Below are 1,153,433 nucleotides of genomic sequence, written 5' to 3'. Positions count from 1 at the left end.
GCAGATGGGCAAAAGCAGTTTGCAGGGGAAATATATCAACAGACACTATTTTTTTAAAAAAAGAAATAACAACTAGATAGGAAACATATGATAATGTCCAAGGTAACTAGCTAAGAAATGCAAATTTAATGAGACAACATTTTCAGGTATCAAATTGTAAAACTTAAAAAATTAGTCACTGTTGGTGAACTTGTAGTTAAAACAGGGACTCTCAACTATTGCTGATCAAGGTTCAACTTTTTAGAATTCTTTTGAAATTATTTTGGCAATTTACTTTAGTGTTCCTAAAGTTATTCACAGCTTTTGAACAAGTGATTACTATCTTAAAACCCATATATGTACAATTCCCCATTAGAGTGGAAAGTTCCATTTTCAAACCCTCAGTAAATATCTCTGTAGTAACCCTCATGCCTTATCACTCTCTTATGGCCTTAACAACACCCCACCTTCATACCACGACATAATCTCCAAGAAAAAAATTTGCATTATGTTGGCAAGGTTAACTATTGTATGCCAGAAAAACTCACTTTTCTTCAAATATGGCCCCCTCTTTTCTATCTGCTTTTGTCAAGTAGCTACATCTACCACAGAGCTGAGATCATAGAAGGTGTGCAGTACTGATTTGTAAATCGAGTTGCAGAAAACACATTCTGTTCTGTTCTGACCATGAAATGGTTTTTTTCTAATGTTATAAATGGAGCGTAATATCCAGAAAGAAGGGAAAGACTCATATGAAATTAGCATCTATCAAACCAGAACTCACAAATTTACCTTGATCTTACTATCTTTTATGCTGATGTCCAAAGGTACACTCAGGCCACCCAAGAGGGCTGTTCTCTTGCTCTCTGTACATCCCTTGCTCCACCAGTCCCTGCTTCACCTACACCCTATTCACATGATTGAGGTTCCCTCTCAATTACAGAGCCTAAGCAGTAAATGCCTACATACTTGCCCCAGGCCCCAACTAGTGGATGTTTTAACCTTTAGGCCAGAACATTTCTATTATGATAGCTTATCAAAAGGCAGTGAGGTGCATGTTGCTTTGCTGGTTTCCCTGGTAACCAGTGACCAACCTATAACCTACTATAACTGGTAACCGCCCCCCCCACAACCATCACCCACCCTGTCTACCCTGTACACGGTGGCATTGGCGTTGTTCCAGGACCTTGCTTCAGATGTGTAAGATCTCCCTATCCATTAAACCAATGATGTCTCTGTCAGGGCTGACTTTGGGCTCTTCGTTCTTGAGGCTGGACAAGTTCAGAGCTTGCAGGCCTGCAGGGTGCAACCCAGCACCAAATTACACAAATATCAATTTGATCATTTAGGCCAAATAAGCAAGCTTTCCCATACCTGTGTGTCTGTGTGTGTGTATGTGCTTGTTTTTTTGTGTTTGTGTGTTTGGGGAGAGGGAAAATTATCACATTTGTCCAATTAAAATAATTAAAATAATTGAGCCACTTATAAGAGTAGATATAGTCTTCAATATTTTCTGAATTTTTTATACAACGTCTGCATTTACTAACTCAAAACTGCAAGAACATAGAAATGAAAATTTAAAGGATTTACCAAATTTGAAGTGTATTTGGAGCAGAATAAAAGTGTTAAGGAAAGACCATTATTGAAAGAAATATTTGTGTTTTTCCAATTACAGAAGGAAACATAATATTCTATATAATTCCCCCAGAAAAGCAAATAGTACATATACTTGGGAATGAAGATGATGTAGATGTCAGCCTCAATAGGTATCTGTAGTCACTTGTAAAATGAATTGTTTAACCAACAGAGCCACTATTGATAAATTACAAAAAACAAGCTGTCATTAATCTAATTTCAGGAATGACAAGAACTGAGACAAATGGTTAGATTTGCTGCAAATTAGGCAAACTACTTTGGCAATTTTTTCATCTATCTAAATAAAAGTTAAGTAGTTATTTCAAACGGAATCTGGTGTTTCTTTTCTTTTATATATGTCTATTTTTAAACTATATAGTATTGACAACCTTTTTTTTTCTTTAATTTTGAAAAACATATCTCCAAGTTTCCCTTTATATTTAAAAAGAAAGAAAGGAAAAAAAAGAGCTTTAGCTGTAATGGTTGTTTTTCTTACCACCAACCTTGATAGCATATGTAATCTTGCCCTCTAGGCCATTCATTCTCTCTTATCTGCCAGTATGTTTGACAACAAACACAGCATATAATTAAACTCAGATTTTGTGTTAAATTTTAACCTGAGGTGTTTAGTTGCAGTGCTTTTAACTCCTTGAACTGTTCTAAACTGTTACACTTTCCCTCATCTATGAAGAAAAGATTTGGGTCATTTAGGGGGTGGGGAGATAATCACCATCCTTTAGCAACTGAGGAACAGTATCCACAAAAATGTAAGGATGATCAATAATATATGTATATTTCTTCCCCAAGATTAAGCCTCCAGCTGTGAACATGAGTTGGTACATGTTAAATAATCTTCAGTTTCCCAACATTAAGTATAGGTTAGAAAGCTCCACTTCTTTAAAATTGTTCGGATAGAGAGAAGACAAGCAACTGTGTAAATAATTTGCATATATATTCAAATCACTTTTTAAATATATATACCCTTCTAAAAATAGTATCATCCTCCCTGAAATTAAATCCTTATACAGTAACATTTTCTTTTCCCACACCTATTAGTGTTGGATTGGTGCTGAGACCAGAAAACCATTTGTGACTACCACCATTTCATCCTGAAGGAATTTCCAAACCCCCTTCTTAATGGCTACATACTTCCAGCTTCCCCATAACATTGAATCATGCTGTATGGCTAAGGAAGCCCAGGGCAGCCTGAGGTTACTATGTAGCTATATTCCTGTTTGCCTCCAAAGATATCTACATAGACCACTAAGTATATGCTATGGAAATGTACAAATATGAAGAAGCCCAATTTTTTAAAAAGGTTCAGCTATCCAAAATTAAGCAAATTTGGCATACACAGTATAACTGAGAAAAGGCTAATTCAAATCAGTAAAAATAAAGTTAATAGTAAAAACACTTCTGAATTAGTAAAGAATCCATAAATAATGAAATGTCACATACTTGATTTCAAATATAGACTGTTTCATTAACTTATTTATTTTGGAACTCACTGCATTCCAAGTCAAAATTAATGTTTTTAAAGATGTCTTCATTGTTATTTTAAATCTGGAGTCAACTTTCTCAGTAGCAGCAGAAGTCAAGAATATTGCTATAACAATTTATATTTAACAGTATGCCATATGTTTTAGGCAATACAGTAAGACATAAATAAATAGATAAATAATTACATATATAAATAAATAAAAGGAAAATAACTAAAAATAAATATGGCTATTATTATTTACAGAAGACAGAGCTTTGTAGTTGGAAATCCAAATAAATCTGTAAATAAACTATTAACATGAAAACTAGATTTCTGATGTGTACTGGATATAAGATCAATGAAATATTATGTGTCTTTCTATATACAAGCAAAAAATTCTTTGTCTTTCTATATACAGGTAAAAATTAGACATTTGAAAGGATACCATTTTATGTCAAATATATCAAAAATATCAAATAAGTAGAAAATAGCCAGCAGAGAATTAGAAAAATTAGAAAACTTCATTGTGAAGCATTAAAGGAGACCTAAATAACTGAGATACACAATGCTCAAAAATTAGAACACCTAGTATCTTAAAAAGGTTAACTATACAAAATTGATTTATAAATTAAATTAAATCACAGTCAAATTTTCAACAGTTTTTCTTGTGTAGAACTTGATAAGCTGATTCTAAAATTTGTATAGAAACTCAAAGGGCCAAGAAGAGTCAGGATAATGTTAAAAAAGAATATGGTGGGGAAAGTAGCTCTGTCATATTTCAATACTATATAAACTAGTAATAAGGACTATTGTAAAGTTTTAATAATTAAGATGGTGAGTTAATTATTGAGCCTCATAGATTAACAGAATAGAAAGCCAAGAAAGTTGCTTTCACACACTTAGGGAAAGACACTTGATTTATAACCAGAAGTTGCACTGATGATATGATAAGACATCTTTATCTATTTATCATTTATTTTTGTTAAACAAACGGTGCTGGAACAATATATATGTGAGAAAATAATTAGACACCATTCATCATACCCAAATATCAATTCCGGATAGATTAAATGCCTACATTTTTAAGGCTAAACAGCAAAGCTTTTTAAAAGACAATGTTAGAGAATATCTTTATAACAGCAAAGGAAAATTTGATAAATTAAAATATATTAAATTTTAAAACATATTCATCAAAGGACATCAAAAAGAACATTAAAATATAAGCCACAGACTGATGGCAGATAGTCACAGTGCATGTAACCAACAATAAAGTCCTCAGAATATATAGTAAACCTCAACAGATGAGAAAAAAGCATAGAGTAGCAATTTTGATTTAAAAAAATGTTCAATAGATTTGAATGGAACTTCACAAGTAGAAAATCAAAATGGACAATAACCATATGAAAAGTTGCTCAACCATATTAATCAAGAAAATACAAATTAACATCACACAGAAATCACTGCACATCCATTAGTGATAAAATTTAAAATATCTAAATTTACTAATGGTTACTTTGGATGCTTAAACCCATTTTAGATTAAAACATTTAGGATGTTATTAACAGAAGGGAATTTCTTTAATCCAATAAGGAATATATTTTTTAAAAGCTAGAAAAATATCATTCTTAATGGTGAAATATTGAAAGTTATCACTTTAAGATGTGGAACTTTGTATTATGCTGGTGAGGGTGTAAACTCCTAAAAACACTTTCAAGAATAGTTTGCATACTACCTTATAATATTGAAGACACTCATACCTTATGACCCAGCGATTCCAATCTTCATTATATATGAGGAAATGCACAGACATGTCCACCAGAATACAGCACTGTTCATAATAGCCCCAACAGGAAACAACCCAAATATCCACCAAAAAGTGTAGAGTCATAGAATTATGATATATTCATACAAGTATCACACCATGAAACAATGAAAATGAAGGAACTACAATCACACACCACAAGAACTAATCTTATAAACATATTATAAAAAACAGGCCAGACCCAAGAGAACACATATATTCAAAAGTTTATAAACTACAAAAACTGGTGATAATGACTATAGTATTGAGGAATATGTGAGTAGGTAGCAAAACTATAAAGAAAACAAGGGATTTTCACAAAAAATACTGTAATATTTATCTCTAAGGGAGAGAGAGAACTTTGTGATCAAGTAGGTGCTCTGTTTCTTGACCTTGACCTGAGTGGTAGTTACAGGATGTTTGCTTTGTAATAAAATGTTAACCTATACAAATATTTTATGCAGTTTCTTTATATATGTTATATATATTCTTTATATATGTTATAATTCATCATAAATGTGTCAAAAACAAAAAGTGTATTCTAGTATAATGTACCACCCAGATTCATTATATCCAGTAATCTTTCAACATAATTGTTGGACTTTCAGTTCTAAAAACATTTACAAAAGAATTCTAAAATCTTGAAAAATATTATATTAGTTGAAAATACAGTATCAGGTCTTAGGTGCAAATAATTAGCTCCTCTCCTATAATATATTAAAACATATATAGAAATTACTTTGTAATTTTATCAAATCACTGATTGTAGACAGTTATTCCAACAGTGCAGTATGATATTCTCATCATTTATTAAATAGAAACCTTTTATTAAAAAAACAAGTATTTTCAAAATCTAATAAGTAATTACGTTACTGAGAAGGAATGCAGTAAACATGTACACACAATGAACACAATGACTCCATGATCCAAGTACAGGTTCTAGACGTTCTCATCATCTAGGAGTTTTATGAAGTGGACCATTAGAGCACAAATTAATAAATAACTTTGTTTCTTAATGTAAGAACTGATGGTTAAAACAGAAAGCCACAAATAGGATAAAGAAATCGGATGCCTAGTATTGGTAACAGAGGGCTTTGATTGTCAGAAAATTTTTATTTCCTAATGAAGTCATCAGAGTTTGCCATAGTAATATGGAAGCCATTACTTTATATCCATGTTCAAATTCAAAGCAATTAGAACAGGGTAGCATTAAAGAGTTTGAATAGATTTGGCCCATTTTAACTTCCATGTTTCAGCATATATATATATATATATATATATATATGGTGATATATATATATATATATATATCACGAAGACTTACATAGGCCTTTAATACCTGGCAGTGTATATTTTTCTAGTCATTGATTTTCTAAAAAAACAGATGCTTAATGATTAGAACGGACTAGTGAAGGGCAATGTAGCACCACTGCCAGAAGAAATCTATTCAGATTAGGGTTAGAGGATACCTTTGTAAAATTTAAATGGCAGAATTTGTGATATCTGGAACAGTACAGAGAACTTCAATTTCTACTGATGTCAACTGAGTGCCTAATGCACTTAAAATAGATAAAAGAATCAAATCTAGAATCCTGATTGAAGTATATTGTACTGTCAAAGAGATTGAGAATTTAGCTATAGTTTCTTATGCTCGTGAAAGTAATGTTAATGTTACTATCAGCTTAGATTTCTTCTTTAGGTCTCATGTCAGACCTGAGTAGGATCAAATTAAGACAGGATATGTTTCTAGTGTCATTTTAAACTCTAAAGCTACCTATGATGTACAGTGAGTATTGCTGGTAATGTGGTAAAAGAGGGCCAATATTTGCAAGGTCAGCACAGTCTAACCTGATCACACAAGAATGGAGTAAAATGCTCTTTTTTACTTTTACCCCTAGGCATATAGCTGCCATCTTCTCTTCCACAAAGGAATCAGCAGACAAGTTTACTGAGCTTGTGAGGTAAATAGTATTATTTGAAAGATTCTACAACATTCAATTTCATAAATAATTTTTGATGTAGGTATTATACCTTCTCAGTTATTTTCAGAATTAACAATAAAAATAAATAATAGCTACATTTATGTAATATCTATTATGTGATAGATGATCTTAGGTCCTTTATATACAACATTAAATATTGTAGCCTCATTCTGTACCCACTCTGCTCATCTTTAAGCTCACCTGCAGTGACGGTAGCAACTTCCTTCTTCAAACACATGCAGCCCTCTGCTTCCCTGCCTGAGAGCTTTCTCCTGCAGGTCAGGAGGTTGCTCAGCATGAAGGCAGGGGATTTAATTCTCACAAAATAATCTTTAATGATGAAAGATGGGAATAAGTGAATGAAGGCTCCAGCTTTTTTAGTCCTTCAGCAGGACATTTCAGAGGCATGTTCTGCACAGTATCTCAGAGGATGACCAGCAGGACTGGGCATCAGTTGTCCACATGAGCAACCTGCACATCAACACGCCCCTAATTGATTTCCTTCCCTCTCTCACTTTCTCTACTCTCTCGTACTGCCCAAAGAAAGACAGAAATAAACCTAATATCTTGATTTTAAAAGCTGAGAAACAGAAAGTCCATATAATTTGCTGCAGGTGCAAAGCTAGAAAATGTCAGAATCTAGGATTTGAAGCTAGGTTATTCTGATTACATAATCTCTATTATTCCATGCTTAGGATTTGATTAAAAATAGTTTCCCCATATTGTTCTCAAACCTATTCATATGCAACCACTTCTTTATGTTTGCCTATTTGGACATATCAAATTGCAAAGTAGAATAGGAAATATTTGTATTGTGTGCCAGAAAACATGATGCCATGCTTTTATAGTACAGGATTTGTGTACTATTATAAAAGGAAAGTCTAGAAAGTTTTATTGTTAATGATTCTCTATCTTTATGCTATTTTTTGCTAATAAATCTATATATTACTACTATTATACTAAAATTAATGGAACATGTTAACAAAAAAGACCTGTTCAATTAACCTAATGTGTAATTCTAAGCATAGAACTTCAATCGTGGAAAAGAGAAAAATTTAAATTGAACAAGTTATGTTGAATTCTTCATTTAAAAAAGTTCCTCCAATTTCTTAAATATCATACTTGATGGTTACTTTGAGAATACTAATAAGACTACTATCATCTAAAATAGTATTTTAAAAAAGTAAGACTTCTGGACAGCTTGTAAAGATCTTAAAAGTATTCACTCTGTCCTAACAAATAAAAAGTTGAATAAATTGAAAAATCAACAACTCTTCTCAGGTCTGTCAGAGAAGTGAGGTTACAAGGCAAACTTCTGCCCCCAAATTGTAGATACAGACAGGCAGATACAGGGAATTGCAACTCACCTGAACAGAAATCCACAAGCAGAAATCTCTGCAAGAACCTGTACCAGGGTAGGAAAACACAAAGTGTAATTAATAAATTGCTAGAGGCTCAGTGTGGATAAAAACCTTTGCACTGTATTCCTAAAGGTCTATTTACTGCAGTCAGTTTCTTTTCCCAGACATCATGTTTGCCTTTCAAAAATAAAAATAAAAAATTACAAGACATACTAAAAAGCAAAAAAAAAAAAAAAAACTTCAAGCTACAGAATAACCATCAAGATCAGAGTTGTATATGACAGAAATATTGGAATTATCACACCAGGAATGTTTTTTTTAAAAAAATCTATGATCAATATACTAAGGGCTGGAGAAGTAAAGAATGACTCAGACAAACAAAAGTTGAGAGAATTTGTTACCAATAGACATATATTGCAAGAAATAGTAAAAGAAGATCTTCAAAGAAGTAAAATGATGTAGATCAGAAACTTGGATCTAGATTATAAAGAAAGGAAAAATCACTGGACAATGTATAATTGAAATAAGTACAGTATTTTAATTTTTCTTTTTGAAATTAATCTAACAAATAATTTGTAATAGCTACAATGTATTTGATTATATACATGTATAAATGAAATAAGTGACAGCAATGATAAAAGGGACAGGTGGGAAGAATTAAGAGTATTTTGTTATTATAAGGTACTTGTACTACCTGTGAGGTGATATAGTGTTATTTGAAACTGGACTTATATTAGTTGTAAATGTATACTGAAAACTCTACAGAAACCATTAATAAAAATTAACAAATATGTATACTTGATATGCCGAGAAAGGAGAAAAAAATGGAATCATATAAAATACCCAAGTAAAACCACAAGAGGCAGAAAACTTCTGGAAGACAAAAGCAGGAGCAAAGAACAAATGCAACAAATACAAAGCAGTAACACATATAGTAGATATTAATCCAACTATATCAATAATCAATGGTCTAAATATACTAATTAGAAGACAGAGACTGTCAGAGTGGATCAAAAAGCAAGACCCAACTATATGTTGTCTGCAAGAAACCCACTTTGAATATAAAGACATATACACTAAGAGTAAAGGAATGGAGAGAGATATACTGTGCTAAAACTAACCAAAAGAAATCAGGAGTAGCTATATTAATGTTAGACAGAGTAGACTTTGGAGCAAGAAAAACTATTAGGGATAAAGAGAGACAATATATAATGGTAAAGGAGTCGATATTCCAAAATGACATAGCAATCCTTAATGTATATGTGCCTAACAAGAGGACATCAAAATATGAGAGGCAAAAAATAATAGAACTACAAGGAGAAATTGATATATCCACTGTTATAGGTAGAGACTTGATCTCTCTTTCATCAGCAGGAAGAACTTCAGTAAGACATAGCTGAACTTAATAACACCATCAAACAACTACATGTAATCGACAACTATAGATCACTTCACCCAACAACAGCAAAATATGCATTATTCTCAAGCTCACATGAACTATTCATCAAGATAGAAAACATCCTGGGTCATAAAACACACCTTAAGAAATTTAAAAAAATAGAACACATATAACGTCTGCTCTAAGACCATAAGAGGGACTGAACTAGAAATCAACAACAGAAAATTGGAAAACCACAAACAACACACTTATACAAGTGTCAGAAAAGAAATTTCAAGAGGAATTAAAAAAATATATTTTGAACTAAATGAAAGTGGAAACACAACTTGCCAAAATTTGTGGAATGCAGAAGAAGAAATGCTTAGAGGGAATCTTATAGCATTCAATGCATATATTAGAAATGAATAAATATTAAAAAGCAATAATCTAAGCTTCAACCTTAGCAAACAAGGAAAATAAGAGCAAATTAAATCCAAAGTAAGCAGAAGAAAACAACAATTCATAATTAGAGTAGAAATAAATGAAATTGAAAGCAATAAATCAATAGAGAAAATCAACAAACCCAAAGTTGGTTCTTTGAAATATCAATAAAGTTGATAATGCCTCTATACAAGCTAAGACAAAGAGAGAAGACACAAATTACTAATATCAGAAATGAAAGAGGAGACATCACTGCAGATACCGTGGACTTTAAAAAGTTAATAGAGGAAAATTATTTAAAAACTCTATGCCCATAAATTTGATAACCTAGAAGAAATGGATCAACTCCATGGAATTGCCAAAATTCACACAAGAAGAAATTAACAATCTGAATAAGCCTATATCTTTTTGAATTATTTATTCATTTATTTATTGACTGCATTGGGTCTTCATTGCTGCGCACAGGCTTTCTCTAGTCGTGGTGACCGGGGGCTACTCTTTGTTGTGGTACACAGGCTTCTCATTGCAGTGGCTGCTCTTGTGTGGAGCACAGGCTCTAGGCACACAGGCTTCAGTAGTTGTGGCACATGGACTCAGTGGTTGTGGCTTGCAGGCTGTAGATTGAAGTCTCAGTGGTTGTGGCTCACAGGCTTAGTTGCTCTGCGGCATGTGGGACCTTTCTGGCCCAGGGAATGAACCCGTGTCCCCTGCACTGGCAGGCAGATTCTTAAGCACTGTGCCACCAGGGAAGTCCCATGGCCTATATCTATTGAAGAAATCAAATCAATAATCAATACCTTTCAAAAGAGAGCACCAGGCACAGATGGGTTCACTAGTAAATTCTACCAAACTAGTAAATTCTACCAAATTCTACCTTCTTTAAAGAAGAAATTGTATCAATTCTCTACAGTCTCTTCCAGAAGATCAAATCAGAGGGCATATACTCTAAAGCTATAAGTCCAACAATAACCTAATACTCGAAACAGACAATAAATAAATAAATAAATAAATAAATAAATAAATAAACAAATAAATAAAATTACAGACCAATGTCTGGGATGAACACTAATGAAAAAATCCTCAAAAAATTTAGTAAATCAATTCCAACAATAATGTATAAAAAAGTAAGCACTATGATGGAGTGGGATTTATCCCAATTATGCAAGTTTGGTTACGTATTCCAAAACCTACTGAATTATTCCATCACATCAACAGGTTAAAGAAGAAAAATCACATGATCATACCAATGCAGAAAAAGCATTTAAAAAAAAATCCAGCACTCATTCATGTTTAGAAAAAAAAATCTCTGCAACTAAGAATAAGAGGGAAATTCCTCAATTTGGTAAAAAAACATCAACAACAACAACAAACCCTACAGCTAACATCACACTTATTGGTGAGAAACTCAGTGCTTTTCTACTAAATTCAAGAAACAGGTATAGATGTCCTCTCTCATCATTGCTCTTTGACATGGTACTGGAAATACTAACTAATGCAAGACAAGAAAATGAAAAAAAAAAAAAAAGTATATACATTGGGAAGCAAGAACTAAAACTAGCTTGGTTTGCAGATGACATGATTGTCTATGTAGAAAATCTGAAAGAATTGACAGGAAAAACTCTTAGAATTAATAAGCAATTACAATCACTCCTCAGTATCGATGGTAGATTGGTTTCAGGAATCCTCATGAATACCAATATTTGTGGATGTGCAAGTCCCTTTTAGAAAATGGTGTAGCACTTGCATGTACCCTATGGACATCCTCTTGTGTACTTTAAATCATCTCTAGATTATTTAGAATACCTAATACAATGTAAATGCTATGTAGATAGTTGCTGGTGCATGGCAAATTCAAATTTTTCTTTATGGAACTTCTGGAATTAAAAAATATATATATTTGATCCATGGTTGGTTGAATCTGCAAATGTGGAATCCACAGATATGGAGGGCAAACAGTATACCAAGGTAGCAGGTTAGAAGATTAATATACAAAAATCAATCACTTTCCCACATAACAAGTGGAATTTAAATTAAAAACATTAATTTACATTAGAACACCAAATATGAAAACTCTAACAAAATATGTACAAGATTTATATGAGGAAAGCTATAAAACTCTGATGAAAGAAATCAAAGAACTAAGTAAATGGTGAGATATTCCATGTTCGTGGATAGGAAAACTCAATATTGTCAAGATGTCACTTCTTCCCAATTTGATTTATAGATTCAGTACAGTCCCAATCAAAACTCGAGTAAGTTATTTTGTGGATATTGACAAACTGATTCTAACATTTATAAGGAGAAGCGAAAGACCACAATAACCAAGTATTGAAGGATAAGAACAATGTTAGAGGACTGACACTATCCAACTTCAAGACTTACTATAAAGCTATAGTAATTAAGACAGTGTGATATTGGTGAAAGAATAAATAAATAGATCAATGAAACAGAATAGAGAGCCCAGAAATAGATCCACATAAATGCAGTCAACTGACCTTTGACAAAGAAGCAAAGGTAATACAATGGAGCAAAGATACTTTTTTCAATAAATAGTGCTGGGATAACTAAACATTCACACACACACACAAAAAAATGAATCTAGAAACAAACTTTACACCCTTCACAGAAATTAACTCAAAGTGGATCATAGACCTAAATTTAAAATACAAAACTATAAAACTCCAGGAAGAAAACATAGGAAAAAAATCTAGATGACTTTGTGTATGGTGATGACTTTTTAGATACAATACCAAACACCCCATCCATGAAAGAAAAAATTGATAACCTGGACTTCATTAAAATTAAAAACTTTTGTTTTGAGAAAAACAAAGTCAAGTGAATAAGAAGAAAAGTCACAGACTGAGAGAAAATATTTGCAAAGGATACATCTGATAGGGGACTCATAAATATACAAAGAAATCTTAAAACTCAATAATAAGAAAATAAACATGATTAAAAAAATTGGCCAAAGATCTGAACAGTCACCTCAGCAAAGAAGATATATGGATAGCAAGTGAGCATATGTAAAAAATGTTCAACATCATGTTTCAATAGGCAACTGAAAATTAAAATAACATTGAGATACTACTACATAGCTATTATAGTTGCAAAAATTCAAAACGTTTACACCATTGCTGGTGAAGATGTGGATCAATAGCAACTCTTCTTCGTTCCTGGTGGAAATGCAAAGTGGTAAAGCCACTTTGGGACATTTTGGCAGTTTTTTACAAAACTAATGATAATTTTAACAAATGATCCAGCAACCACACTCCTTGGTATTTATTCAAATAAAGTAAAAACTTATAGCCACACAAAAATCTGAACATGGATATTTATAGCAGCTTTATTCATAATTGCCAAAACCTGGAAGTAACCAATGTGTCCTTCAGAAGGTGAGTAGACAAATAAAATAAACTGCAGTACATCCAGATAATGGAATATTATTCAATGGTAAAAATAAATGAGCTATCAAACCTTGAAAAGACATGGAGGAACTTTAAATTCATTTTAGTAAATGAAAGAAGACAATGAAAAGGCTACATACTGTATGATTCTAACTGTATGATATTCTGGAAAAGGCAAAAATATGGAGACAGTAAAAATATGTGTGATTGCTTGGGTAGAGGGTAGAGGGAGGGATGAACAGGCAAAGCACTGAGGATTTTTAAAGGCAGTAAAACTATTCTGTATAATACTCTCATAGTGGATATACGTCATTATACATTTGTCAAAATCCATAGGCTGTAAACACCAATAAACTATAGACTTTGGCTACTGCCCTGTCAATGTAGTTTCACCAGTTTTAACAACTGTACCACTAGTGTGGGATGCTGATAGTGGGGGAGGTTGTGTGTGGGTAAATGAGAACTTTCTGTATTTTGTGCTCAGTTTTGCTATGAATCTAGAACAACTCTAAAAAGTGAAGTTTACTAATTGAAAATACATATTTTTAAAAAGTATTTCTACCAAATATTTTTAAAGTGTTTTGCTATACAGAAAGAATTTGATGTAGCTGTAAGAAATGATTTAGTTATTATAGGAGATGGTTAAACAAAGTGGTTAAGAGCACAGATTCTGGAGCCAGACTTTCTGGCATAAACCCCAGTTCTATTACTTACTAGCTATATAACTTTGAGCAAATTATTTATCCCTTTGATGGTATCGTTTTTTCATACATAAAACAGGGATGATAAAAGTATATTACCACACAGATTCATTGGGAGCATTAAATGAGTTAATGTATGTAATGTTCTTAGAATAGAACCTGGCACAGAGTGTAAGCATTCAAACAAATATTAACTTATTATCTTATATACATATTCAAACACTTTATTGAATTTGTATAAAATAATGTTAGCAAAATTATAAAATTCTTACCAAAATTATTGGAAATATTTCTTTTTCTAAAAAGCATGTTCATTTGTATAATCTTTCTGAACTGGATATAAATTCACAACATACCTCTTATCTCACCTTTTACCACATCATTTGTTTTACAGATTCCCTGCCTGTCACACTCTCCTTATCAAAATTCCTTGCCTATAATAAATCTAAATTGATTCTGTTATGTAGATATGATATAAATTTGCAACTATTGTATTTCTTTTTATGTTATGTATTATAAAATTTAATTTTCATAAGTATTCTTAGAATTGTATAAAGAAAAAGTTCATCTGTTAAATATGCTTTGAGGAAGTTGAAGAACACAATATACTTGCCAGGTCACATAAAAAGTTTGAGGTTTTTAATGTCAGGGCTTGGATATTGCAATTAACTTTTAGAATGGCATTTTGTGTGTGTGTGTGTGTGTGCGTGTGTGTGTGTGAATAGAAGAGGAGAAAATGACAAAATCTAGGGAAAATGTCTGGTATAGAAAGGTCATAAAATAATTCATGTATTCAACATACAATTTGAGTGTGTTTTATGCAAAATGTCTATTGAATAAAGTATAAATACATGAATGAATAAATGAATGAACCTACTTATCTACCACCTGTTCTGGAAAAGTAATGAAACATGCAAGGCAAACCTAAGAATTTTGATCAATAAATCAAGTAATATTTACTCAAAAGACTGAATTTTGGAAATAAAATTGCCACTTTTCTACATGACAAAGAGGAAAAGAAATGTCAGCTTGAATTTGTTCTGTGTTATTGCTAGAGCAAACTTGATTAAGCAGAGATACAGAAAATATACAGCTTTTCAAGTTTGAGTAAACAAGCTCCTTCCTCTACTTGAGTGACTAATTTCAAGAGATACATCAGCTCCCAATGTTTTTCCTTCTTCCTGCCCAGCTCTTCACTTCAATTTGAAAGCTGTTTGCCTGAGCATGCACAAAGTGCTTGGCATGGCAGTTAGTAACAAGTGGTTATATTTACAGATCACAGAGATGGCACGCTCACTGCCCAGGAGGCTGACTGTACCAAGAAAGAGCTTGTTGTCCAGATGTCAGCTTATGTGAAGATGGTTGATATAATGTGTGGTCATTTGTGACTATTGAGTCTTGCTCTTTTGAATCATAAATAAGTTGCATTCCAACTGGTTGCCAAAAGATTCTCTATATGGGAAACTTTCTTTAATTTACTTGAAAAACAAATAAATAAAATTAATTAAAACTCTATGTAGGAAATTACACACAAACTTAGAAATAAAAAAGAATGGGTTTTTAACATTTACTCATATTCGGAGAAGAAGAAACCAAAGTGACATAGGGAAAAAGGATGGACAATATTATAAATAATTCAATGTATGTTTGTTGAGCATGTAATTTGTGCAGAATTTTGAAATAAGCAATGTGAGGATAGGAAAGAAATATATAGTATTTTTTCCTATTCACAAGGCACTTGCAGTCCTGTTGGAGAGCTAAGTGAAAGAGGCAGTAAAGGTGTTAAATCATATATATCCATATGCCAGGCTCTTCAGTGTAGATTATATGTGTCCTAAAGGATCAAGGCAGGGAAATTCAATATTGACTTCAAGCTTCATTTTGAAATCAAGGAAAGCTTTATGCAAGGCTCACTTTAAATCGGTTTCTATTTTATTCTCACTTGTTGATCCATAATTCCAAAGAACACCAAGGAAATTTGTCATTTTGCCCCTTTCATTAAGTAAAAACACAAATGAAAAGAAAAAGCCTTATTTAAAAGTATAGTGAGTTACCAGCTAAACTATATTAAAAATAGAACAAAGTACGCATCACTATTGCTAAACTGCAAATAATTGTTGGTGTAATAAAAAGAGTTACATAAGTCCCAACTTCTCCAAGTCCCTCTAAGCCTGTCCTTCATCACACATTTAAAATAAATATGAAGTTCTTATTTGCTGTTTGTTTCAACAGCACCTGTGCAGTAACACCATAAATCATTACCTCTCTTGTAATGGTGCTTTACCTTAAAGAAAAATAGTGACAATGACATCCACCTGGAAGAAAAGTGGACTCAAATACTACAGTGAACAATTAAAAAGAGTTTGTCAACTCTTCCCTAGCATTGGTCCATGAGGACAGCATCATACAAGGACATTCAGATCCTGGGGAAGAAATGACCAGAAGTTTCTCTGTTATAAAAGTTAAAAAAAATAGTTTTTGCTATTTCTGTTTAGCTTTATTTCTGAACACTTCCAATGAATAACAATTTATGCTATAACAGTAATACTACTCATTTTTCTTTCTGTATTAAGAGAAAGTTGTGTACATGAGCATGTGCATATATGTGTGTATAATGTTATTTGTTTATGTCCAAGGGCATTTAGTTGCAATCATAGCAAAACATGTTTATCTCAACAAAAAGAAAAGGTTTATCTTTGAGGAATTAATTGAATAATGAGCTTACAAGTATGATAATTTTGCTTCATATAAAGAACAACAAATAAAAATGTAATAGGGGCTGTTCTTTCATTTGGATTCTGGTATCTTATTTAAAAATAGAACACGTCCATTCTGCACGCCGCTGGGTCCCACTGAATGCCCGCGCACCGCTGGGTGCCGATGCACCATTCTGCCTCAATCATGGCCACACTGCCAGCCCATGGCTCGCTCATCCACAGCCACCAAGGGTCCTGTATGTAAGGCAAGTTATTGGCCACACCCTCCCGACAGCAGGGGAAGCCCACCAACACCAAGGGTCCTGCGATCATGACCAACTTCCCTGGGAGAACACACAGCACACCTCAGTCTCACACTAATCTCTGCGGCTACAAGCAGTCCTGTAGACTTCAGTTAGACTGCCATATCCCTCCCTACCCCCGACCTGAAGTTGCAAGTGAGCCCCAGTCACCTCTTTCACCCCCTCTTGCCTGGATGAATAACCAAATACTAAGAGCAACCCCCATGTAAAGTAGGGACCAAAACCAAAACTGATCCCCAAGGACTGAAGGACCAAAGAAGAGAAAGAGAAACAGCTGCAGGAGGAGCAGATTTCATGCCCACAATAGGCTTGAAAGAACCTATATCTGTGGATCTCCTGAATAGCCGAGTGTTTCTACAATAGAGACTGTAGACATAGGGGACAACTGGGGACTGTGGGGATAAATACACACAGGCCTAATGCCAGATCACAGTCTGAGCTCTCCACAGTCCTCTCCACAGCAGGGGCAAAGCCATACCTAGAAGTATTGGAGGACTTCTTGGTATGCTTATCTTGTTACTGATTTTAGGTATTTGATAGTTAAATTTTTACTGTATATATGTGTATGTGGATTTGCTTGTAATTGGTATGAGTACTCTCTTCTTTCTTTTATTTGCTCTCTCATTTGCTCTTCTTATTAGTTTCTTTTCCTCTTCTTTTTCTGCAAGTGTAAGTGTAAACATCTCCTGGTGTGATTTTGACTGATTAGAGTTGCTTTTACCACCAGTCTTGGGGCTCTGTCTGTCCTTTCCCTTCTTCAGTTTTTTCTTCCTTTTTTTCCTTGCTTTCCTTCTACCTCCTTTTTCTCTGTTCTGTGCAGTTTCCATGGTCTTGGTGCCTGGCCGGGGGTCGAACCTGGAACTCTGAGAGAGCAGAGCAGAGTCCAGGATATTGGGCCACCAGAGAATTCCTGAACCCATTGAATATTAATCAACAAGTGCCCCCCCCCCCCAGAGTTCTCATTCTTAACACAAGGCTTCAAATCCAATCAAAGGCCAGCAAGTTCTAGTGCTTGACACCTCAAGTCAAACAGAAGAGCAATAAGAGGAATTTCTACTAGGCAGCATGGGGAAAGGAGACGGCAAATACAATAAATTAGACAAAATGAGAAAACAAAGAAACACCTTGTAGGCAAAGGAGCAAGAAAAAAATCCACAAGAACAAAAAAATGTAGAAGACATTGGCAAATTGCCTGAAAAATAATTCAGAGTAATGATAGTGAAGATGATCCAAAGTCTCGACAACAAAATAGAGAAAATATAAGAAACATTTAATAAGGACCTAAAAGAACTAAAGAGCAAACAAACAGTAATGAACAACACAAAAATTGAAATTAAAAATACTCCAGATGGTATAAAAAGCAGCTTAACAGAGGCAGAAGAATGAGTAAGTGAATTGGAAGATAAATGGGGGAAATAACTGCCATAGATCAGGAAAAAGAATAAAGAAAGAAAAGAATGGAAGACAGTCTCAGAAACCTCAGGGATAATATTGAGCATACCAACATTCAAATCATAGGCATCCCAGAAGAAGAAGGAAAAAAGAAAGGGTCTGAGAATATTTAAGGAGATTATGGTGGAACACTTCCCCCAAATGGGAAAGGAAATAGTAAACCAAGTCCAAGAAGGGCAGAGAGTCCCATACAGAATAAACCCAAGGAGAAACACACCAAGGTATATGTTAATCAAAATAATGAAAATTAAACACAAAGAAAAAATATTAAAAGCAGCAAGAGAAAAACAACAAATAACATATAAGGGAAAACCCATAAGGATAACAGCTGATCTCTCTGTAGAAACACTGCAGGCCAGAAAAGAGTGGCAGGAGATAATTAAAGTCTTGAAAGAAAAACAGCTATAGCCAAGAATACTTTACCCAGCAAAAATCACATTCAGATTTGATGGAGAAATCAAAAGCTTTACAGATAAGCAAAAGTTAAGAGAATTCAGCACCATCAAACCAGACTTACAACAATTGCTAAAGGAACTCCTTTAGGCAGTAAACATAAGAGAAGGAAAAGAACTACAAAAACACAGCCAGAACAATTAACAAAATGGTAATAGGAACATACATGCAAATAATTACCTTAAATGTAAATGGAAGAAATGCTCCAACCAAAAGACATAGACTGGCTGAATGGATACAAAAACAAGACTCTTATATATGCTGTCTACAAGAGACTGACTTCAGACCTAGGAACACATGCAGACTGAAAGTAAGGGGATGGAAAAAGATATTCCATGTAAATGGAAGTCAAAAGAAAGCTGGAGTATCAATACTCGTATCAGACAAATTAGACCTTAAAGTAAAAACTATTACAAGAGGTGAGGAAGGACATTACATAATGATCAAGGGCTCAACCCAAGAAGAAGATATAAAAATTGTAAATATCTATGCAACCAACATAGGAGCCCCTCAATACATAAGGCAAATGCTAACAGCCATAAAAGGGGAACTTGATAGCAACACAATAATAGTAGGAGACTTTAACACCCCACTTACACCAATGGGCAGATCATCCAAACAGAAAATAAATAAGGAAACACAAGCTTTAAATGAGACATTGGACCATCTCGACTTAATTGATATTTTTAGGACATTCCATCCAAAAACCACAGAGTACACATTCTTCTCAAGTGCACACAGAACATTCTACAGAATAGATCACATCTTGGGGCATAAATCAAGACTGAGTAAATTCAAGAAAATTGAAATCATATCAAGCATCTTCTCTGACCACAACGCCATGAGACTAGATATCAATTACAAGAAAAAAACTTAAAAAATACAAACACATGGGGGCTAAACAATATGTTATTAAACAACCAAGAAGTCACTGCAGAAATCAAAAAGGAAATCAAAAAATACCTAGAAACAAATGACAATGAAAACATGATAACCCCAAACTTATGTGGTGCAGCAAAAAGAGTTTTAAGAGGAAAGTTTATAGCAATACAACCCTACCTCAGGAAAGAAGAAAAATTTTGAATAAGTAACCTAACCTTACACCTAAAACAATTAGAGAAAGAAGAACAAAGAAACCCCAAAGTGAGCAGGAGGAAAGAAATCATAAATATCAGATCAGAAATAAATGAAAGAGAAATGAAAGAAACAATAGCAAAGATAAATAAAATTAAAAGCTGGTTCTTTAAGAAGACAAATAAAATTGATAAACCATTAGCCAGACTCATCAGGGAAAAAAAAGGGAGATGACCAAAACAACAGAATTAGAAATGAGAAAGGAGAAGTAACAACCGACACTGCAGAAATACAAAAGACCATGAGAGACTACTACAAGCAACTATATGTCAAAAATTACATAACCTGGAAGAAATGGATTAATTCTTAGAAAAGTACAATCTTCCAAGACTGAACCAGGAAGAAATAGAAAATATGAACAGACCATTCACAAGTAATGAAATTGAAACTGTGATTAAAAATCTCCCAACAAACAAAAGCCCAGGGCCAGATGGATTCACAGGTGAATTCTCTCAAACATTGAGAGAAGAGCTAACACCTATCCTTCTCAAACCCTTCCAAAATATAACAGAAGGAGGAACACTCCCAAACTCATTCTACGAGGCCACCATCACCCTGATACCAAAACCAACCAAAGATATTACAAAAGAAGAAAATTACAGGCCAATATCAGTGAGGAATATAGATGCAAAAATCCTCAACAAAATACTAGCAAATAGAATCCAACAGCACATTAAAAAGATCATACACCATGATCAAGTGGGGTTTATCCCTGGAATGTGAGGATTCTTCAATATATGCAAATCAATGAATGTGATATATCATATTAACAAATTGAAGGATAAAAACCATATGATCATCTCAATAGATGCAGAAAAAGCTTTTGACAAAGTTCAACCTCCATTTATGATAAAAAAAACAAAACTCTCCAGGAAGTGGGCATAGAAGGAAGTTCCCTCAACATGATAAAAGCCATATATGACAAACCAACAGCCAACATCATTCTAAATGGTGAAAAACTGAATGCATACCATCTAAGGATAGGAACAAGACAAGGGTGCCCACTCTCACCATTATTATTCAACATAGTTTTAGAAGTTTTAGGCACAGCAATCAGAGGAGAAAATGAAATAAAGGGAATCCAAATTAGAAAAGAAGAAGTAAAATTGTTGCTTTTTGCAGATGACACGATACTATACTTAGAAAACCCTAAAGATTCTCTCAGAAACCTGCTAGCACTAATCGATGAATTTAGTAAAGTAGCAGGATACAAAATTAATGCACAGAAATCTCTTGCATTCCTATACACTGACAACAAAAGAGCAGAAAGAGAAATTAAGGAAAAACTCCCATTTACCACTGCAACAAAAAGAATAAAATACTTAGGAATAAACCTGCCTAAGCAGGCAAAAGACCTGTATGCAGAAAACTATAAGACACTGATGAAAGAAATCAAAGGCAATGAAAACAGATGAAGAGATATACTATGTTCTTGGACTGGAAGAATCAACATTGTGAAAATGACTATATGACCCAAAGCAATTTACAGAATCAGCGTAATCCCTATCAAATTACCAATGGCATTCTTTACAGAACTAGAACAAGAAATTTTACGATTTGTATGGAAATGGAAAAGACCTCCAACATCCAAAACAGTCTTGAGAAGGAAAGACGGAGTTGGTGGATTCAGGCTTCCTGACTTCAAACTATACTACAAGGCCACAGTGATCAAGACACCATGATACTGGAACAAAAACAGAAATGTAGACCAATGGAACAGGATAGAAAGCCCAGGGATAAACTATGGTCAACTAATCTATGACAAAGGAGGCAAGAATATACAATCGAGAAAAGGCAGCCCCTTCAATAAGTGGTGCTTGGAAAACTGGACAGCTACAAGTAAAAGAATGAAATTAGAACACTCCCTAACACCATACACAAAAATAAACTCAAAATAGATTCAAGACCTAAAGGTAAGGCCAGGCACTATGAAACTCCTAGAGGAAAACATAGGAAGAACACTCTTCGACATAAATCACAAGATCTTTTTTGATCCACCCCCTAGAGAAATGGAAATAAAAACAAAAATAAATGAGACCTAATGAAACTTCAAAGCTTCTGCACAGCAAAGGAAACTATAAGCAAGATGAAAAGACAACCCTCAGAATGGGAGAAAATATTTGCAAACGAATCAACAGACAAAGGATTAATCTCCAAATTATATAAACAGTTCATCTAGCTCAATATCAAAAAAACAAACAACCCAATCAAAAAATGGGCAGAAGACCTAAATAGGCATTTCTCCAAAGAAGACATATGGATGGCCAAGAGGCACATGAAAAGCTGCTTAACATCACTAATTATTAGAGAAATGCAAATCAAAACTACAATGAGGTATCACCTCACACCAGTTAGAATGGGCATCCTCAGAAAAGCTACAAACAGTAAATGCTGGAGAGGATATGGAGAAAAGAGAGTGCTCTTGCACTGTTGGTGGTAATGTAAATTGATACAGCCACTATGGAGAACAGTATGGAGGTTCCTTGAAAAACTAAAGATGGAGTTACCATATGACCCAGCAATCCCACTCCTGGGCATATACCCAGAGAGCACCATAATTCAAAAAGACACATTCACTCTAATGTTCATTGCAGCACTATGGAAGGACATGGAAGCAACCTAAATGTCCATCAACAGAGGAATGGAAAAAAATGATGTGGTACATATAAACAATGGAATAATACTCAGCTGTAAAAAGCAATGAAACTGAGACTTTTGTAGAGACACGGATGGACCTAGAGACTGTCGTACAGAGTGAAGTGAGTCAGAAAGAGAAAAACAAATATCATACATTAACGCATATATGCAGAATATAGAAAAATGGTACAAAACAACCAGTTTGCAAGGCAGAAATAGAGACACAGATGTAGAGAACAAATATATGGACACCAAGTGGGGAAAGCAGGGGGTGGGGGGGGATGAATTGGGAGACTGGTATTACTATATATACATTACTAATAAGAAAACAAATCATATTGTACACTTTAAATATAAAAATATAAAATAAAATAAAATAGCCCTAATGGCAGTACTAATGCAAGTATTCCAAGAACATAAAATTTTACAGCTGAGAGTTACTATTATTTCCTCCTGGTAAATACTTCTGAACAATATACTTTAAAGTACTTGAAATTATTCTGTTAGGAAGATATAGATTGCAAATATTCATCTTTCTTTGGTCTTCAGACAGTAATAAGATTTTCTGTCTGGTTATGGGTTAAATACGAATAGAATTAGATATTAATGAAATATTTGCTAAAGAGAGATGAATGTATTTTAAAAAGGGAACAGAATCTTAAAGCTAAACATTACTGATTCATTTGCTCTAATAAGACAACTATTCATGAATCAGTTCCTACAACTAATTAATATTCTCTGACATGATTCTTTGGAAAATATTGCCAGTCTTCTGTTAAATTTTTAAGGATATGTTGTCATCATTGCACTTTAATTTGGGATAGTATTTCAATAAGTAATTACTTGTGATAGTTTAACCAATTTTGTAGTCAGCCTATTTATTTAAAAGTTATAAACATATTCAAATCTCCTGTAAAGTAAAAACAAACAAAAACCTCACTAAATCTTGTTTTCTGTTTATACTATGATTGATGTTACATCTTCCCTTCACTTCACAGGAAAACTTTAAAAAAGTGTAATCTATAATTACTGTCTTCATTTGTAATCTAGTTTATGTTCTAAATGAAAGTGGGGTTTTGTGTAAGCAATTGGCCATCTCCTAACTTTCAAATTCAAATGCTTCTTCTTTATCCTCACTGGGCATTTGACTTTGTTCACCAGCACTATTGCAAAAACCAACTCATTTTCAAAACTCTCTTTCCTTGTCTATGATAACATTGCACTCTCCTGATTTGTCTGCTTGTGAAACTTGCCCCTCTGCATCTTTTAACTGTAGGTATTCCTTAATGCTTTGTCTCTTTCCATGCTACACTTTCCCCAGATGATCTGAATTATCACATACAGGCTGATGACTACCACATCTATAATTCTGGCCCTGCTGCCTTCTTCAATCTCCAGACTTATTTTAAACATATGGCTTGGCATGTGTCTCCATGCAAATATCCCACTAGGATCTTAAACCTGACATTTCTAATACCAAACTTATCTGAGTCACCAAAGCTGTTACTTCTCCGATGTTCCAAATCCTTATTAATTGGGTTCTCACCATTAAAATCACTTATATTAGAAACCTTATTATAGACATTTTTAACTCATTCTTCTCTTTCCCTTCACATTCAGTTTTGAGACCTTATAATCATGTTTTCACAATGTCTTATATATCTATCTTTTCCTTCCTCTCTATGGCCATACTTCATGTCTTTATTAACTCCTGTCCAAAGTGTTACCAAAGCTCCTGTTTTTCTTTTCTCCATTATTTTTGTTAGAGTTATTTCCATAGGTAAGTTTAAACTACTACTCAGCTCAGAGATATTTTGAGTTTCTCCACTATGCAGGAAATTAGATCCACACTCTTTAGCAAATCATTCAATGTGTCCTGGTCCAACAAACTCTCCAGTCTCATTTTCTGCTATATCCCTGTATGTAACCTATGTTATGGCCATTATGATTTTTTTATCCATTCACATGCCCAGTATTCAATGATACAAAAACTGCTCAATGTTCAAGATTCAGCTAAAATATCATCACTTCCATGAAGCTTTCTGTCACTTAAAATCAATATCTTCTTTTTCTATATTCCTGTAACATTTTATTTTTATCATCATGCATGATGAATTATCTTCTAACCAAATTCATGGTGACAAAATAATCATTATTGTTCAAGTGTTTCTGAGACATTAACATGCTATATATTAATATGGTCTCTAAATCAGTTTCATCAAGATAATTTTTCAAATCCTCCTTCACTACAGCAACAAAGTATGTAGTACAAAGAGATAATAGATATGGAGGTAGTGAGATTGCCACTGAATAGTAAGAAAATAAATGTGAACCAACTACAACCAACATCATCTTAAAGTGGTAAAACTATACCTTTGTTAAAGCATTGGGTATCAACAGGAACGAAGCAATATGTCATTCATAGATGGATATTGGCTTTTAACACAAACCAAATGACACATGCTAAATTTGATTCATGTCTAGAAGAAAAAAGATATTTATCATTCACTTATATTTTCAATCACAATGACCTAGGGATAACAGTATCTTTGGGACATGACTTTGTGACATGGGTTTAACATTCATAATGTACTTCAACATACTCCAAAATGCCATAATTTGAAAATCATTCTTAGGAACTATATTGTTTATACATCTGGGCTTTCAACATTCAAAGCCATCAATAGACCTTGTTAATTATTTTGTAGACCTTTTGACAGTGTATACAGAATAATGAATAATGAATATAGAGCTGAAGAGCAATTCTCTTTGATTAGACATGCTCCCTTTCTGACAGAGTAGGTCTTCTTTGACATCTCTTTTCACCTATTTTCTTTTGAGTTCGTCTTTGGATCATGGGCTAGTAAAAAACTTCCTAGCTACAGAAGTGAATCTTTTTGATAATCCTTCTCAAATACTTACATGAAAAGAAAATAATCTCAAATTGAAAAATGTCAAAATATCCTTTTGAATCAAGTTTCTAGAGATTAATTTCATCCAACATTCTCCTATTCTCATTTGTGTTAGCTGAAAGACACATACCAGTAAGACACAGTTCTCTATGGATCTCGCACTTTTCTGCATGTCTTGCAAGGAGAAGCATTGTTTGCCTTTCTTCCAGACTATTTGTTCAAAAATGTTTGTATAGTCAATTGCTTTAGAAGATAGAGACAATATCTCCCCCCAGAGCACAGAGAAATTTTGTTTACTGTCCAATATGAAAAGATAGTGTCTTCACCCAGGGCAAAGATCAGACAGACTTACCATTATAAAGGTTCACGTTCCCTAAGCTCAGGGTTCCTTTCCTGTAATGTAAACCATTTCATGCACAGTTGTCACCTGGCCCTCTTAACATCACTCTATGGAAACTGAGGCTTAGAGAACTGGCACAATCACTGGCATTCTGGTTAATGCTATTCTCATGAGTAATAAAGCTCCCCCTTTTTTTTTTTTTTTGTGATCCAGAATTCTTGTGTCTCTTGCCAGACTCTATGAAGCTGCAGTATGATAACCCATTAGCTAGTAAGTAGAATAAAATCTCAGACCCTTCAAAGTTCTGGACACACTCATAGGTTCATTCTTTCATGTAATAAAAAAAAAAGAAAAGAAAAGAAAGAAAGAAGAAATAACCCCTAGGCAACATTGTCTTAGAAAGGTCTTTTAAATGAAACAAAAATGAATGTATTAATTCATTTTTTCCTAGTGCAAATTCATTATCACCAATTGTTGGCTGCTTAGGTAGCTAATGCTATTCAAACATTATTTTTTCCATTACTTTAATGATTAAATTGTTCTGTAATTTCTTTTCATTTGCCCTCTATTTTCAGTCTGTTTTAAAATTAGTTAAGAGGAAAACCTAGCCAGATACATTTATATTCCTACACTAATGGGTACATAGAGAGTTGCCTGACACTTTGATGCTTTAGGAAATGATGACTTACTCCATATTGAACAGTGCTGTTCTATGAGAATGTGGAAAAAATACTTAGTTCATGGTAGGTGAGTTTATAGTTGTGTGCCTGACATACATTTTAAAAAATACAAACTTACTATTATTTCTTTTGTGTATGGCAATGTTGTTTTATATGTGGCTTAAAAAGAAAATATATTATGTTAGAGTAAACTGCAGCTATTTTCTGTAATCTTGGGTTTAACGGGAAGAAGCACTTTTTCTTTTCCTGTCATGCTTACTTTGTTGAAGTCTACAGATGCACGCAACCTGATTTTTAGCTTCTTTCTAAGAACACTACATTGTGTGGGGAAAGAATTTAGAGGAAATTTCCATAGAGATCAAAAAAATACTAACCATGCATTTTGTTCCTTTGGAAATTGTGTGAGTAGCCATATCTTACACTGGTGATATAATATTTAAGTTACTGCTATAACCATCAAGGTTTCAAAAATATTCCATTATGGGGAGGAATGTCATCTAAGTTGTAAGATGCTGTATTTCATTATAATGAATAACATAACATAGCAATATCGATAATTTCCTACTGTTCAGAAATCAAATCACAAATATGTGAGTTTGGGGTTTAAAACAGAAAAAACAGAAGTGAGTTCATAATTCATAAATTAATTAATTCACTGTTTTCACAGATTACTAAGTAGAGAAAAATTAGAAGATTTTTTTACTTTATTTTCCATATGTATTGCTGAAAAATAAGATAAATGAGAGTATTATTAAATATATTAATTCAGTAATGTTTATATTTTTCAAAGTTCTGTGTCTTAATTGTCCTTAGATTGTATAGAAAAGAACCTCTAACCTTTCATCAAAATAAAACATTAATAGTGACATAAATCATAGTTGAAAGAAATCGTAGTGATGAATCACATATATTCCCGAAAACGCAGAAACAACTTTCTTTTATCAACTAAAGGAGGTCTCTGTGGCCAAAGTTTACATTAAGATAGACATGGAATCTCCAAAAGTGTGCAATACTCCAAGTATTGTATGACTTCTCATTTAATATTTAATATTCTAGTTGTAAATCAAATTTTACATGTATGACATGACTGAAAATATGCTTTGAATTGCATTTGTATTCAGGCTGTATATAAATGAAGACAATATTTTAGGCTATTTGTTGGTAATCTTTCACATCTATGCTTTGCCCAGCTGCCTTTCTCCTTTCTAACAGAATTATAGAACTGAAAGTTACAAGGGACCAAAGAGGTCAGCTAACCAACTTGTGGTGAGAAGTAGTAATCACTCCAAGTACCCCGACAGGTGGTTTTCCAAACTTTTCTTTAGTAAGTTCAGGAATGAGGTGGAAAGGGCTAATGGCCATAGAAACAAATTTTTTCATATAAATTACTTCATAAAACTAAGTTATGTGGTGAAAACAATATTAAAATCATGTTCCTTGTAACTATGACTTTGCACATTTAGAGAGGCAAGAAAGCACTTAATCTTCTATGTAAGTTTTATAAACATTCAAGTATCTCATCAAAGATGGGCTAACTATACACCTCTAAGCTAAAATCAAGGTAAATGACATGAAATTCAAAGAGTGTCATATTATGTTTAAGCAGCATATTACTTTATACTTTTATCTTTGTGGCTACTATTCTATCTAACTGCTATACTCATGTCACAAGTAACCTAAATGTGCACTGATTTGAATATGTATAAAGAAGCACTGTTTATAATTGTTTAAAGACAGAATAGTAGTTTCATATTTCAGTGAAAATTATCAAAATACATTATTTGTCATGACATAAAGATGGCCTAGGACAAGAGAATAATAGGTAAACTAGGAGGCATGTAGGATTAAGGAACAAGAGAGGATGGAAGGAAGAAAGATAAAGTTTATAACGAGTATATGAAACCATGTCACTGACACCTAGTCACATTATCAAAATTACCTGTATTTATAGTGACCATATGTACCATATTGCCCGGAACAGTCTTGGTTTATGCTTGTTATTCTGGAGGCATCCTCCTTTCACTCCCAGAAGTGTCTTTGTTTAGATAATAAATTATATGGTCACCCCACCTAGGTTAATTTAAGGAATTAATTCAGTTGTGTTAAAGGCAATTTATTTAAAACATTCATTCTCCTAAATGGGCATATTTAATAATGTGTTTTTTTATTTTAAAATCAGATTTATTGAGGAATAATGTATATACAACAAAAAACATCCATTTTAAGTGCACAGTTCAGTGGGTTTTTCAAAAATATATATACTCTTGTAAATACAATTCCAAACCAGTTATGTAATATTTCTATCATCCAAAAAGTTCCCTTGTGCCACTCTGTACTTAATTTCTACCATCAGTCCCAGGAAAACAGTGCTTTCTGTCATTATAGGTTAGATTTGCCACATCTAGAGTTCCACATGAATGGAATCATAGTTTATACTCTTTTGTATCTGGTTTTTTGTTCATCATTGTGTTTTCAAGATCTACGCATGTTGTGGTGAGTATCAGTAGTTCTTCTCTTTTCTTGCTAAGTAGCATTACATTACATGGATGTGTTACAGTTTCATTAACCATCCACACATTGAAGGATACCTGAGCCATTTCCAGTTTTGGGCTATTATGAATAAAACTATTATGAATATTCATGTACAAGTCTTTTGTGGACATATGTTCCCCTTTCTTTTGGATAAAAACCCAGGAGGAAAATAGCCAGATTATACAGTAAGTGTATCTTTAATTTTATAAGAAACTATCAAATTGTTTTCCAAAGTGGTTGTACCATTTCACAACGGTGCTGGCAATATATGAGAGTTTTAGTTGGTCCACATTCTTGCCAAAACTTGGCACGGTCACTTTAATTTCAGCCATTCCAGTGAGTGTGTAGTCATGCTTTTCTTTTGCATTTCCCTAATAACTAATGGAGTTGAATATATTGTCACACATATTGTTTTTTGAAGTGTCTGTCCAAACCTTTTAAAAATTTGCTTAACAGTATTTCAACTATGATTGGAGAAGTGATTAGAAAATGTGGCATGTATTGAAGTCCCTGATAGTCATACTGTGACTTCAACACAGCAAAAACAGATTAAAATAAAGTATAAAATATGAGTTTATAAAAATATAAAAACAAGCTAGATTTTCTTTTTTCATTCAACAGATATTTATTGGGGCACTTCTGGGCCTTGATGGAGATATATTCTAGTGACAGTTCGTTTTAGAACATAATTTTTACTCCCTCCTTTCCTTTTCTGACAAGTTTATTTGGGTACAAGTGAGCAGACAAGCTCTCCAGAGCCAAGTGGGCAATTCTAGGAGATGACCAGGAACCCGGAGTAAAATAAATAGAAGCCTAGGTTGGGGAAAACTTGCTTGAATAGGATGATAAGAGAACAAGGAAAAAATCTCAAAAGATGACATGGATAGCAGTAAGCTGAGGAGAAGCCTGGAATTGCCTTCGACATACAAGGTAGATTTTCAAAAGCTATAAACTCATCTTTAACAATGGGATGAATGACTATACACAAAGTGACTGAAGTCATCTCAGTATTGCTCCTGCATTTTCAGAACAGTTCCATAGACTGTGCTTATCACAGTGCCTTGTACCCAGTAAGTGCTCAATAAATGTGTATTTATGAAGGGTCTTGTATCATTTTTAGAATACTGTATTTAATTTGGGGGAATGCATTAATTAAGAAAAATATGCTTTCTGTTTGTTACACAATTTTTTTCCTCTTGAAAGCACACATTTCCACTACTGAAAATCTGCTTATCAAGTTAATTAAGTATCCAGACACTTTTTCACTTTCATTTCATTTAAGTTGACTCACTTCTCGTTTACAACAGAACAGGCATATCAGAAAGAGAAAGTGAAACTTTAAATATCAAATTTCTTGCTTCTTAGAAGCTTGGGTAAAAAGATGTGGTTGAGTAAAGGTAAATGTTATTGGCAGAATGACTTTGTATTTGATATCAGTTTCATTATCCCTGTTCCTCTGGCTTACAGTCAGCAACTATGCTTAGATTATGCTTATAAGAACACATTCTGAAAAGTAATCTAAGCATTATCTGAATCTGTTTTAGCTGAAACACTCTACAGGTACAATGACAATAAAAGATGGTGAGATCTAAAAATAGACTGATGCTTTGAAAAGTCTTAAACATTTTAGAAAAATAGCTTGCAAAAGAAAAGATATAAAACACTCTAGGACCTCACTATACTTGATTTCAAAGGGAAGAGATTATTTTTCCACTTGGTATTGACAAATCAAACTGAATCCCTTTTTATTTTATAGTCTTGCTATTTTTAATACTAGGAAAACTGTAAAAGAAAAGAGATTTAGTTTGACTGTGAAGTACTGATTTTATTGTGAAGTACTGATTTAAGTTGGTTCAGCTTGTATTTAAAATTTATAACTCTGCTCTGTCAGATAATCTATAAAAAAATTTAGTTGTGTGCAGAATATTCTTAGGATTAAAAAATGAGCTTGTATATGCTGAATATCATATTCTTTTTTATATTTCTACTCACTTTAGTTTATATATGTTTCAAATTTATTTCTATAAAATAATAGATATTAGATTGTGGGGAATTACATTAATTTTAATCATATACCTAAATTATAAGGAATTAAATATAACATTTCTTACTATATTCACAGAGTCATAAGTAATATATCAGCACTGCCATAACTCAGGAAAACACTTTGTCCAATTCTATTCAATTAATAAAAGATGAATACATAAAAATGGAAAACATAATTAAACCTTGTGAATTTAGACCATTTTCCATGCAGTCTATAGCTGTATCTATCTCTACTGTATATATCTACAGTGAGAGCACAGTTGTGGGTTCTGCATATATACATATATGAAGTGAAACATACACTTATATATGAATTGGAAAAATACTTGAATTCTGAATGTAAATTTTGTTTTTTGTCACTTTATAAACACTATTCCCAGACCACTGCTTTCTTCCTATACTCTTCCAAGGGCCCTAAATACACAAAGGCATCCATCAGTACAAAATTCTATCTGATATAATAACTAAAGTGTCCTACTCTTCTTATTTGTTTAGTTAAAAACATCTAATTAAGATGAAATTATAAATACATTCTAATTACTACTGGAGCAGAGTTATCCAATACACACAGTATTTTGCAAAGGAGAAAGCTGTAATTAATATGCAGTAAATTGATGTCCTAAAAATGAGAACCAAGAATTGCTGAGGTTTTCATATTACACCTTCAGCTTTTCAAGGTTCCCTCTCTAGAACACCGTTAAGGAAGTATATTCTTGTTTTCCTTAATGCTACTTACTCTGATCTTTTCCTCTCCTGACTAGGCATAGGAATGATGTGGGTCTTGTGTGAATTAGCTAATCCATGATGGATAGCAATAGGAAAAAAGCTCCAAAAGTCCAGATACAATGGTATATGGAAGAGCAGGTTGCATTTGGATTTGTTACCAATGACAACTGATGTTCCATGCATAATTTCCACTATGGATCAGACCTGTCCAATTACAGAGGATAGAAAGTTTTCCCATAGCTTCTATTTTACAGAGACTAATATAGTTTATGAACTAAAGCAAATCTGTGCTTATACATTACCCATGTAATAGAATTCATTTTAATATTTTTAAAGTATTTATTATGTATAAGGCTTTTGGTTGGGTCTAAGGATAAGAAAATATGAAGATATAATGTTTGCCTTCAAAGTATTTTTAATCCAATAAAATCAATAAAATTGATATGTCTTATAATACATATATATGTTTTTATATATACATTCACATGGCATAGAAACACAAATGAGGTAAGATTATCACTTGGGCCTGGAGAGCTCCAGAAAAGCAGTTATGCTGTGAAGAATGGGTCAAATTTTGAGTAATAGTCATTTCAAACAGAGAGAACAGTGTGAACAAAGGCATAGAAGTGCAAAGTATAGAGTCTAGTTTGTCTGAACCAGGAAGTAGGTGATAAAGCAGCAGGAGTAGAATCAGGAATGGTAATTTTTAATTTTGATTTCTTATTATTTATTTATTTTATACATCATGCTTTCTGAGTCATCTAAATAAAAATTTACCTAACCCAAGGCCAAGGTAACAAATGGATTCTCTTATATTTTATATTTTATGTTTTATGGTTAAAGTTTTCCATTTTGGCCTATGATCCACTTTCTGTAAGGTTTGAGAAATTTATGAGCTACAATTCTTTTTTCTCTTTATTCTTTCCCTCCTCCTCCTCCTTTACCTCCTGCTCCTCTTTTCCTCCTTCTCTTCTTCTTCTTCCTCTTCCTCTTCTTCTTGGCATATGTCTGTCCAATTGTTCCAGCACTATTTATTTATGTATTTATTTAGCTGCACTGGGTCTTAGTTGCGGCACTGGGGATCTTCACTGAGACATGCAGGATATTTTTTGTTGTTGTTGTTGTTAGTTGCCGCATGAGAACTGTTAGTGATGGTATGTGGGATCTAGTTCTCTGACCAGGGATCAAACCTGGGCCCCCTGCATTGGGAGCACAGTCTTAACCACCGGACCACCAGGGAAGTTCCAGCACCATTTATTGAAAAGACTATTCTTTCTCTATTGTTTCCTTTGAACTGTACTTTCAGTTTTGTTAATAATCAATTGATTATATATGTGTGAGGCTATGTCTGAAATCCCTTATGCATTCCATTGATCTACTTACCTTTTTTCCAATACCACATTGGCTGCCATATTGAAGCTTTATACTAAATCTTGAAATCAGGTCATCTCAGTACTCTAAGTTTTTTTCAAAATTGTTTTGTTTACCCTTATACTTTTATTTTATTTTATTTTTTGTTTGTTTTGACTGCATTGGATCTTCACTGCTGTGTGTAGGCTTTCTTTACTTGTGGCAAATGGGGGCTACTCTTTGCTGTGGTGCACAGGCTTCTCATTGCAATGGCTGTTCTTGTTGTGGAGCACGGGCTCTAGACACTCAAGCTACAGTAGTTGTGGCATGTCAGCTCAGTAGTTGTGATGCACGGGCTTAGTTGCTCTGTGGCATGTGGGATCTTCCCAGACCAGGGATTGAACCCTTGTCCCCCTGCATTGGCAAGCAGATTCTTAACCACTGCACCACCAGGGAAGTCCCTATCTGTATTCTTAAACCTCAGTGAACATTTTCTCCTTCTCAGCAAATATCTCATGATACACTGTGAGGAGATCATACTTTCTCAAGATGTACAACTCCTGACACAGCTTTTTATTCACTTGATGAGTCAAAAAAATAAAAAAAAGGTTTTCCAAGGGTCCTTTGGAACATGTTGTAGACTCAAAAGAAAGTAAAAATAGGATTCAAGTCAATTAGAAAATATGTTCAATGATAAGAGAAAAGTCCTCAGTGATGCTTATTACAGAAGGGAAAAACTAATTCAATTATAAGAAAATATTATCTTAGACAATTTTTCTGATTTTGTAAAAAGTAATACAAAAGGTCATTTATGTGAACTGTATGATTAAGGCTTAATTACCATGAAGCATGATAATGATATGTGCATCATTAATTAATTGTCAGACATACTTTGCTATGATTTATTTCATTATAACAGGATATTGCAAAGATGTTTAGTAGATCTTCATGGATTTCTGGATGACACAGCACAATTGCTGCTAATGTGACAAAATTGTATATGCAACTCTTTTTTGTTAATTAGAAATTTTTCTATGGCAGAAAAATTAAATATAAAGCTTGGAAAAAGACTGGGGAAAATACTGTAACTCAAATCACAAGTGGCAAAGGCTAACTTCCTTAATCTATAAAATGCTCTTTCAATTCAAATAGGAAAAAAACTCATGATAAAAATGGACAAATCATATTAACAAATAGTACACAGAAAAGAACTACCAATGACACAAAGACAAAACAGAAAAAAATGCTCAATATCACTCATATGTGACATAAAATTTAAACTACAGTGAGATATGAGATTTCAACTATAAAACTGTCAAATACCAAAAACTTTGGTAACATATCGTGCTACCAAGGAGAACTCAGATACTTTATTTCACAGTCATACACATGTGCAAAATAATTCATGTACAGGAAAGAATATTCATTGTAAATAAATTTCTGTAAACTGAATATGTTAAATGCATTCTGATATGCATGCACATACACACACATGCATTTGTTTGTAAATTCATATATTATGTCTGGAAGTGTGTACACACATAGAAAAACTGGTTAGAATGATTCCTTCCTGAGCATGGAACTGAGACAAAGAAGGAGGACTTATTTTTCATTGTATATTCTTGCGTATGTTTTTATGTAGATAAAGACCACTTTGTAGATAAAGACACAAACTTAAAACATTCATTTTTTTCCCAAGTCAACTTATAAGTTAAATTCTAGCTCTTTTTCTTCCCTATTTTTCCCCTTTCCATCTCCTCTCCTTCCAGAAAAATCAGTCTTAAAGCTATTCGATGAGCCAAAGTGAGGTAGGTAATCATGCTGAAAGATATGGAAACTGCAGTGGCCCAAATTAAGGTGTCAGAGTTGTGTAAGAAATAAATCTCCATAGGAGCCCTGCATATAAAGTATGTTTAAAGTCATAGCCAACTGAAATAAGAAAGGCATCTTAGTCAGTTTGGGCTGCTATAACAAAGTACCATATACTGGATGGCTTATAAATGGCAGATTTCTCTCTCACAGTTCAGGAGGCTGGAAGTCCAAGATTAGGGTGTCAGCATGGTAAAATTCTGGTGAGGATCCTCTTCCTGGGTGCAGATTGCTGACTTCTTTTTGTAGCCTCACATGAGAGAGCAGAAAGGGGAAGAAACCTCCTTCATGACTTTTGTAAGAGCATTAATCCCATTCATGAGGGCTCCATCTTCACAGCTGAGGAGGGCATATGCAGGGAAGTGGTCTGGCACTAGGTATCATCGCCCAGGCAGGGTGAGGGAGACTTCCATGCAGGGAGCAGCCTGGTTTGAGTTTAGGGTCCAAGCAAGATGAGAAAGACACCTACGTAAGAGAGCTGCACAGGGAAGGCAAATGGGTGCAAAGTCAAAAGATTAGTTATGCACAGAAGGAATTGATCAAATAAGTAAATATATTAAACATAACAGGAGCCATGTTTTCCCTGTCAGAAAAAATGGAAATAAAATATGGAAAGGAATAAAACTAGAATAAACTCAATAGTGTAGATTGAAATTGAAGATATTAATATAAGCTCATGGTTTTAAAAATATAGAGACAGACATGCAAATAAATATACAACTAAAGCTTTGTTTGTTTGTTTTTGCATACACACTAACACACACACATACATACTCTAGCTCATTCAGTAAGAGGGTGAGCTTTGGCACAGCAACATCCCAATATCAGTGAACACATGTAGTGCTCAGATCCTGATTTTTGCACTAAAAGGGGCCAGAGCTGCTCAAAGAAATTACTGATTCTGGGGCTGGTCAAGGAGAATATAAGATTTTGATAGTTGTACTGTGGTGATGTAGAATAAAGTCCTCATTTGTAGGAAATACAAATTAAACTAGTCTTAGGGGTTGATGGATATCACATTGGTAATCTATTCTCAAATAATTCAGAAAAAAAAAGATTCCCTGAAGTATACTTGTGAATTTTTCTATAAATTTGTGATTGTTTCAAAAGTTACACTTAAAAAAATATTTAAAAAATAAATTGTATAAAATCAAGTTTTATTTTATCACTGAGATATTGAATGTCAGGCACATTTCTTTCTACTTTTTCATTTGCTTCCTTTCCTTAGTTTTGTATACTACATGTGCAGTTGAAGAAACACTCTGAAGGGTCTACTTTTTTAAACTTATTCTTTTTTATTTTTAAAAACATCACCAAAGAGATTTTTTTATATATGGAATTCATTAATAAGTTGGAACTGATCAGTTGTGCTGTCATTTAATGGTGTTACAATATATTAATGTTCTCAATGATTTCTCTCTACTTTGGAATTACAGAACAAAATTCCTGAAAGCACACATGTGCATGTGCACACACACACACACACAGAGGAATAAAAACAGTAAAAATAACATATGCATAGTTGTGGTAAGCCCAAGCTTGAAACTACCATTAGCTCTGACCATGAATTTATTCTATCACACTAATCCAATAGGTTTGTAATAAGTATCTCCATGAATTTCAAATGCTTTCATTTTTTTTCAGGTGACTTAGAACATAATGGAAATGTTTCTTATGTGGTAATGTGGTGAGAATTAAAACATTAACTGGTTTCTGAACATTATGAGATTTGTGAAAGAAACAAATTAAGTCTGGTTAATTTCTGGAGCTGGCATACACTACAAACCTAATCAATATTTTCTTTCTGCTATTAAAAAAACAAAAACACCTGTAAGCCTCCTGCATCTGGAAACACAGCACTGTCATTCTCATTCATGCTCATAACATGCAGGCTAGAGACATTTTAAAAGATTAACTTACCATTATATTGTGGAGCATTTATACAGAATTTTGAGAACCTTTAATAGAAACATTTGAAGAGAAAATATTAAATATGTTTAAAGACAGACAATAAATGCAGGAATCAGTGTATAGAGGATAGGGTCTGTGAATGTGTATGATAAAGGTAAGAAAAAAAAGAATCAACATGCTTTACTTTTTAAAAATTGGAAAAATAAATTCCCATTACAACCAAAAGTGTTATCAATAACTGCTATGGAAGATTGAAATTTGTTTTCTTTTTTTCAGATCTTTATTGGAGTATAATTGCTTTACACTGTTGTGCTAGTTTCCACTGTACAGCAAAGTGAATCAGCTGTATTTATACCTATATCCCCATATCCCCTCCCTCTTAGGCCTCCCTCGTACCCTCCCTATCTATCCCACCACTCTAGGTCATCACCAGTCATTGAGTTGATCCCCCTGTGTTATGCAGTTGCTTCCCACTGGCCACCTATTTTACGTTTGGTAGTGTATATATGTCAATGCTACTCTCTCACTTTGTTTTTACAAGCATCTTCCTGTCCCACATGAGCTAAATAGAAAACCTCTTCACATTCAAAAAAGTACTTAGATTCAGAGTTCTGTTAAAAGTAGTTTTCTTGGCTATTTTCAAATGACTTTGCTACTTTTATTAGGATAATGGAAACAACACTACAATGATTGGACAGTTAAGATTGAAAGAATATATCAACTGTTGTCTGAAGATTCATTTGTTTATTAACTATTCAATGCCCAGAATCTACTTTTCTTAGGGAAATAAATTTAGTGATTTCCTTTACTGTGTCAAGCCCTGTGTTTGGAACTTTACATACAATATATGCTTCAATCCTCACAATAACCCTATGAGAGAGGAACTGTTATTTTCATGTTGCACGTGTGCAGGTTAGAGGCTAAGTAACTCACAATCTAACAGGAAAGCCGAATACTAGGACTGGCTGGCACCAAAAATTATACTCTTTTCATTAAATTTCATGTACAAATATAATGCAGTTAAAATGAAAGGTATTTGAAAGCTTGTAATCAAAAACTCCTATGGAAGAGAGTTTAGTATAACTCATCATTTGTAGCAGTTACAAAATGATAAAATTTTGTCAAAGAACTACATAGTGAGGGTCTAAGTTAGAGTATTAAACAAAAACAAAATATCTGTTCTTCAAATTTTATTCTTGCATGACAACTCCCAAGCTCCTAGCACTGAATCTTCTGCATAGAAAGCACTCAATACCTACTCTCTCCTTCTCTATCTCTTGTGTGTGTGTGTGTGTGTGTGTGTGTGTGTGTGTTTTAACACAAATTAGACTATCAATTTAAATAATATCCTGTGTTCAATAAGCCATAAAATTTCTTTGTGGGCAGCAACAAATTCATTCTAATCCACTACTTTCTACAGATCTTAATTTTATACTCTTACCCTATTCTCTGTGTTCTCAAGATCCTCAGATCTGACATGGGAAATGGATTGTGAAGTAATCCAAGGCTAGGTAAATAATAAAGTGTAAGAGTGTAAGAAGATGAAAGGAAAAGAAAACTGAAATCATGCTTTCATGCTTCAGAGGATTATTATGTATTTTTCAAGAGAGAAAATTCTATAAAACATCATTATTAAAAAGATATATGTTTCATAATCTTTAAATAATCATATAATCTGTGAGTTAATAAATAAATGTAGGTAACCTTTAATCAAGACTGCCCTTGAAGGGGAAGCTGGGATGAAGTGAGAGAGTAGCATTGACATCTATACACTACCAAATGTAAAATAGATAGCTAGTGGGAAGCTGCTGCATAACACAGGGAAAACAACTTGATGATGGGTGATGACTTAGAGGGCTGGGATAGGGAAGGCAGGAAGGAGTTGCAGGAGGGAGGGGATATGGAGATATATGTGTAGATGCAGCTGATTCACTTTGCTGTACAGCAAAAAGTGGCACAACAATGTAAAGCAATTATATTCCAATAAAGGGATTAAAAAAAAAAAAAAGACTACCCTGAGCTTAAATTCCTCCAAGCCTCCTCACTGCTCAACTTTGTGTACTTAATATTGGCAAAGACAGATTTTCCATTTTACACTTATCATATCAAATCAATCTTATTGTCATGTCAAATTCAAAACATTTCCAGTTTTTAAAGTGACCGTCAAATGAGAAAAATATCTTAGACACACTGTACCGGACATCTGTTGTTTTGTTTGCCCAGTATTACTCTCTCTTTCCTTTGGTAGTTGCAATTTCATTATTGCATGCAGGCTAGATGGGACCACCAGTGTGCTTCATCCTACCTGGCTCAGGGATAGGCAAGCAACCTAACCAAACCCATCATATTCTCTTTGTCTTTTTGAATTTGAATCCAAAGTGGAGGAACATAAAATGGGGGAATAGGAGCTATTCATCTACAAACTGAAACCCTGGAAATGTTCTGATTCCAGTGTTTCTGAAACCAGTTTGTCAGTTTTTTCTTTATGTATGTGATCCAGCTCATTTCCTCCCAGTAAAGTCTCTGTTTGTTCAAGAAAATCAGAGTTCATGTCTATTTATTAAACTGAAAGATCCCTTTAACTGATACACATAATTAATTAAGGCATCTATAAGGCATCTGACAATGATAATCATGAACTTTGTATAGGCAAGACTGATAAACATGGGCTTCATTATAAATAACAATAGCTAACATGTATTGGGGGCTCAATTGTTTGCCAATATATTTGCTGTACATGTGTTTCATTATTTCATTTAATTCTCATATCTCTATGAAATAGGTATTACTCATTGCAATTTTACAGATGAAGAAACTGAGGTACAAAATTAACAAACTACTTGCACATGTTCGTATTGGTGGTAAGTGATACAGCCAAGACTTGAACCCTGAAAGTCTGACTTTAGCACCTATGTACTTTACCATTACACAATAACTGCTTGACATTAGCCACTGCTGTTAAAATAACTATATGCAAAGATAAATAGATCCATACCAGACTAGAGGGATATTTCTAGAACTAGGTTATCAGTCTTATAGAATATGTGTATCATTAACTTGAATGAAGACATGCAGCACATTATTATTAAATCTGGGTAGGACACAAAGTCTGGAGAAATAGCTAATGATATTGGGTGACATATTTTGAAATGAATACTGCACCCACATAGGACTCAATAAATGTTCACTTCTTACTTCCCTTTCAGAGTTGCTGTGAGGCATTCATTCAGTGAAGAATTGTACCTCATGCCTTATGATCTTCTCCAACTTTATAATTCTATTTTCTTTTCATAAAGTAGATTCCTATATTTTGTATAATTTAAGTCTTCTTTGGCATAGTGTATTTTCATTTGTCTTGGGATATTTTCAAAATTCTCTTTTGATTTTCTCTTTGATCCAATAGTTTTTGTAAATTTCCCCATTTTCTTACTGTTACTGATTTCCAGTTTCATTACATTGTGGTCCAAAAAGATATTTGTTTTGATTTCAATATCCTTTAATTTAAGACTTGTTTTTCAACATAACATATGCTCTACTCTGGGGAATGTTTCTTGTGGACTTGAAAAGAATTTATATACTTCTGCTGTTGGGTGGAAAGTATTGTATGTATCTGTTAGGTCCATTTAGTCTATAGTAGTGTTCAGTTCTGTTGTTTCCTTATTGATTTTCTGTCTGGAGATTCTATCCATTATAGAGAGTGTGGGATATTGAAGTCTCCTGTTATTATTATACTGTTGTTTCTTCCTTTAGATCTGTCAATATTTACATTATATATTTAGGTAGCTTTGATGTTAAGTTTATATATATATTTATAATTGTTAGATATTCCTGTTGAATTGACCCTTTTGTCCTTATTTAAAGACCCTCTTTGTATCTTGCAAGTATAGTAGCCCCTACTCTCTTTTGATTACCATTTGCATGGGATATCTTTTTCCATCCTTTCACTTTCACCTGATATTTGTCTTTAAATACAGAGAATCTTTTGTATGCAGAATATTGTTGGATCTCTTTTTTTTCAATCCATTCAGCCATTCTATGTGTTTTAATTGGGGGATTTAATCCATATATGCTTAAGGTAATTATTGGTAGGTAATGACTTACTCCTGCATTTTGTTAACTGTTTTCTGACTGTTCTGTTACTCTTTTGTTTATAACTTTCTTTCTTGCTGTCTTCCTTTGTGATTTAATGATTTTTTTGTAATGGTATAATGTGATTCCTTCCTCTTTGTCTTTCGTATATCTGCTTGAATTTTTTTTTCTTTCCTCTTGTGGTTACCATGAGGCTTATGTAAAACACCTTATAACAGTGTATTTTAAGATGATAACAATTTTACTTCTTCTTCTACATTTTATGTTATTATAAGTATCATAATTTAGATCTTTTTATGTTGTGTATACATTAACAAAGTATTGTATGTCAAATTATTATTAATACTTTGGTCTTTTATAGTTGAGTTAAAGGTGATTTATGCACCACCACTACAGTATTAAAATAGTCTGAATTTGACTGTATACTTATCTTTATCAATGAGTTTTATACTTTCATATGTTTTCATGTTACTAATTAGCATTCTTATATTTAACTTGAAAAAATTCTTTAGCAGGGCAGCTCTAATGGTGATGAACAATTCCGGTTTTGTTTGTTTGAGAAAGTCTTTATTTCTCCTTCATTTCTGAAGAACAGCTTTGCTGGGTAGAGTATTCTTGCCTGGCAGGATCTTTTCTTTCAACACTTTGTACGTCATCCCACTCTCTTCTGGCCTTCAAGATTTCTGCTGAGAAATTCAGATAGCCTTATGGAGGTTTCCTTATATGTGATGAGTCACTTTTGTTTTTCTGCTTTCAAATTTCTCCCTTTGTCTTTAACTTTTGATAATTTGATTATAATATGCCTCATAGTCTTCTTTGTGTTGATCCTTTTTGGGTACTTTTGACCTTCATGAATCTGGATATCTATATCCTTCCCAAGATTTGAGAAGTTTTTAGCCATTATTTCTTTAAATGAGTTTTCTGACCCTTTCTCTGTTTCTTCTTCTGAGAGTCCCATAATGTTTATATTGATTCTCTTGCCAGTGCCGCATAAATCCTGTAGGCTTTCTTCACTCTTTGTCATTTTTTCTTTTTTCTCCTCTAAGTAAGTTCAAATGATCTCTCTTCAAGTTTGCAAATTATTTCCTCTGCTTGACTGAGTCTGATACTGAAGTTTTCTATTGCATTTTTCATTTCATTTATTGTTTTCTTCAGCTCCAGAATCTCTGTTTTGTTCTTTATTATTATGATTTCTATATATTTTTTGAACTTCATATTTTGTTCATGCACTGTTTTCCTTATTTCATTGAGCTTTCTACCTGTGTTTTCTTGTAGCTGATTGAACTACCTTAAAACAATTATTTTGAATTCTTTATCAAGAAACTCATAGATCTCCATTTCTCTGCCATCTAGTATTGGATTTTTATTAGTTTCTTTTGGTGGTGTTATGTTTGCTTGATTCTTTGTGATCTGTGCGGCCTCGGGTTGGTGTCTGTGCAAATGAAATAGCGAATACCTTTTCATATCTTTGGCAGGTAAAGACTTTCTGCTGCCAAGTTCCTGGACACATGGAATTGTGGCTGAAGCCAGGTGACATGTCTGCTGTCAGCTCTGCAGTTGGATACATGATTTGCAGGTCTATTACCTAGGCAGCGTGTGGGTGTAGTGCCAGGTCCCAGTGGACAAAACTGCTTCTGGGATCACAGTCTAACATTGCTGGAGCTATATCATGGGGCCATTTCTGGATTCACAATTGAGTCCACATGTGATGGACCCACTACTAGGGCCTCAGATGTGTGTGGTTTCCACTAGTTCCCTGAGTGGGCTCCCAGCAAGTCTCTGGGTGGGTCCCTGAATGGGTAGGACTGGTTCTGGAGTGCAGTAGAGTGGGGTTGGGACTGGGTCACAGGGCCTCTTACTGAAGGGCATGGAAAGGTGTGCCTTCTGCCGGGTCTTTGGGCATGCAGGACTGACTCCTGACCATAGCACATCAGAACCAGGGCTGGTTCACAGAGCTGCTTCAAAATCTGCAGTCAGGTCTGCGGTAGGCAGGCCTATTACAGAGGGCACAGATGTGTGTGGCTCTTCCTATGTCCCTTGGTGGACAGGATTGGCTGCAGGACTGTAGCCAAGGTGGGCTATAGCCCAGTTCTTAGTGATGGAGGTGCTTTCAATCTGCACCTTGAGAGACCATGCAGCTGAGACCATGTTTGACAAAGCTTTCCACTATAAAGTGCAGGACTGCCTTCTCAGAGTGGCTCTCCTCAGTCTTGGATTTTACCAAAATTTGTAATATCTTTCCTAGATTTGAAAACTCCCACAAAGGCACTTTTGTCCATGGATGGTTACCAGATCATTGTTTCCATGTGGGAATGCAAGCTAGGGACCTCCTATTCTACCATCTTGTTGGCATTACTCTCTAGGTACAATTTTTAAAAATAGATAGGTTCTTTTGACTAGTTTCAAGACTCAAACTAATTTTAAAATAAAACTTACCTAATTTTCAATATATCTCTTGGGTCACTGTCTTTTCCACTTTGACTTTAGACTTTCTGGTATCTAAACCAAGAATAGGCAAACTATGACCCAGGGACCAAAACTGGTCTGCCAGTTGTTTTTGTAAATAAAAGGTTATTGTGATGCAGCATGCTTTTCTGCCACCATAACAGAGTTAAGTAGTTATGACAGAGATTACATGGTTCACAAAGCCTAAAATATTTACTAGCTGACTATTTACAGAAATACTTTTCTTACTCTTGGTATAACAATCAAAAAATGATTTTTAAATGATCAGTCTTGGACAAATGGCTGAGGAAAATAAAATATAAGATTATAATCTTATAGTACCAGAAATTAAAGAATTTCTTAAAAAAAGAATGGGGCCTGTCAAAGGGACAAATGGAACCAACTTGAAGGAATTCCCAATGGCCAAAGCTGAAGAGTTTTGAGCAGCAAAACAAAGTTAGTGTTGGATTGTAAATCAAAGAATAAAATAAATATACGAGTCAATATTAATATAAATAAATAACTGAATAAATAAATAATTATGGGAGAAAGGACAAAACTTCCTCATCAAAGAATACCAGTTAATAAATGTGGAAACAATGAAAAAAATAGAAAATAATAAAACACCAAAGTAATACTTGCTGCAGAGGGATGCTAAAACTAATGGGTGAAAATTTAAGGGGAAACAAGACATTTGCATAGCCTTGAAAAATTTTCCCCTCAACTTTTAATAATTATTGTGGTGGATATTAACCTAAGTCCACAAATTCTTTGATACTCTTTTTTTCAAGAATGAAGCTTAATTCCCCTCTTCTTGTGTATGGGCTGTACTCGGTGACTCATTCTAAAGAGTAAAGTATGGGATGAAAGAAAACAGTTACTTTACTAATAAAGTACTAACTTGGTGGTTACCACCTTGAAGAAGTGATGAAAGTCAATATCAACAATAATGTCTTGTTGATACCATGTAACACTTCATATAATGTGATAAGAAAGGTACTTTATCTCTGTGGTATCCTTCCTGAAGATATATAACCTTGGTCTCATATGAAAAAAAATCAGACAAACACAAATTGAGGAATGCTTTACAAATAACTAACCAGTAATCTTCAAATGTGTCAAGATCATGAAAAACAAGATAAGTGTGAGGAACTGTCAAAGATTAAAAGAGAACAAGGAGAATGATGACTATATGCAATGTAGTACCTCGGATTGGATCCTGGAAAGGAAAATAAAAAACTAGTAGCAACACTGGTGAATATAAATAAAGTCTGGAGATCAGTAAATAATAATAATTTAACAAGGTCAGTTTCTTAGTTTTGAAAAATATACAATGGTAATTTAAGACATAACATTATATGAAGCTGGATCAAGGGTGTGTGGGAACCCTGTATTTTCTTTGTAATTCATCTATATAACTAAAATAATTTCAACATAAAAAGTTTAGAATCAAAAACAAAATGAACCCTCTTACAATGCTGGTGGGAATGTAAATTGGTACAGCCAGCCACTATGGAAAACAGTATGGAGTTTCCTCAGAAAACTAAAAATAGAGTTTCCATATGACCCAGCAATCCCACTCCTGGGCATATGCCCAGATAAAATTATAATTCAAAAAGATACATTCACCTCTATGTTCACAGCAGCACTATTTACAGTAGCCAAGATGGAAACAACTCAAATGTCCATTGGCAGATGAATGGATAATGAAGATGTGATACATATATACAGTGGAATATTACTCAGCCATTAAAAAAATGAAATAATGCCATTTGCAGCATCATGGATGGACCTACAGATTATCATAGTAAGTGAAGTAAGTTAGAAAGAGAAAGACAAATGCCATATGACATCACTTCTATGTGGAATCTAAAATATGCCACAAATGAACTTATTAACAAAACAGAAACAGACTCATAGACATAGAGAACAGACTTATGGTTACCAAGGGGGTGGGCAAGTGGGGAAGGGAAGGACTGGGAGCTTGGGATTAGTAGATACAAACTATTATATATAGAATGGATAAACAATAAGGTCCTAGTGTATAGCACAGGGAACAATATCCAATATCCTGTGATAAACCATAATGGAAAAGAATATGAAAAAAATATATATATATATATATCAGTCACTTTGCTGTACAGCAGAAATTAACACAACATTGTAAATTAACTATACTTCAATAAAATTAAAAAAAATTATCTGCCACGAACTTTTAATACATGTCCATAAAAGCTGTAATCCCTCTTTCCCCTTACTTGATTTTCACACTAATGTACTGCAAGTGAGACAAAAGAGGATGACTTAGAAAAATAAAATTAGCATCATATGTCTCTTTACATACTTGACACTAGGCTATATTGGAAACTAATGTAATGATCATGACATTAACATGAAAGCTTGAATACACAAAAATCATTTTCTTAGTACCCTCTCTTTTATGTGATAGTAAAAAATACTTTATTAGGTCATATGGTAAGCTCTCTTACATGTTTTATTTTATAGTAAATTCATCACAATCTTACACTGTGCCCAGTATTATCCAGTGTATTTTTCCAATGTCTTGTTCATATACGTTTAAGAAATGCTCTATTAAAATATTAAACTGGATTCTTTACCATAGGAGTTTGTAGAAGTTTTAATATACTAAAATATACTTTATGAATCTTATACAGATATACAGTTCAAAATTTCCCAAATGTCTTTGACCATAGGTCAGTTATGCATTGAACATCTCATGAGATTTGTATAGGAAAAAAACAATATAGCCTTTCTTTTAAATGTCACAGTTATACCCTTATTGCCTTATAGTAATATTAGCTCCCATTCTATTTTAATATGGTTTTTAAGTTTTAATATGTGTCAGTTTCTATACTAAGTGGTTTATATACATTATGCCATTTAATCTTCAAAACAACCCTGTGAAATAATTGTTCAAAAAAGAAAATTTATTTGCCCAAAGGTAGTCAAAATATTATTAAGGGGCTATGATGGAAATAACCCTTGCCCATCTGACTATAAATTCAATGTCTTTAACCACTAAGCAACACTGCCTCCAAAGAACTAATGTGGTGCTTTCCTGAATAAGACAGACTAATTATATATATATAGTTCCTAAATGGTTAGAGACTATAATACTGTAATACCCATTTAGGAATTTCCATGGAGCCATGGAAATTTCTATCACCTCCTAAATTACTTCTTGATAAAGCACCTCTAGAAATCTTCCTCTTAGATTTGTAGACTATTATCTAGAACACAAACAGTATCAAAATAAAATAAAGCTGAGTATAGAAATAATTCTTACACATTTGTTTATGTGGAGTCAGTAGAGCAGCTGATGAACTAGAGAGGCTGTTATAAATTCTCAAGTGAGTGTCATTGATGATTAATTTAGTATAAGTTAAAACCCTCATATTTCTGTGAAGCAAATACAAGTATGCTTATAATTTTTCCAAGCATGAGAAAACTGGAACACTAGAAAACTGAAGACTATAATATATGAAATATACCTGAATTTATTGAAAGATACACAAAGTTGAAAAATATCAAAGTAGGAAAATTATCTAGTTTTTGTCAATTTGTTCAATTTTGTCAGTTTGTAACACCAGCAGTTGGAATAGCACCCGGTAATATTAAGTACTTAAGACTGTTGCGTGAATGAATGAATGCATGACAGAAGTAATCTGAAGAAGGCCTAATTAATTAAAATATTTCATCTCAAATCCCTTAAGCCCAAATGCATTCTAAGTAAGTAATTTTTGTTGGTTGCTTTCTATTTTGTTTTTCTTATTGTTGTTGGGAGTGAAGGATGTGGATACGAATATTCCTTCCCCTCACTCAGAATTATTGAACTGAAAGAGATCTTTTTTTGTTTGTTTGTTTGGCTTATTACTTTTATTAGTCTTGCAATTCTTTTTTTTTCTTCACATTTTAAAGCTCTTTATTGGAATATAATTGCTTTACACTGTTTTGCCAGTTTTTGCTGTACAACAAAGTGAATCATCTGTTTTTATACATACATCCCCATATCCCCTCCCTCCCACGATTCCCTCCCACCCTCCCTATCCCATTGCTCTAAATCATCGCCCATCATCAAGTTGATCTCCCCTTTTTATGCAGCAGTTTCCCACTAGCTATCTGTTTTACATTTGGTAGTGTATATATGTAAATACTACTCTCTCGCTTGGTCCCAGCTTCCTCCTCGCCCCCCACCCCGTGTCCTCAAGTCCATTCTCTACAACTGTATCTCTGTTCTTGCCCTGTCACTGGGTTCATCAGTACCATTTATGAAATTGAGTTATTTGTAATGAGGTGGATGGACCTAGAGTCTGTCATACAGAGCAAAGTGAGCCAGAAAAAGACAAATACTGTATGCTAACTCATATATCTAGAATCTGAAAGAGATCTTGATGATCGTTTTTCTAAGCATCTCATCTTTAAAAAAGTAAAGCCCAAATTTGTTAAGAGGTAAAGTGGCATCCTAGAGATTATACAGGGAATCATCATTTCTGCTAATAATGTTTGATTTAACATTCTTCCCACCTTCAAATGTTAAACTAAATGCATCTTATTTGTCCTTTCAAAACAGTGCATGCATATTTCTATCTTTTACTTTTTTTTAATATTGAGTCCATTTACTTGATTATAAACACTTTGAAAAGAGATTTTTTTGATTCACATTTGCATTCACACACACACACACACACACACACACACACACACACACACACACACCTTGTACTTGGTACATTTCAACAAATGTTTATTACCTGAACAAAATTATTAAGTAAAAGAATAGGGGCTAGACCTAGGTTTTATGGATATGTGTTGGGAAAAAGCAGCCTCATATGCACAGTATTTTGACCCCCACTTGGTCTCATAAGAATGGGCCTTGGTCTGGGAACACTTCCTTACTAAGAGATAAGTTGTCACAGCCTGTGCTGGACCTATCACCTTGTGTGGGAATATCTTTCCCTGTTTCATACTCAAGGTGTACTCCTTTGTTAGGCTTAAGTGTGTGCACCATATGGCACCTGGCCAATCCCCCTGTTATATTTGTCCCATTTTGAGAGGTGACAGGGTCCTTCTGCTGCAGCACAAGATGGATGCATGCAAGCCAGCTGCCCTATGCCTGCTACAGAGAGGGACTTGCTGGTCACGGGAGAGTATGTCCACTGCTGAAGTTAATCTTCTTTTGCCTCTTCTCTATGTGAGTAAAACATTTTTCCACCCAGTGCTTGGCTGTGTTGTTTTCCTTGGAGACTCTGATATCAAGATTCAGTTGGCAGAAGTGCTCAGACTTCTACTCCTGATAACAGGCAACAGATGCTACTTGTTTGACAATATGGCTTTTTCCACAACATTATCTTGTCACTTCTCTTACATCTATTTGAAAATAAAACTACATAACCTATGTGGAAATTGGTTTTCTCCTAAAGTAGTTCTGTCTGCCTCAGCTTCTTCAAGGTGCTGTAAGATATCCCAAATAGAATATAGAAACTAAGAGAAATCCTTTGAAGAAGAATGGGTTTTTAAAAATCCCAAGGTCAAGGGAAGGACATGAAATGTCCAAAATACTGAAATACACACAGACAGAAAAGATTAGAGTTTGCTTAGGATTTGGGAGGGAGGAGAGGTGGAGTGACTACTAATGGGTTTGAGGTTTCTTTGGGGGATGAGGAAAATATCCTAAAATCAGTTTACGATGATGGTCACAAAACTCAAAAAACCACTGAATTGTACACTTTAAACAGGTGAACTTCAATATAACTTTAAAAATACCTCCCTCCAATGGAAGGAAATGATCCATAGGAAAACAGGTTGTTAGCAAAGCTGAAATCACTTGAAGTCCCATGGTTTAAAACACGTAGTATGCTTTATATCAGAAAGGTGTGATATTAACCACTCTGTACTTTTAAGAATGTATACAGAAGTGATGAAAAATAATCTCTTAGAGCATAATCAGATCTAGGTCCAATTCCAGCTCTAACACTTACTTGCCATGTGACCAATTTACTTAACCACCTTGAGCCTCCATTCCCTCATGTGGGGCTATTAACAGTACCTAATCCACAAGGCTGTTATAAACATTAAATATGATATCTCTTTAGTCACTTTTATTTTACAGTGTTTCCAATTCCAGACTCTAATCTGTAATTCTACCCTCATGATCATTTTTGTTCTTCGTTTCTGCTTATGGAAAATTCACATATTCCAACTCTAGACTTTAATCTCTAGTCCCACAAGCATTCTTATTTTTGCTCATCTTTCCTTTATGTGGGATAGTTACACATAAATACCTTCATTCTGCTACATCCTACATGCATTAGGAGTGAAAGCTCTCAAGGCAAACTTAACTGTATTTGAATCCCATCTCTAACATTATTAACTGTGTGATCTTTGGTAAGTCTGTTGCCTCAGTTTCTTCATCTGTAAAGCAGAGATAAAATAATATTAACATCATCGGGTTATATATTTTTGTATATATAATGCTGAGGATAGGACCTGGTAAATAGCAAGTTCATAATAAATGTTGACATTAGCAATATTTGAGTCTATTTTTTTTTATAAAAATCTTCAACTTGTTTATCCATAAACATTCTGGTGTAGCTTGTATTTTCCACTAAAGACTTGTTCACCCTTTTCATCAGCCTATTTCGTTCTACACTTTATCCCTATGTACACTCTATAGCCCTTTGTGTACTATATAACTCTTTCCTTCTCATACTTACTTCTTTATCATGACTTAATCAGTTGGCCTTGGAAAAGTCCCATCCTCATACTCTGCGTTCATTCAGTATCTGATTCATGGAGAATCAGAGGATTATCTCTGAGGTCAATGACTTTATTCTAGAGTAATTCATAAATTATGCTTATTAAGTTTCTTGGACACAAAGGTACAGAGTAGGTGATAGGAATTCCCTAAATACATCCAGAGTAGGTAATATGATTTCCATAACACCTAAGTATTCTTGATTTTTAACACAAAACAATTCAGAAATATCTGTGTCATCTTTGCAGTTAACGTCCCAAGGAACTAATAATTGAGAAACTTTAAAAAGTCTATTCTTTTCTTTGGAAAATAAAATGGGTATTTCCAAGTTTTCACAGATTGTTATAGAAAGTTCTGTGTTGCAGTAAAATTAAGGCAATATTTTGGTTAAGTATTATAGTAAATGATAGCTGTTCAGAGAAATTCAGTTGCTAATTTTTTGTTCCTGGCAGTCATAGTAGTGCCCTGGGCAAAGTTATGCATAGCTCACTACCATTACTGACTATAATAAACCAGCACTTCCATCTTATTAATGTGGCCTTTTTTCTCCCAACATAAAATTTTTGAAACAGAATTGGTGTATTACGTAGATTCTTTACTATTCATGGCCTGCTATATAGATTAAGGAGTAAATTAGTGTTTGCATTTGGAAAGTGTGAATATTGCATTAAGGTCCTATAGGTTTCTCTTTTCCTTATTCAGCCTCTCTTGTTCCTGACTTTTAGTAGTCTGGTATGCATCACTGCCACTTTTACATTAGTGCTGCTACCATGAGCATTTATGCTAATTTAGTATATGTGCCAAAGTTATTACTGTTAGCTTCTGAACTGAGAATTAAACCTCATAAAGTCAGCTAACTGTGTAGAATATTTCAGTATATCACTGCCAATGAATCATAAAGTCTATAGCCCCCTTAATGCATTGATTAACTCAAGAAATAGAGAGAGATTTTCATTTACATAACAGATGAACATGTGCCCCTACAATCCTCTTGAGCACCTCAGTTGAAATGTACAATACATTTCATAAGCAGTTGTTGCCATGTCCTTGAGTCATTGCTATCTGATAAAGTCTTATTGCATATACAGTAAAACCTTGGCTTGCGAGCATAATTCATTCCAGAAACATGCTTGTAAGCCAAAGCACTTGTATATCAAAGTGAATTTCCCCATAAGAAATAATGGAAACTTAGATGATTCATTCCACAACCCAAATATATTCATTTAAAAATGATTACAATACTGTAATATAATACAAAATAATAAAGAAAATACAAAATATAAAGATAAGTAAACAAATTAACCTGCACTTACCTTTTAAAACCTTCATGGCTGGTGTAAAGGAGACAAGAGAGAGGAGGGTTATTGTGTAGGATGACTTTCACTAACACTAATGGAATCACTGCTATCTATTGGCTCAATGGACTCTTTTTCTCTTTGTGCAACTTTAACAAGGAACTTATCCGATGATACTTGCTTTTGCTTCCTTTTGAGGATTTCGCGGAAATGTGACATTGCGTTGTTGTAAATAGATTCATTTCTCACACTGCTACAGCCTTATTCGGGTGGTGCTTTTCTACAAAATTTTGCACTGTTTCCCACATTTTACACATCTCTCTAATCTCATTTGAAGTGAGGGATTCCTCCGCCTTTTTTTCCTCCTCTGCAGATGAGTTCGCCTCCATAACCTCTTGCTATCGCTCGCAATGCAGATCCATCAGTTCATGGATGGTCAGCTCCTGGCCATGATCCTCCATGCAGGGAGAGAGAGAAGAACCATTGGCTCAGTTTTGATCATGTGACATTCGGTGTCACATACTACTCATATTACAAGCCATTGCTCGTTTATCAAGTTAAAATTTATTGAAAATGTTTGCTCGTCTTGCAGAACACTCCCAGAACAAGTTACTTGCAATCCAAGGTTTTATTGTATTTGATATTTAGATATGTGTCAATAGCTGCAAACCATGGAGATATCAAATGCTACTTTCTTTTATAAAAATCAGAGATAATAAAAGATTTGGAATGTAACAGATATATATATCTGTAGCTATAGATACTTTTTTGCTATGTTTTTCATTTCTTTGATGTGTTATGTGATTTTTGCAGGGGATTACATATATGCAATAAATAAAGAATTATTCCCTTTGCTCTTAAAATGAAATGTAATACTAAATTTGGTATCATATGTTGATAATACATTTGATAACATATGTTGATATTACCTCCATTTAAGCTATTTAATATGTCTTAAGCATTTACATGTATTTTATTTGTACATATCTCCACTTTAAAAGAAACAACAGCAAACAAACAAACATGCTCCTAACTAGCATAAACTTAAATTGTTGGGCAGTAAAGAATGACTAAGGAGTAATCATGAATTCTGAGGGTAAATTGTTTCTACTGGTTGAGAAAATTACATTGGACCTGTAATTTCAACATGCATTGTTTTTCTTTAAACTTTTGCTGATAGCAATAATTTTGGGCTGTTATTTTTTTTCAGTTGGACAACTTCAACTTTTAATACAATTCAAATAAAGATTATGTGAATGAAGAAATGTTTTCAAAGAAAAATCTCCAGAACACTTCACCAAGCAAGATGGGCCATTCTTCAGGGATGTCAATATGCTTTAATGAAACATAATATTTTACATAGGTTAAAATTTTAAGTTTAACAATAGGTATACATATCTTTAAAACATCAAGTATTCCTTTATATTCTTGCCTAAATGTCCTCAGTGGATACCTTCTCTGGTTTCTTTGATGGACACCATTGATTTCGAGATAGAAAAGTTTCCTCTGGCAGTATTCTGCTACCATGGTTGATTCACTAAATTTGTTTTTAAAAGAGCAAGATTTCTTTAAAAAAAACGGATTCCCCCCTTTCTTCCCAGTGAATACATTTTAAAATGACCTTCAGATTTTGCTTCAGACTTTCAATATGACAGCTATAACCCTTAAGGGATCACTTCCTATTCATAACCCTCGGAGTAACTTATTATTTGAGGAAAGCTGGGAAAGCAATCCTTTTTTCCTGTGAAGGAAGATCCAAGGTTTATTATAAGCATGCTACTACCCTGAATTACACTGGGTCCTAAACTGGGGGTTACAAAAGGAACAAGACAATGAAAAACTAAGCTAACAACAACTGCTGATAATGTTTTTTAGAAGTGCTGAATGTTTTAAAATAGCAATAGTCTGTTGACAACATCCTTATCTGTAGAGGTTTCCATCAGTATGGCTGGAATATAGTTGCTATCATCATATGGAAAGCTGCACGGGCTGGAATTTGTTAGAATAAAGATCTGTGCACTGTTCTCAAGTGCTCTTTGTCATCTGAATTGATTTCCACAACTGGGAATAGTGAAACTACCAAAGAATGTCATACCTCTCCCAAATTTAGATGGCCCTAACATTTATATCATATTTCAAAAGTCAAATACAAAAGAATTTGATCTCCAGATTATTTTTAGGTAGTAAATTTAACAATTTTCTTTCTTTTTTTGAGTTCTAATTCAGGTGAATGTAATTTTTCCAGTTTTATTGAGATATAATTGCCATACAACACTGTATAATTTTAAGATGTACAATACAATGATTTGATTTATATATATTATAAAGTGATTGCCACAAAAAGTTTAGTTAACATCCATCATCTCATATAGATACAAAAAAGGAAAAGAAAAAATGTGTTTTACCTTGTGATGAGAACTCTTAGGTTCTACTCTTTTAATAACTTTCAAATATACCATACAGCAGAGTTAACCACACTCATCACATTGTACATTACATCCTTAGTACTTGTGTACCAAAAAATTAATCAATAGTCAATGTAAGAGAGAAATGGAAAAGTTTATTCAAACCAACCTAAGGATTATAACCTGGGAGACAGTCTTTCAGAAATCTCTAAGGACTGTTCCAAGGAGGTAATGGGGGAAGCTAATATATATGTGATTTTAGCAAAGGGACACATGCAATCAAGCACATATCTTAGTAGAAGGTCACTACTATTAGCAAGGAACAGATATCTTAATGATTTTAGTGTTTTTCCAAGTAAAGGAAGATGCAAGAAACTGAGTTCATAAAATTTTCTCCTGAAAATATCTATCTGAAGGCCTGTTCGGCCAGTTTTCCCAGAGCACAAAATGCCTCATCCTGATCTTCATCCTGAATTCCTTTCAGGGCATATTGTAGGTCAGCAACTGGAGTGACTGATGATTTGATTCTTGTAGAACTGGATGGTGGGCAAAATTATTTATTTTACAATCCCCTCCCTTTTGGTCTTAATTTTGACCAAGGTTTGAGAGGCATTTCTTGATTAGTATGCCCCATGGCTCTAAGAATCCTCATTCCCAGGTCAAACAAGGATTTTGTTGATAGGCACTCGGTGTGCTGTTACTGGACTAGACCCTGTTAACAGTAGCCAAAAGCCTCTGGATCACCTGTCTTATTAGTCCGTCATGGTCTATGAAATTTTTCCCTCTTGTTCCTTTTTCCCATATCTAGAGTTACACTATCAGAGTCATTGGTTTTATAGAACTATATATTAAGTCAATCGTTTCAAGTCAGCTAATCATCATTAATTTTATTTGAGTCTCTATCACCACTTGGTAATGCAAGAAACAATAATCTTGTAAAATAAGCAGAATAAGTAACATAGCCAGTAACATTAATAAGGTCATAAGTAAGTATTTAAGCTAAAAACTTCCATTAGGTGTGGCCCAGTATCTCCCCAGGTCATCTGACCAAGTCTGCTCTGTACCAATAGCTATCTATAAGGGAAATGATATATTAGCATTGTACATAAAGTTCACCAAACATGTCTACACATACTAGGCGAGTGGTGGGTCACCGTGACCCCTTACAGGATTGAGAAAGGAATGTTACTGTAAGGAATTACATGGTTGGTGCCTGAAGAAGAAAAATTGATCTTTATGGTTGAGCAAGTATTTCTGCCACTGGGAGGTCACATTAACACATAATGCAGGTGCACAATGCACACTAGAGGGGAGGAAGGAAGACCAAATGGGCAGAGAAAAAATTATGTTTAAATTTTTCTTGTCTTCCCTCAAAATATGAATTTCTTTACTTCATCATACTTATTTATAACTGTAAGTTTGTATCTTTTGACTACGTTCATTGAATTCCCCCTCCCCCCACCTCTGGTAACCACAAATCTAATCTCTTTTTCTATGAGGTTTTTTTTTTAATTATTCCACATAAGTGAGATCATACAGTATTTCTCTTTCTCAGTCTAAATTGTTTCACTTAACAAAATGCCCTCAAGCTCCATCCATCCATGTTGTCACAAATGGCAGAATTTCCTTCTTTTATGGTTGAATAATATTCCAGTGTATAAATGTACCATATCTTTTTTATTCATATATCTGTCAATGGCCACTTAGCTTTTCCCATATATTGGCTATTGTAAATAATGCTTCTGTGAATATGGGGATGCAGATATCTCTTCAACATAGTGTTTTCATTTTCTTTGGACGTATTTCCAAATGTAGAACTGCTGCATCATGTGGCAGTACTGTTTTTAAATTTTGAGGATTTTCCATATTGTTTTCCATACTGGCTGCACTAATTTACATTCACACAAACACTATACAAGGGTTCCTTTTTCTCCACATCCTTGTCAGCATTTGTTATCTCTTTTTTTTGATGATAACCATTCTAACAGGTGTGAGGTGCAATCTCATTGTGGTTTTGATTTGCATTTCCCTGGCGATTAGTGACATTAAGCACATTTTCATGTACTGTTGACCATTTGTATGTCTTCTTTGGTAAAATGTCTATTCCGGTCCTTTGCTCAGTTTGAACTGGATTATTTGGGGAGGGGGTGGCATCAAGTTGTATGGTTTTATCCATTTTTGGATATTAACCCTTATCAGAGATATGGTTTGCAAATGTTTTCCCATTTTATAGGTTGTCTTTCCATGTAGTTGATTATTTCTTTTGTGCTGTCATGTTTTTAAACTCATCTCTACAGAAACTGTTTCAGTATTGGCAAAAAAATGAGGAACACATTAAATTTGGATGAAAATATTAAGAGAATTCTGAGAATGAGGTAGGTTTTAAGTTGAAGACAAAAGGAAAATGCTTATATCTATTCAAATAGAGAAAATGGCACACTGTGGACGATACCTTGGGCCAGATATAGTGCCATGGGTTTTAAGGATGTAATACCATTTAATATATATAAAGACATATAGTATCCTTATTTCAGAAGTGAGGAATCTCAGCCTCTGGTACTTAAAGTGATTTTCCAAGTTTATGCTGTTAGCAAATGGTAAAGTGGTGTTTAAATGTAGTTTGATTCCCAATGCTTCCTCTTATCCACAATACTACACTGCCTCACAAATGTAGGAAGACTTTCATTTGTTTAATACTAAGAAAGGAAGTCAGGCAAATGAAGGAACAAATTGTGTCTAACAAGTGTGCTGCCTCTAGATGTGATGACCAGCATGTCAGCTTGCATTTCCATGAACAATTGCCCCAAAGTAATGACTGTTTGACAAGAACGCTTTTTCCACTAGGAGGTCAGTTACGTGAGAAGTTGAATTTTTAAAAAAAAGAATTCAGGGCTTCCTAGGTGGCACAGTGGTTAAGAATCCACCTGCCAATGCAGGGGACATGTGTTCAATCACTGCCCCAGGAAGATCCCACATGCCGCAGAGCAACTAAGCCCATGCACCACAGCTACTGAGCCTGCACTTTAGAACCCATGAGCCACAACTATTGAGCCTGTGTGCTGCAAATACTGAAGCCCACATGCCTAGATCCTGTGCTCTGCAACAAGAGAAGCCATGGCAATGAGGAGCCCACACACCACTATGAAGAGTAGCCCCCACTCACTGCAACTAAAAAGAAAGCCCACGCCCAGCAAAGAAAAAAGACACAACACAGCCAATAAAATAAATAAATAAATAAATTTATAAAAAAAAGAATTCAATTAATATAACCAATATTTACTTAACCAACTTAAAATACTTCCTCCTTTCTTCAAAATATACCTTACATTTTTATTAGAATTGATTTAAAACACTGAAAAACTAGACAAAAGCACTCCATGAACAAAATTTGGCGAATTACCTCATGAACAAAAATCCAAGGAAACGTTATTTTTTTCTGACTACTAATTGATGTGTTTATCCTTTGGGGCACTGCGCAAACCTCAACTTTCATATAAAGGGCTCCTTGACCCTCCTAGAGAGTGCTTGTCAATCTTTCCTTTTTATCTGAAAGCAATTTCTTCATGCTTTCCATGCCAATTCATACATTGCACTGAAATTATATTTTCATGTTTACCTTACTCTTATGTATTTTATGATGCCGGAATCAGGTGTGTATTTATCTCCCTATCTCTACTACTAAATACAGGTCCTAATGCATAGGAAGTGCTTAACTATGGCTTAATGAAGAGATGGAAAGTACTCTTGCTGAATTCAGAGTCAGCTCTTTACTATGGTATTTATTTAAATCTGAAAAAAATTAAGCTCTGCTAAAATACTATATCTGGACTCCAGGAAAATGGAGTTGCTTTCAAATAAATGGTTATAAATAAATTCATAATAATGGACGTTTTTATAAAAATTAGGACAATATACATGGCCAAGATATTGCCAAATAAAATATACAATTATTTTCTTCAATTGCCCCACCCTCTGATGAATACATGCACAGTAAGACTAGCAAATAAATTTTTGTATACCCCATTTCCATTCAAATACATACCAGAATTTAGCTAGATTTTGGTAAAAAGAAAATGTTGAAAGGGAGAACGTTCTGATATGGTTTACTTTTTAAAGTTCTGGATATGATAACAATATAAGCTCTGCTTAGGTATTTGAGAAGTACCTTAAGAAAATACTGACAATCTGTTTCATTATTGAATGGTTCTTCGAGACAAATCCCAGGTATCCCAAGAATTATGCACACAGTTGCCTTTGCTGTTATTATTTTACAGCAATTTGTCTTCAAGTATTTTGGTTTATAGCTATTTTGCGGTACACCACTAAAGTGCAACAATCTCCACATACAATGCCTAATCGCAATTCTTGAGAAAAATGCTAGGTAATGACAGTACTAGTTTGACAATGAATGAGAGAAACACTGCTCTACATTTTATTTTATCTGCATGTTTTCCTTATAGACTATAAAACAAGCCAACTGTTAGCAACAACAAAGTTCCTAACCTATAGTTAGAATAAATTCCAATTTTATTATTCATAAACATCTTAGCAACTCTTCCATATGTATTTTTTCCATAAAGTGTGGATGAATGAATTATTTATAATTATCTTTGGAAATAAAATCTGTAACTAAGCATTCTTTCAAAATGTCTCCTAGAAGTAAATTGCACTTTAGGTATTTTTTCCTACCTATCTCCTTCCCATAAAAAGCTCATAAGTCAATCTCACAGTAATTAATTTGTAACACACAACACCAGTGTTCCAACAGGGGGCACTATTCTAAATAGGAGATTATTGTATAAGCACAGAACTAATGAGAGTTAAATTGCTGGAAACTAGTTATTTCTTATGGAACACTATATTGATCAGTATTGAGATCTAATTATGTGAAAAAATTCTAATTTTTTCCAAAAAGCAATTTATTAAAATAAAATTAGTGATCAGATACCAACTTGGTGACTTTGCCAGATGAGATGACTTCCCTCTGTTGACATGGGATTAAAATTCCAGGAAAGGATCCAGTGTTTTTGAAAACATTAAATTCTGCTTATTTCACAGTAAGAATTTTAAATAATTTACATTTTGAGCTTTCTTATGATATTAATAATGCTAATAATTAAATGCCCTTCAAAACAATTTCACTAATAGCTAATGAAACTCATAGGACTATCTTGTAAATACATATTAGAACAGCTTCAAAAACTGCCACCATATGGTTTTAGCATAGAGTGTTCAGTAGGAGTACTGAGACATAGCACAAATTTTACAGACTAATACATTTCCTTCCTCAGCCTCTGAGCTAGTGTCTGGAATTATTCATGGGCATAACTACTTTAGAGCTTATTTTGGTTTCTTAAATATGACCTTTTATGCTGAAATGAGTTTAGTTCTATTAAAAAAATGGATCAGTGTAAAATGGAATATGTGTATATTCTTTAATAACCATAAGGAGGGAAAATTTTTTTATTGCTTAAGGAGACCTTTAAACGAAGCAGAAGATGGGGTTGAAAACAAAGCGAATAGGAAATAAGGTTCTCAGATCTAAGATTTACAAGGTAATTCTTTTCCAAAAATGTATCCATTTATGTTTTCAAAAAGATGTCATTACCTTAATATTCAGTAACTTTGCAATTAATATTGACTCTGTCATAATGATTATCACATATATCTGCTTTTTCATAAGTATTTCATCTTTGACAGCCTGCTGTGTTTTTCTGGTTTTCTAATTAATGAGCTTTTCTCACCTTGTGATTATCTAATTTTCACTTAATTGCTTTATAGTAATAAAGTTCATCTTGTATTCTTCTCCCATAAGGATTAGATTTTTTTAATGAAGCAAATCATATTGTAGAGTTGAAAATGATGCAATATATTAGGATGGTTTCTCTTCCTCTGAGATTTAGAAGACTACAATTTCAACTGAAGGTTGAAATTCAGTTGTTCATCATTTATTGAATGTCATACATAAACTTTCATTGGAAAAGAACATTTTCCAGGAAAAAGAAAGCAATAGAAAACAATATTAAACCAAATCCATTTCCTCTTTATAAAACTATTGATGTGAGATGTCTTTCATACTCAGTTTTTCACTCAATATATTCTACAATTTATTTTACTACTTCCACATCTCATCAACAAGTGCTCAAATACATTCTGGGATATTTATTACAAAGTACAATAACTAAAGACATTTTTTAATGATTTTTTTATTATGTCCATCTTTTGCTTTAATAAGAATTTTTACATTAACTGCATATTTTCAATCAGGACAAAACTTATGTGTGATACCAAATACATTACTAGAAGACAAATTTGGACATTAAGAATAAAGCTGTGGCAACTATGTAAATTAATACATACATTTTAATATTGTCACCATTTAGAATGAGAACAATTATTTAGACCTAATTTTTATATCATGACTTTACTGTATCTAAAAACAAAAAAGCAGTGTGCCTTTTTAGGTAAGGGCTCTACGTATAAGGCTTTTACCCTTAAGAGGTCTAGCTCAATTCTGTTATCAGAATAAAGAAAGTTTGTAAGGCTACTCTTTTGTGAAATTTTTCAGTCACATCAATGCTTCAGGAGAAACCACTAATCTTCATTTTCTTACAGATCACTTAAGAATATTGAAAATTCTCAATTTGTGATCTCTGTGAATTTTAATATTAGTTCACCTGGTTTAAGATACAAATATGAGGATGGATCAATACTCACTCAGCTATGTAACTAACTGATATTTCCTCTCAACATTTAAAGTAAAATAAAAACTTAAGTACTGTATAATCTGAGCCTTCAAATTCATGGGTTCTCTAATGTATACATCCACCTAAACTTTGAGTAAAAGTTCCCTTCAAATATGATTCACTAATTCTTATTAGTGCTTAATGCCTTTAAACAATCTTTAGCACAGCTGTTTTTGATAGTATTTAGTAGTTGTTAATGGGATAATCAGTTATGAAAGACCAATGAGACTTCAAGATGGGTAGACTTTAGATTTTGTGTGATAAACATTGCCATTGAGGTTTGAGAGGCTTTTTTTTTTTAAATAAAAATAGCAACTCTAAATTACTTCTGTTTTTTGTGTAGTTAGAAACAACCATAATCAGTAGCTATGAGATTTTAATATAAAATGACAGAATGTTTCACGTTTAGGTTGTAAAATCTCTACTTCTGATATAATCTCCATTAGCCCTGAACACTGTTGTTATTGCAACTTCATTTGGCTAGAAAACTGCCAAGAGCCCCTCTAATGAGTAATGCAGTTGCAAAAGCACTATAAGCATCCCAGTCTGATTAGTTTCATAAAAGGGATGATGAGTTATTTCATGAATAGCATATTATTATGAAAAACAGGGAGACATTGTTGCTGTGGTGTTTTCTTGGTACTAAAACTAGGTATAATGAACTAGAGGACTAGGCGAGTAACATTTGTTCTGACATGATCCAAATTATGGCCATGCAGTGACAATAAGAAACCACCACCACCTCAGATGATATAAGAAGGTTCAAGATGTGAAAGAAATTTGGCTAAATCATAAATTTCAGAAAACGTTTCAAGTGTCAAACTATTTGAAAGAGAGTAAATTTCTAATAGGCATTACATTTCTACTAGTTCAATATCAACACATCTGTATAAGGAAAAATGACATTTTGTCAGTGTTCAATAATGTTCCATGTCAGAGGTGTTTGACTTTTTTCACCAAGCGCATACCTTGTCTTTTTCCTAAAAAATTGAAAATTGCCATTGGAGGTGGTTGTAACATTGTGAACTCTTCCCTGAAGACTAAAGTTCATGACTCAGTAGTGAAGTCTCTGAGTAGAGAATTGATGCAGAAAACCAGATAGAGAAGGACATTTATTGGAGAGTAAATGACATATGCAAAGACATGAGGATGAGAAAAGTTAAGACATATTCATGGTAAAGTAAGTAGGTATGGCAAGGGAAGTGTTCAGTGAGGAAATAGATTTTATGTGGGAGTGGGATAGCAGCCAATGCCAGATCACACCAGGTCTCACATGCTAAGCTAAGGATCTCATTGAATAATCTTTAGTAGTACTGACATTGTCTGATTTTATTTTTTTTAAATTACTGAGATAGCAGAGTGAAAAACTGATTCAAGGGGATCAATACTGGAAATAAAGACATTGGTTAGGCATGTTTCGCCATGATCTAGGTAAGAGTAGTTATACTAAGGCAATGTCTGTGAAGATGGAAATGAGAGGACGGATTGTGAAAATATTTAAATGAAGAATTTAACAATTATGTTGAATAAATGATGTGAGAGATGAAAAAGAAAAGAGGCTAGGAAACTACCAGGTATCTACCCTGAGTAGGTGGTGAAATAACTGTAACATTTGGAGGGATGATGATAAATTTGATTTAGTATCCATTACATGGAAATGCAAGTGGGACATGCCAGTGGATATACAGTGAATAAAAGTGTGATCTCAGGACACTTAAGAGTCATTTGCCTTTAGATTCTAGTTGAATTCATGGCTGCAGGTGAGATCACATGGTGCTATGCTGGTGTCACAGCTACTGTGGATGGAGATAAAAAATAACCCTTATTTAAAAAAGACAGCGACAGGAGTATCTGCTGCCGTTTAGGAGGAAATTTGCTTATGTTTTGATTACTTCTTATACTTTTCTATATTATGCTATAATTTTTATTCTTCTGTAATACTATATAATATAGTACATGCCTTCTTTCACTAAACAAACATTCAATATGAAATACTGATTTGATTTTGACTCTTGCCTAGTTTGATGATAGAATATTGCTAGTCAATTTTCATAAGGCATTTATATAACCTCTGACTAGTCCCTTTCCTCAAAACATAGAAAAATAAAAGATTTTCACTTAGGAATAATTTTTTAAATTGTGAACACTGTGTAGTATGAAATTGGCTTTAAAATAATCCAGTGAGAAGGAAACTGGGGTGTGGTGTTATAGATGAAACTAGATGTGGTGGGAGTTGACAAGCTTTGAAGCTGGACCATGAATACATTAGGGTTTATTAGTCTCTTCTATTTTTACATATGTTTGAAATTTTCCATAATAAAAAGTTTAAAATATTATAAGTAATCCTACACATGTAAAATGTACCATAAACATTAACTACAGTGAAAATTGTGAACATTTGATATAAACCGTTGACCCGTAGTTACTAAATAAAAGAGCCTCCTAAGGGATGATGGTTAAAAGTAGTCTCCCATGAGGAAGAAAATGAATACAGCATCTAAGTGCTCATGAGTTTTATGTAGGCTAATTTTACACACATTGTCATAATTCAAAGTCAGATATTTGATACATTCAAGGTCACTTTGCCAGAACAATGCATAAAATGATTAAAAATGTAAGTTGAATCTGGATGGACTTGGTTTTCATATTGTGATTATTTTACCTATTTAGTTTCTGCTGTGATAACCATATCAAACCTAATAGTACTGAAACCCACGGTATGCTTTTAAAACATAAGTTAAAAAGCAATGCTCATTTTACTATAAACTAAGAAATATATTTCAACAACTTTATTCATTTTAACCTTAATTATACTTGTGTCTTTCAAACTTTTGAGTCCATAACTATTGCATTTTTTCTTTCTTTTTCAGTTGTAGAAAAGAAATATTCAAGAATAAAATTTGCAAATGAAGGAGCTATCTATTTGTTAATTATTATGGATAGCAAGTTCATAAAGTGTGTTCTTCCAGTGGATGAAGGCACCCTCTCCCATCCCATATGCCTAATATCTATTTAGATAAAGTAAGCTATAAAATAGCATAAGGTGGAGGAAACTCTGCAATCATAAATTTACTCAACTTGGAATATTATAAGTAATTAGAATTTTTTAAAATAATTAGCTATTGACATTTGTTTTATAGACAGTATTATATTATGATAAAAGAAGGTACCTAAAGAATTTTATAGTTGTTTTCTCAAAGGGTCATCCAAGAACACTTTGCAATAGTATCTAGTGAGCTTGTTAAAAATGCTGATTTCTGTTTCACTGAAGTAGACCTGCTGAAACAATTTCTGTAGTCGGTATTCAAGAATATGCATTTTAGCACAGTACTCATAGTGATTTTTATGCTCACTAAATCTTTAAAGACACTGTGCTGGAGGGTAAGATGATGTAAAAGAAATCCTGGTTAAAACAGCTATTCAGTAAAGGTTCTTTAAATTTCTACAGCAATCTCCACTATAATGGATAAAGCAAGCTTAGAGAATTTTATTCACTTTCTCAGGCCATACTAAACATTTGACATAGGCAATTTGGAGCATGCCTAGAAAAATAATAATTAACTTGGATCATAATTGGTGATCAATATGTATTTATTGAAATAATGATTATAATGTAAACAGACATTTTTTTATTCAGTTTTGTCCTATGTTATCAGCACAAGATGTTATCTTCAGTAATGGAGAAATAGTCATTTACTAAGCATCTACCATGTAGAGCACTCTGTGGAGGGTTCTAGAAATATGACCAACTGAGCCACTCCCAAACAGAAATGCTAGAAAAAAATATTTTCTTGTATAGTAGGTTGTTTTGGATTTATCTGAATGCATTTCACTTTAATGCATCTAGTCTATGTTTTTTCCCTTAAAAACAGGTTGATAAAAGTGCATAAGCATTATCATTAATATATAATGTTAAATGAAAAATATTTTGTTCTAGTATTTAGCTGGAAAAATGAAGCAAATGGGAGAAAGGGAGGTAACAAAATGGATTTTTTTGAGTCATATGAAAAACCATCTCTCCCAATGTGACAAATTCTAATGTAAGTTCACCAAACTCACTACTTTCTTCTTGGCACATATCTCATCTACATTTCTCAGTCTTCCTGGCTTGTTAAGTGTGATCTTGTGTCTGATTTCTGGGCAAGAGAGTGGGGGTGGCAGTGTTGGACACTACTTCCAAAGCTATCCCATAAAAACCTCCCACTGTGATCAGCGGTGTTGTTTTCTGCAGTGACTTTAGAGGTTATGTGTTGAAGATACAGGAGGCACAAGATAGAAGGAGTCCAAACTCCTGAATCACCACTTAGATGAAAGCTGTCAGCTAATCTGAAACCTTTGTTTTTCACTTTACATAGATGTTAAGCCACTTATAGTTGGGGATTTTTCTGTTACCATAGCTATCAAATCTTATTTTACAGAAATTAGTTCTTTGAAATGGCAGGCTGCCACAACAGAAACCTAAAATTTCATTAGTTTAACAGTCAGGCAGTGAGCAGTAAGGTAACTGATTTGGAGGCTGAAAAGATGAAGACCCATGATACACAGTGGCAAAACATTTTTAGAAAATTGTTGCTTCCTATAACTTGGAAGACAAACCATATGCTCACTGAGCCTATAGCTCTAAAGAATAAGAGTTGGAGTCAGAGTCATACTGTGCCCTGTTTTTATTTTAGAACGTAAAAAAGTATTAAAACAAATAAGCTTAGAAAGTATTTAAAAAAGATAAGCTTAGAAAAATATTGTCCAGCTTGCAAGCAAAGATAACTTGTCTAATTCAACATCTGTAAAAAAGCAGAACTCTGCAGTCCTTTCTACAGCATGAAGGTTTACTAGAAAGACTGCCTCTCTATCAATTCAAGAAAATCAAAAGGAAATAAGTTTTAAACTAAATCATTGAAATTTAGAACCATGTATTACGAGTAGTGAATTCCAAAGAAATAGAAGTCTTAGTCCTTTAACTTAGGAAAGTTAAACTCCAGTTGAATAGAAAAAATAAAACAAAAGCAAGTTTTGAAAGTAATTACAAACAAGTACAACTCAATCTAGATAATTATACATTCCATCACGTGGGAGTCCTCTCAGTGATGCTTAGTGATGGGCAAATTATTAGATTCTATGATCTTAATGGCAGTAAGAAACAAAACCCCACAAATCAATAAGCACAAAACTAGTATAAGTTTGATACTACATACTGAGAGATGAAGGGTAAAGAGGATCTAAAAGCAGAAATAAATTTATCCTAGATGTGGATTTTAAGCCAAGAGTTTAAGAAGGTGATGTGCATGATTGGTAAAAAAAAAAAAGAAAGGTATTGGGACATCCCTCATGGTCCAGTGGCTAAGACTCCACTCTCCCAATGCAGGGGGCCCAGGTTTGATCACTGGTCAGGGAAATAGATTTCACATGCCACAACTAAGTAAGAGTTTGCATGCCACAACTAAGGATCCCACATGCCACAACTAAGAAGTCTGCATGCTGCAATGAAGATCCCACGTGCTACAACTAAGACCTGGTGCAGCCAAATAAATAAATATTATATATATAAAAGAAAGATATCAGAGGAATATTTCATCTTTATAATTGTAAAAAAGTTTAAAATATGTGATATGTTAAAGGAGTCAAGTAGGGACATGCAAACCCATTTGCCTAATATAAGTGCCTTGTCCTAGTGACAGGTAATGGAAAAATAGTTAATATTTGCAACCACACTAACATTCTAATATTGATTTGCAGTGGGAGGGAGTTGTGAATTGGGAATGTAGATAGGTACTTATAGCCTGAAACTCTACAATTCCCATTCAAAGATACTTTAAAATCATGTTGGACCACACACTATTATGGAAAAAAAATGAAGATAAGTTAATTATACTGAAATAATGTTCAGTTCTGTCCTTTCCTTTTCCATCTTGCTGCCTCTGCATTAGTGACACAGATCTAGTACACTGTGTCAAGAGCCTCCTAAACCAGTTTTACTGCCTGCCCACACAACCCTCCAACCCTTACCTCCCACACCCCCACCCCATGCATCTACCCTGCTCATTGCCAGCAAGGAAATCTTTCTCAAATGCAGATGCCTGAGTTACTTGCTTAAAATTATTCACTGGTAGCACCCTATCACCTATAGGATAAATTATAAAATACTAAGAGTGGTATGCAAAGTCACTTAGAGAGAAAGACAAGGCCCTGACTAATTTTTAGTCTCCTCTTACACAACTTTTCTCATGAATCCTACACCGAACCATTAGCTGTTGCCTGATGCCATAATCTTTTTTTTTATATGTCTTTGTGTGCACTATTCTCCCTCTCCAGAATGAACCACCCACCAATAGTCCTTTGGGGGCTTAAGCATTGCCTTCTATATGGAGGTTAGCCAGGTACTGCCTTCACTCAAACATATAAACATATTCAAATTTGGGAGATACAAAAAATATAAAAGGCTCTGACCCTTTTGTAAATTGATTGTATCACACTGTATTTCAATTTTCTACATGTTTATCTCCTATTAGACTTTGAGAGTTTTGAAGGCAATGACCATATATGATTCATCTTGATTGTATAGTGTCCAACACAGAGTAGGTGCACACTAAATTATGGCAAAATAAAATTCCGATTATTAATGTAACACAGGTAAACAGGAAACAACATAAATGAACAAGGGTTCAAGGCAGAGTCTGTTTTCTCTCTTTCCTACTAGTAATCGAGGAAAGGAGTGGGATTCAAATCTTGGAAACATGGCTGCAAGTAGTTAACAAAAGGATGCAGGGAAAGTGTAGCCCATTATGATACAGAAATGTATGCCCTACAATTAAGCCATCTAAAAGTTTGTTTCTTTCCATTAGAGAATGTATTATTTTGAAGTTTGACCTATAGTAGCTTTAAAATGTAAACCGCTAGTGGCTTTATCAAAAACTTAAAGGTGAAGAAAAATAATTTGTAAAAGGGATAAGAGTTAAGTTAGACTAGGAAGGACCCAGTTTCTTCCACTCTTTAAAAACATTCACTGTCTTTGCATATTTTTTTATAGTTTTCCTCCATATCAATCAAATAGTAGGATATAGGGGATTTCCAGGGAACAGACTGCCTAAGCAGTAAATGCCATTCACATGCTACTCACCTTTTGATTCCAGAGAATCAAAAGCGTCCTGTTGAGCAGTCTTATATGAATGAGAATAAGGTCTTGAATAAATTGCTTACAAAATCCATGCTAAACTAATCCCCCAATGGCTCCCAGTGGTCACATATGTCTTTTACCCAAATCTCTGCAATGTTTCACTGACCTCATGGGCCTCCCACACCTCGCAAAATGGGTCAATGGAGTTATTTGCCAATTTTTTTTAAGAAAAAAAAACACTTTCTGAATTTAGGCTAAATACTATGTAATCTCTGTCATTCACATAAATGTAATAATTATTGCAGCTGGGCCTATGGGCCATTTCTTATTAGCAAAGCATCATTCACTTACAAGATTTCTAAAAACGCAATACATTTAGTTTGTTCATGCTGCCACATTCTTATTATTAATCATTCACTATTGAACCTGCCAAAAAGAAACACATCCAATATTTTTTTCAGTTATTTAAAATAATCATAATATTTGTACATTATAAGACATTGAGGTACAACAATTTTATACATTCTGTCTTTAGTAGCACATTTCATAAGTACAAGTGAGAATCAAATATATTGGTAATCAGTGGAACAGTTGTTAATCATATCTTAATCATTTTACTACTTTTCATTTTAAATAAATATATACCTAGTAAACTCAGAACAAGCTACTAATTCAGAAAATAAGAAGAAATAAAAATTTCTTCAAGTGCTATTTCAATTTTATCATTAAGTTTTTCTTGATTTTAATGTTTTAAATTATGATGCATTTATGCATTTTCTGATCTATTCATTTTCTATATTTTTGCTACTTGAGCCAGAAATGACATTTATTACTTTTATTGTACTTAGTCTTTTTATTATCAGTTTTCCTGATCTCCATTCAAGGAAGAACAAAATGGTAGAATAAGCATTTTAAAGTTGAGTCATACTTCCTGATATTAAATAAAACAAGGAAGATAGCATCAAAGAAATGGCTAGAAGTGGAAGGATTAAGAGTTTTTGGTTCCGCTTTGCTACTAACCAGTTCTGCGACCATAGGCATACAATCAAATATCTGTTCCTCAATAGTCTCATCAGTAAAAATGGCATTTTTGGCTTCTTATTTCCGTGAGTTGATGGCCAGTCTATGGGGTTAATACTTTGTACTAGGCCAAAGGAAAAAAGCTAAGGGTGGATAAGGTAAGAATGTGTACCTCATTATTTTCAGTTATTATTTATATGTTATGTATTACTATTATTTTAAATCAAAATACAAACAAAATGATCAGAGAAAAGAACAAGAGAGAACGGCGGATGAAAGAGCAAAATGTATCCATGAATTAACCATCTAATTTTTCACAAAGGTCGATGTTATTGTTTTAATGTGCATATCTACTTTTTTGGGAAGCTCTCCTCCATGGTCTCTACTGGTGCCTCAGGATATTATAAGATAGTTGAGAATGTTTGTAAAGATATAGTTGGTATTATAAGCTAGGACTATGTATGGCTTAATACATAACCAGGAAAGAAACCTATAGGATTGTAAAGATGTGCACTGATCCTAAACATCTTGGAATATATATATATATATATATATATATATATATATATATATAATATATATGTGTGTGTGTATATATATATAATTATATATGTGTGTGTGTATATGTATATAATTATATATATATATATATATATATATATATATATATATATATATATTCCTCCAGTAACTAAATGTTTTAGTTAACCATGGCGGGGTGGGGGTGGGTTCTTGACAGCAACACAAATGTGAGTAGAGTTAAAATATTTTGGAAAAAATCACAAGAGCATCAACATATAATAAGGTGACATGTAGTCTTCTTTTACTGTCTTTAAAAGAAATTATATTCTGGTTATAATAAAATAATTTCTGGAAACAGGTAATTTTCAGTTTTAGGATTCTGTATTATTACCCTGGAATTAAAAAATGTCTTTTCTAAAAAGGATTTAGGTTACTTGTCTCTACATTTCTAAAAGTCTTGAAGAAGTATTTTTTAAAAGACCCTCACAAACTTCAATGACCACAGGGAGAAAAGATACACAGATTTGGGCCACTTCCTTATTCCTTGTTCTTCATAAATGTGTGTTGTAGCTGAACAAGAAAGCCTATTATACCTGAGTCAGTTAGCAGTCACACAATTATTTGCCCAATCACTTTTCAATTTTATATTTTTGAGCATTTGCTTCCTCAGTGGTCTCTACTTTGCTTCATCTAGGATTTAGAAAAAGAAGAAAAAAAAGTGCTTTTATACTTTTTTTAATAATTAAAAAACCTTTCCTAAATGCATATTATGGATGAGAAAGAAATCCAAGTTATTGCTTTATCCAGTACTCTAACAAGATCCAAACATTTATAGGCAATTTGTTCTGTGAAAAGTAGAATAAGAAAGAATACTACAGGGACTTCCCTGGTGATACAGTCGTTAAGAATCTGCCTGCCAATGCAGGGGACACAGCATCGATCCTTGGTCCAGGAAGATACCACATGCCGCGGAGCAACAAAGCCCGTGCACCACAACTACTGAGCCTGTGTGTCGCAACTACTGAAGCCCACACACTTAGAGCCAAAGTTCTGCAACAAGAGAGCCATTGCACTAAGTCCATGCATCACAATGAAGAATATCCCCCACTCGCCACACTAGAGAAAGCCTGCATGCAGCAATGAAGACCCAACACAGCAAAAATAAATAAATAAAATTAAAAAAAAAAAGAATACTACAGGTTGCCATTGTAATCTAGATCATTCAAGATTACTTAATATGACTAAATCAGATATCAGGCCTCACTTTAGTAAATTGAATGTTTCCATCATTAGACAACATCCTAGATGCAGGCTTTTAAAAAAAGAGTGAAATTTCTGTAGTAATTAGTAGTTTATAAAGTTAGAAACACAATACTACAGTTAGTACAATGTTATTCAACATCCTTGTTGTGTTAAAATCTTTCTCTAGTAGATTTCTAGGAAGTACACATGATAAAAGAAGAAAATGTGGCAAAATAATATCTAGATTGAATTGAAGTGAATTATAGTGGGCTTAATTTCATTGCAGTACTCTAACAAGTTGTATTTTACATGACTCAACATAAATTTTGTGGTTTTTAAAAGCTGTTGGTTTACAAAGGTTCAAAGCAAAGACATGGCAATTTTTGTTCCTCAGAGGATACATTCACAAACTAGATTAGTTGCAGCAAATTTTAGTGTTTAAAATAAAGCAATTCCATTTTTAACTCTGACAGTCACAGTGTATCTGTGATCATGCCACTTTGTTTTTGTGGTGAAATAACTACACTTCATTCAACAGATATGATAAGATATTATTATGAAATAATTGGCAATTTTATAATACCTGAAGGCACCTATGAACAAGAACAGCATAAATGAGATAAGGTATCCAAATTTTTTTAAACAGTTGATAATATTCCTATAGCAAAGAGTTTTCTGCTTAATATCCCATTTTTCCAAATGTTAATAGTTACTCATAAAGCAAAGAAAGAGTAATTGTTTGGAGTTTATGTATTCCAGAATTTTGTCCCAAAATATTTTTATGAGAAAATGGGATAAATAAAAGTATTCAACGTACACCAAAATACTGTCTGATAAATAATTTAAGATTCTCTATTACAAAATACATTGTTTATGTTAAAGTTCCCACATCAACAGAAAATATCATTTCAACAAATACAATCATGTTTGTAGGGCAGGATAGAAAGATACATAAGCTTATGGAATTTAAATTACTGGTCTATTCAGTACATTTAAGGTATACAAAAGGAATTATTTGTTCTCACTCCATTAAGCTTTTGGTGGGGAAGCATTTAACAAGAAAGTAAATGAAGGGGATCACCAGGTCTATACAGTCTGATAAGTCATTTATAAAGAGAAAATATGTTATCACATGGGTGACAGCAATCAACACAGGAGCTGTGCAGAATTTAAACCAAAACATGTGTGCCAGCACATCTGAAAAAGGAAAAACTTGCAATATCATAAAATGCTATGTGTTCACAATGCAACTCAGACTTATGCCTGTTTCTCGTAAACAAAGCAAGCTTCCAACACAAGGGTTTACTGCCAATGAAAGGTTAACACAACACAAATTTTACTACATATATATTGTTCATGAGCTACACTAAGGACATAATAAATTCTGAATTATTGGGCTGGCCAGAAAGTTTATTCAGGTTTTTCTGTACAATGCTTTGGAAAAATCTGAACGAACTTTTTGACAAACCCAATACTAGGGCAAGCAGTAAATTAAAATTGTGATAGAAATCGTGTGCTTGTTTTTCAACCTAATATTATGCTTAAATTATAAGGTGTTCATGCAGAGAGAAAACAACTACTATACAATAGATATTTTCATTCGATGAAGTACTCTGAAGTTCCATACCCTAATAGACCTTCACTTTCCCCAAGTCTCCTATCATGAGTAATGAACCCCAAGATTTCTTATAGTTGCTATTTTTAAGCTCATGGTATTCCGTACTCTTCCATAGAGATTTGCTCCTCATAGCAAAATAACATTTTTATTCCTATAGTAAAAATTTCCTCAAGAGATTTTTATATGGTAACAATGAAAGATTTTGTCTACTCCATAGAAAGAACTTCTAGAATATTCTATTGCTGATTTTAAAGATAGAACACTCCAGGGAAACAATAGAAAATATATTTATTTATTTAACATTCAATGAGACTAATCAAGAACATTACAGGGATAAATTATTCCAAGTATCCCTTAACAAGAAATCTGTCACCAAGTCTGGGTACTTTTTACTGTATACTAGAGAAAACTTGAAAATAGTGACAATGTTAAAGTTTATCAGAGCCCTATGCTCCTGGAAAACAGAAAAAAGTTCCCCCAACCTTTTGTGTTCTGGAAAATGGCTTATTACACAGACCTACCCTTCCCTATATGACTTTGGTAAGACTGGCAGATGAATTCCTTGGTTATCTACAACAAGGCCAGATACAGATACTTCAAATTCCCATTCTTTCTCTCATAAATAACTGACTGAATTGTTTGTCCCCATTGACCAATTTGTACAAAACCTCCACTAACTTGACTTGACTGAACTTTAGTCAGGCTTCTCTCCTCCCTTAAGGTGCCTGAACTTTGACCCACCCTCATGCAGAGCCAGTATCAAAGTGTGGAACAACCCTCTCCTTCTTGACAGTTCCTCTCCAAAACAGGTTAAACTTGGGAAAAATATCACCTGAAAAGCTATCTCAACAAGCCACCTGCTTATTCCATTTCCTCATACCAAGTTTCTTCTAGCCTTGATTACTCCTCCCAATGAAAGAACAAACTTGACAGAGCTGCTGTGTGTTGCCCTCAAGGCTGGAGCTGAACTGTACTCCACCCCTTCTTGGACTAGAGGTGGCTCCCATTCCCAAAACCATGCCCATGCCCTAGGCCCCAGCTTGATAGTCACTCATTATGCACTCCCAACTCACAAACCAGTGCCACCACTGCAGTAAATGCACATGTTCCCCAGATTCCACCACTTTGGCTGCATAGGTGCCTGTATGTCTTTCAGCCATAAATTCTTTTCACAGGGAAAAGGAGAGCAGAAAGATCACAGTAGCCTTCACCACTGCCCATACCACCTACAGACTTGGCTGATGCGGACCCCTGCAATCTTCGCCAACACAGACCTCAGTTGACAGAGCTTGATAGAGACAATGTCCCTGTACTAGACCAGCACTTGTGTTCCTCACAGAACTGGAGCTGCCCGGACTTACCCAGATGGCACCCTCACACCCATATCTAGGTGTAGGACTTTCCTCACTGAAGCCATTCCATAAGGTCTGGAACAGGTGACTGCTCCCTCAAATGTGGAGACATCCAGGAAAAGGCTACAAACATACACACACACATGCACACACATACACACACACACACACACACACACACACACTCAAGAAAAACATGACACCATCAAAGAAACAAATTATTTTTGAGTAACTGATCCCAAGAAATGAAGATCTACAAACTGTCTGAAAAAGAATTCAAAATAGTTGTTTTAAAGAAGCTCAGCAAGATACAGGAGAACATAGATAGACAACTCAACAAAATTAGGAAAACAATACATGAACAAAATGAGAAGTTCAATAAAGATATAGAAATCATTTAAAAAAAGAACCAAAAAGAAATTCTGAAGCTTTAGAATACAACAAATGAAATGAAAAATACAATAGAGAGCTTCAACATCTAAGTCAATCAAGTAGAGGAAAGAATTTGTGAACTCAAAAACAACATATTTGAACTCACCCAGTCAGAGGAGATAAAATAATGAATGAGTGAAGAAAGCCTATGAAATTTATGGGATATTATCAAAATAATCAATATACACATTATGGGAGTCTTAGAAGGAGAAGTAGAGAAAGGACAGAAAGCTTATTTAAAGAAAACATGGCTGAAAACTTCCCAAGTCTTGAGAGGAATATGTACATTCAGATTCATGAAGGTCAAAAGTCTCCAAACATGATCAACCCAAAGAAGACTACACCAGACACATTATAACCAAATGTCAAAAGTCAAGGACAAAGAGAGAATTTTGAAAGCAGCAAGAGAAAATGAACTTGTCACAAACAAGGGAATAGCCCCCCGCCATCACCACCATAAGTTTATTAGAGGTATTTCAGCAGAAATCTTGCAGGCCAGGAAAGAGTGTGATGATATATTTAAAGTACTGAAAGAAAAAAAAAAAAAAAGCCCTGCCAACCAAGAATACTATATTTGTCAAAATTATTCTCTAAAAAAAGGATTAAAGATTTAAACATAAGACCTAAAACTGAAAAAACAAAAATGCTAGAAAACATAGGGTAAAAGCTTCTTCAAGTTGGTCTATGAAATTACTTCTTGGATATGACCCCAAAAGCACAGGCAACATAAGTGAAAATAGACAAATGGGATTCCTTCAAACAAAAAAGCTTTTGTACAGCAAAGGAAGCAATATATAGAGTGAAAAAACAGCATAGGATAAAATATTTGCAAATCATATATCTAAGAGGTTAATATCCAAAATACATCAGGAAGTCAAACAACTCAATTCAAAAACACAAATAAGATGCTTGAAAAATGGGCAAAGGACCCGAATAGTCATTTTTCAGAAGAAGATCCAAATGACCAACAGGTATATGAAAAAGTACTCAACTTCACTTATCATCAGAGAAATGCAAATCAAAACCACAGTGAGATATCATATCACACTTCTTAGAATGGCTATTATCAGAAAGATGAAAGATAAACGTCGGTGAGGCTGTGAAGAAAAGAAAACCCTTGTACACTGTTGCTGGGAACGTAAACTGATTCAGCCATTATGGAAAACAGCATGAAGATTCCTCAAAAAATTAAAAATAGTACTACTTTTTGATCCAGCAATCCCACTTCAGGGTATATACCTAAAGGAAATGAAATCAGTAACTTGTAGAGATATCTGTACTCCTATGTTCATTTTAGCATATACAAAAAATAGCCAAGATATGGAAATAGCCTAAATGTCTGTCAGTCTTTGAATGGATAAATAAAATGTGTTATAGATACAGAATGAAATATTATTCAGCTTAAAAAAATGAGGGGAGAAAAGATGGCGGTGAAGTAGAGGGACGTGGAGTGCATCCCTCTCCACAGATGCATTGGGAATGCATGGAAGGACGCAGTAATTCCCACAGAGAACCAGCTGAACACCAGCAGACGGCCTCGGACACCAGAAAGGACCACGGGGAGCCTGACATAGCCGGTAGGGAGGCATCTACGAAGGCTCAAAGAGGGTGAAGCGGCAGAGCTGTGGCAGATGGGAGGGAGTGAGAAATATACGGAGGGTCTGCAGCGCAGCTCAGTGTTCCCAGACCGAGACGTCAATCCGCGGCTGAACGGAGGGTCCGGGAGCGGGAGCGTGGGAACCGGAGAGCTGGTTCAGGGTTAGAAACATTGTTGCCGGTAGGGTGACGGACCAAGAGGACAGGAGGGAGGAGGTCCGCGGAGAGGAGTGCCCGTCCCTGAGAACTGCCCGGCCATGATGGCGGCTGGAGGCTGCAGGCTCACGGGCGGAGGGGAGGAGCTGCGCACATAGACTCTCTCTCTTTTGGTGACTCTGCAACAGGCAGTGGAGAGAGGCCCTGCAGGCCACCTAAGGCGCTGAGGGATAACAAGCACCCTCAGGCACTCGGGCGGGGCTAGATTAAAACTTCTTGCAACGCCAGCAGCAGGGAGGCTGCTGAGAGAAAAAAAAAAAACAACAGCAACAAAAAAAAAAACCTCGAGAGAGGCCCAACTCTAAGACTTTCTGTTTACGCCTGAGCCACAAGCTTCCCTCTGCAACAGGCACCTCCAAGCCCGACTGAAACAACAGTGCACCACTGCTCACTCACTCCCAGAAGGAGCTACTATTGTACCCTCTCCCTCCCCACAAACCGACGCTTACAGATGAACAATAAAGGAACCTCTGCTGGTCACAGAATAATGCAAAAAAACCCAAGGCAAGGAGAAGGACGCTTACAGCTGAGATGCTAAGGAAACAGAAATAGTAGTATCAATATCTATTGAACTGATCCATTCTGGGATCAGCTGTGGATTTTTTTTTTTTCATTTCCTTTTTCTCTCTCTCTTTTTTTTCTTTATTAAATATGATCTTAGCCCTAAGGGATCTACAAGTTTTATAACATAATTTTTTAATGATATTTTTTATTCTTTTTTTTTTTTTTGCCTTTTTATATACTTCTATATCTAGCTAAGTTTTTGGTAGTACGGATAATATATTTCTCATACTTTCCTTTCATCCCTATCTTTTATACATTTCTATTCCTTTCTTTTTATTTGCATATTTCCAACCACACTACACTCTTCTGTTCCCCTTTCTTCCAGCCTTTTTAAGTTTATTTTATCTTAACATACTTATAAGCAACACTATAGGTCTGCTCAGACTCCTTGCTCTATTCTCCAGATGACGCACTGCCTTGGTATTTAATATTAGGCTTTTGTCTTTATCTTAGTTCTTAGTACAGTTGTCTAATTACATTCTGAGAATCTCCATTCTCTCTGGTGGAACTCTGGCTCCTTTCTATATTTGATCCTAGCTTACAAAATCTCCCTGGATTAATGTTTGTATGTGTAAGGTGTTATTTGTTTGTTTGTTTGCTTTTACTTTTGTCTCTGATTTGTTCTGTTTCAGTTGTCAATTTCTGTTGGGTTTCTCTTTGAATATCTGATAGCACACTGGGGTTCTGTCAGGTCTTTCTAGAGCCTTATGTCCTAATGGATTCAGTAATTGTGTGTCTTATACATGTATGTGTTTCCTAGACTTAATATTTGTTTAATCCAATACTTGGAAATTAGTCTGAGGCTTGGACAGTCTTCTATAAACACCTCTATAGCCAGGACAAGCAACCCCAAAAGTTTGGACAACCACGAGGAAACAAAGAAACACCATGCAGGCAAAGGAGCAGGAAAAAAACCCACAAGACCAAATAAATGAGGAGGAAATAGGAAAAATGCCTGAAAAAGAATTCAGAGTAATGATAGCAAAAATGATACAAAATCTCGATAACAAAATAAAGTACAAGAAACAGTTCATAAGAACTCAGAAAAACAAAAAGCAATGGATAACAAAATAACTGAAATTAAAAATACTCTAGATGCTATAACCAGCAGAATGATGGAGGCAGAAGAACGAATAAGTGAGTTGGAAGATAGAATGGGGGAAATAAACACCACAGAGCAGGAAAAAGAAAAAATAATAAAAGAATAGAAGACAGTCTCAGAGACCTCAGTGATAACATTAAGTGTACCAACATTCGAATTATAGGCATCCCAGAAGAAGAAGCAAACAAGAAAGGGTCTGAGAAAATATTTGAAGAGGTTATAGTGGAAAACTTCCCCAACATGGGAAAGGAAATAATTCACCAAGTCCAAGAAGCACAGAGAATCCCATACAGAATAAACCCAAGAGGAAATACACCAAGACACATAATAATCAAACTAACGACAATTCAACACAAAGAAAAAATATTAAAAGCAGCAAGAGAAAAGCAACAAACAACATATAAGGGAAAACCCATAAGGATAAGAGCTGACCTTTCTACAGAAACTCTGCAGTCCAGAAGGGAATGGCAGGATATACTGAAAGTCCTGAAAGAGAGAAAACTACAGTCAAGAATACTCTACCCAGCAAGAATCTCATTCAGATTTGAGGGAGAAATCAAAAGCTTTCCAGACAAGCAAAAGTGAAGAGAATTCAGCACCATCAAACCAGCCTTACAACAAGTGCTAAAGGAACTTCTCTAAGTAGGACACACAAGAAAAGGAAAAGACCTACAAATACAAACCCAAAACAATTAAGAAAATGGTAATTGGAATACACATGTCAATAATCACCTTCAATGTAAATGGATTAAATGCTCCAACCAAAAGACACAGACTGGTTGAATGGATACAAAAACAAGACCCTTCTATATGCTGCCTACAAGAAACCCACTTCAGACCAAGGGATACATATAGAATGAAAGTAAAGGGATGGAAAAAAGATATTCCATGCAAATGGAAGTCAAAAGAAAGCTGGAGTAGCAATACTCATATCAGACAAATTAGACTTGAAAGTAAAGACTATTGCAAGAGACAACGAAGGACACTACATAATGATCAAGGGATCCTTTCAAGAAAAACATGTAACAATGGTAAATATCTATGCCCCCAATATAGGAGCCCCTCAATACATAAGGCAAATGCTAACAGCTATAAAAGGGGACATTGACAGTAACACAATAATAGTGGGAGACTTGAACACCCCACTTACATCAATGGACAGATCATCCAAACAGAAAATCAATAAAGACACACAAGCTTTAAATGACATTTTAGACGATCTTGACTTAATTGACATTTCTAGGACATTCCATCCAAAAATGACAGACTACATTTTCTTCTTAAGTGCACACGGAACATTTTCTAGGATAGATCACATCTTGGGTCACAAATCAAACCTCGGCAAATTCAAGGAAATTGAAATCATATCAAGCATCTTCTCTGATCACAACGCCATGAGACTAGATATCAATTACAGGAAAAAAAACTGTAAAAAATACAAACACATGGAGGCTAAACAATTCACTCTTAAACAACCAAGGAATCATTAAAGAAATCAAAGAGGAAATCAAAAAATATCTAGAAACAAATGACAACGAAAACACAACAACCCAAAACCTATGGGATGCAGCAAAAGCAGTTCTAAGAGGGAAGTTTATAGCAATACAGTCCTACCTTAAGAAACAAGAAAATGATCGAATAAACAACCTAACCTTACACCTAAAACAACTAGAGAAAGAAGAACAAAGAAACCCCAAAGTGAGCAGAAGGAAAGAAATCATAAAGATCAGAGCAGAAATAAATGAAAAAGAAAGGAAGGAAACCATAGCAAAAATAAATAAAACTAAAGGTTGGTTCTTTGAGAAGATTAACAAAATTGATAAACCATTAGCCAGACTCATCAAGAAAGAAAGGGAGAAGATGCAAATCAACAGAATTAGAAATGAAAAAGGAGAAGTCACAACGGACACCTCAGAAATACAAAACATCATGAGAGACTACTACAAGCAACTATATGCCAATCAATTGGATAACCTGGAAGAAATGGATAAATTCTTAGAAAAATACAATCTTCTAAGACTGAACCAGGAAGAAATATAAACCATGAACAGACCAATCACAAGTACAGAAATTGAGGCAGTGATTTAAAATCTCCCAACTCACAAAAGCCCAGGACCAGATGGGTTCACAGGCGAATTCTATCAAACATTTCGAGAAGAGCTAACACCTATCCTTCTCAAACTCTTCCAAAATATTGCAGAAGGCGGAACACTCCCAAACTCATTGTACGAGGCCACCAACCCCCTGATACCAAAACCAGGCAAAGATGTCACAAAAAAAGAAAACTACAGACCAATATCACTGATGAATATAGATGCAAAAATCCTCAACAAAATACTAGCTAACAGACTCCAACAGCACATTAAAAAAATCATACACCATGATCAAGTGGGGTTTATCCCTGGGATGCAAGGATTCTTCAATATACGCAAATCAATCAACGTGATACATCATATCAACAAATTGAAGGATAAAAACCATATGATCATCTCAATAGATGCAGAAAAAGCTTTTGACAAAGTTCAACATCCATTTATGATAAAAGCTCTCCAGAAAATGCGCATAGAAGGAAATTACCTCAACATAATCAAAGCCATATATGACAAACCAAAAGCCAACATCGTTCTCAATGGGGAAAAACTGGAAGAATTCCCTCTAAGAACAGGAACAAGACGGGTGTCCACTCTCACCATTATTGTTCAACATAGTTTTGGAAGTTTTAGCCACAGCAATCAGAGAAGAAAAAGAAATAAAAGGAATCCAAATTGGAAAAGAAGTCAAATTGTCACTCTTTGCACATGACATGATATTATATATAGAAAATCCTAAAGACTCTACTAGAAAACTGCTAGCACTAATTGATGAGTATAGTAAAGTAGCAGGATACAAAATTAATGCACAGAAATCTCTTGCATTCCTATACACTAACAATAGAAGAGCAGAAAGAGAAATTAAGGAAACTCTCCCATTCACCATTGCAACATAAAGAATCAAATACCTAGGAATAAACCTGCCTAAGGAGGCAAAAGATCTGTATGCAGAAAACTTTAAGATATTGATGAAAGAAATCAAAGATGACACAGACAGATGGAGGGACATACCATGTTCCTGGATTGGAAGAATCAACACCGTGAAAATGACTGTACTATCCAAAGCAATTTACAGATTCAATGCAATCCTGATCAAATTACCAATGGCATTTTTCACAGAACTAGAGCAAGAAATCTTATGATTTGTATGGAAATGCAAAAGACCCCAAATAGCCAAAGCAGCCTTGAGAAGGAAAAATGGAGTTGGTGGAATCAGGCTTCCTGACTTCAAACTATGCTGCAAGGCCATAGTGATCAAGACAGTATGGTACTGGCACAAAAACAGAAAGGAAGATCAATGGAATAGAATAGAGACCTCAGAAGTAAGCCCAAACACATATGGGCACCTTATCTTTGACAAAGGAGGCATGAGTATACAATGGAAAAAAGACAGCCACTTCAATAAGTGGTGCTGGGAAAATTGGACAGCAACATGTAAAAGAATGACATTAGAACACTTCCTAACACCATACACAAAAATAAACTCCAAATGGATTAAAGACCTCCATGTAAGGCCAGACACTATAAAACTCCTAGAGGAAAACATAGGCAGAACACTCTATGACATCCATCAAAGCAAGATCCTTTTGGACCCACCTCCTAGAATCATGGAAATAAAATCAAGAATAAACAAATGGGACCTCATGAAACTTAAAAGCTTTTGCACAGCAAAAGAAACCATAAACAAGACTAAAAGGCAACCCTCAGAGTGGGAAAAAATAATTGCCTATGAAACAATGCACAAAGGATTAACCTCCAAAATATACAAGCAGCTCATGCAGCTTCATACCAAATAAGCAAATAAACCAATCCACAAATGGGCAGAAGACCTAAACAGACATTTCTCCAAAGAAGACATACAGATCGTCAACAAACACATGAAAAGATGCTCAGCATCACTCATCATCAGAGAAATGCAAGTCAAAGTCACAGTGAGGTATCACCTCACACCGATCAGAATGGCCATCATCACAAAATCTGGAAACAACAAATGTTGGAGAGGGTGTGGAGAAAAGGGAACTCTCCTGCACTGTTGGTGGGACTGTAAGTTGGTACAGCCACTATGGAAAACAATTTGGATGTTCCTTAAAAAACTACAAATAGAACTACCATATGATCCAGTAATCCCACTCCTGGGCATATACCCAAAGAAAACCATAATCCCAAAAGAAACTTGTACCATAATGTTTATTGCAGCACTATTTACAATAGCCAGGACATGGAAGCAACCTAAATGCCCATCAACAAATGAATGGTTAAAGAAGATGTGGCATATATATACAATGGAATATTACTCAGCTATAAAAAGGGATGAGATGGAGCTATATGTCATGAGGTGGATAGAACTGCAATCTGTCATACAGAGTGAAGTAAGTCAGAAAGAGAAGGACAAATATTGTATGCTAACCCACATATACGGAATCTAAAACTGGTACTGATGAACTCAGTGACAAGAACAAGGATGCAGATACAGAGAATGGACTGGAGAACTCGAGGTATGGGAGGGGGCGGGGGGTGAAGGGGAAACTGAGATGGAGCGAGAGAGTAGCACAGACATATGTATATGACCAACTGTATAATAGATAGTCAGTGGGAAGTTGTTGTATAACAAAAGGAGTCCAACTCGAGGATGGAAGATGCCTTAGAGGACTGGGGCGGGGAGGGTGGGGGGGACTTGAGCGGGGGGGAGTCAAGGAAGGGAGGGAATACGGGGATATGTGTATAAAAACAGATGATTGAACTTGGTGTACCCCCAAAAAAAATAAGAAGAAGAAGAAAAATTTTTTAAAAAATAAGGAAATCCTGCTCTTTGTGACAAGATGGATAAACCTGGGGGACATTATACTAATTGAAAGCAGATGCAGAAATAGAAGTACTGAATGATCTCACTTATATATGCAACCGAAAATAGTCAAGTGCAAAAAGACAGGTACTAGATGGTCTCACTTATAAGTGCAATCTAAAATAAGCTAACAGAAGCAGAGTGTAGAATAGTGCTTACTAGGGACTGGAGGGAGAGTTACATGGTGATATGTTGGTCAACAGGTACTAAGTTTCAGTCATGCAAGATGAATAAGTACTGGAGATCTAATGTACAATGTGACCATAGTTAATAATAATTTCTTGTATACTTGAAATTTGCTGAGAAGATACATCTTAAGTGTTCTTACCACAAAAAATGTGGTGACTATCTGAAGAGATGGATATGGTAATTAGCTTGAATATGGTGATAATATCACAATGTGTATGTTTATCAAATCATCAAATTGTACACCTTAAATACATATAATTCTTAATTGTCAAATACACCTCAATAAAATAATAATTATTATAAAATATTATAAAATTATATAATTTTATTATTTGATTTAAATACAATTTTAAAATTATAAAATTATTAAATATGTAATTTTATATATTATTATAAAATATTATTATAAAGTAATGTTATCAAATTTATTTTAAAACCTAAATTTTAGAAAGAAAACACATATGTGTCTGACCTTTGAGGAACTTGAGTCTTGCAGATCATTTTCCCTTTGTTGCAATAATCTCTCTCCCCTTTGTGAAATAGTCTTTTCAAATAAAATAACTCTTTACCTAAGACTGGATTTGTTTTTCTTATTTGGCGATAGTTAGGCATTCCTCTAAGCAACCCCCTTTCATTGATTATCATTATAGCCATCTGTTGAAGAGCAAAAAAATTCAGACAGCCTTGCAATAGCCCATGTGTCTAATCATTTTGGCAAGCTATAATATTTCTTCTTAAATAGTCTATCTGGAAAAAAATTGGTTCTTCTGTCAGGTTCCTGTGAAGAGAAACAGCCTAACATTAATGACCTGGCTCAGCTCACATGTGTATGGCAAAAAGGTTTCCAATAATAATAAAATTTTTGCTGGTAGAAGGACTAGACGATACCACACAAAAAGAAATATTCTGGTTTCCATGCAAGAAATAAATGTATACTTGATTATATTCTTTTTATTTGTGGTTTGTTTTTTTCTATATGATAAAAAATTCCTATTTTTCTGCTTTAATACTGACTAACTTATGAAGGAATATTCCTATGAATAAATGGAATTCTTGAACAAAAATACTATGATCACTGAAATGATCTAATTATTGCTACTCTAGTAATTCATTCATGGAAAAATTATCAGTTGTTCAGAAGTATTTATTATTGTTATAGTGCTCATCAAGCTTATAAAATTGTTTCACTATTCCCAAAATACCTCTCAATGCTTTCTTCACCATCAGTGATTAAAATTATTAGTCTAGAATTGTTGAAATGAACCCTATAGAGGAAAACAATACCTTGCAATTTTCATTTTCAGAGTATATTACTGTAATCCACATAGGAAAATAGGCTGTGGCCTAAAACCAGTAATGAAAGACAAACCATTGCAAAGCTAAGATAAATCTATCAATTACTTCAGAGAAAAAAACCCTACAAGTTCACCTCTTTTTTCATTTTGACAAGGCTAACAAGATAAGCGTCTAGCAAAAAGACAACCCTCAGAATGGGAGAAAATATTTGCAAACGAATCAACAGACAAAGGATTAATCTCCAAAATATATAAACAGTTCATGTAGCCCAATATCAAAAAAACTAAGAACCCAATCAAAAACTGGGCAGAAGATGTAAATAGGCATTTCTCCAAAGAAGACATATGGATGGCCAAAAGGCACATGAAAAGCTGCTCAACATCACTAATTATTACAGAAATGCAAATCAAAACTACAATGAGATATCACCTCACACCAGTTAGATTGGGCATCCTCAGAAAATCTACAAACAGTAAATGCTAGACAGGATGTGGAGAAAAGGGAATGCTCTTGCACTGTTGGTGGGAATGTAAACTGATACAGCCACTATGGAGAACAGTATGGAGGTTCTTTGAAAAACTAAAAATAGAGTTACCATATGACCCAGCAATCCCACTACTGGGCATATACCCAGAGAACACCATAATGCAAAAAGACACATGCACTGCAGTGTTCATTGCAGCACTATTTACAATAGCCAGGACATGGAAGCCACCTAAATGTCCATCAACAGATGAATGAATAAAGAAGATGTGGTACATATATACAATGGAATACTACTCAGCTGTCATGGATGGACCTAGAGACTGTCATACAGAGTGAAGTGAGTCAGAAAGAGAAAAACAAATATCATATATTAACACATATACGCAGAATATGGAAAAATGGTACAAATCAACTGGTTTGTAAGGCAGAAATAGAGACCCAGATGTGGAGAACAAACATATGGACACCAAGTGGGAAAAGTGGGGGTGTTGGGGTGGGATGAATTGGGAGATTGGGATTGCCATACTTACATTACTAATAAGAAAAAAATTATCAAATTGTATGCTTTAAAAAAAAGATAAGCATCTAGGAGAGAAACAATAAATTAGTAATCACTAAATGTTTAAGATTTCTTAGTATAGTTAAGACAAACAGGAGGAGGACATGACAATGTTGTCATATAACAGAAAGGTCAATGAACAAATCAGATTTAAATTGAACCTAGACTTCTGATTTCTGCTCTGACATGTAAAGACCTAGGAAGTCATCCTTTTTGTCTGTAAAACAAGAAAAAGATGAACAAACAGAAAATTGACAATTTTCTTGGACCAATTAGCAAACTGAGGTTGCAGAAATATGGAGGAAAGAAAGGTCAACGAGAAAGATAAAACATCCAAGCATTTGTTTACCTAGAGCAGAAACTTAGACAGGTCATGTTTGGGGACCACTTACTTGCCTAGTATTGTGATGGCTTGCTGGAGGCTGATTGTTGTACTAGCAGAGAGTTAGAAACTCCTTAGGGGTCACAAACACAGCAGGTTCCCCATCCCCAACCCCAGCACTTTGCTAGTCATTTCCCTTCAGAAACTTTACTAGCTTATCACATTAAGGATCAGAGAAAGATTTCCCTCAGGGCTCTGGCAGGGTGTGAGTGAGAGTACCCATTATAGAACCTCACCAGATCATTCTCCACAGCAGAAGCCTACTCTCCAGGGAAAGACATTCATAGATGACAGTATTAAAACTTTTTCCTAACAGGAGGAAGGAAATTCCTCACCATTCCAGTATTAACTTCCCAACTGTGATGCAGAGAGAAAAAAGAATGAAAAAAAAATGAGAAAAATAAAAAGCACAAAACAGAACATCTAAGAACTGTGGGCCTATATCAAAGGTATAACATATGCCTAACATGCACCCCAATATTCATTGCAGCACTATTTACAACAGCTAGGACATGGAAGCAACCTAAATGTCCATCAACAGAAGAAAGGATAAAGAAGATGTGGAACATATACACAATGGAATATTACTCAGCTATGAAAAGGAACGAAATCAGATCATTTGTAGAGACGGAGATGGACCTAGAGACTGTCATACAGAGTGAAGTAAGTCCAAAAGAGAAAAAAAATATCGTATATTAACACATATATGTGGAATCTAGAAAAATGGAATAGATGATCTTATTTGCAAAGCAGAAGTAGAGACACAGATGTAGAGAATAAACATGGATACCAAGGGGGAAAGCGGGGGTGGGATGAATTGGGAGACTGGGATAGACATATATACACCACTATGTATAAAATAGATAACTAATGAGAACCTACTGTATAGCACAGAGAAATGTACTAAGTGATCTCTGGTGACCTAAATGGGAAAGAAGTCCAAAAAAGAGGGGATATTTGTATGTGTATAGCTGATCCACTTTGCTGTACAGCAAAAACTAACACAACATTGTAAAGCAACTATACTCCAATAAAAATTAATAAAAACAAAGAAGCCAACAAAAAAAAGTGTCTAAACTGGATTACCAGAATAAGAAAGAGAGAACTGGGCAGAAGAAATATCTGAAGTCAAATGAATCTAATCAGTTTTTGTAAAGGCCTAGCCATTTCTTTTATTCATTCATTGTTTTATCAATTAATTTTTAAAAAAACCTGTATGGTAACTACTATGTGTAGACACTAGTGATACAAGAGTGAAGAAGACAGACATTGACTTTACAAACAATGCTAAAACAAAACATTTTAAAAAGTAGAGAAAAGAGCTCAAGATGTGGATTATGTACCATGAAGAAAACAAACAAGGCAATGAAACAGAGAATAAGATTTGAGGAAAATATTTTACTTTGAGTAATTAAAAAAGGCACCTCTGAAGATGTGACATTGAAGCTGAGACTTGAAGGATGAGATGGAGTGAGCTGGACAGAGCATGGGAGAGTAGAATACAATAATTCTAAGTGTTCATTAGTCTGAATATGCTAGGCATTATTTTTTCACAGGGTACAATCCAAATTCCTATATTAGAGTGTTTTCTATATTTTTGAGTCCCTTGTCTTCTTGAAAATATGATGGAATTTCTAGACACGCAAAAGAAAGATGCATACATAAACATGCCTATAAATTTTACTGATGATTTCTGGTACTAATCCAGATGCAATATCCCAGGTGACCAGTTGTTATGGATTGAATAACTTCATACCTGTCAAATCCTTATGTTGAGACTAATCCCCCAAAGTGACGGTATTTGGCAATGGGGCCTTTGGGAAGTAATCAGTGTTAAATGATGGTGGGGCCAGGACTACGGCCCCTTGTGTATGTGTGTGGGGGGGGGGCGCGCTCGCGCGTGCATACACGCATTCGCACATGCACCATGTGAATTAACGGCAAGAAGGCAACCATCGACAAACCAGGAAGAAGGACCTCACCAGAAACTGAGTTGGCCAGCGCCTTGATCTGGGTCTCCCTAGCCTCTAGAATTGTGAGAAAAATAAACTTTGGTTATTTAAGCCACTCAAGCTATGGTATTTTTGTTATGGCAGCCCAAACAGACTACTAACACACAAGTCAAGCTTTCTAGTATAAGAAATCTTAGGGAGAAAGATAGAATGCATTCTATGTGCAATCTGTTATCTCAAAACTGAGGACTAGTATAGAGACTTTCAAAAATCTCTATTTTTCTGTATTTCTATTACTGTTATTCGATGTAGCTATTTAGGAACCATCTGAAATAACCCTTCCAGCTAAGAAATCTGGAGTGTATGTTTATAAAAGCCTCTTTTCAGAATCTAAACTATTTTCTAAATGCATGTTTATTTGCTTGTTTTTCCCATTCCACAAGTAGGCAATATTTCATCTCTTACTCTCATTCTCATTGACTATATTTTATTCTCATTAAATAAAGGATATTTAAACCATAATAATGGATGACTATTTATATTGCCTTCATTTCTACCTTGAATTTTGAGGATTTCCTGCCATTTCCAATACTATTTATCCTGCCTAGATTGTACTTCCATCCATTCTCTACTAGAAGAATCCTACTTATCTTTTAAGGTTCATCAAGTGCCAACTTCTGTGTGAGATCTCCCCTAGATCTGCCTACTCAGAATCAGCTAACCTTTCTTTATGTTCTCACAATATTTTACCTATTCCTCTGCTGTAGTACCTACATTAGGCTTCAATTAATAGTAAGTTGAGTTTCCTTCACTAAACTGTGAACATCTTTTCTTCATTTTTTTTCAATCCCCAATGGGTACAATAATGCACTGTAATGTAGTGATTAATAAGTGTTTGATAAATGAATGTACATATGGATTCATATGGATGAATGAAGGATTAAACTACATATAAACTAGTGAAAACAGTAAATGACCATGTTTTTCTATGTTTCATTAATTCTTGTTAGAATTCCCTCAATCATCAGGTTATTAGTTTTACAATCAGAGACATTACTCTCAATTAACTACTAAGTCAAAAGTAACTTCTTAGTTTTCATATGTTAAGTACAGATGGATGTTTTAATGAGCCTATTTCATATGATTTCATTTTGGACAAAAAGTAGAGTGCTGATTATTTTCAGGGTCATGTTCAAACATAATTACTAGTAGTCTCCCTCTTGCTTAAAGACATTTTTTCTAAAAAAATTCTCAATCATTTGTCTATTCTCACTGTCTTGCCCATAAATATTATAAATGGAACAAAATTGGATAATTAAAACTAATTAAAATCTATAAAATAGGAATGAAAGGTTATATCTTTAAGTGAATTTAGTGACTGAAAATTTCACAATTAGCTAATGACATTTTTTAATTGCTGTGTTTGGTATGTATAGTAAGTCAGAAAAAAGTCTATTCTTTTTTTACAGCCTTGATACTATTCTCAGAACACTGTATATAGAATGGGTTAAATCTCTCTCATTCAGTCTGTTTTAATCTCATAGCTTTAACATCAATCAGTCAAGGATGGTCTATCAGGTAACTGTGATGTAAAGAAAGTCCTACTGGGCATTAGAGTGAGACTACCAGATCATTTTACTTCGTCTCTGAATAATTAACAGCATGTAATGATTTGCTAGGGATGTGACTCTGGGCATCATTGAACACACTTATACTTAACAGATGATGTGCCATATGGTTTTGCCTTCTCCCATCGTGACTAGTTTCTACATGATTCATCAAAAATCATAGAAGGAGTTCATATTTACTCAATGCTCACTAAGTGAGTAATATGCAACCTTATAACTATAGCCAACTTTCCAGCAGTCATCTTCAAAAAAACAACAGAAATGCACATGTCCATCATTTTGCATGTATTTTATTAGTTATACTGTGTTCAGGAGATAACTATTTTTAAGGAATATATTAGCTTCTAATAAATTATCTATAAATTGTGATAGTTACAGTTTAATTAGGCAGAGCCCTATCATTGTTCTGCCTAATAAAGTCTTAAGTACCATTTACCCATATTCAGTAAAAGTTTAAATAAATCTCCTTTTGAATGAAAAGCTGTTGAGTGGGCTGGAGCAATAACAAAAACAGACCAAAAACACCACTTGACATTCTGCATTGACAGAAAATCAAATATGAAACCATCTAATTAAAAACATATCAGTTAAACACATCAATTAAAATACATTTGAAAATTATTTCAACATAAAAACATCAAAATTATTTTCAAAAGATAACCTAGAAAGTGGAAAGTAACCTTTTAAAATGGAAAGTTTTACCCACAAAAGTAGAAAAAAAAATAACTTCTTGCTCTGCTTATGTAGGCTCCTTTTAATTTTCTAAAGGAATTTCTATGAGAAACACTGGTACTGTAGCATAGGTCTTCCCATTTTTGTACAGGGTCAGATTAATTCTCATTCCTCAAACAACTAAAAATCAGAAAAAAAATACAGCACATGAAACAATGGCTCTCAAGATGTTGGACATGAGGCAACAAAGGATTTATTCCTTAGAGACAGTAAACGAATGAGTTAAGTACAACTAATGCTGAGCAGACTGCCTGGAGAGAGTTTCCAGGCCATGGTACAGGGGAAAGGAACCCAGGTGAAGCCTGGTAATCTCCCTGAGTTAGGGAAATAGAGCTGAGAATTTGAAGATATCGAGGCTACTAGAATTCACAGGACAGAGTATTCAAGAGGAGAGTGCTATACAGAAAGGGAACTCTGGAGATCTGCATTCCCCTCAGGTGTTCATTTGGGCATCATATTTTTTTTTCTTTTTCATTTATTTATATTGTTTTTTGTGTGTATCTCTGTACACTTTTCATAGTGGTTCCTTTGGGTATTACAATATAAACATATAACAATCTACTGGTATCAAAATTTCACTATTTTGATTAAAGTATGGAAATCTCACTTCCATTTAGGTTCGTTTACCTTCCCCACTTTTAAATAACATTGACTTGATTTAGAAAACCTATGAGAAAAACAATAATCCATTTACGTATCCATATTTCCACTCTTTCCTTTGTTCTTCCTTCCTGATGCTCCAAGATTTTTTTATATATAATTTCCTTTCTGTTTGACAAAATTCATATAGCCTTTAAGGATAGCTATCCTAAAGACAGATTCTTTTAGTTTTCCTTAATCTGATAAAGTTTTTATTTCCCCTTCATTAGCAAAGTATAGTTTTTCTGGATATAGCATTCAGGGTTAATAGTTCTTTTCTTTCAACACCTTGAGGCTGCTGTGAGAAATCCACTGTCACTAGGATTGGTGTTCTCCTATCAGTAATGTATCATTTTTTTCTGCCTGCTTTCAAGGGTATTAAATTTTTTTGTCTTTAGTTTTCATTTTCAGAAGTCTGATTATTGTATGTGGATTTCTTTGAGTTTATCCTATTAGAGTTCACTCATCTCTTGAATCTGTAAGTTATTGTTTTTCAGCAATAATGTTTTTTTTAATTTTTTTATTATTACTTTCAAGGACTTTTATTGAGATATAACTGACATACAATACACTGCATATATTTAAAGTGTACAATTTGATACTTTTTTCTTATATGTAATGTATATATGGCAATCCCATTCTCCCAATTCATCCCACCCCAACCACCCTCCTCCCCATTTTCCCCCCTCGGTGTCCATATATTTGTTTTAATCCATTATTTCTCTATATATTCTTTCAGCCCTTGCTTCTCCCCTCTTTTGGGGACTCCAATGATGTAAATGTTGGATCTTTTGTTATTGTCCCATAGGACACTGATGCTTTGTTCTGCTTTGTCCTTTTTCTTTTCTTTTTTTTTTTTCAGTCTGCTTTCTCTCTGCTGTTGAGAATAGTGAATTCTTTTGATCTGTTCTCAAGTTCACTGAGTCCTTCCTCTTAAAGTCCATCCAGGGAGTTTCTTTCTTTGTCATTATATTTTTCTGCTTATTCAATTCATTTCAAGAGAATTTGTAATGGATTATTGAAGCATTTTTATGATGACTGTTTCAAACTCATCAGATAATGAAACAATTATCAATATATGATTCATTAGAATGTTGGCATTAGTTGATTGTCTTTTCTCATTCAGGTTGTAATTTTCTTGCTTCTCAATATGCTCAGTTGTATATTTCTTTTATATGTTAGCAGAGACTCTGTGTTCTATTTATATCTTTTGTTTCATCATGTCTTTACTGTTTGTTAAGTATACAGCCCTGGCCTACTTTTCTGGGCTGCGGTTCCAGTGCTGGTTTAATTTTCAGAGACTTTGTGGTATTATTTTGTTTTGCTTAGTTTACATGATTCTACAGGGGCCCCTACTGTCTATGTTAGTAATGTCTAAAGGTGCAGAAAGATTTTCATCAGGCCAGGCCACTGGGTGTCTCTCAGTGGGAAAAGGAAATCATAGCTCCCCTAGGATGAAGAGGCTTCCCTGGTAACACTATTACTGTGAAGGATATGACTAACAGTGCCTTTCAGCTGCCTCTATGTCTTTGGGTGGAGAAGAGAGGTCTCAGGACCACAGGAACAAAGACAGTTTCTGGGAATCACCACCCACTATAGCTGGGTCCTTCCTGTCCATTGTGCTTGCCAGCTACCTTGTCTCCCAGCAGGCAAAGGGAGTTTCAGACCTGCAGGGTACTTCTCTGGCTGGAAGCTTATTTTGGCAGGATCCTCTTTGCCAGGGAGGATGGAGAAAGCTTCCTGGGCCAGGCCACTTGTTGGAGTAGGGTCCTCCTACCTGTGTCCCACAGTTTCCCTAATGTGTCTGAGAAAGAGAAGAGAATCTCAGACACACAGGGAAAAAGAGATTTTCCCCAGCAGATTCACTTGTTTTTCAAGGTCCCTGTTTCCTGTACTTCTTCAGTATCTCTCAGTGGGAGGGGAATTCCTGGCCCTGCAAAAAAGATAGCACTTCCCTTGACTGCTTAATGTTGGCAGGTCTCCCAATCAATCCCCCTTGCTGGTGGTGTCAGGCCCACCTTGTTTTGTGTTGTTGGATAGAGGAATGAGCCTATCTAGGCTGTCTTCTATTACTAGGTCTGAGGCTGAGAAATCCTGGGGTTAAAAGCCAATACATCTTCTTCTTACCAACTTTTCAGTTTTTTGATTGCCCCTTGTACATGCCCAGGGTTTATATTAGGACTTAGTAGAAGAGAAACAAGAAAGAACGGGTCTACCTGTATGATCAGGCCACCCAAGATTGCTGTTTGCTTCTCTGTATATCCCTTGCCCCACCAGTCCCTCCAGTCCCTGCTCCACCTACACCCCACTCACTTGATTCACCTTTCCTATTAACTGTAGAGCCTAATCAGTAAATACCTGCATACTTGCCATCCCCCCACCCCAGCTAGTGATTATTTTAATCTTTAGATCAGAATGGCTCACCTTTGATAGTTTAACAAAGGGAAGACCTCTGCCCCATAAAGGCACTTAGCCTGAGGGGCTACAAGTGTTGTGCCTCTCTGCTGGCTTCCCTGGTAATCTATGGGCCTATCTAACATGAATTCCCCCTATATCTGATAGTCTCTTAGTCCTCCAGGAGTGAAGACTGTTGTTGCTTCTTGCCCACTGTCTGCCCTCCAAGGTAGGGTGTCACTCCAGGACCCTTGTGCTCCAGGCCTGTAAGATCTCCCATGTATTAAATTATCGATGTCTCTGTTGCTGACTCTGGGCTCTTTCTTCAGTGTTGAGGCTGGGCAAGTACAGGGCTTGCAGGCCTGTGGGGTGCAGCCCAACACTACCCCATCTTTTCAGACTGGAAGTTGGTATCATATTCTTTTGATTTGCATTTACTTTATTACAATTAAGATTATACATTTGCTCATTTTTTTTTATTATTTGTATCTCTTTCTCTGTGAAGTGTTTGCTCACTATATGTTAGGTATCATTCATGTGAGCTTGTTTCCCTATCATAGCCATTTATCATACTGTTTGTAATTGGCAAATTATTTCTTTAAATTTAATATTAATGCTATTGCTGGCAGAAATCATGTCTATTTTCATTTTGAGGTTAAACCTAGATCCTAGACTAGTTTTTGGCTATAATATGCACTCACTAAATATTTTATCAATGAATGCATGAAAGAATGGTAATTTGTTCTTGATTTAAACACTACAGTGTGAAAACATTATTTAACACACTGCTTGGCACACTGTAGTAGGGTAGTAGGAATTATTTTACTACAAATTATACCAACAAAATGGAAAACCCTTTTCCTACCAGAAATAAAAGAAAAAAAAAAAAAACAAAGCTTGTATTTTGCTTCATTCTATGACCATTACAATAAAACATATGATAAAATGTTGCCTATTTATGTAAAATCCAAGCTGTTTAGGAGCAAGAAGAGCAAGAAATCCCACTCTATAAAAGGTTAAGGTTATTAGCACCTAGATTGAGTCCCAGCATGAGAGCAAAAGAAACTTGGCTGATCCACTCTCCATTGAATCTGGTGGAAAATACTTTTTTTTTTATTTAGCTCTTTATTGAAATATAATTGCTTTACACTCTTGTACCAGTTTTTGAGGTAAACCAAAGTCAATCAGCTGTATTTATACACGTATCCCCATATGAAAATACTTTTAAAACACACAACCATTTAAAGCTTCTGGAAATGATCCTAAGGGCAAGCAGAAAATGAAGATATATCCATTCAAGAAAATCTAAGAAAAGTTGGGGAAAAGACAAGAGTCTGTTGAATTTGTACCACAACTATTCCCTTCCTCGCCACTCCCAGCTAAGTGAGGCAGAGACTCCACTTCAGACTGCTGCAGCCAAAAGCAAAAGACTATCTCTCTTAGAGCTCTCAGCCCAGATCTTTCTTCCCAGGAGAAAAAGAATGTCAGCTTTTCTCCACCTGTCCCCAGCTTCTGGTGGCTGAGACCCAAGTGAGTTCAGTCAAAAGTGTCAACTATATATTGGAACCTGCCATCTGCCTATACAAGGATTAAGTCACATTGTGCTGCTACTGCTGCTGACCTTCCACATCCCCGGAAGGGAATTTGGGGTAGAGACCAGGAATGAGGCACTCTGTGCTTTAGAGGATGGGTGGAACAGGTTTTTAGATAGTTAGATGTTTTCAGGAGCTGATTTTATGAGCCCAACCCTTGCACCCCCTCATATCTAGAAAAGCACTAAATCCCTACATGGTGATGTCTGCTCCTCGTGATTAGCAGAAACCCCTTACAAAACTGTTTGATTGCATGTACTCCTCCTTTACCAAGAATACATATATACTAATCTTCCCCCCCTGCCTCTTGGGAACAGTTTCTCAGAGTTATCTGGGATGCTGTCTCCCAGGCTGCAGTCCTAATTTTGCCCCAAATAAACTCAACTCACAACTCTCACGTTGTGCATTTTTTTTAAGTCAACAAAAGGTAGGGGATCCCTTCCTCTACTGGTGGAATGCAACCTTGGTCATGGCATGTTGAAAGACCCCAGATAGCTCTTCCCTAACTGGTGAGGCAGTAGTTTCACACAAGTAGGGGCAAACCAAGAGCATCTCAGGCTACTACTCCTTTCTCCACTGAGCATTTATCTCCAAGGGTGGTGGGGGTTGGGGGTGGGGGGGTGGTCACTCAGAGAAAAGGTTGACACTGTCCTCACTACCGACTCCAAAATCCTGGTTCAGAGATTTTGGCTAGGGGGAGAAGTAGATAGTTCCTAATCTCTTCTCTAAGGAACAAACCTCATTTGATAAAGAGTTTGGAGAAGTTTAAAGCTAAAGCTGCTCCTGAGCACAGTAGAGGTTGTAGTGAAAAGCAACTGGGAGGAGATTTATGGATCTAATGAATGTAAAGCCTAGACTGTTGGCCTGCAGGACACAACAGAGGAATAAGATGGCTGAGAGGAACACTCCTGATACGAGAACAAGTAGCAGACTTTGACCTCAGAAAATAATCCATGCAAGGAGCCACTACCTGATTAAATTAGTTTGTAGAGGACTTTATGCCTCAGGGCCTTATTGCAAAGAATAGAGCAATCAGCCAGCAATTAATGGAGTGTAACAGCTGTGTGTGGCTAGAGAAAGCTTTGAAGAGAGCCCTATCAGTACCGTTGTCATCACAGGCTGACTGTGACTATGCCCAAAGCTGAGAATTAACTTCAGAGACAACACTGTGGGTGTGTAGGTGGCATGGAGGGGGTGAGGGAGAGACTTCACTAAAATAATCCAAAAACAGTCCAGCTAATCACTAAATAAATAAACAAGCAAATAATGATAATAAGCTCAGGGGCAGAGAACACCAGAACCCAGAGAAAGATTTCAAAGTATCACTATAAATATGAAAGCATGGTTAAAGAAATAAAAGAAGGCATATTGACAATGTTTCATCAAATAGAGAATATCAATTAAAAAGTAGAAATTACAGAAAAGAACAAAATGGAAATTCTGGAGTAGAAAAGTACAATAAATATTCACTCATTGAAAAGAAAATCAGCAAAGGAGAAATAGGGTAGCAAAAAAAAAAAAAAAAAAAAAAACCATGGGACACACAGAAAACCAAAAGTAAAATGGCAAATGTAAATCCAATTTTATTGATAACATTAAATGTGAATAGATTAAACAATACAAAATATTACAAGATATTATGCAAATAGCAAATGCAAGAAAGCTGGAGTGGATATACTAATATCAGACAAAAAAGACTTTAAAACACCGAATTTTATTAGAGATATAGAGGGACATTTTATAATGATAAGAGTTAATGCATTAAAAGACGTAATAGTTATAAATCATTACATTTTCTTAGCAGCTTCCCAACCAATCCTAACTTCTTTTCACCCCACTTCCTATAATTTCCCCTAGAGAACACCAGCATAAAATAAAATGTTATTATGCCACATGCACTAAAATCCATCCATTGCTTCTTTTTCCCTTAGGAAACATGTAAACTCTCTTCCTTCACATTCTAGGTGCTCCATAATTTTTTCCAACTTATCCTCTGCTTGAACCTTCCCCCCCACCCTTCATTGCTCAAAATGTCTTCATCATTCCCTTTCTCCATATCAAATCATACCACACTTCAAGAGTATATATACTGTATGTTTCTTAGATAAAACTATGAGAATGGGACACACCCATTTGTCCGTGCAGGGGTACAGAGATGTTGGAGTTTACCAGAACTGAACTGAAAAGAAAAAAGGGTGACATGAAAGACATGGGTTTTGGAGACAAGGAGACTTGGACACTTTCACTTACTTAGCTGTTTGACTTTAGGGTACATTATCTAATCTCTCAAAGTCTGAGTTTCAAAAACTGTAAAACTGGGATCAAAATAATACTTATTTTGCCTGAAAGTTGTGCGGATTGAATGAAATAATATGATTAAATGTGTCGTGCCATATAATAGCCATCTAGTAAATGTAGGTGGCTGCTGATATTATTTATTAGCCTTAGTACTAATAAAAGAGGTTTAACAGGACTTCAGCTAAGAAAAAAATGCTAGAATTTTTAGAACCTAGTTACTAGGACCAGAGCTCTTGACAACAGAGGAACCAGAGAAAGACTAGAAAGACTAGGATATTAATAGGAAGCACAGAAACTAAACAGAATGGATGTGTGCATATGTTCAGAGTGAATTTCATACTTCTGAGGTGTCAGCTTCAAGTCAGTCTGGTATGTGTTGAGGTGTAGGCTCAGTATCTAAAAACTAGGCTGTACATTATGCTTCTTCTTGTCTCACTTCAGGGAAGTCTTCCTTTTAAGATGATTGTGATGAAAACCAAAAAGTATGATTGACCTGGTATTGACAGTCTTGTGAATTAATGATTTGCACTGTTATTTGACTTGCCATGCCCTACCAAGGCAACTGAATTCAAATTCCTTGAGCACATGAGCAATGACCTCTTGGTACCTGCATGACTTACCATCTCATTTGATTGTGGCATTTGCTCTATAACCACCATATCTAAAGTTATCCCTTGCCTTGTTTTCTTTTCTTGAAAGTATTTGTAACTAATATTTTTGTGATTAAGTTTTTGTTTACTTTATAAAAATTTATGCCCCCCATGGTTCAAATTTCTTTCTCTTTATGCTTTATGATACATTTGAGAATGCTAAATGCATTTTATTTTAACATACTAATTTTGTTGTTATATAAACACATGATAAAATATAGAGAAAACACTATTTTATATGAATCTTTCAATCCATCTAGTTTTCTCTCACAGTAATTGTTTAAGCTCTGTAAAATACCATGCTTGAGACTTCCCTGGTGGTGCAGTGGTTAAGAATCCACCTGCCAATGCAGAGGACACGGGTTCAATCCCTGGGCCCGGAAGATCCCACATTCCATGGAGCAACTAAGCCCTTGTGCCACAACTACTGAGCCCGTGTGCTGCAACTACTGAAGCCCATGCTCCTAGAGCCCATGCTCTGCAACAAGAGAGCCACTGCACTGAGAAGTCTATGCACCACAATGAAGAGTAGTCCCCACTTGACGCAAGTAGAGAAAGGCCATGGGCAGCAATAAAGACCCAATGCAGCCAATAAATAAATAAGTAAATAATTTTTAAGAAAACACTACACTTAATTTTAAATAAAAATTATTGATTTAGTAATTAATTGATTGAACAAATGATTTATAGATACAATTTCTCATTCTCCTCAAATTCCCCCATCTACAAGCCTGTATTAGAGAATATGAGGAAGCTGGTTCTTTACGCTGTGTTTGAATCACATTTCTTTTCATATATACATATTTCCCTTAATTTATTTTTCAGTAATAACATATTTCCCTTAATTTATTTTTCCGTAATGAAGATAAAAAGCTTTAAAATTGAGCAATTGCTAACTGAATGAATTTGGACTTTCTTTTACTCTTAAAAGCCTCTATTAAAGCACTATTATTCTTGATCCTTCTATTTCACAAAGACATTTGCAAAGTAACATTTTTGACAATGCATGGCACATTATACTAGCTTTCACTGAGATGCTCAGGATGTTGTCTTCAGGTAGCCTGGAGCAATCATTCTAGGCAGCAGTTTTAAAATCATGCATTAAAAAGTGTTTGTAATGCTAATTTTTCCCCCTTTGGAAAAAATATGTTCTCCTCCCTGACTGTGTTGGCCATGGTTTCAGAGACCACATACTATTATTTAAGTTCCATAATGAAGAGGATTGGCAATGGCTGACAAACATAAAGAAATATGACCCACAGACTTCTCATGATACTAATTTTTTGTTACCACCAGTCAATTTTTAAACTATCACTCTGTGTGGTAAACTCAGTGGTGTTACCCTTCCCTCCCTTCAGTTAACTATCATCATAGATTAAAGATAGGGAATGGCAACTAGGAGGTCATATGGATGACAAACTGGATTATAATCACCAACTTTGCCTTTTTAATAAAAAATTTTTAAAACCTACTTTATGTGTAAGTCCCAGTCAATTGTAAAAGCCATGCGTATGTCTGTCTTGTACACTATTGTATCCTCGGCCCCTGAAATAGTTCCCAGCATACAGTAGATTTTATGTACCCATCTGTTGAATGAAGGAATTCATATTAACCAACCCTAAATATTTTTCATTCTTTGGCAAACCCTGAAAAGATAAGCAAGGACTTGCTAAGATTCTTTAAGTAAAGTGTTAGTGGATTTGAAAACAGTTCAAAGAAGAGTTCCACATCTGAAGAAAGAACTAGAAAAATAAGGAAAACAAAGCATGTTTAAAAAATTGCAATTATTCAGCCTGGAGATATAATAAGAAAGGTAGCATAATATTGATCATGACGACCCAATGAAAAATTATAACCAGAAGAAAATGCTAAGCTGTTCTTACTTTCAATGAAGATAGAAAAAGAGTTGAAGATTCCAATTATAGCATGAAATCTAAACTGGTTAGCATTTTCTCTGAAATGTATACATCTTTAGTGTTTTTGAAAGCAGATTATTTTTTCAGTCAGATTTCAAGTGTGGTCCTGAGGTGGGGGAAGACTAGATGTTTTCTTAAATAAAGTCATTCCTGTGTGTGTGAGAGTGTGTGTGTGTTTGTTTGGATAAATTAGTGATTGCAAAGACCCTTTGAAATCATTATATTCCATATTGTTTGGTTAAACCTGAAACTATATTATTTTGCAGACTGGCTTTCACCCAATGCTTCTTACATTCTCACAAGAATAAATTCCTGTGCCTGATTTAAGGAGATATAGTTTGCCATTTGTGGATAATTGGATAATTTTGAGACTGTCCAGCATATACTATTGAAGTTGGTTAAAGTAGTAAAAAATAGGTTCTCTGATTATACTTAAAATCTGTTCAAGCCAGAGGAGTGAACTGTGTCATGAAAACTATTTTACTTAACAATTTGCTGAATTATATGCTTAATAATTGCCTAAATAATTTTATTTAAATAAATGAAATAGTTTCTTTTTTTAGCTCAGAAATATAACATTTGAAGCGGTTCCAATGGTAGTGAAACTTGCTTCACTTAATAAGACAGTGTCAATAATCCTATTAATGGTTCCAGTGGTTTTCTAAACAGACTGAAGTGTATGGTGAGTTAGTTACTTTAAATATGTAAATGAAGGTCTTTTCAAATCAAATGCATCTCTTGTGAGGGTCTGTGTGAGAGATAGGTTACCAGAGCAAGAAACTGTCCTGAGAAGAGAAACACATACTTTCCAGATTTGTTATTTGAGTAATCACTGGTATTCTTGTTTGTTTTAATTTATCTTCTCTTTCATGGGAATGCATGGAAAGACAAAAGACATTGTCAACTTTAGAAAAATGGTTTGTTAGATATATCACATGCATATATATTTTTGTTTATTTTTTTAGGTATGGTCAAGTTTAAAAAAAACAAACCAAAAATGCCTAAGAATTTCAGAAAATCAAAGAATATACCTGAGACTAAGAATCTAAATGACCTGACCATTCCCTTCCCACTGACACTTTTAAAATAATGAGTTGATCTAGCATTGACATACAAAAATGTTTCCAGCAAATTCTTGCAACATTTTAACAATAGGGAATTTCTATAACTAATAGGTTATTTTTAGAACTAGTCAATATCTTAGCTAGAAAAGCTATAGATGCTCAAAGGCTTTCTTCTATAATACGAAAAAGTTATATAATGTCATTAATTATGTTTAACTTCATAATTGTTATGAACTTTTATTGATGACTTTTTTAAAATGCATTTGTTAATTCATCTTTTCATCCTGAATACCATACTGATCACTGTTCATAAATCTCAGCTTACAGAATTGCAGTTATAATCAGAATTATAGTAAAAAGAATGTTACACTCAGTAGTATAACCTAACTTCCTGAGCAGGCAGGACAAGAAGATGAATTAGGAAATAGAGAAGTGATAAGTAGCACTTTCAAAAGTGAAAGTGTAGTAAAAGCCATTTGATTGAGTGGCTAATGATAGAATTAAAGTTAAATATTCTGGCTTTGGACATAGTTCTCATAATATGAACATTAACAACCTACAAATGTTCTTTTACAAGTTTCCAAGTCCAGCCCACTTGTAACAATCATGATTGGGGGCCATTTACTGTTATGTAGCCTATTCTTGGCACTGGTGGCAGTGGAGCTTTCATTCTTAACATTCTCTGATGGTTATATTTGAGAAAGTAGCTTGTATTAGTACTGGGTATATTCTTGTAATTTATTACATGTTAATCACACAAGTAATTTGGATCAAAATGGTAATTTGCCCAGAGATAGGGAGTTCATTGAGGAGCTATTCTGTATCTTTGATAGCACCAACATTCTATTCAGAAGCCCAGGTATATTTTGTGATCTTAATTTCTAAAAATTTTAATGACAATAATGCAACTCTAAAATTCACAACTAGTACAAAAGAAGGCACGGGAATTCCAATTTTTTCATATCTCTTTCCATTTCTAGGCTTTCTAATGTTATTAAAATAATGAACTATTTTCATTCTTTAGCTGAGAATATAAACATTTAAGTACTTCTATTGGTAGTGAAACTGGCCTCAGCTCAAGTTTCTTAGCGCCTAATAGAACTTTGGTCCAGCCTAAAACAAGCTAGATGTTCATATGATTTCTTTTCACATAATTATTATTTGAGCTATGAGACATGTCAATGCTAGGACATAATGAGTGCCACACTGGGAAATTTGCTTGTAGGCTGAATAATTTTCCTAATCTTAATTTTCCTCTTCCAATATCAAAAAAGTGAACACTTTTTGATTTCTTTATATGCTGAGAAAAAGAAATGCCAAATCAATAAGTAAATCCACCACCAGATCTGAAATTCTTCTTTGCGCCAATTCCAGAAAAAAATGCATTTAAATACAGAATTTATTTCAGCATCCTTCGCTCTGAAAAATGTTATTACTCAGGAAGAAGAAATAGTGTTAGCTCTATGAAGAGAACTGCTGTGGTATATTTGCATACTTCATAACAATGATAAGAAAGAACTGCCTATGATATATATTTTTGACAGTTTGACAGTTTCACTGTTCAGACTTGACATTCGACATTTAAAAGGCACGTAATTGAAACTGCTATTACACTGCCAAACAGAGTTCATGAGCTACTGTTATGGATTTTCATAGATGTTAGGGAGATGACATTTTCATAAACTTCAATATCAGTCTGTTTAAAATGGTAAAATGAATAACGTACTTGCTATTCCTAATGGTAAATGTGTTAAACCCTCCCTTAAAGTGATTAGCGTATACATATTAGTTCCCTACTTGTGCCATATATGTCTTGATCAACTGTACAAAGACCTCACTAACATTTAACATGAGAATATACAAGTGCTTTATTTATACTGTGATGTAACCTTACCAACCTTTCTGTGAAATGTATAGAAAATATTTATGTATAATTTTTTAAAACATGAATTTACATGTATGAATTTAATATATGTGGATGCACTAAATGCATAGGCAATGTTTACCTTTCATTTTGCTTAGTCAGTATGTCAGTATGTTAAAATTTCATACCATTCAAAACATGATTTGGTTATATTTTACCATATTATTTTAATAACAGATAGCATATTTTGGGGAAGATGAGTCCTACAATTTTGAAGCTGAAGCCCAAGGAACTTGGAGGTCATGGCCTCAGTACTACCCAAAATATTTGATCTTTTGTTCAGTAACAAATATAAAATTCATTCTTGGAAAATGATTCTTAAATATCTTGAATCAATCTAAATTTGTATTGTATTGTCAATAGTTTTTCCTCTAGACTTGACCTACAATAACATAATGAATAAGTGGAAATGCTGTAAGAAAAAAATGGGATATTATTATTTAGCCTATATTTTCTTTAATGGCATAGGGTTTCTATGCCATCTATTATATCCTCCTTTACCAAGTTCTCAAACAGAACTTCCAATGAAATTTAGAAGACAATTTTCACTGTAATTTTACTGTTATAATTATTGCTGAAAGTCTAGTTTGCTTCTATTACTGCTAATGCCATTTATAACCAATCAGTATAGTAATGAAACAGGAGGGGAGGGGGCAGAATCACAATCTCTGAAAGAATGACATAGCCCAAGGACATGACATAAACTGATTAGAACCAAATGCGTCCAAGATGGCAAACAAGTCTACTTCCCCTAGACCTTGAGCCTCAGTATATGCTTACTGCAACACATCTGCAAGCTAAATGACACACCTACAGGTGACATGAGAGTTCTAAAGTTGACCATAATGATCAAAAAGTAGGTGGTGGCCCAATTCCTGGAAATCCCCACCACTTCCCAAAATAGTTGGAATATTCCTCCCACTCATTAGCCTCTGAAATTACCCACCCCTATAAAAACTGACAACCCCATACCCTGGTACCTTTCTCACCTTCTGAGATGGCCCACACTCTGTCTGTGGAGTATGCTTCTCTCCAAATAAATCCACTTCTTACTTATCACTTTGTCTCTCACTGAATTCTTTCTGTGATGAGACATCAAGAACCTGAGCCCCATTAAGTCCTGAAACCAGGTGTGTGATCTCAGCTGGAAGACCATAGGGTTTGGCCAGGTTCAGGTCCCAATCAAGATTTTGGCAGGGTTTGAGTCTCAGCCACGTGAGTTCAATTCTCAGCCAGGGTTTTGGCCGGGATCGAGTCCCAGCCGCTAGTGTTCAAGTCCCAATCTGAGGTGCACAGTTTCAGTAAAATAACTTTACTTTGGTGATGTTTGTGCCTATCTGTACTGATTTAGTATAAACTTAGTGTTTGAGCTACTTTTAGGAAACAATTTGTTACTTTTGCAGATAATGTTGAGAATATATGCATTTTTAACTGCACATTTATTTTTAAATAGTTTTCACAGCTATAATATTTGTTATGAGATTAAAAACAATATTCTATAACTCATACTATCTGTGGCTAGTTGACTAGTGGATTGTTTCATGAAAAAGAAACATTTATTGATTCTATTTTTTGGAAAATGATTTTATGTGGCCGATAGAAGCAATTTGGTATGGCAAAATACAAGAAAACAACAAAGGACCGAAAGGAGAAAGGCAGAGAGGTAGAGAAGAAAGGAGGGTAAAGGAGAGAGAAAAGGAGAAACTGAAACGTGTTGGCTTAAGAACACTATTAAAAAAATTACTTTCTTACTCAGATTTAAAGATGTCAGCCTAAAGCATCTTGAAACATTCGTAACTACTATAACTATATATCGGCAATACATAGTATATTTAATACTGTTCTGCCGACAACAACCAAGATGCTATTTTCTTATTTTATAAACCACTATATGGTACAACCACAGAAAATTTAAGACTATAATAATTTATTACAAGTAACAAAAGCAAAAATCAACAAGTGGGGGTACATCAAACTAAAAAGTATTTACACAGAAAAAGAAACAATCAAAAAGGAGTGGTCACCATCATGGCTGTGTAAGACATTCCTCCTTGTTACCCCTCTTTCTAAATACTGAATTAGACATCCATCCACTGACAAAAAACGTTTTTGTGGATATTCTGCAATCTAGCACCATAAGCCAAGGAACCCAGCAGGAGGGTCTCCCACCTGTGCATCCAATAACAGACAGACAGACATCACTACAGGTTGCAGAGCCAGAGGAGCCAGCAAATCTACCCAGACCTCTCTTGACATGGTCAGGGAAAAACCTGGAGAGTACTGACATGGGCAGATACCCATGAAGGAGAGAAAATTTACAGAAGCCCAGTCTTCCTTAAGGAAGAGTCTAGAATGCTATTGAAGTAAAAATGATGAATAAATGAGTTTGGTAGCAGCAGAGGTGATGGTAAAAGAAACTTTCCCAGTGCCACTTCCTTTCTTAAGGAAACGATGCATGGGATTGATCCATCTGGTAGCAGTGACTTCTCCCAAGGGGGAAAGGATAGCAGTGAGTGAGTGCCTGGCTACACCAGTGGTGTGGGATATGGCTGAAGAAACCCATTTCTCTTCAGTAGCACTCAGATTATGTTGGCAGGACCTGCACAAGTTGGGGGAGGAAGGAGATTGGAAAAGAGGAAAATAAGAATTTTTTTTCAAAGGGCATTAAAGGGAATCTGTGCAGCAGGAAGTTCACCCACAAGCTTCAGGAAGTATCACACCTAAGGAATCTCCCTACAAGGTCCAGAGGCACTCCCAATGCCCACATGTCCTCCTACTCTGCTGCCAGCTCCTTGTGCATATTTCCCTGTGTGGTAGTGAGAGAGCTCCAGTAGACAGGGAGCATGCTCAGAAAACAGGCCAAGGTCTAGGGGCAAAGGAGAAACCACAAACTTGAGCTATACTGCCACTTTCTGGAAAACAAAAGAGGTTTCCGGTAGCCAGCCTGGTGAGTGTAAGAATGAGAGAATGAGCTTAAGAATTCTGCCACAAGAGGGAGCAAGAAGACTGGAGCAGATATACCCATACAAAGAGAAAAACCCAAATAATAACACCTCTGAACAAAATACCCAATCTGTAGGCAAGTAGCAAAGATTTAAAGTGTCTGCTCTTTCAATGTGAAAGCAACACAAAACTACAAGGAATACGAAAAATCAAGGAAACATGCCAACACCAAAAGAATATAGTAATTCTCTAACAACTGAGCACAAAGGTGATAAATGTTTTTTTCCTGCCCACTTTTACTTTTTTTAAAAGCTCTTTATTGGAAAATAATTGCTTTACACTTCTGTGCTAGCTTTTGAGGTACATCAAAGTGAATCAGCTTTATTTATACATATATCCCCATATACCCTCCCTCCTGTGACTCCCTCCCACCCTCCCTGTCCTGGCCCCCTAAGGCATCACCCATCATTGAGTTAACCTCCCTTTGTTATACAGCAACTTCCCACTAGCTATCTATTTTACAATTGGTAGTGTATATATGTCTATGCTACTCTCTCACTTTGTCCCAGCTTCCCCTTTGCCCCCCACCCCCCTAACCCCATGTCCTCCAGCCCATTCTCTGCATCTGCATCCTTATTCTTGCCCTGTCACTGGGTTCATCAGGACCATTTTTTTTTTTTTTTTTTTAGATTCCGTATATATGAGTTAGCATACAGTATCTGTTTTTCTCTTTCTGGCTTACTTCACTCTGTATGACAGACTCTAGGTCTATCCACCTCATTACATATAGCTCCATTCCATTCCTTTTTTATGGCTGAGTAATATTCCATTGTATATATGTGGCACATCTTCTGTATCCATTCATCTGTTGATGGGCATTTAGGTTGCTTCCATATCCTGGCCATTGTAAATAGTGCTGCAATGAACATTATGGTATATGTTTCTTTTTGGATTATGGTTTTCTCTGGGTATATGCCCAGTAGTAGGATTACTGGATCATATTGTAGTTCTACTTTTAGTTTTTTAAGGAACCTCCAAACTGTTTTCCATAGTGGCTGTACCAGCTTACGTTCCCACCAACAGTGCAGGAGAGTTCCCTTTTCTTCACACCCTCTCCAACATTTATTGTTTCTAGATTTTTTGATGACTGGTGTGAGGTGATATCTCATTGTGGCTTTGACTTGTGTTTCTCTAATGATTAATGATGTGGAGCATATTTTCATGCGTTTGTTGGCCATCTGTATGTCTTCTTTGCAAAAATGTCTATTTAGGTCTTCTGCCCATTTGTGGATTGGGTTACTTACTTTTTTGGTATTAAGCTGCATGAGCTGCTTTTATATTTTGGAGATGAATCCTTTCTCCATTGCTTCATTGGCAAGTATTTTCTCCCATTCTGAGGGCTGTCTTCTTGTATTTTTTATGGTTTTTTTCGCTGTGCAAAAGCTTTCAAGTTTCATGAGGTCCCATTTGTTTATTCTTGATTTTATTTCCATTATTCTAGGAGATGGGTCAAAAAGGATCTTGCTTTGATGTATGTCATAGAGTGTTCTGCCTATGTTTTCCTCTAGGAGTTTTATGGTGTCTGGAAAGGCCCTAAATTTTGTGATCTAGCTGACAAAGAAATTCAAAGTAGCTGTTTTGAAGAAACTCAACAAGCTACAAGAAAAGTCAGAAATAATTTAATAAAGTCTCCAAAAATACACAATAAAAATGAGATTTTTTTAGAAAGAGATAGAAATTTAAAAAAGAATCAAACAGTCATACTAGAGTTGAAGAACTCAATAAATGAAGTGAAAAATGCAATAGAGAGCATCTGCAGTAAAGGCAAGCAAATGGAAGATAGCATAAGTGAATTAAAGGATAGGAATTTTGAAATGACACTGTTAGAAGAGAACAAAGAAAAAAAAATGAAAAGAGCAAAGAGAGTCAACATGACCTATGGGATTCCTTTCAAAGAACAAATATTAAAATAATCTAGATTCCAGATGTAGAACAGAGGGAGAAGGAAGTAGAAAATTTAGTTAAAGAAATAATAGCAAAGAACTTTCCAAACCTGGGGAGAGAAATGGATATCCAATTTCACAAAGCTAACAGATAACTCTATTATCTCAATCCAAAAAGACCTTCTCCAAGATATAGATAATGAAGCTGTCAAAAAATCAAGGTTAAAGAAAGAATTCTAAAAACAGGGGGAAAACTGTAGTCTGCAAAGGAATTCCCATTAGGTTAAGAGAGGATTTCTCACTAGAGACATTACAGGCCATGAGAGAGTATAATGACATATTCAAAATGTTGAAATAAAAAAAATTGCCAGCTGAGAATACTCTATGCAACAAAGTTATCCTTCAGATGTGAAGGAGAAATACTTTCCTAGAAAAACAATAGCTGAAGAAATTCATCATAAGTAGACTTGCCTTGCAAGAAATGTTGAAAGAAGTTCTTCAAGCTGAAATAACAAGAAATAATTAGTGACATAAAAAACACAAAAGTATACAACAAATTAGTTAAGATAAATATATACTCAGACTTAGAAAACTCTACATATGATATAGGAAGATGTGTTAACCACTTACCATAATATGAAGGTCAGAGGAAACAAGTATTAAAAATAATTATAACTACTGTTATGTGGTAACAAATACACAATATGAAAAGAGGTACTTGATGACATCAAAATATGAAATGGGGAGAGTAAAAGGGTGAAACATATGTTGATCATCAAAGTTACTTGCTATCATTAAGCCCATGTGCCACAACTACTGAACATGTGCTCTAGAGCCTTTGAGCCACAGCTATTGAGCTCATGTGTCACAACTACTGAAGTCTGCACACCTAGAGCCCATGCTCCACAGAAAGAGAAGCCACCTCAACGAGAAGCCCGCACACTACAACAAAGAGTAGCTCCCTGCTCTCCACACACAACTAGAGAAAGCCAGCATGGAGCAATGAAGACCCAATGCAGCCAATAAATAAATAAATAAATTTATAAACAAAAACAAAAACAAAAGAAACTTGGGGTAGCTATACTTCTTTAAGCCAAAAATGGTAACAAGAGACAAAGAAGGTCACTATATAATGATAAAAGAATCAATTCATCAAGAAGATATAACAATCATAAATATATACACACCCAATATTGGAGCATCTAAGTATTTTAAGTGAATATGAACAGATCTGAAAGTAAAAATAGACAATACACAATAAGCGTAGAGAACTTCAGTATCCCACTTTCAGCAATGGATAGATCATCCAGATAGAAAATCAAAAAGGAAGCAATAGACATGAACCACACATTAGACCAAATGGACCAGACAGACACTTATAGAATGTTGCATCCAACAGAAGCAGAATACATTTTCTGCTCAAGTGCACACAGAATATTCTCCATATGATAGGACACAAAATATGTCTTAGCAAATATAAGAAGATTGTAATCATATCAATTACCTTTTCAGACCACAATAGTATGTAACTAGAAATCAACAACAAGAGGAAGGCTGGAAAATCTAAAATTATGTGGAAATCAAACAACACATTCCTGAACAACCAATGGATCAATGAAGAAATCAAATGTAAAATCAAAAAATATCTTGAAACAAATGAAAATGGAAGCACAACATATCAAATCCTATTAGATACTGCAAAAGCAGTTTTGAGGGCAAAAAAATATAGCAATTAATGCCTATATTGAGAAAATAGAAAGATTTCAAGTAAGGAACCTAACTTTACACCTCAAGGAACTAGGAAAAGAACAAACTAAACCCAAAGTTAGCAGAAGAAAAGAGCAAAGATTAGAGCATAAATAAAAGAAATAGAGACCAGGAAAACAATGGAAAAGATCAACAAAACTAAAACCTAGTTCTTAGATAAAATTAAAAAAAAATCACAAAACTTTAGTGATACTAACTAAAACAAGAGAGAAGACACAAAAAAATAAAATTAGAAATGAAAGAGAAGACATTACAATTGATACCACAGAAATGCACAGAATCATAAGAGATTCCTGTAAAAACATATGCCAAGAAGTTAGAAAACCTAGAAGAGTTGGATAAATTACTAGAAGGTTACAAGCCACCAAGACTGAATCAGGAAAAAAGAGACAATGTGAATGAACCAACAACAAGGAGATTGAATCAGTAGTCAAAATCCTCCTAACATAAAAAAGCCCAGGACCAGGTGGCTTCACTGGTGAATTCTACCAAACATTTAAAGAAAAATTAATACAAATATTTCTCAAATTCTTCCAAAAAACTGAAGAGAAGGGCACTCCTAAACTCATTTTACAAGGCCAGCATTATCCTGATCACAAAGCCAGATAAGGACACTACAAAAAAAAAAAAAAAAAAAGGGAATATTATAGACCAATGTCTTTGATGAATATAGATGCAAAAATTCTCAACAAAATCTTAGGAAACAAATTCAGCAATATATTGAAATAATTACACATTGTGACCAATTTGGATTTATCTCTGGGATGCAAATACAGTTCAACATACACAAACCAATGTGTGATACACCATATTAATATAAATGGAAGGTAACTGAATTATAGATGTGGAAAAAATATTTGACAAAATGCAATCTCCTTTCATGATTAAGACCCTCAACAAATTGGATATAGAAGGAACATAACTCAACATAACAAAGGCCACATTTGTTCATAACAAATGTGATGAACCTACAGCTTATAGTACACTCAACAGTGGAAAACTGAAAGCTGTTCATCCAAGGTCAGGAACAAAGCAAAGTTCCCCACTCTCACCACTCTTATTCAACATAGTACTGGGCATCCAAGCTAGAGCAATTAGACAAGATAAAGAAATAAAAGTCATTCAAATTAGAAAAGAAAAAGTAAAATTATCATTATTTGCAAATAATACAATTTTAGATAGAGAAAAATCCTAAATTCTCCACCAAAAAGCTGTTGCAACTAATCAACAAAATCAGCAAAGTTGCAGGAAATAAAATCAATATAAAGAAATCAATTTCATTTCTATGCACTAACAATGAAACATTTGAAAAAGAAATTTTAAAAAACTATCCCATTCAAAATAACAACAAAAAATATAATATTTACGAAATAATTTATCAAGGAAGTGAAAGATCTGTACAATGAAAACTATAAAACCTTGAAGAAATAAATTGAATAAGACACAAACAAATGAAAAGATATCCATGTTCATGGATCAAAAGATTTCATATTGTTAAAACGTCCATACTATCCAAAGCCATCTATAGATTCAATGCAATCCCTATCAAAATTCCAAAGACATTTTTCACAGAAATAGGAAAAAAAATTCTAAAATTTGCCTGGAACCACAGAAGACCCCAAATAGCCAAAACCATCATGAGAAAGAACGAAGTTAGAAGCATCACACTTCTTGATTACAAACTATACTATAAAAGTATAGTAATTAAGACAGTGTGGTACTGGCATAAAAATAGACACATAGACCAATGGAACAGAATCTAGAGGCCAGAAATAAACTCATGTGTATGTGGTCAACTAATACTTGACAAGGAAATCAGAAACACTCAGTGGGGTAAGAATAGTCTCTTCATAAAATGGTGTTGGGTAAACTGGACAATCACATGAAGAAAAATGAAATTGGGCCCCTATCTGATACAACTCACAAAAATTAACTTGAAATGAATAAAAATATAAACATAAATCCTGATAACATAAAACTCCTAGAAGGAAACATAGGGAAGAAACTCATTGACAATGGACTGGGCAATAATTTTTTGGATATGACAAAAGCACAATCAACAGAAGCAAAAATCAAAAAGTGGAATATAAAGTAGCTGAACTTATAGAAACAGTTAGTAGAATTGTGGTCACCAAGGGCTTGAGGGGTTGTGGAGTTGGGAAGGTGTCAGTCGAAGGGTACAAACTTGCAGTTAGAAGGTGAATAAATTCTAGAGATCTAATGAACAGCATTGTGATTATAGTTAACAATGCCTTATTATACACTTGAAAGTTTCTTAAAGACTAAAACTTAAATGTTCTCACCATAAAAAGGAATGACAGTTATGTGATGTAATGGAGGTGTTAGCTAATGTTTCATCATATTGCAGTATATAACTACATAAAATCAACTCTTGTTCACTTAAATTTACACAACATTATACACAATTACATCTCAATTTTTAAAAGAATTTAATAATTAAAACTGAAGAACTAGTTCTGACAAGTATGGATTCAGAATACATTACTTTTTTCATTCTTTCAGTATTTTGCTGAATTTATTATGTAAGCAGTTTCTGATATTTTGAAAGAGTAAATAAGCCCATGAAGGCTATAGTCTGTGGCTGGGATTATATTTAACTATAAAATTGAAAGCAAAATTCCCATTAGAATAGGGCAGTCTTACCTTTTGACTATCAAATAGGGACCCCATCCCCTCGTCCGTTCCAATTTTACCAATAAAATTTTGTCTTAAATAAAATACTTTGGAAAAATTATCTAACAACTTCAGTGAGGCATTTTGTTTCTATATTTCTTCCTCTTTAATAGAAAGCAAGTAGAATTTACTCATCATGTACCTAGATCTAAGTGTTTGTTAATTTCTATTTCAAATTTTGCATAGATTTAGAACACTCATTCCAGCAAGTGGGAAAAACATTTTCTAGCTTTAATTTAAAGGATTTTTTTTTCATTTATTGTATTTTGTGTGTCACAAAGTATCAAGTTAAAAGACAATATCATGAATTCTTTTTCATTCTTGATTATACTTCCCTTTGCTGATCTGTGCACTTTTTCAAATTAGTTTTTCTAACTCACTTTCTGAAATGTGTTCTTGTCACTTAACTTTAGCTCTTCTATATTTGAGTTATCAGTGGGAAAATTCTTTCTGGAAGTTGACCAACCTATACAATGAAACTAGCTTTCTTAGACACATTACAAGCAACTAGCGTCAGCTATGGTCTCCTATCAATCTTCCAAGTTGATATAACTATAGTTTTGTGGGAAGACATTCTGGAACCTTTTTGAAGCATTGAAAGTGTTGAAGTATGTGGGCCAAGCGATGGGATTCAGAATGTCCTGCTTGAGCAGTGGAGGAACTGAGGGTGTGGGGCGTGGAGACTAATATCACCCTGTTTGGTCCTGAAGGATGGCTGGTTAGCCAAAGACGGGTAAAATTCCTCAGAGGAGGAACAACCTAAGACAGGCACAGCCGCAGAGGGGCCAACAGGGGTGGTACATAGAACCTTCCTTATATCACCATGTTTGGCCCTGGAGGATGACTGGTTAGCCAGAGATGGGTAAGATTCCTCAAGGGAGGAACAACCTAAGACAGGCACAGTCGCAGAGGGGCCAACACGGGTGGGGTACAGACCCCTAATATCTGAGAGAGGTCTCCTGCCCCCAGGGCTGTTTTGCTCTCCACCCCCAGCTCAAATCCACACCTGCTCAACTCGGACCCAGGAAGTAAACAAAGATAATTGCCTCAGTCATGTGAGGCCTTTGATTGTTTATGAGTGTAACCTGAGAATGTTAGCCCACGAACTCAATAAAAGCAGCCTGGGATGAGTCAGCAGGGCTCTTGATCCGAGAGGTCTTGAGCCCCCCGGTCCCACTTTTCTCTTCAGTCTGTGTCTGTGTCTTCTTCAAGCTTGCGGCACCCGTCACTCACCTCGAGTCGCCGAGCTGGTCTCGGCATAGTTTAAAATGAGGTAAATTACAATATTATTAGTTTAAGTAAATTTTCTTTTATCAAATTGAAATCTGATTCTTTCACAAAAGTGACCATCATATATTCTCCTTCATTCAGTGCAGTGCTATATTTAGCAAACTAGTTTTCTTTCTGCAGATTAGTAGTTTTGTTATGACAAGGTTTATGGGACCATTCATTTTTTCTCTTTCTGCCTGTGTATGTGTGTGTGCATGTGCGTGCACTATGACTGTTATTTTCCATAAAATTTCAATTTCAGCACTAATATAGAAATATTTAAATGTTTGATTTAAGTTTGTGTTAGTCTAAGTGCCCATACCAAATTATGAAAAGCACCAAGTTATATCATTATCATGGGGAGAGGAGAGGAGAGTCAGAGAGAGAGACAGAGAGAGGAAGAGACAGAGACACAGACAGAGGGAAACAGACAGAGAGACAGAGAGAAGAGAGATAATGAGAGAGAAATAGAGAGAGAGATCATGCAAGAGAGCACACAAGCCTTTTCCTTCTAAAGATATCTCCAGTGTATTTTGAAACAGGGGCAGAAGTTGAATGCGGGACACAGTTTTTGCTTTTGCCACAATCATCAGTATGGTAAGAAATGTTTATAGAATGGAATGTCAGTTTTAAAAATAACTATGCAATTGCCATTGACGATAGAGTAAACATTGTGAAGACTTCAGTGATTAAGAAATTACAAGCATATAATGTTTTATTCACACCCTTTAGTTCTATATTCAGAAAATAAATATAATATTGTAACAAAATTCCGGACCATTAGTAGTAAAAATGTAATACTTCATACTTTACAATAAAAATTATTTTATTCTTCTATTTCAGAACTTTATTCAATGATGCTGATATGCAACACTGACCAAATACTGACTTTAGTACTTGGGCACTTGGAGTTCAGCCAAAATGTGTATTCAGTACACTCCTGTTATGTACTGTGAAAGCAGTTTCAAGAGTGGTACACTTTATTTGTGATTATTAATTTCCCCAAATTTTTAGTCTATGTCATAGGACTGTTTCCTACTACAAACTTTCCACTTAAAATTTTCCAGTGAAAAAATTTATGCAGGAGAACCTTGTTTCATAAGGCTAAACTTGATTCCATCTGAGTCCCACCTTGCTTTCAGATGGCAACTACCACTATCTCTAAGTCCTGAAGAGGAAGGTCAAAGGTTATTCTGACTTTGAACATTAAAGGATATGAATTAACACTGGTCTCTATGAATCTCAGAAAAGGCAAATGCCAATTCAGCTCATTTTAATTCAACCCCAGTTTTCTGCTTCTAGGTAGCTATGAGCATGGACTGTGCAGGTAAAAGGACCTGGGCTGGAATTTCAGCTCTGAGAGCAACTGTGGTGTGACCTTGGGCAAGTGATGATTAAATGAGATGGGACATATGTAAAGAGAGGGAAGATCTCAGAAAATGGCAGCTATTATCATTTCCCCATAACCAGCTCATCTTCAGGTCAGGATGTGGAGCAGGATGAGATCTCACCATTTTCAGAAGAGCCTAAAAGCATCTTGATTCCTTTCATTATCATTTTGAGAGGTAACATAAACTACTCAATCACTGATTTTTCCAGTTTAAATATTACACAAATCTTTTGACTTCCTCATTCTCTATCAGTAAACCTCCTTTTGTTCTCTTTTTTTCTAAACATGATGAATAGATTCTAAAAAATATTTGAGAGAGAGGTGTGCCATGTTTCTAATCAGAAGCATAGGGAAATTAAAGATGCCCTTGTGCATCCTAGATTATAGGTAGTTACTGGTGAATAAATATATGGTGAATGAATGGAGGTTCCAATTTGCCATAGCTATTATGCTATGTGTCCCTTTATCTTTTAATTGATAGCTTTACATTTAAAAAATCACATATATTATTTTCATTGATTCTCACAATGTCCTGTAAAAAGATAGAATATTATTACTATTTCCAGTTTACCAAAAGAGAAAGTGAGTCTCAGTAGTATTAAGTGGCTTACCCAAGGTGAGATAAAAAATGGGGCTTGACCTCAGGTCTTTTAACACTTGAGTGAGCATCCTCTCCACTGTACCACCAGGCATCTCACGTGGCCCTGTGGTGAAGTGAGACTGAGAAACATCTTCCCAGGGAGTTTCTGTAGCCCCATTTCCCCAAATATGTGCTTCTTCACTGTTAAAAAACAACCTTGGAGCACATCAGCCTCTATGCCAAAAAAGATCTGAGCTGGAATTTCAAGTTGTAGACTGTGGATTGGGGATGACTTTGTAAATTACTACTTCTCCAAGTATCACAGGTAATTCACAGAAAGTTATCTATAACATCTCACACCTGAACCATAATGGGAACTAAAGCTCAACCTGCTCTAATGAAGGCATTATCCGGGATAAATTTTCACCTGGTAGAGATTTTCAAAAGTGATCTCAACCCTGATTAGATGAGGATATCCTTACAACTAGAGCTCTTACTGGAGTCTAGCCCTGTCCTAAGAATCCACAGACAAGTATTAGGAGTGCCCCCACAGACACCTGAAAGGATATGCAAAATATGTCTCTGTATCTCTAATTTTTCCAGAGATGCAGACCATAGCTTTCATCATATTCTCCGAATGTGCCCCAAAATTTACAATCCCAAAAGAGGACTTCAGAACAGTGGAAATTAGACATTGTCATTACTACTAATTTTAAAAACTTAAGTTTCTATTTGTACTCCAAATTTCTATTAAACTGTGTCACTTTAAAAAAAAGCTAGACAATTTCACCAAATCTTACCAAATATATTTGGGATTCCTTTGGGACACTCTACGGCAGCTTTTAAAACAAGAGGAAGTTACTTTCTAGATCAGTCTGAAATGTTTGCAATGCCTGTTGCCTCCTCCATGTAGTTCACTGCAGAGTGGATAGTAGCAAGAATTTATATATATGTTTCTTAACGATTCTCCAGAGTTGGTCAGTCAGTCATTTAGTACTTATTAATGGTCTACTGCTTAAAGAAAAAGTTATGTATGCTTTATATATGGGTATGTATATATTTATTTCATATACACACATATAGAATTTCCCATTTTAACTCAATATCATAAATATCAGTTTTATTTTATAAAACCATAATTTTATTTTCATGTATTTATTCCATTAGTGCTAAAAAATTAGAAAATTTGCCACATTTTTATTATAATTCCCTTACTGCCCATACTTATATTTGTATGGTTACAACTGAAAAGTGAAAATGAATGATTATTTCTTTCATTTATCTGAAAAATACATTTCCACTTAAACTGCACTTCCCCAGTTGGCTTGTGCAAACTGAAATCATCATTAAAAATAAGTCAGTATGTTCATGCACCTCCTTCCTCAATGCAACACAAAATAATCAGCATTCAAGACTTCAAAGTCGCTTCTCTTACTATGTACCCCTGTCCTCATAATTCATTGTCATTCAAAAATGTGTTACTGTGTCTAATGGAAGTAAAAGAAACCAATCTTTGTCTGGCAGGAATCCGCAACACAAGAGAAGTCTTAATTATTTCAATATTTTCCAATACTATGTTCCAGCACTTGGAATCATTTCCTAGCTTGCTGACCTGGTAGCCTGGTTTCCTCTTGTTTTAAGACAATACTCATATTGAGGCCAAATGGTTTTGAGATTTGCTCCAAGACTCATTCTGACCAGGCCTTTTGGCTAGACATCTCACTCCACTGTGCAATTTAGTGTGGCCAAAGCTAATGACTGACTCTGCTGCTGCCAAGCACACAGACCACCTGAATTTGATTTAGTAATATCCAAGAGGACATGAGCTTTACATTTATCACAGAAGCAATAAGTTCCCCAACATGTATTTCTCTGATCATTTGGAAATGTCTTTTACCTTTGAACATAAGTAGGAAATATTTCCAATACTGAAAACAGGAAGAAAAAAAACACCTAATACAATTTTTTTATTTATAGATTTTTTTTTCCTTCAGCATGAAGACTTATGAATAAGAGGAGTAATTATCTTTCCAAACACTTCATTCCACCTTTAATTTATGCAACACCTAATTGCCATGACCTCTAAGTTTTGTAGAAAAAGAAATAAAGATCGTCATCAAAAAGGGCCTTGGCCTGTCACAGAGCAGCCAAATGTATTGCACTCCAAGATAGGAAAAGATGACTGTGCCAAGCATGTAGATAGCCTACAGACTGAACAAAAATATCAACTAGACAGATAATTTGACATATATATGATCTATTAATGTATCTGTCAATATTTAACTTCAATAGATGCATTCAAGGAATTAAGGCATAGGTACATTCCAGGAATTAGGGCATAGTAAGTACTTTGAAGGAATCAAAGAGAAGCTTTTGGTAAATAGAATACCAAGAGGTGACAAAAATACCAAGGAGGTGCTACAATGGTTTGTTAATTACATTTTTTCACGTTCAGAATATTTTTAACTTATGTGACAGTTTCATAGGTGCAATGATTGGACATGGGATCAGAGATCATGTCAGATTAAAATGACTGAAAGGAACACACTTTGAGGAGAAAAAAAGAAGAGAAAAGATTGCCAAGACTGTTCAAGAGAGAACTGTTTAAACATACCAAGAGATGACTTTAGCACTGATGCAGATTGTGATGACACTCCATCATCTCCCCTAAGTAGAATTCTCAATAGTTTAAAGGGTCCTTGCAGAATCTTTACATTTATATCTGTTGTCCAAAGCTTCTAACTACCTTGCTAAATTGAAAACTAAAAGCCCTCTTGGATCTTGGCTTTTTTAACCCTGAGGGGTCATCTCAGGGTCTTTTCTACTTTTACAGATGAGAAAAATGAAGCTTAGTATGTTTAAATTACTTTCCCATTTTCACAAAGATGAGAAATGGAATTTGAACACAAGGCTCCTTACTTCTAGCCCTGGGCTTAGGTAATGAATCAAGAAAACTCAGTTCTGACAATAACCAGCCCTGTTGCTCCTGGATAAGTTACTTCCCTTCTTTGAGTCTAAAGTATAAAATGGGGTGAGGCAGTTTAAAAGTCATTAATTCAGCCAACATATATTAATTGCATGCCTATTATTTATAAGGCAGTTTGGGAGGATTGGTGTTATAGCACTGAACAAGACATTTTGTCTATAACTTCATAGAGCTTAGATTCTAGTGGGGAATAAAGACCAACAGACAGAAAAATGAATAAATAAAGACAGGTGTACAAAATATATTGGTGAATAATAAGTACTATGCCAATCCTTAAAATGTATATGAAGGGCTTGAATGGGTGGCTCCTCTAGATTGGGTGGTCTGGGAAGGCCTCTCTGAGGAAGTGACATTTAAAAATGGCAACCATTTATATACTGCTTCTGTCCTAATATTAACAATGTAATCTCCCAAACAATTGCATGTGGTACGTATTATTGCAGAAATTTTATAGGAGAAGGAACTGAAATGCATAGAATTGAATTCACCCCCCCCACCTGAAGGTCACATAGCTAAGGGAGAATTACAGCAGAGTTTTGAACCCAGATTGCACAGCACCCAAAGTCAATGCTCTGTTGCTTTTTTTAAGTTGAAATATAATTGACATATACCATTGTGTAAGTTTAAGGTGTACAATGTGTTGGTTTGATACATTTATATACTGAAATATGATTACAACCATAGCATTAACTAATACCTCTACCACATAATTTATCTTTTTTGTGTGTGTGTGGGAACAATTAAGACCTAGTCTCTTAGCAACTTTGATGTTTATAATACAGCATTGGTGATAATTTTGATCAAGTTGACATCTAATAGCAAGAAGCATCCAGCTGTATAAAGATCAGAGGGAAGAACATACCAGGAAGAGGAAACAGCTTGTGCAAAAACCCTGGGACAAAAATGAACTTAGTGGGTTTAAGGAGCAGAAGGAAAGCCAGTAGCAATGGAGAAAAATTAGTAAGGAAGAAAGTAATTGGAATATGTTTGGAGAGTTAAACAGGGTCCAAAGCATGTTGAATTAAATACTTTAACTTTGAATGGCTTTTTACAGTTTAGAAAACATTCTCATATAGATTATCTCATGTAATAACCACATCATTCTTAAGAGTGGATACTTTCTCTTCATGCATGCTTAAAGATAAGGAAATGTATGCTTTGAGAGGTACAATGATTCATACTAGCTTACAAAACCAACAGTGGAGGGTCTGGGACTCAAACCCAATTCTACCTGACTTTGGGTATAGCAATCAATTTATAAACATAATACTGCTTCTACAGTATTACACTTGATAGTGACAAAAGTCCTTTTCTAATTTAAAACTTTTTGGAACTCATTAAGGAAACAACCAAACTGGAGATAAAAGGAAAGGGAAGTTCGTTATTTTTTTTTACATGCTTAATAAATGTTTTTACTGGCTTTTTTCCATTACCCTGCCTTTTTTTTTTTTAATAATTTTTATTTCATCTTTTTGGCTGTGTTGGGTCTTCATTGCTGCACACAGGCTTTCTCCAGTTGTGGCAAGTGAGGGCTACTCTTCATTGCAGTTTGTGGGCTTCTCATTGTGGTGGCTTCTCTTGTTGCAGAGCATGGGCTCTAGGCATGAGGGCTTCAGTAATCATGGCCCATGGACTCAGTAGTTGTGGCTCGTGGGCTCTACAGTGCAGGCTCAGTAGTTGTGGTGCATGGGCTTAGTTGTTCCACGGCATGTGGGATATTCCTGGATCAGCGGATGGAACCCGCATCTCCTGCATTAGCAGGTGGATTCTTAACCACTTTGCCACCATGGAAGTCCCTATTTAGTTATTCTTAAGTTTAGTTATTGTGGCAAATTTGTCTGTTTCACCAACTGTAACTATGCACAGATTGCTCTGAAACATCTCTTTTGACCTCTCTCTTCTGTCTTAAATTGCTTTCCATTTTTACTATCCCCTCTCCCCCACAACTCAGATAAATATGAGGGAAATTTGAACACTTTCATGATTAAAGTTTATGACTGGACAAAGGGAATATTTCCAAGATGCTGAATTTCTATGATTCTAGGCATAAGCCCATGCAGGACAAAAAAAAAAAAAAAAAGGCAATTTTACCAGTACATTAAGAACGCATTAGAGGAAGATAATGTTGAAATGTGAATTTGAGAGAGGAAAATCCCTTTCCACTCTAAATTCTTATTATTCTAACTCATATCACTCTAATTGACATAATTGAGAGATGGCTAGGACCAAACAATGTAGAATAGAGGCAAGGGTGATTATATGCTTTGTAATATATAAATCTACAAATCACAGCTAATTTTAGTTTATTCACAGCCATGTCTTTTCATCTTCTTCATGATTGAATATGGAGGGAGAGAAAGTAACCTGCCTCAAACTGCCTAGGTCCAGCTCTTAGAGAGCAATTTAGAGAGCTAACAAATGGCAAAGAAACCCTTTCTGACATATCATTTATAAACAGAGAATTGAGGAAAACAGCATGGGTCAGTGAAAAGAGTACTGTGAAGAATCAGGAGATATAAATGATTTTCTGCAAAAGTATCAGGAGACCTTGGGCAAGTTAAACACAAATGAGCAAAACAAACATGATCATGGACAACTGAGAAGGCAGGAAGCAGCAAGAAATTTAGTGTAAAAACAAACCACCCATGTTTATTAGCAGTGTCATTTATCCCTTGAGAAAACAGTGAAGCTTGGGCCATTGCTACTATTTCCCCATATTTTTGTTTTAAGGCATTTTCTAAAATTTGATGTGATACATCTAAAGGCGCTTTACACAAATAACAATTTGGAGATGCCCCTAGGCTATTGAAAAGCAAGAGCTAGGGTAGGCATCAATTCCAGCAGCAATTTTTATGAGAAAATTCATGTAACTTTTCTATTGAATACAAATGTGTTGACAAGAAAAAAAAATCCTTCAATGTTGTAAACTAAACAATAGTTTACTTCTTTCAAATATTCCCAAAGCTTCCTTTATTACTAGTACTTAGGAAACTTGTAATGTGTTAACTCCTGTTTGCCAAAGACTGTATGAAAACACATGAGGATACTTGCAACTAGCTTTCTCAAGATAGTGTAGCTTTTAATAGAGCAATTGGTAACTGTGACTTGTTAATGTCAAAGGACTTTTTTCTTTTTTTTTGAACTGCAAAATCAAATCCATAGTTTGGAAAAGACAGCAACACAGTTCTTTTATACAAATGAAGAGAATCAATTAATATATGAGACCAACATTCACTTTCCTTCTTCACCAAACTTTGAGCTAATAAAATCTAATTTTCACTAAGGTGTTAATGTCTCAATATGTTATCTCTTCCTTCAGTAATTGCATTTGAAAATTGCTCCTTTAGTATAATGAGCTTCTGTCATTCCCAAGAAGGAAATGGGCATGGATTTGTCCAAAACTCCCCAAACGAGTGTATCAATCATACATGGATGAAAATCCTATATATTAGAAAATCATCATTAAAAAAAAATGTAAAACTACAACTCACAAGTGGGCCTATGAGAGTTTTTATATTTTCTGTGTATTTCGTATATTTTAACTGCAACAAGTCTAGCCTTAGAGGCAGACAGAAAAAAAAAAAAATTACATGGTTTGCCTTTAGAGTTACCAAATACTTCAACTTCCAAGCTTCACTCCTGGCTAAAAAATTATGACACCTTAAGGATCTTGTCTTAAGCTGCAAGTTGCCTGAGCTAATATATGGAAGAATTTAGAGAACTATAAAACACTATTAGTGGGGCTTCCTAGGTGGCGCAGTGGTTAAGAATCTGCCTGCCAATGCAGAGGTCACGGGTTTGATCCCAGCTCCAGGAAGATCCCACATGCCACGGAGCAACTAAGCCCGTGTGCCAAAAAAATAAAATAAAATAAATTAAAAAAAAAAAAAAAAAAAACACTATTAGTGACACAGTTAAAAGGGTTAATTTAGCAGATTAACCCAAAAGTTTACATTGACAATTTAGGAGAAATGTAGCTGTAGGTAGGTAAATTTTGGAGAAATGTAAAGAGTGTAGGGTAGGAAAGTACAGAAAAGCCAAAGCAAGTAAGACACTGCCTAGGCTGAACTTGGTGGAGAGTGAAATTTTGTGATTAGTAAACTCTTTTGTTAGTTTGCTTTTTTTGTTGTTGTTGTTAGTTTGCTTTTTATAAAGAGAATCATTACAAGTGGTGTGTTCATTATAACAATTTCTAGGAATGCAGCAAGGGGTAAAAGAATGAAATCCCCTAGGCCATATTCCCCCTCCTAATTCTAACCCTAAGAGGTAACTGCCATCTTATACAGTTTGGAGTGTGTATTTCAGCTGGTAGACTTTTTAATTTATCTGAAAACATAGAATCTTGTTAAGAAAAGGCTCCTGCACTTACACAACTACGTATTGACCATTCTACCTGTAAAATTAGCACTATGTGTTATTTTTATCCTTTAATCACAGGAAGGAAACCCTAAAACATGAAAGTCAGTAAAATGCTAAAATCTAGTATTCATCATATTCTTTTACTTAGGCAGAGGATACATAGCAACCAGCAACTTCATTGAAGAACAAAGCATTCTGTGTCTAAAAGGTGTGGGTGCTCAATTAAACAGGGGCATAAACATGACTTGTGTGTAACTCTGTCATCTTCTTCAATGTTGGTAATTAAACTACTTTAGAAATATCCTGATGATTAAACATATACCTCTGATTTAATAAAACCACCAAGGCAAGTATTGCAGTAAAGTCACTAAGAGGATGACTATAGCAATAGCTTTTTAGGGCAGCTAGGAAGAGATCACATGAAAATGTAGCAAAAGCTCTGTAAGGCAATGGGAAATACAGATATAGAAGATAAAACAATACTTCATTAGCAACGCATAATTATAATTTTGGTTGCCTGTAGAAACAGCTCTCAACATATTAAGCAATCATATGTAATTTAATTGAGTTTTGTATTGCACGCCTCCTTTAATCTTTATCAGATAATTAACTGATTGCTTGTATTGCAGCACCCAAAGAAATGCCTGAGTTTTAAATTAAAGTGTTGCAAAAGTTAACACAAGTTTCTAACAGGCTAAGAGTGTATAAAAAGAAAAATAGCCAGTTTAGAGAAAGTAGAATTAATTGTGCTATTTTGATTTATAAGGCACAAAATAATTTCATTTTATTAAACTTTACTGGAGTCAGTGTTTCTTTTATTTTTGATACCTAATGAATTATGCACAGTCTTAATTTTATATGTTGTACAAAATATTGAAACACTTATAAAACACATTTTTAGTTTTCCAACAATATACATGTCATAAGACAGACTTCTCCATAGTCTTAATTATTTATAGTCTCTAAATAACCATAAAAAAGTTTTGTTGGGGGGGGGCAGTGTTTACAGTGTCTCATGTGGCTATTAAATTCCTCTCTCTTGTTTTCCTGAGAGGCACCTAATGTAAAATGGCACACATTTCCCTTCATTTCAAATGTAATGGAGACTCTTGGTCATGTTCAAATAAAATAATCATCTCTAAACAATTTACAAATGAAAACTTGATACAACTATCCAGTGACTTAAAAATAGATGAAAATCTAATTACTACTAAAATATAACAATTCCCTCTGTATAAATCTGGAGTCAGAAAATTCACTCAGTGATTCAGAGCAGTTCAAGACCACATGTTACCTCTGGGGAGAAGAAAAGCATAGATCAACATGAAGGTAACTTGAGCAAAGAGAATCCCAAACTTAACACCCCAAAGGAGGAGTAACAATTTTCAGCAACACCTGTATATCCCCTTAAAATCACTGGGGAGTCTGAATCTTATCTCCTTCCTTAATTGTTCTGTTACAGGGAAGAGCTAAATCAGACTCCATGTTAGGTCTGTTTGTTTTACATTAACCTTTGTATTCTATTGCTTTTGCTACAAGTTTAGAATGTTGCTTTATAGCCTGAAATATACAGGATAGCCCATTCTCCAACCTCACCTTTAAAGGTATAACACTTTTTCATTCATTAAAGTTGCAGAACAAAGAATAACATTTGCCTTGTTGTTGGTTTACAGGAACATCGTGACCTGACATACATGGACAGTTGCAAAAACAAAAGAATTCTGGCACCAAGAAGTCTGCAACAACCAACAACGCCCCCTTCCCTTTTTAGTATACAAGAAGCCTGAATTCTAACTCAGGTAAGATGGGTTTTTTTTTGACAGACACTAGTCTGCCATCTTCTCGGTCTGCCGGATTGCCAAATAAAGTTGTATTCCTTGCCTCAACACCTTGTCTCTGATTCATTGGCCTGCCACGTGGTGAGCAGAGTGAGCTTGGACTCAATAACAGTTCTAATGGTATGACCATGGGTTCTTTTTCTCAAATTATGTGTACTTTTTTTTTTCTTTTTACTCCATCTAACAGTAGTTGAGATACTGTGACTGGTCTTATAAGTCACTGAAAATATTAACTGAAGATGTGAACAGCTGAGCTGCAATTTAGCAGTGGTAATAGTTCCTTCAAATGAAAAGTGGGTGAGAAAGAAGAAACATGCTTAATGATTAAACTGTGTGCAAGCTATTACAAATAAATTGTTTTCCAGTGCATACTAAATAAAGCAACTGGCACATGAGCTTGTCCTAAAGGAAGGTAAAATTTCAGCTGTGCCACAGGTATTTTTTCCCTACTAGTGCTTAAACTTGTATTCATTTTTAATTTAGAAGTCCTAGATTTTTCAGTGTTTTTTTGTGTTCTTTAGTTTTTTTTCTTTTAAACCAAGATTGAGTTCTCTCTTCTTTTCCAATGATTTTCCTACTCAATTTAATGATTGGTGCCTACAATTACATTAATTTGTTCCTAGGTTTAGCATATCTTCATTAAAATTCAAAGAATTATTATCAGTATATATATGGCATGTCAATTTCACTTAAATTCAATGACTTCATTGTTTTGTCCCATTATATACAAATAAGGCTTCTGACCCTAAGGATGATAAAAGTAATTAAAATACAGAACACACTGATACTGAAATACATTTATGAGGTTCTAGCTGTCTTTTTATTCTCATCTACTGCTCTAAGTTTCTTTTTGATATTTATTTTTAGCTCTGTATCAGAGTAACTCCACATGTTATTTCACCATATCAAAGGCCAAGACATCATGAAATGCTATAATAGCTGAAGGAAAAAGGAAAAATGGAACATTTGTAACTCAAAATTTGAAGTCAAACAAGATTACTATTTTAGAAAAATAGAATTGTAATATAACATTTTATTGAAAACTCTGAGGCAAACAACTTATTGAAAATTAAAATTTCATCTATTGAGCCATACTTTATCAAGGATATAAAGTGTTGTTCTAAAGAATATATATATATTATCTAGGATTTAGAAATGCCTCATATTTGTGCCTCCAAATTAATTATCTTTATGATTCAGAAAAATAATGCCACAATTCAGTGCTCCAGTAATTGCTTTAACCCATTATCTTGACATGGCCAAATAAGCTGGTGTTAAGTAAATACTATGATGTATTTTCATGTATAGCTTAACCTTAATTGTCTCTGCTAGCCCAAGGGAGGCAGGTGAAGTTAGACATGATCTAAAGCCTCTAGCCAATCCACTACACAAGCTCCTCTATTATCTTCATAGGAAAAAAAAAACATGAAATTGAAATGTATTTGACAACACTGAATTTTATCTCCTATGTCACAGAAGTGCTAATAAAATGACCAGAAATGGAATAAATTAAAATTAATATAATTAATTATATTAATCTGTAGGCTAGATAAATCACCACTAGATTAATCTTAATTTATCACATGATTCATTTCATGCTTCTCATGTATATTCCCATTTGTGTTCACTCTTGAGAAACAGTTCTCAGAAGATGTACTGCTAGAGGAGAATGAAAATCAAACTTGGAAAGATTAAGTGTTTGAAAAAAAATACTAAGATCATATTTTGTATAACTCTATTTTGGTTAGGAAGAGTGGAAGGCAAAGGAATATATGTAAACTTTTTGGAATGAACATTCTGGCAGACAGACTACCAGTTAGTCAATTCATTCATATTATACAGAATGGCTTTTAGTGACATTAGTGAGAAAGTCAGTGTCCTTCTCCACAAGGATGGTGTCTTTTATTCTTTAGTACAGAAAGCAACTGCCATTTGAAATACTCAATAATTTGCTTTCTATTCTAAAACATTTAAAGAACAGTCAAACTGTGTTTAGAGGTTAAGTGCATTCCTCAAGTTATTTTTTCATGAGTGTATTCAAGTGGAAAATTTTATTTTAAAAATTTTAAATATGCTTTGGCTCATGTTGCAATGAAACTGTTTTTCTAGTAAAAATAAATATATACACACACACATTGCAAATTCTTTATAAAACTTGTTTTAGCAATAAATGATTTTGCTCTCACTTTGACTTAAAAAATAAGTATACTTTCTCTTAGCATGTTAGAATCATGTTGGACAAATGGATCGTTAGAGGTTTTATAATAGAAAAATTCAAAATAAATAATTTTAGTTATCTGTTTTAAAGGGGCACATCACATAAATCTATATTTAGAATTGTACTTCTCACAATTTTTCTTTTAGCTTATGTCCAGTGCTCAATTTTAAACCTTTCTTTTTTCAAAAGCATTTACCTCCATTTGATTTTAGCTGAAATTAGAATTCCCATAAACAGCACTATAGTATATTTAATAACCAGAAATACAAAAAATTACAAATGAAAAATTATGGTTTATCAGAGCAAATTCACTAACATCTTTAAGAGAGGTACTTACTGAACAACCAGAATCCAATGAGAAAGTTGGTTCCCAAGTCTCCAAATGATATGACAGCATTACTATTTTTTTAAAGAATTTCAAAGTACGTTAAATAGAGCAAACGTGGTTTACTTAAATCCATGCCTGCTCTGGTGCACATTTTTAACAATTGAAGATATAATCAACTTTCTCAAATTTCTTTGTCTTATTCTAGAAACCAATCTTTTCACTATACAAAAATAAATTCCTTCAGTTGGCGGAAAAGTAAAGAATATTATAATCCTTCCTAAAGCAGCTTGCAAACTTTGGGTTTTAATTATTATATCATCATAGTCCAGTCATAGCTCTGAGGACAAGTTCAATGGCTATACCCACTTAAAAAAAAAAAGCACAATATGAGAGTTGTGAGTGAAGTTTTATTTGGGGCAAAATGAGGACTATAGTCCAGGAGACAACCTCTCAGATAGCTCTGAGAAACTGCTCCAAAGAGGTGGGGGGGGTCAGTATATATGTGATTTCAGCAGAGGGGGAGTAGGTGTAATCAAGCATATATTTTTTGCAGAAGGGTAACATAGACATAGATACACTACCAAATGTAAAATAGATAGCTAGTGGGAAGTTGTTGTATAACACAGGGAGATCAACTCGATGATGGGTGATGCTTTAGAGGGCCAGGACAGGGAGGGTGGGAGGGAGGAAATATGGGGATATATGTATAAATACAGCTGATTCACTTTGGTGTACCTCAAAAACTAGTACAAGAGTGTAAAGCAAATATATTCCAATAAAGAGCTAAAAAAAATTCAAATCTACAAATGCTGCCAACTATAAGGCAACGCAAAGGAAAGCAAAATGAGTATCCCACAGAATTCAAGTATTTTTTTTTACATAGCTTAATGTTTTATTTCACATTATACAAATATATAAATATCAACTATAATGTAAATATACATGTAGTTACAAACTGCAGTGTAGACCAAGGCTGCTTCTTTGAAGTTCTAGAATTCATATATTTTTAATATTAATAATAGGCCTGCTTGTGTTTCCCATAGTAATCTTTGATATATAAAGCTGGAGAGTTCCATTTAATTTGTTTTAAAGGATTTGTGTCCATTGAAATTATGTGCAAATATGTCTTATCAACTGAGTTTTTATTATTTGGTTTTTCAGGGTCTATCTTCAAAATCATTTTCTATTTATCAAATAAGTTGCACAGAGTTATTAAAATATCACAGATTTTAGTTAATTGTAATGAGCCAATGTTAATTTCTTACTTTTGATAAATGTACCATGATGATGTAAGAAGTTAACAATGAGGGAAACTAATTAAGGAAGGTACAGGAAACTCTACTATTTTTGTATTTTTCTATGACTCTAAAATTATTCCAAAATAAACTGGTTATATAAAACTTTCTCTTACAGATGTAGATATAAAATGCAAAACTATAAAACACCTAAAAGATAACATAGGAGAAAATCTGAACCACCTTGGGTCAGGCAAATACTTTTTAGATACAACACTAAAGAACAACCCATGAAAGAAATCATTGATAAGATACACTTTATTAAAATTAAAAATGTCTTCTCTGCAAAAGTAAATTTAATGCGAAGACAAGTACAGACTGGGAGAAAATATTTACAAAAGACACATCTGATAAAGAGCTGTTATGTAAAACATACAAAGAACTTTTAAAACACAATAATAAGCAAACAAGCAATTCAATTAAAAAATAAGCCATAGACATTAACAGACGCCTCACCAAAGAAGATATAAAGATGGCAAATAAGTATATGAAAAGATGCTCCACATCACATGTCATCAGAGAAATGTAAATTAAAACAATGTGATACAATTATACACTTCTTAGAATGGCCAAAATTGGAGCACTGACAATACCAAATGCTGGCAAGGATATAGAGCAAAAGGAACTCTTATTTATTGCTGGTGGGAATGCAAAATGGTACAGCCAACTTTGGAAGATAGTTTGGCAGTTTCCTACAAAACTATACGTACTCTTACCATAAGATCCAGCAATTATGCTCCTTGGTATTTACTCAAAGGAGTGAAAAACTTATGTCCACACAAAAACCTGCACATGGGTGTTTATGGCAGCTTTGTTCCTAATTTCCAAACTTGCAAACAACCAAGATCTCCTACAGTGGGTGAATGGAAAAATAAAATGTAGTATGTCCAGACAATGGAATATTACTCAGCACTAAAAAGAAATGAGCTATCAAGCTATGAGAAGACATGGAAAAACCTCAAATGTCTATTATTAACTGAAAGAAGCCCATCTGAAAAGGTTACATACTGTATAATTCCAACTATATAACATTCTGGAAAAGGCAAAGCTATGGAGACAGTAAAAAGATCAGTGTTTACCAAGGATGGTAGGGGGAGATGGATGAACAGGTAGAGACAGAAGATTTTGAGAATAGTGAAAATATTCTATATGATACTACAATGATAGACACATCTGTCCAAACCCTCAGGATGCGCAATACCAAGAGTGAACCCTAAGGTAAACTCTGGATTTTGGGTGACTGTGTTGCATCAGTGTGGGTGGGCTCATCAATTGTAACAAACATACTGGTGAGGGATGTTAATAATGGTGGAGTCTGTGCATGTGTTGGGGCAGGAATATAGGGGAAATCTCTGTACTGTTCCCTCAGTTTTTCTGTGAACCTAAAACTGTTCTAAGATAATAAAGTTTGGTAATAACTGAATGTTTGTATGCCCTCCAAATGCATATGTTGAAATCCCAACCCCCAAAGGTGATGGTCTTAGTAGGTGGGTCATTTTGTTGGTGATTAGGTCACGAAGTGGAGCCTCCATGAATGGGACTAATACTCTTATAAAAGAGATCACTCAGAGCTCCCTAGCCCCTTCTGCCATCTGAGGACAAAGTCAGAAGGCATCAGCTATGTACCAGGAAGAGGGCCCTCACCAGAGAAGTTTACCATGCTGGTGCCTTGATCCTGGACTCCCCAGCCTCCAGAACTGTGAGAAATACATTTCTGTTGTTTATAAACTATTCAATCTGTATTTTGTTATAGCAGTTCAAACAGCCTAAAACAGGCTTATAACAAAACAATCACTCATAAATGAAAAACCTCATTTCCCCAAATGATAGGAACCCCTCTGTGAAAAGAAAGTCCCTAATAATGTATAAATTTGACATTCTTTGGAAACTCAACATTATTAAAAAATCATCTAAGCTGTCCATTTTGGGAAAAGAGAGGCAAAATAGGTAGGAATAGTGAAATGTACTAAAGAAACTCAAAATACAAGAAGCCCACACAGATCATAGACATTTGTTCTCAGAGATGCAGTTCAAAAACAAGTGAACAAACTAAAGAGTGTTTAGCATGAATACAAAAAGTAAAATCCTGCAAATAATATTGGCCTCGATAAAAACCATGCTTCTTACTCTCACTAATCCATCTTGAGATCTTCTTTTTAAGTTTTTATTTTATATTGGGGTGTAGCTGATTAACAATGTTGTGATAGTTTCAGGTGAAAAACAAAGAGACTCAGCCATACATACACATGTATCCATTCTCCCCAAAACTTCCCCTCCCATCCAGGCTGCCACATAACATTGAGCAGAGTTCCCTGTGATATATAGTAGGTCCTTGTTGGTTATCCATTTTAAACATAGCAGTTTCTACACGTCAATCCCAAACTCCATAACTATCCCTTCCTCCCATCCTTCCTCCCGGTAACCATAAGTTCATTCTCTAAGCCTGTGAGTCTGTTTCTGTTTTGTAAATAAGTTCATTTGTATCATTTCTTTTTAGATTCCACATATAAGTGATATCATATGATATTTCTTTTTGTCTGACTTACTTCACTCAGTATAACAGTTTCTAGGTCCATCCATGTTGCTGCAAGTGACATTATTTCATTATTTTTAATGGCTGAGTAACATTCCAGTGTATGTATGTACCACATCCTTATCCATTCCTCTGTTGATGGACATTTAGGTTACTTCCAGGTCTTTGCTATTGTAAACAATGCTGCAATGAACACTGGGGTGCATGTATCCTTTCAGACCATGTTTTTCTCTGGATATATGCCCAGGAGCAGAATTTCAGAATCATATGGTGGCTCTATTTTTAGTTTTTTAAGGAACCTCCACATTGTTCTCCATAGTGGCTGTACCCATTTACATTCCCACCAACAGTGTAGGAAGGTTCCCTTTTCTCCACACCCTCATTTATTATTTGTAGACTTTTTGATGATGGCCATTCTGACTCTTGTGAGGTGCTACCTCATTGTATCAATAGTTTCAATTTACATTTGTCTAATAATTAGTGATGTTGAACATCTTTTCAAGTGCCTCTTGGCCACCTGTATGTCTTCTTTGGAGAAATGTCTATTTAGGTCTTCTGCCCATTTTTTGTTTGGGTGATTTTTGCATTCTGGAGTAGAAATGTATTTTTGTGTTTAGATGTTGCCTCGATCATTGCCTAATTCATTTATAAAAGTAAATATCTTAGACATAATTCTAGCTAATTTTACCTTTTTCACATTTTAGAAAAATGTACAGCATTTTCATTCGGCCAGGAATTTCAATTTTCAATTAGTGACTCTGCAAATATTTCAGAGTAAAAATCATTCTTAATAATTTTGATTAATTAGCCATAAAATCATTTATTCAAAAGATATTTATTGAGTACCTACTATATGTCAGACACTGTTATAGGTGCTATGGATCTAGTGGTCAGTAAAAGAGAATAAAACAAAAACACTCTTCTCAGTGGAGCTTACAATCTATTTACATGGTTCCTAAAAAGTAATGAGACAATATACCAAGGAAATGGTTTCACTAAAATTGAATCAAGTTCATACCTTCAAGCTCTTTTACAGAGAAACTGAATAAGAAATAGCCTGTTATTTTTTGATGTTAATGAACAACTTATTGTAGCACTGCAGTAAAAGACACTTGGGAATAGCTTGCCTAAGCCATGCAATGAGACTATCTGACAAGATAGTATCACTGTAAAAGTCTGCCTTTCGTTGACTGAACTCTGATAAAGGAAAGCTCTAAATAGGTGAGTCTTTGAGATCACCCTATGTAATTATCAATAATGCATGGAGTTCTATTTGTTATTCATGCTTAGATTGAAATTGTTCTCATTAACCCTTGAGAGTAGATTATCAGATCCAGGAGTGTTTTGAATGTTGGGATAACTTAGTTACCCTTTCTTCAATATCTGATCCAATTGTGTATTTTGACATCCTTCTCTTTAATGTTATACTTAACATTAATTTATCCACTTTATTTTTCTTGCACATACATTTTTCAGTTCAACCATACATGAGTGTATATGGTAAATTACAGTGATCACAGTGCATAGCATATTAATACTTTCAATTCAGTTTAAAACAACTAGTAAGGAAAGAGAAAAAAAAAAAAAAACCTCGAGTCCATTCAAAGCTCACATTCTCTACATCCTTCAAATGAGAAGACTTCAACCCCAAGCTTACTTTCATTTCCCAGATAATTATTTCAGGTACCATAAAACCTATTCTTTCTGTCTTTGGCATTCCAGTATTGAAAGCATGAAAGATTTTGCTATTCTTCTGGTTATCGCTCCCAATCACCACTCCAAACCACCCTCCTAAAAAAGTTATAAAATATATATTTTTTAAGCATACAGGTCCAGGGGCTTCCCTAGTAGCACAGTGGTTAAGAATCCACCTGCCAATGCAGAGGACATGAATTTGATCCCTGGTCTGGGAAGATCCCATATGCCACAGAGCCATTAAGCCCATGTGCCACAACTACTAAGCCTGAGCTCTAGATCCCACAAGCCACAACTAATGAGCCCATGCTCCACAACTACCGAAGCCCATCCGCCTAGAGCCCATGTTCCACAACAAGAGAAGCCACTGCAATGAGAAGCCCATGCACTGCAATGAAGAGTAGCTCCCACCCTCCGCAACTACAGAAAGCCCATCTGCAGCAATGAAGACTCAAAGCAGCCAATAAATAAAAAATAAATCAATAAATTTATATATATTTTTTTAAAAAAACATACAGGTCCATATCTCAATATAGAGGAAAAAGTTCAAGTCCTTCATCTAGCTTATTAGTTTTGAGATCTTGGGTTAGTCACTTAACTACCAGTTCTTTAACAGCATGGTGAATCCAATTAATAAAATCACAGAGAGAAGAAATAGAGGTTATTGTAGAGATTAATGCTTTCATTTGGAAAATTTTAAGAGAAATAACATTAAACAAAATGACTAATAGAGAAAATATGTGGTCTGTTGTCATTCAGAAACAATAAACTGCACCTTCATAAAACTACCGAAGAGTACTACTAACATCCACAGGCCACTCAGTTACAAATTTCTTTTACAATGCCTTTTTTTCTTTGATTTTGTACAAGTAAATAACAGAAAACACATTTTTCATTCATGAATGTTGCAAAGTAATGCTGGCTTTTCAAACACACAGCTTTAAATATAGAGTGTAATCAGTAACTGAGTTAATGCAGATTTTTAATACTACATGTATAATTATTTAAGACAGCATGCACATTTACATTAAACATGCAAAACAAAACCAAAAAAAAAAGAGCGTAATTAGGAAAATAAACAGATCTTCACTAGAGAGGTTTCTTCTTTCTTGCACCATTTTGAATCCTCAAAACCCCAGGGCTGTTTGGTCAATATCTATACTAGTTGGTAAAATAATCATTAATCATTTAGTTCATTGAGCTACCCTTGGGCATTTTCACTTATGAAAAGGGAGAACTGTAGTTTTTTTTTTTTTTAATCTTGTTGTTATGAATTTTGGAGGCTACTTCTAGTGTTACTTCTAAAGTACAAAATTCTTTTAAAAACTCAGTTGGGCTTTCACAACTCATCAGTTCTTCAAAAAGTTAAGCACAGAATTACAGTATAACCAAGTAATTTGACTCCTAAGCATATATACAAAGGAACTGAAGATATAAGTTCACAAAAAAACATATACATGGATTTCCATAGCAGCATTATTCACAATAAAAAATTGGATAAAACTGAATATCCATCAATTGATGAATGAATAAATGAAATATGGAATATCCATGCAATGGAATATCATTTGATGTTAAAAAGTAATGAACTGGACTGGAAAAAGATAGCAGAGGAGTAGGACATGGTGATCACCTTCCTCCACACAAATACATCAAAAACACATCTACTTGGGAGGTGGTTCCTGGAGAATACCTTCTGAATGCTGGCAGGGAACCTCAGACTGCCAAAAAGGCAAGAGAATTTCCACATAATTGGGTAGTGCAAAGGAGAAAAAGGAAAAAGAGAGACAAAGAATTCTGAGAAGACTGGACCCTCTGAGAGGAAGCTGTGAGAGGGGAAGTCTCCCACACATGGGGAAGCCCCCTCATGGGCAGGGAAGGACGGGGGAGCCTCGGAGCCCCCAGAAGAGAGAGCAATGACAGGTCTGCAGAGGGCAGAGTGGACAGATCCCTGCATGGAGGAGACAGGCAGCACTCCCCAGCCAGAGAAGCTAATCTGCTCACCTGCAGCCATGGTGGGGGCTGGGCACCGAGGCTTGGGCTTCAGAAAAGAGACCCCAGGGAGAGAGTGGGGGTTGGCTGCTCGAGAAAAACCTGAGGGGCAGGTGTACCAACAAGATAGGGAGTTTGGGGAAAATCTTGGGCCAGACAGAGAGGCAGGGGACTTTTGTTTAAGGGTGCTTGGGAGGAAATTCCCTCTCTGGGAACTCACAGGCTGTGAAGTGGCGTGACTCATGGCTGCTGGATTGAAAAGCCCACCTCCCACCCCACATGACAGACCAGCAGCTGCTGGACTGAAAAGCCCACCATCCTGTGCCCCTGCCCACCCTGTATGCTGCTAGGTCCCCCTGAATGTCCACCCACCTGCCCGCCTGCCCGCTCCCCTGCCCAGGCTGTCGTGCCACTTGCCTTGGTGCTGCTAGATTGAAAAGCCAGCCACCGTGCTCCCCTGCTCACCCCATGTGCCACTGGGTCACGCCAAATGCCTGCTCCCCTGCCACCACCTTGCTCTCCCACCCTGGCCTCCACGCTGCCAGCCCGCAGCCCGTTCACCCCCAGCCAACAAGGGTCCTGTGTGCAGGGCAAGTTATTGCCCACACCCTCCTGACAGCAGAGGAAGCCCACCAACACCAAGCGTCCTGCAATCAGGACCAATTTCACTGGTAAATGCACAACACACCTCAGTCTCACACTGACCTCTGTGGCTGCAAGCAATCCAGCAGATTTCAGTTAGACTGTCATATCCCTCGCTACCCCCAACTTGAAGTTGCAAGTGAGCCCCAATCACCCTCTTTCACCTGCTATTGCCTGGGCAGGGAATTGACTCCTGAGAGCAACCCACATGCAAAGTAGGGACCAAGACCAAAACTGATCCCCAAAGTCTGCAGGACCAAAGAAGAGAAAAAGAAACAGCTGCAGGAGGAGCAGATTTCATGCCCACAATAGGCTTGAAAGAACCTGCATCTGTGGATCACCTGAATAGACAAGTGTTTCTACAAGAGAGACTGTAGACATAGGGGACAACTGGGGACTGTGGGGACAACTACACACAGGACTGATGCCAGATCACAGTCTGAGCTCTCCACAGTCCTCTTCGTAACGGGGCAGAGCCATACCCAGAAGTATTGGAGGACTTTTTGGTATGCTAATCTTGTTTCCGGTTTTAGGTATTTGTTAGTTAAATTTTTAAAGTATATATGTGTATGTGGATTTGCTTGTAATTGGTATGAGTACTCTCTTCTTTCTTTTCTTTGCTCTCTTGTTTGCTCTTATCATTGGTTTCTTTTCTTCTTCTCTTTTTGCAAGTGGAAGTGTGCACATCTCTTTGTGTGATTTTGACTGATTAGAGTTGCTTTTACCACCAGTCTTGGGGATATGTCTGTCCTTTCCCTTTCTTCCCTTTTTTCTACTGTTTTTTCTTTGCTGTCCTTCTACTTCCTTTTTCTCTGTGCCATGCAGCTTCCAGGGTCTTGGTGCCCCATCCAGGGGTGAAACCTGGACCTCTGAGACAGCGGAGCAGAGTCCAGGACATTGGATGACCAGAGAACTCCTGACCCCATGGAATATTAATCATCAAGTGCTCCCTAAGAGCTATCATGCACAACAACAGGCTCCAAATCCAATCAAAGGTCAGCAAGCTCCAGTGCTTGACACCTAAAGACAAATGGAATGGACATAAAAGGAATTTCTACTAGCAGCATAGGGAAATGAGACAGAAAATATGCTAAATTAGACAAAATGAGAAAACAAAGAAACACCTTGCAGGCAAAGGAGCAAGAAAAATCCCAGAAGACCAAATAAATGAAGAAGAAAATGTCAAATTGCCTGAAAAAGAATTCAGAGCAATGATAGTGAAGATGATCCAAAATCTCAACAACAAAATAGAGAAAATACAAGAAATGGTTAAGAAGGATCAAGAAGAACTAAAGAGCAAACAAACAGTAATGAACAACACAATAACTGAAATTAAAAATACTCTAGATGGTATAAACAGCAGAATAACTGAGGCAGAAGAACAAGTAAGTGACTTGGAAGATAGAATAGGGGAAATAACTGCCACAGAGCAGGAAAAAGAATAAAGAATGAAAAGAATGGAAGACAGTCTCAGTGACCTCAGGGATAATATTAAGCATACCAACATTCAAATCATAGGCATTCCAGAAGAAGAAGAAAAAGAGAAAGGGTCTGAGAAAATATTTGAGGAGATTATGGTGGAACACTTCCCCCACATGGGAAAGGAAATAGTAAACCAAGTCCAAGAAGTGCAGAGAGTCCCACACAGAATAAACCCAAGGAGAAACACACCGAGGCACATATTAATCAAACTGATGAAAATTAAACACAAAGAAAAAATATTAAAAGCAGCAAGAGAAAAGCAACAAATAACATATAAGGGAAAACCCATAAGGATAAGAGCTGATCTCTCTGCAGAAACTCTGCAGGACAGAAGGGAGTGGCAGGAGATAAAGTCTTGAAAGAGAAAAAGCTATAGACAAGAATAATCTACCCAGCAAGAATCTCCTTCAGATATGATGGAGAAATCAAAAGCTTTACAGACAAACAAAATTTAAGAGAATTCAGCACCACCAAACCAGCCTTACAACAATTGTTAAAGGAACTCTTCCAGGCAGTAAACACAACAGAAGGAAAAGACCTGCAAAAACACAGCCAAAACAATTAAGAAAACGGTAATAGGAACATACATGTCAATAATTACATTAAATGTAAATGTAAATATGCTCCAACCAAAAGACACAGACAGGCTGAATGGATACAAAAACAAGATGCTTATATATACTGTCTACAAGAAACCCAATTCAGACCTAGGGACACATACAGACTGAATGTAGGGGGATGGAAAAAGTTATTCCATTCATATGGAAGTCAAAAGAAAGCTGGAGGAGCAATACTCATATCAGACAAATTAGAGCTTAAAGTAAAAACTATTACAAGAGACAATGAAGGACACTACATAATGATCAAGGGATCAATCCAAGAAGAAGATATAACAATTGTAAGTATCTGTGCACCCAACATAGGAGCCCCTCAATACATAAGGCAAATGCTAACAGCCATAAAAGGGGAAATCTATAGTAACACAATAATAGTAGGAGACTTGAACACCCCACTTACATCAATGGACAGATCATCCAAACAGAAAATAAATAAGGAAACAAAAGCTCTAAAAGAGACATTAGACCATCTTGACTTAATTGATATGTATAGGACATTCCATCCAAAAACTACAGAGTAAACTTTCTTCTCAAGTGCACATGGAACACTCTCCAGGATAGATCACATCTTGGGGCATAAATCAAGCCTCAGTAAATTCAAGAAAATTGAAATTCTCTCAAGCATCTTCTCTGACCACAACACTATCAGACTACATATCAATTACAGGAAGAAAATTGTAAAAAATGCAAACACATGGAGGCTAAACAATATGCTATTAAACAACCAAGAAGTCACTGAAGAAATCAAAGAGAAATTCAAAAAATACCTAGAGACAAATGACAATGAAAACATGATGACCCAAAACCTATGGGACACAGCATAAGCACTTCTAAGAGGGAAGTTTATAGCAATACAATCCTACCTCAAGAAACAAGAAAAATTTTGAATGAACAACCTAACCTTACACCCAAAACCATTAGGGAAAGAACAACAAAACCCCAAAGTGAGCAGAAGGAAAGAAATCATAAATATCAGATCAGAAATAAAGGATAAAGAAATGAAAGAAACAATAGCAAAGATCAATAAAACTAAAAGCTGGTTCCTTGAGAAGATAAATAAAATTGAAAAATCATTAGCCAGACTCATCAGGAAAAAAAAAGGGAGAAGACCAAATAACAGAATTAGAAATGAGAAAGGAGAAATAACAACTAACACTGAAGAAATACAAAAGATCATGAGAGACTCCTACAAGCAACTATATGCCAATAAATTAGATAACCTGGAAGAAATGGATGAATTCTTAGAAAAGTACAATCTTTCAAGACTGAACCAGGAAGAAATCGAAACTATGAACAGACCAATCACACCACTGAAATTGAGGCAGTGATTAAAAATCTCTCAACAAACAAAAGCCCAGGGCCAGATGTATTCACAGGCGAATTCTATCAAACATTTAGAGAAGAGCTAACACCTATCCTTCTAAATTCTTGCAAAATATAGCAGAAGGAGGAACACTCCCAAATTCATTCTATGAGGCCACCATCACCCTGATACCAAAGCTAAACAAAGATGTCACAAAAAAAGAAAATTACAGGTGAATATCATGATGAATATGCATGCAAAACTCCTCAACAAAATACTAGCTAACAGATTTCAACAGCACATTAGAAAGATCATACACCATGATCAGGTGGGGTTTATTCCTGGAATGCAAGGATTCTTCAATATATGCAAATCAAACAATGTGCTACACCATATTAACAAATTGAAGGAAAAAAACATATGATCATCTCAATAAATGCAGAAAAAGCTTTTGACAAAATTCTACATCTATTTATGATAAAAGCTCTCCAGAACGTGGGCATAGAAGGAAGTTCCCTCAACATGATAAAAGCCATATATGACAAACCAACAGCCAATATCATTCTAAATGGTGAAAAACTGAAAGCATTCCCTCTAAGGACAGGAACAAGACAAGGGTGCCCACTCTCACCACTATTATTCAACATAGTTTTGGAAGTGTTAGCCACAGAAATCACAGAAGAAAATGAAATAAAAGGAATCCAAATTGGAAAAGAAGAAGTAAAATTGTCACTCTTTGCAGATGACATGATATTATACATAGAAAACTCTAAGGATGCTACCAGAAAACTGCTAGCACTAATTGATAAATTTAGTAAAGTAGCAGGATACAAAATTAATGCAGAAAAATGTCTTGCATTCCTATGCACTAACAACAAAAGAGCAGAAAGATAAATTAAGGAAATACTCCCATTCACAACTGCAACAAAAAGAATAAAATACCTAGGAATAAACCTGCCAAAGGAGTCAAAGACCTGTGTGCAGAAAACTATAAGACACTAATGAAAGAAATCAAAGACGGTACAAACAGATGGAGGCACATACCATGTTCTTGGATTGAAAGAATCAACATTGTGAAAATGACTATCATACCCAAAGCAATTTGCAGATTCAATGCAATCCCTATCAAATTACCAGTGGCATTTTTTACAGTATGAGAACAAGAGATTTTATGATTTGTATGGAAATGCAAAAGACCCCATATAGCCAAAGCCATCTTGAGAAGGGAAGATGGAGCTGGAGGAATCAGGCTCCCTGACTTCAAGCTATACTACAAGGCTACTGTGATCAAAACAGTATGGTACTGGCACAAAAACAGAAATATAGCTCAATGGAACACAATAGAGAGCCCAGATATAAATCCATGCACATATGGGTACCTTATCTTTGATAAAGGTGGCAAGAATATTCAATGAAAAAAAGACAGCCTCTTAATAAGTCGTGCTGGGAAAATTGGACAGCTACATGGAAAAGAACGAAATTAGAACACTTCCTAACACCATACACAAAAATATACTCAAAGTGGATTAAAGACCTAAATGGAAGGCCAGACACTATAAAACTCTTAGAGGAAAACATAGGCAGAACACTCTATGACATCCATCAAAGCAAGATCCTTTTTGACCCACCTCCTAGAATCATGGAAATAAAATCAGTAATAAACAAATGGGTCTTAATGAAACTTAAAAGCTTTTGCACAGTGAAAGAAACCATAAACAAGACAAAAGACAACACTCAGAATGGGAGAAAATATTTGTCAATGAAGCAACGGACAAAGGATTAATCTCCAAAATATACAAGCAGCTCATGCAGCTTCATACCAAAAAAGCAAGTAACCCAATCCACAAATGGGAGGAAGACCTAAATAGACATTTCTCCAAAGAAGACATGTAGATAGCTAACAAGCACATGAAAAGATGCTCCACATCACTAATCATTAGAGAAATGCAAGTCAAAGCCAAAATGAGGTATCACCTCACACCTTTCAAAAGATCTGGAAACAAATGCTGGAGAGGGTCTGGAGAAAAGGGAACCCTCCTGTACTGTTGGTGGGAATGTAAGTTGGTGCAACCACTATGGAAAACAGTTTGGAGGTTCCTTAAAAAACTAAAAATGGAACTACCATATGACCCAGCAGTTCCACTAGTGGGCATATACCCAGAGAAAACCATAATCCAAAAAGAAACATGTACCATAATGTTCATTGCAGCACTCTTTACAATAGGCAGGACGTGGAAGCAACCTAAATGCCCATCAACAGATGAATGGATAAAGAAGATGTGGCACATATATACAATGGAATATTACTCTGCCATAAAAAAAGCATGAAGTCATTATTTGTAATGAGGTTGATAGATCTAGAGTCTGTCATACAGAGCGAGGTAAGCCAGAAACAGATAAACAAATACTGTATGCTAACTCATACACATGGAATCTAAAAAAAAAAAAAAAAAAGGTTCTGATGATCCCAGTGACAGGGCAAGAATAACATGCAGATATAGAGAATGGGCTTGAGGACACAGGGTTGGGGGAAGTGCAAAGGGGAAGCTGGGACAAAGTGAGAGAGTATCATTGACATATATGCACTATCAACTGTAAAATAGATAGATTGTGGGAAGTTCCTGCATAACATAGGGAGATAAACTCAATGGTGGGTGATGACTTAGATGGCAAGGATAGGAAGGGTGGGAGAGAGTCATGCGAGGGAAGGGTTATGAGGATATATGTATAAATACAGCTGATTCACTTTGGTGTACCTCAAAAATTGGCACAACAGTGTAAAGCAATTATATTCCAATAAAGAGCTTTAAAAAAAAAAGTAATGAACTCTGATACACGCTATAATATGAATGAACTTAGGAAATATTACAATAAGTGAGAGAATCCAGGCACAAAAAGGTCTCATATTGTTTGTTGTTATATTTATATGAAATGAACAAAATAAGCAAAGCTACAGAGAAAGAAAGTATATTTGTGGTTGCCAGGGGCTGAGGGAATGGAAAGTGATTGCTATGAAAATGTTCTGGAATTTGATAGTGGTGATGGATGTACAACTTTGTGAATATACTAAAAAACTACTTAGAATTTTATACTTTGAAAGGGTGAATTTTGTGACATAAATTATATCTCAATATAAAAATATTATGTCATTAAAAAGCACAATGTAAAAAAAAACTCATTTGGTTCCCTCTTTACTGATTGTGTGGATTTAGGGAAATTACTAAGCCTCTCTGAGGTTCAATTTTTGTCATCTGCATAAGAGGGATAAATAATATCAAATATGCAAGGTTATTGTGAAGTGATAAAATATGAAAATCCTAAGATGCAGTAAATACTTATAAGTGGAGCTATTATTATTGTCATTGTCATTATTACTATCATTTTCAAATCAAGGACCAGAAAGGGGCTAAGAAATCTTCAACTCCCTCAATTGACTAATGAAATGTTTCTTCTTCCTGCCTTGCGTTCTTTCTTCTTATGTGGCACATGTATACTTATAAGTTCTGCAAATCAATAAAAAACACAGGTATATGTATACACACATGCATTATACACATACATATACTAATATATGTACTAATATACTAATATATACTAGTATATTATGTATGTAATATATGTAATAAACTAATGTACATAAGTAAAATATTAATATATATATAATATATAAATAATGATTTGTATCTAATATTTGTAGTTATATTTTGTCAATAAACTGGCTATCATTGGTACAGAATATTTTCCAGTGACACTCTAGTCATGTCTGCAGACTATACTCCTTAAAATAGAAACAAACAAATCCATGTGTGCAGATTATGGAATTTCTTTGGGTGTCAATCAAGATGTAGTCCACTTTGGGCTACACTGATTTACCCTTAACTTACTGAAATAAGAAACAGTAGGTATCTTTTTGTCTACATTTAAACATAGTCAGAAACAAACCATCTAACCATTTAAGTCAGAGAAGTGGCTTTATTTTTCTAGTCATTAAATTTCTAAGGATGTTACTATCTTAGTGTTTATATTGACAACTTAGTAAAATTATATAGCCATTTATACTTAGGGCAAGATAGTTCAAAATATGTTCTACCTATATTTAGGTCTCCTTAACCACTTGAAAAATTCTATCATTTCTAGAACACCTGCTTGAAACTAAGCATATTCATATATAATAATACAAATATTTTGTATATAAGAATTATCATTATTATTTAGAGTCATTACATTCATTGAGGGCAGTATGCATGCACTTATTGCATACAACTTTGCTAGGAACTTTAAATGAGATAATGTAAAGTACTTAGCAAAGATGCAAATACCATATTGTTCTTTTATAATGATACCTTATATTTCTGTTTGTATACAATGCTTCACAATTTTAAAAAGATATTTCATATATATTATCTTAGTGGTATAAAATCAGCATGAGAATGGTGAATAGTGCTGTATATATATTCATTTCAAGCATTTGAATATAGAATGCTGGAAATGAATATATATTCAGTATATATATATTCAGTATATATTCAATATATATATTCAGTACATATTCAGTACTTTTCTCTCCTTTTCACAGATGGAGAGATTGAAATATACCAAACTTAGATAACTCAAATATGGATGCTCAGAGTAGAGTGAACTGGATATGAAAGTTATCTCCTTTAGAATCTTCTTGCTAAAAGGTATAGTTAACTGAAAGCAGCATGAAATGACTTGGCACTTCAAAAGGAAAAGACAAAAAAATCAGACATTGAAAAAAGGGCATGATGCTGATATGTATACATCATTCACAGATAAAATACACTATCTGTGACATTGTTCTTTATACTCAGCATTTCTCAAATTCACACATAAGGATTATACCAGTTTTAATGATGGATAAAAGGCAGTAGTTTCACTACTACCCAGAGATTCATCCCATTAGATAACCAGGCCATATCCCTTTGAGAATCACTATGGTGTAGAGACAAGAAAATTGTGTTCTGGGAGAGGGGTGGATCTTGAGTAGTTGAGAACTCTAACTGAAGCATATGGTTTGTGGAGGGGAGTGGGAAATAAATCAATAATATAAATAGCTTGAACTAGACTAATAGGCTTAGTATGCTAAACTAATTAATTAGGGTTTTATACTGAAGAGAGAGGTGTGATATTTGATGAGATATTAATTGGTGTTTTGATCAAAGAAAGTGGATTCTGTGGTCTAATATATTTGGAAAATGATAGATTAAATGATGCAGCATTTTCCAGAGCCTTGATTATGCCTACATGTATTGTCAGTTGTCATTCAAAGTGTTCCAATACACAACTGGTGTTCTCAAACACAACACTAGTACACTCATTTGCACATGAGAGCAAAGACCAGCATTTTGCTCTGAGTGTCTGGAACATATTAATTGCTCAATAAATATTTGTTGCATGAATGAGTAAATGATTGAATAGCTGAATGATCAGTAAATATTCCATAAATATTTGTTGAACTTAATTTTGAGAAAGAGGAACAGGCTTAAGGAACTGATTATATATAAAGAGTAAGAGGGAGAGAGAAATCAATAACAACAAGAAAAAGACTAATTCCCAGAATTTGAGGTATGAGAAGAGGGCAGTCCATCTATCAGTGTGCCTCATTGCATCTTGATCTACTGCTCCCAAAAATTTCTGCTACTTTACTCCCTCTATTCTCTCCTCAATCTTCTGTCTTCCATATATCTTCTTCCAATTTTCCCTGTGACTTTACCCAGCCTTTGAAGAAAATTAACATGAGACTTTTCCTCTCAGTTGTCCCATACTATGGGCAAGCTCTGTCAGTAGTGGTTTACTGGAGTTTCCTGATCTCTTCTGAATTGCAGAACATAGTTCTGATCCAGTGTTCCTCAATGACACAGGAAAGCTAGTGGAAAACCCCTGAGATTTGTTCTTCTAGACAGTCCTACAGTTTCATAAGTATCTAGTTCCCTGTGTACATCTCTTTCTACTTGAAATACCTACAACAATTTCTTTTTTTCCCCTTTTTTGGATGAAGAAACTGAGGCTCAGAGAATTCAATTACCTTGTCCAAAGCTATACAGACATAATAACAGCTACAATAACAATAGTTTTAACCTGAATTTTTAAAGGTATTTACCCAAAATCCAAATAGAAAAGTAATTTACCTTCCATCTTAGATTCCATGGACCATTATTATAATTACCCTCCTGAACTACCCTGACCTTCTATGCCTCCAACATACTCATATAACTAAATCCAACCATCTTCCATCTCTGTACCAAGCTCGAGGAGCTAAATACAAAAGAGGAAAATATCCAATCGTGCTGATCACTTTAAATTTTGAACACAAACCTCAAGCAATTTCTTAGTGCAGTCTGGCAATCATACTAAATTCCCTTGTCAATTAACTTTCTCAACTCTCTGAAGTGACTGTATATCACCTTTTTATCTCTCCTCAAACATCTAACACCTCTTCCCTCTTCTTATTCTTGGCTAATGTCCTAGCTTCTTGCTCACTACATAGTACCAACAGAAGAGATTTTCCTCATATTCCCTGTATTGACCATCCTATCTTTCCCTAGACCCATATATTGTCTTGTCCCTGTCATAAGTGAAGGACTCTACTTGTTCAATGAATCTTACCCTCTCCTGCCCAAAATCCTCATGCCAACAATCATCCCCTTTTTCTCTTTGATCAGCAATTCTTGCTTTATCATCTAAATCAACAAACAAACATAATTAAATATTTCCCTTTTAAAAAAAAAAGCCCTCTGTTGAGAAAGACAGTCTTTTTGGCTTGTCGGTCTTTGCGTGGTCACATAAAAACTGCCTGGGGCCTGAAACAGTTCCTTGCACAGAAATAAAGAGACTTCATAACCTGTGCTGGGCACATCTTATTGTTTGGGAATTTCTTTCTCTCTTCAGGGCTTGATGTACATTTCTTTGTACTGTTTAAGTATGCACCAAGTGGCACTTAGCCAACCCCACTGCTATATATGTTCCCAGGAGGGAGGGAATAGGGTCTTTGTATTGCAGCACAATGCAGGATGTGTGTAGGCACACAACCCATGTTGGCTGTTGAGTGGTTCTGCTGGCCATGAGGGATCAACACATTGCAAGGGACTGGACTTTGTGCACTCTCTCCTTTTGCTCTAAGTAAACACTGTACCACTTGAGACTGATGTGCATGCTGTCTGTTCTTATTCACATCAATTCATGGGTCTCTTTCTTGGGTGAACTTAGGTTATATTCTATCTAATATAACCTTTTAACCTTTGCTGCACCCATGTTAGACTCTATCTTGTGGCACAGCCTGACCATCAAATGAACAGTGAAACACCCTCCCATGGTTCCAGGATGCAGAGTCAAAATCTTTATTGAGAGTAATGCCTCCATAAAATTAACTGCTCTACACACTTGACTCTATTTTACTTAAATTGCTAATTTCAAAGATACCTTAAGATCAGTTACTAGAAGAAATGACAAAATCAGCAAGAAAGCAGTGACATACTCAATATAATTACAAAGTTTGAACATATTCAATAGCCTAAAGAATATTAAAACCTAAAAGTTCAAATATTGAAAGCTTATTATGATACATTATATAAAAACATTTGGCATAAAACATTTTCATTAATCCACATATTAATCTTAAAAGTAAGGCATTGTGATTGATCCCATTTTATAGATGATGAAAACAGGGCATGTCGAATACTACTTACGTGCCCAAGATCACACAGCTATTAAGTGGTGGAACTGGGATTTGAACCAAAGCAATGTGACTCCAGAGTCTTTGCTCTTTAACCATTACCCTCTATTGTGAATGCATAACAATTTTTCCTTACCACCGCTCATTGTTCTTACTGAGCTTGGAATTCAAGCAGATTGAGCTGAGCCAAATATAGCTCACCTCTGCTACCCAGTAAGTTCTTGATATCACAAGCTATATTAGGAGCTTCTTCCACAATTAAGATATAAGACTAACTTTATTAACTGACCAACTAAGATGCCAATTAAGGATCATGCAATTGAAAGCCTAGAGAATACTCAGAAATGTTGACAGTAGACATGAGAGCAAGGAAGTATTTAAAAGTTAATAGCATTCTTTTTTGCTCTGTGTTCAAAACAAGAATTTAGTGACACAGGTTCAAGTGATAAGATTCCATGACTTTCTCACAAAATAGTTTCCAAAGTATTGTTTAAATAATTCAGATGCAAAGATATTAGAGCTGAGTGCATAGATTCAAAATGGCTAATTTTTGTCAATTCTCAGGATGACCTGTCATCACTGGGACCTCACTAAGTTTTCTATGAATCAGTTTCCTATTTTCTTAAATAGCTTTATGGAAACAAACCCATCACAGCTCATCAAGGAAATAAATTTAATTTGAGGTAAATATTCTACATAAAAGCAAATGTAAATTGCTTGAAAATTATGCTTATGGTAGAGTTAGAGATTGTTGTTTTGGTAAATCAGTTGTATTTTAGAACATTTGGGTATGTAGGAGCTTTAGATATCAATTTGGTATGTATATTTAAAAATTGATTGTTGATTAGAAAATGAAACACATTTTAATTCAGATGAAAATTTATGAAGTAGCTTATAGCTCAAAATGGCTGTCAAAAGAAGGCTAACAGAAGCTAATAACTTTTGAAGTACATGAAGTTTTTTTGTAAAAGCCCTCTTTAGGTGGTATGAAGCCAAAACACATCTTATCTTTCCTCTCTATGTAATTTGAAATACACAGAGCAGTTTTTATTTTATCACAAAGTATTCCTTTATTTCTCTGCAATCAAAAAGGTCTTTTCAAGAAAGCACTTTTTTTGTGATTACCCTTTTATAGAAAGGTTATTTTGCAGTGCAGTACAAATCTAGTTGTGTACAGTACATTGCTCTCATCCTGTTTGAACAATAGTTTGGAGACTTTTAACGACTCAGGTGTTATATGCAAGTGCTCCAGTGTTTAGCAGCAGCACTCCATAATGTCAGCATGACTCTGGCACTTCTATTTTAATGAATAAGACTCTAGGTCTTCAACATACCTTACTTTATACAGAGTTTTCAGTAATACTGTTTGAGGGAATCAATTCTGTTTTAGCTGTTCCTCTCAAGAGATTTCACACATAATGATGTCACAGTTTTATGCCTAAAACTAGATTTTTCTTCATTATAAGAATATTATCTAGATAATAGACTGTAATTACTAAATGAGTTGTAGAGAAAATGGGTGTTTTCTAAGAGCTAGGAGAAATGGCTTCACATTTTACTTATTTCTTTCATACAGGAGAGAAAAATGGAGTGGTAGAAGTGTTTGCATTTGCACATTGTGTTTGGTTCTATCCACAAAGAGAAACCTGAATATCCAACACAGGTCTTGAAATATATAATAAACACATCTTTCAAAGGTTTGCCATGACCAAATATTCTGAACTAGGACATAAAATTTAAGTTCCATAGGATGAACATCACACCATGGTGCACAGTAAGAACAACAAAAGTGTTCTTCTGAGATCCCTAGGGATATTTTATTTTAAACTCCAAACTCTTAGTCACAGAGTATATAATTCACACATTTTTGGCTATATTAATGGAAATATTAACAAATTTGGAAAAAAGAACAGAAGAAAATCACCTTGTTGAATTACAAAATATATTCACAATTATAAGCTGCAAATTTTATCTTCCACTGGCTATAGGATTATCAATCCACTGCTTCAAAAGCAGCTCTAGGTATCAGAGTTATCAAAAAATTTTGATCAAAAATCCTGTGCAACTTTCCTTTGACAATCATCAGCAAAGTTTCAGTTATGCAAGGTAAATATGTTCTAATGTAAAGCCTGGAGATTATAGTTAACAATATCATATTGTATACTTGAAATTTGCTAAGAAGGTAGATATAATATTAAGTATTTTATCCATCCCCCACACATACATATATACAAACACAAAAGAAAATTGTAAACATGGAGTTGGTAGATATATTAATTAACTTGATTGTGGTGATCATTTCAAAATGTATACATATCAAAACATTGTTGTACATATTAAATGTATACACAGTTCATGTGTCAATTATATTTCAATAAAGCTGTTAAAAATCTCATGAGAGAAAAGGAATGTGCTGTCTGAACCCTCTGTGATGCTTAAGAAATGAATGTACCACATGATAACAATACCTCTTTGACAATTCGTTACTTTTTCAATAGGGGTATATTGCATCAACTAAGACAACCTATGTCAAAAATTGTTAAGACAACCCTCAAAATGGGAGAAAATATTTGCAAACAAAGCAACTGACAAGGTATTAATCTCCAAAACATACCAACAGCTCATGCAGCTTAACATCAAAAACACAAATAACCCAATCAAAAAATGGGCAGAAGATCTAAATAGACATTTCTCCAAAGAAGACATACAGATGGCCAAAAAGTACATGAAAAGATGCTCAACATTACTAATTATTAGAGAAATGCAAATCAAAACTACAATGAGGTCTTACCTCAATGGTCAGAATGGCCATCATCAAAAAAATCTAGAAACAATAAGTGCTGGAGAGGGTGTGGAGAAAAGGGGACCCTCCTACACTGTTGGTGGGAATGTAAGTTGGTACATCCACTGTGGAGAACAGTATGGAGGTTCCTTAAAAACTAAAAATAGAAGTACCATATGATCCAGAAATCCCACTCATGGGCGTATATCCAGAGAAAACCATAATTCAAAAAGATACATGTACCCCAATGTTCATTGCAGCACTATTTACAACAGCCAGGACATGGAAGCAACCTAAATGTCCATCAACAGAGGAATGGATAAAGATGTGGCATATATATACAATGGAATATTACTCAGCCATAAAAAGGAACAAAATTGAGTTATTTGAAGAGATGTGCATGGACCTAGAGGCTGTCATAAGTGTGAAGTAAGTCAGAAAGAGAAAAACAAATATCATATATTAATGCATATATGTGGAATCTAGAAAAAATGGTATAGATGATCTTATTTGCAAAGCAGAAATAGAGACACAAACATAGAGAATAAACATATGGATACCAAGGGGAGAGGGGGTGGGTAGGATGAATTGGGACACTGGGATAGACATATATACACTACTATGTGTAAAAGAGATAACTAATGAGAACCTACTGTGTAGCACAGGGAACTCTACTCAGTGCTCTGTGGTAACCTAAATGGGAAGGAAATCCAAAAGATAGGGAATATATGTATACATATGGCTGATTCACTTTGCTATGCAGCAGAAATGCACAGCAGTGTAAAGCAACTATACTTTCAATTAAAAAAAACAACAACTAAAAATAGGGCTACCATGTAATACCACAATCCCAGTCCTGGGCATATATCCAGAGAAAATGATGGTTCAAAATTATACATGCACCCCAGTGTTCATTGCAATAGCCAAGACATGGAAGCAACCAAAATGTCCATCAACAGATGACTGGTTTAAGAACAGATGACTGGTATATACATATATATATATATATAATGGAATATTACTCAGCCATAAAAAACAATAAAATGTTGCCACTTGCAGCAACATGGAATGACCTGGAGAATATCACACTGAGTGAAGTCATTCAGACAGAGAAAGACAAATATTATATGACATCGCATATGTGGAATCTAAAAAAATAATACAAATCTATCTACAAAACAGAAACAGACTCATATACATAGAAAACAAACTTATGATTACCAAAGGGTAAAGGTGTGGGGGGGTATAAATTAGGAGTATGGGATTAATAGATACAAACTACTACGTATAAAATACATAAGCAATAAAGATTTACTATATAACACAAGGAACTATGGATTGGCCCAAAAGTTCGTTCTGGTTTTCTGTAAAATGTTACAGAAAAACTCAAATGAACTTTTGAGCCAATCCAATATATTCAGTATCTTGTGATAACCTATAATGGAAAATAATCTGAAAAAAAGTATGTATAACTGAATTTCTCTGCTGTAAACCTGAAACTAACACAAATGGTAAATCAACTATACTTCAATAAAAAATATTCTAGAGTTTTGTTTTATTCTTTAATTTTCTTGCTTAAAGGCATTTTTTTGCAAGTATTAAACATATCTTACTATTGACAAGGATATTGAATACAATTCTAGTCATTATGATTACAGCTGCTAAATTTAACTTTGCCTGTTAATTAGAAAATTAGTTGTTAATATAGTTAACTTAAAACATATGGAATATGTTCAATTTATATTCTTTTGATGTTTAATTGTATTACTAGTTTTTCTTGAATTAAATATTATCAAACAGGACCAGGATCTAATCTGTGTTGGAAGCATCATTGCATGAGCTTCCTCAATGTCTCTCTTCTTGATTTCAAAATTTATCTATACTTATACTTATCATATCTTTTTCTTCCTGTCTCAGAGAAAACATGTGGTCTCTTCCTTTCTAAGGCCCTAGATTTCTTCTTTGTCTTCTTTTTAAATTTTTTACATTTCTTCTTCACTTCTCTCACCTCAATCTTTTCCTTCATTTGTTTTCAATCTCCCACTTGACACCAAATCTTTTCCCTTCATTATAAAAACAAATTTGAGATATTCCCACTCACAGAAAAAAAAAAGGAAAACAAAAGCAAAACGTCCTAAATCCTGATACCCCTCAAGCTGCAATGCCTTTTTCAATTCCCCTCATTTCAAAATTCTTAAAAGAATAATCTATACTTCCATAACCTCATTACCCAAATCATTCTGTAAATCCTTCCCTTGCCTGTCTAAAGTGTACTGTGTCACTCAGTGGTCAGTAGCTAAAACACCCAATAGCTTTTCTCATTCTTCATCTTAGGGCTCTTTGTTGTTTGACTTATTTAACATTTTTTTTTCAAAATTTTTATTTTATATTGGAGTACAGTTGATTTACAATGTTGTGTTAGTTTCAAGTGTACAGCAAAGTGATTTAGTTATACATATACATATATCTATTCTTTTTCAGATTCTTTTCCCATATAGGTTATTACAGAGTATTGGGTAGAGTTCCCTGTGCTATACAGTAGGTACTTCTTGGTTTTCTCTTTTATGTATAGTAGTGTCTATGTATTTTTTTAAATTTTTATTGGAGTATAGTTGATTTACAATGTTGACTCCTTCCTGGCTGTTGCAATTCTATATACTCTCCTAGCTCTTCTCTTCCTCCTCCTCTGACCATTCTTTCTCAGTCTCATGTATGATGCAGTTTGCTTTTCTGGTCTCATTTCCTCCTCTATGAAAGCATGCTGTTTCCTTGGATTCTTTTTTTTCCTTAGCTCTCTTCTCTATATGTAACAAAGATATAAACTGGCAGTCTTTACACCAAGCATGATTCACAGATATAATTTGTTTGTTAAGCATTCAAATTGATCATGTCTTCTCTAGTTTACCACTGTATTGTAACTGACCTATTTTGCATACTTATTTTTACCAGTCTCAAATACTTTGTCTTTCACATCTTTAGTCTCATATACTCTCTTGAGTTCTAAATCCACATTTTTAACTCTGTGTTACTCATTTCCATTTCTATATTTTTTTTAGTATCTAAAGCCATACTTCTAAACATCAACTTAGCTTCTCCCTTCTCACACTCTTCTTTATAATTTTCTTAACTTATGCTGTAAGTGTCAATGTCTTTCCATTTCATATCTTCCCATTGGCTTTGGCTTGAAACTTCAGTGTCATCTTTGATTTCTTCCTTACCACACAAAACCAGTTGTTCTTCGGGTCCTATTGTTTCAAGTTCCATAACATATTTTTTGCATTGATCCTTCCTCTTCATTCCCAGATCAAGTACCCTAGGTTAGGTTCTCACTGCCTCTCCTCTTGATCAGTGCAATAGCTTCCCTATGAACTAAACTGGACATATGGAAAGCATTTGAAGAAATAGCAAACATTTAACCTGGGGTAAGGAAAAGTAGATAGCCTTTAAAATTATCTTTAAATATCTGAAAAGTTGTCATGGAGAAAAGTGATTAGAATTATCCTGTGTGGTCTTCAAGAAAGCCAGGACCCCAGGGGATAGAAGATGCATAGATTTTGGGGGTCTATATAAAGAAGCTTTTTTCTAATATTTATTTAAGGAAGTAAACTCTCTTTTACTCTAGTTGTTTGAGCCCAGGCTGGAAAACAAAAAGTCAAGGATGTTGCAGAGGGATTACATATCTTTGAAAGTCCCTTCTTGTTAGGGTCTATGATTTTAAGATCTATAAATCTGTAAGACTGTCAAATATGTAAATCCAAATTATGTGTAAAAATATTAGGATGATATTTCTTCATTGTTTAAACTGTCAGTGACTGTGGAGGCCATGAGTTAACTTCTTTGAAGTTTCAGCTGTTTTGAGTAGTTTAAAAAAATTTTCAGGCCCCGAGAGTAGAAATTGCCCAAATAAGGTAGTGGTAAAACTGTCTCCTTATACCTATGCTTTTATTTACATTTTCCAAAATGTTTTCATTAACACTACTTCATTTGAAAAATCAGAAAACTTTGAGGAGAATAGGACTGATATTATTTTTTAACTGATTAGAAAACCAAAATTCAGTAATGTTATTTCTTACTAAGGTGGTATGATTAGTCAGCAAGAGACATTATGAAAATTATTTTTTCTGACTCCTAATCCATTGTTCTTTCCATTAAAACATGTTGCTTTCCATTAATGGGTAGTTTTTGGCATGAAAATTAACATACACTCAATGATACAGGCTGAGCTATACTAGTGAAGAAAGAAGAACTTTTAACAATTTAGAAATGAACATCCATAATACCTATGGGATTTATTGGATTTACTAATGTTTAATACAATCAGACAAGGTTTCATTATGACTCAAGTAAAATTGGTCACATAAATAAGCCTCTCATTGGCAATAAGTATCTCATCAAAAGAAGAATTTCCTGAACCTATATATATCTTGAAAAATCTCTTTTTACAGGAATTTTCTCGCTAAAGAATGGCTGGGTTTTTTTTTTTTTTTTCAAATATAGGTGTTCATTAAAGAAGTTTATTTTATTAATTAATGGGGAAGTAGTTTTTATTACTTTGGTAAATGACTTACTTTCTCCATAAAATTCGTGCCTTGTGTATCCTTTGGAGGGAAAAATGTCAAATTTGACAATATACTAGAACTATTATTATATAGCATGTCATTAACTAAGGCAAGATTTGGAGATGACTTCATTATCAGAATTTTTTTAAGTGATTTAAAAATAGCTAATAATGGTTGCTTTGCCTCAGTACTGACTTATTGGTATATACTGCTCCTTATGATTCTTATAACTTAAAACTATAAGCATAGATAGGATAAAATTCATATCCTCAGCATGTTGAGTATTTCAAGACTAATTGTCATGGCAGAGCCATCTGCTACCATAATTAGACACAATAGTCCAGCAGTTGTCCAACTGTTGCCATCATACATTACATTCAATAGTCCAATCAGCTGACACTGAAATGGCAAGAACAATGAGACAGCTGTAGGTGCAATCCAATAGGGAGTAGGAAAGGCAGTTGTACTTGTTATTGACTCCCTAGGTATCAATAGAAAAAGTGTCCTTTAGTCTGTGTAGCAAATTAGCCTATGCTGCAAGTTTACACTGGAATGTATGTTGCCTTCTTTTTTAAACTTTTTCACACATGTATCATCATACCCAGTTGTCTTTTTATACTTTCCTCTACTGTCTAACATGCCCTTATATGCCAGCATAGCTGGAATATCTCCAATCTGAAGACATTTACTTTAATATATCTAAAACAAGCTCTGCCTATATGAACTTATCCAACTAAAACTTCTAACAAAATCTTAGTAATCAACAAATATTTATTGATCACTGATTATCATGCACAGTAAGACACCGAGCATAACAGGTGATTATTTATTTTTTATCTAAAAATTTGCTCACTTTCTTTTTTATTGGAAGCTTATACTGGGCACATCAAAGGTATGAAGCAGCATGATGCCTCCTAGCAAGACCTAGGAAAACAGCAGCCATAGTCAGGGCTACCACCACAGCCAGGCCTAAACCCAACACCATGGAGGTGTAAGCAGGCAGAGTTCACCCCTCCACACCATAGCCCTTAGCATTTCCCTGGAAGATCAGTGAACCCACAATAATGTCTTCTTATGTCACACACCTGTGGTTGTGGGAAGCAGACTTCTACCACTGGCTCATCAACAGCTGGTTTAGGGTAACAGCCTTCTGGAATTGTCTAGAATGCCACAGTCACCCTTGTCAAGCTAAGGATTAAACACAACCCTGCTCACTATGAATGTGAAGTTAATTTAAGGTGATGTATGAAAATTCTTGAAGAATTGAAGCTATTTCCTCCAAGGGTCTAGTACAGTGTCTTTCATATAGGAGACATTCAAGAAATGCTCACTTAATAAACATGCACACAAGAAAATTGGCTGCAAGTGCAAGGGAATGAACATACATTAAATTAATATAAATTAAATACATCTGAGTTACAGATAAGATTGAAATCACAAGGGGAAGAATTACTGACAGAAAGCATCACTGAGGTGCTGAGTTGAGCCTTGAAGAATCTGTAAAGTTTAATACAAGAAGGGAGAAAAGGATTTTAAGGTGAGGAAACTTGTGGGTGTAAAAACATGGGTATTTCAAAGCATTTAAGTATATCCAAGGGACAGTGGGTAATCAGACAGCTTAGTTGGAGTGGCAGTCCAAGTACTGAATTTGCAAGAAAAAGGCTGGAAAATAAGAATAAATTCTGGAGATCTCTAACTATCAGCCAAGTAGTATTTTTATTTCACACAAGGTGACATTGAATTTTTTGAGCAGATAAAAATCATGATTCAAACAATATAGAGTATGTGTTTTTAAGAGTGAAAGATTTGCAGCAGAGAGATTCATTAGGAGCCTCGAGCAATGACTTGGGATGGAATGAGTGGAAAAAACTCTAATTATATGGAGGAATATACTTCATAAAGGAAATATTGGTAATAATTTGGTAACTGGTGCTCACAAAAGAGGCCACAGCCAAAGATAAAATTTGGAGCCATCTCTAGTCATCCAATACAATGGAAGAAAGTATAGAAAGAGAAGAACAGAAAGCTTAGGTACCAAATTTAAGGATAATGTTCATATTTGGGGAAGAATAGTAGAAAAAATGGCAATAAAGAAGTCAAAGTAAGAGTGGCTTACTAAGGCTATGAAAATGATGGTAATATTAATAAGGATAGATAAACTTATTGGAACCTAACAATGCACTAGACACTGATAAGAACTTTACTTATATAAGTGTTTTAAGTGTCTCAATTTTATGAGGTAGATATTATTGCTGTCATGATTTTAAAAAGAGGTAACTGAGGCTTAGAGAGAAGAAGTGAGAACATGTATGTAGCAGAACTGAGTTTTTACTCTACCTTTCTTTAATTCTGTTTGCCCATAAAAATATTTTTTGAGATAAGAAAACATATGCATTTAGGAAAGCCTAAAAAGAGAAGCTACATTAGCAAAAATTTGAAAGAAGTTATAAAAATGGTGTCAAAAGTAAATGAAATAATATTAGCTTTAGAAATAAGAGGTATGCTTCTTCCCTTAAATCAAGAAGAAAGGGTATGATGAAAAGACAAAGGTATGATGAAGTAAAGAGTACCAGGGACAAGACAGATGTCCCTGATCTCAATACCACCTATCACAAATAATATGTGCCAAATGTAGAGGGAAATTTTCAGGGAATCAGGAAAGGGGAGTAAATTCAGATTACAACCTGTAGGGCTTATTCTAGGTTCTCAACAGTAAAACCATCTAGTAACAACAAAGACAGTTTTAGTTCTACATAACATGTAATGGATAAGGTCAGTTTCATTACATAACTTTACTTAGTAACATTCAGTGGTCTGGGAGCATTCAGACAGGTAGATAGTAAGCATATTTCAGGCTAAGGAACTGGCAAGAAAGACAATAAAATATTCAAGGATCAAAAATTCTAGGGCTTTTGGACTGGTGGTGCAGTGGTTGAGAATCTGTCTGCCAATGCAGAGGACATGGGTTCCATCCCTGGCCTGGGAAGATACCACAGAAGAACTAAGCCTGTGTGCCACAACTACTCAGCCTGTGCTCTAGAGCCCACAAGCCACAACTACTGAAGCCTGAGTATCTAGAGCCCATGCTCTGCAACAAGAGAAACCACTGCAATGAAAATCCCAAGCACTGCAACAAAGAGTAGCCCTCACTCGCCACAACTAGAGAAAACCCTTGCACAGCAATGAAGACTCTGCAGCCGAAAAATAAAAAAATAATAATAAAATAAAATAACAAAAAATTAAAGGAAAAAATTTTAAATTCTAGAGCTTTTAAATAATCAGAAATGTAGTTCAAAATTAATAAAAGATAAGATTTTTTCTGATCAGGACAAGGTGGCATAATCTCATTTTTCATGTTCTTCCCCCCCAAGTACAACTATAAGCCCTAGAAATAATGCAAAAACAAAAACCAAGAAACAAAAACAAAAACAAAAACAAAAAAAAAGAAAACAACAGAAAAACAGAGAGCAAGAATTATGAAAGATGGAAAGAGAAAGGAAAACTCCTTAGGGACTCCAGGACTGTGGCAGGGAATCTTATGACAATTCTACCCAAGAGGAGAAGGCAACAGTGATTGGTAAAATAATGCTTTCCCCGAATGTGTTCACAGACTAATCCCAGAAATCTATGACTATGTTACCTTATGTGGTAAAAGGGTATTTTTAAATGTGATTAAATTATGGTTCTTGAGATAGGGAAATTATCCTAGGTCACTGAATGAGCCAATGATATCACAAGGGTCCTTAATTGAGGGACACAGCAAGATTGTTGTACAAGATGATGTGACAATGAAAGCAGCATCACAGTGATTTAAGGTCATGAGTTGAGGAATATGGGCAACCTCTAGAAGCTGGAAAAGGCAAGGAAATAGATTCTCCCCCAGAGTCTCCAGAATAGACACAATACTGCTGACATCTTGACTTTAGTCCAGTGAACCCATTTGGTTATTATGATCTCCAGAACTGTAAGACTTGTGTTGTTCTAAGCCACTAAGGTTTTGGTGATTTGTTACAGTAGCATAGGGAACAGATCCAGCCTCAATATATCCTGCCTCCCAGTGTAACTATATGGGCATCCCAAGTATGCTGCTTCTTCCACCTAATTGAATGTGAATCCCTCTGACAAAACCAGTTGAACCCACACCATCAGCAAGTGTGACTGATAAAATTCCTTTCTGACAATAACAGTCAAGGGAAGTGCTCTTCTTTCCTGTCTGAGACTCTCATACCCCTACTGAGAGGAACTAGCATGGTTGAGTAGCACCATTAAGAGGGATTCTACCACAAAGGTAGCCAAATCTGGGTATCTTCTTTGTCCCCACAGGCCTGAGACTTCCATTTCCCACTGAGAGACACTGGGAGGCCAGAGGCAACTACAAGAGAGATTCTGCCCAAATAAATGGCATGGTCTGGAAGTCTCTTTATCCCTATGAACCTAAGATGCCATACCCCAGCCCATACACATCAGACTAGCCAGGAAGAACCAGCAAGAAGGATCCCATCATATAATTCACTAGGCTTTGCTAAGCATAGTGAATTCTTTGCCCATATAGGCCTGAGGCCCTCTTCTCCAAACAAGAGACACTAGAGTGACCAAATGACACTTGCAAGAGAGAACCCAACATAACATGAAGCCTGGCCTGGGAAGACTCTTCTAAGATAATAGACACAATGCCCAGAATACAACTGAAAATTATTCACCATGTCAATAACCAGGAAAATCACAATTGAATGTGAAAGACAACCAATTGTTGTCAACACTGAAGTGAATCAGATGTTGAAATTATCTGACAAAGATACTAGAGCAGTCACCATAAAAGTGCTTTGACTAACAATTACAAATGGTTTACAAGAATCAGATGGAAATTATACAACTTATGTGTAATAATTTATAACAGAAATGTAATTGTCACAGGATGGGTTCAATAAAAACATGGAGATGATAGGTGATAAAACAGTGAACTTGAAGACATGTCAATAGAATTTACCTAATCTGAAGAAAATAGACTGAAAAAGAATAGACTTGGGGACCTGTGGGACAATAATAAAAGATCCAACACTTGTATCATCAAAGTCTGAGAAGGATAGGAAAAAGATAGTGAAGCGGAAGCAGTACTCAAAAAAAAATTTCTACAACTTCCTTATGTTTAGTTAAAGACAAAACCTAACAGATTTAAGAAGCAAAGTGAACTCCAAACAAGATAAATCCAAAGATGATCATGGCACAACACATCATTATTAAACTTCTGAAAACTAAAAACAAAGAAAAAAATGTTAAGAGCATACCAAGAGAAACAACACATTACTTATAGGCTAACACTAATTGTCTTTGGGTTTCTAATCTGAAATAATATAGGCCAGAAGGAAGTGTCACACCACTTGCACATGCTAAAAAAGTCAATATCCACAGTTCTATATCCAGCAAAACTCTCTTTCACAACTAAAAAGGAAAGAAAGACATTTTCAGATTAAGGAAAATCAAAACAATTTTAAAGTAGCAGACTAACCTTTAAAGTTTGGCTAAAGCAAATTTTTTAAACATAAAATGAATGATAAGTAATCTTGAAGTATCAGAAAGGTTGGAAGCACAAAGTAAAGAGTAGAAATACAGGTGCATACAACAGACTATTCTTCACCTCAGGAGCTTTAAAAAAGCATATTTGAGTACTAAAACAAAAATTATAACCTGATTCAATACTCAAAACAATGATATTCAGAAGTGGGGAAGGTACAGGAACCTAAATGGAAGTAAGGTTTGCACACTTCCCTGAAAGTGGTAAAATGCTGATACAAAGATTATATATATATATAATAGCTAGAGAAACAACTACAGAAAATATACAAAGGTATACACTCAAAAGCACTTAAATCAATATGAAATCCTAAAAAATATTAAGTAACCCTCAAGAAGGCAAGAAGAGAGAAACAGAGGCATAAGAAACAAAAGAAACAGAGAAAAAATAATAAAATAGCAGACTTAAGTACTAATACAACAATAATTATATTAAATATGAATGGTCTAAATATACCAATCAAAAGCATTAGATTGGTGGAGTGGATAAAAATAACACAACCTGACTATACACTAATTAGAAGGAACTCACTTTAAGTTCAGCAACATATATAGTTTCAGAGTAAAAGCATGGAAAATGATATATCATGTCAACAGTAATCAAATAAAGTGGCTATGTTAGTAATTAATTTGATACTAATCACCAATTCAGAGCAAAAATAATTATTAGAGACAGTGAGAAACATTACATAATGATAAAAAGATCAATATACTAGGAAGTTAAAATGATTTGAAATGTGTATGCATCAAAGAAGAAAGCCTCAAAATAGATGGAGCAAACACATACACAGATAAATCCACAATTGCTGGGGACTTCAATATCCCCCTCTTAGTAACTGAAAGAACTACTAAACAGAAAATCAGCAAGGATAAAGAATATCTAAACAACAATATTAGCCAACAGTGTCTAATTGATATTTATAGATCAAGGCACCTGAACAATAGAATTCACTATTTTTAATAAGCACTCATGCAACATTTGCCAAGATAGACAATGTCTTGGGTCATAAAATAAACTCAACTAACTTAAAATACTTGAATTTATACAGAGTATGTTCACTGACCATAATCGACTCAAACTAGAAACAAATAATGGAAAGAAAAGAGGAAAATCAGTAAATATGTGGAAATTAAACAGCAGATTTCTAAATACTCCATGGGTCACAGAAGTCTCAAAGGATATTTTAAAAATACATAGAACTGAATGAAAATGAAAATATAAAATATGAAAACAAGTAGAATGCAAATAAAGCAGTATTGAGAAGAAAGGTTATACCACTAGATGCTTATATAAGAATAAAGTAAAGGGTTCAAATTAATAATCTAAGTTTCTACCTCAAGAAACTAGGAACAAAAGAGCAAAATAACTAGAAACAAAAGAGCAAAATACACCCAAAATAAGAAGGAAGAAAATCATAAAGATAAGGATATAAATCAATGAAATTTAAAATAGGAAAAGAGAAAATTAATGAAACAAGGAGATTGCTCTTACAATATATCAGTAAAATTGGGAAGCCTCTAGGAAAATAGAGAAGACATCAATCACTGCTATCAAGAGTAATACAGGGGATCTTGCTAAAGATCTTGCAACCATTAAAAGAAAGGTAAGGTAATACTACAGATATCTTTATGAACATAAATTTCTCAAGTTGATAGAAATTGACCAAATCCTTAAAAATCAAAAGCCAATGAAATTAAACCATAATCAGATAAATAATCTTAAAAGCCCTATAATCATTAAAGGACTTTAATTCATTGTTAAAAATCTCCTGAAAAAGGAGTTTCCAGATCCAGATGGATTCACTGGAGAATTCTACTGATTATTTATAGAACAGTTAGTACTATTTCTGCACAATCTTCTAGAAAAATAGAAAGAGATGGAACACTTCCCTATCAATTTTATGAAGTTACCATTATCCTTATTCTAAAACCAGGCAAATAGATTACACAAATAGAAAACTACAGACTAATATTTCTCATGAACTTAAACTCATAAATTCTCAAAAAACTTTAGGGGGTCATAAGGTACAAACTTCCAGTATAAGTCATGGTGACTATAGTTAATAATACTGTATTGTATATTTGAAAGTTTCTAGGAGAGTAGATCATCACAGGGTAAATATGTATGATGATAGATGTTAACTAGACATGGTGAGCATTTCATAATATACACAGATATCAAATCATTAGGTTATACATCTGAAAGTAGTGTAATGTTGTGTGTCAACTATATCTCAATAATTTTTTAGTTAAAAATAGCAGGAAGGGGCTACCTGCACTGTCAAATATGGATGCCACTAGGTACATGTGATTGTTTAAATTATTAAAGTTAATTTAAATCAAAACATTAGTTCCCCAGTCACACTAGCCACATTAAAAAAAAAATAGCAAATCAAATATAGCAATATATATGTAAAACTGGTTCAATATTTGAAAATCAATCAATGTAACTCACCATTTCAATACAATAAAGATAAATCATATGATCATATAAGTTGAGACAAAAAAAGCATTTGACAAAACCCATTCATAATAAAAATTCTCAGCAAATTAAGAATGGAGAGAAAGTTCTTCACCTTGATGTAGAGCAAAAATCCCTACATTTAACATCACACTTAATGGTGAAAGATGGTCTGCTTTCCCTCTAGGTTCAGAAACAAGTCAAGGATATCTGTTATCACCACTCTTATTCAACATAGCACTGGATTTTCTAGCCATCTCATAAAGAAGGCAAAATAAATAAAAGATATTCCAACTGGAAAGGAACAAATTATTTCATAAATCAGAGTATAAAATAAGCAATCTATTATTCTCCATTAATTTCTTGTTGAAAGGGGTACATTATTTAAAATACTTCAAGAGGGCTTCCTAGGTGGTGCAGTCATTAAGAATCTGCCTGCCAATGCAGGGGAGATGGGTTCGATTCCTGCCTCAGGAAGATACCACATGTCATGGAGCAACTAAGCCCATGCACCACAACTATTGAGCCTGTGCTCTAGAGCCCATGAGCCACAACTATTGAGCCCATGTGGCACAAATACTGAAGCCCACACACCTAGAGCCTGTGCTCTGCAACAAGAGAGGCCACCACAATGAGGAGCCCACACACCACAATGAAGAGTAGCCCCCACTCGCCACAACTAGAGAAAGCCCATGTGCAACAATGAAGACCCAACACAGCCAATAAAATAAATAAGTAAATAAATAAATTTATAAAAATAAAATAAAATATTTCAAGATGTTGAGACAAGAGAAATAGACATATAAAATTTCAATTATAGAGATTTAAACCTAGCATCTTCCATTCTTATTTCTTGTGGTAAACAGAAAAATACTTTACTTTTAAATGGGAAAAAAAATAAAATATTAAGAATGAATGTTTCTTTGACTGGGGGCAGTATAAAAGAGAAGAATATTTACACATGGGAATTAAAGGACATGTGTTTTCTATTACACTTCTGTAGGATGATAAGCCAATATGTAATAGGTTTAATCATATATTTTGACATATTTGAGTGAGATATTTATATATGGGCTATCAAAAGAAAATAATTAATAGAAACTCAGTTTCTATAATTTACCCATAGTTTATGTTGTATTGAACACTCTAAAGGCAATTTTGCCTATTATCTAGGTCTTACTGAAGCTTAATATTCTTTCTCATTCAATAAACATTTTTGAAGAATAACTATGTCCTAGGAACTCTGCTAGCAATTCAGGATATACATAAAAATAAGACACACTTTCCCAATTTAGAACTTTCACAATATAGTAGAAGAGATGTACATAAACAAATTATCATAATCCAATTAGATAGTTATTATATCAGAAATACTTGTCAAGTGCTGTAGGAATTGACTGGAAATTCACCCATGTATTACAAAATGTCAAGGGCACTGAAGAGAAGCACTTCACATGAATGCATGTGAAATATATATCATAGCTCTGGTAATGACAATTACTCAATTTACTGTTACTCTCACACTTTCACCTTCCCTTCAAGGGACACATGTGTTAAACAAAACAAAATATAACACTCATTTAAAAAATCAAATTGAAATTGAAATACATTTTGGTCATTTTCCATCAGTAGACTTATTTGATGCTCATGTTAGCCTAGTTATTTCAAGAAGCAGAAGCCAAAATGTGGTCAAACATAAGAGAGATTTATTAGGTAAATCGCTGGAGGAAGGGAAGGAATCTGGAGAGCTGGGAGAGTTCTCAGGCCGTGATGTATATCTGACTCTCCTGAAGGAAAGAGGGAAGGACAGAAGATCGTATGAAAATTTTGTAGGCTGAGGTGCACGCCTAAGAATGTTCATCATTGCCAATTCAGAATACTCAAGCCAAAGTCAATTTGCAGAGCAGTTGCCCATATGAGGAGTCTCAGTTCTTGAGGTATGGGTCTACTTTAGTAAACCCGCTTATCAACTGACAGCAGTCCATGGGGAATGTGCTTTCAGAGCACAGTACTTGGGGCTTTGAGTCAATTATATCCTGTAGTTGGAAATCTGAGAGGTGTACTTTCTTGTCTGCCACAAACGCTTTCATGCAATTAATTAAAATGTTTATGGAAGCAAAGTAATATTTACTTAAGGAAGAGGCACCCTTACTTTCCCATTTTATACTATTAATAGCCTTCTTTGATATCTGAGGTCATTTATTGATATGTTGCATTTTTTGTCTGTTGTTTGTGTTATCAGAAACATCAATGTCTTACACTTTTGTTTGTTTTGTCCTGAATGCAAATAAGGATTACTAAAACATCTCTAACATTTTATAGTTCTACTAATTCTTTTTCACTTTTAGGTGGCAAATTTTGAATAAACACACAAATTATAAAGTAGATAAAATCAGAAATTAATTATTAAAAACAGAAAACTAAAACATAAAATTATAAAACATTTATTTTTAAAAATGAGAAAAGTTTTGTAGTAAAGACTAAGCAATTGGTTTTTGTTGTTTGTTTATCTTTTTGGTTGGTTTTTTTTTTTACTTTTTATTTTATATTGGAGCATAGTTGATTGACAATGTTGTGTTAGTTTCAGGTATACAGCAAAGTGATTCAAATTCTTTTCCCATTTAGGTTATTACATAATTAAGCAATTGTTTATAGAATTGACATCAAAACCATGATCCATAACAGGAAAAAAATTACAAATAAGAGTTCATGGGGCTTTCCTGGTAGCACAGTGGTTAAGAATCTGCCTGCCAATGCAGGGGACATGGGTTCGAGCCCTGGTTTGGGAAGATCCCACATGCCTTGGAGCAACTAAGCCTGTGTGCCACAACTACTGAGCCTGCACTCTAGAGCCTGTGAGTCACAACTACTGAGCCCACATGCCACAACAACTGAAGCCAGCATGCCTAGCGCCCATGCTCCACAACAAGAGAAGCCACTGCACTGAGAAGTCCACACTGCACTGAGAAGCCTGCACACCACAACAAAAAGTAGCCCCCGCTCTCCACAAGACAAAGCCCATGCACAGCAATGAAGACCCAATGCAGCCAATAAAAATAAATAAATAAATAAATAATAAACAAAAAGTTCATGAAAATGAAAAACTTTTGTGCTGATAAAGATAACTGACAAAACTATGAGAAAATAATAGCAAACCATATATTTGACAAAGAACTACTTTCTATAATATGTAAAGAACTCTTTCAATTCAACTAAAAAAAAAATCCAATTACAAAATGGGCAAAAGACAAGAGGAAACATTTAACCAAAGAAGATATAGAGATGGCAAATAAACATATATAAAGATATTTAATGTTATTAGCCATCAATGAAAGGTAAATTAAACTTACCATGGTATATCAATATGCATCTATCAGAATGGTAAATGTATAGTGTTGGTAACAAATGCTGGAAATGATGTAGATAAATAGTATCACTTTGCATGACCAGTGGGAATATCAAATGCCTCAGACAGCCGCCAGAAACTGGCATACTCTAAACACCTGGGGACCATGGGGAACAAAAGACTTGAGGGTTATATTGCTGTTTCAGAGAACCTATGGCACAGCAGACAAAACCAGAAGGAGCAAGAGATTATGAGTTGATGAAAAAAAGAAAGCAAATTCCTCGAACTAGGAGCTTACCTGCACAAGTCTCAGAGAAGATAAATCCACAGTAAAGGTTAGAGAGGCCCCCAGAATCAATAGCCAAGCTGATTGATGAAGGTCTTTCCCTAAAGAAAGCCAGTCCATAAATATAGGGAGACTTTTTTTTTTCTGTTTGTTTTATTTTTTTTTTTTTTTTATGTGTGGATACCAACACAGTGACAAGGAAAATAAAGAGACAGGGGGAAATGGTCCAATCAAAGGAACAAAATAAATGTCCAGAAACCACCTCCCCCCAAAAAAACCAAGAAGGATATGAATTACCTGACAAAGAATTCAAAATAGCCATCAAAAAGATGCTCAATAAGCTCTGGAAAATGATGCATATACAAAATGAAAATTTCAACAAAGAGAAAATATTAAAAAAAAGCAAATAACTGAAAAGAAATGAGCTATGAAGCCATGAAAAGACATGGAAGAACCTTAAAGGCATATTACTAAGTGAAAGAAGGCAATCTGAAATGGCTACACACTATATTATTCCAACTATATAACATTCTAGAAAAGGTAAATCTATGGAGACAGTAAAAATATCAGTGTTCACTAAGGAGTGTGGGGAGAAAGTGATAAATAAGCAGAGCTCAGAGAATTTTTAGGGCTGTGGAAATAATCTAAATGATACTATAATGATACATATATGTCAGTATACATTCATCCAAATTACAGAATGTAAAAAAAAACAAGTGTGAATCATAATGTAAACTATGGACTTTGGATGATTATGATATGTCAATGTAGGTTAATCAATTTTAACAAATGTACCATTCTGCTGCTGGGGGGGGCGGAGCATTGTTATGGGGGGTTATGCATGTGTGAGGGCAGAGGGCACATGGGAAATATTTGTACCTTCCTCTTAATTTTTCTGTGAACCTTAAATTGCTCTAAAAAAAATCCAAAGCCTTAGTTTTAAAAAATGAAGAAAGAAAAGAACCAAATAGAAATTTTGGAGTGGAAGAATACAATATCTGAACTGAAAAATTCACTAGAGGTGTTCAACAGCAGATTTCATCAAGGAAAAGAAAGAATCAGCAAACTCAAAGACCAATCATTTGAAATAATCCACTTAGAAGAGCAAAAAGAAAAAAGATGGAAAAAGAGTTTAAAAAGTCTAAGGGACTTATGGAACCTCATTAAGTGAATCAATATACACATTATGGGATTCCCACAAGGAAAGAGAGACAGAAAATGGACAGAAATATTATCTAAAGAAATACTGCCTAAAAACTTCCCTAATGTGTGGAAGGAACTGAGCAACCCGATTCAATAAAATTAACGAGTCTCCCAAAGCATGAAATCCACACTGTGAAACATTACAATAAAATTGTGAAGATTCAAAGATAAAAAGAATTTTGAAAGCAGCAAGAGAAAAGTGATTGGTCACATACAAAGAATCCCCCCAGACCATTAGTGGATTTTTCCACTGGAAACCTTGATATCTAGAATAGAGTGCTACATTCAAACTGCTGAAAAAAATAATGCCAACAAAGAATAATATACCCAGTAACTATTTTTTGGAAATGAAGGAAAGATAAAGACTTTCCCAAACAAAAGCTAAGGTCATCATCATTAGATCTGCCTTACGAGTAATGTTAAGGGAGTTCTGCAAGTTGAAACAAAATGACACTAAAGCCCAACATGGAAGCATATAAAAGTGTAGAGCTCACTGGTAAAGGCAAATATACAGACAACTACAGATTACTCTAATAATGTAACAATGATGTGTAAATCACTTTTAATTCAGGTATAGGAGTTAAAAGACAAAATTATAAAAAAAAACAATAACTATGACAATGTTAATGGATACACAATATTTTTTCTTTAAGAACATTTATTGAGATACAATTGACATATAATAAACTGCATATATTTAAAGTGTACAATTTGATATTTTTTTCTTATTACTAATGTATATATGGCAATTCCAATCTCCCAATTCATTCCCCTCCAACGTTCCCCCCTTCTTTCCGCACACGGTGTCCATATGTTTGTTCTCTATGTCTGTATCTCTATTTCTGCCTTGCAAACGGGTTGATTTGTACTATTTCTCAATATTTCACATATATGTGTTGGTATACGATATTTATTTTTCACTTTCTGACTCACGTCACTCTGTATGACAGTCTCTAAGTCCATCCATGTCTCTACAAATGTCCCAATTTCATTCCTTTATACAGCTGAGTAATATTCCATTGTATATATGTACCACATCTTCTTTATCCATTCCTCTGTTGATGGACATTTAGGTGGCTTCCATGTCCTGGCTATTGCAAATAGTGCTGCAATGAACATTAGAGTGCATGTGTCTTTTTGCATTATGGTGTTCTCTGGGTATATGCCCAGTAGTGGGATCCTGGGTCATATGGCAACTCCATCTTTAGTTTTTCAAGGAACCACCATACTGTTCTGCATAGTGGCTGTATCAATTTACATTCCCATCAACAGTGCAAGAGCGTTCCCTTTTCTCCACACCCTCTCCAGCATTTACTGTTTGTAGATTTTCTGAGGATGCCCATTTTAACCAGTGTGGCATGGATACCTCATTGTAGTTTTGATTTGCAATTCTCTAATAATTAGTGATGTTGAGTGTCTTTTCATGTGCCTCTTGGTCATCCATATGTCTTCTTTGGAGAAATGCCTATTTAGGTCTTCTGCCCTGTTTTTGATTGGGTTGCTTGTTTTTTTGGTATTGAGCTGCATAAAATGCATATTTTGGAGATTAATCCTTTTTCTGTTGATTCCTTTGTAAAAATTTTCTCCTATTTTGAGGGTTGTCTTTTCATCTTGCTTATAGTTTCCTTTGCTGTGCAGAGCTTTGAAGTTTCATTAGGTCCCACTTACTTACTTTTGCTTTTATTTCCATTACTCTAAGCGGTGGGTCAAAAAAGATCTTGCTGTGATTTACGTCAAAGAGTGTTCTTCCTATGTGTTCCTCTAGGAGTTTTATAGTGTCTGGCCTTACATTTAGGTCTTTAATCCATTTTGAGTTTATTTTTGTGTATGGTGTTAGGGAGTGTTCTAATTTCATTCTTTTGCATGTAGCTGTCCAGTTTTCCCAGTACCACTTATTGAAGAGTCTGCCTTTTCTCCATTGTATATCCTTGCCTCCTTTGTCATAGATTGGTTGACCATAGTTTATCTCTGGGCTTTCTATCCTGTTCCATTGATCTATATTTCTGTTTTTGTGCCAGTACAATATTGTCTTGATTACTGTAGCTTTGTAGTTTTGGATAGTTGCATTTTCGCTGTCATTTGTCTGTAGGTATTTTTTTTATTTCCTCTTTGATTTCTTCAGTGATCTCTTGGTTATTTAGTAGTGTATTGTTTAGCCTCCATGTGTTTGTGTTTTTACAGTTTTTTTTCCTGTAACTGATTTCTAATCTCATAGCATTGTGGTTAGAAAAGATGCTTAATATGATTTGAATTTTCTTAAATTTACCAAGGTTTGATTTGTAACCCAAAATGTAATCTATCCTGGAGAATGTTCCACGTGCAGTTGAGAAGAAAGAGTAATCTGCTGTTTTTGAATGTAATTTCCTATAGATATCTATTAAATCTAGCTGGCTTATTGTATCATTTAAGGCTTGTGTTTCCTTATTAACTTTCTTTTTGGATGATCTATCCATTGGTGTTAGTGCGGTGTTAAAATCCCCCACTATGATTGTGTTCCTGTAAATTTCCTCTTTCATAGTTGTTAGCTTTTGCCTTATGCACTGAGGTGCTCCTATATTGGGTGCATATATATTTATAATTGTTGTCTCCTTTTCTTGAATTGATCTCTTGATCATTATGTAGTGTCCTTTCTTGTCCCTTATAACATTTTTTATTTTAAAATCTATTTTATCTGATATGAGTATCACTACTCCACCTTTCTTTTGACTTCCATTTGCATGGAATACCTTTTTCCATCCCCTCACTTTCAGTCTGTATGTGTCCCTAGGTCTGAAGTAGGCCTCTTGGAGACAGCATATATATGGATCTTGTTTTTGTATCCATTCAGTCAGTCTGTGTCTTTTGGTTGGAGCATTTAGTCCATTTACATTCAAGGTAATTATCAATATGTATGTTCTTATTACCATTTTCTTAATTGTTTTGCTTTTGTTTTTGTAGGTCCTTTTATTCTCTTATGTTTCCCACTTAGAGAAGTTCCTTTAGTATTTGTTGCAGGGCTGGCTTGATGGTGCTGAATTCTCTTAGCTGTTGCTTGTCTATAAAGCTTTTGATTTCTCTGTTGAATCTGAATGAGATCCTTGCTGGGTAGAGTATTCTTGGTTGTAGGTTCTTCCCTTTCATCACTTGAAATATATTGTGCCACTCCTTTCTGGCTTGCAGTTTCTGCTGAGAAACCAACTGTTAACCTGATGGGCATTCCCTTGTATGTTATTTGTCATTTTTCTGTTCCTGCTTTTAATAATTTTTCTTCATCTTTAATTTTTTGTCAATTTGACTACTATGTGTTTTGGCATGTTTCTCCTTGGGTTTATCCTGCCTGGGACTCTCTGCACTTCCTGGACTTAGGTGGCTATTTCCTTTCCCATGTTAGGGAAGTTTTCAACTGTAATCTTTTCCAATATTTTCTCGGGTCCTTTCTCTCTCTGTTCTCCTTCTGGGACCCCTATAATGTGAATGTTGGTGTGTTTAACATTGTCCCAGAGGTCTCTTAGGCTGTCTTCATTTCTTCTCATTCCCTTTTCTTTATTCTTTTCCACATCAGTGATTTTCACCATTATGTCTTCCAGGTCGCTTATCCATTCTTTGGCCTCAGTTATTCTGCTATTGTTTCCTTCTAGTGTATTTTTCATTTCCGATATTGTATTGCTTATCTCTGTTTGTTCTTTAATTTTTCTAGGTCTTTGGTAAACTTTTCTTGCACCTTTTCGATCTCTGCATCCAGTCTTTTTTCAAAGTCCTGGATCATCTTCACCATCAATATTCTGAATTCTTTTCTGGAAGGGTGCCTATCTACAGTTCATTTAGTTGTTTTTCTGTTGTTTTATCTTGTCCCTTCATCTGGTACAAAGTCCTCTGCCTTTTCATTTTCTGTATTTTTCTGTGGCTGTGGCTTTCATTTCCACTGAATGAAATACTGCTGATAGTGCTTGATACTGCTGTCTGCACTCTTGTGGAGGAAGCTATCTAAGAGACTTGTGCAAGCTTCCTGATGGGAGGGACTGATGGTGGGTAGGGCTGGGTGGGTAGAGATCAGTAAAGTTTTAATCCACTTGTCTGCCAATGGGTGGGGCTGCGTTCCCACTCTGTTGTTTGTTTGGCCTGTGGCTATCCAGCACTGGCGTTTTCAGGCTCTTTGTCAGCTAATGGAGGAATCTGGGAGGGCTCAAGCCAATGAGCACTTCCCCAAACCCCTGCTGCCAGTGTCCCTCTCCCCACAGTGAGCCATAGCTGCCCTCCACCTCTGCAGACAACCCTCCAACACCAGCAGGTAGGTCTGGTTCAGTCTCCTATGGGGTCGCTGGTGCACACACTACTTTTTGTGTGCCCTCTAAGAGTGGAATCTCTGTTTCCTCCAGTATGTGGAAGTCCTACAATCAAATCCAGCTGGCTTACATAGTCTGATTCTCTTGGGATTCCTCCTCCCATTGCTGCACCCCCACCTGATGTGGGGCTCAGAACCCTCACTCTAGTAGGTGGACTTCTGTGGCATAACACTTCTCCAGTTTGTGAGTCACCCACCCAGCAGTTATGGGATATGATTTTATCATGATTGTGCCCCTCCTACCATCTCATTGTGGCTTCTCCTTTGTCTCTGGATGTGCAGTGTCTTTTTTGGTGAGTTCCCATGTCTTTCTGTTGATGATTGTCAGCAGTTAGTTGTAATTCCGGTGCTCTTGCAAGAGGAAGTGAGCACACGTCCTTCTACTCTGCCATCTTGTTCTGTCTCTCCACAATATTAAAAGCCATAATTCATGACATTAATGACAAAGTGTGGGAAGGGAGAAGGAAAAGTATACAATATTTGTATTATCAGCTTGAAAAAGATTGTTGTAGCTAAAAGATATTTTATGTAAGCCCATGGTAACCACAAAAAACTACCCATAGAAGATAAACAAATGAATCATAAAGGAATTGAAGGAGATCACTACAAAAAAAAAATCAACAAAATGCAAATGAAGAGAGAAAGAGAGGAAAGGATCAAAAGACAGAAAGCTACAAGACAGAAAGAAAACAGTAAAAAAATTACAATAGTAAGTCTTTCCTTACAAATAATTTACTTTAGGTGTAAATGAATTACATTTCCCAATCAAAAGAAATAAAGTGGTTTAATGGATTATAAACAATAACAACAACAACACAAACAAGGTCCTGCTATATTTTGTCTACAGGACACTCACTTTAGATTTTAGGACTCACACAGGCTGAAAGTGAAAGGATAGAAAATCATATTCCCTGGAAATGGTAAACAAAAGAAACCATGGTTGGCCCTACTTACACTGGAGACAATAGTTTTTTAAATCAATAACTATCACGAGACCAAGAATGACATTATACAATGATAAAAGGGTCAAAACATCAGGAAGATATAACTGTTATAAATATATATGCAAGCAACTTCAAAGTACCTAATTATATGAAATGAACAGTGACAGAACTAAAGGGAGAATTGGGCAGAAAGAATGATACTTGGGTATTTCAATACCTCACTTTTAATAATGGATAAGACATTGAGACAGAAGATCAACAAGGAAACAGAGAACTTGAACAACACTACAGACCAAATGAATCCAACAGAGATAGGCATAATATTTCACACAACTACAACAAATTGCACATTCTTTTCAAACACATATAGAAATTCTCCAGGATGGATCACATGTTGAATAATGAGTGGATCAAGTAAGAAATCAAAGGGGAAATTAGAATATATCTTGAGGCAAACTAAAATGAAAACATAACACATCAAAAGCTATAGAAAGCACAACAGAAGTACTAAGAGGGAAATTTGTCACGATAAATGCCTATATTAAAAAGAAAATGATTTCAGATAAATAATCTAACATTGTAACTCTAGGGAATAGAAAAAATTAAAAACAAACTGAGCTCAAATATATCAGAAGGAAGGAAATTTTTAAGACTTGAGTAGAGATAAACAAAATAGAGAATAGAAATCAATAGAAAAAAATCAATGTAACTCAGATTTTCGAAAATATCAGTAAAATTGACAAAACATTCCATAGGCTAAGAAAAAAAAGAGAAAAGGCCCAAATTTTAAAAATCAGAAATGAAAGAGGAGCCATCACAAATGATATCAGAAATAAATATAATCATAAGAGACTTATGAACAGCTAGGCATCGAAAATTGGATAATCTAAAAGAAATGAGTAAATTCCTCAAAACATGCAGGCTATCAAGACTGAATAATGAAGAAAGAGAAAATCTGAACAGACCTACAACTAGTAAGGAGATTGAACCAGGAATCAAAAACCTTCTGACAATGAAAAGCCCAGGACCAGATGATTTCACTGGTGCATTCTATCAAATATTTAAAGAAGAATAAATGGCAATAATTTCAAAACTCTTCCAAAAATTGAAGAGAAGGTAATACTTCCAAACTCATTTTGTGGGGCCAGCATTACCTTCTCTTCAATTAAAATCAGACCAAGACACTACAAGAAAAGAAACCTATAGGTCAATATTCCTTATGAACATATATGCAAACATTCTCAACAAAATACAAGCAAACTAAATTCAACAGCATATTAAAAGGATCAATCACCAAGACTAACTGGGATAAATTCTTGGAATTCATGGAAATGCAGATCAAAACTACAATGAGATATCACCTCACAACTACTAGGTTGACTATTACTTTTTTTTTAAGATTTTTCTGATGTGGACCATTTTTAAAGTCTTTATTGAATGTTACAATATTGCTTCATTTTATGTTTGTTTTTTGGCCATGAGGCATGTGGGATCTTAGTTCCCTGACCAGGGATCGAACCTGCAGCCCCTGCATTGGAAGGTGAAGTCTTAACCACTGGACCACCAGCGAAATCCCAGGTTGGTTATTATATATATATATATATATATATATATATATATATATATATATAGGCTGTTGGAGGATGTTGAGAAAAGACAACCCTCATATAATGTTTGTGGGAATGTAAATTAGTGCAGCCACAATGGAAAGCAATATGGAGAGAACTGAAAAAATTAAAAATAGAACTGCCATGTGATCCAATAAACACACTTCTGGGTATATATCCAAAAGAACTGCAATCAGGATCTTGAAGAGGCATCTGCACTGTCATGTTGACTGCAGCATTATCCACACTATCTAAAACATGGATGCAATCTTAATGTCCATCATGAATGAGTGGATATAGAAGGTGATGTATGTATGTGTATACACACACACACACACACACACACACACCAAGGGAATATTATTCAGCCTTACAATAGAAGGAAATCCTGCCATTTGAAATAACATGTATGAACCTGGAGGATACTATCCTAAGTGAAATAAACCAGACACAGAACATGATATCACTTATATGAGGAATCTAAAATAGTCAAACTCAAAGAAGCAGAGTGTAGAATAGGGGTTGCCAAGGGCTGGAGGAAAGGGGAAATGGGAAGTTGCTGTTCAATGTATATAAAGTTTCAGTCATGCAAGATGAAAAAGTTTAAGAGATAATGTTGTATAACACTGTGCTTATAGTTTAAAAGACTAATGGGTATGCAGCATCTATCTATATTATTTCTTATAGTTGCTTGTGAATCTTCAATTATCGCAAAATAGAAATATTAATTTAAAAAGTCATGAGCTATTAAATTAGCAGTTTAGTAAAGATCAGGTAGTAAATGGAACTAAAGAGAGAAAGAAAAGATATAATGAGTGGAGTTGAACAGGATATACTAAGTGATAAGGAGGTTATGGTCTGAAAGGGCAAAGTCTAAGTACAGGAAATAAAAGCTGGAAGAATATGATGCCATGTGATCTTTTTGCTTGGTGATTGTTGTATTTTGGGGACAGGTGCCTTCCAAGATAGTTTGTGTAAGAGTTGACCAGCTGAAGTAAAGTAATTGTGAGATTGATGTGATGAATGAGCTATCAACATGGATGCTAAATTATCTGAATATGGTGGCAAGTGAGAGAATAGAGATGAAGGACATGATAAAAGTCTAGTGAGATTTTTCACCCCACAGAAATGAATTTATGCATATATTCTATTTAATGCAATACTATTTTTATTTTTTATTAAGAGTATACATTATTTTAGTTTGTTTTTTAATAATCAAAATACAAAACATGGCAAGACACAGTTGATTTTCAAAATCTACATTTATGACATTTGGTTTATAGTGCATTCCTTGGAGGTATATTCTTAGCAGTTTGCAAACTAATCAAAGAACTGCAACAATCTATGGCCTTTTTCAATATTTGAATTCTAGTTAACTATGAATATTTGAGAACATGGGTCAAACATAATTGTAGAAAAAAATTCTTTTTTACTTAGTGAAGCATTTATACATGCATATATGGGTATATACACACATGTATTTAAAATCACCCTTTACTCAGTATTCCTTAAACTAGAAAATGCCCATCCAATTAGAAAAGGAGCAAATGACAATGCGGATTCTAACAGCTATCTATTTGTTTGTAGATTTCTTGACACATTTTAGTGGGTCATAATTTGAAAGACACCTCACTGCTCTTTACTTTAGTCTCACTTTAGGGAAGTCATAAGCATCTGCTTGCATCCTACTGCTTTGAAGCAAAAAAGAAAAACAGAATTAGCCAATTGTAAGAAGTATCTTAGTTAATTAAAATAGAGCAAGCAGAATGAATTATTTGTCAAGCTACTTAATGAGTAACAAAACATCTCCTTTAATTAACTTATTCATTCTTTCAACAAATGTTGTTGAATATTTACTATGCTGTAGGTACAACAGTATACCAAAGAGAGAAAAAAATATTCTACTCTCATACAGCTTACATTCTAATATAGGAAATTTCATTCATAAAGATTGTAAATAATGACACAGAATACCACCGAATTTATGTAGATGTTTTAGGCAGTACAAAATATGGCAGTTAAAAAATAGGAGTGCGTACTCTAAAACAAACAGAGAAAACTCTGTGAAAGAAGTGAGATTTACCTGGGCCTATAAAGGAAAATTGAATCTTTTTCTCTGGTTAGTTAATATGATGGAAATAATTTCATAAATGGTTTCACCGTACTTTCCAAGATTATTACCAGATAGTCCACAATGAAATAATCTAAAAGTTCACTAAGATGTGTGAAAAAGAATGCAAGTTTTTGCTAATTGTCATTTTGGCTGTACTGTGACCTCTTCAAAAGTAAAGATCTCCTCTAATTCATATTTGCATTCCCCCAACCCCCACTGGCACATATTAGGCACTCAGATGTTTGTTAAATTAAGTTTATTTTCTTTCTGTCCAGAGAAATTTCCCCAGTCTAAGGCTAAGCCTTTATGACAGAAAAAAACTGAATAATTTCTCATGTTCTTTCTTCTCTAAAGAATTGCCTAACTCAGAGTCCAGATCATTTATTTTCCTTATTTTTGTTAAATGTCAAATGTATAGATGAAATAGTTGAATCATTTCATGACTTTAAACTTCTTGTTCAATAATCTTTACATTTCACTCTTTGATACTAACCAAGCATTAGGAAAATAAAAAGACCTGGCACTGCAGATATTCATGGAGCAAAAACAGAACCATAACCTTAGGCCCTCTTTGAGGAAGACAGTAAACTCTCACTTGAGATTTATTCTTTTTCTAACTGTGCTGTATGCCCTCTAGTCACTACTTTACAGCTCTCAATTTAATCAAACTTTAACTTCCATCATCTGAGAAATTTCAGAATGTGTTCTGCAGTGTGTTTTGGGAGCTAAGAAGCACAAAAATTATCCTCATCACCATTACCACAGAATTGTGAAATCATAGAATCAGAATGCACTGCAAGAAGTTATCTAGGTCTCTAGACAACTCTATGCCTCCTAGTTTTTCACTCCTTACAGAATCAATCAACACCTACCCATGATTTTCATAACAGATGTCTAGGGAATCTAGGACTTGAGGTACTCAAAAGTCACTAACCATTTGTAAGGAGTTACTTACTAAAGCAAAACTTGCTAATAGGGAGAGTTATCAAAATCCACAGTCAAGATAGGTCACAACCGCAAGCTCTCAGTGTGTTGCCTGCAGATGCTTCCCTGTAACATTGTTTTAAGAGAGATTGTGAGTGTTGTGCTAAGTAGATTATATTTCCTTCCTTGGCTTCTAACCCTGAGCATCACAAAATTTCTTCTATAACACACGCACACACCCCTCCCATTGGTTTTTACTACTCTACTAGGAATAAAGATATATTCTCTGCTATGGTGGGAAAAAATACCTTCCATGTAAGAATCCTTTACCTGCTAATTAAGAATCAAGTCATTTCTTGAACGTTTCCACCAAGTATAGAAATATATAGCTTTATCTGGCAGTGTTAGTAGATTGATAAAGCAGAATCCTTTGCTACACAGTAACAGATTCACCTGATTTGTGCTAAAGGAGTAAACTGAATTTCACCAGTATATGAAGAATGGGTTATACCCTACTCTGCCAATGCAGTGCAAAAACAATGAGAACAAACCTTGATGTCTAACTGAATGAAATTTAATCTTAGCCAATTTTATTTGAGGGACTTGAAGTCTAACGACCTAGATCCTTGATCTGTATGTAAAATATAAATAATATCTATTTATAATGGATACTGAGTGAACAGTTCATGGCACATAGGTATTGAATAAAGAAAAATTGCTATTGGGACTTCCTAGGTGGCACAGTGGTTCGATCCCTGCTCCAGGAAGATCCCACATATCACAGAGCAACTAAGCCCATGTGCCACAACTATTGAGCCCATGTGCCACAGCTACTGAAGCCCACGTGCCTACAGCCTGTGCTCCACAACAGGAGAAGCCACCACAATAAGGAGCCTGCACACCACAATGAAGAGTAGCCCCCGCTCACTGCAACTAGAGAAAGCCCGTGTGCAACAATGAAGATACAATGCAACCAATAAAATAAATAAATACATAAATAAATTTATAAAAAAAGAAAAATTGCTATTCATTTTATGTTCATTACCATCACAGTAGGCAAAAAAAAGTTGACAATTTTTTTTTATTTTCATTTTTTTTGTGTAGATGATAATTTTAAAAAATGGCTGTTACTCCCTTTTCTAGTTCTTACCTCTTTCTCAACATTCTTTAGTTCTAACCCCAAAGCTGAGTCATTTTGATTAATCATGAAAAGGTTGCTATTAAAATCTCCTTACTATCAGTTGAAATAAAAATATCACAGCATACAACTTTCCAATCTAAGAATATGAGTTATAAAACAAAGTGATTTAATTTGATACAGACAAAACAAAACTTCCTAAGCTGCTAAAACTGTGGAGGAGCTGAACCTTGCCATAATTTTGGAAATCAAACAATTGGAAACCTTTCACTAGGTCTGACATTTATATGAGCAACTAGATGCTTTTAGAAGAAGAAAAAAAAAGTTTTTTCTATTTGCTTCATTTTATGATCCAAATGCATGCTCATGAAGTAGATGTGTTCTACACAGCAATAGGTCATAGAGACATTGATCACAGTACAAGAAAGAGGAAAAAAAAGAGCATCTAACGGCATATTTATGTACCCAAGGTAAATGAGAACTTGATTATGTGAATGTGGGGAAAGTGATACCATTTTAAACTCTACAATTCTCTTTGATTTAATTTTGTATGAGTCACTGTATTTTATCTTTGACAGACAATAACCCAATCACATCTCTTTTATTATCCTGGGAGGCCTCAGGATTTGGGATATTAAAAATAGAGAAAGTACAAAAAACCTGGTAAGTAGATACAAACCCCCTAATGATTTAGCTTGTCATTTTTTTCTCTTTCCTGTCTGAGCCACAGAGATGCAACTATGTGCATTATCAAAAAATTAAATCAAAAATTAAAACATCAGGGAGTCTGAATGTCTGCTTCCAGTGACACAACACTTAGTCAATATTGTTTGGTTTTGCTTAGGGAGCCTATGTTTCCCTGCATTTTGTAACCATTTCTGTGTTAAATTACATCTAAAATAGAAAGAGACCATATAAAGGGAATGTTTGGTAAAATGAGCTATGCATCTTGGAACCTCTTTCTCAAGTTCTATTTAATCTGATCATCAATAAAATATACACTATACATCTTTATTCTTAATCATCACTCACTCTCCTCTTCCATCTCTACATCCAATTGGCATTTTACTATACTTTTTAAAGGAAACACAAATATTATGACTGAAGAAGTTAAAAACATTTTCAGTTACATTGAAAATAACATAAATGCAAAATGTTTAAATGATTCTTAAAACAGGATTTATGATTTCAATTGGGAAAGAAATAACAAAGTAACAATGTCAAGGTGAGAACTGAGTAAAAATTTTCTAACCTAACAGGTGCTTGAACAACATTAAAAAATATTCAAACAAAAAGTCCAGTCTCCATCTGACTTGTGATTTTTAGTGGAGCAAACCACTAATCCCCAAATAAAGAAGAAGCACTGCTGAGCATTTGGGAATGGATTGGTTCTCTCATTTATCTATGTGTTTACAGTTAGCACCATTCTACTACATTTTCATAAAAAAAGAGTAAGAGAAATATTGTCATGACCTTTGCACCCAAAATAAATATTTCTCAGCATCAGTCTGACCAGAATAATGAAATAGTGAATGATTTTCACTACCCTTTATTAATATAAATATGTATATATGTACATATGTGTGTGTGTGTATAAACCACACTTGAATTCCTGTTCAATCATTAAAATCAGAGCTCAAGAGATAATATTTTCCTTTTCCCCCCTTAGTTCAGGAGTTTTTTTTTGGGGGGGGTATAACTGAGCTGCCATGTTTCCAGTTATTAACCAATGAAAGAGGAAAAAAGACGTCATAACTATTTGTCCCTATCTTCAAAGAAGAAAGGCAAAGTCTCCTCAATTATACTTCAGCTGAATAAGCTTTATTTTGGCATTTTCCTCCCTCCCTCCACTCATATTTTCCTTGCTTCCTTCCTTCCTTCCTACCTAACTTATTGAGTACCTCCTTGATATCAAGCATTGTGACAGGAGAAGGAGGAACAAGCAATGGGAAGCCAAAACAGGCACAATGTTTCATGTGGCTGACCATCTTGTTAGGGGAAATGACATTAATAAAACTATCACACCAATAAATATAAAATTAAAACGGTGAAAATTGATATGAAAGAAAGCAAGGTAGTGCTACGGGAGCATATAATAGGAATTTAACCTTGTTAGGAAGCCCAGGGAAGATTCCCTCAAGGAAATTTTACTGGAGTCCAGAAATAAAGAAATACAAGTTAAACGGGTAAAGAAGAGAAGGGATATTCAGAAGAGTGCAAATCCAGTGAAGGAGAAAACCTGACTTAGAGGGGCCAGGGTGAATGAAGTAAGCCATGAAGTACAGTACTTAAATATAGAGAACAGTTGGTGGAATATATAAAGAGTTAGGGGAAATGTACTGAAGTGATAATTGAGTCTAAAATAGATGTGAAACACAACACAATGATTTAAAAATCAGTTTCATAAAATCAATCTTAGTAATTATTTGTGCAAATATTTTAACACTTGTATTTCATTGTTATTGAACCATTTCTGTGATTATGCATGATTATTCAATAAATACTGTCTAGACAGCATGAGACATCTGTTTAATATTAAAAGTTGGGTAGATATTCATAACTTATCAACTAAATGATTCATTTTCATACATGCACATTCACACACACACATGCATACACATTCATATGTCAATTCAGGAGATGAGTAACAGGTTTTATAATTATTTCCATGATATTACTTGTTAATTAATTATCTATCCAACATTCCTTGCTCTTGTGCTATTTCTATTCCAACTTTCCAATTAAAACAATGTTAAAGAATGTGTAAGTAAACAAATATATTTATTGGCAGCTTAAACTTGTCCTAATTGAAGAATTGAAGAAATACAGTTGTTACAGCTTTTGAATAAAATGGTAAATTAGAGTACAAAAACATATGATAGATCCTTGGAGTGATAGGAATGTAAAACATAAAATATTAAATGCAAATTTAAAATTTAATTCCAGTTGCACTTTGCAACTCTCCTACTGAGTGCTTGGAAGAACAGCTTCTAGAAGCCTCTGAGGACTCTGTTCCATGAGAGAGGACTGCAGAGTGTGATAGTTTTCCTTACTGTGCTCTAGCTGGTTCTTTTCTTTGCATCCCTCTCAGCTTGAGGGTCAGAGCTTAAATCTTTCATGCTATTAGACAGTGACTTGAACATGAAACAATCATCTGTCTAAGGGTTTACAATCATATTTAACAATGACTGAATTCAATCACAACTAACCACAAAATTTTTTTTATATTGGGATGTCTTAATACTCAGCTTCATTTTTAGATTTGCAAGTGTATCTTACCCCATTTCATTGACGTTATTCTCTGACAGCCACATGTTCATGTTGTAGATAGTTTTGTGTAAAAGCTCCAGTGGATGGGTAATAATTCTCATTAGATTTTGGATTTACCACATTTCAAAGGAAATGACATGTTGATCAAAGTAGAAACAAAGTCACCTTTTAATCCCTAGCCTAGTATCTAAAAGTATCCTTCTCCTTGAAACACTATGTTCTGAATCACATCCAAAGGAAAATAATTTATAGACCAAAAACTTCTACAAATAAGATCCAAAATATTTTTCCAGATAAATTATTAAGTTGATAGCTAGCTGGAATAGATGGCTGCCAGAGATGTAAGGAGAAAGGGAAATCTAACCATAGAAAGGGAATGTTTAACCAAGGTCTAATTTGCAAGACTAGAAAAGAAAGCCCTAATGCTACAGAAACAGCAGGCCAAAATATTCTCAGTCAAAATCTATTCCATCTCAGCTTCCCCTTAACTGAGATGAAGCGAGAGAGTAGCACAGACATATATATACTACCAACTGTAAAATAGTCAGTGGGAAGTTGTTGTATAACAAAGGGAGTCCAACTCGAGGATGGAAGATGCCTTAGAGGACTGGGGCAGGGAGGGTGGGGGGGACTCGAGGGGGGGGCGTCAAGGAAGGGAGGGAATATGGGGATATGTGTATAAAAACAGTTGATTGAACCTGGTGTACCCCCCAAAAAATAAAATAAAATAATAAAAAAAAAATAAAATAATAAAAATAATAAAAATCTATTCCAATTCACAAAATATATTTTAATCAAGGTATTTGGTTTGAATTTTAAAGATTACTCTAAATCTAGGTTTTCATAGCCATAGATAGGCTATATTCTCCATTACATTAACCTATTTTTTAATTTAATATCAATCTTTTAGTTTATGGTTCCCAAGATAGAGAAAAATGTGGACTCTTTAAATGAGAGAATGAGAAAATTATAGTTTGGAGAATACTCTTTAAATCCAGCTGATTATGAATTAGTGGCACTGAGCGATTAGCTTGCCAGACACATTACTTTGCTAATGTAAACACTACATAGATCATCTGTCCCAAAACAATTTAGTTTTAAAATTGTTATTATTTTTATTATTTTAATGTAAGTTAAAGATATTATTTTGTTGACCTAAATACCACTATAATGCATTGCCTGTTTTACTTTTTTTTGCTTAAAAGTTCATAATGTATATATTTTGCTGCTATCAAATGTTTTAGTGTGCTAAGCTCCAATGCCAGAGGAGAGAGTATATGTATAAAGCAACACAATTATTAAATATGGAATTATTTTCATTCTCTCGCTCTCTTTTATTTTAGTAGGGAGAAATTCAGACAGGCTATTTGCTGTCCGCACATATACAGATGCTCTTTTGAAGTGTTTGTATTGCATAACAGATTAGGAAACCCATGTTTCCATATCAAGAAATTAATATCCATGGTGTAAATTCTAAAAGTCATTTAAACATGCATATGAATATGATATGCTTTCTATTTTTGGAGTTTTTAACTCTTCAAAGAACATGGAAATGTTGTCACCTAAACACTCAAATCAGGGAGAACTAGAGAACTAAAGAGTAAATTCTCAAAGGAAGTAATACTTTGAGTTATCTCTCATTGTGTTGTACCAGAGTTAAAAATATGTTTTCTACGTTAAACGATAAGCTCCTTGAGGATAAGAGTCATATCATATTCACCTTTGAACCTAGAAGCTCATGGTAGTAAATTAGTTAACATCAAAATTTAATTTCACAACCCATCCCAATTTGCTCCTTAGTTTGACAGGAAACACCGACATAAGTCCAGCCAATCCTTCTTGTTTTCTTTTTACTTATTCTCTCTCCATTAAAATTTCCCATAGGGACTTCCTAGGTGGCGCAGTGGTAAAGAATCTGCCTGCCAATGCAGGGGACACAGGTTCGAGCCCTGCCCTGGGAAGATCCCACATGTCATGGAGCAACTAAGCCCGTGTGCTACAACTATTGAGCCTGTGCTCTAGAGCCCGTGAGCCACAACTACTGAGCCCATGTGCCGCAACTATTGAAGCCCACACGCCTAGGGACCATGCTCCACAGCAAGAGAAGCTACTACAATGAGGAGCCTGCACACCACAATGAAGAGTAGCCCCCACTCTCAGCAACTAGAGAAAGCCCGTGTGCAGCAACAAAGACCCAACACAGCCAATAAATAAATAAAATAAATAAATAAATTAAAAAAAAATTTCCTATAAACAGAGAAAGGGCAAGAATTAGTTAAATATTTTGGTTCAAATATCACTTTTTGAAAGCTAAGCCAATATGAAGAAAATAACTGCAAATATTCCTTTTCAACTCCTGTTGAGGAGCAGTCTCAGGCTGAATAAGATATTTGACACAATTAACTACTCTTTTCTTCGTTTTAAGCTGTCTCTTGTGTTAGGCTTCCTTGATAACACATTGCCCTGGCTTTTTTCCTGCGTTTTACCATTTGAGGAGTGGCTTCTCTCCTTGACTGTTTGCCATTTTTTTTTTCTACTTAATGCAAGCTTTCTTTAGGGTTTTATCTTCAAACCTTTTATCTTACTATCCCTGGATAAATTCATTCACTATTAGTGCTTCAATTACCATCAGTGTGCTAACAACTCAAAAATCTTAATCCTTCCTCCTCCCAGACCTTGCTTCTGAGATTAAGATGAATGAAACCAACCTCAATGGGACATTTTCACTTGGATGTCCCATAGGTTTCTCAAGATTAAAATGACTAAAATTAATTTCATCATCATAACCTCTGTCCCTAGACCTGTGTTTTCCTATATCTCATATCCTGACTATGTCAAATCAGAAATTTAGAAATAATTTCAAATATCTACCTCAACCTCCATGTACCCAACTGATTCAACATCCTTCACATTTTCTGTGTCTTCTCTTCTCCATCCTCAGCACCTTAGGTCAGGCCTTTGTATTCTTTTGTCTAGATAATTGCAATAATTTCCTAACTGGTTTTCCCAGATCCAATTTTGCACCTATCCAGTGATTTTTATTTGTCCATCAAGTAATCTATATATAATATCCATCTGACAATGTCATTTCCAGCATAAAATGTTTCAAAAACTGCCTCCATGATGCTTCTCCTGACCTAATCTTGTGGTAGAAATAACCATTCCTGTCCTTGGAATATCCACAACCTTTTTACTATTTAAAAAGATTTTATTGTTGTTGGTATACCTCTCTCCTTCACTGGACTGTAATAACTTTATATTTAGAGACCCCACCTTTTTTTTAAAATTTTGTATCTCTCAGAGAACAGTACTTGGCAGAGCAGTTATTCAATAAATGTTTGACAATAATGTAAGTGAAAGAAACAAAAAGATAGTGATATCAAAAAATGCATTCAAAACAATGCATGCAGGCTTAAGCACACCATTTGTCATATCTTAAAGATATGCTAGTATAAGCAAAAAAATAAGTTGTATGCTATTTTGGAAAACAACTTAAAATGTACTATATGGTATAAAATAGCACAAGCTACTGTGCACATTGGCCAGCTAGAAGGTGAACACCAGTAATGGCTATAGCTGAATGTTGTAGTGCAGTGAGAGGCTGTCTTCTGTTGAGACTTAAAGGAGAAGGTAGAATGTTAGATTTGATGGGAAAAAAAGTAAGTCTGGAATAGACAGTGGAAAGCATTGGAAAGGAATCTGAGGGTTTATCTATCTTTTTGGTGGCAGAACTACTGAAAAGTGTTGCGTACCTATCTAAACTTGAAGACTATAAATTCATTGTACCTTCCCAAGTAGTTATATGACACTCCTTCAAGATCCAAATCAAATGATTTCTTCACTATAAAAATTCCTCTGACCTAAATAAGCAGAGTTTAAGGTCCTCTTACAGTACTACTAAACCTAAAAATATATCTCTATAATTACACTTAGAACAATATATCATGAGTATAGGTTATTTGTGTTGTATGCTACTTCCTAACCAGATAGTGAGCTCCTTGAAAGTATGGCTGTATTTTGGATTTCAGTGTATAATATATCAATAAATATTTGTTGAATGAGTAAATGAGTAATCATTAATCTTTCTGGGGCAGTGCATATGCAAATGTGTATTTACAGTATAATCATTAGCAGTGCCCTCAAAATCCCCTCCCTGTGGTTGCTCCAGTCCAGGTACTCTAATTACATAGCTTGGCTCTGTCAAAATGTATCTAGTGTAATATGGAGAAGAATATAATTTTGTTAGACAGCATAGTAGATTAATCTGAGATGTTTAAATTCCTGATTTAGAAACTGAGAAAATCTCCCCTTTTCTCATTTTATCTTAAGGGAATTAATTTGCTATTGTACATCCTACTGGTCAATCTATTAAAGTTCATAACCAAAAACAATGAATGATTAATTTAAGTGGCCTATACTGGAAAGATTTTCTCCAGAAAATATCCCATTGTTATGGCTTGTCAAACAATCCAATATACAAACAGACTTATTCCAGTCTCAGGAATATGCAGCAAGTGTGATGCACAGGAATGCAGCCCAGTCCATGTGATTTCACTTATGAACTAGAGTGCTAGCTAGCTGTCTGTTGGAAAATTGGGTATGTTTTAATGATGTGTGGTATAATAAAGTCTTATCATGAAAAACATTTTAACCCATATTAGGTCATTTATTTCTTTTAATAGCAGTTTAAATCCATTCATCCATATTGTGCAGACAATAGTTACTCCTTTTTCACAATCATTTTGCAATCTTTTTTAGCATATGTGACTGATATAGGGTGAACTGATTTTCAAGGATGGATTAGCATGCTTTTCCTGTAAAAATCTGGGTAATAATAGAAGAGTTATTTTAAAAATCACAGTGACATTTCCCATATTAGCAGTGATACCTATTATTTTTATGCTAAGGGATTCTTTAGCAGCCTAGAAATTAAAAAGCTAGCTTTCTGTTCAAAGGGGTTGTAAATTAATAATTTACTGTACTTACCAATCCTTTTCAGCTGATGATATACTGCTGAATAAATATTTCATATAAATTCTACACTGAAAGTTATAAGAATAAAAGGCATTGATCCTGTATCAGATCTCATGGGCTTCTATTAATTTTAAGGACATTGCCCATCTTGCCTACTCACCCCCCAATATACACACACTTTCCTGGAAGTTCCATTTAGAATATGAATAATCCTCAATTTTCAAACTTATAAGAGAACATATTCTTAGAGCTGTATTATATGACAGGAAAGGAAGAGCTTCTATACTTTGACATTTAGCTCCCTGTAATATTGTACCTTATCAAAGAGCATTGAATGCTATTTATGTTCTGGGTTTCAAATATAAATATACTTTCACTTATTAGGTTATTTTTCCCTTTGAAAAATTCCAGTTTTCTCTCCAATGGAAAATGCAAATCATCTGTTTGAAAATATGCATCATGTTGGTTTGGGGAGGGTAAAAAAGAAGTTTCAGTTAGAAACAAAAGAGGAGGAGGTGGCTTATGCAGAATTTTTTGTAAGAATATTGCATATATTTCACTGTGATAAAGCTTCAAGGTCCATACACTATGTGTAACACAGAGATGTTTTCCTTTATGTTACTATCCACCATTTATTCATTCATTTACAAATATGTATGAGCACCCACTATGTGCATGACATTGTTATAAGCACTGGGGAAAGAGCAGTGAACAAATAGAAAAGAGCTCCCTCACAGGGCTCACATACTTGTGGAGGAAGATACAATACAAACAAAAAAAAAAAAGTAAATTGTATATCATGTCAGAAGGGATAAGTGTTAAGAGAAAAATTAATCAGAAAAGAGGAATAGGTGGGATTTGTAATTTTATATAGGATGGTCAGTGAAAAGCTTACTGAGATGGTGACATCTGAGCAATGATCTGGAGGCAATGGAGTGAACCATATGGATATCTGGGAAAAGATAATTCCTACCAGAAGGAAAAGCAAATGCAACAGCTCTGAGCTTCACAGTGGAGAAATACAGAGGCAGATGATATTGATAGAGTGGAATGAGCAAAAGAGATGGTGAAGTCAGTGAAGTAATGGGTTTGGATTGCATAGAGCCTTGTAGGACTTTAGCTTTAACTCTTACTGAGATTGGAAGCCACTGGAGGATTTTAAGCAGAGGATGCTGTGGTTTGGATGTTTGTATCTCCCTGAAATTCACGTTTGCAATCCTTATGCCCAATGTGAGGGTGCTAGAAGGTTGAGCTTTTGTGTGAGGTGATTAGGTCATGAGAGTGGAGCCCTCGTGAATGGAATTAGTGCCCTTGAAAAATGGATCTCAGAGTTCCGTAGCTCCTTCCACCATGTGAGGATACAATTTGGAAGAGCACCCTTATTCGACCATGCTGGCATCCTGATATCAAATTTCTAGTCTCCAGAACTGTAAAAAATGTCTGCTGTTTATAAGCTACTCAGTCTGTGGAATTTTGTTACAGCAACTCAAACAGACTAAGACATAGGGGTAACATGACACGCCCTAAATGATAATAACAAAAGCTAGCAGAACTTTCTAGTTGAAGCATATTTCCTTTGTTTTCCAGCCTCAGTGGTATCTCTCTGTCTTTTCAGTAAAATTGAAATCTCTTTTCATATTCCTTTTGGGATCATCACTATTTTTTTTCTTCCCACTGCTTTTCTGTAATTGTATTTTATTTTGTATGTGAGCAGTGTAGACAAATTAAATACAAATACATAATAACAATATTAAAATTATGAATTCAAATTTTAGAATGATGAGCAAAATGTTCATATTACTATGATGTTCATTATTGAGTGGGCAAAGGCTTTTATAGAATTCAGCTATGTATAGAATGGAATTCAATTTCTCTTCAAACTTTATCATCAGCAGTGTGGAAAAGTGATGCCATAAGGCACAAAGAACCCTTTTCTTATTGCTAAAAAGGTTTAAAACTTCCCCATTTTAGAAGGTAAAGAAAAAGGAAAGATTTATGCCAGTTCTGAGTTATTTTGAAATGTAAGTGTATTAATGTAAGCTCCACGATTTACATCAAATTAAGGTAAATAGTGTGAGAAGTTTATCTTTGCTGATGTCAAAAAGATTTTCTTCAAGATTTGGTTAATGGGACAGTACTATGTTTGGGCTGCACTATGACTGTTATTTTTAAAGATTTTTAAAAAATAAGCTGTTATATTTTTCAAGAAACATCAGAAGGGTAAAAAAAAAAATTACTGAAAGACTTGAAGATGTAACATGGGGTTATCTTTCACTTTTGTTTTTCTTTATTAATATCAAAATTCAGAATATTCACATTGTATAGCGCCTTATAGGACTTTGGCTTTTACCCTTACTGAGATAGGAAGGCATTGAAGGATTTCAAGCAGAGGAGTAATGTGTATACACATTTAATGTGTACATCAGGGTTGAACTGAAAAAAAATTTAAAATAGAGAAAGATCCAGATACTACTGTGTGTTTATGTGTGGGATAAATAGCTAAAACTACAACAGTAGATGGAAAGAAATTTCAGGAAGGCATGTTTTGACAAGAATGGATGCTCTGATCTGAGTGGAAAGACCTAAAAGAAAGAAGAAAAAGAAAGGAATCCACTTAAGGACAAATAAAGTCCTGAGTACAAATATTTTAAGACTTATTTTCCTGAGGCAATACTTTTATTAATAGTCCCTGGTTAAAAAAAAATTCAGTTTGCCAAAACTGATACTGTGTGTTAAAGTAGATAACACTACCACAAACCTATTACTTTAACTTAAATCCACAAAAAAGAAGAAATGCATGCTGCAAATTAAATGATGCTAGAAATAAGATGTTTCAATAAACAAGCTAGGCCTATTCTTGCATTTGGCAATCAGTGCTGGGTAGGCAGAGGTGGGCAGGTAAACTGTTAAGTCAATTACATTAATAGCTCTTATCAACTTTCTTGTTCTATCTAGCCAGGTCATTTTCTTCAGTGACTTTGTCAACTACTCTTCCCAGATGTCACTGTGCATGGCTGATAACTCACTATCAAAACTCCTTCAATGTATTACTAGGATTCTTGTTTTTTTAATTTTTAAAATGAATTTTAAGAAAGAGATTCCATACAACTCAGCATAAATGAAACAAACTATCTGATTTAAAAATGGGGGCAGATGACTAAGATGGCAGAGTAGAAAGACCCTGAATTCACCTCTTCTCACAACACACCCAAATTACAACTATTTACAGAACAATCATTAATGAAAAAGACTGAAACCTACCAGGAAAGATCTACAACTAAAGATATACAGAAGGAACCGCAATGAGACAGGTAGGAGGGGCAGAGATGTGATATAGTCAAGTCCCATACCCACAGGTAGGTGGTCCACAAATGAGAGGATAATTACAATTGTAAAGGTTCTCCCCAAGGAGTGGGAGTCTGAGCCCCACATCATGCTCCCCAGCTCAGTGATCCTGAGCCAGGAAGAGGAGCCCCGAAAATGTTTGTCTTTGAAGGTCAGCAGGGCTTACATTTGGAAGAATCAGAGGACTGTGGGTAATAGATATTTCACTCTTAAAGAATACAAGCAAAATTTCACAGGCTCTGGGACCCTGGGCAGAAACTAATTGGAAAGGAGCCTGGGTCACACCTACCTGTTGAACTTGGAGAGTCTCCCAGAGAGGTAGGAGACAACTGGAGCTCACCCTAGAAACATAGATACTAGCAGCAGCCATTTTGAGATTTGTCTACCATGTGGACACTAATGCTGGTGAGCACAATTATGGTATCCTCCCTCTACCTTATTAACCCCAAGACCCAGCCCTGCATCAGCACAACAGCTTGTAAGCATAAGTACTGGGCCTCCTCAGGCCAAGCAAGTAACTGGGCTGAGACACAGACCCATCAACCAGCAGAGAGCCTGCCTTAAGACCTCCCTGAAAGCCCAGGACCTGGTCCCACACACCAGTGCTCAGGCACTAGAGCCTAGACTCCCAGGGCCCTGCAACCAGAGATCTGGGTCCCAGCTCTATCCGCATCAGGAAGAAACTAGCCCCAGGACAACAGCAGCCCTGCAACCTGTGGACCCAGCCCACCCACCAGCAGGCCTGCAGCCCCAGGACCATCAGGGCCCTGAACCCACCCACCAACAGACCAACACATGCTTTGGAAAAAAACATACCCTGCACTCAGCTGTACCAGGAACCAACCCAAGCATCAGTGGTCCAACACTAGCTCTGGCACCCCTAGGGCCTGCAGCCAGACTCCAGGACCTGGCTCTGGCTACCAGTGGGCCAGCATTAGCTCCAGGACTTGGCTTCACCCACCAGTGAGCCAGAACTGACTTGAGGCCCTCCAGGGTTCTGCAGCCAGATGTCTCATGACCTGGCCCCTCCAACCAGCAGCCAGCAGCCTCTACACAAGGAAGTGCCTGGCAATCAACTGGACTGGGGGCCAAACAAGCCTAACAAACAAACCACAGTAGTCAGCATACTACAGCACATGGACCCATACAGCCCACAGAGGTGTTAAGCTTAGAGCATATAGCTCTGGTGACAAGATGGGAGTGCACCACTGGGATGCATAGGATGTCTCCCACTTCTCCAAAGTTGCAAAACATAACTAACTTACCAGATACATAGAAATAAAAACAGCAAGTTAGGCACAATAAAGTGACAGAGGAGCATGTTCCAAACAAAAGAATAAGATGAAAACCCCAGAAGAAGAACTAAGTGAAGTAGAGATAGGCAATCTAGCTGAGAAAGAGTTCAGGGTAATGATCATAAAGATGATCAAAGAACTCAGGAGAACGGGGCACAGAGCAAAGAGTTATAAGTTTTTAACAAAGAGTTGGAAAATATAAAGAACAACCAAGCAAAGGTTAAGAATACAATAACTGGGACTTCCCTGGTGGTGCAGTGGTTAAGAATCTGCCTGTCAATGCAGGGAACATGGGTTTGAGCCCTGGTCTGGGAAGATCCCACATGCCATGGAGCAACTAATCCCAGGCACCACAATTACTCTAGAGCCCATGAACCACAACTACTGAGCCCATGTGCCACAACTACTGAAGCCTGCACACCTAGAGCCTGTGATCCACAACAAGAGAAGCCACCACAATGAGAAGCCTGTGCACCACAATGAAGAGTAGCCCCCACTCATTGCAACTAGAGAAAGCTGCACAGCAACAAAGACCCAATGCAGCCAATAAATAAATAAATAAGTAAATAAATTTATTAAAAAAGAATACAATAACTGAAATGAAAAATACAGTAGAAGGAATTAACGGTAGACTAAATGATAAGGAGTAACAAACCAGTGAGCTGGAAGCCAGTGTAGTGAAAATCACTGAAGCTGAAAAGAAAAAAGAAAAAGAATGAAAGAAATAAGGACAGTTTAAGAGCTCTCTGAGACATCAACCATGTTAAGATTCATATTATAGGGGTCCCAGAAGCAGAAGAGAGAGAAAGAGGCAGAGAACATATTTGAAATTGTAATAGCTGAAAAATTCCTTAACCTGGGAAAGGAAAAGGATATCCAAGTCCAGGAAGCACAGAGAGTCCCAAACAGGATCAAACTAAAGAGGAACACACCAAAAACACACTGTAATTAAAATGGCAAAAATTAAAAATAAAGAGAGAGTATTAAAGGCATCAAGGGAAAAACAACAAGTTACATACAAGGGAACTCCCATAAGGCTATCAGCTTACTTTTCATCAGAAACTCTACAGGCCAGAAGAAAGTACCATAATATAGTTAAAGTGATGGAAAGGAATAATCTACAACTAAGAATAAACTACTCAGCAAGGCTCTTATTCAGAATTGATGGAGAGATCAAAAATATTACAGACAAGCAAAAGCAAAAAGAGCTCAACACCAACAAACCAGCTTGACAAGAAATGTAAAAGGGACTTAACTAATCTAAAAAGAAAAGGTCACAACTAGAAATATAAAAATTAGGAAAGGAAAAAGCTCATCCAGTAGAGGCAAATATACAGTAAAGGTAGGAAATCAACCATATACAAAGCTGGTAGGAAGGTTAAAGGCAAAAGTAGTAAAAGCATATCCAGAATAAGCAGTTAAGGGAGTTACAAAACAATTAGATGCAAAATAGATGTCAAAATGAGTAATTGTGAGGGGAGGAGAGTACAAATGCAAGGTTGTTAAAATAACACTTGAAATTAAGAGATCAACAGCTTAAAACAATCATATATATGATTGTTTTATATATATATATATGTATATATATATATATATATATAGAGAGAGAGAGAGAGAGAGAGAGAGATTGCTATATATAAACCTCATAGTAACCACAAACTGAAAATCTATAATAGATAATGAGAAAGGAATCCAAATAAAATACAAAAGATACTCATCAAATAACAAGAGAACAAAAGAAGAAAAAAGGAAGCACTACAAAAACAACCTCCCCAAATTTAATAAAATGGCAATAAGAACACATATATCAATAATTACTTTAAACGTAAATGAACTAAATTCTCCAATCAAAAGACATAAACCAGCTGATGGGATACAAAAACAAGGTTGATATATATGCTGCCAGCAAGAGACTCAATTCAGATTGATAGATACACACAGACTGAAAGTGAGGGAATGGAAAAAGTTATTCCATGAAAATGGAAATCAAAGGAAAGCCAGGATAGCAATATTTATATCAGACAAAATAGACTTTAAGAGAAGATTGTTACAAGAGACAAAGAAGGACATTACATAATGATCAAGGGATCAATCCAAGAAGAAGCTATAACAATTGTAAATATATATGTATCCAGCATAGAAGCACCTAAATACATAAAGCAGATATTAACAGACATAGAGGGGAAAATCAACAGTAATACAATAATAGTAGGGAACTTTAACACCCTGCTTACATCAATGGACAAATCATCCAGACAGAAAGTCAATAAGGAAACATTGTCCTGAAATGACACATTAGACCAGACGGACTTAATAGATATATATAAAAGGGTCAAATCATCAGGAAGATTTAAGAATTCAAGTCCATATGAAATTTTCCAGAGTAGACCACATTGTAGGCCATAAAACAAGCCTTGGTAAATTTAAGAAAATTGAAATCATCTCAAGAATTTTTTCTGACCACAATGCTATGAGATCAGAAATCAACTACAAGAGAAAAAAAAAAAAAAAACAGCAAAAAAACCCCCACAAACATGTGGAGGGTAAAAACCATGCTACCAAAGAACCAACAGATCACTGAAGAAATCAAAGAGGAAATAAAAAGTACCTGGAGAATAATGAAAACGAAAACACAACAATCCAAAATCTGTGTGATGCAGCAAAAGCAATTCTAAGGGGGAAGTTTATAGGGATATCTCAGGAAACAAGAAAAATCTCAAATAAACAACAAACTCTATGCTTGAAGTAACTACAGAAAGAAGAACAAAAAAAACCCATTAGTAGAATGAAAGAAATCCTAGTGATCAGAGCAGAAATAAATGAAGCACAAAGTTTTTAAAAAAATCAATGAAACCAAGAACTCATTCTTTGGAAATTTAAAAATCAATAAGACTTTAGCCAGAGTGAAGAAAAAAAGACAGAGGGCCCAAATCAATAATATCAGAAATTAAAAAGGTGAAGTTACAAACAGACCTGACAGAAATACAAAGAAGAATAATAGATTACTACAAACAACTATATGCCAATAAAATAAACAACCTAGAAAAAATAGACAAATTCCTAGAAATGTCAAATCTCCCAAAACTGAACCAGGAAGAAATAGAAAATGTGAACAGGTAAACTATCAGTAATAAAATTGAGTCAGTAATTAAAAAAAATAAAAACAAAAAACCTCACAGATCAAACAATTAGAGAAGAGTTAGCACCTATCCTTCTGAAACTTCCAAAAAATTGTAGAGGAAAGACCACATTGAAACTTATTCTATGAGGTCAGGATCACCTTGACACCAAAACCAGACAAAGATATCATAGAAAAAGAAATCTACTGGCCACTGTCACTGGTAACCATGGATACAGAAATCTCCAAGAAAATATTAGCAAACTGAATCCAACAATACATTAAAAAGGTCATACACCATGATCAAGTGGGATTTATCCCATTGATGCAAGGTTGGTTCAATATCTGCAAATCAAACAATGTGATGTATCACAGTAAAAAATTGAAGAATAAAAAGCACATGATCATCTCAATAGTTGCAGAAAAAGTTTTTTTTTTAACAGAATTCAACATCAATTTATGATAGAATAAAAAAGACTCTCCAGAATGTGGGTATAGAGGGAACATACCTCAATGGAATAAAGGCCATATGTGATAAGCCCACAGGTAACATCATACTCTATGGTGAAAAGCTGAAAGCACTACTTCTAAGATAAGGAATAAGATAAGGATGTCCACTCTTACCACTTTCACTCAACATAGTATTGGAATCTATAGATTTAATGCAATCCCTATCAAAATGCCAATGACATTTTTCACGGAAATAGAAAAAATAACTTTAAAATTTGTATGGAAACACAAAAGACTTTGATTAGCCAAAACAATCTTAAGAAAGAAAGACAGAGCTGGAGGAATCATGCTCCCTGACTTCACACTATACTACAAACCTACATTAATCAAATCAACATGGTACTGGCACAAAACAGATACATAGATCAATGGAATGGAATAGTGAGCCCAGAAATAAATCCACACACCTATGATCAATTAATCTACTACAAAGGAGGCAAGAATATACAATGGAGAAAAGACAGTTTCTTCAAAAAGTGGTGCTGGGAAAACGAGACTGTTACATGTAAAATGATGAAATTAGAACATTTTCTTACACCACATTCAAACATAAACTCAAAATGGATTAAAGACCTAAATGTGAGATTAGAAACCATAAAACTTCTAGTAGAGAACAAAGGCAGAACACTCCTTGACATAAATCCTAGCAATAGTTTTTTGGATACGTCTCCTAAGGGGACCTAATTAAATGTAAAAGCTTTTTCACAGCAAAGGAAAGAATTAACAAAATAAAAAGACAACCTACTGGATGGGAGAAAATATTTGCAAATGATATGACTGATCGGGGATGATATCCAAAATACACAAACAATTCACACATGTCAATATCAAAAAAAATCCAAACAATCACTTTGAAAGATGCACTGAAGACCTGAATAGACATTTTGCCAAATAAGACATACAGATGGTGAACAGACACATGAAAAGATGCTCAACATTGGTAATTATCAGAGAAATGCAAATCAAAACCACAATGAGATATCACCTCACACCTATCAGAATGGAGATCATCAAAAACACAACAAATATCCCCACCACAGCAATCAGAGAAGAAAAAGATATAAAAGGAATCCAAATTGGAAGAGAAGAAGTAAAACTGTCACTGTTCACAGATGACATGAGACTATACATAGAAAATCCTAAAGATGCCCACCGGAAAACTACTTGAGCTAATCAATGAATTTGGTAAAGTTGCAGGATAAAAAATTAACACACAGAAATCTCTTGCATTTCTATACACTAACAATGAAAGTTCAGAAAGAGAAATTAAGGAAACAATCCCATGCACCATTACAACAAAAAGAATAAAATACCTAGGAATAAACCGAACTAAGGTGGTAAAAGACCTGTACTCAAAAAACTGTAAGACACTAATGAAAGAAATCAAAGATGACACAGATGGAGGGATGTACCATGTTCTTGGATTCGAAGAATCAACATTGTGAAAATGACTATACTACCAAAAACAATTTACAGGTTCAATGCAATCCTGATCAAATTACCAATGGCATTTTTCACAGAGCTAGAACAAGAAATTTTACAATTTGTATGGAAATGTAAAAAACCCTGAATAGCCAAAGCAATCTTGAGAAGGAAAGATGGAGTTGGGGGAAATAGGCTTCCTGTCTTCAAACTATACTACAGGGCTACAGTGATCGAGACAGTATGGTACTGGTGCAAAAACAGAAATATAGATCAATGGAACAGGATAGAAAGCCCAGAGATAACCTATGGTCAACTAATCTATGACAAAGGCGGCAAGGATATACAATGGAGAAAAGGCAGCCTCTTCAATAAGTGGTGCTGGGAAAACTGGACAACTCTATGTAAAAGAATGAAATTAGAACACTCCCTAACACCATACCCAAAAATAAACTCAAAATGGATTCAAGACCTAAGTGTAACGCCAGACACTATAAAAATCCTAGAGGAAAACATAGGAAGAACACACTTCGACATAAATCACAGCAAGATCTTTTTTGATCTACCCCCTAGAGTAATGGAAATAAAAACAAAAATGAATAAGTGGGGCCTAATGAAACTTCAAACTTCTGCACAGCAAAAGAAACTACAAGCAAGACGAAAAGACAACCCTCAGAATGGGAGAAAATATTTGCAAACAAATCAACAGACAAAAGATTAATCTCCAAAATATACAAGCAGCGCATCCAGCTCAATATCAATAAAACAAGCAACTCAATCAAAAAAAAGGGCAGAACACAGTGATCAAGACAGTATGGTACTGGCACAAAAATAGAAAGATCAATGGAACAAAATAGAGAATCCAGAGGTAAACCCAAGCACATATGGCCACCTTATCTTTGACAAAGGAGGCAAGAATATACAATGGAAAAAAGACACTCTTTAATAAGTGGTGCTGGGAAAATTGGACAGCTACATGGAAAAGAATGAAATTAGAACACTCCCTAACACCATACACAAAAATAAACTCAAAATGGATTAAAGACCTAAATGTAAGGCCAGACACTATAAAACTCCTCGCGGAAAACATAGGCAGAACACTCTATGGCATACATCAAAGCAAGATCCTTTTTGACCCACCTCCTAGAATCATGGACATGAAATCAAGAATAAACAAATGGGACCTAATGAAACTTAAAAGCTTTTGCACAGCAAAAGAAACCATAAACAAAACAAGAAGACAACCCTCAGAATGGGAGAAAATACTTGCCAATGAAGCAACAGGCAAAGGATTCATCCCCAAAATATACAAGCAGCTCATGCAGCTTAATAACAAAAAAGCAAATAACCCAATCCACACATGGGCAGAAGACCTAAATAGACATTTCTACAAAGAAGACATACAGATGGCCAACAGACACATGAAAAGATGCTCCACATCACTAATCATTAGAGAAATGCAAGTCAAAGCCACAATGAGGTATCACTTCACACCGGTCAGAATGGCCATCATCACAAAATCTAGAAACAATAAATGTTGTAGAGGGTGTGGAGAAAAGGGAACTCTCCTGCACTGTTGGTGGGAATGTAAGTTGGTACAGCCACTATAGAAAACAGTTTGGAGGTTCCTTAAAAAACTAAAAATAGAACTACCATATGATCCAGTAATCCCACTGCTGGGCATATACCCAGAGAACACCATAATTCAAAAAGACAATACACTCCAATGTTCATTGCAGCACTATTTACAATAGCCAGGACATGGAAGCAGCCTAAATGTCCATCAACAGACGAATGGATAAAGAAGATGTGGTACATATATACAATGGAATGATACTCAGCTGTAAAAAGCAATGAAACTGGGACATTTTTAGAGACATGGATGAACCTAGAGACTGTTGTACAGAGTGAAGTGATTCAGAAAGAGAAAAACAAGTATTGTATATTAACACATGTATGTGGACTATAGAAAAATGGTACAAATCAACTGGTTTGCAAGGCAGAAATAGAGACACAGATGTAGAGAACAAATATATGGACACCAAGTGGGGAAAGCGGGGAGGGTTTGGGGGGAATGAACTGGGAGATTGGGATTGCTGTATATATGTTACGAATAAGAAAAAAAAATACCAAGTTGTACACTCTAAATATTTGCAATTTATTGTGTGTTAACTCCATCTCAATAAAAGTTCTTAAAAAAAAAGACGACAAATAACTGTATGTATCTGGAGAAAATGAAAACATCAAAGCATTTATATATAAATGCTACTCTGCCATGAAGATAGAATGTAATTTTGCCTTTTGCCTCAATATGAATGGACATGAATGGTATTTTTCCTTAGTGAAATAATCAGGCAGAGAAAATGCAAATACTGTCTGTCATCACTTATACGCAGTATCTAAAAAATAAAACATACTAATGAAGATATCAAAAGAGAAAAAGACTCCCAGATATAGAAAACAAACTAGTGGCTACCAGTGGGGAGAGGGAAGAGATAGGGGCAAGATAAGGGTAAGGGATTATAGAAGTACAAACTATTATATATAAAATAAATGTTACAAGGGTTTATTGTACAGCACAGATAATGTAGTTAATATTTTATAATAACTATAAATGTAGTACAATCTTTAAAAATTGTGAATAACTAAGTTGTACATCTGAAACTTTTATAATATTGTAAGTCAACTATACCTCAATTTAAAAAAAAATTGTGCAGAAGTCCTGAATAGGCATTTTTCCAAATAAGACATACAGATAGCTAACAGGCACATGAAATGATGTTCAACATCACTAATCATGAGGGAAATGAAAACAAAAACTGTAATGAAGTATCACCTAACAACTGACAGAATGGATATCATCAAAAAACAAGAAATAGCAAGTGTTGCTGAGGATGTGGAGAAAATGGAGCCCTCATACACTATTGATGGGGATGTAAATTGGTACAGCTACTATGGAAAACACCATGGAGTTCTTCAAAAAATTAAAACTAGAACTACCATACAATCCAGCAATTCTACTGCTGTGTATTTATCTGAAGAAAAAAGAAAACAATATTTTGAAAATATATATGCACCCAAATATTCATTGCAGCATTATCTACAACAGCTTAGATATGGAGGCAACCTAAGTGTCCATCAATGGATTAATGGATAAAGAATATGTGGTATATTTATACAATGCCATATTAGCCATAAAAAAGAATGAAATCTTTCCAACATGGATGGACCTGAAAGGTATAATGTTAAGTGAAATATGTCAAATAGAAAAAGACAAATGCTGTATGTTTTTGTTTATATGTGAAATCTAACAACAAAACAAACAAATATAAGAGAAACAAGACAGATACAGAGAATAAACTAGTGGTTTCTGGTGGGCTGTGTGTATGTGTATGGGTAAAATAGGTCAAGGGGATTAAGAGGTACAAACTACCTCCTATAAATAAGCTACAGGGCTGTAATGTAAAGCACAGGAAGTATAGTAATAATAGTATAATGTCTGTATGGTAAGTAATCTATAAAAATACCTAATCATTATGTTGTACACCTGAAAATAATATAATACTGTAAGTCAACTATACTTGGATTAAAAAATTAAACTTCATATAAAATGAGTGATTCTTTAACTTAATCTTACACCTGTAAATTTAATGATCTTAGTTGTGAAAGTCATAAATTCTTTTTAATTACTGTATGTATTCCACCATATGAATATAACACAATTTATTTAGGTGTTTTATTGGTTTTTTTGTGTCTGTTCTGGTTTTGAAGAATAAAAATAAAGCTACAATAAAATAGAGCTCAATTAAAAAAAAAAAGAGAACCCTAAAAATGAATCAATAATGATACATTTTCAGAAAATTTGACAATCTATGAGGTAGAATTTGTAGGGCTAGAAAGTCCTTAACTGTTCATCCGGCTTCACACACAACCAGTTCAGTGTGATGGGTATGAACTTATGCTTTGGGGTCAAACAGGTGTGGATCTGAATCCAGGCTCCATCAAGTACTTTGTGACCTTGAATTTATTTAACCTTTATTTTACTCAACAGTATAACTGGGATGCCAATTGGATTTGTCTATAGGTTTTCAATTGGAATTAAAAGAAAATGTGTGTACAGTCCCAGGCACACATCGTGTTAGTCATTATTATTAACCTTATGATTATTTTTTCACCAGAAAGTTAAATTCTACCAGCTATTATACTGTATATTTTCTTCTATCCAGGGCCCACTTAATAAAGTGCTTTATGATCTTGAAGTGTTTCAAACAGTACCTGGAATACAGTAAGTGCTAAGTACTGTTTAAGTGTCTGTAAAATAAATAAATAAAATAAGCTGTCTTGCATAGGAAAGAGTTGAAGGTTAGGGGCTATCCCTGGACCAATCTTTCTCTTCTATTATTATGGTACAATATTGATCTCATATTGCCAAAAGGCTATGAAGAAGGTAAGGGATATGGAAGGTAAGGGATCAGATCTTTCCTCTACTCTGATTTCTTTCCCTGCTTCAAACCTTTTTCCTGAACTGCTTGATCTCATACTACTATTGTGAAAACTTTCAGGTGTTCAGCCATTTTAGGAAAAATGAGTATAGAGGGCAAGAACAAGTTAAGAGACTGAGCTATTTGAGAACAGCCTAAGGCTGAGGTATTGCTTGATAAATGAATTATCACCCCAATGAATGAACAAATGAATGAATGAAATAGAAAAAAGACTCAGTTTTGAACAGATAAGAGTATTGTAGCAAGTTTATGGATAATGGAACTTATCTCAAATGAATTGTTACATGCTCTACTGCTCAAAGCAGCTTTGTTCTACTGGACCTTTTTTTTAAGTAAACAGGGACAGTATTAGTATAACTGATTTCTAAACTACCAGGTATAAAATTAATAAGTTGCCAGGATGTAATGTACAGCACAGAAATATAGTCAATATTTTGTAACTTTATATGGAGTATAATCTATAAAAAGATTGAATTGCTATGTTGTACATTTGAAACTAATATATCATGTCAACTATACCTCAATAAAAACTGAATTCTTATTTATAATGTATTCAATTAATTAATATGCCAATGATGATTCTAAGAAAGCTGCTGCATCATCTCTTTACATTGACACTACTCAAGTCAAAAAGATAATTTGTATTTGATCGATAATACTAGGTTGTGTCATAGAGTCTGAAGAACTTTCTGTTATTCTGTGATATCCCTAATGTATGAAATTATATCTTATTTTTATTTTCCCCCAATGCCTAACAGAGTCCCTAGCACATAGTTATTTTTTTAAAATGTTTATTGAATTAAAATATTAAATTATAAGACCTAAATATCAAAATAAAATAGTCTTAAGAATATCAAACACAGCATGGGCTATAGGTCAGTTACCTGTCATTTGAAATACATTATGTAAATTTTCATTCAAAGATGTTAAAAGGTTTAATTAAACATTAGCATATTGGCTTATTATGCTACAGAATTGTAACAGAAAACATTCTTTTAGTTACATTGTTTAAATATTATTCTTTTTAACACTGCCCCCATTCAAGGGAACATTCATCCTTAATAATGTTTTTTGTCAATTTTATTTTTCCTCTGTTTTAACATAAAAACAGGAAGTATTTTGCTATTTTCTACCAGGAATAAGAATGGAGGAGTCTAGGTTTAAGTGATATTTTCCATCTACCATGTATCTTTATAGTTCATATTTCACAAGTGTACCTCTCTTGTATCAATACTTTGAAACATTTCAAAGAAGGTTCCCCTTCCAACTAGAAATTAGCAGAGAACACTGTCCTATACTCTGATTCATGATATTATGAATTTCCTAGAAAAAAAAGTCACCATTAATATGTATACATATAGCTGATTAATTTTTCTGTACTATAGAAATTAACACAACATTGTAAAGCAGCTATACTTCAATAAAATTTCTTTTTTAAAAAGTCACCATTTTGGGGGGGGGGCTAGCATTTCAAATGGTGTGCTTTTCTTTTTTCCCCCATTTTTAATAGTAAGCATTTGTCTTAATACTACAAGTTGTTCAAAATAGTGTTTTCTCTCAGATTATAGTGCTTTCCTGCTAGGTAGAACCAGAAGTTACAATCCCACACCCTAAGGGTGGCTGACATTTCAAAAGCTCCACTAAACAGAAAGCTTTCAAATTTAAGCTTCATGCTGTCTGCTGGAAATGACAAGAAAGAGAATATTTTGAGCCTAATGTTCAAATCAGTCACTCAGCTTTTCACATATCTCTTGCTGATGATGCTGTTCATTTTATTTGATAAATTATACAATGCCAAAAAGCAAGAGACCCTCTCAAAGTATTTTTCTCTATGGCAGACTAGCTGATAAAGTATGACATAACTATAATACCATGCCTTCCTCCAAGGTAAAGATTTCCACAGTAGTTTTCATACAAAGAATCCTAGAGCTAAGTTGCACTTAGTCAATTATGGGGCAACTTCTCATGGTGATAGAAACAAACTTCATAGTAGTAATATAGTGGCAGCAGTAACAAATAAATAGCATAGAAGGAAATGAAAATGGAAAGTATGATATAAGCTTCTTGAAGGAGTTTAAACTTATTGCCTATACTTGAACTCAGATAGTTATTGCTTGATTAACTGGGTAAACGTCTTGCTCTCATGGACTTTGTAAAAACATGGTAAATGTTGACCTAAGTGTTTGAAGTTGCATCATAAGCTATACTGAATTTTAAAATACTAAAGGATGGCAGTAGTATCAGAAATCAGTGACTTTTGCCTTCTTAAAATTTGTATTTTACCTTATTTTAAAATTTTATTTATTTGTTGCTAAAGGTTGATCTTGTAGCTAATTAGCTAATTTTGGCAAGGAGGATAGAGTGCTGGGTCCTCAAACTCAGCTCTGATTTACCAGCTTAAGGCATGTGGTACTTCATGTAAATACCAATATAGAACATCTGCACTCCAGCTACTTATTAGGAAAGATGATCTTAAACTCTATTGTTCAATATTATAAAAAACTTTAGGTGAGAAAAATATACATTATTTAGGTGATATTGTCTGAAGTATATGCTCTCCATCCATTCCTCAAGATATGGTCAGTTCTGCCATAATATTTTTTTGAAGATATTAATTTAAGAAACAATTTGAGTATTAAGAGAATTTCACATTTGATCATAGTCCAAAAATCATTCAGTGAACACAGAAAACTGTGCTCATTGTAAAAATACATAGGCACAAACCTCAAAAATCGATCAGCTACTTTAGTTCACCACGTGTATCATCCTAGAATATTTTGTTTTGCCATTCTTTTGCAATTGTGAACATTTTTATATTTTAAAAAATCAACTTCCACAGTATTGTAAGTATATTAATTCAAAAACACCAAGAGTTCATGGAAAGGTAAATTTTAAGTATTGAGAAGTTTGAAATTATAAAGTGTTTAGAAATAAAATAACTGAAATAACATGTGATGTCTTCCAAGCAACAGAGAGAAAGAAGTCCACTTTGTCACCCATCAGTGACTAAGTGAAAAAACAAAAGAAATGTCTATGCTGTATGGTATAATAGAAAATATATTTGGTCTTTGTCCAAGATTCCTGGCACAGGGCTCCTAAAACTCTTGGAATTTACTGAGTAATAGGAATGTCTTTCATTAGTCATAATGAGCCCTTCTTGATCACAGCTGAGTTTATGTTAGTGAAGTGACTTAGAGTGGGGTCCCTAGATAGTCTCAAGATGGTTCAGGTCACCAGAAAGACCAAGTGATTAGAGGGTTGGAACTTTCAGCCCTAGTCTTTGACTTTGGGCGGGGCAGGGAGGACTGGAGATTGTGCTCTATAAGAACTCTTGAACAATGAGATTCAAGAAGCTTCTAGATTGGTGAACAAATCAAAGTGTTAAAAGAGTAGTGCACTCAAAGAGGGCATGGAAGCTGCACACCACATAGCCCCAAACTTCCCTAAGCATTCTTCCATTTAGCAGTTCCTGAGTTTTATCCTTTATAATAAACCAGTAAAGTGTGTTTCTGAATTCTGGGAGTTATTCTAACAAATTGTCGAACCTGAGAATGGAGTCATGGGAACCCTCTATTTATAGCAGGTCAGTCAGAAGTATGGCTGATCCCTAGGACTTACCACTGGCATCAGAAGTGGGGAAAGTCTTGTGGGATCTGATTCTAACTCTAGGTAGTGTCAGAATTGAATTGAATTGTTGGACATCTAGTTAGTGTTGGAGAATCAGAGAATTGGTTGTCGGTATGGAAAAAAATTAATACAGGCTGGAAAAACTTCAAGCACTGCTATAAAGTCAGGAACAACAAGGCCTAAAGAAACTGAGAAAGTGAAAAAAATTATCCAGTGTATAATGGACCAAACAGTGCAAAAACTGGAAATAAATTTTCTCATAAAGAGAACGGACTATCTATACACAACAGCCTTAAATAGAAATCAAATATGCAGAAGTGACTTCTTTTAATCTTAGTGGTGGCTACCTTAGTGGTTTCAAACATAGTTATAATTTTTAAAGCCTTTAGCTGTCAGACAGAGCCAGGAGTACAGATGAGAAAACCACAAAATAATTTCGAGCAGTGACACATAAGTTAATCTATACATTAGATCAAATTTTCAATTTTGGTTAAATGAGTATTATAAACTCATGCCTTAAAGAGCTACAAGAAGGGTTGGAAGAGCTCTTAAATGCTGAGCAACATGGCCAGGATGTAAGACTGGGAAAGATTCTTAACTGTGGTGTTTGGCAACAGTGCCAAACCCAGTAAAATGAGTCATACCCATCAAAAATCCGATGCTACAACTTTCCATGTGATTTCAGATAATCCCTCCATGCAACCTCACACTGATTCACAAGCTGCACCTCTTCTGAAACCCATTTCCACAAGAAAACTTCAGATGTTTCTCCATGGTAAAGTGCTATATTTATTGTAGCATTTATGTATTTTATATTTTAACCATTCAACATATGTAAAATTGTGCTACCATATTTATTAAGTTATTATTTTCTTTTTTTAATAAATTTATTTATTTATTTATTTATTTATTTATTTATTTATTTTATTGGCTGTATTGGGTCTTCATTGCTGCACACGGGCTTTCTCTAGTTGTGGCGAGTGGAGGCTGCTCTTCGTTGTGGTGCATGGGCTTCTCATTGCAGTGGCCTCTCCTGCTGTAGAGCATGGGCTCTAGGTGCGTGGGCTTCAGTAGTTGCAGCACATGGGCTCAATAGTTGTGCCTCATGGGCTCTAGAGCACAGGCTCAATAGTTGTGGCACATGGGCCCAGTCGCTCCACGGCATGTGGCATCCTCCTGGGACAGGGATCAAACCCATGTCCCCTGCATTGGCAGGCAGATTCCTACCCACTGCACCACCTAGGAAGTCCTTATTTGCTTTTTTTTAATGTATCATTAAGAAAATGTTTGAATGTTGTGCCCCCAACTCTATTTTTTGCCATGAGCCCCATGGTTTACACTGTGCAATTTTTTAAAATGTGGTGATTTTTAGGGCACAATAAGTCCTGTGATACTAGAACTGACTATACTTTAAAATAAATGCCTCGAGGAAGTCAGATAACCAGAGAGCTGTGTGATGGAGCCAAATCATTTTGATTTCTCAAATAATTGCTTTCTCTGAATAGTTCTTTGGCATTAGGTAATCAACCTACAGTGAAGGACATGATAAGAAACTATCCTCTGAAACTCATCATTTTATTTACTGTGAGAATGTTGGTGGGTATGATGTTCACTACATTACACAGTATTCTCTTTATGGTGACCCACGAAAGGAATTTCACTCTGGCCTCAGGCCCAGGAAGACTTATGCTCCTGTTGAGAAACTACTTTGTTTTTATTTTTATGTAGACCTAGACTTTCAAGGGAGTATCTTAATAGAACTCAATGAATACTCTTAAATAAATGAATAAATGTGTCTTTTAACTAACTGTGCTTCCTTCTCCAATTTGTCTGTTAAAATACAGAGTCAAATTTGTGAATGTCTTCTAGCAAGTGTACAGGGCTTCATAGCACCTATTTTGTCACTGCATCTTATCTTTTCTATGCTTATTTTCCTTTTGTACAGATGTTATTACTCCCTTATTTTTTAACTTTATTTTTTCTTGTATCTACATTTAAGCTAAACAATTCTTATGCTGGAGTATAGTAAAATGAAATAATGATAATAAGTACTAGGACTAAGGCATGAATCTGTTCTTTGAAAAAGGACAACTTACATAAAGTTTCAAAACATAAAACAATACTAAAATTGATTAGATGTATGAAAAAGCAAACAGAGTAAAATATCAGGGGTAAAATCTAAATAGTGTGTATACAAGTATTGATTACATAACCCATTCAAATTTGCTGGATGTTTGAAATTTTTCATAAAAATTTTGGAAAAAAAACAATATTATATAATTATTTAGAGATGCATATATGTGTATTAAAAGGATAAATATTGTTTATTGATGCTAAATGTTAATTCAGCGTAGGAATTACTTCATCTTGGTAGCTGCGGAGGAAATATATTCAGTAAGAGGTTTTACAGGGAGGGTGTTTGTAGTTTTGTAAATTTTTATTTTTTAAGGTGGCTGGTGGACTAGACTAGAAGAAAATCTTGATGGAAAAGGGGAATTGAACAGAAACAAAGTTATATTTTGGAATACATGGAATGGAGTGCAAAGGGCATCCCCAATAGGGATATTTACCCTTGGAAACAATAATGATTTTTTCTAAGATGACATGTCTTAGATATAGTAAGGTACTACCATATGCATGTGTGGACATCATATTAATGCATTAAAGACAATTCCTCTGGTCTCAGTCTTAGATGTAAGGACCTAGTAAGCCACAGAGGGAGTTAATAAAATAATCTACCTCTTTCCTATTATTTTTCTCAAATGTTCAACTTATATTACAATGAGGCGATTTGCAGGAAGAAAATCATTGCTTTTGGCCCATCCTCAAACCCAGAAACATCATGAAAATATTCTGAGCTGAGCTCATAATAATGGCTTCTCACTTGTATATTTCAACTATAACTAATCACTGGCTTAAACTTTACTTGAAAACTTGTGTAATTGTTGACAGTCTAAATAAGTAGCACTCTGACTAATGAACAAGTTACAAAGTCTATTAAGAAATCCTATTTTCATAGATTCTGCAGATGCAGCAGCAGAAATCTGCTAGAGGAGACTAGCTAATGCTAACAATCCTTCTGAGGTATTTCTGAATTAACACTTTACTGGATTACAATTGCACAAATTGTACAAAATTCACTAAGACTAAGCCACAAGAGAGAACAGTTTATTTATTTTGTTCCTAAGTGATTCCTGAGAAGGGGAATAAAATCCAAAACCAGAGTAAATATAGGCTTTTCAAATCATATATGTAACAACTGGAAATCATGAGTATTTTCTCTCCTTAATCTTTCACATTCAATAACTATGCCCAATAACTTGAAAAGGGGATAAATTAAAATATTTTTCATATAAATAATGTCTAAATGTGACTAAGAGTGAAAACATAAAAAGGAAAATCTAGGAGTGATTGGTCTGAAACCTTTAATAATAACCCCTATTTCAAAGTCCCTATCCAGCAATTTAAATACATAAGCATTCTAATCCCTATGCTACCAATTTCTTTTAAAGTTAAAAGTTCCTCACTGTACTTTATAGCATATTTTATTATGTGTATTTAGGAACTAGACAAGACTGACTAAACTGATTTTCTCTCTGACCTTTACCACTGTAGAATCAAAACAATTTAGTTCATTTTTAAGTCATTTGAGAACACTGTAAACGTTATCCAAGAGGCTTAGTCCTGGCCTCAACCATGACCTTCGAAGCTGATAGACAACAACCACAAAAAAAAAAAAAAAAAAAAAGAGCCAGTTTTAGCCATTTAAGAGAAAGAGAAAAACATGTCTCTCATCCTCTGGAAACAGAAAAGAATATTTCCATACATTTAAATTTGTTACTATTTTGAGGCAAAATTATTTTGTTCTGCTGAAATAACACAATCTCAGACCATGTAACTGAATAAAACAAAAGCCTAAGCTTCTGAAATACACTTTGGGTAGGGTAATTGCAATAAATTACTAAAAAGTACATATGTCAACAAAGGACTAAAGGTTAATTAATAAATCATTAGAAATATTTGACCATATCTAGTCTACAGATGAACAACACTAAATTATGGAATAGTGCTTCATTTTTAACTGGTATTATAATTGTTAAAGTCAATGGAAATTTTAAAGCATCAGTGTCTTAAAATGAATTTCCTATCATTTATAACTGGAGACCACAAAATCACCCTGCACCATTATCAAAATACTAGTATTTAAACAGAATACATTCACATATCAAGCCATTAAACTTTTATCCTCTGAAAAACACACAAGCTGTGGTAGGCAGATTAATGACCACCAAATTTTGTCCACATCCAAACCCTGGAAACTGGGACTGTTTCCTTACATGGCAAAAGGGAATTTGCAGATGTGATCTTGAGAGAAGAACATTATTCTGAATTAACAGAGTGAGCTCAATGTAATCACACGGGTCCCTAAAGAGGTAGGACGGTCAGAGATGGAGACAGGGATGCTGTTATGGAAGCAGAGGTCAGATTGATGTGGGACCATATGCCAGAAATATAGGTGGCCTCCAGAAACTGGAAAAGTCAAAGCAATTGATTCTCCCTTAGGTTTTCCAGAAGGAATACAGCCCTGTTATCATCTTGCCTTCATCCTAGTGAAACTTTTTTACTGTCTTATCTCTAGAACTGTAAGATAACAAATACATTTGTGTTGTTTAAGCCAGTAAATTTGTGAGAATTTGTTACAGCAGAATAGAAAATGAATACATAAGCACAGATATTTACCTCAAAATGTTTTTTACTTTGTATCTCTGATGTCACAGACAGTATTTACCTGGAGAAAATAAAAGCTCAGTAGCAATAATCAATGGGCCTCAAAACTGTGTAGCCAATGGCAGTGATGATGAAAATAATAATTAATAAAAATATTGGATAGCCATTTAATGGTTTTCTATATGTATACTTAAACTCAAATCATTCATACCTAGATATACATGACAAACAAAATCAACATTCCAATTTCTGGATGATACAAGCAACAGATCCCATGAGTGTATCCTTGTCCCACCACACAACTCCCACTGCCCACCCTGCCTGTTAAAAGTTTTCAATTTGAATCCAATTATTGCCTTTAGAAACCTTAAACAAACAAACAGCAACAACAAACATATGTGTATATATGGGGGGCACTCTGTTCTATATGAACTGAAATAAAAAGAATATTAACATCAAGATTAAGAGAGAGAAGTCCAACACATTTCTAGATTTATCCCATGGTGACTATTTCAGTATTTTAGATAAAATACCAAATAACCATTTCTCAAAAATAAAGCAAACAAAGTAACAACACCACCATGTGCCCAGCACCTTTATGGACAACACTGTTCTCTTAAGTATTGAATATAACATTCAGTATCCTGATGTCTCTAAAAATCAAGTTGATTACATTTGTAAAATAACATAGTTATCAATATGAGTTAGCTAATAGAATTGAACTGGGTATCTGCCCAAAATTCCCACTGAAAGTGTAAGACATCTTTTCTGCATTTGAATGAAATTATATTCAGTACAAGATCTACATTTTATTTATTTATTTATTTTTAACATGTAAACACTGTATTTGCACCAAAGCCACATGAAGGTTGAAGGCCAAATGATACTAGAAAGTGCTGCATTAACAAATGTTTCCCACTTCTTCAAACAGGAAAAAATGGTAGGAAATGTGAGGACATAGAGGGCAACCAGCAGTAGAGATGTGCCAAAACCAAAGGAACAGCAGCATAGCAATCAAAATCATAGTCACAATGGGAACTGCAACTTAGATTCAGCAAAACGATCTTATCTGTCATCTTAAATTAATGTTATTTGAATTTTATTGGTTTTGCAGATATGTTTATATTTCATGTGTAAATTTCATTTTAAAGTTGAATAACAGAGAAAAGCATGAAGAGTTTATCCCCTTTTTTAGGTTAGATATATAAACAAAATATAATAAAACTATGCAATAAGACTGGTAAGCCCCAAGAATATTTTTTCCTTTACAAAGAAACACTGTATTAAAACATAGTGCAGTGTTGACATGTCATCTTGTTCATTCAAAAGAACAAATGCCAACCTTCAATGTTACGTGTGATTTTGGTATGAGTTTGATGAGGACTTGCTGACTACTAAGTGCCCTCTTTTACTCTCCCATATTGGTTTGGATTTTTTCTGTTTAGCTGTATTTACCAAACTGCATTATAAATATTTCTTCATAAGGAACACTTAGTGATTAAGAGGGTGTGGCCTGTAAGTCTAAGTTGAAATCTTGACTGTGCTACTCAGCAACCATGGTAGAGACTTGTTAGATAATCACCAATCCATTTCCTTCTGTGAGCACATAAGACATCTATGTTATTCAAGTTTCTTTATATTAAGCTGGACCCACATGACTGGTATAGCCAATGGATATGAGGGAAGCAATGTTCACCATTTTGAGGGTTGGTCATTTCTCCCCCTTGAGCAATCCTTACTCCCCTTAACTCCCCTATGATGACCTTGAGACCTAGGTATTTCTGATGTTGTAACTATAGTGTTTTAGCTGCAACATGGAAGCAACTTGGATTCCTGGGCCACCACTTTGAGGAGGGCTTCCTGAACCATATAAGACTAGGACATGAGCAAGAAATAGACTTGGCAGACCTTCATTCTGTTAACCTCTAACAAAGATCTACATTCTAAAATAAGAAAACAGTAAAATCTTCAAGTCACCAAAGCTGAGATTTTTGCAAGAGTGAATAATTTAAATCAGGATTTTACCACAATGTTTTAGAGTTAATATCTATACAAATGTGACACAGTTACATCACAAGCATATCATGAAATCTAATTTTTTTTCAAATAATGATAATAACTAACATTTATTGAATTTTTACTCAGTGTCAGGCACTGGTGTAAGCAATGTAATGCATTATTTTATTTAATGAAGATACAATTACTTTCCACACTTCAACAATGAGGAAACTAAGAAACAATAAGGACAAGAGGCAGTATTCTAGCCTAGGTCTACCTTATTCCCAAGCTTTTGTTCTTAACCACCTTGACATAATACATCCTGCACTATTTCTGGTAGGTTGGGGTGACCAATTGAAAATTTTATCTATTTTCATAGTTATCAGTAACATGTAGTATTAAGTTTCTTGACCATAGAGATATAGTTCAGAAATATAATACATCTAAAAATAACTCTTAAGTAGTTTGAACTTACATTGTAAATAATACTGAAAAATTTTGATTCTTGGTAGCTGTAGTAATAAATATATACATAATGTTGAGAATGAGTCAAAAAATTAAATCTCTTCAGTGATAATTTTTACTCTGTAAGGACTGTACAGAATAGAGACCAAATAATCAACCTTAACCATATTATGATTAAACATCGGAACTCAGTTTTACTAATCAAGATCAAATACAATTAATTTAATTAAGATTCTGAACACTAGCTTTTTATTTTTTATATTCATTAGCATCCTGTTTGAATCTTGGTGATACAAAGTGGAAGCTTTCTGGTGAGATATAGTAGATGTAAACATATTTACTAAGTTTTCATATACAGTGTAAATTGATTAGGGCTTTCTTTCACTGATAAAATACTTTAGTGTTATATTTAATACTATCATCATTATTAAAACTAACATTCATTGAGTACTTACTAAGTGATTGGGATAGGCATCTTATATGCATTATGTCATTTAATGCTCACAATAACCCTGACACAAATACAACCATTACCTCCATTCGCAGAGAGGGAAAATAAGGACAAGTTATTTGTCTGATAAGTGTTGGAGCCAGAGTGTGAAACCTGGCCTTTCTCTTATGTTCTTAAGTATACTGTTCTATTGTCTCAATTCAGTTTAGCTAGTACTTACTGTGGACTAGCATTTGCGATCTCAGTTCTGGTGGCTCCAGGATATGCCAAAAAAGAATTACACATGGCCCCTATTCTTGGGAAGGTTATAAGCTGGTATATTCCTCATAATTTCCCTGAGAAAGGCCTATGAGTCTGTATGTTTTTTGTTTGTTTCTCTTGTTTTTACACCGTGGTGACTTCAGTCTTTGCTATTCTTTTACTTGCTGATATTTTACTTTTTTTAAATTATGCTTCTAGGATGCTACTTGGCAGAAGTGAACATAACAAAATTTAAGTTACTTTTTAGTGCACACATTGCATTGAAAACCACATGTTGCCATAATTTCTCTCCTTCTTTTAATCCCTCTCTCCAGGAAGAGAAATTTTCCTACTTAACATTTACTTCTGAGATCACTGCAGTCTTGTTTATGCTTTTGCCATTCCAAAAAAGTGCTCTAAGATTGTCAGTAGTAGCCTAATTGTTAAATATGGTGGACAATTTCATTTTCATTTCTCATCTCGCTTAACCTCATCGCAGCATGTAGTGCCCTGACCATATTCTAATTTTTTAATTATCTCCTATTTTAATTTTGGAGCCAGCATTCTCTCTGTATTCTCTTCCTAAATCTCTAAATTCATCTTTTAAAGCCGCCATATCATGGTTTCCCAAAATGAGGTCCACGGACACCTAGGATTCATGGATCTAGCTTCTGGGGCCCCTGAGTTCTTTTCACCACTAAATCACAAGATATCTGTTATGTATTCTTACTCTTTTAATTCCAGTATCTAATACAAGGTCTGCAATAGAGTTTGGTGCTCAACAAATATTTATCAAACTTATGAATGTCAGATAAAGAAATATTATACATTGATAAAAATGAAAACTCCATTATATGTATGTAAATCCTCCCAAACCTTGTAGGTAAGTTTGGAGAATAGAATAAAATCTCAAAGATCCAAATTAAAAAATCAGTGAGCAGTTTTCATGGCAGAATATATAGATTGGGCTATTTCATTTAGTAAATATCAATAACTCTTTATTTAATACTTTGTTTTTAGAACTGTGGTAGACAACAAAAATACATATATTCAGACATATCCCCAAGCAGTTTATGATGTAGCTATTGAGGCTAGATTAACTGGTGAAACAACAAGAAAAAAGCTATGATAATGTAAACTGTATGCTAAACTACATGATGTAGACTGAAAATGTTGTAATATCAATACTTCAAATAAAAGGTAGATATTTAAAAGTTGAAATAGGTAAGGAAGACCCTGAACTTGCAATGGAAGGCATTGCATAAAAAGTCAGGATTAGAAAGAGGATTACTAAGGATAGGAATAACATGAGCAAAGTTACAGAGACAAGAATGAGCAGAGATATTCATGAAAACAGTAGGAACTTGTATAGCTAGAAAGAAGATTGCATACTGTGAATGGGAGAAGGGTTCATCATACCAGCTGATCTCCTCACTCACCCAGTTTGACCCTTGTCTTCACAGTACTTTATGGCCCATCATGTCAATCACCTCTTTATACAGACATGAATGGAATTACCTGAGTGTAATTATTTATATCAGATGTCACAGTATTTCAAACTTTCCAATTTTTTTTTTTACTTAGTTGCTATCATAAGAAATGAAATAAGTAACCAAAGCAACTCTTTTGTTGTCCAATGTTAAAAAAGACATGATATTCTGTTTAAGTACTGGAATGATCCCTGGTATATTTAATACATTTTCTGTTATTCACATAAATTCTAAATTTTGTTTTCTGGCTTCCCATGAACACACTGTCAATTTTCTTAATGATATGTATTAAATGATTAAAGGCATAGTTATTTTTTTCTATAAAGCAGAGTTCATAACCTGTTACCCTGGGAAGAAAATCTGTACTTGACTTTGGTGTTAACAAAGAGAAGCAGCAAATATATTTTGCTCTTTACTGATATTTTATGCTTAGATTGTAAAGCAATTTGCTTCATATTAATTTGGAACATTGTAAAACTTTCACTTAGTAAAAGATGGGAAAAATTTTATACTTAATTTCAAATGCAGAGACCAAAGCACAAAGATGTTAGAATCACATGTCTGAGACCAGATTTATTAAATGAAGCCAAAGAGTATCATTGGGAAAACATTTTTAATAATTGTTTATCTGACTGAGAAATTTGGAATCAAAGGCACAATGTTGCATTCACTTATCATTTTGCATGTGGAATAACTTTGGAAGTAGAGAGGTCTAGGTGGCACAGAGTAAAATTTTCCAAAGTTACAAAAGATGAACACTTATCATCCTGTCCACTTCTTTATAATTCACAATTATTCACAATTTAGGAAAATATAAAGAAGATGAAGTGAGAGGAGGAGGAGGGAGAATGCACTATCAAAGTAGGACAAAGAAATTAAGCCTAAGGCAATCTAATTTCAGTGTACCATATCTGAAATAAATTTGGCACATTAAAAGAGGAAACCAGTATTTAAACTTTAATGTATCTATATGGCTAAGAAAGCTTTAATAATGTTGTGTTGGACAATCCAATTTTTAAAAGAAAAAAATCAAACGGGAGTCAGAAATTTTGCACTATTTATAATTTCAATGGCTGTTACTTCTGGAAAGACATAGGGAGTTTAGTTATTTGGGTATTTGTTTGATGCCATTTAAAGGGTAGCCATTATTCAACAATAACTTTGATTCAATTAAAGCTAATACTTTTGATTTCCCAAAGCTCTGAATAGTATTTTTACTTGAAATTGATTCCATCATTATTTACTAAAAAGGGAAACTGTGGAGCAGACATAATTAAGGTCCCTCAAAATGGAATTTACATCAGCTATTGGCTGATACACTTAAAACTTTAGAGTAATATTATAATTGTTTATTATTCAAGCTTATAAATGAGACAGAGAAAATTTTCTATTCTTTCAGATAACAGGAATTCACAGGGGCTACTTTACTGATCAAATTAGTGAATTATTTATTCAAATGATAATTAGGATTGAGCATTTTGTAACTCTAAGGAGATAAGCTTATTTCAAGCAGAAGTGATTAATTTGCTGATGGCACAGATAATTTAAAATTTTAAACTTTCTCAATTTTAATATGTCAATTTATACTATTTTGTTTAATTTTAATAAAATAAAATATTAAACACATGATCAGTTTGAGGTGACCCTGGAGCAATGAATTACTATAATTTCATTTTTCCTTTCATTTTATTCCCTGTTGGAACTTCCAATAAAACCTTTACAAATAAATCAGTCTTATGCTTCATTAGCATTCTTGTAAAGTCTTGGTAGTAAATCTAGATGGTTGAAACTAAGAGCTACACATGAGGTTTCTGTTACATATGGATATGATTTATTCACAAAAAAGTGGCACCAAGAGAATGACAAATAGAGGGATATTGAGGAAAAGAAGACTATAATTGGAACCTCTTGCTGACTTCATGGGAATTCTCTATATCTTGTACTCTGTTTTTTTAAGGCTGTCAGATGAATAGTCAAATCAATGGAAATTAAATAGGGGCATGGTGTAGGGTTTCCCAAATACGGTAAGGTCAAAGAACGTAGAAAAAGTTGTGGTAGAGTATATGAGAATTAAGGTAAGGAAACAAAGTAAATATAAACAAAGTTTATATTGAAATAAGCAAGGTAAATTAATTTTTAGCCTTCATTTGACCCTCTTTCAACAATGTGTGTAAACACCTATGTGCACACACCCACATACCTGTTCCCTTTATCTATACTCATTCTTAAATTCAATGTTATGACTATATTAGAGTCAACTTCAAAGTTATATGTTATCAACTGTTTATTTTATTATAAATCATTTCAAGATAAATTCACTTATCATAATCTAATATCTTGGAAGTGTATAGCAATATTATTTCCAATAATTATGGAAAGTAATTTAAAAACTGAGTATTGCAATAGATGAAGTTGCAGAAAATAATGCAACAGCTTATAAAATTCCTTGGACATATGAAACACTGTACATACATCAGCCAATGATCTAGCTAACTTCAGTAAACTCTGGTCATTCAGATGAAATAATATTTAAGAATTCATAAAAACTTTAATTTCAATCCTATTTCTTATCATAGAGTGCTTACCAATCTCAATTTTCTCAACTTTAAAGTAAACTAAAATTTCTATATTCCATAGGATAGTTATGAATATCTAATAAAACAGAATAAAATGCATTGGAGTATTCTTCAAAAAATAATACCTTATATGAATGCTAGTACTTCTGTTAACCCAGTAGCTCTAATTACCCAGGGATTCTGATTAATGAAGTGGCATATAAATTAGATAACTCTCAAAATGTTCAAGGAATGAGTTTAAATTATCACATTTATGCTTTACTAGAACACATTCATCTCAAGAAAGAGCATTATAACAATCCAAAGCTATCACTTAGTATGCAAAAAAGAAAAATCTATAACAATCTAAATGTATCTGCTGTATAGAAAAACATGAGACATGTATGATTGAGGTTGAGTGTTAAGGGCATAATAGAGAAGTAAGGAGATGTGAAGAAGTAAAAAAAAAATTCTTTTTTGATTTTTAGTTTTGACTCTATAACTACATTTGTGAGATTGAGTCTAAGTCAACCCAGTCATAGGCCCTTTCTTTCCATCTCTTCTTTAACTCTCCTAGGTCTTTCTCCTTCTGTATCTTCAAGCCTGGAGAAAAGTTAGGGCTGGAATTTATGGAAAGAACAAGAATAAAGTAAAACCATTTCAGCTTCACTTTCCCATATCAATTGATTTCAGCATGTACTACATTCCCATCAAATGCAGAAACATGAACTTCCTTTTGCAATTTAGTTCCCTGGTTTAGAGGTGACTATGATTACTCAACTTTTTGAAAATTATTTACTTAGTCTACAGAAATGCATTATTTTTTCAAATTAATTGTGCTATATATAAAACAAAAGTTACTAATGAAAACTGATCTTGATCGACAGACCCAACAGTTAGATGTTTTAAAACAAAATGGAAATTGAGACATGAGAGAAAACCTGAAGTTAAAATCTAAGCAATGTCAGGAAATACATTGTTAATTAAGGAAAGTTCCCTAATGGTGTTTTTTTTTTTCATTAAGAATAATTTTCCTGTTTTACATGAAAAATAGGTTGTGTTTGCTAAAATCATGTCATGATAAATAATTGAGGGTGATAACAACTTTGAATATCTGCAAAAAGGAAAATAAAACTTCAATAACTAAGGACTATTCTAAATATAAAATCAATGGCCCCAGTATGAATTTTAAAATAAATACACCAAGTAATGTATTACATTTTTATTTTATGTAATTATCACATATACATAAGTTAAGGTGTTTATTTTGTACACATTTAATGAAAATCATGGTTGAACACATTTATAACTGTAAATAATACATTGAGTTGTTTCATGTATTTTACACAATAAAAATTTTTAAACTAAGTATAACAAATTACTGAATGCTTTAAAAACCAAGTGGATGACAGAGGACTTAAAACTTTGTTATTGCCTATCAATGTTTATATTTGACTTAAAATTATTAAAGCAAATCTATTTCTATCAGTTGCAAAAAAAAGTGTTTTCTTCTCTGATGATAAATACATTGCAAAATGGATTTTTTAAGAAAACATTTTAGGTTATGAATACATTCTTTGTGACCAAAATAAATTCTAAACACATGGAAGAGAAGAATTGGCTATAATAGAACCAGGAAAACTGAAGAGAAATCATACTAGATAATACTTATTCACAAAAAAGATGACGTTTTAAGAGCCAAAATCAGTCTCAGTATAACAAATGACAAATGCCACCAATCCAAGCATCAGGCATAACTCTTGTAAAGGATAGTGGCAAAACTGATTATACATAGGAAATTGAAGCTTACAATGTAGTACAATCTTTTGACACAATTATCATTGTTATGAGGTTTGAAATATCTGTTCCTCAGTATAAAAGTTGGATAGTGCCTCATTTAGCCTACAGTCTAAGCTGTAAATGGTCTTTTTATACACAAGTAAAGGATATAAGATTATTTAAAATAAGAAACTTGCCAAATAAAGAGAATGACGGCCTCCTTGAAAAAGTAACCTCTTGTCTCAATACCCATAGACATCTATAAATAATATCTTTATGTTGTTTTATATTATTTAAGAATTTTCTAAAGTAAGGAAAGTATAGGAGGAATCTAGTGTCTCTAGTTGTTAGAATGAATAAAGAAAACTGTCAAGTCTATAAGAGATATGGAAATTCAGTCTTCAACACTGGAAAATTTATTTCATGTATGTTTTAAAAAGCCTTCCAAAATCAAGCTGCAAGTCAAAAAATGGCATCCTGAAATAACCACTTATACTGCTGGCAGACACACAGACACACATGCACACACATAATGTAAAGTGAGAGACTTTTTTAAAAGACACTCATGCATGATAATTTTCTAAAATCAAACAGTAATGATAATAGAATATACTTATAGAGCATTTAATATATGTCAGGTATATTTTAATCATTTACCATGTGATACGTTTGTCATGTATTCATTCACTTAATCCTCACAACAAAACTATGAAATTGGTACTATTACCATGCCCTTTCTTAATTGAGGAAAAGCATGCAAAAAAAAAGTGGGACAGGATTCAAATTGGCAATCTGTTTTTTTATGCCTTTTTCTTAAAAACTTAATATTTTAAGTAAAAAAAAATGGGGCAAAAATGCAATAACTGAAACATTATTTCAGTGTTTACAATAAATATCTATAGGAATTTCCCTGGTAACTATACTCTAAGCATAGCTTAAATAATGATGATATATTCAGGTAAAACATTAATCAAGATAATTATTCTCTAAACTTCCAAATCATGTTAATCTCTAAACTGGCCTCATTTTCTGAAAACAGCAAAAGCATAAAGATTCTCTTTTTCTTAATTAAGAAAGGCCTTTAAATTAAAGGCAACAATGTGGTTCTTATGTCACTCAAGACATTTGCAGCTATTTTTTTTCTTTTTTTGAGAATTCAGAAGCATATTTCAATGTTGGCAGAAATACAAAAGCCCCACGGTTTCATGCTAAATTTACTTAAAATATCAAATATGCCCTACTTACACAAGCAAATAATTTATAAGATGATGCTATTTTAAGACACTAATTGTTTATTTTCCCCTTAAGTTGGGTTAGCCAAAATGTAATAGATTGAGGATACCAAATAATCATCTTACTATAGATCCAATCCAAGGCCAAAAAGGGTAAAAGAGTGTGAAGTGTATTCTACTCTATACATAAGTCCCTAAATCTGTAATACTGGTTGAGCTTTAGTAACAATTGACCAAATAAATGTTCAACCAGAAGTTAATACTGAATTAACATCACTAATTACACTAGAATATATTCATCAAGATTTCTTTATGTGGCAAGTTCTCTACTAAGTTCATTACATTTATTAACTTACTTAATCCTTATAAAAATCCTATGAAGTAATTACCATTATCATCCTCACATTAGAGATGAGAACAATCCTGAAAACAGTCTGCTTATTGGCATAATGCATAACACATTGAAAGAATGCTCACTGTTTGTGAAATCTGAAATATGTTGCTTAGTCTGCTAAAAATTATGACACTTCTCTGTCATTCACATTCCCTAATGAAACAATTTAAATCAAAATTATCCAAACTCTCAGACCCACTGTATTTGCTCTGTGCCCTTACTCAGACCACCAAATATCCACTCCCCCCTGTACATAAGCACATAATAATTCTATATCCAAAGTAAATTCTGCAGTCACTTGCTTCAGTGCTGACCTCATGAGTACTTAAGATGCTCTTGAACAACCACAGTTTCTATTGTGCTCATCATATTTAACCCAATTTTCATGTTAATTCCCACTGCTACCACTCTGGGCCAGGTCTTTCATAGAATGGCCTCAAAAATTATCTTCCTGCATCTAATCTCTTCCATCTTATAATCTCTTCACTTAACAAATATTCATTGAACACACTATATGCTAGGCATTGTAGATACAGTGGTGAACAAAAGAGACATTGATTTTTGCTCTCATAGTGCTTATAGCCTGAGCATAATTAAAACCTAAGATGGCTTCCCCTGTTCTTGAGACAATTTCAAACTCCACAATTTTGTATTTAAGGTACTTTAAGATATGGTTCCAAACTATTTTTACATATATCTCTTTCAGTACTATCCAACATAAACTCTCTAATATAGTCAGACATCTCCACATTCTCCTTCAAATATGAAATATTCATTCTCAAATATACACCATTTCTTAAGGTGTTCCCTCCATGTGAGTCTTCCTCATTGTCTTCTCCTTGATTACAAAGCACTACTCATCACTCTTTCAATAATAGATCAAATATCTGTCCTGCCATAAAAACTTCCCTAATTCCTCTAGCTAATTTCTTTCTTCCCTTCTCCAAGTCCTGCTTGGAACTTAAAATTTATACCAGTGTTTCCAGTTTTCAGCTGTAAGGGACATCAAGGAACACTGAGGGTATATCATAGCATACTTAAGAACAAATTATGACTATAGCCCTTCTAAGTTAAAAGAGAAATTCTCAGAAGATTGCATCCCATAGAAATATATGCAAGGTATTGGTGATGTTCTAGTTCTTAGGTTGTAAGATGTGTTAATCATTGTTCATTTAATTATGATTGTGTATATATATATATATATATATATATATATATATAAAACATAATAATGTATAAGTATATATTACTTTTATGTAGCAAATATTTATTTTAAAATGAAATATGTTACAAAAGAGAAAGAAGATAATAATGAATCTATTCCCTCTGTTCACTCCTTTTATTAAAACAAATAACCTGAAATATCAGGTGCTATATTGGAGAGGCAGAATTCAAAGGTGGACCCTGGGACTTACTGCCCTCCATGTGCACACACTGCATAAAACCTGAGACTGTAAATGTAAGGATGTTTCCTCTCAATTATTAGATTATATGGCACAGTTAACTTTAAGATAGGGAGATTATCAAGGTAAGCCTGACTTAATCACATGAGTCCTTTATTTTAAATTTAATTTAATATTTTAAAATTTTATTTATTTATCTTTTGGCTGTGCTGTGTGGCTTGCAGGATCTTACCAGAGCTTCCATGTGAAGACTGAGCCTGACCAACACCTTGATTTTAGCCTGAGCAGAGAAGCCAGACCTGCGATGCTAGATTTCTAATGTACAGAATTTTGAGACAAAAAATGAAAGTTGTTTTAAATCCCTAAGTTTGTGGTAATTTATTATGCAGCAATAGTTAAAACTAATATACAATCTTTTGGAGGAGAAAAACAAATATGGGAATATGGGTTAAATTTTTCTAATGTTTGAAAATCTAAGATCTGAAGAAAAACACTTCAACTTAAATCATGTCTTGCTTTTAATATACTGTCTTCTGAAATGACACATTGGTTTATATGGTGTCTGAAATACTCTACTGTAACTTCCACTCCTAAAAACTCTTTTAGAATCTTTAATCTTTTCAAATCTATCAGACTTTTGAATACATGCTGAAAATTCTGATTATTCACTTATAAATGCAGCAGGATAGGAAAAGTAAAGTAATGAATATTAGCAACACCATACATATGATGTAAGGATAACTCAAAAAGCACTGAAATATTGTTCATTTTTGGGATTCATTTCACAGTTCATCCATTGTTATCAGTTAAATTGTATCTCTCCAAAAGATATGTTGAAGCCCTAAACCCCAGTACCTCAGAATGTGAGCGAATTTGGAAACAGAGTTATTGCAATGTAACTAGCTCAGTTAAGATGAAGTCATATTGGAGTAGGAGAAGATGGCCACAGGAAGCTGGAGGCAGATATTAGACTTATACGGTCACAAGCCAAGGAACATTGGGGCTACCAGAAGCTGGAACGAGGAAGGAAGGATCCTCCTCTAGAGGCTTTGGAGGAGCATGGCCCTACCAAGACATTAGTTTTAGACTTCTAGCCTCCATAACTGTGTTATTTTGTTATGTGCTATGGCTTTAATCACCCCATGTGTAGTACTTTGTTACAGCAACACTAGGAAATTAATACAGATTCTGGTACTGGTAAGTGGGATGCTGCTGTAACAAACACCTAGAAATGTGGAGATGGCTTTGGAATTGGGTAATGTTTAGAGGCTAGAAGAATTCTGAGGCATTTGATAGAAAAAACTTTAATTGCCTTTGAGAGATTGTTGGCAGAAACATGGACATTACAGACAATTCTGGTGAGATCTCAGAGAGGAGAGCTGTAAAGAAAGCTTTTATTGTTTTAGGGAATTATATAATGTATATAAACATTATATATATATATATATATACACATATATATATAACTAAATATAGATAGTATATAATAATATATATATAATTTAATATAGACATAATTTTATGAGATCACCATGTTGCTGGAAATATGAATGTTAAAGGTGCTTTTGTTGAGGTCTTAGATAGAAATAAGGAAACTATGGTTAGACACTAGAGGAAAGGTGATCCTTGTCATAAAAGAGCAGATAACTTGTCTGAATTATGTTCTACTATTGGGTCCAAAGCAGAACTTGTAAGCAATGAACTTTCGATATTTAGCCAAAAGGACTTCCAAGCAAAATATGGAAAGGGAAACCTGGTTTCTCCTTGCTCTTTATAGTAAAATATAAGGGGAAAGAGATAAGTTGAAGAAGGAATTGCTTAGCAAAAAGGAACCAGCACTTGATAATTTGGAAAATTCTCAGGCCATCCAGATAGTGTGCTCTGGAAACAAGACCAAGATTGTGGCTGGACAAGCATTTACAAAACAGGTTAGGCAATGAACTTATGTTACTTATGGAACCAAACACCCATATCAGCAACAGTCAGGAAAAGAGGTAGGGTTTTCCAAAGTATTTGTGGAGAACTTTGTGTCTAATGGGGTGGATCCCCATGATATCCATTGAAGAACAAGTTTTTGAGGATAATATACTAGCAGAAAAAGTGCCAGTCTGAACTGAAACGGACAGAGAGGATGGATTGAAGGAAGAATGGCTCCAAGGTCAGAGCCATGGATTCAGAGGCTTGGGTTAATGGGACTTAATTAGCCCAAGAGTGTGGGACCCCCCCCCCCCCAAGCAGGCCCAGAGGACTGAGCATCAAGTCACTGATAATATTTCTCAGGAATTGAAATCTAATAGAATTTGTCTTGCTGGGTTTTGGACTTTCTTGGGAACCACAACCTCTTTTTTCTTTCAAGTTCTTCCTTTGGGAATGGGAATATATACCCTATGCCTGTCCTACCACTATATTTTGGAAGCAGATGACTTGCTTTCTGGTTTTACAGGCCCTCAGATAGGAATTTTGTGCCAGAATGAATCATATTCAGTCTCATTTGTACCTTATTTAAATGATTTATAAGGTAAAATTTGGAACTTTTTGAGTTGATTATATTTAGATGAGATTTTTGGACTTAGAGTTGATGCTAGGATGGGATACAATTTTGAGGGATTTGGGGATGGGGTGAATATATCTTGCATGTGGGAAGCATATGAATTTCAGGGTTACACAGGGTGAGCTGTTGTGGGTAAAATTGTGTCCCTCCCAAAAGATATATTGGAGTCTTCATCCCTAGTACCTCAGAATGTGAATTTATTTGAAAATTAGAGTCATTGAGAATTTTATCAGTTAAGGTAAAATGAGGTCATTCTTGAGTAGAATAGGTTCCTAATCCAGTAAGACTGGTGTCCTTATAAGAAGAGAAGAGACAGACACAAAAAGTCAGCCATGTGATAAGAGACAGATTATATTTATGCTTCCACAAGCCACAAAGTACCTGGCTTTACCAGAAGCTGGAATAGGCAAGGAAAGTTCTCCCCTGAGAGGCTTTGTTGAGAGCATGGCCCTGCCAACACCTTGATTTTAGACTTATACCCTACAGAGCTATGAGAAAATAAGTTGATGTTATTTTAAGCCATTAGTTTGTGGTACTCTGTTATGGCAGCACTGGGAAACTAATACATCATTACGTAAATAATCTGTAAAGATAATAAGCAAATTTTGATAGTGATTTGAAAATTGTTTTCTTGTATGGAATCCAAACCTTGTGAAATCATTCATATTTATCATCTTTTACTTATATCACCCTTTGAAATCTACAGCAGTTCGATGTTTAGATTATCTTGAAGGAACAGAAAGCAACATCATAATGTAAACTATTGCCATTTTACATGTAATAAAACAAGACATGATGTTTTTGGATCATTTCTTTCCATAGCTGAGTTCAATAAGGATTTTCAGAGTCTTTGTTGTTTGAAGTAAGTAAAGTGAAAACATCTGCTGAGATGATAGAAATTAGTTTATGATGCCTTTATAACATTTCATTTCTTATTAGTGTTGACCTATAGGATGAAATTGCTGGCTGTCACAGTATATTACAATCTTGCATCACATTTTTAAAATTCAGCATCCAATTTCAACCAAATACATACTGACTTCAAACAAAAATAAAGATGTAATATATTAACTGCTCATAGTCCTTCCAAAAAAGCATATAATAAAACATCTCAAAATCAAACTCCAAAATAATTGTTAGATGTTGATTGAAATATTGAAGTTAGGTTTTAATTCATTCATTTATTGGTTAAGTTATATTTAGGAATAGAAACTTTTTAAATTTGAGACCTTATCAAAGTTGTCCATTATGTTTGATTGCCATATAACTTTGCTCAATATAGATTATAAGTAGATGATAGATAGACTTCAGTTAGAATGTTTTGCTAAAGAATTTTATTTTCCTCTGGAAGTAAAAGGAATATATCAAAGGTAACTACTTTATCATTAATACACCTGGGGACATAATAATCTGCATTATTGAAAAGCTACTCACTTTCCTCTTTCATTGGTCAGCCATTATACACCATAATACTGGGAAGATAACCAGAAACCTTAGTTCTTTAAGAGATTTGGCATGTTGGGGGAGGGAGGTAAAAAACTGGGAGGAAAATACTATTTGAGAGAATTCTTACTAAAGGCCAAACTATATAAATGAGTTAGCCATTATTATATATTTCCTTAAGTGATCTTCATAATAATAAAATATATGAGGTATGCTTTAATCATCATCTTTGGCTCAAAAAATAATTAACCTGCTCATGATTATTCCATTATTATGTATCAGAGTTAGCATTTAAACACTGATCTGCATGCCACAAAAACCTATAATTTTCCAGCTATATTTGATATTCCCTGCTAAGAGACAACTTAGTATGTATATACTTTGACATAAGAAATAACTTCTAGGCAAACTTCAGTCCCCAAATATGGTACTATATACTGTGACATGTTGATACCTCCTAGGTGAACTTGAGTTCCAAATAAAGCTCTGAAACTGCTTAAAGGAGTCAATCAAACCAAATTTAAGAAAACAATGACTTAATTCTTTGCAGTTTCAAAGGTCATAGACATATCATGATCCAGGATCATGGGGTCAAAAGTGACATAAAATAAAGTAGTGATTTATATGGGGCATCTCCAAGTGCTGAGCATGGTTTGTCCTGATACAAACTATTATAATCAGTAAACTAGTCTCAGCTTCCACATGATGACTTTATAAGCTTACTGATGCAAGCTATATGGTCCTGTCAAGTCTGGTGTTGTTTGATGTTCAAGCATCTTTCAAATTAAGGAATCATCAAATTATTTTCCATATATTGTGTTCCTTCAGAAAACCTGATTTATCTAATGTTTATTATTTATAATATTCAAATTAGAAAATTCTTAGTCTCTAGAACCTTGAGAAACATTTTATAACATTATATAACATCAGTTCCTGCTTTATGGCAATACCTCCAATAGCAATAAATCTCCAGGTTATTTCATAGTTTAAAGAACTATGAATTAACTCTTACCTATAGAAGAAATAGTTGGCTTTCAAATATTTATTCTATTTTTGCATTCGTGGAATTGTGTACAATTATATCTTTAATGTCTCTCTGCTTTCCAGAAAGTAGACATTACAGCTAAAGAAGCACCAAAAATAAATACCTTCTGATTGCTGAAAACAAACTTCAAGTCATGCTGTCAATAAAAATAGCCATTTTTAGATAATGAAATTATAAAAACATCAAGAACATATTTCCTAATTCATTTACCAGGGGATGAAAAAAGCCTGAATCATATTTCACAGATAATATTTAAGTCTACTATTTAACAAATTTTAAAGTTTCCGTTTATAGTAACATTGTTAAATAAAAATATAAAGCTCTAAAATTCCTTAAAAACCTTACGCTTTGCTTGCTTTATATATGTCTTTTTTTATGTCTATAGAATATATGTCTACTTACTTCTCATATTTTACTTTATTTTTTGTTTTAGATATTCAATTTATGTAGGCTTTTGTTTCATATCTTCCATTTATGACTAGCTGCAACAAAAGTGACCATGTAAATGAGATGAAATATCACAGGTGTGTGCATCCTGGTAAGATATATTTAATAAATATGTAAATCAATCAATTTATCTCTCTCCTCAGGCAGAAAAGGTGTATGAATTCATAAGCATCACTTTAAATTCTACTGAGTGCACCAAAAGTATTTCCAGGAAGTATTGGAGAGAAAGTTTAAATTTTATGTTTGTCCTATGGACATACAATATTGACTCCATCATATACAGTTACTTATTCCAAATTCAGAAACTGCAAGACAGATCTGAAACCTAGCATTATTTACTGTTTCCAGCCAAGTTTCATAAAGCAGAGGCTAAGGGAATGCAGTGAGATTCAGAATTATAATATGCCATTCTATTCTAGTCTGACTGATGAGGTAAACACGCTGCATGAACTCTTCATCTGATTTCTACAGGCAGAATGATATTTGTCTAACTTGATACAACTGGCAGCCTTTAACATTTTGCATCATGTAAAGTATGAAAACATACACAATTGTTTGTGAAATTTCAAAGTGAACCAAACTAAATAAGTACAAAACATAGATTAAAAAATTTTTTGACTATGTCTATAAGGTCACTGTGAAGTGAAAATCTGAGATAAATGTATACAAATAATAAATATTTTTAATCCTATTCCATTAGTATTTGAAACAATGATATTGATATGGCACAGATTATCCAGGTATCCAGATATTTTTCTCAAGCCTTTTTTTTTTTTCTACTTTTCTTGGGTAAATACTGTATACATTTTACATAATTGTTTACATATTCTAAAAAGCCTCTCGACTTTCTAACTTTGATTTTTGCATAAAATTTCCAGTAATTTAACTAATATATCATAAGGACTTATAAAATTAAGCCAAGCAAAAAAGGAAACAAAACTCTCATATGAAGTGACATTCTTATGATGTGACATATGGGTGGCCAAACTGGGTCAGAGTAATGCTCTATCCAATCAAATATTCTCTCTCAGAAAAAAGAATGTCTTAAATGTCATGATGGCTTCCTGGATATTACCTTCAAAATGTTAAAGAAAAACAATAATAATACCTTATATCTGGATAGTGCTCTATAGTTTGCAAGGTCTATTGACTATATACTCACCACAACTCTATGAGTTATTTTCCACAGCTCTAGATTTTAAAAAAGCAGATGATAGTTGCAATGGAAATAACTGCCATATTCTTTTATAGAAGAGAAAACTGAAAGATCTTGCCTTAGACTTCCAAGAATAATAAAGGAAATTTAGGCCCACTATCAAAATCTGGTGACATATATTTTGACTGCTGTACATCCATAGGCTTGCTATTTCCCTTAAAAATATCTTTTAGATCCATCATCTGTATAACTACTTAAATGATTATTTAAACTATATTATGTGTTATTTTGTACCATTTATTGAAAATAATAAAGTCCAGTTATTATTATTCTTTACTTAACCAAAGCTTCCCTTTCCCAATCAAATGCATCCAAATTTTAGTACTCTCAAATGTTGTGGAAAAGTTTTCATTCAATTTGGTATGATTCTATTGATTTTAATTACAACTCTTCTCAGATTTTTCCTTCTAAAATGAAGTTACAATCTTTCTAGTCAATCACCAAAAACACTATATTAATTGATTGCCTAATAAATATTGTTTTAAAATTTACTTGAAAAAATGTAATAATATCTTCTACTAAATTTAATGCCCACATACTTTAAGAAGCTAATTATTTTAACTGAACATTTTGCTGCCTATTTTGGGATACAAAACTGGCCTCCAAGAGGCCAAATAGTAGTAATTTAATCCATAATAAATAATAATACTGAAAACCACTGTGGATTAAGTAATTGTTCAATGAGTCATATCAATTATTCAAATGACTCTGTGAGGAATTTATAGCAAATAATTCAAGCCTGTGTGTAAACAAAAATCTCTTACTATTTTCTCTGAATAATCATTGTATTATTTTCACAAGTAAACCAGAAGGGTGAAAGACTACCTGTTAATAGAAGTATTACTTTTGTAAGTTTAAACAAATAAGAAACACAGACATTTACCTTATACCCACATCACAGCTCTCAGTTAGAAAAATAATACCATTAAAACACTTAAAGTAGTAGAAGACAATAGTTTTAATGGAATATATTGGAAACATATAACTGGTAAAGTTGCTGATAGTTGCTCTTGTCAGAGAACTTCATTTACTATAAGTAGTTTACAAGTTCATATAATGCTGTTATTCTTGGACTTTATTAAGGCAAATCCTTAAAACACTGTCAAGAAATTGATCATTCACTAGTTCATTATATAAACGGTTATTGACATTTACCTATAATAAAAAAAATGAGGCTAGGAGCTTGAAAAACCTGCAGGGCAAAAAGATGCATATAATGTAATACTATAATTCTGTGATAAATACTAGAATAGCATAATGTTTAAGAAAACTCTATGGTAGCAGATACATGTACACAAAAGACATGTAAAAGAATGGTCAGACATATATACACTACCAATTGTAAAATAGATAGCCAGTGGGAAGTTGCTGTATAACAAAGGGCGTTCAACTCGAGGATGGATGATGTCTTAGAGGACTGGGACGGGGAGGGTGGGGGGGAGTCGAGGGAGGGAGGGAATACGGGAATATGTGTATAAATACAGATGATTGAACTTGATGTACCTCAAAAAAATTAATTAATTAATTAAAAAAAGAATGGTCAGAGCACCAATATTTATAACAGAAAATGATTTTTTTAAAAAACAAATATCTATAAACAATAGAGCAGAAAAAGGAAATGAGAATATATTTATACAATGTATTACTATGCAGTTATGAAAAATAATGAACTATACTGCTACACACAATGGTAGATTGAGGACAAATCTCACAAACATAAGACTGAACAAAAAAAATCTAGACACAAAAGAACATACACCATATAATGCCACTTATATTTTTTTTAAATATGCAAAAATAATCTTTGGTAATAGAACCCAGAATTGTGGTTATCTTGAAGTAAGACAGGGTGATAGCTGGACTATGAGCAGGTAAAGGGGGCTTAACACCATTTTTTGAAGAGACTATCATTTTCCCACTGTTTATTCTTGGTGCCCTTGTCAAAAATTAGTTGACTGTATATGCCTGGCTTTACTTCTGGGTTTTTGATTCTGTTCCATTTTTTAATGTGTCTGTTTTTTCTATGGCCATACCACACTGAATGTACCCAATCTCACCTATGTGTCTGTTTTAATGCTAGTAACATACCATTTTGATTACTATCAACTTTGTAACATAATTTGAAATCAGGAAGTGTGATGCCTTCTTGTTCCTCTTTCTCAAGATTGCTTTGGCTTTTTAGGGTCTTTTGGGGTTCCATATGAATTTCAGAATTGTTTATTCTATTTCTATGAAAAAATTCCATTGAAATTTTGATAGGGATTGCACTGAATCTGTATATTGCTTTCAAGAGCATGGTCATTTTAACATTAATTCTTCCAGTCCACGAATATGGAATATCTTTCCATTTACTTGTGTCACGTTCAATTTCTCTCATTAATGGTTTATAGTTTTCACCTTTGCATAAATTTATACTTAATTTTTTATTAGTTAATCATATTGTATTGTATACTGGAAATTTACTAAGAGAGGACATTTCAGGTACTCTCAGCACATAAAAAGTGGTAAATGTGTGAAAAGATAAATATGTTAATTAGCTTTACTGTAGTAATCAATTCATTATGTATATCAAAAAATCATGTCATCCTCCTTAAATATATGTAGTTGTTTTTTTTTTAAATAAAATAATACACATGTATTAAGAAAGAAAGAGATCAAAGAATTAAAAAAAAAAAGAAAGCCTGGTGAAGAATATTCCAGGCAGAATAAACAACATCAATAAAGGCATGAGGCTATGAAAGCATGTCATATGCATTTACCTCTCTTGTCTACAAAATGGAAATTACATTAGTAACTAACTTTGTATTTGAACCCAGATAGACTGTTTCAAAAGCCTGAGCTCTAACCTCCACACAAAGTGGTCTCTTCCTAGGTTACAGAGACTCAATTCAATTGTTTAATTAAAGATCTCAGTTTATCTAATATTATCAATTACTACTGTGCTTTGTCAGCAGTTGCCTACAATTTAAAATATGTGATGAGATAAAATTTTAAAAACTCTTTTGTTACAAATGTATAAATATTTGTTTAAGTGGAAAAATATGGTATAAAGTAATACTTCCATTCACTAGAAAACAAAATATCCAGCAAATATTATATAATGTGATCAAAGAAGAGGGGGCAATAGAAATAATCATGTCTTATAAAGACTGAAGAAATGTTCACTTGTTAAAGAATATTGTGAAAACAGTAAGGGATAGTGTCTTACTGGTTGATTTCATCTAGAAGAACCTGGAGGTAAAGTAGAAATGATTGAAATCTTTCATAAAATCTGACAATGTTTAACCTAGTGTTTGGAAAAGCTATGGAAGGGCATGATGATGGATTGAACATGGGGTGTTAGAGAAATAGAGAAGTGAAGGATGACTACAATTTTGGGCATGAACAGCTGGAAACATGGAGTTGCCACACATGAGATAAAGAAAACTTGGGGAGGAGCTGGTTTGGGAAGGAAATTCGAGTTGAAATTGATGGCAAAATAAAAAAATATATATCAAAGGTATAGTTTAAGATGTGTCAAAGAAACTGGTGATTGCTAGGAGGCAAGAAATGGTTCTGAGGGAGGAAAACAAATTAACTTTATTTTTAATTGAGTTACAAGATTAGTAGATCAGAACAATTTTGAAGACAATTTATTATCTTAAGTAAAGCAAAAAATGAGACAAGTGAAAAAAAAATGTGACCTAGATAACAGGGTTAGGGGGATTTCTAATTTGGTAGACAACTGGTCTTAAAAGCAAATTATTTAATGGGTCATTGACAAAATTGGAGGAAGCTTTCCGAAGTCTGCCATAAGCTTTTGCACTTGGTTCAGTCTTGTTCAATATAAATAATATCATTTAGAGATGACAAAGCAGAGAGATATAGTAAATGTATAGATGGCAGAATTAAGATTTTTGTTAGATACTCAATAAAAAAAAACTCAAGCAAAATAGCAGACTATGACGCTCCCATTGATACATGAAAAAAACTGGCTAAAATAATCCTGTAGGAGTTTTTTGGAAACAAGATTTGTCAGCAACCAAGCAAATGCCCAATCAAGAAAAGCAACATTCAAAGCAATAGGAAAATTCATGGCACTTTTTCTCTTCCCTACTCTATCTCCTCCCTTATGCAACCTGATCTTGGTCTGGCAAAGGCTCCAGCCCAGTTCTCAATTCCCTACCTTAAGCTGGAGGGAGTAGACCAGATCTTACCTACAATGGTCTAACCTGTTTGGGGGCTGCTTGAAGGCCTAGTGTCTGTTTTGCCTAATTCAGAGCTCAGGTGGAAAAAAGTAACATAACTCAGATCTCAGGCTAGGAAGTAGCAGCAAACAGTGGACACTGCTCATAAAAGCAGTAGGGAAAGGACTTCCTTGGTGGTCCAGTGGTTAAGACTCCATGCTTCCACTGCAGGCGGCATGAGTTCAGGCACAGGTTTGATCCTTGGTCAGGGAACTAAGATCCTACATGTCATGTGGTATGGCAAAAAAAAAAAAAAAAAAAAAAAGAAGAAGAAAAAAAAAGCAGTTAGGGAAACTACAGACCTGCAAATGCCTGGGCCAAGAGATTATAGAAAGAGTACAATAGACCATCAAAGGCTTTGAGGAGAAACTGAGGTGAACCTCTTTAGGAAATTACGACATTTAAAAATATCTATATATTCAGGGGAAATGAAAACACTACGCACAGGCCCAAACAAGAGGCATGGTCAAAAAAGACCTGAATACACTTTAAGCTTTCACCTTGGGCTAATACCAAAGCTTGTAACCAATGTCCAACTAATTAGTAAAAGAATTCCCCAGCAAATAGCCAATCTGCAAAGATAAGGAGAAATGGCTGCTTTTTGCAAAAGCCCAATTTTCAATAACAACAAAAAAAATCATAAGGCATAAAAAGAAACCAGAACACATGGCCCATTCAAAAACAAAAAACAAAAAACAAACAAACAAAAAAAAAAAAACAAAGTAGCAGAAACCATCTCTGAAGAAACACAGGTATCAGAATTACTAAACAAAGACTTTAAAACAACTGTTTTGAATATTCTCAGAGAGCTAAAGGAAAGCATGGGAAAAGAAGTAAAGAAAATCAGGAAAGAGATATATGAACAAAATGAGATATCAACAAAGAAACTGAAATTATAAGAAGGAACAAAACAAATTCTGGAGATGAGAAATATAAAAACACAAATGAAAAATTCACTAAAGGATTTCAACAACAGACTTGAGGAGGCAGAAGAAATAATCAGCAAACTTGAATACAGAATACTTCAAATTTTAGTCTGAATAGAAGAAAGAAAAAAAAAATGAAGTGAACAGAGCCCAAGGGACTTATTAGGTACAATTAGGAGACAAATGTATGCTTTATGGGAGTCCTAGAAAGAAAAAAAAAGAGAGAAAGGGACAGAGAGACTATCTGAAGAAATAATGGTACAAAATCCCCCAAATCTGAGGAAAGCATAAACAGAAATCACAAGGCAAAGTAGAAAATAACTTGAGATAAGTGAAAACAAAAACACAGTCCACCAAAACTTATGAGATACAGTAAAAGCAGTGCTACAAGGGGAATTTATATTTGTAAATGCTCAAATTTAAGAGGAAGAAAAATCAGAAGTCAACAACCTAAGCTTATATCTTAAGGAATAAGATTTTAAAAACAAACCATAGCCAAAGCTCACATAAGGAAGGAAATAGCAAACATAAGAGAAAAGATAAATAAGAGAATACAAAACTATACAGAAAATCTATGAAACAAAAAGTTGTATTATTGAAAAGTTCACCAAAATTGGTAAGCTTTTAGCTAGGTTGCCTAAGAAAAAAAGAGAGATCAGAAATTACTAAAATCAGAAAGTTGAGACTATTCATAATTTTACAGAAATAAAAATATATTATAAAATATTACTTTGAACACCACCAAATTAGATAACTTAGATGATATGGACAAATTCTTAGAAATATACCACCTACCAAGACTGAATCACAAAGGAACAGAAATTTTAAATAGACCTAAGTTAGTAAGGATTTTGAATCAGTAATCAAAAACCATCCAAAAAGGAAAAGCCTTGGATCAGATTGCTTCAAAAGTAAAATCTACCAAACATTTAAAGCAGATCTAACAATGATCTCTCTCAAACTCTTCCAACAAACTGAAGAGGAAAAAAACACTTCCTAAGTCATCCTATTGGGGCCATCATTACCTTCATATGAAAGCCAGACAAAGACAATGTTGAAAAGCCTAAAGATTCTACACACACAAAAACACTGTTAGAACTAATAAACAAATTTGGCAAACTGTATGATACAAAATCAACACACAAAAAATCAACTGTTTATATGCACTAATAATGAATAATCCAAAGAGGAAATTTAAAAAGCAATTCCATGTACAATAGCATCAAAAGTTAGATACTTAGGAATGAACTTAACTAAGGAGGTAAAAGACTTGTACACTGGAAACTACAAAACATGGTTGAAAGAAATTAAAGAAGACACAAATAAATGGAAAGAAATCTCATGTTCATAGATTCGAAGATTTATCAACAAAATGTCATTAGTACCCAAAGTGATGTATAGATTCAATGCAATCTCTATTAAAATATCAATGATATTTTTTCAGATACACAAAAATCCACCCTAAAGTTCATATGGAATCTCAAGGGAGCCCCAATAGTCAAAACAAGCTTGAAAAAGAAAATAAAGATGAAAGTTTTTCACTTCCTGATTTCAAAACATGCTACAAAGCCATGGTAATCAAAACAGTGTGGTAGTGGCATAAAGACAGATATATAGACCAATGGAATAGAATAAAAACCTAGAAATAAACCCTCACATAAATGATCAAATGATTTTTGATGAAGGATGTTGAGACCATGCATTTGGGAAAGGATAGTTTCTTCAACAAATGGTGTTGGAATATGTGATAAGATTGATCACTAGAATTTATAAAGAACTCCTATAATTTGACAACAACAACAACAAAATACCAAAACAACCTGTTTAAAAAATAGGCAAAGGACTTGAATAGACATTTCTCCAAAGAAGATATCTAAATGGCCAATAAGCACATAAAAACAAGACACTCAACATCAGTAGTCATCAGGGAAATGCAAATCCGAACCACAATGAGATACCATTTCATACATATTAAAATGCCTACTGAGGAGTCCAACTCCTGGTTTAAAACCAATGTGTGATTTTTCAAGCCTAACCACAGACAATTATGAAGGCTTTACCTGACTGGCCTCCTGGGTGTGGGGGGTAGGGAAGCTGTCCACCCCACACAGACTTGGGGCACAACCAGTGCATCACAATCTCTGAAGAGAGTTACAATCAAGGTTTCAGGCTCCCCTAGCTAATTATGCTATTCACATATTTACAGTCCTAGCCCTGGTGCCATGATTCCTAGGTCTCTTCATCTGAGGACTTCCTTCAAGGTCCTCTTCAGGCACCTCTGCCAGGACCTCCTTATGGAGGAAGAGGGAGGAGAACTTGAAGTCACTTTTATCTACTCTGACTCAGTACTCAGTGCTAGTCCACTCTTATCCCTCTCCCTGACCTACCCCCAATCTCAGAGTCCATAAAACTGTTGGAACCTTTTGTTTGGGGCTTTCTCAACTGTGAGAAGAACACCATGTCTGTACTGATACACCTGTGCACTGTTCCATTGGGGAAAAAAGGAAGGTGGCATTTTCCCTCATTTTAATGCCTTGCTTATACTATAACGGTAAGTAATTAAAGGCTTTACACTTTCATGTTTGGCTTGTTGCTTTAATGGGCTACTGTGACATCTAACAGCTCAGTGCTTGCTTTCTCTATTTTTTTTCTCTCTCTCTGTCCCAGTTCAGCCTAGCTGCTGACACCTATCATGAAAAAAGAAAGGAAGGCAGGGAGGCAGAAAGAGAAAGAAAGAAAGAAAGAAAGAAAGAAAGAAAGAAAGAAAGAAAGAGAAATAAAGAGAGAGAGAGAGAGAAAGAAAGAAAGAAAGAAAGAAAGAAAGAAAGAAAGAAAGAAAGAAAGAAAAAGAAAAAGAAAGAAAGAAAGAAAGAAAGAAAGAAAGAAAGAAAGAAAGAAAGAAAGAAAAAGAAAGAAAGAAAGAAAGAAAGATTGTAAGCATTGGCAAGGATATGGAGAAACTGGAACCCTTTTGCATTGCTGGTGGAAATATAAAATGGTGCAGATATTATGGAAAGTAGTGTGACAATTCCTAAAAAAATTAAACATAGAATTATATGACCCAACAATTACACTTCTGGGTATATACTCAAAAGAAGTAAAAGCATGATACAGTACTCATGTTTATATAGTATAGTATCATTATTCACAATAACCAAAAGGTAGAAAAGTCCCTGATGTCCACCAACATTTGAATTGATATCCAAATATGGTATATACATACAATGAAATATTATTAAACTTTAAAATCAAATGAAATTTTGACACATTATAACATGAATGAATCTTGAATATATTATGCTAAGTGAAATAAGCCAGTCAGAAGAGAAAAATATGGTACGATTCCTGTTATATGAATTTCCCAGAGTAGTCAAATTAATATAGACAAAAAGTAGAATAGTAGTAACAAGAGGGTGAGGGTGAGAGAAATAGAGAGTTATTATTTAATTGGCACAGAATTTCAGTTTATGGTGATAAAAAAATTCTGGAGATAGATAGTGGTGATGGTTGCACAACAATGTGAATATAATTAATACCACTGAATTGTACACTTAAACATGTTTAAAATGGTAAACTTTATGCCATGTATATTTATTTTACCACAATAAAAATAACATATGGGAAAAAAGAATTGAATAGTTAGGGATAAACTTAACCATGTAGATGAAAGAATTGTACACTGAAAACAACAAAACATTGCTGAAAGAAATTAAACACACAAAATAAATGAAAAAGCATCCTATGTTCATGTGTATTTTATCACAATAAAAAATGCTCAAGATAATGAAGGACTTAATAAGATTAAACCAATCAGGATACAGTAATATATGGTACGGTAAAAAGACAACACCAAAATCTCACTGGCTTAAAAATGGTAGTTTGTTTTTCCCTCGTATTACATGTCCTTCATGTCCACTGTGTAGATCGGGGAGGGCTGCTCTGCTCCACAGGGTCTGCACTTAGGGACACAGTTTGACCAAGTCTCCACTATCTGGATGGTTGCTATTTACTTTAACTGACATGGGGAGTTATGAGGGAGAAGAAGACACACATTTTTAAGATCTCTGCTTGGAAGTAATACTTGTAACGTCTGCTCACATTTTATTGCCTGCTCAAGGCAACCCTAATGGCTACACCTACTTCCAAAGGGGGAGGGAAGTCCAATCTTCAATTACACCTTGAAAGGGAGAAGAATGAGAAATACTAGTGAGTAATTATAATGTCTTCCGCAAAAATGAAATGGAATTACCCTCACATTTGTTGTAGTTGTAATTGCTATTGTTATTACCACATTTACTTCATACAGTGCTTTAAGGTTTTATAAGCATTTCACACAAAATAATCTCCCTTGAACCTAAGAATAACTCATTACCCTTGCTGTACTTAGAAAAACATGGAAGCTACTGAAGCTAATAAAACTTAAAATGGTTGTTCAAAATTACAATAGGAATGAAAATAAAGGACCCTATCAAGGATACTGGCAAGGACCACAAGGGAGATATTAAGAAAATAAGTTGCATGTCAGAAGTTTTCACATCATGCCACATATGCAGCCATCCATTCATAAGGATGGGCCATATGGTCCAAATCAAGAGAGACCAAAATGAGCTGTTCATTCCTGGTGGGATAAGGTAGACTGATGCTAGAAGCATGGAAAATGTTCTGAAAGTGCAGTTAGGGAGAAAAGCACACACTCTCTACTAATTATGCACTACCTTCCATGTGTTAATTTTGAGAACATGCCACTAGTGACTGAAAATTGTTTCAAAAAGGCTTATGGAGCCAGAAATTTAGTTAAGATGAGGACACTTAAGGTTGGTATTCCTCAGGGCAACATAGCCAAAATGTTCAAAACATCTGTGAGGTAATTAGTACCAGGAATTGGCATTTTCTATGAAATATTAAAATTTATGTTAATTATGCTTCAGTGTTTCCCACTCACAATCCTAAAAGTGTTTTCCTTTATTTCCATATGTAGTATTCAACATTACATCTATTTGTGTCTATATCAGTTTTGTTTTATTACAAAGTTCTAGCTCTTTAGCTGAATGCCATTCCTTAAGATAGTCCCTAAATGGAAAAATGTTCTATTTATTTTATTTCTAATAAAGGAAAACACATAAAATTCAATGAAAATCTCATAGAAAAGATTGCTTTATAAACAAAACAGTAGTGGGCACATAATAATAAAGTTATGGGCATTTATCATTCAGAAAAACATTAACCTACCTAAACACCTCTATTCTTCTGACAAACTGCTAAGAAAAAAACAATAAAAGAAAAAAGAACACTCCATTAAATTCCCCAGTATGGGTGGATAAGTAACATTTGTACTCAAAATTTTTTAGTATGTCATGTTATGCTTTATGAAAAATTAAAACATAGCTTGTTTACCAAAGAAATGAATCCTTCTAAATGGATATTTACAAATCAGAATATTGCAGCCTTAAATTTTGTCACTTTTTTGTTTCTTAATATGTTTATTTCTATGTTTCTATACCTTCTTCGCATTGATAGCAATTCCTAGTTTACATTTGATCCTGTATAAGATAAGCAATTTTTCATGGTTAGATATGCAGAGGTGTAGTTTAGTTAAGCCAGGCTCTAAGTAAAACTGTAAGATTATCTACTTGTCCTTTCTATACTTCTCTCCAACAGAAAACTTCCCTCTCATTTGGATGAGAAACAACTCTCCACTCCCTTCACTCCTCACAACTGCCCATTCTTAACACACCAACTCACATACAGACCTTAAGAATTCCCTGCTGAGAAATTTTAGGCTTAAAATAAAAACTTTACCTTAAGCATTTGGCTCATTCAGTTTGAAAAATTTGTTCACATATACGTATTAAGCATTTTTCTTCTAGGCACTGTGTTAACTATCGTGAGGACAAACACATTAATCTGATGCTACAACTAACGTGTGGGCAGGGAGCAGAGGGAGAATGAGGTGCAGTGTAATTGCCTCGAGGAATCAAGAAGGTGTTCCCAGAGAAAATAAAATTTAATCTGGGTCTTCAGTGATTAGTAAGGTTCTCCTGAACCTGTGAAAGCCATTAGAACATAAAGCATTCTAAACTTTGCTTAACACAGTCACTGTACAGAAAGTTGAGGATGGAGCCAATTTTAAGTGTGATCAAGAGTACATGAGGGTAGGGAAGGAGTTATAACATCCTTCAAAGGATAGCACAAGTGTGGCTCTATATTCTATTTGAAGATACTCCTTTGTTAAGTTATTTTAGGACAAATCTTCAGGAAGCCTGCATAACAGAGTACATTGTTATATGGCTTGGCCTTGTTTCCTATCCCTTGGGTAATTTAAATGGCACAGAGTCAAATGGAAAAAGAAAAAGAAATGCCAATTTATATGGGTGTGTTAAACCATAAGAAGATATAGCTTGACTGAGTTGACAACAAGCATCAGATATCCTTCAAGAAAAGTTTAAAGATGAGTAAATGGGACGCAATTCACTTCAGGAGGAGAAAAAAAGATAACCTAAACTATTTTATCTATGCTATCACTTAAGGCCAAGGAACAGGACTAGGTCATCATTAACTGTGAATTACTCAAGAAAATAACAAAAACAAAGAACCTTACTTTCTCTAGTATCCCTATACTATACACTGGTGTTCAGCAGCATCTAAACTACATGGAATTTGGCAACTTCTATTGAAGAACTAGAAACAGAGAAGAAAAAGGTTTAAAGAAGGGTATGTCAAGGAATTCAGAGGATGGTAGATTCATATATATGCATATATATATAGTCAGACTTAAGAAAAGCACAAGAATAAAATAGGATGAAAATATATTATTTGACATTTGAAAAAGATGATGATGATGACTATGACCATAACTACAATTTAGGAAGCACAGGCATTGGTTATGCAATTTACACATATTACATTACTTCAGCTTTACCACATGAAGAAGGTATCTTAAGATCTAATTCACAGATGAGAAAAATAGAAATACATTGTATAATGAGTACAGCTACAGAAATATGAGCCTTCTCTATTGTTGTGGGCAATATAAACTGTCAAAAAGATACCATGTTCTTAACTCAATATTTAAAAAGACTTTAGGACTTCCTAGGTGGCACAGTGTTTAAGAATCTGCCTGCCAATGCAGGGGACACAGGTTCAAGCCCTGCTCTGGGAAGATTCCACATGCCATGGAACAGCTAAGCCCATGGACCACAACAATTGAGCCTGTGCTGTAGAGCCCATGAGCCACAACTATTGAGCCCATGTGCCCCAACTATTGAAGCCCACCGCACCTAGAGCCTGTGCTCCCCAACAAGAAAAGCCACTACAATGAGGAGCCTGCACACCACAATGAAGAGTAGCCACTGCTCAGATCAACTAGAGAAAGTGCATGTGCAGCAATGTAGACCCAAAACAGGCAAATAAATAAATAAATAATTAAAATAAAAAGCCTTTTTTTTCTTTTTTTTATTATTTTTTTGGGGGTACACCAAGTTCAATCATATGTTTTTATACACATATCCCCGTATTCCCTCCCTTCCTTGACTCCCCCCCGCTCAAGTCCCCCCCACCCTCCCCGCCCCAGTCCTCTAAGGCATCTTCCATCCTCGAGTTGGATTCCCTTTGCTATACAACAACTTCCCACTGACTATCTATTTTACAGTTGGTAGTATATATATGTCTGTGCTACTCTTCCGCTTCGTCTCAGTTTCTCCTTCACCCCCCGCCCCCTCCCATACCTAGAGTTCTCCAGTCCATTCTCTGTATCTGCGTCCTTGTTCTTGTCACTGAGTTCATCAGGCAAATAAATAAATAAATAAATAAATAAATAAAATAAAAAGCCTTTAGACATTTCTCTAAAGAAGACATACAGATGGCCAACAGGCACCTGAAAAGACACTCAACATTATGAATTATTAGGGAAATGCATATCAAAACTACAAAGAAGTATCACTTCACACTGGTCAGAATGGCCATCATCAAAACGTCTACAAATAATAAATGTTGGAGAGGGTGTGAAGAAAAGGAAACCCTCCTATACTGTCGGTGGAAATGTAAATTGGTGCAGCTGTTACCATGTAGAGCTAAATTGGACTCCATGTTGGATGTTTCTTTGACTTTAACCTTTGCTTTTCATTGCTTTAATCATACACAATGGCCTGCCTCAGGGGACCCTACTCACCTGTGAAATTGACACAGGACTTCCCCAAGGCAAGTCATTCTAGAAGATGTTTTGCAAGACTGATAACCCTTTTTACTTTACTTCCTAGACCCTCCCTCTCTGCTTCTATAAAACAAACTGGCATCCAGAGCCCAATAAGATGGTTTTTTGAAGACACTAGTCTGCCATCTTCACAGTTTGCTGGCTCTCCAAATAAAGCTGTATTCCTTGCCTCAACACCTCATCTTTGATTCATTGGCCTGTCGTGTGGCGAGCAGAACGAGGTTGGACTCAGTAACATAGTCACTATGGACAACAATTTGGAGGTTCTTTAAAAAACTAAGAATAGAACTACCATATGATCCAGCAATCCCACTCCTGGACATATCTCCAGAAAAACGAAAACTGTAATTAGAAAAGATTCATGCACCCCAATGTTCATAGCAGCACTATACAATAGCCAAGACATGGAATCAACCGGTGTCCACCAACAGAGGAATGGGTAAAGGAGATGTGGTATATACACACAATGGAATATTACCCAGCCATAAAAAGAATGAAATAATGTCATTTGAAGCAACATGGATGGACCTAGAGATTATCATACTAAATGAAGTAAGTAAGAAAGAGAAAGATGGCAGCGAAGAAGAAGGACGTGGAGTGCATCTCTCTCCACAGATGCATCAGGAATATATCAAAAGATACAATAATTCCCACAGAAAACCAGCCGAACACTAGCAGAAGACCTTGGACACCAGAAAGGACTACAAAGATCCCAGCATAACAGGGTAAGACAGAAAGAAAAAAAGGAGAAAGAGGAGGAGAAAGAAAAAGGGACGAGTCCTACATCCTGGCACGGGAGGAGCTCAATCAGAGGAGAAAGAGAAAGAGTACCAAATTCAGAGAAACTTAGGGAATTTGATTGGGTCAGAAGGGAGGCATTTGGGACTGTCCAGAGAGGGTGAAATGGCCTATGTGTGGCAGACAGGAAAGAGTGAGAGACACACAGAGGGTCCGTACCATGGACATGAATGTCCCAGACTGAGATGTGGGTTCACAGCAGTAAAGGTGTTCTGGGAGTTGGAACAAGGGGACTGGAAAACTGGCCCAGGGGGAGGACCACTGTTGACTGTGGGAAGATGGACTGAGGGGACAGGAGGGAAGAAATCCACAGCAGGGAATGGCTGCCACCGAAAACTGGGCTGCCATGGTAGCAGGGTGCTATTCCTGAGTCACAGGCAGGGGGGAGGAGCCACTGTTGTAGCCTCTCTCTCAGTGCCTGCAATGAACAAAGGAAGGCCCCCTCTGGGCTTGACTGTTGAGTGACAGTCAACAAGGGATAGAAAAACCCTCCTCAAGGGCTGGCCCTGGTGTGTTTGCTGCTGAAAGTCAGAAGAATTTGGCAGAGTGGGCCATCTCTGGAGACATTCCTTTTACACCTGAGCCCACCAGCCTTCCTGTGCAACAGGCACCACTGCTGCTGCCAGGGCTCCCAAGACCCAGGCAGGGCACTACTACTGACTCACATGCAGGGCAAGGAGCCAGTATTGTATCCTCTCTCTGCCCACACACCGGCACCTACAGATGAACAATAAAGGAAGATATGCTGGTTGCAGAGCAATACTAAAAGCCCCTGAGGGCTGGCCCTCAGGCGTCTTATGCTGGGACACCAGTAAAGAATCACACTAAGGCCAGATTTCTTACAACTGTGGCTGCAGGCATCCCTGTGCATTTGGCATCACCCCCAGGTGCTCCCATGATCCAAGCAGCATGTTACAGCTGAGTCACATGCAGGGAGATGAGCCACTATCAAAGCCTCTCTCCCCACACACTGGCACCTGCAGATGAACAATAAAGGAAACCCTCACTGAGGTAGACCCAAATAGCTTCAAGACAGCCTCAGGACCAGAATCTGGCAGTTAGACCACACACAGAAGGAGGGACAAAACAAAAGCTGAACACCAGGGACAGAGGGACTAAGGAAGAGGCTCTAAAATCTTTCCATCAGATATACAAGCTGCAGACTAAATCCCCGTGATCAGCTAGGTAGACTCTATGTCTTTGGAACATCTCAGTAGACAGTGAATGTTCCCACAAATGAAAAAGGTGTAACTCTGGGAGCTGTAGACTTTGGGAGGAAGCACACACAGGAATTGGGCCAGATCAGAGCCTGAGTGGACCCCATAGGGCCCACAGCAGGTCCAGAGTCCAACCCAGAGGCAGAGGAGGGACTTTTGAGGAGGCAAAGGTGGCCTGAGGCTCAAGGTGTGTAAAAGGACACTTACAGCTGAGACCCCAAGGAGAGACAATTATTATTAATTCTATTGATTTGATCCATTCTGTTGTCAGTTCTGGCTTTTGTTTTTTTTTAAATTAAGATCATAGTCCTAAGGGATACTCAGTTTTATAACATATTTTTTATTCTATTTTTTGCTTTTATTTTTATTTTTATCCTTTTTATATATTTCTATTTCTAGCTAGCTTTTCTATAGTGCTGAGTATATCTCCCCTATCTTCTTTTCTTCTTTACCTTTAATACAGTTCTATTTTATTCTTTTTCTTTTTCTTTTCATATTTCCAGTTTTATACTACACTCTTCTGTTACTCTATGTTTTATCACTTTTTCTTTTCTTTTATTATACTTTTAATCAACATTATAGGTCTGCTCTATTATCTTGCTTTATTCTTCAGATGACACACTGCTTTGGTTTTTATTAGGTTTTGTCTCTATCTTAGTTCTAATTATAATACTTTCATTTCGTTTTGAGGATCTTCAGTCTATCTGGTTGTTCTCTTGCTCTTTGTTATATTTGGTCCTTGTTTCTGTTTAGTTCTTGTTATATTTGGTTCTCATTTTCACAATTCCTCCAGGGTTTTTTGATTTGCTGTTGTTGTTGATTTCCCATGCTTGTCAGTTTGTTTTGTTTCATTGCATCAATCCTAGTTGGCACTCTGCTTAGGCTATGTTTTTGCTTTGTTGGTTTGTTTTGTTTGTTTGTTTTGAATTTTTGTTGGTTTTCTCTAATTGTGTGATTGCATTTTGGGCTTCTTCTGTCTGGTTTTTCTAGTGCTTTATGTTCTATTGGGTTCTGTTTTTGTTTCTCATGTGTGTACGTGTTTCCTTGATTCAGGATTTGTTTGTATGACTGAAGCTTTACCATTAGTCTGACGCTTGGATAGTCTTTTTTAATCCCCTTTATTGCTGGGATGAGCTAACACTGGAGTCTAGATTCCTTGACCAGAAGTCAAGTCTGAGGCTCTGGAGAGGGAGCACCAAGTCAAGGATACTAGACCACTAGAGATTCCTCAGCCACAGGGAATATTAATCACAGAGAATTCTCACAGAGGCCTCTATCAGAGTCTAAGACCTTGCTTCACCTGACTACCTGCAATTGCCAGTGCTGGATACTTCATACCAGACTACAAACAAGACAGGAGCACAAACCCACCCATCAGCACACAGACTACTTAAAGCCATATTACACTCACAGATGCTCTAAAACACACAACCTGACCTGGCCCTGCTCATCAGAGGGAAAAGACTCAGATCCACACACCAGAAAGCAGGCACCAGACCCTCCCATCAGGAAGCCTACTCATGACATTGGACAAACCCCACCACAGGAGGCAGAGGACAGAAACAAGAGGAATATTACTAGGCAGCATAGGGAAAGGGGACATCAAATACTATAAATTAGACAAAATGAGAAAACAAAGAAACACCTTGCAGGCAAATGAGCAAGATAAAAACCCAAAAGACCAAATAAATGAAGAAGAAATAGTCAAACTGCCTGAAAAAGAAATCAGAGTAATGATAGTAAAGATGATCCAAAATCTCAACAACAAAATAGAGAAAACACAAGAACATTTAATAAGGATGTAGAATAACTAAAGAGCAAACTGTTAGTAATGAACAACACAATAACTGAAATGAAAAATACTCTAGATGGAATCAACAGCAGAATAACTGAGGCAGAAGAATGAGTAAGTGGGCTGGATGATAGAATGGTGGAAATAACAGCAAACAGAGCAGGAAAAAGAAAAAAGAATAGAAAGAATGGAAGACAGTCTCAGAGACCTCGGGGACAACAATAAGCACACCAACATCTGAATCATAGGTGTCCCAGAAGAAGAAAAAAAGAAAGGGTCTGAGAAAATACTTGAAGAGATTATAATTGAAAACTTCCCCACATGGGCAAGGAAATAGTCAATCAAGTCCAAGAAGTGCAGAGAGTCCCACACAGAATAAACCCAAGGAGAAACACCCAGGCACATGTTAATCAAACTAATGAAAATTAAACACAAAGAAAAAATATTAAAAGCAGCAAGAGAAAAGCAACAAATAACATATAAGGGAAAAGCCATATGGATAACAGCTGATCTTTCTGCAGAAACTCTGCAGGCCAGAAGGGAGTGGCAGGATATCCTTAAAGTCTTGATAGCGAAAAATCTACAGGCAAGAATACCCAGCAAGAATCTCATTCAGATTCAACAGAGAAATCAAAAGCTTTACAGACAAACAAAAGTTAAGAGAATTCAGCAGCACCAAACCAGCCTTACAACAATTGCTAAAGGAACTTCTCTAGGCAGTAAACACAAGACAAGGAAAAAACCTATAAAAACAAACCCAAAACAGTGAAGAAAATGGTAATAGGAACATACAAGTTAATAATTACCTTAAATGTAAATAGATTAAATGCTCCAACCAAAAGACACAGATGGGCTGAATGGATACAAAATTAAGACCCTTATATACGCTATCTACAAGAAGCCCACTCCAGACCTAGGGACACATACAGACTGAAAGTAAGGGGATGGAAAAAGATATTCCATGCAAATGGAAGTCAAAATAAAGCTGGAGTAGCAATACTCATATTGGACAAATTAGACTTTAAAGTAAAGACTATTACAAGAGACAATGAAGGACACTACATAATTATCAAGGGATAAATCCAAGAAGAAGACATAACAATTATAAATATCTATGCACCCAACATAGGAGCCCCTCAATATATAAGGCAAATGCTAACAGCCATAAAAGGGGAAATCAACAGAAACACAATAATAGTAGGAGAGTTTAACACCCCACTTACACCAATGGGCAGATCATCCAAACAGAAAATAAATAAGGAAACACAAGCTTTAAATGAGATATTAGACCATCTCGACTTAATTGATATTTTTAGGACATTCCATCCAAAAATGACAGAATATGCTTTCTTCTCAAGTGTACAGAGAACATTCTCCAGAATAGATCACATCTTGGGTCACAAATCAAGCCTTGGTAAATTCAAGAAAATTGAATTCATATCCAGCATCTTCTCCTACCACAATGCCATGAGACTATATATCACTTAGAAGAAAAAAAAAAAAAAAAAAAAAAAACTTAAAAATACAAACACATGGAGGCCAAACAATATGCTTTTAAACAACCAAGGAATTAACTGAAGAAATCAAAGGTGATATCAAAAAATATCTAGAAACAAATGAAAATGAAAACACAATGACCCATGGGCTTCCTAGGTGGCACAGTGGTTAAGAATCCACCTGCTAATGCAGGGGACATGGGTTTGATCCCTGCTCCAGGAAGATCCCACATGACGCAGAGCAACTAAGCCTGTCTGCATAAAAAAAAAACAAAAACAAAAACAAAAAAAAAAACAAAAAAAAAAAAACACAATGACCCAAAACCTATGGGACGCAGCAAAAGCAGTTTATAGCAATACAAACCTACCTCAAGAAACAAGACAAATCTTGAATAAACAACCTAACCTTACACCTAAAACAATTAGAGAAAGAAGAACAAAGAAACCCCAAAGTGAGCAGAAGGAAAGAAATCATAAAGATCAGATCAGAAATAAATGAAAAAGAAAGGAAGGAAACAATAGCAAAGATAAATAAAAGTAAAAGCTGTTTATTTGAGAAGATAAACAAAATTGATAAACTATTAGCCAGACTCATCAGGAAAAATATGGGAGAGAACACAAATCAACAGAATTAGATTTGAAAACGGAGAAGTAACCACTGACAGCAGAAACACAAAAGATCATGAGAGACTGCTACAAGCAACTATATGCCGATAAATTGGATAACTTGGAAGAAATGGATAAATTCTTAGAAAAGTAAAATCTTCTAAGATGAGCCAGGAAGAAATAGAAAATATGAACAGATCAATCACAAGCACTGAAATTAATGATTAAAAATCTCCCAACAAACAAAAGCCCAGGGCCAGATGTCTTCACAAGGGAATTCTTTTAAACATTTATAGAAGAGTGAACACCTATCCTTCTCAATCTCTTCCAAAATATAGCAAAAGGAGGAACACTCCCAAACTCATTCTATGAGGCCACCATCACCCTGATACCAAAACCAGGCACAAATGTCACAAAAAAAGAATTACAGGCCAATATCAGTGATGAATAAAGATATAAAAATCCTCAACAAAATACTAGCAAACAGAATCCAACAGCACATTAAAAAGATCGTACACCATGATCAAGTGGGGTTTATCCCTGGAATGCAAGGATGCTTCAATATACACAAATCAATCAATGTGATACATCATATTAACAAATTGAAGGATAAGAACCATATGATCATCTCAACAGATGGAGAAAAAGCTTTTGAGAAAATTCTACATCAATTTATAATAAAAACTCTCCAGAAAGTGGGCATAGGAGGAAGTTCCCTCCACATGATAAAAGCCATATATGACAAACCAACAGCCAACATCATTCTAAATGGTGAAAAACTGAAAGTATTCCCTCCGAATAGAAGAAGACAAGGGTGCCCACTCTCATCACTATTATTCAACATAGTTTTGGAAGTTTTAGCTACAGCAATCAAAGAAGAAAAAGAAATGAAAGGAATTCAAATGGAAAAGAAGTAAAATTGTCACTCTTTGCAGATGACATGATATTATACATAGAAAACCCTAAAGAAGCCATCAGAAAACTGTTAACACTAATTGATGAATTTAGTAAAGTAGCAGGATACAAAATTAATGCAGAGAAATGTCTTACATTCCTATACATTAACAATGAAAAAGCAGAAAGAGAAATTAAGGAAACACTCCTATTTACCATTGCAACAACAACAACAAAAAATACCCAGGAATAAACCTGCCTAAGGAGGCAAAAGACATGTATACAGAAAACTATAAGACACTGATGAAAGACATAAAAGAAGATACAAACATTTGGAGGGACACACCATGTTCTTGGATTGGTGGAATCAACATTGTGAAACTGACTATCCTACCCAAAGCAATTTACAGATTCAACACAATCCCTATCAAATTACCAATGGCATTTTTCACAGAACTAGAACAAGAAATTTTATGATTTGTGTGGAAGCACAAAGGACCTCAAATAGGCAAAGCAATTTTGAGATGGGAAGGTGGAGCTGGAGGAATCAGGCTCCCTGGCTTCAAACTATACTACAAGGCTACAGTGGTCAAGATAATATGGTACTGGCACAAAAACAGAAATATAGATCAATGGAACAGAATAGAGAGCCTAGAGATAAACCCACATACATGTGGGCACCTTATCTTTGACCAAGGAGGCAAGAATATACAATGGAGAAAAGACAGCCTCTTCAATAAGTGGTGCTGGGAAAACTGGACAGCTGCATTTCAAAGAATGAAATTAGAACCTTCCTAACATCATACACAAAAATAAACTCAAAATGGATTAAAGACCTAAATGGAAGGCCAGACACTATAAAACTCTTAGAGGAAAACATAGGCAGAACACCCTGTGACATAAATCAAAGCATGATCCTTTTTGTCCCACCTACTAGAAAAGTGGAAATAAAATAAAAAATAAACAAATGGGACCTAATGAAGCTTAAAGATTTTGCACAGCAAAAAAACCCATAAAAACACAAGAAGACAACCCTCAGAATGGGAGAAAATATTTGCCAATGAAGCAACTGACAGAGGATTAATCTCAAAATATACAAGCAACTCATGCAGCTCAATAACAAACAAACAAAAAAAAAACCCAATCCCAAAATGGGCAGAAGACCTAAATAGACATTTCTCCAAAGTATACATGCAGATGGTTAGCCAACACATGAAAAAATGCTCAACATCACTAATCATTAGAGAAATGCAACTCAAAGCCACAATAAGGTATCACCTCACACCAGTCAGAATGGCCATCATCAAAAAATCTAGAAACAATAAATGCTGGAGAGGGTGCAGAGAAAAGGGAGCCCTCCTGCACTGTTGGTGGGAATGTAAATTGGTACAGCCACTATGGAAAACATTATGAAGGTTCCTTAAAAAACTAAAAAGAGAATTACCATATGATTGAGTAATCCCACTCCTGGGCATATACCCAGAGAAAACCATAATCCAAAAAGAAACGTGTACCACCATGTTCATTGCAGCACCTTTTACCATAACCAGGACATGGAAGCAACCTAAATGCCCATCAACAGATGAGTGGATAAAGACGATGTGGCACATATATACAATGGAATATTACTCAGCCATGAGAAAGGAATGAAACTGAGTTATTTGTAGTGAGGTGGATGGACCTAGAGTCTGTCATACAGAGGGAAGTAAGCCAGAAAGAGAAAAACAAATACTGTATGCTAACTCATATATATGGAATCTTAAAAAAATGGTACTGAGGAACCTAGTGTCAGGACAAGAATAAAGATGCAGATGTAGAGAATGGACTTGAGGATACATGGTGGGGGGCAAAGGGGAAGCTGTGATGATGTGAGACAGTAGCATTGACATATGTACACTATCAAATATAAAATAGGTAGCTAATGGGAAGCTGCTGCATAATGCAGGGAGATCAACTCAATGATTGGTGATGACTTAGAGGAGTGAGATAGGGAGTGTGGGAAGGAGTTGTGGGAGGGAGGGGATATAGGTATATATGCATAAATACAGCTGATTCACTTTGTTGTACAGCAGAAACTGGCACAGCAGTGTAAAACAATTTTACTCCAATAAATATTTTAAGAAACAAAGAAAAAGACAAATACCATATATCACTTACATGTTGAATCTAAAATATATGATACAAATGAACTTATTTACAAAACAGAAATAGACTAACAGACATAGAAAACAAACTTATGGTTACCAAAGCGGAAAGGTGAGGAGGATAAATTAGGATTTGGGGATTAAAATATACACACTACTATATGTAAAATAGATAACCAATAAGAATGTACTGTATAACACAGGGAACTATACTTAATATCTTTTGAAAACCTATAATGGGATAGAATCATAAAAGAGATATATATATATTGGGTTGGCCAAAAAGTTCATTCAGTTAGTGACTATGTTGTTCAATTAAGTTCTTCCTGAAAGTGAAAAATGCGTCTTGTTTTTATTTAATACAGATTGAAATTTTTGGCCAACCCAGTATATACATATACATGCATACACACATATATGTATATATACATATATATAAAGTGAATCACTTTGCTGTACACCTAAAACTAACACAACATTATAAATCAAATATATTTCAATGAAAATTGTAAACAAACAAGCAAAAAAATGAAAGCGGGTACAACAAAAGTATTATACTTAATGTTCATGATTCTAAAAATTTTTTTAAAAATTAAAAGCCTTTATAAGACCTGATGTTAGTAATGGTATATAAACTTATTACTTGTGTTTTATATTAAAAATAAATTTATAGACAAGGGTTAGTTAGATAATGGTAATGAAATCAAATTGTTTTAAATATCCTAGATAAAATAATCTTTAATTTTTACCTTAGTATAGCTAACATATCCAGACATGTTTATTGTCAGTAGATTTTTTTCCCGTATGATTTTTCTACACCTCCACTTCCTGCACAGCTTTTACATGGCTCCCACAGCAGTGCTTTCCATACTGATATGAAGTGTTGAAATTATGTCTCCTTTTTACAAAACTCAAATACATCATTCTATTGCACAGCTTACCACAGACACTTCACTCCCTAAAAGTCTATATTCCTGACTGTGTACTACAATCACATAATTCAGGTAAAGATGAAATATTTTTGTATTTGGACACCTATATTTTTATAAACCTACATTAACATGAATGTCTGTGTTTTGATGAGGGACATGGGAAGTAAAGCATTTATTAGAGAGATTTTACATTTGTTCAATGAATATATTAAATTTACAGTGTGCAACTTACTATGAAAGTCCCTCTTCCACCTCTTCCCCCAATAAAATAGTTTAGTTGTCTCAAGCAGGAAATGAGATTGAGTAGGATAATGAAAACATACTCACTGATCTTTGTGATTACAGTACTTATCTATGTTGTTGCTTCCAAGGTAGAGGGAGTCAATCTTTGTGAAAGCTTTTCATCAGCATCACAGCTTAAGTCAAGGTTGAAATAAAAAATGAGTATATAGGATCTGGTCTTTTATCTCAACCCATGTAAATAATTATTTCAACTTTTTCTTAATTACTGAAAAGCATTTATTTCTGTATTCAAACTATATATATATGTTTCACTAATACAGAGATTAATAGAATCATAAGGCTAGATAACACATTCCAGAGGCTCTAATTTTGGCAGAGTCATAATAAGAATTAAATTAATTTAGGATAAGAGAGAGGAAAATTGAAACCTTAATTCTACAAATAAAATGAAAATCAATTTTTAAAATCTATGGATAGCTTAAAATCATGTAATATATATTATAATACATGTTCAGATATTTAATTGAGTACATGTCCAAAATGTTTGGTACTTGGCAATAAACACACACACACACTCATACACAGATATTATTACAAAAACTGGGTTCTTTCAAACAACGATTAAACCCAGAATAGCACAATTGATGCTAAAGAAAAACAAATTGTTAAACTTATAAAACAGTTCAGATGCTAAAAAACTTACACATATGTTTTATGTTATAATTATTTTATCCTTTATTCCCTGAAATAATTCAACAGATAAACTCGAATCATGGTTAATTAAGATAATGTTATATACTTGAAAGATATATTCATTTAAAAATTGTTCAGTGCTATTTTTCTTGTTCATACTTTGAGACCTCTTGTGCATTACCCCAGGGGATGAATATGATCAGAGTGATTGTAAATTTCTTTGAAATTTTTGCCTAGGAAAGAATGATCCAGAAAAGCAAATAGAAGGACTAAAGTAAAGCCAGACAGAGAACAATTTTTCCCCTTGATCCCTTATGTTTGTTCAGAAATACATAAAAACATAAATAGAATCATAGTTATAGGTAAAAATGAAGCCATCTTTTGAAAAATGTCTGAGATGGCTGGGACTAGCTCCAATTTTATTCCCTTCCCCTTTCACAAAATAGATATTCTATTGACTATATCTATATATTTTTTGTTTTCTCTATCAGTGACCAAATGGCATAGACACCTGATTTCACCAGAAAATCCATGCAATTGGTGGGGAATAAAAGGTATTCTTCTCTCACACTGGCATAAAGAACACTTACTAGAATTTAAAAGAATAATAATGCTTATTGTAGTTGGCATTGGGATTAGGATTAATATCTCCAGAACATTTTACAATCACAAAGCACATTAACATATATTACTTTATTTGGTTTTTCAGCAAAACTGTGATGAAATAAATGTTATTCCCAATTTACAAATAAGGTTCAGAATTCCTGCCTTTTATGCCTGAACCTTTTTTTCTAACAACAATTTGATTTACTATATGATGGGTACCAAAAGAGAATAGTTGCAATGCTGTACATTAGATATTAAAATGTATATTTCTACAGAATCTATTAAATATCTGAATGTTGCTGTTATTTTTGATAGCATCTTCCATCTAAAACACTAATTGGTAACTTCTAATAGGAACTGAGTTACTCTCTAGAGCAAGAACTACAAATAAACAGCTCTTCATGGTCACTGTTTCCTCAAACCTTTCTTTAAAGTCAAAGTACCTTGCAAAGAATTTTCCATAAAGGCTCTAATATTTTAACAATGAAATGTCTTTTATGTGTCTGGCATAGAAAAACATTGGATACACCTGCTTTGGAGGAATAAGACCTCCTTTCTCCATGATGAAGGTGGTAACTGATGAAGGGACCTTTGAGAACTCCAAAGCTTTTTCACCTCTTGTTTTATGTTCACCTCATACAATTGTGGCAAGCTTTCCTAGTATTACGATCTAGTTTAGTAGCCAAGGACTATGTTTGACAATAAATAATTTTCAAGCCCTTTTTGATAACCCTTCCTTTGCCTGGGCTACTGAATCCTGAAAAAGCAAAAGCAGAATAAATCTCTCTGCGAAGGTTTCACATTGTACAGCTGCAGTATATCTGACATACAGACATGCAGGTTACAAGAATCCTCCTCAGTATAACAATTTTAAATATACCCTAGTTTGGTGCACTCATCATTTCCTTTACCAAAAAGCAATTAGAGACAGAGATACAGAATATGATACTTAAACATATGCTATACTTTTAATTTTAAGCCTTTGTATAAAATCAAAAGCAATTTTAATAGAAAATACTTTCTGTTTCATCATCCTCTAATTTTCACTATCAAAAATAAATGTGTCATGAGCACCTTGTCCCATCCTAGATGTGATAGGGTTTGCAAGAGCCTCTGTACAGACACTAATGGCCCTCACAAAACTTCCAGTGACTGTACAAATGCATTCACATACTTTTACTAAGGGGAAAGAATAAAGGTGACTCATTAATAATATTTCCTACAAAGATTACAAACAAAATGATCACTAATTGTTAGTCACTTACTTTATTCTTATTCTCTTATGGTCAAGTTAATTTTCTTTCAAATAAGGAGTTAAATTTTTACAGATTTTTGTGAAAGTTACTTGAATTTATTTTTATATTATTAGTATTTGTCTGGTATTATACCTTCACATGTAAATAATTTTTTTTACTGAAAGGCAGCTTCTCTCATCTGTGAAGTGGTATGTATTATGAGAAAATCAGAGATAAAGATGACACGAAGAATCTGCATTAATTTTAAGTGATCATTTCTCATTGGAGTAATCCTCCATGTAAAAATGGAGGGAAGCTCTCTACTGAACAGCGTAATAAAAGGTGCAAAATTCTCAATTTATAAGCACCCTGGCCTTAATGTGACAAAAGGATGCTATATTAAAATGAAAGTGTTGATTATCCAGTATTTTGCAACAGGCGGATCCTTGACATATAGAGTAACAGTGAAACAATGGAATGTGCATCAAAAGCATTTTGAAACCATTGATTATTAAACAAAGTTCTGGACTACTCTGGTGCTACTCAAAGTTCCCGGGGACTCTTAGATTTATATAGTGACCTAGTATGTGCACCTCAAACCTGAGATGGAGCATTTGCTAGACCAAATCCCCTTCTATAGCCTTATTCTGGTTATATCTATTGATACTTCCCCAGTACTGGTACAACAATGCCTGCAAAATGAGCATTTCTGCTATAAGCAATATGTGCACTATTAAGTGAACTTCACAGTCTGCAAAATCACTCACTGAAAAGAAAAGGTTCTGTGGGGAAAATATGTTTGAGCAGCCCACTCAAACTCTATATAAGTTGTGGGAAGCAAACAGTTTTTTAAAATCCTAATAAAATAATAGCACTGATTACAAAAAAAAAAAAAACATTAAACTAATAAATGAAAACTAAAACAGTAAATGTAAGATTTTATCTTAAAAGAAAAATGTAATGATAGCTTGATGGGAAAGTTGTGAGGTGAGTTGGAGTTCTTGAAACAAGACTAAAATGCACAAAAATGTGGAAAATAGATGCAATAAGCACTTCTAAGACAGGGCATGTGGTCATATTGAGCTTAGAGGAAGATGATATCAAGAATGGACACTGTGTGAAGTACAGTATGTTTCTGTGATTTGGCATGTTAGTCTGTGTTAGTGTACTTTAGTTAAGCTGCTGTTACATGGTGGCACAGAGCATTAACAATCTAGGAAAAATTATGAAATAATGGAATGGATGTTCATACGAAAATACCCATAAATGTGGCTATGTGACACGCTTTGGCAAATAAAATGTGTTGATGCTTTACTTTCTACCCTGCTCCTTCCCTGTTACAATAATTGTAGAAACATATCTCGACATAGAGTTGCCATAAGCAATCTGGAATGCTAAGTCAACACACAAATATTTCATGGAATTGCCTGAACCCACAGGAGAACAGGTCTGAGTAAAGAATAAAATTTGTTTGTCTTAAGCTACTGAGGTCAAGATTTTTTTTTTTTTTTTACCACAGCATAACCCAGCATTTCCTAATAATGCGAGGAAATTGCAGGAAAATTTGAAAATGTTTCCTAAACGAGGCAGTGATTAACATTTTCAATAAAAGCCTTTTTCCTCACAATGAGAGTGTTCTACCTTAGATTTTCCACCTGTTTGCAACTTACTGCACCTTGATATGTTGGTTAACCATAGAACTCAGAGTCCACAGTAATGCAGACTTTGTGACATCACACAAAAAGAGACAATTTCTTCTCCTCTAGAATATTACCTCTGCTAGGACTTCAAGGAAATGTCACATACACAAATAAAGTGACTGGAATGACACTCTAACTCTTGTATCTTCCATCATTTTCCCTTCCATAAGAGTGTCAGTGTCTTTCACAAGTTACTACTCTATACTTGCTCTCAGGAGCTGGAAAGACATCTCAACTAGTCCCCACTGCTTTCATTGCTCTCCTCAAATCTGGGTGAATCTCCTACATCAGCAGCTTTTTAAACTATGTTCCATCTGAGGACCTGCCTGTAATTTGTGAAGTGGTGTCAGACCTCAAAATTGTATGTTAACTAATAGGAGCATCAAACTATGGACAATTTCAAAGATATTTATTTTGAATGTTCTAGTAAATACCTAAGTTTTCTCTTTGCTATATAGTCACATTTGGTAGACTAGTACAGTTTGTTTAATATTACTCAAAGGATGAAGGAGCTGACAGCAATCAATGCCACATATTCAACAAAGGAAGGAAATTGGATTAGACAAATTTAGCAACATATTGCTTAATTTTACAAAAAGGCTTAATTTCCAGGTGTAGTGGTTAACAACTGCTATGCCAACCCCCAACAAATTCAGTATGAAAATGGTCTCCTGAAACATTGCCCTGAAAGCAAAAGACCTCTCCAACTAATTCAAAAAGTTTAATTTTTGCTCTGAATTCAGTGTAACAAAAATTTATTAAAAGGTTGCTACGTGCCAAGCACTATGTTAGACCTGGTGAATACAAAGTTAAATAAGACATTGTTCCTGGCTTTCAAGAAGTACAGTCTAATTGTCTTTTCTGAGTCTCTTAGAACCATTTTCCTTCAAAATAATCCCTCTATTCTTTATCTTACCTGAGTTTTCTCTCCTCCTCTTCTATCAGTGCATGTTTTTATACTGAAGATAAATCTTTCATGGTCAACAGGAGCCTTGAACTGATGTACCCAAGATTTCAAGGCACCTGCATTTCGTTCACTGCAAATTTGATGACTTGGAGCCCTTTATTCCCTCCAGCAAGATTCAGTGAGTGTTAAAAGGAGGAAGTATTCTGTGCTTTTATATCAAATCCTTCTGAGAAAGATTAGGCTTATTATTATCCCAACTATAAAAAGAAGACAGGAAATGTGTGGTCATGGTCACAAAGGAAGCCAGTGGCAAAGATCAGGATTAATCTCCGTCTTTTCTGCTCCCTAATTAACAAAGATCAAAATGATCTTATTATTCTGCCATGTGCATGCACACCTCTGAGTATTATTTGAAATTCATAACAGCAAGAAATTGATTTTTGCTTAATGCTAACGGAAAATTTGTTCTATTAAAAATCTTCCATTCCTGTAATGTTTACCCTGTCAAATAGTTATCTATTAAAATATTATACAAAGTTTATTAGTGGTGTAAATGTAATGAATTAGTGCCTAAGAATAGGGGCAAATTAATAATTTACAAGTATATGCATTTTAAGATAAGTAAATAACATAAGGAATTAATTATGTATATTTAGAAAGAAATAAGTATTTGCATGTCAGAATTGGTGCAGCAATATCTATTTCAGAAACATTCTCTTTTTTTTCTGCTACCAGATGGATCCTACTGTTCATGTTTGAATTTGGGACATCTTAAAAGCCTATCTCCCCTTTCCATCTGGCTGAGATCTTTCCAGGAGGAAAGACAAATCAATATCAAGAACAGTAAGGAATCTTATTTTCTGTCTTTCAAAACACTATGGGGTAGGTGAACAAAGCAGCAGTTAGGTAGAAACAAGTTGGTTCAGGATACTGAATATTTTCATTACAAATTCTTAAATACAAAAAGGAGAGTTCACACTTCTTTTTATAATATGTGGAACACATATCTTTTCATTTACCCTGTGCATGTCACTATACTTGTAGGTAAATATTTACTAATGAAGTGTCTCACTATATAAGGCTTTGCCCTCCTGAAGAAAAAAATAGCAAAGATAGATACCAATGAGAAAAATAGAAGTTTCTAAAATTGGGGGTAGGAAGGAAAATACCAGGTTAAATATATGATTTAAATATATGGTTGATACTCAAGCAACTTTTAAGCTTACTAGAGTTTTAGAACTGCTGTTTCCCTAGTGACAATGAGTTGAAGAGGAAAATATCCTTGTAAGACTCCACACTCCCAATGCAGGGGGCCTGGGTTTGATCCCTGGTCAGGGAACTAGATCCCTCATGCTGCAACCAAAGATCCTGCATACCACAACGAGGATCGAGTGTGCTGCAATTAAAGACCTGGCACAGCCAAATAAATTTTTTTAAAAAAGCATTAAAAAACACAAAACAAAACAAAGACTCAAGGACATAACCTTTAATCATGGCTGAGTGATGTCCTAGTCATCTATGTTTTGAAGGAACATCTTTTTCTTTTTCTTTTTTTTTAAATTGGGGTATAGATATTTTACAATGTTGTGTTAGTTTTTACTGTACAGCAAAGTGAAGTAGAGTTACCTGTGCTATACAGCAAGTTCTCGTTAGTTATTTATTTTATACATATTAGTGTATATATGTCAATCCTAATCTCCCAGTTCATACCCCCTCACCCACCTTGGTCTCCATACATTTGTTCTCTAAGTCTGTCTCTCTGTTTCTGCCTTGCAAACAGGTTCATCTGTATCATTTTTCTAGATTCCACATATATGTGTTAATATACAATATTTGCTTTTCTCTTTCTGACTTACTTCACTCTGTATGACAGACTCTAGGTCCATCCATGTCTCTACAAATGTCCCAATTTTGAGGAACGTCTTTTTCTAAGTGTAAAATATAATGTCCACCATTTCTCAAGTGAGTGTGTTATTGTTGCTCAGAATACTTGACTTTTTTCTACAGGGTACTATAAGTCACTACTTTAAGTTCAACTCTCAAGATTGGTTCCCATTGCATATCAATCACTGAAATTAAAGGGAAAACAAAGAAAGGGTCATTTACTTTTAGTCCTTTCCTTAATTCTGTCAGCATTACATTCTTGGTGAGAGGAAAAACTGATACATTGGTTTCATTTACTTGTATGATATCTTAGTGAGACAGAGATAGAGAGAGAGACAGACAGACAGATGGGGGGTGGCAGGGGACGGGGAGAGAGATAGAGAAGAGGGTAAAGATGAATGCACAGTAAAATGCAGAATAATGAGAAGACAATTGTCCCTGTGCGTCTGCTGTCCTAATACTATTTGGCAATCTGCTTCATTTTATATCCTAATTATATGAATGAAATGTGTTGTAAATTGTATGCATTTGTTGCCAAATGATTAGAAATTTTCTTATTAAGTGTCAGGTAGAAGAAAACACTTTCTCAGGTGCAGGAAGAAGCAATGCTGTGCAGTCAGAGGAAAGAAACATTCAAACAATTACACACCCTACTGCTCCAAGTCATATTAAAATAATATGTAAACTAATGCAATACTAACACAATGCTTCATAAATGGCAAATGGGCTCAATGAACAGCTAACCTTCCACGTTAAAAAAATACAGTATCATTGATTTGTTCTGTGAGAGTTTAAATGCCACATTTGTTTTTATTCATAGTATGTATAATCAGAATTTTGTATATGAATAATATGCTCTGTATAAACAAACACATGATAAATGTCTCATTTTTATGGGGCATCTTTCACAAATAACTGAAAAAACTACAAGGGAAAGTTTGGAGCACTTGTAAAAATATTTATACTTGAATTTTTGACATCCAAATATCTGTAATTGTCTTTTGCTTTGCAAGCATGTGGCCATTAACCAGCATATAAAGTTTAAAGCTATAGACTTTATAATTTTACAGTTTTGGTTTCTGGTTTTTACTATAAATCTATCAACTAAATCCTCCTTGCTACTCAAAGTGTGTTCCACAAAACAGTAGCATAGGCATCAGCAGGGAATTTAACAGAAATGCAGAATTTCAGGTCCTCTCCCAGATGTATAGAATCACAATTTGTATTTTAACAAGGTTCCCTGATGATTATTTGCCCACAAAAGCTGGAAGAGCACAGGGCTAAAGAAGCAAGTTTGGTGTGATAGAAGAAACAATGAACCTGGTTTAAAGCCTAGCTCTGCTTCTTTCCCCTTTCTAAGCCTCAGTTTCCTCATCTACAAAAAGTGGTGATAATTCTGACATGACTACCTCAGAGTTAATATAAATCAGCATTTATGTGAAAATATTATGAAATACAAAACATTAAAATAAATTGAAACAATATGGTGGTTGATGCCCTTAGGAAAGGATTCAAGGATGGAGGAGTAACACAGAGAGAAAACAGATAGAATGGTTAGTAATTAAATCAATATATACCAAAAAGCTAAGTGAGGAAGAAAAAAAAGAAGAAAAGCAATTATGTCAAGGAATAAAGTGTGAACTAGCATGATGTGCACTTTCTAAACAAATGGTAGCTCTTTGTTAACTAAAAAATGATAATGCTGCTGCTGATAATAATGAGTGAGATCTAAACTTTTTCCCTTGTGTGTTGAAAAATTAACACTGGAGCTGCTTCACTCTACCAGTCCAGAAATGCTGTAGTCAGTCAATTAAGAAGGTTGGAAAAATCAAACAGAATGCTTAGTAACAGGTTAAAAAGAAAAGCTAGTCAAAGAAAAACAAGTAAACTGAACAACTGTTCAAGTGTGTTAATTTCCTAGGGCAGTCATGAGTTACCACAAACTTGGTGATTTAAAACAGAAAATACTTATTTTTACTTGGTTATGGAGGCCAGAAGTCTGACATCAAGGTGTTATCAGGGCCGCGCTTCCTCAGAAGGCTCTAAGGGAGAATCCATTCCTTGCCATTTTCAGCCTCTGGGGGCTCCAGGCTTTTCTTTTCTTGTGACTGCATTACTCTTGGCTCTGCTTCCATAGTCATATTGCTTCTTCTTCTTATGTCTGTTTAATGTCCCTCTGCCTCACTCTAAAAAGGACACTTGTCATTGGATTTAGGACCCACTGGGATAATCCAGGATAATCTCCTCTCAAAATCCTTAACATAATCACATCTTTTGCCATATAAGGTAAAATTCACTCTTACCACATAAAATAATATTCACAGGATCCTGGCATCAAGGAATGGATCTATCTTTTTGAGGGTCACCATTCCACCCAAAAAACCAAGTTAGCACTGGTTTACATACAGCAGATTCATGTTCAATAAAATGATGAAGCATATTTTGACCTATTTAGCAAAACATTTATTGCCCTATAACAAACATTTATTAAGTGTTTTACTATGTGCCAGGCATCATCTTAAATTTACATCTACTCTGACTCATTTTATCTTTCCAGCAAGTTTATGAAACAGGTACCACTATTACTCCCATTTATAGTTGTGAGAACTGAGTCATGAAGAGGTTAAATAACTTGTCCAAAGGTCACACAGCTACTTAGTAGTGGAGGCAGGATTCAAAGGTAGACATTCTGGCTCCAGAGCCCACATTTTTGATCAGGGACAATGTGAATTACCTTCATATAATATAAATTTGTATCCATGGGAGTTACGTTTGCTCACAAATGCTTTGTTAAATGTATATATCAAAGGTAAAAATATAGAAGATGATTTATAAGGTAAGAGGAGAAAGGGTACAACATCCCTAAACATTATTTAAAAACTGAAGTGTGTTTTCAACATACCGTTAAATGTACTTCATAGATTATGTGTGTCAGGCTGGGTGTGGAAAAATATGATTTGTTTTAAAAAATGGCTAAACAATATATTCTTAGTAATATTGATACTTGCAGAACAATTAAGGAAGCAAAATTTTATATATACTCCTTGCGTTAACATGGACTTTCATCTAATGCAGAAAAACTTCAATAATAAGGAGAAAAAAACCTGTAAGTTGAAGAAAACTACAGATGAGGAAGTTATAAAAAGGTGAATCCCAGCATAGGGCATTTGCATATTCAGACTGTCCTGATGTAATCAGAGACTAAAACTTACAGAGGTTCATGTCAAAATATACGAGAAAAAAATATTCCTGGAGGTTTAAGTTCACTCTCAAGGAATGTATCTTGAACAAGAAAGAGTAAGGCAGAGGAGGCAGTAGAGCAGAAAAGTACAGGCAAATGGCTAGATGAGGCACACCACTGACCTAGGAAGGGCTATACTATCACAGGCTTCTCAGTCTTTAAACAGATATTATCATTGTTGGGGATAGCATTTTACCTTGGAAACTTCAAAGTATTTTTGAGTAATTCTCCTAGTCCATCTCCAAATCTGCCCCTTCTCCAAATACCACTCATTGTATTTATGCTCCTTTTAATAGTATAGGGACTTCCCTGGTAGCGCAGTGGTTAAGAGTCTGCCTGACGATGCAGGGGATACGGGTTCGATCCCTGGTCCAGGAAGATCCCACATGCCTCAGAGCAACTAAGCCCATGCACCACAGCTACTGAGCCTGTGCTCTATAGCCCGTGAGCCACAATCATTGAGCCCGCATGCCACAGCTACTGAAGCCCATGTACCTAAAGCCTGTGCTCTACATCGAGAAAAGCCACCACAATGAGAAGCCCACACACCACAATGAAGAGTAGCCTCCTCGCTGTAACTAGAGAAAACCCACACCCAGCAACAAAGACCCAATGCAGTCAATAAATAAATAAATTTATTTAAAAAAATTATAGACATTTTTTGTAAACATTTATATGTGATCAACTGTCTGCTATTTTAATTTTTTTTTATTTTTTATATTTTTATTAATTTTTATTGGAGTATAGTTGCTTTACAATGTTGTGTTAGTTTCTGCTGTACAGCAAAGTGAATCAGCTATACATATACACATATCTCCTCTCCCTCCTTTTTGGATTTCCTTCCATTTAGGTCACCACAGAGCATTAAGTAGAGTTCCCTGTGCTATACAGTATGTTCTCATTAGTTATCTATTTTATACATAGTAGTGTATATATGTCAATCCCAATCTCCCGAATCATCCCACCCCAGCTCCCTTTCTCCTTGGGTATCCATACATTTGCTCTCTACATCTGTGTTTCTATTTCTGCTTTGAAAATAACATCATCTATATGATTTTTCTAGATTCCACATATATGTGTTAATATTCAATATTCGTTTTTTTCTTTATGACACTCTCTAGGTCCATCTGTATCTATGCAAATGACCCAATTTCATTCCTTTTTTTGACTATCTTTCCATTGGTATATATATACATACATATGACATCCTTTATAAAATATAAATAATGATAATATCTTAAAGTTTTTGTGAAGATTAAATAAGATATTGAATGTAAAGGACTAAGAACAGTATCAGGCACATACAAGAACTCATTAATAATTAATTATTAGTATTACTTCTTTTCTCTAGTTGATGTGAATTTTTTTTTGGAGTATAGTTGCTTTACAATGTTGTATTAGTTTTTACTGTACAGCAAAGTGAATCAGCTACACGTATACATATATCCCCTCTTTTTTGGATTTCCTTCCCATTTAGGTCACCACAGACCACTGAGTAGAGTTCCCTGTGCTATACAGTAGGTTCTCATTAGTTATCTATTTTATACATAGTACCAATAGTGTATATATGTCAATCCCAATCTCCCAATTCAACCCCCTCCCCCACTTCCTGCTTGGTATCCATATGTTTGTTCTCTACATCTGTCTGCTATCAAAAATAAAAGACAAAAATCGTTCTTTGGAGCCCATGTTTCCATCTATGCATTGTCCTTTATATAGTCACATTTCCAGAAAGACATTTTTGTTTGCCATCTGGCTTTCACCACCTACCAATCACTCTTTAACTTATTGAAGTTTAGCTAACCACCATCACTACCACCAACAGCACACTTACTACCATCACTGAAACCTCTTGTCCAGTCTAACATTGACCTCCTTCCTGCTAAATCTGGAGGACACTTCTCAGTTCTTACTTTACTTGAATTCTCTGTGACATTCAACACCAGGAATCACTACCTCTTCTGGAAATAACCTCTTTCCTTGCTTTCTATTATAAGATTACATTCTGGTTTTTCTCTAACTTCTGTCACACCACGACTTTGGCCTCCTTTTTGAGCTCGTCCTATTCTGCAAATCCCGCTAAGTATCATTGTTTATCAGGGCTCTAATTGCCTGTTAATCTGGAGTCCACAGACCTCAAAGAGCCCAAGGATAATATTCATATGATTTGGATGGGGGAGAATTACATCTTTATTTTCACTAACCTCTCAGAGTTTAAGTGAAAGTTAGTATTATCTTTAAAAAATTAAAACACTATGAATAATACCTATAACTTTGTCATCAATAGAAATCAGATAATTTTATGTCACATTTAAGTTGTTAAAAATATCCCAAAATATCATTTGGTGTCCTCATCACTTTGAAATTAAGGTGATTATTAGGCCCACTAGATCTTGTTATTTAATGTGTTATATTTGTTTACAATACATATATTTGTTTATAACAAAATTTTCAAATATTTTGATAACTTTATTTCAATATAATTTTTCTGTAATTATATTATTGTATACTAAATTATATATACTAAATATATGATTATGTATTAAAATGTGTAGGTATATACATCATATACACTGGCATACACACGTAAATATATAATTAGAAAACATAATTCTGAAAAGGGGTCCTTTAGGCTTCAGCAGACTGCTTAAGGGGCTAACGGGAAAAAAAGGCTTAGAACTCTTTGTTCTATTATAAACCATGTTTCCTTGTAGGCTTACACAGTCTCTCAGGGTTATCTCATTTTTTTCCCATGCTTCACTTGCCATCTCTGCACAAATGACTCCCAAATCTCCAGCTCTAATCTCTCCTTTGAACTCCAAATCCACATATCCAACTGCTCACCTCACATCTCCACTTAGATATTTCACAGTGAGTCTAAACGTAAAACGATGACCTCCATTCCCCCAAAATATGTTCCTTTTTGTGCCTTCCTTATGTCAGTGGACAATACTACCACCTGTCTAGTTGCCCAAACCAATAATTTGAGTCATCTCTAACTCTTCCTAATCCCTATTGAATCTATTATTTAATTCTGTTGATTTGATCTATTAAATATGTCTGAAATCTGCTTCCACTCAATCTTATTTCTTCTTCCCTTACATAGGCTATCATCATCTCTCACCTTCACTAATACAACTGATTCTAAGTAGTCTCCCCATCTCCAGCCTTACCCAAGTTAATTCTGTTTTCCACGTTGCAGTCAAGGTAATATTTTCAAACTACAAATTCTATATTTCACTCTCCTTCTTAAAATAGTTAACTGACTTGATTCTCTCCTCTCAACATATTATCATGGCTTTTGGGTTATTGCTGTCATCTAATCCCATCCCCATCAAGCTCTCCAGCTTCATTCATCTTCGAGTTCCACCTTACATTCTGTCCCAGCCATTCTGAAATTATTTCATTCCTTTTCATTTTACTGTGCTTTCTCTAGACTCTCTTTTCTCATGAATTTTCTCCTTCTTCCATCCCTCTCACCCAATCCTAACTCTTATTCATGCTTTTTCTTTCAGCCTAAATGAAATTTCACCCAGGAAGTCTTCTTTGAGCCATTACATCTCATCCACTATGCTTACCAACCCCACCTTTCAGTTCCCTTTCCACCCATATACATACACACACAGGGAAGGTGACTTTTAAACGTGCTTCCTGAACACACTGCATTCCCCACAGCGTATCATTAATGACACTGCAGAATGCTTATTTATTTGCTTACATCCCACAATAGACTGTATCCTCATTATGAGTCAAACATAGCAGGGGTGCAAATGATACTTTGGATGAAAGAACATATTAATATATGAATAACATTAAAATACTAAGCATAATACAATGGTAATATCTAACACTTATAAAGTGCTTTCTATGTGCCAGCTACTGTTCTAAGTGTTTTACATATATTAAGTCTTATCCTTACAAATAACCTATGGTATGTACTATTGATGTTCCCATTTTATAGATCAGAACACTTAGGTAAAGAGTAAATTGAGGGCAAAGTAACACAAAAAGTAAATGGTGGAACCAGAATTTGCATCCATGCAATCTCATTCTAGAGTCCAAGTTCCCAGCCATTATTTGAAAAACAAATAGCTAACATTAATGTGGACTTTATGACACACCAACACTGTTCTAACTCATGTACATATATCCATCCATTTAATCTCAAAACAATCATCCAACAACTGAGTAATAATTCAGTAGGCATAATTAGCACTAGTATACTGTCTGCATTGCTAAAATTTGGGGGAAAGGCAAGAAAGGAGATCTCTTTCCCCCAGGGAACTATTCGTTGTTTGACTAATAGAAGGCAATGCTATCAATTCACATTTGTGAAGCAATTGTATTCAAAGCACTTGAGTGAGTAAGGTGACCTCTTTTTGCTCTGGGACCCAATAATTTAAAATAATAACATTAGCAATATTATTTGCTAGTTTTATTTTACATTATAAATTTGACGATGTATGAAATTGCGCCTAATTTAAGCCCACCACAGGATACAAGGTAACAACTTTCAAAGCAGCCTTTTAATCACCAGAATGAGTGTTTCAGTGTGTTTTTATATTGCATGTGCACCATGCATGATGACCCAGTATAGCTCTGTAAGATGTGATGATGAAAACTTAGTTTCACATCAAAAGATTCTTGATTGAAAGTCAAAAGTGCTGGCTTTCATTCGCAACCCGACACTAACTAGACAATATAACTTACCTGGACCTCAGTTTTTACATCTGCGAAATTAGCATGGTGGACAAGGGTACACATGAGCTCTTTGTAATTCTGAACACCTGATTCTGTAAAGCCACTAACCACTCACAAAAGGTGGCATAATTATTTTATAATGCCTCTTCTAGCCAGTTTGACAAAATTAACAAATGGTGGCTTTTTTTCCTCCTGTTGGTTAGACATATAAGATTAAAACGAGGACTTCCCTGGTGGCGCAGTGCTTAGGAATCTGCCTGCCAATGCAGGGGACAAGGGTTCAATCCCTGCCCAGAAAGATCCCACATGCTTTGGAGCAACTAAGCCCATAAGCCACAACTATTGAGCCTGTGTGCCGGAACTACTGAAGCCCACGTGCCTAGAGCCTGTGCTCCACAATAAGAGAAGCCACTGCAATTAGAAGCCTGTGCACCACAATGAAGAGTAGCCCCCTCTTGCTGCAACTAGAGAAAGCCCATGTGCAGCAACGAAGACCCAACACAGCCAATAAATAAATAAATAAATTTATTAAAAAAGATTAAAATATGAGCATTATTTACCCTCTATCACAATTTTGAGTAGTAAGGTGATACTTGCTTCTAAAAATCAAAACATTGGATAGAAACTCATTTGAAAATATCTATACTATGTTATATGTGAGCAGGAAATTACCATAATGATACCAGCAGATAGAGTGGTCACAGAGTATTAATTATGAAGCAGTGCTAATTGAATAATATATGGAAGTTATTAAGAGGAGATTTCCGGGGACTTCCTAGGTGGTGCAGTGGTAAAGAATCCACCTGACAATGCAGGGGACTCGGGTTCGAGCCCTGCCCTGAGAAGATTCCACATGCCATGGAGCAACTAAGCCCATGTGCCACAACTATTGAGCCTGTGCTCTAGAGCCCGTGAGCCACAACTACTGAGCCCATGTGGCACAACTATTGAAGCCCATGCACCTAGGTCCCATGCTCCACAACAAGAGAAGCCACTACAATGAGGAGCCTGTGCACCACAATGAAGAGTAGCCCCCGCTCTCAGCAACTAGGGAAAGCCCATGTGCAGCAACGAAGACCCAACGCAGCCAATAAATAAAATAAATAAATTTATAAAAAAAAAGAGGAGATTTTTGAAAACCGATATGCTATGACTCAACTGCCAGTCACTAATGAGCTGTTACACTACAGAGTCCAGGTACAAAGAATCACTGGCACCAGTGACAGGGATGCATGAAGCCTATCTGGCACCAAAATTCATGGTCTATATAGGGTGTGCACTAAGACTCATAAAGCATCTACTGGCAGAAAGAGCTATCCAAACAGTTATAAGCCACACATCTGGTAAGCTATTTTCATAGACCTTGGATGCAGAGCTGATGAGGTCAGAATAAAGCTCTCCAGGAGGTCACCCTATAAGTTTTGTTCTTTCCTCTTCGAGCATTGTGTACAATAATAGTAAATATCACATTTGAACAAAATCACTAAACAAGAACAGCTTACCTATCTCCTGAGTAAAGGAGACAATAGAAAAAAATTAAGGAACAAAAAAAAATCAGGGAAATACGGTTATAATGAATGTTGGTAAGTACAAAGAAGTCAGTCAGTCATGCCATAAACTCAGGAAGCATAAAAATTTACTAAGCATTTATTTAGCTCTAGCAAGACCTAAGTGAATGCACTAAAATATTACCATGGTAAAATATAAAACTAAAAAAGATATCACAGTTACATGTTTTATTTTTTACAAGAAAAAAAAATTCCAACATTGACTTATAGTATTTCCCTTAAATATAAAACATCTCTCTCTTCTTAGTTAAAGGTCTTTTAACCAACAAGGACATAGCCTTGTCAAAAAAATTTCCTGATTAATGCTATTAGGAAATTTACCTCTTAGCATGGGTTCGGGGTGGGAACCACAAAGAGAAGTTCTGGGTTAACAGACCTAAGCAGTTCCAAAAACACATTCTGAAAAATCTTTTAATTAATAAAATTTCTTTACTACGCTATTTTTATTTTCCATGGTCTAAGTAGTCACCAAAGGCATTCACAGAAAAAAAACATCAATTTAATAAGCTGCTTCCAGAAGCCACTCTTCTTGATGAAAGAAAATAATTTCAAATAAAAGTCAGACAGTACTAGATGTGAAATTGTAGTCTTTTTGCACTGAAAGGGGCCTTAAGATCTTCCAGTCATTCCTGGACAATTTTTGAAAAGAACAATTTTGTTTCTCTGAGCAGTCTGCTCTCTAACATATTCCAGCTGTCCAGTTAGGTAAGCCGGTGCAATCAGGGAGAACACAGATGAACAAGATCAACAACAAGAAAATCACTGGGAAAAAATGCGTTCCTGTCAGGTAACTCAGACTTTGTAATATGAAAATGTGAATGTGGTAAAGCTGCTGATGAAATAGCCTGCAGCCATTTGGCCACAGCATGAAGATGGCACTGATGTTTTTACATAAGCAGAGAAACCATGCTTGTTACTCCAAAACTTCTATAGCTGTTATTTGGAAAGACGTGGTCACAGTAGTTCTGAACTACTGAATAGTAATACAGTGCACAATTTTTACAATGGATAAACCAGCTAACAGAAGGGAGGAGATTTATTTCATGAAATCTCTCTCCTGTCAATGTATGATTTCCACGGGGAGAAAAGCAGAGCAAGAAATCCCACAAACTAGGCATGACTGACAATGTACTCTTGGCCCTTTGGGCAAGGCTTTTAATTCCTGTCCTTGCCCTTCACTGTTCTCTGTGATGCTTTCTTCCCTGTGTTATTGCCACCTTCTTTCTTTAGCATTATTTCTTGCCCCAACTGCTAAGGATAAAATGATAACAGGAAAAATAAAATGATGTAAAATACATAATTTCTCTAATTCTTTACTGTCATAATATACCCAAATACTTGTGATTGTATCTCCTTCCTCATTTCTCTCTCTCATATACACACAGAAAATTATTTCTAGGACTGAATGTCCTGGAAGGCAGATATATCTCTATGTGTGCTTTTTTAGCCATATATGATACTTACTACAGAGTTACAACTGCCATATGTGTTTGAAAAAAACAAATGATAAATTAATAAGCAGAACTGTTCTAAAACAAACAAAAAATTAGCCTTTTGGGTGAGATAACAGAGAGATTATGAATTATAATCATTATAAAGATATTTTGGAAATTTCACATAGAGAGTGTACCTCTTTTGATCCAGAGCCACACACCAGAGTTTAGATGTGGGGAAGAGAGAGAAAATTTAACCAGAACTTTCCTTTATCAACACACATATGACACCTGCTGATGTTGACGGGAGCTGTGAATACACATCTAAAAAAAGGATTTGGTTTATACTAACTAAAGCTACAGTGAATGAAAAGGGCTTTTGTTTAGGATTACTAAATTACACAGATCACACTTGTACATAGATTACCTGCTTCCTCACTAAAAATCGTAATGATTAGCAAAACACATTTAAGAGTGTCTAGCTTCTTAAGCAAGTTAAGGCAAAAACTGCACGTCTTCAGTATTCTTAAGAATCAAAAGGGAATTTTTTTCTTTAGGACCTGAGAATCAGCTCCAACTGAGACATGACAACATGCTCCAAAATAGCAAATGAGAACTGACAGGTAAAAGGCTTTGTGTAAAACAAATTAAGTGTACATTGAGTGTGCACAGTTAATTTTCTGTTATCCATACCAGTGAGTAGGGGCAATCACATAGAAAATTCACAATGGTGGGTATTGAAAAACACATCAATATTTGGTGTGACATGTCTGGAGCTAGATTTGAATAGAAGCATATAATCTGACAGACTTGTGAATCTACTGTGAACAATCTGACGTACCCTCTTCTGATAATCATGTCTGAAAAGCTACCAGCTTCCAAATTCTACTTTCATCCTGTCCAAACAACGTGGGAAATTATTACTCAGATTGATACCAAGTAGCCTTGGAAAGCCACTCTGCAAACTTGCTTTTTTGCCAACTTTCTTAGAGAAAAGAGGTAAACATTTCATACAAAATGCTTCCTGGTTTTTCTGTCTGGCTAGAGAAGGAAAAAAAATCTTTATTTATGTCATTGTAATACTTAATTAAACAAGGAACAAAAAAAAATCAGTAAGGTTTTGAAAAGAGTACTTTCTTACCCCAAACCAACTTACCCCAAAACAAAAATAACGTAAAAGATATTAACTCAAGATCAAGCAGAATAACAAAAAGTTATGGTTAAAAGAGACTATAAATTTATCCAATGCATACTTTTCATTTTATGGATGAAGAAATTGAAGACCAGTGAATTTAAGTCCTTATTAATCCAAATGTGGTCTATGGACCAACAGCAGATGCATCACCTGGTGCACTGTTAGAACTGCAGACTTTCAGGATTCACCCCAGACCCTCATAATCACAATCTGCATTTTTAGCAAGATCTCCACCCCAAATGATTTGAATGCACATTGAAGCTTGAGTAGCACTTGTTAAAAATACTTCTCCAAGATATAGTTAATCACTTGCCATATACATGTTACCTAATGGAAGTAGTCTCAAACAAACATGTCAGGAAGTCCCTTCCTTTCTTCCTTCCTTCCTCCCTCCCTCCCGTCCTTCCATTTTTTTTTTTTTTTGGAAGAACAGTAGTTCACACACACTTTCTTCTTCCACAGTGAATAAACTATCCCTATAAACCAAATTATCTTTGAACTCTGCATCACTCCTTCAGGCCTTTTATGTTCAAATTAATGAATTACTATTTTAGTGCAAACTGGTTAGCCAGGGGAAATTTTTGGCATTGGAAGAATCCGGTTTATTCCATGATAAATTCCAGAAAGCTTTATTCCCATTCACACTCAGAAGCCATTTCTAGCTTCCTAGCTTCTACTATTTATTCATCTACTCTAAAGCCAGGGATAAATAAGCACAGCATATGTTTATTCAATTACTAGAAGGCAAGGAAAATATCTAGTTCTTCTAAATGTAAATCATGGCTTCAGTTTGTAAGGTAGCTATTTTACCATAAAATAAACATCTTGGGGTCACGGTTTGGCTCCTGTTTATTTTAGATAATAGATGTGAAAGGGCTCTGAAGGATAAAAATTGTTAAGCAAATGCAAGCATCATCGTTGATTGCTGGAAAATATGTCAAATTTGGAATCTTAAAATGCTATACTTCTTGAGTATTTAAAAATATCTTAACTGCCCCAGTCCTGTCTTTCTTTTCTACCTAATTGTGCTAGTCAAAATGATATTAATATTTCAATGTATTGGCTAAGGAATCTATAATTTATATCTGTATCTATATCTAACCTTTTTTTTTTACCCTCTCTCTGGCTTACTCACAAACTATGATACCTAATAAAATGACAGTTAATCATCACTACTGACTCATTTCTATTACTATTAATACTAATTAAATAGTTGGCCAATCTAAGAGAGGAAAGAGTTTGAACTAGAGATAATGTTAAAACATGACCACCTTGTGTTATCCAACAGATTTTTGAGAAAAATCCAATCCTTCCTGGCCTTGCTGAGGTATTTCACATTACTTTCCAACTCTTTCTTGGCATCCTCTCAGCTTACATGATGCTACACTATCTTAGTATATCTCATACCTTTTGGATCAGTCTTTTATTAACTACTGTCCAAGCTCACCTTCTTCCTTCAACCTCTAAAGTTATATTAATAGGTGTCTTACTTCATTTGGGCTGCTATAACAAATACCATAAACTGAGTAGCTCTCTGGGGTCTCTTTTAAAAAGGCACTAATCCCTTTCATGAGGGCTCTGCCCTAGGGACATAGTCACCTCCTAGAGGCTCAACCTCTTAATACCATCACATTGCAGGGTAGGATTTCAACATATGAATTTGGTGGGGATACAAACATCCAGTCTATAGCAATACATTTTCTTCAGTTCTGCTCTTCCTTCTTTTCAGGTTTCCACTCACAGATCTCATTTTGCTATGTGAACCTGAACAAATAACCTAACATCTCTGGGCCTCAGTTTCCTCATATGCAAAATAAAGACAATAACTTACTACCCAATAGGGTTATTAAGAGGTTTTAATGATAATTAGTTGAAACATATATAGCACTTTGAACAGTACCTGGCACATAGAAAGCATATGAATGATTTCCAAATCTACATCTCCAGCTCTTCTGGAGATTTTTCCAAGCTCCAAACTAACAGATACATTTTTTTTACTGGACACAATCTTATAAATGCCCTGCTTTTTCTCATAGCTAATTGAATACAGATGTCAGCCTCTCCCTGAAATCCAGCTCTCTATCCCAAGTTTTCCATGTCTATTAATGTCATCATTATTAACTAGATATCTGAACTAAAGTCTAAGTCAACTTCTACACTTTATATTTTCCCTGATTCAAGTCCTATCAAATTTTTCATCAGTTACCTCCTTTTAATGCCCATTGCAAATATATTAGCTCAGATTCTTTTCTTCTAACCTTCTAACAAGACTTTTCTTCTACACCCTCTCCCACCCTACTCCTAATTCGTTATGCTAATCATTATCAAAGTAATATCCTGAAGAGTAGTTTCATAAAATCTTTCTTATACTCAACATTCTTCAATAAATCTTTGCCATTTGGCTACAAAATCTGCCCTCTACTTTTACAATCCTAACTCTTCAGAATTTATAACTTGTATTACCATTAATATTGTAATTAATCAATTGTTTTACCTTGTAAGTCTCATATTAGTATTTAAAATTTATGAGATCATATCAACTGTCCTTATAAAATTATAAGCTTCTTGTGTACAATTATAAAATAGTATACATTTTTTCTCCTATAGTAACTTGCCTTGCAATATGCACAATAAATATTATCCTACTTTATTTTATATTATCACTTGTGCATTTGTCTAGACACTTTGACCCTAAAAGTTAATCCCTTCCTTATAGGTCCTTCTTCCTCCTCATATTCAGCTATTTGTCCTCTATGTGCTGGCTTAGCCATGCCCTAGTTATTAAATCAATCCCATCTTTAGCTAGGAGGGATCCAATGCTGAGTTTATGCCCTGACAAGTAAGTTTTGCTTTATTCTGAAAACTGAGGATCTTCTAATATAGTTTTGATAAATGACTCTATATTTTGTCCTGTGATCTTGAATACACCAGTAACTAAAGAGTTAGGGCTTATGTTACTCTTGCTAGTTGTCTTGCTAAGAAAAAGTCTTGCTCCCTAATATTCCATGGCTGGTCTCTGTGTTAGCTATCAAACTTCCCTTACTATTGTCTGCTTTTAGATTTTCCAATTTTATCCTCCACCTGTCTGTGGAGTTACTTGCTTATCTCTGGGGTTGCCATTATCATTATACTGAAAAACCCATTCAAAGTAAGCATTCATCATAAAAATCCTGTCAGTGCTACACTTGGGAATAATTCTCTAACGTAAATACTGTGGTAACACAGAAGGCTACAAATTCCCTTTAGCCCAAATTTGTAATAAATTTTATGAGAATAATTGTAATATCTTTATTAACATTTCAGTTTATTTCTCAAATGATGCAGAAGAAAGTAAATGCAGCACTTAGAAAATGTAGATTGGTTTCCATTCACTATCTGACATTTTCTGGATCAGCGTTTCAGTTTTAAAAAATAATGACAAATAATTACTTTGGTATTTCAATTTGGTTGTAACTGAAGGGTAATTTTAGAAAGAAGAAATGGTAAGAATAAGCAAAAAGTAAAGTGTAATAAACTAACCCCCTAAACATCCATTAGCAAAAAAGAGCTACAAAATTTTCAAGATCTCAGAAAAATGATTATATGTAGATTTTCTTTGAATTCAAGCACACGCAGTTTTGTTTGAAAGTCACAAATAGCTTGTTTAAAGTAGTTTACTATTTTAGCTGTCATGACTGCCCCACAGTGGTATATCTAAACATTAAAGAATAACACTTTGGAATTTTTCATTTTCTGTTCATAGAGACAAAGAGGAATTATTATCATTTTCTTCACCATGCCATATTAATAATCAATATTTACAGGCCAAACCAAACATAATCTAATATCACATTTCTCTAGAGAGCACTTATTACAGAGATAAAGTATCTTCTCTTAAATGTTGCTATATTTTCCAGTTCTAAACAGTAGTTTAGATGAAATGAAATGGAGACACACACTAAGTAGGTAAATGAGACTGATTCAAAGAACAAGCCAGTCACTGAATCCCAGAAATAAGGAATTATATTTAAATAGGAATTCATGAGTGGTAAAAGTTTCAGGGCAAGCATTTAACATGTCTGAGTACATGAATGTGTTATTTTAGACTCTGCCTGAGTCTGTCTAGCTTGAGTGCAATAATTTATGTAACTTCACTCCTATTTTAGGATGTATTATAATTTAGATATAATGACTAGAAATCACTACATAACAGGACTACTATTGCCTTTGCTGTCATAACACTTTGTTTATAATAAAATTTATCTTCATCTAGTCATAGCGCATATGAAACTTCCATTTTCATCCATTTCATTAGAGATTATAGCCTTAGGTGACAAAATTATTATTTTTTCTTTAGAGTGCATTAAATTATGGAAGTCAGTGGGCTACTGCTAGATCAGTACTCTATTCTACTTTAGAACAACAAACTGTTCATAAGTTAAACATGCTTCTAACCACAGGAGCTCCTATTTCAGGAGTTCATACTGTAGCAGCATTTTTTTCTGGAAATTTGAAATCTCTAAATTTGACAAAATATAAATACAATAAGGTACACTAAAAAAAGCAAGCAAATTCTGTTTATAAGATTTCATGTAACACTAGTGTTTTTTTAATTTGGTTTGGTTTGATTTTTGTTGTTTTTATCCAAAATGATGCTAAGAGTTAACTAGAACTTTTTGAGTTAAATGGAATTCTTCTCCAATTTTTTATTATATGTTAAACTATTGTGTCACTTTGGGAAAACAGGAAAGCCTAGCCTATGAATGCACAATAAGAATATAAAATACAAAGTAAAAGTTATTTTGTAGTTGTTTAAGTCCATATTAGGGTGACAAAGTTGCATTGTTATTATAACTGAAAATATTTCAATAGTATCCTTACAGCCATGTTTCTACTTTCTGTTTCTTTTTCTTGAAGCATCTGTGTGATGAGTCACAGGAGTTCTGCCCTCCCTTATTTCAGAGGGGTTATTTAGTTACAAGGCTCGGAATTTTATTTTACAAGGTTAGGTATCAAATCTTATACTCTCTGGTGCCTCTAGGCACACTTGCTGCCCAACCAGAGCCCTAATGAATTATCACCTCTTTCCAATAAACAGGATGCTAATTCTAAGAAGCACTTAATGACATTCACAATTAAAAGTCTTACCTAAAAATCTGTTTATGGAAAAATTAGCCTCATTAATGGGTTTTCCACAAAATCACTCTTAATGATGTCCTGTGGAAGAGATTAAAGGTGAAAAGGAAAATGAAATTGAAAGGGAAAACAAGCATGAGAACAAACAACCCTCTATATTTGATTGAGTTTTCAGGTCAGGTCTAGTTGCACCAGCAGCTGTAACAATCGCCCCTGAAAGCAATGTTACTTGGAATGAGAATCTAAAAGAAAAACATGTGATAGGTCACCCCTAAGGCTTTCTTCTGCTTTTCTGAAAAACTTGGGCATAAAGCTATAGAGGGAGCTTCCATTAGCTCATAGAGCATCTTCATATGATTTTTTGAAGGTATTTGTATTGGTTTACTATTGCTAACATAACAAATTGCCACAAAGTTAGAGATTTAAAACAACACCCATTTTTATCTCATAGTTCTATAAGTCAGAAATCCAGGTGGACTTGACTGGGTTCTCTGCTCAGGGCGTCACAAGGCTGAAATCAAAGTGTTCGTAGATCTGTGTTTTTTTGGTGTAGGCTTTGGAGAAGAATCTGCTTCCAAGCTCATTCAGGTGGTTGACAGAATCCAGTTCCTTGTGATTGTAGGACTGAGGTTCCTCCTCCCTTGTTGGCTGTTGGCTGGGGGCTGCTCTCAGCTCCTAATGGCTATTCACATTCCTTCTAGTGGATTGAAGCCTCATTTAGGAAACATGGAGACTGAATCTCTCTACTGGATAGAAAAGTGGGTATTAACTTATTCACTTGCAAGCTGTCACAGTAATTGACCAAGAAAACTACTATTTCCATGCAAATATTAGATGACCATAATCTCTCCTCAACACATTAACATTCCTTTATTCCTTAGGGCATGTTTTTCCCCAGTAAACTGCATCATTCAAATGGATCTTTGTCAATAGTTTCTGATTTTAATTTCAACTAAATGAAAAGCTATAAACCCATGAGAGTAGCTTATACTTTTCTTGTTTATTTTTTATTGACAAAAATGTAGTTGCTCAATTCCAGTACAGGCAATGGTCAATTGAGGAGTACATAATTTCTGCTAAGATTTTTAACTAAGCAACACTAAATCACATTTCTTTTTGCAAGTGTATTTGTGAAAGAAGCTCTACCATTAAGAAGGCATCTGAGGTGACAAAACAGAAACAGAGTGCATACAGAAAAGTATGAAAAAATACTTTTAACAGATCTAGTAGAGATGTAGAAAAACAACTGTTTAAATAAGCACAGTCCTTGAGTCTGAATTGTCTGGGAAATTTATTTACATTTCAAAAGTGTTAAACTTCTAGTGCATTGACGCCTTATTTAGAAAACATGGAGACTGAATCTCTCTACTGGATAGAAAAGTGGGTATTAACTTATTCACTTGCAAGCTCGCACAGTAATTGACCAAGAAAACTACAATTTTGGAAATCAAAAAAAGGCCTAATCACACCCATTTTATAGGGTTTATAAGTCGACTACAGCAAGGCCTTTTGGCATTGTACAACAGAGGAACCAGATAATTAAAAACAAGGTTGTTGGAACTCTGGCAAGAATGAGTATTTTCACTAGTTAGCATATGTTTATAAATTAAGGGGCAAAGCAGTTTGTTAGGAAAAAATGCTGACTTGAATTTAGGATATGTGGATTTTAATTCAAGCCCTTTTATTTAGACTGGGTTTCAGTTTCTTCACCAATAAAATGGGAAAGTGGGCCTACATGTTTTTAAGATCTCAGTGAGTTCTGAGAGTCTAGAGTGACCGCATCATAGGCTTCTGATAAGCATTTTGTAAGGGCATGTGCCACATCTGTCTAAATGGCCACTTCCTAGGCAAGCTGTTATTAGAACAAACTATGATCTAGGGAATACCCCTATGTGTCAAGAGAAGTTAGTTTTCATCCTGTCTCTACCAATAATGTGGTGTAACTTTGGTGCTTTTCTCTCTTTCAACCTCATCTCCTCATCTCTAAAATTGAACTACAGCTTTCTATAACTACTTAATAGTGTGATTTTCTGAGGATCAAATCAAATAACAGACATGAGGCTGCTTTGAAAAGTTCAAAATCATATATAAATATAAGGAATAATAAATATATCCTGGCAAGTTACTTTGATGAACAATTTATTCTGCCACTCAGTAAATGGGTATGCTCGTAAATAAGTTATTTAAATTCATTGGGCCTCAGTTTTCTCAAGTGTAAAATGAAAATGGTGGCCTAGATCAGTGATTTTTTTAAAGTTACTTTTCGCTTTTTAGCAGCAGAACTCTGGCTTCATACAAAATATTAAGTGGAACCCCACATATACATCAGAGACAAACAAACAAAAAACAGCAATTCTAACTAAGGATGACCCAGGGGCTTTCCCAACAAGCTTGCTTCTCACTGCACCTCATACCTTAGGCTTCTAAGGCACCTCCCTGAAGTGCTAGGACTCTGAGAACTAAAGTGTGAAAACATCTGGAGCAGATGACATTAATATATCTTCTAGTTTCAAATGCATGTTTAAAATTATGACAACTAAAAAGACCTATTCACTTTTTTTATATAGAAATTTTTTATTACCTAAGAACAGAATAGGAAGTAAATCCAACACTTTTATAGCAACTTTTTTCATGTGTTATCTGCCCTTTGATTTTCATACTTTTTAAATGTCTTCCCAGTTATGAAATGAAATTTGCTGTCATAAAATGTATTTACTTTTTCTACTTCATTGGTTAGAGATTAAAGCAGATTAATTTTTCATTTAAAACATCATTAAAAAACAACTAATTCTAGTGCTCTCATCACACAAAGTACTAGTTATTACCAGCTCCAAAAGTGATTGTGAAATTTGTATAACAGTACTGATGAATTTCGTAATAAACACTCACCAAGAAAAGTCAATACCCTATGGAGGTTATTAGACCTATGAAAGACTCAGACCCCATTATATTGGTACATTTCAGAACACAATATTTATTTCTTTCCAAGTGACAAAAACTAAGTTTGCGACCATGGAATTACATGGCTGGCATTATGGTGCTCTTCTAAAAAGGGTATCAAAAATACTTGGTTATAAGTGAGCTAAAAATAGGTAGTGTCACTATTCCAATGAGATGTGTAATTAATAAATATGCACCTCCTGTGCACTCAGCACATATACCTCATGAATTCAGAATTCCACTTGAAGGAACACTTGCATTTGTCTTAAACTTGTGATAAAGTTTACCACGGGAGCAACAACTTAGCTACGAGGGAATATTCTGCTATCCTATTAGAAACAATTTTAAAACTAATTGAAAGCCTATATGTATATTTGAGTCAAGTTAATTTTAGAAAAGAATACGTCTGATAGATTTAAACAAGCATACAAATAGAAATGACAAAGTTGGTACTATAAATTCCTTCATTATTTTTCAAAAATTACTTTGGTAAACAGAATGAACCTGCAAATATCATTGATTTACTAAGTATATTATTTTCTGTGGAGCATTTAATAAAAATACTAAAAATAAGTGTTTTACTTTCAATATCTCCTATGTTGAACATTACTTTTAATCTTAACCAAAACAATGATTTAAATATGTGGCTTTAGTGTCCATGGTTGACTGTCAACATCCAAAATTGATATGTCACACAATAACCTCCCAGCATGTCAATAATCTAAAGTAAAATTGGCATATGAGCGATCACTGAGTTGATCTGCTGAATTACATACATTGGAATACATGTGAGTTCTCTGCTTCATGTTTGTAAAAAGAAAAAACCTCTTAACAAAACAAAGAGAAAAGAAATTAACAAGGAAATTATGATAAAATAAAATAAGATTCACTTATACTGTGACTATCATCTGAAGTCATTTTTCAAACCAATATATCAGTCATCTCAGGTATGCCACTTACCAACAAAATAATGTAAGACAACATAACATAGAGGTTTGAGGCAAGAAGTGAAAGAAAACTACACATGATGGATTTTATAAGGGGAATTTTAATTAGGCAGAATGTAATTTAGCAGAAATTGTACTTTGACCATGTAACTGATATTGCTTCTCTCATACTCATGAATGTTTTGACACATAATAAATACACTCTAGCCCAAATACCTAGGATTTAAAGAATTGCTACTTAAATCTATAATTTGATTTTAATCATTTTAATATTATATTGCATAATTTTATATATTAAAATATAAAAATGTAAAATTTAGAGACATAAAGAAGTAATTCCTAACATAATTGGTCCTCAGTTTCTTCCTTGATATTTCTTCCATATACAAGTAATTTTCATCTATTCTTTTATATATTTTCTCAGTAAGACTATAATTAGCTTATGTCACCACTTCTCAAAATGAGTTCAATGGAACAATAATAAAAAGAAAAGAAAAAGACTCCACAGGCAATTAATTTGGGGGAATTTTGGGTTAGAAAGTCTTGAACCTATTTCTTTGCTGTAATACATCTCAGCGCCTTTAAAGCTAATATTAATTATAAATCCAAAAAACATGCTTTAGAAAACACCATCCTAAGTAAATGTATCATTGAGCTAATAAGTATTTAGCAAGGGTTATATGGTTGTCTGAATGAATCTTTAAGGTAGCTAATAAGCAAACTGATGGATCACTCCTCAGTCTTCTTGCACTTAAAATCACTGAAATGATCAATGAGCCAAAAAATTAATTGCCCAGTTTAGATTTGTTGATCCCCCAATATTAGATTTGGTGGTGCGTGACCTCTGATTCAGCACCAAATATTTAGGAATAGAAAACTTATTAGATTTCTTAGGTTTCCAATTTTGTTTGTGAACATACATACATAGTATTTTAGCTATGTCCAGCATTTCTGACCTCTGTCTTTATTTTTTGAGTTGCCCCTACCATCTTTCATATTTGTTAGTGTTATCAACACTTAGCCAATAGAATACTGAATGTTAATTTATGACACTGTATGTATGAACAAGTACCAGGAGGAAAAGAGAGACCGATAATTCTTTTTCCCTACTGTCGTTGTGATTTCAGGAAGTGTTAGCGCATTTTTGGCATCCTTGCTTAATAGTCTGCATCTGTTTTAACAAGCCAAGTTAAAGAAGAACCTTATTCTTTCAAACTTAGGATTTGTCGTTATTTTGAGATTCATTAGTTTAATTAGTTAGAGCATTGTGCTAATGAGTCCAAGGCCATGGATTAGAGTCACATGTAGGCCAGTTAATTTTGTACAGAAAAAATATTTTGTTTCCACCCACACTAGGCCCTTAGCCATTAACCAACCCTCTAACGAATGTCTCTTTTTTGATCTTAAAGGAAATACCTCACTGATGCTATTTTTTTTAAAGGAGCAAGCAGGATCATATGCATATTTGGGCAGCACATTTGTTAGTCATTATTAAGAAACAGATCTTCAGCCATACCTCTAAACACATACTTTACTTAAAGGAACTTTCCCAAGGGAAAACTCAAGATTTACTCATATTTTTAACAAGTGCTCCATTTTAACTAACAAATTTCAAACTGCTCTTTCTCTTATACAAGTATCAACTATTTTTTTAATTGAAAAATACTATGTGTAGCAGTAAAACAAACATGAAAGCAATTTAGAGATTCATGGGCTATTATTATCTGCTAAAATCTAATTACTCTATTTTCATAAAAGAATCTCATTCACTTTAATTCAGTCTATAACTTATGATTCTATTTTCCTTCTCAGAGCAGATTGTAAATAACAGCACAGAATCTCAATTGGAGTGGGTAAAATCATTGCATTGCTTCCTATCCCTTGTCATTAAAAAATAACAAAAATGGCAACTGTTCTGAAGAAAAGTTTTGAAGTTTGACTAATGCTCCTTTTGTGTGAAATATAATAAACTTAGCAGCTCAAAGTGGAAAAAAATCTAATCCAAGAGAGGACTGTCATCACAGAACTCTAAAGAAAGATTGAGTTGATAGTTTTCTATTTTATGTTCATTACAAAATTCCATTTTATTTGATTTCTCAGGAATTTCGTATATCCTTTAAACATGACAGATGAGTATCTGAGAAGAAAAATGTCCTATGGCCAAAAGTCTAAAACTTGAACAAATTTTATAATTTCCAAGACGATAAGGGCACCGCCTCATTTACAGAGCTCCATATTGTACAGGTAGTATGTTTTTTGTCCTTTAATTAAAAGACTGAAATCTCTTCCATAAGTGTATGGAGGTTTTGTTTCTATTTTCCCTTTAGTTGCTGATGTGGCTGAGAATCATATTCCAGAATACTATAGAAATGATTAAAATGTTTTCAGAATCAAAAATTAAAGTCATTTTTAGGCTTAAATTAATGCACTCAGTAAAGATCCAAGCCTATAACTTAAATTCTATTTTTAATAATATTTTTATTTCCTCTGGAAGAATAAAAGGAAAGTATTTTTACATAGATAAATAGGGGGTGAATCTTGGTGCTGTGGAGTCTGAAGCTTATATTTAGGGGCTCTCTTTAACAAAAGGATACAAAATTACTAATACATAATTTGGTATGAACAAAACATTAACTTATAGACCAAAAAGAATTACAGCAGGGAATTCCCTGTGGTTCAGTGGTTAGGACTCTGTGCTTTCACTGCTGAGGGCATGGATTCAATCCCTGGTCCGGGAACTAAGATCCTGCAAGCAGCACAGCGCAGCCAGAAAAAAAAAAGATCACAACAAATGACAAGTTTATAAAAGTTGACGTCACAAAAATTGCAATTGCATACAAGTATTAATAAACTGCTTGATATATCTCTATGTTTTTTTCAACATTTTCTGCTGCATATCATTTGATTATCTCTCCTATGATAATCATTTTCTAATACCAGGCTTCAGAAAAGGTCTGTGCAAGTGAAGAACCTTAAGCTAAAACTTCATTCGCTTAATAATAAATTTGGCTCTGTTTATATCAGTCATTCAGTCAGTGTGTGGCTGCTCAAATAGTCTAAACTAGTGACAACCTGCTGTTTCAACATATCTATGTATCTGTCTATCATCTATCTATCTATCTAAATCTATTTATCTATCTATATGTATATACACATACATACACACAAAAACATTAATACAAAGCACTAATTTTAATTTTGGAATGTACTTGAGGGCAGATGGCTCCCCAGGGAGACTGTAAGTTATATGGTAGGAGGTGGAGTAGAACAGGGTGTTTATTTTCTGCAAATAAATCGAGGTTACCAATCCTTTCTCCCTGCCTCCTTCAGTTAATGGGGTTGTAGCCAGCATTATATAACTCAACACCTAGATCTATAAAATACACGTGAGATGGAAAGGCTATTTAAGGAATTAATTTACCTAAAAATGTGCCTTGAATATACAGTTCTTCATTAAATATTTGTGTATGAATGAATAAATGAACTAACAAATGAGTTGATGAGTAATATAGCGATCCCCACCTCCCATTTTCTTTTACTTCAATATCTGCTTTAGGTGTGTATTGAAGTCTAAATCTATTGGAGCATTCAACCATATTAAACTATCTGTGTCAGGGACTCCATTAGCTATGTTTACATTCATTATCTCATTTATTCCTCATAACAATTCTTGACGTAATTATATTTCTCAATAGACAGTTATTGAAATTGGAATTTAGAGAGTTTAAGTAACTTATCAAATGTTCGGCAGCTGGATGCCATAGAATCACAAATTGAATCCAAGCTTTCTAGACTCTTAGGTAAATTATACCACAGTTGTTTCTGTTCCCGTCATGCCATGCTGCAAAAATACAGCCAAAAATTTTTTGAGGGCATGTTAAATTCAAATTATGTTCTAGACAAGTTCCAGATAAAAATGTAATACTGTATATTATGGCAAAAGTTACAATAGAATCTCTCATTGTTGTGCTACAATGCACAGATTTCTTCAATTTATTCCTTTTCATTTCCATATCCGTAAATCGTTCCTTCTATCCCCGCTTTTGAAATGGGGTCTGGTCTGCTTAGGGCAGCAGCACATCAAGGGTGACATGAATGTTAATAGCATGACACAGCCATATGCAGAAGGATTAAGCTCATCACTATGGGACAGACAGGTTTGAAGAGCCCAGAGTGGTGCTTCTAAAACTACCTAGCAGCATTTTTCATACTATTTCAAAAAGGTTCCCTGGCTGAATAAACTCTTCATAGGCCCTTGCTAGAGAGTCATCACACATATTTGCATGTTAAACACACTTCCTACTCTAAATAAATCTGTTTCTTCTCTGGGCAGCACCCCACCTCCCGCAACTCCAAACTTTTTCCCTTGCTGTCCTTTAAAGGGCCTTGGATACAGCACACACACCATCACTGTCCTTTCCCTGCTGACTTGTATTTCTACTGCAAAGTACATTGCTGGAACTCAGGCCTCGGGAGCTCAAAGTAAAGAGGTTAGGAGTTTGGGGACAGGGTTTGAACATCGATCTGTATCTCTCCACTGTAACTAACTGATAACTCCTTCAGTTTCTTTCCAGAGTCTGCCGTATGAAAGTCACTGTGAAGAGAATGGTGACTTCAATTCTCTTTCTGCTGTCACTTCCACTTCCCCACACAACAGTCTCCATATAAGCATTTTACCCTGCTGGGGTACTTGAAAAGTTGAAAGAGAAGTTGCATAAAATAAGTTTTAAAAGTAATGATGGGGAAGTTGAAGGAGAAATTTTAAGAAATAATTGTAAAAGGAAAAGGGACCTGTACTGCCTTCCCTCCATCTGGACCCTGAGGTTGCCTATTGTTCATACCTCTTCTCTTCTTCTCACTCCTTCTCCTCCTTCTTCTGGAGACACACATGCTTTGGAGACAAAAGACTACCTTCTAGTTTTCAAATGCCTTTTCATTTATTATTAGTTGAATATTAGTTGAATATAACTCTAAGCTAATTTTGTTGCATTTATTGAACTATAATTTATAGCTTCTTTGTAGAGCAAATCTAATGTAACAATAAAGATATTGTCTATCTGACATCTTTGCCAGTTAAGACTACATCTCATGATGTAGTTGTTTTGCAAAGTATAAGAAGAAAGTACTATATTTCAGAGAAACTTTTGTTATTTTTATTCATTGTTAACCCAGAAAGACCTTAGAAGAGAATAGAATGACACAGAGTTAAAAACAAAAGTTAATTTAGTACAAGCTACAGCAGTATTTAATTCTCCATGAGATGTAACTTTAGAACAACAGCTGACAAATACAGGTTAATACTTTCAATATAAGTATATAATTCTTCAGGTGCTTGACTGTATTTGGAGATACACATTTCACTGTCTGTGTCACTAATATATACTTCAAAGTTACCACACATCATATCTTGCAAAATATTATTGCCTTTTTAGTAATCTACTCAGGCTTCCCACCCCAAGTGATTCTTGCAAAAGGGGGGAAATTTAAATAATTCATAGGACATTTGGAAACCTCTGTCATTTACCAAGTTTATGACAAAGTTAATTTCACATTTTCTGATATTTTATTTGTAATTTTTCTATGACTGTTGCATCTCTATGCTTATTTTTGGAGAATAATTTATAATTGATGGGAGTGAAAGTGTGGGTGTTAAGTAATTCAGTTGCAGTCTTCAAGAATAATAACCATCTTTGAATAACATATCATTACTTATTGTGATGAATTGCAAAAAGCTTACCAACAAACATAGCCTAACCACTTCTGCATATTCTATAGAATAAATGGTCCAAGAATGTAAAACATAAAATGTGAGCCTAGAGTCATAAGTTATTTTGGTATTTATAGGACTTTTCTAAGAAAGATGTCCTGTTTGGATCATGACCCTTAGCCAAGCAGGTAATATTTTATTGATACTGAGCCTAGGGCACCAGAGAAATGGACTGGTGGAAACTAGGCAGGATGCCAATGCTCGAACTGAGTATCAGAGCCTACACACTGGTCCTAGCAGTGGGTACTAAAGTGCCACTCACATAACTGAGGTAGATGGCTAATTGTACAAACCAGATCACCAGGACTGGACTTGGAGTAAAACTCAGATTTGTTGGATTCACCACAAAAACACTGAATAGTGGGTCTGAAAAGACATCAAATTTGAAAACCCATCAGTTGACAAGGTGGAAAGTGTTGAAGGATTCTTTGGTATGACAGGATTAGGTTCAGTCTGAAGGAGAAGCTCCTTCAGTGCTTTGAGTTCCAGCAACAGATCTAGGAAAGATGGAGCCTAATAATTACAATATTCACAGTGGAAGGAATCCAGGAACAATATTTCACTTTCATTGTCAATTTTGCATACACTATTTTTTACTTTAAAGGAGAACCCTTGTATGTTCCAAAAACTTTTCCTTCACTATCTAGCCTATCAAAAAAGATAACCACAATGGGATCAATAGTATGACAGACTGCATCTGTGGTTTCACTTTAGAAGTTAAAGAAAAATTAATTGAAGAAGTCAAGACTTTTTTTTTTTTTGCGTAAAAGTAAAATGAATCACCATTCTTCACCTTATGCGACAGGAAAACTAAAAGGAATAGTTGAGACCAGCTGTGTTTTGGCAACTAAGAAGAATTCTTGATTTTTTATATTTTAGCCAAAGAAACTGACATTCACCTAAGTTTCAGTATTGATGAGATAAAAACTGTTCAATCTTAAAAGAAAATAGAAACCCTACGTTGATTATCTAAATGCATGTCTAATCACTTTAAATAGGCTATCTAATCACTTAACATGGGATATCTGCAGTACCCCAGTCAATGAAAAATGGCTCAAAGTAGCCATTCATTATATACTATGTTGACTAAACCATAGCCATGGTTGTTAATAAAGAAAACTTAAAAGCAATTTTCCTACATGTTTCAATGAAATGCACAGTATTTTTGTTATCATACATCAGAAAATATAACTGATTTCACAAACTATACAAAAGTTAAATCTACTTACTTCATAGTCATATCCCATAATAGAAATAAAGAGGCTTAAAAAGTAAAGAAGACTCAGAGTGGTGTGGGATTAGTGCAGGATTCTTTAAAAATGTATATTTTTATCAATCCCAAAATATTGTTTTGGAAACTTTATGTGATTATTTTCATAGTTGTATGTATTTCCTAAATTTAGAACAGTCACTGATGCCTACTTCCTGAAGACATGACCACATAGGAGTTTTGGTAGGATGGAAAAAATTCAATTTCAATGTTAAAAGAAACAACAAAAGGAATTCTGCTTTCCTCAGCAACCAAAATCTCTTTGAATCTTTCACCTCACCAGGCAACATCTGGATAACTCAAGCTAAAGCCTGTCCTAAGGAAATAAGAAAGATAGAAACCGTTAACAGCATCCTGATCCTTCTACGCTTTAAAAGACACAATAATTTTCCCTGCTTGTGTGCTTCCATCACAATACAGGCAAATAACACACAGATGAAAAGCCTCATCCGGTACAGTTTGCAACTACTTATCTGTTAAAAAAAAAAGAGAGTACAGTAGGAGAAGTGCACTCTTTGTTAGGAAACAACAACCTTGAGGACAACACCACGTACCTTTATTCATTTAACTATATCAATCAGAGCTCAGTGCTTCAGCAAAGTCGCCTATACACATAAGGCTGTAATTCCCAGGCTCCGATGAAAGAAATTCAGCTGCAGTTTCTGTCCACTGCAAATGTGTAGCTGTTCAAGCCCAGGGAGAGAGAAAACAAATCTTATATGGCATGACTACCAAATAATTGTCCCACCCCTACTTAATTACAGAGGTTGCTGGAGTCTTTCCTTTAATGAAGGCCCTTTCTTGTATTTTTATTTCTTATACTCCCCTCCTTGGGCTTTGGTAGTTTTTTTCTCAGAGCAGGGAACCATTTCAAACTTTTCCCAATTATTTGCCCAAGTACTATAGCAAAGTTCTAATATTTTATTATTTGGGGAATGTTGTAAGGCCAGTCTCGGTACTAAAAAAAAAACCTTGCAAGTCATGTCCAGGAGGGAATGGAGAAGTGTTAGTTTCATTTCACAGGTATGCCCTTTTCAAATTCTTATAATCTATAGCAGTGGAGAGGGGGAAGGGTGTTGGAAGACTTTTTAGTCATCCTTCTAAGTGCTCACTAATAGCACCCTCTAGTGTCTCCAGTTGAGCTATGCATTTTTGTCATCAGCTAGGTACAGTAAAGGACCAGGCTTTCTCCTGTTTCTGTATTTTCTGCAGAAATTCATTTGCCTTACGTGTACTTGCATTTGAATGCCCCAACACTAGAAATATCTACCAATTAAATGTAAAAGTGCCTCACAAATTGTGATAGTAAACATTCTTGAAATTGAGAAAGTACTTTTAACTCTTCAAAACACTTGCATGCACATTATTTTTGTATATAACAAATATTATCCTCCACCCACCACCACAGATGTATGTTTGCCCTTGTTTTTATAAGCAGAAGTAGAATGATTTCACTTGAAATAAATAAAACTAATTCATAACTAAAACCTTCTTTGACCAGTCCCTAACCCATTCAGGTTTATAGTTTTTGTTTTGTAATTTTACTTATCTTTATTTCCTAACTCTTGGAGAGTGACAACTTTTAAACTAAATGTCAGGCACTGTGCTAAGTACTTGAGGTGCATTATTTTATTGAAATATCACTACAACAATTTGAGCTAAATAAGATTATTATCCCCATTTTCAGATGAAGAAACTGCAACTTCTTAGGATAGCTTTCTACAACAAAAGTATAATTCAAGCCACATATATAATTTAAAATTTTCTAGCAGCCCATTAAAAAAATTGAAAATAAGGGGGTCAAGTTATTTTAATAATATTTTATTTAACCAGTTAGTCAAAATATTATCATTTCATCATGCAATTTATGTAAAATATTAATTATATGTCATATACATGTGTGTATATGTACATGTACTAGCTCTTCAAAATAGGGTATGTATTTCATACTCACAGTGCATCTCAGTTTGGGTTAGTCAAGTTTCAAGTGCTCAGTAGCACATGTGGCTAGTCACTATCTTATACAGTATGGGTCCAAAGATTAATTTGCCCACAGCCACACAACTAGAAAATGCCAGAGCCAGAATTCCAAATTTGGTTTAAAACTAAAGCTCTTTTCTTAATCACTGGGTCTCACTGCCTCATATTAATTCCAATTGTTGTCAATGGTTAACATTGAATATGAAAAATATGGAAAATGTAATTTATCCATTCTTACAGTTTTGTGTCCATACACCCACCTTCTTTCTCAGTAACAGTGATGATTTACTGACTATTACATTTATGTGCAATGTAGGTGCAAGTTGCTGTGGACAACACAAAGATGAATGGAATCTGATATAAAATAACTGGCACATGATGCATAGTACTCATTTTCATCCATCTGCAAGATCTGTTCCTTCTCTCTCTAGACAGTGTACATGGGAAGGCAAATCACAATTAGATGGCAGACTGCTTGATAAGGGGTGTTTCAATGCAAAGGCAACTGAAATCTCATAGTGTTTGATTAGCTTCATCACTCTTATATCAAGGGTGGTTTTTGCCAGTGAGACGAAAATCTACATGGATAAGAGTTACCAATGCTCATTTCTTTGAGACTTCTTTTACTAGGTCTGCACAGTCAATCAACCCTTTCTTCAGATTAACACATTTTTTCTCAGTTTTAATCAATTCTCACTGGCCTGAGAAACATCCTAACTCATTGAAGTATTTTAATTATCTTGTATGAACCATTCTGTAATTATATAATGTCTTTATAGTTTAATCCTCAGAGATTACACACATTTCTATGTTTATAGGGTACACATTACCATAATTTTCTTTTTCTGATCTTAGTAGAACCCTAGTTCAAGTTCCAAATTGGAACACTGAACAAACAAATGTAATAAATATAACAGTCCCTTTATGGCATCTCCTCCAAAAAACAAATTCCTAAAGTTTCCTTTTGTTAATTATAAAATTTTTGATGTAATGTAAATTCTGAAAATGTGTAATCACACAATCTGAGGACCATATGCTAAGGGTCAGCATAGTGGACTGGAAATGACATGGGTTTGAATTTCCCAACTCTATACTTTATAGCTATATAACCTTGGGCATTTTACCTAGTCTCTGTGAGTCTCTGTTTCCTCATCTGTTAAAAAAAATGAAGCTAATAATACCTATGTCATAGAATAGTTTTGAAGATTCATAAAACAATGCATATAATGCAAATGGTGCATAGAAGGCATTCAGTCAAGGAGTCCTTCTCTCTGTAAGCAAGCAGAGTCCAGTCCTTCTTCATCAGTCCTTTTAGAGTTAGAGTACCAAGCGGAGAGTTTTTGCCAGATGTCCTGGTGTTTGCTTATTCCGTTGCTCATTGGTGCCACCATTAGACAGAACAAGAAGCGAAATGGGAACTTTTTTCATTAATTTCAGATGTGGATTTCTGTCACTTTAATCAACAAACTGAATTTCTCAGATGATTTTCTGGGTTACTTAGTTCAACTACTAGTCCCCTTGGTCTGTAAGTAATGTTTCTACTCTACATAGATCATTTTCTATTGGACTAGACACAAAACTAAATGTTGTGCTGTCTATACAGAATAAGTCAGATTCACTATAAAGCAACCACTTAGCTGAATTTTGGAGTTACACACTCCGAATGAAAATCCAGTTTGCTGCTCTTCAGATCCATGGTCTTGTACAAATTACCTGTCTATGATCTTCAGTTTCAGGAACTGTAAAATGTGGATAATAATATTAACCTCATCAGTCTGTCAAGATGATAATTTTAAATACTTCATAACAGCCATTGAATAGTTCTCTTCCCCTGCCTTGGGTTTAGATGGAAATCTTAACACATCAATTAATTGATATCTAATGTGGATGTTATGAATGATTATTAGTGTTCCGAGAGTGCCTCCAAGGCATGGCTTTGCCTCACTTTCCTGGATCAATCACTGATTTTATTTTCATTGAGTTCCTGCCATCACCTATGACTGAGTCTCATCCAGCACTGCAAACCCCAAGAGTCAGAGCTATAAACTGTAACCATTCGACAGCTTCTGATTTCAACTCCAAGACATCTTCTAGCTCCCAAGAAGTGGACAATGCACGTGCTGGATACTGTGAATAATGGAGGCAGAGTTACAGGAAGAGTAAAAGGTAATAGTAAACATTTCCTATGTCTTCTTTCTCCCAGACTACACTGAACTGTGGTGCTAAGGTCCCTCTCAGTAGTGGCTGCAGGTTTAGAAAAAAAAAAAGTGACGTGAGGATTATCTGAACCAGGATTTTAACCCTTAAAAATATCAGGAATTGGAAAGAAGGCAGTTACAAATATGGGGAGGGACGTACTGGGGAAACAAGTCAGAAAGATTTGCCCTTCAATAAAAAAATAATAATGTTCCATGAAGAAGCTATTAGATAAAATCAACTCACAATAATTGGCATTTTTTTTCCTTCTTGATGTTTTATCCCTATGCAGATACATTCCCCCTTCCATTCAGTAGACAAAAATAAAAATAAATGCTGTGCTCTTGGCGCCTGAAAACATTATCTACTTTTCCTCCTTTTATTTCAGGAAAGAGAGCTTCCTCCTTCCAAAAACAAAGCAGAGCACTAGAAAGATAAGTTTTTCTATTGGTTAAGCATGGAAAATGGATGCTAAAACCTACACCTAAAACCATACACCTTTCTGGAGAGGAATTTAAAGAATTCACCTGGTTCATTCTCTAGCCTCTGGGTAAATTTAAGGACTTGCTCCTTGGAGCAAGAATCAGAGGAGACCAGCTGGGAAGGTTTTGATTGTTGTTGCTATTTTCTTTTAATCCCATAATAGGGACGGGGGAATTAGCCCTGCTTCTAGGTACACACGACCCATCCGAGCCATAAACGAGCCAGATTGCCCCTGGTCGCTTTAGTGGTCTTGGAAGACCTGGCACCCGGATGCCCGCCCGGGCGTCACCGACTAGGCAGCCAGAGCGGGCTGGCAAGCACCAGTCTTGCGGCTGGGTTCCTCCCTCTCCTGCATCCCTTCCTACCACGGAAACGCGCTGTCCACGCCCGCGATGCTGAATGGTCCCCGGCAGCAAAGCGGCTGGACACTACTAAAGCAGCCCAAAGCCACCGACCTGCTTACGCTCACTCGTACTTGCTCTCTGGGGTAGCCAAATGCTAGATCTCCCCCCTCACCCCCCTCTCCGCCACCCCCAGACGATTAATCTGAAGACAATCGAGGTACCAGCCCCGGCTCACAGTTGAGTGTGATAAATGCAGACACAATCTTTCGGCTCCAACTGCGGCTTTGCCGGGCTCCTGCCCCTACTTCCACCAGTCTGCCTTAAAGATCCTTTGTATAGAAAATGGTGCTGCTGGATGCTTGTTCTCTAGCTGGAGTCAGAGCGGTCAGCGGGATCGCGAGAAAAGCACACATAAGAAAAATAAAACTTCTGTAAGATAACGTGAATGAGTTCAACTTAAAGGGAAGCCTGAGAGCAGCGAGCGGAGGACCGAGCCGAGTGGAACATGCCCTCGGTTTTGCTGGGCATAGCGGGAAGCCCGAAAGCAGCGCGTTTTTCCCAGCAGCGGGTCCCGCACGGGAGGGTGCTGCCAGCACGTTTCCTGCAGCCTTCTTGGGGCGGCGAACAGTAACTTCCTAAGCTTACCTCCATCTCGCCCCGCCTTTCTTCCCCGGTTCCCCATAAGCCGGGAGGGGCCGCCCCCGGAGCGGTGCGGATGTGGGGTGCAGGGAGTGGGGACCAGAGGGGGGTACCCAGCAGTTGGTGCTGCTGCATCCCCTCCCAGCAGGCGGCCCGGGCACTGGTTCACTTCTCTCCCCCCACCCGCCCTCCACTCGCTCACCCCCCTTCCTTCCCCCTTCTCCCCTTCTATAGAGTCCCTCCCCCTCGCCATTGAAAAGGGCTGGCTCGGCACTGGCTCCTTGCAGTCGGCGAACTGTCTGGGCGGGAGGATCCGTGAGCCCGAGCAGCACGCAGCGGCCCGCGCGGCAAAGCAGAAAGCCAGCTGAACAGAGTGCGCAGAGTGGCAGTGGCAGCGACGACACAGGCGACACAGGCAGCCCAGGCAACCCGGGCGGCCCAAACAGCCTCAAAGGAAGACTTCGCGACTCAGCTGCTCCGCGGACTGCGAGCTGTGGCGGCAGAGCCCCGCTACAGCAATCGCAGTCTCCGTGGAGCTAGCGGAAGCCTTTTCTCTTTTTTACTTACCACCTCATTTCTACTCTAGTGGCTTGGACAACAAGGTAAGTTATCCGGTCCGGGTGCCAGAACAGAGTGTGGCGTGTGAAGCATGAGTCCCGCACTTACTGCTAGGCGGCTTGCGGCTGCCTGCTCTTGGGGTCTTGACTAGGACCACAGAGTGGTTTTAAGAGACGCTTCCTGTGTCCTCCCTTCCCCCTTCCCCTATCGCTTCCCCGGAGATAAGAGAAAGAGCAAACCCCGGAGGTAAGCGCAGCTAGTATATCTTTTTGGCACAGCCACCAGTCGGCTTGGCTTGGTTACTTTGCGAAAACTCTCACTTTTGTCAGAAAAGTGTCCGCGCATGAATTTCCCCGACATTGACCATGAAAAAAGGTCTTTCACTTTAACGGATACAGCCAGCTTCAGCGAAGCTGAGAAAAACTCTTAAGATTGGGGCAGGGTCTGAGAAAAGATCACACCCCGGATTCCCGGGTTAGCCAGGCGAAGCGGTCTGAGCCGAAGGGCAATGCCCTGAGGCCAGAGTCCACCTCGTGCGCGGTCTGGCCGCACTGCGCTCCCATCTCTGGGGGCTCCGGGTCTGGATCCCTGCCAGGCTGGCTCTAATCCTTGGGGGCCCGATCCTCGGCGCAGAGAGGAGAGCGCAGCGCGCCACGGAGCGCGCAGGGTCCCCCGTGCAGTTCCGCCTGATGCTTGTCTCCCAGCCCTTCCTTCCCGCCCTACTTCTGGGGCTGTGCTCAGCCAGCACCTGCTGGATGTGGAGATGGTAGGTGTGGAAAATTCTGCCTATCTTTAGAAAAAGGAAAGTCTTATAATTGCGTAGCCGGAAAACGGCATCATTTTCTCACCAAAAAAAAAAAAAAAAAAAAAGACGTTTCCAAGAGTATAGCCAAACATAAAGGGTTTGCTCTTTCTCTAAAGAAATGACTTTTAATCGCTTAGCCAAAACCCGCCTACCTATCCCATAAATAAATGACGTTGACTAAGATAGGACCGAAAAACAGTTTATGTGTCCACAAAGGAATTAATTTTTTTAAGGGCCATAAAGCAGGCCCTTTTCACGATAATGAATGCCCCTTAACAGAGGCATCGGAAAAGGTGACTTTTAAAAAGCGCGTAGCTACAAAAGGGTCTTTTCTTTACAGACTTAGAAAAGCGGAGCGGCAGTCTGACCTCGGTTGTAGACACGACTTGCATGTGCGCCCTTGGCCGCAAATTGACATCCTCCCCTTGCAAAAATAAGGGGGAGGGGTGTCACTTTCCAAGAGTATATAGCGCCAACCACTTCCCTTCCTCCCCGAAAGACTTATAGAGCTCAACTGCAAAAGGCCTCTCCGCTTCCAGAATAATTACTCCGCGCTTCACTGCTTTGGCCATCTTTGCGGTTTGGGGTGCGGGGCGCTGGGGTGAGCGTCTGGAGTGCGTGTGCGCGCGCGTCTGCGGGCGGGCCATTGAGTCTCCGAGCGGGGTGCCCTTCCAAAATGTTGGTTAGGGGGCTGGGAATCTAAACTTGCGCCACTGCGGCACACAACCGCAAAGCAAAGACTTGAGAGAAGTGGGGCGAGGACAAAAGAATAAATAAAATTAAACAGGGAGAACCAAACAAAAGCGAGTCCTTGTGTGGTAACATCCGAGCTTGGGTTTAAACCTCGCATAGGAGCCATTTCTGTGAGAAGGAAAATGTGTGGAAGAAAGTGTTTAAACATAGGGATAGGCGGTGAAGGGGGCAGGAAATATGGGGAGGAGGCGAGCGTGCTTGTGTGCTCTTAGCCCTGCAACAAGGAAACAACCTGAGGAGCGTGTGGAGAAGAATCCTGAACACTGAGCAAAGCACCGGAGAAGGTAGCGGCGCTTTGGACTAAAGCGACTCCCTCCCGTCCCATAAAATGTTAAAACAAGTGTGACTCAAAAAAGAAAAAAAAAAAAAAGGTGCTTGCGGGCACTCTCTGAACTTGGTGAAGACTAAATGGAATTCCATTCTCTATCTCCTTTGAAACAATCACGGCGGGAAATAGCCTCTGGGCTGTCCTTTCGTGGGTAGGTGGGGGGGTCATTTGAAAGCAAGTCGAAGTAATAGTATTTGTATATGTTTTCCCCTTTCTTGCCTTTGTCTGGTTCTTCGGAGGAAGCGCGGACGGTGTGCGGGCGGTTCTGACGAATGAACCCAGAGATGGACACGCTAAGATCTAAAGATACCTTCCTCCCTCCGCTAAATTAAGAATTGCCGCGCGCAGCTCACGCGGGCTGAATCTGGCTGCCACCGCGCTGCGCCTGCCAAGCGGCGAGGGAGCGCCTCCGCCAGCGAGGCCCGAGAACCTTGTTCTCAGTCGCCTTCTCACGGGCAGCCCCTCCTTCTGGCAATGATGTCAGCCCCGGAGCGGCTCGGCGCGCGGAGAGGAGGCCGAGCCTCCGGCCTGTGCGCAGCCGCCCTCGCTTCTCTCAGCCTCCTTCCCGCGCTCTCGCTCTTGGCCCCTCCTTCCCGCTCTCTAGCTCCCCAGAGGCGCGCCGAGGTGCCCGGGGTTGGGAAGGTTACTGTGGCCCGAGCCGCGGCCAGTTTTGAACCCTGGAATCTAATACAGATTTAGGGTCTTCCCGTGCTCCTTCCCTCCTTGTCCCTGTCCGTCACAACCGGCCCCCCCGCCCCCGCTCTTTCCCCTTTTCAGCTTGCACCTTTACTATTCACTGTGAATCTATTTAGCGGCATTCTAGAGGGCAAGTTCTTAAGATGAAATAATAATAGTTAGCAGTGTTAAATTTCCGCTGTTTTCTCTCCTCCCTGGGGAAGGAAGGGGGATGTAAAGACCGGCATCCTTAAAATCCTGTGGCTGTCTCTTTGCCTTCAACAGAGCAAGCTCCCTAGAAGGCAAAGAGGGTCGTCTTCCCAGTGAAATGGTGCGGTGGAGGTGTGAGACGATCGCAGGCGCTGGCTAGGGTGGAGAATCCCCTTAAGTGAAAGAAGGGACTAAAAATTGGAAGTTAAGCAAGGCTCTACGAGCTGCTGCCGCAGGGGCAAGTCACTCCTCTTTATCATAAGGCTGCTCAGTCACTTCTACAGACCAGCGCGCCAAATTGGGAAGATTCGGAAACGGGATTTTACAAGACAGAAGCCCGCTTCGGCTTTCTTTCTGACTTTGCTCTTCTTTTAAGGAGCAACCGTCTGTTTTCCCGAATTAGAGGCTAATCCGTTCCCGCTGATTGCGGACAATTTTTTCTTCAGCTCTGGGAGAAGGACCGCAGCGCGCAGCTGAAGAAGGTTGCACAGGGCAAGAGGGAGGGGACGGAGGCAGGGTGTGTGGAGGTATCTGGGCCTCGGAACTGAGTTTCCTTTCCAAGGAAGTTACCTTCAGAGAGGATCGCAACAAACTGCTTACCTACTGACTGTATTTTGGTTTGGAGGCAGGTGGGAGATTGGGGGGAAAGGGCGCAGGAGCAAAGAATTCTTCCGTTTTGTAAATCTAGGGTTTTGTTTTCTTCCCTTGGGTGGAAGTCTTCCGTTACATGATATATCAGCAAAGGCAGCAAATTTAAGGTTGCTATGCGTTTGAAATACAGGAATGGGAAGGAAACTCAGACCAAGCGTAAAAGAGCATTCATTTTTTAGAGTTCAATCATTTGCTAAGGGTTGAAAGGAGCCCCACCCAACCACCCCCCTTTTCTTTAATCTCTCTGAATGAGATTCTGATTGATGCCCAAGCAATGTTGGTTTTTGGCAGCTGGGAGCCCTGGCAGAAGGAATTGCAGTTTTCACATTATTTCTTCTCTTGGTATTCAAAACTTTATGTTCTTTGCAAGATAGAAATTCCTGATAGAGAGCTTCCAGATTGCTGGTGGCAGGCAGAAATCTGGTAAGGGATTTGGAAAGCAGAAAATTCTCCTTTTCTCTGTGCAAGCAGCCCACAACAGCCTTTAGCCAGGATTTATAAGGTTCTTGGGGAAGGGAGGGGAGACGTGAGGACAAGGAGACTTTATATAAACCACTGGCTTTAAGCTAAATTGACAAAATATGTATGGCTGCAGCGTTTTCTATTAGTGGGAAGGGGAATTGTTCAGGGGATGAAATTTTGAAATCTAATTTTCTCCAGTAATCTTACTTCACCTATTTTAAAGGAGGGTTACCTGTTTGTTTATTCACCAAAGAATCTGCAAACATTAATTAGTCACTTACTGTGCCAGACAATGTGCTAGGCTCCAGGAATACAAAAGAGAATGTGAAGAGGTAGCTCAGGCCTCTGTGAGCCAGGAGACTCTGAGGAATTTATGATACAATCTGATTAATGCTCTAATTGAACATAATGGAGGGAGGAATTAATTTTTGCTAAGAGGTTGAAAAAAGATTCATAAAGAAGGTGTCTCTGTGGCTTTGAAAAATAGGCATTCCTAGGCAGTAGCTAGCCAGGAAGTAGACCTGGAAGAGCCTGATACAGACAAAGTAAAGAAGGTTGGGCGGGGGGTGTTGATGTTCTTCTGTGCAGTTTGGAAGTTTGTGTGTATTTTGTAGGCCTAGTGCACTTTGAAGATTTTTAAAGCAGGTATGTTAAAAACTACAATAACAAAATAGGGTGAGAAAATTGGGCAGCAGGTGGCACACAATAGAAACATTTTTGTTGTTGTCTTTAAATGTGTATTTGAATAAACTAATGCATTGGAATAGAGAGTTGAGGCAAATAAGTTAAGAAGATACTGTAACATCCAGGAAAGAGGACAAATGAATCAAGAGGGCCTAAGGTAAATCAGTAGAACTAAGAAAGAATGGAACGTGATTTTGGAAAAGAGAATTTCTCTTTAGTCATAATCATCTCTACAGTTTTATCTTTAGGCTCATCTCACCTTCCCCACCCAACCTTCTAAATTCCCCATCTTCCACTATCACAGTAAACTCCTTCAGCCACTTGCAAGCACACTTATACCCACTGCATTCCATTTTCCATACACCTCCCTGCATCATCTCCGTGTCCCATATCATCTCTCCCACCCTTAGCCACTTCGACTCTTTCTCTACCAACCATTAGAGTCCCTTAATCTTGGCTTTTTCCTTCTCTTAGGCACTAGCAGCACCTCTATTCTTTTTCCTTCTCCAGTCAGTCTTGCCTCAGTGCTTCTTCCGTGCACTACCTACCTAGGTAATTTCTCCACTCATCACCATTTTACTTCTTCCTTCCCACTAGCTACCTTGGACTCTCTTCCCCTTCAGTGACCTCAAAAATGTTTTTTTTGTTTTTTGTCTTTTTTTTTAAGGAACCAAGGAACCACTATTTTAAACTTACAGATTTGTCAACTTTTCCTCACAAGATTTCTTGCTGTGTGTGTCTTTTGTTGCTTTATTTCAAACAAGATTTATAGTGGAATTCCTTGGATTTCTTATGTGTTTTTTTTGTTGTTGTTGTTATGCCTGCAAATGTCTGTTTTCCTTTGGTTACAACTAGGGATTTAAATATTGTACTTTGGGGAGTATTTTCAACTTTTCTGAATTTCTCACCACACACTCCTGAAGCTGTTTCTCTGCATCCCATTCTTTCTGGTATGTCCTCTTCCAGAGGGTCATTCTTTTTATGTTTTCAGTGAAAGTTTCTTATTTATATTCCTCCTACTTTCTGCTTTGTGGGATTGTCATAGTGGCTCAAATTTAAATATTTTGAGAGGATGTCCTCCTCAGACAGATCTCCCCCAACACACACACACACAATTTTAAGGCCTTTGTCAAAGCATGTTCATATGAACATACACAGTTACTCTGTCAATCTTCAGAGGCAAAGGGACCCTTGCTTTTTACTACATTCATAGAAAGTTATTTTTGTGTGTGTGGGAAATGGGCAATTCTCAAATTGTCCATATCTCCCCATGCACTGAGGTTGGCTCAGCATCATTGGGAATTGGGGAGGTAAGAAAGAGTATGCCATAAAAATAGATGATACATTCTTTCATCAATGACATATGTAAATTTTACCTTTGGGAAAAATTTATAAGTACATTTAATTGGATTGACTTTATAACATTCTAAATTGCATGTCATTGTCTGAGCAGAGTTCTATTATCTGAAGACTTTATTGATCATTCAGTATCCAAAATGAAGAAAACTAGGTAAAATGCCTTGGTATTCCAGACTGGCTTGCATTGCTTAAGTTAATGTAATCCTATTTGAAAAGGTGTTCTTTTTCAGTAAGTAAGGTGTTATTTTGAAGTAAGTTAAAAGTTCATCTCGAAGGCATCGTCTCAAAAATGTGGTCATCTTTTTGTTAAGAGGAAACATCAAATGACTTGTATGCCATGGTGCCTCAAGATTTATGCTCTGTTCAACATTAATTGTAAAGCACAGGTTTATCACATGGAAAAAGCTATTTTAGGGTGAAAAGTGTCTTGAGATTTGGTTACATTTGTAGAAAGACTGCATTCTCATTATCAAAAAGTAAAAATAAATTGGATGAAGAGTCTTTTTCAATTATGATTTTTGAATTAGAAGAGTGACTTGGCAGAAATCATAAATGCTCCTATTATCTTTTAGACTGTAAACATCCTTAACTGATCAAGGATTTAAACTGCCCTTTTAATGTGATGCTTAATGTGTTAAGCATCAAATCAGTATAATAAATTTTGAAACTAAGAGTGACAATGGCTATAGTTGTCATTTCCAGCCCAGATCTGAAAGAAGGATTTCTTCCACCTAATCTGTTCATCTTGTATATGTAGATTTGGGAAAACGAAAAGAAGAAAGACAAAAGAAAGGAGAGAATAAATTCTGGGAGAGGATTTTTCTCTCTTCAATAAAAACTATATTAATCTAACATATCCTTTAGCATGGCAATAAAACTAATTTCCTGATGGATTTTAAACTATATGAAAATTCATTTCTTTTTATATCTTCAAGTAATTAGAATGCAAATCAAGATTTTACTGATTTTTACAATTCATTTATTGTCATCATATGAAATGAAAACAGAACAGTAAATTTTCTGCCACCCTCTTGTTTCAATTCACTCTCCTAGTTTAATTTATACACTATCCTATATTTTATATAATTTAAAAAGTAAATATATTATTTTAGTCTCATAAAAAACTTTGAGTAGAAAAAGAAAGCATGGTTGTACCTATTTTTTCAATGGGAAAACTGAAGGTTAGACAGGTGAAACCCTATCTCTAAGGCTTTCCAGTTAGTAAGAGGGGAAGCCTATACAGGACTTTTGGTTTCCAAACCAGGGCTTTTCCCACACTCTGCCTTGCCTCTCATTTCTTTGAGTATATTTCCTAAAAGTTCTGAACGTAAAAAAAGACAAAAACAAAAAAGAATGCTTCTTGGATTAAAAACTTAAAAATTTCAAAGACAAGTATATTCAAATATATCTAAATAAATCTGTCAATTAACTATCTACGTGTGTCATATTCTCCTCCTCTTTTGAGTCTTTGTGCACTAACCCTGTAAATATTATATGATAAAATAGTAAGACTATTGAAATTTAACAGTACATGCTCATATATGCTCATACACTTCCTCTTTTATTTATAAGAATAATTCAAATTATGACCCATCATAATGACACTCCATAAAGTTTAAGTTTACTTAATGTGGCAAATATTTAGTGTTATTGCCTGATTCATTTTTCTTTTAGGACATCTATATTTTATACAAGATTTGTTTTAGAGAATATTCGACAGTCATTTATAAATGCTGATTTTCTTCTGATATACCATCTTTGAAGCAAAATATCTTTGGAAATCAGTTGTGTGTAGTTTTGTATCATATCAACCAAAGGACATTAAGCTCCCAATATGCAAATCATTTTCTATTGTCTTCAGAATTATAAACTCCTTTATCCTGTGGTTTTTGGTATGGGAAATGAGAGCAGAAGGTTTATTTAAATTGTGTGAACACAAGGTATTTTATCATTTATGTTTTATTAGTATCCAGAGGGTGATCGTGGGCAAATAACTTCATCTCCCTGGAATACAGTTTTCCCAAAAGTAAAATGAAGAAATTTTACATTATTTCAAGGCCCTTTCCAATGAAAAAAAATTATATGATGTTTTACAGAAAGCTGTACTACGTATTCTTTCCTTGTGCCTTGGCTCTGCAAGTATTTCCAGTTGCAATGCATTATTGATTCATTAACCCTCAATATCTAGAAACGTATTGCTTGTCCAGAATTGCAATACTTTAAGTGTGGTGGTTGGACTGGGTTGAGAAAGGGGGTCCTTAAAGAAATTTAAGACAGTATCTGCTTTGAGAAGCTTTCACTCTGATTGGGCAAAACCAATAAGCAAGAACAACAAAAAAGTAATATATAGTCACATTAAATTTAGCAAATATCGAGTGCCAGGTGGTACATTAGAGTATACCAAGAATGGTCCAAGTTTCATAAACTGTGGAAGTAGAAGGGACCAGAAAGATCATTTAGTCCAACCCCTTAATTTCACAGATAAGAAAACTAAAGCTCAAAGATGTGAAATGAGTGTAACAGGAGCTCATGTAAGGTATTGGGTGATAACATTATTTAATTTACTCTTCAACCTTGCCTGTTCCCTCCTTGGCTCAAATGCAGTAATAGTTTTGTACCTTATCAGATAGTTAAATATATCCAGGACTTGTTTGTTTATTTCTTTGGCTTAAGCTGAACAATTTCCCAGTCTTAGATATAGAAAATGCTATGTTTTCCACACTTTGCTTTGAATTTAGATTATTAAAAACACCTCTATTGTGCATATAATGTTATAAAACATGCAAAATGTAGTCTTGACATGAAGGCAGAGTGAATAGACTAAAGCATCGATGCATTAACGTATATAAATATTTTAACTCTTTAAAAAGGACTTGAAAAGCCCATTTACTTAAGATAGCAAGAAATGTACATAACCCAAAGGATGGTTTTGTTTTTATAAATGCATATTTACTTAAGGGCTTAAATGTACATTTTCCTGAAGATTTCAATACAATTTGGAAAAGATTTTAAGTGAATTTTCTAAACTTCAGTCTGTTTGTTGCATGATCTTATTGCTCATGTCTGGAGTTGTGTGTGTAAGGTCAGATAAAGGTAGGCAGGTAAATGTGCCAAAGCAAAGCTTAGCTTTCTCCCCTGAATAACCTTAGACTGCTCTATTTTACTTTGTGGCAGAGGAGAAGGAAGGGGGGGAAATGGAAATCAAGTAGAGAACACTGCCAGAGTGTTAGGTGACAGGGACTGGTTTTCAGTTTAGTGTGAAATATGCAACCTTTTTGAAACTGCCTAGGCTGGCTTCTCTCTCACTTCTCATATTGTATATTTGGAATACCTTAACTGTTATTTGATACTTGTTTGCTAGTTTTACCAGCATCAAAAATCTTCAAAAAAAAAACACACGGTAATACATTAAATTTTTTTTAAAAGGATTAAGAATGGGTAATAAACACACACAAAAACACACAAAGAGAATAAAACTTACATGGAGAGTTTGCTCTGTGGACCTCAGGCAGGATTTCCATTGTTTGTTCTGCTTACACCAGGAAAAAAATTGCTCAGTTTAAGACTGATATTTTAGCCTTCAGTCAGGCTCCACATTTCTTACAGCATTGCTTGTCCTGCAACTTTTCTTAGCTTATGAACTCGGTTTTAACACCCATGAGATAAAACAGTTACAATATATGCTGGCCATTTTGTGAAGTGAATGAGGGCAAAGAAGGATTATTTGAGGAAGGGATTTTGAATCCATTAAATATCATGGATTCTGAATGCCTTCAAATTGCACACAAGAGTAAACAGTTATGGGACTATAAGGCCAATGCTAAAAATATATATAGTAGTGTAGCTAAAACAGAATCTAAACACTTGAGGAAGAAATAGAGCCAATACACAACTTCTAATCAATCACCATCACTGCTGATGACTTGTTATTTTAAACTACAGTTTCTAGGAAGTTATGTTCTATTCCTGTGCTTCTCAAACTTTAATGTGCATACCATTCATCTCCGGAACCCTGTTAAAATGCGGATCCTGATTCAGTAGATTCTCGATGGGGCCTAAAATTCTGCATTTCTAACAAGTTCCCTGGGGAGGTAGATACTGCTGCCTCTCAAACCATGCTGAAAACAAAGGGTAAATTCTCAGTCTCCTAAACAAGCATGGAAAAGGTGAAGTAAGCAAAAGGTAACAGATTTTTTTAAAAGATTCAATGTAGCTGTTTTGCAAAGTATGGAATATTTAAAAATTAAAAATGATATGCAATTATTACATTTGGGTATTAAAACTGACCTTAACGTAGATAAGATCTGTAACTAGATCAGCTGAAACTGTAGTTCAGAATAAAGAAAGTTGCTTGCTCATTGTGTAGTCAAATCTATTTTATAAGGACTATGTACATACATTTATTCCATTCCAAAAAGAAAACCGTTGACCACACAGTGTCAGTAGGTTGCCAATATTTTAAAAACTTTTCCAAAGAGATCCCCAAATTCTGAGTTTAATATGGTATAGATCTTTGAAGATATACATTTGTGACATATTGAAAATGAACATAGTTAATTATTCAGATAACAGAGTAAAATAAACAATTAAATTTTCATTTACCTAACTTAAAGACATTATTTTTATTTTGTTTTTAGTGTCTAACATTTTTCAGGGTAACAACAACAACAACAACAACAAAAGAGACTTGGTAATTTTATATTTGCTATCCCCTAAAATTCCCTTCAAAGCAGGAACAAATGGTAAATTAGACATTTGGTAAATTAGACACGGTGCCTAGCTACTTTCTTCACACCTAGATTTTTATCATAGACTGCAGCAGAATAGCCATTTAATCTGAGTGAACTTTCATTCACAATCCGTTTAGGAAATCTTCATAGTTCCCTCTCTTCATGTGCAGTACATCTTGGTATGGAACCAGTGTCAAATTAAAACAGATAACATTGAATGCAGCTATTGAGATAAGTCAAGTTGTAAGCATTTAAACTGTGTTTGTTAGGAGCCACAATTGTGGTTCTGGCAGGGTTAGGGAAACAACTGAAAAAGTTGTCACTTCAAAGCTGGGATTCATGTGTTAATTGTGGTGTTGGGATTCAGCAGCTACCGCCTTCTCAATGAAACTGTATTAGTCTTTTCTAAGCTCTGATACTCTAATAGCAACAGCAGAGCCTGTTTGGTGGCAAGTTGAGGATCCCAGTGAACTAAAGGGCCAATTGGATTAAAATGTTTTTTGTAAGTGTTAAATGAACTTGGGTGCTTGCCAAAATTGCCTTGGATTTCATTACTCTTAACATTATTTAATAATGTTAAGCATAGACTGTTTCCATGTGCCTGAGGAAGTATGTATAGCAAGCAAAATATCATATATCTTTTTTTAAGGGGGAAACTCCAAAATATACAAAGAGGAAAATAAATACAAAAAACAGAACAACAACAACAACAAAAACAGATAAAAAATAACAGCCTCTTCGAATTGTATTTTCAAAGGTTAGAGATGGAAACTTGCTCTACAGAAACTCACTCTATGAAAATATGTTGGTCAAGACTTGAGACAGAGTGAGAAAAAAATTGAGTTAATTTACAATGGCACTAAAACTCAAAAATTATATAGAATTGAATATGATAAACACCAGACTATTTCAGGATCATAACAACTGGAAGAAAAAATATGAGATAATTTCTTGGACTAATCTAACAAATATTAGAAATGCTAAAAATATTAAACAGTGTTGTGAATTAGAGTAATCAAATCCGGCTGTATAACTTTAGGTCAGTTCTCCTTTTTCCTGATTAGAGGCAATATGGATAAATCGTGATAGAATGAGATTTTTTAGTTAGAGGAAAATATTGTTTAACTGGATGAAATTTTAATTGTAAGTCATATAATTTTAGTAAAGATTTAAAATAGGTGTCAGTGAAGACTGACCACAATCAGCCAGTAGATAATATCATATAATGTACATTAAATGTTGAAGTACTTATAATTACTAATAATATGGTAGGATTGCAAAAATTAGTAATAGCATAGTAAGGAGATGGGTTGATTATATTCACTAGAAAAAAATTAGAATTTCAAGTTAAGGTTAGGTTCTGGGATAGAGATCCACAACTCAAGGAAGTATCATCTTTCAAAGAAATAGAAGACATTCTGAGAACATAATGTTTAATATTTCCTTTGAAAATGTCACTACACTTTATATCTCCTTTATATTATCACTAATTATAGCAACTACATCACTTAAGAACATGCTTTGCCAGTAACTGAAACAGCTGAGTTTTCAGGGAAAAAAACTAATAATTTACAAAAAAAAAAGAAAGCACAAAGTAGATTCATCATGAGTCTTTGCATTAAATCTAAAGAAATTACCTGAAATAGCACCTCTTAGTAAGTATGAAAGGCACCACTATCAGGTTTTTAACTATGTGAATGATTACATTATCATTTTAAAATTGTTTTCTTTGCACTTTAGGATTTTACAGATTTTATCTCAGCTGAATCTCACAACAGTCCTGTGAAACATGTACTGGACCATTTTGACATATGAGGAAAGTTACATAAAGTTTTTTTTTTTTTTACCTTAAGTTCACATACCTATTGAATGTCAAAGACAGCATGATCCCGGAAACAATATTCATTCCATCAGCCAGTTCGTGTACTAAAATTTTAAGTTCAAATATGTTTAAGGCTATATCAAAGGAACAATTAACAATGTATTTATTATGTTTAATCTTTTAGGAGTTCTGAATTTGTATTAGAAGGTCATGGTGAGCACTCATTGAATTTTATTCAGCACAATTTGGATAATATCACTGGCCTTAGGAATTTCAAACATATAAATATGCAATGACACAATAGTCATAGTGGGCTGGGAAATAAGGATGTGATAATATTGAACAAGAGAAGAGTACTAGGATGGATAAATCTGATAAGGCTTTTTAAGAAAAAAATGGGGATTTGGTTCCAATTTAAAATAGGTTCAGACACAAAAGCCAAGTTCCTAAGAGTTTTCTTTCTCTGTGAAGATAAAAATATTTGTGAGAATAGCTCTGGAAGGAGAGTATTTGGAAGAAAAAATGGAAAATCTATTACTGCTATGGCTTGGCTTAGATATAGAATGTTAAATCATAAACTAAGGTGTATTGCTCTAAGTCCTGGCAATCCTTGTAAGATGGAACTTTGGGAGGTTTCAGGTTTCTCATTTTATTTGAATTACATTCAAGCATTTCTATAATATAGATTTTTGTAATAGTAATTATGTGGGGTGAATAGTTTTACCCACTGGGAGATCACACTTCGTTTTCCCTTGGAAGAACTAGATTATTAGAAGGTATTACAAAAATATCTTTTGTTGTCAGAGAAGCAAACCCTGTTTAGTCTCTTTAATGAATCTCATGAGATAATTAGTAGACTTAAAAGTATAAACGATGACACATATTCTGCCAAAGTGCTACTGAATATAAAAGATAAACACTATCTTTATTGTAATGTTTCCTTAAAAACTACAGTTCATTTACATTAAATTGATATTTGTTGGTGAATTTCTCCTGACAAAAGACTTCACATATAATCGTTTAACACTCCAAACAACCCTGTGAGTTAGGTGGTGCAGACATTTTTATCCTCCTTGTCTTTCTTTTTTCTTTTCAAATGAAGAAGCAATGTAGTCCAGAATTAGCTAAATGGCTTACCTAAGGCCACCAAATTAGGAGTAACTTCAAATTCCATGAGCTTTTCACTATGCTAAATAGGTTGGGTCACTGGTTGTAGGTAACTTATCCTGGGAATTATGCAATGATTTAAAATTTTTAATAAAGGAAGGAAGAGAAAGGAGATATTTCTTAGATATGGGCTCTGGGTTAGGGTTAACATTTCTCTGCAGACAACAATGCAAAGGTGATGAGATAAGATACCCAAGCTTGATGGAACTAGCAGTATGCTGAGGTAACTCATAACTAGCAATGTTTTGATGAAAAGATACTTTATTTGTTCGTTAGGATTTTTCTTCTGTTCTCATTACTAGTACCTCCAACTAGAGAAAGAGGGACATTTTAGTGAAACGCATGCTCGTAGACATTTTAGAATATCCTTGAATCTCCAATTTATTCAGTTTTTTTGTTGTATTTTGCTTAGGAAGGTCATCCTTTGGGATTTTTGGCCTTTGTGTATAACTTGCACTTTTTCTAAAGTAACTTAATAAAACACAAGTACTGTTTAAGTGTGATCAGTTACACCTACTTAAGATTTGTTGTTTTCCAGAAGGTTCCATTTCTTTTGAAGTGACTTGCCCAAGGTCACAAAAGCTAGGTAGTGACCATCTGGAATAGAATTTAGGTCTCTCTGGCCGGTGTGCTTTTCACTGTATCATACAATATTACATCTTTTACCATAGTAAAAGGGCTTAAGTAAATAATGCAAAATTAGATGTGTAATGATTGTATAGCCTGAAATGTTCCAAAGTGCTACAACTAATTTTGGTTATAGATTTGAATAGTAAATATCAAACAAGAATGTTTTAAGTAGCAAAAGTGGTGATTCTTTTTCAACAAATTAAAGATGTTAACTCATTAGCAGATTTTATGAAAAAACCCTACATTTTATAAGGCAGTATTACATATTTCAAATAATTTACCAACTTGAATATTAGATACATCTTCTACATGCAATTTAAAGTTGACTGAAATTTCACTATAATATTCTGCTGTATCTCAACATAGATCTGTCTTGAATCTAAGAATTTTGTTTTGAAGAAATACTATAAAAACAGTTTCATAGTCATCTTAACTTTAAAAGCATATCCCTGTTACCTAAGACCCCAAAATACATTAAAGTTTTAATGTTCCATAAACACTATGAATGATCCAATTTATTAAACTTATGTGTTTCTTATTTACAGCAAATTAAATATTTTCCCTGTTTATTTTAAAGGTGTTTGCTCTCCTGCTAAAAATGTCTAACACATTAGGTTTTTAATAGATTAACGGAGTGGAGTTGTAAACTTTTGCTTAGCAAACACACCTTCCAAGGTCATGCTGTTTTTCAAAACATAAATTAACGACTGTTGGTTAAATGTAAGGAAATAGTCTAAAAGCCAAAACCTCAGTCATATTTTGCTCTAATTATACTTGTTTGAATGAAAATTTATTTTACATAACTAAGATTATACGTTTTTTCTTTCAAAATTTAAGGAGTTTTCATTGTGAACGAGCTACAGCATTTTATCTTCCATAGTTATTGGTCTACAATTATTTTTCTTTTCTTTTTAGCAGAGCCATTTATTTCTTCTGTATAGGATAAATTCTTAAATGCTTTTAAGAAATAATTTGAATGTCTTTAACTTAATTTGATATTCAGAGAATATTTCTAGGTGTAGTTTTTTTAATAGCATGATTGTTTTGAAATATTATACAGATAAATTTTAAAATATTAGTTATGTGAATATTTTAGCTAGGTGAAAAACTCAACATAGAAGAATCTTCTCCTTTCAGAAGCTACTGAAGACAAGCAGGTAAAGTTGGAAACTATTAAATGACTAAAAGCAGACAAAAATTTTCTTAGCTATTCCTCTAGAAAAGGCTTACTTGATAAACTGATTCTCAAAACTAACAAGTTTACAATAACTGAAAAATCATAATCATTTAACCAAACACGATGGTTACAATATAAATGCACATCCACTCACAACTATTATTTTTGCACACTTGATAATCAGTACATGTATTTTTGCACTATACATATAATTTGCAAACTGGATAATCACTATATGTATATATAGATATACACATATGTGTGTATATCTATGTATACATACTAAATAACAGAGGAGGCATCTGATTATTTTGGACCAACATAATCAAAAGCCTCCTCTGTTACTCAGTAGCCTTTATCTTAGACATCTACATCTGTACCCCTGTGAGGTAGGCAGTATTCTATCTCCATGTTATAAATATGGAAATTGAGACTTGCCCAAAGTTAAAGAGATAGTAAATGACTACGTCAGGAATCAACTTCAGATATTTTTTACTTCGCAGCCCAAACTTTTAATTACAATGACAAATAGAAGTTTATTTTTGTCTACATTTAAAAAAAATATTTTATATTGGCTTATAGTTGATTAACAATGTTGTGTTAGTTTCCAGTGTACAGCAGAATGATTCAGTTATACATATACATGTATCTAATCTTTTTCAAATTCTTTTCCCATTTAGGTTATTACAGAGTATTAAGCAGTATTGAGTATTGTCTACATTTTCAAAATACCATTTTAACTATATTAATAATGACTATGTACACAGATATTTTATTTTTATTTCTTTGGACATGTTTCAAATTATATCCATTTCTCAGCTTTATTAACTACATTAGAGCTGTAGGATAGCATGCCTTGAGGAAACAAAAAACTACATCAGTTTAACTAAATATTAAGGTTTTTTTTTTCCTTCTGAACATCTTAATTATAGGAGAAATAGCCAACCTATAAAATCACCTGTCATTAACAATTCAGTTACAGCCTGGAAAATGCGGACACACATTTTACTGATCTAATTTAAAACCTAGACTTTATCCTTTGATAATCACATCTTTTTGTTGTAGATTATATAATCAATTTCAGAAAATTAAAATTATAGATGGCTTATGATCTTTCTCATCAAAGATTGTTACATTTTAATTTCACTTGTATTAGAAATTTGACAGGTTTGATCTAGTGGCATGTAGCAATTTTTATTTTTAATGGATTTGTTTGGACAATCCCAAGTTAAAATAATAGCCTTCAGTTCTAGTCTCTGTTCAGAAATCCTTATACATAATGCTAAGATAAATACTAGAAGAATAAAATGTCTCACAGCATTAAACAATTAAATTAGTAACATTCTCTTGAACCACAAAGGGAGAATTGAACTTACAATTAATCTGCATAGTATCACATCTAGTTGAATTAATCAGTTATTTTAACTGATTTTTTTTCAAATTAACTGTTAGTTTTATTTTTATGTAGACATGAGACTATTGTCCAAATAACTCAGTTCGTATTTCTACTTCAGACAAACACAGTACAGCAATTCCTTATTCTTTAATCATATCCTTAGGGCTTATCAGCCAGGATGGAAAACCTTGAGTCAAGGTTATTGATCAAAGATCAGTCAAAAGTTAAACTATCTTGTCTTAGTTTTTTTAAATAATTGACATCTTCATGCAATAGTAATGCAAATGCAGTGCAAATATAGAACATAGATGAACACGCATGCCTCTGCTTGATAAGTACAAACAGGAAGCTTAATATGGTGGAATTTTGCCTAAGTAGATTCTCATTCTAGTAGACAAACATTATGCATTTTTAACTTATAGTGATATTTTGGGAATTCCCTGGCAGTCCAGTGATTAGGACTCCAGGCTTTCACTGACGAGGGCCGGGGTTCGATCCCTGGCTCGGGAACTAAGATCCCAAAAGCCTTGTGGCACGGCTGAAAGAAAAAACTTATAGTGATATTTTAAAATTTTGAAAAAATAGAATCACTTTTCTAATATAGAAGTACACATACATACACACACCACTTTTAAAATTTATGATACAATATGGCCTTTAAATTAGATATAGATGAGTATATATTTATATTTGCTAACACTTAACAACTGTATTTCTCTTACTAATATTCAGTGTCACTTTGTTACTTGACAATTCTAACGTTCACAGAAAAGAACCTATTTTGTAGAACTTAGGTTGTCTTCCTGATATTAGGATATGTTACCAGCAGAAAGCAGAAGTGTTATAAGAATTTGGTTCTTGTTTGGCAGGTGTTTCACTCAGACATGGATTATTTCTTCATCTAATATATATAGAATATCTGAAATTGTGCAAAAATCACAATTACATACATATTGAAAACATTTAAAAAATAAATATTTGGGCCCAGCTTATTATAGTTTCCTTATATCACCAATTAATACTTATTCAAACCCTAATCTTCTCCAGAGACTTTGATTAGATTATTTCTCACTCACTCCATATTTTGTAATATTTTCCTGGACTATATTCCTTTGAAAAAATATCTTGGCTCCCTGGAAATGTAAAATAGAAACTTTAGAAGAATACTCCACCAAGTTAGAGATTTGAACTAAACCCATCATCTCCTAGACACAAATTATTGTGCTTCTGATGGATTTTTAAGAGGAATATCTGCAACTGAAATTTCTATTATCTTTCAGTTAAATAATAAATCATAAACATATGTAGTTCTGTTAAGTAAGTGACTCCATTTCTATTGGGGCATTGTGCTAGGCTCACAAGAGTGAGTGTGGAATAGACTTTAATAGACTATTTGTTATGAGGAGTCAAACACTTAATTTTTTTGATATAGTGTGATAAATGATGTAAATGAACTTAGTAAGGTTTTTAAAGATTGACAAGAGAAGATAGATTTCTGCACATTCACTTAATTTACTATGAATTTATGTATAACTACCTAAATAGTTTCCTGGTTGTGAAATAAAATTAGTGCCCATCGAACATTTTTTTTGAGAGACTGTGCAAATAAATCATGAGACATGAAAGAAATTGTATTACTTGGAAGAATAGAACTGAAAGATATGAGGGTTTAAATATTTTAAACATTATACATTTGTATTCATAAACGACCACAAACACTGAACACTGATATGTTCATAAATAAGTTTTTAAAATTGAGTGTTACACATAACCTATTAAACCAGATAAGATGGTGTATAACTAAGTTGTATATTTTTCTAAATGTTATTACAAGTGCATTTGTAGAATTTTGATACATGTATGTTATTCATATATTAGATATTAGTATTTATGGAGAGGCTTTTGTGGATAAATATGCCCATATATTCTTGCTTAGACACATGTTCCTTAAAAGAAGTTGAAATTATTATATGTATTAATCATGGAAAAACGAACTAGATCTTTTAAGTTTTCATCTACATAACCAGTTCTGAATACCTTTTATTGCCTCCACACTAGCAGCACTTTTACCCCTTAGTAAAAGGCACAACCACATTCCACGTCAGAGAAAGTTGCCAAGTTCACGCAGTAGAGACTGACCTGTTAACCTTATTCAGGTTTTTGCCCAACACTCATACTCTTCCACTTTCCAGCCCCTTATCTTTCCCTTCTATTATGTTTTTCCTTTTTCCACTGAATTTTCACCCCCTTTCTCTATAAAGTGAATTGTTGAAAGATTAAATATTTTACTACAAGTCACTCTGTTTTCTATTTCTGTTCTTCTACACACGTGCATCTATGACAAAAAATAATGTTTGGATATTCCTTTTATTATCCTGTTTTTAAATTATCCGTTTTTCTAAAAATAAAAACAAAATTTACAATTAGGAATATGTTCTTGGGCTCTTTAAGGCAAATACTTGCCCTTGCTGTGAATTTGGCCCATTGCTTGCTCTTGGTAGTTTGGAGATGTGCAATAAAGGAGCATACGTCCAGGAGAATAAAGCTTTGATTTATATATCTAAATGTTGCCTGATAAAAATGAACATATAAACATATAGATTTTTTTTTTATTTTTTTTTATTTTTTTTGGAGGGTACACCAGGTTCAATCATCTGTTTTTATACACATATCCCCGTATTCCCTCCCTTCCTTGACTCCCCCCCCTCGAGTCCCCACCACCCTCCCTGCCCCAGTCCTCTAAGGCATCTTCCATCCTCGAGTTGGACTCCCTTTGTTATACAACAACTTCCCACTGACTATTTTACAGTTGGTAGTATATATATGTCTGTGCTACTCTCTCGCTTCGTCTCAGTTTCCCCTTCACCCCCCGCCCCCTCCCATACCTCGAGTTCTCCAGTCCATTCTCTGTATCTGCATCCTTATTCTTGTCACTGAGTTCATCAGTACCATTTTTAGATTCCGTATATGTGAGTTAGCATACAATATTTGTCCTTCTCTTTCTGACTTACTTCACTATGTATGACAGATTGTAGTTCTATCCACCTCATTACATATAGCTCCATCTCATCCCTTTTTATAGCTGAGTAATATTCCATTGTATATATATATGCCACATCTTCTGTATCCATTCATTTGTTGATGGGCATTTAGGTTGCTTCCATGTCCTGGCTATTGTAAATAGTGCTGCAATAAACATTATGGTACATGTTTCTTTTGGGATTATGGTTTTCTTTGGATATATGCCCAGGAGTGGGATTACTGGATCATATGGTAGTTCTATTTGTAGTTTTTGAAGGAACCTCCAAATTGTTTTCCATAGTGGCTGTACCAACTTACATTCCCACCAACAGTGCAGGAGAGTTCCCTTTTCTCCATACCCTCTCCAACATTTGTGGTTTCCAGACTTTGTGATGATGGCCATTCTGATTGGTGTGAGGTGATACCTCATTGTGGCTTTGACTTGCATTTCTCTGATGATTAGTGATGTTGAGCATCTTTTCATGTGTTTGTTGGCCATCATAGATATTTTTTGACTAGCGTTTTGAACAAAGGTGATATGAGATGTATAACTTTGCTGTAATTAAAATGATTCTCTATGAGTAATATTATGGTTATATACCTATTTGTTTTTCATCTAGGGTATGAGGCAGCAGTAGCTTTGTCTTAAAAACTAAGACCCTTTCTGCTGCTATCCACTAACACTTGAAAAAAAAGGCAAAACCAAAACCAAAGTAATCCTATCATAATGCACTCAGTTCATCATTCAATTTAAGACACACGATAGCTTATATTTAACTTTTAGGAATATGTAGTTTAAATGTTAAAAGTTTTCCATTCTTCTTAAAAAAACATAGAAATGATTTTTTTTCATTATCCCTTCTGGGCTTAAAATAAGGTGATTTTAGTAAGTAGGGTTGTTACTCATTCAGCTCAGAGAGAATTTAAAACAGATAACAGGGTTTTAAAGAGTCATTTATATCTTTGTTAGTCAATATGAAAAAAAGGCTCTTGAGTTGCAATGAGGGCTACTTCATTTTTAAATTATTAACAAAAGCTAAGATGGGCTGCATATTGTATCTGAATAACAGAAATTTCTTCAACATAAACTGATTGAAAAGTATTTGCATTGAAATGGTAGATTCACCCTTGATTATTTTCAAATGGAAGGAAATAGTCAAGCATAATTTTCCAGAATGAAATAAATAAACTTTCCTTTCATTAGTCAAAGTCACATTTTACTTTCATTTGGCGTGACATAAATATTGTAAAATTTTATCTACAAAGGCAATTCAGGAAAAACACATTTTAAAAATAGAGGGCTTCCCTGGTGGTGCAATGGTTAAGAATCTGCCTGCCAATGCAGGGCACAGGGGTTCAAGCCCTGGTCTGGGAAGATCCCCCATGCTGCGGAGCTACTAAGCCCGTGTGCCACGACTATAGAGCCTGTGCTCTAGAGCCAGCGAGCCACACCTATTGACCCACGTGCTACAACTGCTGAAGCCCGAGCACCTAGAGCCCATGCTCCACAACAAGAGAAGCCATCACAATGAGAAGCCTATGCACCACAGCGAAGAGTAGCTCCCACTCTGCACAACTAGAGAAAGCCCATGCACAGCAACGAAGACCCAAAACAGCCAATATATAAGTAAATTAATTAAAAAAAACCTTTAAAAAAAAGAGTGAGAGAAAAGAGAAAAAGTGAACATCAAAAAGAAAAAAAAAAAAGAGAGAAAGAAATATTTTGGGGCTTCCCTAGTGGTCCAGTGGCAAATAATCTGCCTTCCAATGCAGGGGACAAGGGTTCCATCCCTGGCCCGGGAACTAAGATCCCACATGCAGTGGGGCAACTGAGCCTGCATGCCTCAACTAGAGAGCCTGTGTGCCATAAACTACAGAGCCCACATGCCCTGGAGCCCGAGCACTACTACTAGAGACAGAAAACCCACCCGCCACAACTAGAGAGAAGCCTGCATGCCACATCTAAAGAGAGAAAACCTGCACACCACAAGTAGAGCGAAGCCCACGTGCCTCAGCAAAGATCCCATGTGCTGCAACCAAGACCCGATGCAGCCAAAAATAAAAAATAATAATAAAAATAAAAATAGAAATATTTTGACATTAAATAAAACTAAAATTATATGTGATATCAACATAATACATAACATTAAATATCAATTATTTGTTTTACAAAAAGATTTTGTAAATAGTGTAAATAGATTGGTCATAGACTTTAAATAACAGGGTCCAGACTCTATTAAAAATGGCATTTGTTACTTACACATATGACTAACAGTCATGTTTAGAAGACAATGTAAGTGAAAGATGCTTAGTAGGTACAAGAATTTGGGAAGCCAAAATCTGTTAAAGAACTTTATTTAAATTAAATAAAATCCTGATGGATTTGAAAAGACATTGATATGAGGATGAGTCAAAAATTATCCCCACTTTGGCTGTAGAATTTATTTTAATTAACTTTTAGAAAAGACAAATACATCATTTTTCAACATAGCCTCCTTGCTTTTTGAATACACTTTGTCCATCTGTCCACAAGCTTTCCTATTCCCTCATTAAAAATGTTTTAGGCTGATCTTTGAGCCACGAATGCACCACTGTCTCCACTTCTTCATCATAAGTGAATCTTCATCCTCATAGGGTTGTTTTCAGGGAACCAAACAGGTGAAAGTCCAATGGAGCAAGATCAGGACTATAGAGAGGATGCTTTAACACCTCAAAATGAAGTAATCCATGACAGACTTAGATTTTGAAAAGTTTGTGCGAGATGGGTACCAAAACAATTGATGGAAGAGCATAAACAGAAGCATTTGGATACCTAAAAACAAAATTTGGACCAACACTCTAAGGAAGGTGAAAGTTTCTTTATTTAAAAAAAATTTATTTATTTATGTATTTTTATTTTATTTTATTTTATTTTTGGCTGCTTTGGGTCTTCATTGCTGCATGTGGGCTTTCTGTAGTTGTGGCAAGCAGGGGCTACTCTTCATTGCCACGTGTGGGCTTCTCATCATGGTGGCTTCTCTTGTTGTGGAGCATGGAATCTAAGCACGTGGGCTTAGTTGCTCCATGGCATATGTAATCTTCCTGGCCCAGGGATCAAATATGTGTCCTCTGCATTGGAAGGCAGATTCTTAACCACTGCACCACCAAGGAAGTCCTGGTGAAAGTTTCTTAAAGAGAATCATTACTGATGACGGGACATGGATTCATCACTATGAGCCTGAGAGTAAATGGCAGAGTATGGAATGGAAACATCCTCAATCGCCGACCAATAAAAAGTTCAGAAGTCAACCATGAGCTGGAAAATTGATGCTTACAGTTTTCTGGGATTCTCAAGGGTCAGTGTCAGAACATCATGAGGAAAAAGTTCAACAATCAACAGTGCTCATTACAGTGAGATGCTTATTGAAGAGCTGAAGTCTAAACAAGCCTAAACTCAGAAGACTACTATCCAAGGGTGTTGTGATCTTGCATGACAATGCATGTTCACACACTTCTACCCACACTGTGACCCTCTGCAGAAACTTCATTTTGAGGTGTTAAAGCATCCTCCCTATAGATCTTGCTCCATTGGACTTTCACCGGTTTGTTCCCCTGAAAGCAGCCCTGTGAGGATGAGGATTCACCTCTGGTGAAGTGAAGACAGGGGTGCACTTGTGGTTTGCAGCTCAGCCTAAAACATTTTTTTAAAATGAGGGGATAGGAAAGCTTGTTGACAGATGGACAAAGTGTACTGAAAAGCAAGAAGATTATGTTGAAAAATGATGTATTTGTCTTTTCTAAAAGTTAATTAAAATAAATTCTACAGCCAAAGTGGGGATAATTTTTGACTCAACCTCGTACATTAACAATGTGCTTTCTTTAAGAAGTTGTTACTAGAGAAAATACTTGACTGAGGGAATTCAGAAAACTGGTCTTCCTGCAAGTGGGGCAGATATTCTTCCTGTCCTTTATAGCTTTGTGTATGATTAAAGGACAGTAATACACATGCAAATGTTATCCCTGCATGCGTACATTGGAAGAGATGGAGTACACAATATGTCTACCCAAATTGTTGTTGACAGTCTATGTTTCACCTCAGAAGAAATCTATCAAATTAAATATAGATGTTTTTTCTTTATTTTCTTCCAGCTTGTCTTTGTCTTGCCTTTGTTATCTTTTCATTACAGTTACCTATGCTGGTGCCATATACTGCACTGAATTTGGATTCTGTTAATTCTGTTGACTAAAACTCATCTTTTTGATCCTTTTTATTTCCTGCTTCTCACCACAACACCCTTTATATTGTCTGCCGTGCCTCTATCAACTCAAATAAGTCATTTCTCTTTACTTATTTAAGCACCTGCTGCTCACTCCACATCAAAGCTATGTTATTGCAGGGGGAGGGAACGGGAAGCTGGGACATAGTGAGAGAGTAGCATTGACATATACACACTATCAAATGTAAAATAGATAGCTAGTGGGAAGCTACTGCATAACATAGGGAGATCAACTCAATAATTTGTGATGACCTACAGGGGTGGGATAGGGAGGGTGGGAGGGAGGCTCAAGAGGGAGGTGATATGAAGATACATGTATAAATACATCTGATTCACTTTGTTGTACAGCAGAAACTGTCACAACAGTGTAAAGCAATTATACTCCAATAAATATCTGAAAAAAATTTTTTTAAAAAGAAGAGAAAAATAAAAACTAAAAATAGAGTTACCATATGATCCAACAATCCCCTACTAGGCATATACCCTGAGTAAACCATAGTTCAAAAAGATACATGTACCACAATGTTCATTGCAGCACTATTTACAGTAAGCCAGGACATGGAAGCAACCTAAATGTCCATCAACAGATGAATGGATAAAGAAGATGTGGCACATTTATACAATGGAATATTACTCAGCCAAAAAAAGGAATGAAATTGAGTTATTTGTAGTGAGGTGGATGGACCTAGAGTCTGTCATACAGAGTGAAGTAAGTCAGAAAGAAAAAAAACAAATACTGTATGCAAACTCATGTATATGCAATCTAAAAAAAGATGCTGATGTACCTAGTGGCAGGGCAAGAATAAAGATGCAGAAGTAGAGAATGTACTTGAGGACACGGAGGAAGGGGAAGCTGGGACAAAGTGAGAGAGTAGAATTGACATATATACACTACCAAATGTAAAATGGATGGCTAGTAGGAAGCTGCTGCATAGCACAGGGAGATCAACTCAATGCTTGGTGATGACCTAGAAGGGTGAGGTAGGGAGGGTGGGAGGGAGGCTCAAGAGGGAGAGATTATGGGTATATATACATAAATATAGCTGATTCACTTTGTTGTACAGCAGAAACTAACACAACATTGTAAAGCAATTATATTCCAATAAAGTAAAGATCTGAAAAAAATGTTAAAAAAAACTATGTTATTAGGAAGCCCACGCATTCTGATAATTTCCACTTATTTATTAATGTCTACCTGCATAAAATAAGTTTTTCTGCACAACCAGTTTGCATAGTCATCAGATATTGGAATTAATCTTTTCTTACTGATATAGTAATTTATAATGAGGATTGAAAAGTCTGCCTAAATCCCTAGGTAGAATATACAAAGTAGAACAATATGAGATTGCTATTTTTCGGGTTAAAATTGATTGAATATCAGCAATTTCATATGGTTCAACCTAATAATCAAAGGCCACAGTCCAGAGGATTCACTGAAAGGGAGAAATCATAGCTTTACAGTTAATTCCAAAATTATGTTGTCAGTGGAGATATTTCCTGTATATATTCCTCACATATACAGATTTGTCAAGATCATTATATAAGGCTTAAATAAAAATTACTCTTGGAGAAATCTTTGTGAATAATGCATATTTCTGGAGAAACTGAGATTTGTAAAGTTGGGACTTCTGATCTAATTTTCACATGAGTTCCTGAAAATGAAACATAGTTCCATTTAATTTCCTTAGTGCAAATTACCCAATTATGCAACATCAATTTCAATGAGATGTAGCATGAAGCAAGACTATCTTTCAATTCAATTACTTATTGAATGAGTAGACATTTTTTGTAATAAGAAGATAGGCATTTGGATCAAAAGATAGTATTTAGTTCTTTTTACAGATTTAGAGTTTTTGTACTTTAGTAAAGATTATAGAAACACATGGAATGAGACCTCCATATATTTGTTTATCCTATTATCAGAAAATTGAGAAAATTTGACTCCTAAGAAAAAGTTAACAAAATCATTTGCCATTAAGTACCTTTCCCATTTTTCCTGAAGTTATATTTTCATGCAGATCAACTTTACTGGGTGATCCACTTGATAATCTAGATCTAGATTCTAATTCTGAGACATTGCTGGGTTTTGTTTGTTTTATCAGGTGAACACACAAACATATTTTGTTATGTATAAAGTCTGTTTCATAGTTAAGTAGAGCCTGAGCTTTGAAGTCAGATAAATATGCTTTCAGATTGTAGCTACTTACCTTAATATCCCTGAGACCTTGGGCAAGTTACTTAAATTCTTAACATGTCGTGTCCTCATATGTAAATAGAAGTGACAATAACAGTACATACATTATAGGACTGTTGTGTTAAATATACTTAGCATAGTGTTTGCCATGGAATAAGTACTCAATAAAATGATAACTACTATTATTTTAATAATTGATTGTATAGATTAGAAATTATATTAAGATGAAGCTAACTGCTGAATGTATCAAGATATTTGTCACCATAATAATTTGCAGAAACATGGTTCTTTATTTCCTTTATATTTGAATAGGATTGTGACTTGCAAAAATTTACCAGAATGTAAATAATTTTGGAAGGAGGAGTTCAATAGCCTGTGCGGAAGACTATCCAATTTTCTAGATTTAAAAAAAAATTGCATATTGATAGTGTGATTACTGATAAAGCCTACTGTTTGCTAAATAGTGGAAATTTTAGACTCTTTGAATTGGCGGCAGTGCTGGCAATAGAAGTCAGTACAAATAAAGAATATTCTTTCTCGACAGCTTAAGCAATGTTAATGTGATATGATCTCCCTTTTTACCAAATGCAAATCTTTTCAAACTCTTAGTAAGATTAATCACAATTCTTTTGAAAAATTCATCGAAATTGTTTTAAAAAGTATTATATCATTAAAGTTGCCATTTTAATTTGGATTTTTGTGGTGATTCCAAATATTGTTTATCTAGGAGAAGGCCACAAAACATGAAAAAGCAGTGTTAAAGTGGTTCTGGTCATTTTTAATTAACCAGGGAGAAAGAAAGAACAAATTTAAGACTGTTTAAAATATCATTCATTTATTAGAAAAAAATTAAATTTATTTTAAATTTGTCTACAAATCTTTAGTAATGCATTTATTGGTTTATCTGAGAAAATTCTATTTTAAAATAAATATATTACTTCATCCTCCTCAAATGACTACTCAGTCAACATGTATGTGGTAGTGGGTTTCCTTTATTTTATGCCTGAAATGCTATTTTATTTCTAAACTGATCACTTGGTCTGATCAAAGAGGATATAGTTTAAAGTGTAATTACTTATTTTTAAATTCAATATTTGCAAATATTTTGGTTTTGAACCACCAGATATTGAAATAAGCTAGCTAAGTATGCAAGTTTTAAAAAGATTCATATAATAATAATAATAATAATAATAATAGGCATACTATAAAATATCATGAGAAAAGACATTTGCTTAAAGACATTTCTTGGCCCTACTCATAAAGACTAATTTTCTTGAGAAACAACTCAGTGCTAGAAAGTGATCCAAGAATAATATTTTTCTTTCATTTTTTAAGGTAATAAAGTCAGAGTTTTGAAACTAGTAAATATAACCTATATCAAAATGGCTAAGAAAAATACTCAATTTCCATTTATGGAAATGGAAGTGACAAAAATGCTGATAGAATCACTTACGGTCATTACTCCTAGAAGTTGCCGTTTCCCTTTCTGGTGTATTTAAAGATGATGAATATACCAAACTTTATTCTAAGGAAGACTTTTTTTGTGTGAATATAAAGGATAACTATATTCAGATTTAACTTTCTTTCTCCATTGATTCTATTCCTACTCACTTGATCTATTTAAAAATGCTTATAACAACATATTTAAATGTACAAATTATTTGCAGAATTTTAGTCCCCCCTTCTTCCCAAATATACACAGAAGATGAATTTTTGAGCCCCCAAATTCTCTTTCTTTCCAAAATTTAGATTCATACAGTCTTCTGGCATTCTTTAAACTAGACACTTGCCTCTTTTGATTTTAGACACTGTATATTTCATATATACATATTAAACATATACACATATACACATATACATACATACATACATACATACAAGTACATGTGTGTATTTCTTAATCAGCATTTGTTGTAACATCTCAAAACAGAATTTCAAATATTCTAAGGCTATAATATTAGAATGGAACCGTTATATTTACCACAATAATATTCATTAGTTACATGTATTATATTTAGAGCAGTTTCACACTAAAATAAGTGATCATGACAAAAAGATATAGGGCAAAATAAACAAAATGCTTACCCCCCTCAAATAAAAGGAAAACAAAGTTCAGTACTATGAAAGTGACATTGGATAAGTGAAGTGCATAGGACTTTTTTCTTGAATAATTTAGTATATTTTATGGGAATAATTTAAAGGACTATAAAGTGGGGAGGTCAGCAGGACAGTATAAGTGAAGGGGAGAAGAAAGGTTGCTATTCAAACTCAATTTAAGTTGATTGGCTTTGTAATCACATATGGTTGAATGTTTTGATGTCCTTATGAAAATGAATACTCTAAAGGTTTACTAATTTTTGAAATTTGGGAAGAAATATTTACATTTTCCGCCCTGTCTTGGGGTATGCCAAAACAAAAAAACCAAAAAAACAAAAACAAACAAAAAACCTTGCTGGAAGAATAGAGAGAATGAAAGTGAAGGAATGTTTTGTATTTGCTAAAGCACAGCCACTTAAAGATTTGATTTCCACTAGAAAAAGTTGTTTTCTTTTAAAAGGAGAGAATGTGTGCTTGATGTTTCTTACCTTTCATGGTTGTGACAATTCTCTTAGATATCTTAAATCCTCTAAGTGCAGATTTGTCATAATCTCCACAGTACACCTGCTTAAAAAATTGTAGCCCACAGAAATCTGAAACCACGAAAGAAACTTTTCTCAAGATGATAAGTCACAATGAGTGTAAATTTCAGTTACCTCACCTGTGGGAATTTCTTTTTGCATTACTTTTTAACTAATAAAGCACCTAGGTGATGGGAATTTTAATCCAACTGGAGAACTAAATCTCTCTATGCAAATTAAATTTGCATAAGCAAGTTAAAAATTGAGTTTAGGCTTAGGATTAAACTGGTGGAAAGATAATAGGCAATATGGAATTTGGTACTTGGCCACACTTATTGAATGCAGGAAAATTACAACAACAAAAAATTTATAAACTTTCTTGATGTTGACAGGGGCTAGTATCAATATTCATTACTGTTTTCCCTTACCAACTGGATTCATGCGATCACATCTGAACATGTGCAGAAGAGCAAAGAGTAAACAACGTTTTACTCATAGCTTCTGTGAAATCTGAGTAAAGATGAAGATTTTCTGCTATCAAAAACACCAAGGATGTGGTCTTATAGACCTATGCATCTAACAATCAGGGAGAGGCAGTGAGGTAAATACTCCTAATTCAACAAAGTTCAAATAGCTCAACTTTTAACAGAAGCTTCTTAGTAAATCTTATTGACTTAAAGGTGAACAGGCAGAATCAATACCTAAGGCAGACAGTGACTGGAATTGATAAGTTCATTCATAAGGTTGAATCAATCAGTGAGGACGGTTATCTAATGGAGACTATTGAAGAAGAGAGCACAGTATGTTTCCTTTAGCTAAGTTAGTTTCCTCGCTCCTCAGTCTCTTAACCTTAAAAACATTAGAATAACTTTTTCTTAAACCTAGAAATACTTATGAATGATGGTTCATTTAAAGATTTGTTGTTTGTTTTATTCCAAGTTTTCTTTAGTAAGTTCTCAGAGCCTCATGGAAAAAAATCATGGAATTTCATTATCTGAATGGGTGGAAATATGTTGGCCAACCAGAAGAAAGTAACTTATGAAAGTAGCATATTGCTTTCTAATAACCTTTCAAACATCCTGTAATATTACTGTAATGTCTATATTTTCTACACCTGAAAATTTGCATAATCTCTTGCTATTCTGTAAAACGCACACTACGATTACTATTACTAGACTCAACACTTGGCAGTACCATCTTAGTAATGCTGTACCTGAAATTTGGTATTTCACCTAATATCCGATTTTCCTACAATAAATGTGCTTAGGCTGTACATAATTTTTGCTTCAGTTTGCAGTTATAAACATTTACTAGTAAGTTGTCAGCTAGCAGGATTAAAATGGAAGAACTCAAAGCATTAAGTATTGGCCATTCCAGTTTTATTGTAACAATTTTTCAAGGAGGAAGCTATTCTCTGAGAGGCAGTCAACTGTAGTTAGCTATATTTTGGCTTCCATGGTATAGAGCAACTTCATCTTGAATTTCAGAGCAACTACATCTATACATAAAATATACATATCTTAAATGTGCCATTAAGTCAATTACTAATTAAAGTTATTCTCACAGGAAGTTGTATCTTTAACGTTTTGTTTGAAGTGAATTAGACACATTAACATGTTGCATTACCAAGAACTAAAAGTAATTTGAAGAGATAAATATGACTCAGTTCTCAGACATTTGCCATTTATGCTTTTAATAATAAAAATGCTATGTGTGTGAGTGTGAGAAAGTGTGTGAATTTGTGTGTGTGTAAGAGAGTGAGAGAGAGAGAAAGAGAGAGAGCAAGAGATCAGAAAAGTAGTATTTTAATTCACCTAGCAACATACCATTGGGTGGACAAGCTAATAGAGATACTTTTTATTAGATGGCAGAAATTACAGGAGTTAAGAATCCATGTGTCAGCAAACTGTATATTCACTACCTCATGATCCTCATACATCATTCTAGTAGGAAGAAAATTACCTACATAGGCATAGCCCCCAAGTCATAAAGTGCACCTGAACAGTTCATAAAATATTAAATGTAAAGGTCTACAACTTCTCAACTTTCAAATTTCTTATTAATGCAAGAAATGAGCACTCATGTTAATCAAGTTCCTGGAAATCATAATTTCCTCAAAAGAAAACACCCATATTTGTTAGTTGTGTAAATCCAGAGATGAAAATTCAGCTATGAAAATAACTTTAGCCTATTACAGGCCCGGCTTTTATTAAACAGAAAGATAAAATCCTGATTATCTTCCACACTTCAAAGTACATTCAAATTAATTATTGATATTCAATACCTGAGTCTTTATTTAAAATCATATTTATTCAAACTATGGAAATCTTAAATTTGCAAAGGAAGCAAACATTTTCTGGTTGAAACGGTGAACATTAATTCAGAGAGGCAAAACAAAAATAACAATGATCTCTGCAGATAAATGTTAACTTTTATTCAAATTTAATACATGTTCTGGGGCTTCCCTGGTGGTGCAGTGGTTAAGAATCCTCCTGCCAATGTAGGAGACATGGGTTTGATCCCTGGTCTGGAAAGATTCCCACATGCCGTGGAGCAACTAAGCCCATGTGCCACAACTACTGAGCCCACATGCTGCAACTATTTGAAGCCCATGAGCCTAGGGCCCATGCTCCGCAACAAGAGAAGCCACTGCAATGAGAAGCCCGCTCACCACAACAAAGAGTAGCCCCTGCTTGCCACAACTAGAGAAAGCCTGTGCACAGCAACGAAGACCCAATGCAGCCAAAAATAAATGAATGAATGAATGAATTAATGAATAAATAAATAAAATAAACAAATTTAATACATGTTCATATATTTATATTGAAAAGGAATGTGTTAAATCTGGGCATCAATAAATCCATCAGTTTGGTTCAATATGTGGCATTTGATTTGTTGCTACCTACAACACGTTATAAGGATGTCTACTTCCCCAAAGTATTTTGATCTTTACTTTTTGGATTAATACAGAATACAATACTTGCTGAGGAATTTAAGGTACTCTCTTAGGTCATGAAAAATAATTTAATATATCTTAGGTTATCTGGCATTGCTCAATAGGAATTCTATATAGGAATTAAGGGAAAATTCACATATGTTTGTGTTTGGCTTTCCTTATTGTAGCTAGACTAATTGTTAATCTTTAGAGGCCAAGATGAAAGTTTAGGTAGATGATTGATGATCTCACTTTACTAGTGGTCTCTTTAAGCATATCAGACCTCTATGTTGATTGTATTTACCATTAGTGTAATTTCAATTAATATATAAGGTTAGTTTAATGGCTAAAATTTTAACTCATTTTAAATTAACCTTTATAACAAATAACTTAAAATCAAATAACTTTTATAAAAATCTTAGGTTAAAATATATTCTCTTATTTAGCCTCAACATTTTCCGACAAAACATGTTCATTCTCCTGACTTTACCTTATCTGTTCTTGGCACTAACTTTTTCAGTCACTTAACAAACCTTGAAGTATTCCCTCTTTTTTATCCCCATTCCAGTCTAAACTTCAGACTTTCCTATCTTGCAATCTCCTTTCCTTAAAATCCTTCCTATGTCTTGCAACCACTTATCAATAACATTTAAAGAACTATATGAACCTCTTCCTAACTCCATTATCCAAAAGTGTTCTTTGGTACTCCTATAGCATTTTTCTCTTTCCTTTGTCAGTTAGCCTATTCAATGTACAGTATTATTTATCTCGTACAAGTCTTGTTTTATCTCCCCCACCATATAAACTTAACCTAATGTAAAGTTCCTCTCTTATGTAAACTTAACATAGGGTTTTACATGCTGAGGGTGCTTCAAAATTAAAGATCAACTGGATGGATAGATGGATGGATGGATGGATGGATGGATGGATGGATAGAAAAGCATGAGTATCCTAACAACACACATTTTCCATAAGTAAGTCATGCATACCTTAAATTAAATACAGAATATGAAGTACCTCTGTACTGTGCTGTTCAATATGCTAGTTACTAGCACATGTAGCTATTTAAATAAGAATTAAGTAAAATTAAGAATTCATTTTCTCAGTTGCACTAGATACATTTCAAGTGTTTAATAGCCACCTTTGGCTACCATATTGGACCATGCAGATATAGATTATTTCTATCATCACAGAAAGTTCTGTCGTATAGCACTGCTCTAGAAAGTTTTGGTGGAGAAATGAATGTGGGAATCACAGGTCTCCAGTATTCTAGGAAAGCCGTAATCATAAAGTAATAAGGCATAGGATTCCCATTTCCCATATTAAAAAAGCATAAATACAGACATTTACAGTGTAAACAGTTATTCCCTGAAGAATATTTATATCAGTATCATTCTAACCACATTTTCATTTAACCTCTAAGTTTTTGCAGCATCAATGTAAAACTCAAAATATAATAGAAGTAGGTAATAAGTTGCCATAGTTTCTACACAAATATGCATTAAATACTTTAACAGATCTGACTTATTTGGAATTAAGAATGCAGCAGTGTGAGCTGGCTTTTCAAAATTTTAAAAGCTTCTTCTAGTCTAAAGCCTAGAAATACCTTTCCAGCATACCCTACTTCGAAAAGTATTGTGGAGTTTTTGTTTTTTAATCCAAGAAGGATCCATAAGGTCATATTGAAAACACTAATTTATATGCCTTGTTTTCCCTTTTCCAAATCTAAAATTGTACAAAGATCATTAACTTTTTCTTAGTTTGTAGCCATTATAGCAAATTGGATGATCCTGCCATATGATGATGGACCTCTGCCATGTGTTGTCTACTTTTTGAATTTAGATTTTTGATTCCTTGAAATCCAACTCAAAGTGTTTGACCTACAACAGGAAAACCCTTTCTGAGTAAGAAGGATTCCATAGATCACATGCCAGAGAGGTCTTGCCTCAGCTGCTCTCAAATTTGTAGTCTTGTGAAGAAGCTAACAAGCTTGCATGAGACAATGTTTTGCTATCCTCCTTACAGAATTAGAAATCCCTTTCTAAGGTAGTATGAATTGATATCAAGAAGCATTAGAGTTAGTCTTCCTAGGTGGCGCAGTGGTTGAGAATCCACCTGCCAATGCAGGGGACATGGGTTCGATCCCTGCTCCAGGAAGATCCCACATGCAGTGAAGCAACTAAGCCCATGTGCCACAAATACTGAGCCTGTGCTTTAGAGCCCATGAGCCACAACTATTGAGCCCATGTGCTGCAACTTCTGAAGCCCATGTGCCTAGAGCCCATGCTCCACAACAAGAGAAGCCATGGCAATGAGGAGCTCGCGCACCACAATGAAGAGTAACCCCCACTCACCACAACTAAGAAGAAAGCCCACGCCCAGCAAAAAAGACCCAACACAGCCAATAAAATAAATAAATAAATAAATTAATTAATTAAAAAAGAAGCATTAGAGTTAAGAGCAGTTTCATAACTGAAGAAAATTGAAATTAATATGTACATAATTATTGATTCTTAGTGAAATAATATGTGATTAATATTCAAGGAATGACCATTTTCCTTAGCTTCAGGAAACAAGTACTATTAGTCAAAAGGACTATGATCACACTTAGTGCACATATATAGTACTGTGAATCCATGCATTGCATTGTTTCATAATCTTACTGCAGATTCCCAATTCTATGTTAGGTTTATAGAACTGTTATAAAAGTCCAAGGGAGAAAGTTCAGTTAGTGGACACAACATTTTTATTTGAGCTTCCCTTAGCAGTCAAGTAAGGGTAGCAAAGTCTTATCCTCATTTTGAATTCCTAGAATATTTTGTGCCTGCATTTCAGAGTCCTGAAGGATTTGCTGCTGACAGCACTTTATCCACCAAGGTATGCAGCGTCATTACATCCCTAAAATTAAAGGGAACTTGGAGGTCCTGCTGTGGAACCGCCCATCTAGTGTAGTATAGGGTTATTGAAGCCCTATCTTTTTAATGCATCTATTTTAAGTTTCAACTGATTACATTGTACTGGAGGCAAAGATCTTTTTCTTCCCCTCCCTCTTTTCATCCTCCACCCCACAGCTGATTGCAGAGCACTATGAGGACTGTACGAAAGTGGGTTTTAATTTGGATATTTAAAGGTGAGTTTTATATATGTTAAACATCATATAAATCACTCTTCTTCTGTGTCTTTTCAGGAGTACAGATTTTATCTGAGCTCCCATTTTTAGTGTTTGAACCTTTCTTTTCCTTAAAAGATTTGTGTCTAACTTAAAATGTTAACAGTGAGAATGGATTAGGGGAAAAGAAAGCTTATATTCCAGTATACTGATTAATATCATGTGGGGAGAGATGTAAAACAACAAAAACAACAATCCCCAAAATTACAGTAAATATTTCTATTGACTTGGATGACTACATATACTATCAATGTATTGTAAATTTCTAAAGAATCAATTATGAGAACAAAAATACACTATAGCCTGATGGATGGTAACCTATGAAGACTTAAAGCCCTCTTTGGATCATGCAGAGATATCATTAGGACCATTAGGTATCCATATACTGATAGATTACAGAAAAATCTATTTTCAGAACAAATACCTCTTTTGTGGACCACCTAGGTAGAGGGACGATCCTTCCTCATTTTTGCATTTCCAATGCTTGGTACATAGAAGATACTCAATAAATATATACCAAACTAGCAAACAAGAGATTTTTCTAATGAGTAAATATGTGGAATTTCTTGCATTGATAGGATGATGATTTGATTAAATAAGCTAGTAGTCTATCCCCCCAATCTTCATTTAAGTGATTAAAAGTTTTTAAGATTCTATTTAATTAAATGAAATTTGAAATAACGTTCAAAGTGTCATTGGAAGTTTTAATTTTTTCAAAAAATCATTTAAGTTTGTAGACTTAGTGATTAATATGTCCTCCAGTGCAGCCCCTCAACATTCTCACAGTATTAAATAGTACTGTGATAAAGTAGTACCATATATTTTATATTTTTAAATAATGTATTTAAGTTCTTTGTCACAAATTCCCATTCTCAGTTTCTCTCTTCCATGTGGCAGAAGAAGAAAGTGAAATATGTGCCACATCCCACCCACACCCACCCCCGGCATTCCTGAAAGGAAAACCATCTTCAAAGTGCTAGTCAATGCAAAATTTCTCCAGTAATTTAATCTTTACTTAAGGATGAAAAAAATTTAAACCACCTTCTTTTACTTGTTACATCATTATTTTCATTGTTCCCTTTCATTATCTCTATTACCCCTCTATCTCCATCCACCATCCCCTTCAGGTACTCAAATCCACCCTCAATGGTGCTTAAGATCCCCCAGATCCATCAAATCTCCCCACGCTTTCCCTGTTCTTTTCAGTCCTTCAAGTCTCCCATTCATAGAAGTCAGGATCAGTTCATTACAGTTTCGTCAAATTCCTCGCTGTGCTTTTGAGTTTCTAAATTCTTCCAAGTCTCTACCCCACTTTTTAGGTTCCCCAACTTCAACTTCCCCCAGTTAGTTTTCATACATCCTTGTCCTGCTTAGATTCCATGAATACTTCTCATTCTCCTAGTCCATCCCAATACTCAAAATAATTCCTTGCTTCTCCTTAATACCCCCAGTCTTTTCAGGTTTCCTCCACAGCCTCTTCCATACCCTCTGCTACTCCTCATTTCTCTAGTACCTCACAGTCTTTCCCAAATTGCTCAAGCCCCTTACATGTAGTTGGAACATAGCTCATCACATTATTACTACATTCACACAAACATCTTGAGTTTACAAACTGTCATGAGTAAGACCGTTTGTAATTGAATCGTTGATTCAATCCTATTCTTTATTGTCCCTTAACATGCACACAATGTTTCAAATACCTAATATTTGTACCAGGTTTGCTTTCAATAGGACTTGAGATAGTAGAGTGGAATTATAAAAAAAATTCAGTAGCCAGGATGTGGAAGGAACCTAAATGTTCATCGACAGATGAATGGATAAAGAAGATGTGGCACATATATACAATGGAATATTATTCAGTCATAAAAAGGAACAAAATTGAGTTATTTGTAGTGAGGTGGATGGACCTAGAGTCTGTCATACAGAGTAAAGTAAATCAGAAAGAGAAAAACAAATACTGTATGCTAACACATATATATGGAATCTAGAAAAATGATACTGATGAACCTAGTGGCAGGACAGGAATAGAGACGCAGAGCATAGAGAATGGACTTGAGGACACGGCAGGGAAGGGGAAGTTGGGATGCAGTGAGAGAGTAGCATTGACATATATACACTACCATATGTAAAATAGCTAGTGGGAAGCTGCTGCATAACATAGGGAGATCAACTTGATAATTTGTGATGACCCAGAAGGGTGGGATAGGGAGGGTGGGAGGAAGAATCAAGAGGGAGGGTACATATGTATACATATGGTTGATTCACTTTGTTGTACAGCAGAAACTAACACAATAGTGTAAAGCAATTATATTCCAATAAAGATGAAAACAAAAAATAAATAAATAAAATTAATATTGGAATAAAAATATTAGGAGGAACAGTCCCCATTTTCTTAGTGGTAGTTTACCATTAAAATAGCAAAGCTGAATTAAACCAAGGTAAAAAGTTTTATTAAATAAGACATTCAGTTCAAAACAATATTCTGTACACCTTTACAGGGTGAAGGAGAAAGAATAGATGAGTAAGGGAATGTGCTATTCAAATGCACACGACACCTAATACATTTTAATGAATTTTTTTTCCAAATTAAAGTTTAAAAAACAAAACTGATGGCTCCATGACTTTGTTGACTGCCTTCTCCATAGTTGCCATATTTTAACTACAAGTCCCTTAAGCACTTACACTTAACCTTATCCTTACTCTTATGCTTATTCAGATATTCCCCATGTGATGTTAATCTGTAAAAGTTTTTTAGAGGAAATGGATTGTATGAAATGCCCCGGAGCAGATGAGGATCTTGGATGACCAGAGATGTGGAAAATGCTATGGTTAGAGTGGGTGTTGGCTTGACTGAGGAGGGGAGGTCATGGATTATAAATTAATGAGAAAGACCTATGTTGAAAACAACTAATTAAGGACCTTTGAATGCTAGGCCTCAGAGTTTAAATAGCTAACACATGTAGTCTTTTGGTTTTCAGTTTTTGTTGTTTCATTTTGATTGTTGTATATAATGTTTTACAAAATAATTAAATTTATTTTCCAACATCAAAAAAGTAAAAGTAGTCCATAAAAAAGTGCTGGTTGGGTAGATAATATATATGGAATTTTAAAAAAAAAAACTTTTCTTCTGAATTAAAAAAAAAAAAAGAGGTGGAGAAGCTGTCCTTATGTCAAATTTGACTTACTTTAACAGTTCCTCTTGAAAATTAGCAGCTGTAATTAGTGGAAAATGTTGAAGGTGCAATGTTGTAGTTGTCAGCTATAACAGGTTTTAATTATCCTTTTAATTTTAATGATCAGCTTTACACAAGTTAAATTTTTATCATTTTCAATACAAAATCATGATGGCATATTTTAGTTGGAAATACTGTTTCAAAAAAAAAAACACTTGATTTTGTGAGATGTGTTTGCTTCAGCATTTTCATCACAGTGCTGTATTACAGGGATTCAAGATGTATTACAATTATCCAATGAAAATAAACCCGCACTTTCTCTAACATATTTGTTCTTAAAAAAAAGCAAATATCAACTAAAATCATTGAATGAGTAAATATATATTTTATATTTCATCAAAGGGATAAATTGGTCAATTTTAAATCTTGACCGAATTGAAAACTAATTGTAATAATATCTAAAGATAAATGTCATTGGAATATATCCTTTTTGAAAATGTTATCAAAGGATAGAAAATTTTGAAGGGAATTTTATTACCAGTAAAACTTTGAAAATGGAAAAATAACCATTAAAATACTCTTTTAAAGCAAGGTTTCCATTCTAAATTATTGGGTTGGCCAAAAAGTTCTTTTGGATTTTTCCATAACATCTTAGGAAAAACCCGAATGAACTACTTGGACAACTCAATATATGAAAAATTATTTGTTGCCAAGTTAGAAACAACCATAAAATCACTACCTACTGAAAACAAGGCATACAGTCTTTAAACCTTGTAAACATAATTTTAAATTAAAATTATATGAAATATGGAGTTGATGACAATAAGATATTTGGAATTGTGATGTAAAAAGTTTTAACGCTGCAGCACTGCACGTAATTGAGATCCATTATGCAAATGACTACAGATTTATGATGAAAGCTTTTTTCAATTATAAAATGCTAGAACAAGAAGGGATCTTAGAGATGAACGCCAACCCTACTCACCATAATGAAGAAAGGGAGGCAGAGAATGATTAAATGACTTGTCCAAAGTCATAGCTACATAAAGGCAAAGTTAATACTAGAATTCAAGTCCAATTTTTTCTCCCACGGGATTAAACTTGTTTGCCTTTGTGAGTGCAGGATATACAGACACATTTGTTTATTTTCTTTAGTTTCATAGTAACAACAACAATTGCAAACACAGAGTACTAGTGGGTTCCAGGAACTATTCTAAATGCTTTACTTATGTTAATTCATTTAGTATTCACAGTAACACTATGAGGTAGATGCTATTATTTTTTTCTATTTTTTAAATGAGACAGAGAATTTTTAAAGACTTGCATAAAGTTACACAGCTAACAAGTGGTGGATCATGGATTCAAAACCAGGTGATTCATCTCCATGGCTCATGGTACAAAATCTTAAATACAATTTTTTTTTTAATTTCATTGTGCCAGGGTAATTTATATTTGGATATAATAACATTTTATAACTTTGATTTTTAAATAGGAAAATGAATGCTTGTCTCAATTTCCATGTCAAATATATTTAAGACTAGCTCTAAATGAATGGTCTTGCAACAATGTATGTGAATCCCTGAATGAATGATTTGTCTGAAGTCATCAATATTGGTCATTAAGACAGCAGCAAGAATTGATATATGGAGTCTTCTGGTTCATTCTGCTTATGCATAAATTTTCATTTATTTTTAAAACAAAAAGATCAAAGCAAAAATATATTTTAACAATGCTTCTATAAAATGACTTCTTTTTGTGAACATGGTGGAATTAGCTCTCAGCAAACTATTTTTTCATAGATTTGAGAATGACTAAGAAAAAATTGATTTTACATTTTTTTCATGAATATGGCACACAACACAAAAATAAAAGTCTTATTTCTTTCTAGCTTGTTTTAGTCTGTGGACTCAATTGTTACTTTGATAGTAACATTGGGTAAAATCATGCTCTTTTAAAGAGGGCATATCTTGACATTGACATGTTAACTTATTGACATATGGAAGGAAATAAGTATAAGTAAATGAAACAGTTAAAGCAACATTATATAATGAATATGGAAAATGTAAGAAACCAATACCTTATGCATGAAAAATGCCTATGTTAAATTACTGTTTTATGTATAATGTAATAAATTCTGAAACATTATATAAATATTTAAACGAAATTAGAATGCTAGATCTTCCTCCATAAATTGCCTCTATTTGTCCTTTTTTTCCAAATATAAGTTAAAGACAACAAAATTAAAAATGGAAATAGCTGACTCCTAAGAAATAAAAATTTTAGAGAAAAAAGGGACTAGGAGCAAGACCAGATATTGAACAGAGAAACTGAAGGATTCCATTTCCATTTCAGGGGGTCATGGCTTTTACTAGTGGTTTAAATCACTTTGTCTAAGTTTTTAAACTCTTAAGCGTCTTTTATTTATTAAATTATATGTCTTTATTAAACTGTGTGTGTGTATGTATATATACGCACACATTAAAATTAGAAATCAACAGCATTGGGCTTCCTAGGTGGCGCAGTGGTTGAGAATCCACCTGCCAATGCAGGGGACACAAGTTCGATCCCTGCTCCAGGAGGATCCCACATGCCGCGGAGCAACTAAGCCCGTGTGCCACAACTATTGAGCCTGCACTTTAGAGCCCATGAGCCACAACTATTGAGCCCACGTGCTGCAACTACTGAAGCCCACACACCTAGAGCCTGAGCTCCGCAACAAGAGAAGCCACGGCAACCAGGAGCCTGCGCACCGCAAGGAAGAGTAACCTCCACTCACAGCAACTAAAAAGAAAGCCCGCGCACAGCAAAAAAAGACCCAACACAGACAATAAAATAATAAATAAATAAATAAATAAATAAATAAATAAATAAATAAAATCAACAGCATTTATTAAGACAGTATCCAGCACTGTGGTGAACTTGGAGGTCAAGGGTTAAATCTGCACAGAAATAGAAATATGAGGAAACATAACAGCCAATAGGGGTTTGCATTTCATGGTTCTATTGGGTTGGTCAAAGAGTTCATTCATTTTTCTCTGTAAGATGGCTCTAGTAGTGCTTAGTTGTCTTTAACTTCATTCAAACAATTTTTGTTAGACTGTATTGTGACAGCTGTCATATCAGCATGCATTTAAAAAAATTATCAAAACTGGTGGATTTTTGTGTAGCCATTTTAATATTGAAGATGGAAGAAAAAAAGCAACATTTTTAGCACATTATGATTTATTATTTCAAGAAAGGTTAAAACACAACTGAAACGCAAAAAAAGATTTGTGCAGTGTATGGAGAAGGTGCTATGACTGACTGAACATGTCAAAAGTGGTTTGCAAAGTTTCATGTGGAAGATTTCTTGCTGGATGCTGCTCCACGGTCGGGTAGACCAGTTGAAATTGAGAGTGACCAAATTGAGACATTGAGAACAATCAACATTATACCATGCAGGAGATAGCCCACATAGTCAAAATATCCAAATCAAGCATTGAAAATCATTTGTACCAGCTTGGTTATGTTCATCACTTTGATGTTTGAGTTCCACATAAGTTAAGCAAAAAAAAGACCTTCTTGATCATATTTCCACATGCGATTCTCTACTTAAATGTCACGAAAATGTTCCATTTTTAAAACAAATTGTGACAGGCAATGAAAAGTGGATACTGTACAATAATGTTTCCACTAAGAGATCACGGGGCAAGTGAAACAAACCACCACCAATGACTTCAAAGTCTGTTCTTCATCCAAAGAAAGTGATGTGTATATGGTGGGATTGGAAGGGAGTCCTCTATTATGAGCTCCTTCCGGAAAACCAAACGATAATTCCAAAAAGTACTGATCCCAACTAGACCAACTAAAAGCAGGACTCCACGAAAAGCTTCCAGAATTAGTCAACAGAAAACGCATAATCTTCCATCAGGATAACTAACGCAAGACCGCATGTTTCTTTGATGACCTGGCAGAAACTGTTACAGCTTGGCTGGGAAGTTCTGATTCATCCGCTGTATTCACCAGATGTTGCACCTTTGGATTTCCATTTATTTTGGTCTCTACAAAATTCTCTTAATGGAAAAAATTTAAATTCCCTAGAAGACTGTGAAAGGTATCTGGAACAGTTTTTTGCTCAAAAAGATAAAAATTTTGGGAAGATGGAATTATGAAGTTGCCTGAAAAATGGCAGAACATAGTGGAACAAAACAGCGAATAAGGTGTTCAATAAAGTTCTTGATGAAAATGAAAAATGTGTCTTTTATGTTTACTTAAAAAACAAAGGAATTTTTGACCAACTCAATAACTGTAAATTAAATTAAATTAAATTAAAAATTCAACTGTTTAGTTGCACTAGGCACGTTTCAAGTGTTCAAGACAAATAGGCAAATGTGGCTAAGGGCTACAGTATTGGACACTGCAGGTTATAGAACATTTCTACCATGGCAAAAAGTTCTATTGGACAGTGCTAATCTAGAGCAAGGGGAAAATAATCTTGAGCTATGCATGCATTCAAGGGAAGTGAAATGATAGCTGGGGTATCTGATTCATAGGCAGGGGATGAAAAAAGTATAGAATGAGATGCAGTAAAATTTATTATTGAATCATTTAGTAATGAATGCTATTTTATGACATTGTCTTGAAACTATTAAGTAGTGGATATTTTTAAGAGATTGGTAACTTGTTAATTCAAAGAGAAACAATCCAATTTCCTCTCATTTTAAATTAGAAATCAAACTGCTTGAGATCCTCCAAGAGAAAAAAAAATGTGCAGTTTTATAGTTATTGTAGTATCTTACAATTATTTTCATAAAACATTATAAGATCCCCATAAAACCTATGAGAAATACTATATAAATAAATGTACTGTGTCTGAGACACTAAAATTATGAAGAGGTGATATATTGATACAGCTACCCACTTGATATTTTTAGTATATTGTTTAGAGTCAATAGAAGTGTGGGATACTCACCACATTCTCCTGATTTACCATCATTATAATCCTTATAGGGATAATATGAAGAATATAATGCATGATATAAATCATTAATTCTTCAAGAACTTCAGACAGGAAACTGAAGGGTATATTGCAAATATCCTAATAGACAACTATATAAGTTTGTCTTGCTTTATAGAATCAGAAATGCATGCATAGTATAAATAACCACCTATAATGTATTGAATGCATATGGCCCAGGTGACTATACTGAAATGCACAGCTCCAGGTGCTTATGGTCTAAATATGACTATAGAGTGGAAAAGATACTTTTTTTTCAGGGTATAATCACCTTTGCTTCTAAATTTTTGTTCTTGTGCCATCTATAATACCAAGTCCTGATACAAAGCAATTTTACTGCGAATAGCACTGGCCTTCATTTTCCAGGGTTGTCAGTTTATAGGAAGAATTAATAAGCATGTAATCACAATTTCCTAGAGTGAGTGCCAGTTATAGCAAGTGTGAAATAGTTCTGGTTGTGAAAGCTCATTCTATCAACTCTATTAAGGTGTTGAATACCTTTGCAAAGGAAAAAATATTTTTCATATTTCAAATATTTCTTGGAATAAGAAGAAGATGTGAGATCACTACTATACATTTATTATCTATACAGAAATTTTGATTTATCTAAAATAAGACAGTGGCCATTTTTCACCTATTTCATCCTCTATTTCAAGTTGAAATCATGACAATGTAAGTTGCAATTCTAAAAACCAAAAAAACAAAAAAAAAATTTGGGGGGGGGGGTAAAGTAACACAAGTAATTTGGCCTTTGGTTCCTAATAGGAAGATGATGTCTTTATTTTCTTTCTTTGGCAAACTTTTTCAAAATCAATGTGAAATCTATTTTTCAGAAGATAAAATTTGTTGTTGTTTTTTTTTTTTTTTTTGCAAACCTTCATAAATAAGCAAAGTTAGTTATGTTCCTCATAAGCAGGGCAAGAGCTAAATTAAAAAAAAATAATGACTGCAAATGCCTAAATAAATATATCTATTTGGTCTTCTTATGCATTAGTGTGGGACAGAGTGAAAGTACTGCATATGGAGACTGCCTTAATATAAGAGCAATTCTGACCACACCACTTCGATTTCCACTATTGTCTAATGTAGTGGCATCTCAATTGAAAATTTTCATTGAACACAAATACACACAAGGACAGATACCCACAGTGGAAAAAGAAGATGATTATTTTAAACATAAAAATGAAATATCTCATGAATATTCCACAATTAGGATTTGGCTGGCATTTGCTAGTCCAAAGAAATAACTGTACCCAACTCTATGGAAATGGAACTTATATATTCTTGATTTCCCATTTGACAGTTACTTAAAGTCACTTTGAGGTTAATGAACTACTTGATTTATAAAAAGATAGCATAAATATTTCTTCCAATATGCTAGCCTATTACTATGTACAGAGAAGACTCTATTTATGGTGGGAAAGCATGGAGTATGGTGAATGAAGGCTAATGATGAAAGGAATCACATTTAATTCCTTTATGAACCTAAGTGGGATTTGTGGTACTCCAAAGTAGGAAGTATGATTAAAAAAAATTAAATAACAAGAATCTGCACATACTTTGAAAAGGTATAGGATTTGTTAATCTAAATATTTTGTGTACTTCTAGCTGGGAAAACTGCTTGTCTAAGAGCAACTTAATGTAATTTGTAATGAAAATACCTGTGCTTAAAATATACTCAGAAAAAAAAAGTAGTTTTTTTTTTTTTTAATAAAACAGAATTCATGGTATAATGAATACTCAAAGTTGTCTTATATTATTCCTATTGTCTTAGAATCTTTGCCAGTCCTTGTAGTAATATGATCTTGGAAAAAAAAGAGTTAAAAAAATTGGAAACCCAAAGACCCAACAAACATTTCTTTTTTTTTTTTTTTAAGTACTTTTATTGAGATACAGTTAACAGACAATAAACTGCATGTATTTAGAGTGTACAATTTGGTATCCCAATCTCCCAATTCATTCCCCCCCCAACCCTCCCCACTTTCCCCTCTTGGTGTCCATGTGTTTGCTTTCTACATCTGTGTCTCTATTTCTGCCTTGGAAACTAGTTGATTTGTAACATTTTTCTATAGCCTGAATATATGTGTTAATATACGATATTTGTTTTTCTCTTTCTGACTCACTTCACTCTGTATGACAGTCTCTAGGGCCATCCATGTCTCTACAAATGTCCCAGTTTCATTGCTTTTTACAGCTGAGTAATATTCCATTGTATGTATGTACCACATCTTTTTTATCCATTCATCTGTTGATGGACATTTAGGTCGCTTCCATCTCCTAGCTATTGTAAATAGTGCTGCAGTGAGCATTGGAGTGCATGTGTCTTTTTGAATTATGATTTTCTCTGGGTATATGCCCAGCAATGGGATTGCTGGGTCATATGGTAACTCTATTTTTAGTTTTGCAAGGAACCTCCATACTATTCTTCATTAGTGGCTGTATCAATTTACATTCCCACCAACAGTGCAAGAGCGTTCCCTTTTCTCCACACCCTCTCCAGCATTTACTGTTCCAACAAACATTTCTTAAGCACTTATATGTTCAGTACAGTGCCCATGCACTGTTAAAGCAAATAGCAGTAAATAGCAGAATAGAGGATGACGCTATAAAATATGGATCTAAACAATTATTTCAATTTAAAAAAATATTTTTGTGGAAGATGAATTTTATACCTAAATTCCTATTTTTGAAGTGCTAAATCTTCAGGTATTATGTAGGATTTTACACATAAAATCATCCAGTTTATAACTGACCATTTTGTACACTTTCAAATTACTAATAATATTGAAACAGGACTCAACAGACCTTCTCTAAAATTAAGATTTCTCAAATTTAACAAAGTGTTTTTGAATGCCCAAATTGAAGTTTGAATGATTAGTATGATATTTATATTTGTAATTAAAATGAGGTAAGACAAAGTTGAAATCATAACTCAATACATGTTTGAGGGATATTGCTAAATCAGTAAGACATTTCTTTATATGTTAACTTAGAAGAAAGAAAGGAAAAATAGTAGAAATACTAACATTTATAATTTGTCTTTGTGTGAGATACTTGTAAATGCATTTGAATTGTATTTGTTATAGAAACAATTCCTTCATGAAAATGGGGCTGACCCCAGAATATGAATTTATTGTACAAATTAAGAGCTGACAAGAAGTAGTTTTTAATTTATTCCATAAATGCTAATTCAGTTTTTAAAGCCAGAATTCTGCGTAATTATTGTTCTGCCCCAAATTAAATGTATCAAAATGTGACCTGTGTATGTCCCATTTATGGTTCAGATGTTTTTCTACCCATTGGTTCATTGATGTTGTCATTTTTAACTTGTCATCCAGTTTGTCTGAGTTTTGAAGTGACACAAAATGAAAATCACAGAAAGGATATTAAAATATGTGTAAAAGAATAAGAATTAGGAGAAAGGAGTTTTGCTGATCCTTAAGGCTGAGGTACTTATTATTAGGCAGTTGATTAACCAAGTAGCAAGACTAGTTTTTAAAAAGTTGCTGTGTCATTTTTGCTTGGTGGTCTATGATGTGTAGCTACTGATTGAAGATTTATGTCACCCTGAAGTCATCTTACCAAGAAAAGCTTCTTTGTCTCTCTGGGTGAATGAATGCAGCTATTAATGATGAAAGTCATCTCCTTGTTCCTTGGAACAATAGGTTGACAGATACCATTCATTTTCTGATAATTAATATCTTACCTTGATTCATTTTCCAGTCTATCAACTGGGATCTTGTTTTCAACATCTTCCAAGATTCTGGTGCTATATCTCACTTGCTTTTAACTGTTGAATTTATTGCATTATGATTTTGATAAATTAGCAGCTGACAAATAAAAAAATATACCAAGTCATCACTTTTTTTCTGATTAGACCTACACTGTTTTATTAATTCCTGAGAATAGGCATTTTTAATTCCTGAGAATAAGAATTAATAAAAATATTCACTTATCCTTATATATCTAAAAATCAAAATAGACTAGTCAATAAATTCTCGGTGAAGTCAGAAATTTATCCCATTTATTTACCTGCTTAAAACATGATCTTAAAACATGGTCATCTAAAGGATCTACAGAGTGTGAAATTACCGCCTATTTGATATAAACATTTAATATATAAATTAATGCTTATGGATATTCATATAAACCATATAGTTGTTATAAATACTAAATGAAATAACTGCTTTGAAATTACTTAGAGGAATTAAAATGCTACACCAAATGAAGATCATCATTTTAAACTCAGTGAATCTAAGAACTATTTGTTATGATACTGTTACTTATAGACCAAACATATTTAAAGTAATTAGTAGATATGGAAATAATCATGATTAAATTCACCCTGAGGTGATAAAAGGATATATGATGATAAACAACCATTATATTTTTGCCAAATGGAATATGTCTCTTGCTTTATCCGTCTGTAAAGCCATTTTTAAATGCTGCCAAAATCATATAAAAAATCCAGAAAAATTAATATGGAAGAACAATCTTCACAAATTTTCTTATCGGTGATATTCGAGCATTGATTATTAACAGATTTGAAGCCCTGTTAGAGAACACTGCACTAACTGTTGTGGAGTGTTAGAATGGATCAATAAAACATAAACATTTTAGAGAAGAAAGTAACACTGATGGAATCCACTTCTTGGAGAAGATTATACCCAAATGTGAAAATTGGACATGTTCAAAATGAAATAAAATAAATGATCCTTTGTGGAATAAAATTTAATGAAAATATCACTTTTATAGAATTAAAGTACCCTACTAAATCTTTCATTTTGACATTTCAAGTTTCAGAATACATAGGAAATAGTCATGTCAAACAGGACAGCCAATGCACCTACCCAACTCTACTTGTGGTCAATCCCCTTGAAAGTATTGAGCTTATCAGTTGCTCCAGTTTGTCTTTCTTCAGGTGTGGTTACTTTTCCTGTCCTGGATTCCTTCCTGTCAACCTGAAGAACTACATTATTGTTTTCCTAGTCTGTGAAAGAAGCTTTGACTGTGCATGAGAACAAGAACGTGGAAGTAACTATATATACATTATGGTTGTTTAATTGTGTATTTTTGACTTCATGAGACATTATAGTAATTAGAATGATGAGAACCAAGCAGAGTTAGGATCATGGGCAACATAGAGATATTTCTTATTTTCATATAATACATAAATTTGCACTATTTTTAACAATTTGTTATTGTAGCATGTAAGCCACTCATTCATATAGAATTATAAGTATATTACAAGTTAAATACTGCACTACAATGAAGGAAAATGTAACAAGTATGTCAGGGAAATTATGCATTGGAATTCTTCTGACAAACAATTTGAATATCACTTTTATGGTTTGAAATCTCTAGAACTGCATATAGTAGACTTACTTCCCCTACCTACTTACCTTTTTAGAACTAAATTGCTCAGAGACTATAAAACGAACTTGCATTTTGGCTTTTCATATCTTAAAGTTTCAGAGTTGCTTATTCTGTTTCTGCTTTTGCTTTCTCTGATTGTCATGATTCTGTCCTTCTACATACCCAATCACTATATATTGTCTGTAAAAAAATCGCTTAAATAAAGCTGGCACTACTGAAACTTGTAGAAAATTTTAATTCTCTGTATCTTCTTTCACTGTACATTTCTTATCCATTTCCAAACTAACCGAGACTGTAGTAGCAGTGGGATGTGGGAGAATGGTAAAGAAATTTAAGGTTATATTATAGTTTGTTCATGAGAGAAAGAAAGTTAAAGTCAAGTAAGGTATGTGCTTAGGAATACTTTCCCTGCATATCTGAGTTAAATTCATCATGCTTTCATAAAACTAAGCAGTGACTCTTCATATCCATATTTAGTAGCTAAATTTCTGTATTAGTCATTCAAAGAATTAAACTCAGCATTTTAAGAGAAAACCTTTTTAAATTTTGAACATAGCAATACATTTTTAAGTGATAAATGCATGGGTCAGAATTAAAATCTGGAGATCGAGGTTATCATGCATGTTTACACCCTGATAGAGTCAGAGATGACTGTTATACATTGGTTGAATACTGAATTAAAGACAGTCTGGAATATTTTATTATCAAATATAAACTCTGTGAGGGCAGAGGTTTTTCCTGTTCTGTTCACTGCTTTATTCTCAGTGCCTACAACAGTGCCTGGCATATACAAATTGCCTAATAAATATTTGTCAAATACATGACTACCCTTTCATGAAACTAATTACTAACTAGACAGTAATTATTCCTTCTCAGTTCGCCTTATGTACATTTGCCCAAGTTTGGAAAATTGAAATGTCTTTTTTCCAAAGTTTTTTTTCCTGGTTTTCAAAACCTCTGAAAGAATTTCAAGTGATGAAACATATTTTAAAATGTTTTATTTGATGATATTATTAAAGGTAGAGTAGAACATATTTAGAACTGATTGGGAGTGGGGACTGCTTAGAATTAGGTCACTTTCTTAATCCCTCCTCTTTTGTACAGGTATTGCAACATGCATGCAATGTTTTAAAAAATGGTCTGTTGTGTTCTTCTGCCAGTTGTAATAATGTGCAATACCTAAGCATAAGATAAGAATAGAGTGATAGTTTTAATTCTAATTGTAACTGCCCCAACTTTTATTTTTGCTTATGTTTGCATGATATTTATAAAATCACACATACAGACATAAATTTTTTAGATGTTCTAGATTCAAAATAGGACACGTGTATGTATGCATATTAACTCATAGTAAGTAAAAATGAAGTATTTTTATTCTCAAGTGCATAGAGGAGTATAAGGCCAATAATTCACAAGAGGATGAGTCTTGAAAAGGTTGCTATATTATATAATCCCAGTGCTCATCTTTGAGCAAATGATGCTAAAAATACCACAGGCAATAGTCTTTTTGTGGTGTTTACTAGGATAGAAAATGTCTTCAGCATTAGCATTACTCACTATTATACTTAAATTTTTTTTATAAATTACATCAACTGCTCAACATAGGAAAGTGGTTGGACCCACAATATATAATTTTTAAATTCAGTGATAAGAATTTATAAAATGAGATGCTTCAAGTCTATTTAGCTCACTTCTTGGTTCTCTTTGTGACCCAAACGATCTCAATTGTTGCAACAAATGCATTTATTCTGTTACTGATTGCAAATAGGAAGGTTTCTTTTTCCCCACTTTTGTGTCTGCAGGCCTGTCAATATGCATATTTTCTAAAATTATTTAATGTAATACATTGGCATAATCAGATCATAATATCCATAGAAAGTTATGTCATTTCATGAGTCCTTCTATTTTTAGAACTATGACTAAAATTTTTGTAAATTTTAAATTGGTTATCATTTACCAATAAAAAATTGAGAACTTCCTTAATTAGATACCTATGTGCATTAATGGTTTTCTGTAATGGATTTTTAAATGACCATCTGTCAACTGATTCTTTAAAACTTCGGAATGAATTGATAGCTGCATTAATCCCTACTTAATTATAAAAAGATAATATCTGATAGGGTTTAGAGCAGTGTAACACAAATTTTACTTTGTGTTTATATAACATATTACCTACAAATAACATCCAAAAGCATGTTAAAATGTTTTATGACACTAGATATTAAAAAAAATATTTAATATACCAAATTGAGACTGTATCCAACAAATCAAATTGAGAATAGGAATTGAGAATTAGTAAAGGAAACTGAAGACAAATTTGCAGATTATAAAGGAATAAAAATTCCTTGTTAAATTTTTTTCAGAAGAATTAGAAAACTGAAATAAAATGGCAGATTTCACTGAATGAAAAATAATAAGCAAGGAGGAGAAAAGCAGCCAGAGATATTGCTTGTTTTTTGACTCTCTGTTTTAACTTGATAAAGTCTTTTAAAATGCCTTTCTTATCTTTAAACCCTAGTCAAACTATTTCATGTAGTTGGGTAATTCTTATGTCAGTTTGTAGATGTGAAAACCCATTTTCACACGGGCTACTTTATGCAATCTATTAAACTTTCAGAGTTGGGATGTCTTGTACTCCACTTTTCTCATTAAATGTATGGATGTTGTCTAACAAATCATAAATATGTAGATCTAAACTGGTGATACAGCTTCGATATCAGTACCTCCAAATATATGGAATTCAATGTCTCTTGAAAGCCATTTTTTCCAGAATGAACACAACAGTGACCTTGCAGTCCTCTTGGAAGGGACTTGGTAAGCCCCAGGGGTCCCTGGACCAGCTGGTAGAGGAGAGACTCAAGAGCTGTGCCTTCTTGTAAAGTGTCTGCCACTCCAGATGCTCTCCCCAGAAAGGCTGCGCCCAGGTGCTCCCCGCTCTGCATTGGGTTTCGAACGCCTGCATCTATGTGGCTGGACCACATGAGATCACACAGAACCTTTGAATGCTTTGACCATCTGCTGAGTGAGAAGGAGTGCCTCATTTTATAACAGTTAGAGTAAAACGGAGCACCTGGATGTAATTTTTGGCCCTTTGGATTACCTTTATGTGGAAAAAGATGTAATATTCCCAAACCTAAAACTTCACAGGGCCGCCCTGCCCCGACCACCCAGCAGCTCTGTTCTCTGAACCCTTGGGCCACTAGGGCCTAGAGCCTGCCCTGCACTGGATGAGGGCCTGTGGCCTCGGGCTGGATCGGGGTAGCTGCAGCTCTCGGGTACAGCGAGGGGCACTCACCCAGCTCGTTCATGGCGCGACGGTATTCCTCGTCGAAGGACAGCTTCATCACGGGGGCACGTAGCCTGGCAGATCTGTGGCTCAATGGGGACCGGGGCTGTTTAATAAGCGGTTAAGTTGATCTGAAAGTTGCCTCCCTGTAATTTTATATCTATTCTTGCTCCTCTCATTCAAAGAAAGACAACTTTAATCCCCTTTTCACATGATTGTTCTTCCCATGTTTAGGCATTTGCCATATCAAACCCTCTCCTCTCTGAAAAGACATTTCTTTTTAACCCAAACTTCCTAACCTAGATCGATATTTACATTTTGATGCCCAGAGCTGAACACATGGAATATTGTATAAAACATTCACAATACATAGAAGAATTGCATTTGAAAACCACATTGTAACAAAGAGTAAAATGATTATATTTTTGTTATTAGTAACAAATATCCCTTTACTTTTTCTTAACTATTGAATTAAATGTTTTAAGTTATTTTATTACTTTTAACTATTTTGGTATAATATTATCTTTTATATATTTTATCAATGGTAAACACTATAAATACTCTGGGTGTCATAATTACTCAAGGTATCTTGCTTAATTTATCTTTCATCTTAACATAAAAATGCATAATATTAGATTCAAAACATCTGTCATTAGTTTATTCAACAGTGTTTATTGTGCTAGTATTTTCATTTAATGATTTTGGCATTTTTTTATTTTATTGAAGTATAGTTGATTACAATGTGTTAATTTCTGCTGTACAGCAAAGTAATTGAGTTATAAATACATATATATTATTTCATATTCTTTTCCATTATGATTTATTACAGAATATTGAATATAGTTCCCTGCGCTATACAGTAGGACCTTGTTGTTTATTTCATTTAATGATTTTAATTTAAAACGGAGCATTTAGTTAACATACATTAATGCTTGGTTTTAATAACTGCTTCTTCTTCCTCTTCGTCTTTCTCTTACTTTTCTTCTTTTCTCTTTGACAGTTCTCTGTGGACTGATACAAAAAAAACTAGTGCGATCCTGCCTGGTATGGACTTGTTGTCCGGGACGTATATATTTGCGGTCCTGTTAGCATGCGTCGTGTTTCAGTCTGGCGCCCAGGAGAAGAACTACACCATCCGGGAAGAAATGCCAGAAAACGTCTTGATAGGCGACTTGCTGAAAGACCTCAACTTGTCGCTAATTCCAGACAAGTCTTTAACAACTCCTATGCAGTTCAAGCTAGTGTACAAGACCGGAGATGTGCCACTGATTCGAATTGAGGAGGGTACTGGTGAGATCTTCACTACTGGAGCTCGCATTGATCGTGAGAAGTTATGTGCTGGTATCTTAGCAGACACCCGTTGCTTTTATGAGGTGGAGGTTGCTGTTCTGCCAGATGAAATATTTAGACTGGTTAAAATACGTTTTCTGATAGAAGACATAAATGATAATGCACCATTATTCCCTGCAACGGTTATCAACATATCAATTCCAGAGAACTCGGCTATAAACTCTAGATATGCTCTCCCAGCGGCCATTGATCCTGACATAGGAATAAACGGAGTTCAAAACTACCAGCTAATTAAGGTGCGTTTTAAAAATGCTTCATTAAAGACAGCTCATTGTTTAAAGGAAAAAAAAGGATCTTAGTGTACTTCAAATTCTAAGTAAGCCATGACCACAGTATTTCAAAGTTTAAGTAAAGCATAGCGAAGAAAGTTTATCAATGCAATTTTTGCAATTGCATGGGGTTTATGAATCTTCATTTTATGTATATTCATTTTCAAGCAGTTGTTTGTGTTTCCACTAACAATCTATTACAGAGGTCAGACAAGGAGCTCAGCCTTACTGCTTACAAATCAATAACCTACCAAATATCTTACTCTCTGTCTAGTCGTGACTCTGCTTCAAACTTGGCCTAAACAAGCAAATGTGAACATTAAGAATGAATCCACAAACCTATCAGTTTTTCTAAGTGATTATTTTAGACAGAAAGCTTTATCTTGTGCTTTGAAAAGATGCCAAATAAATTCATTTTACAGGTGAATAGAACATTTTTATTACTAGCATTTCTACACATATATAGTAATAATAAGTATTTTTCATGTTGATTCAAGTCAAGGCAAGATCTTTAAGCATCTCTTGAGTCACAAAGTGAGATTAAATTTTAGACATGTGTTATTAAATATTTTCCTTTTGTTCCAATTCTTTGAAAACACAGAACATTCATTTGCTGTAAAGGGTAAGTATGTTTTTCAGCCAAAAACTTTCAGTTAACCTAAAGAACCTGTTTTGGTTTGATTTGGGTCTTGGGGTGGGAAATGCAGAGGGAAGAATAGATGGAATATTTGGTATTCTTTGAAATATGTGCAGAGGGACTGCATTTATCAAGAGTATGTGTGATTCTTTTTAATTACCTATAAGGTATATAGAGTAGTAGAAAACTCATATTTGGGTATGTGAAATAGTACAATGCACTTGAATGATCTTGGCAAATGTGTAAAAGAACAAATGCGCAGATATAATATAGATATGGTCAAGCAATTTCCAAAGTTTTATAAACATTTTCTGACTATTCACTACCAGATTGTGATTATCATACTGACCAATGTTAAAATTTTTCAAAGAACACAGAAATAAGATATTTTGATGTATATCATCTGAAGGTTTTAGCCTGGAGGGTGTGTAATATTGGAAAACTGCTCAGATGATGCTGATAAGTTGTCAAGATATATTTGTTTATAAATACATTCAGAAATCAAACTCTAGATATCTTTTGAGTGATTTCAAGTGAAATGCAGATTTGTGTGTGAATATAAGAAGTAAAAACTGAAAAAGGAAGGATGATTTATAAATGAGCATTTTTAGGTAAGGTCCCTGCAATGGTATCCCCTTATCTGATGAAATGGAAAAATATGCAGGAGTCAGAAAGATATAGATCACAATTTTGTGCTTACCACTGACTAGACAAGCCACCTCCAGCTTAATCTTTCCAACCTTTAGTTTCTTCAGTCATAATATGAGGATGATGATGTAAATGTCACCGGGGCAGAATTGGGAAGAATAAGCACTAAGTAAAGGGTAGATACACCTACATAGAAGATTTTTGGAGATGCATGGAAACATTTGACTGTTTACAGAAATGTGAAGCTTATCACTTTAAATAGTAAGCTGTGTAGCAAGGTGGATACTATCTCTAAAGTTACCCTGTCCAGTAGATGGCTGGACAGTTACACTGTCCAGCAGCAATGATGGAAGTTATATAATCTGTGGTATCCAGTATGGTATAGTTACTGGCCACATGTGGCTATTGAGTACTTGAAATGTGGTTAGTGTTACCAAGGAACTGAATTTTTATTTGTACTTACTTTTAATAGCCACCTGTGGTAAGTGACTACCATACTGGAGAGCACAGCCTAAGCAAAGAAAAATAGTTTATTTGGAAAATAAAAATTGACAGATTAAAATCAAAATGGGACCTTAGCAAATTTAATTCAGGAATTAGTAATAGGGTCTCTCCATGCAACCATCCTGACAAATGTGTTATTTTGAAATGTAATGCTTTACTCAAAGGATAATTTTATCATGTCTCCCTCAGGGGAGATTAATGAACTTCCAAAAATTTCTGATTTGTCTTGAAAGCTGCTTAACAAATTCAAATTAAAAGCAAACAAACAAACAAATAAACCCACTGGCATAATTTAGGTTTGTTAAAATCTATTTTCATTTGAATTTCTTTTTATTTTATTTAATTAATTAATTTATTTATTTTTATTGGAATATAATTGCTTTACACTCTTGTACCAGTTTTTGAGGTAAACCAAGGTCAATCATCTGTATTTATACACATATCCTTGTAACCCCTCCCTCCCTTGACTCCTCCCCACCCTCACCATCCCAGTCCTCCAAGGCATCATCCATCATGGAACTGAACTCCCTTTGTTATACAGCAACTTCCCACTGGCTATCTCTTTTACAGTTGGTAGTATATATATGTCTATGCTACTCTCTCACTTCGTCTCAGCTTACCCTTCACCCCCCGCCCCCACAAACCTCGAGTTCTCCAGTCCATTCTCTGCATCTGCATCCTTGTTCCTGTCTTGTCACTGAGTTCATCAGTACCATTTTTAGATTCCATATATATGAGTTAGCATACATAAACTTTAATAAATGTTATAATTTGAACATAAGTAGGCCAACCATACTAATTTGTTTTAAAGATCCTCTATCCTGCAGAATAGGCTGAGAATTTAATTAACATTAACTTGTTCTATTTTTGCTGAATAGACAAGACTAGCAAAATCACAGTTTATCTTAACTAAGGAAATATAAAATTTATATGAAAAGTTCAGATAATAAAAGGAGAGAAGGGGGAGATATAAAGAAAAATTCTAGGGAAAATTAGGCCAATTTACACATGAAAGGGTCTTGCTATCCACAAATCTATGTTAATTAACAAGATAATTACCTGAAAATAAAGGCATTTGATAAATCTATCAAAATGTACATAATAAAAAGTAGTATAAAACAAAACTTACAATATTGATCCTCAAAACTTTAATATATAAATATTTTATTTCATTTATGCATTTTTATGATATTAGCTGTGATTTGGCATAAACAATGAAAGCATTATTATCCAGATTTTAAATATTTGGAAATTGCATTTCATAGTAATAATTTATTTTGCTTATGATCATATGACTAGTAAATTGAGAACTACAATAAACTCTTCTGACTCTTAGATTTAATTGACAGAAAGACAGATAACCTTGAGGGTGGGAACCACAGCAAGTTTAACAGGAAGGAAGGAAGAAGAAACAAAAAGAAAAAGAAAGAAGACAGTGAAAATAAAGTGAGGAATGAATGAATTACATGATTACCAAGTGATTCTGCTTAGCACAAAGAAAATTATGGCAAAATAAAATTTATCTGTATGACCTTGGTAAGGTTAATTTTCAACTTTTTGTGAGATTAGGTTACTCTAAAGAAAAAAAATTCATGCATAAAAGTTTTTGATGTTAATTGCCACTTAAAAAATATCCAGAAGTTATCTCAATAAAAGTTCTAAATATATATAGTATATATATATATACACATCCAGAAGTGAAGTCTTCTCTTTTCACTGTTTCAAGTAAAGACATGCTATAATCAGAATTCCCCATGATATTCTGATATAATTTCCCTTAATTTGGACTAGCTATGCTAAATATCTATAACTATATATATCTGTATATACACACATACATGTCTATGTGTATATATATGCCATTTTATATATTATAAATATTTTATATATTATAAATATATCATTTTTAAGTGTTATTAAATAATATATATTAAAATGTGTTATACATGGTAAATAGTATACACTACATGTACACTATACATACATACATGTGTACATATTGTATACTGTATATATATAACTATCTGCATCTGTGTCATCTAGCTAATATATATATTATATATATATATGTGGGATATATATATATATATATATATATATATATATATATATATATACACCACTGAGCCCTAGTAGTATTTGAAGAGCTGTTGTCCAGGAGTAGAAAATTACAATGTCTCTGTAACTTCCACTTATTATTCTTTTTTTTTATTAATTAATTTATTTTTTGGGGGGTACACCAAGTTCAATCATCTGTTTTTATCCACTTATTATTCTGATGTCCTGTAATTTATAAAGCTTTTTTTCATATTCTAAGTCTTGTTGTTATGGAAGCCAGTATATTCACAAATAGAAATATACTTCAAGCACCCAATCTGACTCAGGATATGGATATTAACCACAGGGATCTACTTCTTCCCATGGTTGGAACTCAGGGGAAATTGGTTTGTGCAATGATGTTGCATATGTCTTCATCTTCTGCTTCAGATTTTCATCTTCCCTCACATATATCAGCAGTAATATTTCTATACTAGCCCAGTGACAATGTGTTGATTGGTTCCCTTGAGGCAGGCATGACGATGTTTCAAAGGTTGACTATGCAGACGGAGCATGAAGATCAAGTTTTTCTCAGATTGGTGACCCCACTCAAAGCCCTTACACATTTTTGCCCATCTCATAAAGCATCCTCATCTTTTCTATCCACCTCAAAAAAATTTAATCTTGGGCAGAGTCTTTTCACATAATCAAAGTTTGGACCCTTGTTTCTATTCTGTTTAGAATAAGATATACTTGGTTTCTACTTTTAAAACTAAATGAGAATTAAACATCTTGCCTGTTGATCAAGAGCTTGGATTATGAAACTAAGGTTAGACTTAGATATGCTTTGAAATCTGGGATTAGAAAAGCCAAATTGTGAAAATTGTGTCTACCATTAGATTTAGTAATCTTGAATACACTTGCCAAGAATGAGACATCAAATAATATATTGTGGAGATAAAGAGCTAACAAACTTTGTTATTCGGAAAGAATTAATATTTATTTATCATGTATTCATGGATCAAAGTAGTGTGTAGTATCAGGAGGAGTGAGTAAACATTCATTAATGCCATTGCAGGCATAATATGCTATAACAAAGAATGTGTTTAACTGCTTTAGAAAGTATAGTTGCCTCTAAAGATGTTCAGAAGAGTTTGAATAGAATGATTTCTTCATTTTTCAACTATAAAATGAGGTTTTATTTGGAAGTTCACCCTTTCAGCTTTAAAATAACTTGATTTTATATTCTGTGAATTCTGTGATGTGCAGATTAACATTTTTGATCTGTGCTAAAAAGTAAAAGAGATGACAATCAAATGCTAATGACTGTTAGGTCCCTGAAAGCTGGGGGTTATTATCAAAGTGCACCTCCAGTGGGAAAAATGACAACATAAAACTCATTCTCTTCATAAATGGATCTTCATTAATGTTGTCAGGTCTTATTAAAATGAGAGTGTGACACTAATAGGATTAAGTAACTTTTGACTTCATTGCTATTATCAGAGTCCTGGTTAATATAGTCCACTAATGCCTTTCATTGAATACATGTGTTATTAATAGTCCTACATGAAACACATATATGTAGGACTTTTTAGATAGCTCAATTCTAGAATTTATAAATTGAGATTCTGAAGAGCAAATGTGTCCCCAACTTTGATTAATTTACTCACATTCTGCCATTTAACCTGATAATAGCAACTAGCTATTAAAATTACTGCTAAATTTTACATCGATTATTATTAGGCACAGGTTTATTGATCTGTTATTCTATTGCTCACTGTATCTAAATGAAAACCAATTTGATGTTTAATTTTGTGCCTGACAAAGGGAATGACTTAAAACCTAAATAAATATATATTTAATTACAACACAAAATTATTTGGTATTGAACTCTTTAATGAAAACATGAGGTTTGGTTATACAGATCTACTTGGCTCCCATAAATTCTGATTGATGCTGATAATCTAAGATAATAAATGTTCCAATGTATGTAGTTAGTTCAGCATAAATTATCTTTTTGGTCTATACAACTTTATCCTGACTGTATAACAGCACTCAGTGAACTGAAGTATGATCTTTCATTCAATCCTAGACCAAAAAAAATGATGGATTGGTAAAGTTTTTGTACCAGAGGTGAAAACTTCTTGTTCAGAAATGATAATAAAAGCAGTAAGGTCATTTGGGGGGAAATTTCTTATTTTGACCTAATTCGACCACCAAGCTTTATGTTTTTATGGGAATTTGGACCAATTTTGAAGAAATTATTCTTTAGCAAAAGTATAAAATGCATATGAAAAATAGTTCTCACTTCAAAATCTAATGTCAAAGAAATTAATATTCTCCCTTTGCATTTATCAGTTTACAATCATCTTCAGAAATCAATAAAAAAGTATAGATAGTTTTATAGCAAAATAGATCAAATAAATTGCTTTGACCACAAATTAAATTTTAGTATATCTTTGTTGAAGTGTCTTTTAGTTTCTGAATGCAGGAAGAAGGTACCAGAGGAAGGAGAGTATTAAGTTCAATTTGATTTTGAAACATAGACCTTAAATAACTATTTTTGAAATGTTCTTTATACATTGGTCTTTTTCTTGCAGAAATTAATATATCTCCACCAATATTATTCTACAATTATGTGACAATGTTTTCTTCATTAAAGTTAAATATTCATTACTAGAAAGCTCAGTGCATCAAAATATAATATCCACATGCATGCACACAGAAATATGTCTTTTAGCAACTAAATAAAACTATAGCCATCCATATAATTTTCATTTGGTGTGAAATGTAAGATGTAATTCTAGATGATCAGTCATAAGAAACCTATTGCTTTTTTTTTTACCACAGTGAAAGAATGTTTATATTTTCATTGCTACAGGTAGATATCTGTAAACTTGCAGGTAAACTAAGAAAAGTAATACAAAGTTACATAATAGGAAATACAAATAAAAATCCTTTTGAAGTAAGTACTTTCAATCTTTGTTTCATTCAACAAAACAAGGAGTTTTAAAAGTTGAATGTGTAAAATGAAGTTTTAGGTTATCTAACCTAATTTACTTTTGTCCTTGAGATCTCACTTAATCAGGAATTTTATTTTATGGAGAATATTCTCATGAACATTTCTTATCCTTTTGCTTATTTTAAATATAGAAGTCCATTATTTTAAGCTTCTCCAATACAATGAAGTAAAACTCTAAAGAATGGAGAGCTGTTCTATTAGGTCTTTTCTTATTTGCAGCAGTAACTGACTACTAACATCTTAGTCTAATTCCAGTCATCTAAATTTAACATATACTTAATGAGAGTTCAGCGTACAAACTCTTGAGGGATAAAAATACATTTGAAAAATAGTCACTGTCCCCAGGGAGCTTAATAATAGGCATTATGGGGAATATATTTCTACAATAATGATAGTAAGGAAGAAAGCATTTATTATTTTAAAAGAACATTTTATCTTGAATTGGTCATTCTGACATTTAGAACATGGCATTATTTTTAAGTCTTCACAGTTTCAGACAAGTTAAAATTTCCCAATCTACTTTTAGTAGATTTTCACCCAGAACTCTCATTAATTTATGATATTTTATTTTTTACTAGGTCTGCAATTATGGCAGTGATGCTTTCTGCCAACGTTTACCTGCAAAACAATTTTGAGGTTGGAAAGAAAATATTTTTTGATGAAAATATTAATTCCTGTGCTAGTGGTGGTAATTACATGAGTCTGTTATCTTAATTCTCAAACTTTTTATCTGTGCCCCCAATTCCTCTTGTATATAATGGAGAAAATTAAAATTATCTGTATCTAACAGGCAGGGATATTATAAAAATTATTGAAATAATAAAATATATAAAACTTGCAGAGTGCCTTGAAGAAAAGTGTTTTATAAATAATTGTTATTTGTTTTGCTCTATAGTTTAAGATTAATCTTCATCAATTTTTCTAAAATTATGCTTTATACTCTTTAAAAAGCTTATTTTACAGCCTAGACTTTTCATACATATTTTATATATGTAGACAGAGGAAAATATGACAGCATCATTCTCTTTCTCAGTCAATGCCACTGGCTCCACATGTATTTCTGGACTTAGTTCAATTTAAAACAACAAACTTCCATTTACCTTCTTTAGCTTCTCTCTTGAATCAAATGTTTCCTTCTCTTCATTTGTCTTTCCCTCCTCCTGGCCCTCCATATGACTATGATACTGCTAATGTGAATACTTTCTCATATACAGCTTCTACCATCTGGAATTGCTTTATTTACATCTCATTCATATGCCACTTTAAAAAATAAGATTTCCTATCTTGTCTTTTCTTTTTCACACTGAAAACTTTTCCTGTTTTCCTATTTCTTTTCTTATAAGTCAGTCAAAATTGTCTTTTTTCAGTGGATTCTGTAGAAGAGATATGTAATAACAAATTTGAATTTAAAAAATTTTAATCATTCTAAATTTAAAAAGGGGTTTAAATGTCATTTTTCTTTCTTTCTTTTTCTTTATTGGAGTATAATTGCTTTACAGTATTGTGTCGGTTTCTGCTGTACAACAAAGTGAATCAGCTATATGTATACATCTATCCCCATATCCCCTCCCTCTTGAGCCTCCCTCCCACCCTCCCTATCCCACCCCTTTAGGTCTTCCCAAAGCATCAAGCTGATCTCCCTGTGCTCTGTAGCAGCTTCCCACTAGCTATCTATTTTACATTTGGTAGTGTGTATGTGTCAATGCTACTCTGTCACTACATCCCAGCTTCCCCTCCCCACCCCCCATGTCCTCAAGTCTGTTCTCTATGTCTGCATCTCTATTCCTGCTCTGCTACTAGGTTCATCAGTACCATTTTTCTAGATTCCATATATATACCCAGAGAAAACCAAAATTCAAAAAGATACATGTACCACAATGTTCATTGCAGCATTATTTACAATACCCAGGACATGGAAGCAACCTAAATGTCCACTGACAGCTGAATGGATAAAGAAGATGTGGCACATATATACAATGGAATATTAGCCATAAAAAGGAATGAAAGTGAGCTACTTATAGTGAGGTGGATGGACCTCGAGTCTGTCATACAGAGTGAAATAAATCAGAAAGAGAAAAACAAAATAAATGTGATTTTTCAAGCAAGACATTTGCTAGAACTAGCCTTTTGTGGATACTAGTATGGTTTCGTGGTTTAGGAGGGGGCCATTATATTCTCTGACCTCAAGAGTTTGCTTAGAAGCATCCATTTAAAGTAGCTTAGTCAGGGACAAGAAGAGCTTTGCTGTCAGTAAGGAAAATAATGTAGTCAATAGTTAACGAAAGAACAAAATGATACTCTAAAACAATCCAGGGATGAATAAATAAGAAAAAATTAATGGATTATAAATAAATTAAGAAGTGTAGAACTTTATAGATTACTTTTAGTTGAACATAATGCTTTATTGAAGTCACTGAATGATTGTATGGATGAATGAGAGTGCATACAGCTATCAAAAAGCTGGAAAATACAATCGTGTTTAGTTAAAACTAATGACTATTCAATTAACTTAGATATTCAACTCCCTTCAATAAATAAGTATGAAATGAAGGCTACTTAGATTGCTTGAATACACAAAAAATTATAGAATTCTGATTTTGATTATTATATTCTTGACTTCATTTAATGGTGTCACACTGTGTTTTCTCTGAGGACTTAAATATTTAACAGATTTTGTGAGTTTCAGGAGGTATTCAAATCTTTTAATTTTACTGTGAGGAAAGTGTTTACTAACGGATCAGCTACAGATAGCCATACCATTTTCTTCAAAACCATATCACCCCTCCAAATACCTCATTATCCTAGATTCCAAAACCAGTCTAGAACTCTCTAAGTCAAAGAAGTAGTGATGACTATCCTATCATTTTTAAGCCTTTGGAAGCCATTGTTATGGTGTGGGAATGCACCTTTAACTAGAAGTACTCATGGGACTGGAAAAGTGAAAATTTCCTCATTGGAGATGGTATATATATGGCATTTAGTTGAAACATTATTGGCTGGCTTCTATATAGGCTGAACTAGTTTATCCATCTGTAGCTTTTAGGATTCTAGACATTTCTCTGATAACTATTTTCTCCAGAAAACCCATCTTGAGTTTTCAGGTATATTTAGCTGCCTGGAGTTTTGCTTTAGTCCTTCAAATGATGCTTTAGATCAAATACCTAATTGGTAAAATGAACAGATTTTTATAAAGCTAGAGGTCTCACATAGAAGATCAGTTTACATGCAAAATAGCTAGATTAATAAAACTGACATTTTAATCTCTTTAACTCAGAAATCTGATTTTTTTGTTATTTATTTAATAGACATGACTTCTTGAGCTGTATTTCTACATAAATACAATCATACTATGGAAAATTTAAGTAGTTTAAAGTAACAAAATTTTTCTCCACTTGTTTTGATATTTTGTAAATGGTAATCTCATTTTAACTATGTCTGGCCTTCTATAATCTAGACTGTTAAAGGTTTGAGGCAAAAAATTGACTCTTGTCTGAGCTAATCTTCTACATACCCTGCAAATTAGTGGCTGGCATTATTTAGGTATTGATTAATGTAAAAATAGCGTTTTACCAAATGGCTCCCTGATACTATGAGACAACTGTGGAATTTGGTGAAGCAACTATTTTTGTATTTTTCCCCACTTTAAGGTATAGTGTATTAATTAGATTCAGCCATAAGTAAACATAAACTATTGTCTTACATAACCTCAAGAGTTATTTCAAAGTATCTTCATGCTTTGCTACACAGTTTATTGACAGATGTTTCATCTGCCCCAACTGTTAAGCTTTCTTAAACATGATTGCTCCCATGCCTTAGTGATAGTTGATTCACCCATATTTGTAGCGCATTGCCATAATTAATTATCAACAGTTCTTTTTACTGACAACAGCTTTTGTATTTTGTGTTAGTGTGATATTGGAAGATTTTTTTTCCCCCACAAATAACTGAATGCATAACTCTGTGCTTTCACACATGCTTACCAATTTCTGTTTCACAAATTTCTGGAATTGCTGTCCTAGTTGCAGTTATCAGTAGTTGCTTTAAAAGATAAATGCTTATTTTGATTATTGCTTAGGCAATATTTGTAGTTACTTTAAGTGTTGCTTTCTCAAATGATATCCACAGACACAGTGGACAAACGGTTTGACCTGCAGAGTTCAGATTCAATTTGTAGATTAAAAAGAGAATTATCTTTGGGTGCCCTATATATATCTTCGTGTATATATTTTGTACCTCTATTTTATCCTCACTTGGTTTTCTGTTATTTTCACAATGAGGCTAACCACATAATTTATCCTCCAAACAAGGACAGTTTTGAAAGTGAAAGGGCACCTCTTAATAATTAAGTAGGGACACCAGAATATATAGTCACAATACATAAAACCCAAAGTATCTAATTTCTTCTTTGCCATTTTATGTTTCATCATCTTCCTAAAGATCTGAACTACCTTGAGCCAGAGAGCTGCCACTTCCTGCATAACATCAATGAAGTGAACTATTGCTTGCACAAATTCAGACTGGACTCTCCATTTATTTTAGCTGAACAATTCTCAGGTGAACAATTCTGCCAATTTAGCTCAATTGGCAAAAGAATAGCTTGTGAAGAATTACCTGGCAGCAGACATGCTGTCATCAAATTTATATAAGGTGAATCATTTTCTCAGCTGGTATTGTTCATTTCATGTAGTGTTCACTAAAGCTAAATAGGCAAGAGAATGGCATGGAAAGCAGATGTAATTTCATTAAAAATTATTTTATTTTGGACACAAGATTTCCTTAATCATTATTTAAATATATGAAGGCTATCTGCCCTTTGCTTCCAAGCTTTGATTCACAGAAATTAGGAGGGATTAGCCTCTGGCCAAGGTTCTAAACAATTAAGGTTACAAGAAGCTAAATGTGTTACCCTGTTCCTCCTTTTCTGCAGTTTTCCCTGAGTTCCTATGTATCTAGAGGCCATTTGAGTATAGCCTAAACAGTTGATGAGTTAGAGAATCTCTTGAATATCTTTTCAAACTAAAAATTAGGTTGTATATAAGAGCCTTGAGTGGTTTTTGTAAGAAAAGAATAGTGATTTTATCTACATGGATATAGTCTTCACAAATACTTTCGACAGAACAGTTTATATTTCCTTCATTATACTGATTTGAAAATAATGGATACTTGGATGCAGTATCAAATTGTACTTTGTTGTTGTTTCTCCATTCACCAATACTAAAAAATATTAAAAACCAATAATCATTTAATTATTTTTGCATCATATGTTTTGGTTTTCTTCATGGATTTGCCTGGATTTCACTCAGGGTTTTAAAAACTTTTTACATATATGTTAAATATATATATATTTTTTTAGATAGATAAATATGGGCATTTATGTCACCATCAGAAGATATCGTATATTATGTATTATATATATAAATCAGGTATATGCTGTTGGTAACTTAAGAGTGCCCATATTCTATTATAGTTCAACTAATCATTTTTCTAAAGGTAAATTTAAATTTTACCCCCTAAATGCTCTACATGCATTGACTCATTGAACCAGATATGATGCAGAATTCTATTTTAAAAATCATTTGTGCATATCAGGTTTATTGTTCTTTTATATGATATTATTCATGAAAAACAATGAATTAGTAAACACATTTCAAGTATGTTTATTTTGAAACTTCACCTTAATTCTTAGAGATAGCATGAATATTTTAGCATAGTCCCTAATAAAAATAATTGAATTAGATTCAAGTATCCAGTTAATAGTAATAGCAATTGCTACACACCTAAATAATTCTGGTGATAGTAAAAATCAAGTTAAATACAAAATATGGTATAGAGTTCAGTTAGTTTAATAATTCAATGGTTTAATAGTATACATTTGGTTTTAGAGTAATGATATTTTAAAATGTAAATTGCATATTATTAGATTCCTTCATTTATGTTAATTAAATGTTCTTCTTCCATCTCTTGGCAGTTTACCAAATCACAAACTATTTTGATCAAAGAATGTCTTTTTTCAGAGGTTAAAACCGGTATTTATTAAATGTTTACCAGTCTACTATCATTGATAGGGTTTTGCTATACTTCAAAAATATATATCCCAGTGTTGTCAAATTTTTGAAATTGTGATTACATTAAATTAGAGTTTGATAATCAAAACATAATTTGAGCTTCGCTTTAATATTCAGGCTTCTTGTGCTTGCTGTTATGTGCATGAAAGTAATTGTTCATAATTCTATATAAGTTATTCATTTAAATTGTAGTCAATACTTTGTGATTCTGTAGTTAATAATCAAATTTAAGTCAATCATATCTTTTCCCATTATATTTTTTCTTCAAAATACTTTAAAAATATTTCCTAGAAATTTTCGACTTAGGCAAATGTATATCAAGACTCCCAAACTGTACAGCTGAAACTAATGCAATATTGTAAATCAACTGTACTTCAATTAAAAAAAAAGACTCCCAGAAAGCTTTTTTTAATTCCAGAATTATTCATGGGATTGGATAAAATCACATCTCCATTAGACATTTTTTTCCCTGTTATTAGTAAAATCCCCTCTTTAACTCAGATAAGTGTTGTAGCACCCTTGTCCTTGGTTTTTATTATATATAGGGCATTTTACAAGGAGCAGAATCTTCCCTCTTCTAAGCAGATAGGTCAAAGGAAATTGGTGTGCTTATTCAGAGTAGTAGGGATTTTTAAAGGGAATTTCAAATTGGACTTTGTATGACAAACCTCAATGCACTGGGCATCATTGATAAAAAGACCCCTCTTTTAACAATTTATGTTGGTGTAGCTACATTCCCTTTGACAATTTTTTGATAGTTGTATATGTTTCCTTAAACCATTTTTCTTCTAACTGTTGGCTTACTGAGGTTGTGGAAACATACAGAGGCTGTGGATACTGACAATTTTAAGTTCTGATTTAATTTCCAGAGGGGAAACACAATATCATACTGGCTTTGACATGTAAGACCTTTACATTAATTCTTAGTCAAGATAAAAAAAAATAATTTTCTTACTTTTACCACATTGCCCAGTTATCATCCTTTAATCAAAGTAACTTAATGCTGAAGAATATATTCGTGGACATTATAGTTTAGAATTAGATGTTGAGACCATTTTATTCTAAAAATATTATCAAGACGTGACTTTACAAATACATAGATTTTCCTATTATGGTTAAACTTGTACCTCTTGTTGTCCCCCTCATCCCACCCTTTTAAACTAAGACTTGTAGCTACATGAGGACTGAAAACACCTTTGCTTATTTATGACCTTAATTAGTAAACTTTATTTAATGTAGGTTTTAAAAAATGATGTAAAACCCCTAAAATGTCCCAATTCAAAACAGAATGAAACTAAAAATTCCTTTCTACTAACTTTATACTTTAAAGCATTTATTTTATAACGCTTAACTGTCAAGAATTGTCATATCTTTTGACATTTATGACAGCTCTTTTAGTAGAATAAGGGGAAAGCATTGTTATGATAAGTAAGGAATTTAACTAGAGCAGCTTTCTTTCTTTTTTTTATTAATTTTATTTATTTATTATTTTTGGGCGTACACCAAGTTCAATTATCTGTTTTTATACACATATCCCCATATTCCCTCCCTCCCTTGACTCCCTTCCACCCTCCCTCGAGTCCCCCCACCCTCCCAGTCCCAGTCCTCTAAGGCATCTTCCATCCTTGAGTTTAACTCCCTTTGTTATACAACAACTTCCCACTGGCTATCTACTTTACAGTTGGTAGTATATATATGTCTGTGCTACTCTCTCGCTTTGTCTCAGCTTCCCCTTCAGCCCCCACTGCTTTCTGATAGATTGAAAATAGTGATAATTCTGCTGTCATGCTCTTGTTTTATTCCTGTACTGTCCACTGGGTTATCCATTTTTAATTAATATGATGCAAATTAATTAAAATACATAGTGAGCTGTGGAAAATTTCTTATATTTTGTCATAAACATATGTTTACTGACTGTACATCCATATATCACTAAGCAATGCATGAAATTCTAAGAATTACAGTATTATGAAAATACTTATAATACCCTAGATATTTAAACCACTGTTTTTTTTATGTGATATTGTCACAGATCAAATATTTTCACCATTTTCATTTTAAAAATAATAAACAATATTAGGTTTAAATTAACATAAATGTAAAATAAAGAGTTGGACAATTATTCATATCAGATAAATAGAATAATGTCTTCTACATATATATATGTTTCCCATATGTTCAGTTTTTCTTTGTCATCCATAGCTTTAACTCTTATTGAATAAGAACGTGTCTTGGAACTTGAATCAAAACTTCATTTTAAAATTATAGTTGATAACCAAAGATCAGATTTCTCCAGTTCTGTAGTCAGATGGTCTGATCATTAGACACTAGTTGGATTCACTTAATTTCAAGTATTACATTTTAAATGTGTTTATTTTACCACCTGTAATTTCAAGCTACTGTGTAAACCTTGGAAGTTTTAAGTAGTATTTCCATTGGTCACAAATAGAAATTAGTTTGCTGCTATTCTGGCCTAGCATACAAATAATCAAAGTCAAAATCTTCTCCTCCTAGAAACATTTAAACCATTTATATTTTTATAAAATTAGGTATTACTTATTGGTGATCTCAGGGCTTTTAAAAGTACAATTAACCACAAGATAAGATAGTCTTTACAAAAATATGTTTATAGTCAGCTTACTGCCATAGAAAAGTGATGCTTGTACAAATGATTCTAATGCACAAATGTGATTAGTTTCTTTCCATTTATATTTCTGAAGCTCTTCTGATTATTTATTTGCTGGATCCTACAAGTATAATTGTGGTTATAACGATTTCAGAGTAAAACTTTGGATACAATTTAGTCTTTTCCTTTTAGGATTGTAATTCTCAGCGTATTGGCTCAGGGTTTCTTGACCTCGGCACTATTGACATTTGGACCTGGATAATTCTTTCTTGTGAGATGAGGTAGGACAGGATGGATGCTGTCCTGTGCATTGTAGGAAGTTTATTAGTATACCTGGCCTCTACCCACTAAGTCCCTATAGCAGCCTCCTGCTTAGATGAGACAATCAAAAATATCCCCTGTGTGGGTGAGGGGGTTGGAATTACTTTAGCAGAGAACTATTGCTTTAGTCTACTCTTGCATAGCCTAGTGTGGTAGGAGCAGATTTTGTCATTTTTAGTAATTCCAAGGACAAGTCAGGGTGTTTTGAATACTTTCCCAAACCTTCAAATGATGAGCATTTCCAGATGAAAGAATATTCACAAATGTTAAACAATAAATGCAATTTAAACAGTTTTTTTTAATAAATGTATTTTTTTAATTTATTTTTTATCAGTTGCAATGGGTCTTCATTGTTGTGCAGTCTTTCTCTAGCTGCGGAGAGTTGGGGTTACTCTTTGTTGCGGTGCATGGGCTTCTCATTGTGGTAGCTTCTCCTGTTGCAGAGCATGGGCTTCAGTAGATGTGGCACTCAGGCTCAGTAGTTGTGGCTCACGGGCTCTAGAGCACAGGCTCAGTAGCTGTGACACACGGGCTTAGTTGCTCTGTGGCATGTGGGATCTTCAGGGCTTGAACCCATGTCCCCTGCATTGGCAGCCAGATTCTTAACCACTGCATCACCAGGGAAGCCCTGAACAGTTTCTCAAACCTTAGGAGTACCCACAAGTGGAAAATTATTAGCACATAAAAAAGTATTAGCACTTTTGATAGAGATTTTATGAAGTAATATGCTTTTTATAATTCCCAAAATATTATAATTAATTTTCAATGTAGAAGTTACTTTCTTATCTATGTAACTGAAGGGGAACATTATGCTAAATGATAGAACAAAGTAGCTTGAGAGATGATTTTCTTCTAACTTCAGATGGGATAAACAATTCATTAATTGCACAAAGGTATTTCAATATTTATTCAGTTTTATTATATATCAAGAAAATACATTTATTATTAACAGTAACAAAATCTTAACTTATGCAATGAATCCACTTTATAAATTGAATATTTATATTAAACAAATATATATGTCCTTTGCCAACTTAATTTCCAATCTTAGAATAAAAATTAGGAAGATAAAATTAATGTGTATGAGTATTTTTGTTTGTAAAATGTTATAAATTATAGGAACTCAGCTAGTAAAGAAAGTCTTATTCTTTTCATTAGTAAAATCATTATTTTTCTAATTCAATTTCATGGTTGTGTAAAAATTATTAGCTAAAATTGTTAAACTTATTGAAGATAAAATAGTAAACTTTGAAAAAGAAACTATTTGTTGTTGTTAAGGATAAGAAATGATAAAAATTAACATCTAGTATTAGACAAGTTAAGAACTGATTGAAGATACAATATATGAAAGTAATACAGTTTGGCTTGTATGATAGCACTTAATATGGCTATCTTATTAAAAGAAACTTATTAAGCCAATGTCTTCACTAGTGGGTATATTTATGATCAATTGTTTTTAGCCCTTAAATTTTATAATTTTTTCTTTTAGTATTGTGGGGTATGAAAATATATTTTGACAGTATGCCTACAGTAATTTTATCTAAACTGCTATATTCAGCATTGAAAATATGTACTCTTTAATGTGCAAAACTGAGACTAATTCAGTTGTTTCTCATTGGCTGTGTCTGTAAAGAGCTGATTAACTTAATAAGACCAGAAGTTTCAGTTGTTTGATTAATTGGCATAGTTGCTAGATGTCACGGCATAAAAATACTGGTTTGCCTTTCATGGCATCACCTTAATTAATTTTGGAGAACTTTCATAAACATTACTATTCTCTATATGGGGTGTAGATATTATAGTATATTGATACCCTGATTAAAAAGTGTGATTCAATGCACCTGAGGGAAAAAATTACTAGTAGTTTGAAAATATCATTGTCTTTTCTAATTCAAATTGGTCCCAGACATAATTTAAACCACTCCTTGAGTCAGTGCCATGGGTATTAAATATGTCTAGTAAATTTGAGTAGGTTAAGACTCCTTAAGTGTATAAATATAGTTATGCTTATAGAACACTGATTGCTTTTTTCCTATTGAGGAGCTGCTTTAAGAAGACATGATTTTTTATTGGAAGGTAGGGCAAAAATATTTTTGTCATCTACTATGCTGATAATTCTTTTAGATAGCAATAGCTTATGTATTTAATAAATATTAAAATTTATTTTGACTTTGTTGGTTCTTTGTGTTTATGTAAAAGATACCTGTCTTGGCCTATGGAACTGGTAGTGCTAGTTATGTAGAAGAGGTAGTGCCTTCAGAGGGGGAAAATTACTACAACAATTATGATGATGATGGATATGATGAGGATAATGGCAATGATGATGATACTGTTGATGAAAATAATAAATTTTGTAATGATGATCACTTATTTGATGATATTTAAAAATGTTACTCATAAATTGCTTAACATCAGAGAGATTTGGGTTTCATGTTTCCATCTTGCTGAAAACATGGGCAATAATGAAGAATCAGAAATGATCTCAGAGGACATGGTACTTCCTTCTAAAATAGAATCAGAAAAACACTTAGGCAAATGGGGATGAGTTCCTCTTCCCCTTAAATTAAAACAGGAAAGCATGGGTCAGAAGTAAGGTCCTTTTAATGTCTCAAAATATATCCCATATGGTCAGTACCAACTTGGTAAGCCTTGGATTATGAAAATAACTGACCATAAATGGCCTCACCTGGAGCTTTCTCTGATTCAGTGGACATTTTCTCTGGGCGTGATCTAATATTGTCTGCCCTGATTTTTCTCTCTCTTTAATTATCTCTTATTCCAGAGGTGTGTCAAAACTATCCCATGGCCTCCATTCTTTACCCAGTCTTAACCCACAAAAAAGAATATGCATTTGAGTTAAAGTCTGAACTGTAGAAAGCCATGTCTAAGATTGCCAGTCCTTCACCTCCATTAGAGAAAAAAATACTCTTTTGGTCTGTTTGAAATGTGCAAGGGAAAAAAAGACCCAGGTTTGCAGCCCTTCCGAGGCCATGCTCCAACAAACCCTGCTCCCACCTCCATGATGATCTGCCTTTGACTGATGGGCTACAACCCACCTCTCAAAAACCAGATCACTGAGAAATCTGGTACTTTTGATAACAAATGTAAACAATGTATTAGTGACTAACAATACTATATATATGTATATAAAATCTGCAAGATTTGTCTGTTCACCCATGATAGCATTAGCATTAATGACTTCCAATTATTCAGCAAGGCCTTAATTAGAATGAGCCACCTCTTATTAGTCACTGCCCATTTGAAACTCCATTCCCCAAGAGAATGTAATCCGTGGACAACTTTGTCATTGACTTAACTTCTCTCAAGAAAATTTGCCACCATCTTTATCATGACATCCAGTTAATCAATATTCAGACACTCTGACACAGAGAAGAAATGGCCTTCCCTTATGATATAGAAACTGAAATCTTTTTTTGGAATAAAGGAGATTTCTGGGCTTTAAGAATTAACTATTATGTTAGTAGAATGAATCAGATTTTGGTTTTTGTTTCATGTATGTATGTCTCGTATTTAGTCATTTGTTTAAGATTCTGCCTTTTTTTCTGTAAGTCAAAATCTAGCTTTTCAAAACTAGGTGGAGAATAGACTGAAAAAATTGGAAACCTGATGAATGGATTTGTTTCAACATCCATCTGTTCTCATGGATATAACCACCCTGATATCTTCAATTAAATCTCCTTTGTTCCAGCCGATAACCTTATGAATTTAACACTTAAAAACATTTCAATCTGAACGCTTATTCCAAATAATATCATCAAGTAGTTTGATTATTCTCCTAGTTGGAGGACACAGAATAATGACAGTGACACATGGCCACAAAAAAGGAGAGAGATTTATCATACATCACCAAAAAAATCCTGAAGTAAGGGAGGAATACATTTTAAGACAGAAGTTAGTATCAAGATGGTATCATTTTCAGTGACCTTCCTGAGTACCTACTCTTATGTGAGAGAGGAAAAACAAACAAGCTGCTCCTAGTGTTGAAATCTGATGAAAGAGAGAAAAACAAATGTCACTGGAAGGAATTTCTTTTCTTGGGACTAACATTAAAAAAAATATGCTATAATATCATTGTTCTATTAAATAGTCTTGCTAAATATCAAATAGATAAAATAAACATGTGATATCTTAAACCTTGTGCATGACTTTGCCAAAATTAACACCACTGCTGTTAATATTTTAATGTAAATTCATTTCTTCCAAAGAGAGTTGGTATTTCTTAAGTACATGTTCTTTCTGTACTATAACTTTAAAGTAGGTAGGGAATTGGTGACTTCAAGGTTATTGTCAAACATGTGACTAACGGCTCAGGTCATTTTACATGTAGTCCATTTTTTATTGTATTTCCCTTGACAGTGCCACAAATGAATGCTAAAAGAAATGTTCTAGAAATAGTGCATAGAATCTAAATTACATCACAATGTTGAATATTTTCAGAAACAGTATCTTCAGTAGTTCTAGGGAGCCTATAGCAAACCAATAAACTTTTAATGGAATTAAAGTAAATTTATTATAGCACCAATTATATTTGTATTGAGAGTATTAAATTTATTTGCCTACTGTTTTCTAAAATAGCTATACCTCTGCAGTTTTATCCATTTGAAACTATGCAAATGGATAAATCCCTTGCATTTCTCTGGCCCAAAGATGTATCAGTAACAGTAAGGAAAAAAAGAAAAATTAAAATAAAAATCAAGTTGGTTCTTGATAAATCAAGCAGTGGTAAAGCTGAGAAATAAAATTTTAGTCTTTCCCCTAGCATTCCTCGATCTACAGAGTAAACAGCTTTTATGTAATCAGTTTTAGAATTCAATCTCTTTGGAACTATTTTTAGTACTTACTGGCACTGTATGCATTTTCTGGGCAACTGTACTAGATTTATAGCTCTGGAAGTGCTGTGTTATTTACTACCTTCCAATAGGCAATGAAGTGGTGTCTTGCACATGCATATATCAAAAATGTTAAAGTTTAGTACAATGGTTCAGTTAATTCTTTCCCAGAACAATAGGCAAAAAAAAAAAAAAAAAGCTTTTAATTTGGCAAGGAATATTCCTTATTCACTTTTTTCAAAAGCAAAAATACTTCTCTCGGGAATTTCATATCCAATACTGACTTTCTCTTCCTTGATTTTATGAATCCTTACAAAGAATAAAAGTCTCAGATGAGCTTAATAACAACTTGCTTATTTCAGAAATTTTTGTCCTGGTTTGCAAACTCAAGGCTTATTTTTGAATTTAGGAAGAAATACTACTCACAAATGAAATTAAGTCTTTTGAATTACATAAGATTATTAGAAAGTCCATCATTTTTTTCTTAATCTGATTGGCAATTTTGTGTACTTGCGATCAAACTAGTTTAAGATATCAGGATCCAAAATCAACATACATGTGTTGCATTCAATTCATATAATATGCTATTTTCTTCTCTGAGTTTTTGTTTTCTCTTTTTTTGTTTGCACATATGTGTGTTTGACTGACGTAGGGTTTTGTATTTTATAAGTACACAGGCCACTTGCCACACTAAGTATTTGTCATTATTTCTTCCAAAAACAAAGGTTTAAAAGTAGGCTAGAAATTTTTACCAGAGACTGACACTGTAAATTATTATATCCTTAACAGAAAAAAAAAATACTTGTTTTATATAATAATTCTGAAGTTGTTTTCTGGACAATTTAATTAAAGAAAAAAAAACAACCCGAGTCAACAATTACAGTATTTGCCTATTCAAGCACAGACTGAGAATTAAAAACAAGAACAACCAAACTCTGCCCTTTCTCTTTTTTCTTTTAAAATAGGAATTATCCTTTTAATTCATGCATTTATTCATCTAACAAATGCTTATTTATTGTGTTCGTATATGCTGATGCTATGTCCTTAGAGACTATACATATAAATGAAGCTTGATGACATTTTATTCTACACTCACATTCATTAATATAATAGAGGATTAAGTAAATTACCAAGAAAGACACACAGATGAGTGATAGCTAGTGCTCTCACCAAAGGATGACCATTTGGGAGAGATAGAGAAGGATTTTCTCCAGTTTCTGTCCCTATAAACAAGGGGGAAATAATTCTAAGTAAGTTTGGAATTCAGGATACTACAATTATCCCAAACTTCTAACTTTCTTTTTGTATGTGTGTGTATAGGACATATCTATGGTAAAGTTAGCAAGGTGATGAATTAAGGAGCCATACATCTTTATTTCCCTTTTTCATCTTTCCCATTGTTCTCATGTCATGGTCTAACATGTGGCAAAGAGCTTTGGTTTTTTTCATTTGTTCATGCGGGTTTGAATGTTAGCTGAGCTAACTGACATGGAGTAGAACTAATGTTGGATCCATGTGTTAGTCATTATTTCTGAAGGAGGCAAGACAGAGGAACGACCTTGGAGTAGTCACTCATTAATGATAGTAAGCTCATGTTGGTACCATGCTTTGGCATCAGACTTAGATATCTGTCCAAAACTTTGTTGAAAAGTATTTATGTCTTCTATGTGGGCAACTCCTTTTCAAATTACTTGGACAGTATGAAATTTAAATATGTAAACCAGCAAGTCATTTGTAGAGCTCTAAATATCTGATCGGGGGGTGGTATGCACACAGTCACCTGACCTGAACATAGATTTTTATTAGAGAAAAATGTGACATCTTAGAACAGTCCAGTCCGATAGATCTTTGTGTAATAGACAAGTTCTATATCAGCACTGTCCAATGCAATAGCCACTACCCACATGTAGCTATGAGACCTTAAATGTGGCTAGTGAGACTGAGGTACTGATTTTTTTTTATTTTATCTAATTATAATTAATTAAAATTTAAATGTAAATACTTGTGACTAATAGCTATCATATTGGACAGAGCAGTCATAGAAGACAGAAGAGCAGTATGGACATTATCCATTGTCTGGTATGTATATCTGATTATCATCTTGAAAATTTGAAAAACCTATCTTTAACATTGCTGTCACTTCACATAAAATAATAAAAAGACAACAAACATGTTGTTCTTGGATTTTTCAACCGAAATAAACCTGCTTTCATTTGCTTGGGAAAGCAAAGGTCAATTCAAATTTCAGGTAAACACCTAAGACTGAACTCTAAATATACAAACAAAATACATAAACATAAATTAAAAAATTAAAAATTAAAACTAGTATATTCTTTCCCCCAGATATACTATAGTCATAAATTGTGTAATTGAGCCTGAAACTCAAGAACTTAAAATGTTTACTTGTATTTTTTAGGCTATATTATATATGCTAGTTCCCCCTCATATAACCTCTAATAATACTTTATAATCTACCTTTATAGTTCTTATTAAAATATAATTATTTTCAATTAACATAAATGTATTAGTAACAATATCAGTAGATACTTAGATTGTTACTGATTTTCTCTCATCTTAGCTAAAATTTAATGTCCATTATATTAGTAAAATATGTTTACTTACAACCATATCCCCAGTGCCTAAAAGTATGCTGTGACCACATTAGCCACTGAATACTGGCATGCCAAGAATTAACAAAATTGTATTAAGTGACATGGATTTTTGTGAAGTGCAATTCAGAAGCTGTTCTTTCTACCCATAAATGAGACATTCCAGATTTGAACCTTCTTAAAAGTCTTTTGAAATATCATTACAAAAATAATCATTAATCACTAAGTTTACTTAGATCAAATTATAATAGTAAATACTGTATCTGTATCTAATATTATTGTTGTAAAATTGTGTTTTTCTTAAAATGGATTTGCTAATTTTCACACTTGTAGATAGATATGACATGAAAAATGTTTCTTTTGGCAAAGAAAAGGCAGATTGTTTACTGGTTTATATAAGTAAAATATTAATAGAATGCTCATTGTAGTTTGTGAATTAAAACTAAGATTAATATACATTGGTTACCTCATATGAAATTTTTTAAAAATTACATTGAGGCAAACTGATGATTTTAATTAATATTTCTGAAATGTCACTTTAAATTTCATAATAAACATTTAATTCTTCCATCAAGATATATTATGGTCTGGATTTGAATAAATGAATCTAAACACACAAAAAAATCCAAAAAATGTGGAAATATCTTCAAGCAATTCATGAGGAAACAATGTAGTTATACTTGAGTATTGTGCTAGATTTTATGTAAGCAATTTTAACACTTTGGTGAGTTATAAAAGATACTATGACCATATAATTTCACCATAGATTCTAGTGGTCCCTGAAAACTTGGTAGTGTTCATTAGTTTCTAACATTTAGGATCTTATTTTAGACACTGGTATGATAAAACTATGGGAAAAAAACCTTAGATGTTATCCTGTTCTTTTGGGACAGAGCACATAAATGCAATCTCAGTAACTGATCTTCACCATATGTCAGCAACTTTTATGTTAAAAAATATATTGAGAATTAAAATTGTAGTGTGTGGTTGTGTGTGTGTGTGTGTGTGTGTATGTAAGGGTTCATAAATCACCCCATGTACTAGGAACTTTAGGAGCTTCTGATCTTTTCTTCACAGCCTCCAGTACCTTTTTATCTTATTCATTTCTGTCAAAGTGCTATAAGTAACACTGGCTAGAACTGCCCCTGAGAGCCAGTCAGTACTATTCCTCAATCAGCTATCAAGATCACTGTTTATCTGTGTAGGGCTCATCCTATTATAGTTCAGAGAGGGGACTTTAAATTTTTTTTATATTTTCTTTTGATAAATTGGACTTTATCAAAATTATTTGACTATTTTAATTAAAGACTTAAGTGTATGGGACCCTCTGTGTGCTGATAACGATAGCATTTAAAAGAGCCCAAGCACTTTAAGTATTTTACAATTTTTGTATTAATTGAACCACTTCTTTGAGAGTTTTGAGGGAAGCCAGAATCAGAGGAAACTGATTTTAAACATCCCTATAATCTGACTTATTTAGGCATGAAGAAAATATAGGTACTGTTCCAAGCTATATTTTCCAATTTGGCATTTTGGCATGTTTCAGTCCATTGTGTCTGCTCATTAAAAAATAAGAAGTTAAATAATATTGTGCTGTTAATCTCCAAGAAAATTCCTTTTTTTTTTTTTTTTTTTTTTTTTTTTTTTCTGGCCATGCTGCACAGCTTGCAGGATCTTAGTTCCCTGACCAGGGATTGAACCTGGGTCCCGGCAGTGAAAGCACCGAGTCCTAACCACTGGACCACCGCAGAATTTCTGAAAATTTTATTTTTAACATCAGTTTCTGTAGGAGAAGAAAAGGAAAGCCTGTGTATTTTACACAAGGTTTTATTCTTATCAGAGTTTGCGTATTTTCTCCCTCTGTCAAAGGTATTAGCATTTATTAGATATGATATATGCACTTTTGTCTTGGATGAATATTTTATTCTTGAGTGTTACTTTTGGTGGTGAAAGGTGTCCTAGACAACTGAAATCTACAGTAAGATACTTTAATTCATTTCGAGTAACCATGGTTAATTCACTTACAATTTTGTTCACCATGTGAAACTTAATGACAATTCTTTTTAAAATTCTACATGCTTCTTCATTTTGAAATCTTTAATAGTTCACATAAATGAGGTGCATTTATCACTCTAAAATGCTATGACCTGAAAAGCCCTTAGAACATCTTCTGGCACAACTCTAATTTCACAGATGTTTAGAGATGTTAAGCATCTTGTTTGTGGTGACAATATTAGTTATAGACAAAGTTGTGACTTAGAACTCAAATCTCTGGCACATATGTCTGAGTTGATCCTATGTCATATGCCTTCAAGAAATTGAAAACTGGTCTCATTAAATAATAACATAAGCTAAAATGTTACATTTTGTGTTTTCCAGGGTCAAAGTATTTTTGGGCTTGATGTTATTGAAACACCAGAAGGAGAGAAGATGCCACAACTGATAGTTCAAAAGGAGTTAGATAGGGAAGAGAAAGATACATATGTAATGAAAGTAAAGGTTGAAGATGGTGGCTTTCCTCAAAGATCCAGTACAGCTATTTTGCAAGTCAGTGTTGCTGATACAAACGACAACCATCCAGTCTTCAAGGAGAATGAGACTGAAGTCAGTATACCAGAAAATGCTCCTGTAGGTACTTCAGTGACACAGCTTCATGCCACAGATGCTGACATAGGTGAAAATGCCAGGATTCACTTCTACTTCAGCAATCTAGTCTCTAGCATGGCCAAGAGGCTATTTCACCTCAACTCCACCACCGGACTTATCACAATCAAAGAACCACTGGATAGGGAGGAATCACCAAACCACAAGTTACTGGTTTTGGCAAGTGATGGTGGATTGACGCCAGCAAGAGCGATGGTGCTAGTAAATGTCACAGATGTCAATGATAATGTGCCATCAATTGACATAAGATATATCATCAATCCAATCAATGGCACTGTGGTTCTTTCAGAAAATGCTCCACTCAACACCAAAATTGCTCTCATAACTGTGACAGATAAGGATGCTGACCATAATGGTAGGGTGACGTGCTTTACAGATCATGAAGTCCCTTTCAGATTAAGGCCAGTATTCAGTAATCAGTTCCTCCTAGAGACTGCTGCATATCTTGACTACGAGTCCACAAGAGAATATGCCATTAAATTACTGGCTGCAGATGCTGGCAAACCTCCTTTGAATCAATCATCCATGCTCCTCTTCAAAGTAAAAGATGAAAATGACAACGCTCCAGTTTTCACTCAGCCTTTCATAAGTCTTTCTGTTCCTGAGAATAACTCTCCTGGCACCCAGTTGACAAAAATAAGTGCAACGGATGCAGACACTGGGCGTAACGCTGAGATAAATTACCTGCTTGGCATTGATGCTCCATCTGAATTCAACCTAGATCATCGTACAGGCATACTGACCGTAGTGAAGAAACTGGATAGAGAAAAACAGGAAAAATATTCATTCACAGTTCTGGCAAAAGATAATGGGATGCCACCTTTAATAACCAATGCCACAGTCTTAGTGACTGTTCTTGATCAGAATGACAACAGTCCAATTTTCACTCACAATGAGTACAACTTCTATGTCCCAGAAAACCTTCCAAGACATGGCACAGTAGGACTAATCACTGTAACTGATCCTGATTATGGAGAAAACTCTGCAGTCACTCTCTCCATTTTAGATGCAAATGATGACTTCACCATTGATCCACAGACTGGTGTCATCCGCCCGAATATTTCATTTGATAGAGAAAAACAAGAATCTTATACTTTCTATGTAAAGGCTGAGGATGGTGGTAGGGTATCACGTTCTTCAACTGCTAAAGTCACCATAAATGTGGTTGATGTCAATGACAACAAACCAGTTTTTGTTGTCCCTTCTTCCAACTACTCCTTTGAATTGGTTCTGCCATCCACTAATCCAGGCACAGTGGTCTTCACGGTAGTTGCTGTTGACAACGACACTGGCATGAATGCAGAGCTTCATTACAGCATTGTAGGAGGAAACACAAAAGGTCTCTTTATGATTGACCAAACAACAGGCAACATTACACTGAAGGAGAAATGTGTCCTTGCAGACCTTGGTTTACACAAACTGGTTGTCAAAGCTAAGGACTTAGGACAACCTGATTCTCTCTTCAATGTTGCAAATGTTAATCTATTTGTGAATGAGTCAGTGACCAATGCTACACTGATTTATGAATTGGTGCGCAAAAACATTGAAACACCAGTGACCCAAAATATTGAGACAGCTGATACATCCTCACCATCCAGTGACTATGTCAAGATCGTGGTTGCCATTGTTGCTGGCACCATAACTGTCATCCTTGTTATTTTCATCACTGCTGTAGTAAGATGCCGCCAATCACCACACCTTAAGGCTACTCAGAAAAACAAGCAGAATTCTGAATGGGTTACTCCAAACCCAGAAAACAGGCAGATGATGATGATGAAGAAAAAGAAGAGGAAGAAAAAGAAGCATACCCCCAAGAACTTGCTGCTTAACTTTGTCACTATTGAAGAAACTAAGGCAGATGATGCTGACAATGATGGAAATAGCATCACACTAGACCTTCCCATTGAACTGGAAGAGCAAACCATGGGCAAGTACAACTGGGGCACTACACCTACTACTTTCAGGCCTGACAGCCCTGATCTGGCCCAGCACTACAAATCTGCCTCTCCACAGCCTGCCTTCCAGATCCAGCCGGAAACTCCCCTGAATTCGAAGCACCACATCATCCAGGAACTGCCTCTTGATAACACCTTCGTGGGCTGTGATTCCACCTCCAAATGTTCCTCCAGCAGTTCTGATCCCTACAGCGTTTCTGAGTGCAGCTATCCAGTGACAACTTTCAAGACCCCTGTGTCTGTGCACACCAGACCGGTAGGTAATCCAAGTTTCTAACTAACCTTTCTAACTTTATTTTTTAAAATTATTTTAGGTTGAAGTAGGACTTTACAGAATCTACTGACTCAACATGGGATCAAAACAATCATATTCTGCAGAAGTATCCGAATAGATATATGGACTCATTTTGTTTGGTAGAAAATCAGAACAAAATGACTCCTGATTGTCGGAAAATTGGGTGAGGAATGATGATTATAACAGGGACAATGTTGTCTGTAGATGGCAGTATGACACTTCTTGCTAGAGAATATACTGGAAAAACTCCAAATTAAAGGGTCATGGCACTGTCCTCAGGACAGTTGTGTGCATGAGGATCAAAACAGTCATGGCTAGATACATCACAGTAAAGCCTTTTGGAATCTGATAAGCAGGTCTTAATACTTGATGATTTTGAGACTTCCAGCTTCACTTGAGAAAATCTGTGTCTACCCAAAATAATCAAATAGCATCAAGATATCCTCCCTACCCACCATTCCCCCAAACCCCCACAATGGAAAGAGAGTGTCATTTTCAGATTAGGAACTCACCATTATTCTAGTTCATAAACCTATATTGACACAATGTAGCAAGAATGGGATTAGGAAAATGAAATCATGCTACTCAATCTCATCTTCAAGCCAGAGAATGAAATATATATGAGATCTTTACTTTAGATATCCATTTGAGTATTTGCATATTCATACAAGGTATTGCGAGCCCTTCAGGAGACATCCTTAAGAGTTAATGACTTTTGGAAAATGAAATATGATTGCTTTCTCTAATGGGCCTGAAGGAAAATATGAACATATTAAGAACCAAGAAATCTGTATACAATATGTTAAAAGCCAATAAATTTAAGAAAACAAGAGTTTATACAGTCCTTTTTATCTGTATTCCATGGCGAAATGAATAAAATGTATCTAGAAATTCATAGCTAAATTAAATGATTTAAGTATGGTTATTTCCTTACTAGAGTCAAGTGATGGAATTTATCTACATTTTTTCTCCAGAAGTCATGCCACACGTAGACTTTATTTATTTTGTCTGTGTTACTCTTAAGAAGGTCTTCATCTCAGTTTCAGTGAATAAAGGCTTTTGAAAACCTATTGAGGCTTAATAAAATGATAGTGATGTGAAAGTCAGAATAGGTTTCCTCTCACCAAAGTTAAAGATATTAAAGAAGTCTATCAGGATTAAAAATAACAATGAAAATAATTTACCATAATTTAGGAAGCACTTTTAAGAATCGAGGTCACTCAAGGATATGCATAAATTATACAATAATGTTAACCTTTCTCTCTTAATCACACAGTGAAAGTAAGAGACTATTTCAGTTGTGGGTGCATTTTTCTTACAATATGTTCATAATTATGCTATTGCAAATGGTAAAATAGAACCCTACACTTTTTGTGGAGAGTTTCTGTTATGCTTTGAATGAGTTTACAGGGCAGTGGTTATTTCTACAGTTCACATGAGCCCTATGTTTTCTAACCAAGATGGATCTTAAATGGGTGGCAAACATAACAGATGTCTAATATCTCATCATGGTATGTTTTTGTTTATATTTAACCATTAAAAAGGGTGCTCTCAGTTTCTAATTCTCATTGATATCATTCTGTTTTTGGAACATTTCTCAACAGAAAAGTATTCTTTATGAATAGCACTGTGTGTTGTGTATCCTAATAGCACTTTTCCCAGGGCTAAATTTATGACACACTTAAAAATCTATCAAAGGGTAGGGTTTGTGAATTACTTTTGCAAAGCATCATTTTTAATAGATTGGCTTGTGAAGTTAGTTAGAAGAGCAAATTCTGGTTTCAACTATTTTTGAAAGCATGGAGATGTTTTAAGAGCTAGACATTTTACATGAGGACATGAGCATATAGTAAGCAAGGCATAGATGAAGGAAAAATTTAAAAAAGTTTTCCAAAATCTTCCTCTTTTATTTTATTTTTCTTATATTTTGTAATTCTGAGAAAGTCAATAAAATTAATAAATTTTTCATTCAGGTATTTTATTTTATTTATCTAAGAAATCTTTTCTTAAACACAGGACCACAACTTCGTGAGAGAGGCAAAATAAGGAAGGTAAATGCTAATGAGAATACATTCTTGGTTATCATTCTGTTTTTATTAGCTTAAAGGAATCAGAGACTTTTCAGATGACTTATTCTATTTTTTCTCATCTTAGAAAATAGGTAAACTGTGTATTTTATGTCACTGGTTCACAGATGTTTCAGATTAATTTCTAAATATCTTCTGGACATGAATTGGTGAGCTTAGGCAGACTAATGTGATACTAAAAATAATTTCAATCCTTTCATTTTGTGCTACATGTGCAATATTCTTCACCTCTTCCATATATGCTTCAATTTCTGATTAATGCCAGGAGAGGCACTTATATTCACTGATATTGCAGAATGCTAAAAAGTTAAATGAGCACTGAAAAAGAATTCATGTATTTATAAAAATTCAAATACAGTAGGTGTCTTCTTTTTAAAGAAACATCATACAAACTGGGGAAAAGTGTCAGCCAATAAAATAAAAATTCATTGTTCCTTAAGGAAATTCTGACAGTGCAATAAAATATTACTGTGATCAGAAGGCAGAATTATATTTAATTGATTTTAAACAAAGTGAGAAATACATTTTCAAAAGGAGAGTTTAGGGTGATATTTACATTTAGTTCATTACTTATCTGAATAGAAATATGAAAGTGAAGAACTGAAATGTTTCTAGGAGGCAGTAAGATATAAGGGGATTTATCAAAAATTCCATGTTTTGAAAAGAGAATCAAATATTTTCTATAGTTTTTTTTCTGACTCTTGTGTTCTGAAAAAAATATGGAACATTCATTAGATAGAAATATATCTATTGCACAAAACCATGTATACCTGGAGAATATGATGCTCCTCTTTAATATACAATTTACAAATATCCTGGGAGGCATTTTTGTATATATTGTAGTAGAAATTAAAAACATTTTACAGTGTACTTTATATTAACATCTTTCAGAGCAAGCAGGTAGTGTTTGGTTGGTGCGACTCTAGAAAACAGTATGAATAATCATTTTAGAATCAATTTTGATACTTGTATGAAAGAGACAAAATGACAAAATGAAGTCTTGCTTAACACAGTCATTCCATTAAAATATTGTGAAGACTATACGTTTGAAAAATAGGAGAACAAAAATGAACTTATTATTTTTAAAGAGGCTTCTGCCTACAAGTCACTGTCTTAGCCATGCATTTGACATATTTCATTTCAAAAAGAAATAATTCATGGTTACATGACTGTAGGTGTGATACATGGATTCCGAATGGTAAGAGGAGTCTGAGTTAGCTTGGAATAAGATTGGTATTTACTATCGCTAAATTCCATAACCTTGATTTTGTGCATCTGTATTTAGCAATGTGAATTTTAGGTGTGTAGCATGCTTGGCAACTAAGACTCCTAGAACACAACCATCTGATTTTGATAACATGTTATTTTTCTTGTCCTAGACTGATTCCAGGACATCAACTATTGAAATCTACAGTGAGATATAACTTTCTAGGAACAACATAATTCCATTCCCATTCCAAAAAACTCCAATGATTTGTGATTTCAAAATTTGGCTAAGATCATTTATCTTGTAATCTGGATTTCCCACTATAAAGGCAAGCAAAGCAAAAACCACCTTAAAATTATGTCCCACTGAACTTCATGCTTACTTTAGCTGTAATCTTGTGATTGAAATTTTAAATTTGTGGAAGGAACAGTGCAGTGTGATAAAAAAATTTTATCATGCTGTTTCTCCATTTGTTTGCTCTGAATGTCAAGTAGTGTTTTGTAATATAATGTGTCTTAATGTACAAACCGATGGTTAATATATCAATCGTGAAACATGGAATTACTTGCCCTGTCTGATTGCTGAAGGATTTAAACATCATCTCCGGGAGTTTGGAAGTGAAGCTGAACTATCCAAGCTACCCTCTGAAAGGTATCCAGGGCAAGAGATTTTCTTTAATACTAAAAACAAACAGCAACAACAAAAAAATACTTTAGTTCATTTTTTGGTAAATATTCACTTATATAGTGTTGTTGAGAAAATAATTATAATTATCCATCACTTTGCTTAAAAGTTAGATGATATAAAATAATTTAAATGGGTTTTTATGTTGATTGTAATCATGTTGTTCCACTACTTTACTCATTAAAAAATTATTTTGTTGTAATCATTTTTCTTTTTTCTATAAATACTGAAAAGAAAGAATTTTTTTTTCTGTTTTTATCTATCAAAAGAAGAATGTAAAGTTCTTTATACTCCCTGATATTTTGGGAAAAAAAGGTATTGATATTTCTTATATAATGAAATGTAATTCCAGTCATATGAGAGTAGAGACAAGGATTTAAATAGGACATTTTGAAAGATTTTATCTTAATTTTGAAACTACCTAGGAAAATATAAGATACTAGAGTCACAGGTAAGTAGATCTACATAATTATTTCTCTCCATTAAATTACTGAATATTTTCATTGCTTTGAGTAATTTGCCCTTTAACTCATTCTTCACAATATGTTGATTAATCAATTTCCTACAGAAATGACTAAATGCCTCAAATTTGGTGTACATTAAATTTATTGAAGAAGGAATGATGTGTCCCAATTTTACATTGTATTCTTTAAGCTGCTTATGACTTACTAACAGTACTAACAGAATTTTTTTGAAAGCATAATTTCTTGAGACAAAAAGGGAGTATAAAGGACCCTTATAATCATGACATAACACATTTCCTGGATTCTCATTCAAATGCTTCATTGTGTATCATTTTACCTTGCAAAGTGTGAATAGGATTTGGTCTATTATGTATGTACATAAAGTTAATGTATTATTTGAAGTGTTCTTCAGTGTAAAGGTATTTAGAAGAGGTTTATGTTCTATTTAGCATTTCAAATTAGTGTAATTCTTGGATATTTAATATATAGGCAATATTTTAAAAATATTTCTGTTAAAATTTAGCATTCCCGTTTACTAAATACAGAATCTCTGGTACCTCCAATGATGTTAAGTTCCTTCAACATACTTGCTATCTGGCTTTTTAAACATTACTTAGTTAATTATGACTATAAGTGTAGCTCTTTTACTAGTAGTGAGAAATGTCATGTAAATTACAAGTATGTATTACATACTAATAAACAACTATTGTAGAAAAATACTTAAAATTAAAATAACTTTATAATTCATCCTCCAGTTCTTCCTGAAAAAATAAATATTTCAGTTTATTTCATACCATTTCAAGGAATGTCAAAATTGAGCCAACTTATTATACCCCTAGAGTCAGTGCCCTGCAGGTACCAAGATGTACTAAGAGTAGGAGTTTGCAAAATCCATAATCTCAATTAACTGTGAAAAAGATGATGATGCCCAAGAGAATGAATCAATACTTCACATGTCCCATGATAAATTACTGTGGCTTCATAACCATTTGTACATGTAATTATCATATAAATGCATTTTAAATGCTTGTGTCATGACCACCCTAGTCTCTGCTTTTCTGCACATTCTCTGAGCAGGAGGAGAATACTTCATTTTTCTTCTGCTTCAGTGACCTTTATGACTGTAATAAGGAAAACTCCTAATCACTCTTTTGTATATATGAAGATGAAAATTTCTTGAAATGGTTATCCAGAATCTCTTAAAAATTTTTCTCAATATTTCTATGGGTGTCATCTGTGCAGATGAAAATAGAATCTTTATTTTTAAAGCTGCAAGTGATTCCATCTCTCAGAATACAGTTTCTGTGAGAAAGGAAATTCTGAATTGATTTCTTTCCTGCTCTTTGAAGCTAAAATATTTATCCATATAAACCAATGATTGAGATTTAACTGTGTTTAAAATTCAGCCACAGATGAAAATGGATTTTGCTTTTGATTATTAACTACCCTTGATCTGTCCTTTGCTTATGCTTGAGGAAGTAACATTAACATTTGAGAACAGTATGGATGATATTGAAACTCATTTTCCACAAAAGCCAGAAAGAACAAAAGCCAGAAAGAACAAAACTATGTATTTTCCTCTTGGCTCCTTCTTATTGGTTGATTTGGTGATACTTTTAATTATTGGTGTTATTACATTTGGCTTACAGGGTCTCAGATATCTTCCCACCTCTCCTGTTGGTATTAATGGACTCAGAGTATTCTCAGTGAAGTGTCCTTGATGGTCTCTCTGGTTCTTATTCTAGCCAGTGAATAGAGAAAAACATAAGGAAAACAAATCTTAAGACTAGTCATCAAAGAAACTTTTAGGGATTATCTAATTGATTAACTACAATGCACTGTATACTTTCACCCCTCAAACACTCAAAAGAGTATTACTTTCTTTTGATTAAAATCCACAGTGCATAAATTGAAAAAAAAATTGCTGAAATACATTTCCTCATTTTACATTAAATATAAAAGTTTATTTTTAGAAGTAGGGTATTCAAGCCATTACATTTCTTAAGTTATGTTTATTTTCAATGATTTAAATTGAAAATTTTGTAAAACTATTTTAATTCTATCCATTAATTAATCTTTAATGCATACTTCTGTTTTCTCTGCTGACCATCCTGTTCACATTGTCAGTGAGAACACATATACTTTAGAATCATTTTTAAAAGTTGAATTTAGATTCAATCAATCAATCAATCATTATTTTGTAAAATATTTGCTAATCTTTTCACTTCAACACAAAATAAGACTGCCTCATTTTACAATTTTGTCACCTTCACTTGTCACTGTTTAATTAAATTTTGTAATTGTGCATCTAGCTAGGTGTGATATAAAGTCTGATCTCAACAGAAGTGCTACAGGACAAACAGAGCTTAAGTAATCTTGTATGAACTTAATTCACACTCTGTAAATGCTTCCTATAGGTGTTCTTGTGTAATAGACATTTTTTCCCCTTAGATTTTGTTTAATTTTTGTCTATTTTAAATATTGTTTAGATTTAAGTTTCTAGCATATTCAAAGGTGCTGTGATAATGTAAAGCTGTATGTGTTGAATATAATTATTATTTTTAAAAATAACTATTGTGCAATTTGTTTTTTCATGCATTATGGGTGTTCATACATAACATACATGGTTTTATGTGGTATTTAGAATTAGGAGTAGACTTTTTTAAATTGTAGAGTAGTCATAGGCCTTTATTTTTATTGCACAATGCAGTACACATTTGTCGTAGAAAATTTAGGAAATTGTAGATATATTTTGGATGAAGAATTTTAAAACTATTTGTTTTTATTTCAAGCTATACCAGTAAGTTTTTCTATATAACTTACTTGGTAATTCTGTTTAACCTTTGGAAGTGGTGCACTTTAAAATTACAGAAGTATTCTGTTCTTTTTATGTTATAAACTATACATGCAGGGTTTTTTACACATGGTGGTAATTGACTTAATTATTATGCATATTGTTTATTTTTATAGATGTATCATTAGTCAAATGTATGAAATAGTAGTCTGATTAGTTGATAGTATACTAAAGAGGCATACTATATACCTCCACCATGAGACTAATCTCTCCTTAGTGAAAATTTCAAGTCTTGATGGAAAAGCTTTTCTGTTAAAAAGAATGCCATCTAAATATCTGCCAAAAGTTCCCTTAGAATAAACAACCAAGTTATCTATTATAATTATTTTGAAAAAGTCTCATAACCAACTCTTACCTTTATCATATTCTAGATATTCTCAATTAAAATTGTATTAACTCTCCCTTTTTAAGTGCTTAATTATATTTAATTATCTACACATAAACTGGTATTATCCAATTAGGAGTAAATCTTTGTCAAGTGAAAAAATCACTTTAGATAATCAAATTAACATAATAATGCAAATGAAGTATTTCAATGGATATTCTAGAAATATATGCACTTTCTCACTTGTCCTGGAACCTTATATTTATAAATTATTCATTGATTTACTTCATAAAGCATTATTCTCTTAGAAATGCACTTTAAAAGCATTTACACTTTTTTTTGTCATAATACTTAGTAAAAACATTAGATAAAATAATGCTTTCGTTAGATACTTAGAGAAAATTTGAATAATACCACTTTTATTCTATTTGGTAGTAGTTAGAAGTAAATGAATGTGCAACACTGGTGAAAAACATTATTTTCAGAAATCCACAAAATAAATTTTAAAATGTATTTACTCATCTTATTACATATCAATTTTAACCTCAATCTCAAAATCAATGCAGATCGTTATTTCAGTAATACTTTATAACTAAACAGAATTGCTCATACACTATCACTTTACACAAAAATGTTTCCACTAATTCAAAGATACAGCTCAAATAGTTGTTCAGTGTCACAACCTCGAAGTAATTAAACACACACACACACACAAGAACAAATTTGATCAGCTCTTTTGCTATGTAAACACAGATCTAGTCTCATATGCAAGGTGGGAAAAAACACACAAAAATGGAATTGCATGGACTTCTGGAAAACTCATTTATGAATTCCTAAATGAGAGGTTATATTTCATTATTAATTTTATTTATTTGATCACTCATTCAGAACTATGTATTGGGTGCCTTTTTTTGTAGATAATTACATACATTATTTATGATGTTCAGATTGAATAATTACATGTTTTTCACACAAATGTAGTTATTCAAGAGAAGGTGATGAATTCTCTTTCAGATAGGTATCATAGTTTTGTCTACGTGATACCAAAACATCTGAAGGCAAAATACAGTTTTTTGCTGAATATAGGGATATGTTGTCTACCTGACAAAATTGTTTGACTCTATAAAGATGCAGACTTTATCTAGTACTACAAAATAATATAATTGTTTCATTTTAGATAGGAAAAAAGTTTGACATGCTTTATAAAGTTATTATCTGAATCCAGAGCAGTTGATAACATTTAATAAAATTCTACACAGTGCTACAATTCAACTTTACATTATTTTAGTTGTTTGTAAGACTATAGACACATTTATTTCAAAATGCACACAAACTGTGGAAATGATGAGGTACATATGATTGTCTTTTTAGGTGTGAGACTTAAAAGACAACCATACAAAACTCTTAAAATTAAGAGACCTAATTGTGAGTCTAGAGGAAAAGTCAATTTAATTTGATGTTTATGTAATTCTAATACAGTGGGATTAACATGGGTTAAGGTATGTATAAGCATACATATGTTTGCATATATGTGTGTATATTTGTCAAATTTCTAGCAGAAAAAAGTAATACAAACATTAAAGACAACTTGCTCAAATATCATACATAATATTTACAATGTTACTCTCTCTTCTTTTAAACTCATGCCTCACTTCCAAACTTTATCCCTTTTATCATCCTACATAGCACATTTTATTTAATAAAACTCTTGTCATATTCAGTGCATTCTGAATATGTGCTCATGTGTTTTTTTACTTTCAAATTACTTTGCCTCTAATGTAACTGCAGTATTTCTATTCACAAATTTTCCCTGTTTTCTGAAGGATCACAAGTCCAATAACATTAAATTATACATTAAAAATTAAACTATTTTTCCTATCTAATTACCAGTGTAGATTCTACTTCTTTTGCACACAAAAAAGTTAAGATAAATTTGCCTTCAGTAATGGTCAACTTCTGCTCAGTTGGCATAACAAAGACATATACAAAAGAATCTGTTAAAATAATCCTCTTTATTTGCATTAATACCTTATTTAATTTTAATACCTCTGAAACCAAAAAATAGATAAGTAATTCCCTGTTAGTGCTCTGTACAATGTCAGATTTTCAGTTTCATAAGTCTGCAACTTTGTGGGTTTATGTTTCCATCAAAGGCTAAGATGTGGATTTTCCATAATCATATACATGCATACATACTTACATATGTATGTGTATATATACACATACACTTTTATGAACAGCTCAGTGTGGACTATGGATTGACATAAATCATGGAAATATTTATAAGGATAGATTCAGTTTTTAGACTGGGTAATGTGTACAATTTATTATCATTTCTGGTTTTGAGTGGCGCTGATACTAAGAACTGCCATTGAAGAAAAACTGTGTAAAGTAATATTAAAATTGTGAAGACTTAAAATAAAAAGCATTCACAGTTACCCTTAAAATTCTGTTTTTGCTTTGTTACCTGTAGCTGTAATTTTAAAAAAGAATAAACAGGTTTCTGTGTGAATATGTTAGAGTGAATATTACAGAGCATCTTTCAACTGGAATACATGTAGTTAACTAACACTGGTTGTAATTGATGTATTTTCAGTGCATAAAGTGTGTATAGTCTGTATTGTGTGAACTACCTATAAATAAAGTTGCTTCTGCATTGCAATAACATACCTTCTGATATTTTTTGAAGTGTTTGCTGTCAGCAGGGGCTACCAATTTCATTAACATCATCAAGAATCCTAAAATAATTTTTTGCACATTAACATCCTACAGTTTCATGGTATAACTCATTATTTGTGTTGTGTTAACCAGAACTTTATATATTGGCATTCCTGGTCACTAACATTTGGAGATAACCAGTCCAAAGCAATGAGGTAGATTGAAGTGACTCATATTCAACTGAAGTTTTAGTTTTGTGCATTTTATTATACTCAAATTCCTTGAATATTGGTAGTATAGTACCACTTAGTAACTATTGTTTTTCAAAAAACATGCTATAGATAATGAAGTTTACCATGCATTCAAATGAGGTGAATTAAATATTTCTAAACTCCTACTATGAGCAAAGCAATGTAGAAAATGATGATGGTTATGGTGAGGGATGGGGTATTAAGGGGTAGAGATGTGGGACAATCAAGATTCTCCCCTGCTTGCTATTAGTATAAAAAGACTTTTACCCAACAAGTTTAATGGAAAGTATGTTAAAAAAAAAAAAAAGACTTCCAGTTTTTCTAGTGCAGAAAATCCCTGAGTATAAAATGTTTAAAAAGAGAGAGAGAGAGAGAGAGAGGGAGAAAGAAAAAAAAAAGAGAACAATTTAAAGGTTTTACCCTAATAATTAAGAGAGAGAGTGTGTGTTTGTGTGTGTGTGTGTAAATATCACTAGTAGAGTATCTTACAAGTATGTATTAGGTATTCATTCCAAATTTATTAAAATCTGAACTGAGCAAGCATATACTTAACCCATTTTAGGAAGCATCTTAAAGTCATCAACACTTTCCCAAGTCAAATCCAAATAGCAATCGAATACTGTTTATCTTGCCTCTAAAATACTTCAGACATTTTTCCCTTTCCACTTACTTATTCAGGTCTTCATCATGAGTTACTGATTCCAATACTAATAGGTTGTCCTGCTTCCTAGTTTCATTTGTCCAATTTATTTTCTACCCTGTACCCAGAACACTTCCTAAAACACAGTTCTGATAAAGTGAAATCTGTGAGAAAAGCTTCCAAGTCTTTCCCCATTGTATATAAGATAAAACCTTAATTACTCTAATTTTTCAAGGATTATACAACTCTAATCAGGTCTACTTGCTCATCCTTATCTCCTACTACTCCATGCACCCCACATTTTTGTCACACCTACTACTTCTTGTTCCTTAACTATTTCATGCATTTTGATGCTTCCATAAATGTGAACAATTTACCAGAATTACATTAAGCATTTCCTTTGGTTAAGACACTTCTGTGGGGACAACAAAAATAACTAAGCCATGGTCAGTGAAGTAGAAGTGTAATTGTGGAGATAATGTAAGAAAACACACTTTTAATAGCAGAGAGAATATGATGAAAAAAACAAAAGAATGCTACCTGTGATTTTATTAAAAATGAAAGAAGCCTGGATGGTACCCTTTTCTTCAGTATCTTCCCTATTTCTTAACATTAACCTTTCTTAACACTAACCTTAACCATAATTCTTGTAAAATGAAAAGCTGCAATAAATGACTAGGTCGTATAACCATTCAAACAGTAGTTTACAGAAACTATTTCCAGAAAATTGATGTTATATCATTTTTCTTCATTAATCTTAGAAAGATTTTAAAATATTTACCTCAGATACTTTGATTTCTGTTACATTTCCCGTCCATGAGTTGCACTTAAAATAAAAAGTATCAATGAAAAATTTTAACCCATTTGTTCATGTTTAATGTAGTCCATATACCAGAGAATCACATACTGCTTTTAGGCATTTTAGCAAAAGGAGCTTCTCAATGTGACATTTCTTATAAATATGGCAAGAAAAATGTGTTCTTGTCTTCAATAGAGGAACTCTTTCCATAGTAAATGGTAACAAACAGATATTGAAAACTGGTTAAAATGTGCTTGAATATACGTAAAAACTGTCACTTGAAGTACTGAGATGAAATGGTCATCCCAGATAGAAATCATTTTATCCCTTTCCCGCGAATGCTGAAAGTCAAAGTTATCAAATTTGTGAAAACAGGACAGATGGAGAAAGCCATGGGATATCAAATGTAGATAATATCCAAATTATAATGTGATAGAGCTACCCTGAAAATTCAGAAACCACACATTCCCTCCCAAAATTGAGTGTATCTCACACACACACACACACACACACACATACACATACACACACACACACATATCTTTAAGGAATGCACTTCTTGGCACACATAGTGAAAGCAAATACAACAACTGCTTCCTAGAAATAGATGAAAATAAGCCACATAGTTCTTAAACTAGCCCTTTTTTTCCCTTTTGTTCTTATTATGACAGGAAAAAAATCCTTCTATATTGCACACAGAAACATCCTTGGAGATTGGGGTTTTGTTTTGGTTAGCTTTTCTTTCATATTTTTGCTAAGCAGCCATATCAGGATGCTGGAATGCCAACATTACTATAAAATATTTCCCTACTACATGATGATGGTTTACAAAAGTTCATTACTTACTTCATCTCTTTGCGTAAAGGGAATGAATATCATCATGAGTAGGGAAATAATGTTTCTTTAGCTCAGTTATAATTATTGAGTTTTCCAACTATCCCAGATAAAATAAAAGCAATTACTAACATTGTTAAAGTCAGTGGCTATTTTCTTCAGTACATTAGCCCTTGGGAACATAGGGCCAACATAAAGGGGTAGTAAAGTGGAAGATTGGATATAATGACAAGGCTAAGGACTCAATAACATGAAAACCTTGCAAAAGTAACACATTGCCACATTTCTAGTGAACAAACCTTTCCTTCATGTTTGTATGGTTTTTATTATATTTTTGAAGTGCTTCTATCATAGTAATGGGAAAATTATTATTCATAAACCACACCTTCACTTATTCTTTTTTGTTTCTTGGGGACAGTCCTATCTAAAATCAATTTAACTGAAGAATTACCATAGCTATAATGCAAATCTCCCTTAACTATATTCCTACCACAACTGTCTTTGCGCTCGTGTGTGAAATTTTAACTTTCATGGTACATTTTGCTTTTCATGGACAAAAATTCCATAGCCCTTCTCATATGAAAATCTAACTCTGATAATGGACTTGTCAACATTCCCTTTCTTCTTTAGGTTGGACTGGCTTGTGAAATGCATTAGAACCTCAGGCTGGCTATCACATATGAGCATGGGAAATATTAGACCTGCTGAGAGAGACTTGTCCTCTTAACACACAAAGTAAATATGCTGTAGGTCAGTCCTCTCTATTCTCTGGGCAACTTTTGTGGCCCCATGTTCAGATAGGAACATGTGTCTTGTCTCTAATCTCTGTCAGTCCAATAAGAGAAAAAGCCTCAGTACTTAGACACGTTCTGGACTAGGTGGCCCTTTCTACCCTGGAAAATAAGTCTCTGGCCATCTCATCCTTATAATTCATTTTTATAACTCTTTCTTAGTAAAATCACTCTTTGATGTACTTCAATCAAATCACCTGAACTCTCTTATTCCCTAAGCAGTGATCACTGCACTCATTACAATGTAAATATGCACTGTACGGAGAGTAACATTTATTTACCCACATAATCTGCTATTATGAAATTATATTTTTCATGCTGAAAGAAGTATAGTTTGCATAGCTAAAGCAACAAGGTGTTTGAGTCTTGTGAGAAAGAGATTGAGACACAAGGAGAGGGTGCTAGTACTGAAAAAACCAAAAGCCTAGCAGGAAAATAGAAAGAGGCAGTAGGAGCCAAAGGGTTAAAACCGTGGCTTTCTCCTGGTTGTCCTCATTCATTCAACCATTAGATAATTATTGAGTACATACTTTGGATAAGGCCTTACTACAAAGTTAGTTAATTCCTGAATTTGGCCTTAGGGGAAGTAGTCTAATAATAGAAGCTATGTATGCAAATAATGGTTACCCAGTGGACCACAAAACCAGTACTCTTACAGATGGTAATAAATTTAAGTTTTAAAGGTACCTCTAATATTTTTCAGCAAAATAACTGTTATATCAGAAAACTTCGTGTTAACTGGTCAACTGGTATTTACAGTGTTGACTGAGGTAAAGATATAGCTAGCTACTTCTCTAAGTAACTCTAACTGGTTAATTTAATCATAAGAAATTTCTTCAGCATACACATTCACAAAGAAAGTACTTTTTCTGACTTTTTAAACTTTCTCTTTTTTTTAAAAACTCTTTATTGGAATATATTTGCTTTACACACTTGTACCTGTCTCTGAGGTACACCAAAGTGAATCAGCTGCATCTACACACATATCCCCATATCCCCTCCCTCCCGTGACTAACCCCCCCCCATCCTGGCCCTCCAGGGCATCTCCCATGAAGTTGATCTCCTTTTGTTATACAGCAACTTCTCACTAGCTATCTATTTTACAGCTGGTAGTGTAAATATGTCTATGCTACTCTCTCACCTCATCCCAACTTCCCCTTTGCCCCTCACCCCAGCCCCATGTCCTCAAGTCCATTCTCTACTTCTGTATCTCCACTCTTGCCTGTCACTGGTTTCATCAGTACCATTTCTTCAGATTCCATATATATGTGTTAGCATACTGTATTTGTTTTTCTCTTTCTGGCTAACTTCACTCTGTATGACAGACTCTAGGTCTATCCACCTCATGACATATAGTTCAATTTCATTCCTTTTTATGGCTGAGTAATATTCCATTGTATATATGTGCCACATCTTTTTATCCATTTGTTACAGAATTTGAAATTTTGATATTTGGTTCATGTCAATGTGAACTAAGTATTGGGTCATGTAGCTAATTGAGCATTTCTTATTTATGGGTTAGTGCCATTTGGTTTCTTAGTTTTTATTTTCCTCTTACTTTTGCAAATGCTTTCTCAATTTGAATAAAGTAGACCATGGAAAGACAAAAACAAACAAACATGGCTTTCTAACATTTCTTCAATTTCATCAACTTATATCTTGCCTCTCCTTGGTAATGCTTACTCTTGGCCCTTGTATTGTACAAATGATCATTCTTAAAGGTTGATATATGCATCCCCCAAGCTTTTACCCCATCTCTCTTCTCTGGCAGAAACATCAAATAGTCATTTATATGCCCCCTGAGGTTTCCCTTTGCCCAAAGGAATCTTATAGTCCAGAAAGATCTCCATATATGTTCAATTTCCAAAGAGCTCTAGATCTATATAATACTAATATGATGTATATATTAAGAGTTAATAGAACTTAAATTTAAATCCTAATTTAAAAAGAAAAACTAAGAAGACAAAGATTTTCTTCTAATGATAATGTTTTTACTTTGAATTTGGATAAATATTTTACTTGAATTATTGAAAATTCTTTTTACTCTTCTGGTTATATTATGCTGACCAATCTAATTCCCACATTTGTAGTATTTCCTGTAACCTTTATGAGCTGTACTGTTACATCTGTGATCTGCTTCTATTTGAGATAGAATGAACCTTAAAGATCATGTGGTATCCTAGTCTGCCTCTATTATTTGATAGATGGTGGAACCAAGGCCCAGAGAGAGAACCGACCTTCACTGAGCACCTATTTTATGTCAGGCAGTGTGCTAGGCACCATACATAAGATAGTCCTTTATCTCAGAGTAAGTAGCCAAGAGAGGATCTGTGCTTAGATCTAATTAACTTTTAAGTTCTCCTTCCTCTCTATTTTATCACATGCCTGGCAGAGCTGTGGCTCCCACAGCTCTTGATTTGAAATTCAGAGGTCCATCAGTTTTACCACCTTCTTATTAAATTTTTCCTCTGCTGTACAAATCAAGAGCCAGCAAACTGGTGTAGATTTTCCCAACTCTCTTTGCCTCTTCCTGGACTCATGGTCATGACTTTAAGTTCAGACACATGTTCTTTCAGATGACCCTTTTTTAAAAATAAATTTATTTATTTATTGGCTGTGTTGGGTCTTCATTGCTGTACACAGGCTTTCTCTGGTTGCAGTGATCAGGGGTTACTATTCATTGTGGTGTGTGGGCTCCTTATTGTGGTGGCTTCTCTTGTTGTGGAGTACAGGCTCTAGACATGTGGGCTTCACTAGCTGCAGCACATGGGCTCAATAGTTGTGGCTTACGGGCTCTAGAGCACAGGCTCAATAGTTGTGGCACACAGGCTTAGTTGCTCCACGGCATGTGGGATCTTCCTGGAGCAGGGATCAAACCTGTGTCCCCTGCATTGGCAGGCAAATTCTTAACCACTGTGCCACCTAGAAGTCCCTAGATGATTATTGTTACTAGATTTTCATAAGGTTGGCAAGCACTATGTTCATTCTGAAAGCTATGGGGGCATAATTCCCCATTAATAAGTCAGTTGGAAAAATGCAAAAAGCATGGGCAAAGAAGCCTCTATTCTTCCATCTACTTCCACTCTCAATATATGAACCCCTGAACAAACTTTGAAAATAGTGGCCATTCAAAAAGTGTTTAATCAAACTGAACTTTTTGAAGAAAGTTCACTTTTCATTCTGCCTTTTCAATATTTAAAACATAATATGATTCTAAAGTCCTGCAGTTTGGTAAGCCACAAGATGAGTTTGAAAGAGAAGGGTGTATATGTGTGTCACCAAATATAAACTAACTTCTACATCAATTTATAATAAAAAGGAACATTGTAATATATTCAGTATAGTTATGAATTTCTAATCAACCTGATAAGATGCATAACCAGAAATATATATATATCAAATATGGGCCACCAGATAGCTATAAAAAGTATTGAAAATTACTAATTCAAATGCAAAATGAAGTTTTAGTCATTTAGAATTATTAACTTTGGATAACATAGGAGAAATTGAAAAAAATATTTCAAAATTACACTTCCTAGTTTAACAAATTCATATGTAGCTATAGGAATATTAATTCTTAGTGGTGTCCAATATATACTAAAATATTATATAATTTTCTTTAAATGGGGAGGGTTCAATACTTATTTAGGAAATTGCATTACCTCCTTAAGACCATTTAAGGAACAAATAGATCAGGTGCCTATGCTACATTAGGTTCTGAAAATAGGGTTGGAAAAAAGAAGGAAAGGAGAAAAGGATAGCTCAGGGAAATTTTTGAGGGGTGCCTGGTAGGCTCCAGGAGTAGTGCTAGGCACACTGCACAGCAAGATGTAATGGGACATGACTGGGCTTTAGAGTCAGATAGACTTGGTTTCCATATCTGGTTTTTTAGATGTTAACTGTATGCTTGTAACCTTTTTGAACCTCAGAATCTTCATCTGTGATATCAAGTTGTTCAGTTAACAGGATTGTAAGTGAGGATGCAATGAGATTGTATATCAAAATGTGTATTGTACAGTGTCTAGCATAAAGTAGACAATAAATGTAAGTCCTGTTCCACATTGATGAACTCATCTAATCTTCTGAATAATACAGTGAGCTAAATATTATTGATATCATACCATTTTATAGATTAAAAACAAATCAACAAACTGGGTCTCGGGGGCTTCCAATATTTGCCCAAGCCCAATTTAACCAATTTAAGTGCTCTTTCCCCTACATCACAGCTGTTTCAAATCAAGAATCTAGGCAACCATATTTTTTACTAACTGCTTAACTAAAGCTGAGCTACAAAGCATCCTTGCCTCTTAAGCCCTATCATGTTTGTTCTTTATAGGAGCTTGAGAAGAAGTATTGAATTTTGCTCTAGGCAATAATGTTAACTTTAAAATCCTTTCAGTTGTAGGTGAATGAGGTTTTAGATGTAGCTGGTGGAAATAAAGCTTTGCGTTCTGAGGATTGTGAAAAGTGTTGACAGCCTAACTTAGTGTTAGAATCATAAAATGTCAGATGAAGAAGATAAGACTCAGAATGTGAGTGATTTGCCCAAGGTCATACAGTTAGAATTTTAAAAGAATCAGGTGATGAGTGTTAATCTCCTGACTTGCAGTTCAGGATTCTTACCACGACACACACAACCTATTTAGTCTGTGATAACTTTGTGCCCTGAATAACAATGGTACAAAGTGGTATTGAATAATATTAAAATTGTGAAAAAGTGAAACTAACAGAAATAAAACTGTTGTAGGAATCAGACCGTGGTTGAGGTTTAAGCTTTCCTATGTAATAAATCTACTGTCACCTTGAAAGATCACTTATCCTCTCTGAGACTCAATTTCTTCATGTGCAAAGTGAAGAGGATGGGTTTTACAGAACCTCAAATGAGATGATTTTGCAAAAAGCATTTTAAAAATGAAAGATCTACATAAAAGATAATTATTATCAATACAACATAACTAAAACAGCCTTTAAAACTGCTCTACAATCACATTTCTTCCCTCACAGGAAACTAAAAATGATGGGTTCTTGATTACAAGTATCTTATTAATATTTCATTCAGGTTCCCAAAATGGCCAGCTTGTGATTATATGGGGAGACTGGGAGACTCCTGTGTTTCTGAAATGCAGTTTCTAATTCTTGAACTAAATTATATCAAGTATTTCTTAGAATAGTTTGTAAGCACATAGAAAGAATCAAATTCCTCAAAACCATGGGTTTTGCCTGGCATTTAATTAAGGAAGCTGAGACAGTTTTCAGTGGCAAGTAAGAGCCATTTTAGTAATGATAGTGCTATAGTGAGTCTCCTCAAAAAGAAAAGAAAAAGAAAGAGAAGGAGAAAACTGTTTCTGTGTACCTACCTTCTCTGTGATAGGCACACTGGGGCAGCAGGAAGGGGATTAGCTTCCCAATCAGGCAGTGTGGGTTCTAACTCTGACTTTGAGATCCTTAGCAATTGGGTCTTGCATAAAACTTGTTAATGTTTCTGAGTCTTGGGATCTTCAGCCACAAAAATGGCTACAATGATGCCAAATTCATAGGGTTTTTGTGAGAATTAAATGAGATAACCTATAAAATATGACTGACACATAACAGGCACTTAATAAGTGTTAATACCCTTCATCTATTGTCTCAACTAATCCACCCAACTACCCAGTGAACAAGATATTATTAGTGTCATCCTCACATTGCAAACTAAATTGAGAGACTGAGTCTCAAGAGTTTCAATGATTTGCTCAAGCTCAGGCAACTGGTAATTGGCCTGTCTGGAATTTTACCAAAATTTGCCTAACTCTTGGTTTCAAGTCCACTGTCCATTTCCTGTCCAAAGTTAATTTCCTGTCCACTGCTCTGCCTTTGGCATAAGGCCTAAAATGCCTCTGTTCAGACGTAGTTTACAAACTCAGAAAATTCAAGTTGTTATGCGTGGCATTACACATATACTTAAGTATCTTTTTCACACTCTTTTTCCTTAGGCATAGGGAGATATGAGTAAGACTCTATTTTCTGAACTGTGAATAAATGACTTTAGAAGGGAAAGTTCATAATATAATGATGAGAATATGACTTAATATATGGTTTTAATATTAGCCATTTTACTCTATTATCTTATATATATGAACGGCTACCTTACGAAGGATAGTTCTAATTAAAATAGGTATCCAGAGGTAAAATATTAAGAAAAAAAATTTAACAGGGCCTAGATTCAACATAATTAGAATTCATATGCTATGGAAACCAAATTGCATAAAAATTGTTTAAAACTTTAAATTATATCATATATTGTCTATAATCTGTTAAATAGCTTTTTAATTAAAGTATTTTATTTCCATCACACCTGGAATGCTAGGTTGTTTATATTGGTTTAGCAAACCAAATTACACATCCATAAAATTTTAAATGAATAGTTTATAGATTTTCCACTCAAGAGCACAATTATTTTACTTCTACTATAGTTACTTTTCATGATTATAAAATTTTATGATAGAAAATTTAGAAAATAAAGAAAAAAATACAGTGATGGAAATAGAAATCGCTTTACATTCCTGCTATTCAAAATTAACCCCTTTTAGCATTTTGATAAACAAATTTATAATTTTTTTCTAAGCATAAGCTTATATATTTAAAACTTGTATATTATTTAAAATGACAGAATTCTGACCATACTCTGACTTTATAAATGATTGTGTTAACTTCATTTAACAAATGAGTAATTCAAAGACTGGTTTTAAAATTGAAAACACATTATCTAGGCCCATAAATTGTATACCCATGACAATAAATACCTAAAATACAAGGTAGTATAGGAATCATTTTCATTTTGAGTTTGAAGAGAGAAACCACTGTGAGCTAGAGAAGAATGAGAGAGACTCATGGAGGAGAATGAATATGATTTAGTTTTTAAAGTAGGATTTAAAATGGACAGGAAGGAAGAGTCCCAGTTGGTAGCAATTAAATGAGCAAAAGCACATGTATTTTTAGAACAGGGTCTTCAGCTACCTTTGGGATAAATTTGGGAAGATGTGTTAGAGATATTGTGGACAACTTTGAGGAGGTAATAATACCAGACTAAAGGAGTTTTGGTATTTATTTTTGGAACACCATTTCTCCTATATCCTTCTCAAATGGGAAGATTGTATTTACTGTCTATACTTCCTCAATTCCCATTCATTCCTCAAAACATTGTGATGTAGTCTCTTCTCACATCTGCTCACTACTCACATCTCTCATCTGGTTAGCAGTAGCCTCCTATTTGCTAAACTCAAAGGACATGTTTCATTTGAATACCTTTCTCCTTCATTTGGCACTTTTCCTCATTAATTCACACCTTTTGGAGTTCTATTTTCTTGGTTTCCATGATGAAACTATTTTTTTATTTTTCTTCTGCCTTCTGACAATTTTATTTTCTGGATGTGTGTGAGTACTTCATCATCTGTTCATGGCATCAGTGTTCATTTTTTCTGAGAATTATATCCTTCATCTATTGTTCTCATCACTTTATACTCTCCTTGTTTTTTTCATATGTGCCCTATATCCTTATGAGTTCTAATCCCTGTATATAGCCCTGACCTTTCCCTGCAATTTTGACAGATGTGTAAAACTTCCCTATGGACATCTTCCCATCAGTGGTTCATGGATTCTCAAACTGAACATTCTCCAAATGGGATCAATTCCCTCTGAACTCCTTTTCCCAAATCTAGCTCATTACCTGTATCAACTAATGGAGTCACCATTCACTCAAATCACTGAAGCTGAAAACTTAGGTAATATCCTATGCTTCCTTCTCTCCTGACCCCTCCCAATTCTAATAATTCAATCATTTTATTCTGATTTTACATTTGAAATATTATTAAAATAATGATAATAATAGCTGATAATATATTTTGAAAATTTACTACAGGCCAGGCATGTGTCAGGAACATCTCATTTAATCTCCATGTTATGTGTACCATTTTTCCTTTTTCACTTATGGGGAAAATGGGGCTTAGGGTGGTTGAATGCTTTGCCACATATCACACAGATAGTAGTCAGTAGAGGTAGTATTTAAATCTGAATATTTTAATTTCAGATTCCACGCTCTTACACACAATGGTAGCATATATTGCTTCCTGTCTCTACTACATTGTCCTATTTTAGGTTCTCTTCATCTTTCACATGGACACATGCAATAGCTGCTTCAATGACATTCATGTTATATCTAGTCTTGTTCTACTCAAACCAGTCTCTACACAGCCAATGGATGTTCTATTTCAATTGCACATTTTATCATTCCACTCCTGTGTTTGAAATCTTTCACTGGCTCTTCATAATTTTCAGGATAAGTACCCTAGTTTTTTTTAGCATAGCATACAAAGCTCTCATGATGTCATCTCTGCTTACTTTTCAACCTTAGGTTTCACCCATCCCTCCCTGGGTCATAGTTTATGCTGCAAGAAAATCAAATTGTTTTCAGTTTTCTATTACACAGCATGCAATTCTTAGTCTCTGCAAATTCATTCTTGTTTTTCCTAGTGGAGGCTTGCTCTTTGTCATTCTATTAATGTGATTAATTTCCATGAATTCTTTATGACTCAGCTCAGGTTCCTCTACAAGCCTTCCCTGATCAACTTCCTTCTTGCCATGGCCACATAAAGTCTTTTTCTATCCACTAGACTTTGATTTGTTTGAGAGAATAATTTTTGTATTTCCAGCATAAGCACATTCTTGGGATATAATACATATACAGTATATATAATGAGTGGGAAAATGTTATAATGAAAACTATTTTTGAGACAACTAATTAAAGAATTAAGGATCATAATGGAAGACAGATGCAAAGTTTAAAGTAGGGAAATCAGCTAGAAGAATGTTATGTTGAGATCAAAATAAGAGATAAAGGGGATTGGTGTGGTAGAGGTAGGAATTGAAAATCAGCCTTGACAAATGAAACGGGAGATCAAAGTGAAAAACATTTCTCACATGATTCCAAAATTTAAGGTATTTAGTTGGAGATTAGTAATTGGAGTTTGAACTAAGGTACTTAGGAGTGCAAGTTCTGTAAAGAATTGGGAGTTGACAAGACGGAGATAAAATATGTTTGTGTTTTCTATGTAAAGATGGGGACACTCTAATTCTTTTAATCTGTGGCAGGAAAAAGGGTGAGAAGGTGAGTGCAGGGATTAAATATTTTGAAATGAATATGGTCTGTATGAAAGCTGTTATATCATAAATAGATATTTAGCACAGTTTTATATATGATCGGGATATATTCGAGTCAAAGTAAACGGTACAACTATGTATTTATATTTCTTCACTATTTAGTTTAGTGGAAATAATCCACCTATGATTGACTGATTAACGAGCAAAGAGTTCTTCAGTTACCATCCAGCTTCTTCGTGGTTTCCCCCAAATAACTTGTATTTGTGGATAATTGACTTTTTCTGACTATAAAATAGCATGCAATAATTGTAGAACGTTTAAAAAATACAAATGAAGAGACAAATAAAATAAAGAAAAACAAGTTACCTGCAAACCTGCCAACACAATGACAATAAATGTTATTTTTGTGTATATTTTCCAATTATTTTCCTGTGTATATACTCTAGCAATTTTTTTTGTTTTTACAAAATTGGGATTATTTTACTATTTTATTAAACATTCCTATAAAACAAAATTTTTGATAACTATATAATATTGCATTATATAGATATTCCATGATACATTAAGTTATCTAATATTGTTGGATGTTTCAATTTTATGCTACTATAAACAAACATACAATGAACCATATTGAATATAAATCTCTCTGTGTACTTACCCAATAGTCAACATTACAATTCATAGGGAAACACTAGAGGAGATTCCATTAAAGTCAGTAATGAGTTTAGATCACTATTTGTTTAAAAGTATTTTGGACATTTCATTCAAAACAATAATATGGGGAAATAATAGATATTGAAAATGAAATGCAGTGCTTTAAATACATAGTGATCTTCTACTGAGAAACTCCAAGAGAAACTCGTGGTAGTATGTAAAGGGACAGATTTTAAAAGTAAACTTTTGTAATGTGTACCAAAATTCTGCAATTCCACTTCTAGAAATTTATTGTAAGCATAAATAAGAAAAATTTTTTAAAGTGTGAGTTTTAAAACATCTTTATATTTCATCCTATCAGTTATCAATTACTCAAATAGACAGATATAATTATTAAACATTTTTTGTTATATAATATCTGCTATTTGTACATAAAGTAATTTTTATAGAGAAACAGTTTACAAAGTTTTATTTTATATATTTTTCCTGTTAAATTATATTTTCACTTCCAATTGGAAAATAATGTCTAATTAATAAATAGTGGGTTTTTAGAGATTGGTATTTCCATTTTCCTCTTTTTGTGATCTTTTCCCCATTATATCCATTGCACATATTTTTACATTAATGGCAGAAAAATATAGCATTTAGTATGTTGTTTGTCTCATATAATAGTTGTCTTTCTCTGTCTGACTTACTCCACTTTGTATAATATTCTCTAGGTCCATCCATGCTGCTGCAAATGCCATTATTTCATTCTTTTTTATGGCTGAGTAATATTCCACTATACCACATCTTCTTTATCCATTAATCTGTTGATGAACATTTAAGTTGCTTCCATGTCTTGGCTATTGTACATAGTGCTGCTATGAATATTGGGGTGCATGTATCTTTTTGAATTAGAGTTTTCTCTAGATATATGCTCATAAGTGAGATTGTAGGATCATATCATAGCTCAATTTTTAGTTTTTTAAGGAATTTCTGTACTGTTTTCCATAGTAGTTGCACCAATTTACATTCCTACTAACAGTGTACAAGGATTCCCTTTTCTCCACACCCTCTCCAACATTTATTATTTGTAGATATTTGATGATGGACATTCTTACTGGTGTGAGGTGATACCTCATCATGGTTTTGATTTGCATTTCTCTAATAATTAGCAATGTTGAGCATCTTTTTATGTGTCTGTTGGTCATCTGTATGTCTTCTTTGGAAAAATATCTATTTAGGTCTTCTGTCCATTCTTTTTATTGGGTTTGTTTGTTTGTTTGTTTGTTTTGATATTGAGTTACGTGAGCTGTTTGTATATTTTGGAAGTTAACCCTTTGTCAGTCATATCATTTGCAGATATTTTCTCTTATTCCATAGGTAGTGTTTTTGTTTTGTTGCTGGTCTCCTTTGCTATGCAAAACCTTTTAAGTTTGATTAGTCCCCTTTGTTTATTTTTGCTTTTATTTCTTTTGCCTTGGGAGAATGATCTAAGAAAATACTGCCACAATTGATGTCAGAGAATGTTTTGCCTATGTTCTCTTCTAGGATTTTTATGGTGTCAGGTCTTATATTTAGGTTTTTAAATCATTTTGAGCTTTATTTTTGTATTTATAGTGTGAGGGAGACTTCTAATGTCATTGATTTACATGAGGCTGTCAGCTTTCCCAACATCACCTGCTGAAGAGACTGTCTTTTCTCCATTGTACATTCTTGCCTCTTTTGTCAAACATTAATTGACCATAGGTGTATGGGTTTATTTCTGGGCTCTCTATACTGTTCCATTGATCAATATGTCTGTTTTCGTGCCAATACCATACTATTTTGATTACTGTAGCTTTGTAGTATTATCTGAAGTCTGGGAGGGTTATGCCTCCAGCTTTGTTTTTTTTCCTAAGGATTGCTTTGGAAATTCTGTGTGTTTTGTGGTTCCATATAAATTTTAGGATTATTTGTTCTAGTTCTGTGAAAAATGTCATGGATAATTTGATAGAGATCACATTAAATCTGTAGATTATTTTGGGTACTGTGGCCATTTTAACAATGTTAATTCTTCCAATCCAAGAGCATTTCAGCCCATTAGTTATTTTATTGATTGATTGATTGATTGATTGATTGATTTACTTACTTATTTTTGGCTTCATTGTATCTTCATTGCTGCACATACATGCTTTCCCTAGTTGCAGCAAGTGGGGGCTACTCTTCATTGTGGTATGCGGACTTCTTATTGTGGTGGCTTCTCTTGTTGTGGAGCACAGACTCTAAGCATGTGCAGGCTTCAGTAGTTGTGGCACATGGGCTCAGTAGTTGTGGCTCGAGGGCTCTAGAGTACAGGTTCAGCAGTTTCAGTGCATGGACTTAGTTGCTCTGTGGCATGTGGGATCTTCCCGGACCAGGGCTAGAACCCATGTTCCCTGCATTGGCAGGTGGATTCATAACCACTGCACCACCAGGGAAGTCCCAACCCATTATTTCTTAATCTTTATACATGTAATCAGCCACTTGTTATTTTCATACCTCAAAACTAATGCTTCAGAGAATTCACTTAGAAAAATTGTAATTCAGGTTGTGGTTTTTCAATGTACATATAATATCCTTAAATTGTTGGGCCATATTTAAAATAAAGACTAGCATATTCAACACTAGAAAAAACATAATGCTATATATTTAATATTGTAATAAAGAAGATATTTTTTAGCTTACAAATAGATCTAAAAACTGACATTAACTTATCACAAATATGTGGAGAAAATTAAATCTCATATTAATAAAATTTGGCATATTGAAGTTTTTGTTTTCTATGTTTGGCATAGAGAGTTAAACTATCTAGTAAACGATATATTGAAGATTCTTCATCATTTTTCCGATTTGTTTCTACTTAAAATGGACTTCACCCTCCCCCATTATTAGAATGAGACAAACAAGCTGAATCATCATTGACCCATTATATTAACCATTTTGATATAAGTGATCTTTTATTTGATCCCTGTCTAGACCAGTGATTCACAACACTGGCTGTGCATTTAAATTGCATGTAGAGGTCAGAGTCTCTCCTGTGAGATTCTGATAGAGAAGGTCTGAATTGAAGCCTAGCTATGTTTTTTTTTTTAATAGCTTAACAGGTGATTTGGATGTGCAAACAGAGATGATAATCATTGAACACAAGCATACCTCCATATTCTCCACATATTTGAAACATTGGTCATTAATAAGCTTTTTCATTGGACTGAGCTTTTCAGTGGCAGATACAATGTCTATTTTAGTTTTGTACCCCCAGTAACTAGCTCAGTTTTAATCACATAGGCACTTAGGAAATCTTTTTATTTGTTTGTTTGTTTAATGTAGTAATAGGAACTTATTAAATCAATGAAGAATCATGACATTGGTTAGATTCATAGTAAGTGACAAACAAAATGTTTATGAAATCAGTACTTAAAAATCAAATATGAAACTACTTTTGGAACAAATATTATCATTGCTCTTTTATTTATTTATTTTTTTTAAGAAGGATAAGTCTCCTTGAGGAAAGTCAAAAGTAATTTTGCTAAAAAAGTCATTTTCACCATTATGGTACTAAATGGACACATTGTACATTGCCAAGAAATAAACTTTAGGGAGCTCTGCCAACTCAATGATGTGCAGACAACATACAGTGTGTAATTCTATCTATAAAATAAAGTAAAATAGTATGGCAAATGGAAATAAAAAAATCATGTATACTACAAATCTATTTTCATTAGTACCATTTTTAAATGTGAGCAAATATTAAACTGATTTTAGTGATTTTGTAAATAACTGATCTTTAGATATAGGTAAGGTAAATTGGGTTCTTACTTCTTATTTGTTGAATGTCTTCTGAATTTCTCTATTCCTATTACTTCTCCAAAGAGCAACCATTGGTACCCACGTACACATACAGATACACACCACACTCAACATGCACACACGCACATTGACCTACATTTATTGTAATAGAGAAATACAGATTTGCAAGCTACCATAGTCTTAACTAGTACAGATGCTTTTCAATTTATATTTTAAAAAATCATATATGATATATTGCCATTGTAAAGGATAACTTTCTTTACCAGTTCTTCAAATGTAATCACACATAATTGTGTAATTCTAAAACTATATAAAACATTCAAAATAAAGTAGAAGATAGTGAATTATAAAATCATTTCTTTGAGAAGAGCCAGTTTTATACAGCCTATTCAAAACAAGCTATTCCAAATGGTTTGCTCCAAGATTTGTATCAAGTTAAGGCTGAGTGGAAACTTGATTGCTCTCAAATAGCTAAAGTACATTTTTGGAAAAAATAAGTTTAAATTGACAAACTTAAAGAAAAAGATAAAACTATTTTGAATAATTTGATGCTGCAATCCACAACTGCATTGTAAAAATATGGACATTTCTGATCCTCTGCTTCTGTCACATTTGGTAGCTCACATGTTGTTAATATGTCACACCTTCTAAACATTCGCAGTCATGAGAAACTCAATGCACCCAAAGGAAAATGCATTAAAAATATATAGGGTGTCTTATATGTTGAAAGAATTCCCTTAATGGTCTTGCAGTGTTTTGCTGTTTTAAAAAAGTCTTACTGATATAATGAAAGAAGGTGCAGGCATTTATTATGGCTTGCTAACTTCAAAGGAGAGTAATTCAGCCTTAAAAAAATCAAATTCAGCAATCTTTTTGATGCCTCACTAGATTCAAAATCTTACCTGGTATTACCTAATAAATTGCTGAAAACATCAGTTCAAGAAAGATCTTGGAAACTGGTATGTCACATCCATTTTTTAATTTGTCTGAAAAGATGGCACATTATATGATTGGATTTTCAGTTTTAAGATAATTTCACTCATCAGTAATGTCTGCTTTATAACACTTCCTGTTTTTGGCTTGCAGAGAGTCATTGCCCAATAGTACCCAGCCATTTAAGCCAGTTTCATCAAGCTCTGATCCTTGGAATATGCATTACTTTTACAGCATCTGTCAGTGAAACAAAATGTTGCAACTAATCTGAAAGGACTGCTGATGAGCATATTGGCCTTTCTATCTTTGGCTTGTCTATGGATATCATCATGATCAGGTTTCACTTTATGTGAATCAATAAAAATAACAACACTTATGTTTCCCTTGTTGGGTCTTATTAGTTCCCAGCAAAGGCTACCTAAGATGGGAAGAGATGAAATTAGAAGTTGGAAAAGGTTGACACTAATATTGAACTATGATATACATTTCTTTTATAGGCCTAGCCAAAACACCTCACTATTTGAACTTGGTTACTTGTATATACAATGAAATGTTACTATAGGAAAGCTCCAGTTGCCTTGTGCACAAACATTCAGCCACAGATTTAAGCAAGTTCTTAGTTCTTCGTACAAATATTCATCAAAACAAATAAATAAGACCACTTTCAATGAGCTTTTAGATACACAGCATTTGACTTCCTTAAATGAGTTTCATCCTGATATTGGCATTTGAAAACCTCACAGAGGACATTACATGATGATCTTCAAGAATACAAAAACATCCAAGAAGAAAAGATTGGAAGGATTTTTATATCAGATCACATTTATCAGTATCATTGTCTAGTTTGCAAAGTTCAGCAATGTCAAATGCACATTTTGTTTTCTATAAAAGTGTCTGACCTTTATTTAAAATGTCACTCTCACCTTATTCCGTAAATCATAACTACTTGGTTCAGTTAATGATGTATAAAGTAGTTTGGCTGGCTTTTTTAAAAAATACCATACATCATTGTGAGATGAAATTCATAAAACCCTATCAAAAGAACCTCATGCAACTATCACTGATCTGCAACTTAGTTTTGGAAATCTAAAAACAGAACAAAAGCTAGCTTATTTTGGAAGGTTTTGAAGCTAATTTTTTGTTTCAGAAATTCTAATTTAATAAAAGTTTATTATCTGAATTTCAAACACATTTTTTATAAGTTTATAACCTTTAAGGATATGTATTTGGAAGTAAAATAACAAAATGCCAAAGGTACTATAAAGCTAATACAATCTGATAAGTGTTAGATTTTTTCTTTACTGTTACTACATATACATGACCATTTCAGTAATTATATTAGGCCAATGTCCAGGGGTAAATCTATTACCCTGTTATTTATGTCAAAAATAAATGTTACACCATTTGCAAGAAAGTATTTGGTGAACATGTTTATTGGTACTTCAAGTACACTTTGTAAAAGATATCTTATTTTTGTTCTTTTTTCCTCAAACTTTGAAAATGCATATATACATGGCAATTTTATACACCTGCATATGTCACTGAATATAGTATCTGAACAGAAAAAAGTATTGTAAAATTAAACAATATAAAATCAGTTAATACATTACACCGCTGGGACTAAGTTGAAGTGAAGGAAGCACCTAGGGCACAAAATTTAGAGGCATTCACTCTCAAGATCCTGCAAATGCCCAATAGAGAAACCTCCTTATCTCACTGTAATCTTGACCCTGGAACATTGAAGCTGACATGTAGAGAATTAATTATTTCATTGCTTTACTTAAAAAATAATTTTAATCTTATTGGATCAAATACTCATACTTGACTCAACAAAATAAGTGTAACAGATCAATATCTTCAGTTAATATAATCAGTACATTTGGCACAAAGCATGCCAATATGTTCATGTTTACCAGGCACCAAAATACAGATGCACATAACAACAGAAATAGTTTTCTCAAAAATACTGATTTATTTCCACAAAAATCAAACCACTCTGTGTCATGGTCCATAAAAGTGAAAATTCAAGATCTTAAAAATGAACTGAAAGCCTAAACAATTTGAATGAAATAAAACAATTTGTGTTGAAGGAGTATAGAATCAAAGGGAAACTAGGTAAGACTCAAGATCCACTGACTAAAAATTCTAGGTGCACACTTATCATCTTAAGCATTATAATGCTGTGATCATTGTAAGTGATATAATTATGGAGGAGGAATAGGACTTATAACTGAAAAGAAAAAAATCTTATATGTGAGCAAAAGCAGTTCAATTAGGTCCACCTGTAAAATGCATCCATAAAGTGGAAGGGGCATCACAGGGAACACAGACTGGAAAACAGGATTCATGGCAGACTAGTCAAATCTCCTGACTGCTACCTAGTTCAATTATTTTTTTTTTCTAAGACACTAGCCTACCTTCTTGATTCATATTACTTAATTTACCTTTATTTTACTAGTGATAATGCTAAGAAGTATATATAAAATCACATGTACAAACACACACGTTAAACACAATGTCAAATAAAGTGGTATTTGGACACATTCTGAAGGCTTACTTTAATTTTTCCCTTTTTTTTGGCTATAGAATTCTAATATAGCCATAGTTTGATATTTTTCTTATGCTTGACAAACTATTTAGAACAAACACTTGCTAACTCAAGCAAGTGACAGATTTCAGTCATATCAGAAGTTTCTCTTCCTCAATAGGATTATTGAAACTCCATTAATTTGATATGATGTATTTTTAAAGCTCATTTCATTCTATATAAAGATAGTTGATTTTATATTTATTTCTGAAATTTGCAAACACATAGGGATTTTGCACATTCATTCAATATGAAATAATGAAACTAGATAAGGCAGAGTAAACTTATCTTTAGAATTTGCTTTTAAATAATTGAATATATATATGTAGAAAAACTATTATGGAAACCCAAAGATTCTGGACCTATTAAAATAGGGAGTTTAATCAGTTTATTACTGTGGAGGCAAAAAGGAAAATGGTTTCAATTAATTAGAGTATGGAGATGTATAATAATAATTCCCACAATAATACATTTGATAACTCAATAATTCATGTATTATTTCCTTGTCAGCTTTTTGAGTTTTATGGATATTTGACAATTTAAAAATAATTATATATTTTGTTTTGTGGGATTCACAGACAGTTGCCAATAGAAGAACACAAAGCAAGTGCATTGGGTGGGATATACAGAATGAAGAGTAAACACATCATTTTATACTTGTAGACCTCTCTTAGATTCAGTTTTCTTATCTATAAAAAATAATATTGCATTAGTCTTTGTGGTTATGTAACAAATTATCACTAATTTAGCAGCTTAAAACTACTCACTTATTATCTCATAATTGGGTAGTTCAGAAGTTCAGGCAGATTTGCTGGGTTCTTTGCCTAGGGTCTCAAAAGGTCATATTCAGGGTGTTGACCAGGCTGGCTTTTATCTGGAGTCGCTGGAGAATAATTTGTTTCCAAGCTTTTTCACGTGGTGGAAAAACTTAGTTCCTGGGCTGAGGTCACATTTTCTTGCTGACTGTCAGCTAGGAACCACTCTTAGTTTCTAGAGGCCACTCTTAGGTCCTTAGTCCATGGTCCCCTCCATCTCTGCAAAGGAAATACCCCCTATATGTTGAATCTCTCTCACATTTCAAATCTCTCTGATATGTTCTTCTGCTACCAGCTAAAGAAAATTATCTACTTTTAAAGGGCTTATGTGATTAAATCAGGCCCACTCAGATAATCTCCTTTTTGATGAACTGTAAGCCAATTGATTAGTAACCTTAATTGCATCTGCAACATTCCTTTGGCCATTTAACACAATCATAGACATCTCATCATATTTTTAGTCTCAGAGACTATGATGTATATCTTGAGAGAGGGGCATTTTAATATTCTATCACAAAGGTGTTGAATGAAAATGGTCTATTTAGTTCTAAATACACTTATTTTGGCCAAACCTGTCTCTGGAAGTAAAGTAGACTCTGAATAGTTCATTATATGTACCATCAATTTTTCAGGGGCTTTCCATTTTATTTCTATCTCAGGTGAAGAAAGAATAAACAAAATATACCCTTGTATGTTCTCTGGCTAAATTAATGAGAGATTTAGTCCAACAGGTAACTCTGCAAGAGGTAGTAGGAACAGTATATATTGTCCTTCATTATTAATGGACAGCAATTTCAGCCCTACTGAAAACATAAGGCTACCTATTCACAAGTAAACTATAGTCTGTAAAATAAATATTCAAGAAAGGAAAAAGGAAGAATCCTATTTGCATTAAGCATGGTGTCAGTTACATTGTAGGGTCTCCTGATTTTGTCTTACATGTTTCTATAGCCTCAGAATGTATCATCTAATAGGTTAAATGAATAGCGCTTTGTCAGTAGAATGCTAAACTTCCTGATGACTCCAAGCATTTAGATTTTTCTGGTGTTATGGAAACATAAAAATATTTGCATATGTTTTGTAGTATTACCTAGGTAGAGCATAGAACCATGTGTATTGCAGTATTTGGGGGGATACTTGGGATACTTGAGTACATGTAAATATGAATTTTTCTGGTAATATTATTTGGTAAAAATTACATAAAACTGTACTAGATGAACAGATCTTATCACAAGTTCTGTAATATTTACTTCAATTTATGAAACTAGAATACTACACAACATTTCTGCTAGAAAAATCTATTGTATTAGTGCATTTCTTTTCCACTGAAATACTTATCCTTAATTTTTTTTGCTAAATCTTCACATCATTTTCATTTAATGTGTTATATTTAAGTAGGATGGAACAAGTAAAAGGAAATTACAGTACTTTCAGAAATTGATTTTACATACTTTAGACTCTATTTTTTTAACACTTGTTAACCTACCAAGAAAATAGAAATTAAAGAAATGAAATTAAATAATGAAATCAAATGTTCTCAAGCAGTGATTTTAAAGAAGTGGCTCTACTTAACATAAAGTGACTTGCGAATTATGAATTTTTAGGTATCTGTTCCAGTTCTGTGGACCATCTCACACCATGACTAATTAGTTAATGTGCAAAATGATTTGGAAAATGTAATACAGTTTTGGAATTATTTCACTTAGCATGTAACCAGACTTTTAAATCTTCCAATCAGATCATTTAGAAATTGTCAGTGATTAAAGTCAACATTCTCAAAATAACCACAAGATATTTATGGCACTTTACAATTTCCATATCTCTATTGATTGGTAACTTTGTAGAGATAAATCTACCCCACAGAAAGAATGGAGCAAATTTGCTGTCTGATGATAGACATTTTGTTGGATTGAAAATTATTACTTGGATTGTTATGAGTCATTCAAAAGCATCTAGGGTATGTTATGGTGGGTCTGTTTTATACCAGGTACAAGGTTGGGTGCTTGGAATGCAAAGATATATGTACACTGTGGTCACACCAGATGAGTTGACAGTCCAATAAACAATCATAAGTTGAAAAATCCATTACTTTAGTGGCTTTTTCCTCATATATAACAACTTTTAAAAGATTTTGATAGCTCTTAATATTCAGTTAAGGAGGCTAATTATTTTGAAAAGTTGTCTAGCTGATTTTTTTTTTTTTTTTTGCTGTACGCAGGCTTTCTTTAGTTACAGTGAGTGGGGGCTACTCTTCATTGTGGTGCACAGGCTCCTCATTGCCGTGGCTTCTCTTGTTGTGGAGCATGGGCTCTAGGCACGTGGGCTTCAGTAGTTGCAGCACATGGGCTCAATAGTTGTGGCTCATGGGTTCTAAAGCACAGGCTCAATAGTTGTGGTGCACGGGCTTAGCTGCTCCGCGGCATGTGAGATCTTCCTGAAGCAGGGAATGAACCCGTGTCCCCTGCATTGGCAGGTGGATTCTTAACCACCACTCCACCTAGGAAGCCCTGTCTAGCTGATTTTGATAGCAAAAGGAGAGAGCAAGGGTATTTGGAGGCCACAACTGTTATGAATATAGCTCTAAAGCTATGCCATAGGATAGAATTTCACAAATTGAATCCAAAAGACATTGATAAAAGACATTCTATGAAAACTCTGTAAATTCAATTGAAATATATTAAAATTAAGATCAAATAACACAAATTAGCACTTTAATGAAATAGTAAGTAAAAGTAAACATTCTTGATAAATAATTTGAGTTTAGGCATTCCAATGTGTATCTATCATCTATCTATCTATCTATCATCTATCTATCTATCTATCTATCTATCTATCTCTCTATCTAATTTTAAATTAACAGAGTAGTTTTGCTACTCACTGTTCTTTTTTTTTAATTAATTAATTTATTGTTTGCATTGGGTCTTTGATGCTGCACACGGACTTTCTCTAGTTGTGGCGAGCAGGGGCTGCTCTTCGTTGTGGTGCATGGGCTCCTCACTGCAGTGGCTTCTCTTGTTGTGGAGCACGGGTTCTAGGCATGTGGGCTTCAGTAGTTGCAGTACACAGGCTCAATAGTTGTGGCTCACAGGCTGTAGAGCACAGGCTCAGTAGTTGTGGTGCACAGGCTTAGTTGCTCCGGGGCATGTGGGATCTTCCTGGAGCAGGGATCAAACCTCTGTCCTCTGCATTGGCAGGCAGATCCTTAACCACTGCGACACCTAGGAAGTCCCTTAATAAATATTTTTAAGGAGATTTATTTTCAACTAGTAAATTATCAAACATATTCAAATACTTTTCTCCAAACATGGTGTAAGCAAGTAACCTTATGCAGATAATTACCTGAACTCAAACTGCAGCCATCCATCCTCTGTGTTCTCTAAACAAAGTTTCTTCACCACTGATCATTGACATGATGGATTCCTATAAAACCATTAAATATACACAATCAGGCAATGAAATTTCCTTTAACTTTGTCTTCCTGTTTTATCTTTCAATTATTATTGAAGTTACTTTTGAGTAAAATAAGTAACAACATAAATTTCTGAAGTTAGCATTGAATTAGAGCATCCCTGAAGTTCTTAATTCAAGCTTTTAAAATTATGTGAATTATTTACATGTAGGAGTCCAAAAACACAACAGTCATACAGCTAAGATATAATCATTTGTATGAAGATAGAAAGTTAATTTGGGATGCCTATAGATGCATAACTTTTTAAAAGACATGTTCGTGTGTTATTTAATTTTACTTCATTTATAGAAAATTAATCACAAACAATGGGTTTCTGAGGTCTTTGAAATAATACAAAAGTAGTAAAGCTGTTGACATTAAACATCCTTCTTCATCACCTTCATATCTACGTAAGTCCAAGTTCTCTTGATTTCAAGTCCGAATAGCTCTCTTGAATTATAGCTCACATATTTCTATTACCAGTACTGCCATCTTAATTTAGGACCTTATTTTCTTATTTTTTGGTAATTTTTTTGTGTTCAAGTAAAACATACACTTGTATTACCTTTCATCTTCAGTATTAAAATGATTTCCTAAATGATTTCCATGGCTCCGAGTTATGTCCTTTGCAGCCTGTCCAACCAATTGGTATGAGAATCATCCTCCTCTAGTCAAGTTCTGATAATTGCATCTTCTACTCCAAACTTCTCACTTAATAAAGAGAGTTCAAACTTCCTCGTCTTGCATTAAAAATCCTCCATGATCTGGCTCTAACCTGAAATTTGCAATTCATTACTCAAATCACCTTATCTTTTATAACATACAACCAAACTGTAATAGATGCAATCTGTAGAGAATATTTATCTAAAAACAATTAAAATTATTTACCAGAGTTTTGTCCTATAGAAGTTACAGATTTTAGAATTTGATTCTAGCATTATAATAGTTTGAACTGAAAACTATTAAGAAATTTATAGGGAATCTTTAAACTTTATGATAAAATAATTCAAGGCAATACATTTATAATACTAGTCTGCATTCATAAAATTTTGGTACATTGCACAATAAAGGGACTAAATTATTTAAACTTATGAGAATCTCTTTTATGAAGTATGTGTATTTTAATATATACACTAAAGTATAATTGTATAAAACATTCAATTAGAATCATATTAATCTGGGAAAGTAGTGTATAATTAGTAAGAGAATATTCTATGTATAAAAATATATCTTCTAGAAATCTTGAAGTTAATATATTTATATAGTCAGCAAATGTACAAACTTTTGCTAGTTTCCCATTATGTCACATAGAAAACTGATGTTCTCAACCAGAAAATTCTAGTGAAATAAAGTCCTAACTATAAGTTCCTTTTTGTTAGTAGGATATTGAATTCAAATTATTTGCCTTGCTATCCTACTTTTATTGTTAGATTTTTTCATTATTCCTTGATATGTTAGCAAAAGAAGGAACATAAAGAATCAAATACAATGTGTGTTCCTAAACTTGTAGGGAGAAGGGAGTATCTATGAACTATTATTAAGCATAGAACCTTGACGTAGAGAACGGGCCTTCCAATAAGAGTTACCTGTAATATCTGGAATTAGGTACTTTGAAGAGAGAGTGTACCTTGAGATATTTGATTAATTAATTCTTAAACATATTTGAAGCTAAATTTGTTGATTCATTCATAGCTATACTTAATCAGAGTTAATCACCTCTCTGCTCAGATTTCTTTCTTACTATTTACTTGTCACTTACCTTTTTACCTGATTGCTTTTATTGTGTTATTACCACATTTAAGTCAGCTTTTTGGTCTTCCCAAGGAAATTACTAAGTAAATAATCAATCTTAAGTCTCCTTATAATGCTCTGTGTGTGTGTGTGTGTGTGTGTGTGTGTGTGTGCACGCGCGCGCGCACACCTGAGGGGTTGGGGTGGAGAGTTAAGTGTCATAGCTATTATTCTTACAATGATTAAGTGCCATACTTGTCCTTACATTGGTGGGTTGTACACAAAAAGGACATTGAACTTATTAGAGCCTACAAGTTTGAGTTTAGTTCTGACTCTACCACTACTAGCACTGTGAATTTTAAGTCTTTCAGTCTCCTGGACTGAGTTTCCTTTTTTGGGAAGAAAAGTGTATTTTAATACTTGCCATAATTTCTTTTAATCTTGAGAGATCACATATAAAAGTATTTTGCATTTACTGGGTGATAGTAGAAGCGGAATGAGACATATTATTGAGATTCCATTTCAAATGCTTATTTTAAGCATAATTTTTCCAACATAAAAGATATATGTTAATCTTCCAAGAAGAAAATAAGTTTTCTTGGCATCTAAACATTGGAGGATAAGAGGAGGAAGCCAGCAAACAATGATAGATAATCATGAGCTTGGTGTGGATCAAGATTTAGTTGGTCAAGAGGCATTCTACTGGGTCTGAAATGTTTGGGGAATATTGCTATGGGGATATTTACTGCAAAAGTGGTTTTTCACATTTTGTACTAATGGTGGATTTTCCACTTTTAATCAAGGAAATCTCTAAATTACTTCAGGGAATTTTTGCTTTATTAAACCTCCTGGAAAATCAACCTGAATTTTATGGATTCAGGTATGAGATTTTTTTTTAATTTACCATGGCCTCATGGTAAATGACCTCCTCCAACAACCACTGGTATTCTGGTTCTCTCTCTCTCTCTTCAAATATTAAGAAAAATTCTAATCCACAGAATAGAATCCAGGACAATACAGACTTAAGAGATGGGCATGTACTAGCAATAGTTCCCCTGGGACAGTGTAGATAGGATATTATCCACAGGAGAGGATATAAACCCTTCAGGAAGACTGAAAAAATGAAAGCCATAAAATTAGAGAATACAAAGGAACAATTACTTTTTGATTCAGTAAGGGTCTGTAATTCTATACTGCTCAGGTGCAGATGAAAACTACTCAGGTCAGAATCAAGTTGGTTCAGTAAGAGATAGCACTGTAAATAATGAGCTGTTCTCTGGTGAGTCAATCACTACCAACTGCCTGTTTAAAATGTCGGAGCTGTCAAGGTCAGTTGGCATTCAGCTGATGGCAGCACTGACCTAATGTCACTTACACACAGTCTTTAAATTAAATTTGAAGTCTCAAAAAAGGATTATCTTCATTTTTAGAGACAATATTTGAATCAATAATGTTTTGGGCACTGAAGTGAAAGAATGATGTGGGTTGATTCAAGTTTACAAGGTGTAGACAATTGTCCATTAAAGCAATTACATTAGCACTTTGGGCTGGTGAGAAATCAATATTGAGGCAGAGGCAGAGTATTTGCATATTTTTTCTCTGTCATTGTGTCCTCACCAAAGCTTTTGGAAACTAGTGTTTTCAATACACTTTACACTCCACAACCAGGAGTAAAGAGTGAGGTACTGAGAAAAAGAGAACCCAATCAAGAAGAGAAAGAAATACACATTAGAAATAATTAGAATGAAGTTTAGTAAAAAAAAAAATAATAACATTATAAATATTAAGGGAACAAAGTATGTTTCCTTTGAAACAACTTGATTAGACATTCCTTGTGACTTGTCAAATTTACTTTCAGGTACTTTTCAAGTAGATAACTAACGTGAACTCAGCTTGTTGAAAACTTGCTTAGTTATATATTCAACAAGCCTGATAGACTGTTTTGATTATTTTTGCCCTATATGGGGTAAGTGTAAAGTAACACTAATTAAAAGATTTTCTACTGAATAATCCATGTGCATTACCTTTCAAAGTTTAGCTTAAGGGGTCTACATTGACAAAAACACATTTTATTCCTTTTGCTTAATTTCATTAGCAGGACTCCTCTTTGACTTTGTGGGAACATTTAGATTTTCCTCCAGAGCATGTTAGAGCACAGAACAATTAGCAGAGCGTTTGAAGTAACCACAGCTCAGGGATAATGGGAATGAGCCCTATAGCACTGTGCAAGCACTGGGGCCATTTATAGATGTTCTGTGAAATGGTGGATAAATAGGGACACACTATATTGTATCAGAGGCATTTTCTCTAGAGCCCTCAGTAAGTCCCTTCTATGCTAAATAATTCAAAAGTATATTTTGCATTCAGTAAACAATTGCAAAGAAAAGGCAATGAAGTTGTAAAAGGAGTTTTGCTCAGTCAGTATACATCTTTAAATTTAAAAGGAAATTGAATATGTAAAATGATCTCGAATTGCCTACTGAATTGCTAGGAGTAAGAGTAACAGAGATATCTGTCACCTTAGGAAAAATTAAAGATTTTTGGTCTTTATTGTGGTTGTTACAATTTGCTTTGTGATGCTTTCTTGACAATTGACACATTTTAGTCTGCATTTTTTTTGTATGAACATAACAGGGTCATGAGAAAAATATATTTGTAGAAAAAAATTCCTGATTTTATCTTGCTTTTGTCCTAATTTTTTTCTCCTAGTAACTGTAATTTTACTGTGTTCATAATTTGAAAAATTCTGTCTTAGGAAATCTTGGAACCATGTAAATACTCTTTTACCTGCTCATTAGCAGACCTATAATTTTAGGTAAACCTCAATTGAGAACTAAATAGCCAGTTACACTAATTAGTCTGTAATTTCATAATCTGAGTACTTGCAGATAGCACACACTTGAAAAATTCTAGATCTACAAATGTTTTTGGCTATGTGGATTTCCATACAGACTCAAAATATCACCCAAAAAGTTACTAATAAAATTCACCACAGAGCCTCCAGTGATGATTGGTTTGTGGAAGAATTTCTCATTTACAAACTTGCCCTCAGAGCATCTCTCTCCTTAGAAATATTTGATCCCTTTTCATTGTTAAGATGGTAGCATATATGTCAGCCATTTTATGATTCAGTGTTTTCTATCATATAGAAGTGCCCTTTATTTAGTCCATATTTTGCATTACACATGCACATATAAAACTTCCATTTGTAAATGAGCCTTCGTTCTATAATATAGTTATTAGTTGTAAAATAAGTCAATTACTATATTCATAATGCATTTTTGTTAGACATTTTAAATAGATAATTTCAACATTTATTATAACTTGGTAATAATAGCTAATGTATATGGAACTTAACTGAGTGCCAGGTTCTATTCTATTAACTCATATTATCTTATTTAGGTAATGTTTTGAATTCTGTTTTACAGATTAGGAAACTGAGACATAGCATGGTTAGGTGAAGATGACATGATTAGTAAGTGTAAAGCTTAGTTTTAAACGCAGTCATTTTAGCTCTAGAATCCATGCTCTTAATTTTGAGACTATAGTAGCAATTCTTAAGATGCTTTAGATGACAGAATCTTAGATCTCTATTGTAAATATATTTCAGAGCTTAAAAATACTTTTGCAGCATGTAACCTTTAGCAAAAGCTAGCAAGGCTTATCTGCTATTAACTCTTTTTTTTTTTTTTTAATGTTGAATTTCAGTTTTTGATGATGGGTTTGGGTGTACTTTCAGGCAGTAGCCCTACCCGATACTTTATTTTTTTAGTTTATTTTTTTTTTATTTTTTTTTATTGTTTACAATAAACTGCATATATTTAGAATGCACAATTTGCTATCCCAATCTCCCAATTCATTTTCCCCCCAACCCTCCCTACTTTCCCCACTTGGTGTCCATATGTTTGTTCTCTACATCTGGGTCTCTAGTTCTGCCTTGCAAACCGCTTGATTTGTACCATTCTTCTATAGTCCGCATATATGGGTTAACATACCATATTTGTTTTTCTCTTTCTGACTCACTTTACTCTGTATGACAGTCTCTAGGCCCATCCATATCTCTAAGAATGTCCCACTTTCAATGCTTTTTACAGCTGAGTAATATTCCATTGTATATATGTACCACATCTTCTTTATCCATTCATCTGCTGATGGATATTTAGGTTTCTTCCATGTCCTGGCTATTGTAAATAGTACTGCAATGAACATGGCAGTGCATGTGTCTTTTGGAATTATGGTGTTCCCTGGGTATATGCCCAGTAGTGGGATTACTGGGTCATATGTAACTCTATTTTTAGTTTTGCAAGGAACCTCCATACTGTTCTCCACAGTGGCTGTATCAATTTACATTCCCACCAGCAGTTCAAGAGCATTCCTTTTCTCCACACCCTCTCCAGCATTTACTGTTTGTAGCTTTTCTGATGATGCCCATTCTAACTGGTGGGAGGTGATACCACATTGTCATTTTGATTTGCATTTCTCTAATAATTAGTGATGGTGAGTAGCTTCTCATGTGCCTCTTGGCCATCCGTATGTCTTCTTTGGAGAAATGCCTATTTAGGTCTTCTGCCCATTTTTTGATTGGGTTGTTTGTTTTTTTGATATTGAGTTGGATGAAATGTTTATATGTTTTGGAGATTAATCCTTTGTTGATTCATTTGCAAATATTTTCTCTCATGCTGAGGGTTGTCTTTTTGTCTTGCATATAGTCTCCTTTGCTGTGCAGAAGCTTTGAAGTTTCATTAGGTCCCACTTATTTACTTTTGTTTTTATTTCCATTATTCTAGGGGGCGGATCAAAAAAGATCTTGCTGTGATTTACTTTGAAGAGTGTTCTTCCTATGTTTTCCTCTAGGAGTTTTGTAGTGTCTGGCCTTACATTTAGGTCTTGAATCCATTATGAGTTTATTTTTGTGTATGGTGTTAGAAAGTGCCCTAATTTCATTCTTTGACATGTAGCTGTCCAGTTTTCCCAGCACCACTTATTGAAGAGGCTGCCTTTTCTCCACTGTATATCCTTGCCTCCTTTGTCATAGGTTAGTTGACCATAGATTATCTCTTGGCTTTCTATCCTGTTCCATTGATCTAAATTTCTGTTTTGGTGCCAGTACCATACTGTCTTGATCACTGTAGCCTTGTAGTATAGCCTGAAGTCAGGAAGCCTGATTCCACCAACTCTGTCTTTCCTTCTCAAGATTGCATTGGCTATTCGGGGTCTTTTGCATTTCCATACAAATCATAAAATTTTTGTTGTAGTTCTGTGAAAAATGCCACTGGTAATTTGATCGGGAATGCATTGAATCTGTAAATTGCTTTCAGTAATATAGTCATTTTCACAATGTTGATTCTTCCAATCCAAAACACGGTATGTCCCTCCATCTGTTTGTGTTGTTTCTGATTTCTTTCATTAGTATCTTATAATTTTCTGAGTACAGGTCTTTTACCTCCTTGGTTAGGTTTATTCCTAGGTATTTTATTCTTTTTGTTGCAATGGTGAATGGGATTGTTTCCTTAATTTCTCTTTCTGATCTTTCATTGTTGGTGTATAGAAATGCAAGATATTTCTGTGTGTTAATTTTGTATCCTGCAACTTTACCAAATTCATTGTTTAGCTCAAGCAGTTTTCTGGGGGTATCTTTAAGATTTTCTACATATAGTATCATGTAATCTGCAAACAGTGACAGATTTACTTCTTCTTTTCCAATTTGGATTCCTTTTATTTCTTTTTCTTCTCTGACTGCTGTGGCAAGGACTTCCAAAACTATGTTGAATAGTACTGGTGAGAATGGACATCCTTGTCTTGTTCCTGATCTTAGAGGGAATGCTTTCAGGTTTTCACCATTGAGAATGATGTTTGCTGTGGGTTTGTCATATATGGACTTTATTATGTTGAGGTAGGTTCCCTCTATGCCCAACTTCTGGAGAGTTTTTATCATAAATGGTGTTGAATTTTGTTAAAAGCTTTTTCTGCATCTATTGAGATGATCATGTGGTTTTAATCCTTCAGTTTGTTAATATGGTGTATCACATTGTTTGATTTGCATATATTGAAGAATCCTTGCATTCCAGGGATAAACCCCACTTGATCATGGTGGATGATCCTTTTAATGTGTTGTTGGATTCTGTTGGCTAGTATTTTGTTGAGGATTTTTGCATCTAAATTCACCTGTGATATTGGTCTGTAATTTTCTTCTTTTATAGTATCTTTGTCTGGTTTTGGTATCAGGGTGATGGTGGCTTCATAACATGAGTTTGGGAGTGTTCCTTCCTCTGAAATTTTTGGAAGTGTTTGAGAAGGATGGGTGTTAACTCTTCTGTAAATGTTGATAAAATTCACCTGTGAATCCATCTGGTCCTGTACTTTTGTTTGTTGGGAGATTTTTAATCACAGTTTCAATTTCATTGCTTGTGATTGGTCTGTTCATATTTTCTATTTCTTCCTGATTCAGTCTTGGAAGGTTATACCTTTCTAAGAATCTGTCCATTTCATCCAGGTTGTCCATTTTATTGGCATAGAGTTGCTTGTAGTAATCTCTTATGGTGCTTTTTATTTCTGTGGTGTCCGTTGTAACTTCTCCTGTTTCCTTTCTAATTTTATTGATTTGAGTCCTCTCCCTCTTTTTCTTGATGAGTCTTGCTAGAGGTTTATCAATTTTATTTATCTTCTCAAAGAACCAGCTTTTAGTTTTCTTGATTTTTGCTATTATTTTCTTTGTTTCTATTTCATTTATTTCTGCTCTGATCTTTATGATTTCTCTTCATCTACTAACTTTGGGGTTTGTTTGCTCTTTTTTCTCTAGTTTCCTTAGGTGTAAGGTTTGATTGTTTATTTGGGATGTTTCTTGTTTTTTGAGGGAGGATTGTATTTCTATAAACTTTCCTCTTAGAACTCTCTTTGCTGCATCCCATAGGCTTTTGGATTGTTGTGTTTTCATTGTCATTTGTCTCTAGGTATTTTTTGATTTCCTCTTTGATTTCTTCAGTGATCTGTTGGTTATTTAGTACCGTATTGTTTAGGCTCCATGTGTTTGTGCTTTTTACAGTTTCTTTTTCCTGTAAATGATTTCTAATCTCATAGCATTGTGGTCATAAAAGATGCTTGATACAATTTCAATTTTCTTGAATTTACCAAGGCTTGATTTATAACCCAGAATATGATCTATCCTGGAGAATGTTCCATGTGCACTTGAGAAGAATTTTAATCTGCTGTTTTTGGGTGTAACGTCCTATAGATTTCTATTAAATCAAGCTGATTTATGGTGTCATTTAAGCTTGTGTTTCCTTATTAATTTTCTGTGTGGATGATCTGTCCATTGGTGTAAGTGGGGTGTTAAAGTTCCCCACTATTATTGTGTTATTGTTGATTTCCTCTTTCATTGTTGTTAGCATTTGCCTTATGTACGGAAGTGATCCTATATTGGGTGCATATATATTTTTAATTGTTACCTCCTCTTCTTGGATGGATCTCTTGATCTTTATGTAATGTCCTGTCTTGTCTCTTGTAACATTATTAATTTTAAAGTCTATTTTATCTGATATGAGTATTGCTACTCCAGCCTTCTTTTGATTTCCATTTGCATGGAATATCTTTTTCCATCCCCTCACTTTCAGTCTGTATGTGTCCCTAGGTCTGAAGTGGGTTTCTTGGAGATAGCATATATATGGGTCTTTATTTTGTATGCATTCAGCCAGTCTGTGTCTTCTGGTTGGGGCATTTAGCCCATTTTCATTCAAGGTAATTGTCAATATGTATGTTCCTATTACCATTTTCTTAATTGTTTTGTTTTTGTTTCTGTAGGTACTTTTCTTCTCTTATGTTTCCCACTTAGAGAAGTTCCTTTAGCGTTTGTTGTAGGGCTGGTTTGGTGGTGCTGAATTCTCTTAGCTGTTGCTTGTCTGTAAAGATTTTGATTTCTCCATTGAATCTGGATGAGATCCTTGCTGGGTAGAGTATTCTTGGTTGTAGCTTCTTCCCTTTCATCACTTTAAATATATAATGCCACTCCCTTCTGGCTTACAGAGTTTCTGCTGAGAAATCAGCTGTTCACCTTATGGGAGTTCCCTTGTATGTTATTTGTTGTTTTTCCCTGGTTGCTTTTAATAAATTTTCTCTGTCTTTAATTTTTGTCAGTTTGACTACTATATGTCTTGGTGTGTTTCTCCTTGGGTTTATACTGCTTGGGACTCTCTGTGCTTCCTGGACTTGGGTGGCTATTTCCTTTCCCACATTAGGGAACTTTTCAAATATAATATTTTCCAGTATTTTCTCATGTCCTTTCTCTCTCTCTTTTCCTTCTGGGACCCCTATACTGTGAATGTTGGTGCATTTAGCATTGTCCCAGAGGTCTCTTAGGCTGTCTTCAGTTCTTTTCATTCTTTTTTCTTTATTCTTTTCTGCATCAGTGATTATCACCATTCTGTCTTCCAGGTCACTTAATAGCCCTTCTGCCTCAGTTAATCTGCTATTGGTTCCTTCTAGTGTATTTTTCATTTCAGCTATTGTGTTGCATATCTCTGTTTGTTTGCTCTTTAATTCTTCTAGGTCTTTGGTAAACTTTTCTTGCAACTTTTCGATCTTTGCATCCAATCTTTTTTCAAAGTGCTGGATCAGCTTCACCATCATTATTCTGAATTATTTTTTTGTAAGGGTGCCTATCTCCTCTTCATTTAGTTGTTTTTCTGGGGTTTTATCTTGTTCCTTCATCTGGTACAAAACCCTTTGTCTCTTCATTTTTTCTGTCTTTCTGTGATTGTGGTTTTCAGTTCCACAAGATGAAGTACTGCTGATACTGCTTGATTCTGCTGTCTGCCCTCTTGTGGAGGAAGCTATCTAGGAGGCTCTTGGGTGCTTCCTGATGGGAGGAACTACTGGTGGGTTGGGCTGGGTAAATGGAGCTCAGTAAAACTTTAATCTGATTTGGTGGGTGGAGCTCAGTGACACTTTAATCTCCTTGTCTGCCAATGGGTGGGGCTGTGTTCCAACCCTGGTGGTTGTTTGGCTTGAGGTGACCCAGCACTGGAGCTTACAGGCTCTTTGGTGGGGTTTATGGTGGGCTCTGGGAGGGTTCATGCCAATAAGCCCTTTTCAGAACCCCTGCCGCCAGTGCCCCTGTCTCCTTGGTGAGTCACAGCTGCCCCCCACCTCTGCAGGCAACCCTCCAATACCAGCAGTGAGGCCTGGTTCAGTCTCCTATGGGGTCACTGCTCCTTCCCCCTGGGTCCTGATGAGCACAATTTTTTTTTTGCCCTCTGAGTGGAGTCTCCATTTCCCCCAGTCCTGTGGAGGTCTTGCAATCAAATCCTGCTGGCTTTCAGAATCTAATTCTCTGGGGATTCCTCCTCCCATTGCTGGACCCCCAGGTTAGGAAGCCTGACGTGGGGCTCAGAACCCTCAGGACTTCTGTGGTATAACTGTTCTCCAGCTTGTGAGTCACCCACCCAGCATTTATGGGATTTGCTTTTAATGTGATTGTGCCCCTCATACCATCTCATTGTGGCTTCTCCTTTGTCTCTGGATGTGGGTTTTTTTTTTTTTTTTTGGTGAGTTCCAGTGTCCTTCTGTTGATGATTGTTCAGCAGTTAGTTGTAATTCCCGTGCTTTTGCAGGAGGAAGTGAGCACACATCCTCCCACTCCGCCATCTTGATCCAGCTCCTCCTATTAACTCTTAAAGCAGATTCAGAGGATCTATAATTTCACATAGACTCTAAATGGCTGCTAACCAGCTTATCTTAAGATAGGTACAGTAGCCTGAATAATACAGGTGAGTTCAATGTAATCCAAAGTGGAATTAAATTTGGAAGAGAGGGGCAGGCCAGTAGGTCTTGGTGATGGGAAGTTAGGTGTACTGACCGCTACAGGCTTTGAAGATGAAGGAAAAGGGCTATAATCCAAGGAAATATGAGTGGCCTCAGGAAGCTAGAAAGGGATTCTTCCATAGAGCCTCCAGAAAGGAACAGAGCCCTATTGACACTTTGCCTTCAAAGCTCAACGAAACCCATTTTGGATTTCAAACCGCCAGACATATAAACTTCGATTGTGTTAAACCACTAGTCTGTGGCAATTTGTTACAGCAGTGATAGGGAATTGATAGGAAATTAATACAAACACGCCACATATTTTTTCTGAATATCTGAATGTTCTTCAATGCAAAACAGTATTTTTGGAAATTGCTCAGAAAAATAGTGATAATGTAGTCAATATGATTCCAGGTTATTGTCATTAGCAGGAAGATCACATGACAAATTCACCATCTAAGTGTCAAAGTCTTTTCTAAATATTTTAATATGTGATTTCATTTAATTCTCACAATAACTGTATGATATAGATTCCGTTATCCTCCCCATTTCATAGATAAGTAAACTGAGGAACAGAGAGTTTAGATAATTGGTTGAAGGTCTCAGAACTAGTAAGTGGTGAGGAAGGGACCCAGGCTTTTTGGCTCTGGAAGCCATGTTCTCAATCATCAAGCATACTGCCTTTCAAAAGAGATTAAAAAAATTCTTGTTCTGTGACTCATGTTGTAAACAAGGTAAATGGTAGATATTTTAGCCTCACAAAACTGGAATGGCTTTCTTGTCATATTCTTTCACTTTATTGATGAGGAATCTCAGGAAACCAGAGAAGTTAAAGGATTTGTCTAAGGTCACGCAGCATATCTTTGTTATCTGTCATAATCTTTCTGAGAATTTCCCCCATTGCAAATGGCTGATGGTGGATAGGGAAGATGGGGGAAAACACATACTGAGAATACTGAGAGAGTCAGTGTAACACCTACAGAATCTGTTTCCAGGTTCTGATCTGCTACTTAATTAGGTATTGGCTTAGACTTGAGGGGGCTTCATAATTCACAAGGGTGTGAAGGAGCAAGGATTGTAATAAGGTCCCATAGTTACTGGGAGAGTATTAATAATTTTTTCACTGTCAAAGTGTAGACAGTGTAATTTATAGACCAAATAAATGGCCAGATAAAAGTACATGTATTTCTCTGTACCTATTTTTCAGTAAAAATTTAAAAAGTTTATACAAATAGACACCTAGACTGGAAATTGTTTCAAGGTTTATTTTTGTGATTCCCCTTATCTGTACTTACTACTGACAGCAGGCTGTGAATATGTTCTTAACTGTTTCACTGAATAATACTTCCCTCACTATGCATATAAAAGAGACTAAACTATTTATCCTGGTGTTTTGTAAAATGAACAATGTAATGAAACTTGGCTCTTGTGGTTTGTATTCTTTGCAGTCACCTATAGTAAAATCATAGTCTTATATCATGCAAAGTAGCATCATTTATTCATATATATTATATAAGGAGTAGTGGCTTTAAATAGAGAAAAGGCTGAAAGGGCTATGATTCATTTCATCAGACATGATGAGATATACAAATAATTACTGTAAATCAAGAAAAAAGTTTGTAGTCTAAATCTAATGAAAATATTAGTTTGAGAGGAAGGAAATAAAGATTTTTTATTACATTTACTGAGCTTTAAATTTAACAGGAGTTTGCCCAGACAGTACACTTTCAGAAACCCTCAAACTGCAATTCAACAATTAGTAGTTTGATGTCTGAGCAAATATCTTTATAGTGGGAAATGAATGGCTGGTGTATCCTAGCTGAGAATGTAAATGTTATGTGTAAGAGTTCATAATGAATGATACATGCTATGAAAATAACACAAAATTATGTTGATTTCTTTTCAAGTATTGTGATCTGATATGCTTGAAATTGACATTAAATAGTATATTTCTACTTATGGAATTCACTGCTCCAGGATGTCACAGAATTAATCAAATGTTGTGGGTAGATTAGGGCAACAAATGAATTGTACAAGCATGTGAATGAAAGTTAAATAGGAGCAAATGAAGCAAATGTTTAGGTATAGTGTGTATACATAAATTTTATTGTTTATGTATCCCTTATATATATAGATGCCTTAGGGCATTTAAAAATGTTTTTTTATGAGTTAGAAACCTCAAAAACCATAAACTGAATCTGATTAAATGGTGTCTAGCTTAGATGGTAAGAATGTCTATTTTCTACACAGTTTAGTAAATTTGAATTATAAAATGAAGTAATGAATTCAAATTCTGACAAAATAAATTAATTCTGTTTAGCTTTTTTTTTTCTGAAAATTGCAATGACCTGTTTTTCATGTATTTCATAAAATCATTTTAATCCTTTTGATAGTTGGTGTGAGTTATTTGGTTTATATTTGATTTTAGCTAATATATTACATTTATAGTCCATCTGATGGTTATGAACATAGAGAGTTAAAAAGAGGAATAACAAGGTGTATTGAGTTCTTACTATGTACCAAGTACTAATCTAAGCACTTGAATGTGTGTAACACAAGAGCCCTATGAAATATAGTTCTTTATATCCTATTTTCTAGGTTAAAAAAAACTAAACTAAACTAAAGCCAGAAACACTAAGTAAATTGCCTAAGATCACCAACCTAGGAAGTAATGGAGCTAGGATTCAAGCCCAAGCAGTCTGGTTGGAGAAATCCAGTTTTAACTATCTTTATTGATTACCATGGCTATATTGGTCAGCAAATAAAATAGCATTCTTACCAGTACACTTATAAAAGATTCAGACATGCTATTAAAAATAGAAATCTGGGGCAATTAATGAATTTAGACTTCATAGTAGAAAAAGTGATAAGGAAGTGAAATAGGAATTAGCATGTTTAATAACTTCAGTCGTTCAAACAGATTCCAAGAGTCTATATGGAAAGATATGTGGTAAAGATTTAGTTGACTCTAGAGACTTTGATTCCAAGAAAGTTGGTTAGTTTTTAGTACTGCTTTACTTACATCAGCGTTATACAAATTCATAATATGTTGGTGATTATGTGTTCTTCAGATACTTGACAGGATCACATATAATCTCCGCTGAGAAGAGTGGAGTGATCTATTTAAAAAGTGAGTGCTAGAAATGACAGAAAGCAAGTTGAAATCCATAACTAGTAGGAAAACTGATTAATATTAATACATATAAATAATCTCTAAGAATAAATCCAGGAATTAGAGAGAGAATAAAATAGACCCAAATAAGAGGAGTTTCTTCAGCTAAAACACTCTTTTAAAGGTGTTAGATCAGCCCAGGGACTTCCTTGGTGGTGCAGTGGTTAAGAATCCACCTGCCAATGCAGGAGACACCAGTTTGGGCCCTGGTCTGGGAAGATCCAACATGCAGCAGAGCAACTAAGCCCATATGCACAACTACTGAGCCTGCACTCTAGAGCACGCAAGGCACAACTACTGAAGCCGGAGCACCTAGAGCCTGTGCTCCACAACAAGAGGAGCCACTGCAATGAGAAGCCCGTGCACCACAAGGAAGAATAGACCCCGCTTGCGGCAACTAGACAATGCCCACGCACAGCAATGAAGACCCAATGCAGCCAATAAATAAATAAATAGAATAAATACATAAAATAAATAAAATAATGATATTAGATCATCCCAAATGTCTATAGATAGCTCTGAAACAGAGAATATTTAGTGTATTAACATGATAGCAAAAACAACTTGGTAGAGATGCATAGAAATTTATTTTAATAAAAAAATTCCCAAATTTAGGAGCTTATCTGAAAGTGTAATTGCTCTGTGTGTGTGTTTGTGTGTATGTGTGTCTGTGAGAGAGAGAGAGAGAGAGAGAGAAAGAGAGATGAGATTAGTAAGATAATTTAAAAAAAAGAAAATTTCCTCTAAGGAACTATGGGAAAATAGTCATATAATTCTGTAAAATAACAGATTAGACAATACAGGAGGGAAAGATATTTGCAAAAAAAGAGTAGGGACAAAAAAGATCCTCTTCGAAGAGACAATTATCTTAAATTTCTTGATCAGAAGAGAAGGAAGTTTTTGGCTCTAACTTGTGGTCCCTGAAAGTGAGAAGTGGGGTCAGTAGCCCTTAGCTACCAGATACAACAGAGCTGGTGCCCCTGTCACAAGAGCCAGCCCATTTAGGGCTTAGTTTTTCATAAAGTTCCCAACACAGTAAGAACTATTTATTTTGAGTTGGAACTTAGTTTGATGCCTTAATTTTGCCCTTGATGCTGGTACCACAGGGCATGATAGGTAAGCTCTGAAGCTGGCCTAGTGTCTTCCCAGAGTTGGTCATTATAGAGTAAATTTTATTGTGGTTATGGTGTTCGGACATGAAATCTAAGCATAAAATTTATATGCAGATGGGGAAATTCTATGTGGCCACTCTATGGTTAGTCTTAAGTAGACTTAGATCTCTAAATATATAACATTTGAAAACCCAAAAAATTCTAAAAGAAATATTCAGAAACAAAGTTCAAGAAAGGGAACTTAGGTGAACTTAGTCTTTGGGGTTCATTATAGGTAGCATTTTCACTTCTTTTTCCTTTACCTACAAAGTTGTATGTGTGTGCGATTGTTAATCTTAAATGAACTGTCAACATAAATTGGCATGGAAGAAAACCTTTTGGAAACTTTTTCAGCTTGTTCCAATTAACTTTTATATAATAAGATGCAGTAAAAGTATGTGCATGTTGGGCTGCCAGAAAAAAATTATGAAAGGCAGAATTAACTATGCTGAAAACAGTCTGCTAATGTACTGGAAGCAATTAGTGGTAACCTAGGAGTGGAGTTTACACTGACAGATTTTATTTCATTAGAAGGCAGGATTTTCTAATAAAGTGGAATGAGCTGTCTAATGAGGTAGTGAGATTCTCAGTACTGGAATTTAAAAAGCAGAGAATCGATGGCCACTTATGGAGGATTCCGTTGAAGAAGTTCATAGTAGATTGTACTGTATTAATTCTAAGGCTACTCCTACCTATGTTTTTAAAAATTTATGACTTATTTAATAGTTTCTAGCTGCAAAAGAATCAAAGCATCTTAGATGTGCATTATCCAGCCTTTTGTCAAGGGTTAGGTTCAGCAAAAGACATCTAAAATAATATTTTTTCCGTGTTTGATGAATGCAGTTGAATCCCACAGAGAAGTCATATTTTTGGGAGTTAATTCTCCACTCAATCTACACCATGTTATTGTTTCATGGTCTGTTCCTGACAAAGATGAGCAGAATGAAAATTGTGGATGTGGAACACTGTACATGATTATGTGTGGGTTTAAAAAAAAAGAAAAGAAATGACAAAAAATGGCATCCACTTTTGTGATTTTTGGACAGAGAAATGGGGAGAAAGAAAAGGAATACAAAGAGAGAGGTGGTAGGAAGGGAGACAAAGAGGTTAGAGAGAGAAAAGGAGTGAAAAATAGGGAGGAAGTACAATAAAGATGAAGGGGAGAAACATGGGAAGAGGGCAAAGAGGAGGTAGAGAAGTAAAGTTAAAAAGAAAGAGTGACAATAAACAAGCTCCTACTATATAGCACAGGGAACTATATTCAATATCCTATGATAAACCATAATGGAAAAGAATATGAAAAAGAATATATATATGTATAATTGAATCACTTTTCTGTATACCAGAAACTAACACAATATTGTAACTCAACTATACTTCAGTGAAAAATAAGGAAAATTAACTTCTGTTTTTAAAGCCTGATAAAAACAGAAATCAAAAATTTGTCTATTGTCTAAACATAATTTTTTAAAAAAGAGGGACTTTTTTCCCTCATCTTTTTTTTTCTTTTCAGATCTTTATTGGAGTATAATTGTTTTACACTGTCTTAACTGTTGTTAACATGACACATGTTTTAAGCAAATAAATCGTTTTTTTTTTAATTTCTGAAAATCCATCATCCATGCATCATGAAGGCCAAAGAATTACTCGTAAATGACATATAAGGAACTTCTTTTAAAATGATCCATTTTTAATGCTATGTCATACAATATCTAAATTCATGTTGAATTCTTTATAAATTTATTTATTTACTTATTTACTTATTGGCTGTGTTGGGTTTTCATTGGTGCACACGGGCTTTCTCTAGTTGCTGCGAGCAGGGGCTACTCTTCTTTATGGTGCACGGGCTCCTCATTGCAGTGGCTTCTCCTGTTGTGGAGCATGGGCTTTAGCTGTGTGGGCTTCAATGGTTGTGGTACACTGGCTCAATAGTTGTGACACATGGGCTTAGTTGTTCTGTGGCATGTGGGATCCTCCCGGAGCAGGGATTGAACCTGTATCTCCTGCATTGGCAGGCAGATTCTTAGCTACTGCGCCACCAGGGAAGCCCCCATGTTGATTTCTTTATGGACATTTTTTAAATAAATGTATTGTCTAGGTAAAAAGAAATTAAAAAAAGGAAAAATGGCAGGTGGTGACAAAAATCTGGGATCGATGGAGAGAGGCAGAGAGAATCTATAGAGCAAAAAAAGGCAAAGGGGAGGGAGAACATGAGGGTGGAGATGAGGAAAACACAGGTATGGAGAAGTATGTGGAGGAGAGATACAGAGAAATGAGAGACAGATAATTTCTAGAGTTATGCAGTACTGAAACATATTGATCATTGAATAGTATCTACCTAATAATATAAAACATCTTACAATCATCCTATTAAACTAATGATTTAATTACAAGTAGCATTTCAAATAGGAGGTATAGACTGCTTGTTCTCCCTTTCTCTCCACTAGTCTTCCAGGACTGTAAGGCTCCTGGAATTACACACCTGTTGTTAACCCTGATTCCTTCCCCTTTGGGTGGAAAATCCTCCTTTAGTGACAATATTGAAATGATACATTCTCTGCAGATGTCGTGAAAAATTTTATCATGAAAAACATTATTTCACTCTTGACTTCATTAACATCACTGTTTTGATTATAACATTATTTTGGGATCATCAAGTGGGGTCTTGGTTCACCTATTTTGAAAATCCCCTCTAACTGGTAAAAGCAAACCTATGTCTTGCAAAGCAGTTGCTACTTGTTAATTCCTGATTAGAGCCAACTGAAAGACTAAAATAATTAACAATCTAGGCTGTATTCAGAAAGTTCAGACACATCAGAGAAAATTATTTCCTTGGGTGAGAGAATGGGCCACTCATTGACAAGGTATTGTTAAAGAAAGAGTGAACTACCCTATGTAAAAATATTAGAGGGCTTTTTATATGTATACTATTATTTCACAATGGGCTCTGTCTTCATCTTACTCTTTGCTGTTCCCTTTAATTGTCCCTAACCATGGGAATGTTATTGTAGAAGAATTGCATAGCCCAAATGATAAGAATCATTGATTAGTGGCATTCAGATTTTACCAGCACCAGGGGAAAACTTAATTCCTCCAGGCTTAAGTTAGAATAGTACCCACAATTAAAGACATCTGTCAACTGCTGTTATGCCTCTAATTTTAACTTTTTTAAAAGATAATCTGCTTTTTTTGAGAGTGTGGTTTATTTCCCCTGAGATTTAGAGGTCACCCTTTGTTTCTTGCTAAAATTGGAAATTCTTGGCACAGCACTCCTCTGTTAGCTAGACTATTTCTGACTGGTGCAAGGTTTATAGACATTAGTTATAGGACATCGTCTGTGTGTCCCTCTGGGATATGCTAAAGTAGGCTAGAGAGACCCTATCCAGTTCTTCAGAACTGTATAGAAACCACTTAAGTTAGATTTTAAGTCAATATATGATTTTAAAATTTCACTTGGGAGAACACTAATTCAATTAATCTTTTACATAAAATCCTAGTAACTTTGTTCTATCCATCAAATAGTTGATGTTCATATGCCTTATATGTCATGAATCCAAATGAGGCCATCCTCATTGTTTTTTCCTCAATGAAGGACTTTTATTGTGGTTGTTCTTTACTGAATTAAATGACATGAGTTTTGCCTTTTCCTACCTGAGAGTCCTGGACAAATGAAATAAGTTAGATGGGAATCCCACTGTAGATCTGTTAGTAAATTTAAACTGAAATAACACTGTTTCTAAAACAAGTCATCTTAAAGTTAGAAAATGAACAGATAGAGTTATTCAGCAGTTAGAACAGTTATTGGGTTGGCCAAAAAGTTTGTTCGTTGTTTTCCATACCATCTTATGGAAAACCCAAACAAACTTTTTGGCCAACCCAATAATTTTATGCTACAACTCCAAAAGTAACAAGGCACTGAAATTCAATAGACACAGCTAATGAAGGCCAGAAATCTGAAAGGGAAACAAGTATTTTTAATGTATGCTAATTCAGGTAGAAAATACCTCAGCAAGATGTGTTATCCCAATTATTTATCAAGCCTAGAAAATTCAAGTTTTGAAAAAGCCATTCTATAAAAAGATCAACTATGCAAGTGAGAAAGAATATTGGAACATATTCTCAATTTATCATGGCTATAGATATAAGAAATGTCCATTACTGGAGAAGATCTAGTTTAAGAGGTTTAAGAGTTATTAGGTGAAGGAACGGTTTTAAAGGGATAAGTGAAAGGGACATCATGAAATAAAGGAGAGATAAAAGAAAATATTTCAGTTTTCACAGATAGCTAAAGTATTTTCTTATAATTTCAGTTTACTAGTCTTTACACTGAAATTTCCCCTACTATATTGTCACTTATTCTAAAGATAAGTTATTTTCCTTAAGCAGCATTCATTCCTAAATTCATACACTATTTTATGTAATCAGTAAGTTTTAGTTAATTCAGTGATATGGAATTAAATCTCCATAGCGACCTAGTACTGAAAATATCTACCAAACCCTTTCACTTTTTTGCTGTTGTTGTTACTGCTCCTTTTGAGGGGAAGCTTCAGTTTCCTTGTCCTATCCAGGTGCTTTATGCTTTTCAATCTAGTTATATAAGATCCAGGAGGGGGTGAGTTGTTTCAGTAGATTGGGATCTACTGGGGTAATAAATATTTCTCATCAGTAGTCTGCAATCAACAGTGTCTAAAAAACTAGGAAGGACTGAAATTAAACAGTGATTGTTAGTCTTCTGAGATGAAAATTAGATTTTCCTGAGTAATGTTAGCCTTCTTCACAATAATCTGATTCACATCCAAATAGGAGCATATTTGACCTCTTATAATTATCTCAAACTCCTACAGATTACAATTGTGTTTTCATTCCTGACTTGTTTATCATTTTGAAACATATAGCTTCTCTTTGAAATACATAGCCTGCCCCTTAGAAAGTATAATTTGGAAAACATTGGAAATGGTTCCTTGCTTATGAGTTTTGCCATTTGCCATTAACTTGAAGACAACATTTTAAGTTATTTGTTTAGTTTTGATCTTTGAGAATCCTGAAAGGAATGATTTATGATTAATTTATGACAAGTTCAGACATAGGCAAAGTTTTTGTATTATCATAGCATCAAGCATTGAATGAGTACAATTCATTGCTTATCTGCATCAAAGCATTATTAAGAAAATGATAATTAGATGAGCTTAATATTTTATCTCTTTTTTTTGGATATTCAATGAGGTTGCTTACTACTTTCTCACTGTTATTATTAACTATGATTTTAATAAGCTTAAATATGTTACATGTTATTTTAATTATTTAGATAATGACAAGTACTTTAATTCAAATTCACAACAAGCAAAAGAATAATTTTTATTAAATTATAATAGCTTTTGAGTCTAGATTGAAATGCTATATAACTGATTATATAATTGCCACCTAATATTAATCCATTTTTCTAAGACTATATACAGATTTTGTAAATGAGGATGAATTTAAACTCACTGACTGTTTTCATTCAACTGTCCATACACACAATAAGGAAAACAAAAGAATGAGCATCTTCTGTGTGTCTATAACTCAGCTTACATGACTATTTTTCCTTTTAAACAATAATATACACCAATACTGTGCTGTTACATTTTCAAAAGCATAGTGGAATTTTAAAAAGTTTTTTTCTTTCCTAGTGTATGAAATTCTTTGCTTTCCTCTTAAGTACTGTTGGTCCAATTATGTTATGCAATTTGTAAAATGAACATGCTTGGTGATTTAAGTCAGAATAATGTTTCAGTGCATCATACATAGGAACAAATATTAAAAGTCCAAAATTCATGCATCATGAAGAAAGTGAAATAGCATTTACTTCAAATGGATGCAACAACATTTAGGAGGTCTGGATATTGGCTGCTTGTGATATTACTGCTATCAGTTTTACTAATTTACTTTATCCACATTTTTATGAATCTAAAAAAATAATATGAGAAAATATATTTGAGAATCCTGTGTTACTTTCAATAATCCTCTGATTTCTAATTGTGATTCTGATGCATAGCTTTTACTATACGTGTAGAGTAGTGATTGCATTTATTGGTTGGTCTCATTAGTTTAAAGCATTATAGTATCATTCTTTGCCTTTAGTGCCTGTACATAATTTTCCTTCATCCTTAGTGTAATTTCAACACATGGCATAATTTCAGCCATTTTTCTTTTCTTCATCAATTTTAAAAACCGAGCTCAATTTCATGCAAATAAGACCTTTATATCTCATGCAATTGAATTAAATTCATTATGTATGTCTATTTGTCTAGTTGGGCCAATAAAGCCACCATTAATTTTAAATTGGCCATTTAATGTTATGTAATTCTTCCTATATTGAGATAACTAGCACTAGGACATGACATAATGAAACTTGTGTCAATCCCTTCAAAAAATGCATAAGCTTCTATTATGTATACATCTTTGTGTCAAATTTTCAGAATAATGATAGTATGCATAAATAAATATTGTCCTGAAGCAAAGTTGCTAAAAGTTCCTTTTAATAGCCAAAGGTTGGAGAAGTCAAAGTAGCCTGAAATTTCTGAATTGGAAACTATATGTTTTCACAAGGTACATCCTCAGAAGCACACTGTGGTTTATAAAGCTAATTGAAAACTTCTGCCTTTCCCAAGATGGAGTAAAAATGACCAGCTTCATCATACCATCTGAAACAACCCAAAGTGTGTGTGTGTGTGTGTGTGTGTGTGTGTGTGAGAGAGAGAGAGAGAGAGAGAGAGAGAAAATGTATGAAACAATATTTCTAAAGCTTGAACCTCAGGCAATGAAGGACAGTGATCTTTTAGAGTCAGGAAACAAATGAAGTAAACTCTAAGATTACCACAGTTTACAATCTTGAGCGAGTTTCCAGGGCACAACACAGGGAGAGGTAATCCAAATGGAGCCTGGAAACTCCCTGTGTTGTGGAGACAGAGATGGGAATCCAAAGAGGCCAAGGTGGTTAGAGTGTCCAGGACACAGTGTTGAAGATAAGAGAGCAACACAGAAAGGAAACCCTGGGAATTAGCAGAGGGTTTAGTATTAGTATTCCTCAGTTTACTCATCAGTGTCCATGTGAGGAAACCATCTGAGGCCAGTAAAAAACTAGGTGGTAGCATTATAAGAATGGTGTCAGTTGTTTGCATACAGCTGAGAATAGTACTTGTTCTCACCAGCCAGGCTGGAAAAATTCATACTTCTGGGGTATTGAGTAGAATACTCAGGAAGGTCCTGCTTAGCAGGGGACTAATTAGCCCTAGAGGAGTATTACTTTGGTTTTATCTAAAAAATAAGAAAAGGAAGACTTGAAAGGATCAAACTATTTCCAAATAAATTAAATGCATCACAGATAAAAACTCAATAATATTTATGGGAATAGAAAAATATCCAACAGCCAAAAAAAGTGAATGCAAAATGAATGGCATCCAAAGAAAGATTACTAGGTATACACAAAAGCAGGGAAACATAACCTATAATGAGGAGAATAATCAATCAGTAGAAACTGACCTACAACTGACATAGGTGTGAGAATTAGCATAAAAGGACATTTAAAAATTTATTATAATTGTATTCTATGCATTCAAAATGTTAAGTTTAGATATGAAAGATATTAAAGAGATGCAAAACAAACTTCTAGAGATGAAAGCTACAATCTATGAGATGGACAAATGCACATGATGGTATTAATATCTGATTAGAAATGGAAGAAGTAAAGATTAGTTAATATGAAGAAATTGCAATACAAACTATCCAAAATGAAATACAGAAAAATGAATTAAAAATGATAAAAAAAAGTAACTGAGCTGTGGGACAACTTTAAGCAGCTTTATATATGAGGAACTGGAGTCCAAGAAGGAGAGGAGATGTGAGACAGGCAGAAAAAAATATTTGAATTAATAATGGCAAAATTTTCCAAATTTCATGACAATTATTAACTCACAGAGTCAAGAAATTTAGTGAACCTCAAGCACAAGAAACACGAAAAAAAACCTACACCAAACTCATAGTAATAAAATTTCTCAAAAGCAGCCAAACAAATGAGACACATTACATAGATAGTAGCAAAGATGATGGCAGACATCGTCTGAAACAATGCAAGCGAGAAGATGGTGGAGGAACATCCCTGAAGTGCTAAGAGAAATAAACATATATATAGCCAGTGAAGATATCTTTTAAAACTGAAGGCAAAATAAAGATGTTTTTGACATACAAAAGTTGAAAGGATTTCTTACCAGCAGACATGCATTACAAGAAATGTTAAAGGAAGTTCTTCAAGCAAAAAAGAAAAACATAAGATAAAAATGTGGGTGTATATAAAGGAATGTAGAGCACTAGATGATTACAGGGTAAATATATAAGATATTTTCTTAATATTTAACTCTCTTTTAAGGTAACTTGACTATACAGAATGAAAGACAATGTATTGTAGAATTCACAGCACATACAAGTAAAAAGTAAAGACTATTTCAATAATGGCTAACAGCTGGCAGAGGGAAAATGGCAGTATAATATTGTAAATTTTTATATTATATATGAATTAGTATAATATCAATTGACAACTTACCACAGATATCTGTGGTAAATTAAAGATATAGAGAATTAATATTAAAGCAACCACCTAAATAAAATTTAAAAAATATCTAAAAAGACAAGAAGGGGGATAAAATTGAATCATAAAAATGTTAAATCTAAAAGAAGGCAGTAAAAGGAAAACAAGAACAAAGGACAAATAGAAAACAAATAGCAAAATTATTAACAACCATAAACATGTCAATAATTAAATTAAATGTAATGGGTCTAAACACCTCAATTAAAATGAAGAGACTGTCAGATTCGATTTAAAAAAAACAATACTATAATGCTGCCTACAAAAAATGCATTTTATTTTATTTTTTTCTCTTTTTTACAGTTTTATTGAAGTATAACTGGCATATATCATTGTGTTATTTTTAGGTGTACAACATAAAGGTTTGACTTACATATATAATGAAGTGATTACCACAATAAGTTTAGTTAACATCCATCATCTCATACAGATACGATAAAAAGAAGTGGAAAAAAGAAGAAAAAAAAAATTTCTCCTTGCAATGAGAACTCAGGATTATTCTCTTAACAAATTTCATACATATTGTACAACAATGATAACTGTAGTCGTCAATTTGTACATTACACCTCCAGCATCTTATAATTGGGAGTTAGTACCTTTGGTAAAGGTCAATGGGATAAATTATACATCAGTAAGAGAAAGACATCTGGAAAATGTATCCAAACAATTGAAAACTAAATAACACACTTCTAAATAAATCATGGCTCCAATAAGAAAATGTTTTGAACTGAATGAAAATGAAAACATCAATTTATCAGAATTTGTGGGATGCTAAACCAGGGAATAGGAGGACACTTATAATGCTTTTATTAGAAAAGAAGCAAAGTGTAAAATCAGTGACCTCAGGTTGCACTTTAGGAAACTGGAAAAAGAACAAATTAAACTCAAAGTAATCAGGAAAAAGGAAATAATAAAGATAGATAAAGCAATAGTAAGTGCCAAAGCCAAAACCAATGAAATTGAAAACAGAAAAAAAACAGAAAAACAATCAAACCAAAAGTTGATTTTTTGAGAAAAATTAATAGAATTAAAATTGATAAATCCTTAGCCAGACTGATCATGAAAAAAGAATACAACTTACTAGTATCAGCAATTATGGAGGTGTGACATCACTACAGATTCTAAAAATATTAAAAAGATAAAAGGGGGATAGTATGAACAACTTTATGCCTATAATTTTGACAATTTAGATGGAATATTAAAATTACCTGAAAAACACAAACTACTAAAGGAGAAATAGATAAGTTGAAGAGTCCTGTATCTATTAAAGATAAAGAATTTATGGTTTAAAGTCTTCACACACAGGAAACAAGACCAGATGACTTCACTTGTGAATTCTAACAAGTGTTTTAGGAAGACAAAATACTAATTCCACAAAAAAAATTTCCAGAAAATGGAAGTAGAGAGGGTATCTCCCACTTCATTGTATCAGGCCAGGACAATCCTGATACCAAATCAAACTTAAGCAAAAAAAGAAAACTTGAGACCAGTCTGCTTAATGAATATAGATGCACAATTCTAAACAAAACTATATCAAATTATATCAAATTCAACATAATATACATCATGATCAAGTGAGTTTATCCTAGAATGGAGGAAAGGTTTAACTCTCAAAACTTAATCAATAAATTTTACCATATTAAAAAGAAACTAAAGAAGAAAAAAAAAACACATGATCATCATAACAGTTGCTAAAAAGACATTTAACAAAATCTATCATCTGATCCTTATAAAAATTCCCAGCAAGAGAGGCCTAGAAAGGAATTTCTACAACCTGATATAGAGCATCTATGAAAAACTTAGAGCTAACATCACAACAATGGTGAAAAACTGAATGCTTTCCCCTGAATATCAAAAACAAAACAAGGATATCCGTTCTCAGCTCTGATTTAAACATGATTCTAGAGGTTCTAGCCAGTGCATTTAAGCAACAAAAAGAAATAAAAGACATTCACATTGGAAATGAAGGAATAGAACTGTCCACAGATAGCATGATTCTCTATGTAGAAAATCCAGTGGAATCTATGTAAGAGCTGTTTGGATGAATGAATATAGTATGTTTGCAGAATACAAGATCAATTTACAAAAATCAATTGTATTTCTTTACACATGCAAGGGATAATGAGAAATTGGAATTAAAAAAAAAAAATACCGGGGGAGGAATAAATTAGGAGTTTGGAGTTAGCAGATACAAAAACTACTATATGTAAAATAAACAGCAAGGTCTTGCTGTATAGCTCAAGAAACTATATTCAATATCTTGTAATAACCTATAATGGAAAAGAATATGAAAAAGAATATAGATATATACATATGTATAACTGATCACTCTGCTGTACACCAGAAACTAATACAACATTGTAAATCAACTACACTTCAATTAAAAAATAAACAAATAAATAAATAAAAATTTAAAAAAACAAAATGATACAATTTACTATAGCATAAAAATACTAAATGAGGATAAAATTGACAGAAACATGAAAGACATTACTGACAGAAATCAAAGAAGATCTAATAAATAGAAATAGGCTTTGTTCATGGGTCTAAAGACTTGTTATTAAGATATTAACTCTCCCACAAGATTATCTATAGATTAACACAACCCCTTTCAAAATCACAGAAGATTTTATTTAATTTTTTTGAAATTGACAAGCTGATTCTAAAAGAAATGAACAAGACCTAGAGTAGCCCAAACAACTTTGAAAAGGAGGAATAAATTTAGACAACCAACAATTCAAATTTCAAGACTTACTGTAAAGTTACAGTAAAGGAATGCATGTAGTATTGATAAAAGGTAGACACATAGATCATGGAATAGAAAAGAGACTCCAGAAATAAACCTATACTTTTATGGACAACCAAATTTTGACAAAGGTCCAAAGGTAATTTAAAGGAGTAAGGATAGTATTTTCAGTATTTCAAAAAATGAATGTTGATCTATAACTTGCAACATATCCAGAAATTAAGTCAAAATAGATCATAGGCTTAAATGTAAAACCTAATACTATGAAAATTTTAGAGGAAAAAACAGGAGAAAATATTTATGACTTTGGATCAGGAAGTATTATTAAATATGACATCAGAAATCATCTGTAAAAGGACAAATTGATAAATTTAACTTCAAAATTTAAAATCTCTTCAAAAGACAGTCAAGAAAAATGAAAAGGCAAGACTGATTAAGAAAATAAATTTGCAAAGCATATACCTGATAAAGGATATGGATTCAGAATTTATAGAACTCAAAACCCAAAAATAAGAATGTAATTAAAATATAGGCAAAAGATTTGAACAGATAATTCACCAAAGATGGTATACAAATGGCAAAGGAAGACATGAGAAGATGTTTAGTATCATTAATTGTTAGGAAAATGCAAATTAAAATTGTACTGACACACCAGTTAGAATGGATAAAATGTTAAAAACCAACCATACTGACCAATCATTGACCAAGGGTTGGTGAGGGTGTGGAGGATCTGGAAAACTGCTAGTCTAAATGCAAATGGTACAACCACTTTGGTAAACAGTTTGGAAGTTTAATAACATGATAAATACACACCTGCCATATGACCTAGCCATTCCACTCATGACTATTTACTCCAAATAAATGAAAGTTTATGTTTCTATAAATATTTGTATAGGAATGTTTCTAGCAGCTTTCTTTGTACTAATCAAAAATGGAAAACAACTCAAGAATGTCCATCAATAAGTGAATGGATAAACACACATTGATATATCCATATAATGGAATACTACTTGGCAATAAAAAAGAAATGAAGCAATGATACAATATGGATGAATCTCAATTATGTTGAGTGAAAGAATCTAGATTAAAAAAGGCTACATACTGTTTGGTTCCATTTACATAAACTACAGAAAATGCAAAGTAACCTATAATGACAAAAAGCATAAAATGGTGGTTACCTGCAGAGTGGGGAGTAGCAGAGATCTTTGGGGTGATGAATATGTTCACTCGTTTGTGCTCTTGTTTTCAAGGATGTACCCATATTTCAAAGCTTAACAAATTGTGTACTTTGTGTATGATTTACTGTATAACAATTATATCTCAATAAGGCTGTAACAATTACATATGTTAGGAATTAATAGATTTAAATCAGCTGATGAAAATCACACCATTAAATCATACTTGAGTTAGACAACAAAAAACTTAACTTTTAAAAAGATATGCTGTTTATTTATTGGTAAGAAGTACTAATAAAAGCAGTTTAATTGGAAATTCTAATAGAAAAACATAGCTACATTGAAACTGTCGTGAAAGGTAGTGGTCTCCAGCACCACAAAAATTGTTAAAAAATACTTGTATTTGAATTCAGACAATAGGGATATTCACCTCCCAAATCTATACATTAATAATTAAAAAAAAATTATTTAACTTTTTTTTCTTTCGATCTTTATTGGAGTATAATAGCTTTACACTGTTGTGCTAGTTTCTGCTGTACAACAAAGCAAATCAGCTGTATGTATACATATATCCCCATATCCCCTCCCTCTTAAGCCTCCTTCCCACCCTCCCTATCCCAGCCCTCTAGGTCATCACCGATCATCCAGTTGATCTCCCTGTGTTATGCAGTTGCTTCCCACTAGCTATCTATTTTACATTTGGTAGTGTATAAATGTCAATACTACTCTTTCACTTTGTCCCAGCTTCTCCTCCCCTCACCCCCTGTCCTCAAGTCTGTTCTCTACATCTGTGTCTTTATTCTTCCTCTGCCAGTGAGTTCATTAGTACCTTTTTTTTTTAGATTCCATATATATGTGTTAGCATATGGTATTTGTTTTTCTCTTTCTGACTTACTTCACTCTGTATGATAGACTCTAGGTCTATCCACCTCACTATAAATAACTCAATTTTGTTCCTTTTTATGGCTGAATAATATTTCATTGTATATATGTGCCAGATCTTCTTTATCCATTCATCTGTTGATGGACATTTAGGTTACTTCCATGTCCTGGCTATTGTAAACAGTGCTGCAATGAACATTGGGATACATGTATCTTTTTGAATTATGGTTTTCTCAGGGTATATGCCCAGTAGTGGGATTGCTGGGTCATATGGTAGATCTACTTTTAGTTTTCTGAGGAAACTCCATACTGTTTTCCATAGTGGCTGTATCACTTTACTGTCCCACCAGCAGTGCAGGAGGTTTCCATTAAGAAACATAAAAAATACATAGGAAGTAAATTTTATTAGATGCTTTTAATGTTTTTTCTGTATTATGGCATTTCCCTGTTTATATTTTTTTGCAGGACTTGAAACTATTGTTAAAACAAAGGCTTAGATATTTGATATGCATACATAAATCATAAATAGTTGCTTAGGGATTTCCCTGGTGGCACAGTGGTTAAGAATCCCCCTGCCAATGCAGTGGAAATGGGTTTGATCCCTGGTCCTGGAAGATCTCACATGCCACAGAGCAACTAAGCCCGTGAGCCACAACTACTGAACCTGTGAGCCACAACTACTGAAGCTTGTGTGCCTAGAGCCTATGCTCCACAACAAAAGAAGTCACTGCAATGAGAAGCCCACACACTGCAAAGAAGAGTAGCCCCCACTAGCCACAACTAGAGAAAGCCCACTCACAGCAACAAAGACCCAATGCAGCCTAAATAAATAAATAAATAAATAGTTGCTTAAAGGTACTTCTGGAACTAGTGTACTAAGAAGCTAACAATGTAATTGTTAATCTATCTGTACTTCACATCTAACATTTGAAAACAGAAAAACATTATTGACATACTTAAAAGAGAACACAAAAACTGTTAACTGTGATGCTCTATATTTCTTTTTGACTAAAAAATAAACAATAAGCCTAAATGTTTATTTCCTGTTTTTGATATAACCATTCAAATGTTTGACATGGTGAAAACCATCTGTGATTTCACCTTAGCTTGCATAATGGTTTTTCTTCTTTTAGAACTGTGTGGTCCATAATGATATGTCTTCCTGGGTTTTTGTTGTTGCTGTTGTTCTTGTTCAGTGCTAGTAACAGACCTACAACAGCTTTGCACTTTTAACGCACAATTAGAACTTCCTTGATCACATCACCATAAAATTAGGGTTAACTATTCCAAGCACAAAAGAGGAAATTGATACTAATGTGTGAAAAGAGTAAAGTGACTGAATTTAATTGGTAAGAAGTACAAAAACAGTTTAGTTTGAAATGCTAATAGGCAAACATAGCTACGTTGAAACTGTTGTGGTGAAATGTAGTGGTCTGCAGCATTTCAAAAATTGCTAAAAGTTCTTGTATTTCAGATCAGACAACAGGAATATTCACCCCAAAAATCTATACGTTAATAATTTTTTAAATATTAAGAAACAAAATATATGAAGGAAGTAATTTTTTGAATGAATTGTGTAGTGCATCTTTATGTAACATCAAATAATCCTTTGACATTTCCTCATTTTTCTTGGATATTTATACAGTGGTTCTATCTGTGGAAGGGAAATATTCTCACAGAATGCAAATTGAAATAGTTTATTTTAGTTGATCCCTCAAAATCTCTCGGCAATAGTGAAAGAATTATGTATGGGTTTACTTTTGAAATGGACTTACATATTTAATTGATCCATGTAATATGAAACTAGGGTGTTTATTATTTAGCATAATGTTATCATTAGTTGACAGAAAATAATCCTTTTGTAGAACTTTTAAAAAGACGTTAATACTATTAAAATGAGTAGTGTTCAAAACACAAGTCAAATACATCAATCTATTAAGTAATCACATAAATAAATGGGTCAAAACCACCACCTGACACACAGTAAAATCATACTTAAAATCCCTATTCTCTGAAAGTCTTTATATTAAATGAAGCTGTGTCACATATTTTTCTCTGTTTTCATAGAACTTATGTATATTTTTTAAAATGTCAGGATGATGTCAGTGTTTTAATATATACATTGGAAATGATCAGATTTTTAAAAATACACTTTCTATGGAAAATTAACCTCAGAAGTTTAGAGTAAAGAAAGTTACTATTCAGGTATGAAAAATGAAAAACCCTGTATGAAGTGACTAATTTTATTTCTACTTTATAATCTTTCAGGAGTAAATCTTTAAACCCCACCACTAAAATATGCAAGTAAATCTTACGACAATACTAGAGTGCTGTGTCAATTTGTTTTGCTGTCACATGCTAGTAGTCAAAACTGAAAGACTAAGTTTTTATGATAGTGAGAAGGAAAAGAAAATAACTGGCCTTTACAGTTAAAGGAAACTCCTAATTTTCCAGGGCCTCTTTAATCCCTAAAATAACAAAGACCAGTTTTGTTGTTCATGATGAACTAGATGAATAATGTCCTTGTACTAACCTTGAAAGACTGTAATACTCTATTATTTTAAATATCTTTTAATGTCAGAAGACAAGTACAATATAATAACTCTGAAATTTTTAAGGGTAAACAAATCTATTTTCTGATGTTCTTAAAACAGAGCATGTTTACATCATATTTGATAAATATTGTAAGTTCAAAATAATGGCAAACTTACACTTTTGCTACAGAGAAGGGATTATATTAACCTTTTCAAAAAACTAAAATTTGTCTCCCAAGTTTAGGTAATGGTAGGATGAAACTGAATCTTTAACCATTTTGAAATTGCTCCGTGTTTCCAAACCCAACTTGAATTTTCTATACTTCTCAGCTCTGTTCCTAGTTGTGTCACCAGCTTTCAGTTTAGACATTTGGTATGAACTATTTTTTGTATGAACCAATTATTCTAGTAGTAGCTAAACAATTTTTAGTATATAGGTGTTGTACCTATATCATATTTTATTTTATTATTTAAAAATATTTTCTATTGTAGTTCAATGTGCTAAAATCTTTCTTTTAATTAATTAATTCATTAAATTTTTTTGGCTGCATTGGGTCTTCCTTGCTGAGTGGGCTTTCTCTAGTTGTGGCGAGTGGGGGCTAATCTTCATTGCAGTGTGCAGGCTTCTCATTGCGGTGGCTTCTCTTGTTGCAGAGCATGGGCTCTAGGCATGCAGGCTTCAGTAGTTGTGGCACATGGGCTCAGTAGTTGTGGCACATGGGCTCTAGAGCACAGGCTCATTAGTTGTGGCTCACAGGCTTAGTTGCTCTGTGGCATGTGGGATCTTCCCAGACTAGGGATGGAACCCATGTCCCCTGCATTGGCAGGTGGATTCTTAATCACTGCACCACCAGGGAAGTCCCTATATAATATTTTAAAATGAGGCACACAACAAATACAATGGACAAGGAAGATTGTGCATGTGTGCAGGCACACACACACATGAAAGAAATAATCTCCCAATTGAAACTGAATACTCTGAGCAATTTTATTTAGTACACTAGGGTGTTTGGGTATTTTATATTGATTGCAGTCCTCACAATCCCCACAATACCCCTTGTGCTATAGGTATTATTGTTACCCCCACTTGACAAAAAAGGTAGCACACATAGATTCCATCACAGGCCCAGAATCACATGTCTAGGAATCATTTTTGAAGTGTCCATCCACATTATTTTGCTTCAGCTAGATGTTAAACTTTGTTTTTTATTCATACTCTTATTGTTGGGAATATTATAATTTATACTGTAAATATTATACAATTAATGTATAGTTGCTGAAGAAGATTTCTCAGTAACATGATCTAGTTCTTAACACATTTTTGAGCTGAAAAATGTTGGACTCTCACACAAGGTATAAAACAAGCTGTATTGTATTTGACTGCAAGTGCTGTGAATGACCATAAAAATTATTGGAAACTGTGTTTCTGTCACCCATGCTTGATGTCTGGATTTCAAATTTGGATTCAAATCTGTTTTGCTGTTCTACTTTTTGGTACTTAAAATCTTCAATTAGGAAAACTTGTCCTTTCTTTATCTTTATGTGAAGCACGGGTTGAAGCAATGTACATTCTAAAAATTTAGGAGTAATTTGTATTTCAGTAATTCTGAATTTTGTTCTCTTACCCACCCCACCCCCTGTCTGACCACTTCCTATTTTTTTCTTCTTTTGTGTTTATCCACTATGGTTATTCAAATTCCATCCATATTTATAGAGATAGTTCAATAAGGTATACTTATAGGTGTTTGATAAAGCAGGCTGGGTTAAAAATCTCTGAAGTTGGGCCTTAATACAATCTTCATTTTATTTACTCTGCATATATGTTTTCCTACCTGAATGCATGCTTCAATTATTGAGGTGGAGAGCATGTAACTTAATTCTGAAACACCTAATGCAACCGTATATATAGAGGATGAGGATAAACCCCAGATGCCTATATGCACAAAGGTGATTTTAGGTAGTGGTCAACCAGGGGATGCAGTTACCATAAAAACCATTCTATCAAATTATTCCCCAGGAAGAGTTTTTACTCATGCTTATGTTGCCACCCCCTACAAAAATTTTGACAATAAATGTTTTATGTGTGTGTGTGCACTTGTGCTTGCAAACTAGGGGAAGGAGTGTGTGTGTATATGTGTGTGTGTGTTTATGGGTGTGTGGTGGGGGGGAGAGATGTAGCAGTTGAAAGCACCTTGATACTGGGAGTCCCAGAAATAGCTGTTTTGACTTCACCCAGCTGAAAAATCTTGATATAAATAGATAAAAGAAGTTGTAGGTGTTAGCAAACACAAGTTCATGTGCCCCATGCACAGTGAGGCTAAACAAACCAAAATGTTGGAGTCTGGCGCAGAGAAAGAGTTATTGCAGGGCTGAATGAGGAGAATGGGTGGCTTATGCTCAAAACCCCCAAACTCCCCAATGGTTTTGGGGGAGAAGTTTTTCACAGGCAAATTTTGCAGTGAGGGCTGCATGGCTGTGACTTTCTCATGATTGGTTGGTGGTGAGGTAACAGGGCAGTGCTCCAGGAATCTTGGGCTCAGCCTGAAGTTACCATCCTCCACCTGAGTGGGGGCCTTAGTTCCTGCAGAAGAACTCAAAAGTATTTTGTTATGTATATTCCTTGAGGAGGAACCAGGACCCTACCTCAAGTCTGCCCTATTGTTTCTTTTTTTTTTATTTTTATTTTATTTTATTTTTTTGGAGGGTACACCAAGTTCAATCATCTGTTTTTCTTTTTTATTATTATTATTTTTTGGGGTACACCAAGTTCAATCATCTGTTTTTATACACATATCCCCGTATTCCCTCCCTTCCTTGACTCCCCCCCCTCGAGTCCCCCCCACCCTCCCCGCCCCAGTCCTCTAAGGCATCTTCCATCCTCGAGTTGGACTCCCTTTGTTATACAGCAACTTCCCACTGACTATCTATTTTACAGTTGGCAGTATATATATGTCTGTGCTACTCTCTCGCTTCATCTCAGTTTCCCCTTCACCCCCGCCCCCTCCCATACCTCGAGTTCTCCAGTCCATTCTCTGTATCTGCATCCTTGTTCTTGTCACTGAGTTCATCAGTACCATTTTTAGATTCCGTATATGTGAGTTAGCATACAATATTTGTCCTTCTCTTTCTGACTTACTTCACTCTGTATGACAGATTGTAGTTCTATCCACCTCATTACATATAGCTCCATCTCATCCCTTTTTATAGCTGAGTAATATTCCATTGTATATATATGCCACATCTTCTTTATCCATTCATTTGTTGATGGGTATTTAGGTTGCTTCCATGTCCTGGCTATTGTAAATAGTGCTGCAATAAACATTATGGTACAAGTTTCTTTTGGGATTATGGTTTTCTTTGGGTATATGCCCAGGAGTGGGATTACTGGATCATATGGTAGTTCTATTTGTAGTTTTTGAAGGAACCTCCAAATTGTTTTCCATAGTGGCTGTACCAACTTACATTCCCACCAACAGTGCAGGAGAGTTCCCTTTTCTCCACACCCTCTCCAACATTTGTTGTTTCCAGATTTTGTGATGATGGCCATTCTGATTGGTGTGAGGTGATACCTCATTGTGGCTTTGACCTGCATTTCTCTGATGATGAGTGATGTTGAGCATCTTTTCATGTGTTTGTTGGCCATCTGTATGTCTTCTTTGGAGAAATGTCTATTTAGGTCTTCTGCCCATTTGTGGATTGGTTTATTTGCTTATTTGGTATGAAGCTGCATGAGCTGCTTGTATATTTTGGAGGTTAATCTTTTGTCCGTTGTTTCATAGGCAATTATTTTTTCCCATTCTGAGGGTTGCCTTTTAGTCTTGTTTATGGTTTCTTTTGCTGTGCAAAAGCTTTTAAGTTTCATGAGGTCCCATTTGTTTATTCTCGATTTTATTTCCATGATTCTAGGAGGTGCCCTATTGTTTCTTGACTTCTCCTCCTTATTTTCTGTATTCCTTCCATTCCCTGATTAGAAACTGTTTGAATCTGCTCTTTGGAACTCAAGGAAGGTCAAGGAGGCTGAATGAAGCCTATTTACTACAAACAAGAACAAGGGACATGGAAAGGATTTGTACCTGGGAGGGCCCTATAAGGTCCTGCTCTGTTTCATAGGTAAGAAGCAATGTAAAAATAGGGAGAACAGAAGTTATCCATTTCTCTCTATTCACACATAAGGGATATATGTGCACTTTCATGATATGTTTTGCATAAATATCCTCTACAAAAAATTCCATTATTTTTTGATACACTTAGTAGTTGGAGGGAGATTTATGTTTGAAACTCATATATTTGATATGGTTATTTAAGATGCAACTGAATATTTTGCAACTACAAAACAATCTAATTTTTCAGTTTAAGGTTTAAAATATAATTTTGTTAGAGATTGAAATATAATTTTTCAGTTAGAGGTTTAAAAGAAAAGAAATCTTAGAGAGGAAGAAATGCTTATAAAGATTGTGCTCAAAAAAAAAAAAAAAGATTTTTCTCAGAAGAACTGTAGGGTGGGGCTCCATGTTAGCAATTCCTCTACCTCTCTTCTGGTAGCATATAGAGTGCTTTTGCCTCAGGCCTTGGCATGGGAACTGTATCAAAATTAGTGAATCTGGTAATTTCCAATTCTGTGAGTGGTATGTGGAATATGGCTACCTTAAACCATAGTCTCTCCAGGCATACCCATCTAGTCACTTGGGTAACCTGCTGGTATCCACCCAATTACCCAAATTTCTGGAAATCAAAGGGCAATTCTGTTTCTATTTCTAAAATCAGACCCAACCGCCAGGATGGAAATGCCTTTAAGGTGTTCTGTGGAGTCATTCCACTCAACCCATGTCACCTTCCTAATGTAGGTTCTTGAGGGCCCTGAAATGTTTTGAATTTTGCAATATGGCAATCTTCATTTTAGGATTTCCTAGACGCAAACCTAAGGTGCTTGCTCTGTTTATACATTTCACTCACATGTAGACCATCTTACTCTTCTTGGATTCTTAGCTTCCAGTGCTGTGCTTTAACTGTGAGTTTTTAATTGTTAGTAGAATAAAGTTATTTTTAAGTGAAATCTTTAACTTTCCTATGAAGGGAAACAAATCTCAATATTATCTCACAAAATGAACTACTAGTAAAAAATAGACACACAAAAATATCAGCAAGCAAAACAAACAAAAAGGAAAGAGCTGTGTTTAAATAATAGTTGAAGATTTTGCCCACTACATAGACAGCATGGACTTGGCAATAATGTGCTGGGCCTGTCACTTAAAAATTAAGGTGCATGGAGGGTGCAGTAAAAAGGTATATATGATCTTTGAGGATTGATTACCTCAAGGAAGATTCTTACAAAGATGAGTTTAAACAATATAAGCTAAACAAGCACAGGAAATGACTAAAATAGTCAATTTTTAATTAATCAGATAAAAATTTCCAAGGATTCTTCAGAGAGGCAGATGTAGGATGAAAAATCTACAATAGAAATTACTGTGCTTTCTAAATAAATGAGCTAACCTGAGCGATATTATCATAGACTAAGGCATTTGGAATTGGATTGCATTTTATTATTATAAAATATAGATTAGTGACCAGAAAAAAGAGTCAAAATAAATGTGTATAAACAGGCCTGGTGGAGTGGAAAAATACTTTACTGAGAATTAAGTGCTGAGGCTTCAGACCCAGTTCTGCATTTGTAACCTGGGTGACTGTGAGTAAATGTCAGCCTGTAGGACTCAGTTTTCTCTGCTGTAAAACGGGATTAGATTTGAAGATCTTTAAAATCCATTCCAGATATATTGTAATGGTTTAATCTTTGAGAATTTATTCAGAAAAGGACAATAATTATTTAATTAATTGGTACTATAAAAGTTCAGTGGAGGAAGAAATAATCAAAAGCTGAAGTGATTGGGAGAATTTTAGGTAGAATTTAAACTACATACATCACAGTTGCTTAAAAAGCTGGGTAGGTTTTCGTAGGCAGAGAGAAAATGAAGGACAAAAAGTCACTACTAGCAAGTGAATGATGAGCAGTATGGGTGTATATGACAGGAAGTGGTGTGGTTTGTAAGAGAGCAGCCTCAAAGGAGTTGAGGGTCGAAAATGACACATCAGACAGAATTGTATAACTTGGTTATTTATCCTAGCATATTAAGTTCTCACAGAACATATTGCAAGACCAAAATATTTTTCAACATTTCAAAATATATTTCAAAGCACAAAATATTTTAAAATTCACAGTCATAAGGTGGAATACTTTGTTCTCTCCATTAGAGTGTAAGCTCCATGTGATTATTGTCTACTTTGTTCCTTCTTTATTCAGAGCATTTAGAATAGTGCCTGGCATAGGAGTACATTTTACTCAGGTTAAAGTTTTCTTTTAAAAAATCAGAATTGGTTTTCACATCTTCAGAAATGAGATACTGTATATTAAAGGAGCCTTGCAAAATCATTCCCATATATAGAGATATAAGGAAGTTACAATTGCTATGAGCAAACATTATTTTTTCAAAAGGAGATCTAGACATTTTTGTAGCTTTTCAGCTGAAGGCATTTATGACTACATCCTAAGTATCAGTAAATAACAGATCTTCATTTTTCAGGTAGAAATAGTAACTAGCCAACCATGGTTTATTATTTTACTCTCAGGGCACTGTGTTAAATCTGAGTGTACCGAGACTATAAAACAACCTCTGCCACTGGAGTGAAAGCCATTTGAAAGTCAGTACAACTGCAACTGCTGTTTGCTATGGAATGCTGTGTGAGAAGAGTATTCGAAACAATTTAAAACAGCAGGACAGCAGCTGTACTCACAGCAATAGCATTTGTGTGGACTTCTGAAAGCTTGGAGAATAGTCTTTCTATTTTTCTATTGGATTTTTAAAGTCATAACCCTAATATTTAAACATAACAGATCTAGAAATTATTTGCATGATTATCCCTATTAAGAACAGGGCAGACATTTTTTGGACACAAATTAGAATCATCAAGGGTTATGAAATTTTGACATTCCGTGCATTGAATTTCAACTGAAAACAAATGTTATTGTGTTGAATGTTTTCCTCCTTGGCACATCAAATATCCAAATTGCTTGAGATTCATTTTTGGTAAAACAAATTTTTCAATAAAATTAATGTGACTTCTGACATCTTCATATTTGGTTTTCACAGTTGTCCCAGTCTAACAATCACATAATAAACATTAAATCAATATGCATGACTTTTCTTCTCATTGAATCAATAAAGCCATGGAGAAAAATACATTTTCTGATGATTTTTGGCTAAGGGTTTGGGAATTTCTTACATTTTCATTATCATAGATGAGGTATTTTGCCTCAGCACCAGTGGGAAGGAAAGCTTCCTGTTGCTCTTTGAGGAGTCCTTGCCTGCTGAAGTTGCAGTGGAAGTGGTAGCTGTAAAGCTTAGACCTCTTCACTGGTATGGCAGCTACTATGTCAGTATCATGAGTGTTGTAACTATCGATACCTTGTTCTTCCATACCTCTTACAAGTGCTGTTAGCCATCAGAGCTGGATGCCAAAAACAAAACTCCCTGAAGTACCCCAACAACATTCTCTATCTCTCTGCCACATTTTTCTATTGGAAAATAGGCAATACCAAAAACTATATGCACTGAAAATACTTTAGAATGACAATTACTTTCACTTTTAAGAATATCTATAACAGATGAATTAGATAAATTTGTTGCAAATGAGAGTTGATTTGATGATGGATGAGTTGTTAATCAGTAATCTCTGCTTTAATGTAAAGGTATTAACACTTGAATTCTGTTTCAGCACTTAAAGTTTGAAGTAGATTGAACAAAAGCACTTTGTGACATTTTCTTGACTAAGTTCAGCAACTAGAAATATTTTTCTATTTATATGTTTTCTTGGGTCAGTTTAATGATTTCTCATCTTTGCTGAAAAGAAGTTATCATTTTTCAACTTTGAAAAATCATAAAACTGCCAATAAATAAAGAAATAAAGCTAGGATACAACAGCTCTTTTGATGCATTGTTTGTGCAACATATTGGAAGGAAAAAAAATTTGCTTTGGATATGTCAACCAGTTGAGAATCTAATCACAATCTAAACCAAGGAGATGCAGAGGGACTCTGAAGAGGTATCAGATTGGCTATTGTAACTAAAGTAAAATGAATTGGCATACCTCATAACCAAATAATTACCAGGATAACTGTGTTAGTTACATTTCTGCCCTTGTAATTTCAGAGAAAGTTGGTTCAGGAGGAAAAAAAATATCAGAAATTCAGCATCTACCATTAATTTCTCATTAGAGGTCTAGTCACAAATACAAAATACCTTCTCTCCTTCAAATTTGGATCTTGTTCCTCCATGTATTTTAGTATCTTACCAATAGGTTTTATTTTTCTACAAGCCCTAGGATCAATGTATCCAGATCTTGGTATATTTCTTAATAGTCTATAATTAGACTGTAAACCAGATAAGATAGTTTTGCTACATCACTATTATTTGGGAGTAGGGTCTGGAAGTCAGGTTGTTTCTTATGAAGTTCTACTACGTAGCTTTGATAACATGAGTCATTTGACATCTATAAGAATATAAGATTAATGTTAATTATATGAATGAATGACAGCATTATAGAAAAGTTGACAGTGTAGCTCTCAGTCTTGAGATATGAGTTCATATTAATAATGAAAAAAAGATTAGATAGAAATGCTAATAAGGTGGACCTCAGGACAAAGTGGCACTGTTTCAACTAGACAGATAATGCATTTTTATTAGCATTTTATTGATAGCACCCATGGCAATAATAACAAATTCATAAGGCTTGCTTCTTTTCTCCCTGAAATCATTCAGAGAAGTTCAACTTAATTTTTGTTAAAAATGTAAAATTTTCACAATATTTACTTTTTATTAATTGGTTGACTACAAAGTCATCGAGTCTTCCTAAGACTCTTATATTGCAAAGCTTCATCCAGATTTTTAGCTAGAAAAGAAGTGTCCAATGTTAATATGATTAGACCATGTTATATTACTGAACAATAGCACTTTTTTGAAAACTTAGTTACTGTGGCTGCATGAAGTCCCCTTAAAAGAGAATTGTGATGGTTATACTACAGAGCTCTCTACTCATTGAATTTGAATAATGTTTTTACATCCTCTTTTCTATTTGAAAATGCTCTTGCTAAAATGTGGTTTGCTCTTCTAGACTTTCCTCCATCAGCAGTACATATATGTGCTTTGTTTAGAGAACTGACAGATTGTGCTAGATCATACGCCATCTCATATCCATGCCTCTGTGACCCAGCAACATGCAATGTGAGATGACCTGTAGTGAATAGGATACAAGCTTAGATCCTTAGGATCTTCAGCAACAGTAGATAGCTTTTGAAAACAAGAGAAAGGGATAAGGCCTGAGCTGAAGGAAACTGCTTACATTTAGTTTAAATGGTGACAAATCTAGCTATAATTTGTGGGTCACTGAGTTTCTTTCTTCCTTACAGATGTTTTTACATAATGATGACAGATACTGAATTTGAAGTAGTCAACATTTTAAAGATGCATGAAAACGGGAAATATTCTATTCACTTTTGTTTTCAGTAAAGTGCCTTCCGCTCTTTTAAAAAACAGAGGATGCATTTAAAGTTATCACAAATAGAGGGAATGAATGAGGATGCAAAGTTATGATATTCCTCTATTTTAGTGAGTTATAATGAGAGTGGAAGATTATATAAAATGAAAGACAGTGAATATGAAAGAAGAATATGGAATGATAGGTAAAATTATAGTGGCTAGGAAGATTGTTCTTTATTCTATTTGCAAGTGAGTAAGTTATCAATACATTTGAGGGCACACAAGAGTAAAAATGGAGATCATTCACACAAACACAATTTACCATTCTTATATGTTAAGCATGGTGATGGGCCCTTGCAGACTCAATTTTTGATATTCTTCCTTCCTCCTGCATTTATGGCCAAAATAAGAATGTGCAATTCCCAGCTTTGTCTTTGCTGACAGCAGGCATTAAGTGCAGTGCCTTCTAGACACACTTGTGAGTTAAACTTAATTTATACTTGAGTAAGAAAGGGACCAAACAGTTAAGGGACTTGATAGAGGACATAGAGTCAGTTCCACAATTCATGGAGCCTGATTTCTTTATTTCAGTTTAGAAAGAACTGATTTTCCACTCTCTGTTTCTCTGTAACTATCTCTTAATAAAAGTCCTGCTTCAGTTAAGAAAGTTCTTTAAGCAACTGTTAGTTACACCTTCTGAAGTCAAACACATTGACTTATAAGGGAATGGAAGTCTATAGAATGGCACTTTTGGTTCTCTAAGTTTTAGAAGGCCACATTCTGTGAATTGAATACATGAATATTTGATGCTTTCAGAGGTAGATTAACTTATTCAGAACATTATTTCCTAGAGTATAGAGAAGATGTGTTTCTTACCTGAAGATTTTATCCAATGTTTTTTTCCTATTGCTTTTGACAGTTTGTTGGGTGAAGGGAAATTAAATTTAAGGGAGAAATGTTGAGGAGAACTGTTTCTGTGTCAGTTTCTTTTTTCACTCTTCCTTTGTTTTCTCAGTTACCTGTGTGTACTTATCGAAAGGGTGTGAACAGGCCATATGGGTGAGAATGCTGTGAGAAAAAAGAGATAAGCAGACAGGTTTCCTTATTTCATAGTCAGCTTTCAATATTCCCAGAGAGTTGACAAAGTAGAACAGAGGAAGAATCCCTTAACAATATGCCATGAATAGTCATCTTGAATTGGGGAGTACTTTCTTCCATTGTCCCCATCTAGACAGAACAATATTCAACTTTTCTAAAAACTATATTCATAATCACAACTTAATATTTCACCCATAGTTTAAAAAACATGTTCATATTCTTATTTCATTAACAAATCCAAGAGGAAATATTATGATGTTAGTGAGAAGAAATACATACTCATAGAGTTTCCACTTTTTACCTAGCAACCCAGATGATAAGGTACAATGTTGGGACTTGAGCAAGGTTTTCTGACTACAATCTATTTGCCTCCCCTTCCCCCCTCCACATCTGAGCTACAAAGTAAATCAGAATTCTGAGTTGTATAGCGGGTTGGAAAAGCAAGACTTCAAATATGAGCTCATTTAAAAACTGAACTCTTCACCTTAATAGAAAATCTTTTTTATATCTGATAAGAGAAGAAATTGTTAGCAGTGGTGATTTCTGGAGAATGGATTTCAGATAGGGGGTTCACTTTTCTTTGTAGTGCCTTTTGAGCTATATTAATATTTTTCAAATAAGTTCATGATATTAAATGTCTAGAGTCAATCTATATGCAGTATAAATAATAAAAGAACAATAGAAATACCTTAGATTTGCATATAGTATTTCCCCTCTCAAAATACTACAAATACATCTATTTTTTTTTCTTTTTTTGTTATTCCATTAAAAAGTTAAATCAACTGAGTTCCAAGCAAGGAAAGAATGGTACACAAAACCTCACAGCTAGTTTGTGTTCAACACCAATCTCATGTTCCTGATTTTAGGCCAGAGTGCTTTTGACAGCAAGCGTATTTTTTATTTCTCTTGTACATCTCCTCTTATTCAGTCTTAGCTTAGTTGTCCTGAGGCTAATAGGACTTTAATATAATATGTTTCAGCCATGCTTAACCATTTACAATTCCATGTTATAATCAATTACCCTGATGACCTGAAAAATCATTTAAGAAGTGTTATTTTCAACTTCAGAAGAACTTATCAATTTGGAAGGATCTAGTTCACCATGCCACATTGAAATATTACAATAAAACATTTTGATTTATGACACTATATTGCTATAAGTCTAAAAATGGGTGACCTAGTTCAGTTGTACTTTGTGGGTTCATATACAGCATATATATATATATATATATATATATATATATATATATAACCTGAAATTATTAACTTTAATTAATGTTGGTAGAATCTGATATAACTTAGAACTAAAAAATGGCATGTCAACTTTTTATATCTGTTAGAAAATATGAAATCTTAGTTTCAGCAATGAACTTTCACAAAATCTAATTGAAATATAAACAGAAAAGATGTGTATTTTCTTTCCCTGCTCTCTTACATTTGCATAATGATTGTAGGTTCTGGCAGACACATAATGTTTAAGTATTCAGTGATACATCTTTTAATTAAAATACTATAGAGATAATTGCATAATACCAGTTATCCCATTATTACCCAATGGAATGTAGTTGATATAAAAAATAGTTAAAAAAGTGGTCACCTCAGAAAGGGTAGTTTAATTATATTTGCATTTTGTTGACCCCAGAGGAGAATATTTTGCAAGCCCAAGGGCAACATTTACAAATATATCCACATGTCAAAGCAGCTTTCCCTGTACCAATTTGCACTATAAAATTAGTATCCAAACAAGACTTTGCTCATTTTATGTGCACTTTCTTAGAAAATAATGTCTTGTTAGATATAAAATAGCTGTGATTGTTTTAAAACATAGTGTCCTGTTAGAAAGTTTAAGACACATTGCTTAGAATTCACTGAGTATCCAGGTAGTAAGGATGATCAAAGAAGGGTAATCTTGTTTGGCTGTATGGTCTGTGGAAAGACAATGGCCTAATATCTTGATTCTGCCAGTTCTTGCTATGTGATGTGGGACAATTTACTTAACCTCACTGAGCCTCAGTTTTCTCATTCATAAGTACAATAATACCTATCTTGTATGGTTCTAGTGAAAATTAACAATATGGTAAATTTCATAGTGCATACTTAGCAGACACTCAATAAAGTCAGTTCTGATTATTATGCTGCTTTTTAAAGTATCAAATGCCATAAAACATGATGCAAAAAACCCCCACTACAATCCTTTGAATCATAGGTCAACAAAATGAGAGAAGGTGCCTAATTTACAAGTGCAATTGAAAATATCCTTTAATAGTAGCGTAGAGCTATGAAGGTATGAATTCTACTTTTATCTTATTAGTTGTGTGTTCTTATGTGATTTATTTGATTTTATGTGACAGTTTCTGCATCTAAAAATTGGGATATAATGATATTTATTTCACTGAAAGTAAAATGATGTGATATGGTGAGTGCACCTTACCCAGTGTTTGATCACATAAACTTCCAATGACTGTTAGTTTCAAATTTTGAGTGGACTGTGAAATCCAAATGCAGATAAAGGTGCAAGGCATTGTAAACTGTAGTATCATGCAAACTCTACTTAGTATTGGGTTGGCCAAAAAGTTTGTTCGTGTTTTTCCATAAGATATTATGGAAAATGAAATTTTTAGGCAACGTAATATTATCATAATTTTAAAAATCACTAAAATTTTCATAAATTTGTTTCCTTAGAGGAATGGGTAAGGAAGAAAAAGAAGCATAGCTACCTATTCTGTACTAATTTTCACTATTTAAGAAAACATTAAAGCAACAGCGAGACAAGATGTATAGTTCAAGTAAGCAAAGAAAGCTTTCTTTTCTTTTTGACTCTGTGCTTGGGGAGTTTTTCTTGATTTTTTTCTTCAAAGAGAGCAGCAAAATCATTTATGAGAGCCTGAGGTCATGATTATTACAAAAAAAGAAAAGAAACCAAACAACTTTGCATACTTTGGTAAATTAAAACAATTCAATTAAGCTTACTCAGTGTGTCTTGGTGTTTTAGCAAGGTTGGAAAGGACACGGACTTCTGTTGTTGAGGGTGCTTTGGAGTCATTTATATCTGTACAAACATGCTGCTCAATTTTTTAGCATGTGAATAAGCTCTAAACCAGTGAATTTTGTCAGTTATATACACAATGAATCAAGTCTGGAAGACAAATTGTACACTGAAGTTAGGGTGGCTGAATTAGTGTTATAAGTGGCCGTATGATCATGAGAGCTTTACCTCTACTGATAACACAGCTGTTTCTTCTTGAAAACAGTTACTTCACCCTTAGTGAACAATTTATCTTGTAGACAATGCATTAGCCTCTTAAGTGACACATTTATTTTTGCCTGTTCTGAAAACTAGTTGGCAGAATTCTGACAGGGAACAGACGCTATCAGACAAGCCCTTGATATTTCTTTAAGTAACTGATCTGTTCAATTTTAAGCATTGAAAGCTTAAGTGAAACTGGAAGAAAATTCATTTTACTGTTTCTGGTATAATTTTTCATGTTATTCTATATCAGCCTAGACAACTGTTAGCTACATGTGTACTTTAAAAGTAAAATTAACAGGTATTTTGTGAAGCTTCTATATTAGGAGTATCTCCCATTTGTATCAATTCTCTAGTCTCAATTTTATAGTGCTAAAAGAATTTTTACAAATCTGGAAAAATTTTTTTTCTATAATATGAGAAAATTTTCAACAGAAATGTTAAAATGTAAATGGATGACCTTGATTAATTGTACATCAATCACATGGCCAGTTATTCTTACCTTTCCATGGTTTACTTCATATTTGTATATTAATTATCTTAAAGAATATATGTCATACAAGTTCTTTTTGAGCATCATAGATTTAGTAAGTGACCATGGGTGCAAAGCTTGACTATGCAACTTACAAGTTATATAACTATGGTTTTGTTACTGGAAAACAGGACCCAGTAGAACCATTTTGACTTGGTTTTTGTGAGGATAAATGGGGCAATATATATAAATATCTTAGCACAGTGACTGATACATAGTAGGCACTAAACACATCCTTTATTTTACTTCCATTTTTATTGATAATTGTTGTAAAAATAATACCAAGACTCTAAAAGTTGAATTTACATTCCCTGATAAATTGTCTTTTCTGAAATTTAATAAACCACAACAAATATTTACTGAGTATTTGTGATCTAGACATTCTTCTAGGTGCTTGAGATGAACAATAAAAGATGTCTGTTCTCATAACATTTTGAATGTAGCAAGGGGAGAGAAAATATTAAATGCTAATCAAATTACTAAATTGTAGAGACTATTAGAATGTAATAGCCTTTTTGGAACAGTGTAAATGGGATTAGAAGTGCCAGGGCTTGGGGTGGTGGCAGTTTTGTAGGTGGCCAGGGTCTGACTCATTGAGAAGGTGATAGTTGAGCAGATATCAAATGTGTTGAGGGAATTTGTTAAGTAAATATCTAATGAAGAATTTTCTACCCAGAGGGAATAATTAGGTCTTTACATGAAAATATGATGAGGATGTTCAAGGAATTATGAGGAGGCTAGTGTAGCTAAAGCAGCTTAAACTGAGGGGAAATGTTAGGAGAGCACATGGAGGAGGGAATGGTGATGGTGGCAGGGAAGAAATTTTGAAGGGCCTTGTAAGAAGCCACTGTGAGGACAATGGCTTAACTCAGAGTAAAACAGAGAGCTGTGGTTGGCTTTTGTTCAAAGGTGTGAAGTAACTTTACTTCAACTTTAAAACGATCACTTTGGTTGCTGTGTTGAGAATAGTGTCTATGGGGTAATGGTGCAAGTAGAGACATTGCAGTAATCCTCAGGAGAGAGAGAATAGTGCCTTGGAACAGGATGGAAACAGTGAAGGTGCTGAAAAGTAGTCAGATTCTATATTTATTTGAAAATAAAGTTAGGATGATGTGCTGATAGACTAAGATGTAAGGTGTGAGAGAAATAGAGATGTCAAGATAACACCAAGATTTTTGACTTCAGTAACTGAAACAATAGAGTTACTATTAATTGGAATTGGAAGGAATGCAAGTGAGGCACATTTGTGGAAGAGAACAGGATTTCAGTTTGAGACATCTTACGTTTGAAATGTCAGACATCCACATCTAGATGTTAAGTGGTCAGTTGGATATAGAACTTTGGAGTTTGGGAGAAAGGTCTGGGCTGGAAATATAAATTTCATGGTTTACAGTGTATTTTTATTTAAGGGTGAGAGAGCGGATATCACCAAAGGAGTGAATGTGTTGAGACAGAGGGAAGAAACCGTAGAGTTGTCCAACATTTGGAGATCTAGGAGAAGAGGAAGAACTAGTCAAGGAGACTGAGGAGTGGCTCAGAGGAAAACCTGAGTATGTGGTATCTGAGGAGCCAGGTAAGTAAAGCTGTTAAAGAGGAGGGAGTGATCCAATGGGTTAAATGCTGTTGATAGCATCAGATAAAATGAGGAGAAACTGGCCATTGATAAGATAGTTTACTGACTTGTGAGATGCAATATGACTTCCCAAGTGAAAAAGGACATTTTAAAACCATGTATAATGGATGACAGGGTTCAGAGGTCACTATCTGGCTAAAGATGGTCTCTGACAGGCAATTTTTGGAAAAAAATATGAATTGAGTGTGAGAGGTATTGGAAGACATGTATTCTCCTATTGGGTATAGACCCCATCATCTCATATTGTCTTGTATTTGGGAGACTTCACATGTTTATGATTTTTTTCTTGGCTCTTGGAAGCTTTTGACTTTGTGACCCCTGGATATTAAGTGCACATTTGTTTTGACACAGAGAAAATAATCAGATGTAATTTTGAAGGCACAGTTATTTCCATTCTTACAGATATAAAAGACCTTGATTTTTAGCTTGGGGTAATTAAATTTTTCATCCAAATTTATTTCAAGGCTAGACATTCTTTCTCTCTTTTTACAAAGGTATTGAATGATAGACTGCTTGTTAAAAGGAACTCTTGGTTTGCAATTTGGCCTTCCTTTATCCCTCTTCACAAAAGAGGAATTTGAACACAGAGATTGTGTCTTGTTTAAGGTTGCACAGCAAATGGCCAGCTGTGATATGATCAAGACTCTAAATTCTCACTCAGCTCTTGAATTTTTTAAGTATATCATAGCAGTCATCTGACACAAAGTTTGCCATTCTATCATGCTATCTAACCACTGTTCATTTAACCTATTCATTAACCACCTGACATATATGAGACACCCTATGTTTATGTGAGTGATACATGTAAATTGTAGTTATTTTTGAAAGCAGGAAATGCATTTAAATTGTGTACTTAAATGTATCAGAATTGCATATGGTGCTTTTTAAAATCACATATGGTAGTTTTTAAGAAAATATTTACCTATATTGCCTCAGGAATAATTTATGATCAGGTTAGCTTAAGAGGGGAAAATCATTTTAACATTCCCCTATGGTTTTGAGATAACCACCTATATTCAATCTATTATTCTTATTATCCATTAGAATTCTTATTTTGTCCAGAAATTATTCAACCCTTAGAATTAAGTCTCTATTTCCTCATTTATGTTTCCCTTACTCCAAGTCTAAGTAGATTCCATGTCTGCAATCTTTCCTGTCACACCATGGTTGTAGATAATATGTATATTTAGATATAGACTGAAGGAGTAAAATAATTAATTGTATAAAGTTATAGGAGAATTACAATTAAAATAACTTTTAATGGTATAGTCATTCTGGCCTCTATCACTGTTATAGCATAGTTTTCATTTGTTTATTTTGTTTATTGCCCAGGTGCTTAATCCAGCTACTGTCCACCTTAAAAAAATAATGTATAAAATAAAACAGCCTCTGAGGCTAGGCAATTTTCTATATTGCTAGGAGCAAGCTATGGTTTCAATATGTTTTTTTTTAAATGGCATTGACTTATACCTTTAAGTATCTATGCAGAATTTTTTGTTAATGGCAGAGCATAAGGGGCAGGGTTTTCTCTCTTACTTTCTCCTTAGCTGTTATTGGATGGAGTCAGCACACATTATGGAATTTTTAGTGTATATTCTGATTTCTTAGTGATTCAGAAATAGCTGGAACAGTTCTATTCACCACTCAGGTAGATCTGGAATTCATCATCTCTTTTTCATTCCTCATTTTTTCATTACATAATTCAAAATGTTATCCTCCTTTCTCCTACATATGATTAAAAAAAACCTGGCATCCCTAAAGCAAATTTTATCCTAAGTGATGCTTTGCCAGGGTGGTTTGTTTATTTATTTATTTACTTGAATTTAATGACTGGGGTAAGGGAAGTGGGGACCAGCTTCACATTTGCATTACTTGCCGGGACTTTGAAAGCATTTGGATTTGTAATCTTTGTCTATACTATTGCACCCAGTCTCCTAATTAGTATTTCCCTCCCTCATTCCTGCAGTCCTTCCTATCAAGTTACCCCTGCACACTTTCCCCAGATATACCATTCTAAAAAACACTTCTTCATAAATCCTGTTGACTTCCCTGTTGAATGCAGGATAAGATCCAGACTCTCTAACATGGCAGATGAGGTGTTTCATCATCTGGTTCCAACCTACTTTTCTAGTCACTTCACTTCTACTTTTTCTTAACTGCCTGCCTCACAACATACACCAAGAGCTCTAGCTGAGCACGCCAAACCTAGTCCCTTCAGCCTGAGTGCTTTTTCATGTCCCTTTCTTTTACCTGTGCTTTTCTCTGCCTAAACTCCCTTTGACTCCCTCCTCCAACTGGAAAATTCCTATTTTTTAATAAACACCAAATTACGGGACACTTTTCTTGTGGAGAGTTTCCTGAGTCTCCTTGGCAGTTGATTCTTTTCCTGGGCTACCAGTCGCATTTTGCACATAGCTTCATTGTAGCACTTATCACAGCTAAATGTGATTCAATATTTATGTTTCTGCTTCACTTGCTATATTGGGAGCTCTCTGATAAGCAAGTTTGGGTCTAGTTCATTTTTGTATCACCAGCACCCAACAGTGTCTGGCACATAATAGGTGCACAAGGGATGATTCTTGAATAGGTGAAATAGTGCTCTCCCTATTTACCCCTACTTATATTCTGTGGGCAGCTGCTATCCCACTGCTTCTCTGCCTGATTATCAATCTTTTCCTCCCATCACTGCTCAGATGTCCTCATGACATTGTGCTTATTCATCTTACACCCATGGCCTCTGGTTTTGGAGATGGTGATAAAGGCAGGGCCCAGGGTGCTGTGATTGATTATGTGTGGACGTTATAGTTTGGTTTGGCTCCAGCATCAGTGACAGCAGCTGCCATCATTTTTCTCAATTTCCAGGATTTCTTCCAGTATCTTAGGGCATAGTATAATTCTAGAGAGATCTGTGATGATCTAAGGCTTACGGTATATTTAATTTAGTACTTCATGTCTACATTTATTATACAATATAAGCCCTCCATAAAGGGCAGTTCTGTCAGTTTAAAATTTAACAACAAATCAAAGATATTGAATTTTCTATATATCTGAATGCATTATTGTGAAACTGTTTTAACAGCATTCAGGCAAAATTTAGGTTGAAAACATAGTGTACTAATGATATCTTGTTTATATGTCTGTAACAAATATGAGTAGGGTATCAGTTTTGAATAAATAACCATGGTAAAAATCAGTAGATTTATTCTTGAGAGTGAGATTACACAAATTCTAATATAGCAAATCTGCTATCTGGCAAATTATAGAATATGAATGGGGTAAATTTAATCTTCTAGGGTTGAAATTAATGTGTAATAATTTGTATTGCTTAAAACTGTTAAAGTCACCTTAATACTTTTGCTAAAGTGTCAGTCCAAGACAAGAAAGAATAATGACAGGCTATTACTTTTTATATTGTCTTCTTTAATGCATTTTTGTTTCTCCTTCCTATCAACAACATTCATATTACATTATTTTTACCATGAAAATAGAGCATATAATATTATAGATAAGGAAACAAAAACTCAGGAAATCTAAATGACTTGCTCAAAGACATACAACTAGTTAGTAACAAGGCTAGGACTAAAATCCAAGCCTCTTTACACCCACATTGGGGATCTTTAACTTATTCTATGCTGTTCCCCTTCATTTGACATTTTTTTCCCCAGAACATGTGCATTTTTATTTGCTACACAGAAAAGATGCTTTATTTCTCTGTAAAGTGATTATAAATTGTGTGGAACTATAGCCATAATACTTGTTGCTACAGATAATTGAAATACAAAATTTTGAAAATGTCAATGGAAGTATAACCAAATGGTAATTACTGAATAGCAAGAGTCATATAGCAACCAAACTAATTGTCAAATGTTCCATCTGAAGGCAGACATTTTTTAAAAGCAACAAATTCAGGTGAATACAATATTCCAAATTCTGACTCATCAATTAAAAACTGAAGTTCTCGCTAGTAAATGGTTACAATGGTATATTAGAAACTGAGGGGGACTGAGAAGTTTACCGAATGGTATATCTTATCCTGAATTGCCCTAGTTTAAAATTAGCAAGAATATGCTTGGTCTCTAATTTCTAAGAATTAAAGACAGCTGTGGTTGTTTACCCTAAGTTTAGGAAAAAATTGAAGTGAACGAAAGCAAGACGTGGGGTAGAAATTTTAACATTTAAAAAGCTGATGACTTTAACCTGAACCAGAAATATTTATTTTCTAAAAATAGGTCTGGGACCCTGGGTTAAGCCATTCTTTCTTTCTGGGTTGTCCTCCACACATATCTCCACCAATGATATGCAACATTTCTTTCAAAACAGAGAATCAAGTAGACCAAAATAGCGAGGATGTTTCCTTGACCAATGGCAAGTCAAGGAACGATTTCACATTTAAACGATTTCTCAATAATATTCAAGGCTTCTTCTATGTCTTTAATTACATCTTTTGATGGATATCTTAGGAAAGCAATTTTAACACATGATAATTAGAAAGAGCGAGGGATTTTATAAAGTATTTTGTGTTGCCTTGATGAAGGATATATGTAAAAATGATAAAAGTATGTGTAAAAGTGATAAAGTTTTTTCTAATATAAAACTTTTTTATGTTAGGAAGGAAATAAGGAAGAAGAGTTGAAATTAGTTTATTAATTCAGTAAATATCATTGGGTGCCTACTATTTTAGAAATTTTCTATTAGGCTCTGGGTATAAATTTTTTTAATATAACTTTATTTATTTACTTATTGCCTGAGTTAGGCCTTTGTTGCTGCCTGCAGGCTTTCTCAAGTTGAGGCGAGTGGGGACTACAAGTCTTTGTGGTGCACAGGCTTCTCATTGTGGTGGCTTCTCTTGTTGTGGAGCATGGGCTCCAGGTGCATGGACTTCAATAGTTGCAGCACGTGGACTCAATAGTTGTGGCTCATGGGCTTTAGACCACAGGATTAGTAGTTGCAGCACACGGGCTTAGTTGCTCCACAGAATGTGGGATCTTCCCACACCAGGGCTTGAACCTGTGTCCCCTGCATTGGCAGGTAGTTTTTTTTTTTTTTTTTTAAGAACTTTTATTCAGATACAGTTAACATACAATAAACTGCATATACATAGAGTGTACAATTTGGTATCCTAATCTCCAAATTCACCTCTCCCAACACTTCCCGCTTTCCCCACTTGGTGTCCATATTTTTGTTCTCTACATCTGTGTCTCTATTTCCACCTTGCAAACCTCTTGATTTGTACCATTTTTCTATATTCTGCATATATGTGTTAATATATGGTATTTGTTTTTCTCTTTCTGACTCACTTTACTCTGTATGAAAGCTTCTAGGTCCATCCATGTCTCTAAGACTGTCCCAATTTCATTGCTTTTTACAGCTGAGTAATATTCCATTGTATATATGTACCACATATTTTCTATCCATTCATCTGTTGATGGACATTTAGGTTGCTTTCATGTCCTGGCTATTGTAAAAAGTGCTGCAATGAACGTTAGGTTGCTTTCATGTCCTGGCTATTGTAAATAGTGCTGCAATGAACGTTGGAGTGCATGTGTCTTTTTGCATTATGGTGTTCCCTGGGCATATGCCCAGCCGTGGGATTGGATGGGTCCTATGTAACTCTACTTTTAGTTTTGCGAGGAAGCTCCATACTGTTCTCCATAGTGGCTGTATCAATTTACATTCTCACCAACAGTGCAAGAGGGATCCCTTTTCTCCACACCCTCTCTAGCATTTACTGTTTCTAGATTTTCTGAGGATGCCCATTCTCACCGGTGTGAGGTGATACCTCATTGTCGTTTTGATTTGCATTTCTCTAATAATTAGTGATGGTGAGCAGCTTTTCATGTGCCTCTTGGCCATCCGTATGTCTTCTTTGGAGAAATGCCTATTTAGGTCTTCTGCCCATTTTTTGATTGGGCTGTTTGTTTTTTTGATATTGAGCTGGATGAACTGTTTATATATTTTGGAGATGAATCCTTTGTCTGTTGATTCATTTGCAAATATTTTCTCTCATTGTGAGGGTTGTGTTTTCATCTTGCTTATACATCCCTTTGCTGTGCAGAAGCTTTGAAGTTTCATTAGGTCCCACTTATTTATTTTTGTTTTTATTTCCCTTACTCTAGGAGGTGGATCAAAAAAGATCTTGCTGTGATTTACATCAAAGAGTGTTCTGCCTATGTTTTCCTCTAGGAGTTTTATAGTGCCTGGCCTTACATTTAAGTCTTTAATCCATTTGGAGTTTATTTTTGTGTATGGTGTTCAGGAGTGTTCTAATTTCATTCTTTTACATGTAGCTGATCAATTTTCCCAGCACCACTTATTGAAGAGGCTGTCTTTTCTCCATTGTATATCCTTGCCTCCTTTGTCATAGATTAGTTGACCATAGTTTATCTCTGGGCTTTCTATCCTGTTCCATTGATCTATATTTCTGTTTTGGTGCCAGTACCATACTGTCTTGATCACTGTAGCCTTGTAGTATAGTTTGAAGTCAGAAAGCCTGATTCCACCAACTCCATCTTTCCTTCTCAAGATTGCTTTGGCTTATTGGGGTCTTTTGTGTTTCCATACAAATCATTAAATTTCTTGTTCTAGCTCTGTGACAAATGCCATTGGTAATTTGATGGGGATTGCTTTGAATCTGTAAATTGCTTTGGGTAGTATATATAGTCATTTTCACAATGTTCATTCTTCCAGTCCAAGAGCATGATATGTCCCTCCATCTGTTTGTGTCATCTTTGATTTATTTCATTAGTGTCTTATAGTTTTCTGAGTACAGGTCTTTTACCTCCTTGGTTAGGTTTATTCCTAGGTATTTTATTCTTTTTGTTGCAATGGTGAATGGGATTGTTTCCTTAATTTCTCTTTCTGATCTTTCATTGTTGGTGTATAGAAATGCAAGAGATTTCTGTGTGTTAATTTTGTATCCTGCAACTTTACCAAATTCATTGTTTAGCTCAAGTAGCTGCCTGGTGGCATCTTTAGGATTTTCTACGTATAGTATCATGTCATCTGTGAACAGTGACAGTTTTACTTCTTCTTTTCCAATTTGGATTCCTTGTATTTCTTTTTCTTCTCTGACTGCTGTGGCAAGGACTTCCAAAACTATGTTGAATAGTAGTGGGAAGAGTGGACATCCTTGTCTTGTTCCTGATCTTAGAGGGAAAGCTTTCATCTTTTCGTCACTGAGAATGATGCTTGCTGTGGGTTTGTCATATATGGACTTTATTATGTTGAGGTAGGTTCCCTCTCTGCCGAACTTCTGGAGAGTTTCTATCATAAATGGTGTTGAATTTTGTCAAAAGCTTTTTCTGCATCTTTTGAGATGATCATGAGGATTTTATCCTTCAGTTTGTTAATATGGTGTATCACATTGTTTGATTTGTGTATATTGAAGACTCCTTGCATTCCAGGGATAAACCCCACTTGATCATGGTGGATGATCCTTTTAATGTAGTGTTGGATTCTGTTGGCTAGTATTTTGTTGAGGATTTTTGCATCTAAATTCACCAGGGATATTGGTCTATAATTTTCTTTCTTTTTAGTATCTTTGTCTGGTTTTGGTATCAGGGTGATGGTGGCTTCATAACATGAGTTTGGGAGTGTTCCTTCCTCTGCACTTTTTGGAAGAGCTTGAGAAGGATGGATGTTAGCTCTTCTCTAAATGTTTGATAGAATTCACCTGTGAATCCATCTGGTCCTGTACTTTTGTTTGTTGGGAGATTTTTAATCACAGTTTCAATTTCATTACTTATGATTGGTCTGTTCATATTTTCTGTGTCTTCCTGATTCAGTCTTGGAAGGTTATACCTTTCTAAGAATCTGTCCATTTCATCCAGGTTGTCCATTTTATTGGAATATGGCTGCTTGTAGTAGTCTCTCATGGTGCTTTTTATTTCTGCAGTGTCCATTTTAACTTCTCCTGTTTCCTTTCTAATTTTATTGATTTGAGTCCTCTCCCTCTTTTTCTTGTTGAGTCTTGATAGAGGTTTGAAAATTTTATTTATCTTCTTAAGGAACCAGCTTTTAGTTTTCTTGATTTTTGCTATTGTTGTCTGTGATTCTGTTTCATTTGTTTCTGATCTGATCTTTATGATTTCTCTGTCTCCTAACTTTGGATTTTGTTTGCTCTTCTTTCTCTAGTATCTCTCGGTATAAGGTTAGATTGTTTATTTGGGATTTTTCTTGTTTCTTGAGGTAGGATTGTATCACTATAAACTTCCCTCTTTGAACTGTCTTTGCTGCATCCCATAGGTTTTTGGATTGTTGTGTTTTCATTGTCATTTGTCTCTAGGTATTTTTTTTATTTCCTCTTTGATATCTTCAGTGATCTGTTGGTTATTTGGTACCGTATTGTTTAGCCTCCATGTGTTTGTGCTTTTTACAGTTTTTTTTTCCTGTAATTGATTTCTAATCTCATAGCATTGTGGTCACAAAAGATGCTTGATATGCTTTCAATATTCTTGAATTTACCAAGGCTTGATTTATGACCCATAATGTGATCTATCCTGGAGAATGTTCCATGTGCACTTGAGAAGAATGTGTAATCTGCTGTTTTTGGATGTAATGTCCTCTAGATATCTATTAAATCAAGCTGATTTACTGTGTCACTTAAAGCTTGTGTTTCCTTATGAATATTCTGTGTGGATGATCTGTCCATTGGTGTAAGTGGGATGTTAAATTCCCCCACTATTATTATATTAATGTCAATTTCCACTTTCCTAGTTGTTATCATTTGCCTTATGTATTGAGGTACTCCTATATTGGGTGCATAGATATTTAAAATTGTTATCTCGTCTTCTTGGATTGATCCCTCAATCTTTATGTAGTGCCCTTTCTTGTCTTTTGTAATATTTTTTATGTTAAAGTCTATTTAATCTAATATGAGTATCACTACTCCAGCTTTCCTTTGATTTCCATTTGCATGGAATATCTTTTTCCATTCCCTCATTTTCAGTTTGTATGTGTCCCTAAGGCTGAAGTGGGTCTCTTGGAGACAGCATATATATGGGTTTTGTTTTTGTATCCATTCAGCCAGTCTGTGTCTTTTGGTTGATGTATTTAGTCCATTTACATTCAAGGTAATTATCGATATGTATGTTCCTATCAACATTTTCCTAATTGTTTTGGTTTTGTTTCTGTAGGTCCTTTTCTTCTCTTATGTTTCCCACTTAGAACAGTTCCTTTAGCATTTGTTGTAGGGCTGGTTTGGTGATGCTGAATTCTCTTAGCTGTTGCTTGTCGGTAAAGCTTTTGATTTCTCCATTGAATCTGAATGAGATCCTTGCTGGGTAGAGTATTCTTGGTTGTAGGTTCTTCCCTTTCATCACTTTATGTATATTTTGCCACTCCCTTCTGGCTTGTAGAGTTTCTGCTGAGAAATCAGCTGTTCACCTTATGGGAGTTCCCTTGTATATTATTTTTCATTTTTTCCTTGTTGCTTTTAATAACTTTGCTCTGTCTTTTACTTTTGTCAATTTGACTACTATGTGTCTTGGCATGTTTCTCCTTGAGTTTATCCTGCCTTGGACTCTCTGTGCTTCCTGGACTTGGGTGGCTATTTCCTTTCCCATGTTAGGGAAGTTTTCCACTATAATCTTCCAATATTTTCTTGGGTCCTTTCTCTCTCTCTTCTCCTTCTCAGACCCCTATAATGCAAATTTTGGTGGGTTTAACATTGTCCCAGAGTTATCTTAGACTGTCTTCAGTTCTTTTCATTCTTTTTTCTTTATTCTTTTCTGCATCAGTGATTATCACCATTCTATCTTCCAGGTCACTTATTCGCCCTTCTGCTTCAGTTAATCTGCTCTTGGTTCCTTCTCGTGTATTGTTCATTTCAGTTATTGTGTTGCATATCTCTGTTTGTTTGTCCTTTAATTCTTCTAGGTCTTTGGTAAACTTTTCTTGCAACTTTTCGATCTTTGCATCCAGTCTCTTTTCAAAGTCCTGGATCATCTTCACCATCATTATTCTGAATTCTTATTCAGGAAGGATGCCTATCTCCTCTTCATTTAGTTGTTTTTCTGGCATTTTATTTTGTCCCTTCGTTTGGTACAAAATCTTCTGCCTTTTCATTTTCTCTTTCTGTGGCTGTGGTTTTCCATTCCGCAAAATGAATTACTGTTGATACTGCTTGATTCTGCTGTCTGCCCTCTTGTGGAGGAAGCTCTCCAGGATGCTCCTGGGTGCTTCCTGATGGGAGGAACTGATGGTGGGTTGGGCTGTGTGAGCAGGACTCTGTAAAGCTTTAATATGATTTTGTGGGCAGAGCTCAGTAAAACTTTAATCTCCTTGTCTGCCAATGGGTGGGGCTGTGTTCCCACTTTGTTGATTGTTTGGCCTGAGGCTACGCAGCACTGGAGCTTACAGGCTCTTTGCTGGGGCTAATGGCAGATTCCAGGAGGGCTCATCTCTATAAGCACTTCCCAGAACCCCTGCCACCAGTGTCCCTGTCTCCTTGGTGAACCACAGCTGCCACCCACCTCTGCAGGCAACACTCCAACACCAGCATGTAGGTCTGGTTCAGCCTCCTATGGGGTCATCTCTCCTTCCCCCTGGGTGCTGGTGAGCACAGTATTTTTGTGTACCCTCCAAGAGTGGAGTCTCTGTTTCCCCCAGTTCTGTGGAGTTCCTGCAATCAAATCCTCCTGGCTTTCAAAGTCTGATTCTCTGGGGATTCCTCCTCCCATTGCCAGACCTCCGGGTTTGGGAAACCTGACATGGGGCTCAGAACCCTCACTTTAATGCATGGACTTCTGTTGTATAACTGTTTTCCAGTTTGTGAGTTACCCACTCAGCATTTATGGGATATGCTTTTAATGTGATTGCACCCCTCCTATCATCTCATTGCGGCTTCTCCTTTGTCTCTGGATGTGGGGTGTCTTTTTTGGTGATTTCCAGTGTCTTTCTGTCAATGATTGCTCAGCAGTTAGTTGTAATTCTGGTTCTCTTGCAAGAAGGAGTGAGCGCACATCCTCCTACTCTGCCATATTCAGGAATAAGTTCAGCAGGCAGCTTCTTAACCACTGTGCCACCAGGGAAGTCCCCTGGGTATAAATATTAGGCAAGATTTGTTCCATGTCTCAAAGAAGCTCATAGTATAGCAAAAATCTTGCAATTAATAAATGTTTAATAGTGAACTCTACAGTGCTATAGCAGACAGTTTTTTTTTTTAAATTATGCCTCTGTCAGTGGCTGTATCAATTTACATTCCCACCAGCAGTGCATGAGGATTCCCTTTTCTCCAAAACCCTCTCAAGCATTTATTGTTTGTAGATTTTTTGATGATAGGCATTCTGACTGCTGTCAGTTGATACCTCATTGTAGTTTTGATTTGCATTTCTCTAATAATCCGTGATGTTGAGCATCTTTTCATGTGTTTGTTGGCCATCTGTATGTCTTCTTTGGAAAAATGTCTGTTTAGGTCTTCTGCCCATTTTTTGATTGGGTTTGTTTTTTGTTTTTTTTGTTTTTTTTGTTTTTTTTTTTTTGATATTGAGATGCATGAGCTGCTTATATATTTTGAGATTAATCCTTTGTCAGTTGCTCTGTTTGCACATATCTTCTCCCATTCTGAGGTTTATCTTTTTGTCTCATTTATGGTGTCCTTTGCTGTGCAAAAACTTTTAACTTTAAAAATGGAGGTTCCTTAAAAATTTAAAAATAGAGCTACCATATGACCCAGCAATCCCACTCCTGTGCATATACCCAGAGAAAACCATAATTAAAAAAGATACAGGCACCCCAATGTTCATTGCAACATTATTTACAATAGTCAGGACAAGGAAGCAACCTAAATGTCCATCAAGAGAGGAATGAATAAAGAAGATGCAGTACATATATACAGGGGAGTATTACTCAGACATAAAGAGGAACAAAATTGGGTCATTCACAGAGATGTGGATAGACCTAGAGAATGTCACACAGAGTGAAGTCAGAAAGAGAAAAACAAATATCATATATTAACACGTATGTGGAATCTAGAAAAATGGTATAGATGATCTTATTTGCAAAGCAGAAGTAGAGACAGATTTAGAGAACAAATGTGTGGATCCCAAAGGGAAAAGTGGGTGTGGGAAGAATTGGGAGATTGGGATTGACACATACACACTATTCATACTCTGTATAAGATAGACAACTAATGAGAGCATACTGTGTAGCACATGGAACTCTAATACACTGTAGTATCCTAAATAGGAGGGCAATCCAAAAAAGAGGGGATATATATGCATGTATAATAGAATCACTTTGCTGTACAGCAGAAACTAACACAGCATTGTAAAACAACTATACTCCAATAAGAATTAATTTTAAAAATAAATTATAACTTCCTCGCCATTCAATCACTGAATGAGGATTTAAATAAGGGAAAAATGAAAGAGAACTGTGTTCCATCGCACTGAACACTATCTTAGACAAATCTTTTTTCTTTTTTTTAGTCCAAGAGAAACTTGAATTGTCCTTGTAAAAATCAAATATTCTACAGGGATTTGTAGTTGTGTTTATACTGTGGTCTTGCAGTGTACAATGACACAAGATCCGATAAAAAGCATGAGAGGCTACTTGATAAGTCCTCCACTGCCTGCTATTGCACAAAAGAAGAATTAATTAGAAGAAAATTGAAGTCGGAAATTATAGGTATTAATTTTTGATCTACCATTTAACTATTTATACCACCAATGAAGCCAATTTAATAAAATGAAAAATACATATGCATGTGAAAGATACATACTATATGTTATAAACTGTAGACAAAAAAGTATTATAAAAATTGCTCCTAAATATTTATGGAAAATACTTATATAAGTGTGCATGATTAACATTTAGAGTTTCATTTGAAGTTTTTAATTTGGGTTGAATATTGGAATCATCCCAGTTTATTAGTGTATACTTCATATGGAAAATTGCTTTTCTTTTCTTTTTTTTTTTTTTTTGAGTTACAAATATACAGCTAGACTTCTATACATCAATGATGTTCTTTAACCTTGGAATTGTTATAGTGTTATTTTAAAATCAGGGGAAAATCTAAAATAAGGTGAACTCCACGTGGTATGACTGTCCTAATTTTTACTATATTACCTTATTAAAAACATATTTTAATAGTTTTTTACTCATTAGAATCACATCACTCTGGAGATTTTCACTTTTTGAATAAATATTCTGCTAGTTTTTAATTTTAATAGCTATATATTTATTTCTTTTTGTTAGTTTAATTTCTTTTAAAATATGTGTTTTTGTGATAATGTTTTTTTTCTTTGCTTATGTTTTAAAAATTCTCTTGTTATTTCTTTAATTGGTTTAAAGATAATTCTTTTCATCTATCTAATGATTCTCAAAAGTTCCTGGGGGTAACAACAGGGCTATTTGTGTGGCTATTGACTATTTTCTATGGTACATTTTGAACTTCGAGATAATCTTTAAAGATGATTTATCTGTAGGAATTCTATTCTGCCTGAATTGAACATGTATCCTTCTGGACAAGTTTTGAGTTTACTACTGCCAGGCAACCCAGGAATATTATGTATTTCAGACCACTGTTTAACCTTTCACTTTGGGCATCCCTAAACTATATGAGTAGTATAGATTTAGACCACAATCCATTAAAATACATGTCTGTATTTATAAACTCTCAGGAGAGAATTTTTTCCCACCCAGAGACCAAAACAAGAAAAGTTCAGATTCTTGGAATCTCATTTCTGTGTAGGGTAACTGAAAAAAATTCCAAACTATGAATAGTTCTTTAAAGGTCTTGGCTTTATTCAGGCATCTTCTTTACAATTCTCATCTCATATGAACCTAAGATGAAGTCTTGCAATGGAATCACAAACCCCTTGGTTTGAGGACCTGTCAATCACTCCTTCTCCAACACTATCACCAGGATAGCCCCAGTGTCAATTCCTTCTTTTTATTTTATTATTGTAATGTTTTTGTCCTCTGAGGATTGCTTTCCTTTTCTTTTGTTCTCAGTATTACATTTAAAGAGGTGTTGTTATATTTTATCCTACAATTCTATGAGTTCTGTAACAGGAGAGTTTTCATATTATTTATTCTCCATATCACCAGAAATGGAAGTCTACTAGATTTACATACTCAAAAGTTTCATTTGTGATATACAGGGAAAAAAATACTCAAAATCTATATTTTCCTTGTAGGAAATCCATATTTTCTTCAAAGAATATTGCCATATTCCAACAGAAACTTGGGGATTTCACTAAGATTTTTGTTTGTTTTCCTTATATCTGGACTTAACATTTAAATATGTTCTTGTTTTTTTTCTTGTTTTCTAAGTTCACATAGCTATCATTTCAGAAGGAAAGGGTTCTCTTTGTAAAACTAGAAAAAAGCCACATCTAACTTAAAATCTATTTTATAAGAACATTTAAATTAATTCAGAATAAAAATAAGCTAAATGCTAAGTTAAATGCTAGTATGAAAAAATGTCTTTTTTAAATGCATCTTTTTTAAGAGCTTGAAATGTCTGATAGAGAAGCATACTTCTTTCATGAAATGATTTCATGAAGCACAGATGTTTTTCAGCCTCCCACAGGGATATATCCCACCACAGTGAGGACAGCAGATGCCTCTTCTCCCACTTTCATATCTGGCTCTATTCCTCAGGAATCTATTTCTTTCAGTAATTAGCTCAAATAAGTTATTTCAGCACAGTGAACCTCAGACTTTTCTTGAAAGTAGATTTAGTGACATGAGGTAAGGAAGAATTAGACGAGCTCATCTCAAAATGCTGACAGCCCCAACTGCTAATTTTTTGAAGGTACCATTTTAAATTATGCCTACCAAACAAAACAAAACAAACCAAAACCAAAAAAACAAAACAAACAAACAAACAAAAAAAAAACCAACACCCTAAGAGTTCACATTTCTTTAGGAAAATAAAGTTAATATGGATTTAAATTATTGGATCATAAATTTGCCAACTCTAAGTTAAAGTATGTGTGAATCAGCCATTTTATAACAAATTCTCTATGTCATTGATACTATGTCAACGTCAATAGGCAGGAGCCAAATAATATGTGTATGTGTTAGTCCTCTACTGCCGCCATAACAAATTATCACAATTTTAGTGAATTAAAACAACACAAACATATTATCTTACATTTCTCAAAGTTAGAAGCCCAACACAGATCTCAGTGGGCTAAAAAGCATGGCAATCAGGCCATGTTCCTTTCTGGAGGCTCTAGGAGAGAATCTATTTCCTTGCTTTTACTGGCTTTCAGAGGCCGTTCACATTCCTTGACAAATGGCCCTTTCCTCTATCTTCAAAGCAGCAATTTTTCATCTCTCTCACTTTTTTCTCTTGATATCTCCCCTTGACCGCATCCAGGAAAACAAAGCCCAGAAAGGTTTTCATCTCTTCAGAACTCATGTGATTAGGTTGGACCCACTTTCATAATCCAGAGTAATCTTTCCATCTCAAGGAATTTAATCACATCTGCAAAGTTCTTTTGCCATGTGAGGTAACATAGTCCTAGGTTCTGTGATTGGGGCAAGTACATCTTTGGGTGCCATCATTCTCTCTTACCACGATGTATGTAATTAAAGCCTTGCTCTCAGCTATCTAAAAGTTTACCAAAGCAAATGAAATGACAATGTAATCAATCCAGTTCAGTAATATCATCATGATAAAATTTTAACTGAAATACATAGAACCAGACTTAAGATGAAAATCATGTCGAATAAAAAGAGTGAGTTGAGTATTTAACAAGTATTTGTTGAGCACCGATAATGCACCAGACATAATGGTTCTTAATCAAATAACATTAAATTGGGTTAGACATTACTAAACTTGGTGAGTGTCTAATGTTTACTGTATATCTAGGTTACAATGACTAAATCTAGTAGTTATGTAAAAGTCTATGTTTTAAAGCTTTTATTTATAAAAAATAAATATTTTACATTATATCATGAAAAAGAAAAAAACTCTAGCCATAATTTTCTTTTTCTAAATATTAAGAATATTATAGTAAACATTGTTTTAATTTTAAGAAATAAAATACTGAAAAATCCACTGGGGGGAAAAAAAGAGACACAAACTATCTGAAGCAAATTAAATATTACCATAAAGTGGCTTTTAGTTGCATTTCAAAAATGCATAGAATTTGTGATAAATGCCAATTTTATGACTTAATCTAGTACATCATTCTTTTTAGAACCAGACATTACATACTGAAATATAGTACCCAGTCAACAATTCATTTTGTTTTTCCTTTGTGTGAAGTTTCGTTAATATAATAAACCATTTAAGAATTAAATAGCTTGCATTTCACTGAGGTTTAAGAATTGAAACATTTTTGAAACACCCTATAGTTTATAATAAAACTCTCACAATGGAAACGTAAATTCCTTTGGAGAAAAACCAAGTCTTACTCATCTTTGTGTTCTCATGGTATGATGCTGATTTTGTTGTTGTTATTGTTTAACCTATGGACTGTGAAGATATCAAAACCATTGTGTTTACAAGTTAAAATTTTAAAACACAGAGAAAAAAGTCTTGGAATAGAGTTTTACTTATCAGCATACTTCTTTTGAATAGCAATAATGCAAGAGATAGCATCATTATTATAACATTAGATTAATATTTTGTTTGGAAACTTGTATTTATTTTCTCTTCCCTTTTCTCTCCTCCTCCTCCTTCATTTAATTTTCCCTTTTTCCTCTTATTTTTCTTCTTTTTCTTTCCATTTTTCCATTTCTCTCTTTGCTTCCTTTATTTTGTCTTCCTCTATTTTTTTCCCATACCTAGCCCTCTGTTCTTCCCATACTGAAGTCATTGAAAGCCTTGCTATTTAAAAATGGTTAGTTAATATATATTAAAATATATGTAATAGTGACATATAACATTAACTTAATGTATTTTCCCCTTTATTTGGTCACTGAGGGGTATATTGTCTTAATCTTTCTTTTCTCCAAAAACCCTGCAATTTATTTATTTTGTCTCTCATGCAAATAACTATATTCTAATTATAGTAATCAATTTACATGCAGTAATCACATTAGCTGTGATAATTATAATATGTATCACCTGGATCTGTATTTGTTTTAATAGGAAGAATCAATAATTCTCAAGTGGGCAAAAGTGTGAAGCTGATTATGTGTTCAAGTGATCAGAGATTAGGCAGTGTTTGATTAAATGAACTGCTTGGAGATTTTGCAATTACTTTTAATCTGCAAAATAGAAGGTACTTATAACAAATCTAAATTTTAAAATCATATTCATTTTATCTTTACAGCTCTGTGATCATTTTTTGAGGCAATTCACCTGATATAGATCCTTGATGTACCTCCTAGTATCTCCATGTCAGATATTAGAGAATAAAAATGTGAAACATATTCATTTCAGCAAAATGGTCAGTTTAACTTACCTTTTCACTATTTTCTTTTAGAAATTAAACAATTTTCCATCGCCTTTTAAACCACTTTAGGTTGGGGGATAAGTACTGAAAGCATAAAAGGATTTCATTACGAAACTTAATTTGTCAGCATCTTGGGATATAGAAACATTGATATGTTCTCTTTTGAAGCAAAAGAATGAAGCATTAAAATTCCACACAATTAAAATAAGTAAATAATATTTTGAGCAGATTTTAATTTCAACTAACATACAGCAACATATTCGAGACTGAGTAAGAAAGGAGGTAAACTTGATGGATTAATCAGGATCAACAGTAATAAATTATGATTGCTTCTCAAAACTTGGTTTTAATAGGATGATTAGAGCCCTTGACAGAAAGAATACTGTTTCAGAGGGAGATAAGTAGGATCTCTAGGTAGTTTGGGGCTCACTGAGACTTAATTTGAAAATTGTAGTCATCTTGGGAATTTATCTTTACCAAAGTCCCTAAATAGTATCTATGATAGGAAGACAGTATCTTTTATATTCATTTATGAAGTAATTTCTGTTAAGTATACCAGAAAAAGGACATTATCTCATTTCATAATATTATATATCTTTTAGAATACAAACATATAACATAAAGGTTTGTGTGGATCTGTCAGGGGTCCTTTCCACAATCTCATATGCCAAACACTTTCTATAGTTAGTCCCATAGACAGAGAAAAGCACTGCCTTTTTAATGTTTCCAAAGTAATTTGTCCATACCTTTATTGTACTTATCATACTGTCCTGTAATTCATGTTTGTATTTTTATCTGTCAGTATATTTTTAACTCCTTGGAGGCAGTGATTATGACATTAACTCCTATGACCTCTGCCTGTCCGTCAATAAATGTCTATGAAATATATGAATAATATCAGCATTTCTCACATATTGCACTTTGCCTGAGCCATACATAGCAAGCTCTCAATTAACATTTATTGAATGACTGGAGCTGTATTTGAATGTCAGAATGACTTGAGAGTAGTAAATATTCCTGTGTATAATAAGCAGTGTAAACTGTCCCCATAAATACCATGTGGAAATAAGGTCACTTATCTTTATATTTTCTACTGAGGCTCTTCCCCTGTCCCCACCTCAAATTCACCAGTAATACTCTGGTGCCCTACACAGTACAAATGTGGATCTGTTTGAATTCCAAATCCAAGAAGTGAGATTTGATCAGTTCACTATTGCCACTGCTGCTGGTTGCTGTCTAATGCAGTTGCACACTCATCCTACACTGTATGGGTAGAGGACACAGACCAGTGTTAAGATGGTGTAGTGTAGGTCCAGATCTCAGCACAAGCTCTTAGGAGTCTTCCAAAAATAATGATCATACTACTCAGTGCTAATGAGCTCAGCTTTCCCAGGCTATCTATTCTTGGGTTTCCAAGGATTCACTTATTGATTCAAATATATATCCATTTCCAGGGGACCAGCTGGCTCAAGAAACTCTCAACCAAGTTTAGTTTTTGTGTCTATTACCTCATGGACCCAGATTCATTATCACCTTCACTATCCAGGAATCTACTCACTAGCTTTTCAAAACACAGAGAACCTGATTAGACCCTATTTCACTAGACAGTGATGTTTCTCACACATCCTTCAGAAGGAAGCTGCCTTCTGTGATGTTAGGAGGCCCCAAGAAAGTCCATCCTTTTTGATTCCAATGTTGCTTACACTTCTCAAATAAAAAAGCTACTGTCATTGATTTGCCATTTCTTGTTAAAGAAAAAGAAAAGGAAACAATGCAGACTGTAAATTAATCCCAGCTAGGAGGTGGTGGCATGACCCCTAGCTATAGTCATGAAAAAAATGGTTGCATATCTAATCCACTTGTGAAATTGTGATTTCATAATGCATATTAGTATATACAAAGTTCTGAGAAGACATGAAGAAAATAGATTTAAACATTTTACTCAGCTTCTTGAATCCGTAAAATTGTTTCTCATTAAATTTGGAAATTTTTACATTATTATTTCTCCAAATATCTTTTCAGGCCTGCCCTCTTCTCTCCATGCAGAAATCTGATGATATGAATGTTAGATATTTTGTTATAATCCTACAAGCCCTTGAGGCTCTGCTCATTTTTTTCAGAATGTTTTCTCTTTGTTGTTCAAATTGGATAATTTTGATTTATCTGTTATCAAGTTCTCTGATTCTTTCCTCTGTCCCCTTCATTCTGGTGTCAAAACTATCCACTGAATTTTTTATTTTGGTTATTTTATTTTTCAGATCTAGAGTTTCCATTGGCTCTTTTTTATATTATTTTTTTCAGAGGCTTTCTATTTTTTCAGTGTTCCTAGTATGTTTGTTATTGCTTGTTAAATTATTTTCATGATGGCTGTTTGGAAATTCTTTTCAGATAATTCTAACAACTCTGTCATTCTGATATTGATATCTGTTGATTATCTTTTTTCATTCAAGTGGAGATTTTTCTCCTTCTTGGTATGATGAGTGATTTTCAGTTGAAATCTGGACACATTGAGCATTATGTTATGACACTGGATTTTATTTACAATTTCTGTTTTAGCAAGCCTCATCTGACACCACTCCAGTGGGGAAGGGAACACTGCCTTATTACTGCCAGGTGGTGTGGAAGTCCCAGTTCCCACTCAGCCTTCATTGACACCCTTTGGGTACAGGAGTTTATTACTGGATGGGGTTAGGAGTCCCTTTTCCCCACTAGGCCTCTACTGATACCACCCTAGTTGAGAGAGGCAGAATTGCCTTAGTACTACTCCCTAAGTGGCCTTCGCCAATACTGAGGGAGGTTGGTCTCAGGGTTGTGCAGTGCTGAGAGACCTGACTTTTCACTAGGTCTTCTCTGGCATCATCTACCCCAGTGGCAAGGGAGAGGGACATTCTTCTACTCCCTGGTGTGGAGGGAATAAGTCTAGGTTTCCCACTCTGCCTCAGCTGACACCTGAGCAGTGAGGTGGTGGGGGTGATTCCTTGTTACTGCTAGGATGAAGTGGGAGTTCTGACCTCTCCACTAGTCTTCCACTGACCCCTCCCTGGTTGGGTGGATAGGATTGACTCATTATTGTCCCCATGCTCTCTTCTCTGAAATTACTGTGGGAGGATAATGGAGATGGCACAGGGGGATGGTTGGAGGGAGAGCGGTTAAAGCACCTGACAAAGTTTGAAAACCAGGACCTCCACTAGGCTAGTGTGTGTAGGGATGGAGCCACCTTTTTTTCTGTGGTGTATGGTTGAGTCAAGAGGTTGCTGCCTGGGACTTCCTAGGTGGCACAGTAGTTAAGAATCCACCTGCCAATGCCGGGGATGCGGGTTTAAGCCATGCTCTGGGAAGATCCCACATGCCACGGAGGAACAAAGCCCATGAGCCACAACTATTGAGCCCGTGTGCTGTTACTACTGAAGCCCATGCACCTAGAGTCCATGCTCCACAACAAGACAAGCCACCATAATGAGGAGCCTGCGCACCACAATGAAGAGTAGCCCCCGCTCACCTCAACTAGAGGAAAGCCTGTGTACAGCAATGAAGACCCAATGCAGCCAATAAACAAATAAAATAAATAAATTTATACAAAAACAAAAAAGAGGTTGCTGCCTAACAATTTCTTTCTTGCTAGGCTGTCCCTTTCCAGGACCTTTGGTTACTGACAGCAGGAGTTTGATGGGACTTTTTTGGTCTGTGTCTGTTGGTGTTTCCAGGTTACCGACTTCTCCAGTATACAGTCTGGATACATGAAGCAAAAAGAAAACCCAGGGCTTCACTACCATGTCTTTCTTTGGGTTCTGAGGTCCTTGGTCTACCCTCTCTCCAACTTTCAGACATTCCTTATGTTTGTTTTATATATGATGTTCAGTGTTTTGAACTGTAGTTAGCAGAAAGAACAAGGAAAAGAACATCTAATTTATCTTTTGATTATATCTTTTCTGTGATATAAGAAAAGTTCAGTTCCCAAATACATTAATACACTGTGGTTGCAACATGATGATATTATAATTCTATTATTGCTTTTAATTCATTTACTGTAACACTTTTATAAAATAAAAGCTATCCCTTATCTATTATTTGGTTGCCTAATGGTACAATTCATATAAGAAAATCAAGATAAAGGCATGATTCTTTCACTCTACTTACCAGTTTCTGAGATAGTGAGTTGATTCTGTCATCCTCAAAGAGAGACTGAGTAGATTATTTTCATATCATTATGAATTTGTAGATTTAAATATATTTGATGTTTCATTTCATTATAATTCTTATCCTTATTGATGCTCGAATTATCCAATTTTGGGCCAGTGAACCCCTCTTCAAGTTGGCTCCTGAGTTCTTTTGCAAGATGTTAATAATCTTGACAGCTATTTGCTATCTGGTAAGATAAAATGTTCCAGGATCACCTTGCATATTTCCGGCTTTAGATCTTGAATCTGCCAGGATTCCAAGTGACCCTCTTTTCTTTTAGTGGGTAATATTTTGAAACCATAATCTAGGTGCTAAGGAGCTTCATTCCTACTGGTTTGGTCATTCTTATAGGTTTTTTTAAGTGGAAAGATATATGAAACGTGTGCATGTGTATATACAGACACACGTATTTAAAGATAAAACAATTCATAGATTTACTCTGATACTTCAAATTCAGGACTACGAGATTTTTTTACATAACGTCTTCTGTATTATATCTGTACCTTCTTTCTGTCAGATCTATTATCCTGGTTCTCAAGGACATAAGGTATGAAAAACTCAGAATAGTCTCTGATTATCACTTGCTTCATCTCATATTACACCTTCAATTGTTTCATAATAATAATACATACACTAACATGACATATAATCATTGAAAAGAATTAAAAATATTTTTGGCTATGCTCCCTCATAGTGCACTCTTTTAAAAATAGTTGTACTAGACATACATTGATATAGTACATAAATATATTTGCTACATTCTCTTTATTTTAGTCCTAATTTAGTCTTTATTCTATAATAATTATATGTTTAATGCTTAGTACTAGTGTCTATTTTTAAGCCTCTCCAGTCATTTTGGTTGTCTGAAGCTTATTCTCCAATGGAATCTTGGATCACTCTTGGAAACAATATTCCTGAATTTTCATATTAATAAACATAGTTTATGTTTTTTATCATTGTAAGTCAGTTTTATCAAAGTCACCATGTATTCTATTTCCTTCTGGGAAAAGTACTACTGAAAAGTCTTATGATAATATGTTTCATTCCCTAATAATTCACTCTCTTAGGTGTTTTAAGTTTTTTTCTGTTTTGTTGTTGTTGTTGTTGTTGTTGTTGTTGTTAATGCTAGTACTTTTTAAGGAAAATGTAATGGTGCTGGTCATTCTGGGTTGACATTTTCAGGCATGTGGTGTCATGGTGTGTTCTTTCAATATGTAGTTTCAATTTTTTTGTTCAGTTTGTATTTATTCTGTTCTTCAGTTTGATTTTCTTCCTCAGTGGGTCCTATTATTTGTGTACTGGATCTTCTTTACCTGTTTTCAATAATTGACACTTTCTATTAAACCACTGCCATCTCTTTTTAAAATTTATTTTGGGTTTCTAAAGTTTTTCATCCATTTGCCCTTTAATTATCTCTTTTTCTTAAAATTTTTATTGGAGTATAGTTGATTTACAATGTTGTGTTAGTTTCAGGCATACAGCAAAGTGAATCAGTTATACATATGCATATATCCACTCTTTTTTAGGTTCTTTCCCCATATAGGCCTTCGCAGAGTATTGAGTAGAGTTCCCCGTACAGTATAGTATGTCCTTACTTGTTATCTAGTTTACATATAGTAGAGTGTATGTGTCAATCCCAATCCCCCAATTTATCCCTCCCCCGTCCCCCCTTACCCCCTGGAAACCATAAGTTTGTTTTCTACATCTGTAACTCTATTTCTGTTTTATAGATAAGTTCATTGTACCTTTTTATTTTAGATTCCACAAATGAAGTGGTATCATATTGTCTTTCTCTGTCTGACTTACTTCTATTTATTTTTATGTTTCTTTAAGTTTAGAAGGAACATTTTTTAAATGAATTATTTTATTCTATTTTTTCATGAATTCTGTCATCTTACTTTTTAAAAATTATTTATAAGTCTGCTTTGTATTGTTATTTCATGTCTTGTACAATTTTCATAATGTCTTTTAGTTCATTTTAAAAGAGTAAGTTATGTAGTTTTAATCCATTTTTATGAACTGTAGGGATGGTATTCTGCTCCTTATTTTATTTTGTCTTATAATAACTTTGTATGAAGTTTACTTCAATAATATTTGATTGTTCATTCTTATGTAGAATTATTAGACTTCTTGAAATTTTAGATGGGGGCAGCATACAGGGTAGCTCATGGGTGCTACCTTCACAAGTAGCTCTAACTTCACAGAGCTCCTTTTTCTGGTGTTATGTTAAAAAAAATGATGGCTTCCTTTCTGAGATATCATGGTGTTCTTTCCCTCCCCCACTTTATCTGGATCTTCTTTTGCCTTTGTCATTATTGTACCTTTCCTGCTCAGTTTTGATTCCACTCCCAGAAGTTTTGTCTCAGTGTAGGGCCTTGTCTTGGAAGGGACCCTTGATTGGTCATTTTCAAAAGTTTATCAGGCTACACTGCTGTAGTTCCTCCAATCACAAATGCTGGCCTCTCACACTTACTCACTTTTAGAATGGGCTAAACCCTTATCAACATCAGCTGCTCTCTCAACTTTGTTCACTGTGCTTTCCAGAGAATACTTCTTTGCTATTTTGGGTCCCCTGTTCTCAGATCCATCAGCCACCCTATTGCTTCTTCTGCTTCTTCCTACACAGACCTTCATAACATGCTGGTCTTATAATTGTTGGTAATTTTTCCTCAAACACTTTTACTTTGAGAATCATGGAAATAACTTGTCACCTAATTTGGTTGTAAATATTGTCCCTGTTTTTTGGTTTTGCAATCTAGGTACACTGTCTGTTTTTCTTTGGAGATTCTGGAAGTTTCAAAAACTGCTACTGCCACCATCTTCCCAGGCTCATCCTCTATTATACTTACTCTGGGCTCACAGGTGGAGAAATATTATCTTGTTTTGTCTTCACAATAACCTTATGGCAAGTAGTATTATTATCTCTATATTTTAGATGAAGTAACTGAGGTTGAGTGATTTAAACAACACAGCTAATAAATGGTGGAGCAAGGACTCATCTCAGGTCTGGTCAACATGAAATCCTGTGCTTTTAATTTTATAGAGACAGCTTCTCTACTGCTATAAATAGAGATCTAGTTTGGGGTAGAACTTGGGAGCAATAACTTATGTTTCTCATTAATTAATTTATGTATACATCAAACATGTAATGAACACATCATATGGTAGATATTGGGCTTGGCCCTAGAAATGTAAAAGTGAAAAATAATGGTGGAGCCTTTGTTAACAAGAAGCAATAGAAATCATTAAATCAGAAATGACATTGGTCACATAAAAGTTGTAGCAATGCTCATTTGTACTAAACATTTTGCAAACCAGCTTAGATCTGTTTGCAGAGATGAACATACTGCATACACCAAGGTGAAATTTGTTGAAGTTTAGTGTTTTTTTGGATTATCAAATTTGCCAAGACTGTGTTCTTGTTAATTAGTTTCACAATGTGATATGTTAACAGTAGAATAGTTTGTATTTTATGAAGTAATTTTGAACAAATATTACCTAGTGCTTTTAGCAACCAAACAGAAATTGGAACAGTGTATCTACTGTTAACTTTTTCCTCACCTATAAGGACTGTGATTTATTTCAAAGATTAAAGAAAAGTCACTATGACTACCACTGTTTTGAATTATCCTTTTACATATGGAAAGCTGCAGGTTAAATGAATAATATACATATTTTTAAAAACTTTATGCTATGAATTCTGCTAAAATTCAGATTACAATCTTGGCTTTTTTCTTCCCTTCTTTGAGAAAAAGAGGTGGGGGTGGGGGATGCCAGTATATTAAAGTTCTGTTCCTGTGAAGTGATAAATGTAAAGCTGATGGAATTAGAAAAACCTCATTTTCCTCTGGATCTGAAATCTGCAGGAAGGCTGACAAAAATGCTGTAATAAGGCTGCTTTCAGGGAAATATAAATAAATAGGCCAGTTAGGGTCATCTTCCCTTCTCCATGGCTGTAGGAGTAATGTTCCTTTCTGGTAATTAGTCTGACTTCATTTATACTTATATTTATTATTAATGGCAAGAATAAAATTCTCTGTTACTGTGCTTATTCAGTGTGTACTGATCCTCTACAACATTTGGCCAATTATTGTACAGTATTTTTTACTTTAGTTTTTATTAGTGAAGTTAGCAGAAGGTAAATATAATAATCTATGACTATAACTACCTCTCTTTATTGGAGGATTTTTGATTTAGTATGTAAGTTGAAATTTATTCTTTTAATACTGGAGACTTACCTCAAAGATATTAACCCTTATTTAACATAGGAAAAAAAATGAACTAAGGCTGTTGAAAGCCCCAGAGTATATTGTAAGTTTATATGAGGTAAAGTAAAATTACAAACAGATGAGCTTTTGAAATGCTATAATTTTAACAAATGTCTACAAGGTGCAAAAATGTAGGAGAAAAAGCTTTTGCATGAAGGACTATAAGATCTATATTTATACCCTAGGTATATTTTGATGTAGAAGATGGTGTCTTTAACTTTAATGCTTATATTTTGGGCAGAAGCACTGCATTAATATGCCTTCTGACTGTCCATTTAAACCCAGGTCCTACTGTTCCCAGAACATCCCATATGAAACAACAAGCTTTTCTCATTACCTTTTTATCACGGTTGCCTAAACAAAAGACTAACAATCAATATAAGCAGAAAAAACTTGAATGATTGTGCGTACATATGTGTGTATGTCTGTGTGTATGATTAATGTGTTTATCGTATACATCCAATACATTGATTAATATATCACATATGCTATTAACAATAGCCCAAAGTTGGAAACAACCCAAATGTCCATTAACTGATGAATGGATAAGCAAAATGTGGTTTATCCCTACAATGGAATTTTATTCAGTCATTAAAAAAATGAAATCCTTTTACATGCTACAGTATGGATGAACCTTGAAAACATTATGCCAAGTAAAAGAAACCAGTGACAAGAATCTATATACCATTTAGATGAAACATCAAGTACAGTCAAATTCATAGAGAAGAAAAGCAGATTAGTGGTTGCCAGTGGCTTGGGAGGGAATGGGGAGTGATTGCCTAATAGGTATGGGGTTTCCATTTGGGGTGAGGAAAAAGTTCTAGAACTAGGTAGTGGTGATGGCTGCACGACATTGCAAATATATTGAATGTCACTGAATTTTCCACTTTATAATGGCAATTTTATGTCATATGTATTTCCAGAGAATAAAAATATATATTATGCATATTGTAGACTTACTATGTATACTGTCCTGCTTTAGAATGGAGGCTCATCAGGAGCACAAGCCATTGACATATTGCATTCCAATCTTTCTTCATTTAAAGAATAATGTATGCTTTAAATGATTCTGTAATTATTTTGCTTTATCATCTCTATTATTGTTTCTGTATTGCTATTGTGGTACTTGTTTATATTACAAAAGTCTCACACAATTCTACTATATCTTAACTCTGTAGTTTAGTCCTTTCAGACTAATCATTTCTTTAAGGTATATATCATAACATGCTGAGTCTGTGTGTGAGTGTGTGCACATATTTGTGTATTTATATTTGTGTATACTTTGACATAATTATTTTCTCTCCAAACAAATTATAAGCTTCCTGAAGGTTAGGATTCAGGGGTTCAGTTTTTCTGTTTTATCTCCATGCCTAATACAGTACTGAGAATTTACCATATACCTATATTGGTAAATCTGTTGCCTGATTGATAGCACATTTCTGTAAAAGAATCATACAACAACACTTCACTTAACTGGCATGTCGGTGACTATGGTATATTGATAAATTAGTTTTTCATTTAATGGTTTTCATCACTTTATGCAATACAATTCTTTAAGATGGGATATCCCCCAAGTAGAATACAGGGATCAACCACAAAAACACTCAGATCCGTGTCTTGATATTTGCTTGCATTATTAATTATCTTTTTTTGGAAAGACAACTATGTTTCTCAGAGCAGTATGCTTAGAAACTGGTCACGTAAAAATACTCAACTTTCATTAAAAAATGTTACATAAAAAAGCATAAAATTAGAAGAAAAATTAAAATATTTCCTTGAAAATTTACACGGTTTAGAAGAGCAGAGAGAATGGAGTTTCATAAAAAATGACAGATTCAAACTTTTTACTTGAAGAATATAAAGTTAGCACTAGTTCTGCTTGAAGATGGAGAGATTAGGAGGTATTTACAAAATCAGATAGGTAGAAGAGTGACCCATTTATAATAATTGTGATTTCATTGCTGGTGTTGATTCACATAATCTAGCAGGGCATATCTTTCTCTCTTATTGTATATATATATATATATATATATATATATATATATATATATATATGTATACTACCAACTGTAAAGTAGATAGCCAGTGGGAAGTTGTTGTATAACAAAGGGAGTTCAACTCGAGGATGGAAGATGCCTTAGAGGACTGGGACGGGGAGGGTGGGGGGGACTCGAGGGAGGGTGAGGGGGGAGTCAAGGGAGGGAGGGAATACGGGGATATGTGTATAAAAACAGATGATTGAACTTGGTGTACCCCCCAAAAAATAATAAATAAATAAAATTAAAAAAATAAAATAAAATTATATCTCTAAAAAAAAAAAAAAATCCCTACCAAAGCCACATGTTCTTGGATTAAGTTTATGGGAATAGTAGGTTTGCTCCCACTAGTTCAGAGTAAGCAGGTTGAAAGTGACAGAATTGAAATAGAAATCTAAATTTTTTAAAAAAGTCTAGTATTGGCTCTAGTTCTCTTTCCTAGAGAACAAATCTTTGGCTTACGACTGAAAAAATATGAGATAATTGACAGGCAAACAGGTTCTACCCTTCCCAGGTAAGAAAGTAATGATTATGTATGACAAGGGCTAGATCATACGTAGGCTACTCCAAAGTTATACTTGTTAATTAATGTGAATACCTCAGTTAACTAGAACCCAGTCCACTGGCATCTTGACAAATCTGTATGTAAAATATGGGTTCTAGGTAACTAAGGTATTACTGCATACAATGAAGTAAAATTGTATTTTGTATGTTCAGTTTTTTTCATATTTAAAGTTATATTTAATTAGCATCTTGTTGCCTAATTAATACTAATTTTCCTTTTTGTACATTTCTCAGTAGACTAAGAATACATTGTCACATGAATGACACAGACTGTTGTAATGATCAAAAGTAAAGTATATTTACAAATAAAATCAACACCAATTTGTCCTCTTTAGATAACAGGTGAATGTGAGCAAAATTCTGACTAGTCAATTTTATGGGTATACCTCTGATGCTTAGGCACTGATAAAAAAAATAAAACAAACAAACCCAAAATAAAACAAGCAGGCTAATTCCACCAATAATTAATTTTACATAAATAATAATTTTAGCCAAATGTGAATGTAGTAAATATAACTGTTTTTATGGATAAGGAGTAAATTCTTTATCTCCTTTTTACTAACTATGTTAAAAATTCTAAGTTTATCCCCTCATTAAGATTGGACATGGTTATGATTGGATTTACCTTCAAAGCCAGTATTCTAGTGCTATTCTCCTAGCTTCCAGGTAAAAATAATGTAAATGTTAAAATACAATTCTATTTGGAAAAATTATGCAGCGTATTTTGTGATCCAGTTCTAAAATTTTTAAGAGCATAATTTTATCTCTTTGAACTTTAAATTTTTAAGAAGGTATTCTATCCTAAAGCTTAAATATACTAATAAGCAACAAAATAGCCTAGAATAAAGCCACTGTTAAGGAAGTTTTGAAATAATGAAAAGTATGTGGCTTCTTACATGTGATATACTGAGGCAGTGCCATCATCATGTGAAGAATAAGATGGAAGTTTTTTTGTTATTGATTTATTTTTGCCTCAATATGTTCTATTTATTTTGCTTCTGTCCTCATATGAATAGTTCTGATATAGTTACCTTTAACATTTACTACAAACTTAAGTTTTCCACAAGAGTTAGATTAATTCTGTGTATAATTAATTATATATTTTAACTTAAGAAATTCCTTATTGAAAAAAATTTATTTTTCTCTTACAAGTAATATTATGGAACATTCTTATGGAAAAATAGTTTTTGAAAGTTATAATTTTACCAAAAAATTTAATAATAAATAGTATTCAGACTAATTTTTTTCAATATATATTTAAAATGGAATTAATTGTATTTTGTGAAGGAATTATGTTACACAAAATTATAAGAAACTTTTCTCATTGATCTTTTATGAAATAAAATGAAATTATGATGTAATTACAAGAAATTCCTAAGTATTTCAATATTTAAAATATACTAATATCTTGGAATTTCTCACCAAAATACTATGATAGGAATATGTATTTTAAAGTGATGAAAAATTGTTTTCTTTCATCAAAATAAACAAATACATATTTATAAGGAAATGTGCAGAACAAAAATACTTTTGCAAATTATCAACTTTCATTTAAAATAGGAAACATATAAGTTGCATTATTTCCCCAATGTGAATTGGCCTTCAGATTTTGAACTTTGAAACCAATTTACAGAGGTTTGTCAAAAAATATCTCATCTTTGGTGATCAATAAAATATCCTAAAAGATTATATCTCATTTCTCTTTTTATTTATTTTGTGCTTACAGACATATCCAATAACATGACATCCCCCCCCCACTCCCCAGATATGTTATAAATTCATTACAATGATTGGTATATAGGTACCACCTTACTATCCCAAAGAGTTTTTTCATTACCTCATTAGTTCATGATCCACACATTTTTCCATGTGTACTGAATGTTTTGGTTTTATGTGTTCAAATATTTGATAAAATAATCCTACAAGATTGATATGTACAGGTCTTATCTCTTTTTTAGGTGAATACTGAGGAATCACAAGTTAGTGAAAAAGCAACAGTGATTATTTTTATCCAGGGCCCTGGTTTCACAGTATATCACTTAACTAAGTATAAATTCGCTTCAATCTGGAAAAGCAAATTTTTCTAAAAACAAATGGATTCTAACTTAACTTGCTTGACCAACCTCTTTATTTCATAGAGGTGAATCATACACGAAGTGTACAATAGTATATAGAAAAGAAAGTTTATGGCCTTGAACGATTTTACAATCTGAAGAAAGTGTAAACTCTACACACCAGAAAATATTTTCTGAGAAAAGATTTAGATGATAATATTCCTTATTTTCATACCCCCTAGTGTAACTGTTTAATGTATAAGGTAAATTAGAAAGATAGATGATAGATATAGATAGATAGATGATAGATGATAGATAATAGAAAGAAAGAAAAAATGTGATAAATGATAGAGAAAAATTTATTGATAGAAACAGGGAAAACAATGCTACTTTGTTTTTAGAATCAGCAGTAGAAGGAATTCTGAAGATCATTTAGTGAGAACCATAGTCTTACAGAGGAAGTCACTAAAACCCAGAGAACAACAGTGACTTGCCCAAAATCCAAATCTTGCTAGCAGTAGAGCCAGACTTAGAATCTAGACCTTCTGACTCTTGGTCAAATACTTTCCCTAAACAGTAGTTCTGATACATTTTTAAAGTTACCCTAGTGAATCCTCTAATATCTAAAAGGTAATTTTTTTAAATGATAGCTTAAAAAAAGGTAACCTTGACATACATGCCCATTTCAACTTAATAGGTACATCTAGCACATACCCTTTTTATTCTAAAAACTTCAGAAACAACTTGATTCTTTGCTTTATATGAAAATAATGTATTGGTGGTGAATACATCGAACAGCTGTGTGTTCATAAAGACCATGTGTTATTTTTGTTTAACGTTGTAATGTTTTGATGTGCTGCTGAGTGGCTTGTCTTTGGGAGACAGTAAAATAGCAGCTGGTTTTACCCTAGAAGACCTCTTACTAAAGAAATTCCAGCTGTGAATATATAATACTTCCTTAAATGGACAAAAAGTACTTATCCCATATGTAAAATTGTTCTGCACATCTGTACTGCTTTAGGAACCATATTCTCTTGGCTTCTATAAGAAACTTTTTTCTTGAAAATAAAATGTAGAAAACTGAATTTGTACAAAATGTTTTTAAATAATTTGAATCTAGATTTTAAAAACAACTTTTGCAAATGTGGTTTTCTTGAAAGTATAAATGTATACCAGTATTTGAATAGAGCTAGGTATAATCAGTATTTTGAAGAGTAGTTGAATTAATGTATGCCTTACTTTGTAAAATCCCTGCTTAAAATCACTTGTGGGCTTGAAAACCTAAGCCTGGTACCAGTCCACAGTCCCATTAGGAAAAATCCTCTAAATTTAATGGAAATGTTACATTGCATATCTTTAATAGTAAATAGATGTTTATATTTTATACAACATAGTAGATATTTACATTTTACCAGGTTATGAAATGTATGGATACCAACAACAATAAAAAGGAGCCAAATGGTTAGGCTGAGGCAACTACACAGATGCTTTAGTAACTACTTGGCGTCTGTTTGTCTCATTCTTACTATTTGCTGCCAGAGCTGATAGGGAGTGTTGAAAGGGAAATGTCATTTCCACAGAAATGACTGGAGAAAGGATCTGAAACCATTATGCATTAATTTAGTCTCAGCCTCAAATTATATTAAAATTTATTTTCAAGTATTTATTAAATATGTCAATAAAATTGTGTAGATGTATTTTGATTTTAAAAATGATAGTAATGTACACTTTAAATATATGCAGTTTATTGAAAAAAATAGTAACAATTTCAGAAGTTAGTTAAAAGAATGAATAAACCAATGTTCATACTTTGATGGGATTATAAATGGAATTATAATTAATGTTGTTCATCCCCAAGTAAGACATTATTATAAAGGTAATGTTAACAGTGTTTAAACAAATATACCAGAATGTACAGAGTCCAAAATGCCATTGCCTTCATAGCAGTTACCTTGAAATATAATTTCAAGTTAAACATTCCAAAAGTGGTGTGAGCAATAGAAGCCTCCTTGTGATTAATGAATATAGCCTCTCAAGATACCTAGTTGGAAATGGCTTTTATTCAACTATGTATGTTCTGGTAAGTTTGTTAACAACCACTTGTGTTAACATATAGCCATGCCTCATTTAGTATCTGTGTTGTGTGTGCAGAAGCATGCACACATGCACGTGCGCACATGCACACACACTTACACACAGAGGAAATTTTATTTCCCATCCTGTTAGAAATACCTCATTGCCTGTCTTCCAGTTCTACTCTGCTTTTAGCCATAATCTTACATGTGCTAGAGAGGACCTCAGACTGTAAATCTGGCGTTGGCGAATTGTGACTCCTGAGCTACATCCAGTCTGCCTGTGAGTTAAGAATTGTTTCTACGTTTTAAAAAAGTTGAAAAAAAATCAAAAGAAGAATAATGTTTTGTGATGCATAGAAATTATATAGGATTCAAATGTCAGTGTCCATAAGTAAAGTTTTATTGGAACACAGCCATGTTTGTTTATATGTCATTTATGGCTGCTTTCACAATAGAATGGCAGAGCTGAGTAGTTGCAACAAAAATCATAGTCCATAAAGCCTATCTATCCCTTTACAGAAAAAATTTGCTGACTACTTAGCAAATTTTTAAATCATCCACTTAGGTAAAAATATGTGAGTGTAACAAGGGATGCATTTTTCCCTAGACTTAAGGAACACTCATTATCCAGTCTTGAGATAAAATTGTATGGATTTAACGAGTGCCATGAATGAGGCAAAATAGTATCTTCATGGATTTCCTTTGGGACTTGGAGAAAGAATACTTTTTTTCCAATTTTAGGCATTAAACCACTGTGAGCATGTGTTTCAGAGTTCCGTGGTTCTTATATCAAATAGGGAAGTGTGTGGTTAGAAAGAAGAAAAGACAGCTTGTGATTTTACCCTATTGCCTTATTTCTTCTTCATTCTTCATGTGAGGGTAGACGCTGTATCTGCTTCAAGATGAGTCTGGTTATTACTTGGTGGTCCTATTCCTTGACTAGAATGCAGGTGCTGAGAGGCAAATGGCTATTCTGAAGGCACAAAGAAAGGAACACTTCTAGACTCAAAGGAGGGAATTGTATCCAATTGGAATTTAACCTGTTTGATTAGCCTCTGCCCTTTATTTCATGGAAATGTGACTGTGATAAGTATTTATTGCTCACAATCATCAGGGTTATTTACTGCCATTTTTGAGACTTAGTCTAATCTTTTGTTGAGGAATATGCTTTTAATTTCTTTCTTGTGCTAAAATCAGTGTGTGAGTATATCCACATTATACACACATATATACACATGTATATCTACATACACTCATAGTACACACATAAGTGTGTGCATATATATAATGTGGGTTTATTTGCATATTACATTTATGCATGTATGTGTCCCAATGATAGTGTCATTGCAATAGCAACATGGTGATTATTGGTATGATCTAGTAAAATTTAGCTTTCTTATTTCACTGGAATACAATGGCCAAGGGGCTTGTTGATCTGTATAAGAAAACTCCTAATTGGTATCTAAATGCCCTCACAGTAGCTAAATTTCCATCCACTAGCTGTACAGAAGCCAAATAATATAGAGCATAGGTGGCCAAAGCAATTTTCACTGATTGCTTCTCAGTTGAAGGATAGGAAATATGCAGAACAAGTTAAATAGCCCTAGGGACTATGTGCATTATTGCCAAGAAAGACAGAAATGTGAGTCTTAAATTAGGTTTATTAGATCTTGTATATGGTATAGCAAGAGAAGCATGAAGGTGATACCATATCACTCCTCTTTTCATTCATCCATGAATATTAAATTTATCAATTATGCTTAGTGGTTAGTCCATGCATGAAAGAGGCATTATAAAATCCATATAATTCTATAATATAGCTGCAAAAATATAGTTAAGTATCTGACACTCACTTTTATAAACCAAACTATAATATTCCAGAGGGAACTGATTTAGCATTCAATGTTTCCTCCAGGATATGGGATCTAAGTTATTGTTATAAATGTGTATGTGACCATTTCAATGATGTTGAATTGCAAGAAAATCTACTATATAATTTTTGTACCATCCGAGTCATACATTTTTTTATTTAATGTTTTTTGCTAAAAATTATAGGCCTTTACCATTTATTTTCAGTTTGTCATAGGTGAGTCCTGACTGTGCTGTCTCTTTCTCATTAAATTCCTTAATAGTTCTACCAGCTTTTCTATCATCCAGCCTTCCCCTTACAGTCTAAGTACAGAGTTTTCTAAATATTATTATTTAATTATCTCACAGTGTCTAGTGTAAAGCTCCCTGCACAGTCAGTGCCATCAAAAACTTATTAACTAATTAAGAGAAACAAAAGTAAATGTTAAAATTTATTTAAAGATCACAGTGAGGGAAGTCTCTGAAAACTGTCTGAAACTTCTCCAAAGCCTCTCTGTGGATTCCATTAAATATCTCATATTCCGTAAGATAGGGACAGCAAGGATTAGGGCCAACTTGAAAATTTGATCTTTATTTTTAAGCTTCCTACTTGTGGCTTTAAATCAGACCTAGAATTTATTAAGCAACCAATTTCTCACCTTCACTATCTGTGCCCTGGTCTGAGCCACTATTAGCTCTTATCTGAATTATTTCAATAGTTTCTATAATTGTCTCCTTATTTTCCCACTTGCTTTCCCACACTCTATTCTCAAAAGACCCTCCAGAAAGAGAGACTCTTAAAAAGAAAGCCAGATAATTCTTCTGTTCAGATTTTCAATACCTCTCCTTCTCATTTAGTGTAAAACCTAAGGTCCTTATAATAGTCTAGAATAGCTCTACAAAATCTTCCTTTAGGTTACCAATGTGAGTCATTTCTATTCAACTTCACCTCCTTCTACTTTCTCCCTTATTCAAACTAGGCTCTATGTTCTTCTCTATGAATTATCATGTATGAGTTCTTTTGCACATTTCCTTTTTTTTGAATCGCATGAAGCTGAAATACTCAAGAATTATTTTCTACTTTGTGGTCCTCTGAATAGTTTCCTAGGACTCAACAAGTGTAAACACTGGTACAAAGGTGGCCCCAACACAGCCAGAGAAACAACACGTTGTCTGTTCTCTTCTTTTGAGAATTTTTGCTTAAACTACAAATTACACCAGGTTGGAATGAAGACTCAATGAGCCATTTTGAGCAACCTACACACACTGTTGGTTTTGACATTTTCCTGTCTTTTCACTAGGCCAGAGGGTACCATTGAAAATTACTGCTTCAGTGCCTGAAAGAGTTAATGTAGCTTCCAGAAATGATTATTACACTCCCCAGGAGTAACTTATGCATTAGAGGAATCTGGCTTACTTTGTTGGTAAAATGCACATCTGCTACATGGCAGGATAGGGACAACTACTGATTAAAGCAGACTTCAGTGACTCTGCTCCTTAGGAGAACACTATCAGAGCAAGTTTACTGATTACAAAGTGCTTAAAGATTATTTTCAAAGTCCAATGTGCCTTTTATCACCCTCTCCCACAGGTAATTAAATGAATATAGTAAGCAATACTTTATATGCTCAAATCCTCCCCCCCATTCCTTTTAGCTGCCTTTTCATCTCAGTTCATTGTATTACTATTCATCTCCACCTCATTTTGGGCAGTCAAGTGAGGCTGAAATTTCTCCCTCTATGTAGTTAAAATGTAAAATACATGACATCATCAGCAATTGGAGGAGATCAGGCATTTATAATGGATATGAGATTGTGAGGCTGCCAATATCATTCAGATTCTTTTGTCATAATTTTCCCAGATCCACCATATTTGAGGGATTACCATATCTATTTCCTTTTGGTTACCAATTCAATCTGACATTAGATTATTCTTTGGACTTATTGTAGCATATGCTATTTCAGGAATCTTTTTTGCAAAGAAATTAGGAAGAAGGAGTACATTTTGAAACTGTTATTGCCTTTAGGTAGCATTAAGTGTTCCTGAAAATCAAAAGAAAACTTTCAATTTTCAAAAATGTTCCTTAACAAGCATTATAATTTTCACGGTAAAACTTTCTTTAACATCTATTACATAAAGAGAAATCTTACCTGATCTGTTTGTTCATTTCACACTGGGGTCCTGATTAATATTGAAAAATCATGCCAAAAAGACATAAAGAGGTAAAGCAAGTAGATTTTAACCTTTTAATATTTCTAAATAGTAACTGAGGTGTTTTACATTTTAATGTTTTCTGGTGGGGCAAAGATTTCACCAAAAATTAATACATTTTGCAAATGACAAAATTCCTTTTTCAATAGTTTCAGAATTTTGCCATTAAGGCAAAGCTATGGTTCGCTATTTTGGATGTTTTAGCAGTTACTGCTTATATTATTCGTCATTTTAAAAAAAAATGACACTTTGAAAAGTAGACCTGTTCATATAGTAGACCACAAAATATAAAACCTAAGTACAGTTATTTTCTTACACAATCACCTTATTGGTACTGTTTCATGATAAGAGCATTTTTCTATTTTGCTCTTGATATTTTGTCTCATAATAATCCAAGGCAAATCATATCATAATTTGGTTACACAAACAAGTAGGTTTTTTTCCCAGATCTTTATTGGAGTATAATTTCTTTGTACTGTTGTACTAGTTTCCACTGTACAGCAAAGTGAATTAGCTGTATTTATACATATATCCCCATATTCCCTCCCTCTTGATCCTCCCTCCCATCCTCCTTATCCCACCCCTCTAGGTCATCATCAATCATGGAGTTGATGTCCTTGTGTTATGCAGTTGCTTCCCACTAGCCATCTATTCTACATTTGGTAGTGTATAAATGTCAATGCTACTCTCTCACTTTGTTCCAGCTTCTCCATCCCCCTCTCCCTGTGTCCTCAAGTCCATTCTCTACATCTCATGCAGGGTTTTGAAATCAAAGTCCAGGATATCTGCTTCTCCCTAAGTTTTCACATTAAAAAAAGGCAGTGTAAGGTGGCATGTTTAGGAAGTTAGGTCAGTAAAAGAGTAAATAATTCTGGGTTCTATTCCTTGAACTTCAATTGATATTAATACACAATGTATGTATTTTGCAGTTGTAAAAGGGTGAATGGGTACCATATAAATAACCAGTATTACAGTTTAAAAAGAAACCCTTCACTAATTTTGATCCTACAGTGATTATTAATATGTCAATGCTAATAAAGGTGATATAATTCTAATACAAATGTTACCTAAAATATAATTTCTTTTTAATTAAAATATTATGTGATAAGAACATGAATGTGAATATTTCCCATGTAATCCATTAAAGTTTAATGTTCAAAATTAAGAAACACTGTTTATAAATAGCCTATAATACCTTAAAATATTCAATTATTAAATTAGAATATACTGTGGAATAGGGTCCTGTAACATTCTTTACTGAATGATCAAAAATTTTGTCTTGAAACATTGATCAACTAAGCATATTTAATTTTTAAAAATACATGTATAAGTTAGTGGAAAATTAATCTGTATTAAATGTACCTTTCTAAAGAGTTCTGTACATAAAATATCATATGACAGATGAAAACACATGCTTTATAAAATTCATCATTTCTTAGTACAAAAGCTTTTGAAAAATACTATAATTTATTATTTTCTTTTAATGAACACCTACCATGGGCTTTTATAGTAGCATACATACACTGATTTTCTATCAATGAACTACATTTTGCTAGTGAGTAGCTATATCCAAATGCAAATAACTCTGAAGAAAGACTGTGGTTCTGGAAGCTGTACAGTTGTTGCTAATTTTTTAATAGCACATTTCAATGATTTTCAGTTTATTATACCACTGCAGGTGACCTACATATAATTATGCATTTTTCATATAGTAGATATTTTTATGTTGTTATTGAAGAAAGATGCCCTAGCTTTCTTCTTGAAAGGGAAGACATTTGTATATTAATATATATATAGGCAACAAGTATATTATTTTTTAGAAATTAAATATTGTCTCTGGTATATCAGCATGTTAAGAACAACTGTGCTTAAATATACAAATAATTTCTTTAACACATTTTACTTTGATTGGCTTTTTCTCAGTGAAGTTTCATTGCAATTTCTGCAGTTAGTGGTTATTGCCCTATTTGTTTCCTTGTCAGTGCAAGTACGTAATGGTTGCCTAAAACATAGAGGACTGGGGTGTAAATCATTGAATCTATGCACAGCAGACAGCCTAAAAAATCTCTAACAGATTGTCAGGGTTGTTATCCCATAAAGCCCATAATTTCAAAAATATTTCAAAGCTTGTGTTCAGGAATGAACATTTTTCCAAAATAGAGATACTGATATTCTTAGACCTTTATCAGAGCACTAAATGATCTTTCCCTGTCAAGTTTTCATGGGCCATTGGTCCATAGTCATAGACCTAAAACCTGGAGCTAGGAAAGGAAAATTAATATATGCAGAATTAAAATCCCTTGGCTGCTATAATTTATAAGCAAATGTTCTCTGTACGAAAGAAAAACTTCACAGAAATAGCTAGTTGTCAGTTTATCAGTCAAAATGATGTATAATCACCACAGAAGTTCAATCATATACAAATCCTAATATAAAATTTTAATTTGCTTTTAAATGGTTTGAGCTTTGCTGACAAACATACTATCATAGACATAACTTTCTTGAGGTCTAAAATAGCAGTATCAATGTATTAGGTATGTATAATCTTGTATTTATAGACGATTGATAGAGTTAATGAGAAAAATCCCACTTATTTAAAATCTTGCAAGGCTGAAATACTCAGTAAAAGTATTTGTTCAACTTGTTGATTTAATATAAGTATGTTGGTGAAATTCCTAAGGATAGAGCCTAGTTGCCTGGCAATGGATTGCTGTGAAATTCATTTAAACTTCATTGAACATGGGAAGGATGTAATTTATTCAAATCCCCCACTTATTAAATCAGGATTTGACTTTTTAAAATATTTATTTTTTCCAGCTAATGAAATGGACTTGAAAAGAATTAGCAAAATCTCTGTAGAATTGTGACAGAGTAATTCTGATGACTATGTTGTCTATTAAAGTTTTCACTGACAGGAGCTGAAGGCTGAATTGAGGTGAATATGTTTATTATTGTTTAGAGGATTTGTTTTTATTTTGATTCATTTTCCAGAAAGAAATTTAGTTGTAAATGCTTTATAATCTTGCCAACTCCTCCCTTTCTAGAAAAATAATGAGATCATATATACACATTTAATGGGAATATATCAGGGGTCTGCAACCCCCACAGTACCGGTCTGCAGCCTGTTAGGAACCAGGCCACACAGCAGGAGGTGGGCAGTGGGGGATTCAGCTGCTGCTTCCCATCACTTCCCATCACTCGCATTAATGCCTGCACCATCCCCACTGCCCCTCACTGTCTGTGGAAAAATTGTCTTCCACGAAACTGGTCCCTGGTACCAAGAATGTTGGGGACCACTGGAATATATTGTAAAAAAAAGTTTAGAAATGGATTCCTTGATTTTTTAACACATAACTAATGATATAGGTAATAGAAGGCAGAAACTTTCCATGGCTTTATTGTATTGGTAACTAAACATAGACTTTTAAAGCATAAATATGTAGCAATTAAAATGTATATAAAATTTTAGCATCTGACTTTGAGTTTGCTTTTACCCACCTTATGCTTTTGATTACACAGGTTTTTGTTGTATTTGTTGCTGTTGTTGTTATTTTCTATGTGTAGGTTACCACCTGCTTACAGCCGTGTTTGCATTTATTCTCTTGAGGTTTCAAGTCTTAAACTTTAGGTATGTTTCTTATCAATCTATGTTCAGCACCAAACAGGTGAATTCTTGTTATTAAAAGAAATGTTTAAAATAAAAAATAAAAAAAACAAACAAACAAAGAAATGTTTTGTGACTTAATTAAGAGTTACCGCTACAATGTTTTCTGATTAATGTAAATACAATGGTGCTAAAAGTTAAAGCATTAGGTAGGAAAATGAGTTATTTGGGGACTCCTTTATTTGTATCAAATAATGTGAATGGTTTGTAACCACATCTATACGGTCATGTGTTCTCAGTCCTCTAGTATCCATTATATTTTTCACTAAATTACAGAAGGGACACCCAGGGAGAAAGCTACATGGTCCCTAAGTTCATATTTAGCAATAACCAGGAAAGACAAGCTTTAAATTAAATCTTGAACACACTATAATGCTCTTTCAAAAATGACAATACTGTTTTCTTGATCCTCATGCTCTAACAGATGAATTAGGCACAAGTACTTATTTCAACGAATTCACACTGTCTGAAGGTCTGAGAAATATAAATATGCATTATACCTATTGCTTGCCCTTAGGAAGTGCATGGTCAAATTAGGGGAGATAAGAAATTTATGCCAATAATTATAAATTGAGGGGAAAACTGACCAATTCCAGAAAGGAGATTGAGGGTCTAAGCCATGGCAGACCAGAGGAAGGGAAAGATGCAGGTAGCACTTGAGCAGGTTGTGGAAATATCAAGTTTAGACATGTGGGTCATGAGGGAAAAGGTGTTTAAGAAGCAATAACACATGCCGCAGAGCAGCTAAGCCTGTGCACCACAACTACTGAGCCCTTGCTCCACAGCTACTGAAGCCTCTGGGCCTAGAGCCCGTGCCACAACAAGAGAAGCCACCACAATGAGAAGCCCACTCACCACAATGAAGAGTAGCCCCCAGATAGCCGCAACTAGAGAAAGCCTGGGTGCAGCAACAAAGACCCAATGCAGCCAAAATAAAAAAAAAAAATAATCATCATCATAAATAAACTTAAAAAATATTTTTTTAAAAAAAGAAGTAATAACAGAACTATAAAAGGCACAAAAGCAGGAGATTTCTGGTGTGTACTAATATACAGTTTTGTTGAGTTATATATGAAATAGAGTTGTTGGAAAAAAATTGAAATGTTAGATTTAGGTCTTGGATGCTAGGTAAAGGAACTCTGTTGACATTCATAATTCTTGGGTTGGAAAGTCAGAACTTTACTTCAGGAGGTTTATTTTAGCAGGAGTACAAATAAAATATCTGTCCCTAATATGTTTCACTCTATTTGTAACCACTTCTACTAAAGATATACTGACATGTGTGGCTGGAGTCCACTAGTACCTGCTTGTGAGAGTTATAAGAGTAATAAGATATCCTTGTAATGATATCTTGCATTTAATGTTTTTTGAAATGTTATCTCCTTTGCATGATATATCCTCTGTTATAATATGCAGTAAAATATACTAAAGTGATTATAGTAATAATAATACTGTACAATTTATATTTGGAAATAATTTCCTTTTTGTTACAGTTTTCTCCTGTTTTCTTATATTGAAACATAAACATTTTTGGTCTTTGTACTCCATGTGTGCAAACTGGAAAAACTGGGATTCTTCAGCCATTCTCTTTTTGTCTTGATTGATCTGTGCACAGAGTCACTACTGGGCCTCTGGATTAATACAGCTTCCAGGTTTTTTGATAATCAATACATTTAAGATGATTTTGTTTTTTATGTACTCTAACTTTGGCCCTTTCCTCAGTTATTTTTCACTTTGTCTGGGATATGATGTGATTGTGCTATATATTAAAAATTGATATGTGGCATAGTGTAACCTAAACAGAGTATATTTATGGCTTACACTTCCTGGTAATGTATAGAAAGGTGAATAATATTTTCTCTTTTGTCATTGTTGTTTCTAAGAAGTCAGAGTAAATAGTTTCCGCCATCTTCTCATCTTTCAGACAGAACTTTGAAACCCATTGTGGTAAGAAGAAAGAATACAGACAGATTTTTGGAAGTCAAATTTAGAAACATTCACACAATGTATTATCAAGCAGCTAGAAAAGAAGGTTTTAACAGCTCCAAAAAAGGCAAGCATTATCTGGCTCAATGAATTGTCAAAATCAAAGTAGATATATGCACAGGAGCCACTTTGGGCTACACAGTCCTTTTGTGATGAACCTTAAGTGCAAGACGCATGGAGTCACTGCATTCAGATATATAGGAGGGAAAATAATATTTGTGGTCTACTTTTTTCAGGTCAGTTTTAAGTAATATTCATCTCAATATCAGATGTTGATTCTTTTTTTTTTTTTAATAGTTGTGGCACACAGACTTAGTTGCTCTGCTGGCATGTGGGATCTTCCCAGAGCAGGGATCAAACCTGTGTCCCCAGCATTGGCAGGTGGATTCTTAACCACTGTGCCACCTAGGAAGCCCAGATGTTGATTCTTATCTAGTTATATACCATGCATATGCAGGACTTTCATAGTTAAGGAGAAATGACTGATAGTCTAACTTACTGAGTTTTGGAAGAGAACACATCCTTTCAAAACAAATAATTATTGTTTGAAAAGTGATGTGAAGCTTTTATTTTCAAGAAAAAAATATTTTTTCTCTCCTCCTCAGCAGGTACTTTCTCACTTTGGCCATGTTCAAAGTGTTCTTTCTCTCAAATACTCACTCCTTAAAATTTTGAGACTACAGGGTCTCTAGTTTACATGATACAACTCAAAATAAATGAAACAAAAAAAGCTCTTTCTTGGAGAACAAGCTATCCAGTTTCATGAGTAAATTCAAGGCATTTAACATTTATGAGCCAGATATTTATTACCAAACAATTCAAAGCTTAGTTATAGTAAGTACTAAAAAAGGATATATCTTCTTTTTGCGTAGTTTCTTACCCAGAGAAGCTAAATGTGGCATAAGATCTGAATTATTTGGTAAAAATAACACTTTTTTTGTTAAAAGTCCCATGTGAAAATATCTATTAGAAAATAAATTCATTTTATGGCATTAGCTGTTATAATTTCACATTAAATGCATTTTAAAGGGATCTCCTATGGAATTTAAGGGGATTCATGTAATTCAAATTTCTATTACAGCAATAGTGAATTGAGCCTTTAAAGGATTTAAAATGCATTCATAGAATGAAAAGACCAGTATCTGTAGAGAAATATACATTTTTTGTTAAAAGTAAATATATCATCATTTTATATTTACTGAAATGATTGTTCCTTTCCATATTTATTGTAGTATTCTCCATAATTTATTATACAAAATTACTAATGTTAGGCCAATTGAAAAATATTTTATTCATCATGTTAAGTTTATCCTTAATGATTGTGTGATTTAATTTCCCCATTTAACAAAAATTTGGCATCAAAATGGAGCTCTTATTGATACATACATGCCAAAGTTTTGATGCCCCAGAAACATACATTGATTCATTTGTTCTTTTTCAGTTACAACTTAAGTGTTATAGCTATAAGAAATAAAATTATCTTTACTTCTTAGGAAAGCTGGAATTCATACTTCAAGAAATATATTGTATTTTCATAGCATACAGCAAGACACTGATATAAATTGAAGTTTTTTATTTTCTTGTATTGCTTATCATCTTATTGGCATAAATTTGAAAGATGGTAGAATGATTTTCCAGCATAAAATTCATAGTCTACTGGAATTTTTGTTTTATTTTGTTTTGTTTGTTTTTGTTTTTGTTTTTGTTTTTTTGACTGTATCAGGTCTTCGTTGCCGTGTGCAGTCTTTCTCTAGTTGCGGTGAGTGGGGCCTACTCTTGGTTTTGGTGCAAAGGCTTCTCATTTCAGTGGCTTCTCTTGTTGCGGAGCACAGGCTCTAGATGTGCAGGCTTTAGTAGTTGCAGTACGCGGGCTCAGTAGTTGTGACTCGAGGTCTCTAGAGCACAGGCTCAGTGGTTGTGGCGAACAGGCTTAGTTGCTCAGTGGCATGTGGGATCTTCCCCCACCAGGGATAGAACTGGTGTCCCCTGCATTGGCAGGTGGATTCTTAACCACTGCACCATCAGGTAAGTCCCTGGAATTGTTTTCTTATGCTTTGTTCACTTATTAAGTATTCACTATAGAAAACACTATATATACAGATCATTTTGTAAAAGTATGGACTCTGGAGCTAGACTGTTTAGGTTTGAATTCTTGTTCCTTAAGGCTTTCTAGCTGTGTGATGTGGCACAAGTCAACGGATAGTTCTGTGCCTCAGTTTCCTCATCTTTTTAAATGGAGTTTTAAATAATAGTACTTTGTTTATCATAAAGGAGTATTTAACCTAAGCACCAGGAAAGTAGGTTGTAAACCCTGCAAGTATAAGGCTTATGACAGAATTATTTTTATATACCCAGTACCTAGGAGAGCACCTACTAGGTATGGTAAGCAAATAATATTTTTGAATGAAAATAAATGTTCCATTTAATGTTGGAAGTTAACTATAATTTCGTTGTAATTTCTGTCTCAAGTTACACTGGAACCCAATGCGGCACCATGTTGGACCAAGTTTGCTGGTTCACATTCTAATGCAAGAAATATTTGTTGAAAGAACTTCATAACATGATCCCCCCCTTTTCTCTGTTTGTATCAATACCATTAGATGATATTTTTTGATACAATAAATGTTCAAGAGTTTATTCATACAAGTTTCTATAGCATGAAAATTGGTATTCCACAATTTGGTTGTACCAAAATATAGGTTAAAGGATGAATGAGTGGAGGGATAAAGAAGTGGATGGAAGGACAGACAATGAGATGCAAAATAGAGAATTACTACCCATTCAATTACAAAAAGTAAACCAGTAAGATACTGTTTCCATTTTTTCCCCTTTCCTTTATCAGCATATGGCACTATTGTTTGTCTTCCCTACATCCCCAGTCTTGGTTTACAATTGTCAGTGCTCCTCTTCACTACTAAAAACTGGATAATTAAAATTATTTTTGAACATTTAATGTTAAAAAGCATCAGTGCTTCAAAAGACAAATATTTCTTTATGATTATGTCATGATAAATGACCCAGAAATGATTTCCAACACAGTATATTCTAAATTCCAAGCTGATGGAAATGCATCTATATGTTAATTAGGTTTTTATTATTTATGGTTAGGAATATAATGTCATCAATTGTTGAGACACATGTATACTTGTAGATGACATTCTTATTTTTACTGTACCAGTAACAATACAATGAAAAACATGCAAATTTACGTTCCTTTTTCTAGCTGTATGGGAAGATGTGAGGATGTATGGGATTTCATTCTTAAGACTGTACAATGTTAGTCTTAACAAATCCCCAAAGCTTCAGATGGATGTTAGGGTAGGAGTTTCTAAAACTAAAGGATATTAAAGTTTGATAAGAAGTTAGAGAGATCCTGGGTAAATAACTCTAAGCATTCAAGTGAATAACCAAAAGAGCATGCTTGATAGTGCTGATAATTGTACAAAATTGAATACACAAAAAACCCAATGAATTATACATTTAAAAAAGCAAACTTTATGGCCTTTTATTATATCTCAATAAATCTAAGGTATTCATGCAAACACTTTAAAAATGTAAACTCTATTCTGAACACTTTCAAACTATCATACAAAGCATTCTACTTTAGTCTCTCCATCCAGTTCCAGTGAAAACCAAAACCTGCACTAAAGAGTAACAAAGTGGTAAAATCCTGTTTTCATTCTTCTTCCTGATTTGCTCCTTACATCATTCTTATCCCCTTAAGTAGCACAGAGGGGTTGGAATGAATGGCCCATCCCCCATTTCTCCTCCCTTAATAAACCCACTTGTTTAGATAGTATGTTAGATACTCATGTTTTGGAATTTAGATTCCATATGACTAAAGAAATTAATGGGCACAATATTTTTGAAAACTGTTGATTATTACAGGAAAAATGAAAAGTATTACAAGGGACCACTTATTAAATTATATTTATATGTAAGCGAGATTTGTTGGAATGGGTGATACTAGTCATGAAAATGATTTGTTTTAGAAAGGATGCATAAATGTGTGCTGATTTTCAAGCCTTCATTGATTAACTTGCCCTCTTTAATGTATTATAAATCACAGAGAAATAAAAATCATGGTGAAGATATCATTAAATTCTGAGGAAAAATACTATAAAAAAAACAGTACCATATGTATAGCCCAGTTATAAATCATTCTCTCTCTCTCATTCTCTCAGTTTAGTTCTGGGTTTATATTGAGGCTACTTGAATACAGTAGAAACTAAATCCTAGACACATACATTCCTCAAAATTCCAGTCAACCTGCTAGGTATAGATTTGTGTATATTTTACTTAATTTATTTTTTCTTTCTGAACCATAGCAAATATTATATGTTAACATCATCAATTTGCAGATTGTATTCTATTATGTCTACTTGTGATGTATTTGAACTTCATTATATTTATAATTTTGATTCTCTAAAAATTTTATTTCCCAAGGAATTCCTAGTTTTGTTCCCTCTATTTAGGCTCCCTAGTGTACATACTATCAAACTATCAAAAACACTGTCTTACTTCTTTATGAAGAAAGAAAATTGTATTATTTACTGTGGACTTTTTGTTTGAACTAAAGTCAAAAAATAAAAAATAAATTCATTATATTTTTACAGCTGGAGTTAGATGCAGAAATATATTTCCACTGTGAAAAGAAAGACTTGTGAATATTTAGTTTATTAATATATGTTCATTGAGTAGTAAATACATTTTTATTCACAGAAGTTCTTATTTCATGTGTGCTAATACTAATTACAATACCAATCATATATTTACATATTTGAATTGTAATCTGAATTTCTGAAGTTATTAGAAACAACTTTATTACATTTCAAGTGTTTCTCAAATCTCCTGAGCGTGCTTTATTACATTAACACAGAAAATTTTTATTTTATTGGCATATTGAATACATGCTTTAAATGCATGATGCTACAAACTATGTTAACTCAACAGGTAATGGTATGATAAGAAACCCTAGGAGTCAACCTATTATTTTTAAAAATAGCTATGAAATTGACTTTACATCAGATTTATAAGATTTTGTAGTCTTCACAATGGTAATTCATAGTTAGTGACCTATAATTCTGTAATTATTAAAAATTTCATAATATGGTATGATCAGGGATGTTCTGAAAATCATAAAACCATAAGAGGTTTGGCTAACTAAAATCTTAGTGGCAATTATTTTTCAGATAAGAGGCAGAAGGCAGAACTAACATTGAAATGAGAGTCCAATATCTTTTGTTTCATGCTAAGTGTTTTCATCTGCATTTACTACGTCCTTTAAATTCTTAGAATAGTTAGTTGAGGTTGATGCTGCTATTCCCATTTTCTAAATGAGAAAATGAAAGCTCAGAAATAATAAGAAACTTGGCCAAGGTCACAGAACTCATACTTAGTAGAACCTAGACCCATGCTCCTGATTCCACTTCACAGACAACCTTTTAATTAAAAATCTCTAACACTTAACATTGCTATGAAGATAATTTGAAGTGTGTCAAGAGCTTATATAAATGCTTCATTAGTTCCTAAATCACTTATAAGTTGTAAATTCGGCTTAGCTCTAGCTCTTTATGTCTATTTTGGACCTAGAAGTAAAGCAGTGTAATTTACAAAGAATGGGCAAGATCAGTGTTCTTGCCATATCCTGATTGTGTAAAATTTTTGAAGTCACCTCATCTATTAAAGTGGCCCATGGGAATGACATATGCCCAACTCACAGGATTTTGTGGGAGTCCAGTGGGATATTTCACATGAAAACTTTATCATTCGAAGTCTCATCAGTAAGAAATTTCTACAGTATGCCAAGTTTAATGAAGTCATTGTTACTCCTCCAGTTCAAGGGAGAGGTATATGGGATTAAAAAGTAAGCTCAGTGTGATTTTTGATTTGCCTTTGAAACTGAAAACAAAACAAAATCTTTAAAGGAAACGAGTTACTCAAGAGAAATTCAAAATGTATAAAGTGTACTTTAAAGAAAGGGAATTTACCTTTCAAAGAATATGAAATACCCATTGTGTGAGTATCAAGAGCACTTAACTGGTATCCCAAAAGCCTTGCATTTCCTATTCCAGAAAAGGTAAAGTGGAATTTTTAAAGTAATCATCACTTTAACTTTTCCTAGAGGAGAGTGGCTATGAAGAGCAAATAGACCTGCCGGGATATGTTGGCATATGATATCCTGATAAATATACCTGAATAAAATCTGAACTAGGTTCCTTTATTTTACTTTGATTTATACTGCCACATGATACATAATTGTATACACATTGCAGAACCATTTTATTACTATGTGTCTGTTAGAAAAAGGCCAGTTTAAGAAGCATCCATTGACAACCAATTTAGGATTTCATTTTTAAACAGAAAGTCAATATTGAAACAAAACCAGACATAGTCTCTTCCATTCCAGTGTGGGTTATTTGAAATGTATTTTGGGCTTTACATAAGAACCATGGTAGCAATTATTTAAATTAATATTCATGTATTTGGAGTGAACTTTAAAATTTTGTATTCCTATTCCTTTTTTTTTCTTTTTTTTATTGGAATATAATTGCTTTACACTCGTACCAGTTTTTGAGGTACACCAAAGTCAATCAGCTGTATTTATACACATATCCCCATATTCCCTCCCTCCCTTGACTCCCCTGCACACTCCCTGTCCCAGCCCTCTAAGGCATCACCCATCATGGAGTTGATCTCCCTTTGTTATACAGCAACATCCCACTGGCTATCTATTTTACAGTTGGTAGTATATATATGTCTATGCTACTCTCTCACTCCATCCCAGCTTCCCCTTCACACCCCACCCCCTCAACTTTGTGTCCTCCAGTCCATTCTCTGCATCTACATCCTTATTCTTGTCTTGTCACTGGGTTCATCAGTACCACTTTTTTTTTTTTTTTTTTTTAGATTCCGTATATATGAGTTAGCATACAATATTTGTTTTTCTCTTTCTGGCTTAATTCACTCTGTATGACAGACAGACTCTAGGTCTATCCACCTCATTGTATATAGCTCCATTTCATCCCTTTTTATAGCTGAGTAATATTCCATTGTATGTACATGCCACATCTTCTTTATCCATTCATTTGTTGATAGGCATTTAGGTGGCTTCCATGTCCTGGCTATTGTAAATAGTGCTGCAATAAACATCACAGTACATGTTTCTTTTTAGATTATGGTTTTCTCTGGGTATATGTCCAGTAGTGGGATTACTGGATCATATGGTAGTTTTATTTTTAGTTTTTTAAGGAATAATGGAAATAAAATCAAGAGTAAACAAATGGGACCTAATGAAACTTAAAAGCTTTTGCACAGCGAAAGAAACCATAAACAAAACAAGAAGGCAACCCTCAGAATGGGAGAAAATACTTGCCAATGAAGCAATGGACAAAGGATTAATCTCCAAAATATACAAGCAGCTCATGCAGCTTAATACCATAAAAGCAAATAACCCAATCCACGAATGGGCAGAAGACCTAAATAGATATTTCTCCAAAGAAGACATAGAGATGGCCAACAAACACATGAAAAGATACTCAACATAACTAATCATCAGAGAAATGCAAGTCAAAGCCACAATGAGGTATCACCCCACACTGGTCAGAATGGCCATTATCAAAAAATCTAGGAACAACAAATTTTGGAGAGGGTGTGGAGAAAAGGGAACTCTCCTGCACTGTTGGTGGGAGTGTAAGTTGGTACAGCCGCTATGGAAAACAGTTTGGAGGTTCCTTAAAAAACTAAAAATAGAACTACCATATGATCCTGTATTCCTATTCTAAAAATTAACCTGCTTGAAGTTTTTAATTTTTACTTGCAAAGAAATAACATATACACAAGAATTGAATACTCTTCATTTATATGGAAAAGGATATTTTAATGTTTAGAGCAATAATACAATTCATTTTTGCTTTCATATGCATTTATACTGTTATACATTTATGACCTTATACTTCATTCTGGGCAAATATATCTAGTTATGTCTTTAGGTGTAAATTACACTTGACTGCCATAAGGTAGGTTTTCCAAACAACAAAAAAGACACTGAAGTGAGAAGGGAAGAATGATATTTTATTATGTAAAAATGATTTTATTTAAGAAATTAGCCAACATTAAAGGAAATATGAATGTTTTCCTTTATATGGGGAATTATGGGGCATATTGACATCCATAATTGTCCACAAATTCTCTGTTTTGATTCAGATTAGAAGGTTGGTCTCTATTCTTTATAATGAAGCTTCTTTTTCTCCCAAACAAGTGCGAGCTAGAGTTGATAGTCAGCCTATATGGCTACCAAGTGGCGCAGAATCCTGCCATAGTAGTTTTCTACATTATGTGGTTAAAGATACCATGTTAAATATCTAAAACACCATAGTGAATTTGTCAGCCTTTAGCACTGGTTAACTGATATTGAAATTAATTTTACTTTGACAATTGGAAATTGTGTTATCTTAATATATTTCAGGTATTGCATATTGACTTTCAATTTATACCAAGCTTTCATTTTATTATTGAACTGGGACTAAAAACTTCAAAAACAGAAATAAAATAAATAAAATGAGGAACATTAGTGGTGCTTAGCTCACTGCAATCTTTGAAAATTGATTTTTCAGTTCTGAATTTACATTCTGTTTGCCATGTGTTCAACTTGAGTTTACATAGCATAGCTCATTTTTCTTTTTAAAGCTCTTTATTGGAATATAATTGCTTTACATTGTTGTGTCACTTTTTGCTGTACAACAAAGTGAATCATCTGTATTTATACATATATCCCCATATTCCCTCCCTCTTGCAACTCCCTCCTACCCTGCCTATCCCATCCCTCTAAGTCATTGCCCATCATCAAGTTGATCTCCCCATTTTATGCAGCAGTTTCCTACTAGCTATCTGTTTTACATTTGGTAGTGTATATATGTCAATGCCACTCTCTCACTTCGTCCCAGTTTCCCTTCACCCCCCCACCCCTTGTCCTTAAGTCCATTCTCTACATCTGCATCTTTATTCTTGCCCTGTCATTGGGTTCATCAGTACCATTTTTTAGATTCCATATATATGAGTTAGCATATGGTATTTGTTTTTCTCTTTCTGGCTTACTTCACTCTGTATGACAGACTGTATGTCCATCCACCTCACTACAAATAACCCAATTTCATTTATTTTATGGGTGAGTAATATTCCATTGTATGTATGTGACACATCTTTTTTATCCATTCATCTGTTGATGGGCATTTAGGTTGGTTCCATGTACTGGCTATTGTAAATAGTGCTGCCGTGAACATTGTGGCAATGTTTCTTTTTGGATTATGGTTTTCTCAGAGTATATGCCCAGGAGTGAGATTGCTGGTTCATGTGGTAGTTCCATTTTTAGTTTTTTAAGGAACCTCCATACTGTTTTCCATAGTGGCTGAACCAATTTGCAGCTAAATAGACATTTCTCCAAAGAAGACATGCAGACGGCTAACAAACACATGAAAAGATGCTGAACATCACTAATCATCAGAGAAATGCAAGTCAAAGCCACAGTGAAGTATCACCTCACACCGGTCAGAATGGCCATCATCAAAAAAATCTAGAAATAATAAATGCTGGAGAGGGTGCAGAGGAAAGGGAACCCTCCTGCAGTGTTGGTGGGAAAGCATAGCTCATTTTTACAAAGTTATATCATTCACATTTATTGAGAATATGATTTATAGCTTATCTTTATAGATAAATGACTAAATGATACTGGCACTCTTTAGAGAATAGACATTTTGCTCATTATACTGTTAATTCAATTCTGAAGCCAGGTATTTTGCGATTGCAGTTGCAATTATTTCTTTTAATCATGATGATAGTAAATGATTTCATAGCCACATGTAATAAAATAGCAGAGTCTACTTAATCTGCTTCAGTTCTTTCTATGCCTCTGCTGCTCTTCTCATTTCAGTGTTGTCTTGGCTACTCAAGTCTTGGGACATAACTTCCCAGTGATCTTGCTCCACTTCTCTCAGTTCTACTCATTGTAGCTCAGGCCTCTAGAGTCTGAGCTAATGGAGATAGTAACATGGTTGGATGTTTTCAAATTAGGTATCTGCTTTTCTGTTTTTATCAGTGATTAGTGATGCCTAAAAGAGAAAGTGTTGGTGGTGAGAGGTTTATTTAGTAAACCTATCTAGATGGACCATTAGAGGTTGCAAATGCTATGAGTAAAATCAGTTACATATATATCAACATATATGTGTATGTGTTTAATTTTCAAGTAGTGTGCCTAATTAGCCTATAAACATGCATAGGTCACAGTGCTTACATGATGACCACAGCCAAATTTTCTTGTGCTTGTAAGACATACCTTTACAAAACATTTTGGACCAAGTAAGAGATACTATGTCATTAATATTAGTATTACATTTCAACTTTAATTGTACTAATACATGTGTCCTTGTGCTTGTAAATTCTGACCAGGATTCTGATTTACAGTTTAAAAAAAGAACAAACTAATAAATATTCAGATTCAAATATTGATCTTTATTTTAATGCAGTTTTTTTTCCTGTGATTTATAATCTCCAGCAATTATGGTGGATAACTGAATTTGATATCACAGTTCAAGGTGCATATATTTCTCTCTTGTATGAATGGTTTCCATCATTGTTAACAGTGGCAGGCTCTTGAAGGAGTAAGGAAAATCTATGCTCCTAAGTGTTCTAAAATATAAAAATTCAAAGTGTTGAATTAGGTTTTGGTTCTAAAAGTTAAACAGAAGCATGGAATATGGTGCTGCTATAGAGCAGTGGTACCCAACATTTTTGGCACCATGGACCAGTTTCATGGAAGACAGTTTTTCCATGGACAGGCAGCTGGTGGGGGGAGGATGGTCCGGGTGGTAATGCGAGCAATAGGGAGTGGCAGATGAAGCTTTGCTTGCTTGCCTGCCTCTCACCTCCCACTGTGCAGCCCTGGTTCTGAAAGTTCCTAACAGGCTGTGTGGCCCAGGGGTTGAGGACCTTGCTATAGAGCTATTAAAAGCTATTAAAATACTGATTCCCTGTACATAATAAACATTTGGCTGTATGACATGAGTGCATTAGTTTTGTACTTAAAAGCAAAATGGCTAAATTAAAGTTCTAAATAATATATAAAGAGTAGGAATCTGATACATACTTCTTGACAATAAATATTGTATGGCAGAAAACTTAAGCATAATGATGATACAACTTCATGTTTACTCAGGACTTTTCCATATATTACATTATTTGATCTTCAAAACCCTTGTGAATTATCTAAGACAGGAATTATTAATCTCCATTGAAACATGAGAATACTGAAATTCAAGAAGGTATTTTACTTTTTTAGAGTGCTAATTTAGGTCCAGTGATATTTTTAGTACAACACATTGCTTCTGAGTATTCAAAATCTCATTTTCAGTTAATAAAGGAACAATTATAAAATTAGAATGGTTTAAGTCTGTATATCCTTACAATATGTGTGTAGATATGAAGGTCCTATCATAAGAACTAGGCTAGTGTACCTCAAGTGAATTCTAAACCAAAGGAATTTTAGCAACTGAATGTTCTATGTTGATTCCTTACCTATTTTCAATATTTAAGAATTATGTACATGTCACATTTGAGGAAAAATATATATCTGTATCACACCTGCCCATAACACATTGATTCTTATGATGGGGAACAAAGCTAGACTTCTGTTCCTAGAATTACAATCCCATGGTTTATACCTCTTCAATAAAATAATTTTATAATAACCCTGCAAGCATGGGGTTAGCTACTACTTAACTCTTCTGCTTAACTATTTCACAGATATTTAATGTCGATTTACTCATCATTTGAAAACATTATGTGAGTTCTAGCCACGGCTAAATGCATCTGCTCTGCTTGCATATGCAATGTGGTATGTACAACTAATTGAATATTTAAGCACTTTCCTTGATCCAATTAGGCTTTTCTGTTTTATTCATAGGTACAGATTGTTGCAAACACTAAAATTGCATCCATGAGAAAAAGTTTGCCTCTAAAAACCTGGACTAGCTAATTACTTGGCACTTTGAGACAATTTCATCCATACCCTGGTTAACTCTCAATTTAAAAATACTGAAACAATGATTTAAAATTTAAAAAAATGGCTTTATTCTGTTCTATGTGTCATAAGATAAAATAAAAGAATTTCATATGGATTGGGATAGTTTCTCTAAATTTCAAATTACCATATAAATTATAGTCATTTTAGTTATAAACCTTCTGAAGGGTCTATTACTGTATGCTCCATAATTTTGTCCTTTGAAAAATGTATATGCCATAAAATGGACTGATTTTGATTGTACAGTTCAATGTATTCTGACAGCTGTGCACATGCATGTAACCACAACAATTGAGTTATAGAATATTTTCCATCAAACCAAGTTTGTAGTTCCCTCACACTTCTTTGTGATAACTCTTCCCTATTCCTGTCCCAGGCAACTACTGATCTGCTTTCTGTCACTATAGGTTAGTTTTGTCTAAGAATTTTATATAAATGGAATCATGCAGTAATTATAGATTTGTGATTGCATGATAATTAAAGAACTTATTAGCTCCAAATTGAACTCGGCAGTAATGTTTACAAAGGGAAATTACTCTTGAGGTTTAGTAATAATGTGAAATCCTAATAGCTGAGGATGTTTGACATTTTAAATTTCATTTTTTAAGCAGTGTGTGGAATTCTAGTGCCCCTAGTCCATAACAAAGACTGTGGATTTCATGTAAAGTACACGTCTATCCAAGTTTCCAAACTATGTAACCCATCAGTGCCCTGCTTTGTTTTGAAGCTCTGTAGAATTAACACATCCACTATAAATAGCCCGGCAGCACTTCAAGGTAGTAAAGGAAAAAAGTTGTTTTTATCGTTCCTATGTCTGTTGTTACATTTAAGTACTAAAATTGAAAACTTATGAATATACTGGGTATTCAAAGAAAAATGCTGACATGCTATGACTTTTCAAGAACTATCCCACACATTAATTTGTTTTAATATAAGCCAAATTATTATTAAATATAGATTCTATCATGGAAGATATAGGGGGAAACTATGAAATTTCTCAAAGGATTAAGTTTGACCTGAAAAAGAAAGACTAAATCTTAGACATTGTTGAGGTCTGTGGAATAGACTCTCTCTCTTTTTTTTCCCCAGTAAATGCATTAAAGGTATCATGACTGATAATAGATATGCTACATGTATTTATTTGTTCTTTTAAAATAAAGACAGTCTCTCTTCAAAGCACGTATTTTTTTCTTGTATTCAATGAAAGTAGTAGAATATATTGCCAATCTTTAAAATTAAAATATCATGAAGTACTTAAATCATCTTCTGTAGTTAGAAGTACATTATTATTTTAAGTAAAATGGCAATTATTCAACCCAACTAATTCAACTTTGCCTTCCTAGAGAAAATTGCTTTAAAATTTTCATTCCAACTTATTGAGGAATTTGTTTAATATTTCTCAGTCCTGGCTATACATTAGAATCATTGGGGTAGCTTTTAGATAATACTGGTACCCAGGCACCGTAGCCAGATATTCTGATTTATGGCTCTGGGTTGGACCTAGGTATTGATTACTCTTAAAAAGCTCCCTAGGTGATTCAAATATGTAACCAAATTTGAGAATCAATGGCCTAGATGATCTTTAGCTCCCCTAAAGTTTTGTGACCCCAAGTTTGTTCTTCTGTGAGTTAGGAAAAATGTTTTAATATCATATATTAAAAAAAAAAAAAAACTTGGAGGAGGCAAAAGGAACTTGCCTTCATACCATTGGCTTTTTGCCTACAACAGTGACCCTCAACTTTGGCTGCACATTGGAATTTCTTGGGTTCCTTAAAAGATACTGTTGGTCCTTTGGTCATTCTAATATGTAGCCACAGTTGAAAATCACTGATTTAGTCACTAGAACAAGCCCCGATGGTCTTTCTTTTGTCACTTTTGTGGATTTAGAACAAAACTTAGATGAAGTAATTCATACCCCTACATTCCTTAGATCACTATTTATATGATATTATAGGAAGAGTAGTAGACAAACTCAGAAGACTTGGACCCACCTGAACTTTGAAAATTATTTAAACTTTCTGAGCTTTAGTTTTTTCATTTTTTTAATATCAGAAAGAAGAAATGATCTTGATGTGATAGAAAATGTAAAATATTTCCTAAAGTGCTGTTGACATATTTAGTATTAACTATCAGATGATATTTTAGACTAATTTAGAGAATATTTAGAAGAGAAAATAACTTAAGGTGCATCATGTTGTCTGGAAATACTAAGTATGCATTGATGCCTCTCAAGGGCTATGGTTCCAGCACTGGCTCTGTCATTTGCTTTATCCATGAACCATTCACTTAACCTTTCTGGACTTCTGTTTAAGGGTTAAAGTAATAACCTATTCTGACTCCTTCAGAAGTTTTTTCTTAGCATTAAGTTCAATTATATATGAGAAAGTATATCTGTGTATCTATGTTAATATTTTTACTATCAAACAAAAATTGAACATTCTAAAAACTGTTGTTCCCTACATCTTCTTATTCAAGGGTACCTATCTGAATATTTACTTAAAAAGACAAAACTTCTTAATTGTCTTAAAATTGATATTATTGAATTCAATTCCACAATAGATATGTTTAATTTAGCATACACCTGCTCAGAAAAAGTATAATCAGTTAAAAATAATTTAAGCTTAATGCTCTTAAGAAAGTATATTGGACTCAGTTTCATCTAATATCATCCCTGTGATTATCTATATCTGTCATTCTCCCATGGAAGAGGAGCTGTTTTTTTGATGCTAATTGGTACAATTGCTACTACAACCCTGCCACTGCTGTGAAACAAATGTTTTTTTTTTCTAAGCTTTACAAAAGTCATGCTTACTTTAGCCACCATTTATCTGTTCAGTCATGGAACCCCTAAAGGCACATTAAAATGATAGATGTTTAAATCTCCATACTTCCTTAAAATCAATTTCTCATGCATATAGTTTAAAAAATAAGTTTATGCTGTCTGAGAAGACTGAATCTAGAGATGTTAGAGTGTCAAGAAGAATTGTCCTATAGTAAGTCAGATATGCCTTAGGATAATGGTTTATCAAATTTGGAAAGTCCAGTTATTATAAATTTTCAGGGCTCAAATATGCTTTGACATTAAGCCACACCAGATTGATAAAATTGGACCAGATAGACTCTGCCCACTGAGATCAGGGAAAGTGGCAATGCACTTCTTAAAGAAAAGTGTGCAGCATGCTTCTTTTATTTTAAACCAATGCTCAAAATGAGGCAGATATTAATCATTCCATATCTAATGCAATGAGTGGAATATACAAGGCCAACTGATAAAGTGAGTGATAATAAAATAGGCTATATTACCATGTTTCATCTACCTTAGCCACTTTTTATTTTCTAAGTATCTACAGAACAATCATAGAGGAACCCAGAGGTGATGGAAGGGAATAGACTTCTCTATGTTAACAAATGCACGACAAATTGCGAGATTAGTGGGTATCTGATGGTTATTTCTGGAGGGTCAGCTTTTTAGATACAGAGGGTGCCTAGATGAGGTAGGTAGACTCATTAATGATGGGACTGTTAATCAAGATGTTTCAAGAAAGGTAGGAGTGGTTTGTTTTGTATAGGAAAGCAGCTGGATGAATAAAGTACTGGGAGGCTATACCGATTTTTGGAATTGTAGCAGGCGAGAGTAATGTAGACCAATCCAGCTGAGGCAAAAGCTATAAACATATATGTCAAGGTGCTATTTCCAAGTGCTTTGTGTCTGTATAATAGAATATGATTTGATGCTCGCTGGGTTTGTTTATTTTCTTATGATATCATTTTCATCTGCTCATTGAAAGCTGCTTTATTTCCATTAGATATACTTCTCGAAGTATGATCTATAAAAATCTGAATAAGAGTTATCTGGGGGAGCATGATAAAAGTATGATTTTGATTCGGGTTGTTGCTGGATCCACAACAAGAAATGTCTGTCTCTTTGATTGCTCTTTGCCATGGTGCTACTTTGTATTAAACTTTTTTCTCTTAGCAATTGATTATAAGAAAGATTGTTTAAAAGTAAACTGTGGAATCGGACACTGGAAAAGAACAGAAATGATGGCAATTACTCTTTATTCCAATAAAATAAAGTTAAAATGAGGCCAAATTAAAAGACATAATTTAGCTTCAGATATAAGGAAGTTTGCTTGGAAAGTTTTGCTATTTTTAGGAAATGAACTTATCTCTGAAACTGAATAAGGAAAACAAACATCCATGTTTCCTATTGTACACATTGATCTAGTTTTAAAAACTTTGAGTATATTGGTGTGTCTTACATAACAGAGTTATCTTTCTTGGTGTGTTTCAGTCCTCATTCTTCGCTACCTGTAGGTATTTATGTTATTTGAATGAAAGCGTTCTATTTATTCAACTACTGGTACACTCAATCTGGTTTATTGGAAAATGTCTCTTTGTGTGAAACTGCAGTTATAGAGACATAAATCAGGGATGGAAACAAGGCAATAGATTATCCATTCAATTTCTAAATAGTCAATAGTGTTTCCATATAATGCACTTCAGAGAATTTTTCCTATGCAATATTTGATTTCATAAGTAATGATTCATCTATTAATTTGGAAGAGTGTTAATTCCAGCTCAAATTGTTTTGTTAATTTTCTGTTTTTAGAAAAAATTTTCTTTCCTTATTTCTTAGGTTTCTTTCCAAATAGCATTGCAATACCCTTAATTCTATTTACCCTGGAGTTAGAAGCAATTGTGTGGTGTGACATCACAGCCACTGAACTTGCCCATGTTAGCTGCCTTTCCCAACTCTGTCTCTCTGTTCTCAAAGGACATAGGTCTCATAGATAAAAATCAATATCACAAATGAAGCAAAACAAAGTTGCACAATATATGCATGGGGATACTAGCATTCTTGGTAGTAACTACAAGGTGGGGCTATTTTCTTCCTCATGCAATGCTGGACTCCAGATTCAAAGATCCTTGAAATACTTTTTCAAGTTTTTACCTAAATCTCATAGAGGCCTAAATAGGAATGATATAATTACTAGCCATTTTATTTCATTAGGTTAGTGGGTCTCAAAGTTTTAGAGTTCAGAAAAATCACCTGAGAGTCTTGGTAACATAGAGATTTAGTAGGTCAGAAGTAATCTGCAGGAAACTGCATTGTAAACAAGAACCTCAACATCTTTGGTGGTGGATGGCTCTTGGACTCAGCTCTGAGAAGCACTCATTTAGGTTATGCCTGTTCTGAGCAAATACTTTGTACGGGATTTCTGTTTGAATGAACAAATCATATTCCCCTCTCTGGCCCCTCAGTGACAACTGTGTGAAAAAACTGCCTTGAAGAAAAGCAATAGTTAAACTCTTAGAAAGTGATTCAGACTATATATTACTTTAGAATTTTTTTTTTAATTCTTTGAGCAAACTTTACTTTCTTCAAGGGTATTTTAGTTTTCTTGACTTAAATAAAGTATCTGTTCCAAGGTCATTCTGCTTCTTCAAAAAAATTCATTCAGAACCATGCAATGAACTTGTAAGAATTGAACAAATTTCAACCACATTTTAAAACTGATGTAATCCTCACAAAAATTCATGAGAGTATTGACTTTTTCATTTTACAAATGGGTAAATGGAACTTCAGTATGATCAGTTTCCCCAAGCCCTACATTTAGTAAAAATGAATTCATGCTTCAGGTATATCCACTGTAGACCATGACTCTCTTTCTATTGTATTAGGCACTAGTGTACAAAGTCATAGTGGACAGTATGCTTATAATCAGAGGCTATAGGAAGGTGTGAGTGACTTCTTGTTGGAATCCCATTCTTTATTATGGAAATGAAGGAATAGTAAGACTTCAGTGAAATCAATCCAGTTGGAAGACATATGGCACCATCCTTGTAACTACAACTATTTCTCTGAATGGGCAAAGGAGGTGGTAGAGAGACTTCCTGATAAAAGATGAAGAGAAGGGAAGTCTGTGTAAGGAAATATGTTAGCTTCTAGCTCAAACATTGTTCCAATGACAGCAGGTTTATGGTCTCTAAAAATGTTATGCATCATTTTACTTGAATTCTTTTTCTAACATTTTCCTGTCTCTGAGAGAAAACCAATGAGAGACCACAGCAACTGTTCATAATTGTCATCACCAAATGAAGAGGAGCCAAACTTAGAAATCATTCTTAGTGTAATGTAGTGAGAAGCCAATGTTTATCACCCAGAAAGGAAAGCAAAGGACCCAACTATAGTTTGTTTGGGAAAGTTTCCAGTAAGGTCTGTGATCAATTAAGTGGTTCCTCTTTTGGATTTTACTGAGATCAGACTTTGATGCTTACAATGTGGAACAGACATATTAAACGGGTTGGAAAAGGATCAGTGTCATAAAGGCAGAATTACATCAAAAGGGAGATATAACTAGAGCCCCATAGCCTTTGTGGGACTGAAGTTTCCCTCATCGAATATGTAAAATCTTCAAATTACATTATTTCGGTAAAACCCAATTTGAGTCATTTATTTTTATTGGCATTTGGCTTTTTTGTTTCTCGCCAGCTAACACAGTATTCTGAGCTGAATGCATAAATACAATAAAATTGACATCTGCCCAGCTGGGTTTACTCAAAATTTCTAGATCCTCAGTTTTTATTTTCTGGCACTAAAAATACACAAAAAGCTTTCTCTGTGCATTCAAATGATCTGCTAAATACAAAGTTAGATCTATTATATTAGAAGTATGGGCTGAAAATCTTTTGGGAGGAACAGACTTTATTTGATAAAGAAAGCTCTTTTCACTTGAAATATTAGATATAATTTCATAAACTCCCTCTGTTCTAAAACACTGATGTTCAATGAAATAGGCTCATTGTCTTTCATTTTTCTTGCTGGTATACCTTTTCACACACCTCATTCAAACAACAAAACTCTTTAGCACCTACCATGGGACAAGAATTGTGCTAGGTACAGAGGAGTAATTGTGAGCAAGACAAAATTTTTACTGGCCCTCATAGAGTTTATATACTATCCCAGACAGCTTTTCAGAACTCTCCACAGCCATTAGCCACTCTCATCTTTTTATTGATAGTACATATTATGGCAAGAGTCTTTTTCTGACATATATAGCTACTTACATATAGCTGGAATTATGGCCAGAAAATAATTATCCCAGCATGCAACTTTCTTTGGTGAGTTCATATCTTAAGTCATCAGCAGTTGTTCCACATGTCTAAAATTAAATTGTAATTACTATCATTTTAAATCTTAATCTGGAAACTTTGAGTACAAAGAGGTGAGCCAACCCCATGATCATAGTAAACTTTGTAGAAAATCCATGCATTTTTTTCTTTTTTTTTAAAGTTTTATTTATTTATTTATAATTTTTTGGGGGGGACAACTCAAGGATGGAAGATGCCTTAGAGGACTGGGGCAGGGAGGGTGGGAGGGACTCGAGGTGGGGGGGAGTCGAGGGAGGGAGGGAATATGGGGATATGTGTATAAAAACAGATGATTGAACTTGGTGTACCCTCCATGCATTTTTTTCCATAGCCTTTGCATGATTCTTGGCACATAGTAAGCAGTCTGTGCATCCCTGTTGCATGAATAATGTAATTGAAGGAACACCTAAGCAGAAGTAAGGAAAATAGTCATTCTAGCTTTAATTCTATTGTTGAATCATCATGTGATGTTTGTGAAATTGTTTTCACTTCATGGACTTCAATTTCTTTAACTGTAAAATCAGGACAGTGAACTTCGTGAAATTTATTTCCTTCTAGCTCCACCAATATAGAACTATATAATATAGGGAATGTCATTTGGAAGAAGGTACTTGTATTTCTCATTGCTTCCATAGCAGTCCTTATTCCTGTTGGCTGCTTATAATAAATGTTTCAAAAACAAAAACAAAAATAAGGAGATAGGGAATGAAGGAAAGAAGGAAGGAAGGAAGGTGGGGAGGAAGGAAAGAAGAAAGGAAGGGAGGAAAAAGAGATGTTAAGTGAAAACAAACTGGTCACATAAATTCCACCTTAGTGTATAGTTCATAAACTCTAAAAGAGTAAGAGATACATGGGGATATATCTGTGAGAATTTCTTGAAGGAATTTAAACTAAAGCTTAGAGCTAAATATTTCCAATTTGGCAAAATTAGGAATAGTTTCATTTCTGTTAAGACTTTGGACCCCCCAAAACTTAATCAAACATCTTCAAAATTTTTCATTACAGTAATGAAAAAGGTTAAATTTTTATTTATGATCATATTTAAACTGTCATATTTTGAGTGCATCAGTAAGAAAAATGAGTGCCTTATAAACATTATTATTACTGTTCTCATTAGCACTATGATTGTTCCTGGAAACAAAGTAGAGTAGTTTTTCCCTGTGGACTCAATAGATTATTAAAGCTATTTTGGCTCTTTCCTGCATGCCTTAAAAAAATAATATTCTTATTTTCCATTTGAGCAGAAATACATGTGTTGCTAAGCCTTCACCTTTATTTTAATTTTTGTAATAATCATAGTCAGTTATTTACAAATTTGTCTATTTACTGAAAATTGAACTTTTTTTTCTTTTAAAATGGAGATGCTGGAAGGTTTGGCATCCTTACAATATTTCAGTTTAAGCATTGCAAAGATCTGCTCACATTGCAAAATATTTATAAAATGTTTTATCTAATGTAGCTGAATCCCAATAGTACAGAAAGCTTAAATCCTTTCTTTCTCTTCTTCCTTTTTTACTTATATAGACAGTATACTCATTTTAGGCACCATTTGCTTTACTTTTTGAATTTTAGATATGTGTTTACAAGTGTTGATTTAGGTAAGTTTTCTTGAGACCTGCTTGTAATATTTGTAGGGGGTACCAGTTTCAAGTTGTTTTAAAGCTGCTAATGAGTGATTCTTAGGATTTTTGGCAGAATGAGGACAGTTATATAAAGGAACAGCAACACTGTCTGCATAGCAAGGTACCACTTTCCCGATTAACAGTACTTTACATTAAAGGTTTTGCTCAGCTGAGCAGCTGACTATGCTAATTCTTCAGAGTTGTATTAATCCTTACTCCTTTTTCCCCCCCTAAGCCTACTTGCTGAGAATAGCAAGAGAAAATGAAATTGTTTAAGGTTAGGGAAAATGAGATTACATTGCTGTTTCATTAACATTGTCAGTCAGTGTATTCTTGCATATTTACATTTCTGAAGATCTTAGTCAGCTCTTTCATGATCTTGTATACATGCACATATACCCACATAGAACTTTCATGCACATTTCTATCATCTATCTATCTATCATCTATCTATCACCTATCTATCAATATCTATCTATCTATCTATCTATCTATCTATCTATCTATCTATCTATCTATCATCATCATCATCATCATCATCATCATCATCATTATTATTATTATCTATCTATCTATCTATCTATCTATCTATCTATCTATCTATCATCTATCTACTTTCTTATTCTCTGACTTATCCCCTGTGTCATAAGACCAAGGAATCTGTCTCTCTTTCTAGAACCTAGAACAGTGCTTGCTACACAGTAGGTACTTAGAAAATGGAGCTGATCCTCATTATTTGCAGAGTCTATTTGCAAATATGCTTCTTCACTAAAGTTTACTTGTATCCCCCCCCCCAAATCAATACTGTGGCATTTTCACAGTCATTTTTGGACACACAGAGAGTGGTGAAAATTTTGAGTTGCTGGTGTATGTGTTCCCAGCTGAGCTCCACCAGACACCTTTCTATCTTGTCTCAACTCTAAGAAATGACCAGAAGGTGGGGACAGTGGGGGCAGTGCAGTGTAGTGCAAGCTCTGACTGGGAGCAGTTGAATGGGATTTAAATCTCAACTACGATACCTGTTAATGGATGTTCTCAGGCAAGTCATTTAACATGTATGAATGTCCCTCTCTCTTTTGTAAAATAAATAGAATCTACTAGGAAGAATTGTATTTAGGCCTAAGAAATATACATAGAGAGATAGAGAGATAGATAGAAAGATAGGGGTGTGTGTGTGTACAACATCATGAAAGAGCTGGACCAAGATCTCCAGAAATGTAAATACACACACACACATACACACACACACGGACACACACACATACTCACACACATGCTTCCCCTAGGAATAATGACTTAGTATTGGCTAATTTGCTGTTCATAGTAACATTAGAGAACTACTGCTAACAGAGATAACTGTAATTGTTGAATGAAGGAATGAATCACTGACCCAGAGACTGTAATTCATATTATTTATTTAATGACCAATTTACATGAATGGATTCTAATTATTGCTCAATGATTTCCCAAAGAACGTTGTAGTAGACACAATAATGGCTCCTCCCAAGGATGTCCACATTCTAATCTCTGGTAAATGTGAATATGTTAGGATACATGGCAAAAGAGGGTTACGGTTGCAGGTGTATTTAAACTAACTCTTTAGCTGACTTTAAAATAGGAAGGCTAGGGACTTCCCTGGTGGTCCAGTGGTTAAGAATCCTAGCTTCCACTGCAGGGGGATGTGGGTTCGATCCCTGGTTGGGGAACTAAGATCCCACATGCCAGCCAAAAAAAAAAAATAGGAAGGTTATTATGGATTATCCTGGTGTACCCAATGTAATCACAAGGATCCTTAAAAGTAGAAGAGGGATGTGGAAGAGGGAGAACCAGAGATGGCATTATGACAAAGACTTGGCCCAACCCTGCTGACTACGAAATTGATAGGGGACCATGATTCAAGGAATGTGGGTGGCCTCTAGAAGCTGTGAAAGGCAATGAAACAGATTCTCCTTTAGAGTTTACAGAAAGAAATGCAATCTTAATGGCATCTTGATTTTATGCCCATGAGATCCATTTCAGATTTCTGGCCTCCAGAACTGTAAGATAATAAATGTGTGTTGTTTTAAACAACTAAGTCTGTAGTAAACTTTTCACAGTAGTGTTACAAAACAAATATAGATGTCTTCAAATAATATTTTTTGCTGTTGTTGATGTAGTTTTTTTCAAAGATAAAATTAACTGGCACTAAAAAAAGAGTCAGATGAGAACAACATTTTATCTGGAAAAAGTTTCCATTTCAATATCATTTGTTGTCAAGAAGTAGAAAAGTTTGGAGATGACAACACAAGTTGGGAACTTTACCAGGAACAACGATTGGATACAGACAATAATTTACCTTGATAGCAGTAAAAGCACACCACTCATTTCAAGTCCCAGAGTGGGTTGCTCTCCTTTCAATGTGTCACATGGATCATATGTTTTTGTAAAATTGCAAAAATAATATCATTAAAATAAAAAAACACTAAAAAGTATCTCTCACATAATTTTCAGGGCCCAGAAAACCTAGATGCAACCCTGCTTGAATACCTTATCAGGAAATTTAGAGAGGGAGAGAGAGAGAAAGAGAGAGAAGGATTGACCAAAAATATATCAGCAAAATGAAACACCTGTGTCTCATATACACCTGTGCATGTTTTCCTGTGAAAATTCATTTTCTCTTGTGAAGTATGCACATGACAATGATGTATGAGGAGTGAGACAGATAGGGAACTGGTACCAAATGCATAATTTATCCAGTGTTGATCAATTAAGTACTTACTATGTGGCTAATCATTGTGGCTACAAGAGAGATCTATGACTCACTCCAATTCACTAATAACTTACAGTCTAATTGGGAAGATAAAATGCACACAGACGCATCATCATTAGCGTGATCTAATATATAATTAAGCACTAATATGTAAGGTGCTGGAAATTAGAGAATAATATAATAAGGTTCAGCTTTAACTGAACCAATAAGATGCATGCGTGCACACCTGCGCGCACACACACACACACACACAATTGGATACTGGCTTCATAGAAGAGGTAAGATCTAGACTTCGTCTTAAGGGATGACTATTATATGATGTCTATTTAATTTCCAGCAGCCACTCAAATAATGGCACAATAGATGAAAAACAAGTTATGAATACTATAAGGAATGGCTTGATTAGAAAAAGCAAAAATATCTGACAGGCTGAGTGCCTTACATCATTTATTTAATTTTGTCTTTGTTACAATCCTCTGGGGTAGGTACTATTTACTATTCTTGTTTCCCTGATGGAGAATCTAAGACTTAGAATGATTTAACAGTTCTCCCAGGGTCACAGATCTATTATGTGACAAAGGCAGGACTGAAACTCAGTTCTGCCTGCTACAATTCTGCTCTCACACACTTGAGGAGTTGGGATATAGAGAAGAAATAAGATTGAGTAGGTTTCAAACACTTAAAGAAGACTTCATTCAGTTTGTAGATAAGCATACTTCCATATGAAGCATATCTTTGCATATATACACACCTAACCTTTGAGAAATTATTATTTCTTCAATAGATTAAAATAGCAATCTCCAAGAGGCTTCCGTATTTCTTTGACATAACTATGTAAATTGCTGAAGTACACATTAACATCTAAAATCATTTGTGTGAATGTCATGGAAATGAAGTTAATGGTGTGATAAGCTTTGCTCTTGTTGTCACAAGGATAATATGGAGTACTTCAAAATATGTGATATGATATGATAGTTATATTAACTTAAATACTTTATGTCATACTGAAAAGATGACTGTGCTTAGGGGTATCACTTTTTAAAGAAGTAGAGAAATGTCAACCAGTGCTACTTAGAGCAAGTGGCCAGATGACTTGAATTGGAGTAATTTCACTGCAGGTGAAAGCTAGTACATGACTAAGAGCCTGTAAAAATATGAATTATTATTTAAGATTAAATATGAAATGCTTCAGAAGAGTATACAATGTTTTATTTTTTGTCAATAACTGGAGAGACATTAACAGATGATGGAATGTGCTATTAAACTCAGGTTGAAAATAAGTTGAAGAAAAATGTATTTTGACAACTAGCAGCTTTTCTAGGCTTTCCAGCTTTTTCTTCACTATCTTAAAAAACTAAGAATTACCTTCAAAAATATGCAAATATCAAGAGCATAAGTATTGAAGAATTTAAAGAAGATGCAGCGTGATTTTGTAATGTATTTGAAATATATAACTATGAATACATAAAGTTTGATATGTGAAGCATTAGAACTCTTTAAATAAGTAAAAGAATGAAGTATATTAGATATGAGAGTTTGCATTCATCTTTGGGAGCACTAATGTTATATGTAAATGAAAAAAGAAACTTGCTGTCAATTTTCTGTATGAATGAGCATGCAATAGGAAGCTGTTTTTGAAAAACAAATTCTGCTGGTTAAGTCAATATATTGGGGTGACAAAAAGTTTGTTCAGGTTTTTCCATAAGAAGTTACAGAAAAACCCAAATGAACTTTTTGCCAACCCAATATTTACCACCTAAATTAAACATGCACAACTACTATGTTTACGTAAGGTAATTGATGTGAACCATGAAGATTTGCTAATTTCAGAATAACATAAACAACAAGAATTGTGTCTTGATTTTAGTACTGGAACACTTTTTTTTTTAAAGAACTTTTATTGAGATACAGTTAACATACAATAAAGTGCATATATTTAGAGTGTACAATTGGGTATCCCAATCTGCCAATTCATTCCCCCCAACCCTCCCCAATTTTCCCACTTGGTGTCCATATGTTTGTCCTCTACATCTGTGTCTCTAGTTCTGCCTTGCAAACCGGTTGATTTGTACCATTTTTCTGTATTCCGCATAAATGGGTTAATATACGATATTTGTTTTTCTCTTTCTGACTCACTTCACTCTGTATGATAGTCTCTAAGTCCATCCATGTCTCTAATACTGTCCCAGTTTCATTGCTCTTTACAGCTGAGTAATATTCTATTGTACCACATCTTTTTTATCCATTCATCTGTTGATGGACATTTAGGTTGCTTCCATATCCTGGTTATTGTAAATAGTGCTGCAATGAACATTGGGGTGCATGTGTCTTTTTGTATTATGCTGTTCTCTGGGTACATGCCCAGCAGTGGGATTGCTGGGTGATATGGTAGTTCTATTTTTGGTTTTGCAAGGAACCTCCATGTTGTTCTTCATAGTGGCTGTATCAATTTACATTCCCACCAACAGTGCAAGAGTGTCCCCTTTTCTCCACACCCTCTCCAGCATTTACTGTTTGTAGATTTTCTGAGGATGCCCATTCTCACCGGTGTGAGGTGATACCTCATTGTCATTTTGATTTGCATTTCTCTAATAATTAGTGATGGTGAGCAACTTTTCATGTGCCTCTTGGCCATCCATATGTCTTCTTTGGAGAAAAGCCTATTTAGGTCTTCTGCCCATTTTTTGATTGGGTTGTTTGTTTTCTTGATATTGAGCTGGGTGAACTGTTTATATATTGTGGAGATGAATCCTTTGTCTATTGATTCATTTGCAAATATTTTATCCCATTCTGAGGGTTGTATTTTCGTCTTGCTTATAGTTTCCTTTGCTGTGCAGAAGCTTTGATGTTTCATTAGGTCCCACTTATTTACTTTTGCTTTTATTTCCATTACTCTAGGGGTGGATCAAAAAAGATCTTGCTGTGATTTATGTCAAAGGGTGTTCTTCCTATGTTTTCCTCTAGGAGTTCTATAGTGTCTGGCCTTACATTTAAGCTTTTCATCCATTTTGAGTTTATTTTTGTGTATGGTGTTAAGGAGTGTTCTAATTTCATTCTCTTACATGTAGCTGTCCAGTTTTCCCAGCACCACTTATTGAAGAGGCTGCCTTTTCTCCATTGTATATCCTTGCCTACTTTGTCATAGATTAGTTGACCATAGTTTATCACTGGGCTTTCTATCCAGTTCCATTGATCTATATTTCTGTTTTTGTGCCAGTACCGTACTGTCTTGATCCCTGTAGCCTTGTAGTATAGCCTGAAGTCAGTAAGCCTGATTCCCCCAACTCCATCTTTCCTTCTCAAGACTGCTTTGGCTATTCAGGGTCTTTTGCATTTCCATACAAATCATAAAATTTCTTGTTCTAGTTCTGTGAAAAATGCCATTGGTAATTTGATTGGGATTGTATTGAATCTGTAAATTGCTTTCAAGTGTATACTCATTTTCACAATGTTGATTCTTCCAGTCCAAGAACATGGTATGTCCCTCCATCTGTTTGTGTCATCTTTGATTTATTTCATTAGTGTCTTATAATTTTCTGAGTACAGGTCTTTTACCTCCTTGGTTAAGTTTATTCCTAGGTAATTTATTATTTTTGTTGCAATGGTGAATGGGCTTGTTTCCTTAATTTCTCTTTCTGATCTTTCATTGTTAGTGTATAGAAATGCAAGAGATTTCTGTGTGTTAATTTTGTATCCTGCAACTTTGCCAAATTCATTGATTAGCTCAAGTAGCTGCCTGGTGGCATCTTTAGGATTTTCTAGGTATAGTATCATGTCATCTGTGAACAGTGACAGTTTTACTTCTTCTCTTCCAATTTCGATTCCTTTTATTACTTTTTCTTCTCTGATTACTGTGGCCAGGACTTCCAAAACTATGTTGAATAGTAGTGGCAAGAGTGGACATCCTTGTCTTGTTCCTGATCTTAGAGGGAATGGTTTCAGATTTTCACCATTCAGAATGATGTTTGCTATGGGTTTGTCATATATGGACTTTATTATGTTGAGGTAGGTTCCCTCTATGCCCAACTTCTGGAGAGGTTTTTATAATAAATGGGTGTTGAATTTTGTCAGAAGCTTTTTCTGCATCTTTTGAGATGATCATGTGGTTTTTATCCTTCAGTTTGTTAATATGGTGTATCACATTGATTGATTTGTGTATATTGAAGACTCCTTGTATTCCAGGGATAAACCCCACTTGATCATGGTGGATGATCCTTTTAATGTGCTGCTGGATTCTGTTGACTAGTATTTTGTTGAGGATTTTCACATCTAAATTCACCAGGGATATTGTTCTGTAATTTTCTTTCTTTGTAGTATCTTTGTATGGTTTCAGTATCAGGGTGATGGTGGCCTCATAGAATGAGTTTGGGAGTGTTCCTTTCTCTGCAATTTTTTGGAAGAGCTTGAGAAGGATGGATGTTAGCTCTTCTCTAAATGTTTGATAGAATTCACCTGTGAATCCATCTGGTCCTGTACTTTTGTTTGCTGGGAGATTTTTAATCAGTTTCAATTTCATTACCTGTGATTGGTCTGTTCATATGTTCTATTTCTTCCTGATTCAGTCTTGGAAGGTTATACCTTTCTAAGAATCAGTCGATTTCATCCAGGTTGTCCATTTTAATGGAATATAGCTGCTTGTAGTAGTCTCTCATGGTGCTTTTTATTTCTGCAGTGTCCATTGTAACTTCTCCTGTTTCCTTTCTAATTTTATTGATTTGAGTCCTCTCCCTCTTTCTTGATGAGTCCTGATAGAGGTTTATCAATTTTATTTACCTTCTTAAAGAACCAGCTTTTAGTTTTCTTTATTTTTGCTATTGTTTTCATTGATTCTATTCCATTTGTTTCTGATCTGATCTTTATGATTTCTCTCTATTTCCTAACTTTGGGTTTTGTTTGCTCTTCTTTCTCTAGTATCTTTCTGTATAAGGTTAGATTGTTTATTTGGGATTTTTCTTGTTTCTTGAGGTAGGATTGTATCTCTATAAACTTCCCTCTTTAAATTGTCTTTGCTACATCCCATAGGTTTTGGATCATTGTGTTTTCATTGTCATTTGTCTCTAGGTATTTTTTGATTTCCTGTTTGATTTCTTCAGTCATCTCTTGGTTACTTAGTAGCATATTGTTTAGCCTCCATGTGTTTGTGCTTTTTACAGTTTTTTTTTCCTGTAATTGATTTCTAATCTCATAGCGTTGTGGTCATGAAAGATGCTTGATACACTTTCAATATTCTTGAATTTACCAAGGCTTGATTTATGACCCAAAATGTGATCTATCCTGGAGAATGTTCCATGTGCACTTGAGAAGAATGTGTAATCTGCTGTTTTTGGATGTAATGTCCTCTAGATATCTATTAAATCAAGCTGATTTATTGTGTAATTTAACACTTGTGTTTCCTTATGAATTTTCTGTGTGGATAATCTGTCCATTGGTATAAGTGGGGTGTTAAATTCCCCCACTATTATTGTATTAATGTCAATTTCCACTTTCCTAGTTGTTAGCATTTGCCTTATGTATTGAGGTGCTCCTATATTGGGTGCATAGATATTTATAATTGTTATCTCGTCTTCTTGGATTGTTCCCTCAGTCTTTATGTAGTGTCCTTTCTTGTGTCTTGTAACATTTTTTATATCAGAGTCTATTTTATCTAATATGAGTATCACTACTCCAGCTTTCTTTTGATTTCCATTTGCGTGGAATATCTTTTTCCATCCCCTCACTTTCAGGCTGTATGTGTCCCTAGGTCTGAAGTGGGTCTCTTGGAGACAGCATATATATGGGTTTTGTTTTTGTATCCTTTCAGTCTGTCTGTGTCTTTTGATTGGTACATTTAGTCCATTTACAGTCAAGGTAATTATTGATATGCATGCCCCTATTACCATTTTCATAATTGTTTTGTTTATTTTTTGTAGGTCCTTTTCTTCTCTTATGTTTCCCACTTAGAGAAGTTCCTTTAGCATTTGTTGTAGGGCTGGTTTTGTGGTGCTGAATTCTCTTAGCTGTTACTTGTCTGTAAAGCTTTTGATTTCTCTGTTGAATCTGAATGAGATCCTTGCTGGGTAGAGTATTCTTGGTTGTAGCTTCTTCCCTTTCATCACATTATATATTGTGCCACTCCCTTCTGGCTTGCAGAGTTTCTCCTGAGAAATAGGCTGTATAAGTTATGGGAGTTCATTTGTATGTTGTAATTTTCCCTTGTTGCTTTTAATATCTTTGCTCTGTCTTTAGTTTTTGTCAATTTGACTACTATATGTCTTGGCATGTTTCTCCTTGAGTTTACCCTGCCTGGGACTCTCTGAACTTCCTGGACTTGGGTGGCTATTTCCTCTCCCATGTTAGGAAACTTTTCAACTATAATCTCTTCCAATATTTTCTTGGGTCCTTTCTCTCTCTCTTCTCCTTCTGGGACCCCTGTAATGTGAATGTTGGTGAGTTTAACATTGTCCCAGAGGTCTCTTAGGCTGTCTTCAGTTCTTTTCATTCTTTTCTCTTTATTTTTTTCCACATCAGTCATTATCACCATTCTGTCTTCCAGGTCACTTATTCTCCCTTCTGCCTCACTTAATCTGCTATTGGTTCCTTCTTGTGTAATTTTCATTTCAGTTATTATGTTGCATATATCTGTTTGTTCTTTAATTCTTCTAGGTCTTTGGTAAACTTTTCTTGCAACTTTACAATCTTTGATTCCAGTCTTTTTTCAAAGTCCTGAATCATCTTCAGCCTCATTATTCTGAATTATCTTTCTGGAAGGGTGCCTATTTCCTCTGCATTTAGTTGTTTTTCTGGAATTTTTTCTTGTCTCTTCATCTGGTACAATGCCTTCTGCCTTTTCATTTTCTCTATCTTTCTGTGGCTGTGGTTGTCAGTTCCACAAAATGAATTACTCCTGATACTGCTTGATACTGCTATCTGCCCTCTTGTGGAGGTAGCTATCTAGGAGGCTCATGGGTGCTTCCTGATGGGAGGGATTGATGGTGGGTTGGGCTGGGTGGGAGGGGCTCTGTAAAGCTTTAATATGTTTGTCTACCAATTGATGAGGTTGTGTTCCCACTTTGTTGGTTGTTTGGCCTGAGGTTACCCAGCACTGGAGCATACAGGCTTTTTGGTGGGGTTAATGGTGGGCTCTGGGAGGGCTCATGCCACTGAGCACTTCTCAGAACCCCTGCCACCAGTGCCCCTGTTTCCTTGGTGAGCCACAGGTGTCCCCCCCCCCACAGCCAACCCTCCAACACCAGCAGGTAGGTCTGGTTCAGTCTCTTATGGGGTCACTGCTCCTTCCTGGGTGCTGGTGAGCACACTTTTTTGTGTGCCCTCCAAGAGTGGAGTCTCCATTTCCCCCAGTCCTGTGGAAGTCCTGAAATCAAATCCTGCTGGCTTTTGAAATCTGATTCTCTGTGGATTCCTTCTCCCATTGCTGGATGCCCAGATTTGGAAGCCTGATGTGGGGTTCAGAGCCCTCACTTTAGTGTGTGGACTTCTGCAGTATAACTGTTCTCCAGCTTGTGAGTCACCCACCCAGCATTTATGAGATTTGATTCTAATGTGATTGAGCCCCTCCTACCATCTCATTGTGGCTTCTCCTTTGTCTCTGGATGTGGGGTGTTTTTTTTTTTTTGTGAGTTCCAGTGTCATTCTGTCATTGATTGTTCAGCAGTTAGTTGTAATTCTGGTGCTCTTGCAAGAAGGAGTAAGCACATGTCCCCTTACTCCACCATCTTGATCTGTACTGTCAGTACTGGAACACTTATTGCCTAGTATGCCACAGCTTCAACCTAGTGTTACCTTGGAAAATGGACTCCTCATTCCGCTAACTTCATTTGCTCATCTTTCAAGTGAGGCAGTTGATTAGATTTTTATGCAGTGTATTTCTTTCTCTAAAATGCTAAGTTCCTTTGATTTTATTGATGTTGGCTGATACTAAGACATTCCACATTCTGAAGAAAATGATAAATTGCATTTGGCTATATTTGAAAAGTAAACTTGGACACATTTATTTTTTGTGTGTTGGTAAAAGATCATACTTTCTTGGGTATTTAATGTTAATAGAAATTATAAATTAATAAGTGCAAGAAAGAATGAGGTAAAATAATAGACATTGTTAAGCAGTGCAAAATATTTGGTCTTGAGATGCTATTATATGATAACACTTTATATTACTAAACAATTTTAGAGGAACACAGGTTTTAAATGGTTCAGGATCACAGCAGTGTTTAGATGACAGGACCATAGTTATGGTTGCAGGCTTGGATCATATTAACACTGTGAATGATCACAGTTAACACTAATATTATAATATTAGAAATGGGTAACTTATAAGATATGATAATTTATCTAGAAAATATATATGGTTGTATGGAACTGTCAGAAGTGGCAGGAGCCACCAGAAATTTATGTGAAGTATGCAATTCTTTAGTTTACTATCTATTACTTTTTCTTTTTTTACTTATTTTTAAACTTTACTAAGTGCTGACACTGTGTCTTGTGAAAACCTTACTGTAATGGTATCTTAGTTCACACTATTGGTTAAGAGAAATGTATTCCAACCTTGAAAGCTGCACCTAACTTAAGCTGTTTGCCCATTTAGGAGCAGTGTAGAATAAACCCAAGAAATAAATTGAAGCAAACTTACAAAATTGCAACCTCAAGGATATTTGACTTTGAAAACTTATCTAAATAACACTTTTTCTGCATTGTTTTAAACTCTGGAGAAAACTATAGCACTCTGTCTTTTAAATATGAGAGGAATTTTTAAATATATAGTCATGTAAACTACAAACAAAGAAATATACAAATTTTAAGTATATATTTCCCTTACACAGCACTGTTTTTTATATCCACATTAACAAAGGTCAAAGTAACTCTAAAAGTTTGTCTAACAATTATTTTGGGTTGTGCTAGACTTTACATTCCTTTTAAATTCATAAGGTCTCCTTCTCAATCCCAAATTAAATTTTGTTTTACTTGATTTGAAAATGTAAACATGTGACAACCACTATTTTACAAAAGGCATCTTACAGAGGAAAGAAGCTTTCGGTAAAACCATATGAATAGCTTGCCTTATTTATGTAATTTACTGGATCATTTTTGTGGTCACCCCCTTTTTAATCAAAATGGTCTAGTTTTTTGGAAAATTTGGAAGAGTTCAGTTAATATGATTGAATTAACTTCTGAACATCTTGCTTCATTGAAATAGTATAATACTAACAAGAGATCAAAGATTTTAACTTTAATAATTTATACATATAAAATTAATTTATACATATAAAATTAATCATAGTAATAAGAAAATTCATGGGTGTGTGTAGGTAGCATGAAATAATTGCACCTCTAGAGAATCAACAGGCACTTGGTTGGACTACCAGAGTTGGAGCTCATCATGACTTAAGAGGGTTTTTAAAAGGGTCATTACTTAATGGCACATTGGTGGGTATAGTTATATAATTGCTTAAAGCTGTAGTTCAGATTATAAATGAACTGAGGTTACTTTCTTTAACACCATCTGAGTCAATTACTCATTTGATCATAGGCTTCTTTATTAATATAAGATACATATTATTTGTTACATGTAGCTCTAATTGTTTGGAGTTAAAATTAAGCTTTCACTTGGTTGTGCAGACGCAAGTTAAAACTACCTCCCCACCCCCCCACCCCCACCTCCAATCTGACTCCTCTTGTGATAGAAATTCATTCTCTAAATTCTCTTCTTAACTTGGTTGCAAAAAAAAAAAAATGCCACCCACATGCAATGGCTGCCTGTGTTCTTTTACCCTGGAATTCTGCCATTACTTAATGGTATGTGCTCAGCTATGTTAAATCTTTTATAACCCCCACCCTTATATTGTAGAAGCAAAAGAAAAAAAAAATAGTCCAAAGAAATTCTACCACCTGGCATATTGAGACTTTGAAAATTAAAGAAGGAATGTTAAGTTATGGACAGAAGAGTTTTTTTTTTTTTTCTTTTCAAATAGCACCTATGCAAGAAAGAAAGAAAAGCAAAAATATCACACAGCTGGGACTTCACAGGCTTAATTCACTTATAGCTATCAAAACTAAGATACCACTGCAGAGGATCTTTTCCACCTGTGTTAGCCAGTATGGTAGTTAGTAGTCATGTGTGGCTATTGAGCACATGAAATACAACTAGTTGAAGTTAAGATGTGCTGTAAGTATAAAATATTTAGCAGATTTTGATCACTTGGTATGGAAAAAATGTAAAATATCTTATTAATAATTAAAAAAATTGTATTGGAGTATATAATTGATGTATAATGTTATATAGGTTACAGGTGTACAGTATAGTGATTCACAATTTTAAAGGTTATACTCCATTAATAGTTATAAATATTTGCTCTATCTCCTGTGTGGTACAAATATATCCATGTAGCTTATTTTATACCTAATTTATACCTAATTGTACCTCTTAATCCCCTTGATTGCAAATTGAAATGAGAATATTTTAAATATATAGTATTAAATATTTTAAATTAATTTCACCTGTTTCTTCTTGCTTTCTTTAGCTATTAGATATTACATAGGCCTTACATTTTTGTTGAAAAACTCTCTTCTATACCAAAAGTAGTAAGGAAGATTTTGTTTGAAGTTTACTTGATACTAATTATTTATATTATGTCTGATTAACAAAATATCAAAGGCAAAGGCATGTACTATTTATGGATTTTAAAATCAAATATTAATATGGAATTACTATTATTAGTCACATGCATATTAACATTAAATATGCTTTTAAGGGTCCAGAAACTAAAAAGTTAATTAGGGACTCTCGACATCTCTTCACAGTGCCTTCTAAAGGGGATATTCTTTAGGCCACAGAAATGGTGATAACTGGCTAATTGGAAATGATGTTTGTGAAAAGTTTATCTATTGATGATAAGGAGCTATCTGAATTCCAAAATAATAAACTGTAAAACTTAGGTTTTTTTAGAGGACATACTCATTTTGCCCCCTTGTACTTCATATTTTCCTGCACTGAAAAGTAAAAAGATTTTCTTTTTTTTTAGGTATTTCTGAATTATGAGAAAGATAACCACACACATTTCTTTATTTTAATATATTAAATATATTTTGTGACAGATTTGCATGTGATTCATATCTAATAAAATCATAATTATTTCCAAATATTTGTCAAACTTCATCATTTAATGTTGGAATTAAGACTGAGAGAGCTGAAAAAGCTACTCATAGCATGTCTACTGTTGTTTTGCCCTCCAAGTATCTACTTGCAATGGCAAATAATGATTATGCTGGATGATTAATGGGATTTAAAGGATGCTGATTTTAATGTTAGTTTGAAATCTCTTACTTGCTTAATAAACAACTTAACTGAATAAAGAAGGTCTTGATCACTTGGGTTCTCTAAAGCCCCAATAATTTTGAGTGTGAGATTTCTAGTTTGACTACACTTCATGGAAATTTGAAGTTATGTTAGCTATATTCAGTAGAAGTAAATAAGGATACATATATATATATATATATATACATATCATTATAGAAACTACATTTAAAGTAAGAGATTAAATGGATTTAATAAATTTGCATGGTTATAGAATCATGAGGCCATATAATTCTGAGCAACACATTTTTTCCTTTGAATATTGTTTTCAATTGTCTTAATAGTTACAGCAGTTTATTCATTTTTTGTTATTAATGTTTTAAAAAACAGTGGTAACAATTATATCATTATCTTAGATTAAGTATTAGATAGTCCTCCTTCTAAGGAATTCTCTTTTATTTCAGTACTTTGATCTTGTCCTGGGAAATCATTAGGAACTCCTATGCACGTCTGCTCATTTAGTTAGTCCTTGAATTATCTGACAATTCTCACTTTAAATAAGTAGGAAACAGGCTATAAGAAGAGAAATTACTTATGCTTTTTGCGGGTACCCAAAATGATTCTCTAAAGCTCAAAGACACTTTCGATTTATTAGGTAGTGTGTGATTGGAGGAGCCATTGCACATCTGGGAAATATCATACAGATTCACATCAGAATGCCAAAGTAGAGAGATAGTAACTGACTGGATTTCCCTAGTGCAAAGTGTGTTTCTTTCTGTGAATAGAGTGGAAAATACTCCAATAACTTTTTATATTATTTTCTTTCCCCAATTCTATCAGAATTGGATCCTTTTCCCTCTACCTCCTTAGGACTATTTATTTTTTTGGCATATCCATCAAATGTGGAGATCTTTGCAGAGTCCCACAAAACACCACCATCTTAAAGTAACACATTCATATATTAATGTCCTAATAGTATTTTTACATTGTTATGCTCAGATACCAGAAAGGAAGAAATTACCAAAATAAAACAAAACAAAACCTAGGATAGGTTGTTTCACTAAACAGAAGAATGGAGAATGAAATAACCCTTGGGATGAGGAAACATCTGAAGACAATTTCTTGTTACTAGGCAGTGTGCAACCATCCTTTCAGATATGTCCAAATATGTCCTAAGCAATGTTCATAAGAAGCATATACATATTGGTTTTCCAATCATACACTTTGAATATGAAACACTTGCAACACAATTATAAGCTCTGATATAACTATACACATATTATAGGAGACAATAACATGATTTAATACAGAAAGAATTATGGTATCCATTCATTAAACTGAAGAACATGTAATCTTCCTAAATAATTAACAATAGAAGTACTATATACTCATTTGATTTCTGAAAAGCCTAATATGGGTAGATGTTAAATCATTTTTGCATCATATGGTTATATACAATTATATGATATTAGTGCCATTACATTTTTTAATGTTTCATGGTCTCTTGCACTTAGCTTATTGGGGATATCTAAAATAAAATGAAAGCCCACATTCTACATTCCTTTGGAGGTAGTGGGGCCATGCCTACCCTAAATAAGTTGTTTTCTTAAGCCCTTTCTTGATTATTTAGAAGGGGATGTAGCATAAACATGTGGTAGCAGATGATCTGTGGTTTGATTAAATGAACTGACAGACTGCTCAGAGACTGATTCAGCATTTTATTGTTATTGCAATAAATCTTTTGCAATTTGCTCCCATTTTTCTTCACGATAAGCATCTCCATTATAATGTTGGTGAAGTCATATAGCTACTTCACTCTTTTTCTACATTCCCTATTTTGAACCACATTTGAAAAGAATAGACTCATTGTGTGGTATTGCTAAGAGTGGTAGATGTTAGAAATGTCAAGATTTACCATTGAGTGTATAAAGAGCTATACAGAGAACTGAATACTTTCAGATACAGTTTAGATACATTGTTACCATTTTCTTTAGGGCATGATAAGCTAATGACAATGTAATTTTTCAAAGAGTTATGAATAATGGCAATGTTCCCAATAATAAGGGCTGCATGAGAAGAACTCCTTGCAAAAATGGGTTCCAGATAGTCTTAAGAGTTAATGGATTATTTAAGTTTCTAAATTCATCAGTTGACAGCTTTTACAAACATCAGGAAAAATGCTAGTTTTGATATTAATATTCCAACTTTAGCTTCAAAGGTAATTGTCCTGGATTTTAAAATGGTAGGGTAAAGGGCTACAGACATGAATACAAATAAAAATGAAAATCAGGGAAATATTTACATGAGTCAGTCAGACATAAGAAAGTGGAGGCTAGGCCTTCGAGTTTTTCAAAAGTAAGCATTACTGAGAAGTGGAGACAGACCTGAGATAGACTAGAGACCCCTGAAGTAGGAAATACATAACAAGTTGTTTTAATTGCTAATGCACTGTATTAACAGGGCAATCTATGACAATTTTGCTATCAATAATTGCTGAGACATGGTTAAGGAATAGACAAATCACCAACAGATGATACTGCCAGACAAATGGAGGCCTGGTAATTGTCTGCAGTATCAAAATCTCATGTATAATGATTTCTGAAGGTTGAGGTTTATGAGAGCAGTTCATTATGTATTTCAAACAAAGCTCTATTTTGCTATTGTTCTTCCATCGACTAGAGTAGTAAGCACTGAATCTGAAATTGTGCCCAAGGGAACCCATGTCTACCAGTTGGTTAACCTTGTGACATTCCACTAAAAAGCAGCAGTTTTTTTTTATTTTTTGGAATACATAATTCATGAACCTCTCATTGTTTAGCATTGATCAGCACTTGAATGAATTGAATTGCCATCATATTAACATAAGTAGTAATGCTTTAGTGAGGTTTTTGCTTTTTCTTTCTTTTCTTTTCTACAGTCCATCAAGTGATTCAGGGATTTGTCGTTTATAAAACAGGAAGTCAGTTTAGAAGACTGTGGAGTTATGAACCCAACAATGACAGCAGAAGGCTGTGAAGTACATCCTTACAACTGTTTTCATATTCCATTTAAACTCCCAGATTAGGCTGCCAGTATAGATTTGTTCTCAGACTTCTTGTCTTCTCTGTTGTCAGATATGTCTGTCTCTGCATTTTTCAGCTCTATACATAATTATTCTCAAATCTAGGTAAGTTGATGTGGGTATATAATTGCCCAATATGTCAGCAGGTGAGGAAATGCAATTTATATCCTTCAGGACCTGACAAGGTAATGCACTGAAGACATCGGTCTTTCTCTAAGGAGTACAAATGGAGATAGTAGTGATCTCTATGAATATGGAGAATTGCGATTATTCTGAGCCAAGGGGCTAGGTTTTTATCTTCACATGTTGAAGAGTGAGAACAAGCATCTATTTGAAAATGTGCTTTAATGAATAGGTATCATTTCACTGTTTTTCTCTTCCAGCATAATTTGCACATTTTAAACCAGGTAACCATTTTAGCAAGAAGAAAACAATTTAATTATGAGATAATGTTATGTACAGTTTGAACTAGAGAAGAAAGTTATTACTATGTCAGTGTGAGTTGGGCCATATTTGAATAGATCATTTAAGATACAGCCAAATGGGTTCCACAGTGGTAGTAAAAATTTCCTCAGTAAAACTACCCTTATTCTTGGGATGAAGAACCCCCCCACACCCCATGAGAAGTAAATAGGCACAAATGTCTCATATGATTTTGTGCCTAATCACTGTACATTCTAGAGACTCATTCATGGGTACACAGCCTTTCAACTGTAAATTCTTCAGAAATATATCTGTGTGAAAGCAGTAGTCTTGGAAATTTAGTTGCAGATTGCCACAAAGTTGCTAAGTGTCTAGTGAAGCAAAAAGGAGACATAGGACATCTTCAGATTTATCAGAGAAAGTGACTCAATTTTCCAGTGTATCAGCATTTGTAGGACAAATATATGGTGATATGAAAGAAATGAACTCTCTAAAACTTTTAAAACTCATTTTAGTGCAGTATATTAAAATGTCCACATTCATCATTTAGTTAGGTTATTACTTGATATAAATAAAAAAACACATTTTCTTAAACTCATTATTTTTGTCCTGAATCTACCTGTTTTGATTAAACATAAATTACATATGAATTTTTTATTCATAAAGCTTTATTCCTTTTTACTTATTTATACTTTGCTTTTTAAAAATATTCACCATAGTTGTTTGGTTAACATTCCACACATACCGGCTTAACTGAAAAAATGGACAGTAATATTTTATCAAAACTTTTCTTTGAAAAATATTTGAAGTATATACATAACGCAGAGATAAAGTTAACAATCGTTACTGAATCTATTTCTAGTAGATATTTAAAATAAAAATTTGGAACCATCATTCCTTGTTAAAAAATCCTTCGATGCCCTATGACATGCATGTGTTACTCGGATTTAATTGCTTATATCTAACTTCGAGTATGTCTAGCTACATTTGAGTAGTTGTCTCCCTTTTTTTTTCTTCCTAAAGGAACCTATAAAAGATCAGGGTGTGGAAATATGTCTTATTTCTCGCTCATTTTATACCCTAGGACAATTTGAGGCTCCTGTTCTAACTTCCAACTGCTCTATCATCTCCATTACTAGGCTGTCTGCCAATTGGATGATCATACTTTCCAATTCTCCTAGTAATTCAGAATTTAGAACAGTTTGATTTTGCCAACAGAATTCACCAGAACAATATGCTGTGCTGTCGTGAATACCTCCTAGTTTTAGAAAGAAAAAATTGAATGCTTTAAAAAATATACTTGGAGAGTGTTTTGAAATGAGTATCATAGTAATTTCTGAAATCTAGAGATTAAAAATATTAAAATACTGCTTTGATTTGATTGCTTACAATGGCAAACACACACAAACATACATACATTATTATCAATACATAAATACACTAAAGGTACTTTTTCTACAAGCAAAGCCTTTTTTATTGTAGTATATATGGTAACACTTTCAGTATCACCCAATGAATGTAGAATAACTACTGAATTCTGTGGGGGATTGCATTCTAATGAAAATGCAAGGTCAAATCCTAAATCTCCATACTTGAAAGTCACTCAGTTGATACCCTTTCAATCCCCATCCCCAGCCATGGCATTTTCACCACAGAAATACCTAGGTTGCCATTAGTATTTTCATAAAAGCTAATGCATTTGCTCCCCCTTTGCCCACTACTTTTCAGACTTTTTCTGTTTTTTTATATCTTTGCCTCTTTGCCTGTTGTTTGTTTGTTTGTTTGTTTTTGTTCTCTGGTTAATTTTATGAAAGGTTGTACTATGTCTTCAGAATTCAATTCCTAATACAAAATATGTTTTTATTGTCCAGTAACAATGTATTTACTTCAGAATATTCTGTTGTTGTTTAGAAGTGTATAACCCTAAAACAGTTATGCCTTTTAATGTGTGTTTGATAAAAGTATTTCATCCTGGCATAAGTGTGGCACATCCCAAGTAATAAAATTTGCATTTCACCCTCACATTGTAATTTTTATAGTGTTTCTTATCTATAGAAGTAAACTCTCTTTCATGTAATGATCTCTATAGTCCTAAAATAAGTCTAATTCAAAGTTTAAACACTGAGAAATCCTAATAGAGTGATTATTTGGCAGTTCATCATATGTGAGTTTGAAAATTAAATGATCCATAATATATTAAAAGATGTGCCTTTAAAACTTGTGCACTACACTTCAACAGTAGTTTCTTTATGCTTTTTAATAATTAAATTTGTACACATTGTGAAATTTCTTATGGAGTTTGACAAGCCAGAGATCTTTGCATTGGGAAATCTTCCCCTTTCCTGGAAAATCTTTGAAATATTCTTCAAATGGCAATAGTGTTGACTCAGAATTGCCTTTTACTATTCAATTTCCTGGACAAAGAGGATCATTGAGTGCTTTTATGCCAACCATTATGCATATTTTTATCAGAAAGGAACTAAGATATTTCATGTTTTTGGCAAATCTTGAAAGCAATGGAACAATAAAAATTATAAAATTGAAGATAACAATTAATATAGTCACCAACATAAATTATCACAGTAGGCATTAAAAAGAAAGAATTTTCTTTATATATATGTATATTAAAAGAACAATAAAGTAAAACTGAAATGTTTAATATATTCTATAATAGAAGTCACTTGTAGATCAATCTTTATTCCTGATTCATGGAAGGAAGTATTGGAGATCCAGTCTTAATGATACATATATGAAAGCTCCTTTCACTGTTCTGAGCTAAGATAACAAGGCACTTTGAAGACATTACATCTACTTGCTCTCACAGAGACTATGTGAGAAGACTGAATGAGCAGCTAAGCTTACACATAGTTTAGTGGGCCCAGAGTGGGGTGTGTGTGTGTGTGTGTGTGTGTGTGTGTGGTTTAGATGAAAATTTGAGAGATCAATTAACATGGGAACTGAAGTTAATAGATCTGACAAGCACAAGTCAATCACTATTAGACAGAGATGTTCGTCTTGTGATAACACGTAAATTAGTAAGAAGGTGTAAAATATTGATAATGTTGCTTCAATCTGTCTTTAATTTTATTTATTTTCTCCTCTCAGATTAGAAAGCAAAATTTTAAAAGTCCTCAGGGAAAGAGCAAGGAAAAACATTTCACTGCACAGTTCCCCTGACATCAACAAATTTTCTTTTTTCTTTTTACTTCCTCTTAAAGCCTTTGCATCTTTAGTGATAGTGTATATTCATGTGAAAAATTCATTACTTAGCACAATTTACACTTAATATATAAGCTATAGATTATGATTATATAGCTTAAAAATGAGTTAAGCAGAACTGTACAGAATTTCTAGACATGAACATTTATTTTATTTGTGCTATCTCTTTCTATAATAAGTATTATTTTTATATATGAATACATATTTATTCATATGTATTTTATATTATATATTTATATATATATATATTTTGTTTTTATTATTTTTTTTGGGGGGTACACCAGGTTCAATCAACTGTTTTTATACACATATCCCCATATTCCCTCCCTTCCTTGACGCCCCCTATATATATTTTTTATTTATATTCAATTAACTCAATCCTAAAGCACAGATGGTTAAGAAAAAAGTAATGTAACAGATGATGTCTCATTAATCCTAAGGATTTACTTTTTTTCCCTCTTGCATCAGCATTTTCTGACTTACACTAATAAAAGTAGTGAAAAACTACATCTTTATGTTGTGAAGTTATGTGATCAGAACTTGAGCACAGGAACAAATTTATGTGGATTTAGATTCAATTTGAATTATAATTAAGTCCTGAGTAAATGTGTTACTAAGGTAGGACACGTAGAACTAATAAGATAAATGATTGCGATATCATGCATCTTCCTTTCGATTTTGTTTTTAGTAAATATTATAAAATCTTATTTAAATAAACACGTATTTGGCCATTTAAACCAAAAGGCTAAACAGAAACATCGTGTTTGAATTTGCTCATATTTTTCTTCCCTTGGGCCACTAGCTAGAATCTTATCCATGGTTAAAGCACAGGCACAATTCTGGAAATGTTCTTAGGATTGCCAAAATCAACTGAGCAGGCAGTGCTTGTCCAATGAAGCTCTAAATGTCCTCTTGTATTTAATCATTGCATATACATATGGATCTGTGTGTTCCTAAAAGCATAATGCCAAGCCATATTAGCCACATCAAGGAAATTACTACCTTGTAATTCGTATCTATTTTACAGAAACATCTCTAAAATCTGCTCTCACACCTTAATCACTTTTTTATTCTTGGATTTCTTTGTCATTTCTCTGTTTAAATTGTTCATTTACAACTTGGCTCAATAAGTGCTTTGTGTTGTTATTAATTCCAAGTGTACAGCTGTTTAGAAACTTTTACAGAAAGTCTCTACTTGTTTGGAAATGAATCCAATTAAGAAATATAAATGACATTTCTTTCCAGCTTGGCAGAAACTGTGAGAGAGGAATTATTGCCAAAAGTTTATTGCTGTGTCTTCTTTTCAGTATGCTCCCTTCAAACTTTGTGGCAGTAAATGCCGAAGAACCTCATGTATCAAACTTATAGCAAGCTGTGAGCCAGGTGTCTTCAATTGCAGATCATATGTTTAACTACATTAATCATTTTAATCTTTTGAAAAAAATTCCCCCAAATTGACTAACCTTAACCTCAGTGAAACTGTGGTTGCAAAGTTCTTTATTTTCTCACTTGTGAATTCTGTTACTTCTTCTGCCTGCAATAACTATAGGAAAAGATATAGGCACTTTTTTTCCCATAGATGGCAGGCAGTATACTTATAGTTTTGAGTAAATTTAGACTGTTAGCACCTTGAGAACAGGGGTCAGTGCCACACTTTTATACAAAACTCAATCATTTAGTCCATTGCTATGCCTCCTGCTGTCACTCAGTGATCTGTTTATATTTACATTCTAAAATACTGTCCAGGTGTTGTACTACCTTTGATAGTCATCAAAACCAATTGCAATGTGCACTATGGTATGATGTTTGGGTGAAAAGAAGAGGTCTTCTCTATAATTTCTCTGAAAACCAGCTCCAAGTTACAAGTAGCCAAAGATAAATGATGGCTGAACTCAACAGATTAATTCAAATTATCACTAAATCAAACATGTTTTTGAAACATTTCTACCGTATTGGTAGGACTACCATTTACAGCATTTAGTAGAATGTATATTCAATGCCCTTTCCCTTTTTTCAGGTGTTTAGCTTTTATAATTTAGGTTTTGGGGGTTTAAATAGGCAATGTGTTTGAATGGTTCAAAGATCAAAACCATGTAAGAAGGTACACATCTAGAAACCTTACTTCCATTCCAGTCCCTGTCTATCCCACTTATCCTTGCCTCTGTAAGCAATCACTTTCAGTTTTCTTATATATGTTTCCAGAGTTTCTTTATGTAGATATAAGCAAATATTCATAGGATGTGTCCTATTTGTTATAAACAGTCTCCTATAGATGGATACCAGAATTCAACTACAATGTTAAAATGTCAAACAGCGCTGTAATAAATGACATTATAGAGATATCACTCATACATATTCCTAGAAGTGTGATTGTTAGGTCAAATTAACTTTAAAAATCAATTTATCTAGTTCTAGAAAAATGTTACTATTGTTTTGGGGATTACATCAAATTTAATATTAATTTAGGGAGAAGCATCAGCTTTATGATGTTGAGCCTTCCTATCCAAGATTACAGCAATGCCTTTTCCTTGTTCCACTTTAAGGTTGTGTCCTGAAATATTTTAAATATTTTTTCTTATGACCATTGCACAGTTCCAGTTATATTTATTCCTGGATACTTTATCTTTTTCATTGTTGCTATTGTAAATGCCCTTGCAGTCTTAGCAAAGAAATTTCTGCAAATGTAAGAAATATGAGGATATTAAGCAAAATTGGTAGTAGCACACAGTATATTTTTATCAAATATATGCTAATCCAAATATTTTATTTGCATTAATATTTAATGAATAATTGTTTCTCTTGCTAATTTTATATTACCATAGTAAAAGATGGAATTTCTCAAATATTTCCTGATTAATATATTATCATAAAATTTTTCAAATTGGGGAAAATAAAAAAAAGCCTTATAATTATTTAGTGATTTATCTCTTTAAACAAATTCAAATACTGAGTTGACGCTATAGTTAACAAAGCATCACTTACATTTTTCAAGCTGGTCGCTAAGAGTTAGCTGTGTGACACCCTTTGATGTTAATGGGATCCAGTGCCTAAATCTCCATGAGCAGCTTGGAAATGTAACATGTCTGTGAGGCAGTAATGTCACAGCTGCTGTATTTTTTATAGATTTCTTTATTCACTTTATTTCATATATATGTAAATATATAATAGTAATATTAAGCACTTTTCATCTTTAAAGCACTGTTAACTCATGAAATCTAACACCTTTGAAAAGAGAGTAAACAATTTTACCTTCATTTTAGCAGAAGGACAGTAAATTATTGAGGCCAAGTGATTCACAATATTACAAGAAAGGTGGCTATTTGAACTGAACTGCTGTTGGATGTAGACATAGACCAAGTCAGAAGTAAAAACTTGAAGCAGAAAATTAGTGCAGGAACCTTGCAGTGAGTAGCAGTACTTATTCTCATCTACCTATCCCACAAGCTAGCCTGGCTATCCTTGTATCTGCTAAGCTCAATTTGTAACTTTATTTTATTTCTTTCCCAGCTCTTGCTGTAGAATAACTGAAACCCTCTACAATTACTTGAGTGGGTACTGCAAAATTTAAAAGCATTTCTTAAAAGTATGCCATTTCATATCATAAACTACAATTTTAACTTTTATTTGTCATAAACTTTTTTTTACAAAAATTGGAAGCAGGGCAATTTTATCACTATAGAATTTTTAGAAGAAGGGAGAGGAATTGTAGCCAAAGAGATATAAAGGCAAAGCTCAATTAAGGTATGGAGTAACTGAAGTATAATATTTAGATAGAATATTGTATCACCAGATTTTAAAAGTTTAACTTCCTTGAGATAGTAACCTTTACAATATGCATAGAAAATGACCAATCAAATTAATTTATTAACATTATTTATTAGTTTGCAAAGTGTCTTTGTATGTAAGCAATATGAACTGATAGAGTATGTAAATCTAATTATTAGGAAGCAGAGTTCTATGACAAGCAGAGTAAGAAAAATTACTTAATAATAGAGTCCTGGATGTCACTTAACTTTGTCAGCATCATACAGTCCAAGATCTGTTCCTGAAAAGATGCCAGGTTCAAAACAGGTTTTTTGGGGAAGTTCCCTGGTGGCCTAGTTGTTAGGATTCGGTGCTTTCACTGTGGAGGCCTGGGTTCAATTCCTGGTTGGGAAAACATCCCTCATGCTGCCAAAATACAAAAAAGAAAAAAGAAAAAAAAAAAAAGATTTTTCTCACAAAGTGTACATCAGTGTCAAAGGAAATATATGATGATTTAGTTCTCTAGTGTATTCTCTTTTTTTTTGTTTGTTTTGTTTTGTTTTTTTTTGGGGGGTACATGTTCATTTAATTTTTTTATTTTTTTATTTTTTTGGGGGTACACCAGGTTCAATCAACTGTTTTTATACACATATCCCCATATTCCCTCCCTTCCTTGACGCCCCCCCCTCGAGTCCCCCCCACCCTCCCTGCCCCAGTCCTCTAAGGCATCTTCCATCCTCGAGTTGGACTCCCTTTGTTATACAACAACTTCCCACTGACTATTTTACAGTTGGTAGTATATATATGTCTGTGCTACTCTCTCGCTTCGTCTCAGTTTCCCCTTCACCCCCCGCCCCCTCCCATACCTCGAGTTCTCCAGTCCATTCTCTGTATCTGCTTCCTTGTTCTTGTCACTGAGTTCATCAGTACCATTTTTAGATTCCGTATATGTGAGTTAGCATACAATATTTGTCCTTCTCTTTCTGACTTACTTCACTATGTATGACAGATTGTAGTTCTATCCACCTCATTACATATAGCTCCATCTCATCCATTTTTATAGCTGACTAATATTCCATTGTATATATATGCCACATCTTCTGTATCCATTCATTTGTTGATGGGCATTTCGGTTGCTTCCATGTCCTGGCTATTGTAAAGAGTGCTGTAATAAACATTGTGGTACACGTTTCTTTTGGGATTATGGTTTTCTTTGGGTATATGCCCAGTAGTGGGATTACTGGATCATATGGTAGTTCTATTTGTAGTTTTTGAAGGAACCTCCAAATTGTTTTCCATAGTGGCTGTACCAACTTACAGTCCCACCAACAGTGCAGGAGAGTTCCCTTTTCTCCACACCCTCTCCAACATTTGTGGTTTCCAGACTTTGTGATGATGGCCATTCTGATTGGTGTGAGGTGATCCCTCATTGTGGCTTTGACTTGCATTTCTCTGATGATGAGTGATGTTGAGCATCTTTTCATGTGTTTGTTGCCCATCTGTATGTCTTCTTTGCAGAAATGTCTATTTAGGTCTTCTGCCCATTTGTGGATGGGGTTATTTGCTTTTGTGGTATGAAGCTGCATGAGTTGCTTGTATATTTTGGAGGTTAATCCTTTGTCCGTTGTTTCATAGGCAATTATTTTTTCCCATTCTGAGGGTTGCCTTTTAGTCTTGTTTATGGTTTCTTTTGCTGTGCAAAAGCTTTTAAGTTTCATGAGGTCCCATTCGTTTATTCTTGATTTTATTTCCATGATTCTAGGAGGTGAGTCAAAAAGGATCTTGCTTTGATAGATGTCATAGAGTGTTCTGCCTATGTTTTCCTCTAGGAGTTTTATAGTGTCTGGCCTTACATGTAGGTCTTTAATCAATTTGGAGTTTATTTTTGTGTATGGTGTTAGGAAGTGTTCTAATTTCATTCTTTTACATGTTGCTGTCCAATTTTCCCAGCACCACTTATTGAAGAGGCTGTCTTTTTTCCATTGTATACTCGTGCCTCCTTTGTCAAAGATAAGGTGCCCATATGTGTTGGGGCTTACTTCTGAGTTCTCTATTCTATTCCATTGATCTTCCTTTCTATTTTTGTGCCAGTACCATACTGTCTTGATCACTATGGCCTTGTAGTATAGTTTGAAGTCAGGAAGCCTGATTCCACCAACTCCATTTTTCCTTCTCAAGATTGCTTTGGCTATTCGGGGTCTTTTGTGTTTCCATACAAATCGTAAGATTTCTTGCTCTAGTTCTGTGAAAAATGCCATTGGTAATTTGATCAGGATTGCATTGAATCTGTAAATTGCTTTGGGTAGTACAGTCATTTTCACTAGGTTGATTCTTCCAATCCAGGAACATGGTATGTCCCTCCATCTGTTTGTGTCGTCTTTGATTTGTTTCATCAATGTCTTAAAGTTTTCTGCATACAGATCTTTTGCCTCCTTAGGCAGGTTTATTCCTAGGTATTTTATTCTTTTTGTTGCAATGGTGAATGGGAGAGTTTCCTTAATTTCTCTTTCTGCTCTTCCGTTGTTAGTGTATAGGAATGCAAGAGATTTCTGTGCATTAATTTTGTATCCTGCTACTTTACTAAACTCATCAATTAGTGCTAGCAGTTTTCTGGTAGAGTCTTTAGGGTTTTCTATATATAATATCATGTCATCTGCAAAGAGTGACAATTTTACTTCTTCTTTTCCAATTTGGATGCCTTTAATTTCTTTTTCTTCTCTGATTGCTGTGGCTAACACTTCCAAAACTATGTTGAATAACAGTGGTGAGAGTGGACACCCTTGTCTTGTTCCTGTTTTTAGGGGGAATTCTTCCAGTTTTTCTCCATTGAGAACAATGTTGGCTTTTGGTTTGTCATATATGGCTTTGATTATGTTGAGGTAATTTCCTTCTATGCCCATTTTCTGGAGAGCTTTTATCATAAATGGATGTTGAACTTTGTCAAAAGCTTTTTCTGCATCTATTGAAATGATCATATGGTTTTTATCCTTCAATTTGTTGATATGATGTATCACGTTGATTGATTTGCGTATATTGAAGAATCCTTGCATCCCAGGGATAAACCCCACTTGATCATGGTGTATGATTTTTTTAATGTGCTGTTGCAGTCTGTTAGCTAGTATTTTGTTGAGGATTTTTGCATCTATATTCATCAGTGATATTGGTCTGTAGTTTTCTTTTTTTGTGACATCTTTGCCTGGTTTTGGTATCAGGGTGATGGTGGCCTCGTAGAATGAGTTTGGGAGTGCTCCGCCTTCTGCAATATTTTGGAAGAGTTTGAGAAGGATAGGTGTTAATTCTTCTCGAAATGTTTGATAGAATTCGCCTGTGAATCCATCTTGTCCTGGGCTTTTGTGTGTTGGGAGATTTGAAATCACTGCCTCAATTTCTGTACTTGTGATTGGTCTGTTCATGGTTTCTATTTCTTCCTGGTTCAGTCTTGGAAGATTGTATTTTTCTAAGAATGTATCCATTTCTTCCAGGTTCTCCAGTTGATTGGCATATAGTTGCTTGTAGTAGTCTCTCATGATGTTTTGTATTTCTGAGGTGTCCGTTGTGACTTCTCCTTTTTCATTTCTAATTCTGTTGATTTGCATCTTCTCCCTTTTTTTCTTGATGAGTCTGGCTAATGGTTTATCAATTTTGTTAATCTTCTCAAAGAACCAGCTTTTAGTTTTATTTATTTTTCTTATGGTTTCTTTCCTTTCTTTTTCGTTTATTTCTGCTCTGATCTTTATGATTTCTTTCCTTCTGCTCACTTTGGGGTTTCTTTGTTCTTCTTTCTCTAGTTGTTTTAGGTGTAAGGTTAGGTTGTTTATTCGATAATTTTCCTGTTTCTTAAGGTAGGACTCTATTGCTATAAACTTCCCTCTTACAACTGCTTTTGCTGCGTCCCATAGGTTTTGGGTTGTTGTGTTTTCGTTGTCATTTGTTTCTAGATATTTTTTGATTTCCTCTTTGATTTCTGTAGTGATTCCTTGGTTGTTTAAGAGTGAATTGTTTAGCCTCCATGTGTTTGTCTTTTTTGCAGTTTTTTTCCTGTAATTGATATCTAGTCTCATGCCATTGTGGTCTGAGAAGATGCTTGATATGATTTCAATTTTCTTGAATTTGCTGAGGTTTGATTTGTGACCCAAGATGTGATCTATCCTGGAAAATGTTGCATGTGCACTTGAGAAGAAAGTGTAGTCTGTCGTTTTTGGATGGAATGTCCTATAAATATCAATTAAGTCGAGATGGTCTAATGTGTCATTTAAAGCTTGTGTGTCTTTATTTATTTTCTGTTTGGATGATCTGTCCATTGATGTAAGTGGGGTGTTCAAGTCTCCCACTATAATTGTGTTACTGTCGATGTCCCCTTTTATAGCTGTTAGCATTTGCCTTATGTATTGAGGTGCTCCTATATTGGGGGCATAGATATTTACCATTGTGATATGTTCTTCTTGGATGGATCCCTTGATCATTATGTAGTGTCCTTCCTTGTCTCTTGTAATAGTCTTTACTTTCAAGTCTAATTTGTCTGATATGAGTATTGCTACTCCAGCTTTCTTTTGACTTCCATTTGCATGGAATATCTTTTCCAACCCGTTACTTTGATTCTATATGTATCCCTTGGTCTGAAGTGGGTTTCTTGTAGGCAGCATATAGAAGGGTCTTGTTTTTGTATCCATTCAGCCAGTCTGTGTCTTTTGGTTGGAGCATTAAATCCATTTACATTTAAAGTGATTATTGACATGTGTGTTCCAATTACCATTTTCTTAATTGTTTTGGTTTTGTATTTGTAGGTGTTTTCCTTTTCTTATGTTTCCTACTTAGCGAAGTTCCTTTAGCACTTGTTGTAAGGCTGGTTTGGTGGTACTGAATTCTCTTAACGTTTGCTTGTCTGGAAAGCTTTTGATTTCTCCCTCAAATCTGAATGAGATTCTTGCTGGGTAGAGTATTCTTGGCTGTAGGTTTCTCTCTTTCAGGACTTTCAGGATATCCTGCCATTCCCTTCTGGCCTGCAGAGTTTCTGTAGAAAGGTCAGCTGTTATCCTGATGGGTTTTCCCTTATATGTTGTTTGTTGCTTTTCTCTTGCTGCTTTTAATATTTTTTCTTTGTGTTGAATTGTCGTTAGTTTGATTAATATGTGTCTTGGTGTATTTCTCCTTGGGTTTATTCTGTATGGGACTCTCTGTGCTTCTTGGACTTGGTGAATTATTTCCTTTCCCATGTTGGGGAAGTTTTCCACTATAACCTCTTCAAATATTTTCTCAGACCCTTTCTTGTTTTCTTCTTCTTCTGGGATGCCTATAATTCGAATGTTGGTACGTTTAAGGTTATCACTGAGGTCTCTGAGGCTGTCTTCTAGTCTTTTTATTCTTTTTTCTTTTTCCTGCTCTGTGGCGTTTATTTCTCCCATTCTATCTTCCAACTCACTTATTCGTTCTTCTGCCTCAGTTATTCTGCTGTTTATACCATCTAGAGTATTTTTAATTTCAGTTATTTTGTTATCCATTGCTGTTTGTTTTTCTGAGTTCTTATGAAGTGTTTCTTGTACTTTCTCTATTTTGTTATCGAGATTTTGTATCATTTTTACTATCATGACTCTAAATTCTTTTTCAGGCATTTTTCCTATTTCCTCCTCATTTATTTGGTCTTGTGGGTTTTTTTCCTGCTCCTTTGCCTGCATGGGGTTTCTTTGTTTCCTCATGGTTGTCCAAGCTTTTGGGGTTGCTTGTCCTGGTGATAGAGGTGTTTATAGAAGACTGTCCAAGCCTCAGACTAATGTCCAAGCATTGGATTAAACGAATATTCAGTCTAGGAAACACATACATATATGAGACACACAATTATTGAATCCGTTAGGACATAAGGCTCTAGAAAGACCTGACAGAACCCCAGTGTGCTATCAGATATTCAAAGAGAAACCCAGCAGAAATTGACAACTGAAACAGAACAAATCAGAGACAAAAGCAAAAGCAAACAAACAACAAATAACACCCTACACATACAAACATCAATCCAGAGAGATTTTGTAAGCTAGGATCAAATATAGAAATGAGCTGGAGTACCACCAGAGAGAATGGAGATTCTCAGAATGTAATTAGACAACTGTACTAAGAACTAAGATAAAGACAAAAGCCTAATATTAATACCAAGGCAGTGCATCATCTGGAGACTAGAGCAAGGAGTCTGAGCAGACCGATAGTGTTGCTTATAAGTATGTTAAGATAAAATACACTTAAAATGGCTGGAAGAAAGGGGAACAGAAGAGTGTAATGTGGTTGGAAATATGCAAAGAAAAAGAAAGGAATAGAAGTGTATAAAAGAAAGGGATGAAAGGAAAGTATGAGAGATATTTTGTCTGTACTACCAAAAACTTAGCTAGATATAGAAGTATATAAAAAGGCAAAAAAAAAAAAAAGAATAAAAAATATCCTTAAAAAATTATGTTATAAAACTTGTAGATCCCTTAGGGCTAAGATCGTATTTAATAAATCAAAAAAAAAAAAAAAAAAAGAGAGAGAAAGAAAAAAAAGAAAAAAAATCCAGAACTGATCCCAGAATGGACCAGTTCAATAGGTATTGATGCTACTATTTCTGTTTCCTTAGCATCTCAGCTGTAAGTGTCCTTCTCCTTGCCTTGGGTTTTTTTTTTTTTTTTTTTTGCGTTATTCTGTGACCAGCAGAGGCTCCTTTATTGTTCGTCTGTAAGCCTCGGTGTGTGGGGAGGGAGAGGGTACAATAGTGGCTCCTTCTCCTGGGAGTGAGTGAGCAGTGGCGCACTGTTGTTTCAGTCAGGCTTGGAGGTGCCTGTTGCAGAGGGCGCTGGTGGCTCAGGCGTACACAGAAAGTCTTAGAGTTGGGCCTCTCTCGGGGTTTTTTCTTTTTGATGCTGTTTTTTTTTTTTCTCTCGGCAGCCTCCCTGCTGCTGGCGTTGCAAGGAGTTTTAATCTAGCCCCGCCCGAGCGCCTGAGGGTGCTTGTTATCCCTGAGAGCCTTAGGTGGCCCGAAGGGCGTCTCTCTGCTGCCTGTTGCAGAGGCACCGAAAGAGAGGGAGAGGCTATGCGTGCGGCTCCTCCCCCCCGCCCGGGAGCCTGCAGCCTCCAGCCACCATCATGGCCGGGCAGCTCTCAGGGACCGGCACTCCTCTCCGCGGACCTCCTCCCTCCTGTCCTCTCAGTCCGTCACCCTACCGGCAACAATGTTTCTCACCCTGAACCAGCTCTCCAGTTCCCACGCTCCCGCTCCTGGACCCTCCGTTCAGCCGCGGATCGATGTCTCGGTCCGGGAACGCTGAGCTGCGCTGCGGACCCTCCGTATGTTTCTCACTCCCTCCCGTCTGCCACAGCTCCGCCGCTTCACCCTCTTTGAGCCCTCGTAGATGCCTCCCTACCGGCTATGTCGGGCTCCCCGCAGCCCTTTCTGGTGTCCGAGGCCGTCTGCTGGTGTTCAGCTGGTTCTCTGTGGGAATGACTGCGTCCTTCCGTGCATTCCCAATGCATCTGTGGAGAGGGATGCACTCCACGTCTCTCTACCTCGCCACCATCTTTTTTTCCCTATTCTCTTTTTTTAATAAGGTGCTGCATTGGCAATAAGACTGACAAGTGTATTCAGCCAAGATGGATTTGTGGTTCACTCAGGAGAATTTAACATCATGATAAGAAAAGAAAAAAAAAAAAAAAGGAATTTAGTATTTCCAAGTCTGATTGCCTTAGGAAGACACTGTATTTTAAATCAGCATGCATCAATTTTGAATATCCAAGGGAACTGAAAGAAATGTTTAGCAGAGGCTTAGAAAAATACAAAACACTATCATCCTGAGGTTAGTTTTCTGCTGCATTGAGTCTTACCTTCCATACTTCAATATGATAAAAACTTTCCCTCAATCTATCAATATAGATTAATGTTTTGCCATTACAATATGAATATAATGCAGAGTGTTCTATTTCCCATTCTGACCTTTACCACAAAACTGGTGTTTTTATAGCAGACTATGAGAGGAAATAATTTTTAAACAGAATTCCAATAATGCATTTGTAAACATAACCTCTATCCTTTGAACTACTAAGTGTTAACCTTGCTATAAAAAATGCCATTCCTTTAGGTTTTGAATAAGCTATAAGAAGTAAGGACATATAATTAAAATGCAAAGGTGCTAATGGTCAGAATTGTCTAAGATTAGTCTAAAATGTGTATTTCTAAGCATCAAATAATGCTATATAAATGTTTAATTACCATTACAAGTTTTATAATAGGATGAAGTTATTCTTTGGTGGTAAATTTTTTGAAGAAGACACTATATAATTCAGCTATTGACCAATTGAGCTGCAATTCTTCTTAGCAGTTAATCTTTTCTAAAAGTTACTTCATAATTCAAATGGCCATTTTAAACAAATTGATAGTCCCTAAATATAAATCAATCATATGTTTAAAAGGATTTTAGTTTTAAACTTATAGATAAAACTACTTAGAAAGTCCAGCTTATTGAAAATGAAGAGAATTTTTCATGTAGTTTAATTCAATTGGAATAAGAAATCTTAGGATCTTTCAAAGAAAGAAAAAAATAAAATCCTACATTAAGAATTCACAGTGTGAATGCCAGTATAGACTACATATCTAAAAAATCAAAGGAAAACTTTGAATTTCAGAAGACATCATATTTTTGACAGATTTAAATATCCCTGTCAGGTTCTGCTTTGTTTTCCTAGTGGAACCAGGGTATACAGATAACCTTTTTAAGGCAGGTTAATCTATGAATCCAATTAGCCTCTGGGGTTTTCTGGGACTTTGGTAGCTCCACAAACAAAATATTTTCACCTGAAAAGAATGTCTGTATCCTTAGATTTTTTGGCAAAAGAAATATTATTATGAGCCTGATTTAGTTTAATCTGCATCAGTGGTATTTTATTATTAGCATTCTCTCTCTAGGTTTGTAGGATATGAAAGTTAGCCCTGTATTTAGCCTTAAACATTCTGAGATGGATTTGAATCACTTAAAACTAAATTAAAAAAAAAATCCCCCCCTTTTTTAACTAATTGGAAAGTTAGCATGTCTTTTCCCAAGGCAGCTGAGTACTCAGAGTAAAAATAATTTTAAAAATGCATCTACCTAAAAATTTCATATCTTACCTTAATGCTTCTAGCTATTGATAAGAGAGGAGTTTTTAATGAAAATGTAGTTGCCACTCTATTAGAAACTCAGTTCAAATAGGCTTTATCCACTAGTCTCAAACAAAAATATGTCACTTGATGAAGGTAAATTTCCTCAAATAGTAATCAATATTCCATATATTTCTTTAATTATAAGATAACATGTAAGTAAGAAAATGCATAAGAAAGGAAACAATCATCAGATATTTATTCAGTTTTCTTTAATAATAAAATCACTAAGTTGAAAGAGCGCTAGAACATGTAGTCCAATGCCATCATTTTATAAAAGGGAAAATTGAAATCCTGAAAGATAAAAGTTTTTTCCAAATCACATACTTAGTGACAGAGCTGGGGCCAACATCCATCTTGCAACCCTCACTCTAATGCTCATTTTCCTAAAAAGCACTGATTATCACTCAACCAAACATTGTGGGGAGTGCAATAATAATAATAATAATAATAATAATAATAATAAAAAAATAATAAAAGATATAAGGTATAATCCTTGCTTTTATGGATCTTATAATTTAGTAGGAGAGACATATAAGACAAAAATCAGGGCAGGCAAGACGTGTTCTTTTTGTCCAGAAGCCAGATACATCATGGTGGGCTTGTAGGGCTGTGGGAGGCTTGACAAAGATGTAGTATCCAGGGGTAAGATGAGATTGTGGTGAGGAATATTATTTTATAGTTATTACAGTGTCATACTGCTTTAAAATTTTAAAATAAATAATCTCCCCCAGAGTTTAAGAAATGTTTGGTATTTTGTTTTTTCTCCCAATGCAAAATACAAGTGAATTAAAATATTAATGATTTTGATTATATAATTGCTACTTATGGGCATTTGTGTGGATAATTTGAATAGGCATGTTCATTTTTTAGTTAAAGGGATTCATTATAATGTTTCCATATGTCATTGTTATATCATCATGTTCTTTGCTTATATTATTCTAAAAATTATTTACTTCTCTTTTTTATTCTACCAGGATACACCATTTGGGGATTTAATCCACTATTATTAAACTTCTAATCATGAGTTAAGAAAATCTTTGCTATTAATTTGTTCAGCCATTTTTCTTTTTTTTGTAATTATTTTTTATTGGGGTATCATTGTTTTACAATGTTGTGTTAGTTTCTACTGTACAGTAAAGTGAATCAGCTATATGTGTACATATATCCCATCTTTTTTGGATTTCCTTCCCATTTAGGTCACCACAGAGGATTGAGTAGAGTTCCCTGACCTATACAGTAGGTTCTCATTAGTTATCTACTTTATACATAGTATCAATAGTGTATATATGTCAATCCCAATCTCCTGATTCATCCCACTCCCCTTCCCCCCTTGGTGTGCATACGTTTGTTCTCCACATCTGAGTCTCTATTTCTGCCTTATAAATAAGATCATCTATACCATTTTTCTAGATTCTACATGTATGCATTAAAATACAGTATTTGTTTTTCTCTTTCTGACTTACTTCACTCTGTATGACAGTCTCTAGCTCCATCCATGTCTCTACAAATTACCCAATTTTGTTTCTTTTATTTATTTATTTTTTAACTTTTTATTTTATATTGGAGTATAGCTGATTAACAATGCTGTGACAGTTTCAGGTGCAGAGCAAAGTGACTCCGCCATGTATATACATGTATCCATTCTCCCCAAAATTCCCCTCCCATCCAAGCTGCCACATAACATTGAGCAGAGTTCCCTGTGTTATACAGTAGGTCTCCGTTTGTTATCCACTTTAAATATGGCAGCGTGTACATGTCGATCCCAAACTCCCTAACTGTCCCTTCCCCCCTGGTAACCATAAGTTCCTTCTCTAAGTCTGTGAGTCTGTTTCCATTTTGTAAATAACTTTATTTGTATCATTTCTTTCTAGATTCCACATATAAGGAATATCATACTATGTTTCTCTTTCTCTGACTTACTTCACTCAGTTTGACAATCTCTAGGTCCATCCATGTTGCTGCAAATGGCATTATTTCACTCTTTCTAATGGCTGAGTAATATTCCATTGTATATATGTAGCACATCTTATTTGTCCATTTCTGTGGATGGACATTAAGGTTGCTTCCATGTCTTGGCTATTGTAAACAGTGCTGCAGTGAACACTGGGATGCATGTATCCTTTCAGACCATGATTTTCTCTGTATATATGCCCAGGAGTAGGATTACAGGGTCATATGGTAGCTCTATTTTTAGTTTTTTAATGAGCTTCCATAATGTTCTCCATAGTGGCTCTACCAATTTACATCCTCACCCACAATGCAGGAGGGTTCCCTTCTCTTCATTTTTCTCCTTTTCTGGGGGGGCTCAAGACATCTGAATTCTAATAATTTTTGAAGTTGATCATTTGGAGATTTCTTGAAGAATTATTCAAGTGTTCCAGTGTAAATTAACTTCAAAGAAGACAGTGATTTATATTTTGTATTTTTGTTACAAGGGATTAACACTGGCATTAGATTATTTTTATGTAAAACACTTATTTTATTGCTCAATTTTTTCTACACAAGAACCTATAAAGACACTCTTTAGTTTAAACAAACACTTTAAAACTATTTGCACATACTAAATTTGAGGAATTTCAGTGTGTGTATGTGGGTTAGATAAAGGGGATACTACTCCTACAACAACCACAATAGCTGCAATTTTATCTAAATTATTTTTTAAGCTCTTTATTGAAATAAATTGCTTTACACACTTGTACCAGTTTTTGAGGTACACCAAAGTGAATCAGTTGTATTTGTACATATATCCCCATATTTCCTCCCTCCTGTGACTCCCTCCCACCCTCCCTGTTCTGGCCCTCTAAGGCATCACCCACCATTGACTTGATCTCCCTTTGTTATACAGCAACTTCCCACTGGCTATCTATTTTACAGTTGGTAGTGTATATATGTCTATGCTATTCTCTCACTTCGTCCCAGCTACCCCTTCACCTCCCCCACACCCAACTCCATGTCCTCCATTCCATTCTCTGGATCTGCATCCTTATTCTTGCCCTGTCACTGGGTTCATCAGGACATTTTTTTTTACATTCCATATATATATGTTAGCATATGATATTTGTTTTTCTCTTTCTGGCTTACTTCACTTTGTATGACAGACTCTAGGTCTATCCACCTCATTACATAGAGCTCAATTTCCTTCCTTTTTATGGCTGAGTTAATATTCCATTGTATGTATGTGACATATCTTTTTTATCCATTCATCTGTTGATGGGCATTTAGGTTGGTTCCAGATCCTGACTATTGTAAATAGTGCTGCAATGAACATTATGGTACATGTTTCTTTTTGGATTATGGTATTCTCTGGGTATATGCCCAGTAGTGGGATTACTGGATCATATGGTAGTTCTCTTTTTAGTTTTTTAAGGAAACTCCAAACTGTTTTCCATAGTGGTTGTACCACCTTACATTCCCACCAACAGTGCAGGAGAGTTCCCTTTTCTCCACACTCTCTCCAACATTTATTGTTTCTAGGTATTTTGATGATGGCCATTCTGACCGGTGTGAGGTGATACCTCATTGTACCTTTGACATGTATTTCTCTGATAATTAGTGATGTTGAGCATCTTTTCATGTGTTTCTTAGTCATCTGTATGTCTTCTCTGGAGAAATATCTATTTAGATCTTCTGCCCACTTGTGGATAGGGTTATTTGCTTTTTTGAGTATTAAGCTGCATGAGCTGCTTATATATTTTGGAGATTAATCCTTTGTCAGTTGTGTCTTTGGCACATATTTTCTCCCATTCTGAGGGTTGTCTTCTTGTCTTGTTTATGGTTTCTTTTGCTGTGCAAAAGCTTTTCATTAGGTCCCATGTGTTTATTCTTGATTTTATTTCCATCATCCTAGGATGTGGGTCAAGAAGGATCTTACTTTGATGTATATCATGGAGTGTTCTGTCTTTGTTTTCCTCTAGGGGTTTTATAGTGTTTGGCCTTACATTTAGGTTTTTAATCCATTTTGAGTTTAGTTTTGTGTATGGTGTTAGGAAGTGTTCTAATTTCATCCTTTTACATATTGCTGTCCAATTGTCCCAGCACCACTTATTGAAGAGGCTGTCTTTTTTCCATTGTATATCTTTGCCTCCTTTGTCAAAGACAAGGTGCCCATATGTGCTTGGGTTTACCTCTGAGTTCTCTATTCTGTTCCATTGATCTTCCTTTCGATTTTTGTGCCAGTACCATACTATCTAGATCACTGTGGCCTTGTAGTATAGTCTGAAATCAGGAAGCTTGATTCCCCCAACTCCATCTTTCCTTCTCAAGATTGCTTTGGCTCTCCGAGGTCTTTTGTGTTTCCATACAAATTGTAAAATTTCTTGTTCTAGTTCTGAGAAAAATGCCTTTGGTAATTTGATTGGGTTTGCATTGAATCTGCAAATTGCTTTGGGTAGTAGAGTAACTTTCAGAATGTTGATTTTTCCAATCCAAGAACATGGTATGTCCCTCTCTCTGTTTGTACCATCTTTGATTTCTTTCATCAGTGTCTTATAGTTTTCTGCATACAGGTCTTTTGCCTCCTTAGGCAGGTTTATTCCTAGGTATTTTATTCTTTTTGTTGCAAAGGTAAATGGGATTGTTTCCTTAATTTCTCTTTCTGATGTTTCATTCTTAGTGTATAAGAATGCAAGAGATTTCTGTGCACTAATTATGTATCTTGCTACTTTACTAAATTCATCGATTAGTGCTAGCAGTTTTCCGGTAGAGTATTTAAGGTTTTCTATGTATGATATCATGTCATCTGCAAAGAGTGACAATTTTATTTCTTCTTTTCCAATTTGGATTCCTTTTATTTCATTTTCTTCTCTGATTGCTGTGGCTAAAACTTCCAAAACTATGCTGAATAATAATGGTGAGAGTGGACACCCTTGTCTTGTTCCTGAGCTTAGAGGGAATGCTTTCAGTTATTCACCATTTAGAACGATGTTGGTTTTTGGTTTCTCATATATGGCTTTCATTATGTTGAAGTAATTTCCTTCTATGCCCATTTTCGGGAGAGTTTTTATCATAAATGGATTTTGAATTTTCTCAAAAGCTTTTTCTGAATCCATTGAGAGTGTCATATGGTTTTTATCCTTCAATTTGTTAATATAATGTATCACATTGATTGATTTGCATATATATAGAAGCATCCTTGCATTCCAGGGATAAACCCCACTTGATCATGGTGTTTGATCTTTCTAATGTGCTATTGGATTCTGTTAGATATTATTTTGCTGAGGATTTTTGCATCTATATTCATCAATGATATTGGCCTGTAATTTTCTTTTTTTGTGACATCTTTGCCTGGTTTTGGTATCAGGGTGATGGTGGCCTCATAGAATGAGTTTGGGAGTGTTCCTCCTTCTGCTCTATTTTGGAAGTGTTTGAGAAGGATGGGTGTTAGCTCTTCTCTAAATGTTTGATAGAATTCTCCTGTGAATCCATCTGACCCTGGGCTTTTGTTTTTTAGGAGATTTTTAATCACAGCCTCAATTTCCGTACTTGAGATTGGTCTGTTCATAGTTTCTATATCTTCCTGGTTCAGTCTTTGAAGATTGTATTTTCTAAAAATCTATCCATTTATTCCAGGTTATTCAATTTATTGACATATAGTTGCTTGTGGTAGTCTCTCATGATCTTTTGTATGTCTGTGGTGTCTGTTGTTACTTCTCCTTTTTCATTTCTAATTCTGTTGATTTGCATCTTCTCTCCTTTTTTCCTGATAAGTCTGGCTAATGGTTGATCAATATTGTTTATCTTCTCAAAGAACCAGCTTTTAATTTCATTTATCTTTGCTATTGTTTCCTTCATTTCTTTTTCATTTATTTCTGATCTGATCTTTATGATTTCTTTCCTTCTGCTCACAGTGGGGTTTTTTTGTTCTTCTTTGTTTTAGGTGTAAGGTTAGGTTGTTTATTCAATATTTTTCTTATTTCTTGAGATAGGGCTGTACTGCAAAAAACTTCCCTCTTAGAACTGCTTTTGCTGCATCCCATAGGTTTTGCGTTGTTGTGTTTTTATTGTCATTTGTTTCTAGGTATTTTTTGATTTCTTCTTTGATTTCTTTGATTTCTTCAAGTGATTTCTTGGTTGTTTAATAGCATTTTGTTTACCCTCCATGTGTTTGTATTTTTTACATTTTTTTTCTTGTAATTGATATCTAGTCTCATGACATTGTGGTCAGAGAAGATGCTTGATATGATTTCAATTTTCTTGACTTTACTGAGGCTTGATTAGTGACCCAAGGTGTGATCTATTCTGGAGAATGTTCCATGTGCACATGAGAAGAAAGTGTATTCTGTCATTTTTGGATAGACTGTCCTATAAATATCAATTAAGTTGAGATGGTCTAATGTGTCATTTCTTCCTTTAGCAATTGTTGTAAGGCTGTTTTGGTGGTGCTGAATTCTCTTAACTTTTGCTTGCCTGGAAAGCTTTTGATTTCTCCCTCAAATCTGAATGAGATTCTTGCTGGGTAGTGTATTCTTGGCTGTAGGTTTTTCTCTTTCAGGATATCCTGCCTCTCCCTTCTGGCCTGCATTGTTTCTGCAAAAAGATCAGCCATTATCCTTATGGGTTTTCCCTTATATGTTATTTGTTGCTTTTCTCTTGCTGCTTTTAATATTTTTTCTTTGTGTTTAATTGTCATTAGTTTGATTAATATGTGTCTCGGTGTATCTCTCCTTGGGTTTATTCTGTATGGGACTCTCTGTGCTTCTTGGACTTGATTATTTCCTTTCCCATGTTGGGAAATTTTTCACTATAACCTCTTTGAATATTTTCTCAGACCCTTTCTTTTTTTATTCTTCTTCTGGGAAGCTTATGATTCAAATGTTGCTGTGCTTAATGTTGTACACCAAGGTCTCTGAGTCTGTCTTCCATTCTTTTTATTCTTTTTTCTCTTTCCTGCTCTGTGGCAGTTATTTCCCCCATTCTATCTTCCAACTCACTTATTCAATCTTCTGCCTCAGTTATTCTGCTGTTTATACCATGTAGTGTATTTTTAATTTCAGTTATTTTGTTGTCCATTGCTGTTTGTTTGCTCTTTACTTCTTTTGAGTCCTTATTAACTGTTCCTTGTATTTTCTGTGTTTTGTTATCAAGATTTTGGATCATCTTTATTTTCATTACTCTGAATTCTTTTTCAGCCAATTTTCCTAATCCTCTTCATTTATTCAGTCTTGTGGGTTTTTTTCTTGCACCTTTGCCTGCAAGGTGTTTCTTTGTTTTCTCACTTTGTCTAATTTATAGGATTTGCTGTCTCCTTTCCCTATGCTGCCTAGTAGTAATTCCTCTTGTTTCTGCCCTCTGCCCCCTGTGGTGGGGTTTGTCCAGCGTCTTGAGTAGGTTTCCTGGTGGGGCTTTTGGTGCCTGCTTTGTGGTGTTTGGCTCTGTGTCTTTTCTCTCTGAAGAACAGGGCCATGTCAGGTGGTGTGTTTTAGGGTATCTGTGAGAGTAATGTGGCTTTAGGTAGTCTGTGTGCTGATGGGTGTGTTGATGTTTCTGTCTTTTTTGCAGTTTGGTGTGAGGTATCCAGCACTGGCAGTTGCAGACATTCAGATGAAGCTGGGTCTTGCACTCTGATACAGTGCTCCATAAGAATTCCCTGCAGTTAATCTTCCCTGTGGCTGAGGACTTCCTAGTAGTCTAGCATCCTGGTTTTGGAGCTCCCTCCCCAAAGCCTCCTACGTGACTTTTGATCGAGTAGTCCAGACTTCAGAGGTTGCTTGTCCAGGAAATAATGGGTTTGAAAAAGACTGTCCAAGCCCCAGAATAATGGCTGAGTTTTGAGTCAGACAATTACTAAATCAAAGAAACATATGCATGTACAATATACACAAATACCAAATCCAATAGAACATAAGGCACTAGAAAGACCTAATAGAAGAACCCCAGTATGCAATCAGGCAGTCAAAGAGAAAAACAGCAGAAATTCCAAACAAAAATAAATAAATAAATAAGTAAATATGTAAATAAAAATAAAAGAATAACCCCCCCTCCACACACACACACACAAACACAAATCCAGGGAAATTTTGAAAGCTTGGATCAAATATAATAAGGAGCAAGAGTACCAGCAGACAGGCTAAAGATTTCCAAAAGAAAATCAGACAATTATAATTAGAACTAAGACTTGGTGTACCCCCAAAAAATAATAAATAAAAAAAATAATTAGAACTAAGATGAAGACCTAGCCTAATAATAAAAACCAAAGCAGTGTGTCATCTGGAGAAAAAAGCAAGGAAACAGAGCAGACTGATAATATTGATTATTAGTATATTAAGATAAAATAAACTAAAAAAAGGTAGAAGACAGGGCAACTGAAGAGCATAGTGTGACTGGAAATATGAAAAGAAAAAGAAAAAAATAGAAATATATAAAAGGTAGGGAAGGAAAGAAGCTAGGAGAGATAAAGTCAGCACTACAAAAATCTTCACTAGAAATAGAAATATATAAAAAGCCTAAAAATAAAAATAGAAGAAAAAAGAGAATAAAAAAATATGTTATAAAACATTTAGATCCCATAGGACTAAGATTGTAATCAATTAAAAGAGAAAAAAGAAGTAGAACTGATGCCAGAATGGACCAGATCAATAGAATCAATAATAATATTTATGTTTCCTTGGGGTCTCAGCTGTAAGTGTCCTTCTACCCACCTTGAGCTTTTTGTATTACTCTGTAACCAGCAGAGCTCCTTTTATTGTTTGTTTGTAAGTGCTGGTGTGTGGCGAGAGAGAGGGTAAAATAGCAGCTCTTTCCCCTGGGTGTGAGTAAGCAGTAGTGTCCTGCCTGGGTTGTGGGAGCCCGGGCAACAGTGGTGGTGCTTGTTGCAGAGGGAAGCCCGTGGCTCAGGTGCTAACAGAATGTCTCCAGAGCTGGGCTGCTCTGTAGACTTCTGACTTTTGCCTGCAGGCACTCCAGCCAGCCCCAGCAGGGGCTTTTTGTTATCCCTTGTCAACTGCACTAGGCAGGGCCAGAGGGGGTCCTCCCTTGTTCATTGCAGGTGCCAAGAGAGAGAGACTACAACCATGGCTCCTCCCCCCCCCCCCGCATATGAGTCCACATTAGCACACTGCCTGGTTCGTGGCAGCTCAGGTGGCGGTGGCAGTGCCTGTTGCATAGGGAAGCCAGTGGCTCAAGTGTAAACAGAATGTCTCCAGAGCTGGGTCACTCTGTGGACTTTTGGCTCATGGCTGCAGGCACTCTAGGCCAGCCCCACCCAGGGGCCTTTGTTATCCCTGAGTGTGATAGCCAAGCCCAGAGGAGTCCTTCCTTTGTTCCTCGCAGGCACTGAGAGAGAGATGCTACACCCCCCACTCCTCCCCCCTGCTTGTGAGTCAGCAGTATCGAGCCACCACCATGGCCACCCAGCTTTCTGCAGTAGGCATTCTCTGCTGTGGATTTCTTCCCTCCTGTCCCCTCAGTCTGTCTCCCCACTGCCAACAATGTTTCTCACCCTGAACCAGTTCTCCGGTTCCCCCATTCCAGCTCCCAGACCCCCTCTTCAGCTGTGAACCCATGTCTCAGTCCAGACACACTGAGCTGTGGTGTTGACCTTCTGTGTGTTTCTCACTCTTTCCCACCTGCCACAGATCAGCTGCTTCACCCTCTTTGAACAGTCCCAAATACTTCCCTTCTGACCCAGGGCAATTCCCTATTGGAGAAGGGGTTTCTCTGACAAATAAGGGATGTTTCCCTGAATTCGGCAATCTCCCCTCTGTTTCAGATCCCCCTGCCCCTGGGTGTGGGACCCATCCCTTTCCTTTCTTCTCCTCCTCTTTCTCCTTTTTTTCCCCCTCTGTGCTACCCAGTTATGTCAGGTTCTTTGTAGTCCTTTCTGGTGTCTGAGGTCTTCTGCTGGTGTTCAGCTGGTTCTTTTTGGGAATTATTGTATGTTTTGATGTATTCCTGATGCATCTGTGGAAAGGGATGCATTCCACATCCTTCTACTTTGCCGCCATCTTTCTCCCTCCCTATTTTCTATATTGTGGCTTTGATTCTGATAAATTTCTATTAAAATGTGGGGAAATGTTTTACAAAGTTTAAAGTTTTCAAATTTTTGAAAACCCCTTGCCTAGAGGATGAAGATCAAAGTTATTAGGGTTCTCCACATTCTCATTATATCTTCTGTTTCTTTCTCTGTTCAAACACGTTGTCTCATCCAAGCTTATTTCCTAGGCATTGTCTAAACATACCTCATGATTTTCTTGGTCTTTGCCTTCGAGTATATTTGCTAAGCTCCAACTTGAAAGCTCTCTTTTACTACTCTCCACCCTCTACACTCCCATCTGATAGTCATCTGCCCTTCCACGGTTTTATTTAAGTTAAACTTCTCCCATAAATTCTTCTAAATTGTAATAACTGGAAGTGACCTCTCTATTCATTGAATTGCAGTACCATTTATCACTCATTCTTATCACTACTTAATATTAGAGTTGTCTATGTAGACTAAAATGAAATGTCCTTACTTTGACAATTAATACATGTTGAAAAAAGGAAAAATAAGTGAATTGTTCATGCATCACAAGTATTTCAAGAGTAATAAAGTTTAACTTTTATTGTTCTTCAAATTTCAAGCAGTACAAAAAAAATGAAAAATGTTTAAAGGAGAGGTTTCCACAAAATCACTGTCATGTGATATTATCACTTTAGGTGTCTTTAAAAATCCTATAGTCTCAAATCCAGAGAGTTTCTCTGAGTGATGGTTGCTTATAATTTAAAATTTAAAATGTCTTATTCTATAACAGTATGTTTTGTAAGAATTGTGGATGTGTATTTTTTTTCATTTTTTATTTATTTTATTTTATTTTTTTTGGGGGGGTACACCAGGTTCGATCGTCTGTTTTTATACACATATCCCCATATTCCCTCCCTTCCTTGACTCCCCCCCCTCGAGACCCCCCACCCTCCCTGCCCCAGTCCTCTAAGGCATCTTCCATCCTCAAGTTGGACTCCCTTTGTTATACAACAACTATCCACTGACTATTTTACAGTTGGTAGTATATATATGTCTGTGCTACTCTCTCGCTTCATCTCCGTTTCCCCTTCACCCCCCGCCCCCTCCCAAACCTCGAGTTCTCCAGTCCATTCTCTGTATCTGCGTCCTTGTTCTTGTCACTGAGTTCATCAGTACCATTTTTAGATTCCGTATATGTGGGTTAGCATACAATATTTGTCCTTCTCTTTCTGACTTACTTCACTCTGTATGACAGATTGTAGTTCTATCCACCTCATTACATATAGCTCCATCTCATCCCTTTTTATAGCTGAGTAATATTCCATTGTATATATATGCCACATCTTCTGTATCCATTCATTTGTTGATGGGCATTTAGGTTGCTTCCATGTCCTGGATATTGTGAATAGTGCTGCAATAAACATTATGGTACAAGTTTCTTTTGGGATTATGGTTTTCTTTGGGTATATGCCCAGTAGTGGTATCGAATAAACAACCTAAACTTACACCTAAAACAACTAGAGAAAGAAGAACAAAGAAACCCCAAAGTGAGCAGAAGGAAAGAAATCACAAAGATCAGAGCAGAAATAAATGAAAAAGAAAGGAAAGAAACCATAAGAAAAATAAATAAAACTAAAAGCTGGTTCTTTGAGAAGATTAACAAAATTGATAAACCATTAGCCAGACTCATCAAGTAAAAAAGGGAGAAGATGCAAATCAACAGAATTAGAAATGAAAATGGAGAAGTAACAATGGACACCTCAGAAATACAAAAGATCATGAGAGACTACTACAAGCAACTATATGCCAATCAATTGGATAACCTGGAAGAAATAGATACATTCTTAGAAAAATACAATCTTCCAAGACTGAACCAGGAAGAAATACAAACCATGAACAGACCAATCACGAGTACGGAAACTGAGGCAGTGATTAAAAATCTCCCAACAGACAAAAGCCCAGGACCAGATGGGTTCACGGGTGAATTCTATCAAACATTTCGAGAAGAGTTAACACCTATCCTTCTCAAACTCTTCCAAAATATTGCAGAAGGTGGAACACTCCCAAACTCATTCTACAAGGCTACCATCACCCTCATACCAAAACCAGCAAAGATGTCACAAAAAAAGAAAACTACAGACCAATATCACTGATGAATATAGATGCAAAAATCCTCAACAAAATACTAGCTAACAGACTGCAACAGCACATTAAAAAAATCATACGCCATGGTCAAGTGGGGTTTATCCCTGGGATGCAAGGATTCTTCAATATACGCACATCAATCAACGTGGATGTGTATTTTAATTAGCCCTTCAACGCTGCTTTTTAACAGAGTAGTATATTTGAAATATATTTTTAATTTCCCTTGAGAATTTGTCTAAAACTGAGATTAACCCATTATGACATAGGCTTTATATTCACATATTAACTTGAGAGTATATTTAGCCTGTAGCCTGCATTACTTTAATTCAGACAGTTTTTAATTTTCAAATTGACTCATGATGGCATCAAGATTAAGTTATTGAACTGAAGAAAGAATCAAGAAGCAGCCTTTCCTGTGCTCTTTTTGGGTTATCTGACCAACCCTTTTCAACTTTAATAGCAATGGAGGCCAAAACCAATATTAATACATTAGTATTAATGCTGCAGTAGACAGAAGTAGAAAGCTACAGGAAAAGTAAATTCTTAGAAAGTCATTCTGGCTGTTTTTTTCTTTCAGTAAATGTACTTTGTAATTTAAAATATCAATGTTAGAGGAACAGTGTTATATAGCACCTGTAATACTATTCTGAATATTAGGAATCCTGGGTAGGAATTACCTGTGTAGCTTTGGGAAAGTCTCTTCCCCTATATTCACCTGAACTTGTCTCCTCTGTAAAATGAAGGTTTGAAACTTGTTTATTTCTAACATTCCTCTTGTTCAATCCTTCTATGTCTTTAGACTTTAAGAAGGTAGGAAAAATCCTCTAAAAGCAATATCATGTTTACACAAATATTCTCCAGAAGAACAAATATAAAAAGATGTGTGTATACTAGCAGAAGTTGTTCTTCAAAATTCAGTATCTTATTTTTATCCTGTAATGCCATGGGAAAGGTGATAAATTAACTTTTTGTTAAAGAAAATAAAAGTAATTTTAAATGTAGGGGTTGATTTCTGTGGTAGTAGAAATTCTTCTATGCATTAAATAGAGGAAGAAAAAATGCCTCAGAATTGCATTTTAGGAGTGCTATATTAAATTTCACAGGAAAGATTCAACATCTCTAGTAACCCCTGGGTCCCTTCAACGTTGTGCTCTACTTTATACATCAAAGTGAGAACAAGCATGCTGAAACATAAGGCCTGAAGAAACAACTCAATGTTTCTGTCAAAATGTAGTTCAGCAGTTACACAGTCCATGAAATGCTCATTAACAAGCTGAGGCAATAGGCACTGAGTATACAGGTTCACCTTTGCATATTAATGAGCAATGTGTAATAACATTTATTGCTCTTGTTGTTCCACATGCAGGGAACATTGAGATTAGAGCTGGGCTATATAAATGTCAAATGGATTTATGGTCATGCATGCTGCTGTCTTAAAACAGCAGTCTCTTAACAGCCACAAATGCCCCATTTATATGCAGGTACTTGGCACCTACCTTATTTCTTGAGCCACAGATTACTTTTGCTATAGATTTCCAACCTACAACACAGATCTACCACCAACAGCTTTATGAAGCCACATGCCCTTTAGAAACTATGCAATTTGGGTTTTCCTGCCATAATAATATACATTATCCTAATGTTTCATAAAAATCTTTCACTTAAAGGGAGCAAACCAAGATGTCAGAAAAAAAATCTGGCTAACTTGTAACTAACCTAGGCTGTAAATGCTCAAATTCAAATACAATTTTCTGCTTTACTAGCAGCATGAGAGCTCTTCAGTCTAAAAACTTGAAGCCCACAAGAAGGAAAGAGGGTGGAATATACACACATATTCATTCATTTTTAAGCATTCTTAAAAGACCTCAGAACCAGAAAACAATGATATCCACCTCTTAGCTGCTGTCTCCATTTCTGGGAAGTCTTCCCCGACCAGCTTCTGGCCTCACAGCCTTCCTCCACGTGTGCTTTACAATGTGAATTAAACACATATTTAAAAAAATTACTAGTTCTATAAACATTTTCTGGGACTTCCCTGGTAGTCCAGCAATTGAGAACCCATTCTGCAACACAGGGGACACCAGTTCGACCCTTGGTCAGAGAACTAAATCCCACATGCCACGGGGCAATGAAGCCCACAAGCCACAACTACTGAGCCCACACACCACAACTAGAGAGTCCGTGTGCTGCAACTACAGAGCCCACACTCTATGGAGCTGGAGCACCACAAACAGAGAATCTGTGCACCACAATTACTGAGCTGGCTTGCTCTGGAGCCTTGGTGCCACAACTAGAGAGAAGCCTGCACACTGCAACAAAGAGCCTGTGCACCACAACTAAGACCCAGTGCAGCCAAAAAAAATTTTTTTTAAAACTTTCAATTTGTCACATTCCAAAATTTATTGAATTTTATATGTAAACTAGGCATGCAGAGTTTTTAGTTGTGTTGTAATACAGTATTGAGAAAATTTGATAAATTATTTAAAAAGTCAAAGTGACATGGTAGAATCAGACCTTACCAGCAGCAAATTACCTATGTGGCATAACTTTTTGGAGTATAGTATTGGGTGTAGATATTCCACATTAACCAAAAGTACTTTATTAGAATAGATGAGAAATAAGAAAAATAGAGGTGGAATTGTGGAAGGCCCAAAGCAATTCAATAACCTCCTAATACAACGTTTACTCATTAGTAGTAGAGCCCATTGTTTTTCATTATTATTCCTATTATTTCCAAATAAACTTCTTTACAGAATATGTGCATTCAAGCCAGGTTGAATGGATAGCACTTTGCTTTTACACAATAATAGTATTTTTGTCTTCCTGTACTTTATGAGAGAAGAAATAATTTTGTGGTCTTGACTGTCAGGGGCATCAATATGATATATCATAAAACTGCTTCAAAACACACTTTCAGGATGGAGTAAGACGAAAAAGGGCAGAAAGAGTATGCTACAATAGTTTTCTAATAATACAAAGCTATCCCTATGCCATCCACAATATGTGCTATGAAGTAAAGATAATCACTTGTAGAATGACAGCATTATCTAACTTTCCTTAGATATTTGGGTAAACAAAAAAATAAGTATAGTTAAAATGGAGATTAAGAATAGGTAGAATTTCAGTTCTGGTGAAGTAATTTTAGATGCTAAGTGCCAAATTCATCTTTTACACTTTTTGATCTTAAGCCTTATATGTTTAGTGATATTGTAGTGGAAGAGTGATGCCTTTAAGACCCATAAATGAAGACAGACCATATGAATTTGGAGGCTAAAGTCTTGTTGCCGAAAAGGGCTTGTCTTTCACAAAGTGACAATTATAACATGACTATGATAGGTAAAAATAAAATTTATTTGAGCATAGCTTTGTCCTCTCATGCATAAATGTTTTAGCAGAAACAAATTAGTAATATCGGGTTCTCCATAAGCATTCATTATTTGTAGTGTGTGCAAACTGGATTATGACACCTTTTAATCATTCAGCACTTATTAAAAAAAATATTTCAGAGGTCTAGTACACATATATGTATTTTTTTCTTTCTAGTCAGTTATTAAATTTTCTGATCATACTCTATTGTCTTGATAGTACAAACATGTAACATTGGCCAATAAGCAAGCTTATTTAATATTTTTATGATAATTAGCTGCTATGTGTTATGATTTTAATAACATGATATTTATTTTCAGACACACCTAAGTTTTTTTTAATTAACTCTGACACTTAACTAAGTAACTTAGGTCTTTATAAACATTATGTCAAGTCACTAAGGTGTCTGTACTCTCAATACACATTTTTCTTAATCTGTGTGTCATCTGTTACACAATGCTTATCTTACCTCTTAGAGTTCTTTAGGAACAATTAATAGTCGGGGCAAAATATAATTCCTTTATTCAAACAAGGATAGCATCATTATTTTCTTTCTTAAGTGGCTTTACTTTTTCACTCATATTTGTCTTTAAATGTTTAGAAATTAAAGAAATGCTGAACATTAACTTTTGGGTGGGGGTTATATGATTAGAAGGAAATATTTTTCACAATTTAATTAGTATAGATATACTTTTAATTTTTAAATATAGAGGATAAAACCACAGTAGAATATACCTTTATAATCCACCAAGAAACAAAATTAAAAAGAAACAAATTAAACAAGAAAACAAAATTAAAAAAAATTTTAAAATATCAAGTTGATAGACTAATGAATAATTTAAAATGGAGGTAGAAAGACAATCTATAACATCAATCTTCAAAGGGCAAATGAATATAAAAGAAAGAGTCACCTCTTGAAAAACCAAATCCAATTAGAATTTTAACCACATTATTATTATTCCTATGCTGGAAATAAGCATAATGGGGCCATTTCAGAAACAATTTTTGAAATTACTGAATTTTGAACTGGTTGTGTTCTTGGTCTACTTGTGACTAGTTTCAAGATGGTTTCTATGATAAGAAATCTCTAGCTCATAATCCTCATTGTTTCTTTTGTACTTACCATGTATATTTGTGAACCTGGTTAGAAATTCCACTATGAAGAAAAGAAATAAAAGGAATCAATGAATGTCACATTAAATGGTGGTATAGCGAAAATGAAGGCCAAGTGATACTCTTGAGTACTTAATGTTTACATTTAAGAAAATTACAACCTCAAAGTATTAACCTTCATTCACCTTATGCTCTACCCAGTTGGGTGACCTGTGGTTCCTCCCACATGAACACCCTTGTCCTGCATCCTTATTTTGGGGAAAATTTATTCTCACCTGATATCCCTTCTCTTCATCCCTGTGTCATCTGTATATGACCTGCATGACTTTTTTCTTTAACGCCACATCAACTTTCTCTACCAAGCATTCTTCTTTGATTTTTCCTACCTAGATGAGTATTCCTTCCCTTCTCTCTTGTCTACCACAGTATATTGTTGCTGTTCCTCAGTTGATCATAATCCAGTGATTTTATATATATATGTGTGTCTGTGTATATACATATATATAACTAGACTATAAGCTCTTAGTGAGCAGGGACCATACAATGTATCATTGTCACAGCATCCACTCAACCTATAAATATGGTAGTTCCTCAGATCTCAGTGCTAGACCATTATCTACTTTTCCTCTGTGATCTCTCTTGATATTACTTTCTAGGGCATTAAATACCATCTATTTTCTGATGACTCTCCTTCATCTCTCAACATGTGTGCCTAACTGCCTGCTTTATATCCACAATAGCATAAGTCACAAGTACCTTAAATTTTAACTGCCTTTTTCTACTATACCAAGCCTAGTTCCTCCTTCATCTTCCCTTTCTCAATAAAGAGTGTGAACATCAGCTCAGTTTATCTCTATTTCCCCTACTCAGACTCCATTCAGTCCATCACCAAGGCCTACTGATTCTGCCTCAAAACTCTGTCTTACTCATCAATTTCTAATTGCTTCCACATTAAACCAGGCCATTGTCCACCCACCACGCACTATTGTACTGGTCTCCTAAACAGTCTTCCCAACTAAAATTCTCACATCTCTTCACAATTTTCAGAATAGCTAGAGTAATGTTTAAAAATATAAATCAGATTAGGATGACTTGCCAAAGCATTTAAAATAAGCAACAAATCTTTACCATGATCTACAACACCCTACATGATTTGACTGACTCTTCTCTATGTCATTAACGTCATTTCATTCCCCTTTCCTCCTTGCTCAATATATTCCAGACACATTGGCTTTCCTTCATCTCTATGAAATAAGGCAGGTTCTGTTCTGCCTCTGTGTCTTTGCCCTTGCTATGCTTTTTCCCTAGGACATTGCTGCAACCTCCATTCTTCTCAAACTTCATGTTTCCACATTCTCAGAGAAACTGCCCAAAGCCTACCTATTAAGTAGATATCGTCTTAATACCTCATTCTTTTTTTTTTTTCCTCTGTTGTCTTTTTTTTTTTCCTCTGTTGTCACACATTGTAATTAAGATGCACTTCAGGGATTAAAACTCCACTGCCACAGAAGCCAGTCAGGTAAAATAAATGGGTAAAATGGGTCTGCTTATAAAGCTGTATAAGGTATGGCAAGGACTCTGGACAACTGGATATGATATTGTGGGTCTAAATTTGGCAATAGCTATTGGTACCAGTCCATTTGTAAATAGGACTGAAATGTTGGAAAAATTCTAAGATCTTCAAAAAAATAGATTCTAAATGTTTGTGTAAATGCTCCATTTTTTTTTTAATGAGGTAAAACAATATTTTTGGAATAATGTATAGACCAAACAAAGCTTGTCTGCGGCCCATATCTGGCCCTGGGCCTTCAGTTTGTAAACTTTGATTCATTCATGCATTTGTTTTCCTGTTTATTGCCTGTCTTACATGCTAGATTGTGTGCTCACTGTGGGTCAGGGAATGTGTCTGTCTTGTTCATAATTGTATCTCCAGTGCCTAACAAGTATCTGACACATAATATGAACTCAGCAAATATTTATTTCATGAATGGATGAACATATTTGAATTTTATGTACATACTGTTTAATCATGCACTCTGAATGAATGAATAAAAAAGAAATTTAATATTGAAAAGAACAATGAAGTAGAAGCAGGCAACATTTAGTTTCATGATCCACTGTGGATGGTTCCAATCATACATAAAGATATATTAACAGGGTAATGCTTATAAATATATCTTCAACATAAGCAATATTGTGCCCTTTCAGTCAAAACAGTAGAGTTAGTAAAATTACAATGGTATATGTATATGCATCAAAGAAAGTTGTTCATATTGGTTGTATGTGTTTTATATTCCTATGAAAGTCTCAAAAAGTGGTATGGCTACAGGCATACCATTCTGTATTCAAACACAAAGGAAAGTTCTGCTAGGCATTGTTACACAGGTGTAACTACAAGTAATGGCATTGATTTTGATGACTTTGTTATTGAATTCTGTCTCATTACTTTATAGACACAGCCTATAGCAGTAGGCAACAGTGGTTATTGCAAGCATCTTAAATGATTTTTTTAAATGAATAAAACTATTAATGGCCTAATGATAAATGCCTACTCTTTACAAAGGATGTTACAATAAACTAATACATATAGGATATTTGTTCATTTTTTTCAAATGTAAGCTTAGTTATAATATGATTTTTCTGAATCAGTTCAAGAAGGCACCATACTAATTCTTAACAATTAAATAGGAATAGTATATATGTCAATCATACTTCCATAAAATGATTAAAATATAGATTCACTTCATAACTTAAAAAAAAGAGGACTGCCAGGCGCAGTGGCGTGCGCCTGTAGTCCCAGCTACTCAGGAGGCTGAGGCAGGAGGATCGCTTGAGCCCAGGAGTTCTGGGCTGCAGTGCGTTATGCCGATCGTGTGTCCGCACTAAGTTCTGCATCAATATGGTGACCCCCCGGGAGCGGGGAACCACCAGGTTGCCTAAGGAGGGGTGAACCGGCCCAGGTCAGAGAAGGAGCAGGTCAAAACTCCCGTGCTGATCAGTAGTGGGATCGCGCCTGTGAGTAGCCACTGCACTCCAGCCTGGGCAACATAGCGAGACCCCGTCTCAAAAAAAAAAAAAAAAAAAAAAAAAGGACTAGCTATTTCCTAAACACATCTGCAATTTTATTCTCCTATTGTTTAAAAAGAACCCTTACATTTCATTAAATATGTCATGTTAATAGATTTTTTTAAGAACTTTTAGTGAGATACACTTAACATACAACAAACTGCATATATTTAGAGTGCGCAATTTGGTATCACAATCCCCCAATTCATTCTCCCCCAACACTCCCCGCTTTCCCCACTTGGTGTCCATATGTTTGTTCTCTACATCTGGGTCTCTATTTCTGCCTTGCACACTGGTTGATTTGTATCATTTTTCTATATTCCTCATATATGGGTTAATATACGATATTTGTTTTTCTCTTTCTGACTCACCTCACCCTGTATGACAGTCTCTAGGTCCATCCATGTCACTACAAATGTGCCAATTTCATTCCTTTCTACAGCTGAGTAATATTCCATTGTAAATATGTGCCACATCATTTTTATCCATTCCTCTGTTGATGGACATTTAGGTTACTTCCATGTCCTGGCTATTGTAAATAGTGCTGCAATGAACATTGGAGTGCATGTGTCATTTTGACTTATGGTGCTCTCTGGGTCTATGCCCAGTAGTGGGATTGCTGGGTCATATGGTAGTTCTATTTTTAGTTTCGCAAGGAACCTCCATAGTGTTCTCCATAGTGGCTGTATCAATTTACATTCCCACCAACAGTGCAAGAGCGTTCCCTTTTCTCCACACCCTCTCCAGCATTTACTGTTTGTAGATTTTCTGATGATGCCCATTCTAACCAGTGGGAGGTGATACCTCATTGTCATTTTGATTTGTATTTTTATAATAATTAGTGATGTTGAGCAGCTTTTCATGTGCCTCTTAGCCATCCATATGTCTTCTTTGAAGAAATGCCTATTAATTTAGGTCTTCTGCCCATTCTTTGATTGGGTTGTTTGTTTTTTTGATATTGAGCTGGATGAACTGTTTATATGTTTTGGACATTAACCCTTTGTCTGCTGATTTGTTTGCAAATATTTTCTCCCATTCTGAGGGCTGTCTTTTCATCTTGCTTATAGTTTCCTTTGCTGCACAGAAGCTTTGATGTTTCATTAGGTCTCACTTATTTATTTTTGTTTTTATTTCCATTACTCTAGGGGGTGGATCAAAAAAGATCTTGCTGTTATTTACGTCGATGAGTGTTCTTCCTATGTTATCCTCTAAGAGTTTTATAGTGTCTGGTCTTACATTTAGGTCTTTAATCCATTTTGAGTTTATTTTTGTGTATGGTGTTAAGGAGTGTTCTAATTTCATTCTTTGACATGTAGCTGTTCAGTTTTCCCAGCACCACTTATTGAAGAGGCTGCCTTTTCTCCATTGTATATCCTTGTCTCCTTTGTCACAGAGTAGTTGACCGTAGTTTATCTCTGGGCTTTCTATCCTGTTCCATTGATCTCAATTTCTGTTTTGGTGCCAGTATAATACTGTCTTGATCATAGTAGCCTTGTAGTATAGTTTGAAGTCAGGAAGGCTGATTCCACCAACTCCGTCTTTACTTCTCAAGATTGCTTTAGCTATTTGAGGTCTTTTGTGTCTCCATACAAATCATAAAATTTCTTGCTCTAGTTCTGTGAAAAATGCCATTGCTAATTTGATCAGGATTGCATTGAATCCGTAAATTGCTTTAGGTAATATAGTCATTTTCACAATGTTGATTCTTCCAATCCAAGAACATGGTATATTTCTCTGTTTGTATCATCTTTGATTTCCTTCATTAGTGTCTTCTAGTTTTCTGCATACAGATCTTTTACCTCCTTGGTTAGGTTTATTCTTAGGTATTTTATTCTTTTTGTTGCAATAGTGAATGGGGTTGTTTCCTTAATTTCTCTTTCTGATCTTTCATTGTTAGTGTATAAAATGCAAGAGATTTCTGTGTGTTAATTTTGTATCCTGCAACTTTGCCAAATTCATTGATTAGCTCAAGTAGTTTTCTGGTGGCATCTTTAGGATTTTCTATGTATAGTACCATGTCATCTGCGAACAGTGACAGTTTTACTTCTTTTCCAATTTGGATTCCTTTTATTTATTTTTCTTCTCTGATTGCTGTGGCTAAAACTTCCAAAACTATGTTGAATAGTAGTGGAGAGAGTAATCACAGATTTTTAATTAAACATTGAAAATATATTCTCTCTTTTGATTTGAAATAGAATTTTCACCAGAATGAAGATCTATGTTTGTGTATGTGTATATGTATTAGGTTAGATTTTAAGGGAAATAACTTTAAAGTATAAGAGAATGCAATTTAAAGAATCATATCTTAAAAATTATGCTTTAGGAGGAATATATCTTTTTTGGTTTTGCTTGAACTATGTAAGCAAAAAGTTTCACTGCTAAAGATGTATTTCAAACAGGAAAGCTGAATTGTGTTACCAAGTAGCAGGATCTTGATTAAATTCACCAGTTCTAATCCAAAACAAGTCTTTTTTTTTTTCTTTGATCTTTTTTGGAGTATAATAACTTTACAATGTTGTGCCGTTTCCACTGTACAACAAAATGAATCAGCTGTATTTATACATATATCCTCATATCCCCTTCCTCTTAAGCCTCCCTCCTGAGCATCCCTCCCACCCTCCCCATCCCACCCCTTTGGGTCATCACCAATCATGGAGTTGGTCTCCCTGTGTTAGACAGTTGCTTCCCACTAGCTATCTATTTTACATTTGGTAGTATATAAATGTCAATACTACTCTTTCACTTTGTTCTAACTTCTCCTTCCCCACCTCCCCATGTCCTCAAGTCTGTTCTCTACATCTGCGTCTTCATTCTTCCTCTGCCACCAACTTCATCAATACCATTTTTTTAGATTCCATATACATGTGTTAGCATATGGCATTTCATCTTCTCTTTCTGACTTACTTCACTCTGTATGATAGACTCTAGGTCCATCCACCTCATTACAAATAACTCAATTTCATTCCTCTTTATGGTTGAGTAATATTCCATTGTATATATGTGCCACATCTTCTTTATCCATTCATCTGTCAATGGACATTTAGGTTGCTTCTATGTCCTGGCTATTGTAAATAATGCTGCAATGAACATTGTGGTACATGTATATTTTTGAATTATGGTTTTCTCCAGGTGTATTCCCAGTAGTGGAATTGCTGGGTCATATGGTAGTTCTATTTTTAGTTTTTTAAGGAACTTCCATACCATTTTCCATAGTGGCTATACCAATTTCCATTCCCACCAATAGTACAGGAGGGTTACCTATTCTCCACAACATCTCCAGCATTTATTGTTCCTAGATTTTTTGATGATGGCCATTCTGACCAGTGTGAGGTGATACCTCATTGTAGTTTTGATTTGCATTTCTCTAATGATTAGTGATGTTGAGCATCTTTTCATGTGTTTGTTGGCCATCTGTATGTCTTCTTTGGAGAAATGTCTGTTTATGTCTTCCACCTATTTTTGGATTGGGTTGTGTTTTTTTGTTTGTTTGTTTGTTTGTTTGTTTTTTGGTATTCAGCTGCATGAGCTGCTTATATATTTTGGAGATTAATCTTTTGTCAGTTGCTTCCTTGGCAAATATTTTCTCCCACTCTAAGGGTTGTCTTTTCATCATATTTATGGTTTCCTTTGTTGTGCAAAAGTTTCATTAGGTTCCATTTGTTTATTTTTGTTTTTATTTCCTTTACTCTAGGAATTGGGTCAAGAAAGATCTTGCCATCACTTATGTCATGAAGTGTTCTGCCTATGTTTTCCTGTAAGAGTTTTATAGTGTCAGGCCTTATACTTAGGTATTTGATCCATTTTAAGTTTATTTTTGTTTATGGTGTTAGGGGATGTTCTAATTTCATTCTTTGACAAGTAGCTGCCCAGTTTTCCCAGCACAACCTATTGAAGAGGCTGTCTTTTCTCCATTGTATATACTTGTCTCCTTTGTCACAGATAAGGTGACCATATGTACATGGGTTTATCTCTGGGCTTTCTATCCTGTTCCATTGATCTATATTTCTGTTTTTGTGCCAGTACCATACTGGCTTGATTACTGTAGCTTTGTAGTATAGCCTGACGGCAGGGAGCTTGATTCCTCCAGCTCTGTGTTTTCTTCTCAAAATTGCTTTGGCTATTCAGGGTCTTTTGTGTCTCCATACAAATTTTAGGATTTTTTTGTTCTAGTTCTGTGAAAAATGCTATTGGTAATTTGATAGGGATTTCATTGAATCTGTAGATTGCTTTGGGTATTATAATCATTTTCACAATGTTGATTCTTCTAGTCCAATAACATGGTATATCTCTCCATCTGTTTGTGTCATCTTTGTTTTCTTTCATCAGTGTCTTATAGTTTTCTGAGTACAGGTCTTTTGCCTCCTTAGGTATGTTTATTCTAGGTGTTTTATTCCTTTCCTTGCAATGATAAATGGGAGTGTTTCCTTAATTTCTCTTTCTGGTTTTTCATTGTTGATGCATAGAAATGCAAGTGATTTCTGTGCATTAATTTTGTATCCTGCAACTTCACCAAGTTCTGTGATTAACTTTAGGAGTTTTCTGGTAGCATCTTTAGGGTTTTCTATGTATAGTATCATGTCATCTGCAAGCAGTGACATTTTTACTTCTTTTCCAATTTGGATTCCTTTTTTTTTCTTTATCTTCTCTGATTGCTGTGGCTAAAACTTCCAAAACTATGTTGAATAATAGTGGTGAGAGTGGGCACCCTTGCAAGACAAGTCTTTTCTTTTTCATTTTAATCTTTCTTAATGGGCATATCTGATACAGAAATGCTCATAATTGCCTGAAAACTGATTCCATGTTGATGAATGAAAACTTTTTCAACATAATGTGATAAAAATAGATACATGGGCCTAATTAATTACTGCTTCTGGGAAGCATATATATCTTATATGATGTATTCATTGCCAAGCCAGTGAGTATATTTATTACTAAAATGTATAGTTATTAAATTATGTTATAAATATTATGTATCTATAATATTCCATGTAATTTTTTCATATAATTTATTAGTGTTCTCATTTTCCTTCAATATAGAAGTTGATACTGAGTGACTTATCTAAAATCAAAACTTTTGAATCTCCCTATTCCTGTATTCATTTGTTTTATTTCCTCCACTGTTGAATTAGACTGATTCCCTTTATTGTATTTGGTTATAATTTTGCTGTAATCTTATTTTGATAATGGAAATATTAGTCTTAAATCCTTTATGGAATAAGGCAGCGTTTAAATAAATGATTTAAATGTTGCATCAGAAGCAGCCACATACTTATCCTTTCTCATTCTTTTTCCCATTTATTTGTATACCTCAATCAAAATGTAAAATATTGTCAATGCTAAGCTATTAGTTTCATGTTACTGTTATTGCGATTATTGAATCTGATTAGACTCAGGCAGAAGTGGGGATCTAGTTATTAGAAAACAATAAATAGCTAAAAGAATTATTTAGTCTCAGTAGAGAATAGTTTGATTCAAATTAAGCTCATTCTCTATGCGTAATTTGAAGATTTGTAAGTAGCTTCTTAAAACACCTAGTCTTCAAACTCTGGCACCAATGGATCTCCAAGTAAGGTGTTGCAGTTAATTATAATGACTGTGGAAGCAACTTGAAAAACTTTAAATGCTATACAAATGTAGAATATTCTGGTAGGAGTGTGAGCTCAGTAGTACTTACAGAAAATGAAAAGAAATAATTGATCTGACATCTCTGAATTCATTCTCCTGGGGTTTCAGTCAGTCAGCAACATACTTGGGTGAAGAAATAATGTTCTAGGAATTGTGTGTGCCTTGGACAGGAAAGGAAGACCCAGATAACTAAAAACAGGGTTCTTATCTGAAATCTCTCAGTATTAGCTCTTTTAAGATGATTCCTGGGTCATCAGAAAATATTTTTCACAAATTAAGTGAATAATTCAACAGAGGACAGATTATTTGTCAAAATTAATTCCACACAGTCTTTCTTCCTTTCTTTCTTCCTTTATTTTTGGCTACATTGGGTCTTTGTTGCCGCATGTGGACTTTCTCTAGTTGTGGTGAGCAGGGGCTACTCTTCAATGTGGTGGTCTCTCTTGTTGCAGAGCATGGGCTCTAGGTGCAGGGGCTTCAGTAATTGTGGCAGTTCGGCACAGTAGCTGTGGCTCATGGGCTCTAGAGAATAGGCTCAGTACTTGTGGTGCATGGGCTTAGTTGCTCCACAGCATGTGGGATCTTCCCAGACCAGGGCTTGAACCCGTGTCCCCTGCATTGGCAGGCAGATTCTTAACCACTGCAGCACCAGGGAAGCCTGAAGCATTTTTTAAAAAATAGTTTTGATTGCAATATTTCTACAATATATTCATTATGTATATAGTAGTCTGGAATGCCAAGTTACAGCAGAGAGGTATTCCCACATTTCACATATCCTAATACAATGATTTGCTGTGAAAAGATTATATCTTTACAGGTGATAGCATCAGTATTAGAAGAGTATAATGTTCCAAACATACATACCTAAGAGCCCACACACAGTACATTATAGCTATTACAGTTGTCATTGCTGGAATTGTTGTTGCTCTATATATCCAGAAAATAAGTAAATTAATAAAAACAATGAATTCTTATTTTTATTCAGTTTTTATATAGAAATCAATACCATAAATATTGTATATTTCTAATTAATTCCTTCACATTGTTCTTTAAGATAGTTTCATACTGTTAGAGTGTAACCTTTCTAGGAGTAACATAGCTCATATATATATATATATAAACATTTTCAAATTTAAGATCTGGTTTATTAACATTATTTACATCTTAGTAGAAAAATTAATATTATATGTAATATGCACAGTTATATAATACTAGGAAAATGAGAACAAAATTTTGAAGATTGGTTATTTATTAAATAAAAGTGCTGCCAATATGTGCAACACTTTTATTTAATAAATAACCAATCTTCAAAATTTTGTATTATTATTTGCAAACTATTTCACATATTTACTCTTGTGTTGTTATTTCTTAAAAACTCCCATGATTAACCATCTAGTCTGAGTCACATTTTAGTGTTTTCCTACTAGATCAGTAGACAAATTGTCATTAGTTTATATCCTTTAAGAAAGTTTCATTATTAACTCAGTTTTAATATTATTATAGAAAAAATAGGCATTTAAATTTTCCTTGGGATACTTAGGTTTATATCTGTATCACATTAATTATGATTAGTATTTCTAGTTCTCAGTGGTCAGAATATGTATTTTTATGTTGATGAAACCTATATTATGTCATTACTATTTGATATAGTCAATATTTTCCTTGTGGTACAGTAGCTAGAATGACCTAGAAAAATGACGTTAACTCAGTGCACAGATGCCCTGCTACAGCTTGTAGAGTATAACTATCTGTGGAAACATATAGAAGAAATGCATACACCTGCTTATTTGGACTGAATGTTGGAGTGATTTTTTCTACCTTAATGTGAGTAAATAGAGTTCCTTGATAAAAAAAAAAAAAAAAAAAAGTTCATTAAGACTATAACAATATCTATTTGGTTTACCTGTAAATCTCTAGGCAAAAACACTTACCTGGTATGTGATAGGTATTACTAAAGATTTGTTGAACAAATGAGTGATTGTATTGCTTCCATGGAGATTTGAGGAAATAAATTATTGCTTCAAAAGTATCATATGTTGCATATATCAACCTAGGAATAGTTTTTGAGCTGGAGAAATTGAGGTCATTTTCAAATTTTTAGAGCTAAAACAATCATAATATAGTGTTCACAGATCAAGTTAGAATATTTTCTATGCTTTTATGAATTTCCTGGAGAAAATTTCAGTTGTAAGTGGTTATTTCATTACCACTTAGCAGAATGTCCCTGTACTATTGAAAAAAATACACGTATGAATCACAGTATATACTTGAATTGATCTTACTGAATCATTGTCCAGAAAAGAAGATTTTGTAATGTCTAATATCACATCACTTGAAAAGTGAATAATTTTATTCTATTATGTTAAGTTGTGATTAATATTTATTGAGTTTAAAAATATGTTGAGTGTTCATTTTACCTTTCAAAGTCTTAAGGTCAGACTAAATTTTTTATGGATTCGAATGTTAAATCAAGAGACAGAAAAAAATAAATAAAGGTCAAAGAGGATTTACTTACATGAGAAACTAAGAGTTAGAAACTTCCTCTTCAGTCTGGTGAGAAAATAAACTACTGTGACATGGAATAATTTCATTTCTTTAATTTCCAAATTTATTCAGCATTTGCTCTAATCTAAAGAATTAGTGGGAAAAATAGACTACTTTTGGATTAAGAAGAATTCCTATCTTTTTCAATTAATAATATAAAAATCTGAAATTTCTTAACATTTAAAAATGTCATCAAGTACGTGCATAATTAGAAGCAAAACTGATTTTGCTTTTTCAGGGCTTCTTAAAAGGAAAAGCATTTTGCTTTATTTCAATTTCTCATAAAATAATTCCCCAATTAATGACTGTGCACACATTAATATATGAAGAGAATATAATCATATTAAGTAGATGTTTTACTTTAAAAATCATGGTAGTTAGCTAACAACATTGTCTAATGCCATTATCCATACTAGTTATAACTTTCTTCATAAACTGTGAATGATTGTTTATATTTTCCTACTATCAAGTCCAAAAGATTTGTTCACATTAATCTTAACAAAATTCGGATATTTAATAAATTTATTTTGAAAGTTTTCATGGATACCTGTTATTATAGGAAGCTGTGAAGTTTCTTTTCTTTTATCACTTGTAATTTTTTATTTTAAGAATTTTTATTGAGATTTAATTGGCATACAATAAGCTGCATGTATTTAGAGTGTACAATTTGGTATCCTAATCTGCCAATGCATTACCCCCCAACCCTCCCCCCTTTTCACACTTGGTGTCCATATGTTTGTTCTCTACATCTGGGTCTCTATTTCTGCCTTGCACACCAGTTGATTTGTACCATTTTTCTATATTCCTCATATATGTGTTAATATATGATATTTGTTTTTTCTTTCTGACTCACTTCACTCTGTATGACAGTCTCTAGGTCCATCCATGTCACTACAAATGTGCCAATTTCATTGCTTTTTACAGCTAAGTAATATTCTATTGTATCTATGTACCACATCTCTTTTATCCATTTATCTGTTGATGAACATTTAAGTTGCTTCCATGTCCTGGCTATTGTAAATAGTGCTGCAATGAACATTGGAGTGCATGTGTCATTTTGACTTATGGTGCTCTCTGGGTCTATGCCCAGTAGTGGGATTGCTGGGTCATATGGTAGTTCTATTTTTAGTTTCACAAGGAACCTCCATAGTGTTCTTCATAGTGGCTGTATCAATTTACATTCCCACCAACAGTGCAAGAGCGTTCCCTTTTCTCCACACCCTCTCCAGCATTTACTGTTTGTAGATTTTCTGATGATGCCCATTCTAACCAGTGGGAGGTGATACCTCATTGTCGTTTTGATTTGTATTTTTCTAACAATTAGTGATGTTGAGCAGCTTTTCATGTGCCTCTTAGCCATCCATATGTCTTCTTTGAAGAAATGCCTATTAATTTAGGTCTTCTGCCCATTCTTTGATTGGGTTGTTTGTTTGTTTTTTTTGATATTGAGCTGAATGGACTGTTTACATATTTTGGAGATTAATCCTTTGTCTGTTGATTCATTTGTAAATATCTTCTCCCATTCTGAGGGTTGTCTTTTTGTCTTGATTATACTTTCCTTTGTGCTGCAGAATTTTGAAGTTTTATTAGGTCCTGCTTATTTATTTTTGCTTTTATTTCCATTACTCTAGGGGGTGGGTCAAAGAAGATCTTGCTGTGATTTATGTCGAAGAGTGTTCTTGCTATGTTTTCCTCTGAAGTTTTATAGTGCCTGGACTTACATTTAGGTCTTTAATCAATTTTCAGTTTATTTTTGTGTATGGTGTTATAGAGTGTTCTAATTTCATTCTTTGACATGTAGCTGTTCAGTTTTCCCAGCACCACTTATTGAAGAGGCTGTCTTTTCTCCATTTATGTTTGCCTCCTTTGTCATAGATTAGTTGACTATACTTTATCTCTAGGATTTCTATCCTGTTCCATTGATCTATATTTCTGTTTTTGTGGCAGTACCATATTGTCTTGTTTTCTGTAACTTGGTAGTATAGTCTGAAGTCAGGGAGCTTCATTCCTCCAGCTCCATTTTTTTCCCTCAAGATTGCTTTGGCTATTCTGGGTTTTTTGTGTCTCCATACAAATTTTAGGATTTTTTTTTTGTTCTAGTTCTGTGAAAAATGCCATTGCTAATTTGATAGGGATTGCATTGAATCTGTAGATTCTTTTGGGTAATATAGTCATTTTCACAATGTTGATTCTTCCAATCCGAGAACATGGTATAGCTCTACATCTGGTTGTGTTGTCTTTGATTTCTTTCATTAGTATCTTATAGTTTTCTGAGTACAGGTCTTTTACCTCCTTAGCCAGGTTTATTCCTAGGTATTTTATTCCTTTTTTTGCAGTGGTGTATGGGATTGTATCCTTAATTTCTCTTTCTGATCTTTCATTGTTAAAGTATAGAAATGCAAGAAATTTGTTTGTGTTAATTTTGTATCCTGCAACATTGCCAAATTCATTGATTAGCTCTAGGATTTTCTATGTATAGTACCATGTCATCTGCAAACAGTGATAGCCTTACTTATTATTTTCCAATTTGGATCCCTTTTATTTCTTTTTCTTCTCTGATTGCTATGGCAAGGACTTCCAAAACTATTTTGAATAGTAGTGGTGAGAGTGGGCATGCTTGTCTTATTCCTGACCTTAGAGGGAATGCTTTCATCAAAAGATGAAGCATCACAGCAAACATCATTCACCATTGAGAATGATGTTGGCTGTGAGTTTGTCATATATGGCCTTTATTATTGTGAGGTAGGTTCTCTCTATGCCCACCTTCTGGAGAGTTTTTATCATAAATGGGCATTGAATTTTGTCAAAAACTTTTTCTGCATTTATTGAGATGATCATGTGATTTTTATCCTTCAATTTGTTAATATAGTGTATCACATTAATTGATTTGCATATGTTGAAGAATCCTTGCATTCCAGGGATAAACCCCACTTCATCATGGTGTATGATCCTTTTAATGTGTTATTGGATTCTGTTAGCTAGTATTTTGTTCAGGATTTTTGCATCTAAATTCATCAGTGATATTGGTCTGTCATTTTCTTCTTTTTAGTATCTTTGTCTGGTTTTGCTATCAGGGAGATGGTGACCTTATAGAAGAGTTTGGGAGTGTTCCTTCCTCTGAAAATTTTTGGAAGAGTTTGAGAAGGATGGGTGTTAGCTCCTCTCTAAATGCTTGATAGAATTTGCCTGTGAAACCATCTGGCCCTAGGGTTTTGTTTGTTGGAAGATTTTTAATCACAGTTTCAATTTCATTACTTGTGATTGGTCTGTTCATATTTTCTGTTTCTTCCTGATTCAGTCTTGGAAGGTCGTACCTTTTTAGGAATTTGTCCATTTCTTCCAGCCTGTCCATTTTATTGACATATAGTTTCTTGTAGTAGTCTCTTATGGTGCTCTTTATTTTTGCAGTATCCACTGTATGATCTGCTGTTTCATTTCTAATTTTATTGATTTGAGTCACCTCCCCTTTTTTTGAGTTTTGCTAAAGTTTTATCAATTTTGTTTATCTTCTCAAAGAACCAGCTTTTAGTTTTATTGATTTTTGCTCTCGTTATCTTTGTTTCTATTTCATTTATTTCTGCTCTGATCTTTATGATTTCTCTCCTTCTACTAACTTTGGGATGTGTTTGTTATTCTTTCTCTAGTTTCTTTTGGTGTAATGTTAGATTGTTTATGTGGGATTTTTATTGTTTCCTGAGTTAGCATTGTATTTCTATAATCTTCCCTCTTAGAACTACTTTTGCTGCATCCCATAGGTTTTGGATTGTTGTGTTTTTATTGTCATTTGTCTCCAGGTATGTTTTTTTTATCTCTTTATTGGAATATAATTGCTTTACACTGTTGTTCCAGTTTTTGCTGTACAACAAAGTGAATCAGCTGTATTTGTACATATATCTCCATATCCCCTCCCTCCCACAACTCCTGCCCCATTTCCCTATCCCAGCCCTCTAAGTCATCACCCATTATCAACTTAATCTCCCTGTGTTATGCAGCAGCTTCCCACTAGCTATTTGTTTTATATTTGGCAGAGTATAGAAATGCAGAGTATGGGATTATGGGATAAACCATAATCCCAAACGAAACATGTGCCACAATGTTTATTGCAGCACTGTTTACCATAGCCAGGACATGGAAGCAACCTAAATGCCCATCAACAGATGAATGGATAAAGAGGATGTGGCACATATATACAATGGAATATTATGCAGCCATAAAAAGGAATGAAATTGAGTTATTTGTAATGAGGTTGGTGGAACTAGAGTCTGTCATACTGAGCAAAGTAAGCCAGAAAGAGAAAAACAAATACCATATGCTAACTGATAAATATGGAATCTAGGTATTTTTTGATTTCCTCTTTGATTTCTTTAGTGGTGTCTTGCTTATTTAGTAGCATATTGTTTCCTCTCCACTTTTTTGTGTTTTTTACAGTTTTTTTCCAGTAATTGATTTCTAATCTCATAGTGTTGTTATTGGAAAAGATGGTTGATATGATTTTAATTTTCTTACATTTACCAAGGTTTGATTTGTGACTCAAAATGTGATCTATACTGGAGAATGTTCTGTGTCTACTTCAGAAAAAAGTGTAATCTGCTGTTTTTTGATGAAATGTCCTATAACTATCAATTAAATCTAGCTGGGCTATTGTGTCATTTAAAGCTTGTGTTTCCGTAGTAATTTTCTGTCTGGATGATCTGTCCATTGGTGTAAGTGGAGTGTTAAAGTTCCCCACTATTATTGAGTTCCTGTCAATTTCCTCTTATTTATTTATTTATTTATTTATTTATTTATTTATTATTTTTGGGGGGTATACAAAGATCAATCATCTACTTTTATATCCCTGTATTCCCTCCCTCCCTTGACTCCCCCCCAACCTCCCTCGAGTCCCCCCCACCTTCCCCATCCCACTCCTCTAAGGCATCCTTCATCCTCGAGTTGAACTCCCTTTGTTAAACAACGACTTCCCACTGGCTATCTATTTTACAGTTGGTGGTATATATATATGTCTGTGCTACCCTCTCACTTCGTCTCAGCTTCCCCTTCACCACCCGCCCCCCCCAAACCTCCAGTTCTCCAGTCCATTCTCCGCCTCTGCATCCTTGTTCTTGTCTTGTCACTGAGTTCATCGGTACCATTTTTAGATTCTGTATATGTGAGTTAGCATACAATATTTGTCTTTCTCTTTCTGACTTACTTTACTCTGTATGACAGACTCTAGGTCTATTCACCTCATTACATATAGCTCCATCTCATCCCTTTTCATAGCTGAGTAATATTCCATTGTACATATATGCCACATCTTCTTTATCTATTCATTTGTTGATGGGCATTTAGATTGCTTCCATGTCCTGGCTATTGTAAATAGTGCTGCAATAAACATTATGGTACATGTTTCTTTTAGGATTATGGTTTTCTTTGGGTATACGCCCATTAGTGGAATTACTGGATCATATGGGAGTTCTATTTGTAGTTTTTTAAGGAACCTCCAAATTGTTTTCCATAGTGGCTGAACCAACTTACATTCCCACCAACAGTGCAGGAGACTTCCCTTTTCTCCACACCCTCCCAACATTTGTTGTTTCCAGATTTTGTGATGATGGCCATTCTGATCGGTGTGAGGTGATACCTCATTGTGGCTTGACTTACATTTCTCTGATGATGAGTGATGTTGAGCATCTTTTCATGTGTTTGTTGGCCATCTGTATGTTTTCTTTGGAGAAATGTCTATTTAGGTCCCATTTGTGGATTGGGTTATATGCTTTTTTGGTATGAAGATTCATGAGCTGCTTGTATATTTTGGAAGCTAATCATTTGTCCGTTGTTTCATAGGCAACTATTTTTTCCCATTCTGAGGGTTGCCTTCTTGTCTTGTTTATGGTTTCTTTCGCTGTGCAAAAGCTTTTAAGTTTCATGTGGCCCCTTTTGTTTATTCTTGATTTTATTTCCATGATTCTAGGAGGTGGGTCAACAAGGATCTTGCTTTGATGTTTGTCATAGAGTGTTCTGCCTATGTTTTCCTCTAGGAGTTTTATCATGTCTGGCCTTACATGGAGGTCTTTAATCCATTTGGAGTTTATTCTTGTGTATGGTGTTAGGAAGTGTTCTAATTTCATTCTTTTACATGTTGCTGTCCAATTTTCCCAGAACCACTTATTGAAGAGGCTGTCTTTTTTCCATTGTATATTCGTGCCTCCTTTGTCAAAGATAAGGTGCCCAAATGTGTTTGGGCTTACTTCTGAGTTCTCTATTCTATTCCATTGATCTTCCTTTCTATTTTTGTGCCAGTACCATACTGTCTTGATCACTATGGCCTTGTAGTATAGTTTGAAGTCAGGAAGCCTGGTTCCCACAACTCCATTTTTCCTTCTCAGGATTGCTTTGGCTATTCAGGGTCTTTTGCATTTCCATACAAATCGTAAGATTTCTTGCTCTAGTTCTGTGAAAAATGCCATTAGTAATTTGATCAGGATTGCATTGAATCCGTAAATTGCTTTGGGTAGTACAATCATTTTCACTATGTTGATTCTTCCAATCCAGGAACATGGTATGTCCCTCCATCTGTTTGTGTCATCTTTGATTTGTTTCATCAGTGTCTTAAAGATTTCTGCATACAGATCTTTTGCCTCCTTAGGCAAGTTTATTCCTAGGTATTTTATTCTTTTTGTTGCAATGGTGAATGGGAGAGTTTCCTTAATTTCTCTTTCTGCTCTTCCATTGTTAGTGTATAGGAATGCAAGAGATTTTTGGGCATTAATTTTGTATCCTGCTACTTTACTAAACTCATCAATTAGTGCTGGCAGTTTTTTGGTAGAGTGTTTAGGATTTTCTCTATATAATATCATGTCATCTGCAAAGAGTGACAATTTTACTTCTTCTTTTCCAATTTGGATTCCTTTGATTTCTTTTTCTTCTCTGATTGCTGTGGCTAAAACTTCCAAAACTATGTTGAATAATAATGGTGAGAGTGGATACCCTTGTCTTGTTCCTGTTCTTAGAGGGAATTTTTTCAGTTTTTCCCCATTTAGAACGATGTTGGTTTTTGGTTTCTCATATATGGCTTTCATTATGTTGAGGTAATTTCCTTCTATGCCCATTTTCTGGAGAGCTTTTATCATAAATGGATGTTGAACTTTGTCAAAAGCTTTTTCTGAATCTATTGAGATGATCATATGGTTTTTATCCTTCAAGTTGTTGATATGATGTATCACGTTGATTGATTTGTGTATATTGAAGAATCCTTGCATCCCAGGGATAAACCCCACTTGATCATGGTGTATGATTTTTTTTAATGTGCTGTTGGATTCTGTTAGCGAGTATTTCGTTGAGGATTTTTGCATCTATATTCATCAGTGATATTGGTCTGTAATTTCCTTTTTTTGTGACATCTTTCCCTGGTTTTGGTATCAGGGTGATGGTGGCCTTGTAGAATGAGTTTGGGAGTGTTCCACCTTCTGCAATATTTTGGAAGAGTTTGAGAAGGATAGGTGTTAGCTCTTCTCTAATGTTTGATAGAATTCGCCCATGAATCCATCTGGTCCCGGGCTTTTGTGTGTTGGGAGATTTTTAATCACTGCCTCAGTTTCCGTACTCGTGATTGGTCTGTTCATAGCTTCTATTTCTACCTGGTTCAGTCTTGGAAGATTGTATTTTTCTAAGAATGTATCCATTTCTTCCATGTTGTCCAACTTATTGACATATAGTTGCTTGTAGTAGTCTCTCATGATCTTTTATATTTCTGAAGTGTCCGTTGTTACTTCTCCTTTTCATTTCTAATTCTGTTGATTTAAATCTTCTCCCCTTTTTTCCTGATAAGTCTGGCTAATGGTTTATCAATTTTGTTAATCTTCTCAAAGAACCAGCTTTTATTTTTATTAATTTTTGCTATTGCTTCCTTCCTTTCTTTTTCATTTATTTCTGCTCTTATCTTTATGATATCTTTCCTTCTGCTCACTTTGGGGTTTCTTTGTTCTTCTTTTTCTAATTGTTTGAGGTGTAAGGTTAGGTTGTTTATTCGATAATTTTCTTGTTTCTTAAGGTAGGACTCTATTGCTATAAACTTCCCTCTTACAACTGCTTTTGCTGTGTCCCATAGATTTTGGGTTGTTGTGTTTTCATTGTCATTTGTTTCTAGATATTTTTTGATTTCCTCTTTGATTTCTTTAGTGATTTCTTGGTTGTGTAATAGTGAATTGTTTAGCCTCCATGTGTTTGTCTTTTCTGCAATTTTTTTCCTGTAATTGATATCTAGTCTCATGGCATTGTGGTCTGAGAAGATGCTTAATATGATTTCAACTTTCTTGAATTTGCTGAGGATTGATTTGTGACCCAAGATGTGATCTATCCTGGAAAATGTTCCATGTGCACTTGAGAAGAAAGTGTATTCTGTCGTTTTTGGATGGAATGTCCTATCAGTATCAATTAAGTCGAGATGGTCTAATGTGTCATTTAAAGCTTGTGTGTCTTTATTTATTTTCTGTTTGGATGATCTGTCCATTGATGTAAGTGGGGTGTTCAAGTCTCCTACTATTATTGTGTTACTGTCGATGTCTCCTTTTATAGCTGTTAGCATTTGCCTTATATATTGAGGTGCTCCTATGCTGGGGGCATAGATATTTACCATTGTGATATGTTCTTCTTGAATGGATCCCTTGATCATTAGGTAGTGTCCTTCCTTATCTCTTGTAATAGTCTTTACTTTCAAGTCTAATTTGTCTGATATGAGTATTGCTACTCCAGCTTTCTTTTGACTTCCATTTGCATGGAATATCTTTTTCCATCCCTTGACTTTCAGTCTATAAGTATCCCTTGGTCTGAAGTGGGTTTCTTGTAGGCAGCATATAGAAGGGTCTTGTTTTTGTATCCATTCAGCCAGTCTGTGTCTTTTGGTTGGAGCATTTCATCCATTTACATTTAAAGTGATTATTGACATGTGTGTTCCAATGACCATTTTCTTAATTGTTTTGGGTTTGTATTTGTAGGTGTTTTCCTTTTCTTGTGTTTCCTACTTAGCGAAGTTCCTTTAGCACTTGTTGTAAGGCTGGTTTGGTGGTACTGAATTCTCTTCACTTTTGCTTGTCTGGAAAGCTTTTGATTTCTCCATTGAATCTGAATGAGATTCTTGCTGGGTAGAGTATTCTTGGCTGTAGATTTCTCTCTTTCAGAACTTTCAGTATATCCTGCCGTTCCCTTCTGGCCTGCAGAGTTTCTGTAGAAAGGTCAGCTGTTATCCTGATGGGTTTTCCCTTATATGTTGTTTGTTGCTTTTCTCTTGCTGTTTTAATATTTTTTTCTTTGTGTTTAATTGTCATTAGTTTGATTAATATGTGTCTTGGTGTATTTCTCCTTGGGTTTATTCTGTATGGGACTCTCTGTGCTTCTTGGACTTGGTGAATTATTTCCTTTCCCATGTTGGGGAAGTTTTCCACTAGAACCTCTTCAAATATTTTCTCAGACCCTTTCTTGTTTTCTTCTTCTTCTGGGATGCCTATAATTCGAATGTTGGTATGCTTAATGTTATCACTGAGGTCTCTGAGACTGTCTTCTATTCTTTTTATTCTTTTTTCTTTTTCCTGCTCTGTGGCATTTATTTCCCCCATTCTATCTTCCAACTCACTTATTCGTTCTTCTGCTTCAGTCATTCTGCTCGTTATAACATCTAGAGTATTTTTAATTTCAGTTATTTTGTTATCCATTGCTGTTTGTTTTTCTGAGTTCTTATGAAGTGTTTCTTGTATTTTCTCTCTTTTGTTATCGAGATTTTGTATCATTTTTACTATCATTACTCTGAATTCTTTTTCAGGCATTTTGCCTATTTCCTCCTCATTTATTTGGTCTTGTGGGTTTTTTTCCTGCTCCTTTGCCTGCATGGTGTTTCTTTGTTTCCTCATGGTTGTCCAAACTTTTGGGGTTGCTTGTCCTGGCAATAGAGGTGTTTATAGAAGACTGTCCAAGCCTCAGACTAATGTTCAAGTGTTGAGTTAAACAAATATTCAGTCTAGGAAACACATACAGGTATAAGACACACAATCACTGAATCCATTAAGATATAAGGCTCTGGAAAAACCTGACAGAACCCCAGTGTGCTATCAGATATTCAAAGAGAAACCCAGCAGAAATTGACAACTGAAACAGAACAAATCAGAAACAAAAGCAAAAGCAAATGAACAAACAAATAACACCTTACTCATACAAACACTAATCCAGGGAGATTTTGTAAACTAGGATCAAATATAAAAAAGAGCTAGAGTACCACCAGACAGAATGGAGATTCTCAGAACAAAATTAGACAATTGTACCAAAAACTAAGATAAAGACAAAAACCTAATATTAAATACCAAGGCAGTGCATCATCTGGAGGCTAGAGCAAGGAGTCTGAGCAGAGCGATAGTGTTGCTTTTAAGTATGTTAAGATAAAATAAACCAAAAATGGATGGAAGAAAGGGGAACAAAGGAGTGTAGTGTGATTGGAAATATGCAAATAAAAAGAAAGGAATAGAAATGTACAAAAGATAGGGATCAAACAAAAGTATGAGAGATATATTGTCCGTACTACCAAAAACTTAGCTAGAAATAGAAGTACATAAAAAAGCAAAAAAATAAAAATAGAATAAAAAATAGCATTAAAAATTATGTTATAAAACTTGTAGATCCCTTAGGACTAAGATCGTAATTAATAAAGGAAAAAAAAATTCCAGAACTGATCCCAGAATGGACCAGTTCAATAGGATTGATACTAATATTTCTGTTTCCTTAGAGTCTCAGCTGTAAGTGTCCTTCTACTCGCCTTGGGTTTTTTGCATTATTCTGTGGCCAGCAGAGCTTCCTTTATTGTTTGTCTGTAAGTGTTGTTGTGCGGGGAGGGAGAGGGTACAATAGTGGCTCCTTTTCCTGGGAGTGAGTGAGCAGTGGCGCACTGTTGTTTCAGTTGGGCTTGGAGGTGCCTATTGCAGAGGGACTCCGGTGGCTCAGATGTAAACAGAAAGTCTCAGAGTTGGGCCTCCCTTTTTTTTTTTTTTTTCTCTGTAGCCTCCCTGCTGCCAGCGTTCCAAAAGATTTTAGTCCAGCGCTGCCCTAGTGCCTGAGGGTACCTGTTATCCCTGGGCGCCTTAGGTGGCCCACAGAGGTCACTCCACTGCCTGTTGCAGAGGCACTGAAAGAGAGAGAGAGGCTATGCCCACGGCTCCTCCCCCACCACCCGCAAGCCTGCAGCATCCAGCTGCCATCGTGGCTGGGCAGCTCTCAGGGGCAGACACTCCTTGCCGTGGACCTCTTCCCTCCTGTCCTCTCAGTACATCACCTTACTGGCAATAATTTTTCTCACCCTGAACCAGCTCTCCGGTTCTCACGCTCCCACTCCTGGACCTTCTGTTCAGCTGTGAATCAACGTCTCGGTCCGGGAACACTGAGCTGCGATGCGGACCCTCCATATGTTTCTCACTCCCTCCTGTCTGCCACAGCTCCGCTGCTTCACCCTCTTTGAGCCATCATAGATGCCTCCCTATCAGTTATTTCGGGATTCTTGTGGTCCTTTCTGGTGTCTGAGGTCGTCTGCTGGTGTTCAGTTGGTTCTCTGTCGGATTTATTGCATCTTTTGTTGCATTGTCAACGCATCTGTGGAGAGGGATGCATTCCACGTCCCTCTACTTTGCCACCATCTTTTTCTCCCCAATTTCCTCTTTATAGTTTTAGCATTTGCCTTATGTATTGAGGTGCTCCTATATTGGGTGCATATATATTTATAATTGTTATATCCTCTTCTTGGGTGGATCCCTTGATCATTATGTTGTGTCCTTTCTTGTCTCTTGCAATATTTTTTTTTAAATCTATTTTGTCTTATATGAGTATTGCTACTCCAGCTCTTTTTTGATTTCCATTTGCATGGAATATCTTTTCCCATCCCCTCACTTTCAGTCTGTATTTGTCCCTGGGTCTGAAGTGGGTTTCTTGTAGGCAGCATATATATGGGTCTTGTTTTTGTATCCATTCAGCCAGTCTGTGTCTTTTGGTTGGTGCACTTAGTCCATTTACATTCAAGGTAATTATCAATATGTATGTTCCTATTACCATTTTCTTAATTGTTTTGTTTTTGTTTTTGTAGGTGCTTTTCTTCTCTTATGTTTCCCACTTAGAGAAGTTCCTTTAGCATTTGTTGTAGTGCTGGTTTGGTGGTACTGTATTCTCTTAGTTTTTGCTCATCTATAAAGCTTTTAATTTCCCTGTTGGATCTGAATGAGATCCTTGCTGGGTAAACTGTTCTTGGTTGTAGGTTCTTCCCTTTCATCACTTTAAATATGTCATGCCACTCCCTTCTGGCTTGTAGAGTTTCTGCTGAGAAATCAGCTGTCCACCTTATGGGAGTTCCCTTGTATGTTATTTGTCATTTTTCCCTTGTTGCTTTTAATAACTTTGCTATGTCTTTAATTTTTGTCAGTTTGACTGCTATATGTCTTGGTGTGTTTCTCCTTGGGTTTATCCTGCCTGGGGCTCTCTGTACTTCCTGGACTTGGGTGGCTATTTCCTTTCCCATGTTAAGGAAATTTTCAAGTATAATCTCTTCCAATATTTTCTCAGGTCTTTTCACTCTCTCTCTTCTTCTGGTACTCCTATAATGCAAATATTGTTGTATTTAATGTTGTCCCAGAGGTCTCTTAGGCTGTTTTCATTTATTTTCATTCTTTTTTCTTTATTCTTTTCTGCATCAGTGATTTTCACCATTATGTCTTCCAGGTCACTTATCCATTCTTCTGCCTCAGTTATTCTGCTATTGGTTCCTTCCAGTGTGTTTTTCATTTCAGTTATTGTATTGCTTATCTCTGTTTGTTCTTTAATTCTTCAAGGTCTTTGTTAAACTTTTCTTGCATCTTTTTGTTCCTTGCATCCAGGCTTTTTTCAAAGTCCTGGATTATCTTCACTATCACTATTCCAAATTATTTTTCTGGAAGGTTGCCTATGTCTACTTCATTTAATTGTTTTTTCTGGGGCTTTATCTTGTTCCTCCATCTGGTACAAAGTTCTCTGCCTTTTCATATTTTCTATCTTTCTGTGGTTGTGGTTTTCAATTCCAGAGAATGAAATATTGCTAATACTGCTTGATAATGCAGTCTGCCCTCTTGTGGAGGAGGCTATCTAAGAGGCTTGTGCATGTTTCCTGGTGGGAGAGACCGGTGGTGGGTAGAGCTGTGTTTTGTTTTGGTGGGCAGAGTTCAGTAAAACTTTAATCCACCTGTCTGCCAATGGGTGGGGCTGTGTTCCCACCCTGTTGGTTGTTTGGCCTTAGGTGACCCAGCACTGGAGCTTACAGCCTCTTTTGCAGGGCTAATGCAGGACTCTGGGCAGGCTTACACCAATGAGCACTGCCCAGAGCTCCTGCTGCCAGTGTCCCCATCCCCATGATGAGCCACAGCCACCCGCCACCTTTTCAGGTGACCCTCCAACACCAGCAAGTAGGTCTGGTTCAGTCTCATGTGGTGCCACTGCTCCTTCCCCTTGGGTCCTGGTGCACACATTACTTTTTGTGTGCCCTCCAAGTGTGAACTCTCTTTCCCCCAGTCCTGTGGAAGTCCTGCAATCAAATCCCACTGGCCTTCAAAGTCTGATTCTCTGGGGATTCCTCCCCCTGTTGCTGGACTCACAGTGTGGGAAGCCTGATGTGGGGCTCAGAACCCTCACATCAGGAGGTGAAATTTTATGGTATAACTGTTCTCCAGTTTGTAACTTGCCCACCCAGAAGTTATAGGATTTGATTTTATTGAGATTTCACCCCTCCTACCACTTCGTTGTGGCTTCTCCTTTGTCTCTGGGTGTGGACTGTCTTTTTTAGTGAGTTCCAGTGTCTTCCTGTTGGTGATTGTTCAGCAGTTAGTTGTGATTCCAGTGCTCTTGCAAGAGGGAATGAACACACCTCCTTCTACTCCACCATCTTGAGCTGTCTGTCTGAAGTTTCTTGCTGTTTATTTTGATAAATGTATTTTTATTAGAAGCCACACACCTTAGGATATAAGGACAATATATGTGGTCTGTACTTATAGATGGACAGACTGTTTCAGAGAGGATCAGAATACACGTTCTGGAGATGGATTGTACTTTCTTCATAATGCGACTGATTGCTATGATAATGTTGCAGAAAAACAGCCCTCAAAAAAAGAAACAAATATTTTCTCAGAAGAAAGGATGTTTTAGATGTTACAAAGTATCTGGAAATAAGATCCACTTTATTGTTTCCATCCCATTAAAAGATGGTGGTCTGCTTGGATTTTGGTTCCACATTTTACTATGAAGTAATAAGACAGCATATTTAGTGTAATTTTGTTATTGATCTTCTGTGATTCCAGAGTTTATTATTATCCTGTATCTGTCCCTAGCTTCAGTGTAGCTTAACTAAAAGGGAGATTAACTTCATTCATTGTCTCATCACATCCAATTTGTCACAATGATAGCTTAATTAAGTGCATTATTTCCATTTAATGAATATCCTATCCAAGAATAAATAATTTCTTCAAGTATAATAACAGTGCTTTATACTATATGGGCCATGATGGTTTTGTTCAATAAAAGGTCCTGTGTAAAAGGCTTAATTTTTTTTTTGCTAGTAAGGCACTACATTTTATTAATATTCTGCTTTATTTTTTCAGTGAGAGCTGCAATATGTCCCTCAAGTGCCTGTGCAAGAGTGGTGTTTATGTGTCAGTGTAAATATTATTTTGAACACTGCCCAAGGAAATTATCATATGTCTCTTGGAGAGAACAGTAAATAAGTTGTACCTACCCCATATTTCATTCTTTAGTTCTATGATTATGATGTGCATATATGTTTGTGAGTATGTGTGTGTGTGTGTGTGTGTAGTGGAATACATGAAGTCAATTGGAGAATCTGCCTTTTGAGTATAGTAATTGGAATGAAAATTATAAATTTGATGAAGAAAATCTGAGCTTTCAACCTTTGGTACTGAGAAAGAAATAATATAACCCAGAACACACACATTGTAATTTTAAGATGACATAAGTAAAATATATCATTAGCTCTAAACAAAAATATGTGGGAGCAGGTGATAGGTTGCTCCCTTCTAACTATTCAGTCAATAATTGGTTTTCAGTTACAAATTACAAGCAGTGGCAAAGAAGTCTTCTTATGTGTTCAAATTAAGACAGTGGAATGCTAATTAGTCCCACATTAGCTCTTAAGCACTGTTCATTAGCAAAGCAAAGAAATAAAAGTCAAACAGATTGTTGTGGATATTGTAGGTGACAACTGAGCAAAGATTTGAAAGAGATGAGAAAGTAAACCATGTGACTGTCTGAGGTAAGCTGATTCCCTGCAGAAGGAACAAAATTACATAGCTGGCAATATGATGTGCATCTCTGGAGTTGACCTAGCAAGGAGAAGAGGCATAGGAGACACAGCTGGAGTAAGCAAATTATGCCTATTTTTGGACAGCCCAAGAGCTAAGAATGGTTTTTACATTTTTAAAAGGTGAGAAAAAAATCCCAAGAAAATAATATTACTTCCCACACAAAAATCTTATGAAATTCGAATTTCAGTTTCATGAATAAAGTTTTATTTGCACACAGTCATGTTCATTATTTTATGTGCTTCCTGTGGCTGCTTTCCTTCCACTAGAGCAGAAGTGAGCAGTTGCAAAATGCACCTTAGCGCTCTGCAAAACCTGAAATATTTACCATCTGTCCCTTTACAGAAACTGTTTGCCTGCTGAAACTCCTGTTGTAGAGCCTTGCAGGCCATTTTAAAGACCTCAACTTTTAATCAGAGTGAGGTAAGAAACCCTTCAGTGGTTTTTGAGCAGAGGAATAATATCAGTTTATTTCCTTTTGAAAACAGTATCCTTTTGTTACCCACTGTATTAATAACTTGGTGGGGGGCCTGGGGTGAGTGGCTTCTATTTTCTTTCTTCCTAAAAATGTTTATCTTCATAACAGAAAAACAAATCTTCTAATTGGTCTGCTTTTTCCCTCTGCTGGTCATTTTTCTTATACCATAAGCAAACACATGCATGTGTTACTGAGTCCAAGCTCACTCTGCTTGCCACACAACTGGCCAATGAGTCAGAGATGATGTGTTGAAGCAAGGAATATGACTTTATTCAGAAAGCTAGCAGACTGAGAAGAGTGCAGATTAGTTTCTCCAAAAAACTATCTTATCTGGGTCTGGATGCCCATTTCTTTTATAGAATCAGAGAGGGAGAGGTGCTGAGGAAATAAAGTAAAAAGGCAGAATAGAGAGGGAGAGGCAGTGGGGAAGTAAAGTAAAAGGGCCATCAGTCTTGCAAAACATCTCCTGGAATGAATAGCCTTGGTGAGGGGATGCATTAATTTCTTCTTTTCTGCAGCCATTCACAAGTGGCCAGGTTGGTTTTCTGCCTGTGGGATGAACAGAGGCACTTTAGTTTAACATTCAGGCAGAGGGGCAGGGTTCCCTGAAGCAGGCCGTCATGTATGATTATAAAAACAAAAGCAGCAAAAAGCAAAGGTTAAAGTCAAAGAAACAGATCAAACATGGAGTCCAATTTAGCTCTTCCCTTTTACACATAGACACCTATGTATACACACGTATGTGTACCAATATTGGTATGTGTGTATGTATATGAAGTGTAATTATAAAGTAATGAGTTGATTTTTGTTAAACTGTAGAATGAATGAAACATATTCTTTTTTTGTCTCATAAAAAAAGTCACCTTGGAGGGCTTGAAATTCAAGTTGAAGAATGCCTGCAGTAGCAAAGATCAATTTGAAGTGACTTTAGTGGTTGTAAATTATGTTGTCCTTAGTTCCAGCAGGCAATGAAGCATACAAGCATCTCATAAGATGTTTCCCTACGTGCTTGGGTATATGAAGTCCTTTCTTTGGTAACAGATTTATTGAGATATAAATCACATCTCATACTACCATACAATTTACAGATTTAGTGTACAATTCAATGATTTTTATTATATTCACAGAGTTGTTCAACCATTGTGACAATTAACTTTAGAATTTGTTGTTTACTCTAAAACAAAGCACAATACCTATTAGCAATAACCCCTTCCTGCCCCCCTCACCCAGCTGCAGACCATTACTAATCTATAGATTAGCCTGTTCTGAATATTTCATATAAACGGAATCATACAATACATGGTCTTTTGTCTCTAGCTTCTTTCACTTAGCATAATGTTTTGTGAAAGCTTTTTAGTGACATGCCCTGTTATAAAACCAGCATGCCCTCCCTCAACTTTACTGTTGCATCAGAATTTATTTTCATTCCCATAAATTATTGCAGCATAGGCACTTGGGGGGAAATATCCTTTAATATGTGCACTGGAAATACAGTATCAAATGTGGTATATAACATGCTCTCTAAATATTAAAACAGCCTAGAGTGTCAAAGCACATTATAATTGTTGGTTCTTATACTAGTCTTGGTTTAAAGAAGTGTCTAATGTGTCAAAACTCTGAAATTAAAAGAAAACAATATAATTATAGTATGTAATGGGTGATCATTTGTAGTATTATACTCTGATCCAAATATTTCATTTAATGTTAACCTATCTAATTAGTTTCTCTAATCATATGCATAATGTATTGAACAGCATTTATATACAAAAATAATTGTGCCAAGATTCCAATTTTTCTAACATATTGAGGATCATGTGCAACAAGAAATCTTAGGGTGAGAACTATTATCAAATTTATTTTTTTACCAACAATCTCCTAGGCTTTTCACACATGCACAGCACATTTGAATTTTATTGGACAGAGGAGAATTTTCAATCTGGATGCAAATGCTTTGGCTAATTGTTAATAGCAGTAGCATGGCATATGTCCTTGAAAATGCATTTACATAGAGATTATTTTCACCTCTCCTCTTTGGTAATGTAGATGCAGTGAATGAACATTTTGATTTTTCATAAAAATTCGGCTCTTTTTTTTTCCATTTTTAAGTTCCTGACATTAAGGTTTTTTACAGATAGTATTTGGTACTTTTTGAAAAAAGAAAAAGTCAATTTTGCTTAAAAAAGTTTTAATCACAATGCCAGCTGTAAGCATATATGCCTTACTCAAAAAACCTGTAGATGTTCTCTATAAACTATTTATCCATAAGACAAGAATAAGAAAGCTTCATTAGAGAGATAGTCTATGCACTGTGGCTGTAAAAGCCATTTCATAAACTTATTGATAATGTTAATAGTTAATAATTAAACACAATGTACACACTAGTGTTTACGTGGCATGATTCAGCAGGGAATGTGATATATACCTTCATTAGTAAAATGCTATTTAGGGTCTATGATCTATCAACAAAGAAGGGACAACTTATCTATAATATATAATTCCCTTTTATTCATATTGTTTTTCACCTGCTGCATTTATAAAATCACTTTTAAGACAGGATTACAATGACCTACTATCCATGCCCCTTTACTCCTTTCATGGTTTCCTTGACCTCAGAGAGAAAATGGGAAAGGAAGTAATAATCAGGATTAATACACATTTAAAAAAGAATAACTTTAAAGTACAAATGTACATACATACTATTCTCAACATTTTAAAATGTCTTCAAAAACAAAATTTTGAAATGCACAATATAAATATATGCATATACAGAAAAAGCTATATATGTGTGCACATTTATGTGTGTGTATATATATACATATACTTATTTATCATATATGTGAATATAATAAACAGGAGGCATTTATGAGCTCAATGATTATTCCTAAAGATGTTTTATCAGTATTTATTTTCAATATCTAAACAGATTTTTATTTTGATCTCTGTTCAAACACACATTTAACTTTTTTTTAACTTTTTTTTTTTTTTTTTTACTATGCTTTATCATATGGTTAGAGTATGGTTACCTTTAAGTGAAGTTATTTCTCAGGGACTTTACTAGCTGTAGATTTTATTAAGGAGGGACCCACTAAGTGAGATATGTTTTCAGAGCTCTTGTGTAATTTACCCAAGAACAGCAAATGAAATAAAAGTACATAAAAACAAAAATAATGACAGTGCTTTTACATCACTTTTTCCTAACCTTGAAATAAAGGTCTTTTTGTAATTTTTTTTCTTATGTACAAACATCCACTCATAAAAAATCAAAAGCTTTGAGAAATAAAAAAAAAAAAAAAACTTACATTGAATTTATAGAACAAATGGCCCTTCTTTCCCCAAATTATTTTATCCTGTGAATTTATACTCCCCTCAACCCCCCTATGAACAAGATTTATAAAAACAGTCAGCTCTGTGCTGTAACATCTGGTTGTCCCCAAAATGTTTACTTAGTGTTAGTATATACTTAGCTTGTGATTCACCTCCTCTCTTAGCTTTCAGTCTAAGAGGTGCCTGAAATGAAGTACATGAAATTAAGATATGCTAGTAAATTTGTATTTTTCTTTTATAGTTACAGATAAAAGATTGATGAGTATGTAAATAAAGCTGTAAGAATGGCCCACGTAGGTAATACAAATTTATATTCATTATTACTCTATCATTCATTTTACTTGGGAATGGGGCATCATCATTCTGTTTCATTTGTGTCTGGATACAATGCCACCATCTATAGAATTCTTACAGCTGTTATTAAAGGAGGGGAAATAGGTGGAGAGTAGAAAACTATGCTGACTTTGTTTAACTTAGTCCTTTTTTCTTAACATTCTTCTCATATGAGTGAATTAAATTAGCTGAAATTTGATATGAATGGCATGCAGGATTTTATTGGTAATCGGTAATATTGAATGTTGCATAGGTTTTTTAAAATTTGAGATTCTATTTTTCATTGTTTATGCCATTAACCAAAGTGTTAACATTGCAGACTAGTATGCCGTGTTTAGTATGGGAACACATCTTGACAGATTGCTGGATCAGCAAGTATAAAGTGGGACAGGATAAATTACTTAGTTTATTAAAAAAACAGAAAAGCAAAACAAGGGAATGCTGTTAAGAGATTATCACATCTTAATTTAAGCCAGGCAAAGCCAGTGCTTTAATTTTAAAAAGTAAGGTTATAGGCTATATTAAAGATGAAATTTTTCCTTTCCCATTTAAATTCCATATTGTTTGTAAGATGCTTGATGCAACAAAAAGACCAACAAAACCCAATATTGGCTTTCAAATACCATTTTTCTCTCACATCCATTGCATTACCATTTTTATATTTATAAGAAATCCACGTGCTTTAGTTAAGCAAATAAACATTCTTTTCTTTTTTTTTTAATAAGTGTGTTTGATTATTGGCTGCGTTGGGTCTTAGTTGCTACGCACAGGCTTTCTCTAGTTGCGGCGAGTGGGGGCTACCCTTCATTGCAATGTGCAAGCTTCTCATTGCATTGGCTTCTCTTGTTGAGGAGCAAGGGCTCTAGAGTGCAGGCTCAATAGTTGTGGCACACGGGTTTGTTGCTCCATGGCATGTGGGATCTTCCCAGACCAGGAATCGAACCTGTGTCCCCTGCATTGATAAGCAGATTCTTAACCACTGAATCACCAGGGAAGCCCCAAGTGTTTTTTTTTAAATAATTTTAATTGCAATATTTCTATAATATATTCACTATGTATATAGTAGTCTGGGATGCCAAGTTACAGCAGAGATAGGTATTCAAAAGAAACCCAACAAAGTTAATTTCAAATAATAGTTCTATGTTTAAGAATATATTTCTAGTTGCCTGTAATTTGAATATTTCATCTGTCCTAATACTATATGTAAGTTTTAAAGTGTGACTATTCACTCCATAAAGTTCTGCATCATTGATAAATATTGTTGTGTACATGGCCTTTTTTGGGGTACATCTTATCAGACAAGATAGAAGTACATAATTTATAAAATTTTACATTAAAAACAAGTTGTATAAGTTTAGATTAATACATTTTAGAGATTGTCTCAAATTCAACAGATAACTGTAAAACACCCCTGTCCTCCTATGGCCATTTATACAAGGTGATTCCAATAATCAAATGGCTCAGTTCTCACTCAGGTTGAGTGAGAAATAGGGATTAAATGAGCCTCTGCTAATGACTGCAATAACCAAAGCACAAATTGGCAACCAAAGTATTTCATAGTTTTAATGTTTAACTGAAGTACTCGGGAATAAGCTCTTATGAATTTCACACCTGCACACATATACACAAGGCAAGCCCACATACTACACCGTCAAGATATTTAATCTATTTGACAAATACAGATAACTTCTTGTATTTTTTTGCAGTGAATTTACTGGATGATCTGACATCTTTATTTACTGTCCTTTAACTTTTTAATCTTGACAGTCATATAGGATGGTTCCAACCTTTATTTCAAAAGTTTACCCTAAATTTTTCACACACACACACACACACACGCATTTAAAATTTTATGCAACATACTTTCTCCATCCTATTTCTCCTAATTCCCCTTTCTTTTCTCTTCCTTCCTTTCATGTGTTCCAAAAGTTTGATAAAATGTGACATATTATTATAATTTATCAAATATCATGCATTACATATTTATTTTATGTTTTAGATTAAGATCATTATTCATTATTTTGCATGATGTATGGGAATTACATTGATATATGTTTGTCTCTGCTTTTTTCACATGTGCAAAGTCCTTTATATTTTTAAAACACTCATTCAAAAAAATGTTTTCCAATATTATGAGGTGTCTAAAAAATTATTTTTCTGATCAAAGGAGAAAATTCTGTCATTGCCACTATAGAAATTTTAAAATCAAGAAAGAGGATTACTGTGTGAGGGGATTGCATGCTGATCTCAAGATGCAAATTACGTACTGACTGTAAAAATAAGTAGATGCCCTGAATATTCTTACTAAGTAAGTTTCTGTTCTGGCTCCAGTGTTTTAACAGTGATACCAATAGATTCACAGAGCAAACTCCAGAGAGGCCATTTCAATTGCCAAGTTTTTCTTTTCTATAGTCAGAAATGGAAAACAATTTCCTAGAATTTTCATTCTCTCTCAGAAGCCAACAGAATTTGAATCTACTTCAGAAGCATATTTTTTTCCAGAACATAATCTGAGCATCATTTGATGTGATAACATGGAACTCATATGTTAGTGTTCTGCTTTTTACCGTCCAGGACACTGAGGTCCACAAAAGTTGTGGTTATTTCAGCCAGTCATGGATAGAGTAACATAGAGGAAGTCAAAACGCTCAAGAAAGTCCAATTAATCAAAGGGAAGGAAGAGAAGAAAAAAGGGATGGAATGTACGCCTTACAAAGTGAATTTCAAGAATTGCTGGTGCTCTATTAGTTCTATACATAAATAAATATGTGGTGTTTTAAAATACCATTACAAATTTAGTTACCCTTGGCTGCTCTCTTTTGGTTATTTGGCAGTTTTGCACTTTGACATTTTCAAACAGTATCATCCAAAATTTACCTTTGGATTTGCTCTCCTATTCTACAATCCTGTATAACCAGCCATCCTCATGTCAGTACTACTAGGCTTCACAGGACTTTGTTCTTTCCCTCTGAATTTTTCTTTATTCTTCATGAAGTCAGTGGAGAAGGATGAGACAATAATATTGATATGTTAGAAATTTAAGCATTGATAATTTTCTACCTGTGACTTTGGCCAATTGATTTAAACTTTTCACCTTTGAACTGGAGCTACAGAATTGCTTGTTGCATATAGAAAATCTAAATGACATGGTGTCATTGGATTATATATAAACATCTTTGGGGAACTGCCAAGCAGTCCTACCATTCTACCCCACATTTATTCTGCTAGGCACTATTGATCCATCTATTTTGATTGCTTTATCTATTAAAACCATTGCATAGTCACTATAGTGTTAGTTTGGGCAATAAGCTTGGCTTTCAAATGAACATAACCTGCTGACAGTGAGATGATTGTGCAAAGTAAATAACTGATTGTATTTAATTCAAATACATATACAATAGCTCCAATTATATATTCATTAAATATAAACAAAAGGAATCAGAAAAATGTGAGGACAGCACTTGAACAGCTGGAAAAGAATTGGAACTTTTGGAGAAGTGTTGCTGTAGTCACTTGATGAATATTTATCAACCCCAATATCTACAGCTGTTATCTGTTTTATTTTTTATTATTTGTTTTGCTTTTTATGGTTAGCAGGAAACTATAGAACAGAATTTAGGCTTCATGGAAACCATCTGACATTGCAAGTAAAAACAATGTTTCCCAGAGATTTAAAAATGTGTTAGCAAAAGGCTTTTGTATCAAATAATATGTCTTTGCTTTATAAATGGTTCATGTAGAAAATAACCAAATTATTTCATTTTAAAAAGATATAATTGTGGCTAGATTTTTTAAAGTATGCATGTTAATTAGAGGTGGCAGATTGAAACTCCTATTCAATATTGCCAGTTGTAATGGAACCAAAACACAAAACCAAGTGTCTATCAGTGCCTGACACTAGCAGGTACTTGAAATTTGTAAATAAATAGATGAATGAAATAGTCTTATTCACTTAAACTATCATTATAAAAATTTATTAATTTCCTTGGGAAACAGAGACTTGAAAGTCAGATTTAATTTTGTATAGCTCCAGAATTCCCCCACCCCATTGGATTTTTTAATACATTTCATGATGACTTAATAATGTTTTTTCAGCAGTTTTATAATCTCTTGAAAGACAGTTCTATTCCACATGCTTAGAAACTATTTTTCAAATAAAAATGTCAAGCTGTTCCAAAGTTTTTGTTTTTTTAAATGTATAAAATATCCATTTGGAGAATGCAGAAGCATTAAATTGTTGCATTGCCTCTGGTCTAGTGCCTTGAAAATGTGCTTTGCACATAACAGACAACCCCTGAATATTTTTTCCAACATCAAAATCATAAGACCGAGGAAACATTCTATAGACCTGCCATGGGTAATATTTTTTCATAAACATCACATTTAGTGGGTGTTTTAGTATACTCCTTTTTTTTTCCTGCCTATGATGAAGAATAAACCAATAAAAACTGAACTATTATTTTGAAATTTAATTTTGACAACTGAGAATCCCCAAAGACATTCCAGGCAGGTACAACAATTTTCTCTTTCACCCTAGGAGTCTATTTAACTGGAAAATGCTGCTGCATACAGCTGCTTGCTCTTTGGAGATGGCGGGGCAATGTAGAGCCCTTATATATGTGCAACTTGTGCTATAGCTAAAAGTCAAAATGTCTCACAAAAAGGAACAATAGAGAATACTGTTTTTTCCCCATTAATTAAGGTCTTTATTTTCTCAAAATGCTTGTTCTTTTTTTCTTTTCATTAAGCATTGTGGGGTGGACATTTGGGGTATCTATGAGCAAACCCATGTTGCAGAATTAATCTGGTAATTCTTAAGTACACTCTTAAATTTGTAGAAGACTTGCTAATATGTCACAAATGTCACACAGAATTTGAGGTGTAGATAATTTGGAGGTTAACTATAGCTATAGTAATATATACTCATAGAATGTTGCTAATAGTTGTAAGGATATATGATATGGGGGTACACTGATTTCTCTTAAATCAGAAAGAGATAGTTTTTATTTGAGGATCTATTATTATAACTATTATTTTAATTTGAGAAGGAAGAAATTGGACTTTGGGATGATAAATTTTTTAAACCATCAGCAGAAATAAAATTGTGAATGGGACTATTGAGCTACTTTAGGTCTAAAATAAGTATCTATCTTTTTAAATGACAATAGAAACCTGATAAATTTAATCCTCTTATTTGATCATAATCTTTAATTGCAACATTTTCTGGATAACTTTATGGCTTCAGATTTTTTTGGAAACCTTTTCAAACTTAATTTCCAGGGGACTTCTTTTCAGATTCTATTTTAATGTATATTTGAAAAGAAGACTGTTGCTGTTGACTGGGCTTTAGGCCAGCAAAACTTGACCATGCAGTGACAAATAATTGAAGGGGTGGGGGAAAAAAAGGAGGGACTTTTCTTGTAAATCCTGCTATTGTTTAATCTATTAGCAAGGTGTTCACAGGTCTTTCTAGTATCCAACAGAGAACTTGATGGCAGTTTAACGTCTCTCAGTAATAAATCATTGGTTAATTTGCTGCACACCTATGTATCAAGAGGAAAATGACTAAGATTGCCAAAGGCAAGTTGCCAGCTTTGGAGCAGAACACTGGAGAAGCATCAGAGCTGTGATGAAAGACAATGACTCATTTTCTACTCTTATTTTCAGGCAAAATAACTGACATTTTTATTATTTGCAGTATTCAATGCATCATAGATTTTAGATAAATACAAGCAAGTACAGGTTTTTGTTTTTTTTTTTTTTTTTTAAGGCGCACAGGCTTAGTTGCTCCGTGGCATGTGGAATCTTCCCAGGGCAGGGCTCAAACCCATATCCCTTGCATTGGCAGGCAGATTCTTTACCACTGCGCCACCTAGGAAGTCCCGCAAGTACAGGTTTTTATAAGTTAATGGTAGAATAATATAGTTGTGTAATCTTTTCTATTAAATTCTAGACTCTATGTCTGTTTGTCTTGTAACACCTAATATTATGACTTATACATAGTAAGTGCTTTAATATACGAGGGTGAGTCAAAAATTATCTGCACTCTGGCTGTAGAATTTATTTTAATTAACTTTTAGAAAAGATAAATACATCATTTTTTTGACATGATCTCCTTGCTTTTCAATACATTTTGCCCATCTGTCAACAAGCTTTCATATTCCCTCATTAAAAAAAAATGTTTTAGGCTGAGCTGTGGGCCATGAATGCACCACTGTCTTCATTTTTCCATCAGAAGTGAATCTTTGTCCTCGTAGGGTTCCTTCTTGATGACTAACACTTGTACAACCATCCTTGAACTTCTCTATCCATTCTTACACACTTCTTCATGACAAAACACTTTCTCCATACTGTGCACAAAGTCTTCAATAAATAACGGCACCAGGTACACCCTCAGACCACAAAAAATGAATCACTACACTCTGTTCTCCTTTTGTGCAAATCACAAGTGGGGCATCAATTTTTGCTCATGCTGCAATTACAAATGAACTGATGTAACACATTCACACCTGCACAGAAGTGACTGGGGAGACAATAGCCTTGAACAGAAAGCACTGATAGGACAGTGCAGCCAACAGAAGTTTTAATATAACTGGAGTGTGGAGAATTTTTGACTCACTCTTGTATTTTAGGGTGTTCAGGTCAGGAAGAGTTCCTAAAACCTTTGAAATCTGGGCAGTACTGAAACCTCTAGCCACATGTGGCTACTGAGCATTTAAAAGGACAGTGATCTGAGTTGAGATGTGCTACGAGTGTAAATTATATACCAGATATTAAAGACTTTAGTGCAAAAACATAAAATATCTAATAATTTTCATATTGATTATATTTTGATATAATTTTTGTGTATATAGGGTTCAATAAACTACATAATCAAAATTAATTTCACTTGTTTCTTTTTACTTTTTATAATGTGGCTAATAGAAAATTTAAAATTATATGCATGGCTTTTATTTGAGGTTTACATTATATTTCTATTGAATAGTGCCAGTCAAAAGGTAGAAAAAAAGTGACTTTCCTAAGGTGGTAAAACTTCTAGTAAAAGGAAGGCTAGTAGGATAATCTTGGATATCAGGGAAGAATTTTTTTTGTACTTTGTTAATTAGAGACATAGTAGGCACAGGTAAGGCCCAAGGAGACATGAAGAAAACAAAAATGGGCAAGCAAAAATGGAAGCAGGTAGTAACTGGTAGCTTGTGAGATTGTGGCAATTCCTACTGACAATGAATCATTCATCCCCAAAAGGCTACTTAGGTAAGAGGAAATTTTAGAAAAATACATCTAAGAAATTCAATTAACCTTCAAATTATTCAAACTTAAGTTTAAATAGCTGCTACAACAAGGTCACCTAAGTGCCCAAATTGTAATAAAATTTGTAGTATTATATGATTTGAATTTGACATTTTAAAATGTACATTTACCCTATTTTTATACCATTATGTATTAAATAAGCAAGGTTTTAAGTTCCTATTTTCTCTTTAGATTCAGAAGAGAGCAACTTGTTTGGGAGCTTTACCTATTTAATTCTCTTGAAATTAGGCCTATTAGTTTTTCATTAGTACAGAAGAAACTATGAAATATTATTGATTTTTAAAAATATTTATTTATAGGCTGTGTTGGGTCTTTGTTGCTGCACATGGGATTTTCTCTAGTTGTGGCAAGCAAGGGCTACTCTTTGTTGTGGTGCAGGGGCTTCTCATTGCAGTGGCTTCTCTTGTTGCAGAGCACAGACTCTAGGCCCGTGGGCTTCAGTAGTTGTAGTTCCTGGGCTCTAGAGGACAGGCTCAGTAGTTGTGGTGCATGGGCTTAATTGCTCCACGGCATGTGGGATCTTCCCGGACCAGGGATCAAACCTGTTTCCCTTGCATTGGCAGGTGGATTCTTAACCACTGTGCCACCAGGGAAATCCCAGAAAAATTATTGTTTGTGTTAAAAAATACTCATAAAATTTCTAATAATTTGTTTTAAAAATGGTATATTTTGCCCTAGCATAAACCTCAAGATTTTCTTTTTTCTCCTACTATGCAGTTATACTCCTCACTTACTGAAATTCTTCTTAATATGCAGGAATAGCATTTATGATAGACTACATTAGAACCACTTACTTAGCACATCCAGTGTAGGCACATCTAGATTTACATAAAATATACATTAGGGAATTATTATTTTATTTCCCATACATTTTCTTCAGCCACTTAAAAAACATTTTTTCTTTATAAGGTCATCTGCAAGCATAATTTCAGGAACTCACCTTGCATAAATTCACATAGATATATGGATATGAATATGAATATAAATATGAAAGGATATTGAATTTTGTTAAATGCTTTTTCTGCATTTACTGAAATAATGTTCTTTCCTTTATTTTGTTAATATGGTGTATTGCATTTATTTTTTAGTATAATTTGGTTTTGGAACTGAAGTTATGTATTTATAATCTATCTTACTTCTGTTGTTCTGTTTTGGATATAAAAAGTAAACAAAACTTCACTTTAGTATCTATTAGGAGTTAATATTTATTATTGTTACTTTTAGTTTATTTCATTATATTTTTAGACATCACTAGAGGAAAAGGTTTTCCACCTTTACAAGCAAATCTTAGAGTCCATTTATGTATTAATAGGTATTTTATCAAACCAATAAACTTCTATAGAACTATTTCTCTGAAAATTTGAGACAGCCTACATATGGCTATGTGCTTTTAACATTCTAGATCAAAATTTCAGGAGGTAAATCTCATAACAGTAAAAGATAAGCTACTACAAAAGCATTGCAAGAAGAAGTAAGAAAATCATATAGATGATAAAAGCAGAAAATATTTTGGTAGATGTGGTTTAAAACCTCACCTATGTTTGTTTTGCACCTGCATATTTTGACTCTGGCATTACAGCTTTTGGATGGGCATGATGTCATGCTAACAGATATGTTGATTGTGTAGACCTGCCAATGAAGCAGAATGTACTTAAAGCAGGAAGGAATTTGTGTTGATGATTAAGAGGACTTCACTGTAGTATGGAAATGCCTTTACAAACATCAGTGAACACATTTTTATATTTGAAACCGTTCCATCCAACACTGAAGTTAGAAAACAAAATCATATTATGCTAGAAACTGATTAAGATATCACCTATTTTTTTGGTTTGTTTTTAATGTTAGACAAATAATCTAGGAAAAATACTTTAATTTTATGTACTTTTCAGTTGTAATTCAATGTAGGAAACGCCTTCCCAAAAGTTTATATGCTGGAGAAGACTGATATTTGTTTGTTTAGCTTGTTACACTTCACGAACACTTCATGAGTACTTCGAATACTAAAATGTCTCGAATGGTGGAAAGTCATAAAGACAATATGCTTTAAAATTGCACTTTAAACTTTTATTTCAAGAGCCTTTGCTTATTTAAAATAGATGAATGTTTTTATATGTTTATGTATATACACAGCCGCAAAATACTGATAGGATAATCTTATGAAGCCCACGTCAGAATAGCAAAGCTTTCTTCCAGTTTCATGAACAAAAGTCTGAAAAAATGTAAAGATTCATTGCATCCATTTTGATAATAGTATTACTATTATACTACTACTACTAATGAGATGCAGTGAAATTCTTTAGAGAATATAGTTTTCTCCCAGAAGATGTACTTGCGGGACACATTAAAATCTATATTGCAAAGTCTGATATTTTACACACAAGAGGATGCATCTGTACAGTTCCTTTATATGGAATTTTTGCTTTCATTTTCATAAACCAAATCCAATTGCAATAAATGCCATTCCTATCTTAGACTGTGATGCCATCGTATATGATGTATATACAAGGAAGATAATCCTATAAAACAGAGCCTCATTAGACTTTGTAAGCAGCTTGAAAGTAATCATTGTTTTTCAGTGATTTGTGGTTTATTTTTATCAAATTGACAATTTAGATAATATAAGAGCAAATTTAACAACAATTAGCACTGTATTGAAATCCCAGACACTTCTTTTGTAGGCAATTATTCTGTCTATAAAATGGGGTCATTTTTTCATGCTGTCTATGTGTTTATTTATATTTAAAATTTTGTAATGTTTTTATTATTTAAAGGATTTCCCGCATTCATTACGAATAGGAGGCTCACAAAGGGTAAACATGTATTGGGGTGGTAAACATGGCAGGAACTATAAGAATTCCACCACTAAATAAATCTAAGGTTTTCATAAGGACTATATAGTTTTAATACCAAGATAATTTTACAAGAATCAACAGACATAGCCAAAGTAATGATAAGAGCAAAGTGTTCTTGTCTATAAATAAAGCTGTTTTATTACAAATTTCTTTATTCTTTTCGATGGAAGCAATAACAAGGGAGGATAAAAGCACCATAGCAGCAAGCAACCAAAAAAGGTAGTTATATGGTGAGGAAAACACCAAAAATTAATGGCTTTGGAAATTTTTTAAAAGTAGGGCATACCATGTGCTGCAACTACTGCAACACACACACCTAGAGCCTGTGCTCCACAACAAGGGAAGCCACCATGGTGAGGAGCCTGGGCACCACAATGAAAAGTAGCCCCCACTCACCCAACTAGAGAAAGCCCATGTGCAACAACAAAGAGCCAACACAGCCAATAAATAAATAAATAAATAAATTTATTTAAAAAAATAAAAGTAGGGCATAGATGAGCAGCCTAACAATAAATAAAGCATTAAAATACTTAGGTTGAAAAAAACTACGTAAGAGCTGTTCTGTAAATTTGTTATTCAACTTTGATGAATGAAATCTGCTGTGATTAGCCACGTATTTGTAAATGGAAATCTGTCTACCTATCTATTGATTGGGAAGTAGGAAACCTGACCACTAATTTTTTCAAGTTTCAATCCATTATGGATCAACTCTGTTATTTAATGATATTAAAATAGTTTAAGTGATTTAACATACTTCAGGAGATACTTCAGGAAAAGCTATTTAAGGTATTCCTCCATCAAATCTCTTCTATGTCATGAAGAAAAATTCCATTTGGTACATGACAAATTAAATTCCAAGTAGTTAGTCTTTGTCTGAATCTACTTTTGTTAGTTTTTCTGGGGCAGTGTGGTTTATGTCTGTTGTTATAGTATAATATATTTACACTGCCTTTCACTCTCAAGAGTATACTAGTTGGATGATCAATCACATGTTCTCTTTATCTGTTACTTTCTCATAAGAAAATACTGCAGGGGAGGGCCAAAGGTCTACTATGTCAAGAAGGCTTAACTCTAGGTTAAACTGAGGAGAAATATATCTAAAACTGATTCAAGTTAGCATTTTACAATCAAACCTGGTCTTTCAGTAATCTTTAGATCAGCAAATGTCAACACTGTCTTTCCCCTTGCTCAAGCCAAAAATCTTGAAGTCACTCTGTTTCTTTGTATATATATAAACTTGACTGTTCAAAATCATACACAAAGAATAAGCTCACACTCATGAAATAAATGTCCTAATTTTCCTGTTTCATAAGAAGTCAAAATATAGCAATGGTACTTGAATTTAACTTCTTCTTGGATGGGTTAAAAGGACATCCATAAGTGATATTTGAATACACGTTAAGTTAAATAAGATAGGTGCTTTATTTAACTAATGCATTACTATTTCTAAAAATCTATCTCTGGAATACAGAATCAAATGGTTGTAGTATGTCTTGCATCAAAACACAGGTCTAATTATTTAGAAGACCATTAGAGCACATTTTCCAAACCTAAAACTCAGCAAGGGTCATCTACCCTATTTCCCTAACCCTTGAGAACCATACAATAAGGCATATTTCTGGTGTATAGGATAGTAGCTTTTATGAATGTCTGAGTTAAATCAATTTCCTGTTATTGAGATAAAGACCCTATTCTCCTTCACCTTAAACTTATCAAATTGTTTGTCTCCTATTGTACTATTCCTCTGCTGATCATCATAGGTCCTGGTTTAATTGCACTCTTGACAACTTACAAAATTTATGCTTTTTTCTCTATTGAGGATTAATATCACTTGCTGTTACTTACTAGGCAGGAGCAGAAGTGGAGGATGTAGGCCCATTTAATGACAAAAGCTAGAATCATTGGTCTATTATCCAAATAAAAATGACAGTGTTAAAGAAAGTTGTTACATACATGGTCAATTGTTATAATAAAACAATTTTAAAGCACATCAGGGTACCATTTAAAATGAAGTAGTTTGTGGCAATTTGCTTATTTCTCTTCAAAATGATATTTACATTAAAAAGGAATAAATAATTGTTGATAGACTCAAATACTCACTTTCTTTTTGCTATTGGTCGCATAATCAGCATCTATTCAGAAGCTCATTTAGAACTTAAACATATTTTACTCTTACTAGGGTTTTATTTTCATCATACCAATTTTCTTTTATAATTTTTGTTGTTCATTTTTATAATATAAATATTTGAACAATATCAATAATAGTATTTGTTACTTATAACATGGAAAGGAATGACATATGTTTTGAAAACCAGTTTAATCATGCCTTTCTGTTCTGGGTTAGGAAATATCAAGAACACTTTTGAATAGTTTATAAGTTTTTAAATCTTAACATAGTTGCGCTTCAGAGGAAATGTATTTTATAGATAGTTGGCTCTGTTCACCTTATCTTTGTGAATGTTAACTTGGATTTTAAAGACTGACTGAATAGTAATGTACTTTAGAATCTTCTCTAGAATAGAATTTTTTTATATTTAGTGAACTACACTCACTTTATTTGCCTTCATTTTTCTGCACTGAATGCCTCAGATTTTGAGGACAAAAGCAAGTACATATTAGAAAAACAACTTAATGTCTCATGGATTTTGTAGCCTTTATCAAATTAATATGCTAATAACCAAATTCTTGCTCTTCTATTATAAATATTTGAAAGCACATAAACATTAGAAGGGATTTAGCCTAAATACTGGAATATATGAAGTAATAATGAATGAGTGAATAAAGTTTAGGAAACTTAGCTGTGGATTAATACATAAGCAGAATCTCTCATTCTGCTGTTATTTTCAGATGTGGATATGGGAGGGTGGGTTTTCTCTTGTGACACACTGAAAAAGGTTTAACAGGTGGAGATGGAGAAGGATGGAGAAAAACATCCTTCATTGTGAGAAAGAATCACATGTATGAATTTCTGGTTTGTATACAGTAAACGCATCACACTATTATTTTTAAAAGTTTTTATAGTTTATTGGGTAACAGTTTGTATAGTTTGGTGTTATAAAACTCCTTATAAAGGGTTTTGTTGCTTAGAAGAATAAAAAACAAAGGTGTCTGTATGTTCTCAGTATAAAAAAGAATTACCCAGAGAAAATACAAAGGGTGGAGAACTCAGTCTTGGGAACAAAAAGATGGCAATTTAGGAGACTGGTTTTAATATTATATGTCAAAATAATCAAAAGTTTTATTCATTTCAGAATTTTTAAAAATTAAATTATTATCTAAACACACTGTACTTTCCAAATATAAATGAATCATCTTGACCCAGAGAGAAAACTTTAATAACTGCATTATATTGCTATCTTTACAATCCTCTGAAATTTAACTTAATAATAAGTTGTGTTTTCCAAATTTAACTCAGCAGTTTTATGGGGAAAATAGTTTTTAGTGTTATTACTAGTTTTCAAGTACCCTGCACCTTGTAGAAAGTTAGAAATAATATTTATGGCACTATGTTCTGGTTACTGATATATACTAATAAAGAACGTGATTTCTGGGTTTTATAAATTTAATTTTTATTTTATATTAGAGTATAACTGATTTACAATGTGTTAATTTCTGGCATACAGAAAAGTGATCCAGTTATACGTGTACATATATCCATTCAATTGCTGTTTTTTCAATAGTTGTTTATTTTGTTTTATTTTGGTTTACTAAATAGAAGGACTTTATTATTGAGTCAGAATGTTAGAAAAGTAGTTTAGTCCATATTAAGAGACAAAGTAGAAAACTGGAAAAGGAAGAATATATCACCATCAAAAAAAGTGATGTTATGAAAGCTCTAAGATAACTAATTTTCTTCATTTGTCTTACTAATTATAAGTAATCATACTTTGCTGTGTATTCTTTCATTAGAAATAGTCTGAGATATGCTAGGAATGAATCATATATTTATGACTGTTCTTGAATGCAAGCTTTGAAGGAAAGTGTGAATATACATAAAAAAGCAATAAAAATGGGAATGAGATTAAAAACAAAGTCAATTCTTTAAAATAAACACTAATACATCTCACCACAAATAATTCTTGAGTTAAATAAAAAGTGGCATTCTTGATGCTAGAACTCCATTTACAGTATGATGTATGATAAATAAACTATACTCATGATGGTATTTTAAGACTGAGTCATTGATTTGATAAAAATAAATTAACAAGTTAAAAATATCATAAATAGATATAACAAAGAGTTCCTGATATATAAGAACACAGAGTCTCATTGCAGACCCAATGTAAAATCTCTATAATTGAAAGATGCTCTGATAAGCATCAACTTCTATGTATATTTTGAAAGAAGAAAATGAGTTGAGATCAAAATATGATTTTCTATTTGATTGATATTGTTGATAATGAACATGGACTCCCTCAAATAAAGCCTCTTTAATACCCTTGATGTATTCTCAAGTCATCTTGCCTATGGGATTTTTATCTTGATCTCTATACAGGGTGTTTGTCATTATAGAATCTATCTTTTTGTCTTGCTGTATTACATATGTAATGCCCCATTTAAGCAGAATTAGGCAGCACAAGTGAAAGAGATTCAGTCCAAGAGGCTATTGGCTTTGCTGTGAAGCGCCATGGATGTACCATAAATATATACAACTCTACATTGCTTCTGATGTTTTGTAATTATGACCAGTGATATATATTATTGATTTTTAAAGCAATTTAGAACTGGTCCATGCTCAGATTTGGGTAGTTATGTGTCCTGTAATTGCTTTGGGAATGTGTCTGTGTTATATTTAAATGCTTAAGGATGGCTTTCCAGCTAATGAAAAATCATTGTTTGCACTTTTGCATTTCTAGTACTTCCTGTTATAAATGCATCTTCCATAGCAGGAAATAATTTTCATGAAGTTCCTAAAAGGATCATGTGACTATTACTAGACACATAGGATTTGCAAGGAGAATTTGGCCAAAAAAGACAAACCAATAAAGTTATATCATTTGCATTACAAAAAATGCTTGAATGTTCAACATTGGCTGAAGGACATTTACCTTATTCTTTTAGTTACTATGTTGCTAGGATTTGTGAATGACATTACTTCTATTGTGTAAACTTACAAAAATCTGTGTTCAATATTATATAGCTAAATATAATATACAGTAATATTAATATTTAATTATAAGTTGTTTCCAAGTATTTCTTTGTATACTCTCTATTTCTCTTATTAAAGTTCTGAAGCTAACCAATATTTTGTTTTATTTCATCATACAATAATGAAATGTATTTTCAATACTTTTAAAGGAAAAAAACTATCACTGGTATATATTAATACTTATGAGATTGTGTTCAGAGAATACACACACTGTACTGTATTCTGTAAATGTAATTATTACATCTATCTTATTTTTATAAAATGATATTTTACTTACAGCTTGAGGGTATTTCTGATTCATAATGATTTTGAGTAGGTACACTTATGACTATGGCTTTGAGTACCAGAAAATAATTTCTAATTTTATAAACTATTTAAAATGTGGGTTTCCACAGACTTCACAATCTTATACCTTGTATAATATTTCATATGGAGCTCTTGCTAATAAATTCCACCTCAATCATCTGAATACTCCCCATATATCAAAAAAATTGTCTAAGTGGAAGTTTTTAAACATCAGAAATTTTTTGGCCAAATAGAATTTCCTGTAACATTTCTGTTATAAGAAATTCATCTGACAGAAGAGGCGATTAGTTTGCTGAATGACAACAGGAAATTTCACCAATGGCTGCAAATTGATGACTCTATTCATTGTCATATTGGCAACTCTCCTTATTATGAATAGTAAAATTATCACTTTCCTGTCCTTTAAACCTGCACCTGCATTTCTTTTTGCTGAAACATCTTAACCTCAATTGTATACTGTAGTTTTACCGCTAATTTTTGTTTCCTTTTCCTCACTCAATATGAAGTGCCATATTAAACTGTAAAGTATTTATTAAAAGGATTCGCTAAAAACCATAAAACTGGAATTTATATGACTGAAATGGAATCTTCTCTGAAAAACTTTTAAAATAGACATTGAGTGACACTCCAGATGAACAGTTTTAGTCCAGGACAGAAAATAAGTAATCTAGAGACTCTCCAGCCATAGAATCATGAAGAGAAATGTTTATTTATGTTTCAATTGAAAATGGCAATAGAGATAGGATCAAGATGGTGGAGTAGGAGGGCGTGCACTCACTCCTTCTTGCAAGAGCACTGGAATTACAACTAACTGCTGAACAATCATTGGCAGAAAGACACTGGAAATCACCAAAAAAGACACCCCACATCCAGAGACAAAGGAGAGGCTGCAATGAGAGTGTAGGAGGGGTGCAATTGCCTTAAAATCAAATCCCATAAATGCTGGGTGGGTGACTCACAAACTGGAGAACAGTTATACTGCAGAAGTCCACAAACTAAAGTGAGGGTTCTGGGCCCCACGTCAGGTGTCCCAACCTGGGAGTCCAGCAAAGGGAGGAGGAAACCTCAGAGAATCAGATTTGAAAGCCAGTGGGATTTGATTGCAGGACCGCTACAGGACTGGGGGAAAGAGAGACTCCACTTTTAGAGGGCACACAGAAAAGTGTGCTCACCAGGACCCAGGGGGAGGGAGCAGTGACCCCATAGGAAACTAAACTAGACCTACCTGTTGCTGTTGCAGGGTTACCTGAAGAAGTGGGGGGCAGCTGTGGCTCACTGAGGGGACAGGGACATGGTGACAAGGGTTCTGGGAAGTGCTCATTGGCATGAGCCCTCCCTGAGTCTGCCATTAGCCCCACCAAAGCCTGTAATCTCCAGTGCTAGGTAGCCTCATGCCAAACAACCAGCAAAGTGGGAACACAGCCCCACCCATTGGCAGCCAAGCAGATGAAAGTTTTTCTGAGCTTTGCCTACCAAATCAGATTAAAGTCTTACTGAGCTCTGCCCACCCAGCCCTACCCACCATCAGTCCCTCCCATCAGGAAGCACCCATGAGCCTCCTAGATAGCTTCCTCCACAAGAGGACAGACTGCAGGATCAAGCAGTATCAGCAGTATTTCATCTTGTGGCACTGAAAACCACAGCCACAGAAAGATAGAGAAAATGAAAAAGCAGAGGATTTTGTACCAGATGAAGGGAGAGGATAAAACCCCAGAAAAACAACTAAGTGAAGAGGAAATAGGCACCCTTCCAGGAAAATAATTCAAAATAATGATGGTGAAGATGATCCAGGACTTTGAAAAAAGACTGGATGCAAAGATCAAAAAGTTTACCAAAGACCTAGGAGAATTAAAGAGCAAACAAACAGAAATATGCAACACAATAACTGAAATGAACAATACACTAGAAGGAACCAATAGCAGATTAACTGAGGCAGAAGGGCGAATAAGTGAGCTGGAAGACATAATGGTGATCATCACTGATGCAGAAAAGAATAAAGAAAAAAGAATGAAAAGAACTGAAGACAGTATAAGAGACTTCTGGGACAATGTTAAATGCACCAACATTTGCATTATAGGGGTCCCAGAAGGAGAAGAGAGAGAGAAAGGACCTGAGAAAATATTGGAAGAGATTACAGTTGAAAACTTCCCTAACATGGGAAAGGAAATAGCTACCCAAGTCCAGGAAGTACAGAGAGTCCCGGGCAGGATAAACCCAAGGAGAAACACGCCAAGACATATATTAGTCAAGCTGACAAAAATTAAAGACAGAGCAATGTTATTAAAAGCAACAAGGGAAAAACAACAAATAACATACAAGGGAACTCCCATAAAGTGAACAGCTGATTTCTCAGCAGAAATTCTGCAAACCAGAAGGGAGTGACATGATATATTTAAAGTGATGAAAGGGAACAAGCTACAACCAAGAATACTCTACCCAGCAAGGATCTCATCCAGATTCGATGGAGAAATCAAAAGCTTTACAGATAAGCAACAGCTAAGAGAATTCAGCACCACCAATGCAGCCCTACAACAAATGCTAAAGGAACTTTCCTAAGTGGGAAACATAAGAGAAGAAAAGAACCTACAGAAACAAAAACAAAACAATTAAGAAAATCATAATACATATTGATAATTACCTTGAATGTAACTGGACTAAATGCCCTAACCAAAAGACACAGACTGGCTGAACGGATACAAAAACAAGACCCATATATATGCTGTCTACAAGAGACCCACTTCAGACCCAAGGACACATACAGACTGAAAGTGAGGGGATGGAAAACGATATTCTATGCAAATGAAAATCAAAAAAAAGCTGGAGTAGCAATACTCATATCAGATAAAATAGACTTTAACATAAAAAATATTACAAGAGACAAGAAAGGACATTACAGAAAGATCAAGGGATCCATCCAAGAAGAGGAGATAACAATTATAAATATATGTGCACGCAATATAGGAGCCCCTCAATACATAAGGCAAATGCTAACAGCTATGAAAGAAGAAATGTAAGGCAGAAATAGAGACACAGATGTAGAGAACAAACATATGGACACCAAGTGGGGAAGGTGGGGAGGGTTGGGGGGAATGAATTGGGAGATTGGGATACCAAATTGTACACTATAAATATATGTTGTTTTTTGCCTATTAACTGTATCTCAATAAAAGTTCTTAAAAAATAAGAAAATAGCAATATAATAATTATTTCAGTAAAAGTATTTTTGTGTCTACTTTATAGGAAAATATCTGATGATATTTAATTTCAGAGAATTGTGTGCTTCTTGGAAGAGTCAAAATCAAAATTCATGTTCCAACTTTTGCTTTTTATTCATGCTCTTTGTAATTTGTAATTTCCTATGTTGTCTTAGGATGAAAACAAAAGCCAAGCCATCAGAGATGGTTATAGATATTTCTTTGCTTTTCAGTGGTAGATGACTTTGGCCATCTAATTAAATTCTTGGAAATAATCACTACCTGTTTTGTTATTTTGAGGTTTCTTATCATAATTGCTGGTCATTTATTTTCTTCCTCTCCTAAAAATGGGGCAATTGGCAAAATTTAGAGGGTCACTGCAATCTACTTAATAAATATATGTTTAAATATATTTATTCATTGTGTAATAGAAAATAGATAAATACATATATGATCAGTTCTGATTGGGATTATTGAAGAAAGAAAACAATTTAGAGCTTGCTAGGATGAGGACTAGTTCCACCTATGATGTAAAAGTTAACACTTGCCTTATTTGCAACAAATCTGGGGTATACAATAATCCCTTAAAATATATAAATGCCAAAATTTGGGCAGAAAATAAACTTGTCAGTGTGCCCATTCTTTGCAGTTTTTAGGACAAAGGACAAGTTTTCTGAATTTTACCCTAAAGTCATTGAATCATACCATTCATTCTTATTTTCTTCCAAAAGTTTCATTCTTATTTTCTTCCAAAATTTTTGATTTGAAAACTCTAGAGAGTAAGTTAACATGTTCTGGTTTTGCCTCTAGTTATCATAGCCTCCATGCTAGCTGCTGTCACTTACACAGCTTTTCATAAATGGCTTGGCTTAGCAGGGGAGTATATTTCCTGCCAGTTTCTTTACCTGTAATCCAGGAAGTTGTGCTCATTCACTGCTAGATTGATAGTGTTGCTTTGAATTAAAAGTATCATACTAAGTGAAGTAAGGCAAACATTTACATGTGAAATCTAAAAAAAAAAAAAATGATACAAAGAAACTTGTTTACAAAAGAGAAGCAGAGTCACCTGCGTAGAAAACAAACTTGTGGTTACCAAAGAGGAAAGGTTGGGAGAGGGATTAAAAAAAAGTTATTTTAAATACCATCTGCCCAATAATCTCATTTAAAAGATGAGAAAAATTAGGTTCAGAGAGATGAAGTTCACATGCTTGGGCAAAGCTGAACTAGGAGTTGAATCAGAGTTCTATTGGGTTAATAGGTCAGCTTTGGATCTAGCTTGGTGGCATGACAATTCTCCCTCATTTTCAAAGCTGGATAATAGTGTCTTGCCTAAAACATGTTATGTGTGGTTTCACAAAATTATTATTAGATCATATGGCACACCATTGAAGGATTGTCTTGCTAATGAAAGATTAGAAAACCATATTCTTGATTCTTTTCTTCAGACTGAAGACAGTATATACACAAATACTTTCTCAAGTTGGATGGAGAGAAAAGATCTTCATAGTCTTCATTTCTGGGAAATAAATTGTGTTTAGGGACAAAAAAATGAGTATGTTTAAATCCACTTGGAGGAATGTAAGACAGCTAGAGTATAAAGTAGCAGAATTAGGGAAGTATCATTGTATTCTCTCTTCCCTACTTTCTTCTTGCCCCTGCCTTTCTTCATTCAGTTAAGGGAAATCAGTTACATTCATTTCCAATGGAGATCTAAACTTGGTTCAATGCCTTGAAGCACTGTGAGAATTATAGACTTCACTTGAGCTTTATAACTCTCAAAGGAGAAAGGGAAATATAGTCCCTTGCTTTCAGAGGTAGCAAAAAATGCTTTTTCTCTAAATTTATATAACAAAATAAGAGTAGAGCTAAGAATGAGTTTCAGAAGCATCCTTACTTTTCTGAATGTTTTCATCCACAATCCTGCCCACAACAAATGGATACTGAAATACGGAGTTTTAATTCCATAGGAAAACAGCTACTGATCATCTTAGATTTAGGTTTCAATTAAAATGGCAAATGGCAGCTGTTATATGAATTCCACCCCCCCGCCCCATATATTTCTGGACCAATAACTTTAGAGACTGCATATCCATTCTTTATAATTAATCTAGCCAGTTTCTCAAATAATTGACTAGATGATTTCTTAGTATACCCTCTTTTGGCTATTTTGTGTTATTGATACACTGGAATGTATTACATTTATTCCCTCTTCAAGGTCTATAGACACTTTTTCAGTTCTCACTATAAGCTAAGGGATGTGCTAAACATTAAATTCATTGAATTCCCACAACCTAGCACTGTCTCTAGTTGAAAATAAATAGAAAAAAAATTTCAATTGGTGATACAATGACTAACAAGAAACAATTTCTGCCTTCAAGGATCTCATAATCTAGTGGGGGAGATAAACATGTCTACATATAAAAATATTAATTGTAATAACCACTTTTTACAGCGTAGGGTATGAACAGAGAGCAGTATAGACCCAGAGGTAGTCGCAATTAACTTAGGCTGCAGAAATTCATACAAAGGACTGTCCAGTCTAATTATTCTATGGTTAACATCACATTATTTAAGATAAAGATATATTTTGCAGGAAAACATAGACATAGAAATAAAATAACAATACTCTTCTCTATATTTCACATCACCCTCAATTGCTAACAAAGTTTTACTTATAATTGTCTCAAAGTATTCCAGGCTAAGATGCATAAATGATTACACTATCTTTTCCTACCTAATATTAAAGATAAATCTAAGGGAAAATATTAATTTTATGAATATTTTATCATTTATCTATGCTTTTCTAGTCAAACAACATTATATATTTAAAATATATGTATATGAATTATGTATCTACCGAAGTTTGGTTCTGTCATTAAAGAATAGAAAATCTAAGGTTGCTAAAGGACAGTTCAAATAAAATGGAAGTGTAAGAAAATATAGTATTTCCTATAATAGAATCAATTCTCAAGCTTTGTCCCAGATGTGGAGAAACAAAAGTTTTCACACATACAGGACATAATTTAACAATGAATTTATTAATTTAATAGTAGACATCAATATACCCAACACCTAGATTCTACCACTAACATTTCCCTTTAAAATCTGATTATTTTTGGTTATTTTATGGTCAAAAAGTCCTTTCTCATACAAATACTCACTTCTAATACTAAGGACCAATATTATTATGCTGACTTTACAAATAAAAGAACTGTGGTTCAAAGTCAGCTTTTAGTTTACTGCCCAGAGTGTTCTTTACGTTTACAGTGTGGTTCCTGACCTTGGCTGTACATACTGATAACCTATATCCTACTCCCAGTGATTTTGATAAAATTGGTCTGGGAGACTGTCTGGGTGTTGGCATTTTTAAATACTATCTAGATAATTCTAATGTGCACTCAAAGTTGAGAAACTAAAAGTAGGTGTTCAAAAAAGTCATTGAATGAATGTTGAGTAAATTAATTTTTTTTCTTGTAACAGCTATTTTGAGATACAAATCACACACTGTAAAACTCACCCATTTAAAGTGAAAAATTCAATGTTTTTTAGTATATTCACAGAGTTTGCAGTCATCACCACAAAGGATTTTAGAGCATTTTTATCACTTCAAAAGGAAGCCCAGTATCAATTAGTGGCCAATCACCAATCCCTGTATGCCTAGGCAACCACTAATATACTTTCTGTCTCTATAAGATGTGCTTATTCTAGACATTTTATATAAGTGTAACCAAATAATAAGTGGTCTTTTGTGTCTAACCTCTTTCACTCAGCATGTTTTCAAGTTTCATCCATATTTTGGCATGTATCCAGTACTTCATCCTTTTCATGGCTGAATAATATCCCATTGTACATATATACCATATTTTTTTATCCATTCATCTGCTGATGGTCATTTGGATTATTTCCACTTTATGACTATTGTGAATAGTACTCTGTGAGCATTTATTTGTGCACAAGTTTCTGTATGAACATATGATTTCAATTCTCTAGATGTGGAATTGATGTGTCAGTGATATGGCAACACTATGTTTAACATTTTGAGCAAAACAATTTTCTAAAGCACCTGCACCATTTTACATTCCCATCAGCAATGTCTGAGAGTTCTAATTTCTCCACATCCTCAAAAAACATGTTATTATTTGACTTTTTGGTTGTAGCCATCCTATAGTAGGTGTAAAGTGGTATCATATAGTTTTAATTTGCATTTCCCTGATGGCTAATGGCATTCATAATCTTTTCATGCACTTTTTGTTCATTTGTGCATCATCTTTGAAAAAGTTTCTCTTCTTATCCTTTTTTACTAACATAAAAGTTCTGTATATATTCTGGACACTAGTCCATCATCAGACATATGATTTGCAAATTTTTTCCATGATTCTATGGATTGTTTCTTAACTTTATTTGTGGTATAATTTAAAGCATAGATGTTTTAAATTTTGATTAATTCCAATTTTATTTATTTTTCTTTTGATACTTGTGCTGTTAGTGTAATATCTAAGGCTTTGCTTAACCCAAAGTCATGAAAATTTCCTCCTATATTTTTTTTATGAGTTTAAAAATTTAGCTCTTAAATTTAGGTCTATGATCTATTTTGAGTTATTTTTTTCATATGGTGTGAGAAGAGTCCACTGCCATTTTTTTTTTAATGTGGATATCCAGTTTTTCAAGTAACATCTGTTGAGAAGTTTTTTTTTTTTTTCCCAATTGAGTTGTCTTGGTACTCTGTCCAAAAGAAATTGACTGAAAATGTGAAGATTTTTTATGGACTCTTAATTATGCTCCATTGATCTATATGTCTATCTCTTACTTTTAGTACTGCACTATCTTGATATTCTTGCTTTGTCGTGTTTTGAAATTGAGAAGTGTGAGTCCTCCAATGTTGTTTTTCTTTTCCAAGATTGTTTTTGCTGAGTTCTATGCATTTCCTGATAAATTTTAAGATAAATTTGTCAAGTTCTTCAAAATAATGCAGTTGGAATTATGATAGGGATTATACTGAATCTGTTGATTAATTTAAACAGTTTTGCCATCTTAACAATATTAAATGTTCTGATCCATAAAGGTGATATCTTTCTTTCTATTTATTTAGGGTTTCTTTGATTTATTTCAACAGTGTTTTGAATTTTTACTGTACAAATTTTTCACTTTCTTTTTGCAAAATTTATTAAGTATTTTATCTTTTAGACACTATTGTAAGTGGAATTATTTTCTTAATTTCATTTTTGGATATGAATGCTACTATAAAGAAATTCAGTTAGGATTCTCTATATACAAGACCCTGTCATCTTCAAATAGAATTAGCTGTACTTCTTCCTTTCCAATATGATATCACTTATTACTTTTTCTTGCCTAATTGTTCCAGCAAGAATCTTCAGTACAATGTTGAATTGAAGTGGGAGGCCAAATATCCTGGCTCTTAGTAAGGAAACATTTAGTCTTTCACCATTCAGTATGATGCTAGATGTGGTTATTTTATAGTAGTCCTTTGTCAGGTTAAGGGAGTTTCCTTATAGTTCTTGTTTATATTTTTATCACCAAGATGTGTTGGCTTCACTGCAATTTTAGTTAAAAATTTTAATTGACTTTAGATTACTAGTGAAACTATATGTCCCACTGCTCAAAATTCAGTAGAAGAGAAGAAAAACAAAGCAAAATAAAAAACCTTGTGAGCAAAATGTTTAATCCATACACAGCACATAGTTACTGCTGGTAAGTGTAGAACACCAATCTGGGCAGTGGATTGACTCCAAAGAAAATTAGTTGTTTAGAAAATGGTTGAGGTTGTTCTTAATGGAAAACAGATTTTTTTCTGTGTTTAAAATGAATGAGTATTCTCTTCACATGTTTGGAAATATTGCAGTCATTAGGCATGTTCATTCCAAAGGTATTTAAAGCAATAGTCCATATAATTATGGTCACCAACTTCCTTCTCAGGATTTGTTTTCCATAAAATATCCAAATGATTGACAGTTTTATGTTTGAATTACTCAGAAAATTGCCTCAGTACCTTAAAATTGAAATTTTTCATAGTTTAAAAAAATGTATCTTTATAAGAAATTATTCTATTATCTTAATCTTCTATGACCAGATAGAATATCCCAAATCGTATTCCTTAACTTTAGGTTGTAATTGAAGGGCTATTTTACCTAACTAATGCCAGGAAAAGCATTAACCTTTCTTTCTGGGAGTCCTAAAACATTAACCAATGCTGGGTATTGACTTTGAGATTAGATTGCTTTAGATGACATATCCTGGTAATCTAGGACTTATTGCAGGTAGGTCTGTACCGACTTTGGTGCTAAAGTCTTGCTCAACCATGAAATAGACCCTACTCTGTGATTTTTCAGAATAAAGAGCTCAACCATGAAATAGACCCTAATCTGTGATTTTTCAGAATAAAGAAGATGAAAGGAGCCATTAGTTTTGTTTGTTTATTTGAGGCAATCATTGCTTTGTTTCTTCTTGTTACTCCTGAATTTCTTAGAAGCGATAATGACATAATCTGACAAGTCAAATAACATCATTTAGCTCCTTCTTGAAAATAAACAGCCAGAATTGATTAGGTTACAAATTAGTGATGACTTCACTATACACCAGGAAAGTAGACATGTAGAAAAAGGAATACACAGAGACCCTACTTTTCTACTCAATTGGCACAAATAATTTTTCCTAGAAAGTCTGATTTTCCAATCCATGACTTCCAAATGCATTTGTAATTCTGTAGTGTATACAGAAGTAGAAATATAATGTTGTACACGTGAAACTTATATAATGTTATGAACCAATATTGCCTCAATTAAAAAATAATTTTAAACATGTAATGAGAAAAAGAAACCAGGAAACCAATTGCTCACCTAAATATGAAGCTTTGGTAAAATGAGAATAAAGATCAGAGCATACCTATTAAGGAAAGAACAAATGCAATAGTCCACAGAATCTTGGAAGGAAATTGGGGCAAACGAGAAGCTACTTTTATTTTTAGTGTCAAAGGTGATCCTAAAAACAAGAGACTATAGAAAACAGTGATTAAAATTAATAATATAAAGAGATTATAAACTTATAAAACCCAGCTTTAAATAAGCAAAGAGGGATAACAGAGCAAAAGTTGTTGTTGGTTGGCTAGGAGGAGAATGTGATGCTTTTACTAGAGTCTTTCTTGAATTTGAGTTCACATTTTTGGAATGGAGGCTACCAAAGATGTTTCCACTGATTGAAAATGACATTAACCATGATGTTTATGGGAAAACAAAATGGCTGAGTATTGATGAGTTCAGTTTTTGTTAAGTTTCAGGAATCATGGCACATGCATTTGAGAGTCAGAAAATGTAGAGAATCAATTAGTGGACAAAAAGCTAAATCATAGTTGTAAATGTAGATTTAAGACAATTGCATGCTGAAACCAAGAAAGTGTTTGATTTTAAAAAGAAAGACCTAATTGTCTAAGAATGATAGCTTTTGTTACATCTCCCAAATCTATGATAAAATGTATGTTTGCATACCATCCATCTTTCACCTATATCTGTGAGGCCTCTTTGTTACTTATAGTTGTCCTTAAACTATCCAAAATAAATGTTATTTCTTGATGTTAAGATCTAGAGGCTTTACCATTTTTTGTTCTACAAGTATGCAAATTATAACTTCATAGCTCCTCATACGTCAGTAATGAAAAATGATAGTTTCCCAGTAGCTATTAAGTGTGGTTAACCACAACAGAATAACCCTAAGAAACTTAGTTTCAGCATAAAAGCATCTAAAATATACAGAACTTTTAAAGTGTCATTTAATCATTCAAGAAGAAAAGTAGACATTATGTATCTGCAGCTTCCCTGCAAAACTGCCACAGCCTAGCATACAGTTCAAAATACAGGGGAAAAAAGTCTGATTCTGCAAGAAAGCCATGAAGAATAAGCCATACTTTTGGATGATAAATTAAATGGTCCTAGTGGATCTATAACATTCAAATGTTAGATAGATAACCAACAAGGTCCTACTGCATAGCACAGGGAGCTATATTCAATATCTTGTAATAACCTATAATGGAAGAGAATCTGAAAAAGATTTTATATATTATAATATATATACATATATATATACACACACATATATATAACTGAATCACCTTGCTGTACACCTGAAACTAACACAACATTGAAAATCAACTATAATTCAATTAAAAAAATAAAGACCAAAATAAGATTCAAATGTTAGGCACCTTTAGTTAAAAATTTCTAACTTTTTGAAGCAGGTAAGAATGATACATAGAAATTACTGCTAACTGAAGAAGATATTCTCCCCTGAAAAGGACACACATATACACAAAAATATGTATGCATTCACACACCTCTGTGATAACCTAAAATCCCCAAAATAAGAACTTTCCAATCTCTAACTACATGAAGGCAAATTATTCAGATTGGTTTCCTCTTTTAGTAAAACACTGCAATTTTTCTATTTAACAGTAGAAGTATCTGTCTTAGAACCACAGAAAAAGAGGCAGCAAAATAAAACTGAATCTAAACTCCTGATTTTGTATGTATTCCTTTTCCCTACAACACACCACCAAGCTACAAGTTTACTGGAAGAAGCAAAATGAACAAGAGCAGCCAACATATGGTTCATCATTGGAATGTCACCTTTGTTTCCCAAAATTTAGGATGTACCTAGGAGCTGACTTTTCAGATTTGGTCTGGACAAAAATGAGTAGATTTGGAGATACTTTTGACTTGATTCTTATTCATTGTAATGGATTTCACTGGAGCTTTAAAATCCTCACTGAATATGCCACAGGAATTTAATGGATTAGTCAAATCACAGGCTTGTAGATATTTTCAAGCAACGTGCTGAGTTGTTTGAAAAGTTAAGCTTCCTTAATCTTCCAAGTTTAACTTCCTTCAATTCCTACAACACCTGCCAATGCATACAGTCATTCAATGTGCAATATAGAGGGGAATTTTGTTTCAAGAATGAGATCCAGTTTCAACATGCAGAACACTTGTCAATTTTGAAAGTTAACCTTTATATCCTTGCTCATAAAACTATACACATTTCTGTAATTCAACCAGTCTACTACTTTCACATGGGAGTGGAAGAAGAGAAAAAGTAAACACATGGAAATATTACAGTATCCCTGCCTGGGTTAATAGATTCTGTCATGTTCTTTAACATTCTCTAGGGCACACACCACAGACCCTTAGAATAGTTTTCCATACTTTTTTGGGGAGTGGGGTAATGGAGAGGTCACAACCTTCACTGTAACTAGCAGTTGTTTTAAACTGTAAACTAAGTGATTTAAGTGATTCTTAATCCAAACTTAGTTTGGGACATTGTGCTCTGTACTTATGTTTCTTTGGAGAAGTTCTGGTACAAATAATGCACCTAACTATTAGAGTACAGAGGTTAAAAACTTAGCATATAGACAGTAGCACATTCTGACTTCATTACAAAAGCTTTTTTGGGACTAGAATCCATAATTGAGATGATCTAAAGCCCTCTCACCCTGGAAGTGGCCTATTTTCTAATAGACAGTAAAACTTACAAGTCAGTTGAATGATGGGGCCATTTAAGTTTATCATGTAGCCAAATACATTTTTACCCTTTGGGGCTTGTCCATATAAGTTTTGGAAACATTTTGATGTGTTTAAAGCACAAATGTAGTAGTCATTTTTTGAATTGAATTCCTGAATTTCAGTGCAACATTCAAACAAAACCTAGAATTATTTAGTCGAACCAGTGTTTTGTACAGGTTTTTAGATGGTGTGTTAAGGGTTGTATGTTATCACAATCACTTGAAGAATTTTTATGGGTATATATATGTGTGTAATTTTCAAAATGTTTTACGTTTGGTAGTACTACTGAATATTTGTTTTTTTTTTTTTTTTGGCTTTCTCTAACACCTCTCTCCAGCTACCATCACCACTCACCTTTTACCCCTGGATGTCTTTCCACCGAGTCTTCATTTGTTTCAAAGAAAGACCATAAGCCATGGATAAATGAATTGTGAGGACAATTCAGATTGATTTATTTTCCCATTATTTTAAAGATAAAATTTCACAAGTGCAGAACAAAAGACATTTTTTATAGAAATAATTTGAAATCTATTTTGTGTATAGTAGGAATCCTGGGTAGAATGAAAGCACTTAAATTCTTGCTACAATCCTGAAGGCCCCAGTGACTCTCAAAATAATGAAAATTGAAGAATAATGTCAGGAATTGGCAGCTTATTGTTAACATACAACAATGTGTGTTTCAATAACACACAGTAAATATTATTCACTAAACTAGGATGGCTATCCATGTTCAATTGATGTTCATTATTTGCATCCTTTCTTTCCTGCTTCAGATATTCTATAACCATGGAAACACATCTAGCTGTAGACATATCTCAAGAATTAAAACATGAATTTATTTGGCATTCATATTCTTGCGATATTATTCTGTATTACTTAAAGCAGTGGCCTAATGAAATGTCTACATACCCTAAAAAGTTTGAAAGTGACAAAATATTATGGTAAATTCATGTAATTTGGAAATGTGTATTTGAAAATACATCATCTCTAAGTTGAATTTTCACCTTGCTTAAAATTCATCAGATACTTGTGCAGTTTTCATGGAATATATCCTGTATTCCATGATTTCCAGGTTCCAAGGCTTATTCAGTAATTCACGGTATATTATGTTCATATTGGTTTACCAAGGACAAGTGTAGACAGATTTTTTCCAAGTTTGAAAAGTCTCCATCTAATGATTTAAATAATGGATTTTACCATGTACTACAAGTCAAACAAAATTCACAATCATTAAGAATAAAAATTATAAAGAAAGGCTCTTTTGTTTCAAATCAAAGCCAGAGACTATTTCAGGATTAAATGAAACATTTTACAAAAAGTGGGTAAGGACATTTTTTACTGCCATTATTAACACTACTTAAACCACATGGATTCATATGAAATATTTTCAAATAATAGCTCTTCTTTTTTTTATCAGCTTTTCCCTGCATGTATGCTAAGTTTTTCAATCAAGATAACACTCATGGTTCCTCACATATACAATTTAACAAACCCAAGCCAAAAGATCACATTCCTTGGATTTTTATACCTAATAGAAGTAAAATCTGGGTTTTTTTTTTTTTTTTTTTTTTTTGCTTCTTTTAAACTGCTTTATCAACTTCACAATATACAATGGACATCTCTCCATGTAGTAGGTAAAACTCTCCTCCTGACAGAAACTTACAGATTGGGTCAAAAATACAGCATTCAGTTGGAAGCTGGTAAAGCTGGATATTTTTTTATCTTAAAGTATTTGAATTATTTTCTTTAATTTTTCATTTCACTTGTACATAAACAAGACATCATAGACACTTTAAAACAAGTGAACATTAATAATTATAGTATGCTATTTTAATGAAGAATATAAAGACATAAAGTCATCAGATTTAATTCTGAAAATTTTAATCCATCTGAATGTCAAAATATGAATATAAAAACCATATTACCACTGACCATAAAAATGTGTGTATAAAAAAAGATACATGTCCTCTTGCACTGTTGGTGGGAATGTAAATTGATACAGCCACTATGGAAAACAGTTTGGAGGTTCCTTGAAAAACTAAAAATAGAATTACCACATGGCCCAGCAATCCCACTCCTGGGCATATACCCAGAGAAAACCATAATTCAAGAAGAAACATGCACTCCAATGTTCATTGCAGCACTATTTACAATAGCCAGGACATGGAAGCAACCTAAATGTCCATCAACAGATGAATGGATAAAGAAGATGTGGTGCATACAATGGAATATTACTCAGCTGTAAAAAGGAATGAAATTGGGACATTTGTAGAGACATGGATGGAGCTAGAGACTGTCATACAAAGCGAAGTAAGTCAGAAAGAGAAAAACAAGGAAATATCGTATATTAACGCATATATGTGGAATCTAGAAAAATGGTACAGATCAACTGGTTTGCAAGGCAGAAATAGAGACGCAAATATAGAGAACAAACATATGGACACCAAGGGGGGAAATCGGAGGGGGGGGTGCTTGGGGTGGGATGAATTGGGAGATTGGGATTGCCATATGTACATTACTAATAAGGAAAAAATCAAAGTGTACACTTTAAATATATGCAGTTTATTATAAAAAAAGACATATTTAAACTGGTCAGTTATATATTCAGAATGATATAGAGAAAGACAGTGAAAAAAATGATCAGTGTTTAGAATGTGGACATGTTTGAGGGGTCATTATTCCACCTACCACAAAAGGCTGAATTTTTAAAGGAAGTAATTTGAAGTGGTGATAGTAAGCAATGTCAAAATCTAAGCAAATAATGAAATCATCCCCAAGGTAATATATGGATCTTAATATTTAAAAATTAGGTATAAAAGTAGAATTTTTGTGTTGTTTATAATTCTGCCAGTACTGTTGAAAGAATAGATGCTGCCAACCAGTCTGCAAGTTTAGATTTTTGTTTCAGTAAAGAAGGAAATGCAGACACTTCTGAAAATTTGATTCAAAATGTTACCAGATCTTATTAAATAGAATGACTGATTTGTTTCTAGTCTGGGATAAAGGTTCACATGAGTTTTATTTGCTCTAAACCATGGCTAAGTGTTTTTTGTTGTTGTTTTTTGTTTGTTTGTTTGTTTTTTGGCCTCACTGCATGGCATGCTAGAAGGATCGTAATTTCCTGGCCAGAGATCCAACCTGTGCTTCCTGCAGTGGTAGCATGGATTTTTAACCACTGGACCACCATGGCTAATCTTGAGTATAAACAGGAGGGTATTTGTTTTTCTCTGTGTTATCACAGACTTGAAAATCCCCTGTATTAATTTTTATAGTCAGTAAAAATAGGAATCAAAAAGTGAGGACTTGGTTGAAGTGCTCAGGGACAGTGACACATATGAGAACTCATTACATAAATGTCTTGAAAAGTCCAGGAAGCTAAACATCTGATTGAGACAATTGTCACCTCATTCCGCAGGTGGGTTTTATATTCATATTTACCCACTGGAGAGAGTTAGGAATTCCTATAATCTATGTGGCAGAGGTTGAGAAAGCTGTGACTAGATACCATAAATGGAATGATTGGAGGGGACTGGGAGGACCTATCTTCTCAGTTTCCCCTCCTATCTCTTTCTTCTTTCTAGGTTCTTTCCTCATTGGCCTTTCCCAGCCTCTACATTTCTCATTATTACAGTTATTCAGTTGGATTAAGACATTAGATCTCCACAAGTGCAAATTCAGTCAGGAACGAATTAGCATAATAAGAGATGAACACTTTAGGATATATTAATCAGATTAGCCTGTGATTCACTATGGAAGGTCCTGAGCAAACAAAGCCCTAAAATCTGTTTAATGGAATAATAAAGAAAATTTATGTTGGGGACCTACTGAGGCAGAATAAGTCTAAGTGAGGTTTATAATGAGGCAGAATAAGTCTAAATGGGGTTTATAATGAAGGGAATCCTGGGGCAGCCATTCAGTTTTTGTCGTGATTAGAAAAAACTGGCATTATTGAGAGTAGGTAGAGAATATTGCATGGGAGGAAGACATTACCTATTAATTTTCCCCATTATTTCATTCATATTTTTGTATTTGGCCATGGATGAGATAAGACAGATATCTTGGAAAATCTTAAGTGTGTTAAGAAATTAAAATGAGCATCTTTACAAGTCTCTTTTTTGGACAACTTACAAAGACATCCACATTTAACAAATTTATATATGAAAATGGTCTCAAAGATAATGCCAAAGGCATTGATTTTATGACATTTACAGGGGAGGAACTTGAACAATGGAAAGCCTTTCTTTGCAGTAATGTGTCTTCAATATGATCACATATTTGTGTGATTTTTACCATGATTATATGTACTATGAATGTAATTTTTCATGGTAAAGTTTGATTGGCAGAAAGCTATAAACATAAGTGATTTTAATCTAGCTACATGACAAAGATTCTAAAACCTGTGGGCAGTCTTAAAAGTAGTGTTTATATATTAAATTACTTCATCACTTTGCATAAATATATGATCTATCTTAAGGTTCTATGGAAATGGCATTGGGAAGCAAGGACATTTATAATTTAAGTTTAACAGTAGAATTGCATTTATTATTAGTGCAAATATTATACAGATTCTGAGCTATTAATGGTTAAATTTTGGTCAGCCTATTACATTGTGTACATTTACATTATAGAAATTATCTTTAAAATCTGTATATTGGCACCATAGCAAATTACTCTGTTGATGATCCTCTTGGTCTAGAAAATATGTCTTGGCAGATGCAACTTTATATATCAAGCAATTTTAAGATATATATTACTAAACATTATCTTGCTTTCTTCTTAGTATATTATTTGATAATTTCATTTAACATTGACATGATATTTTTATATTTGTCATGCTTTTTAGTGTAATCATATCCATTTTAGTGTAATCAAGCTAACACATTTATTTTCAGCTCTTGTTCTTGACACTCAGTGTTTTGGTTGTGTCTATAAAATACTTAATATCTTAATGAAAATGGAAGGGGAACATTAGTCAATTTTTCAGATGCCTCTAAATATTTGAGACAATGACATCAAATGGGAAATCATCAAACATCATATAGTAGTGATAACCCAATCTTAGCCATGTTCTTTGGCTCTACATCCTACAACTCTGTCTGGTATATAGCAGATTCTCAGTCCATGTTGATTGAGAAATTAAAGGAATCGATCCGATTTCTCCTTACCCCCCAGCCTTAACATCAGCTTGCTCATCTCTGACAAATAAATTACCAATGCCAGTCCCTACTCCAGGGAATGAAGTGACCATAATTTTCTTTTTTCTTTGCTTTTCTCTTCTTTTCTTTCATATGTAAATACTTTTGACTTCATGCGCTCTACTCTTTTCTGTATTTCTTCACGCCATCTGACCCCTTTTTCCATTTCTCCTCTCCTGTTTTTTTCTACATTTGGCTTCAATTATCTTGATAACCCCATGTCTCACCCACATTTTCTTATTCTGTTTATGCAACACATATTTATTAAGCTCATGCTGTGTGCCAGAAATTGGTCAAGGCACAAATATAAACAAAACATTTTTAACATTTGTTATGGACAACATTCTAGTGAGGGGACACTGAGAATGAATAAATAAATAAATTAATTAATTAATCTACTGGGTTAATATATGTCCTTCCAAAAGATATGTCCAAGCCCTAATCCCCAGTATCTATATATGTGACCTTATTTGGAAAAAGAGTCTTTGCAGATATAATTAAGAATCTTGGGATGAGATCATCATGGATTGGGGGAGGGTGGATTTTAAACCCAGTGACAGTGTGCTTATAAGAAGAGGGGAAGACACAGAGACACAGAAAGAAAGCCATGTGAAGGAGGTAGAGATTGGAGTTACGTAGCCCCAAGTCAAGGAACACAAAAGTTACCAGCAGCCATTGGAGGCCAAGAGAGGGGAGGCATGGTACAGATTTCCCCTCAGAGCCCTCAGAGGGGACCAGTTCTGCCAATACCTTGATTTTGGACTTATGACCTCCTAAACTGTGAAATAATTTTCTGTTGTTTCAAGCATTCAAGATTCTGGTAATTTGTTATGGCAGCCTTAAAAAATTAAGACAGTCAAGATGCTGAGACATACTATTGACTAAAGTAGAGAAAGAAGTTAGAGATTGTGAGAGCATATTGAGAAATTGCAAATTTAGATATGTAAGGATATGATATTTGGTCCAAGATCTGAAAGCAGTAAGGGATTGAGTCATGTAAAAATCCAGAGGAAGACATTTTGAAGTGCAAAGAACAAGGGGCCAGAACATGGCTGTATATTAAAAGGGGAACGAGGAGGATGGTGTGTGTGGGCCAGTCTGAGGAAGGGAAATAAGATCAGTAAAGTAGCCTGAGGCTGCTTCATAAAGATTTCTTGTAGGTGTTATAATACACAATGAGATGTAAATTGTTACAAAGTCATGCTCAAAGAAGTGATATGTTATAATTCAAGTGCTGTATGACTATGGTTTTCTTCCTTCTTGGAATCTACAGGAAGCTAAAGTAGACTCTATTATGCCCAAACGTTGATTGTCAAGCAAGGTGATCATATTTGCTTTGGACTAACATGAAATAGATGGCAGCATTTATTGAGTACTAATGATATATGCCAGGTGCAATTCTAATTACTGTGCACATAGATCTGTTTAATTCTCACACCAATCCCTTGAGAGAGGTATTTTCATTCTCCTTTTTAAGGATGAGGAAACAGAGATTCAGGTAAGTTAACTAACTTGTACAAGATTTTAGAATAAGTTAGCATGCATAAATGGCATTTGATTCAGGTCTGTGTGATTCTAAAGCCTATGTTTGTAAATTCTGTGTTATTTTTACCTATCTACTCAAATTATTTGTATACAAAAAAAAAAAACTTCTTACACATAAAAAGTCAAATTAATTAGATATTTAAAACTTATGTAGGTCTTGAGCTAGAAAAATCTTTGTTTTTATCTTCTTTGAAAATCCCTTTTTGACATATTTAATCATGTTAGGCTTGGGTTGAAGTATGCAGCTTAAGAAATAATAACTTAAAAGCTTTGCTATTAATTTAGTTTATTTCTGCAATCACTGTACCCACTCAACACTAGCAAGCAATTGCATTTTCCCTTGACTTTAAAAGGGTTTCAACATTCCCATCTTTCTCCTCAGTCTCAATATTATTCCCATGTATGTATATAATGTGTACATTTCTTTTAAAATAAAATTCCAGTGAGTCTAGTAAATAAATATTTCCTCAATATGTTTGATGGAAAAGTAATAACATAGTGATAATAAAGTTCTTGATATATGAAATGTTTGCTTTCTCAGAAATATCGATTATTCATTTTTACTTTTCCCCCTTTTAAACTAGTCCTTAAAGACCACTTACTATAAAATCTACTATGAAATAAACTTGAGATTTTAATCTAGTTTAGGTTTAGAAAATATACTATAAAGAGACATAATTGTGATGTTGTTTTGTTATTTTTATTATAATGTTACAATATGCAAATTCTTCCTAATGCTCTAATACAAAAATTACCAGTACTAATTTTTCTACCCTTTGTAACTTAACTCCAATTTTAAAATTCCATTTTCATATTTGCTTGTTATTCCTTTTGTTTTGGTCAAGGTAAATTTGCTCTAATTAAGCTAATATGGACTCTATTTTGTTACTACCCTCCTAAATTCAATAGGTAATCACCTAGGATAAGGGCACAGTTATATAGGTCACATCTCTATTTTGCCTATATTATTTCCTGTCATATTTCAGACAGCTAACTTCTTTCTTTTCTCACTAATTATATTTACTATTTTTCCATTTTTACTTATTTGCATTACTCTCCGTTCCTCTGTTTACTCTTTGTTTCAGGTTTTTAGCTGATTGATGTAGGTTGTAGACTAATTAAGGTCAAAATATTTTCTAGCATATTATTCAAGATTCCTAGAAGGATCTCTTGAGGAATTAGAAATGTCATTATTATATGAAGCACTTTAATATAATTGTAATGCATATTCTGCAGGTTCTCACAAAAGGAAATTAGATTTACCAATAACTTAGCCTAACACTTTTTAACTATAGAAAACATCTTATTTCATTACTAGTTTATTAATATCAACCTAGGAATTGGAGATACATATGTTTAACAAGCAATACTGGTGAACATTTTTTAAATAGTTAATTAGTAAGTTTTGGGGGCTGAAAAGTAATTTTAATTAATAGCATACATAGTGTATCTACATGGATTGTTTTTAATTCTTTAATATTGAATTTATACTTGCAAAGCCAAGTTCTCATAGCAGCAATGAGGGTCCCTATTTTGCCATGTTTATGTTGCCAAATAATTCAATGTAAGCAGAATCTTTGAGAAACTCAAATGACTTTCATGACAGCAACCTCATGAGACAGTATTCTTTTGGACAACAAATCTAGTAAGACTTGGTTTCTACCTAGCATGTGAATCTTTATTGGAGTTGCAAACAGATTTTCTAAAATTTTAACATACCTTCACTAAATTCACAAGTTTGGGAGGAAGTATCTTTTTGTGCCTTATGATATAAATTCTGAGGGAAATCCTGATTCCCATAATGAAATAGGACTATTCACTCTCTCTGTCCCACACTTGAACCTAATGTCCTGATAGTAGGAGACAAAAATCATATAATTTTTAGTTTTTGACTTGTAATTTGATTTTGGGAGAAGAAAGCTAATTCATAATTGCTGTGGCCACCAGCTCTCTGACAACTTTTTTTCCATAGATTTTGTGTTCACAGGGGAAATGACAGAAGAAAAAGCTATACATCCATAATTCCATTCTCTATTTAAATAATTTATGTCATCATTTTCATGTCTGAATGATGGCAAGTTAAAGTAGACACAGATCATACAATTACAATTCATTTATAGTTAAGGGCAGACATGTTTAACATTTAGGAATTACCAATCCAGATTTTAATATGTAACCAAAAGAGAGATTTTTCATTTGACATTATCATTAGGAGGACTTACTGCAAGCAAGATTACAAACTGGTGGTAGTAATAAAGACATTATTTTATGTGTGTATTCTGGAGAATGGTTAACATCTTTATCAGAGATTGATAGGGGATGTGGATATTAGTACTACTGATATACAGCAGATCCTCTTCCTGACAGCATCTAGTTTATATACTATAGAGTCCCTTCATTGGAGACAAGAATGGTGCAAGTAACCTAAGAAATTTTCATTGCATCATGTTTTTCATTGCAGGGAATAGTTAAATCTTTAAAAGTTTAGCTTCATCTGTACTGTGTTTATTTCTACGAATATAGGAATACTATAATTTTTTTATTAAGTACAATCACATTTAGTATTTTGAGCATAAATTTGGTCCAACTTGCTGTATTTTTCTTTCCAACTGGAAAGTAATACTTCTATATTTCAAATTAAACGTTGCTTTGCTATAACATATAATAAATTATCATATATTTCTCTATTAAAGAGATTTATGCACGGAAACATTTCCAAGTGAAAGACACATTTTAAAATGTACAATAAATGTGTAAATTATTTCTACTCTCACATCTTAGAAAAAATATAAAAATTAATGTTTATGTAAAAAAATCACCCTACATTAAACTGCTAAGTAATCAGTTAATCTCACTCTTTTGAGCTCTTTCAATTCCTATTGGAAAAAGTATTTTAAAGCAAAGGTTTACCACTACCCCTACCCTTTCTCTAACAATTTATAAAATCTTTGAAAATGTATAATTGTTATTTCTGAATTATAAGTTTAGAATACTTTTTAATGCTTTTATAGCCACCTTTAAAGAATTTGAAGCCATTTAAGAGATTAGCCTGGATGCTACTTACACAGTGTATTCTTAAGAATTTATGGTAACTGCAATTAAAATAATTACTTTGAAAATGAGGGCTAAATGAAGGGTGTGTGTGTGCATGTGCATTTGTGTGCATCTGCATACTTGTGTCTTTATTTGGGTCTAGTTCTTGAAAAATAATTGGTGGCCATTTGTTTGAAATATCCGTGTCTACTTTAAGGAGTAATTTCCAACCATTCTCAGAGAGTTGAAAGCAAAAAATAATCTAGTGAATAAACAAATTATTCTTTAAAGGTGTTAAACATAATTTACTGATATTTTCTGATAAGCACTGACATTGAAAAGATGAAAGTTCAAATGATAAATAATCTGATGACAGCATAACTCTTCTACTGAATATTTGAGGTTCATTATTATGGCACATATCTTAATTGGCTTTCAGTAGGAATATTGAAATATGAAAATACATACAGAATTATAGTTCTGTGTATTACTTTTTTGGTCTTTTGTGTGCTAACAATAATATGTGTAGTAAACTTAAATTATGTAAAATTGAGAAAACTCTTCTTTTTCAAATAAAATTGATAAACTGGGACTAAATATAAATTACTTGAGAAATAAATATTATACTTTTTTTTTTTCAGTAATGTCTGTGACAGATACAATCTATCCCAAGTGCCCTGGGGCAGGCCACCTCCTAGAGATATGATCACTGGGTCTTGTTATCTAGATGTGGATGCTTGTCAGGATCAGAGCTTTTCAAAGAAACATTAAGAAAAAGCTTTTGCAATGTGAACATTTCAACATGTATGGATAATCTGTGTGAAAAGCATTGTTCTTCTATGGATGACCTCTTTGCACAGAGTGATAACTTTATCCTTTTTCACATCATTATGTTTGCTGGGGAAAAATCCTGCTGTGCTACATCATAATAACATGTAATCTTCTTGCTCAGTTTAGCTGAGATTTAAGGAGACTCTCTTCATAGAGGCTGTTCTTTAAAGCCTGATCTATAATTTTGCAGAATTACCATAGCAGAAGAGCAAGAGGCTTTATAAGAGAGATACAACCATTAAAACTCTTAAATGAAGATTAGTTTCAAGTTTTACAATCCGGTACCAAACCATCTGGTAAATCTCATGTCAGGTTTTGTTAAACCTCTGAGCTTTATAAGTGTTAATTCATCCCCCTTCTATAACATTTCCCTTTCCCTGAACACACAAGCATACACTTGACTTGTTGATGATTAAGATAAAAGATCTAATTAAGTTCTCCAGGCTTGTTGATTTTTCCACCTGGTGATTTGTTACCCTTGAAGACAATTTCAAAATAGCTGTTTGCTTTTGGCAGAACCCTTATGGATAAATGAATATATTCCTCACAAGTTACTCCCCTCTTTTTGCCACATTTTGCTTAGGCCTAACTACAACTAGAAGGAAAATCAGCATATCTTGTAATGTCAAACCACTTCTGAGGGATTCAGACCAGTCTGGAAAATACTAAATGTGCCTGTGGAATAATCCAACACTGTTTTCCTTAAGCCCTCATCATTTTAGCTTTGATGATAGCAGTTATCCCAGAAAAAAACATACTCAAAATAAATTTTAGTTTATATTAACCTGGTGTTAAATCTTTTCTACACCATTCCATCTGCTGCTATCAAATGTATGCTTTACTTTCAGAAACCCAGGTCTCTTAAAGCCAATTTGCAAGTAAAAAACAAAACAAACAAAGCAAAAAACGATCCAAACAATAAAGATATAAGATCATAGGTGCCCCAGATCCACAATGTGCTATCTATACCAGAATGCTGATAAACACAGGTTTCCTACCCTTTTAATTCTGACAAATACATCCCTTTTACCCTGTGGAAAGGAAACATAGTAAATTATGTATTTTTCTGATCTAGCCTCATCTCCCAAAAATATGGTATAAATTTAGTCTGTGAGTTTATATGGGAACACTTCACTCTGTATAACTTATTAAGAAAAATTTGTCATATTTCTTCAAGCATGAAAACTGTACAGTACTTTTAGGAGACAATCTCTTAAAGAGACTTGAAAATTTTAAATGAATACCAAATATCAAACTCCATCTTTAAATTTACTCAATCTAAGCCCTCTCCTTCTTGCCTTGATCCAAAAAAAAAAATCAGTGAATTTTAAGCAAATTTACACACATTGTATAATATGTTAATCAGTCAATTCATATAAAACATTTCAATAATCAATTTGGCTTTATCTACCTTTAGGAATTCATAAATATGATTAATATTGGTTCTCAGATTTTGAAGATTCAGGAAATCTCCAGTTCTGTAAACCAACATTTTTTGGAATGTCAACTAAATTCACAAATAGTTTATTTTTATGTGACTAAGTAGAATTTATCTATAATCAAAAGTTTTCTCCCAATTAGAGGTTATGCAATAATTGGAAAAATAAAGAATAATTAATGTCTACATCTTCCCTGTTTCCTCTACCCTCAACCATCACATTACTGTGCTATTTATTGTAAAGTTGGCAATTTTAATTTTTCAAATATACAAAAACCTTTTGTAAGTAATTGGAATTACTAGTTTCAAAAATGTTGAGGTGAAAAGACAGCGAGAGAGAGAGAGAGAGAGAGAACCACATGGTGGATAGCTCTTGATGGTTTCCACTTCATGTGATTAGGAAGATATATCCATGATAGTTCAAGTGAAGAGGATACTTATAAAGTGCCAGGCAATTTACTATAGTAACTCAGTATAATACAGTGATCCTAAGAGGCTCATATTATACTCATTTCACTGATGATGAAATTGAGTCATCTTTAATTTGACAGAGCTTGTAAAACTACTAAGATGGAGAGGCAGATGCAGATTTCAAAGGCCCTGCCTTTTCCACTATTGCACTATATTACTGAATAAATGTTAATTTCTTTTAAAAACCTGTCTTTTCCTCCTTAGATATTGCCTACCACTTTGCTAATTGTAAGAGAGAAAAACATGCAGAAGGATGTTAGGAAACATTAGGAGAGGAGAAATTAACTAAGGGAAGTTTCCTATTTCAGGAACTTTCTGGAGTGTATTCACTGCCATCAAAAAATGTTACCTATAATTTTTTTAAGCTCTTTATTGGAATATAATTGCTTTACACTCTTGTAGCAGCTTTTCAGGTACACCAAAGTGAATCAGGTGTATTTATACATATATCTCCATATCCCCTCTCTCTCATGACTCCCTCCCACTCTCCCTGTCCTGGCCCTATAAGGCATCACCCATCATCAAGTTGATCTCCCTTTGTTATACAGCAACTTCCCACTAGCTAGTTTACAGTTGGTAGTGTACCTATGTCTATGCTACTCTCTCACTTCATCCCAGCTTCCCATTCACCCCCACCCCCACAACCCTGTGTCCTCCAGGCCATTCTCTGCATCTGCATCCTTATACTTGCCCTGTCACTAGGTTCATCAGGACAATTTTTTTTCTTGATTCTGTATATATGAGTTAGCATACAATATTTGTTTTTCTCTTTCTGGCTTACTTCACTCTGTACGACAGACTCTAGGTCTATCCACCTCATTACATATAGCTCCATTTCATTCCTTTTTATGGATGAGTAATATTCTATTGTACATATATGCCACATCTTCTTTATCCATTCGTCTGTTGATGGGCATTTAGGTTGTTTCCATGTCCTGGCTATTGTAAATAGTGCTGCAATGAACATTATGGTACATGTTTCTTTTTGGGTCATGGTTTTCTCTGGGTATATGCCCAGTAGTATGATTACTAGATCATATGGTAGTTCTCTTCTTAGCTTTTTAAGGAACCTCCAAACTGTTTTCCATAGTGGCTGTACCAACTTACATTCCCACCAACAGTGCAGGAGAGTTCCCTTCCCTTTTCTCCACACCCTCTCCAACATTTGTTGTTTCTAGATTTTTTGATGATAGCCATTTTGACCGGTGTGAGGTGATACCTCATTGTGGCTTTGTCTTGCATTGCTCTGATGATTAGTGATGTTGAACATCTTTTCATGTGTTTGTTGGCCATCGGTATGTTTTCTTTGGAGAAATGCCTAATAAAGTCTTCTGCCCATTTGTGGATTGGGTTATTTGCTTTTTTGGTATTGAGCTTCATGAGCTGCTTGTTTATTTTGGAAGTTAACCCTTTGTCAGTTGCTTCATTGACAAATATTTTCTCCCATTCTGAGGGCTGTCTTCTTGCCTTGTTTATGGTTTCTTGTGCTGTGCAAAAGATTTTAAGTCTCATTAGGTCTCACTTGTTTATTCTTGGTTGTATTTCCATTATTCTAGGAGGTGGGTCAAAAAGGATCATGCTTTGATGTATGTTATAGTGTGTTCTGCCTATGTTTTCCTCTAGGAGTTTTATAGTGTCTGGCCTTACATGTAGGTCTTTAATCTGTTTTGAGTTTATTTTTGTGTATGGTGTTAGGAAGTGTTCTAATTTCATTATTTTCCATGTAGCTTTCCAATTTTCCCAGCACCACTTATTGAAGAGGCTGTCTTTTTTCCATTGTATATTCGTGCCTCCTTTGTCAAAGATAACATGCCCATATGTGCTTGGGCTTACCTCTGAGTTCTGTATTCTCTTCCATTGATCTTCCTTTCTTTTTTTGTGCCAGTACCATGCTGTCTTGATCACTGTAGCCTTGTAGAAGAGTTTGAAGTCAGGAAGCCTGATTTCACGAACTCCATTTTTCCTTCTCAGGATTGATTTGGCTATTTGGGGGTCTTTTGACTTTCCATACAAATCATAAGATTTCTTGTTCTAGTTCTGTGAAAAATGTCGTTGGTAATTTGATTGGGATTGCATTGAATCTGTAAATTGCTTTGGGTAGTACAGTCATTTTCACTATGTTGATTCTTCCAATCCCAGAACATGGTATGTCTCTCCATCTGTTTGTATTGTCTTTGATTTCTTTCATCAGTGTCTTAAAGTTTTCTGCATACAGGTCTTTGTCCTCCTTAGGCAGGTTTATTCCTAGGTATTTTATTCTTTTTGTTGCAATGGTAAGTGGGAGAGTTTCCTTAATTTCTCTTTCTGCCCTTTCTTTGTTAGTGTATAGGAGTGCAAGTGATTATTGCACATTAATTTTGTATCCTGCTACTTTACTAAATTCATCGATTAGTGCTAGCAGCTTTCTGGTAGAGTCCTTAGGGTTTTCTATGTATGATATCATGTGTTCTGCAAAGAGTGACAATTTTACTTCTTCTTTTCCAATTTGGATTCCTTTTATTTCATTTTCTTCTCTGATTGCTGTGGCTAAAACTTCCAAAACTATGATAAATAATAATGGTGAGAGTGGGCACCCTTGTCTTTTTCCTGTTCTTAGAGGGAATTCTTTCAATTTTTCACCATTTAGAACGATATTGCCTTTTGGTTTCTCATATATCGCTTTTAATATGTGTAGACAATTTCCTTCTATGCCCATTTTCTGGAGAGTTTTTATCATAAATGGATGTTGAATTTTGTCAAAAGCTTTTCCTGCATCTATTGAGATTATCATATGGTTTTTACCCTTCAATTTTGTTGATATGATGTATCATGTTGATTGATTTGCATGTATTGAAGAATCCTTGCATCCCAGGGATAAACCCCACTTGATCATGGTGTATGAACTTTTTAATGTGCTGTTGTATTCTGTTAGGTAGTATTTTGCTGAGGATTTTTGCATCTATATTCATCAGTGATATTGGCCTGCATTTTTTTTTTTTTTTTGTGACATCTTTGCCTGGTTTTGGTGTTAGGGTGATGGTGGCCTCATAGAATGAATTTGGGACTGTTCCTCCTTCTGCTCTATTTTGGAAGAGTTTGAGAATGATAGGTGTTAGCTCTTCTCTAAATGTTTCATAGAATTCGCCTGTGAAGCCATCTGGCCCTGGGCTTTTGTGTGTTGGGAGATTTTTAATCACAGTCTCATTTTCCATACTTGTGATCAGTCTGTTCATATCTTCTATTTATTCCTGGTTCAGCCTTCAGTCTTGGAAGATTTTATTTTTTAAGAATTTATCCATTTCTTCCAGGTTATCCAATTTATTGGCATATAGTTGTTGGCAGTAGTCTTGCATGATCTTTTGTATTTTTGCAGTGTTAGTTGTTACTTTTTTTTCATTTCTAATTCTGTTGATTTGCATCTTTTCCCTTTCTTTCCTGATGAGTCTGGCTAATGGTTTATCAATTTTGTTTATCTTCTCAAAGAACCAGCTTTTAGTTTCATTGATCTTTGCTATTGTTTCCTTCATTTCATTTTCATTTACTTCTGATCTGATGTTTATGATTTCTTTCCTTCTGCTCACTTTGGGGTTTCTTTGTTCTTCGTTCTGTAAGTGTTTGAGGTGCAAGGTCAGGTTGTTTATTTGATATTTTTTCTTATTTGTTAAGGTAGGACTGTATTGCTATAAACTTCCCTCTTAGAACTGCTTTTGCTGCATCCCATAGGTTTTGGGTTGTTTTATTTTCATTGTCATTTGTTTCTAGATTTTTTTTTATTTCCTCTTTGATTTCTTTAGTGATTTCTTGGTTGTTTAATAGTGTATTGTTTAGCCTCCATGTGTTTGTATATTTTGCAATTTTTTTCCTGTAATTGATATCTAGTCTCATGGCATTGTGGTCAGAGAAGATGCTTGATATGATTTCAATTTTCTTGAATTTACTGAGGCTTGATTTGTCACCCAAGATGTGATCTATCCTGGAAAATGTTCCATGTGCACTTGAGAAGAAAGTGTATTCTGCTGTTTTTGGATGGAATGTCCTATAAATATCAATTAAGTTGAGATGGTCTAATGTGTCATTTAAAGCTTGTGCATCCTTTTTATTTTCTGTTTGGATGATCTGTCCATTGATGTAAGTGGGGTGTTCAAGTCTCCTACTATTATTTTGTTACTGTCGTTTTCCCCTTTTATGGCTGTTTGCATTTGCCTTATGTACTCAGGTGCTCCTATGTTGGGTGCATAGTTATTTACAGTTGCTATATTTTCTTCTTGGATTGATCCCTTGATCATTATGTAGTGTCCTTCCTTTTCTCTTATAGTAGTCTTTACTTTCAAGTCTAATTTGTCTGATATGAGTATTGCTACTCCAGCTTTCTTTTGACTTCCATTTGCATGGAATATCCTTTTCCATCCCTTTACTTTCAGTCTATATGTGTCTCTTGGTCTGAAGTGGGTTTCTTGTAGGCAGCATATAGAAGGGTCTTGTGTTTGTATCCATTCAGCCAGTCTGTGTCTTTTGGTTGGAACATTTCATCCATTTACATTTAAGGTGATTATTGACATGTGTGTTGCTATTACCATTTTCTTAAGTGTTTTGGGTTTCTTTTTGTAGGTCTTTTCCTTCTCTTGTGTTTCCTGCTTAGAAAAGTTCCTTTAGCAATTGTTGTAAGGCTGGTGGTACTGAATTCTCTTAACTTTTGTTTGTCTGTAAGCTTTTGATTTCTCCATCAAATTTGAATGAGATTCTTGCTGGGTAGTGTATTCTTGGCTATAGGTTTTTCTCTTTCAGGCCTTTCAGTATATCCTGCCATTCCCTTCTGGCCTGCAGTGTTTCTGCAGAAGGATCAGCTGTTATCCTTATGGGTTTTCCCTCATATGTTATTTATTGCTTTTCTCTTGCTGCTTTTAATGTTTTTCTTTGTTACTTTGATTAATATGTACCTTGGTGTATTTTTCCTTGGGTTTATTCTGTATGGGGCTCTCTGTGCTTCTTGGACTTGATTAATTATTTCCTTTCCCATGTTAGGGAAGTTTTCCACTATAACATCTTCAAATATTTTCTCAGAACTTTTCTTTTTTTCTTCTTCTTCTGGGATGCCTATGATTCAAATGTTGGTGTGCTTCATGTTGTCACCAAGGTCTCTGAGACTGTCTTCCATTCTTTTTATTCTTTCTTCTCTTTCCTGCTCTGTGGCAGTTATTTCCCCCATTCTATCTTCCAACTCACTTATTCATTCTTCTGCCTCAGTTATTCTGCTGTTTATACTATCTAGAGTATTTTTAATTTCAGTTATTTTGTTGTCCATTACTGTTTGTGTGCTTTTTAATCCTTCTGAGTCCTTATTAACTGTATCTTCTATTTTCTGTATTTTGTTATTGAGATTTTGTATCATCTTTACTATCATTACTCTGAATTCTTTTTCAGGCAATTTTCCTATTTCCTCTTCATTTATGTGGTCTTGTGGGTTTTTTTCCTGCTCCTTTGTCTGCATGGTTTTTCTTTGTTTTCTCATTTTATCTAATTTATAAGATTTGATGTCTCTTTTCCCTATGCTGCCTAGTAATAGTCCTTCTTGTTTCTGCCCTTTGCCCCTCGTGGTGGGGTTTGTCCAGTGTCTTGAGTAGGCTTTTTGGTGGAGCTTTTGGTGCCTGCTTTGTGGTGTGTGGCTCTGTGTCTTTTCTCTCTGATGAGCTGGGTTGTGTCAGGTGGTGTGTTTTAGAGCATCTGTGAGGTTAATATGGGTTTAGGTAGTCTGTGTGCTGATATGTGGGTTTGTGTTCCTGTCTTGTTTGTAGTTTGGTGTGAGGTGTCCAGCACTGGCAGTTGCAGACAGTCAGATGAAGCTGAGTCTTAGATTCTGATGCATGGCTATGTGAGTTCTCTGCAGTTAATCTTCCCTATGTCTGAGGACTCCCTAGTAGTCTAGCATCCTGGATTTAGTGCTCTCTCTCCAAAGCCTCCTACTTGACTTCTGATTGAGCAGTCCAGACTTCAGAGGTTGCTTGTCCTGGCAATAAAGAGGTTTGAAGAAGACTTTCCAAGCCCCTGACTAATGGCAGAGTGTTGAGTCAAACAAGTACTAAGTCAAGGAAACACATACATGTATAAGACACACAAATACTGAATCCAATAGAACATAAGGCACTGGAAAGAACTGACAGAATAACCCCGTGTGCCATCAGACAATCAATGGGAAAACCAACAAAAATTCAAAACCAAAAAATAAATAAAATAAAACACACACACACACAAACACAAATCCAGTGAGATTTTGAAAGCTTGAATCAAATACAATAAAGCGCAAGAGTACCACCAGACAGACTGAAGATTTTCAGAATGAAATCAGACAATTGTACTTAGAACTAAGATAAAGACAAAACCTAATAAGAAAAACCAAAGCAGTGTGTCATCTGGAGAATACAGCAAGGAAAAAGAGCAGACCGATAATATTGCTTATAAGTATATTAAGATGAACTAAAAAGGATAGAATACAGGGCAACAGAAGAGCATAGTGTGACTGGAAATATGAAAAGAAAAAGAAAGAAACAGAACTGTATAAAAGATAGAGATGAAAAGAAAGTAGGAGAGATACAGTCAGCAATACAAAAAGCTTAGCTAGAAATAGAGATATATAAAAAAGCTAAAAATAAAAATAGAATAAAAAATATGTTATAAAACATGTAAATCCTTTAGGACTAAGATCATAATTAATAAAAAACAAAACAAAACAAAAACGAAAAAACCTAGAACTGACCCCATAATGGACCAGATAGATAGAATTAATAATAATATTTCCATTTCCTTGGGTCTCAGCTGTAAGTGTCCTTCTACCCACCTTGGGTTTTTTGTATTAATCTGTGACCAGCAGAGATTCCTTTATTGTTTGTTTGTAAGCACCAGTGTGTGGGGAGAGAAAGGGTACAATAGTGGCTCCTTCCCCTCTGAGTGAGTGAATAGTGGTGCACTGCCTGGGTCACAGCAGCTTGGGCAGCTCAGGCAGAGAGATGGACTCCAACCGTGGCTCCTCCTCTCTTCTATGACTCTGCTGGGGTGCCCTGCCTAGGTCACAGCAGCTGAGTCAGCCATGGTGGTGCCTGTTGCAGAGGGGTGCTGATGGCTCAGGTGTAAACAGAATGTCTCCAGAGCTGGGCCACTCTGCAGACTTTTGGCTCTTGGCTGCAGGCATTCTAGGCCAGCCCTGCCCGGGGGCCTTTGTTATCACTGAGTGCATTAGCCAGGCCCAGAGGGGTCCTTCCTTTGTCAGTTGCAGGCACCCAAGAGAGAAGCTACACCCGTTGCTCCTCCCCCCGCTTGTGAGTCAGCAGTATCAAGCCACCATCATGGCTGCCCAGCTTCCTGTGGTAGGCACTCTCCACTGTTGATTTCTTCCCTCCTGTCCTCTCAGTCCATCTCCCCACTGCCAACAATATTTCTCACTCTGAACCAGTTCTCTGGTTCCCACGTTCCAGCTCCCAAAGCCCCTGTTCAGCTGTGAACTTATGACTCAGTCTGGACACACTGAGCTATGGTGCAAACACTCCATGTATTTCTCACTTTTTCCCATGTGCCACAGCTCAGCCACTTCACCCTCTTTGAACAGTCCAAATGCTTCCCTTCTGACCCAGGGAAATTCCCCATTGGTGAAGGGGTTTCCCCATCAGATAAGGGACATTTCCCCAAATTCGGCAATCTCCCCTCTGTTTCAGATTCCCCCACCCCAGGGTGTGGGACCCGTCCCTTTCCTTTCTTCTCCTCCTCTTTCTCCTTTTTTTTTCCCCCTCTGTGCTACCCAGTTATGTCAGGATCTTTGCAGTCCTTTCTGGTGTCCAAGGTCATTTGCTAGTGTTCAGCTGGTTCTCTGTGGGTATTATTGCATCTTTTGGTGTATTCCTGATGCATCTGTGGAGAGGGATGCTTTCCACGTCCTTCTACTTTGCCACCATCTTTCTTCTCCCAATTCCCTATAATTTATTATAAAAATTAAAAGTTGATATTTTGCCAACACTGTTAACACAAAATCCTTCAACTACATGTGTCGTGGGCAAAAATAAGTATCAAACTACACTTGATATTTGTAAATGTTGCCATAGTTTTGGTGGATATTATTTCCATAGTAAGGATTTTGATTTCTTTTAAGGAAGTAAATGAGAATGAGGAAAATTTTTTATAAATGTTATCACTAGAAGCGTCACCCACATACCTACATGTCTTGAGGCATATATCATTGTGATAGACATTACATAAGACTCTCCAAAACATGTCTTATATGCAGGTTTGTGATGACTTCTTCCCCTAACCTGTCAAAGTGTCAAATATAGGGCAATAAAATAGCAATAATCCATCAATTAAATTCACTTGTAGTCTTTGGTAGCTAAAATAAAGGGATGATTGTGACAATTTAGAATGTCACATTTCTGTGGGGTGAATTGGGAGATTGGAATTGCCATATATACATTAATGTGTATAAAACAGATGACTAATAAGAAAAAAATATCAAATTGTACACTTTAAATATATGTAGTTTATTGTATGTCAATTATATCTCAATAAAACTCTTTTTAAAAGAAACAAAAGCAAAAACAAAAACAAAAACATAGAATGTCACATTTCTGCAAAATCTGAGATTCATGGGGTATGTATGATTACCAAGAAAATGGAAGCATACTTACATTTCTAGTGGGAAACCTGCTACATTTGGGAAAGAAATGCAATTGCTGAATTACTGAAGCACCTCTGGATTCTCTTTTTGCTAGATTTTGAAACAATAATGTAATGTTGAGACTGTAGTCAGAAATATCATGATCTTGTTCTAACTATGATTTTCTTACCTTTAAATATAAGTGGCAATAAAATTTCCCAAGAGGGAGAATAAAAGATGCATTCCACATTTCACCTTAAAATGATTACAGAATCAGTCTGTGTTTGCCTGACCCAGTAGTTTGGGGATTAGTCACATTAAGGTATGCAGTTAATATGTTAAGTCCCTGAAGCTCAGATTCTGTTCAACACTGTCAGGAAAACATTTGGGAAGAACAGTTAGAAGGTCTTGCCATATTTAGAAGGTTCAATCAAATTATATTGCTTCATGAGCTTTTTTTTGCAAGGCAGTTACAGTTGGGGAAGTGAATTTTACTGTTGTAGGTCACCTGTAACAGTATCCTATTTTTTGAAAACTAAATCCTTTGGCAGCTGAAAAATTTTTCCCATTTATCACAAAACTGTATCACTGTATATATTTTGAGCTATAATTTACATTTCTGTGAATGGAAATTTGGCTGAAAATTTCCATACTTCTTGCCTGAGACAAATATTGGGGGAAATTTAATAGAATTTTGGACATTTACTCTGAATCTGTGCTCCTTATTAGCCAGACTTTTCCTACATTCATAGATAAAATCATTCAAGCAGACTATAGATAACTTTTTAAGCCATAAAATTTCTGAATTCTGAAAGGTGAAATAAGATAAATGAACATTTTTTCTTTCATGTATGACTATTTCATTAGAGCACAGAGCATCACTGGTGAAATATTAGTGTTTAAAGGATTTAATGCATTTTTAAATAACGAATTCCCTTCCAGTGTCTAAACTATGAACTAGTAACATCAAGAATGATAAGAAGATACAATATCTATCCATCCTCTTGGAAGTATTATTTCTTTATTTTTAGCAATAATGCCAGTGACACTTCTAAAAACTCTTTAAGATCAATGGTAAGACGTACTTCACACTTTTCACTATTGAGTACTGTCTTAATATGAACTGGATTAAAATGAGGCTTAAATCTGTAAAGATGGTGATTATTATAAAGCACTTTACTTTTTACTTGACAGCTTGACATCTGATTCCATAAAAGGGAAGATACAGTTCGGTTCAGTGTGTGGTGCATGTAAGGAAACAGAAACATAGATCTGTATCTTATTTCTCAGGTGTTAATGATGAACCATATTTCATTTTTTAAAAAGTCAATCATACATTTTTTGAGCATGAATATTTCCTAGAACTGCCATTTCTCTTATTTGCATTTTAGTTAATCCTCAGCAGTTCTGTATGTTGGAGCTATTTTATTAGACCATTTCCTTAGTTACTAGTATTAAAACTGAGGGGTTTGGTGGAAGAGGAAGGAGTAATGAAAAGAACATTGTTAGGGGTGGGAGTATTATCGTATCTTTATTTTTTTTTTTGTGCAAAAAAATTTCAATAAACTTTTCCTAATATTTGAATATTGAAGCATATTATACAATAGAGATGTTTAATTGCCAAAGTTAAATGGACAAGATACAACCACATAGCTTTAAGCATTTAACCACCTAGTATACTATCCCTATTTAATTCAATGGGCATTTGAATGTTGTCAGGGAGGAAAAAAATTTACTCTATCCTTCTAAGTTCTTCTGGTTGGTCTAAGAATTAAATTGACATGAGACAGATTAATAGGAGAAAATCAAGCAAAAATTTAATAACATATATACGAGAAAACTGAGTGACTCACCAAAATGGCTGAAACTCTCACCTTAAATAACATCTTCAGCTATAGACAAAAAAGAGTGTTGGGGGTAGTGTTTGGGACTTCAAAGCTGAGGAAGGCAATTGACATGGAGATGGAAAAGCAAAGGTCTGGTAAACAAATGTTTGCTGGGCCCAGCAGGGAAGATGGAACACAGAGTGGACTCTGATCTCTAAGCCTTGCTGAGTTTCCCCCACCTTGCCAAGCTTATATTCCTTGCAAATATCTCTGGTGATAGCTCTATTCTGGGAATAGGCCCTTTATCTAAATGTTTTTAGGCAGTTAAGCAGGAAGGGACAAGATAAACTTCCTGAGCCTTCTGTTTCTTAAAAATAATCAGCCTAAATTAATCCTCATGTCAAAAAGATAAGTTTTGGGATGGCAAATTTTGCTACCCTACAATGTGGCATGATACATTTGACAGATAGCCATACAGACAGACATAAAACTGCTCACAATAGACAGAAAATTTTAAATTCAGATGCTTAAAATGTGCGTGGGAAATGCAATCCAATAGACTTGGTTTAAAAATAAAGTTAAATCTGAGACCTGAGCACAAATCTGCTTAGAAACTCCTGTAGCACAGGACACGTTGCTCAAATACATTTGAGTGTTTCTACTTTGCTTAGTGTATAACTATCAAATCACCACCAGGAGTATGTGCTTAATTCACTTTCTCATAGATTTGTCCCATCATTCAGTTACATCTTTAGTCACATAGACCACAACCTGGATTTCCCTACCTTAGACCATATTGCTCTCTCTGCCAAAAAGTCTCCTCTTTACCCTCTGCATCTAGAGTCTACTAGCTTTTATTTATTTCATAGACTTGTCCACTAATTATAGTTATTAGTTTGTCTTTTCTTTTCCTCTAGATCAGATGTCACCAAACTTTTTCTGTAAAGGGCCAGAGTAGTGTTGCTGAAACCCGGCTTCTGTTGCCACTGAATTGAGTCTTGGAGACAGAGTTTTGGGTGCAGTAGAAAAGAATAGTTTTATTGCTTTGCCAGGAAAAGGGGGCCACAGTAGGCTAACACCCTCAAAACTGTGTATCCCAACCTAAGGGGACTGGTGAAGAGTTTTATAACAATGGTTCAAAGGGCAGGGTTTCCTGATAAGGATCAGGGTGCATGCAGGGCCTGCATTTCTTCCATCCAGAGATCATCTGGTATCACATGGTCTTCTGATGGGCTTCTGTGATTCTCGAGGTTATCTTCTGTGATCTTCTCTCTGGAATGAAGAATGCTTCATCAAGCAGTTAGCATCTTCCATTTGTTGGGGGTTTTAGTTCTGTAGAAGAGCTCAAGGATATTGTTATGTGTATCCCTTGAGGAGGAACCAGGACCTTGCCCCAAGACTGCACCCTTGTTTCTTTGCTGCTCCTCCTTTTTCTCCCCATCCTCTCCCGTCCCTGTTTCAACCTGCCCTTTGGAACTCAAGGAAGGTCTTAGAGGCTGAATAAAGCCTATTTCCTGCAAATAAGAAACTGAGGACACAGAAAGAATTTTGTGCCCAAGAGCTCCACAGGGTCCTGCTCAGTTTCAGTAGGTTTTATATATAATAAAAGAGACACCAAATTTCCACAAAATGTCAACTGATGATATTCAAATCATCAAGTGTAATAATAATGAGTACAATGTTTTATATAATAAAGAACTACTAGTGAAATGAATAGACTTGTGTATCTGATCTCAGAAAATGTCTTCACACAGATAGGTACTGCCAAATACTAATATCAATCCATAAGCATATAGTTTTAACTTAACATATCTATCCTTGGAAGGCATGTGAAGAATTCTATTAGATTCTTTTCTTCATATCTGCCATTTAGCATTCCATTACACTGAACATTAATCATTTCTAATTGACAGTTAGGTAAAAGCTCCTCAAATCCACATTCATTGCAACCCATTGCAAATTTGAGTTTGTGCACAAATGGAGATTTTGTTTCTTGTTTTAACTTCAACAGGGCTGGAATGTATAAAGTAACTTACCATTACTAGTGATTCAAACAATTTTAGCTGTCATGAAAATGACTTTACTGCAATATAAGTTTTGCATATAAGCACTCTTTTACCTTACAGTTTTAGGCTGATTTATTGAAATATTATCAATTCTGCAACAAAAACTAATTGCCAGAGTGATTCAGTATTCCATAAGAGTGGTCAAGGGTACTTATTCAGCAAAATTTCAGTCTTGGCTCTGAACTCAAAAATAAACCTTTGCCACTTATAAGCCATCCAACTGCTTGTGTAATAGAGCAAGTTAGGATATTCAGCTTGCAGTTTTGACAAAAGTTCACAGAATGATGATCGTTCCATTATCAATAGTGAATGACGTTCACTCGACACTCCTAGTTCAATAGCATATGATAGACTCAAATATTTTGCACAAAGTATCTGTTCATGTATAATACAATAAACAACCATAGGCTTTGAACACCTTACATTTTCCCAAGCCTTGTATATTTGTCCAGCTAAATTTTTTTTTCTGTGCAACATAGATTTCACCCACCATTAGTTGTAACATGCCTTAACAGATCCCACATCAGGTTTTACTGAATTAGTGTTTTATCAAATTCTTTGTAAATATTCTTGCCTGTTCTGTTCCACATAGACAATTTATACATAGAGGTGAATTTTTCAGTCACTTCAAACTTGGTATTGCTTCCTCAAGTAAGCAACAACAATGAGGAATTTTTGGTAACATCTGTTAACGCACAAAGGAAAACCACTTGATATCTTTTGCCTTTTTTTTTTTTTTTTTACCATTGCTGTTGCTCTCCATGTCCTCAGCTTTTTGAGTAAATGCACTTGGTGAAACACGAATAGTCAAGTTTATTTTCTCTAGATGTATTTCTTTGGTTGTTGTAAGCTAACCCTATTCAATAACTCACTATCAGTAAGTGGTTCTCTCTGTTTGGCTAACAAATGATCTTAGTCACTCACTTCATTTATTTTTGTGAGGAAATTCTGCTATGATGAGACATTTCATTTTAATTTTCTAATTCTCCTAACTGTTGCTTTTCTGTGGGTTGGAATATTGTGATGAGTGCTTAGTCTGTAATATTAATGCGTATTGTATTCTTTTTGTCACAACTATAGTATCATTGCAGAATAAACACAATTTTCCATTTAAATGATAACAAAATAATTCCTGCTCAATTGGGCCTTAAAAATGTGATGTTTCAAATCTGATTGTCTCTTCTTTTCTTGATTTGACCTAATGGGCATGCAAGAGTAATAAAAATATAAAAAAAAATAAACTGTCATGATAAGGCAATAGGTATGGGACACTTAAAACTGTGGGGGAGGGAAAATAATTTTTCCTCCATCCTTTCGGGTTCTGGGCTAAGACCCTTCCTCCAACATCATAATAAAAGATAGATTAACAGGAGAAAAACATACAAGTTTAATAACATGTATTCCCCCCTGTATCTGTGAGACATACTCAGGAAAACTGAGTAACTATCTGAAATGGCCTAAACCATCATCTTAAATACCATCTCAAGATAGAGACAAAAGAAAATGTTGGGGGCAAGGGAGCCAGTTATGGGAGGCTATGAGGAAAAGCACAATAATCAAGGGTAGGGGTGTTATGCAGATTTAGGTCTGATGCCTACTCCACTGAAAAAAATTTCTAGAGGTTTAGTCATCCTTCACTTCCTGCTACAGTGAGTGAGGCACACAAAAGGAGATTTCCCTTATAAATGTAAATATCCCTTACAAAAGCGTAAGTTCTCTTGGTTTTCAGAGCTTTTCTTATATCTGTTGTTTCATAAAAATAATCCTTATGCCAGAAACATATTTTGGGGTGGGAAATATTCTCCCCTTCAAGACCCTCTCAAATAATAATTACATAACTCTAATTGGTAGTACACCAAACATCAAGTCCTGAGAGTGTGACATAAGGTCTCTGTCACTACTACTGTATTCTATTATAGCCCATGAGCTTCCAACAGTCACTGAATTGGGTTTTCTTAACTTCCTTGAAAAATTTCTCCCTTGGTTAGATAAAAGGATAATTTTTAACCAAACCCTTTATCCTATATACTAAAATCACATACATAGAAATGTGTATAGTATACATTCAATATTTTTAAAAGAGAGAATGTACTCTCTGTCCTGAGGAAAATTAAATGGATGTAGACATCATCTTTTCAAGATCTTGATAATTATTCTGGGTTGGTATGCTAATATCTGTGTATTGATTCATAAATTTCATGGCATTTATAACAACTATCTTTATATGATAGATAGCAAATTTGTGATGTGGTGGCATGCACAGGATAGATTTTAATTTCAGACCCTGTAAATTCGCAAATACTAGCTGTTGAAGCCATTGAGTTGTAATAGCATTGGACTGAAAGTCTCTCCAACTTATATTTCAGACATTTAAATATTTTAAACTGAACTCCACAATTTCATTCATATGTTTAATGGAACTGTTAAATGTAACACTGGAATATAAGCTCCATGAGAAAAGGAATTTCTCCTTTTTTTTTTCTCTTGTTTATTCCCAGCACCTAGAGCTGTGCCTATAACATTGTAATCCCTCAATAATTACAATGTGTAGAGATATTTAGCCAGGCACTATTTTACTTACCTGTGTTTGATAAATGTGTGCAATGTACTGTGTTTTTCACTTTTAGCAAACCACTTAAAAATACTTCTATTTTTTTCCCCTTCTAAAGCCAATGAAGGAGGTTTTACGATCTCACACCCCCATGAAAGAGACAACTACTGTGGAGATCTGGACTCATCCCCAATCTCAGGTATGAAAGGAAACACTTGGTATTTCCCTTTAACTGATTTTTATGAATGTATAAAAACCATTCTTAAGTTGTATTTCTCGATATGTGTTCCACGAAATTTCTTTAGGTGATTTTATGTTGGACTTTAGTGTGAAAATATGATGGTAAATACATATTTCTTCCTAATGTGGCTTGATAATAATAGTAAAGGTAGTTTATTTGTTGGATAAGGTAAAAGTATTCCTCAAAAAGTATCTTCTAAACGATTGTCTATTCCACTGATGCTTAAGTCTAGTCGTGAGGGTGTGGAATGAAAAAAATTGAGATCTGCTGTTTTAAAATATGACAAGGTTTAGCATCATATAGGATAATTTGATTTTATGCTAATTAGGCAAACTTTAGTTAAGACCTGCCCGAAACAAACTAGTTTGAATTTAAAAAAAAAATTAAGTGAAAAGATATTTTTAAAGAATCCACTTTTATTCATTTCAATCAGGACAGCTCAAAATGTGACTAACAAATCCAATCAAATTTGCTTTCTTCATAGAGGCTTTAAGGGGAATTTAAAAATGAATTGAGACCAATCTAAAAATGTGTTTGCTATTTGTTATTCTGTGGCTGGTTTACTTACTGTTGTTAATAGTGTAGAGGTCCTGAATCTTACCCCTTGGGTGTCAAATTAGTAACCATAAATTATCCTCTATCCAGTTATTTTCAAATGTCAATTTGTTATAAATGATATAAATTTAAGAAATGTAGATACATAAATGCATATCTAGAGTATTAGAAAAACAACCCAAATGGAGTGAGAAGAGAATTGCATTGTTTATTATTTATTATTTGAAGACTGCTTCTGAAATTCATAGAAGTCGTGTTCTATAATAATAAATTCCTACAATATTTTACAGAGTTAATTTGTGCTCTTTAGGAAGAGTTACAGAATTAATACATACACTGTGGGAAGAAATGATTAATTAAATAAAGTTTCATTGCAACCCAGGAGCTGTCCAAATTGTTACTAACTTTAAATTACTTGAGTCTGAATCCATGAAGTTTTGCCAAATTTCAAACTCACTTTCCAGTCTTGCATCTCTGCTTCAGTCTCAAGAAAATTGGTGAGGATGTAGAATACATGGTGATATAATCCACATCTATATCCTTGATTAAGAAGCTATACAGTCTTCAGAATAGCAGTTTTGAGGAAAAGTACACAATTTTATAATGTGTACTTTAAGGACCCAAGGTTTGAACTACTAGTGTTACATCAGGTAGGAAATTAGACATTGTTATGTAACACCCTTCCTCTATGAATAAGACATTGCTCTATCAGCAATATTTTTTAACTAGCCACTTACTTCTGATTGTATTCTACTAAATGAAGGGCAATATAAGTAACTCTACTAATTTCTTGCCAATTACTGATTTTCTTCTCTGTTTACGAACTTAAAATCTTGTTGGAGACACAATTGTTTCTTATATAGTGGGTTCATTTTGCTTGAGACTTTTAATTAGGTAAATCTTTTAGGTATCTGAGAATCTTGATTGTCCTTTCTGCCCTGAGACTTCAATTCAAATTTAAGATGCATCATAGAGTGGTGGATTGCACTGCACAGTATTACTATGAATATGATATAGATTGGGACTTTCTAACCTTGTTTTTGGTAAACATTGTGCTTGCCTCTGAAAAGTTTAAAGAAAATATGTGTTTTATGAATGAGCTTTTATGGTTCCTTATATTTAGCAAGATATTCAGTACTCATTTGTGAGATTTCAAAAGCAACCATCTAAAAACAAAAACTGCTGAAACTAGAGTGTAACTGGAAAATTAAATTATTTCTATTCCTCCACTGAAATCTTTAAACTCTTTGATAATGCCTCCCTCTACCATTCAGATGACAATTAATTAAAAGTCATGATACAGATAGTGACTTGGAGGGTTTATTTCTTTTAAGTGGGCAAATACTACAATGGTGTCTCATAAAGCAAAATGGTTCTTAGCTGTAAAAGCCAACTATTCAACTAATTAAAGTAACTGGTGAGCCATGAAATAGGTCAACTTATTCTTTGAGCAAAGAAAATCAAAAGGAGAGTGTCCATTTCCTTACAAGAAATATCCTTGTATGTCTATTTCCTTTAGTGTTTTTCTTAGAATCTTTAGAAAATATGTATACAACTGGGGTGCATGTCTTGAAGTTCCAAGTTATATTTTTATAAATTCATGTTATTTTTAAATAACATTGGAAAAGGAATCAAATCACCCGTAGTAGCTTTTCAATGTGCAGGGAAAAACAGTGGGGTCACAAACATTCACTATAGTTAACCTCCTAGCATCTGTGTAGTACTAGAGGAAACAGAGAGCTATTCAGATATGTCCATTGACCAGCTTTGCACATGCTGTTTACATATGCCAGTTCGTGTGGAATTCTTATTTTTTGGTAATGCAGCATTCTATAATAACTTGATCTTTTCCCCTTGCATAATAAATTTCTCCCCCTACCACCTTCCCTGCTCCTGATTGTTAGTAATTACAATGCTCAGTGTGTTAGCAAGTCTAAAATTGAATAATATTCTGTCAAAAACTTGAAACAAAATAAAACTAGTATATTTAGGGGAAGTCTTTCTATGGTTTTCTATGACTTTCAATTACAATGGCCTTGCTTGTGAAAAAATTCTGAGGACAGTCTGATTATGAATATAGACATTAAGTTGGCTGCCACTGTACTTCATTAAATCCAGATGTATTGCAATCATGACATATTCATTGAGATATAGATAGCTTAGAACAGTAGAATTAGGCAACTGCTGTAGAATATATGAGTGGGGAATGGACCCATTGCTTGACATTAACTCCCCAAACCTTAATACCCACAGCTAGTGACTCATGTCTCCCACAAAGAACACAATTGACCTCTGCCACAGAGGGTAAATAAAATAGTGCAAACACTGTGAAGTGATACAAGAGAAGTAAGAAAAGTAGAACAAATTTTTACTTTGAAAAGAAGACAGGAGTCATATGTGGCAATGGAATTTATTTCTTTTATTTAACAAAACCTATATAAACTTACTACATATCAGGTAGTCTTTTAAGCAATTAAAACATTAACTAATTTAATTCTTATTACAAACTTATAACAATTATTAAACATATTATTATTATTATTAACCCTATTTTGTAGATGAGGAAGTTGGGGCAACGAGAGATGCAGGCACGTACCAAAGATAGGATGCAGACTCAATGGGTCTGGCTCTAAAGCTCATCTTTGTAACAACTGCTTAATAATTTCTCACCAAGAATGAACAACAATAATGGAAGGTGGTCCCTGGGACAAGAAATATTTTAAAACGAGTCTCTTTCTAGTGTTAAACTAACAATTTTCTATTCAGCTAGATCACCTGCACGTATTTGCATATGATAAGGTAAGATGACCCCTTTATGATGATGGAATGAAAATAAAAGAATAAGACGTGGATCATAAAGAATATGAGGTTTTAAAATAATCACAAAATGCAATTTTTAGAAATATTAAATCTACAATGATAATCTTTAACAAAAATATTTCTGCAGGATGAGAAAGGCTAATTAACAGTGATAGAATGTGAGAATTCCCACGGTTTTAAAGAATTACCTTGTAATCTTGGAATAGTGGCTAACAGGATCACTAATTAAGTATGTTAACAGTAAATTCATTTGATGAAGGAATTGCTACACTAATCTTATATTTTACCACAGCATGGTTAGGAAATCCACAGGGCTTTGGCTAATCAGTTTTCATAAAGTAAAATCAGCTCTTATAATTCTTTCATATTCTAAATGGCCTACAACTACTGATAGAATAAGTCACAAGAGATCGGTTTGTTTTGCTTTGTTCTGAAATAGAACAACCCCAAAGGAAAGTTTAGGTGCTCAGCTTAAGGGTCAACAGTAGTGTCTTTGCTTCCTTTGCAACGAAAAAAATAGATACTTCAAGGAAACTGCCTTCCTAGACTGTGCATAATTAAATCATGAAATGTTAGACTACACTTAGGCAGCATTTTGTATTGATTTCAATGTGTGTCTACTCAGCGGGGCTACTTGTAATGTTTCTTCATTAGCAGCAAAAGTATCTTGAAAAAAATTCATTGGGGCCATGAAACCACAAAAACAGTTTCCAAGGTGCACATACCAGTAACTTCCTTTAGTTGCCAGCCTCAGTTTCACATCAGATGATATTTTTGATAATGCTATTAAGATATACACTTATTTAAAAATTTTTTTGGAACAACACACTTCATAATTCATGTTTTCCTCAAAGCCCAAAGCACTTATCTTTTGGCTGGAAATTCAGGATGTGTTTTTGATTGTTATAATTTCTTTATGTTGTAGAGAAAATTATATGTTTTATGGAAATGTAAGCTAATGATGATCATGCAAGGATCTGAGATCAGAATTTTTCCAAAGTTTAATCTGGGAACTTTTAAGGGTTATTTTCATCTTCAAGGGATTATTTTCTGGAAGGCCTTAAAATGCCAAGCCAACTTTAGAGGTAAGTCTTGGCACAATAGGAAGCCTGATTAAAAAAAGAAATTAACATGCCTGGATATGACATTATATATAAATATAAGGTTTTATTTGCAGACATATGGAAAATACTCAACATTGTTCTCTGACCAGAGTCCTAAGATTTAGCTGTTGTCCTTGACTTTTAGTGCTGTGAGTACTTTACTTTTAATCATTAATGACTTTTATTTTTAAGTGACTGCTAAAGGCATCATGCTAGGTGCTCCATAGTAATTATTTCCTTTTCTTCAGTCCCTACAGCAGTTTTGTTGAGGTGTGGCTATAGTATTTGCTTTTCTTAGTTGAGGAACCTGGGGCTCAGAGAGGTTAAATAATGTGCCTAAGGCTGCACAGCTTGCAAGTGTTAGAGGAATTCAAACTTTAATGTTCTGATTCTAAAGTCCATGATTTTTTCCCCAACCATACACTGCCTCCCATTTTTATTATATTCATAAAGAATGTCTCTTCAGTGAACATGCATCCCATGTGTGACCTGACATCCCACTGATTCCCATGGCTTATTTGTGAATCTCAGCAGCATAGCAGATTTGTGCCATGTTCACAGATAAAAGGCTTGTGAGCACCAACAGCAGATGAATACACACTGCAACAGATGGGGACGATTCTTCTAGAGCTCTTAGACACAAAATATTGGCAACCAGTTTTGAAAAGAAATTGCTAACTATGATGTTAATATACACTGGTTATTAAGCTTTAAAGTAGAAAATAAATATAGACCTTAAATATCATTTGGTACAGTAGTAATTCACATGAATTAAAAAAATCTTTTAAAAAAAAATTTTAATTTCTCTGTTTTCAAAATGTAAGAAAGAAATTAAGGATGAATATACTTTTACCATATTAATTGTTTCTTTAGATGGAATCTGGATTATCACTTGTCAGCCTGCACATGAATCCTCTAGCAATGCCTAGCACCCAAGCAAAATAAATTGTATTTTTAATCACAGATGAAACATTTTTGATAACACTGAAATCAAAGTGCTAAAAGTACATCATTTGCTTTATCTATCATGTGGGCTCACAAATAAAGCATGTTGGGAATTAAATGTAGGCCACATGAGAGAGGAGTAAACATCAAATTAGGTAGGGCTAGAGTTGGGGGCACCATTCAGGGTGAAGGTATGATCCTCAAAGGCGAGTTGTCAGCAAGCAAGTTAGAATTCCCAAGGGGAAATATGATACATTTGGACCAACTTTCAGAAGCCAAATGTCCTGAACTAGTGGGAGAGATTCTGTAGAAAAGATATTTAAGCAGTGCTGATATTCATAGTCAGGCAACCATATTATTGGGTTCTCTTTGTAGTAAGACTCCAGCCAACGGCTCTCCCATTAACTATGTGTGAAGCTCAGGGCCAGTAATAAAGTATCTGAATTTGTTTCCGCATCTGTAACATGAGGATATTTATATCATTCTTATAGAATTGCTATGAGGGTTAACACAATATATTCGAAAGCAAGCACCCAATATGCAGATTTCCAATTCTTTATAATTTTTCTCCAATCCCATTTAAAATTGGAAAGTAAAACAAGAAGCTGGAGAAAATTCCAGGCATATGAGCTGGGCGAGTGAAACAGGCATTAAAAAACATGGACATTCAGGTTTCCCTAGCACACCACATTCACACATTTATATAGTGAGATGACTGGGCATCTTAAAATACACCCATGCTTCTTCATTTTGGTAGGAGATATCCCAAAGGAAAAAAAATGCCAGTTGATTCAAGTTTATATATCAGTTTCTTGGAAAAGCATGAAATTATATGTTTAAAATACTTCCTTTTGGCTAATCTAAAACTATTATAAGCAAATTAAAGAAATTCTCTTGGAGGAAACTGCTGAGTTTGCTCAGATTCATAGTAACAGGTGCATAAATGTCCGTAAGTTACTTTGATACACCTGCTGATGTAATTTAGAGCTAAGTTAAAAATTAGTAAAAATAAAAGTAAACCATATCAAAATCTCATCCATAAGTCTATTCTATGACCTAATTATTAGAAAAATTGTTGATTTCCAGCATAAATGTGGTATAAACCATTACCATCATTACCTATATATTACATATATATATATTTTAAGGAGCATATAATGGCAGGGAGCTCCTTAATGTGATGTAGAAGTATTTCACCTCACAATTTTGACAGATAATCTGAATAGTAAATCTGTCATTCCAGGCCTTGTTTGTTTAGAATTCCTTCTTTCTCTCATACAAACATGTCAAATTGCTCCATTTAATGTCAGTGCCCAAATGTCAGGGAAGCAATGCTAGACCAATTTAGCAGTTTGCATGCCTCTGACACTAAAGAGTTCCCTTTTTTGTTTTGTTTTGTTTTCTGTTTTCTTTGACTTTGCAGTAGCTAGTCCTTCTCTCCTGCTGCTATTTCCTGCTGCTAATTCCTATTAGCATACATTGTAGAGCATCCTGATCCCTCTGCAGTTGTCAGCCCTTCTCTATGATATAGAGCTCTTTTTTGTTAACTAAAGTTGTTGAAAAATGAGTAGGGCAACCGAAAACATTGTACTCATATTGAAACTCTCACCAGGTTTCTACCAAAGATCTTTGATCAGATTTGGGTTCCCTTAGAAAGAATTCATCAAAATGAGTTTCAAAATATATTTCATCTGCATATTCTTTACAGTAAGCTGCAAAAACACATCACCTGAACTACTGCTGTAAAACTCCATCTCTTCTCCCCTCTCCTAGATTTCTCCTGTATGTCTATTCCCAAAGAGCTACCATATTTTTCATCCTAAATTCTAATACTGATTGGAAGGTCCATATGGAGGGTCCTACTTTAAAAATCTTCAGATGTCTCCCATTACTTATTGAAAGAAGTTTAGTTACAATCACACATTTCCATGCTTTGGCCCACAGTTTCTGGCCTTTCTACACCTTTCTTTCTGGCTCATTGCTCAATGCCTACCTTATGTTCCAATCAAACTAGACTCTTTACTCTTCCTTCAGTTTTCTTATTCTTCCCTACCTATTTATTTGTATCTATTTCTCCCCTTTCAAACAATGCTTCTCCCTTATCTCCTGTGCTTAACCATTGGCATGGTACTCATCTTTTAAGGAACCATGTGAAATACTTTTCAATCCACCCAACTGGCTATTCGCTCTCCATTCTCTGAGCTCCCATAGCACTGTGTATGTACTTCTCAAGGCTTCACACACAGAGTCACATTTCAAATATTTGTGCTCAGGATGGTCTTCAACTCATGACTCCATACCTAGTATAGCATCTTGAATTCAGTAAGAGTTCTCCGGTTCAAGGCAAAATATTCTTCTCTCCCTTAAGCACTGGCATTCACCTATACTTTTCTTGAAGAAGCAATATATCCTGCTGGATAAGATTTTCCACTTAGGAGTCAGGTAAGTCTGGGTTTAAATAGTAGCATTGCCACTGACAGGTTGTGTAAACTTTGCCAAACTATTTAATAGGTCAGAGTTTTATTTTCATCATTTGTCATGACAATATTAATGCATCTCTTTTATCAGGAATTGATGTAGATTATATACATAACCTATATAAAGTACTTAGTACAATGTCTGGCACATAATAAACATTCAATAATGTTAATTACATTATATATTAGTATATATCTAATCTTATACATATGTATGTTTATATGTGTTTCACCAATTGAACTCCAGGCCACAACTCAGTGTTTTATAATTTAATGCAGCCTTGTTTATTTCTTTATCCATTTATTCTGAAAAAGTCCATGCTTCTCTCTCTTTCCACCTATGTCATCTCACATCAAGGTTTCCATTTTTGTTTTGTCTCTAGACAGGAAGATTACTTAGCCTCTAAAATAACTAATTCATTAAAATCTACCCTTCTTTGGCAAGAGGTCAAGTGGTAGAACTTAATAGAACAAAAGATCCAAGAAGCAAAGCTGTTTCATTCTCCATCCATCATCACTGCTGCTCTTCCAAATTCCATCAGTGTTCTTGGTACATGAGGCTAAATCTGAAATATGATCAAATGAACTCAGCCACTTGGAGGCCTCAATAATTGCCATCCTAATTAAAGCTACATTTGAAAAATCAACTAAAACTAATTTGCTCAATACTATCAAGTGTTCTCTTAAAATACTCCATAAAATAGTTTTGGAAGTGGATTATTTCTAAAGTATCTGTTCATATATGAGCTACATTTATGTTCTGTGTATTTACAAAAATGGGAACCTGCTTGCTAGGCATAAATACTGAAAGTACACAAAGAGAGGATTTAGTGATCTGCCTTGCCTCCTTAATGCATATGTTATTAGGACCATGAGAGGTACCTGTGAGGACCTCTTGGGCCATTGTTTTTCAGTTTTATTGAGATATAACAGACGTAACTTTGTGTAAGTTTAAGGTGTCCTTCGTGTGTAGAAAAAATTGGTTGTTGAAAGGGAGCGTCTCAAGTGTTCTGAAGCAAGGAATAAGAACGGCAACACTTCTGCATCCCAGCCCCCAAACTCCCTCCCCTGTTGATCATAGGACAACCTAAAGAAGTATCTAATCGAAGTATGTTGAGAATTAAGGCAAGATGAATATTCAGTCACATGTCTGTGCTGACTCTTTTTTGAGGCAGTGATGCTTATTTCGTTTTATGATACTTGAAGGCAACATTGGGGTCACTTAACCAGCATAACTTGTCTTCTCCCTGATGCCCTAAGCAGATGGTAGTAGAGAAAGTTTATGGGAAAATGATGATAAAAAATATTACAGACTTTTTTGAACCTTGAAAGCGTTTAATGCATGCACTTCTACAAGAAAATAATTAAATGAACAACAACTCCAGCAACCCCTTAAAAGTGGTACTTAATCATAGAACACATGCCCTAAGCATCATTTATCTTTGCTCTGTCTAAAATGGTTATGTCTTGGCTAATCAGGTGTGCTTTGAGAATTCTGTGGGTGTTCTCCACCAACACAATTGCCTTTCCCCTTCTCCCTTGAGTGTTTGGCATTGTTTTTAATATGTAGCATAGAAACATATTGGGCTTCTGTTGATATTTTTTTTCTATTACAACAACTTTTAAAAGCGCTGTTGTTAGTTTGAAAGGGAGTTTTACAACATGTCAAATGCAAATTTTTTCTTTTAATATTCTAATAAAAATGTCTTTGAGAGCTAGCTCTTCTGAGGCAATATAATTTACACCTGTACAAAATGCATTTAGCTCTAAATGAAGGTAAATAAATTATTTGTGCCATATGTCCCACTCTCTCTACTTGGTGTAATATTTTCCAAAGTAAGCTATTTGTACTATTTCTTTCTTGCTTTATTGTCACTTAACACAATAATTCAAAAAAAGCATTTATTGAGTATTTAGTTTGTACTAAGTCCTGAGGTAAATATTGGAAATATAAACATGAAAAAGAAAAAAGAAAAAAAGTGCAGGTCCTTCTTCCAGTAGCTCACAGCCTAATAAGAAAAAAATGTGCTAACCACTAATTATAAAATAAAATAGAAATAAATAGGTGCTAAATATTTGAATAAATAACAATACTATGATCATGGAAAAATGATTGAATTTGACTGGAGGTGGAAATCAGGAAAGATTTCTGGTTGAAGCTGGAATTCAAAGAGTAGGATAATGAGAGTCCTATTAATTAGGATCAATAACACACTTGTTAATTTTTTTTAAAAGCACAGTGATTTGTATTCAGCAGACCCTCAATCAGCAGTAATAGTTATTATTTCACAAGCTCACATAGGTAGTAAGTGGCAGAGTTGGAAACCAGATCTCCTGTTTTACATAATAGTTTCTTTCTACGATATTTTCCTGAAGATAGTATGCCCTGATTAACAGAGTTGTCTCAATATCAACAGAAAAAAATTTAATTTGAATTGGATCAATTTTAGGTTGAACTGGATTACCTTGAGAACTTCTATTTGGGAGAACAAGTACATGAGGAAACAGATTAAAGATCAAAAGTCATTCTTGATTGTCAGGTACTGAAAGATTAGTTGAACCCCCAATTCAGAAGAACTCAACCTTTTGGGAATATTAAACACACATACACATCCTTGTTTCATTTATAATATTTTGATTCTGAGCTTTTATCATGGAAGCACATAAAAATAATTAAAGAGATAAAGAGGCCAAAACAGGTGATCTCTCAAGCGGCCTATATTTTAAAATTTTAATCCTTAGAAGAAATTTTTGAAGCAGACAGGAAATGCCCCCAGTTTATCTATGCTGTAAATATAATTTAAGAGCACATTTAGTTCTAATAGTGAATAAAGTATATATACATTCTGAGTATCGGTAAGTTTGCAAGTGACTGTATATATTATTGTCCTTTCTGTCATATACACCAACCCACATATAATATCAACTTCCCTCCAAGGAGTGCACTTAGAACTTCTGCATTAGAATTTTACTTCTTGGCTTTTCCCCAGCTTTCCTCTGCTTCTTTTATTTCATTGCCAAATGTAACACCTGATCTCTGCATTGATCCTATGAAATATGCTCATTTTAACTCATCTTTCTGTTTGTTTTTTTCCTGGCATTACTTAGTATGTCAAGATCTATAAACTTAACTCAAATTTCAATAAATTACAGTCATTTGTATTCACTCAAGTTTATTTTCTGTTCAGAAATATATTCTCTAAGATAATGTGACAATGCTCCTGGTTATGCCTACTAATCCTAACGCTGTTGGGCTTCCTGGCATATGTTATTTTTTTCTTAATTTTTAACAAACGAACCTGTGTCTTTTGTTCATTGGAATAAATCCCCCTTGTGATTGTTTAGTCTATTTTATATCCTCCTGAACATGACTTGAAGGTTGTGCACCATATTTTTAAGATGAAATACCACCTAAACTTAAATAGTATTACTGTGGGCCTTTAAAAATCAAATCTATAATTCAAATTGTTGCATTTCGGAGTTCCTGTACTCCTTGGGGAGAGAAGCTAATGTGTTAGTTGTGGGGGGAGTGGGGAGTGGTTAATGATTCAGACCATGAGAGCTTCACATTTATTTTTCTACTTTAGTATGTGCTATAGTGTAGACACTATTAAGATACAGTAACAACCTATACAAAAATTCTGCTAATCATTACAATTCAGACAATGAAACAAGCAGATTTCTATAACAATGAACATGGAGACCATTGCTCTATCAAATAATGAAAAATAGATGTATATACTTTATGAAAAAGATTGTGTCCTTGAAAGTGAAACATGTAAATAAGCAGTTACAACAAGACAGTAAAAATTATGTCATAATAAAATGAAGTAGAAATTTACTGATAAGAGATATAAAAAGCTATTTTATACCTGCTACTGAAAAATTATCAATTTATTTACCTTCCCATTTTGATGTTCTGTTTAAGAGAGTGTAGCCTTACCAACCTACAGCCAAAACATGGTGCTTTATTTTCTGGTGTCTGCTAGCTAGTTGGACATTGAAACTTGTGTTAAAAAATCTAACATATTGTTTTCTGTCACCCTGTAATACTTAAGCAATAAATGTGTATTGATTGACTGAATGATCTAGTGACCTCAAAGAAGTTATAGATGTTTTTCATATTCTCTAACACAGTGGTCCCCAACCTTTTTGACACCAGGGACTGGTTTCGTGGAAGACAATTTTTCCATGGAATGGGTGTGTGGTGGGGGTGGGGGTGGGGTTCAAGGGGCGAGGTGGTTCAGGCGATAATGTGAACAGTGGGGGAGGGATGTGGAGCTGGGGAGCAGAGTGGCAGATGAAACTTCACTGGCTGGCCTGCTGCTCATCTCCTGCTGTGCAGCTTGAAAGGGAGAGGGCTGAGGACTGCTGCTGTAACAGATACTCAGAAAATACTTAAAATCCTGGCAAGACAGAGAAAATGGGTGGTTAAACTTGGGGGTTCAGGCAATATATAAGAAAATGAAATGCTTATTAGTTATTTGATGTATTGTTACTATCTATTGGTACTAGTCTTATAATAGTATAGGGGCAAGTTATAGGCTGCAAACATGTTTTGTCACCTTTGGTACTCCTTTTACATGTTGTTAAATTCCTGGGATTCATGCTATAGAAGGAGGAAAAGAAGTTTGTTAAGTGAATATATATTGGATTTAAAGAAATTTACTGTAGAGATACTACAATTTGATTTGTGCAAAGAAAATTTAAATAATCTGTCCTTAATCTAAAAACCTTGAGGTTGAACTGTTTTTTCAAGGAGATGCTATAAGATATGTACCAACAGGGCTCAGTGATAGACAAAATAGTGATATATTCAGAAGACAACAGTAACTGAAGGAATAATTTATGTTGTCCCAATGGGAGGGACTAAGAATAGACTTTTCTTTTAGTGGATCTCTCCTACCTTTATTTTTTATTGAGATCAATCTATTTAATAGATAAAAAGAATAAACTTACACTTCTCTGGTAGAGGCACAGAACTTCAAGCAACAATATAAAAAGTAATAGAAGTAGATATAGAATCTAAGAATTCTATATGAGTTCAAACCTTTTATAACTTAGACCATGTTTGGAAACACCCATAACTGGCGCAGCTATTCAATCATTTGACATCTTAAACAATGCCTAAGAAATCTGAGGGCCTGCTTTTTTCTTTGGGACTTCAGTTTAACAGCCTTGGTACATACAGTCAGCTAACTTGTGCATACAAAGTCTTAGATCAAGTAACTGTGAAGGTTAAGAATGAAATAAGGATTTAGTAGAGAGGACTTCCCTCGGTTTCTCTTTCCTCCTTTACTAAATATGTCAAAATAAGAAGGTAATGGTTCAAGTCACACTCAAATTGGAGATTCAGAGACAGCTTTTGAACTGCCAAAAGAAAATGGATCCAGTCGGGGAGACTGCAGGGTATCTCTAAGACCTGCCCCCGTGATTCTATTTATATTCAAATTTGAAAGCAGGAATTCTGCATTTACTCCCTCTCCATTGAATACAATTTCACTTTGGGGAGACCTTAAAACATACTTCATGCTTAAAAAACATGGGCTTTGTAAACAGGCACACTGAGGTTTGAATCTTAATTCCATCCTTACTGATTATACAACAATGGACAAACTAGTTAATTTCTCTAAGTCTTGGTTTTCTCATCAGTAAAATGGAGATAATAATACCATACCTGCTGCATAGGGCTGTTAGAAGGATTAAATTCAACAATGCATATAAAACAATTTGGCCAGTGATAAGATAGTCAAAGCTGTAAAACAGCAGCTGTTGTTATTCCTTGAATTTTTTTTTTTTTTTTTTTTTACTTCTAAAGAGGAATATTATCTGGGCTGCTTGCTCTATTTATCTTCAAGGACTAGTAATAACCTTTTCTTTTCCCCACTGAAAAGTGGTGATTAACTCCTTCACTACCTGAGACCTTATCAATCCTTATAGGCTTCTTACCCTAAGCAATTCATTAGATTCTCAGGTGTGCATTGTACAGGCTAAAGGAAATACAGATATTCAAAGACCACTTCTGTCTTCCAACAAACCTATGCCTTGGATGGAGATGTTACTGAGCAAGTTCTTGTGCCCTACACATAGTGCCCTACACAAACAAACCAAAACATCAGAGTTTGGAGAAAAGAAATGTTTATTGCAGGCCATGCAAGGAGAATGAGAACAGTACTTGTGCTCAAAAAAATGGAAGCCCCCACTATGGGTTTCAGTGAAACATTTTTAAAAGCCAGGTGAGGGAGTGGTGTCCCAGTGTATGAGATCAGCTTGTGCACAATTCTCTGGTTGATGGTGATCAGTCCTTAGGTGCCAGGTCTGGGGACTACATGCTCATGAACATCAAGTAGTTAATTTCTTCCATTTGGTGGTGGTTTTTAGCATCTGAAAAACTCTGGAAATATGCATGAGATACTATTATCTGGGTACTTCAGAAAAGAGCTGCAGCAGAGGATATAGGGGAGTGGGCCTGTCCTGGGAAGGCCCCGTAGGGTCCTGCTCAGTTAGAGGGAGAAAAAAAGTCACATTAAAAATCACAAATCTGCTTTAATTAGAGGCTAAAATTGTGCATTGCAGAATTCAGATTCTGTAGGAGTTACAGACTGGTGGGACTAATATGTGCTATAGTACCCAGTAAAGCCTCTTAGAAAAGTTGAAATTGGAGCTGGCCTTCAGAGATAAGTGTGATTTGGACAGAAGAAAAAGAAAAAGGAGAAAATTCTAGTGAGCCATAAAGTTGGGAAATTGCCAACAGCATGAGTAAAGTCATAGTAGGGAAAATGAAAATGGCATCTGTGGGAGTCAGAGTAGCAATCAGATCATAAGGACAACATGTAGTAGTGATCAGGTCTCCCCTCATTTTGCCAAGGTCTTATTTTTCTTCTCCGACAATTCTCAAAGATAACTGAGTGGTAGGATTGCTTGGCAGAGATGAGTTTAAATTTGTTTTCTTCCCTGCTAAGTGATTCTGAAATGTAAATGCTAACTCCTAGAGAGTTGCGCTTTCCGCTTACTGTGTGATTCCATAAGGGAGCCATTAATAATGTCAGGATGCATCAACAGCCAAGAGAGGAGAAAAACTCTAGACTTGAAACCTTCGTGACAGCACCTGAAATAAATTGTCAGCTTATATCAGAGGAGTGGCAGAGTTGACATAAGTTTTTTCTGGGTATAATTATATCATAGCTTTTCCAATTTTATAATTGTCATTATCCATTCAGGCCACTGACAGGTATGAAATCAGATTCTAATATTTATTCTGGATAAATTGAAATAAAAAAGAAGGAAGTTGTAAGTAAGCTTATTTATTTCTAAGAGCATGACCTCAGTCGCTATGCAGGCTAGGCCCTGATACAGTCAGTGAGTGAAATTATGTGATTTTGTTTTACAATCTCACTTTTTTATTTAGCTCTTTATTGGAATATAATTGCTTTACACTCTTGTACGAGCTTTTCAGCTACACCAAAGTGAATCAGCTGTATTTGTACATATATCCCCATATCCCCTCCCTCGCGCAACTCCCTCCCACTCTCCCTGTCCTGGCCCTCTAAGGCAACACCCGGCATCGAGTTGATCTGCCTTTGTTATACAGCAACTTCCCACTAGCTATCTATTTTACAGTTGGTAGTGTATATATGTTTATACTACTCTCTCACTTGGTCTCAGCTTCCCCTTTGCCCCCTGCCCCCCCAACCCTGTGTCCTCCAGCCCATTCTCTGCAACTGCATCCTTATTCTTGCCCTGTCACTGGGTTCATCAGGATCATTTTTTTTTTTTAGATTCTGTATATATTAGTTATCATACAGTATTTGTTATTTTCTTTCTGGCTTACTTCACTCTGTATGATAGACTCTAGGTCTATCCACCTCATTACATATAGCTCCATTTCATTCCTTTTCATGGCTGAGTAATATTCCATTGTATATATATGCCACATCTTCTTTACCCATTCATCTGTTGATGGGCATTTAGGTTGCTTCCATGTCTTGGCTATTGTAAATAGTGCTGCAACGAACATTATGGTACATGTTTCTTTTTGGGTTATGGTTTTCTCTGGGTATATGCCCAGTAGTGGGATTACTGGATCATATGGTAGTTTTATTTTTAGTTTTTTAAGGAACCTCCATACTATTTTCCATAGTGGCTGTACCAGCTTACATTCCCACCAACAGTGCAGGAGAGTTCCCTTCCCTTTTCTCCACACCCTCTCCAACATTTATTGTTTTTAGATTTTTTGATGATGGCCATTCTGACTGGTGTGAGGTGATACCTCATTGCGACTTTGACTTGCATTTCTCTAATGATACAAATTCACTTTATTGAGAAATAGTTTCTGGTCACCCTAAGAAATGACTTCTAAAAAAACCCAAATGCCTAGTTAGGTGCAGTTTATAATACCTTATAAAAGTGTATTAAACCATTTTCAAGTTGAAAAACCCAGAAATGTTGATGACTTTATTGCTTTGAACTAATGTCTTGTGGATCACACTGGGTAATTAAAGTCAATGGATGGGGGGAGTCAAGGAAGGGAGGGAATACGGGGATATGTATATAAAAACAGATGATTGAACCTGGTGTACCCCCCCAAAAAAATAAAAAAATAAAAAAATAATAAAGTCAATGGAGAGCAATCATAGAAAATTTGGATAATTTGAAAGTGAGACTATCCCATCTTTGTAAGGCAAAAATCTTGGTCATATTCTGAAATATACTTATGCTAAAAATATTTGAAAACTATTTTAAGCATAAGGAAAATTGTTTTAGAACAATATCCGTGTATAAAAAATATAAGTTCTTTTATTTATTGTAATTTGGACACCAGAGAAAGTAAAAACATAACCTTAATACAGTCTGAACAGGCATAGTCACAGTGCCTCCTGGACATTGTTGTTTCCAGTTGTTTTATTTTTGTTTTTTATATCTCAATTTTGTCATAAAATATTTCTTTCTATGCATATGGCTTTATATATCTCTCATGTTGGAAAGCAGGCACATTTCTCTGTCCAGAAGTCATCTTGGTTTGGCAGATATGGATGTTGCTAGTGTGACCAATAGAGTTGGTATCCAGGGAACTTGTTCCTTTACTTTTCAGTGACAAAGAGATAACAGGAAGAAGTTGCTGTATGACTTGCCAGAGCTGTTGACAAATGTTCTGTCGCCGTCAGCAAATATTCCAGAGAAACCATACACTGCAGGGACATTACAATTTGATTCTCCATTGCTAGTCTTACCACAAGGGAATATGGCTGTGCAGAAAGGCCATGAAGTATATTAGTCCCTGTTTCAGGGAGTTCTTATTTTCAATCTGCCACAACTATAGAATATAGTCCAGAGGTACAGAAGGTGGCAACAGGGAATAAGCAGTAAAATCACTGCAATTCTTCACTAACATCTGTGAATATGTGGAACAAAAACAGCAGCTTTAGGCAGTTTTCAATAAATACTTCACTTCTAGCAGAGGATTTGTCTATGTATAATAGGTAACTTCGACCATAGTATAAATGGAAAGAGGACTCATTCTCTTCATTAAGTCTGTCTTAGTAAAGAAGAGCATTTTATTTTTTCTGTTTGTTTTCCCAAATGTGCCCATTTTGAGGTGCCAGAAGAGTATTCAAAATGAGCTTTTTCATTGTTTACTGACTGAAAAAGTAAGCTAGTGGGGAAAAATTTCATTCATTTAAAATAATTTGTAACTCTTCTGTGTAATGTTTGATATTCTATAGCTGAAGATCTAAGAGAAAAAAAAACCTCCAGGTTATCTGGAAGAAAGAGCATCCCTGAAAATTCCATTCCTTTTTTTTTTCCCCCATTATTTCAAACAATTCTAATAACAGCAATAAAAATGGCAGTAGGAGGCTAAGTTGGTGAACTGGGAAATTCCATTCTGGATTAGGGAAACTGAGTGCTAGGAAGATTATTGTTTGCCTTAGGCCAAAGGGCCTTTAATATGTTTGCATTTGCCCTTTGCAACTGTATAGAGATATAATGATACAGTGCTACAGTTAAGTATGCGGTTTCTATTTTTTAGTCATTAACCATTAGTTGAATGAGAATCTTATAAGTACAAAAAGGATCATCTGGTGTGTGAAAATGTATATAAGATAAGAAATAACTAGACATATGTCAATTTTAAGTTCTATGGACATAAGCTAGTAAGATACACTTCTTCCCAAGGATGCCACTTGGTCATGGGAAGTCCCAATCCATAATGCTGTATTATTGTGCAAAGGCTCATGGGGCCGTCATGAATCTCTTGAGTACCTCTTTGGGTTGGATTAAACAAAGAAGACTCATTTCAGTCAAATGTGACTATGCAGACCAACTTCCAGTGCAGGGCACACACTTGAGGATTTGAAAAACTATGAGGAGGCCAAAAGTCCATATAGTGCTCCAGATGTAATATCAGTTTTGTGAGCAAAGGTGGATGATTGTGTTTGGAATTGCCTCATTCTTTGACCATAATATATATCACAGCCATTATTGTTGCATGAATCAGGTGTCTTTGATGCAAAGTTTCTGTAGATTAAGATGAGCAATGACAGAACAGATTTATGGTAGTGGATATTATAAAAGCTATCCTAATTGTGTTCATTTCTCTTCCAAAGAATGGAATAGAATGGTAAGTGGCAACTGAGGCAAAGAGAAGGAATAACACAGCTGTAAAACAGAATTGCAAAGCAAGAACTCTGTGCAGGCTAACACTAGGGGATATTGTCATGTACTACACTGAACCACTAGATGGTGCACTCTACAACTTTGTTGATTACATCTCCCAAATTTTGAAAGATTCCTCAAATGCCTTGTGTATTTGAAATATTTAAATGTTCCTTCTGAAATTCTTAGAAATATGGAATATCTGTCTTACTTGTAGCTCTCTAAAGGCTAGTTCATGCAACTCTACTTGCCAATTAATATGATTTTGTTGCCCCTCAAGGAATTACACGTCCATGCACAAGTGCATACATTCACTCATTTTTTTTCCAAGCCATATATATATATATATATATATATATACACACACAACAAGCCCAAGGTTGACAGTGTAATTTAGAGACTCACAACTAGGAGAAAGATTGCTCATCCTGACATTCAGGCATGGCCTATACACAGTTCAGCAGTAAAATTTGATTCCATCCCAACTCCTCATGTATTCCTACCCATTGCTTCTTCTGATTCCCTGCACCCTAAACCCCACTTAGTGCTTCCTAGAGCCTCACACAATTGCACTTTCTTAAGAAATAACTCACATTGTGGATCGCTTCCTTATATTTGGTAATATTATACTATAGTAATAAACTATGACCTCATTGTTTATTTCTTTCTCTTATTGTCATGCTTAGTACCTAGTAGCACTTAGTCTTTACTCATTTGTTTAATAATATAGAAAGTATTATGCAACACTCTACATAATATTAATTTAATATGCAACTCATACATTGCTGGAACAACATGCCGTAGGCCTTGTTAGTGACTTAGATGTTTCTTTGTGCTTTACTTGTTGTGCAAGTTCAGAGCAAATTTCATTGCTTAACTATAAAATTAAAACACCTATGAGTTATGTTAGTATGTATTTCTCATCTCCTGATATTTTATTTTTCCATTTTTACTTAAGTTTTCTCCATTTTATCCTGTGCCTTATTGTGTAAGGCCAATTCAAATCATTGTTGGAACTAATTGATGTATGTGTACATGTGTGTGTTTTAGCTCAAGGAGAAAATTATTTTCATTTTTGAAATTTCGTATATATATATTTATTTATTTGAAACCAATGTAATGAAGAATATACATCAAAACTATGGGTATTTTTTTATAACATGCTTCATTCATTTTGCAGTATTCATTGAGTTTTTAAAAAGGCATTCTCCTAAAAGAAAGGGGAACTCCAAATTTATAACTATATGAAGATATAGTGGTTTCAGTTTTCTATGGCAGTACTCACTTGGTTTTAACAGCTTTACTTTCATAGAATAATACAATATCTCTAGACCTCATGTTCAAGGATGCCATCACAGAGCCAAGACAATCCAGAGAATTCAATAATGTTGTTACAATTAGTGTCTAAAATGGAAGAAGTACTTACTCCTTTTCTAGAACAAAGATGTTCTTTTTAAATACATCATTTGCTTTTAATTGGCATAAATTCTACAGAATTGAGTAGCACAGTCTTTATTTCTGCCTGCCTATAGCATGTCAATAGTTGTACTATATTAAATGTTACCTATAAAGAGAAGACTGGCTAGTCGGAGCATGCACAGAAAATGATAACTACAGAGATACGTTTGACAGGCTGATCTGGGACAGCATCTGCCAGCATGGAGAAAGAAGGGGCTCTCACAACTATACAGTTATTTTGTATATTTTTCTTAATAATGATTTTAAAATTTATAAAAGTAGCCCTGTATTACCTTCCGAACTAGTTCCTCTCTTGGCTCATTGACTTATTTCTGAGTTTCTAAATGCTCTTTGTGAAAGTTACCATTTCATGACTGATAGAAGTGAAAAGGAATAGTGGAATACTAGCTGATCTCTATATATAAAATTCAGATTTTTGAAATGAGTTAAAAATGAAATTAGAGTCTCCTTTCACACAGATTCCAACCTAGTAGGTATATCATGGCAGGTGTCTTTTTATTTTTGTTTTTCAACAACTTTTAATGAATGGAAATCCACAGTTTCTAAGTTGGATTTAGTGTGGGGTTTCTTTGGTTTTGTTTTTGGTTTTTTGTTTGTTTGTTTTTTGGCTGCATTGGGTCTTAGTTGTTGCATGCAGGCTGTTTGCTGTGGCGTGTGGGCTTCTCTTTAATTGTGGTGTGCAGGCTTCTCTCTAGCTGTGGCATGCGGGTTTTCTCTCTCTAGCTGTGGTGCACAGGCTCCAGAGCTATGGATCTACTCACTCATTTTTTTTCTTCTCTAATAAAGGCAATTTGGGTTGGTAAAATTTTTCCAAATAAATGACAATTTTAAATCCAACTTAGAGGGAATTCCTTGGTGGTCTCCTGGCAAAGAATCTGATCTGCCTTCCAATGCAGGGGATGCGGGTTTGATCCCTGGTTGGGGAACTAAGATCCCACATGCCACAGGGCAACTAAGTGTGTGCGCCTCAACTAGAGAGCCCACATGCCACAAACTACAGAGCCCCTTTTTTTGATAATGTCAGTGAGTATCAAGCTGCCTAAATCGGTATTTCACTTGGATATTGTGGATAATTGCTAATAAGACAATTTAATATAAATTTATTTTCTCTTTGTGGGTCTATTAAACAGTATGAACATATTAAGCAGATAAAACAATTTATCTTAGTTATGATGTTTCTTATATTTAACTTATTAATTAAACATTTTTTTCTAGACTTTCTTGTACAGCAACATAGTAAAAATGGCCAGTATCATCAGCATCACTCTGCCATTACCTGCTGGCTTTCTCTTTTTCCTAGCTCGATTCTTATTAGCAATTTTGGGAAATGATTTTTAGCCTTTATCTGTTTTTCTTAAGAAAGTCCTCATTGATACAATAAGAAAGAAAAAGAAATACAAGCACAAAATATGTTCCTTTCTTTTTTACAGCTATATTACAGTCCAGGAATCCAGTACCTTCCTTATATAGATGACTCTTGGTTATATTCTTGGATTTTCAAAAGTAACCCTGAGACTCCCTGAGGCTTTGCATGTTTGGGTTGCATTGACTCTAGCTGTCAGGTTCAGGTTATGATTTCAGTGACAATGTTAATTCTTAACCAGTTGTGTAAGAATTTTGACAAATAAGGCTCCTTAGTCCTAATACAGATCTTTTCTGATAAGGATGGTATGGTGTAAATGATAATGTGAAACAGAATATAAAGAAAATCAACTTGAAAGTATTTTCTCCCTTATAATACAAGATTCTAATTTTGCTTTTGTAGCTGGTATGAACTCTCAAAGTTTCCTACTGATGGACTTGGTTATTTCATTATCATGACTGTAGAAAATGGCAATGTTGGTTTGCAGCTCTAGAGCTTTGATAAAGCCAGCAGAGAAACCCTCCACCATTCAAAACTGCCTTTATATTCCTTCTTCCATAAGGGAGAGAAAAAGGAATAAGGGATCAACTTACTTAAAGAACCAATTTGGAAGCCCATGTAGTGGGATCATGTTGAGAGGAATCCAGCTTTGCACTTGCTTGAACTGCATCTGAAAATCAAATGATTATTGATCAAACAATAGCTTGCAATGCACTTCAGAATTGGCTGCCATCCCTCATGTACAGCTATGCCCAGGATTTTGGTTTATTTTCTTGCAAAAACTTGTCAACTCAAGATTGAATTAATGTTTTCTTAATAAAAACAGATAATATTGGCTTAGATGACCTAACCAACTTCTACCGCATTACCTTATCCTGATATTTCTGTATGCGAAGGTAACTAATAAAAACTTCTTTACCTTTTAGATGCTAAGAAGCTAACACTTTTTATTAAATGTATTCTATTTCTCAGAATTTTAACAAAGAAATCTGAGACTTTGCTCTGCTAAGTACATGTTAAGTAGATTTAAGTACTGTTAACTACTTTAAACAACTGAAGATCAAAGAATTCATGTACCATGGGGATTAATCAAGTTAAGGTCTGGTCAGCTGAGATCTGAGAAACAATTCCAGACCCCCTACTTTAGTCTTGACTAAATAGTATTATTGAGTGGGATTTGAAATTCAGAGATGCGAAAATGTTTTTTTTTTTAATGAAAAATAATTTTGGAAATAATCTACATTTATTTGCATTTTGAGAGAATGAATAGATAATAAAAAATGAAATAAATTATTTTGTATATTTTTCTTAATAATGATTTTAAAATTTATAAAACTAAAATCGGTCTTATGCGAGTAACTGAGGCACCCAGGATCCTTTCTCAAGTTGGCAGGGGGAGGGGAGGTACAGGGCTCTGCTCTGTGTGGTCAAGCAGGAACTCAAGATCCTTCCATCCTTTGTCACTGCCACCTTCAACATGTGGCCTCCAAACTCACCACTGAAGGAGGAGAGAAGACCCGCCATCTCCGTCTAGTGGTCCCCAGTCATTCTTGTTCACAACTCTACCTGCTCACTGGTCTGCTACTGAAGGAAAATGCAGCACCTTCAAGAGGAACAAAAAAACAGCATAACATTATTTCTTCAGCATTTGTGTTGTGACATCAATAAAATACTTCATGACTTTTGAGTCTAAAAAAAAAAAAAAAAAAAAAAAAATTTATAAAACTAGCCATGTTACCTTCCTAACCAGTTCCTCTCTTAATTCATTGACTTATTTCTGAGTTTCTAAAATTTCACCTGACTGCCATCATACCCCATCAGAATGATCAAAGAACGTGTTAGTAATTGGGAAAACATATACAAGATAAAAAAGACATTATTTTTTTAAAAGGCTAAAAATCATTTCCCAAAATTGCTAATAAGAATTAAGCTAGCAAAAAGAGAAAGCTGTCAGGTAATGGCAGGGTGATGCTGGTGATACTGGCCATTTTTATTATGTTGCTGTACAAGAAAGTCTAGAAAAAAATGTTTAATAAATTAAATATAAGAAATATCATGGCTAAGATAAATTATTTTATCTGCTTAATATGTTCATACTGTTTAATAATCCCACAAAGAGAAAATAAATTTATATTAAATTGTCTTATTAGCAATTATCCACAATATCCAAGTGAAATACTGATTTAGGCAGCTTGATACTCACTGATATTATCAATAAAGGGATCTACTCACTTTTTTTTCTTCTCTAATAAAGGTAATTTGGGCTCGTAAAATCTTTGCCAAATAAATGACAATTTTAAATCCAACTTAGAGGGACTTCCCTGGTGGTCCATTGGTAAAGAATCTGATCTGCAGGGGATGTGAGTCCGATCCCTGGTTGGTAAACTAAGATCCTGAGCACCACAACTAGAGAGAGAGAACCCGCATGCCACAGCTAGAGAGAAGCCTGCACACCACAATTAAAGAGAAGCCCACACGCCACAGCAAACAGCCTGCATGCAACAACTAAGACCCAATGCAGCCAAAAAAAAAAAAAAAAAAACCAAAAACCAAACCAAAGAAACCCCACACTAAATCTAACTTAGAAACTGTGGATTTCCGTTCACTAAAAGTTGTCGAAAAACAAAAATGAAAAGACACCTGCCATGATATACCTACTAGGTTGGAATCTGTGTGAAAGGAGACCCTAATTTTATTTTTAACTCATTTCAAAAATCTGAATTTTATATATAGAGATCAGCTAGTATTCCACTATTCCTTTTCACTTCTATCAGTCATGAAATGGTAACTTTCACAAAGAGTACTGTTCTATTTTGACGTTGGGAATGAATTCAGTCAAATTGATTGCTGTAAATTTAAAGGTTAGAGTTCCTTTACAGGCAATAATACTTTTTAGTAGATTTTTAATGAAATTACAATTTAAACTATAGTATTACTTATGTTTAAATCACCCATAATATTTTAAATCTATGTAATAATGAGGTATTCTGTAAGGATTTCATTATTCTTAAAAATTGCAATAGTTCGTTCCCTAGTTTTCTTTTTTCCAAATTAAATAAATCTGTTATTTAATATTTTCTTCTATATTTTGCTTTATCTTGACTTATTTATGTTTTATACTTATTTCAAAAGTGGCATTCCATTTCATTGTTCTAACACAGAAGTAAACATGGTCTTCTATAGGAAGAGGTAATTGGCTTTTAAAAAGTGTATATATTACATTGGTTAAGTAGTGATATATTCCTCATCATTTACCTGAAAGTTATAATTAGATTTAGATTAGGGAAAATGAAATCCATAAGGATCAATAATTTTATCAATTAATTTAATGTTGTCAGTATAGCAAACTTTGGAATCAGATAGTTTCAAGTTGGAATCCTATCTCTGCTCATTTTAGCTCTGTCATCATAAGCAAGTTTATCCTCTTTACTTCATTTAATCACTTAAATTCTGTATGTTTCAGTTAATTCATCTGTATAATGGGATAATGACAGTTTCTAATGCAGAAGTGTATTTGGAGAATTTAATAAGATAATGCATGTACAATTAAAGCATAATACCTGACACAATATAAATCCTCAATAAAAGCAATTATTATTATTTAAAATGAAGTTTCCCTTTCTATCATTGCTGTAATCTAATTGTCAGTACCAGCATACAAATTCAGAAGAATATATAAATTCCTTTTAGTAGGTTATCAATACCCAGTAAGTAGCTATAATGAGTACCTCCTTAATCTTGTCTTATTTTCCATAGCAGTGACTCTGTTTAGTCTTCAGTTTCATATTTGTTGTTGTTTCCTTTGGTTTCTGCGCCCATATTTAATTACAGATGATGAAAGAAGTCCATCATCTATGAAATCATTTATACTGAGGCATGGTTAAAACAAATCAGTAACTTAGTACGGAATCACACAATAGCTAATTGTTTGGTTTCAGAACTGAGTTTACCTATTGAGGACATTAATCTGTGGTTGAATATTCTACTTACATGTTCCCATGTTTCTGTCTGTCATGATGAAAGTAAGTTTATTCCAGTATTTTATCGATGGAAAGCTCATGGACTCTTTTTTTTTTTTTAACTTATTCAGAGATTTATTCATATATCATTAATACATAAAAATTAACAGTAAATTCAGAAAACCCATTACTGCTGGGGAGGGAAGGTAGTTCAACAGGAAAAAGACATACAGGCTGCTCTGTAACCTATTTCTCTAGCTGGCTGTGGGTAACGAGATGTTCATTTTTGTCTGAAATAATTCCATAAAAAAGTTTAAAGACTTGGTTCCTGCCGGAAGGCACTCCAAATTGCTTTATCTTGCCATTACCCTAAACTCTTTTCCATTCTGTGTTGAGAACAATGCCATCACGCTCCTTTGTGAACAGGCCTCGAAAGCCGGCACAGCTAGAACAAGCCGTATCTGAACTCGCCCGTGACTGTCCCCAGACTGCCTCCCACGTCCGCAGACCCTCCAGCCGCGGCCCAGGCTTGACAAGACTGCAGCCCGCCTTCCTCTGGAGACCCCAGCACCTCCTCCTTCTCAGAAGACGCCGGACCGCTGCCCAGCGCTCCCGCAAGCCCTAGCTCTCCCTTCTCGACGGACCTCCGAACGAGCCGCTCCTCCCCTTCAAGGGAGCAGGGATTCTCCCCCTCCGCAGACTCCCGTTCTCACCCATGGGGGATCCTTTCATCTTCCTCACCTCACCCCCAGCCGTGAGACCCGACTAAGCCTAGGGCCACCCGCTCTGTCCCAAGAGGCGCTCCTCGGCCTCATGGACTCTTTAACAAGTACTTTTTCTACAAGATAAACTTCCACATCTTTGGAAGAAAACAAACTTCAGCCCAAATTTTATATTTCTGAGCATTATGAGATGCTCTCAAAATTTTCAGAAATTTTTGAAAACTAAAAAATTTTAAAAAGATACCTTGTTATCCTGAAAAATTTGACATTTTATCTTGCTTGGGGATTATAAGATTAAAATATAGGCCAATATTTTTTATGTGTGTACTGTGAACATTTTACATAGACATCTAATTGTCTATGATCATATTATATTACATTGTTATTTGTGGATATCATCATATTCACTAGGCAGGCTGGCATTACGCATGATGATAAACAGAATTCAGGCAGATATACATTGAAGTCATATTTCTGCCATTTACAAGGTGACTAATTTGAGGTGAGTTATATAACACCTCTGAGCTACACTTTCTTCATCAATATAGTGGGAGTTAAAAAAAATATCATTTTGTGTTATTGCACAGATTAAATGAGATATTACAGATAATAATAACACAAGGGCTCATAATAATGTCTGACCATCAGTAAGTGCTCATAAATTCTAGCTTTTGCTGTTGTTTATAATTGTTATTGCTGTTGTCCATCTATACAATCAAGTAGGCTAGATTGGGAAAACAACTGTACCTAACTCTTACCATTACATGAATAATGCATATGAAATGCATGTAAAGTACAGCACTTAGTAAATAGTAACTGCTTAATAAACTGTACTTTAAAAATTATAAATACTGTACATTCCTTACATACCCATAGTATTCAGCAACTGTGGCTGATGACTCATAGGTGCTCACAACAAAATATTTCAGTCATTATTTTAGAAAAATAAATTAGTTGGTTTGCTTTTTATATTTTCTTTCTATCCACAGATATATACCTGTTACCTTTCTGCAAGTCTTTGAAATACGTGCTTTATTTATCTTGCTTGTAGTTATTTCACTTCATCTCACCAGATATCATCTGCCTTTATTTCCAACCATCATTCATTCCTCATTCATTTATTTTCCATGTGTGTTGTATTATGGAATTTGGAATAAGAGTTTATGAAATGAATGGGTCACTCAAATATTGATTCAAGAGGCAAGGATGTGAAATTGGCATTTTGCATTTAATATGCAATCTGTTATCCAAAAACATTCTGCGAGGCACTGATATTTGGCCATTTTTTTTTCTTGTTTAATTAATTCACATATAGATTGTGGTTTTGGAGTCCACCAGGCATAGATTTAGCAGTAACATAGATGGTTAGTACTATGCAGATGCCAAATTTAAAACACATTATTCAGTGAAATAAACTGGTTTCAAATGGAAAGCACATATGCTTTGCAATATCCGTGGTAAATTTCACTTATCAATTTTAATATACTTAATCATTAAAATTAACTTAAAGGTACTGATATGGAGGAACTACAATTTAAATGACTTTTTTTTTAGTCTATGAGAGTTTTTAAATGATCTTCACTGAATCATGCAGCTCCATATCACTGACATTACACATTACTTTCTTTCCGGACAACTAGGGAGATTGATGTGCCAACCTTTAGCTCATACATTAACTGACCCAAGTGTCTGACTGAACATTGTAATGTAACTCAGAGCACTTTATTTCTCCTTCATCATGCACCATACACTGTAGTTATTTATTATCTTCCATTACCCATATCTGCACCCTCTGGCACATGCTCAGATGAATAATGCCTGAGATTAGTAAGTAGCATCCTTTATTTTTCCACTGAGACCAAAGCTTATTGTTCTGAAGATTAATAAGTCACTTCTCCAATATTGCTCACCCTTTTAGATTTTTCTTCTTATCTCAACATTTAATTAAAAGAATGTTCAAATATACAACAAAGTTGAAATAATGTCCCAGTGAATACTTGTAAAACCATTCATTAGCTTTCTCTTGCTAGCTAACATATTACTTAGTAGCTTAAAAAACACACACAAATTTATTACCTGACAATTTCTGTACGTTGGATGTCCACACACAGTATGACTGGATTCTCTACTCAAGGACTCACTGGGCTGAAATTAAGGCATGGACCAGAGCTGTGAGTCTCATCTGTGGCTCAAAGTCATCTTACAAGCATACTGGCTGTTTTGCGTTTGTAGGACTGTAGCCCTCGTTTACCTGCTAGCTGTTGGCTGGGTTCAACTCTAGAATCCACCAGCAGTTCTTGATATGTGACCTTCAACATAGGCAGTTCACAACATGAATGCTTCTTTTCCCCCAGAATACCTGCTCTGCATCTCTCTGACTCCCTTTTCTTTGACCAGCTTGAGAAAACTCTCTGCTTTTAAAGGGCTCAAGTGATTAGGAGACTCAACCAGGACAATCTCCCTTTTGTCATATAATATAACATAAGCATGAGCATGATGTCTCATAGGTTCTAACCACAATGGAAGTACAGGGGCTTAGAAAGGGTCGTGATCATTGGAGGTGAGCTATGAATTCTGCCTTGCACAACACACCACCTATATTGTCATTAATGTTTTTACAGTTTCATTGACGTATAATTAGACATACAAAAAATTCACCCGTATCTCTTAAATTTTAAAGCCTGATTTTAAATTAAATTTTTGCATTTTTAATAATCATTTGGTCACTTTTCCCAATTATAATGTTGGTATAGTAGTCAAATATGTGGCTCTGCTAATAGAAATTTATACATGTCTGTTTGTAGAAGTTGCTGTAGAATTACTATTTTGTAAACAGTTAACTTTTCTCAATCACTTGAAGTTTTCCATTTGGCTAGACTAAAACCAGGTTAAAAATGTCTCCATGTCAGACAACCAAAGTTTAATGCTGGCTTAGGGGTTTTTGTTTTTTATTCAACTGAGCAAAAATCTTGAAATTATGAATGAGGATAGTTTGTGTGTACATTTTTAATGCAGGTTACTTCGCCGAAGAAAAATGTTGCTTAGTATATATTCAGGTGATGATATACAGGAGTTGATATTGAAATAATAATGATAAAGTTGCACTGATTTTAATGGCATGCATTTAAATATAAATGGGAATAGTGGTCCAAATAAATTCATATTTTGAACAGAGTTATTATAAATTAGGGTCACCTTGCAAAAAGTAATAAAGAAGACACATTGGCTGTGATGCCACTGAGGACCAACACAAATGAGTATAGCTTAAAAAAAAAGTGGAGATACATATCTTATTATTTTTTTCTTTAACAAACTGCTAAATAAAATTATAAAGAATGGAATGAATGCATCAACAAAGAAATGGTGTGCAATGGCTTATGAAAAACAATATATTCTTCTCAATATATCTAATCTTATCACTTATAGCACACATGAAAAGGTGTGCTACAATGGTTTCCAAATCCAGTATCTCCCATGATGGGATCTTTCCAGCTGCATGGTTAGATCTTATTTCATTTTCCACTTTTTATTTTCCCTTGTCATTTCTTTAAAACAACTAAGCATTAAAAAACTCCAGTTACTAATAACTAAAAATTTGTTATAACTATAAAAATTGGACATACCTGTCAGTAGAAGTCTGCTGCACCAGAGAAAATGTTTATAGCAAATATATTTTGTCCCAGACATGGCAACTTATTGACTTCTAAAAATTCTGCTTTTCTTCGGTTAATCTCTTTTAAACTCAAGTAAACTTTGCTTTTTAAACTGTAATTTTTATTGAGATAATTGTAGATTTAAACTGAGTTGTAAGTAATAACATAGGGAGTTCCCCTTTATCCTTTACCTCTTTTCTCCAAAAGGTAACATCTTGCAGCACTCTAACATAATACTGAAACCAAGATATTGACACTGATACAACCCACCAAACTCATTTAGATTTTATTAGATTTAAATATACTCATTTGTGTTTGTGTACATGTGTGTGCATGGCTCTGTACAACCCTATCACGTGTGTGTGTGCATGTATGCCTCACCACAGTCAAGAAACTGAGCAATTCTGTCACCAAACCCTTCCCTCTTGTTGCCTTTTTATTAGCATACTCATTTCCCTCACACCATTCCTCTCCATTCTTAGTCTCTGGCAACCACTACTCTATTCTCAATTTTTTTTAATTTTGTGATTTTAAGAATGTATATAAATAAAATCATACAGTTTGTAACCTTTGGGGATTGGTTTTTTTACTCAACATAATTCCCTGGAGGTTCACCCATGCTGTTGCATGTATCAATTGTTTGTTCCCTTTAATCACTGAGTAGCATTCCATGGTGTGGATATACCATAGTTTGTCTAACCATTCACTTGTTGGTAGGCATCTGAGCTGTTTCTAATTTTTGGCTACTATGAATTAAGCTGCAATGAACAAAAATAAGTGTTCAAGTTTTGGTATGTATGTGATGTAAGTTTTAATTTCTCTAAGATAAATGTCCAAAAATGTAATTGTTGGGTCACATGTTTAGTTTTATAAGAAACTGTCAAATTGCTTTCCACAGTGTCTATACCATTTTTATTCCCATCAGCAATGAATGAATGATTCATTTTCTTTGCAATCTCTCCAGTACTGGTGTTGTTATTGGGTTTCTGTTTTTTTTTTTTTTTTTTTTTTTTTTTTTTTGGTTTTTTGGTTTTGTTTTTGTTTTTAACTTTAGCCATTCTGATAGATGTGTAATGCTATCTCATTGTGGTTGAAATTTGTATTTCCCAGATGGTTAATTGCTATGGTATGAATGTTTGTGCCCCAGCCTCATTCATATGCTGGAATTCTAACCCTCAAGGTGATGGTATTAGGAGGTGAGGCCTTTGGAATATGATTAGGTCATAAGACCAGAGTCCTTATAAATGGAATTAGTGTCCTTATAAAAGAAGCCTAAGAAAGCTACCTTGCCCTTTCACCATGTGAGAACACAGCAAGAAGCCACCTGCTATGGACTAGGAACTAGCCCCTCACTAAACACTAAATCAGCCAAATCTTGGACTTCCAAGCCTCTGGAGCTATGAGAAATAGTTATATGTTGTGTATAAGTTACCCAGTTTATGCTATTTATTTATTGCAGCCCAAGCAGACTAAGATTGTAATGATGTTGAACATCCTTTCATTTGCCATCTGTATATCCTTTATAAGGAAATGGCTGTTCATATCTTTTGTTCATGTTCTAAATAGATTGCTTGAGATTTTTTTACTGTTGCATCTTGAGAGTTCGTTATATACTGTAGATATAATTCCTTTGTTAGATATATGAATTGCAAATATATTTTCCCAAAAAGTAATATATATTTTCATCCTCTTCATAGGGTCTGACATAGCAAACATTTTAAATTTTGGTGAAATCTAATTAATCAATTTCACTTTTAGGAATTATGCTTTTGGTAATTCAATTTTTAATTTTTTGAGGAATCTCTATACTTTTTTCCATAGTGGCTACACCAATTTACATTCCCACCAACAGTGCATAAGGATTTCCTTTTCTTCACATCCTTGCCAACACTTGTTATTTGTTGTCTTTCTGATAATAGCCAATTAGATGTTGAAATTTGGCCTCTGTGCACTGGTGCCAAATTGAATCTTGGAGACAGAGTTTGGGGTCAAGTAAAAAAGAATAGCTTTATTGCTTTGCCAGGCAAAGGTGGAAACAGTGGGCTCAAGCCCTCAAAACTGTGTTCCAACCTGAGGGGATTTAGTGAGTTTTACAGCAATGGTTCAAGGACAGGGTTGCTGATGTGCAGGGCCTGCATTCCTTTAATTTGGCCTCAGGTGGTCTTCTGATAAGCTTCTGTGGTTCTCGAGGTTATGGAACTGTGACCTTCTCTCTGGAATGAAGAATGCATCATAAAGTAGTTAACATCTTCCATTTGTTGGGGGTTTTAGCTCTTCAGAAGAGCTCAAAAATATTGTTGTATATCCCTTGAGGCAGAACCAGGACCCTGCCCCAAGGCTGCACTATTGTTTTTTTTTTTTTTTTTTAACATACTCTTCAACATACATTATTTTATTTAGTATTTTTATAAGAATGTATAGTATAATATACATGCTTTTTACAGATATATAAGCTGGGGGTCAATGAGATTAAATAATATTCTTAATATTAGTAGCAAAAAAGAGTCTGAATAGAACTAAATTCCAGCTGACTTTAAAGTAAATACTTAATCTGTTTCACCTCATTACTTTGATCTCACTGATATGATACTGGACCAAATGTAATTTAAATACTGAAGGTGAACAGACATGGCCTGTGGCCCAGCAATCCCACTTCTACGTTATATATGACACAGAAATGTGTACATACATTCACCCAGCATGTGTATATATATTCATAACAGCATAATTTGGAGTATGGAAAAGCTAGAAGTAATCTAGATTACCCAACAATAGAATCAATAAATTGTCATATATTCATCCAATGGAATATAATACAATGCAAAAAATTAAATTATTGACACTTGCAACCACATGTGAAAATTGGACAAACCAAATGGTGTTGAAAGAAGCAATTCAAAAATAAAAAGTACAGTATGATCCTATTCTTATAAAGTACCATAATAGGCTGAACTAAACTATGGGGAAGTGGGTGGGCTGCAGCAGGATGTTGGGGTCTGGATGCTACTTCTGTGCTATTTACTGACCCAAGTTATGGTTACACGGATATGTTCCCTTTCTGAAAATTCATCAACTTATAATGTAGCACTATTGTCTCTGCATCCCCTCCCTTCCCTAATTACCACCTATTTAAGCCTGACCTTTGGAACTCAGGGAAGTTCATGGAGGCTGAAGCCTATTCCCTACAAACAAGAAACGGGGAACACAGAAAAGCTTCTGTGCCCAGGAGCCCCACATGGTCCTGCTCAGTTTCAAAATGCTTTTTCCACATCAGTTGATAGGACCATATGATTTTCCTCCTTAGCCTGTTTATATGGTGGGTTACATTGTTTCTCCAATATTGAACAAGTCCTGAACACCTGGAATGTTCTTGGTCATGGTGTATAATTATTTTTATATATTGTTGAATTTGGTTTGCTAACATTCTGTTTAGAATTTTTGCTTCTATACTCACGAGAGATATTGGTTAGTAGTTTTATTTTTTATACTGTTTTTGTCTACTGTAGGTATCCGGGTAATAATAGCCTTATAAATGAATTGGGAAGCATGCCTCCTCTTATTTTTCTTGGGATATACTTGGAATCAACTCTTCTTTAAATGTTTTGCAGAATTCTCTAGAATTCTAATCATACCACTGTATTTTTTTAGCTAACAGAATTTTCTCCCTTCACTTGACCCTTATTTTGATATATTCTCATTCCAAGGAAATGTACTTATATTAAATTCTGCTTATTTTGTCCATGACCTTATTTAGAGGAACAATGAGACAGTCCTGATCTTTTAATGGTGATATGCTACAACTTGGAAACGTCTTTGTAATGAACAAAAAAGTCAGAGTGGTAACTCACCTACAAACAGCATACTGTTAAGATAAAACTTCTGGGACTTCCCAGGTGGCACAGTGGTAAAGAATCTGCCTGCCAATTCAGGGGACATGGGTTCGAGCCCTGGCCTGGGAAGATTCCACATGCCACGGAGCAACTAAGCCTGTGCGCCACAACTATTGAGCCTGTGCTCTAGAGCCCGTAAGCCACAACTACTGAGCCCATGTGCCACAACTACTGAAGCCCATGCACCTAGGGCCCATGATCCACAACAAGAGAAGCCACTACAATGAGGATCTTGTGCACCACAATGAAGAGTAGCCCCCACTCGCAACAACTAGAGAAAGCCAGTGTGCAGCAATGAAGACCCAACGCAGCCAATGAATAAATAAAATTAATTAACTAATTAATTTTAAAAAAAGATAAAACTTCTGGAGATTATCAGGCAGGGCTGACTGAAATTCACTTTCCACCCTTTCTTGGGGTAAAAGAAAATAATCCAGGTTTCCATAACAATGAAAGAAAAAAAAGTTTTGATGGACCCAAGGGTAAATTTGACCTTCACTGAAATTAAAACAGATTTTGTTAGAGCATTTCTAATGATTTACTTTTGTTCTGGCTTATGGTATCAAGCATTGTTCCTGTAGCCCATTTTAAAGTTTTGCTACCTATTGGCATAGTACTAGTTATGAAATATTTTGCTTTCTGCTATTCTTTGCTTGCAATGATTAATTCCTAGTCAGGTGATGAATGTGAATAAAGGGTGGCAATTATAATTTCTTTAATCACTTAATAATGTGGGTCCAGGGCTCAATTGAGATTTTAGACATATACCTAAAGGAATTATACTGAATTTTCTATTAATCACTGCATCCTTAGTGCTGACAAGGTCTCTTTCTAACAATAGATCTAATCATTTCAAGATGAGCCACAATTAGAATGAATATGATAAAGAGCTTATCATCTGGGCCAAGATTCTGATCCCATGAGCCCAAGATAGAAACCTCTGTTTCACTACTTGATTTAACATTAAGGACCATGCATTAAGTCTTATGGCTCTGGAGATTTATAAATGTTTAAAGCCCTTAATAAACTTAGCTTTTTACTTTTGAACCATAGTCACTAGCTGAATAAAATGTTTGATTTTTTTTTAAACTGGAACTTTATTTTATATGCTTCAGGCAAACTAGATCAGTATTATACAGTTTTCTATAATTCATTTTCATGAGGTAATGATTCACTTGGGACCTCAAAGCAAGTTTTCCCTCTCACACTCTTTTACTGCCACTCAAGGCACTTTCGTATATATCAGCAATTAATTCATTGATCATCTCTAAGTATTTTTTAGTAGCTGATTTGGTCAGTAGATTGTAAGATTCTTTCTTGTTTGTTATAGTGTACTCAAGGTTCACAGTTCATGGTTAAGATAATGATGATGATGTTGATATTAACAATAACAGACAGTGTTTGTTGAGAGCTTACTATATGATGGTAAGTGCTCTACTGTATTAGCTCAATTAGCCCTCACAAACACCCTATCATAGATCTGCTATGTTTATTCTCTGTGTTTTACAGATAAACAAGCTCAAGTATCAAGTAGAGTAGTTAAGCGGCTGGTCCAAGGTCACACAGTTAACAAGTGGTAGAGCTGAGTTTTGAGTCAGGCAGTCTACCTCCAGAGCCCATGATCCGAAGTACCGTGCCTGTCACATAGTAGATGCTCAATAAATATTTGTTGACTGATAAAATTCTATAGTTAAAGCTCCCAATAATTACAACTCTTTCATTCTTCTAAAAATACTAATGATAAATAACCAATCATAAAAATAAAAATGTACTGAATACAGAGCTCAGCTGAGAATAAAGGCAGCCAGAGAGATAAATGGAACCATCCCCTGTTTTATATTGAATTGGAAGCTGAAAATAACAATGTCAATGTGGTAAATTGGAAAAAAATGAAAATCTACATGATAGATTCAGAAAGCAGTAAAAAATGTACAAGCTTAAAATATTTTAGATACTTTAAGAGCTAAATACTGGGAAGACGCCTGAGGCGGATGAGCCTCTAGGGGAATGAAATACCTTTTAAAATAAAGCTCAGACCCTATCTTATGCAGTTTTAATGTAAGTCTTTGATAATTCAAGACTTCATGGATCACTCAGGAGGAGTGCTTTTATTTCTGTATTATAGAAATCTGGCAGCATCATAGATATTGGAGGTTAGCTATAGTAAATATTCAGTTGTGCCTTTAATTAATGTTCACTTTATATCTCTGCTAAAGCTATAACTAAATATTTAGACATTATTCTCTGGGAAATAAAATTATACAAGGATACCTCTGTTATTGAGGAAAAAGCTGCCAAACTACTTTGAGATCACAAATATTGTAATTATCTATATTCTTGTCTCTATGCCCTGATGAAGACTATAATCTACTCTGGTAAGGGCAAAAATAATTATTTCTATCTTGGCAACCTCTGTATCTTTGTAGCTAGCCTGGTGAATGAATGAATGAAGAAGTTAGAGGTGATGGAGGAAACCAAAATTCATTCTAGGCTGTATTTTCCCAGCACTGTCACACTGGGTAGTCCTTCTTACCCTGAAGGGGAACTAGATTGTGAATCCTTGGTCTTTTCTCTACAAATAAGGTGCTCTCTTTACATATGATGCATCTGAATTAACCACATGGAAACTGAACAAAGAATTAAAATGGTTGAATTGGAAAATTGGTCAATTATACAATTTAGTGGTTTGCCTACATTATAGAAAATAAACTAATACTAGAGGCTCCAGATTATGTAGCTGGCCATTTTACTTGCATATGTAAAAACATTAAATATTCTAATAGTTAATTTAAATGTAATTGTAAAATTTTCAGGGAAAATTAGAGAAATCCAGTAGGTAAATACAAATGTTATTGCCCAAGATTAAAATCAATGCAAATGATTACTTTATAGAAACACATCTGAATGTTCTTTCTCTAGCATCGATAATCATTAGTTAGGAAATAAAGTACTATGGGGATATATAATATTTGTCTATTTGGAATTATTCATACATATTTGAAACATTATTCATCATCTAATTTATTGCTAGATGTCAGGGCACATAGTACATTTACCTCTAGTAGTATAATATTTATTACTGATGTATTTATTCCTAAGACATACAACAGGCTTGAGTGAAAATAATATTTCCTTTCTGATTTATGCAATTTTGGCACATAGTATAAATCTCTGTACCTCAATTTCCACACATGTAACAGCAGCATAATTGTATTTACCATGATGAACTATTTTAAGGATTAATTCAGATAACGTATATTAAATAGCTAAGAGAGAGTCGGATTCATAGGACTCAAAAATAATAGATGTCCAAAATAGTTGGGAGAGAAAACAAAAGAAGAAAGGAGGGATGGGAGGAAGAGGATTTTATTTGACCTTCAAAATAATCTCTAAAGGTAGAAGGGCTATGAATTGTTATTGTCATCTCCGTTTTACATATCAATAAATAGTTTCAGAGACCTTAAAGGACTTGCTCAGTGTCACATAGCTTTTTGCTCCCTTATGATATGATAGTATTTTATTCATCTGCCCATTATAACACTTAAAATGTAATACTGTAATTATCTATTTCTACCTCTGGCTTCCCTATTAAACTGTGAGATCCTTTTGGGCAATGACCTTATCCTATTCATTTTTCTATAATTTAGAAAATTTGTACATAGTACGAAGATCCTTTAACGAACTAACATCTACAAAGATGCTTTTTACAAAGAAGTTCAAATTTTGAGTTTGGAGTGGACACAAATTGTTGGACACTATTCTATCCACTAAAGCTATTATGCTTCATTCATTTGAGTTGATAGAATTAAGACAAACCTAAGGAAATCTCACAAACCTAAAAGGAATGAATTCAACTGGGGAAAAACATGAAGGGCTTTGAGTCTCAGGTTTTTTTTAGATGATTTGAAATAAAATTGAAAATTTCACAGAAAATGCACTAAAAGTGGAAATTCAGTATGGAATTGCTAGAGGAGTTTGAAATAGGGGAGAATATATCAGTAACCAGCTAAGAGCTCAAGAAAGCCATATGATAATCCCAGAAAAGAATATTTTTCCCACCTAGGAAATAAGCAAGAAATGACAATGGGTATCAGATAATCATAATAACTTAGTCTGCTGTAAGCTAGGTAATATTAGATTATAATTAAAGGTGAAGGATAAATGAAGGATAAATTAAAATGAATGCAACTATATCTTAAGTTCAAGTGGCAATCAGAAAGTCATATGCTTAACTAGTATTTATGTAAGATCACTATATGAGAATTTAACTCACTTGAAATCTATGCTAATGAACTAATGATACTATTTTAAAATACCCTTTTGTTTATCTGAGTTTGATATAAAGGCATGCATATAGGTCACTTTTAAATTTTTATTTCTTATCATAGATCTAATTAGTCATGCTTTTATCTAATATAAAAACCAGGCATTCACAGAATTAAGCAGTCTGGTAGCTACTGCACTTTAAAAAAATGATTTCCTTCTAGTAAATAAGAAAGATCATTTGTATTATGATGTTTATTCTCATAATCACTTTATTACTTTGATGTTCATTTTGTAAACATCTACAAGCTTTAATAGACTCAATACAACATTCTCAGATTTTTACATTTCACAAGAATGACAGGTTAAGATGATCTGTAATTTAAAGTGATGTTGCAGACAATTGCATACCTCTTTAGCAGCAAAAGAGGTATCTTTATGCAAAATTCAAACAATTAAAAATGAAACATTGTTTTGACTGACATCCAATATTTTAAGAAAGCAGATGTGTCTGTCACATTGCTTTTGTTACTGTCACAGTATAAGAATGTTTCAGGGCAAGAGCAGGGTTTTGAAAAAAACAGAAATATTATGTGAGAAATAGTGCGATAGTATTTTAACTCAACACTGCCTTCTGATAAGAAAATGTGAATTTGGTATCATCCATGATATTCTGCTTCTAGGTCATTTTGAGAATATTTTACTCTTGTTTAGCTTTGTTATATCAATTCATATGAACCTTGAATAAAGCATTGCTTGTTTTCCCCCTTAGTTTGACTCTCATTCTGGTATTCTATATAATCTCTGCATGTTCCAATTCCAAGATTCATGACTCGTGAAAAATCATTTCAACTGGATTCAATCCAGTACTCTCAATCCCTTTCCCCCATATTCAGCGAATGCAGTGTCATTGTCCCATGATATCCTATGTCTTCTTCCAACTGTTTCATCAGACTTTTAAAAGTGATATACTATATGGTAGGTGGATTTGAATAAATAATAATTTGAAAAACTTTTAAAAGTTTCATTCACTTTAGCAGAGGGAATTTCCTTAATGTATTTCAAATTATGTGTAAATTCATATCAAGAGATAGATAACTTGTCAACCCTCTGAAGAGATGAGTCTGGAAACCCATTCACTGATATCTTAGTAACAGGGAATAATGCATTAAGCTCACATAGTACAATAGTTCATGCAACATAATTTTATTGATCTAATTAAAATAATTTTGGACCCCAGTATATAGTTTAAAAAATATTTAGACAGGAATTTAATTCTAAATATTCTAATATTTAATTATAATATTTAGACAGTCTTTAATTCTAAAGTTAATGGGTTAAAAATAAATTACCTTGTTGGCAAAGATGTGGAGAAATTGGAATCCTTGTATGCTACTGAAGGGAATGCAAAATTGTCCAGCTGCTTTGGAAAACATTCTGGCATTTCATCAAATTATTTAGCATAGAGTTACCATATGACCTAGCCATTCCACTCCTAGGTATATATCCAAGAGAAATGAAAATACATGTGCATGCAAAATCTTCTGTATGGTGTTTATAGTAGCATTATTCATCATACCCAAAAGGTGTAAGTAACCCAAATCCCTATCAACTGATGAATGTTTAAACAAAATGTGGTATATCTGTACAATGAAATATTATTTGGCCACAAAAAAAGGAATGTCTTACTGAAACATGAGGCAACATGGTCAATCCTTGAAATTATTACCATGAGTGAAAGAAGCCAGCCACAAAAGACCACATACTATATGATTTCATTCATAAGTCCAGAACAAAGAAATATACAATAAAAAGAAAGTAGGTTAGTTGTTGTTTTAAGGTTGGGAGAAATGAGAGGTTAGGGAGTGACAGTTAAAGTGTAAGTGGTTTCTTTTTTTCTTTTGTTTGCTTAGTTTTATATGTTTTTACTGATGATTACAGATATCTGTGAACATACAAAAACATTGAATTTACACTTTAAATGGAATTATATGGTATGTAAGTTACATCAATAAAGGTGTTTAATCACCAGTAATGAACTAACATATATATACTATTAAAAGTGCCAACTACTGTTTGATGCCCCTAGTTTACTAACAACCCTTGTTACAAATATTCTGAAGTAGGGGATGAATTGGGAGACTGGGATTGCCATATATACATTACTAATAAGAAAAAAAAATATCAAATTGTACACTTTAAATATATGCAGTTGTAACTCAATTGTATCTCAATAAAAGTTCTAAAAAAAGATACTCTGAAGTAGAAACTTGTATTTCTCTATTCTACAGATTATGAAACTAAGGCATAATGACAAGAAGAAACATGCCTGGGGTCACATAGGTAATAAGTGATAGAGACAAGAGTTGATCCATTCAATATAACTCCAAAATTTGTGCTTTCCAGTAAGATTCACAATCAATTATTATACCCTAGCTCTAATTATCTATGTAATTAAATAATAGAAGAATATCTTGTTATTTGATTCAATCTATAAATATTTATTGCAGGTTTCCTTAGTACTAGGCACTTTTTTAGGCATTAAGAATATAGCAGCATTACGAATATAGCAGAATTCCAAATTCCAAAATGACAAAATGCCTACTGCCATGAAGCTTACATTCTAGAACTTTAGAATCCAGAAGATCTGGATTATAACCTCAGCTCTATGCCTTACGAGTAGAGCGATTAGGTAAATTTCTTCATCTCTTTGATCCACATTTTCCTCTTTGTAAAATGGGAATGATAATTTTATCACATCAAAGTGTCACTATAACAATTGAGATGATACTTGTAAAGCATTTACTAAAATGCTTCATACTCAATAAATGAAAGGTGATGATAGCAGTGGCAGTGATAGTTGTAGTAATAGTATTCCTGTCATTGTCACAATCACTATCACCATCATCATCATTAAATGTAGCTAATGTCTTGGGTTTAGTCTAGGAGGAAGATATAGCCTTCTAAAGATTTGCTTGAGTAAGTTCATATAGCTACTTGTAAACCCAGGACTGAAAACTGAATTTTCTGATTTCAAATTTCATGTTCTCTTTACTGATGCATTGACACTATGTATACAATTTTTATACTAGTCTCAAATTTAGAAAAGAGAATAAGGCAATAAAAATACCTAGATACATTCCCATAAATGTGTTTTTTTTTTCAGAACTTTTATTGAGATACAGTTAACATACAATAAACTGCATATATTTAGAGTGTACAATTGGGTATCCCAATCTCCCAGTTCATTCCCCCCAAACCCTCCCCACTTTCCCCACTTGGTGTGCACATGTTTATTCTCTACATCTGGATCTCTATTTCTGCCTTGCACACCAGTTGATTTGTACCATTTTTCTATAGTCCGCATATATGGGTTAATATACGATATTTGTTTTTCTCTTTCTGACTCACTTCACTCTGTATGACAGTCTCTAGATCCATCCATATCTCTAAAATTGTCCCAGTTTCATTGTTTTTTACAGCCGAGTAATATTCCATTGTATATATGTACCACATCTTCTTTATCCATTCCTCTGTCGATGGACATTTAGGTGGCTTCCATGTCCCGGCTATTGTAAATAGTGCTGCAATGAACATGGGAGTGCATGTGTCATTTTGAATGATGGTGCTCTCTGGGTCTATGCCCAGGGGTGGGATTGCTGGGTCATATGGTAATTCCATTTTGAGTTTTGCAAGGAACCTCCATACTGTTCTCCATAGTGACTGTATCAATTTACATTCCCACCAACAGCGCAAGAGCGTTCCCTTTCTCCACACCCTCTCCAGATTTTACTGTTTGTAGATATTCTGATGATGGCCATTCTAAATGGTGTGAGGTGATACCTCATTGTAGTTTTGATTTGCATTTCTCTAATAATTAGTGATGTTGAGCAGCTTTTCATGTGCCTCTTGGCCATCCATATGTCTTCTTTGGAGAAATGCCTATTTAGGTCTTCTGCCCATTTTTTGATTGGGTTGTCTGTTTTTTTGATATTGGGCTGGATGAACTGTTTATATATTGTGGAGATTAATCCTTTGTCTGTTAATTCATTTGCTAATATTTTCTCCCATTCTGAGGGTTGTCTTTTCGTCTTGCTTATAGTTTCCTTTGCTATGCAAAAGCTTTGAAGTTTCATTAGGTCCCACTTATTTATTTTTGTTTTTATTTCCATTACTCTGTGGGGGGGATCAAAAAAGATCTTGCTGTTATTTATGTTGAAGAGTGTTCTTCCTATGTTTTCCTCTAGGAGTTTTATAGTGTCTGGCCTTACATTTAGGTCTTTAATCTGTTTTGAGTTTATTTTTGTGTATGGTATTAAGGAGTGTTCTAATTTCATTCTTTTACATGTAGCTCTCCAATATTCCCAGCATCACTTATTGAAGAGGCTGCCTTTTCTCCATTGTATATCTTTGCCTCCTTTGTCATAGATTAGTTGACCACAGTTTATCTCTGGGCTTTCTATCCTGTTCCATTGATCTCTATTTCTATTTTTGTTCCAGTACCATACTGTCTTGATCACTGTAGCCTTGTTGTATAGCCTGAGGTCAGGAAGCCTGATTCCACCAACTCTTTCTTTCCTTCTCAAGATTGTTTTGGCTATTCTGGGTCTTTTGCATTCCCATTCAAATTGTAAAATTTCTTGTTCTAGTTCTGTGAAAAATGCCATTGGTAATTTGATCGGGATTGCATTGAATCTGTAAATTGCTTTGGATAATATAGTTATTTTCTCAATGTTGATTATTCCAATCCAAGAACATGGTACGTGCCTCCATCTGTTTGTGTCTTCTTTGATTTCTTTCATTAGTGTCTTATAGTTTTCTGAGTACAGGTCTTTTACCTCCTTGGTTAGGTTTATTCCTAGGTATTTTAGTCTTTTTGTTGCAATGGTGAATGGGATTGTTTCCTTAATTTCTCTTTTTGATCTTTCATTGCTGGTGTATAGGAATGCAAAAGATTTCTTTGTGGGAGGGAGTGATGGTGGGTAGGGCTGGGTGGGTGGAGCTCAGTAAGACTAATCTGATTTGGTGGGCATAGCTCAGTAAAACTTTAATCTGCTTGTCTGCCAATGGGTGGGGCTGTGTTCCCACCCTGTTTGTCATTTGCCCTGAGGCCACCTAGCACTGGAGCCCACAGGCTCTTTGGTGGGGCTAATGGTGGACTCTGGGAGGGCTCATGCCAATGAGCACTTTCCAGAACCCCTGCCACCAATGCCCCCATCTCCTCAGTGAGACACAGCTGCCCCCCACCTCTGCAGGCAACCCCCCAACACCAGCAGATAGGTATGGTTCAGTCTCCTGTGGGGTCACTGCTCCTTCCCCCTGGGTCCTGGTGAGCACACTTTTTTGCATGCCCTCCAAGAGTGGAGTCTCTGTTTCCCCCAGTCCTGTGGAGGTCCTGCAATTAAATCCTGCTGGCTTTCAAAGTCTGATTCTCTGGGGATACCTCCTCCTTTTTCTGGACCCCCAGGTTAGGAAGACTGATGTGGGGCTCAGAACCCTCACTTTAGTGGGTGAACTTCTGAGGTATGACTGTTCTCCCGCTTGTGAGTCACCCACCCAGCATTTATGGGATTTGATTTTAACGTGATTGTGCCCCTCCTACCATCTTATTGCAGCTTCTCCTTTGTCTCTGGATGTGTGGTGTCTTTTTTGGTGAGTTTCAGTGTCGTTCTGTTGATGATTGTTCAGCAATTAGTTGTAATTCCAGTGCTCTTGCAAGAGGGAGTGAGTGCACATCCTCTTACTCTGCCATCTTGGTTGTCTCATAAATGTGTACTTTTGAAATGGTGATTTATATTTTAGAAAGAAAATAGATAGTAAACAAACATGTTGAGAAGGACATTTAGGATTATTATTTTTATTAGATTCACCAGTAGCTTTCATTTAAAACCAACAACATTCTAAGTTGATAACTGAATAAAGTTCTGAAATACAATGTCACATGTACCAGCCTACTAAAAAAATAAACTAGGCCATGCTAGTTATATGATTAAAGCCAAGTAAAATTTGCACTTCAAGTTCTGATATTTTTAAAGCATAGATTAGGGGGAGGGGTTGGGTATTCCACATGGTATAGTATTAGAAACCTGACTTCATAGGCTTTTAACTTGTTATAAATGCACATACATACACAAGGATAAAAAAAACTTTTTCCCAAGTTTCATCCATCTGTTAGGCAAATACTTATTCAAAATCTGCTTTGTGTACACAGTCATAAGTATTTTCATTTTGACCATGCCATTCAGAAAAGGTGCCATCATAACCCTGCTGATGTCATTCAAAGTGCTTTTTGTTAAATCTTGACCACTACTGGACACCTTAAGTTGCTATTGCACCTGGTCCAGCTGACAAAAATTTAGTGATGGTTGGATGGGCCTGGAGATTATCTACTAAGTAAAGTAAGCCAGACAGAGAAAGACAAATATCATATGACTTTGCTTATATGTAGAATCTAAAAAACAAATGATATAAATGAACTTATACACAAAACAGAAACAGATCCACAGACATAGAAAACAAACTTATTGTTACCAAAGGAAAGTGTGTGGGGGGGTGCATATTAGGAGTTTGGGATTAACATACATGCACTACTGTATATGAAATAGATCACAAATAAGAACCTACTGTATAGCACAGGGAACTATACTCAATATTTTGTAATAACCTATAAGTGAAAAGAATCTGAAAAAAATAGATATGTATGTATGTATGACTGAATCACTTTGCTGTACACCAGAAACTAACATTATAAATCAACTATACTTCAATTAAAAAAAGAAATTTAGTGCTGGTTGATGCTAAATTGAGTGATAATTGTAATCAGCATTTAAAATAAATCTGTGCTTATCAAGTGCATTTTCTCCTGTACACATTCTGTTCTATTTCTTCCCTGATCAGCAGCCAGGGTAGTGATTTAGGTTAAGCTCTGGTGTCTTTGTCCTCTAATAGGTTTCTTCCTCTTTTTGTTACCTGCATTTAGAGATGTAGCTGTCTTGACTTCTGACTCTAGTCTTGCTCCCTTTACTCTGTCATTAGTCTTAGTGATCAGAAATTCCTAATAGTTGTGTTCAAGGGGACAGCTGCACTGTTAGCAGCAGCAATACATGAAGGCAGAAAGAAGGTACCTTAAACAAATAAGAGAAGAAAAAGAGAAGTGGTAAACCTGAAGATGTGTAAAAGAAGGAGCTAGGATTTCTCAGAGAGACTTCACAGAGGCAATATTCTTTTGGGTTAGAGATTGCTTTTTATGTTGACCTCACCCTTTGTCCTTGTGTTCATTCTGAACACAGAAATAAAAAAAAAAGGCAAAGCTAAAACACAAAAGCACATAGATACTGAGGAATACCAAAATCACTTGATCTTATTTCTTCCAGTTATACTGATACAGCTACAGCCTCAGTATATACTTGAATAACTCTTCACTGTGGTGACTTATCTGCCACCTAAAAGTTGAGGGTGCTCTCCTAGTTGGATTGTCTCCATGATATTAACAAACTTTACTTCTCTTGTATGCTGTATCTTGTCCCTCTTTTTCATTAGAGTCAATCAGCTCTAACAATCTAGAAAATTAGAGGTAATAGGAGAAATGTTCATTTATTGATAGTAAGAGTTAGAATTAATTCACACCTGGAGGTTAATAAGAAGGTATGAAAACTACATCACTAATGTGTATTACAGAAAATTCTGAGCCCAAAGCATTCAAATGGTGAACTTTTCTCCTGCACTCACTAGATATAATTTAGTTTAGACAGTGATTTTGTTGATATAACATTGACCTCTTGAGGGTTATTTTTAAAATAAGGGGATAAAAATCCATGTCTCCATTAAAACAGAAGTTGCTTTTCAGAGTATTTTTCCCCTTCCAGAATTGATTTTTTAAAAAATGTTTCTATTATCAAATCTGGTATCAACTTGCCAACCTACTCACATGCCTGCCAATATGTTTCTGTGCTTTAATTCTAATGCTTGTCATGAGATAGGGCCCACTTACGGTGACAGATTGTGTTGTGTCTGTGTGGTGTGGAAAATGCAAAGACTATCATTCTAATATTTCTCACTTGATCTATTTTAAGCTTTTCTCAATAGAAATTCTCAAACAGGGGCAAAAGTAGCAAAGCATAGGCAATGCTCTTAATTAAAATATATAATTTAGGGAAATAAATATATTCCGGAGTTGTCTTTTCTCACTGCAGTGGTAGAGGCTCTGCTCAATATGTTGACTAGCCTTAGATATTCAGTCATTACTTATGCAATAATTTGCTAATTTACCAAGATAGATATAGTTATTTTCATATCTTCACTTGTCTTGCTAAGGATTTTGCATTGCTCAGTAATAAGTGGTAAAACATCTAACTAAAATCTGCTGTGTTCTTGAAAGTAAATTCTAATGGAGGGAGGAATATAAAAAAATTTTGTGGTTCTATAAAATAGGGAATGATATTTTTTAATGTTATATTCTAAGATATGGATAAAGTTTTGAGGGTTTTTTTTGTCCATGATATTATTTCTATTGGAAAGTTGAAATTTTTACCCGGTTACTTAAGAATTATCATTCATAATAAAGAGAGATGTAAATACCAATTGTTTAAAGACATTAAAATCCAAGGACACTTTCTTGAAAGAGATTATTCAAGGCATTATCCTCAGGCTATGCCTTCACAGACAAATAGAATTCTAACACTGAGCCATTGATGGCTGAATTTGATCAACACATAAGGACAATATGGATATCTTAGGCTAAAAATAACTACCTGAAGAGAAAGAAAAAAGCAAACTTTGATTTCCTTAGATAATAGAATTGTGCCAATGTCTAGATACCTGCCTCAAATGTCAATTTTGGAAACTCAAGTTATATTAAAATGACAGGAAAAAATATATACCCCTTTTGCTCTGAAAATAAGTTATTGGATAACAAAATATAGAGCTTTTGTTTTGTTTCAAGGCAAATTATGCTCAGAGACTGAGATTATCTTTGCCAATATTTTATTTAACACAGGCCTACTGTGGGAATTATAATTTCACAAGCCAGTAGCATACAAGATAATGCCCCTTAATAAGCCAATAAAGAAATAATGTACTCCAAACCAATGATTGATTAATTATGCTATTGTTCTAGGCAAAGGGCATGATGAAAGGAATAAAGTCCAAATTTAGTCGAGGTGTACCTTTCTGTTGCAGGAAGGGCGATCCCTTCCGAGGTCTAGTGTGAGCCCTTGTCTAACACTCAGAAATGAATTGTGCAAATAGACACTTGTACTGACAAAGCAAAAGATTTAATGGAAAGGGGCACCCAGGCGGAGAATAGCAGGGTAAGGGAACCCAGAAGAACTGCTCTGCCATGCGGCTGGCAGTCTCAGGTTTGATGGTGGTAATGGTATTAGTTTCCAGTTGTCTCTGGCCAATCATCTTGTTTGGCCCATATTTGATCTGACTCTGGGTCGTCCGTGGTGGCTTTTTTTTTTTTTTAAGAGGCTGAGGTCATGAGCAAGTGGGTGGAGACCAAAGGAGGAGGCTGGACTCTGGGACCTGTGCCCTTGGTTGAACCAGAGCTAATGGGTTTGTTTTAATCTGTTCGATGTACTAGGGTTTCAGGAAAGGTAGTTGAAAAGAAAGGGGCTAAGGCTAGAAAAAGAAAGGCTTAGACACTATGAAGTTGAACCAGAGGTGTCACACAGGTTGAGTCAGAGCTGGGACTAGATCTCACAGTTATTTCCTTTTTGACTACCAAGGATGGCTCTTTCATTCTCAGATAAGAAGGTGAGCTGCCCAAAGACATAATGGGGATTAAACTGGGTTCAAATGATCAGCTCTGGACTCACTTGTTATGTTAGAATCCCTGCTACGGCCAAGTACAATTTCCTGTCTTTTTTGCTTACACCAAAAGGCTATAAACATTATTTATTGGATCAAATTGACAGTGTTTGTGCCACCATATCTGATAAATTAAATGTCAAACTCTGTCCTCCTCTGGGATCCATCTCCTTGGAACTGGACATCACCTTTGCCTCTCTCTCTCTCTCTCTCTTTTTTTTTTTAAGAATTTTTATTGAGATACAGTTAACAGACAATAAACAGCATATATTTAGAGTGTACAATTTGGTGTCCCAATCTCCCAATTCATTCCCCTCCAACCCTCCCTGCTTTCCCCACTTGGTGTCCACGTGTTTGTTCTCTACACCTGTATCTCTGTTTCTGCCTTGCATTTCCTCTTTCAGAGTTGTTAGCATTTGCCTTATGTATTGAGGTGCTCCTATATTGGGTGCATATATATTTATAATTGTTATCTCCTCTTCTTGGATGGATCCCTTGATCTTTCTGTAATGTCCTTTCTTGTCTCTTGTAACATTTTTTATGTTAAAGTCTATTTTATCTGATATGAGTATTGCTACTCCAGCTTTCTTTTGGTTTTCATTTGCATGGAATATCTTTTTCCATCCCCTCACTTTCAGTCTGAATGTGTCCCTAGGTCCGAAGTGGGTCTCTTGTAGACAGCATATATATGGGTCTTTATTTTGTATCCATTCAGCCAGTCTGTGTCTTCTGGTTGGGGCATTTAGCCCATTTTCATTCAAGGTAATTGTCAATATGTATGTTCCTATTACCATTTTCTTAATTGTTTTGTTGTTGTTTTTGTAGGGCCTTTTCTTCTCTTATGTTTCCCACTTAGAGAAGTTCCTTTAGCATTTGTTGTAGGGCTGGTTTGGTGGTGCTCAATTCTCTTAGCTCTTGCTTGTCTGTAAAGCTTTTGATTTCTCCATTGAATCTGGATGAGATCCTTGCTGGGTAGAGTATTCTTGGTTGTAGGTTCTTCCCTTTCATCACTTGAAATATATCATGTCACTCCCTTCTGGCTTGCAGAGTTTCTGCTGAGAAATCAGCTGTTACCCTTATGGGAGCTCCCTTGTATGTTATTTGTTGTTTTTCCCTTGTTGCTTTTAATAACATTTCTCTGTCTTTAATTTTTGTCAACTTGACTAATATATGTCTTGGCATGTTTCTCCTTGGGTTTATCCTGCCTGGGACTCTCTGCACTTCCTGGACTTGGGTAGCTATTTCCTTTCCCATGTTAGGGAAGTTTTCAACTATAATCTCTTCCAGTATTTTCTCAGGTCTTTTCTCTCTCTCTCGTCTCCTTCTGGGACCCCTATAATGCGAATGTTGGTGTGTTTAACATTGTCCCAGAGGTATCTTAGGCTGTCTTCAGTTCTTTTCATTCTTTTTTCTTTATTCTTTTCCACATCAGTGATTATCACCATTCTGTCTTCCAGGTCACTTATTCGCCTTTCTGCCTCAGTTAATCTGCTCTTGGCTCCTTCTAGTGTATTTTTCATGTCATTTATTGTGTTGCATATCTCTGTTTGTTTGCTCTTTAATTCTTCTAGGTCTTTGGTAAACTTTTTGATCTTTGCATCCAGTCTTTTTTCAAAGTCCTGGATCATCTTCACTATCATTATTCTGAATTCTTTTTCTGTAAGGGTGCCTATCTCCTCTTCATTTAGTCATTTTTCTGGGGCTTTATCCTGTCCCTTCATCTGGTACAAAGTCCTCTGCTTTTTCATTTTCTCTATCTTTCTGTGGCTGTGGTTTTCAGTTCTGCAAGATGAAATACTGCTGATACTGCTTGATACTGTTGTCTGCCCTCTTGTGGAGGAAGTTCCCTGGTGGCTTTCTTATCTCTCATCCAAGATGGATTCCAGCATGAGGGTTTCTGGGAGGTTGGCAGGACACATCATCTCCTTCCTCCCTTTTTTGGCCCCTCCTAAATTCTTCCAGGTTAGTTTTTAAGACATACTATGGGCTGGTGAGTCCTCCCTCCTTTGGCCCCTCCTGAATTCTCCTGGTTAGTTTTCTGTGGCAGCACCACACTCTTTATTGAGGCTTCCTGTTGCAAGAAAGCTCAGGCAAGAGGTTATCATTGTGCCTGGTCAAGGCAGGAGGTTTCGGTCAATGTTTCCTTAAAATTTCTATGAGCTGGTTCTCGGGAGAGAGACCTTAGTCAATTGAGAGCTGATGTTCAGCTGCCAGCACAAAGATCAAAGTCCCTTGTTACTAGAGCACATTGTTAAGAAATGAAGGCACTGAGGCTGGTGAGCATGATAATCTCCTTCTCTGGGGCTGCTTCCTGTTTTTCACCACTGCTGAGTAGAGATCCACCTTCCTAGGATCAAATACCCCAAGGTCTTTGGAGAGCTATTTAGATCAGCAAAGAGTCACCTTGCCCACACAACACTCTCAGATGGTCCTCACACACTCTAGGCATTTATACTCTAATGTCCCCTTGCCACAGTTGCTTCTTCCTTTGTTCTTATTGATAAAACCCCAGTGGTGCCCCTCAGCAGTTGAGCTACTACTGAGTGCTTATCAGCAACTGCAGATGTTGATGATGACATCCTGACACAACAGCTTCAATTATTTTATCAAAACAACCTTACTTATAACAACTATATTCTTAGATCAAGACAACAATTTTTGTCATGAACAAGTAGATCTGAAATCATGTCATACCACTACACAACAACATTCATCTTCTTACTACATTTATTGTATCTCTCTTTGTTTATACCCTTATTTCAAATTCAATTCTATCTCCTCCCCAATTTTCCCTGATGCTCAAAGAAACTTTTGCACAACTGTAGCAATGACAGGGAACTGAGATAAAATTTGAGGAGAAAGGACTTTGGGAGCATCATTAGCTAGAAATGTTAGATATGTGATCCTTTTATCATGTGATGTATTCATCCTCTACAAAAGAGAATGCATCCAAGGGACAAATGGCCTAAATGCTTTTGGAGTTTTCAAAATCAATTTAACCCATTTCCTGAGGTTGAATGGGGAAAAAGAAGTCTTAGATATAAATGAACAAAATTACTTTACTAGGATGGCTGCAAAAATGATTTAGTTGAACAGAGTTTAATTAAGGTGCTCCTAAGACCCACAAAAATTAACATTTAAAGAATATTCAAATCTATATAGATATTTATATTTACTCCAAATTAATGAATCTCCAACTAGCCTAGTTTTTTTTTTTTAAGACATGTGTTCATGCTTGAGATAAAGACATCCTTTTAAAAATGGATGGAAAATAAATGATGCAATAAGAGAGTATCTAATTGGAAATATGTCTTTTCTCGGCCAATGCCCATGTGAGCTAAGCATATAACAATTTTTTGATGCCCATCGAAGATTTTTATATGGCTCTACATATTGTTGTATGAGATTTACACTGTTGTTATATCCCTTTCCTGAAACCACTAAAGAATGTAACAGATGAAAATAGTTTCATTAGAACAAAATTGTGTATTATTGCACTAGGAATTTTGACTTTTTTTTTTTTAATGTATTTGAAGTAACAAATTGGAGCTGATTTTTGTTTTTGTTTTGTTTTGTTTTCCTTTGCTTCCTTTGCCTCCATTTTATCCTAAATCAGCGGAAATCCGAAGGAAAAAAGGCAGGAAAGGTAAGATTATAAATTTCAAAGAAAATTGATTTCAAAATATTCTGTGCTGTTTTTTTTCTTAAATTTCTGAAGCTACAGTAGCTACTAAGTGGAGTTAAAACTGTATTTAAGATGACATATGTTGTAGTTCTGCCTTAAAAGCGCTTCAAGCTGAGCTGTCTCTACATTTTGTATCACTTACACAGTCCTGGAAGCAATTTTCAAGTCTGATTTTATTTTATTTTTCACCAACACTTTCTTTTCCCACTGTGCCAAAGCAACATACTGCTGACAGCATCACTTTGTGAATGTTCTGATAATACAGTTATTTTATGATAAATTTTAGCAATAAAAGGGACCATTTTGGTGTCATTTCACAATTTAACAGTGACAGCAAAAGTTAGTGAATATAAAGCATGATGATGTCTGATAAGGTCACAGAGAAAAATACCATAAACTAAACATGATTAATCAGTAAATTGATGTTTTCAGAGAAACTGGGCTTTAGAATATCATCTTTCAATGTGAAAAAAAATTTTTAATTGAAATATGGTTGACGTACAATATTATGTTAGTTTCAGGTGTATTTCATAGTGATTTGACATTTGCATACATTATGAAGTGATCACCACCATAATACATTTAATAACCATCTGTAAGCATATAAAGTTATCACAATATTATTGACCATATCCTTTATGCTGTATATTATATCCACATGACTTTTATTTTAAATCTGGAGGTTTCTACCTCTTAATCTTCTTCACTTTTTTCAACCACTTCTCTGACCTCTGCCAACAACCTTTTTGTTCTCTGAAGTCTGTTTTTGTTTGTTTTGTTTTTTATATTCCACATAGGAGTCATACAGTTGTTCTCTTTGTCTGATTTATTTAACTTAGCAAAATACCCTCTATATTCATCCATGTTGTCACAAATGACATGATTTCTTTTTTTTTTTAATGGCTGAATAATATTCCATTCATCTATTGATGGACCTTGAGGTGGTTTCCATAGCTTGGATATCATAAATAATGCTGCAATGGGCATTGGGATGTATATATCTTTCTGAATTAGTGTTTTAGTGTTTTTGTGCTGGATCATATGGCAGTTCTATTTTTAATTTTTTGAAGAAACTCCATACTGTTTACCACAGTGGCTGTACCACCAGGAGTGCACAAGAGTTCCCTTTTCTGTACATTCTCACCAACACTTGTTGTTATCCCTTAATGATAGCCATTCTGATAGGTGTGAGGTGGTATCTCATTGTGGTTTAGGTTTGAAGTTCTCTAATGATTAGTGATGTTGGGCATCTTTTCATGTGTCTTTTGACCATCTGTATGTCTTTGAAAAAATGTCTATTCTGTTCCTCTGTCCATTTTTCAATCACGTCATTATTTTTTCTTGAGTTTGAGTTGTATGTGTTCTTTGTATACTTTGGATATTAATCCCTTATTAGATACATCATTTGCAAATATATTCTCCTGTTCTGTAGGTTGCCCTTTTGTTTTGATGATTATTTCCTTTGTTGTGCAAACACTTTTGAATTTGATGTAGTCCCATTTGTTTATTTTTGCTTTTGTTTCCCTTGCCTGAGGAAATACACCCCCCAAAATATTGATAAGACCTAAGTCAAGGAGCATGCTGCCAATGTTTTCTTCTAGGAGTTTTATGGTTTCGGGTCTTACATTTAAGCCTTTAATTCACTTTGAGTTTTGTTTTTGTATGTGGTGTGAGAAAGCAGTCCAGTTTGATTCTTTTACATGTAGCTATCCAATTATCCCAACAGCATTTATTGAAGAGACTTTTTTCACATTGTATATTTTTTCCTACTTAAATGTGGAAATTTTAAGTTCTGCTCACATATATGTGAACAGTCTAGCTTTCTAGGAAAATTTGGTTTTCTGCTATTAAAAAAATAACTGTCAGACATATTGTTAAATTTTAATTACCTCACTGGTTAAACTGCACCAGCATTAAAAATAAACAGTTATTCAGCTGTTCACTGACATTTGTTGCTTAGAATTTATGCCTTGGTTTCTTCACCATGTTTTGAGGTTGAAAGAAATGGGTTTCCCTTAAGCTTCTGATGGAAGATATTTTGGAAGTTAAATTCAGTAAGCTTTAAATGCTGTCCATATTAGGAACCAAGATGCCATAACTATATGCTAGGTTAAATGTGAGTTTTTTTTAAGATGCATTGTCACATTCTAGTTTGAGAGACTAAATTTTGTCTTTAAAAAAGAATTTGCCAAAGGGTAGTCTAGACTATGTCAGAAGTACTCTCTTAGTCCTGGATGGCTTTATCAAGTGTGAGAATTACCTGAAAATGGAGCCTGACTAGAATGTCAAAATGAATTTTCATTAGTGTTTGAGAGATAAACTAAAATAACAGCATTAGAGAATTTTCACTCAGTATACCTTTCTGGGAGCTTTCAAATGCCTGTCTGAACTATCTTATCACTGTGACCTTGGAGTGATGACTTTTTGAGAATTAACTCTTCCTAGAAGGTGAAAGTTTATAGAAGAGTTCTCCAATTAAAAGGAGAGAAGGGTAATAAAATGTCACTAGCTATGTAAAGTGAAAGAGAGAAAGAGAGAGAGGTAGAAGCTCTACAGATATTAGGTGTTCTAACGTCCTCAACAACTCTGGTAAATTTAGAAATGTACCTGTTCCTCAGTTATTTAAAAGTTGAAATTTTGAAGAACAGAAATATTGGCAAATTTTATGTAGTGTAATTATTCTATAAATAGAAAAGTGTTTTTGTTTTAAAAAATTACGACTCAGTGTATAGCACTCTTGGGTGAACTTAGAAAACAGCTGGGTCATGAAATTTTAACATAATACACTTCAATTGTGAATATTAAAATAGTAATATAATCACAATATAAGAAGCAATGGAAAGTGTGGCTTTTAGCAAAGGACATTTTTTTTTTTGTCAAATAGTAGCAAATCTGGACTTAGGGAGAGATTTTATTCAGAATAGAGAGACGGCTCTGATCTCAAAATCTGCAAGTTCTAAAAATCCAACAGAAAAAAAGTGTTTTTTTTTTTTTTTTAAGGTAAAAAGGGGTAAGCGGAGATAAACAGAATCTTTTAAGAAGAAACTGGACAAACTAGATAAGTGACCAGTGGGGTCCATCAGGGAAAGTGTCTTGCTGTGGTCAGCTGATTCCCAAGAGACCCTGAAAAAGGGGATGCGTTCCACATTTTTAGTGCTTGATCATTGCTTGGGGGCAAGCAGAGCTCAGGAGCCTGTAGGAAGCAGAGATACTTGACTAAAGTTTGGTCAAGACAAAGTGTTGTAACAGAAGGAGGGAGGGAGAGAAAGGTCATGTCTCAGGTTTCATGTAAATCCCTGGGATGGGCTACCTAGTGAAGGTCTTTGGCTTCATGTAGCAAATAATTCAAGAATGAGTCAAAGTGGAGTGAAGGCCAATTTATTCAGGGAGATACACACTCCATAGACAGAATTAGGGCCACTTCAGAAGGCAAAAGGGCCCCAGGGTACAGGTTGTTAGTTTTTATGGGCTGGGTAATTTCATAAACTAACAAGTGGCAGGATTATTCCAACTATTTTGGGGAAGGGGCAGAGATTTCCAGGAGTTGGGGCACCACCAACTTTTTGGCCTTTTATTGTCACCCTCTGAATGGTCATGGTGCCTATGGCTGTGTCATTTAGATGCTCATGTATTACAATTGTATTACAATGAGGTTCGAGGTCTACTGGAAGTTGAATCTTCCACAATCTTGGATCTAGTGGGTTCTAACTAGTTTTTGTAGTATCCTGTTTTTCTCAGCAGCTGTTTCATGTTTTTAATGGTTGTGCCCTGCCCGCTTCTCTCCTGTCTCAAAAGCAGAGGATAAGAAAGGGACAGCTGTGAGCACTTGGCCATTTTTTCCCACTAAGTTTCTATACCAAAGTAAACACAGTAAAATTAACTTACTAATATTGTGCTTACTCTGTTCCAAGCACTGTGTGTATATGTGTGTGTATACATGTAAGTGCATATATGTATACTTCTATATCTACATCTTTATTTACATCTATATGTCTATACCTACTACATATTTAGTCCTAACAATAATCCTATAAACTTTTACAGATGAGGAAACCATTGTACAGAGCTTAAGTGCTTGCCTAAGATTACAGAGCTCACCAGTAGAAGAACCATGGTTTGAATCCAGGCAATCTGTCTAGAATACCTTTTTTAAAAAAAGAAAAGAGAAAACCTTGAATCATAAAACAAATACAGTAAAACCTTGGTTTGTGAGCATAATTCATTCTGGAAACATGCTTGTAATCCAAAGCAGTTGTATATCAAAGTGAATTTCCCCATAAGAAATAATGGAAACAGATGATTCATTCCACAACCCCAAAATATTCATATAAAAATGATTACAATACAGTGATATAATACAAAATAATAAAGAAAATACAAAATATAAAGAAAAATAAACAAATTAACCTGCACTTAACTTTTAAAAACTTCATGGCTGGTGTGATGGAGATAAGAGAGAGGAGGGTTATTGTGTAGGACGACTTTCACTGTCACTAATGGAATCATTGCTATCTATTGGCTCAATGGAATCTTTTTCTTTTCGCACAACTTTAACAAGGAACCTATCCAATGACACTTGCTTTTTGCCTCCTTTTGAAGATTTTGCTGAAATGTGACATTGCATTGTCATTAGATTCATCACTCACACCATTACAGCCTTATTCAGGTGGTGCTTTTCTACAAAATATTGCACTGTTTCCCACATTTTACACATCTCCCTAATCTCATTTGAAGTGAGGGATTCCTCCGCCTTATTTTCCTCCTCCTCTGCATATGAGATCTCCTCCATAACCTCTTGCTGTTGCTCGCGATGCAGATCTGTCAGTTCGTCGGTGGTCAGCTCCATTGGCTCAGTTGTGATCATGTGACATTCGGCATCACATACTACTCATATTGCAAGACATTGCTCATTTATCAAGTTAAAATTTATTAGAAATGTTTGCTCATCTTGCAGAATACTCAGAGCAAGTTACTCGCAATCCACGGTTTTACTGTACTTCTTTTATATCAAAATAGTTGTTTTATTGTATTTAGTAATTACCCTGAATATATTTAATGTTTTAAGATGCTTCTGGAAGAATAATATTTTTAAAAAATTTTATTTCTGTCAACTCTAATGATGCTACAGACCCATTAACAAGCCATTTTCAATAGTCTATATGCATTCTATACCTAGCCTGATCTAATATGGTTAACATATACCATGGAGATTAGCTCTGTCCTCTGATGCCCATTATTTTTGGTTCATTGCATTTATGTATACATTTGAAGGATATTTTGGATATTAAATTCAAGAAGCTATAAACCTTAAATATATTAAGTGTCAGAATATTCATTAGCTTTGGATTTATTGCAAATGTTTCCATAAAAAGTTGAATTAATCTCTTGAACTCTTGAACTTCAGCTATTCAGGTTTTTTATATAAATTATAAAATATTACTTTTATGCTCAGTTTAATTCAGAGTAAGTAAAAAATATAAGGTTCCTGCATTTGTAAAAAAATAGGGCTACATAATATCTTAGCTAAGAATGAAGCATCTAAATGAATGCTTTATTGTCCTAGTCTCAAGCATCAAAGGGCTTAGAGTCTCAAACTTCAAAGGACCTATAATTTCTCAATGACTTTCCCAGCTATTCACATTTAAATGACTTCAGAGGCCTCACCAAACAGGACTAGTTTTAGATTCCAAATCAGAGGTTTAAGAGATAGAGATAGACATGTGTTTCTACCTCCCTTTTAAAAGATTATGTTTCATAGAGACACTAGTGGCATTCAAAGAGCAAAATAAAAGCAAATACCACACTCCATAGTTCATTCATTCTTTAGTATGGGGTGGCTAAGAGTTAATTAAGGGAAAAACACATTTCAACACACAGTCACCTATGATTGAATAAATTAGTGATAGCAATGTTTATTTTCAACTAAAAGAGAATTACAATTTTTTGAACCTGGTTAATATTAAAACAAACATTTCTTGCTTGAACACAAACAGATTCCTTGATTCAGTACTAACCTAAAAATGTCCACAGAGACATTTTTTTCAAGATCCTTCCCCCTTTGGCTAAGCCTGAGTTTAAATTGCCCTCAGGGTTTGCACAAATGGCCATGCTTCTTAAAGAGTATGTTCACCAAAGTGCTAAACTGAAGATGGCAGAAACAGAACTGACTGAGATTCTCAAAGGAGTATATTTCTTATTTCTTTATATTTGCCTGAGGTGAATTTACAAAGTGGCTTGTTTCAGACTAGGCTAGTGAGTATCAGAAAGAATAGCTACAGTAAGAAAGCAAACAAAAGCCATTGTCTGTTATTGGCCTCTCTTCTTCCAGACCCCTGTCATTTGTGTAACCATTTGCTCCAAGGCTACATGAAGAAGAGGGAGGCAATGAGGATGTTTGAAGGAACTTCTTATATTAAAGTAACCATTTTACTGGTGTCTCCAAGCTACTTCATCTTCCCTTATCCTGTTCAATAATCCTGAAACATCAGGAAGTTTCTTCATGATAAATTGTCTTAACTATATAATTTAGGAGTTTGAATACGGCACAGCATATTGAGATTTTTTTAAAGGTTATCTCTAAATGAAACTAATTCTAAGGGCACGTTTCTGAAGAGGTGTATCCACAGGCCTTGGCTTTAATGAAGGGTTGTTTTCATACCTATTTTTTACAGCATGATAATCTAGCAAATGCATGAAGCTAAATCTACAGCAATTGTGAATGCTATTTCTTCTATACTAACTAGTTTTCCTTATCAAGCATTCAATTGAAAGTTAGTAATGCTATGAGAAAGTTAAATCACATAAGAGCTCTAATTAAGCATTACAACCTACAAGCAAACCTATTTACCTTTTTTTTACATATGTTCCATAGATATTATCTTCCAGGGACATTGTACTACAAGTACACTCTGAGTCTTTTGGTAGTGTCTTAACAGCTTCTTACTTTGCTTTGGAATAGATTATTTAACTCAATGGGTAGTGACCGAAAATTTAGTTAGTGACAAAAAAGTGACAGATAATTTGAAGGAGACCTCTGGTTTGATCTTTGGATTCTGCTTCTATGCTTATTTAAGACACCTACTTACACCTGAAATTCAGTGTTAAAACTGTTACTGTAGCTATCACCACAAATAAATATCTGTTTTGTCTTACATGTTTGTTTTGTTGATCTTTTTTTTATTTTGTTGATTTTTGTTGCTCGGTTTGCTGACTCTGTGGCCCTTACATGTAAACATGCGCATTCCCTGGATCTTATTTTCATGTGATTACAAAGACTCCATGATTTTGAACATTTTCTCTTTTTATGATCATAATTTTATTATCTGCCTTGTATTATCCTATCTGGTTAGTTTGAATTTTCCCTTCGTTAGGTCCTCCAATTGCTCATCCCACTTTATGAAATTCCTTCCTGGTTACATTTCTCTCCCCATTTCATCACCATCCTTGGCTTTTCACTCTGTTTATGGTGCCAATTTTCAACTGTAGTCCCCTAACAGATTATATTCTCCATAGGCCACTGAACACTCTTTGGCAAAAAACAAAAACAAAACAAAACAAAAATTGTACTCAAAATCTAGCTTACTACACATTCATAGTATTAAAATTCCACTGTGGATCTAGGTATTGTTCAGAAGTCTTTTTATGCTCCTTTCAATTAGCTTTCTATCCTGGGCCTTGAATGACTGTCCCAAATCTTTTCAACCATCTTCAAATTCCTTTTAAAATTTCCAACCTTGAATAATCAGCAGATTACTTTAGGTCCTACTATCCTAAAATAGAAACCATCTTTATAACCCCAATATATTTCTGAGTTCCTTTCTAGTATCTCATTTGTTCCCTTTCAATTATTGAAATATCTAGCTCTTTAGTGTCTTTCTACATGCCACTTCCATTTTTCCTTTAAATATATATAAAAATCATTTGTCAAGGAAAATAAATATGAAATAACCCCCCCCCCCAAGTAGACTATACCCTCTTTATCCATTGCTATAATTCACTACTAAATTGAAGGAATCATCTCTCTATTAACTGCATTTTCCCACTACATATTCCCTGCTATAATCTATTATCTTTATTTCCAATTAAAATATAACCCTTTAGTCATTTGCCCAAGATTTTTTGCTTACTACCTCCAGAATTTCTGTTACATTTGGCATTTTAAACACTGCTTCTCTCCCAGTATTTCTGCAAACCTTTCTTCCATAAAGCCTTCTGTGATCTGTCCATCCATTTCTACACATAAACATAATGTTCACACCTGGATTGTGAGTTCATGCTAATCAACTACATATTTCTCCTGTATCCTTTCAATTCCTAGTGTAAGAGAGGAAAACTTTTCCCTTTTTCCCTTTTAGGTTCTTTGGCTGGTCTAATAATTAAATTGGCACAAGACAGATTAACAGGAGAAAAACAAATTTAATTTTGTATGTATGGGATCTCATAAATAAATGATGCTCAAAGAAGTAACCAAAGAAGACAGCTTTTATACCTTTTAGATAAAAGAAACAATAAACTTGTGCGGAATTGTCAAGATAAAGGGATTTGGGCTTGGAGTAGTAAAATTGGTAGAGAAGTAACAACGTTTTCCTATACAACCTTCTCGGCTCTGAATTCCCTGTCTCTGGTGATGAGGATCTCTATCTTTCTCCTTGTACAGGGAGGATACCTTTCACATTGGAGATTTACTTCCTGTTTTTAGGGGGACAAAGGAGGGTCAGCGTGTTCTTCTTGTATTTGCTGTTATCTTATGTTACTTTAATTCAAAATAATCAATATGCTGAAGTAGCATATCTTGGGGTGGCCTGCCCTGAACCTCATCACTAGCACACTATGATATTTCACTTTCTATAAATGTTTAGTGTATTTGTCTTATTTTAAATTTCCAAATTTTGATAAGCATTTAACAGAATTGACTTAATCCAAAGGAAACTGATTTCAGTTTTTCCAGAGTAAAATCTGGAGTCTTCTATGGATGTAATACCAAATGCTTGATTATACAGGGATTTAAAAATCTTCTTTTTAGGGTCCTCTGACTTCATGTAAAACAGAAAGAAATATGTGTCACAAGTGGTGAACTACTCCTTAGCCCTATTTCAGGCAGTTGTAACCGTGTTCTTTGGTATGTCTAGAAGTATCCTGGGAAAATCAATGCTGAGAAGTGTCTTCTTTTTAAAACTCTGAAGTTCTGAATATTTTTTCAAATATTTTTCTGTAAAGTCCCAAGTGGCTCATGTGTCCAATTTGGACTCTTCATTTCTTTAAAAATGTTATTTTTCTTTGATCCTACACCAAAAAAGTGGGCAGGGCAGGGGAGTGGCTATATTATTACATTGCATTCCCTTTTCCATCCCTTACTGAAAAACTCTAAACCTCCCTTGAAAATGTTCTAAGCCTTCATACCTACCATTGTCTCACCTTGCAGCATCAAAATTCACCCATTATATCTCTGAGAGACAGATGTTTTCACTGTGTGTGGCATAGTATTGAGGATGGTCTGAAATAAAATCATACATATTCATTTCAGCTCTATGCCTTATTCTGAATGTATTGGAAACAATAGATAGTGACATCTTAAGTAAAATTGGTCAAGGTTTTAAAAGGTTTTGAAATATATTTTATTCAAAGCAGTAGAAAAGAAGAAAGCAATTTCAAGGTGTATTTGAATAGCACTCTTATGTGTTTTAAACATACTATTCCCAAGTCTTCAGCTTTACAATAGTGTTAGGTGTAGTTACAGATTCAGCCTTTTGCATATGTACTCTTTCCATTTTCACAGATTGGGCAGTTTTCCATTCCTTTTTTTCTAGCAACTGTTGAAAGTCCTTGCTTCTGTTCATTCAATGCCACCTGACTCAGTACGTAATTTAGAAGACTTGTTTGGTACTGTCTATGACAAGCTCAACTGATACATTGAAATTGATTCTCCAAACTATAGAGCTCAGATTAAGATTTATATCCCTGATCTCAACCAAAGAATTGAAACAATTATAATTCTATTCTAAGCTTAGATTTTCATATCAGAAACAGTGACATAGCAGTCCTCACTGCTAAATTAGTGACACCTCCGAAGTGTAAAATTCCCCTATTTTAGGATAAAAAAAAAACTATTTTGCTTTCACCTTCTTTTGGTTTAACAGCTTTATTGTACATATAATTCACCTAATTAAAGTTTTAGTGGTTTTTTGTTTGTTTTTGTTTTGTTTTACTTTACTTTCTTATTTATTTATTTATTGTTTTAATTGAAGTATATCTGATTTACAATATTGTGTTCATTTCAGGTGTATCACTTTCTTAATTCATATCTTTTGATTTCTGAAAGTAACTAGGAGAGGAAACTTTCTTAGGCAATTTTTTGGATAATGTTTTCTAATAAAGTTTGCCAATATCATTGATATAGAGATATCTGTTGACCACTTTCTTTTGGACTACTAGACACATTATGTTTATTTCATTAAATCATATGTTTTTCTCCATGGTTGAGCTGAGGTTTTGTTATTCCATGATCTCTTGCTTTCTTGCCACCAGTAGGGGACAAATTCTTTTTCAGTTTCTATTGAATATATGAGTTACCTTCATATGTGTTATACCATGTTATTTTGCAATGATGCCAGTTTTTCATAGTTTCCTAATATTCATAACTTTGTAAGCTTTATAGTAATAAGATACATAGAATTTTTATTGAGTCTTTCAACCATCAAAACCTTTATTATCTTATCTTAAATATTTACTGTATGTGCTATGCCCCTTAGGCAGTAAGGACTAGAACAAGCACTCACTAATGATAAATGGTGTAAGTTGATTGGACCCATAGAGGTGGATGAAGTTTGGCAATGCATGACTGTACTGATTCAAATATTTTGTCCTTTTCTATGACAAAATATCTGGATTTAAGTGTGCAATATAAGTAGAGTCTTCAGTAATAGTGGCTTGGAGTCATCTCTTTTCTAGCAAGCAACATTTATGTTGGAAGGTTAAGAAGCTTTCTTCCAAACACACATTTCTTCAACAGAGTTCACAAGCATTGCTGAATCAGATATTGAGACATTTATAAATAAGAATTGAGATTTTAAGTTCTCATATCTTGTGACCATTAGGTTAGATACATTATCTTAAGCATACTTTCTTGTATTCTTTTACTTCTCACATATTTGCCCCTCATCATACATCTAATTTTTAAGGTGGGCGAATATCCTACCTAATTCACAGGGAACTCACAAGGAAGCCGCTGATAATTAATCATCAGGTGTTATTTTACCAAAAAAATTATGAATATGTTAGTCAATCTCCTAGCCCATTTATTGAGGATCCCAGTGAAACTAGTCTTCCTCATTTACTTGAATTATTTCTTAATTGCTTAAAAGAAGTTTCTAAGATTAACTTTTATGCTTTGGAGACACTAAAGTGATAAATTTTACAGTCTAATGTTAAGATACAAAGAACTAATAATTCAAGATGTCTTACAAGGTCCTTTAGTCTATGCCTAATACACTAGTTGAAACCTAGTAAATATTTAATGAAAATCTGTAATTTATTTGACAGATATATACAGAATTGCTTCTGTGTATCAGACTATACTTGGTGATGAAAATATCTAAAGGAATGAGATAGTTTCTTTGATCTCAAGGACTCCCTTGTATAGTAAGGAAAATAGATACGTAGATCAAAAATTCAATCTTATATAACTAGCTTAGTTTACTGTAATAACCCATTATAGAATATTTCTCTTGAGTAAAAATAAATTCCACTCACATGTACTTAGATTTTCTGTTAGGCTTATTCATTTAGAGGTAAGAGCTTCCATAAACTCCCTAACCTTTCTTTAAAATATAATGGCTTTTTGTTTATCTTTATGTTTTTGAGCACCTACATTTTGGTCTCTTTTTAGCTTATATCAGTCAGATAAGCCAGTGTATTTTTATTCTGTTTAAATAGCATACCCCTTCCCATTATATTTGACTCCTCTTAGCCTACAGTATTTATCAGATACCCTTTAACAGCTTGTATTATTATTTATGAATGAGAGCTATTGTTATCCAAATATACTTTAAACATTGATTTAAGAGTTGGGTTTTCTCCTTGAAGTGCATAATGCTTCAAACAGTGCATCTCTTTACTAACATGACAGATTATCCTCCTTATTTTCCTGAAAACAAGATGTGTAGTGGAGCAAATCTCAAATACTGACCTTCAGTCTTCTCCATAGTAGGCAGTTGTGACTGCAATGCTGTAAATCTCTAGCAAAAAGGAACTGTCTCTGAGATCTGTTTCATATTCTGTAATAAAGGTGATTGCTGGGAATTGTTTGCTGTGTAACTCTGGAACAGGTTGTGTATCTTTTTTATTGATGAGAAGATACCATCTCTGTAATGCCTGTGTAGAGCTGTTTGGGTGTTAAATTGACTTAAAACATTATGCTTTGGATTAGCCATAAAATTTGCAGTGACTATTGCAAAACAGGAAATCCCATTACAAGACTGAGCAAAGAAGCCACCTGCAGCAGGAAAAAAAAAAATCACATTCCATGGCAGAAATCAATGCACTTAAACTTAGTAAACAAAAGTTCCTAGTGGGTAAGGTTTTTTGGCTTTTGTTGGGCTTTGTGAAACAGATAGATAGCAAATGTTCAAATTAGCCCAGTTGTTTCTCCCAATGTCCTTATGATGGTCAGCTAATGTGGCTCACTGCACAGTGATTCTCAAGTGGGGGGGGGGCGGGAATGTTTCTAGTTCTCCTCAACTCTGGCTGCATGTTAGAATCATCTAGGGACTTTTGAAAACTGGCAATGCCCAGTTTGCATCCCAAGCATTTACATCAGCATCTCTGGGGTGGAACCCAGGCATTGGTAGTTTCTTAAGCTCCCTAGATGTTTCAAATATATAGCCAACTTTGAGAACTGCTTTATTCAATTCTTACTGTCTTTAATTTAGATTTAGCAAATTTTATTTGTTTCTGTGGCAAAGCCTCTATATAAAATCCTAAGTTTCATTGAGGAAAAAAATTGGATTGATAGGTCTTTTCATGAATGTTATTAAGATAGTGTCCTAATTTTATTGATGTAAATATAGTTCACATGCCAATATAGGACCAGTGCCCACAGAAAAGGCAAGCAATGACCAGTAACATATTTGCTAATGAGGTTAATCAACCCTACTGAACATATGCATGTGTGATTGTAAATTATATAAAACCTTCCAAAAGGCAGTATGTGCTTTCAATAGGTTTATTCACTCCCTGGTTAATAGAGTCCAGTTAGATTTTTTTCCCAATCTTACAATTTAGTAATATTTTAAAAATGCTATGATGATTATAGCATACTAGATTTCAAGTCTAGGTATTGAGTAAGGATAACAATGTGCTCATTTATTTATGTTGATCCAAATAACAACTACAATAATTTCCCATATTTTATTGTTATTGAATGAAGTATTGAAGCAGTTTTGCTTATGGCACTCTCCCAAATCAAGGTAATAGTGTATTAAATATACTCATTTGAAATCTATAGACACATAATAGCTGAATAACCTTTCCATGCTTCCTGTGATTATACTGTAGTGCTGCTGGATAAACAAAAGCTTTGTCAAACAAGAAAGATTGCAGGAAAATGATGAGAGTAGGAGGTAGCCAGCTAAAAGTGGGGCTCAAATGAATTCTGAGGATGAATTAAAGACAATGGTAACAAGAGAAGTACATAAAACCTGGATGGCAAGAGAACATGGCACACATGAAATAAAGCTTTGTAAACTGATGATATATATAAGCACTCTTTGACCTACTTACAAATTGTGCAAAAAAAACAAGATTATATTGCTCTTACTAAAGAGTGTGAACTGTGAATCCTTGATCTTTCACTCTGCACTCATTATTCAAGTGGCTGTTATCAAGAGATCTGTTTAAATATGAAGGATACCCCATAAATCCTTCATGTATTCTTGGCAGTGTATTGGAGGATTAGAGAAATTTCTTAGATATAGAACCTTTTAAAATGTGTCATTATCTGCCTAGCACATACTATTCAATATATAAAACTTGTTTACATGACATATAACAATATTTTTGAGAGATGTATTCATTGTGCATTGAGTTGTTACAACACTATATTATTAATACTTTTTCTAGCAGAGAGTATTACTGCTATTTCAGGATCCCTGTTGATATTTTAATATAAAACATCAGAAATTCAGCATCACTGGGACACTTTATACCAAGCACTAACCAAATTTAAATTCATATTTACTGCAAATATTTCTCATCAGCATTATCAAGAGAAAGCAAACAATGTCATTTTCTTTTATATTCTACGTGCTTTTGGTTAAGTTTATTTTACCATATGCTTTCACTATAGATAAGAATATTCTCAATAGATGGAATCTGTAGTGTCATAGACATAATATCCTATCATTGCTTTCTAATTCCATGTTGCTACCCTCACTCTTTGGAATTACCCCACCTTGTTTTGTTTAAAATACTTGGCAACTTTTGTTAAGAAAATATATGCTCTTACACTAAACATTCATTGAAATTTGAGGAGTTGTGGCTTAAGAGATTAGCAGTTTGGAAAGAAGGAATATTATTATTCAGATCTGAATATTATTCGACTCCAACTTTAACTCTTTCCTTTGGAGGTGTGTAACTTGACAAGGACTACGCAACTTTTCAAGTGGGGGTCTTAACTATATTGAGAAAATGCTTAAGAGTATATTCAACATTTTCTCACATCAAAAACACAATTCAGACTTTGGCCATTGAAAAACTGTCACAACTTTGTTCATTGAACACCTTTTAGGACACAAATTAACCAATATTTCCTCAAATCAAGAGGAAGGAAACTCATGTGTGGTAGACTAATTTATTAGTTGGAAATTATTAATCCACTGGGAATGCACCAACCTAAGGTATTATAGATTTGTCTTAAGTTATGTTTTACTCTATTAAAGCAAGTGTAGTTCTCTTCCTAAGAAGTCTTTTTTCCTAAGTAGAAAAATTCAGCTTGCTATAATACACAAAATTTCCAGTTTGAATTCAGTGTATTGGATTTCTATCTAGCTTCTTACCTTATAGGATATATTGTGTTTTTTAAATAAGTTGTTTCATGTCAAACTGTATGGCAATAAAAGATACTGAAATGATTTATAGTAATGAAACAGAGATAAAATAATTTCTAAAAGCATAGCAAATTCCCAAATTTAGATGATTAACCATGGTCAAATGTAACTTCACATACTATAGCTATATATATATATATATATATATATATATATACACACACATACTAGTTTTAAGACTAATAATAGCCTAGATTTTCACATCTGTCTGCTAGAAAGTATCTAAACTAAAAGCAGACATGATTTGAATGTAATTGTGACATTTTGAAATGACAACATAAGTGACTGAAAAATATATGTTTGTAATCATTGAAAGTAATATCCATTTACATATTATAGTGAACACATTTTCAATGCAGTTTTAAATACACAATTCATCTCAGTCTTTGGCCTATGGCCATATCTATACTCATACGTAGTTTGACCATTTTTATTATTTATGTGAGTGGCACATATTGTGAATATCCTGGGTTGGAAGTCAGAAAGTCCAGCATCTGTTAATTACATGATGTCCTATTTAACCATATCAGAAGCTGAATTAATTGAAGTAATTTTTCAGTTACTCAATCACTTTAATTTTCTATTTTTGCTTCTGATAATTCTCTTCATTAGGCTTTAAATTTTAATAATGGCACTTTCCTATCTTTTCATAATTTTTCCTTAAGGCTTATGCTTATATCATATCAAAACATTTTTTCTAGAAAGTGAAAAAATTGTCCAGTAATTGTGATGTTAATTTTGGAAACATGTCAATAACCAGGCTATATGGATAAAATTTATTCAGTAGTTGATCAGTTCATTATTTATCCACACATTTCATATCATACAAATACAAGTCATTTTTATTTATTTCACCTTAACTAGAAGTCTCTGAAGTTAATTAATGGATAATCTTTTCATAATTCTATATATACCATGTTTTGACCTAATTGAAAACATAATTATATTAAAGAATTTAAAGTCACTTTTCAATAAATTAACCAAAAAATATGAAACTTGAATATAGACTTCCAATTGTCTTGATTTTGAGTAGAATACTAAAACAATAATTGGAAGCATCTGTAGAGAGAATAAAATCCAATAATTTTATTTCACACATGGGTAAACTAAGGTCCAAGGATTAAGTTAACTTTCTCAAAATCATATGTCTTAATAGAAGACTCAGAGATAAAGCCTAGGCCTTCAGAATTCCAGCCCAGTGTTTATTTACTATGACTTGCTGAACAAAGATAAGTTTAACATACAGTAAATATACACTAACTAGTTTATTATACCTTTCTTCAACTCTAAGTTTGAATAAGAAAAAAGAATTAACTTATCCCTTCACTCTCAAAGCTGATGTGCACCATGATAAACATATCATAGCAAAGTAACTTTTACTTGGCAATATGTTACCAAGTATATGCATTAGTATACTAATACATGTATTATGTATTGGCATATAGTTGGCAGTATATGAATGGCTATTGCCTAACTTATTTTTCACATTTTTAACTATTCAAAATATTGAAATTTCAACTTAATTCACTGCAGATGTGATACATTTAAGACACCAAATAAAAAACCATTGTTACATTTCACTCAAGAATTTTTTCATATAGTTTATTGTCCACTTCTGTATCTTTCACATATTTAAACTCTAAGAACATTTTGCTCAAAATTAAGTTATTACAAATATGCAATGATATAGAACTAAATAAAGACCAGGTAGAAAATGGGAAAACAAATAGGTTACTTTGAACAAACAATCATTTGACACATAAAAACTATTTAATCTAACAGATTTTTTTTAATTTTGACATTATAGTAAAAAGTGGCTCTTTATTGGGTATAGTATCAAATGTGGGAAAAATTTGAGATCTCATCTAATATTATCACTAAAAATAAACCTATGAGATAGGAAGAATAAAAATCCTTTTCAACAATTGAACCACAGAACTGACAAAATATATATTAAAGTTCAGAATGAGTTCCCTCTATAGTATTATAAGCAGAGCATCTGTCTTTTAACAAAGTGAATTTTAAATATCAATGGTGATGATGGATGAGGGCCATTTGTGTTCTGAGCTCATTGGATTAAACTGATTAGAAGATGATGCACCAGCAAAGCTTGCATCTCAATGTCTTACTGGATTTTTCTATTGCCCATATCACTGCTTATCTCCATAGCAACTGAATCTTCTTTCCATTTCTGAATCAAGGATTATTTGCATAAGGTCAAGCATTCAGATCTCTTATATATATTTCTGAATCAAGGATTGTTTACATATTGTAAAGTATCTGTATTTCAATCTATACAACTTTAATTTGTGTATATTTCCATATACACATTATGGGAAAAAATTGGTGGTTAAAAAAATAAAAGCAAAATTAAGCAGCTGACAGTAAAAGTTGCAAAGTTGGATCTGGCAAGATGACTAATAAAAGTAAATAGTCAATTTGAAACAAAACACATATCAATGTGATTGAGTCATATACAGTTTATAAAGAAAATTAACATCAATTAATCTTTAAAGTCTGAAATTATGAGGCATAGAATTAAAATCTGTTGATTGGATTTTCTGACTCCATTGTCACATGGCTTTTCCTTCAAACAGCAAAAGTCCAAATTAAGAACATGCAAATTATGGATATTGATGTAATAATTATCCCATATTTTCAACTCATCTGGACCCTGTATCATGGCATCATATTCTTCTTAGACTTAAGTGGTAACAGATAAAAATGAGCCTGCAGTATCTAAAATACACATTATCATGTATGCTATGGGGACTCAAATTCATTCATTCATTTAACAGACATTTATGGAAGTCACACTGTATGGCAGGAACTGAGCTAGTTGTTAGGCTGTGACATTTACATTCAGATATATAGATGTTAGTCAAGTCATTTAAAAATTTTGGACCTGAATTTCTTTGAGAGGAAAGAAGAAGAAAGGGAAAGGTTAGAGGAGAACAATGAGAAAGAAGAGGGAGCAGCAGGGAAGGGAGGAGAAGAAGGAAAACAAGGAGAAGAACGAGGGTAAAGGAAAGTGGGAGAAGACCAACATTTCTACAATCACATTTGTGGAGTTGTCATTCCATTCTATGGGAGCTGCCCAGCAAATGATTTCTTGAAATATATCTAATGAATTACTAAATTTAAACTTTAGGGTACTTCCCTGGTGGCTAAGTAGTTAGGAATCTGCCTGCCAATGCAGAGGACACAGGTTCAAGCCCTAGTCCAGGAAGATCCCACATGCCACGGAGCAACTAAGCCCCTGCACCACAACTGTTGAGCCTGCACTCTAGAGCCCATGAGTCACAACTACTGAAGCCCGCATGCCTAGAGCCTGCGCTCTACAGCAAGAGAAGTCACCATAATGAGAAACCCACACACTGCAAGGAAGAGTAGCCCCCAATCGCCACAACTAGAGAAAGCCTGTGTGCAGCCAAAAATAAATAAATAAATAAATAAATAAATAAATAAATAAATAAATAAATTTTAAAAAAGAATTAAAAAAATAAAATAAAATTTTAGGACTTCCCTGGTGGCACAGTGGTTAAAAATCTGCCTGCCAGTGCAGGGGACATGGGTTCGATCCCTGATCTGGGAGGATCTCACATGCCTAGGAACAACTAAGCCCATGCACCACAACTACTGAGCCTGCACTCTAGAGCCCACGAGCCACAACTAATGAGCCCGTGTGCCACAACTACTGAAGATCACGTGCCTAGAAGCCCGTGCTCTATAACAAGAGAACCCACTGCACTGAGAAGCCCGTGCACAGCAACGAAGAGTAGCCCCCACTCACTGCAACTAGAGAAAGCCCGCGTGTATCAACAAAGACCCGATGAAGACCCGATGCAGTCAATAAATAAGTAAATAAAGATTTAAGAAATTAAAAAAAATATTTTAGCTCTTGAAGTTAAAATTTGATAGTGCTCAGATTCAAAAATGAATAAAAATTATAAAATTCAGAGGATTTCAAGCTTCACATATTTAAATGTCCTTGAAAAATAATACCCTAGTTCAATTTTTTAAAAAGATATAGAATTTAAAATCATGGAATTTAGTAAAAATAAGAATTGAGAGAGGACATGGTTCAGTATTACAGTTGACCCTTGAACACACAATCCTCATTGCAGATGAGTTGGAAATATGGGTTAGTTATTAGGTCAATATCCATAATTCACTTGTTCTTAATTGAACTTCACTGAACTGTGTGGGCCCAATTACATGCAGATTTTTTTTCAATAAATGCATACTGCAGTACTACTTGATCTGTGGTTGGTTGAATCCAAGGATTTGGAGCCTTAGATACAGAGGGCTGAGTGTAAAGTTATACATGGATTTTTATATTAGTTCTGCTATTTCTAATTGGAAGGCTGTTAAGAGACTTTTCGTTATTGGAAAATTATGAGTACTATTTTCTGTAATGTTGAAATTGTGAATCTATTCTGCAACATTTAAAAAGACACAAAATCAATCATAGTATCTTGATATTAGGAAAAGCAGACCAAAATTTATAAAAAAAATTAATCTATCTATAGATCTACCATTGCCCAAATTTGTTGAGCACATATCATATGCCAGGATGTATGTGAAGCTGGAATTTAAAGACTCAGTATGACACTAGAGCCAGATCTCTTGAGATACAAATTAAACTGACAGGATAGACAATCTACATCCCCAGCTCACTATGCTCCATTTGGGGGTATGGAAGACAGTTATTAATTTTCTTGTCCCTGTTCTCCCTAATGACAAAAAAACTATGTAAACAGGGATTTCTTTATAATTTTTATTGAAAATATCCACCATTATTACTGTTACTTTCATCCCCTAACCATGAGTGGACAGTACTGAAGCATGATTAAAGCAGAATGCACTGAACTTCAGATTAACACCTTTTCCCAGTCAGAATTGAAGATTTTCTTTTAGTCCAGTGTTCATGTCATGGCCAATATTGATGAGGCAGTGATTTAATATGATTTTATTTCATTTTATTTTTGCTGTTTAGGTTTCTAATGCCTGATTTTCTTCCCACATGATTCCATTTCTAGTTCCACAAATCACCTTTTTTAATACAAAGAGGTGGGCACTTTTCATGATCTGAAAAACAGTTTTGCACATACGGCCATACAAAATGCTATATCATCACGTAACACAGCCAGTGTTTCTAAGCATATTTATTCCATTAATTCATCTCTCACCAGTTATGCAGCTTCATATCAATTATTTTATTTGAGGTATATATTTTGGACCCTTTAAAATAAATTTTTCCTTTTACATGAAGAGGAGTATGGAATGATGGAAGGTATAAGTATTTTATTTCAGTGTATTTTCTGTTTTAAAAATAAATATTACACTGTGTTCATTAACTGATTTAAAATTTCTCATTTTAGACAAGTTACTTTTTTATTAGTTGACTAAATTACCTATGTTTCTTTTAGCAGGTTCAAACTTTTGAACTCTCTATACAAGCACAAACTGACTGAAATTACCATTTTAAACTGATTCTTGTAGTTAACTTTTTCCAAATAAAATTCAAATTAAGACATCATATGTGAATTTTGTTTAGAGTTCTGTTGATAGTCAACTTAGCAAATTTTTAGTAACAGAAATCAATCTATTTATGTAAATTTAGTGACCAATATAAATTTTCTTGTTATCTTTTACTATACTTGGGAGAAAGTTAGATTAGTTCTAATCATTATAACAGCTCATATTTATTACTCTTAGCTCTAAGGTTGTGCTTCTTGATTGTATTTTTAGAAAGAAAAAAGATCAAAGCTGCATATATGGAAAAGAATATGTATAAGACTGAATCAAACTGTTAGACATTGTAAATTACTATGTGCTTTTTAAGCAACTATAATTCAACACAAAAAGAAAAAGTTATGCTGATACCTGCTGTAAAGTCTATTCTCTTACACCTCCCCAGAATAAAAAACATCAAACAACAGTATCTTCATCCACCATGAATGTCCACGATTTAGGATAATTCTAAGACGGGGAGAAAGTGATGTTATTGAGCCTTTTCTTGATAGGTACACTTTACTGTCAGCAAACACAAGATAAGAATAATTTTTTGCTGAGAGGTAGGGCCACTTTTTTTCAGAAGCTTTTAAGAAAGCTAAAATTGTGCACAAGAATATTTATACTGTCTAAAAAATACAGTTTATTTTTATGTTTGAGCAGGATCTATTCTTATGCAATATAGAGATTTTATTTGGGGGATAATCTGGTGTCAACTCTCAATGGCTTTTTGCATAAATTTGTGTAAAAACAAGCTGGAACTCTGGGGTTTAGTGCATAAAATACTATCTTTCCACATCTGGGACTGCATTTCAAATTTAATCTGAAGGACTTGATGAGACATGCCAAACTGCCTGAAAACAATTTGGGTAGCTAGTGAACTGTGGTGTCTGGAGGCCCATAGACACTAAAAGCACTTTTCTTTGCTTTTTTCCCTCTGCTTTCTCATTTCAAATAACTGCAGATTGCATACAAGCAGCCTATACTCATATTGTGAGGAAGACACAAGCACAGATGTTTCTTACTGTGATGAAAAATGACATTTATTCAGTACTTAGTTGTTTTATTATTGTTATTAGGATATCATATACAATGAGATGCAGATATGCTAGCATAGTCTATGGTAATGGTCCCACATTATAGAGTATGGATTTTCTGATAGATTGCAGCATATTTTAAGAAAAGTAGTAAGTCAATCTATGTATGTAAATAATGTGTCTTTATGGTTTAAGTTTGAGTTTTGTTGGAGAACTAACTTGAAAACAAGGAAATATATTGACCTAAATTGTCTATTTTTCTATTCATATATATGGAATATTATTTATTAGAAAAAGGGTTTTTTCAACACTGCTTTATCACACTTAGGTGGTTTCTGCTTTACTTTTATTAATGCATCCAGGAAAAAATTCCTTATTGCTGGTGCACAAAAACATTCTAGCATTCTCAGAAGATTCAGAATTAGCCCTTAATTGATGGTTATTGTTGGTTAGCCAAAAGTCCACTTGACATTTTGAAAAATAGAGTAGAATGTTAGACATTGTTCCTCTCAATGCTTTAAATGCAATTCAAAAAGTAAAAGAATAAATAAATTATAAAGGAAAAGTAAATGGATATAGTGATGATAGACTCCTTTAAAGAGACCATTTATCTCATTCTAAATTAAATGGGCTTCTGTACTTTCAAATTGATGCTTACACAAAGGTATGTTCTCCTAAATGATCTTACTAGTTTCCGATTCTGTAGATTCTCTATTAGAGAATTTAGTTCACTTTTTAGTGCTATTTAAAGATTTTAAAAAGAAAAAGTAGCAACTACTGAAAATCTGAAAATATAACAAGAAGGGAGTTATAATCTACAGATATTGGTTGCTTTCAAAAGATCTCACATCCACAAACATGAAATCATATTAAGTGATCAAATAAGGTCATTTTCAAGGTAGTAAAATGAAGATAATAGTCATACTTACTTCATTGGTTGTTGTAAGGATTAAATAGGTGTATATTAAATAACTTCATATATCTAAAATAAATTTTAACAGTGCCTAGCATATCGAAGCACTATGCAAAGTTTAGCCATTATTATTTTTATTAGTGGCAATGTTACCAGGATTCAGTGCACTGTATTTACATGACTTTAAAATAACGGATACCAAACTAGTAGCTTGGTTTTGTAATTACTATAAGTAAAAAATAGAATGTGAAAATACTGATTCTGTTTTACCTGTCCCAATATATATCCCTTTCAGATTCCACCATCTGCATTCTCTAATGTCCTCATTCAATCAACCAGCAGCACAGATACTTGTGTTGTATGTCCCAAATGATCTAACACTATTTGGACAATATCCCGGATTGTAGAATTGTTCTCCCTGCTGCCCTCCTTCCTTTAAGTTTTCCTACATCAACATTTTCTTACCCAACATCTTATTTCTTCAGGTTTTATTTTCTACAGAATGAACAGACAGCTAGTTAATTCTACTAAAATAAGTCTGTGCTATTGGATTTAAGGTACTACTACTCTTAGAACTGCACTTTTCTTTTTGAAAGGGAGATTGCAAAGTCAAAAATTAATGGCTACTTTTGGGATTTTTAGCTCTGTTGTGAGAGGTCTGGGATAATAGTCAGTGGATTGTTATACTACCTTATGATGGGATCTGCTGAGTCACTGGGAGATAGCAAGGTCACTAGAAATTTTGTCAGTTGTTTTTCTAAAGCTGTATAGATAAATTCCAGCCTTAAAATGTATTTATTTTTACCATTAATCAAGGAAGGCTGTCATTTATTTGCACATGCTATGTTATTTACACTGGTTAAATTTTATTGTCAGGGTAGAAAAATAAAAATCATAGGAAATACATTAAACAGCTCTTTGGTTTGTTTTTTGAGTTGATCCTGTTTTAATATCAATATGATTCTTTCAAAAGCATGTACCAGGTTTCATATTATCCTAGGAAACAATTTCAGTCTGCATTTCAAAATGTTTTTAAGAGAGTATCATGAATATGAACATATTTTCTTAATTTAATAAACTATCAGTTGATCAATATTTCTACGATGTAAAAGATAAATTAATGGATGCTATATAGAAAGATAACCACTCTGCATCTGATCCCACTATAATTTCTGTTTAAGAACTTTGAATCATCAACTAGAATACTGAAAATATTTCTCTTAATTTAGACTATATGTATTTTGTCTTCTAGGGAATTTAGTACTAAAACTATCAAATAGAGTTACCACTTAATTTTAACTTCGTTTAATTTTGATAGTTACTCCTTATCTACTGCATAACTCAGATCTATTTACTGAAATTCTTTCAAAGTGTATTAGTGGTTTTCTTTTTTGTTTTTTTTGTTTGTTTGTTTTTTTCCCTTCCACTCAACAACAGACCTGGTTCCTCCCCTGCTGTCAGCCACTGCCACTGGTTTTTTATTTATATAGTTAAAATTTCCATTGAAATACAAATTATTGCTATTACATCTATATTATTAATGATTACAGTGAGGTTTTTGTCTGAATTTCAGTCTGTATGCTTAAAATCACATATGGAATCATATATTTGTTATCTTCTCAATGAATGCACTGCATGACACCAAAATGAAATGTTTATTAAAGTTGTTTAAAAAAGTTTATTAAAGTTGCTGGAAATCAGACTGTTTTTCCAACTTGGCATAACAATAGTTGAAACATAGCTTCTGAAGCATTAGGAAGGTAAATAACTGCATTTTTGTGTTTTAAATTATAGCCCAATTTACTTCAGCTTTCACTTATAAATAAGTACTTATGAATATGAACAAATGTACTTAACATGGGACAGGTAAATTTTATTTTAATAGATTTTAGTGAATTAAGAGCTGAGTACTATTGAGTGAGAACAAAAAGGAAAATAAATTTTTGAGGATGGTCACATATATATAAACACCAAATTGTTATGATGAGGTCAGATATTTAAATTCAGCTAAAAAATATAGCTATGATTTATACTGTGTAGACTCGGTAATTGGAGAGATAATCTAGTGAAAGATCAAAATTTAATACACAGAAGCCAATATACTTTTCTTTTTCTTTTAATTAATATACATCATAATTCTTTATATGAAATGTTTCATAGAACTATCACCTCATCTAATAAAGAATTCCTAGGGAAGTTTATCATTTATTTAAGCTTTCCTAAATCATAGTTTGTTTTAACATATTTTTAAAGGAATTGAGTCATAGTCAAGAAGCTGAAACACATTAGTCTAAAACACTTCTTGATATGAGGATAGCAGCAGCAATGATAGAGATGACATTTAAAATTGTCATTAAAGCTGCAGTTTGGGTTGATTATTTTTCTCTAACAGTTGTAAGTTGATTATGATCAATGCAAGTGTTCTCATTTGATATCTAATAAAATCATTAATGAATCAAATTAGTGAGTGTTAATTACACTTTCATATTTTATTTACCTTCAATTTGTAATACATATATTAGAGATGATTAGTTATAAAATACACTAATTTTTATAAGCTATTACAATCCAGTGGTTATATCTTCCACTGTGATTGGAAAGAGGTTAGAATTAGTATACCAATTCCACAGATTCACTTGGTGGCTAAAATGCATTATCAAAGCTATTCAGTGAAATAACCAAAGAAGAATAGTTGACTTCTAACATCTGGTTCCACAAGCACATGTTTTAACCTTAATTCAGATTCTACTGCCTAAATAATACATCTGACCATTTTAGTCATTATAAAAATACTTTCAGTGATTGTCTGAAATAAGTTTAATATTTTCTATGACTAACCAGTGCTATAACTAAGTGTGAGAATACTTTCAAAAGAAATAAATCTGATTGAAGTCATTGGACTCATTTTATCAGTCACATTACTTCAGTATGCAAAGTTATTGTGTAGTGGTTACATTTGCATAGTAGTAAGAACAATGTACTACCATGTATTTATTACTTATATGGTTTATGCTTTTAGATTCTCAAAGTAATTTACATAGAGGATGTAATTAGTGGATAAAAGATGAACTGAGAGAGAAATTTTCATTTGTCTAAATATACTGGTATAACATTGTCTTTGCAAGCATTTTTGCTTATGGACTCATTAATAAGACTCTCTGTGTGTGTGTGTGTGTGTGTGTGTGTGTGTGTGTTTAGGGTGGAGAGATATATATCCTGTGTCCTAGATACATGTTTGGTAGCTTTAAATAATTAACAATAATATAAGAAAAAGTTTGAATGCTCCTGTTGTTTGAAATCACATAAGATTTGCCCTCTTACAATACTGAGAGAATTCACAGATGGATACACTACATTGGTAACTTTTAAGGTTCAGTAAAATATAACACACATCTGCTCTAACCCAATTCCAACCTTTTAAAGCCTATGCATCCAACCAATACAGGATAAAAATGGTTATGAGATCTTAAGCTAGCAAAATGAACTAATTATTCTGTGTTGCTTAAAATATAGGAAAGATAAGAAGTTTTTAGTTTTGCTGTGAGTTTCCTCCTTTTGAAAAAATTCCATAAACTATTATTAAAATTATATGCTTCACTTTTTCATCTTTTGAAATGAATCAAATAGTTTTTGTACCTGAATGTGCAGAGTTGGAAAAATTCTATCTTGAACAAAAGCATCAGAGATATGATTTATAATTTTGTTAATACTTCTAAATCATGACCCAGTCTACCTTGTGGCATTATGAAAATGTAAGTTGCTGAAAATAGTATATATGAAACTTTACAGAATATTAACAACACTTCTTTTGAGGCAATGAAAGATAGCTTTCTATGTAAAAAAACAGTGTGGAACTCAGATGGATTTAGCCTCCTTTCCTGAATCCATATTCAACTCTTTGAAAGTACAGTTACACTGCACCACTTATTTCTGTGAACAGGACAGAGTTTGAAAAATAGAAAGACCTGAAGTCATGCATTCAACAGAGCTATCCCTTGGCTATTGAAAGATAAAGCTGTGGTTGTCTGCTTTTTGCCCATGCTGTTTTAGACTGACTCCTTACATCAGGGAGTGAGGATTTTGTACAGTGAAGTTGCTGTTTTTTAATCAGAGAGACTGAGAAAAGAGTTCTGGTTAGTTAAACTTAATAGTTATCAAATACTGGGTTGGCCAAAAAGTTCTCTCTGGTTTGTCTGTACAGTGTTACAGACAAACATCTCATCATTTGATGATCATTTTTTTTAAGCATTACAATAGAATATAGAGTAGTTGACACTAAAACCATAGCAAATATCATTTAAAACTTTTACTAATAATCCAGAAAGTCTGTACGGATTTCACCAATTGAGAGGAATCATGAATGCCAATCATCCCTCTACTTGGTGAAATGGATAAATTGTGGTTAATAGAGGTTTGTAGTAGACAGAATTGTAGGCAAGCAGCATTTACTGTAAATTTCATCCAGAAGTGTTGGCAAATGTCTCTTCCCTAGACCTATTTTTCAGTTCTGAGGGAAAAGAACATAGCAACTCATCATCATGGAAAATGATTGTGATGTTTTAGAGTCATACAAAGCCCAAAGGTGGAAAGAATCTTTTTTTTTTCTCACTTTCCTGACTTGAAATCTAGGGAAAGAATTAGAAAAGAGGGATGGCAGGGACAGGGTTGTTAAATGGATGAATGGAAATGGTAAGTGAAAGAGATTTTTTTTTTCATGAAGAAATGATCTTTTCCATTCTGCAAATGCAATCCCATACTTGGAACTCAGGTTAGAACAGTAAGGAAAGGAGAGTTGCTACTTCTGTCCTTTATATGACTCTTAAGTTACCATGATGAAGTTTTACTGCTGGCTCTTCCTTTAGAACTGAAAAAAGGAACAAAGGAAGAGACATTTGCCAATGCTTCTGGGTAAAAATTTTTAGTAAATGCTACTTGCCTATAATTGTGCCTACTGCAAATCTCTTTTAATCACAGTTTCTTTGGTAGAGCTACTGTGATTTTTGGATTTGGATTGTAGATGGGATAAAAGGTAGTCAGCTGATCAGCCAGAATAAACTTTTTTTTTGTTTTTTTTGTTTTTGTTTTTGTTTTTGTTTTTTTTAATATTGTGAGATAAGTGGCAAGGGTGAAATAGGGCTATGACAAGCTGACACCCTGTCTTCCCTTTGATTCTCTTCTTCTTTCCCTGATTTGCTTTCCTTTTCCTTCTTTTTCTGCCTTCCCTTAAAAAGCATCAATTCCCTTCTTCAATTGCCCCTTCTTTCATTGCCCCTTCTTTCCTCTCTTCCTTCCTTAAGAAAAGAAAATAAATATTCACATTACTAACTTACTTTTTCTAAATTTCTCTTGTAGATACTGGACTGGTTGTGAAAAAGAATAACAATTATTCATAGGGAGCTAGACACAAAAGAATAAGGAAGAGAACAGAAAAGGAAGTGTATTCTAGGAATAGCAGGTAAAAAAACACAGAAACCATTTTCTATCCAAGAATCAGTAGTAACTTTACAAGTACAGAAAAAGCTTAGAAAAAGTTTAAAACCCTAGAATAAGTTGGCAGAAGTCTACTTGAAATTTCATGCATGCTACTTATGTAATGTAAACTGTCATACTGCACACAAAAATAAGTTGGAATTGTGAAGAAAATAAACTTATGATAAATTTTGTTGGTACTCTCAATAGGGTTATGGCCCAATCTGGGAAAAATTCCCCAAAGTAGGCTTTTTGTCTCTTTGTCTCTAGTAAATCCTCCCTTCAATCTGCCTGGTGCTTTCATGCAACCCATGCAACTGGGTTAGAATCATTCCTTCTTATGCCAGGCATAACCCAAGGCATGTCTCTTTGTGCTCCCAATTTCTTATCTGCATCATCCTGACTGTACTTCATCCTCCATTCTCTATGCTGAAAAACTGATAACTGTGATAAAATGGTAAGAAAAAATGGAGTCTGCTTACCTCAGTTTTTGCAGTAGCATATTGACCTCTTGGCAATGTTTATGATACTGTTTGGAGATATCCATGTTAGATGTGTGACTGAAACTTTAGGAATGAGAGCCAAGCAGGAAAGACAATAGCCTACTGCAAGCAAGTTTTGCCATACCTCTCTATTTACTGTGTGAACGTCCTTAAATTGGACTTATGATGCCACAGCAAACTGTTTCCTTGCAAGTAGATAAAAGTTCCTCAAAATCTCAGAAAATGTGTCTTTGCTACAAAAATTACTGCTAGTTGGTAATTTCCCATTTTGTCAATAATTTGATAGATATACTCCCCTCTCTTTCTACAAATTGAATTTGATTCCATTTTTATCTCCATTGTCACTCTTAGTTCTAAACTGAAATTTTGATTACATGTTGGTAGACATACATTTCCCTGACTGCTTCTGGAGACAGATGACCAATTTTCAGTAAGTTAGACATGAGAAAGTGATTGCTGTAATTCTAATTGGCTTCCTGTTGTGCAGAAATAATCAAGAGTGGCCTGCTGGTTGCAGCCAAAGCTGTAGGAGATCAGATTATCTTTCAATAAATTTTCAAGTCCTGTCATAAATATTTTGAAATGGGTTATTTGTGATTGACTGTCCATGTGTATTTCTCATTAGGAAAAACAGAAAATTCCCACATATTTTGAATAACATTATTTTCCTAACCCTAAAAAGAACCTTTTAAACACTTTTTAAAAATGGTACCTAATACTAATTTATGAGTTTTTAAAAACATTATTGAAATATAGTTGATTGACAATGTTATGTAAGTTTCTAGTGTGCAAAGTGATTCAATTATATACATAGATATAAATATATATATTCTTGTTTTATGTTCTCTTCCATTATAGGTTATTACATTTTAGGTTATTGAGTACAGATCCATGTGCTAGACAGTAGGTCCTGGTTGGTTAAATTTATGATTTTTGATATGAAAAAATATGTAATTTTCTCAGCCCCCAATGCAGTTGTTATTACATATTCACAGCTTAGCTTTTTTTTTCAAAGTCAACATCTTAGTTCTACATTCCCCCTTTTTTTTTTCAAAGTCAGCTTCTTAGTTCTACATCCCTTTACTCTAGTGTGTTTACCAGTATAATTAAGTTTGAAAACTCAGAGGGGGAGAGTGTAAGTAATATCTGAATAATAAATTTAAAATAGCTTTCAATTTTTCTTTCCTCACAGAGGAAAAGGAAAAAAAAAAAACCTTTTGTTTGACTATTTCATGGAGCACTTGTTATAGAAAAGGACGATATGTTATTGTAGACAATTGCACATCTGATGTGATTCATCTCCCTGCTGTGTTGAACATCAGCAGAGGCAGAGCTGTAGTTACAAAAGCAGATTATAAGCTGTGACAAAGCCTATTCACTTTGAGGAGTGTTCATCTCCTGTGAAGCATATTTAGCCCAATTATGTAATAGAGAGGTTTTTTGAGGTGTCTTTTCTGAAACCTTAAAGCTAGTGGGTAATTTAGAGATCATCTGCTGCATTGACATCATTTTACAGATGAGGAACTTAAGGTTTAGAAACAGAAGGTAACAACTGGTTTATATCAGAGGCAAGACTAGAACTAGAACTGTTTGGCAGCTCAATAACATTTCCTCTCAGGAAGATGATACAAAGTTTGAAATAGATCAGGTTTGTCCTAGTTCTGTTCTACATCCTTCCTTTTTAGTAGCCTTTATCTCACTCATATGCTTTGCATCTCATGGGATTCTAGTTGTTTAGCTTTCTTCTTTTTGATCCCATGCCTTGTATTTTGGTTTAATTTTTCCCCCTTCAGGTGAAATTGCATTTTCTTCAAGAATTGCACTAAATGCACTGGCTGAAGTGAAGGAATGAATCTCTAATAACTCTAGTTAGTCATTGCCATGGGACATTGTGAGTATGAAAGGGTCAAGATGGAAATGGTGGTTATTTGACAAGTTGGCTTTTTCCCCTGCATTCATCCAGTATATGACTTATGCAGCCACTACCTTCTGTATGTAAAACTAGTTCTGAATATTGAATTCAGGCCGTTGCTATTTGCAATTTTGATCAGAACATGTATTCTCATTATGCTCAAAGAAGTGAATAAGACTGCCAGACAGCAGGCATCAAGTAGCATAGAGAGTGTCTTTGACCTTATCATTTGAACTCCTAGGATGATTTTTCTAAGGGAAATTACTGAAGGGTTAGGAAAAAATTCAAATAGAAGGAGGAAACCAGGAAAGTAGAGGATATGCTTCTGACATGTCCATTAGTGATTGGAACTAGACAGAAAGTATCATTTGTCTGATTTACTGATAGTAGAGCTAGGCCACAAATGAAGGTCTGAAAGCATTATTCCCTCTTCTCCAATTTATCTGTGGTTACAAGGAAGCTTTATAAATGTTACTGGTATTTATTTTATCAAGTGCTCAGAAATAAGATGATGTTTTTCTAGAGAAAAAATGTCAAATAAAATCAAATAAAATTGCATATCTGGAGAGTTTTTTAGGTGAAAATGTGATATAAACTTCTAGGACTACATTGTTTTATTCCTAAAAAAATAGAAAGTTCTCTGATTTTTGCTCTTGAATATTTCTGATCATCAGATATGTATTTATATTGGGGATGCATAGGGAAATACAGTGTTGTATCTACTATAAAATAGATTTGAAAATCATCATATGAGTCTGTTTAGCAATTTTGTGTAAAATATCCTCGAGTGAGTCCATTTGAAAATGCAGTTACTGATTTAGATTCATAAAAGACAGTGTTACAGTGTATTGTTGATTATATTAGGGGTTATAAGGCTAATTTGTTTTTAGAACTGCCAATCGAGTTCATTTTAACCAGATATTCATATAATCAAGTTCTCTGACCTGCAAGTTCATGAGAAAGGGAAGGACAGCATTGCTTCTCCTTTTACAAACAACTAAAAAAAAAATGATGCAGGCTTTGTATTTCTTATTATTCTGGAAAGCATGAATGCCAGTGAAAACAAGAATAATTCATTTTCTTTAACTGTCCACCCTTGAGACTTTCTGGAAAATCAGGTCTGAATATAAAAAATGTAGAGTCAAGTATATCTCTTTGGTTAAGTATTAGTAGATGGCCATATGCATTCCAAGAAAAGATGGGGCATTATATATAATACTGGCTTTCATATTTAATAGTTACAACATATTAGACATAGAAAACATAGAGTTTAGTCTTATCGTTCTGGCTTATGGATGCGAAGAGTCATTTGCATCTTAGAACTAATAAAGTGGCTAATCTTGCTTGATCAATGGGTGAACAACTCTCAGATTCTACTGTAGGAAAAAAAATTCACTTTAGAAAAAATATTTAAGTATGATAATGGTCAACAGGTAAGTTTTTACTGAAAATAATGGGAAATTTATAAATTGGAAATATCCTTAATGGATCTTCATGTTGCTGGAGCACTTTATTTGCACATTCTCCTTTAAACACTGTCACTCTCATTTTATTTCTACTTATGCTATCTTTTCATGGAAGTCATTTCCATGCACTATTTGCTAGGTCAGATTACCTCTTGTTCTATTTTAGTTGAAAACAATTCAGGAGACCTCAGAGTTTGGCACCCAGAGGATGATATTTTTTTTTAAATACACCTGTAGATGTTCAAATAAAACTGTCACCTAGTGAAGCTACAACTTCCTGAAAAGGAAAACAAGAAAAGTCAAAAAGAAAATGTTCAAGGAAGTTGTCTTCCTAACTCTTGCTGTGAAATCTTTACTGTTGATGCACTGAACTGCAAAACCACACCCCCTAACACACATAATTACACACAGTCACTATTGAGAACAGTAGGCAAGAAAGAAAACCAGTTTAGTATTTATTAGCATTCAAAGAACTGTAAAGTCATGGAAGAGAGCTACAGTAAGAGTACAACATGAATTATTTAATTCCTTCAAGTTGTTGTCCTTAATGAAACACAGAGTGATTTGAACTAAGAGTAATTAACAAGAAAGAGCTTGCCTGATAAAACCAAGATAGAATCATATTTGTTTCAGGAATCAACAACAACCAGAGATAGAAGATCGTAATGGAACCATTCAGCAAAACAAAGAGCCTTTTGCCATGGCAGTTGTCATGCTATACATGTGTGCATCTGTGTGGAGATTTTTAACTGTATCCCTTGAAAGAAAGAAAAAAGAAAAATCTTGGTAAATGTTGAGGAACATGATGCTTTATTTGTTAAACTATAATTGGAGCCAGTGCATTCCTTTGCTGTGTCTGCAATAACCACTACCAAACAATCTTAGAGAGCTAATCAAATTAAAATGTTCTTTTTCTTTAAGGATTTCTTGTATCATGGTTATCATATTTCATGGCTAAAAAAAAAGTTGAGCTGACAGGAAAAAAATTAAATATGTACTATATGTTATATTCCATGAATTTCTTGAAACATCTTTCGATTTCTCAGTGTTCTTAAGTGGGTTAACCATGACCCAAGCTGTAATTGACCATGAGCTTGCACCAGGTAAGATTTCATTACATGAAAGTTTCTTCTATGGAAAATAAAGTAAGGAGAATAGTGAAGTGGTAGGCAGATAACAGTGACACCAAAATGTCATTTTTGATTCCAAGTTTAAGAAGAGCTGTGTGTGGTGAATGGCATACAACACAATTTTTCATTTAAATGAAATGTTCCAGTGTGATTAAAAGTAAAACAATGCAACATTGAATAAAATTTAATTAGTCACTTTGGAATTATAATGGATACAGTCACCTTTGTAAACTCGATTCCATTTCTATTCTAGTTATAGTAAAGACTTAAATATTTAGTTTTAAGTGCATATGTGTGTGTTTTAAGTGTGTATGTATGTATTATGTATATTTTTTTTTCTGAGAATTTCAGAGCCCTCTAATTGGCCTGTTCTTGCTCCCCTCACTAGTTGCACAAGGGAAGATGTGATGCTTATTTTGGAAATGGGGAAATCAAGATGCAGTAATTAACTCATTTTCTTCCATCTTTAGAATTCCACTTCATCAATTAGTTGATAAACTGCTTGGTCACACTTGCCCTAAAATATTTATATTGTGAATTAATTATTGAATGAAACGGAATAAACCCTGATGCCCCTGCTACCACTTTGTATAGAATAAGGCTAAATCAGTAAAACTAGAAGCATCAAATTTAGGGACAAAAATTTTTACATAAGATAAATATAAGTAAGCATGTACTACATTTGTTGATGCATTAGGGTAGTCATTTATGCATCAACAGAAAATCATTATAACTATAAATATATTAAAATAGTATTGGTATCAGGGTTAATATGGCCAAACCAAACAAGGTACACTGTGGCAGATTAGGTATACAGAGTATAGGATATTGAGATGAATCCCCAATGATTAAAGAACATAACCTGAAAGTTATTTGGGGATTAAATCCCTGCTTTAAGTTTATTTCATTGTGATTTGTGTATTTCTTTTAAAATGTCAAGGGTATAAAAACAAGTTCTAAGAAGCTGGGAATTTTGGTCAGCATTTTGTACTTTCTTATATAGTTCTAATTATATTTCTAGCCATAAGATAACTTTATGCAAACATAACAACTTTTCAATTATGTTGAAAAAGGGACAAATAAAAAGCAGATAAGGAGGAAATAAATGCAACCTTCTAATGAGAAGACACTTGGTATGGCAGTCTAATACAAGTCAAATACAATTAAAACATAAAAGGCCCAGGACTTTATCTTCTTTAGAAACTTGCATCTAAGATAATGTTGACATATCTAGGCCTAGAATTGAAAGTTGAAGTTTTATATCACTTATCTGGTTTCCTTTGAACTTAGAACTAAAACTGTAAACACATTCTCAAAGGCTATGTTGGCATGTAGAAGCACATCTTTGTGTCTTCTGCTATGAAATCTGAATTTTAAAACATTGTTTTCCCCAAATTGAAGGACATTCTACAAAATACCTAACCAATAATCCTCAAAATTATCAAGGTCATCAAAACAAAGTCTGACAAACTGTTAGAGCCAGGAGGAATCTAAGGGGACACGGTGACCAAATGCAATGTGGAATCCTGGATGAGATCGTGGGATAGGAAAAGGCATTAGGTAAAAACTAAGGAAATTCAAATAGTGTATAGTATATTGGTTCATTAATTGTGGCAAAATGTATCATAGCATGTAAGAGAGAAAAATGTGTGTGGAGTAGGAGAACTATCTGTACTACCTTTGCAACTTGTCTGGAAAACTAAAACAACTCTAAAATAAAACATAATTTTAATTATATATTAAAAATATTATAGAGTTTTGCCCCAGTAGCAACTCTAGTGGAATCAATGGCTTTTATTCCAGTCTGCTTAATCATCTTCCATTCTTAAGGAATATACCCATTAGTTAAGGACACAGTTTCTCCAATCATTTCAACACTCGACAGTAATGGATATTCCATTTTTGTTCATACATTTTAGGAGCTGTGGTCTTGAGGAAAAACAAGTGGACCAACAGCGATTGCAAAGAGAATTTTTTTATAAACTATTGTTATGCAAGTGCAATATACTAGTTCTCATCAAGAATATCTTAGTGTTTTTAGTTGTAAAAAAGGGCATCCTGTCAGAGAACTACTGTGTGGAGATACATAAAAATAGATAGTAATTATTAGATTCAAGGCCCTAGAGAAACACATGCTTTCCATTTTCGATGAGCACAATGCTATTATGGTCTTGAATTCTGTACGATGAAACATCTCACATGGTAAAAGCTTATGGAGTCACAGAAGTTTTGAAGTTTTCTATTTCACATTCAGCTATTTTAAAGTGTTCTCTGGAAGCCAAAATGGTAGCTACCTAAAAGGAAGTCAGCTATTGTGTTTGTTAGTTAATTGAAATAAATGGATAATTGTAGTTTCATGAATGATTAAGAAAACTAATGGTGATACCAAAAATATAGAGAAAATCAGCATAAATAATAACCTAAATTTTGCAAAGGACAAATGCAAAATATGATTTGAGTAAAATTGTAAAATAAGCACTGAACTGTAAGCAATTATAGAATTGAGAAAGCATAAAAAATTGAAAACCAGTCCAAAGGTTAAATATATGGTGTTGTTTACATGTCATATCTAAAAACAAAAAAAAATAAAAGAATTTTGGTGAATACAACTGCTTTTTATATATTGATCTTTTTTTTATTTATTATTTTTTTGAGGGTACACCAAGTTCAATCATCTGTTTTTATACACATAGCCTGGAATTCCCTCCCTTCCTTCACTCCTCCCCCCTCGAGTCCCCCCCACCCTCCCCACCCCAGTCCTCTAAGGCATCTTCCATCCTCGAGTTGGACTCCCTTTGTTATACAACAACTTCCCACTGGCTATCTATCTTACAGTTGGTATTATATATATATGTCTGTGCTACTCTCTTGCTTCGTATCAGTTTCCCCTTCACCCCCTCGCCCTCTCGCAAACCTCGAGTTCTCCAGTCCATTCTCTGTATCTGCGTCCTGTTCTTGTCACTGAGTTCATCAGTACCATTTTTAGATTCTGTATATGTGAGTTAGCATACAATATTTGTCCTTCTCTTTCTGACTTCCTTCACTCTGTAGGACAGACGGTAGTTCTATCCACCTCATTATATATAGCTCCATCTCATCCCTTTTTATAGCTGAGTAATATTCCATTGTATATATATGCCACATCTTCTGTATCCATTCATTTGTTGATGGGCATATAGGTTGCTTCCATGTCCTGCCTATTGTAAATAGTTCTGCAATAAACATTATGGTACACATTTCTTTTGGGATTATGATTTTCTTTGGGTATATGCCCAGGAGTGGGATTACTGGATCATATGGTAGTTCTATTTGTAGTTTTTTAAGGAACCTCCAAATTGTTTTCCATAGTGGCTGTACCAACTTACATTCCCACCAACAGTGCAGGAGAGTTCCCTTTTCTCCACACCCTCTCTAGCATTTATTGTTTCTAGATTTTGTGATGATGGCCATTCTGATCAGCGTGAGGTGATACCTCGTGGCTTTGACTTGCATTTCTCTCATGATTAGTGATGTTGAGCAGCTTTTCATGTGTTTGTTGGCCATCTGTATGTCTTCTTTGGAGAAATGTCTATTTAGGTCTTCTGCCCATTTGTGGATTGGGTTATTTGCTTTTTTGGTATGAAGCTTCATGAGCTGCTGGTATATTTTGGAGGTTAATCCTTTGTCCGTTGTTTCATAGGCAATTATTTTTTCCCATTCTGAGGGTTGCCTTTTAGTCTTGTTTATGGTTTCTTTCGCTGTGCAAAAGCTTTTAAGTTTCATGAGGTCCCATTTGTTTATTCTTGATTTTATTTCCATGATTCTAGGAGGTGGGTCCAAAAGGATCTTGCTTTGACTGATGTCATAGAGTGTTCTGCCTATGTTTTCCTCTAGGAGTTTTATAGTGTCTGGCCTTACATGGAGGTCTTTAATCCATTTGGAGTTTATTCTTGTGTATGGTGTTAGGAAGTGTTCTAATTTCATTCTTTTCCATGTTGCTGTCCAGTTTTCCCAGCAGCACTTATTGAAGAGGCTGTCTTTTTTCCATTGTATACTCGTGCCTCCTTTGTCAAAGATAAGGTGCCCATATGTGTTTGGGCTTAATTTTGAGTTCTCTATTCTATTCCATTGATCTTCCTTTCTATTTTTGTGCCAGTACCATACTGTCTTGATCAATATGGGCTTGCAGTATAGTTTGAAGTCAGGAAGCCTGATTCCACCAACTCCATTTTTCCTTCTCAAGATTGCTTTGGCTATTCGGGGTCTTTTGCGTTTCCATACAAATTGTAAGATTTCTTGCTCCAATTCTGTGAAAAATGCCATTGGTAATTTGATTGGGATTGCATTGAATCTGTAAATTGCTTTGGGTAGTACAGTCATTTTCACGATGTTGATTCTTCCAATCCAGGAACATGGTATGTCCCTCCATCTGTTTGTGTCGTCTTTGATTTCTTTCATCAATGTCTTAAAGTTTTCTGCATACAGATCTTTTGCCTCCTTAGGCAGGTTTATTCCTAGGTATTTTATTCTTTTTGTTGCAATGGTGAATGGGAGAGTTTCCTTAATTTCTCTTTCTGCTCTTCCGTTGTTAGTGTATAGGAATGCAAGAGATTTCTGTGCATTCATTTTGTATCCTGCTACTTTACTAAACTCATCAATGAGTGCTAGCAGTTTTCTGGTAGAGTCTTTAGGGTTTTCTACATATAATATCAGGTCATCTGCAAAGAGTGATAATTTTACTTCTTCTTTTCCAATTTGGATTCCTTTAATTTCTTTTTCTTCTCTGATTGCTGTGGCTAAAACTTCCAAAACTCTGTTGAATAATAATGGTGAGAGTGGACACCCTTGTCTTGTTCCTGTTCTTAGAGGGAATTCTTCCAGTTTTTCTCCATTGAGAACGATGTTGGCTTTTGGTTTTGCATATATGGCTTTGATTATGTTGAGGTAATTTCCTTCTATGCCCATTTTCTGGAGAGCTTTTATCATAAATGGATGTTGAACTTTGTCAAAAGCTTTTTCTGCATCTATTGAGATGATCATATGGTTTTTATCCTTCAATTTGTGGATATGATGTATCACATTGATTGATTTGCATATATTGAAGAATCCTTGCATCCCAGGGATAAACCCCACTTGATCATAGTGTATGATTTTTTTAATGTGCTGTTGGAGTCTGTTAGCTAGTATTTTGTTGAAGATTTTTGCGTCTATATTCATCAGTGATATTGGTCTGTAGTTTTCTTTTTTTGTGACATCTTTGCCTGGTTTTGGTATCAGGGTGATGGTAGCCTCGTAGAATGAGTTTGGGAGTGTTCTGCCTCCTGCAATATTTTGGAAGAGTTTGAGAAGGATAGGTGTTAGCTCTTCTCAAAATGTTTGATAGAATTCGCCCATGAACCCATCCGGTCCTGGGCTTTTGTGTGTTGGGAGATTTTTAATCACTGCCTCAATTTCTGTACTTGTGATTGGTCAGTTCATGGTTTCTATTTCTTCCTGGTACAGTCTTGGAAGATTGTATTTTTCTAAGAATGTATCCATTTCTTCCAGGTTATCCAATTGATTGGCATATAGTTGCTTGTAGTAGTCTCTCATGATGTTTTGTATTTCTGAGGTGTCCGTTGTTACTTCTCCTTTTTCATTTCTAATTCTGTTGATTTGCATCTTCTCCCTTTTTTTCTTGATGAGTTTGGCTAATGGTTTATCAATTTTGTTAATCTTCTCAAAGAACCAGCTTTTAGTTTTATTTATTTTTCTTATGGTTTCTTTCCTTTATTTTTCGTTTATTTCTGCTCTTATCTTTATGATATCTTTCCTTCTGCTCACTTTGGGGTTTCTTTGTTCTTCTTTCTCTAGTTGTTTTAGGTGTAAGGTTAGGTTGTTTATTCGATAATTTTCTTGTTTCTTAAGGTAGGACTGTATTGCTATAAACTTCCCTCTTAGAACTGCTTTTGCTGCGTCCCATAGGTTTTGGGTTGTTGTGTTTTCGTTGTCATTTGTTTCTAGATATTTTTTGATTTCCTCTTTGATTTCTGTAGTGATTCCTTGGTTGTTTAAGAGTGAATTGTTTAGCCTCCATGTGTTTGTCTTTTTTGCAGTTTTTTTTCCTGTAATTGATATCTAGTCTCATGGCGTTGTGGTCTGAGAAGATGCTTGATATGATTTCAATTTTCTTGAATTTGCTGAGGTTTGATTTGTGACCCAAGATGTGATCTATCCTGGAAAATGTTCCATGTGCACTTGAGAAGAAAGTGTAGTCTGTCGTTTTTGTATGGAATGTCCTATAAATATCAATGAAGTCGAGATGGTCTAATGTGGCATTTAAAGCTTGTGTGTCTTTATTTATTTTCTGTTTGGATGATCTGTCCATTGATGTAAGTGGGGTGTTCAAGTCTCCCACTATAATTGTGTTACTGTCGATGTCCCCTTTTATAGCTGTTAGCATTTGCCTTATGTATTGAGGTGCTCCTATATTGGGGGCATAGATATTTACCATTGTGATATGTTCTTCTTGGATGGATCCCTTGATCATTATGTAGTGCCCTTCCTTGTATCTTTTAATAGTCTTTACTTTCAAGTCTAATGTGTCTGATATGAGTATTGCTACTCCAGCTTTCTTTTGACTTCCATTTGCATGGAATATCTTTTCCATCCCTTTACTTTCAGTCTATATGTATCCCTTGGTCTGAAGTGGGTTTCTTGTAGGCAGCATATAGAAGGGTCTTGTTTTTGTATCCATTCAGCCAGTCTGTGTCTTTTGGTTGGAGCATTTAATCCATTTACATTTAAAGTGAATATTGACATGTGTGTTCCAATGACCATTTTCTTAATTGTTTTGGTTTTGTATTTGTAGGTGTTTTCCTTTTCTTATGTTTCCTACTTAGAGAAGTTCCTTTAGCACTTGTTGTAAGGCTGGTTTGGTGGTGCTGAATTCTCTTAACGTTTGCTTGTCTGGAAAGCTTTTGATTTCTCCCTCAAATCTGAATGAGATTCTTGCTGGGTAGAGTATTCTTGGCTGTAGGTTTCTCTGTTTCAGGACTTTCAGGATATCCTGCCATTCCCTTCTGGCCTGCAGAGTTTCTGTAGAAAGGTCAGCTGTTATCCTGATGGGTTTTCCCTTATATGTTGTTTGTTGCTTTTCTCTTGCTGCTTTTAATATTTTTTCTTTGTGTTTAATTGTGGTTAGTTTGATTAATATGTGCCTTGGTGTATTTCTCCTTGGGTTTATCCTGTATGGGACTCTCTGTGCTTCTTGGACTTGGTTAATTATTTCCTTTCCCATGTTGGGGAAGTTTTCCACTATAACCTCTTCAAATATTTTCTCAGACCCTTTCTTGTTTGCTTCTTTTTCCAGGATGCCTATAATTCAAATGTTGGTACAGTTAATATTATCACTGAGGTCCCTGAGACTGTCTTCTATTCCTTTTATTCTTTTTTTCTTTTTCCTGCTCTGTGGCAATTATTTCCCCCATTCTATCTTCCAACTCACTTATTCGTTCTTCTGCCTCAGTCATTCTGCTGGTTATAGCATCTAGAGTATTTTTAATTTCAGTTATTTTGTTATCCATTGCTGTTTGTTTTTCTGAGTTCTTATGAATTGTTTCCTGTACTTTCTCTATTTTGTTATTGAGATTTTGTATCATTTTTACTATCATTGCTCTAAATTGTTTTTCAGGTATTTTTCCTATTTCCTCCTCATTTATTTGGTCTTGTGGGTTTTTTTCCTGCTCCTTTGCCTGCATGGTGTTTGTTTGTTTCCTCATGGTTGCCCAAACTTTTGGGGTTGCTTGTCCTGGTGATAGAGGTGTTTATAGAAGACTGTCCAAGCCTCAGACTAATGTCCAAGTTTTGGATTTAACAAATATTAAGTCTAGGAAACACATACATGTATAAGACACACAATTACTGAACCCATTGGGACATAAGGCTCTAGAAAGACCTGACAGAACCCCAGTGTGCTATCAGATATTCAAAGAGAAACCCAACAGAAATTGACAACTGAAACATAACAAATCAGAGACAAAAGCAAAAGCAAACAAACAAACAAATAACACCCTACACATACAAACATTAATCCAGGGAGATTTTGTAAGCTAGGATCAAATATAGAAAAGAGCCAGAGTACCACCAGAGAGAATGGAGATTCTCAGAATGTAATTAGACAACTGTACTAAGAACTAAGATAAAGACAAAAACCTAATATTAAATGCCAAGGCAGTGCGTCATCTGGAGAATAGAGCAAGGAGTCTGAGCAGATCGATAGTGTTACTTATAAGTATGTTAAGATAAAATAAACTTAAAATGGCTGGAAGAAAGGGGAACAGAAGAGCATAGTGTGGTTGGAAGTATGCAAATAAAAAGAAAGGAATAGAAATGTATAACAGATAGGGATGAAAGGAAAGTTTGAGAGATATATTGTCCGTACTACCAAAAACTCAGCTAGATATAGAAGTATATAAAAAGGCAAAAAAAAAAAAAAAAAAGAAAAAAATATCATTAAAAAATTATGTTATAAAACTTGTAGATCCCTTAGGGCTAAGATCGTATTTAATAAAGAAAAAAAAATCCAGAACTGATCCCAGAATGGACCAGTTCAATAGGTATTGATACTACTATTTCTGTTTCCTTAGCGTCTCAGCTGTAAGTGTCCTTCTCCTTGCCTTGGGTTTTTTTGCATTATTCTGTGACCAGCAGAGGTTCCTTTATTGTTCGTCTGTAGGCGTTGGTGTGTGGGGAGGGAAAGGGTACAATAGTGTCTCCTTCTCCTGGGAGTGAGTGAGCAGTGGTGCAGTGTTGTTTCAGTCGGGCTTGGAGGTGCCTGTTGCAGAGGGACGCAGGTGGCTCAGGTGTAAACAGAAAGTCTTAGAGTTGGGCCTCTCTCGGGTTTTTTTTGTTGTTGTTGTTGTTGTTGTTGTTTTTTCTCTGCAGCCTCCCTGCTGCCTGCATTCCAAGGGGTTTTATTTTAATCTAGCCCTGCCCAAGTGCCTGAGGGTGCTTGTTATCCCTGAGCGCCTTAGGTGGCCCGCAGGGTGTCTCTCCACTGCCTGTTGCAGAGGCGCGGAAAGAGAGAGAGAGGCTATGCACGCGACTCCTCCCCCCTGCCCGTGAGCCTGCAGCCTCCAGCCGCCATCATGGCCGGGCAGCTCTCAGGGACGGGCACTCCTCACCACGGACCTCTTCCCTCCTGTCCTCTCGGTCCATCACCTTACTGGCAACAATGTTTCTCACCCTGAACCAGCTCTCCGGTTCCCACGCTCCTGCTCCCGGACCCTCTGTTTAGCTGTGGATCGATGTCTTGGTCTGGGAACGCTAAGCTGCACTGAGGACCCTCCGTATGTTTCTCACTCCCTCCCGTCTGCCACAGCTCCGCCGCTTCACCCTCTTTGAGCCCTCGTAGATGCCTCCCTACCGGTTATGTCAGGCTCCTTGTGGTCCTTTCTGGTGTCGGAGGCCATCTGCTGGTGTTCAGCTGTTTCTCTGTGGGAATTTTTGCGTCCTTCCGTGCATTCCCAATGCATCTGTGGAGATCGATGCATTCCACGTCCCTCTACTTCACCACCATCTTTCTGTCTCTATATATTGATCTTGAATCCTGCAACCTTGTTGAACTTTATTAGTTCTACTTATTTTTTAGTGGATTACTTAAGATTTTCTATATATAAGATCATGACACCTGCAAATAGAGGTAGTTTTATTTCTTCTTTTCCAATCTGGATGTATTTCATTTATTGATTTTATTTTATATTTGCATAATTGTTCTAGTAAGAATCTCTAGAACAATGTTGAATAGAAGTGGCAAGAGTGGATGTTCCTGGTCTTAGTGAGAAATCATTCAATTCTTTGCATCAGTTACAATGTTATCTGTGGGTATTTCATAAATGTCTTTTATTAGATTGAGGAAGTTCCCTTCTACACCTAGTTCATTGAGTATTTTCCATAAAAAGGTGTTGGATTTTTAAAACTAATTAATTATATTCATTGGCTGGGTTGGGTCTTCGTTGCTGCCAGTGGGCTTTCTGTAGTTGCAGAGAGTGGGGGCTACTCTTAGTTGCAGTGTGGGGGCTTCTTATTGTGGTGGCTTCTCTTGTGGAGCACAGGCTCTAGAGTGCAGGCTCAGTAGTTGTGGCACACGGGCTTAATTGCTCCAAGGCATGTGGGACCTTCCCAGATCAGGGCTCGAACCCATGTCCCCTGCGTTGGCCAGGTGGATTCTTAACCACTGCATCACCAGGGAAGCCCAAAAGGTGTTGGATTTTATCAAAAGTTTTTTCAACATCTTTTAAAAGGATAATGTGGATTTTTGTCTTTTATTGATGTGGTATACAATTGATTTTTGTATATTGAACCACTGTTGCATTCCTAGGATAAATCCCACTTGGTCATGTATAATTATTTTTATATGTTGCTGTTTTGGTTTTCTTGTATTTTTTTTTTCAGAATTTTTGTGTCTATGGTCATAAGAAATACAGGTCTGTGGTTTTCTTGTGATATTTTTGTCTGGTTTTAGTATCAGGGTAATACTGTTCTCATACACTGAGTTAGGAAGTGTTTGCTGGTTCTTCCATTTCTGGGGAACTGTTTGTGAAGAATTGGTGTTAATTATTTTTAAATATTTGCCAGAATTCAGCAGTGAAGTCATCTGGTCCTGGGTTGGTGCACGTCTCTCTCAGTGACACTCTTGATTTAGGAGCTGAGGGCTTGGTGAAGAAACAGATGGGTAGTCACAGTAGTTTCAAATCTTCTTAGCCTTTCTCTCTGGGCATGAAACCACTTACTGTCTTATAAGCCAGGGCAGGTTAGATTGGGACCTTAGTATTCTCAGAGGGGTCTAGTCCAAAGTAGAGCCTCCATCCCATGAGTGAGGGCTTGGTGGAAGCAGGGAGCCCCTAGCTTTAAGCTGCATTCACTTGGAAGAGAGAGGAATGAAGACATGGATATTCATTCAGATAGTATAGACGCTTGGTGTTTTTAACTGAATTTTAGTAGATATTCTTAAGTATTTCTTTCTTCGTTGGATGTCCTAGGTCCATTTCCAGAGACTTTAAATGGCTGTTCTTCCACAATTCTTACCAGTTCCACTAGGGAGCAAGTCTGTGGGGTTCCCCAGGTGTCCTGCTAAAAGTCACTTTTCACTCTATAATTTTAAGATAAAGGAAAATAAAATCAGAGTTTATTAAAAGGAGCACTTTTTGATCTGCTTTAATTAGTCCAGAGCTTAAGGTATGAGATTACCATAGATTGTGAAGGGCCTTGTATGTCATACTAAGAAGATTGAAAATTATACTTTTGGCAATGTAGCACCCTGGTACCCTCTAAGATCCTGAGTGATATGAGCAGATTTGGGTTTAAAAAAACAATTCTAGCAGCCTTATGGAACAAGTATTAGAGTAAACTAAGCACAGATGCACGTATTAAATTTCTTAAGAGACTACACTATGACTCCAATAGTAAGAACAGACAGAGAATAAGTTCAAAAGATATATAAGATAGAAAGCTGAAAAATCATTGATTGAATATGGAGATTGACTATGAGACAAGTAAAAATTTGAAAAAGGAACAATAGTTTCTAGCTAAGTTCTGATTTCAACACAAGTAGAATATATAAGGGGAGGAAAAAACTTGAGGCAGAAGGTTATGGATGTGATTTTGGAAACATTATATTGATGGAACTGTAGGACATTATGATGAAGATGTTCTGGAAGAAACTAAAATACAGGTTTTGATTTCTGAGAGAATTTGACCTTGGAGATAAAGATGCGGGAGTCATGGCAGGGTGTATAGTATTTGAAGTCATTGGAATAGATGACATTACCCAAGAACACATAGAAGAAGAAGATAATTATGAATACTAGCCCAATATAATATCAATGATGTGATTAGAAGAAGAGCCAAAAAATTTCGCTCTTATGGAGGAAGATAATAGGATTGAACAGAGGAAGGTAACAGCGTTGCAAAGCAAATGCTTGATAGAGTGTCAGGAAGGGAAGTGTGGTCAGCATTTTTATATAGAATTCTAAAATTCAGTGGATTTTTCCACCTCCTTCTCTAAGATGATCATTTATATAGTATCTTAGAGAAACCCTAAGTGAGATAAATCTGAACAAAAGGAACAATCTTGGCAGTATGTCATTTCAAGAAACACTATCTGGCAAACACTGTGGTTATTGACTGTATGTCTTACGTACAGGTCCCATTGTGTGTCTCCAACTATGAAGATATTTGCATTTGTTTGGCACCTGTGTGTTAAATGTTTCTCGGGCCCCCAGATGTTTTTTTCTTTTTAAAAGAACTTTTATTGAGATACAGTTAACATACAATAAACTGCATATATTTAGAGTGTACAATTTGGTATTTTTTTCTTATTAGTAGTGTATATATGGCAATCCCAATCTCCGAATTCATCCGCCCCCAACCCTCCCCACTTTCCCCACTTGGTGTCCACATGTTTGTTCTCTACATCTATGTCTCTATTTCTGCCTTGCAAAGTGGTTGATTTGTACCATTTTTCTACATTCTGCATATATGTGTTAATATATATTTGTTTCTCTCTTCCTAACTTACTTCACTCTGTACAACAGTCTCTAGGTCCATCCATGTCTCTACAGATGTCCCAGTTTCATTCCTTTTTACAGCTGAGTAATATTCCATTGTACCACATCTTTTTTATCCATTCATCTGTTGATGGACATTTAGGTTGCTTCCATGTCTTGACTATTGTAAATAGTGCTGCAGTGGACATTGGAGTGCATGTGTCTTTTTGAATCATGGTGTTCTCTGGATATATGCCCAGTAGTGGGATTGCTGGGTCATACGGTAGTTCTATTTTTAGTTTTTCAAGGAACCTCCATACTGTTCTCCATAGTGACTGTATCAATTTACATTCCCACCAACAGTGCAAGAGCATTCCCTTTTCTCCACACCCTCTCCAGATTTTACTGTTTGTAGATTTTCTGATGATGCCCATTCTTACCGGTGTGAGGTGATATCTCATTGTCATTTTGATTTGCATTTCTCTAATAATTAGTGATGTTGAGCAGCTTTTCATGTGCCTCTTGGCCATCCATATGTCTTCCTTGGAGAAATGCCTGTTTAGGTCTTCTGCTCATTTTTTGATTGAGTTTGATTTTTTTGAGGTTGAGCTGGATGAGCTGTTTATATATTGTGGAGATGAATCCTTTGTCTGTTGATTCGCTTGCAAATATTTTCTCCCAATCTGAGGGTTGTCTTTTTGTCTTGCTTATAGTTTCCTTTGCTGTGCAGAAGCTTTGAAGTTTCTTTAGGTCTCATTTATTTTTGTTTTTATTTCCATTACTCTAGGGGGTGGCACCCAGATATTTAAGAGGTGATATCTGTTAAACCTTTTAAAGAGTAAAATTTCATTCTCATTTTTTAAAGATCATTTTTACATAGTAATCTCATACTGAGAAGCTGCTTTTCCCTCCCATGAATACAACTAACATTAATGTTTGCAATTACAATCCAACAGTCCCTTGTACTGCCATTAATATTAGTGTTTTAGAATCATGCCTTACAAGATAAACAGTGCTTAAATGCATTCAGGTATTTATTATAATGCAACATGAGTTTTAAATGACTAAGATGAGATATTTTATGTTAGGAGCATGAGAATTCAATTTCTGGTGGAATGAGAAATTTTGTCAGTAATGATGTTTAGGGAAAACAGGTAGGGAGAATATTTGGGTAAATCACAAAAACAATATTTTATGCCTGTGTCATATTTAGGTTATATCTACCCAGGGTCATCCTGGTTGGCTAGTTAAATTGATAATATTAATTGGATACCTGCAAATTTCTTTATGTTTCCCAATTTAGCTCTGACTCAATGTTGACAAAAATAATTAAGTAGAACTTGTTTTTAACTGAAGGCTTTCACTATATTCATTTAAAGAATGTGATCTATAAAATGATGTATAAAAATGATGATCTTGCTATCACTTGAAAGCCTTTAAGTCCAAAGTATTAAGCAGAAACAGAAACTGACTCAAATTCACTGGAATTTATTAAGTTGACAAAATTCTGATTAGATATATTCATTTCATTTGTAATTGATATGTATTTAGACTATTGGAAAAGAACCATCTTATGTAGAAACATGTTGCTTATGGTGTCCCTATCTATGTTATATGTGTTCATTTATGATTGTCATAATTCACTTCAAACAAAATAGAGGATATTATGTAAGAAGAATATTAATCTTCAGATAATATATTGTCAGAACTGGGGAAATCCTTAGGGGTTATCTAGTTTACCCACCCATCCCCATTTTTCAGATGATGAATATGAGGTTTAGGAATATTAAGTGATATTCCCTGGCTCACAAAACGTCTTACAGTCAGGAACAGGAGAACCATCCTTATGTTCTGACCTCTGTCTGCCCTATCTTTTTCCACTTTACTAGAATACCCCTTATGTTAAAAGTCATAATAACCTTTAATCAAAGAGCAATAAAATAAAATTGCTACATTGACCAATTTTTCTAGTGAATTTGAGATGAAAATAAGATGATGTTGAATTGAGATAAACCTAGAAAGATGACAGTTTCTCAGCCCTCTTAAGTTAGCCATGATTGCAATGAATATAATCCTGCAGCAATTTTTTTTTATGTTTCCCAAGAGATGACACTGAAAATGGGGATGTTTGAAAGCAATCTGTTATACTCACATCTACCTACCTTCAGCCAGGTGAATCAAAATTTTTTGTTGATTTGGTATATTTTAATAAGGCTACACTTAGCAGCAGACTGCATAAATACTCAGCAAAAAATCCTCAATAAATCTCAAATTTAGTAATAATGGTGCCACTCATAGACAGCTGGAAGCCTGCTGCTAGGGCTGCTGTAACAAAATGCCATGGACTAGGTGGCTTAAACAATAGAAATTTATTTTCTCAACGTTCTGGAGGATAGAAGTCCAAAATCAAGGTACTTCTCAGGGTTGGTTTCTGGTAAGAATTCTCTTCCTGGCTTATAGACGACAGCCTTCTTTTTTTTTTTTTTTTTTTTCTGATTATTATGTTTTAATTTTTTTAAAAAAACTTTTATTGGAGTATAGTTGATTTGTAATGTTGTGTTAGTTTCTGCTGTACAACAAAGTGAATCAGTTACACATATATCTACTCAATTTTAGGTTCTTTTCCCATATGAGTCATTAGTGAGTATTGAGTAGAGTTCCTTGTGCTATACAGTAGGTCCTTATTAGTTATCAATTTTATATGTAGTAGTGTGTATATGTCAATACCAATCTCCCAATTCATTCCCCCTTGGTGACCATAAGATTGTTTTCTACATCTGTAACTCTATTTCTGTTTTGTAAATAAGTTCATTTGTACCATTTTTTTACATTCCACATATAAGCAATATCATATGATATTTGTAGATGACAGCCTTCTTGCTGTGTTCTCATATGGTCTCTTTTCTGTGTATTTATGGACAGAAAGATCTCTGGTGTCTCTTCCTCTTCTTATAAGGACACAAGTCCTATTGAATTAAAACCTTACCCTTATGATCTCATTTAACCTTATACTTCCCTAAAGGGTGTATCTCCATATACAGGCATATTAGGGGTTACAGCTTCAATATATAAACTTTGAGGGGATACAGTCTAGTCCATAATACCTCTGAAAGATATCAACTTTCTTTTACCTTATTATAACACCTTTGCTACTCAAAAACTTTTAAAGTGGAATCTATCTAGAGGAAGAACTGGCACATACTTGTATGTTACTAATACAGCGAAATGTGATTGAGTGACACAGTGCTTTCAAACTAGTCACCACACTTACATGTCTTGCTTTTTAGGTGCACTTATCCAGAACATTTAACCAACATAAAGGAGTAAGGAATTTTTTTTTGGAAGAACTATGAACCAAAACAAAATAAATGATAGTGGTAGCGGTTTCTTTTTAAATTATTTGTAAGATTGTTATAAATAAGTTTTGCTTTCTTGTCAATATTTCATAAGTTTTGTATGTAGTGATCATTTGGAGCACAGTAGAATGAAAGGTGCTCCCAGTTGGGTAGAGACACAATTCTACACCCTTACAACAAAACCCTCTTTGAAACAACAGTAAAATGTTTTCTTTGCTAGCTACTTTTATTTAAATGTGAAGCAATAAGCACACTTATTATTCAGAAAGCTTGCATTCCAGTTCCTAAGAGAGTAAGCATTGAGTTGTCTGTGTGATGCAGAAGCAGAGCTTTATGGCTGTTTGGAAGGAAGCTTCTCCTGAAAGAGAGTGGGAGAGAGAGAGAGGGAATATAGAAACCAAGTGCAGCATTGTGTCTGTGTACAGTAGTACTGGTTAGGTTGAATATGTTAATAAAGGGAAAACTCTTTAAATGTATAACACTAACAATGGATGATAGTTCAAAACTGCACAACTAAGATGGGAAAAATTGATTATTTTCAAGGTATGAATACTTTGTTAATAATGCTTTGTATTCCTGGGTTAAGATATATAACAATAGACCTTACCAAACTACCTAATAAGAGAAAGAAATTTAAAAACTCAATCCTGAAATGACCAGATGAATAAAGAAACAGAGAACTTGAACAGCACTATAGAAAAAATTGAACCTAACAGGCATGTACAGAACATTCCACCCAACAACAGCAGAATAAACATTTTTTTCTGAAAAGCATATGGAACATTCTCCAGGAAAGATGATATGGTAGGCCAGAAAACAAGTCTTTATTTTTTTTTTTAAATTATGCAAAGCATCTTTTTCAATCACAATGGAATGAAACTAGAATCAACAGCAGAAGGGAAGTTTGCAATATAGAGAAATTTCTTAAACAATCAATGGATCAAAGAAGAAATCACAAGAGAAATTAGAACATATCCTGAGATAAATGGAAATGCAAACACAATGCACCAAAACTCATGGAATGCAGTGAAAGCAGTCTAAGAGGTAAATTTATACCTGTAAATGCTTACATTAAAAAAGGAAAAGAATCTCTAATCAACAGCGTACCTTTCACCTTCAGGAGGAAAAAACAGAACAAATTAAACAAAAATGAAGGAAATAATAAAGATCAGAGGAAAGAGAAATAAAACAGACAATAGAAAAACAATAGTGAATATCCATGAAACCAAAATTTGGTTTTTCAAAAATATCAACAAAATTGACAAACCTTTGGTAAGATTGACTAAGAGAAAAAGCGAGAAGACTAATAACTAAAATCAGAAGTGAAAATGGGAGCATTACTACTTATTTAATAAAACAAAGAATTAAAAGAGAATACCATTAACAATTGTAAACCAATATATTGTATAACCTAAATAAAATGAACAAATGCCTAGAAACACACAGCCTCCCAAACTGCATCATGAAGAAATAGAAAATCTTAATAGTTCTACAACTAATAAGGAAATTGAATCAGTAATCATAAACCTCTCAACAGACAAAATCTCAGGACCAGAAAAATTAAAACAAAATTGCCATATGACCCAGGAATTCCACTTTGGGGTTTATATCCAAAATAATTGAAAGCAGGGACTTGAACAGATATTTGTATACCCATGTTTATGTTTATAGTGGTATTTTTATAATAACCGAAAGGTCGAAGAAACCCAACTGTCTATCAATGGATGAATGGAAAAACAAAATGTGGTATATACATATAATGGAATATTATTCAGCCTTAAAAAGGAAGGAAATTCTGACACAGGCTACAACATGGAGGGACTTTGAAGACATTATGCTAAGTGAAGTAAGCCATTCACAAAAGAACAAATACTGTATGAATCCCCTTACATGAGGTACCTAGAGTAGTCAAATTCATAAAGATGGAAAGTAGAATGGTTTTTGCCAAGCACTGGGGGCAGGGCAGGAACAATGAGGAGTTATTATTTAATTGGTATGAAAAATTTCTGTATATGGATGGTTGTGGCGGTTTCACAACAATGTAAATATACTTAATGCCACTGAATCATATACTTAAAATGGTTAAAGTTGTAAATTTTATGTTACCTATATTTCACCACAGTAAAAGAAACAAATTTAAAACAAAATAAAACAAAATGCAAACCTGTAACTCCTACCATGTCTGAAATAAAATTGGGGGACTTCCCTGGTGGCACAGTGGTTAAGAATCGGCTTGCCAGTGCAGGGGACACAGGTTTGAGCCCTGAGCCGGGAAGATCCCACATGCCACAGAGCAACTAAGCCCATGCGCCACAACTGCTGAGCCTGTGCTCTGGAGCCCGCAAGCCACAACTATTGAGCCCATGTGCCACAACTACTGAAGCCCACGTGCCTAGAGTCCGTGATCCACAACAAGAGAAGCCACTGCAATGAGAAGCCTGTGCACCACAATGAAGAGTAGCCCCCACTTACTGCAACTAGAGAAAGCCTGCATGCAGCAACGAAGACCCAATGCAGCCAATAAATAAAATAAATAAAAATAAATTTAAAAAAATAAAATGGGACATTTTCTCCACAAAGAAAACAAAGGAAAGCACTTGCTAGCAGGGCACCTCTCATTACCAGAGAAATTTCTCCAAGGTAGTGATGGTAGGGACAAAATGCAGCTACTTGTATAGTAGGAATTTTCTATTTAAAACTGACCTAGATTTGCTTTCTGTTGCTTTCTGAATACCTGTTGCTCAATTGTGTGGGTTAAAATTTTTAAAAATTGTATTATTAAAAAAAAAAAAATTAAGGAACAGAAAAGTCTGGCTCAATTTCCAGATACTCTGCCTTCTATCTCTCAGTCAAGCCATCATTCTTGTTTTCTAACATGGATTCCCTGCCCTGTTTTTCTCCACACAAGTCACTACAGTGACTTGTTTTTGTTGTGCCTCTTGTTTCTTGTAAACTATTCAACTTTCCTTTATGACCTGACTCTGCACACTTTTCTCCATGATTTCCAATATTCTCTCATATTTTGCTCTTTTGTTCAGGTTGAAATATGGCACAATAAGAAGGTTGGGTGAGGAAAGTTACATTTACTTAAATTTGGAAATAGGGACTTTTCAATTTTATAAACATCATCACATTTGAAATCTTTTTTTCCTTCTGAAACTCAAATGATTTTATCTATAGTGACTTTTACCTCAACCAAACTTCCAGATCACCTAATTTCTATTAGAAGAAAAGTAGATGGAGAATAAACTTTGATATGTGAAACACTGAAGAATAATAGAAATGTAAAATGGGGATGATACCAATCTCTCAAAGTTTTCTAAAATAAGAAGTAGGATAAGGCATAAAACCTACAAGAAACATAGTAGATATTCAATTATAGTAGGTTTTTCTTGCTTTCAAATTAGTTTTATTTTTCACCTTGAATCCATTTCAAGGTAGAGTTAATGTTCTAAAAACAGTGGTGTTTCTAAGTAGAGGCTAATGTTTGCAGTTATCATTTCTTGTCTTTCTTTTTCTGATTATCTTGTAATCTTACTTGACATACCATCAGCAGAGGGAATTATTGTTTAAATACACATTTCTTAAATTAGAATAATAAACCAAAGCCCTAGTACTTAAATTATTGTCATTGTTCAGTTAAAATAAGGAGCCACCACACTTGGCAATTGGAAATAAATTCTCTAGAAAAGCAATGGAATCAAATTTTTTCAGAGTAGCTCACAGGACTTCTATCACTACTAGTGTTGGCTTCATGCACTCCAGAAAGGGAGCAATTTCAGTGTCCAATATACACTTTGTCCCTAACATTCAATTTTACAATTTTAATATGGGAATTCAGGTCTTATAACTACTATTTTTTTAATGGAAAAACAAGACATAGTCCTTTTTTCCTCATTGTATACAACATATAGGTAAGATGTATGAAATATATGATTAACAGGCAGCAGGATGATATTAACAATTTTTTCATAGAACAGAATTGTTTTCTTTGTAGCATAGAAAAGAAATAATAGTTACTATTATTGAGAAAGAAGGGCAACAAAAAGTCATCTTTTGAGAATTAAGTATCTGTACTGAGTAGATTAGATAATCTAAGCATTGTCAAACTGTTGGTTTTAAATTATTTTGCACAACCAAATCTGGCATCTTTGCAGCGCAAAAGCATGCCTTGGTGTCCTTTGCGATAAAAGGGTCAGTTCTGTCTATTCCCTGATGCTTTTCTGCTAGTGGTTATGAAACTGTTACATGATAAACTAATTTTCTATTCATTTACTTCCACAAAACATAGTTGTTTACCTTCTTTTTTATGATATAGCAGAATGTTTGGCATGAAGTAGCTGTATCGTTTAGAGAACTTGCAGAGCAAAATAGGAAAATGGAGACATCTAATATCACTAAGTTCAAAGAGTTTGTACATAGTATGAAACAAATTTATTAGCATAGATGTTTCATATTTAATAAATAACTTTAGTGCAATTTACTTTAAATTAAAGTTGTGGAAATTGAATCGTATTTTTATATTAATTTACATGTCAAAGTTAGAGATTAGGTACCCTGGAAAAATGTTTTGACTAATCTACTGCCCAAATTAATCACATAACAGACATAAATATTATATTATTTTCAAATAAATTACTAAATAAGAACACTAGGTTAAAAAAAAAAAAAACAAAAAGACAGGTGCCTGCCTCAGTTAGGTTTCCATTTGCAGGAATGACAAGCAGCTGCTAAAACCTTAGAAATTAGAATGAATTTTCCATCAGCCAGAAATCATTTTAACCATTTAAAATTTATACTCAAGTGGATATTTTTTTGCATTTGAAAAACATTTTTCCACTGTTAGAACTAACTCCTTTATTTTAGATCATTTCCTATTAACACAAGTTCTTTTTTTTTATAATATGTATCCTTGAATGAGAGGAATTAACAAGGATACCTCTAAGGCCTGAAATACCTAATCCTTGTTCAGCAGTAGAGGTTTCTCCCAGTGTGTTTTGCTGATGTGGACTTATTTTGTCAAATATCTAAAGCTGTCAATGGTGATTGCTTGATTTTCCTCATACTACTATTCCCTACATGATGGTTTCTTCATTAGTGGCTGCCTTGTTGTATATTGATCATTGCCCATGTTTTCCCAGTGACAGGAGTCTTTCATTAGTCTTCACATAGGGGAACCAAGGCAATTCAGTGACAGTAGCAAAGAAAAAAAGACAGCACTTCTGTGGTCTGTAATTTCAAAGAATGTAGGTTTGTGTTTTTCTGTGTGTTTTTGTTTCTTTTGGTAAGAAGGTTGGGAACTAACATTTATTGAGTGCCTACTATGTGACAGGGACATTACAAAATACTTTACCTAAAAGTAGGTACTTTTAACTCTCTTTGAAGATGAAGAAAGAGAGACATGGAGAGGTTGAGGAGCTCAGTCAAGGTCACACAGTTAGTGACTGATGTTCTGAGAAGACAAACCTACATCTATCTGGGCAAAAACTATGCTTTTTCCATCACTACACACTAAGGAAAAGATATGACTAATTTACCATGGTCCTTACATTAGAATATCTGCTAAGTAACGATTTCTTGAACAAATTATACTGGTATAATTTTATTTAAATGATACTAATATTAGCCCCAAACTGTTCTTTGCACAATTTTATTAAATACATCAACATTGGATTGTTTTTTATAATACCTAGAATATTGAGATTCTCAATTATATAAATAGGGCATAAGATTAAAAAATAAAGAGCATAAGACTGTTTATCAGTCTATGAAAAATAAAAAGTGTAATATTTGGAGACCAGAGTAAATCAACATTTCCATGAAAACCTCCACAGGTACAGATTTCAATATGTTTAAATCTGAATGCCTTATAATATGCCATGACTTGGGTTTCTACTTAATTTATTTTCCTTTCAAGTACCAGCTTGAATTTTGCAAATCTCCATTGATACCCCTGGGAAATGAATACTTCAGGAAGAATGTAATCAATATGTATACCTCCCAGAGAGCACTGAGCAAGTTGAATTGCTACACACCTTTCAAATCTTTGAACTTTTATAGATGCACATGGATGCACAGTGATATTAGCTGTACACTCTATGCTGTACTAAAATATTCTGTAACATGTACCATTTACTCATGCCAGACATACATAGCATGAAGTGCAGAGCAAGATTGGCATATGTCTGATAAATTTTAATCAACAGAGAGCCAGTTTAAATATTTCAAACTCCTTTTTCTTAACAGCTGTTTTTTTGTTTTGTTTTGTTTGCTAGCTAGCTAGCTAGCTTACTTAATTATTGACTGCAATCCCCTGAATAATTTCAGTTACAGAGAACTGGCCTCAGAGAAGTGATCTTGAACCATAACATTCATGTTGGAATTAATAGAATCCTTTAATTTGGGGGCACTGTTTTCCACTTATTGTTGCTATAATTTCTTAACCAAAGCCAAGTGGACAGCTGAGAAAACAACGCAGGCAATTAATGAAAGTATAACAACCAAAACAAGATGGTACTTTATTTCTATTTTTTTTTTACCCTGGTGGATTTGACAGATGAATGCAATGCAAATGTTGCCTTCATTAATAGAACAAATTGTTGGTGCCCTATTAATGTCAAGGGAATTAATGAATCCCATACAATTTAATCATCAAATTATCTGAGGGACTTTCATACCTGGAACTATGCTAGAATCTGAAGATTATAAACAAGCAGGTCATAGTGCTTGCATTAGACAAACTTATAGAAGTATGAGAGAAAGACATAGAAAACATAAACTGTAAACAATATATTTAATGTTCTCTCTAAAAATTACCAAATGCTAGGGAAAGAATACTGTGAGAATGCCTAACTGAGAAAGCCATACAAGGATGCATATCTGAGTTGAATTTGAAGAATGATTAGGCTTTTTCAAGGAAAAGGAGCAGAAAGGATAGCATTGTAGGCAAAAGTAATACCAAGATGTAAATAACAGTGCACAGCTTACCCTGGAATTGAATAGAATTTTGTTTTAGCATCAGTTGAGGTCATATATTCATGTACATGCGGGATTATGAGGGAGGTGAGGAACAGTAATATTCTTTCTTTGTGACACCAGTGCAAGGAAACCTGGATACATAAAAATAGATAAATTTTAGATAGAAGAAGTAAAAAATAAGGGTAGAGTATATAATCGCCTTTAATTATACTACAGTGGAGTAGGCTATCAATTGATAGAGAATGGGAAGGGTGGGGGTTATAAATGTGCTAAATGCTCTTTAGAAGCTTTGTATTTGCCAAACAAAGATTAAATAAAAGTGTTTGGTTTGACTTGCTCTTTTGGTAGGTATATACTTAGAGAGCAGGGAGAGTTGATGGAGACACAAAATCTCTCTTTATCTCTCTGTCACTCTCTCTCTCTCCACACACACACACACACACACACACACACACACATACACACACACACACACACACACACACACACATGGCTTGGGGAAGTGATTTCTCAGGCCTATAAACACTCTTAGTCAAGGAATGATCATTTGAATTACTCTTGAATAATTACACTACTTCTCAGCCTCCTTTGTAGAAATTGTAATTTGAACACTGTGCACCTAGGTCATGTCTTTAAAGACTTTTACTCACTTCCATCAATGTCCTCTGATTTTATTTTAAAGGAATATCATGTAAACTAAACACATGGTAAGTCTATTATATATCATGCTTTATCTCTGCTGATGCATTGCACGAAACTGGTTTCCATAATCCCATCAGAAAATTGCTTATGATGCAGAGAAATCTACAGATCTCTCTAAATAGAACAGTAAATGCTGAATTTGATTAGTTAATCAGTTAGCCAAAACTTATTTTTTTAAAAGGAGATCCCAAATTAGCTTCTCCTTTATATCCAAGGCAATTTAAAATATGATGTAATGTTTTTCTTCTCTTAAAATGTGAAACTTCTTTTCATTAAATGATATTATCTGTGATTATGGACCCAATAATTCATTCAGTTTAGAAATTTAATTAAACATTATTAGCGATTTTTGGTGCCATTGTGAAAGATATTGTGACGTTATGAAAACAGTGATGTCAGATTTGTTTGTTTTTCTGTTATTGATATTATTATTTTCTTTAATTTGGGACTCTTTACAGAAAATTTACTAGGGTCAAAACTGTTCTGAGACTAATATCAGAAAGAATTTTGAGAAAAGTAAAGTTACTTTGTATTTTAAATTTTAAGGGATTTAGTATTGGTAGGTTTTGGAAACTCTTCTCCTAATTCTGCTAAACCAAGGAACTGCCCTTCTGAAATTTTAAACTCATAAAGCCCCTGTACTCATTTAAAAAAACAGTCTCTGATAGGCATTTATTCACTGTGCCCTTCTACATTGAAAAGCTCATTTCAGGTATTTAGTGCCAAAAATGGAATTAAAATATTCATGTCTGAAAGACAGGCAAACACATACTATCAGAAACAATTGCAGTCAAGGACAGAAGAGGAGAAAGTCATCTGTAAAACTGTTAGGTTTTAAATGTTGGAATTAGAGAGTGGAAATATGATAGGGACAAGACTGAAGAAATGTTGATTGGAAAGAATATGTTATCACTTGTTTTGACATTGTCCCTGGACAGGCTGCCCCAGGAATAACATTTAGTTGAAGACATACTGATAGACAAAAATAATTTGATATGTCTTTAAAAGTTCCTTATTTATCCTCTTTTAATCTATAAAGTATATTTCCACATTCTTGCCTCAGATTTCTTCACCATTCTACTAGTTTGCTTAAGGACCCCCAAACTCTAGGTTCTACAAATATGAACATTTCTGTTTGTTAAAAGAATACATCTTTTTAAAAATCTCTCTCTCTCTCTCTAATGCTGTTCCTCTGTTCACAATATATCAAGCACAGTTATAAATTGACAATAACTATTGAGAATGTTTTTCAGTGGCCTGGAAAATATCTTATTTCTCAGTTGTAATGGTTGTCTTGGTACGGAAGCATTACATAAACATCTATAGAGTACTTTGAACCAAGATTTACAATCCATAGAAAATCTAAGCAGTTCTATCAGAACTTTTCTTTTCTTCTCATACTTCAGTGTAAAAGATAATTTGGTATAAGAGAAAGGATTACACTTTTAGCATTGGAAATACCTGAGGTTAGATCCTGGATACCTCATTTACTAGCTATTTAAAATTTACCAAGTTACATAGCTTCTTTAAAACTCAATTTTCCTAACTGGTAATGGTAACTACCTCCTCTGGCTACTATTAGCATTAAATGCATCAATAGACATAAAAGGCCTCAACATCAATACTTCTTATTAAATGATAGTTATTCTTAGTAGTAGTAGCTGTAGTAGAAGTAGTGACAGTAGTAGTAGCAACAGAATTACAATTTCTCTGAAAATGTAAGATTATCATTAACTTACTTTTGGCCTTTTCTAGCTTATTTCATGCTTAAATCCATAGTGTAAAATCACTTTTCTAATGCCATATTTATTTGGTCTTAAGAAAAATTTAGGGCAAGCAATTTTGCATCACAATGCCCACTGATAAAACACACTTTGAATAAATTGTTCTATCCGAATATACCATCTGGATGAAAATGTCTTCCTCATGTTTTTATTGCCTATCTACATTTCAAAACTGATGTTTTTATCCCTTGACTTAGAATTTGCCACATTTCTGAAAATTCCATATATTGTAGTTAAACTTGATTTTACCATGCTTAGTGACAGTTGTCAACCAGAAAAGTCTTGCCTGTGAAATCCAGCAATCAAAAACTACATGCAAATGCAAAGATGAAAATAGGAATAGTCAGTAGACAGCAGTTTTACTGAGAAATTTCTTCCATCTATGATTGCATAGCCAGACTCAAAGTTGATTTTTGAAATACAGAGATTGGGTAGTTGAGATTTATTTGCATAAATCCTTTTGCTTCTCCTGTGGGTTGCTTTTTACCCTTGCACTGGTGTGAGATTAGGGTTTAACATCCTCTTCATGGGTATAGGTCAGCACCTTCATTATTTCAAAGCTCCTTGTCATAGAAAGGACTGATTTAATGTATGATAACCTAAAATCTCAGTAACTCTTCCATTCTCTCTCTAATTAGGGAAAAATGAACACCTCTAGAACAAATTGAAAAGAATACCATACAAGGTAAAGGCAAAAAATTCTGTAATTGTCAAACTTTTTCATCAGTTTTACTGAGAGTTTAAGGAAACTGTTAACATCCTTGAAGACCAAGAAATCCATGGTCATTTAAAGACTTCACAGGCTCGATAGCATGAAAAGTCCTAGTTGATGAAATTATCATTATCTTTATAAAATTTTTCCTTACAGAAGAATGTAGACATTGTCTACTTTATTAAATGAATGTAAATTCTCTCTAAAAGTGCCTAATTTTGTACACATTTTGAAAGCAGCCTCATGACGCTGTAGACAGAGCTGTATACTGAATCAAAAGATTCTATTAACCATCAAAACGTTTTGTGGAGGGCTTCCTAGGTGGCACAGTGGTTAACAATCTGCCTGCCAATTCAGGGGACATGGATTTGATCCCTGCTCCAGGAAGATCCCATATGCCGCGGAGTAACTAAGCCCATGCACCACAACTATTGAGCCCATGTGCTGCAACTACTGAAACCCACACACCTAGAGCCCGGGCTCCACAACAAGAGAAGCCACAGCAATGAGGAGCCCATGCACCACAACGAACAGTAGCCCCAACTCACCGTAACTAAAGAAAGCCTGCACACAGCAAAATAGACCCAACATAGCCAATAAAATAAACAAACAAATAAACAAATACATAAATCAATAAATTTATATAAAAAAGTTTTGTGGAAATATTTAGATAACTTTGATAACCACTTAAATTTTCCATTATTACCTCCATGCTTGGTACTATACAGCTTTATGTGGGGCTCCTGATTATCTTGAGAGTTCATGGTAAGTCCACCTTCCTCTGTCAGTTGGTCATTTATCATATATGCATGTCTACAGTATGTATTCTGAAACCATGCTGCAAAACTGTCAACTTAAATTTTGATTGTTCAAGATAAAGAAATATCAATGCATGAGGACTTTTAACATGAGGTTTTAAAAATTCGGTGAGGTGACAAAGTATAGAAGTAAATAATTTGAATTGAATTTTGAGATCCAGGTTTTCTACTTAAGAATGAGACCATGGGCACAGAATTAAGATTTATTTAGCTCAGTTACTTTCTATATTAAATGCAGATAATCATGTCTACCTTACATAGGGTTATCAAGAAAACAAAATGAGATTTTATGCCGAGACCAGCTCAGCGACTCGAGGTGAGTGACGGGTTCCACAAGCTTAAAGAAAACACAGACACAGATTTAAGAGAAAGATGGGACCGGGGGACTCAAGACCTCTAGGATCAAGAGCCTTGCTGATTGATCCCAGGTTGCTTTTATTGAGTTCTTGGCATAGCCTAAGGGTCTAACACTCCCAGTTTAGTCCCACAAACAAGGTTATCTTTGAAGTACACAAAGGCCTCACATGACTGGGGGCAATGATCTTTGTTTGCCTCCTGGGTCCGATTTGAGCAGGGTGTGGATTTGAGCAGGGTGTGGAGAGCAAAGCAGCCCTGGGGGCAGGAGACCTCTCTCAAAAGGATTAAGGGACTGTGCCTGTCTTAGGTTGTTCCTCCCCTAAGGAATCTTACCGTCTCTGGCTAACCAGCCATCCTCTGGGGCCAAACAAGGTGATATGAGGTGTGCAAGTGAGAAAGGGGCTGCACCCCCAGAGAGGGTCAATTTTCTGTTTCCATGGTAGCCTATGCCCCCATGGTCTCCACACCCAGCACCCTTAGTTCCTCTGCTGCTCAAACAGGACATCCTGCATCCAGTCGCTGGGCCCACATACTTTAATTACTTTTAGTAACATTTTCAAGGTTTCAGAAAGACTTCTGAATGTTTTCCCACAATTTTACATGTAAAGTGTTTAACACAAGGCCTCTCATATCATGAACACTGTATAGATGAGGGTAGCTATTATTATCAATGATAAATTAAAATTTGTAAATGCAAAATAATACTGATTAGTAGAACAAGACTTTTTGATTTGCGTGCTAGTGAATACAGAATACATCTTGAAATGCTGCCATTTACTTGTAACCTTCCCTGTGACTTCCTAAAATATTACACATTTTTTTCCCTTTTGCTAAGTAAGCATCATGGTATAATTCAAATCAATATTTGTTTATGTTCAGTAATTTAATTAAAGGTACCGTGCACTCCCAGAATTGTTACTACAGTTAATGGGTTTGAGTTGATACCAAAAACTATGTGATATGACATTCTATATGTACTTAAACAAGGCAAAAATATCTCATTTTACCTGTTCTCATATTCTTCAGTTTTATGAATGGTACACAAATGCTGCATGTGTTTATGGTAATTGGCTAGTGAGAAAAATAAAATATTGTGAACAATCATTGTAGTAGAAAAAAGTCCCGGCTCATACTCCTCTGAGTTTTGCACCTACCTATATAATCCCTCTGAAATTTACTTTCCTTGTCCCCCGTTCCTGTTATAGAACTTACAATGTAGAGAGGAAGTGGGCAGACCTAATAAACAGACAAATCCCTCTCTCTCTCTCACACACACACACACACACACACGTTTTATTCAACCAAATCAACCATGTGAAGAATTTATGATGAATAAATCACTAGGCTTGCTCATATCACTAGCAAGTAAAGGGTGCTACAGGTTTTTAAACTCATTATTATGATTCATTTTACATAGTTAATTCTAACAATACATGACGATATTAGGATGAAAGGAAAAATTTATTTTCAATCTTGTTATACCCATTACACAAACATCAAAATTTTTTTAGCTAAATTCACAAGTAGCTTTCACATAATTGCACACATAGCATGCAAAATATTTTCTATTTTTAAACTTTTGTAGAAGAAACATATACTTTGTTCATATATAGCTTTTTAAATTATAATTGTTGTCTGTATAACTTTCTATTGATATTCTCTAATGGCTAGTTTAGCCAGTTATATACTACAGGAATTTGATCTTACAACTTAACATGTGTTCACATACAAGTATTTGCCAGAAAGAGACAAAGTATACTAAATATTCAGTATTACCTTAAATGTAACTAACTTGACCCTAGGTAATTACTACCAACATTTTCCAGAATTATATGCAATATTCTCCAAATGCATAGGTGGCTGAATCAAATATGTATGATGAAGAACATTAACAATAGTAACAACAAAAATAAACATTTATTCAGTATTTACTATGTACTTTCTGTTCATTATTTCATATAACCCAAAATAAGCAAAGTAGAAAGTTATTATTATTAATTTTTTACAGATGGCAAAACTGAGGCTGAGGGGGTTAAGTACAATGCAAATAATATATAAAAATGTGGGCTTAATCATGAAGACATGAGTATAGTGTTAGAGTTTTATGAAGTCTTTATGTCTTACTTACTTTAATTTTATCATGTTTCTATTCACCTAAGTACAAATATATACAGTAGTCCCTCAGTATCCATGGGAAATTGGTTATAGGACCTCCACATATATCAAATTCCCAGAATGTTCAAGTGCCTTATATACAATGGCTTGGTATTTGCATATAAGCTACACACATCCTCTGTATACTTTAAATCATCTCTAGATTATTTATAATACTTAATACAATGTAAATGCCATGTAAATAGTTGTAAATACTATGTAAATGCTATGTAAATGCTTGCTGCCTGAGGCAAATTTAAGTTTGCTTTTTAGAACTTTCTGGAATTTTCTTTCAAATATTTTCTATCCATGGTTGGTTGAATTCATGAATGCAGAACTTACAGGTATGGAAGGCCAACTGTATGACATGTCGTATAAAAGGTAACTCTAAAAACAGTTCTTGACAAAAAAAAAAAATTAGTTACGAGTTGTTTCCTAACAATACTAATTCAATTGCTACCACAATGCTATCAATAACAATATATTAACAACACTAATAAAACCTATTGCAAGGGAAATGTTGTCATTTTAAGGATCAAAGAATGACAGAGATGGGAAAAAAACTTGAAATCAAAGAGCTATAGTAAAACTCAAATGGTGAAGAGTATGCCTATTAGTACCATTTTATTTCAGCTCTCATTTAGTGGTGTTTTGTCCTTTAGATCTGTCACATAGTTTGTATTTCCTCTCTCACTTCCATATTGTCCTTTCACTGGAACCACTGGGAAAGACTATTAACTTGAAATTGATCATACATTTATAGCTACTTCATTTAGTTGCTGAATAATGACACTTTTCTAGGTTATTTACTTGCTTAAGCAAGAAACTAACCAATTAACAAGCAAGTGCATTATAATAAACAAAATACTTTATAAAGGCTTCATAGGGGAAAAAGCCTATTTCTTTCTATTTATTGCTATCACTATGCTTATGTGAACAGAAAATATTCAAGCTTTTGTTTTAAAGGGGAAATAAGGCCTTTCTTATAGAGATTCAATTAAAACTATGATACATTATAAAAACTAATCAAAAAAGCTATCAGGCTCTGATTTTTTTTCCCCTGCTGCTATACTATTTAGATAGGCTGGTATTCAAATTGTTGCAGGACCAGAAGGAGGAGTAACTGTAGGATTTATCGTTTACCTCTCACCATTAGATAAATATGGAAGCAATACATCCACAGATCTTTTCTTGAAACCTGACTTCCATACATGTCTCTTCACTGGTGGTCTGGTGAGCTCCTGTATAAGAGAATGCTCTGTGTTCATCTTAGAATAGCCCATTCCCCTCAACTTTCAGATACTGATATTTTACTAGGGACACAGATGTGTGCCTCTGGGGAAGCAAGGTTCATTACCACACCCTAAAACCTCCATATTAGATTCACTTTGTTTCTAAAGTGTCAAATCTATTTCTTTTAAATATCTGGATTCCTCTTCATTTTAATGGTAGAAATGAAATGGGATTATATTATACCTTTTTCAGTTTTTCCAGGCTTTGATAAAATACTTAAGGCCAATCCAAAAAAACTATGTTAAAAATAAAATTCAGTCAATATTCCAGAGAGTAGTTTTAGATCATAATCTAATCCTAGCTCATATGTGCTGTATTTCTTTATTAAAATTATCTTTCTTAAATGGAAATATAGTTAATTTACAGTGTTGTGTTAGTTTCAAGGATACAACAAAGTGATTCAGTTATACATATATATTATATATATATATATTCTTTTTCAGATTCTTTTCCATTATAGGTTATTGCAAAATATTGAGTATAGTTCCCTGTGCTATACAGTAGGTCCTTTTTGTTTACCTAATTTCCATACAGTAGTGTGTATATGTTAATCCCAAACTCCTAATTTAGTGCCAGCCCCTATCCCTTTTGGTAACCATAAGTTTGTTTTCTATGACTTTGAGTCTATTTCTGTTTTATAAATAAGTTCATTTCTATCATTGTTTTTTTAGATTCCACATATTAGTAATATCAAATGATATTTGTCTTTCTTTATCTGACTTACTTAACATTATCTTGATAACAATGATTAGTGTGTTTCTGCTTTAAGCTGGTTGTTTAGGGTGGGACTAGCATAGAGAGGGAAAATCCTGGCTTATAAAAGGTAGAAATGTAAAAGAAACCCTCACATACATTTTTTGATAAGCAGGAGTGTGACATTTGTAGTACAGTTAAGGGTTTTAACAAGTTGTGCTAAAGTCAATGACACCTGTTCTGCCCTGTAGCTAGAGCGCTCAGGTCTTGCATGAGGCCACCCCAGTGCATAGGGTCTTCTGTGTAAACCTGACAACCTGTTGCTGGAAGGAAGTGAGTTAATTTGGAGGTGTCCCCCGTACTTATAAATCAACTTGGCAATCCCTTTCTGCAGGGTCAATAGAGTGAAGAATCTGACTTAATAGGTAGATAAATTTACCTTCATTTATAGCTTGAGACCTTCACAGCAATCTGTAGAATTATTGAAATAACTCGGTGGCATTCTTCTATTTTTCTTTCAGTGCCTTCAGGAAACAGGAAGACAGACTATCCTAAGTAATGTTTATATACAGTTTATTTCTGAGTTAAGCTTCTGATATAAGAAAGATAACAATGTAGTATATAATAATATTCTTAATCACCATCACCTTGAGTGCCATTATTAACATACTGCAGGTCTTTGGGACAAAAGGATATCTTGTTGGGAAAGATAGAAACTGAGCAACCAAAGTCTTTAGGGATGGTCTTGTATTACTCCCGAACTTGGCAACATTGTATGTCTCAGAATTCAAGCAGTAAAGACTCACTCTAGCTCAGACCATACATTCTCTGATCTTAAATCAAATAAATGAAAGCAGGAAGGAAATGATAGTAGCAACAACTCTTGTTTTTCTCACCAAATTATGTAAAAATTTCCAATTTCAAAAAAGCAGTAACTATGACTGCAATTGAAATTACATTAAGATAGTCTCTGCACAAATAATTATAACATCAAGAAAACAATACTTTAACAGATAAATTTTAGAAAATCCATTATTCCAATTTAAAGAGCAAAATTAATTTTAAATGATATTTTCAATTAAATGAGAAGAAAAAAAATCACAAATTATATTGTTCCAATTTCTTCCTGTGCTGTAGAGAGAAGACAGATCATAACTGTGCCCTGGGTAGCCTTACAGCTGTGGCAAATGCCAATCAGCACAACCCTGACTTATACTTTAATAACACCTTGATTTACCAGACAAAGCTTATCTCTGCCTCCAATACATCCCTTAATCTAGTACCTGTCCTCATGCTATACCCTGGTTGCCCAAAGCCATGTAAGTTTCACCAATTGCTCTAGAATTTTCCTGAGTTTCACATTCCTATAAAAGCTAGCCTTCTCCCATTTCCTCCCTTTATAGTCAACTGTTGCTCAGAGAAATTAATACCACAGTGTTAATAATTGATGACAGCAAAACATGTCAATGTTTTAAAATAAATCAAAGCATCATTTCTGCTGTACAACGTAAGTGGGCAAAGTCAAGAACCACTCAGATTCAAGAACAGGAAATAGAGACTCGACGATTTGATGGTGGAGTGGCAAGGTTCTAGAGGAAACTGTAGGATAGGAGATATTTTTGTAGACATCTTTGGAAAATAACAATCTGCCAAAATGAATAATATGGGCATTTTGTGGCCTTCATTATGTTTACTCTATAACATGTTTTATTTAATTATTTTTGATAGATGTTTATCCATATATAATGGAAAAGATAGGAGAATTGATTGAATGCTACTTAAGAATTTTTATTTTCTTTTTGTATTTTTCCCTTAGGAAGTCTCCCCCAAAACATGTAAACTCTTACTTACCTTGTCCATGTTTAATGAAGGTATTGTTACCTATATTAGTATTTGAAAAGTCAGATTCTCCTTAAAAAATACAAAAAAAATTGGGGAAATTATTAGAAATACTAAACCTTCATCTCATGATTTGCAAATGTAATACAGTGTAGAACTATAAAACATTCCAATCTAAAGTCCCTCATCAGTCTTCTTAGGTATCTGTTTTAATGGTCTGAAAAACTAAAGCATGTATATCCCATATATCTTCAGCCCATAATTGCATGCATTCAAAAGCCATATCTGAAGGAAATCATTATAGTGTAGAAATAGAGAGATTAGCATTAGACCTGAAAATCTTACATTAGAGGGTCAAAGAATGAACTTGGAAGCCCTTAAACATTTTAAATGTTTGAATTATATCATTTCAAAAGCAACTGTAATAAATAACCTTATGTCAATCCATTGTGAGTTTTTGCAGGGCTCAATTGCCCGCAAAATTTCTCATTAGTCACCTGTACTTGGGCAGCCTAGGTGACTGCATGTTGAGCTGTATTCTGAAGCTTTAAGGGGGTTTCTTAGAAAGAACACATAAAAGGCTTCCTTTAGACTACCTGCAAGGTGTCCATATGCTTTTTGCTACTTCAGAAAATAACATTCATTGTGTGAGAATTAATCATTTTCATTCTGAAAAGAAATAATTAACTTCACCATTTTACTTTGGGTCTTACCAAATTTTGAGCATGCTTTTGCAAAATTTAATTATTAAAGACATCTCAAATTGCCAATATAGTACATGCCTCACATTAGTACACATGTTGAGATTTCTATTCAACTAGGATGTATCATCAAAATTTATTTTAATATTCCTTGAGGAACGTTTATCTAACAGAAAGACTTCTTTTGAGCAACTAAGATATTGGTAATTAAGATGTAAATAAGATAAGCCTGTAAACATTTCTTCCTCAGAAATATAACTTAAAATCTCTGAGACATAACTCAAATAATTCTGAATTGTGTAACGTGTTACTGAGAGTGCCCTATTTTTAACTTTTTTTTCAGAAACCCAGATATTTGAGGCAATAATTGTATTTAAATAAAAGCAAGTAATAAAATAATTTCAGTCTTCTGTCTCTAGCCAAGATTGAGTAAGAGGGAGAGGGTTTATCCTCCACCAAATAAATGTATGAAACAATGATTCTCAAGATATTATACATAAAGTTACAAGGATAGTCATACTAAGAGATGGAAAACAAACAAGGTGATTTTTGCTACTGCTTTAGCTAACTGCCTGGATAATGCTTCAATGCTGTAGCACAGGGAGAGGGAACCCAGGCAGAGCATTGTGGACTCTTGAAGTTGACTATTCTGGAATTTTGAGTGGAGGGAGGCCAAGGTGGCTAGAGTCCTTAAGCAGTGTTAAAGGGAAATTTATAGTACAAAATTCTTATGTCAGAAAAGAAACATGGTCTTAACTATCTAAGCTTCCACACTAAGAAATTAGTAAATGAAAAGCAAAATAAAAATGAGTTAAGCAGAAGAAAAGATATAATAAAAATTAACAAATCAATGAAATAAAAAAAAAAAGAAACAGGAAAATAGGCCTTCTTTGCAGCTTGGTTGCACAGGTGGAAGGAAGCCACAACTGAAACCCCAAGTCAGGCCCTGCTGTCATGTCCCACTGTCTCATCTCTCTCCCATTGAGTTGGAAACAAGATGGCAGAGTAGGACTTGAGCTCAACTCCTCTCACAAAAACACCACAATTACAACTAAATGCTGAATAACCATCAACAAAAAAAAGAATGGAACTTACCAAAAAAGATCTTTCATCCAAAGGCAAAGAAGAAGCCACAACAAGATAGTAGGAGGGGCACATTTGCAATAAAATCAAATCACCTACCTGCTGGGTGGGTGACCCACAAAGTGGAAAATACTTATATCACAGAGGTTCTCCCACAGGAGTGAGAGTTCTGAGCCCCACACCAGGCTCTCTAGCCTGGGGGTACAAAATCAGGAGGAGGCCCTCAGAGAATTCAGCTTTGAAGGCCAGTGGGGCTTGATTGCAGGAACTCTACAGGACTGGGGGAAACAGAAATGTCACTTCTGGAGGGCACACAAAAAGTCTCATGTACTCTGGGTCCCAGGGAAAAAGCAATGACTTCATAGGAGCCTGGGCCAAACTTACCTGCTGGTCTTGGAGTGTCTCCTGGGGAGGCAGGGATTGGCTGTGACTCATTATGGGGACAAGGACACTGGTGGCAGAGGTACCAGGTAGTACTCATTGGCATGAGCTCTCCTGGAGGACACCATTTTGTCACCAAAATCTGGCCCCAATCAACAGCCTGTAGGGCCTAGTGTTGGGATGGCTCAGGCCAAATAACCAACAGGGTGGGAACACAGCCCCACCCACCAGCAGAAAGACTGACTAAAATCTTCCTGAGCCCACAGCCACCTCTAAACACAGCCCTTGACATGGACCTGCCCACCAGAGGGACAAGACCCAGCTCCACCCACCAGTAGGCAGGCACCAGTCTCTCCCACCAGGAAGCCTGAACAGACCTCTTAGACCAACCTCATCCACCTGGGGCAGACACCAAAGTGAGAGAAACTACAGTCTTGCAGCCGACTGAACAGAAAATGCAATCACAGGAAGTTAGGCAAAATGAGATGGCAAAAGAATGAGTTCCAGGTGAAGGAACAAGGTAAAACTCTGGAAGAACAATTAAGTCAAGTGTACATAGGCAATTTACCCAAAAAAGAATTCAAAGTAATGATGGTAAAGATGATCCACAATCTCAGAAAAAGAATGGAGGCATAGACTGAGAAGATACAAGAAATGTTTAACAAAGAGCTAGAAGATAGAAAGAACTAACAAAGAGAAATGAACAATACAATAAATAAAATGAAAAATACACTAGAAGGGGTCATTAGCAGAATAAATGAGGTAGAAGAATGGATAAGTGTGCTGGAAAACAGAATGATGGAAATCACTGCTGCAGAACAGAATAAAGGAAAAAGAATGAGAAGAAATGAAGACAGTTTAAGAGACCTCTGGGACATTAAACAAACCAACAATCACATTATAGAGATCCCAGAAAGAGAAAAGAGAAAGGGCCTAAAAATTATTTGAAGAGATAATAGGTGAAAACTTCCCTAATATGGGAAAGGAAATGGTCACCCAAGTCCAAGAAGCACAGAGAGACCCATACCGGATACACCCAAGGAGGAACATGCCAAAACACATATTAATCAGACTGACAAAATTTAAAGACAAAGAGAAAATATTGAAAGTAACAAGGGAAAAGCAACAAATAACATACAAGGGAATCCCCATATGGTTATCAGCTAAAACTCTACAGGCCAGAAGGGAATGGCATGATATATTTAAAATGATGAAAAAGAAAAATCTGCAACAAGAATGCAATACCTCAGCAAGGCTCTTGTTCAGATTCAACAGAGATATCAAAAGGTTTACAGACAAGCAAAGGCTGAGAGAATTCAGCACAACCAAACCAGCTTTACAACAAATGCTAAAGGAATTAATCTAGGTAGAAAAGAAAAGGCCACAACTAGAAATAAGAAAATTACAGGTGGGAAAGCTTGCCAGTAAAGGCAAACATACAGTAAAAGTAGAAAATCATCTACACACAAATATGATATCAAAACCACAATCATGAGAAGAGGAGAGTACAAATGCAAGATATCAGAAATTAATTTTAAATTAAAAGAACAGCAACTTAGAAGAATCTTGTATATATATAGACTGCTATATCAAAACCTCATGGTAACTGCAAACTGAAAATCTACAATACATACACAGAAAAAAAAAACAGAAAAAGGAATCCAAACACAGCACTAATGTTAGTCATCAAATCACAAGAGAAGAGAACTAAAGAGAAAGGAAAGAAAAAAACCTACAAAAACAAATGCAATACAATGAACAAAATGGCAATAAGAACATACATATCAATAATTACCTTAATGTAAATGGATTAAATGTTCCAACCAAGACATAGATTCCTGAATGGATTCAAAATCAAGACATGTATATGGTGTCTGCAAGACACCCACTTCAGATCTTGGAACACATACAGATTGAAAATGAGGGGATAGAAAAAGGTATTCCATGCAATGGAAATCAAAACAAAGCTGAAATAGCAATACCCATATCAGACAAAATAGACTTTAAAATAAAGACTGTTACAGGAGACAAAGAAGAATACTACATAGCGATCAAGGGATCAATCCAAAAATATACAACAATTGTAAATATTTATGCACCCAACATAGGAACACCTCAATATGTAAGGCAGATGCTAACAGCCATAAAAGGAGAAACTTGCAGTAACACAATAATACTGGGAGATTTTAACACACCACTTTCATCAATGGACAACTTATTGAGGCAGAAAATCAATAAGGAAACACATGCCTTAAGTGACACAATAGACCAAATAGACTTAACTGATATTTATAAAGCATTCTACACAAAAGCAACAGAATGAAAATTTTTCTCAGGTGTACATGGAACATTCTCTAATATAGATCACATGCTGGGCCATGAAGAAAGTCTTGGTAAATTTAAGACAATTGAAATCATATCAAGCATCTTTTCTGACCACAACACTATGAGATTAGAAATCAACTACAATGAAAAAATGCAAAACACGCAAATACATGGAAGTTAAACAATATGCTACTAAACAACTGATGGATCACTGAAGAAATCTAAGGAGAAATCAAAAAATACCTAGAGACAAGTGAAAGCAAAATCAAGATGATTCAAAACCAATGGGATGCAGCAAAAACAGTTATAAGAGGGAAGTTTATAGCAATATAATTGTACCTCAGGAAACAAGAAAAATCTCAAAAAAACAACCTATCCTTACACCTAATGCAACTAGAGAAAGAAGAACAAACAAAACCCAAAATTAGTAGAAGGAAAGAAGTCTTAAAGATCAGAGCAGAAATAAATGAACTAGAGGCAAAGAAAGCAATAGAAAAGATCAATAAAACTAAAAGCTGGGTCTCTGAAAAGATAAACAAAATTGATGAAACGTTAGGCAGATTTTTGTAGAAAAAAAGGGAGAGGGCTTAAATCAATAAATTAGAAATGAAAAAGGAGAAATTACAACTGACACCACAGAAATACAAAGGATCATAAGGGACTACTATAAGCAACTATATGCCAATAAAATGGACAACATAGAAGAAATGGACAAATCCTTATAAAGATACAGCCTCTTAAGACTGAACCAGGAAGAAGTCAAAAATATGAACAGGCTACTCACAAATACTTAAGTTGAAACTGTAACTTGAAAACTCCCAACAAACAAAAGTCCAGGACCAGGTGGCTTCACAGGCAAATTCTATCAAACATTTAGAGAAAAATTCACACCTAATCTTCTGAAACTATTTCAAAAAAATTGCAGAAGGAACACTCCCAAGCCCATTCTATGAAGCCACCACCACCCTGATACCAAAACCAGACAATGATACCACAAAAAAAGAAAACTACAGGCCAATATCAGTGGTGAACATAGATGCAAAAATCCTCAACAAAATACTAGCAAACAGAATCCAACAACACATTAAAAAAATCATACACCATGATCAAGTGGGGTTTATCCCAGAGATGCAAGGAATCTTCAGTATATGCAAACCAATCAATGTGATACACCATATTAACAAACTGAAGAATAAAAACCATATGATCATCTCAATAGATGCAGAAAAAGCTTTTGAAAAAAATCAACACTATTTATGATAGAAACTCTCCAGAAGGTGGGCATAGAGGAAACCTATCTCAACATAATAAAGACCATATGTGACAAAACCCACAGCCAACATCATTCTCAATGTTGAAAAACTGAACCCATTTCCTCTAAGATCAGGAACAAGACAAAGATGTTCACTCTTGTCACTTTTGCTCAACATAGTTTTGGAAGTCCTAGCCATGGCAATCAGAGAATAAAAAGAGATCAAAGGAATCCAAAGAGAAGAAGTAAAATTGTCACTGTTTGTAGATGAAATGATACTGTACATAGAAAACTTTAAAGATACTACCAGAAAACTATTAAATCTCATCAATGAATTCAGTAAAATTGCAAGATGCAAAATTAAAACAGAAATCTGTTGCATTTTTATACACTAACAATGAAAGATCAGAAAGAGAAATTAAGGAAACAATCCTATTTACTATTGCATCAAAAAGAATAAAATACCTAGGAATAAACCTACCTAAGGAGGCAAAAGACCTGTACTCTGAAAACTATAAGATGCTGATGAAAGAAATCAAAGATGACACAAACAGATGGAAAGATATACCATGTTCCTGGATTGGAAGAATTAATATTGTCAAAATGACTATACTACCCAAGTACTCTACAGATTCAATGCAATCTCTATCAAATTACCAATGGCATTTTTTCACAGAACTAGAACAAAAAAAATTAAAATTTGTATGGAAACACAAAAGATCCCAGAGAGCCAAAGCAATCTTGAGAAAGAAAAATGGACCTGGACGAATCAGAGTCCGTGACTTCAGAGTATACTACAAAGCTACAATCATCAAAACAGTATGGTACTGGCACAAAAACAGAATGATAAATCAATGGAACAGGATAAAGGGCCAAGAAATAAACCCATGCACCTATATTCAATTTATCTACTACAAAGAAGGCAAGACTATTCAAGGGAGAAAAGACCATGCTTCAATAACTGGTACAGGGAAAACTGGACAGCTACATGTAAAAAAATGAAATTAGAACACTCTCTAACCCCAAACACAAAAATAAATTTAAAAGGAAATAAAGACCTAAAGGTAAAACAGGATACTCTAAAACTCTTAGAGGAAAACATAGGCAGAACAATCTTTAACATAAATAGGAGCAATATCTTTTTGGATCCACCTCCTAGAGTAATGAAAATAAAAACAAACCTAAACAAATGGGACTTAATTAAACTTAAAAGCTTTTACACAGCAAAGGAAACTGTAAACAAAATGAAAAGACAACCCAAAGAATGGGAGAAAATCTTGCAAACAAAGCAACCAACAAGGGATTACTCTCCAAAATATACAAACAGCTCATTCAGCTCAATATCAAAAAAAGCAAACAACCCAATCAAAAATGGGCAGAATATCTAAATAGACATTTCTCCAAAGAAGACATGCAGGTAGCTAAAAATCACATGAAAAGGTGCTCAACATCGCTAATTATTAGAGAAATGTCAATCAAACTACAATGAGGTCTCACACCGGTCAGTATGGCCATCATTAAAAAGTCTATAAACACTAAATGCTCAGGAGGGTATGGAGAAAGACACTGTTGGTGGGAATGTAAATTGGTATAGCCATTATGGAGAACAATATAGAGGTTTCTTAAACTAAAAATATAGTTACCATGTGATGCTGCAGTACCACTTCTGGACATATATTTGGAGAAAACCATAATTTGAAAAGATACATGCACCTCGATGTTAATTGCAGCACTATTTACAATATCCATGACATGGAAGCAGCCTTCATGTCCATCAGCAGATGAATGGATATAGAAGATGTGGTACATATATAGAATGGAATATTACTCAGCCAAAAAAAGAGAATGAAATAATGCCATTTGCAGCAGCATGGATGGACTTAAAGATTATCATACTAAGTGAAGTAAGTCAGACAGAGAAAGACAAATACCATATATCACTTATATGTGGAATCTAAAAAATGATACAAATGAATTTATTTACAAAACAGAAACAGACTCACAGACTTAGAAAACTAATTTATGGTTACCAAAGGGGACATGTGTGGGGAAGGGATAAATTAGGAGTTTGAGATTAACATATACACATTACTACATATAAAATTCATAATCAAAGGGGAAGTACTATATAGCACAGGGAACTCTATTCAATATTCTTTAATAATCTAAAAGGGAAAATAATCTGAAAAAAATAGATATATGTAAATGTATAAGTGAATCAATTTGCTGTACACCTGAAACTAACACAACATTGTAAATCAACTATACTCCAATATAAAGTAAAAATAAATAAAAGAAAAATAATGGAGAAAATCAATGAGAGCAAAAGCTTGTTCTTTGAGAAAATTAATAGACAGACTGGTCAGAAAAAAAAAAATCAGAGAAGACAAAACTTCCTAATGTCAGGATTCTGAAAGATGACATCACTACAGACTCTACAGATAAAGTATAAAAGGGGGGTATTACCATTTATACTTGTACATTTGGCAACATTGATGAATTATAAAAATTATTTGGAAAAAAATACAAAGCCCCCTCAGGAAGAAATAGAAAACCTGAATAGGTCTATATCAATTAAAGAAATTGAAGTTATAAAGTTTCTTTTAAGAAAGGATACTCCAAGCTTGCATGGCTTCACTAGAGAATTCTACCCAGTATTTCAAAATGAAACAATATTAATTCTGTATAAACACTGAGGTGATTGAAGAGGATGGAACGTATCTCAAATCAGTCTTTGAGGCTGAAATTACTCTGATATCAACACCAGAAATAGATATTAGACAAGAAAATTTGCACACCAATATCCCTCATGAACGTAGATGCAAAAATTCTTAACAAAAGCTTACTGAATCAAATCCAACAATATAGTAAAAGGAAACTATGTCATGAACAAGTGGGGCTTATCCCTGGTGTGCAAGATTGCTTTAAACATTCAAAATCGATTATTGTAATTCACAATACTAACAGATTGAAAAAGGAGAACCATATGAGCATCTCCATCAATACAAAAAAAAAGAATATAACAAAATCCAGCATTGATTTGTTCTAAAAATTCTCAATAGACTAGGACTAGAAGAGAAGTTTTGCAGGATATGAAAACCTATGGTTAACATCATACAGAATGATGAAATACTGTATGATTTCTTCCTAGGATCAGGAACAAGACAACAATGTCCCTTGTCACCACTTCTATTTAACTTGTAGTGAAGGTATTAGCCAATGCTTAAGGCAAGAAAAAGAAATAATGTTGAAAATAAAGTAAAACTTTCTTCAAAGATGTCAAAAAATCTTACACAAAAACTGCTAGAATGAACAAGTGACTTTATCAGGGCTGTAAGCTACAAGATCCATATACAAATGTTAATTGCATTTCTATATACTAGCAAAGAATAACCAAAATATAAGTCACAGATTGAAATTCTCAATATTGTTGAGATGTCAATTTTCCCTTAATGATTTATAGTTTCTCTCAAAGCTTAATCAAAATTCTGTAGGCTTCCTTTTTTTTTTTTTTTTGTAGACATTGACAAGCTGATTCTAAAATTCACATGTGAATGCTCAAAAACTAGAACAGCATAAGAAACTTTGGAAGAGAAGAACAACATTGAAAGACATATTGCCTGACTTGAAGACTTACTAATGCTGCAGTAGTCAATAGAGTGTGGTTTTTGGGAGGAAAAGGACAGATAAATCAGAGTAATGGAATGGAGAGTCCAATATAGAATCACACATATGTAAACAACTGATTTTAACCAAAGGTATAAAAAAAATTCAGTGGAGAGATTACGTTCTTGCCAATACATAGTGCTACAATATTTGGATATCCATATGTGAAAGAATGGATGTCAATTCATAACTCACACCATATATCAATAAACAAAAATTAACTCAAAATGGATTGTCAACCTAAATGTAAATCCTAAAACCATAAACCTTCTAGAAGAAAACATGTTGGACCTTTCTGACCTTGGGTTATACAATAATTTACAATAATTCCTTATATGGAACACCAAAAAATAAAGATTAACTGTACCTCATCAAAATTAAGAATATCAACATTTTAGAGACATTCCTTTTTGTGTACGTGTGTGTGTGCACGCGCATGCACCAGGCCTTTTAAAATTTTATTTGCATTATTTCATTTGTAGAGACATTCTTAAAACAATGAAAAGACAAGCCACAGAAAGAGAATTTATTTGTAGATCTCATATTTGATAAAGGACTTGTTCTTGCAACTCAGTAGTGAGAAAAACAACCTAATTAAAAATGGTCAAAACAATGTGAACAGACACTCCAACAAAGAATATGTGTGGGTGGCAAACATTTCATTAAAATATGCACATCCCAGGTCATTAGGGAAATGCAAAACAAGACAACATTTGAATACTTGAAATTAAAAACTCTCAGTGAGAATGTGAAGCATCTGGAACTCTCATATATTTCTGGTGGGAATGCAAATTGCAAAAATATGTTGGAAAATAGTTTGACAGTTTCTTAAAACTGTCATACTCCCATTATATGACCCAGTCATTCTACCCTTAGTCATTTGTTCAAGAGAAATGAAACTCTCTCTCTCTCTCTCCCTCTCTCTCTCTCTCTCTATATATATACATATATATATACATGAAACTCATAGCTAGTACAGTCAGCTAGCACAAGAGTGCACACATTCTGGGTATATATATATATATATATATATATATATATATATATATACTTGGGGAAATTTTATAGAGAAAGTTGGGTTATCACATATTTTATTCAAATGCTCCTTTTCCTTCTTAACCAATCTATGCCTTTCTTTACAATATGGTTTTAAAACCACCTCTATAAAGCCTTCCTTGATTAATTTCTTCAAACTCATTCACAGGGTATAATACACATCCTCTCAAGCTTGTTGAACTCAGTTTTTCTAAGTTAATCTGCTTGTTTACAACATTACATCTTTAACTTAAATCAGTTGTGATCAGGGAATATTATTTTCCATTTCTTTTGTACGCCTCCATGTTACATTCAGCGTTCCATGAATAATAGGCATTCAGATAAGTAGCAAAGTAGCATTATCTGGCACACATTAATTATAGAATGTGCCATAACTAAGGTTTTGTTATTTCCAATTTGAAGTTTACAATTACAGACTGTTTTTAAAAATGTCCTCTTAATATAGTTACAGTGAAATCACTACCATTTGCTAATTATCTGTTAAACCTTTAAGAGTTGGGATCACCTAAATTTCTTGGAAAAATGACATTAATATTCAGTGTAATGAGACATAAATAAGAGAAATTAAGAAAGCAAGTAAATACTTTTTAATGAGTATTTCACTTTTGACAAAGGCATTTATTCACTCTTAATAAGAACATTCAGGTTGTACTTTGTCTTATTTTCCAAATCGTTCTGTGTGTGTGTGTGTGTGTGTGTGTGTGTGTGTAGGTCTGTGGTATGTAAAAGAAGTTACAAATGTTATAATAAGAGCATAAGATGTAGGGTATCTGGTAATTTAGGCTCCCATGCATTTCCTTTTTTTTTTTTTTCTTTTAAAGTAGAACTCCATCTGCGATACAGCAGGTTCTTATTCCCCATGTATTTCTCAAAATATCACCACTCACTTCCAGTACACATTGTCTGTCAGTGAAGAAAAATAAATCAGAAATGAAAATTATTGGCTTTGATTTACATATATGTCCTGACAAGTTCTGGAGCTCAATGTCATAATTTACCCTTATCACATACTTTCACAAAATAGTGTGTTTATTAATAAGCAATGGATTGGGTTAGTAGACCAATGGTTCTCAAACAGTAGTTCCTCGACCAACAGCAGCATTTGGAAAACTGATTCTAAATGCACATTCTCAGGCCCCACCCAGAGACCAACTGAATCAAAAATTCCAGTGGTGGGCCCCAAAGATGGATGTTTTAATAAGCCTATAGATTATTCTGATGTGTGTTAAGGTTAACTACTGGGTTAAACCAAGTGAAACTTAACAATTTGTGTTTATGCCTAGGCATTCAGGCTGGCTTAGCCAATAAGAAATACTATCATATTAAATTCTAGGGTAAAAAAGAAACAGTGAAGGTAGAAAATCTATGCAACATGTATGTGGGAGGCAGCATAGAGTATTAATTTAGTGCCCTTGATTTTGTTTGAAACTGCTAAAGTTTCATGCCCAGCTTTGCCATGAATTAGTGATAAAAACTTGTTATTTAAAACATCTGTGATTGAACTTCATCAGTGCAAAATGAGGATGATGATACCAGTACCTGACAAATAGCACTTTGTGAGGATAAAATAATACATATGAAGGATTTGAATTGCAAGAGATTTAAATCCTAAGATTTTGAATGAAAAGATTTTGTTTTTGCCCCTTTTTTGTGGCTTATGTTATACAGCTGACAATCAATGTCTGTATGTGAGTTATAGAGTGATTAAATCATTCCTACCTGTTTGAGAAAGCCTTTTGCAATGAAGAATTAATGTTTTATCAAACATTTAATTTCTGGAAGATTGCTTTGGAAATAATTTTCCACGATTCAGAAATTCACTTGAAGTGCATATGCAGCCACATGAGTAAAGATATTAAAAGAACTCACTCTGAGACCTTTCCTGAAGGAAGGTGGGCATTGAACATGTTTCATGTTCAGAACAGAGGTTGTAGTAGGATGAATCGTTTCTCTAGTTTAACTTGGCAATTGTTTCACTCAATCTTTTGATATCAATTTAGCATTTAGGAATTATCTTTGATATTTCTGGAAAGTAAACTTCATTTAAGCAAGATTTATTTATTAGCATCTTTAATGACAGAAAAACCTAACAATCCTTTACCTTTATAAATAACCCGCAAATTATCATCAGTGTTGAAAATTGAACCCGGAATCTATTTTAACTTTGTGCTTTTGCAATTCAACTGCATTAGAAAGCTTCTGTTTGCATTCCAGACTCTGAATATAGCATTTGCTTTCAGACTATTTTGTTCTGTCTCTCAGAGCTATGGGCTTAGGGTCAATCAGTTCTATTAAGGAAAAAAAACAAAATTCACTGTTGATTCCTGATATGCTATAACCCCCTCCTTTTATTTCAGCTTGAGGATAATTATTTTCCCAACATTGGATGCAGTAGCCACCTTGATTCTGTGTAAAATCAATTTTTTTCAGATCCTAAGGCATAAAAATAACTACTTTCAATTCCATATGAACACCAAAGTGCATAGTTTTAGACCTCAAGTGAATCTTGAGCCAACAAGAGAGATTGCTTGTCTATTTGGTTCACTTGTGAGTAGCTTCTTATGTTTAAATCATACTTGCATCTATAATCAGGAATCTAAAAGTAGTGTGCTCCAGGCTTTGATTCCTGAAACTTGTCTGAAAATAAGTGAAAATCAAGGCATTTGTAGGAAATTGAAATGTATTCATCTTGAACGGGCTTTGCATGCATAGGCATGTTTTTCAATCCATTGTTGGACTAGAAGAAACCAAATGATAACAAATCTTAAGAGTGAAAATGAGCTCCTCTCTAATCTGCAAGCATCAGATCAATAACACGCCATCTGTTAATGGAGCAGGCCAACACACTTGAGTTTTCCAAACTGTGTGAAAATCACACTTAAAATGAGTAACAGAAAGCATCTACTAGGAACATTGTGAAGAAAAGTTTCTTTAAATGTACTTTGCTGGTTAGCCTGAAACTTCACTATAATGAGATCATTTATTTCTAGCCAGTATCTTATAAATGTTTGCATATGTATAAGAGTAGATAGATAGACACTGGAAGTAGGAGTGTGTTTGTAAAACATTCACAATAGTGATTATTATTTGACAGTTAATATCTCTCTTTTTTATTTAATATCATTAAATTTTGTTTTTATTGACCTATCTTTGTGCAGTGGGTGGTATAAAAATTAGACTAGAATCTTCATTAGGCCAGTATTAGTCAATTAGCAAAGCTGTATTATGATTTAGAAATTAACTAGTGGGCTATGTTTTAAATGCTTATAGGTGACACATACCACAAAACAACAACTACATAAATAATCTTAGTGATTTTGTATGTGGTCATTACATTATAGTTATAGGGAAACTGTCATCTAAATCTGTCACAATTATATATAATGACAATGGTCATTAAAATCATATAATTTATTCTTATTTTATTTCTCATATGCAGAAAAGGTTTATTTTCCAATTAAATCTGTCAAGAGCATGCACACATAAAATTATTTCAAAACAAAGGTGACTTCAAGGTCATAATTAGGTTGAATCTTGAGATACTTGCAAGACTGTTGTAATGCTGAAGTAGTTAACATTTTCTAAAGAAAACCCTAGGTACTCCATGACTCTGAAAATAAGTGTATAGAAATGCTTTACATACATGATAAATATATCCAAAATCTTTAATTATTGATTGTTCACATTATCTCAAACTTGAAAATGTCAAAACCTAATTTCTGACAACATATGAAGTTTTTCATTTGAGTCAACAGTATATTTCCAAAATACTTTTTAAGATATTTTTGTTTTTGTTAAACTGAATTCATTGACTTTCACCATGTGTGCTGTAGTGAAAACTGTATGCTGCACAATTGCCGTACATCAAATTCATTCAAAATTTTCAAAATTTATTTTGAAATAAATTTATCACATTTATGAGATGTACAATGTATGGACAACTTCATTAGCATACTTATCTCTTTGCAGCTGAGTCTCTTCTAGTAAGATTTTGAGCCAATCTGTTTAAAAGAGTTGTTTTAAGAAAAGAGCCAGAGAGGCTGAGATCTCATTAACTCAACTCTACCAAACAATTCATAGAGCACACTTTTGGATTCAGTTCCTTGCAACACTCTCTTAGCTTTATATTTACATAAGAAGGGTTGATGAACTCAAAATATTTGACATCTAATTCCATGTGACAGAGGGTTTCTCCAAAAATAAATGGAGATATGAAGGTATCCTTCAGCCATTGCACAAATAATGTGTTATCCTATTTAAACTCTATGTTTGGCAGTTCATAGTAGAATCATCTATGATATTTTTCATAAGGCTGAAAAATAACTGGAAATAGCTGGAACACTGAAGCTGCATATATGAGTAGGGTGATGTATTTTCTGTGGTTTATCTTTTAACGTAGGAAATTTACATTTGTTAACTGGGAAGCTCTCACCTTGCTCTCCAAGATGTCTTATGCTACTTCTGGCATATTGTTGAATTCCACAAGTTCTCTATGAAGAACATAGCCCTGTGCCTGGCTCATGGTAGATAATAAGTAAATGTGAGTTCTCATTCTCTTTGGAAGGTTAACAGACTTCTTATGGTTTCAGTCATTAGTTTTTCAGAGAAAGAAAATACATTGTCTTCAGTAACATTGCTGGAATAAAAAGGCTAACATCCATAAGTCATTCATTCACAAATGAACATCCTCAATCCACTCATTGTTCTCCGACCCTGGAGATACAGAGCTGAATAAGACAAGTTTCCCGCTGGAGTCAAGTTCATAATCAAAGTCAAGAGAAATTTAAAGATGTAATACAATGTGAATAAACTGTGGAATGAAAATATTGATTGATATGAGAGCCTATCATTTATATGAGAGAGTAGGAAGCAAGTAAATCTGTCTGAGTAATTAGAGTAGATTCTCAGACATGGGCCATGTCGGTTGATATCCTGAAGCTCAGGTATTAACACTAATTTTGAAGTGTTTGGTTTGCTTTTTCTCCATTCATAATCACTAGTGGTTGATTGAAGCTACAAATTTGAATTTATTTATCATGTTTAGAAATTCAAAATGAAAAATAAAAATATTTGAAGATAAGTATATTCCTCTGTTTATCTTTTTTGATTATTGGATTATGTCTATTTCATGCTCTTTAGTAACTAATCTGAAACATTTTCCAAACTAAACAACTGGCTAAATGTAAGAATATTTCTAATGAAATTGAGTGTTTTATGTAATCAGAATCATGATTTGCTAAAGTTGGCTTGGTGCTAAACACCTTTATTTGAAACTCAAATAACTGTCTCATTGTAAATGTGTAATAGACAGAGTTTAGGCAAAATCCATTTTCAACATGGTGTGCATCAAAGCTGTTTGGAAGACCAAAGTTTAAGATTGAACTTATTTTGGAAATTCTATCTGCCTTCTTTTGTGTCAGGTAGAATAGAATTTAGCAGAAATTGGGACTTCCCTGGTGGCTCAGTGGTTACGTATTCACCTGCCAATGCAGGGGACGCGGGTTCGATCCCTGGTCAGGGAAGATCCCCTATGCTGTGGAGCAACTAAGCCCATGCACCACAACTACTGAGCCTGTGCTCTAGAGACCAGGAGCCACAACTACCGAGCCAGTGTGCTGCAACTACTGAAGTCCTCATGCCTAGAGCCTGTGCTCCGCAACAAGAGAAGCCACCGAAATGAGAAGCCAGTGAATCACAACGAAGAGTAGCTCCCGCTTGCCACAACTACAGAAAGCCCGCGCAGCAACAAAGACCCAAAAATTAAAAAAAAAAAAAATTAATAAAAAATAAAAAAAAAGAATTTAGCAGAAATCAGTTGAGCATTAATGATATAAACCTATATGTTTCTATCACTTTAGAAATCAACCAAAAGCACTTAGACATTGACTCGCTTTCAGAATAGGTTTTCACCTCACCCTTTAGTAAAGAAGGTTAGATTATAGTGAAGGGTGGGGAAAGGAAACAATAAATCTTAATCTGGTAAAGACACTTTAAATTCTATTTCAGAACCACTCATTGAATATGAAAATAAGGGAACATACACAAAATGTTTTATTTAAGGCTCTATCTCTAGGTATAATTCTTCATGCAAAAAGACCTTTTGTCTTTAGAGAAAAAGATCACATTAGATAAGATTTTTAACATCATCAAACTAGTTTTGAATTATCTGATGGATTTTGTCTATAGTTTTAAAAATCCACTGTTTGTACATTTTTAAACATGATTTAAAAAAATGGTTTTAATCAAGAAAATTGGGAAATAATGCTACCAAATTTAATACCTAACTCAATAACATTCAATATTATTTTTTGATGGACATTTAGATTGCTTGCATGTCCTGGCTATTATAAATAGTTCTGCAATGAACATTGGGGTGCATGTGTCTTTTTGAATTATTGTTTTCTCTGGGTGTATGCCCAGTAATGGGATTGCTGGATAAAGAAGTTGTGGTACATATATACAATGGAATATTAGCCATAAAAAAGAATGAAAATAGGTCATTTCTAGAGATGTGGATGGACCTAGAGACTGTCATGCAGAGTGAAGTAAGTCAGAAAGAGAAAAACAAACATTGTATATTAACGTATATATGTGTAATCAAGAAAATTAGTATAGATGATCTTATTTGCAAAGCAGAAGTAGAGACACTGATGTAGAGAACAAGTGTATGGGTACCGAGGGGGAAACAGGGTGGGTGGGAGGAATTGGGAGATTGGGATTGACATATATACACTATGGATACTATGTATAAATTAGATAACCAATGAGAACCTACTGTATAGCACAGGGAACTCGGTGCTCTGTGGTGCCCTAAATGGGAAGGAAATCCTAAAAAGAGAGGATATATGTATACATATAACTGATTCACTTTGCTGTACAGTACTATACTCCAATAAAAATTAATTTAAAAAAGAAAAAAATATTGTTTTTTGAACACTCACTTATACATTATATGTAAACTAAATTGACGTGTTGAGTTTGAACAATGCAAATACTATTGAGTGTTTAAGAATTTAGCTACATGAGAAAACTTTACTTCATGTATTCTACCTCTACATTGGATTATAAATTCCTTGAAGGTGGATTACATGACATTTTTTTTTTGCTCCTGACCAACAAGTTCTTAGGCTTTTCAAGTTTTAGCACAATATTCTGCACATAATAGAGACTCAAGAAGTGAATCATTTCTGATATACAGAATATGAAGTTAATGAATGACGATATCTGGGGATCTGTCTATCTGCCCTTTCCTCATGACTTTAGAAGAAAATTAAAGGTATTATTAATGGTGAGGCAGCAAGAAGCAAGAAAGTACTGTTAATTCTGTTTTATAAATTGATTAACAATATGGCTATTACCTCATTTTATCAAAGTCATATAGCAAGTCAAGGAAGAGAGAGAATCATAATCTATATGTTCTTTCTTAGTCTCAATTTTCCCTTATAATAGGCTGCTGTTTTCTTCCACTTTTGGGGAAAGGGGTGATTAATATGTCAAAAGAAATTTATATGTAGTACTAAATACTTTTAAAAATAAAATCTTATTCTTTACATTTTCCATAATTGTACTATAGAGTTGTATTGTAGAAATGCTATTGATCACAATAACTTCCATGAATTTTATAAATATATCACCAAGGCAAAGAAAACTATTGACATTTGATAAGGAAATAAACCAGATTTATTTGACAAGAACATTTTGACTGTAAGCTACTCCTATATTCTCTCTCAACATCCAAGTTTATACAATAAGCTCAATTTTGAATAAGGAATGGAGAAAAGGACCAATGCAGAAGTAATAATAACAAAGAATATTGAAATTAATAACATTAAATGGAAATAAAAAAGTAAAATAATGGGTGTAAATCTGGGAAGATAATCCAGGAACCTAAGAAAGTGCTGTCTACTATCTCAGGACAAGCAGGAGTAGGACAAATTCCTCCCACAAATTGGTCCTAATTTTGTACAACCAAAAGGTAAAAATGCTTGCCCTTCATCTTTCTCTTTTTTTTTTTTTTTGGTTATTCCTTCCCCACTTTACTTCCTTTGATTTTTTCATATATCTCTGTATGTTCACTTGGTTCAGTTTTTGAGCTCTTTGAATGATGGAGTTTATAAATCTTATTAACCAAACAGTAGGGAATATGAAGAAACAATAACATAGCTTTATTAGGAAGAGAGTGAAACAGATGGAAATAAACACGTCTGTTCAGTTTGGTGTGTAATGTTCCTGTTGTATCTAGCTACTTGCTTTTTTAGTAACATGACTGAATTCAACAATGACTACTATCTCTTACAAACAGACAAATCATCAAAAGTCACTTTGTGTTGGATGCGGTAAACTGGTTGTGCAGTACTTTCACGTAGAACTTCTTACTAGCTTGAAAATAATACATTTGGAGGGATTATAAGGAAAACATCATAGAAAACTCAGGATATGAAGTTTTACACACTTTCTCCCACTACCCTCAACTGTACAATACAAACACTCCCAACACACACTGTCAGAACATTAGAAGAAGCCTTAAAAAATCTTTAAAGAAATGTTTTAACAAACACCTTAAAGAAATTTTATTAAATTCAGAAAATTTTTAATTTATGATTTTTAACTTATATTAATTTCAAGAACTGTAGTAATCTCAGAAGAAGAAATCTCAAGAAAAATACAGTTGCTTTATAAAATAAGCTCACAGTCTTAATACTTATTTATCGTCTTTCTCACGTTATAGAAATTCAACAAGTTATTCCTGACATCTGCATTTGTCTTTTGTAGTTACTCTACAACTCATCAAAATAAACTCATTCATTATCTTCCAGAATAAGTGAGCACAGTAGATGAGGTATTGGTAACTGTTTAGTCACTCCTGAGTATATATCAGCATAGTATCAAAGGGTTTGTATCTGTATTTTTTCTGATAAAATGACTAGCTTCTAATGTGTGAATAATATTTCAAAAGAATCCTAATATATGAAGGAGAAAATGCATAGAACTCCATCTTTAAAAAATGTTTTTTGAATTTCTAAATATAAGTTATGAATCTTTTTCCTTATTTAATTGAAACAGCAAATATTAATGGAATTCTTAGATGTACATTACAAACTACCAACGCTATGTTGGCAATGAGCCTATCAACTCATATGACAGATTCAAGATTAAGTTCTTATATCTTCCATGACATTTTGAAGTAGACCATTTTTGTTGTGCAGGAAAGAAAGAGAAAAAGGAAAGGTCACAGAATTCTTATCAGTCAGTCATATTGTCTTGTAAAATAGAAATGTCTGTTTAATGTCAATGAACAACTCAGATGGGGATTCATGGATTATTTGTTAGAGCAAAGCATCTTTACCTCATTTTACACCTCAAAGTTTATAATCCTTTAAACTTTGCAGTAATAGAATACTCAGTCACTAGATGGATCCTATGTGTGAGAGAAGTTATTGTCACTTTCCAAACCTCCTCCTCTCATAATATCAATAAAATCTGCACAGATCCAAGAACCAATAGTTTTATCAGACTGTCTTCTGAGAAAGTAAGACTTTGTATTAAAAAATTTACCTGTGATGCATAGAATTGTGTGTTTAAGTGAAAACATAGGCACACATAGTAGACTACAATAAATATTTAACAAATGCTTCTGTATCCTGACTTCTTATAGAATAATTATATATTTCTCCCAAATTCTATTAGGTTTGTTTTCTTGACTTTCAATAATTCATTCTAGTCAGGGGGCCTGTCTTAGTCCATCCTTATGGTGGCAGCCATAGACATTTAGTTATTATATGACTAAATATTGCTTTAATTCACTGTTACATCACAGTTTTTAACAGTCATCTTTCTACAAGTATTCAAACCTTAAAGAAAATGACCTAGAGTGTATTTTTCCCATAGAAAATGTTTTGTGTGGCACCCACTAAGATAGAATCCTTTCTAATTGATTTTGTAATAACTTTATGTTAACTGGGAGTAAAAAGAACTAGGTTTTATTAAATCACTTCCAAATTATTCATTTGAAGTATCTACTTATGTGTCTTTTGTGCTAAAATAATCTTTTCTATCTTTAGATACACTTAAAATTCTCTTTTACATCCTTAAGTATATATTGAATTACAGCTGTACCTTGCTTTATAAAATAGATTTTTTACTTATCTGCATATGTGGGCATATTTGTGTGTGTGTGAGGCCAAGCTCAGCCATAAACTATGTTACTGCTAGTGATAAATGTCAGATTAATCAACAACCATATAAATAACTTATTCATAGATAAGTAACACATTAAGTAATTTAAGAAATTGTAGAAAATTAGATATCATTATACATTCACATAGTTTGCTGCAATGAAATGTTTGATGTTAAACATGACACTAATAGTTAATATTAAGAGTTTTTTTTCCCCTTCAGATGCTCTTATAGTCCTTTAATACAACAAAAATCTGGCAGTTAGAAAGCAAAGAATAAAATAGTCTGGAAAAAATAAAGGGCACCTGAAATCATAGTCTAAAATCTGAGAGGATTCTGGGTAGAAATGGATTTCCTAAGTATATCTGCTTGTAAAGGAAAGCAGGTAACCCTTAGGAATACCATTTATACCAGGGATTTATACAAGGTTTATGACAGCAGGTTTGTGTCACAATGTATTTTCCATTGTTTGCAGCTGAAGATCCTGGACTACTAGATGTGATGGGGTCAAATCTGCATCCTATTTATGTCCTCATAGATCAATTTTTTTTAAAGTAATCTGCCTTTGGGCAAAATGTATATTTTTATATAAGAAAAACTCTTTATAATTTATGTACATTATCTATATTGTAGTACAAACATACTAAATTCCACAAAAATATCAACATTTGAGTCTTTGATTTGTGAATCAAAGATTATCTATATTTTTCTTATTTTCTTCAAGAGGCATCATTTGGGGCTTAATGGTATCCTTGAAATCAAATATTATGGGGATGAGTCAAAAATTATCCACACCCTGGTTGTGGAATTTATTTTAATTAAATTTTAGAAAAGACAAATATATCATTTTTCAACATAATCTCCTTGCTTTTCAATACACTTTGTCCATCTGTCAACAAGCTTTTGTATTCCCTCATTAAAAAATGTTTTAGGCTGAGCTGTGAGCCACAAATACACCACTGTCTTCACTTCTTCATCAGAAGTGAATCTTCATCCTCGTAGGACTGCTTTCAGGGGACCAAACAGGTGAAAGTCTGATGGAGCAAGATCAGGACTATAGGGAGGATGCCTTAACACCTCAAAACAAAGTAATCCACAACAGACTTAGGTTTTGAAAACTTTGTGTGAGATGAGTAGCAAAACAACTCATGGAAGAGCATAAAGATAAGTGTTTGGATATCTGCAAACCAAATTTGGACCAATACTCCAAGGAAGGTGAAATTTTCTTAAAAAGAATCATTACTGATCATGAGACATGGATTCACCACTACAAGCCTGAGATTAAATAGCAGAATATGGAATGGAAACATCCTCAATAGCCCACCAAGAAAAAGTTCAAAAGTCAACCATCAGCTGGAAAATTGATGCTTACAGTTTTCTGGGATTCTCAAGGGCCTGTATTGGAACATAATCAGGAAAAATATTCAACAATCAACAGTGCTTGTTACAGTGAGATGCTTATTAAAGAGCTGGTAGAGTTCATAGGATCTCAAACATGGTAACTTTCTGCTTAGATCTTTGTGAAATGTATGTTAACACATATATTTAGATGATTAATAAAGGCATTAATTATTTGGATGCCCACTTTAGAATATTAGTTCTATCAGACCAGAATTCTTGTTTTGTTTTGTTTTTGATTGATGTGTCTTCATTGCATACAACAGTTTCTAACATACAATGGAGGATTAATAAATATTTGTTGAATGAATATGAGTTTTAGTTGATGATTAAAGTTAATTATATAAAGAAATTTGAAAATTAATTCAAAAGTAGATTGTATAATAATTGGAACAATGCACTATCCTTCCTGACAAATATAATTTATGTCTATGTAATGATTTTATTAATGTCTAAAAACATTTGCTATCTCTTTCCTAACTTCAGAAAAAAATGTATTTCATATAAGTTCTTACAGACCTATATTTATAACTTGAATACAAATAAAGCAGGATAGCTTATCAGTAGGTATGTAAAAATTGTAAACCCATGCCAATTTATTCTGTTGTTACATTTATTCTTATGCTACTGTACTTCAAAACATGTCCATTTTACCCATATCATCCATTATTCTCTTCTTTTGTCATGAAATATTAGTGCACTGATAGACAATGAAAATTGGCATGTTTCTCTAGGTTTTCCATTTCACTGCTGGCAGTTTTTGAACTTATATAGACTACTTTGCAATTCAAAGAGGAAGAAAGAACTTGTGAATTGATTTCAAACTTCTGAGTAACCTTTGTTTGGCAAGACATTTACTTACTGTGATCACAGTTCCATTGTTCTTCAGCCCTAAGAGACAATAATCCCTAATCAGGTACATCTGTTTCAAGAACTAAAATTACCTCTATTTTATGAGACTTACTTTCTTTGAACCATCCTTTCAATTGAATTCTACATCACTGAAGCTCTTTTGTGTTGGTTTACAAATAAATAATTTCAAATTTCCTTGCCTTCAGAATAAACTCCCCAAGAACAACTCAGACTGGGTTCAACAAAGGATGACCTAATTTAACTTTATGTAAACTAATGATATTTAATTTTATTGAAAATTATTTTGTTTCACCTAAATCTATAATGTGCATTGAATTGTAATTTTTTTCTCCATTTCTTTAGCTATCTTTAAAATTCAAGTTGAATAATTTTCTAAGATATGTAACTATGTGATTTCATCTTGAGTTATCAATGTTATTTATGGTGTAATACTAATTACATTACTTTTACATTTGAATAGTGTACACTGGGCTTGGGCCAAGCTTTCTAATACAGTGATTGAACACTGCATGCTCATTTACTGCAAGTATCTATGAATCACAGTTATCTCAGGTGAAATACATTTTTCTTCAACTGCCTTCAGAATACTCCACTGTGATTTCTCCCTTCATCTGGACAAATCTGACTGAAGTGGAACTTCCAATGTGTTGGGTACAGGAGAGGTTCATTCACTCTGAATTAGTGGCACATCAACTATTGACTTACTGATGTTTTGGTTGCTTAAGTTCATCATTCCAAACCTAAATATTGCCTATAAAGCATCACATAGATTATGGAGAAAAGCTGTGAAGTGTTTATATAGAAATCTCTATTTTCAGACTGTGGGAAATTGGGGAGAGTAACTCAATCCAACTAGATGATCACACCATCAATTGGGGAGAAAGTTATTTCCAGTTGTCTTAAATTGGACAGAGTAATTTTCTTTATTATCATCAAAATTTTCTACTTTAATAAAAAATATTAATTTTGAAGATGTGGAATGTTATTTTCATACTCCATCTGTTGACCTTACATTTTAAATTAATTGGGGTTCATGCCTAGAGTTAACCTCTTTCTACAAAAGCCATAAAATTTTAGAGAGGAAGGGGATATTAAAAATTAGAGACTGACCTAACCCTCTCCTTTGACAGATGAGAAAACTGATGCCAAGTATGTTTTGATTAACCAGATTTACATGAACTAGAACTGGAAATGAAATATAGGTCTCTCAATTCACAACCTAGGGCTCTTTCTACTCCATTAAACTCTCCTTATTAACTATGTCTTGTACATTTTATTAGAAATAAAGGATTTAGTGTAGGATTTTGTTTTCATCACTAAGACAAGTGTTGGTGTTGATGTATATAGTCAAAGAGAAAAGAAAATGGTTGAAATTAGTTGAATTTATAATAAAGGTGCCAAGGAAAATCATCAAACATTAGTAGGTACTCAGTGAAAAAAAGGAGTTCAGTGTGGTAGAGTTTTAAAAGGCTTGATAAATGTGTGGTCAATCAGTAAAATATTGACAATGATCTTATGTGGCTTATGAGCTAGCACTGAAGATTAATCTGAAAGAGAAACAGCAAGATGTTGTGAACAATAGCAGTATCATTGAAATAAATTGTCCCAACTTATGTTAGTCTGTAATTAGAGTTCTAATTAATTAGTATTTTTTATTGATTTCACTTTCTAAAAGGAACTGCTATTCTTGTAATCTTTATCTCCCTTGGCATCCAATAAAATCTGGGCTTATTACTTTGCAGGAAAAATAAAAAGAGTTGTTGAAGGAGAATCTCCTATATTAAAAAAAATGCAAAAACAAAAGAAATAAACAAACAAAAAATCTCTTTACCATCTGAAGGCAACAAATAAAAGATACAATTTTGAGTTTTATTACCATGATATATTATTAAAACATGACATCATGAATTTTTTTTCATTTATTAACTGTAGTTTAAACTGTCTTTGTAAATTTCTGAGACTCCTTGCATTTTTTGCAAATACCATATGATCTAATAGAGATATTGCATGTTCTATATCTGGCTCATAGATATCTAGTTTGGTACTGACTGAGCATTAGCTACCTAAGGATCCATTTAGAAGGATACAGGGAGAGAATATAGATTAATATTGCAGTATTTTTTGAACATTTGTAACTGATCGCTGCCATCAGAGAAATGTGCTACCTGATTTTGGGACTGTACAACTATACGATTTCATAAATCTCCCTATAATCCTTGTGAATTCAAAAAGACACTTTAAATGTTGCCTTAAATACACCCAAGTGTTGCTATTTCTGTAGCCTCTATTTCAGCTGGGTGGCAGAGCAATTCACATACAGGGGGAAAGAATAGCTCTTGTTGTCTCTTTTGATTAGACCATCAGGAGCTCCTTCTATGTCAGTGCTCCTGGTAAATGCTTTAACTTTTATTCCCTAGATGGAACTCTAAGAGACAATTTGGAGAGCAAAGCAAAAGTTGTAACATTTTTCTCTGCTTCTTTGATGCACTAGGAATTCATTTACTTTATTCACAGACTGGCCTTGCTTTGCCAACAAAGAAACTAGAATTTATATTGCTTTATAAAAAAGATCTATTAACAACACTAAACAGTTTTATGTCTCTAAAAATGTGGTATGTAATTACCTAATACTGAATTATTTAAAGAATAAAAAAATACCAAATTTAGCTCTAATATTCCTGGCTATATGTCATATAAATTCCATTAAGTTAACTATTTATCCTAAGCTTACAATTATTAAGTGATTCCCCCTTTAAAATATTTCCCCTATAGTTACAACATAGTTTAGAGTAGAATCACCTTGTTATAATAAAATTTAAAATCAATATACTTGCCTCTTGATACAGGAGACAACAAATGCAGCAAGAATATAATAGCAGAAGTGAAAGTAGAAAACAAATTTGATCTGGGTGGTGCCTTTTTTTACAGGAGATAATGAAGTTTGTTGTATTACCATTTTGGTATTGTTTCCATAACCACTGAGCAAGAAAATGAAATAGCTTAAATTATGTGCCCTTCCGCCCTAATAGAGCAAATATAGCCAAACTGTTAACAAATGTACCACAGGGTATCTTACTGGGGGATTTTTGTGATCTTTAGAGTAAGGTCTTTGGCCATGTCAATTACCCAAGTTATCCACTTAAAGTAAATGTCATTTATTTAGCAATTACTGTTGTTCAAAGATGGTCTGCATAAAGATGCCCATACTGGATGATTCAGAGGCCATAATGGAGATGGTTATTGTTAAAGACAGCAGGAAATGCTTCTCTTTGCAGGGAATATGGCTCCTATGGAACAGTTAAACTGAAGTAAGTACATGGAACAGTGAAACTGAAGTAAGTACTGAGTGTCTAATGTAGGTGACTTAGGATAGAGCCAAGTTTGAAAAACTCACTTTAATCTCAGTGGAGAATAGTTGGTTTTTTGTGGAATGAATCATCCAAAGCATTATTGGTTAGATTTCTCTAAAAACAGAAAATATAGGCCATTAATTAGAAGTCCTGGTGTTTCTTTTGCTTTGTTCTAAAAATGCAGTCAAATGTGATTAACAAAATTGAAGGTCTGGAGGAATCTTTTAAAAGCAAGAATGTTCATGTCCTAATTTTGTTTTAGCCTTAACTCTTATAATTGAGGATGTAACTTACCTCAGTTACCCAATTTGGAAAAAAAAAATAATCCAATATTTCTGTTACCTAGTATTATCTGCATTAATTTCATTAATTATAGGTATGCTGTTTAAATTTTATTTTGCAGTTTTTCAGTCTTCTGCCTGTTTTTTAATATTTAAGAGAATTGATGTTGAAAGGTAATTTTTAGGGATGTATGTTATTTTTATTTTATTTTATTTTACTTTTACTTGCAGAAACTTTTAGTCACAGGCAGTGACTGTAGGAATAAAGCAAGATATTTGGAGAGTAAGGGAAGGGAGATTTTGGGGGCATGTAGACAGTGTAGAAGGACAGGAATTGGTGATGTCTTATTAAGCAACAAAGGTCAAGGAGCCACAAGGGATAGAAAACATGAAGTACTAGGAGAAGACTGGGACAAAGGCAATATGGATTGTATTTTTGGATATGTTGATTTTGAAATGTTTATGAGCAGTCAATTGGACATCTCATGTATGTAGTTGGAAAACAATGTTGGTTTAAATCTCAAAAGTAACATCTAAGTAGGCTGAAGATAAATATTTGAAAGTCATTGAACAGAGGTAACAATTGAAGTTGCGGAGTAGAGAAAGATTTTAGAGCCTCTTAATATACATATTCATTCATGTATTCAACAAAGAATTTTGACTGCCAATTATGTGCCACACACAAAGTGATGAGAAGATATAGCATTCATGTTATTGAAAACACAAAGATGTTGAAAGTATGCATTCATTTAAAGTAGAATCTGTATTTTTGGCCATGACCAGATCCTTTTAGGTACTAAATTTAAACTTTCATTCTTTTATGAAAAAAAATCTTATAATACTTCTGGTAAGATATATATATATATATTTATATATGTATATATTTCTGTTATACACTTATGGTTGTTTGCTTCACTGAATTTGGTTCTAACACAGGAATTTGATTATTTGGATATTTCTTTGTCTCTCCATAATCACCAGTGGTTTATATTGTGACTTAAAGAAACTCAATATTCCTCCTAGCTCTAAAGTTACTAGCGACACAATCTGAGGACCCACAGACATGAGAAAATACTTTATTATGCTCACAGATAGAAACAAAAGTGTGATCTTGGGCAAACAGAATAACATTTTATCCCATCTCCATTAGTTCCTCTTATTTTCTTTTAGCATCTAGGAACTGAGATCTATAAGTTCTTCTATTCGTTTATTACAAATTCATCACATAAGGAACCCGTTATTAGTCTTACAGGAAGTTTATACTTCAGGCTGTACAGTCTTAATAAAGCAAGGACATTTATGGTTTCATCAATTCTCACTAACCTGCAGTCCTTCAGCCTTATAATCTGATTCCTATGAAAAGCTGTCATATGAAGGCAGTAGCTGAAGTGTACATTTTCCCTGGAAATTGATTGTCACACATTGTCCAGTGGTTGTGCCTCATGCCTGGGGCACTAATGGCTATTTTTCATCTCATCTCATTTGTGTTCTTTGATACTAACTGTTCTTTGTTAGAAAAAGTATATATTCACATGATTAGTTTGGGAACGAAGGAGGATGAACACACATTTTGTGTGAGCAGATTATCTCTACCTTTTGGGTTGTTCAGAAGGGATTGATTATTTATAATCACCACTAATAAAGTCAAATTTTGGATCTCATTATTTAAAGTTATTGATCACCAGGAAAGAAAAAGCATCATGAGAATGGATTGTAATTAAGTCTATAGGCTACTACATTAGCTTAAAACATCTAAATAGGTTTCTCACAACAATTAAGGTTAAATGTATCCCTTGGTACATATACACAATGAACAGCTTGGATTGTTGTATTCAATTTCTTAGTACAATAAAAGCAAACTAATTGAAGTTAAACTTTAGTTTAAGGCAAAGTTCATGTCTCGATGATAAAATTCAGTGGATCAAAAACCAGTATTTCCAGTTGACTTAACATCTGATTCATTTCATGACACAGTAGATTTGATTGGATCTGTCATTTAAGATAAGAGAGCAAGCAAATGAACTAAAATATGTATAATTTGGTGGCTCTGCAAGTATAAGAAATCTATCTCTTCATCCCTGCATTTTGGGCTATGTGCATGTTAACTAGCTCTTACTGGAACAAGCAAACAAAAGTATTACCTGATAGCATAATGTAAATGGAATTATTATATTATAGATAAAATACTATAGATAGGATATTCTATCATAGAATTATTTAAAGCATGCATTAATTTTATAAAGTTTCTTAAAACACAATATTGTTCCATAAAAAAAAAAAGTCATTCTGCTCCTCCTCAGTGCCTTGCACCCAGCACATACTCAATACCTCTTTTAAAATGAGTTGTCTATAAGAACAAACAAACCTATTTGTCTAAGCATTAAAAAAAAATCCTTCAATCAAACTTCATTGCTAGGGTTCTTATTTTGTCACTTCTTAGGGAATTTTGTTTTAATTATCTAAATTTGAAAGACCTGAAGTCTAAGTCTTATAAAACTTAAAATATGCATCATTTCAAAACTATATAGATTTTTTTACAGTTTAAAAGTACATATAATTTATTTTTAAAATTTTTATTACAGGATAATTGATTTACAATGATGCGTTAGTGTCTTCTGTACAACAATATGTATCTGTTATACATATACATATATGCATTCCTTTTTAGATTCTTTTCCTGTATAGGTCATTACAGAGTATTGAGAAGAGTTCCCTGTGCTATACAGTAGGCCTTTATTAATTATCTATTTTATATATAGTAGTGTGTATATGTCTATCGCAGCTTCCCAATTTATCCCTCCTCTCCCCACCCCCCACTCCCCGCCTTGTAACCATAAGTTTTCTACACCTGTGACTTTATTTCTGTTTTGTAAATAAGTTCAGTTGTGCAAATAAAGCTATATAGATTCTAATTGTTTCCTTTTTTGAAGTGCTTGTACAGTACTTTTATCATTTTGTGAAAGTGAAATATAGTTTAATCTTTTGCTTTTCTGATGCTACTTTTTGGTTACACTGAAAAATTATTTTAGTGCAATAGCACCATTTCATTTCTATTTCTACAGCATTTGAAAGACTGGAATATTTTAATACTCAAAATATTTTGAATTTGTCCAATATATTACATGTAAGATGAATGAATAGAATTGTCTTTTCTAGGAATTGAGCTTATCTAAACTGGATGTCCATAAACCCGGTAAGCAATTATAAAATGAGGGGATTATTTAAAATTATAGCTGAGAAAACAGTTGGACATCATTCAACTCAAAATGCTGTTTCAGTATTTCTGGTCTAAAGCTTAAATTGCTCCCCTTCATCTTGTAGCTTAAAAAAAAAAAATACCAGCAAAACTGCCTGCATCTAGATTTTTTTTTTTTTTGTCTTCTACTACATCATACATATTTAAAAAGACCTTGCATCATTAGTCAGTCAACAAAATCTCTTTAGTGTTTATATGATCTGGGCACCAATCCGGGCACTGTAGGTCTTCATTAGATCACTAAAGTGTCATCCATATTAAAACTGATTGGTTGAATCATACAAAAGTAAGCATTTTGCTTTTCTGTTCACAGATTTCCAAGAACTGCTGGAAAATATATTTTTAAAACAGCCTGTCTGGGACTACGGCAAACTCATGCTAACTGTCAGGGTTCTTGGTGCCTCTGGGCAGTATTTTTATTAGTCCTCTTATTATTTCTTATCACATTATCCTCAGAAGCTGATTCAAACTTCTTCAGTCTCTTCAAACTCCTAATCCCACCCTATGCCACTTAACAATTTGCCAGATATTATCTCAATTGCTATCTTCTTTAGAAGATTAAGATTGTTTAATTTGGGTTTTCTCTTCTACACTTCAGAATATTATTGAATCTTTCCTTTCATTGTCCTTTCTTGTTTTATATTTGAGGAAAATATATATCTGTCCTTTCAATTTCCTCATTTTGCATTTTTAAATCATTATTCTATTTGGTATTCCTATACCTTTATGCACGATCAGGTCCTCATTAGTTTAAAAAACAACCAAATAATTCAAATATCTTAAGCCATGCTTTTCCTTCAGACTTAGGCCCAAACTCTTCACTTTCTTTTGTCTCCAAATTATTTAAAATATCATTCATTCCAAACTGCTACCAGAAGGCATCAACTCTTTAACCTCTTGAAACCTGGAATTATTTTTCACAATTTTATCATTTAATTTTCTTAAAGGGAACCAGTGGTTACCAATATCAACTGATTTTTCTCAGTTCATAGCTTATTGAAAATCCCTGGTTTATTAGTTTTATTTTTTGGTTTTTGGTTTTTTTTTACCATCCCATTTTATATGACTCTCTCCTCTACTGTAACTTTTTCAAAATTGTGGTAAAACACAAATAACATACAATTTACCTCCTTAATGATTTTTAATTATACAATTCATGCACTATTTTCTCACTCTACTGATTGTGCCCTTGATGCACAGAAGTTTTACATTTTTGATGTAGTCCAATTTATGTATCTATTCTTTTTCTGACTCTACTTTTGCTGCCATATCCAAGAAATTGTTGCCAAATCTAAAGTTATCAAGTTTTACCTCTATGTTTTCTTTAAGTATTTAATAGTTTTACCTCATATGTTTAGGTCTTTGATCCATTCTGAGTTAATGTTTGTGTAGGGTGTAAGGTAAGGGCCTACCTTCATTATTTTGCATATGGATATCAACATTTTCCAACATCATTTGTTGAAAAGATTGTCCATTCCTCATTAAATGACCTTGGAATACTTGTTGAAAATCATTTGACCATATACATGAAGGTTTATTTCTAGACTTATTTATTCTATAGGTTTATTCTATTCTATTGGTCTTCATATCTATCTTTATGCCAGTAACACTCTATTTTGATTATTGCAGCTTTGTAATAAGTTTTGAAATCAAGAAGTGTGAGACTTCCAACTTTGTTCTTTAAGATTGTTTTGACTATTTGGAGTTTCTTGAGATTGCATATGACTTTTAGGATGAATTTCTTTATTTAGGCAAAAAAAGAAAAAGGATTTTAATAGGGATTCCATTGAATCCATAGATCACTTTAGGTATTATTAACACCTAAACAATATTAAGTCTTCAAATCCATAAACACAGGATGTCTTTTCATCTCTTTGTGTCTTGTTTAATTTATTTCAGCAAAATTATGTAGTTTTCAGTGCATAAGTCTTGCACTTCCTTGGTTAAGTTTACACAAAAGTACTTTATAATTTTTGGTACTCTTGGGCATGGAATTGTTTTCTTAATTTCCTTTTTAGATTGCTCATTGTTAATGTATAGAAACTAAACTGATTTTTGAGTGCTGGCTTTGCATCCTACAACTTTGCTGAATTTATTAGTTTTAACATCTTATGTGTATGTGGAATCTTTATGGTCTTTAATGTGAGTTCATGTAGACTTACAAACAGAGATAATCTTTTCCTTTCCAATTGAACGCCTTTTACTTCTTTTATGCATAATTGCTCTAGTTAGAACTTCCAGTACTATATTGAAGAGAAGTGGTGGAAACAGGCTTCTTTGTTTTGTTCCCAATCTTAAAGGGAAAGCTTATAGACATTCAGCATTGAGTATGATGTCAGCAGTTGGATTTTCATATATAGTCTTTACAATATTGAAATTATTGCCTTCTATTTCTAGTTTATTGAAATTATTGCCTTCTATTTCTAGTTTATTTATCATGCAAGGTGTAGAATTTTGTCTAATGCTTTTTCTGAAGCAACTGAGATTTGCCTTCCCTTCATTTTGTCAATGTGGTATATTACATTGATTGGTTTTTGTATATTGAACCATCTCTGCATTCCAGGAATAATTCCTGCTCAGTCTTGGTGTGTAATCCACTTAATGTGCTATTGAATTCTGTTTTCTAGTATTTTGTTAAAGATTTCTTCATTAATGTTTATCAGGGATATTTCTATATATTTTTCTTTCTTGAGATGTCTTCTGTCTAGCTTTGGAATCAGGGTGATAATTTCCTCACAGAATGAGCTGGCAAGAATTACCTCCTTTTCAAATTTTTGAAAGAGATTAAGAAGAATTTGTATAAATCTTTTTTTTTTTTTTTGGTATAATTCTTTTTAAAATATTTTTTAAAAACTCACCAGAGAAGCCATCTGGTCCTGAGCTTTTCTTTGTTGGAAGATTTTTGACTACTCATTCAATCTTCTTACTCATTATAGATCTGTACATATTTTCTATTTTTTAATGACCTAACCTTGATATGTTGAATGTTTCTAAAAATTTGTCCATTTCATCTAGGTTACTGAAATTGTTAGTATACATTTGTTCATAGTACACTCCTACAACACTTATTTCTGTAAAACTGGTTTTGATATCCTTTTTTTTCATTTCTGATTTCAGTTATTTGTTACTTTCTTAGTAAATCTACCTAAAATTTTGCCAATTTTTTGATGTTTTTGAAGACATGGTTACCAGTACTACTTTTAGTGACCTCTAACTTGATATCCAAATTATTACATCATTCCCATCAGTACTCTGAGTCAAGAAAGACAGAATTGAATACTTTGGGGAGCCCCCCTCAAAAGCCAGAATGTTGAAAATAATTTTGACACTTTTCTTTCATTCCTAGGGAGCAACTGGGAGTTGGGCTTCTTCCTCTTTACTGTGCATCACTGGGGAGGGAATGGGGCAAAAGTAAGCAACAATGTCACAAAATTTTCTATCATTTTGAGTGTGGATTTTAATTGGTTGGGCATTCACTTGTTAGATGCATACGCTTAACTGTTTTCCAGAGCTCCAACAGAGCTTCTTTCTTAAGTATGTTGTTGTTTACTTTGTATATCACTGGGAAAATGAGAACCTGAAATATCCTAGTCAATCATTTTATCATCTAGCTGACATCTGAAATCATCAGCCCACATCCCTCATTCTTAGATTTTGTTTTGTTTACTTCTCTGACCATTCCTTTTTCTATCCTTGATTCTCCTGTGTCCCATTCTATTCCATTTTCAAAACTCCTAGTAAGAAATACTCCCTGAAATTTGGTACTAAATAAATATTTTTAAAAAATGATTTTCCTCTCCTACACTTCTTGAATTGGAACTGACTCCTTAAAGAGTAGGTGACTTTTCATTTGAGGTACAAAACAGAATTTCCAGTTGCTCGTTTGGCATCTCAACTTGTATGTTCATTTCTGAACTGACTTAAGTAGGAAAAGAGGACGCTACTTTTGACATTTGTTTTCAATATTTTAGTTACAAACTGGAAGACTCAGTTCATAAAACATTACATTTCTCAACACGTAACTTAAGTCTAAGTAGTATGGTCTTTTACAAATATCAGTCCTTAAGTTTATTAGTTTAATTCAACAAATATTTATTGACTTGTACCTACTAAGTTCTGGGCATTGTTGCAGGCACTGAGCATATTACAGTGAATAAAACATATGAAAGCCTCTGCCCTCAGGGAGATCGACAATAAAGATAACTTAAAAGTATGTAGTATGTTAGAAGCTATTTGTGTGCTGTGGAATACCTAGAGAAGCAGAAATGGTAATAGTAACACCACTTGGGGGTGAGTAAGTCACATTTTAAGTAGTGTGCTTAAGGTAGGCCTCATTTATAAGGTGATATCTGAGAAAAGACTTGAAGGAGATGAGAAGGTCTTTCAGGTAACTGAAAGAAGAGCATTTCCAGTCATAAGGAACAGACTGTGTAAAGTCTATGAGGCAGGAGCACATCTTGATGTATATGAGGATCACCAGGAGGCCATTAAGTCTGAGCAATTTGAGGAAGGGGGGAATAATAGGATGATGGATCAGAGAGATAATGAAGGGCCAGATTATGTAAGATTGTGACTTTTACTCTCAGTGAAATAGAAAGACACTGTAGTATTATAAGAAGAGAATTGACATAATTTGACTTTGGTTTCAACCAATTCACTCTGTCTGATATGTTGAAAATGGAGAGAGCAAAAGACTGAAGTTAAGACCAATTAGGAAGCTAATCCAATACTCTTGACAGGAGATCTTAGTGGTACAGATAGTGTGCTCACAGTGGAAGCACTGGGAGTGTTCAGATCTTGTATATACAGCTCTCCCTGGGTATCAACAGGGGGTTGGTTCCAGGACCTTCTATGGATACCAAAATCTGTGGATGCTCCAGTCTCTTATATAAAATGGTATAGTATTTGCCTATCATCAAAGCACAAACTCTCATATACTTTAAATCATCTTTAGATTACTTATAATACCTAATATAACATGAATGCTATGAAAATATTTGTAAATACAATGTGAATGCTATATAAATAGTTTCTGGCACACAGTAAACTCAAGTTTTGATTTTTGGAGCTTTCCGGAATTTTTTTCAAATATTTTTGATCCATGGTTGGTTGGTTGATTTGTTCAGATTTGGCACCCGCAGATATGGAGGATTACCTGTATATCCAATAATTACTGACTTCAGTATATTGGAAGGTAATTGCCATGTTACAATTAGAAACCATATGATGAAAATATGTGAGTACATTTATATATCTATAAATGTATAACTAAGCTGATAATTATTAATATATATAACAAAGTATAATAATAGGTAATTTTAAGAGTGAAAAGAGTGTTTCTCAGTGTAGTGAATCAGTAACAGAAAACAGAATTTCCTTTTTTATAGCATAAAATATTTATGGATAAAGTGAATATATTTGTAATATTACTGATATGTTATATAGTACGTCAATGAAAGAAAAATTCCTTAGCAATGTTTTACAAGCAGCAGTTTTTTTTTTTTTTTTTTTTTTTTAAACTTGCAAGCCTTGCAAGCATGGTGAAAAGTATTTTGCTTCTGTTTCTGGCTCTTAAGTATAAAGCTTTAGACACTTTTGGATACATAAGGAAAACAATCATCTGGATTTGGGTAATAATGCAAACAAAGGCCCTATGCATGATGTAATTACAATTATGAGACATTGATGAGATTTATTTATCTCTAAAATGCAAGAAATGATAGTATGTATCTATTGCATTTATAAAGCATATTGATTCAGTATGATTCCTATAAACTGATAACTAACTGAGTAAATAAATCTCTCTCTTAAACTCAAATGCAATCAATGTATGCTAATGAATAAAGAAATTAAGGCCAGAACCCACATAGGACAATGAGGAATTAATGATTATCAATATCAGAATTTCCTTTCAGGAGGCTATCACAAAAATATGCTGATAGACAGCATGAAGAAAAATAAAAGATTCTTGGAAGAGGCATGGTCATGATAAGCAATTATTGTTTATTTCTTTTGATAGAAGACAATAATCCAACCCTCAACTTTAAAGTGTTTTGAAAATTACTTTTTAAAATGAACTAAACTGTTACAATATAATAAGTGAATTCAGAGAGAGGATATCACTAAGATGGTGACATCAGTTGTTCCTGACTTCAATTCCACTCACAAAAAGATTAACTAACAACTATTCAACAAAAGGGCATCACGGAGAGGATCCTAAAACACAGGGGTGAGGCTGAAACACCTCCTTGTACAACAGAGAACAATACAGACTGCATTAGAAAGATAAGAGAAGTAGCTACATGCTGACCACATTGTCCCTCACCCAGGTCAATATAGCACCATGCAGAGAAGTCTCCCTTGAGCATCTTGTTCTTCTAGTGGGGGAAAAAAAAACAGGGAACAAGCAAGCTCTTTCAGCATCATGGGTCACTTTTCAGAAGTCTCTACTCAGATCTCACATCATGGGACTGCAGGGGTACCTGGAGGCCTCAACCACTGGGAATCTGACTACGATGGTGTGTTGGAGGTGGGGTGGGAGGGGTGGCTGCAACAACCAGCACAAGGATCTTGGCAGATAGCATTCATACCTGCTGTATTTAAGTACAATTCCAACCAGTGGCTTTGCTCAAATGCAGAAACAAGTGAGAGTACATTCTGACCAGGGAACTCAGCAGGCTGCAGATCTACCTGGTTCACATCATCAAATGAGGAGTTTTGCTGGCCCTAGAGCCCATTTTGCCCATGCCTAGAGGAGGATCTGAATCACAGATCCACTCACTATACAGTGTGTTTTCCAGCCCCATCTGACCAGAAAGGCTGGCAATAACTCCTGGAAGCAGTGTGGGTCAGTGACACCCAAGCTGAGAGGCAAGCAAGCAGAGCTGATCACCCCCAGAGCAAAGTCAGTACCAAGCATAGAACATTCCGTTGTTGTGCAAGTAGGGGGGTGAATTCACAGACAATCCAGAGGGTAGCTTGTGACTTTTCTTAGCTGGAAAGACTGTTTGGGAAATCAAAAGTACCCTAGAGTGGCCCCTGCCCCTCCCCCTCCAGCCCAGGCAGGGGAGCTGAGAGCTAGACCCACCCACTGTGCAGATATGTCTTACAATCCCATCTTATCAGAAAGACTGGAGACAATTTCTGGAAGCTGTGCAGTCCAGTGGCACTTGATGTGGACAGGAAGAGCCAATAGCTTGCAGAATACCTGCCCAAGACATTACCAGCAGACATGTCCAGAAACCCAAACTGAGCTGACTAGTGAAGAACAGGCTCTGCCAAAACAAAACTATAAAATCTGAAATAAGTGCAATTACTCAAATGCACAGATACTAATGTAAGGAATCAAGGATCACAAAAAAATCAGGTAAATATGACACCACCAAAGGAAACTAATAAAGCTCCAATAACTGATCCTATAGAAATGGAGACCTATTAATTATCAGACAAAGAATTCTGAATAAACCTCTAAAGAATGTTTAGTGAACTATAAGAAAATACAGGCAGACAAACAAACTTAGGAAAACAATAAATGAACAAAATGAGAATTCAACAAGGATATAGAAAACATAAACAACAAGGAAATAGAAAAAAACAACATCAACAAAAAGGAAATTCTAGTGTTGAAAGACAAATAGCTAAAATGAAGAATTCAATAGTTTCAAAAGTAGACTCAACTGTGCAGAAGAGAGAATCAACAAGCTGGAGACAGGATGCTGGAAATTACCCAGACAGAGGGGCCAAAATAAAAAAGAATTTAAAAAAGTGAAGCCTACAGAAATTATGGGACACAATAAAAAGAAATGAATTATAAATGAAAAAGGAGATATTACAAATGATACCACAGAATAACAAAGGATCATAAGAGATTACTATAAACAACTATATGTCAACAAATTGGACGACCTGAGAAAAAGTAAAATTTCTTAGAAACATACAATTTACCAAGACTGAATCAGGAAGAAATAGAAAATCTGAAGAGTGAAGAGAATGAATCAATAATCAAATATCCCACTGAAGATAAGCCCAGGGGCAGATTACTTCACTGGTGAATTTTACCAAACACTTAAAGAATTAACACCAATACATCTCAAACTCTTCTAAAAAATTGAGGAGGAGGGAATCCTTACTTAGATTTGAATGACATTTTTACAGAAGTAAAAATAACACTGCTAAAATTTATATGGAACCACAAAAGACTCAAAATAGTCAAAGAAATGTTGAGAGCAAAGCAGTAGGCATCACACTTTTTGATTTCAAACTATACTATAAAAATGCACTTATCAAAACAGTATGGTACTGGCATAAAAGCAGACAAATAGACCAATGTAACAAAATTGAGAGCCCAGAAATAAACCCAAACATATATAGTCAACTAGTATTTGATAAGGGAGCCAAAAATACTCAGTAAGGAAAAGACAGTCTTTTCAATGAATAGTACTGGGATATTGCATATTGACATGTAAAAGACTGAAATTGCACCCATACCATATGCCACACCAAAAAAAAAAAAAAAAAAAAAAGAAATAGATTAGAGGCCTAAATGTAAGACCTGAAACTATGAAACTCCAAGAAGAAAGCATAAGAATAAAGCTCTTTGGCATGGATCTTGGTAATTTTTTGGATATGACACCTAAAGCACAAACAACAAAGTCAAAAATAAATGAAACTATGTCAAACTAAAAAAATTTATGCACGGCAAAAGAAATCATAAACAAATTGAAAATGACAATCTGCAGAATGGGAAAAAATATTTGCAAACAGTTTAATAACCAATAAGGGGCTAATATTCACAATATATAAAGAACTCATGCAACTCACTAGCAAAGAAACAAATAATCTGATTAAAAAATGGGCAAAGGAAGATGGTGGAGTAGGAGAATGTATGCTCACTCCCTCTTGCAAGAGCACCGGAATTACAACTAACTGCTGAACAACCATTGACAGAAAGACCCTGGAACTCACCAAAAAAGACACCCCACATCCAGAGACAGAGGAGAAGCCACAATAAGAGGTTAGGAGAGGCTCAATCGTGTTAAAATCAAACCCCATAGATGCTGGGTAGGTGACTCATAAACTGGAGAACAGTTATACCACAGAAGCTGACCCACTAAAGTGAGGGAGTCCCATATCAAGCTTCCCAACCTGGGAGTCCAGCAATGGAAGGAGGAAACCCCAGAGAATCAGACTTTGAAAGCCAGTGGGATTTGATAGCAGGACCTCCACTGGTCTGGGGGAAACAGAGACTCCACTCTTGGAGGGCACACAAAAAAGTGTGCTCACCAGGACCCAGAGGGAAGGAGCAGTGACCCCACAGGAGACTGAACCAGACCTACCTGCTGGTGTTGGGGGTTGCCTGCAGAGGTGGGGGGCAGCTGTGGCTCACTGAGGAGATGGGGGCATTGGTGGCAGGGGTTCTGGGAAGTGCTCATTGGCATGAACCCTCCCAGAGTCCACCATTAGCCCCACCAAAGAGCCTGTGGGCTCCAGTGCTAGGTGGCCTCAGGGCAAATGACAAACAGGGTGGGAACACAGCCCCACCCATTGGCAGACAAGCAGATTAAAGTTTTACTGAGCTATGCCCACCAAATCAGATTAAAGTCTTACTGAGCTCTGCCCACCCAGCCCTACCCACCATCAGTCCCTCCCATCAGGAAGCACCCATGAGCCTCCTAGATAGCTTCCTCCACAAGAGGACAGACTGCAGGATCAAGCAGTATCAGCAGTATTTCATCTTGTGGGACTGAAAACCACAGCCACAGAAAGATAGAGAAAATGAAAAAGCAGAGGACTTTGTACCAGATGAAGGGACAGGATAAAGCCCCAGAAAAACAATTAAATGAAGAGGAGATAGGCACCCTTCCAAAAAAAGAATTCAGAATAATGATGGTGAAGATGATCCAGGACTTTGAAAAAAGACTGGATGCAAAGATTGAAAAGTTTACCAAAGACCTAGAAGAATTAAAGAGCAAAGAAACAGAGATATGCAACACAATAACTGAAATGAACAATACACTAGAAGGAACCAATAGCAGATTAACTGAGGCAGAAGGACGAATAAGTGACCTGGAAGACAAAATGGTGATAATCACTGATGTGGAAAAGAATAAAGAAAAAAGAATGAAAAGAACTGAAGACAGCCGAAGAGACCTCTGGGACAATGTTAAACACACTAACATTCACAATATAGGGGTTCCAAAAGGAGAAGAGAGAGAGAAAGGACCCGAGAAAATATTGGAAGAGATTATAGTCCAAAACTTCCCTAACATGGGAAAGGAAATAGCTACCCATGTGCAGGAAGCGCATAGAGTCCCAGGCAGGATAAACCCGAGAAACACGCCAAGACATATAGTAGTCAAATTGACAAAAATTAAAGACAGAGAAAAGTTATTAAAAGCAACAAGGGAAAAATGACAAATAACATACAAGGGAACTCCCATAAGGTGAACAGCTGATTTCTCAGCAGAAACTCTACAAGCCAGAAGGGAGTGGCATGACATACTTAAAGTGATGAAAGGGAAGAACCTACAACCAAGAATACTCTACCCAGCAAGGATCTCATTCAGATTCGATGGAGAAATCAAAAGCTTTACAGACAAGCAACAGCTAAGAGAATTGAGCACCACCAAACCAGCCCTACAACAAATGCTAAAGGAACTTCTCTAAGTGGGAAACACAAGAGAAGAAAAGGCCCTACAAAAACAACAACAAAACAATTAAGAAAATGGTAATAGGAACATACATATTGATAATTACCTTGAATGTAACTGAACTAAATGCCCTAACCAAAAGACACAGACTGGCTGAATGGATACAAAAACAAGACCCATATATATGCTGTCTCCAAGAGACCCACTTCAGACCTAGGGACACATACAGACTGAAAGTGAGGGGATGGAAAAAGATATTCCATGCAAATGGAAATCAAAAGAAGGCTGGAGTAGCAATACTCATATCAGATAAAATAAACTTTAAAATTAATAATGTTACAAGAGACAAGACAGGACATTACATAAAGATCAAGGTATCAAACCAAGAAGAAGAAGTAACAATTAAAAATATATATGCACCCAATATAGGAGCACTTCTGTACATAAGGCAAATGCTAACAACAATGAAAGAGGAAATCAACAATAACACAATAATAGTGGGGAACTTTAACACCCCACTTACACCAATGGACAGATCATCCATACAGAAAATTAATAAGGAAACGCAAGCTTTAAATGACACAATAAATCAACTTGATTTAATAGATATCTATAGGACGTTCCATCCAAAAGCAGCAGATTACACATTCTTCTCAAGTGCACATGGAACATTCTCCAGGATAGATCATATTTTGTGTCATAAATCAAGCCTTGGTAAACTCAAGAGATTTGAAATCATATCAAACATCTTTTCCGACCATGACGCTATGAGATTATAAATCAATTACTGGAAAAAAAAACTATAAAAACACACACACATGGAGGCTAAATAATATGCTACTAAATAACCAAGAGATCACTGAAGAAATCAAAGAGGAAATCAAAAAATATCTAGAGACAAATGACAATGAAAATACAATGATCCAAAACCTATAGGATGCAGCAAAGGCAGTTCTAAGAGGGAAGTTTTTAGCAACACAATCCTCCCTCAAGAAACAAGAAAAATCCCAAATAAACAATTTAAACTTGCACCTAAAGAAACTAGAGAAAGAAGAGCAAACAAAACCCAAAGTTAGTAGACAAACTGGGACATTTGTAGAGACATGGATGGACCTAGATACTGTCATACAGAGTGAAGTGAGTCACAAAGAGAAAAACAAATATCGTATATTAACACATATATGTGGAATCTAGAAAAATGGTACAAATCAACTGGTTTGCAAGGCAGAAATAGAGACACAGATGTAGAGAATAAACATATGGACACCAAGTGGGGAAAGTGGGGAGGGTTGGGTGGGAATTAATTGGGAGATTGGGATACCAAATTGTACACTCTAAATTTATGCTGTTTATTGTCTGTTAACTGTGTCTCAATAAAAGTTCTTAAAGAAAAAAAATGGGCAATGGACCTAAATAGGTATTTCTCCAAAGAAGATATACAAAAGGCCACATTTACATGAAAAAATGCTCAATATGACTAGCCATTAGGGAAATGAAAATCAAAACTACAATCCGATATTACCGCTTGCTTGTCAGAATAACCATCATCAAAAAGACATGAGATTAAAAATGCTGGGGATGATTTGGAGAAAAAGGACACTTTGTGCACTGTTGGTGAGATTGTAAATTGGTACAGCCACTACGGAAAACTGTATAAAGCATTCTCAAAAATTAAAAATAGAACTATCATATGACCCAGCAATTCCACTTCAGGGAATATATCCAAAGGAAAAGAAAACACTAACTGAAAAAGATATCTGCACTCTCATGCTCATAGCAACACTATTTACAATAGCAAATACCTGGAAACAACCTACTTGCCCATCAACAGATGAATGGATAAAGAAGTTGTGTACACAGTAGAATATCATTCAGCCATAAAGAAAGAGGAAATCCTACAGTTTGTGACAACTTGGATGGACCTTGAAGATATTATGCTCAGTGAAATAATTCAGACAGAGAAAGACAAATACTGTATGATCTCATTTATATGTAGAATTTAGTAAAAATCATTTTAAAACCCCACCAAACTCATAGAAAAAGAGGTAATATTTGTGGTTACCAGAGTCAGGGATTAGGGGGAGAGGGAATTGGAGGAAGGTGGTCAAAAGGTACAAACTTCTAGTTATAAGATAAATAAGTACTGGGGATATAATGTACAATATGATGACTATGATTAATACTGCTGTATGCTATAAAGGAAAGTTGTTAAGAGAGTAGATCCAAGAGAAAATGGATGTTAGCTGAACCTCTTGTGGTAATCATTTCACAATACATAAAAATCAAACCATCATGCAGCAAGCTTAAACTTATATAGTGATATATGTTAATTATTTCTCAATAAAGCTGGGGAAAAAAGTGAATTTACCAATAGACTTCTAGGTTAGGTATTGCTTGATTAAGTAACTATTAGTAAACTATTAAACAAGTGGTAGAATGTACTTAGCTGTAATTATTTCTTATTTGTGGCAGAAACAAAACAAACTCAAAACTGCTGTAATTTTCTTTTACTAACTCAGATCTTAAATGACTTCCTTTGGCTTTTACTCTTAGTTTTAGTTGGATGTTTTTCTTGTGCAGCTCCTTCTTCATGAATTGCTCCAACTCTCTTAATGGATTCTGTCTCAGTTGTTACATAAAAGAGTAAAAGATACTTCCATTTAAAACACTGTATCAACTGATTAAGGTGTTAACAACCTTTATCTGGACCAATTATCATTTACTTTTCAGTTGCTAGATTAAGAGACACAGTTTCTGGTAGAATTCAAATAAATTAAAGTAAAACAGTTGGGGAACAACAGGTCTGCTGTGTGTGTCTGTTCTTGAAAGTACTTACATTTGAAATGAGTTGTGAGAGAGTTACACAGAAGACATCATGGATAGCTCAGTGTCGCCATTAGTTATGGCACACTTTGAGACAGATGTTTTTCACTCTGGGTAATTTACTATTAATTTTCAGTTACCCTTAAGTTCTGTGCAGGGTACTATTAAGCTTGGGCTATCATTTATTCTGCAATATCTTTTTGTAAAATGAAACGATATGGCATTAAAACTGCCACTGAGTTGACAGATCCAAGGGATGATGAGGCCCAGTGTGGGACTGTGAAACTGGTGAAATTCAGCACCTGGTGATAGACAGCACACACATCCATCACAGAAATTAAGAACACCATTGGAGGCTTCCCTGGGGGTGCAGTAGTTAAAAGTCCGCCTGCCAATGCAGGGGACACGGGTTCAAGCCCTGGTCAGGGAAGATCCCGCATGCTGTGGAGCAACTAAGCCCATGAGCCATGACTACTGAGCCTGTGCTCTGGAGACCGTGAGCCACAACTACTTAACCCACGTGCCACAGCTACTGAAGCTCATGCACCTAGGGCCCGTGCTCTGCAACAGGAGAAGCCATTGCAATAAGAAGCCTGCACACTGAAATGAGGAGTAGCCCCTGCTCTCTGCAACTATGGAAAGCCCACGCATAGCAGCAAAGACCCAATGCAGCTGATGAATAAAAATAAATAAATACATAAATAAATTAATTAAAGAACACCTTTGGGAATATAAACATATTATCCCTGGATGATTGGATATTATCAGCATAATCAGTGTTAGTATAAAATACAGGCAATGCATTGTTTAATTAGTGGTCATGAAAAGATGTAATAAAATTTAGTGTTTCTTAAACTGTTTTCCTTTCCACTGTGAAGGCAGTTTATTTCTAAAACTCACTAACCATCATGCACTGGAACTATACATTATAAGCTGTTCTTACCATCAAGAAGTTTACAATCTAGTTGCAGGAGAGAGGCATGTAAATAAATAATACTAGCAAGTATTATAGATGTGATGATGAAGTATTATTATTAAATATTAATAAGTGTGTATTCTCTCAGTTTTAGAACATAGTTCTGATATCTCATATATGTATTTCCAAATACATTGTTTTGCGTTTAGACTTAAATCCCAGTATGTTTCCAATTTACTCTTTATTGTAATCATTGCAGCTATATTTCCTTATAATGCCATATATGTGCATTCATTGGTAGTATTGATATATCGGAATTAACTAGTTATAATACTTAACATTGATAGGGCAGTATGTACCATGTAATTTTTTTAAATTTATTTTTTATTGAAGTATAGTTGAATTATAATGTTATGTTAATTATTGCTGTATACCAAAGTGACTCAGTTTGAATGAAGATGGAGAATGACAAAACAAGTCAGGAAAATCCTGATCATAACCATATACAGAACTGAGAACGGAGCCTGGTTTTTCTTATGGTACTGTTATCATAGGAAATGGCTTGTAAATGCAGTGAGACTCAGGAGATTTCTATTCCATTTAGTTAAATCATGGAAGCAATTTTAAGTTAAAATTGCTTCCTTGATAGTTGCAAACTTACTTCAATTTATATTTAAAATATTCTGTACATATTTTCTCACTCAACTCTTTCATATTGCTGTAGTACATATTTCATTTTTGTCCTGATTCCCTTTCTCTCTCTCTCTCTGTCTCTCCATCACAAATTAAAAAAAGGAAATAGTTCTCTAAAATCAGATTGATTTCCTATTTTCAGTCAATATCATATGATAATGAGAGAGCAGTGGTACTTTAGAACAACCAGATGGTATTATTAAAAATAGCATATGAGATTATTTTAAGCTGATATATTGTGGTTAAAGAGGAAATAAGAATTAGATTGATTATATGACCATTTTATAATTTATTATACTATCATATTTGCAGAGATTTTTTTCAAATATGTATTTACTAGGTAAAATCAACTTATTAGTAATAATTGAGGCCATTGATAATTAAGAATCTTCAAAAGAAATACTGACCCAAAATATTTCTTGGGTTTAGTTCTGGTGTCCTAATATCCTAGGAATATTATGAATATTTGTTAAGGAGATTTATGGGAATTTTAATTCTAAACATGATAATCTTTTTAAAGAAACCATATTTCTGTAGTATTAATCAGTGTTAATTAATAGTGCATTTTCACTAGTTTCTATTATGTTGCAAGATAACCTAAAAAATCTATATGACATACAAACCATTTATCTAGTATAGTCTTCTTAGAGCTCTGTAGAATTCATTTATTGAATATCTATTTCCATTTATTTGTAAATATATGGGTGTTTCCTTGTTACTATATGCATATATATATATATATATATATATATATATGTACATAAAGGTAAAATACATTTACATTTAACTTTAAATAATATACATTTCTATGTGTATTAGCTGACTAAGTAATTTCAGTGATAAATACCTAACTCTTCTGGAATTTCTGATGTAACTTTGACTTATCTATTCTCATTTCATCTTCAAAGGTTAATAATGAGGTGTTATAATTCTTTTTGAGTTTTTATTCTACATTTTAAATCCTAAGAATGTGTGTGTGTGCACATGTGTTTTGAAATAAAACTTTTTTTTCTTTTGGTGAAGCATTTGCCACTTGCACTTATTTACATGAAATAAATTCTACCTGCTATCAGCTCTATTGAGGTAATATTTATCCAATTAATCTGTCAACACAAATAATCAATAAACAATCTATAAGAATAGTAGAGAGTTTTTAAGAAACTACTCTTGAAATGGTGTAGAACATTACTGGTATCATGCTTCACATTTCTTGTTAATGTAACAGAAGTACATTAGGTATATATTTGTTCTTCAGTTCCCCTAATGTGCATCTTGTGTCTATGTCATGAAATCATAACTTTCAGTGGGAAGAACTACTGAAGTGAGATACACTATTAGAGATTTGAATTAATCTTAAATGACTGGATTATTGGGAGAATTAGATACAACTATATGAACATCTGATTCTTCTAGCTTGTATTGACCATATTAGGTTTCTTGATTCATATTATGCATTTTCAATGTGGTAGTAACAATATCTAAGTACTCAATAACTATTTTGATCAATCTAGTTAATGAATATTCAGTTATGGTGTAAATTTTTAAAAAATTTATAATCACATCTAAGTGCTGGGCATTTTCTCCCTTCCATTTTTCTTCAATTAGCTGAAAATAAATGTTCAATTAATAATATAGAGTTTAATAATATATCCATAGTCAGTGCTAAAAATTAGTGACACTCAAAATTTAGTGAACATATGAATCATGAAGGGTGCAGGTTTCTAGACTATGACACCTGAGATTCTGATTCAGTAGGTCTGTGATGGGGCCTACTAATTTGAATATTTAATTTGACCTTGTCACTCGCCACCACTGCCCCCACTATTCCTAGACCAAGTACTGAGAAATACTGGTTTAAATTATGCAAACTTCATGCTAGTATGGGGGAGAAAAAATAATTTTTATTTATTCAAATAAAGATTTTTAAATGCATTCTTTTCTTTAATGGTTAAAGTGGATGTGCAGTGTATGTTTGACAGGCCACAAACAGGCAGTTTTAGTTAGCATAAAGTATGTTAAATTATGTATAAGCTGGAATGATTTCCCCATACCTCAATATGTGAAAATTTCTTCCATCAATTGGATTTTCAAAACCTCGTTTTTATATTTGTAATTTTTCTCTTTTGAAATGGATCACAGAATTGTACATATTTCTGACTATTTTTTATTATACAAATTTTAAAAATCAAATAAATTCAATTTTTTAGAATTCATGCACCAAATTCTAAATTTCTGAAGATTATTATCAATGATTGATTTATGTCACATTTTGTACCTTCCCGCCACTCCCATCCCCAAGATTACTGCCTCAGATTTCCATAGTACAAGTCATTTAACTTAATCTTTCTCTTTATCCAAAAATAGTTTATCCCTTGTCTCTCAGAGAGTGCTCACTGTCTTCAGACATTTAATTCTAAGATTGTAACAATCAGAAAGACCTTTACTAATACTTTAGAGTATCAATAAGTCCTTTTTTTTCCACCTTAAGAAATGTCTATTAGGTATGTGAATTTCATATTATACTACCTTTCTAGTTTGATAATTGATTTAACTTGTTTGACCAAAGAATGATTCTTCGGGAAAATGAAATTTTATTGGCTCATTTGAGAGTAACAGAAAGTTCAATGGCTCATCACCTGGATGTGAGTTGTTTTCAAGTATAATAAGTTTATCTGAGCAAACTCATGGTGAAATGTGGACTTCTACAATCCTTTGATGATCAGGAACTGTATTTCATTCATGTCTCTGTCCCTTGTTCTTAGCACAGTATCTAGGACATTGTTGACATTTAACAAATGCCTTTGGAATTTAATTGGAAGGGTTATTTAAAATGATAATCCATATCACTGTGTGTGCACAGTGATTCAGATCTTATTTATCTATATTTAAAGTGTGTATGAAAATAAACTATTTTCCAAAAGGGCTATCAAATTGAATTAGTAGTAACTGTCTTTAAATTATAAGTATTCTAGTAATTTTTGTTAATGTTAATATTAATCCATGGGTGAGAAAACTTTAATGTGATTTCTTCGTCAAATAATGACAGCACAAAATTTTTAAAAAGAGGAAATAAAAAATAAAAGTTCCTAAATATTTGGGATTATTAAATATCAAATTAAACATGCACATTTCTTAGTTTGCCTCATTTTCTCATGAATCATTCTGTTTCTTTACATTTTTGAGAATTAGCTTAAATTTACATTTATTTTAAATTATTTGTACTTTAAACAATACAGCAAAGAGTATCTAGCTAAAATATTCTCAATTTGAAGTTTTTGCTTATCAATAGTTCTTTAAATGGCTTTTAACATGTCACATTTATTAAAATTATTTTTTTATCTTTATTGGAGTATAATTGTCTCATAGTATTGTGCTAATTTCTGCTGTACAATAAAGTGAACCAACCGTATGTACACACATATGCGAATCAAATCCACAATGAGGTATCACCTCATACCGGTCAGAATGGCCATCATCAAAAAATCTAGAAACAATAAAAGCTGGAGAGGGTGTGGAGAAAAGGGAACCCTCCTGCACTGTTGGTGGGAATGTAAATTAGTACAGCCACTATAGGAAACAGTATGGAGGTTCCTTAAAAAACTAAAAATAGAGCTACCATATGACCCACCAATCCCACTCCTGGCCATATACCTAGAGAAAACCACAATTCACAAAGATGCATGTACCATAATATTCATTGCAGCATTATTTATGATAGCCACAACATGGAATCAACCTAAATGTCCATCGACAGATTAATGGATAAAGAAGATGTGGCACATATATACAATGGAATATTACTCAGCCATAGAAAGGGATGAAATTGAGTTATTTGTAATGAGGTGGATGGACCTAGAGTCTGTCATACAGAGTGAAGTAAATCAGAAAGAAAAAAACAAATACTGTATGCCAAAGCATATACATGGAATCTAGAAAAATGGTACTGATGAACCTAGGGGCAGGGCAGGAATAGAGATGCAGACATAAAATTAATTTTTAAAATAACTCCAGGGACTTCCCTGGCAGTCCAGTGGTTAAGACTCTGTGCTTCCACTGCAGGGTCATGGGTTCGATCCCTAGTCAGGAAACTAAGATCCCACATGCCAAGTGGCACAGCCAAAACGTTAAATATGAAAGTAAAATTAAACCAAAAAAAAATTAAATAACACATATTGATGCATTTGGATTTTTGAAACACATGTTGTGTGTGTGTGTGTGTGTGTGTATTTTGTATAACTTCAAGATTATCTCTGTTTTGTCTGCCCCTTGCCTATTAGGTCTGAGGTCATATTTTAAAATTTAAACATCACAACATTCTTTTTGTTGTTATCATTTATATCAGAGTAAAATCTCTTCTGTAAAATGTACCACAAATAAACTTTTCCAACTTGTTTTTAAAATCAGTTGTGAAGTGAACAATTGTCTTCAATTTGAATTTATGCCATTTCTTATGACCAACTTCTAACCTTAGAGTTAAAATATTTTACGATCAAGTTACTTGTCTTGTTTTCTCAAGGTGGTGTAATTATTTTGCTTTATTACTACAACAAAATTTGTATAGGTTCATAGATATGCTATTTTAGAGGAACGTGAAAACTAACCTAACTTAACCTAAGCACACTGAACAGATTTGAAGATTTGCAGTTCCATGACGCTATTGAACCAAAAATATCCAGCAGCACTAATATAGAGCAAATTCATCTTTCAATCATAGAGCTAAATTAATTCTATTGTGCCATATTTCCATCACGAAGTTGTGAAGGATTTTAAGTTGCCTGGTTGCTCATGGTTGCTAAGTGAAGCTGAAGTCTTGATTAACAAAATATTTTCCAGGGGCTGAGGTCAAATGGAAGCAAATCTGAGGAGTCTGCTACATTGCTTCCCTGTCAGTAAAAGAAGTATTACTTGGTTCTCCTAACTCTTTTCAGTACTACTTTTTGGAAAAATAAAAAGAAAAAGAAATCTCTTTACTTATTTGTGGCAATAATTGAATGTTCCATTGTTTTCAACTTTAACCCTCTGTCTGAATTTAAACATTATTACCTAATGGCATTACCTAAAGTGTCACTGGTTCTTACTCCTGAGCTTTATGTCATTTACTCATGGGTCATTTATCTTTTACCTAAAGATTTAAAAATATGTTCAAAACCATTCTCTTCAAAACAGATCATTGATCAGTAATATGGGGAATCAGTAATATTAAAAAAAAACAAAACAAACTTACAGACATCCAAGGGAATATTCTATTTAATTTCTAAGCACAACTATAATTATTGTATGTGTTGTTCACTTACTGAAGAATTGTTAGGGAATACATGGAAAGCACTAAAAGATATTATTTCAAAATCTCTTAGGAACATCAGAGATCTAGAAATAACACTCCTCATTTAACATTGTAAAATATGACATACTGTATTTTGTAGGATCTAATCTTTTCAACTTGTTTTTCTTAAACCAAACTGTAGAATGCACTTCAGAAATGAGAACATTTGAGGGCTATCCTGGTGGCACAGTGGTTAAGAACCCACCTGCCAATGTAGGGGACATGGGTTCTATCCCTGGCCTGGGAAGATCCCACATGCTGCATAGCAACTAAGCCCATGCACCACAACTACTGAGCCCACGTGCCACAACTATTGAAGCCCACATGCCTAGAGCCTGTGCTCCACAACAAGAGAAGCCACCACAATGAGAAGCCCAAGCACCACAACAAAGAGTTACACCTGCTAGTGGCAACTAGAACCCGTGTGCCACAACAACTGAGCCTATGCACTGCAACTACTGAGCCCGCATGCTGCAACTACTGAAGCCTGCACACCTAGAGCCCATGCTCCACAACAAGAGAAGCCACTGAACTGAGAAGCCTGTGCACCACAACGAAGAGTAGCCCCAACTTGCCACAACTAGAGAAATCCCGTGTGCAGCAACAAAGACACAACACAGCCAAAATAAAATAAAATAGAATAAAATAAAATAAAACTTAAAAAAGTGAAAAAGAACATTTCCTGAATGCAAAATCATTCTAGCAATAGGTACTAATTAAAATGAATTAAAAATGAGCTGATAAAACTGTGTAAAGTAGATATAGTAGCTCAAAAATGTGAAATTTTAAATATACACAAAGATAATTCATCAGAATTCCAAAATAAGAGTAAACATATTCATGTTTCAGAGTCAATTTTTGATTTTTAATATAATTTTACAATTCTTGAGCATTATAGAACTTATTCGGTAGGTTACAAATTATCTGTAGTCATAAACTTTTCGATCAACACAATGCATGTATGACCTACGAAGAGAGTAGAACAACAGAAATCCCAGAAATATTATCACTAATGCTTTCAAATGCCTTGGGATGACATATTGTAAAGTTTAAAAAGATTTAAACTTTAAAGATTCTTTTGTGTATGTCTATTTTTGATCAATAGAAAAGTAATGATTCAAGTTCAAGTCTTCATTTTGTAGTGTTGGGGCCTGTTGGGAAGCTGGAGCTGGTGTATTGAATGGAGAATGTGCAGATTGTGACCTGCTAGATGTGGGGCATCAGCCACCCACACCATGGTGGCAGGGATCTCCCTCAGGATCCTACCTCCCACTTAGGGGACATGAAACCCATGGGGTCATTTTGATTGAAGGGGCAGTTTCAATACACTGACACAGAGGGAGTAAAGTCACAAGATTTATCACTTACAGATCCCAGAATGGGGGGTGGGGGAGGGTGGTGCAGAGGAGGGTGCAGTGAACTGGAGGAAGGGCAGTCCTCTGTCCCAGGTCACTAGCTACCAGGAGACAGACATCAGGGTAGCAAACACCTATTGCTTATAAGGTGTTTGAGGTGGAGGTCACTAAATTTTCCTAGGCTTAACTATAAGTGGTTATTTAAAAAGATGTCACAGGAAAAGCCATGTGGGAAATTATAGGGGGAATCCTAAACCCAACTTCTTATCTAAATACCCAGACTCTGGGTGTGAGCAGAGTTTTCAAACTGTAAAATGCCTAGGCAGCAACTCAGTAAAACAAGAGTTGTTTTTCTCATCACATGTTGGAGGGAAATAATTTTCCCTCTATCCTTATAGGTTCTTCGCTGAGACTCCCCTGTTATAAAAGAGAAATTAATAGGAGAAAAACACAAGTTTAGTAACATGTATACCTCCTGTAAACATGGGAGACACCCAGGAAAACTGAGTAACTCTCCAAGATGGCCCAAGAAATCACCTTAAACACCATCTCCAGCTAAAGACAAAAGATGTTGAGGAGAAGGGAGGTAGTTATGAGAGGTTTTCTGGCAAAGCACAGTAAAAGAAGGTAAGGTTGTTATGCAGATTTAAGTCTCTTTTTCTTCCATTGATAGGAGTTTCTAGAGATTTAGTCATCCTTCTCTTTCTGGTACAGAGAGGGAAACACCCTTACAAATGGAGATCTCCTTATAAATATAAATGTCTCGTACAAAGGGGTAACTTAGTTTTCAGAGCTTCTCCTATGTCTGCTGTTTCTTAAAAATAATCGGCCTAAAATAATCCTTATGCCATAGATACACATTGGGGAGGGTGGTATGAAATTCTGCTTCCCTTCAATAGAGTCACTATGAATTGCCTTCATTTATTGGTCTCTTCAAGTCAAGGTAGCAGGTGGGATTAAATAGAATATTGTGGTAAAAGGATACATCTATTGTATAAAAATTATGAAATAGTTTTCTAAAATTTTCCTAATTAGAGTACAGTCTGACATTAGAATTCCATTATTGTAATTAGCTTAGTTTACTTTAAAATGTCAAATTGTCTATTCAAAAATCTTTAGAAAATTTAAGCAAGACTTCTTGTTTTCCATTTTTTTCCCCTGAAATTGTGGTAAAGGTATTATATAGCTCAATATCTGAGTCCTACCTTAGACCCACTCAATCAGAATACTTGAGGGTTGGAGCCCAGGAATATGCATTATTAACACATCATAAAGGTGACATGTATGCATCTAGCATTTTCAAAACCATGGAATAGCTGATTGCATTAGCTAGCTAGCAATTTTACCAAAATTGAATTCCTTTTTCTCCCTAGTTCCCAAATACAATGAATGGCAACAAAAGTAATATTACAGTATGTCCAAATAATGTATTTAAGGTAAACATATAGGATTGATTTGAGAGTTTGGGGTTAGGATACAAAGTAGTTCACTAGTTTCTATTTCATCCTCAGTTTAGATATATATTAAAAATATGTGTATATAACTTTTTAAAAGCAATGAAATGGATAGTGCCATATCAATTTTCTCCTGGAACAGTAGCATAATTTTTTTTCACCTTTTTAAATTGTAGATCACTTTGAGGTTATTTTTAATACCATTTGTGTGTGTGTGTGTGTGTGTGTAAGGAAGTATGAAAAATGGAATGTAGGGGTGTTCTTTTTTGAATGTAAATAAATAGAGGGAGGTCTACTTTCAGAAAAAATACATTTGTATAAAGAGCTGCACAATAAAAGAGTACAATAGTACTACAGATACTAATAGTTTGCAATTCTTCTTCCTTCCACCCTCAACTATATTCACCCCTACATTACTTACTGCTACTTTCCATCACTGACAGTTGTTGCTGGAAGATGTAGCTACTTTAATTTACTCTTTGATTACCAATGGGAATTACAGAACTCCAAATATTTTAAAAAAGTAACAAGAGTTCAAACGGTTAACTTAAAATGCACAACATGAGAGTTGCGAGTTAAGCTTTATTTGGGGCAAAATCGCAGCCCAAGAGACAGCATCCTAGATACCTCTGAGAAGCTGTTCCAAAGAGGCAGGGGTGAAGATCAGTGTATATGTGGTTTTGGTGAAAAGGAAAAACATGCAATTGACACATATTGTTTATAGACAGTTACTGCTAGTCACAAGGAGCAGTCATCACCATGAAGGATTTTAGTGTTTTTCTAGATATGAGGAGATACAAGAATTGGGCCCATAAATTTGGCTCCTGAAAATATCTAACTATTTGAAGACCTGTTGTGACAGTTTTTCACAGAGCACAGAGTGCTTCATTTCAGCTCTCCACCCTGAACACCTTTCAGCGGGGTGTTGACAGTCAGCAGCTTTAACAGCACATGATTTAATCTTCAAAGAGGTAGATGGCAAATGCTAATGATGAATGCCAATTGTAGTTGACAGTGCCCCTTCATGGTCATAAATTCGACCATGCTTTGGGAGACATTTCATGACCATTTTGTCTCACGGTGCTAGGAAGGCTCATTCCCAGGTCTGGCAAAAATTACGCTGATAGGCCACTCAATGTGCTATTACTGGCTAGACCTTTCTCACAAAGGTCAAAGTCTCTGGACCACCTGTATTTCTAGTCTGCTATGGTCCAGGAAAAATTCCCTCTTGTTGTGTCTTCCCATATCTAGAGTTACTCTATTACAGTCATCGATTGCACACAGAACTATATATTTGATCAACTGTTTCCAGTCACCTAGTCATCATTATTTTTGTCGGTGGCTCAGTCACACACTTGGTAATACAAGAAACAATAATCTTGTAAAACAGGCAAAATACAAATAATATAGCTAATAACATTAATGGAGTTATAAGTAAATATTTAAGCCAAGAACATACATTAGGTGCAGCCCAGTATATCCTAAGGTCATCTGATTTAGTCTATTTTGTACCAATCTTCATCTTTCAGGGAAATTATTTTGGACACTGTCCATAAGGCCTCCAGCCCAATATCCTAATGTTACTAGGCTGGTTATCCTTAGTATAATTTAATTGTTCCCAAGATAAAGAGGGGTTTTAAAACTTAAATGACCACAGCCCATTGTTAACCACATAAAACCATCCCATAATTGTGGGACATTTTATTCCTTGGCTGAAATATTGCTTGTTGCTCAGATTGAGCTTGAGGAACTTTAGAGGAAAATTCATTTATTTTCTTTTTATGGCCAGGGTCAGAGCAGGTATTATTAATTGGTTAGGTGAGGGGATCCCCTGAACCAGACTATATTTTTTTCCCTCTAGAATAAATTTCCTAAGGGCCATCCAATTAGAGCCTTGGAGGGGAGAAACCCACCAAGGTTACCCAAATGGACTAGCCATAGGTAATTGGCCAAAAACCCAACAATTGGATTGATTTTTAAAATTAGCATAGGATTGTGCCCATAATAGGAGAACATTTGATTCATATACAAAATTCCAAGAAGTCAAGAAGACATTATAAGTGTTCATACAAGTCAGGTCCAGGATCTTGGGCTAGCTGTCTACTTCTGATATCAGTTTCTTCTCATCCTAGTGTGAGTGTAGTTTCTCCTCTGATAAGTGTCCTTCTGTCTAGGTTGGAGATTGTCCTTTAAGTTATGTCCTTTCCAGTATGTATAATCACCTAGTTGCAGGTGGAGGGGCATCTGATTTTCATCCAAAGATAGATTACTGATATATACTTCAGAAACAAACTTAAAGTGTCCTTTTAAATTTTCAATCAGACTTTACATTAATATAGCATAACAGCAGAGAGCTATCTAGGAAGGGAATCTTAGTAAATATAGACCTCCATCAGCAAAACTGGCACTTAATATTCACTGAAACATAGTCCTTTTCTCTCTAAAATTACCCTCATTTTTACCAAATATAGCCAAATTAAGACTAATTTGTTTGCAAAATAAATCTGGTCTCAAAAAAAACTTGGCCTGATAATTTATGTAACTGTAATTGATCATATAGGCTTGTTGCTTTGCTGAAACTATTATAAGGTATCTCAGACTGAACTTTTAAAGGGCCTCTCAGGGCTAGGAAAGTCATGCGAAGGGCTTATCATAGATTTTGCCTAACAGATCTAGGTGAATTCCTCCCTTTTTAAGGTCCCCCAAATATCTAGAGTTTTCTATACCTGTTAGTGAGGTAACCTTCTTAATTTATCTGATAAAGCTGCTGGGAACCTAAGAGTTTCCAATGTCTGGAGGGAATAGATAGAGAGAAAAGATAAATGTTTCAATCCTACCTACAAAGGTTTGATTTGCCAAATTACTGTAAGTCATAATTAGTTTGAGGGGAAGTTTTTCCTTACACCTGGAAAACACAGATTAAACCAGTAATTTTTCAGATAGAAACCATAAAATTTATGACCATATTTACCAGTTTACTCAGTCCTGTGTAACTAATCCTTTTTGTTAACAGCTTATGAAGCCATCAGTTTTCTCATTAGGATTCTTCATTTTTTTATCCAATTCAGCATAATGGTCTGAAAGTCAGAAACTTGTATTTATCTGAAAGTACTTTTTATAAATCTTCTTGAAGAGGAAGCATTTCTCCAAAGGCATCAGAATAAAACCATTACTGTCTATAATGACACAACTTAAGAAGGCACATTTAAAATCTGATTGCAATGTAATCGACGAGGAAACTGGTTACTGATGTGACATACAACACTTTAAGATAATAACTAGAATTATGACTGATAACATTTTACCAGGACATATCAGAATTTTAGGAACTCCATACAATTTCTAGAATATCTATATTAATAACATTTACCATACACTAAAACTTAAGAAGATTTATTACTCATTTGACAATACTTCCCATGTAACTTAACATACCAAATGAACCTAGTTTATATCTCTCTTTGGGATGTTTCAGGGGCCCTTTGAAACATCCCAAAGTTAGCTAGAGGTCCAAAGGACTTTTCATCAGAATTTATTTTAGAAAATTTTGTCAAAAATATCATAAAGGGTTTAGAACACTCAGTCAGATAGGCTCACAAGTCACTATGAAACAATAATTATTCACTTAGCCAAAGTAACGATAAAAAATTTCAAAGGCAAATGCAGAACAGATCACTTAAAGTGTAAGGAAACTTAAAATTTGTTATCAAAAAGCAGTTCAACATTTTAAGAAAACTTGCCCTGCTAACAGAGAGAAAAGCCAGATTCAAGTTTTGCACCAGTTACTTTTAAAATTAATGTACTCAACTAAATTTATTCTAAACTTAGTCAATCCTGACCATGCACAAAACTCTTTTCTCAGGGTCCACTTTCTCAGGGTCCTCTTTTCCAGGGTCCTTATCATTTTATATATCTATTACTTTATTTTCCCATTCAAAAAACAGCCACCTGTAAGTCAGGCCTACTTTCTTTTCCCTAAAATGTAATTACATTACTCATGCCTTCTTGAAAACACACAACCTACTCTCCTTAAGCAACCATGAACTGTCCTTTATGATAACATTCTGTAGATTGGTGAACATAAATACCAGTGATAATTTCTAAAACATCTGCTTACTTTAGGGAACATGGAACCAAACATATTTATTAATAGTCCAAATCCTCTTTTGTTTCTTTGTAAGAGGAAGCCAGTGTTCAGTAATTAATTTTTCATTATCTTATATTATTTGGGAATGACCTAGCTATTTAATAAGCTTCCATCACTTAATTTAGCACAATTCTAGGGTGTCAAGTTACCAGAATCTGGAGAGACATTTTTAGATAGACATTCCTAACACAGAATTATTTTAATAGAGATTATCTAAAAGCTCTTATCTCATTTACATTTTCTTTCCTTAAAAGTTTTTTTTTTTCCCATTAAGTTACTTTCCTTGGTGACAAGTTTTTATCAGATATAATAAGATTTATTTAGCTTGTATTACCCCTAGACATAATAAAAGTATTATACTTAATGTGAATGACTTTAAAAATATGTCTATATTAATTAGAAGAATAAACTTAAACATGAATACCAGATATTAATTTAATACTGAATATTTCCCTCTTCACATGAACCTGAAATGTATTTAGCTAAATTTCTCTTGTATTTAGAATTGTTTTAATTTGTAAGTGCTTACTTTTCTTTAAATAGAGCTCAATTACAAATTAATCACAGCAATATTATCTAAAGACAGACACACACTGAGACGTACAGATATCCAGACAGACACAATAAGAGATATAGCTGCATTTTCTAGACTTAGTCACAAATCAGATTTTATAATATAAAACTCACTAGTTTATAAATAACAGTTGAAATAAGAACAGTTTTAAAAGGCTTCTTCCAGTTTTTTTCCTTTTCAATCTCAGGAATTAGTGTTGTTTAGATAATTGTTCCTGAGAGCTCTGGTCTCAAGGCGCAGGAGTGAAAATCAGGTTCTCCCTAGTAGGACTTATTCCCTTAGGGTCAGAATTCTGAAGATAATTTTTTTCCTTCAAGCTTTTCTCTATTGGTTGGGAATTAAATGGGGGTTGGTTAAACCTTCAACTGACATTGTGTACTTAACTGACACAATTGAAGTTTTATAATTTTTGTAGATACCCCCTTTTCTTTCTTTCTTCCTTTCTTTCTTTCTTTCTTTCTTTCTTTCTTTCTTTCTTTCTTTCTTTCCTTCTTTCTTTCTTTCCTTCTTTTTTGTCATGGTTTTGAAAAGTTGGTCAGTCAATATAACAAGGGTGTTTATATGTAACATGGACCAAACTAGATTGTGTCTTTTGATTAAAGTAGCAAAATCCTCATCTAAGCCTTCTAAAAAGGTGGAGTTAAGCAAAGGATCATTTTGGTGGTTAGAGAATGATTCAAGCATCAAGCCAGAATGTCGCTTAAAAGTTTTTTTTCCTCAAACTTTTCCTAGTAGTCCAGAATTTATTCATCCACTTTTTGCTTACATTGTTGAATCTCTGTCCAGTCTAGGGTGTTTTGGAAAAAGCTCTGAGATAAGTTCAAGTAATTTCTGAGATAATTCCTTGCATTCAGTGTGAGTCTGTGGTTCAAAATTCATTAAGGGATGTTTTCATCCTGCTTTATTTATCCATTCCCTTATTTTGCTTTCAGAACCTAACAGCTGTATTAATTGATATAGATCTGAAAATCTCAGGCTCGTATGTCTGGGTGGTCAACTGAAATTCCTTAGCAAATCCCAATGGATCGTGACTCAGATCGGGAAACTCCTTAGCCAAGGCTCTAAGTTCTGCTTGGATCCATGGTGTATATGTAAGCACCGAGGATGGTTCACCTCCCCCATAGTAGGTTTCTCCTTAAAGGGAGCTATAATCACTTCTGATAGTCTATCCTCCTTTGCTGGGGAGAGGGGAGCAGCAGAAGGTGGAAGAGTTGGGAGAGAAAAAGAGATAGACACTTCAGACAGAAGAGAATATGTGGGAGAGACAGAGTCAGAGAGAGAGTGCTACCAACCTTTCTAGTTTAGAAGCTTCTAGATACCAATCAAAGTAAGCATCCCACTCAGTCTGTTTGATATTAAGGCCATCTTTTTTCCAACTATGCATGCAAAATAGCAATTTTGGAATATCAAAAGAACTCCAATTTGGTCATTTTAAGTTGAGATCTCCTTTAGTATGTTTCCCAATTAAGTAGGTACTTATAAGTTTTATACATACATAAACCTGGCTGGGGTGTTAGAAAGAGGTTAGCCTTCTGATGCCTCGTGTTTCTATGAGAGGCTCTATTTCTCATTTTTAAGTTGAATTTGTCAGGGATAAAATTTACTAGTGAAATTGTGTGGTGGGCCAGTGTGCTGCTTGTGAGCTTAATTTCTCTAGGCATCACCCCAGAGTCATTTCAGCTCTCTTATGTGTCTTGGTCCTCTCTTCAGTAGTCTAAGACCACTGAGGATGTTCAGATCACTGAATGGCCAATCCTTATTTTGTGACCCCTGGTGAGCAAGTGTTTTAATTAAAGAGTGGGTTTCCCTATGGGACCACCACATGGTATGAGGACTCTGATTGCACTACTGGTGTAAATGTCTCACTCTCCTGAGAGAGCAATACTGGCCGGGTGGAGTCCTTGTCCCTTGTCTTTGGAGCAAAGCTCTCATGCAAAACCTTCACTTTTATCCCAACAAATTCTGTTAAGGCAGAAGAATTGAGGAAAAGCATCAGTTCAGCCTCTTATCTAACCATTCAGCACAGACCACTCTGTCTCATACAACTGAGCAAACCTTGGTATTTTTCAACCAGGCCCCTCCCAGTATCTTTCACCTGGGTGGGTATTCCTCAGTACCTTTCAACTGAGCCCCACCCAGTATCTTTCCCCTGGGTGGGTGTTTCCCTGGTATCTTTCAACCAGCCCCCCTCACCTCCCCAGTGTCTTTCAACTGGGAGGAGGCAGGTAGCTGCTACACCACCAGATAAAACTCAGGATCATCAACCAATACAGGAGATCTGAGAACCAGGAGAGACTTACCCAAATTCGCCTGAACTCTCCAAGGAGGAGGATGGGCGCAAGGGGCATCTGTAGGTACCAAGGCTCCATGTCCTCATACAGTTCAGACAAAGAAGAGAAGTCCACTCTGGGTCCCTTACTCGTGGTCACCAAAACTGTCAACTTAAAAAAAAATTGCACAATATGAGAGTTGTGAGTTTTATTTGGGGCAAAATGAGTACTGCAGCCCAGGAGACAACATCCTAGTTAGCTCTGAGAAACTGTTCTAAAGGGGCAGGGGGGAAGATCAGTATATATGTGGTTTTGGTGAAAGGGAAAAACATGCAATCAACGTATATTGTTTACAGAAGGTTATTGCTAGTCACAAAGAATAGTTGTCACTATGAAGGATTTTAGTGGTTTTCTAAATATGAGGAGATATAAGAATTGGGCCCATAAATTTGGCTCTTGAAAATATCTAACTATTTAAAGACCTGTTGTGCCAGTTTTTCACAGAGCACAGAGTGCCTCATTTTAGCTCTCCACCCTGAACACCTTTCAGGGGGGTGTTGACAGTCAGCAACTGCAGCAGCACGTGATTTAATCTTTGTGGAGGTAGATGGCAAATGCCAATGGTGAATGCCAATTATAGTTGACAAAATGAAATATGCGTCTTTTAATCTCATGTATTTCCAGGATGTGACCCATTTGACATGAGCAGCAGTTGTTTTTGATATGCTGTGATGAGCACCAGGTAAAGAAGATGAAGTTAAACATGCTTTATGTACACTTGAAAAGGTCTAAAACAAACAGGTTACCAATGTTTGGTACAACACACTAAAAAATGTATTACTATGCTAGCTTGTGTGCACACTCTTCAAGTTTATTAGGAAAATTTTCTAGTTTATCATTGTTTTTAAACTGGTATTTAACCACCATCACATAGTTTCTTGTTGTGATTTCTGCTAACATTAAATAAGATAATATTTTATTCCAAGTGTTTATGCAATTAATGACAATGCCAGGTTTTTCATCTTTCACTGTATACTACATAATGGTTCCAACCTATATAATTCAAGTCAGAAACCATCTGTTGTTTGAATGACATTTGGTTTGTTTAAAATGCATGAATTAAGCGGACATGTTGTGTAACTATGGCAATGGAAGAGTTATTTTGCAAATATAAAAAAGTCACACCAGAGACAAAGCAACGTTCAAAACAAAATTGTGACTTCTGTCTTGGAAACACATTTTCAAACAACTTAACAACTTGAAAATATTAAATATTGACTAATATTATGAAAAATAAAATGATTATTTGTATCATATGTGATCTAAAAAGCCACCATCTTCTAAGTCCATATTATCACCAACAATAAAGTGATAAATATTTAAGGTCTGACTTTGTTAATTATGTAAATAAATTACAATGGCAAAAAGGAAAAGAGTTAGCAAAATGGTAAACTGTCTGAAAATAGTGTCAGAGAGGAGAAATTTTTCTTTTACCCTTCTGGGTTCTTCCAGCTGGTCTAAGAATTAAATTGACATGAGACAGATTAACAGTACAAAAATCACACAAAAGTTTACTAACATGTATAAATGGGAGAGACTCAGGAGAACTGAGTAACTTACCAAAATGGCTGCAACCCTCACCTTAAATACCATCTCCAGCTAAAGACAAAAGAGGCTATTGGGTGGGAGAGAGGCAGTAATGGGAGGTAACTAAGCAAAACACAATAAATAAGAGAAAGGTTGTTGTGCAAATTTAAGTTATTGAATTCTCCATTGATAAGAGTTTCTAAAGATTAGTCATCCTTCTCTTCAAGGTACAGGGAGGGAGAAACCCTTACAAATGGAGATTTCCCTTACAAATGTAAATGTTTCTTGTAAAGAGTAACTCCTACTTGATTTTCAGAGTTTTTCCTTTGTCTGCTGCTTCTTAGAAAATAACCAGTTTAAAGTAATTAGTATGCCAAGGAGACATATTTCAGGGTGGCAAATTCTGCTCCTCTACAGATGCCAAATTAAGTTGGAGATTTTAGCTTGGAATAGGAATATTAGTACATTAGCCTTAACTATCTTCAAACATTGGAAGGCTTGTCATGTAGAAGAATCACATTTATTCAATAAAACTACAGAAGACAGATCTAGTAATAACTGGTGAAAATTTCTCCTTTTGTCATTGTTTTTATTTCCAGCAGCTACCAATAATTCTATTACATTTTGAGCTGGAGAATAAAATAATCAAAGATGTTAAAGTAAAATATAAAAGCAGAGTAAGGTAGATATGATTCTGAGTATGAACTTAGTGATAAATATTTTAGCAATTCCCATTCGCATGCTTTTTTTTTTTTTTTTTTTTTTTTCTTACATCTTGGCATGACAGTTTTTTGAATAGTTTGAGGTGTCAACTTAAAAAAATTGCACAATGTGAGAGTTGTGAGTTTGGTTTTATTTGAAGCAAAATGAGGACTGCAGCCCAGGGGACAGCATCCTAGTTAGCTCTGAGAAACTGTTCCAAAAAGGTAGGGGGGAAGATCAGTATACATGTGGTTTTGGTGAAAGGGAAAAACATGCAATTGACACATGTTATTTATAGAAGGTTACTGCTAGTCACAAGGAGCAGTCATCAGCATGAAGGATTTTAGTGTTTTTCTAGATATGAGGAGATACAAGAATTGGGCCCATAAAGTTGCCTCCTAATATATATATATTTAAAGATCTGTTGTGCCAGTTTTTCACAGAGCACAGAGTGCCTCATTTCAGCTCTCCATCCTGAACACCTTTTAGTGGGGCATTGACAGTCAGCAGCTTTAGCAGCACATGAGTTAATCTTTGTAGAATTAGATGGCAAATGCTAATGGTGAGTGCCAACTGTAGTTCACAGAGGTTACCAGATAACTACTTCTGGATAATGAAGGTCCTATGAAAATTTATATATTTAAATGTAAGTCACTAAATCTACATGTGGTTTGCACCAAAAACAATGTAGGGATGTTTTGTCTATTTTTTAAATTAATACTTGGGTTTTGTCTTAGAGACCATTGCAATGGTCTGGTTTCAATTTTAATATCTGATTTTAATTTTTGTACACATGTCAGTTCCAATGTTCTATTTTCATTGTTAGTCGCACAACTGTAGTTTCTCACACAGTTTTAAATTCAAATTCACAAAACTCTGCCAATTGCCAATTTAACAATTCATCATGGTACCTATCTACAAATAGATTATTTCTGTTGTGATTAAGCTGAAATGAATCATGACTCAAGGAAAGATGCCTTGATCAAAGGTCATGTGGTCTTCTAACCATCAAATGAATGTGTCTGATGATTGCCAAGAATTAAATAAATAAAATAAAATTAAAAAAATTACCAAATGACATGAAAAATATCCATGGCAAAATAGAGCTAAGAGAAGATCTGATTCTGGAGAAGATCTTGAAGAACTTCCTGCATATACTAGTAATAAGTTATAGTATTAATTATGACATTAAAAAAATAAAAGCCTTGAAGGGTAAACATGTCAAGAACATAATGTGAAAGGGAAAATTAGAAATGAGACAGACCTTTCAAATTTTATGAGATGGAAGAATGAAAAAACAATCAGGTAAACTGATCTATCCTGCAAGAGTTGGAAAAGTAGGAGGTTTTATGAATACATATATAGGGTCAAGTAACCTAAATGTCCATCGACAGACAAATGGATAAAGAAGATGTGGTACATATATACAATGGAATATTACTCAGCCATAAAAATGAGCAAAACTGGGTCATTTGTAGAGACATGGATGGACATAGAGGCTGTCATAAGGAGTGAAGTAAGTCAGAAAGAGAAAAACAAATATCTTATGTTAACACATATATGTGGAGTCTAGAAAAATGGTACAGATCAACCAGTTTGCAAGGCAGAAATAGAGACACAGATGTAGAGAACAAACATATGGACACCAAGGGGGGTAAGTGGGAGTGGGGATTAGGGAGGGATGAATTGGGAGATTGGGACTGCCATATATACATTATGAATAAGAAAAATATATCAAATTGTACACTGAAATATATACAGTTTACTGTATATCAATTATACCTCAATAAAACTCTTTAAAAGGAAAAAAAAAAATATAGGGTCAAATAGTAAAAGTCTACTATAAAATATGTCATCTGGGAGTTTTTACACTGTGAATTATGAGCTGTAAGATATGTGTGCCAACCATGTAATTCTGGTGAAAATTTCAATTTGAATTTCTAACTAAGATATTTTCACATTTAACTTTATAATATAATTGAGTAATTATAAATTATTTTGCAAAGAGACCGGACCAACGGAAAATGCAGATTATCTCTGACATCTAGAATGAAGCTGTTGATTATTATAGAATATGTGAATTCAGAAGCCTAAAATATATTAAATAGTTTAATATCAAGAACATTTTATATATAAACCAAAAACACCCTTGCATATGGTAATCCTTAAAAAATAGTAACCCTACCTATGATTACCCTTTCTAATCAGAGTTCCTGCTGTTGGCAGTGAATCTAAGGTAAACTGGGTCAGGGTATATTACAATTGGAATCAGGAGGAATACAAGATTATATGATTAGTTTGAAAACTTTGACAAGTAATTGTAATGAGCCCTCTAGAACATGATACTCAAGCATTCAACAATGAGATTCACAGGCTGGCCTATCTCTCTGCAGCTTCTCTGTTGCCATATTAGCCTTTCTAAAATGCCACTTGCATCATGTTATGGAAATGTAACGATATTCACCTGATGTTTAGTATGGAATTACGCCTTCATGAGGTATAATGGACATAAGAATGTTGGGAATTTGATAGTTTGCTTGTAAATGATTCATCTAGGTGACACCAGTATTATTTCTGAACATTCATATATTCTGGGATTTTGATTGATTTGAGCTAAAAAGAAGGCATGTAGATTATAGGGAGAGGCAGTCTGTAGATTTTTCTCTTACTGGAAGAAAAATAACTACACTTTCAGTACAGACATTTGCTCATGAATAGTCCAGGATTTATTTCCATCCCATAAAGTCACCGTTGCAGTCAATAGATTGTTTTAATTTGAATGCCACAGCTTCCTAGAAGGGTGGCAGACAGACAAATTGTAGCATGGTCATTAATGTAATAACTCTTTTATATAGCACAGTAATCACTGTTAACACTTGAAAAAAGGGAATTATTCAGTCTTCTCTTTGAGAAACTTAAGGAATGATTTTCATGAAATAGTTAATATTTCTAAATATATTGTATAAGGAAAATACCTCTGTATTTTGAATATCTCTGCATTATGAATCTGAGCAGAAAAGTGTGCCATCAGAGATTAAGGATTCATACATTAAAAAGTAAAGGGCAAATGAGTTAAACCCGGTTGCCAAATTTTACTACAAAGGATTCATAAATTTTTAAGTTCATATAATTATTTTATGTTCAGTTCTATCTAGAAGTGTCACAAATTGCAAAATGCAAGCTTAAGTAGGAATCATTAAAGTAACTGTAGGAAAAAATAGTCAACTGTTCTTTTCCCATTAAAAATTAAATTTTCAGAAGCCTTTTAAAACAATTCCTTAAAAATTAAATTCTAACAATTTCACTTAAGGAACTATTTCATGGAGATTTTATAAAATGATGGACAATCTAGTTTATCATATATGTGCCAATAAATAGCCTCTTGTGAATTGACTGAATAAAGAAATAGAATTTGGTAATTTGTAGAGATGTGGCTGGACCTAGAGTCTGTTATACAGAGTGAAGTAAGTCAGAAAGAGAAAAACAAACATTGTATATTAACGCATTTATGTGGAATCTAGAAAAATGGTACAGGTGAACCTATTTGCAGGGCAGGTATAGAAACACAAACATAGAGAATTGACATGTGGACACAGAGAGGGAAGTGGATGGTGGGATGAATTGGGAGATTAGGTTTGACATGAATACACTACCATGTGTAAAATAGGTAGCTAGTGGGAACCTGCTGTATAGCACAGGGTGCTCTGTGATGACGTAGATAGGTGGGATGGTGGGGGTGGAAGGGAGGTCCAAGAGGGAGGGGATATATGTATACATATAGCTGATTCACTTAATTGTACAGCAGAAACTAACACATTGTAAAGCAAATATACTTCAATAAAAATAAATTATAAAAAAAGAAACAGAATACTACATTTAATCAATGATATTTGAATGCCTTCTGTGGATTATAGAAATAGGTAAAAAATGTTTTAGACTATAAACTTTTGAGAAAGAAATAAAATCCTCAGTATTCAGTTGAACTTCAGACTATTTTAAAATGATACAGAGCCAGTAATGACCAAACAACATACCTTGGTTTCCACTTGAGGCATTCTGATATTTAAAGTTAATGTAGACAAGAGAGTTTATTAATATGACTGAAATCTCAAAGTTGTATATGTAATAATGTCACGTATAAGAACTGCATTTCAGGAACAGGATGCTGGTGATTGTGGTGTTTTATGGGCATTCAGGAAGGGACATAAAATAGTTGTGTTCACTAAAGGAAGTCCTTACCAACCCATTTATTCCCTCTTATGTACCCTTAAGGGGATTCAACTTATAAGTATCAAGAGAGTTGGGGGTCAGTACATGACCTGGCTAATTACAGATTCACTTTAGGGTATTCCTTTGCAAAGGATTTTAGTTGTTACTAGTTACAGATGTCATAGGATGGGATATCTTTTTGACTTAAAATGCCTTCTTCTTTTCTGTGTAGATAAGCAACTGAACACAATCCTCCATTTCTCTTACATCAGGAAGTAATGTATACATATAATCCCTACTTCTATCATTGATAGAAATTTACCTTCTATTCACTGGCAATTTTAATGTTATTAGGGTATATGACTCAATGCTTAACTAGCACAGGTTAAATTCTAATTCTTTTATTTTTGTCAGCAGTAATCATTTTCCTATTTATAGATTCTATTATCTAGGTCTAATACTTTAGAAAAAGCTAAATGAGAAAAACACTTGAAATATATGACTTACGTCTTAATAGAAAATGAATATACCTCTTAACAGTTATGCATTATGGTGGAAACCAATGTAATTTAGTCTCATGCTAACTGGCTTATTTTATATACAATGACTTTTAAATTTATGTGTCAAGTATTATTTTGGCTTTAAGTTATATACAATAACTAATTGTAGATAAATGTCTGCAATATAATGTTTCAGGCATTTTAAAATCCTGTTTTTCCAATTCTTGCATTTTTAAAAGGTTTGTGAATATAAATGCTTATATCTTACTTGAAGTGGCTGAAAATATATTCACAGCTATAAATAATGTTTGGAATTAAATGAGGCTTAATCTATAACTAAATGAGCTATGCCTTCTTAAAGAGATAACAGTCAAATGCAGCTTTGCTGGACTGACAAAATTAGCTCACTGTGTCCTGACATGGCAGAAGGGGGAGGAAGGTCTCTTGGGCTGCTTTTATAAGGACACTAATCCCCCATTAATGAAGGCTTCATCTTCATAACCTAATCACTTCCCAAAGACCCCACCTCCAAATGCTATTATGTTGGGGATTAGGTTTCAAGATATGAATTCTGAGAGGACACAAGCATATAGTCTATAGCAATATTAACATCTGATGAAATGGCTGACTGTCAAGCCTGAACTTGTGAAAGTATATGTACTCTCTCATGGAAATTTCTAGTACCTAATTATGTGTACCCTTTGATATGTATAAATTTCTTAAATAATTATCTCTAAATTGCATCTTTCATACTACTAGTAGTTAAATGTTTTAGTTGATCTATTGTTACATAGGAAACTATCCTTAATCTTTGGAGCATAAAACAAAAATCAATTGTATTTTATGTTTTTTAGGTCAGGTATTTAGGTAGTGTACAGCAGAGATTGCTATCTCTGCTCCATGATTATTGGTATCTCAAATTGGGTAGCTCAAATGTCTGGAGATGGCTGGGATGGATGGCGCAAATGAAGCCATAAGTTCAATGCCCAGAATGGATTCTTCACATACATATTTGGCACCTGAACTTGAGTGGCTGGAGCAGCTAGGCCTCTCTAGGTATTGTATTGTACTTTCTTTCTACAGTTTTTCCACATGGGCAGCTTGAGCTTCCTCACAATATGGCAGTCTCCCAGTAGTCAGACTTATTTTAGCTCAGCTGATTTTCCTAAATAAGTATTCTAAGGGAGCAAGGCAGAAGCTGCAAGGTTCAGTTACACAGGGCCTATCCATATTCATTGTGGCAGATAATTACATGAGGGTCTGAATACTAAGAGGTGAGGTCTGTTGTCAGGACTATCTTTGGAGACTAGCTACTACATATAGCAATGCTGCAAACAAAATTACTGCTACATCTGGTGGAGTTATTACCCTATTGAATGTCATGAATCAAATGCTTCATCTTTATATGTTGGCATGTATATGTTTTTTATATTCTTCTATAATTACCATCAGCGATGATCTTTATAGTTTGCTTTTATAATTATCAACTGTTTTCCATACCATGTAGTTTTTATTTTTTAAAGTGTAGAATCAATGTAAATGAATTCCAATTCAAAATCTTGCCCCTAAGATTCTTTGAGAAGATGATTTGTAATTTTAATTTATAAGCCTACATGATTGAATAAATTTGTATTATTATTTACTGTTTCAGCCTGCCAGACTCTTACAGATATAGCAATAAAATTTTGTTATATTTATTCAAGCTTATTATTAAAAAAATGAAATCTTGTCAAGTTATAGTTAAAAATAATCTATGTTAAAATGATGATCAGAATTTCCAATGTGCTCAAATGTCTATAAGGGTGACCGCCTCTTGCTTTAGAACAAGTTGACTTTATTCTGCAACTGAATGTGCCCTGTTTAAAAATATAATGAAAGCAATTCTGCTGCCAGGTGAAGCAGGTTTGAACACAGAGCTAACTGCTCACAAAAGCCTGAAATTGTTCACAACTCAAGATAATGTTAATGTGACTTCACTAGATAGCTGAAATAATACATTTTCTAAATTGGATGCATTAAGCAATTATTCAGATCATAGTTGAAACCCTGTAATTTTCGGTCTTCCTTTCAGTCCCAGCGGCGTGTCACATTTCACCTACCAGAAGGCTCTCAGGAAAGCAGCAGTGATGGTGGACTGGGAGACCATGATATAGGCAGCCTTACCAGCACATCCCATGCCCTGCCCCTTGGCTATCCTCAGGAGGAGTACTTTGATCATGTTGCACCCAACAACCGCACTGAAGGGGATGGCAACTCTGATCCTGAATCCAGTAAGTGACACCTCCTTAGTTCTGCAGTATAAATGGGCTTATTGTGTTTGCAAGTCATGCAACTATAGCCATAATAACATTGGCCATTTAATTATGTTAGTAACACATTTTTAAAAGGTAAAAATATAGAATTAGGTGGAAGGAATATCTGCAGAAGTTTATCATTTTTGAAATATGGGATCACATCTACTTTGAAATTTAATGTCATTTTGTTTAGGTGTAGATAGAATTCCCTATTTTATATATATATATATATATATAATCAGCCAGTTTATTTTATTCATTTAACTTATTTCTGTACAGGTAAAATATTTTTATAATTCATATGAAGCATTTTTTAGATTTAATTTTTAATTTTTAATAGAGATACGAATCACAGACAATTAATTGTTTTTTGAGGAAATAAGAGATCCCAACTCCAAGGTAGAACTGGTCTGAGGTTTTCAATAATGTATTGAAACCACATGCCTTAAGCCATGTTACTGTTTAGAAAGGCATTCAGATTTTGTCTTCAGGCTGAAGGCATTAAAGGTTATATTTTGCACAACCCAAAGATGTTGAACTCTTAAAAAGGATCATGAAGTTGATACTAGATAGAGGAGTTCATTAAATTTATTATCTTGAACATGTATCCTGAACATCCCTACTTCTTCATAATTTTGGGAAATGCAAAATTTGATAAGATTATACTTATTTCAGAAGATTCTTGTATTTGAAGAATTATAATTTGCCTCATATATGTTTTATGTACATAAAGCTGTGTAGGTCCAAAAGGGCATACCGTATATGTGATAGAGTCATAGGTATAAAAAAAGAAGAAGAAAGGGACCATGTAATGTACAAAATAAGTTAACATAAAATAGAAATTTTGAAATGTATTTTGAGAGTTATGGAGTGTATGGATACATAATTTAAATAAAGCTTAGTTTGAGGACAATATGGCTTCCCCATCATTGTGTTTTCATGCCTATTTTTTAAACTCAAAAAAATAAGGAAAATATTTTGGTTAAACATCAGAATGTAGTTTAAGACTAAGCATACAGAACTGAGGACAGCATAACAACACTTTTCTCTCTACAAAAGCAGACACTGGATATTAATGGTGTTTTCTATGTAACTATTTTAGAGACTTTTTAGGCACCAAACTCAGAAAGTCCTAAACATCAATCACTGTATTCAATTTTATACTTAAAACAATTTATCAGCATTCAATCTGAGGATGAAAAATTCTTCTATAATATGCAACAATAATCTACCTTTCATTTACTTATAACATGACATAGTGACTTCTGGTAGAAATACATGGCTCTGACTATATCTTCTGCTATAATGAACTCAGAGCCAATTTCTAATAAGAATATGGTCATAAGTAACAAATATGCATGAAGCAAAGGAATCTTTGCTCTTTTTTACTTCATAAATTATTTTAATTGTAGGCCTATCGCTACTTTGTTAAAGGATAGAAATATATAGATGAAATAAGCTCATTTTTATAAACTAGAGAAAATTGATTCCTTTGCATATGAAGTGTTATTAAACCCTTTTCTTGGAGGACTGTATAGCAACAATTAAAGAATAAACTCAGAGTAAACATGCACAGTGTGGCTCTAACCCTGAAATAAATTTTCAAGCTGAATGAGACTAAGATGGTATATTATTGATAGCAATAGGGGCAGAATTGGTATGGGTTAGAACTTATTATAAAACATTTAAAATTAAATACAGTTTTATTTATCTCAGTTATATCTATTAGTAAGTTGTTGAAAAATATTCAAATGCAGAGTTCTTTATAGGAGTTGATTTTACTAGTAAAGTGTACAGTGTACACCTGAAACTAATATAATACACTAGATCAACTGTATTTCAAAAAAAAAAAAAGAGTGCAAGTGTTAGTTACAATGTATGAGCTGATATATTTAAAAGCTTTATTTTTAAAGCTTGTTTCTACCAGGGACTAAACATTTCTCCTCTCTAATAATATTGACACTGTAATTTTAACTACTAAATATTTTGTTCATAATTACTCTACAGGATGAAGCAATGGCAAATTTCAACTTAATGAAATCCTTTATTAATTATGCTTTATTTTAAAATTGGGGTGGCTGTAGGCAATAATAATGGTAATACAAATAATACATTTTTACTATTTGTTATTTTAATAAACTTATGCAAAAGGTAGAGATAATTAAAAATGAATATCCACTTCTGTATAAGTCTAACAATATTTATGGGTTAATGCTTAAAGTTTATTTTTACTATGAGTCATATTTGCTACCTACTCTAACTTGGAACCAGAAACTTCCGCCTAAACCATGTTCCAAGAGAATTTTGTCCATTTTGGACAATAAATGACCTTAATACAAGTGCAGAAGCACAACATTTCACTTTAAATAAAGTTCTATTATCTTAATATGGCATACTAGAGAGATTTTTAACATATGCATGTGTGTTTTGATTAAAAAGGAAAAAAATAGCTGATGCAAAATTTGCCATAGCTAAATAATCTCCTTAGGCTACTACAGATAATAAGGTACTCTGATTCTTCAAAAAGAAGCTCTATAGCTCTGAAATAGTACATAATAATGGGTTTTGTGATATGGAGCAGATGCCAATAAACTGTGCAGTGTTAGTCAATAGCACTACAAATAAGAATGTAAACCGTTAGGGGAAATAAATGCTGTCCTTAAGCAATAGAATTAATTTATGCAGTTCTCATTTCATATTTTGAAATGCATTACATCCTCAATCTGCTTCCTTTTCTGCTAATGAATTGCCTAAAATAGTACATAGTTCTGAAAATTCTCTGTAAGTTCACAAAAACAGATAGAAATACAACTTTTATGAATAAGATTTTCTCCAAAATTTGCTAAAGGGATTTATTAATACTAGTTGAATATACAGTTCCCAGGTTGATAAAAATCTGCTGATTAGAAGAAGAAATTATGTGATTCATTCTCTTGAGTCTTTTGCCAAGAATATTAATTTTCCTTTTTAAGATAAAGAAAAAACAAGCAAACTCAGTCCAATTATTTCTCTCTCAGGAGACAAGTTCAATAAAACATTCTGTCTCATTCCATTTGAAGGCTTTTTGAATTTTTAAATTTCACACTTGCCATCTCCTGACTTTAGCCTTTGGTATGAGGGTTGATGAATGCCATTCTATGCAGTTTTTTCTTCCTTGGCTAACAACCTATGTCCCAGAGCTTTCCTCCCATCATAACCCCATCAAATTATATGTACCATTTCAGATGAACCCTGCTCTTTGAAGCTAGCTAACTAGGTTAAAAACATAAACAAACAGAAATCCAGCTCATAAATAACATTATTGGTTGCTTCTGGGTTACTATGAACACTGTAACAGATTATGTCTTTGCATTTTCAAAGAATCTTGTTGAGACGTGCAAGACTGTGGCCCTAGTAGACAGCAGAGGGTGATTGTGTACTGCTGAGAATTTTATATATTAAGACATAGTATTAATTGAGAGATTTGAGGACAGTGTGATCCTCTTGGGACTACTCTAAACACACTAAATTACATATGGCCCTATGTTCATACATATATTTATTTACAAGTAGCATCAGGTAAAATATAACTTATGAAGAAAAGACAAAAATAACTTTCTAACTTTCTTTTGTAAAACATTGCTCTGATATAATTTAGAGTAAGTTCTGAGACACATGAAAATATTAACGAAGGTCTATCACATTAACCTTCAGAGATTTATGAATAGTTCATACACATGAAGTCAGAATATGTGTGTGTGTGTGCCTTAAATAAAGGATGAAGTGCTATTCTCTCGCTATGGGTGAGTTGGAGTGAAAAGGGTAACTACTTCTAAATTTCTGGCATATTATAATTTGACTGATCATATAATTTTCTAATTAATTAATTAATTTTATTGGCTGTGTTGGGTCTTTTTGGCTATGCATGAGCTTTCTTTTTAGTTGCGGTGAGTGGGGGCTACTCTTCGTTGTGGTATGCAGGCTCCTCATTGCCAGGGCTTCTCTTGTTGTGGAGCACAGGCTCTAGGTGTGTGGGCTTCAGTAGTTGCAGCACATGGGCTCAATAGTTGTGGTTCATGGGCTCTAAAGCTCAGGCTCAGTAGTTGTGGTGCATGGGTTTAGTTGCTCCACAATATGTGGGATCTTCCTGGAGCAGGGATTGAACCTGTGTCCCCTGCATTGGCAGGTAGATTCTCAACCACTGCACCTCCTAGGAAGCCTTCATTATAATTTGACTGATCATAGATAACATCCATGTTTCTTTGGAAGAGAAATGGTGAAAAAAAACTTACTAAAGAGATTCAAGTCAGTCTTCAGTTTACCAGCGGTAACAGTTCATTTTCAGAGAAAATTCTCCTAAATGAAGGGGAAAAATACTTTGTTTAATCTGTGTTTTAATGATTTTGAACTGCAAAAGTTATGTCATCTGCATTTTTTGAAATCTCTTCATTGGATTTGGTCGTTTCACACATAAAGTCACTCTAAAAATGTTATAGCTGGTCTGTTGGCTAAAATTTGAATTTAAAGTAACAAAATAGGTGTAAAATTTCATCAACTTTTTCAAAAAGTGTTTTGTAATGTTTTTCATTTACTTCACTCATTTCTCTGATGCAAAAGAAAAAAAACAGAATTTCAAGAACATTTAAAGCTAAAGAAGTTCTACATTTAAAATAAAGAGGAATATATTTTTCATTAATTTAAAAATAAATCTTTCTGCTAGAGTATATCTCAGGTTAACACATCTCTTTGACATTCATTTTCCTTTCACTAGATCAGGTTTGCTTAGCACTCTAGCATGGTACTAATTAATTCACAAAAAAGGAAGTAATTAATCTGTCTCTGGTAACACATTTTGATTGATCCTCTACAAGTAATCTAATTGATTGGTATAGAAAGTCAGAGACCAATTTGATTGACTAGAGTACTACTCAGAGAAATGCAAAATTTTGTCTTGTTCTGCTAAGACTGTTGACATGAATAACACCATGGTAATTATTAGTTGAATGTTTGATTAGTTGAATATCTAATTCTAAATGTAGAAATTGGTAAAACAACAACTATGAAACTTTAAAAGACTAACCTAATGATGGATCATTAAATCCCAGCCCTTCATAATTAAGAACATTAGAGAGTCAGATAGCTAAAAGCAAAATAAAACTACCCAAACATTTTTTTTCAGGCAAATTTGATATACTAGTACTGTGTTAATTATTCATCTGAAAAATTCAATGAGAAAATACCATTCAGTTTGTTAGAAAGAAGAGTAATAATGGCTTACATATTTAAGGGGACAGTAGCCATTACTTTTCCAAAAGATGCCACAGAATATCATCTAAATCTATAATTTAGCAAACATTACCCATATTAGTGTTAATTAGGTACTTTTGTTTGTTGCCAAATACCTAGGAAATTTGACTTCATAAATCCTCCAAAAATTTTGTAAATGCATTTTGAGCAAAGCCACACATCAATTCCCATACTACAACAAAAAGAAAAGTGAATGGCATCATTTTGTTAATATTGTTATGTGAAACAAATAGGAAATGCACTCAAATTAAGGAAGAGAAGTTATGCTCCTTTTAAAGGTTAATTATCCACCCAGGCCAATTCTGTCTCAGTTGGCTTATGTATTTGAAAGATAGTTTCCTAAAACTGTGTTCATTCTTAGCCTGTATAGTAGTGTCAGTCCAGGGAGGGAAAAGTAAAATAAATAAATAATTTGAATCAGCTCAACCAACCTGAAGTCATGGATTTTGAAAGATAAATCAATCAGTGTTTCTAAGGAGTGACATTACCAGCTATCAATTCTATTTGTTTTGTCCTACTTGGAGAAAGGGACTGAACTCAGTGCTCCTGGATTCTGAAGGTATAAGACAAATGTCTGCTAATTTTCACTGTCTTGCCAATAGACAACTTTTAGCTTATCTTTCTGTTGAAATAAAAACAAAATCCTTCACATAGAGTAATATTTTTCTAAGCTAACAACAATATCAAAATCACTTTTACTCATTCTCAGAGGGAAATCAGTGCAGTCATAAATACTGTCTGTGACTACCAGCTCATTTTAGTCCCTGTGATGTTATAAATAATAGTGTATATAAATAGATTAGAAAGAATGGGCCCACCCAAGAGTTCAGCTGTCTGCCATTGCTTGGGAAAGAATAAGGCACACTTGATAGTAGTTTGTATACTAAATGAGCTTAGGCAGATATAAACAGTGATCTAGTGGCAAATGCTCTGTAATTTGTATTAATTTTATCACTTAAAATGACATGCTTTGAAAGTCAATGTTTTTCTGTTCAAACTTAGGGAAGTTAAAATATATATCATAATAAGAAAATGGGTGAAACAAGTCTTACTATACCATCCTATCATAGCTAACTTTCCTAAACAGGAAATGCAGTCACCGTACAAACCAATTGAAAAATGACATCTCATTTGGAGTATCTAGGCTTTGTGAAGGCAATGAAGGATTTATACTAGAGATAATCTAAAAAAAAAGTCAAAAACTCATGGATCAAAATGAAAAGTATATCCCTAAAGTTGGAAACTTGTAGACATTTACAGGATTCCATTTGGGTGACAGCCTCTAAGATAAGTGTATCTTTAGTATCTTCAGTCTAATATGGATTAGATAGATGTTTATCAGTCAAAAGCAGGCCACTCTAAGTAAAGCAATCTCTTGTCTTTTTTGTTTGAAAGTGACAAGCACTAGGAGCTTGGCACAAGCTTCCAATTGAAAGCCAATGCCATAAGGCCTGGAATGTCAGTAAGCTTGAAAAACCACCTTCAGTGACAGAGAATAGGTGGACTTTTCTTCACAATAAGCCTTCCTTTGCATCTAAATTTTTATTAGGCTACCCATACCATATAATAAAGTTCATTTGATATTTATATTCTACTATTTATGAGCCATGAGGCAGTTCTTTTTATGACCTTATTCTGCCTTTCTTCTGCTTCTTCTATCTTACTCTCACTCCTCACTTTTCTTTGCTTATAAAACAAGAATGTTTGCCATTTGTTCTTTTTTGTAGTTCTTTGAAAAATAATACAATCAGTCATGCAAGATGCAGCTTTTGGGTGACTTGGACTATTTAGTAGTGTTAGCCACAGACCAATTTCTTATCTTAAAATAACTTATAAATTTTAATGAATGAGAAGCACTTTAGCAATGTATTTTGTCCCTATGACACTTCTAAGTTGTACACTAACTTGCAAGTCTCATAACTGCTTGCATAAACAGAACACTCAACTAGTGAGTATATCATCGTTAAATAATGAATAATTATAGACAATCTGTCTTACTATGATTTCTGCAATTTGTTAATTTATATCTTTATTGAATGTTGAAGATCCCCAATAGAGAATAGAATAGAGCTGACAGTGTTGCTGAACCAATTTTTCCCCCATATTAATCAATAATCTTAGTACTTTTTGTCCCAGTTCTACTAAAATAAAAATAAAGCACATGATCATCTGGCACTTTATTATTATAAATCTTATATTGGAAAAATGTATAGGTTACATAAGAAAAGTTCTTCTAAGTTGTATATATGAAATTAGCCTTTAAATATTTTTTCTCAGAAATTTCTTCTCCTGTTATGTGTATAGCTTTCAAAAGCAATGAGAAAACAGATGATTTTAAATATTACTTTGAGATATCTATGCAAATCATAATTTTAAAGAATTTGGATGTTGGTTAATAGTTTTACTGTAATACTTCATTTTATAATCACTACTCATGAAATATTTTTACCACAGACCACAGCAGATCATCTCATTTAGGCCATCATTGTACATATTACAGGGTTCTAATTCAGGCACTGCATTTAACTAACTATGTAGCCTTGGACAGGCCTTTTAACCTTACTGTGTCTTCTTTTCCTTAGCTATAAGATAAGGGGATTATACTGATCTCTTACATACCATCTATGGTCATAATTTTGTAACTATTAAAATCGCAAAATGTACATGTTCAGCTGTTACCATTTATATAGTCTTTGAATTCCAGAGCCCTAAGGGACCTTAATGCCATTTAGTCCCACTCCCTCATTATGCAAATGAGAGAACTGAGATTTAAGCCTTTTAAGCAATAGCTTAGTGTCCTAAACCAAGATTTAATGTTTATCATGTTCTAAACTAGGAGAGTCACTAATGTTGGTAAGCAGCTACTTTTTGTAATTCAAATGAAGCAACTTGTTGAGAATAGACAAGTATAATATTTAAATATTTACCATCCCTCAAGGGGAATGTTATAATATATCCATATGGAAATGTTTAATATATGTGATGAGGCCCTGTATTAAAATTTTAAGAAGTTTCCCATTTAGCATCTTACACAACTGAAAGGCAATTGAGCAATATGGACTGATCATTTCTAAAATTACTATTAGTGCTAACCAGTGAAAGTTTTAAAGGGAAAATTGCAAACGTGCTGAATGTTAATGATCGCTATGTCAGGAAAGCTACCTAATCTTTACCATGATTATCTTCCATAAATTTTTGAGTGTGTGTGTGTGTGTGTGTGTGTGTGTGTGTACTACGTACAGAGCAAATTGGGATTAATAATGAATTGTACAAGGTTAATTTCCTCTGAATATGGTGAAAAGTACATTAAAAGAATCTCAAGGGGGTGAAACACAGAAAGAATATGTGAACATATCCCTCATCCTTTCTGCTGAAAATGCAACTCTTCCTCCATTCTGAAGTTCCTGTCATCCTATCCTACGTCAATTCCCTAGCAGAATGTTGAAGTTATAATTAATAGGGAAGTGATTTTGATAGACTCAAGTCTACTGAGTTAATAGTGTGTCATATAGTAAAAATATTTGGAGAAAATATTATAATAGTCTCTTATGGACAATGATCAGAACTAGAGATAAAAGCAGGATAACTTTTAGGAGCAAAAAAAGGAGCTGTACCCTGCTCAAATTTTAAATTATGTGAAGAAGTTTGTCTTATTTAGAAAGTATGTTTGCTTTTATTTATACTAAATTGATGACATGGAAATTAATCCTCTGGATTAAGAAAGTCACTTTGAAATTAAAAAAAATATTTTGAGCAAAATGCTTTTTGGTCTCACAAATGCATTATTTTTAGAGCTCAAAATTATCTAAGCATGTAAAAAACAATTATTTTTACTTGACTTTTTAATATTCTACTCCTGTTTTTTGGCTCATCAGTGGTATAGTACAAGGCTCACTGGCACACTATCATTTTTGTTTTAATGGCCTAGTTTTCCAGGGCTGGGGTCAGATCAGATTTACTTACGTGTAGATCTATACATGTAAATTGATCTAAAACTGAATTGCACAATTCTTTCTTAATTGGTAGTTTTATTTAACTACACCCTGCTTATCTCTTTGCAAAATGTGTGTCCTCATAATGCATAAATACTTCTTGGCTTTGATTTGAAGGAGAAGCCAGTTTTACAGAGGCACATACATGCTATCTAAGTCATTTTAAAGAATGTACCAATTTTATCTTTAGTGTAGCAAATTATTTAAGACTAAGTTAAATATTAACAAGAAATTCAGGGATTCTTTGCTTAATTCAGACTCTAGTTACAAGGATGTAGTACTCATCAGAACCGTTTTTGAAATATGAAAGCACCAAAGGCCTTTTCAGTTGTTGGATCATCATGTTTTTTTATTGAGCTGTTTCTAGTTGTTTTTTCCTAGAGATCATTTTCTATAAAAGGTAGTTTTACAAGTTTAGAAAGTGTTACAAGTTTAGAACTATTGCAAACATTGCTATGCTAATGTTTGCTAATGTTTTGTCCTCTCCTCCCAGCGTTGATTCTGAGTTGAATTGCACAGGAGAAAAGGATATATCAAAAACTTTGAGAAACTATCTGTTTTCATTCAAGTAGAAAATTGGAGTTTTGGGATTCAACCAGAAGTAAATCCAAATATTGAAATTCCAATTAAAAGTGGCATCATATTGAACTATTAAGACTTCCCTTCTGAAAGAACTAGCCATTACCTTTTTGCAGAACAGCTTAGCTTCTAAAATATAATCTCTGAAATCCAAATATCATGAGGAAAGATCTTAAACACACTGAACCCAATTCAATACCCATGTAACTCTTTGATATATCCCCTCAGGGTTTCAAAGGGTATGAACTGTGGCTAAGTAAAAAATACCTTTCATCTAGAAAGATCCCATAATACCCAATAGTCTGAAGTGAATCTATCTATACATTATCACTCAATATAGGAAAAAAGCAGATTGCTTTCAGGACAAAGAGTGAAAGACCATTGCATAGGTGAACTTAATCACACATTTTAAACTGAGTTTTCTGAGCTGTTTCAGCAGTACTATTTTTGCAAAAAGAAAGAAATATTGGAGCAAATTCAAGCTAAGACCTTAAGAGATTTTGATTTTAAAAGACATTGATTTTCTTTGCCCACTTCCAGATAGGTTTTTTTTTAAACTGAAATTGAAGAATTTTAACGCTCAGAAGATTTTAAAAAATACATTAAGATGAAGTGCAGATATATTTTTCTCCCATTTCTGTTTTAGACATGTCTACAAGTGAGCCTAGTTGCTGTTGTAATATGTAAAATTAAATAATTAGTTATGAAGAGAAGCATTCTAATGGGATGGGGCCAGACTGCTTGGTTAGACTCTCAGTCCTGCAACTCACTAGTGATATAACATTTGGCAAGACATTTAAGCTCCCTGTGCCTTAGTTTTCCTCATCTTTAAAATGGCAATGATAATAGCTGTCTCACAGCATTGTTGTATTGAAGGAGTGTGTGCACATGTATCTGAATATATACATGTACTTAAAGCATTTTACAGGATTTTTTTTGGGATAGTGCACATTCTCACACAGTACTTTTCAAAGTTTCATTTGCACACACACCACCTGGAGATGTTGTTAAAATGTAGACACAGTAGTCTGGTGTGGGAATCAGGTTCTGCATTTCTAACAAGCCCCCAGGTGATGTCGATCCTGCTAGTGTGGGAACCACACATTGATAAGCAAAGTTCTAACAAATGTGTTGAGTAGCTGACCAAAATAGAGATGAGGGAGAGCAGTGCAACAACTGGCCTTGATGAATTAAGGCATTAAAATAACTTATGATGATCTGTGATAAAGCCTCAGTGGAGGTTATGCTATATTTTAAGGTATATCAAAATTTACCATACTAGAGTTTGTATTGTATACATTTTGGGAAAATTCTTGTACTGAAGTGTAGAGGACCTTTCTAGATAGTTTTGAAGTTTTAGTGTATACTCACTTGACTCTTCCACCAAAAGATTGTCTTTCCTTACTGTCTATTCATACGCACATATGTACACACACACACACACACACATACACACACAAGTGCACACATCTTATTTTTTTGACAATTCCAATTTGAAAAACAATACATTCTATTTATATGCCACCATGTCACCCAGGTGAGGATAAATGTTCTTTTATTCTAGGTGTCCAGCTATATACAGGCTCTTAATTTTTGAGAAACTTATCAGAACAACAGGGCAGAGAGGGTATTAGCAAAGTAGAGCACTAGCTGCACAGTCAACTGATTGAGTCAGCGAACATCTTTTGTGCACATGAAGTCATTAAGCTTTCCCTTACATACAAGCTGATTAAGAATCCTGGATCACTGCTAGTGTTGATGTTCTGATTTCTGTGAACTCTTATGAGGAAGCTGAATAAAGAAGTTGAGAAAGTGACAAAAAGTACATGCAAAGAGACAGTTGTTTCCTATTGAATGTGGGGTGCTAGACTGTTTTATTTGATTACTTTTGCATGTAACCAAAAGAGTCTGCTTTTTGTGTATGCCTATTGAGTTATAAAAAGGAAATGTCCTGTTGTTAAAGTCCTAATAGTTTAGAGAAAGCATATATGCTTAGCAGTTCAGTATGGATGTATTCTCTGATGGGAACTTTAATTGTGTAACTGCTGATTATGTGTGAGTTTTATTTCTTTCTTTATCTCATTGCTCACTGATGTATCCTAGTTTAGTTTGAAAGAGTGAAGAATTATTGGCTGATTATTTGTTCTTGCATCGTGTTTTATTATTATCATTCATTTTCTTTGCAATCTTTCTCCATACTATCCCCCTCCTAGTTTGTTTTAGGAGGCTCTATGCCTCGAGTCTAATGGACATGAAATGAAGGGAAGTCTGTGTTTCTGGTATGCATGATGCTTTCTGAATATAGATGTTGAGGGAAATTGTAAGCAGATGTGTTTTCATCTCTCGTGGTATATGGCTTTTTCTATTCCACAGTAGAAATCAAAGACAGCCAAGTTCTATACAATATTGTGGCTTACTTGAATTAAAGCATCACAGAGTTTAAAATCTATTAATTTTTTAATTTCAAATTATTTTAGAATTTTCAAATTAATTATCAGAACTTTTCCCTAAAGTGAATACTTTAGGATTCTTTCAACAATAGCAGCAGCAGCAGCAATAATAATCATACAGTCAAAAGTAAAATGTTCATGTTGAAATTTACAGACTGTACACTTTTCTTTGTAAGTAGGTGTATTAATATGTTAGAACGGGTAGACTGAGAATATGTTACTGCTAATTTGTAAATCAGGCTTACCCTCACACTCCATAGGCATAAGTGAAAATTAATATTCCTCCCTAGGGACACATAGATTTCTAGGGCAGGAGCCCACTGTGTCCCCCTTTGCCTGGCAAAACAATAAAGCTATCCTTTTCTACTTCACCCAAAACTTTGTCTCCAAGATTCAATTCAGCACCAGTGTACAGAGAAGCTGAGCTTTTGGAAACACTTTTACCCTTTTTTTTCCACCCATTTTAGCAGGCAAACATACACAGAAATTCAACTATTTGAATGGCTATGCCATACACATAATCATTGTAATCTATAAAAGTCAAAAAAGCAATGCATTTTTCTATTGATTACAATTGACTTGAGTTTTTATTTCAGTTACCCTCAATATATAAGCAATTTGTCATATTTGTAAAAGACTCTCCAGAGAAAGAAATCCATTATCATCCCTTGGCTTACAATTGAAGGATTGAGTAAGCAGTGTTTGGTCAATAAATTTTTCAATACCACAACTACTGAGCCTGCGCTCTAGAGCCATGAGCCACAGCTACTGAGCCCTCATGCCACAACTACTGAAGCCTTTGTGCCTAGAGCCCATGCTCCACAACAAGAGAAGCCACTACAATGAGAAGCCCCTGCACTGCAATGAAGAATAGCCCCCGCTCACCACAACTAGAGAAAACCCACGCACAGCAACCAAGACCCAAAACAGCCAAAAATAAATAAATTTATTTTTTTTAAAGTACCAAATTGTACCAAAAAGTACCAATTGCAAGTTGCTATGAAAGTGGATCTTAAGTTTTATGCACCATAACAACAACAAATGGTAATCATGTGAGGTGAAGAATGTGTTAACAACCTTATTAGGTTAATAATCTCATATGTGTATGTAATTGTACACCTTAAACTTATACAGTGTTATATGTCAATTATAGCTCTATAAATCTGGAAAAGAAAATCCTAAAAAAAAAAAAATTGTCAGTAACTGCAAATGGCAGTTTTGGGGGTGATAAAAGTAATAGAAAATCTAAATTTAATTTTGATAATGATTGAACAACTCCGCGAATATACAAAATAACAATAACAACATTGAACTGTACATTTTTTTAAATTAATTTATTTTTTTTATTGGCTGTGTTGGGTCTTTTTTGCTGTGCACAGGCTTTCTTTTTAGTTGCAGTGAGTGGGGGCTACTCTTCGTAGTGGTGCGCGGGCTCCTCATTGCCATGGCTTCTTGTTGTGGAGCATGGGTTCTAGGCACGTGGGCTTCAGTAGTTGCAGCACACGGGCTCAATAGCTGTGTCTCATGGGCTCTAAAATGCAGACTCAGTAGTTGTGGCGCACAGGCTTAGTTGCTCCACAGCATGTGGAATCTTCCTGGAGCAGGGATCGAACCCATGTCTCCTGCATTGGCAGGTGGATTCTCAACCACTGCGCCACCTAGGAAGCCCAAACTGTACATTTTTAATGGTTGAATTGCATGGTAGGTGAATTATGTCTCAATAAACCTGTTTAAAAAAAAAAAATTCCTCCCCAGGCTGAGGATTGAACATACTTAAGATAAAGCAAACTTACTCTCAGCAGGAAGAAATAAAAAGAATACTTGCCATTTTTACAACTTCTTACCATTTTCAGACATAAACCATCTTTAATACTATGTTTGTATTGTATAAATATGGTAGCCCCATGTTTTTGCTCCATTACAAAAACATTTCATTGTAAGTCATATTTCTTAAATGCTGTGTACAATGCCTATATTGTATGAGACCAAACCATTTTATTGGAATAATTTAAGGTGATTTATTGCAAGTAAATCCATGGCAAAATGCTTTGAAAAAAATCATAGGTGAGTACAAAAATATGTTTCTAATCAATGAAATTTATTTTAAAGTATGTACCTTGATATAAGTAGAGAAACTGCTATATATCTGGACTGCTGAATGCCCTATCAGACTTCAGCTTGTGCTGACTTATAATGAGTAATTATCTAATGAAGACAGTGTTAGGCATGCCTGAGAGTTCTTGAAGAAATGATTTGCAGTTTTGACAAATTACTGTAGATCAAATGACAATGCCTCATTTATATTCTTTCTCCTCTTTCTTGAATCTACATCCTTAAGCAAATATAGAAATAGCTTTTAAGAGAAATACTCATTTGTGTGGAAAAGTAAAAGGCCCTTAGATGGATACATGAATTAATCCTTAGTGTCCTCTTTAAGTTACTCCTTCCTGTTTTTTAAGGAAAGACTAATTTTGTTATCAAATTAATAGATATATGTCTACTTGTACAGTACAGACATGGAAAGAACAAGGTTAAGGATAAGGGTACCTGAGATATAATTTAGAATCTGTCAGTAACTCTTTGTGTCCTTGAAGAGGTCAGTTATTCTCTTTAGGCCTTTGTTACATATTTGTAAAATAACAGGCTTGGAATGGCTCTATAATTTTGTAGTTCACTTTTCCCATACTTAATATTATATTCCACTTAAATGGTAATTTAAACATTTTCTACTTTGTTACATTATTTTAATTTGTTAATGTTGAATGAAAACAATCACTAATACCTGTTATTCATCCCAAAGGATTGAATATAAATTTTCTTTTTTAGCTAACAAAATAGTGTGCAGTGTTAAAAATATAATAACTTCAAGATAAAGGTGAAAACCTTAAATACCTCAAAAATTCACCAGCTAAATACCTAGGAGAATATCTTACCCAGGTTAAGCCTTAAGGGAAATTTTCATAGACAAATAGATATAACTTTAGGAAATATTAGAGAAAAAAAAGAAAATATTTTCAGTCATCACAGGTAGCAATAAAACATTACAAAATATATCATTAAAGTATTCTAGTATACATGTTGATTTATTGTCAGTGATTCATAGCTATTGCATCAATCATGTATAAATTTAGGAAAATGGATAATTTCAGAGAATTCTAATAAAACATAAGGTGCTTGCAATAAAAAGTATTACCTAAGGAGAATCACTAGAATTTGAGAAACATTTTTTTTCCATTTTAACATTTTAAAATGTAACTTAATCCAGAAAACTATTATTTTTAATGTACTATTTAATTTATTTGCAAATACAGGTGACACTCCATTTGATGCTGTTTTAAAAATGGAGGGAGGAGTTGTTGGTGAAATGTTAAATAAATAGTCTGCATCTATTATCTATCATATAGAATTGGCTCATGAAGCACACCATTCTACCACTGCCTACTGTCTTATCAGAAATATCTAAGGCTTTTATGGCTTTTTCTGTGGATATTTTGACCACACAGCTTTCCTTAGGTATTTACTTAACACCAAATTTCACAATTGCTTCTTAGGCAAATACAAGATAAACAATTAACATTGTTTTTTCAATGGATTTTACTGCATTTCTTATTTTATATATGCTTACAATTTCATACATTTGCCAAAAAATATATGCAGGTACATATATATCATCATTCAGAACTTTTTTTTTATTGGTTGGAACTTATCATCTAACCAAATGTTGGATGAAAAATACTTTTTCTTCCTGTAAACCTGCTGAGAGCTTATACATTTTATGGGTTAATAATAAGCCTTACCTCCTACCTGTGGGTTGGTGAATGGAGATTTTGATTTCATTAGATCTCATTTGGGTGGGAAGGGAGGATGTATATAGTTAAAGACAAAGTTAATTACACACTGCTTTCTTTTTTAACATACTATGAAAAAGCTTGCTTCTCTCAGCACAGGCCTAGTAATAATGCTTAATGATTATGTTTTTTGTGGAAGGATATAGTATAGGTAAGAGAAAGTAAAGAATACCCTTATGTGAACATAGTCTCTCACTGGGAACAATTAGGTACTCTATACAACAGAAATACACACACATATATTTTTTCAATTATGCTGTGTATTTTGTGTTATTTCTGGATTGATTCATAAAGTTCTTAAGAGCCCATGGAAAGAATATTTTAAAGACTTATTTTACATATCTGACATAATCCTGAAGCCAAATCACTTTAAAATATCTTAAAATACATTAAAATATTGTTTCTAATAAAAGTAACATAATATGCTCCAAAGAACTTGTGTTTTGTTCTCAGGCTATTAATACGATGAAGATATGGTGAATTCTTGGTAGTGTTTTAAACACAATTTCTGATACTCTTAACACTTACCATCTGAAGACTAATACAGAGGTCACTCCCATTGTTATGATTTTGGTTTAATGGATTATTTGTAAGTTATGTACTTAAAGGTCTTGGGACTTTAATCCAAGTTAGGCTATCCATCATGTTTAAAATCCAAGGCATGCTTAAATTTTCTGTAGAAATGGTGGTAGCTTCTTTAAGTCTGTAAAGAAATTTTAGTTTGATATAATATCTTCCATTTATAAATTTGCATTACAGAATGATAGCTAGACTGTCATTACTTCTGATAACTCAATATTAAACAACAAAGTCACTTTTTCTCTGGGATTATGGCTTACTTTTCATGCCAACATTACTCATAGGGATGATCACTGAATGATATTTCATATGACTTTCAAAAAATACTAATAGAAATTGAATTATTTGTAATGAGGTGGGTAGACCTAGAGACTGTCATACAGAGTGAAGTAAGCCAGAAAGAGAAAAACAAATACCATATGCTAACTCATATATATGGGTTCTAAAAAAATGGTACTGACAAACCCAGTGACAGGGCAAGAATAAAGATGCAGATGTAGAGAATGGACTCCAGGACATGTGGTGAGGGGCGAAGGGGAAGGGGGGGCAAAGTGAGAGAGTAATATTGACATATATACACTACCAATGTAAAATAGATAGCTAGTGGGAAGCTGCTGCATAACATAGGGAGATAAACTCGATAATGGGTGATGACTTAGAGGGGTGGGATAGGGAAGGTTGGGAGGGAGTCGCAGGAGGGAGGGGATATGGGGATATATGTATAAGTACAGCTGATTCACTTTGGTGTACCTCAAAAACTGGCACAACAGCATAAAGCAATTATATTCCAATAAAAAGCTTAAAAAATAAAAAAAAGAAAGCTAAAAAAATACTAATACTGCCTTAAATGGCATTATCTGTAAATATTTTTCTCTTCTGCTTATTTTATAACTCAATTGAAAATTAGTGGCAGGTTTTGCATTAAAACCTACCTGACAAAGATCACTCATAAATAATGTAAGAAATAAATACCTTTGGTAGGAAGCTTATTTTTAAAAGGGAGGGTAAATAAAGGAAAGAAAAATCATAACTAAAATATACCTTAAGAAGATCAAGCTATGGTACTCACTTCTATTTCTTAAACATTGTATAAAAACTAAATTTCCTTCTGAGCTTCTAGATTCCTTTTACCAATCTAAGCACTTATCGAAGGCAGAGATATAATGATGATGAATGATTTTAGTAACTTATTTTATATATATAATAACAAAACAAAACAGCAGGTTGAAAATTAAATGTACTAGATTTTTATAGATTATAATTAAAGGTAAATAGTGCATTTAAGTCCAGGAAATCTTACTGCAATGCCTTTGAGTTACTGATAATAGCCTCCAGCACAAAGTAATACACTGAAGAAATGATAAACCATAAATTACTAATAAAATATAACAAGTCCGTTTTTATCCAATTTAAGATAAAGATGACAGACATTTAGGCAGAGGATTACTGTCTGTCTTGTGATAATGAAGCTTCCTCATAACTTAGAAATTTCCTTGGGTTTCATATGAACTCAAATGATTATGAGTTACTAATTTACATGTAGATCTTCAAGTTTAAAATCTACAAACCTCCTATTTATTTTGGTTCAAAACATCATGACTTGTGTGTATTTGAGTACCTACCTGAGTATCTGTTTACATGTGTGTGCAGAGATATGAGTGGGACATATACTTGCTATTTACTTTGTAGAATGTGAATTTGTAAGTCACTTCACTCCTCCCATGAGTTTAAAAATAAATCTCTTCTGCTTGCTAAATCAAGTTGTAAATGCCTCTTTAGTCTGCTACTACAGTAACTCATAAGAAGAGAAATGTTGCTTTCCCATATTTTACCTCTGGCCTCATCGTATGCCAGTGACTGCTGATTATAAATACTATTAGTGAAACTGAAATCAGCATGGAGCACTCAAGTTGCTTTTCAAATAAAGTTCTTGTTTCAGCATTTAGTTTCCCAAAAGGCTTTTAATCAAGGTTATGGGAAAGTCCATAAACTTTCTGCTGAATATTTAACAAGCTGGAGGTCATTGCAAACATGTTTTATCAAGGGCAAGTGAAATGAGATTGCAATCAGGAAAATAGAAGACTTGATAAGCAAAGCTTTGTCTCAGATAAAATCTAACAAAAAAATCAAAATGATTCACACTTTCACCTTTCTTTTGTAGGTCCTAATTTTCCTGGTTTGAGCCATAATTTTCAAAAATGGTAAATAGGACTAATTCATTTGATTTGAATCACTAGCTTATCTTTAAGATGATGATTGTAATTAATTCTGCACAATGGAAAAACTGGCAGAATTTAACTAAGGCTTCACTAAAATTTCACAGTTTAATATTAAAAGCATAATTCCTTTTGCTAAAAATATGTTTATAAATGCCATGTGATATTATACATTTTCTAATTGACCTAACTTACTTTTACTACTAATACTTAAATAAAAATATAACAAAACTATGTTTCTACCCTCAGAGGAATCAAAAGATATGAAAGAAAATAGAACCAGATTTTAAAACACGTACACCTTTCACTATCCTCAGAAACAAATGAATGAATGAATGGGCTTTCAATCTACCCTCATTTATATTCAAATTACCTATATAGAGGAGTTGTCTTTAGCTGGATCACATGGAAATGTAGAATGAAAATTTCAATTGTATATACTCTCCTGGTTAATTAACAAAAATATGTGTATGAGATTTAGCCTTACTATACCTTCAAGTTTTAATCTATAGTAAAAATATAATGCCATATGTTATTTATCTTAAAGTTGTATGTATAGGAATGAGAACCTTATTTTTTCTAAGGAGAAAGTTTTTTTTTAAAGGAAAAAATAAATAGCAGAACTATAAATGGATTACAACTTCCTGTCTTCCTACTTACATATCTTTGGAACTCATTCTCTAGCAGAGTTTAAGTAGAGTGTCGAGTGGCTAGACCATAGGTTGGTCTTTAAAATTAATCACTAAATTCTACCACTCCATCCAGCATATTGGCAAGATAGGCAGATATTGGAGAATAGACTTAACTACAAATAATATAGCCAGCTCTGGCCTCTGCCACTTTGTCTATGCAAACACAAAACTGAAGAATTTAAAAAGGACACAAATGATTTGTTCTGTTAGAGGAATTTTCAATGCATGCAAATAATATTCTGTTATTGCCTCAACACTTCCTATGAAGAATAAAGATGTGTATTATAGGGTGGTATTTGGTTGTGAGTTTGAGGAAGTTAATACTCATGCTCCATCATTTTCTCCTTTGCATAAACATACATAATGTTAATACCTACCCCACTGGATTGTTTTCAGGATCAAATGACATAAGCAATAGAAAACATTTACAATGTCACTAAGTGTGTATGAGTTTGCCCTTTCCCTACACTCTTACAGACACTGGATATTATTAGTATGTTTTAATTTTGCCAAAATGATATATGAAAAATGTGTCTCATTGATGTCTGGATGTAATTTTCCATATTTATGAGTGAGACAGGATATCTTAGCATGTTTTAATGTGTTCACCAGAATATTAATTTAAGCTATAAAAAATTTCCCTTTATCATTATTACTTTGCAATATATTGTACTTTTACCAATTACTGCAGTTTTTTTTTAAAAATAGATTCTGAAATTTCTCAATTACATAAAACTGTACACATAGAAATTAGTTTGCATTGTTTAACTCATGCAGAAGGCAGAAGAAACACCCAAAATGTTAGTGCTTTAGTTTACTAGAATGCATTTAGTTATATGAAATGCATTTTTTATGTTTTATATAAATCTATATAGATTTTTTTCTATAGAAAATCATGTTTAGCATTAAAATATTTTTTAAAAGATACCTGGCTAATCATACTTAGAGTGAAACAATTTAAGCTAGGAAATGTCAACATTACATTGATATATTGTGTATTATATACTTCCTGAGGAGTGAGGGGGAAAGACATCATTTGCTAATTTGAAATAAGTTTTAGTCTACGACCATACCACCCTGAAAGTGCCTGATCTAGTCTGAAATAAATTTTAAAAGTACTTTGGTAGAATTTATTTTGCTAGCCTGACTTTCTTTGATTGTGGCTATACTTATTTTAATCATGCCAAACCAATTTGAGAGATGCTATTTACAATACCAAATGCATTTTTAGAATTAAATTATGTGTCATCCAGTAATTTGCCTGATGTTGTCATAGTTCAGCAGAGGACAATTTTTAAATAGTAGATATCTCATATAGACACAACATACCACATAATACTTAAGCTAGAACTTGGTTTGACATTCTGTTTAAAAACCACATGAAAATGGTAAACTTCCCCTGCTCTTGATTGCTTTGAGTTCGAGATATACAAATTAAAAAGCACTGTTTGTCTTACTGCTATAACTATTTTGTTCTATGAATAAATTCCATGTTGGTGAATAAGTCATCCAAATTATGTATATTAATGGAAGTATAGTGTAGATATGACAAATAGATGGTAGTGAGAGAGAATGCCATTTGGTCGAAATGATAGAGCTATGCAGTTTTTTTCTCCCCTAGCTCTGAAATACAAAAAAAATTCAAACTGTGGTCCACAAAATTGTTATATTGGATGCATTATATTGAAATTATGCTTTGTTAAAAATTGGGTTAAAAAGTAACAATGGCTAAACTCAAGTGAAAATTTGGTCCTTAAGTCTATTTGATTCACATTACTCTTGGTTAATTGCTTTACTCTACCTCATTTTGCTTATGCTTATTCTATTTCAATTTGTGGACTCAACATTTGTATTTACTGAAAATCAATGCCTAGAAATTGTTTATTCAAGACTTATGCTTTGAAGTGTGAAATATTTATCTTTCCCCAGCACTTTAAAAGCCTCTCTTTTAACATTTTAAAATAAACATATATTTACACATAGAACTGGTGATAGCAGAATTTAAACTAGAAATGTGACTGTAGTAATAGCTTTAATTACTTTGTGAGGAATTTAGAAGGATATATTCTTGTGGGAATAAAGGCTTCCCTCCCTCCAGTGGCATCAGTATAATTTATTTTTAAAGAAAGCATCCTTTATCCATTTCAGGATTCCCCTGCCCTCCCATCATGGTTATTGGGAAAATTGGCAGAAAGGAATGTAATTAAGGGAGGAAAATCACTCTTAGGAACTACCAAGTATAATTATCTCTTCTCCTCCCATTGCTTGCTGGTAGGCATCCCTCCAGGTGTTTAGCTAGAGATAGAGTGAGTCACTTTCTTGGTACATATAGTGAGTGACTTGCTTGGCAATATGTTGTCAATATTGAGAATTAGTTGCACAGCAACAAAAGATATATTCTTATATTTTCAAAGTGAAATTGGTACTTGAGTGATACCCTTCATGTAGAATTTCCCCTGCAGTACCAAGTAAGTGAATTTTAATGCTACAGCCACATGAAAAGGAGAATAAGAAAGGGCGGACAAAAAGATAGTTTTGAGGAGAGATAGTTTATTCCTTCAAGATATAAAGGAAAATATAATTTGTGATTATCATTAACTTTTGCCAATTTGGTTTAAAGGACTTAACAGCCTGTATACCCAGAAGCCCTAGCATAATATTCACTATTATAAAATATAATAGAGCATGTTAAGATTTTAGAAATCATGTTCTGAATCAACAATGTCAAAAAGTTACAAGGGACAATAGGAAGATAAGAGAATCTGCATACATAATAAGGACTGGTTTCTTGAGGGATCTCAGAAGGGTCAGCTGGTATTTGATAACATCAAAGTTTACTGGTCTTCTATTAAGAAATATGTGCCTTGGGGGTAAGAAAGTGGTATCTGCAAACTCTCTAGGAAGCAATGTAGATCTATGTGGTACCAGTCAGTAAGAAAAAGACAAATCAAGAAAAACCCTTTAGGGACTTCCTAGGTGTCACAGTGGGCAAGAATCCATCTGCCAGTGCAGGAGACACAGGTTCGATCCCTGCCCCAGGAAGATACCACATGCCATGGAGCAACTAAGCCCGTGTGCCACAACTATTGAGCCTGTGCTCTAGAGTCCGTGAGCTACAATTATTGAGCCTATGTGCTGCAACTACTGAAGCCCACGTGCCTGGAGCCCGTGCTCTGCAACAAGAGAGGCCACCACAATGAGAAGCCCACGCACCACAAGGAAGAGTAGCCCCCGCTCGCCACAACTAGAGAAAGCCCGTGCACAGCAATGAAGACCCAACACAGCCAATAAAATAAATAAATAAATAAATAAATTTATAAAAGAAAAAAAAAGAAAAACCCTTTACATTCTGTTATTAGCTGTGGAAGTGGATAAAATCAGCAAATTACAGTTTAAGTAACCTCAATGTTTTCTTTATTCCTAGCTGTTTTGTATCACTAATTTTTAAAACTAACAAAAATATGAGGCAGAAGGATTTTAAAATCCAATATATTGCAAGAAATTTTTGCCAGAGAAAGTTTGAGTAGTTCAATGCTGTGAAGACACACTAGAAATATATTTCCCTTCAGGTTGAATAAACTGGCAAAATTATATGGTGGCACTTATTTTTCAAGGCAGGTCAGAGTTAACAGGGAATGCAAATCAAAGATGCTATTTCATAGAGGATTAATCAGATAAACTGAGGGTAATAGAGGTGAAGTACTAGTGTCATCACATCATATCAAGATTACACATTATACACATGACTTAATCCTGAGGATCTTAATGTTGATCACTTTGCTAAAGTAGTGTTCCTCAGGTTTATCTACTGTAAAATCGCTCCTTTTTTCCCCTTTCCATGCCCTGCATAGCCCACACTTCAGGATTGGGGAGTTAATGCTCTACTTCTTCAAGGACAGATTACTTACATAAATTATTCAAAATTCTTCTATATGAGAGATTTCTCTCATCCCCACCCCCCCATTTATATATATTCAATCTTTTACTTATATCAGTATGAACTCATGGATATTTATTTTATACTTTGGGTTATAAATCAATACAACTTTATTTTGTTGCTCAAATCATTCCATCTTTGGACACTGGCAGCTCGTTCAGGTTGACTTTTGCATCTCTTTTACATACACTCATTGTTGTTTTTGAGCCACAAATTTCTTTAATTTGTGACACTACAAGATGTTCCAAGTATCTGTATTTTTTCTTTGGATTTCAGTTTGGGACATTTCCATTGACAAATCTTCAAATTCACCTATTCTTTCCTCAGTCACATTCAGGTTACTTCATTTCTGTTACAGTGGTTTTGATTTTTGGCAATTCCTTTTGATTTTTCTTAGAGTTTGCATCTACAATTTTTAAATACCCATTTGCTTTTGCATATTGTCTACTTTTTTCCTATTAGACTCCTTAATATAGTAAGCATAGTTATTTTAAATTTCCCAATTGATAATTTTAGTATCTGTATCCTGAGTCTGATTCTGATTTTCTTGTCTCTACAGATTATGTTTTTGCTTCCCTTTTGGCATGACTTACTTTTTGTTAAAAGTTGGACATGTTGTATTGGGTAATAGGAAGTGAGGTAAGCAGGCCTCTTTCTTAAGGATTTATATTAACCTGGCTAGGATTTGGACTGTGTTTAATATTTGTTGTATCTGTAGGCTTCAGGGGTTTCAAATTCTATAATTGTTCTTGTTTTTCTCTCGCTTCTTGATATTGTGCTTCAGAAGTACTCCTCCTCAGAAAGTCCGCCTTGCAATTCCTTCAGCTATAATCCATTACTCTTTTACTGGAGTATTTCCAATATCATTGGTTGTGGTGGTAAGGTAAGGGGGAATGGGAGCATTTTATAATTTTATGTTTAAATTTTAGTTTTTTAGAGGGTCTGCATCTCAGGGCTGTGACTTCACAAGTGTTTCTCAAGTGGTATAACTCCTCCCATTGACCTCTTGGGTGAGACAGGAAGGCTAGAGGGGATTGGAGTGGAACAAATGTTTTTCCTCCAGAAGAAATAAGATTTTGGTAGTCTTTTCCCTTGGAGAGTAGGCCTCTTTTCTGGAGAAGAAACTGGGTGGGTTTCACAATGATAACTCTTTCCCTTCCCAGGCAGAGCCGTGAGAGTATCTTCTCAGATCTTCACCATGAAAACTCAGTGGACATCATGGAGGTAAAGCCCATGAAATTGTGGGATCTTTCCAAAAGTGAGGGGCTTCAGGAGTTCTTTAATCTCAGGATAGTTCACAGTCTCCAGCGTTTCATCAAAATTACCATTTAAGTGTTTTTACCAGTTTATGACTAGAGGCTTCCGTTCCAGGTATACAGAGGTCACCTGTGACTCTGGTTTTGCCTGTCTCTCCAGATTTTGAGCTGGCAGTTTGCCCTGCAACCTTAGTTCTCTGATAGGTCCAAAAAAGCAATTGATTTTCATCTTGTTCAGATTTTTCTTGTAAGGGAACAAGCTCTTTACATACTAAAGTGGAAATTGGAAGTTGCCTCAACATTACAATTAGTTCAATGAGAATACATTCTAATCAAATTTTGCATTCATTCACATTTAGATATTATCACTTTTCATTGTCCTACTTATTTCCATCTTCTTCTTGGATAACTTTTTCATATTCCTGAAAAGTAACATAATACTTGAAACAACTAAACAACAACAATTTAAAACATTTTTTGAACAATATTTTCCCTTCTATAAAAGTTCCAAAGACCAATTTTCTTTTTTTTTTAATTTTTAATTTTTATTTTTGGCTGTGTTGGGTCTTTGTTTCTGCGCGTGGGTTTTCTCTAGTTGTGGGACTACTCTTTGCTGCGGTGCACAGGCTTCTCATTGCAGTGGCTTCTCTTGTTGTGGAGCATGGGCTCTAGGTGTGAGGGCTTAGTAGTTGTGGTTTGCAGGCTCTAGAGCACAGGCTCAGTAGTTGTGGTGCACGGGCTTAGTTGTTCCATGGCATATGGGATCTTCCTGGACTAGGAATTGAACCTATGTCCCCTGCACTGGCAAGAAAATTCTTAACCACTGTGTCGTCAGGGAAGTCCCCAAAGACCAACTTTTTAAGATGAATTTTTATTAAGCTATCACTATGTATTCAATACAGTAACTTTTTCTTATTTAATGAATCATTGTTTTTTGTTCGGAATAGACATGACATGACAAAGCTTAAAACTGACTTAGGGATATTGATCAGAACAGTCTATCTAAATTTCAGTGTTTTAAAAATTATTCTTTGTGCCTACAAAAATTTAACCTGCCAACATCATTTTCATTAGTTCTTTTTATTTATAGATTACATAATTAAGAGGTGTTCAATATAAATTGCCGATTGTGGGTAATCATATATATTCAGTTTGATCATTCTTTTTACCCCTGGCTTGGTTCTTTGTTGTTGTTGAATCTAGTTTTATTTTTTCTGATTCAGGTCCCCATGTTAATTTATTATTGTTTCACAGAGAAATTCACAAAAGTTATAATAAATAATCTTGGATTATTTCCTACAGCTTAAACAACTCAGATTTATTAAGAAGAACTTGGCAACTTTTGGATCTACATATATTTATTATTTTCTCAAGAACACAACAAATTCTATTACTATCTCTCTTTGAGGGAAATCAAACATTGATGCACATACTTTTCTAAGAGAAGCCTTACTACACAGTAGGTCTGGTGGGCTTAGTTATTTACGGTCTCTCAACTCATGTTCTCTTAATATACCATGATAGAATGAATCAAGAGGTAATCACAGTGGAAAATTTAGAAATATGACAAACTAAAAGTTTTAATATTGCTACTAATTACTAATTAATAATGATGTCAACACCTTTTATCATGTGTTTACTGTGTTCAAGGCACTCAGATTTTATTCTCAAAATCAAACATATGGGATAGAATTTAATATCTCAAATTTAAAGTTTGTTAAACTAAGGCTTGCAGAAGTTAAACAGGTTGCCAAGTCATATCATCAGAACATGATGGAACCAGTGGTACATCTGATTCCAACATCTTTGTTGTTGTCTATTAAGTGAACCTGACACAGATACTTGTTTACAGATTTATGACATCTGCACATACACATTGATTATGAGGTGAGCAAGAAGTAAAGATTTCACCAACTGTTTCACAGAATCATTATTATTATTTTTTTCATTTTAAAAGGTTACAGCTTTCCAAGACAATCAACCACTATTAACCAACAAGATTCACATGGCTGCACCAATGTCACCTAAAGTCTTGAGCCCTAGGATGAAATTCTTATCCAAAGAATGACATAAGTAATCACACTGGAATTTTTATTCTCAGCCAAATCCAACGGCCTCCAAATTGAAAAATTGATTTCCAGAAGGCCATTATATTATATTTCTCATCATTTACCTTTGGGTACAGTGTATAATTTGTTGTCATTTATTTTGGTATCAACTGTCAGTTCTGATCAATAATGCTAGACTGAAGAGGAAAGAAGATTTTCTTCACAAGCTCGGGGCTTTGGAATGAAATGTAGTACTCTTCAGAACTTTGCTACACTATTTTAGCTTTTGTTTTTTTTTCTCTGAAGCAGATGCTATTGAGTGAAAATTCTATAATTCACTAATAATTACCCATTCATGGTGCATCTTCATCAGAGGAAAGTGTTCTACGCTGAGCTGCACTGCTGCTTTTAGGAGGACCACTTAACTTCCTAGAAGAGATGATTTACCTTATATGGGTGAACATATGTATGCTTATCATTTTATCTTTTTAAAAAATTTCCAAGAGATCATGAACTTTACTTCATTACATTAATGTACTTTTCTGTCACTGACTGACAAAACCTAATTTCTACTTCTTAATATGAATTTCACTACTAGTCCCTTAATGAAAATACAAGTGTATCAATTGTTCTATCTGAATATTAAATAAATTTTATAAAAATAGAAATAATAGTATTTTATTGACTCAAAAAGTATGAAATGAAATGTTCTGAAATATTCTAAAATACAAGTCAACCTTTATTTACATTAAAATAATAATAAGATTATACAGTATAGACAATTTGAAAACATTTCCAATAGAAACTGTTTTAGTGACTTTAAAGTTGAATTGTATGGAATTTTAGAAAAGAAAAAGAATGTGTTATGTTTATAACTACAACAAGAGGTATGTTTGGCCTATTTAGATACTTTGCTGAATAGCACTAATGAAAATGTGAATTACAGGACACAATTTATGCTGAATGTGTGTTTTAACTAATAGGTGAAATGACACAAATTCCAAATTTTGCAATTAAGATTTTGACATTCTACAATTCACTTACTAGGAAAAATTAATTCCAAAGCTGTTATTATTAGGAAAGACTAAATATCCATAGTTATTTTACACTCTGTAGGATTGGAATAATTGTTTTAATATGTGCTTATAGGAAAGTAAACATTGTTTTTGTTTTTATTTCTTACTGTGCTGTATTGAATGTATGTATAATGAAGCTTCCCAAGTGAATTGAATTCAAAATATTTCTCATGTTTTCTAACCAATTAAAAGCCACAGGTAAGCTGTTGATTGTGTGTGTGTTTTCTTAAGTAAACCTCAATATTTAGTGTATAAAACTCCAGTATATTCAATTAAAAAGAAGAGAAAAGGAAGGCATATGTTTAAAAAGAATATCTGGGCTTAATTGAGAATGGAAATTAGAAAGTTGATTCCTCTGGATATTTTTTTATGTATATTTCTCTTTGAGAACATTAAACCTGGTGCTTGTATTTATTCTAGTAACTGATTATTTGTTAAATATAAAGTTGTACATAATTTATTGTGTTTTCAGGATCCAACCCACTTTAGTGGCATTTTGTTTTTGTTGTTGTTTTAACATCATCTCATAATTATAGCTTTAGTATACTGGACAATTACTTCATTGCACATAAATGTATCTCATTGATTTTAGCAATGACAGAGTTGGGTGACTGATAGTCAGAGGTATTTTTTTTTAGCTGTTGTAGTCCTTTTCTGAGTGATGGTGTAGTGTGCATTATACATGGGATAAATGCCATCTGTAGCAAATTAATGATTTGTTGAAAGAAAGGTAACAATAAATAAACCCCCAGTAGAATATAACGAATAGGATTAGTTGAATGGTAAAAAGCAAGTAAATATTAGTGCTTGCGTTTTGTATGAGTTGCTATTTCCAAAGTAGTAATAATTTTTATTTTTATATTTATTTATTTATAAAGATTATGCTGCCATTGCATTTCTTTTTTTAATAAATGTATTGGCTTGCTTTGGGTCTTCGTTGTTGCGTAAAGGCTTTCTCTAGTTGTGGCAAGCGGGGGCTACTCTTCATTGCAGTCCACAGGCTTCTCAGTGCGGTGGCTTCTCTTGTTGTGGAGCATGGGCTTTAGGCACATGGGCTTCAGTAGTTTTGGCACACAGGCTCAGTGATTGTGGCTTGCGGGCTTAGTTGCTCCACGGCATGTGGGATCTTCCTGGACCAGGGATCGAACGCCCGTCCCCTGCATTGGCAGGTGGATTCTTAACCACTGCACCACCAGGTAAGTCCTTTATTTGTGTTTTTTTCTTTCTATTATAGTGCTAATGTCATACCATGCACACAGCTGCCAAATTGATATTTTTCCTTTAGATTTTTAGAAATTTAGTCAGCATTAGAACAAAAGATATGTGCCCTGCATTGGTCACAGTTGGCAGGGCTTCCAAACGTGTCAGTATTTGAATTATGGATCTTCTATACTAGCTTTCAAACAGATCTTTTTATTACTTACAGTATTGAAATAGAATGTTATTCTAACTTTCAGGAAAGACACAGAGGGAATAGTCAATATGAATTTGAAAAATATATTTCAATGTTTAAGGGAGTTCTAATCTATACATGTAATTTTTGTTAAACTTTGTTTCTGCTCCTTGCTCACACTAAATTTAAAGCCAGTAATGCTGGTTAAGGAGACTATGAAACTGTTATTGGCTATGAATACTGCAGATGTTTAACTCATTGCCTAATGTGTTTAATTAGTATCGAACAACCGCCAAATCACTTTGGCTTAGAGCCCTGGTCACACACTTTTGCTTTTTTTTTTTTTTTTTCTTCTGTTCTTTGTTTCTGTCTCTTTCCTCTCTTATGCAAAAGCCTGTTCTTATTTCATATACTAGAAAGCTAAGCTTTGACTAACCCACTCCTGACAGACTGGTTTACTACATGAGGTGTGTTCTGTTTACTCATTTTTAATATAATAGTCTTTTGACCTAGTTGAATAAGGATTTTCATGTTTTTAATATATTGAATTAAAATTCAACTAACCTTCCACTGAGGTACATTTGCATATACCTGAACTACTTGCCACCACTTCCAAAGCCAGATCTCTTCCCTACCTACTAGTTTTTCTTTTTTTAGTTATTCTGATTTAACACATTTGATACTATTAGTAGTTTCAATTAGTTTAGGAGTGTGGAATAATTACTACTAACTTTTGTTGCCTGCTAAGACAAAAGTATCAAAATAGAGCTAACTCTTGATTATCAGTAACCACAGATAAAGTAAAAATGGCCAGATAACCACAAAAGTGTACCTACATTTCAAATGTATTATGTGATTTTTTTTTTTACTACAGGCAAAGGCAGATATAATTCCCTGATTTTTTTGAATAGTATTTTATTTAGAGGTTTGCCATGATATTTAAATAAGTAATCCATATCTTCTGGCTTTGATAACAAAATTTAGGTGTTTCCTATACTTTGATAATGATGAAATATTCATTTAGAAAGTTAGTAAAGTAAGGCAACTTTTAGGAATTTGCCAAGCATTTTCTGCACATTTAGGGCATTCTAAAATATTTTATTCTCACTTTCATCTTTGCACTTTCAGATCATAATAGAAATGAGTGTGTTGTCAGAAAAGGAAATAATTCTTCTGGCATACTACTTGCATTCAAGTGATAGAATGTTTACCAAATCTGGCTTTTGATTTTTTTTTTTTTTTTAATGACAGTTTGTGAAATAATGATAGGCGTTGCTATTTTTGTAGTAGTCACTAAGATCCAAAGGTTCTTTAGACAATCAGGCCAATAAACCTGGAGGGAAGGGAGGAAGGAATTCTTAACCTTGAATAAGACAAGATTAGTCCCCATGAGATTTGTCATAAATTATTCACATTATCCACCTAAAATGGCATCACATTACCTTGTGCTGTCTGCATAAGGGACTTCAACGGAAATGATAGCTATGTAAATTTCATTTTTTAGTGCAATGTGACATATTTCCAATAGTGAGAAAATGGCACCAGAGGACAAAATTTTATGATGTTTAGTGGAGGGTTCACAGCTTTTCACTTGCTTCCCCACTGTTGTTTCTCTGCATTCACTTACTGTCATAATTCATTTAATAATTTGTTTACTGGAGGGGAAAATTGACAGGCAAATGCCATTTCATGAATGAAGGTTCCTGGGGCAACAAGCCATATTCTAATCAAACATCCAATTTTCTACAAAGCCTGATAAATTTAACAGGGGCTCTGCTATTGCAGTGTGAGTATTCACAGACATATTTAGAGTAAATTCCATTTTTAGAGGTAAGTTTATGTTGAAAATGTACCAAATGCAATTGTGATAGGAACAAAAGAAACAAAATATTCTAAGTAAATATGTTTATAGTTTTATTTAAAATTTTTTCTCTGATGAAATATATATGGCATTATTCTTTTCCTCATTAACTTCTGAGACATTTTATGTAAACACTCTATTATGATCACATAGAGGCAGTTTGATCATCGTTTTAGACACCAAAGCATGTGTGACCAAGGCTTTCAGAGCTATCATCTCTTTCACATTTATTTACATTCAATTTCCAGATATTTTTAAGAGCTTCAGATCTATTATTCATTTGTGAATATTATGTACATAACATCTTATTATGTAGAAAAAATGAAGACCAAAAATGTCATCTGTTTGGAATGCATATAGACTTATAGATTGTGTAGATTTATCCTTAATACAATCTGAATTTTTCAAGGGGCTCAAACTGGGCCTCCAACAGCTCCAACTCCATATTGGGAAAGCACTACTAATACTTATTTTCCCAACCAAATATGCTTTAAGATATTTTTTTAAAAGCTATGGAATGAGATCCTATAGTTTTCAAATTTTGTTTCTATTCTCTGCTACACAGTACTAGACCATAAAGTTTGATAACCAATAGTTTCCATGATCATGCTTCATCCATCACTTGGCTTATATGATTATAGTGATTTTCATCAATTGTACAGAAATAGAATGAACTAAAATCAAATTGTCCATGTGAAAACAGAAGATAGCTCAAACTCTGATTATTTTTTTTTTTTTTTTTTTTTTTTTTTTTTTTATTATTATTTTATTTTATTTTTTTTGGGGGTACACCAGGTTCAATCAACTGTTTTTATACACATATCCCCATATTCCCTCCCTTCCTTGATGCCCCCCCTCGATTCCCCCCCACCCTCCCTGCCCCAGTCCTCTAAGGCATCTTCCATCCTCGAGTTGGACTCCCTTTGTTATACAACAACTTCCCACTGACTATTTTACAGTTGGTAGTATATATATGTCTGTACTACTCTCCCGCTTCTTCTCAGTTTCCCCTTCACCCCCCACCCCCTCCCATACCTCGAGTTCTCCAGTCCATTCTCTGTATCTGCTTCCCTGTTCTTGTCACTGAGTTCATCAGTACCATTTTTAGATTCCATATATGTGAGTTAGCATACAATATTTGTCTTTCTCTTTCTGACTTACTTCACTCTGTATGACAGATTGTAGTTCTATCCACCTCATTACATATAGCTCCATCTCATCCCTTTTTATAGCTGAGTAATATTCCATTGTATATATATGCCACATCTTCTGTATCCATTCATTTGTTGATGGGCATTTAGGTTGCTTCCATGTCCTGGCTATTGTAAAGAGTGCTGCAATAAACATTATGGTACTAGTTTCTTTTGGGATTATGGTTTTCTTTGGGTATATGCCCAGGAGTGGGATGACTGGATCATATGGTAGTTCTATTTGTAGTTTTTTAAGGAACCTCCAAATTGTTTTCCATAGTGGCTGTACCAACTTACAGTCCCACCAACAGTGCAGAAGAGTTCCCTTTTCTCCACACCCTCTCCAACATTTGTTGTTTCCAGACTTTGTGATGATGGCCATTCTGATTGGTGTGAGGTGATACCTCATTGTGGCTTTGACTTGCATTTCTCTGATGATGAGTGATGTTGAGCATCTTTTCATGTGTTTGTTGGCCATCTGTATGTCTTCTTTGGAGAAATGTCTATTTAGGTCTTCTGCCCATTTGTGGATTGGGTTATTTGCTTTTTTGGTATGAAGCTGCATGAGCTGCTTGTATATTTTGGAGGTTAATCCTTTGTCCGTTGTTTCATAGGCAATTATTTTTTCCCATTCTGAGGGTTGCCTTTTAGTCTTGTTTATGGTTTCTTTCGCTGTGCAAAAGCTTTTAAGTTTCATGAGGTCCCATTCGTTTATTCTTGATTTTATTTCCATGATTCTAGGAGGTGGGTCAAAAAGGATGTTGCTTTGTTGTATGTCAAAGAGTGTTCTGCCTATGTTTTCCTCTAGGAGTTTGATAGTGTCTGGCCTTACATGTAGGTCTTTAATCCATTTGGAGTTTATTTTTGTGTATGGTGTTAGGAAGTGCTCTAATTTCATTCTTTTACATGTTGCTGTCCAATTTTCCCAGCACCACTTATTGAAGAGGCTGTCTTTTTTCCATTGTATACTCGTGCCTCCTTTGTCAAAGATAAGGTGCCCATATGTGTTTGGGCTTACTTCTGAGTTCTCTATTCTGTTCCATTGATCTTCCTTTCTATTTTTGTGCCAGTACCATACTGTCTTGATCACTATGGCCTTGTAGTATAGTTTGAAGTCAGGAAGCCTGATTCCACCCACTCCATTTTTCCTTCTCAAGATTGCTTTGGCTATTCGGGGTCTTTTGCGTTTCCATACAAATCGTAAGATTTCTTGCTCTAGTTCTGTGAAAAATGCCATTGGTAATTTGATCGGGATTGCATTAAATCTGTAAATTGCTTTGGGTAGTACAGTCATTTTCACGATGTTGATTCTTCCAATCCAGGAACATGGTATATCCCTCCATCTGTTTATGTCATCTTTGATTTCTTTCATCAATGTCTTAAAGTTTTCTGCATACAGATCTTTTGCCTCCTTAGGCAGGTTTATTCCTAGGTATTTTATTCTTTTTGTTGCAATGGTGAATGGGAGAGTTTCCTTAATTTCTCTTTCTGCTCTTCCGTTGTTGGTGTATAGGAATGCAAGAGATTTCTGTGCATTAATTTTGTATCCTGCTACTTTACTAAACTCATCAATGAGTGCTAGCAGTTTTCTGGTAGAGTCTTTAGGGTTTTCTATATATAGTATCATGTCATCTGCAAAGAGTGATAATTTTACTTCTTCTTTTCCAATTTGGATTCCTTTAATTTCTTTTTCTTCTCTGATTGCTGTGGCTAACACTTCCAAAACTATGTTGAATAACAGTGGTGAGAGTGGACACCCTTGTCTTGTTCCTGTTCTTAGAGGGAATTCTTCCAGTTTTTCTCCATTGAGAACAATGTTGGCTTTTGGTTTGTCATATATGGCTTTTATGATGTTGAGGTAATTTCCTTCTATGCCCATTTTCTGGAGAGCTTTTATCATAAATGGATGTTGAACTTTGTCAAAAGCTTTTTCTGCATCTATTGAAATGATCATATGGTTTTTATCCTTCAATGTGTTGATATGATGTATCACGTTGATTGATTTGCGTATATTGAAGAATCCTTGCATCCCAGGGATAAACCCCACTTGATCGTGGTGTATGATTTTTTTAATGTGCTGTTGCAGTCTGTTAGCTAGTATTTTGTTGAGGATTTTTGCATCTATATTCATCAGTGATATTGGTCTGTAGTTTTCTTTTTTTGTGACATCTTTGCCTGGTTTTGGTATCAGGGTGATGGTAGCCTCATAGAATGAGTTTGGGAGTGCTCCGCCTTCTGCAATATTTTGGAAGAGTTTGAGAAGGATAGGTGTTAACTCTTCTCGAAATGTTTGATAGAATTCGCCTGTGAATCCATCTGGTCCTGGGCTTTTGTGTGTTGGGAGATTTTTAATCACTGCCTCAATTTCCGTACTTGTGATTGGTCTGTTCATGGTTTCTATTTCTTCCTGGTTCAGTCTTGGAAGATTGTATTTTTCTAAGAATGTATCCATTTCTTCCAGGTTATCCAATTGATTGGCATATAGTTGCTTGTAGTAGTCTCTCATGATGTTTTGTATTTCTGAGGTGTCCGTTGTTATTTCTCCTTTTTCATTTCTAATTCTGTTGATTTGCATCTTCTCTCTTTTTTTCTTGATGAGTCTGGCTAATGGTTTATCAATTTTGTTAATCTTCTCAAAGAACCAGCTTTTAGTTTTATTTATTTTTCTTATGGTTTCTTTCCTTTCTTTTTCATTTATTTCTGCTCTGATCTTTACGATTTCTTTCCTTCTGCTCATTTTGGGGTTTCTTTGTTCTTCTTTCTCTAGTTGTTTGAGGTGTAAGGTTAGGTTGTTTATTCGATCATTTTCTTGTTTCTTAAGGTAGGACTGTATTGCTATAAACTTCCCTCTTAGAACTGCTTTTGCTGCGTCCCATAGGTTTTGGGTTGTTGTGTTTTCCTTGTCATTTGTTTCTAGATACTTTTTGATTTCCTCTTTGATTTCTGTAGTGATTCCTTGGTTGTTTAAGAGTGAATTGTTTAGCCTCCATGTGTTTGTATTTTTTGCAGTTTTTTTCCTGTAATTGATATCTAGTCTCATGGCATTGTGGTCTGAGAAGATGCTTGATATGATTTCAATTTTCTTGAATTTGCTGAGGTTTGATTTGTGACCCAAGATGTGATCTATCCTGGAAAATGTTCCGTGTGCACTTGAGAAGAAAGTGTAGTCTGTCGTTTTTGGATGGAATGTCCTATAAATATCAATTAAGTCGAGATGGTCTAATGTGTCATTTAAAGCTTGTGTGTCTTTATTTATTTTCTGTTTGGATGATCTGTCCATTGGTGTAAGTGGGGTGTTCAAGTCTCCCACTATAATTGTGTTACTGTCGATGTCCCCTTTTATAGCTGTTAGCATTTGCCTTATGTATTGAGGTGCTCCTATATTGGGGGCATAGATATTTACCATTGTGATATGTTCTTCTTGGATGGATCCCTTGATCATTATGTAGTGCCCTTCCTTGTCTCTTTTAATAGTCTTTACTTTCAAGTCTAATTTGTCTGATATGAGTATTGCTACTCCAGCTTTCTTTTGACTTCCATTTGCATGGAATATCTTTTTCCATCCCTTCACTTTCAGTCTATATGTATCCCTTGGTCTGAAGTGGGTTTCTTGTAGGCAGCATATAGAAGGGTCTTGTTTTTGTATCCATTCAGCCAGTCTGTGTCTTTTGGTTGGAGCATTTAATCCATTTACATTTAAAGTGATTATTGACATGTGTGTTCCAATGACCATTTTCTGAATTGTTTTGGGTTTGTATTTGTAGGTGTTTTCCTTTTCTTGTGTTTCCTACTTAGAGAAGTTCCTTTAGCACTTGTTGTAAGGCTGGTTTGGTGGTGCTGAATTCTCTTAACTTTTGCTTGTCTGGAAAGCTTTTGATTTCTCCCTCAAATCTGAATGAGATTCTTGCTGGGTAAAGTATTCTTGGCTGTAGGTTTCTCTCTTTCAGGACTTTCAGTATATCCTGCCATTCCCTTCTGGCCTGCAGAGTTTCTGTAGAAAGGTCAGCTGTTATCCTGATGGGTTTTCCCTTATATGTTGTTTGTTGCTTTTCTCTTGCTGCTTTTAATATTTTTTCTTTGTGTTGAATTGTCGTTAGTTTGATTAATATGTGTCTTGGTGTATTTCTCCTTGGGTTTATTCTGTATGGGACTCTCTGTGCTTCTTGGACTTGGTGAATTATTTCCTTTCCCATGTTGGGGAAGTTTTCCACTAGAACCTCTTCAAATATTTTCACAGACCCTTTCTTGTTTTCTTCTTCTTCTGGGATGCCTATAATTCGAATGTTGGTACGTTTAAGGTTATCACTGAGGTCTCTGAGGCTGTCTTCTAGTCTTTTTATTTTTTTATCTTTTTCCTGCTCTGTGGCGTTTATTTCTTCCATTCTATCTTCCAACTCACTTATTCGTTCTTCTGCCTCAGTCATTCTGCTGGTTAGAGCATCTAGAGTATTTTTAATTTCAGTTATTTTGTTATCCATTGCTGTTTGTTTTTCTGAGTTCTTATGAACTGTTTCTTGTACTTTCTCTAATTTGTTATCGAGATTTTGTATCATTTTTACTATCATTACTCGAAATTCTTTTTCAGGCATTTTTCCTATTTCCTCCTCATTTATTTGGTCTTGTGGGTTTTTTTCCTGCTCCTTTGCCTGCATGGTGTTTCTTTGTTTCCTCATGGTTGTCCAAGCTTTTGGGGTTGCTTGTCCTGGTGATAGAGGTGTTTATAGAAGACTGTCCAAGCCTCAGACTAATGTCCAAGTATTGGAGTAGACGAATATTCAGTTCGCGCAGCGTTGGCGCCGGCAGGCGAAGGCAGACGACGACCGGGCGGCGCCTGATTATTTTGTACATAGATTTATTTTGCCAGAAGCAAATTTTCTTTACAAAATAATGTAATATTTACTATATCCTATGTATTGCTTCTTTTTATTTTTGCCCACTTTGGACCTTTCAAATAACTGGCTTTTGGTTTCATTGCTTTTCTTTTTTTTTTAATTTTTGTTTTCAATTTTGTTGATTTCTGTTTTCTTTTTTTCCTTCTTTTTGCTTGCTTTAAGAGTAATTTGCTCTTCTCATATCTTAAGGTGGATATTAGAGCATGGAATTGAGAACTGTCTTATTTTCTGATTTGTGGCTTTTTTTTCCTTCAGATCTTTAGTGGAGTATAATTGCTTTACACTGTTGTGCTAGATTCTTCTGTACAACAAAGTGAATCAGCTGTATTTATACATATATCCCCATATTCCCTCCCTCTTGAGCCTCCCTCCCACCCTCCCTATCCCATCCCTCTAGGTCATCACCAGTTATCAAGGTTGATCACCCTGTGTTATGCAGCATCTTCCCAGTAACTATCTATTTTACTTTTGTTAGTGTATATATGTCAGTGCTACTCTCTCACTTCTTCCCAGCTTCCCCACCCCTCACCGGTGTCCTCAAGTCTGTTCTCTACATCAGCATCTTTATTCTTGCCCTGCCACTGGGTTAATCATTAGAGAAATGCAAATCAAAACTGCAATGAGGTATCACCTCACACCGGTCAGAATGATTTGTGGTATTTAATGTAATCTTCTCTTAACCACTGCTTAAGCTACATCTTACAAATTGTGGCATTTTGTGATTTTATTTTCATTCAACAAAAATTTTTCTAATTCCCCTTAAAACTTCCTTTTTGGCCCATGTATTATTTAGAAGTGCTTTGTTTATTTCTCTCTCCAGTTCTATTCCTTTTTGTTTCATGTATTGCAAAGCTTTGTCACATGAAACGTACACTTGTAAGATTGTTAAGTTTTCTTGGTGAATTGATCATTTTATCATTATATAATTTCTTTTTTCTTTGTTCTGAAGTCTACCTTTTCTAATATTATTGTGATCATTCCAATTTCCTTTTAATTATTGTTTGCATGGCATATTTTTTTCATCCTTCAACTTTTAACTTATCTATATCCTTTCAGTTAAAGTAGGTTTCTTGTTAATGGAATATATTTGAGTCTTTTTTTTTTTTTTTTGAATCCTACCTGGCAGTCTCTTAATAAATGTGTTGCAGCTATTTATTCTGATGTTTTTATTTATATAATTTATTTAATTCTACCATTGTATTGCTTTTTTTCTGTTTGCCTCTTCTCTTTTGTGTTCCTTTTTCCCCCATTTCTTGCCTTCTTTGGGTTCTTTGCATATTTTTTTCATATTCCAGTTTAAATTACCTACTGACTTTTGGCTATATCTTTCATATTATTTCTTAGTGCTTGCTCTAGACTTTATATATACCTAAACTACAGTCTACTCAGAGTTACATTTTACCACTTCAGTAAAATGTAGAAGATTTATGACCATATAGATTCCTCTTACTCTCTCCCATTAAACTTCTTGTTACAGTTATCATATGGGTTAAATCTATACAAATTGATTTCAGTGAGCATACATATTTTTAAGCATTTGGAAGAGAAAATAGGATTGTATATTTACCAACATATTCAATATTTTTTCTTGCTCTTTTTTCATTCCTCTAAATACTCTCTACTGGCCTTCAGACAAACCTCTTATTACTTATAATAATGAAACATAACCTTTAAAAATGTATTCTGAGAAAGAGATTTAATAAATTCAAGTTTATATCATTTCCTTTTAGCTGAAAATTTCTTTTAGCAGTTTTTTAAAGCAGATCTACCAGCAATGACTTCTCTGAGTTTCCCTTTATCTGATAATGTCTTTGTTTATCCTCATCCTGAGAGAGATTCTCCATTTACATAAAATTTTGCATTAGTGGTTATTTTCTTTCATCACTTTAAGATGCTGACCCATTGTCTTGTGGCCTCCATGATTTTTAATAAAAAAAAAAAAATCAGTGGTAATTTTAATCATTGCTCCCCTGATTGTAATGCATTGTTTTTCTCTAGCTGTATTCAAAAGTATTTGTTCTAGTCTGTTGTTTCTAGCAGTTTGGTTATGAGGTGCACGGACATTGTTTTCTTTGAGTTTATTGTGATTGAGGGTCTGCTGAGCTTCTTAAATCTGTAATTTTATGTCTTTCATCAAATGTGGAGGTTTTTGGCCCTTATTTCTTCAAACTTTTTTCTGCATTGATCTTTTTCTCTTCCTTTTCTGAGACTCTAATGGCATATATTTTAAAACTTTTGAGATTGTCCCATTGTTCCCTGAGGCTTTATTCATTCTTTTTCTAATTTTTTTTTCTCTCTGTTCTTCAGATTGAATACTTTCCATTGATTTATCTTCAAGTCTATTGACTCTTCTATCATTTCCATTCTGTCATTGATGGCATTAAATGGATTGTTTATTTTTTATTTTAGATATTGAGTTTTCAGTCCTATAATTTTCATTTGGATATTTTTTATAATTTCTACTTCTATAAAAGAAATAGAAATTCTACTTTTTCATTTATGTCATGGAGCTAGTATATAGTTGTATTAGCTGCTTTAAAATCTTTGATAATTCCAATACCTAAATCATCTCAGTATTAGCATCTGCTCATTTTCTTTCCCTAAATCTTTAGAATTGGTCATATTTTCCTAAGTCTTTTTAATGTCAAATTTTATGTGGTAGAGATCCTGGGTCCTATTTGAATTCTCTGAATAATGCTGATTTTTCATTTGTTTGTTTGTTTAGCAGACAGTTGTTCTAATCTTAATTTAAAAAAAAATCTCAATTTTGAAAGGCTTTGCTATGATGTTTTGGTTAATTCAGTACATGCATGCCTCAAGAGTTAGTTGAGGCTTAGGTTGTAGCTTATAGAGGTGCTTCTTTTTATTGTGCTTTATTCTATTGTGCTTCACAGATATTGTGTTTTTTACAAATTTAAGGTTTGTGGCAACCATGCATCAAGCAAGTCCATTGGCACCATTTTTCCAATATCTCTGTGTCACATTTTGGTAATTCTTGTAATATTTTAAACTTTTTCATTATTATTGTATTTATTATGATGATCTGTGATCAGTGATCTCTGATGTTATTATTGCAAAAATTCTGGCTCACTGAAGGCTCAAATGATGATTAGGCTTTTTTTAGCAATAAAGTACTTTTTAATTAAGATATTTTTTTAGACATAATGTTATTATCACACACTTAATAGACTAGACTATAGTGTGAACATAACTTTTATGTGCACTGGGAAACCAAAAAATTCACGTGACTTGCTTTACTACGATATTTGCTTTATTCCAGTGGTCTGACACCAAATCCACAATATTTCAGAGGTATGCCTAGATATCATAGTTCAGTTCTAAAAGCCCCTTGCTAATCTGCTTTGAGTCTGTCTCCAGCTTGTGTAGTTCAGAGGTGAGCCCAGGGCTTCTGTGGATGCATACACAGAGTTAGGCAGTCTGTTTATTCAAATTTATGTTTCTAAGACCACCCTCACATTCTCCAACACTTTTCTTGTTCCTCTGGCCAGAAAGACACAGTTTCTACTGGAGATTTAGCTACCAGCTCCAAACTTTTGCCCAGCTGTGCAACTGGGACCCTATGGGCAAATCCATGAGGCAAAAGGGACACAATATAGGGGGAATCTCATCCCTGAGTTGGTTGCTTCTCCATGTTTTGACTTCTTTCCACCATCTTCTCTCTTTCTGGTTATATTTCAGGCAGTTGCTTTTTAAATATTTTCCAGAGATTTTAGTTATAATCAAAGATAAACATAGGCTAGACTGGACTTACTACATTTTGGACAGAACTAGAACCCTCTAAGGAGGAGGTGCATTTCAATTGGTGCTTATGTCTGTGAGCACAGAGGAAGGTTCTCTGGGCTTGAGATTCTGACCTTTGAGAAAGGGATGCTGGCTAACTGATACAGGGGTCTCTGAGGTGGTGGTGTGATTTGATTGCTTCTTTAAGTGTTGACACAACTGTAAGCTGGTTTCAGCAGTGGCTCCTGGGACAAACTATCTTTTTCAGCATGAATATGTGAGGCTAGATATCTCCCTAAGGAGCGTCTTGAGCATGATCTAATGTTTGTTTCAAGATGATCACTCTGATTACTCTTTGGAGAACAGGTCAAATGGGACTAGAGCAAAAACAAGGAGACTAGTTAGAAAATATTGCAATAATTCAGATGAATTATCATTTATACCAGGATAGTAGCAGTATATGTGGAGGATAGTTATCAGACTGTAGGTATATTTTTGAAGATAAAGCCAACAAAATTTCCTAATACATCAGATATGCAATTTTAAGAATGATAGAAGAATCAATGGCAGTCCAATTTTTTTGGCCTAAGCAAGTAGAAGTTTGTATTTTTAAAATTGAAATGGTAAAGACTGTTAAAGAAGCAAGTTTGGGGTCAAAAGAAATTTCTGGGTTGGGGAGGTGGGTATATTGGCTTTGTATGCCTCTTTTACATGCAAATAAAGATGTTAAGTAGGCACTTAGTTATACCAGGATGGATTTTAGGTAAGTTGCCTAGGCTTGAAGTTGAGTATTTAGATGGAATTTAAATCCATGAAGACGGATGACATCATCTAGGGAAAAAAATATAGATGGAGAAGGGAAGAGCTTTGAGAACTTGTTCTGAAGACATTTCAACCTTTAGAAGTGGAGGAGGTGAGAAGAAATCAACAAAGTAGATTGAGAAAGAGCAGTATGATGTAAGAGAAAAATTCAGTCAGTGGGAGACTGGAAGCCACGGGAATAATATCAAACATAAAGTCAAGAAAATGATATCTGTCAAGTAAAATTAGATCTGAGAATTAACTATTTGAGTTTAGCATCATGGAAGTTATTCCTACCTTGATAAGAGAATTTTCAGAGTAGCATTGAAAGTAGAAGTCTGGATCAAGTGGGTTTAAGACAGGTGAGAGGAAAAAAGTTGGATACAACTGGCATAGATAATTATTTTGAAGAGTTTGCTAAAAAGGAAGCAGAGAAACTGTGTGAGTTCAAGGAAAACATTTTCAAAGAACAGAAATCTAGAATGTATTTTGACAAAATATTATGATTTTATTAATATGTTGCTTCTTTCAGCTGTTGCATTCATTTTTCTGTTGTTATGATTAAGCTATGAAATAATCATTAGATACCTATTAACCTCAAAGTATAATGGAATTGACCAAAGTGTTCTACTCCTAGTAAATAGAGCATAAATAATACTTACAGAGCCAGAAGGACATTTCAATAGTTCTAGACTTCAGGCATTGCTGAAAGCAATTTGAAACATTACTGTCCTGTCTTAAAAGGGCAATGCAAGGTGGAGAAAGAGAGCAACCTAAAATGACTAAGAAATGTATTTTCATCAATTTTATGAATACTGTAATAACAATTTGGCCTACATTATTTTAGGATTACATATTTAGGACTGGCATGTATATTTCAAAATAATGAAAAATTTACATCAAAATATACTTTCACAAGGATGCTAAAAACTATTATAAGGAATTATATAAAGGCTTGATTTTAACAATATCATACCTAATATCAATGCTTACATATTGTTATATAAATTAATAGTATTTTAGGAAATTATTAAATAGCATACTTGTTTATATTCATGAAGTAGAAAATAGGTCAAAATGGTGAAAACAAGATATTGCTTATCTTTAATATACTCTTTTAAAATAGTATTTTATCTTATAACTTAAGGTGAAAATATTAGAGAAAATAATATAATTTTATTTGGAAGGGGTCCTTTAGATGATCTGGTCCAAGTTTATGTGTTTGAAAAGGTAGACGTTTCACTTTGTTGTACCGTGGAAACTGGCACAATAGTGTAAACCTATTATACTCCAATAAAGATCAAAACAAAACAAAACAAAATAAAACAAAACAAAACATAAAGAGGTAGAAATTTAAATGCAGTATATACAATGACTTGCCCTAGGTAACACAGCTAATTTTGACAGTTTGGTATCAGATGGTTTTCAGTATTCTTGCCACTTTGTTTTTCAGAATCATATTAGAGAAGAAAATTAAACATATTAGGAAAATATTTTTTTCTTCTTTTCTTTCTCTTCCCTTTCACTACTTGCCTTTCTCCTTTTCTTCTCTCCCGTCCTTTCTCCCTAGTTGTTTTTAGCTTTTTGCTTATTCTTCTCCTTTAAGAAAGGATGATTTAAGTGTTAATGATTGGGAGAAGGTTGAAATAGAAGAATTATTCTAGTACTTTCCCTTTTAATTCTTTACTTACACACACACACACACACACACACACACTCCTAAAGCTATTTGGAAGACATAATGCAAAGAACCCTAATGTTCTAAATTCTTTGCAGTTTAAAAAAATAACCTCTACTATTTCAGAGAACAAAATAGCCCATATATCCTGGGACAGAAAGAAATAACAAAAACCCTACAGATTTATTTCATGAACTTCAAATCAATCATGTTCTGAGATGTCTCTTTTCTCTGAGGTATTGACCAATATAGCTAAACATTATTTTTTTGAGTGCAGACAACCATGGTTTTGAATTTCACTTTTCATAGTTATCAGTCATTTGAAATTTGCAAATAATTTAATATCTCAGATACTCAGTTTGTTTATCTAGAAAATAAGGATAATTATGCTTACTTTATTACACCATTGCTAGCTTTAAATGGTAAACCTGACACAGTATAAGTACTCATGTGTTATTTTTTACTATTATAAATATTATTATCATAAGCAACTCTCTTCAAATGGGAAATACCTTTCTGAAAACTCATGAACATATTCATAGTCACTGTTTCAAAGAATAGCCATAGTAGGACCTGTGAACTATTGGAGCTGGTCTACTTAAAATTCAGTTAATGACATCATAAATAAGTGGAGGCATAAAAAGGATGCATAATCTAAAGTAGTATTATCTTTGCTTTAAGATTTTTGGCATGTCTCCATATTCCATCCTAAGAAGTCTAATTCTTTTAATAATTGTAATCAAATTGAGCTTGCTATTAGAGTGTTTAACTGTGGGTTTGAGATGAAAAGTGATATGGAGAATTTTATTTATGAGCTTCAAATGAGCATTTGCCGATGCCATTGTAATTTCTCATACAAGTATACAAATGATACAGCAACATTTCTTGCAGTGCTACCTTCAGAGTAGCAATAAAACTGTTGCACAACATGTGTGTGCACCATAGAGGAAAAGGCAATGATTTTTCTTTGGGAACTGATGGCCCTTATTAGCATCAATTGAATTGTGCATCTGTGTTCATAACAGGCTGAGTGATGTGGCAGTGGATTGCTTTGTACACATTCCTGTGCTTTCCCTTCTGTTTGCCCCGCTGTTTGTTATTTTCGCATCCAGCCCACCCAGGTGAGAGTGACATTTTCCCTTTCCAACTTTACTGCCTGGAGATAATGGAGGAAGGCAGGAGCATGTGTAAGCAAATGTACCAGTTGTCATAGTCTCCTTTTTCTGGTGTCCCTTTTGATTTCCTTCTGTGCCTTTGACATTCTAGGCAAAACTTTTTTATAACACATCATGATACAGCCCCTCCCACCAATGCAGCTAGAACAGGTGGTTGAATGCCTCATACACCATGGCCTTTATTCATCTATAGTTATAAAAATGACTCTTCTTTTTTATAGTATTGCCAACTCTCATACATTTACTTATTTATTTTGTTTCAGTGATCATGCTGGTACTGTTGTGCCATCTGAAAATTTAGCCTTTTAGCTTCTTTGTTGGCATAATTAACATGAACTAAATAAATCCAGCTTGTGCCACAGCTGTCAAGGCACCTGGGTATTTATATATTCACCCCCTCTTCTGAGGCAGGAGAGCTTTCATAACACATATGGTAGGGTGAATCTGGAGCAGATGGACTCATATACTCTGGCTTTCAGTAAGGCAAGAGGGGATGACTGCATAAAGCCCACTCACAATTCTATCGAGGGTACAGAATTGATTATGTCTTGCACCAGACAATGCCTGGATCCAACTAAATGTATTCTAGATTCCTCAGTGCTGGATTTTTGATCCTGAACTTTAAAATAAAAAACTAAAAAAGTTTCGCTTATAAGGAAAATAGCATATAATTTTCTTCTCAGTGGCCAAAGACTTGAACTAGCATAAATAACCTTTTGCATTTATTCAGGAGAAGATAACTCAGAATGCTAAGTGGCTTTACCCTTTCACCTATATGACAAAACTTACCTTAACCAATGAAAATTCCAACAGTATCTAAAAAGAAACCCTCAGAGGCATAGGAAGCAAAATAAGTCCTGAAAGTGACAATTGATGTATAAAAAAGAAAGCTTGAGAAGTCTGTCAACTCTTGGAAGGCACAGAGATCCTCCTACAGAATCATCCTGCCCAGAAAGCACAGGTGGCAGCTAGCAGCCTGATGATGATTGTCATAGATAACTCTATTGTCTGTTAATAGTATCTGCCATACACACACTTTAGGAATTAAATAGGCCATTGAAAGGCAATGTCAGGGAGATAGTGAAATTTTAAAAGAATAATCCACACCTGGCTAATGAAAAGTTGAGATAGATGGAATTTTAGATGCTTTTATATACAAGCCCTTATCCATAGTATTCTGTGCTTTAGGGAGAAGAGAGATCCGTGATTTTCAGAGAACATGAGGGGGTGGTAATATGCCTCTAGGGGATGCAAATCATGATAACTGATGGGCTTTTTCAAATTACACCTCCTCACTACCCAGAATCTCTGAACCTGCTAGAGGTGTGTTGCCCTGTGAGAATCAATGCCTGGTGAGCTTCACTAACTGATAATATCACACTCAAGTTTGTCGATGTGGAAGAAAAGTTAAGTAACTGATGATTAGTTTTCTTAAAACTTCCAGTATATTGTTAAACAAGAGAAAAGTTCTTTCAGTTTTAGCAACTTCTGTCTGTACAGAGGCGTGAAGTATGCTTCGTATGAGAATATGAGACTTACCATCTGCCTTAATGTCTTCAGAGAACAGTTATCAATGGCTTTTTTCCGGGGTTAAAATTAATAGACTTGAGCTTATGGTACTGTGAGCATCTTTAGGATTTTGTGCATTGTGAAAATATCCTCTAAATGGCATCCTGCCAAATATTAGGCCTTCTTGTGGAAGTTCACAATTTGTGACAGTTCATCCTAATATGCATAATATTTCTGTTCTAATTCCACTTTTGAACTTTTGTGTTCTACTTTTATCTGAGAATAGAGATAAGGCTAAATAAGATTCAGAAGAAAATATATTAAATGTGAAAAATAGCAGTTAAGAATTAATTTCCCATGGCAATTGATTACATGTTTATTCAGTAGTTTGGCACAGTTGTTTGACTAGACTTTTCATTTCCAGTGTCAATTGAGCAGTTTACCTATTTTACTTTAGTGTGTTCATGTTTTGTGATAATAATTTCAATGTTTTTGCACTAATTATGTCCAAGGAAGAAGACTTGTGCTAGAACAGTTTAATTTCAAGGAGTGTGGTCTTCTCAGGGGCTGTAAATGTCTTAGCGATGTGGTTGAACTTTCAGCAATTCTCCTCTAAAAATAATTTGCAAGCTCCACTGCCATCAATCTTAAATCTATATCCCTTAATGATGTGTTAGAAAATATATCTAAAAGTCACAGAGGAACAAAGTTGTGTTATTTCTGTTGTGGAAGACTGGTTTAAAATATTGGTTAGAAATAGTACAATATATTGTAATTGTAGTTTGTCATATGTGGTTCATTGTCATCAGTCAGAGGCAGTACTATATATAGTACATAAAACAAAATAAGTCAGGTTTTACAACTTTGCATCCATCTGTAATGTGTAATAGCATATGTTTTATAGTGCTGACTATTAAGATACTATATCTTTGTATTATCAAAACCTCAACTTTTAAATTTCTTTGCTGATAACAAATTAATGCTTAAGAATTAAAAGCTAAAGTGAAGTCCATTGTACTTTGTCTTCTACTGACTTTACAAAATGCAGACTTACCTGCAGGAGACATTCTTTTTGTTTGTTTGTTTTTTAAGATAAAGATGTAAATAAAAGCTAACCTCACCTTATATGATAATATTTTTTGGAAACAAAATGAAAAATACAGTATTCCTAACACTCTCTCTCAAAATGTAACTGAAAACTGACTTTTTTCTATATTTTATTTAATACTTATGGTTCTAAGTCTGCATACTTGTGAAGAAAATGTTTTGTTGATGTTGTGCATGATAGAAGTAATGCATTTATAAAGTTTGTACACAGGCAGTTTCCACTAAAGATATCTGATCTTTAGATAATTGTACCTGAAGGGAGGCATTTTTCTCCTAGATGATAATACTGTCATTGAATTAGGATTTAGCAGAATTTCATCAAATTTAAGACTCATAAGAGAACTCAATCTTCATTTTTGGTAGGCTTACTGACACCTATAAGAAAGTAAGGAGGAAAACATGGTTACAAGTAATTAAAGCATTTGTAAACATATGGAACTTAAAGATATATGTTTTAGGGGGTGAGGAGTAGGTTGGGGTCAATATTATCAAGCTATTATTGTCTATCATGTGTGATATGTTTATTCATTCAAACTTTGGCCATCTTAATCACATTATCTTCAAGTGGCATGGGAACAAACTCTGTCTGCCTATATCCTTTTCTGCCTAAAAATCACCAACTTCCCATATAGAGTCAAACCAGTCATTTGGGAAGTTGCATATTGCTTAAGAACTGAATTATCTCACTGTGCATCACCTTTATGGAAATTAATTAGCTTATGTCTAGGAGTCCATCTGTTTTCACTCCTCTGAAAATTAGATAAGGTTAGAATCCTAAATATTTTTTTTAATTTTCCTTTAAAGAAACACTATAAAGGAAATACTACCTCTAACTCTTCAGTTAAATTTGCATTAACCTAGTAATAATTAGATTTATTTTACATATTTTAATATAAATTAGAAAATGGTTTGGAAAAATTTTATAAACATTTGATTGTCCCTGAAATGCACTACCCAACAAATATGAATAAAAGCATGTTTCAAATAGTAATAAAGAATTGACCATTTTATCATAGTTAATGATCCCTTTGGATTTTTATACCAGAATTGTTGTTATTGTTGTCTCCATTTTTTCATCTTTCTCACCATTCATTTCAAAGTTATTTAAAAATTTTATTGTCAATTTTTGAATTTTTAATTGTTTACAAACCATGTGGCACCATACTTCTGAAGTTTTTATAACCAGTTTTTCCTATAACTAGCTATGTATTTATATCAGTGGCTTTCAACAGAAATAGTATTTAGACTGGTTCAAAAGATTTCATAGATTAGATTTTGCACAGCAAGCTCTACTTTAAACAGGATATTTAAAATAGTCTTCCATTTTAAAGTTTTATTCTCCAGTATGCAATGTTCCTAGATATGAATGACATAAAAACCACCTCTTCAAGAACTAAAAAATTCCATCACTTGAGTTCATAAATGCAGTAGAGCCCCAAATATTTCCTTTTCTTGTCTGCATATCCTTTGGTATTTAGTTTTGTGCTTGACATCTAGTAGGCGATGAATAAATACTTGTAGAATATGCATGAAAAACAGTTGCTAAAGAAGTCCTGCCAGGACATGACTGTAATTTTTGTGGGCACTCCTTGTTAAAATGGGGGTTTGGTGTTTGTTTAGAAATACAGCAGCTAAATAAAGTTAAAATGTAATTATTTAATAAAAATAACTACTCATTATATTGACAGAATCATAATGGTTGTTTTGTTACTCTTAGCTATGAGGTTTTATAATTAGAGCTCTGAACCTTTAGAGAAATCCACAAGAAAACCTGGTGAGCAAACTTTCAAAAGTTTTCAAAATGTATTTATTTCCTTTTCAAGCTTTAAGTTAATTAAGACTTAATTTTAAATTAAGTTATCTTCAACACAGTTTGGTTGTGATACACTAAGGCATATTGTATTACACCAAAGCATGCTGTAAATCCATTTATATAGATTTAGGCACAGCAAAGTGTAGCTTGGTTCAACAAGGAATAGACAATAAATGAACTGTTTTCATTTCTGTAGTAGAAAATGGTAGGAGAGAGATTTTTTGGTGGTGGATTTTGTGGCTTGTATATTTGGGTTTTTGTTTGGTTGTTGTTTTAGAAACTGTCATTATAATTGCTACTGGGGAATATAAGCCAACAATAAACTTATCTGAAAAAAAAAGTTTATAAATCATTTAGTGTTTTAAAGTTTCAATATCTCCTTCCTTCATTTGGCCTTACCAAGCAACCAAAAGTAAAAAGGAAATAAGTGTATAAGACATTATTTACAGTAGTAATAATAATAATAAATAATATTCAACCTTCTTTCCTGTAGGTCCAGAAGGGTGACCTACATTTTGCAAGTATTCTGTAGAGGCCTACTTTCACACCTTGGAATACTCACCTTTTATCATTATTCACATAAAGCCTTGTGAACATATGAAAGACATGCAAGACAGTTCAAAGGTGTCCCATAAGCCTTACTCCTTTTTCTTGAATTTTATGTTCTAAGAACTTCTTAGTAGAAGTCTGTGGTGTGTTGCCAAAATGTCAGTGTTATGGAATTTTATAATTTATTCCATAAATGATCCTCAGAATTGTGAAGGGAGTGTGTGTTTTGAAATCAGTCCTGAAAGTTAATACTGATTTTGTTGTAAAATGGATATAATAATGCCTACCTCAGTGGGTAGATGTGCAGATCAAATGATACACATACATAAAGCTCATAGTATAGTGCTTGAAACCTATTAGCTGCACAGTTATGATACATTATTGCTTTTGTCATTGTTTTCGTTGATGTATGGAGATTTAGGAATACAGGTGCAACTTGACACATGTCTTTACATAATCAAATAACATCAGTGATGTGAGCAGTGGTAAAACAGTGAGAAAAAGCTCTAAACACACAGCAAGCTCACGGAAGCAAAACACCAAAAGCAAACTAACTTTGTCTAGAATTAACTTCAGATTATGAATACAAGGAGAATTTGTTTCATTATTTCCTCCTCTTTTAAAATTGCATAGCATAAGCACAGGGTTCTTATAAGTGTATTTTAACCTAAAATTTATCTATAAGTCTATCTATCATTTATCATCTATATATTTTTTCTAATTATACATTCATGCCATGATGTACAAATAGACTTTTACCATTTGCCAGTATACTGCTTAATGTTTGGTCCAACAAAAGAAGCTGAATGAAAAGAAGATGAATGAACAATCTTTCAAAACTAGCACACATATATTTTTCAAAAATCATGGCAAGATTTCATGATTAGATGATGCTACTTTTTTCATTGGCATAGCTTAAAGGAAAAAATAGACAAAATGTAAGTGTCAGTCTTTGGCAGGGTGTATTAAATATCTTTACTCATAGTGAATAAAATATAAATGGCAAAAAAGGTAGACGGAATCTAAAAAACATATTCAATAAATGGATACCTTAAGTAATGGTGTATGACCATACTCAAATTTTAAACTTCCTCATTTTTTTGACAGGTTGTCTAGTACTGGTTTAGGAAAAAAATTATCATCAGTTAAGACTCACATTGAAACCTCTAATTCATACTGAAAATAACTTGGAGGCTAACAAAATTAAAGGATCTTCAACAATTAGAAAAAAAAAAAAATAATAGCATTTTTTTGTCCAAAGAAGTAAAACTGTTTGAAATTTTTAATTTTAGGTAATTTTAAATAGTGCAGATAAAAAAATCTCCCATTTTTATTTGGATAAAATCTGCATGGAGAAAACTGAATGACATAAAAGAATAAATTCTAAATGGTTGAAGAAAATAATAATAGAAACTATCATAGAGAAATAGCTGACATACATTGTCATTAAAGTAATAAATATAGTAAAGTCCCTTAAAAAACATGAATTTAATGTTTTAATAAGAATTAGGCAAAAAATTAATAACTATAGAAACCAGAATTATGCATAATATCCTGAATTTTCCTGATTTAATATCTAGTATTTCTACATGGTTATATCTTACAACCAATCCCTTAGCTTCCATAGACTTGTGGGTATACTATTCAAGGAATTCAAATAAGCACTAAGTCTCCTATTTCATTGTTTTCTATAATTATAACAACATCAACAATGTATCACTGTTAACTAACTTAGAAGCCAGCAGTGATAATGTGTTTGTCCACTGTAGTGCTTAACAGCTATATCTCATCACAAGGTAACTCACACATAGCATGGGTATATACACAGGGATTTTTTTTAATTGCATTTTTTCACATTTATTGCTGTCTGTCTGTGAGTATGAACTAGCTGTGTGTAGGTATATTTAATAAAGAAAATCTGAATACTGTGAACTTTCTCTGTTTGTTATAAGCTTCAACTGGCTGCCTATAAAAATAATACAATAAGTAATTTAATCTGGTTATAATGTCTATGATTTGAGACTTTGTCTTCTCTTTTCAATTCTAAAATAATTTGTGTCTGAACTTGTCACCTGATGTTTTCTCATCAAGGAGAGGGTAGTCATCAAATTTGAGTGTGTGTTGTAGCAAAGGTTTTATTCAGGTCGTTAACATATTGCCATTTAGCATCTGTAATTGTATTTAACTTTTTTTTTAAACAAAAACCAAATTTATTCAGCAGACATTTTAATTAAGAAATCCTATAAATTAGGAGCACCACACTTTCAGACACTCTGGTGCGAAGTGTACATCAATAGCTACATCTGGAGGATGAACAAGCCGTTGAATGTTTTTTAAAAATTAGGTTAGCTTCCTTAACATTTGGGGGTGGCACCTTACTTAAAGTGCCATCAAGTTTCATATGGGTAAAGGCAGCAATTTCTCCTCTTGGAGAGTCACATTTAAAAATTAGTTTCAGTCACTCACAAAGAGCTGGTGGCAGGAGGAAACTGAGGGGTAAAGGGCCCACGGAAGCTCAGGCCCATGGCTCGCAGAGGGCCAGAACAGAGCAGAAAAACAGCCAGGGTCTCATCCATGCAGTGCAGACATCAGAAAGGGTGGAATAAGAAAGGCCATCCAGGAGGATAAGAAAGAGACTCAAGAGATTGTTTATGACTGTTTCTGAGAAAACTCATGGCATAGCCAAGGGTGGCCTCACAGGAGGAGGAGGAGTTCTGGAAAGAAAGAAAGCACAGAAATGCATTTAACTTTCATAGAGTGTGTGAATATGAGATTGGGCTTTGTGCCAGTTCAACCCCCAAATACGTGTTAAGTAAAAATAAGCATTTGACCTTGTTACCAATAAATATGAGGAACAATATGGCTGAAATAACATGGGGTAAAAATATGGGAGATTTAGATGAGAATTTTCAAAGATGGACTTTGAAAAATTCATAGTGTTGTTATTAACAAGACATTAAGTAACCTAAAATATTTAAATCAGATTTAAAAAATAAAGAGACAAATGTAGTGTATGTATGTATGTTTTATATAATGGTTCAAGATAGACATCGACAATAGAAATGGGTGTTTAGCAGAATAGTAAGTCACGATTCTCTTTATAATTCTACTTAATCACATAATCATTTTGGTAAAATTCCATATCTTTTCTACAAGTGTCAGTAAAATTTTGTAGTGAATCTCTTGGGTGAATCTCTACCCTGAAAATCAATATATTTGAAAGGTAAGTTTGGAAAGTCAGATACTGATAATGAAGGATAAATCACCTTACTTAAAATAAATACATAACTGACCTTAATAATAGAGGTATAAATATGACTATAATTAATTTGCTAATTGTCCATGTGTGCCCTCCCTTCTCTCTTTAAACTTAACATCTGCTCATTAATTAATTTCACTTGCTTTATTAATTCTATCATTCGCTCTGGCAATGTGCTATTATTGTCTTTGAGGCTTTTAAAGAAGCAGAAGAGATTTCTCACATGGAATCATCCATGGTTTTAAATGGAAACAGAAATCTTACAACAGTGCAGAATTTTTCTTAGGTGGTGTGTAATATCTATGATTGTTGTACACATACAATGTTCCTGTGAGAAAGTGATTCTAACTTAGAATTAGGCTGAAAGAACTGGAATGTGGGAAAGGATGCTATTATAAGCTTTCATTAAAGTACAGCTTGCAGAAAGATGGATGAGAAAGGTAACACAATTACAGGTACAGGTAACACATTGGATGGAAGTATGATTTAGGTGTACTGGAAACAAGGGAATCACTGCTGAGTAACGGAAGATAAGATTGAATAGAAAGTTGGGTTCCACCAAAAAGGCAGGCTGCATAAACATAATCTGATGGGTAGTCAGACAGACATAAGCATAAGGCAATATTTTAGAGTCTATAAAAATTTAGTCTTGTAAGGAAATTTAGAGGTCATATATGACTTCTCATTATTCAGTCAAACAACTTAATCCACATATCATCCTTTCCATAATCCTACTCTAATGACAAAACCAGTCAAATCATAACCTGAAATATTCTTTACATCATGTTAAAAATTGTATAAGGGCATACTTTAGAAAACATGACACACACTGTAATAAAAAAAGAAAAGCTACCTGTGTGCTGTTCCTTTTACTCAGTGGAGTATTAGTTAAGGAAACTGATGATTTTCTTGTATTTAAGTTTAAAATGTGAGTTATGCATCAAACATTCATTGAGGGAAATCTGATGCCCTTAAGCATTTATGTCATGACACGGCATGTAGACATACAAGGGATTTTTTTATTTTGTGTTTTTCCATTAACAAAACATACAGGAGAACCTGGCCTTTCAGTGAATATCAGACAGTGCATAAATATATAACTCAGACTTCATTTGTGGTTCTTAGGTGCCATTGTGGATTAATGGCATTTATATAATTAAAATGAAGTTATAAGCTGTCATAAAAATGAAGAAGGAAAGAGGAGTGTCTCTAGGATTACATTTCTGAAGGTAATAACACTGAGTAGGAAGCAATAATAAAAATAATTTAGCTCTTGTGTTGTCCTAGTGATCACCTTGGATTATGACCATTTATATTATATTGAAATAAGACACCAGAGTTTAAAAGGACAACAATGTGTGACCTAAATCTGGAAGAGTATAGACAGACTACATACAGAATCAGAGCCATGGGGTCTTCCTCCACATTTTGATCTAAAAAAAAATGCAGCTTTTCTGAGTGGCTGTTGATCAAATCACCTAATATTAAAACCATTATAGTTTAGAAGCATATATTTGGAAGAGTATGAAAAAAGTACCTGAACTTAAGAATAAAAAACATGCTAAGAGTCTTCTTATCTACATTTAAAGATATATACTATTTAAGTGATAATTCCTTGAAGCATCTTAAACAGACATTTTGTGAACTTCTTGAGAGTTCAGGTTTAGGTGTGTAAAAATATATCAGCACAGAAATTTCAACTCTCTCTTTCCCTCTCTTTTCCTCCTTCCCTCTCTTCCTCCTTTCCTTCCTCCCACCTCCCCCTTTTTTTCTTTGCATCTACTTATGCCTTAGAGATATTTAAAGCAAAGTGATTCAAAGAGAACACTATATTCACAAACTTTGGAAGACTAAACTCTTTTTGAAATAATAAACCAAAAAGTATTGTAAATTATAGGGTGTAAGAGAATGGAGTATAAAATGTTACTTTTAAAGCCATTTCTACTTGATAATCCTACTTAATCATGATGCTGTGATAGCTAGTTTTTCATTTATTTTTTTTTGTTTTTATTATGACAGGCTAATATGTTTTTCCCTTTAGATTCTCAAGTACAAGTCTTGATTTTAACATTATTAAATAATGTTAAATGTTAACTTTTCTTTTATAAACCATTCTTGCAATGATCTCAAATTTGTGAGATTTCATATTTGTAAATACCACAAATTGCATAAAAATGGTGCAAAATACAAATTAATGTTAACAGATTTCAATAGTTCATACCAACTATAAGTGAGATTTAGCTTTATGGTGCACCAATGAAAGAATTGTTTGGAAGCTACTTTGTAAAGTTGGATAACATGCATCCTAAAGGAATCAATGTTTTAGTAATAAATTCATCAACTAACAAGTTAGAGAATTCAAAGATGAACTGTGGAATATTCAGATCTTAGATACATTTACTCAAAGTGCTTATCATTAAGGGCAACCTTATTCATGGGCTTCCCTGGTGACACAGCTGTTAAGAATCTGCCTCCTAATGCAGGGGACATGGGTTCAAGCCCTGGTCTGGGAAGATTCCACATGCCTCAGAGCAACTAAGCTCATGTGCCACAACTACTGAGCCTGCACTCTAGAGCCCACAAGCCACAACTACCAAAACCCGAAAGCCTAGAGCCCGTGCTCCACAATAAGAGAAGTCACCACAATGAGAAGCCCATGCACAACATTGAAGAGTAGCCCCCACTCTCTGCAACTACAGAAAGCCCATGTGCAGCAATGGAGACCCAGTGCAGCCAATAAAGAAAATAATAATAATAATAAATTAATTAATTAATTTAAAAAATAAAGACTATTCAGAAAGACTTAGAGAACTGAAGGAAAAATTGAAATTAGAGCTGGTGGAATTAAGGGGAATTTTTATTTGTTCAGTTTTTTGTAAGCATAGCATAAGGGACAGCAGCTAATGTAATTTTCTGATCCACCAGTCATGTGTAATAAATCTATTTTCTATTTCATTATGTGATAAAATGAACAATTATTTAGGTAAAATGATTTAAATATCACCAAATTACAGCACAGATTTTAATGATGCCCAAAGTTAAATTTGCAACAAAGAAGTAAGATCATACACTTTGGATCAATTTAGAAAAGTATAAACCTTATAAATAACAGTCTACATGAAACAGAAGAACTTTGATTAGCATTCATTTACCACTGAGAGACTGTTAGGGTTTGTGGCACCATAAGTTATGAGAGTTGTTTAAAACAACAACAACGACAACAACAAAAGTATTCAGAGTAGAGAAAAAAAATTAATCAGGGTAAGAAAACATAACCCATGAGAAAAGTATAAAGGAATTGGTAGAAGGAAAGGTTGAAAAGTGACTTTAAAATTGTTTTCAAGTATTTTAAGTATTTAGTGAAAACAGAGTATTTGAACATCAAGAGTTCTTTATTTTCACTAAATATAGAAAAGGACTTTGAATTAAATTTAGAGATTGTACTAGCTCTAAGGAACCATTTCTTTAAAGTAAGATAGGCCATTGGATAAAATCTCTTTGGGAAATTGTGGAGTCATCTCTCTTGAGAAATTGTGGAGTCATATCTCTTGAGAATAATTCAGAGTTACACAGATAACTAAAATTCAGTCTTGCAATGAGTTAGCAGACTGGATTAGGAGAATTATTATTTTGTCCCTACACTTTGATTGCATTATAATCCTGAAGGAATAAAACATGTTATCAAATGCCTTCGACTTCAGTGAAGTTCTTAATTTAACCTCATATTTTTTTTGTTTTTGTCATGGCTCAATATTTCACCAAAGCCAGGTTGGATTGTATAATTACTTAATAACACCTAGATTTTTAATCTCAGAAAGTCATGTTCAAAGGATCATGAAGCAGAAGTAACAAAAGAAAGAATAAGAATACTTTTTACTTCCTGAATATCACCCAGTATTTAACTTTAGATCAATTTTAGCCTCTTCTCTTTCCTATGTAGCGTGCAAATAATGTGGTTTTCTTCCAGATTAAATAGGCCCAGGAGTGAGCACATACAAACTAGAATATTCCACAAAATTGTTCTGAATTGAGTATATGTAATTTCCCCTATCTTTTAAAATGAGAACAGAAGAGGATGAACCCACAGATGAAAAAAAGTTGGGGAGTAGGAAGCAGGATTTAACCATTCCCAATTTGAGAATTTTGAAAGGTATAATTCTTTGCATAATATATATATAAGTATTGGCTTAGGTAATTCATTTTCAGTAATTTCTTATAGCCTGAATTTTATTGTTCATTAGCTGGCAAAAGCATTATACTTCAAAATACATAGCAACAGATTTTTATGTCATTTTAGAATGATTCACATAAGTAAATCTGCTCATTTGCAGATGGATTTGATATTCCTCAGACAGGCACCACTTAAATGTGATGTAGCATGTAGGACTTTTCTAAGCTCCTCTTCAAATGAAACATGCCATTACTTGTATTTGCCAAGTTTAACAAATAATTGTCTGACATTCATCTGCTAACTAAATTGGTTCAGAACAGAAAGATCAACATAGCCATATTCTGAATTTTTTGCTCATTCATGATGGACTACAATCATTAACCTACAAACAGGGTGTAGAATTTTACTTTTAGAGAAAAATCTTAGCAAATAGCACAGGTATCATACTTAGACATTTCATGTATAGACAGTATGAACAATTACAGTAAACTAAACAGAAGCAGGGCAAAGCAGATATTTGAGAAGCACAAATACTTTCTAACTTCTAATATAATAACTTCAATCTTCTCCACCACAAATTTTAATTAACTATTAAATTGAATTTTTTTGTTTGACTTCATACTATTATCAGGGGGATACTCTCATGTGAGTTAGAAGAACCAGAAGAGATATTAACCAAGAGAATATGGAGAAAATGGGTCTCTGGTCAACCTGCTATTTTGAAAATTAGTCCCTGATATGAGAGTATAAAAAAGTTTTCAATTCTAAAGTGAATATTTAAAATAATATACACAAATATTCTACTACACAGATCTGGAATTGAGGCAGAAGGAGTCATTTGCACAAAGTTACACAAAAATGCAATGATAACACTTGTGTTAAAAACCAATCTCAAAATTGTATTTGAATCTTACATGAGAGCTTGCCTTGTATTCTGCCCGTTCTGCCAGGGAACATTCTGGAGGAATATTGTCATTCAGTGACTAAGCCCAGAAAGACCTCAATAGTCAGAAACTTCTTTGTTTGAATCCCAGATCTGCCCCTTATCTTCTTATCTGAACCTCAGTTTCCTCATCCATTAAATAAGAATGAAATACTATTTACAAACTTAGACAGTTGTTGAAGGAATAAAATTAATGCAAAAAGAGAGTTCTTGACACATAGTGTGTGTAACAAACAAAAGTGTATTATAGGTTTTTTTTTAAAAATTGGAGATGTATAATTGTGCAATTTTTAAAATTACAATTTCATCTCACATTGAATAAATAACTTATTTATCATAGAGTTCCTGAAGTGGCAAAGATAAACTTTATTGAATTGTGCCCATCCCAGATCATTGGGAAAATTTTCTTCACATATATATACATTCATGCACACACACTGAGAATTAAACCACAAAGACCAGAAATTAGAGCTAAATTTTATTGATAAGATTAACAAACTTTTGTTTAGAAGGCTCTTATTTATAAGAATATAACCCTGTTCAATTCTAATAGGAAACCCTTTAAAAGATACAATAAAAACCAGTAGCAGGATGCTTTATCAAAGAAATCAGATGAAGGGGTAAACTATTAAAAAATGCTTATGTGCCTTAGATATATGTGATTCATAAATAATTGAAACAAAGAAGTGCACATTTATCTTCTGTTATTTGATGTAGGGCTTTTGCCTTTTCTTTAGCCATATGTTCAGTGGTTAGAGCCATGCATCATCTTATTACACAAACCACACTCATAATACATAGTCTGTAATTGCCAGTTTTGGGTCCCATAACATAGAGTGTGTATTTAAATGTTCTTGAAAAGCTTTCAGAATATAGAATGCTTCTGGAATTATATGGTACTTTACCTGAATCTTTTGCTGTTATCTTGCTCAGACATAATTCTATGACAAGTCTTTGTGCAACTTGCCCTTAACAAGTCTTTCTGAAAAGTTCAATTTAATCTTCTTTGAAGAGATTATTTTGTATTCATATTTTATTAGTTAACATAAGATTTTAATTAAATGAAATAAATTTATTAGCAGGTGCAGCTGATTCTAACATGTCTGTGAACACATATCTAACTTTTCCTAAGCATAAGACTCATTTTGGCAGCAAAAGAGTAAATGGACATACCATAAAGTAGCATCCTGATTGGGGACATACAGCTTACTGAGGTCAACAAGTCAATATGTTTTATTTATGGAGAGAAAAATGAATTTGTGTGACCAATGAATTGGTTAAGTAGAGGTCTGTCAAAAAAGTTTTTAATGTACAAATGTTAAGATATTTGTTATATTAAAGTAAGGCATCCAATTATGGTAGATTTCACTATAATTTAGCACTGCATTTACATATCTAAACTAAAATTTTGATGAAAAGTCAACACAATACATTTAATCATTCTAATATCCAAATAAGTTTGTTTGCAGTTTGAGTATATCCTTCACAGCTACTTAACTGCTACTTGACAGCTGTACCAGCCTTTAATCACAGATACAAGGCTTTAAATGAAAAACATATATGTGAACAATTTTTAGAGCAGTTAAAATGAATGCATCTCAAATTTTCATGTACAGATGCATCACCTGTAGATCATATTAATGGAAATTCTTTTTCAGTAAATTTTTATGTTATATACATATTTTACCACCGTAAAAAATGAGGCAAAACAATTGTATTGATACCATGTCCTCCTCCAGGACTATTTTATCACTTAATCTGGGAATAGAGCCTGGAAATGGTATTTTTGTGAAGTTATCCAGTTGATTAAATGTGTAGAAAAATAAGAGAACCAGTATTTAAATGGAAAAACGTAACATACCTTCCAATCATTTACCATTTGAGTTCTGGTAAAAATGAAAAAGTTTTTTCTTTGATTCCATCAATTCTTTGTGTCACAAGGGAAGAAAATGTGCTTACTAAGTAGGCACATTCTCAAAACTTTGTTAGGCTAAATGTAACATAGAAAAGCCTTCATGATAAGAAAAGCAAAGAAACTTGAATAATAGTAATTAATTTAATGAAGAGTCACAGATTTCTGTCATTCTAATTTGTTTATGGTAGACTATTTAACAGTATTTGCTTGAGGATCACAAAATCACAGATGAAAAGCAAAATTTTCCTTTTAATCATGTCAAATTCTTCTTGGGCTAAATTCAATGATTTAAAAATTCTCAAAATAAAGGAAACAGGAAGGTGATCAGTAATTATTCAAATGAGTATTAAAGTTTCATCTGCTAATTACATCATACTATTTTTATGAATCTGACAGTATTCATAGAACTGATATGAAAACTGAAGAACTGTTAAAAATGATATTTTGTGCACATGAATGTGTGAATTGTATATTATTATCTGTTTATGGACATGTAGAGATAGATTAGATAGGATGATAGATAAATATACATACATTACATCCAAGATAAATGTTTTCTGAGCATATTAATTCATGTATAGACTCATGTATCAAAACAACATATTTATCAAAAGAAAGAATATAAGCATCAGGACCAGATTGTCTGAGTCCAAATATTATAAGCTTTGTAAGTTTGGGCAGATTTAACCACTCATTTTCTGAGTTCTTTAACATCTGCAATAAAAACTTCCTGTAAGAACAAAGACAAATCCATTCTGACAAGAGTATAGAAATGGTCTTCGAGTACTACAGCACAAAACTATGATGATCTAAAAACAAAATTTCATATGTATACATATACATATATAATATTATGAGATGTATAATGGAATATAAAATTATACAATATTTGCGGCATTTGTATGTCTTCCTTCTATTTTTATATCCTTTTTTTTTTTGTTATTGTCTTGTGTCCCTGTTTTACAAGTTCCCTGACATACAGGAATGACCCATATAGAATTATAATTATGTTGAATATTTATAGAGATGTCAATATTTATAATAGTATTTGAGGTATACAAGTTCCTCTCTTAAATCTGTCTTATAAATGTGACCGGTAATAATACGTCTTATGCAATATTAAATATTAATTTGGGGTTATACATTAATGATAAAGACCAAGTGACTTCCTTGATTGCTAAGTCAATGGAAACTAGAGAAATAACTTAGTTTTCTTGCTATGTAATAAACATCTCACTTGTACTCTTGAATGCCACAGAAATGCAATATATAGAAGTGATAGCAAGTATTATAGTCATGAATATCCATTCTGAGTTTGATCCTAATTAACATTACTTTATGAAAATATAAGGTGGTAAACACTTAAGTTTTTGAAGTATAAACAGATATTGATCTTGCAAAATGCTTTAAGTCAGTAGAGGTTACAGACCAAGTAAGGAGTGTAATAGTAGGTATTTGAAAACTGGGTCAGTGATCTTTCTACTCAATAGTCAAATTTAATACTTTAAAAATGCCATCAAATTCAAAAATCATAAAATGGAATCCACTCCAACTGTTTGGTCAACAGAATGAAATTCTTTTTCTATTTTATGGTACTACATATAGCACCTTTTAGACATTTCTCTGTTGTCTTATAAACTATTTTTGAATAATTGTTTCTGCTGAGACAGTCTATGATTTGAGTGTCCTTTGAAAACCAAAGAAGGCATTTCTTCCATTTGAAATAGTATTTAAAATATTTACATTCTTAAAGTTAAGGCTTGTAAAGTGATTGCAAGTACCTGCAAATCAGGTGAAATTTGTATGGACTCTTCCAATAAGTTGATATTCTATGATCTGTACCTGTACTTATATAGAGATAATTTGGATCACTTACCTGTAGGAAAATGATACCTAACTTGCCCATTTTAAAGTGACTTAATGAGGTTAAGCCATTTAGACAGCATACCAATGACAGAAGGACAAAACTGCTCAAAAATGCTAAATAGAAGCCTGTATGTTAGCATGTCTTCCAATAGATATACATTTTTAAATAGAATATAAGTGCCAGGTGATCTGGGACCATGTTGCCTTTTTTCACCAAATTATTCTCAATACATAGCAAGTCCTGAAACATAATAAATGATAAATATTTTTGGTCTAATGAATGTCAGGGATGCCTTATTTGGTATTTTAGATTTGGGAATTCTGCCTAAACAGTGTCAGCAAAAAGTATTCTTTCTTTTTTTATGATTAAAAATCATGAAGAAGGTAGGATTCCAGAAGTGCTTATTGGCAGAGAACTCATGACTTGGCAAACCAAGGCAGTGACACAGAAGGATATTCGTTATAACAGAAATAAGTTATACAAAAGACTGACAAAAAGACCACTTAGAATATTTGCCCCAAAATGGTGAGAAATGGGTTTGATACGGGCAAACACTACAGACTTTTTTCTTTCATCCTTAGATCTTGTTTTGTTATTTTTCACTGAGCTGGAATTAGTGTCACAGGGTGATTGTGGCATATTGACACTCAAGCATTCAACGTTTTTCATTCACTCAACAAATATTTGTCAAGTGCTTAACCATGCCAGACACTATTCTAGATTATTCTTTGTGTAACCTTTTGCTAACTATACCATAGTACATTAGCCTTAAGCAAAAAATTTTGACCAAAAATATTGTGCGTGAATGTATTAATAAATTACTGTATGTCCCTAAATGTATCATTTAACCCCAGGATATATTTGGATTTTGATTATACATGGCCTGAAAATAGTTTCACCTCTGTAAAGGATTTGTTCTTTGAGACTTTTTTTTGTCAAGAAGTCACACATGGGACTTCCCTGATGGTGCAGTGGATAAGAATCCACCTGCCAATGCAGGTGACATGGATTCGATCCCTGGTCTGGGAAGATCCCATATGCGGAACAACCAATCCCATGTGCCACAACTACTGAGCCTGTGCTCTAGAGCCTGTAAGCCACAACTACTGAGCCCACGTGCCACAAGTAGTGAAGCCCTCATGCCTAGAGCCTGTGCTCTGCACCAAGAGAAGCCACTGCACTGAGATGCCTGCTCACTGCAATAAAGAGTAGCCCCTGCTCGCTGCAACTAGAGAAAGCCCACACCCAGCAATGAAGACCCAGTGCAGGCAATAAATTAATTAATTAATTTAAAAAAATTCATACATATTTACTAATATTTTTAGGTTTAGTGGCATCATATTTATTTATTAGTAGTAATGCATTCTATTATATATTTATGACTCCTAAAATCCTTGATTTAGATTATATAATTAATTTTGAATTATATCTTCTTTCTAATGTATCTTATTTAAACTATTTGAACTAAAAAGCAAAATGATAGCTGAGAATGTTTTGTGTCCATTCCTGAAAGTGCCCAATTTTCAAAATGAAAGAGTTTTGTGATAGTCATCAGAGTTTATTGATAACCATGTATGGTTTTCTGTTGAAAATATGTAATGATGCACTAGCTTTGGTTCTTTTTGATGTTATTCAATTAACTATTTATAGGAAATAAAGATTAAAAAAAAGAATTAGAAATTCATGCATATTTAGTTCAAAACCACATATCAAATTCTTCTTTCAATTTAGTCAACCTAAGGGGTAATCTATATTCTGAAAAAAAAAAAATCTCTTCTAATAGGAAAAAGCACTAATCTTAGATCTTATTTAAATCGAATAGTATTCCTTTTTTAAAATATGACTATGTTTCTCTTTTCCTTGACACTTGAAATCCAGGTATCATGTTTCAAATTACAGGGAAAAGATCAGATTGTTATGTTGTTGGAGACATTGGATTGGCCAAAAAGTTTAGTCAGGTTTTTCTGTAAGATCCTATGGAAAAACCCGAATGAACTTTCTGGCCAATCCAATACATTGTGGTTTGGGTAATTACAAAACTTTCCCTTCAATTTTTACATGTAGAACTTGAATTTAATTTAACAAAATAAAATCCAAATTGAATTTAATTCTATTTAAAAAAAAACATGTAGGATAACTTTTAGAATTTTTTCAGTGAGTTGTAACTATGCAAAATGAGTGAACACTGGTTACTTCTCTGCATGATCCAGTACAAATGTAGAAATGGAATAGGAAAGTACTTAGAGATCAAGGGATCAAGGGACCTGCCTAGAACATAGTAATTGTCCCTTCTTACACAACCTTGTGTCGCTGATGTTTCATCTGAGTGCAATGAGCATTAGAGGACTAGATAGGACTGGCATACATTTTAAATAAACTCCTTGGTTGGTTATGCTTTAGAGTCTCTTAGGCCAAATTTCAGATTCTTAACAATACTAATCTACATATTTGACACAAGTTGTGTATCAATCCCCCAACCTGGCTAGCAGAAACATTATCATTTTATGTTTGAAAAAACTTGGCTAAGTAAAGGGAGAGATTAATACTTAAGAATTTCAAGCAAATACAGAATCACACTTATACTATATGAAAGATTTGTATTTTCTTTCTTATTATGTAAAAAGTAGATCTTAGGCAATACTTTAACTCTAAGTGATATGCATTTCTTTTGCAAATACTAAAATTAAAATTTATATTTTGTATATTCAAAGAGCCATTACCTTGACTCTGTGTCTTCTACTCATGAAGTGCAGTTGATTTCTAAGGCAGATAGCAGTTGGTTTATTCCAAAAACATTTTAACATGTCTTATGAAGTCAGTTAATCTGTCAGACTGATAAGTCCTTCATACTCCTCCTCCTCTTCCTGTGCATATAAACTTTATTTAATTAAGTTTGAAATTGCTTACTTCTTCTTTTCATTTCCTGTTGATGTTTGTGTCACTGTCTTTTACTCTTTGTTTTTTGCTGACATAAAATATTTATCAACATATCATCTAAGGAGACTGGTTCTCCATAGTAGGTACCCAATTTTTCACTGCATGGAAAATGTTTCTTCTTGTTTATTCCTAAAATCTATAGCCAGGTTTCCGTATGTCAGATTTATCCATTGACATTTGAAATATAAAACTAAATAATTTTATGGATAATAATTGTGTGTGGATATTGCCATTAAACCCTAGATTTTAAGGTAATTTAGATCTAAAATTTAAAAAATGATCATACTTCTTTTGATATATAGCAAACATGAATGTGGTTTTTATTTCATTCTTTTAACTGTCCTAATGGAAATATCGGTCTTCCAATACATTTACTTTTCATGTTTTCTTCAATATAATGTCCCAAAAACTTGAAAAAATAAAACTAGCCTGAGACTATTATTTTTAGAAATGGCCTATTGTTTCAAGGTTAACTCCTTTCCCCAAGTGTTAAAACACATTAATAGCCAGTTAGTTCCAAGAATGAAAATTTCTGTCAAAGCTTGTGTTCTGTACTCTGTTACAAAAGTCCCGGCAAAATATATATTAGAGAGAAAGACTATAAAATAGAAAATAAGCAAAAAGTCTCCAATTATTTAAAAATACCAACTTGGTACTGTGATTAAACTGGTATTATTTCACTGTGATTACAAGAAATCACAACTTCCTATGCACTAACATAGCATATGAGAAGATGAAAACATATTCATAAAGAGAATCATCAAGTCAGATGGCACTTCCAACATCATACTTTTTCTTTCAATACTATCAATGAATAATGTTCACTATCTTTGTCATTTTCAGAGAGTTTTAAGGTGAAATTAATAGAACATTGCTTTGGAGAACTATACAATATTTATTGATAGTGAAAAGTAGAATGTTATTGAAATTAGTTCATATTTCTTATGGATTTTTAAAAATTATGCTTCTGTGTACAAAAAAGTATCAATCTCTGCCCAAAATAGAATTAAAGCAGGTATTTTTGAAATGGTTATTAAATGAACTATTTCCTTTCCTGGTTTCCTATTTCATATTCTACATGTATATATATACACACACACATATATGAATATACATGTACTATACATAATAGGAAATATACATAATATATTTATAATATAAATATAGATTGCATGTATTATAAATATAAATGTTTCTCCAATGAAACATCTTTGTCTCTAAATTGTACCTTAAATGGTATGCAGAGTCTAATATTTTTAGCAAAGCATATATTCATATGCAAGGACAAAATACTATGCAGAATTCACAAAATTGATTTTCACTAATGAAATAATAATTTGAAGTGTTTTAGTAAAAGTCATTCCCTGATATCATGTCTACTTATGCCATATAGAGATTTTAATTACATACTGTTTTCTTGCTACTACAGCAGATTTTTGAATACATTTATATAGAGCAAACAGTTTGGGGAAAACGTGAGGGAAAAGTTTCAAAAGTTTTTTAATCTAAAAAGTAACTTCTTTTTAAAAGAAAGTTTTATTATATTATAGTATGTCTCTAGATTTAATTAAGTTTTATCTCTGTTATTTTTCTATGTGCACAACTCGTATAGGTTGTTGACAAGCCAGCCAAAGCTTCTAAAATTAGATAAACTGATTAAAAGAAAATCATATTAAATTTCACAAGGAAGAGATTAAAAAACTTAAATCCTTTAGTAGTGTACAGATTGTACACTATTATCTTGGAGGCATGTATTTTGTCTGCATTAAATCAGGCAAAGGAACATGCTTTAAAAATCAATTTCTCTATGGACCCAAAGACTAGATATACCATCAAGTCCTATTTTAAAATAGCCTTAATTTAGAATTCATTCACTCAAGAACAGATTGAGTATTAAAAAGTGTGAAATGTTTGAGAGCTGCAATTGTTTCAAACATTTTGGATAGCTTAGAGGCAGATTTCAGAAATATTGATTTTTTTAGTATTTTCTTTGCCAAACTAAAAAAATAATGGATCTAGCCCTCAGGCTTTTGTTTTTGGAATTTCTCAAGATCATTTAAATTTGTATTATTTTCAGAACTGCTTCATACACCTCTCAAAGTAATGTAAATAGGGCCTTGGTAGGACATTTCAATAAACTGTGAAACCATTTATATTCCCACTTTTGCTTTCTTGAAAAGTTCAGAATCCTCCATGTTTCAGTTTTCTTGAGGTTTGCTTGTTTGTTTTGTTTTGTTTGTTTGTTTCGTAGTTGGAGGAGTCAGCACAATTCTTTTTTTTTTTATTTTATAGTTTTTTTGTTTGTTTGTTTTGTTTCGTTTTTGGCCACACCAAGACCAGGCCCTCAGCAATGAAAACCTGGAGTCCTAACCACTGGATGGCCAAGAAATTCCCAGCACAATTCTTAAATGAAGGATCTTCTCCCTGAAATAACCAAACTAAACCAGAAGTATTTGAAATTAACATTTGTGTTGCCTAGAACAGTTTTACAATGTGATTAAGTGAAGTCAAAATATCTGTGTTCACAGGAGTCTTTTTCTCTAAGATATCTGGTCCTGTACATTTCAGAATTTTTCTTCTCTTATTGTAACTGTCAAAAGGAATTATTATGATTGGCTAGTTTCACTCTGTATGCTTCTGAGCCATTTAAAACCTTAAGGTCAGATTTTGAGATGGAACTTTTTGACTTAAAACTTTAAGGAAAAGGAGGAATAACACTCCAGGACCAAGCTAAATTACAAATTACTATTTTTAATAGGAATTATCTTTTTTTGATTTACCAAATCAAGATTTTGATTCCATAAAGTATGTTTTTCTCTTGTTTGCCCTTGTCATTGGTGTGTACATGAAAAGGTAAATTACATTTAATATTCATCTAAGTTGGCATTTCCCCAAAATATATTCTAAAATATGTACTTTTTTGATACTCCATTCAGTAACTGTTTATCTTGGGCAAATAGATTTGGATATACATATTGTTTCCATCTCTTGGAAATGATCAGTAAACCATCAAGGAAATGATCAATAATCTATCAATAAAACATTTCATAGTGTGTGAGTTCTTTGGTAGAGAAAATGGGAATTCTAACTCTACTTCTTCCTCTAATTAGTTGTGTGGATCATAGATAAGTAATTCCATTTTCTCCCATTTTTAAAATTTATTTTTATTTTTTATTGAGATATAATTGGCATATAACATTGTGTAAGTTTACAGTGTAAAACATGTTGATTTGATACATTTATATATTGCAGTGTGATTACCACTGTAGCTTAAGCTAACAGCTCTATCATGTCACATAATTATCATTTCTTTTTGAGGTGAGATTTATGACCTAATCTACCAGCAATTTTGAAGTATGTAATATAGTATTTTTGACTGTAACCAGTATGCTGTGCCTTAAATCTCCAGAACTTTTTCATATTCTAGTCGCAAGTTGGTACTTTTCAAGTCATTTGGTTTCTTTTGACCTCATTTCTTCATATGTATACTAAGAATGTTGAATCAGATGACTTCCTCAGGGCTCTGGTCCTTGGCCTGTGAACTTATTTTATTCTAGATAAAATTTAAGTTGTACCTCTCTGCTCTTTGAAGTGCTTAAACTGTCAACATGAAAAATAAAATGACGTTTGAAAGTACTATCTGTTATAGTGGTCCCAAAGATATCCCTTAAATAAAAGGTCAGAAAACCAATAGATTATGGATTAGAAAGATTTTGTAATGAATATGAAAAATTAGTTAACTTCAGGAATTTTAAAAGACATACAACTCTAAGCTGTGTTCCCAAAGATATCCCCTAAATAAAAAGGCAGAAAATACAGCCAATAGTTTATGGATTAAAAAGCTTTTATAATAAATAGGAAAAATGTGTTAACTTCAGAAACTTAAAAATGTGTACAACTCTAGGCTAAAAAGGAAAATGAGCCATTTGGTATGGCACAGCATGAGTTTGGTCAACCAAAATCCATTAATGTAGAGAATGGTAATTGCATATTTAGTGAAAATGTTTTCTTTTAATTTCTAGATTTTAGTCTCTACAATAAAGCCAACACTGTGACTTTGGCTGTCAATTTTGAAATGAATATGTCTTTTTTTTCTTTTCTTTCTTTCTTTTTTTCTTGGGGGGGGGCGGTTCACCATGCAGCTTGTGTGATCTTGGTTCCCCGATCAGGGCGATGGCAGTAAAAGTGCCAAGTCCTAATCACTGGGCCACCAGGGAATTCCCTGAATATTTCTTTAATCCAGTAGTAAACTAACTTTTATAGAAACTCAGGACCCAAAGGGATATGAATGGAAATTTTAATGTACAGAGATGAGAAATTTATTTTATACTTGCAACATTGCTTTTATTGTAAATAAGATACTCATTATACTAATCATCATGGAGCTTTTGCATTTGTAGCCTTAACCTTTCACACAATTTGAACAGAAAATTTGATTTGAGCTTCACTGTTGTTGTGGCTCAGACTCTATGTAATCTACATAAGTACAATAATGCTGTACCTTATTAGTTTTGTAATCAACAGTAGATGCACTGGGGTGATTTGGATTATATATCAAGAAAAACTGGGTCTTTTTGGCACCTCTTGTAGAATGTTTTAAAATTAGCAATATTCAATGAAAACTAGGTATTGGCCGATTAATTTGACATTACAGTCTTCAAGTACAGTGCTGTTTTTTTTTTTTCATACTGATTCTGCTATATTCTGTGACCTTCAGTACAGACTCCTGTGTGGTTTGGCAAAAGAAAATGAATGAGGAACTGGTTCTCAAAAGTTAATCCATAATAACTGAGAATATGTGTTAGGTTTTAGGTGAATTGAATCTTGATTTATCAGATTTTTCTCTATATCAGGAAGCATAATAAACACTGTAATGTACTGAGACATGGTGATGCATTAAATAAATAAATATTTAAATATTTAATACTTATAGAAAATATTATCCTTCAATTGACTATAGTGGCAAAGATATCTGATTATCTCCAAATGAATATCTTTAAAAATGTTTTCAAATCTTACCCCCAAAATGATGACCTTTTAAAATTTCATTAAAGTAGCTTTATTATGTGACTTTAAAGTTATACATGATAAAACAACTGCAATTATTACTACTTTTTTGAAGTAAATGGCGATTATAGATTTGTGCATGATACTTGGTCAGCAAACATTAAGCCAACACCATCAATTTTGTGGTGAGCTCTGTTGACCTTTAAGCCATTCAAGCAGTATCTATTTATCAATAATTTTTTCATGTTTAGCCAGATGTTTCTAGTGCATGTTGAGTATTTAAACATTTGTGTTAGGGTTATGAAGGAAATATTAAAATATGTTTGTATAGAATAATACAACGTTTCGGTATTGTTCTAGTGATAAATTTTTTGTAATTTTTATGTGACTTAAATAGAGGCTGAAGTTTTTACTATAAAATGTGTTTCCTTAATTTAAACTTTGTAGTACAAGAATCCCAGTAATTCATGTTGTTTACTAATTAATTATTTATGCTACTTTGCTAATTAAGATTTGTTTCATTTCAGTAATAAATTTAGAAAGTAATATTAAAACCTTAAGTATCTTTCAAAGTAAGCATGCACACAAATTTTTATGTGATTATTGCATTTGTATAAGTAAAAATAATGATACCTGAATTGTGTTTAAATTTATTAATACATTTATTATTAAATACATTGCAGAATATTTAATAACCTGAAAACAATTTTCTTGGTGAAAGCATATTTAACTTGTTAGATATATTCATTTTGTGTATTAGTAAAATTTCATTTTAGGTTACACATAAATGATATAGTCATCATAACATAACTTTGGTTGGACTAATTAGTTAAAAATATTAATTTCAGTCATAGTGAAATTGATTCTACTATCTCAAATGACAAAGATTATGCTTATTTTGATCCTGCAAAAATCTTGAGCAGTGTGGATGCTTCAAAACTATCAATGATAAACTTTTAAACATTAAGATACAATTTAAATTTAGGGATACATTTGGAAATGAACTTTATGCTATGTAAAAAATATTCCTAAATATAATGAATATATCTATTAATTTCTGTGTTAGCCTATGAGTACTTAATGTTGCTTTACAGGAGGAAACTGGTTCCCTTTTTGACTATTTTTCATGTGGTGAGTTTGTGTTTCTTCAGAATTGTCCTGAAAATTTTATTCAGAATCTGCTTATTGTCTTGAATTTTAAGGAAAATTGATCAATATTTGACTTTACTGGTTTATAAACCAATTTTCATTTTTCAGCTTGGGAGCTAAATGTCTCCTGAGATAGGTTTTTGAAATGTGTTTGTTTTCTTTTTCATTGTTGTCATGTTACTTGTTTTGCTTCTTTTATTTGTACCTCCTTACCCTTAGAAATAAGTCTAGAACTATCACATTTATTTTTTTATGACCTTTTCAGTTACCAAATTGGAAAGGATTTTGATAACTAGGTCTAGACCACACTGAAATTACAGTCTTAAAAATGAAAGCAAGTACTTTATTATTTCTCTGCTTAAAGCAGCCTTTATTTTTCACTCCAGTATATTAAAAACTCTACATTTAAATATTACAAGAATTTTTTAAAAAGTATTACAGGAATTGATTATTAATTCCAATAATAAATTAAAATATTGTGTGTGAGAGAGAGAGAGAGAGATATCATTCAAGTAGAACCATTATTTGAGTGGTGCAGGGTTGATGAATATTATTTAGAAGATCAATCCTACCTAAAGTGTCTAAAGCACTGCTTTTTTTCTTTTATGCTTCAGCTTGTATTACCATTAAATTACATTGCTTATAGATGAAACACCTTATGATGAAAAATAAGTGTGCCATGTATATGTCAATGACACTTAAAATGTACAATGCTCTCTAATTAATCCATATTATTGCATAGAAAGACTACTTTCACTTCCATTTATCAGTCTTTGACCTATTGCTTCTCTCTAAGCATTTCATACATCTTTAGTTTCATGATATTCAAATTTAATTCAAAATTGATTTTTAAAAAATGTTTACCTTTAAAGTTTTCATCTTAAGATGTGTGTTATTAAATATATCAGAAAGTCATTTTTACTGTTGGCTTTAAAATTTTACAAACACTAAATCTGTGATTCATTTGTCCAGATCAACACATATCGACATTTTGATAAATATGTAATTGTTTTGTTTAAAGATAGACTGTTATTTGTCTTAGATCAAGTATGATCTCACAGTGTTTTGAAGGAAGTCACTTAATAATGCAATGCCATAATTTATCTGGATAATAAGTATAATTTTTAATTGTGAGAAATAAATGAAATTTTAGTCATGAAAATAGCAGTATTATAGAAAAAAGGTCTTAACCAAGATAAGAATACTTCTATTGGGCCATCTAATGCTAGTATCTGTTAATGTTTTGGTTTTTTCCCATGGCTTTTTCCACATCGGATTTGGAGGAAAAACAATCTGTTAAGTCAAAAACAATGTTTTCCCTATACTACATTTCCTTTAGGCTGTTCCATGAAAAAAGGTGAAATTTTAATAGAGGACTAAACTTTGTTATCATAGGCAATGAAGCTAGAAAATATACTGAGTTCTTGCAAAGTGTTGAGTTCAACAATACTATGCCTTTAGAGGAAAGACCAATCATTAATTCCCAAGAGGCCAGCATATAGCATAGGCTTGGTCTGACTTTAGAAAAACATATTATAGGAGACAGATTTTTATGGGTAATCAGTATTCTACCTTATCTATCTCAATCATCACATTCTCTAAAAAATGAAGTTGAAAATTTATTGCAATATATTACAATTTATATTTATTTAGTTAGTATAACATGTTGGGAATAAGAGAAATATTTATTTGTATTTAACTTTTCTAAACTCTCTTTTTAGCTTTCATTCCTGGACTAAAGAAAGGTACAGTAGAAATCAACACAAATCATAACCATGGTGCATGTTTCATTTTAAAATGAATTTGTGTTTCTTTTAAGAAATTTTGGCCTCTTCATTTCTCATAAAACATTGCAAATTCAACTGTTTGCTTCAAACACATTTTCAGTATGTTTTTAAATGAACTGATACCTAGCAAAGGTATTCAGTCAGTTGGACAACATATAACTGAATGCTTTTTCTAAGTTATATGTAATTAATCTTTAGAAGTTAATGTGACCCTATAGTCATTTATCTGACTTACAGTAGTTACTTTCAAATTACCTATGAATTTCATTATTCATTTTTCTCCTCTGACAGTGTAAGCATATTCAGGATTTCGTCTGAGGATGCATTAAAGATATAACTCTACTTTTCTATATTTTCATTCAAAATTGATCTGTAAACCATGTATGCTGTATACATGCTTAACAAAATAATCCAAGTTTACATGCTTTGTGAATTTATAAATAATATGCATTTTCTTTGCCAAATTAAAATATATAGATTATATGTGAATCTATACTAAGATATGATCAATAGAAAATAAATATGGAGTTTAAGCAATCAGTTAAAATGTATATAATTTTATTGGGCTGATAAAGTTTTAAAATGCTGCAGGATATTTTGAATGTTCCAAATATATTTGCATTTTCTGTGTATGTGCACCAATTTCTTTACTGTGTCTTTCATACTTCGGGATGGATCTATCATACTGCTCCATTACTATTTAAGACAATAATTCAGTTCACTTCACACACTTTTATTTTGAAATATAATTTACAGCCCATTGATATTTTGACCAAGTGGAAATAGCACTCAAAGAATAATTTTTTTTTCTGAAATCTGTCATAAAAATCTAAATTGTTATGTAAAGAACTTCCACTTTAATTTTTAATTTTGACATATCAATACAAGCAGCATGTGTTATTATTTTTGGTATTTTAAATGTTTTTTCAATGTTGCTTTGGTCTTTTTATATTGCTTTGGTGTAGTTCTCTTGTGATCTTATGTAATTAGTTCTAAGGTCCATGATAAATTTTTGACTATCATCTAACTAGCAGAATTTCAAGCTAAATATTTTATTTCCCAAGAAAATCTTGAGTATTCAACATTTACATGGGTTATTCAGGTGAAAGTGGATGCATTGCATGTACTTTTCATTTTTTCTCTTCCCTTCTTATTAGTTTTTAGATATCCCATGAGAGATACTGTTCAGAAACTACAGCTATATAACAGTCATGGAGATGCATTTGTGATTGTGATGCAAAGTTAAGGTGTTCTGAGCATAACTACTCAGAGGCATAGTGGAAAGAGCATTTGAATGTGAGTCAGGACATCTTGAGTTCTGCACCTGACTAGATGTGTACACTTGGCCAAGTCATTTAAACTCAGAGTCTTCATTTTCTTCTTTCCTTCATTAAAAAAATTGTAGTAATCATAATTATGCTTAAGCCTCATGAGAAGTCATGCTGCTAAAACATGACAACATAACAATAAAATTCTCAAATTAAAAAAAAGTGTGTACAGTTCTATATGCAGTCCCTTATAATCTACAAATGTTTTTATCTTAATACTTACACCACTTCTATGTGTAAATTCTATCATTTTATCCATTTTTTCAGAGGTAGAAACTGAGGCAAAGAAAGGTTAAATATTTAGAAATTCATTTGATAAAATGAATTAAAGCACTCTATCTGTATAAAGCACTACTATTACTTAGATTTTTGAACTTTCAACAATACACCAATGAGTAATGATCATTGCAATTAAACTCATATTTTAAATTTTGCTCTAACTGATATTTATTTAGTATATTCATAATGCAACTGGGCTGTGCCTCCAAGCTGCACTGAAACACCATTGTACCTTTTGTAATTATACTTTATGATAATTTTCATACCATATTTTGTATATCCATCTTCCATCATCAGCTCATTTGAGTAGACTGGCTATTATTTAACTCACATAATACAATTTCTTAGGCAAATTTTATGTAATTAAATGTTAGTATATAAGAGGAAAAAGCCCTCTGCAATTCTAATCATACATTTCTAAAACTAAGATTATTTCATTAATTTAACTCTTCTATTGAAGGTTGACCAGGGATAACACTGACATTTTTTTCTTAAATACAAAAATATATAGGCTTTTTCTCTCACAGTAAATTAGATATCTACATGCAAATTCTTAGCAGTAAGAGAATTAGTTCTAATTCTGGTGTGCTTTACTTGTCTCTAAGGAAGAAATTGCAAATATAAACTTGTCAATTAATTCAGAGCAAATTCTTTTGTATCTCCTTCTGAGCAAAATATACATTTATAAACATTTATAAACTAATACCTTTCAATGGATTTGCTTGCAAGTGTACTTTCCTTTTTTTGTGGACATATCTTAATGTAAGACAGAGTTCCAGCTCTAATATGTCAATTGCATTTTCTGCTTTGATTGAGGTCTAGGGTTTGAGCAAGAGAATGTCAACTGATTTGTCTACCTGCAGTCATTCATTGTCCATAGTAGTGTTCAGTTGTCCAAACTGAGTGTTGGCATATCTTTACCCTGTTTTATTACATAACTTTTACCCCTTTGGCCCTCAGATAACTCTCAGGGATCTGTTCTTGAGCTAGGTTTCCATATTTATTATTAGCACTCAAGGGTCAGCTGTAATTTAGGAGTTCATTACTTTAGACTTGAAATGTTGAGTTTGAGTCAGGAGAAGCTGTTTAGGGATGAGACTGTGGGGAGAAAGCAGGTTGAGGTGGAAGGTTCTAGGAGAGACTGGGGAAATGAATTATCTCTCAGCCAAATGAATCACCTCATCTATCTTCATCCAACTACTTAGTTAATAAGAGTTTGTGAACATAAAATATAATTCATCCTTATATATGATAAATATGGACTTTTTCATGTGTCAATTAGTAAGAAAAGTGATGTCTTTTCATAAGGTATCTTTTTTTTCATGGCCAGGAGTTAATGAAAGTGCACATGTAAGTTTCCAAATGAAAAATTTATAGCACAGACCGTAATATTCATCACTTCATGTTAATTTATATGGTATCTCCCTAAATTATCAGACCAAAGGACTAAGTCAATATGCAGTTTTATTTGTTTTGTTTTAGGTTACTAATAGTAGAGTCTAAAATGACATAGAACAGTATTTGTGAAAGGAATTAAGTCTAATGAAGCATTTGCATATTTTACCATCTAAAATTGTCTTGTTTAGATCATGTATAACAAGTTCATTCCACCATATTATGTATTATACATTGACACATAGAACTAGAGAAAACATGCTTTATGATAAATTGTATTGTTTTTTAACTTTTTTTATAATGAAAAAAAAAACCCAAATGTGATATTTTCCACACAAAAGTAGACTAAGGAAGAAAAATTAGTATCTTTTCGAGGCTATGCAGTGTATTAAAGTTAGAAACTGGGTGTGGTTCTACAGTGATAAAAACTCTTGGCATAGTTTTGAAACAGTATATAATTTGTGAATAAAAATGCATACTTTAAACTTTATGTTCAGGGTTTATACTGCTGTCTTTTTAAAAATCTATGTAGGGAAATGAATAGTATTGCTAAGTGACATATTAGTCAGCTACTTTTTAGCAAATCATGGCTTAAACACTTAATGAACCATAAACATTATTTCTACTACAACTAATAAGAATAGTAACCCTCGTTTCATAAAGCATAATTTTAATATACATCACTCTTCTCTTACACTGTCTTGAAATTGATACCATTTGACTGACACAGTAAAAATGATAAAATATTACATTACTTTCATTTGCAGATGCCATATCAAAAGCTGGGTCTACTATAAGGCAGAATTTTTTATTGAAATATACTTTACAAATGGGTGTTTTATTCTAGGACACACACAACAATTGATTGTTGAAAAGGCAACTTTCTCATTAGGTAAATTGTTGATCTGAGAATATAGCCCAGGAGTCTTGAATTTCAAGTGATATATTATCATTGATTTTGATCAGCACTGTCAAGTGGAAATATAATGAGGGACACATGTAATTTTAAATTGTCTAGGGGCCACATTTAAAAAAGGAAAAAAAAAACAACAATAGGTGAAATTAATTTTAGCAACATATTTTATTTAACCCAATATAAGCAAAATATCATTCTTCCAACAAGTAATCAATATAAACCTTTTCAATTAGATAGTTTACATTTCTTTTCATAGTTAAGTCTTGAAATCCGACATGCATTTTACACATACAGCACATCTCAATTCCAGCTAGCCACATTTTAAGTGCTCAATAGCTATATGTGGTTAGTGGCTACTATAACAAAAACATTTTACATCCCTCTTGAAGGCTAAGAATTTGGATTGGGCTGCAGAGAAAAAACGGGCCTTGGTATACATTGGTTTGATATTATACCTTGAAGAAAAACAAACAAACAAAAAAGCACTTGAAAACTTTGAATTTATGCTTGCTCATCTGAGAACATTTTCCCCCTGGCTGGCCAAAGTTCAAAGAAAAAAAGAAAACATTTGGGAAATGTACTCTTGTTAATTTTCATGGCCATGGGGGATGAAAAAATGTCCAATGTCAAACAGCAAAGGGCTGTATAGATCAAAGTCAACACTTTCAAATGCAGACTTTTTGTCATATGTTTGAGGCTCTTAAGAACCACAATTCTTTGCAATTTACTCTCCTTGAAATTCTTGAGTAGTTTTCAAGAGGAGCCCTCAGTAGAGAACACTGATTGGTGCTTGTTAATCTCAAGGCAGGGATGATTTAAAAACGTGTACTCTATAGGGTTTTATAATAATCAAATGTATTATTACTACCAGAACTTGAGCCAGAAGATGAAGTTTCTATCTTCCAGTTCATATAAAATGTGGTACTTCAATTTTAAAAGATTAGTAATATAATTTACCATGTTAATGTGAATGTAAGAATGTGAATTTCTAAGAATATTAAATAAGAGCCTGTAATCTCTTAAACAAATCTAAAATATTTACATAATAGATGTCAGAATGTTGTATTCATGGTACTCATACTCACAGGGTGTATTTCCTAGGCTCACCAGCTATAAAAATGATTCTCAATACTGCTGTATGTCAGAGACGATTTAAGGTATCAATTCCTTCACTTGATAATCACCTATTACTGGTCCAAGATATCACCAAACTAAAAGCAGAAAACACCTTACACAGTGATGAAATGCAGTGCTCATTTAATAAGACAACATTGAAGTAAATTGATAAATGTTTTATATTAACTGTAATCATATCTAATTATATTGTTGCTTATCACTAAAGATATGGAATACAGTGTTTACCTATTATTCAGGATCCAAGTGAGATTTATAAAATTTTAACAGTTTGCATTTTGAAGAAACTGACTGGTGAAGGCTTTACAAAGTTTGAATTTACACCAGATTAACAAAAATTGTATTTTCCTTGCTGTTCATATTTGTTGCTGTTCTCCTAATGTAACAATATGGTAACAGACAAGAAGGAAGAAATATGGAACTTTAGAAAACTCATATTAAATATTTTCCAAATATTTAAAAGAAGACTCTGGTCTTCTTAAGCTTTTTCTAATGTATTTAAAATGTAAAGAATAAGAGTATTTTGAAAAGCAACAAAAAGAAGGGAAAGATTTTTGTCAACAAATGTCCAAATATATAAAGCTTTAACAAAAAACAAGACAGTAGGTGTGTAGAAACTGATAAATCAATGGGGTAAAATAGTAAATAAGCTTACCATAATGCATACCTGAAGTTAATACATGATTTAAAAATAATCAAAACCAGAGCTAAAAGTATGAATTATTAAACAAATTGTGCTGGGAAATTTGGCAAAGTATTTGGGAAAAGATCATCACTCCAAAATACATATCCAAGAAGATTATAGAAGGTCAAAGATATAACTATAAACCAGGGACCATACAGTTTAGAAGGAAACATGTGAATAGCAACTAATCACAGAAATAGACTTCATTTAAATTTTTTTATTCCTGCATATGTGTATAATTTGTGACAAAACCAGTTCCAAACATTTCTGATAAAAATATTTAGTTGAATTGAAATGCTGAAATTAGTTCTTATGGTACGCTATGGAAATTAAAATTACCCCTGGTTCATTTTACCAAAAGTTTCCATTCTAGAGTGATTCTGTTGTCATTAATTTAGACATAGCTCTTGAAAGAAAGGATGATTGCAGAAGGCAGACTATATGGCACTAAGTAACAGCTATTCTCTTTTTTTAAATATTGATTTTGATGATAATGATGATAATAATCACCAACTTTCCATGAGCAGATGTAAAACATTCCTCACTGTTCACATTTCAAAGCAGCAGCAGATGAAGTCTGTCACTTTAAAACAATGGATTATTTTTAAATAGGTGGTTGTATGATTTCGTCTAACAGTATTTCCTCAAACTGGCTTATATTTGTAGATGTAGCCCTGTTGTTCATTTCATGTTAATGCACCTTGAGAGTAAAGTTTCCTAAACGCCTTGCACAGTCCTGCCTTTTCCTCCCAACCTTCCCTTTCACAGGCCTCTGGGCAGTGCTCTTTCCCTTTGCTTCCTTTTATTCAGCAATCTTTGTTGAGTATCTGGTACATGCCAGGCACTATACTAATTCCCCTCCTTCATCCTCCAATCTCTCTCCAATAGGCAAGGGATGACATGGAAGAAAATTGGTAGTATGTTGATAGTTATATATGGAAGTTAAGTAGAGACAGAGGTAGAGTTATTTATTCATAAATAGATGGAATTAAGATTTTAATATTAATGTTCAATGACATTATCTGTAGGAAGATTTGATATACTGTGACCTTGATTTAGGATAACATAGAGATAAATTTCAAATGGGATTGCTAGGGAAAAACTATAGACAATTTTCAACATTTTCTCAAAATATTCAGAGGTAGAGGCATAAGCCAGGGTCTGCCTGAGTAGATCACTTTGAGAATGTACTCTTTCATGCCTGCTATAAGATTGCATTTCAGTTGAAAATCAAAATGGTCTATGCATAGCTTCATCATGAAAAATGATATTAGAATTTTGTTAAAAACTGTATAAACAAAACTACTTTTTAATCATATATATTTTTGCATATTCTTCCACATTTTTCAAGCTGCTAAAGCCATCAGGATTGATTGAAAGTCAGATACTAGAACTACTTAACTTGATAATCCAATTACTCAAGTATAAAAGCATTCATTTCCTTAGTTATTCAGTTTCCTTAGTTAGTTAACTGCTCTGCTTAACTTACTTTTGTGGTTAGTGCTATGACACCCCTAAACTTAATGTTTCATTATAATTAGTTTATGCTCAAAAAACCGGCATTGTTATGAAGGGAAAATATTACCAGTGTTTTATTTATCCCATATCTTCTTTTAGCTTTTTTGGCAAGAACTCTGAATTTCATTTTATCTATGATAATATTATAATAATAATTATTATTTACAGTCTAATGGAAATTCAAGATCAGGGTTATAACATGCACATTTGCTTACTTTTAGAATTTACTTAAGAAATATAACCCAATCAATTAATACTTTCTTGAAAAGACTCTCTACTGGAAGTTGTAAAACCTTTTGACTCAATTAGTACATCCTAATTTAAAAGGATTTGTTGCATTGTTATGGGATTTAGCTGTAGTGTGTGTTGCGATTTCTTCAACTTTTCAATTTTCCCTTGAATACAACTATTGTAAACATTTTCTCTTTGAAAGCTTATATAGCAGAACTATAATATGTTGATTTACTGCTTTTATTGGGATATAATTCACATAATATACAATTCACCCTTTTAGAATGTAAAATTCAGTTGTTTTTAATATATTCATAAATGTGTGCAACCTTCACCACTATTGAATTGCAGAACATTTTCATCACCCACAAAAACCCACATAACCATTAGCAGTCACACTGTAATTCCCCACATCCCCATTCTGGAACCAATACTCTCACTTCTTTCTCTATAGGTTTGCCTATATAGCAGATTTCATAAAATAGAATCATACGCTATGTAGTCTACCATGTCTGACTTCTTCTACATAGCATATTGTTTTCAAGAGTCATCCATATTATACTATATATCAGTACTTCATTCCTTTGTATGGCTGAGTAATATATCATTGTATTATATGATACACACATTTTGTTTATCCATTCATCAGTTGATAGAAATGTGGGTGTTTCCATCTTTTGGCTATTATGAATAATGCTGCTATGAACATTTGTGTACAAGTTTTTGTGTGGACATGTTTTCAGTTCTCTTCAATGTATATTTATAAGAGTAGAATTGCTGGGCCATGTGGTAACATTATGTTTAATATTTTAAGGAACTGCCAGACTGTTTTCCAAACTGACTGTACCATTTAACATTCCCATCAGTACTGTATGGTGGTTTTGATTTCTCCAAATCCTTGCCAACACTTGTCAATGTCTGTCTTTTTAATTGTAACCACAGTAATGGGTGTGAAATATTATCTCACTTATCTCACTTTGACATTGAGTTACATTTCGTTAATGATTAATGATGCTCAAAAACTTTATGTGCATTTATTGGCCATTTGTATATCTTCTTTGGAGAAAAGTTATTTGAATATCATTCATTTTTCTTTTGGGTTATTTTCTTTTTTAATTATTGAGTTGTAAGAGTTCTTTATAAATTCTGGATGCTAGTTACATATAAGATATATGATCTGCAAATAATTCTTTTCATTCTGTAGGTTGCCTTTATTTTCTTGATAGTGTCTCGAAGTATAAAAGTTATTTCAATGAAGTCTTGTCTATTTTTTATTTGTTTGTTGATGCTTTAGGATTTTTGTCAAGAAATCAATGTCTAGCACAAGGTCTTCAAGATTTGCTCCCACATTTCTCTTCTAAAAAATGTATAGTCAGCTGTTACATTTAGGCTTTTGATTCATTTTGAGTTAATGTTTGTATATAGTGTGAGAAAAGGATCCAACTTCATTTTCTTGTATATGGAAGTCAAATTGTTCCAGGAGCATTTGTTGAAAGAGTATTCCTTATCCGTTGAATTCTCTTGGTGTTCATGTCAAAAATTGAGCAAAATAAATATGTTTATTTCTGGAATATAAATTGTGGTCCATTAATCTATGTGTTGATCTTCATGATTGTACCACAAAGTCTTGATTATTGTAATATTGTGTTAAGTTTTGTTATCAGAAACATTCTTCCAAATCTATTCCTTCTTTTCAAGATTGTTTTGGCTAATATGGATCTCTTGAATTTCTGAAATAACTTTAGGATCAGCAAGTCAATCTCTTAAAAAAAATCATCTCAGATTTTAATAAAAATTGTATTGGGTATGTAGATCAATTTAGGAAGTATTACCATTTTAATATTGTCTTCTAATCCATGAACACATCTTTCAATTTATTTAAATTTTCTTTAATTTCTTGATGTTTTGTAGTTTTAGTATACAAGTTTTGCACTTCTTTTGTTAACTATATTCTTAGTTTATTCTTTTAATGTGAATAGAATTGTTTTTAAATTTTAAAGTCAAATTGTTCATGGCTAGTGTATAAAAATTGACTTTTCTGTGTTGATCTTGTATCCTGCAACCTTGCTAAATTATTTATTAGCTCCAATACTATTTATGTGTATTTCTTTGGATTTTTTTGTATACAACATTATTTCATCTGTGAATAGAGATAGTTTTATCTCTTTCCTTCCAATATGAATGTATTTTACCTCCTTTTCTTGCCTAATACCCTTCTTTGTCTCTAGTAACATTTTTTGTCTTAATGTGTCTTTTGTCTCATGTTAGTACAATTACTCCTCTCCTCTTTTGATTACTGTTTGCATGGTATCTATTTTTCCATCATTTTATTTCAACCTATTGGTATTTTTGAATCTCTTGTGGCCAGCATATAGTTGGATCATTTTTCAATTTATTCTATCAATCCATATCTTTTGATTGAAGTGTTTAATCTGTTTACATTTAAGCTAGTTACTAAATTAGGACTTGCATTTTTCATTTTACTATTTGTTTTCTATATGTCTTATGTATTTTTTGTTCTCCTGTTCCTCCACTGCTACCGTTTTTTTGTTAAATGACTATTTTAACAAATTTCATTATTTTATTATATTTTTGAGTTATTTTCTTAGTGGTTACCTTGGGGATTACAATGAACAATGCAATTTATAGCAATCTAGTTCTGATTAACACAAGCCTAATTTTAATAGTTTATAAAAACTGCTCCTATATAGTTCCATTCTCTCTCCCCTCCATTGTGCTATTATTGTCATACAAATTGTGTCTTTATACATTGTATGTCAATTAAAAGATTTATAGTTTTTTGCTTTATACAGTTCTTTTTTAAATCAGATGGGAGAAAAAGTTACAAATAGAAAATAAATTATATTATCTTTTATATTTACTTGTGCATTATTTCACCAACATTTGAGATACTCCCCAGTGTCCTTTCATTTCAGTCTGAAGTCATCCCTTTATTATTTCTTGTAAGGCAAGTATTCTAGTAATGGAATCTTTCATATAAAAAGAAAATCTGGGAATGTCTTAATTTCTTATTTATTGTTGAAGGATAGTTTTACAAGATAAAAATTCTTGGTTGAAGTACTTTTCTTTCAACAGTGTGAACACTTCTGGCCTTTATGGTTTCTGATGGGAAGTCAAATGTGAAACTTATTAAGGATTCTTTACACAGGATGAGTCATGTCTCTCTTGATACTTTCAAGATTCTGTCTTTTTGTCTTTCAAGTATTTGATTATGTTGTCTCTAGGTGTATATTGGAGTTCATTGAGCTTCTCAGACATGTATATTAATGTATTTTTACCAAATTTGGGGCTGGTTTTGGTGATTATTTCTTCAGATATTATTTCTTTCCCTTTCACTTTTTTCTCTGCTTCTTGGATTCCCATTATGAATATATTAGTCCATCTGATGGTGTCACACAGGTCTCTAAGTCACTGTTCAGTTTTCTTCATTCATTTTTTAGTTCTATTCAACATATAGACAGTCTTATTTGACCTATCTTTAAGTCTGTTAATTCTTCTGCATGTTCCAATCTGCTGCTAGTCCTCAGTGAATTTTTCATTTCAGTTATCATACTTTTTCAATACGAGATTATCTACTTGTTTCTTTTTATAATTTCTACCTCTTTATTGATATCCTTTATTAGGTGAGACATTATTCCCATGCTTTAAACAATTCTCTTGACATAGTTACCTTTTGTTCTTTGAACATATTTAAAATAGATGCTTAAAGTCTGTATCTAACAAGTCCAATGTCTGTGCTTTCTCAGGCACAGCTTCTATTTATAGCTTTTATTCCTATGAACAGGTCATAATTTCTTATTTCTTTGTATGTTTTGTAAATTTTTTTGAAAACTGGCAGTTTAAAATAGTAAAATGTGGCAACTCTAGAAATCAGATTCTCCCCCTATCCCCAGGATATTTTTTGTTGTTGCTGACAGTTGTATTTGTTGTTTGTCTGTTTAATTACTTTTCTTAACTAATTCTGCAAAATGTGTTTTCTTTGTTATGTGTGGTCACTGGAGTATTTATCTGAATAGCTAACTGGTAAGCTAATGATTGGGCAGTGCTTTCTTTAAATGCCTGGAACTATATATCTCCTAGTCTTTGCTGAGAATATTTTTGTGTCTATTGAGCCATGACTTCAACACTCAGCCAGGTGCTTTACACTTCTGCCTTTAGCCTTTACTTCTACTCATATAGAGCCTCAATATCAGCCAGAGGCAAAAGTTGAGGGCTTTCTCAGGTCCTTCCTGAGAATGTAATAAGGCCTACCTATATGTGTTTATAGTTATCCAAGAATATATCGTGGCTTATCAAAGGTCAATGGCCCTGTTGAAATTTCACTCCCCACTTTTTCTTTTAAGCTTTTTGGTAAGTCTATTGTTTACTCCAACTGCTATCCATCACCTCAGGAAGCTGAAATGTCAAAACACTTGCCTGTTATTGTTTTTAACAACAGCTCTCTGGGAGCAGGCTCTCAGCGCTGGGCAAGCTCTGTATCAGCCTAAAACTAGGACTTATAGGGGACCACAAAACAAGTAATATAATAGTAACTCTTTGGGAATGAGGCTTTTCAAATAGCTTCAGTTCCATTCTACTCTCTCCAGGGGTTACCAAGCTGCCCCAGGAATGTGGGCTTTTTTCAAGGCTACTACTGAGCTGAAGATTTGAGAATGAGTCTAGCGTAAGTTAAAACAGCACAAACCTTGCTATTCTTTTAGAGATACAGATATTTTTCTTGGATAAACCCTCTCTGGATTGCTTAAAGATTTTGTTAACTCAAAGAGTTCTAAAAAAAATTGGTTCTGATATTTTGGCTAGTGTTTTCACTGCTTTCATGGAAGAGAGGATTTTGAGAATTTCTTACTCCACAATGTTAACTGGCACCAGCCTTTTGATCAGTTTTAGGTGTGATTACATTTATTGAATATATTTCATCTGATTATAATATTAAAAATACAATATAGTCTATTTTTCTACTAGTTAAGCTCTATCATTAGAAATAAGAAACTAAAATAATAGCAACCTTTAACAGAGGGTATAAATCTGAATTCCTTGTCTCTTTTTTTCTTAATTTTATTAGTTTTTTTTAATTTTTTGGGGGTACACCAAGTTCAATCATCTGTTTTTATACACATATCCCCATATTCCCTCCCTCCCTTGACTCCCCCCCCCCACCCTCCCCGTCCCAGTCCTCTAAGGCATCTTCCATCCTCGAGTTGAACTCCCTTTGTTATACAGCAACTTCCCACTGGCTATCTATTTTACAGCTGGTAGTATATATGTGTCTGTGCTAGTCTCTCGCTTCGTCTCAGCTTCCCCTTCACCCCCCACCCCCTCCCAAACCTCGGGTTCTCCAGTCCATTCTCTGCATCTGCATCCTTGTTCTTGTCACTGAGTTCATTAGTACCATTTTAATCCTCACATGGTAAATGTCATCTTCAGTTTACAGATGAAGAAACAAAGGTCAAAATACTATATGTTGAACATTTCACAGATAGTGTAGAAGCATGATTTTGAACCTAATTCTGTATACCTTCAATTCCCATTGTTTCAACCATCAAAATTTTATTATAAATCTCAGTACTTAAAAATCTTATATCTTGTGAAGTATAGTGACAATATAAAATTTAGCTTTAAACAAAATATCTGACACTATGTCAGGTGCTAAGTACTCTGAATAGTTTTAAACAATTTAAATTATGAAAAGGAGAAATAAAACAATTGGACTATGTTTATGTTATGTTTAATAAATTCTATTATTTTACTAGCTAAGAATACCTGTATTATCATGTTCACTGATATATATCTAATGCCTAGGATAGTGTCTGGCTCATAATGAATAAATATTGATTACTTAATTATGCTTTAATGACATCATATAGATTCTTTAATTATTAATAAATAATTATTTATTGAATTAACTTATTTTCATTATTTGTAGATTGATTATGCTATAACAATACAACATATTAGAGAAAAGTTGTTCATAATGAGCTGAGATCTGCGGTTCAACAAATATTCATGTTTTATGGTACCAATTACTATGGATTCCTTACAACAGCATAGAATAAAAAGTATAAAAAAAATATATATTTATCAAAAATGTGAGAATGTGTGTAAAGATAATATTGAAGAGAAAGTTGGTGTAAAAATACACTTACTGAGGTTATAGGATATATAAAACTTTTTCAGAAGGCAAAACAGAATATAGATTAATATCATTGACAGAAATGGTGAAGTTAAATCGGTAACAGCTGCTCCTTTTTTTCTAATATTCCTTGGAATTGCATATATTTTGAGGTTATTTACACACAAAAATCAAATTTTAAATAATTTTGACATTAGTTTATTTAAAAAAGAAAATATTCACATTTAAAGTCAATTTTATAGATTGAAATCAGTTTATTGAGATTTTTTTTTCTGATATCCAAAGCTGATATATCTGTCATGATCATTGAAAATGACATTTTTTTCTAAATAAAAGGTCAATTCAAGGATAAATTCATACATCTCATTATGCTAAGTTCCTCACAAACAAAATAAAATAATGACGGTAAGGATTATAAGAAATCTTGATGTCATTCTCATGCAGTGTATCTTAGTATGAAAATTATGTATGAAACAAACAAAATCAACAGAACTAGAACAAAAGTATATTCACTTTGTATTTTTGCTACAAAATAAACCTTATATTGAATTTTATTACTAGAAATTTCTCATTAATTTTTACTGCAACTAACAATACTTTAATATCTTGAAAGAAATCCCTAATTTTTCTTATAAAATTTTAATTTACATATTTCAGACATACAGAATACCTAATACATGTAGAGTATTTTGGTTTCATTTGGATAGCTAATCACATTCTTTATCTCTGCTGTTTCAGTAACAAAAGTCTCATGTACACCAAAGAAAAATTGTTTTTTCTTTTTTCAGAGAAAATTTTATAATGCTACTTTTCTCTGTAAATATAAATCTTCTACTGTATCTGGTTTCTACTAATAATCAAGCATGCTTTAAGGATTATGGAAATGATAGGCCTTTAATATGGCTTGAGATACTTTTAGAAAGTTTCCACATGAAACAATTTATTAAATTTAGATTTTAGAAAAATAAAAATCTTGAGGTACAATTAGGAAAGACATATTTTAAGTATTTTTAAATTGATTAAATTTGACCAGTTATTAAGAATTTACCCATCTAACTTGTTCATAATTTTCATATGACTAAAATTTCCAAGAATGATATCCTTCCAGGTGGTAACAAGAAATTAGGTTACATTTTCTAATTCAATCTTTAATTTTTTTAACTTAAACCTTATAGTCACATAAATAATCCAGGTAATTCATGCCAAATAACATTTTTCCTTCAGGTGTTTGAAAGAAAAGATAATGTGAAACCTATTAGTGTTTGCTTTAAATAAATGGGCAGGTAGAAAACTGGTAGAAATGCTTTTGGAATTATGCCTTAGTAACTGCAAATTAACTCCTGAATATTAATTTGGCTATTAGATTTGGATATACACTTGGATATATAGATATAGATGCTACAGAAATATAGATATATAGATAGATGGATATAATTTTATCAATCTTTCAGAGAGTTGCATCCTTCTCTGTTTTCAAAGCCAATTTATTAACAGGTTTCTAGTGAATATTTGTGACCAATATTTCAGAGAGCACCTAAGATTACTAGGACAATAATCAAGCAGATTATAGGAACTTTCCACTTCTATTCATTTCTTATTGATTCTGTAACAAATCACCACCATCTTAGTGTCCTAAATCTGATTAAGTTTATTATTTTACAATTCCAGAGAGCAGAAGTTCAAAATGCATTTCACTTGGGTAAAATCAAGGCATTGATGGGACTGTGTAGCATTCTGGAGCCTCTGGAGGAGAATCCATTTTCTTGCTTTTTCCCAGTTTCTAGAGGCTACCAGCATTTCTTGGCTCATGACCTCTTTCCGTTTTCAAAGCCAGCAAGGGCTGGTTCAGTTTTTCTCACAATGTCATCTCGCCGGTTTTGATTCTTCTTCCTTCCTTTCCCCCACTTAAGGACCCTTGTGACAATGGATTGAGTCCACTGGGATCATCCAGGATAATTCCCTTAAGATCATCTGATTAACACACTTAATTCCACCCACAATCTTACTTCCCCCTTGCCATATAATATAGCATAATGAAGATTCCAAGGATTAGGATTTAGACATCTTGGGGATAGGGGATTTTATTCAGCCTATCACATCACCCTTTTTGGTTTGAAAAGCAGCTTTTATGCTGTAACTATGCTTAAAAGATGTCTAAACTTATTTTTAACAAAGAAGTTTCAATAACTTTGTCCTTTGAGATATATATCCAAGAAAGTTGAGAACTATTTTGGAAATTGGAGTGATTTCTGACATTCCAGGTTCATTCAGGTTTTTAGGATATTAAATCCTAGTTGATTTTAAATGACCCATTCCACAATTTTCAATCTGACTTGGTGTAAAGATATTTCCTTGCATCAGCATTTCGAATTATAAACATATCTATCTGCTTAGTAAAGACCCATTTAGCCTCTTAAAGTCACAGTTTCCTCATTTGTAAAATATTAATACCAACACGCAACTACTTCATAGTGTGTGGTGAGGATTTAATGAATTAATGCACATGAAGAACTTAGCACTGTCCTTTGGACATTGAAGATGTTCAATATTATGCTAATATAATGACAGCATTGATATTTTCCCATTATTATTTCTCTGGATGAAAATTATACTGCCTGCCTGCTTAGGCAAAACTCATTTTATCTTATTTTTATTCCAAATATAAATGAATAAAGGAGGTGCCACTTGTTTTCATCAATCCATGAAATATTTTTTCCATGAATTTTAAAAATAAAACTGCATGCCTAATTATATTCTTTTATTATTGTCAATATTTTCAGGCATATATGTCTTAAATTAAAAAACAAGAGAGATAGTTCTTAATGAGTTTATCAAAGAAGCTTATAACTGTTAAATATGTTTTTAATCCTCTATTCTTATACTTAAGTACAATTTGCCTTTACCTTTAACTAAGCTAACTTCTCTGTTAATTAGTGTATAACTCTAAAGGTGATAAGTAGGTAGCAAGCTTAATTATCAAAGTTTAAAATCTAAACAAAGTCTTGATAAAAATTAATAGATGTATGCATATAAATCTAAGGTTATAGTAACTCTCTCACACCCACATATGTTTTATTAAAATCATAGGGACATTCTTGGGGACTTCCCTGGTGGCGCAGTGGTTGAGAATCCACCTGCCAATGCAGGGGACACGGGTTCCATCTCTGGGGCCGGGAAGATCCCACATGCCACGGAGCAACTAAGCCCGTGGGCCACAACTACTCAGCCTGCACTCTAGAACCCGTGAGTCACAACTACTAAGCCCTCGTGCTGCACCTACTGAAGCCCGAGCACCTAGAGCCCATGCTCTGTAGCAAGAGAAGCCACCACACTGAGAAGCTCACTCACTGCAAGAAGAGTAGCCCCTGCTCGCCGCAACTATAGAAAGCACCATGTGCAGCAACAGAGACCCAATAGAGTCAATAATAAATAAATAAACAAACAAATAAAAATCATAGGGACATTCTTCCCTTACTTGTTTTTCTTGGTCTTCAAACTTTTGTGTGTAGACTCTATAAACAGTCTCAACTTGATTGTTAGTTATAAATAGGAATATCATTTTAGGAATCAAGGAAAAACATTTGAATTTTAACATCCATGAGAACGCTATATTGTGTCTGTAATTCAGACATTAAACATTAAACAGTATTTCCTTTCTTATCTCATCTTCTGATACTTTTTAGTGTATGAGGTGTTTTGAGGAAAGATGTGGAACATGTAAATTAATTGTCTTTTTTTACTTTTCAATAATAATTATGATATTTATTAAATTCCCTGAAGTCATATGACACACAGCTAAACTCAAACTAAATTCTCTGCCTCTTGTTGGCTTTATGTATGACATTATGATGATCCAGATTCTATTTTTTTTAAATGACAAAATGAATTTATAAGCCAACACAGACACATGGATTACCATAATTTTATAAAGACTAAGACAATTGTTACAATTGTGATACCCAGCCTGTTTGACATTCCTTGCTGCTAAGTAATTTATTGCCTTTTACACAGACTATTGTCAGAGGTAGTGAAGGATTACTGGGAAAATGACATTTTCTCAATGCTTTGGAGTTTAAAGTATTCCTCAGAAACACAGTTCCTGTAGTGGAGAATGTAGCTGTGTTGCTACTTGACCAACAGACTGTACCTTGCATGGTGAAAATTTGTCTCATTCTTTTCACATGTGATGCAAATATTGCTTTTTTTTTTTCCTTAAAGAATTTTTTAATCACAAGCGATCAGTTACTACTAATTAGAGGAAAACACATATGCTGTGGAATGATTTTTAATCTTTACTAAATATAGATTGTACTGAGAGTTGCAATATATTTACAAAGGCACTTATTTATTTTTTTAGACTTTATCTTTTTAAAACATTTTCATTGGAATATAGTTGATTTACAATGTTGTGTTAGTTTCAGGTGTACAGAAAAGTGAATCAGTTATACATATACATATATCCACTCTTTTTTTAGATTATTTTCCCATATAGGTCATTACAGAGTATTGAGTAGCGTTTCCTGTGCTATACTGTAGGTCCTTATTAGTTATCTATTTTATATGCAGTAGTATATATACATGTCAATCCCAGTCTCCTAATTTATCCCTCCCGACCCCCCTTTACCCCTTGGTAACTATAAGTTTGTTTTCTACAACTGTGACTCTATTTCTGTTTTGTAAATAAGTTCATTTGTACCACTTATATTTTTAGATTTCACATAAAAGCAATATCATATATTTGTCTTTGTCTGACTTACTTCACTCAGTATGACAATATCTAGGTCCATCCATGTTGCTGCAAATGGCATTATTGCCTTATCTTTTATGGCTGAGTAATACTGCATTGTATATATGCACCACATCTTCTCTGTGCATGGACATTTAGGTTGCTTCCATGTCTTGGCTATTGTAAATAGTGATGAAATGAACATTGGGGTGCATGCATCTTTTTGAATTATGATTTTTGCTGGTTATATGTCTCATTCTTTTCACATGTGATGCAAATATTGTTTTTTAATGGTCATGATGCATATGAACCGTTTTGCATTGAAGAAGGAATGAGAAGAGTAGTTCTTCAAGACCATACAGTTAGTTTATGAAAGCCCAAAACTCAGAGAAGTTGATAACATATACTCAATAAGTCCTATGTTCTTTCAGTTATATAGACTTTTCACTTAATCTCCATAAATTATAATTTCAGTGTTGTGTATTGTACAGCTTACTTTATTCATAAAATTATATGCAACATATTGCTAAAATTCATCACTCCCAAATCTAACACAAGTGATAATGACTTTTTTTTAGATTCTGTACTTTGATGATACCACTAATTTAATATGAATATGTTTCATCATGGAAGGGGGAACAAGCACCTAAGAAAACATTTTTATACATATATAAATGTATAAAATATATATATACATTTTATTTTAATATCAAAAGTCTTATTCTACTATGTATAATTTTGCCAACTAAATAGTCATTTTGTATTTGTTTTTGTTTAATTAAATGATTTGTAAATTGGAAGTGTAATAGTTACATCTAGTATATATCTAATAGTTTGTGAAACTTTTTTTTATTATTTTGGAATAATTTATTTAAAGAACAGGTGTAAAGATAATGCAGAGAGTTCCCTTGGAGTTGTCACACAGGTTACTCTATTGTTAATATCTTACATAACTATGGTACATTTATCAAAACTAAGAAATCAACACTGTTAAAACACAATTAATCTATAGACTTTGTTCAGATTAAACCAGTGGTTCCAATAATGTTATTTCTTGGTTCCAGGATCCAATCCAGGATATCACCTTGCATTTAGTTGTCATGTTTTTTCCGACCTGTGACATTTTCCCATGAACTTGACACTATTAAAGAGTACTGGTCTTCTAGAATGTCCCTTAATTTGGATCTGTCTGATGATTAGACTGGATCTATCTCATGATTAGACTGGGGTTATGGATTTGAGGGAGAATAACAGAGGGGTGAAATGCCCTTCTTGTCACGTTATATTGGGAGTATGTAATATCCTTATGACATCACTGGTGATATTTTCCTTGAACACTTACTTAAGGTGATTTTATGCCAGGTTACTTCACTGTAAAATTGTTCTTTTTCCCTTTCCATACTCTATTCTTCAGAAGTGAGTATCAAAGTCTGATAGAAAGGTAAATAGATGATAGATAGATTTTAGTAGCTCCATTGGGATATAATTTACATAACATAAAATTTACCCATTTAAAATATACAATTCAATGAGTTATGTCTTCACACTGTTGTGCAACCATCATCACACTCTAACTTGAGAACATTTTTGTCATCCCAGAAAGAAACCCTATACCCATTAGTAGTCACCTCCAATTGTTCTACTTCATACCCCTTGCTATAAGCAACCATTAATCTACCTTCTGTCCCTATTGATTTGCCTACTCTGGATATTTAGTATAAATGAAATTATTTATTTGAGGTCTAACTGTCTTCTTTCACTTAGCATAATATTTTCAAGGTTCATCACTTTGGTAGTATGTAAATCAGTACTTCAATTCCTGTTTTTTTAAAATTGTAGTATAAAACCACATGACATAAAATATATCACCTTAAGCATTTTTAAACGTACAATTCAGTAGTGTTTTATTGATGAATAGTATCTCATGGTATGGATATACAACATATTGTTTAGCCAGTTATCACTTGATGGATAATTGTGGGTTTTTTTTTCCTGATGTTTGGCTATTATGAGTAATGCTGCTATCATCAATTGTATATATAATTTTGTGTGGACATATGTTTTTAATTTTCTTTGGCATATACCTAGGAGTGGAATTACTGGGTTATATGATAACTCTATGTTTAACTTTCTGAGGAATGACCAAACTTTTTTCCAAAGAATTATTTTACATTCCCATCAGCACTGCATGAAATTTCCAGGTGCTCCATATCTTCCCCAACACTTGTTATTATCTGTCTTTTTTTTATTATAGCCATTATAATGGGTATAAAGTGATATCTCCTGATTTTGATTTGAATTTTCCTAATGACTAATAATGTTGAGCATCTTTTATGTGTTTATTGACCACTTGTATATTTTCTCTGTATAAATAGCTACTCAAACCCTTTGCCCATTTTTAATTGGTTTGTCTTTTTATTGTTAAGCTGTAAGAGTTATCTATATGTTCTGAATACATTCCCTTATCAAAGATGTGATTGGCAAATATTTTCCCCCAGTATTTAGCTTACTTTTTCATCCTTTTATAGAGCTTTTCTCAAAGACAAAGTTTTTTAATTTGATGAAATCCAATTTTGTTCTTGTTGTTTGTACTTTTGGTGGCATATCTAAGAAACCATTGCCAAATCCAGAACTGCAACTTGCTGCAGTATTTTCTTCTAAGAGATATATAGGTTTAGATCTTATACGATATTTAAGTCTATGATGTACTTAGAGTTAATTTTGTACATGGTTCGATGTAGGGGTCCATTTGCATCCTTTTCTGTGTGGATACAGAACAGAATTTGTTTAAAAGGCTATTCTTTTCCCCATTGAATTGTACTGACATAACATTATATTTTAAAATGTATTAATAGATTAAATCCCTTTAAAATCTCCTGAATTCTGTCAACTTTTGTTATTGGTCAGTTGTACAATTTTGAGGCTTACAATATTGGACCTGAATGGCAAGTGAATTGCAAAAAGATGTGAAAATATAGACATGAATAAGAGGGGGCCTTGGTCTAAAAACAATCAGAACTGAATAATTATCCAACTTGGTACTTTGTATAGTTATGAAGGATAGTACACTGATTTTCAGTGAGATATTCATCTGGTAATCTGTAGTGACCTTAGAGAAATGGAATGCACCTCACAATCTAACCATCCTCAAAATCAGGAATTGTATTCATTTCCTTTTGCTCTGTTCTTCATTTTCTAACTAGAACTCTGTAACATATTTCAACTTTCTATGTGGTACTACAATACCTAACATTTTTAAACTCCTTCTGTCTTCTAGCACTTTGTTATGTGATTTGCATAATTCCATGTTCTGAATGCATGAATATAATATTTTTTTAAAGGGTGAGGTAGAAGATACAGATCATTTAACAGAGAACTATATAGTATTATCTATTAATTTTCATCAATCCTATATTAATAATAAAAATACTACAAATCTTACTAGTTGTCATTTGAAAAAGTCACTTAACTTTTCTGTGCCTCAAGGCCTCAAGTAACAGTCTCACAGCTTAAACTCAGTCAACATTACTACAAATCCCCTTCACATTCTATTTATACACCGTCTCCAAAAGACATAACAAATGATGGAAGGTAAATAATGTAATAATTTGCCATGTCGTTTTCTAAAACAAAACAACAAAATGAGTGCATGGTTTTAAAATTATTTCACATAATTTTAATCATTTTTAAATCAAGACATTCTGGGTTCCATTTCATATCACACAGGATACATTTGCATAGTTATTCATATGTAATGTTACAAATATGTTTCATACTGGCATTTTATGATTGTCTATAGCTTAAGAAACAACAGACTGAGCTATTTTTACTGTTTCTATTTTATGGTTTTCTCTAAACTCATATGCCAAGTATCTATGGAAATTCTGAGTCAGTGTTGGAAGGGTGGGTTAGATGACTGTACATTACATGAAGTCATATCACAAGTGGGTGTTAACTTGGAATATATTTTGAGCTTAAAGTAGCACCACCGTTCTTTGGCTGTATAATGAGATTATCTGAAACAAGTATCTTCCAGGAACTGCAATTAATATATATAGGTGGGTGGATAGAGGGAAGGGAAGGTGTGAAGACATATGGTAGGAAAACTGGTACAGATAGAAGAACTTCTTTTTTTTTTTTTTTTGTCATCAGAAGTTATCCCTAACATTAAAATTACATTTAATGGTTTTAGAAATGAATGTGTTAGTGATTGCATGAGAACCTCACCTATAGATAGATGATTTAGAAGATGATTCAGAACTGTTTATAAGTTAAATGCTACTCACATTTTATAACAGCATATTTGCACAAGAATTTATCACAAAATATTTAGATACTCCCCTTCTATTTGATCAAACTATGATTTGGTACATATTTATACATGTATGTTTACTCATTTCATTCTGTTTTCCCTCAGTAATAAGAACTTTAAACACTATCCTTTGAAAATCTTAATATTTATTTTGAAATTTGACTTAGGTGGAGAAATAGAGCTTTTAGCTTAAAAGATTTTCATCCCATATAATATTAATTTCATTTAGTGTTTAGAAGAAAATGAAGTTTTCTCTATCACTTTGTTATTTAGTTGATTTTTTCAAAGTGAAATTAAGTCTCAGAACGTCACTTAAAGTGCCTGAATGAGCCTAACCAGCAATAGTTTCTCTTTGCTTATTGGGAAAATAATCTCTTGTTAAAAGTTTACTGAGTATGTAGATGACCAATCCTTAATAATGTCTCTTTTCATTTACACTCAGGTATATGTCATGATTCATTTAAAAGTCGTTGCATTTTTATGTAAAATCTGTTGGGGAAATTGACATTTAGATATATTCATGAAATAGGTCTGCATTGCTTTGTCTAGCTAGTTATTCTTGTAAAAAGTCAATAGATATGATTACAAGGAAACGTGTAATTGATTGGAAATTCAGACTCCTCCTTGTAACATTCTTTGCCATGTCTTCATATAAGCACCAGTTAAGTTTAAATTCCTAACCTCGGAAACAACAAGCTTAACTTTTATATTATTCTTTCATAATCCACTCCATAAGAGAAATGGCTTCTTTATAGATAGCTGATTTAAACACTTAAGCAACATTTTGCTTTTGACATGTTGCCTAGAAATAAAAGTCTCTATTCCAGTGTGAGGTTATTTCTGATTTTACATCATTTCTGCCAGAGAATGTGAACTACTGAGAAAGCAGTGAGAAGGCAGTGTAATATGTAACTGTACTTCTCTAAGCACTACTACTTAACTTATAGAAAAACCATGGTTCTGTAGAAAGAACACTAAAGCAGACTGCAGAAATCATAGCTATGTGCAAAATTAAGAAAACACTTGAATGGTAATGATATGATGAATGATAAATTAGTTTTTATACTTCTAAGAAGTAATGTGAAGCCACAAAGCACCATTAAAATATAAGGGTTTAGGGATGATTGATTTAAAAGTATTATTTGTTAGACAAGTTTCTACTGTGCACAAGTACCAAAAGGTATCTTGATATTAATACCTGTCTTGTTTCTTTCCCATGCCCTGCATGATGATAATCAGTTTTTCTCAAGATGAGAAATACTGGGTCTTTGGAGATAACCTATTTTTGGGAGTTTTCAAGTAATTATTATAATAGTAAAAATCATAAATATTGTATTTGGAGCACTTTTTCATTGGTCAGATGACTAAAACTGTTAAGAACATTTAAATAGATAATGACATAAACATATAGAAGTACATTTACCCCAGAAAAATTAGTGATTAATGATAATGACATAAAAAAGAACAGGAAGTTTTCACTTATGTCAAACATGCTCATATTTTTTCACATATCATAAGAAGCACATTTACAATGAAGAACAATTATGTGTTTAATAATAAGATAAAGGTTAATAATGTAACAAAAAGACACAATTAGTATATTTAAACATAAATTTTCTCTCTAAAGGTAATAAAATATGAAGCTATTTTAAGCCCTGAAAGAATGAGTCAATTTATTATTCTTAATAATCAGTAAAGTTTCAATTACTTGTTATAATGAAGTTAATATTATATTCCCTTAAGATGTAAGCTTTCATAATAATAGGAAGATTGATGAAATGGTCAGTAATGTTAAACTTAGAAGAAAAATTTATTATGATAGAAGAAAGTCTTGTTGGAATTCTCAAAACCTTTTTTCTGTCAACAGAGCAAAAATTGAAAATATGTAAAAAGCCTTACTTATCCCATTAAATGTAGAGCTGAAAGCCTTTTCAGGCTATCTATTGAATTAGCAAGTACAAAATTGAGTATTTTGATTGATACCAGGTATTTTGATTGATACCAAGAGGATTTGGGTAGCTTTATTAAAACTGGGTTGGATGGTGAGGCTGAGTGCTAGTTCTTTATATAGTAGAACATAAGGTCAAAGCTTGCCTTCTGGGACTTTTTTCTTGCACTAGATTATCAGGTTGAAAAGTGCTGTCAGAATGCAGAACAGAGCATAGAGAGCAAGTGTTAACTATCTAGATGCATTGTCCACCATTTAACAACAAGAAAAATGAAGTATTTTAATTGCTATTATTATTAAGCAAAGTGACATTAATTCTCCCCAAAATACTCAGAGTATAAGAAAATATAAATTACCTATTTTAACTGTTAGCTGGGATATAGAGGTTGGCAAAATTCACAGGTTAAATGATACAGAAGGCATTATATTTAACATGGCAAGCATTGTAAATGTATTAAATCACATTTATAAATCTCTCCACTCTTCAAGGATTTCATGAAAATGATGCTATATAAATGTATTAAATAATAAGCAGGAAATTTATGACTATTAATCTCCTTAATCTCTATAGTTTGAAACTCTAATACCTTTGATTTCCTCATCAGAAAATGTGGGACAGTACTATGTTGAAACTAATGTTTGCAAAACATCTGTCATATAAATGCTCAATGTGTACTACCTGCTCCTTGCAATATATGTGTACAGAATCATTAAAGCTAAAGATCATGGACATATAATGCAAAGCTATTAAAAAGTAAAGTGACTCTCACATATCCCAAGTTAATTCAAATATCTGTATACTCCTATATTCAAATTCTTCTTTAGAAGAAAAGGTACTAATTTTAAACAGTATGCTCCAAACCATCATCAGTCATAATTCATTTATTTTCTCTGCCTTACTCATTTAATTTTTCTTGGGAAACTATTTTGCTTGCACAAATATATTGATATGAGCAAACAGCAAATATTTCTGATTTTTTATCACTGCTCACACATTTAAGTGCATAAATTGAGAACATATTTAGCATGTGTCTTTAAGTAGTAGTAATATCGTTATGCTGTATATCCTCTTAGAGATACTGTATTGCAGTTTTCCAACTGTCATATAAAACTGCGTTAAGTTTTAAATTGAAGTATTACATTGCAAAGCTTCAGAACTTCATATGATTGTGGATGAAGTGCTTTCCTTAGCAAAGCTTCAGTGACAAGACAAATGTATAGGTTTTCAATTCAAAGAAATATTCTTTCTATTTTTAACTTGAACTTAAAAAAAATGCAGCTTCCCAATTTGGTTAGTCTATTAAAGGAAGGATATAAGAAAGAAAAGATTGCAGAGACAGTACTTAACGTTGTTAATTTTTCTGCCCTTACAGATCTCAGACCCTTTTGTTTAGGTAATATCTCTGGCTACCATTAACAGAGAATATCTTGAAACACATAGTTCTAAATATATGAAAACACCCATCCCAACTTTCTTCATATCTAAACCCAAAATTTCAGATTATTTTCTGTTATACTTATTTACCTAATAATGCCCTAAGATGAAAAGAAAAAATGGCTATGTTTCTAGGTATAATCCTTATCACAAGAGTCACATAAAAGGGGTTAGAGAGAACCAAAGAGGGATCCAGTAAAACTTGTTAATAGTGATAACACCATGATGATTTCTAGTTTTTTTTTTTTTTTCCTTTCTCTTTCTTCAAACCCCCATGGGTAAATTTAAGCGTCAAATTTTAATATCTAGGTCTGTACTGTCCAATATGGTAACCACTAGCAACATGTGTCTAGGAATCCTTGCAATGTGACTAGCTCAAATTGATATGTTCCCTAAGTGTAAACTAAATATGAGATTTTAAAGAGAATATTAAATATAATGTGAAATATCTGAATAGTTTTTTGTTTTGATTATATGTTGAAAGGATAATATTTTACATATGTCATGTTAAATAAAGTGTAATATTAAAATGAATTTTGCCTGTTTCTTTTTACTTTTTTTAATGGGGCTTCAAGGCAATGTTAAATTACATGTGTGTCTTGTACCTAGGCCTCTCATATTTTTGTTGGATAATGCTGTTGTAGAGGAAAAGAGTGGGTTATTGAGAACTTACTGGTCAGAAGCAAGTGGCACAACAAAAACTGAGGCCCAGAAACTACGTGACCTCCCCAAGATCTCCCAGAGTTAGTGCTACGCTTAGAGGAGAAAGATGCTCATTGATCTTTTATCTCAGAGTACTATCTACTGGAATATACTGACTTCCCCCCCCACCACCATTTTGCAATAAGCAAACCAGCTGCCTTTGGAAATCAGCAATAAACATTTAAAATAACTGTAACAAATAATTAAAGGTTTTACTACATCTTACCAGTTTTTCACTAATGATATTCACTGAAATGTTTATTACTGTCACCTAGATATTGACAAGCTATGTTAGAATTTTATCTATACTTCCTATAATTTTAGCCAGCATTTATCTAAAGCAGGGTTTCTCACCCTTGGCATTATTAACATTTGGGGCTAGATAATTCTTTGCTGTGGGGGGCTGTCCTGTACACTGTAGGATATTAAGCATCATATCTGGCTTCTATTCTCTATCAAGTGATATAAGTGATAACCCTTCCCCCACCCCAGAGTTGTGACAACCAAACTCTAGATGTTACTACATGTCTCCTTAGGAGCAATGTTACCTTCCTTTGAGATCATTGATCAAATGCCTTTTTCATCTTGTATCTGAGCTAATACAAGATGATAATGCAGTTTTCTAATATTTTGTTATAAAATATTGTGTTTTAGTAAACTATGCCAAGTTATTTCTATATACAGAAAAACAGCATTAAAAAGGTAAAAATTTCAAATGGCCTCTATTTATAAGTGGTATTTAAATCTTCATTTTTAAAAAAGAGTAAGATTATTTTATTGTTCAATAATAGCTCAGTTAGCAATTCTGAGCCCTTATGCTGTGTCAGGTACTGCGGTAGGGGTTCAGAAACAAGTATATTGCAATCTCTGATTGTAAGAGAGATTTAGGTTCAAAAATAGGTAGCTTCAATATAATGTAGTAAGTTTAGTTATGAATATAGTTTTCTGCTCTGGAGAAATAAGAAGGTCCTTTCTGACTCCTACAAACTAATATGTTTCTCTTAGGACTCTTAATATTGGCCAACTAATGATGTGTATGCACCACTGACAAGAATAATTCATCCTTCAGTGAACACACTATAATGATGTGATTGAATTACCTCCCAATTAATCTCAAACCCTGAATATCAGTAAGGGGTGAATCTGGTTAATGTTTTATTAGAACCATATCGCATAATCATCTCCTCGGTTAACCTCTTAGTAACTTCTTCTTAAGGTGAACATTGTAAGAAATGACAAGAGGCTTCTATTCTGGGGAAAGTTTTGCTTAGTGTCTTGAGTATTAGCAGAGAAATTTCTTTCTAGAGTCACTTGAGTGTAAGTTCACTCAGAAGTAAGCTCTGTGACAGCCAAGTTCTGGACTGTGTTATTCACTGATTTTTCCCATGTGCCTATAACAGTACCTGGCACATATAAGCTTTTCAATAAATACTTGTTCAGTGAAATTTTGCCCAACTTTACCAATCATTGTCTATTTCTTTACTAGAGTACAATTATTCTAGGTGTCTTACAAATATATACAAGGCTCATGCACAATAACTAAGGTTGAATTTACATTTTTGAGCTAGTTACTAGAAAGCTCAAAATATTTGTTAGACTCAGGCAGGCTTGAAGAAGATTGTTTATAATGCTAGGTTTGTATTCAAAATATTTTGAATGTGGACTGCAAAAAAAGAAAGGCCTAATTAGTCTAAGTCTATATATAATAAACTCCATTTGCTACAGGGCAGGTATATACCATACAAACTCTGATCTGCAGAAATGACACTTGTTTCAGAAGTAGTGATATATGGATTTCCTAGAGTCTGTCTTTATATGCACAAAAAGGGAAGAAAGAACAATTGGGGATGATATAACCAATTTTCAAGACCATTATTTAGAACAACTTATTCTAGCTCAACTTTCCAGAAAGTGACACCTGCAGCTCAGTGTGGATGATTTCACACACAAGCTAATTTGTACCTATTCCAAATGGCCAGATGCACCCAGACCCTGGATGTGGGCACACACCCACATCAAGTGAACATTTTAAAATATGTTGTCTATAGCATAGTTTTATATCCAAACTAATGATTTAACTTTGATGACTTAGACTTTGAATGAATAAACAGCAGAGATGGATTAAGTTATTTTTTAACATCACAATAGATCAACATTTATCATGATTATAATCATGGTGGTATTATACCACCAGAAATATAAAAGTGAATGAATTTTTTTCATTTACTTTTGGACTCTGCTGGATTACTCCCATGTCTGAAAAAATAAAAGCATGAGGATATGAAGTTTCTGGCATTATATCCTAGTGAAAGGTATCCACCAGTAGCTCTGAGCCAAAATGGCTGCCATAGCCAAAATGGCCACCACAGGCAATGCCCATGCTAGGCTTGGGGAAAACAGTGGCTTCTTAGAGGCTATCATCCAGAAACCTAGGTATGTTTACACTTGCATGTTCATTTACTACAAAATATACTTGTCCTTTACCCCTTCTCTCATAATGCTTATTTTTCTTTTTGGCCAGAGTCAAACTGTGTGAGTTACTTAGACAAATTCTGCAGTTATTTCCACTTCTCTTTTCTTAGGTTTTTCTTTCAGATTCTCATAGAGCTAAACTGAGAATGAAATAATATATCCTTTTCTGTTGGACAGTGTTCTGTTCTTACTATCAAAATTATCTTTCAACAATCTGCATCTCCACCCTTTTAATCCTCTAATTCTGGCCCATTTCATTTATTGAAATAACAGGAATCATGCCATAGAGGTTTTATGTATATCCTTCAAATCATTAACATTCTCACACAGCCGTTGTATGAAACAACATCATCTTGCTTGAACCCAATAAGTATTAATTCTAGCATATTATTTTTAACACCTATAATTCTATAATAATAATTAAAGTCTGCTAATAACAGCAAAAACAATAATATAATAGTTTTCTCAAATAAAATTGATTTTCAAGGCAGATATAAGAAGCAACTTTGTGAGCATGAAAAAGTGATGCCAGTCCTTGGACTGCACAGAAGTAGAAAAAGGTTTGCAGATATGTAAACCTAATAAAATCTTTAGAACTGACACTAGTCAATAAAATGGTAGTCAATACATTCTCAGTACTTCTGGTGCTAAGAAGCTGTATGAAAGAGATAGGAGAACTCCTTGTTTTCAAAGAGTAACAAGAGCATCAGAGACAAATTAATAGATAAATAAGGACATGGATTATCTTTAGAGCAGATAATTTAATCATGTGCTTTACAGCAATAAAACATCAAATATAATTTATATTACCTAAACTTCTATAGATTTTTTTTCTTCTACATATCTTCATCTCATGTACTCTGGAGTATTTTTCTTCCTTGTATTTATAGTGATGATGTGGTTAGGTTTATGTCAGAAATAGGTATTTACAATTAACATCACCTATGTGTGAAGACGAGCGCAGGTTGAAGTTATATACTTCCAGGAAGTAAAATGTTACATTTCATATCAATGATCATGAAAAATCTGTCTATTTATAATAAACTTGTCACCAGTAGAACTTAAGCCAGATGTCAGAGACAGAGACCCTAGAGATCATGGTTCTCTATTAAACACACAGTACAGAACTGACATGTGCAGTGGCACTGAACTTATGTGCCCTGTCTCACCACCGTGCTTGCCCTGGACATCTTGTTCTGGATGACAGACAGAAATTCAGTCTTCATTGAGCCATTCAGTGTTTGGCACATTTACTAAAATGACAACTAGGAGAGAAATTAATGACAACTGTGATTTTTGACATAGAGTTTTAGGGAATTCTGAGCTGGGAATTTTGACAGTTGAATGATTGTAATTAATTATAAACCTATCAATTAAAAAACAAGGCACAGACCTCAGGAGGATCTTGTGAAGCATCTCTTGTGATCTATTTTAATAGTAAGTGAAATAGGTCTTTCAAAAGGAAGAGAGATTTGAATAAAGTACAAGTGAGTATATTTTTTTCTACTCAAATTTATTTTAAATCATGACATAAGTTATTGCCAGAATCCTAATTCAAATTTCATTAAAACAGTTTAAAAGAGAAACAGGAGGAGAAAGAGGGCAAAAAGAATGTAAGGTACATAATAAATTGCACTTCAAAAATTCCAGATTCTCTCCAGTGTAATATAAACAACAAATGAAATAAATAAAATGTTGGGCATTCCTCCACATGTTGCATTTCCAGGACTGTGTTGTATAGTCCAAGTGGCCTAACACAAGAGATTTAGTTTACCAATGACTTAATTAAGTCTCTATTAATAGCATGATTTATGTGGCATGTGTTGGCAATATCTATATCGGAACATCAGGAAACTCATCAGCTTTGAATTTAGTATAGTAAAATATGCACTAATTGCAAAAATGTCAGTCTTTAGTGGTGATAAGCCATGTTCCTTTTAAGTTAAGGTTTTATCCTCAAACCTACTTTACCTGTTTGTAAAAATTAAAGTGAGCTGTGATGAATTAGCTTTTTAATTTTTAAAAATTTTATGTATTTATTAATTTTTTTGCTAATTGGTTCTGAGCCTCTGGGTACAACTTAAAGGATTAGATACTACTTATACTTCTACAATAAAATAATAAGACACTTAAACTTTAACATAATCTACATCATTAGAAAACAGTATTTTTACAATAGTGATTTACACAAATAAGTTGCTTCAATTCAATTAGTTTGAATTCACTTTTGCAAGCATAGCAGCCTTTATTGTGATATTATCTTCACTACAGACTATTTAGGTACGAAATATTCAAATAACTTTCTATATATATTTCTTCACTTCAGTTAATCACTTCAGTATTTTGCTCTCTCTCATGATTTTTCAGAGTGAAATATATTTGCTTTGGAGAAAGCTTTTTCTGTACATTGGTAAGCTGTATACAAATTCTTATTGTGTCATTGATTAGAAATTCAGGTAGCAAAAATTTTCCCCAAATCAGTGCACAATTGGGGGAAAAGGATGTTTCAGATCTAAATCTGCCCATGAAAAGTATTTTGTTCAGGTCATGCATGCAAAACATACAAGCTAACATTATTATGGAGATGTCATACCTTCTTTTACATCTTTCCCATAGAAAACATGTAAGACCAGATTAATTAGTGCTTCAATTTAACCATAAGCTTTGTTGTTGCTTAACATCCATTTTGGAGTTTGGGCAAAAGTAAACAGATATGTTTTGATGATTGAAAACATGTTATATATTTTAAGCTAATTTCTTCTTTTAACCTACATCAGCTTTTCAGGAACTTCAATGTGCCTGAAGCTGGGAACCTAGAGATTTGCATTCTAGTCCTAGCTCCTTTTCTGTCATTTATTTTCAGAAAAATCATACCTATTACATATAGTTCAGCTGTTCCAGTGTCAGATGGGAAGGATCAGCAACCCCCTGCTTCACTGCCTGGGTTAGCATGAGATTCAGATGGGAGAGAGGAGACTCATTACCAAAGTTGAAAGCACTGTGAACATACTAGGCTGTATTTCTCAGTGGCTTAGATGTGAAATTAGTTGGGCTGCTTCTAACTCTTCAAGTTTTTCCATTTTCAGTTCATTTTTACGCACTGGCACACTATAGGGGTAGTGGAGATAGTTTGTTAATATGAAAATAGTGACTACTATGTTTCAACTTTCTTAGAATATAGCTATGCCCTCTGAAAATCATCCACATACATCTGCCTTGAGGCCCTTTACAAGTACTAATAGTGTCTCTGGAGTTGCTTCCCATGAAGCCAGCATGGCTCAATGAGCTAGGCAGAACATTTAAATCCCAGGCATTAAATATGCTTGTGTGTCCTTCTGTAAGGTTCTTAACCTTACTGAGATTCATCTGGAACATGAGCCTGCAGAATGTCATTAGTTAAGGCACTGACAGTAACATGCTCTTGGATATATGAGTCAGAGAAGATATATTTATCAATGTGTATGTCATTTGTTAAACTGTATATGTGAATATTCGGAAAGTATAGATGCTTGGTGATAAGTGGAACTTTTGAGGCAAGCATTATGGGGACTAATTTTCTAGAGAGGATCAGAACAAAATTTCTTAATCTTTCTCTTTTTGTTTCTTATCATAATCTCTTTTTTCATTTCCCCAAAAGCCTACTAGTACATTGCTTTAATTTATCTACCATGTTATTAAATGATCCTTTAGAGCTGAGAAAAAGCTCTAGAATTTGCAAACATTTTTATAAAACACACTTGAGAGCCCAACATTTGATATTAAGTAGTGTGTGATTTCTCTAAATGTTAGCTAATAATTGATTTATAATATTTTCTTCTTTTAAAATCAAAATCATGTGAAACAAACATACATTTCCAAAGTATCTATATAAAATATATTTGTGATGTGAATATATGGATGATATATATTGCACATATTAAAAGGTCATAAATACAGATCTCATTATGTGAGAATATAATATAGTTCAGTGAGAGATATTTTATTTTTTATTGCAAGATTAATTTAAAAAAAACAATCTTCAAAGTCTTATTTCAGTAAGAACATCAAAACTGTCATAAATAAATGATAATATAGGAATTCCAATATAACAAATAGGACAGTTCACACCTCTGTCAGTTTTTTTGTTTTTTTCTTGCTTTTTGTTTTCTTTATTCAAAAAACTCCATGGTAATTTTTTAAGCTTTTATTGGAATATAAATGCTTTATCCTTTTGTATCAGCTTCTGAGGTACACCAAAGTGAATCAGCTGTATTTATACATATATCCCCATATCCCCTCCCTCCCGTGACTCCCTCCCACCCCCCTGTCCTGGCCCTCTAAGGCATCACCCATCATCAAGTTGATCTCCCTTTGTTATACAGCAACTTCCCACTAGCTATCTATTTTACAGTTGGTAGCATAATATGTCTATGCTACCCTCTCACTTTGTCCCAGCTTCCCCTTCACCCCCCACCCCTCAACTCCATGTCCTTCAGTCCATTCTCTGCATCTGCATCCTTATTCTTGCCATGTCACTGGGTTCATCAGTACCATTTTTTTTTTTTTTTTTGGATCTCATTAGAAGTCAATAAGGCAGTAGTGTGTTCATTTCTTTACAAAATACATCTTTACAACCAAAAAAGATGGGAAACTTTTATTCAATTCTTAGATTCTGCATAACACAGAAACTAGTGAACTAAAGCAATAAAACCTGCATAATGTTTGTCCCCTTGATTTTTATAAACCTATTTGACAACATTTTACAAAAAGGTTATTTTCTTTCTTTCACAAAGCTAAGTAATATAATGCAAAAAAAAATATTAGAAGCATATGCTGAACTGTCAAACACACAACCCTATCAAAGAATCCATTTTACTATCTTACCCATTCATCTAGTCTTAAGGAAATTGGAAAGCACACCTTAAACTCACACAATTCAACAATTCCCTTAAAGAAAATGAGGGTCAAAGTATTGTACAAGAAATAGTGAAGAGGTATAAATTGTTCAGAACCTGTTATTATAAAATAACCCAAAGATCATACAAATATAGTCTTTCTAAGTCTTTTTTATGTCATTTTTGATTCAAAAGATGTATTTTGTCCTGGCCTTTCAATAGGATATCAGTGTACTTTTGTCTTCACTGCATGAACTGCCAAGCAGTTTCACAGATCAGAACATCTATCCCTTGTTAGGAGTATTAAATGTCACTGTCAGTTTATCCTATGAAAAATGAGGTATATGTTAGTGGGGCTGTCATGCCATATGTATAAACAGTTCACCTTTCACTTTGTTTCAGTAGAGAGAGGCTGACATTTGATTTTTTTTAACTCGCCTTGTTTTCTCCAGTGAATATTATAGGCCAGCACCACTGTAATCCATTCTTTCTCACTGACAATACTGAATTTACATAATGCATTCAAGAAAATGTATGGATCTACAGCTATGCCCTCTTTCTAGAATAATGCTCAGGCCCTGAATAGTGGTGGGAGCTTCTTTCTCTAACCTGAGTTATCAGTACATATATCAGACTTGGGAATGGTTTACCTGTATTGTCACTAAAACTGAACATAATCATTTGCCTTGTTGGGTTCTCACTTTACAGTTGTATGTACAGACTACAAGGTGTCATTCTCCATTTGATGACTGCCAGTTACAATAATGCCATTGCATTGGTCTTATGTACACAATATCTGAGCGATTTAAGTTGTTCATATGTAAACTGAGATTCAAAAATGTTAACTACCCTGTGGTCATATAGTTATTAAATAGAAGGGTTGATATTTAAACTCTGATTTGTCATACTCTATCCTAGTCCTTTTCTCATCACATCATACTGCATTTTAACAGTGAGGTTCATGTAATATTTGTATAAAAACTTTATATATTGATGCAGCCCTTTTTCTCTGGTTGCCATTCTTTTTTTATTGACTAAGGCATAACCTGTATCTCATCTATCTCCCCATGCTCATTTCTCCACCTGCCCCTCAAGCCCAATGCTTTAAACAATCCAAATAATTTAAAGTTCACTTAATGATTCACTCAGCTTCCTTGTTGGTTTATATACTACTTTGTTTGGAATGTCCACTTTAAAACACTTCTCATCTTTCAGCCCACAGCTCCAGTCAATTCCTTTGACAATGCTTCCATGACCCTCCCCCAGGTACAATTGAACACTCTCCTTATGACCTTACTATATCCTATGTGGATCTCTCTCATAGCAGCTAAAATAAACTCAGAGATTCTTTCCTCAGCTGTGTCCAATGTACTATCAAGCCCATCAAAGGCATTCTTCATTTCTGTATCAGTGTTTTTGATCTCTAGTATTTCTTTTTCATTCTTTCCATCTCTTTGCTTACATTGACCATGTGTTCTTTAGTGCTGTTTCTAATTTTTTCATTAGAGTCCTTAGTTTATTAATCATAGTTGTTTTAATTACTAATCTGACCATTCCAACATTCCTCCTATGTCTGGTTCTGATGCTTGCTCTATTGCTTCAAACTGTGCTTTTTGCTTTTTAGTATGCCTTGTCATTTTTTTCTCGATAGCTGGACATGATATATTGGGTAAGAGGAACTGCTGTAAATAGACCTTCATTAACATGGTGATAAGGTATAGGTGGAGAGAGAAGTGTTCTGTAGTCCTATAACTAGGTCTCAATCTTTTAGTGAGCCTGTGCTCTGGACTGTGAACTTCACTAATGTTTCTCAGCTTCCCCACCCTTCTTGGGAGTGACAAGATAGCTAAAGGGGTTGGCGTTGGACATTTCCCTCACTCCATTTAGAAGTCTATAGCAGCAAAGTTGGGTATCTCTCTCCCCACAGGCTGGTTATGTTCTGATAAAACCTCAGCAGGTTAGGCTCTGGTTAAATAGTTTCTCTTGAATGCAGGTCTTGTTAAGAAGAATGGAATGCTCTGGCATCTTTCAAAATGGTTCTTTTTCCTCTCTCCCTGCCAAAAGACCCAGGGGATTTTTCTCACTGTGAAAACTTGGTAGAGCTCCAGAATGTAAAACACAAAAACTGTTGGGGCCCCTCAATGACTGTGTCCCCCTGGAGTTTTTATCTCTCAGACTTGCTTGCATTGAGCATCCAGCAATTTCTCAATTACTGTTTAGGATTTCCAACCCTAGCACTGGTTTTCATGGGGGTTTTTCTTGTGGATTTCTGCTTTGATAAGTTGCTATTCACTGTATTTGCCTGTCTCTCTAATTTTGAGGGCATTGTTTGCCCTTTTTGCTGAAGGCAAACTAAGGTGATCAGATTAGGGGTTGGGGAATTCTTGCTAAAATTTAGCTATGCAAGGCTGAGGACAAAGCCTAAGGGATTAGACCAGATTGAGAAAAGGGCTTAGAGGAGCCTGGCAAAAGTTTGGTCAAGGAGAGAGTCTTTGTTATTATTACATTTATCATACAATTGAAATATCTTGTCAAAAAAATTTGTATATCCCTCACTAGACTGGAAGCTTCAGGAAGGTAGAGATCATTCTACATTTAATGTTGTGTTCCTCACAAATAGCCCAATACCTTGCACATAGTAGGAAATCAATGTGTTTGCTGAATTAAAATTAACTTTTGTGAAGTACAGAGAATAAGGTAACTCTAAATTACTATTTTCAAAAATATAGCAATAGTATCAGAATATTCATTAGGATTTAGACACTAGGATTCTACAGTCAAAAGATGAGTTTTTAAAGTACAAACTTTTGATTGAAAAGTTTAGTAATTATAAAAATGGGAATTGTTTCATTTAATTGACTAATCAATTATTAAAATTTTTAATTTTGCTTTGTTTCAAATCACTAATTATCATAATAGAGAATGATCTTGTTTGATTGGAACTAGACAGATATATTTATAGATATAGATATATATGCATAGCACTAGACAAATGTCTTGTTATTTGACAAATATACCAATATTCCAAATTATCAAAATTTTATTTGATGTGCTTTTGCAAAATTGCTATGTCTTTAGATGTTCCATGCAGATATTGATCACTTAAAAATAATATCTACATGATGACAAAAAGTCTGATTAATTTGTTTTGTGGGAGAAAAGTCAAACATCCAGTTAATTAGTTATTTTTCATTTTTTAATTCATTGTTTTGTCAATGTATAAAGACATATTTCTTTTGGTTTAAACGGCAACATATAAGAGCATTTGTGTAGAGTATAATGATACTTCCATAAATTGGACCATTATCTCAGGTGTCCACAATTAAGTTGGCCCTGAGAGTTTTCCTTTTCTCTCTTTTAAAGTTATTTTTATGAATGCATGCTCTTTAAAAGAGATAGTTTAGTTTGTCTTAAGTCAAGTAAAATTAGCCCATCTACAAAAGTAACAAAAGCATAATGCTAATTTGCAAAGTTACTATAGCAAAGATGTTATCCTATTGGGACAGCATGGTATCCCATATGGTATGCCAAATAACCAACTCTTTAGAGACACCTTTGGTTCACTAACAGAATGTGGTGGATTATCACTAAATATACAGACATTTGATAGTTTAAAACAAATCTGCTACATTATTGCAGTAGTTTTTTTCCCTCAAAAATTCTGTTACCCAGTTTGTTAAAAATAAATCCCATGACACAAGAATGAAACTTCAAGCCTGTTTATTAGTTGTATAGTTAGCCTTATGATGTACTAAATCAATTAAATAACATAGTGATTATGAAACTGTTGCATACTTTAAGTGTATTGTATACTTATGTAATATATAACACTTTAATCATAAAATGCTTAAAAGTAAAGATCACACTTATATACATAAAATGCAACCTTCAAATATGAAATGAAAATTATAAACATGAAGTGGTGATTGTAAAATCCCCAGTGGAAGATAAATTCCTTAACTTCAACAGAAGCAGCCTGTTTACAAAACTGAGTAATTCTTTCATGTATATTGCACATCAGTAATAAATTAGATATTACAGCAAAATTCAAAATATCTTGACTATATTCTAGAGATAACTTGGGGAGTGGAAAAAATAGCATATATTTTTCCAGGTAATTCTTTATAATCTTCCTGAAAAGAAGTTCACAGACACATATTGTTTTACTGCCCCCCAAATTTTCCCTAAATCTACTAAATATCTCCTACTTGTTTCATTCTAGGTTGTTTTATATCCTATCTCCTTTCATAAAATCTAAAACACTTCAATAAAACAAAAAAACACTTTTTTTTAAATTAATAATTTAGAGTTTCTGTGAAATTTGTCTCAATATTTATGGCTATTTACTTATTAGAAAATTTACTCATTATCAATATGATACCAATTGACTTAGTGGATAGTTATTGCCATCACTATGAATAATGCACTTTAGAAATACCACCAAAGGAGGGCAATAAGTAATTCCAATCTTCCTCCAGACTTTATAATGCTAGTTCTGGTCACTGTAATGTATATAATTTTCTTCAACTGTGAATCCAGTTCCTCACTGTATTTGCTTTGTAACACTTTTCTAATGCAGCTATTGAGTCTTTATAGAGATTATTTATTTATGAAAATTTATGTGGCTTAAAACCCTTTTCTTGTAATTAATACTCAGAATGAAAATTAGACTTAAAATTTAATCAAGTTGTAAAATGTTTTAAAGTGGTTGCATTCCACTTTTTTATATGTTTATCCAATTTATCTTTCAAGTGATTTTAACTCCAGGGATCAGGATCCTTTTGTAGATCTCTCTAAATAATAGTGTTTAATTTTGAAAAAAAAATTAGCTTAACCTATAAAAAGCATGTGATTTGTTCTACGTTTTGTTTTTTCTTTTTACAACATCAATTGCTATCCTCATCTGCAAAGGTAGGAAATATAATGGAGCTGATGACTATATATTTCTGCTTGTTTTGCCTTGAGGAAAAGTGGCAAAAGCCTTAGTTTTTATCAGGGCTTAGCTAAAGAGAGATCCTACAAACTGTCAGAAGTAGTACCAGAAAGATGTAGCAATGTAGAGGCCTGAGAGATATAGGGAGGATTTAGGCAGAAAATTGAGAATATAAATGTGAGGTGGAATGGGGGACAGTTCTGGGCATGCAAATCAGAGCAGCTTTTCAGCCATTTCAGAATTGGACTTTTATAATGTCTTTGAATCACTTTGAATTGACTGCTGCACATCAGAAAACACTCAATTGCAAATAATGCCTTGTCAAAAATGCATTCCAAAGCTAAATATAAATGCCTTATGGATTATCTTTGCTACTGTCCTCTGTTGGGCCAGATTGGTGAGAGCTGACTCTAGTTCAGTTTCTTACATGAAAAATACAGATTTTTAAGTGAGAAAAAATTCTTTAGAAACTGACATTTTATTCTTGAAATCAAAATGCCTGGCACAAACCTGCTGAATCATCTAAGTTTCCATATGGTTATTAAATATTTGATTTTCACCTAAAGAAAAACTTTCATGTTGTAAACTGATGTTTAACTGGTGTTGGAGTAGCAGTGAATAGGCAAGGCTGCAACAACAGCCTTTACTGGAGGAAAGCATTGCTCTGAGTTATTATGATCCCAAAAGCCTGTGGATTCAAAAGAAATGAAAGGGAAAGAGACATTGCAAAAGAAACAAGAATGTTAACATTGAACCACAGGACCTCCAACACATACCAATCCTCTGAGAATGTATAACATTTTATGGATATTTTACAAATGATGTAATGCTAAGACTAACATAAAACATTATAATAAATCAACATAGGATTAAAATAACTAAAATGATAGCAAAATTAAAAATAGCATTTAGGACAGAAATGTAGCTGGAATTTTAACAGGTGCCTGAAAATAACTTTGTATATACAAATAAATTGATACAGAAGATATTTTTAAATTTCCTGAAGAATATCTAATTTTATTCAATATTAAGATCAAAACAATGAATTCTTAAAACTTTTTTCTTCTGCCTCAATAGATTATATATCACCAAAAAAGTAAAGAGTTTTGCCAAGGTGAAACTGTGCCCATTTATTCATATTGGCTAGAAAAAAAATATGTCTCATGTTATCCACTGCTCTGCTTCTGTGATTATGTTAGACAAAAGTTGATGTACATATTGGGAAAAAAAAAAAAAAAACTTCACAGCCACCTATTTTTATTCAGTTTTATAGCAATTTCCCAGGGAAACAAGACATATCAAAATTAAAACAGCAGCAAGGAAATTGTTTACTAAGGTGAAGCTGAGGAAAGCAAAAGTGACAGCTGTTATAGAAAGCAGCAGTAGCTCTTGAAGTTAAGCTGCTCTGTCACATACCATCAATTGGACCATTATCTGGTGCAGGAGGGCTGTAATAAATTGTTAGATTTGCTTCTTAGCTGAAATGATGGGATGGAAATTGTGCTGTGTATTGAGGGTTGGGTGGGGGTGGGAGAATGAGTATATCAGATTTGCCCACATGTAAGACCTACAGTGATTGACAGTCTGGCACTAGGCATAGAGTTTCTTTAAATAAATTATAACTTGGGGATCTGGATATTGTGATTCTTTAAGGACAAAAAGTTCAGATAAAAAGAAAGTGATATTAATAGTGACAAGAAATACTGCATTTACTTTTTTTTTGAGACATATTCTGATTATAATTCTGTAAAATGGTTTCTGCTTCAGATTCTCCCTTTCTTTTAGATAAGTATTATATGAAAGCAGTCTATATACTTATTGATGACAGCTCCCTAGTCATTTGTTATAAGAGCTAATATTTCCTCAGCAATATTTTTCTTGTTTATTTCTTCTGCATTTCAAGAAAGACAATGATGGTATATGGGGAAAAAGCATGGGGCTGGGCTGGGACTTAGGTTCCTGACTACTATTCTAGATCCTAGTATATAGGAGATGCTTAATATCTGTTAGTTTCCATCTTCACCTCTGGGTAAAGAATTGTTTGGCTAGACAAAGATCAAATTCATGACAGCCTCTCTGTGTAACATATGGAAACACTGGTAGGAAAAATAATAATTACTGATCTTTGAGATAAACCTGTAAATTTTCTTTTTAAGTCATATTCTCATTTGAGCCTTACAATGTCTCCCTGCCTTTTTTGAGACTCAATGAAATATGCCATGATTTAAAATAGAGATTAAGCCAGAATCTCACTTCAAAAATTATAGGATATTTAGTAGTGAAACAATGTGTTTTCTTTTCAGACATTTTAATTTGTGATGTTGTAGTTGTTGTGCTTGTGTGAAAGTAAACATGAAGTATAGAACTTGAAAGTGGGTGATATTAAATAATTTCTTGCTTCAAAACCAACCAAAATCTTGATGTAATTGGAATATATAATTTACTGAGGACAACCTTGAAGTATTTAATTAATAGGAACCACCATCAGGCTATAACAACTTGTCTACAGAGTTGTTCTCAGTTGATTATTTCATTCCCTTAGTGATAGTGAATGAAGCCTGTTTTCCCCGGTTCCTGAGTAACAACTTGGCAATAAGATAAACACTTGAGCAGTATTGACATGGTTAAAATAATTAAATGAATGGGCAACAATCTTGTAAATGCCAGTTTATGAATCTTTTAAATTAGCTCTCAGTATAAATTTGGGGAAAGCGTTTTGTCTGACTTATTCTGATATAATAATCACCTCAAATCTCTACTTTGCTTAACCATGAAGATGCAACCTGAGGTCATTTAGTGTATTACTGTCAATTTTCAAGGTACTAAATTGTCCTGAAGAGGCCTTGAAAAGCTAACTATGCTGTGAGAGCAACCTAACTTATCACCCTGGAGTCATTCAGGGATTGGGGTGAATCTGACTAAATATTCTTAACAGTGCCTCCCTGAATTAACAGACTGTATCTTGGGCAGTTCTGGAAGGTGCAAGCTCTCTTAATAAAATTCTCCTGCTTGTGCCTTTTATAAGATTGTTAAGAAATTCAATTCATATTATCCTAACTCCACTCTTGATTTTTAAGTACAGTTTCTCCAAACACATCAGATTCACTCTGCTTTTCAATTACTGTGCATGAAAGGTATTCTTATATTATGGAAATCCATTCTCAGGCTTTCAATTATCTTAAGTGTTTATCTCTAAGAAGTGCACATTTAGCAATACCTTTTAAAGTTGCTGAATGTTCAGACCACAGACAGCAACGCAGAATGTGCAGGCTAGTTTCCCCAGATGCAATTTAGGAGTAGAAAAAGAAGGCCTGTAGTGATTCCAATTTCTCACTGAATGCTGTCTTTGCATGTGTCCAATACACATTCCTGTGCTATCTCTTCGGGAGAGATGAGCTTACCTGAAAATTGCTACTGTCTGTGATCCAGGTCTGAAAGGCATTCCTATGGCAACTGTGTGATTCTAGGAATCCCAGTAACTATACTGACCCCAGGCAGAGACAGTTGCAGAGAATTGTTAGAACGTGTTGCTGGCAGTTACTTAGATCAAAAGGGACAACACAGACTGTTAAAATTAAAAACCCCATTCTTTGGTAGTAAGGGAGCAAATAGGCAACATTAAAATAGGCAGCGTTAAGTTGGAAAAGGGAGAACAGATTTGGAAGAGCGAGTCCGGGTTTGAATACTATATTCATTAGTTTTTAACCTAATATGTTTCAACTATAAAGTGGATGTGATTATATCAACCTTAATGGAATAATGGAATAATGTGTTTTTTAACAAACACTATGCACGGTGCCTGTAACAGAGGGTCTTCCAAATTTATTGTATCTATCGTTGTTATTGTTGCTGTTAGCATTATTAGTCCATGGATGGACAAAACGAGGTACAGAGAAGTTAACTGAACTAGATGAGTCTGAAACCTGGTCTTAATTCAGTGCATTTCTGCCCTGAAGCATCTTAGTAACAGAGAACAGAGGCAGGATAAGATTTTCCTGTATTTTCTAAGAAATAATTTGAAGCAGCATAAAAAATCCCCTCAAACTCCAAATTGTGTTCTTTGCTTTTTGAGTGAGTACATAGTGGAGTCAAAAGCTTTCAGGGAACCTCCATGCTCCTGGAAAATGAGGGGGTGCCTAAAACTGTGACAGGTCCAGCTTCTAGGCAAACTTAGCAGAAATCCAATAAGGCCTTTAATGTCTATTGCTTGTCTGTGCTTGTCTTTAAGGGTATTCCTTGAAATATGGATCATTATAAAATGTTGTTGTGGGGAACCGCTTCCTTGAGTATGTATTACTTGGTGTTAAAGAAATTGATCACAAATCAGAACCTTTAGAAGCCTCATCATCCATGAAGCTGATTTCACATACCATCTGCTAGGGGATGGACATCCTAACATAATGGTCTATTGCTTTGAAGCATCAACACATTCACACAGATACCTGTCCATTTACCAGTGCTTTGGAAAGCAAAAGAATATTACCTTTTCATTGTGGTTCACTGAGTTGAATCAGTGCTTTCTCTTATGAAAGAAAGAGAGACACATCACTGGAAAGTGCAACAGCCTTTGATGACTACTACAATTCCAAGAGCAGTAGATGGTAAGTTAGCAGATTAATACTGGGAATATTAGGGGGTTAAATATAATTATATTGAATTCATCAGAATGTTCTTCCTCTTGTGAAAACATTTCTAGAGAACCAACTAAAATGTCTGGAGGAGACTGGGTTTTTGAAATATGGAATTAAGATGAGTTTCTCCTGAGAACTAAATTATTTAACTTGGATGAAATTACTGGAGGAATGTTTAAAGGATGATACACGAAAGAAAGGAAAATTCTTCATTAAAGCCGTCCTTAGTTTCTTTGTAACTACAGGCCATAAAACTGAGCCATCATCTCACAGTGGGTGTACAGACTGCTGAAGCACAATGGGAAGAATGATTTTTTAACTTTTTAAAAATTTTTTATAAATTTATTTTTCTTTTTTGCTGCATTGGGTCTTCGTTGCTGTATGCGGGCTTTCTCTAGTTGCAACAAATGGGGGCTACTCTTTCATTGAGGTGTGCAAGCTTCTCAGTGTGGTGGCTCCTCTTGTTCTGGAGCACAAGCTCTAGGAGCATGAGCTCAATAGTTGTGGCTTGCAGGCTTTAGAGTGCAGGCTTGGTAGTTGTGGCCCATGGGCTTAGTTTCTCCATGGCATGTGGAATCTTCCCAGATCAGGGATTGAATCCGTGTCCCCTGCACTGGCAGGTGGATTCTTAACCACTGCACCACCTGGGAAATCCAAGAGTGATTTTTTTAAAAAATACATTTATTAAATCAAATGATTTTAGATTATTTTAAAGTCTGAGCTTGAAAATTTAATACAAAGTGGGAGGCAACATTGAGCAGTGGTTAACACCATGGCTCTGCAGTCAGACTACTGAATTTTATTCTTAACTCTACAATTACTAGCTGTGTGGTCTTGGGCAGGTTACTTAATTGTTCCTCAGGTCTCTCATCTGTCAAATGAACATAATATTAGTACCTACTTCATGGAAATGCTTTTCAGATTAAATGAAAGATGATGTGTATAACATGTTTAGAAAATGCCTGGCATATATTAAGTCCTCAATATGTTTCAGCTAAGAATTAATTGAGATAGAATGACTTAAAACACTTAGGATGGTGCTTATTTAGTAGGTTATTTATTTTATAGTTATGAAATATAGTGTATTCTCATGCTTACTATTGTTAAAATACAAATAATAGTGGAGACAAAGGTGAATGCATTTTTAAATCACACGTGTATACATAACCTGTGCAACTTTAACTTCAAGTTTTGCCCCTTCTTTCTAAAAAAAAACAAGGGCAAATTGCTTTTTAACTGAGAATGAAAAGAAGTTATTCTTATTAAGAAAGTAGGAGGGCTTCCTAGGTGGCGCAGTGGTTGGGAGTCTGCCTGCCAATGCGGAGGACATGAGTTCGATCCCTGCTCCAGGAAGATCCCACATGCCGTGGAGCAACTAAGCCCGTGTGCCAAAAAAAAAAAAAAAAAAAAAAAAAAGTAGGAGCCTTTATGTTGTGAATGTATTAAAAATGTTACCATCAAAAATAATGAAACATAGGAAATAAAGGGAGAAATGAAGTTTATGGAATTTATAAAAAAAAATCACAGTGAGGAATTCTGTTATATTTTGTACTATGCAAAAATAAGAATATTAGAAATATAACCACCACATAATGTGACATTTCATAAGGTTTTTGTGACCATAAAAAATTTTAGTATGTGATTATTATATCTATTGAAGACCTTAAACACTCAGCCTTGAAATGAGGGTTAAGCTTCTGAAGATTCACTAATTTTGACATTTTTATCCCCATAATTTCCAATTTGAAAAGTACTTTTTTCCTTTTTATTCTTATTTTCATAAAGTTCTTCACATGGTTTTTTTAATGTTTAATCTTTATCTTTACAGATTGAAGTAAAATTTACATGCCGTAAAATTCACCCATTTTAAGTGTACAAGTCAATGGCTTTTAGCAAATTTACAGAGCTGTGCAACCATCACCACAATCCAATTTTAGAACATTTTCATCATCCCATGAAAGATACTTTGTGCTCATCCTTAACTCCAGGCAATCACTAATCTCCTTTCTGTCTCTATTGTCCAATTTTTTAATATAAATGGCTTTTAGTATAAATGGAATCATACAATTTGTGGTCTTACTTGTTTCACATAATGTAAAGTTTTCAAGGTTCATCCATATAACATGTATCAGTACTTCATTCTTTTTTTATGGCTGAATAATATTCCATTGTATGGAAATACCACCTCTTGTTTATCTTATTTATCAGCTGATGGGCATTTGTGTTGTTTCCACTTTTGGGCTGAGTAATGCTGCTATAAACATTCATGTATAAGTTTCTATGTGGATATATGTTTTCATTTATATTGGGTATATGCCTAAGAGTGAAATTGCTGGGTCATATGGTAACACTTTGGTTAGCATTTCAGGGAACTGCTCAACTGTTTTCTAAAGCAGCTGCACCATTTTACATTCCCAATAGCACTTTGCAATTAATGAGCCTGAATAAGATCAGATAAGTTTTAGTGCAATTGAATCAGTTTTTGTTATAATTATTTAAGAACATTTAGTTTAACAGTTTTAAGTGATAAACAGAATTAATACTTATAAATCACTCATCCTTCAAAATTGATTTTAATTCTTGTCACAGGTATAGTTTTATCTCATATGAAAAAGTAAATCTTCAAATGACATTATCAAAGCAACCTCATCAATTAATGGAAAATTCAGGCATTATAGCAAGTGTTTTTAAGAAAATATGTGTTGAACATATTTTTAATTTGTTTACTAGTTTAGTCCTTATTTTTCACTATTTCATAATGAAGATCTTTGCAAACACCATAAATTAATAAATCGACAATATCCAATGTTCTAATGTGAATTTAAAGAAAGCGTAGTCAAATTGAAATCTCCTTATCTGAAGAGGTTATTCACTGTATTGCAAGGGGTGACAATTTTTCTGTACAATAACAATAGTAAGCCATTAGCCAAAGTAAATATTGCACATTTACTTAACAAGAAAAATATTACACATTTCTTAACAAGAGTTTGATACATATGTCTCATATTTTCTATTGGAAAACTCCTCTCATTTGCAAATATGTCTGAGGAAGTAACAGACCAAATGAAAAAAAAATTTTTTCTTGCAGTGCTATACTGCTTGTCTTTCAGTAAATATGTATATATTCTGTTTAGTAAAGAGGAAAAACCCATAGACCTACATCTCCCTATAAATTTCTCTTTTGCCAAGTGAAATCCTGAGAATTTCACCAGCCTTGGAACAAAATTAAAGAAGTTACTGATTAATATCTTCTTGGCTGTGTGAACATAATTCTATTCAATTGGAGGATTATTAATCCCTTGCAATCATGTTTGTGCCAACTTGATTGCTGAGCTCAAAATATTTCCAGTCACGGGAGGTTGAAAAAGTATATGAATTTTAGAAAGGCAACAGGGAGAAGATGTGATTCTAAGTGAAAAAGGAATGGCAGTAAACAAAAATGTTGATATCTCAAGTTAAAAAATGAAAGATTCTGTGAAATGTCCTGGAACTCCCTTGGGAGATAAAGAAATAAAATTGGGATTTTTCAGCTTGATTAGAGTTTGATTTATGAGCTTTTTGTTGTTGTTGGTGTTAACACAGGTGGAACAGGAGGAGAATAGGATTTACCTTCTAAGGGAGAAAAGCATTTTGAAAAATTTCTTATAGTTCACATAGTTTAACAACAAAAATTTTTTTTAGTACACAATGCTGAGGTTAGTTAAAAAAAAGCCTGATAGGGAAAAGACATTACTGAATTATATAATTAATCTATGACTTAAATATAGGTTGATTACAAATAGTTTAGAATTTCAAATGTTATCAGTTTCCCTGTCCAAAGTATGTATTTGCATTGCATTTTTAAAACTTCCTTATTTACTGTTTATTGATTAGAAATGTTTCATTATGCACTTAAAATTAAGTAAAATTCTTATTACAAAGATAATACAAAGGGAAAAGCACATAAAAAATGAGATATTCTTCTACCTTCCTCATTAAAACTCACTGGTTTTTGTTTGTTTTTCTCCCTGCTGGTGTCTTTTCAATCTTATGCTAAGATTTGGTTGATTGGCCCTTTAGGAGAGATTGTTCTGAGGATTCACCTCCAGTCTTTACCCAATTTTATTCTTTTTTTTTTCATCACAAGAATATTATCCTACACAACACAGCAGTTTCTGTCTCCTTGGCACCCTCTTTTCCCTTGCATGGGCCAGTCAGATCTTCTTAAGCTATCACTTCTCATCTATGCATTGGAAGGACTGCTGTCTGCACTGTCAAAATTCTCTTCTTCTAAGCAAACCCTTAATAGGGATCAGTATCTGTCCTACAAGCACTCAGATTTTCTAACTTTTAATTTCCTCCTGTAATACAAAACAAAATGCAAAACAATATCAAAAAACAAATAAACAAAAAATCCCAACAGCAACCTAAACCATAAACACAACCATCTAAATATGAAGGTTCACTTCAGAAAATAGTAACTTTCTAACATTTGTCATCTGCCATCCTCAGGACAGATTGAGAAAAAAAGCGGCTGACTGCAATATAAGCAAAAGATAAGGGGATCTAGATTAAGCCTGACTACTTGTTTTCTTACAATTATTCTTGCTGAATAAGAGAATGACCTTTGTAGAAGATTGTCAGAAACTAAGCCTGGATTGATTTATGTGAGGTACTGTCCAGGCTGGGAATGAACTAAACAATGTCTCAAAGTACCTGAGATCTATTAACTATGTTTACTATTGAGGGCAAATTGGAGAAATGATATAACTATTTGAATGATTCAAACCCTTTCTATTTTCTCTCTATCCCATAACTTTTCTCCTCCCTGCTTTTATTTCATTGTCCTTATATATTTTTTAAAAGTGTGAATATTTGAGAATGTGTCTGTGTGTCTGTGTGTCTGTACACATATGTGTGTGCCAGATCTCAAAAGTTAATTGGAACATCATCAAAGATCTCTTTGAGGAGCAATTCAGGCTCTTGGGAAAACTGTGGACAGTTACTCATAGCATCAGAATACCATCCTTTTTGTAAAGCAAGTAATGGCATAAACTTACCTTAGCCTTTGTGATAATTCAAACATGAATTTCTTTATGTTTGATGGAAAAATAAAACTTCGAGATAAAAAAATTAATAATATGAACTAACTTTCAAGGGAAATGCCATAGTCCAGAACACCAGTCTCAAATATATAACATTAGGAATAGCCTACTATATGAAGAGAACTGACCATCTTTTGTGTTTGTAATAAATTAGATCTTGTGGGATTTATATTTTTATATATATTACTCTAAGTATATGAAAATTTTAAAACTACGTTTACTTTCTACAGTATTCACTTAATTCAGACATTCTCTGAAGCATGCTCCCCCTTTCCTTTTCTCTTCCTACCTCCACTTCCTACCATTAAAGCTTTGAAATGAAATATTTACAGGCATAAAATTTTGGGCAAACTTTTGTTTCTTGAACAATGCTAGCTAATTTAATACAGTTCTTTCCCTATTTTGTAAAAAATCTTCCTCATATATAAAATTCATTAAAATGCTCCCTATAATCTTTGATTTTTTTGATGATTTTTTAAAGATGTTACAGTGCAACGACAGTATTTCCACTTACTGGGGATCTCACCTCCATGGTCTATTAATGAAAATTGTTTGAACTAAGATGATAGATTAATCCCATGTTTTCTTTTCTTTCTTTCTTGTTTTCTTTCTTTCTCTTATACTATAACTTGTTTTAAACTAATTAGTATGTGAAAGCTGTCACATAGTTTCAATATTTTTCAAAAACAAAATTGACTTTCTTTCCTATCTGCTCTAAATCTATTTATTTTAACTAAATTTGTTTTAACTGGATTTTTATCTTAAAGAATATTTGTAAATTCATCCAAATTGAGAAGTAAAATGCCGTATATATCATCTTTTTTTTGAAATGTCTTTTCATGTTTGTTTACATTCTCTTTACCTATCATGTGGATATTATTATTATACTTTCTTTAGCAGCAACTATATCTTCATGTACAAGCATAAAGATTGATATTATAAAATATTTTTGTAAAATACAATCACAATTGTGTGTGTGTGTGTGTGTGTATAGTAGACTCAGTCCAGTGATTGCTAGGGAATATGATCTGGAACAATTCACTTGAGCCAATTATCTTCTTGGGAGGACATCACTATATAACTTTCATCACTATGAATAGGAGATGATGTTTTGCATTCTCCCCTTGATCTAGGCACCTTTTTGACTTCCTTATATAAGGCCTATATCCTCAATTTTACGAAAGCTAGGATGATCAGGCCCTTCAGCATTATATCCTAACGTGGTCTATTGAAGACCTTCTGTGAGCATGTTAGCAAAAGAGGACTTTGCTAGATACAAAACAAATCTTGCAGGGAGCATTTAGTATGACTTACCAATAAAAAGATCTTTCAAGTCCTGCTTCTATTGCTTACTAACTGTGTGACCCTGGACAAGCTCGTAGACACTCTAAACCCCATTTCCTCATTTGTAAAATGAGGATAATAATGTTAATGATTTCACTTTTTGTGAGCATATATAAAATAATGCATGTCAAGGGCCTCATACAATGCATTGGCTGATGATCTATGTATAGAGAATCTGGGTAACTCATTCAAGCTCATATGAAACTAGATATTAATTCATTCATAATTTAAACCAAATGTTTATCCTTCTATTATAGTAGCAAATAGATTTATCATCTCTATCATAACGTGACCTTCTCCTTCTCCTAAACCAGCTAATACATTCTTTGTCTTTATTTTACTTTGATAAGCTAGTACCACTCCCTGTCTTGCAGAGTGCTTAAGTGTAATTATTACTTTCTTTGCTAGAGATAAAAAATATCATTAATGACTGTAGACTCATCTATCAAAAGGCATACTAATTATCAGTTGTAATTATTTCAATTTATTGTTGTCATCAGAAAGCAGAAATATCATAATGACATCATATTCTTTGTTTTTTTTTTGACTTGTGATAGGAAAATAAATCAAAATTGCATTTTTATCATTAGTTAATTAATAGTCCCAGTATATTCAAATAATATATTTTTTTCAGCAAGTCATTTTTACTATATTATACTTTCTCATTTTCCCTTTTACCCTCTGTTTGCCTTCATATTCCCCCTTCAAGTACATATTAATAGGGAAATGCTTGTTTTTAACAGATTTTGTTTTTTGGCTTTTTGAGGATTTGTGACCAGAGGTGACAATAATATCAATAGCTGTAGCTTTGCAGATTTGAATTTGTACTATGACAATTGAGAAATGATACTGACAAATATTGTTTTCTTTGCCCTGTGGGGTAGGGTGGAAGGAGGAGTTGGTTGGCTTCTAATTATATGAATGCGAGGAAATAGGATAATTGGACACCATTTGTAAAAATTACTCATTGTATAGAAAAATTGCAGATAAATACAAATATCCTGGGGGAAGGGGCAATAAACAGAAAGGAATAAAAATGAATGTTTATTAAATTTATAGTAAATGTAATTTTGTTTATTTTCTAAATCCTCTGTTAGGAAATTTACATACATTATGTCCAGTTTCCAAAATAGTCTTTCTGAGGAACAGGAATTACAAACTCACTCTGGACCTTAAGAAAAATTGTATAAGGAACTCAGAGAGAACTAACCAACTTTCCCAAGATCAAAAACTTTTAAGTGCCAAAACAGAGAATCAAGCCCACCTCTGTCTGACCCTTAATACTTATACTATTCCCACAACTTGACACCACTTGAAAAAATGTATTCAAGAATTGTTCTTTGCAGTTAAGATTTTGACCATTCAGAAAGTAAGGCTCTCTGACAAATCTGCCATAGATGGGTCAGTCAGAGAGTAAGCTCAATGTATAGAAAAGGAAATGCTGGGTCAAGTCTTCTGCACTATTTTAATGATCATTAATTAACTGTTGTGTTTGGGGGCAAAACTGCTGAAGGTAGCAATGTAAAACTTCTCAGGCTCTTCTAGAAAACTATAAAATTTGGTTGCAGGTGATTTGGTCTGGAGTATTGTTCAGCTCAGGCAGACATTGTATGAATATGCATATCCCTTAAAAGATGTCACATTTTAAAATATTTTCTCCCAGAATAACATCACAGCAATAGGCAATCCATTTTGTCATTGCCATCCAATATCATATCAAGTTTTCTCAATGATGCACTGCTTTTTGACCAAAATGATGATATTTATTAGTTTGGATGAGTCACCTCTTTTGCTTACTACTCTGTCCACAGGCTCTTTGAATCCCTTTCTAGATATACAAGGAATCATATTTGGTCTAGCTCTAAAATTTTGTATTATTAAATTGGTCCACGAATGTTTTATCCACTCATCTCCTCATTATTTTTCCCTCATAATGTGCTAGCTAGCTGTGAGCTACATTTTCTTTCTATAAAAAATAAGAGTAATATTAGACACTTCTCACATCTCAGAAAAACAAGACATATGGAATAAAGATTGAAATTTGACATTAACTAGAGCTATCATAATCTTAACTTTGTGTCCACCAAAGCATTACCAAGTCCAAGCTCACTCTGCTCACCACATGACAAGCCAAAGAATAAGAGATGAGGTGTTGAGACAAGGAATATGACTTTATTCAGAAAGCCGGAAAACCGAGAAAGCCAGCAGACCGAGAAGATGGCAGACTAGTGTCTCCAAAAAACCATCTTGCTGGGGTCTGGATGCCAGTTTCTTTTATAGTATCAGAGAAGGAGGGACTGGAAGTAAAGTAACAAGGGTTATCAGTCTTGTAAAACATCTCCTGGGATGCCTAGCCTTAGGGAAATGATGTGTTAATTTCTTCTTTTCTGCAACCATTCACAGGTGGCTAAAGTCCATTATATATAATTAAAATAACAAAAGTAAAGAAAAGCAAAAGTTGAAGAAACAGATCCAACATGGAGTCCAATTTAGTTTTTCCCTGTTACAAAAATTAACCATGGAACTCAGTAGTAAGGATCTTCTCAAACTTCCTCCATCTCTGCTTTGGCCACTCTGCCCACTTCCCTAAGGGAGTGACCACATGTCCTAATGAATACAGCCTTCTCTTTTAAAGGCTTCCAAGGAAAGAGATTTTGCAGCAGTGAATCAGTTAGCTTTTCTGGTACTTAATAGCTCACATCATCATAAAGTTCTTTCTTTTACTCACTCACTGTCACTTTTCTTACATCCTGAATCTAACACTTGCTCTTTCTTGTTTCTTTTTATTTTCAAAAATACCCTTGACCTCACAATTCATCATAATTTGTTTTAAATGTTTACTTTTATCATTTTTTCCCAAATGAAATACACCCTGTTTCTTCATCCTTTTTCTATGACTTCATTTTGAATTAAGATGAGCTACTTTCAGATACCAAACTAGATATTTGTCAGTATTCTCTAAGAAGGAGGCTAGAAGGCATGTAGTAAAGAGTTACTACAGAAGCAAAAAAATGGTATGGTGTTCAAGAACTTCTGGAAGATGGCTTCAAATGCAAGCATACATTGGGCCAAAATTTTATTTTTGTTTATTATGTATTACACAGAATTAAATTTTAAATACCATAACACCTCAGTACCCAGCTACTGCCTTTATCTCTATTGATTTTAAGAAAATTAATTGTCTTGGAAGATCTCTTTTGATTCTTCTCCCTTTAAATTGCTCTGGAGTTGTGAAAAAGGGTTTATAACATGAAGCAAACACATCATACCATAAATCAGGTAGAGTTAATAGAGGAAGACCGAGATTGATTAACTACTAGATGGTGTAAACCTATTGGATGTCCAACTTTTGCTCTGTCTCTTACCCAAAATCTGAATTCTTTGCCTATCCATTTCCCAGAAGGAGATCTTATAAATGCATACTATGATAAAACTAAGGCAGTAATATTTATCTGGCTTCTCCTCTGATTTCTAACAATATCCACTCCTACCTATCAGTTATTTCATCCCTAATTTTATACCCCTACGAAAAGGTTTGTGTTTAGTTTTCATTGGAGAAGTAGTTTTCAGGATCAATTTGAACTTTTCTTTTCTACAACTAAATAGAGATTAAATTTATCCTCTGGCATTTATACTCTGTCCCTGTAACAGACACTTATTTCAATCTATTGCCATTTTGTGTCCTGCCATTCCCTTGGGATCTCATAACTGACCAAAAGTTAACTTAATAGAAGGACGGATAGTTAAGAGAATGTCATCTTTAGAATGTGTATTGGCAGTGCCTAAAATCCAGTACATGGTTTGTGCTCATGTCTTTAACCAGGACCTTGTTTTTCTGCTGTGAGGAACTCCATGATTTTTGATAGTTGATCTGCAACCTACCCAAAAAGGTAAATCTGACAATGAGAAAACAACCTTGTAAAGTTTTTCCTTACTCAGTTAATAAGTAACAGTTACAGAAAAGCATCCTTAAATGGAAACTGTGTAGAATCTTCATAAATATTTTATCTTCAACCCATAGAAATAAATTTAAACTTAGTTTCCATGTGGTGTTGTGATTAAATCATATCCTTTTTATCCATTTAGAATTCTCTTTTTGATATCTGCTAACTTTTCCTTCCCAAATTGTGTCCTCTTTTACAACTTGATGAGGAGCTGCCTGTCTTTTTTTTAGATACAATCATGATATCAAGAAAAATATAAAAATAATTAAAGCTATTCACAAAAGTGGTACTGCATAAAATTACCAAAAATAAGATTTTTTTTTTAACATGGAATCTTTATTTTGTCAGGTTTTGGCCTATTAGGTACACAATTGCTTATTGAAAAGTTAATATATTCTTTATCAACCTTGCATTAAAAAACATCCTAACCATAACCTTTTTTGAAGCCAGTGTGTTAAGTTTTAATTGATAACCATTTAAAAGAAAAATATTGCAATAATAATGTAAATTTAGCTAGAGAAAAGAATTCACTCACTGGGTCATTTCCATATTTCTTGTTCTATTTTTTTAAATGAGAAGATAAAACACAGAGTGCTAGAAAATGACCTAAAAATTAACTGGGATACAAAATTAAGAAATGAAACTCCATACTTGGGCTGCAGATTCCCTGATGTTTCCTATAGCTAAATATTTCTCAGGTGTCAGAATACAATAGGTCAGCATCTGAACTTTGAAGAGAGTACCTGTCCTTGAAATAAAAGTCATTCTTAATTCATCACAGGAGGTTTATGTCTTTGTAGACTGACTTTAGCATTTCCTTCCTTTCTTCTTTTACTACCTGCAACATTTGATATATGGTTCCACCTCTATGATCATTAGCAGCTTTTGGAGTACTGCAGGTGGTGGAAGCCAAGTGAGGAAAAGAAGAAATCCATAATTTTTCCATTAAGTTGAGATTTTAGATGAGTAGGGTTTTTATGAACTCTGCTTTACTTGCTTGCTATTTAATAGCTCATGTTTACATGGAGGAAGTCATTGTTTTGGTCTATTTTTCTTTGTTTTATTTCATAAAAACATACTGTTACATTTTAAAACAAACCCTCACATTTCCTGAAAATTAGAGCTTTTATGCAATAGAATTGGCTAGAGAGAAAGACATTTTTACTGGAAAGTCCTAAAGTCAAATGGTAAAGATATACATTGAGTAGATTTTATTCAGAGAGATAGCCAATGCACATGTATGTTTAGGTTCATAGTAAAAAAAAATGTTTTATTTTACTGGTAAAAATTGAACTTTTTGATTTTCAGTTGTGAATAATTTGACATGCAAAGTTTAAAATACATTGTTACTGAAATCTTCATATATTTAAATAAGCATTGTAATATCGGATATAATGTTTTTGATGAGTGTAAAGCTTGAAAGAAAGTTTTATATAGTGCCTTATTAGACAGAATGCAAGATTGAAGTACTTTTGTCATAAATCATAGAAATGCCTGACAGATCACATGCATAAATGAAAATATTTTTAAAATTAATGTAACATATAAAAATGAAATCAGTGTTTTCATTTAAAAGTGTTATAATAGTACAATTTTCTATGAAGGATATTTGAAATCACTAGACCCCCCCCCCTTTTTTTTTCTTTTTAAATTACATATGGTGTAATTCCAATATCTTTAGAATGCTTATAACCTATTTTAAAATGCTGGAAATTTTGACAAACAGAATAGAGTTATTTAATATAGGCTGAGAATTTAGCCCTAAAGTTAATTTATTTTAAAAAATTTATTAGACCCTACACTTAAACAGAAAACACTTTTTAAAAAGATAAATATCCAAAATGTATTCATCTGTTCAACAGTCCTGCCCAAGAGAAGTTATCTAATATAATTGGCCATTTTTTGGAAGGGCATTAATTTATTCATTCCTTCAAGACCCAAGTAAATTTTTAAGCCAAATATCTGAATTGTAATTCACTTATAAAACTAGACTCCCTTCTTTCTGTCAGCTAATGTCAAGCATATTTAACAACCAATCATTGATTTACTATAAATGAGTGTAAGAATGCATGAATGAATGAAATGGACCATAATCTGACACATTTCCAGATAGCATTTTGAGTGTGAAAACCATTCCCCATTCCCAGATAAATAGATGAAAATGAAAGGAGAGTGTGAGAACTACCTCTAAATGCTCTCCTAGCCCTAGATACTAATCAAAAGAGGAATGAGATTGGTAACTGTGGAACTAGTGGTAAAAGCAGGTCTCTTTGATTAAAGAGATTTGATTATCTTTCTAGGAACAAGAAGTCACAAAATGCTGCTGACAAAATTAAGGAGAAGTTTCCTTTTTTTTTTTAACAGACAATAAACAGCATATATTTAGAGTGTATGATTTGGTATCCCAATCTCCCAATTCATTCCCCCCCAACCCTCCCCGCTTTCCCCACTTGGTGCCAATGTGTTTGTTCTCTACATCGGTGTCTCTTTTTCTGCTTTGCATTTCCTTTTTCATAGTTGTTAGCATTTGCCTTATGTATTGAGGTGCTCCTATACTAGGTGCATATATATTTATAATTGTTATCTCCTCTTCTTGGATGGATACCTTGAACTTTATGTAATGTCCTTTCTTGTCTCTTGTAACATTTTTTATTTGAAAGTCTATTTGATCTGATATGAGTATCACTACTCCAGCCTTCTTTTGATTTCCATTTGCATGGAATATCTTATTCCATCCCCTCACTTTCAGGCTGTATGTGCACCTAGGTCTGAAGTGGGTCTCTTGGAGACAGCATATATATGGGTCTTGTTTTCGTATCCATTCAGCCAGTCTGTGTCTTCTGGTTGGTGCATTTAGTCCAGTTACATTCAAGGTAATTATCGATATGTGTGTTCCTATTACCATTTTCTTAATTGTTTTGTTTTTGTTTTTGTAGATCCTTCTCTTCTCTTATGCTTCCCACTTAGAGAAGTTCCTTTAGCATTTGTTGTAGGGCTGGTTTGGTGATGCTGAATTCTCTTAGCTGTTGCTTGTCTGTAAAGCTTTTGATTTCTCCATCGAATCTGAATGAGATCCTTGCTGGGTTGAGTATTCTTGGTTGTAGGTTCTTCCCTTTCATCACTTGAAATATATCATGACACTCCCTTCTGGCTTGTAGAGTTTCTGCTGAGAAATCAGCTGTTATCCTTATGGGAGTCCTCTTGTATGTTATTTGTCATTTTTCCCTTGTTGCTTTTAATAATATTTCTCTGTCTTTAATTTTTGTCAGCTTGACTACTATATGTCTTGGTGTGTTTCTCCTTGGGTTTATCCTGCCTGGGACTCTCTGCACTTCCTGGACTTGGATAGCTATTTCCTTTCCCATGTTAGGGACATTTTCAACTATAATCTCTTCCAATATTTTCTCAGGTCCTTTCTCTCTCTCTTCTCCTTCTGGGACCCCTATAATGTGAATGCTGGTGCGTTTAACATTGTCCCAGAGGTATCTTAGGCTGTCTTCAGTTCTTTTTTCTTTATTCTTTTCCACATCAGTGATTATCACCATTCTGTCTTCCAGGTCACTTATTCGCCCTTCTGCCTCAGTTAATCTGCTATTAGTTCCTTCTAGTGTATTTTTCATGTCATTTATTGTGTTGCATATCTCTGTTTGTTTGCTCTTTAATTCTTCTAGGTCTTTGGTAAACTTTTCGATCTTTGCATCCAGTCTTTTTTCAAAGTCCTGGATCATCTTCACTATCATTATTCTGAATTCTTTTTCTGGGAGGGTGCCTATCTCCTCTTCATTTAATTGTTTTTCTGGGGCTTTATCCTGTCCCTTCATCTGGTATAAAGTCCTATGCTTTTTCATTTTCTCTGTCTTTCTGTGGCTGTGGTTTTCATTTCTGCAAGATGAAATGCTGCTGATACTGCTTGATTGTGCTGTCTGCCCTCTTGTGAAGGAAGCTATCTAGGAGGCTCATGGGTGCTTCCTGATGGGAGGGACTGATCAGAAGTTTCCTTTTAAGACAAGTAAAATTACACACACACAGACACAGACATACATATACATGCACAATGTACATGCATTTAATGAGTCCTAGGTTGTGGCAGAATTTCTTAGTGAAATTGTAGTTCAACCCTTTTTCATGTATTTCTGAAAAGATTCTATTTCTCCATGCTTTAAAAAGAATTTGAATTATTATTTAATATGTCTGAGAAGAATTAATGTTTGTACAAAAGTTTTGAGGGTCAAAGGAAGAACAGTGGCCTTTATCGTTAAACCCACTACCTACAAATGTATATATAACTCAGGTGATAAAATAAAAGCATCAGTATTGAGACTTAGGAAATTATGATCAATTTAAGCCCTAATATGTGTTATATAATTAATTGATGAAAGATTAGTACAGGATTGATAAAGGTCAAGAGGGAGTCACTGAATGATATAATAATCAGATCCACACACCTTAAAAAGAAAAGAGCCCTATGTTAGATTTAGATTGCTGTCTGGATTAAAGGGTAGAACTTCTTAACACACCACTTTTTTTTTTAAAGCTCTTTATTGGAATATAATTGCTTTACATTATTGTGCCAGTTTTTGCTGTACAACAAAGTGAATCAGTGGTATTTATACATATATCCCCATATCACCTCCCTCCTGCAGCTCCTTCCCACACTACTTACCCCAGCTCTCTAAGTCACTGCCCATCATCAAGTTGATCTCCCAGTTTTATGCAGCAGTTTCCTACTAGCTATCTGTTTAACATTTGGTAGTGTATATATGTCAATGCTATTCTCTCACTTCATCCCAGGTTCCCCTTCGCCCCCCACCCCCATCATCAAGTCCGTTCTCTACAACTGCATCTTTATTCTTGCCCTGTCACTAGGTTCATCAGTACCATTTTTCTAGATTCTATATATATGAGTCAGCATACGGCATTTATTTTACTCTTTCTGGCTTACTTTGCTCTGGGTGACACACTCTACATCCATGTATCTCACTGTCAATAACTCAATTTCATTCTTTTTTAATGGCTGTGTAATATTCCATTGTATATATGTGCCACATCTTCTTTATCCATTCATCTGTTGATGGGTATTTAGGTTGCTTCCATGTCCTGGCTATTGTAAATAATGCTGAAATGAACATTGTGGTACATCTTTCTTTTCAAGTTATGAGTTTTCAAGGTATATACCCAGTAGTGGGATTGTTGGGTCATATGGTAGTTTCATTTTTAGTTTTTTAAGGAACCTCCATGCTGTTTTCCATAATGGCTGTACCAATTTGCATTCCCACCAACAGTGCAGGAGGGTTCACTTTTCTCCACACCCTCTCCAGCATTTATTGTTTCTAGATTTTTTGATGATGGGCATTCTGACCAGTGTGAGGTGATACCTCACTGTGGCTTTGACTTGCATTTCTCTAATGACTAATGATGTTGAACATCTTTTCATGTGTTTGTTAGCCATCTGCGTGTCTTCTTTGGAGAAATATCTATTTAGGTCTTCTGCCCATTTGTGGATTGGGTGATTTGCTTTTTTGGTATTAAGCTGCCTGAGCTGCTTGTATATTTTGGAAGTTAACCCTTTGTCAGTTGCTTCATTGGCAAATATTTTCTCCCATTCTGAAGGCTGTCTTCTTGTCTTGTTTATGGTTTCTTTTGCCGGGCAAAAGCTTTTAAGTTGCATTAGGTCCCATTTGTTTATTTTTTATTTTATTTCCATGATTCTAGGAGATGGGTCAAAAAGGATCTTGCTTTGATGGATGTCATAGAGTGTTCTGCCTATGTTTTCCTCTAGGAGTTTTATAGTGTCTGGCCTTAGATTTAGGTCTTTAATCCATTTTGAGTTTATTTTTGTGTATGGTATTAGGAAGTGTTTTAAAAATTTCATTCCTTTACATGTAGCTGTCCAATTTTCCCAGCACCACTTATTGAAGAGGCTGTCTTTTTTCTGTTGTATATTTTCCCCTCCTTTGTCAAAGATAAGGTGCCTGTATGTGTGTGGGTTTATCTCTGGGCTTTCTATTCTGTTCCATTGATCTATATTTCTGTTTCTGTGCCAGTATCATACTGTCTTGATCACTGTAGCCTTGTAGTATAGTTTGAAATCAGGAATCTTGAGACTTTCGTTTTCAAGATTGCTTTGGCAACTCAGTATCTTTTGCATTTCCATACAAATCATAAAATCCCTTGTTCTTGTTCTGTGAAAATTGTCATTGGTAATTTGATAGGAATTGCTTTGAATATTTAAAGTTCTTTGGGTAGGATAATCATCTTCACAATGTTGATTCCTCCAATCCAAGAACATGATATATCCCTCCATCTGTTTGTATCAACTTTAATTTCTTTCATCAGTGTCTTATAGCTTTCTGCATACAGGTCTTTTGCCTCCTTAGGCAAGTTTGTTCCTAGGTATTTTATTCTTTTTGTAGAAATGGTAAATGGGATTGTTTCCTTAATTTCTTTTTCTGATCTTTCATTGTTAGTCTATTGGAATGCTACAGATTTCTGTACATTAATTTTGGATCCTGCTACTTTACTATATTCATCAATTTGTGCTAGCAGTCTTCTGGCAGCTTCTCTTGGGTTTTCTATGTATAATATCATGCCATTTGCAAAGTGTAACAATTTTACTTCTTTTTCAGTTTGGATTCATTTTATTTGTTTTTCTTCTCTGATTACCATGGCTAAAACTTCTAAAACTATGTTGAATAATAATGGTGAGAGTGGGCACCCTTGTCTTGTTCCTGTCCTTAGAGGGAATGCTTTCAGTTTTTCACCACTTAGAATGATGTTTTCTGTTTGTTGGTTATATATGGCTTTTATTATGTTGAGGTAACTTCTGTGTATTCCCACTTTCTGGAAAGTTTTTAATTGTAAATGAATGTCAAATTTCATGAAAAGCTTGTTCTCTATCTATCGAGATGATCATATGGTTTTTATCCTTCAATTTGTTAATATGATATATCATATTGATTATTTTGCACATATTGAAGAATCCTTGTATCCCAGGGATAAACCCCACTTGATCATGGTATATGATCTTTTTAATGTGCTGTTGGATTCTGTTTGCTAGTATGTTGCTGAGGATTTTTTCATCTATATTCATCAGTGATATTGGTCTGTAATTTTCCTTTTTTGTGACATCTTTGTCTGGTTTTGGTATCAGGGTGATGGTGGCCTCGTAGAATGAGTTTGGGATTGTTCCTCCTTCTGCTATATTTTGGAAGAGTTTGAGAAGAATAGGTGTTAGTTCTTCTCCCAACGTTTGATAGAATTTGCCTGTGAATCCATCTGGCCCTGGGCTTTTTTTTTGTTGGGAGAATTTTAATCACAGTCTCAATTTCAGTGCTTGTGATTGATCTGTTCATATTTTTTATTTCTTCCTGATTCAGTCTTGGAAGATTGTACTTTTCTAAGAATTTATCCATTTCTTCCAGGTTATCCAATTTATTGGCATATAGTTGCTTGTACTAGTATCTCATGATCTTTTGTATTCCTGCAGTGTCCATTGCTACCTCTCTTTTTTCATTTCTAATTCTATTGATTTGCATCTTCTCCCTTTTTTTTTTCCTGATGAGTCTGGCTAATGGTTTATCAATTTTATTTAACTTCTCAAAGAACCAGCTTTAGTTTTATTGATCTTTGCTATTGTTTCCTTCATTTATTTTTCATTTACTTCTGATCTGATCTTTATGATTTCTTTCCTTCTGTTCACTTTAGGGTTCTTTTGTTCTTCTTTCTCTAATTGTTTTTGGTGTAACGTTAGGTTGTTTATTTGAAATTTCTCCTGTTTCTTGAGGTAGGACTGTATTGCTATAAACTTCCCTCTTAGAACTGCTTTTGCTGTGCCTCATAGATTTTGGGTCATCGTGTTTTCATTGTCATTTGTTTCTACGTGTTTTTGATTTCCTCTTTGTTTTCTTCACTGATTTCTTGGTTGTTTAATATCATATTGTTTAGCCTCCATGAGTCTGTATTTTTTACAGTTTTCTTTCCTGTAATTGATATCTAGTCTAATGGCATGGTAGTCAAAGATGCTTGATATGATTTCAATTTTCTTGAATTTACTGAGGCTTGATTTGTGACCCATGGCCCAAGATGTGATCTATCCTGGAGAATGTTCCATGTGCACTTGTGAAGAAAGTGTATTCTGTAGTTTTTGGATAGAATGTCCTATAAATATCAATTAAGTCAATGTTGTCTAATGTTTCATTTTAAGCTTGTGTTTCCTTATTTATTTTTTGTTTGGATGATCTGTCCTTTGGTGTAAGTGGGAGGGGGGTTAAATTCTCCTGCTATTATTGTGTTACTGTCAGTTTCCCCTTTTATGGCTGTTAGCATTTTCCTTATGTAATCAGGTGCTCCTATGTTGGGTACATAGATATTTTCAATTGTTATATCTTCTTCTTGGATTGATCCCTTGATCATTATATAGTGTCCTTGCTTGTCTTTTATAATAGTCTTTACTTTAAGGTCTAATTTTCTGATATGAGTATTGCTACTCCAGCTTTCTTTTGACTTCCATTTGCATGGAATATCTTTTTCCATCCCCTTACTTTCAGTCTGTATGTGTCCCTAGGTCTGAAGTAGGTTTCTTGTAGACAGCATATGTAAGGGTCTTGCTTCTGTATCCATTCAGCCAGTCTGTGTCTTTTGGTTGGATCATTTAATCCATTTTCATTTAAGGTAATTATTGACATGTATGTTCCTATTACCATTTTTTTCTTTAATAACTTTTATTGAGATACAATTGACATACTATAAATTGCATATATTTAAAGTGTACAATTTGACATTTTTTCTCTTATTAGTAATGTATATATAGCAATCCTAATCTCCCAATTCAGTCCACCCCAACCCCCACCCTGTTTTCCCCACTTGGTGTCCATATGTTTGTTCTCTACATCTGGGTCTCTATTTCTGCCTTGCAAACCAGTTTATTTGTACCATTTTTCTTTATTCCACATATATATGTTAATATACAATATTAGTTTTCCTCTTTCTGACTCAACCTATTACCATTTTCTTAATTGTTTTTGGTTGTGTTTTTGCAGGTCTTTTCCTTCTCTTGTGTTTACTGCCTAGAGAAGTTCCTTCAGCAGTTGTTGTAAGGCTGATTTGGTGGTTCTGAATTCTCTTAACCTTTGCTTGTCCCTAAAGCTTTTGATTTCTGCAATGAATCTGAATGAGTTTCTTGCTGCGTAGAGTATTCTTGGCTATAGGTTTTTCTCTTTCAAGACTTTCAGTATATCCTGCCACTCCCTTCTGGCCTACAGAGTTTCTGCAGAGAGATCAGCTGTTATCCTTATGGGTTTTCCCTTATATGTTATTTGCTGCTTTTCTCTTGCTGCTTTTAATATTTTTTCTTTGTGTTTAATTTTTATTAGTTTGATTAATATGTGCCTCAGTGTGTTTCTCCTTGGGTTTATTCTGTATGGGACTCTGCACTTCTTAGACTTGGTTTACTATTTTCTTTCCCATGTGGGGGAAGTTATCCACCATAATCTCCTCAAATATTTTCTCAGACCCTTTATTTTTTTCTTCTTCTTCTGAGATGTCTATGATTCGTATGTTGGTATGCTGAATATTATCCCCGAGGTCTCTTAGACAGTTTTCCATTCTTTTTATTCTTTTTTCTTTTTCCTGCTCTGTGGCAGTTATTTCTACCATTCTATCTTCCAACACACTTATTCGTTCTTCTGCCTCAGGTATTCTGCTGCTTATACCATCTAGAGTATTTTGAATTTCAGTTATTGTGTTGTTCATTATGGTTTGTTTGCTCTTTAGTTCTTCTAGGTCCTTATTAAATGTTTCTTGTATTTTCTCTATTTTGTTTTTGAGATTTTGGATCATCTTTACTATCATTACTCTGAATTCTTTTTCAGGCGATTTTCTAATTTCTTCTTCATTTATTTGGTCTTGTGGCTTTTTATCTTGCTCTTTTGCATACAAGGTGTTTCTTTGTTTTCTCATTTTGTCTAACTTATCGTATTTGCTGTCTCTTTTCCCTATGCTGCCTAGTAGTAATTCCTCTTGTCTCTATTCTATTTGGGTTGAAGTATCAGGCACTGGAGCTTGCTGGCCTTTGGTTTGTTTTGGAGATTGGTGTTGAGAATGAGAATTCTGGGAGAGCACTTGCTGATTAATATTTCATGGGATGAGGGGTTCTCTGGTGGTCCAACACCCTGGACTCCACTCTGCTATCTCAGAGGTTCAGGCTTGACCCCCAGCCAGGGCACCAAAACCCTGGAAGCTGCACAGTACAAAGAAAAGGAGGTAGAAAGAGAGCAAAGAAAAGAAAAAGGGGGGGGAAGAGAAGAAGGGGAAAGGACAGACAGATCCCCAAGACTGGTGATAAAAGCAACTCTAATCAGTCAAAATCACACAAGGAAATGTGCACACTTGCACTTGCAAAAAGAGAAGAAGAAAAGAAACCAAAGAGAAGAGAAAAAGAGAGAGCAAAGAAAAGAAAGAAGAGAATTCTTATACCAGTTACAAGCAAATCCACATATAAATATATACAATAAAGATTAAACTAAAAAATACCTAAAAACAGAAAGAAAGCAAACATACCAAGAATTCCTCCTATACTTATAGGTAGGGCTCTGCCCCTGCTGTGGAGAGGACTGTGGAGAGCTCAGACTGTGATCTGATATTAGTCCTGTGTGTATTTGTCCCCACAGACCACAGTTAGCCTCTATGTCTACAGTCTCTATTGTAGAAACACTCATCTATTCAGGTCATCCACAGATGCAGGGTCTATCAAGCCTATTGTGGATATTAAATCTGCTCCTCCTGCAGCTGTTTCCCTTTCTCTTCTTTGGTCCTGCAGTCCTCAGGGATCAATTTTTTTTGGTCCTTTCTTTGTGTGTGGGTTGCTCTCAGGAGTCAGTTTCCCACCCAGGCAAGAGAGGGCAAAAGAGGGTAATTGGGGCTCACTTCAACTTCAGATTGCAGGGAGGGAGGGATATGGCAGTCTAATTGAAATATGTAGGAGTGTTTGTAGCAGCAGAGGTCACAGTGAGCCTGAGTTGTGCTGTGTGTTTTCCCAGGGAAGTTAGTCCTGAACACGGGGCCCTTGGTGTTGGTGGGCTTTACCTAGTGCCAAGAGGGTGTGGCCAATGACTTGCCTTACACACAGGACCCTTGGTGGGTGAGTGGTTGGCAGGGTTCATCATTGCATTGTGGTGGACAGGCAGGCCATTGGTGGGGCATGGCAGCAGGCATGTGTGCATGCAGGTGGTTGGTGGGGCCTGATGGCACTTGGCAGGGTGGGGGTGTGCTGTGGTGGGCAGGCTTTTTGTTCCAGCAGCAATGTTTTGCTCCACTCCACAGCCTGTAAGTTCATGGAGAGGGAAGCTCCTCCCAAGCACTCTGAAACAAAGGTCCCCTGACTCTCTGTCTGGCCCAGGATTTTCCCCAAACTCCCTCTTAGCTAGCTGGGGCACATGCCCACAGGCTGTTCTCATGCAGCCAGCACCAGATCTCTCCCTGGTGTCTGTACTCCGAAACCCAAGCCTCAGCATCCAGCCCCCACTACCACTGCAGGTGAGCAGATTAGCTTCTCTGGCTGGGGAGTGCTGCCTGAATCCTCTGTGCAAGGATCTCCCTGCTCTGCCCTCCACACTCCTGCCATTGCTCTCTCTTCTGGTGACTCTGAGGCTCCCCCTGTCCTTTCCCACCAGTGAAGGGGCTCCCCAGTGTGTGGGAGCCTTCTCCCCCTCACAGCTCTCTCAGGATTCCTTTGTCCCTTTTTTCCCTTCTTTCCTTTGCACTACCCAATTATGTGGGAATTCTCTTGCCATTTTGGAGGTTCGAGGTCTCCTGCCAGCATTCAAAAGGTGTTCTGCAGGAGCCACTCTGCAAGTAGAGAAATTTTTGATATATTTGTGGGGAGAAAGGTGATCTCCATATCCTACTCATCTGCCATCTTCTTTGAGGTTCTCACCACTTTTTTCCTGAAGAATTATACTTAACACTTTGGAAAGCTCCCCTTTTTATGTGTTTGTAGGTTGAATGATTTTTTTTAAAGGAAATCAGGAGAAAAGGACACAGTTGGATTGATGTTTACAGAATAGGCAGTGATTAGTGTGTAATCTGTGTTGATGTGTCCAGCAAAACACTATTACTTGTTTTTGGATGGGTTATTCATACTGAATGCATTAGTCAGAGTTTCTAGCATTAATTTAGATTTATTCCATGGCTGCAAATGTTGTTCTAACGGCAGAATAGAGCTGTGATACCTTTAAGAGAAATGCTAATCACAGTCCACTGAATCTGTATGTATTATTTAGTGCCCTTATCACTCTTAGAGCTTTCCAGATTTTTATTTCTCTGTTATTTATTTGCCTTCATGTATTGTGGTAATGCACTAGAGCCCTTATACTGTGATAAGAGCAATTACAAGAGCAATAGTTAGTCTAAGCATTTGCCCAGAGTAACATTGGAATGGCAGTGAATATGCAGAATATTAATGAATGCAAAATCATGAATAATTACATATAAGTAGCCAAAACAGATCACACATCTTTTCTCTGGGTTTCATTGGTTGAAGAAAAATAAAATAGAATAGCTGACTGAAAGGCCTCTAAGTAGAAACCAGCATTTTCTAAAGTATGTTCTATGGAACACTAATAAAGAGAGAGAGATTTTCAAAAAGTAAAATAAGTAAATACAGGTTCTGTGATCTGTGTCTGAATAAAAAAGGAAAATTGGAAGAATATATAACTTGAGCCAATAGTGATGTCCATCACTGTTGATAATTCTCTTCTAGATTTGGTAGAAATGATAATTGAAAATTATATAAGGATTTATGGGCAATATACAGTCAAAGGACTTCTCTATAAGATACCATGCTTTTAGCCATGATTGATCTTTTTTTTTTTTTTTTTTGTTAAATAGAGTTTTGTAAATAAAATATGTGTAATAGATTTAGGGATATTAAAACAAGTGATTTAAAATACTCTGCCACCATGTTTTCATCTTTAAAAAAAAAGGAGAAGGAAAGAAACCTTTGAATCTGAAAATTAGCTTTTGATTCAGGCAGTCCTCAAAGAGAAAAAAATTATTTTTTAAAAAGATTAAAATTTTTGTCTTCTTTACTATTCTTTGAACCCCAAGTTCAAGGTACATATTAGAATTCATTATTCATCTTCATCTATGGGGGAAGTAGAAGTTGTTCCAATAAGATTCAAAATCATTTGATTATTAACTATTTTGAAAAATTAGATTGACTCCCTCTTTTGCATATAATGTGTACAAATGCAACCTTTCTTGTGAAGGCTTGGGGAGAACATCCATCCCCACCAAAACAGGCCCCACATTGTAGTCAATGTACCAACTACAGAGAACATTAAGCCTTTCCCTAGTAATAGATACAACCTATAGCTGTCAGGCAGGAGAAATCCCAGATATGGGTGCTAATAATGCCAATTTCCTAATACCTTGTCATGCATGTCCTTTTCAAAGATCCTGTGGTCTCTTAGTACAAAAGTTACAGTAATGCTTCAAAATGGTTCTGTGGTTAAAGAATAAGATTGCAGAACTTTAAAAAGGTATACAGAAAATGTCACAGCCTCCAAGTACCCAAAGACAGAATATGATATCACTTAGGTGATGAATATCTGAATCAACTATTTTTAGCTAGTTTTTTTCTTTCTTTCTTTTTTATTATTTAGTATTTATTTATTCATTCATTTCTTTATTTTTTGTGTCTCCTCACAACTGATAACCAAAGAAACAATCACATTAGTCATGGAGCCATCTGATGTAGTCATCATGTTGGTTACAGAATTCTAAGTAAAGCTTTTTAAATTATCCTTTCATGGGTGGAAAGTAATATAGATGGTGCCAGTTTCAACTGGTCTTAAATTATGGTAGCAAATGTAGATGTAGAATGTATTTTTTTTGTAATTCTCAAGTTAATGCATTATTTCCAAAACTATTTATCTTATGTTAGAAGAAACACATCTGTGGCACTCCCATATGTGAGAAAAACACTAGAAATGAGCCAAAAAAATCTATATATAGGGAGATAGATAGATAGATCAATTTAGTAGGAGTAAAATATCAATTTTAAACTGTGTAGACAGAATCTTAATTTAACTCTTCTGAGATTTCTTTGAAGGATTTAAAACTAAATGTAATGTGTTAAAATTAACATTGTAAATAAAACTCTATCCACGGTGTACCAAAAACAAAGGGTAAGACATCCATAGATATTATGAAAAATGCCAAAGCTACGTCTTACAGCAGAAAGTTAGTGTTCTCATTTTTTAAATTTTAGATGTCAAAGTTATTTCCCCCATAAATGAATATAATTTTCTATAATATAAATCATTGACAGAAATATGCTGTTTTCTGAAGACCTGAACTCTTTGTGCATACCCTTAGTGAATTTGCTTATTTGATTCATAAACGTGTTCCTACACATTATTTGTTTAAGCCAGCTTATTTGCTATTAGCATATTACATATCATGTTCTGAAAACTTGCTCAACCAGATTTTATGAAAAATTGAAGGTTTTTATGAATATCTTAAATAAGCAGGTAAATATTTACACTAAGGCTGAAAAAATATTATTTTGAAAATATTTGATATATCAGGGAACTTGACTTGAAAAGTAATAATATTAAGCCACTGACCCATTTATGTAATATTTCTTAGCTTTGAGCTTTTCTAAGTTTAGTGAGAGTCTTATATTGTCAAAAAAATAAAGTCAATTATCTTTTTCAGAGAGGAAATCATGAAAGATCACGGCCTAAGAGTGTGCCTGAGGGACTGGAAATGAAAAGGTCTTTGAGTTCATTAATTTCACTAATGTGGATAATATAATACCTATTTTTCATCAGTATTCTAAGGATAAATGGGATTTTCTGTCACACTGCAGTAATATATTAGTAATGATATCACAGAGGCACCTCAATAATCATGCTAACCTAGTACAGGGACAAAGTAGACACTGGGGAAAGCAAGGTCTAGTGTACAGAATTTCATGAAAGATATATGAATAGAAATATATTTTAATTGTGGTAGATCCTACAGTACCTTGAGATTGTGTGCTCTATCCTTTTATATTTCAGGTTTACATTATTTAGCTGTTGTCCATAAAGATTGGCTGTTGAGAAATACAATGTTGATTCTCCCAAAATGGTCAATGAAAGGGGAGTGAGGATGTCAATAAGAATCTATCTTCAAACAGAGTTTAAATTAACATAAATTCAGTTATGCTTGTTTTCTCCTTAAGATATTAAACTTAATGTTACCTTCAAATACAAGGAGTAGCTCTAACTTCCCTCCATTTTTTAAAGAAAAAATATTTCTTTGCTAAATACTAACAAATACCGTACTATCATCATCATCATCATCAACTAAATCCATGTTGCATTTAAGCATATATGAGAGTAGACAGTAGAGACATGGTGTGCTTAGATTGAGGAGAATAAATTAGGAAATAGTAGAAATGGAAAAAAAGATACAGATTAAGTTCAAGTAAGATACAACATAGAAAGTGAAAAGATATTCATATTAGGATGCAGTGAGGTTTAAAAATATAAAAATAAATTAAAATATATTAAAAGGGATTCAGGATAAGTTGAGGAGTAATGTACGAGGGTGAGTCAAAAATTATCAGTACTCTGACTGTAAAATTTATTTTAATTAACTTTTAGAAAAGACAAATACATCATTTTTGACATAATCTCCTTGCCTTTCAATACACTTTGTCCATCTGTCAGCAAGCTTTCATATTCCCTCATTAAAAAAATGTTTTAGCCTGAGTCTCGATTCACAAAGTCATCAGAAGTGAGACTTGGTCCTCATAGTGCTGCTTTCAGGGGACCAAACTGGTGAAATTCTGAAGGAGCAAGATCAGACTATAGGGGGGATGCTTTAACACCTCAAAATGAAGTAATCCATGACAGACTTAGGTTTTGAAAAGTTTGTCTAAGATGGGTACTGAAACAATTCAAGGAAGAGCATAAACAGAAGAGTTTGGATATCCACAAACAAAATTTGGACTGATACTCTAAGGAAGGTGAAAGTATCTTAAAGAGAATCATTATTGGTGATGAGACATGGATTCATCACTACAAGCCTAAGAATAAATGGCAGAGTATGGAATGGAAACATCCTCAATCATCAACCATGAAAAAGTTCAAAAGTCAACCATCAGCTGGAAAATTGATGCTTACAGTTTTCTGGATTCTCAAGGGCCAGTATTGGAACATTATCAGGAAAAAGATTCAACAGTCAACAGTGCTCATCACAGTGAGATGCTTATTGAAAAGCTGAGGCCTAAACTTTGGATTAAATGCAGTGGACTGCTATCCAAGGACATTGCGATCTTCCATGACAATGCACGTCCACACACTTCTGCCCACACTGTTGACACTGCAAAAACTTCATTTTGAGATGTTAAGGCACCCTCCCTATAGTCCTGATCTTGCTCCATCAAACTATCACCTGTTTGGTCCCCTGAAAGCAGCCCTGCGAGGACGAAGATTCACTTCTGATGAAAAAGTGAAGTCAGAAGTGCATTTGTGGCTCACAACTCATCCTAAAACATTTTTTTTTTAATGAGGGAATATGAAAGCCTGTTGACAGATGGACAAAGTATATTGAAAAGCAAGGAGAATATGCCAAAAAATGATGCATTTGTTTTTTTTAAAAGTTAATTAAAATGAATTCTACAGACAGTGCAGATAATTTTTGACTCACTCTCGTACTTAGCGAGGAACTGTTTGCTTTTTTTAAAAAAATAAATGTTAAAAACTGATTAGAACAGAATGTGCAGTTTGTTTGGAAGCCTTGTGAAGGATATCATAGTCACGATAGAATACTAATAAAATATCTTTGAGAGAGAAAAATAAAGATGAGTAATACTAAAATATAGCCCTAATACTTGTGATGTTATGACATAATTTTATATGTGTAATAAAATTTATTTAATAAATATTTATTGGATCCTCTATACCAGGCCCTGTTCTAGGTGGCTGGGTTCTATCAGGGGAGAAAACAGAAAAAAAATGCCCTGGCCTCTATGAACTTATATTTTAGTAGTGATAGAGAGACAATAAATGATCAACTTAAGAAATAACTGTGTAATATGTTAGAAGGTAACAAGCACTATGGAAATTCGTGCAGGGGTAGGAAGTTTGCAAGTTGATTTTTGGAGGCCGGCCAGATTGTATTTTAAATAGGCCTGCCTAGGTAGAAATCTTGAAAAGGTGATGATTTTGTAAGACCTGAAGCAGCTGACTATATTTACTAATTACATTGCATAAGTTTAACATGTCTCTAGTCTATGTAATCTGAAGCTTACTATCTAGTGTGAATACTTTTATAATCTATAGTAGGGAAAAGGAAAAATTATACTTACATGTATCTTACAAGACTTTTGACATTATATTAAATTATCAGACTCTGGCTTTAGAACTTTTATAACCGAATTTTAAAGGGAGCTATCCATGCTATATTCTTAAGATTTCCTGAACTTCTTAGAAACTCCTTAAGAAATGTAGTGCAGTAGTCTCCATAATATAATGATAAAAATTGTACAAGCTTCTTAGAAGGTATTTTGTAGGACAATGATATTTCAAGAGTAAAATTTTAGCTAGTACAAATGGATATTTCCTTATACAAAATTTCTTATTAACTGCTACTGTGTATCTTTAGTCAAAAGACTACAGAACAGATAAAAACATGAATCTTTTCCTTACTAAGCTGTATAACAAGGTCAAATGATTACAAATATTGAAATTTTTAGTGAATAATCCTAATGTGACTCTGCTATTTTGCAAAGATAAAGATTTATATTATAATAGTTGCTGTGTTTTCAGCAAATGTACCAGATAGATTGTGGGAAGAGTGTAATTTGTTAATATTAATACCAAATCATATTAGGAACCTTCATTAAATAGTGTTGCATGAATATTTTTACTTGTTCAGATAATTTCAGAAAAAAAATTAAGCACTCTTATTGAGGTGAAATAGATGAGGCTACACAAATCCTTTGTTGAAACTACTAAGCCACCATATTCTATTTTTCAATATTTTAAAAAATGTGAGACACCTACCTTAACTTCATTATCAGTGAGATTCATAGAGATGAAACTTTTTTAGGGAGATTGAAATGTTAACGTAAAAAACATTATGGGGAACACAAGCTCACTAGAGAAACAGTATATCAAACCCTATAAAACAAAGCACTTTATAATAACTGAATATCAAGTTTAAAGGATAAACTTCTAAGACGTTTCTTATTCACCCAGCCAATATGATACCTTTGAGAAGGCAAAAGCTTTTGTCAATTCTATGCAAAACAGTTCTAAAATAAGAAAGACTTGAGAATATATTGTTGTTAACCTAAGATCATTCTATATAAAGTCGTGTTTTTAAATAGGTATCCTTACTGATACTGTACTGTAGCACAGGATCTTATTCCTATCTTTGCTTCAATTTCTAATTGACTAATATTTGATTACATGATCTAATCTAATTTAGATCTTTATATTTTTATTTCCAAATGATTTTATGGACCTGATAAGTCTATTGAAAGTAAATAGTGCAATGTTGTTTGATAGCATTTTACCTATGGTAGAACTTATTTCAAAATTGGAGGCAAACCTTTCAAACCCTGTCCACACTTTATCAATTACATTTATGTAGTATTCAAAATCCTTTGTCATTTTGAAAATCCCACAGTATCTTTACCAGCAGCAGGTTCCATTCCAGAAACCACTTTCTTTGATAAGCCATAAGAAACATCACCTCATCCATTAAGGTTTCACCATGAGATTGCAGCAATTCAGTCATATCTTCAGGTGCCATTTTTAATTCTAGTTCTCTAGTTTCCACCACATCTGCAGTTACTTCCTTCACTGAAGTCTTGAACCCTTCCAAGTCATCCATGAGAGTTGGAATCAACTTCTTCCAAACTCCCATGAATGTTGATATTTTGACCTCTTCCCATGAATTATGAATGTTTTATTTATTTATTTATTTATTTATTTATTTATTTATTTGCTGTGTTAGGTCTTTGTTGCAGTGCATGGGCTTTCTCTAGTTGCGGAGAGTGGGGGCTACTCTTCGTTCAGTGTGCTGGCTTCTCATTGCAGTAGCTTCTCTTGTGGCATGTGGACTCAGTTTGGCTCACAAGCTCTAGAGCATAGACTCAGTAGTTGTGGCACATGGACTTAGTTGCTCTGTGGCATGTGGGATCTTCCCAGACCAGGGATCAAACTCCACCCATCCCCCACTGACATTGGCAGGCAGATTCTTAACCATTGTGCCACCAGGGAAGTCCTGAATGTTCTTAATGGCATCTAGAATGGCAAATCCTTTCCAGAAAATTTTCAATCTACTTTGCCCAGATCCATGAGAGGAATCACAATCTATGGAAGCTATAGCATTATGAAATGTGTTTATTTAATAATGACTTGAAATCACTTATTGATATATGGGCTGCAGAATGGATGTTGTGTTAGCAGATATGAAAAGAATATCAATCTCATTGTCCATCTCCATCAAAGCTCTTTGGTGACCAGGTGCATTGTCAATTAACAATAATATTTTGAAAGGAATTTTTTTTTTTCTGAGCAGCAGGTCTCAACAGTGGGCTTAAAATATTCAGTTAACCATGTTGTAAACAGATGTGCTGTCATCCAGGCTTTGTTGTTTCATTTATAGAGCACAGGCAGAGTAGACCAAGCATAATTCTTACGGGCCCTAGGATTTTCAGAGTGTTAAATGAGCATTGATGTAAACTTAGTCACCAGCTTCATTAGCCTTTAAGAAGAGAGTCAGCCTGTCCTTTGAAACTTTGAAGCCAAGCATTGATTTCTCCTCTCTAACTATGAAAGTCTTAGATGGCATCTTCTTCTAATAGAGGTTGTTTTGTCTACATTGAAAATATAGTGTTTAGTGTAGCCACCTTCATTAATTAGTTAGATCTTCTGGATAACCTGCTGCAGCTTCCACATCAGGATTTGTTGCTTCACCTTGCACTTTCATGTTATGTAGATGACTTCTTTTCTTAAACCCCATGAATCAACCTCTGTTAGCTTCAAACTTTTCTTCTGCACTCAGCCTTCACAGAATTTACAAAACTTAGGGACTTGCTCTATATTAGGCTTTGGCTTAAGGGGATGGTGTGACTAATTTGATCTATCCAGATCACTAATATCAGCAGTAAGACTGTTTCATTTTCTTATCATTAGTGTCTTCACCAGAGTAGCACTTCTAATTTTCCTTAAAAACTTTTCTTTTGCATTTCCTTTGCATTGGCTAACTTTTTGCACAAGAGGCCTAGCTTTTGGCCTATCTAGGCTTTCACATACCTTCCTTACTAAGCTTAATCATTTCTAGCTTTTGATTTAAAGAGAGAGACCTGTAACTCTTCCTTTCACTTGAACACTCAGAGGCCTTTGTAGGATTTTTAGTTTACCTAATTTCAATATTGTTGTGCCTCAGGGAACAGGGAGGTTCAAGGAGAAGGAGACAGATGGGGGAACAGCTGGTCCATGCAGTAGTCAGAAAACAAGCAACATTTACCCAACATTTATCAATTGTTTGTCGTATTATATGTGCATGATTCATGGCACCCCAAAACATGTCCAAGAGTAACATCAAAGATCACTGATCACAAATCACCACAACAAACATAATAATAATGAAAAAGTTTGAAATATTGGAAGAATTACCAAAATATGACACAGAGACACAAAGTGAGCAAATGCTGTTGAAAAAATGGTGCCCACAGACTTGGTCTTCCTCTCTTGCAGGGTTGCCACAAACCTGAAATTTGTAAAAAATTCAATAAAGGGCAGTAAAATGAGATATGCCTGTACTCTACATTTTATTGTTTGATTAAAAGGACTATTAGCACTTTTCAAAATGTCCATGAATTTGAATAAAGTTATAATAAAAATAACATTTTCCTAATAATTTTTTCTTAAGAACTCATAATAGGAGCCCAAATTTTGTGACTGAACATATGCTTCTTAAAAATAATCTATAAGAAAATAATTTTGAAGCCAATTTATATGTGAGATACATAACATTCTCCTTTTAGATGAAAGAATGAAACATTTTATGTGAAAGTATGCAAAATAACATCAACAAATGGAATCCTTTCACCATTAAAAAAATTGTCATTTATTTTCTGATGACTCGTATTCTCTATGAAAAACCTAAAGCCTCTCGAATGGCAGAAACCTACAAAGTTCAATGCAGTTCTAATAAAAAGAATACATAATCTTCTTTAAAAGTGCAATAAAGAAAATATCATTTTATTCTCCTGAGAGCCATCTTTCTAGGTACTCCATGGTACAGAAGAAAAATGAAGTGTTTCAACCAATTCTGTTATTAATGATCCTGAACAAGATTATTCATCAAAAGAGATCAAAATTCCTCAGCATATTATTTCATCTTTCAAAAAATTGTTCTTTAAGTCTGGATTATAAAACCACTCACTTTCATTTTTTTCACTTAGAATATGAGGAACTACTGAGAGTATTGGATTTCTACAAATGTTTGAAAGGGTCATGTTTCTTTTTAAAAAAATTCTAAAGTCACTACACAGTTTAATATTTGGATATCAGGACACTGCAATTCTTGATCATACAATACTAATTATGGAGCTTTAAAAAGTTGGCCCTTAATAACTTTTGAAACTTTATTTTAAACATTGCCATGATTTCCTATGGACACGTGTCAATGCTCAAAACTCTGCTTGAAGGTAAATATTACATAAAATTGACTTTTATACTATACAGATGATTTACAGTTGTCAACACAGCATTAAATTGTTATTCAAATCAACATTTTTGGCCACTCTACCCCAAAAGTATAAACATGTCAAGAATATACATGATAATAGACTTTGTTTTCAATCCTTAGTTTCCCAATAATCCCTACTAATCAGAAAGTAGAATGAAATCTCTAGCTAATTCATTTTTTAAAACTTTCTGAACAGGCTTGAAGTTGTCCTGTGAATTCATGAGATCAGCATAAGGATCATTATTTGAAAAAAAAATGCCCTTAGTACATACTCTAGAAGAGAAGGATATGCTGTTCTCAAGTCATCTAAGGAAGTCATCAAAAAGCAATATTTTCTTATATTTTCCAAATATAGGAAAGGTAAATAAGAACATAGATAACTAAGATATAAAAACTCCCACACTTTGTAAGTAGCATAGATCCAATTGTCAATAAACAATTGAAGGAAGGAAAGAAAGAAGGAAAGGAGAGAAGGGAAGAAGAAAAAAAAATCAGCCGTTGATAATTTCATTTCTCTCTTAAATAAAACTAGTAGCTTTAGGGCGTCAGCATAGGGCAATTGTTAAACACGTTCCTCACTGTGGCCTCCATACATATTGGAATAAGACCCCGAGTTTCAGGCAGGAACAATTTCATCATTGAATTTTCTTTTGGGGACATGATTCTGCATAGTTCACATTTTCCCATAAACTAGTTAAGTAGGATAGCAAAATGCCTTAAAAGAATGTACTTTTTTAGCTTTTTTCTTAGGCATGTAAGTTACACTTGGAGAAAAAAGTAACCACATTCTACTCCAAAATAGGTTTTATGAAGAACACAGCCCTTGAAGAATAGAGGAGAAAATTGGTGGCTATGTTTAACAAAGAGTACAGCAAAGTACTTTGCCCTTGATTTATTTTCTTCAAATAGTGGGACTAGAAGAGCTATTGAAGCTATGTTAGACTTAGTTAGCCAAAGAAATACACTGAGGATTCAGCAAAAGGCAATTTTGCTTTTTTTTTGTTTGTTTGCTTTTGTTTTAATTTATTTTGCCTTTGTTCCTATCTTATGTGAACAGTTACCATTGGAGATAGACCCCATCATATGATTTTATTTTAATTCAGAAGGTTGAATACATTACCTAAAATAATTAGATTTTCTTAGACTCTTCATAATTAAAGGCCTAATGTAATCAAAGCTCTCCTGAACATCAAGTTCTAGAAATGCCTTCAGTGAAGAAAATGTATTGGTGTGCATTAACAATGAAAGCATTTTTTTAAAGTAAGGAAAACTTGTATAAACAAAAATTTTTAGAATCAATTTACATGGTGTGTTTTTACTGATATCCCAGAATTCTGCAATTTATATATCCAGTCTCATACTCCTCAAAACCCAGGCAGAGTATACTGGCACCTATCTCTTCCTACTACCTGCATTCATGTTCCATGACTCCTAGAAGTGGACAGAAACATTAGCGCATAGTAAAGGGTTTTTAATAGCGTAACTGGAGAGACCCTATTGTCCAAAAGCATGCTTCCATGTGGTGGACTAAAAAGGCCCTTATAGCTTTTGATGTACTCCCTGGGAGAGAGTGGAGAGAAAATTCATAATGATAAGCATGTGAATATTATAACCACTAAGGGAGCATGCAAGGGTTTACTTTAGTGTATATCAATTTTTACCAGAGTAATTTATAATTTAGTGACTTTATTTGTTCCAAAGATGGATAATATCTTACCACAAAGGAGATATTTACTCTATCAGATAAGGAGATTTATAAAATTGCAATTTTTAGAATCACTGACTTTGAGTTAAATTCTTGACTTGGTAATTAATCCACTGATATGTGCTCATGTGTATAAATTTAAATCAGGCTCTTGCACATAATGCAATCAGAAAATCAGTAGTATGAGTTTAAACATCCCATCTTAGATACTCCAGGTTAAGAATATAAAATTACAGTAGCACCTGATACCTTTTGTTTAAAGGTTGCATTTTCTGTTACCTCTTTCTCCAAAATTATATGATGGGGAGTAGAGGAAGTATTATCACTAGCCCTCAGACACTGTTGATAAAGATCTGCTGCTTTTATTGTGGGTTGGCCACCCCAATATTTTAAAAATATATACCCAATAACAAACTGCTGAATATCCAGTCAAGGTATTATGTGGTGGGCTGAACCTTACACAACTGGGGGACTTTTTCCCTCTTTTAAAAAAATGACAAAAGGAAAAAAATTGATTTTTTTATCTGAAAGAACTCTGAGGATCAGGGAGTTCACATTGTTTAATTTGTAGATGAGAAAACTGAGTTCTAGTGAGGGGGTGACTTACCTAAGATCACGCTATTTATTTGTGCACTAAGGAATAAAACCCAGAAGAAAAATTATTGAACAGATCTGGCTGGATTAATGCTAAAATGAGAAACTATATGGTATTAGAGAAGACTGCATTGTTTAAAGCCCAAATATTTTTCTCTTCCATCAACATATATGAAGAAGAAATCTTAGAAAATTCTCATCTCCACGTGTGCATGAGAACTTTTTTTTTCAATAAATATTCTAGATGAATCATTACTAGTTTTCCTTGTTATCAACTCTTATTTTGAGGATAGATAGCAAAACAATTAGGAAACGATTATTCAAGTATGTTACTCAAGGAAAAAATAAGGTAATGTCAATTCTCTATTTTCCTCTCTTCCAAATTACAGATGGTCTGTCAGTCTAAATAAAGTTACTATACAGTAATAATCTATAGTTAAGTGGAGAAAAGAAGCCAGGTTTATGAACTATGTAAAATGTGCAGGTGTCTGATGAAATTTTGTATTTCCTTTCAATATTTCAAGCTACACAATTATTTTATCACTACCCTACTTTTACATAAGTATACTGCTTTTTTGTAAAAAAAAAAAAAAAAAAAGAATATCTGCAAGTGGGCTTTGGCTTAGTTTTCCCTAATAACGGATCTATGGCTTCAGGAGCACATAGACTCCATAGATCTAATCAAGGTTTAATTATTATATTACAAGGACAAGTTGTCTGAATTGCAAAAATTGATCTGCTGCTCTCTTTCCTGTCTCCTAACAGTGTGCCCCAGCACAGTGTCTTATTGCTTTCCTTGGAGCACTAACAACACTCACTACTGTGAGGGTGGGAAACAATTTTCCTCCTCAGGGTGGACATATTTATTGCACCTTTAGGAGAATGCAGCAAAAAAGAACTAGCTTCTAGATAGTTCTATTAGAAAGCACTGTTACCACCAGAAATTCAACGTAAATCCCCATCAAGAAGTATTAATTATTTCTGTCTGCGAATTAGAGTAGCATCATGATGATTTGGCCAGAACATTAAAATTTAATGGTTGATTTCTCTATTCATTCATAACTGTCAAGATTCCTTGATAAACTACTTAGAAAATGACATAAAAGGTGAGAGAATAGTGATAAAGGGAATTGGTTATAAAATAAAATATAGTGAAATAAAAAAAAATTTTAAAAATGTTGCTTAAGGCAATATTTAATTTAATGATGTTTAAATGCAGATTCCACTTCCCATTTAAGGTTTCTAAACGAAGATTAAGTTGTCTTTCTCCCTCCTTTCCTTCATTCCTTACCCACTCCACAATTTAACATTTAGAATGTTGCTAGTTATTTACCTTATGTTATCGTGAAGATTTACATTTAATGTCGCTTTTTCTCTATCAAGGTTTTTGTTTTATTTTCTTAATATTTATTTTAATTAATTAATTAATTTATTTATTTGGTTCTGCTGGGTCTTAGCTGTGGCAGGCAGGCAGGCAGGCTCCTTAGTTGCAGCATATGAACTCTTAGTTGCAGCATGCATGTAGGATCTAGTTCCCTGACCAGGGATTGAACCCGGGCCCCCTGCATTGGGAGCATGGAGTCTTAACCACTGCACCACCAGGGAAGTACCCCTATCAAGGTTTTCAGAAGATGCACACTTACCTTGAGAAAAACGACATCTGGCCATTTTTATTCTAATGAGCTTTTTCTTGGTATTAAACTGATTCTCTCATTGCTATATGGTTTTATCGGTTCCATCTGTACATAAGATAAATTACACTGGATTTTGCAAAAATATTCTATTTCATCACCATTGTATAGACAGTGAACTGTTTGCAAGTTTTTTAGCATCCTTTAAAATGTTATTTTAGTAGTACAGAAATTACACTAAAACTCAATTCTATTTGTATTAGGTGCCAATAGCTTCAATGTATGTAAAAGGTAATTAAAACCAAAAGCCCTTGTTAAAAAAAGACGATCTGGATTTCTCCTCCTAACACAATTCAAGTTTAAATTCTGCATCACTATCTATAAAATACCCTTAAAGGGAAGAGCTCAGTTCCTTCCTGTACTTTCATTTATTTTTTATTCTTTTATCTATTTTCTGACATCTTATCATCAGTGTTCAAAATGACACTTGCTGATCTTGTCAAATCTGTGATAATATGATGAGCATCCCTAAATTAATTTCTCTTAAAACTAGTGCCTTCTGGAATATGAACCAAAACTATACTGCAATGTCAAGTTTTGCTTTCAGCCATCTTTCCCTTATCTCTCAGAATGCTATCAGAAGTAGTCCTCTTAGAAGATGACTGAGCTAACACCAAATGACATAAATTCTATTTGAAACATTTGCTCACAACATCACAGAAAAAAAAAGTAAACTTTTGGCAGTGAGCTGTTTCACCTGTTATTAGAGAATATTGCAAACATCACCACAGTTATTAAAATTATATTAAATGAAGCAATTAATGTCTTAAGAAATGTCTAATTCATATCCTTGATGTGTGGAGAGTGTAATTGTCATTTATTAAAATCAGGTTTAAAGTGTACCACTCAGTATTTGATTGATTGGTTGATTGAAATATAGTTGATGTACAACATTATATTAGTTTCAGGTATACTACAGAGTGATTTGACATTTGCATACATTATGAAATGACCAACACTATAAGTCTAGTAACTATCTGTCCACATACAAAGTTATTACAATATTATTGACCATATTCCTTAATCTGTATCTTTTTTCTGTCTATCCCCATGGCTTATTTATTTATTTTATTTTTATTTATTTATTTTTTTTATTTTTGGGGGTACACCAAGTTCAATCATCTGTTTTTATACACATATCCCATATTCCCTCCCTCCCTCAACTCCCCCCCCACCCACCCTCGAGTCCCACCCACCCTCCCCGTCCCAGTCCTCTAAGGCATCTTCCATCCTCGAGTTGGACTCCCTTTGTTATACAACAACTTTCCACTGGCTATCTATTTAACAGTTGGTACTATATATATGTCTGTGCTACTCTATCACTCGCCTCAGCTTCCCCTTCACCCCCCGAGTAACTGGAGGTTTGTATCTCTTAATTCCCTTCACTTATTTCAACATTCTATGCCCCTACTTTGTGGTAATCACACATTTATTCTCTGTATCTATGAGCCTGTTTTTGTTATGTTTTCTTTATTTTGAGTTTTAGATTCCTCATATAAGTAAGATAATAGGGTATTTGTCTTTCTCTGACTTATTTCACTTAGCATGATACCCTCTAGAGAGATCCATGTTATCTCTGTTGGCAAAATTTCATTTTTCATCACCACATCTTCTTTATCTTCTTTATCCATACATCTAAGGTTGGACACTTGTTTGCTTTCATATCTTGGCTATTATAATAAATGCTGCAATGAACATTGGTGTGCATATATCTTTCTGAATTATTGTTTTTGTTTTCTTTGGGTAAATACCCAGAAGTAAAATTACTGGATCATATGGTAGTTCTAATTTTTTAAAAATTTTTGAGGAACCTCCATACTGTTTTCCAGAGTGGCTGTATCAATTTACATTCCTACCAACAGTGCATGAGGGTTCCCTTTTCTCCACATCCTGGTCAGCACATGTTATTTGTCATCTTTTTGATGATAGTCATTCTGATAGGTGTGAGTTCATATCTCACTGTGGTTTTAATTTTTATTTCCCTGATGATTCATGATGGTGAGCATCCTTTCATTTGTCTGTTGGCCATCTGTATGTCTTCTTTGGAAAAAAAACATGCCTGCTCAAGCCCCCAGACAATTTTTTAATTGAGTTGTTTTTTTTTATGATATTGAATTGTATGGATTATTTTTATACCTTGGATATTAACCCCTTGTCAGATATATCATTTGTAAATGCCTTCTAACATTAAGTAGGCTGTCTTTTGTTTGCCACTTAGTGTTTTAAAACAAGCACCAGATACATCTGACTACAACAGAGCTAGAAACAATAAAAAGAAATTAAAAACTCATATACTCTCACAAAATACAGTGATATAGAGGTCCAAAATCCTGCCTTCAGTACATTATGAGGAATACTAAGTTGTTTGCCAAATCTCATACGGATGTTCAATTCAGAAATTACATATTTATAATTTGACTTTGCTTTCCTAATTTAAATTTTAATTTGATGTTACATTGCCCTATTTTAGAGCAGTCATTTATAGTTTACAAAGACTTTCATTTACATTACTTATTTCATTTTGAACATGAAGTGGATTTTCATTTTATTTCATTTGCTACTTACTTAGTATTGTGATTTGGGATCAATGTAAGGAAATACTGTAAAATCTGAAATTGTCTCTTCTGGTGCTTATTTTGACTTTCAACCCAGTTTCTTAATGTACACAAATGAGTTCTGGAATGATGGATAAAATGAGAAGCCATGTAAATTGATGAACATTTTCAGATTTGTGATATCTGAATTCAAATCCCTTAAGTTCCTATATAAAATACTCCTTTAAAAATTTATTTCTCACTCTGAGTAGCACCTATTTTCTGTGGATTATCTATTCTGAACCCAACTTTAATGATTCATTTAATCTTTCCCTGGCATTCTTTTGATGATGGCAAAAGAGAATAAAGACTATCCATGGTTCTGAATAAGTAAAACAAAATCATTCCACTGAAATATCAATGAAAAGAGGCCCCAAAATAGTACTAATAGGGCAACATATAATATTTAAACAAATTAAATGTACTATTAAATAAAAGGTCAATATATTTTCTTGTAATATAATAAACATTTTTTGAATATCTAGATTTTTTCTACTTTACACAGTTACATAGATGAGGCATGAAAATAAATTGATACATTTTTGATTGTTTGGCCTGAGGTGACCCAGCACTGGAGCTTACAGGCTCTTTGGTAGGGCTAGTGGTGGACTCCAATAGGGAGGGAACTCAGTCCCACCCATCAGCAGACAAGTGAATTAAAGTTTTACTGAGCTCAGCCTACCAAAGCAACACCCAGCTCTACCCACTACTATTCCCTCCCATCAGGAAGCACACACAAGCCTCTTAGAGGGCTTAACCCACAAAAGGGCAGACAACAGTAGCAAGAAGAAGTATAATTCTGCAGCCTGCAGAATGAAAGCCATAGCCACAGAAAGATAGACAAAATGAAAAGGCAAAAGGCATTGTACCAGATGAAGAAACAAGATAAAGCCCCAGAAAAACAACTAAATGAAGTAGAGATAGGCAACCTTCCAGAGAAAGAATTCAGAATAATGATAGTGAAGATGCTCCAGGACCTTGGAAAAAGACTGGATGCAAAGATTGAAAAGATGTTTAACAAAGATCTAGAAGAATTAAAGAACAAACAGAGATGAGCAATACAATAACTGAAATGAGAAATACACTAAAAGGAATCAATAGGAGAATAACTGAGGCAAAAGAACAGATCAGTGACCTGGAAAATAGAATGGTGGAAATCACTGCCACAGAACAGAATAAAGAAAAGAGAATGAAGAGAAATGAAGAAAGCCTAAGAGACCTCTGGAACAACATTAAATGCACCAACATTTGCATTATAGGGGTCCCAGAAGGAGAAGAGAGAGAGAAAGGACCCAAGAAAACATTGGAAGAGACTATAGTTGAAAACTTCCCTAATATTTGAAAGGAAATAGTCACCAAAGTCCAGGAAGCACAGAGAGTCACAGGCAGGATAAACCCAAGGAAATACACACCGAGACACATAGTAATCAAATTGATGAAAATTAAAGACAGAGAAAAATTACTAAAAACAACAAGGGAAAAATGACAACATATAAAGGAACTCCTATGAGGTTAACAGCTGATTTCTTAGCAGAAACTCTGCAAGCCAGAAGAGAGTGGCATGATATGTTTCAAGTGATGAAAGGGAAGAACCTACAACCAAGAATACTCTACCCAGAAAGATCTCATTCAGATTCGATGGAAAAATCAAAAGCTTTACAGACAAGCGAAAGCTAAGAAAATTCAGCAGCACCAAATCACCCCTACAACAAATGCTAAAGGAGCTTCTCTAAGTGGGTAACACAAAAGAAGAAAAGGACCTACAGAAACAAACTGAAAACAATTAAGAAAATGGTAATAGGAACATACATATCAAAAATTACCTTGAATGTAAATGTATTATATGTTCCAACCAAAAGACACAGACTAGCTGAATGGATAAAGAAATAATACCTACATATATGCTGTCTACAAGAGACCCACTTCAGAGCTAGGGACGTATAGGGACTGAAAGTGAGGGAATGGAAAAAGATATTCCATGCAACTAGAAATTAAAAGAAAGCTAAAGTAGTGATACTCATATCAGATAACGTAGACTTTAAAATAAAGAATATTACAAGAGACAAGGAATGAAATTACATAATTATGAAGAGATCAATCCAAGAAGAAGATATAGCAATTATAAACATATATGCACCCAATATAGGAACACCTTAATACAAAAGGCAAATTCTAACAACTATAAAAGAGGAAATCAACAGTAACACAATAACAATGGGGGCCTTTAACATCCCACTTATACCAGCAGACAAATCATCCAGACAGAAAATTAATACGGAAACACAAACTTTAAATGAAATGATACACCAGACAAGTTTAATTCATATGTATAGGACAATTCATCCAAAAACAGCAGATTACACATTCTTCTCAAGTGCACAGGGAACATTCTCCAAGATAGATCACATCTTGGGTCACAAATCAAGCCTTGGTAAATTTGATAAAATTGAAATCATTATCAAGCATCTTTTTTGACCACAACATTATGAGATTAGAAATAAATTACAAGAAAATAACTGTAAAACACACGAGCACATGGAGGGTAAATAATACCCTACTAAATAACCAAAAGATCACTGAAGAACTCAAGAGGAAATCAAAAAATACCTAGAGACAAATGCCAAAGAAGACAAAATGACCCAAAACCTATGGGATGCAGCAAAATCAGTTCTAAAAGGGAAGTTTACAGAAATACCATCCTACCTCAAGTAACAAGAAAAATCCCAGATAAACAATCTAACACTACACTGAATGAAACTAGAGAAATAAGAACAAACAAAACCCAAAGTTAGTAGAAGGAAATAAATCATAAGGATCAGAGCAGAAATAAATGAAATAGAAAGAAAGAAAACAATAGCAAAGATCAATAAAACTAAAAGCTGGTTCTTTGAGAAGATTAACAAAATTGATAAACCTTTGGCCAGACTCATCAACAAAAAGAGGGAGAGGACTCAAATCTATAGAATTAGAAATGAAATAGGATAAGTTACAGTGGACACTGCAGAAATAAAAAGCATCATAAGATACTACTACAAGCAACTATATGCCAATAAAATGGACAACTTGGAAGAAATGGACAAATTCTTAGAAAGGTATAAACTTTCAAGATTGAATCAGGAAGAAATAGAAAGTATGAACAGACCAATCACAAGTAATGGAATTGAAACTGTGATTAAAAATCTCCCAACAAACAAAAGTCAAGGACCAGATGGTGAATTCTATCAAACATTTAGAGAAGAGTTAACACCCATCCTTCTCAAGCTCTTCCAAAACATTGCAGAGGAAGGAACACTCCCAAACTCATTCTACGAGGTCACCATCATCCTGATACCAAAACCAGACAAAGATGTCACACACACAAAAAATTACAGATCAATATCACTGATGAATATAGATGCAAAAATCCTCAACAAAATACTAGCAAACAGAATCCAACAACACATAAAAAGGATCATACACCATGATTAAATGGGGTTTATCCCAGGAATGCAAGGATTCTTCAATACACACAAATAAATCAATGTGACACACCATATTAACAAATTGAAGGATAAAAATCATGATCATTTCAATAGATGCAGAAAAAGCTTTTGATAAAATTCAACACCCATTTATGATAAAAACTCTCCAGAAAGTGGGCATAGAGAGAAGCTACCTCAACATAATGAAGGCCATATATGACAAACCCAGAGCAAACACCATTCTCAATGGTGAAAAACTAAAAGCATTCCCTCTAAGATGAGGAACAAGACAAGAATGTTGACTCTCACCACTACTATTCAATATAGTTTTGGAAGTTCTTGCCACAGCAATCAGAGAAGAAAAAGAAATAAAAGGAATCCAAATTGGAAAAGAAGAATACTGTCACTGTTTGCAGATAACATGATATTACACATTGAAAATCCTAAAGATACCACCAGAAAACTACTTGAGGTAATCAATGAATTTGGTAAAGTTGCAGGATCCCAAATGAACACACAGAAATCTCTTGCATTCCTACACAGTAACAATGATAAGAAAGGGAAATTAAGGAAACAGTCCCATTCACCAATTGCAACAAAAAGAATAAAATACCTAGGAATAAACATACCTAAGGAAGTAAAAGGACTATATTCAGAAAACTGCAAGACACTGATGAAAGAAATCAATGATGACACAAACAGATGGAGAGATATACCATGTTCTTGGATTGGAAGAATCAAAATTGTAAAAATGACTATACTACCCAAAACAATATACAGATCCATTGCAATCCCTATCAAATTACCAGTGGCATTTTTTACGGAACTAGAACAAAAAACCCTAAAATATGTATATGGAGACACAAAAGACCCCAAATAGCCAAAACAGTCCTGAGAGAAAAAAAAAAAAAAAAAAAAAAAACGTAGCTGGAGGAATCAGACTCCTGAATTCAGACTATATTATGAAGCTACAGTAATGAAGACAATCTGGTACTGGTACAAAAACAGAAATATAGATCAACGGAACAGGACAGAAACCCCAGAGATAAACCTATTAACCTATGGTCACCTAATCTATGACAAAGGAGGCAAGGATATACAATGGAGAAAAGACAGTCTCTTCAATAAGTGGTGCTGGGAAAACTGGACCCCTACATGTAAAAGAATGAAATTAGAACACTCCTTAACACCATATACAAAAATAAACTCAAAATGGATTAAAGACCTAAATCTAAGGCCAGACACTATAAAACTCCTAGAGGAAAACATAGGCAGAACACACTTTGACATAAATTGCAGCAAGATCTTTTTTGACCCACCTTCAAGAGTAATGCAAATAAAAACAAAAATAAACAATTGGGACCTAATGAAACTTAAAAGCTTTTGCACAGAAAAAGAAACCATAAACCAGCCAAAAAGACAACCCTCAGAATGGCAGAAAATATTTGCAAACTTATCAACAGACAAAGGATTAATCTCCAAAATATATAAACAATTCATGCAGTTCAATATCACAAAAACAAACAACCCAATAAAAACATGGGCAGAAGACCTAAATAGGCATTTTTCTAAGGAAGACATATAGATGGCCAAGAAGTACATGAAAAGCTGCTCAGCATCACTAATTGTTAGAGAAATGCAAATCAATACTACAGTGAGGTATCACCTCACATCAGTTAGAATGGGCATCATCAGAAAATCTACAAACCATAAATGCTGGAGAGGGTGTGGAGAAAAGGAACGCTTTTGCACTGTTGGTGGGAATGTAACTTGATACAGCCACTATGGAGAATAGTACGGAGGTTCCTTGAAAAACTAAAGATAGAATTACCATATGACCCAGCAATCCCACCACTGGGCATATACCCAGAGAAAACCATAATTCAAAAAGACATATGCACTCCAATATTCATTGCAGGACTATTTACAATAGCTATGTCATGGAGGCAACCTAAATGTCCATTAACAGATGAATGGATAAGAGATGTGGCACATATATACAATGGAATATTATTCAGCCATAAAAAGGAATGAAATTGGGTTGTTTGTAGAGACATGGATGGACCTAGAGACTGTTACACAGAGTGAAGTAACTCAGAAAGAGAAAAACAATTATTGTATATTAACTCTAATATGCAGAATATAGGAAAATGGTACAGATCAACTGGTTTGCATGGCACAAATAGAGACACAGATGTAGAGAACAAACATATGGACACCAAGGGGGAAAGGGGCAGGGAGGGCTTGGAGTGGGATGAATTGCGAGATTGGGATTGCCATATGTACATTACTAATAAGAAAAAAAATCAAATTGTGCACTTTAATATATGTAGTTTATTGTATGTCAATTATATCTCAATAAAATTCTTAAAAAATAAGAACCAGCTAAAGCCTTTGCATTATCTACATCTAAATAGTCAACTTTAAAATAAGTCAAACAGAGAAAGTCAAATACCGTATGATTTCACTTATATGTGGAATCTACAAGACAAAACAAACAAACAAACATAAAAAAAACAGAAACAAACATAGATACAGAGAACAAACTGGTGGTTACCAGAGGGGAGGGGTATGGGGGGGGCATGAGTGAAATTGGTGAGGGAAATTAAGACATACAAACTTCCATTTATAAAATAAATAAGGTACAGGGATATAATGTACAGCATAGGTAATATAGTCAATAATATTGTAATAACTTTTCATGTTGACAGATGGTAACTAGATCATTCTGTAATGTATAAAAATATCAAATCAATATGTTATATAGTTCAAACTGATATAATATTGTAAGTCAGTACCTCAATCAATCAATTATGACTCAATACTCAAATTTAACCTGGCATTCAAGGCTCTCTAGTATCTGGGCTTAGCCTAGTAAAAAAAAAATTATAAACTTTTAGAATCAGAAGGGACTATATCAATTACACAGTTCAAACATGGATATTCAACTATCACCTCTTCAATAATCTTCCATTACTGATAAGGAGCTATTCTTTATCCTAAAGCACTTCTCTGCTCCTAATTTTTTCAATTTAATATCACTTTCCTGCTTAATTCTTCAATAATTCCTTAATGCCTACAATAAATGATTAAAATACCTTCATGTATCTTATAATCTGTCCCTTACATTCTATCAGTCATCTCTTTGTGTCTCTTCCTGTGTGCCCTTTACTCCTCCAACTATAAACTATAAATGGTCCTATAAAGGAGCCTTACTTTCATGCCTGTGTGCCCTTCCCACCGGCAATATCTTACTTTCCACCAAACCTTCCATTCTGTATTAGACCTTTCTTTGTTCCCTTAGCCCTCAAAATCACCTCAGTTCTTAAATTAGAACCTTAGAAGGTACTTACTTGTTTACATACTTGTGTTCTCCATTAGAATATCAGGGCCTTAATGGTAGGGTTTCCGTGACATTTATCTTTATTTCTGCAATGCTTAGCACAGTATCTGACACAAGATTGGAGCCTCATAATTTTTTTAAAGCCATGTTAAATATTATTAGTATTATAAAGGAATTTATATATTCTCTAGTTCTATGTTTACATTTTTAAAGAAAGGAAAATTATGGTCCAAACAGCAGAAGGGATTTGCCAAGTTTTTAAGTCTGGAGCTTTGTTTGGGGTGAAAGGGATTCTTTAATGCAAGGGTAAAGTCTAAGATGTAGAAGAAATATTTGACCTTTAGCATCTGTTTTAGATACATAGGATCTATCATTATGGTATCTAGGCATGCAGATGAAAACATTAGGTTTATGATGGGGAGAAAATTATTTTTAACTTTACCAATTGCACAATTGATTTGACATTTTAGCAGAAAAAATGCCTAGTATTTTCTTGCATATGATAGTACTATGATTTGGTATAACCAAAAACATATGAATTGTACAGATTTTGGAGAGTTCAATAGAATATTTTAAAATTCACTTAGGAAGTACTTGAGGTTTGGAGAAGTCTCAGGTCTTAAACTAAGACCCTTAATAGTTTGGATAAGTAGAACTACTACATTTCTGTAGTCATAATTTCCCTTATAAAACCACTGCTCACTCTTTGCATAACATTTGCATTACCATAGTTTTTAGTCAGTTTTAGCAAGGTTCTGTCTCTTATAGTTAAAATAATTACTGATAGGAAGTCTTAATTCATAAGCTATTGTATTAGAGGCTCCTAGAAGATCCTTTTGCCTAAATACACATATATTTCCCAGATGACAGTATTTGAATACACATCATTCAAAATATCACACTTTAATCTTGGCATTGCCCTTTTCTTGTACATGCTTCTATCATAATATTTATTCTATCTTTTCTTACTTGCCCATTTTCCTATGACCTCTGTGCCCAGTTCTTCAGACATTTTGTGGAAAATAAATCAACTTGCTGAATGAAGAGATGAATTAATTTTTAAAAAATGCACATGCTCTTAGAAGAGTTGATGCACTGTTATTAACATCATAATATGAAAGAATACATCCAATATTTTTCAAACTATCTGGAAATATAGAGTTCATGGGGAAGTGGCTAGTTAAGGGTAAATTAAATCAAGGCTTAAGTATACTTGCAGTACTGTATAGAAACAAGAAAACAGATTAAGGCCATCCACAACTGCACTCAACTTATGAGGGATTTGACATGCTTTACTGGACTCAGGAGAAAAGATAAATCACTTTTAATGTATCAGAAATCATACTGACACTCATGAGAAAAGTATTATTTTAAAGTATATGTAGAAAAGATGAGAAGTGATTTGAGATGATTAACTTCCTATCAAAATATGTTTGCCATCCTACAGATTTAGTGATTAAAGAATCATAGCTTCAGGAGAAGTTAGTGGTATCTCAACTTGATTAATAGTTCTTGATTAGTCACATATATTTAGTTAATTACCATTAGATTTTTGAGAAATTATGAGTTATATAATTAAATTTTTAAAAAATATAGGCTATGTGAACATGTTATAATTTAATTTTAAAGTAACAATAAAAATCCAAATTGGATCATCTTTGCCAAAATTTCCATTCAGTATGTAGTTTATTTTACTTGTCATTGATTCAAAGTACTCAGCAGGCACTTGGAAACATGTATGTGAAGACATTTGGATATTTTGCAAATAATTCAGAGGCTTTGAATGAAAAAAGAGATGTCAAGAAAATATCTGAAGATTATACTCATATTTACTGTGATGAGTGCTTTGGAAAATCCACAAGAAAAAATATTGCAGTACTAAAAAAAAAAGATTCGAGATACTACATAATGTGATCTATGTTCCTAATTGTTTATGACTAATTGATATTGCTGTTTGTTAAATATGCCATTTTAAAAATACAAATAATATGCCTAGCTCATATTAACCAAGGATAGATCTACATTTCAGATGTACCAGGGATCTTTGAAAAAGTTATTCTGATGAGCGTCACTTTGTATACAATGTCTATACCCAAATGACATTAACAGGAAATTTTCAATCAAAAAAGCAAGGTTTTTGTTGTTATTTTGGTCTAAGTGTTACTAAGTAACAGCTATACAAAATCCAAATTATTCCACCAAACCATATTAATTCAGTAAATTTATCTGAACTCTAGGATATAGAAGAAAGTAGAATATGGAGTTATTTACTGTATTTTAATATCATTTAAGCATTAAATGGTGAAGTGAAATATATTTGAGAAATGCAAGGGGCAAATATCAATACAAAACCATGACAAATGAATTGGTTCTACTAAAACGTCATTGAAAAAAGTGAGTTAACTTGACCTCTTCTAGAATAGTAATTAATGTAAAAAGAATGGAAAAATGCAATTACAAATAAATGTTATTTAAACAAACATATGCATATACATGTGTTTAAATGTATTTAGATTAATTAAATCCAAATTTAGAAATACAGACTCTGAAGAAAAACCTGAATGAGTATTTTTCTACATTTTAAAATATACCTTGCTACCCAGAGGAATGTGATAAAACTAATGCTTGATACTTTAGTTACTCCCTCCAAAATGTGCTGACATTTCAACTGTATAAAAATTTAAAACAAGTACTTTCACTTCATTGCTACATATTTTTAAAGTAAATATTTTAATTTAATTGAGAATTTAATATCCATTTAACTTTAGTCCCTTTTTTAAACCACTTAAAAATGTTTTAAACTTTTTTATTTGAGTTTTTGTAACCCACTCATTGATTTCTTGGTGTTTCTCAAAATGCTGTGTATTTTGTAGATTTCAATGATGTTTTTAAAATTATTGGACTTACTCTAAAATATCCTAAAGCCAAACTTGGAAACCAACTTTCACTGGGGCTAAGAAATATCCATGACGAATAATGGAGTAAACTGTAGATCAGTTTTGAGAAGAACTGTGTCTTTTATGAGTGATATATTCAAACTTATCTCTGAATTGGTTAAAAGCTATATTTAACACCAAGAATCTTTAAATAAGATTTCATCATGACCAGCACCATTTTATTATGAATTCTGAAAGGAACATACAACCTAAAACATTATAATTGTAAAGAATATTTTATAACAAATGTGAGAAAGGTTAAAAAATGAAACATTCAGAGGAAATTGCCAGTTACAGGGTATATGATTTATATGTCTTTTAAATATGTTGCTGGCTGGTTACAAATATCTAAATTCTTGATGTGAAACAAAGTAAAATTTATAACATTATTTATAATTTTAAATGACAATATAGCAAGATTATTGAAGAACTTTCAGAATTGCATTTAATTTTCAGTGATTTGCTTATTCTTCCTCTCATGCTTAGAAAATAATGAAAATAGAGTATTTTAACCCTTCCCTCAACTTTGCTCATAGAATCACTGCACTAGTTAAAATTTCTCTTTCTTGTTCATTATTGATCCTTAGTTTTAAAGGAAAGAAGTGAAGAAATGTTACATAGTCAGAATACATTAACTCAGCAAACATTGGGGAGACACTGTACTAAAATGGAAAGAGTACAAGATTTTGAGTCTTAAACAATGTATTTTAAATCCTGTTTCAGTCACTTAATTAGTTGTCTGGCCTTATGAATTTATTTAACCTCCTTGTTTTCAGTTCTCTCATTGGTTACAATAAAAAAAAACCCTACACTATAAGGTTGTGATAACAGTTAAATGAAATATACCAGACACTGCATTTGGCATGTAGTTAGTTTTTTTTTTTTTGGGGGGGGTACACCAAGTTCAATAATCTGTTTTTATACACATATCCCCTGTAGTTAGTTTTTAATAAATGTTATTAATCTTTTATTCAGGGTCAAACTATAAGTTGAGTACTATGTCATGTCATACAGCAACACACACACATAAAGGTATATATAAATATATATACATACAAATTTAAATTTTATTTATTTTGTCCATGCATCAATAAATGATTATAAATTTGTAGAACATACTTAACATATAAGAAACATTAAAATTTTAAAAATAAAAATCTCTTAGGCATAATTACTATTAAAATGTTGATGTGACACTGATTTATTCCAATCATTTTTTAAATGTCAGAATATTTTTGGCTTGGCTTTAAAACATTGGGATCATAAACTAGTTGATGTCTTCATTTTTTTTAACTTAATATTATGCCATTAGCTCTTCCAATGTCATTAACCATTCTTTGAAATTTTACTTTCAGTGACTCTATTCTGTTGTATGTCGTCCATTGTATTTTGATTCCTTTTGAATAAATTAACACTTGAAAGCATATACTCATTGAAATATATCATAATATATTATGCTGTTTTCACATGTCCAACATCAATTTAACTCTACAAGTAATCATTTAAATTTTGTAAAAATTGAAATGTATCAGTGAACTTAAATTTACATACTCTGTTGTTTTTAAATTATGCAGTTTAAATTTTACCATAAGCAATAAAAATGTTTCTCCATTGACAATTACATGTACATTCTTATGTGCACCCCTTACTAGAAAAACTTAGTTAACGGTTATCATTGACATATCTTGGAAATGAATTTGTATTTTATGAAATAAGATTATTAAAAGTATATCAAGAGGGAAAAACATATTGTCTAACAGAAATCGTTTGACTGTGTTAGTCTATTGATTAACAACTTGTAATCTCCTGTGAATCAATGGTATTTCTGAAAAACTAAATTATACACTGTCAATCAAGTTACTCCTTTGAGTTGCCATTATGAAAACTACAATTCTTCATTGTATGCAAAAGTAATTCAGTGACCTTACTGATTATTATAGCTTCATGGTAGCAGGGAGGGGCGACTTTTAAAATGTAATCAAATTTAATTTTGGGAAACCTTCATATTTTAATTTTACTTTTCCTCCATTTTCTAGTCACCCCTACCAGAGAGTAGTCCAACATTACATTTTCATCTTCCAGCTCTCAAACTGCCCAGTTGGTGGGAAGCTTGTTCATAGCCATGATAAATCATTCCCTTTAAGAACCTACATCTATCTTTTCAAGTCTGATCATTTTTGATGAATATATTCTGCTAACATGAACTTCAATGAAAGCAGTGGGCTATAATGATTATTATGGAACATAAATGGCATTTTCTTGGGAAAGCAGATTAGAAAATAAATAAGAGCAGAGAACAAATAATAAACAGATATTTCACACTCCTTATGAGATCTCTCCTTTAATTTGCATGTATTAATTCAGTAGTAAAGATAAAGAAAACTGGCAGATTTTCAGAAAATACATAAATTAACTCACATTTTTCAAATTAAAGGTACAGTTAATTTAAAGGTTTTATAAAACCAGAACTCATCTTTACTTTTATTCCCAAGCACATATTGTGTGTGAAGCACAGAATGAGTTTGCTATATTAGCTCCCATTTACTGCCATGGCTGTTCTTTCTAGGAGGAGTTTGATCAGATACTTACAATTTCCATTTATGTATTATAAGGAGCAATGTGTAGCTGCTCTGTTTAATTTTATGGCCAGAATACAGAAACCCAGCTATTATTCTCCATTAAACATTTAATGACTATTAAATTAATATTTTAGAAAATTAAAATTTATTTCATAATTTCAAAATAAATGAAAACAAAATAGTAATTAAATATTAAATTAGTATTAAGGAAAGTTATTTAATGTAAAATCATGGAGTTGATATTTTGTATTACAATAAGATGCAGCAAAATTGCCTAGAGTTTCTTGGTCTATAACTCAAAATCTTATGAAAATAAAGTTATTTGTGTTCTCAATTAGCTATTTGGCATTACAAATATCATTGACTAATGAAAGGTCCTAAATATAAGCTTTGCCATGATGGGTCACAGCAATGATTATTCTAGAAGAAAAATGGCATTATATATAATCTGATAGTTTCATTTGGTTTAACCTAAGTTTTAATAGGAATCCCTACTGAGAAATTATCTGTATTCCTTGAAGGCTTAAACTCTTATCCAGCACCACCACCACCTACTCTATCTTCTCAGTCTTTCTCTATCACTAGGCTCAGCAGAAGGGTAGAGAAATGGCAAATGTGGGATGGGACCAATGTAAATAGGTTGCATTAAAAAATATTTGGAAACAATGAAAGAATAAAATTCTCCATTAAATGGTATTTGATACAATGTGAAAAAATAAATTGTCTTCAACTTACTCCTGATTATGTATGTGTAGATAAAATTTAGTGTTAGTATGTAAATAAGTCTGAAATTTACTGAAAAATTCATCCTCAGGGCCTTCCTAGGTGGTGCAGTGGTTGAGAATCTGCCTGCCAATGCAGGGGACAAGGGTTCGATCCCTGCCCCAGGGAGATCCCACATGCCGTGGAGCAACTAAGCCTGTGTGTCACAACTATTGGGCCTGTGCTTTAGAGCCCATAAGCCACAACTATTGAGCCCATGTGCTACAACTACAGAAGCCCACATGCCTAGAGCCCATGCTCCACAACAAGAGAAGCCACAGCAATAAGGAGCCCACACACCACAATGAAGAGTAGACCCCACTCACCACAACTAAAAAGAAGCCTGCACACAGCAAAAAAGACCCAATACAGCCAATAAAATACATACATACATACATACATAAATAAATGAATAAATTTATTAAAAAAAGAAGTCTTCCTTAACATTCTAATGGAGATAAGTAGATTACCGTCACTGTGTACAAGTAGTAGAAATAAAGGTTAGAAACTAATTCTCACTGTTAAACTTCCTCCTGTAAATTATAAATCAGAAGGTGTTTGAAAGGGAAGTGATAAACTGCTTGGCAGTCTATATTTTGATGACCAACCTCAAGACTGGTTGAATTTTATTATTTTATCTCTAAAACATAGGAGTGCTTATTTTTTTCAATGATTTAAATTATATTACTATTTTGTTTGTATCTTAATTACATAATCTCTTATCAAAGAGTGAAAAGTAAATTAAGAAAGTAAAATGCAATTTTTAGAAAGAAAGTTCAGGAGTTAAAAGAATGATTTCATTATTTTCCAGAAAGAATAAGAAAACAACTTGTGGTGTACTTCTCAAACATTGTATTCTAATGAATCCTAAGTCATTCTACCTTTTAAATGTTAATTTCAATGCTTTTGAATAGAGAGTATTGCTCATTGTGTGTTGTGCTCACTACCCCACAAAAGCTGAGGGTAATTAGAAAAACAGTAAATTGGGAGTAATCAGAAAAGAGTTCTAAGTCTGTCTCTATCACTAACTAGCTCTGTGACAATTGGCAGTTCACTTAACTTTTCTTTGCCTTGGTTTCCTATTCCACAATTTGACTACATAATCTCCAGGGTATATTTAATTATTTACAAAAAAGAAAAAACAATCATTTTATTTAGGGGAACTGGAGTTGGAGTAAAGGGAATTGACCTGGCATTTATGGAACAATCCATAGTAAAATAAACAGTACAGAAAAAGAGTCATTATTCAGTCTCACTCCCTCTGTAGGGTCTACTAAAAATTCACATGCTCATCCTTGAGCTCTGGAAGGGTATTCATTCGATATGTAGTGAACCACATGCAGCATTTATGATGTGATGGTGATACAAATTTATGCCACAATCCAGTTGAAAAGGAACTGAAGCTTTTATTCATGTTTGTTAAGTCAAGATATTTTCATCAAAATTCTTTAAATAAATTCAGTTAGGTAGCCACCACCATATCTATTTCACCCATACCCATTTGATCTTTAAATTTTGTTAATTCCTTAGAAATAATAACAATGAGTATAATAAGAGAATAAGGTAAAGATTTGTAGAATTCTAATATAAAGGAAATAAGGTAGGCTTTCCATTATTATAATATGTACTTGAGAGAAGAATAATTGAAATAGTCAAAAGGATACAATTTAGTCCTCTTTTATGCAGATTATTTTGAGTAAAATAGAGCATTCCATATTCCAAAGGGAAAACTACAGTTTAATGCATGCTCATGCAAAGTAAGGTAGTTTTCAATGCTGTTAGGTGTAATTTGTGTGTCCCATTTAAGACCTTGAATGTCTCTTCCTGATATAATTATGGTATTTAGAATGCATAAATCCTTTCCATACTGCAAATACAGTGAAATCCATATTAACTTTGCAGGATAGGAATAACTTCTAAATTATTTGCATCATAATATAGAGAGTTAAGGTAAATAGGCTTCTATTTTCTTTGGGAAAAGGTTCATTTTAAGTGCTAAAAGCATTCTTGTCATGCCCTAGGAAGTAAATTTTCAATGCTATTAACAGTCCTGTTATGTTGAAAATGGAGAGGATATTTTTCTTAAATTTAGTACTGAAATTTTAAGTGAAATTAGTGAGTGGTGATCTGATTACTTCACCTCCAAGTTATGTTGAAGAGGTATAGTTACATTTTCTCTCTCTAACATAGAAGATTTTCACTATGATGACATATTCAATTTATCAAGACCAGTAAATATGAAATGGCTTCATCATGATGCATTAACTCAGCCTGATAATACCTAAGTGCTGAGATAATTAAGGTAGATATATAGGGTTTCATGGAGTGGGGATATGAAAATCCTTAGCCAAACTTCAAATTATGCTTTTCAGACCCTCTTATATTCTCCTCAACCCATGATTAGACTATATAGAACACAAGAAATTATTAATTCATTCTCTCAAACTAATATAGTAAACCCTTCAGTTAATTTTCTTTTTTTAATGATACAGAATATTCTTTTTTAAATAAATTTATTTATTTATTTATTTTATTGGCTGTGTTGGGTCCTTTTTGCTGTACACAGGCTTTCTTTTTAGTTGCGGTGAGTGGCATCTACTCTTCATTGTGGTGCGCGGGCTCCTCATTGCCATGGCTTCTCGTTGTGGAGTATGGGCTCTAGGCACGTGGGCTTCAGTAGTTGTAGCACATGGGCTCAATAGTTGTGGCTTATGGGATCTAAAGCACAGGCTCAATAGTTGTTGCACACAGGCTTAGTTGCTCCGCAGCATGTGGGATCTTCCTGGAGCAGGGATTGAACACTTGTCGCCTGCATTGGTAGGCGGATTCTCAACCACTGAGTCACCTAAGAAGCCCCCTTCAGTTAATTTTCAATTACTGAAATGTATTTCAAGTCTTTTAACATCATAATCTGGTGAAATTAATTAATTTAGTTGTTCTTTCCTGCATATCAAGTGCACAGGCATAAAGTGATTAGATTTACTAACTACCGACTAAATAGTTGTTTAAATTATTTCAGTGACTGTTTATAAACTTACAAAAGTTTAGTTTTTTGGACAGGCAGTCTTTTATTATTAGATGCCCTGATAGGCAGGTTTTATATGTTTTAAGATTATTAAAAAATTATCCAGTATGTGGTTTGATAGTTATTTCTCTTACCACTTGGAAGTATGGTTGAGCCAGCTAACATAAATATTTACTTTGAAACTGGGAAAATTTTGGGGAAATGTCTTCAAGGACATGGTAATGGATTTTTTAAAAAAATATTCAATTAAATTAATTAATTTATTTTTATTTTTGGCTGCATTTGGTCTTCATTGCTGTGCATGGGCTTTCTCTAGTTGCGGCAAGTGGGGGCTACTCTTTGTTGTGGTGCATGGGCTTCTCATTGTGGTGGCTTCTCTTGTTGCAGAGCATGAGCTCTAGGTGTGTGGGCTTCAGTGGTTGCAGCACATGGGCTTCAGTAGTTGTGGCACACAGGCTCAGTAGTTGTGGCTGACAGGCTTGTTTGCTTCACTTCATGTGGAATCTTTCTGGACCAGGGATAGAACCTGTGTCCTCTGCATTGGCAGGTAGATTCTTAATCACTGTGCCACCAAGGAAATCCCAGTGATGGCTTTAATATGACTGCAAAAGTACATTTTTTTGGTGTTTTAGATAAATTAAATATTCCAGAATGCTTAAAATATAAGAAAGGTAGACCTTGTTTTATATCAGTTCATCATTTTATTTAGATTGATACATTATTTTATTTACAAATAATCAAGCATTATATCTATATTTCAAATTGCTTAAATTTGGACATATGGATTTGAAAAAAATGTATAAGAATACATTAAGGTTTGTTTGTATGCAAAGAAATGCATAATTTGAATATTTCATAGCTAATTTACTTAAACTATCTTATTTATGCCAATCTAACTAGTATCACAGGCTATATTTCATTTCTCTTTTATTATATTTTTTAAATTTTTTTTAAATTTATTTATTTTATTGGCTGTGTTGGGTCTTTTTTGCTGTGTGCGGGCCTTCTTTTTAGTTGCAGTGACTGGGGGCTACGCTTCATTGTGGTGCGTGGGCTCCTCATTGCTGTGGCTTCTCTTGTTGCAGAGCACAGGATCTAGGTGCGTGGGCTTCAGTAGGTGCAGCACATGGGCTCAATAGTTGTGGCTCACAGGCTCTAAAGCAGAGGCTCAATAGTTGTGGTGCACGGGCTTAGTTTCTCCGTGGCATGTGGGATCTTCCCTAAGCAGGGATCGAACCCGTGTCCCCTGTGTTGGCAGCTGGATTCTCAACCACTGTGCCACCTAGGAAGCCCATCTTTTATTATCTTTTAAATCTATACTTCCACCTTTGCCACCACCAAAATATATGAACACTTTTTAGGGTTTTCTTTCAATTTCTATTTTATAATATGAAAGAAATATTATAATTTATGGAAAACAAGGTTTTATGCAATAGTGGAAATCGTTTGCAGTCTTCATTTTCTTCTTTTACCTTAGGCTGCAGTTCACTTTATAGAATAGTATGTTATCATGGGTTCATTACTAGAGTATGTGTTACTATACAGAAAACTGATGTCTACTGTTATGCTTGTGTAGAGTTGACATAAATGAATGATAATATTATACTTCTAGCTTAAATACAGTTTAAATTTTTACCATGTTCACTTAATAACTCAACCCCCTCAACAAATTTCTACAAAAATATTTTCAGAACAAAATTAAGAAATAAGGCTCCTCGGGGTGATTAACAAGTATCTGTATGATAAAGAAGCAGCTCCCAAAGGTGAATTATATGTCTTTTTGGTGCTACTTGATGTGCAGTTCTTAATGTTGACTCATCATTTTAATATATTTTACCCCTGTGACTGTAAGTATCATGCACTGACATAAACCAGTTAATCTCCCTGGAAGGAAATTTTGTAGATTGCCTGGGAAGTCATACAGTAAGTTTTGGCCAACTTCTGCCATTACATATATAAGTAGAATCATTTTTATACATTTTAGAGTGTCAAAAAAAATCTTTATCTTATGAGTTTGTTATTATTGTATATTTCGTCATATTACAAATGTATATTATTGACAGCTAGTGCATGCAATATTTTATATACAGAGGACTAAAGTATTTACATCTAACTGGGAACCTATTTGAGTGTTATATGGTGACTATCTTGTGAAAAGTTATTTTTACTCTTCAAAGCCTGACGATAAGGATGCAACCAACTCAAAATACACCCAACCCACTTTTCTAATACAAAATATTTCAATTGTTTTTCAGAAAAGCCAGAAGATATATATTAGGCAGAAATACACTTTTACACTGTTAGATTTGATAGGGATGCAGTGAAATCTGGATTTTACTATTTAAAATTATTACACTTTCGAAATAATTTTCTTTAGCAAATAGGATTAAAATGACTGTAATTGAAAACACTTTTTTTCCTCACATTGATGTGAAAATTGTAGCACTTATATTATTTCTATTTGTCAGTTTGATGAGGCATTTTCCCTTCATTTAAAATACTAAGTTGTTGCTTCAAAGAATGTTTCATTTTATGTTTATACTTTCTGGTACAACTAACCAATAATCAAAGTATGTCATTGTTTTTTACCCTTTTTATTGTATAAGTCATTACCATATATTTTAAAACATTCATATCTACCTACACCTATTTATACTCACACTCTTGTGTAAATAAATATCACTTTGATGATTTGCACTTAATTTATATGGGAATGATCTAAATTTTCTGTGAGAAATAAAATGTATTTGTTTTTAAATGAAAGGAATTATGTTTGATAATGTGCAGTTACCATCTAAAATGTATGTAAAACAAACTTTAAAAAGCCCATGACAGTAAGATATTAACTACAAAATACAAATTAATTGTGGGCACACATATGCATGTATACAAACGTCTGGCATCTATTCTATCATTATATTGAAAGGTGTGAATGTTAGGCACTGCTGTTATAAATGTTAATATATATGTTTCATATTAGTTGTTTGTAGCCTTTCAAACATGACTAAGGAATCTAATACAATTTTCTAAATTACATGATATACAAAATGTACTCAGTTAAGGGACATAAAATAGGTTTCAATTATATTTTACTAACTCTATGACATTATAAATAATTGGCAAGACTAGCTGGGAATAAACACAGTAGTTGAGTATTGAAAATTGCCTGCATTGTATTGTTCCTAGAGGTGTAATATTCTAAGAGCAATTCAGGTTTTGAAAATATAAATTTTTTACCTGAGTAAATGGCATGAATCACAACAGAGCTATAATAAACTTTTTAATATGTAATCATTAAGATATAAAGCTTATTTTCAAAAAAAGAGTACTAGAAGAGTATAGTGACTGTCTTAAATTGATTTGATAAAATATTCTAAGTAGTTTAATAGTGAGTTTCATTTTACAACTTATGAAACCACACAATATCATGAGATGTCTAATTCAAAAATCTGCACATTTCAATTATATAATGATTGCTCTGTGAAATCAACAGATGATTCAAACCTTGGGCAAAATGTATTTTGGTTTGAAATTGCAACACTTTAGGGAAAAATACAAAAAAATAGACATACTTCATGCTTATTGACTTTAGATGCAATACTACTTTTAATAGCTTTAGTAAAAATAAATAATACAGGTACATATCACTTATGTTTAAAAAACATTTTTTATTGTACAATAGCTCAAAAATCTTCCTGTACTTCATGTGATAAAAGTTTAATATTTGATTTGTCTTTCTTACAAATGTGGATCCTTGGTCACAGGCAGGGCCAAGCAAGAGTGACTATCTGAGTATAAATCCATGATTGCCTTCAGCAAGGCTCTCAAATCTTCACTCCTACTAAATTTGAATTAGCACAGTAATATTCATAAATGAATAATTTATTAGTTAGTATTAAGATGACCAGAATAATTGAATGTACTTCCTTAAACATCTCTCTGTTTTACACAAAAACTAGAACAGAATGCACCACAAAATGAAAAGCGACAGATTTACTTAAATGTTTCTATATGGTTTAGCCTCCATCAATATCAGAAATATTAGAACCAAATAAATATGAATTGCTCAATATGTCTTTGCTAAAGTAATGTAAATATGCCCTGGAAAGTGAAAGGAATTTTTCTGAGAGAAAGAAGTGGAGCTGGTCCAATTTAATAAATTAAAGAAAGAGAGAGTTTGTCAAGACCTGGGATTTAAATTGAAGAATTTAGTATTAAGAAGGTAGTTCTCTTTCCCCACAAAGTGTATGGTTCATAATGTTAGGATGTATATAAGAAATATATCATAAGTTTATTCTTTAAGATATTTTCCTACTATGCATATACAAGGGTTTCTTAAGTTATCTTTTTAACATCTGACAGCAAATAAATTCTCATTGATGTAGTTTGTGGTTATTGTGCACTTACAGAAAACTCATGGATACATTAAAGCATCATATCAAGAATAGGACAGCCAGATAAAATACAGGGTTCCCAGATAAATTTGGATTTCAGATAAACATTTTTTTTTAGCATAAGTAGATCTAAATATTGCTTGAGGCATCCTAACACTAATAATTAGTTGTACTTTATATGAAATTCAAATTTTAGTGGGCAATTTGTAGTTTTATTTGTCAAATCTGGCAACATTAGTCAAGAAGCACTCTTAAAATCCTTTGGGTTGAATATAAGAACATGGTCTTAGAATATGCTCTGTTAACTGTTATGTTTGTATTAACCACAATAACATTATAATGTCTTTCTTGTAATGTGCATGCAGGATTTAATATCATGATTATTATTGAGTCATTGGTCAATCTCCCCAGAAAAGTGATAAAGAGAAAACACAGATACTTTAAATAATTGATTTAAATTATAAATATAATTACTATTTTTCATATTTTCCTTATCAAATTATCTGAAGAGTTTTTATGAAATACCTTTCTTTATCCTCATATTAACTTCCTTTCTTTTATTAAAAAAATAATATGCTTTAAGTCTCTTCCAGAAGAAATCTGTAGAAGAATGACAAAGTGAGTAGTTGAAAAACATCGTTATGTGAAAAAGGTTACAAATTCTTGCTTAATACTCTAAATTTTGGCATCTGTTCTCCAAATAATATATCATGGTAAACATGATAAATTACTACATTTCATGTGCAGTGGTACTGACAAAGACTCTCTCCTTGACCAAACTTTAGACAGGTTCCTCTGAGCTCTCTTTTGACTAGATCTCATCTTTGGGCCCTCTCTTTGGCCTGTCAAGTCCTGAAAATTCAGTTTAGAGAGACTACCACACCCTTGACATTTGATTACTCAGGCCTGCCTCAGCAACTATTCTGTTGAATTGGTTTATCAAGAATCTCCCTACCCTTGATGTCTCCTCTTAGTAATTTTCTGCCCATCCATCTCCCCCTCGCTCTGCTCCTTGAATATAAATCCTCAGTTGTCTTTACTGTTTTCAGAGAAGAGCCCAATCTCTCTCCTCTATTGAAATTGTCTTCATATCTATGACAAGAGTCCTGAGTAAATTCTTCCTTATAGTTTTAACAAGTGTCAGAATAATTTTTTAACAATACAACATTAATTTTAAGTGGATTGTGAGAATTTAAGAATGTGTATTCTAATTCCTAGAACAATCACTGAAAATTCAAAGAGATATAGCTAAAAAGCCAATAAATAAATTGAAATGGAAATCTAAAAAATTCAAATAATCCAAAATAAGGCATAAAAAGAGAAATAGATGTTAAAAAAAAGAGGACAAATAGAAAAGTCACAATAAAATGGGAAGCCAAATTAAACTATAATAGTTACATTAAATGTTAACAAAGTAAACACTCTAAATAAAGGCAGAAAGCAAGATCCAACTTTATGCTGTCTAGAAGAGATGTATTTTAAATACGAAGATATAGATAGTGTGAATATAAATGCATGGGAAAAGATACATCAATTGAACAGTAAATATAAGGAGACAGAGTGGCTATGTTAATATTAGAAAAATAGACTTCAAGACAAAAAGTGTTACCAAAAATAAAGAAGACTATTTCATAATTATAAAAGTGTTAATTCATTAGGAAACTATATTAATTTTATATGTGTATGCACTTAATTTCTTCAAAATATGTGAGGCAAAACTGATGAAATTAAAGCAAGGAATAGGTAATTCCATAAATACTTGGATATTTTTAACATCATTCTCTTTGCAATTGACAGAACAAGTAGACAAAAAGAAAAAGAATCAATAAGAAATAGAGGATCCAAACAACACAACTGACCACATTGACCTAGTTGATACCTACATACAAAATACTACATCCTAAAACTGAAGGAAATGAATTGTTTTCTAAATGCACATAATGCATTCACCAAGGTAGACTATTTGTTGGACTATAAAACAAATCTTAATAAATTTAAAAGGATTGAAAGCACACAGAATATATTTATCTTAATGGAATTAAACTATAAATAACAATGAGATACCTAGGAAAAATCACAATATTTGGAATTTAAACAACATACTTCCATGAGAAAAAGAAGATATCAAGAAGTTTAAGAAATTATTCCAAATTGAATTGTAATGAAAATATATCAAAATTAATGAGATGCAAATAACTAAAACTGTTATCAGAGGAAATATTATAGCTCTAAATTCTTATATTAGAAAAGGAGAGGTCTAATATTAATGTCCTAAGATACTAACTTAAGCTAGAAAATAAATACAAAATAAACCCAAAGCAAGTAGAAGGAAATAATAAAGAAAAAAGTATAACCCAACACAATAGAAAACAAACATTAACAAAAATGAACAAGTCAATGTTTGTCCTTTGAAAACTTTAATAAAACTGATATATCCCTTGCTAGACCAATCAAGAAAAAAGGCAGGGAGCAAAAATCAGTCAATCAATATCAGAAACAAAAGGGGAGCCACCTCCAGAGATCCTACAGATAGTAAAAAATAAGAGAATAATTAAGCTGAATTTTTTTTCCAACAAATCAGACAACTTAGAAGAAATAGACAAGTTCCTTGAAAGACACAAGTTATCAAAACTCTCTCAAGAAGAAAACATATAATCTGGACAGTTCTATGTCTATTGAAGAAATTTACTTTTTTGTTGTTGTTGTAAACCTTCCCACAGAGAAAACATCAAGTCCAGAAGGCATCAAAGGTGAATTTTCAAAAATGTTTAAGGAAGAAAGAATACCAATTCTACACAAAGTTTTTCAAAAAATTCAAGAAGGAATGTTTTACAACTCACTTAAGGGACCAGCATTATTTTGATACCAAAACCCAGAAAAACACATTATGAAATAAAAAAGAAAAGAATAAAAGAGCTACAAACAATATTCCTCATGAATACAGGCACAAGGTTCTTTTAAAATATTAGCAAAACAAATCTAACAATATATAAATTGTGAGATACGTATTAGGGAATGAGGTATATCCTGGGAATTCATGGTTTCTTTAACATTCAGAAATATGTCTTTGTAATTCACCCCAGTAACATAGTAAAGATAGCACCTTAGCTTCTCATGGTGAGAGTAAAAGCAGTATCATGGACTGGGCTCCTTCATGATTATTTGAAACCAAAGTTTTGTTGCTATAGTGAGTAAATGCAAGTCCATCCTTATAGCTTACATGCAACTGAATCACTAGAAAACAATGAGTTAACAATAGAATAAGTAAAAGAAAGTTCATGTGATGTACTGAATTACACATAAGCTGTGCATATATGTACAATAAAATCTATATTTGGGAATGAGGATACATGTTAATAGCGAGGAAAAAAAAGTTCAGGAAAAAGGTATTGAAATAAGTATGCTGCTTAATTCAGGGAATGCTGCTTTATATTCTGTCTTAATCAGCCAATTCACATGTTTCATCTATTTCCCTGCCCATTTATCAGGGATCATTTCTGGTTCATTTCCCTCAATTGGGGCCTTTCTCTTCACTTAAAGTTCCAATTAACTGTCCAAAGGACTATTCACACTAGCTCACCGCAAATCTCTCTGTACCTATTTCTCTCCTTTTCTTCACTTATTTCTATCATCCCCAGACCTTTGTGGATATTGTGCTCTGTATTCCATGGCCACTACAATCACATCCTCCCTATTTTACAAATACACACACACACACACACACACACACGGTCTTTACTTTATTAATGCAACCCATACTTTACTTATTATTGTCCTCTTAAATGGAGTAGTGAAATTGGCTGTCATTAACAAATTACATACATATATTTGAATCAAGTATATTTTAAGAAATCTCTTTTTTCTACATATTTTTAGCCACTTTGTAAGAAATATATGATTGTCTGCTACATTGTACAGTTTACTTATCTATATTGTTAATTAAACTTTAGTTTGCTGTGAAGAAAAAACTGTTATTTAAATGAAAACTATCTCCATGAGTCGCTATATGTTTTTATAGCACATACACTTGCCTTTGAAATCTTGTACAGAGTAATTCAGATAAATACAGGTTGTCTGCAGTGCAAACATCAAAGTTATAGTTCATTAGACTAAATTTGATTCATTGCTTGTCCATCTTATATCTGCACAAACATTCTAATGCTCCTTAGAACAAAACTTTACTTAGCATATTGAATCTATAATATGCCTAATACAACTGGAGCACCAGTTGCCATTTCTAAAAAAACAATTTGAAAGAAAATCTTCATGTGACATTTATGGTAGAGTTATGATATCTGAAATTAATAAAAACAAACAATTAGCTTTATCTCTTAACCAATTATGTGTACTTGCAGTATTAGTGTAAAATTATATAAAACATTATTTTTTCAATGACCTACCTTTAAAGTATATGCAAGTTAATACAAGCACAAATAGAAAAGCAAGTACAAGGAATTCTCTGCTTCAAACAGGAAAAGCAACATATTTTTTTTCTCTCTTGCTCAAAGACAATCAGCATACTGACACAAGGAACATATTGAGTTTGACTAATTAAAACACAAAATACCGAATGAATGCTCACATGCATAATGTTTGGCTGAGGTAAATCAGAATTCATTGAAAATTGCATTCAAATAACATGTAATACTTAATCCCAAATGGTTAATTCATACCCACCTATATTATGGGTAACATTTCATAAACATTATAACAGGAGGAAGAATATTACCACTAGGGAAAGTTTTCATGACTTCTCTCACATTTCAATCAATTTACTCAAAGTTAATATAGCATAAATGTTTTCACATTTGTTTCATTATATACTTTGACATTTCCAAATCCTAGCTTAGAATAACCTAGAGGTGATCCCAGCAGTGGGAATATCTGATGCCACAACTGTTTATCCTTGCTCTTATTAGTGCCCTATTCAAAGAGCAGCATTAAAGGAAGAAATCCTTTCTCTTCTTCAGATCATAAATGGTTAGCAATAATGATAATAATAGCTCACACTTTCTCTGTTGTATATGTTGTATATATTTTCAGTATAAAATCAATTTTATAGAAATGAAATTATTTAAATGGAATGTCCAAGTAATTTAGAAATCTGAGTTTTCTTTCTATGTATTGTTAAAAGCAATGTTACATAATATTATTTGTTTGTTTTTTAATAAGCATGAAATGGTACTTTTTCAGTACCTCTGAATATATTTTTTACTTGTACTTCCTATTCTTTATGTCAAAGTCAAAGATACCAATACTATAGATTGTATTGAAAGGTATATTTAAATGGCATATTTAAAAAATTATCAGTTACATTTTAAAGTATAAATTAATTGATTATATATCTCTTTACTCACTAAAATTAACTTCACTTGATCTTAGACAAAAGGCCTAGAAGCAACAACATTAACTCTTGCTTTTGCAAAATATAGTTATTGAATAAGGAACTAATAGTAAATTTATGAACAAATATTTCCCAAAATAATCCCAAAATATTATGAATGATTTTGTGTTAATACTCACCTATGAGTTTCTGAAATAACGTGTATTAACATGTTTACCTGTAATAGCCTTTGTTAAATACACTGGACAACATTTATTATTAATGATTCAATATTCTAAAAAACTCATTATTTGAAGAACCTAACATGCTTGCAAGAAACTCCCAGAATTTATAATAGGGGAAGTTTATAATGATAGCATTATTAATTTTTAAGTGGAGAGAACAATCTTTATTTCTTGTAAGATATATTCAGAAAGTGGGTTAAAACTGAAGTGTGAAGATTTTGCCAAGTGTGTTCTTATACAAGGCAGCTGTGCCCCAGTTTTCCCAGACTAAATAAACACAGGCTTCCTGCTTTATAGAATAGCAATAGCTATTACCAAGTCCACTTCATTAGTACAAATAGGCCAAGATTATTGGATGAAGGCATTGACTACATTTATTGGTCATTAATAATTCTGTATGTTTTTCATAGTGTCTGTGGCCATAGAGCAAAAGGCAATTTTTCCATCTTCCAAAAGGAAAATCTATAAGTCTGATAGATTCTTCATTAAACTAAAAAGAGTTAAAAGTCATACCAAGGCAATGGCCTTGTTCTGCTTTGGACTTCAGTAGATATTATTAAGTTCACACTATAAATCAAAGTACTAAAGAATAATAAAAAAAAAAAAATTTCCTAACCCCCCAGAAAAAGAAAATATTTTCCTTTCCAATTTCAAAAGCCAAATACAAATAGTGCTTTTTGAAGTAAACTTTGCATCACAACACTCTTAGCGTGATAATGTTTTTCACCAAAATGTCATTGCCTCTTCATCAAGTATGTGTGCACTATTTCAATAATATGAGAAAATATAAAAGAATAAAGTAATTAAAATTTGGCATTTATATGCATTCTGTCTTAGTTTTGGATAGATTTGGATTTTAAAATATTTTACAGTCACATGATGTTGAATATGTCACAGAATTTTGAAATGAAAGCTATCATAGCTCATTTTATTAAAATATATCAAGTAATATTAACAAACAAGTTTTAATTCTTTCAAAGTGTTACAGATAGACATGAAACAAAATTTATTCTGTGATATGATCCATGGGATTATTGTTGGGTGTTATGGTAATTCTGAAGATTTTCTTTTTATACCAAGTTTGAATTTCTACTTTCGTCAAGTATTACTTTTAAAGGGGAAAGGAAGACTCTTCTTAGTGAATATTGTTAACTGAACCAGTGTAAGGTTGTCACCATTGTTTTGCAGAGATCCCAATAACCTAATAATATAAAAACTGCTACACTTGTTGATTAATCAGAAATGCTATAGCAAATGAAAGTCACTTATTGTTTGATGGTTGTTGATATCACAAGCTATGTCTTCATGTATTTGCAGTTTTGAAATATGAAAAATACCTGTGTAATTGTAGATAGTTTCATTGTGTGAGAATTTTGCTTCTTTCATCATTTTACTCTAAACGCAATCCTAGGTTGTTAATATTAAGAATTTGCTTAATTTAAAACCTGCTCTTTGTTAAGCTAGGTAACATTTAATTTAGACTTTAAGTTATAGAGGAATAAGACTCTGGAGAGTAAATTTGGAACTACCATGATTATGGAACCATTGATTAAAAGTCTGGTGTACAATAAACAATTTATTAACATAAAAAGTATAGCTATATTTGTAGCTGCAAGGTAGCCAACTCTAATGATATTTTCATTGTAAGCTTTCCAACCCCATCAATTTCCAGATGTTTGCTTGTCACATGGTCCCAAATTATTATTATGGTGATGATAACTTTAATTTGTTCCCAACAAGTCTCAGTGGATATTAGAGAGATATCAGGTGAAAATAGGATCACTAATTTTATATTTGTTTCTAGTGTGTTCTTTTCTACCCTATTTCACTTACATGAACAGATTAAAGGTATCAATTTTCAACAGATTAGCTTCAACAATATTAGTGGAACTTTAAATCACACAAAACACTAAACAAAAAGTGAAAATATGAATTGAATGTTTCAAATATGTTTACTATGCATTTGGACCACATTAAACCAAACTCTGAACTGCCAGCACATTAGGTAAGTGGTACATGTTCCAGTTATTCACTTGGGAAGACCAAATGATGAACTACCTAGGATAGTAAAAATTTTTTGCTGAGATAAATGTATCAGTTACAACCTGATATTCCCCTAAAACATGGCATTGGAAATCTTCAGTGATACAATTGGGACGCTACTGAAAGAGCAAGAGGAAGAAAGATCAAAGCAAATTTATAATAATATCTCATTATTTTTCATGAGAGTTCAGCTTTGAAAACTTATCAAATGATCTGTATAAGAACTCTATCATGTGCAATTTGCTATCAGAGATTAACAGATACATTCAATGGAACAGATTGGAGATTTCCATACAATGAACATTCAATTCAGTTTTGGAATAGCACTAAGGAAATGTCTATAAAATATGTATTTGTCTTAAATTGATAAAGGTTAGAGAATGATAGGGAACATCACCAGAGCACATTTAATCATATCTATGAACTTGTTTTCTGAATTCTGAAAAATTGGAATTTGTTTCTCTATTTTTTGAAGTACATATATCAGCCAATTAAATACATATGAGTTAATAGATAGTTCTCAAATGCAATTTAAAGGTCAAATAAGTGTAAGCATTTAGAACAAAGGAAATATTATACAAATGAATTTATTTAACCTCATAAGAGCACATTTTCTTTCTGAAACAAAATGAATGAATTATACTCTAACAGTGATCTTAGTTTCATTGTGCTAAAATATATATATTTCAATATTCTGTCATTTTTTCTCACTCCTTCTCAACAACTGCAGATGTTAATAGTTCTCTTGTAAGTGATTTCCAAAGAGAGATATTGGGTCAGCTTTCTTTGCAATACATTCTTTACAGATATGTATTTTTATTACCCTTTTATATATTTCATTTTCCCAGTACACTCAATTAATGTGCATATTGGCAGAACTTCTGGCCATCACTTGAGTCATAACTTTAGTTCAAGTTGCCTTTTCAACATCATAAAATAATCAACAATATGACTACATCATCTTTTCCCTACAGAAGACTCTTGTGATATTCACAGGGTATTTTGGTGCTATGTGAGGATAATATATTTCCCTAGGAAGAATATTCAATTCTTCAAAGTTAAATGTTATTAATGAGTTACAGGAGCCCTCAGAGAATTCTGTTTTTAGTGTAAGTGATTTGAACTGCACTAATTCACAATGAATGTTATTTTGAACTTGCACTGAGTTGATCTGTGCTTCTCTCTTACTATCTCTTTGGTAAATAATTTGTTAAGCTAATTAAATGGTGTCACTAGTAATAAGGGAGACTGTATAGTCCACTAAAGAAAATATGCTTAAAAGAATATTTTAGTAGCATTCATTCAAATAGAAACTATTAGAATATTAATTACATTTCTGTTTTGGGCTTTTATTTAATATTGATTCACTAGTAGTTGATGAATTTTTATGTGCTTAGATATGCAACAATGAGGTTTATTATAAAACTTGTTTTAATTAACACTAGGAATTTCACCAAGGTATTCTGAATTCTGAGATTAAAAACATTAAAATTAAAAACATTAAAAGCATTTCCACTTAGGTCAGGAACAAGACAATGATATCCACTCATCACTATTACTCAGCATAGCTTTGGAAGTCCTAGCCATGGCAATCAGAGAAGATAAAGAAATAAAAGGAATATAGATTGTAAAAGAAGTAAAACTGTCACTGTTTGCAGATGATATGATACTATACATAGAAAATCCTAAAGATGCCACCAAAAGACTACTAGAACTCATCAATCAATTTGGAAAATTTCAGGATACAAAATTAATGTACAGAAATCTCTTGCATTCTTATACACTAACAAAAAAAAATCAGAAAGAGAAATTAAGGAAACAATCCCATTTACCAGTGCAACAAAAAGATTAAAATACCTAGGTATAAACTTATGTAAGGATACAAAAGACTTGTACTCAGAAAACTACAAAACACTGATGAAAGAAAACAAAGATGACATAAACAGATGGAGAAATATACTATGTTCTTGGATTGGAAGAACCAGCATTGTGAAAATGACTATACTACCCAAAGTAATCTACAGATTCAATGTAACCCCTATCAAATTACCAATGGCCTTCTTCACAGAATTAGAACAAAAGATTTTACAATTTGTGTGGAAATACAAAAGACACTGAATAGCTAAAGCAATCTTGAGAAAGAAAAATGGAGCTGGGAGGAATCAGGCTTCCTGATTTCAGACTATACTACAAACCTACAGTAATCAAGACAGTATGGTACTGGCACAAAAGCAGAAATATAGATCAATGGTACAGGATAGAAAGTCCAGAGATAAATCCACACACATACGGTCACCTAATTTATGACAAAGGAGGCAAGAACATACAATGGAGAAAAGACAACCTCTTCAATAAATGGTGCTGGGAAAGCTGGACAGCTACATGCAGAAGAATGAAACTAGAACTCTACCTAACACCATACACAAAAATAAATTCAAAATGGATTAAAGACCTAAATGTAAGACGGACACTATAAAACTCTTAGAGGAAAACATAGGTAGAACACTCAGTGACATAAACCACAGCAAGATCCTTTTTGAGCCACCTCCCAGAATAATGGAAATAAAAACAAAAATAAACAAATGGGACCTAATGAAACTTCAAATCTTTTGTACAGCAAAGGAAACCATAAACAAGACAAGAAGACAACTCTCAGAATGGGCAAAAATATTTGTAAATGAAGCAACTGACAAAGGACTGATCTCCAAAATACACAAGAAGCTCGTGCAGCTCAATATCAAAAAAACAAACAACCCAATCTAAAAATAGGCAGAAGACCTAAATAGACATTTTTTCAAGGAAGACATACAGACAGCCAACAAACACGTGAAAAGATGCTCAACATCACTAATCATTAGAGAAATGCAAATAAAAACCACAATGAGGTATCACCTCACACCGGTCAGAATGGCCATCGTCAAAAAATCTAGAAACAATAAATGCTGGAGAAGCTGTGGAGAAAAGGGAACGCTCCTGCACTGTTGGTGGGAATGTAAATTGATACAGCCATTATGGAAAACAGTATGGAGGTTCCTTAAAAAACTAAAAATAGAGCTACCATATGACCCAGCAATCCCACTGCTGGGCATATAACCAGAGAAAACCATAAGTCACAAAGATACATGTACCACAATATTCATTGCAGCACTGTTTACAATAGCCAGGACATGGAAACAACTTAAATGTCCATCTACAGAAGAATGGATAAAGAAACTGTGGTACATATATACAATGGACTATTACTCATCCATAAAAAGGAATGAAATTGACTTATTTGTAGTGAGGTGGATGGACCTAGAGTCTGTCATACAGAGTGAAGTAAATCAGAAACTGAAAAACAAAAATACTGTATGCTAATGCATATATATGGAATCTAGACAAATGGTAGTGATGAACCTAGGGGCAGAGAAGGAATAGAGATGCAGACGTAGAGAACAGACTTGAGGACACCGGGGGGAGGGTAAACTGGGATGTAGTGAGAGAGTAGCATTGACATATATACACTACCAAATGTAAAATAGATGGCTAGTGGGAAGCTACTACAGAGCACAGGGAGATCAGCTTGATGCTTTGTGAAGACCTAAAGGGGTGGGATACAGAGGTTGGGAGGGATTATGGGGATAAATGTGTACATATACCTGATTCACTACGTTGTACAGCAGAATCTAACACAGCACTGTAAAGCAATTATGCTGCAATAAAGATTTTTTATAAAATAAAAAAAATAAAAAAAAAACATTTAGCTAAAAATGTGATTTTTAAATAAATTTTACACACACACACACACATACTGTGAACAACATCTTGTTCATCTAATTGGGTATAAGAATTACATTTTGTAGTTGTGCATATATGCTTTCAGTTTGTTGTAGCTTGTGAATAGGTTTTTCTCAAGTCATAAATGTTACTAACTATAGCAATACCCATTAATTAAAGAAAAGACAGTTTTTTTGAGGACAAATAATATCAATAAGTTTCTGGTTATTTATTATTAAAACTTTTCTACCAAATTGACAAAGTCTCTATTCAATTAGTACTTATGTGGTTTATCCACTATGAATCAATTACAGTTAAATGATAAAATACAAAAGATATTTTGGATTATTGTCCAGGTGAATTTTTGAGAAAAGCTCTAGAGATGTACTTAATTACCTATATTTTATAGTAAATATCATTTGAACAATAACATTACATTGTTCCACTACAATTTTTGGAAGCACTTTATGAAGTATCATCTGTCGATCTAAAAGATTATGTCAGCTAGTTTCCAATTTCTTCAGAGAATTTGTCAAATTGTGAAAACCACTACAGTATTTTGTATGCTTAATTAAATTTAAAAAAAAAAAAACCTTACCTTTTGGCTTTTTACTTTTTCTTCAATTCTGCATTTGTTACTTAATTTCCCAAGGTTTCAAGAAGTCTCTAATTTTGTTAGTTAAAATGTTAGCATTTGAATTCAATTCTTTTCATGCTTTGTTTTATTCTTTAAAGATGAAAGCTATCTGGTAGGAAATTCCTGATTCCACTTGGTAAAGTTAATGTTTAGAGACAGAGTGACAGCAAGTGAATTCAGAAGGTGGATGGTTCATAATAAATTAGACTTCTAAAACTTGAAAGATGCTTATTTAAATATATAGAAATAGATCTTTTGAGAACAAAGGGCATTATGAATGGCTGTCATTACGCAACTAGAAGTGCTAGGAAAACTGGATATCCACTTGCAAAAGAATGAAGTTGCATCCTTACCATACACTGTATACAAAATTTAACTCAAAATGGATCAATGGCTTAAATGTAAGAACTAAAACTATAAAAATCCTGCAAGAAGAAACATGGGAACAAAACCTTATAACATTGGATTTGGCAAGATTTCATGGATATGACACCAAAAACACAAACAATAAAAAAATAGATAAGTTGGGCTGTATCAAAATTAAAACTTTTGTACAACAAAAGATCCTGTCAACAAAATGAAAAGGAAACCCACAGAATGGGAGAAAATATTTGCAAATCATATATCTGATAAGGTATTGATATCCAGAATATAAAGAGAATTCTAGGGACTTCCCTGGTGGCACAGTGGTTAAGAATCCTCCTGCCAATGCAGGGGACACGGGTTCAATCCCTGGTCTTGGAAGATCCCACATGCCACGGAGCAATGAAGCCTGTGTGCCACAACTACTGAAGCTGCTCTCTAGAGCCCATGAGCCACAACTATTGAGTGTATGTGCCACAACTACTGAAGCCCGTACACCTAGAGACCATGCTCCCCAACAAGAGAAGCCACTGCACTCAGAAGCCCACGCACCACAACAAAGAGTAACCCATGCTCAACACAACTAAAGAAAGACTGCACATAGCAAAGAAGACCAAACACAGCCAAAAAAAAAAAAAGAGAGGGAGAGAGAGAGAGAGAGAATTCTAAAAACTCAGCACACACTAAAACAAACACTCAAACAACCCAGTTAAAAAATGGGCAAAAAACTTGAAAAGACATTTCTCCAAATGCAGTGTACAAATGGCCAATAAACATATGAAAAGATGCTGCACATCACTAGTCTTTAGGGAAATGATAATCAAAACCACAATGAGATGCCACTTCATACACATTAGTATGGCTGTTATTAAAAAACACACAAACACAGAAAATAACAAGTTTCAAGGGGAATGTGGAGAAATTGGAACCCTTGTGTATTGCTGCTGGGAATATAAAATGGTGCAGCTACTATAGAAAATATATGGTGATTCCACACAAAATTAAATATAGAATTACCATATAACCTAGCAATTTCATCCCTGGGTATATAGCTCAAACAACTGAAACAGGCTCAAGTATATATTGGTACACATGCATTGATAACAGCATTATTAAAATTATATATATATAATTTATATACACACAAACATATACATGACAATAACAGCATAAAAGAGTTGGGTAGGAGCAAAACTGAATTGGAGTAACAAAACAACACCAGATGGTAACTCAAAATACACAGGAACAAGCAAACAAATGAAGAGAACCAGAAACAGCAAATAAGAAGTTTAGTAAAAAATAGTTTATCATTCTTATAAAACTTGCACTCCATCCTTGTTTCAGTTTCATTAAAACAAATAATACATAAAGTAATAATTATAACAATATATTGAGTTTGTACATACATATATATGTATATGTCTATACATATAAATGGCAGAATAAAGGGAAAAGTGAATACAGATACATATGAATATTTCTATATTTCATTGGAATTAATGTATAATAAATCTGAGGGAATTCTAATAAGTTAAGATCACATGATCTAAAGACCAATAAGAGAATAACATACACACACACATGCACATGCATGCACATGTGTTTATATGTATGCATATTTACATATAACATTATATACATTATATATTATATATACATATATAGTCAAAAATCATTAAAATAATTACAACATTAAGCTAGAAATGCAAAAGAAGCTGTAAAGGAGGAATAGAGGAACAGAAAAAGACATGAAACACACAGAAAACACAAAGTAAAATGGTAGATATAAATCTACCTTATCAATAATAACATTGAAAATGAATAGATTAGAAACCCCAAATAAGGCAAAAATTGTAAGACAATTATAAAATCAAATCCAAATGTATGCCTACAGGATTCAGGCCTTAGTTTCAAAGTTACAGATAGATTAAATATGAAGTGATGGAAAAGTTATATGCACACAAAAATCATGACAGAGTGACTATACTAATATCAGACTTATTTAAATTAAAAAAAACCTTTCAATTAAAAATGTTACTGGAGATAAAGAGGGATATTTTATCATGATAAAAGGACCAAATAATCAGGAAGATATAACAATGATAAATATATATGCATCTAACAACAGTACTCCAAAAATCATGAAGCAAAAACTGAGATAATTGAAGAGAAAAATAGACAATTCAATAATAACAGTTGGATATTTCAATATTCCACTTTCTATAATAGAAAGAACAACCATGTAGGAGACCACAAAGGATATAGAAGAAGTGAGCAGTACTCTAAATCAATTAGGCCTAACAGACATCTTTAGAACACTCCAATAAGAGCAGAATACATAGTCTCCTCAAATGCACATGTAGCATTCTACAGGATAGACTATTTGCTACACTATAAAACAAGCCTCAATAACTTGAAAGAATTGCATTCATGCAGAGTATGTTCTCTGACCACAATGGAATGGAAATTAAAAATAAAAGAAATTTGGAAAGTTAACAAGTATGGGAAAATTAAACCATACACTTCTAGATAATCAATTGGTCAAAGAAGAAATGATAAGAGAAATTAGAAACTACTTTAATGGCAACATAATCTATTTTCCCCTAATATCAGGAATAAGATATAAGATATCCGCTTTCATCACTGCTATTAAACATTATACTGGAGGTTTGAGCCAGGACGATTTGACAAGAAAAATATATAAAAGGCATTCATATTGCAAAGATTGAAGCAAAACTATCTCTATATGCAGATGATATGATCTTGCATACAGAAAATCCTACAAACTCCACTAAAAACCTATTAAAACTAATAATCAAGCTCAGTAGTGTTACAGATTTTAAGAGCAATATATAAAAATCAAATGTGTTTCTATACTCTAGCAATAAACATTTTTTGAAATTAAGAAAGAAATTAAGAAAACAACTCCATTTACAATGGAATAAAATGGAATAAAATAATTAGGAGCAAAGTCAACAAAATAACTGCAATTTTTTTACTCTGAAAAATTTGAAATAACTAATGAAAGAAATTAAAGATATAAATAAGTGGAAAGACATCCCATGTTCAAAGATAGGAAGTTTTAATACTGTTAAAGTGCAATACTTCACAAATCGATCTTCATATTCAATACAATACTTATCAAAATCTGCAAAATCCTAACTGAATTTTTGCAGAAAGTGAGGAGACAAAGTGGAATCTGTGTATTTCTGATGTAAATGTAAAATTTTCAGCCAATTTGGAAAACGGTTTGGCGGTTCCTCAAATTAAACATAGAGTTGCCATATGACTCAGCAACTCTATACATAGGTACATTTCCAAGAGAAATGAATAACTGTGTCGACACAAAAACTTTTATACAATGTTCATAACAGCATTATTCATGAAAGCCAAAAAGTAGAAACAACCCAAGGGTGCATCAACTGATGAATGGATAAATAAAATGCGGTATAATCATATAAAGTATAATCTTGAGCAATAAAAAAAGAATTGAAGTGCTGCTACATGCTACAACGTGGGTGAGCCTTAAAAACATTATGCTAGGAGGAGAAAAAGATGGTGGCAAAGTAGAGGGATGTGGAATGCATCACTCTCCACAGATGCATTGGGAATGCACTGAAGGACACAATAATTCCCACAGAGAACCAGCTGAACACCAGCAGATGGCCTCGGACACCAGAAAGGATCTCAAGGATCCCAACATAACTGATAGGGAGGCATCTACGACAGCTCAAAGAGGGTGAAATGGCAGAGCTGTGGCAGACAGGAGGCAGTGAGAAACATACGGAGGGTCCACAACACAGCTCAGCGTTCCCGGACCAAGACGTCGATCCACAGCTGAACAGAGGGTCCGGGAGTGGGAGCATGGGAACCAGAGAGCTGGTTCAGGGTGAAGAAAATTGTTGCCAGTAAGGTGACGGACTGAGAGGACAGGAGGGAATAGGTCGGCAGCAAGGAGTGCCAGATGATTGAACTTGGTGTACCCCCCCAAAAAAAAAATTTCCCAACACACAACAGCCCAGGACCAGATGGATTCATGGGTGAATTCTATCAAACATTTCGAGAAGAGCTAACACCTATCCTTCTCAAACTCTTCCAAATTTTGCAGAAGGCGGAACACTCCCAAACTCATTCTACAAGGCTACCATCACCCTGATACCAAAACCAGGCAAAGATGTCACAAAAAAAGAAAACTACAGACCAATATCACTGATGAATATAGATGCAAAAATCTTCAACAAAATACTAGCTAACAGACTCCAACAGCACATTAAAAAAATCATCCACCATGATCAAGTGGGGTTTATCCCTGGGATGCAAGGATTCTTCAATATGCACAAATCAATCAACGTGATACATCATATCCACAAATTGAAGGATAAAAACCATATGATCATCTCAATAGATGCAGAAAAAGCTTTTGATAAAGTTCAACATCCATTTATGATAAAAGCTCTCCAGAAAATGGGCATAGAAGGAAATTACCTCAACATAATAAAAGCCATATATGACAAACCAAAAGCCAACATCATTCTCAATGGGGAAAAACTGGAAGAATTCCCTCTAAGAACAGGAACAAGGCAAGGGTGTCCACTCTCACCATTATTATTCAACATAGTTTTGGAAGTTTTAGCCACAGCAATCAGAGAAGAAAAAGAAATCAAAGGAATCCAAATTGGAAAAGAAGACGTAAAATTGCCACTCTTTACAGATGACCTGATATTATATGTAGAAAACCCTAAAGACTCTACCAGAAAACTGCTAGCACCAATTGATGAGTTTAGTAAAGTAGCAGGGTACAAAATAAATGCCCAGAAATCTCTTGCATTCCTATACACTAACAACGGAAGAGCAGAAAGAGAAATTAAGGAAACTCTCCCATTCACCATTGCAACAAAAAGAATAAAATACCTAGGAATAAACCTGCCTAAGGAGGCAAAAGATCTGTATGCAGAAAACTTTAAGACACTGATGAAAGAAATCAAAGACGACACAAACAGATGGAGGGACATACCATGTTCCTGGATTGGAAGAATCAACATCGTGAAAATGACTGTACTACCCAAAGCAATTTACAGATTCAATGCAATCCTGATCAAATTACCAATGGCATTTTTCACAGAACTAGAGCAAGAAATCTTACGATTTGTATGGAAACGCAAAAGACCCCGAATAGCCAAAGCAATCTTGAGAAGGAAAACTGCAGTTGGTGGAATCAGGCTTCCTGACTTCAAACTATACTACAAGGCCCTAGTGATCAAGACAGTATGGTATTGGCACAAAAATAGAAAGGACGATCAATGGAATAGAATAGAGAACTCAGAAGTAAGCCCAAACACATATGGGCACCTTATCTTTGACAAAGGAGGCAAGAATATACAATGGAAAAAAGACAGCCTCTTCAATAAGTGGTGCTGGGAAAATTGGACAGCTACATGTAAAGGAATGAAATTAGAACACTTCCTAACACCATACACAAGAATAAACTCCAAATGGATTAAAGACCTCCATGTAAGGCCAGACACTATAAAACTCCTAGAGGAAAACATAGGCAGAACACTCTATGACATCTATCAAAGCAAGATCCTTTTTGACTCACCTCCTAGAATCATGGAAATAAAATCAAGAATAAACAAATGGGACCTCATGAAACTTAAAAGCTTTTGCACAGCAAAATAAACCATAAACAAGACTAGAAGGCAACCCTCAGAATGGGAAAGAATAGTGGCCTATGAAACAACGGACAAAGGATTAACCTCCAAAATATACAAACAGCTCATGAAGCTTAATACTAAAAAGCAAATAACCCAATCCACAAATGGGCAGAAGACCTAAATAGACATTTCTCCAAAGAAGACATACAGATGGCCAACAAACACATGAAAAGATGCTCAACATCACTCATCATCAGAGAAATGGAAGTCAAAGCCACAATGAGGTATCACCTCACACCGATCAGAATGACCATCATCACAAAGTCTGGAAACCACAAATGTTGGAGAGGGTGTGGAGAAAAGGGAACTCTTCTGCACTGTTGGTGGGAATGTAAGTTGGTACAGCCACTATGGAAAACAATTTGGAGGTTCCTTAAAAAACTAAAAATAGAACTCCCATATGATCCAGTAATCCCACTCCTGGGCATATGCCCAAAGAAAACCATAATCCCAAAAGAAACTTGTACCATCATGTTTATTGCAGCACTATTTACAATAGCCAGGATATGGAAGCAACCTAAATGCCCATCAACAAATGAATGGATAAAGAAGATGTGGCATATGTATACAACAGAATATTACACAGCTATAAAAAGTGATGAGATGGAGCTATATGTAATGAGGTAGATAGAACTACAGTCTGTCCTACAGAGTGAAGTAAGTCAGAAAGAGAAAGACAAATATTGTATGATAACTCACATATACGGAATCTAAAAATGGTACTGATGAACTCAGTGACAAGAACAAGGATGCAGATGCAGAGAATGGACTGGAGAACTCGAGGTTTGGGAGGGGGCGGGGGTGAAGGGGAAGCTGAGATGAAGCGAGAGAGTAGCCCAGACATATATATACTACCAACTGTAAAATAGATAGTCAGTGGAAGTTTTTGTATAACAAACAGTGTTCAACTCGAGGATAGAAGATGCCTTAGAGGACTGGGAGGGGGAGGATGGGGGGGGCTTGAGGGAAGGTGGGGGGGGAGTCGAGGGATGGAGGGGATATGGGATATGTGTATATAAACAGATGATTGAACTTGGTGTACCCCCAAAAAATAATAAATACATTTTAAAAAAAAAGACATTATGCTAAATGAAACAGGCCAGTCACAAAAGACTTCATTTAAAGGATTTCATTTGTATTACATGTCTAGAATAGGCAAGTCTATAGAAGAAAAAGGTAGATTAATGGATGCTTATGGCTTTGGAGTTTGGGGGGAAGTGGCCAGTGACTGCTAATGGATACCAGGTTTCTTTCTGGAGTTATAAAGATGTCACAAACTTGATTGTTGTGATAGTTGCACAACTATGTTAATATACTAAAAACTATTGAATTATTCACTTTAAATGGGTGAATCTTATGTCATGTGAATTATATCTCAGTAAAGCTGTTAATGACTTCCCTGGTGGCATAGTGGTTAAGAATCCAACTGCCAATGCAGGGGACACCTGTTTGAACCCTGGTCTGGGAGGATCCCACATGCCATGGAGCAACAAAACTTGTGCACAACAACTACCGAGCCTGCTCTCTAGAGACCACAAGCCACAACTATTGAGCCCGTGTCCCACAGCTACTGAAGTCCATGTGCTTAGAGCCTGTGTTCAATAACAAGAGAAGCCACCACAATGAGAAACCTGAGCACCACAATGAAGAGAAGCCCTCACTTTCCACAACTAGAGAAAGCCTGTGCAGAGCAAAGAAGCCAGTAAATAAATAAATAAATAAATAAATAAATAAATAAATAAATAAATAAATTTTTAAAAAAACATTTAAAAAATAAAGCTGTTAAAAAAGGAATTTCTATAAATCATATTTCAGTGAAAATTACTTGGTATCTATTTCCTCATCATAAACAGGCAAATAACTCAATGCTGAAACTACGATATATTATTATTTTATTTTTTAATTTTTTGGGGGTACACCAAGTTCAATCATCTGTTTCTATACACAATTCCCCATATTCCCTCCCTTCCTTGACTCCCCCCCCTCGAGTCCCCCCCACCCTCCCCGCCCCAGTCCTCCAAGGCATCTTCCATCCTCGAGTTGGACTCCCTTTGTTATACAACAACTTCCCACTGACTATCTATTTTACAGTTGGTAGTATATATACTTGTTGGGAGATTTTTAATCACTGCCTCAATTTCCGTACTTGTGATTGGTCTGTTCATAGTTTCTATTTCTTCCTGGTTCAGTCTTGGAAGATTGTATTTTTCTAAGAATGTATCCATTTCTTCCAGGTTATCCAATTTATTGGCATATAGTTGCTTGTAGTAGTCTCTCATGATCTTTTGTATTTTTGAGGTGTCCATTGTTACTTCTCCTTTTTCATTTCTAATTCTGTTGATTTGCATCTTCTACCTTTTTTTTCTTGATGAGTCTGACTAATGGTTTATCAATTTTGTTAATCTTCTCATAGAACCAGCTTTTAGTTTTATTTATTTTTGCTATGGTTTCCTTCCTTTCTTTTTCATTTATTTCTGCTCTGATCGTTATGATTTCTTTCCTTCTGCTCACTTTGGGGTTTCTTTGTTCTTCTTTCTCTAGTTGTTTTAGGTGTGAGTTTAGGTTGTTTATTCGATAATTTTCTTGTCTCTTAAGGTAGGACTGTAATGCTATAAACTTCCCTCTTAGAACTGCTTTTGCTGCATCCCATAGGTTTTGGGTTGTTGTGCTTTTGTTGTCATTTGTTTCTAGATATTTTTTGATTTCCTCTTTGATTTCTTTAGTGATTTCTTGGTTGTTCAAGAGTGAATAGTTTAGCCTCCATGTGTTTGTATTTTTTGCAGTTTTTTTCCTGTAATTGATATCTAGTCTCATGGTGTTGTGGTCTGAGAAGATGCTTGATATGATTTCAATTTTCTTGAATTTGCTGAGGTTTGATTTGTGACCCAAAATGTCATCTATCCTGGAAAATGTTCCACGTGCACTTGAGAAGAAAGTGTACTCTGTCATTTTTGGGTGGAATGTCTTATAAATATCAATTAAGTTGAGATGGTCTAATGTGTCATTTAAAGCTTGTGTGTCTTTATTTTCTGTTTGGATGATCTGTCCATTGGTGTAAGTGGGGTGTTCAAGTCTCCCACTATTATTGTGTTCCTCTCGATGTCCCCTTTTATAGCTGTTAGGATTTGCCTTATGTATTGAGGTGCTCCTATGTTAGGGGCATAGATATTTACCATTGTGATATGTTCTTCTTGGATGGATCCCTTGATCATTATGGAGTGTCCTTCCTTGTCTCTTGTAATAGTCTTTACTTTCAAGTCTAATTTGTCTGATATGAGTATTGCTACTCCAGCTTTCTTTTGACTTCCATTTGCATGGAATATCTTTTTCCATCCCTTTCCTTTCAGTCTATATGTATCCCTTGGTCTGAAGTGGGTTTCTTGTGGGCAGCATATAGAAGGGTCTTGTTTTTGTATCCATTCAGCCAGGCTGTGTCTTTTGGTTGGAGCATTTCATCCATTTACATTTAAGGTGATTATTGACATGTGTGTTCCAATTACCATTTTTCTCTATTGTTTTGGGTTTGTATTTGTAGGTGTTTTCCTTTTCTTGTGTTTCCTACTTAGAGAAGTTCCTTTAGCACTTGTTGTAAGGCTGGTTTGGTGGTGCTGAATTCTCTTCACTTTTGCTTGTCTGGAAAGCTTTTGATTTCTCCCTCAATTCTGAATGAGATTCTTGCTGGGTAGAGTATTCTTGGCTGTAGGTTTCTCTCTTTCAGGACTTTCAGTATATCCTGCCATTCCCTTCTGGCCTGTAGAGTTTCTGTGGAAAGGTCAGCTGTTATCCTTATGGGTTTTCCCTTATATGTTGTTTGTTGCTTTTCTCTTGCTGTTTTAATATTTTTCTCTTTGTGTTTAATTGTCAGTAGTTTGATTTGTATGTGTCTTGGTGTATTTCTCCTTGGGTTTATTCTGTATGGGACTCTCTGTGCTTCTTGGACTTGGTTAATTATTTCCTTTCCCATGTTGGGGAAGTTTTCCACCATAACCTCTTCAAATATTTTCTCAGACCCTTTCTTTTGTTCTTCTTCTTCTGGGATGCCTATAATTAGATTGTTGTTATGCTTAATGTTATCACTGAGGTCTCTGAGACTGTCTTCTATTCTTTTTATTCTTTTTTCTTTTTCCTTCTCTGTGACATTTATTTCCCCATTCTATCTTCCAACTCACTTATTCATTCTTCTGCCCCAGTCATTCTGCTGGTTATAGCATCTAGAGTATTTTTAATTTTGGTTATTTTGTTATCCATTGCTGTTTGTTTTTCTGAGTTCTTATGAACTGTTTCTTGTACTTTATTTTGTTATCGAGGTTTTGTATCATTTTTACCATCATTACTCTAAATTCTTTTTCAGGCATTTTTCCTATTTCCTCCTCATTTATTTGGTCTTGTGGGTTTTTTTCCTGCTCCTTTGCCTGCATGGTGTTTCTTTGTTTCCTCATGGTTGTCCAAACGTTTGGGGTTGCTTGTCCTGGCAATAGAGGTGTTTATAGAAGACTGTCCAAGCCTCAGACTAATGTCCAAGTGTTGGATTAAACAAATATTAAGTCTAGGAAACACATACATGTATAAGACACACAATTAGTGAATCCGTTAGGATACAAGGCTCTAGAATGACCTGACAGAACCCCAGTGTACTATCAGATATTCAAAGAGAAATCCAACAGAAATTGACAACTGAAACAGAACAAATCAGAGAGAAACCAAAAGCAAACTAACAAACAAATAACACCTTACACATACAAACACTAATCCAGGGAGATTTTGTAAGCTAGAATTAAATATAGAAAAGAGCTAGAGTACCACCAGAGAGAATGGAGATTCTCAGCATGTAATTATACAACTGTACTAAGAACTAAGATAAAGACCAAAACCTAATATTATATACCAAGGTGGTGCGTCATCTGGAGAATAGAGCAAGGAGTCTGAACAGATCGATAGTGTTGTTTTTAAGTATGTTAAGTTAAAATAAACTTAAAATGGTTGGAAGAAAGGGGAACAGAAGAGCGTAGTGTGGTTGGAAATATGCAAATAAAAAGAAAGGAATAGAAATGTATAAAAAATAGGGTTGAAAGGAAAGTATGAGAGATATATTGTCTGTACTACCAAAAACTTAGCTAGATATAGAAGTATATAAAAAGGAAAAAAAAGAATAAAAAATATCATTAAAAATTATGTTATAAAACTTGTAGATCCCTTAGGGCTAAGATCATATTTAATAAAGGAAAAAAAAGGGGGGGGGAGAAAAAGAAAAAAAAAATCCAGAACTGATCCCAGAATGGACCAGTTCAATAGGATTGTTACTAATATTTCTGTTTCCTTAGAGTCTCAGCTGTAAGTGTCCTTCTCCTCGCCTTGGGTTTTTTTGCATTATTCTGTGACCAGCAGAGGTTCCTTTATTGTTCATCTGTAAGAGTTGGTGTGTGGGGAGAGAGAGGGTACAATAGTGGCTCCTTCTCCTGGGAGTGAGTGAGCAGTGGCACACTGTTGTTTCAGTTGGGCTTGGAGGTGCCTCTTGCAGAGGGACGCCAGTGGCTCAGGTGTAAACAGAAAGTCTTAGAGTTGGGCCTCTCTTGGGTTTTTTTTGTTATGTGTGTGTGTGTGTTTTTTTTTTTTTTTTTTTTTCTCTGCAGCCTCCCTGCTGCCGGCATTCCAAGGGGTTTTAATGTAGCCTTGCCTGAATGCCTGAGGGTGCTTGTTATCCCTGAACACCTTAGGTGGCCCATGGGCATCTCTCCACTGCCTGTTGCAGAGGCACCAAAAGAGAGAGAGAGGCAATGCCCGTGGCTCCTTCCCCCCACCCATGAATCTGCAGCCTCCAGCCGCCATCATGGCTGGGCAGCTCTCAGGGACAGGCACTCCTTGCCGTGGACCTCTTCCCTCCTGTCCTCTTGGTCTGTCACCTTACTGGCAACAATATTTCTCACCCTGAACCAGCTCTCCAGTTCCCACGCTCCTGCTCCCAGACCCTCTGTTCAGCTGTGGATTGATGTCTCGGTCCGGGAACGCTAAGCTGTGCTGCGGACCCTCTGTATGTTTCTCACTCCCTCCCATCTGCCACAGCTCCGCCGCTTCACCCTCTTTGAACCCTCATAGATGCCTCCCTACCGGTTATGTTTGAGCTCCTTGTGGTCCTTTCTGGTGTCCGAGGCCGTCTGCTGGTGTTCAGCTGGTTCTCTGTGGGAATTATTGCATCCTTTGGTGCATTCCCAATGCATCTGTGGAGAGGGATGCAATCCATGTCCCTCTACATCGCCGCCATCTTTTTCCCTGATATATTCTTTTGTTGTAAAATTTAGGGTTGCCAGATCAGTTGCTTTTCTGATGGCGAGGAAATTAAATTTTGTTTTAAAGTATAATTATGTGTAACAGAATATATTTCCACACATGCTTTTATAATTTAATATCACCCCAAATACATAAAACTCTACCTTCCTAAATATTCTCAAATATAATTGTGCAAAAAGTATAGAATATTTTAAATGTTAATCTCATAGGGACATTTTAAGTGTTTTCTAAATGAAGAAAGGTAAATGGTGATCTAATGGAGAAAATTAGTCTTATTAATGAGAATCACTTCTGATATATCATATTCTTTGGTTTTAGGTGTGATAGGATAATGACAGTGCCTGAACTCTATATCCTGTTGAGGATTTATAGGAACATGAATTCTATTTTTAACTTTTAGGATTGTTATGTCTTCTTAGAGAAATGACCTTTTTAAAAACAAATCATCATGTAATATCCTTCACTATCACTAAAGTCAACTTTTATATTGATATAGCTACTCTACCTTTACTTTGCTAGTCTTTGTATGGTATACTTATTGATTTTTTTATAAATTTATTTATGAGTTTATTTATTTATTGGCTGCATTGGGTCTTTGTTGCTGCACATGGCCTTTCTCTAGTCGTGGCAAGTGGGGGCTACTCTTTAGTGTGGTGCACCGGTTCTTCATTGTGGTGGCTTCTCTTGTTGCAGAGCATGGGCTCTAGGTGCACAGGCTTCAGTAGTTGTGGCACATGGGCTTAATAGTTGTGGCACATGGGCTTAGTTGCACCATGGCATGTGGAATTTTCCTGGAGCAGGAGTCAAACCTGTGTCCCCTGCATTGGCAGGTGGATTCTTAACCATTGTGCCACCTAGGAAGTCCTACTTATTGATATTTGATACCTATTGGCATTTGAAAATTTTACAGAAACCTTATAAAGGAGTTTTAAAAAGTATTATAGCTTAGAGCTAAGTATTTTGGACCTGTAATTCATTATGTTGCTAAACTCTGATTTGTCATGATTTTGGAAAATGATGAATACAGAAATCAATTGTCTTTGAGATAATTATAGCTATATTTCATTCCTAAAACTAAAAGGCATATCTTAGAGTTCAATAAACTATGTTTCCAAATTAACTTAATTTATTCTTAGATTTATTCTCAGATGAATTAATTAGATTTTTAACCAAATCATTAACTATAATTGGTTAATTCATTACATGTTTCTGTGACTGGTTTTTCCATTCATTTCAATCATGTCCTCTCTTTGAGTAAGTTAGGACCATATTTCAACTGATTGCGTGTGGAGATCAATGACCACAGCTTCCATTCACAGTCACAAATACAATTTAAATATCTACATTTGGGAGACTAAGTCAAAGTATCCTAATTATAAAAATGAAATGACATCCACCCACTCCTGGTTATTTATGTTACTGTAGGTATTATTTCTTAACAAATCAAGTATCAATTGTGAAAATATTAGAAGTCTCTGATGCATTTATGTATAGATTATTAAATGTTCCTGTAACGATAGGATTTATTTTAAGAAGCTAATAAACATATGCCTTCGAAACATAAATTTTGTCATTTGTTTGCCACTCTAACAGCTGCAGAAATAACTGTTCAACCAACCGTGGAAGAGGCGTCTGACAACTGCACTCAAGAATGTCTCATCTTGGGCCACTCTGATGCCTGCTGGATGCCAGTTTCTTTGACCCATTCCAGCCCTTCACAAGCACAGGCCTCTGCTCTATGCCACAGCCCACCCCTGACGCAGACCACTCTTCGCCGCCGCAACCCTCCGGTGACACAGACCGTTGCGCTCTGCCACAGCCCTCCGATGACCCAGGCTATCGCACTGTGCCACAGCCCTCCACCAGCACAGACCTCCACTCTCCACCACAGCCCTCCACCAGCACAGGCCTCAGCCCTCAGCTACAGCCCTCCCCTGGCACAGGCTGCCGCAATCCACCACAGCCCTCCTCTGCCACAGGCTGCTGTCCTCCATCGCAGCCCTGCACAACCACCAATGGGTCTGCAGCAAGGTTGGGGGCAAGGTGCTGGCCCTGATGGACTACTTTCTCTTGACCAGGAAGCGCAAGGTAGTACAAGATCTCAGTTTTATGCCATGTCTGAAAGACTTCATCCTAGTGATGATTCAATTAAAGTCATTCCCTTGACAACCTTCACTCCAGGCCAACAGGCCAGACCCTCTAGGGGTGATTCTCCCATTATGGAAGAACATCCCTTATAAAGCTAAAATGGCTACTTCACATTTTCCAACAGGATGTATATAGTTAAAGTTTAAGATCCAACTTCCATGAATACTTCAAATTGTTAGATTTGTAGATAGTTATGTAAATAGAAACCAATAACAGAATCAAGTCTAGAGCTAGACCCTTAGTCAAAACTTAAAAATAAATTTACAATTTGATTAATTCAGAATGTGTACTTAAAAAGAAAAGAAATTGAAAAAAAGTCTCACCCTTTTGTACAGAGAGGCTTATCATGGCAGATATTAATATATCTGGCAGATATTAATATATATTATATATTATTTCTGATGCTGTAATTTTTCATTTATTTTTACCAACATGTGCAATATTACTGATTTTTTTTTTCCATCTTGTTTTTTCTGGACTCAGTACATAGCTAATGGAAAACTAGCAAATATCTGATTTTCCAAGAGTACTTTTATTCTATCTAAAATTTTGTTTCAATAACATTAGAAGGTATAAGTACAGTAGCATTTTCGTTTGTCTTTTTGTTTGATATATGCTGTTGTCTCCACTTTTTTGTTAATAGTTTTTGTGCAAAAATAAACAATAGGGAGTGTAAATATCTCATATTTTTTGTCTCTGTTCATTTTTATGTTTTCTACCATTATTTTAAGAATATATCATTCATATAATTTGTATATACATTTTCAGTAAAGAACTTTTAAAAACTGTACAGATTTATGTCTATAACCTATTTCTCTACTCTTTAGTAGAGTTCGAGACACTGAAGTGCAATAACTGTACCCAAATTAGGCAATTATTTGCTTAAAAGGGCCTCTTTATTTTTTGTTGTTTATCTTTGTAGTTTAAAGTGCATCAGAAATCATATTGTACCTGTCATCTTAAGCCTATATTCCATTATTAATTGGAGCTTTATCTTCTGAAATTTGTATATAACAGCATAGAAAATCACAAAGAAGGTGGATGTATTCAACACCTAATTCAAATAAATATAACTGTAGATAAAACCACATATTAAACCTATGAGACTAAGGGGATTTTTTAATTCTAGCTCAACCTACTGAAGAAAACCAGTGATAACTAGCTGAAAATCAGGAAGGAACTTTTCAAGAGACGTAATTATAAATCTACATCAAATGTGTTACAGCATAGAATTTTAAGGTATGCAGAGGGAGAAATGAGGTTCATGACTGCCTCCCGGGGTGGAGAAGAAATACCCCAATAACACACACATACACACGCACACAAAAACTCAACAAAATCTCATATATGAAACAAAATATGTCATTCTAAGCAAAGAATACATGAGTATTCCTAGGGAACAGGAGTTTCCTTCTGTTGTCTGTTCTTTATTTTATTTTTTGTCCTTTAACTGGCTAAGATCTTCTATGTGCACATTTCATCAATTTTCAGAAATATCATCAACTTAATTTTCCTCCATAGCAAAACCGAGAAAACATCTTGTTTCAGTATTACACTAAACCAAGAGACAAGCGATGTTTTAGTTGGGGTGGGGGAGGGTGAATATTTCTTCTTGATTAAATTAGATATAGACTTTGTAATGTGTAACTTGAAGATATGTAATTTATGATCAAACTGTGTGTAAATGTTGTATTATAAACTGTGATAAATGTACAGTTTCATTGGTGAAGCTGTCCACTGAATGTTGAAAAAGCTTCTCTTCACGTGCCCAGCAGGTTACGTAGCGATTTAGAATATATTGTTCCCATTATGAAGCTCTTTAAATCATGTCTGATTTGGTGTGTAGAACTTCTTAACTTTTAACTACTAGAGTTTAATTACTTAAATTTCAAATTAATTACTATTATTGATTTTTTTACTCATTTGTGTTTGTTATATTCAAAGGGATTTGGAGCATCCTGGTATTCCAGGTGCATGTGGGTCCTGAAAGGACTGATAATGTTTGAATGTTTATTGAAATATGACCATGTATATGTGTTGGTATTATTGTTGCTATGGTTGATGAAGATTTTAGACTTGAGGAAGATAAAGAAACCCATAATGACAAAATCAGTGCTGCCAGTAGATTTTAGTGTGTTTTTTTTCCCTAAAGCTTGCAAAGATAATGTAGAATTTTTTCTTCTATTTTAGCTATTTCTACATTTTCCTCTCTATATTATTAGTTAAGATCTACACACACAAACAGAAATAAATGAAAAAGAGATAAAAAGGAGAAACTGAAAGACTATTAAATAATCAGTAGTATGAATAGTTACTATCAATGTTAATAAAAATCAGAATAGAAACCAACATTAGATATTTGGGATTTTTTCTTTTCTGATAGTGTGATTTTTTGAGTTATATGGGTGGCTCTTAAATCCTCATGTAAAATTTGTGAAGTTTTGATACCTTTCCTAGAGATATAGGAATGAACAAATATGCTTTTATTGCCCTTTCTAACTCTGATTATACAGTCAGACTTAGATTGTGTTTAGAATATTAAATGACTGGGCACCCTCTTCTGGGTTTGTACCAGAGAGGCTTTGAATGGGAGCAGGCTCAAAGTAGCCAAAGAGGCAAGGGGTGTGAGCCCAGTTATTCCCCCCTGTGCATTCTCTTCCTAAGCTTCCACTAGGTCTGGCCTTGGCAACCTGTAACTTCCAAGGTTTCAGATCCAATGAGATTTTTCTCATCACATTGCAAATTCTTTCTTTGAGTGGATGGACAGAGCTATAAGTTGACAATGGTCACAGATGGGTTTTTTAATGTGCAAAAATTTAGTCCCAGAACCCCAAACAGCCTTATTTTACCATCAACCAAAAATATTTCCCTTGAAAAAAGTAAGATTTGATTTAGTTGGAAATAAGAACTTATAATTGAATGACAAGGGTGGTAATAACATGTTCAGTCAGACTGGTGTTCTATTTTGTGGCCATGTTCAATCACATGTGATCATTAATTTACTAGTTATAATGTTAATATACCACATTTGTAAGTATGTATTCAAACACTGTGTATTTTATATGCTAAGAACATACACATTTTTTCCTTGAACTTTATCTTCAAGTTTTAGCTAATACTCTGTCAGTCAGTGTATTAAAAACAAACTTACATATGGTACAAACAATGTAATAAATTTAAAGAGTACATTTTGTGTAGTCTCATTTAATTATTTAACATTTTATTTTTGGTAATGTAAATTTGGTTAGAAAAAATGGTTGTTAAATGATTAGTGCTATTGTGTATTAGTGACAGTTATGAAGAGCCTCTGCCTTCTCAAACTAATATTTGTCACACACTTTCATTAAAGTGGAGAAAAATGACTAAAAAAGAAATCACAAATTCTGCAATCCTTAAAATGCAATCATGTCACAAGCAAAAAAGTAAAAAAATCCTTTTCAGTCACAGGAAAATTAACTTTTGCCCACATCTATATTTCAACATTAACTTTTTGTTGTTTATATTAAGTCTAAATGTGCATATATCTCCTAATCCACATTTGTGAACATCTATTTGTTTAAGCTTTTATCTTTTTTTACTCCTCTGATGTATATTTTCCACCATGGTTATCATTTCTTGTCTCTCTTCTCTCATATTTGTTCCAAACTAAATTTATAGTTATATTTAGATAACTTTTTCTCACAATCATTAGACACTATTTTGGGTATTTCAACTGGCACAATTGCCCTGGAAAACATGGGAGCAAGAGAAGCTGAACTATATTTGGACAGGAACCCTTTTACATTAACATGCCAATTACCACACCAGAGCAATTTTATGCAGAGGCCTTAAAATATTCATTCATAGTAGCTTTCTTAAACTAACCATCCATGTGCTTTCAGTAAATATGATTTTTAAAACCAGTGCAAGTTGGCATCAGTAGAAGTAGTAATGAAAAGGCCACTCAGAAAAATGTGTGTGCACAAATGAAAAAAAAAAATGAAGGCAATTGTTTAGTGATTGTATGTGATACTTTTACAAATAAAATGTGTGAAATTTATGCTATCCCTGCTTAAAATATTTGGAATTTTATGAAATATGTATTTATGTTTGTATTTCGAGAAGATTCCTCCTCTGTGACATCATACAGTATCTGAAAGTGAACATTATCCCAAAGCAGCTCTAGCCATGCTTTGGAAGTGAGAGGTTGGATATTGTAATGGCCCAGGATGGCAGTATGTAGTCCAGTGGCAAATGTGTATTAATTGTTTGATATCAGATTCTGTATTGCATGCTTTCTTATTCATTAATATAGGTATTAATAAAGCTATGAGAAATAAAGATACATATTCATTGAGTGTGTTTGTTAACTCAAAATTCAAAGGTTTTATTCTATTTTAAATTGTTTTTTAAATCTATCTAGAGTAAAATACACCTTTTGGTGGAACATTTTGATGAGTTAACCTACTTTTTTGTTCACCCAGATAGTCCCTTCAATATAGTTCTTTGAAATGAACATTATTTCACCCACTTTTCAAAATTGATAAACAGTACTGTAGTGTTTTAGAACATTTATTTTGCATCTTTCAAAACAAATGAGATATTTATTTATTTCAGAATAAGCCTGTTGTCTCATTTAATGTAAAAGACACCTAAAGATTTCTCTACACAATCCTTGAGGATCCAAGTGAAATAAGATTCTGGAGAATGTTGATAATATTTGTGGAACACAATAACTTCACTCCTGGCATCACTTTCATTTTGGCTAAGTGGAAAGTATCCAGTACTTTGAAACCTCTCAAGCTACACAGGATCAGTAAATATTCAATTGCACTCATCCTTTTTATTAGTCCTGAAATTTGATTAAGAGTTATAGAGCACATAATATAGTGCTTTTTGTTTTCTTTCTTTTCTCACCCATCTTTTTGTGATTGTGATATTAATTTACTCATTTTTACCAAAGGTTAGCTGATGAAAGAATTAAAAACAAAAATTTAAGTCAAGCAAAAATTTAATATTTGACAAAAGGAGTTTGGAGTTTTGGAGGAAGTGTAATGTATGTGTAGGTTAATTTGTGTTATTTCTCAGCCTGACTCCAGCCATTTGGGGAAAAAAAAAAAAACACGAGCTGTACTGAGTAATATATAGATTAGGAATTACTGAGTCAGAGATAGACATTTTCATAATAACCTTGACAAGACCTCTAAAAATTTGAAAAAGTGAATATGGTGAGTACATACTCTGTGAATGGGGGAAAAGTGCCCAACTGGAAGTTGAAAATTTGTAATATTTTAACAAGTGGAAAAATTAGTGTGCTAATGTTTAGTTTGATTAAAACCATTATTGAACTTGCTGCTTTTATTGCCAAAACTGGTCACACTGATTTATAAAATAAATTGTTTTATAAAATAAATAAGAATTTAATGATGTAATGGAAATGGCTTCAAACAAAACAAAACAAAACAAAACTGTGAAGCAGGCAAGTAGGTACAGAATTTAATTTCTATAAGTTGGGTTAAAAACTCCATAGCCATTTCAAGAATCTGAGAATCTACAGCTTCATACACTACCAACTGTAAAATAGATAGCTAGTGGGAAGTTGCTGTATAACAAAGGGAGATCAACTCGATGATGGGTGATGCCTTAGAGGGCCAGGACAGGGAGGGTGGGAGGCAATCGCAGGAGGGAGGGGATATGAGGATATATGTATAAATACAGCTGATTCACTTTGGTGTACCTCAAAAGCTGATACAAGAGCGTAAAGCAATTTTATATTCCAATAAAGAGCTTAAAAAAAAAAACAGAAATTTAACCTGTACACAGGCTTAATTCCTCTCTTATCTATAAAAATATTCTAAAGTTAATTGGGAAAAACAGAAGTAAAAGACAAAACTAAAGAACACCATAAACAGAAGCTTAATTCTGTCAACAACTTAAGTAACTCAGAGATCTACTCATAGTACACTTTCTTCATAAACAGTCTTGAAGAGTTTTAGATTTACAGAAAAATTGCAATGATAATACAGTTCCCAAATACTCATCTCCCAGTTTCTCATATTATTAACATGGCACATGTGTTACAATTAATATGCAAATATTGGTACATTATTATCAACTAAAGTCCATAGTTTATTTGGTTTTCCTAAGTTTTCTGCTAATGTCCTTTTTCTGTCCCAGAATCTCATCCAGAATTCTACATTACATTTAGTAGTCATGTCTCTTTAGGCTCCTTTAGACTGTGTCAATTTCCCTGACTTTCCTTGTTAATGATGACCTTGACAGTTTTGGGGAATACTGGTGTGGTATTTTGTAGAATATCCCTCAATTGGGATTTGTCTGGTGTTTTTCTCTTGATTAGACTGGGGTTATAGGTTTTTTGGTGGAAGACCATAGAGGCAAAGTGCCTGTTTCATCGCATTTTATGAATTGTACATGATAGTACATTATTTAACTTATATGGTTAGTGTTTCACATCATCTCACTTTCTGCTTGGGTTTTAATCCTCACCATTGAATCAGAGACCCACAATTTTTCAAGTGTTTGGTGCACTGAAGCTCAGGATATTCCCACAACGTTCCTTCCAAGCTCTTGAAGTCCATGGGACAATTCAGTATATACCCTTTCCCAAATTGCCACTTTTCACAATGATTACTATTGTATCATTTCATTTTAATTTTTCAGTGTCTAATAGGGCAATTTTGACTAATGAATTAATAGAAAATAATAAGTATCTGTGTTTCCCTTCCTACAGTTACTAAATTGTAAATGAGTGCTGTGGTGATCTTCTACTACTGATGAAAATTTCAGGAATCATGACTGTGATATTGTGATTTATAATAAGAAATATGTATATTCACATCTGCCCCTGGTTCCTGGCACAGACATCCTAAAACCCTTGTAAATTCCTAAGTGAAAAGAGCACTAGGAACATCTTTTGTTTCAATATTTGGTCTCCGACCCTGGTTCCTGACACAGAGCTCCTGAAAGGCTTGTAATTTCCTGAGTGGTAAGAGTGTCTTTTGTTCTAATGAGGCAACTCTGAGTGGGCTCCTGGATAGCTCCTGGATGAGAATTGGTCACCTGAAAGGCCACATCGTGATTATAAGCTTGGAATTTTCAGCCTCACCCCTGCCTCCATTCCCTTGAGAAGAGAAAGGTTTGAAAATAGAGCTGATAATTAACCATGCCTATGTGATGAAGCCTCCATAGTAACTCAAACATGAACAGTTGGTGGACATGTGGAGGTGCTTGGAGAGTGGTGTGCCTGGAAAGGGTATGGAAACGCTGTGCCCCTTCCCACATATATTTCCCTATGGATCTCTTCCAACAGGATGTTCAGTATATCCTTTATCATATTCTTTAATAAACTGGTAAAGGTAAGTAAGCATGTCCCTGAGTTCTGTGAGCCTCTCTAGCAAATTAATGGAACTTGAGGAAGAGGAACCTCTAACCTGTAGCTGGTCAGTCAGAAGCACAAGTAACATTCTGTGCTTACTACTGGTGTCTAAAGTTGGGGGTAGGGACAGTCTTAAAGGACTGAAGGCTTAACTTACAGAATCTGATGCTGTTTCTGGATAGATAGTGTTGGAATTGAGATGAATTGTAGCACACTCAGCTGGTGTCGCACACAGAGAACTGCTTGATGTGGAAAAAATCTACACATTTGTGACTAGAAGTATCAAAAGTGAAGTATTCTGCATGAATACACAGAAGAGAAACATAGAAGGAGGTGGAAAAGAGAAGTTTTACCTTTTATAATAGCAAGTAGAAGGAGACATTGAGCATACAGAGAACAAATACAATACAATAGGTAAATATCCCTTATTTCTGTGGTTGGGGACGAAAACTAATGGTTTCTAACTTATTTTACATGTCTTAGAGTTGTGAAGAAGTGTAGATAAGTTGATTATTATTTGATAGATTGGTACTTTGAAGCTCAAGTTTATCTATTAGAGGATATTCACCAGATATCGTCAAGGGAGAAATGCTATTGAAGATTTATCTAATGAGAGAAAACTATTGGCCTTTTTCTTAAGTCATTTTTAATTTTAATTTTACACCTAGACCAACTGGCTCTTTGACACCATATATCTGGAAGTTACAAAAATTTATTACCAAACAATACACTCAATGTGGGAGAGGGAAGTGATTTTTCATAAACTAAAGGAAAAAATTTGTGCTTTTAATTTAGAATGCTTCTATAAGAAGATTTGAAATTTATAGAGCAAATTACACTGCAATAGACCAGGGTAAATTTTTTTCAACTGCATTCTTTATTCATAGGAAGAGAAAAAATCAATTACTGGATGACACATATGAGTGCCTTTTAGGGACAAAGATGATAATGCGTGCCACTGTATATTTTTCTGTGAAAGCATTCATGTGGTCAAACGCAATGAAACTAAGAGCCTAAGTCATAAAATGCCTATTTCCAGTACTTAAAGTCATTGTCCTACATATTACAATTCAGTTATATACCGAGAAGGGAGCATTTGTTTAAATGATCAGCCATCAACCCCCTCAGATTGCTTTAGTTTCACCTAGTTGTGTCCAGTAAGCTGTCAAGAAAGATTTTCTTACACACAAGTCTGTTTCTTAACCAAAAATGACATTGAAAGAAGTTGAACTTTAAATATAAACTGTAAGGATACAGAGTACTTGTCTTGCTAGCCATCCAATTGGAGGAAGTATCCAATCGTCCTAATATGCTTGTCTACAATGTGCTGCTGAGCAAGTAGAAAAATCCAGGAAATGGATTATTTATTTAGAAAATCTTATTGTCTGAATGACAGATGGTGGTGGAGTAGAAGGACATAGAGTTTATCTCTCTCCACAGATGCATCAGGAATACATCTATAGATGCAACAATGTTCACAAAAAAACTGGCTGAACACTAGCAGACAAGTTTGGACAATGGAAAAGACTATAAAGATCCCTGCATAACTGGGTAGGACAAAAAAAAAAAAGAGAGAAGGAAGAGGAGAGGAAGTAGGATAGGACCTGCACTCCAGGGTGGGGAAGCTGAAGCAGAGGAGAGATTCTCAAATTTGAGGAAACCCCCTACCTGTTGGGGAAACTCCCTCTCCAATGGGGAAATAGATTGGGACAGAAGGGATGTATTTGAGGCTGTTGGAAGAGGATGAATTGGTCGATCTGTGGCAGACGGGACAGAGTAAGAAATAAACAGATGGTTCGTATCATGGCCTAACACGTCCTGAACTGAGACAGTGTTCACAGGTGTGCAAGGGGGCTGGGAGCTGGAGCTTGGAGATCAGAGAACAGACCCAGGATGAGAACTGCTATTGGCTGTGGGGAGATGGACTGAAGGGACAGGAGGGAGCGAATACACAGCAAAGAATGCCTACCAGGGAAGACTGGACTGCCATGGAAGCAGGGTGAAACTGATGAGTCACATGGCAGGGGGAGGAGACACAATTGTAGCCTGTCTCTCCCCACATACCAATGCCTGCCTGCAAACAATATAGGAAGTCCTCTTCAGGGCTGGCTGTCACTCACTGGTCACCAATTAATAATAATAATAAAAAAAAAAACCTCAAGGGCTGGCCCTCACATGCCTGCTGCTGAGCACCAGCAAAAGACTGACCAGGACTGGCCCTCACTAGGGCCATATCTATTGCACCTGTGGCTTGCACATTTGGTGGCACTGCTGGGGCTCTTGCAATCCAAGCAGTCATACCACCGCTGCACACTGTCCTCACTGAGGCAGACCCAAGAGCTCCAAGGCAGCCTCAGGACCAGACTCCTGTTTTAGATCACACACAGATGTGGGCATAAAGCCAAAGCTGAACCCCAGGCACCGGGGGACTAAGAAAGAGGATCAAAAATCTTTCCATCCATTGTACAAGTTGCAGATTAAATCCCTGTGATCAGCTAGGTAGACCCTGTGTCTATGGAATATCTGAGTAGGTGGTGAGTGTTCCTACAAATGAAAAAAGTCTAGCTCTGGCAGCTGCAGACTTTGGGAGCAAGCGCATACAGAAATTGGACCAGATCAAAGAGTGAGTAGTCTCCACAGGACCCACAGCAGGTTCAGAGTCTAACCTAGATGCAGAGGTGGCCTGTGGCTCAAGGCATATGCAAGGACACTTACAACTGAGATCCCAAGGAAACATATTTATTATTATTAATTTTACTTTGTTTTGATTTATTCTGTTGTTGGTTCTGGCTTTTTCTGTTTAGTTGTGTTTTTTTGTTTGTTGTCACTGTTTTATATATATTTTTTTTAATTTGGTCTTTTGGGATCATCATGTTTTATTACACTTTTCATTTTTATTTTTTACTATGTTTCTATTTTTAATTTGCTTTTTTGTTGTGCTGTGCTCTTTCCCCTTATTTTTTCTTCTTTTTCTTTAATATATTTTTTTATTATTTTTATATTTCCAATTCTACCTTGCTTTTCTGTTCTTCTGTGTTTTTTCCCTGTTTTGTTTTTATTTTATTTTATCTTATTTTATTTTAAATCATTTTTATCAGTTTGTTCTATTTCCTTGCTTTATTCTTCAGTTGGCATGCTGCTTTGGTTTTGTTTTTAGATTTTGCTTTTCTTAGTTCTGATTCTAATTGATTGATTACATTTTTCAATTTTTCTGTTTACTTGATTATTCTCTTGTGTTTTGTTTTGTTCTGTTTTTTTCCCCCCTTTGGCATGTGTGGCTCTTTTTGTTTTTGTTTATTTGATTTTGTTTTTATCATTTCTCTGGGGTTTTGTTTGTCTTCTTTTTTCCTTTTCATTTCTTTAATATATTTTTAATTTTTTTAATATTTCTATTTCTATGTTGCTCTTCTGTTTTTCTCTCTTTTTCCCCTTTCTCCAGTATTTTTTTTTAATCATTTTTGTAGGTTTGTTTTGTTTCTTTGCTTCATTCTTCAGTTGGCACTCTTCTTTTATTTTGTTTTTCTGGTTTCGTGGTTTTTGTTGGTTTTCTTTTTAATTGTCTGGGATTCTTTTTTCTAGTTGTTCTCTTGCTTTTTGTTTTATTTGGTTCTGTTTTTGTTTCTTTTGTGTGTGCATGTGTTTCCCTGTTTTTGTTTGTTTGATTTAAATATTGCTTGCTTAGTCTTTTTTTAATCCCCATTTTTGCTGGGACTAGCAATCTGCAGGATCTTGGTTCCTTGACCAGAAGTCAGGCCTGAGGATCTGGGATGGGAGCACTGAGTCCAGGTTCTCATTAAAATTCTGGCCCCAGGGAATTTTAATCACTAAGAGCTCCCATGGAGGCCTCTATCAGAATCCAAGACCAGGGTCCTCCCAACTGCCTGCAGCTCCCAGGGCTGGATGCCTCAACCAAACAACAAACAAGACAGGAACACAAACCCACCCATCAGCACACAGACTACCTAAAATCATACTAAGCTCAGTCTCCCCAAAAAACACCATCTTACTTGGCTTTGTTCAGAGGGAAAAGACTCAGCTTCACCCATCAGAATACAGGTACCAGAACCTCTCATCAGGAAGCCTATACTGGACATTGGACTAACCCCACCACCAGGGGCAGAGAACAGAAGCAAGAGGAACTATCACCCTGCATCCTAGGGAAAGGAGACCTCAAGTACCATAAATTAGACAAAATGAAAAGACAGAGAAATAACTTCAGTCAGAGGAACAAGATGAAAACCCACAAAACCAAATAAATGAAGAAGAAATAAACTGCCTGGAAAAGAATTCAGAGTAATAATAGCAAAGATGATCCAAAATCGCAGAAACAGAATAAAGAAAATACAAGAAGCATTTAACAAGGACCTAGAAGAACTAAAGAGCAAACAAATAGTAAAGAACAACACAATAACTAAAATTTAAGATACTCTAGATAGAATAAATAGGAGAATAACTGAGGCAGAAGAACAAATAAGTGAGCTTGAAGATAAAATGGTGGAAATAACTGCCACAGAGCAGAATAAACAGAAAAGAAAGAAAAGAATAGAGGACAGTTTCAGAGACCTCAGAGACACCATTAAACATGCCAACATTCCAATTATAAGCTTCCCAGAAGAAGAAGAACATAAAAGGTCTGAGAAAATATTTGAAAAGATTATAGTTGAGAACTTCTCCAAAATGGGAAAGGAAATAATCAATCAAGTCCAGTAAGCACAGAGAATCCCATATAGGATAAACCCAAGAAGAAAAATGCCAAGACACATATTAATTAAACTAACAAAAATTAAACACAAAGAAAAAATATTAAAAGCAGCAAGAGAAAAGTAACAAATAACACACAAGGGAACCACAATAAGGTAAACAGCTGATCTTTCAGCAGAAACTGAAGGCCAGAAGGTAGTAGCAGGATATACATAAAGTGATGAAAGGGAAAACCTACAACCAAGATTACTATACCCAGCAGGATGTCATTCAGATTCAACAGAGAAATCAAATCTTTACAGACAAGCAAAATTTAAGAGAATTCAGCACCAAATAACCAGCTTTAAAACAAATGCTAAAGAACACTCTCTAGGCAAGAAACACAAGACAAGGAAAAGACTTACAAAAACAAACCCAAAACAATTAAGAAAATGATAATAGGAACATACATATTGATAATTACATTAAATGTGAATGGATTAAATGCTCCAACCAAAAGATACAGACTGGCTGAATGGATGCAAAAACAAGAACCATATATATACTGCCTACAAGAGACCCATTTCAGACCTAAGGACACATACAGATAGAAAGTGAGGGGATGGGAAAACATATTGCATGCAAATGCAAGTCAAAAAAAAAGCTGGAGTAGCAATATTCACATCAGAAAATTCAGACTTTAAAATAAACACTATTGCAAGAGACAAAGAAGGACACTACATAATGATCAAGGAATCAGTCCAAGAAGATATAACAGTTGTAAATATTTATGCACCCAACATAGGAGCACCTCAATATATACAGCAAATGCTAACAACCATAAAGGGGGAAATCAATAATAACACAATAATAGTAGGGGACTTTAACACCCCAGTTAGACAAACTAACAGATTATCCAGACAGAAAATAAATAAGGTAACACATGATTTAAATGATACACTAGACTAGATGGACTTACTTGATATTTATAAGAGATTCCATGCAAAATCAGCATTATACACTTTCATCTCAAGTGCACACAGAACATTCTACAGGGTAGATCACATGTTGGGTCACAAATCAAGCTTTGGTAAATTCAAGAAAATTGAAATCACATCATCAAGCATCTCTTCTGAACACAACATTATGAGACTAGATATCAATCACAGAAAAAAAAAACTGTAAAAAATACAAAGACATGGAAGCTAAACAATACACTTTTAAACAACCAAGAGATCAGTGAAGAAACCAAAGAGGAAATCAAAATATGCCTAGAAACAAATGACAATGAAAACCTGAAAACCCAAATCCTTTGGGATGCAGCAAAAGCAGTTCTAAGAGGGAGGGTTTAGCAACACAATCTTACCACAGGAAAGAAGAAAAATCCCAAATAAAAAACCTAAACTCACATTTACAGCAATTAGAGAAATAAGAACAAAAAAATCCAAAATTTAGAAGAAGGAAAGAAAACATAAAGATCAGATCAGAAGTAAATGAAAAAGAAATGAAGGAAACAATAGCAAAGATCAATAAAGCTAAAAGATGGTCTATGAGAAGATAAAATTGATAAACCATTAGCCAGACTCACCAGGAAAAACAGGGAGAAGACTCAAAACAACAGAATCAGAAATGAAAAAGAAGTAACAACTGACACAGCAGAAATACAAAGGATCATGAGAGACTATTACAAGCAACTGTATGCCAATAAAGTGGACAACCTGTTTTTTTGGTGTAGTTTATTCACTGTGGCTTAAGGGCAAGCAAGCATTCACTGCTCACAACTCCCATTATTTTCAAGGCTGTTTAGCAGACAATAACAAATGCTAAGCAAATAAATCTTTTGAACCATGTAAACCTAGTTCTGATTTTTTTTAGGTAACAAAAGCTTACAGAGTTGACCCTAGGTGTTTATTTTTATATCTACATGTATTTTCCATCTGTCTTTATTTACATATAAAACTAGGAAAACACCCATCATGCCTGAGGTTCTTTTCCCATGTTCTCTGAACAGAGAAAAGAAAAGCAAAAATATTTGGTATGAGAAGGGAGTCCCATCTAAGAATTTGAATTGCGTATATGGAAAATAACTGTAATCTCAAATCTACTGCAGTTTTGTATGGTCTAAGTATGATCCCTCAATAGACAAAACTTTTGTTTTGCAGAATGTCCTAATACACTTTGTTTCTTATCTGTAGGCCTCAGAGTCTACTCTGCATTGTGAACAGCAGCTGTCAGAAGTTCTACTCCTGTAGACAACAGCAAAGCATGCAGAATGACTTTATCCTGGGAATGAATCAGAATAACTGTATGAAAAAGTCACATAGAGAGCTTGAAAGGATCCCATCTCTCAGGCAGCTAGTAGCAGCCTTTCTAAATAAGAAAGCTACAGAAACTGTATGATGAGACTCCTCAAAAGTGTCTCATTTGGGGAACTTTATTCCCAGCCACACAGTAAGAGGAGGCCTGTCTGCTCCTGACCTTTACTCCTCCTGGAATAGACATGCAGCACATCACATCAAAGCACACACATACGCTTGCTGGAAAATGACTCATCATGTCCTGTTGTTTAGTTAGCCATGTACAGGCATTTATATCTATTTGTGGAAAAGCCTCCAAGCTTGCAAGAATTAATGTGCAGTCCCATCACTACATGAGTGAAGCAAATACCCTTAAGCTTCCACCTGCCCTAGTTGGCCCATTTCCATTCATTCCCAAGTATATAAGGGAGGAGGTTTCATCGACTGATCATCTGTTTCCAAGAAGAATGTGAAAAATAAGTGTATATACATTTGGAAGGTGCTCACACCCACTAACAACACTGATTCACTTAGACCAGGAGTAGCAAACTCATCAGAAAACAATTGAGAAATGTAACCATGTAAAGCCCTGTGGGTGGAAAATATTAAGTGATTATGGGGAGTCTGGTGAACATGAAAGTAAATCCACTGGACCAAACCATAGGCCCCAGTATATTGTTTATTGATGTGGAATAGAATAAAAAATTAAAATCACTGGAAATGTCTGTATATCAGTAGCTCAAAAGAGAAAATTTAAATGGTCAATTCAGGTCAAATGGATCAACCTGTTAACATGATTAATAGAAAAAAAAAAGGAGAAAGCTTTGAAAAAATTCTTTTGAAATACACTTAAAAATCGAGTGTAGGAGAGACAGGAAGATGGTGGAGGAGTAAGACATAGAGATCACCTTCCTCCCCACAAATATATCAAGAATACAGCTGCATGTGGAACAGCTCCTGAATGCTGGCAGGGGACCTCAGACTTCGAAAAAGGTAATAAAAAATCCCTATGTAACTGGGTAGCGCAAAAGAGAAAAGGGAAAAAAAAGAGAGAAAGGGACCTGGAGGAGACCTGCCCCTCTGGGACAAAGCTGCAATGGGGGAAAGTTTCCACACACTAGGAAGCCCCATCACTGTCAGGGACAGGGGGAGCTTCAGAGCCCCCAGAGGAGAGGGCAGCAACAGGTGCATGGAGGGCAGAGAGGCGAGATCTCCACAGAGACGATTGGTGCTGACCAGCACTTCCTAGCCTGAGTTGCTTGTCTGCTCACCTGCTGGGGTAGGTGGGTGCTGGGCACTGAGGCTTGGATTTTGGATGTCAGACCCCAAGGAGAGGACTGGGACTGGCTGTGTGAGGACAGCCTAGAGGGGCTAGTGCACCACAGCTAGCCAGAGGAGAGTCTGGGGAAAAGCCTGGGCCTGTTGGAGAGACAGAAGACCTTTGTTTCAGGGTGCTCAGGAGGTGGACTACCATAGGTGCTTCCTGCTCCACGCACACACAGGCAGAAGGGTAATGCCTACATGAGCACCACCAAGAGCCACGGCTGTTATGTCAGAACACAGAGCCAGCTGCTGTGGTCAATAAGGGTCCTTCGTGCAAGGCAGGTCACTGTCCATACCCTCCCAGCAACTGGTGAATCCCATCATTACCAAAGGTCCTGCATTCTGGGACCAACTTCCCTGGGAGAACACATGGTACACCTCACGTTCATGCTGACCTCTGTTGCTGCAGGCACCCCCCACCTCACATTTCAACTAGACTGCCATATTCCTCCCTCCCCCTGGCCTGAGTAAGTGAGCCCTAATCAGCAATGGCTGTTGCCCCCTGAGTGGAGAACAGACATCTAAGAGCAGCCCATATGCAGAGGTGAGATCAAAACCAAAACTGAACCCTGATGACTGTAGGACCAAAGAAGAGAAAGGAAAACCTCTCTGTATAGCTGCAGGAGGAGCAGATTAAATGCCTACAATCAGTTTGGTAGACCCTAATTCTGTGGATTACCTGAACAGATGAGTGCTCCTACAATTGAGGCTGTGGACTTTCAGGGCAACTGTGGATTTTGGGGGCAAGTGTATGTGGAAGTAAGGCCAGATCAGAGTCTGATCTGACACCACAGTGCCCACAGCAGGTGCAGAGACCTACCTAGATGTATCAGAGGACTTCTTGGTTTGCTTTCCGCTTTTGACTTGTTTCTGGTTCTATGTATTTGGTAGTTTAGTTTTTAGTGTATATTTTGTATGTTGGTTTGTTTATAGGTTTGGTTGCTCTCTTCTTTGTTTTCTCTCATTTTTTCTCTTTTTTTCTCTTTTTGTTCTCCTTTCTTTTTGTGAGTGTGTGTGTACATCTCTTTATGTGATTTGTCTGTTTAGTTTTGCTTTCACCATTTGTTTCAGGGTTTTGTCTGTTCTTTTTCTTTCATTCCATTTTTATCTTCTTCCTATCCTTCCAGGCTGTGCAGTTTACAGGGTCTTGGTGCCCTGGCCAGGAGTTGGACCTGGGCCTGTGAGAGGGGAGAGCTGAGTCCAGGATACTGGACCACCAGAGAACTCCTGATCCCATTGAATAATAATGAGTGAGAGCTGTCCCAGAAGTCTCCATCTAAACATGAAGATCCAGCTCCACCTAACAGTTAGCAAGCTCCAGTGCTGGAAACCTCATACCAAACAACTAGCAAGACAGGAACCACATCAACCATTAGCAGACAGACTGCCTATAGTCATACTAAGCTCACAGGCATGCCAAAACACACCACCAGACATGGCCCTGCACATCAGAAGGACAAGATCCAGCTGCACACATGAGAACATAGGCACCAGTCTCCACTACCAGGAAGCCTATGCAAGCCACTGGACCAACCTCCCCAATGCAACAGAAAATGGAGTTAAGAAGATCTACAACCCTGCACCTCAAGGAAAAGAGACCCCAAACACAGTAAGTTAAACAAAATGAGAAGACAGGGAAAGATGCAGCAGATGAAGGAAAAGTGTAAAAACCCACATGACCAAACAAATCAAAAGGAATTCAGAATAATGATAGTAAAGATGATCCAAGATCTCAGAAATAGTATGGATGCACATATGGAGAAAATAGAAGAAATGTTTAACAAGGAGCTAGAAGGACTAAAGAGCAAACAAACAGAGATGAACAACACAATAACTGAAATGGAAAATACTCTAGAATAAATCAATAGCAGAATAATTGACACAGAAAAACAGATAAGTGACCTGGAAGATAGAATGCTGGAAATAACTGTCATAGAGCAGAAAAAAGAAAAAATAATGAAAAGAGTTGAGGACAGTCTCAGAGACCTCTGAGACAACCTTAAATGCATCAACATATAAATTATAGGGCTCCTAGTATAAGAACAGAAGGAAAAAGGGTCTGAGAAAATATTTGAAGATATTATAGTTGAAAACGTCCCTAACATGGAAAAAATTGGTCAATCATGTCCAGGAAGTGCAGCGAGTCAGATATAGGATAAACTCAAGGAGAAATATGCTGAGACAAATACTAACCAAAGTATCAAAAATTAAATACAAAAAAAATTAACATCAGCAAGGGAAAAGCAACAAATAACACATAAGGGAATCCCCATAGGGTTATGAGCTGAACTTTCAGCAGAAACTCTGCAGGCCAGAAGGGAGTGGTAGGATATATTCACATTGATGAAAGGGAGAAACCTACAACCAAGGTGACTCTACCCAGCAAGGATCTCATTCAGATTTTATGAAGAAATCAAAAGCTTTACAGACGAGCAAAAACTAAGAGAATTCAGCACCACCAGACCAGCTCTACAACAATTGCTAAAGGAACTTCTCTGGAGAGGAAACACAAGAGAAGGAAAAGACCTACAAAAACAAACCCAAAACAATTAAGAAAATGGTAATAGGAACATATATACTGATAATTACCTTAAATGTGAATGGATTAAATGCTCCAACCAAAAGACATAGCCTGGCTGAATGGATACAAAAACAGTGCCTGTATATATGCTATTTACAAGAGACCCACTTCAGACCTAGGGACAGATACAGACTGAAAGTGAGGGGATGGAAAAAGCTATTCCATGCAAATGGAAATCAAAAGAAAGCTGGGGTATCAATACTCATATCAGACAAAATACACTTTAAAATAAAGACTATTAGAAGTGACAAGGAAGGACACTACCTAATGATAAAGGGCTCAATCTTAGAAGAAAATGTAACAATTGTAAATATTTATGCACTCAACATAGGAGTACCTCAATACATAAGGCAAATGCTAACATCCATAAAAGGGGAAATTGACAGTAACACAATAATAATAGGTGGCTTTAACACCGCACTTACACCAATGGACAAATTATCCAAACAGAAGTTTAATAAATAACACAAGTTCTAAAGGACACATTAGACCAGATGGAGTTAATATTTATAGAACTTTCTATCCAAAAGCAACTGAATACACTTTCTTCTCAAATGCACACAGAACATCCTCTAGGTTAGACCAAATCTTGTGTCTCCAATCAGCCTGAATAAATTTAAGAAAATTGAAATTTTATCAGGCATCTTTTCTGGGTTTTTTTAAGAAATTTTATTGGGATATAATTCACATACAATAAACTGCATATATTTAAAGTGTACAATGTGATTTTTTTTTCTTATTAGTAACGTATATATGGCAATCCCAATCTCCTAATTTACTCCACCCACCTGCTTTCTCCATTTGGTATCTATATGTTTGTTCTCTACATCTGTGTTGCTTTTTATGCCTTGCAAACCAGTTGATTTGTACCATTTTTCTAGATTCCACATATATGTGTTAATATACAATAATTGTTTTTCACTTTTGGAGTTACTTCACTCTGTATGACAGTCTCTAGGTCCATCCATGTCTCTACGAATGTCACAGTTTCATTCCTTTTTATGGCTGAGTAATATTCCATTGTATATATGTACCACATCTTCTTTGTCCATTCATCTGCTGATGGACATTTAGGTTGCTTCCATGACCTGGCTACTGTAAATAGTGCTGCAACGAAGATTGTGGTGCATGTGTCTTTTTGAATTATGGTTTTCTCTGGGCATGTTCCCAGTAGTGGGATTGCTGGGTCATATGGTAATTCTATCTGTAGTTTTTCAAGGAACCTCCATACTGTTCTCCATAGTGGCTGTATCAATTTACATTCCCACCAACAATGCAAGAACATTCCCTTTTCTCTACACCCTCTCCAGCATTTATTTTTTGTAGATTTTCTGATGATGCCCATTCTAACTGGTGTGAGGTGATACCTCATTGTGGATTTGATATGCATTTCTCTAATAATTAGTGATGTTGAGCAGCTTTTCATATGTCTCTTGGCCATCTGTGTGCCCTCTTCAGAGAAATGCCTATTTAGGTCATCTTCCTTTTTTTTGATTGATGTGTTTGTTTCTTTGATATAGAGCTGCATGAATTGTTAATATATATTGGAAATTAATTATTTTTCTGTTGATTTGTTTGCAAATATTTTCTCCCATTCTGTGCATTGTCTTTCACCTTTTTTTATAGTTTACTGTGCAAAAGCTTTTGTTTCATTAGGTCACACTTGTTAATTTTTGTTTTTATTTCCATTCTTCTAGGTGGTGGTTCAGAAAAGATCTTCCTGAAATTTATGACAAAGAGTATTCTTCCTATGTTTTCCTCAGGAAGTTTTATACTGTCTGGCCTTACATTTAGGTCTTTAATCCATTTGAAGTTTATTTTTGTGCATGATGTTAGGGAGTGTTTTAATTTCATTCTTTTACATGTAGCTTTCCAGTTTTCCCAGCACCACTCATTTTTGAGGCTGGGTTTTCTCCATTGTATATCCTTGCCTCCTTTGTCATAGATTACTTGACCACAGTTTATCTCTGGGCTTTCTATCCTGTTCCCTTGATCTATAGTTCTGTTTTTGTGCCAGTAGTATGTTGTCTTGATTACTGTAGCTTTGTAGTATAGTCTGAAGCCAGGGAATCTGATTCCTCCAGGTCTTTTTCCCTCAAGATTGCTTTGACTATTCGTGGTCTTTTGTGTCTCCATACAAGTTTTAGGATTTTTTTTTCTAGTTTTGAAAAAAATATCATCGATAATTTGATAGGAATTGCATTGAATCTGTAAATTACTTTGGGTAGTGTAGTCATTTTCACAATTTTGATTCTTCCAATCCAAGAGCATGGCATATCTCTCCATCTGTCTGTGTCATCTTTGGTTTCTTTCATTAATGTCTTATAGTTTTCTGAGTACAGGTCTTTTACCTCCTTAGTTAGGTTTACTCCTAGGTGTTTTATTCTTTTTGTTACAGTGGTGCATGAGACTGTTTGCTTAATTTCTCTTTCTGATCTTTCCTTGTTACTGTATAGAAATGCAAGAGATTTCTGTCTTAAGCATCTTTTCCAACCACAATGCTATGAAACTAGATATAAATTACAGGAAAAAAAGCTGTGAAAAATACAAACACATGGAGGCTAAACCACATGCTACTAAATAACCAAGAGATCACTGAAGAAACTAAAGAGGAAATCACAAAATCCCTAGGAACTAATGATAATGAAAACATGGCAACCCAAAATCTTTGGGATGCAACAAAAGCAGTTTTAAGAGGGAAGTTCATAGCAATACAATCCTACCCCAGGAAACAAGAAAAATCTGAAATAACCTAAGATTACACTTAAAGCAATTAGAGAAAGAACAGGAAAAAAAAAAAAAAAACAATGTTAGCAGAAGGAAAGAAATCATAAAGCTCAGTTCAGAAGTAAAAGAAAAAGAAATGAAGGAAACAAAAGCAAAGATCAATAAAACTAAAAGCTGGCTCTTTGAGAAGATAAACAAAATTGATAAACTATTTTCCAGACTCATCAGGAAAAGAATGGAGAAGACTCAAATCAACAGAATCACAAATGAAATAGGAGAAGTAGCAACTGACACTGCAGAAATACAAAGGATCATGAGGGATTACTACAAGCAACTATATGACAATAAAATGGGCAACCTGGAAGAAATGGACAAATTCTTCGAAAAGTACCATCTTCCAAGTCTGAATCAGGAAGAAATAGAAAATATGAACAGACCAATCAAAAGCACTGAAATTGAAACTGTGATTAAAAATCCTCCAAGAAACAAAAGCCCAGGCCAGATGGTTTCACAGGTGAACTCTATCAAACATTTAGAAGAGAGCTAATACCTATCCTTCTTAAACTCTTGCAAAATATAGCAGAGGGAGGAACAGTTGTAAACTCTTTCTATGAGGTCACCATCACCCTGATACTAAAACCAGATAAAGATGTCACAAAAAAAGAAAATTACTGACCAATATCACTGATGAATATGAATGCAAAAATTTTAAACAAAAAACCAACATACAGCATCCAACAGCACATTAAAAGTATGATCAAGTGGGGTTTATCTGAGGAGTGCAAGGATTCTTCAATATAAGTAGATCAATCAATGTGACACACCATATTAAAAAATTGAAGGATAACAACCATATGATAATCTAAATAGATGCAGAAAAAGCTTTTGACAAAATTCAACACCTATTTATGATAAAAACTCTCCAGAGAGTGGGCATAGAAGGAATCTACCTCAACATAGTAAAAGTCATATATGACAAATACACAGCCAACATCATTCTCAAAGGTGAGAAAATGAAAACCTTTCCTCTAAGAACAGGAATAAGACAATGGTACCCACTCTCACCACTATTATTCAGCATAGTTTTGGAAGTCCTTGCCACAGAAATCAGAGAAGAAAAAGAAATTAAATGAATCCAAATTGGAAAAGAAGAAGTAAAACTATTAGTGTTTGCAGATGACATGATACTATACACAGAAAGTCCTAAAGATGCCACCAGAAAACTGCTAGCACTAATCAATGAATTCAGTAAAGTAGTAGGATACAAAAATTAATGCATAGAAATCTCTTGCATTCCTATATGCTAACAATGAAAAATAAAAAAGAGAAATTAAGGAAACACTCCCATTTACCATTGCAACAAAACGAATAAAATACCTAGCAATAAACCTACTTAAGGAGGCAAAAGACGTGTATGAAGAAAACTATAAGACACCAATGAAATAAATCAAAGAGAATACAAACAGATGAGGAGATATACCATGTTCTTGGATTGGAAGAATCAATATTGTGAAAATGACTATACTACCCAAAGCAATCTACAGACTCAATGCAATCCCTATCAACTTACCAATGGGATTTTTGACAGAACTAGAACAAAAAAATTTGCAATTTGGATGGAAACACAAAAGACCCTGAAAAACCAAAGAATCCTGAGAAAGATAAACAGAGCTGGAGGTATCAGTCTCCCTGACTTCAGGCTATATTACAAAGCTACAGTAATCAAGACAGTAAGGCTGGCACAAAAATAGAAATATAGATTAATGGGAACAGAATAGAAAGCCCAGAGATAAAGCCGCACACATGTGGTCACCTTATCTTTGACAAAGGAGGCAAGAATATACAATGTAAAAAAGACAGCCTCTTCAAAAAGTGGTGCTGGGAAAACTGGTTAGCTGCATGTAAAAGTGAAGTTAGAACACTTCCTAATACTATACACAAAGATAAACTCAAAATGGATTAAATCCTAAATGTAAGACCTGACATTATAAAACTCCTAGAGGAAAACATAGGCAGAACACTCTATGAGATACATCAAAGCAAGATCCCCTTTGACCCCCCTCCTAGAGTAATGGAAATAAAAACAAAAGTAAATAAATGGGACCTAATGAAACTTAAAAGCTTTTGCACAGCAAAGGAAACCATAAACATGGCAAAAAACCCTCAGAATGGGAGAAAATATTTCCCAATGAAGCAACTGACAAAATATTTATCTTCAAAATATGCAAGCAGCTCTGAAGCTCAATATCAAAAAACAATCAACCCAATCATAAAATGGGTGGAAGACCTAAATAGATATTTCTACACAGAAGACATACAGATGGCCAAGAAACACACAAAAAGATGCTCAACATCACTAATCATTAGAGAAATGCAAATCAAAACCACAACAAGGTATCACCTCATACATGTCAGATGGATAGCAACAAAAAATCTAAGAACAATAAATGCTGAAGAGGTTGTGGTGAAAAGGGAAGCCTCTTGCACTGTTGTTGGGAATGTAATGTGATACAATCACTATGGAGAACAGTATGGAGTTTCCTTAAACAACATAAAATAGAACTACCATATAACCCAGCAATCTCACTCCTGGGCATATACCCAAAGAAAACCATAATTCAAGAAGACACATACACCCCATTGTTCATTGCAGCACTATATATGATGGCCATGACATGGAAGTAACCTAAATGTCCATCGACAGATGAATTGATAAAGATGTGGCATATATATACAATGGAAGATTGTATATATAAATTTTGTTCCATAAAAAGGAAAAAAAAATAAGTTATTTGTAATGAGGTGGATGGACCTAGAGTCTGTCATACAGAGTGAAGTAAGTCAGAAAGAGAAAAAAAATACTGAATGCTAATGCATATAAATGGAATCTAAAAAAAAGACGGCTGCAATTTCATTGTCACATCTAGATACAACAACCATAGAAAGAAGAGGGGATGTCATACTTCAAGAATGAGAAAAATCTTCCTTAGAAACCTCCTAGCTGACTATTTTATTGGCCAAAATGAGGTCACATATCCCTAGTGAAACAATCACTGATAAAGTGCATGGAGTTGCCATGAATAATTTAAACTAGAAGGAAGTTTTGTTGTGATTTTTGTTAAATTAACATTTGTTAAGTAAAGCCCTTGGGCGCCAGATGATGAGCCACCAATTCAAAGAAGAACACAAAAGAAAATGAAATAGATAAGGTTATTATTCACAGGTCTAGGAAGATATAGAGGGCACATCTTGAGTGTCCAAATAGGAAGGGCAGGGCAGGGTACAAGCAGAGAGGGAGCAGCAGGACCTGGGGCGTTTGCCTTTACTAGGGTCCACAGGTGAAATGCTTTTGGAGTTCATGGCCTAAGGCTAAATTGGTCAAATAAAACCAAAAAAATGGGGTTCTGGTAAGTTCCAGTGGTCTTAACTAAAGGGTGCAAGAGAGGAAGGAGTTGGGCAGGCAGGAGTGACTGTTTTATCACCAGAGGTATTGGGGAAGTCATATCAGGAACTTACACTTACTTGTGACTCTGAAGGCCATCATCTAGGGCATACACTAGTGAGTGAGGCTAGTGTCAGTTCATGGCCTCTGTAGGCTACTTAGCCCAGCAAAGTGGGTGCTGATGCAGCAATGTCATGGAGTGGTTTAGCTAAACTCTCAACAACCTTAGAAGGCCTCTTTGAGAAGACATTTGAGGTGAGATGAGATATGATGATAAAAGAGGCAACAAAGAATATGAATTGAGACAGGGAGGTAGAGATAATAAAGATGGAGAAAATAGCAAGAATAGTTTTGTAGAAGTCAAAGAAGGAAAGAATATCAACAAATGTGAGTGTTTGACGCTGTTAAATGTCAGAATTTTAAAAGTTACTGTTCTTTCACCTCAAGTAGACCTTAATGCTGCCCAACAACTTTACCATATTAGTGTATTTTTTTCTCCTACTCTTCCATATGATTAACTCACTCATCCTTGGCTGATAATATTGCTTCTTATTTTAGTGAGAACATTGGAGCAACTCAGAATTTCCACAAGATCCTACCACAAATTCCTATTTCCAACTGCCTGCGTCTGTGACCAGATAGTTTTCCTTCTCTCCTGTTTTAACCCTGGAGGTATCTTCTTAGCTGTATCTTTTCCCAGTTGTCTCTGGTAAAGTTCTAGCTGGTCTATAGCTTGTTCTCATTGAGGCAACAGTGTCCTCAGAATTGCTTACCACCAAAATCTGCATTAATTTCAACAAATTTCCTAGGCTTAAACATCCCCACAGTCCATTTGAAATATAGCCTGATAACTTGGGTTGAGCTTCAGAGTTTTCTGTTCTTAGAACTTGTCTCTATTGCTGTGCAAAACCTTTCTGCCATTTCTTCAGACCTTTTGACCATGGCAATGGCTCACTACTCTCAGACATTCCTGTTTCATGCCCAAGGTGGATAGTAGCTTCTGGTTTTCTCAGTTTGCCTCCTTAGTATGGCTCCATCTTATGAGTTATCTGAAGTGAGGGTAACTAGGCCATAGTATCCTTGACCTACCATACCAGGAGAAGAGCTTGTACCCCATGAGTGAGGGCTCGGTAGAGTAAGGGATTCCCAGAATCAGTCTTGCCTGCAACAGAGCTTCTACAACACAGAATTGGGAGGGGTAAGATATACTGGTAGCTCTCCCATCCCTGGAAGACATTGCAACACTAGATTGGAAGCTGGTGGTCAGGAGAGAACCCTGTGTTCATGGCTGATAGATCCCACCATGAGTGGACCTCCCATGATTCCAGAGAGAAGGAGTAGGCTGTGGCTCAAATGCCATACACACATTCTTTTCTTACCAGATTTTCTTGAAAAAAACAAAAACAAAAACAAATTTCATTATATGCCCTTAGAACAATTTCCAGAGACTTTAAATGGTTATTCATTTTTGTTTTTCAATAAATTTTACCACTTATGATTGTTTTACCACACTACTATTCTGGAATCCATTTCCCTAAACTTTAATCTTAAAATTTGAAGAAGTGGCAAATGAAACCAAAAGTTAATTTTTAAAAACTGCTAATAAAATAGGTAACCCTCTGTCTAAAATTAGTAAGAATAATAAAGTAAAAATATGTTATATAAGAAATGAAAAAAATATAATCATGGATATGGAAGTTATTAAAATTTTAATGTGGAACACTACTCAAATAATTTTAAAATCTGAAGGAAAAAAATTATTTCATTGCAAATATAAATTAGCAAAATTGACCAAAGAAATGGTAAAATACCTAGACAGAAAAGTAATCTTGGAAGACAGAATAGAGACAGTTAAACACCAACCTATTTAAAAAGAGACCAGACTTAGATGTTCTCCTGTTCAACTGTATATAACTTTTAAGACACTTAAAACTCATATTTTTCAAACTCATTCCATTGTTAGGGAGGAAGACATTTTCCTCTACCCTTCTAGGTTCTTCTGGCTGGTCTAAATTAAATTGACATGAGATAGATGAACAGAAAATCAAACAAAAGCTTAATAGCATTGATACATGAGAGAGACCCAGGAAAACTGAGTAAATGGCTGAAAACTTCACCTTAAATACCATCTTCAACTAAAAGACAAAAGAGGATGTTGGGTGTAGTGGTTTGGAACTTCAAAGGGGAGGAAGGCAATTCACATGGAGATGGAAAAGCAAATGTTTGCTGGGCCAAGCAGAGAGAGTGGGAAAAAAGGAGGAATTTTAACAGGAACCTTTGCTAGATTCCTCAATTTGTATATACCTAATTCATACTATAGTTATCTATAGTGATAGCTGCCTGCCTGGAACAGGTCTTCTATCTATATTCTTTTAGGCATTTGGGGGAAGGTGAAAGTTTCTTCCTGGGTCTTTTGCACTTTAAAAATAATAAGCCTAAATGAATCCTCATGCCAAAGAGACACATTTTGAGGTGGCAAATTTTGCTCCCCTACACCACTCATTAATAAAATAAAAATTTCCATATTTCATTTTATGAAACCAACAAAACTATACTACTTAAATATTAAACCTCAAACTTAGCACAAAAGAAAATGTTAAACAAATACAAATTATACATAAATGAAAAAATCTAAAAAATATTTAGTCATCCAAATTAAGCAATACATGAACAATACACCAATATACCATGATGACAGAGTATGTTTTACTCCATATGCAAAATTAGGTTTTCTTTAGAAACTTGATCAACATATTTCACTCTAACAATAAAGGGGAAAACATATGATTGTATCATTACCTCGTAAGTCAATACATTTCTTTAGTCATCAAGTAATAATCCCAAAGGAATTATTATTTTGAGAATCCACATCAAATTATTTTAAAGTTCAAGTAAGTATCTTTGAAAAAGAAGAGTAATAAGGAGAGAGATTTGCCTCACCAGATGTTAAAATATACTATTTGCTCCATATAATATGCCTCTAAGACAGAAATAGAAAAATAGATCTTTGAAAGGGAAAGATTAGGGCATCCAAAAATAGATCCAAGTGCATACATAATGTTGGTTAGGATTAAATTTAACTGAGAGATACCTAAAATATAAGTGCCTTATAAAGAGACTATTTTATTTCTCTCATTCGCCTGGAGGAAATAATTCAACGTTGGTATGTAATGCCATTGTGTTAGTGATACTGACTTCTTCTCTCGTTTCATATTGTGTGGTCTTCATTTGCAAGGTCATTTATGATCCAAGATAGTGACTTCAGCTCAGGTCATTCAACCTGGATTCTTCTCAGCAAGAAAAAAGAAAGGGGAAAATGAAGGCAAAAAAAATGTGTCCTTTTAAGAACTTTCTGACAAGTCACACATAGCACTTTCATTCACTCAGAATTTAGTCACCTAGTCACACCAAGTCAAAAGATGAAATATTTACTTTAGGTAGCCATGTGCCTAGCTGAAAAGTGAAGGATATATAACTATAGGTGAAGGGGAGAACAGATTGATGGACAAATAACAACCTCTAACACATATATGACAAGGTTAGCATTTCAAATCAGTGGGGGTCAGATGGATTATTTCAATGATTCTGAAACTGGAGCATGCATCAGAATTACCCAAAAGGCTTGTTAAAACACAGATTGCTGAGACTCACCCCCAGAGTTTCTGATTCAGAAATTCTGGGATATGGCCCCAAAATTTACATTCCTAACAAATTGTCTACTGTGATAGATTTTCAGGTAGACCCTATGACCTCTGCTCCCTATTGTTCATTCTTTTGTGAAATTCCCTATTATTGATTGGTGGCAGGGACTGTAACTTGATTCTAATCAATAGAATAAGGCAAAAGAGATGGGAAATATGTGGGAAATATGTGTATGTAATTATGTTACATAAGATTGCAGTTTCTGTCTTGCTGAGAGACTCTCTCCCTTGCTGACTTTTAAGAAGTAAGCTACAATGCCATGAGCTACCATCTGGAGAGGCCACATGGCAGGCAAGAAGTCTACCAATGAACCACCAATAGTAGAGAGGGCCACATGGGAAGGGATTGAGGGCATCCTCTGGTTGATAGGAAAACACTGAGTCTCTTAGTCTAACAAACTTCAAGGAACAGAATGTTGCTAGCAATTGTGTTAGCTTGGAATCAGATCCTTTCCTATTTGAACCTTGAGATGAGAACTCAGCCCTAGCCAAAACCTTGATTTCATTCTTGCAGAGTACCCAGGTAAGCCATGACCAGAACTCTTACTCACAGAAACCAAGAAGTAATAAATGTGTGTCATTTTAAAGTCACTAGATGTATGGTAATATTACTGGGCAGCAAAAGATTACTACACACAGTTATGTGGAGTATAATTGCTTTACACTGTTGTGCTAGTTTCTGCTGTACAACAAAGCGAATCAGCTGTATTTATAAATATATACCCATATCCCCTCCCTCTTGAGCCTTTCTCCCCCTCCACTATCCCTCCTCTCTATGTCATCACCAAGCATTGTGTTGATCTCCCTGTGCTATGTAGCAGCTTTCCACTAACCATCTATTTTACAGTTGGTAGTGTATATATGTCAATGCTACTCTCTCACTTTGTCCCAGCTTCTCCATTCCCCCCATCCCCATGTCCTCCAGTCTGTTCTCTACATCTGTGTCTTTATCTTCCTCTGCCATTGAGTTCATCAGTACCAATTTTTTAGATTCCATATATATGCATTAGCATATAATATTTGTTTTTCTCTTTCTGACTTATTTCACTCTGTATGACAGACTCTAGGTACAACCATGTCTCTACAAATGACCCAATTTCATTCATCTTAATGGCTGAATAATATTCCATTGTATATATGTACCACATCTTCTTTATCCATTCACTTGTCGATGGACATTAGGTTGCTTCCATCTCTTGGCTATTGTAAATAGTGCTGCAATGCACATTGGGGTGCATGTGTCTTTTTGAATTATGGTTTTCCCAAGGTATATGCCCAGTGGGATTGCTGGGTCATATGGTAGTTCTATTTTTAGGTTTTTAAGGAATCTCTATACTCTTTCCCATAGTAGCTGTATCACATTACCTTCCCACCAACAGTGCATGAGGGTTCCCTATTCTCCACAGCCCCTCCAGCATTTATTGTTCCCACATCTTTTGATGATGGCCATTCTGACCAGTTTAAGGAGATACCTCATTATGATTTTGATTTGCATTTCTCTAATGATTAGTGATGTTGAACACCTTTTCATGAGTTTGTTGGCCATCTATATGTCTTTAGAGAAATGTCTATTTAGATCTTCTGCCCATTTTTGGATGGGATTGTTTGTTTTTTTTGATATTGAGCTTCATGTGCTGCTTGTATATTTTGGCGATTAATTCTTTGTCAGTTGCTTCATTGGCAAATATTTCCTCCCATTCTAAGGGTTGTCTTTTTGTTTTATTTATGGTTTCCTTTGCTGTGCAAAAGCTTTTAAGTTTCATTAGGTCCTATTTATTTTTTATTTTATAACCATTATTCCAGGAAGTGGGTCAAAAAGGATCTTGCTTTCATTTATGTCATAGAGTGTTCTTTCTATGTTTTCCTCTAAGATGTTTATAGTGTCTGGCCTTACATTTAGGTCTCTAATACATTTTGAGTTTATTTTTGTGTATGGTGTTAGGAAGCTCTGTTTTTCTTTCTCAAGATTGCTTTCATTATCCAGGGTCTTTTGTGTTTCCATACAAATTGTATAATACTTTGTTCTAGTTCTGTGAAAAATGCCATTGGTAATTTAATAGGAATTACATATACTATGTAGATTGTTTTGGGTAGTATAGTTGTTTTCACAATGTTGATTCTTCCAATCCAAGAACATGGTATCTCTCTCATATGTTTGTGTCATCTTTGATTTCTTTCATTACTGTCTTTTAGTTTTCTCAACAAAATACTAGCAAACAGAATTTCTCTTTCTGACTTTTCATTGTTAGTGTATAGGTATGCAAGAGATTTCTGTGCATTAATTTTGTATCCTGTTACTTTACCAATTTTTTTGATTAGCTCTAGTAGTTTTCTGGTAGCATTTTTAGGATTTTCAATATATAGTATCATGTTATCTGCAAACAGTGACAGTTTTAATTCTTCTTTTCCAATTTAGATTCCTTTTATTTCTTTTCCTTTTCTGATTGCTGTGGCAAGGACTTCCAAAACTATGTTGAATAGTAGTGGTTAGAGTGGACATCCTTGTCTTGTTCCTGATAATAGAGGGAATGCTCTCAATTTTTCACCATTTAGAATGATGTTGGCTGTTGGTTTGTCATATATGGCGTTTATTATGTTGAGGTAGTTTCCCTCTATGCCCACTTTCTGGAGGGTTTTTATCATAAATGGATGTAGAATTTTGTCAAAAGCTTTTTCTGCATCTATTGAGATAATCATATGGTTTTTATCCTTCAACTTGTTAATATGGTGCATCACATTGATTGATTTGCATGTTTTGAAGAATCCTTGCATTCCTGGGATAAACCTCATTTGATCAAGGTGTATGACTTTTTAATGTGCTGTTGGATTCTGTTTGCTACATTTTGTTGATGATTTTTGCATCTATGTTCATCAGTGATATTGGCCTGTAGTTTTCTTTTTTGCGTGTGTGACATCTTTGTCTGATGGTGGCCTTGTAGGATGAGTTTGGGAGTGTTCCTCCCTCTGCTATATTTTGCAAGAGTTTGAGAGGGATAGCTATTAGCTCTCCTCTAAATGTTTGATAGAATTCAGCTGCGAAGACACCTGGCCCTGGAGTTTTGATTCTTGGAAGAATTTTAATCACAGTTTCAATTTCAGTGCTTGTGATTGGTCTGTTTATATTCTCTATTTCTTCCAGGTTCAGTCTTAGAAGGTTGTATTTTTCTAAGAATGTGTCCATTTCTTCCAGGTTGTCCATTTTATTGGCATATAGTTGCTTGTAGCAGTCTCTCATGATATTTTTTTCATTTCTGATTCTGTTGAACTCTTCTCCCTGTTTTTCCTGATGAGTCTGGCTAATGGTTTAACAATTTTGTTATCTTCTCAAAGAACCAGCTTTTAGTTTTATTGATCTTTGCTTTTGTTTCCTTCATTTCTTTTTCACTTATTTCTGATCTGATCTTTATGTTTTCCTTCCTTCTGCTAACTTTGGGGGTTTTATTTTTGTTCTTCTTTCTTAAATTGTGTTAAGTGTGAGGTTAGGTTGTTTACTTGAGATTTTTCTTGTTTCTTGAGGTAGGATTGTATTGCTATGAGCTTGCCTCTTAGAACTGCTTTTGCTGTGTTCCATGGATTTTGGGTGGTCACATTTTCATTGTCATTTGTCTCTAGGTATTTTTTGACTTTCTCTTTGGTTTCTTCAGTGATCTTTCTATTATTTAGTAGTGTGTTCTTTAGCCTCCATGTGTTTATATTTTTTACATTGTTTTTATTGTAATTGATATCTTGTTTCATAGCCTTGTGCTCAGAAAAGCTGTTTGATATAATTTCAATTTTCTTAAATTTATTGAGGCTTGATTTGTGACCCAAGATATGATCTATCCTGGAGAATGTTCTGTGTGCACATGAGAAGAAAGTGTATTCTGTTGTTTCTAGGGGGAAAGTCCTATAAATATTAAGTTTATCTTGCCTAATGTGTCTTTTAGAACTTGTGTTTCTTTATTTTCTGTTTGGATTATCTGTCCATTGGTGTAAGTGCGGTGTTAAAGTCACCTATTATTATTGTGTTACTGTCAATTTCCCCTTTTATGGATGTTAGCATTTGCCTTATGTATTGAGGTGCTCCTATGTTGGGTGCATAAATATTTACAATTGTTATATCTTCTTCTTAGATTGAGCCCTTTATCATTATGTAATGTCCTTCCTTCTCTCTTGTAATAGTCTTTATTTTAAAGTGTATTTTGTCTGATATGGGTATTGCTACCCCAGCTTTCTTTTGATTTCCATTTGCATGGAATAGCTTTTTCCATCCCCTCGCTTTCAGTCTGTATCTGTCCCTAGGTCTGAAGTGGGTCTCTTGTAAATAGCATATATACAGGCACTGTTTTTGTATCCATTCAGCCAGGCTATGTCTTTTGGTTGGAGCATTTAATCCATTCACATTTAAGATAATTATTAATTTGTATGTTCCTATTACCATTTTCTTAAATGTTTTGGGTTTGTTTTTGTAAGTCTTCTCCTTCCCTTGTGTTTCCTGCCTAGAGAAGTTCCTTTAGCAATTGTTGTAGAGCTGGTCTGGTGGTGCTGAATTCTCTCAGTTTTCACTTGTTTGTAAAGCTTTTAATTTGTTTTTCAGATGTGAATGATATCCTTGCTGGGTAGAATAATATTGTTTGTAGGTTTTTACCTTCCATTACTTTAAATATATCCTGCCACTTCCTTCTGGCCTGCAGAGTTTCTACTGAAAGATCAGCTCATAACCTTATGGGGATTCCCTTATATATTATTTGTTGCTTTTCCCTTGCTGCTTTTAATATTTTTTTCTTTGTAGTTACTTTTTGATAGTTTGACTAACATGTGCCTCAGTGTGTTTCTCCTTGGTTTTATCCTATACGGGACTCTCTATGCTTCCTGGACTTGATTGACTATTTCTTTTCCCATGTTAGGGATGTTTTCAACTATAATCTCTTCAAATACTTTCTCAGACCCTTTCTTTTTCTTTTCTTATTCTGAGACCCTTACAGTTTGAATGTTGACACAATTAAGGTCATTCCAGAGGTCTCTGAGACTCTCCTCAATTCTTTTCATTCTTTTTTCTTTATCTTGCTCCATGGAAATTATTTCCAGCATTGTATCTTCTAGATCACTTATCTGTTCTTTTGTGTCATTCTGTTATTCATTTCTTCTAGAGTAGTTTTAATTTCAGTTATTGTGTTGTTCATCACTGTTTGTTGCTCTTTAGTTCTTCTAGCTCCTTGTTAATCATTTCTTGCATTTTCCCCATCTGTGCCTCCATACTATTTCTAAGATCTTGGATCATCTTTACTATCATTACTCTGAATTCCTTTTCAGGTACACTGTCTATCTCTTCTTCATTTGTTTGGTCTTTTACCATGTTCCTTCATCTGCTGCATCTTTCTCTGTCATCTCATTTTGTTGAACTTACTGTGTTTGGGGGTCTGCTTTCCTCAGGCTGCAGGGTTGTAGTTCTTCTTAATTCTGTTTTCTGTCCCCCGTGGGGAGGTTGGTCCAGTGGCTTTGTAGGCTTCCTGGTGAGTGGGACTGTTGCCTGTGTTCTTGTGTGTGGAGTTGGATCTTGTCCTTCTGATGTGCAGGGTCATGTCTGGTGCTGTGTTTTGGGGTATCTGTGAGTTTACTGTGACTATAGACAAGCTGTCTCCTAATGGGTGGTGTTGTGTTCCTGTCTTGCTAATTGTTTGGCATGAGGTGTCCAGCACTGAAGCTTGCTTGCTGTTGGGTGGAGCTGGATCTTATTGTTGAGATGGAGACCTCTGGGAGAGCTCTTGCTGATTAATTTTCCATGAGGCCAGGAGTTTTCTGGTCATCCAATGTCCTAGACTCAGCTCTCCCACCCCAGAGGTCCGGGTCTGACCTCTAGCTGGGGCACCATCACCCTGGAAATGGCACAGCATGGAGGAAAAGGAAGAATAAGAGAAAAAGAAAGAAGGAAAGAAAGAGAACAAACAAAACCCCAGGACAAGTGCTTAAAACATCAAAACTAAACTGAGAAAATCACAAAAATAGATGTACACACTCATACTCACAAAAATGGAAGAAAAGGAAAGAAAAAGAGAAAAAAAAAAGAAAAAAAGGAAAAAGAAAAAAAAAAAAAAGAGAGAAAACAAAGAGAAGAACCAAACCAATAGTCAAACCCACATATGAAAATATACACTAAAGATTAAAATAACAAATACATAGAGCCAGGGACCAGTCAAACAAACCAGGAAGTCTTCCAATACTTCTAAGTAGGTCTCTGTACCTGCTATGGGTACTGTGGTGTTAGCTCAGACTTTGATTTGGCCTCATTCCCACATGTATTTGCCCCCAATGTCCACAGCTGACCCCCTAAGTCTACAGTCTCTATTGTAAAAACGCTCTTCTCTTCAGCTAATCCACAGATGCAGAGTTTATCAATCTGATTGTGCGTATATAATCTGCTCCTCCTGAGGCTGTGTCCCTTTCTCTTCTTTGGTCCCACAGTCCCTGGGAATCAGTTTTGGTTTTGGCCCCACCTCTATGTGTGGGCCAGTCTCAGGTGTTGGTTCTCCATCCAGGGAAGAGGGAGTGAAAGTGGGTGATTGAGGCTCATTTGTTCATTCAAGCTGGGGCAGGGAGGGAGGGATATCGCAGTCTAATTGAAATGTGCAGGGAATGCCTGCACCAGAAGTGGTTGGCATGATCCTGAAGTGTGCTGTGTATTCTCGCAGTCAAGTTGGTCCTGAATACAGGACCATTGGCAGTGGCGGGCTGCACCAGCTGCTCAGAGGGTGTGGACAATGACTTGCCTTGAACACAGGACCCTTGGTTGCCACAGCAGTAGGCTCTGTGTTCCAATATAACAATATAACAGCCATGGCTTGTGGTGGTGCTTGCATAGGTGTTGCTCTGCAGTCTGTGAGCACATGGAGCAGGAATCTCCTATGGTGGGCTGCCTCTCAAGCACCCCAGAACAAAGGTCTCCTGCCTCTCCATCAGGCCCAGGCTTCTCCCCAGGCTGGCTAGCTGTGATGCACAAGCCCCCTTAGGCTGTCCTCATACAGCCAACCCCAGTCCTCTCCCTGGGGTCTGGCCTCCAAAGTCTGGGCCTTGATGCCCAACCCCCACCTGCCCCAGAGGGTGAACAGACAAGCATCTCAGGCTGGGAAGTTCTGCTTGGCACCAATCCTCTGTGCAGGAATCTCTCTGCTCTGCCCTCCATGCACCTGTTGTTACTCTCTTGTCCAGGGACTCCAAAGCTTCCCCTATCTATCTCTGCCAGTGAGGGGACTTGCTAGCATGTGGAAGCTTTTCCCCCTTCACAGCTCCCTCCCAGAGGGACACATCTCTTTGGGATTCCTTTGTCTCTTTTTTCTCCCCTTTTTTCTTTTGCTCTACCTAGTTACATGGGAATTGCTTGCCTTTTAGGAAGTCTGAATTCCCCCACCAGTGCTCGATAGGTGTTCTGTAGGAGCTGTTCCACATGTAGGTGTATTCTTGATGTATTTGTGGGGAGGAAGGTGATCTCCATGTCTTACTCTTTCACCATCTTTCTGTCTCTCCTTAGTTTTTTGAATACATTTTGCCAGAACTCCTGGCTATCTGTAAAAAGAGAATACTAATTTCTCTATGACCTCAAGTTTTCATATAGAGATTCTATGTATAATATCTTCAGATAGAGAAACAATTTTAGTCTCAATTCATTCCTCATTCATTCTTCTAAAAGAAAGAAATTGCCTGGTGGTAGATGGCATTTATTTGTCCATGATTATTAACTGAGTGGAGCTAATGGAATAATCCAGTGCAATAGTCACTAGCCACATATGTCTATGTATTTTTAAATTAGGTAAAATTAAATTAAAATTTCAATTCTTTACTCACAGTAGCCATATTTCAAATGTCCAATAGTCACATGTGATTAGTGGCTACATACTAGACAGTGCAGCTGGAAGATATTTCCATAATTACGGAATGTTCTATTTCCATAATTACAGAATATTCTATTAGATAGTTATGGACTGTACATGGCAGGTGAGGACAGTGATAAGAGAAAAGTATTTGGAAGGTCTTTGGACCAAAGAACTATAGTTTTTTTTTTTTTTTTTATCTCTCTCATCATCTGTATCAATAATAAATCTGACATTTTGATCACTAGGTATCTATATCTTACATCTATCTCTCAGTTGGTTCCTACCTTCATAGATGAAGAAAGGAATTTATGTAATCACCTTTTAATATTCAATACTGTTCATTGGGACAAAAATGTAACATGATCCCTAAGTCTTATCTCATGTGAAATCACATGTTAAATAGGTTAAATACCTAATTATAAAAATACAGTTTTTCATCTATATTAAGGTGCATACTTACTTTTCACATTCTAACATCTGAAACAGAATGTCTTTTACAATTAATGGTGTTTTACAATTGCTTGCAGACAGATGGCAGTCATGACATAGTTGCCACTGCTTGCACATGTGTTAGTTTGATTGTCATTTCTGATAAAAAGCCTGCATAGCTGCATTCCTTGAATATTGATTCAATAATCAATTTCAAAATAATTTGATGAAGGACTATTAGTCCATTGAAAACTACTGATAAAGTCAAAAGCGAGAACTCATTAAAACTTACAGAATGGGTGCCTGAAGTTTCTAGGAATATCCAGCAGACAGTAGAGTGTTCTTGATGACACAGAAGTAAATATTATATGGCAAAATACATAAATATATGATTTTGAATTTGAAAGACACTTCAGAACAGTTTGATCTTCAGAGTAAAGAAATATTAGGAATATTTTAATCAATTTACTTCACTTATGTTCCCCTTTTTATAAATGCACAATAATGATAGTGTAAACTCTATATCTAAATAAGTATTAAATTTTTCAATGAGATTTTAAAAGTTGTAAGTGATAATAAAATATTGTGTCAGTCAAATTTGCAGTACCATTTTCTTTCTTTGCAGTATATAAAATGAGGCATCATCAAATTGATGGTATCTTAATAAAATTAAATATAAAATTAATAATAATATTATTAATATTAGGAGAAAATTTGGTAAATTATTTTGCATAAACATAAAATGAAGGAAAATTTATTAAGCTAGAAAATGAATCCATAATCTGTAAAGAAAAATATGGATATATTGATTGCTTAAAAAAGTCATTTGGAAAGATACCATAAACAATGACAAAATATGAGCAATAGACTGAGACTAAATATTTAAAAAAATGTATGACAGAATAAGAATTAATAGCACTAATGTACAAAGAGTTCTTAAAATTGAAGACAAAAAACCAAATAACCCTGTTAAAATATGAAAAATGGGTATTGAAAGAAAATTCAATTAAGAAAGATGTTTTAATAAAGAGTCAGAACAGTCCCTTCATTCACTAAGACAATAATCTAGAAATTCCTTGCAAAGTTCAAAGTCCTGGCTAAAATCTGAATGAAGTCATCTACTCCAATCACAAATAAGCAATGGAGACCAGATACATTTAAATATTCATTGTTTCTTAGTTTTAGAGAGAGAGCAAAAGCTGTGTAACTCATCTGAAGGGAACTATAATGGTGGGATAACTCTTTGGCCAATATCTGTTTCCTGATTTCCTAAATTTTTCATCTTATTGTAATTTGAAAAAATACTTTTTTAAATAGTATAATCTGTACAGGGGAATGTGGCAGACTCAATACACCCACACATTCTTCAATACTGTTCCAATTGAGAAGGAGGTTTATGATACTAACCATAAATTTGGGTGGACTTCCTGTCAGCTTTGACCATTAGAATACAGTAGAAGAAATACTATGCTAGATTCTGGGCCCAATCTTTTAAAAAAAATGGCAGTTTCTACTTCCTGTGTTGCAGAACACTTGCCCCTGGAGCCCTGAGCCATCATATTAAAATAGCTGCTACTGGAGTTCCCTGGTGTTCAATGGTTAAGACTCTCTTCTTCCATTGTTGGGGGGGGGGGTGTGGGTTCAATCCCAGGCTGGGGAGCTATGATCCCACATGCCTTGGGGCCAAAAAAACAAAACATAAAAAAACAGAAGCAATATTGTAACAAACTCAATAAAGACTTTAAAAATGGTCCACATCAAAAACTCATTTAAAAAAAAGAGCTGGGACCATGCCATGGAGGTGATGTGTACAAGTTCTGAGATTACATAGAGAGAGAAGCCCAGATAAATTCAACCTTTTAGCTGTTGTGTCCAAGGTGATAGACATGTGACTCAAGCCACCTTGGATCCTCCAAATAGGAGGGTCACATCAGCTGGCATCACATCTGCACTGAGGAATATTTCTGTGAAATGCTGTCCATTTGGCTGCTATTATCTTAGAAGGCTGCTGGGCTGTTGAATTTGAAAAGTAACAAAGGTGTTAGGAAGACTTTCTGAATTTTGTTTTATTTGTAATACAAGCACCAAAATATATAGCAGTTCTCCAGGACTATCATGCCTATTTTAGAAGGAAATTAAGATGTTCCCAATCAATAACACATTCTCATTTTCCTGAATAATATTGTTTAAAGAGAACTCTTATTCCATAACTTTTAGGTAGTCTGGAAAGTGAGGCTTCTATAATAGTCTGAGTGAAATGTTTAATCTAATTTAATCATGATGAAACAAGCAATTATATGTAGATTATGGGAAATCTTAAAATGTGATTGTCCTGGACTCTTAAAAATGTCAATATGATGAAAGAGAGGTAAAGGTGGAGGAACTATATGTGATAAAGAGAGCCTAATGACAACCAAGTGTAATGCCTATTTCTTGAGTAGATTCTGATTTGGGTGTGAAAAATGACAGGAATTTCTCTTTGACCAAACTTTAGTCAGAATTCCATCAGCCCTCTTCTTAACTAGGAGGCTTGTCTAATTTTGGCAAAGAATTCTGTCTATCCCAGTTTTAGCAAGAATCTTGCTAAGACAATTTAAGAAGAATACCCCTAACATTAACATCTAATCAAATTCTTCTTCCTGCATGCTTAATATCTATTAAACTCTTCTTAGTAACTTTTTATTTACTGACTGCCTCACCTTGCACATTGGCTATAAATTCATAACTGCCCTTGCTGTATTTGCAGCCAATGTCAGTTCTATACTTGTCTCTCCCCCTACTAAAATAGATCAAATAAAATCTATCTTACCACTTTTAACATGTATCCAGTGCAATTTACTTTTAATATGTGGGACAGCTTCATAGGATATTTTTGTGACTTTTGAAGAAATTTCAATAGAGATTATATTTTAGGTATGATTTTTGTTTCAATTCTAAATATTTTTGGTATGATAATAGTATGTGTGGCTTGTTTAGGAGATACGTGTTGAAGTATATACTGGTGAAGTTTCAAGATATCTGAAATATACTTTCAAATGATTTATCTGCCATGTAAAATGTGTGTGTATATGTGTGTGCAGAGAGAGAGAGAGAGAGAGAGAGATTACAGGTGTGCTCATTATATTATACTTTAACTTTGCTGTAGCTTTGAAAACTTTCAAAATACAAACAATTGGAGAGAACAAAAAAATAATCTCTCGAAAACTCTTAACGTTGTTTCTTTGAAAAGAGGGACTTATGAATAGGAACATAAAAAGTAGATTTTTTCATTTTATAACTTATTTATAAAGTTTACATTAAAAATCAAAGATATATGCATATACCTTACTTCATCAAATATGAAATACCACTGATTCTTACGTACTTTTAAGAAAACAAATATTCTGCTGATTAAACTATGACATAAGAATTTAATGGTGATCATGGATAACACAATGCTTCAATAATAATCCTGTACCACATATGAATGGGTTATATCAGCCTCTTATTGTATTGAATATTCCAAGGTATATGATTATGGCTTTGCAAGAAAAAGGAAATTGAGGTCTAGTGGATACTCTAATGCCCCTTCTGATTCTCTTCCAGAAATGAAAGATGTAATCTTCCAGCTACTAAAAATGTTGTTAGTAGACAGCCCTCAGCTGTCAGCTTTCTTTAGAATTGTCTTGGCTAAAGAGAGCTGCCACATTCCATTCATGGGACAACTGATATCAAATGCCTAAAGGCCCACTCTCTATTTCAACTCTGGATGATTCTGAAGGAAGAAAGTAAAGGCATTTGTAGAGATGTGATTATTGCCCCCAATTCTCCTTCTGTCCAATTCTGCTTATTTGTTTTCTTTCAATGTGTGTTGATTCCCAGGAACACTCCCTAATAAATACCCTGCACACTAATATCCATCTCACAGATTGTGCTTCAGGGAATTATACTTGCAAAAGATCATTCCACTAATGAGATTATTTACTTTATTGATATCAGATTCATGACCCCTGATCTGATTCCATGTTTTTCTGCATACCCAGTAAATTTTTATTTCAATGCTAAATAATAGTGTGATATTTTTTGGAAATATTTTAAGGAACAATTAAGCTCAATGTTTATAATACAACAATGTCCATAACTCAATTTGAGTTAAGGCAATATGAACACTTTTGACTGTACCTGAATATGTGTAGGCAGTGACAACTATGCTATGACTGCTTCCTGGACAAAGGCAGTTATAAGACACCATCAATCACAAGTTGCATCCTGTTTTCAAGCATATCATTTTGTTAAAAATAAAAAGGAATGCCTCAGAATTTATGTAATATATTCTTAAGTTTTATGCCAGTGATGGTTATCTAGATAGAGAGACTACTGATTCTTTCTGATACAAATTCTGCCTTGAAAACTAAATAACTTTTTTTTTAATGGAAATATATTCTTGAATCATGCCAGGATATACAGAAATGCTGGAGTTTTCTTTTTTCTTTTTTCTTTTTTTTTAATAGGTGAATGCACTGAGTAATTTGGTGTGAATAAAGAGGTGGATTGGAAATATAAGCCCCATGGGAACCCAGCTGAGGAACACATTTTTCCTGCTAATCTAAAACTATATGGACAGACCTCAAAAAAGATGGCAGAGGAGTAGGACATGGAGATCACCTTCCTCCCCACAAATACATCAAAAATACACCTACTTGGGGAGTGACTCCTGGAGAACACATTCTGAATGCTGGAAGGAGACCTCAGACTGCCAAAAAGGCAAGAGAATTTCCATGTAATTGGATAGCACAAAGGAAGGAAGGGAAAAAGAGAGACCAAGAATCCTGAGGAGACCGGGCCTTCTGGGAGGGAGCTGTGAGGGGGAGAAGGCTCCCACACACTGGGGAGCCCCCTCACTGGCAGGGAAGGACAGGGGGAGCCTTGGAGCCCCCAGAAGAGAGAGCAATGGCAGGTGTGTGGAGGGGCAGAGTGGGGAGATTCCTGCACAGAGGATTCAGGCAGCACTCCCTAGCCAGAGAAGTTAATGTGCTCACCCATGGTGGCTGTGGGGGCTGGGCACCAAGGCTTGGGCTTTGGAGAACAGACACAAGGGAGAGAGCTGGGGTTGGCTGCATGAGAACAGCCTGGGGGGTAAGTAGGCCAGCAAGCTGGGAGAGAATATGGGGAAAATCCTGGGCCAGATGGAGAGGCAGGAGACTTCTGTTTCAGAGTCCTTGGGAGGAACTTCCCTCTCCACGAACTCACAGACTGTGAAGCTGTGTGACTGGCAAATGTTGGATCAAAAAGCCTTCCCACTGGGTCCACGCCCCTGCCCACCTGCACACTGCTCCATTCCCCTCACCCACCACACACTGCTGGGCCTGCTGCCTATCCACCTGTTGCCACCAAAGGTCCTGTGTGTAAGGCAAGTTATTGGCCACACCCTTCTGGCAGCAGGGGAAACCCGTCAGCACCGAGGGTCCTGCGATCAGGACCAACATCACTGGGAGAACACACAGCACACCTCAGGCTCACACTGACCTCTACTGCTGCAAGCACTGCTGCAGATTTCAGTTAGACTGCCATATCCCTCCCTACCCCCCAAGGTGTAGTTGCAAGTGAGCCCCAATCACCCTCTTTCACCCCCTCTTGCCTGGGTGGGGAACTGACTCCTGAGAGGAACCCATGCACAAAGAAAGGACCAGAACCAAAACTGAACCCTAAAGACTGCAGGACCAAAGAGGAGAAAGAGAAACAGCTGCAGGAAGAGCAGATTTGATGCCCACAATAGGCTTGATAGACCCTGCATCTGTGGATCATCAGAAGAGATGAATATTTCTACAATAGAGACTGTAGACATAGGGGGCAACTGTGGTCTGTGAGGACAAATACACACAGGACTAATACCAGACCACAGTCTGAGGTCTCCACAGTCCTCTCCACAGCAGGGGCAGAGCCCTACTCAGAAGTATCAGAGGAATTCTTGGTATGTTTGTCTTGTTTCTCATTTTAGATATATGTTAGTTTAATCTTCACTGGATATATTTATATGTGGATTTGCTTGTAACTGGTATAAGTATTCTCTTCTTTTTTTTTTTTTTTTCTTTGCTCTCTCTTTTTCTCTTCTCTTTTGTTTCTTTTCCTCTTCTCTTTTTGCAAGTGAAAGTGTGCACATCTCCTTGTGTGATTTTGGCTGATTAGAGTTGCTTTTATCACCAGTCTTGGGGATCTGTCTGTCCTTTCCCCTTCTTCCTTTTTTTCCCCCTTTTTTTCTTTGCTTTCTTTCTACATCCTTTTTCTCTGTGCTGTGCAGCTTGCAGGGTCTTGTTGCCCCAGCTGGGGGTCAAACCTGGACCTCTGAGACAGCAGAGCAGAGTCCAAGATGTTGGACCAACAGACAATTCCTGATCCCATGGAATATTAATCAGCAAGTGCTCCTCCAGAGTTCTCATTCTCAACACCAAGCTCCAAATCAAACCAAAGTCCAGCAAGCTCCAGTGCCTGACACCTCAAGCCAAATAGAACAGAGATAAGAGGAATTTCTACTAGGCAGCATTGGGAAAGCAGACAGCAAACACTATAAATTAGGCAAAATGAGAAAACAAAGAAACACCTTGCAGGCAAAGGAGCAAGATAAAAACCCACAAGACCAAACAAATGAAGAGGAAATAGGCAAATTCCTTGAAAAATAATTCAGAGTAATGATAGTAAAGATGGTTTAAAATCTCAAAAACAAAGAGACAAAATAAAAAACATTTAATAAGGACATAGAAGTGCTAAAGAGCAAATAAACAGTAATGAACAACACAATAACTGGAATTTAAAATACTCTAGATAGTACAAACAACAGGATAACTGAGGCAGAAGAACGAGTAAGTGAGTTGGAAGATAGAATGGGGGAAATAACTGCCACAGAGCAAGAAAAAGAAAACAGAATGAAAAGAATGGGAGACAGTCTCAGAGACCTTGGGGGTAATATTAAGCATACTAACATTCAACTCATAGGCATCCCAGAAGAAGAAGAAAAAAAGAAAGGATCTGAGAAAATATTTGAGGAGATTATGGTGGAAAACTTCCCCCACATGGGAAAGGAAATAGTAAACCAAATCCAAGAAATGCAGAGTGTCCCATACAGAATAAACCCAAGGAGAAACACAACAAGACACATATTAATCAAACTAATGAAGATTAAACACAAGGAAATGTATTAAAAGCAGCAAGAGAAAAGAAACAAATGTCATATAAGGAAAAACCCATAAGGAAAACAGCTGATCTCTCTGCAGAAACTCTGTAGGCCAGAAGGGAATGGCAGGAGATATTAAAGTCTTGAAGGAGAAAAAAAAAAAAAAAACTACAGCCATGTATTCTCTACCCAGCAAGAATCTCATTCAGATTTGATGGAGAAATCAAAACTTTAGAGACAAGCAAATGTTAAGAGAATTCAGCACCACCAAACCAGCCTTACAACAACTGCTAAAGCAACTCCTTTAGGCAGTAAACACAAGAGAAGGAAAAGACCTACAAAAACACAGCCAAAACAATTAAGAAAATGGTAATAGGAACATACATGTCAATAATCACCTTAAATGTAAATGGATTCAATGATCCAACCAAAAGACACAGACTGGCTGAATGGATACAAAAACAAGACCCTTATATATGCTGTGAACAAGAAACCTACTTCAGACCTAGGGACACATACAGACAGAAAGTAAGAGGATGGAAAAAAATTATTCCATGAAAATGGAAGTCAAAAGAAAGCTGGACTAGCAATACTCATATCAGACACATTAGACCTTAAAGTAAAAACTATTACAAGAGAGAAGGAAGGACCCTACATAATGATCAAGGGATCAATCCAAGAAGAGGATATAGCAATTGTAAATATCTATGCACCCAACATGGGAGTACCTAAATACATAAGGCAAATGCTAACAGCCATAAAAGAGGAAAATGACAGTAACAGAATAATAGTAGGAGACATTAACACCCCACTTACACCAACAGACAGAGCATCCAAAAAGAAAATAAAGAAGGAAACACAAGCTCTAAATGAGACATTAGACCATATTGACTTAATATTTATAAGACATTTTATCCAAAAACTACAGAATACACTTTCTTCTCAAGTACACATGGAACATTTTCCGGGATAGACCACATTTTTGGACATAAAACAATCCTTGGTAAATTCAAGAAAATTGAAATCATATCAAGCATCTTCTCTGACCACCACAGCATGAGACTAGACATCAATTACAGGAAAAAAACAAGTGTCAAAAATACAAATGCATGGAGGCTAAACAATACACTATTAAACAACCAAGAAATCACTGCAGAAATCAAAGAGGAAATAAAAAAATACCGAGAAAGAAATGACAATGTAAACAAGATGACCCAAAACCTATGGGAGGCAGCAAAAGCAGTTCTACGAGGGAAGTTTATAGCAATACAATCTTAACTCAAGAAACAAAAAAAAATTCAAATAAACAACCTAACCTTGCATCTAAAACAATTAGAGAAAGAAGAACAAAAAAACCCCAAAGTGAGCAGAAGGAAATAAATCATAAATATCAGTTCAGAAATAAGTGAAAAAGAAATGAAAGAAACAATAGCAAAGATTTATAAAACTAAAAGCTGGTTCTTTGAGAAGATAAATAAAATTGATAAACCATTACCCAGACTCATCAGGAAAACAAGGGAGAAGATGCAAACCAACAGAATTATAAATTGAAAAGGGGAACTAACAACTGACAATGCAGAAATACAAAAGATCATGAGAGACAACTATAGGCAACTATATGCCAATAAATTGGATAACCAGGAAGAAACTTATAAATTGTTAGAAAAGTACAATCTTCTAAGCCTGAAACAAGATGAAACAGAAACTATGAACAGACCTAATCACAAGCATTGAAATTGAGACTGTGATTAAAAATCTCCCAACAAAAAAAAGCCCAGGCCACATGGTTTCACAGGCAAATTATTTCAAACATTTAGAGAAGAGCTAACACCTATCTTTCTCAAACTCTTCCAAAATATATCACAGGAGAAACACTCCCACACTCATTCTACAAGGCCACCATCACTCTGATACCAAAACCAGACAAAGATGTCACAAAAAAGGAAAATTACAGGCCAATATCACTGATGAACATAGATGCAAAATTCTCAACAAAATTCTAGCAAACAGAATCCAACCACACATTAAAAAGATCAAATATTATGATCAAGTGGGGTTTATCCCTGGGATGCAAGGATTCTTCAATATATGCAAATTAATCAATGTGATACATCATATTCACAAACTGAAGGATAAAAATGTGATCATTTCAATAGATGCAGAAAAAGCTTTGATAAAGTTCAACATACATTTATGATAAAAACTCCCCAGAAAGTGGGCATAGAAGGAAGATACCTTAACATAATAAAAGCCATATATGATAAACCAACTGACAACATCATTCCCTCTAACAACAGGAACAAGACAATGGTGCCCACTCTCACCGCTATTATTCAAGATAATTTTGGAAATGTTAGCCACAACAATCAGAGAAGAAAATGAAATAAAAGGAATCCAAATTGGAAAAGATGAAGTAAAATTGTCACTCTTTGCAGATGACATGATATTACATATAGAGAACCATAAAGATTCTACCAGAAAACTGCTAGCACAGATCAATGAATTTAGTAAAGTAGCAGGATACAAAATTAATGCATAGAAATTTCTTGCATTCTTATACACTAACAATGAAAGAGCAGAAAAAGAAATTAAGGAAACCTTCCCATTTACCATTGCAACAAAAGAATAAAAATCCTAGGAATAAACCTGCTTAAGGAGGCAAAAGTCCTGTATGCAGAAAACTATAAGACACTGATGAAAGAAATCAAAGATGACACAAACAGATGGAGGGATATACCATGTTCTTGGATTGGAAGAATCAACATGGTGAAAATGACTATCCTACCCAAAGCAATTTACAGGTTCAATGCAATCCTTGTTGAATTACCAATGGCATTTTTCACAAAACTAGAACAAGAAATTTTATGATTTGTATGGAAACATAAAAGACCCTGAATAGCCAAAGCAATCTTGAGAAAGAAAGACGGAGCTGTAGGAATCAAGCTCCCTGACTTCAAACTATATCATAAGGCTACAGTGATCAAAACAGTATGGTACTGGCACAAAAACAGCAATATAGATTACTGGAACAGAATAGAGAGACCAGAGATCAATCCACACACACATGGACACCTTATTTTTGATAAAGGGAGCAAGAACATAGAATGGAAAAAAGACAGCCTCTTCAATAAGTGGTGCTGGGAAAATTGGACAGCTACATGTAAAAGAATGAAAATAGAACATTCCCTAATACCATAAACAAAAATAAACTCAAAATGGGTTAAAGATCTAAATATAAGGCCAGACACTATAAAACTCTTAGAGGAAAACATAGGCAGAACACTCTATGACATAAACCAAAGCAAGATCCTTTTTGACACTCCACCTAGAATAATGGAGATAAAATCAAAAATAAACACATGGGACCTAATGAAACTGAAAAGCTTTTGCTCAGCAAAATAAACCATAAACAAGACAAGAAAGCAATCCTCAGAATGGGAGAAAATATTTGCCATGGAAACAACTGACAAAGGATTAATCTCCAAAATATACAAGCAGCTGATGTAGGTTAATAGCAAAAAAGCAAATAACCCAATCCACAAATGGGCGGAAGAACTAAATAGACTTTTCTCCAAAGAAGACTTGCAGAAGTCTAACAAACACATGGAAAGATGCTCAATGTCACTAATCATTAGAGAAAAGTACATCAAAGCCACAATGAGGCATCGCCTCATACCAGTCAGAATGGCCATCATCAAAAAATCTAGAAACAATAAAAGCTGGAGATGGTGTGAAGAAAAGGGAACCCTCCTACACTGTTGGTGGGAATGTAAGTTGGTACAGCCACTATGGAAAACAGTTTGGAGGTTCCTTGAAAAATTAAAAATGGAATTATCATATGACCCAGCAATCCCATTACTGGGCATATACCCATATAATACCATAATCCAAAAAGAAACAAGTACCATAATGTTCACTGCAACACTATTTACAATAGCCAGGATCTGGAAGCAACCTAAATGCCCATCAACAGATGAATGGATAAAGAAGATGTGGCACATGTTTACAACAGAATACTACTCGGCCATGAAAAGGAATGAAATTCAGTTATTTGTAATGAGGTGGATAGACCTAGAATCTGTCATACAGAGCCAAGTAAGCCAGAAAGAGAAAAGCAAATACCGTATGCTAATTCATATATATGGAATCTTAAAAAATGATACTGATGAACCCAGTTGAAGGGAAAGAATAAAGTTGCAGATGTAAAGAACGGACTTGAGGGCATGGAATGGGGGGGGGGGGCAAAGGGAAGTTGGGAAAAGTGAGAGAGTAGCATTGACTTATATACACTACCAAATATAAAATAGATAGCTAGTGGGAAGTTCCTGCATAACATAGGGAGATAAACAATGATGGTTGATGACTTAGAGGGCCAGGATAGGAGGGTGAGAAGGAGTCGCAGGAGGGAGGGGATATGGGTATATATGTATAAATAAAGCTGATTCACTTTGCTGTACCTGAAAAACTGGCACAACAGTGTAAAACAATTATATTCCACTAAAGAGCTTTATAAAAATTAAAATAAATAAAACTATATTGCTTACAGCCTTGAGTATAGGAACAGGAATAATTACAAACTTTACAAATAAAGCTGAAGGCTATATTTTGAATAATTTGAAACAAACAAAAAAATATCTTATGGCTTCCCATATGCTTTATCAATTCATGGTTCATTTCAGGATATTTCAGTTGCCTTTGATATGGGCCATATTCATTGATTACTGTACAGTTCTCTATGTGATTTGCTTAGTCCAACTAATGTTAATTTTTTTTGCTCTTGTTAATATGTATTATTTTTGACAGTTTTACTGTTTCAGCAACTAAGATTTGAGTATGTGGACTGCCTAGTACAGTTTTCAACTAAATTTACTTTATCAAAAACCTACCAAATTTAGAATATATAAAAGTTTCATTAAAAAATATGTATTTTAAGAAACAGTCCAAGTTCCATGAGTTACCTTTGTACTAAATAACACTGTTTAACTCATAAGGTAATCAAATGTTGAATGAAAATATATTTTGATAGGTTCTTTGCCTGTTTGAATTTACCATTTTTTGTAATACTATTTATAACTTTTCTTCTTTACACTTTCATTTTTTATATATTTTTTCTGTCTAAGACATTGATATTTTTCAGGTTATGTTACTGAATAACTGGCATCAATTTTAAGATGATTTAACAGCCTAGAGTGTCTGAAATGTAAACATATTTATAAATCCTATATACAAATTCTGTTAGTCTTTGTTCTATTGTGCAGCTGTTTTTCAGAGTTATTTGCTCAAAACTGGATTAAAAAATATATTACACTTGAGCTTGGGATCAGGATGGCTGAGTAGGAAAATCCTGAGCTCACCTCCTCCCACAGACACACCAAAATTCCAACTACATATAAAACAACTCTCTCTGAAAACAACCTGAAGACTAGCAAAACAGCTCTTCTACAATTAAGCATATAAAGAAAAAAATAAATTGAGATTGGTAGGCAGGGCAGAGATGCAATCTAGTCAGGACCCACATCCTAGTTGTGGTGACCCACAAGAGGGAGGGATATTACAAATTCAGAGGTCCTCCCTAAGGAGTGAGGGGTTTAAGTCCCACTTTGGGAACTTTAGCTTTGATGTCCAGTACCAAAGAAATGAACACCCATAATTAGCTTTGAAAAACAGTGGGGCTTACTTCCATAGGACTATAGGAAACCAAGACTCCACCCTTTAAAAGCTTGCACACAAACACATCCACTTTGAGTCCCAGTGCAGGGCAGCAGTTTGAAAGTGCCTAGCATTATTAGAAATAAACACAGAGAGTCAAATAAAAGGCGATGACAGAATAATTTGTTCCAAACAAAAGAATAAGAAGAAACTCTAGGAAAAACCCTAATGAGATGGAAATAATTTACCTGATGAAAGAGTTCAAAGAAATGGTCATGAATATGCTCACAAAACTCAAGAGAGAAATGGAGAAACATAGTAAGAACCTCAACAAAGAGTTAGAAAATAAAAAAGAACAAATCAGAGATGAAATAGACAATAACTAAAATGAAAAATACACTAGAAGGAATCAACAACAGAATACATGATACAGAAGAAAGTATAAGTGACCTGGAAGACAGAATACTGGAAATTACTCAATTGGAACAGCAAAAATAAAAAATAATTTTCAAATAATGATACCAGTTTAAGGGACCTCTGGGACAACATCAAGCATACTAACATTTGCATTATAAAGATCCCAGAAGGAGGAGAGAGAAAGAAAGGTGTAGAAAACTTATCTGAAGAAATAATGGCTGAAAACTTCCATAATCTGGGGAAAGAAACAGATATCCAGGGCCAGGAAACACTGAGAGACCCCCCCCAAAAAAAATCCAAAGAGAAACACACTAAGACATAACATAATTAAAAAAGATAAAATTTAAAGGTAAAGAAAGAATTTTAAAGGCAGCAAGAGGGAAACAGTGAGTCACATGCATGGGAACCCCCATAACTATCAGCTGATTTTTAGCAGAAACATTACAAGCCAGAAGAGAGTGGCATGATATATTTAAAGTGCTGAAAGGAAAAATCACACAATCAAAATACTCTACCTGGCAAGGCTATCAATCAGAATTGAAAGAGAAATAAAAGTTTCCCAAACAAGCAAAAACTAAGAGTTCATCACCACTAAACTGGCCTTAAAAGAATTGTTAAAAGGTTTTCTTTAATTACAAAAGGAAAGACCATAAGTAGGAATAATAAAATATATGAAAGAAAAAATATCTTACTGGTAAGGCAAATATATAGTAAAGGCAGTGAACCAATCACTTAAAAATCTAATATGAAGGTTAAAAAACAAAAGTTGTAAAATCAACTATAACTACAATAAGTATGTGAGGTATACACAGAGTAAAAAGATGTAATGTAGGCCAGCAAAAACATAAATGTGGGGGGTATATGTAAAAATGTTTTGCTTTTACAGTGCCTTTAAACTTAAGCAACTATCAGTTTAAAACAAAAAGGTTTATATATACAAACCTCATGGTAACTACAAACCAAAAACCTGCAATAGAAACACAAAAAATAAAGGCAAAAAACCCTAAATACAAGGGTGAGTCAAAAATTACCCATACTCTGGCTATATTAAAACCTCTGTTGGCCCCAGTGTCTTATCAGTACTTTCCATTCAAGGCTACTGTCTCCCCAGTCACTGCTGTGCAGATGTGAATGTGTTACATCAGTTCATTTGTAACTGCAGCACAAGCAAAAACGGATACTCCACTTGTGATTTGCATGAAAGAAGAGCAGTGTGCAGTGATTCATTCTTTGTGGCCTGAGGGTGGACCTGGTGCTGTTATTTATCCAAGACTTTGTACAAAGTATGGAGAAAGTGTTTTGTTGTGAAGAATTGTGTATGAATGGATAGAGGAGTTCAAGGAAGGTCACACAAGTGTTAGATATCAAGAAGGAACTGGATTCACTTCTGATGAAGAAGTGAAAACAGAAGTGCATTCATGGCTCACAGCTCAGCCTAAAACACTTTTTAATGAGGGAATTCAAAAGCTTGCTCACTGATGGACAAAGTGTATTAAAAAGCTAGGAGATTATGTCAAAAAATGATGTATTTGTCTTTTCTAAAAGTTAATTAAAATAAATTCTACAGCCATAGTGAGGATAATTTTTGACTTGCCCTTATATATAACACTAAACAAAATCATCAAAACACAAGGGAAAATACTAAAAGAAGAAGAAAGGAACAGAGAAGAAACATAATAAGAACATATATATCAGTAATCACTTTAAATGTAAATGGACTAAATGCTTCAATAAAAAGATATAGGGTGGCTGAATGGACAAAAACTCAAGACCTATCTATATGTTGCCTATGAGAGGCTCACTTCAGAGCTAAAGACACACACAGACTGAAAGTGGAAATATGGAAAAATATATTCCATGCAAATTGAAATGAAAAGAAAGCTGAAGTAAAAATGCTCCTATTAAACAAAATAGACTTTAAAAAATTATAACAAAAGACAAAAAAGTCACTACATAATAATAAAGGGGACAATCCAAGAAGAGGATATAACATTTGTAAATATTTATGTACCCAACATAGGAGCACCCCCAAATATATAAAGCAAATATTAGCAGATGTAAAATGAGAAATTGACAGTAATACTATAATAGTAGGAGACTTTAATACCCCAATCACATCAATGAATAGATTATTCAGACAGAAATCAATAAAGAAACATTAGCCTTAAATGACACATTAGCTTAATAAATAAACATAGAACATCTCATCCAAATGCAGCAGACTACACATTCCTTTCAAGTGCACATGGAACATTCTCCAGGATAGATCACATTCTAGGCCAATAAACAAGTTTCAATAAATTTAATGACACAAATCATATCAAACGTCTTTTCCAACCACAATGGTATGAATTAAAAATTAATTATAGGAAGAAAACTGGGGAAAACAGAAACACCTGGAGACTGAACAACATGCTACTAAACAACCAATGGGTCAAAGAAGAAATAAAAGAGGAAATTAAAAAAATAAAATAAAACAACCTTAAGACAACTTAAAATGGAAACTCAACATCCCAAAATCTATGGGGCACAGCAAAAGCAGTTCTAAAAGGGAAATTCATAGTAATGCAAATCTGCTTCAAGAAGCAAAAAAGCCTTAAATAGATAATCTAACTTTATACTTAAACAAACTAGAAAAAGAGTAAACAAAGCACAAAGTTAGCAGAAGGAAGGAAATAACAAGAAACAGAGTGGAAATAAATGACATAGAGACTAAAAAGCAATAGAAAAGCTCAATGAAACTAACAATTTGTTCTTGGAAAAAATTAAAAAAGTTGAAAAACCTTTAGCCAAATTGATCAAGAAAAAAGAAAGAGCTTCCAAATAAATAAAAGCTGAAATGAAAGAGAAGTTACAACCAACATCAGAGAAATACACAAGATCATAAAAGATTACTATGAACAATTATATGGCAACAAATTGAACAATGCAGAAGAAATGGATAAATTCCTATAAACAAATCTTCCAAAGCTGAATCAGGACAAAATAGAAAATCTGAACAGATTTCTTACTAGTAATAAAATTGTAAAAGTAGTTTAAAAAGATGGCTTCACAGGTGAATTTTTCTAAACATTTAATTGTTTTTTGCTTATTTCTCACATTTTATTTTATTTTTAATTTTTTATTTTATATTAGAGTATAGTTGATTAAGAATGTTGTGTTAGTTTCAGGTGTACAGCAAAGTGATTCAGTTATGCATATACATATATCTATTTTTTCAAGTTCTTTTCCCATTTAGGTTGTTACATAATATTAAGCAGAGTTCCCTGTGCTATACAGTAGGTCCTTGTCAGTTATCCATTTTAAATATAGCAGTGTGTACATGTCAATCCCAAACTCCCTAACTAGCCTCCCTCCCTTCCCCCGCTGGTAACCATAAATTCATTCTCTAACATTTAAATGTTCCCAAATATTTAGATGAGTTAATATCTATCCTTCTCAAACTATTTCAAAAAACTGAAGAAGGAATGCTTCTAAATTCATTCTACAAGACCAACATTAATTACTCTGAAATCAGACAAAAACACTATAAAAAAAGAATATTATGGACCAACATCCATGATGAACATAGGTGCAAACAACCTCAACAAAATATTAGCAAACCAGATTCAAAAATATATTAAAATGATCATATCCCATGATCAAGTGTGATTTATTCCAAGGATATAAGGTTTGTTCAATGTCCACAAATCAATGTGATACACTACACTAACAAAATGAAGGATAAAAGTCATATGATCTTCTCAATAGATGCAGTAAAAGAATTTGACAATATTCAACGTCCATTTAGATAAAAACTCTCAACAAAATGTGTAGCAGAGGGAAAATACTTCAAATAAAACATAAGACAGGCATGCCTCAGAGATATTGTGGGCTTCATTCCAGACCACTGCAATAAAACGAATATTGTGACAAATGAACTCACAATTTTTTGTTTCCTAGTACATATAAAAGTTGTTTATACTATATTATAGTCCATTAAGTGTGCCAAAAAGTTATATCTAAAAACACAGTGTACATACCTTAATTTAAAAAGAATGCTGTTGGAAAAAATGGTACCCATAATCTTCCTCAACACAGGATTGCCACAAACCTTCAACTTGTAAAAACCACAGTATCTGCGAAGCACAGTAAAGCAAAGCACAAGAAAACAAGTTAGGTCTGTAAAGGGCATATGCAACAAATCCACAGCTAAAATCATATACAGTGATGGAAACCTGAAAGCTTTTCCTTTGAGATGAGGAACAAAACAAGGACACCCATTTATGCTACTTTTATTCAACATGGTATTGGGAGTGCTAGCCACAGCAAACAAAAAAGGAAAAAAAAAATGAATCCAAATTGGAAAGAAAGAAGTAAAGCTATTTGTAGATGATATGATAGCTATATATATTGATAGAAAACCCTAAAATTTCCACCAAAAACTATTAGAATTAATATATAAATTCTGTAAATTTGTAAGATACAAAATTAATATCAGAAATCTGTTACATTTCTATACACAAATAATGAACTATCAGAAAGAGAAATTAAGAAAATAATCTGATTAAAAATTACATCAAAAACAATAAAATACCTAGGAATAAATTTATTTAACCAAGGAAGTAAGGACCTGTACTTTGAAAACTATGAGAAATTGGTGAAAGAAATTGAAGGTAACACAAATAAATGGAAAGATATACTGTGCTCATGCACTGAATAAGTTAATATTGTTAAAATGTGTCCATGTTACTCCAAACAATCTACAGACTCAATGTAATCCCTATCAAAATATCCATGGTGTTTTCCACAGAACTGATAAAAAAATAATTCTAACATTTGTATGGAAACAAAAAAACACCAAATAGCCAAAGCAATCTTGAGCAAGAAGAACAAAGATGGAGGTATCATACTCCCCAATTTCAAACTATCCTACAGAGTCACAGTAATCAAACAGCATGGTACTGGCACAAAAGCCGACACATAGGTCATTGGAACAGAATAGAGAGCCCAGAATTGAATCCACACTTATGTGGTCAATTAATGTACAACAAAGAAGACAAGAATATACAATGGGAAAAAGATGGTTTCTTCAGTAACACATGGAAACAGTGGACAGCTACATATAAAAGAATGAAATTAGACCATTTTCTAGCACCATGTACAAAAATAATCTAAAATGGGTTAAACACTTAAATATAAGACCTGAAACCATAAAACTCCCCTAAGAAAACATAGACAGTATGCTCTTTGACATCAATCTTAGCAATATTTTGGGGCTGTGTGTCCTCAGCCAAGGGCAACAAAAGCAAAAATAAGCAAATGAGACTACATCTAAATAAAAAGCTTTTGCACAGTGAAGGAAACCGTTGACATAATGAAATGGCAACCTACTGAATGGGAGATGCTTACAGATTATATTTATTTTAAGGAGTTAAATATCCAAAATATATGAAAATGCTTACAACTAAATATTTTTAAAAAGTCAGTTAATTTTTATAAAATTCTATTAAAAATGGGCAGAGAAATTGAATTGAATTGACATTTTTCCAGAGAGGATATACAGGTTGCCAATGGGCACATGAAAAGAGCCTCAACATCACTAACCATCAGGGAAATGCAAATATAAACTACAATGAGATATCACCTCATACATTTCAGAATGGCTATTAGCAAAGACAACAAATAACAAGTATTGGTGAGGATGGGGAAAAAATGTAATCCTAGTACACTGTTGGTGGGAATGTAAATTGGTACAGCCACTATGGGAAACAGTATGGAGAGTCCTCAAAAATTTTAAAATAGAACGACCATACAATCCAGAAATTCCACTTCTGGGTATTCATCCAAGGAAACCAAAAACACTAATTTGAAAAGATATGTGCATCCCAATATTCATAACAGCATTATTTACTAGAGCCAAGCCATGGAAGAAAACTGTGTCCATCAATAGAAGAAGGGATCAAAAATATGTGGTTGTATGTACAATGAAATATTACTCACCCATTTAAAAAAAATGAAATCTTGCCATTTCCAACAACATGAATGTACCTAGAGGGTATTACACTAAGTGACTAAGTGAAATAAGTCAGACCAAGAAAGACAGATATCATATTTTCACTTATATGTGGAAACAAAACAAGAGAACAAACATAACAAAACAGAAACAGCCTCAGAGATATAGAGAAGAAACTAGTGGTTGCCAGAGGAAATGGAGCTATGGGGAAGGGGTGAAACATGTAAAGAGAATTAAGAGGTAAAAACTTCCACTAGTAAAAAAAAAGTGTCATTGGGATGTAATGTACAGCATAGGGCATATAGTCAATAATATTATAATAGCTTCTTATGGTGACAAATGGTAACTGCACTCAAGAGGTGATTATTTCATAATATACAAAAAAGGTTACTCTGTTGTACACTTGAAAGTAATATAACTTTGTAAGTTAACTATATTTCAATTAAAAATATACCAGAGAAAAGTAACTTTATTGTCAAGTTGTTATTTAAATAATTAGATGAGGCTACATTATGTGGAGTAAACTATCTTGAAGTCTCAACAGTTTAAAGCACACCAAGTCTGTTGAGGATCCAGGTAACTCTCCAGGGTATCATTTTGTTATGGTTGCTTTACCATTCTAGGCTTCTTTAATCTTCCAGTTACATAGATATTTCTATAAACATTTTGGTAGCAGAAGAGCAAGCTGGAGTGTTGAGTATAAGCAATTAAATACTTCCACTGGAAAATGAAAGCTCAAACATCATTGGCCAAAACTGTTCATCTAACCATGTCTAATTTCAACTGGATGGGGTGATGGAATAATCCTATGTGCCAGGATATAGAGAACTAGGTAATGATGACTAGTAGTAATGCCCACTACACTAACTGACAAAAATTGTTATTTAATTATAAAAAAATAGGTTTTTGATTTAGAAACGTGGCATCTATATGTACCATCTCTCATTGTCTGAATATAAATTCAACTGTTAAAATAAATAGTTAATGATAATTCCCAGGTATTTATTCTTCCATGAGAAATTCAATCTTATCCAGTCCCTGAGCTCTCTAAAGTTGGATGTTAGTTGAAATGTGCTTGAGGGTCCACTCTAATATTGTTCACTCAAATGGTTGGTGAATTGGTACCAACTCGATCCTGAGCTCAGCTGGGGCTATAGGCCAGGGACTTTGGTCCTTTCAGTTCCTCCCCAAGTTGGTCTCCTCACATGGTTGCTTGGACTTTCTCGCAGTTATGTTAACTAGATTTTAAGAATGAGAAACCCAAGCAAAATAAACAGAAGTGTTATCACGTTTTATGGCCTAGCCTCAGAAGTCACATATTGTCACATCTGACATAGTCAAAAGAAGAATCCAAGTCATATGGTAAGACAATTGTAAGAAGAGCTTATGGAATTCACTATATTTTGAATTTACAATCTGACACACAGGTTTAAGACAGAAATTGGGTAAAATAATTTTAAAGCTCAATGGAAAACAAGATAGTTTAGAATAGCCAAAATTATATAAATGTAGAAACATAGAAAAACTAAAGAGGAACTTAGCTTTTCAAACATACAAAAACAATAAATATAGTACTGGCAAAAGAATGAAAAAATATATTAATTGGACAGAAAGAGAGCCCAGAGGTAGATCCCAGATCCCAATGAAATATATTCAAAAGACTGTTCTATGTGAATGGTAAAAAATATTTTATTCAACAAATAGAATGGGCACAACTCATTACCATCTGGGAGAAAACAAAGTTGGATTTCCAGATAACATCATATTCAGAAATAAATTCCAGGGAGATTAAATATGTAAATATAAAGTCTAGAGTAATCATAACTTTTTGAACTTATAGGTTATACACGTAACCAATGATCTGAAGAGAATTTTCTAAGCTAGGAAATACAGAAGCTATAGAAGATAAGAAAAAATGCTTGACTATTTAGGAATTAAATTTTCTTTCAAAAAAAAGGGTTGTTAACTATGTGAGATGATTAATGTGTTATCTTGATCTTGTATTCATTCTACAATATATATGGATATCAAATCATCATATTGTACACTTTGTATATATAGAAATACATTTGTTAATTATTCCTCAATGAAGTTAAAAAATTAAAAAATGTTTTCTCAACATGCATTATACAAAATCAAAAGATAAATGATAGATTAGAAAAAAAACATGCAAGGCAGATGACAGATAAAATGATACCTAAAAGGTACAGATTTCTCAAATTGAGAACAGAATACAAAAATCTTAATAGAAGAATGAGAAAAGAGTATGAGTAGATAATTAACATGAGAACAAATCCAAAGGGACTGAAATATAAGATCCCTAGTAGGGAAATTAAAGTTAAAATTAAAATGAACCATTGTTTTTACCCAATAGAGTGACAAAAATTTTGAAAGGCCATAAAACTATTCCTGGCAAGGAAAGATCTGTGGATGATGATACTTATTCATTGCTAGTGGATCTGTGAATTGCTTTAATTTGTGAAAAAGTACTCTTGCAGCAACTATAAAAAATAAATGAAAGTATACCATTGCCTCTCTGTTGTTTTTAACACATTTGGTTCTCTCTTTTCTCTCTCCTCTCCTTTCTTCTCTTCACTTCTCTTCTCTCCCATTCTTGGTCTGTCTCTTTCCATCTTCTCTTTTTCAGTTTTCCTACATCAGGGAACCTATCTAATAGAAATGCATTCACGTAAGAAAAATTGCAGCCCTTTTTGCACAATATTTGGCAAAACATGGAAAACACAATGTGAATACTGATCACACAATGGAATGTGATGCAGCCATTTTCAAAGAGTTGGAGCTGTACCACCTAATTTTGCATAATTTCCACAACACACTTTTGATTGAGCAGAGATGCAGAGAAACAAATATAGTACAATTCTATTTTGTTTAAAATCACACAAGTAAATATAAATATATGTTTGTTTGTGATAAATATGAACATGGAGAAAGGTATGGAGTGAGCCAAACCAGTTGTGACCATTAGTTACTTAGAGAGTGTGGCTAGAGCAGATGCCTGGAGGTAAGGGAATGGGTAGTAGTGTAGAAATCTGCAAAGATTATCATGTTTTTTTAAGTAAGCAGAATCAGTGGCGGTGGTAGTTGTAATGAATGGGAGATCATGAGGAGAGAGATCTAAAGGCCTAGAGTTTGCTAGAAGATGTTTAATTAAATAAATAAAAACTATATAGTGATATTTAATCAAAATATGCTAAATATGCATGCTCATCATATATAAAATAAATATTAATATATATACCATTTGGCAATATATCTATAATTATATTTCTTCCTTTATCTATATCATCTAGCTAGATGACTCACCGTATTACACACATGTATGTGCAAATACTATAGGGGAACATGGAAAAAATGTGTATGGTGTACTTGTTTTGGACGGAATGTTGAATAATTTATCATTTTTTGTTTTTCTATTTATGCTACCATTTGGTACTAAAAAATCTGTCCCCAAAATGTAAGACTAATTACAACTTATTTTACACACAAGCCATTTTTCTATCTCTCAGTTTCTATCACTATTGTGTACTCCTTTTCTACTCTCTTCTTTCATATCTAAGATTTACTCTTTCCATATTTTTTCATTTTTCTTGCACAGTTTTAGTACCTATATTTCTACTTATTATTTTTTCTTTTTCCAAGTTCTGTGTATCCCACATTTTATTTATTTGATTTGTGTTGCTGTGCTTTACTACACCTCTTTTAAATTAGTGAATTTATCATGTTAGCTTTCAGCCAGGTAGTTCCACATGTGCAATACAGGGGTTCTGCCAAGATTTTGCACTGTGTCAACATGCCCTTCCTTCAGCCTTGTGATCTTATACCACCAGCATCTACATTTACAGGGTCCATTTTACCAGATGGAAGATTCCTGCACCAATAAAGAGCTACGGTTTCCCAGAGGATAAAATTTGGAAGACTATACACTTTTTCTCTCTTTCTCCTTGTTTCTGTCTTTATAAAATTTTCCTGTCCATATGATTGTGGTTATATTTGATAATCATATTACTGTGTATTTTTTCCTTTCTCTATTATTCTGCCTCCTACCTACTTATTATATATTTTATTGTATTTTATAGACCCTTTTCAGTCCTACATCCTTTGGGTTAATTGTCTTATATTTTATCTGTTTTTCTAACCTTCTAATTTAGTGTTTTGCCCATTTTCTGCTACTTCTACTTTCAGTAATCTTTAAATCTACTTTTACATCTTTCACCTGCTCCTCTTTCCTTCAACCATGGGAACATGCTATTCTTTTCTTCAGTAGCTATTAGTTTGTATCTTGTACTGCCTTCATACAGAAATAATAATACCAGTGATTTATTGAAAATCTCCTACATGCTTGACTCTGTATTTAATACCTGACACCTGTATTATTTTACTTACTCCTTAAAAGACTTTTATGAGTGTGGCATTATTATATTCATTTTCTAAACAATGAAACTTTCATTCTCAGAGTTTAAGCCATGCATCTTCCAAGGTCATGAATATAAGTAGCCAAGCTACTTTCATATCCTGGTCTTCCTGTGTTCAAATTTCATGCTGTCCTTACCATATACTGTCTCTCTAAGCTTAAAACATTGAAAGATTTAAAAAAAATGGAATATATAAAAGATGTATCCCCTTCCCTTGAGGAAGTTTCAATCAAACTGTGCAAATTTCCCAGAGAAACTTAAATTTAATACCTGATAAAACATTAGTAGGAGTGATATTATGCTTTTAAGACTAGAATGCTAAAGGTGAGGTTAGTGAGGATGAAGACTTGGAGAATTTGGGTCATGAGTTAGAGGAAGGGTTGGCAATTTTTTTCTGTAAAGGCACAAGTAGTAAATATCGTCGACTTTGTGAGCCACCATATATCTGCTGCAACTACATGACTCTGCCATTGTGGCATAAAAACAATTATAGACAATATGTAAAAAATGGACATGGCTGTGTTTCAATTAACTTTATTTACCCAAACAGGTAGTGGTCTTGGATTTGACCTATGGATTAGATCTCTCTGCTAGACATTCATTGATTTCTTCTTTCATTTAATAAATATTAATTGAGAGCTCTGTATGTACCTGAAAATACAGAATAGTGGTGAAAACCATATACTCTACAGTCAATAAGATCCTAGATTTCCAATCTGATTCTACTATTTATGAGTTATGTAACATCAGGTAAGTTATATCTTCTGTGTGAATGGTCCTCAATAATTAAAGAGAGATGATAACAGTCCCTAACTTAAATGGATGTTGTGACATAAACAATTCCTAGGTATTTTAAATATTGATTTTGTGGTAACTATTATTATTCTAGGTGTTAGGGATTAGTATGTGGTAACTCTGATTATTTTAGGTGTTGACGACACAGCAGTAAATAATTAAGTAAAAATTTTCACCATGGGGGGAAAGATCACAAAGTAAACATGAAGAAAAAAGAAAACCCATTGGTATCCATATGTAGTGCTGGAGAAAAAAACCTAGAAAGCCTAGAGCGGAAGCATAGGAAAATTAACAAAGCTATTTTAATAATCCAGGCAAAGTATCCCTGGTGAATACAGATGCAAAAATTCTTGACAAAATACTAGCAACCTGAATACACAGCACATTAAAATGATCAAACACCATGTTTCATCAAGACTTATTCCTGGGATGGAAGGATGCTTCAAAATAGGAAAATAAATGTACTGTACAACATTGATAGAATGAAGGATAAAAATCATATAGTCATCTCAACGGTTACATAAAACGAATTTGAAAAATTCAACCTCCTTTCATGATAAAAACTTGCAACAAAGTGGGCATAGAAAGAATATACCTCAACATAATAAAAACTATATGCAATAAACCCACAGCTAACATACTAAGGGATGAAGGTTGAAAGCTTTTCCTCTATTATCAGGAACAAGACAAGGATGTCTACTCACACAACTTCTAAATAGTACTGAAAGTCCTAGGCAGAGCAATTAGACAATAAAAATAAATAAAAGGCATCCAAATAAAGAAAGAAAGAAGTAAAATAGTCTTTGTTTGCAGATGACATGATCTTATATATAGAAAACGTTAAAGACTTCAATAAAAATCTCTTAGCAGTAACAAGAAATTCAGTAAACTTTCAGGGTGCAAAATCAACATGCAAAGCCCAGTTACGTTCCTATATACTAGCAATGAACTAACTGAAAACTAGAGACAACAATCTTATTTACAATAGCATGAAGAAGAATAAAATACCTAAGAATAAATTTAACCAAGGAGGTAAAAGTTCTGTAAACTGAAAACTATAAGACACTGATGAAAGAAATTGAAGCAAATGTAAATAAATGGAAAGATATCCTGTGTTCATGGATTGAAAACGTTAATATTGTTAAAATATCCATACTATCTGGAGATACCTATAGATTCAATGTAATCGCTGTCAAAATTCCAATGTCATCTTTCACAGAAATAGAAAAACAATTCTAAAATTCATATGGAGTCACAAAAGACCCTGAATAGCCCTCAAAGAACTAAGAAAACTCAAAGATGTAGGCATCACACTTCTTAACTTCAGAGTAAGCAATGCAGGGGTTAGGGGAGCTGACTTACCACACAGTTGAAAATTTATGTATAACTTTATAGTTGGGCCTCTGTATCTGTGCTTCTACATCCACAGGTTCAGCCAATGGCAGATTGTGTAGTTTTGTAGTACATATTTAGAGAAAAATATCCATGTGTAAGTGGATCTGTGCAGCTCAAATCTGTTGTACAAGGTTGTACAAATGTATACTACAAAGCTACAGTAATCAAAACAATGTAGTAATGGCATGAAAACAGACACATAAACCAATGAAACAGATTCAATAATTCAAAAACAAACATGTATAGGGTTAAATAATAGATGTTTCAAAAGGGAGACAAGATTACTCAATGCGTAAAGAATACTATCTCCAATAAAAGGTACTGAAAGCCTGGATATTCACTTGCAAAATGATGATATTGAACTCCTATTTTACACTACTCAAAAAATTAACTTGAAATAGATTAAGGACTTAAATGCAGGACCTAAAACCATAAAAATCTGAGAAAAAAAAAACAGACGGGAAAATATCCTTTACATTTGTCTTGGCAATTATTTTTCACATGTGACACCAAAAGCACAAGAAACAAAGGTAAAAATCAACAAATGGCTTATATCAAACTAAAAAGTTTCTGTACAACAAAAGAAACAATCAACAAAATAAAAAGGCAAAGTATGGAAAGGGAGAAATAATTGTAAACCATCTTTTTTGCTAAGGGGTTAACATTCAAAATGTATAAGGAACTCATGCAACTCCATAGCAAAAAAAACCCACAAATAATCCAATTTCTAAAAGCCAAGAGACATGAATAGACATTTATCCAAAGAAGACATACAAATAGCCAGCAAGTGTATTAAAAGATTCTCAACATCAGTAATCAGGGAAATATAAATAAAAATTATGATAAGATAGCATCTCACACCTGTTAGAATGACTATTATCATAAAGACAACTGATAACAAATGCTGGCAAGGATGTATACAAATAGGAAGCCTTGCACACTGTTGGAGGGAATGTACACTGGTGTAGACATTATGGAAAACAGTATGGAGGTGCATCAAAAAATTAAAATATAACATATGATCCAACAATTCTGCTTCTGAGTATCTATCCAAAGGAAAAGAAATCTCTCTTTCAAAGAGATATCTTCACCTCCATATTCATTGCAGAATTTTTCACAGTAACTAAGACATGGAAAAAACCTGTGTCCATTGACAGAAGAATGGATTAAAAAATTTGATACACACACATAGACACACACACACACACACACACAGACACATGAATATTATGCACCCATTGAAAAGAAGGAAATCTTGCTATTTGCAATAATAGGATTGGATTTTTTTTGAAGGTTACAGTCTTTTTCTCTTATTTTCCACTCATAAAACAAAGGAAACTATTTATGTATTTATTTATTTATTGGCTGCATTGGGTGTACATTGCTGCACACGGGTTTTCTCTAGTTGCAGCAAGCAGGGGCTACTCTTCATTGTGGTGTGCAGGCTCCTCATTGCAGTGACTTCTCTTGTTGCAGAGCATGGGCTCTAGGTGTGTGGGCTTCAGTAGTTTCAGCACACAGGCTCAATAGTTGTGGTTCACGGGCTCTAGAACACAGGCTTAATAGTTGTGGCACATAGGCTTAGTTGCTCTGTAGCATGTGGAATCTTCCTGGAGCAGGGATCGAACCCATGTCCCCTGCATTGGCAGGTGGATTCTTAACCACTGCGCCACCTATGAAGTCCTAAAGGAATTTTTTTTACAAATACTTATGCAAGGTACAATCTTGTTTATTTTCTTTAGGAATAATTGAAAAATTAAGGAGAAATATTAAAATGTCCTTGAGGGTTAATCAGGATGTATTCTTGGTGTCCTGACTCAGCAGGAAAAAGGTACCTGCCTAGTCCAAGGCTGGGGTGCACGTTTCACTGGACCTCCATGGTCCACACCAGTGAGAAGGTATGGGTTATAGAAGTATTATAGTAGGAAAAATGTTGTTTTTTTAGTGTTTGGAAATTGTTTTACTTTTAAAAAAATATATTTGTTTATTGAGGTTGCACCCGGTCTTAGTTGCAGCATGTCAACTTCTTAGTTATGGCATGCAGGCTTCTTAGCTGTGGCATGTGAACTCTTAGTTGCAGCACGCATCTGGGATCTAGTTCCCTGACTAGGGATCAAACCCAGGCCCCCTTCATTGGGAGCACAGTGTGTTACTCATTGGATCACCAGGGAAGTCCCTGTTTTCCTTTTTAAAAAATTGTTTTAATTGAATTATAGCTGATTTACAACGTCAGAATTGAATCTTGAGAACACTAAGTGAAATAAGTCAGACAAAGACCAACAAGTACTGCATTATCTCACTTCCATACAGAATATTAAAGCAACTGAACTCATATCAGTAGAGGGTAGAATGGTGTTTGCCAGGCACTAGGGGGTGAGAGAAATGGGGAGACATTGCTTAAGGGAGAAAATTTCCACTTATAAGGTAAATAATTTCTTCATATCTAATGTACAACATGGAGAGTGTAATTAACAATACTGTATTATATACTTAAAAGTTGTGAAGAGAATAAATAGACCTTAAATATTATTAACACAAACACACAAAAAGTTAATTATGTGAGGTGATGGATGTGTTAAGTAATTGTATTGTAGTAATCATTGTGCAATATATATGTGTATCAAATCATTGGTTTACACCATAAACATACACAATGTTATATGCCAATTATATTTCAATACAGCTGGAAAAATTACTAAAGAATTAAATGTCTATCAATATGAAAATTTGTAATCATTAAAATTGATGATTATAAACACAATATAATGTAATAAGATATTTTGAATAAAATACGAACAAAACAAAACAAAAATAATCCAGGCAAGAAAAGCTAGTGGTCTGGAGGGAGGATTCATTCGCATTGGAGCCTGTTGGAGTCCTTGAAAATATAATACGTAGCTTAGTAGAACAGCATGGAGAAAGCATTCCAACTATGATATAAGCTCAAGAAGGAGAAAAGTCACCAATGAACAAGTTTTTACAAATACATGTAAACAGACTAGACTGCCTAGAGTGAGTATGCTGCTTGGGAAAACAGTAATATAGAAGTGTATGTGAATATGCTATAAAGCACAGGAAGCTCAGTTCTGTGTTCTGTGAAGACCTAGATGGATGGGATGCAGGGTGGGTAGGAGAGAGGTCCAAGAGGGAAGGGATATAGGTATACATATAGCTGATTCGATTCATTGTACAGCAGAAACTAACACAACATTGTAAAGCAATTACACTCTAACCAAAAAAAAAAGTATGTTACCTGGGATGTCAGCAAGATTGTGGGTGAAATGGGAAGCTCCAGGCACTTATTCCCCCGTGGAAATACTTAATAGAAAACATGTTGACCAAAGTAGCTTTGTGGGAATGCTAGAAACCAGGTAAGAATCTGCAGCAGCAAAGTGAGCCCCAAACCGAGAAAACCTTCTTAAAACAGTAGGAAATGTTGTGGAGTTTTTGCTTGTCTTTGCTCTACCCCCTCCCCAATGAAGCATGGCATGGTCAAGAAGAAGCTGCCCAATTACTAGTTACTTCCCTTGGGAAGAAAGGAAAAGAGTAAAACTGTTTGCAACTTTCTGCATTATCTGGGAGCTGTCTAAGGGACTGATTGCTGTGTCACTTAACTAGAGAACTAATATGAATGGTAGAATTTAGATATTAGTCTGGAGGCCAATAAAAGTAGTGACAGGCACCCCTGAGAAAGAGAAGCTGAATAGGGACTGCAGACCCATAGGCATCTGGGAGCAAGAGATTATAGGTAAATAATAATAATACAATAGAAGATCTAAGGAGCTGAGAAGAAATATGAGTGAGACCCTTGGGAAAACTGACATTTAAAAGTATCCATGTATACAGAGGAACTGGGGGGGAAAGTGCACACACAGGCCCAGGGAAGGCACATGCAGGAATTGGCAGCAAAGATCTTAAGTCCTAAATTTAGACTGATTAATGGATGTTCCTCCCCTGCACAGAACCAGTTGGCAAAGACTGGGAGGGGTAGTTATTTTCTCAAATGACAAATTTACAGCAAAAGATCACAAGACATACAAAGAAACAAGGAAACATGGCATATTCAAATGAACAAAATGTCTAGAAACTGATACTAAAGAAACATGTTTCAAACTTACATGAAAAATACTTTAAAACAACTAACCTGAATATACTCAATGAGCTAAAGTAGAAAGTAAATTGAGAAACAAAAACATCATGAAAAATATATGTGGACAAATTGTCAATATCAATAAAAAGGTAGAAATTATAAAAGGAACCCAACAGAAACTCTGAAGCTGAAAAATATAATATAATCAAATTGAATGGCTCAGTATGGAGGTTCAATAGAAGACACAGATACAACAAGAATAAGCAATTTTGAAGATTGAAATGATTGAATATGAAGTGAAAATAGAAAAAAGAATCAAAAAAAGTAAACAGAGCCTAAGGGGCTCTAGGGAGATCACATTATGTGAGTACAAGAAGGTGAAAGAGAGAGGAAGAGCAGAGAGATTATTTGAAGAAATAATGTCTGGAAACTTCCCAAATTTGAGGAAAATCATGAATCTACAAATTAAAAAGTCTCATTGAACTCTAAGTAGGATAAACCCAAATATATTAATACTAAAATATTATAATCAAACTAAAGAAATTAAAAAGCAAGGAGAGATTTTTGAAGGCAGAGATCCCTTATCATAGACAAGGAACCCTCAATAAGATTATTAGATTTCTCAGCAAAAACCTTGCAAGCCAGCAGACAGTGGGATGGTATATTCAAAGTGCTGGAGAAAAACAAAACCAAAAACAAAAACTGTTAATAAAAGATTCTATATTAGAAAAACTATCCTTTCAAAAAGAGGGATAAACTGAAATGTTCTCAGATAAAATATAAAAGTTAGACCTGCTCTACAAGAAATGCTAAAGAGAGTTATTCAAGTTGAAAAGATAAGGGACACTAGGTAGTAACTTGAACATATTAAAAAAAGTTGTTTATCCATTATAGGTAAATACCCAAATAAAACATGTATTATAATTTTGGTTTGGAATCTCACTTTTAATTTTTTATAGGATTTAAAAGATAAAATAAAATAATTATAATTATATGTTAATGAGCAAAATAAATAAAAATGTAATTTTGTGATAAATAAAATAAAGATGACAGATATGAAGGAGTTTTTGCATGATGGAATTTAAGTTGTCATCAGAATAAGATAGACTGTTATAACTTAAGGATGTTTTATGTAATCCTCATGGTAATCACAATGAAAATATCTATAGACTATACAAAAAAGAAAAGAATCAAAATATGTCATTGCAAAAATCAACTACACAGAAAGAAAGCAGTAAGGGAGAAAATGAAGGACAAAAGGATATAAGATATACAGAAAACAAATAACAAAATGACAATAGTGAATCCTCTCCCTTCAGGAATTACTTCAAATGTAAATGGGTTAAACTTCCCAATTAAAAAACATAGTTTGGAGGAATGGATTAAAAAACAAACAAACAGGATCCAACTTTATGCTACCTACAAGATAATTACTTTATATCCAATTACATGAGTAGGTTGAAAATGAAAGAATGGAAAAAGATATTCCATGCAAATGATAATCAAAAGAGAGTAAGGATGGCTAAGCTAGTAGAAAAAAAAATATAGACTTTAGGTAAAAAAAAAAAAAAAAAGACACAGGACATTATATAATAATAAAAGGGTCAATTCAGTAAGAAAATATAGCAATTATATACATACCAAACATCAGCTCCTAAATATATGAAACAGACATTGACAAAATTTAAGAGAGAAATGGAAAGCTTTAACAATATGAGTAGATTTCAATATCCCAGTATAGATATTCAATATTTGATAGAAAAAAAAGAGATAGAATTTCAATAATGAGAAAGAGGTTTCTAACAACATTATAAACCAATTGCACCTGACAGACATATATATATATATAGGACACTCCACCCAATAACAGCAGAGCACATTTTTCTTAAGTGTACATGCAACAATATCCAGGATATATTCTGTGTTAAGCCACAAGTATTTACAAATTTAAAAAGATTGAAATCATACAAAGTATTCCAATCACAATGGAATGGAATTAGCATTCAAAAGCAGAAAGAAAACTGAAAATGCACAAATATATGGAATTTAAACAACACATTCTTAAGCAACATATGGGTCAGAAAACAAATCAAAAGGGAAATTAGAAAATATCTTAAGACAAATGAAAATAAAAACAAGACATACCAAAATTTAGGAGATGCAGTGAAAACAGTGCCAGGAGGGAAATTTATAACTGTAAATGCTTACATTAAATAAGAAGAAAGATATCAAATCAACATTTTAAATTTACACCTTATAGACCTAGGGAAAAATAGAAACATAAACCAACAACTAAGAGAGGAAAGAAATAATAAAGCCTTTAGCAGAGATAAAGGATAAGAAAAATAATATAGAAAATAAATGAAACCAAGGGTTTGTTCCTCAAATAAATCAATGAAATTATGAAAAAAAGAGAGAAGACCCAAATAACTAAAAACAGAAATGAAAGAAATATTACAACACATTTTACAGAAACTAAAAGGATAATAAAATAATTTTGTGGACATTTATGTGAGATCTAATTGGGTAATCTAAATGAAATTGATGAATTCCTAGAAATACAAAATCTACCAAGACTGATTCATGAAGAAGTCGAAAACTTGGAAACACCTATAACTCATAAGATTACTTCACCAGGGAAATCCATAAGACATTTAAAGAAGAATTAACACCAATTCTCCTTAACCTCTTCCAAAAAATCGGAGAGGAGGGAACACATTCTAATTCATCCATGAGTGCAGCATTATCATAATATCAAAACCAGATGAAAATAGTACAGGACCACAAATAGGCAAAGCAATCTTAAGGAAGAAAAACGGAGCTGGAGGAATCAGGCTCCTTGACATCAGGCTATACTACAAAGCTACAGTAATCAAGCCAGTATAGTACTGGCACAAAAACAGAAATATAGATCAATGGAACAGGATAGAAAACCTAGAGACAAACCCATACACCTATGGTCACCTAATCTATGACAAAGGAGTCAAGAATATACAGTGGAGAAAAGACAGCATCTTCAATAATTGGTGCTGGGAAAACTGGACAGCTATAAGTAAAAGAATGAAATTAGAACAACCCCTAACACCAAACACAAAAGTAAACTCAAAGAGAATTAAAGACCTAAATGTAAGGGTGGACACTAAGAGTTTTATAAACACTTAGAGGAAAACATAGGCAGAACACTCTTTGACATAAATTGCAGCAAGATCTTTTTTGATCCACTTCCTAGAGTAATGAAAATAAAAACAAAAATAAACAAATGGGGATCTAATTAAACTTAAAACTTTTGCACAGCAAAAGAAACCATAAAATAAAAAGACAGCCCTTAGAAGGGGAGAAAAGATTTGCAAATGAAGCAACTGATAAGGAATTAATCTCCAAAATATACCAACAGCTCATGCAGCTCAATATAAAAAATAAATAAATAAATAACCCAATCAAAAAACTGGGTAGAAGATCTAAATAGACATTTCTCCAAAGAAGACATACAGATGGCCAAAAAGCACATGAAAAGATGCTCAACATCACTAATTATTAGAGAAATGCAAAGCAAAACTACAATGAGGTATCACCTCACACCGGTTAGAATGGGCATCACCAGAAAAATCTACAAACAATAAATGCTGAAGAGAGTGTGGAGAAAAGGGAACCCTCTTGCACCGTTGATGGCAATGTAAATTGATACAGCCACTATGGAGAATAGTATGGAGATTCCTTAAAAATCCAGAAATAGAACTACCATATGACCCAGTAATCCCACTGCTAGGCATATACTCAGAGAAAACCATAATTCGAAAACAAACATGAACCCTAGTGTTCATTACACCACTATTTACAATAGCCAGGATATAGAAACAACCTAAATGTCCATCAACAGAGGAATGGATAAATATGCGGTACACATATACAATGGAATACTACTCAGCCACAAAAGAATGAAATAGTGCCATTTGCAGCGACATGGATAGACTTAGAGTTTTTCATATTGAATGATGTAAATCAGACACAGAAAGACAAATATCACATGATGTTGCTTATATGTGGAATCTTAAAAACTGGCACAAATTAATTTATTTACAAAACAAAAGTAGTCACAGATATGGAAGACAGGCTTATGGTTACCAGGGGATAAAGTAGGAGGGGAAGGGAAATTGGGAGATTGGGACTGACATATACACACTACCATATATATAATAGAGAGCTAATAAGAACCTGCTGTATAGTACAGGGAAACCTACTCAATACTCTGTAATGGCCTATATGGAAAAGAATCTTTAAAGAAAAGAATGGATATATGCATATGTATAACTGATTCACTTTGCTGTGCACCTGAGGCTAAAACAACATTGTAAACCAACTATACTCCAATATTTTTTTTAATAGTACAAAAAAAGGAAAAGTACAGACCAATATTCTTGATAAATATTGACATAAAAATACACACAAAAAAGTAAACCAAATTCAACAGCATATTAAAAGGATTGTACATCAAGACCAAATGGAATATATTCCTGGATTGTAGAGATAATTCAATATACAAAAATCAATGTAATACACCATACTAAAATGAAGAAAAGAAGAAGATGAGCATCTCGATGCTGAAAAAGAATTCAATAATATTCAATACCCTTTATGATAAAAATACACAGGAACTAGGAATAGAAAGAAATTGTATCAACATAATAATAAAGGACATAAATGAAAAGCTTAGAGTTAACATCATAGTCATTGCCAAAAGACCAAAAGCTTTTCCTTTAAGATCAGGAACTGAGCAAGGATGCACGCTTTCACAACTTCTATGCAGCATCTTATTGGAAGTCCTAGCCACAGTAATTAGGGAAGAAAAAGAAATGAGATATCCAAATTGTAAAGGAAGGAGTAAAATTATCTCTCTTCATAGATAATATGATCTTATATGTAGAAAATCCTAAATATTCCTCAAAAAAGGAACAATTCTGTTGGAGCTAAAAAATTCATCAAAGTTGTAGGATAAAATCAATATAAAAATCAGTTGCATTTCTATACACTAACATGAGCAACCTAAGGTTGAAATTGTGAAAAAAATCCATTTATAATAGCAACAAAAAGAATGAGATATGTAAGAATAAACCTAACCAAGGAGATGAAAGACTTATACACTGAAAACTACAAAATGTTTATAAAAGAAATTAAAGACACAAAAAATGGAAAGACATCTATGCTCATGGATTGGAAGACAATATTAAGTTGTCAATCCTAACCAAAGTGATCTACAAATTCAATGCACTTTCTATAAAAATTTCAATGAAGTTTTTCTCAGAAATAGAAAAATCCACCCTAAAATTCATATGGAATCTAGGGATCCCAAATATCCACAATAATTTTGAAGAAGAACAAAGTTGAATTTTCATGTTTTATGATTTCAAAACTTATTACAGAGCTATAATCATCAAAACAATATCATACTGCATAAAAATTGACCCATGTGGAATAGAAAACCCAGAAATAAACCTTCACATATATGTCAAGTGATTTTTTACAAGGGTGCCAAACACATTTCATGGGAAAGGGGAAAAGACAGTCTTTAACAAATGATGCTGGAATAACTGGGTATCACATGCAAATGAATAAATTTGGACCTATACCAAATTTGCAAAAAATAACACAAAATGAATCAAAGACTTAAATGTAGAGGTAAAACTATAAAGCTCTCAGAAGGAAAGATAGGGAGAAGCTTCTTGACAATATGTCAATGATTGCATGGATATGACACCAAAAACAGGCAACAAAAGAAAAAAGTAGATAAATTCGACATCATCAAAAAACTTTTGTTCATCAAAGGGCAAAACAAACAAAGTGCAAATGCAACTCACAGCATGGGAGAAAATACTTGTAAATCTTATATATGATAAAGGGTAATATCAAGAATCTATAAAGAGCTATAACTCAACACACACACACACACACACAACCTTAATTTAAAAATGGGCAAAGGACTAGAATAGATATGTATCCAAAGAAAATATAAAAATGACCAATAAACACATGAAAAGTTATTCACCTTTAGCAATCAATAGGGGAATGCAAATCAAAACCATGATGAGATACCACTTCACATCAATTAGAATGGCTACTATGACAAAAAAGAAAATGTTTTGGTGAAAAATGGAAGAGATTGGAAGTATTGTGTACTTTGGTGGGAATGTAAAACAGTGCAGCCATTGTGGAAACCAGGATGGCAGTTCTGTGACTATGGCAGTAACATAAAGTTGCTATATGATCTAGTAATTGTACTTCTGTGTAATACACCCCAAAGAATTGAAAGCCAGGTCTGGAAAAATATATTTGTACACTTTCTTTCAAAAAAGCATTATTCACAATAGCCAAAAAGGGGAAACAACTAAGTATCCCCTAACAGATGAATGGGTAAACAAAATGTAGTATATCTATGCAATAGAATATTATTTGGTCTTAAAAAGGAAGGGAATTTTGACATATGCTACAACACAGATGAGTCTTGAGGATATAATGCTAAGTGATAAAAGCAATTCACAAAAAGGCAAATACTGTATGGTTCCACTTATATGATTCATCTAGTGTAGTCAAATTCATACAGATAAAAAGTAAAATGGTTCCTTCCAGGTACTGGGGAGAGGATGGAAATAATGTTATAGTTTAATGGGTACAAAGTTTCAGTTTTGCATGATGAAAAGAATCCTTGAGGAGGAGGAGGAGGAGGATTGCACAAAAATGTGAACATACTTATTACCATTAAGTTGTGCACTTAAAAATGTTTAAGATGGTAAATTGTATACTGTATCTATTTTATCAGAATCAAAAATAAAGCAGTGAAATACTTCTAAATTTACCCAATTTTTTGGTCTTCTTTTGTCCTTTTGTCATTTAGCCTATATGCTGAGAAGGATCAGAAAAAGTGTTCCAGACTAAAAACTTGGACTGGGAGGTTTTACCTTACAAGGCATCCTTTCCAAAAGTGGTATTACTTTCAGAGTCTATAGTTTCCAAACAAAATTAATTTCACATTCCCTTTTCAGAGTAGAGTTTCACAGAGAAGGGGAGAAGAAGACTATGCCTGCTCACTTTGTTTTATTGCACTTCACTTCATTAGACGTCCCGGATATTGTGTGTTTTACAAATTGAAGATTTGTGGCTACTCTGCATTGAGCAAGTGTACTTGTGCCACTTCTCCAAGAGCATTTGCTCACTTCATGTCTCTGTGTCACATTTTGATAATTCTCACAATATTTCAAACTTTTACATTATTAATATATCTGTTATGGTGATCTGTGATCAGTGATCTTTGATGTTATTATTGCAAAAGATTATGATGATGATTAGCACTTTTTTAGCAATAAAGTATTTTTAAAAATTTAAAGAACTTTTATTGAGATACAGTTAATGTACAATAAACTGCGTATATTTAGAGTGTACAGTTTGGTATTTTTTTTCTTATTAGTAATGTATATACGGCAATACCAATCTCCCAGCAATAAAGTATTTTTAAGGTATGTACATTATTTTTTAGACATAATTCTATTGTACACTTTATAGATTACAGTATAGTGTAAATATAACTTTTATGTGCACTGGGAAACAAAAAAAATTGTGTGAGCCACTTTATTGTGATATTCATTTTATTGCAGTGGTCTGATAACAAACCCACAAATATGAGGTATGCCTGTAATTAATAAAGAACACAAGCCTTAGGATCATTGTTGGGTTTATTTCCTGGTTCTGTTATACACATTTGTTCTGGCCCTGATTTTGTTTATATATGGATAGAGTTGATAATGGGAATGAAGTACCTGTACAGAAATAACATGAAGTAAAACTCCTCCACACACAATTAAAAAAAAAAGTCAGTTTCTTTCTTCTTATCTTAAAAGTGAGTAGAGTTTGAAAGGAGCTGGATTTGGCCCCCCAAAAAAGAGAAGACTTAAGGACTGAAAACATATAGAACAAACTGTGAATATTCCTTAAGATGTTTTAAGGGTTTTACTTTTTAATGGCTATTATTGGAGAAATAAATAAAATGCAAGCCATGTTCTATTGGTTTCCCAGTCATTCACATGTTTGTATGGGAAGATAAATACTATAGGAAATGACTGAATATTAAGTCAATTTTTGTATTAGTGTCATGTGAATAGGTGCAGAAAAAGAAAACCTTCTAAAGTTATGAATTTGTCAAATAAAGAATGAAAAACTAGATTTAAAAATTATATAAAGAAAAAAATAAATTTCACCTCATTCTTTTACAAAAAATTGTTTTTACAGAGAAATATAAGACTATCTGAAATGGAATATTCACTATAGTAAAGACATTAAATATTTTAGGCCATGATTTAGGGTGTTGCAGTGATAGCAAAAATACTTCATGTGAAGAAATTTGAAAGCATGCTAGCCTGTTCAGAAACTAATATTGTAATGTGCGTAATTTTAAAAGTTTAACATTGTGTTAATTTCCCAATTTTAGATATATGGGCTTGAAGTGCATTCTACTGAAGTCAGCAATCTTGCTGCTCAGCTTTGGCAGGAACAGAAAAGAGGCTCAAAATTATCGAATTATAAGTAGCTAGAGTAACAGTTGAGGATCAAATCTAACTTGGACAGAGTAGAACCAGTTCAAAATATCTTGACTGTTAGTTCGGCCTCAATACTGCTTTCATTTTCATTTCAGACTACTGTCACAAGAAATCTAGGATTTATATTCTGATATATGTGGGAATTGGATGAAGGATAATGTTAGTGAATTAAAGAACAAATGGAAATCTACTTTCTTCAGCAAGTATTATTCAAAAGGTTCTTGATTTAGGTATAAACACTCTCTTACCTTTATCATAAAACAATAGGAAAAAAAAACTATAGAAATAGCACTTTTGTTTATATTTTTTATGCCAGTTCTTTCTTTAAGCACTGCACTATCAGAGAAATGTTTTTGTTTCTTTTGCTTTATTATTTTTCCCCCCACTGTGACAAATACTTCATACAGGTCATTTAAACCACCTGTGCACAGGAGCAACAGTAAGAGAAAAAGAAAAAACATTATAATTTTTTGTACCAAATGCAACCCTTAAATTAAGCTCAAGAGCATTCTAATTTTTGAATTTAAAAAAGCTTTTAAAAATATCTCACAACATTTGTAAAACTATGAGGGAAAGTTAGTGGATAACACTTACTGAATATTTCATGACATTAAGGAATTGTTAATTTTAAGCGTGATGATTTCATTGTGGTTATATTTTTAAAAGTCTTAACTTGACAGATGCATTGGGAATGCACGGAAGGACGCAGTAATTCTCACAGAGAACCAGCTGAACACCAGCAGACGGCCTCGGACACCGGATGGGACTGCGGGGAGCCCGACATAGCCGGTAGGGAGGCATCTACGAGGGCTCAAAGAGGGTGAAGCGGCGGAGCTGTGGCAGACGGGAGGGAGTGAGAAACATTCGGAGGGTCCGCAGCGCAGCTCAGCGTTCCCGGACCAAGACATCGATCCGCGGCTGAACGGAGGGTCCAGGAGCGGGAGTGTGGGAACCGGAGAGCTGGTTCAGTGTGGGAAACATTGTTGCTGGTAGGGTGACGGACCGAGAGGACAGGAGGGAGGAGGCCCGCGGAGAGGAGTGCCCGTTCCTGAGAGCTGCCCGGCCATGATGGCGGCTGGAGGCTGCAGGCTCACTGGCGGCTGGGAGGAGCCACGCGCATAGCCTCTCTCTCTCTTTCCACGCCTCTGCAACAGGCAGTGGAGAGACGCCCTGCGGGCCACCTAAGGCGCTCAGGGATAACAAGTACCCTCAGGCACTCGGGTGGGGCTAGATTAAAACCCCTTGCAACGCCAGCAGCAGGGAGGCTGCCAAGAGAAAAAAAAAAAAAAAAAGAAAAGAAAAAAACCCCCGAGAGAGGCACAACTCTAAGACTTTCTGTTTACGCATGAGCCACCGGCGCCCTCTGCAACAGGCACCTCCAAGCCTGACTGAGACATCAGTGCGCCACTGCTCACTCCCTCCCAGGAGAAGGAGCCACTGTTGTACCCTCTCCCTCCCCACACACCGACGCTTACAGACGAACAATAAAGGAACCTCTGCTGGTCACAGAATAACGCAAAAAAACCCAAGGACAAGCAACCCCAAAAGTTTGGACAACCATGAGGAAACAAAGAAACACCATGCAGGCAAAGGAGCAAGAAAAAAACCCACAAGACCAAATAAATGAGGAGGAAATAGGAAAAATGCCTGAAAAGGAATTTAGAGTAATGATAGTAAAAATGATACAAAATCTCGATAACAAAATAGAGAAAGTACAAGAAACAGTTCATAAGAACTCAGAAAAACAAACAGCAATGGATAACAAAATAACTGAAATTAAAAATACTCTAGATGCTATAACCAGCAGAATGACTGAGGCAGAAGAACGAATAAGTGAGTTGGAAGATAGAATGGGGGAAATAACTGCCACAGAGCAGGAAAAAGAAAAAATAATAAAAAGATTAGAAGACAGTCTCAGAGACCTCACTGATAACATTAAGCATACCAACATTCGAATTATAGGCATCCCAGAAGAAGAAGAAAACAAGAAAGGGTCTGAGAAAATATTTGAAGAGGTTATAGTGGAAAACTTCCCCAACATGGGAAAGGAAATAATTCACCAAGTCCAAGAAGCACAGAGAGTCCCATACAGAATAAACCCAAGGAGAAATACACCGAGACACATATTAATCAAACTAACGACAACTAAACACAAAGAAAAAATATTAAAAGCAGCAAGAGAAAAGCAACAAACAACATATAAGGGAAAACCCATCAGGATAACAGCTGACCTTTCCACAGAAACTCTGCAGGCCAGAAGGGAATGGCAGGATATCCTGAAAGTCCTGAAAGAGAGAAACCTACAGCCAAGAATACTCTACCCAGCAAGAATCTCATTCAGATTTGAGGGAGAAATCAAAAGCTTTCCAGACAAGCAAAAGTGAAGAGAATTCAGCACCACCAAACCAGCCTTACAACAAGTGCTAAAGGAACTTCTCTAAGTAGGAAACACAAGAAAAGGAAAACACCTACAAATACAAACTCAAAACAATTAAGAAAATGGTAATTGGAACACACATGTCAATAATCACCTTAAATGTAAATGGATTAAATGCTCCAACCAAAAGACACAGACTGGCTGAATGGATACAAAAACAAGACCCTTCTATATGCTGCCTACAAGAAACCCACTTCAGACCAAGGGATACATATAGACTGAAAGTGAAGGGATGGAAAAAGATATTCCATGCAAATGGAAGTCAAAAGAAAGCTGGAGTAGCAATACTCATATCAGACAAATTAGACTTGAAAGCAAAGACTATTACAAGAGACAAGGAAGGACACTACATAATGGTCAAGGGATCCATCCAAGAAGAACATATCACAATGGTAAATATCTATGCCCCCAATATAGGAGCACCTCAATACATAAGGCAAATGCTAACAGCTATAAAAGGGGACATCGACAGGAACACAATAATAGTGGGAGACTTGAACACCCCACTTACATCAATGGACAGATCATCCAAACAGAAAATAAATAAAGACACACAAGCTTTAAATGACACATTAGACCATCTCGACTTAATTGATATTTATAGGACATTCCATCCAAAAACGACAGACTACACGTTCTTCTCAAGTGCACATGGAACATTTTCCAGGATAGATCACATCTTGGGTCACAAATCAAACCTCAGCAAATTCAAGAAAATTGAAATCATATCAAGCATCTTCTCAGACCACAACGCCATGAGACTAGATATCAATTACAGGAAAAAAACTGCAAAAAAGACAAACACATGGAGGCTAAACAATTCACTCTTAAACAACCAAGGAATCACTACAGAAATCAAAGAGGAAATCAAAAAATATCTAGAAACAAATGACAACGAAAACACAACAACCCAAAACCTATGGGATGCAGCAAAAGCAGTTCTAAGGGGGAAGTTTATAGCAATACAGTCCTACCTTAAGAAACAAGAAAATGATCGAATAAACAACCTAACCTTACACCTAAAACAACTAGAGAAAGAAGAACAAAGCAACCCTAAAGTGAGCAGAAGAAAAGAAATCATAAAGATCAGAGCAGAAATAAATGAAAAAGAAAGGAAAGAAACCATAAGAAAAATAAATAAAACTAAAAGCTGGTTCTTTGAGAAGATTAACAAAATTGATAAACCATTAGCCAGACTCATCAAGAAAAAAAGGGAGAAGATGCAAATCAACAGAATTAGAAATGACAAAGGAGAAGTAACAACGGACACCTCAGAAATACAAAAGATCATGAGAGACTACTACAAACAACTATATGCCAATCAATTGGATAACCTGGAAGAAATGGATACATTCTTAGAAAAATACAATCTTCCAAGACTGAACCAGGAAGAAATAGAAACCATGAACAGACCAATCACAAGTACGGAAATTGAGGCAGTGATTAAAAATCTCCCAACACACAAAAGCCCAGGACCAGATGGGTTCAGAGGCGAATTCTCTCAAACATTTCGAGAAGAGTTAACACCTATCCTTCTCAAAATCTTCCAAAATATTGCAGAAGGCGGAGCACTCCCAAACTCATTCTACGAGGCTACCATCACCCTGATACCAAAACCAGGCAAAGATGTCACAAAAAAAGAAAACTATAGATCAATATCACTGATGAATATAGATGCAAAAATCCTCAACAAAATACTAGCTAACAGACTGCAACACCACATTAAAAAAATCATACACCACGATCAAGTGGGGTTTATCCCTGGGATGCAAGGATTCTTCAATATACGCAAATCAATCAACGTGATACATCATATCAACAAATTGAAGGATAAAAACCATATGATCATTTCAATAGATGCAGAAAAAGCTTTTGACAAAGTTCAACATCCATTTATGATAAAAGCTCTCCAGAAAATGGGCATAGAAGGAAATTACCTCAACATCATAAAAGCCATATATGAAAAACCAAAAGCCAACATTGTTCTCAATGGAGAAAAACTGGAAGAATTCCCCCTAAAAACAGGAACAAGACAAGGGTGTCCACTCTCACCTCTATTATTCAACATAGTTTTGGAAGTTTTAGCCACAGCAATCAGAGAAGAAAAAGAAATCAAAGGAATCCAAATTGGAAAAGAAGAAGTAAAATTGTCACTCTTTGCAGATGACATGATATTATATATAGAAAACCCTAAAGACTCTACCAGAAAACTGCTAGCACTAATTGATGAGTTTAGTAAAGTAGCAGGATACAAAATTAATGCACAGATATCTCTTGCATTCCTATCTACTAACAACGGAAGAGCAGAAAGAGAAATTAAGGAAACTCTCCCATTCACCATTGCAACCAAAAGAATAAAATACCTAGGAATAAACCTGCCTAAGGAGGCAAAAGATCTGTATGCAGAAAACTTTAAGACATTGCTGAAAGAAATCAAAGATGACACAAACAGATGGAGGGACATACCATGTTCCTGGATTGGAAGAATCAACATCGTGAAAATGTCTGTACTACCCAAAGCAATTTACAGATTCAGTGCAATCCCGATCAAATTACCAATGGCATTTTTCACAGAACTAGAGCAAGAAATCTTATGATTTGTATGGAAACGCAAAAGACCCCGAATAGCCAAAGCAATCTTGAGAAGGAAAAATGGAGTTGGTGGAATCAGGCTTCCTGACTTCAAACTATACTACAAGGCCATAGTGATCAAGACAGTATGGTACTGGCACAAAAATAGAAAGGAAGATCAATGGAATAGAATAGAGAACTCAGAAGTAAGCCCAAACACATATGGGCACCTTATCTTTGACAAAGGAGGCAAGAATATACAATGGAAAAAAGACAGCCTCTTCAATAAGTGGTGCTGGGAGAACTGGGCAGCAACATGCAAAAGAATGAAATTAGAACACTTCCTAACACCATACACAAAAGTAAACTCCAAATGGATTAAAGACCTACATGTAAGGCGAGACACTATCAAACTCCTAGAGGAAAACATAGGCAGAACACTATATGACATCCATCAAAGCGCCATCCTTTTTGACCCACCTCCTAGAATCATGGAAATAAAATCAAGAATAAATGAATGGGACCTCATGAAACTTAAAAGCTTTTGCACAGCAAAAGAAACCATAAACAAGACTAAAAGGCAACCCTCAGAGTGGGAAAAAATAATTGCCTATGAAACAACGGACAAAGGATTAACCTCCAAAATATACAAGCAGCTCATGAAGCTTAATACCAAAAAAGCAAATAACCCAATCCACAAATGGGCAGAAGACCTAAATAGACATTTCTCCAAAGAAGACATACAGATGGCCAACAAACACATGAAAAGATGCTCCACATCACTAACCATCAGAGAAATGCAAGTCAAAGCCACAATGAGGTATCACCTCACACCAGTCAGAATGGCCATCATCACAAAGTCTGGAAACAACAAATGTTGGAGAGGGTGTGGAGAAAAAGGAACTCTCCTGCACTGTTGGTGGGACTGTAAATTGGTACAGCCACTATGGAAAACAATTTGGAGGTTCCTTAAAAAACTACAAATAGAACTACCATATGATCCAGTAATCCCACTCCTGGGCATATACCCAAAGAAAACCATAATCCCAAAAGAAACTTGTACCATCATGTTTATTGCAGCACTATTTACAATAGCCAGGACATGGAAGCAACCTAAATGCCCATCAACAAATGAATGGATACAGAAGATGTGGCATATATATACAATGGAATATTACTCAGCTATAAAAAGGGATGAGATGGAGCTATATGTAATGAAGTGGATAGAACTACAGTCTGTCATACAGAGTGAAGTAAGTCAGAAAGAGAAGGACAAATATTGTATGCTAACTCACATATACGGAATCTAAAAATGGTACTGTTGGACTCAGTGACCAGAACAAGGATGCAGATACAGAGAATGGACTGGAGAACTCGAGGTATGGGAGGGGGCGGGGGGTGAAGGGGAAACTGAGATGAAGCGAGAGAGTAACACAGACATATATATACTACCAACTGTATAATAGTCAGTGGGAAGTTGTTGTATAACAAAGGGAGTCCAACTCGAGGATGGAAGATGCCTTTGAGGACTGGGGCGGGGAGGGTGGGGGGGGCTTGGGGGGGGGCGTCAAGGAAGGGAGGGAAGATGGGGATATGTGTATAAAAACGGATGATTGAACCTGGTGTACCCCCCCCAAAAAAATAAATAAATAAATAAATAAATAAAAAATAAATAAATAAAAATCTTAACTTGCAGAAGCATATACTTAAGTATGAAAAAATTGTGTGATTTTCTTCAAAATAATATCAGATTTGAGTGGGGCAGGGGACTTGGTGTATGTATAGATTAAACAAGTTAAGACATGAATTGTTGATGAATAATTTGAATAGGTAAATAGTTTTTATGTTTAGTGATGAGATAATGTGGCTTCATTAGAACATTCTCTTTACTTTGTATAGGTTTGAAACAATGAAAAAAGTATAATCATATGAAATCAATAGATTCATTTATTACTGGCTTTCAAAGGAAATATTTTTGTTGTAAATTTGGAATGGATTAGTACAATTTGAAGGGAAGCCCTCATGAATTAAAATATTCTGCTCCTTGGACATCCAGGGCCTTCTCCAGCTATTCAAACCTTGGACTTCTAATATGTTCATTGAAGAATAGGTAGAATCTTTTTAGAGACTCATGAATCTCCTGGCAATATTTCCTCAGGAGAACAAGAAAACAAGTATATGTGTTCAGTTTTGATCAGGAACTTCAGAATACATTTAAAATGTTAGAAGTTTGGGTGACAGAACTGTAGAAATTAAAAGTATCAAAACAATCACAAATCAAGAGTAGTTATAAAATAATCATTACTACAGTACAACATTGACTCGGAAGGTATACCCTATCATCAACATTGATCACTGTATTCACTTTTGTGTTAACTTTAGTTAAATCATTACAGTTTTTTTTACTGACTTGACCTTACCCTTTTACACACTCATGATGCAGATTTCACTAGCACTTCACAGAATAAAAGATTTTTATCTGACAACAGCTTGATGTTTGCTATACCTCTTCCTTCTTATGTTGTATCTCACAACTGCTCAGCTCAGTATTTCCTCTGACAGATTTTGCCATGAAGTACATACACTCTGTTGTAAGAAAAATAAAATTTACACTTTGGCAAATATTTGGCAATGCATTGGGAAGGGATTGTGGCACACAAGACTCATTGAGAGTCCATATCTTAGTGATGGAATTCAACATAATCTGTTCATTATAAAGGTCTTGTAATTGTTTACTAAGGTGTCTAAGAGCACCAAATTGGCTATTTTTCATTTAGTGTGACTAATTATTCATAGAAGTACAAATATGTGAGAAGTATTAAGAAGGCATAGTAACATTGAATTGTGTCTGAGAGTACTATGAGGATAAACCATAATCTCAAAGACATTTTACCCAGATGTAGGTACCTAAATAATCCAGGGGAAAGATTTCATCCTAAAATTATAGAAAAGGGGTATTTTTATATGGCTGTGCTTGTCGGAACACTAACTTCTCTTATCAAATCCATCAAGATTGCTCTTCATATCATGCTGTGGCTAGCTACCTGGCATTAGTACATCTATGATTCTGAGTATTACTTTATCTGACTATTTCCTACTGCTTTCCTGAAAGAAAGATTTGTGAGTGAAGTAATAAATTATTAATGCTACATGTCATAAAGTAAAATACATTCTTTTTCAGATCTTGATTCACTAATCAAGAATAAATGAATGCATCTGAATTATGCAAAGAAACTAAAATTATACAAATGGTACTCAAATAGAATATTCTGAATATTCTATTCAAAATGCAACAAAAGGGATCACTCTTCACATTAACCTACACTTTAACAAGGTACCAGTCAGGTTCTTATATGAAATATTTAGCAGTGCATTCTTTATTAATTAAAATGAAAAGAATGTCTTATAAATTGGAAAATTTGCACCAAATGCAAAATAGAAAGTCAGTTATCTTGACATTAAAAGGTTATTTTGCTAGGTTGAACCTCAAAAGGTCAGATTCCAAAGCGTCCCATTCCGTACCTTTAGCCACACTTCAATCAAGATTGCCATGACAATGTGATAATTTTCTGTATTAAGTGATATTTATTAATTCTTGGTGCTTTCAATGACTACTTGAAAACTGGCCTTCTGAAAATGCTACATATTAATGACAATGCTTTGATTTAGTCTGTCACACTTATGAGATACCAGAGCTACATTAGTCTATAGGAATCTAGGATTAGAGGAAACCTACTTTTATGCTTGGTCTTTTTTTTTGCCTGAGGCCCCCAGTCTATGGAATGAATATGTTAAATGTATTTTAATGGAGTTTATGTTGTTATTAGTTAATTGCTTAATCAGTTTTAGTTACAAAATTAGTTGAATCCCACTATACTGAAGACAAAAATAACATCAGAATTATAAGCTTTTTGTGTTATAATAAAATAGAGGGTTACTGTGGGGATTAAATTATTTGAATAATGCAAATCATATTGCTTGACAAACAATAATTGTTGCTAGCACTATTATAATTATAATCCACTCATCTGCATATAATCCACTCATCAACAAAACAGTTCCTCCATCCTTTAAAAGGTCTAACTATTCCATCCATGATAGGAATCCCATTTCTGTAAAGATTCTCTATTTCTCTTTTCATTCTTTCTTTCAAATTTGTAAACAACCCTTTCTTTCACAACAAATTCTGCAAACCTGCAAAAATTTTATCATGTCATTCAAAATTAGAAAATATCTCTGAGTGCCTAGGTTCACATCTATAGTTGAAGAAGTTATTGGAGTACCTGTACATAATCTTCCATTTCTCTGTCAGGTAGAAAAGTTCCACACCATCATGTGTGCTCTTTCTATGTACTCAACCTCTTTGGAGTTCTGCAGTGCCTATTGTTACCTTTTCTACTAGAAAAAAGAGTTTTAGAAAAAAAAAATATTGAGATGAAAATAGGAAATTGATTGAAAGACTGAATACTGAAGAGTAAAATTCCCATTTGCACTCCCTCTCCTAAAGAAGAACTGCTACCTCCCAAAGTCTGTCTCCCAGACACAATCAATTTTTCTAATCAAAAAAACTGAACTATCCTGGAGTGAAATTTTCCAAGTTCTAACATATGGGCATCCACCAACATAATGGCCAAATCTCAGTCCAACCTAAGAAAGCTCTCACTAAGCTCATCAGTAAGCAAGCCCCATCAATCTATGCATAGCTTCAAAATAGCTTTTAGTTTCTGATTCTTACCTTTGGAATAAATTCTGACTTTTGAGGAAAACTGGAATATGTCATCAATTAAAACAACAAAGGAATGACATTAGCAACATGCCAAAATAGGAAGGCCAGTCCTCCTTCCCTGACAGAAACACCAATTTAACAATGATATATGAGGTGGAGTCAAAAATTATCCACACTCTGGCCATAGAATTTATTTTAATTAACTTTTAGAAAATACAAATACATCATTCTGCAACATAATCTCCTTGCTTTTAAATACACTTTGTCCATCTGTCAACAAGCTTTCGCATTCCATCATAAAAAAAAAAAAGGTTTCAGGCTGAGCTGCGAGCCACAAATGCACCATTGTTTTCACTTCTTCATCAGATGGATCAAGATCAGAACTATAGGTAGGATGCTTTAACACCTCAAAACGAAGTTTTTGCAGAGTGTTGACAGTGTGGGTAGAAGTGTGCAGACATGCATTGTCATGCAAAATTACAACACCCTTGGATAGCAGTCCTCTGTGTTTAATCTGAAGATTAGCCTTCAGCTCTTCAATAAGCATCTCACTGTAATGAGCACTGTTGATTGTTGAACATTTTTCCTGATTATGTTCCAACAATGGCCCTTGAGAATCCCAGAAAACTGTAAGCATCAATTTTCGAGCTGATGGTTGACTTTTGAACTTTTTCTTGGTTGGCTTTTGAGGATGTTTTCATTCCATATTCTGCCATTTACTCTCAGGCTCACAGTGATGAATCCATGTCTCATCACCAGTAATGATTTTCTTTAAGAAACTTTCACATTCCTTAGAGTACCGGTCCAAATTTTGTTTGCAGATATCCAAATGCTTCTGTTTATGCTCTTCCATGAGCTGTTTCGGTACCCATCTCACACAAACTTTTCAAAACCTAAGTCTGTCATGGATTACTTCATTTTTAGGTGTTAAAGCATGCTTCCTATAGTCCTGATCTTGCTTCATCAGACTTTCACCAATTTGGTCCCTAGAAAGCACTCCCTCAAGGATGAAGATTCACTTCTGATGAAGAAGTGAAGAGAGTGGTGCATTTGTGGCTCACAGCTTAGCCTAAAACATTTTTAATGAAGGAATGCGAAAGCTTGCTGACAGATGGACAAAGTGTATTGAAAAACAAAGATGTCAAAAAATGATGTAATTGTCTTTTCTAAAAGTTAATTAAAATAAATTCTACAGACAGAGCCCAGATAATTTTTGACTCACCCTCGTATTATTGGACCAAAATACCTTTATGAGATGTCTCAAATTCGGTTAGGAAGTTGCAGTACTCCAGTTGAGCACAAAACAAAGAACAGCTACATTGAAATGAGAAAGAAGAGTAGTTTTATTTAACCTGAGCCAGCCCTTTCCTCAAGTTGGCATAGCTCAGTACCTAGAAATAACCTGGGCCTGCAACTTCTCCAATCAGGGAAAAACTAGAATGGAACATGCCTCAAACATCTTGGTTTTTACCTACAATACTGGAGAAGGTGGTTTCTATCTTGCCTCAAATGTAGTGCTCGTAAAACTGGCATAGTTCAGACGCCAGGGGGCAGTTAAGAAAAAAGGAAATGGGCAGACAGCTTACTGTGGCTGGCACTGCTCTGTGAGACTGCAATCAAGTGCAGAACCTGAAACTTCTCCCCTGAGGGAGGGAGAGGAGTGGAGAAAGCCTCCAACATCCTGGCCTTTCATTAGGCTGCCATAGAGGCTGGTTTCTGTCACCTCACACAGGACCCTGATTGAACCAACCTAGTTTTATGGTGGCAATTAAAAAGAAGGAAAAGTGAAGAGAGGTTTGCTGTTCCTAGCACTACTCTGAAAAATTGGGAGAAGGGGCAGATCTTAAGGCTCCTCCACAAGGAAGGAGAAAGAGAAGTAGAGCATCCCTCTAATGTCCTATCCCATAGTATAGCAGTCAGACACCAGAAGTTCAGAGGAGCAAGAGATTACAGAGTCTTGAAGAAAATGAAAGGAAGAAGGAAAGAAAGAAAGAAGAAAGAAAGAAAGAAAGAAAGAAAGAAAGAAAGAAAGAAAGAAAGGTAAAGAGAAACCAGTAATCACTCTAATTCACAACTTACATGCACAAGTTCAAAGAAGATACATTCATAGAAAAAGTTTGGGTGGCTCCCAGAATGTCTAGCCAGGATGATTGGTGAAGGTGTTCCTTGTCAATCCAGTCTGTAAAAACTGGAAGAGGCAGCAGTTTCTTCAAATGTACAGACATCAAAGCAAAGCTACAAGGAACACGAAGAATCAGGGAAACATGATACAATAAAGGAACAACAATGACAGTAAAAATGTCTAGTAATTGACTCTAAAGAAATGGAGAGCTATGAATCATCTCACAAAGAATTCAAGATAATCATCTTAAAGAAGTTCAGTGAGTTATAAGAGAATACAGATATACAACTAAACAAAATGAAGAAAGCAATACATGAATAAAATGAGAATATCAGCAAAGAGAAACTATAAAAAAGAACTGAACAGAAATCCTGGAGCTGAAATATATAATAACTGAACTGGAAAACTCACTAGAGGGTTTCAACAACAGACTTGATCAAGCAAGAAAGAGGATCAATGAACTTGAATACAATCCCACTTCTGTATATACAGTATATCCAAAATAATTAAAATCAGGATATCAAATACATATCTGCACTCCCATGTTCGCTGCAGCATTATTCACAATAGCTAAGATATGAAAAAAATCTAAATGTCTGTCAACAAATGAATGGGTAAAGAAAATGTGTTATATACACATTTACAATACAGTGCTATTCAGCTTTCTGTAAATCCTGGATCAGAGACAAAGGGTAGTTCATTACACCCAGCAATAACAGTAGCAAAAGTATCACATTTTGCACTGCTTTCCTGAGCCTCAGTTCCCATAGGGTGAAACAAACATACCCATCTGAAACCTGCACACACAATGGGATGTATTATAGATGATGAATTTTGAGTTGATGGAACTCATATATTTTATAATGGGCTTTAAGTATGCCTGCTCTTTTCTCTGAAGGGAGATGCTACCTCTGTCTTTGAAGGCTCTTCTCCATACAAACATCCTTGAAAAGCTAGTTCAAAACAAGAGAGAGTTAGTATCTCCTTGAAAATAGATGTAGAAACTCAAGAGGTTCATGGAAAATTTTCTCCCAAAAGTGACTATTTTAAATTTAAATTTAATAAAATTTTAAAATTTAGTTCTTAATTTGCACTAGTCACCATTAAAGAATTCCATAGGCATATGTGGCTAAAGGCTACCGTACTGAAAAATGAAAATTTCCATTAATGAAGCAAATGCTATTGGATAAAGTGATTCTACATCATACAATAACAATAATAATGAATTATAATAGTAGTAGTCACAGCAAGATCTTTTTGACCCACGTCCTAGAGTAATGGAAATAAAAACAAAAATAAATGTGGGACCTAATGAAACTTAAAAGCTTTTGCACAGCAAAGGAAACTATAAACAAGATGAAAAGATAACCCTCAGACTGGGAGAAAATATATGCAAACAAATCAACAAACAAAGGATTAATCTCCAAAATATATAAACAGTTCATGCAGGTCAATATCAAGAAAACAAACACCTCAATCAAAAAATGGTCAGAAGACCTAAATAGGCATTTCTCCAAAGAAGACATACAGATGGCCAAGAGATATATGAAAAGCTGCTCAACATCACTAATTATTAGAGAAATGCAAATCAAAATTACAATGACATATCACCTCACACTGGTTACAATGGGCATCATCAGAAAATCTACAAACAGTAAATGCTGGAGAGGGTGTGGAGAAAAGGGAATGCTCTTGCACTGTTGGTGGGAATGTAAATTGATACAGCCACTATGGAGAACAATATGGAGGTTCCCTGAAAAACTAAAGATAGAATTACCATATGACCCAGTAATCCCACTACTGGGCATATACCCAGAGAAAATCATAATTCAAAAAGATGCATGCACACCAATGTTCAATGAAGCACTATTTACAGTAGCCAGGTCATGGAAGCAACCTAAATGTCCATCAACAGATGAATGGACAAAGAAGATGTGGTACATATATACAATGGAATATTACTCAGCCATAAAAAGAACAAAATAGGGTCATTTGTAGAGACATGGATGGACCTAGATACTGTCATACAGAGTGAAGTAAGTTCGAAAGAGAAAAACAAATATGGTATATCAATGCATGTATATGGAATATAGAGAAATGGTACAGATCAACCAGTTTGCAAGATAGAAATAGAGACCCAGATGTAGAGAACAAACATATGGACACCAAGGGGGCAAAGCAAGGTGGGGGTATGAGGTGGGATGAATTGGGACATTGGGATTGCCATATATACATTACTGATAAGAAAAAAAATATTAAACTGTACACTTCAAATATATGCAGCTTTATGTATGTCAATTATATCTCAATAGAAGTTCTTAAAAATAATATTAGTAGTAGTAGCTAACATTTATTAAGCATTCACAATGTGCCAAGCACTTTAAGTGCATTATCCCCTTTAATCCTCACATTAGCCCTGTAAATTAGAAGTTATTATCCCTACTTTGTTGATGAAAAAACCATGTCTTAGAAAGGTAGAACAATTTCCTACCTAAGCTCATACTTGTGATAATTGTCAGAGAGTGAACTGTACTTAACTACTCTCTTATGTTTCTTTCCTTAGATTCCTAGAGCAGATAGTATTTTTCAATGAGTGTGACAATATTTACAGTCCCACATGCTCTTCCATATTCTCACAAACAACTCTATGAAGAGAGAGAATCCATATTCCCTCTTATTGAACTTGGGTGGGTCGTTGTTACTGGCTTGATGGAAGTGATATTAATTAAATATAGTGTAAGTAATGTTACTGTATATGAGGTTCAAGAATAGGTTATATTCTTGATAAGGGTTCATATCTTTGACAACAAAGTAGAGCCTCTACTTGTCTTCCTCATGGGACAGTAGCTAACAGAATTCAGCTGCCAGGCTGTAAGGAAGCCCAAACCACACTGAGAAGCCATATTAAAATACTTCAGCTGACAACCATCACTGAGGTCCCAGGCAGCAGCCAGCATCAACTGCCACATGTGAGTGAGGAAGCCTTCTAAATGACTCCAGCCCCAGTCATCAACTGATTTTAACCTGGGAGACCCACAAAAAAGAGTTGTCTACCTGATCAAATTCAATCCTCTGAACCATAAATGATGATAATAACAATAATAATAATATATTAATGTTTTGTATCATGAAACTGTTATGTAGCAATAGATAGTTGAAGCAATATACCTCCAAGCCAATTATGTAAAAAGTTTTATTTTAGGGAATTAATATTTATTTGCTTTATTTGTTCACTGATGTATTAGTAGAAATGAATGAACATATAAGTGGGTTATTCCTTCTATATTTTGCCTCACCTGTAGTATAACTAGATCTGAAATGGAAAAGTGAAATAAAAATTTTGCTTATATGAAAAAATAAAGCTATTGACAAAGATGAATTTTGTTCAAAGCAAAATTGTTTCTTAAGTAGCTCTACACATTTTGCTAGATATTGCCTTATTTGAATTACATACCCTAGACTTCTGTCTTTCATTTGTTTATTCTGGTTGCTACATAAGTTGCATTACTTGAATTTTTTCCAAAAATGTGAAAATTAATTAAGACAAACATATTTAATCCTTTTGTCAGAAAAAATGCAAATGATTATACAAATGGTAACACTTAAAGGATAGTGAAAAATAGTCAATGAAGACATACAACTTTATTTATCATATCCTTATTTTCTAGAATCAAATTTTGCATTGCCATATACTTAACATACATCTAGGAAAGACCTTATGAACTTTTGCAGAATTTACAATTTTGTAGAATTATTTTTCATTTTTGTTATTGAAGTAATAACACAACATGAGATCTACTGTCTTAAAATTTTAAGTGCACACTTTTGTTGTAAGTGCACAATTACATATTGTTAACTATAGGCACTATGTTGTACATCAGATCTCTAGAACTTATTCATCTTTTATAACTGTAAATTTGTACCCATTGAGCAACAAAATTCCCCATTTCCCCATACCCCAGTTCCTGCAAATTTAAGTAAGCATAATTATTCCAGAGATTATTTTTATTTGGAGGTTAAAATTGCTGACAATCAAACTTTGAAAATGGATATTCTCTTTTTTCAAGCTTGATCAATTCTTGAGGAATTGGGAAATACTCTCATAAAAAAACAGGTTAGAAATACTTTATATACTATTGTTTTAAAATCATCTCAAGGAGTTGCAAAGTTATTTCTCATCAGCATTGTTTGTCCTAAAGCATAAGGGAAAGACAAGGAATCAGGAGCTAACAGGCTGGAGGAACCTGGAGCTACATTTACAGATTCTTGCTTGCCTTTTTGGTGTAGTTTATTCACTAAGGCTTAAGGGGCAAGCAAGCATTCACTGCTCACAACTCCCATTATTTTCAAGGCTGTTTAGCAGACAATAATAAATGCTAAGCAAATAAATCTTTTGAACCACGTAAACCTAGTTCTGATTTTTTTAGGTAACAAAAGCTTACAGAGTTGACCCTAGGTGTTTATTTCTATATCTACATGTATTTTCCATCTGTCTTTATTTACATATAAAACTAGGAAAACACCCATCATGCCTGAGGTTCTTTTCCCATGTTCTCTGAACAGGGAAAAGAAAAGCAAAAATATTTGGTATGAGAAGGGAGTCCCATCTAAGAATTTGAATTGCATATATGGAAAATAACTGTAATCTCAAATCTACTGCAGTTTTGTATGGTCTAAGTATGATCCCTCAATAGACAAAACTTTTGTTTTGCAGAATGTCCTAATACACTTTGTTTCTTATCTGTAGGCCTCAGAGTCTACTCTGCATTGTGAACAGCAGCTGTCAGAAGTTCTACTCCTGTAGACAACAGCAAAGCATGCAGAATGACTTTATCCTGGGAATGAATCAGAATAACTGTATGAAAAAGTCACATAGAGAGCTTGAAAGGATCCCATCTCTCAGGCAGCTAGTAGCAGCCTTTCTAAATAAGAAAGCTATAGAAACTGCATGATGAGATGTCCCAAAAGTGTCTCATTTGGGGAACTTTATTCCCAGCCACACAGTAAGAGGAGGCCTGTCTGCTCCTGACCTTTACTCCTCCTGGAATAGACATGCAGCACATCACATCAAAGCACACAGATACACTTGCTGGAAAATGACTCATCATGTCCTGTTGTTTAGTTAGCCATGTACAGGCATTTATATCTATTTGTGGAAAAGCCTCCAAGCTTGCAAGGAATAATGTGCAGTCCCATCACTACCTGAGTGAAGCAAATACCCTTAAGCTTCCACCTGCCCTAGTTGGCCCATTTCCATTCATTCCCAAGTATATAAGGGAGGAGGTTTCATCGACTGATCATCTGTTTCCAAGAAGAATGTGAAAAATAAGTGTATATACATTTGGAAGGAGCTCACACCCGCTAACAACACTGGTTCATTTAGACCAGGAGTAGCAAACTCATCAGAAAACAATTGAGAAATGTAACTATGTAAAGCCCTTTGGGTGGAAAATATTAAGTGATTATGGGGAGTCTGGTGAACATGAAAGTAAATCCACTGGACCAAACCATAGGCCCCAGTATATTGTTTATTGATGTGGAATAGAATAAAAAAATAAAATCACTGGATATATCTGTATATCAGTAGCTCAAAAGAGAAAATTTAAATTATTAGTTCAGGTCAAATGGATCAACCTGTTAAGATGCTTCATAGAAAAAAGAAGGAGAAAGCTTTGAAAAAAATCTTTTGAAATACACTTAAAAATCGAGTGTAGGAGAGACAGGAAGATGGTGGAGGAGTAAGACATAGAGATCAGCTTCCCTCCCACAAATATATCAAGAATACAGCTGAATGTGGAACAGCTCCTGAATGCTGGCAGGGGACCTCAGACTTCGAAAAAGGTAAAAAAAAATCCCTATGTAACTGGGTAGCGCAAAAGAAAAAAGGGAAAAAAAGAGACAAAGGAACCTGGAGGAGACCTGCCCCTCTGGGACAGAGTTGCGATGGGGGAAAGTTTCCACACACTAGGAAGCCCCATCACTGTCAGGGACAGGGGGAGCTTCAGAGCCCCCAGAGGAGAGGGCAGCAACAGGTGCATGGAGGACAGAGTGGAGAGATCTCACAGACGATTGGTGCCGACCAGCACTTCCCAGCCTGAGTTGCTTGTCTGCTCACCTACTGGGGTAGGTGGGTGCTGGGCACTGAGGCTTCGGTTTCAGATGTCACACCCCAGGGAGAGGACTGGGATTGGCTGTGTGAGGACAGCCTAGAGGGGCTAGTGCACCACAGCTAGCCAGAGGAGAGTCTGGGGAAAAGCCTGGGCCTGTTGGAGAGACAGAAGACATTTGTTTCAGGGTGCTCAGGAGGTGGACTACCATAGGTGCTTCCTGCTCCACGCACACACAGGCAGAAGGGTAATGCCTACATGAGCACCACCAAGAGCCACAGCTGTTATGTCAGAACACAGAGCCCAGTGCTGTGGCGTCCAAGGGTCCTTCGTGCAAGGCAGGTCACTGTCCACACCCTCCCAGCAGCAGGTGAAGCCCACCATTATGAAAGATCCCGCATTCCAGGACCAACTTCCTTGGGAGAACACATGGTACACCTCACGTTCATGCTGACCTCTGTTGCTGCAGGCACCCCACCTCACATTTCAACTAGACTGCCATATTCCTCCCTCCCCCTGGCCTGAGTAAGTGAGCCCTAATTAGCAATGGCTTTCACCCCCTGAGTAGGGAACTGACATCTAAGAGCAGTCCACATGCAGAGGTGGGATCAAAACCAAAACTGAACCCTGATGACTGTAGGACCAAAGAAGAGAAAGGAAAACCTCTCTGTATAGCTGCAGGAGGAGCAGATTAAATGCCTACAATCAGTTTGGTAGACCCTGATTCTGTGGATTACCTGAACAGATGAGTGCTCCTACAATCGAGGCCATTGACTTTGGGGGCATCTGTGGAATTTGGGGGTAACTGTGGACTTTGGGGGCTAGTGTATGTGGGAGTAAGGCCAGTTCAGAGTCTGATCTGACACCACAGTGCCCACAGCAGGTGCAGAGACCTACCTAGATGTATTGGAGGACTTCTTGGTTTGCTTTCCGCTTTTGACTTGTTTCTGGTTCTATGTATTTGGTAGTTTAGTTTTTAGTGTATATTTTGTATGTGGGTTTGTTTATAGGTTTGGTTGCTCTCTTCTTTGTTTTCTCTCATTTTTTCTCTTTTTTTCTCTTTTTGTTCTCCTTTCTTTTTGTGAGTGTGTGTGTACATCTCTTTATGTGATTTGTCTGTTTAGCTTTGCTTTCATCATTTGTTTCGGGGTTTTGTCTGTTCTTTTTCTTTCATTCCATTTTTATCTTCTTCCTATCCTTCCAGGCTGTGCAGTTTACAGGGTCTTGGTGCCCTGGCCAGGAGTTGGACCTGGGCCTGTGAGAGGGGAGAGCTGAGTCCAGGATACTGGACCACCAGAGAACTCCTGATCCCATTGAATAATAATGAGCAAGAGCTGAGCCAGAGGTCTCCATCTAAACATGAAGATCCAGCTCCACCTAACAGTTAGCAAGCTCCAGTGCTGGAAACCTCATACCAAACAACTAGCAAGACAGGAACCACACCAACCATTAGCAGACAGACTGCCTATAGTCATACTAAGCTCACAGGCATGCCAAAACACACCACCAGACATGGCCCTGCACATCAGAAGGACAAGATCCAGCTGCACACATGAGAACATAGGCACCAGTCTCCACTACCAGGAAGCCTATGCAAGCCACTGGACCAACCTCCCCAATGGCAACAGAAAATGGAGTTAATAAGATCTACGACCCTGCACCTCAAGGAAAAGAGACCCCAAACACAGTAAGTTAAACAAAATGAGAAGACAGGGAAAGATGCAGCAGATGAAGGAAAAGTGTAAAAACCCACACGACCAAACAAATCAAAAGGAATTCAGAATAATGATAGTAAAGATGATCCAAGATCTCAGAAATAGTATGGGTGCACATATGGAGAAAATACAATAAATGTTTAACAAGGAGCTAGAAGAACTAAAGAGCAAACAAACAGTGATGAACAACACAATAACTGAAATGGAAAATACTCTAGAATAAATCAATAGCAGAATAACTGACACAGAAGAACAGATAAGAGACCTGGAAGATAGAATGCTGGAAATAACTGCCATAGAGCAGAATAAAGAAAAAAATAATGAAAAGAGTTGAGGACAGTCTCAGAGACCTCTGAGACAACCTTAAACGCATCAACATATAAATTATAGGGCTCCTAGAATAAGAACAGAAGAAAAAAGGGTCTGAGAAAATATTTGAAGATATTATAGTTGAAAACGTCCCTAACATGGAAAAAAATTGGTCAATCATGTCCAGGAAGTGCAGAGAGTCAGATATAGGATAAACTCAAAGAGAAACATGCTGAGAGAAATACTAACCAAAGTATCAAAAATTAAATACAAAAAAAAATTAGCATCAGCAAGGGAAAAGCAACAAATAACATATAAGGGAATCCCCATAGGGTTATGAGCTGAACTTTCAGCAGAAACTCTGCAGGCCAGAAGGGAGTGGTAGGATATATTCACATTGATGAAAGGGAGAAACCTACAACCAAGGTGACTCTACCCAGCAAGGATCTCATTCAGATTTTATGAAGAAATCAAAAGCTTTACAGACGAGCAAAAACTAAGAGAATTCAGCACCACCAGACCAGCTCTACAACAATTGCTAAAGGAACTTCTCTGGAGAGGAAACACAAGAGAAGGAAAAGACCTACAAAAACAAACCCAAAACAATTAAGAAAATGGTAATAGGAACATATATACTGATAATTACCTTAAATGTGAATGGATTAAATGCTCCAACCAAAAGACATAGCCTGGCTGAATGGATACAAAAACAGTGCCTGTATATATGCTATTTACAAGAGACCCACTTCAGACCTAGGGACAGATACAGACTGAAAGTGAGGGGATGGAAAAAGCTATTCCATGCAAATGGAAATCAAAAGAAAGCTGGGGTATCAATACTCATATCAGACAAAATACACTTTAAAATAAAGACTATTAGAAGTGACAAGGAAGGACACTACCTAATGATAAAGGGCTCAATCTTAGAAGAAAATGTAACAATTGTAAATATTTATGCACCCAACACAGGAGCACCTCAATACATAAGACAAATGCTAACATCCATAAAAGGGGAAATTGACAGTAACACAATAATAGTAGGAGACTTTAACACCCTATTTACACCAATGGGCAAATCATCTGAACAGAAATTAAATAAACACAAGTTCTAAAGGACACATTAGACCAGATGGACTTAATCAAAATTTATAGAACTTTCTATCCAAAATCAACTGAATACACTTTCTTCTCAAGTGCACACAGAACATCCTCTAGGATAGATAACATCTTGGGTTTCAAATTAGCCCCAATAAATTTAAGAAAATGGAAATTTTATTAAGCATCTTTTCTGTTTTTTTTTAAGAAAATTTATTGAGATATAATTCACATACAATAAACTGCATATATTTAAAGTGTACAATGTTATATATTTTTTTCTTATTAGTAATGTATATATGGCAATCTCAATCTCCTAATTTATCCCACCACACCTCCCACCTGCTTTCCCCATTTGCTATCCATATGTTTGTTCTCTACATCTGTGTCTCTATTTATGCCTTGCAAACCAGTTGATTTGTACCATTTTTCTAGATTCCACATGTATAAGTTAATATACAATAATTGTTTTTCACTTTTGGAGTTACTTCACTCTGTATGACAGTCTCTAGGTCCATCCATGTCTCTACAAATGTCCCTATTTCATTCCTTTTTATGGAGGAGTAATATTCCATTGTATATATGTACCACATCTTCTTTGTTCATTCATCTGTTGATGGACATTTAGGTTGCTTCCATGACCTGGCTACTATAAATAGTGCTTCAATGAACATTGGGGTGCATGTGTCTTTTTTTTTTTTTTTTTTTGAGAAAGTAGTAAGGATTTTTATTGTCAAAACAAGTAAGAGATACAAACACAACAGAAGACACAAATAAATTAATTGTCCTGATCATTTTAGACTCCAGGGTGTCTCTGTGGGAAGGTCAGCTCAGCTCCTTGTATAGACACCATACTGTCCAAAGCAAGAGACAGCAGGAATTTGAGACAGTGTTCAAGACAATGATTGAACAAGTACACAGTGAGAAGAAATGAGAAGGTTGTTTCCCTAGTTCCTTTCCTCAGTGAGGTACATGTTTATAAAGGTATGAGGCTCATTTGGGGGGGAAATGATTGCATACAGAAATTTTTTTAATTCTTCCACCACCCAGGAAAAAAATTTTCAGGCCCTGTCCTGAACAAGAAAATCAAAATAGGGTGACACTAGTTTCATGTGAACCTCAAGACTATACTTGAACTGCTGCTGTCGCCTTCATTAAAAAAGTTTAACACCTGTTTATCTATACCAGACCAGTACTCTAAATTTTATCCCTTAGGAAGTTTTCAACCAAATGGGAGTTAAATTAATCTCACTTTAAAGTGCAAGAAAGGATATGTAAGACTAGTGTCTGTTCTGTGTCACACCAAAGAGAAGCATCCCTCCAGCAGCACTGGCCCAAGAGGTACTACAGTAAGAATTGGCTGCAGGACAAAGTGGTCCATGAGGTCCACTGGAAAGCACGGAGACTCCAGTTTCAGCCCCAAACCAAGGGGGATCCCTACCATGGCTGGCTCTTAACTGTACCCATGATCTCAGACAGACCTTGGGTCCCCCTAACCGACAAGGCTGGAGCACAGAGTGCCAGCCAAGAGGGCCAAAGTCATCTAACCTAGTCCATGAATGCCTCCATGTGTGATCTTCCCATGTGCACATGGACAGTGGTAAAGGAATCAAGGAGCCTTGGGTCTGGAACAACACAAACATTATTTACCTAGTGAACAACAATCACAGTCCCTGGCTGGGGTGAATGATAGCAGAATAGGTAATGAGACCCCCATACACCACTGCCGAGGTTCAGTCTAGCTTTAAATGAAAACACAAAAGGGCTTCTTCCACACAAGCGCAAGCTTTGCACTAATGTTTCTCAAAAACCAATTATGTCTCCAGCTCTAGCCTCAGTGTGAAAGATTTTTAAAAAAGACAAAACTTTTCCTATGTCAGAGCCAAGGTAAAGGGGGGCTGGGCTCAAGACACCCTGTACCCAGAGTCCCCGGAATAGCCAGAGCTCTAGAAGCCAGTGGTTGTGAGGACATTCAAGTCCCGGGGTTTGAGGCTATGGGCCCGCGGTGGCTGTTTCTTCCCTTCCATCACTGGGATGTCCATCTTGGGTGGTTTGAACGTTGCCGGATCCTCGGCCACTCGGGTGGCCTGCGTGCGAATCAGTTCCGTTGGAGAAGGCTTTTGCGCTCCTTTGTAGGCCTGGATGGCAAAACCTCCTGAATCAGACTTCTGGAGGGATCTTGGTCCAAAGAGGCTGCATTTATCTGCCGAGCTTCTGTCTTTATCCCCACTTCCAGAATCCATGGTGCTAAGATTGGGGCCAGATAAGGCTGTGGAAGAACCAGAAATGAACCAGCCTCTGGGCTTCTGCTTAGGGGAAGAGTGGGGGCTGCTGCTTGTGGTGGACTGGGTGGAGGCCGGCTGCTTCTCCTCTCTTGTTATCTCTCCACTCTGGAGCTTTAGTTTGTGGAGTGCTTCTGCCACTCGAAGGTACTTGGTCTCCTCGGTGGTGAGGCCCTTGTGGGGTGTGTAGCCAGCATCTCTCAGTCCTGCCTGTTGCTCAAAATGCTGAATGCTCTCCTGGGTCTGTCTTGTGATCAGAGAACTCATGATGACATGGGTAGCTTTAGCCTTCACCACGGGGACCTTGTCCGCACTGTCAGTGGCCGATAGTGGGGGCGGGGCACGGGAGGAGACACTGGTCTCTCCTTCCTCCACCTTGGCGAGGTCCTGATACTTGCGCTCTGGAATCACTGACTTCCAAGGGATGCTGCCCATGTCAGATGGAGGAGGAGTCATGGGCGTAGGGTCCTCAAGGGCATCATCATAGCTGAATGCCTGGCAGTACATCCCGATGGGCAGGGACATCTTGCCTAGAGGCCCACTAGGCTCAAGAGCAGGCACTTCTGGTTGTCTCAAAGCCATTGAAAGACTGGGATCCAGGTGCTTTTTCTGTACAGAATTCGGAGCTGAGTCCCTGCCACCAGAGTGAAATGATGTGACGATTATGCTGACAGACAGATATTAATGAGGAACATTGTCCAGCTGCTGGAAATTAGCAAAGCTGTTCTGGAAGAGTCCATCCATTCCAGAGGTTCTGTTATTTCCCCGCCGCGGAGCTGCCTGTGGCCCAAGCTCCAGCACTAGAGAGGCTCCGAGGATCCACGTCTCTCGAGAGGCTGTGGCGCATTCAGGACCCAAGCCATGGTGTGAGCGGCGCTGTGCCCGTGGTGACACAGAAGACCCCAGGCACCCGCATGTGCCTTTTTGAATTATGATTTTCTCCTGGTATATGCCCAGTAGTGGGATTGCTGGGTCATATAGTAATTCTATCTTTAGTTTTTCAAGGAACCTCCATATTGTTCTCCATAGTGGCTGTATCAATTTACATTCCCACCAACAGTGCAAGAGCATTCCCTTTTCTCCACACCCTCTCCAGCATTTACTGTTTGTAGATTTTCTGATGATGCCCATTGTAACCAGTGTGAGGTGATATGTCATTGTAATTTTGATTTGCATTTCTCTAATAATTAGTGATGTTGAGCAGCTTTTCATATGTCTCTTGGCCATCTGTATGTCTTCTTTGGAGAAATGCCTATTTAGGTCTTCTGACCATTTTTTGATTGAGGTGTTTGTTTCTTTGATATTGACCTGCATGAACTGTTTATATATTTTGGAGATTAATCCTTTGTTTGTTGATTTGTTTGCAAATATTTTCTCCCAGTCTGAGGGTTATCTTTTCATCTTGTTTATAGTTTCCTTTGCTGTGCAAAAGCTTTTAAGTTTCATTAGGTCCCACATTTATTTTTGTTTTTATTTCCATTACTCTAGAACGTGGGTCAAAAAAGATCTTGCTGCAATTTATGACAAAGAGTGTTCTTCCTATGTTTTCCTCTGGATGTTTTATACTGTCTGGCCTTGCATTTAGGTCTTTAATCAATTTTGACTTCATTTTTGTGCATGGTGTAAGGGAGTGTTCTAATTTGATTTCTTTACATGTAGCTTTCCAGTTTTCCCAGCACCACTCATTTTAGAGGTTAGCTTTTCTCCATTGTATATCCTTGCCTCCTTTGTTATAGATTACTTAACCATAGTTTATCTCTGGGCTTTCTATCCTGTTCCCTTGATCTATAGTTCTGTTTTTGTGTCAGTGCCATATTGTCTTGATTCCTGTAGCCTTACTGTATTGTCTAAAGTTAGAGAGTCTGATTCCTCCAGCTCTGATTTTTACCCTCAAGATTGCTTTGGCTTCATGGTCTTTTGTGTATCCATACAAGTTTTAGGATTTTTTTGTTCTAGTTTTGTAAAAACTATCATTGATAAATTGATAGGGATTGCATTGAAACTGTAAATTACTTTGGGTAGTGCAGTCATTTTCACAATTTTGATTCTTCCAATCCAAGAGCATGGTATATCTCTCCATCTGTCTGTGTCATCTTTGGTTTCATTCATTAGTGTCTTATAGTTTTCTGAGTACAGGTCTTTTACCTCCTTAGTTAGGTTTACTCCTAGGTATTTTATTCTTTTTGTTGCAGTGGTGCATGAGATTGTTTCCTTAATTTCTCTTTCTGATCTTTCCTTGTTACTGTATAGAAATGCAAGAGATTTCTGTCTTAAGCATCTTTTCCAACCACAATGCTATGAAACTAGATATAAATAACAGGAAAAAAAAGCTGTAAAAAATACAAACACATGGAGGCTAAGCCGCATGCTACTAAATAACCAAGAGATCACTGAAGAAACTAAAGAGGAAATCACAAAATCCCTAGGAACTAATGATAATGAAAACATGGCAACCCAAAATCTTTGGGATGCAACAAAAGCAGTTTTAAGAGGGAAGTTCATAGCAATACAATCCTACCTCAGGAAGCAAGAAAAATCTGAAATAACCTATGATTACATTTAAAGCAATTAGAGAAAGAACAAAATAAAACCCCCAAAGTTAGCAGAAGGAAAGAAATTATGAAGCTCAGTTCAGAAATAAATGAAAAAGAAATGAAGGAATAAAAAAGCAAAGATCAATAAAACTAAAAGCTGGCTCTTTGAGAAGATAAACATAATTGATAAACCATTATCTAGACTCATCAGGAAAAGAAAGGAGAAGGCTCAAATCAACAGACTCACAAATGAAAAGGAGAAGTAGCAACTGACACTGCAGAAATACAAAGGATAGTGAGAGATTACTGCAAGCAACTATATGACAATAAAATGGGCAACTTGGAAGAAATGGACAAATTCTTAGAAAAGTACAACCTTCCAAGACTGAACCAGGAAGAAATAGAAAATATGAACAGACCAATCAGAAGCACTGACATTGAAACTGTGATTAAAAATCTTCCAACAAATAAAAGCCCAGGGCCAGATGGCTTCACAGGTGAATTCTCTCTCACACTTAGAGAAGAGCTAATACCTATCCTTCTCAAAGTCTTCCAAAATATAGCAGAAGGAGGAACACTCCCACACTTATTCTATGAGGTCACCATCACCCTGATATCAAAACCAGACAAAAATATCAAACACACAAAAAAGGAAATTACAGGCCAATTTAGCTGATGAACATAGATGCAAAAATCATCAACAAAATACTAGAAAACAGAATTCAACAGTACATTAAAAGGATCATACACCATGATCAAGTTGGGTGTTTCCCTGGAATGCAAGTATTCTTCAGTATATGCAAATCAATCATTTGACACAGCATATTAACACACCAAAGGATAAAAACCATTTAATAATCTCCATAGGTGCAGAAAAAGCTTTTGACAAAATACAACACCCATTTTTGATAAAAAATCTCCAGAAAGTGGGCATGGAAGGAACCTACCTCAACATAACAAAGGCCATATATGACAAACCCACAGCCAGAAATATCCTCAATTGTGAGTAACAAAGTATTTCCTCTATGATCAGGAACAAGACAAGGATGCCCACCTTCACCACTATTATTCAACAAGGTGTGGAAGTTTTAGCCACAGCAATCAGAGAAGAAAAAGAAATAAAAGGAATCCAAATTGAAAAAGAAGTAAAACTCTCACTGTTGACAGATATCATGATACTATATATAGAAAATCCTAAAGATGCTACCAGAAACCTTCTAGAGCTAATCAAAGAATTTGGTAAAGTAGCAAGATACAAAATTAATGCATAGAAATATCTTGCATTCCTATACACTAACAACAAAAAATCAGAAAGAGAAATTCAGGAAACACTTCCAGTTACCATTGCAAGAAAAAGAATAAAATACCTAGTAATGATCCTACCTAAGGAGGCAAAAGATCTCTATGAAGAAAATTATAGGACACTAATGAAAGAAATCAAAGATGACACAGATAGATGGAGATATATACCATGTTCTTGGATTGGAAGGATCAAGATTGTGAAAATGACTACACTACCTAAAGTAATTTACAGATTCAATGCAATCCCTATCAATTTATCAATGATAGTTTTTACAAAACTAGAACAAAAAAATCCTAAAACTTGTATGGATACACAAAAGACCACAAAGCCAAAGCAATCTTGAGAAGGAAAAACCAAGCTGGAGGAATCAGGCTCCCTCACTTCAGACTATACTACAAATCTACAGTAATCAAGATAGTATGGTACTGGCACAAAAACAGAAATATAGATCAATGGAACAGAATGGAAAGCCCAGAGATAAACTATGGTCACCTAATCTATGACAAAGGAGGCAAGAATATACAATGGAGAAAAGACAGTCTCTTCAATAAGTGTTTCTGGGAAAACTGGACAGCTACATGTAAAAAATAAAATTATGACACTCCCTAACACCATACAAAAATATAGACTCAAAATGAATTAAAGACCTAGATGTAAGACCAGACAGTATAAAACGCTTAGAGGAAAACACAAGCAGGACACTATGATATAAATGAGATCCTTTTTGGCCTACTTCCTAGAGTAATGGAAATAGAAACAAAAATAAACAAATGGGACCTATTGAAATTTAAAAGCTTTTGCACAGCAAAGGAAAACCATAAATAAGAAAAAAAGACAACCCTCAGAATGGGAGAAAATATTTGCAAAGGAAGCAACTGACAGAGTTAATCTCTATGTATAACTGAATCACTTTGCTATATATCTGAAACTAACACAACATTGTTAATCAATTATACACCCTTATAAAACAAAAAATTAAAAAAATAATCTCCAAAGTATACAAGCAGTTCATGCAGCTCAGTAACAACAACAACAAAAAAATTCCAGAAATATGCAGAACTCTTAAATTGACATTTCTCCAAAGAAAACATACAGATGGCCAACAAACACGTGAAAAGATGCTCAACATCACTAATCATTAGAGAAATGCAAATCAAAAGCACAATGATGTATTAACTCACAATGCTCAGAATGGCCATCATCAAAAATTCTAGGAACAATAAATGTTGGAAAGGCTGTGGAGAAAAGGAACACTCTTGCACAGTTGGTGGGAACATAACTAGATACAGCCACTATAGAAAACAGTATGGAGGTTTCATAAAAAAGAAAACTAAAAATAGAACTACCTTAGAAGCCAGCAACACTACTACTGGGCGTATACCCTGAGGAAACCATTATTCAAAAGATATAAGTACCCCAATCTTCATTGCAGCACTGTTTACAATAGCCAGACATAGAATCAACCTAACTGCCCATCAACAGATGAATGGATAAAGATGTGGCACATATTTATAGTGGAATATTACTCAGCTATAAAAAGGAATGAAATTGAGTTATTTGTAGTGAGTTGGGTGGACCTAGAGTCTGTCACACAAAGTGAAGTAAGTCAGAAAGAGAAAAACAAATACTGTAAGCTAACACATGCATATGGAGTCTTAAAAAATGATACTGATGAACCCAGTGGCAAGGCAAAACAAAGAAATAGATGTAGAAAGCGAACCTGAGGACTGGGTGGAGGAAGGGAAGTTCGGTAGAAGTGAGAGAGTAGCATTGACACATACACTACGAAATGTGAAATAGATGGCAAGTGGAAAGCAACTGCATAACACAGGGAGATCAACCTGATGATTGGTTACCTAAGGGGATGGGATATTGAGGGTGGGAAGGAGACCCAAGAGGGAGGGGATATGGGGGTATATGTATAAATACAGCAGATTCACTTTGTTGTACGGCAAAAACTTGCACAAAAGTGTAAATCAATTATACTCCAATAAAGATCTGAAAAAATAATCGTGTGCCAACTTATTTTTTGAATACACTTAAAAATCGAGTGCTGACTTCCACCCAAAAAGAATAATTTCTCAGTATTCTAGGATGTTTTAATTGCCAAAAATTACATGAAGAGATGCATTCAGTTGCAGAAGAGACCATGGCAAAGCATGTCTCTCTCTCTCTCTCTCTCTCTCTCTCTCTCATATCTATCTATCTATCTATCTATCTATCTATCTATCTATCTATCATCTAATCATCTATCTGGTATTTTTACACAGAAAATGTACATTGTCTTCAAATGTTTATGGCACATTTCAAATAATGATCCTCTGTAGAAGTCACAAAGAAAATTACTTTTTTTCCAAACACTTGGTAAGTGCTTTTCACATGTATAATACTATAAAGAACCCTGTAAGCTTGATACTATCATTCTCTGTACTTTAGAGGTAAGGAAGAAATTCTTTCTCAAGAGCACAGAGTTCATAAATAGTGGAGCTGGTTTTGAACTCTGCCCAAGTAGCTAAGTATTTGAAAACTTGTCAAAGACTGAAATTGTGGAACTAGATTAAATTGAATATAAATTGTACCCAACTTTCAAGTAATAAATAATTCATATATTATTTAAACCAGCTCATAACATACAGACAGAAGGAAACCACCCAAATCATTTATGAATCTAGAGTAATGCTGATAATGACATGATACATTTAGAAAAAAATTTAATAGCCTTGACTCACTGTTGTAAGGAATAAAAGTTCCTTCTATATTTGATATACATTTGACTGTCTATGATGTGCAAGGTTCTATGCTAGGAACCAAATGAAAATTAACTAATGTAATATTAACCAGATAACTACATAGAAAATTCCACATCTATCTTGTCCATTTCTTTATCTCTAACACCTAGAGTAGTGCCTGATACATGTTAGAAATTCAAATATTTATTGAATTAATAGCTTAATGAAAGTGTAGGAATAGATAAGGGATTTATAGAAAAATATTTTTATGATTTTCACTAAAATATATCAAAACCTACTTTATTTTTTTATTGGCTGCATTGGGTCTTCATTGCTGTGGGCGGGTTTTCTCTAGTTCAGGAGAGCAGAGTCTACCCTTATTTGCAGTGTGCAGCCTTCTCATTGCAGTGGCTTCTCTTGTTGATGAGCATGAGCTCTAGGTGTATGGGCTTCAGCAGTTGTGGCATGAGGGCTCAGTAATTGTGGCTTGTGGGATCTAGAGCGCAGGCTCAGTAGTTGTTGTGCATGGGCTTAGTTGCTCTGTGGCATGTGGGATCTTCCTGGATCACAGGTCAAACCCATGCCATCTGCATTGGCAGGCAGATTCTTAACCACTGAGCCACCAAGGATGTCCCTCAAAACCTACTTTAAATCTCTAAGATTCAAGAGTTTTGAACTGAGGTAGAAAATTTGATAAATGAAGAGTCCAGATGCAAAATAAAACATAAACAAGAATTTGCATAGAAAAGGTAATGTTTCAAGTAATTGGAGAGAAAGGATGACTTATTTAATGAATTATGTTAGAATAATTAACCATTTGGGAAAATAATACAGTGAAATATTTAGCTCACATCACTATTTCCAGAAATAGATTTCAGAGGGTGGAAAGATCTAAATGTAAACCAAAAGAATGATTTTAAAAATTGTTAAAGTTTTAAAGGAAAATATTAGAGGATATGTATATAAACATGATTCAAAGATTAAAAATTTAAAAGAGAAATTTAGACAAGTTTGAATGAAGAAATTTTTTTTTTAATCTATGTGACAAAAGACACTATAAACAAATATAGAGAACAGGTAACAAACTGGGAAACACATTTACAAGTATATGTGACAAACAAAAAAGTCATGTCTATAATATTTGAGAATTTATAAACCAATAAAAAACAAATACCTCATTTAAAATTAGAAAACACAATGAGGATTGCAAATTGCTAACAAACACAGGAAAAGAAACTTCAAACTTACTAATCAAACAGATGCAAATCAAAACATGTTCTCTTCACTGTTTCAAAGATTTAAAATATAGAAAACATTTAGTGATAGCAAGAGCATATGTATATAATGTTGGTACAAGCATAAATTTATGGAACATATTCAGAGGACCATAGAAATATTAATTAAAATGTAAATTCTACAAAACCATTGAATTATAAAATCTATTTGTCCAGTGTTTTTGTGAACAAACATTTGTACAAATGCATATAATATTCAGACAACATTTTAATAAAGTATTTGAAGCAATAAAAATGCCTATTTAGATGTCTAATTTATAGTGTCTTTACATAATGGACCACTCTGCAACTATAAGACAGAATGTCGTTATAAGGTATTTATATTTTTAAGTACAAATTGAAGTTGCATAAAATAATAGTATAGGATGGTAAGTATTTATAAACAAATTATTTATAATATTTACATTTCTTTTACTGTTGTTTTTTTAACTTATGAAGTATTTCCAAAATATAAAGGAAAAAAACAGAGAATGAGATAATACTCCAATTACCTACCACCTATATTTAATATATTTACTTATTAAATACTTTTAGTAAATAAAATGTTACAGTTGGAACTCATTTATGCCTTGCCATTGACCACCTCCACTCACCACCTTTCCCCTCCCCTATTTTAAGAAGTATTATCCAAAAGTTGTCATTATTATTCCTATTCATGTTTTTTTACATGTTCATAAAATGTAATGCACTGTGCTTTTAAATTTTACATAAATGATATTTTATTAGTTATCTTTGTAGTACATCAAATTACCCTATAACTTAGTGACTTAAAAGAAAAAGACATTTATTATCTCACAGTTTCTGTGGATAAGGAATATAGGTGTGGCTTGACTGGGTGCCTCTGCCTCAAGGTCTCTCACAAGCCTGAAATCAAGATATTATTCACAGATGAAGTGTCATCTGAAGGCTCAACAGAGGGAAAATCTGCCTCCAAGTTCACTGACATGGTTGTTAGTAGAATCCTGTTCCTTTTGAGTTGTTGAACTGAGAGCCTCAGTTCCTCACTTGTTATTGACCAGAAGCCTCCTGTACAGGGAAGTCAATAGTGCAAGTCCCAGACTGAATTCGAAGGCTTGAGAACCAAGAATGCATACCTCTGAGGGCAGGAGAAGATGAATGTCTTAGCTCAAGCAAGGAGAGCAAATTGTCCCTTCTTCCACATTTTGTTTTGTTCAAGCCCTCAGTGGTCTGGATGATATTCACCCACATTGGTGAGTGCACTCTTCTTTACTCAGTCTACTAATTCAAATGCTAATCTCTTTCAGAAACAGAATCACAGATACACCCAGAAATAATATTTTACTAGCTATCTGGACATCTCTTGGCCCACTCAAGTTTGCACATAAAATTAACCATCACACCTCCCCTATGTTTCTTGACCCATGGACTTCCCAATAGGGCAGCTCACAATATGGAAGCTGACTTCCATCAGAGCTACAAAGTAAGAGAGCAAGAAAGGGTAAGCAAGACCAAAGCCAGAGTCTTTTCTATTCATTAGAAGCAAGTTATTATGTTCAGCCCACACTCATGAGGAGAGGATTACACAAGGACATATATCAGGAAGTGGGAATTGTTAGAGGTGATCTCAGTGGCTGCCTATCACCATCATTATCATACAAGGCATACTTTCCTGCAACATTTTTGGGTTATCATGCTTTGTAGATTTACCCATGTCAATCCATCATTTAATCATTTTAAGCATTGTATAGTATAATTTATGTAAGGATTTTCATCATATTAACAGACTAACTTAGTTTTAACATTTTACACTCCTATCAGAATTGTATGAGAATATATATTTCCTTAAACTTTGACTTTCTACATTTCTGTATTGTTTTCATTTAGTAGAATGAGCAGGTATGACTTCCATACTTAAAAAAATATTTTTAAAATAGCATAAATTAAAATATGCATAATCCAAATCTGCATGAGTCATTGAGGTCATCCTTATCACATG

The 1,153,433-nt window shown here is 34.3% G+C and overlaps 2 protein-coding genes across 8 annotated transcripts; one reads left to right on the top strand and one right to left on the bottom strand.

Moving 5' to 3' along the window:
* The first annotated feature begins 291,387 nt into the window (after window positions 1–291,387).
* PCDH11X (protocadherin 11 X-linked) lies at window positions 291,388–1,045,438 on the top strand. Of its 7 annotated transcripts, XM_057718183.1 has the most exons (8): window positions 291,388–291,637; window positions 344,467–345,052; window positions 370,784–373,279; window positions 656,208–656,288; window positions 707,639–707,668; window positions 843,019–843,217; window positions 915,879–915,902; window positions 1,044,792–1,045,438. In XM_057718183.1, the coding sequence occupies exons 2-8, from the start codon at window positions 344,513–344,515 to the stop codon at window positions 1,045,436–1,045,438; spliced, it is 4,017 nt and encodes a 1,338-aa protein (XP_057574166.1). In that variant the 5' UTR covers window positions 291,388–291,637; window positions 344,467–344,512. The 7 variants fall into 7 exon arrangements, with proteins under 7 accessions (XP_057574166.1, XP_057574168.1, XP_057574167.1 ...); XM_057718185.1 differs by lacking the exons at window positions 291,388–291,637; window positions 707,639–707,668 and having other exon boundaries at window positions 344,473–345,052; XM_057718184.1 differs by lacking the exons at window positions 291,388–291,637; window positions 915,879–915,902 and having other exon boundaries at window positions 344,473–345,052.
* A 97,841-nt stretch (window positions 1,045,439–1,143,279) lies between these two features.
* LOC130842325 (putative monooxygenase p33MONOX) lies at window positions 1,143,280–1,144,375 on the bottom strand. The gene has a single exon (XM_057718964.1). It carries the CDS (start codon window positions 1,144,195–1,144,197, stop codon window positions 1,143,280–1,143,282), a length of 918 nt encoding a protein of 305 aa, XP_057574947.1. The 5' UTR covers window positions 1,144,198–1,144,375.
* Window positions 1,144,376–1,153,433: the final 9,058 nt, after the last annotated feature.

The sequence above is a fragment of the Hippopotamus amphibius genome, chromosome X, assembly GCF_030028045.1.
Source record: "Hippopotamus amphibius kiboko isolate mHipAmp2 chromosome X, mHipAmp2.hap2, whole genome shotgun sequence".
Taxonomy (NCBI): Eukaryota; Metazoa; Chordata; class Mammalia; order Artiodactyla; family Hippopotamidae; genus Hippopotamus; species Hippopotamus amphibius.
The sequence above is the reverse complement of the archived record's forward strand: the minus strand, read 5'-3'. Positions and strand labels throughout refer to the sequence as shown.

Coding starts and splice junctions, on each gene's coding strand:
- PCDH11X (XM_057718183.1), top strand. CDS start 344,513: ATGGACTTGTTGTCCGGGACGTATATATTTGCGGTCCTGTTAGCATGC. Junction 345,053..370,783: donor AAAACTACCAGCTAATTAAG/GTGCGTTTTAAA, acceptor TGTGTTTTCCAG/GGTCAAAGTATTTTTGGGCT. Junction 843,218..915,878: donor CAACTCTGATCCTGAATCCA/GTAAGTGACACC, acceptor CTCTCTTTTTAG/CTTTCATTCCTGGACTAAAG.
- LOC130842325 (XM_057718964.1), bottom strand. CDS start 1,144,197: ATGGCTTTGAGACAACCAGAAGTGCCTGCTCTTGAGCCTAGTGGGCCT.